The 1,142,066-nt window shown below is 40.6% G+C and overlaps 5 protein-coding genes, 1 long non-coding RNA gene and 6 pseudogenes across 12 annotated transcripts; 3 read left to right on the top strand and 9 right to left on the bottom strand.

The window, feature by feature from the left end:
* The first annotated feature begins 83,146 nt into the window (after positions 1-83,146).
* Positions 83,147-84,584, top strand: LOC110564216 (PRELI domain-containing protein 1, mitochondrial-like; annotated as a pseudogene).
* Positions 84,585-105,807: 21,223 nt separating this feature from the next.
* Positions 105,808-106,328, bottom strand: LOC110562191 (small ribosomal subunit protein uS10-like; annotated as a pseudogene).
* A 44,694-nt stretch (positions 106,329-151,022) lies between these two features.
* Prkg2 (protein kinase cGMP-dependent 2) lies at positions 151,023-256,579 on the top strand. Of its 2 annotated transcripts, none has more exons than XM_060380989.1 (19): positions 151,023-151,168; positions 162,071-162,544; positions 186,780-186,946; positions 189,452-189,565; positions 191,556-191,661; positions 194,525-194,588; positions 202,206-202,283; positions 203,527-203,621; positions 207,535-207,603; positions 209,721-209,819; positions 214,440-214,593; positions 216,355-216,491; positions 219,427-219,516; positions 221,588-221,729; positions 239,997-240,160; positions 244,154-244,276; positions 245,405-245,467; positions 251,857-251,923; positions 253,695-256,579. In XM_060380989.1, the coding sequence occupies exons 1-19, from the start codon at positions 151,080-151,082 to the stop codon at positions 253,788-253,790; spliced, it is 2,391 nt and encodes a 796-aa protein (XP_060236972.1). In that variant the 5' UTR covers positions 151,023-151,079; the 3' UTR covers positions 253,791-256,579. The 2 variants fall into 2 exon arrangements, with proteins under 2 accessions (XP_060236972.1, XP_021514569.1); XM_021658894.2 differs by lacking the exon at positions 151,023-151,168 and adding an exon at positions 151,283-152,183.
* LOC132653202 (uncharacterized) lies at positions 199,097-207,657 on the bottom strand. Its single transcript, XR_009590970.1, has 3 exons — positions 207,520-207,657; positions 207,136-207,231; positions 199,097-199,907 (listed from the first exon to the last, which is right to left on the bottom strand). It is a non-coding gene; the product is annotated as an uncharacterized LOC132653202 (long non-coding RNA).
* A 23,040-nt stretch (positions 256,580-279,619) lies between the features above and the next one.
* Positions 279,620-306,413, bottom strand: Bmp3 (bone morphogenetic protein 3). Its single transcript, XM_021658895.2, has 3 exons — positions 305,488-306,413; positions 290,158-291,062; positions 279,620-283,564 (listed from the first exon to the last, which is right to left on the bottom strand). The coding sequence occupies exons 1-3, from the start codon at positions 305,795-305,797 to the stop codon at positions 283,373-283,375; spliced, it is 1,407 nt and encodes a 468-aa protein (XP_021514570.1). The 5' UTR covers positions 305,798-306,413; the 3' UTR covers positions 279,620-283,372.
* Positions 306,414-359,987: 53,574 nt separating this feature from the next.
* Positions 359,988-927,879, bottom strand: Cfap299 (cilia and flagella associated protein 299). Of its 3 annotated transcripts, none has more exons than XM_060378758.1 (7): positions 927,715-927,879; positions 915,339-915,469; positions 731,115-731,205; positions 459,980-460,122; positions 380,682-380,811; positions 362,487-362,591; positions 359,988-362,250 (listed from the first exon to the last, which is right to left on the bottom strand). In XM_060378758.1, the coding sequence occupies exons 1-6, from the start codon at positions 927,826-927,828 to the stop codon at positions 362,496-362,498; spliced, it is 705 nt and encodes a 234-aa protein (XP_060234741.1). In that variant the 5' UTR covers positions 927,829-927,879; the 3' UTR covers positions 359,988-362,250; positions 362,487-362,495. The 3 variants fall into 3 exon arrangements, with proteins under 3 accessions (XP_060234741.1, XP_060234742.1, XP_060234740.1); XM_060378759.1 differs by having other exon boundaries at positions 731,121-731,205; positions 927,715-927,846; XM_060378757.1 differs by lacking the exon at positions 359,988-362,250 and having other exon boundaries at positions 362,401-362,591; positions 927,715-927,846.
* On the bottom strand, positions 767,543-768,304 carry LOC110541878 (14-3-3 protein eta-like; annotated as a pseudogene).
* On the top strand, positions 791,459-791,937 carry LOC110541877 (probable ribosome biogenesis protein RLP24; annotated as a pseudogene).
* A 45,171-nt stretch (positions 927,880-973,050) lies between the features above and the next one.
* Fgf5 (fibroblast growth factor 5) lies at positions 973,051-994,572 on the bottom strand. 2 transcript variants are annotated; one of them, XM_021640460.2, is made up of 3 exons: positions 993,840-994,572; positions 986,622-986,725; positions 973,051-974,822 (listed from the first exon to the last, which is right to left on the bottom strand). In XM_021640460.2, the coding sequence occupies exons 1-3, from the start codon at positions 994,177-994,179 to the stop codon at positions 974,481-974,483; spliced, it is 786 nt and encodes a 261-aa protein (XP_021496135.1). In that variant the 5' UTR covers positions 994,180-994,572; the 3' UTR covers positions 973,051-974,480. The 2 variants fall into 2 exon arrangements, with proteins under 2 accessions (XP_021496135.1, XP_060236971.1); XM_060380988.1 differs by lacking the exon at positions 986,622-986,725 and having other exon boundaries at positions 974,661-974,822.
* Positions 994,573-1,014,133: 19,561 nt separating this feature from the next.
* Positions 1,014,134-1,014,876, bottom strand: LOC110550523 (glyceraldehyde-3-phosphate dehydrogenase-like; annotated as a pseudogene).
* Positions 1,014,877-1,051,308: 36,432 nt separating this feature from the next.
* On the bottom strand, positions 1,051,309-1,070,676 carry Prdm8 (PR/SET domain 8). 3 transcript variants are annotated; one of them, XM_021640454.2, is made up of 5 exons: positions 1,070,478-1,070,676; positions 1,057,455-1,057,572; positions 1,055,047-1,055,267; positions 1,053,966-1,054,194; positions 1,051,309-1,053,582 (listed from the first exon to the last, which is right to left on the bottom strand). In XM_021640454.2, the coding sequence occupies exons 3-5, from the start codon at positions 1,055,263-1,055,265 to the stop codon at positions 1,052,009-1,052,011; spliced, it is 2,022 nt and encodes a 673-aa protein (XP_021496129.1). In that variant the 5' UTR covers positions 1,055,266-1,055,267; positions 1,057,455-1,057,572; positions 1,070,478-1,070,676; the 3' UTR covers positions 1,051,309-1,052,008. The 3 variants fall into 3 exon arrangements, with proteins under 3 accessions (XP_021496129.1, XP_060236968.1, XP_060236969.1); XM_060380985.1 differs by lacking the exon at positions 1,070,478-1,070,676 and adding an exon at positions 1,057,737-1,057,926; XM_060380986.1 differs by lacking the exons at positions 1,057,455-1,057,572; positions 1,070,478-1,070,676 and adding an exon at positions 1,056,024-1,057,341.
* Positions 1,070,677-1,121,161: 50,485 nt separating this feature from the next.
* On the bottom strand, positions 1,121,162-1,131,132 carry LOC132652912 (glyceraldehyde-3-phosphate dehydrogenase-like; annotated as a pseudogene).
* Between the last annotated feature and the right edge of the window lie 10,934 nt (positions 1,131,133-1,142,066).

Genomic DNA, 1,142,066 nt, shown 5'->3' with positions numbered 1-1,142,066 from the left:
CATGACTGCTTGCCAAGGCCTGAGAGCACAGGCTCTACCAGCCGGAGCCTGAGTCCTCTTCCCATGATCCTCATTCCTCTCTCCTTGGCTCTTGCTCCTCTTTGCTCTACAAAGTTTATGATTTCGGCAATGGATTTTCTCTAATGAGGAGAAAGAAAAGTGCTAAATGAATTCGATCCATTTTCAAGGTATGCTTTCAAAATGTATGAGTCTGAATTGCCATAGTCGCATACTTTAAAAATGGTTTAGACATTTTGTGCAAATGAGGTGCTAGGAATGAAGTTTCTTTGACTCTGGTTCTGGCTTTTGTGTGAAGAGTGTTAATTCTCCCCTGAGTCCACACAACATGCCCCCCCCATCCTCCCCTGACAACTTTGATCTTTCACCTGAGACAAGAAGTTGTTAGTGAAGAGCTCTGCAGGCCTGAGGAAGAGGGAAGTGCTGGAAGGAGATCAGAGAGAGGGGCAGACATGGCTGAGGGGGTGGGAGGGACTCATCTGTGTGGAAACATGAAAGCAGGACTTGCCAGGCAGTGACTAATGATATGATAACTGTCTACAAACAGCCAGTGTGTAGGATGGGAGTGCCAACAAGGCATTGCCTCACTCAGCGTGGAGATACAATCTGAGCAGTGGCGAGGCAGACAGAGCATCCTGAATTACAGGGGCTGGGGTGTGTGTGTGTGGCGGCGGGGGATGGGGGGAAGACCAAAGTGATTTCACAAAGTCTACTTCCTTTCTGTCTGAGGACAATATCCATCAACTGGTCCACCCACCTTTTTTTTTTTTTTTTAACCTTTAAGCTACTCATATCTCAGAAGCCTCTTTTTCTTGCTTTCCTTTACCTCCTAAAGGACCTTCTGGAATTGCTTCTTTCCAGCAATGAAGGAGGGATTGCCAAAGCAACAGCATGTTCCCGTGTGAATGTCTGGTGGCGGTGGGGACAGTGAGAGAGATCCACAGTAGCCTTGACGTTGTACTCAAAGTCTGCTGACTGTCGATCCCTGAGGTGTATCATCCCAGAGAGTGACGATGGTCCTGTGTAGGCCTTTACTGCTGCGGTAGGCAACACCATCAACTGTACCCTCCTCCTGCGTTCCTTCTGTCTCCAGTGTGACATGGAGCCACCCATCTCGTCACCATCTTCATGGATCCTGGGATATGTGGTATGCTGACTGCAAATACTGAAAGTAATCGCTCCTGAAGAAATCAAACAGAATCAAACGGGGGTGGGCTGGGAGCGCAGAAGGTGCTTGGAGAGGAGTCTGAGAGGCGTGGTCCACTGTGGAGCCATAGGGATGGATGGAAGGAAGAAAACGACCATGTTTATTAGGCCGATCATGGAGAAAGTGTGAGTTGGCCCTTGACCCTGTTTTGCTTCCATTGGGTTCGTGGCAGCTTGGAGAAGTAGAGCAGCCTCAAGAGATGACTGGACATCCACCTCCCATAGAACTCAAGGCATCTTGAACAGAATTGATCCAAAAACCTCAACTCTGAAAACAAACAAAAAGAGCAGACCTCTGCACTTTGAAAGGGCCTTTACTGCCCTCCCGTGGTAGACTGTGGACAATGATGAAGGAATCAAGTGGGACTTGTTCTAAGTTGGAGGAGGCGGAAAGCCATGACATTTGAAAGCTACTACTCAGATTAAAGGCTTTCCTTTCCTGGGGGGAGGGGGAGCCATCCAGGCTTGCAACTGTTTTGAGCTCTCTCTATTTTTATGAAGCCTCAACTGACTGTTTACTGACTTCTACTTGTTTCTGTTGTAAGTCAACGAGAGGAACGTCTTTGGTGAAATGCTGCCATCTTGTGGGAATTGTGAAGAACTGTGACCTTACCAGGCATGTATTGTCAGCTTTCTGCTCTAAAGTCAGAACTTACTTGTAGGCAAAACTGTGACTCCAGTGGAATTAACATTAATATCTTCCTTTTGTAGTCTGGACACTTCTGTGTGAATGAATAATTTCTCAGCCTCAGCAAAATAACACACACACACACACATACACACACACACACACACCAGATTATTTTCTCCTTTCTTGCCAAATCTTCTTGAACGTTCCCATGCTCTCAAGAGGAGAAAGAGGTATTTAGTAGTGAGTTCACACTAACTGTGCACAAGCATTGCCCATTTCAAAGCCAGTGACTCGTAGTCTCCCCATCTTTTCTGCCCACATCTCCAGCACACTATTCGGCTCTTCTTCTCCAGCCTTCCTCATCACTCGTCCTGTTATCCCATCCCACAGCTCCTGAAGGCGTTTCCTGGGAACCTGCCGGTGAAGCCTACAAGAAGCAGGTAGACCAGAAAGCAGGTAGGGAAGCTTCAGGTCACTCTCTCTCCATCCTCTCCTCCAAATCCATCCTCAGGTCTCATCCTCAGCAACCCAAGAGACTGCCTGCTGTGGCCTCTCCTGCTACTATAATCAGTGAAAGACACAGACACCTGATAGATTTTAAAACAGCCATATTTTACCTGGGGAAGGGCAGATATTACCCCCTAAGCTACCTTTACTTCCCAAGCCCCCATTCATGCCTTCTGCTCTAATCATTTCTATCTGGGATACCTAACATCCATTATCTCAAAACACTGATGTTCTTCATCTGGGCTGCTTTCCTCCATTGACGATGATCCGGCCATGTGCTCCTCTCCTTGCTAACCCATCGAGGCTCTCTGCTTCCTTCCTCTTCCGGTACCTGTTTCTCTCTGCTTCCCATGATCCTCCTCTCTTCAAAGCCCTTGAACTTTGGCCACACCTACCTTACTCTGTCCTGCCCAGGTGTGTAGGCATTTATTCAGCCAATCCTGGATAATTGGGGAACATTCCTTATCATCACACGGGTATAGGAGATAGTTCAACATTCATAACAATGCCCACAGCAGGACGGTAACCAGATCTCAAGGCACCAAAATCATCATTTGCAAAAAGAGTTGGACCTTCCTCTACCATCTCTCCCTTTAACACCCATCCAACAAAGATAACAGCAGATTTCAACACCTAGAATTACAATCATCCCAAGGCAGATGACTAGATGTCATTGTAAAAACACAAGTTAAACAGCTGGGACAGTATATCTCCACTGGAGTCTAGAAGTAGGCCCTGAGAACTGCACCAAAGCTGAAGCACAAGACAAGAGCTTTAAAACAGCGTTTATGAATATGCTAGAGACCCTTAAAGATGAAGTAAAGAAATCCCTTAAACAAACCTGTAAAACAAGATAGTAGAAGGAAATGGATAAAGCAGCTAAATAAGTGGAAATACAATCAATAAGTACACCCCAAACTGAGGGTAAAGTAGAAACGAGAGCCTAAAAGGCACGCCTCACGAACGAACTACAAGAGATGGAAAAGAGAATCTCGGGTACTAGAGACACTGTAGCTGACATGGTCACCATGGTCAAAGAAAATGTTAAAGCTGAAGAAAAAAAAGTCTGGCACAAAACATTCAGAAAATATGGGACACTATGAAAAGATCAAATCTAAGAAAACTAGAACTAGAGAAAGAAGAAACCCAGGTCAAAGGCACAGAAAATATTTTCAACAAAACTATAGAAGAAAATTAAAAAAAAAAAAGTGATGCTTAACAAGGTACAATAAGCATACTGAACACCAAATAGAATGGACCAGAAAAGAAATTCCCCTCAGAACATAATAACCAAAACGCTACACAGACAGAACAAAAAAGGAATATTAAAAGCAGCAAGGGGGAAAAGAAGATCAAGAAACATATAAAGGCAGACCTATTAGAATAATACTTGACTTCTCAATGGAAACTCTAAAAGCTGGAAAGGCTTGGACAGATGTGCTGCAGGCTCTAAGAAATCACATGTGCCAGCCCAGAGCAGTATACCTGGAAAAACTTTCAATCACTGTACATATAGAAAACAACACATTCTATAATTTAAGCTACAAATCCAGCTCAACAAAAGGTGTTAGAAGAAAAACTCCAACTTACAGAAGTTAACTGCGTTCCCCAAAGCATAAGAAATAAATAATCCTAGACTAGTAAATCAGAAAGGGGAAACACATACACACACACACACAACTACCGCTGCTGCCACAATGATAAACTAACAGAAACCAACAAATTTCTCATTGGTAAATTTCAACATTAGTGCTCTCAATTCCCCAAGAAAAAGTCACAGACTAGCAGAATGAATGCAAAAACTTAATCTGTCTTTCTTCTTTATCCACGAAACACGCCTCAACATCAAGAATAAATATTACCTCAGGGAAAAGATTAGAAAAAGATATCCTGAGCAAAGGGAACTAAAAAGCAAGCTGGTGTAGCCATTTAAATATCTATCAAAATAAGTTTTCAAGCCAAAACTAATCAAAAGAGATAGGGAAGGACACTACATACTCACCGAAGGAAAAAACCCAGCAAGAGGACATTGCAATTCTTCACATCTATGCAGCAGACACGAAGGCACCCAAGTTCATAAAGGAAGCACTACTACGGATGAAATCACATACCGACCCTCACGCACAGTTCTGGCTTCCTTTAATGATGGACTCCAATGTGGAGATGAAAGCCAAGTAAACCCTTTCCTCCCCAGCTTGCTTTTTTACACACCTTAATCGAGACAGCACTCTACCAAAGGGGAAACGCAAACACCACCCTGGCTACAAACCTACTGATCCTCAGTGGTGTCCTGTCCCGCCAGCAAGAGGCAGTAGTGCAACAGTGGCCCAAAGCTTGGGTGACCGAGAACCTGGGTAAAACCAAGCACAACTGTTCTACTAAAAGAGCACAGCAGCCAAGGCGGTGGTGGTGCACACCTGTAATCCCAGCACCTCAGGAGGCTGAGGCAGGGGGATCTGGGTGCGTTAGGGGCCAACTCACTACAGAGTGAGTTCCAGGACAGCCAAGGCTACATAGAGAAATCCTGCCTCAGAAAACAAACAACAGCAGCAACAAAACAATAGCAATAAAATGACTCCCAACAACATTCGGCTACACTCATAGATCAGTGCCTTGCTCAGCCATCATCCGTGAAGCTTCCTCCTGCAGTAGATGGGAACAGATACAGAGGCCCACAGCCAGACAATATGCAGAGATTGAGAGACCTTGGAACATTTGGTCCTAGATGGGATGTTGTCAACAAATCCCTCCTCTCAAGGTTGAAGGAATCCTGTGAAAGAGGGAGGGAGAAAGAATGTAAGAACTGGATGGGATGGAGGACACCAAGTAGACAAAGCTTTCTAAACACATAGGATCAATGTTGATCCTGTGTATGAACTCACAAGAACTGTGGCAGCGTGCACATGGCCTGCTGGTTCTCCACAAGATAGGGTTCTGGAGCTGAAAAGAGAAGTGGACATATGCCCTCCTGTCTAACCCAGAACCTATCTCCAATTGATAGCCACTTGCAAATGAAAGTTTGTTTTTTCCCAAGGCAGACTCACTGAGGAAACAAACGACTGTCAACACAAAAGGAATTCAAGAGCATCTTTGGAGGTTCTTGTCTCACGATGCTGTATTAGCACCCCCTCCCCCGATTGTTATTTTATTTATGTGTTTTCTTTCTTTATTGATTTATTTGGTTATTTATTTTCTCTCTCTCTTTTTTAAACCCTACACGTCCTCTGTACATATATCATGGCTTCCAGGCTGTGTTTCTATGTGTTTTTTGAGTGTGCAAATGGATGGGCCTTGCATCTGTATCTGTTTCTTGTGCCTTTTTCTTGGGCTTTTTTCCTCCTGTTTGTTTGTTTTGTCCTATGCTGATGGGTTGAGTTTTGCTTTATCTTATTCCACTGTATTATACTTGATTATTATTCCTTAGAATCCTGTTTGTTTTCTAATGAGAAACAGAAAGGTGGAGGATCCAGATGGGAGGGGAGATGGGCAGGAACTGGGAGGAGTAGAGGGAAGGGGGAAATCAGAGTATATTTTATGAAAACAACAACAACAACAAACAAACAACTAAAGAAAGAAAAAAACAAACAAAAACAAAAATGCTAGCTCCTAAATAAATACAGTATAGAGCACATTATTTGACTTTAAGTCCTTCTTTTTGGCTCAATTTCTATTTTTGTTTTTTTAATGTGTAATTCGAAATCTGTCAAATGGAAGACTTATTTCACTCGATTTCCATTTGAGGCCACCCCTCCTGCCTCCACAGACCTCACTGAATAAACCATCCCTTCCTTTGTACACAGGCATATTCTGGGTTCAGTGGAGCCCATAAAACACACAGAATTCAGGATTTCCCAAAAAAGGACGTGGTCCCAATCTTCTCTATTTGCAGATCTGGACCCCTAGTTACATTACATTCCTTCTGCTTCTTTATAGTGAACACTGAAGCGGGAAAACACAGACAAACCGGAAAAGTATTGGGTGAAGACTCCTAAAATACTCATTAGAAGCAAAGCTGTTGGTTTCTGTTTTCAGAGTCAACGGATCTAAAAACGGCAGCACATTTCTTCAGAACCTAGGGATGCCTCTATGGTCGAGTCCCCCAAAGACTGTTCATTTCCTGAAGGTTCTAAGTGACCCACTGTAATTGCTAAGCCATGAAAGAGAAACTCAGATTCTCAAACCGACCCCAAGTCTGGATCTAGAAGGTCTTGGCCTGGAGGAGAAGCCCCATCCATGCTCTTCCTGCACCCAGCTCCTACGCCTACACCCAATGGCAGCCTCTCCAGTGAGCTCACCGACTAGGCAAGGTCATTATTATTTCTCTGTTCACATACAAGAGACAGCAAAAGCTGAGTGAGTTCCAAGCTAGTGCTCCCAGATCCAGAACGCCCCAGCCACTCCCGCATGCACTGGTTACCCTGCTGGGCTCTGCTAGCAGCTCTCTGCCTCCTTATTCACATTAGCTACGCACTCTTCCGCGGCAGCTCTTTCACCAGACAGGCTCAGTCTTGGTTCAGATATGCCCTGCACATGCATTTTAAAGCAAAGAACGGTGATTTGCCGCTACTTAGAATTCGGAATAATTCATGTAAAGGTTTGGACTTCAAACTGATTTTTAAAAATCAGGATTCGGTAACACCCAGCCTAGAGTCAGTGTCCTTATAAGGAGGCTGCGCAGAGCAGATGGTTTTCCAGGGTGCTGCAGCCCTTGCTCTCTTCTCCTATTACTGCATTACCCTCTGTCACCGCTAGGGGCACCCAGATTCTGGATGCTTTTCTCCTGTCTTTTTTTTTTTTTTTCTTTTCTTCTCCCTCTGCACTCAGTGTGATGGTGTGAATCAATGCTCTGTCTCCTGTGTCTCCCCAGGACGAGTAATTTTTATTTCTACTTCATTTTTTTTGTTTTCTTTTCTTGTAGGAAAGTTATGTTATTTTTATTTAGTCCCTCTCTGTGTGCCTATGCAGGGGGCCAGAGGAGGACACTGGGTGGTCCGCTCTACCTCTCCGGCCGTATTCCCTTGAGACAGGGTCTCTTGTGAACCGGGAGCTCGATGTTTCTGATAGACTGGCTGGCCAGAGAACTGGGATCCGCATGCCTCTGCCCTACCCACCCCCATCCCCGGTTACAGACGTTCATCACCACGTGCAGCTTTTACATCTCTCTCTCTCTCTCTCTCTCTCTCTCTCTCTCTCTCTCTCTGTTCTTTCCCCTTTTAAGACTTATTTTTATTTTATGCGTATGAGTGCTTTGCTTGCATTTATGTATGTGTGCCATGTGGCTGCCCGGTACCCACTGAGGCCAGAAGAGGTCACTGGACTTCCTGGAGATGGACTTTATAGACGGTTGTGACCACCATGACGTCCTAGTTAGGGTATCCATTTGCTGTGATGAAACACCATGTCCCAAAAGCAAACTGGGGAGAAAAGGGTTTCTTTGGCTTATACTTGCGTATTGCTGCCCATTATTGAAAGAAGTCAGGACAGGAACTAAAACAGGGCAGGGTCCTGGAGGCAGGAGCTGATGCAAAAGTTATGGAGGGGTGCTGCTCACTGGCTTGCTCCTCATGGCTTGCTTGGCCAGCTTTCTTATAGAACCCAGGACCACCTGCCCAGGGATGGCTCCACCCACCATGGACTAGACCCTCCCCAGTTGGTCACTAATTGAGAAAACGCCTTACAGCCAGATCTCATGGAGGCATTTCTTGAACTGAGGCTTCTTCCTCTCTGAAGGAGACTTTTATTTCTACTGCATTTCTTTACACAAAGCTTGTGTCAAGTTGACATACAAAACCAACCAATACGTATAGGGAACTGAACCTGGGTCATCTTGGAGCAATTGGTGCTCTTAACCACTGAGCTGTCTCTCTTGCCATCAACTTTCCTTCTTTGCCTCCTCTTTCAGTCACTTCCTCCTCGTTTTCCATCTCCATCCTGGTACCAAAGCAACGCCAAACACTGTGGGCTCCACAGTATCTTCCTATCACTAAGCTACTGAATGTTTCCACCTGACTCCAGGCTCCAGTCAGTTAAAACTACTTTAGAGTTTTTCTTGAGGAGAAAACAGACTGCCTGAGCCACCAGCTTGTGACAGACAGCTACTCTTATCAGGTACATGCTGCTCCCAAACAGATGAAGTGAAATGGTGATGCCAGAGGAACTGAAAGTCAGCCACTTGTCCTGCCACTCTCAGATGTACAGGCGCTGTCATTCTAGTGTTGCAGGAGGCCTTCTCTGTGAGGCAGGGAGTGTGATTCCTTGAGTTTTCAACATTTTACTCACGGAGTTAAGTTTTTTGATATGATTGGCTGTTCCATTTTTTTTTTTTTTTTTTTTTTGGACACTGTGAAAGGACTTGGATCCACATGAGACACTAGGACAAAGGACAGGGACTAAGAGACGAAAACAGGAGATTGAGGATGAGGGAGAAGGGAGAAAGGAACAAAGGAGAGGGAGAAGGGGGTATTTGTCCAGGAGGGACAAAGGACTGCCTCTGGACAGAGACAGCCATGGCCCATAGGCAAATGATAGTTTATAAAAATAAAAAAGAAAAAGAAAAAAAGAAACCCCATGTTAGGATAAGGTTGGGCAGTTAATTAGGTTAATCAAAAGTGGCTTTCACTTGCTGGCCTTCAATACTTTCGTAGCTGGACCTAGGTAGTCAGCCTCAGAAGGAGGAAGTGACCAAATAAGGGAACAGAGCTTGGTGGCTAGCTTTAGGAATCTAATCTAACAGTCTTTTAGCAAGACAGAGGGAATGGGGAAAGGGCGAGGCCTTCCAGAGCCATGTTTGCCATCCTTGGCTGGCTAGAGTCCCTTCACACTGTATGTAGTCACTTTTCCTCTGACATAAACTTGTAGCAAAGACAAGGACAGGATAAGACTGTCTTACAGAGGGGGTTGGAGAGATGGCTCAGTGCTGAAGAACACTGGCTGCCCTTCCAGAGGTCCTGAGTTCAATTCTCAGCAAGCGCATGGTGGCTCGCAACCATCTGTACTGGGATCCGATGCTCTCTTCTGGCATGCAGGTGTACATGTAGATAGGATACTCATATACATAACATGAATAAAACCTTCTTTTAAAAAAGGAAAGCAAAAAAAGAAAAAAAAAAGACTGTCTTTGAGAGATGCGTGATTCCAAAGTTCCCCTCCTACGATCCCCAAAGCATCTTTACGAAGGTCTCCAGGATCAACTTCACATTCCAGTTCAGTAGTCTTAAGAGAAAAGGTCAAGTGTAGAGCGGAAGGGTGAGACACAGACAAAAACAAGGTCCTCCGCCGGCAGCTGCCTTCTCTGATCACTTCCAACAGGGAATCCTGTGGCAACAGCGCTGCGTGCTAGGCTCTTTTTGGCATCAGTCTGCCCGCGCTTGCTGTGATCCTCTTGATCTTCCAGGGTGGAATGGCCATGGAGTCAAATACGCAGTGTGGATGTGGCTCATCCTCCAAGGCTTTGTAGTATTTCAAGGTTGGTCCCTAGCGTGTGCGATGTTATAAGAAGTGAGACATTTACGAGAAGGGGTGATATGGGAAGTAATTAGGCTATTTAGGGCCGTGTGTTATATGTGAGGAATTACATGCCACAGAACATTTGGTTTATTTGGGCTGGAAGGGAAGGGGAGAGGAGTTAGAGCCTGCATCAGCCATGAGGGCAAAGAAACAGACCAAGAGAAACAGAGCTAGACAGAGAGGGACAGTGAGACAGAGCAAGAGAACGTGGGGTGATGTGTGGGTCCTTTTTACTGGTGGTGCACCTGACGGCGGCCACAGGTGATGACGTTGCCAGGCCCCTGAAGGCCCCTGGATGTAGGTCAGCTGAGTTGCCTGTTACATCAACACTGTGCCTTTGGGAGATGAACAGATACAGTTCTCAGGGACCCTTGTGATTAGTCCTTACAAGAAGCTTTTTCATCTCGCGTGTCCTGCCCTGCCGTGTTTTCTGTCCCTCTCACACATGCTCATACCACGATGCTGTCAGTCATAATGTGATTCAGCCAAGACTCCCAGCAGAGGCAAATCCACGGGACAATCCTATCTGGGGTTTCTAGTCTCTAACACTGTGAGTTCTTTCCATCTAAAACTGTAAGCTCCTTCCACTTATAAGTTAACCGACTCCAAGTGCACTGATACAAGGATGGAACGGCCTGATATGTAGAGGTGTAGGGGAGAAGGGAGAATCTTGGTATTATGGTTTCTTCTGGCTCATCTTCAGCCTTTCTTTACGTAAGGACATGGCCAGAATGTTATTATTGTATCCAATAAAAGGAGCCTCTCAGATATTCCTGAGCCTGACTCTGTTCTCAGCGCCTTTGAGGCTACAGAGCTGGCATCCAGGAATTACAATGGCTTGGATGAAAGTCCAAGAAGATCTACCACCTGCCTGCTCTTCTCTGTTTCTTGATGGACCATTGCTCCCTGGGAAAGCAGATGCTCTCAGATGGCCTTAAATGACCCTTAAGAACTCCTCTAAAAGAGTCTTGATATTTTTCACAGTTATTTTCTCGAGTCAGATGTATTCATTTCACCCCATGAGTGTTTTGTATGTGCTTGTATATACGTGCAGCTTGAGCATGCTTAGTGTCAAGGAGGTCAGAAGAAGGCATCAGAGCCCCTGGAACTGGAGTTACAGCTGATTGTGAACCATTGTGTGAATGCTGGGACTTGAACTCAAGCCTTCTCCAAGAGCAACAAGTGCTTTTAACCACTGAGCAGTCTCTATGGCCCAGAAGGCATGATTTTTTTTTTTTTGGTTCTACCACCAATGTGTCCTTGGACGATGGATGGTGGACAGTTGGCAGAGTTCCCTTAGTTCTCTCTCTTATTCATATGCAAGATGGTTGCACAATATCTTTTCCCATCTTTGAAAACATTAGCTGCTTGTTTTTAGAAAATATCTCTTGAATGCATATAGAGCCCTATAGTTGACACTTTCAGCATCAAATAACCGACAAAGAAGTTGATGCTGAAGATGTTATGCCCATTTGGCAGATATATAAACTGAGGCTTGAGGAGGCAATTAATCTTACAAAGCCAAGAATCTATGAAAGTCTGGCATTCAATACAGGTCAATTTAACTCCAGATGCTATGTTCTTATTACCTCAAGGTTGCTACAAAAGTAATTGGGATCTGGTTTTTATTCTAAGGAGCTTTCAGCCAGGACAGGTGACAATATGTACATTCTTCAGCTTACAGAATAGTCTGTAAATTCTGCATTCTTGACAAATGCACAGGTTGTAGGACAATGGTTCTTAACCTCTGTGTCTCTGTAGAGAGAATATCTTGTGTACTGTATGGATGCAACGCCCTTCAATAATAATAAATAAATAAATAAATAAATAAATAAACTTATGGCCTATAGGAAAGGGTAGAGCAAAAGGTGGGACATCCAGTAGACAGAAAGGATTCTGGGATAGAGCCAGGCAAAGGAGATTCACCTGGGAAAATGTGAGGAGGCGCGGTACCTGAGCAGAGGTAACCAGTCAAGTGGCGGAATATAGATTAATATAACTGTGTTATTTTAAGTTATGAGCTAGTCAGAGAAGAGTCTAGCTATATGGTCTTTAGGTATCTGTAAATATCTTTTGAGTCTCATGAGTCGTTATTCTGGGAGGTTGGGGTCACAAGGAAAAACATACACCCTACTACAGGTCTCGCCCCCCCCCCATCTTCCCAAAACACAAATATTTACAGGATTCACAACAAAACTACAGTTGGGATGTAGCAATGAAAATAATTTTATGGATGGGGGTCACCACAACATGAGGAGCTGTATTAAAGGGTTGCAGCATTAGGAAGGTTGAGAACCGCTACTGTAGGAGAATGTTGTTTCGCTTGGGTTTTTGTTATTGGTGATGCTGTTACAGTTACAGTCTGAACCTCTCTCAGTTTTCTGAGTTAAGAAGACAGCATATATATCCAAAATATGCTCAAGTACACAACAAGGACATTTGCTCAACCAGCAGCTTTATTCGTAATAGCCAGAACCTGGAAACAACCCAGATGCCCCTCAACTGAGGAATGCATACAGAAATTGTGGTACATTTACACAATGGAATACTACTTAACAATTAAAAACAAGGAAATCATGAAATTTGCAGGCAAATGGTGGGAACTAGAAAAGATCATCCTGAGTGAGGTATCCCAGAAGCAGAAAGACACACAGTGCATATACTCACTCATAAATGGCTATTAGATATATAATATAGGATAAACATACTAAAATTTGTACAGCAAAAGAAACTAATCAAAAAGGAGGACTCTGGCTAAGATACTCAATTCCCATTCAGAAAGGCAAAGAGGATGGACATCAGAAGAGGAAGAAAACAGGAAACAGGACAGGAGCTTACCACAGAGGGCCTCTGAAAGACTCAACCCAATAGGGTATCAAAGCAGATGCTGAGACTCATAGCCAAACTTTGGGCAGAGTGCAGAAAAATTTATGAAAGAAGGAGGAGATAGAAAGACTTGGATGGGGACAGGAGCCAAGGAGAGCAACAGAACCAAGAAATCTGGGCCCAGGGGTCTTTATTGAGACTGATATTCCAACCAAGGACCATGCATGATAACCTAGAACCCCTGCACAGATGTAGCCCATGACAGCTCAGTATCCAAGGAGGTACCCTAGTAAGAGGAACAGGGACTGTCTCTGACATGAACTCAGTGGCTGGCTTTTTGATCACCAACCCCTGATGAGGGAGCAGACCTACCTGACCACAAAGGAAGACAATGCAGTCAGTCCTGATGAGACCTGATAGGCTAGGGTCAGATGGAAGGGGAGGAGGACCTCCCCATTAGTGGACTTGGAGAGGGGCATAGGAGGAGATGAGGGAAGGAGGATGCGATTGAGAGGGATGAGGGAGAGGGCTACAGCTGGGATACAAAATACAAACTGTAATTAATATAAAAAATAAAATTAAAAAAGAAGACAGCACACACTGGTGTCCAAGAAACTCAGGAAACTTTAATCTTTCTAAGAGCTGTGAGGAATGGGCCTCAGTTCTACACCTTCCTCTCATACTGTGGATCATGACACAGCCTTCTCTGTGGTCCAGTGCCTTAGCTGACTCCCTGGCATCAGCGCTCACTCATGGTTGTTCTGCTTGTGCTACCTAAGGGCAAGCAGGCACTTCAGCTGTGGAAATGAAGACTCTCAGAAGTCCTGCTGCGGTGTCCTGAAGGACCCAAACGATCATACTCGGCAAATGTTAGACTCCAGCCCAGATGCCAGATTTGTATCCTCTGACGCTCCAGGAAAGAATCATTACTTCATTCAGAGACAGGCTCTCGCCCAACAAAAACAAAACAGTTTATAGCTGTGTTACGTATCCCGCTTGAAACTTTCGACTAAGGCATCGCATGCTCAGTGTGCCGTCTAGTGACCCCTGTGGCTGCCAGACTCCAAAGCAAAGATCCATTTCATCAGATGGGTCATTCCCAGGTCCAGAACAGCGGAGGCTTAGCTGCCTGGCATGCAGGGAAGAAACACCTGTGGTCCCACACTGGCAATTAAGAAGCACTTGTTCGGCCTGTAAAAGCTGCCAAATGTCTGCATCTCAGGAATGAGATCTGGCTGTGTGGAGGGAAGGGACCCCCTGGCTTACATCACATTCTTTCAGGCTTAATCTATTCGTTAAGCAAAGTGGAAACAGCTTTCCTGCCACCCAGGGCCAACTGAGTGTGCAAAGCAGTGTTACTTGCTGCACAGCTGCTTTTGCAACCATTCACTTCAGTCCCCCAGACAGAGTTCTAGGACTTTCCCAAGGGGACAAGTTTTGAAAATGCAGATCTTCAGCAGAAAGGTGAAAAACCTATTATGTACATGCGAGCAGGTGAAACCATGAATTGCAATAACAGCTTGATAATTTTCATTGGAAAATGGTTTCCTTTGTTTGGCTGAGCTGAGCGGATGAGACTCCATGGATGCGGCAGCGAGCAAGTGGCCCGGAAGGCTGTGGGAACCATGGCTTAGCCTTCGAGTGCCGCCCAGACACTTGGCCTTTCTCTGACCTTTCTCTGGGGAGAAGGCAAACGTGAAACTGATTTCACAAGCATGGTAAATTGAGTGCTTCAAACCTTTGCCAGGAAACTTTGAGCCCTGATTGTGGTCTGTGAAGTGAATGCTTTCTTTTCTTATTTTTCCATTTAAATTAAATTTACTCATAAAGAAGTATACGTAAGAATATAAAACATATTTACGTGCACATCTTGTTTCTGTACATCATGTACACTGTATAATGTTTAAGTCAGATTAAACTTGTCTACCCCCTCAACAGAAAATTATCATTTCTTTGTGGTGAAACATTTAAATTCTTCTCTTGGAGCTTTCTGGAAGATGCATTGTCAGGCAGATCACTGCAGAGTGCAGTGAGTAGCAGAATTTCAGGTTCACACTTAACTGAGTCCTCGCTGGGCACCACTTCTCCATCCCACCCTCCTCGACCTGCAGCCTCTAGTAACCAGCATCCTTGCTTGTCTCAACATTTTTGGGTTCTCCACGCAGATGAGATCCACTAGTACCTGTCCATGGCTGTGCTATTTCACTGAGCATAGTGACCTCTGATCCCATCTACAGTGTCACAAATGACAGGAGTTCACTTTCTCTCATTCTCTCTTTTTGGCTGGATAATAGTCAATCGCATATATGCACCACTTTTTCTTTATCGAGGCGTCATTATTTTGGCGGCCGTGTGGTTTGTGTCTCGGCGGTTATGAACAGGGCTGCAGTAAACATAGGAGTGCTGCTTCCCCTTGGATGTGTTGATTGCATTTACGTTGGCTCTGTTCCTGGTAACGAGACCGATGGATCATGTGGTGCTTTTATTTTTGAGGAATCTCCACGTTGTTTCCCAGGATGCTCGTACTGTTATCGAAACTGAGGTTCACAATCTGTGGCCCAGTCAGGTCTGGCTACTCATCCTTGATAAAGGGTGAGTATAAATTAAAAGGGTCAAATTAAAAGTGGAAGCAGGAAAAACAAAACAAAACAAACAACAACAGAAACAAAAACAAAAAAACACCAAAAAGCAAGAGAGTTGTTGAACATGGTCACGCTGGGAAGAGGGACAAAGAGGCTCCCTGAACCCCTAAGTCTGTCTTGGGGACCTGAAGTGAGAGTAAATTTAAACAGAGCCGAGGATATGTACATCTGAGCAGCCCCGAGTCAATGTATGGTCCCGCCCCACCACTGATCCACTGACCCATCGTTGTCTGGACTTCAGTCTCATCCTGTAAGATGGTCTGACAAGCTGTTAGAACTGCGGGGAACCTCTTTATGGGAGGCAAGTTCCCCTCCGGCCTTTTCCTTCTCCTGGCTCGAGATTCCTGGGGAAAATTCCGATTTCCTTGGGGTCCACTGTTTCAATAGTCTCATAGTGAGACTGAGAGACACAGCATCCCTTTAGAACATCTTTAATTCCGGAAAGCTGGCTGCGGCACACATGGGCATTCCCGATAGAGTGTAAGGGCTCGCCATTTCCCACATCTTCACTAGCGCATGCTATTGATAGCCTTTTTGATAATAGCCAGTCTCACTGGAGTGAGGTGACATCTCATATTGTTTTAATTTCCCTGATGGTTTGTGATTTGCAGTGTTTGTTTATTGCCTGTGAGCTATTTGTCCGCCTCCTTCTGAAAAAGGTTTATTTTCATTCATTATTCTATTGGAACAGATTGGGAACAGGGAGTATGGGGATCTATAGGGCACTGGTTCCTCAGTGATGGGCCTGGTACCGGACCTCAAGTCTAAGGCGTAGACTTTAATTCTTGGTCTCAAAGAGAGAGAGTTGTAACCCTTCTCACTGAACTGCTTCGAGTCTGGAAGGGTTAACACAGGCAACTTTCACTGTCTCGCCTGATCAAAATGCCATCCCTTGTTATTTACTAACCCTTGTTCTGGGGCCTCAGACATAGTTTCTTCAGCATTGTGCAGATGTGTTCACTCCGGAGTAACTGTCTAAATTGGTGTCTACTGGGAACCCATCCCTAGAGACTCTCAGCCTCAGTTCACCTCACACTCAACGGACTGATCTTAGCTAGCCCACACCAGCTCATTGAAGACTGAATGTCACCTAAAATCCATTTAGAAGTTTTCTGGACACACCCGCTCCATTTCCAACAAGAGCCACTTTGCTGCCTGACTCAGGTAAGCCACCCGGAGTCTCTTCTTCTTTCTGACATCATATACAAGGAAATCCTGGAAGAGGCATCTCCGGCTGAGTCGTTCAGCTGTGACTCTTCTAAAGACTAAGAACGGTGTCATTCGAAAATGTTCTCAGTGCTTCCTGCCTATCACTGACATGGGCCTTACTACATTCCTGGACAGTCCTGAAACGAAAGAGGATCGCTTCTGTGGCTGACTAGTTTGTTTGTTGGAAACTCTCCATCATGGTAATGAGAAAACAGAAAGAGCTCGATGTAGTGAGGCAGACCCAAACCGAGAACTTGAATGTTTTGTAGCTGCTGGATCTGAGATGATCGACCTCTGATTTTGATGGCTACCACTCTAACTCTGAGAAGTGTCCAGTAGGCAGCAGGTGCTCGCCACCGCTGAACGACTGACACCCTATATGATACCTCGATAGCAATGGAATATTGTTGCGAATACTCTTGTTGTAGATTGGAAGGGTCTCACATCACGGCCTGGGAGGAACTGACCTCTTAGCATGTATGGTGTTTTAACTTCAACTAATAAAAGTAGTCTTTAAAGACGCCTCAGGGTATACAATTTTCTTTCTCTCTCTCTCTCATATATATATAAAATCTAATATAAATATTATTAGATATGTAATATCTAAATAAGTATTTATAATACATGTATTTATTTAATTTTATGAGTGTGGGTGTTTTACTTTTGTATACCTATGTGCACCACGTATGTGCTTGGTGCCTGAGAATGGCAGAAGAGGGCACTGGAGCTCCAGGAACTGGAGTTACAGATGGTTGTAAGCCTCCATGTGGGTTCTGGAAATCAAATCCTGATCTTTTGGAGGAGCAGCTAGCAGCCTTAGTGACTGGGACAGTCCCCAGCCCTGCTGCAGGGATTTTGAGCTGCGTGGTAAATTATTTGTTTAGTGTTCATAAGGCCCTGGACTCAATTCATAGCTCCCCCCACACACACACCAAAAAAAAAAAAAAAAAAAAAGAAAGAAAGAAAGAAAGAAAGAAAAATGCATCAGAGAAAAGCAACCCAGAGGACCTACCTCACCAGGAAACGTTTGTGATGATTATCTCAGAAAAGGGGAAATAAAATGATAAGATCACTCACTATCCTTGATCTCTTGCTAGTCTCTTCCCACGTGAAAACTGTGTTGTTGTTTTGTTTCTTGAACTGTATCTATTAGAAATGATTCTATCTCACTGTGGTAATTTCTCTGAATATCCCTGCTGAGGTATTATAAGGCAGTCTATTTTGGCTTATACTGCTTTTGTTTGCTGATGGGATGGGATCACCTTTGAGCCTTGCCAGGACTTGGATTGGGGAGGATCTAGAAGAAGCCTATGAGGTTGGCTCTGTTTTGCTCTCCCAGCAGCCACTACATGGGTGTAGCAAGAAGCAGAGGGCAAGTGGGTAAATGGGAGAAAATGTATGGATCCTGAAGGAAGTGAGAATGGGTGAAGCTGAAGCCCTGGCAAGCTTGGATTTAGTACAGATGGCTGATGTCCTATTAATGCCTCCGTGATGTGATGGTTTTCCCAGGGGAGTGTGCTACAGGTGCATATGTGGACCCCAGCAAAGAAACAGAGCAGGAAATCCCACAAGTCCAAACCAATAAAGCCTGATTACATAACACTTGTGGTGGCCCATGTGCTTCTTAAATATTACTTTCTGAGGTACAGAAAGCTGTTCTCCTGATTGCTGGTCATGTGGGTTTACCCCCTCTTGGTCTGATTGTGTTTCAGGAGTTTCTGCAGCTCTGGGTAATAATGGTGCAGTGGTCATGGTGACTGAACCTCTGAGTTCTGTGTGGACTTGGTCCCTTTGTCCTGTGCTTCTGCTGTGCCTGTCACTTAAAAATATCCAGTTCACAAAAGACTGGAGCTAACAAAGGGTCTTACAAGGTGGAAGAAAAATGGATCGATTTAATTCCCTGAGCTCAACACCAACGTGCCTTGAGCTGACAGGCAAATATTGACTAAAGAGACAGAGATTTGAGAAATCAGACATGCAGAAAAATCCTTTTCCTGCTCCTGGACAGAGGCCATAGTTTCCATTTTTCTCGGTGATAACATGAGGTTATTGGAAATCAAGCGGCTCATGCCCCAGCTACCAAGAGTTCTTTCTTACTTCCTTCGACAATGTCGCCTGCCTGAGTGAATGACAAAAACTCATAGAAATGGGGAGAGGGGAAAAAAAAAATCCCTGGAAGAATAGAGATAATAATGAACAAGAGCAGAAAAACTGGCCAGAGGTGACAGGGACTAGTGTGTGATTTTAAGCCAAAGATAAGGAGGTTATCAGCACAGTGAACCACCTAGTGCTGAGCAGATTTACTTTTACAAATGCTACTTGATTGTGTCAGATTGTCTTTTGAATCTGTCTTCCGGTGTGAATCAATTTTGCCATTGTACATTATCAAGCGTATCTTATGCTTCTTTATGAAATAGGGACATAACTCCCTAACTGAATAATGGCTCTTGGTCAATAACAGAGACCATTATTCAACCACAAAAGTAAACTCCACTTTTGGGAGTTATTAAAATGACAGATAATACTTTTGTAGCAGGCAGTATCCTTTTGTGTTATGGGTGCTATTTCACTCAATCCTCCTTAGATCACACGATGAGTGTTCAAGGTCAGTTAGTTCTCCATAACACTGATCCTTATTCTCCATCTACACTGGCTCCTCATGGTTCATCCATTACCATGCCTCTCCTGGAGCATCATAGGACCACTTTCCTGGTCCTCTAGCCCTCATTGGATATGGTGCAGCCGGGAATTTTATCCTAAAGCTATTGGTTATGGCTAGAACAGAAGTCATAGCTCACTTAGAGGAAATAAAGGTAAGGTTTTCTAAAAACCAGACCATGCATCATGGGCAATTCGACCAGGCAAATGAGCATGGCTGAGAGAAAGAGACTCACATGCAGGAAGTGCAGGCCGGCTTCAGATCTACCCTATTTCAAAGGCAGTCTCAGAGAACGGTGGCATGTGAGATCAAAACGCACCCTTTTCAACCAGGAGATAAAGGGAGAGTTGCCAGAGTGTCGGCAGACAGAATGTGCAGCAGCCAAGCCTGGAGTGTGCAGTGTCCGGAGATTCAACAAAGGGGAAAAGCAGGCCTGTTGGCTGGACAGATGTGCCTGGAAATACGGCCTCACCTTTTGACCCCCTCTGCTCGCAGGTTTTACTGTATGGCTCTAATGGCTTTTTAGCATTGGTGAAGAATAGCTTTGTCAACGTGTTTCCTCAGAAGGAATTGCTGGAAAGGCTCCACTTTGGACAATGTACTTTCCTGCCTCCCACTCTACCAACCACAATTCTTACTCCGGAGCCAAGCCAGAGAAAGCAGCTATTTAAGCGAGGACCCACAAGGCTTAGACACAGACAGATGAAGACCATAAAACCAGGTGGGCCACACAGGACCTCCATCCTGACCCAACCTGCCTGTTCCATCTGTCCTATCCCTTTGACTCCCAAGTAGTAAAATAAGCTACTTAAAAACTGTGAAATTACTTCTTAGGTGAAATCCACAGCTCAAAAAGAAACTGAAAGTAGAACTAGAATTGAGAAAAGAGTTCACCTATGTGGTATTTTCCTGAGAGAGAAAAATCCACTCATTACCCAATTAATAACTTTTGTCTTCTCTACGTAGGAACTGTCAATACATAAGTTGCAGGAGCCCAAGTTAAGATGGAAATGAAATGGACAATGCACTCTATAAAGTTAAAGCAAGGAGAGAGATTATCTACGTTACTCTATATCTCCTTTCTTCCTCCTTCTGCACCTCAGTTACTGCTGACTTAACCTTAGGAGCCAGGATGGGAGATGCTTTAACCTACAGCCCACAGTGAGACAGTAGCTGCCTCTAGTCTGGGCCCTGTCATGGGGGCTACTGCACAGGTTCTTGAACTGGAGAGGATTTGTCTTGGGGTTAGAAAGATGGATAGACTTCTGTTAAACGGGAAAATGTAACCTTACATCAGGTAGGGGTAACGATAAAAAGCAAACAAAGCCGGAAGTGAAAGGCACACTCTGGGAATGCTGAGTGAGTGAGAAGTAAGGGCAGGCAGGGTCCGCTTTCAGCAAGTAACAATAAAGGTAGGAATGGTCCTTGCGTAAGGTTGCCTGTCCCCCTCATTCCTGTTTTAAAGGCTCCTGTCTACTGAATAAGGTCCAGTCTCATCAGAGAATCCAGAACCTTCCATAGGATGGTGTTAATCCACTTCTGTCTTCACTCCTGCCACCCAAGACCAATGAATGTTCCTCAGAAATCCCTGGATGGCACCTGCTGACCGCACCCTTTAAGAACACTTTCTTTCTGGCTGGCTCAACTCTTCCGGGAGGCCTGCCATCTTGCTCTCTTCTGCCCTTCCTCCCCTTCTCAAGTTAGTGTGATCTTTATGTGGCCAGAATCTGTTCTTATCCACACCCATGACTGAGTGCCTGGAGCGCCAGAAATTTTTACAATATTTGAAATTTCACAGGTGCTTCATAAACCTTTACTGTACTGATGTGATGCAACAGAAGGGAACAGAGATAGTAAAATCTCATTAGTTTCTTGGTCCTCTGGTTTCTTTGCTCAGAAACAACATTTCCACTGGTTTTTTTTTTTTTTTTTTTTTTTGTCCTTTTCTCAGACCCATTGTACAACCATGTATACATCATGGTTCTCAGTTCAGTTATAAATATTTTCATAGACAAAATGAAGGCAACTACTCAAAAAAAAACCCACAAAAAACAAAAACAAACAAACAAAGAACAAAGAAACAAACAAACAAAAAACCCAAGTGACAGTCACAGCCACTTCTGAGGGAATAATTATCTGAAAAGTCACGGCAATTTCTTCAACTAAAAGTTGGATTATTCAAGGAGAGGAATCTAAGACTGTGAGAATAACACTCTCCCCCTTTTACTCTCCCCCTTTTCCACCTACCCCTGCCCCTGGGGCAAAAACAAAGTCTCACTGAGATTTTGAAGCCTGAATGATGGGTTTAATGTGTGTGCCACCACTATACCTGGATAAGCATCTCCTTAAGTGACTCCAATGTCATTATTATGTTCAATGTTGTCGATGATTTCTTGGTCTCAATTTAATGCTGGAGAAATTTTAAAAACACACCGAGATTCTATAATTTTTAAAAAAGCTTTTATGGTTCAAGCAAAACCCACACACCACATTTGATCATTCCTTTTTTTCTGGAGCAGGTGCTTGGCCACTGTGAATATCCAAGGTTCTGGATTTGTCTATGTGTTTTCTCAGTGTAGCAATTAACATGTTTCTTTTTTTTTTTTTCCTGTTAACTGGGTTTTAGTTTTAATTCCATTAAGTTCAACATTTTTGGTGGGTGAGTTGGTAAAAACGAACACTTTACAGAGCCAGGCATGGGGGCGAAGTTCTGGAATCCCAGCAATTCCACAGTGAAGGAGATCATGAGGTTAAGGTCTGTCTTAGCTACAGAGAAAGTTAAAAGCCTGTTAAACTTAGTGAAACTGTCTCAAAGAATAAAAAGCAAAAGTAGGGCTTGGGGAAAGGGGCTGGAGAGATGACTAGGCAGGGCAGGGCACGGACTGCTCTTCCAGAGAATCTGGGTTGAGTTCCCAGCTCCCACATGAGGGCTAACAGCTGCCTGTTTCTCCAGTTCCAAAGAGTCGGACTCCCTCTTCGGTCCTCTGTGGGCACTGCAGGCAAAACACCCACACACATAAAATTAAAATCTTGTAAAGAGAGGGTTGGGGGCAGAGGTACAGTGCTTGTCTAGTGTGTGTGAGGCCCCAACACTGTCAAAGCTGAAATCAAAAGACCCCATGAATGGTGCTGCACAGCCCTTCAGTGCCAGTCAGGGTTCGTTTGCTGTCAGGTTACAGTCTCCCTCTAATCTAATTCAGGTGTTTCAGACCACAAACAGAACCCAGCCTGCTGTCTATTTTTGTAAATAAGCCATTACTGGAATCACTATGCTCACATTACCAGTGACTACATTGTACTATAATGGCCTGGTTTTGTAATCCTGATAGAGACAGCGTGGTCTGCCAAGTCTAAAATATTCATTATCTGGCTCTTAACAGATGGAATTTGTGGATTGCTGGTTCAGTGCTTTCAAGTAATAATAAATTGTCCTTCGAATGAGGACTCAGGGTTCTAAATGGCTAACTGACACAGCCAGTAAATAGAAGCCACAGGGCCCACCTGGCCTTTCCACAGCTCCTGTTGCCCCATCCATTTTCTCTCCCACTTTAAGCTATTAAGTGTTCTAAATTCAAGTAGGCAGACATTACTAAACATTTCATTCCATACCTAGTGCGGCTCAACAGCATCCAACCTAAAATAGAGCTTAGCTACCCTAGTGATGTGCAGAAAAGAAGTAAGAGGAAGCTGATGGCTTTAGCTATAAGTGAGACCAACTTAAAAGGGAAACCTACCAGCTCAGGTAACGTGAAACCAGTGGTGCCCTCAGGGCCCAGGTTTATGCCACTGTGAGCACCACTCATCTCTGCATTGATTTCATGTTCAAGTTGGTTCTTCCTGATTGCAGAGGGTGGCCAAGGCTGGTCACAGCCACATGCATCCTTGATACTCTGAGGAAGGGCAGAGAAACATTGCTTTCATAATGCCCTTTGGTCCTTTCCTTTGGAGTGATCTGGCCCACGTTTCTGTCCATGGACTACAACAGCTCCAGGAGAGGCCCCTGTCTTCAGAAGCTGGAGCTAGGAGTAGGTAGACACGTGATCCTGTCAGGAGGGAGAAAACAATGAAGGGAAAATTGGGTTTGGGAAAACTATATTTAGGGTCGTTATGGGCTAATAGGCACTGACAGAATGATTAATGGATGTCCCAGCTAGGGGAAAAAAAAGTTGTAGTTAAAGTCATTGTCTCCAATCAACTGTGCTTATTGTTAGCATACTAGAATAAAATTTGGTCTCAGGATGGAGAGATTTTATGATATTCTTACAGCATTAGCTTATAAATCCAAAGTTACTTCATATGAAAACTGTAAGTTCTCATAAAAAAGATGCTCAAATGTTTCTAAAACATATGAACTAAACATCATTTAAAGTATTTGAAGAATTATTTGAATAATTATTAATTAATTTTAGAAACGTTAATGTCTGCAGTAGTGAGGGAAAATGATCAATAAGAATCAAAATTATATGATGCATAGGACAAGATTCTGAACTTTGTAAAAGGTTGAAAAGACAGTTGCAATTTTATTTTGACCATAATAACTGAGTGACAAGGTAACCTTGGATACCTCTGTTTAGAGTAAGAAAGCAAGGAACATCAATCATTTTATATATATCTTACAAAAAGAAAATAGAAGAAATGAGGCCTCACAAGACAGGGACTCTCTCTGACATGAACTTAATGGCTGGTTCTTTGACCAACCCCCTGAGGGAGGAGCAGCCTTGCCAGGCCACAGAGGAGGACAGTGAAACCAGTCCTGATGAGACCTGATAAGCTAGGGTCAGATGGAAAGGGAGGAGAACCTCCCCTATCAGTGGACTTAGAGAAGGGCATGGGAGGAGATGAGGAAGGGAGGGTGGAGTTGGGAGGGAATGAGGGAGGCGGCTACAGCTGGGATACAAAGCAAATAAAATGTAATTAATGTAAAAAAATTAATAAAAAAAGAAAAAATATGTAGTTTAGTACCTACACATTATGGTCTCCTGGAGGATTATTTTTAACGAGGAAATTCTGATTTAACCAGGGTGAAGCTTTTCATGCGATTCTGTTGTGCACACAACTTGCATGTCAAGATGAGGTGAAGACACGAAGGAGGGACCATAAACTCTAGATCTGAAGTCTAAGAACATGACAGACCAGAGCCATGTTTCAATGATTCCAAGAGATCTGTCCCAGCCTCCTCTCACCTCTACCAAATTTACACTTCTCCGGGATGAGGACATGGTCAGCCTACACCAAGGCAGACAGCAGCATCTCCATGAACAGGAATAACACACGTACAGACATCTAACTCAACCAAAAGGAACTCTTTCAATAACAGAAAAAAAAATTCTACTAGAAAAACCATGGTCAACACTGCATCCCCGGGGATGTATGATATAACCACATAGCTTGTGGTTATATATTTGTTTACTCACATTCACTTCTGTGATGCTGGAATTGAACTTGGGACCCTCATATCTGTGAGACAAGCACTCTACCCCTGAGCTTACTCCCAGCCTGTTTTGTCTCATAAGAGCTAGGTCTCACTGTGTTGTGCAGGCTAGCTTGCAACTCCTGGTCTTGAGACGATGTTAGGGGCAGGTGGAAGGGGCAGAGGCTTGGTGGGGAGAGTTGTGTTGAAGGGAGAGGTCTTAAGTGGCTTTAGTTTTCCAGTGTTTCAAAATCTAGTGCGCAAGGGTCTGTGGTCCCACCATCTTTTAATTTTTAAATTAAAGAGATTTGTAAGCTGCTCTCCTTATAAGTGACTTCTTAGCTCAATGGAGAATGTGTGTGTGTGTGTGTGTGTGTGTGTGTGTGTGTGTGTTTGTTTGTGTTTTCTCTTCCCACCTAGCATCTATAGAGTTGAGCTGTAAATCTGTTTCAGGGTTTTAGGTGACCTCTCTTTTCCTGGTAGACAGACAAGTATTTTTGGCTTTTGGTTAAATAAATTAGAAGATTCTCACATTTATGATTCTGTTGAACACACACACACACACACACACACACACACACACACACACACAATCTCCTGAGTAAAGAGAAATGCCCAAGAACATTTAAATCCAAAGAACAAACATCCCGTCATTCCTGTCTTACTAGCACTTATTTCTTAACAGAAAATGTGTTATAGTTTTCCCTTTGAAAGCGTGGGAGTCACTTGAGACTCATGAGGTATTAAACATTTCAGACATTTGAGGAAAATAATGAAATAATACTTGAAGCAGACATTTCAGGCTTAAACAAATTAGTGTATTTTTCCTGGAAGGAGACCTGAATCACAGAGTGTTTTGGGGTTTTGTTGGCTTCTAATTGATAATGTGTTTGTATCACATGTGTCCCTTGTCAACCACAGGTTCCAGGAGATTAGGCCCTCAGTCATCAAGCATCAGACTCTTGTGCCTAGGAAGACACCAGAACAATTTTATTATGACAGTGGAGCGGGGATAAAAGGTGCAATAAAACAGAGTTTAAGTAGGGGATGCTGAGAAGCAAAACACAACGTTCCATAGGCAAAACAGGGATTTTAAGCCTATAAATTTATGATTCCACCCAAAACTCATGCTGAGGGTAGTCAGGCATTTCTTCTTTAATGTGCTCCTCTTTTCCCAGCACTCCTGCTCTGCTCTAGGGTATAAGATTTGCATCTCAGGAGAGCCTGGTGGATGGAAGGCAAATGGATGCTCTTTGAATGCACACTCACTATAACCATGGTGATTTGTGTGTCTGACTGTCACTCGGGGCAAAAAACACGTGTTGGCCTTGTGGCAGTGTCAGGATTGGTCTCAAAAATAACTGTAATAGTTCACCCTTATTGATAGTAAAAAAAAGACACGATTAGCCAGCAGCTCTTAAGTAGAAACAAAACAAAACAAAACAACAACAACAACAACAACAAAAATAAATACCAACTAGCCAACACCAACCAACCAACCAAACTGAAATTTGGTACCCAAAGTTTAAATACTGTAGAATCTCTAATTTGCAGATCACCAGTCTCCATAGAACAAATCTTTGTTTAATCAAATGGAGACAGTTGGACAAGAAGTTTTCAGTAGCTAAATAATTCATGAGTGAATAAATCAGAGAGGGGGTGATCTTAACATATGCATATGTGCACATATAAAGTACATTTGAATACACATGCATATATGTATGTCTTCATGTATGTTTTTTCTCTAAAATATTCTTGTGAATAGTTATCTCTGGAGAATATTCCATAGCCCGATTTATAAACAGGGTGACTCCTTTGTTCTTCAACTGGTCATTTTTTTCAATACTTTCTAGACCATACGATTGTTGTCACTCTTGAGTATGCATGATTTATTCCTACGATCAACAGCTCATCCTGACAGCTGACTTCTGAATTCCTTGGGTCTCCCTGCACCTCATTTGGGGTGACTGATATGCAGACACTTCAAACAGGGAGAGGCCAAGCATTGGGGTTTGCATTTTTGTGTGAGGGTCAGTATTTTATATTTTTCTCCCTTCCAAACCACTTTTTACTCTTTCTCAAGTTACTGGCCACCTTGGCCACGAGGTCCATGTGACTCCAAAGTGTTTATGGGGCACCCACACCTGAGAATTTGATAAGACATTCCTGCTGTGATAAAACGTGCTCTTAGGTCAAACGTGTAGTGGTAAAATTAATTGTTTCGAGACCATGTGTCTCAAGCCATCTATAAAATTTGTATTATTTACTGCTTAGAATGTCACCTGTGCAATGCAGCTGTCTCAACCATTTACACACACACATACACCCTCACGGTCACATTCAGAGGGAGAGAGAGAAATTACATTCAGGAGGAGGTTTTATTTGGGTTAAAGCCATACTCTCTAGCGGTTTCACTTTTCACCTAATTGAAAACATCTACAATACTTGAGCCAAGGAATCCCCCAAACAAGCCAGCCTAGAGCTGGGGTCCACTGTTCCCCAAACCATGAATCACTGATGATCTTGCCTCAAATCTGGGCCCAAGTAGAAGGTTCTGCTTATCAAATAAAAGGAGTAGTGAGCAGCGGGGTCACTGAAGTGACAGCTACTTGATTCTCAGCCAAGCAATTGTCATTAGGCTTTTAGTTCCCAGATGTCTCAGGGCAGTAGCTGAAGCAAGGCTAATTTTAAATGTCTTGGGGCACTCGGTGGGAAGTCCCTTCCGCCTGCGCTCCTGCTGCAACTTTTCCATTGCTGTCTGGAATTTTCTTGTCCTCTCTGCCCCAGCTGCACTTCTTTTTATAGATTTGCTTAGTGACAGGGTCCCATTTATTTATCTCTATTAATTTATTAATCTCAGATAATCTATTTCTAGTTCTTTCTTTCTTGCTTGCTTTTCTGGTTGTTGTTTTCACAAGACATGGGAAGTTTTTGTTTTGTTTTGTTTGTTTGCTTGTTTTCCTTAGATCAAGACATGGCAAACTACGACCTATAAGAGTGATCTTGTCATTTGCCCATTTTTGTAAATAAAGTTTTATTGAAACACAGCCACATTAATTCATTCATTCATAGGACACATATGGATACTTCCATACTCTATCAGCAGAGACAATTAATGAAAAGGATTGTTTCTCAAAGACGTTTACTTTCTGAGGGAGTGTACTTCAATAGTAGAATTTTTGCCTGCAATGCATAAGGTCCTGGACTCAATCTCCAGTACAAAAGGGGCCGAGGAATTTTCTTCTTTTTAAATTTATAGAAAATGTTTGAGGGCTTTTCTCTGTCTTACTACTACCAAGCAAGTTCCTGAGACTCTTGAACCCTTGAGCTTAGCACCATATAAGCCTTCCAGATACTGCAGCTGTACAGCCAAGCCGGCCTTTGCCTGCATCAGTGGTGAGCTGTGAGTCAGAACTCGCAAACCTGGGCATCTCTAAGTGTGGAGGATAATTTCCATGGTGTTCCTTAAATTGTTGCCAAGAATATGAGTGCCACACAAAAGCTAAATCCTTTCATGACAGAGATCCCCCGGGGGAAGGTGTCCAGTAGAAGCATGGCCTAAACACAGGTCAAGAGTTTTGCTTATGACTGACAGTCTGCTAATGTGCTGAGGAATACAGAAAGAATGCAATGTGTGCAATCCATCTCAATCAGTCTTGACAGCAGGAACTCTTCCCCTTGGGGGCTGCTAGAAACGCTTTTCTGGCTATATCTTCATGCGGAGCAGAGTTAGGAATCTTTTCCAGGTCTCAGCACATGAAACTGAATGTTTCCTTTTCTCAGTGCTAATTGTTCCATTTCTCTTTTCCAGTGGGCAACACGGGTATTGCTGGGTATGAACCAGTATGGTTTGTCCAGTTGCAAAATGTCTTGGGATATTTCTGTACCACGTGACAAATAATAACTTCTCTGAGCCCTTAAGTATTCTCTGGGGCCCTGGAAAGCCAAGCTGTTCCCTGAGACATCCCAGCCTTCTCTTTGTAGCAAATGAAGAGTCTCACTGCACAGATGAGGGAATGCAGATTAGTTACTTTGTGTGCTTGTGATCAAATACCCAGGAAAAGCCACTGAAGAGCTGGGATTATTTATTTAGCTCATGGTTTCAGAAGGTTCACAGTCCTTCATGGCCTTGGAGTAAGGGTGTGGAACCTCATCGTTGGGTGGACAGGATCCAAAGAGAAAGATAGCAAAGAGCAAGGTATCCCTAAAGACCTAGCTCTAGTAAGTGGTTTCCTCCAGCTGGATCAAACCTCCTAAAGCAGCTCTTTTGGGGACAGCAACACTTAATCTCCCCAAACATGATGGCATACAGAAAGAAAGTAGCACTGGGAATTTGCCCGGCACTTGCAGAGTTTGTTTACACTGGTCACTGATGGGACCTTGTAGGGCAAGGTTTCTGTATTCCAACACAAGTGCCTCTTTTCTAATCCACTCGGAAATGCCTGGTCGTTACCACAGCAACTGAACCCAAGTTGAGAACTACAGCATTTTGAGATTAATGACACCAGAGCCATTGTGAAAACGGGAACTGAAACTAGAGCAATGGACCAGCTTCTGAGACAGAGACATTTGTTCTCTCAGCCACATAAATGGAGCTTAATGCAAGTGATGAGTGGAATACCTTGCACATTCTCTAACTAGCAAAAGAAGAGAAGGAAGAGGATGTTTGTTGTTGAAATGGTTAGTGTTAGTAAATGTATGACGCATCTGAGAAATAGTCCATCTATATTAATGTGTTAAGAAGTGTTGACTAGGGCCATTGAGGTGTCTCAGTGGGTAAAGGCACTTGCTGTGAAGGCCTGGAATCCACATAAAGGCAGAGATAGAAAGAGCAGAGGACTCAAAGTTGTCTCCTGTTCTACAAACACATTCGCATACATGCCTGCACAGGCATGCACACACACATCATAGTCCATCACTGAAGGAAGTCAGAAAAAGAACTCAAGCAAGGCTGGAACCTGGAGGGGAGGCAGGACCTGATGCAGAAGTCATGGAAGGGTTTTGCCTACTGGCTTGCTTCCATGGCTTGCTCAGCCTGCTGGAGGCTAGGGATGACTCCACCCACAATGGGCCGGAACCTCCTCCATCCATCAAGCCCTACAAGCTTGCCTACAACCCAGTTTTATGGATGCATCTTTTTCTACGGTTCCCTCCTCTCAGATGACTACAGCTTGTGTCAAGTTGACATGAAACTATCCAGCCCACAGCCTGGCTTGCATGATCATCAGAGATTTGAGAAGTTCCGTAATCTGCTAACCAAAAGCCTAGGACTCAGAGAAGTCAATGACATTATTCAGCTGAGCCTGAACCCTTGAAAATCAGTGGGGCTAGGGATGGAAACTCCATTTCATGGGGGGGGGGATGTGGTGAGATGTCCCAGCTCTAGCATTAAGGAAGAAAGAAGATGTCTCTCCTTCTTTGGCTCATCCAAGTCCTCAGCAGAATGGACGATGCCTGTAACATCCAGGAGAGTAGTTAGTTTACTGAGGTCAGTGATTCAAACACTAATCTTATTGGAAACTCCCTCACCGAAACATCAGAAGAAATGTCCAGTCTGGGCACCCCATGACTCCATCAAGCCAAACATACCACCCACCCCATTTGCTTTTGATTTCCTTCCTCATCACCTACCAGATTCTCCTCTGACATTGCTTTTGGAACTTTCCCACAAAGCTAGGCAATAGTGTGTTTGAACACGGCACACACTTATTTGCAAATGTCTTATAATCACCTTGTAGGCATAAGGTTATTGTATAATTCAAATGCTGACTTCTATACCTCCCGTGCCTGTTTGCAATCCTTGCTCTGAGAATCTCCTAGCGCAACATTGTATAAACACTGCTTCCCATTTGTCCTCTGAAATGCCAATAAAAGCAGCTTATGGCCAATAGCTGAGTGAGAGAGAATAGGGCTTGACTTCCTGCTAGCTAGGGGAAGGGGAGTTAGAAGAGGAAGTAGGGGTTTCAGTTATGGGAAAGGTTGAAGAGTCATCAGCAGGAAAGCAGCTGTAGTAGGAAAGGTAGAAAGTGCAAGTATCTTTGGCATGTACACTGGGAAGAAACTAGATTCTCTCTTAGAAAGTTAAGAATAGAGTAATAGCTGCTCAGTTATTGTGAAGCTTATTATTAAACAAACACAGTTTCATAAAAAGAACATTGCCATTTTGGTGCCCAGTGCAGGGCCAAACCAACATAGAAAGTAAAACTGCAGAGCAGTTTACTAGTTCTCTTCATTAAGAGGGCAACCACAGTTTCTACAGCAGAAACTCACAGCTTCCCGATTAGACAGACCCCTACCCCAAGAGCAGCAAGGTCTCCTGCTGGCTTCAGCAAAACAAAGACTGAAATAAACCTCAGAAAGGCAAAGTAGAGGCAGTTCTTTTACCCTTGCTAAGAAAAGAAAAACGGCTATTTAACACAAGCAAGCTTCTCAAAGCCAGACTCTCCTAGGCAAGTCAGGAACCTAAATCCTTTTAAAAAGGAGCTTTTGTTGGCTTGACTCTTGAAGGCCAGAGGAGCAAATGCTTGTGGACCGCACAACTTTCCAGAGTGGGGGAGGGGTCAGGATCCAATGAGGGAGACGAAAAAGCCTCTCTCTAAAAGCAGGAGCCAGAGACAGACTGAGAATCCCCAAGCATTTGAACTGGTAAGGTCTAGAAGAGAATCTGGATCTAAGAAAGTAAAGTTTTTAGGGAGAATTTTTGAGATTAAAGAAGACTATTTTTATGTTGAAAAAAAGATAGAAGCCACAATGACACAGAGCTTCTGGATTCCATTTGAGTTTGTTTCTCTTAGCATACAAATAATTTTTTCATTGACAATTTCAGTTTTGCATACCCTCTTGGGGAGAGATCAGAATAAGACAGAGTTGGAGAAAGAAGCGACAGAGAAATTAGATGCTAAATTAAAGGCCGTAGAACAGAGGTTGGAGGAATCTTTGAATTAAAATAGGGAACCTTCAGAGAAATCCAATCTGGAATGTACAATAACACCAAAAGAGGTAGTTCCAATGAGGAAAATTCATAAAGGCTTGAATTGCAGAATGGCAGCCCACTGAGATGCTACGTAAAAAGGCTTTGGCTGTAGACCAACATGATCAGACTGGTTTGTATGTATATTGCCAAGGCCTAATTACTGGATGAAGGTATATATGTTAAAATAAAAATGCAGATCCTTTTTGGTCCTGCCTTGGAACAAGGTCATACAGTGGCTTATATGCTCCATTTTGCAGCGTTTAGAAAATTGAAATATATGCAGCATGCTATAGGTTCATATTCAGAATTCCAATGGGCTTGTGCCTTAAATTCTGGAGAGCATGATTTTAAGGTTATACATGTGTTAGAGATGGTGATTATCTTGGAGATGCCTTTGCAAATTGGGGCTGATAGTGCTTCAGCATGTGTATCTATTGGAATACAACAATTTTTTAGACATCATGACATAAAACCTGTTACATATATAATTTATAATCCTATAAGTCAGACACTTATGAAAAAAATTTAACAATAATATTTAAAAGGTGGTCGTAAAATAGAAGAGGGATATAATATATACCCCAAATAGGTTAAGTAATAGATTTAAAAATTTTTAATGAGACCAGTAGCACACTTGATAAGATACACTGAATTTTAAAAAGGATTGCCGAATTAGATCAGCATGTGAAGGTCCTAATTCCAAAGAGGAAGACAAGAAATGTATTGCACTGGGGAGAAAAATATGCTTTAGTTTCAACAGGAAATCAAAAGCTATGTATTCCATCCAAACTGATTGTAATCGAATTTGACAGGGGGAACCTCGTAAAGCTCTTGAGTGCAAACAGAAAGGAAAAAAATCAAGAAGACCAAACAAGACAGAGCAAGAGGACCATACACCAAAAGTGGCAAGACACCGCTTTCTCATAGATCTACATCAGGGACAATTTCAAAATGCCTCACTAGATTGTCCAGCATTACAGGCTGTCCCAGTCAGGACGTTAGTTAAGCTCTGAACTTTCTTACCATTCAGAGATTGGACAGCAAAAAATATAGTTATCTTTTTTAAGACTGGACAATATCCCAATTTTTGGGGGCCCCAAAAAGAAAAACTTTACCCCCAAATCAACATGAAGCAATTAAAAACAAACAAACAAACAACTATGCCCCTTTTCTAAGAGGGGATGGATGGTTGTTTAGGATGATAGAAATTTATAGTAGCATATGTTAACCAAGGGTGCCAAATATACAAATGTAAATCTTATCTGATAATTTTCATAATTGTTATTATTAAAAATAGTTTGTTATAATAAGAAAAGAACCTTTTATTAGACTAAAAGGGGGAGATGTAGGCATAAAGTTATTGTGTAATTCAAATGCTGATTTCTCTACCCCCATATCTTATCGCAATTCTTGTACTGAGAATCTTCTATCTCAATGTTGTGTAAACACTGCTCCCCAGTTGTCTCCTGATATGCCAATAAAGCAGCTTACAGCCAGTCGCTGAGCAGGGGAGAGAATAGGGCTGGACTTCCTGCTAGCCAAGGTAGGAGGTTGGGCAGAGGGCCAATAGATATCAGCAGAGAAGGAGCTGAAGCAGGAAAGCTACAAAGTGCAAGTATCTTTGGGATGTACTGTGGGAAGAAACCGGATTAGTTTAAAGGGTTAAGAATAAAGCAATAACTACTTGCTCAGTTATTGTGTTGTGAAGCGTATTATTAAACAAATATAAAAGAGTCTTGATTATTTGTGTGATAGCTGGGTTAAGAGAGAGGCTGAGAAAAACAGTTTTATAAAAATAAGGTTAACATCACCTGCATTTTGAAAAGCACATATAATGCTGAGGTGAAAATTATTTGTGACTGGGTGTGGTGGCACATATCTTTAGTCCACGAATTTGGTAAGCAAAGAAAGGCATACCTCTGTGAGTTCAAGGCCAGCCTGGTCTATATAATGACTTCCAGGTCAGCTCAGGGCTACCTAGTGAGATCCCAGCTCAAATAATTTTTTTTTTTTCAGAGAACTTTTTCTTCATTGCTATTTCTGTGCACAGTTAGGCTAAACTATGTATTTGGAGAACAAAATGGGGAAAAGTCCAAAATTTGGTGAGTCAACATCTTTTGTAAGTTTGGTTTTATTATCTGATTTATTTTTATTACCCGAGAGAAATATCTTCATCATTTGCTTTGGCAGGCCCATCTGGCACCCATACAAACGACGATTCTGTTCCTTAGACCTTCCTAAGAATCTTCTTTCAAAATGTTCAGTGACAACACTAAAATTCATTAAATGGTTACCAAGAAGTTTCTTCCTACCTATCTAGTATGTCCAAGGACATTATGACATGTGGTTTTAGTTAGCAGAAAAATATTCTATTCATTTCCAACTTTTTATGCATGTGTGGAATTCTGTGTAAGATCAGTGAATTTGAACATGGATACACGGAAGGGGTTAGTTAAAAAACAACAGGAGGAGCAGGAGCTATGTGCTGGATAGAGACAAGGAGCTGTTGGCCACCTCTCCTCTGCTCCTTTCTCCCATCCTTAGGTAGCTCTTTGGCACGCAGATCCCATTTAACTACCCACAAAGTGTTTGTTTGTTTGTTTGTTTGTTTGTTTGTTTGTTTGAGACAGGATCTCCTGCACCCTACCAGACTGGTCTCTACTTGTTATACAACTAAAGATGACCTTGAACATCTCATCTTCTACCTTCTTTTCCCTAGCGCTGGGATTGCAGGCCTGCAGCCCCTCATCTGGTATTTGCAGGTGAACCCAAGGTTTTTTGCATGTTAGGCAACTGGACCACACCCCAGCTTACTACCTGCATTCTTTATTGCACAGGTCATTAACTAGTCTTGACTACATGCTGTTTCTGAGGTTTCAGCCAAGATTGTGAAAAGACATCCTTAGACCAGGGACTCTATCCAGAGTGGGAAATGGGGCTAATATTACACAGCGCCATTGTGCTGTCTATAATTCTTTTTGTTCCTTTGTGTAGATAAAATTTTCAGAGGGTGGCAGGAACTGTTATATTTATGACATTTAGTGTGCTGTCAAACCTGTGGGGCAGGGATTTCATCCACGCTTCACTGAAAGCACAAGTAATGCTTACAGTTTTGGTTTATAGTGAATTCCTGTGACACCAAGTCAGGCCAGTCTGACCCTGGAGCCTGGGACCTGATATTCTGCTCTCATTCCAAGACACAAGTTGCTTTAGAAGAGAGCTCCTAGCGGACTCGGGCAAAGCAGATGCAATGTTTACTTGCGAGGTATTCCAGGAACCCTGACGTAAGGATTGCTATTCCTTGTAGTGAGACACAAGAAGGTTTCTTAGGGATTTGCTCCAGGGTGTCGGCACAGGCGTGGGCCACGTCCCTGCAGTATCCATTGCACTGACTCAGCCTGAGTGTGTCCAAGTGAATTTGCGTATGGCCCCTGTGAGCACACACGTGGAGTCAAAGACCCAGGGTCAGCCAGGGCTTTTCCTTGTCTAAGCTTAACAACAAAACACAACATCATCCACAGGAGACACAGAATTGCTTCGCGTTGCTCGACGGTGCAAAGCCCAGCCTGAGATGATCTTGGTGGTACGCACACAGTTCTGTCCCCTTAAGCCCGAATAACAGACATGTGCATGGATTCAATTATGGATCGAGTTCCCCCAAGGTTTAGCTGTCTTTCACCTAAACAAGGGTTTTCAGCAGGTTTATGATACTCAGCTGACCAAGATCGACCATGTGGCACCTGTTCCCTCTCATTTACTGTATTTCCCCTAGAGGAACGCTGTAACTATTTTTCACTCTTGCCTCACAGGCAATCCCCACCCCAGTCCCCAGTTTCACCTTTGTAATGTTTTAATCTTCATCCTTTTTAAATCCAAGGGCACAAATGGCACTTCGTAGTTTGTGCTTATTTAATTGGAGTTTGCATAAAGCTATTCCTGGATGTGCTCCAGTTATACAGGGCCCTGCTGAGCTCCCGGTCCCTTCTGAGGTGGCCCTCCATTCATATTGGTGAGTCCTTCTCTAATGCTTCCTCATCTTGATCCTCCAGACCCCTCATCCACCTTGTAAAGCAACTGGGCAGCAAATCAGTCACCCAATTTCTGCAAAGTGCAGACTCTAGCTGTGTGGTCTGCCACCATTGGTTAAGCATCTTCACTGTCCCCTCAATAGATCGAAGGCCCCGGGTGTCAAGCAGAGCAAAACAACAGTACAAAACACCCATCCCAAACCAAACAGCAAAAAGCAACGGAGACCAAAAGAAAGGTGTAGGTGGTGGTGTTTTTCTTGAAAGACGTTATTGTTTGACAATTGTATAAACGAATATCATGTGTTTGGATCAAGTCACCTCCCCCCACGCCATGTCCGATGCTTTTTACAGCAGAAGGGAACAGGTGAGTGCTTAGTGTGGGCTGGGCTGCCGAGCCAAGGTGGAGATCCATAAGGGCAATGCTTGGAGCCCGGGGAAATGTAGACCTTGTTCCACAGAACATGCTAAGCCCTTGTCTGAGCCAGGAAAACTAGTCTACACTAGCAAGAGGCAAGGTCAGGAAGCCGTTTGGGATAACTTGGAAATAAGATTCAAGTTATGAAAACAAAACAAATACAACTAGTCTGTACCCCAGGGCAACCCCGGAGTTGCCGCCTTAATGCTGTTTGTGGGTTGTTCGATCTCTTGTTCTCTCTCCAATTTCTCCAACTATCTCTTTCTCTCTCTCTATTTATTTTACTTATCGAAGGAAAGAGTCTTTGAAAAAATATCCTACAGTTTAAAAAAGCTTTATTTTTATGTAGAAAGATTTCAGCCCACCTGTGTTTTCCCTTTTTCATCTTTACTGATTTTTTTTTTATATCTTGAATACATTTGGAATTATAAAATGAAACCACCACTATAAGACTCGTAAACGTGCAGCTACTTGGAAGTTGTAAAGTGACATATCTGTCCCCTCTGGCCACACAGCAACAGGAGTGGAGCTGCCTTAGCTGGGATGCTTTGCCGAAGTTTTAAACATTGTCATTTCCAGGACCAAGTCAAATGCTGAAGTGGCTGAATGATGAAAACCGAAGCGTGATTCTTCAACATGGCCGAAGTCCAGCTTTGCCGGTTCCCCCAGCCGTGCCTCTTGTCACCTACCTCCCGTCTAGCAAAAGCTAAAACAAACATGAACGCTTCAGTTCTAAGAGGCGCACAAGCTGCACGCACATTCATCTACCTTCCCTTGGGCCTTCTTAATCTCTTCATCCATTTGGTCATGCAAACCTCCGGAGGGCTCCTGGGACCCCGCAGTGAGGTCAGAGCAGGTCTGCTGGCATTCTGGGCCTAGTGCTAGTGTCCATCAGAACAGATCAGAGCAGCATGCCCACCCACACATATCCTTCCAGAGGATGGTGGAGCCAAGTGCTGAACCTTCACCGTTCAAAGACTTGGTGTTGGTGACCCTCGAGTCTTCAGTAATGAGAAAGAAAATCAAAAATATTGAAGTTGGTACAAGTTTAAATATTTAAGAAAAGGTTTAATTTTTATAAAAAATATTATATATTATTTATTATATGTCATAAATGTCAAAGTAACTATTATATAGAACTATACATATATATATATATATATAGTAACTATATATATATGACTATAGTTACTTTGAAGAACTAGCGGAAACCTGATCAAACACATAGCTACAAATTTTTCCCCCCAAAGGTGAGATACATTAATTTGAACTTCATGGAGCCAAATATGTTTTATTATGATCAGCCTCCTCAGCGAGCAGACCACTGGTCCTTGATCCAACAACTGTTGACTTTCTATAGGAAAAAGGTGAACTAACTACCCAAATCTCTGTCTTTTTAGTCCAAGCCCAACTTTCAGAATAATGGTTTCATTTTTTCCAAAACACTGTCGAAATAAAACCCACTAAACTGGGCTTAGTGGCACACACCTGTAATCCCAGAACTCGAGGAGGCCGAGGCAGGTGGAGCTCTGTGAGTTCGAGACCAGCCTGGCCTACCAAGTGAATCCAGGAGAGCCAAGGCTACACAGAGAAACCCTGTCTCAAAACCCCAAATAAATTAAATTAAATTAAAATAAACCCCACTAATTCTAACATAGCACTCTTTAGAAAGGAAGTTAGCTAAAAGGGATTTGTTTCCCTTAAACTTTCTTCTTGTAAAAACGGATTTCTTCTTACAATGCTGGTAATCAATAAAAGCCTTTACTTAAGCTCCCCAAATTGCCCTAAGCAATCCTGCCTTTCAATAAATCTAGGGAGTTTCCCAGGGGTTTCTGTCCAAGCCACCCCACCGCTTTTATGATATATGGGGGTCATATACAGGGACTTACCCAACAGCCTCTAAATTAAAAGTCACTGGAGCAGGTAGTTTAAAGAAGAGATTTATACCAAGTTTCAAATGAAGCAAAGGTATTCCTTACAGCTCAGAACCATCTGCAACCAATTTTCCCATACTCAGGGTATATTGAAGATAAATATCCTCCCGCACCCACCCCTACCCCTCACACTCTCTCTAGCGACTCATAGAATATGCCACCCAGAGGAACCTTAACATTTCCATGAAATACAGCTGTTCAACCTCCCTGTGGCCTTTCTCTTGTAGTTCGTATCGATTTCAAATCATTAGTCCACTCACTCACTGCCCGGCCCCTTACCTTGTTATTTAACCTGCAAGTGCAGGTTGGAAAAGGCAGGGTTGTCTTAATTGCTACAAGACTCAGACCCCTATGACTGATTACCCAGCGTGTCCACGAGTCATATCAGAATCCCGGTTTGGATAATCTCCTGTACCCGTGCAGAGACAAATGTGAGCACACAGCAGCATACCCCAGTGGCCCAGAGCAGAGCCGCTCCCTGACAGTCATGGGCTTAAGGGTCTGCACTAGTGACCCAGGCTTCTATCTTTTCAGTTGTAATCTGGGGAGATAAATTATGCTACTTTGTAAGGCTCCTGGGAAGATTAAATGTGGTGATACCTGTAAAACACATAGAGAGGTCTCCAGAAGACATATAGAAATGATAAAGAACAGTTATTGTTATTTTATGAATGATGACCCTTTCAAAGCTACTTTCACTAACTACAGCAATAACAAGGTAATAAAATATTGAGATCTGATACTGCAGGCAATCTCTTTGATCTATGGTCCCACGGAACTGCATTTTACAGTAGATAAAAGTAGCATTTACCCTAGCACTTATTTCCCAAACTGTCCTCTGTGGAATGTTCGAATCCTGTAAGAGATAACAGGACACCCATACACAGCAAACACCACACACACACAAACACACACACACAGAGGCACAAACACAGGCACATATAAACAAACACATGCACACATACACACATAAACAGACATACAGACACACGGAGATAGACAGAAATACATGTACACACACATACAAAAACAGACTCACATACACACACACAGATACACACACACACCAATATAAAGAAATGCTGAGTTAAATACAACAGAAAAGCCTTCCCACAAAACTCCCCAGGCTTCAGTTCACCGATGGTCACTGTCGTTTTCAACATAACGGTAATTCTGTGTGTAGGGACTAGCTTACCTTGGATTTCAGTCTTATTCCAGGAAAGAACACAGTCACAGAAGACCTGTGTATGTGCTGAAGCTGGTGTAGGACATGCTTGACTTTTTTTTCAGTTCCTGCCTTCGACCACATGGTTTTGTCATAAAGTTATGGTCAGATGCCAGAGCTGTGTAATCACTTGAGTCTGCTCAAATCCACCTATCTTTTCCAGTGTGTTAGACTCTGCTGTTGTCAGCCCCCTGCACAGATGCTCAAAGGAAAGAGGAGTTTAACCTTCCATCTCACTTTTCATCCTTCTACTTCTAGACTCTGTTTCATAAGGACCAAACATACTTTTTTTCTTTTCTTTTTTTAACTTTTTTATATTAATCACAGGTTATTTACTTTGTATCCCAGCTGTAGCCTCCTCCCTCATTCCCTCCCAATCCCACCCTTCCTCCCTCATCCCCTCCCTGCCCCTTTCCAAGTCCACTGATAGGGGAGGACCCTTGCATTTGACCCTAGCTTATCAGGTCTCTTCAGGACTGGCTACAAAGTCCTCTTCTGTGGCCTAGCAAGGCTGCTCCTCCCTAGGGGGGGTGGTGTCAAAGAGCTCGCCATTGAATTCCAAACATACTCTTTTAAAGAATTAGTAGGAATGCAAATCAGTACCCCGGTTATGTGTGGTTTGGGGAGTTCCTTATCAGCTAGGCAACCTGGCCTGTGATTCCTCAAAAGAGTCACCTAGAGGCTAAGCCTCTCATTTGGCCCTTGTTTACTTTCCCTGGATGTTAAATATTCACCACACCAATGCCAAAAATTTGGTCTTGTCCAGGTTTTTCAGTTTCCATAGCATGATAAATTTCCCAAATCCCTTACCTCTGAGGACTCCAGAGTTAGCTGTTCTTAGGGGCTCTTTTATGAAGAACACTCTTGCAATGTCTCAAGTGCATCAGTGTGGGGATGTAGCTGCCAGCTGTCACTTATTTCCTCCTTACCCCTGCCAGCTCCTTACCCCTGCTAAGCGGAGGAGGAGAAGAAAAGGAGAGGAGGAGGAGGAAGGAAGGAAGAATTCATTCTGTTTGTGTGTGTTGTGTATGTGTGCACATGTACATGTCTGTGTGGTCAGAAGTTGAGGTCAGATGTGTTTATCTCTCTTCACCTTATTTTCAAGACATGACATCACAGTGAATTTGCAGCTCACTGACTCAGCCAAACTGGCTGGGTCAGTGAGCTCCAGGGATCCACCTATTTCCCAAGGACCAAGGCCTGGGGTCACAGACACAAGCTTTTGTGCCCTGTTCTTACATGGGTTCTGGGGATCCTAGTTCAAGTCTTTATCCTTGATCAGCAAACACTTGGGCCACTGGGCCATCTCCCCAGCCTCAGACATCCCATTTCCAAGAGTTTCAAGTGGTACCTTTTAGTTTATCATATTTGTGGTGAGCCAGGAACCTTTCTGTTCACCAGGATCCCTGAGATACAGTCCTACCCACTCCCAGTCAAAGATTACGAGGTCTGGCTCCCCCTCTTGCCACATTCTGTCATGGAAGTTTTGATTTCTTTGTACACTTATGTTATGTAAATATGGTTTTGATTCATCCTGAGTGTGGGATTTTCGTTTGGGCTTTAGTTTGTCCATTGCTGATAATCATCTCATGCAGGGACATGGGCTTTGACAGCTGGTAAAGGCCTGCCTCCTGAGACAGAGCGGGGCGTGCTCTAGGATTCTGAGGCTATAAATGTGAGAGCGCAGAAAGAGAAAGTGCAGAGCAAGCAGTGGTGGCCTGTGGCTAGGGACAGTTTGGAGAGACCAGAGACTCATGGTTTGTTGGTTCAGAGCAGACAGAAGAAGGTTTCTGGACACAGTGGCTTGGAGGAGACTGCTGGCTGCATTTGCTCTTGATGGAGATTGGCATAGCCCTAAAAGAACCCACTGACCCTAAGCAGCCATGAGAAGTAAAGGGGTCTGTGCCCCCTCTCCCCACTAACCTTCTTTTTCCTACCTAGCATTGGGGTTTGGAAGAGAGAAGCTTTAAGAAACCCCAAATAAAATAGAGTTTGAAAGCAAGCGCTACAACATCCCTTACTGTGCCTCACCAGAAACAGAGTCAGCATTGGTAATGGTGACATAGTTTGGCTTCCACTTCTCAAGCCCTTGAGATAATGAAAACCTGGTCTCTGTTTGCTCATGTGTCTGTACTCTTCAGCCTTCAGGTTGCTGATGGCTTTCCTTTCATTCAGCAGAAAGGGCTGGTCGGCATTTTGTAACAACTGTTAAGGTCTCATCCATGTCTATGTAACATGGTGTTTCCATTTTGCAGATGATACCTGTTATAGGAATAATTTATATGTTTATTTCTCTAGAGTGTTTAGTACAATGTGGTTCTCAGGCACGGAATAAAAACAAAACATAACCCCAATACTCAGTGTGGCCATCCTCAGTGCAGCTGAAGAAAACACATTGAAAGTGCACACCAGAGGTACATGAACCCCAATGAATCTGATTTAATTGGAAAATGCTTGGATAGGCAAGGAAGACACTGGGGAATTTGCAAATCTGTTCAGAAAATTTGAGGCTTCTGAAGACAGGGGCGCTAATTATCATGTTTTGTACCATCCAGTGTTTAACAGAGACTGGATAAGTGAATGAACCTTGTCACTCATAAACTCTGGCACAGATAAGAATAATTTTTAGGGACTTGTTCTTGGTGAAGATTCAGTGCCTTCAATGGCACAGTCTCCTGTTTACTTGAGCTGAGGCAGGTGGAATATACTTTGAGAAATACTGACTAGTCCATGGGTAGACTAGTTTTACATGACCCCAGCTAACAATTACTTAAACACACACCTCTAACGATTACTAAAACATGCGTCGCTCATGACATTATAACAACCCCTGTCCAGCCTGCAGATGGACAAATGTTTACAGTCACAGTCAGGCACATATGGTGCCTGCATAGGGGTGAAGAGGAATCAGGGCACAGGAACGGTGTCTGAAGTGGGGTTTGGGAACTCACGAACGTATCACTTCATGTGAAATGCCACTGGGATACCTTATCACACTTCTGATTTTTACATGTGGGTGAGAGTTCTTTCAGTCCCTGTGATTAGGTCACATTTTATATGCCACAATTCAGGGCTCCTTGTTTCTCCAATTCCTCGTCTCTACTGAGACCCCGGAAGGAGCCATGATGAGGCTAGGGGGTTGAGGCGTTTCCATTTTTCAGGTGATATCTGTTATAGGAATCAATTATATATTTATTTCTCTAGAGTGTTTAGTACAATGTGGTTCTCAGGCATGGAATAAAAAACATAACCCCGACACTTCCCCAAAATGGCCATCCTCAGGGCAGGAGAGGAAAATGCATTGAAAGTGCCCACCAGGGGCGCATGAACCACAATGACTCTGATTTAACTGGAAAAGATTTGGATAGAAAAGGATGATATTTTTAACAAAAATGAATTTCTCAAATACTTACAACTTTGACTTCACATATTTCTTTTTATAAAGTTTTTATTGAAATATACATATAGAAAACATGCCTGGTAGGTTTGTTTTTATTCTTAGTTGTGAATCTAAAATTCCTTTGAAGGAGAATAAATGTGCTGAAATAAATTGTTGATTTGTAACAAAGTTTCATTTGTGACCATGGGGATAAGCAATTATAGGAGATTTGAGAAGGGAATTGGCCTAATTCCTGATGTTTCTGAGAAGGGCTGAGGCAGAAGCGAGGATGTGACCACCCAGTGCACCAAACTCCGAGCTCCAAGGCTTACTGGGGCTCCATTGTCCCAAATGTGAGGTTTGTTTGCTTGTTTGTTTGTTTTTAGGGTATTCCCCAAGCATGGACTACAAATGGAAACCATCATACAGAAAACCTGTGTGACAGGTTTTGACTTAAATCACTTTTCCAATACATCATAATAAGAAATGTTTTCACATGGCACATGCCTTTAGTCCCAGCACTTGGGAGGCAAAGGTAAAAGCAGGTGAGTCTACTTGAGTTCTAGGCCAGGCTGGTCTGCAGAGCACTGAGTTCCAGAGTATCTAGGGACTACACAGAGAAACCATGTCTCAACAAACAGACAATTAAAAAAATAAAAAGGGGAAGAAGAAAGAAATGCTTTCACAACAAGCCTTCTAAGTCTCAGTTGTAAGCAATCTCTCCCTCTGCTCGGACGTAGTTTTCGGACATTGCTGTTACATTTCTTCCCTTAACATCTGAGCAGCCTTTACCCTGAATTCAGCCTCCGGCAGGGTCTCAACTGGAAGGGCAGAAAGGTGTTAGCTTACAGACTAAGGAAAGGAACCAACCTCCCGTGAAATGTAAAACCTTTGGTTACAAGCCTAGTGACTGTTCATATAATGCTGCGTAATTTTGTGGATGTGATGGGGATCTATATAGTGCTTTTTACAACTGTTAGGAATGAAAGAACCGCAGGCGTCCATTGAATGCTAAGAAATGTTCTTATAGGGCATTTTCTTTTTGCCTTATTTAATAGAAATATTTATGCAACAGGAAAATAAGAACATATAATGATGCAAGACATAACGATGGCCTGTAATTTGCGATCATGAATCTTGAATACAGTTATGCATTCCCTTCTGATGGGAGTAGCTCACTCCCAATGACACACATATGCTTTTCTGCTGCATCAATGCGAAGTCATCTTCTGTTGTCCTGCGGCATTGCTCTTTCAAGTTTATGTTCATACTTGTGTTGAGGTGCTGTTGGTAGGGGCAGACTGATGGTCTCGGGGTGGCCTCTTTACTGTCCCCCAGATGGTGCTGTGAGAGCAGAGCACCACCGGAAGCGGTCTGGGTACTAAAATGAAGCTAGTGCACTGAAGTTGTCAATCAGGTACATGAGCATTTTTTTTTCTTTTTAAATGTGAGATGCATCTCCAACGTTGATAGTCACAGAGAAGTTAGTTTTTAATTGTTCACACCCTGAACTTAGCAAAGAGTCAAAGTGATGACTCAAATAATTAAATTAATTATTTAAAAAAATCAAACTGCCCTACAGAGACTGATACCCCAACCAAGGACCATGCTTGAAGAGGACCCAAAACCCTCAGACGTAGCCCATAGACTCAGTATCCAAGTGGGTTCCCTAGTGAGGGGAGCAGGGACTGTCTCTGGCATGAACTCAGTGGCTGGCTCTTTGATCACCTCCCCCTGAGGGTGAAGCAACCTTGCCAGGCCACAGTGGAAGACAATGCAGCCAGTCCTGATGAGACCTGATAGGCTAGGGTCAGATGGAAGAGGAGGCCCTCCCCTATCAGTGGACCCGGGGAGGGGCATTGGGAGAAGATGAGAGAGGGAGGGTGGGACTGGGAGGAGACAAGGGAGGGGGCCGCAGCTGGGATATAAATTGAATAAATTGTATTAAATGATAATGATAAAAAAATAAAAATCAAACTATTTTCTAGTTCTTGAAGATGGCTTAGGCTAGTAAGATCAATCTTGATAAAATCTCAGGTAGCTCAAATGCTGGTTGATTCTTGACGAGAATAACCTTCCCAAGGCATCTTGTTCTCTTTGTTACGGCTCATAGGACAGCTCTAAGCATACCACGTATGCACACAGTGTGGCTGATGAAAGATGGATTTTTAAAAACGTCTTCTTAGTTTATCCATTTGTTTATTTTATGTGCTTGTTTTACCTTCACCTAAGTGTCTGCACCAGGTACGTACCCTCAGAAATCGGAAGAGCATATCAGATTCCCTAGGACTGGAGCTACAGATGGTTGTGAGCCACCATGTAGGTTCTGGGAATTGAACAACACGTGCTCTTAATCGCTGAGCTAACCTAGGCTACCTGCTTTGTAGCTGTGAACGTATTATGCTTGGGCGCACCCATCTGTTCCTTAAAGCCCGGCCCCCGTGGGATGTCAGTTGAAGACAGAACATTGTGGAAGGAACTAAGGCCATGAAGGTATGTCTGCCTGACCAGACCAGTGCTTTTGTGGACACAAAGGCCTCTTTCCCAGGTGCACACGTTCAGGACAGGTCATCCTCTCACCGTGGAGGTGATGATTGTCTTCAGGTCAGGATGGGAGGCCTCACCGGGAACAGAGTAAACCAGCTCTGATTTCTCGACACCCAGCCTTCCTGGGATACACTGTCTTTTTCCTGGGAAAAGTCTTACCAGGGGTTTCTGTTTTTCGTTGGCTGGAACTATGCCACGTGACCGCTTTGAGCAGGAAAAGATGCTACATCCGTCTGTAGATTCAGGGATCTCTTAGATTAGAAAGAACGTCGTAACTCTTGCTTCCCCCTAAGACCTTTCACCATCCACCCGCTTCCTCCTTCGCTTAAATCTTCTCACCTGAAGTGCATTTCAACCTTTCTGAGAGAAAAAGCCTCCGACTCTCCCTCAGCCATTTTTTTTTTTTTTAAATCCAGTTCAAGATTTCCAGGTGGTCCTTGTCATCTCTGGGTCTGGCTCCCTCTTCACAGGTCGTAACATCACCCACATGGGCTGAACTGGCTGCTGAGTTTAGACGCGCTCTGGGGATGGACAACCGGAGGCTTCAGCAGCCAGCGTCCAGCTTTGCATGCCTTGCCTTATCTATAACCTCCGCACCGTTGGTGGCTGTGCGCACATATAAAAGCGAAAGCCTCCCTGTTAGATCTTTTGCAAGCTCTGTGGTCTGTCCGAACGCAGGCTGCTTTTGTCATCTCTGTGAGTTGTTAGAACTGCCGATTCAGAGAAGGAAGGCTGAAGGACAGGTTAATTCAGGTAGCGTGGTCAACCCCATAACCCCCCTCCCCCCAGTGACATGACTTCTGAGTTCCCACTTTCTTACAAACCAGCTCCAAAATGAGCTACAATAAACAAGTTGCTATTAGAACTGTGACCTGTGCTTCCAACCTGTGCTTTCTGGGGAGTCATTAATGGTCTCTCCCTTTTCCTCGGAAGTCTTTAATTTTTCTTTGAATTCAGAGGAAAAGGCTAGGATTCCTAAGAGGGGGCTGTGGCACACGTTAATGGCAGCGAAAATGCTGGCGGATTTTCATTCCCTCTGATAAGGGAGACAGGAGGCACTGCCTGAGGCCCGGAGCCTGTGGTCCTTTTCTGTGGCCCCTGCTGTGGCACACACATCGCTTGCCATGGTCCCGGCCTTTCTTCACACATTACAGCCATTGCTGTATTTCTGATCTTTGGGAAGATAATAACAGATAGAATGAAGCCTGTCTCACCTGGAATTGCCTCACAGCAGCCTTGAATCCACATCCTAGGTTGTTGGGCAGAGAGGATCTGGTTCATTCAAGAAGTTCAGGTTAAATATTTTTAAAGCATCCAAATAGTGTACCTGAACCCTGTAAACACCTGCAGTTTTGGAATATATATTGAGAGAGAGACAGAGAGAAACAGAGAGAGTTTTGGAATATATATTGAGAGAGAGACAGAGAGAGACAGAGAGAGAGAGAGACAGAGAGACACACGGAGAGAGACAGAGACACACAGAGACAGAGATAGACAAAGAGAAAAGGAGACAGAGACAGACACGAAGAGACAAGACAGAGAAAGAAGAGCAAAGTTTATTTTCACCACTAGGGGCCAGCATGGCACAGGCAGTGTAGGCCAGCTCTAAGGTACTTGCTTTCCAGAGCATAGAATGGCTTTTGTCTGGTTCGGGGGTACTCCTGGAGTAGGCAAAGGCACAGTTTTAGAAAGCAGACAGGCAAAAGTGTATTTTTTTCAGTCCCCTTGATATACGTTAAACACTCACAGAGATCACCTCATTTCCTTAGATTTCATGATGGCTATCCAGAGAAAATTAGATTAATATACTTAGATACTTATCTTCCAGACCATAATGAAAGAGAACAGGAAACAGTTAAAGTGTGAGCAATGTGCCAAAGACCAAAATAGAATTGGCTATATAGGTCTACTCATTTGGGGATAATGATGCCTGAAAGTGCTCTGAACCAGAGTGACCCAGACTTACATGTCACTTCTGGTATACACTGCTTTGTGACATGTGAAGGGTTAAGCCTCCGAGCTTTGGTTTGCTCCTCTCAGATGTATGGACAGTGATCCCTTTCATGGAGAAGGTGTGAGGTTTCAATGAAATGAGGCGTCTGGGGAGCTTGGCTCATCTGCTCAGCCCTTCAGTAAATGTGAGTGTGTCCCGCTCAGCTCACTGTTGCGGATAGACCTTGCTTTCCAAGCCTTTTAATTCCTAGAGTTAGGATCCCAAGTGAGAGATAGGGACTAGGAAGAAATGGGCCCAGCTGGAGAAAGTGGAGAAAGTGGGAAATGATTATGTACTGTGGCTAATATGCTGTTCCTCCCCCAGGGCTGGAGCTAACTGACCCCTGTAGGCAGGCTGGGACTCTTCCAGCTGGTGGGCTGTGTTCTCCAAGCTCCTCACACACAAAAGGCAAGATGAGAGGGGTAGAGTGAGGCTCACGGGAGCAATAGCAGCTGGTTCCTGCTTCTTCTCCTTTTCCCTTTAAAGTGCTCTGCTGAGGTAGAAGCCGTATCCGTGTGAAAAGTGATAGGTCAGGTAACCGAAGGACTACCTCTTTATTTATGAAATCCTGAATCGAAACACATACCCATACAAACATCTCTTGTATTTGTTCTCTTATTCACACTTGCTACAGAACACTTACCTTGTGCCATGAATTGAGAACACAAGGACGCATAGAAGTCAGGGCCTGGTTCTGGTGAAACACGCTGCCAAGCAGAGAACACGAGCAACGTATGAAAATTATAAGCTAGGTAAACTTCTGGCACTGTCAAACTGCAAGTAAAGATGGAAGTTGTCCTGCTTTAAGAGTTGGTGGTCCAGGAGGGTGTCTCTGAGGAGGTGATTAACGCTGAGACTGTAGGAGGACTGCAAGGCATCTGTGTGCAGATTACAGCAGCTAGGCTAGAGCAACAGGCTCTGAGTGTGTCTACAGCAGTTGTAGAGCAGAGCTGAAGCCCGCAGGAGGAAACTCGGCTCATCAAGTCTGGGTTTGTAGGCTGGAGGGCAGAATGAATCTGTTTAAAGAAACAGAAGAAATAAACATATTCTTCACTAGGAATTGTTTTTTTTCTTCAAAATCATAGATGGTTGCTTGAGTGCTTTCTTTCTGGCTCACAACTTAGGTTTCTACTCTGAAGGCCTTCGGGATTAGCCTCCTACTTCTCCTTGTCATGGCTGACTCTGGACAAGGTAGGATGGGGATGGATGTTGTCTCTGTCCCTCAGTTGACCACTGGGGCAGGAACACTCCAACCTCAGCTGGGTCAGTTGGAAGCCCCAATCAATGGAGCTCTCTGATTTTGGCACAGTCCTGGGGTCTCCTCTAAGCACAAGAAAACATTATAAAGCAAGGTCCTTCTGAAAAAAAAAAATCAAAACATTTCACATATCTGCAACAGTTGTTTCTACAAAGCTAATTTGAGTCAAACAGACATTATTACTTGAACAACACTAATAGCAAAAGGCCATGTGAAGTCCAGTTTCCTAACATGTGGGTATCAAATGATACACTGATATCTCAGGTTGCTGCATTAAAAAACAAAACAAACAAACAAAAAAAACCAAAAAACAATATTCAGTAGGTCCCTTACTCCTTATTTGTAAGTTTTTGTGAACTCAGCCTTTTGTCACTTTGATCAGTCTGAACTGTCCCTCCTGGCACTGTAGACTCTGGTCTAAGCCACGTGCCATGCCAGTAGAGGTTATGCAAATGGTCTGAAGCCCAACATCATACTATTCCTAATACCAAGCATCTTTCATGGCTAAAGAATAGGAGAGGAACAGGCTTTTCTTTATTTCTTAGCTCATGTTCATTCACGAACATGGTAAGCACCAGATGAACGATGATACATGAATGACTTTCCATTTCTCTAGAACGGCCGTCTCAAATTTCATATACATTCTTAGGGCAGTGTGTGTCTTCAGACACGTCAGTAACAGACATTGGGTCCCCCTGGAGAAAAGCCAACAGCTCACTATCTGTTGTAAGGTCTGTGGCAAACTGGACAGGCTCTCTCACTTCTGCAGGAGAGTTGCTTTCTTATTGTAGCACACTGGCATAGCGAGGACCCAGTGATGCTGACTTGTTAACTTTTTGAAAGAAGTAGGAAAAAATATCTATCTCTATATTGGCCAAAAAGATACGACATTTTAAAAGCAGATCAAATGTTTAACATTTTTATGAGGAATGAACCAAATGTAACTTTACCCAAACACTGTCTTTAACAACTAGTTTTGGGCTGAGGAGACAGCTTGTTTGTTGAGGTACGTGTATGAAAGACCTGAGTTTGGTCACCAAGCTGGTGAGTGGCTCGTGCTTCTACTCCAGAGGCTTAAGGAGGTAGTGAGAGCTGGGCCCCTGGAACTTGCAGGTCAGGTAGCCCAGCCTACGTGGTAAACCCCAGGTACCAGTAGCAAAAGAAGATGGATTGCTCGTGAGAAATGACATCTGAGGTTGACCTGTGATTCCACATTCCTGCACACATAAACGCATGCACTCCTTGCCCCGCACCTGAACCCGTGCATACACCCCACCCCCAAACCATCAGTGTATTTAATATTGATAAAGCTATGCTATATATTTATTAGATATCCTTTATATCTAATAAATATTTTGGATTTTTCAGAATCAAATATATATAGAGTATATACATATATATATCAAAACATACATATATATAGTACATCCTGATCATATGTTAAAAATTTGAGCATAATTTTTACATTGATCTATGTTTATAGATCTAAATTTATACAGATACTAAATTTGACCAATGAGTTTCTAGCTTCTGTCTTCTGATTTGGCATAATACAATTTAACACAATCTAGTTTCTTGTCTTCTGATCTAGAAAAAGAAAATTTAATATTGCAATCTAGTTTCCGTCTTCTGACTTTGAGTAATATGATTTAACATTGCAACCTAGTTTCTATCTTTTGGTTTGTGATAATGAAATTTAATGTAACCATCTTTATTCATGAAGATATACTCCAAAGCGCCTTTGGCCAGTTGAGTGCCTAGGTGAACCTAAAGGGTTTTCATTCACAGGGCAAGGCAACTGAGGTAAAACAAGGAAGAGCAGACACAGAGACAAGGGAATTAAGAGGCAATGCGGAGCGCGCAGTGTGAAGCCTACACAAGGAGTCTCACCCCATCACTGCCCTTGTGTCTTAGGGATCTTTTCAAATACAAATCTCTACACCATGGCCTTAAATAGCAGCAACCTAGAAAAAGGTAGGTCTCAGGGGGGGAAATGATAATCACTTAGTAAGCAGGATGGATTGAAAGATTAAAGAAAAATAACTGGACTAACTCCTACTGCAAAGGCCCTGCTTGACTAACGATTAGCTAGAGAATGCTGTCAGCCAAGTACATTAACAGCACTTCAATCTCCTCACCTTCTGATGAGAGCAAATATGGAGGCTAGCAGCCAAGGGTCATCTGGGCAGCCTAGAGCTGGCTTGGACACTTGTTGAGGCAATGTTAAGAACATTAGGAATCAAAGCCAGAGCATGTGTTATCACTGGCAAGGCTGAATATGGACTTTTCCAAACAACAATCCCAAACAGTACTTATGAGTGCAGCCAGCTGAAAGAAATTGCCCAGATGTTTCCCTCGCTTGTAAAATAAAATATCGCTCAATAAACCAGGAGAGTTGACATCAAAGCACTCTACAAAGCCATGGTCCTTCATGGCAGTAAAGCTACTCACCCCCTCCCGCCCCAGTGTTTGCTCTTATGGTGGTGTGGTGTGCTTTGGATACTGTGGATCCACATCTGGATACTGCGTCACAGGTGCTACACAAGTCAGTTCGTCCGTCAGTAAGAAGCTGTTTTCCTCAACAAGAAATAAAAGGGAATGAGTTTCTCAGTTAGCCTGCCTTCAGATCTAAGAGAAAGGCAGTTCTAGATGTGACCTGAAACAATCTCACAAAGGGATTGGAAAGAGCCAGTTTGAAAGTCTATACAAAGCTAGAGCATAATGTGAGATATGACATTTCGCAGGTCTGTTCTATTGTCTTTAAAATTTGAGAACCATCTTTCTGCATCAGGGTCTAATTTACAAGGGCAGCACCTGCTCTTGGGCTGCTGAAAGCCACTTTGGCTATTGAACTATGATGAAATTAATTCCCACCAGCAATGGAGGAATGTTCCCCTTTCTCCACATCCCTTATCAGTGGACTTGGTGAGGGGCATGTGAGGAGAATAGGAAGGGAGGGCAGGATTGGGAGAGGACGAGGGAGGAGGCTACAGCTGGGATACAAAGTGAATAAATTGTAATAAATAAAAAATAAATTAAAAAATATATAAAAATAAAAGATAAAGTTTTTAAATTAAAAAAAATTACCAAGATGAACATTTTCTTGTAAGTCAGTTTCAGCTAAATAAAACATTGTTCTAAAAAAAAAAAATCCTTCCTTCCTGGAGGAACCTTGCATTTCAGGTGGGCGATGTGAACCGTGGCAGAATAGCTCTGATGTGCACTCCATCCTCTTCCAGAGCTTTCCACCCAGAGGAAGTTCTAGCTCCCCCAGAGACAGTAGGCTCAGTATTGGCTGCCCTTCTCTGTCTCATCTACCTCAGAACTTCCGGGAGTCAGCTTCATGTGTTTGGTATTCATCTCAGGATCTGCTTCCAGAGAAACTCAGCTAACACATATTCCCACTGAAGCAAGTTGCCTAACTGAGTGTTTCTAGGGAAGCACATCACGGCAGTGGGTGCTTGGTAAAGACTGGCTGCCATTGCCTGTGAGACATGTGACCGTATACTGGAAGCATGTCGGACAATGACGTAATGATTGTATTTTGAGCGGCACCTTCCACATGCTCCTTTACTTTGCTCTGTGGTGCAGGTGAAATTCAAGTTCAGGATGAGTTATTTAGCCCTTTCCTGTCAGTCAAATGCGTACTTCATTGTTGGGTACCACAACCTGCTTCCAGCTGAGGAACTAAAGGAGGAGGCACTTATGGCAAAATAGGATGCTCTCAGATGACATGGAAACCAAAATTTTCTCTGCCTAAGAAAATGGGGCAGGGTATACATTAAGAGTAACATCCCACCACCGAGCTTCAGAAATTCTAAGAGATAGGATGAAACCTCAAAATTTCCACCTTAAGTAAGCATAGCTGTACTTTGGGTCTAAAGTGTCCTCTAGGAATGGCAGTTGCTGTTTTAAACGGCATTTTTTTTTTTTTAATTAGCCAGTCGTTAATAGCAATGATAAACAAAAACAACAGCCCGCCCAGGTCATTCTCAAGTACATGGCTGTACACTTTGAAAAACATTTTTCTAATAATCAGACAAGTCAGGAGACTATAGAATTTTTTTTGAGGGTTAAAACCATTCAAGAAAAAACATGGCTTAAGGCAAAATGCAGAGGAAACATGTTTTATTCTGTGGCTTCCATCATTTGTGTGTAAAACACGAGTATCCCAGTTTACTGGAGAACTAGTGTACAGCCTTGACAATGCAGACAGGCTACCTGCCCCTCACTCCATGAAAGCAGCTCCCTAAGAGAGTTAACCTTCAGCCTTGATAATGCAGCTTCACCTGTCCCCTGTGATTCCATTCTGTTGGGTGCTGAGGTGACAGGGTATCTGCTCTTAGCCTTCCCCTTTTCAAGGTGGTATCCACTGATGTTCTCTTGGTTGTATGGTCATCCATAGACCACAGCTTAGGGCTCTAAACCCTTTTAGGTCTGGCATCTTGAAATACTTCTGGCCTTGTAAGATAGAGTGTGCATGTGGGATAGGCCATAGGCTGTTGAAGGCCTTCTGGTCTACCCCGTGGCTACTCTGAACTGTTGCTATCTTCCTGGAACTCAAAGTGTGAGGGGAGGTAGGTAGATGAGTGATGTGGACCAGGGTTAAGGAAAAAGAAACAGGGACTACCTTGCTTTGCTAATTGTTGGCATGAGTGAAAGATATCCCGATTTCTCAAGAGAATCTTGAGGTCAGAGCTGCCGTGTAGTAACCACTATTATTAAGTGCATGTAGCAAAGACATTATTTAATGACATATTTTAAAAACAAAATAAACTGTATCTTTGGGCCAGCCTTACAGTCTGTCTGTTGGGTATGTGTGGCTTGTCAGGGAGAGGGGGCACAAAGAGTAAAACAGAACAAAGAATAAAAAAAAGATATCATCACCTTTAAAAAAATCATAATGCCAGTAAAGAAGGGATTAGGAAGAGTGTTAAACCCTAAGGAAAAACTTTGAATGAAGGCAGTTTCTATGTGTGTAGTAATCAGCAACCAGCAGACACTGCCCAGCTCAGAACCGAGGGCCTAGATTATCACGTGTGAACAGGCAAGGGAAGGAAGAACTCGAGGATTGAGGCTGACGCTCAGTCTGGCAAGTCACAGAGATATGAGCAGGTTGGCTCTTGGCTTTCCCTGATGGCAGCGTTGAACGTCAGCTTCTTGCTCAACTCAAAAGCAGAAGTGTTGAAATGATCACGGCTCTCTTTTCTTTGAATATGATACCATTCCTCATGGAATCATGGACCTTCCCACTCAGAAAAGGTCATTGTTCTCCAAGAGTTGAGCTTTTAGTGTTAATTAAAACCATATATTAAACTTAGGGGTCCATAAAATGAGCCAAGGACAGAGGAATGCAGAGGCTTGCTAAATGAATATGGGTCAGTTGGGATCCGCTGTAGCGAAGGAGGAATGCAACCCAGATGTCCTTTGAGTGCACAGCCAAGACCCAGGTCTATGCTGTAGACTCTTTTGGGGAATTGCCCCAAATGAAGATTGATCTCTCTGTCTTTCTGTCTCTCTGTGTCTCTGTCTATCGGTCTGTCTCTCTCACTTTCTCTCTCTCACACACATGTTGAGATAAACTTTTCCTTTTGGAAAGCATGGACTAAGGCATTTGGGAGATGTGTAAGAGTAAAAGATTATTTATGCTTAGGGTTCCCACTGCAAATGAGAAAACGAAACAGCGACCTTGGAATCTCTAAAGCTAGAGGAGAAATAGTTATTTAAATAACTGAGCAGCCCAGGACAGGGCTATTGTTGCTCTGTGCAATGACCCAAGACTCTCATAATCGCTTCTTTTGGTGCTGCTTGACCCGGGAGCTCTTTCTCCATGGGTCCAGGCCAGGAGATAAGGCAGCATCTCTTTCATGTGGTCTAAGCCTTGCTCCAAGGTTGGCTCTGATTGTTCCAATCATAGTCCCTGGGGCTAAGGGACTGTTAGTGTCCTCCCTGATAGGGCCGGATGAGGTGAAAGAAGTCAGCACTGGGACTTTGCTCGCTTGTTTGTTTGTGGGATTTCCCTGTCTGTTTTCTCTCTGTGTTTCAGCTGGATGCCTTCCACCCATCTGTCTTTCAGTTAATGAGCATTGTCTTTTATTGTGCCCATTTGTAATTAAACCAAGGACACGAATGGCTTCCCTCAATTTTAGAATGCCTATTTGATTCTTTTTTACCCTAATACTTGTAAAAGTACTTTCACAGAAGCTTTACCTGATTAATTTTCTTATTTTGAGAAAGGTCTATCCTTATGTAGACCAGGATAGCCTCAAACTCCCCGAGATCCACCTGCCTCTGCTTCCCAAGTGCTTTGGTTAAAGGCAATCTCAACTACACCTGGCTTCAATTTTTACTTTTATTTTATGTATGGCTATTTGGCTTGTCTGTGCAACCTGTGTGTGCTTGGTGCCTGAAGAGGCCAGAAGGGGGCAGCAGATCTCCTAGAATTGGAGGTCGGAAAATTGTGAGCCATCATTTGTGGTGGGAATTGAACCTGGGTCCTCTGGAGGAACAGCCAGTACTCTTAACTACTGAGCCATCCCTCCAGACCAGAAACATTTAAATAGGCAATTCTGGAACACATAACAATATAAGGATAATAATAATAATAATAAATAATGGAAAAAGACATAGCCTTCCATAGAGCTGGGAGGCTATGCACTGAAGAAAATAACTAAATGTGAACTAGAATAAACAGGTACCAAAGTTAAAAGAATAAATCAAGATGAAGTTAGATAATCTGTCCTTATATCAACGTAAGATTCAAGCACAGATGGAGGTACTTAGAGATCAAGACTTAGATATTTGCCCTCCATCTGATGTAGTGGGTACCTTTTCAGTTCTGCCGGCTGCCACTTTGTCTGAATGACAGTATCCTTTACTCTGCACAAGCTTTTCAGTTTCATGAAGGCCCGTTTATTACGTGTTGATTTCAGTGCCTGTGCTAGCGGTCTTCTCTCCAGAAAGTGATTTTCCTCTGCTGATGAGTTCAAGGCTATCCCCCACTTTCTTTTCTATCAGGTTCAGGTTTTATGATGAGGGCTTTGATCCATTCGGACTTGAGTTTTGTGCAGGGTGGTAAATATGGATCTATTTGGATTTTATACACTCAGACATCTAGTTTGACCAGCTCCATTTGTTGAAGATTCTCCCCCCCCCCCGCCAAGTATGTATTTCTGGCTGCTTTATAAAAAAATGTACCTATAGGTGTGTTGATTTATGTCTGGGTTTTCAATTTAATTCTATTGATTCAATATATCTGTTTTTGTGCCAATAGCTCTGTAGTACAATTTGAGGTTGGCGTTGGTGATACCTCCAGCAGGTCTTTTATTATTCAGGATTCTTTTACTACCCCTTGAGTGTTTGTGTTTCCACATGAAGCTGAAAATTGTCCTTTCAAGATCTGTGAAAATGTGTTTTAGAATTTTGATAGTGTTTGCACTGAATCTGTGGATTTCTGTAGATTTTGGTAGGATGGCCATTTTTTACTATAGTGATCTTACTGATCTATGAACATGGGGGATCTTTCAATCTTCTGATATTGTCTTCAATTTCTTTATTAAATGTTTTAAGGTTTTTAATTTTCAAAGTCTTTCAGTTGTTTAGTTAGAGTTACCCCAAGATAATTTATATTATTTGAGGCTACTGTGAAAGGCACTGTCTCCCTGATTTCTTTCTCAGTCTGTTTGTCATTCATATAAAGGAGGGCTATGGATTTTTTTTTTTTTTTTTTTTAGTTAAGTTTGTATCCAACTATTTTTTCTGACAATGTTTATCAGCTGTAGGAGTTTCCTGGTGGAACTTTTAGGGTCCCTTATGTATACTGTTATATCATCTGCAAATAAAGATACTTTGATTTATTTCTTTCCAATTTGTAGCCCCTTGACCTCATTAAGTTGTCTTATCACCCTGGCTGTTACTGATTGTGTTTTTATGTTGGAGTGTAGGCATCTGGGTTTGGGGTGATTGTAATTCTAGGTGTTGATATCTGGTCTTGTCTTTGTTGGGTGGGTGTTCCTTGTTTTCTGTTACCCTCTCTGGTTCTTATGAGAGTGTGGTAGCTGTGTGTTGCCTGACAGGGAATTCTGGGATTCTGCTCTGTGTGGCTACTGGGGATTCCGGATAAAATGTGTTTCTAGAAATGGGGATGGATGAGGAGGTGGGAAGGTGAGGGGGTGCATAGGAAGGAGGAAAGCGGAGTGTTTCAGCAGAATCTATTTAGTTCCCTGGGATAGGGGACAGAGAGGGAGGCAAGGTCACAGTAGGCAGTCTGATACAGAACTGGGGAGGGGACTGGGGGATTTGGAGGAAAGGAGGGAGGAGAGGTGAATTTCTACAATTAGGCCACCTGCTTCGCTGCTGCAGTGGCTTACAAGGCCTCAAAGAATTGGAGCCTGGATAAAGTGATGAGGTATGCTGGGGTTCAGGAGGATTTGAGCGAATCGTTGGAGATGAGGACAGAGGGATAGGAGGATGCAGCAGGTGATCTGCTGGAGCTGGGGATGAGACGGGGGACCTGGGTTTGGAGTAGAGGAAGGAGAGGTGGCGATCGGCTGCTAGCCTATTTGCTTTCCTGACTCAAGTGCTTCATGGAGCTTTCTAATTAAAGTTTTACTCTGGGGAAAAATTAGCCCCTCCCCCCCAAAAAAACCCTCAAATATTTGGAATTGGAGTTTGTTGAATCAAATAGTGGGGTTTATGTGCCCCCCCACCATAATGAAACCTGCTTTATTGCTGAATGTTGTTAGATATTCCAAACTCAGTTTTGCATGTAATTCTTGCCTACGGCCATTCTAATCTGTTTTGCATCATTCTAGTTTTAGTATATGTGCTACCGAGGAGAGCTCCCCGAGACAGTTTTGATTTCTTACTGTCTACCAGCATGTTAACAACTTATTTACACATTCATTTATTGAGCTACATACATGTTGATTTTCTTATCCACTTCTGAGCTTTGATAAAGAGTAATGAGTTTGGGGTCTTCATGATAAAGTTAGTACCAGCATAAGAAGAAAAACCAAGAAGAATTTGCTCACGCTAGCTCTCTGTGCACAAACAAAGAAGGCCTTGCTCCTTTGTTGTCCTACCTCTACATCTATTGGCTCTTATGATCTTTCTGCCTTGTGGGAAAAGGGCTCTTACCAGAAGCCTGGGCTGGTACACTACTCATGGCTGTTTGCATTCTGAGTTGTGAAAAGAAGTCTTTTAATTAAGTCATCCAGATGCTGATATTTTGTTGAGACAGTCACCAAAAACCAGTTTATAATGTCACTGAAAACAGGGGATCAATGTCCTTGAGTGTCTGAGGCATGTCCTATCAGGGAAGGACCGGTTCCTGAAATCTGGAAACCAGTCCAAGAGAAAGAAGAATTGGGAGGTATGACCATAGGAAGGAGGACTGGGAAGAGCCATCCTAGTTTGGTGCTATCCCACAGATCTTTCACTTGGACTTTCCCATTTCTCCACATCTGTTTATTGAGTGGAAAAGGGGGTGCCAGTGTCATTAGTGCCGAGACACCCTGACAAAGTAAAGACCTCAGTGAGCTATAAATGTCTCATTACACACTACTCTTCCGACTGCTCGTCATTTCTCCAAAAGATGTGGTTTGAAAGCCCAGGGAACGCAGTTACCGGGGCTTTAAGTGCTGTTTGATTTTTCAAAAAAAAAAAAAAAAAAAAAAGCTCAGGCATCTGACCATGGTTTTTCCAAGTCAAACAGCCGTTTAAATTGAAGAGGCTTTGAAGTCAGAGGCCAGCAATGCTGTGATCTGCTTCTCTCTCTCTCTCACCCTCCCGAAATAGCAGATGAGATCAGATGAGAAGATTTCTACAGATACTGTTTGTGTTCTCTACATAGAAGGTAATTTCTTAAGAGCTTGCCCCATAAACCCAACTTAGCTTCTCTATTGCACCAAGCCCATTTTTGGGAATGCATATGAAAAAAAAAAATTTATCGTGCTGAGAAAAATTTAAACTACAACTGTCATTCCTTTCAAACATGGGAACTGACATTTACCCTTCACTTTAAAAATAATGACCAGTAAGTCGTACTTTAGGAAGGTCGCATAGCAAGCCAAGGTCGCTGCTGATTTTAAGCTCATTGTGGTAGAAGTCTCTTTAGAGACTGCTAGGCTCCTAGTCTCGGTAGCTACCCTTCATGAGGTACCTAGAGCACAGGCATCTCTGTGGCTCACTGCCTTGCAAGGCTTTTCTCTGCTGTAAGACTTTAAGTGGAAAATGGGAGAAGTTCTCTAAGGACTCATAAGTTTGAACACGTCTTCCCCACCTGGTGGTGGTGTTTGGGGAAGTCATGGAACTTTTTCGAGCCGACACATAGTTGACAATGTGGATCAACCGGGACAAGCCTTGAGGATTCTATCCACTTCTGCCTCTGGATCTAGATTTCTGCTTTCTGATCCACCGAGACACGAAGAAGCTGTGGGACATGCTCCCATAGCCAAAGACAGAACCACCAGGCCTTCCCTGTCACAAGCGACTGTGCCCTCTGAAACCATGAGCCAAGACAAATCCCGGCGACCCTAAGTTATTTCTGTTGGTGTTTGCTCATATCACAGTGACAAGACACGTAGCTAACACACAGCACAGCCGTAGTGAGGACACTTGCAGCTGGTGGCAGCCGGAGTGCTTGCATATCCAGAGCAAGCACTGGATACTCAGAAGAGGCTGAAGCAGAACACCAAACAAACGCCTTGATTCAGAAATCCATAATTCTTTCTACTGTTATGCCATACAACATTCCTAACGATGTCCGCATTTCTGGGAAGATTCCATACATCTGCTAACTCTTACATTTTTGCTCTAGAAGAATGGCCTCTCAACGAGAGTAAAAATGAGTGCTATGGCTGGGAGGCTTGAGTAGTTTTCATTCTTCCACTGCTGAAATCATTTAGGCCAAGGTTAGTTTTCTTTCTTTCTTTTCTTCTTTCTCTCTTTCTTTTTTTCAAAAGTAGGTATATGTGTATGCTACAAAGGCAGGTGGATTAGGTCACAGATAAATTGTCTGGAAGACAATGGACCAGAAAAGAAGCTGTTCCTTGGAGATGAGTTTAGATTTCTCCCTAAGCACTTGCATTTTCTAGTGAGAGTAGGGAATGGATGGCACACAGCCACGAGAAAGGCTGTCTGTCTGCGGATACAATTGAGTGCGAAAGAAGCTTGAAACTGGCAATTGGTCTGTCTTGGTCTGTGTCTGAATGCTCCTCACAGGCAGGTGTGCTTGAGTATGTGGTCCCAAGCTGGCAGCTCTGTTTTGGGAGGCTATAGAACCATTAGGAGTAGAGCTGGCTGAAGGACACAGGTCACCCTAGGGTCACCTTGAGTGTTACACCTGCCTCTGGTTCTGGCTGAGTGTGTGAAAGAGCCAGTATCTCACACTCTTGCTGCCACAGAGGGAGAGCTCATTACCCACTCCTCTCTGCCAGGATGGTTTGTCAAGGGTCCCAGCACAGCAAGCACGGCTCTGGCAGGCCTTTCCCTTCTCCCCAATTGCCTCTGCCTTGCTAAAAACCTTTAGATCACATTCCTAAAGCGAGCCACCAAGATCTATTCTCATATTTGGCTACTTTCTCCTCCTGACTACCAAGGTCTGTCTATCAAAGTATTGAAGTCCAGCAATGAAAATCCCCCTTTGGCTTACCTAGTTAACATGCCCAATCAAAATCAAACACCTCATCATAACATGAGGTTGCCCCTTTTACCTTTCCAAACTGCCTATGTGCTACAGCTGTCGCTTCTCTATCGAGAGCCAGTCCTTTGTCCCTCCTGGACAAATATGCCTTTCTGCTCTCCCTTGTTCCCTTTCAGTTCTCTTTTGTCCCCTGTCTCCTGTCTTTGTCTCTTATTCTCTGCCTTTGTCTCTCTGGGGAAAATACACCTCCTTTGTGCTGGGAACTTGGTCTTGGGGTATGTTGTGCTGATATGGGTCCTTTCAGATTGTGTCCTGATGGAAGTGAGCAAAGTGGGCAGTTTCTTGTTTCTCGGGGCATATTGTCACAGAGACAAGAGCAGTAGGTAATACAGCCTTCTGCAGCTACATGTGAAGCGCCGAGGAGTGATGACGCTGAAGCAGTTCTAAAAGCTCAGGCAGGAGCCTGGAAAAACAGTCGTGTAAACACGTGCTGTGGGCCACCTTCCCCTGAAGTGCGCACTGTTGACTTTGCTTGGCAAATCTGAGAAGGAATCATTAGAATCAAAGACAGTCGAATCTTCTGCGACTCCAGTCCCAGTTTACTTAGCAACTTGAAAGCAATAATTGAGTTTCACCAGTAGATTGCCATTTTGGAGAGGAACCGAGTGGACAGTGTGGCAGTCTGTCCGACTAGCTTGGTGGTGACGGTTTCCCTGCAAGTTCAGATCTTAGCTTTTGCATCTGCAGTGCTTGGGTCTTGTGGGTGAAGTCTCTTTGAGCCCATCTTGTCCAGGTCCGGCATCTATGGAGCTGATGTTAATAACCGCCTGCATTTGTGGTTTGTGTGCATTTGTTCTCATTTATAGCTTCCAAGGCTTCTTAGCTGTGCCACACGTTTTGGCTCTCAGCGTCTGGTATGTGGTTCTTAGGATCTCTACCACAGCACACTCTGAAACGTGAGATGAATTTTAAAGTCATACAATTAAAAATTAAGGCACAAAGCCCAGGGTTTCAGATACTAAAGTTAGAACTTCTCCACTACAAAGGAATAGGTAAACGTGTAGATTTTCATGAGATAGAGTTTATCAGTGTGTACTCATTTTGGGGGATAGGAAGAAGGATTCTTTCAGCTTGTTTCATCATCCCTTCAATCGCCCATTCATCACTAACCTACTTTAGACACTATTAATTTGCTTTTTCTTGACATTCCATTTAAAAGGAGCAATGTAAGGCTAAGTTCCTTGTGTTTCTTTCAAGGCTTATTCATGGGATAGCATGTGTGAATACTTAATGCCTCTTTATTGCCAAATAATATTCCACTGCATGCCTGTGTGTGTGTGTGTGTGTGTGTGTGTGTGTGTGTGTGTGTACATGTGAAAGCATGTATCCATGGAATACGGAAGACTGTCTTGATCCCCTGGAACTGGAATTACAGGTGGTTTTGATCCTCCCAATGTGGGTGCCAAGATTTGAACTTGGGTCTTTAATTTTTTTTATATTAGTTTATTTACTTTACATCCTGAGGGTGCACTCTCCCTCTCCTCCTTCCAGTCCACCCCCCACTTCCCTTCTTTCCCCCTTCTCCTCTCCCTTTCCCCCAGAAGAGGGGAAACTCCCCCTCCCCATATTAACCTTCCCCAGGACATCACATCAAGTCACATCAGACTGCTCTTATCTTCATCTCCTGAGGCCAGTAAGAGGCAAGGCAGCCCTGCCATGGGGAAGTGATCCAAACGCAGACAATAGAGTCCATGTTAGAAACAGTCCCCTCTCCATGCGCCACTCGTCCCATATGAAGACCAAGCCTCCCGTCAGATACATGTGTGCTCTACCTACTGAGCCACCTCTCAAGCCCTATCTCCGTTTTTAAAACTTTGTGTAACTAGTCATGCTACGAACACTCACTGCACGTGCTTATGTGAACACGTACTAGTTTTTTGGGATTTGTATGTAGGAGTGGAATTACTCAGCTTTGTAAGCCATCTGAGGAATTTGCAGATATGTCAGGACAGATAAGCTGTTTTATATTCCCAGAAGCCATTCATGAGTAGCAGATTCCCCACCTTTTTGTCCACAGCCCTCCTGGGGGGAATGAAGTGATACCTTAGGGTTTGCTTTCATTATAATAAAGCTGACCATCTTTTTATAGACTTATTTTGTATTATTTGTATGTTTTATTTAGAGAAATATCTGTTCAAATTCTTAGTCAATATAAAAATTGCGCTGTCCTTTTGGTACTAAGTTCTAAGGCTCTTTTCATATTTGAGGTATGAGTCTCTCATTAAATACACCAATTGAAAAAAAAATTTTCCCACTCTGTGGGTCCATATTTTTATTGCCTTGATGTTATCCTTTGCAATAGGAAAGTTTTATATGTCTGTGAGATCAAGTTTATGCTATTCATTGCTTTGTCTTTTGCTAAGGATGGATCCTTTTTGATGACGGGAAAACTTGATTGAGGTCCAAATTACACCAAGTGTTACCTCGGTATAAAGTAAAAGAAAACAAAGCAAAACCAAACAAAAACACAACCCAGATCCAGAGGCTTCGGGCTCTTCCCCAGGGGTTTGGATAGCCATAGAACACAAACATGCATGACAGACGTAAAAAGCAGTAAAACAGTTAAGGACAGGAAAAGGTCAACTAGGAGATAAACATAGAAACAAATTTCAAATGTCAAGAACCTTGCAACCAGCAGTGTTTGCTCTCCTGTTTCTTTGTTGTGCAAATATAAACAATATTTATGTATATGCCCAGATATATATGAATTCATGATAGTGTGTCTCTCTGTCTACGTATCATCAAAGAGTACTCGTTGAAGAATGTATTTTAGTTTCTTTCCATTTCTACTTGTGGTTTAGAAATGTAAAAAGCATGATAATATTATCTACCTTTTTCTTCAAAGTTGGAGAGCACAAAAGAGTTGCTTATATGTTTGTATGAGAGATAGTGCTTTGCTTTAAGGGACCTTCATTTTCTGTATTCTCCATATACAAGCAGCACTCTGATTTATACGGAAGCTTTAAAATTCCACTGAATATAACATAGTTTCTTTATACAAAACAAGATGTGTGTAGTGTCTACCTGTTACACAATTAGCTTTCCTTTCTGGTCTATTTACAGGTATTTTATGAGTAACATTGGCCATAGCTGGTAATCGGCTACAAGAAATAGTGCTGATCTTATTAGGGAATTATTTGCATTTCATGACACTTCTTCATATGCTCTGAACACTTTCTAATCACATAGCTCGTACGTCAAGGGAAACGCTAGGTACAGCAAAGGAGAACGAGGCCCCTTTACCTCAGTGTTGGAAGGAAAAGTGAGAGGGTGAGCACAGGGCTTTCATGTGATATATTCGCGCCATTTGAGGTCATGGCTGCTCTGTACTTAAGTTAAATCTAGGTGTTGTTATATTTACTCATCACAATTAAACTGGGAGGTGTCTATGGGCTACTCGTGTGAAGAATGAGGATGGGTACAGAATGCAAATGTCCTTAAGCTCTTTATCAAAGATTCAACTCAGCTCATATTTTCGGGAGAAGAGCTCTTAATTAAATGATTTAAATTTCATTAGGAAAACACTGTATTTAAGAATGAAGCTCAAGGGAAACTTTGAAATAAACCAAGGGCGGGTTATTTTTTTTTTTTTAACTTTTCCCAATTAGTTTTTTTCTTTTTTCTTTTCAACTAATTCTAATATTTTTTTGTAAGTATCTACCAGAATTTCTCCTATGGTGACCCTTCTTATTTAATATGAAATACAGCTTTCCCAGATACTGAGCCAGCATCGCTCTACTGGAGAGAAATCTGATTCTCCTTCCCCTTTTCAGCAAATATCAATTGTGGATAGCTTCTTGGCTAGGGGTGGGGCATCCTGCCTTCTTTTCCCTTTCCATGCTGGGATTTTTGTCTGCTTTGAACTTGCACAGGACTCATGCATCTGTCATTGTCACAGACTCTCTGGGGACTCATGGGCACCAGCCCTGTTGTGTCTGTTTGCTTCAAGTCATCGACTACCTCTGGCTCTTACTATCTTTCTGCCTCATTTTCCACATGGATTGCCTGACCCTTGAGGAGAAGAGTTTAGTGATGACGTCCTATTTAACACTGAGCACTCCAAAGTTGTGTTTCTCTGTGTTAATACCTGTTTACTGCAAGAAGACACTTCTCTGATGAGGGCGCATCTTAGTCCATGACCATGGCAACTAAATAAAAGAAAGCATTTTAGTTGGAGGCTTGCTTACAGTTTTAAGGGCTTAGTACATTATCATCACAGGGAACATAGTATTGGAGCAATAGCTGAGAGCTGCATCCTGGACCACAGATAACAGACAGAAAGAGACTGGGCCCGGCATGGGCTTTTGAAACCCATAAAGCCCAACCACACTGACACACTTCCTCCAACAAGGCTGTACTTGGTAATCCTTATAATCCTTTCAAACGGTTTCACTTCCTGGTGGCTAAGCATTCAAACATTTGGGCCATCCTTATTCAAACCATCACAGGGTGCTAGGTCAGCATTTTTGAAGTTTCTTTCTGGGAGTCCTCCAGCTTTTCAGATTTGATGTTTAGTCGTTCAAGGCCTTGTGCTCAGAAGGGTCCCACGCTTGTCTTAATGTTACACTGTCACTGTCAGTGATTCCGAATATATCTGAAGATATACAATGTGCAAGGAGGGTGCATTTTTATTTTGCATAGGTCCCTGCAAGTTACTTAGTTTGTCTGTGACTCAGGGTCGCGAGCCAACTCTGTCCTTTGTTTACTGAGATGGTTATTCCTGCATCATCAGACTGGCTCAAGATCCTGCACAAACATCTATCCTGTCTCTCCTGGATGTAACGGGGTACACCTATACCCGTCCCTGGAGGAAATTACGGCAGGGGTTGAGAACTGATATAACAAAATAATCTGAGTTACAGTGGCTGAGTTAATACTGGCTTAACCTTTCATTCTCCCCAAATGACATTCAACGAAGAGTAAAGTAAGGGGATAATAAAGCGGGCAGTGCACCATCTACTTCCTCAGTCTGGATGCCAAAACAGGCCTGAGCTGGTACAGTGATGATTAAACTGGGATGTGGGTTTGGAATTATGTGGTTATTGAATAACACCAGGTTTCTGCTTCTCTAATGGTGACTCTCATTGAGTAATAGGAGAGCAGGATGAGAACCACCCACTCAGCCTTTATCCTGAGGCAAAGAACAAAGTGAGAGAGTAGCTTCCAAGAGTGCACCAGAAGGAAAAGAGTGGGTTTCAGTTTGTGCCTTCCTTGTGCTAGTTGATCTCAGTCATTAACTGGACTGGATTGCCATATGCCCGTGGACATTCACATAGCAAAATTCTGTGTACATCCACAAAGAGGTTTCCAGAGAGAATTGACATATGGAAAGCAGATGAGATATAACTTAGATGTGGACAGAACCTTCAGATAGGATAGGAGCATAGGTAGAGAAAAAGTGGAAAAAGAAGACTAGTCAACACAAGAAAGCCCCATGCTTTTTCAGAGAGTGCTGTTCCCTGTGGATGTTAGACCATCTCCCATCAGTGTGGACTCACACCAGAAACACTCCAGGGATACCTCAGCCTTCCTTGGACAGGGTCTATGTCCTCGGCCCCTCCTCTTGTCCTTAGGTTTTTGTCATCTTTTGAAAGAATTTTCTTTATTATTTTATGTGTATGGATGTTTTGCTTGAGTTTCTGTCTGTGTACCATGTGACTGTCTTGTGCCCAAGGAGGAGAGGAGAAGCCATCAGATCCCCTGGAGTTGGAGTCATAGATAGCTGTGAGCCACGTGTAGATGCTGAGAATTGAATCCGGGTCCTCAGGACGTGCGGTCTTAACATAACTGAAGTGCTGTTACCTTCTGAGCCATCTCTTCAGCCCTGGTTTCCAGGTTCTTGGATGGAGCAGTTATCAGGATTCTCTGCCTCTCCAGCATTCACATGACCACATGACCACTAAGCCTCTCTGACTGTGTAAGCCAATCCAATAAGTGTAACTAAAATACCATTAAATCTAGTTTATTTAATAAACTAAATCCAAGAGCCAATTTGCTTTATAGAGAGTGAGAGGATGAGCAAAGCAGCTATGAGTACATGACTCATCCTAAGCCATAGACTCTACTCTTTTGTTTCATGAAGCTAGTCTTGAAATATAATAAGAAGCCATATAGTTTCTACCCATTTGTTAACTACTAATCGGCTGTGTTTATTACATGCTTTGTATATTCTGTAATTTCTATCTCATACTGATACATGCTATAGACAAAGACATTGTATGCTACAAAGTTTAAGGTCATTAAGCCACATGATAGCCAGGTAGAAGAGTCATTATTGAAAGCTAATCCTGTTCAGCTCTAGAGCCCACACTCTGAATCAATACATTATTTTCTTCTTAAGGGGGCTATACCACTGAGTTAGTCATATTTTCAGCACTCCTTTCTAGTCAGTCTTTGTTAATATTCATATATGATAACCACTAAAATAGCATTTTCCAGCTGAGCAAAAACAGCAAAATGCTTTTCTCACTCTTCTATTGCTATCTACTTACTCTTTCATATTTATACATAGATTCATTTATACAGAAACCCACCCACCTTCTTGCTCTTTTCATATTTATAGATTAAACTGTTAAACCAAGTAAAACTCCCACACAAGGTGATTAATTACCCCCAAATTAAAACTTTTACCATCTGCACAGTTTTGCAAGTCTCATTCAGCTACAAAGAGAGAGAAAAAAGAGAGAGAGGAATGAGAAAGAAGAAGAAGAAGAAGAAGAAGAAGAAGAAGAAGAAGAAGAAGAAGAAGAAGAAGCAAAGAACACAGATCTTAATCTAAGAACTGTTCAAGAAGGGTGTGTGTGTGTGTGTTCTCAGGTGTGTCCAGAGAATACTGTACAGCAGAATGTAGCTAAGAGGATGGAGCTGAGATACCAGAATAGCAGATGGCAATGGAGAGGATGGGACTGTACCTGAGAAACAGATGTAGCTACGCAGAGTTCTCACATGGACCACGTCTTACTCAAGAGAGAGGGATATAAAGCAAATAAAAAATTAATTTAAAAAAGAACACTTCTACGTCATGAAAGGAGGCACACTCAGGGTCTAAAAAGATGGCTCAGTATTTACGAGCATACACTGCTCTTGCAGAGGCCGGGAGTTCCATTCTTAGTGCCCACATCACGTGGCTCACAATGCCTGCAACTCCAGCCCAATGGGATCTAGTGTCCCTTTCTGGCCTCCATGGGAACCTCACTCAGCTGCATCCTCTGATACAATTAAAAAAAATTCTTAAAAAGGAGGAATGCTGAACTGGAAATCAAATGAACCCAAAAGAAGAGGTCAAATTTGGTAGGCTGATATTCAGAAAAAACAGTGGTCTATACAATTTATCACCAATCAGTCCAAGTATCGGAAGCACCCAAAACTGATCTTTAAAGATGAGGCACTGTCTGCTTCCTGGATACGGAATGGAGGAAAAGCTGATAATGTCTGTGAATGGGAGAGTCCAGGCTTGTCTTCTCAGTCTTATAAGTGGTGAAAATGGGCAGGGACTGGCGGAGCAGTTAAATGTCACACACGTTGGGAGCGTGGTCTGACCAGAGAATGGGTCCTACTCAGAGCACAGAAGAAGGTTTTAGTAATTTCCAGCATTCAGAGAAAAGCACACTTCTTTCCACTCCCACTGTGCCCTGTGGCTTGTGGTGGCTGAAACGCACTGATCCCTTTAACAGAGGACTCTGGTCTAGCCCCTTTGAAAGAGGTGAGGTCTCGAGGGAGCCACACATGAGGACCTGTGTGGGAGAGTCACCGGGAGCATAACAGTAGTGTCTGCCCCCAGAAGGTTGATACCACAAGCTTCCATGACAATTTTCTCTAGGGTTTTAAATTTCACAACAGGGGTCTTTTATCTGCAGTGTGTACCTCTTTGTTTTTGTTGTTGTTTCATTTCGTTTTTGAGAAAGGATTTTGCCCATGTGTAGACTTCTCACAACCCTCTCCTGTTGGTATTACACTGTCATTTCAAGCAGGAGGATGTAATGCATGAGGGCTGAGGGGAAAAGAGCAACTTGCTATTTCCTCTGTTCTGGACTTTGATTTCTCTCACACTTACACTTGGACTTGCTCTAGTAATCACCCCTTCTGTTGACAGAGAAACTTGCATGGAGTGTACAATCCACCCCAAGGGCAGGAGTTCTTGTTTTCCATCCTGAGTCTCCTTCTAAATGATTTGTTTTCAGTTAATTATATGTAAATGTACATCTGTATGAACACATGTTCACATGTGAGTGTGTGGCTTCACAGCATCCGGAAGCGATCATTATGTTCCTGGAGCTGCCATACAGAGGCGTGTGAGCTGTCGCTGGGTGCTGGAAACCACTCTTAGAGATTCAGCAGGAGCAATGTGCCTAGCACCCCTTCCCACTAAGCTTAACTTCTCACAGGAAAGTATTTGCCTGCTCCACCATTCTCCTATCTTTGTCCTGAAGGGCATGGGAACTTCTGAGAGGGGATCAAGGAATAGAGGGAAGAATTTAGGCAGCCCCTCTTCATACCCTAACACGTGGCCTGGTTGCTAAACAGAAGTTCAAGGAGCAAGTGTGCACTTATCTGGAGGCCAGCCTCAAGCTCATTATAACTCCTGTGCTGCAGAGCTCCTGCTCTGTCCCTCAGCTCACCGTTAGCAAAATTCTGCATTGATTCCTTGATCAGTCAATTCACAGATGAGGGACTGAAATCCACTAAGAACTCTATGAGCACTAGCATAGAATGTGGAATGTGCAAAACGTCAGTTAGATTGGTCTATGGTCAGCGCTAATCCCCCTCAGGGGCCTGATCACTTCTTAAAGGCACAGCCTCCCTGCTCTGTCACCTGTCATTAATGGCCAAGCTCCTGTATGAATTTAGGAGGGACAAACCTTATTCACATCCTAACATATTCCCTGCCGGGCCCATCACCAGCTGTGTGTTCTTGGAGCGGTGAAGTCACACCTCAGGCTTTCTACAGTTCCAGCGTCATGATTATACTCAGTTTATCCAATGGCTGTGAACTTCCTGTATTATTATTTTTTTTAAAGAGACTTCTTGCTATTGTAACTAAGGAAGTTCACACTCGATGGCATCAGCTATCACCACGTCGATGCTTCCCATGTGGTTAGAATCTTTGTCTTGAGTCTTTTCTCTTGGAACAGTGGCCATAGCTGCTTAGATTATTGCAGATGAAATTTATAAAGCAGATGATTAAAACTTACTCATGCCCTGATATTTGGCATGGCATATCATTGGCTTTCCACTTGCTTTATGAGTATTTGTTTTGTAAGGAGTGAACGAAGCAGGCCTGACTGTTGGCTTGTGTGCAAAGACAACCCATGGCTGGATTCCGGACACTCAGGTTTTGAGAAGATTTAAGCCATCCTAACTGGCAAGAGTGGCTCACAGGCATTTTGTAGGAACTATTTGGTCCACTTTAAACACCTTATTTCCTTCTGGAAGCCTAGTAGGTGGCTACGTTCTAGGGAGAGGATACCGTGTGACTGTTCTTTAAGAAAGTAATCCTGGCCCTCTAGTCTCAGCAAGCTTTTCCAGTAGACAGCATTTTGTGTTCTCTGACATAAATCATTGCTGGGAAAACTCAGAACGTCCTGTGCGGCTCCACGGGGCGGAGACTACGGGCATCCCGCTGCTTGGTCCTCTAGGCTTTGCCCTCTATTGATTTTTCTGTACATCTTTGGGCTGTAATCATTCATAGGTCTGATTATCATTAGACAATGAGCCTTGTGAGTTTTCCAAGGGGGCCGCTGAATGTGCAGTTGTCCTGGGAAGGCCCAGCACAGCATCTTCAAAATGTTTCCTATTCCCTGTACTGTTGTAAATGCTGGTTCTGGCATGGACAGGGCGCTGTTCTTACACTATGGGTCAGTTTCTAATTCCCCACTGACTAAACCTGAAAGCTAGCCCTGTTAATTGAACCAGCATACAGAGACTTTTACTGCTTTTGCTCAAACATTAGGTGGAGAACAATATAGAAGAATGGCTTTCAAGCTTTACATTTAAGGCACAGAACTTCCTGAAAAATTCCTTCTGTATTAAAAAAAAAATCTTGATGAAAGACAAGACCTAAAGTGTTCCAGTGCAAGGCTGATGCCACTGAGGAAGAGCCTTGTCTGCGCATGCTCCTCTCTTTCTGATGCAAGCCGAGAAATATGATGTAAAGTTTATTGTGTGTGATAAAAATGCGCACCCAAATATGTGCAACTTCGTCTCTTCTTCAGAAGAAGGCCGATAATAAAATCATTATCTGATGATTTAGTAGAACTGTAAGCTGAACTACGCAGGTCTTTAGCCAGAAAACAAGACCTGGGTGCCAAGTGGAAGGCAAAGCTTAGGCCTCCTGCTGCATCTGTTCTCCCTGGGACATCAAAGGCAGAGCAGGGATGAGTTGCATTTAGGCCTTCTATTACCAGAAGGCTTTTATTGCATGTAATTGTGAAAGAATGTGCGAGGTACTTCCTCTCTGTTTTATAGATCAGGAAACGAGTTCTCACATGATTGAATCTAAGCCTGGAATTTTTTTTTTTTTTGTCACTCCATAAGGGATCACTAACTGTTAACCTATGCATCCTCTGCTCTTTGACCCAACAGACATGCTCACTGATGTCTCTTATGCCGACTGAAGTCTTTTTAATCAGAGTGAAGAATAGGGCTGGAGAGATGGCTCAGATGTTAAGAGCACTGGCTGCTCTTCCCAAGGTTGTGAGTTCATTTCCCAGCAAACACATGGTGGCTCGCAACCATCTATAATGAGATCTGGGTCTCTGTCATGCAGGTGTACATGCAGGCAGAATACTGTATACATGATAACTAAATAAATCTTTAAAAAAAAGAATGAAGACTAGCTGAATGGCTTTGCTCATGCCTTTCCTGCAATACAGATAGGGGATTAAGACAGATACAAACAACACACATTGTCAAAGACACATTGAAACATGTAGCCAAAAATATCCTCAATGGCCTAATCGTCCTTGCTAGACTGGGCACCCAGGAGGTGTGCTTAATTACTGCTGATCCCAGCTATCCAATAGACACTTTGGTGTATGTGACCATTTCCCAGTTAGTCCAAAGCCTTTGTCTGAATTTTTGGACTCGAAAAATAGAAGTTGCCATCCTGATAGCTGCTTGTCAGCCTGAGTTTCCTAATTGCCTCAGTTTTTCTGTGTTCCTGGAGTTGCGCTCCAGTGAATCCTTACAACATTTCCTCTTCACTTCCAGTTTGTGATTATCCGCCTCAGCCTGCAGTAAGGCAGCTGCCTGAGATCCAGCCGTCACCCCTCCGTCCCTCCCAGTACGCAGCAGAACATGACCAGCAGTACCCTGGCTTCACTCCAAATCACTTCCCTTCAGAGGCCTGGGGGATGAAGAATGAAGTCAGGACAAAGTTCACTGTTGTAAACACCCAGTCCACCAGCAAGGTAAGGGGCCCCAGCGCGCGATGTGTGTTTGAACACCAGAGATAACAAGGTTTATTTCCCGTCATTCCGTCTCCCAGGCCTCAGAGATACAGAGAGAGAGCATGCATACACTTCCCAGCACTGGCGACAGGCATGCTGGGAAGAAGAGGGTTTGACTGTTGATGGGAAGGAGGTGGAATTCGGCCAAAGGAGCCAGCGGGGAGCGGAGTGAGGGTAGAAAGAAGAGCAGGCAGTCGAAACAGCCAGCCGTACCATGAGGAGACTGGGATCAGCACGTGCGCCACACAGAGACCAAGACCAAGACGGGCAACTCCTATCTGGTTTGGGGTTAGACTGAGCTCAGGAATTTTGTGTCGAGATTATTAAAAACAAACATCAGTTGAGCCAGTGAACATTTCACCCTTACAACCAAAGAGGCAGGCGCCAGTCATTCGCTCTAACTGACTGATGTCTCATTTTTCCTGGTACCAAGGATCACACCCAGGGCCGTGTATACGGTTATGCAGAACAAGTCATCGACGGCTGACTTACATCCATGGTCACAGCCGTTACTCACAAAAGCTCACAAAGCGCCTCATTCTGTGGCACTGGAAGCTGGTGCCTGAACTGAAAACTGCCGCGTTGTGATCTGCACCGGGGCAGCCACAGTGAGGAGCAACTCAAAGCCTGTCCATGCCGTGGTGAACCCAGCAGGCCTGAGCGATGAAGCACCCTCCCAGCCCCAGAAATGTATCATGATGTGTGAGCGGCATGCCTGACACCCGGGGCTGCTCTTGCTGCCAATTCCTCCGTCCTCTTACAGGACAGCTCGTGTACCACCTCCTTTTATAGCCTCTCTAAACTCCGGAGGTCCTGGCCCGCCACACCCCTAACAGTCTTCAGCCCCCTGTCGGATACTATATGCTTATCACTTCCTCTGCTTTAACCGCCCGTCTCTAGAGATCAGAGACATGTTTTGCATGTCACTGCGTTCCTGTTGCATAGCAAATTACCAAAGCATAGCTGGTGCTTTAAGAGGGTGACAAAAATAACAGAAAAAAAAAATAGATGAATGAGTAATATATAAATACAAAATATAAAGAAATGAGGTTTTCATTTACTCCTTTTCCCTTTGGCACAGACTGGAAGACTGTTTTGTTTTGTTTTTAATTTAGGATTATCGACTATTGTGTTTGGTGGCAGATGAACAATATTTTTTTTGAGAGAGAAATAAGTGCACAATATGTTTATGGTTTTAATAATCATTAATTAAGTGATATTATTATCGTCAGACAGTGATTTCTCCAACATGCTTCCTCAAGCATTTAATGGTAGAAAGGTATTTTGGACATTCAAACAGAGTACCCAAATTCATACTGGCAATTCTTTACACTCTCTTTTCTTGTTTCTAACACAGAGCTGGATTAATGTGCTTTCTGGTCGTCTCCCTTCATTGCCTCCTACCTTAGCAGAGGTCACCTGTAGGTTTAGGGCTGACGGGGTCACAGCTGAGACCAAGTATCTTACTACTTGCTTTGCAAGTCTGGAGTTAACTGTGGTGGCCCCTCTTGCATTTTTTCCAAGTAACTCCGGAGAAGACCTCTCTTCTTTTGAAGGAGAGTTCCAGCGTTCTTCTCTCAGTGTATGTACCACCATGTCAGCTGTGCAACAACCTTGGGGTTTGAATACTTTGGAGAAAGGGGATGTGATTAGCTTTGGATCCAAAGAACATGTAGGAAGACAACTGGGAAAATGTCTGAATGTGCTGTGTGGCAACCTCCCCCCACTGTGGGCTGGTGAATGGCTGGCTGTCCAGGACTCACTGGAGTCCTATGCTGACGCCCACTTCAGTCCACACCCATGGACAGTGGCCGCTACTCAAAGCACAGCCACTGGCCTGAGCTACCCACACAGTCTGGCTCTAGGTAGCCCCGGCAAAGGAACCTCAATTCCCAAGGCCTTCTGTAGAAGAGAGGGCACAAAACTGATTTACCTTGAATGGCACAGAATCTGTGATGTTCTTTCTTGACAGCAAAGCTTTATCAAGCTACTAGTCACCTCAGTTTCTCTTGCTGTACTCTTAACATTCCTAGGGGTTAAGTTTTCCCCTATTAACCTGTATCCTTAGGCCCAATATACAAGTAGATTCTTCTGCCCCTTTTCAGTGGGAATCACTTTTTTCCCCAGAATTTTTTTCCGGAGGACCTTTCTTTGGTCTCTTCTCTGAAAGCAATGGCTATTACAGTACAGAGTGGCAAGGACAACTCCAGTGCTGTAAATATATGTGATGTTTTCTAGGGTTTCAGGTGTCCCCAGTTAATCATGCTCTAAAAATGATAGATGGAAAATTTCAGAAGTAAATAATTTATACGTTTTAAATGGCATTGCTAGTGTTAGAGTGGTACAATAAAGTTTGTCCTGGAAACAGACCGCCTGGAACCTTAATCATCCCTCTACCCAGATTATCCATACTGTATACATCTTCTGACAGATACTTCTTCCTAGCCATCTTGGTTGTCATAGTAACTGTAAGGCTAGCTCTCACAGTGTTTGCGTTTGGGCAACCGTTATTTTAACTAATGGCCTGAAGTATAAGTACAGCGGTGTTGGCAATTCAGATAACGATGGCAGTCATGTTGAAGGGAAGACAGGAAGTGGGTTCTGTAAGTGAAAAGGTGAATATGCAATAAGATATTGAGGGGAAGAGAGTGAGTGAGCCCTTATCACATTACTCTTGTTATAGTATATTGTTAGGGTTCTGTCTTATTCTCAGTTACTGTTTTTCTCTTATTGTACCTAGATATAGATTAAACTTTCTCTCACATGTGAATATTTGAAACAATGGGAGCAGAGCTTGGTACTAACTAGGATTTCAGGCATGCACTGGAGTAGCTGGGCTGTGTCCCTGAAGAAAAGGGAAAGGACTACTGTATTTATTTTGAATCCACCCCCTTCTTACACTCTGTGGCACACACAGGGAAAATTCACACGTTGCATAATGGGCGTCTCTGCCCTTCATCGCAGAGGTCTGTCAGCAGTGACCCCGGCCACAGAAGGAAGAGTTTTCATCCCCAAGGAAAGATCAAAGCCTGCTGCTGCAGTTGTTGGAGAAGCTGCTGAAGAGTTGAAAGGTCAGGTCTGCTGCTCCTGCTGTGCTGAGCATTGATGAGAGAATAGTTTTCAGACATTTGTCTGTGTTAAAAACTATACTCTCCCTCAACTGCCTACCTATGAACACTATAACAATGTACCGTTTTGTTCTTAGAGAGGGCATTACAACTTGCATGCATGCTTTCTGATATTCCTCTGAATTAACAAAAGATGGCGTGAGTATATTTAAAAATTAACTTGGATTTCTTTATGCATTGAATGTATATATGTTTTTTTTTTCTTTTTAGCGTGTGTGTGTGTGTGTGTGTGTGTGTAATATATTTGTGTATGTATTTGTGTGTGTATGTGCATATGAATTTGTACATGGAGGACTGATGCCAGTGCGGGGTATTTTCCGCAGTCACTTTCCACTTTATTTTTCAAGACAAGGTCTTTTATTGAATCTGGAGCCTGGTTAGTCTGTCTGGCCATTGAGCTTCAGGGATCTGTCCGTCTGTCTCCCTTCCAAACCCTCTAGAGCTATGGTTTCATGTGTATCTATCTGTGCATACATATATGGTTTTATATGCATACATTTATTTGGGTTCCGGGGGGTGGCTCTGAACTCAGGTCTTATGTTTAGTGGCAAGCACTTCACTGACTGAACCAGGTTTGGATAAAAATTCTTTTAAAATGTATTTTAAAGTATCATGCACTTTTGGGTGGTGAGCTAGGCTAAAACAAACTAAAGATGGTTGCTTGCTTTTTGTACCCAAGGGACAACTGCTCATACCATTTAGATTAGATGCATTTCATAAAAAAATTGTGTGATTTAGTCCAGGCCCAGTTTTTTTTATTGTATATGAAATAATAGTATACATTAGTGGGAAAATCCCACTAATAAGATAATAAATTTTACTTATATTTCTGAAGGAACAGATAAGATTATGTGGGTTTAAGTATAGAAACATCTTTTGGATTTGCTAAGGAATGCATTTTTACGATATTTAAAATTCATTCATCTTGTCTGCATTTGTTTCAGCATTTCCTAGAAGTGTTTATGAAGTCAGTTCTATGCACTTATAAGAAAAAGGACGGTTTTTATTCCAGGCGACATCTTTTGCCATATTAAAGGGATAAGAGCTCTTGATACTCCACCTGATAATTTTCAGATAGCAACATTAAACAAAGAATTGAAAGATTTCCCATTCAATATGACACACATTTCCCATTCAACCCAAATATTAAACTCTTGTTAGAGTATTCTTCATTTAATACTTAAAAATAATGAAATCTTGTTATTTCATTGTTATTCATTGTTATTTCATTGGCCAGGTGATTGCATGCTGTTAGCCACAGCTTTTATATGCTACCAGTCTCTAGCCCTAAGGCCTTGATCTGGGTTTAAACACTTCTCAGACACTTCAGAGAACAATCACAGACACACACACACACACACAGACACACACACACACACACACACGTGCAGAAAGTAAATTTATTTGCAGTTTTAGCCAAATTTGCAAATTTGGAGAAAAAGTAATTTCCAGTCTGCCCTGCTGTGCCCACAGCAGTGTTACAACTTACGGAAGAATGAAACAAAACACAGGAAGCATTCACATGCCCATTTAGCTGTCTTGGTGAGCAGGCAGAGAGACTTTCCCTTAGTTACACACAGCACAACTTTGCCTCCAGGGTTCCTGTGGTGATCCAGGGTTCCTGGGGACCATTCTCATTCATGTATATGAATGTTTGGTTCCCAGTTAGTAGAACTGTTTGGGAAGGATTAGGTGTGCCATTGTTGGAGGAAGTGTGTTTTGGGGGTGGGCTTTGGGGTTTCAAATGCCCAAGGTAAACCCAGTCTCTCTGTCTCTTTGACGGGGCTGATTCAGATAGTACACAGCAGCAAACTATTTGCTCGGAGAGGAGCTCTTTGCCAGCCACAGATAGCTTAAATCTGAGGACTCTGGAGAGGCATTAAATCCTGGGACCCAGAGAGAGAGAGAGAGAGAGAAGGGGGCTCCAAGGAAGAAGAAGGCTGCTGGTGCTTCTCAGTTGTTCCTACTTGCTGTTGATGCAGTTGGATGAGAAGTTGGAGATATCCTGAAACAAAAACTGGACTTGCCCTAAAAGAAAACCCCAATGACCTAGCAGGAAGCAGCTAAGAAAAACTCTGCCCTGTCTCCCACTAACCTTTCTCTCCTCCCTGGCATTGGGGTGTTGAAAGGAATTGGAGTGGAGAAGGGAGAAAGAGAAACAGGAAACGTACATAAAACGGAATTAAAAGGTACGTCAGCACTCCTTTTGCATCCCTAGGTGAGGAAAGGTGGTGGAAGCTTCCCCAAGCTTAGAGGGTAGAGCTAGCTGGGGCTCGTCTCATGCCCGTGATTTAGCTTTAGTGCTGTCTAAAGCTAGCGGTGTTATCATGACCCTCTGTCCCTTGGTTTCCCACAGCATTACAACTGGAGAACAGCTGGGGAGACAAAAGCCCAGATTTCAAGTTCAGTTGAGTCTGCTTGACAGTTTGTGTTTGAGGATGTCATTTAACCCTTCAGCCTCATTTCTATACTTGAATGATTAGAATTTGAAGTCCTTCTGCTGTATCACTCTGCCTCTGAACTGTTATGAAAAATGTTTTTTTTTTTAAAGTTAGGTGTTTATGTTTCCTCCATTTCTCATGTTTTTCTTTCCTTCAAAATTTCCCAGCTTTTTTTTTTTCTCTTAAAAAAAGCACTAGTAGTTTGATAGAACTCACTGTTCACAAACCTGTGTGGGCTTCTAAGAGCAATCACTTTCTTTACTAAATACCTAAGAGACAGCAGTATCTTTATTATGTAATGAGTTTTATAGGCCATAAACTTAGTAAAGCCAAATAGGACGTTATTATTTTAAAACCAAACTTTATTTTTTAAATCTTGAATTCTCATTCTACTCAATCAAAATTAAACAGGAAGGAAGGAAAGAGGAATAAGGGAGAATTGTGAGAGAGGGCTAGAGAAATGGGAAGGACAGGGAATAAGGAGAAGAGGGAGAAAGAAAGGGAAGGAAGCAGAGAAGGAAGGGGAAGGGAAAGAAATATCTCTGCTGGATTCTGTGTTTTCTCAAACTCAAGTCTTTTTCCTCCCCCCAAACACCCAAGTTTCTGTCCGTGTTTTCACCTCTGCATATGGAGCACTAATCATATTTCCTAGGAGCAAAATGACTGCAAACACAATCTGAAAGAAGGCATGTAGTAATTGACTTAGCAATTGACACTGTCTCTCTGGACCGTGGCCCCTTCGCAGCTGAGGTTGGTGGAGGCGTTTCTTGGACTCCACTGGACACACTCCTATTCTGTGTAGCTCACTGAGGTCACTGAGGTTGCCCTTGGAGGCGAGGCACTGTCTAGTGTCCATCTGAAGCCTCTGTAGATGAGGGAATGGTGGCTTGCATGGGGTGTCAGCACAGCAAACTCAAACTCTGGCCAACTCCTTAGCAGTGAGCTTAGAATCAACTGCAGGACAAAGGAAGAGTGCAGGAGAAAATGCAGGCATGACCTGGCAGCCAGCCTACCTGGCACACTGTGCTTCTAAATAACCATCATGGCACTCTACACTCCTGAGTATTCCCAGAAGTCAACAGTGGATTCTGAAGTAGCTGAGTAGTGGAGGCTGGTCTGCTGAGGATTCAGCACTCTCCATGTCTCCTTTTATCCACACAGAGACCCTGGTAGTCTGAGTGCTCACTGTCCAGTGTGAGGTAGTGTGCTAACCACTCACAGTCAGTAGGCTGCCATCATATCAGTGGTCGTTTCACATGCAATGAAGCAGATGCTGTTCCCTGAAGCTGTTTCTGGAGGAGTTCATCTCTGTGTCCTTTACCAGCTTACTAGCATTGCAGTCTTTTGGGGACAACATGCTAGTGATGACAGAAGAGCAAGAGCTCTGAGAGAAGACCTGGAAGTCTTCCTGAGCTATAAGCCTGTCAATAAAAAGAAGATTCTAACTTATATAGCAACGAATTCAGGAACGCATAGACTGTTTTTTTGTATGCCCATAGACAAGCCAGAGTTTGATGCTGGAATCTTCTTCAATTGCTATCCATCTTATTTTTTGAGGCAGGACCCTGAATGACCTTTGAATGAACTCAGAGCTCACAGATTATCTAGGATGGCTGAATTAATCTAGAATTATCAGCAAGCTCCTGTATTTGTCCTGTCTCTGTCTCCTAGGCTACACCCTACTTTTCACAAGGATGCTGGGGATTGAACTTTGGTCTTCATGCTTGCATCATGGCAAACTCTTTATCTACTGAGCCATCTCCACAGGCCTGCCTGCAGAAAACGGTTTTACAGGTGGACTTGTGGCTAGTATTCAGAAACCAAACTTGGTTATCCCGAGCTGGAGACTGTGGGATTCTTCCTTGATAACATAATATTCTCCTTAACATCTTATTAGAAGTTGCTACCAAGATCTTTGATTTTTATATATATATGTGTGTGTGTGTGTGTGTGTGTGTGTGTGTGTATGTATATATACATATACATATATATATATTTTAATTATTTTTCTCCTTTTTTTTGAATAGGTAGTGTTTCCACGACTAGATTGTCCATATCCACACTGCTTCCTGCAATTATGCAAAAATTACGAAAGTGAGCTGTGTTTGCCTTTTTAAATCCTCCAGCTCTCAGAAAGCTTTCCTCATACTGCTGTCTGGGATTCAGGCCTCTTGCCCTTGCTGTCATGTTCACTCAAGCCTCTTGGGCAGCACCTCGCCTCTGTGGGTTTCTGTGTGTGCTGTATTACAGGCAAGCAATGCTGGTTTACCGTCCACGTCACGTGTGACTGATAAATGAGGCATGTGCTGTAACTGAAAGCAGCCTTTCCTGAGGTGGAGAACTAATAGAAATATGCAAATGAAGCTAGCTGCCACTGGGCTTTAATTGATCTAGATGAAGTGCCTTTGGATCTTAAATTATCTGAAAACTCCCAGCACTTCCTCTCGCTCCTTTAAAGCCCAACATAAGGTTCATTAGCTCAGAAGTGGTGCTTGACAAGATCCTTAGATAATTGGGATTTTGATATGGTATTGACTACTCGAGTTTAAGTCAAAAGAAGTAATGAAAGGTTTTGAGATTCTAGTAATTAAAAAATACATTAAAATTTAAATGCTCCATACTCATAGATATTTATGGGGTATACTGTAACTCTCCCACACACATACACAACTCACAATGAGAAGACCAGGTAATTGGCATGGCCAAAACCTCGAACATTTGTCATTTATTTGTGTGAAGGACATTCAAAATCCTCTCTGCTGCCTATTTTAAGATCTATAATGAATTGTTTCAACTATAATCATCTTCTTCCGTTATAAGGCAATAGCTGTCACTCCTCCTATTCAGCAGTATCTTTGTGCCCATTGACAGTTTCCTCTTCATCTTTCTCGTACTTCAGTAGCATATGGGAACTGCCTTTCTCTGCCCCTACTTGACTTATTTTACTTAACATGACATCCTAAAAGCCGTCTATGTTGCTACAAGATGAAAAACGTCATTCTTTTTCATGAAGGCATCGCGTTCCACTGTAGAGCAAACAGCCAAATAGCCTACATTTTCTTTACCCGTCTATCTGTTGATGGAAACCTACTCTGACATAGTATGATTGGTAATAATGCTTCAGTGGACATGGAGTATAGATATCTGGCCAACATGCTATTTCTTTTGAACAAATGGTCCTGGTAATTCTCTTGGATCAAAGGACTGCTCTCAGTCCTTTGTCCACAATGGCTGTGGGGATTATTTTGCTAGCAGAAGTATATGAGGGTTCCTCTTCTTCACATCTTCAGATCCTCACTAGAATGTAGGGAAGGGGTTGTTTGCTGTCTTGGTAGTAACTCAAAATGGTATTTCACTGTGGTTTTAAGCACTATTTCCTCCACGGATATTGATGTTAAACATTTTTCCATGTGTATTGTGGCCATTTGTATAAATTCTCTTGGGAAATGGTTATTGATATCAATAGCCCATTTTAAAACCATACTTTCTTTTATTCTTTTTGTCTTATCTGTTAAAATTATTGAGGTTTTATATTTATTCTGGTTATTAGTACTTTTCATATGAATAATTACAAATAGTTATTACTATCTTGTAGGTTGAAATTTTATGTTTTTGAATGTTTCCTTTGCTGGGAAGAAACTTTTTAGTTTGTTGATAATCCCCATTGTCTATTTTTTTGTGTTTATTTCCTATGCTTTTGGGGAATTATAAAAACAAAAACCTCTGTCCTGACCCAGTCTCCTAAAGTGCTTCTCCCATTTTCTTTCAGCAGTTTATGAGTTTTAGGTCTTAAATTTAAATCTTTAATCCATTGTTAGTTGATTGTTTTAAAGTGAGATACAGCGATCTGTTTTTTTTTTCTTTTTTGTTTGGTTGTTTCTTTTTTTGTTTGAGAAAAAAATATCTCAACCACTGGATATGTACAACTTCAAGTAGAGAATGTGGGTCCTATTGGTTCTTAGTCAAAGTCTATGCATTTCATATTGGGAACACTCAGTAATGGCTCATATATAAGAATCAGCTCACTCTACAGTGAAGGAGATAAATATTTACTAGTTTTAAAGACAGTAATAAGATCTGTGTGTGAGGGTGAATGTTTTAGTCTTTTCAGTTATGTATGGTAAAGAAACAGCTAAGTCAGATTTAGTCATTCATCATCTTAGTCAGGGTTTTTATTGCTCTGATTAAACACCATTCCCAAAAGCAACTTTGGGAGGAAAGTTTTATTTCAGCATACAACTCTCAGATCATGTCTGTTACGGGAAGAACAGACACGACGAGGGAAGAAATTCAAGGTAAAGTAAGAACTGAAGTGGAGGCCATGGAGGGGTGCTACTTCCTGTCTAGCTCCTCATGGCTCTTTTCAGCCCCCTTTCTTATAGTACCTACGGCCACCTATAATGGGTTGGACCTTCCTACATCAATAATTTATCAAGAAAATGTTCTATTGGCTTTTTGTAGGCAATTATTATGGCTACGTTCCTGACTAAGCTTCTTTCTTGCTAAACAACCAGCCTTATATAAAGTTGATATAAAACTATACCTTTATGCTATGTTCTATAGTATAAAAACCATCATCATTTGAAGAGACAATAAAGGACTATGCAATTGAAGGTATAGAGAAAATAACAGAGGTGTCACCAGCTACTTGATACAATCACCTTGAACCTTCTGCTTTGCGTATGTTTTTATTTTGTGTGTGCATGCTTTCTTGCAGGCTGCCCCTTAACCCCTACATGCATTCCCATAGAGTCCATTCTGTCCATGCTTTATGTAGATCCCAGGGATCAAACTTGCATCTTCAGGTCTGGTAGCAGGAGTGTTTACCCACTGAGTCATCTTACCAGCCCTAAAATATTTTTTTAATTTCCTTATTTTTGTATTGTTATGTTTTATCTATTTTTCTTGCCTTCGTGGGTTTGTAACTTATGCTGAGTTTTTTTCCTTGTTCTGAACAAATGTTCGCTTTGCTACCCAATTTTGTATATATAATTTTACTTTCTTTTTCTTAAGAAAGCAAAACCTTATCTTTTTTTTCTTAGAAATGTTTCCAAGTGATGTTTCTCCTTCTTTCTCACAGAATAGCAAATTATTTACTGTGAAGCTGTGATGTGAAGTGTGTGTGTGTGTTTGTGTATGTTTGTGTGTGTGTGTGTATATATATTTCAGAGTTATGCTTTTCCTTGTGATAATTTGTTCAGCTTGGAGGAGCTGGTGATTATTTATAAAATAGAACAAATGTGCTGGCTCACAGGCTTGTTTTCAGGATTCAGTGAGGTCAAGTGACTCGAGGAAGGATGCTTCAAATGGCCAACTGTCAGCTGTCAGCCTGGCATGCACACTCTGACAATGCCCTCCGTTCTATTCTGGTTCTCACTAGTAAGGTGTCCTTGGGCCTACTTATTTCTTTGCTGGCAACATGGAAAAAATGTATAAAACTCACAGAATTCCTGTAGGTCTCCAATGGGCGAGCTTTCTTTTATCACAGAATTATCAATGTCAAATATCAACACCTCTGAATATCAATGTCAAATAACACCTCTGAAGAACTATGGGTCATTATGGGGACCTATTCCAGGGACTGTTTCCTTTCATTGAAAAGTGTTTATTATTTTTCCATTTACATTTGAATGAATCATTTAGCTCATAGCCACAAATGACGAGAGCCTGCTTTTTATTGATGGCATTTAGTTTTTTAGTGGCATGCCATGAATAAGAAGTGTAGGATATAGCTAGGTCTTAGACATTTTGTCCCGTTATTTGTACTGTGAAAGTGTATTGTGTCAGACCGGTGGAAGGAGAGAAGGACTAGCAAATGTGGGATCATATAATTTTGATAATATGAATTACAAAGGTATGTTTCTGTCAGATGTTTTTAAGTCTACAATTTTTCTTATTCTTCTGTATGTCATAGTTTAAATAGTGTTATGTAATCCAGTCCCTCATGTTGGCAGAAGTGATGTAGGCACATTGATGACTAAGCTGTGAGCCTGGTCACCTGCATCCCACCAGGCTTTGTGCCGTGACGCTGTGGGGTGCTGGGCCTGCCTGGCCTACATGATGGTGAAGCATTTCCTGGAACAGAGCGTACTCTGAAGTTCTTAGACCCAACCCTTTGCTACATCCTGGCAACAGAAAACATGTCTTCAGTGAAGACATAGTGTACCTGGAGGTGACCCCTGACCAGAAAGCCCTGTCCTGACCAAGACCAACATGACTGGCGATGCCATGTTGGACAGAGTGACTGTCAATACTGCTCACCGGGACCACATCCTGGAAGACTCTGTTGAGGACCCACAGACTCAGACCATGACCGCCTTCACCCTGAACAGCAACCACACCCTGCTGGTGGTTGTGGAGGAACAATGTGTTTACCGTGTGAATTCTGACAACAGCTGCCGGGCTGAAATCCCTTGGCAAGCCTGGGTCTCCTCTCGCTTTTTTGACATCTCCAGAGGGGTCCAGGAATTTGGTCTTGTCTGCCTCAGAAGCAAAGCGACCAAGACAATGAAGGGCTTTGAGAGCATCTTGGCCAAACTATTTGATGAGACTTCTTCTTCCAAAACACTTGTTGAGACAGCAATAAAGGCCAAAGAGAAAGCAAAGGAGACCGTAAAGCCAGCCACAGAGAAGGGCAAGGACCTGGCCCCTGGGGTCACTACCAAACGACAACAGTAGAAAATCATGGAGCCAGCAGCAAGGGTGGCTCCACCTCTTCTTCCTTTTCCACACTGTACTTGGTAAGTAAAAATCAGTCTCGAGCCATCTCTGCTGTCTGCGTGGAGGGTTTGGGCCTGTTTTCTGTTCATTATCTGCAGCATGCCAGGCTCAGTGTCCACTGAAACCGCCTGCTTGAAACCCACTGGCCAGAGGCTCAGTGACTTGCCTAAGGTCACAAGTAGGACGTAGGTAATGTAGCAATAAAGCATAAACTGAACATTCCACTCCTTGTTTTACTCTCTGATGTTCTCCGAGTGCCAGAACTAATATTTAGCCTATAACAGGCCCCCAGTAAACACTTGATTTTATTGACACCCCCCCCACAAAAAAGATTCTTCCAAAATGATGATCTTTTTTTTTTTTTCTTTCTTACCCAGTAGGAGAGATTTTTTTTTTCCTCTTAGATTTAAAACCATTTCTTCCTGTACACAGCTGTATCTAACATACAGTTAATCACAGAAATTACCGGAGTCTATATTTTGGGGGTGCTGAGCGTAGCTTGAGAGAACAGACAAAAATCACAGAAGTAGAGAATTAGGAAGAAAGTGACATTTGCTGGTACTAAAAGAGACGGCTGCTTCCGTCTCCGGTTCTGATGAATGCTTCGGCTGTGAGGACTATTGGGGACATCCTCATGAAGCCACAGTGGGACAACTTTAAAGAGGAAACAGAGAACACCCAGGGCTTTGGCAAGGAATCCACGGGACCCAGCAGAGGTGACCAATATGTAGAAATTTTTGCCTCGCCCCGGAAGCTTCCGGATCTCCCTGCCCTGTGAGCCACGCACGTGACGTTCTGCAGGGTCATGCTGCTTTGCTCTGAGCCTTGGGAATTCACCTTCTTACTCCTCCCCCAGCGACTTCATGGATGTTTAAGAGGTTATGATAAAATGACATTCTCTTAGCAAAGGTCTGTGCCTAAGTCATTTTGTTTTCTAGGGTATCCTCTGCCAAACTTTCGTGAGAAAACTATTTCTTTGGGTATTTCTTGATTGACTGGTAACACTCTTTTGGTTAGAATCATGCAGGTTAAAAAGTTCAGTCCAGGCATCTGTTCCATATGCTAGCTTCTAAACTTCAAACAACCCTGTTTAGAAGGTATCAAGCTGCTGAGTTACATGCTGGATCCAAGAGTCTCTGAGATCATATCAGGGCCTCACCTCTCAATTCTTGACCACTGGGTATAGCTGAAGTTTTTGCCAGTATTTAAGAAGAAAAATTTTCTCTTTCTGGTGTGGCTTGTTAAAGACTTCATAGGTTGAGATGAGATGCTGCATTCCTCTGGATGAGGACAGTGTAGGAACAGAGATGGAGCAGGAAACGTGCTTTGTTTTCAAGCCTTTTTGAAGTCAAGTGTTATTGGGAGCCATTTCTTATACACTTAAGTTTAAAGAAAGGAAAGAGATGAATGTGTGTGAGTGTGTGTGTGAGTGTGTACACATGTGTGTATCTTGAGTCTAGTGTGCAGCTTTTGTTTCATATGCATCCTAATACAAGATTTTTCAGTTTTTTTTCTCCTCTCATATATTATATCAGAGCACAGTTTCCCCTCCCTCCTATTCTTCCAGCCTCTTCTTGTCCCATGCCTCTTTTCTTCCCCAGATCCACCAGTCCCCTCCTCCCTTCAGCGAAGAGCAGGCTTCCCAGGGACATCAACCAAGTAAAGCATAACAAGCTATAAGCTACACTAAGACCACCCACATACCATCACCTGAAGGCTGGGAAAGGCAACCCAGTAGGAGGAAAATGTTCCCACAACTGGGCAAAAGAGTCAGGGACAACCCTGGCTCTCACTGTTAAGATTTCAGTCTTTTCCCATGTGAGTTTTAAATTCAGTGACTTTCCACCTGGTTCACGCTACATGTTTCAATTCCAGTGGGTGCATTATCATGTTATCCTTAACTCACTGACATTCAGCAATCAGCATTTTATTATACCTGCAGATTCTGGGGCCAAGGCAATCAATCAACAGATCATAGTATGGCCCCCCTTTTCAGCTCCGCAATGCTGACTCTGAGCTGGACCATCAAATAGTGATTACGTTAGTGGCTGAGGTTCAGAATCTCATGAAGTATCCTCCACTCACATGAGTGACCCCTGGGCTGGGATGACTGAGGTTGGGCTTCAGCTGTAACTGTTGACCAGAGACTTGATCTGGTGTCTCATTGCTAAGGCTTTCTCCTGATAGTTCAGTTCATAACAATTTAGAGAGTGCTGCAAATGGATGGGGAGGTGGTGAGGGCAAGCCATTCATGAGAGCCATGGAAGAACCAGTGTCCTTCCTCATATTCTGTTGATTAAAGCAGCCTCAAGCTGAGTCTCAATTGAAAAGTATTTAAATTTTTTTTCCCTTGTGTAAAAGTTTACCTTAACAAGGGAAAGTTAAGAATGCACACATGCATCTGTTTTTCCTAGGCAGCACAACTCAAGAGAGAAATCCTGGCAAAAAGGAGTGAGATGAAAGATCATTGAGCCTGTAAGAGGCCACTCTTAACAAGTGACAATGCTCTGCGTGCTAAATGACTACAGAGCTAATATGCTGCTTCTTACACTTGAGCCTTTTGATCCCATCGATCAAAAGTTAACATTTGTCAACTCCATGGTCTGGCATGAAGATCCGATGAGATAATGTAAAGAAACAGAAGCAGGAGAAGACAGGAAACAGGACAGGATCCTACCACAGATGACCTCTGAAAGACTCTACTAATCGAGGTATCAAAGCAGAGGCTGAGACTTATAGCCAAACTTTGCGCAGAGTGCAGGGAATCTTATGAAAGAAGGGGAGATAGAAAGACCTGGAGGGGACAGGAACTCCAAAAGGAGACCAACAGAACCAAAAATACTGAGCCCTGGGGGCCCTGCAGAGACTATTACCCCAACCAAAGACAATGTTTGTAGCCCATAGACTCAGTCTCCATGTGGGATCCCTAGTAAGGGAAGCAGGAACTTTCTCTGGCATGAACTCAGTGGCTGGCTCTCTTACTGCCTCCCCCTGGCAGGTGCAACCTTGCCCAGTCCACAGAGGAAGACAATGCAACCAGTCCTGATGAGACCTGATAGGCTAGGGTCAAATAGAAAAGGAGGAGGACATTCCCTATCAGTGGACTAGGGGAGGGGCATAGGGGAAGAAGAAGAAGGAAGGGTGGCATAGGGGAGGAGAAGAGGGAGGGGCCACAGCCAAGATACAAATTGAATAAATTATAATAAATGATAATAATAAAAAAATTAAAAGAAGAATAGCATGTTTCTTCTCTGACATACCAAGTCATCAAGGCAAATTGGGACAAGGCAGAGACCAATATTCAGTAACCACATAATGCTTCATCCTGATTTAGTGTTATGAGTCACAGTTTGTATCTTGAAGGGATGCTGTGACAATCGAAAGCCAATGTACAGTCTGGTTTTGTGAAAATATTATGACTGACAGGAATATGCTTCATTATGACTTAAATCACACTGCAAGTTGATCTTGTCAGTGACCACAAATCATTTTTCTCTATAGAACAAAGGGCAATAATATATATGGCAAAGACTTACAGAGCTTCACATGTGGCAGGTATTATGCTAAGTACTTTATATAGATTTATGACTACCAACTGTATTATGTAATCTACTTCTTATGAAAGGGAAACTGAGGCTCATAGAAATTATGTCCTGTTGAAGTTCAAGAACTTATAAGAGAGAGGCAGCTGACATTTGAATCCATCTTGTGTACATTAGATTGCGTAATGGTCCAAAGCCTTGCCCATTTGATAGCTCTCTTAGGATGTTGCTTACCATGACATCAAATTAAATTCTGATCCAATCTAATTAATTTAATTCAATAAGTGTACATCAGATAGCTCTTCACCCTAAGTGGACTAATATTTAGTGGAGGGTTAATAGAAAGCAGACATTGGCATTAAACATGGACAAGATGAAATCTCCTTCAAGGAGAGCACAGTTCGTTAGAAGAGAAAATCATGGGTGATTGGCAAACTGAGTGGGAAATTCAACCTAGATTCACACACTGTGAAAGCCATGAAGATTAGAAAACAGTAAAGTGGGGGCTGTGGAGATGGCTCAGTAGGTAAGAGCTCAGCCAACAAGAGGACCTGAGTTCAAATCCCCAGTAGCCTCATAAAAAGCCAGTCAAGGCTGCTTGTGTCTGTGACCCCCACATTGAGGGGTGGGGATAGGCAGATCCCAATTGCTGGTCAGCCAGCCTAGCTCAGCCAACTTCCAGTTCAGCAGGGGACCCTGCTTTAAGGCTACAAGCCTGAGGAGCAACTGAGGAAGCAATGCCATGTTCTGTCCTGACTGCTCCTGAGTTGTGAATATACATACTTGTATGCTACACACCTATAGTACACACAATACATAGTAAGACGTGCCAAACAGAAAAAAAAAATAAAGAGGAAAAGCTGAACACACGCTATGCCCTCAAAGGCTGGCATCTTGTTTGAAGAATTTAATTCTACCAGAACAATGTCAGCAGACACCTAATGTAAACACAACCTCGGGCCTGGAATTTTGGGCACTAATGATTATTAACCGTCTCTTTAGACTTGGAAATGAAGTTACTTTATAGAACAATCCAATGAGTGCGTGTGTGGCCAAACTGTCTTCAACAACAACGTCACCTGGGGCTTTTTATAAAGGATTACGCAACAACTTCTGACTCTCCCTTGACACAGAACGACTGTCCTTGTGGGTACCCCGTCTTCACATTTCACTGTGGAGCCACACAAGGTGCACACATATGTAACCCCAACACTCTGGAGCCTGGGGCAGGGGGATCATCAGGAATTAGCTCAAGGCAAGCCTGAGCTAATTACTGAGTTTGAAGCCAGCCCAGACTCCATCATGGTATTTTTTTTAAAAACAATAGCAACACCACAAACAGAAAACCAACCAAGTAAGCAACAAAAAGCTTCCCCCAGACTTCAAATTTCTAAGTATTAATCTCGGAAGAAGATACCTAGTCCTGAGAATTCCTTCTTGCTTACTTGGTTAGTTGATCACTATAACGTTTTGATTTGTTAGCCATCCATTACGCTTTCCAGCATGGCTTGGTCTTTGGAAACTGACTAGAATAGAGAAGGAATAAAGAAAGGACAGACACACACACAGAAAGTCTGGAGATAGGTGGGCTGGGTGTTAGGATGGTCCCATGCAAACTATGGCACAGCTTGGAACCCCACTGTGCTTACTGTTAGCTAGTCTTGGTAGTAGGTTTCTTCAGATAAGCAGTTTCAAGCCATAAGCATCCCAGAGGAGAAAGCTGCCCTTGCTATTTTTGGGTACTCTAGTTAACCCTTTGCAAACACTTGTACTTGGGCCAAAGGAAAGCTTTGCCGTTCTGAACTTGCCTTGGGGGAAATGTTTTGCCAATTTCCCGTTGGTCTGAGCCTTTGGTCCTGGCTATGGCTATGTTCATGTCAAACAACACATACTCGGCTTCATCTGCTTATTATACAGTCACTTGAGGCTTTCTCTGCTCCTTAGAGTTCATGCATTCTTCAACCCGGCATTCACCTCTCCACGTTAGATGCTAGGAAGGTTGATGTCAGCTGTCAGTCATGTGTTGAGGCTGGGACTCATCTATGCCTCCAGAGTGATGATTGCTAATTTCCTGAAATTTTATGTTTTTTTTTTTTGTATACATCCTCTTTATAAACTAAGACTTGGAAATTTATTTAAAGAAGCTGTACATCATGATTATTGTGAGTCAATCATACTTATATTCAGAATCTGGATCACGTCCTAAGTCTTGTCTTTCTTTTTTTTTAATTATTTTTTATTTATTACAATTTATTCACTTTGTATCCCAGCTTTAGCTCCTTCCCTTGTCCCTTCCCACTCCTGCCCTCCCTCCCTCTTCTCCTCCCATGACCCTCCCCAAGTCCACTGATAAGGGAGGTCCTCCTCCCCTTTCCATCTGACCCTAGCCTATCAGGTCTCACCAGGACTGGCTGTATTGTCTTCCTCTGTGACCTGGTAAGGCTGCCCACCCTCCTCTAGGGAAGTGATCAAAGAGCCAGCCACTGAGCTCATGTCAGAGACAGTCCTTGTTCCCTTTACTAGGGAACCCACTTGGACACTGAGCTGCCATGGGCTACATGTACAGGGGTTCTAGGTTATTTCCATGAATGGTTGGAGTATCAGTCTCAGAAAGGCCCTCTGGGCCCAGATTTCTTGGTTCTGTTGCTCCCCAGGTCTTTCTGTCTCTCCCTTCTTTCATAAGACTCCCTGCACTCGGCCCAAAGTTTGGCTATGAGTCTCAGCATCTGCTTTAATACCCTGCTGAGTAGAGTCTTACAGAGACCCTCTGTGGTAGGCTCCTGTCCTGGTCCCTATTTTCTCCCTCTTCTGATGTCCATCCCATTTGCCTCCTTGTTGCTTAGCTTCTTTAGGTGTACACATAGTACCATGTTTATCCTATATTATATGTCTAATATCCACTTATAAATGAGTATATACTATGTGTGTCTTTCTGCTTCTGAGATACCTCACTCAGGATGCAAATTTCATGATTTCCTTGTTTTTAATTGTTGAGTAATTTTCCATTATGTAAATGTACCACAATTTCTGTATCCATTCCTCAATTGAGGGACATCTGGGTTGTTTCCAGATTCTGGCTATTACAAATAAAGCTGCTACGATCATGGCTAAGCAAAAGCCCTTATTGTATACTTGAGCATCTTTTGGATATATGCCTAGGAGTGGTATAGCTGGATCTTGAGGTAGCACTATTCCTAATCTTCTGAGAAAGCTCCAGATTGATTTCCAAAGTGGTTATACAAGTTTACATTCTTACCAGCAATGGAGGAAGGTTCACCTTTCTCCACATCCTCTCTAGCATGTGTTGTCACTTGAGTAATTCATCTTAGCCATTCTAATGGGTATAAGGTGAACTTTTAGGATCTTTTTGATTTGTATTTCTCTAATGACTAGGGATGTTGAACATTTCTTTAAGTGTTTCTCTGCCATTTGATATTCCTGTATTAAGGATTCTCTGTTTAGCTCTGTTCCCCATTTTTTTTTGTTAGATTACTTGATTTGTTGCTTTTTAATCTCTCGAATTTTTTTTTATATATTCTGGACATTAGCCCTCTGTCAGATATAGGGTTGGTGAATATCTTTTTCCAGACAATTAAAGGAGATCAAGGGCATTCAAATCGGAAAAGAAGAAGTCAAAGTATCATGATTTTTAGATGATGTGATTGTATACATAAGTGATCCCAAAAATTCTACCGGGAAACTCCTACAGCTGATACAGCAAAGTGGCTGGATACAAAATTAACTAAAAAAAAAAAATCAGTAGCCCTCCTACATACAAAAGGCAAATGGGCTGAGAAAGAAAGTAGGGAAACAATACCCTTCACAGTAGCCACAAAGGACATGAAGTACCTTGGTGTAACTCTAACCAAGCAAGTCAAAGACTTGTATGAAAAAAACTTCAAGTCTCTGAAGAAAGAATTAGAAGAAGATATCAGAAGTTGGGAAGATACCCCATGCTCATGGCTTGGCAGGATTAGCATGGTAAAAATGGCCATCTTACCAAAAGCAATCTACAGGTTCAATGCAATTTCCATCAAATTACCAACACAATTTTTTACAGACCTTGAAAGAAAAATTCTCAACTTCGTATGGAATAACAAGAAACCCAGAATTGCTAAAACAATCCTCTACCATAAAAGATATTCTGGGGTTATCTCCATCCCTGATCTCAAGTTGTACTATAGAGCTACAGTAATAAAAACTGCATGGTACTGGCCTAGAAATAGACTGGTGGATCAGAATCGAATAGAAGACCCAGAAATAAACCCACACACTTATGGACACCTGATTTTTGACAAAGATGCCAAAACCATAAAGATAACATCTTTAACAAATGGTGCTGGTCTAACTGGATCTCTACATGTAGAAAAATGCTTATCACCCTGCACAAAACTGAAGTCCAAGTGGATCAAAAACCTCAACATAAAACCAGGCTCACTAAACCTGTTAGAAGAAAAAGTGGGGAAGAGCCTTGAACTCTTTGGCACAGGAGACAACTTCCTGAACAGAACACCAACAGCACAGGCTCTAAGATCAACAATCAATAAACGTTACCTCATGAAACTGAAAATCTTCTGTAAAACAAAGGACACTGTCATCAGAAATTTTATGTCTTAAACATAGCCATTTAAAGATTAAACTACACAAGCTTGCAAGAACTTTGTTAAACCCAAGTTCAAAAATACTCAACCTGAAATATTTCTAAAGTATTTTACCCAATTCCAATATTGTCTCTGATCACAGTCATTCACATTTACTGTATGGAAGATACTGCAAAGTGATGAATTATTTTGCATTTGTTCTCGGTTCAACGTTCAATGTGGCCTTGTTGATAGTGCAGAAATCAATCAAAGTGAGAATATTTACACATTTCAAGCTAGCCATCATGCCTTGTCATCTATCACAGAAGGAAAATACCTGGGGTGAATATTTTAAGTGACAGCGTGCTTTTGAAGGTATCGGTTTGTTTGACCTTCATTTAACTTGCAATATATGTAGCTAATTAAATATTTTAAACAAAATGAATACATTTGGTAATTTTGTAAAGTCTTTATAATTTTCCAAATGAAAAAGCAACAGTCTAGTGCAGCACTACACACTGTATTTCTTCACTGTTGCTTTGGAAGGGTCTGTCTCATTCAGAGACGGTATTGTTACCTTGTATTTACTTGAATGACCCATTTTCAACATTACCTGTTAACACCCAGTGTGGCTGATGAGGGCATTCTTTTAAGCTCCATCCTGTAAACTTCCCTGCCATTCCCCAACTAAGTCGTTGACATCAGCATTTTTAGCCTCATAGATATCTTACTAATATGATGCTTATATTAGTAACTGTTAATACCAATGCACACAGAATCATTTTCCTCTTGAAATGACATTTCATTTGAATTTAATAATTGATACTTTTGTATTTTTTCAGTTTCATAATTCTCTATGTAATTATAAGATCCAGGTCAAACTGAATATTAGCCACTATCACTGTTGTTGATTCTCTTATTATTCTCCATACATCCTTTATTATATCAAAGTGTTTTTTTTTTCCCCATGTCACCTGTGTTAATAGTCCAAGCAGGACTCTGTCCTGGAGCATTTCCTCTGTCTCCAATTTGTTGTGTCTTCTTTTTTGTCTTGTTATTCGGATGTCTTCCTAAAATGTGTATTTTCTTTCTATTTTTCCTCTCTTCTGGGATGTTCCCTAGGCCATAGATGCTAGAGGTGTGGAGTAGATGTATCCAGAAGGGCTCTTGGGAGAGCGCCTTTTAAAGAGCCTGATGGGTGAGTTTGGTATCAAGTCTGATTCAGGACTTAGTAAAGTCTCCATCTCACTGTCTCAATATTTCCTCATTTCTCAGTGTTTGCCTTTGAGTGTAACAAGGTCTGCAAATCAAACTGTTTAGAAAGAAGAGATATGGCCCAAATCTAATTTGGCTTTTTTTAGATCTAAAATTGTATGTGCCGTAGGACTGATTACAGTTTTTAACAGGAAAGTTTATTGGCCCTTGTCATTTAGCAGATAACAGGCGATTGTTTCATTCAGTCACCTCCATGACTGATCAAGAAATTTCCTTCACTTGTCCAGGTCTTACCTGGATCATGGTTAGATGGGAGCACGCAACCCATCCTAGCTTTTTAACAACTATCCCGTTGCCTCTCTTGCTCTTACTGACACTGGATGTGCCCTTGTTCAAGGAGGTGGATCAAAAGAGGTGGCAAGGAGCCAAAGGGCAATTATATTTGCACTAATCCTCACAGGGGTCATCAATAAGTTGAGACTGTCTTGGCAAACAATTTATTATAATTTAAGCAACACCACATTAATGGGACCACCCTTTCTTTCTAAAGGATCCAATCACCATGTCTATCTACCTTCCTTCTTTGACATCTGCTCAACACTATATGTGCCATCCAGGAGAGGAAAACTGATGGGAGGGTACTGACAAAGAGACAAACATATATTTTCCAACTTATTTAGCCAGTGTCTTAGAAGGTGTTAAGTGTTGTGAGTTAGGATTGGCACAGAAAATGTCAGAAGTAGAGACTGAGAATATAGGAATAAACCACCCCAGCAGTTCTCAACCTGTGGGTCACAGCCTCTTGGGCAGGGATTCGGGTGGGTGGGGGGTTCAAACAGCCCTTTTCACAGGTGTCGCATATCAGACATCCTGCGCATCAGATATTTACACCACGGTTCCTAACAGTAGTGACATTACAGTTATGAGGTGGCACCTGAAATAATTTCATGGTTGGAGGAGTCACCACAAAATGTGGAAATGTATTAAAGGGTGGCAGCGTTGGGAAGGCTGAGAACCATGCCCTCATATCATTATCAGTTCCAAAGCTTGCAGCTCACAGCTATAAATGAGGCCTTCTGCGCTGCACTCTATCCCAAAACTAGGGGGAGAACGTTGCTCACCAAACCTCATGAAGTTTGCTGTTCGTTGAGGCTGTTTATCTCCTTTTTTGTTTGTTTGTTTGTTTGTTTTTAACACAGACTGATCACTTCTCAATGACCTCATATTTCTCTTGGATCAAATGCTGATATCTGGAAACTGGCTTTCAGAGGATAAGGCAAAGTCAGGCTTTCCAGAAATTGACCCTGTGAGTAAGATACACTGATCTGTTTCAATAAAATAACTCTGAGAAGATGATACTTAAACAACAACAAATTATCATAACAAAATAATTTAACTGTCATGTTACTTTATTCAATTATATAGCAGTGGTTTGGTTTCAATATGAAGAGGCAACTCAATTTCCTTTTGGTAAAAACATACAGAGTCATGCATTTTTATCATCTTTATCCATGGAAACAGATGACTGGCAATGATTCTCACGTCATCTGACCTGCTAGCTAAACATTTGGACATGGCAATAAATCTTGATGAACTTTGTCCAGTACTCTTATTAGTAAAAGATTAAAGCCTGGGAATAAAGCAAATTATTTAATAAGTAAACCCTGCTCTCCATGGGGGCACTGCATGGAACCACAATTATTTCCTTTGAATTCTCTCTCTCTCTCTCTCTCTCTCTCTCTCTCTCTCTCTCTCTCTCTTCGAGACAGGGTATCTCTGTGTAGCCCTGGCTCTCCTGAAACTCACTCTGTAGACTAAGCTGGCCTCAAACTCACAGAGATCTTCTTGCCTCTGCCTCCTGAGTGCTGAGATTAAAGGTGAATTCTCTTGGCAAACTCAGACTTCTGCCTTAGTGGTTTCTGGATGGCTCATCTCACCTGGATGTTTGTGCAGAGGCAAGAAAATTCCTGACCTCTGTGTCATCCCCCGGAAACAGCACATAAACAAGGGGAGAAATGAGCAGGGTATTTCCTGTTCTTTCACCGTGAGCTTTCTTTATTAATTTATTTCTTAAAAATTATCAAAGGTCAGGCTGGAGAGGCAGCTCAGCCAGGAAGGGCACCTGTTTATTCTCAGCACCCACAGGCTGGCTCACAACCGTAAGCAGCTCCAGTTCAGGGGATCTGATGCCCTCTTCTGCTCTCTGAGGGGACCAGGCACACGCATGACACACAGTCAACGTTGTCATTATAATTTAAGACTACAATTGATTATACCATGATAAACTATAGTTCCAAGCAAAGAGGGGGACTCATTGATTTATTGTGTGTGGCATATGTTGTGCGATTGTTCCTGTGTGGGCACTGTGCATCTGTGTGCATGAGGAGGTCAGAGGTTGAGTATCCTCTCCAATGACTCTCTCCTGCATTTTTTAAATTTTTTTATTTTTTGAGACAGGCCCTCTCCCTGAACTCTGAACTCATGGAGTGAGCCGGGAAACTTCACTCCTGACTGTGCTCACTTCCCATTTACCAGAGTGTTTTATGCTGCGGCTACCTTCCCAGGTAAGGAGTCATGCCAGCCCCACACAGTGGATGTTAAACTAACAAAGCAATTCTATTTTATTTTTTCTAGTGACAATTATTCTTTTCTGAGTGGTTCCTAACTTTGAAATTGCTGTTAGTTGTGTGTGTGTGTGTCTGCATGTGAGAGAGAAAGAACAAGAATTATACCGTAGTTACAAAATTCCTCCCTTCCCTTTCCTCCCTCCAAACTCTCCCATATACACCTCCCCACTCTCCTTCAAATCCATACCCTCTTTACTCATTGTTATTGTATGCATTGTGTGTATGAATACACACATACATTCCTAAATATAGCTTGCTCAGTCTGTATAATGTTTCTTGAATGCATATTTTGAGGACTGCCTCTTTGACACTGGAAAACAAATTGTTGTACTCTTCCCTGGGGAGGACCACCTTTCCTGGCTCCAGCCTTCCTCAGTTGCCTGGAGTTCTTAGGATAGAGTTGAAGCCTCATGAGCCTTTCCCCATCCAGTTCGGCACATCCATTGTTTTCATAACCTTGTTCAGCTCACATTTAGGTCTTCGGGTAGTTTTAAACAGTCTCAGGAAACTAAATAAGTAAGAAGCTTTTTGGCATAAGGGGGGAGAGTTCTAGAGCTGGGTTTGTAACACTTGAGTTTGAATTCGAGTTGTGATTAATGACTTGCATAGTGTTTTTGAACATCTACTTTTCATTGGAAAAAAAAAAAACGAGAGTCATGCATAAATCCTGAGGCTGTTGGGGGTGTTAAATAAAATGACATGGACCTCCGCTGGCAAAGTATCTGTTGTGTGGAGCATGTTCAACGGATGCTAGTTCAGATAGCAGGGTGTCTGAGCCAAGGATGGATGCACGTTACTCAGTCAGTGAAGATTTTTATGCCTGTAGGAGGGATTTTCATGGGGGATAATTTATCATCAGGGATTTCAGTTGACATTTTATACTCTTTTTGATACTGCATTTGCTGGATATAATTATACCAACAAAACACAGAGACATCTATAGCAATGCTTATTGTAAGATAAGCATCAATGCATTTAAAAAATGCTCTTCATAAAGTAAAGATGTGCTTCAGAAGATAGCCCCAAGACCCTCCTTCATGTCACTGCCTCCTAGGAGAAAGGGAAGCGTAGAAGGGTGTGTGGGGGTAGTTGACAAAAGGGGCCATGTATGTAGAGGGGAGAAGGGCTTAGAGCGTCTCCCAGGACTCTGATATTAAAGGTTCCTCATATGGTCAGACTCAAAGAGCGAGTACAGTGCTGAGGATGAGAACATGGTTGTTCAGAGATGGTTAGCAGCATGGAGCCCTGTCCTGGACCGTACCGAGTTTACTGTCACTACATCTTACAACTACCACACTGCCAGACAGGGCTTGTGATAGTGGATCTGAAATTTATCTTCACCCCTCCCCCCCTTTTTTTTTTCCCCAGAAAAGTAGGCGACGGAGCCTTTGACAGGGCCTCTAGAAAACAAATCATAGGATGGGCGTACTTTCTTGCTTCTTAGAATACTTCATACCAGACTTGCTCCTAAGGCAGAATACTGGCTTGCTTGAGGGATAGGCAAATGAAACACTGTCCTAGCCCAGAGAGCCTAGGTGGGATGAGGGCCAGCCCCCGACAGCTTGGCCTTTTCATGCAGCAGGTCACTGAGCCTGACACATACATGTCACATATATGATACATGCATGTCACATTGAGGAGACAGGGTCAGGACGGCTTCTAGGTTTTCTCATCCACGAAGGACAACCTCAGGAGGACACTCATAACGTCATTCCTGTGTGTTATGTACAAGTTTTACGAAAAATTGAGTCAATATAAGGCTTTTTATAACAAATTGTTACTGGTTAATTTAAAAAGATGTTTTCCGTGTCAAAGATCTGAATACTAAAGTGACTTGAAGTGGAAAATGAGTTACTGTAAATCTAAGCAGTATATTATCAGAAGCAGCCCTGTGACATTTTCTGTAGCCTATTAGAAAGAGTACTATCCACTCAGATTTGTTTTCAAATTACTCCTTGGGAGAAATGTTTATTGCAGTAATGAATGCCCTTTCTCTTTAATTTACCCAGGAAATTAGAATAAATGCTTAAAAAGTTAGTTAGAGAACCAGTTTGCCCAAAGGCATTTTTTAAACTACAAAGCAAGATAGCTTTACCCAATAAAACAATCTTTGAGCAATTCACTCAAAATATACATAGGCCAAAGCACCAAGAGGGGTGTGAAAGGAAGGATAGGGAGAGAGAGAGACCCAATATAAGCCAAGGTCTGGACTCCCATTGAACAGGCCTCAGACTCACTGGGGAGGGTAACATCTCTGGCAGGTGCAATTAAAACACAAAGCAAAGGAGGACAGGAAGATTCTGTGCCTGCAGAAGTATGTAGGGACAGAGTTCTAGGAACAGAAGTCTAGCCAGTTGTGTAAGCCAGGCTCTTTGTGTAAGTAAAGTTAATGTATATCTTCAGAGACCCTTGGAGAAGGGTCTAACTGTACAGGAGAAGGGACCAAAGCAGGTGGAAATCAGTTTGAGTTTTATGGACTTAAACTTGGTAACGCCAACAGCAGAGGATTCAAGGATCCAGACTGTTACAGTGAAAGTCCTGCTGGAGGGGCTAGAGAGATGGCTCAGAGGTAAAGAGCACTGGCTGTTCTTCTGCAGGTCCTGAGTTCAATTACCAGCAACCACATGGTGGCTCATAACCATCTATAATGAGATCTGGTGCCCTCTTCTGCTGTGCAGGTATACGTGCAGACAGAACATTGCAAACATAATAAATAAATCTTAAAAAAAGAAAGTTCTGCTTGAGCAGAACCTTCATATACCTTCGGGGGATGCTTGTCCTTAACCTATAGCCAAGTCTGTATCAATGAGGAACTGAATGGGACAGTGGCTTTGTCTCTCTGCCAACAATATTAACACGGTGACAGAGATCATTCTGAGAAGCAAGCATCTGAGGGGTGGGAGAGAGATCACAGGACAGATTCTCATTTTCCTCCATCAGGATGAAGATATACAGGGTTTACATGACAATAAAAAGTGTGTGAGGCAAAATAAAAAAACTGAAGGAGCTTTAAAGATAAACTTTCTCATGTTACTCTCATAGTCAACTGAACACCTCCCCAACTCGTGTCTAAGAGAAATTTCCTCAAATCAAATCGGAAATTGCTTCATTGTTTTGTCTTTAACATCAAAGGTCCTTTAGTAGATGTAACTCAGAGGTTAGTAGGACTAGGCCTGAAATCTCAGCTACTCCGGAGGCGCAGACAGAAGTGTTGCAAGTTCAAAGCCAACCTAGGGCAGCTTAGTTAGAAACAGAATATAGGTAGACAACACACATCCAGTGTCAAAAGGCAAAAAGAACATACAAAGCACGTGCAATCTGAGCCAGTGGGGCCTCTGTGACCGAGTCAGCATTCCAAACAGCTTTGAGTTGGTCATCTTTGGTGAATGGATCCTCCTGCTTTGCTGTTTCCGTGCCAGCCAATATCTTCATGTTATAGCCAGGGCTTCAGAGGACTGAAAGCTCTCTCTGGCAATGGATATTCAACCAACAAACTGAAAGGGCTGTGCTTTTGCCACATTTAACCGATGACACGTCATATCTTCAATATTATTTTTTAACACAAGGTCATCTATTTGTGCGTCTCTTTGGTTAAATTATTTCTTTGTATATAGGAACACTGACAGTATAGGTAACCCAGGAGATCTTGTGGGCGCAGCACTAGGCCAATGCAATTAAGAGAACTTTGCTATAAGCAGAATCATGTAATTGGCTGGTTTTCTAACACACACCAAAGTTTCGTTTAATCTATGTTGTAGTCTATTGAATGTGAAATAACATCACGGCTAATACACTCACACATTCCTATGTTTAATATATTTTATTATATATATTAAGTACACCAATATACTTAATTTCAGCATATTTTAATGAATGCTACAACCACCTGAACCTTAAGCACATTACAATACATTTTGGTAGTGGAACAACTTGTCTTGGTATAGATGGCTTCAGCCTGTTCTCAGTGGTGGTTGATGGAGGTTGGGTTAACTGTGATGATTCCTTGAGATCAGAAACAGTGACGTTCACCTCATCAGTTGACTCCCAGTTTTGTAAGATTTCTCTGTGCTGGTGGGTAGATTTTGCTGTCAATGGAGTTTTGTCGATAGTGGAAGTGAGTTATCTCAAACCTGATACTACTTTATTAACTAAGCTTATGTAACATTCTAAAATCCTCTCTTCGTTTTAAGACCCACAGCGTCATCACGGGGAATATATTTCCCCTCAAGAAGCGGTTTTCCCTGTCCGTCCAGAAGAAGCGATTCCTGAGCTATTAGAGCTTTTCTGGCAAGATTGCAGCAATTCATCTGTATCCGCAGGCTCTGCTTCTAATTCTGGTTCTCCCGCTTCTACAGCTGCGGTTACTTCCTCCACTCAAGGCCCGAGCTCTCCAAAGCCTTGAGGGTTGGAATCAATTTGTTCCCTACCTGTTAAGGTTGCTGCTTTGATCTCCTGCCACGAGTCATGAATGTTCTTATTAGTTTCTAGATGGAGTCCTTTTTAGGAGGCTAAGAATTACTTTCCCTTCGTTCTGCACCATCTCGTCTGTGGGGTCTTAAATTGTCAATGTTAAAATCCTTAGCCAATCTCCAGGCCGTCTTATCTGGCATGGACACAGCGTTACTCTCCGTGCATTTCTGTCGGAGCTCTAGATGACAAGACCCACAGTCCACAAGCAAGGGTATTTTAAAGGGATCTCTTTGTTCCTGAGGAGTAAGCATCCATATACGTCTTCAAAGAATCAGTGAACTGTGTAAACGTTATGTGTTGATAGCCAGACTTGGCAAACGTACATGTTGATATTCAGACTTGGTCATTCCATTTACAGGATGCAAGCAGAGCAGAAAGGCCACTCAGCAGTGCTGAGGTCCTCAGGATGCTAAATGAGCAATGGCTTCCACTTACATTTGCTCTATTATCCCCTGACAAGAAAGGCCAGGCCTTTAGCTGCAGAAGTCCTAGATGGCATTTTCCCCAATTGAGGGCTGTTTGTCTGAAAATGTGGAGTGTGTGTCATGCTTCAGCAATGATCTTGGCTAGGTCAGTTTGGGGCAGCTGCTGTGGTGGCCTTTGCTGCTTTACCTTCCAATTAAAAGCAAATGTCTTGCTCTCAGCCTCACGAAGCAACCTACTGCAGCATCAAGTTTTTCTTCTATAGCTTCCTTCCTCTCAACGTTCATAGACATGAAGAGGGTTTGGAGCTTGCTCTAGGTTCGTCTTTGGCTTAAGTCTGTGTCATGTCCGATTTAATATTCCATCAAGGCCTCTAGCACTTTCTCCTTATTAGCAGCTTCTCTGTCCTCCCTGTGTTCTCTGAAGTGGCACTTTGAGTATCTCTCTTGAACTTACCCTTTGTACTCACCACTTGGCTACCAGGCCCGTCTTAGTAAGTTATTTTTTCCTGTCCTATGGGAGCAAATTGAGGGATCTTGAGGGGTCAAGGACTCCATAAAGAAGACCTATGGAGTCAACTAACCTGGGCCCGTGGGGTTTCACAGAGTCTGAACCACCAACCAAAGATCCTAGTTTCCCTGCACATATGTAACAGAGGCGCAGCTTGATCTTCATGTGGGTCTCCCAGCAACTGGAGTGGAGGCCCTCTCAGACTCTAATGCCTACCTTTGTATTCCTTTCCCCTACCTGGTCTACCTTATCTGTCCTCAGTGGGAGAGAATATGCCTAGTCCTGCAGCGACTTAATGTGCCAGGGTGGGTTGATACCATGATGGATGCCCTTCTTCAGCTTAGTGTTTTAGCGGGACTCAGGGATTGAACTCAGGTCTTTGTACTTGCAAGGCAGCATTGTACCATTTGAGCTATCTCTCCAAGCCTGCTTGACTTCTGGAATGTCCTTCACTGACCTTAATCATCTTTTGCTTGTAATTTAAAGTGAGAGTTATGTGATATTTGTTTTCACTCGAATGCTTAGAGTCTATGGAATCAATTAGTTTGGTTCTTTTACTGTTGTGTTTTAGGGAATGTGGAGGTATGAAGAGAAGCAGAGACAAGGAAACAGACAGTGTTAGGAAATTAGAAACATAATTGGCAGTTATCAATTAAGTTGACCATCTTATATGAGAATGGCTCATAACAGCTGCCAAAAATTGCCACATTAACATCAAGAGTCATCAAAAAGGCAAAAAGACATAATAATGATGAAAATCTTTGAAATAGTGCGTGAATTCCCAAATCACAACGAGGAAACACAAAGCAAATTCGCTGATAGGCTTGCTCGATGGGGAAGGGTTGCCGCTCGTCTGATAATCATTACTGATTAACCTGGAGTATCTGTGAAGCACAATAAATCCACAAAGTGGGGTGTGTTTGTGTGCACATAGTATGCTGCCCTGAGCATAGTTGGGGTGCAATAAACATGACTTGATCTACATGCTCTGTGATCCCTTGAGATCGCCTGACATCATGGCTGGGTCAGAGTCCCTCTTCCCCAGAGAACACGTGACCTAATGCACACCTAAAAACTGTCATTCACGCTGCATATTTGTTACGGAATCCGTTTCTATTCTGCAATGACTCTTCCAGCTCTCACCCTCCCAAGCTATTTCCTCTATAGCAGGAACAAACAAGCACTATTTTTCCTGGAACATTTATTTTTTATTGTCCTCCCACACTGTCAGATGAAAATGAGTCTGACATTATCAGTGTTCTTGTGGACATGTTTTTGCTATCTTTGCAAATCTCACATTAACCTGTAAATTTCTAGCATTCTTAACTCCTTCAAAGGGCTTCTGGAGGAGTCAGGCTGGGTACCACTCTTAACTATATTAAGCAAATGGAGACAGAAATCATAGCTGATAGAATGATGAGTGTTCAGCCATTATCAGTGTTCTTGTGGACATGTTTTTGCTATCTTTGCAAATCTCACATTAACCTGTAAATTTCTAGCATTCTTAACTCCTTCAAAGGGCTTCTGGAGGAGTCAGGCTGGGTACCACTCTTAACTATATTAAGCAAATGGAGACAGAAATCATAGCTGATAGAATGATGAGGCAAAATACAAAAGACCTTGTCAAATGTTGTATGTCGGGTATGGTTAAGTTTTTCTTTATTTATAGATGTAGAACACAGTAAGGATCTCCAGTTTTGAGAAACAAACTGGCAAACCAGTTCAAAAAGACACTAAAGGGTGTCATCATTCATTCCTGAGGACTTCTCCTTTTTTTTTTTCCCGTTTTTCTTTTTCTTCCCCAACAGGGAATCTGTACCAGTCTACACAGGCTCCCATGACAGAATACCCTAGGCTGGGTCAATCAACAGAAATGCATTACTCAAAGTTTTGGAGACTTGGAATTTTATGATCAAGGTATTGGTGAATTTGGTTACTGGTGTGAGCCCTCTTCATGAGCATGCAGATGGCTCTGCCTTTTTATTGCATCATCACATGGCTCTTCTTGTGGATGTTTAAGGAAAGAGTTGGGACTGTGGCAGGAGAGGAGTGGAGAGAGGATAGAGGACTACACCTCCTTTCTTCTTCTTCTTCTTCTTCTTCTTCTTCTTCTTCTTCTTCTTCTTCATATGAGTACACCAAGCCTATTAGCTCTGTGTCCACACAGTGGGCCCAGAAGTTACTCCATGACTCCATTTACTCTGAAATCTTTCTCAAAATGGAGCCACAGTCAGGCTGCAGTATGTGATGAGATTTGGATGAGAGTCAGGGGGAGGGTAAACTCCATTGCAGAGTCTATTTTGTAATTTGTCTCATGACTAAGATCTATGTTGAGTTATTAGATATAAATTTTATTTATCTGTAGAATGATGTTCTCACTAGTAATTATTTAGCAGTGACAGGTCTATTTCGGGAGGAGCAGAGTGCTATGTTATTCCTATTTTAAGAGAAACGAACAGTAACTTTTTAATGGTGAAAACAGATGTTTAAAACTAGCTTAGGGAAAAGGGCTGCTACTGTTTAGTGTATCAGCAGGAAATCTCTTGTTAACAATTTAGAAAGTTCTTAACTGATGAGACAAATCCATTCTACTGCTAAAGCTAGACTGTCAGTACCGGGTATTTTAATTTATTATATTGGGCACACATTATACAATGATGTTCCAAGTAGCTCTGTGATGAGAGGGAAGCTAAGAACAGGGGACCAGCAGATTCAGGACTCGAGTTTGGATTCAGGTCTTCCCAACTGAACGAATTTCTCAGTGACATCATCCCATTCCCAGTCTGGACAGATTCCAGAGCACAGCACCATGTGCTTCACATAGGCCATTGCTAAATAGACCACGGCAATTTCTTGACAAAAGTGTCTGACATTGTGGAAATATTTGCCTGTAAAAGACTGAGACATAGCTCGCTGAAACCCTACAAACCATATAAGCATGACACCTATAAATTACTAGTTTCAGTTTTTTTTCCCTTAGACATTTATAGCCATAAAAATACACACATCTTTTAAGATGAAGGAGTTCTCCTGCAGAAGTACAGCCCAGTAAGTTTTCCTGACTAGCTCCACTCTTCCATCTCAACTAGCTTCCCTGACACCCCCCTCTTGATTTATGAAGCCTTGCTTCCTTCTCTTCTTAATCCCTGAAGAATCTCCTCCTGCTGGCCAGGCACTGTGGTTAGTGAATGTTAGAAAACCATGTGTGCGTATGCATGTATCTGTAGCAGATGTGTTGCTACCATTTGTTTTTGAAGGCTATAGGAATAAAGCATACTTACGTGTACTTTTGTCCCTCCTGTCTCGTCCAGCAAGGAAGACACAGCCACCAGCTCTTCCTCAAGCAGTTTATTCAGGCATTTGCAAGCTTCTTCTCTCCCCCCGTACCCCGGGCCCTTCCCAATTATATAGGCAACCACATCAGCCAATCACAGCCAACCACGCTCACTCAACAGACCTGCAGCAGGCAGCCAATGGGCCAGTGCAACGCTCACCTTGACCAAACATGGACTTGTTTATCAGCATTCTGTACATCCGGCGGGTGCCATCTTTTAAGGGCGGCAACTTAATAGCCACGGCTTGCCACAGTTCCCCCTTCTTTATTAAAACAAGCAAGCAAAGAACAGAACACAATGGGTAGAGGTAGAGGTTTAATCCCTGGTGTGCAAGATGTGTGGGGCGATGTACTGAGGTCAGCCACAGGCCCATTACCAATAACTGACCCAGACCTGCCCCGTACCTTTTTTCCCAGGGGGAGGGGCTTAGGGTACAAACCTCCATGCAATCAAACATGCCTCTCAGAGAGCTGCCTAACCGCTCACAGGCTAACTCTCCATGCAGTGCTTATCCTCGCACCCCGAGTGTGATGATAAGCTTACTTTATGGCAGCGAGCCATACTTGAGGGGACTGTCCGGCTTCTACTGCTGCAAAGGCTTGTGTAATCATGGCCTTGTTGATGTTGCTGCATATGGCACATAAACCACACACATAACACGCAAGCACAACACATCATTATTGCCAAAACTTCTAATCCCACCCATTCCTTCAGGTGGCTAAACGTAGCAGAAATCCAGGACGTCAGGCTCCCAGCAATAGAAGGATCTACACGAGTGGAATTCACCGTCACAATGGCCAGTCTCAAATCTCTAAGGAGGTGTTCAAAATCCTGAGACCAATTGTTGAGTAACTGTTGAGATAAGATCTTAGACAAGTTAGCAGCTCTGGTGAAATTATGAAATTGAACTGAGGTTACACATAACCCTGGGTACTTCCATTCACAACCTAATTGAGCAAACCTGGTGAGAAACAGGCCCTGGCCAATCCAGCCCAGTCACTAGGAGTCATGCAGAACCTGTTTAAACTTTCCACCTGTGCTAATGTAAAGGAGGCTGTTATGCCATAAGCTCTTACGGATTCAGCTAGACTCTTCACAACCTTGAAATCTATCGGGTCATGATATCTGTTCCCTGCCTGATCCATGAAAACAGGAAAGCCAAGAGAAGATGATTGCACCTCCTTCCAGACTTCATTTGTAACGGGTCTTCCACCCTCCTCTGGTCAAACATGTAAGGTGGGGGGGCAGAAGCCAGCCCGTGTGACTTCTCTGCCTTCTATTTATTTATTTATTTATTTATTTATTTATTTATTTATTTTACTGGTTAAGTCAATTTATTATTATAGATGGCTCAGGCATCTGCAATGGTGACTTCAACCTCCACTCCTGGCTCGATACTGATGGAAGTAATCTGCTTAACAATCTCCGAAGGACTGTGTAAGTCAATGAGTCACTTGTGGATTCTCATTTGGAAACGATCCCATGTCTTGGAACCTTCACCACAAGGCGTCTTTCTTGTAGTGATTCTCAGTGTCTTAGTAGGCATACACACCGGTCCTTTCACTTTTAGATTCTTTTCTTTTGCGCCTCTGAGTAAGTCGGCACACACCTTCTCCAGCAACTTCACGTTGCGGCTGGTGAGCGTGATCCGAATCCGGTGAATGGCCACCTCGGGTTCCACGGGCGTCTTTCCGGTATCTTTAAAAGCCATGGCTGCGGCGTGGCGTCCTGACTGACTTGTTCCTCAGCAGGAGCGAACAGCGGTGAGTCAGGACCGGAGTAGACTGAAAACAGCTCCGTGACAAACACGACCACGTCTCAGAGAGCTCTTTTCTTTACTATACTTTTTCTTTCCACTAGATATCATAGTCCTAATTGCAACTTCCTCTTCTCCTGACCTTTTGCTCTCAAACTCGCCCAAGTCAGAATATATCTTTGTTCTTTCCATCTGCTCTACTAATCTCTCTACTTCCTCTTCAGAATCATTATCAGATTCACCTCAAGTAGAGTTGCCCTTTTCTGTTACTGACCGTTCTTCCTTCAACTGGTCTAGGGCCAGTTGACCAGCTTCTACAGTCTCACAGCACCTCACATCTTCCAGACAGCTTCTCGCCAATTTCCATATGGGCCTCACTGCTCCTTTCAAATGTCCTTGTTCCCAGGCAAAGTCTAAATCCTTGCCTAGCTTTTCCCAACTGCCTACTGTTAGATTACCTGAGGAGGCAAACCAAGGAGCAGCTGTATCACATTCCTCGAGAAACCTATCGATTGTCCCCAGTTTTAGTTTTAAACCCTTCGAGTTGAGGAGCGCTTGCAGGGCTTTAGAAATTGGGTGCAAAGAGGATGCGCCCATGGTTTCACTTTTGAGCCAGAATCGGCTTGGCTAGTGCCTGCTTCCTGGCAACCCAAAATAGCGTCTAATATGTGCCGAGGACCTTCCCCAATTTCCTGGGGTTGTAAGCTCTCTTAGACTTACCCCGTCGATGTTCCCTGACTACTTGAGGTTCTGAGCCGTTCCGGTGGGGGAGATAGAGGAGGGTCCCCGTATGGGCCACCACTTGTCGCGCCTGTCTCGTCCAGCAAGAAAGACGCAACCACCAGCTCTTCCTCAAGCAGTTTATTCAGACACTTATTTGCAAGCTTCTTCTCCCCTTTCCCCTCCCTCCCCCCCGTACCCGGGCCCTTCCCAATTATATAGGCAACCACATCAGCCAATCACAGCCAACCACGCACACTCAACAGACCTGCAGCAGGCAGCCAATGGGCCAGTGCAACGCTCGCCTTGACCAAACATGGACTTGTTTATCAGCAGTCAGTACATCCGGCGGGCGCCATCTTTTAGGCGCGGCAACTTAATAGCCACGGCTTGCCACATACTTTAAAAACCATATTGTAGTCATTTTCTATTTCTAAGTGGCATATGACGTGAGACAGCTGACCTGTTTCCAAAGTGGGGTGCATGTATTAGAAAACATATGTACATGAAAAGGCATTTTGTGCTTGGTTTGATAAACAGTATGGGACCTTGGGAGACTGACTGCTTCCTAATGTGAGATATGTTAAGAGTATTGCCATATTTCTGTGGCTGTATGGTCAAATTTGAGTGAGAGAAGTGACTTGATTTTCTTTATGCAGAATAGTAAACTCAAAGCATTTTGCTATTGAACTAAGATGTAAGTATTTATAAATAAAAAATATGTACCATATATACACACGTAACTATCACATAATGAGTCGATGTCCATGTATAAGTATGTATAAACTAGTGAGTTGAAATAAGGACACTAGAATTCCATAAGAGCAGTAAAATGAGCAAGACTCGGGGAGGTAAGCATGTAACATTTCAACAGCATTGCTCAGAGGATTACCAGGGCCATGACCAGAGGCAGAGGACTTGTGAACAGAAGAGAGTTTTGGGAAGGACAAGGCAACACTGAAGTCAATGTCGTCATGCAACAGGCGAATTTCCCAAGGAGCTAACAAAGTCAAGGGTGCTTTGCCGTCCTCCCCAACGATGGATTTCAAGTAAGCACAGCCCTTAGGATGTCCCGGCTTGAGCTCTGGAACCAGGCTGAAAGGGTCACATTCTTGTCCCACTTCCTTACTGGGGCTAGAATGTGGGGAAACTGCTTCTGTGTGGCCAGGTTCCCTCACCTGTGAAGTGGGACTTATGCCACTTACGCCGTGGTGGTGACTTAGTCTCTTTCCTGTTGCTGTGGTAAAAGCAAGTTTGGGAAGACGGGTCTATTTTATCTCATAGTTACAGGTTATGTAACGACACCAGGGAGAAGTTGAAGTGACAGGAGCCTGAAGCACAGAATCCCACGATATCCACAGTAACAGCGAAGAGCAAGCATGCTTGTACTCAGCTCACTGAACTGCAAGTCCAGGGAACTGTGCCACTCTCAGGCTGGGCCTTCCTACATCAAGCAAAACCACGGCACACCGACATGTCCACAGGCCAACCTTATGTAGACATTTCCTCATTGAAACTCCGTTCCCAGGCGATTTTAGATATGCCAAGTTCACAGCTCCACTTTCCATCACTGATGGCTAGTGATTAAGTTTGAGCCAAACATCCCGCTTTGCCTCACGAAGGCAACAAGGCTCAAACCAACTTTGGTCTGAAGAGGGTAGGTCTCTGGGCCGGGACGGGTGAGGATAGGAGGTACTTTTCTGTGCTGTTTCCAACAACCGTGTGTTTTCTGGCTTTTAAGATCCGAGAAGCAGACTGAGAAATACTACATTAATTTCACACCAAGCTCACAATTTCAAAATTAAAATGTCTCCAGGAACGTGAGCAAGCTTAACAGACCCTACTGTGCAGGTCATCCTGTCCAGGCCCACTGCTTGTTTTAAGGAGATAAAAACTTAATCACTTTCCAAATGTAATGACGGAGGGATAAATGAAGTAACATCACCGCTTGGTAGACTTTTAACTTGCTGACATGTGGGTCAGAATGTCTGTGTGTGATTGACCCCTCCAGCCTGGCCTACAGGAAGGACAGCTGTGTGCTCTTCTGCAGTCTGTGAGTAGTCTGCTTAGGCAGGCAGGTCCCCTCAGAGGCAGCACTTAGATTATTCTGCTACAAGGCCATGAGATTTTTCTCTCCTAACCAGTGCACATCCGGAGTAACTTATAAAGTTTGTAAAAAAAAAAAAATCTTTCATTTAAAAATGTGAATAAGATATCCTGAAAGATATTTTTCAAGGTTTTTGTTTTGTTTCTTTTTGTTTGTTTGGTTTTAGTATGGATACTCTGGGGAAAAATAAGCCACAAATATTTCCAGACAAATATACTCAGAATCATCTGTCTTTATGTCTTAGAGGCTGCTTCATTAAGTAGGAGAATAACCCAATGGTTTGTTTTTTTTTTCCACTGTCTTTTCTCCATCTTTTCTTAATGAGCCAGCATAATAGAGCAGTAAGGCATTTGAAGCCTGTTAGTTTTCTTTTCATTGATCAGTATTTCCCTGAAATCCCCACAGGGGTAGAAAAGGGACTGGCCTTTAGGTAAGTTTGTGTGGAAGATGAATGGATCGGTGGGTCTGCCTCTCTCTGCACTAGAATGTGGTGCTTTTTTAGAACCACAGAGATGAGGGCCAGGGCCTTTACACTGATGCAGGTAGGAGCATGAGCCATCCGGAAAGAGACGGGCCCTTGCAGCTCCCAAGTGCGGCTCTTTCGGTGCATACAAGCCTGACTCCAAACTTGAAGCGCCCTCAATGCTTGGTTTGCTGTCTGTCCCCAGGAGAGAGAAATGTGATATGGAGGGTTGAGAAATGTCTGCCTCCTCACAGATCAAGGGAACCCTACAGTCAGTGTCCTTTGCTAATCCCTGGATCCTCACAGCAGATCCAACTTCAGTGTCCTTGGCTTGAACACCCTTCCAAGCCCCACCTGCAGCCTGCTCAGTTTTGGCCTCCACTTTCGTCCACACCTTTTTCAATGTCTGATGTCACTTCTCACAACAAAATCATTTGCCGTTTAATTTTACCACAAGATTCTCTCCTGGAGAAACGAAACCGAAGGTAGGCAACTCAACACACAAAATACAGCCATCGAGACACTTCATGCCATTAAATAAATTAAAAAAAAGTGGCAATGTCCCCAAGTTTCCTTCTTTCTTTTTACAAAATTCCACAAACAGGTAAAGATGGAAAGCAACTGAGGACAACACTTCTTTTTTTTTTTTTTTCATGTTTTTCAGGTTTGCTGGGGTATAGTTTGATTAAAAATCATACATATTTAAAATATATTTTGATGTATATGTCTTGTATCTATTTAAGATAATGTCTTCTTGCTAATTTCAATTTTTACTAAAAATAGACTTTTTTTCATACAATATATTCTGATCACAGTTTTCCTTTCCTTAAGTCCTCCCAAATCCTCCCCACTTCCCCACCCTCCCAAATCCACACCCTTTCTTTCTCTCTCATATGAGAAAAAAGAAAAATAGACATCAACAAAACAAAACAAACCAAACAGAAAAAAGCCAAGAAACACACACACACACACACACACACACACACACACACACACACACTCTTACCAGAGAAATCCCATAAAAACACAAAATCATAAACTCTAATATATAAGCAAAATTTGTAACGTAAGAAAAAAAAAAAGCCCTGTCAAAGCATTGTGAGAGAGTGTGCCCTTGAGTTCATTTTGTGTTTGTGTTGACTTCTGCTGGTTATGGGGCGCATCCTTAAGTGTGGTTTGTATACCCAAAGAGAAAAAATTCCTTTGGGAACAGTTATCAATTGAAGACAGCTTATTCTAAAAGAACATAACAAATGACTGCTAATATCATGTATATATATATATATATATATAACTATATTATGTATTTATAAATACATATATATTATATATAAATATAAATACATATGTATACATGTATATGTAAATATACATATGTGTTTGTTTTATATATCTAAGATATATATATATATATATACATATATATATACATCTTGTATGTATATAAGATATATTTGGATATAAATGTCTTCCAAATTAGTCATTGCAGTCAAGCCAGTTAATATCCCCACTACCTCACGTGTGCACACCTTCCTTTCCGTCATGGCAGGGACATTTAAGACGTAGCATCTTAGCACGGTGTAAGTGTGCCATGTGCTCCTATTGACTACAGACGGCAAACTGCACGTTAGCTCTCCATCACACGGTTATCTCATTACTGGAAGTCTCTGTCCTTTGGCCACCGTCTTCCCATTTGCATCCGCTGCCTCCAGCTATTGGGAATCACCATCCTCCTCCTGTTTTGATGAGATAAATTTATTTAGATTGCATAACTTAGACCAGGCAGTCTTTCTGGCTTACGTTACTTAGCATAGTGTCTTCCAGATCCATCCAAATGATTGAAAATGCCATATTGTTCTCTTTCTTCTCCTCCTCCTTATTGAGATAGAGTTTCACTGTTAGCTCAGGCTAATCTCAAATGGTGTAGCCCAGGTTTGCCTTAAGCTTGTGATGGTCCTGTCGCTGCCTCTCCACGGCTAAAGATTACATGCGTGCACCACCATATGGAATTTTTCTTTTCTGAAGGATGTATAATATTATGCTTCGTGTATAAGTAGTAAATTTTCTTTATTCACCCATTGGTAAATACTTCTGATGAGTCTATATCTTAGATTTATGAGTTGTACTGCATTAATTGGGGAAGAAAGAACTCTTTGCAAACTGCTTTAATTTAATTTGGCTATATATTTACAAGTGTGGTTGCTCGCTTGCCTGGTGGTTCTATTTTTGAAGTGTTTGAATGTGTTTTCTGTGTTGGTTTACACTCACCAACCTTTGCTATAATTTTAATTTTTTTTGATTACAGACAACTTAGCATATATGAGGCTATTCTTATGAGAATTGGGCTTTTACTATGCAAGGATACAATATCACAGCATCAGGTTTATATCCACTTTTTATTCTTGTTCTGTGTATTTCCTTGTTCTGATTTTTTTGGTCTGTTTTCTAGAAGCCAACATCTAAATAGTCAGGCTTTCCTGACTGGGTGCCAGCTGGACAGTAGTTGTGATGGCAATTGCCACAGAGAAACGACTTCCCTGTATGTCTGTGTTTGTCAATGGATTAATACAGAAAGAAGCAAGGCAAATGCCATTTTCTTTTCTAATTAGTGTCTAGATGGCATACAAAGCCACGGGTTTATTGAGGCCTTTTCATATGTACTTTGTTCCCTTTTGACTCTTTTCTCCCACTGCAGCTCACGGTTCCACTGTTCCCCTCTCACGGGCCCCTGATCCCAGCAAGAGTCCCTTTCCCACCTTCATGTATGTACTTCAATACTCCCGACCCCAAGATATCTTCTTCTCTTTGATAGACTGGGAAAATGGTTTTATTTGTTGATATCTTTTTACAGTTCTTTGTATATTCTGTATATTAACTCTCTGTCTGATGTATAGTTGGGAAAGATTTTTCTCCTCTTCTGCAAGTTCTTGAATCTGCTGATTGTTTTTTTTTTCCATGAAGAAGCTTTTTGATTTTATGTATTCTACCGGCACTGGATTATTTACTCTACTGTTAAAATTCTTGACAAAACCTTTTTGCCATGCCTTTGTGGGTCAGACTTTCAGTTCTTTGACACATTTCAAACAGATTTTTTTTTTTTGTTCAGGGTGAGAGATATGCATCTATACTTCCATATATGGTATCTGATTTTTCCCAAAACTACTTGTTAGAGTTTTTTCCCCAATTAGACATTTTTTTTCTGCCAAAAAATTAAATAGGTGAGTTTATTTCTGTATTCTTTATTCTATCCACCTGTACATATTCTGATTTTGTACCAGGACACATGCTGCTTTTGTTACTATAGCTTTGACGTGTAATTTGAGCTTATGTATTGTGGTATCTCCAAAATTGTTCTTTCTGCTTAAGATCGCTTTGACTCTTCAGGGTATTTTGTGTTTTAATGAAAATTTTAGGATTTTTTGTTGTTGTTATGTGAGCAGTATCATTGGAATACCAATGAGGATTATGCTGGATCTGTAAACCACTTTTGGCAACATAGCCATTTTCACAGTATTGTTTCTAAGCGAGGTAAATTTCTAAGACATCAGGCAAGGCAAGGCTCCCTCTACTTATTAAAATGTACAAAGCACCAGTGGTTCCAACTCACTTCTCTGTTAGTCCAAGAGGAATGATAATATTACAAACCTCACAGTTTTAGCTGTTGTTTTAACTGAAGCAACTTTTCTTAAAGTTTGCACGGTATTGCCATGGGTACTAAAGAATAAAAGTACACAAAGTAGAAAGAGTTCGGAAAACATTAAAGCTAATCAACTTCTTCCCCAAAGGATGTCCTACAGCCTTCAAGATGCCAATGTGCAATGAATGTTGAAGTGAAACCTGCACATCACATGCCCTTCTCATATAGTGTTTATTATGAAAACCATATGCATGTTTGTCTGCAATATGAAAATGTTTGCTTGATACAATTGTTTAAAACACATAACTTTTATTGTCAGGCTGACAAAGAGTGCTAAAGATGCTCTCTGCATGGATGTTGCTGTTGAGAGTCAGGGAGGCCACGATGTAGCTGGTAGCAGTAGTGTCTGTAGGAAACTGGGGGCTAGTTCCCAGCTCTAAAACAGAGTTTCAAATGTGAAAGATCATTTGAGCCACATTAGACAAGTGCTTATGGACTTGCAGTTTTCTGCAGCCCAAGAACTTTAGTGAAGCTTAGGTAGATGGAGCAGGGTTACCACCAAAGTCAGCAGGCTTGACCATGCCCAGGAACCCTTCCACATTCATTCATGTGGCTGTTGGCTGGGGCCACATTGTGTGCCACTTGGGCCTCTACATAGGACTACTTACAACATGGCAGCTCTTTCCTCCAGAGAAAGTGGTTCAAGAGAGACAAAGGGAACCCTTTATGTTGTTCCTGATCTCCTGCAATTACAGAATACACTACAGTTAACTCCCCAGTGGAATACTTTTAGGCACATCATTTCCTTTGAGTGTTTTTGAAACTAGAAATCTTTCACACTGGCATCCCTTCTCAAATATCATGTCTTTTGAGAGGCCTTGCTCTACTTGCCTGAAATGAACATTTCTCCTGTCATTGACTATGTAGATGCCCATTGGAATTTCTAAAGCAACATGAATACATAAAATTATTTTAATAGTTTATTACTTTCTCTTCAAAATTTAAGATCTATGAAAACAAAGGTTTTTTTTTTTAATTTTTATTTTGTTCCTATCTACCAATTTACTTGCTGTCTTCCTAATAATACTCTATTCATTCATCAACAAAGGTGGTTTTTACCACATTCTTAACATCTATGTCCAGTATGTGCTATCTGTTCGGTTGATACTTAATAAATAAATAGATAGAATATAAATAGATGATAGATAGATAGATAGATAATTTTGTGTTTCTGTTTCTCTGTTATTCCTTGCACACTGGATATTTTCATTTGAGAATTAGATAAAAGTTGATACTTTATTTTGATATTTTATTATTTAAGTTGACTTCTCTTTCTCACATGTTTTTCAATTACTATAGCTCTACATTTCAAAATCTGCAATGGTTCTTCATATACTGAATTGTCACCTGCCACATATGTTATGGAGGCAATTGTTCCGAGTAGTTTGTTTTTTTTTTGTTTTTTTTATCTAGGTCAGCAGTGTTGATTTCTAGCTCTAAGATGACAGTGACAGAGCCTCATTGTTTAAATATAAGTGTGGCTGAAGGGACCCATAGTTGCAGCTGCTGTTTGCAGAATCTGAGCCTTTTGCTGCTCCGAGTTTCCTGAGTTAGCCTAAGGTCTTTAAAAGCACATCCTCATCAGACCAGTGTGACAAAGCTAGGCCCCATCATCTGAAGCTGAGCTTCAGGGAATCCTTAAAATAGTCCTCCTGCCCCATCCTGCCTACAGCTGCCCTACTTTTGCTCACAATTATGAAAGTTCCTTGAGTACATGGTGGTCATCTGTTTCCCAAATGGGGCCATATCCATAAAGCCATGCCAAGATGAATGGTGCTTTAACTATTGGAGTCCATGGTTGGCCCTATTTGGTTTAATAAGTTCACTGGGAACATTGCTGGAGCTACTTGAGCAAGAGGTGAATTCTGAGGTATGTACAAACTCTTGACATTCTCAGTTGGGCTTTGAGCTTTGGGATCACATTCCATCTTTGTCATCTCACAAAGTTAGTTATCTTGGTTAGGCTCTCTCCACGGCAAATCCAGGCAATGTTGGGTTGAAAATTTCTTAACTAAGATAATTTCTTTCTCTGTTTTACTGAAGAAACTTTTTAAATATGGGTGGCGTCCTGTGTAGGAACTTCAATATATCTGATTCTATTTACCTATTTACTTATCTATTATCTGTCAATCAGCACCTATCCATTCGTCATGTGCCCATTTGTCTGTGAAGGACAGGAGAATGGGCTGTGACCAAAATACAAACTGTCAGTAAATATGATAACTCCAAATTTTCATTTTGGTGATATGGAATTGTATCACATGCACCTACAAAGGTGCTTAAGGTGACACTTTTAAAATAAACTATTTTTTTTTTAGTATGTCAGAGTGAGACTTCTAAATTTCCACACCAGATTATGATTCTGTCCATCACAGAATAGGAAGGTTACAGCGATGGAGAGGCCGACTAGCTGGAGCAGGAAGGGCTTCATGTTTCGGTTTAATTGGCTTGACCTCATGCTGTTCACTGAACTTCATAAGGACATAAACACTGTGTAAACATAGCACATCAAAAGCAAAGGAGACTTCTATTAAACTTCTGTATGAGAATAGAGTCTTCACTGTGCTATTTTTTTTTAAATTGACTTGGCCTCAGTTCAACATGTAATTGAATTGGGCCAGTGATAGACTTGTCTACTCAGAGATGATTTTGAAACTGTACTTCTTGAATTGTTAATGTAGATGTGAAATTGAGGTCATGCTATTGAGTCTTTCTTTGTTGGTAGTTTTGACTGAAATCACTATTGTTTTCTGGTATTTTCCTCCAAGAAATAGCAGGGCTAGGGATAATGGTTTTATTGCATTCTCCAGGAGAGCACCTTAATTGTGCTTTGAGCATTCTCCTCTGTACTTTGGCTACAGCTGAAAGCCTGAATGTATACAGAAACCCCAGTAGAAATCTTAGTTTAAAAACTGCTAATACTAGATCTCCAAGCACCAAAGACTTGCCACAAATATGCCCTTGTGTTATCTTGGAGAGCGTGACACCTTTTCCTGTGGCACAGAGCACAAGTATCTTTTTTATTCTGGCTTTTTCTCATTCACAGTGTTGTACTATAAACATCTGCATTCCCACAAGCAACTCATAAGATCATTCAGCTCAGAAGCAGAGACAGGTCTATCAATGCCCTATACAATAATGGCACTTTATTTTATTTTTATTAGCGTGTGTGTGTGTGTGTGTGTGTGTGTGTGTGTGTGAGAGAGAGAGAGAGAGAGAGAGAGAGGAGAGGACACATTTCAGGAGTTAGTTCTCTCCCTTCATGAGGGCTAGGGGCTGGACTTGGGTTGTCAGGCTTGCGTGGCTAGCTACCACTTTTACCTTATAGTTGCTTTCTAAGCCATCTACTCCAAAGGCCTTGGGTTTAGGGTGTTCTGCAGTGGGGGGGGGGATCCAAAGCTAGTGGGGCTGTCATTTTCACTCCTTAAAATGAGTTAATTATCTCTATACATGCACAGTTGGTTTCATCCATGAAGACTTCTCCTGATGAAGCAGACCCCTTGGACCCCTTTCATGTGCTGTATTTCCCCAGCACACTCATTCTAGCAGGAGCGTGTTACGTTTGTTGTTTTCGTTTCGTGCCATTTGAGGGAGGACAGGCAACATCAATGTGATCAAACCCCGTTTCAAAGTCAAACAGTGGGAAAGGATGAATGAATTTCTGCAGTTCAGCGAGAAGCTGGTGACGGCTTGCTCCAGTTCCTAAGAGCCAACTGAACGAATCTTTCCCCAATTCCATTTTCCCCAGTGTCTTATTGATAGCCTGAAACAGTTAGCTTTCATGCCATAGCTAGTGCTCGGGCCGTAGGAACTGACAAGCGTCGCACAGAGACACCACCTGCAACTGCTGATGGTTAAACAGTAGGGGAAAGTTAATCAAGAGAATCCGCCATTGCAAGTCACAACCCTGCGACTGTCAGTGAGGCGATGATCCACGTAGGAAGTTTAAAAGTGCAGTGAGAAGTTCCTCTGGGTAGCTGTGACAAGGAAGGTGTGTCAAAGTGTATTTTAAGAAGTATGGAAAGCGGACCCAGTTGTTCCGTTAGTCCTCATTGTTCAGGCTGGTTTTGAAGTCCTTTCTCTCACCCTGTATTTAAGGCTTACTAAGCATTTACAGCCTAAGTGCTTGCTGTGACATAAATGGTAAGCCGCCTGCACACGTCACATCGTCACTCTGTGATACCGAGCTGATGACATTTCCTAGCCATTCTCTACCGGATTCTCCATTTCTCCGTGCTGTTGTGGTACCATGCGTGCCTCCAGGCCCTGTGTACACCCTCTGCCTGGCCCCTCTGAATCCCAGCATGCACAGCCACGGGAATAGGGCATGTCCTGGCTGTCTCCACGAGGCCTTCTCACTGGACTGGTCTCTTGAGAAGCACTGGGCAGATGCCTCAGCCAGGCCTGTGCTGGCCATACAACAAAGGATGACATGCCAGCCTGCCCTCAGTCCACCTCGCCTTTGTTTCCACATAGTGACTGCTCCTTAAACCTCAGCAGACTCTTGTCCTGTTACCCTGCTACCCAGGGAAGAAAAGTCTATCTTCCCAGTAGGGGGTGCTGCAGGGAGGAGAGTGTTTTTGTGAAAGGCAACGGGTCCAGCACTTCCCTAAAAGATCTCCTCTTTGTGGCTCTCATTTCTCATCTTAAAGTGTTGCGGGTTGTTGAAAAGAGAGGGCATAGAAGTACCTTGTACTTACACCTCAGGCCCTAGGGAGGTGTTTGGATACAAATTCTCACAGCTCTTTTTAGGAACTGAGCACTTTGATTTTCTCAGCTAGGGCCCAAAACCTGTTTTACAAAGCACCTAATCCCAGGAACCCTGCTGCAAAAATAGATCTAGTTTTTTTTGTTTTTTTTTTTTTTAAACAGTTTTTATGCTCTGGAGTTTAGGGAAGGAAAAGGCAGTGCAACACCTCAGATACTGAAATGCTACAGAAGAGTCTGTGATGAACTTTTGTGTGGCTTTGTGCACGTGAAATATGCAAGCATGGAGAAAGCCAAACCGTCTACGCAGCTTCGCAGAAAGGTCACCTTAAAGCAGCTGCTGCCACTGTTGACTTGTTCCACAATCTTTTCATGAGTGTACTGCGAGGGATATGATTTTGCTTCCTTTACAGTTGTCTGGGATTGGGTCAGAGCTTCTCCATAGGAAGTATAGAAGCAGGAAAGAACAGGGACGCGGGGAGGAGGTTGAACTGAAGTGGGTCCTTAGGATGAAAGTGATTGAGAACAAGGGCAGGGAAGAAGAGATGGTCCAAAGGACAGGCTGGGTGCGATGATGAAGGCTCAGCTGAGAGAGGGGTGGCTAATTAACTGTAGTGTGGCCAGCCCCGGGAAAGTGTTGACAGACACGGAAGGATGATGTGCTCTGAACCAAGTAACACCTCGCGAGGGTCTCAGGCACATATCTAACACATAATGGAAATTCAATTAGTGTTTGATTTCCTTCCGTTCCCGCTCCAGATGGTGCTATCAGGTGGCATATAAAACATGTGCGAGCTTGGGTCAAAGCATCATCTTGACAGTGTTGTCCCAGCAGCATTTCTGGTGTGGGCAAAATATGAACTCAACGTGTAAAACGACTAAGTGAGAAAAACAGCAGAGTCACAGATCAGGGCAGAAATAAAACCACAGCTCTAGCCGGTGTGGAGAAGGAAATAACAGCAGCCCAGCATTCTTGGAGAAAGCAAGAGCAAATGTCAGCCCGAAGTTAGGATCCTAAGGGAACAATCCCTGAGCTGGTGACCATGACCATCAGAGGCAAACTAGGCCTAGGGAAGAATGCTGAGATGTCATAAAACAAGCAGGTTCTGTGGGGATTGAGGGATAATGAACCTTAGCACTTGGAATGAGCCCAGGAGTTAAATTCAGTTCTGTCTGAGGAGGTCAGGATGCACAGAATACAGCTAACAGGCCTTGCAGAGGTGGCTGTTTCTGTTGCACTCCGGGTAAGGTTCAGAAGGTCAGAGGTCAGGATTCTCCAGGTAACAAACATGAATCTATCTTGTCTTGAGCATTTGTGTTTCTTTGCAGTGCTTTCCTGTAGATGGGAAATTTACACCTTTTAGTTAAAAGTTTAAAATGAAGCTTCTCTATTCTCTGACTTCTCAGTGGGCTCAGATACTTAATAAACATGTATACATACACACACAAACACTCACAGGAACACAGGAGTGCAGATTCAGTCACTAATGTCTCATCACACAGAAGTTTCCATATTTACTAGTGCTGAAACTTTTGGGTCAGATGTCACTCTCAGAAACCTCCCGTGGAGTAGTGAAGCTTCCAGAACAATTTCAGGACTCCAGAAAACTGAACTTGTGCAAGGCCCTTCTTGAAATGGCCTCGATTACATGATCTTTGTGTTCATTGATGGAGGCTCGTCAATTGCTTTACCCACAATACAGCTCCCATTTTCTACGAGTGCACCTCATTTTCTTACAGAGGAATTCTCTCTAGGCATGCAGTTCCAGAAGGGCTCCCGGTCAACATGTATTCTCGCCCGCTAATTGAGAAAGCAGCTGCATACACCACAAGGGTCCATTGACAGAAATGCAACTGTACCTCCATGTTTAAGTACTTCCAAGCATTTCCCAGAGTGCAACAGAACCAGCCACCTTCCCAAGGCCTGTTAGTTTTATTAACAGACACCTTGCAGGGAACCATAGAGTTAGCGTGGCCTAGCTGCCTTGAGAGGCGTATGTCATAGGTTTCTCAGATTAGAGTTCATGGCTCCTAGGGCACAAGGTGCCTTACAGTTCCTGAGATATGGTTGCACTCCCTCAGGCAGTGAAACATTCAGTGTTCCTCTGTATGTTCCCTCAGTGGTCAAGGAAGCATGGAAGCCTGACAGGACAGTTGGTCTGAGACATTAATCTTGTATACCAGGTAAAGTTTGCAAACATCATTGTATCCTGGCAACTACAACTGTATTGATCCTGGCTAAAGCCACTATATTTTGTTTCTGAAAAAGGTAGAGAAATCAATTTTATTGATTGCTCTCAATAAAATTGCCACAGCTTAAATTTTGCTATGGATCCTTCAACTGGCCTGGTTTTGTTTCTCAAGACCACAGCAGGTAACCTTGGTCTGGTAAGTACGTGTGGGCACTTACACATCTGGAGCTCCAGAAATTATTTTCAGAATAAGAGTGGTCTGTGGATGTAGCCCATGGCAGCTCAGTCTCCAAATGAGTTCCCTAGTAAGGGGAACAGGGGCTGTCTCTGACATGAACTCAGTGGCTGGCTCTCTGATCACCTCCCCCTGGGGGTGGGGAGAACAACCTTACCAGGCCACAGAGGAAGAAAATGCAGCCAGTCCTGATGGGACCTGATAGGCTAGGGTCAGATGGAAGGGGAGGAGGACCTCCCCTATCAGTGACTTGGGGAGAGGCATGAGAGGAGATGAGGGAAAGAGGGCAGGATTGGGATGGGCCAAGAGAGGGAGCTACAGCTGGGATACATAGTGGATAAATTGCAATAAATTAAAAAAATAAAAAAAGAATAAAAAGTTGCATCTGCCACTCTCAACATGGGGCAGTCAACAACAACAAAGAAAAAAAGAGTAGTCTGTGGAGAGGTCTAATGATCAGGAAGATGAGGAGTTAGGAAAGCCAATGGCAACTCCTGATTATCCCTGTAGCCACTGGCTCCAGGCACACGCTGCCTTGTCTGTGACTGCGAGATCAGAAACCACAGACAGAACCATTGCCACCAGAGCCATGACAAATGCACAGAACACGAGGAATTCCTGCCATGCACGCTTCTCAACACCTATTAAGCTACTGGCTGTTGTTGGAGACCTCAGCTAAACTTGTTGCAGAGAAAGAAAACACATCCTCGCTGTACAAGGGACACTGCAGAAGCAGCACGGATGTGGCCTCCACTGCAGGCCATCCTTTTTGTGACGTCAGCTTACACGAATGTGTAAGATTAGCTAAAGATGAAGTGCATTTGGAATGCTGACTATAAAGAGGGTTGAGTTATACATTTTATAGGAATACAGTTTTTAGAATTTGCAGGAATATAATTTTTAGATTTTTTATCCTTTATAATGAATGAAGGGATATTGAATTGGGCTGAGGAGAAAATACTAGTCTGTCATGTGAGTAAAGGAATTCTTCCCTAGACTTTGGCTCAGGTCTGTAAGATGAAAAGAAAATGGGTGGAATCAGTTGTTCCCAGTGCTGTGTCTTGAAAACTGGCCTCTTGCATCCCCCAAAGCACTGACTCCTGTTGGTTCGGGTCTCAGATTGTGTAGGTCGCTGAGCCTGTGAGCCCCAACAGACCTCTACAATGACATCTCATTTACCTGCAGATGAAGAATTGAGTTCTGCTGTTTACGACAAAACCCTCTCAACCACCATCTAGTGGTTTTTCACCACCAGCATCTCTACCTGCTTAACTGTTATTTATTAGTGTGAGTAACTCCTAGTATTTTAGTTCCTAGAGCCCCCAAACCAAAGGAGGCTTCAGACAACATCTAAGGCAAGTTAACCCTTTTTCAAAAGATGAAGAAAGTGGAAGAGTCTCAGAGACCATTTCTTTTCTAGTCAGAAGGCTTCTGTGTTACTAACATTGCAGGGACTCTTCTAGAAACGTTTGTATAACTGTACAGCCCTTCAACACAATTGAAAGATTCTTTCAGAAAAGAATGTAGACAACTGATTTTATCTTAAAATTTAAGGTGATAGAGTTTTAAAACTTCCTTTTTCAGTTACTTACTTGTGTGTGTTTGTTTGTGTCATGTGGTACATGTAAAGGTCAAAGGGCAACTTCCAGAAGGCAGTTCTCTCCTTCCAACAGGTAGGTCTTGGAGGTTGAGCTCAGGTCACGAGGCTGGGCGTCAGGTGCCTTTACCCACTCATAACTCTGACCAGTCATATAGGCTTGAAGTTGCTCCTGTCATCGTTAGGTAGTGGTTTTGTTATAAGAATTGCAGCCAGATATAAAAATTTATAAATGTCACCTAGAAATCTATTTGAAAAGAACACAGAGTGAAGCTCTTGGAACTTTATGTTCTGAATGTAAAGGCTCTAAGGGTTTTGAGTTTTCAGGGGAAATGCTTTCTGGGGGTTTAATGATTTTCCCCTGGCTAATAAAATTTAAAACTAAAATGGGCCTGGACCTGTCTATCAAAGTCCACCGGAATATGTTGCAAATGGTCCAACCATAATTTTACATGTTATCCACATTTCACGTGCTCTCCCTGCCCTCCACTGAAATTTGTTCTATGAAATTTGTTTAATGGAGGTTTTCATAATAGTGACCCAAAGTCTTTGAAAAACACGCTTAAGAAGTCACCACGGTAATCCAGCCGAGTGAGTTTTAACAGCTGTTCCTGCCACTTTGCCTGTAAGTAGAACCTGATTTCCCTTGGGGCAATTCCATTAATTTGTTTTTGTTATTTTAGGATAGCCAATATGCTTTAGCTGGCTGGGTTCTAACCCTGGAAATGATGTGGGTGGTATGGGAACTCTCTGCTTTTAATCTGCGCTCCTTTGAGGGTTTTCTATGAAGACCACCCAGATGGACAGACAGGGCAAGAGCCCATCTGAGTGGTGGTTATGTGAGTGACTTCATGACTTCATGTCACTCACATGCTGCGCCCAGGGTGAAACCAACCTTCCAGACACTGGATGGGGTGTGTGGATGGGAAGAAATCTCAGAGACTGGGGAACTCAACGGTTTTTCCAGGTAGGAGAGAAATAGTCTCTGTTGTTGATTTCTGACCTGCAAACCATCCCTCAGGCACTTAAGCTCACACCTGTGGAAATGTGCCAAGCTGGAGAACTCTCCTCTCACTACAGCTTGCCTTGGTGAGGACTGAGTGTGGCTTTAGGTTTTCAGTCAGTTAGGGGTAATCACTGTGTGGCCATTTTCTCAGTGCTAGTGTATGTATGTGCAGTATTAACCCACAGACACAAGATGAAAACACTAAAATGAAGCTCTGCTATGCATTTATCAAGTGCAGTTTTTAGCTCTTTTTCTCACATTTGTATTTAGTGAGAAGGGAAAAACAGGATGGTGTACTATGAAGCTTACTTACCTAAAGGTGTGTTTTGAAGAGGAAACGCCTGGGAATTTCCTTGAAACATCAGTGAGGTTTGGAAAGTAAGAATTTCCTAAATGATTTCATTTTGGCCCATTTGAAAACAGTGACACAATGGAATCAAGCACAATACAGTCAGTCCTTTTCAACAAATTAATTTGTAAACTTCTGACGTAGCCAGTCAAGGTAATAAGGATGCGCTTGAACTGATAGCAAGTGATCAAATTCATGCATTTTGGTCTAAGCACACAGTTTTGGTGAGAGTGTGTAAGAAAGCATTGTATCAGACAGTCAGATCACCTCCATGAGGACTGTCCTTGATCACCTTTTTGTCATAATCCACTATGATGAAATGTAAACAAATCTATTTATAGGTGCGTGCCATATAGACTAAACTTTAGCAGCCACTGTCTCTGTAATTCATTGAGTGGCAAACAGTTTCTTTCCTCATGATTTTAACATGCAGAGCGTCTCTGGCACTGTAGGCATGCCTGTACGGTTGTGCCTGGTCAGGAGAGCGCGTCTATTGGCTTGGCTAAGAGAACAGAGTGTGGCTTGACGGAGAAATAGGCAAATTAGCTACCTACACTATTATTTCTCTGCCCATAGCCTAGTTTCTGTTGATTGGTGAAGTAGATTGAGCTGGTAGGATGTGGACAGGACTAGAAACTTCAAAAAGAGCTTAATCCCTGTCTTCCAAAATCGTGCGTGTTTACTGTAGGCAATGTGGAAAAGTCAAAGCATGACAATGCAGAGACCATTCCCTATCCCCCTCACCAGAAAAAGCCACTCAAGACTGCAACATTCTGATACAAGTTTTATATATTTTTTAATTTAATTTAATTTTATTAATTACATTTTATTCACTTTGTATCCCCCCATAACCCCCTCCCTCCTCCCCTCCCGATTCCACCCTCCCTCCCCCTTCTTCACGCATGCCCCTCCCCCAAGTCCATTGATAGGGGAGGTCCTCCTCTCCTTCCTTCTGATCTTAGTCTATCAAATCACATCAGGAATGGCTGCGTTGTTATCTTCTGTGGCCTGGTAAGGCTGCTCCCTACTCAGGGGGAGGTGATCAAAGAGCAGGCCAATCAGATTGTGTCAGAGGCAGTCCCTCTTCCCATTTCTATGTAACGTGCTAGGACACTAAATTGCCATGGGCTACATCTGTGCAGGGGTTCTAGGTTATCTCCATGCATGGTACTTGATTGGAGTATGAGTCTCTGGGAAAACCCCTGTGTTCAAATTTTCTTGTTCTGTTGCTCTCCTTGTGGAGTTCCTGTCCTCTCCAGATCTTACTATTTCCCACTTCTTACATAAGATTCCATGCACTCTTCCCAACAGTTGGCCATAAGTCTCAGCATCTGCTTTGATAGTCTGCAGGGCAGAGGCTTTCAGAGGCCTTCTGTGGCAGGTTCCTAGGTTGTTTCCTATTTTCTTCTTCTTCTGATGTCCTTCCTCTTTGCCTTTCGGGATGGGGATTGAGCGTTTTAGTCAGGGTCCTCTCTCTTGATTAGTGTCTTTAGATGTACAGATTTTAGTAGGTTTATCCTATGTTATATGTCTATATGAGTGAGTATATATCATGTGTGTCTTTTTGCTTCTGGGACAGCTCACTCAGGATGATCCTTTCCAGGTCCCACCATTTACCTGCAAATTTCATGATTTCTTTATTTTTCATTGCTGAATAATACTCCATTGTGTAGATGTACCACAATTTCTGCATCCATTCTTCAGTTGAGGGGCATCTGGGCTGTTTCCAGCTTCTGGCTATTACAAATAAAGCTGCTACAAACATGGTTGAGCAAATGTCCTTATTGTGTACTTGAGCCTCTTTTGGATACATGCCTAGGAGTGGTATGGCTGGATCTTGAGGAAGCGCTATTCCTAATCTTCTGAGAAAGCTCCAGATTGATTTCCAAAGTGGTTGTACCAGTTTACATTCCCCCCAGCAGTGGATATGTACGTGTATATTAAGATATCCACTGTTGTGCTGCCTTTTTGTCATTAAACATTACCTAGTGTCCATCTGATATATACTGAGTGCCTTTAATTGTGTGTTTTTCAATAACCTTTAAAATGCTTAGCATGGTCTGCAGCCTAGAGGTCCACAATCAGTACTGAGTGGGAAGGTTATAGCTTTTACTCTTTCTTCGTTGTGCACGTTTACTGCTTAGGGAAATGCCAGGGTTACCCCAGCTGCCTTTCTAAAGAGCTCATTGTCAATGAGCACTTACGCACTTCTTGGACTAATTGCATCCTATTCACAGAACAGCTAGCCACGAGGATACAATACAGAATGAATGTCGTGTGCAATAAATAAAAACGTTACATGGCAATGTCTCTTACATATGCTTAATGACTTTAAATCATTAAAATAGTGATTTATAAAAAAGTGAAAAATAATTATCTTCAACTTTTTTAGTAGTCCCAAACAAACTAAACAAATACTTCCTAAGACTTTGATAAGACCTGGCGAAGGATCTGCAAGGATGATCTTGAGGCCCGGGAAGCAATTCAGCGGAAGAGTACTTGCCTAGCACGTGTGAATTCCTGGCTTGCTCTGCCATAGAAAATCTTAGCTTCAACTCATTACTCGGTATAATTAATATGTACCAATTCAAAGGAAAGGAACATGAAACGGTTCCTACTCGGAAGAGCTCACATCCTGCCTGGGAGTTGTGCATGTTTTAACAGCACAGTCTGGGTGGCTTAAAGGAAGAAATTATTTCCTTTGGGGTCTGGAGACTGCAAGTCCCAGATCACACAGCCTGCAGACTCGGCTTCAGGGAAGACCTCTCTTCCTGGCTTGCAGATGGCTGCCTTCTTGCAGTGTCCTTAGAAAACCTTTTCTTTGTGCATGCTGGGAAAGAGCTATCAGTGTAGTCTGATTGGCTTAGAGACCCATTTTTTTTTTAACCCCAGTAAACCTAAGTTGTCTTCTTACAGATGCTATCTCCAAATGCAGACACATCGGAGCTTAGAACATTAGCATGTGGGTTTTGGCATGACAAAATTAAATTCAAAAAAGTGACCAAATCATGAATGTAAGAACCTATTATTTAATTGGTGTTGCAATAAAGGTATAAACAAAATACTGTTGCTGCTTAGACAAATTAGGGATTAATTCTGCCTAAGGCTAGGGAGGGTGGAAATGGAACTAGCATTTTAGGTCCTCTTGGAAAGCCCAGACAGAGACTCTGATATGAGGATTTATGTGCATGTGCTTTACTGAGGAATGCTCACAGGAGAAACTAGTGAGGAGGTGGGAGAAATGGCGGGGAAAGAAACCAAGCAAGCTCAGAATGGGGGCACAGGCTACGCCCAGCACAGGATAGCTTCATCCACGTGTCATATTGGAACCGAGACTTTGGAATCTACCAAAGTTGGCCTGAGTAGGGAGAGCAAGCTGGATGTTCAGACTCTTACAGTAAGCAAGATGTAAGGGTTGCCTTGAGCTGGGCTGGGGTCAGGCAAGCCATGAACTCTCAGGCTCTCCTAGCTCTGCCCCTGTTTTCACATTTGCTCCAGGCCAGTCCTCTGTAGTCAAAGATAGAAACAATTAGAAGCAAAATCTGAGAGGTGAGGAAAGACTCCCGGGTGACACAGGGCTGGTGGCTACTGTTCAGTGGACTATTTAGGTAGAGGACGTGTTTGTCCATAGACGGGGTTTCAAAGGATAGCGCTGTTATTTAGCCCGACAGTAACATAAATGAAAACCCTAGACACCTGAAGACACAGGGACATAACAAAGATGGATGGCAGTAACGCAGGCTGTGAGGAGTTTGTGAATTGTTTTTGGAACTATTGACTGTAGACTCTTAAAATAGCTGCTATTCCACGGGAGCTTTCTATTTTAAGGACCCGCCCCGAGAACAGATATAAAAGTTGGGAGTACATGGACGTGGAATTATATTTCACCTTCAATCCCAGTCCAGCATTGAGTTTCTTTGTACTATTTGCTAAAAACCATGTGCCATATTTGGTATTCTGGCCTCTTAAGCCACGAAGAAATGACTCTATCACTTCTCACTCACTTGCTCTGTTTGGACAGCCAGGGTGAATCTTGAGTCCTAACCTACTTTAGACTTCTTACTGTTTTGAATTTCCCACCAGCTTTCCAAAATCAGCTCCCTAAAGTTAGTTCTAAGTATGTGTAAAGTCTCAGTTATATGTGTGAAGCATTACAGTACTAGAAAATGCTGAGATTGAGTGAGACAGAATCAGATTAATGGACACGGGAGGCTTGAACACACTGTTTATCCTTTCTCCATCAATGACATCCTGAGTTGCCACCATCTCTTGTTATTTTGTGCACATTAGTATGCCATGAAAACAAATCAAGTAAGATATATATTTAATAATGGTGATGATAATCTGAAAACATCAGCATATTTAAAGTAGTCAAGCAGATATATTTGGAGGTAAGGGCCCATTTTGAAATAGCTCTGTATTTTATTGTATTTTCTATTCCCTGGGCCTTAGAATCACAGTGCTTAAATACAGGATCCAGTTTTTAAAGATACCTGGGATCTTGCGACACTTTTTGGTTGCCCTTACTTAAGAAGTAATTAGCGTATATTTAGCATGCCGGATTCCACAGCAAAAAGGACTCTAAAACACAGAATCTCAACTCTCAGTGAGCACTGAGATAAAACCCAATTATGGAGAACATCTTACATAAGTAGAAAATTCACCTCATTAATCAGAACATCATAAGCATTCCAGCATTTGCTGTCCATAATGCGCCTATAAAACTACTAGACTTAAATGGTGTGAACCCTTGACTTAATCAAATGTTGAAAGATTAAAAATAGCATTTGTGTCTGGTTAATTCGGGGTAGTATGCCCTCAGCCAGCTGCAAGAACAACATGATTTCAAATAGGTCCTTTCATGACTGAATTTAACCCCAAATCTTTTCAGACACACGAATTCCCCAGCCAATTCAGCCAAGTTTCACCAACCATAATTTTTACTGTCATGAATGTCTTCTCTTAGGATTTTTGTTCCTTTTTTGGATCCTGTTAAATTGCACAGTGAGGTCTTCTTGCACCACACACTCATTTGTGGTCCCAGCCCACCGAAGGCCTTGCAGCGTGTTGGTGTCATCGACAAACAAACTCACAAAACTGTCTTAGTGACTTTAGTGATGCAGTGACTCCTGTGTTATGGGGGTAACTTGAGAATGGAGAATGCTATTGTATGGACCGGTGAATACTCAGGCATGCAAATGGACTGCTGGGAGGAAAAGTGTAGCAACCATGTTAACTTTGATATCCCATAGTCAATCTTGGTACAGCTCAGTTCATAGCTCCATTCCTTTTTGGCCTGTCAAGATATTTATATTTGACCTGTAACTCCCTCTCCACCCTCATCACGAAGCCGTTATTATAACACCCCGACTTCATACCTCTGTGTGAAAACAGCAGGGCTGCCTCACTGTGTGAAAGGACTGAATTTTATATTTTTCACATCTCAGCACTCTTTTTGAAAGAAGTGTGGCAGAGTCCAATGACCAAAGCAGAGAAATACCAGCTTGCAGGCAAAGCATGCGATTGTGGCTGTGGCGACAGCCTCCGTGGCTTCCCACATCAAGCGCCATCCAGGAGAGGGCAATGTCTGTTCTCTCCTTTTCCAGTTCCTTCCCGAGGGATGTAATTTTGTCACATGGGCACTGTCTACCAAACCAGCTTGAACAGACAGTGAGTTGTATGACTGTGTACATGGGCAAGGAATGGAAGAGAAGTCCGAGGCTGTGGTCCGCAGTGACCCCAAAGGGGAGAGAGTTCCTGGAAACTGAGCTTCGGCCGAAACCCAGAGTTTAAAAAAAGCAAGAAAGTAAATGTCAGTGTACACCACAGGAGTAAGTTATTGACAGTGGGTTAGAGAAAAAAAAAAACACTGCAATTATCTGTACATTCCTATCAATAACGTTTTCTTCATAATTTAATAATATTCCTACTAGCCTCTAAATGGGTTCTCAATAGTCACATTTGTGTGGATGAAAGGGAGCTATTAGAAAATGAAACCACGGAATATAAAAGTTTGGTTGTGTTCCTGCTTAGTTTGTTTTCCTGCCCCCACCTTTGAATTCACAAATCTCAGCTAGTCTTGTCACCTAATTGTTAGAATGGTTTGGTGTGACTTTGGAGTGGAAAACGAAGGACACATGCAGAGATGAACTACTGCTCACGTTTTATCCTTTTCTCTACGTTGAAATTATATCCTTGCTTTTGAGGAAGGTTCCTCTCTGTTCTTTCTGTTTTACTCTTAGCAGTGTAAGGTTCATGGCAGGGGCTTGTGGGATCCCCATCCTTCTGTGGTTTCCAATAGCTTCCCTGAAAACAGTGAAAGGAGAGTAGGAGCACAAGAGATCCTAGTCTAGAAATCTTTCTCCAAGAGCTCTGGATTCAAATTCTAGCTCTTACCATTTATTGGTTTTGTGATCTTGGATAAATCTTTCTGCCTTTTTCTGTAACTTAAGGACAACAAGACTTGTCTCACTAAACTATCCTGTGGAGTGATTGAGACGAGAGTCGAGAGAGACCAAATAAGCTACAGGACAGCACGCAGACTTCAGAGACCACCAATATAACATTAAGGTAGGTAAACTCAAAAGCACGCTTAGCAAATGAAATCCCATTCTGTTTCTCCAAGTTTTGGATACCTACATAAATAACTTTCTCATTTCCCTTACATGTTCTACCAAGCATGACTTAATTAATTCCCAGTATGCTCTTGTGAAGTAGGTATCATTCTCCCATTTCAGAAGATAAAAATGCTCAGCCAGCTGGTCTTGCCCTGTATTTCTAGTAGGCAGTAGGATTAATATTTGCATCCTTATCTAAACCATCATTCTTTGCTAAGGTAGATTATTCTCCCAAATGCCACGTTTTATCTTGGACATCTAACACAATCTAATGATATTACCATTTGTTCTGATGGCTGATGTTTATGATAAAACTTTATGAAAGTTTTGAGATTCGGGGTATGATATAATGATGGAAAGCATTCTTTAAGTGCTTATTATATGTTACAATTGTTGCTTAACTTTACTCTTATGTATTTTTCAGTTAATTCATTTCATGCATGAAAGGAAGGCACACGTTAAAACCTTTCTTATTTCACAAACAAGGGAATGATTTCACAGAGAAGTTGAGTACGTTGTCAGGCAATGAGAGAGTAAGAGGCACTGATTTCTATGTTCTATTCCACAAGGCCCACAACACTGTGTCCTTGATAGCCTGGGAGAGCATACCCACAAAGCCCTTCAATATACACAATATACTTTTATATTAATTAATCCTCTTCAATACTCAGTACAAAGAATTTGTGTCTCCACATTCATTCCTGAGATGCTGCCTCACACAATCTCTGCATTGTATTGTCAGAGCCCCTGGTATACTTCCTGTGAAAAACATCAATGAAAAAGTCCCACATCCTTACGTTTTCTCTTTATTTGTGTTCATTAGGAAGATACGTGAGTAGAAGGGAATGACCATGGCCTTTGGAGAGGACCTTCTTTCAACCCTAGCTGGAGACAGAGCACAGGGCTATTGCGCACAGATTCTGTATGTCTCTAATTCTAGTTTTCTCATTTAGAACTTAGAGATAGAACACTGACCTGGAGGGTTACTGTGAAGAATGAATAGATTATTATGAATGGTATCTTTCTTGGAGTAGATGTCTAATCAGTATCGATTCCTTCCATTTTGTCCTCTATTGGGATGCATTCCAGTCAGCTAATCACTCATTTGCTACATTTTAAACAACTCTAAAACCATCAATTCATCCTAATTTCTTGAACTATATCATGTCCATAAAGGTTCCCAGGACACAAAGACACTGATGTATACTTAGTGATCTGGTATACTGGTGGTTGGAGGTAGTATTTGCTGGCTGAAAGGTTGGCTTTCTGATACAACTATCTTAAGATTATTCTGACAATTTCAGTAACTGATAGCTGTAGCTGACATGAGTTACATTTATCATTAAAACTGTCAAGATAACTTATTTGGTTGAACATTCTATGTCCTGGTTGCCAAAGTCACAGTGATTGCTAAATCAGGCTTTTTTTTTTTTTTTTTTTTTTCAAATACAGAAGTAGGGAATGTAAAGATATAATTCTGGCTGCTTTTATTGGATGCATCTTTTATTCATTTCCAAGGAAAAATTATGTCCAGTCCTGCAGAAAATTCCGTTGAGTGGGAAGATAGTTTCTTAAACAGAGAAGGCTGAGGAAGCCTTGAGAAGCTGGACTTCAATGGTGATTTTGCAAGAATTTACATCAAGGGCTTTTCAGTTTTGAAAGTTTGAGGATAAAGTTGTCCAATAATACATCTCGGCACATTGACTCTCTACTCAGGAAGGACTATAGCAAGAATCATTTCCTTGTTGGTCCTGGAAAAATCAAAGAAATTAGATTATGAAAGAGGCCCCACGGGAGCTAGAGCTTTGCCAGGGTCAGGAGGAATGCAATGCAAAATTAGAGAATTCTCATGCTGTCCAACCTGCAAAGATAAAAGTGAATTTATACCAAGAAAAAAAAGGGTAGAGATGCTGCTGTTCCACTGTTAAAGATGAAAGAAAGAGAACGTCCCCCAGCCAGAGAAGCGATGAGTATGTGCCAACTGAACTTTCTCCAGCCATAGACTGTTAGTTAAGAGATGAGAGCACAAAGGAAATCTCAGAGACCTGATGTTGAGGTTCTTATCTGGGATGGCCAATTTGAAATTATCTAGAACTTCATTTGTGCCTCTAAACTAAGTAAACATTATACTCGTGAGGTAAACTGGAGTCAAGTTAAAGGTGAAGATTTCCTGGAACAAAGAAAACAGCAGAAACCAGGATAGAGACGCACTAGGGACGCACTGTGAAGACCAAATAAGGGCAAAATTTAGCCGTTTTCTTGGACAACTGCACCGGGAAACTTCTGACACTTCAAAGCACAAAGCAGCAGGCCCTCAGCAGTTAGAATTGGTGACAGTGACATAGACATGGTTAAATCTTTATTTTTCATATTCTGAGCACAGAACAAGGGCTTAGTACATGCGAGGCAAGTATCTACCACCGATTTACACACCCAACCATCAAGACATATTTGAGAGAAAAAAATGTCTGAGAGTTTTGTTGGCGCATCCTGATGAACCTCAATTTTCACAACCTTTTTCCCCCCAAGGGAAAAATCAAATCACATAAGACACTGACTTATAAATAGCATTTCTTAGAATATTAGTAATACTCCTTTAAAAGTTAAAAAAAATTCTTAATTCTCCCAGTAATTTTTACTAATATTTGCTAAATTCTGCATGAAGTTGGGCAATAAAATATATACCATTCACTTGGTACACTTTTGGAGAAGATTAATCCAGTTAGAACTAGAGTCATGAACTGGTTTCTCAGTAGGGGAGCAGGAAGCCTACTTAACCAGTTAGAAGTTCACAAAACATTTCTTGGTCATAAACCTAACTTGTGCTTAAACATTCAAAACAATGAAAGAGATGTATGTGGAACTGTTAAGTGAAGGTTAATTAACTAGAAAAACTTCCTACCAGTAGAAGAGACTGCCCATCAAAGCAATAGCTGGCTGGGAGGCTCATCGGGGCCTTGAGACATGGCCAGAGACATCTGGATACCCTTCGGAATAATATTCAGTCAAACCTGACACCCAAACACACTGAGTACTATCTGCCGAAAAGCAGGATTGGCCCTTTCAGTATTTACCCAGTTGGGGAAACACCTCCGAAATGCATAAAATCCAACTTCACAGGACTAAGCATATTCTGGCAAAAGTGTTGGAATTCAGAGATGCAGCATTGACATAAGACTAAGTAAGCCTGTTTTCTATTGACATGAGGGTGCTAGCAGATAAGCTTTATTTGGGTTTTTCATAAAATAGATCGTGTTAAACTTGGACAAGAACAGGTTTTGAAACACATGCTTTCGGCAGCCATATTGATGGAAAACAAAGTCTGTTTGAAGTGACGATGTGGCCACTGCTTCTGACTTCATAAAGACTCGGAAGAAGCCAGGCTATCTGTGGTTAGTCACAGCTAGCCTATCCTGGACTGCCAGACAGATGAAGTGTGCTTTTGGGGTATGTTGATCTCCGCAGGTTTCTGTATAGCTAGAACTGTTCCTGGAACTCAATGGTATCTACAAGTGTACCCTCTGAAAGCTAAGTAGCAAGCATGCCAAAGTTCAATTAATTATAGCTGTTCAGTTGTGCAACAGGCTGCTTTAATGACTTAGAACAGCAGCTGGCTATCTGACCCTTGACTTCACAAGTCAGAAGTCGGGCTATGCTTGCTAATCAGCCCTGCTTATCTTCGCTGGTCTTTGCTGGTGTTAGATGCTAAATCATGCTCCATTTACAATCACAACAATAAGGTTCAAGTTCTAGACCCTAGGACCCCAGATTGGTATGTATTTGGGGACATGGCATCTTTAGGAGCAACTAAGGCAAAGTGAAGTCAGTAGGCTACCATCCACCTATTTCAATATGGGCTGGTGCTTTTACATGATGTGGAAAGTTAGACACTGATTGGAACACAGAACGACAACGTGGACACACAGGCAAGACACCCTGTGAGCTGGAAGACACAGGTCTATAAGCCAAGGGAAGAGCACTGGAGTAAACCTTTTTCTCATAGGTTGCAGATAAGAAGGAAGAAAGGGAGGAATAAAGAAGAAAGGAAGGAAGGAGGGAAGGAAGGAAGAGGGAAGAAAGGAAGGAAACGAACTTGGTTATCACCTTTGTTTCGGACTTCTAGGCCCCCAAACTATAATAGAATGAACTTTTATTCAACCCAGTCCATGGTGTCTATCGTAGCAGCAGCAGGATCCAAGTAGTGCTCTTTGAATCTTCAGGCAGCTGGTGTTTGGCCAGCCTGCTGGTTGTTAGGTTTCAGCTGGGATATGTGGACTCGGAACCTCTTTCTGCATGCTTGCCCCATCCAGCCATGGTCACTCACCTGGCGCCTGAAAACTAAGAAAACAAAAACAAGTACTCTAAGGTCTCTTAAGACTCAGAATTGGGTCAGTATAAGCCTTGGGTCAGAACAAGCCCATGCATCAGTCAGATATAAAAGAAAATAGACTCTACCTTTTACAGGGAGGAGATATGGGATATTATGATGCCTGCCCTCTTGCCCAATAGCTACTTAAGATTGCCTTACTGTAAGTCTTCCTAGAAGAGACATGCAGGATGAGATTATGTTCAAACACAAATTCTGGAAACATTTCAAGTAAAAAACACACAAAACTACTATCTAACAATTAGAAATAGGATGTCGAACATATTGATTCTTCATTAAAATAGTGTTTCGCAGGGCTAGAGAGATGGCTTAGCTGTTAAGAGCACTTGCTGCTCTTGCAGAGGACCTGGGTTCAGTTCCTAGTACCCACAGAGGAGCTTGCATCAGCTGTGATTTCAATAATTCCAGTTCTGGCCTCCAAGCACACTGCACACACACAGTGCACACACACACATGCAGGAAGAAGTGTTTTACACATTAAACATAGTTCGAAATGCTGCTTTCTCAGACTCACTGTACACTTCCTGCACACTATTTATTGCTCATCTAGAAAGCAGGTTTGAGATGACTGACTGAAATGTGCTAGTAGCAATGAGCAGCCTAAACCTTCTGGGAATAAAAGAGGATGAGCAGAAACTCCCTTTACATGGAACTCTCAACCCTTCTTTCATAACTCTACAGTCCCTTGCTAAAATGACTTGGAAAGAATTTCTATTCATGCCCCTGACTTCATGGTCCCTTAGAGCACAGCTATTTAGCATGCTTTAACCTGATGAATCCTATGGAGAAACTCAGCTTCCAGCATCAGCTAGAGCACTTCTTGTCCAGGAGATGGGGTTCTGTAATTTTTACAGCAGACCCACCTTTCCAAGATGGGCAGGTGACAGAAAGGTCTTTTATTGACCTGGAGTCTGTATCACTCTTCTACATTGGGCAGGTGAGCTGTGCACTGTTTAGAAAAATGATGCACAGATGGACCCAAGTGAAGAGTAGGTTAAAGGAGGAGATTTTGAAGATGCAGGTACTCAGGGAGATTCTGAGAATAAGCCTTAAGATGGAGGTTTGAAGGTTATAAAGTCAAAGCAAAAAGGACTCCTGGAAGAAAGAGCCAATTGTGATCTGTGTTCAGATACCTCCTGAGAGAGTTATTATCTAGGCATTTTGATGCCGCTAGATCTGCTTACCTGTAACATGATCTACGTTACCAAGAAAAACAAGAGCTGCTTTGCTCAAGCCTGTTATAACTACCACAGAGAGCTGCTGGGGAGCAATCTTGCCTTTTGGGGGTTGGTGGAATTAACTGAGAAGCCAAAAGCACAGAAAAGGTGAATCAGAAGAATGAGCCCCTCTGTAACCCATGGTGTTCTGGTCAAGCGTGCTGTGAGGGCATGCTGTGGGAGTCAACACATAAGACTTACTCAATGTCAAGTGTAAATAAAAACATCCCAAATGATGAGGATCTGGATTCTGCCTTAGGATTACCCTATGTACCCATTAATGGTTCTCCTCTGATTGTGGATACAAGGTGGCCAGCAGCTTCAAGCTTTGCTGTAGCAATCGACCGTTTCATTACACAGTGTTTTATCACAGCGACAGGAAAGATAAGCTAGCACAGATACCTACATGTCAGCTGTTGGCATGTGAAAACCTTTCATGTGAAGAGATGCAAGATCTGCATGACCTTAGTAGTCTAGGGCAGGGCACACTCTTCTAGACTCTTTGGACAGACTCTATGGCCATGGTGCCTGAGGTGGGAAAGGGCATAAAGTGAATGATGGATGAAAACATAATTTGTTCTCTTGCACACTATCCACCCATTCATTTTCCAGACCAGTTTTTTTTAGTCCAAAATCAATAGAGGAGGAGAGTCAGCCTTTAAATATACCTGACGTTAAGAGGATGCTACTATTCTAATCAATGTGCCTGACTCACTTAACACTTGACCAAAGGATGTGGTGACTTTGCTACCCCTGATGAGCATGGTGATTTATTCCATTGTTAATATACCAAAACATTTAAATAAAAGGCAAGCAAAAAGGTGAGAGCCATGCATGAGTAGAAGAGAAGTTGATGGAATTGGCCAATGCACAGAGAGAGGAAGCCACACAGATTCCTTGGAGGGAGGGAGAAGAAAAGAACAAAGAAGGAAAGAATAATGACTGAGGAAAATTCCAGAAGCAGCACAGGTTGGAGGAGGCTGTTTTGAGGTGAGACTGAAACTGAGAATAGTAAAGCTGAAGAGCATGAGAAGTGAGCTCAGAAATAAGAGTCTGAAGACCACCCGTGAGCCCACTCATAGAAAACAAGGCACAAGCCCACTCCTCAGGTTAAAGCTCACACTCCCTGAGTAACTGAGAAATCTTGATTTTTACTTTCAAATTCTACTCTTGGTTTAGAGTTTTAAAGAAGCTGTACATACAATAAAAGGGTTCTACTTTAGTTATTTTCTTCCATGTAAGGATATTATTTTGATGGTTTGAATAAAGATGTATGCCAAGACCCTTACCGCTTGCACAATTTCAGGAATAAAGCAGTGAGCAAAATGGGATTTCATCTTGAACGATGAACTCATAGAACCTTAATGCAGGTCACATATCCAATTAACAAAATCCCACATAAAACTTCAGTGAAATTATTAAAAATTCCTTTAAGCTTAACACAAGACATGCAGTAAAAGATTGCTCACTCCACAAGCATGGCCTGGGTGGATCTTTAGCAGCTGCTTAATGGGCTATGTCCTGGGAGGCCAACCTGAATGTGTTAGACAATCCTCCCTCTCCACCACAATACACTTATTGTAGTATAGGAGACAGATAAGATCATAATTAGTTAATTAAGTAAAAACCGTTATGATCATTAGTTTTTACGGTTAGGACACATATTTCTATGAAGGAAGTGTGTGGAACTGAGCTAGGACAAAGTCTTTAGAGACAGGGATCTGACAGGACCAAGCAAAAGTGATACTAAGCTGAGAACTAAAGATGAAACAAGTTATCATTGTAAGGAGAGGTAGACAGGAAGTGCAAAGCCCCAAGGAGTGAAAAGGCCTTATAAAATGGAGCAGGAGATTTTAACAGGAGACCAGCGGCCAGTTACTGTTGTAGGGTATGAATCAGATGGAGCATGAGTCAGACCTTACAGGGGCCCACTCAGGAGACAAAGGACTGGATTTGTTCTAATGAATGGGAAGCCTGTAACTGATTTTAAGCAGAATTGGACATGGTCTATTATAAAGTACGTGCAGAATAGACCGAGAAGACAAGAAATAGGGGGCGTGAGAGCAAGTCTGAAGTTGTTGCTATAGTCCACTTCCAAAGAGCTGGGAGCCTAGCCCAGGAAGTCAGGATGGAGAGCTAGACAACAGATGCAGGACCCTCATGGGAAACCATGATGCAGAATAAGAAGTTTCAAGTGAGGACGGGAAGAATTCCTACAAATGTGTAAGTAAGACTGAACATAGATATAAGCAAGCCTCAAGTTTTGGAAACACTGTCGATCCATTTCCCCCAGAGATCTCAATAAAAAAGCGTTCTCATCAGCCAAACAGACAAAAACCAGTTCCCAAGATTCCACCTCCCACCCAGCCCCATGACTCTAGGTGATTTTACCCTTGAATTTATAAGCGTCAAATTATTTCCAGATATGTCTTTTATTGTTCAAATAGTTTAGCGATGCCCTTTCAAAGGGAAGTGGAGTGTTTCCAACAGAAATCAGGTTGCATCTCAGATCCAAGGGTGATAGTCTCAGGGGATTTATGTACTGATCTGCAAGGCAGGTTGAGGACCAGACCTTACCTTAAGCACTAGGGAAGAACTGTGATGGTGCGTTAGAGAGCAAGAGGAAAGTAGAGGCCATTTAGACCAGGAATGCCACACCACATTTAAGGTGTGTGTGTGTGTGTGTGTGTGTGTGTGTGTGTGTGTGTGTTTGGGTAAGAGGCGTTGGGGCAGGGCTGGCTAGCTCGTAGTCAGAAGCCAGGTCAGATATCTTTGTGGGTCAATTCTATCAGAAAATGAATAGCTTCTCTGCTCTATTTTTTCCCAAATAAATGTATTTTTGAGCCGTGTCTCTATTTTGACTGGAGAAAGGTAGAATGGAGAGTTATTTTGCCTGGTGTGAATAAATGTCAAAAGCAATATATCGGTCTGTTGATTCCTTTTTTGAAAGAACTAAAAAATGACATCATTTTTATATTTGGAAAATTCTCACTTTGTTCTGACTTGATCTATATGGTTTCTTTAAAGATAATACTGCAGAAACCCTGGTCTTATAAAAGCTTTTAACCAAACACATTATAGCCTGATATTGCCAACAATATCTCAGTTTTGACTATACCAACTTATTTTCTTTGTATAGTCCCATTTTTCTTGACTTTCCTGCTAGCCTTAAGCTCTCTTTTGGTACCTGAATTAACCAGCCCTCTGCTCCACAGGTTTTAGAAACCTGAGCTGAGGAAGCCCTTTATCTTCCTATCATGAGCAAAACCAAAACAAAACAAACCAAAAGAAAACCAAAAACAGTGCACACAAATCCAGGTTGCTCAGTCTGCCTGTGGAGTGGGATTCAGGTAGCTTCTGTCCTAAAGAAGGTTGCAGGAGAGAAGGTTGCTACCATGAACTGCATTAAAAATTACACATGGTGTTTAGAGGGGAAGCATGCCAATAGAAGTAGGAGAGTGAAAGAAGAGTAGGTATACCAACAGAGAGAACATTCAAAAGCAGGTGATTTCAGAGGCAAGATGGAAGGGATCCAGTGAGGTAAAGGAGACACCAGACAAGGGGGATAATACAGTTTCAAATCCTTAACTGTCCTAGATATATTGAGAAATAGAGGGAGCCTAGAGATGAGCAGGGCTCCAGGGCTTCTAGGCTGCTGTGTGGAGTTTTATTTTGTGTGCAGTAGAGTGGGAGGTTGGGAAAGATCTTAGGAGAGAGTCTACACAAGCAGACTTCACATTATGCAAAGAATAAGTTGTCTGCCCTTACAGTGAGGTCAAACACACCTGAAGGCAGTCCTGTTTATCTGCCACTGTGATAGGAAAGAAGAGAGATTTAGAACCATGTGTAAGTAGAAGCCCAGAAAGAGAGTGACTTGGCCAGCATAAGGGATTAAAAAACAGCAAGGTCCAACCCTTCCCAATGTGTGGTATGATCTGGGTACCATGGGGATGCCTAGGACCCTTCAAGGGCACTGGTGGTAATGGCTCATCTTTATTGCCAACTCAACCATGGTAGGAATTATCTCGGAGACAAATTTGTGGTTGCCTGCCAGGGTATTTCTTCTCTTCGTGTTGATTGCATTGTCCCATGGTCTGAACTCTGGACTGGATAAGGGGGGGAAACAAGGGGAAGCTTAGTCAACAATAGCCTTCGTCTCTCTGCTTCCCGACTGAGGATGTACTAGGACAAGCTCCCTCACATGTCTGCCATCTTACCCTCCCCACCGTGGCAGGCTGCAGTCCCTCAAACTGTGAGCCAAAATGATCCTGTCGGCCCTTCACCATTTCCATCGGGTCACAGCCATGAAAGAAGTAACACAACAGCATCATGCATCAGCACCGCTGATCTGAGAACACTGAGAACTTACTTTCCTTTCTCACTTTTAGTGGAGTTTCCCAGACACCCTGTGATGGGTGATATAGCGTTACATTGGACATTGACATTAATACACAAATCCGGATTTGTGTATCTTCCATAAGGTCAACATTCAAGAGATTTACTGAAAAAAAAAAAGAAATAAAACAATTCTTCTTTTCATTAGTTTATTTTTTTGGAAAACAGCTATTTTTATGTTCATCTGTGACAGTTATTAATAATAGCTATTTAAAAATGAACAAATGTTTATGAAACTTCTCAGCTTTAATTTTGAATAGGATAAATATTGATAGACATAACCCACATAAACAAGAATAGGGAAGGGTCCCCAATAATTTTAAGACTATAAAAGTCTTCTGAGGCCAAAAAAATGACAACCTCTGAGCTAGACAAATACGGACCCACAAGAAGTTTCAAAGCCCACTGTCCACCCAGAAAGCATCGACTCCCCAGGAGGCTTCATTCTGGTTGCTGCACAGGTTCGGGTGCCAAAGCAGACAGGAACCACATCTTCCCATCCACTGCCATGTTTTTCTTTTTACCCATTCCCTCCACAAAAGCAGTCCTTTTCCTTCCCAGGAACCTGCAGCCAGAACCAGATATTTCATCTCTGGAATGAGGCTAAATTTTGGTGTCCATTATCCCTGCTGCAAATGCCTCAAACTGTTGCTCTGTCAATGCTGAGGGACTTCAGTTCCTACACAGGGCATGTCGCTGCAATCAGCTCTTGCAGGAGGGATACTAATTGTGTCCTTTCCAAAACGTTCTCTCAGTAAAGGAGCCATTCGGTCATGGAGGAAAGTGAAACCGCTGTTAATCAGTGCTGCAGAATTTCTAATTCAAACCTACAATAATAATAAAAAATCAATGCACGGCTCTTTCATCTTTCATAAATTCAAACAGACGTAGGAAGAATAAAAAGTCATTCCTCGCTGACCTTACAGCGATCAAATCTAGCTATAGACACATACCCATTCACAAGTGCTTACTGATGACCAAGCATGTGTGTTTGTACTTTATGACTGTTAACAGCCAGTCTGAACGTTGCCATGCACCCTTGTGGCCTCTGATAGTCACTGACCTCGGCTCCTAAAATGAGATGACTAGAGGCTAGGGCAGTCCATGTGTATACGTTATTGTGTTCCTTCAAGAGAGGTGCCTGTCTTTAAATGGACCACTCCCAGCTAGGCTCTCCATAGGACAGTTAGATGAAGAAGCTGGAAAGCTACTAACAATTAAGTAAAATAAGGGGGAAAAAAAGGAACAGGCACATAGGTTAGGTTGCTTTGTAATATTCCCATCCCCAAAGAATGGAATCATTAGCAGCATTTGACAATGTGCTAAGACAGAAGATGAGCTGCGTCTTAGAGTCTTCCCAGGGCACCATGCGGGCTACACACGGGTCTGGAGATGATTTACGATTTGCTGTCTCTAAGCAGATGGTTCTGCCTGGTGTTATGCCATCAAATGAGTTCATTTACTGGTATACTGTTTACACAGACTGAGCAAGGCCTGCAAAACAAATTGACCCAATGAAGGACTGAGTCTAAGCAGGAGTCTCAATTATCCTTATTTCAGGGAAATATTATTGTTTATTGATTAAATGAAACTTTTGGTGTCTTGGAGGATTTTCTGGGAAGATCAGTTACAGGCAGTCTGGATTTGGGAAATGAGACTACTTTATATCTCCAATGAGGTCCTAATGGATTTAGCTCCTCTTGGATGGTTATACAAAGAGACAAATAGAATGCACTTCAAGCTAAGATTCTGCTCTGTGACTACCAAGATACAAAAATAGCAGTCCACATCCATATGGTACTTGTTATACTCCAGAAGAGCCAATGAATACCAAATAATATTACTCAAATTATTTTATCTTCCTTACTTGACATTAAGCTGACAATTCTTCCGATGTACATTAGTATATAATGATAACATAAGCAGCATATAAAACAAATCAAGACTCGAAACCCAGTCAGTATTAAAAATAAATCATGTTACTCTGTTGATTTTCAAGCAGGGATAGGCATTTTATGAAATTCATAGGTGGGAGTGCCATTTATAGGTCTGTAGTGATGTGCCATTTCTATTTGTTGGAGCACAGGGCAGTTGGGATTCCACGTGGCCAACTCATCTCTTGTTACTGAACTCAAGGACATGACATGGGGTGCATTCTGCAGCTATATTGTTTTCTGAATGGAAGTTATGACCAAATAGATTTTTAACACTCTGTTTGTTCCCCCACAGATGTTCTCTGGTTACAGTAAAGGAAAGGCTGTCTTGGCCACTTAGGTACATGAGCATATTGATTGCAAAACCCTTTAATGGAAGCTGCCATAGAGATAAAGGTTCCATTGGGGTCTAACTTCATGAAAATGGGTGTGGGAGAGTGCCTGACGGTGAGACGTGTCTGGAGTGTGTGCCTATTTGTTTCTCCTGCTACTCTCCCCCCACATTTAGCTCCAATCCTGACTATGGGAAGGCATCCTAATCTCTTCCTTCTAATCCTCAGTTACGTGTTTTGATAACTTTACTATGAGGTTATCTTTAACCTCCTAGTCCTTCCTTGAATGTCCAGGCTAATTTAGATCCCATGGGTGTTTCTCATTACTGGGTGCACAGCAGTAACAGGAGGAAGGGACTTGTCATCCAGAAAATGCTGTCCCTGGACCAGCAGCAACAGAGTAGGGAGCCTGTGAAAAGTGCTGTGCTGAATCTCACACAGGGCCCTACTGTATCAGGACCTGCATTTTCACACATGTCCTTGGAAAGCACATGGATATGGAAATAGGATATGAGTAGCTTCTGTCTGGGACTTCTTCGGAAGCCAGTGTGTTCTTCTGATATGCAGACCTCTCTAGGCAAGCTACAAAGGCAACTTTCCATGCTAGAGAGCCCTGCCAAAAGTTTAATACTATTGAAATGTGAATGCCATGAGGCAGATGGTGACAGACCCATTTTAAGAGCTTTCTAGTGAAGCCTGGTTCGGGGGAGGAGGGATTGGAGACATGGCTCAGTCAACAGCACTGACTGCTCTTCCAGAGGACTGGTGTTTGACTCCCAGCACCCATGTGGTGACTCACAGCAGTATATAACAGTCTCCAGTCTCAGGGGCTTGACACCATTTTCTGGCCTACCTGGACACCCGGCATGCACATGATACACAGACACACATATCTACAAAGCACCAATGGACATAAAATTAAAACAAAAAAAAAGAACATTCTAGGCCATATGAATTCTATTCTAACCTGCAGAGGTTTCATCTCTACAACTTGTAAAGTACATTAACATATATTGATAGTCCATTCAAAATATCCACATATTTTTAGAAAAAAAAAAAAACTGGAATGCTTTAATAATTTAAAAACACTTTTTGATATGACTAAACTATTCCTTTTGTTTTCCGATCTGAAATGATGATTCATGTCTGTATATGTTTATATGTAATATGTAATACTATATGCATATATATTTGTACTTATTCACATACTAATATATGTAATCACACACATTTGAATTTCTAGTTGGCATAATTTATATTACTCTTACTCTTGGGAGATAATTCAAACCATAGTAGTTACTGTTGTTTTCACTGTGATAAGTCAAGGAGGCCAATTACCACAAGTAAGAATGCGAAATGAACATTTGAAAAAAGGTTAGATTATTTTCCTTAGAGCCTATAGAAAGAAACCTGACCAGCAAATTCAGTAGGGCTGTCGCGCAATATTTAGCACCTAAATGAGACTGATAGCAAGAATTTTATCTACCAGGACTGTAATCCTGCCCCAAGCTTCCTATTTCTGAACAGCCTGGACCGCATTGATCTACATTCTCCTGTGCATCCTCCATGGAATTTCTGCTCTTCCTGAACTCACCAAGCACCCTCCGGCCATTGGACTCATCCTTTGCCTTCTTTCTGGCATGTTCCTCCCCAGATCATCCTGTGATGATTCGGCTTCAAAATTTCAGCCACCGTCAAATGCTTCCCCTTTAGAGAGATCCTCTGTGAGCTACTCCTCAAGGCCATCTTTCATAGGCAGCCCTACACCTATGTTTTTATTCCACTCATCCAAACCAGCAAGTGTTTCTCATATTTGTCCGTTTATTTTTTATCTGTCTCCAGGAATTATCTCCTCCACCACTTCATTCATTACAACACACCACTCCCATTCTGTCTCTTGCGGAGTTAAACGTTCTCACGTGTTTATTTTCTGTCTTTACATTTGTAAATGGTTTTGCAAAATGAGCGTTGTATTTTGTGCATCGTCACTTTATGTTATATAAAGGCTATTAGGCTTCGCATATATACCTTATTCTACACACACACACAGACAGGCACACCCATCTCAAAGCTTTAATTTTCTACTGCATTTGCCTTTTCAATATACGATCTGTTATTTTAAAGTGTTTTCTGGCATATTGTCACTAGGATGTACATACTCATCTTCTCAGAGGTAAACACCAAGATTCCCTAGTCTTCTAACATCAGCAATAACAACAAAATAAATTGCAATAGTAGACAACTCTGTCCTTTCCCTTTTTGGACCCGTGTGAGAAGCTCCCTAGATGTGGGGCTCTGTTGGATGAGGCGAAGTCACTTGTCTCCTGATAGCCATTTATTTGCACCTGGTCTACGATGATAGACTCCTCTTTTGAAGCAGGGTTCTGAAAAGTCTCCCCTGTTCTGGGTGATCTTAGGTCTTGTAAGGGGGTCACATAGCTCTAGGAGCAGATTATAGGCCGGACCCTTCCCTGATAAGGAAGCTGCTCTAGCAAGCAACTAGAAATTCCTAGAAATATGCCACCCTGCTAAGGATCTTAGTCCAGCAGTGACCTTCAATTGTACTTGGAGATCTCCATAGGATAATTAAGTACTGCATTTTCCTTCTTGTGACAGAAGCATTTAAATATCCCTGACCCCTTGACCCCAGCAAATCAGGCACATTCAACCTTGAAATTTCTTTCCGGGTTTATATTGCCCTTGATTTCACATGAATAAATGTTCGTGCTTTCTCACTTCAAGACCATCTGAGATTTGTAGCTCATCCTCCACTGGTTCGATTCTCATGGGGCCTGCTCTCCCACTGGGCCTGGGCCTTTCCAGGTCTGTGTCTCAGCTGCAAGCCAACCAGGCAAAAGCTTCTGGCCTCACCTCTGACGTGTTCAGCACAGCAGCTTGACCAAGAGCTGTAACAGTTTGGTATCTTCCATAGGCTTTGGAACGCCACAGCTTTTACTGTCACCAGCGGTCTCATGCTAAAGGAGATAAACTGTAACACTCTGTGAAAAACCTTTTCCATGCCCTGACTTAGCCCACTTGGGCCTCACCCTGAAGTGCTCCAGCTGCCCCTGAGACAAACAGAACCCTGTTCTTCCTCGGAAGCCGAGTTCCAGGATCCCAGCTGGAATCCAGGCCCCACTAGAAGGAGAATGACACCTAGGATATACCACAAATCCAGAAGTAGATCCTTATTATTGTACAAGGGTCATAATGGGTGGGGTGGTAGTAGGCAATCAGTGCCCTGATTAGCATTGTATGCCCGTTCCAATGGCCATGCTGCCCATCAGCTTCCCACCCCGCATTCTGATCCTATGACAGGAGAAAGTGTGGAACAGCGCTCAGCCTCCAAGCCTACAGCACAACCCATGGCTGTGCATCTTTTAATTTGAGTAAATTCTAGCTGCCTAAAATGGTTTTTACCAGGCTAATCTCCTCTCATCAGCTAAGAATTTAGGGTTATGGGAAAGGGACCTACACCTGCCTTGGTTCACCAGCCTTCTATTGTCTAACAATAAAGAGAATGCGAGAGTAGACTTCCTCCAGGATGGGCAAGGTTGGGGCTAAGTCCAAGGGTGCAGAATAACGTTCTGCATGTTTAGCTACGCGGGAGCTGAAGATGGACAGAAAGCAAGTGAGGGTTCGAGGAACAAGATCTCCCTATAAGATCAGAAGTACATGAAGTGAAAGTAATTGAGCAAATAGGCATGAAGGATGAAAGGTTGTAGCTGTGGAGCAGAGTATCTCTAGGCGTGTGTTCCCTAGAAAAGAAACCCCATAGATTTCCCCATAGAGCCCACACTTATTACCAAGACTTCATTCAAGGGACTACCCCAGCGCAGCAGGAGGGAGGGAGAAAGGGGAAGTGAGAGAGAAGGTTAAAAAGCACACACATGGTGGTTCATTACCCATCTGACCTCAGTTTCTCTAGCAACAAAGTTGGTTGCTGAGTCACGGAAGAGCTGCCAGAGGTGCAGAACCACCGAGTCTTAGAAGAGCTCTTGGGTGGGCGGACAGGCCAACAATTTATCTGTTGTCTTCATCCTGGCTCCTTCCTTTCAGTGGTAAAGGTCAACGCCACAAGGCACAGACTCCATTGCATTTCTGGGATGTGTCGTGGTCTTCTCCTGGCAGCAGCGGGGGAGGGGCTGGGGGAGGGCAGTTAGAACCCCTGTGGGTTCAGTCAGGTCAGCCCATGGGAGGGAGTGCTGCAGAAGCTGTGTTGCTGTGGTCCTCAGTTCCAGGGAGATTGATGTCAATGTTAACCTCAGCCTTAGAACCACGGAGGTAGCCTGGGCGCCACTGCACGTGCTATTGTGGCTGAGAAGCACAGCCAAAGGCTGAGATCTTGGAGGCAGGTATAGACTGCTCTGGGAGTGGGGGCTGCGAGGCTATCAGAGCCAGTCATTTCAGTAAAGGTACCAAGTGGGAGAGCAGAAGTGGATGTCTGGAGCTGAGTGAGATGTATATTAGGTATGAGATTAGTTATGAGAAAGCCGAAGAGTTCAGAGGCCAGTGTGTTGGGTACGTGGTCTTTTCAAACAGTGCAGACCGGCGGGAAGCCAAACCCTCTACACCTGATGCATAGAGTATTACGCACTGGCATGGACAGCTACTTTTGGCTGCTGTGGTTAAAATATCTGATGGAAACAACTTGAAGTAGAGGGAAGATTTATTTCAGCTCAGGCTGGGTACAGTTGCTTGAATGCTCTATGTGCCTGGGCAAAATTCCTGGTGGCAGGAAGGCGTGGTGGAGGAGGTTCTTCACCTCCTGGTGTACAGAACACAAGGATCCATGGACAAGGTACCCCACAGGGATCCACCTTCAGTGACCTATTTTTTCAAGCTAGGTCTTACCGTCTGAATTTTCCTAAACCTCTTTAAATCGCGCCATCAGCTTCTGGCCCATCATTCAATACCTGAGTTGTTTAGAGGGATACTTTACATCCAAACAATTCAGTTATTTAATGCACATCCAAAACTATTTCTTTTTGAAAAAAAAAACACTTTTTAATAAAAATCAATGCAGACAAAACCACATGACTAAATTAATTTATATTTTTGGTACTTTATAGGAAAATGTACTTCTCTTGATTTCTAATCAGGCAGAGTGCTAACTTTTAAATTAAGTAATTATCATTTCAACCCATTGTCTTTATTTCATAAAGAACATTCCCCAAGTTCCGCGGAATCTCGGAAGCTGAAGTTTAATTATCCTGAGTGATAATTTATGACTGTATCAGCTTTGGAGTCAGCTTGGCTGCATGTATTAGTTGAGATGAAGCAGAGATGAAGCACTTGTTAGCCATGTCCTTAGCAGGTTACAGTCTACCGCAGAGGTGCAAGCACAGACCGACAGTGATAATACAAAGCTGAAAATGACAAATGTCATGGAAGGGGCTGAGATAAAGTGTGCTGCTGGGGGCTCAGGATGGAGGTCCAGACATCTACAAGTGATGATTGATGATAGAAAGGGGGCCAGCGTTAGGAACAGAGTCCCGGGATCTTTCGGACTGGATAGAAGTTCAGTACTCAAAGGAGATGATGAGCAAAGGCAACGCACTGGCCAGTTCAGATAGGGGACACAAGGAGGCTCTAGCTGATGCCGAAAGAGGAAAACAGTCTGAATGTGCTGTAGTTAATGTCCATGAAGCTCACCCTTCCTCTCACCTGAATCAGAGGGGCAAATTAAGCAAATGAGAGGTCACTGGCCCCTTAGTAAGGTCAGGGTGGAATGAGGCAATGAGCTAGTGCTGGGCTTGGGAGCTTGTGTGATTTAGAAATAGTAATTCTTCATTCTCAAGGAAGAAACAGAAACACTGTGTGTAGACGTTTCTTTCAGGTTTCTGTTATCTTGGTGAATATATCTTTAAGGGAATGTAAGAAGCAGTTTGTTAAAATTATTTTTATAAATAACAAAGAGAATTGTTGAACCGGGTTATTTATGGAAATGTAGGGATCCATTCCACAAAGTCTCTATTTTCAAGTCTAGTAGGAGAGGAGGGACGGTCCACAAGCGTGTGAAACTTGGAACGTTGTACTGCTGCGGTGCCAGAGACTGTTACTGTGCTCCCGTCAGGCTTTAAGGAGGAAGTGAACAGTAGTATGGGCAGCCAGAAGTTCTACAGCATGGAGACTGGTGAGATCAGTTGCCTGGCTGCATTATCATGCCAAGCGATGCTGGAACCCAAATACCAAAGCACCAAGGGCACCTCATCTATTTCCCAGATTAGGATTTGGCAAAGCCAAAAGAAAGAAGACACAGTGGCCAAGGGCTCTAACCTTACCAGTTGGAATGGCTGCTCAAGGAATTAAGTTTCAACCCTGTTTGGAAACAAGGGAATGAGTACAGCAGGAAAGGAAGCAATTGCAGGAGACGGGCAGAAACTCGGCAAATGAGAGGACACAGATGTCAACTAGTAGAACGCTAGTTTTGTTCCTTTTAATCCCAGATCCTCTGATCTAGAAGATGGCTTGTCTTGAATGTTGAGGGCTCCAAGCTGGAGTTCAATGCTAGCAGCACAGAGCTCATCCTGTCGGAAGGAGAAGGAGTGTAAGGAGTCTGTCTGTGATGGATCTCCAGAGTCTCCTCTGTGGAAATTCTTCCCAAGAAAAGAGAACTCCAGCTGGAAGAGATTATACAGAAATTTAGTGGTCTAGGTGCTTGTGAGTCTAGAAGCACCATGAGAACCTGTTCTCAGCTCGGCTTCTGATGTGGTTCCATTCAGGGGGAAAACGTAGGTATCACTGAGACTTCTGTAAATCATGCTGGCTGCACTGGGACATTTATAGCTGTGTGTACGTAAGAGAAGGTTGGGCCTTTATTCTCCCTATCACTGTAGGCTGCTCCTGAGAATTGGTATCATGTCCTCTCCTGACAAGGCTTAAAGGACAACAGGGGAACCAAATGTGGTAAAGACACACCCAGGCTGGGCGGGTTTGTTCAAAAACATCTAGTTTTTGTAAACGAGGACCAAAGACATATCTCAGAAGGAGCGTAGAGGTGGGCTGCATTCCTCTGTCAAAGGCAGAGAAAAGGCAGTGGATGATGACGACTTTTCTCTCTCTCTGATTAGATGGGAGAACTCAAGCTTCCTAGCTTTGTGAACTCAGTGACAGGAGTGAGTTAAGTCTTTGAACATGCTTCCTGAGGTCCACCTGCCTGGTGCAGTAAAGGGAAAAATCACATGCAGTCCTTTTCCATATGGGTAAGGAGGGATTCCCTCTGCTGCAGGGTGCATCCTCCTCAACTGTGTCAGATTCTGACTCATCTTAAGTTTGAGTGACATTATTTTAATTCAGAAATGAAAGTATCTCTGAGCTCGTTTAGCAGGCCTGGCACTGCCTACTCAATATCATTGCCACCTTCTCCTTTTTTGTTCAGTAATCTCATTCATTGAGACCTCGGTCCCGAGGATTCCAGGGGCAAATCCGAAGAGCCCAAGTCAAACAATCAATGTGCCGCCGGAACCACTCTACACTTTAAGAGATGGGCACATGACCCAGTTCTGAGAAATGGAAGGTGAAAAGAAGCCTTATTGGAAGCTTCTGGGAGAGACTGTCCTATTCTTGCAAAAGACACTGTGTTGCCTTCTGGCAGGGTCAGAATTGCATAACTAGAGCCTCTCCTGTCCTGAAGCTATGGGTGCGGCAGGTCAGGGATACGGCTGCTCTGCTAAGGATAGCAGAAAGAAGAACAGAAACAGGCCACAAGCCTCCCTGGACTTACTCAGTTGGTGAACTGACCAACTAGAGCCTCCTGACCTTGGGACTTCTTGCTGCATGAAACAATAAAATGTCCTTATCACTTCAGACATTTTCCTTAGGTTATTTATTAATGGCAGACTCCCATGACAACGACCTCATAGTCCTATTTTTTTTCTTTCATAGTATTTATCGCATGTGTACTTACGTGTTCAATGTCTGTTTCTCGCACTCACACAGGAGTGTTCATTTTGTTCATCATTGGATTTCCAGGAGTAAGTGCTGGGAGTGAGTCAGAGGGAGTGCTTAAAGCACCCTGCGAAGGAACAAGTGAGAGCCTCAAATTCTTAAGCAACAGTCCTCTTCCGCCCCTCTTCTCTCCTCCTCCTCCTCCTCTTCTCTTTGGCTTTTGCCCACCCCATCCCCTTCCTGATCCTTGGACTGTTGTTCTTGTGCTTCTGTGTTGTCAGTGAAGCTGACCTGCAAGAAGGCTATCTGGTTGTGAGGAGGGAACCCAGGTTCCCCTTCAGCTCTAGTTTTGTGTCGATGCCTGCTACCCCTCAGTGGTTCTCAAGCTTTGACCTCAGTGAACAGAAAGCCACACCACTGACAAACTGGACACTAATCGGACCAAAAGGATTCACGAAACACATTTACTCTTACTATGTTTTTGTTTTCAATTTTATTTTTGTATTCTTCAAAAATGGGTAGCTTTGACTCAATGTGTCAAGTCTGACTGAAAATCCCTTCTTACCATGACTTTACTTATGACTTAATTATTTTCGCATGGACTCTTCCTTTTCTTAGGAATTCTTCATTCCCCATCCTTCCTGGTTTAGGTGGTATTGGAGGCCAGCAGAAAATGTACATACTTGAGAAAAGGAACGCTGGGCTGATTTTTCTCCAGTTAGGAGGAAAACAAAACAACCTTTCTTCCTTCTCTGAAACTTAATGGCCCCATTCAACAAGTGTACACGGGCCTCATTCTATGTGGGTTTATGTAGGTAGTAGCGCATGCTGGAGTTACAGGAGACCCACAGCCTCCGGGTGGTGGCACCTCCGGGGAGCCGGGGGTGTAACGTTCTCTGGATACAAATGGAAGAATAGACCGTCACTGTGCTGCTAGCTCCGCAGAGGAACGGCCCCTGTCCTTGTGAATATGCCACAGGCATTCCTCTGGGAGAAGGAAGAAAGGGGAACTCGCCACGGCGGGATCTCGCAACACCAGAGCGCAGCACGCTGCAGTGGGTGAGTGATTCTGTTTATATTTAGAAAACCAGAACGCACGCCTCGGGGATACTGTGTCTAAAAGGCCACAGGAGAGTATTAAATTACCTGCCTGAATAACCCAGAGAGCTCCGTGCTAAAGCCCTTAATCTCTGTTCCTTGAAACTCCGTTCAGCCACCGTCTCCAGCCTACATCATACACCACGGGCTGCCTAGATGCGAGTTAAGGTTCCAGAGTCCTGGAGGAGAGCGCAGCCAAGCAGCCATTGGGTCACGTGTCCCATAGAAGGGCACCTCTGTGACACCAGGGAGAGCAAGTCTAGGGTCTGTACGCCAGTTCCGCGCTCTGGAACACAGAGAGAGAACCAGGCAGAGAGAGAAGAGCCTGCAGTGAGGCAGGTTGGAGACGGTGGTGGAGAGGGAAGCGATGATGAATACCCCCCTTAACTTTCCTCTCCCTCGGCCCACACACTTGAAATAGAAATAATAACACAACCAACCACCCGCCCGTATCCGCGATGCTATCGCCCTATTTAAGTTGCCTCGCTCCGGAGGTTCGGGGTATAAAGTGCAGACTGTCGCGGTCGCCGCAGGCCGGCTCCGGAGTACAGGTTCGCGCCGGTGAGCGCGGGTGACCCCACCTTCAAGGAAGCGGGCTCCAGGCTCTCCCACGCCACGCCGGGCTGACCCCCCGCCCTCCTCCGTCCCTCCTCTCCGCCGAGCTCCCTCCTCCCTCCTGCGCGCCTCCTTCTCGCAGAGGCCCCCGCGGACCGGCGAGGCGGCAGCAACCCACGTCGCCGCCGCCGCAGCTCCTGCCCGCAGCGCGCCCGCCGCGTCCCCGGCTCCCACGCAGCGCGCGCGAGCGGCGGCGCCAGCAGCCCCGGACCCCCGCACGGTGCGCACGGCGCGGCGGGCGCTGGGCTGAGCCGAGCCCGGCTGGGGCCGCAGGAGGGCGGCGTGGTGGAGGACGCCGAGACGCTGCGGCGGCCGCGCAGAGGGGACGAGCTGCGCACCTGGAAAGTTACCCGGCGGCCTGGTGAGGCTGGGGGGGCTCGGGCACCCGAGGGGGCGCGCGGCGAGGGACGGGAGTGGGGACACGAGGGTGCTTCTCGGCGTGCGTTGCGGGGCGTGTGCCTTCCCCCCCCCCCCCAGCCGGTCTCCCGTGCTGTTTGCGTGTGGACACGGGAACACCTTTCGTTCTCTCCGTGTGGCGCCGGTGGCCCCATACAGCACTTGAGTCTATAGCACAGAGTGGCTGCAGCATCCTTTGGGTTCGGCTGGCCTGGGGGGCTTAGGGGTGCTGTCACGGTATGCCCTCCTGGCTTTGTTCTCCAAGGTCTGAATAGCTTATGGGGCACGCAGGACTCCAGCAAGGACTTTTGTACAAGTGCGTGTAAACTTGTTTGGGTGTCCTGTCAGTCCGCACCCTGAGACGCTTGCACATTTCTGCAAGAAGGGAAAAGAGCAAAGGGACGCCAAGAAACCAGCCACTTTGGAGATGAGAGAGAAAGAAATAGGTTCAAGGATAAGAACTGAGCGCCTAGGCAGAGCAGGGAGGCCAGAGCTGAGAACAGAACCGGCACAGGGGACCAATAGAAAGGATAACACCTGGCTTGCAGCCTCTTCATCGTGTTTCCAAAGTTCTGTAGGAAAAGGGCTTTTTTTTTTCTTAAAGAGAATGTAACATCCACCTGCTCCCTGCCACACCCCCATACACACAAGCGCCTAGAAACCATTTCTCGTTTTTTTTTTTTTCTTTTTGCAAGTTTCTATTTAGCTCGTAGAGAAGGCGAGCAGCCCACAGAACAGACAACAGCTGCTGCTCATGTTCCTGTTGCGTATTGCACACTGGGGTAATGAGATGATGGAGTGAGGGATTCTCTTTGGAGAATTAGACTGTCTTCTCTGTCACAACACGGCGTAACTAAGAATAAACATTTTGCAGCGATGACGCCTGTGAACCCAACCTTTAACAGTCCTTGACTCCAGACCTCTGTACTCTCAGGAGATGGATGAGGACTCCCTTCACAGGGAAAGAAGACACGTGCTGCTCCACTGTTGGCCAAGCCCTGTAGCATCATATTGTCTGATTCCTCTGGGTTGTTTTCCAATTATCCCCATGTTTTCATTTTCTCTAGCCTCCTTGGCTCATTATCCTGGGCTTATCAGCACTCTTATTTCTATAACTGTAAAAATTCGCAGCATGCCCCTTTAATACCATCCTGAAATCCCAACTCTGGCATCAGCTCTTTCCACGGGACTTTTAAAAGGAGGTCTACCGTCTTCTGAAATGGCTAACCTCTGTACTTTCCCCTCTGGTCTCGTTTCTTTTGACACATCTGGGATTTGAGCTGTAGGCTGCTGTCTCTTGAACTTTCTATTTCTATGCTGTCTATCGTGTGTCTCTCCTTCCTACAACTTTTTCTTATCCTTTTCCAGTTTTTGCTTCCCCTCTTCTTCTCCCACAAATTACATATTCACAGGCATGGCCTGTCTACACTCGGCAATGTAGGCATTTCTTTCTTGTCTCCCTGGGTGTTCTCGTCTATTCCTGTGAATTGCAGTCTGACCTCTGAAGAATCGACCAGAGCTCTTCTTTGCATAGGCATCTCCATCTTGTTTGCACACGGGCATCTCAAACTCAGTACATCTCCTGTCTCCATAAGACTCCTTCTGCATGACCCCTCCCTCCTTCTGCCAGTGTCATGGAGGGTCGCTGTAGATGGTGCTCCATGGAACGTGTTCCACAGAGTGAATGAATGACACAGAATGGAAGCATCATCTTCCTCCAACCTGCCCAAGACCAAAACATGAGGACTTACTTGTCGCATTGTCTTACGTACAGTTAGAGACTCCATCCTCAATTTGACTTTCAATCACCTCTACTTTTAAAAAAAACCATTAAAAAATTTTGAGATCATAATATAATCACAATATTTCTTCCTTCCCTTTCTCCCTCCAGAAACTTCCATATACCCCTGCTGCTCTCCTTCAAATTCATGGCCTCATTTTTCATTGTTATTGTATGGTATATATCATACAATGTGATACACACATATCAGTTCAGTCCATATAATGCTGCTTGTATGTTTGCTTGTATATGTATCTTCAGGGCTAGCCGTTTGGCATTGACAACAGGTGGGTGTGCTCTTCTCTGGGGAGGCTCACCTCTGCTACTCCAGCCCTCCCCAGTTGGCTCTAGTTCTTTGTGTGGGGAGCCCTCCTCACGTTAACAGATAGCGTCTTCCCACAGATCTACTCTTCTTTTCCGTCTAACACTTAGAATTTGATGCCGTCATTCCTTCTGTGATCACCAATCCCTGGGAACCTCTCCAGTTCCCGCGTATTTGTCTACTGCTTCTGCACATCTTAGCTTCTCGCTTTCCTTGGATTCTCTAGTCCCTTGTTTATTTCTGCTCACTGCACTTCCATGCTTGAAGTTTGCAGGTCTCTCATTCTGACCATGTCCAAAGTTGAACTGGTACTCCATCTCCCATTCTGCTCCTCATTCTGGCTAATGGCGTCACCTCTCGTCCAGTTGCCACAAGGCGACCATGAAGCCTCATTCTCTTTCATCTCCTCACCACTCAGATCCCATCGGCTCTCGTGTCCTGGTTTGTGCATCCCAGCCCACATTTTTGTATTTATTGTTTATTTGCTTGTGTGGCATTCCCACCCTGCCAAAAGAGCTGAACGGAATGCTCCTGAACTTCTTAGTGTGTAGGATACATAGTATTCGTAAAATCCATGATGTGAATTCTGCTGGGGGTGGCGGGAACTTCAGTATGACAAGCTCCTGTGGTTGTGAGTTGAGGGGAAAGGGCTCTTGAAATCGAGATGCCGAGGAAAGATAAAGCAGCAGCAGCAGATTCCCAACTGAGCCTCGTGTCCGCTGTCATGGGCCAGGTGGAAAGAGGGTTTTAATTGTAGCACTGATAGGAGATTTAGCTGTCCCAGGGTCAACTGTGTGTGGGTTGCCTGAAGGAGGAGAAGCAAGGATTTAGATATTCAGTGATGGTTAATTATTTTCTACAGGAGCCCTGGAGAGGCAAGCAAATAGTGTCATAGAGATATGTGTCATTTTTATATAATCTTAGCATTTTACCCAAGGAAGCCAGTAAAGCCCCCTCCTTCAATTCTAAAGCTAAACTGCCAATATGATTTAAAAAAAAAAGATAATGTATTCAGCTTTTTGAAGGAAAGGAAATTGCAGTTACCTGTAACCCTCACTTCTGTGAAATCCTCTGTAGTAATGTTTTCCTCCTAGTTACCATGGAGATGGTCTGTATTTTCTCTAGTTCAAGAAGTTTGAGACTCTGGGCTGACTTTAATCTCATAAGCACTTCTTACTTGGATTAGTGCAATTGCCTTTGTTTTACTTCCCTAAAGCTTTCTTCGTTTGGTTTCATAGTTATTCCAGGAGCATTATCTTCTAAAGGACAGATATGACTACACAGCTTGAAAAAGAACTTGGCTTGCATTAAAACCCAGATACCATAATAAGGCATGTGCATTTTCAGTTTCTTACTCCACTATATTACTTTTTTTAAGCTTATTACTCATTACTTTCCTTCCACCCATCATACATTTAGCCCATTTCTTCAGTGAATTAGGCTTTAGGTTTTCTTGCATTCATTTCATAATAAGTGTTCTGTTTTCTAATTAGTGGCCCCTCTACATTAGGGCAGTTTTAGGTTTATGGAAAAGTACAGTTCCTATGTAACATTCACCCCCCCTCCATCAGTTTCCTTTGCTCCTAAAAACATTAAAAACAGATTTTTTTATTTTTAAATTTTTTTCTTTATTTGCATGTGTGTGTATCTGTGTGCAGTGTGCTGTGTGTGTGTGTGTGTGTGTGTGTGTGTGTGGCCAGAAGAGGGCATCAGAAGTCTAGATCTGGAGTTACAGGCAGTGGTGAGCTGCCTATGTGGGTGCTGGGAACTGAAGCCTGGTCCTCTGGTTGTTCAGCAAGTGCTGTTAACCGCTGGGCCACCTCTCTAGTCCTAAGTTGGTAATACCTTGCAGCAGTGATATATATATATATATGTATATATATATATATATATATATATATATATATATACATATATATATATATATATCACAGTGTTTGTTACAACCAATGACCATATGGACATATTCCTAACTAACATCTATCAGTTTTCATTGGGTTTAGCCTTTGCATTGTATATTCCATGGCTTGAGACAAGTGCACAGTAACACATATCTATCAAGTACCATACAGAATAGCTGCAGTGTCACAAACACTCCATGTGCCTTACTTCCTTTCTCGCTCGCAGACACTCATCCACACCTTTTCCCACAGTGCTGTACCGTTGGACCCATACAGCACGTATGTTCTCCCAGTTGGCATCTTCACTTAGTGACATGCATTTAAAGTTCCTCTATGTCTTCTCACCGGTTAATGCTTCTTATTCTTGAAAAATCTGTTTAATGGATGGACTGGAGTTTCATTGTTAACCAACAGGACATAGTTGCTTCAAACCTTGCAGCATTTGTGAATAAAGCTGAAGGTTTTGAGGAAGCCTTGAGACTCATTGAAAAAACACAGAGAAGTAAGATACTTGGTGAGAAACACCCACCATGTCTTCTGAGGTGACCGTATCACCTTACGGGCCCTCTGTTCACACCAAGCTTCCTGCCAGCCCCTGTCAGGTCAGCTTTGGTGTGATCTGTGTGGGGGACTGTGACCCCTGTGTCTTGGTTTCTCCCTGCCGAATGAGTTTGAAGTTATCTCCTCACAGCTGACTGTGTCCCCTCCCTCTCTTCTTTGCTCTCTATACATCTTAGGTGATATATCTGCTCAGGTCCTTTGCCCATTTTCCAGGGTTGTTTAAGTTGTTGTGTGCTGAGAACACACCTCCTTTATTAACTTTTCTCCAGACTGTTTTATTCTCTTCTTTTGCAGAGATTTCAGTCTTAACAAAGTACACACTTACCAATCTCTCCTTTCAGTTATTTGCAGTCTTTTATTTTAAAATCCAAGCTCATCTAGACTTTCTTCTATGCTCTCTTCTAGGTTTATGGTTTTGTGTCTTATGCTTAGGCCTGTGATCTCCTCTCAAGTTAAATTTTGTAAAAGCTGTCAAGTCTGTGCTTAGGTGACTTCATCCTTTCCCTGCATGTGGGTGTTAAATGGGCCCCTTTCTCCGTCAGCTTCACTTTGCTCTCTTTTCAAGGGTCAGTTGACTGCACAATTTGATTCCACTTCTGGGCTGCTATGTTTCATTAATCTCCTTGGCTATTATTTCACTAGGGCTCTCAGAGCTACTTTCCTGTTCCTACCCTCTCAGTGCTTGTAGCCATGTGGTGAGCACAATGTGGGGAAGTCAGACCTCTGACTATTCTCCTTTAATAGCTTCCTCATTTGGTGTAATTTTTAGTCAACACTCTTTTTGGTTGAGATAAGCCACTCAATTGGGTAAATAGTGCAAACAGTAATCATACTATTTAGTTATTTATGAAGCCATAATGCCATACACCAGGAACAGTGCTAAGTTCTTATCATTGTCTATGTCATATGACCCTCTAAGGATTCCAAATGATGTATAAATTGTTTTATCTATTTGTCTGTCTGTCTGTGTGTCAATATGTCTCTTGTGTTCTTATCTCTGAAGTCTAGTAGCTGAAGACATAGAAAGTTAATCCAAAGTGCTTCAACAGGGACACTGGCTCTCTAGTCCCTGCCAGCACTTTACCATATCCCATGTTTATAGATATGCTAGTAACCTCCTCCCTGTCACATGTGTGTTTGTATGCATGTCTCTGTGTGAATCTCTCTTTGTTGACTTCTATGTGTATCTCTCTGTATCTCTGTGTTTGCGTGTATCTCTCTCTGTGTGTATCTATTTCTAGGTGTGTGTCTCTCTCTGTGTATATACATGAGTGTATCTCTCTGTGTATTTGTGAGTGTGTACCTGTGTGTGTACGTGTGTGCATGCTTGCATGTACTCTCTGTTCGTGTGGATGCATTTCTGTCACACTCCACTTGGATAGAGGGAGCAACAGCTATTATCTAGATAGGAACCAAGCTTTTGCTTTAAACTGCTCCAGGGCAGACAAGAAAGCCACATTTTTTTGCCACACTGACTGCCAGATATGAATCAGCCCAAAGTCCTTCCCAGTCCCTTGGCCCCTCTGTGAGCAGCTTCTTCTGCAGAAGGGGGATTAGTTGATGATGGAGGCTACAGAATTATCTTCTCCTCTTGCTGAACGCCGTGGCCCACTCTCTCTACTCCCTGACTTCGGAGTGTACCCCTTTGCCAGGAGGAATGTTGTGTGCCTCCAAAGATAACTCAGTGAGCCTTTTGATTTAAGAATTTCACTTCAGTATGTGAGAATAAGCAGAAAGTACAAGGAGTTGCCAAGCGTAAGCAGGCGTAGAAATTCTTGATACAATTTTTTGTGGTCATTCACACTGTCTTCTCACCTCCAGTCTTTGGGTGGGGCTTGTTTCCTGTTTTGTTGTTGCTGCTCTGCAATGTTATCTCTTCTCAATGTGATGTCCACAGAGAGTAAGGTCTCACTCCCACAAGGCAACATTTGCATCTTTAAAGACCTCCTGTCTGGAAGGTAGCCACTTCCTTATATTTCTGCCTCATACAGAAAAGAAACTGTGTTCTCCTCCTATGGAGATGTGCGAACCCCTCTCTAGTCCCATACTGCTCAAAGGGCCCCAATGTACCTGACGTCTCCTACATGCTTCATATCACACAGAGTGCTTTAAGATCTTCATCAGGACCCTTATGAGATAGAGATAATATACCCATTTTATAGACACAAAAATGAAATCAGAGATGCCACATAACTTACAGGGGGCCGGGAGAGGGCAGGTTGCTTCCTCCCTTAGCCTGAATCTGCTGCTCAGGTGAAAGTGGGCTTTTAATCTCTAAAATCATTTCTTATCACATCATGAACTGTCCTGTCACGTTATTTTAATAACCTGTAGCTGCTAGATTGATGAAGCAACACCCCGCAGCTCAATTCTCCTTGTGGTGAGCAATCCATATTTGAGAAATTACTTACCTTAGCGACAGCTAAGAAGCACACACCATGAATCTGATCAAGTTTTATATGGCCAGAGACTTGAAACCCTGCTTTAGGGGTAGCAGCAAAACTTAAAGAGAAGAAGTGAGAGCCCACAGCAGTCTCAAATAGCCTAGTAACTTGTTTAATTCAGCAACTTGAAAGGTAAGTTAGCTGCTCTCATTTCTCCCTATTTTAGGAATTCTGAATAGCCCACAAGATTTAAACAGCTTCTGAAGTGACCTCCTTCGAACAGACAAGATAGAGAGGGAGGTGGTGTTTGGGAGGATTTAACAGTCTGCACTTAATTGTGTTTCGGGTTTGTGAAATGATCGGGCTGGTTCAGATTTTGCTCCACCCATAGGACAGAAATGATTGTAGACCTTCTCATAGTTAGTGTGTTAGAACTGTTTTCACTGGCAAACCCAAGTGCTAATCCGTGTGAGGCTATGCCTCGACAGAATGCATGACATTCAGGGCTTAGTAAACATTTGTTTCGTGAATACGGAATGAGTCATTAATTTAATATCAAATCTGCTTACGCTTGCCATATTCTCTATAAGACAATTCTTTCCCCTACTTATCTCTCCTTGGCTGAAAATGCTAGTTCACAAACCAGAAAGTCTGTTTGGAAGATGGCTTAAGGCTGCATGATAGAAACTTGTGCACATGTTAATTTCAGCGACCTTTGGGAGAACCTTTCAGAATATCATTTAAGTTGATTCTCAAGTCTCCATCTATCAGCCTCCAAGTTGCCTATTCCGGATACAAGTCTGTCCTGGCTCACTTCTTTAAATTCTACTCTCCTCCATCTTTCTATGTCATGTTAATGGGGAAGAATAATAAATGCTGCCGGGTGAACAGAAGCTTAAAGGTTATGTCTGCTACAAGTCTGCATCCTGTGGCGGCAACTTCGCACAGCTTATGTTTATTAATGGCTGCTCCCAGCGAGGATCCTGTGAGGAGTGGTTCAGTGTTGAAAGATGTATCACTTCCTTTTTCCGTCCTGATCTTAGGCAGCATACATTGGCTGGTTGCATCTGTTTAAATTTTTTGCATCTAGCCAGCCTCTGTGGAGGCTGCAATTAATCTGGTAGAACTAGGGAAATCAAGTCAAGATCTTTGTCTCCCTGAACTTGAAATCTGGCGGTGGGAGTTGGAAAATATGTATCTGTAAACTTCAGTTTTGATCCTCTGTTCTGATTCTATAAAACCAAAATTAATTCAGATGTTTTTCAGTTGACGTAAGGTTCCCCAGACGATGCCACCTGATACTACAATGTATAGTGTGCAAAGAGCAATTAGTTAGGGCAACATCTGCCGTTCTTTGGCTGTGCAGACTCTGTTGCCGTGATTTTGCTTATATAAGTTTATGACCTGCAGATGATTTACTTTTTAGAAAGGTTTTTCTTTTCACTTTAAAAATTATGTGTAGGTGCCTATGAGTGCAATGCTTATGGAGGCCAAAAGGGGGCACTGGATCCCTGGTAGCTTGAGTTACAGGTGGTTGTAAGTAGTTGACACTCTTAACTCCTAAGCCATCCCTCCAACCCTTATTTGCTTTTTAAAAATTTACTATTGTTTATGTGGAATTGGCTTAGTAAATCTAAACTTACTCGATTTCCATTGAAGTAATACTATCAATGAAACAAAACATTATTAGTGCCAGCCTTTTGAATCTATGATAAATGTTAAAATAAATACATAGCTTTGGAACTTGAAAAAAAAAAACATGACAAATTAACTAAAATTATCCCTTATAACCCCTGATCTTCCTCTACTATACTGAGGGTCATTGGATTGGTGATAACTTTGGGGGTCTCCGTGAGGCTTTGTGTGTGTGTGTGTGTGTGTGTATTTGTGTGTGTGTGTGTGTGCCTAGCAGGCCAGAAGTTGATGTTAACTGTTGTAAATTTATCTTGGCTTTATATATCGAGGCATGGCCTCTCTCCAGAGCCTAGAGCTCATCATTTCAGATAGTCTGGTTACACAGCTTGTTACAGTTGTCCTGTTTCTGTGTCCCGGGCACTGGAAATACAGGCAGGCTGCCACGTCTACCCAGAATTCATGTGGGTACTAACTTAGCACCTCACACTTGTGCTGCAAGTGCTCTACTCACTGAGCTATCTTTTGAGCCCTGAAGATATTCTTAATATAAAAGAATAGAGCTTCATACCATGGGCCATCACGGTTTGCACAGCTTGGCTTTGGGACTTAGCATGAAGGATGCAGAAGAAACTTCATACTGATTTTTTTTCCCCCTTGGGATCACAGTTCAAAGTTTTTAACAACTAGCCTTGTCAGAAAGGCAACACGTACTATTGTGCCAGGCAAGAACAAACTGCTAATAAGGGACACTAGCTCTTCCACTACCTGTGAGGAATGCAAATGTGAGATTTCTAAAAGGGGAGCTCTTTTGGACTGTAGCCGAGAGAGAGAGATAGAGAGAGAGAGAGAGAGAGAGAGAGAGAGAGAGAGAGGTGGGAATTATTAACTTATTTCAAGCCTCTGTCGCTGTGGCTGCTCCTTTGCATCCAGTCTCTGCCATGCTGACATCCAAATCCCCATCCTGTTGGGATGCTTTTGAGACCTGTCCAGAGAGAACCACTGAAGGTGACTTGGGCCATCTATAGAGAATGCTCAGGTGTGATGCTTGTGCTGCTGAAAAGACAGGGAAGAAGGAACTCAAATGCTAATGGCTCTCCGCAGAGGGATAGAGTTGCTCTGCCATCGGTTTCCCTTGTAAGACTGGAGGAGCTCATTGCTCATCAGAGGATGATGACTGCTGTGTGTCTGTTTATGAAGCCGACTGGAGAGGGGAGGGCTGCTGGGAGTGGAACTCCGCTTGCTCATTCCCAGTTCTGTGCCTTTCCCTAGGTTCCCGAGCAACATGGGAAATGGTTCAGTGAAACCCAAGCACGCCAAGCACCCAGATGGCCAGCCAGGGAGCCTCAGCAACGAAGCGCTGCGGAGCAAGGTGGTGGAGCTGGAGCGGGAGCTGAGGAGGAAGGATGCGGAGCTTCAGGAACGGGAGTACCACCTGAAGGAGCTGCGGGAGCAGCTGGCCAAGCAGACTGCGGCCATCGCGGAGCTCACGGAGGAGCTTCAGAGCAAGTGTGTCCAGCTCAACAAGCTGCAGGACGTGATCCACGTACAGGGAGGAAGCCCACTGCAGGCCTCCCCCGACAAAGTGCCTCTGGATGTTCACCGCAAGGCCTCAGGCTTGGTCTCTCTGCACAGCAGGAGGGGGGCGAAGGCGGGAGTGTCTGCGGAGCCGACCACCCGAACCTATGACCTCAACAAGCCCCCCGAGTTCTCCTTTGAGAAAGCAAGAGTCAGGAAGGATTCCAGGTAAGAGGTCTCTGTGATCTGCTCATTCAAAGTGGCCTTCACAGCAGGAAAAGACCAGGGAGGTGACCCTGAAGCTTCCTAAATGGCCAAGGGCGTTGAAACCTCAGTGGTGGGTATGGGGCTCTCCGTGGAGAATCTGTCTCTTAACATGAAGCTTTTCCTTCGAGTCTAAAATTGCGCTTTACCCGGAGGTTGGGGTGTGGAGATTCTGAGACAGGTTTAACTGACAGGCCGAATTTGGTAGCTGCCATCTCTGTTCTCTTGACACTCCCGGAGCAGGGCCGATTATTTAAGAAGGGTGCGCTTCTCTCTGTAAGGAAGCGGACTTAACGGCGGCGCACAGGGAGCGGATGGGGTTCAGCATGTACAGCAGAGCCGCTTCCCAGCCGCTGGTCTTTGAGAGTCCTGAGAAAGGACCGTGATTGAGACTCACGGAGGATGATGTCATCCGTGCCCAGTCCATCCTGAGGGCTGCCCTGCCAGCCACCACGCTGGCTGCTTAAGATAAATACACAGATCTCTCCTTCCTGTGGGGAGAGATAGCGCGGCAGAGAGACAAATGAGGACTGCAGAGAGACCAATGAGGACTGCATGGTTATTAATTGGGATAAATGATGCAGCAAACAGAATCAGTGTGGTGGGTGGTGTCGGAGGAGTTGGGGAGAAAAGGGGAAAGAAATGGGATTCTCATGACGGCCTGGCTGATGGATGAGGTGACCTTTAGCTCAGACACAAAAGACGAAAACCAGGCAGAAATTAGGTGAAAAGAGCATTTTAGGCAAAGGGAACAAATTTAAAGTTAAAATTGATTTTTAAGATTAGACTTATGTCCTTTCAGATGTTTAAATCAACGTGATGCGTGTGCGTATGTATGTGAGACTGTGATGTTTCGACACAGGCATACAGTGGGTTGATCAAATTGGGAATTTAGGTCTTCAATGTTCTTATCATGCATTTGAAAGAAGATGTAGAATTTCACCACTACCTTCTTCTTAAGGGTATGCCAGTGTGTACATGAGTGCAGTTCAGACTAAAGTTTGATTACCTGATTAGGAGAGATTGATTAGAAAGATAAGTTACAGTCTCCTTTCTGCGTGGTCTTTCAATAAGTGCGTGTTAATTGACATGAGGTCTTTGCCTTGATAACATCTTGGCTGAGCCAGCATCTCTGTGCAAATTCTGTGAAATTAAATCAAAATTTAATTTACTCACTGGCACAAGTAACATAAATCAAGACAAAACATCCAAGTTAAACAAATAGCTGATTAATCTTGACAACAAAATTATGAAGGGAGGTTTAATGGCATCAGTCGGAACAGTGAATGATCAATAAATACTTGAAAGGAAAATAGTCATACTGGGTTATTAATCACGAGTTCTCTAGGTGAAAGAAATCTAATTATTAGTAGACATTATGGGGGTTTTGTGGAGGCCAAAGTTTTATTATTAGTTGGTTTAGAAAGGTCTGACCTATTTAGTACTTTCAAAATAATAATTATTTTATTGTTCTTTTTGATAGATGTATTTTGATATATAAATTTATATAATACATAATGTGTATAATATATAATGCATTTTTTATTACTCTCACACATATATGTGGGCATATGTAATGGATCATTTACTGCCATCCCCAAATCTTTTCAAACTGAATCCGGTTTTATTAGTGGGACAGTATATGAGAAAACAAAGAACGAACCTTTGACTTTCTCTCCACGTAAAGCCACTATGTTTCTTCTCCTGAAACCAAGGATTTGTTCATTTGCTTTGTCCAAAGACCTGCACTCAACTTGAGTCATAACACTAGTCTCTTAGGTCTAAACAATGTAAGACAATCATATTTCTTTGAATTGCTTGGTTAGCTTACTTCTTGCATGGTAAAGGAAATTACTATTTATACACTTAGAATTTCTAAAACCCCCATGTTTTTGTTTTTCTGTGTATAGTGAAGGGATCACAGAAAAGGCAGCGTGCCTCTGAGTAAGGATTATCAGTGATTTCTCTTATACCAATCGCAAGCTGGATGGGCACAAGTCTATGTGTAGGTCAGGATAAAGAAAGGGACCATTTTTTTTTTTTTTTGCAGTAATGGAGATCAAAAGATGAATTGGCTTTTTTAAAATGAGTAGTCCTAAGTAGAGCAGCAGATAATCCATGCCCTAATAATTCTTATATGCTCCCATAGAGCCTTGAGGTCATGGGTGAAATACTTAAGTAGAGTATGGACCCATCACCCTTCATTGACTGGCCTGTGCTTGATAAATATACAAACACATTTCTCCATCAATGTGAAAAAAGCTGGTTGAGCACAATTAACTCAATCAATTCACAGAGGTAATTTTTCAGAGTTTTATAAGTATTCATTACTAGCAATTCATTTTTCCATTCCTAAACACTTCTAGTTTTGGAGAAAAAGCCTGAATAAATCGTATCTAGTATCTAGTGTATCTAGTGAAGAAACCATAAGAAACAATGTTCTGGAAGTCAGAGCACTAGGAATATGGGATGTTGTCACTAACCAGGCCTGATACACACAGCGCTTTCCAAGCAGAATCTGCTAGGGATGTTAGGATGCACTCTGTTAAAATGGGTGTTCCGTTCATTCCTAGGTTCTCATAATTTATTCATTGAGCATCTGTAATGCTTCCTGGATGAATCAAAATCTAAATTTATACCATATATATATATATATATATATATGTATCAGATACATTTGGTTGACTTTTGCTCTCCATGCTTGTTCAGAAAGCTGCTGAATATCACTGTGATATATCCTTTTAAAAGAGTATCTTTGTTATCAGAGGTTAACAGCTCTCATAAAATCGACAGTCTTAGGGAGGTATATACCAGAGGCTAAAATTTGGTGGGATGACAAATTAAGAACTTCACCTGTCACTTGCAACACTCAAGGCTGTGACTTATGAGGCCTCTACTCAGGTACACCCTGACTGGTGAGTGAACGTCATTGGTATCCAGGTAGCCTCAGCTCACGCCAGCTCTGTTGACCTGGACCCACCAAATGTACTTCTAGAGTTTGAAGAGGCAACCTGCACACTTGCACCTCTGTGCTTGAGGCAGGGGAATTTGTAATGACGTGGCAGGGGACCGGCGGCGTGTAGAAACTTTTCTCTTCTACAGGCCAAAGCTTTGTTCTTAAGGATGAGGCTCTGGAGTAGTTCAGTACTGTGTAGTAGAACTTTGTATGTAATGACTGAAAGGCCCTGTTCCCTGTACTGTCCAGTGTGGTAACCAGCGATCAGATACGGTCCTTGGGTGCTTGAAATGTGTGTAGTGCCTGTAAGAAAATGAATTTCCAACTTCAGTTATCTACAGCTACATACCTACACGTGTCTAAAGAGTGTTGGTTGTTGCCGTGCTAAAATATTTGTTTCCTGTACCTGTCATTACCGGTGATGGATCTGTGCTCTCCGTGGGCTTTGGGAACACTTTACAGACGAAGTAAGAGCAGTTTTAAGCGAAGCCACAGGAAATGTGAATGTTCCTGACAGACTGAGGTGGGCGCGAGGCAGAATTGCTGTGAAGCGGCTCCGGACGTGCACGACTCTTTGTAGTTACTTGGCGTTGAGCCATGGACCAGTTTAGAGCTTCAGAAGCAGACAGCTGAGTCGGCACGCCGTCTGCTTCTATTACAGGCACCCAGGTTTATCGGCGCATCCTAACTCGCTTGAGACTCACTACACTCTATTAAGCGTTTAGGCTCTGATTTCATGTAATGTAGGCGAGGGTCGGAAGACCTTGGAGCAAGTGGAATCTCAGGGGTCATTTCCTGCTGCTCTCATTTCCTGGACAGGCACACATGTGTCAGAGAAGGAGGTGAACTCGGGCTGGAATCTAAAACATGACTTAGAGACCTCTGATATTGTGGATCGACCCACAGACCTCAGTCCCACAGTTCAGGTCCAAGATGCTTTATGATAACATATTCTATTGGTTAGTAATGGCGGTGCCTCCTTTTTTTTTCCATGTGGAGCTGAGCAGGACGTGCAGGTCCAGTGGTCAGCATGAGCCATGTTCCAAGAGAGGCCCATAAAGGTAAAGGGTACGAAGAGTGGATTTGGGCCCTGCTGTGTTTCACATGGCAGATCACACATGGTTCTTTGAATGAATCCCATTGCTTCTCAAGGCTGAAACCAGGGAAAGGCTCAGTATTTCTGTCCATGTCTGACCTGCTATGAGCAGCAAGGTAGCCATGCATCCTAAGGTCAGACCAGTTGCTGAAATTAAAATTTCTGTTTCTGTAGATGTTGTTCTGCAAACACCAGCATTGGCAGAGCAAAATTACAAGCTCATGTTGAATGTCTGGTGGAACACAGGCAAATTTATCAGAGACATCTGGTAAGTGGCTGGCATGAGCGCCTTCTGCTAAGAATGCCTAAGCTATCATTTGAAACTATTGTTCTTCTGCAAAAAGGAAAGATAAGACAAAGACTTGCCACCGACTTCAGATGTTGACTCCAGTTTTAGGAAGGACAATTAGTTTTGTTTGTCACTCCCATCCCAGGAGCTGAATAGGTAAAAGTGGAAAATGGTGATGAGTCACACATCGATGCAAGACGTGGGAAAGGAGCGAGGAAGAGTATGCTGCTGTTATTTGAGCCTTCCTTCATGAGAGAGTACAGAGCAGTGAGTGTGGGCTGGTGAAACACGTTTTCCTTACTCAACGGGAAAGTTCCTCTGGAGAGAAACTAGGGATGTTAGAATGTGTGCTAGTCACCAGACTGATGCTTCAAAAACAACAATGCTATAGATTGTCATTCCCCCAGCTTACATATTAAACACACACACACACACACACACACACACACACACATACACACACACACACACCAGCAACTGTGTATTAGGCACTAGTCTAAATATTGCATAGATGTGGAGACATGTGATGCTTATTAAAAGCTCTGTCGATCCTCACAACCCACTTTACATTTGGGGAAACTGAGGCACGTGGCATTACATCACTCATGGAAGGTTGCAAAGTTCTCCATTTCTGGACGGGAATTTAAAGACCCGGAAGCAGTTCTTAACTTCTGCTCTTACACGAGTTTTCCGAAAATAGAATTAGAATAGGACTTTTCATATTTTGGTTGAAAAGCCTTGTAGTATAAACTGTCAAATAATAATAAATAGATAATTTAAATGCTATAATTAGCAAAACAAACAAATAAAACACAGCCAAGAAAAATACTCTTTGCTTTTGTTATTTCTCTATGGAAAATCATACTTCCAACAAGCGCTTCTCTGAAATGAGTTTTCAGGACCAGAAAGTTGTGTGGGGGATGGGTAAAGAAGCTGAGTTAGTGACTTACACATTGCTACCCAAGAGCTTTAATTTTTTTAAAAAATCACTTTACAGCCTAATCCCAGCCCCCTCGCTCCTCTCCTCCTAGTCCCACCCTCATGTCCCCTCTCTCCATCTCCCCCAAGAGCTTTTAGTAGACAATCAGAAATGTTCAGAGTGAGCTATAGGCTTTATCTATCAAGGTTGGTAGTCAAAAGTTGGTGCATACGCTTAAAATACTGCTAGCTTAATCTCACTATTTAGCTAAGCCAACTGAAACACTCAGTCCGATGAAGGCACTGGAAAACAGAAATCTGGCTGTTTGATCTTTTTGCTAGATGCTCTGGGTGATGATTGCCAAGTGCCATGTTTCCTGGAAGGCGGCCGTGTGTTTGGAAACAAAGGTTATGATTTATAACAATAATGCTCCCAAAGACACCCAGCTCCAGCTAGCTGCTGAGGGATGGGATGAGGAGACAAAGTTATTATTTAACTATTAGATGCTCCTTGTTTTCCATACATTATCTCTTGGACGCTTTGAACTTGCCTAATCAGATATGTGCTTTCTCTGTGGTACCAAAGGTGAAAGGAAAGCTCAGGGTAGTTTATCACGTGACTGAAGCTTGTAGTGTTGATAGATTGTTGAAGTAGGTCTGCAGTTTGAGTCCACCTGATGTCCAATATATATTCTCAACCAGATGCAGCCTTCAGCACAGATGGCTTCCCTTAGGGTTGCATAACCAGGTTTAGGGGACTTTGGGGGGGCTGGGGTGAAGAGGGGTATCATTAAGTCTTAAAGAAAAGGGGAGGTTAAATATGGGGCATGGGGTTTAGAGTGTCTAGAATTAAGTGCAGCTGCCTTGTCATGGAGATGCTGTTGAATGAATTGATGGCCTCTCCAAGCACTGGCATCTGGCCCCTCTCACTTCCGGCCTCCGTGGTTTCTTCTCTCTAGGAATACAAGGGCTCTGAGCTACTTACACTCACTGTCTCTGCCCTCAACTCTCAAGTGCTCTGCTTTATTATTTCTGCCCGTTATTCCTTCTTACTGCAACCCCTACTTCCAGGCAGTCAGCAGCTAGGCTTTAGGAAAATGTTAAAGGGAGCCTAAGAAAATACCCAGCATGTAAAGCCTGATTGTTTTGAATAGTCTGAAGTTCAAGTACTCATATTTAAGCACTGTGATAACCCGGAGGACACTACCCATGGACTACCTTCTTAGGATGAAACTGTGATATTTTTATACTACACAGAAACTATATCGACTGTAACCAACAGACTCCTGTTACAGTGAGACAGCCCTGCACAATAACACATTCAAATCAATGCTTATTTACTGAATACTGAATCAATGAAGCTCAATCTTTTAAATATAGTCAAGCCACTGTTGCCATTGTAACCCCACAGAGTATTTCACAAGCTGCGGAGGTCATGCGCATCACCTTCATTTTTTTAAAAAAAATAAATACATTTTTAGTCATTGATAATTTTGTACAATGTAGTTTGAGCATATTCCTCCTGCCCAGATTAACCTTTTCCTCCCTCCTCCAAGATTTGCCCCTATATCCCTTCCAGATCCACCCTTACATCCACAGCTCCCCAGAATTGTGTTTTCTCCTTATTTTTTCCCCTTTAATAACTCATAAGCTCCACTTTGTGCTGTCCATACAGTCACGAGTATGGGGCCATACACTGGAGTGTGGTTTACCTACCAGAAGCTGCATTTAGGGGAGTTAAGGAGAGACCAGCAGAGGTTACTGCTTGGAACATTTTGGGACTAGGAACTCAGAGAAATCCACATAATAAATCGTCTCACAATTAGCAATGTAAACAACACGTATTTGCTACCTCAGAGTGTTCTCAGCTGGGGCCCAGTGTTCCGTGTGTAGGTCCCAAGGCTGCAGTGAAGGGGTCAGCCAGTTGTGCTTTCTTCTACCACCCTCTACCCCAGTGGTTCTCGCCTTCCTAACGCTGCGACCCTTTAACACAGTCCCTCATGCTGTGGAGACCCCCAACCATAAAATTATTTTCGTTGCTACTTCCTAACCATAACTTCGCCACTGTTATGATCCATAATGAAACCATGTGATATGCAAGATAAGTGATGTGCAAGCCCTTTGGGGTTGCCCCATTCTAGGGGCAGCTCACATAACTGTTAGTGGGATGCAGTGCATTGTGGCGACAGAGCTGAGGCCCTAGATTTCTTGCTGGTTTTCAGCTGAGGGCTGATCTCTTAGACCTGTTGAGGGTTCCCTGCTGTGTGAGCCTCTCTCTGGCCTCCTTACTACAGGGCACTCCTTTGTGGCAGCTGCGGAGTCCCTTAGATATGGTCACGAAACCCTGGGACAGCCTTCCCCTCTTGTTGTGTATTTTGTTGGCGAGGAACAGGTCCTTGGGTCTGTCCCCACTGTATGACAAGGTGTTTCATAAGCGTGTGAAGTAGAAGCCACACCAAACTCTTTTACGTCTTTGAGGCTAGGCTCTCTGGTCAAAATGGCCATGTGAGTAAGTAAGGCAGATGTAAGAAATTCAGTCAGACATCTGCTCACGGCATCACCAGAGACAAATGATAGGAACCACCAGTGTTTGTCAGAGGGTGAATATAGAAACAGAATACAATATGCAGAATGCACACATATGGGATATTAGAATCTTACTGTTATATCTTATGCTATGAAATAAATAAACATTTAAGACATTATTGTAAGTGAAGTACGTCATGCTCAAAAAGGACAAATGTTTAGTTCCACTTATATAAGCTATCTAAAATAGTGAAAAGTTAGAGATATAAAGCAGAATGGATGTGACCAGGGGCAGAAGGACAGAGATGGAGCTACAGGCAGCTGAGTGACAATGGGACAGTGGGAAAATACTTAACACTACTGAACTGTGCTTTCATGCAGTCAAGTGGCACATTTTATATAGCATGTTTTATCACAACATAAAAAATTACAGAGTCCTAGGTCTGATTCACAGTGCGCTCCTGAATGCCAGGACATGCTTCAAATTCCAGATGGGGTCTGGGAGGAAGAAGAGAATAAGACTGTTCTCAGCTCTGTATCCATTTGTTATACTGTGAAAGAGAATATGCTATATCAAAGTGCTATAGTAAACACTGATCATTAGTCAGTTATTAATTACTCAATTTGCATTGATTGCTTGCTTGACAAACACATTCATTTGGTAGGTATTCTTTTGTTGTTTTGTCTACTTTCCCAATTTTTCTAGTGTTGCAGAACTATGGAGGGAAGGATGACATCCCTTGTTTACATCTATAGTTTTTCAGAAAAAGAATTTTACATTCATTCGTTTGTTTGTTTGTTCATTTATTGGTGTGGGTGAATGTGTGTATACACACATACGTTCAAGCATCTTTAACCCATGGAGGCATCTCCCTGGCCCACAGCGATGATTTTTAACTCTATCTGTAATCACCTGGGGAGTTGGTTTAGAGGTATCTGGGTCAAGCCCTTGGAGTACCTGATTAAATTTGTTTGAGATGAGAATCCAGCCTTATAAAACAGACTTAGACGCACTGCTCACTGCTAGCACTGAGAACCCCAGGTCCAAACATGTGGCCCCAACCCTGCTAACTTCCAAAATAATCAGCTGACTGATCTAAGACCAGTGCTCATTAGATACTTAGAGCTGCTTACCGTTTATGCCTAATTACCACATCATCAAGCTTAAGCGTATCATCAACCGTGTCAGGCTAAACTCCTCGTAAATTTTCATTGTTTTCAACATTTCGATAGTAATCTCTGTTCTTTAATACTCCTGGGGAAAGAGCCGTCTGCAGAAACCCGAGAAATAGAGAAGTGTTTGTTGTGAGCAGGAAGTAACAGCAACGTGATTAAATTAGAGCTGTGCTTGATTACATGGACAGAGGTAGGAGCACGGACAGGAGAAAGCCATGCCTGTTTTCTGATTACTGCTGGAATGACCTCACCCTTCCCAGGTGGTTTGTTGGCTTATAAACACACACCTTTACCTGGTATCTTTTTGTTGTTAACTATCCAAATTTGGGTTTCTGATAGAAAACCAGGAAACAAGGATGTGTGCTCTGTTTCTCACTGCATCTGTTTACGAGGTGACTGAAGTCATTTATGCCACGATTGCCCCTGTGTCTCTAATACTTAAACAGGGGAGAAGATATTTGAATGTTTTTCAGTTTTTTAAATTTCTTTAAATTCCTGATACATGTAAGGTACGTCTTGAGAGATTAAGTGATAAGTAGGGGAGGAAAGCATAGCCTTAGTCTTGATGTTGTGTGTCTCGTTAAGGAAATTAAAATTATTTCCACCACGTATGGTGAATACTAAGCTGTAAGAGATAGGTATGTGGAAAGAGGGGACCCTTGTGTTTAAACCTGGTGAGATATCTTATTTGTTTGTTTTGAAACAAGTTCTCAGTATGTAGCGCTGGCTGGCCTGGAACTCACTATGTAGACCAGGCTGGCCTTGAACCCAGCAATCTTCTGTTTCTGCCTCTAGAGCGCTGGAATCAAAGGTGTGTGCCTCTACACTCAGTCTCAATAGAAGATCTAGAGTTGGGTTCTGAGGAAGATGTAGGCTTTAGGGATATAAAGTGGGCTGGCACATTTGGGTACATCCAATAGTTCAATGAGTGTGGGTACTCTGAGATGTGCGGAGACTGGACAAGGGCGGGGTTAAACCATTAGGAGTTTTGAAGTGATGACTTTCTTGAATGATATAGGCAGGACTCATGTAGAAAACAGAGTTTTCTTGTTACCTGCCTTTAAATTGGTGGTGAGAGGCTGTTTCATTGCAGTAACAGCTAACTCTTAAACAGCAGATTTTATGTCCTACCAGTAGATTTTTATGTACTGTTCTAAGTACATTATGCTGTTAACTAATTTAATTCTCAAGAAATTTTACGACCTGTGTACTGCGTTTATTATTCTTTTACAGCTTAGAGAATCCAAGAGCTGATATGCCAAGGTTCCAGAGTTAGTTAACGAAAGACGTTGGAATCAAACTCTAGCATCCCAGTTCAAGATCTTGTGTCCACAAGTGTGTCCTATGCTCTTATTTGATTGTATAGTCAAGAAGTGAAATACAGTGCCATACAACATATGATATGGACAGAGAACAGATGCTTGGAAGAAAGCCTTGTTGGGAAGAAAGCAGGCAAGGGCTACTGGCCAAACCTGAGTAAAGCAGCTCACTGGATAACATGGTGATGAGCTGGTCTGACCAAACAGGAGAACAGAGGTCTCTAACATCTAGGACTGAGAAGATGGGACTGAGATCCCAGCAGTGAGAAATGTGGGTGGACTTTGACAAATGGAATTTCCAGAGCTAATTTAGAAGATGGGAATTTATTGCTTTGAAGAATGTTGACTATGTCAATTGGTGCTATAAAAGGATTACGAAAGGTTGGGATGTTGCCTCAGATAGATATGAGTTTGAGAGCCTGCCCACTGGAGGAACTTTGAATGGAGCAGACTGTCTTGGAAAGGCTTTTGTTGTTCTGTGGTTTCTCAAAGCTTTGTTTCCCATTAGTCTTCAGAAAAGCATACTATGATGACTCCAGTTGCCAACTGCTGGTGTTGCCATGCATCAAAGATTTGCTGCCATGTTGTCAGAATTAATGTTCAGACTATGCCTTAGGAGTAGGTGTGGATGCCAGGCCCTAACCACAGCCAAGGAATCCACAATTCAGAAGGTCCAGTAGCTGGTCCAAGGTTGTGAAGCTGGGAAATCACAGAGCTGAGATTTGAGGCTAGCATTTTCTAGCTCCTGAGCCACATACATTTTAAAATAATTTGGGTGCAGTAGTGGTTCTGAGGGGATGGTTCAGTGGCTAAAGTACTTGCCAGGCAATCATGAGGACATGAGTTCAGATCCCTAGTACCCACATAACAGCCAGGTGTGGTAAGATGTGCCTGTAATCCCAACCCTGGGAGATGAAGACAGGAGGGCCACCAGGATCTTCTCTGCTAGCCAGTTTAGGTAACTGGGACGCTCTAGGTTCTGTGAGAGTCTCTGCCTGAAAAAAATAATAATGTGGAGAATGATGGAAGAAGACAAGCAAAGTTGATGCCCGACCCTACATTTTGTGCACTCTCATAATACACACAGACAGATTTCTCACTAATAAAGGGAATACGTCTATGCAACCATCAACCATTACTTGAGAATAGAACATTATTAGAGCCTCAGAAGCTCCTTGTCCATCTCCCAGTTTTTATCTGTTATCTGCCTCAAAGTTATTCTCTGTACTATTACCATACATTTATTTTTACATGTTTTAACAGCCCACTTTAATGGAGTTATAGGTCACAACTCCACAGACACCAAACTTTTATCTTTATATAGAAAAACTCATTTATGCTTTAAATGGTGGTGATTAAAGAATTATCATTACTACGTAGTGTTTATCGCACAACTCCACGGAACTGACCAAACCCTGTGCTCGACATTTGGTGTTTCTGGTGTTTAATGCGTATGTTCAGCATGAATGTGTGACATTTGGTGGCTATGAACAGGGAAATGAATAGCTTGGCAGTATGATATTTCTAAATTGAAATTTAGCATACTTTGCCAGTTTACCAAAGTGGCTGAACAAACTGCTACTCCCACCAGCAATGTAAATGTATATCCTTCCTTCGCGTTCTCTGCAGTATTTGGGAACATTAGCAATCTTCATCTCACTCATTCTGGTGACTATGTCGTCATGTTCCATTGCAGCTTCAGTGTGCTGCTCTTTCCCAGCTAAAACTGATGAGCATTTTCTGATATACTTTCCATTAGTGTCTGTTTTAGTCCATCATAGCACCATGTTAAAGCTTTCCTACCCTCCCATGTACTTCCACACATCTAGGCTGATTTCTGGACTTTGCATTTTATACCAAGGGTCTTTTTGTTCATCCTCATACCACTAACATGTTAGTAGTTTTGCTTTATAGTAATCCTTTACAGAATGTTTCTTTTTTTTTTTTTTTTCAATTTTCTGAGACTGTCGTTTGGTCTTCTATAACTATAAGAACTTCAGAATCAGCTTCTCAATTTTCAAAAACAAAAAATAATTAGAATTTTATTAATTAGAATATATTTTACAACATTAAAAATTTCATTTTAGGGGGCCAGAGAGATAATGCCTGTTGACTTGAATTTGATCCCTTGAACCAATATAAAGGTAGAGAAAGAGAGCCAATTACATAAAATTCTCCTCTGACCTCCAAATGGGTGATGCAGGATATGGGGGGTGTTCGTGCATTTACATATGCATATCATACACTCTCAATAATGGGTGATTTTCTTTCTAGTTCAATCATTTGTTGGAAAATTTTGTGATGTTATATATATATATATATATATATATATATATATATATATATACCTACTGAATAACACTCCACTGTGTAAATGTATCACACTTTCTTCATCCATGTTCCTCTGCTGAGGGACAGCTAGGTGATTTCCAGTTTCTGGCTATCATGACTAGAGTAACAGTGAACACGGCTGAGCACGTGCCCTTGTGGTAGGATGAAGCCTCCTTTAGGTCTATGCCCAGGAGTGGCCTAGCTGGCTCTCAAGGTAGATTGAGTCCCAGCCTTCCGAGGAGCACCGTGCTGATTTCCATACTGTCCGCACAAGTTTGTATTCCCACCAGCAGTGGTTGAATGCTCCTCACATCCTCGCCAGCGTGAGCTGCTCCTTGTCTTCTTCATCTTAGCCATTCTGATGGGTGTAAGATGAAATCTCAGAGTAGTTTTATTTGCATTTACCTGATGACTCAGACATTTGAGTTTCCTCTTTTGAGAATTCTGTTTTTTAGATTTGTGCCCCTTATTTTAATTGGGTTATTTGTTTTCTTGATATCTATTGCCCTCTATTGGATGTGTAGAGGGTTAAAATCTTTTCCCATTCTCTGGGCTGCTTCTCTGTCTCAATGACACTGTTCTTTGCTGTGCATTTTCATGAGGTCACATATATTAACTGTTGATCTGAGTGTCTGTGCTATCAGTGTTCTGAGCAGGAAGTCTTTTCCTGTGCTGACAACTTCAAGACTATTAACCACTTCCTTTTTTAGTGTATCTGGTGTTATGTTGAGGTCGTCAATCCATTTGGAGTCGAGTTTTGTGCAAGGTGATAAGAATGGATCTATTTGGATTCTTCTACTTGCAACCATTCGGTTTTATGGGCACCATTTGTCGAAGATTCTATCTTTTTTCCGTTATGCATATCTGGCTTTTTAAAAATAAAAAGTCAGGTGTCCATAGGTGTGTGGATCTATGTCTGGATCTTCAGTTTGATTATGTTGATCCACATGTCTGTTTTTGAGCCAGTACCATGCTTTTTTTTTTTTTTATCACTATAGCTCTGCAGGACAGCTTGAGGTCAGGGATGGTGATACCTCCAGCAGCTCTGTTCGTATTCAGTATCGTTTTAGGTATTGTGGGATTTTTGTGTTTCTATTTGAAGCTGAAAATTGTCCTTTGAAGTAGCTGAAGGAGAGTGTTGAGATTTTGATGGGTATTCTGTTGAATCTGTACATTGCTTTTGGTAAGATGGTCACTTTTACTGTATTGAAACTACAGATCCATGAGCATGGTAGATCTTTCTATCTTTCTGATTTCTTCTCCAATTTCATTCTTTGTTCTATCGTTGTAGTGTTTTGATTACTATGTGCCCAGGGAATTTCTTTTTGGTCCAGTATATTTGGTGTTGTATGTGCCTCTTGTATCTTGATAGGCACTTCCTTCTTTAGGAAAATTTTCTTCTATGATTTTGTTGAAAATATTTTCTGTGCCTTTGACCTGGGTTTTTTCTCTTTCCTCTATTCCAATTCTACTTAGATTTGGTCTTTCCATAGTGTCCCAGATTTCCTAGATATCATGTGCTAATTTTTTTTGTTTTGTTTTGATTTAACATTTTCTTTTACTGAGGTATCTGTTGTTTCTTTTCTTTTCTTTCTTCTCTTTTCTTTTTTTTTCTTTTCTGTTTTATCCTCAGTGCCTGAGATTGTTTCTTCCATCTCTTGTATTCTGTTGGTGACAATTGCCTCTGAGATTTCTGTTTCCAGTTCCTCAAGTTTTCATTTCTAGGTTTCCCTCAGTTTTGGGTTTCTTTTATTGATTCTATTTTCACTTCCAGGTCTTAAACTGTTTTATTCATTATTTCAACTGTTTGTGTTTTCATAAATGTCTTTCAAGGATTTATTCACTAAGTCTTTAAGGGTCTTTATCATACTCATAAAGGCTATTTTAAAGTTTTTGTCTTGTGCTTCGACTCTGTTGCATTTCTCAGTGCCTACTGTAGTAGGGTTATGGCTCTATTGGAGAGACAGTGTCCTGGCTGTTATTGGTTGTGTTGTTATGCCTATACATATCTAGGCATATGTGTTCGAGATGATTATGATTCTGATATCTGATCTTATCTTGTTAAGTGGGTGTTCCTTGAATTGTTTGCCCCCTTTAGTTCTTAGGAGGGTATGAATGTTGCCTGGTATGGAAATTCTTCTGGGATCCTGATCAGTGTGACCACTGGGGTTTCTGGGGAAAATGTGTTTCCAGGTATTAGGAACTGATACTTAGGGATGGGGATTGGATGGGGGACTCTGAGGGGATCCACAGGAGGGAGGAAAGCAGGGTGTCTCATCACAATCTGTTCAGTCCCCTGGGAATTTGAGCAGAGAGTAAAGAAAGATCATACCACGTAGTCTTCTACAGAGGTGGGCATGAGACTGGGATTGGGCATGGAGGAGAGGATGGAGGGTGAAGATCCAAAGCTTGCCTACCTGCTTCCCTGGTCTACCTGCTTTTCAGGCAGGCTTGGCTGGTGGGTTTCTAGGGAGTGCCTGCTGGATTTGGGGGCTGCGATAAAGCAATGAGTGGGAAAAAGCAGGATTGGAGGGAAAGGCCTGTGTGATCCAATGGAGACAGGGCCAGAGAAGGAGGAGAGGCTACAATATATCGTCTGCTACTCAGGTGACACTGGGGAAGTGAGGCTGGGGAGTTGGATTTGGAGGGGAGGAAGGAGAAACTCTGCAGTTAGCCCTCCTTCTGTGGCCTGGGTGCTCTTTTATTTCCCTTGATAATATGTAGTGGTTTCAATGGTCTTTCTTTGTTGGACATTATCCTACTCTCTGGTGATTTAAGTTCTGTCTTCAATGATGCCATTTACAATTTTAACTTTTAATTGTTTGAATATTCGTGGGAAATGGAAATATAATTGAATTTGTACCTTGGTTTTGTATGAATCCAGAGACTGTTAAAAGTTTTGCTAATTTTGAGGGTTTTTCATCGTTTTCTTTTGAGTTTTTCATAACCACAGCTATGTCTTTTGGAAAGAGTGACAGTTTACTTTCTTTGCTTTCTATGTCTACCTCTCTTATGGTCTCTTTTTGTTTGTCTGTTTTAAGGACCTTATTGAATTTACTAAAGTCCAGTTCATGTTGGTCTTTAGTGTCCCATTCCTAACTAAAGTGTGGAATAAACTTTCAACCTCCACTGTCTAATACAATGTTTCCTGGCCTTTGGAGCAATCCCCCAAAGCGCCAGTGTCTAAAACAATGTTTCCTGTTGTCTGGACGATGCTTCCAGGCCCCTCGGTTTACTGAATGTCTTTGGGCTTTGCCTCTCAGTATGTTTTAAATTTAAAAAACGATTACAGGTGTTTAATTTTATCAACTCCTCTTTTTTTAAGCCGCTTTTGAGTTGCTGGTTTTTTTTTATTTGTTTTGTTTGTTTGTTCCTTTGTTGTTGTTTTTTTATGTGGCTAATTGCTTTAATTTTCTTGAGACAGAGTCTCCTCTGTAGCTCCTGCTGGCCTCAAACCTGCCTTTCTGACTCAGCCTCTTGAGTACTGGGTTTACAGGCATTGCCACCACAGTAACTACATTCATAACTTTTCAAGTTCAGTATTTATTTATGTTTTTTAGAAACAATTAGCCTTTTTTCTTGGGTTATTAATATTATTTTTACATCAGACTCTCTGGCCCTAAAATGAATTGGGTAAAGAATCTATTTCCTATTTTCTGGAAAAAAAAAACTGTATGATAAAATTATCCTCTCCTCAAATGTCTGGGAATTTTAATGGTAGTTGTTGGAATCAAGAACTTTGAGGAGATAGTTTTTTATTTTATATCCTGTTTCTTTATAATCAGATTGTTATCTATTATTTTAGGCACTTTTAAGATTGTTATTTCGTATGAAGTGTCCAAGTGGATCTGCACATTATTTGCTTACTTTTCTCATGCCTGCAGTACAGGAAGCAGTGGTCCTCAATTCCAGGGTTAGTAACGTCTCCCCTGTGGCCACATGCTTGTCAGAAAGTCAGCAAGTCACCTGTTCATTAGTCTAACAACAGATGTTTATTTTTTATTCTTTTTAAAAATTTATTTTTAATTTATGTATTTACTTTACATCCTGATCGGAGCCCCCTTCCTCTTCCCCTCTCAGTCCCTCCCTCCCATCCTCTTCACTCTATCCTCCTTCCCTTTGTCCTCAGAAAACGGGAGCCGCCACCACCACCACCACCAACTCACTCCAGCAAATCAAATTGCACCAGGGTTGAGGTCATCCACTATGGCCAGGAAGACAGCCGGCTAGGGCATAGTAATCAAAAGTGGGCAACAGAGTTCATGTCCTGGCTAGCAGCTGCTCAACTTACTTGGGTACCCAATGAAGATCAAACTGCCCCTCAGTTACATATGTATATGGGGCATACATCCAGTCCTTGTATATTCTTTGGTTGGTGCTTCTGTCTCTGTAAGCCCCATGGATCTAGGTTGGTTGACTCACAACAGATGTTTTATATTGGGCTATTGACTCCCTTCACTGGATATTTTCTTTCACTCCTTCCTTCCCTCTCTACTTCTCCCTCCCCCTTCCTCTTCTTATTGCTGTTGTGTGTGCAAGCCTTAGGCGCCGCTCTCACTTTGTAATACTGGCTTGCTTGAAATGGATCTTCTCCTGTCTCAGCCTCCCAAATGATGGGATTACTGGCAGGCAGTTGCATGCTTTTCTTTTAGCTTTTTGAGGTGGAAGCCATTCACTTATAATCTCTATTTTTTTCTATTTTATACCTACTTAAGTATGAATGCTTTCATCGAAGCTTCATTTTAACTAGATTCCTTTTGATCTAGCATCGTATCAGTGGCATATTTAAAATGTGCTGCTTAAGTCTCCATGCATGTGAGGATTCTGTGGCTTTTTGGTTTTTAATTTCTATGTACTCTACAGAATTTGAAGAAGCTGCTTTATTATTTCAGTCTTTTGAAATGTGTTGAGGCTTTGTGATTTTTCGATGGTTTAACAAGCGATCAGTTTTCATGCCAGTTGAGGTACATAAAAGGATGTGCATTTGAATGCAGACTGTTAAAATATCAACTCAATCTAGGTTTAAACAAATGTTGATCAATGGTTTAGATATGGCTTCTGCCTACTGTGTATACTTGCTCTGTTATTTAGAGAGGTGTCTTAAAATATCTGAATATTATTGTGGAAGTTTTGTCAACTTCTGTTTTGAATTTTGTTGTCGTTTTATATCCTTTTGATATAGTCTTTCTAGGTGAATGCCTACTTAGCATATTGACTGATTCCTGATGCTATCATAAAAAGCACCAATTCTCCTTAACTGGTATAGACCTATCATGTATTTTTACATTTTCAATTCCATCATCTTTAAGGATTTTTTTTTTTATGTATAGCATGCCTGATGTTTTGCTTTGATATAAGTTCGATAATCCTGTCTTCTCATTGAAATATTGGCTACTGGTACTTTATGAAAATATGCAATAATTGGCTTAAACCTAATATGGTACTGTTTGTTAACCTGCTATCCTATCTTGTCATTTTCTTGTGTCAATTAACAATATATTTTATAGCATTGTTTTAGCATTTTATTTCAACATTCTCTGATTAGTCTTGTAGGAAGTGCTCTAAATCATAGCATGCCTCAATAATTTACGAACATGTCACATTAGGCTTTTATCAGTTTCTGGACCCACTGCTATGTTAACCTGCTTATTCTCTGCCTCCTTCGTGACTTGCCTGTTTAGTTTTCATGTATTTAGTGATCCACAAAGTATCACTCTCTTATAAAAACAGCTCTCCTTTAGTCATCTGCATATTTACTCCCCTGCTGCTCTTTCTTCTCTCTATCATCTGCTGGTTCTCATCTGGAATCATGTCCCTTGTATCTGAAACTATCCACTATTACAAGTCTGTTACAGCCAATGGAAAAATATTTCGAAAATGTGTTCATTTTGCTTTCACTTCTGGAGGCTGTTTTCAGGGTAAAGATATTGAAATGGGCTCTGTGGAGCACTTTGGAGATTTTCTATTGTGTTCTGGCTTCCATTATTCCTGCTGAGGAGTAAATTAGTCCTGTTGTAGGTCATTTGAAGGTTAGGTGCCTCTTGCTGCTTTCTTTCTTTCTTTCTTTCTTTCTTTCTTTCTTTCTTTCTTTCTTTCTTTCTTTCTTTCAAGTTTGTCAGGCTGTTTATTCTTTTTGTTTCGTTTTTTTAAAATTTTTATTATTAGTCACATTTTATTAATGCTGTATCCCACTGCCTCATTCCCTCCCAATCTCACCCTCTCTCCCTCATCTCCCTGGCCCTTTCCAAGTCCACGGATTGGGGAGGACCTCATCCCCTTATATCTGACCTTGTTTTATCAGGTATCTTCAGGACTGGCTGCAAAGTCCTCCTCTGTGGCCTAGCAGGACTGCTCCTCCCTTGAGGGGTGGGGAGGTCTAAGAGCCTGCCACTGAGTTCATGTCAGAAATAGAACCTGTTCCCCATACTAGGGTTAAAAACCAATTGGTTACTGAGCTACCATGGGCTACAACCGAGCAGAGGTTCTAGGTTATATCCATACATGTTCCTTAGAGTCTTTCAGAGGCCCTCTGTGGTAGGCTCCTGTCCTGTTACTTGTTTTCTCCTACATCCAATGCCCATCCCATTTGTCTTTCTAAGTAAGGATTGATCATCTTACCCCGGGTCCTCTTTCTTGTTTACCTTCTTTAGTTGTACAGATTTCAGTATGTTTATCCTATCTTATAGGTCTAGTACCCACTTATAAGTGAGTATATACCATATGCGTCTTTCTCCTTCTGGGATACCTCACTCAGAATGACCTTTTCTAGATCCAACCATTTGCCTGCAAATTTAATGATTTCCTCGTTTTTGATTGCTGAGTAGTATTCCATTGTGTAAAAATACCACAATTTCTGTATCCATTTCTCTGTTGATGGATATCTGGGCTGTTTCTAGGTTCTGGCTATTACAAATAAAGCTGCTACAAACATGGTTGAGCAAATGTCCTTGTTGTGTACTTGAGCAAATTTTGGTGTGTGCCTAGGAGTGGTATAGCTGGATCTTGAGGAAGCACTATTCCTAATTGTCTGAGAAAGCACCAGATTGATTTCCAGAGTGGTTGTACAAGTTTACATTCCCACCAGCAATGGAGGAGGGTTCTCCTTTCTCCACAACCTCTCCAGCATGTGTTGTCACTTGAGTTTTCGATCTTGGCCATTCTGATGGGTGTCAGGTGAAATCTCAGTGTTGTTTTGATTTGCATCTCCTGGATGGCTAAAGATGTTGAGCATCTCTTTAAGTGTTTCTCTGCCATTCTATATTCCTCTACAGAGAATTCTCTGTTTAGCTCTGTGTCATAGTTTGTCATTTGAACTGAGGTATCTATATCTGCAAGCCTGTGTGATGTCTCTTTGTGTGTGTGTTTGTATGTGCATGTACAAACAGGAATCAGAAGTCAGGGTTAGGTGTTTTACCCAGTGACTTTCCACTTCTATTACTTTTTTATTTAGAGATAGGGTTTCTTCCCAACCTGAAGCTTATCAATTCATTTAGGCTGGCTGACCAAGGAGCTACAGGGGGGGAATTCTGCCTGTCTCTGCCCCCTGTATGCTGGTTTAAAACATAATGCCACCCCACCTGGCTTTTACATAGTCGGTAGGATCTGAACTCCTTATATTTTGCACAGCAAATAGTTTAACAAATGAGTCATCTCTGTATTCTTTCTGTAATCTCAGTGGCTGCTGTATGTGTCCTGTGTGTTTGAAAAAAAAATGTCCCATGTAGTTGGCATGAATACAAGTATCTTGGGAGTAGAAAGAAAGCTTCCTGTGAACCCACTTTGGACCCTGAAGGGGCTTTTCGTTGAACTTTTAAGGTACAGTTTGAGGATTTTTAAATTTTCTTAAACTCAGGACATGTTTACATGTTGGGGAAGTGGGGTGTGTGTGTACTGAAGAAACAATAATGGAAATACCACACAGGCATGGAGAATCCACTGATGCATGAGGGTTTGGGATATTTTAACATCTAGTTCTTGAGCCAAAATGGTTGCCAAACAAAAAGTATGTTCTCATTCTATATCAGCTAAGGGAAATTTTTGTTAGTAGATAAAGGAGAACTTGGACCAAAGTGGAACATCCACTTTTTTTTTTTTTCTAGCAAGATTGGTTTCATAATGTAGTTCAGGATGGCCTGCAAGGAAAGGTCCCAAGAAGCTGAGATCTCAGAAAAAGATGTTGTTAACTTTGTCCAGAACTATAATTTATTCTGAAACTGTGGTGTCATTGTTGAAAATAAAAAGGGCAACAGTGATTCTTTTGTAAAGAGAATCAGCACATATGGAATCAACAAATAAATGGATAATGAAAAATTGGTACATATATATTAACATGTTATATATATATACATATATATATGTAAAACATATGTTAGACTAGTCTTGAGCTTTAAAGAAAGATTAAATCACAAAGTTTGTAGGAAGTGGAAGGATATGATGTATATAATAGAAAGGCTATCCCCAAGAGAAAAATAACTTACATATTCTCTGTCATCCATGGATTTCAGCCTATAGTGTATGCATGCATATATATAAACAAATATATGGATGGCTACAGTAAAGCACTTAGGAAGAAAAACTAGGAAGGGTTGTATTAGTTGATGAGGAAGAATAGAATGCAGATGAAGGACACATGATCCATGAAAGAGGCAATAAAACTGTTTCTTTAGTTTCAACTCTGACATGGTTTGTCATGATGGATAAATGCATAGAGATGTCATTGCTATTGAAGCCATGAAGCCCTAATTGAAGCACTATTTGGAAACTAGTGAACTTTTCTTAAACAGATGATTCTCAAACTAAGACTTCCTGAAATTAGTAACTTCCCTCATGACCTCATCAATGCTTGAAGGAAACAGATGAGCTCTTAAGCCTTTCCTCCTTAAGGTACCTTCTCCACCCTCAGAGCCATCCAAACTACCACAGAATTTTGTCAAAACTATTTTAAGTATTAAAAAATTACTTGTATGTGTCACATATAAAAGCATCATGCAGCTAGAATAAAGTACACACTCAAGCAAACACTCACCCAGATCCAAACTCTATACATTTCAGTGACCTTATCTACATTTGGAATAGCCATTCTGATGCTTTTATATGTGACACATACAAGTAATTTTTTAATACTTAAAATAGTTTTGACAAAATTCTGTGGTAGTTTAGATGAAAGAGAATGGAGTTCTTAAGGTGGCCACTGGGTTTGGATGGCTCTGAGGGTGGAGAAGTGAGGGAAGTTACTAATTTCAGGAAGTCTTAGTTTGAGAATCATCTGTGTAAGAAAAGGTCACTGTTTCCAAATATGAAAAAAAAACAATAAACAAAAAACCAAACTGCTGTTAAAGGGCATTTGAATGAGTGATACAAGAAAAGAAAAAGGCCATTTAAAAAAAAAATCACACTGACAGCGAACAGATTATGTAAAAATTCCGACAGCTCATGAAGCAGCTTTTCCTCCTGCTCGACTTTATAACATCCACGACAGTGTATGTTAATTAGAACATTTGAAACACATGGCAATTGAGTAACTATTCTGAGTCGCTTCTTTTCCAACAGAAGGCATTCTAGGATTGTCAATAAGTAAGACTTTAATTTGAGCAGGGAAGGAAACAAGTTTCTGTCTAGTCTAAGCAAAGCCTGACTCCCACCCCCACCCCATGTCAATCCAACCTAAGGAGCAATCAAACCTAAAGAGCAAGCCTTTGTCCTCAGAAGGTAGTGGGTTGGGGTGGAAACGGCATACGCATACGGGGGAGATTCACAGGTTCAGACTTAAAGTCTACGGGGAGGAAATTTCTTCCTACCTCTTATTCTGCTTCTTTGTAAAACATAGGGACAGTAACTGTAATGGAGCTTTTGGTTCATGATTTGTAGACATGTTCTTGTTTTAATCCATGTGTGCTCTGCAAGGGGGAGGGGCGCTTTGCCAGCTGCAGATAGTTTAAATCTGAGGACTCTCAGAGTCCTTACTCTCAGAGTAAGGGCCAGGGCTCAGAGAGTGTTAAGAGGGCGCAGAGAAAGGAGAGGCTGCAATGGCCACCCCTGCTATCTCCTGGTTGCTCTTTCTACAGTTGGATGAGAAGTTGGAGATATCCTGAAACAAAGACTGAACTTGCCCCAAGAAACCGGCCACAGGAAGTAGTTAAGAAAACTACTTCCCTTCTCCCCACTAACCATTTTTCCCTCCTACCAGGTATTAGAGCATTGGAAGGCATTGGGGTGGAGAAGAGAGAAAGAGGATTAAGAAACATAAATAAAATAGAGATAAAAGTAGTGCCAGAAAAATGCAAATAGACCCATATTTATCACCCTACACAAAACCAAAATCCAAGTGGATCAAAGACCTCAATATAAAAATGGACACATTAAACTTGTTAGAAGAAAAAGTAGGGAAGAGCCTAGAACTCATTGGCACAGGAGACAACTTTCTGAACAGAACACCATCAGCACAGGCTCTAAGAGCAACAATCAATAAATGGGACCTCATGAAACTGAAAAGCTTCTGTAAAGCAAAGGATACTGTCATCAGAACAAAACGACAGCCTACAGATTGAGAAAGGATCCACCAATCCTTTATCTGACAGAGGGCTAATATCCAGTAAATATAAAGAACTTAAGAAGTTAAACAGCAACAAATCAAGTAATCCAATTAAAAAATGGGGCACAGAGCTAAACAGAATTATCAATAGAGGAACATCAAATGGCAGAGAAACAAAGAAATGCTCAACATCCTTAGTCATCAGGGAAATGCAAATCAAAATGACACTGAGATTTCACCTGACACCCATCAGAATGGCTAAAATAAAAAACTCAGTAATAGGGTTTACCAGTAATAGGAATGGGGACTGTCTGTCATGAACTCATGGGCTGGCTCTTTGATCACCTACACCTGAGGGGGGAGCAGCCTTATCAGTCCACAAAGGAAGACAATAAAGCCAGTCCTGATGAGACCTGATAGATTACGGTCAGATGGAAGGGGACCTCCCCTATCATTGGACTGTGGGAGGGGCATAGGAGAAGAAGAGGGAGGGAGGGTAGTATTGGGAGGGGATGGGAGAGGGGGCTACAGCTGGGATACAAAGTGAATAAACTGTAATTAATAAAAAGAAAAGAAAAAAAGCAACGCTGGCAAATAACTATCTTGAAGAATATAGTACTAAATAAGATATAAAAGAACATTACCCCTGGTATTATGCATGTAATAAGTGCATCAACAAAGAAATGTATGTATGTATCGATGAAGGGATACTGCTTTGTAGCCTCACAAACACAACTTCTTTCTATTTTCCAGATCGGCTTCAATGTGACAATTGCATGGCATGAGAATTTTTCCTTTGAGAGATGGGGTTATAAATGATAGTTAATATCATAATAACTACCAGAAAATTTTCAAGAATTTTTAAGAGTTTGACACAGAATGTATGGTGATTATATCTGTGAAGTTTTAGGAAAGACCAGGAAACAAATATATCCTTACAAAAAAATTATAAGCGTGCAGATCTGCAGGTCATAATACCAAAAACCCAGAACGAACAGAATCATTCCTGCTTTTTATTAGTTGCAATGACCATTCATTTTCTGTTCCTGTACAACAGTGAGAAAAAGCTCATTACGGATGCTCTCAATAAGAACCAGTTTCTGAAGAGATTGGATGCCCAGCAGATCAAAGACATGGTAGAGTGCATGTACGGGAGAAATTATCAACAGGGCAGTTACATCATTAAGCAAGGGGAACCAGGAAACCACATCTTTGTGCTGGCAGGTGAGTTTCACAGATTTTATTTGGAGGGGGAGTTCGCATATGGAATGGTTTTATTTTTGCCTTTTTGCAAACATTCATAAAACAAAGCCAACTCGCCCTATTTGTAGAAAACAAACAGACTGACTTTGTGCATTAACTCAGGATGTTGGTGCTGTGATGTGACTGGCTAGTGTATAAGGCATGTGTAGGGTGTGCCTTGTCTCCCACTGATAGAGAGCTCTTGATAGAGAGCTCCCGTTTCATCTCTCACCTATGCTAGAACAGCAAGCACAGCTACTGCAATGTCCTCCAGAGGTTAAATCACACACCCACTGCTAAATCACTGCTCCGCAGTGGTAAGTGTGTAGAGTACAGACAAGATCTCTCATTCAAAGCCCCACACTTTGAGTCACAGGGCTGCTTACTGGAAGGTTTTTGTTCAAAGTGTAGTCATGTTGACACTTTAGACAAGGGTACCAAGGAGAATTTATTTTTGTGGTTTTGGAAATCACTTTGATTTTAGCCCAATAATTTAAAAGGATAACTTAGGTTTCTTTGTAATAAACAAATCAAATCAGATGCCGCATCTATTAAACTGCTGTTTTTAGAGCCATTACAGTTTCCATTGTTTATGGTCACTTGAACACACATGCTTGGGAGATAGTAACAGAGCCACTAGGAATTTTTAAGTGAGTGCTAATTTTAAATTGCTTCTTTATGAAGCAAGAAATTGCTTGGATAGGGATTGGGGTTATTGAATGTCCTGTAAAATTCTGAATTGCTTCAACTTTTTCAGTCTTAGGACAGAAAATTAAACTTTCTTACCCAGGTAGTACGGTATTCTGATTGATGCTGTGAACTTCTGCCTTCCCAATATGGTTCCCGATCAATCTAAGCACTCAAGCAATATTGCTTTTCCTGTTTCCTTAGAGAGGCCTTGGAAGTAGCTTCTCTAAGAACATTAATGCACTGGCATTTTCCTGTTCATAACACACCAAGGATTGTTCCTTCATATTTTGATTCTAGAGGCCTATCAGTTTTTATAATTATTTGTGTATTATTTGTCATATAATCTTTAAAGGCAACCTCGAAATGGTTCTGTCACTCCTGAGCAATTATTCTGTTCTGGTGGTGAGTTACAGTCTCTATTTAGTCAGCCTTCGATTTTCACAGGGATAGATGACCCACAGTAATACTTTCTTCTGACAACTTTTTCTTGGCCATATCACATCAATTCTAGCATCACAGGAGCATTCTGGCAAGAGAAGACAGGTCATTAAGTCAAGCAATATTTATGGAACCTGCTGAGAGAGGACAAGAAACGCATGCCAGCCCCAGCTTGTTCTTGCCAGTGATTTCTGAGGAAAGGCTTGTGGAGAGAAGAGACTAGACAGGTGTCAGCAATGTCACAGCTATCGAGAGCAGGCATACAGCATACATGGAAGATTGGGTGGTTTCTTATTTGAATTAATCACGGTGGATCTAAGGACTGAATGCCTGGCTTAATTATCTGCCCCGAGAAAATTAATTTGATAATTAAAACTCCCTTCTTTATAAGATACAACACGAAGAGCAAATAGTACAGCATGGTTAGCTTAAACACTTGATATTCCATATGATTCTTCAGCGTTACTCAATTCCCAGGAGCCATAACCAATTAAGAAAAGCACCTTGATGTGTGTTAAGATCCAGAGTATCAACTGAATAGCAGCACGAAGTAGGTTTGATGAAGTTAGAATCGGCTGCGATAAGAAATTACTAAACTGCATGTCTAATCTGTGGAATTTAGAACCAAAAGATAGGAATTTTTTTTTCTTCCTGGTGCAATGTTGATTCTCATATTGGACTTGTTGGATTGGGTGATAATATAGTGACCCGAGCTAGTTGGGAGCAGGAGAAACAAAGGCTTCCCCCAGGTTTCTTCCTTTAGAAAAGTAAGTATTTTTAGATAAAGTTTTGCTTAAAGAGGAAAGAAAAGAAGGTTTACTGGGCAAAACAGCCTTGGAAAGATTGCACAGTGCTCTGTTTTCTCTGCCTCAGCTTTGTGCAGGTGTATAGACATACATGAGAATGGGAGGTTCAGCACCAAGGCATCACAGCTCTGAGAAGTTTCCTTCCCTCACTGGAGCAGCTGGACTGTGTTTTCAAGACACACTCTGATTGCTGGGTTCCTAGTAAGGGGGAAATGGTTTCATGTAGCACATTTTTCATAGGGCAGAATGAATATTAATAAGGCTTACAGAACATTTAGCCTATACTAAATATCGCTCTAAGTTCCCTACCTCTGCTAACTTACTTAATTCTCATGATAAGTGATGAAATACATTATCTCCTTCCACGATGGACTCTCTACACACTACTTGGCAGATCTGGTTTCAGGCCTGATCTTTAACCGCGCTGTTGTAATCAGATTCCTAAGTGGCTTAACTGAATGCTTTGTATGCTTTCTGCTTATATATATATTTTTTCTTTGTGGAGCCAGGTATATTTTGATGATTTGTGTTTTTCTTAAATTCTGCTGGATAGAGGGTAGACTGGAGGTGACCCAAGGAGAGAAATTGCTGTCATCTATACCGATGTGGACCACATTTGGGGAACTGGCGATTCTGTACAACTGTACACGGACTGCCTCTGTGAAAGGTAAGAGGAGACAAGCTGCTCTCAGAACCACTATTAGAACCATCCAAAGTCGTCTCCTAAACGAAGCGTGTGGCATTTGCATCTCATTTTGCCCCATGTGCTCTTGCTGATAAAAACACAGTTGCAATAAAAAGATTTATGTGGGAGCGTAGATAGAAACAATTCAAGTCCTAGGCTGGGGATAGCTCGGTAGGCAAAGCACTGGCCTTGCCATCCTGAGGACCAGAGATCATCTCCAGAACCCAGGTAAAGTGCCAGGGGTGTGGAAAACACCCGTAATCTTGTTGCTGGTGGGGTAGACACAGGGAGATCCCTGGGCTTTGTGCCATCCAGTCTAGCCTAAATGGTAAGCATGAGTACAGTAAGCGACCTGACTCAAAGGAGGTTGGTGACATTCTTGAGGATAGCACCTAAGGTTGTCTTCTGACCGTGCAAACATGCAAACATGCTCACTTACACATGTACATGTAGCCATATGGGTATACATGCCCCTGCATAAAGCTTGTGCAAACACACATGTATACATGCACTGAAAAAGAAAAGGTCTCAGATACCTGCATATGATATGTGGTATGAAGCTGAATGCATCCACATTTGTTTAATTGCTACTTTACTTTTTAATTACATAGACAGTTGACGTTGACTCATTCAGGATGTTTGCTTTCTAGTTTTTGACATTCTTATAAACCAGAGTTGTCAGCAAAACAAGTGACATAAATATCAGCATGAATGTGTTTTGGAGAAATGTCTTCTTGAGTAATACTTAAATTGATTCCCATTTTTGTTCTTTCCTATAGTAGGCTTGGATTTTCCTCAGACCTACTTAGGTTGTTTCTCAGCCTTAGGAATGGGGTTACATAGTGTTTCATTCAATGAGACATTGAATGAAAATGCAAATTGTGAGGCTCACCTCCAAACGTGATGAAAAGGCTGGGCTGGGGGTGCATTGTTAGAGGAGGATGTTGAGTGAGTGACCCTACTTGACTCTGAAGCTTGGTGAGCTTTAGGTTATGGTTATTCTTTTTATTTTGTTTTTAAAATATTTCTAATACTGTTATTTTTGAATTTTTAGAGTAATTTATTTTGCCTTATGTGTATGGATGTTTTTGCCTGGTATGTGTATGATGTGCAAGCGCCTGGGACTGGGGCAATGGAGAGTGGTGAGCTACCCTGTGGGTACTGGGAATGGAACCTGGATCCCCTGCAAGCACGACAGCATTCTGAACCACTGAGCATTTATCTAGCCTAGTCTTTTAAAAATCTTACAACCATAAAGTATCTAGACATTGTTTTCTCTAGAAGATTCAGCTCCCTTTCTTTTCGGATATTATGCTTGCTTTTAATGTCTTTCATATAAAAATATCCCCCACCCCAGTTTTTTTGTTTGTTTGTTTTAGCTTTAAAATCATTTGTACGTCATTTCATATAAAAGAAACTGCAGAGATCCTTAGGCTGTATTGGGTCTTAGGCAGCAGCGTCTAAACATCACAGAAACTTCTGCTTGTCTGCATATGAGCTCTTTAGCATTAGATCAGTGGCGGGCTGGCTGGCATGACTCAGGACCACCCCGTGTGGTGTGTGGTATGTGGTGGATAAGGTGCTCAATTGGAAATTGCAAACAAATTAATTTAAATATCACCCTGCCCAAAGTATAATCAGAAAAGAAACTTTCTGCCATCCACTTCCAAATCCTGGTAGATTCCAAAGCTGAAGTAGAATAAAATTACCCACTATTCCATTGCTTCCTTTCATTTTCATGTTTAAAGATCACATTTCATATGAAATATAGTATTTCATATGAAATATATACTATATATATAGTATATATTAAGTATATATATATATACTCATGTATTTCCATTTCCAATATATATATATACACATATATATATATATATATTTATATGTGCTCCTTGTTTAACACTTTGGAGTGTTTTTCTTTTCATCTGGTGCTAAACACTGTTGTATTATTGTCTTGAATTTTCAAAAGCTATTACCAACGTTAAGACTTGGGCACTTGACAGAGAGGTTTTCCAGAACATTATGAGGAGAACGGCGCAAGCCAGGGATGAGCAGTACAGAAACTTCCTCAGAAGGTAAGAGCAACCGTGTGGGGAAGGCATTGCCAGTGTGTCCCCAGACTGATCCTTGCCAGAAGAACGGGTTCGCTAACAGTTTCCCCCACTTAAGTGGTTTCTATATTATTAAAGCAAGGAGAAAACTAACATCCTTGCAGAAAATGGTAGCAGAGACTAAAACTTATATTTACTTACTACTAGCTTGTGAGCAGAATGATTTTCTTGCTGTTCTTTACTTTCGTATTGAAGGAACCATATTATTAAAGAAAAATATGCAAAAATACCTGAAAATTTACCCGAGTTTTCTCACTGGGCTTTGAAAACTTTTATGACCTGAGAGGGTGCATCAAAGGCTAATTCTTCTAGTATTTATTATTATTATTATTATTATTATTATTATTATCATCATCATCATCATCATCATCATTATTATTACCTTTTTTTTTGTAAGCATGCTTCAAGGTCCTTTATACCCGGAGACATCTCACCAGCCCCTCTTGAGATATTAGCTCATTTTACTATCCTTGCTTTAGAGGTGACATTACTTTCCTCATTTGCATAGCCACAACTGCCTTCTAAGTAACCATGATTTGTAGCAGCTTGACAAAAATGTTACTAACTTGCCATGATGCCATGGTACTAGGACAGTTCATTTTGTAAAATGTCGTGCACCTTGGCATCATGCGGGAGTTGATTTACAGGGAAACAACTGTCTATAGAATTTCAAAAGCCAGCTTGAGGAGAGAACTGTTTTTGAGAGCTCACACACTTCATGTTCTCTGGTTTTGGACCCTCTGTGAGAGTTTTGATAGCCTCTGAATTTGAGATGTGTTTTGAGATGAATTGTACTTCGGCTAGATGGTAATTGTAATTATGCATCACATGACTTCCAAAAGTAAATTTCAAGTTTTTTCCTATGTAGAGCCCAGCAATTTGACCTTCCAGAGCCAGCCTAGAAAGCCCATGTATTTGGGCTGTCCATTACTAACATTTAGTCGGGGATCATAGGCACTGCAGGAGCACAGGAACAATCAGCAGAACAGAGCATCTCCCTGACATGCCCTCCCGGAGACGGTAACACCTCCTGGCAAAGGGCTGCAATAATGACAAGCAGGTGTCTCATCTCAAGGCATCACCTACCATAGCTGTTATGTGATAGGATCTACCTAAATATAGGTGATCTCAAAATTCTGCAGCTGAATGTTACAGGTCAGATTTAGAGTAAATAAGCCACCCTTATGCAGGAGATAAGAAAAGGGCGTAAACCAGGCCACAAGATGTAGTTGATTGTCTGAGATAAACCCTGCATCATCATAATAAAAACAGGGCAGCAATCCCCTTGGAGCCTCATGTACCCTGTTTGAGCTGAAGGAGCCCAGAGAATCAACTAGCACATAGTCCTTTTCTCCGATCTTATTTTTGTTATTTCATTTATTCATTCAACAAATATTTATTTCTAGACACCAAATATTGTGGGTTTGGTGGTGAACAGGATAAACCGGACCTCTGTTCTCACAGAGGGGAGGCAAACTAAGATTGCTCCTCATCCGTTTAGCCACTAGTCCCACAGGTGACAGGCTTATTTATAGATCACTGGATCAGGAAAAAAAAATAAAAAAAACACTTTCATAAGTTTGTTGCTTTTTCCGTTTTCATAGGGAGGTACTACTCTAAGGAAATGGTGTTTTCTTTGTCTCATCATATATAATAAGTTCTTTTTATATTTAAGTTTTTAAGTATGTCATGCAATATACAAGGCCTGTAGTATATTTGTAAATCACAGAACTTCATGGTTCTAACAATCCGATTACCAGGAAATACATCCAAAGGAAATGAGATTAGTATGTTGGAGGAGACATCTGGGTCTCTGTGGTCTTTGTGATACCATCCAGAATAGCCAGGAAATGGATTACAATTTAATTGACCATCAGTCCATGAATGAATGAATAAGAAAAATATGGTACATGTGTGTGTAATGGAAGGATGTTCAACCATGAAAACGATTAAAGCTTATTGTGTGGGGTGATACGACACAGAGTGGAGCCTGTCCTGTGTAGTGAAATGCGTGAGGCATAGACAGACACTGCATCATCTCATTCATATGTAGGCTCTAAGAAAGGCCCTTGCGTCATAGAAGCGGGCAGCAGAGAGGTGCTTTCCAGATGCTTAAAATGGTGAGAGGAAAAGCGATGGGAAAATGCTGAGTTAGAGGTGGATGGCAGTAAGAAGCTGTGACATTGCACTGTAAGGTGACAATACACAACAACTATGTAGTGTGTATTTTAAAAAGCCGGAAGGAAGAATTCTGAACGTTTTTACCATAAAAAAATGATAAATCCTTGGAGAATATGTGTCAACCCACATTTAAACATTGAGAATATATATATATATATATATATATATATATATACATACATACGTAGAAACATTGCCGAGTACCCTATAATTGTGTCCAATTTTATATATTTCAATTAAGATAAATTTAACAAATAATATGTACCCATGAAGTTGGTGGTTTTCCCCAAGTGCCTGCGTGCTCTGATGTCATTACAGACCTCTGCTCCTCCTCTCCTCAGGTGTAGGCCGCATTTGGAAGTGTGTTTTCAGTGTTCTGAGTGCTTATTTTAGAAAAACTGAAGGGCATTTCATTATGATAGTGTGCAAATGTAAGAGTTTAGAATCTGTAAGGAATACATCTATATTTCAAGACATAATTAAGTAAAATCTGTGTTTTGTGTGTACCTATAACCTTGGTGCTTACAAGGCTAAAGCAGGAAGATCATGAGTTCAGGGGTAGCCTGGACTACAAGGTCAGGATTTATATCAGAAATTTCTAATTAAAAAGGGTTAATTAATTCAAGATCTCTTTTTAATTTTGAAGTGTTTCCTTGCTGAAGAATTTACCTGAAGATAAACTAACCAAGATCATTGACTGCTTGGAAGTGGTAAGAAATTTTAAAGTAAAAAATAAGTATCATTAAAAGATTTTAGGCTCTAGTCATATTTTTAGTACTCTAAATGAGTAAAGAGGAAAGATGATAGAGGCCAGGAGCCATGTACGATTGTGAGAAATCTTAGGCCAGCACACATTGAGTTAAGGGGCCAGAAAGGGCTAGGTAGCCTTGGAACGTGCAGAAAGAAATTGGATTTGCATGTGTAAAGTGAAATTTGATTTACATATTTTAATCTTTTTAGTACATTTCATACAACTAATCTGCGTTACTCAAGAGGCATTTGATTTTCCTCAATTAACATCACAATCCCTTGCAGAGTTTTCACAATATAAAGGAGTCAGTGAGGCATAATTAGGAAGCAGGGTACAGAGAGGGCATGCTGGTGCTTTGGGGGAGGGGCCTGGGAGCCAGACCGTGCAGAATTCTATGCTCAGCGCTCTGGGCCATGGAAACACATTTGAAGAGGCCGTACTTGGGTACTTTACCTATTTCAATATCTAGAGGCAAATGGCAGATTGGAAAGGGTTCAAAAGCTTATTCCTGGCATTCACCAGATGGCTGATTCTAGTTTAAGACTCTTCAAGCCTTATTGTGAAAAATGATTTTATAACGCACCTTGGTTCTTAATGATGCGCAGTTTATGAAAACCTCTTCAGATTTCAGAGATTACAATTCAAAGCAGATAGCCCCTCTCAGTTTCTTGGGGGTCCCTTTCACTGAAACCAAAATGACTTTTCTAAAATTAAGAGGCAGTACATGGCAATATCAATTTCTATGGAGCTGCTTTCAATATGAACAAAGTTCAAAAATAAAAAAGAAAACAAAAAAACCAAAACCCTACCCATCTGATGGTTGACAGATTTCTGCCCCTGTCAATCATAACATACAATGTAAACCCTTATGTGTTGGGAAAGAAGCAGGAACCATTTTATTCTACACCTCAGTGACACCAATAATGTTTCTGTGTGTAGCCATGGAACCCATGAAATAGCTTCTCAAGAACAGGCTATATGGATGCCATGCCTCACCTCCTGTCCTGTGGGGCTTCAGATATAAAGTCAGATTCAGCACGCCTGTGTACACTGTATTCCTTTGGGATTTCCCCAATGTAATGCAAACCAATCACAGATGTTACAAATTAATAATTCATCCCCATTTCTTAGGGTATTTTTCCTTTCAGGCCAGAGAAACCCTATATATACATATTTTTGTTGTTGTTGTTGTTAACCAAAGAAATCTGTTTTTAATATACTACTAACAGAGTGGATTCATCAGAGGGGAATTCCATGCTGACAGTGAATATGAAAACTTGGGGTCCTTAAAAACAGTCAGTTAGACATATTTATAGCAGCCATAAGCAACAGCCACAGAATACATAGATGGGTCTTGAATCCAGTATTAATTAGCACACAACCCAAGATTGTAAGCTTCATGTTTTAAGACACCCTTGGAAAGCCTGATTACATCTTCAGACAGCGGTATCATTTATAAAGGGCTCTTTATTCATACCTGACACACAAGGGTGTCTCTGGAATGTGTGAAAATTCTCAAATGTGGAAGTGACTAGCAAGGGAGTAATGGGATCTTAGTTCTAAGAAAAGCATGTAATTTGCCAGTGTAGCTTGACTCCTGACCCATCAGCAGATCCTTACCACAGCCGGCCCCCAGCGCAGGGAGTTGGGACAGAGTACCTACTGAGTTCTCAGGGCACACACCCGAGACTCAGCTCCACAGGCTTTGAGAAAACAGAAGGTGTTTTTGAAGTGCTACTTAGAGGTTGGTAGGGCGGGCTGGGTGTGTGTGAGTGTGTGTGTGTGTGTGTGTGTGTGTGTGTGTGCGTGTGCGTGTGTGTGTGCGCACGCGCGCTTGCTCGACTGTGAGTAGAAAGGTGGGGAGGAGGAGATCAGAGTTCCCTGTACCAGTCAGCAATCTGTCAGGTTCCAAAGAAACTCAGGACTAACTGTACTGTCTGTTAGCACACCAAAGCATGCTGGCCATCAGGCTTGCTCAGTACCTGTGGCTCCTCCTCTCTCTCACCTCACCCTGGCCCCTTACCCTAAACCTCTCCAGTCAGGGGCCAGGCTTCCCTTCTCCCAGCTTCTCATTCCTTATTTAGGCAACTGGCTCTTTAGGTCCTTGTTCTCTTTGTTCTCAATCTCTCTCTGTCTCTCTCTGTCTCTGTCTCTGTCTCTCTCTCTCTCTCTCTCTTTCACACACACACACACACACACACACACACACACACACACACACACACACACACATCTGGTCATCGGTTCTTGGCTCCTGGGGCCCTTTCTTGTCCTTCCTTTTTCTCTTCCTTTTTCACTCTCCCCCCCACCTCCTCTCATGCCTGGTTCAGTCATGTTCAGCCTACTGCTTCTCCTTGCTCTGGACTCTTCCCGATGCCTCTGGCTCTACTCTCTCACACCTATAATAAAACCCTTCTCTTCAGCCATACCATGGAGCAGTTGTATCCTCATTTTCATTCAGATCCTATCAGGTCCTATGTGTTTGAGACATAGACTGCTGAACTCCGACACCAATGGCTCTGTTAGTTCCATTTTGCACCAGCTTTCTTGAACTCGGGTCTTCCAGAACATTCAGTTGGGAGGCAGCTATCTTTTAGAAGCCTCTGCTCACATTCTGGCCAGAATATGAGCGGGAATAATGGCACACTGTAACGGAAGTTTTGCTTTCTTTAAAATCTCAGTTATGTTATGTAAATAGGTTTTGGTTTTAATCCCAAGTGTGGGATTTTAGTTTGGGCTTTAGTTTGTCCACAGCTGATAACTGTCTCCTGTGGGGCATGGCCTTTGACAGGTGGTAATGGCCTGCCTTGTGTGGCATGGAGAGGGGCATGGTCTAGGGCTCCAAGGACATAAATATGAGAGCCCAGAAGCAGAGAGTATGGCATGACGTGGTGCCATGTGGCAGTGGCAGTTTGGAGAGACCAGAGATAGCCAGTGGAGACAGATGGAGAGAAACATTTCAACACGGTGGCTTGGAGGAAACGTCCTGTGTTTGCTGTTGATGGAGAATTGGTATAACCCCCACAAGAACCTATTGACCCTAAACAGCTGGGAGAAGTAAAAGGGTCTGCATCCCCTCTCCCCATGAGCCTCCTCTTTCCTCTCTAGAGTTGGGGGTTGGAAGAGAGAGGTTTCAAAGAACCCCAAATGAAATCAGTTTAAAAAAATGAGTTTTACAGCATGCAATCACTGCTGTGTTTTAGAATCTAGCTAAGGACAGCCTTTAAAGCAGGATGCAAGCTTGGAGTGGTGACAATGGGCAATAATGAAAATTCTAATGTGGCTTTTGACCCTGGGTCATCACAGAGAAGACGGGGAGGCAAGAGCAACTGCTTTCAGGTAGACAACTGTGCAAAGAACAGAACTGGCGTGGGTCAGAAGGCTGGATTCTGACCCAGTGGCTCTTTAATCCTGCCATCCTGATGCCTACCTTTGTACCTTTCGTAGAGCTCCAGTTACTGCAGGGGAGGGAGGTGTGAGTGTCTGTCCTTCAGACCTGGGGTGCCAGCAGAAAGGCAGATTCCCAGGTGCTGTCCCATGCTTACTGAATCAGAAACTGGTAGAGAATGCCGATTTCACAGTTTTAACATTTCACCAATGGGATTCTTATGCTCATTGTAACTTGAGAAGCACTGAGGGGTGAAAAAGGATGGAGAAACCTGTTTGTAGAGTCAGCCACCTCTGCCTCTTCAGTCCGGAGACTGCCATTTTCAGCCATGTTCTCAAAATCTAGTCTGTGTGTGTGTGTTATCTGTAGTCTGGGTGAGTGTGACGGTATGTGTGCATGTGTATGCATGTGTGTAAGGGGGCCAGTGGAGAATCACGGGTGTCATTCTTCAGGTACCATCAGGTCTCACATTGGCCTGAAAGTACCAATTAGACTAAGCTGCCTGGCCAGTGAACCCCAGGAATCCCGTTGCCTTTGTCTCTCTTGTGCTGGGATTACCAGCAAGTGCTCCCATATCCAGCTTTCAAAAATATGACTCTGGGCTTCAAATTCAGGTACTCAAGCTTGTAAAATAATCACTTTACTGATTATCTCCCCAGGTCTATAACATGCTTTTAGAATTATCTGTACATGTGATGAAGATTTTGTAGCACACATTCTAGATTGCGAGGAAGCCTGGGCTTATCTTTGATTTTTTTTCCTCCATCACTCTGTTCTTTCTTCTCACTTCTTATGTTTTCTGTATAGAAACTCAATGTATTGTCCTTTGACAGGTCAGCAGAAAAGGAGCATCTTCCTTACAGTGAAAAAAAGAAATATCTTTAGGGGCTGCTATCCATTTATATTGTTTTCTTAGTCTGCTTTGAAACTGATTTCCTTATTATTATTTATTTTTTTTACATTTGCTATATCTCATTTTAGACTTCTAAACTTTTTGCTTTAAAAACTGCTTTTCTGTCCATGGGTAGTAGGAGATCATTACTAGTTCATGGAGCCAATTTAGTGGAACGTTTTTGCAAAATCCAAGTGGCAAGTGTAGGCATGGTTTCAAAGACTGTTTGGATTTTATGTGCTTTTACGGGTATATCCAGCAAACATGTAAGGTGAAATTCTTATTGTGGGTCAGAGGGAAGATGCACAGGACAGAGCCCATGGCTTCTAGGTCTTCCAAGGGGCCCTCCGCGATGGAACCACAGGACAGTCACCACATTGTTTGCCCTGCTCCTTTTGGTTGCGGTGGCTGCCCTGGCCCGCCTGGCTGCATTCCCTGGTTGACAAATCCTGGCCAGTCTAGCATCACCACCATATATTTTTGGTCTGACCTATTTCCACAGCCTTTTCTGATCTATGAGTTACTGTCGACACACTGGGCGGTATTATTTGCCTTCTTTCCATGGTTTGGGGTGACAAAGAATCATCCCTGGGATGGCTCCACTGGGGAAGCTGCCCTTTAAGAAATAATAAGGCTCTTTCTCAATGTCCCTTTTCAAGCTTGTCTCCTTTGAACTTAGCTGGTTGGCAGGAATGAAAACCATACCTCTCTACATATAAGAGGTTTTGTAATAGCTCAAGAACAGTCTGGTAGCCCTTTAGAAATTTGTCATTTCTGCTCCTTTTGGGTGATGGGAACTGAAGTTGGAATGAGGACAAGAGGCATAGAAAGCAGATCCTCAGCCACAGTCCATCTGGTAGGACAGTGCCGCTTTACTGAAGAGACTGGTGTATTAGTTTGTTACAGAGTGAAGACACATCGGGTTGCATGGTTGTGGTCTTCCTTAAGGGTCTTAGTCATTGCCACTGTGAAATGGTGCTTCTCCATAGTAAAGACTTCTGAAAAATATGAAATGAGAAAAAAAATGAACAGTTGGGCTAAATGAGGTGAATACAAAAACCTCATAGTTCATGTGAAACAGAATCCATTTCTATGTTCACAGACCAGTCCAAGGAGCATGTTAGATTCACCCTGGCATTCAAGAATGTCAACTGGTGGCTAATTTGCCATTTTCATTTAGCAAATGGTTTTCAAGGTCCCTCTAGGCCATGCCATTAAGATGCACATGTCAAATGGTTCGTGGGCCTGGCTCAGAAGTGAAATGTTTTGCCTCTGCCTGATGCTTTAGGCTGTAAGTTAACTATATGGTTAATACTACCAGCAGAAGTATCAGTTTTTTGGGGAGCCATAGAAGACTCTGAGAGTCTCACCACAGGGGTTAGCGGTCACTAGATGCTTGGTGTGTATCAAAAGTTCTACCATGTAGTTCATGAACAGTTCTACTTCATCCTCAGACACTGCTACGTGCAGTAGATACACAGTCTGACTTTGGCAGAAGAGGAAATTGAGGTCCAGAGACGTGACAGTAAAGCACATACCACTGTCCCTTTCCTTCACACCTCAATTATGAAGGAAACGTTTACCATGTTGAAGATGCTCTCTACGTTTCAGAAAGCATTGTCTTCTGCGGCTAGAGAGAACTGAACTCAGAAGTGGCCACACCCCCAATCTCTGGTTGGCTCGGTGGGCTGAATGTAATCACAAAAGCCCTTGAGAGGAGAGAATCATTCTATGTGGAATCAAAAGTAGAAGCCAGGGAGACTCCGTGATAAGAATCCTACATGCCATGGGATTCTAAGATGGCAGGGCTTACTGCAGCAGGCAGAGGAGCCCAAGAACTCAGAAGCTCCTGCTAACCCACCACTGACAGCCACGAAGAGAATGCATCTCAACCCATGAATGAGTTCAACTAGCCACCACAATGAACTTGACGCAGATTTCCCCTTCATTGGGGTTTAGAATGGAATAGAGTTCCCACTAACATCTCAAATGCAATCTTTAAAAGCCCCAAGCAGGAAAGCCAGCTTTTCTCCTCTACCCCCAGGGCTTTCTGGTCCACAGAAGCTGTAAGCTGACCAAAGGAAATTTCTTTAAGCTTGTTTGTTTTAGCAGCAACCGGCTACTTCCCTAGCTTTGAAGGTCAATGTTCTCAGTTGATGTATTCATTTAAAAGAATTCCATGTAGAACTGGGCTTCCAATCTGGTTCTTTTGCCCTTATGCTTCTAAGAGATGTTGAAATGTCTAATTAAGTATACACAATGCTATGAAAATGAGAAGGTGTATTGACTGACAGGAGGAATAATAAGTAATATTCAGTCTGTAAAGATTTATTCCATTATACCTTGACCATTTTTGCTTAAATGACCAGGAAGGTATTGAAAGGTGAACACATTAAAGTAGTTTGGTTTAGAACTTATTTACCAGTCTAAAAGAAACAATGAGTGAAATTATGTTGTCAATAATGCCCCTTAGAAAAAAAAATGAGCCCATCTTGTCTGTATAAATAAATAAGAAATCCATTCCATTGTTTGACTTGAGACAACATCAAATGAAGACAGCATAGAGGCAGATGCTGTGACCTGTCTGTGTGTTCTAAGGGGTTAGGGTACTCTTTTCTCTGACAAGTGGCTACATCTCAAATCACACAACTATGTGTGAAAGACAGAAAAATTAACACACAAATAAGAAGTGATCATTTGCAATTTCATGAGGATAAATCAATGCTGAACACAGGATTTGCTCATGTAGGTTCTGATGTCTGGGACCTGTTCTGATAAGGATCCTTTATTAACAATGCACATGGCAGAGCTACCTGTTGCAAATATGCACCCCTCCTAGGTGCTGTTATTCCACAGAGGCTTAGAAATGGAGCATGCCATTCCTCATACCCACTGTGGGTAAAATCAAGCTGCCATGTAATCACGCGTTCCTCTCTGAGCCTTTGCCGTACTCTTCAGACAATTACTAAATACCGCAGTTCACCCGGAGGTGAGATCACAGTGTTTCCCTGACTGTTGTCTTGCTCTTTCTTCTCATCATATCTCTGCCCTCCATAACTGAAACTGAACATTGCAAGTGAAGGTTCTCAGTGAAACGATAAGAACAGGCACAAATCTTCTTGCTGATCATTAAAGCAAGTCTCCCTAATTTTTACCACAGTATTAATGAGAGCTAAGGTAAGCTCACAGGGAGTCTACACATGTTTAAGGACACAAAGGGCTCTGTTTCCTGTGTGTCCTCAGTCATATGCCTCCACTTTTGATATGATGTTTTGTTTCTTTTTCATTCCTGCTAGGAATACTATGACAAGGGTGATTACATCATCAGAGAAGGGGAAGAAGGGAGCACCTTCTTCATTTTGGCAAAAGGCAAGGTAAGTGCTAGGTTAAACTGTGATTGGTGTACCCTCTGTGTAGCCGTGGAAGAAGCCAGACTGGAAGGATGATGATCTCTGGTAGAACCTCTGGGGTTCTCTGCGAGGGCCAGGCTTGGGGGTAAATGCACAGGATACGTGTGATTGACCACAGATGACATAGTAGCTTGTCAGTAACTGCACAATAAAATAAACTGTTCCTTTATTTTCTGAGGCGGCCTCAGTGTGTGTGACACCTATAATGGCTGGTTTGTTTCTGGAGGCCCTTTTTAGGAATGACTATGTGATTGTCATTCAGCCCACTGGTCCAAGAACAGGGCTGGGATAGTGTTTTTATATAACAGATATGATGGGTGGCTTAGGAGATTGAACTCAGCAAGTCTCATTCTTTGAGAGAATTCTCGCTAATAATGGAATTGCATTTGTTGTCATCATTTTAAAATATTAATTCATGGTGACATACATAAACAGAAATCAGAAACTCTAGCCAGTGGGAGGCAACACCGATTAACATATTAAACTGCAGTAATTCTAGCTCAAATAGAGAACACTCTAAGTTTGAATTTCTGTGATGTAACAGCCTAGCCTCGGTTTCACTTTGAAATGGATATTGAGTTGTGAACCTCTTCCCTGTCGTCATTTTGCATTGCTTTGGAGGTCCGTAAGATGTAGCCTACCTATGGACAAACTTCATACTCATACTCAAACTTATTCTTAACTAAGCCATCCACTCTGTTAGACTTTTTGAAGCAACGAAAGTCCCTACAAGACTGGGATTATTTGCTTTGAGGATCTCTCTGAAAGAATCACTGATTTCACATTTTAAAAGCTGTCCTTTGGAGCCAGGCATGGTGGCTACCACCTTTAATCCCACCACTCCAGTGGAAGAGACAGGCAGATCACTGAGTTTGAAGCCAGCCTGGTCTACATAGTAAGCTTCAGGACAGCCCGTGATATACCAGGAAATCCTGTCTTGAAAAACCAAAAATATGAAAAAATAAAATCACCTTTGGGAGGTGATTTGAATGGGTGGTTTAGGATGTGATTCTCCTGCTACAGAGGTTTGTCTCATACCTGCCTTAACCAGAGCAGAGCATAGTGGAGTGACCTGACGACTACCGCTATTTCAGCTTCCTCCGCTTCCTCCGCTCCCTCCTTCAGATGGTTCTCTTGAGCTGATGAATGTGCTTTCAGATCCGTCTTTTACTTTGGTATCTCTTTTGGATTGTTTCTCGTTGTTTAGGTGAAAGTCACACAGAGCACAGAAGGCCACGATCAGCCGCAGTTAATAAAGACACTGCAGACAGGGGAGTACTTTGGAGAAAAAGCTCTGATCAGGTGAGCCTGTTGACTTACACATCATGCTCAGACTAGGGGTTGGACTGTTCTCCATGTCACAAGCACTCACTAAGCAAACGCAGGAAATAATCGGAAAACCTTACGTCAGTAAGGTCAAGATTGGTGTTGGATTAACTCTTAGCTTAAAAATACTAGCAAAAGAATGTAAAAATGAGGAAATTATTAACCTGACAACATTAGAGCAAGTTATTGTGGTTCATAATATTATCCTACTCAAATGTTTTTTTCTTTAGCTGAATTGTGAAAAGAGGGCTGACAAGATGGATCAGTAGGCAGAGGAACTTAAATCTAATGACCTGAATTTGATCCCCAGGACCCACATGATGGAGGAGCAGACCTGACTCTCCCTCCCCAGATTGTCATTTTATGTTCACATGTGCACCATGGCATGCAAACACACACACACACACACACACACACACACACACACATACACACACTAAATAAATAATTGTAATAAAATGTCTTTAAAACAACTTTTCATACTCTGGATGTCTTTAAAACATCTTATTTTCAGAAACTTGTTATGAACTCAATTTTCAAGTTTTAGCATTAGCTTACTATAATGCATTTGAAATTTTTATGTGACCCTTCTGTCTTTTGAAGTCCAAATTTATTTACTGTGGACCTAAGTTATGGAAATATGTCCTTAAAAGCTGATGAATGGCTCAAGGGAAACGTTGTGCTTCCTCAAACAAACAAACAAACAAACAAACCCCCAGCATATCTAAAGAAATACATTTTTCTAAGTAGCTTCATAAGGTAGCATGATAGCATTCAGAGAAAGACACATTTTTGGAGTTACGTATGTTTTTAAGTGAATAATTTGGAGTTGTTCAGGAAATTGCTTAAATTTTATATTCATACCAAATGGTTTTATTTTAAGTTTATGTTTGAAGAAAAGTTATTGGAGAAAAAGTTACTTGTGCCCTGTTTTCGTTTCCTTGCCTGTCCCTTATGAAGCTCCTGTCCTTATGATTTACAGGGCAGGCTGCATAATTATAGCACAAAGGGGAAGTGACACAAAATCACCCGGAGACACATTTGATTATTTAAAATTCATACATCTCTTATTTTTCAAAGAAAGCCCAAGTACTAAAGCATAATAAATTGACCTTTAGATATTATGTAAGCAATTTCAAAGTAGAATTTAAAGACAGGCTGAGATTCTCTTTCTTATTTTTTAGCTGGTAATGAACTCACCTTGATAATAATAAAATTATCTTTTTTTTTTTGCACTATCCTAATTATCTTCCCACATTTGAGCAAAACAAACCTTGAAGACTCACAGGGCTCTATACATGCAGTATAGATATTAAGTATCTCTTGATTGAGAGCTGGTGTGCTATCTGGTTTTGCTGGACCTGAAGTAATTTGTGTTATCTGTTGCAGCTAGCCAATTAGAGTTTTTTTTTTTCTTGTAGGAAACATGAGAATTTATGTTTAACATAGACAACCAACACCCCAAATCATCCAAAAAGCCCAAAGCTAAAATGAATGGGAAGGAAATGTCGATATAAATATATTTCTTTTTTTGCACATTTTTATGATTTTTTTGGGTGGGGGGGACTGCAGACTGTGGCTCAGTCTTGCCTCTGTTTTATGTGTTTTCAAAATGACATTAAATGGTCTCTGGAGTTCTTTCAAATTTTTAGTCATAGAAATAAATCTATGGCACTTAACATACAGTTACTTTGAAAGCACGCATGGGAAACTACAGTAGTTGTAGCATGTGCGGAGAGTGATCTCTGTGGTGATCAGGAAATCGAAATGTATGGTGAATGCCTTAAGTATTCCCTTGCTCTGAACTCATAACCCAAGGTCCTGTCTGTGTCTAGGTCCTGTCTGTGGTTAGGCCTATATGTATTTGATTCTTTTTTTTTCCATCTTATTTACTTATTTATTTTTGTTATTAGTTATATTTTATTAACTTTGTATCCCAGCTGTATCCTGCTCCCTCATTCCCTCTCAATCCCACCCTCTCTCCCTTATCTCCTCCCTGCCCCTTTTTAAGTCCACTGATAGGGGAGGACCTTCTCCCCTTTCATTTGACCCTGTTTTATCCGGTATCTTCAGGACAGGCTGCAAAGTCCTCTTCTGTGGCCTAGCAGGGCTGCTCTTCTCTTGGGGGTGGGGAGGTCAAAGAGCCTGCCATTGAGTTCATGTCAGAAATAGTCCCTGTTCCCTTTACTAGGGAACCCACTTGGGTACTGAGCTACCATGGGCTACATCTGAGCAGAGGTTCTAGATTATATTCATACATGGTCCTTGGTTGGAGAAACAGTCTCAGAAAAGACCCCTGTGCCCAGATATATTTGGTCCTTGTGGAGCTCCTATCCTCTCCAGGTCATATTAACTCCCTCTTCTTTCATATGATTCCCTGCACTCTGCTGAAGGTTTGGTTATGAATCTCAGTATCTGCTTTGATACATCGTTAGGTAGAGTCTTTCAGAGGCCCTCTGTGGTAGGCTCCTGTCCTGTTACTTGTTTTCTCCTACATCCAATGCTCATCCTGTTTGTCTTTCTAAGTGAGGATTGCTCATCTTACCCCCAGTCCTCTTTCTTGTTTATCTTCTTTAGGTGTATAGATTTCAGTATGTTTATCATATCTTGTATGTTTGAACAAGTGAGTATATACCATGTGTGTCTTTCTCCTTTGGGATACCTCACTCAGGATGATCTTTTCTGTATTTGAATTCTTATTCCCCCATTTCTGCCTCTGCTTCTGCCTATACCTTCACCTCTGTCTCTGATTCTGCTTTTATTTGCATGTGTAAATTGATCCACAGCTGTCTTACCTCTGAATAAAATTCACTGAGACTAAGCTATTTTCACTGATATCTGGTAGCAGATAACCTATCAATTGAGGACAAACTCTAAACTACCTAGACAGTCTTTGGATACCATCTAGAAATAAAGTGGCCTCTTGGCCATACAGGAGATAGGTTGCCTGAGTTTTCTCTGTGCTCCCATTAAGAAAATGTGAAGGGATCTACATGATCGCTATTTTTGATGAAATTGTCCAGCGCTGTCCCTGTGATGGCCACATTTTATTAGTATTCCTGGGTTACTCTACGTGAATCTCTGAGCACTGGACACTGTATGGATGTTCCTTTATTTAGAGTCTAATTCATAACTAATAGAAGAAGAAAAGTAATATGCAAGTCAAGGCCATTAAGGAAACACTTTCCCTGATGCTTGATCCATCATTACATTGGACAATTACATTGCCTTCAGCTCATATATAATGACTCATTCTATCTAAGATCTGTGGTAAGAGTCTCTTCTCCATTATGTATAAAAAAGTTAGCAGTGCTAATTATGGTATGAGTCATCATCAACAGATACTAATTTCAGAGATTTTGCTGAGAAAAAACCATCCATTTTACTTCCTATGACAAGAATGTATTTCAGTATTCAGTTAATGCGTTGATATGGCTCTGTAAACATAAGCCTGGATTCCATTTTAACTGTTTTGTTGTATGATACTCACTTGGCCATTTCCCAGGACATTTCTCTATCAGTTTCTGTGCTGCCTCCTTGTTTGTTAGTAATTCTCCTTTGATGGAGGAGAACTCTTCTCTCCTGGCTGTGACAAAACACACGATAAGATTTCACATCGCAGTTGGTAATTCTTCTGTGCTCCCAGTACAGTCACCTTCCCTGAATTCTTTGTGTAAATAACCTTTATAGGACACACTTCACATCCATTTCTTAAAAGGGTTGGATATAAAAATACCATGTTATTAAAAACACACACATACATACACATCATAGTCTTTGGGCTGTTTAGTTGGTGGCTGTGAATTGATATAAGCTCATAGGTTCCTAACAAAGACAGACTTTTAATTTCTAATTGTGGTGAAAGCTGACTTACCTTTTTCATCTACAGTGATGACGTCAGATCAGCCAATATCATTGCTGAAGAAAATGATGTTGCGTGCCTCGTGATAGATCGAGAGTGAGTATCCTGATGTTGGAGACGGCAGGCACCTGTTACTTTCAAAGACTTGGCTTCTGTTCCTCTGAGGCCCTCTCTGTTTTCACATTTGTCACTGCTTGGAAATGCTGGCCAATGCTCAGCCACAGCACTCACATTCTATTAACATTCATGAGGAGGAACCGGGACTTCTGATCAGAATCTGTCTCTGCAGCGGCAGATGCTGGCAGGCTAAATATTTTGTGTGCAAAGTCAATACATAATTATCAGCAATGCACTGATTTAAATTCTGTGGTTTTTTTTTTTTGGCAAATCAGTTTAGTTATGTGTCTATGGGTATGCCACGTGAGCTTAAATACCCAAGGAGATAAGAAGAGCTTCAGATCCCTGGAGCTGGAGCTCCAGGATGTTTGGATCCACCTGACATGGGCTCTGGGAATCAAATATGGGTCCTTTACAAGGGTAGCAAGTGCTGCTAACTGCTGAGCCATATCCCAGCTCAGACTCTTCCTGTGAAGCAAAAGTAGACATTAACTATTACCATTCCCTAGAGGTGGGGCCACCTGTAGTGATTTTTAATAGTATGCACCAATATTATATCATTCTTAGGTTACTCTTTTAAAATAAGCCTTGTTTTGTATCCCTTGCTACTTCAAAGCTTATTTTTTAACCTGGCTTCTTGGACTGTTCATTAATCATCTAAATTTTCACTGGTTATGTATTCAATCCAAAGAATACAACTCATGTAAAGCCAATACTGAGCCATTGGCTATGTAAAGCCATAGTGTCGTCAAAGAAATAAAACATATACCTATAAATTTTAACAAAATCAGTAAAATGACAGGTGTAACTGGAATATCACCAGTGGCTAATGTCTGCAGCATTTACCAAACATAAAATCATAGAGATGAGGCACTGGAAAGACTATTAAAGAATATTAGGGTAGTGGAAAGATACTTTTTATCATGGAAAATTTCACATATTGAAAAATAGAATAACATTGTCCACCTAACGAATAGATTAGAGCCTACAGCAATGGAGCCATTCAGGATACTCTGTAGACTTTAATCATAGTTGAGTCTCTTTAACGCCTCTCTTAACAAACTCCTCATGGACACAGAAACATGTCATTTGCACATTGCGACTGCAGAGCCAGCATCTGCCGTAGTCCTTGGCGTTTGAAAAGTGCTCACCAGATGGCAGCTTCACAAAAGGGCACCAGGCTTACATGAAAATAGAGTGACAGAGAATCCATAGATTCTTATTTCCTTTTCCCTGTTTCACAATTTTCAACAAACTTTTTGATGATAGCGCCAGAAGAATACAGTTTGAGTTGCCATTCCTATTTTGAAATTGTGGGAAAAAAATGTGTGAAATGACTGTAAAGTAATAGCTCTATTTAAAAATAATTAAAAAAAAAAAAAAGGCGCAAGCTTCCTGGTGACCACGGATTGCAGAGACAGATCTCAAATGGTTGACCAGCTATCCCTTGGGATCTACAGTCTGATGAGTGCGGCCTGTTTGAAGTTAGAGCTAGAGTGTTGTAGCTGTTTAAACCTGGGAAACCGCAAGGCAGAGGTGCATAGAAAATGCTTCTTTACTGAGAGTTCCTGTGTGTCATTACCAGAAGGGATCAGCTGCAGACTTTCCAATAATTAGTCACAATTACAGAAACTTTACTATTCCATTACTTATGGAAAAGCATCTAGCTTGTGTGTGTGCGCACGCGCGTGTGTGTGTATGCATTTAAGAAGACGATTGGGCTTGGAGATGGCTCAGACAACAAAGTGCTTGCTGTGCGACCACAAGGCCTTGCATCCTCTCCCCAGAATTTACATAAAAATTTTAGACATGGGGACACATGCCTGTTACTCACCACGAGGGAGGTGGAGAGAGCCCTATCTCTGGGGCTTGCTGACCAGCCAGCCTCGCCTAATTGGCAGATCCCGCCGACGTGAGACCCCATCCTAAGAGAAGGTGGATAGTTCCTGAGTAATGACACCCAAAGCTAGGGTGCTACATGTGTGTGTATTTCCCCACATGAACATAAATGCGAGAAACACACAGAGAAATGGGAATGAAGAACATTAAATTGCCTTGATACCATCACAACAGGCTATTTGTCTTATTTTATTTAGAACATTCAACCAAACTGTCGGGACATTTGAAGAACTCCAAAAATACCTGGAGGGATACGTGGCCAACCTGAACCGTGATGATGAAAAAAGACATGCCAAGTAAGTGGGATAGGGTTTTCTTTGCCGGTGGTAGCAGATCAGGGGCACAGTTCCCTGCAGACTGCCCTCACTGGAAGATTCTAGAGACACTGGTTCAGCTCTGCAACTCTACAGTGGAAAGTTTTTAAGCCTTTAAGTAAAAACTTTGAGTGTTGAGTAGGAAATTGTGAGAGAAATTTCCTGATAGAGGGAATGCTTTAAAATGGTGACTTAGCTCAATAAGGACATGGTTATAGGTGAAGGGCAGGGTTATAGTTTGATTTAAAAAAAAAATTCCCAAGGATGTATTTGTGAGTAGAGGAGGTTGATTAGACTCCACCAAATCTAGTAAAGTGATTGGTTTATTAATTTATTTTGTTGTTGTTGTTGTTGTTGTTCTCTTTACAGCCTGATCCCAGCCCAGTCCCAGATCCTCCAAGTCCCATTTTCATGTCCCCTTCTTCCATTTCCCCTCTCCTCTTTTCAGAAAAGGGGAGGTCCCCAAGGGTTATCAACCCACCCTGGCACCTCAAGTCCCAGCATGACTAAGTGCATCCTTTCCCACTGGGGCCTTGTGTCCGTGACCCATCCGGCTCCCTGTAGCCTTCCTCCCACTCTTCCACAGAACTCCTAGGGCTCAGTCTACTGTTTTTGCTTGGCATTGTTTCCATCAGCTGCTGTGTGAAGCCTCTCATAAGACAGTTATGCTAGGCCCCTGTCCACAAGCACAGTAGAGTATCATGAATAGTGACAGAGGTTGGCTCTCTCCTGTGGGGTGGGTCTCTAGTTGGGCCAGTCATTGGTTTGCCATTCCCTCAATCTCTCCTCCATATTTACCCCTACACTTCTTGTAGGGTTGAAAGTTTTATGGGTGGGTTGCTGTAGTCTTCCCTTCACTGGATGCTCCATCTGGCTACAGGAGGTGTCATCTTCTTTAACCCCTTTTACAAAAATTCTCAGCTAGGAATTCTTTTTCACCCCCATATACTCCCAGGAAACTTCCCTCTTCCAGAGATGTCCGCCTGTTTCCATTCTCTCTCCCAGTCTTCTCCCTGCCACTTCCCTATTCTCTGCCCACCCGATTCCCACCTTGTTACCCTCCCCATGCCCTTCCGCCCAGGTCCCTCCATCCGTCTACTTAAGATGTCTATTTTATTTCCTGTTCTGACTGAGATTCAAAAATCTTCCCTTAGGCCCTCCTTGGATTCTTTGGGTCCATAGATTGTAGCATGGTTAACCTGTACTTTATGGCTAATACATACTTACAAGTGAGTACATACCAGTGTGTCTTTCTGGATCTGGGTTATCTCGCTCATGACGGTATTTTCTAATTCCATCCACTTATCCACCAATATCTTTGTTTTCAATAGCTGAGTAAATGTACCACATTTAAAAAAAAATCAGTTCTTCAGTTGAAGGACCTCTAGAATGTTTCCAGTTTCTGGCTATTAAGAATAAAGCTGCTATAAACATAGTTGAGCAAGTGTCCTTGTGGTATGGTGGGGCATCTTTTAGGTGTATGCCCAAGAGTAGAATAGCTGGGTCTTGAGGTAGATCTATTCCAAGTTTTCTAATAAACTTCCAAATTAATTATATAAGTGTGTACTCCCACCAACAATGGAGGAGGGTTGCCCTTTCTCTACAACCTTGCCAGCATGTGCTGTCACTTGAGGTTTTTTTTTTTTTTTTTTTTTTTTTTTTTTTTTTTTTTTTTTTTTTTTTTTTTTTATCTTAGCCATACTGAAAAGTGTAAGATGGAATCTCAGGGTCATTTTGATTTATATTTCCCTGATGACAGGATGGTGAACATTTCTTTTTTTCTTTTTTTTAAATTTATTTTTAAATTTATTCACTTTGTATCCCAGCTGTAGCCCCCTTCCTCATCCTCTCCCAATCCTGCCCTCCCTCCCTCTTCTCCTCCCATGTCCCTCCCCTAGTCCACTGATAGGAAGGTCCTCCTCCCCTTCCCTCTGACCCCAGTCTATCAGGTCTCATCAGGACTGACTGCATTGTCTTCCTCTGTGGCTTGGTAAGGCTGCTCCCCCATTAGGGGGAAGTGATCAAAGAGCCAGCCACTGAGTTCATGTCAGAGACAGCTCCTGTTCCCATTACTAGGAAACTTGGAGACTGAGCTGCCATGGGCTACATCTGTGCAGGAGTTCTAGGTTATCTCCATGAACGGTCCTTGGTTGGAGTATCAGTCTCAGGAAAGACCCAAAACAGATATTTTGGTTCTGTTGCTCTCCTTGTGGAGCTCCTGTTCTCTCCAGGTTTTTCTATCTCCCCCTTCTTTCATATGATTCCCTGCGCTCTGTGCTTCTTGGCCATTAGAAATTCTTCCATTGAGAATTCTCTGTTTAGCTCTGTACCACATTTTTTAATTGAATTATTTAGTTTGTTGGTTTTTAATTGCTTAAGTTTTTTTAAAATGTATTTTGGATATTAACTATCTGTCAGGTATAGGGTTGATGAAGATCTTCTCCCATTCTGAATGCTGCCATTTTGTCCTATTGACAGTGCCCTTTTCCTTACAGAAGCTTTTCAGTTTCATAAGGTCCCATTTATTAATTGTTGATCTTGGTGCCCAAGCTGTTTGTGTTCTGTTCAGAAAGTTGTCTCCTATACCAAGAGTTCAAGGTTCTTCCCCACTTTATCTTCTGTTGGGTTTAGTGTATGTGGTTTTATGTTGAGGTCCTTGATCTACTTGAACTTCAGTTTTATGCAGGGTGATAAGTATGTTTTTAAAATATATTTTATTTTTATTAATTACAGTTTATTCACTTTGTATCCCTCCTATAGCTCCTTCCCTCTTCCCTTCCCAATCCCACCCTCTCTCCCTTTTCTCCACCCATGCCCCTCCTCCAATCCACTGATAGGGGAAGTGGCCCTCCTCCCTTCCATCTGATCCTAGCCTATCAGGTCTCATTAGGACTGGCTGTATTGTCTTCCTTTGTGGCCTGGTAAAGCTGCTCCCCATCAGGGGGAGGTAATCAAAGAGCAGGCCAATCAGTTCCTGTCAGAGACAGTCCCTGTTCCCATTACTATGGAACCCACTTATAGACTGAGCTGCCATGAGCTACATCTGTGTAGGGGTTCTAGGTTATCTCCATGAATGGTCCTTGGTTGGAGTATTTGTGTCCAGCTTTCTTGGTTCTATTGCTCTTTTTGTGGAGCTCCTGTCCCCTCCAGGTCTTTCTATTTTCCCCTTTTTTCATAAGATTCCCTGCAGTCTGCCCAAAGTTTGGCTAGGAGTCTAAGCATCTGCTTTGATACCCTGCAGGGTAAGGTCTTTCAGAGACCCTAAAGAAACCCAGAATTGCTAAAACAATCCTCTACAATAAAAGATCTTCTGAAGGTATCTCCATCCCTGATCTCAAGCTGTACTATAGAGCAACAGTAGTAAAAACTGTATGATACTGGCATAGAAACTGAATGGTGGATCAATAGAAGACCCTGAAATAAACCCACACACTTATGGGTACCTGATTTTTGACAAAGATGCCAAAACCATACAATGGAAAAGATAGCATCTTCAACAAATGGCACCAGTCTAATTGGATGTCTACATGTAGAAAAATGCAAATTAATCCATACTAATCACCCTGCACAAAACTAAAGTCCAAGTGGATCAAAGACCTCAACATAAAACTAGACACACTTAACCTGTTAGAAGAAAAAGTGGGGAGGAGCCTTGAACTCTTTGGCACAGGAGACAACTTCCTGAACAGAACACCAACAGTACAGGCTGCTCTAAGATCAACAATCAATAAGTATATTTTTAATAGGAACTTTGCTAAATGATAATTACATTATAAAACATTTAAATTTCTATGGTAATATTTTTATGCTGAGAATTGAACCCAGGGACCCCATACATACAAGGTGGATACATCCCACTCTGCTAACCCCAGACCTTATTTAAGGCATTGCAAGGGAAAGCTGAAGCTGATATTCATGAGACAGGCCTCTAGAGAGGTGCTCCCAAAATTTCTAGAGAGCCTAAATTGTGAGTTAAAGTGTATTTTTTCTTCGAGGTATACATCTGCAATCTTTGTGCATACAGCCTTTTATAGTAACAGTTTACGCATAGAACTCAGAATAGTAAGCTTTAATTTGAAGACAAAACGGGTATTTATGAACAGCCATGCTTAAAGGTAAAGCGAGAAGCGTAGTTTCATGTCTTGTAGTGTTATTATTCTGCATTAGGTGTGGAAAGCTTTGTTGACAAACAGCAGAAATCCTCAGTGGGTGGGGCCTTCTGGGAATGACAAAGGATGTGATGGATTTTGTTCTCCTTCACTGATTACATTCCTGGGTCACTGATTGACAGCTTTTTTTTTTTTTTGAAATGTATTTCAAATGCTACAAAATTCCTCACCCCATTTTACTCTCATTGTATTTATTTGACTTGAGTGTGATGTGTCCTAGATTTTATTGGTTTTCTCCCCAGCTATGACCAAATGCATCCTTAGCAAAGGTTGAGACAGTCTTTGTGGTACCAACAGGCAGTGTGAGAATAGAGGTTGTGATTCGCGGGGTATGCATAGCTCAGGGTTTGTATGTGTGTGCATGTCTGTGTGTGTTTGTGTCAGTCTGTCTGTCTGTGTTTGTGTATGTGTGACATCTCCCTTCTCTTTTCAGGCGCTCCATGTCTAACTGGAAGTTGTCCAAAGCCCTTTCTCTGGAGATGATTCAGCTGAAAGAGAAGGTGGCCAGATTCTCCTCAACCTCCCCATTCCAGAACCTTGAGATTATCGCGACACTGGGCGTTGGTGGGTTCGGAAGAGTGGAGCTTGTAAGGGGTTTACGTTTCAAGCCTCTGAGAGAAGCATTTGCCTTTTTTGTTTTGTTTTGTTTCTCAGCTTATGTTGGAGGAATATATGAGTTGTTATTGCTAGCTTAAAGTGTTTTGAACCAGAGGAAGCAAGTTTCTGTCTATTTGTGCTTGCAAATAGTAATTAGATGCTCTCTGATATCATATCCTGTGATAAATTTTTTGATAGTAATTATTGAGAAATGAATTAAGTAAGCATTCTGAAAGATTATGAAATGTAAAACATGTATTTCCTAGCAACAAATTACACATACATCCATGTGTACAATCAAAACACAGCATATCTCTACTCTAAAGGAAAGGAGAATGTGGCTGGCAGAAACACGAGAGGTGGAGTTCTTAATATTATAGTTATATTCCTTAAGCAACCCTACCTCTATGTCTGTGTTTGGCTCTCATTACCCTATTTTTGGGTTGTATAAAATTTCCCATCAGAGAAAAAGGAAAGACAATGAATGCAAAAGGGTGTTTGAAGAGCAGCCTTCCGCAGCACTCAACAGGCGGCTGTGAGCTGAAGCCTGATTTCAGTTATCTTCCATGTCTGTGCTTAATAATCAGCTCCCAAGGAACAGATCCTGCGTCAGATTGAGTGTTCTGAGGAAACTGTGCTCTTCTTGGGTGCAGATGGCTCTGAGCCCCTGGCAATCACCAAGCCTGTCTTTGTCCAGACGATTTTTAACAACTCACTGTGCGGTGACCTCCAGGAGCTACGCTCATGCCTTTGTCTGCAGGATGGCTGGATGCGTGATGCTGCTACAGATGGCAGCAGAACAGTCCGCACCCACTCCATCATCTCTGATGGGTGAAGGGAAAACAACTTGCTAACAGGGCTAAGAATATTTGCAATGGGGTCTTTTGCTCTATGAAGGTGTTTTTCTGCACTGGCATTTTCCGCCAAAGAACACAGCTAAAGGGCTGAATTAATAATGCTGAGATCTGCTCTCCTAGATAATCATTATCATAGCAGATTTTCTCTGCTTATTTGAGATCTGTAAACATTACCAATGGTCAATATGATCCCTATATGAGATGTGGATTTCCATTTACCATCTAGTATGATTGTCTGCTTGTGGATTTTTATAGCTGTCAGAAAGAAATACTTGTTTTCAATGTTGATCTCCTTTTAAGGAAGAGTTCTAATTTTTGTGTACAGAAAAAGTCCTCTCTTACTTTCCAGTACCAGTTTCTACCCTGATGGATCTGTGCTTCTATAGCCCGAGGTGCCTTTTGAGATTTGGGAATGTGCCTGATACAATCAAGGAAATACGTTTCTACTTCTAATTAATTTAAAATTAAATAACCTCATGTGATTGGTAGGCTGCCCACTGAATAGAGCAGACACGGAATTTGATGAGTTTCTTTGAAAATTAGGGGTGAATATCAAGAAATAAGAAGCTTTGGATATCAAAGTTTCTTCTTTCTTATCAAAGCTGTTTGTGATACACAATCACAACTGAAGAGTCCTATCAGTAAAATTTAATCAGAATGTATTGTCCTATTTCAGTACATAAATTTTAGAACCAAATTATATGAAGTATTTTGGAAATGATTAGAAGTGCATCAGGTTAGTTATATAGAAATCTGGCCTAGAGGGATGAGTGGTTGAGTTTATATGCTCTCTATATGTAAAACCACTTAACTCTCATTAATAAACATATTATATTACCTATTGAAAATGACTGTGGTACGTTAATTATGAGAGTCCTTCTATTTCTCACATAGGTTAAAGTTAAAAACGAGAATGTTGCCTTTGCGATGAAGTGTATAAGGAAGAAGCACATTGTTGACACGAAGCAACAGGAACACGTCTACTCTGAAAAGAGGATCCTGGAGGAGCTGTGCTCCCCATTCATCGTGAAGTAAGTGAGCAGCTGGCATGCTGGGAAGTGTTGCTCTCAATTCCAGTGGGGTCATGGGTAGGAGTCTCCAACTGCTTCTATTCTAGGGAAACCTTGCTAAGGCACACGCACGTGCATGCGCCTGCCCGCACACATGTGTGTCTGTGTGTGTGTGCGCATGCACGCACATGGGGGCATCATTATAAAATAGTTGCAGCTAATCACTTTATCCAAAGCTCATGCTGAATTTGGAAATAAGGAGCCACGAACCCACAAGCTCCAGCTCAGTGTCGGTGGATGTTAAATGTCTGAGGGGTGGGGCATGTGGGTACACACAGCTACCAAAGGGGAACATACCTAGCCCTAGAAGCTCAGAGTTTCACAGTGACCCTCTCCTGACAGTCATTCCCTGTACTTGTTAGCAGATTGGAGGAGATACGCCATCACCCTCCTTACTTGTGTATTTATCAGCTACTGTTAGAAGCCAGTTCACATTTTCATTTACTCTTTAGTGACTACTAAGTTCTGGTGATGTGTAGCCTATAAGAAAGACCAAATGCCTTGTGAGAATCTTCCAAAAAAAAATAATAAGACGGATCCTAGGCAATGGTGACAATAGTCATTCAATTATATTTATGTTTTTCCAGAATTCTCTTTTAAAATTAATATCGTATTAATGAACTGTGATGGGCAGCTTAGGTTTGTATTCGTTTTTACAATACCAGCTCTCTGCAAAATGCTTGATGTACCGTATGGTAGTAATGATGCTTGGAACAATATGTGGGAAGACATTTACTATGCTGTGAGATTTATGCTTAAGGGACTCCGAGAATTTGAGAGCGGTGGTGAGGTCATCACATTTGCATCACTGGCCTGTCATGGGGAAGTGAACCAGGAATATACATACGTGTTTTCCAGTAAATGCTTGTCAACAGTAGCATTTAAATAACATAAAATTGATGCATAATCGCATACATTTATATGTAAAATAAGAAGCTGTTTGTATAACTGATGAGCAAATAGGTACGCCATGTGGCATCCAGCCTGGGGTACAGCTCTGGAGCCCACACTCCTGAGACATTTTTATTCTCTGACTGGCCTGGTACTATGTGTCCCAGGATAACCCTGAACTCACAGAAATCTTGCTGTCCTGAGTGCTAGGATTACGAATGTGTGCCGCTAAGCCCGGCTTCTAAAGAGACCACTTAGTACAGTTGCTGTGTTTGGGCATCATCTGGTAGCTCTCCTGGCTGCTTCTCTCTTACGGTGAAACTAAGAAAAGGGACTTCAACCTTCCCTCTCCCGTCTCTCCGTCCTCCCATTCCTTTCCTGTTCTCCTCTCATTCTTTCTTACCTATTTTTACTTTATGTGCACTAGTGTCCTCCTGCCTTCACATACGGGCACCACATGCATGGCTAGTGTCCATGAAGGCTGGGAAGAGGGTGATGGGTTTTAGATGAAACTGTCATTTTAGATGATCAGGAGAAGGCCTATAGGTGTGGAGAACTGAACCTAGGTCCTTTCTGAGAGCAGCAGGTGCTGTAATTGCTGAGCCATCAATTGGTCATAATTGCTGAGACAGGTTCTCCTTGAACTCTGAGCAACAGAACATGTTTTCACCCTTGCTGGTACTGAACATAGAAAACTGCCCGGACACACTGCTCAAGGTCCATACTCTCTTACCGAGCTTTGAGTACGGAGGCCTGTGAAGTGTAGCTGGACTTTTTGGCTACTTTATTAGGTTCTTTTATCTACCACTCTTCTCCACCTTTATTCTACCGTTCCAACTTCCCAACATTAGGTAGGAGAGAAAGAAGGGTACAGTGGAAAGGAGCCATTGGCATTGTTAGACTACTTCCTGCTGATTGGGGGTGTCAAGTTCCTTGGGGCAGGGTTGGTCTTCACAGACAGGATCTCCAATTTCTAACAAACTTTGACCAACAGTAGCCAGCAAACAGTAATAGCAGCAACAGCAGCAGGAGCAGCAGCAGCAGCCCCTCGGGCTCTGGCATTTATGTAGCCACTGAAGAGTCCCCAGAATTCCCAATGTAAACTATCTTCAGCTGGCAAAAATCACAGCCCAGCAAGAGCACTAGACAAATCATAGTCAGCCACTGTGGACAGTCTGAAGCAGCCCCATATTCCCACACCTGGGATTAAAGCAAAAACATATTCCCATAACAATTCTGGTTGTTTTTTTCCTTTCCTTTCCTTTTCTTTTCTTTTCTTTTCTTTTCTTTTCTTTTTTCTTTTCTTTTTAAGAAACCAAAAATTCTCACTATAGTTGAGTATAGTATCTTTTTCCTTCTCAGGCATCATTTTTATCATCAGAACCACTTTATGTACCATCTAATTTCCAGGGGGTTCCCAAGGGCAGCGGAGCTCCTTAGAGGTGGGCCTTTGCTGAAACTAGATCACACAGAAAGCCACTCACCCAGGATTCTCCTCTAGCCTTACTACTTAAAAGAATGCAAAGCTATTCTCCACTAGCCTTACCACTTAAAAGTTTTTGTCTCCTAGTCTGTTTTTAATACTAGCCTACCAGTTAGGAGGCAGACAACATGAGTATAATGGACTGTGATGCAAGGTACATAGGAAGGTGATACACACACAGGCCTGTGGCTTTGGGGAAGAAGGAGAGGCCCTATTTGATAGTTGTGATAATGAGCTACTTTATGACAAACATGGCCTTGGTGCTCAGCCTTTCAAGAACGGTAGAACTTTGACAGTGAAATGGAGATAAGGAAGTTCAGTCTGAGGGCGGAGGCAGGGCAGTGTAGGATGATCTCAGAGATCCAGTGCAACAGGGATGGCCAAAGAGGGTTTGGTGAGAAGCCCTCTGTAGCTGTGGGATATCTACGTGGAAGTGGGACTAATGGTTGCTGATGATAACCTAACCAGCTTCAAAGACGTTAGGGAGTATGCGTCTAATCATGTTTTCATCTGTCTCCACAGATTGTATCGTACTTTCAAGGACAATAAATATGTGTACATGCTCCTGGAGGCCTGCTTAGGTGGGGAGCTGTGGAGTATATTAAGGGACAGGTAATGAAAAGCAATAAGTTTTATCAACTCACATCTGGGCTGGGCTATGAGGAAGGTACTAGGACATGATTATAGGAGAACATTGTCAGTTATATAACAGGGTAGTAATCGGTGTATTTTGTTGACTATCGTTAACTACAGAAGTATCATGTGGACCTTCTAAAGTACTCTGTCATCCTAGGATATGGACTAAAGGTCACATGGACAGTAGGAGGCTGACCCTGTGGGATAACTCAGATTTGAAATGCTCAAAAGGGGATGTGACAGGGGCTGGTTAGGTCCTCACCAAACAAATCAGAGTTGGAAGTCAACAAAGGTTTGATACAGTCATAATCAAAGATAAGTACAAGGCAGCTTCTATGTAGAAAGCGCAATGGTTTGAGTTTGGATGTTTCCTAGACAGTATAGAATTATCTACATAAATATAGGTTATAAAAGCATAAACTTTAGATAAATAAGATTAGCATTTACCTGAAGAAAGAGGGTGATACTAAAATATCCCACTAATATGAAAGTTAAATAATTACAGAGCAGTTGCATATTTGTATGAAAATGGTAAATCAGATGACTCTCTAAAGATGACAAAAACTGGAAAAGGCAGAGAGGCAAGGAAAGAGAAGTAGAACAGCTCTGGACTTTGGAGCAGCAGAAAGGGAGGAGACAAGGACATCAGAAGAGCCACTGAAAGGTCACTGCGTTACAACAAAGGAGTTATTGACAGGCAGATCCTGGGACATTCTTCTTTGACACCACGTTTATCAACCGTGGCTGCACAACACAACTGCATGTAAAGCTCTTATAAACCAAAAATGTTGTGTCCCAATACCACTAGTTATGGCTCATTTTACCAGGGTGAGGGACATTTGTTTAAATGCTTGTCACTGGACTCATGGCTGAGACCCACTGAGGTAGGCGTGTAAGAAAACAGATGTTAAGAGCATGCTGGATTCCCATTGGAAGAACAAGGAAAACAAAGGAGACATTCGGGGTGGCTGTGGAAGTGGTACCACAGTGCATTTTGCTTCGTGGATAAATGGCTTATAAATCTGTGTCCATGGGGAAGAGTGTTACTGCTTTCTGTTAGGCACTGTGCTTACCCCAAGAACAACTCTAGTGAGGGGTAGCAAACCCATCTTTGAGGCATGCCTCTCCAGGTTTTGGACACTTGGATAACTTACCTGACAATGTGGAGAGTGAAGAAAGATGAGCTTTCAGGAATCACACTGAATTTTCTCTCTGAAGTCACACAGTTTGATTATGGCATGTGGCAAATCATCACCACATTAGAATAACAAAACCAACATGTATAGAACTAGATAGCATCCTTATATGGAGCAACTCTGATAAAAGATCAAAGAGTGCCCAACTGGGAGGTGCTATGAGCCACTTTCTCTTAGGATTACTGGTTTGTGCTGAGTAGACAAAAAGGAAGTGACTACCACTTGAACTCTTTTTTTAGTCAAATGATGCAATTTAGAAGTCTTGGTCAAGCTTTTCATTGAAATAGTAGCCTATTCCCAGAGTATTCCACAGGTGAATAAAAGTCTTTCTTTCCCTGTTTTGTATGTCTATCTGGTTACCAGAAAGAAACACATACATGTGGGTGTTTGTTGTGGTTTTTATAAAGTGTTCCTAGCATTTTCAAATGATCTGTTTATAGCCCTTGGCATATGAAATATATATTGATGTTAATGATATAATAAACTCATTGCCATAGGCTGGCGAGGCTGTAGGTAGAGACAGTCGGTAAACTGTTTACCGCATGTGAATCGGGGTCCAGGTTTGAGTGCCCAGAACCATGTACAACCGAGCATGGCGATATTCACCTGCAACCCATGTTCCTACTATGAGATAGTGGATGGAAACAGAATTCTCAGGAGCTTGGTGGCTAGCTAGCAATCAACAAAGACAAGACCCTGTATCATATAAGGGGCAAAACATTCACACCTAACTTCCACATGTGCCACAATCTCTCTTTCTTTCACACACACACTCACACTGACAACATGTAAATGAGAACAACACCAAAGCCATATACAGAGAATTAAGAAGAAAGACGTTGTCATTGCAGAGGCAGCTTTGATGAGCCCACCTCCAAATTCTGTGTGGCTTGTGTGACGGAAGCATTTGATTACCTGCATCGACTAGGCATCATTTACAGGGACCTGAAGCCAGAAAACTTAATTCTGGATGCTGATGGCTACCTTAAGCTGGTAAGGCAAGTTTTCTTACTCGTGGTATCATGTGAGATATTTCTGCACCGAAGTCGCACCCTAGTCACAGTCTCTTTCTAGTTTTGGTGCAGCTGCTATTTTTACTCCATGGGATGTGGGCCTTCATGGCTACTTCATGCTTAATACTGTGAACAAGGCTATACATACATTCACTTTAAGTGTTTATTTCTTTTTATGTGTATGAATGATTTGCCTGCATGTGTGTATGTTCACTGCATTCATGCCCTGAGCCTGAAAAGCCATTAGAGGGTATCCAAAACCCTGGAACTGTAATTGCAGACTGCTGTGAGCTACCGTGTAGGTGCTCGAAACTGAGTCAGGTCTTTTGCAGGAGCAGCCAGTGTTCTTAACCTCTGAGCCATCTCTCCAGGAACAATGTAAACATTCTGTTTTGGCCCAGTATTTGACCCATTTCTACAAGTCTTCCTGAAGATTCACATCATAGCATGCCTTTAGCATTTGTTTGTATTGTTTAATCATTTTAACTGTGTTTTGTTTGGGGTTCCACATAGGACCTGCCTTGTGTGGAATAAAGAAGTTAGTGTGATTTCTGTCTTAAGGTATTTGTTTTCTAAGTATGAAGAGAAGGAAACATGACCATTGGTAGCTATTTTGAAATCTTTCTAGTTGTTCTAATAGGCAGTGAGAGTTCAGAATCTATGATACCACAGGCGCAGTGAGAACCAGCTTTCCTTGCTGTCTATCTCTGTGGCCCATTAATTTTCAATAAGAATCTATTGCATATCACAAAGATCATAAAGGACTACCACATAAACGTCTTTCTGTGAGAAGCTGATAGAACTCGATGGTCAAGCTGCAGAAAATCCAGGGCACTTTGGACCCCAGGAGGAAAACCTACAGGATGGGAAACCAAAGTGGCTTTCCAGCATTCATTTGAATAGCTCTTCCAAGATTTCAAGCCTGATCTGAGCTCCACACTTACAGGGATATTGTTACCTTAGGCTTTGGATGTAAGGAAATAATATTATTTACTGCTCAGTTATCATATGCAGATGCTGTGTTTAACTTTAACAGTAAATCTATTCAATAGTTTATAAGATATGGTTAATTGTCAAATTTAGCTCGAGTGATTAAATCTGTTATGCTTAATTTCTAAGAGATCTTTTTATTTTTTTTTTCCTATGAAGTAAAATAAGAGCCCTTTCATGTGAAACCTGGCTCACTTCCAGGAATCGTTTTGATCCATTCAAGCTTCATTTTATCCATGAAAGACAGCTTTCAGAACGGGTGAGGTACAAACACAAGGCTTCAATCGCTTCTCTTATTCACAATTCGCGCATTGACTATGCCTTCCACTGCTCTGTAGGGAAATTCTCTGGAATAATCTAGAAGAAAGAAAAACTATCATGAGGGCTGAAGACTGTTTATTAAATTTATCTCTTACTTTTCATAGTTGTTTTTTTTTTCAAACCCTTATATAGTGTATATAGTATTTACAAGACTAGACAGCAGTGCCTTCCTATTTGCCATCAGCCAACAAAGTAAACAGTGATATTAGGAATTTTAAAAACACAACTACAGATTTTCAATTACCAATGACATTTTAAGCTAGATATTCTGAATTACTTTCACTACAGAATGTTTGAAAATACCAGATGAGACATGGCAAAGAATGTTAGTAATACATGAATGAATATGTTCCTTAGACCCCACAGGAGTTCCTGATTAATTATAGTCTATTCACTTTGTATCCCGGATGTAGCCCCCTCACTCATTCCCTCCCCATCTCACCATCCACCTTCCCTCATGTCCTCCCATGCCCCTCTCCAAGTCCACTGATGGGGGAGGTCCTCCTCCCCTTCCATCTGACCCTAGTTTATCAGGTCTCATCAGGACTGGCTGCATTGTCTTCTTCTGTGGCCTGGCAAGGCTGCTCCTCCCCTCAGGGGGAGGTGGTCAAAGAGCCAGCCCCTGAGTTCATGTTAAAGACAGTCCCTCTTGCCCTTACTAGGAACCCACTTGGATAATGAGCTGCCATGGATTACATCTGTACAGAGGTTCTAAGTTATATCCATGCATGGTCCTTGCTTGGAGTATCAGCCTCAGAAAGGCCCTCTGGGCCCATATTTCTTGGTTCTGTTGCTCTCCTTGCAGAGCTCCTATCCCCTCCAGGTCTTTTTATCTCTCCCTTCTTTAATAAGATTCCCTGCACTCTGCCCAAAGTTTGGCTATGAGGCTCAGCATCTGTTTTGATACACTGCTGGATAGAGTCTTTTGGAGGCCCTCTGTGGTAGGCTCCTGTCCTGTTTCTTGTTTTCTCCTTCTTCCAATACCCATCCCGTTTGTCTTTCTGAGTGAAGATTGATCATCTTACCCAGGGTCCTCCTTGTTTTGTTTCTTTAGGTGTACAGATTTTTGTAGGTTTATTTTATATTATATGTCTAGTGTAACTGAGTATATACCCTCTTATGGGCAAATCCCTAGGCTCAGTCCTCAGTGCTGTCATCTAAGCTGCATGTGCCAGCAAGCTTAAATGACCCAGAAGTTTGATTTAGTAGCTGTGTCATTGAGGATTAGGAGCGCAAACTTTAGATCTGAGCATCATGGGACAGTGAGCAATAGAGCTCTGTTCAGAGACAGGAACCACACAGGTTAAACAAATATCAGAGTTATAAAGATAGGACATGCAGATAGACATAGACATGCTTTTCTCATCATTACCTCATTGGAGAGTAATAATAATTAAAAAAAAAAAAGTCTCCTCTAAGAATTCTTGGCCACAAGCTACTCTTAATGGAAAAATCCAAGCAAAAATTTAAATGAAATGGATCCATGCTGGAACCATGCCCAAGTTCCTAAGCATCCCTGCATACTCTTTAAAAGAATATTCTGTCAGTCAGGACACAAAGAACTCCTAAAGGCGAAGTTCCAGGAAAGATAGGCTCATGTTAAAAATGTATTAATACTGAATGTATGAGAAAAAACACTAACTACAATTGCCAAAAGAACAAACAGCAGAAATAGATGCGTAAGTGCCTTTGGACTTAAAAAAAAAAAAAGAAAAAGCTAGGAAGCTTGGAGAAAGACCTAACAAATAAAATGTCTGCTGAGAAAGTAATTAATTTAAATATACAACTGAAGTTTTTATTAATGCTAGAGGACCTTGCCTTGGCCCAGCCTAATGTGCCTTGTTTGTGTGTAAAGTATGAAGGCACTAGAGAGTAATAAGCACAGATGAATATCTAAGCCCTGATGAAGGGCTTCCTGCTAGGTGAGACCCTCATTTAAAAATTGCTGCATAGATGTTTGCTGAGAATATGCCTCAGTATACAAAGTATTAGGGTTAAACCTTTAGTTGCCATCATACCCAAGTGTGATACTGGACATTCTTCCATTAGACGGAGAAAAAAATTAAATTACCTAATCTAACAAGGTTAGCGTTATAATAGGCTTCAGCAAATAAACCAAAACAGGACAATGAAAGACCTCAAATCAGGAAATCAAATGAGTCGCTTCTTTTAATATATATATGAAGTAGGGAGGGAAGGATCACTTAGCTCTCTATTCAGTCATCAAGAGAATTCAATGAAAAAACCCCAAAATATGCAATTTCATAGCTAGTGAAATTAATATACTAAAATAATAAAAAAGTTTGCAGATTCCCACACATTTCTGGTATGAGAAGAAAAGTGTAATCCATTCTGAAGAAACACTGCTCAGTTTCTTACAGGGCAAAAGCATCAACCTGTTCTGAGGTAAAAACCCACTTGATGTTTATTTCAGACGGTTGAAATTGCTGAAAGATTTTACGCATGCTTGTTCTTAATAGATCACAAAGTAGAATTAGCCCAAATATCCATCTTCACCGGCACATACTTGGTCACTTATACTCCTGCACCCAATGCTTCTCGGTCATACAAGGGGCTATTCCAGCCAAGGCCTATGCTGAACAAAGGCAGCCACACATGAAGAAGTTCCTTCTCTGTGACCACACTGACCCAAGTTCTAGAACAGATGGCAAAATTGAAATAATGGTTGTCTCGGGGTTTGTGGGGGAAGGAAGTCCACAGAAGATTTCCTATATTCTGGGAATGCCTGTTTCATGTCGTGGTGGCTGTGGTGATAGGAGCTTAGTCTTTGTCACATCCAGTGACTGGTACACCAAAGAACCATGTGTTTTATTAACCGTAAATTTATTGTCTGTTAGATTAGTGAATTAGGAATGCCAACTAGAATATCATCACAAAAAGAGAAATCAGAGACTTAAAGAAAATTTGACTAATTACAGAGACTGTAAGAGACTTACAAATTGAAAATAAAAATAAAAATGAGGAAATATGGAGAATACAGTGTGAAAAATGTTTGGTTAGTGTTGAAGACAAGAATAATAGAGAGAGTAGGGTTTAAGAAGTGTGTGTGTTTTAACCTAACAAATGGGTAAAAGGGGCCTGTTGCCAATTTTGATGACTGTCCTGAGTTTCATCCCTAGAACTCACATGGCAGAGAGAATTGACTCCTGCATCTACACGCTTGCCACACTATACACCCCTCTAGCGGCACATACACATACACACACATACACAGAGACTCTCATATACACACATAAAAACTGATTATAAGGTAAAGAAACACCAGTATAGCTAGACTAGGGCAAATTATGGTTGTTTGGGCTCCTTTTTATTCCCTCATGTCATTCCAAAAATAATTTAAAATAATAATGATCATTTATGATTTTGCAGGCTCCGCAAGTTGGGTCTGTGGAAGTGGACTGGTTGGGTTACAACTTGTATCAGCCTCTTCCTGTTTTGCTGCGACCAAGTCCCTGACAAAAGCCCCTTGGGTGAGAGTATGGGGCAGTGGGGGCGTGTGGCAGCTGGTCATGTGACACCCACGGTTAGGAAGCGGACAACAGGGACTGATCTTGATCAGCAACCTGGCTCCTTTAGATCTGTCAGGCAGTTTGTGTGGCTTTTCCCATCTTAGTGAACTGAGTCAAGGGAATGCCTCACAGACATGTCAGAGGCTAACCGAATCTGGATAATCCCTGACTATCGACCCCAGAGGCCTGTCTCCTGGGTGATTCTGTGTCTTGTTAGGTTGACAATCAGTGGTAACCATGGCATGATTCCAGATCACTCTTGAAGCTCTAGTTAGAAACAGGTGGAGACAAATGGTTGCTTGAAGGGCTGCAGACTGGCCAGGGTCGAGGGCCTGATCTATCATGGCTAGTGAGTGGGTGCTGGTCATCTATTGGGAGCCTTAATTTTTCGAAGGAGACTTTTCACAGGATTGGTTGAATGTCTCCATCAAAGCATTAGCATGTGTCATCCAGGTAGTGTCAGACAAGCTATCTGCCTTGTGAGACCTACTCTTTGCTGACACTGGTCAGTACCTTGCTGCATCCCTTTGCTCACATAGAACCAGCCCACGTTTTCTGTGGGAGCGGAGCCTGTGAATTCCAGGGCAACATCAGGGCTCCCTTGGCTACCGTATTAGGGAAATACAGAATTTAAACAAAGAAAGCCTTAAAACAGAAAGGTCAGTAGGTGTAAACAAATAAAGGAGGAAAGTGTCAGGGAGGAAGGGACTTTCAGCTGACATTTTACCAGCAACAAAAAAAGCCAGAATGCAGTAGCATGTCATTGCTAAAAAATTCTGAGCAAGAATTACTGACAAACTTTAATTACAAGCCCAGAGAAATCATCATTCAGGAAGGGTGCAATGACATATTTAGACAAAGATGAGACCTGTTTCCTACATTAAAAGGATATGATTATGGATGGAAGGTAAAAAAAATGAGTCCCCCCCCCGCAAAAGGGCACAAAGCAGCAAAAGCAGCAAGGCATGGTGACCACAGGACAGTGGTGAATCTTTGTACTCATTAAAAATTGTGGTATAAATCAGTCACACTGTAACGCATCACATTAAAATGAGAAAATGCTAACTAACTCAGCAGCGGCAGCATATAAACTTAAAGTAGGAGTCACTGAAATTAAAATAGGAGGATAAAATGTCATCTTCAAAGAAGGCAGCAAGAAGAACAGGGAAGAAACAGGAAAGCCCTGTGGGGGGTGGAGGGAAGAACATAAATTAAGAAATTAGAGAGAAATTCAAGATACGTAAATGAACTTAACTGTCCAGATTAAAAAGAAGTATTGTCAAATAAAATTACAAAATAAAAATCAACTGTATGATGCTTGCAACAGAAAGATTTAAAATATGAGATGCAAAATTAGAATTGAAGATAAAAAAAGATAGGTCTGGGAAGTAATGAGTCAGTTATAAAGCAGGTTTCACCATGATCCTATCAGGGAAGCAGTATTGCTAACGACGAAGTGGTGCCATATTATGAGAGGGGTACACAGTTCATCAAGATCATTAAAAAGCCTATTTTTTTAAAAAAAAAATTTAATAAGATGCTACAAAAACAGAGGCCTGGCAGAGTTAGGGGACACAAGTAGTTACAGATACTTTAATACACCACTCAGAAATTGATAGAACATGGGCCACAAAACACTAAACCATTAGGAGATGTGCAGAACACAGTTAATAAACTTGATCTCGTAGGCTCCTGGGTTATTGCTCCCAGTAGGTGACGAATGCAACACGAGCAAAATGTTAGCAGATACTGGACCGTTAAGCAAGCTTCCACAGGGAAAAATGTAGGGATTGGGCTGTTGGTGGGAATCCCCAAAGAACTACATTGACTGGAGGCCCCTGGGACTGGTAGGATGATTGGAATTGGTGGGGGTACCTGGTGTCAGCCCTGCACAGGAGCCTCGTAAAGGTGACCTTGGCCTCCCTCACTTCATGTATGTATGTGTGCAGGATGCATGTATGGATGGATGGACCCTATGTTCTCTGAAGTGTTCATGAGAATTTAGACATCTAGTGAAGGCAAGTGAAAGCTTTCAGTAGGAAAAGAAAACATAAATCATCTTAGAAAAATTATGTAAGTAATAGAAAAGCCTAGATTTGGAGCTCTGTGTCTTAGAGGGTCACAGACTGTGCCCATTTCTGATAATTACAGATAGCATGTTTGTGCTAAAGAGTGAAGAACTCATTCTGTTTTTTGTTTTTGTTTTTTTTTTTCCTCTTTAGTAGTGGGTGAAATGGCCTTTCATTTCTTTGTTTTGTTTCACTGATTTGTTCTTAGTCAGATACTACCTGGTCCAAGTTACTTCACCAGAAAATTCACTAGGTGACACTCAGAGAACCAGAGGGTCATCAATATTCTCACACGTCTCTCCCTGCACGTGTCGTACTTTCTTTAAACTAGCTTCACTTTCCAAGCCAAGGAAAGCTAATAAGGTCAGTGGTCTTAAGAATGTATGAATCAATGAAAAGACACAGTCATAGAAGCAGTGGGTCCGGCAGTAGACACCCTGGTTTGGCTGGTGCCAGTAGCCTCGGAGTAGAAGGAAACCTACAAATCACAAAAAAACCAGCAACAAAGTCAACACTGACACATTTTGCATTTTATTATGTAACACTTTAAGTAAAAATTTAACTGTTCTCTGTCACATCTGTGCAAAATAGAAATCAACAACAAGTCTGGGTGGAATTCTAAAGACACTGAAGTAACTCAACAGTTAGTGGGAAACGGTTAATAGTTGAAAGTATATGATGAACATCTAGGTCCCATAACAGCACATGTGAAAAAAAAAAGTTAGTAATAGCTAGGAGGAGTAGAAAATAAGATACGAAATACCAGGGAACCAGTATCCAGTTTTAGAAGTTAACATGACAGAACAAAATTAATAAAATTAAAAAGGGGGAAGGAATCATAAATTGCTATAAAATAAATAGGATGTTTATGCCTAAAGTTGATTATTTGAAAATACTGATAAAATTAACAAATTTGCACATTTACTGTTTGCTTTAGTTACCTTTATATTGCTGTTATAAAACTCTATAACCAGGACAACTTATAAAAAAGAATCATCTGATTTAGGGCTCACATTCAGAGAGCTAGAGGCCATGATTGCAGAGCAAAGGCATGGTGGCTGGAACAGCTAAGAACTCACATCTTGATCTACAAGGAAGAGGCAGGAAAAGACTGAGAGTAGTGTGAATCTTTTGAAACTTCAGTGCCCAGTCCCCCAGTGATTCACACCTCCCGACGACGTCCTACCCCTCATCCTTCGCAAACAGTTCCAATAGCTGGGGACCGAGTGTTTAAATATGTGAGTCTGTGTGCGTTATTCTCATTCAAACCGCCGCGTTGCAGCCCTTGGCCCTCCTAGGCTTGTAGCCACATCATAATGCAAACTGCATGTAGTGCAACTTCAAAAGTCCCCTCAGTCAATCACGGTCTCATCACAGTTTAACAGTTCAAACTCTCTTCTGAGGCTGAAGGAGATGTCTTAATTGTAACCCCGTGTAAAATAAAACAGCAAAGCACATACTTACAACATACACACAGAATAGAATTACCATTATAAAAGAGAGGAATGGGGACTAAGCAGAGAAATAATGGACCAAAGCCAAGACTGAAACCCAGCAGGGAAATCTCCAAATCCTGTAACTTCATATAGGACCTCAGAGGCTGCAGAGGGCTCTTCTCTCCAGCTTTGCAGACTGCAACACGCTTCCTGCTTCCTGGGCTGCCTCTCCTCCCTGTCTGCAGGTCTTCTTTCTAGAGGGCCCTGGGATCCCCAGCCTCCTGGGTTCTCCAGGGCAATCTAAGCTTTGTTTTCAGAGCTTCACACAATGGCTCCCTCAAGGACTCCACACAGGGACTCCTCTGCCACGTCCCTGTCCTCAGTGGCTCTTGGTAGCCACTTTACTTGTGTATCTTTCATGACTCTGGAGGTAGACCCACATGTGGGGCCCTGCCAAATTTGAGTACCCACTGGAGGTGGAGCCTGGCTCCATTGAATCACTCTTGCAGAAGCTTCCTTTGCTGTTCCTTCATAGAAGCAGAAAGCACCCCAGGCCTTTTCTGCTTACAAGTTGGAGGCTTAGCGGGGTAGGGTCTTGCCCAGAGAAACATCAGCCTTTGTTCCACTTCATAGGAGGCCTTTCTTTACTCTTCTCATCTCTTTCAGCACAAGCCTTGGTTTGATCCTTAAATTCCTCATGTTCTTCTTTACTGCAAACAGTACATTTTGTATTTCTTTTCACTTGACTTGCCCTTCTTCATTGTAGAGCAGCATAAGAGCAATTACTAATAACCATGCCACAGAGTCGATATTTGGCTGTCTTGAAATCTTCTCTGCCAAGGAAAGAAATCCAATGCTTTTCAATTTAGCCTCAGGTAGATTCTTAGGGCAAGGACAGAAAGCAGCCACATTGTGGGCTAAAATACCACAAGAATAGTCTCTAGCCCAGATGGTGATACTGAGTCCCTCTGAAACCGCTTGGGTTGTGATTCCACAGTCCTCATAGCTGTCAGTATTACTGTCTTCCAGGATCCTGATAGGATGGTTCCTGAAGCCTCACTTATCAAGTTCAACCCCTTTCCCAGTTCTAAGTCCCACAGTCTTCCACATTTCTGCAAAAACAGTATGGACAGGCTGGTCACAGCAATAGCCCACTTCCTGGTACCAACTTATGTCTTAGTTACTTCTCTATTGCTGTAATAAAACATCATGACCAAAGTGACTTATAAAATAAAGAATTTGACTAGGGGTTTACAGTTTCAGAGGGTTAGAGTCATAACAACGGAGTAAAGGCATAGTAGCAGAAACAGCTGAGCACTTAATCCACAAATTGGAGGCAAAGAGACTGAAAATGGTGTGATTCTTTTGAAACCTCAAAGCCCACCTCCAGTGATACATCCCTAACAAGGCCATAGCTCCTAATCCTTCTCCAGTACTTTCCACCAACTAGGACCATCTAGTCAAAGATATGGTTCTATGGGTGGGTGTTCTCATTCAAACCATGACACTGTTTAAAAGAAAATGAATAAATATTATTATAGTTAAAGCAAGGTTTATCTGATTAGAAGGGCACCTGCCAACTTGTTGGGTAACTTTATACTGTATATGAAATCTTAGTTGTAGATAAAATGTATAAGTAATCAAAGAAGAAATAAAAAAATCAGTAATCTTATATTAAAACTTTATTAATTTCAGGGGCTTTACTTTTTATCTTATACAAATTCCTTACAAAAACAGTAAAAGATTGATTATTCTCACTTTATTTTATGAAGCTAGTTAATGTAGATTCAATCATTCAAGGAAATCTCCTAAGAAAGGCAAATTAGCATTCCATTTTACTCATGAATCTAGTATACACATTAAAATTTTAGCAACTGGCCATTGCAACAAAATGCGAATTAGTAACATACATCATACCAGGTTGGATATATTTCAGGAATGTAACAAGAGTTTAACATGAGATGTTCCATGGAAAAAGAGTCTTTGGTTTTCTGGTTCTATGTCTGAAGAACTTGGAAGTTACTACTCTCTCATAACATAAGGAGCTGATTGGCCGTGCAATGTCAGCAGCCCTTCTTGCGTCTGCTGTAAGACAGAAATGACAATGTAGGTGTTTCTAGGACCTAGGAGACCGCTACAGGGACAAAGAGGTCACACTGTGAAGGAGCACTCACAATTTTATGACTTTGTCCTAGAGAGCTGGGCCGAGTTTTCCCAGCAAAGCTAACAGACAGGTAACCTTAGGCTTTCTGCAAGGAGCAGAAGAGAGGGGCTGTTGTGACATGAGTCAGTACACTTTATTCTTCCTGATGAGGAATGGCTCGGGGGAAACTGATACCCAGTGCCTACCCGATAGTTATTATCAGAGCACAGCTGACCTGAAAGAAGAGAAATGCCAACTCTAACTCACTGAAGCTCTTTTGCCTCATGTAGAGGGGGAGGAGTCAGGACAATGTTTGTGAAATTCAAGGGACGGACTCTAGGCTGACTCGAGGATGGCCCTGTGGAGGTAACATGCCTTTCCTCCTAGGCATTATCACTGTATGAATCAGGACTATTCATAGCAACTCCTTTGGCTCTGTTCTTCATGCCTGGCTCTTAGGTGCATATTAGACAGCCTACAAAGCAAAATGTAAGTTGAAGAGGCAACATTAGCATCAGAACTAGGCATCGTGGGGATGTCAGAATTATCAGACAAAAGAATTTAAAACAGCCATGACTGACATGCCAGAGGCTTTATAGGACAAAGCTTACAAGAACAGATGGGTGATACAAGTAAAGAGATATACATCCTAAAGGAAAAAAAAAAATAATGCCTGTTATGAGCCTATTAGCAAACTAGGTAAGGCTGAGATTAGAGTCTCTGGATTTGAGGATTATCAGAAAAAAAATCTTTAAAAGTTAAAGAGACCAAATACTTACAAACAAACAAACAAAACAAAAGCAGAACACCCAAGGACTGTGTAACTGTTGTGAATGATGTAACCTAAGAAGAGTAGGATGATTTGAGAAGGAAGGGGACAGAAGCAGTGCTCGAAGCAGCAGTGACAAAGAATTTCTCCAGATTTCTGTCAGCTACAAATCCACACAGATGCAAAAGGCTGCACATCAGGGGAATGGATTGACAATAGTATTTACAAGGATAAAAAAGAAGAGTTGGGGCTATCTTGTTATACTTGTGAATGGCATTGTGTCATTTGAATGTTTGTAAGAAGGCAATGCCTTGGCCAATCACACAGTTGTATTCTCTGAACCTACTGGAAAGAGGGAACACTATGATCACCTGAAGGCCAAGACATAAATGTTTATGGATTTATTATAATTGCTGAATCTTCGGAAAAACCAAGATGTCATTCAGTGGCTTTATGGGTTTGTCACAGTGCTGAACTGTGGATTAAAAAAAAAAAAATTGTAAATCCAGGTAATGGAAAATTATTCAACTCTAAAACCAAATGAGTTCTTAAATCATGAAAAGATGTGGTGTAAACTTTAAATGCTACATTAGTAAGCAAAATAAAGCCATTCTAGAAATGCTTCATGCTGTAGTATTTCAACTGTAAGACATCTTGTAAAAGGGAAAACTGTTGGGGACAGTGAAAATATTGTAGGTACTAAGATGCTGGGCTTGGGAGAGGTGTGATCGTAGCTACTTTAGGAGAGTAAAATTATTCAGTATTTTGTATATAAGGATAGACACATAGAATTATATAGTTTTCTAAGCCTACAAAATACATATCAATTATGAACCCTAGCATAAAGAGGGGACATTTGGGAATGATGACATGTCAACCTGGGTTCATCAAGCATACTCTATCCTGCTCTGGTATAGTATGTTGATCGTGAGGAAGGCTGAGCATGAAGGGAACAGAAAGTTTATGAAGAAACTGTAATATCTCTTTCAGTTTCACTGGCTGATCTAAGAGAAAATAAAGTCTAAAAACAAATAAAATTAAAAAAAATACTCAACAAAGTAAGATAGAAACAATTTTATAATGAATTCAAAAGCTACAGCAAAAAAACCCTACATTAATAGGTTTCTGCATTCATATATGTCAAAAAAATCTAACTAGAAAATAATTCATTTTATTAATCAATAAAAGGTACCTAACAAAACCTAGAGTTACCATATACATAATTGCTAACATATTAAAAGTGTTGTCTTAAAAGTCAATGATAAAACTTGGGAACTCACAAAGACTGTGACACCACAGGGGAACTGCACTGAGAAGGGGAAGTGGGCACAAAGATCTCCTAACCTAGATGCCATTTGCAATCGAGGCCTGCTGGGAAAGGGCATCAGCCACAATCCAGGGCCTGAGAACACTTGGCCAATACAAAACAGACTCCCTGTTTGTTGTATGTGCTGTTTGGTTTGTTTTGTTATTTTTAATTTCTTTTCTTTTTTTGTTTTACTTTCGCATTTTTGTTTTTTGTTTTGTTTTGTTTTGTTTTGTTTTGTTGAGAGAGGGAGGGGGAATGTGAACTTGAGTGGGTACAGAGGTAAGAGGATCTGGGAAGAGTTGGGGGAGTGGAAAGGATGTAATCAAATTATAGAATGTAAAAAAAAATAAAAAGTTTTAAATTCATTGCCGTGTACACTTTTATTAATCATTGTACTGGATGTTCTACCTAATGCAGTAAGATGCAAATATGTTTTAAAGACACATTGAAAAGTCACACCGAAACTTATCAGATTGGATGATTCATTGTATAAGAATTCAAATTCTATAAAAGCAGGCATAAAATTAAATGGAGAATTTAAAGTATGGTTGCAGGATGTCTTGGTACATAGTCTGTTTTAAAGTAACCAAAACCAGAGTAAATAGGAATGCAAATGCCATTTACAAAAATGTGAAAATAGAATGTACCTAGGACCAAGTGTAATAAAAAGTTTAACAGCCTTACTGCAAAACTTGCAAAGTTTTCTAGAAAGACATTAGCAAGATCTAAATTAATAGATGATGTGGCTCATTCCCTCTTCCGGGCAGAGCTAGACGTCTCTCCGCCCTCTTTCTGGGTCATTGTGACCAAATGACATAGCCGCAGCTCCCAAAGTAATGGTGAGGCTGTTTGTACCACTCACAGATCTGGCTTACAAACGTTCTGTGAAGTGGGTCTCTGCAGCCTTTCTGGCTTGTTGTCAATAAACACAGACAACCAGAGTTAGCAGAGCCATAAAATCTGAAGTCTGTGTCCCTGAATCACCGCCTGAAGATCCACTTACCTCGAAAGTAAATCCATTATATGAGTAAGAATTAATGTACAGTTAAAACTGTATTATCTTCTTGGATCTATTTTTGTAGTATATAGCATTGCTTATCCCAACGCAGAGAGCTGTATCATGTTTAAAAGCGGGAAGACTCCTCATCCTGAGGTATCGGTATTTTATCTAGGGCCCTGATACACTTCTAATGAAATTTCTTTTCCACCAGAGGTTTTTGTGATACTTGGCAAGCTAAGGCTAGAAATTTGGGTTAGAATACTCAGGAGCTCAGAATAGCCAAATGAGGCCAACTAAGGAAACCAAGGTAGGAAGAAATTGGCTCCTCAGTTATGTCAGGTGACTGTTGCCAGATTCTCACTAGCAGAGAAAGTCCAAGTTGGAACTGAGGTGGTTTTATCCTCACAACGAGTAAACCCTTGTTAATTAAACAGTGTCACAGTGCTGCACAGGCCCAAACAGACAGCACTATTCAGGAAATGCAGCATCATGGGTTTGAGTGAAAAAAAAAAAAAATCATGTTGCCCAAAATGGTTATAAGGTTGATCTACAGATTAAAAAAACTAGACATTGTATCCTATTTGTGATATCAGATATGTGGTAAAGTTGGAAATGAATGAGGACAGTTGATGGATGTGTGCATAAGAGCGTGGGCGGTCGCCTCGCTACGGAAAGGACACTGGGCAGGACTTCCATCCGAGCGAGTAGAGCACAGGAGTCTTCCGGTCCTCATGCGTTTGTGCCACATTTTTTTTACGTATCAAGAATTTCCTAATGTGAAATATGAGAACACTCATGGGTTCCAACCATCTTCTGCTGACACAGCAATGCTAGCTCACTTACTAGACGAGCGTTGAGCTTGTCCCATCAGTACACCTAGCACACACGGCTCCTTCTCCTTTATGTATCTTCTGTCTTATATTTTATCTGTCGTGAAAGGCTTCTCTTTAAAATGCTGGATGGAGTCTTATATCAAGCAAGTGTGCATAGTGGCTTTTATTACCACAGAATATCTTATAGACTGACTTTAACAGTCATTCTACCTCTTTTTTTTTTTCCAAAAAGTACAAGTTGAATACCTGCCTCCTTTCAAATACAGTCTACTACAAAAATGGCTTTGTGAGCATGAGGACTCTTCCCAAAGAGCTGGGTTTAGTGATGCAGTTAGAACCTGAGACCCAGAGGCATGTGATCATGAGGTGTAAACAGTGACGCAGAACTTGGAAGGAGAGAGACATAGACTCTGTGACTCAGGGAAGGCGTCAAGGAGATGACGCTGTGAGATAAGCCTCATGGCATTTTCCTAGTGTGCCTGTGAGTAAAATTCTTCAGTTTGTCTTTCCCTGCTTGGTACTCTGTTTCAGTGAGTCACTCTGCCCCATCTAGAAGGGGCAGCTTCATAAAAGGCTCCTCTGCTCCTACATCAGCCTCTCCCCCTGTCACTCCAGGGAAAGCACTATTGCTGTCCATTAGAGAAGGATGCTAAATCAACTATGGGAGTTGGCAGAAAGACAGATTCCATTTTATTTCGTCTAGCCTGAGGTAAAGGCAGTGCTCTAAACATACCACGTAAATACGTTTTTGGAATGTTGTCTCCATGAGTCATCTGTCTTAATTAGATTGGTCCCCTTGTACTGTTTTTATGTGACTGAATCAATATCTTAGAAATTTACTATCTTAGAGAGAAACTTACAAGGGAAAGGATATTGTTACTGGACACCAGCTCTAAGAAGACATGTGCTGATTTTTTTTTCTCTGAATGATGCAGCCACAGCTCCAGGTTTAGAAGTGTCTCAGATCCTTCTAGTTTACTTCAACGATTAGAAATATCCTTGAAAGCTCTCACCTCAATGTAAGCCATCCTTAGCAGTGGAAGTTTAATTCAGGCAGTTAAGAAACTGTATATAGCTTTTCAAGAGCTCCCCCAAAGCCTAGTTTTTCTAGCAGAAAATGAAAATAAAGGGAGAGGGTCTCGGCCCCTTGAGGACATACATCATCACACCCTTTCCTCAAACAGCAAACTCGGGGAGATGCTGCTGGCTTTGCTCTGGGTCTTTTTATGGTTTGCAAACCCATGGAAACCTGTGTGCCTCCATCTACCGTGGCCCTTGTCACACTGACTTTGAAAGATTTTGAAGTGAACACCAGTGTTTGCATCTTGGGCTTTTGTGCTGTCTCTTCCTCCTGGGGAAGGACCCTCCCTCCTTCTCAGATGTGTATGGAACTTTCTTATGTCATTCAGATTTCTGTTCAAATCTGCTCAGATGCTACCTTGTTGAAGTGTGATTTCTGGGTGTCCTTATGTCAAGAGCAATTCATCCTGCTCTCTGCACCTAACTCTTCTGTATCCTTCTCTACAACATGTCTTATCCCATGACAACATATCATCATTATAATACATTTCCATGACTTTTTTTCTTCTTTTCAATATAAACTCATTGAGAACTGGAGCTTTGTATGTGTTCTGGTACCTGGGACAGAATGATGCTCATTGAGAATCATTGCATAAAGGAAAGAGGAACTTGCCTTTCTGCCTCCTAGAGAGGCAAAGGCTCCTCCGTGTGGCCGTGGTGCTGAGACGGGATGTGGGTAGGAAAGCTTGCTTCTTACAGAACATGCACGGAACATGACACAGACTATCTGGCATCGTCTACACTAGTGACGCAACTGTGGGTAGCTTTGAATGCCAATTTATTCTAGCCAGATGTAGTAGATCAAAGTTGGTATGAACCAAGTAGATAAAGTAAGTGATACAATTTTATAAATCTTTGAATGTTAATATAATTATTACCACCTCATCGAGCAAATATGTAAATATTGCAAGAGCATACTGGGATTCAAATTAAAATATATTATTTTTAAAATTAGAATAGCACTTTTATGTAGCCAATGAACTTCCAGTAATTCTTAAAAGGAAAATTAAATGCAATTAAAAAACAGTCTGGAAGCTGTTATAAACCAACAAAGTACAAAGTTTCTGTATATGTATATGTACAATTGCATCTATAATCACTGCTTTCTTGCCTTTTAAATTTCAGTCTTTATAAAATTAGTTAGGACTTTCATTATTGTTTCTTTCTCTCAGGAATATGTAGACACTCTCATCTCAGCTAGTTGCAGAGTTTAATTTTATAATATTCCCAGCCATTCTCTCAGATTTAATCTTTGTGAGTCATGCTGTGTAGATAAAGGCAAACAGGAAAACCCCACTTTGAATTGGGTTATTTGAATTCCTTTTTTTTTTTTCCCAAGAGAAAAATCTTTGCTACTATGGAATAAGTACAAAAGGCTCTCAGAAAAAGGGAGTCTAAGAGACTTCTTCAAGGGAAAACAAATGCTTTACGCATGAATATTTGAACAAACAAATGAGTTAGATATTTTAGTGTCTGGCTCCCACTTTTCAAAATGGGAAATTTTGAAAATAGGAGCCAAGTTATTTTGATGTTAACTTGATCTATTTTAAAGCATGGATTGTTGAGATAGTATTGAAATTATCCACATGCAATGAAGCTATTAAACCGGGCATGGTAAGCACAGAAGCAATTTCTATGCCTGTTACCTGAGGGAGGTAGAAGAAATTAGCTCACATTACAAATGAGTGGGTACATGCTCAGCTCCCCTGTGCAAGGAAGCCAGCTGTTGTTCTGCAGGGCTGGATTTCATTTATACACACTGCCTCATGGAGGGGGGGGACGAGCATGCTGCCTCTCTGGCCTCCTGTTTTGTCTGTTCTGCAAAGTTCATTGAGTAAAAGTTTGGAGAAATGAGAGGCACCTTCTAAAAGGCAGAGGAGGGGAGAGCTGAGTCCTTATTGTGCGAGAGTTCCTAACCCCCGCTCAGGGACAACCTCAGCTGTCACCTTCCAGTACTTCCCGCACGCGCCCAGCTGTTTCTCCCTAATGTTCTGGGGTATTAGCTCTTTTTCTTTTCACTACAAGTTTATACTTTCTTCCCCGTTGCGTATCACAGGATGTCATACAGGCAGCGTGTGCGTACCTTGTCCCAGTACTCTGAGCGTCTTGCTGTCAGCTCCATGTGATAAGCATGGAACAGAATCTAAGCCAGAGTCGGTGCTGACTCTACATTTTCAAAATAAGTTAGGTAATAACCTTCCACCCACCTCGTTAGTGGGGATTGGAAGTGTCCCGAGATGACAGCAAACGTGGGGAGATGCTGCTGGCTTTGCCCTGGGTTGCTGGAATAGAGGGTGGGTAAGCACTGTACTCAGTGTATGCAGCTTGAGAACAGGCTGAGGTTTTAGTCTCCCTTCTTAGCCACAGACTCTTTCCCAAACTCTCAGCTTTGCTGTTATTTCAATTCTTGGAGGAGTTTTCCAGGCACCTGTTTCTATTATTTCCCCCTTCTCTCTGTAACCCATCAAATAAGCCAATGAATTAACATATGCCTCAGCACTGTTTGCTGGGAGCATAAGAATGAATTTGAATTGTCTTCAAGTGTAATGAGGCACATAGGACTGAACTTTCAACAGCTTGAATGATACATGATCTACAGAGGGATATCTGAGAAGGTGCTTGTATACATGTGTGTATGCTCATGCATGTGTGTGTATGTGTGTTGAAGGGAAGTTTGGGCTTGTATGAAAACTCTTAGAGTTAGCAGAAAACTTAAAAGCAGTGTAAGTTTTATAACACCTTCAGTTTTCTTTGCTGTCCTGTCCAGGTTGACTTTGGATTTGCTAAGAAGATCGGCTCTGGGCAGAAAACGTGGACTTTCTGTGGGACTCCAGAGTACGTGGCCCCCGAGGTCATTCTCAACAAAGGACATGACTTCAGTGTGGACTTCTGGTCTCTGGGAATTCTAGTCTACGAGCTCCTCACGGGCAAGTAAGTGAGAGCTGTCCCAGCCTCATCTACAGAGGAAAACAATTCACTAATGATAAAATTACAAAATTCAAAGTTTAACCATCTTTCAAGGGTGTCGCGTTTTCCTCTGTACATTTCCTCTGCACATTGTTCCAAAAACAGTGCTTGAATAGAAACTTTAAAGTATAGATAAAAGATTCTGAAAGCCAAAGCAAAGAAATATAGGATTCTTATAGTTTACCTAAAGTGGTAAGTTTCATTGTTAAGGGTAGCACATTCAGTGTGTGACAGTTTGATAATCCAGGAACAGAAACAATGAAAAGGTTGGACTTGTTAGAATTTCTATCTTTTTAAATAAATGATGAAAGTTGTTTTCCTAGTTCAGTAAAATTCCTTGATCAATCGAACTAAATTTAGCTAGATTCTGCCATCTTTCCCAGATGCCATTAACCAGAAATGCTAGAAGAAAGCTACAATGCTGATTTTAAATTTTAAATCCCCTGACAAATCCTTTCCAGGGTGCTAATGAACAGAGTCAAGACACACCATTAATGGTTTCAGCAGTTAAGAGTGTATTGTCACCCCCCAAATGATGAAAACATGGCATTAATGAACCTTCAGTCCTAAATATTTAACACGGTAGAGTGTGAGTGTTTACCCACAGATGCACATACATGCACCCATATGTGCAATGCAACCCAGGATACTCCACATTAAGAAAATACTTCACTGAGTACAAAGCACATATACATGCAATCTAGTTTAGTTTTCCTGCCCTCGTGTGGGAGATCAGGTAGGGATTTTTACTTTTATTTTATGATTCAAGTTTTTGATTATTTTATGATTTAAAATTTACAAGTTAGACAGCTAGGTCAAGGAGCTATCTCCCTGAGATCAGTAATTTGATCCCAGGCCTCTGGCTCTCCCTGTGACGTACTTTCCATGACACAGGCATACTTTATGACCCTTTATAGCCAATTGTGCTCAACATTAGTTTTAGAGAGATTTACACTTAGAATTGCCTAAGCAATACTGAAATGGGCCCACTAGTGGGGGCATAAATATCAGCACACACATGACAAAACAATTTCATATTTTATAGCCTTCTTGCATTGCTTGCTTTTTCACAGTAAAGACTTAAACGGAGCTTTACACATTCTGAAGAAATGATCTACTACTGAGCTTCGACCGTCTTAAAGGTCTTAAATACTGCAAGCCTCAATGTTAAATAAGAATGTTAAAATGCCTGTGTTTCACAACTTTGTCCATATAATACCGGGGAAACAGATAAATCTGTATTTTATCTGAATCACTATTCATTATCTATAGCCATGTTCAAATCTTCATTTCAGAAGTGGATGGAAGAGTGGAAAATTTCCAGGTAGTCACTGAGAAAGACAAGTTGTTTAAGATGTGAAGAACCCTGGGTTATTTCAAATATTTTCTCTCCTCATCTTAGGGATTTTTAGGGGCTAGGTAATGACATGGTGGTTCTTGGAGCTGCTGAAAAATACATATGTCAGTCTTTGTCACCTGGAAATTGTGTCATGCACAGTAGCAAAACAAAATAAATTGTGGAAATGAAGGAGGGAGCGAGAACATAGCAGCTTGGAATTGCTAAGGTGGCCTTGAGCTGTCATAAAGCACTCAGGACTATACTCTGCCAGAGGTTTCCAGGGCAGGGCAGAAGAAAAGTCCACTTTTAATTGCCTAATCTAGAGAGTTACTGGGTGTCAGGGAAAATGAAAAGAAAAGAAGAGGGGAAAAGGGGGAGAAGAAAGGGAATAAAGAAAGAAGAGAACATGGTGAAAAATAACACAGTTGTAAAAATGCTTCCACATGGATGTATCTGTGTGTGTACATTGAAGCTGCAACACTGACGACTTTGTCCTCCTTAATTTTTTTCACACAAGCATAAGTTACTGGAAACTTGATGCATTACCTTTGCTTTGTTTTATTTTATTGTGCCGAAGGTGAATACTATTGGTTTCCAAAAGGCACAAGCATGGTTGATATACAACAGAGCAGCCAGATAATGTTTAATTTTCAAAATTTAAATGGCGTACTAGATCAGACAGGAGAGTGTTTTAGACATTGAAGTGACATATGAATTAAAATGTTACCCAGCTTTGCTGGCTACATCTCCACCATTTTTTACCCAGTAGTACATTCCGTCAAATATTCTCTTTGGTGCTGTCCAGAACCCCCTTTCTCCCTCCTTATCCTACACTGAGAGCTCTTTCTCTGTCTTCATTTTAGATTTTTCTCACTTTCTTGGTAGCTTAACATTGGACCAGTCAGTTCTTGGCCTCTTTTCCACCTAACACTCATAGGATCATATCCTCAAGTCCTGTGGCCATAAACCTTATGAAATGGCCCCAAATCACACTTCTTCAGTGCTCTTCCTCAATGCTAGGCTCATAAAGCCAACGACCTACCTACCAGTTCCCCATGGTTCTGGGACATGACCGCAATTCCTTCCCCTGTAACTAGCTGTGCCAGTGCTGAGTCAGTCAGCTTTCCATCACTGCAGCAAAAAACACCTGTGGTCATTTATGAGTAAGAAAAGATTTATTCTCGTTCCTATTTTCAGCCTCTGGCTCCTTGACCCTGCAGACTTGGGAGCACGGCACAGTATGACAGGAGCATGTGACACAGGCGTCTGTCACCATGTGGTGCCCGGAACACAAAGAGGAAGAGATGAGCTTCCCAATATTCCAGGAAAGGCCATCTCCCCAGTGGCCTAAATTCCCTCCAGCATGCCTCGTTCTCAAAAGCTCCATTGCTTCCCCATTGGGAGACAGCAGACAGCATGGGGCAGAGGCTTCTGGGGAATAGCCCAGATCCAAACTGTAGCACTCACCCCTACCCTAGTTTGTCTCTTTGCGGACAACAGCTCCATGCTGTGGTTGCTTAGGCCGTCATTCTTGAATCCCTTGGTCCATCAGTGCATTCACTACATTAGCAAATCCTATTACCTTCATCATCAGCCTCAGCTCAGGCTCTATAGCAAAATTTGGTAAGCTGGATGGCGGTTTTTGTTTTTTGTTTTTTTTTTTTGTTTGTTTGTTTTTTAGGTCATTTATTTCTCGCAATTTGGGAGGCTGGAAGCCTCAGCAAAAGTGGTGGGTTTTAGTGAGGAGTCTCTTCTCGTTGCAGACCTCTGACTTCTTATGGGATCCTGACTAGGAAGAAGATGGACAGCCAGCATGCTGTCTCAGAAGGCCACCAAGCCTATTGACTGATGGCCCCACCCCTAACCTAATGAGCTTCATCACCTCCCATGTACCAGCACTTCAACATACATATTTGACAAAGGGACATAATTAGTATGTTTTGTGGTCTAGTAGAGCCCTGTCTATATCACCACTTTCAGCACTGCTTCCCACAGCCAGCTTCCCATACTGTACTTTATTTCTTATAATAAAAGCAGACCGGAGTTGCTATAAGTTCCACTACTGACTCAGATCCATCCCCAGATTCTTCCCGTAGCCCACTGGATACGTATGATGCTGTTATAATCTCTCACAGCCCTCGTGGCTTACTCACTCACACTGCCCACTCCCGCCCACTCCCGACACATCCCTTTCCACTTCCTGTTTCAGAACAAGACAACTGTGTGTCTCCCCCACTCCCTCTGTCCACTCAGATTTCTTCTCTTTTGTCAGCTTAGAAAAGAGGCTTTTCCTACTTACTGTCTTCAAAACGAAAAAAAGAAAATCACACCCACCACCCTCCCCCTCTGCCTTGTCATTTAGCTTTCTTTTAGTGTTTATCACCACTTGACAGGTTACCTGTGCGTATCATTGCTGTGATGGGCTATTTGTGAAAGTTTTTTTTTTTTTTTTGTCCCCACAATATATCCAAATCTGCTGTAAAGTAACTAACAACAGAGGAGGGGATTAGAGAGACAGGAAGGAGGAGGAACAGAAGTAGGAAAATTAGAATTGAACTCTGTTGCAGAAGTTTCTCAAACTCTCGTTGAAGTATGGTCCTGTTTTGCATCTTCTCCAGCCCTCCCTTTTCTGGGATAGACCAGATGATGACCTACAATTTGATTCTCAAAGGAATTGAAAAAATGGATTTCCCCAGAAAGATAACAAGGCGACCTGAGGATTTGATCCGGAGGCTTTGCAGGTGAGAACGACCATCAGCGACACCTAGTGCCGGGGGAAGTGTGAAGGTTTCCTTCCACCTCCTGTGCAGTGTGTAGATGCTTCACAATTGCGTTTGTGTGTTCACTACCTGAAGGTTGCTGTTATAACTGAAGAACATTTTGAAATTAAGAAAAAGTGAAAGTGGTGTGTGTGTTGACTGAATGTATGACTATGCACAGGTGCCTCCCTTGTGCCCTCAGAGGCCAGAAGATGTCACCACATCTGGAGCTGGAGTTGTAGACTGTTCAGCGCTGTCTTGTGGGTGCTGGGGAGCCAACCCAGGGCCTTTGGGAGAGCAGCAAGTTCCATTAAGCACTGAACCATCTCAATAGCACCTTAGTATTCTTCTTCTTTTCTTTTTTAAAGGTTTTCAAGAAAAGATTTGTTTCTTTTTATGTTATTTGTATGGGTATTTACTCACGTGAATGTGCATGCCTGGTGACCACAGAGGTTGGAAAGAGCATTGTGTCTCCTGGGGCTGGAGTTGCAGACAGCTGTGAGCTGCCATGTGGGCAATGGAGCTTGGACTTGCGTCCTCTGGGAGGATACTTAGTGTTCTTACCCACTGAGCTGTCCCTCCTGTCTTTACGAATTGTATTTCTCCTGTCTTCTTTTAAAGTATTTTAGCCTTCTACTTACTATTGAAGGCCTCATCTTTCACAAAAATATCTGAGACTTCCAGACTTTGTTTTGTTTTGTTTAAACTCCAGTGTGCTCCTGCACTCCTGTCCCTTCTTTAAAGAAAATTTTGAAGGATTTAAATTTAGTGATCTAGAACATCAAACCTAGTTTGGGATTTGCAAGTAGGAATACCTACACACGTCTAAGATCTGAAGCATTTCCCAGTTTTTCTTGGCAGTTTGCAAGCTAGTGTTTGTTCAGCGTCTATCCACAGCTCACTTAAAGAACTGAAGAATGTATCCAGGCACTTAGCTGTGGCTTCTCCATGGAAGGGCCATGGCTTTGTTCTCTCCTTATACTCAAGCTTCTGACCCACAGGAGGATCTGATGAAAGTTACTGAGTGAATGAACTTAAAAACAAACATTATCCTTTTATCTAAACCGCTCAGGTATTGTTATTATAAACTTCTTTCATAAATTATTTCAGGCAAAATCCAACAGAAAGGCTGGGGAATCTGAAGAATGGGATCAACGACATAAAGAAACACAGGTACTGATCTTCTTTGTCACTGAGATAAACGTGGAAATATAGAGACTAACCAGGTGTCTTAGGCTTTCTATTCCTGTGATAAATACCACGGCTGAAAGCAACTTGTGAAGGAAATGGTTTATTTCGTCTTACAGCTTGTAGCCCATCAGCCAGGGAGGTCAAGGCAGGAACGTGGAGGCAGGAACTGATGCAGAGGTCACGGAGGAGGGCTGCTGACTGGCTTGTCCACAGGCCAGTCTGGTGGGAGCATTTTCCCACTTGAGGTTCCCTCGTCCTGAATGATCCTATCTTGTATCAAGCTGACATATAAGCTACCAGCACATGAAGAGATCATGACAGGTTCTCTCAGAAGACTGCGTGTTCACTTTAAGCTTTCCTGTGGGGTGTTTTCCTGTCCAGATTGCCAAGCTCACTTGGGTTCACTCATACAGGAGGGGCAATGGTTTGCTGAGGCTCCTGCTAGATAGCAATCTCATAATGTTTGGGGCTTCTGGATCATGTTTTGGATAGTATTAATTGCTTTCTGGGCAGTTCAGGAGGTCACATCTCCAGCGCCAGAGAAATGACTCAGGTCATTTAAAAGTAATTGAAGTCCTGCAGCTCTAGTCTTTGTCTTGATGTGTGTGCCTATGAGGGAGGGGTCCAGCGCCAGTGTCCTTAAAAACTGCTAATGTCTAAATAGCTTTCCACAGAAGACATATCCTGACTTCTTAAAACCTTTCTGCAGTGAGTGATGAGTAAAGTGCTCTCTTAAGATGTCAGGCTGTGGCTGTGAAGCACACCACCCAAGACCAGGGGAGTAGTTGACTGTGGTACTTATTACCTATGGCGTTTGGTAGTTTTAGGTTGTTAAATCTTTTTTTTATTTAATATGTTTTCAAATTACATTCTTTTCTGTCAGTATGTGATTTATCATAAGTCACCCCTGTTCCTGTTCGGTTTTAACTAATGTTACATATTCATTTAAAATACTATTTCCTTTGAATATTTCTTTAAGTTCTAGAACCTTAATTTACTTCTCTGTTGAAACACATCAGTTTGCACAGACCCATAATAATGAGTCATTGTCATGGCTGATCTAGCATTTCCCTTTAATAGTTTTTAGACCCTGATAACTTCCTTGACATCCCCTCTAATTTGATTGAATATTCAAATGTAGCACTTTAAACCACTAAGATGTATGCTTTTTAAATCAATCCTTGGCAAGTCCTGGGATTTTCACCGTGTTTCCATTTTGCTTAAAATTTGCAGACAGAAAATACCGTGTGTATTTTTTTATGGCCTCACACATAAATGTGAGAAATTAATTATTGTAAGCCTTTGAATATGCTGGCGTGTCCACTTTCAAAAATTAAAAACATCTCTAATGTTTTATTCTTGTCAGACTGAGGGGTGGGTTTCTGTGTGCGTGTGCTGGGAATCCAGATAATATCTAGAGTTCCATGCATGCTAAACACAGGCATTACCACCGAGCCACACCTCACACTGGTATTTATCAATACTCTACTGGTATTTGTCACTGAGGAATTAGTGGAACATCAGCAGCATTAAGGCAAAAGGAGGTATGTGGCTGCTAACTGTTCTCTTCAACAGCAGCTGCAAAATGAGTAAATAAATAAATAAGTAAATAAATAAAGCCTAAGCTGCCAGTTGTGCTGTGTGAATTCATGATTCCCCCTTGCAATAAGACCTTATGTTCATGATTGTGAAATCAAGCTCCCCCATGGGATGAATTAGAAAGAAAGGGCAGGAGGGAGAGAACCCGGAGAGAGGGAGACATAGGACAGGCTCGTTTGGAACCTTATAGACCTTAAAGGCTTTAATCCTTTATTCTTTGTCATCCTTTGGGTTGCCTTCAATTGCAAGGCTCATTATTTGACTTACAACCCAATTTATCTTCTCCTCGTACCTCATGCTTTCTCATTATCTTCTCCTCGCACCTCATGCTTTCTCATTATAAATGACACATAAACACACCATTCTCATTTGACAAGTGTCCCACCAATTACAGTGATTCCTGTTATGTTGTCCCTCTCATTCTCGTTAAGGCGTCCTCAAGCTTTGCTCTGGGATGGTCAGAAAGCAGAAGTGACCATAATTACTGAGAGGCTCCAGCCTTACCTCTGTGCTCTCATTTCCCTGAGGCTCATTCAGAGGGTGATGGGGTGATGGGGTGGTGGGGTGGTGGGGTGGTGGGGTGGTGGGGTGGTGGGGTGGTGGGGTGGGCGTGCACATCCATGCTGTGGCTTGCTTTCCTTCCAGCGAGCTGCTTCTGTCACGCACAGCTTCAGAGTCAGCGTGCAGGGGACAGCTGACAAGAGACAACAGGTTGCATGCTGTTCTCCCAAGTAACGAACAGAATTTCATCCTATTTTCTCTTCTCCTGGCTCTTTTTCTAAGCTATCAAGCCAGGGTGTGTGACCAGGAGCCTATGTGTAGATCATCAGGGGTCTCATATCAGATCTCCAGTATATCAGATATTTACATTATGAGTCGCAACAGTAGAGAAATTACAGTTTTAAAGTAGCAACGAAAATAATTTTTTGGTTGGGGGGGTCACAGAAACATGAGGAACTGTATTAAAGGGTTGCAGCCTTAGAAAGGTTGAAAAAAGCTGTTCTAGATAAAAGGTTCTTTAAACTGTACAAATCTCCCAAGTCTGTAGCTTGCTTTCTTACTACCCAGTATATTAAAATTTAACAACATTCTTTTAGGGGCTGGAGGGATGGCTCAGTGGTTAAGAACACAGAGCAATCTTAGAGAGGACATGAGCTCAGTTCCCAGCACCTATGTCAGCAACCCACAGCAACCTCTAAGTCTTGCTCCAGGGGATATGACACTCTTTTCTGGCCTCCTCACTAAGCATCTGTATTCAGCTGTGCACACACACACACACACACACACACACACTAAAAAAATAAAGTAAATCTTTAAAAATAATTTAATGTTTGTATTAGATTTTCCTTCTTCTCTGGAAAGCAAAATCAAATTTTAAAAGAAAACTTTTCATTCTAGCTTTGTATTTGAAAATAAGTGCGCCTAAGCGTAGCAGCTATTATGTGAAATTTGCCCAGTTTGTGCAATCTTTATTAAATCACCTGTGCTCCCTTGTTTATTTGCTAACCTAGAAACGAGGTGTCAATCTTTGCTCCCAAGGAGAGAGAGAGTTTTAAAGGAAGGCCGGTGGAAGTTGGTGGATGGAGTGAGTTATGCGTTTCCTGATAAGAGGAGAAACCAAATACCTTCCTGTTACCTTTGAGAACAGCTTCTACAAATCTGGAAGCAAGCAATCCCTGTTCTGTCTGTCTGCATCAGTACAGCTGTGCTGAACGCTACTCACATAAGAGTGTGTGCTGGCACTGGCATTGCATAAAATGCCACCTGTCTCAAAACACTGGGATTCAGTGACTGGCCACTCACAAAGTGAATGTCATTGTTAGTCGAATTGCAGTGACCACTCTTAAAAAAAAAAATGCAAGGCTATTTTCTTCAGTAGAACAAAAGTGATGGTTTCTGTTAATATGTCCAGAGGTCTTGGCTAGAGAGCATTGTGCTTCATGCTGAGTGGCTCCTTCATTTGGTGGCAAAAGAGGATCCTGCAGAAATGTGTACCCAGAAAAGTCTGAAGAGGAAGCCCCATTCAAGTGCCAAGACTGATGGGAGTGTCAGGGAGAAACCCTATGTTTTTCACACAGGGACATGCAGATATCGTTTACGTTGTTGTTGTCTGACTCCTGCTCTTACCTCGAGTTATAGGAAATTCTATCAAAATGGCATCTAAAGTGCAACATGCTAGTCCCCCTTCCATTGCTGAGCTTAGACTGGATTGGGAGATCCTGGGTAGGATTAAACCAAAACTAACTCTGGAGTGAGGCAAGGCTGTGAAAGGAGGGTTGGCCTGGCTTTGGTGTGGCTGACAGATGATGGTGACAGATGCTGAAGGTTTCCTGCCTTTAGTCACCACCACTTGCTGCATTCTGGCCCTGTGGTCATCCTCTAGAGGACCGAAGTTACCTTTTTGATAACCGGGTCATGTTTTCCCTCGGCATTTGGTAATGGCTTTCTATCACACCAAATAGAGTTTACTGTGCCCTAAACCTTAACAAAGCACCCTAACAAGCATTTCACCATTTCTTTGGCATCTTTTGCCATTTTTATTTTTAAGGTTTACTTTTTATTTTTTTTAATCATACTTTTATTAATTCTTTGAGAATTCCATACAATGGATTTTGATCAAATTCACCCCTTCACGACTCCCCTCAAACCTACCCTCTCCACTCTAAACTCTTTACCCATTCAGCTTTGAAGTTTCTTCATTTGCTTTTAAAGCCCATCAACTCCAATGTGTGTTTCCCAGCTCCTCTGGGTAGGGCCTGTCCCGGAAGTATGGCTGACCTAAGGGGCTGATACTGTTAAAGAAAACCGTCCACCAGCAGCTATCACTGCCCAATAGCTCAGCTCCTCAGTTGGTGGTGGAATTTCTTGCCTCACTCCCACCCCCATGCTGGACTTTGTCTGGCTTTGGCACACACAGATCTTGTGCGGACAGTCACAGTCGCTGTGGGTTTCATAAGCACAAATGCCCTGTTGTACTCTTTCCTTGAAATCATTCACCGCTCCTGTTCTTAGTGATCTTTCCAACTCCGCATATCTCCCCGTACTCTTGACTATTTTTGCATTTTGCATGTCAGCTGCTTTCTTCCTTTCCATCTGGGAGGTCCTTACCAAAGAACTTTCCATGACTCCTCTCTTTTCTTCATCTTTTAAACACTAACCCAGTTCAAAGCAGCCCTTCCAAACTTCCCCCATTCCAATACCATCTACCACTCTACTCTCTTTCCTCTTCCTAACACTTGTTAGTGTCTAAGTTTAAATTAAGCATTTGTGTTATTTACTTATCTTTTTTACCACCTTACCTTAATTTTTTTCCATACATATCTGGGACAACTTCTCTTTTCCTGTTCACTGCCTGTCCCACTAACCAGTGATCAACAGATGGAGGGTAGCACTGCTCCATGTTCTTTGTCAGATCCTGAGAACAGAGCAGACTGTCTGCAGGAGAGGTGGAGGCCTCCAGATGTTTGGTACTATACATATACAGAAGAGAAGATTAACCTCCTTAGACTAATGATACAATCCCATGAATAAAGGAAATCCCAGCTGCCTGCTTGTCTTGATATTCCCATGGGTCACTCACTGTAGCGCAGTATCCTGTTGGAACTTCTTAGATAGTAGATGAGGAGGGAATTGAAACAGACTGCAGTGTATTCCGAAGAAAGCAGGGGATGAAAAACACTCCTAAGGACCTATTTCCTCCAAAGCAAAGGAGAGAAGTGGACTGAATTGGAGAAGAACCAGGGTCAAAGGATGGGTTTTGTTGTGACAGGAGTTAAGCCGTTTCTATGTAATGACCTAACAGGCAGTGACAGTGCATGGACTGAAGAACTGCAGCAGCAAGCCAGAGATGATGGAATCAAGCATGTAGTAGAGAAACTGGCCTTAGCAAGAAGATAAGGCAGCCCATTTATGGTACAGGGCATAAGGCATACAGGGATGGGTGCAGATGGGCTGTGGGGAGCTTGTGAATGATTTTCCCCTTATTATGGGCCTTTTGTGGTTTGTTTGTTTGGTTTAGTTTCACATCATATCTCTCAGTGAATTAAGGATCAAGGGTAAGATCTAAAGCTGTGATTTTCAACCTGTGGTTATGACCCCCTTGAGGTCAAATGACTCTTGCACAGGGGTTGCCTACGACCATTAGAAAACAGAGGTATTTACATTTAAAATCATAGCAGTAGTAAAATTACAGTTATGAAGTAGCAACGGCATAGTTTTACGGTTGAGGGGGTCACCACAGCATGGGGAACTGTGCGAAAGGGTCACAGTGATAGGAAGGTTGAGAACCAGTGGATCGCTCTGTGGTTAAGAGCGCTCGCTCTTGCTGAGGACCTCGATTCAGTGCCAAGTGCCCACAGGGAAGTTCACAGTCATCTAAAACTTCCTGTGCAAGAGAATTTGACACCGTCTTCTGACCCCTGGATATGCAAATGCGGGCAGGCAAACACACAGACGCACAAACAAAAACAAAACAAAAATCATGTAGACATAGGAAGGAAGTCCTGGAAGCCTGGAGAGATGATACACAGTCATGACCCAAAGTGTGAAAGAGACATCTCTAGGATGGTTGCTATGCGATATGAATGCCAGGTAGTCATGGCTTGAACATGAAATGAGTCAAAACAACTCCTTCCCTGCTAACTCTCAGCTGTGTGTGGCAGCATTTTGCGGGGGGGGAGGCAGGGAGTGACAAAATGGATGGACAGATATACCCTAACATGCTAATCATGTATTATGTGGATAATATCCTCCATATTTTTCTCAATTTTTAGGTGGTTAAACGGTTTTAACTGGGAGGGACTGAAAGCACGGAACCTTCCATCACCTTTGCGGAGAGAGGTATTTGCTGGGACCAGTTTTCAAAATCAGATTTTGTGAGGGAGGAGGGAAGGCAAGAGGGAGGGGGGAGGGAGAGAAAGAGAGGGAGAGACAGAGAGAGTGCGCATGTCCTGGAATACTTCTAATTAGGTGAGTTTGTCTGAATACTTGTGATAGAGGGACTTAAATAGTATTGCCGGGGCTGGAGAGTGGGCTCAGTTGGTAAAGTGCCAAACACAAGCATGAAGACCCAGAGCTTGCACAAACAGCTGCACACACACTGTAGTGTGTGCCTATAACCCTAAGGCTGGGAGACAGACAGGAGGCTCCTTGGAACTCACTAAGGTATTCTTATGGAAACCAATGAGAGCCAGTGCATCAAAACGTAAGGTAGGCACCTGACATCAGCCTCCGGCATCCACAGACACGTTCACACATGTGCTGTGTGCAGGTACGCCCACATATGCACATACAAGTACACATACGCTAAAGAGCACACATACATCAAAGCAACAGTGCTGCCTATCTGATGAACACTAAGGTCACCTCTCAGGAATTAATTACATGCCAGTTTCGCCTAAATCCCAGAGTTGTCGGAGGTACTCAGGGTACACAGGTAATAAATAAAATATGTCATTCATTACTGTAAGACAGTTGTAATATAGTAGCCCTCTGCTGCTAAAATGGAATTATAACTACATCAGAAAGAAATACTGATATTATTACCGAAATAGAAAAATAAAATACAGCACATTTAAAGAATGATGAAAAAGGACGGTTAATTATAAAACTATTCCATTAGAAAAGGAGACTTTTATAGGTAAAACAGAATGAAAAAGGAAGAATAAGAATTTTAATATTGGTGTCTGAGTGTGAGTGTTCTAAATGACCAATAGATAGCAAATCTCCTTCTTTTCTATTTAAAGTATAGTGAGTGTGGGCCAAGAAATTAGGCAGTGTCACATTTTATTTTATGTGACTATGTCAGACTAGAAATTCCATTCTCAACAACAATTGAACTTTCGTGAAAACTGGCGATGTGTAGGTGTGCAATGGAAGACACGGGGCTCTTCCACAGTGCCTCCAGGCAGCACTCCTAAGTTTAGGAGAACCCTTAGATCTCCATAGACTTCTCCCAGGTCCTGTGCCGTTCCACTTTCCTCCAGCCTAGCCTGTGCAATAGGACACATACTGTGTGGCCTTGCCAGGAGCTGTCCCCAGACTCCTCACACACCAAAATAAACCACAATACCACCACAATGCTTTCTCCTCTGACTGTTGGTGTTAATTAGGTGTTCTGTAATTTGTTTTAAGTAAAGAATTTCAAACCATCTGGTGACAAAATAGTTTAATACCACAGTCATTTTAATTTTCCTAATGACATTTCAATGTCACTAAGAGTTTGGATTGTCCATTTGCTTACTATTTTGCATAGTTTAGAGGGATAAGCTAACTGTCCAGATTCAATATTGGTAAGAAGCTTGAATGTAAGAGGAACCCTGATAAAGACTGGTAGTTAAAAGACTATTTGTTTGGAAAACATTCCTTAATTGATAAAGGAAGGTAGATAGTACTTATTTCACCTTTTCTTTAGAAAATAGTTCCTCATGTTGGGTAGCTCCTGATAAGCATAACCAACAACAAAAGCTTCTAGTGTGATGACATCACTCTCCTGAGACTCATAGGGAGTGTGTGGGAGGTTCCAGGTGAAGGCAGCACGCAGCTAGAGCTAGCTTTACCTGGATGTGCTGGCATGCTTGGTCATGACCTTGTTCTATCCTTCCTCCATTAGCTCAGTGGCCCCATAGACCACAGCTACTTTGACAAGTATCCACCTGAAAAGGGCGTGCCTCCGGATGAGTTGTCAGGCTGGGATAAAGACTTCTGACAGAAGGAAACGGGTGACATGCCACAGAAGAGGACTGTGAGGATCAATAACACAATGCTGGTTGTTCCAGAAGGTCATTAGGGAAAAGAACCCCCCTGCTAGTCAGGGAAGGAGCGTGGCTACGTGTGGTTCTGAACGGGAACATCTCCCTGAGATGCTGTGAAATTATTCCTGGACTCCACTCTGTAATTGTCTCAGATGTCATAGGCTTCCCCTCACCTTTCCAGGACCTGCTCCATTTTGGATGACATAACATACTTTCCTCCAAATCATACTCTCCTGCCTAGAATCCTAATAAAAGTTAATAAGACTTTTGCTTTTGAGCACCTAAGTCACCCGCAGAGAAGGAAGAATATGAACAACTTTAGAAGAATCTCCAGGACTCAACAGATACCAGGGATATATTGTGATGTCTTCAAGTGGTGTTTTCCAGACATCTTGAGTAGCTAATAGAAGATCATGAATTTAATTTTGTTTCAGCCTAAAAATACACTAAATTATTTTTCTGATGCTATATAGGAAAAAGAATTCATTTGCATATTAGTTAGTGATGCAAGTTGTTAAAGAAAGCCAGTCAATCAAATCAGATAATTACATTGTTCTTAATAACTTAGAAAAAGATAAGCAAAACTTTCCTTTTCCTTTGGCCAGTGATACCTCAGAGGCTTCCCAAAAACTTTGTTAAAAACAATTTAGAAAGTGTGGCTAAATGATGGGTTTTCGGGAAGTTTTTACCTTATGTTTAAAAAAATATATTTTCGCTACCAAAGTAGAAAATATGGTGGCATAAAATACTAAGGATATTTCCTTCCCACAAAAGACAAAGCGTAATAAATGCTGATAGCTAATATTGTTGACTCTTTCTAACTCTGAGATATTTTGTTCCATACTATTATTATTGCTACTGATAAACCCAAAGTATAGAAAGATCATGTTTAATTTTCAATGAGAAGCCCATTGACAAATTTGAGATTCATATTCTCTGTAGAGGTAATGGCTTTGTTTGAAGCCCTTCGAGTCATGTATATAATTATAACACAAACTACTCTGGAAGTGGTGTGATTTTTGAAGTAAAGGGAACACCCAGAATCTGGCTTTTGCTGTTTCCTATTGGCAATCTTCCAAATTAGGAGTGAACAGAAGAGTAGCAAGTGCACTGGACACCAATCCCTGAGGGCTTTTCTGGTGTTGGTAGGTGTTGATCAAAATCACTTCCTCCCTTCCTTCCAAAATGATGACAAATGTCTCCGTATCTTTGTAATCTGGCAGAGCAGAGATGACATCCTGATTCCTGTATCATTCAAGCTTCTGATTGTATTTTTTATATGATAATGTTCTACCAGAAAAGCAAGTTTCACCCACTCCATGCACACATTTTCATTTTTTAGAGAAAGTCAGCTGTCTGACTGCTGAAGATTTAAGCCAGATAAGCAAGACCCAGAATAAGAAAGTGCATCCTTAAGAAATTATATTTACACATTTAGAGTCCTTTTGCTGAACCAAAGAGTTTTGTTTCTTGGGGTAGATTTTTAAAGATTATGTATTGTATACAGAAAAGCCATTTTTAATAGGATTAATATAACATGCTTAAAGAATTTCTAAAGTCTAAAAATACCTTGTTTGCATTTAGTTTGTATGTACTATAAGTTTTCCATGTATATATTTTATAATTACCAACATATACAGGCAGCAAACTGATATATCGGGTGGTCATTAGGACTGTACTGTAATGTTCTCAAGAATGTTCCAGGATTGTGACTGAAAGGAATAAGCCCTACATATCTACAGTTAAACCACAACTTAGAAGTTAATCTTTCCTGTGAGTGGCCATATCAGATACAATTTCCACACATGATTGAATATGTTTCATTTATAAAGATGAAGATATGTGGGACCGTATTATTGTCTAAGCTCAACTTGATTTCTAGCTCAGCGACCTTGGGAAAATGATTTGCCTTTGGGTACCAGTTTCTCACTTGTATAACAATGGTAAAGTGATACCCACAGACACATCTTTACCCGGCACCTGTGAAATGATCCTTGCTGCATAGATGGGTAGATGGGAGCTACCGTTACTATCTCTGTTGAAATTAAAGCGGCCTTAATAACCATTTAGTTTTGAGCCATGTGTGTCAATGGTGTCTCTCTGCAGAATTGTTGTGTTAAGTCAAATCTCTGAAGTAAAGGTGGTTGATCAAACTTTGGCCCATGAGAAGCATTAATCATCAACCAAATGAAGTGCTCTACTAGACTGACCTACATTTAAAATTGATGAATTAAAGATCTGAGCGTGCACATGCACACACACAGACAAGAATGGACAGTTATCCCCTATAAATGAAAAGCCGCAGTATTTTTAACTATTAAATCATTTCTAACTTCTATTTTCTAGAATGGAATATCAACTTTTCATTCATCAGATTTTTCCATGTGGGGTCAAATTTTTATTATCGTAGGTTTTTTTTTTTTTTTCATTTTCAAGTAGGTTTTTTTTCATTTTCCGGGGGATGGAAAAATAAAGAAAAGGGAAAGATGAGGCCTAGATGCGTGACTTTAATAATTCATCACATCTAGTACTGGTACTAGAAGGTCACAGAGAATAACCACTTAAAAAGATGTGTATGTGTTTCTTTTGACGTCATAATACATCTGGATCCTTGTCGCCAGACATGCTAGGAGCACTTCCGTCCACCAGCTCACTCACGTAAGATTCTGCAGTTACACCAAACGCTAACTGTGGATTGTTCCCAAGGCCCCATATTGGCCATAAATACAGATTGCATTCCTAATTTAGTTGTAATGTTTTTTTTTGCCCAAGCTAGTGCTCGTTGCTGGACACATGTAACAAATTATCCCTAGGCTTAGCCCAATGCCTGAGAACCAACCGTTTGTCATCCTCCTAGGTCCTTTGTGCCAGGAATTTAGACAGGTGGCAGAGAAGGATGAGCCGTCTGCACCCCAGGGTCAGTGGGAGCCAAAAGTGACCGGGAGCCTTATTCACTAACATATTTGTTGTCTGAGCTGCAAACGCTTCAATGACTAAAACTAGCAGTTAGCCTTTGCTTGCTGTTCGCCACAGTTTGGAGCTAGCCAGATACCTCCATATTGGCTCTGGAATCCAAGAGAGAGGGGTCTAGCCAAGAGGCAGAAGCTGGACTGCTCCATAGGAGCTACTCACAGAAGTGATCTAAAATCACTTAGTCGAAGATTGTATTGATGGGAATGTAAATCCACCCGGACATGAAGGAAGGGCGCACGGATATGACTCCTTAATGAGGAAAGTTTCAAAACCTGTGCAGCAAGTCTTAAAACAGCCACAATCCATTCTGGCCACATATTACATTGATCCCATATGCAAAACAAATCCATTCCCTCCCAGGAGCTGCTACAAAAATATCATCGGACTCAGGATCAGTATCCAGGATCTTGTCATTGAAAGCCTATTCAGGTGTGGATGGAGTCTTCCGGGTACAGTTTCTTGAGTCTATGCTTTCAAGCCTCAAAGCCCATGAAACAAGTAAATAAGTCATCTTTCCTTGACGCTCACAGCATGGAGTGGTGAAATCCAAAGGCGACTGCAGCACATTTGCTTTAGGAGACTGGGGAATAGCGTAGGCACAGGCAGAGGCTAAGTGATGTCTCCAACCTGCAGCCACGGGGCTGCATTCATCTCAGGATAGATGCAAATCTGGCTCAGTTCACTGTGGAGGTCAATGTGGTGACCCCATGTCCAAAGGCTGGGCAGCCCCAAATATTCTGAAATCTGGGCCTGACTTTTGGTACCATTTTATGCTCTGGCATTCATGGTGACCACCTGAGAATTGTTCTTCAGTTATTCACCATGTGTGAATTCACAATCTACTCTATTAGACATAGGCTGTTGCCAAGGATCGAATAGCACATGCATGAGGCATTTTTAAAGTTGCTTTGAAAGGCTGTGGCAAGCAGCTTCAAAAACATCCTCTGAGCATATTTTTATGAAACGCCTGCCTTTTTTAAAGTCCTCTTCTTTTGGAGATATGTGGTAGTACACATGCCTGGAATTCCAGCACTGGGATGGTGGATATACAAGGACCAGGACGTGAAGATCACCCTTGTTTACATCGTGAGTTCAAGGCCAACCAGGGCATCATGAGACCATATCTCAAGAACTGAAACCATCCACCAACCAAAAATTTGCTCTTCTTTAGAGTTTCCCAAAGGTAATAACTTTCTGTTAATAATCAGACAGGAAAAGCAAGAGCAAAGCAGAGGCAAAACAAGAAACATCAACTCCTTTAGGGAAAACTGAAAATTATAAAGACAGAACACAGTCCACGACTACAAACTGGTGCCTGCATCTGGCTTTCACGGTGAGGAAGTTGTCATGATAGGGGAACTGCAGCTCACGCTCAGACCTTCACATCTTCTTGTTCGGGGTTTAAAGACACTGGGGCAGGATAAGGGTCAGTCTGTCTGGAACAGAGAAGCCTTGGGTCTGCATGCTGCTTCTCCCAAGGTGAGCCCTCTGTCACTGGCAGCATGTAGCTCTGCAGCAGTGTTGAATTTACACTCATCTCCAAGCTACAGCTCAGCCTGGGCCCCCGCATCTGCCTTTCAGACCAACATTCTTATGCAAAATTGTCTTATGGAAAGGCCAGATCAGAACCAAACCAAGAAGGGATCTCTGTGGAACACACTTCGGCCTTAGCTAAGTCGAAAAAGAACAAAGGAGCTTATTTTTAAAACTAGTAAAATACGTAATATATGATTGTCCCTATATAGCTTATTTAGTTTGTGTTTTTAGCTAATAAAGTTTTCTTTTTCTCTTTCTCTCTTTCTATGTAATATTTATCAAAACTTGTTCAGGACATAGGCCTCCTACCTCAATAGGAAACAACAATAGCAATTTGACTCAGGTGATTGACATGCAAACTCAAAACTGAATAACAGCTGCGCCATTTTGAATTTCAGAAGGCAAAAAACTAGCAAAGTCTTTTATTCACTTTTTGGTTGATGAATTTAAAATTGTACAAAGGAAGGTAATGTCAAGTTTGAAAACACACACTAAACAGGAACTGAAAGCTGAAAGCACTGTGTTGCAGTTAAGGAAGAACAGTGGCCAGCCTCCCGTTCTTGGTCTCTAGGGAAGAAAGCTAAAGTGGCTAATGCGCACGGACTGGGAGACAACTATACAACCCTGATGCTTCAAATGCAAGAAGACCCTCGGATGGTAGCAGAGCGTGAATTTTAGCGTCTGGGGTGCTCATCTGTTCTACATTCTGCTTGGATTGCTCTTAATTTTTTTGAAAATTTCAAACGGGAATACTGCATTCACATCATTTCTGCTCTTTCCTCTCCTTCTCCAACTCCTCTCATGCCCCCTAATTTTTCAAGTGTGTGTGTGTGTGTGTGTGTGTGTGTGTGCAAGACCCAATGAACTCCATCAGTGTTTTTACAAGAGCATGGGAGAAGGGTTATTTAGAAAAGCATGGCACCTTACCAGTGGCTACACCACTGATGAAAATATCTGCCTCCCCCACCAACCAATTAACTGCCTAGAATCATCCAGGAAGGGTGGGGCCATGAGCCCTTGCTCCTCTATGGCAGGCTGTTCATGGGTCAGCTCTAGTGCAGTTCTGATCCAGGTAGTCACAACTGCTGTGAGTTCAAGAGTACAACAGGAAGTCTACCCAGAAAAGAACATTTACAGCATCCTACCGCCTTCTTCCAGCTTACACTCTTTCTGCCCCAAATTCCGGAGTGGGGAACCTCTTACTCAAATAAGAGTACAGTGAATATGAAGAAAAAGATTCAGCTATGTCATCATAGATTTTCCTAACAGTTGCTGGACAAAACTTGGGCCTGGATGTGTTTCCAACAGTGAGCGTGAGAAGGGGGCAGAACTCCCAGTCCAGTTGTGTTTGTTAGATACTGTTGTCAACAGTAGGGATTCCCCCCAGCTATGGCCATAAAATCCCTTCATCTCTATGTTCAGTCTTATGCATTTACTATATATTCTGTTTTAAAGAATAAAACCCACTCTTAAAAAGTAAATTTGAATCATATATGTAGGCCAGATATCAAATCCCTTAAAAAAAAGTGCTCAACCTCTTCATCTTTCACTACACTGAATCAGCGCATGGGCAGCTAACTGTGGTAACGCCTTCTGGACCTGCATAGATGGGGCTCCTCCATCTTGACTGTTTGCCTCTCTGAGTTAAATATTTACAGGCTTGTGTCAACTTTGTTTCTCATATATCCTTTCAGATGTATATTTTTATTTCCTTAATTTAGTCAAAATATCATTGTATCATTTCCCCTCCCTTTTTTGTCTCCTATCTTTTTCATGTCTGCCCTCTCTCCCCCAAATCACGGCTTTCTCTTCTTCCACCATTGTTGTTATGTGAACACTAAAAAAAAAAAAATAAACATATAAGCACAACCCGCTGAGTCAGTTGTGTTGTCTGACTGTGTGTGTTCCTCAGGCCTGACTACTTGGTATTGGATAACTTTGAAGGACGCAAACTGAAGGCGTCTTGCTGGCCCAGATGTACGTTCTTGGGAATTATTGGTGGTTTGTAACAAATGTTGAAGTTGTATTTCTGCCAGACTTCTGTTCTTTCAAAGCTCTCAGCAGAGATCTCCTGGCTGTGATCTGCCAAATGCATCTGTATAAATAATTAATAATTAGATTAACTGATAATCAATCCATTAATTCCTATCATTGATGCATAAATAATTGTTTGATAAACTGATATAAGCGCTCAGTTAGTCACTCAGTTGCACCATTCACAATCCCAGGAGTTGGATGCTCAGCAGTGAGTATCGTCTGCTGCTCCAGCACAGTACAGACTATAATGGCTAGAGGGTGATGGGGGAAACAAACAAGGAAGGTGAGTCTAACACAGAAGCTGCGTATAGAAAAAGAGTGCATCCGTGGTACTGGACTGTGAACCTAAACAAGAAGTTAAAGTCTCATCTTGTTAAAGACGATTTAATCGAATATCGGAATGGCAGTGCTTCTCTTATTTTTATGGGGAAAGTTGACAGACACACCCAGGCTCAAGTTTTGTCCTACTTGAAGGAACCTGGGTTTCCATGGACTTCACTGAAGACCCAGGGGTTTTACTGTGAGGTCATGCAACTGTTGCTCTATGAAATTTTTAATCCTTTTAAGACAAAAATTTTTGGGTTCAAATTGAGTAGGTCTTTCCATTATACTCCTCACCAAGATAGAGGAAATATCTAAGGGAGTATGCCTTCATGGTTGCACTTAGGTTGATGTTCAAAGTCTCTGATTGGAGACATACACTTCTTGTCCTCTCTGGTGGACAAGGGCCTGCAGCCTCCTTCAATAATGCAGATTACCCTTGGCTATTGCTGGAACTAGAGACTCTTAGGTCTGACTTGTTAAACCAATGTTTTAAAAGATCTCTTGTGTGTAGGTGTGATGGTGGTCAAAGGTTTAGAAATAAACTTGCTTAGGAAATGATACATTACCAAAAGTAGCCAATGGTGTTCTGTCTCAGATATATCTGGAAGGAACTTCATATATATGTTTTAATATATATTATATTACATAGAAAATATAAATGTAATTAATAAAATCATTGTGGAATACTTGAAGAAAGTTAAAAGTTATTTTCACCGAGCTTTGTTGCTTCATTGCATTTTATTGGTGACAGCCATTCTCAGGCATCTCTCATCTTAAGTGGAACCTCAGTGTGGGTCTGCTCAGCATCCCCGTGCTGAACAACTTTTCATTAACCCGTGACCATTTCTCAGTCTTCTTTGTGAGAAATTTTCTATTCAATTTGTTTTTCCCACTTTTAAATTGGGTTCCTATTTTTTTTCTATTAAATTGCAAGATTTTGTACAAGATTCAAAAAATTAAACTCAAAATAAAAGAACAGACATTGCAACTGGTATCAGAGAAATGTGTCAAATTATGAACAATTCTGTACCAGCAAAATGGATGTATTAGAACAAATGGATAAGTTCCAGAATCATATACCTTGTCCAGATGGAATCTTGTAAGAATAGAAAATCTGAACAAATAAATAACTGAATGGAGTGTGCTATCTAGTTTTCATCAACTTAACGCAAACCTAGAAATATGTGGAACTCTACTGAGGAATTCTCTCCATCAGATTGGCCAGTGGACATGTCTATGGGGGGCATTTAATTGGTTGATAATTGATGGAGGAAGGCCCAGCTCCTTGTGGACGGGTAGGTCTGAGCGGCAAGCCAGTATGCAGTAACCCTCTGTTGCTTTCTGCTTCAAGATCCTTTCCCTGTACGTTCTTCTAAGGAATTGCATGGCTTTGGGTCTTTTGTTTAACTCTTTAATTCATTTTGAGTTTATCTTTTGAGGTAAAGTACAGATTTTTTTGGAAGCAGATGTCTATCATTTCCAGTGCAACTTGGTGAAGAAACTCTCCTTCTGACTCATGCATCATCAGCAAGCACCCTTATTAAATACTGATGTTTGGTGCATGTGGTTGGCACCACGTGCTCTTCTGTTAATCAATGTGCCTGCTGCATGTGCAGCAAGCACTGGGCACTTTACCTGCTGTAACATACTGAAGGTCAACACGTCTGTCACTTCAAAACATTTACAAACAAACAGATTTTGTTTTCTTATGAGAACCACATACAATTGTTTAAACATATAGATTTCTTATGTAATCCCTCTCTCTCTCTCAAAGGGCTTGAGTGCTTTTTTAAACATCAGAGGTATAACCTAATCCTTAAATGTTCAACTAAGCCTGAAAAATTACAGTTTACATTAGGCCAAGTTGTACATAGATTGTGCAAATCTCCTTCAACATGCATGAAAAGAAATACTTAACCTGCAGAAAATGTAGGGGCTAGTAATTTAGTTTTCACCTGAGACCAAGAACTTTCTTCAGTATTATAACTTTCATTCTAAGCTTCAAGACTTAATCTGTTCTCCTACATTGCTGCTGGGCATTATAGCATTTGCCAGTCTTTAGAGTATTTGACTTTTCCATTTGAACTGCAAAAGAAACTTACAAAAGTCGTCAGCATTGCACATTCTTTAAAATATCAAAAATATCCCAGAGGAATTCAATCACATAGCTGACTCAGTTTCTCAGGTCCCGAGCTACTAATGTGTTAAATGACTGGTTCCTTTGCCAAGCCTGCCCTTAATCTCTTAATTATTTAAAAAGGAATTCACATTAACATGAATTCAAGGGATGCCTGTAGCTTTCGTTATGAAGTTGATCTCTTTGGCTCAAGTACCATTTAGACATATTATTACAAGCCTAATATTGTTGCATATAAATGTGCAAATTACGTTTTCTCCGATTCTAAATCAGTAACTTGATGGAGCATTGGCACTAGTCACTTGACAAGTGACTGCATTGGAAGCGATGCTCCTTGTTTTCTCTCTGTCCTACTTTCCAGCACATTTCACTCGTGCTTGGATTTAATAGCTTTGCATGATTTTCTTTAAAAAAAAGATTTATTTTATTAGTTTTGAATTTATTTATTCATTACAATTTATTCACTTTGTATCCCCTCCCTCATCTCCTCTCAGTCCCACCCACACTCCTTCTTTTTCTCCTATGCTCCTCCCCTAGTCCCCTGATAGGGAAGGACCTCCTCCCCTTCTATCTGACCCTAACTTATCAGGTCTCATCAAGGCTGGCTACATCATCTTCCTCTGTGGCCTGGTAAGGCTGCATCCCCAGGGGGAGGTGATCAAAAAGCCAGCCACTGAGTTCATGTCAGAGACATGAACTTATTAGGGAGCCCACTTAGAAACTCATCAGCCTATGGGCTTCTTAGGAGCAGAGGTTCTAGGTCCTCTCCTTGCATGGCTCTTGGATGGAGTATAGGTCTCTGCAGCCCCTGCCTCTGGGTCCCGGTTTTTTGGCTTTGTTGTTCTCCTTGTGTAGTACCTTTGTGCCCTCCAGGTTTTTCTGTCTCCCTCTCTTTCCATAAGGATTCTGGCACTCTGCCCAAAGTTTGGCTATGAGTCTCAATATCTCCTTTGATATTCTGGTGGTTAGAGTCTTTCAGAGGTCCTCTGTGGAAGGCTCCTATCCTGTTCCTTGTCTTCTCCTACTTCTGATGTCTATCTTGTTTGCCCTTAAAGGAAATCATGAAATTTTCAGGCAAATGGTGGGAACTAGAAAAAATCATCCGAGTGAGATAACCCAGAAGCAGAAAGACATATACAGCATATACTTACTTATAAGTGGGTATTAGCCATACAATATAGGATAAACATACTAAAATCTACAGTCCTAAAGAACTAAAGAACAAGGAGGACCCTAGGGAAGATGCTTAATCCTCATTCATTTGATTTTCTTTTTTATTCTGAGAGCAATCAATAAAAAGAAAGAAAGCCAGAGAGGAAAGTATTTTGTCAGCATCTGAATCCAACTTCAAAACTCCACTGAAGACCTTTACCATCAAATAATTATCTTATGGCTGAGAGAGCCAACCAAATAGCCCCAGCCTTCAGCTGAAGCAGAGCACAACTGCTTCATGCTAAAGCTAGGATGCAATGAATAAGCCTTGTCTCCATTCCAATAACTGGGCTCCCTCTGGTGGTAGGAGAAGAGAGCGAAGGTCTGGCCGCTCGGATACAGAGATGTCAAACCTCAGTAAACAGACTGGCTGGTCCTTACGAGGTGGCTGCACAAAGGTTTCCTCCTCTCCGTCACTCAGTACCTGCCAAGTGCTGTGCTTGGGTGCATTTTGGGGCACCACGGATTTATAGTTCTAGGGAAGAGACAAAATTTCAATTCAAATAACTAAAATACATTAAAGAAAGGGTTAAATTTCATAGCCGGAAGGCCAGAGGACAGTCACACCTAGAGCACGAAGGATGACGTAATCATGTCTCTGTGGTGAGATCAACCTGAAAATGGATCTATAGCGTTGAACTGTCTGTCTATATCTACCCCTGTGTGTATACACCTTCCCGTCATGTATACACATATGTAGGTATACATATATAATCAATAAAAAAAAACCCTGTGTCTATAAAGCGCAGCTGGCCACTTGAGAAAAATAGTTGTAACATGAGCAAACATTTCATAAATAAATAAAGAGTTCTTATGTATGAAAACACACACAAAAACCCAATTCCCTACAGACCACAGAAGAGCTAGAGATAATTAGTAATATGTAGTGAATGCTTTTCAGCTGACTAGAAATCCACTAATTAGTTAAATTAATTTCAGTTACTACGTAACTGTTCTGCTCACTAAACCTATGTGCTGTGGATAACAACAAAATTCAAAATCCAGTTAAAGCAGCAAAGCTTCGAGAGATCCAATATTCAGTAATAATTATGGATGGATAATTACCCATATGGATAAGGGCAGAGTGTGCTTGGGAGAAAGCCTAATGACATGAGTCAGAGCAAGAAGATACATGATTTTTTTTTTTTTTTTTTTAATTTGAGTAAAAAGAAACAAGCTGCTACTTGCTGCTTGGACCTAGCAGGGGTGTGGCACTCATGAAATCACAGCAGTGTGGTTGCCTGTGCAATGGCCACACAAGGTGACATGCAGATATTTTCACCAGCTCCCCCCCCGGTTCGCCCCCCAGGATGAAGATCTGCAGGCCATGGCTGCTGAATGAGGGAGAATCGGTTTTCTTCAGGGACAAGCCTCCTGAAACGCTATCCAATACAAGGAATTCATCCCTGAACAGATGTGCACATGAGCAGCAATACCTGGTCTCAATAGGTTGTATGTAAACAGGTACACGTGTGTAACAATAATAATCACAGACGTGGAGGTCATAAGTTTGAAAAGGAGTTGAAGAAGGAAAGGAAGAGCAAAAGGGAAGGGTGGAGATGATGTAGATACAAGATATTCACGGATGAAATTATCCAAGGTGTACAAGTAAAAAACAAATTTAAATCTGGGAAGAGATATCATGGGATGCCTGTTTGCATAAGAATCTCTGTGGTAATGATCCATGTAATCGCCGATAAAACAGCTAAGAACAACGACCTCAAAGTATGTTGTCATGTTGTAGTGGTTAAATAACTGGAGACAAACACAGAGCGTGGCACTGGAAGAAAATCCATATGGTCTACGTTTATAACATTACAATTAGGAATATTAATTTTAAAGTGGAAGCAACTTACAGAAGAATATTACAATACATGTTAATTCCAATCAGAGAATAAACCATGTGCTCATATGAATTAGCATGGGAATATTTTTCCAGCAGTGCTGAGGTTATGAGAATTTTAACTTTCATTTTTACCTTTCTCTGTTGTATACATTCCCCCACAGTTATGAAAAACATCACTTTCATTAGCAATATAAACCAATTAAGCAATTTTTATTGAGGGCGAGAAAGCCTAAGGAACTGGTAAAATTCCCATTGGAATCTCTAACTATATTTTTTTTGTGTGTGAGGCTTCCTAACCCACACATGTAATTTCCTGCTTCAGTTTATCTTAGTGCTGAGGTAAATAAAGGGAGTAGCAAAGGGGTTCAACCTTCTCAGACCATCCATAAAAGGTCTAGTTCACTATTGAACTTTTTTTTTTCTGCCCCACTACGCACTATAGTGAGGATCCGTACATTAGGAGGTAAAAAGACACATTCACAGCTACGAAGCCTCACTCAGGGGGTGTACCAACACACCTCCCAACACCTCCCACGCTGAGAACACATGCCCACTGACTACATTCTAAACGTTCAGGCTCCCTAGGCTGTAAGAGCTGAGAAAATGGCTCAGAATTGCTGTCTCTGCACAAGGAGAGGACGGAGATGGCCAAGGACTCCGTGGACCACCTGTCTCTACTCTTGTAGTCTCTCTGATTGCAACCTGCCTGCCCAGTCGTCATACCAAACTCTCAGCTTCTCTGAAGACAGGCTTCTCTTTACTCAATATTGTAGCCAAAGTTACTCTGTCTGTTACTGCAGGGGCGCCAAGCAGAACTGCTCTCGAATCTCACTGCTACCGCTAGTCTTACGGTATCATGTCATTTTACTTAAGGTCTAAGTGCGAACCCTATAGGACAGGGCAATATTGTTACATTTATTTGATGCTTGTGAAGGGGAGGCTGGGCGATTGAAGTATAATGCTTAGCGCACAGCCAGTGCCTCAGAAGTGAAAAATCAAACCATCTCTCTATTAAAGCAAAGCAGGAATTAGCCTCTATCCATCAGAAGTTGGCTGGCTATATAATTTATTAAACAAATGAGGTCATTTTTGACAGTGAAAGCGTATTGTTTTAGTTATGCCAAGGCACAAATGAAATCTGGAACAGGCCCTGGGAAAGTTAAGATGGTCATGCTGGCTAGAATATTATTAACATAATCCCTTCACTTGTGCTATATTTACAATGGCTGGTGCTTTGGGGTCAGAATTGAATCTGAACAGTTTATTCGGGGGAAATGGGTTGGGAGACTCTCATGATTTCCTGAGCATGTATCCATCATACCACATCATTATGACTTTGCATTCTCTACATGGAAGGTCATTTACATCCCTGGTGCCTAGAATATTGTACATGCTCAATAAACGTCTAGTAAATCCATGTCCAGGTGTCCCCAAACTATCAGAAACTCACAGAGGCAACTGTGCTCGAACAGTCAGCCTAAGACAGCAACAATCATCACTACTGTCCAGGTGTCAAGAACAGAGGTTGCAGATTGCTCTTCTCTACACGGCGTCCTGGGAATTTCTGAGCAAGGTAGACAAACACTTGGTTTTCTTGGCATTCTGTAGCCTGTGCTGTCTGTTGAGTCATGTGTTAAATCTACTAAACTATGAGCCATTTTAGGACGTGCACCAACAGGGTCTCCTTTGTGTTTGTATACCCAGCCATCACAGAGTGCACCGTGAGAGCTCAATACATACTTGTAGGACTAAGAAGTCATAATAATGAGAGAATTGTAAAATAAACAACCATGAAATAGAAGGCACTTTGTAGTTCACTTTACAAATTTAGAAATTTCACTCACCTTTGGGTCTCAATTTCACAGCAATAATAATACCTCACAGTACGGTATCCTGCATGTCAGTCGGCATCCTCAGTCATACATGTTGATAATAAAGTAAGTTTCTATATCACCACATGCTTCATGCTGTTAGATTTGGATCTGGAAGAACTGGAGTTTGAATATAAGTTTTATTTAGTGGAGACTTGAAAAAGCTATCCAAGTCATAAACTCTGGTACTCTAATGGTTAACTCAATGCTGTGAAAGAAACAAGCATTGCTTACTGCTAGACGCATGGAAGATGTCAGCACTATGGTGTTCATATCTAAGATTACTTTAAGGATTCAGAGTTCTATTATTTTTTTTTCTTTACAGGATTTCTCTGTGTAGCATTGGCTGTCCTCAAATTCAAAGAGATCCACCTGCCTCAGCCTCCCCAAGTGCTGGGATTACAGGACTGTGCCACCACATCTGTCTAGAGTTCTATTAATTTTTAAAGTTTTCATTAAGTTTATAAAAACATAGCATTAACATTCTTACTCGCAATAAGGAAAAGAGAAAACCTTATTTGATTTTAGAGTATTAGGCATTGATAGTGAATTGACAGGTTAAATAAACAGAAATTGATACACACTAAAAGCTGCCTATTGATACAACACATTTTCATAAACACACACTTCATACCATCAAGAATAAATGATGGTTTGCTGGCATGCTTTCCTGAAATATTTTGAATGATATTTGCTCTTCACCATATTATTTGGGTTTCCATGGAGGCTCAAGGGTAGGTGTAAATCAGTTACTTGGCTGATTCAGGAAGAGTCTAATAGTTTCGAAAAGTTTCCACCAGAAAATCAGAATGCAAGTTCATTAGCGAGATTGAGGGGAGCTGAATGAAGGTTTGTCAAGTGCGGGGACATGCTTTTGGTAACTGTGTGTGTGTCTTCACATGAGAAGGAGAACTCAACAAGGCAGAAACACTAGACAGAGATATTAACACATTCTGAGCCATGGAAGAAGTTATAATACCTTTCAGATGGTTGCTGTCTTTAGTAGAAGAGTTTCATTTTTTCATTTAAAAATTTTTTCTACAAAGCACCAGTTTTCCTTAAGTCATTTGTGCACACAGTTGTTATTAACTCATTCCCTTCACTCCCCTGTCCATTTCATGGCCTCACCTTTTCCTACTACACTCTTCTGCCCTCAGTGGTCTCCTTCTACTTTCATACCTTTGTGTCCTATTGCTCTCCCTACATGCTTTCTTTAAGGCCTCCTTGTGTCTGTCTCATTGGCCCCTCCCACATTTATAATCACATACATTTAACAATTAGAACCTAGGATTGTTTGTGAGAAAGCACCTGTGGTATTTGTCATTCTTAACCTGGGTTATTGCACTTAATATTTTCTAGTTCCGTCAATTATCCTAAAATTTGCAAAATTTCTTATTCCTTCAAAGCTGAGATTCCATTATATGTATGCATTACATTTTCATTACCCATTTCTCTGATGATGGATCTAGGACATCCATTTCTTCATGGTTCTAAAAAGAGCGGCAATAATCTAGTACTTTTTTTGTTTGTTGGTTGGTTTGTTTTGCCCAGAAGGGTTGTAGGTGTGTCACAGATGTGGTGTTTTAGGCGTTTGAGCTCCCTCTCTGTTGATTTAGATAGTAGCTACACCATACTACTCTCTACCTTATGGTGACTGAAGGGTCCCTTTCCTCACATCCCTCTCAGCACTTGTCATTTATTTCTTTAATATTAGCCATTTTGATTGCGGCAAGATGGAGTCCTAAAGTAGTTTCAGTGTGTGCTTTTCCAATTGCTGGGGACTTCAAATGATTAAACATATTTATGGTCATTTGTATTTCCTCTTTTGAGAAATATTCATTGAGTTCATCATCAGCCTATTTATTGATTTCTTTCTTTCTCTCTTTCTTTCTCGTTCTCTTTCATTCTTTCTTTCTTTCTTCTCTTTCTCTCTTTATTTTTTTTTCTGTTTGATTTTTTTCTAGTTCCTTACATTCTCTAGATGTTAGCTCTTGGATATACAGCTGGGAAAGAGTATTTCTCATTCTGTAGGCTGATTACTGTGTTGATATTCTCTTTTGCTGACCAGAAAGTTTTTAAATTTCATATGATCCCAGTTGTTGATTTCTGGAGCTATTTCCTGTGCTGTTGGTTTTCTACTCAAAAATTTCTTATCTACACCTACATCCTGAAGTGTTTTTCCTATGACTTCCTATGCACTTTCAGCATTTTAAGTCTCATATTTTAAAAAATTGATCTATTTAAATTTATTTTCATTCAGATCTAGGGAGGGGAACATCCATAGATATGTTGGCTTATATTTGGGTTTTCTATAATATTCCATTGGTCCACATATCTGTTTTTGTTGTCAGTACATGTTATCTTTTTTGTGTAGGTATATGTTATCTTTGTCACTTTGATTCTGCAGCATAATTTGAGAACAAACCTAAGAATCCATGGGATAGAAGAAGGAGATGAGATAAAAATCAAATGTCTGAGCAACCTACCTAAACCTAGAGAAAGAAATAGACATTAACACACAGGAAACTGTGGGCATAAAGTTTTTGTGTAATTCAAACGCTGATTTCTGCCCCTCCCATATTTAGTTTCAGTCTTGTTCTGGTAATCTCCTGTGTTGTGTAAACACCACTCCCTAATTGTCTCATGATACTCCAGTAAAGCAGTTTACAGCCAGGTGCTGAGCAGGGGGGTGGAATAGGGCAGGACCTGCCAGCCAGGGGAGGAGGAGTGAGAGGAGGAAGTGGGAACTGAGCCGTTGGCAGAGGTCCAGGTGACAACAGGAGACAGACCCTAACAGGGAAATCCATAAAGCGCAAGCGTCTTGGGAATTTACTCTGGAAGGAAACCAGACTAGCCTGGAGGGTTAATAACAGAGTAATGACTGCTCAGTTTTTGTGCTATGAAGCTTGGTAAACAATAGAATAGACTCTCAATTATTTGGGTGATAACTGGCATAGGATAAAAACTGAGAAACAAACACAGATTTATAAAAACAGCTTTAACAGGAAGCATTTTAAATGCCAAGTAGAATATAGCCAGAAAAATATCATCATATCATATCACATCATATATCACATCACATATCATATCATACCATATCATAGTAGAGATGTTAAAATACAAAACAAAAATATTTAAAGTTGTAAGGAAAAAAAAACCACCAAGTAGCGTACAGTAGCAGAAATGCCAAAATAGTATTAGATCTGTCTAATACTACAGAAAGCCAGGAATCATATATTTAAAGCTTTGAAATTAATTAACTGCAATCTAAGATTGATGTACCCAGCAAAGTTATCTATTTAAATAGATGAAGAAAATATATAGAATTGTATGTACAAAGGAAGAAGAATGGTTTAAAACACAAGACGACGGGAAAGAATACAATTCATGAGAGCATTAGAAAAACAAGAACAGGGAAGAAAAGAGTCAGGTCAAGCACAGGAAACTAGGAAACATCAGCACTATTAGGAGAGGAAGGAAAAAAAAATCTACCAACTAACTAATCAGAATGACAAAGAACAAAGCACTTTTAACACTGATGCCTTCTCATTACTCCCCCTGCCTTCTCATGCACACTTTATGAAGACTTCTCAACTTTGTCATTAAAAAAAAAAAAAAAAAATCTATCTAGCTACACTCATTGCTCAAGATTTCCATTTCAAACAACTTATTTCTGTTCCTAAATTTTTACTCAAGACTCTAGAAGGAATTCCGATAACCACATTGTACTGTATCCTACATACTGTGGAAAACAACTAAGATCTAGTCCCTGGGCCAGGAGTCCTGTGAGATTCATTCTAAGCACTGGATATACAACACATCAGTCAGTTGTTCTGGATTTTCATGCCTTCAAAAGCCAAAATAAAACTGTTTTTTTTTTTTTTCAAGACTATAGAGAAACACAAGTCCTAAGAAAGCAGAGAGCAACTGTATCTCTGGGTAACTGAAGATCAAGACTCCCCTTGTAAGTCTGTGGCTTTCTGGGCAAACATTCAGCCTTGCACGGAGAACCAGCTGGAAGTCTGAAACGAAATGTCTTTGTTTAGTTTAGACCCACGATGTTCTATTTCAGCCTTGAAAATAGCTACCTTTCTGACCAAACTATTTCTGAGTGTTTATTATATGTTTTGATATCCCTAAAGAAGCATATGAAAATTTTGGGAACATTTCCCAGTTTTGTAAAATATATACTGAAACTGTGCTTTAGATAATATTTTATATACATATGCATCTATGTAATATAATTTTCTTGTACAACATTTTACATGAATGTAGCTAACACCTTTGATTTGTCAAGTCATTTGCCTGAACACTAATTAAGCTGAGATGATATAAAACATGGATTGAAATAACTTGTTGAATAAAATCAGAGCAAAATGATTTGATATTATTTTACTTACCTATCTTTATCTTCCTGCCTATTTATCTGCACATATCATTTAAAAGACAGTAGCTCATGTAGCCCAGACTGGCCTCAAACTCCCTATGTAGTAGAGTCTGTAGGAGACCTAGATTGTCTTCTTCTACCTCCAAAGTATTACAGGGCCTGGCCACCACAACTAAATTGTACATATTCTCTTGTTGTTGTTAGTATTTGCTGTTGTTTTGACATGGGCCATTGTTTTATGGCTGTGGTTGTCCCTAAACTCACCATGTGCACCAGGTGAACTTGAACTACCTTAATTCCCTTAAACCTGAGATTACAGATGTGCAAAGCCACACCTGCAACCTCCCAGTGTGATGAACTTTCCTAAGGTGAAAAAGAGAACTTTCTTGCCAAAATGGACATGTGTGATTAAATCAGGACTAACTTCTGGCAGATCCAATGCTGTCTGGTAAGTTGTTAGAATCAAGGGAAGCCTTATTGAGAAATTCTTTATCATATAATGTCGAATGAGTAGCACATCTGTCTTTGTCAATCAAGATCTGTATTAAGCACTGCATTGCAACTGAGTAGAAACTAGGTCCAGAGCTGGGAGAATTGATGGGAGACAGCTTGTCCATCAGACACAATCTCAAAAGAGGGTGGCTTATCTTTTTTTAAAAGGTCTTTAGATTTTAGTCTACTAGAGGATGCTATGACTAATTATTTTTCAGAGGCCATGCATTAGACAAAGACCTTTCTTAAGCACATCTGGTTTTGATGAATGACATAACAGATCCCATCTAAACAGCCTGCTTATCCCAATTAGTGCTATCCTAGACTCTATAGCAATGAAAACACTTTATGCCTGTGTAAGACAACAAAGGAAGCTGTTAGTCACATGGGGCTAGGAGACTTTGGATGTTGAGCTGGGGGAAATGAAGCTTAACTTATTCAGTCTCAAAATTAACTAGCCATGATTTTGGTGCAGACATAGGTTCACACTCACCAATGCTTTGCACACTGAGAGTTTTTCTGAGTTCTTGATGTTAACAGATGCCCAGCACCTAAACTCTACATCAGAACTAATTGTAGGTTAGTCTTTAAACCAGTGGATCCATTTATTTTCATCCTTTCCCCTTCAGCTGCTACTGTCCATTAGTGAATGAATTACTCTCCCAATTTCTTGCCTCCGGTGGTGAGCAAATACTCAATGGTTCAAAGCAGACATTTCTACTTTCTTTCTTTGAATAAGAAGTTTCACAACCAGAGTGTTTATTTTTTTCCTTTAATTATGAAAGTTTGTGGTGTGGCTGTGTCATTGTACCAGAAACTCAATACTCTGGCAATTCCTTTCTATAAGCATATCTCCAGTAACACTGAGGTTTGGATGAGTGGTGAATGGTCCTCAAAGATCCATGCATTAAAGGGTCAGTTCCAAGGATGGTGCTACAGAAAGGTGGTAGGAAGCTTAGAAGTGAAGTTAATGTTGAGGCCTTAGATCACCGAGGACTGGCTTTCAAAATGATACTGGTCTGTTCTGCCTGGGATTTGTGCCTCCCACTTATGAGTTGCATGATCTGTCCTGTCATCTACTCCTGCCACAGTGTGTCTAATAACTGTTTGCAACTTGTGGAGTTCTACCTTAAACTCAAGTTTTATTCCAGAAAGAACAACAGCAAAGACCAACTTCCTCTAAGACTTTATGTTGGAAGATTGGTTTTAATTTAAATCAATGTATACACTCATGTTTATGTTATTTCCCTTTGTTCTCAAGCATAAGCTAATCTTCCACTGTGTCTAATAGATCATTCAAAAGTAGGTGTAGTCCTGCTACATGACAAAAATGGCTCATGTGATGATCTCTATCTCCCTTTTAGATCTTCAGCTAGATTCTACTGGCATGAAATAGACTTAACAACAAACTCTCTCACATTCTGCTGAAGGAAATGGGAGCTGCTGGTGACATTAGGAGGAAAAACAAAAAACAAAACAACAACAAAAAAAAACAACTTCAAAGTGCTCTGAGCCCCACCTATGAGGTCTGCAGCCTGCCTGCGTAAAACAGTTATCACCTGAGAGTATTAGATGGTGAGCTCCAAACCAAAGCCTAGAGCACAATTCGGAGGGCCTCCTTAGGTCTTGGTGCAGATGCCTTCAGCCCATCCTACCCAGGCACACCGTCAACGTCTGTATCATAAAGTCATCAGAAGACTGCAACAGCTCTAAACTTTCCCAATCATAATTGTGACAACAGCATATGGGTTCCAGAGCCCTCTTCAGTCTACATAACTGTCATAATTGCCAACACGTGGATATTGTGTCACTAGCTCCTTGCATTTGTAACGATAAGATCATTTAATAAAACTACAAAAATTGAACTCATTAAAAAAAAACCGCTGTGTATGATCATGTGTTCATGCCTCAGTACTCATGGTATTGGGAGACTTCCCTGAAGCAGGATTACATAGCTAATTGATATTTTTGGCAAAGGGGGATTGTTAACGTGAGGGAGGAGAGCATCTGCCACACTCTGTTTAACTTTGTCTGGGATCAGGTTCCTTGTTGTCATCAAGGAGGTGCTTCCCTGCTTCAGACGAAAATCAGGACTAAATGACTACCAAGCTGTCATTAATTAAACCTGACGACAATGAAGAGCGAAGCAACCAACGTACACTACCTCACATTCCCATCTTGCTTTAGTAATTATCAAAAGCATCCAATTGTGTCTTAGAATAGAGCTCTTTCTCTATAGGCATAGTAAACAGGGTGGTGGAATCACACACAGAGAGAGAAAGAGAGAGGAGAGATTGAGTAGAAACGAGGGGGATCCAAAAATGATGCAAAAAGTATTACAGCACACAATATTTGTTCATTTTAGAACTGTAACTAATGGGTGTGCTAAGGTTGAAGAGGAAGAGTCAGTTCATATCACAGAAGGTTCTAGAAGAGCCACTTTCAGCACAAGGCTCAACCACTAAGAGCAGACAGGGGAGAAAAGTGATTCTTGTTTATTTTCCCCTTTCTCCACAGCTCTTTAGCCTGGGAGAAGGAACAATGACATCATTGCTTAGGAGATGAAAACTGTCCACTCAAACATCAGCCCATATATTTCAGCAGGGCTGTGATAATGTGTTCTTATTCTGTTGGACTATCCAAGCTTAACGAGATGTAAAGATGGTCAGAGTTTCTGTGATGCAAGTATCTGGAGGGGTGTTTTCATATTTTTCTGCTACCTTGGGTAGTATATAAAGAAAAGAGGTGTATTTGGTTTACAGAATAAGCAGTTGCAAGTTTCAACAGCACAGTGCTCTGTGCTCTGCTGTATCACGTGGTAGAGGATGACATTATGACAATAATGCAGTGTGTGAGAGAGACCACATGCTAAGACAGGAAGCCAGAGAGAGTTAGGAAAGGCTAGTCTTACTGAGCTAAAGCAGGAAGGAATAGGAAAATGTGTACAAGTCCACTAGTTGGACTGTAACCAAGGCAATTGTAGCCAGGCTCTGACCTAAGATGAGCAAAATGCTTAGCACCATGAAGACACTGCCCTCCATTGCTCCGGTTCAAGTGAAGAAACAATCTCAGAAATATAAGTACAGTCAATGGATCAAAAAGCTAGTCGTATATAACATTTACTTCGTGCTGAACAAATGTGTTTCTTGTGTAGTGACTCAGGCAGTCCTCGCAGCACTGTTGGAGAGAAAAATGTTTTGTTCTCATAACACACGTTAGGCAGGGGAAGAAGATGAGGCTTAATGGTTTACTAAAGGTCACATAGCTGTCAAGTGACAAGTTGGAATTCCAGAACAAACCCCCAACTACCATAATATATTCTCTTTCTAATTATAATATGTGAAGTCTATTTTATAAAAACTTACGTTTTACTATTAAGTCGAAAGGATGAAAGATTCACTTTGAGTATAAACTTACAAGGTACAGTCTCACAAACCTCATATAGTAGTAGTGGAAGTGACTCTGACCTTCTCAGGTGAGAGGAGGGTGGTTCATTCTCCCTGCCCTCGCTCGTGCTTTTCTCTCCACCATGGCTTATGTTATGGTTGTTTTGCTATGGGGAAAAATATTTCCAAGTTTTGGCAAAGTTAGATGTTTAGGTTAGAATCAGATACACCTGAGCAAGAAAAGAGTTTGAAGATCACTTAAGTGAAGATTTCAGAGCTGAAGGAGCACAGCGGGATGCCCAAGCCCAGAGTGTAGCATTGCCAGGGCTGGAGTCCACGGATGCATCAAAGACAACACAAGGAGCAAATGGAAGGCAAAATAAATGTTTAAAAGCTCACACAATAAGGAGTTGACTGAGATTAAATAATAACAAAGACTGATGTTAACGAAGTCTTTGTATTTAGGCAACTGATTAAGTCCCTTATATACATTACAACATTAAACCTTATTTAAAAAAAAAAAAACGCATGAGCCAGAAATTTAAAATTACATTTTAGTTAATTATTTGAGAATTTTGACAATATTGCTTAATAGCTGCATGTGGTGATTTACACCTTTCATCCCAGCACTCAGGGAGACGGAGGCCGACAGATCACTGTGAGTTAGAGGCCAGCCTCGTCTACAAAGCAAGTCCAGGACAGCCAAGCATAGAGAAACCCTGTCTAGAATAACCAAACCAAACCAACCAACAAACAAAAAAATGTATTTTGTTTATCGTCAGTCTCAAGTTCCCACCAACTCCAGGCAGACTGACCTTTACCTCTTTACCTGTCTACGTTAGTCACAGATGCATGAGCCCTCAATTGCCATGAGCCTCTGAGCTAGGGATGAAACTTCATGCTTGTCTCTCCCACAGTCCATGCTGAGATTTACTCTTGATCTTGCTTGCACAGGTCTCATACATGCTATAATTACTATTGTGAGCTTAGATATGCAGTTGCCCTGTTGTGTCCTGAAAACACAGCTTCACTCTAGATATCCACCACCTCTGGCTCTTGCAGTCTTTCCTTTCCCTCTTCTGTGGTGAATCCTGGGGGGGAAGGGTATGATATAGATGTTCCGTTTAGGAACGAGCACTCTGCAGTCTCTTACTCTATGCGCAGTGATCAGTTGTGGGCCCCTTGTTTTAATCAACAGCTTCTGAAAGACGAAGCTTCTCTGATGAGGTTTGAGAGATGCACCAATCCATGGATATAGCAATAAGCCATCAGGAGTGGGGTTCATACTGTGTCATTTAGCAGAATGAGCGTATTAGTTTCTTCCCTAACATTCACGACCTATGTTGCCTCAGGTTCTTGGCTCTGATAATGGTGCCAGGTAACGGCTCTCTCTTGTGGATCAGACTTCCAATCCAATCACAAAGTGTTTGGTGACTCCCATAATATTCATGCCACTATTTTACAAGTGGCATGTTTTGCCAGGCTAGTCATTATAGTAGTTCACAGGGTTCACAACTGGATAAGATGGACCAACACTTTCTTGCTCTGGATGTGAGCATGGCACCTTCCAGTACTGTGGAAACTAGCCACTTGGATAAAACTTCCAGGATGGTACCAGCCTGATTTCTCCATGTTCTATGATTCAAGTAACAGCAATGGGGTCTTACCATCAAGTTCTGGAGGACAATCCCAAGCAATGACAATGTAAGTTAGGGCATTTATGAGTCCCCAATGGCCAACACTTGTTAGCAAAAGATGTAATCCATTTCTGTCACCAGGCTTTCTACTTTCTAGCCTGTGGTTTCTGGTGTGGGTACCATGACCCTGTTATTGTACAACTCTATTTAAACTCTTTTAATTATATATAATATATTACACATATAACATATAATTAAGTTCAGCAAAGCTTAAGAGTTTAAATAGAGTATATAAAATATACCTTGAATATATATGTGTGTGTCTATATACCTATACATGTTAATTTAGGATGCTTTTACAATAGTAAGCTTTCATATGACTTTTTAAAAAGGCATTTAGAGTTAGTTTACTCTCCCCTACTCTGGCTTCCTATTTCCCACCTCCTTTAACCTTTGCTGTTCCATTAGTCCACTTTTCTCCTTTAGATCAATGCTTTATATTATCATTTCTAGTATTCCCTTACCAGTTTTTGGACATCTATGGGGTTTTCAAATAAGCCTCCACCTGTCCAAAGATCAAAGCTAGCATCCACATATGAACGAAAACATTGTAGTTGTTTTTAGTGTGTCTGAGGTATTTTACCCAGGACGATTGTTTCTAGCTTCAGCCATTTGTCTGCAGATTTTATTTTTCTTGGCGGATGAATACTATTTCATTGTGCATATATATCATGTTTTTATTGTCCCTTCATCAATTAATGAACATCTACATTGTCTTGGTCATGGATATTGTGAATAGAGCAGCAATGAACGTGGATGAACAAGTGTCCATGTGGTATTATATGGAGTCCCTTGGGTGTTTGCCCCAGAGTGGTGTAGCTGGACCCTGTGGTGTACCCATTTACAGGCATCTGAGGAACGTCCGCACTGATTTTCCTAGTGACTTCACCATCTACAATCCCACTGGTTCCTGTTTTCCCACCTCCTAACTGCTACTCATTTTTTCTTATCATAACATTCTGATTGGAGTTAAAATGAAATCAAAGTAAATTTAATTTGCATTTCTATGATGGCCTAAGGGCTTTATTTAATATAATATTGAAAAAAAATTACCCAGCCATTTGTATTTCCTCTTTTGAGAACTCTGTTTAATTCTGTACACTGTTTTTTTTTTTAATTGGGCTGCTCTCTCTTCTCTCTCTCTCTTGATATTTAGTTTTTCATGTTCTTTGTATTATCTTGATACCAACCTTCCATCAGAAGGCTGGTAAAGGGGCAAGAGTTTTATTGCCTCATTTATATGTAAGATAAAGGAAGCTATGTGAGATCAAGGAATTTGCGTAAGATGATCAGCAAATGCCTCTAGTCTCAGTTAGGCTGGGTTTCATTACATCATGCTTGAGTAGGTTCAGACTGAAGGGGTGAGAAGAGCAGGAGAGTGTATTTTATTTCACATCCTCAGGCCACTTTTTTTTTTCCTTAAAGAGAATTTTGCAATTTAAAGAGCATCTCAAAGACCGGACTAATTAAATTTAGATCTTAACATTCTAACATGGAAAATATGTGGCAATCATGGCTGCAGAAATGAAGTTATCATTGAGCCAGTAAAGCCAGACCTTTAGGGGAAAGAATCAAAAACCTGAACCTCCATCGCAAAGTGTAGAATTTATTGTTTCAAGAGAGAAGAAACCGTTTAAAGAATCAAGGTAAAAGTTTTAAGTGGCAAGGCTCAAGATTTTCTGCTCTGGGTGTGTTCCTATGATGTCCTAAGACACTGATCGTGTTTTACGGACAGAAGTTAGGGATGCTCTGTTCACTGAAAATTTCCATCTCTTTGTAAGATTTAACTTTATGTCTCAGCTTATTGCCTCTTTTCAAATGCAGCACCATGAGAAATGTTTCTGAAAAAGCACCTCCCCAGGAAAGAGCGAAGAGTGGAAAAATGTTCAATGAAGCTGTTTTTATTTTTAAAATGTAAAATGAAAGTTCTTTGTTACTGGAGGGAAATGATACAAGTTCAGCAAAGCTTAACGCATCAGTGGTGAAGTGACCTTCATAGTTACAGCTGCGACACCCTTGAAATGGACCTGACAAAGTACCAAATGTCACGTCCTATCTAGGAACTAGAGTAAAAAAAGATGTTGTTGTCACCTAGTAAGGAAGAAACTCATTACCAATATAGAAAGGCAACAGTCATTAAATAAATTAAAAAAAGCATCTTTAAACTTTTCCATATACATATAATATATATATTTAAATTGCCATTGACTGTACAAGCTTTAAATTTTCAACTGAAACATTTACAGAAACTAGTGTGAAAAGTTGAAGGGAAAGTTCTGTCTTTAGGAAAGGGGGGGGTCATTTTATCACTCAAAAGCTGCACTAAAATACTGAGAAATCAGACTTCCCCTAGATTTCTTACTTAGCTGCTTATTCCTCCTTATGTGTCAGGAATGCATAGCTGTTCTCCAACACAACTTCCTTCAACGCGTCCAGGCATTTGTTACTTGGTAGCACAGAGAATGCTTAAAGCTCCCACCTTAACTCAATAGGATAGTTACATACGCATTGTATAAGTCAGGCTGGTGAGACTATTACTCATGGTTCTCTATGAAGTATTAAATGTGCAATACAGAAATAGTAAAACATCATGTTAGTGAATAAATGGTCATGAGTTAATACAAAGCTAAGTAAGTTCAAAATTTAATCTGGAATACTGCAATCCTGAGATCCAAGACATTCAATCTTCCAGTTTCATTCTACAGCGTTAACATCTGTAAATTATATGTTATTTACACAGGTTACAATGAAGAATTCTTAAAATACTGCATGGGTGTGGGTAATCCTTTAACTGGAATTCCAGAGAAACGGTTATCAGAAAAAGAATGCACAGATTTGAGCCAGATGTGGGACCAGTGCTGAGAGGGGGCAATAGACACAACTTTTCCTTGCAAAGGAAAAATTAGTTTTCTCCAACAGAATATCACTGGGTATATTGACCACATTTTAGGGTAGGGCCTATGCCCAGTAATAAATGGTCAACAAAATTAACCCACTGGTATTTTTGTAGACATTTTGTTTCAAAAAAATTATTTTATTAAATGTCTGTCTCTGTCTTTGTCTCTCTGTTGTCTCCTGTCTCTGCCTCTGTCTCTTTCTGTCTGTCTCTGTTTTTCTCTGTATTTCTCTCTCTCTCTCTCTCTCTGTCTCTCTCTCTCTCTCTCTCTCTCTGTGTGTGTGTGTGTGTGTAAGAATGGCTGCAACAGTGCTTGAGAGGGAAGAGAAGAAGAATGATGTTGAGGAGGGAGACAGAAATAGATATGGGGCAAGCAGATTTAATTTAAGAAATAGCATTTTGCAATGTAATCCTTTTCCCACCAATCTTAAAATTGTATGGGAGCACTCTCAAAATCTTTCTTTTTTAAAAAGATTTATTTATTTTATGTATGAGTGCTCTATCTGCCTGTATGCCCGCATGCCAGAAGAGGGCACCAGATCTCATTATAGATGGTTGTGAGCCACCATGTTGTTGCTGGGAATTGAACTCAGGACCTCTGGAGGAACAGAAAGAGCCCTTATCTACTGAGCCATATCTACAGCCCTGAATTCTCAGAATCTTATGTGGGAATTGTATGGAAACTTGTCCCTAACACATTGCAAAATTGGCACTTATTTAATGTTGCATTTTAAAAACATTTTATTAATTTAAATGCCAGTCAATTTATCTCCCACTACTAGGAATAAATTTTTCCCATGCATACCATTGTGCACTTCCAACTTAGTATATGCTGACATGATGGCTAGTAGGTATTTAGAGCAACAGTTAGTGACGACGGTTTCCACCAATGAGAAAATGTCAAAGCTCAGTCTGTGTTGTTTAGCATGACAGCCATAATCAAAGTGAAATATTAATTATTCAGTACTTGGGAATTATTAACATTGAGAAGGCTTGGGCACATGGTAGGATTTAGTACACAAAAAGTAGAAATTGATTTGAGTTTTAAAAGGCATCAGAAATTATAAAAGGCAGAGAAGTGATACAAAGAATTGCTAGAGTTTGGGATTAGTATTCTTTAGAAAAGGCAAAATTAAGAATTTCATCAAATGTACTCAGGAAAATAAATTTTATTTGATGAAAGACCTGTGAATATGTAACTTTTTGTTACTGTCATGTATTTTGCTTTCAGATTTGTCAGAAGTTTTGTTAAAGAGTATTTTATTCTCCACCTGAGTTTGAAAGTCTGTAACTTTATGTTAAAAGGATGAAAAGTGAACTAGAGGAAACCGGTGACTTTGGAATCTCCACTGCAGTTCTTTACACACTCTTTGTCTCATTGGGAGTTAAGACAATTCCACACCACATTAGGGCTTTTTAAAGTGGAAAGAGCTTTACCTAGAAGTATTATGTATTAGCCTTCAAATGAAGTCTTGCATGGAATACTGTTCTCTTCTACAAATAATAAAGTGTATCTGTTCTTTACCAGTTTGCAAATGAAAGATAAAATAATTTTCAAGGGCAAAATTCTAAGAGGAGGTACTTATGGCAAATGGAAATGAACCGTGTCTGTATTGGCTCCTTTCTTGGTGGATAATTTTTTTAGCAAGCTTTGATGAAGGATAAGCTCTGTGTCTGAGGCCAGTGTCTTGATCTGTGAGGAGAAGAGCCTAGAAACAGGTGCGGAACATGATATTCTCTATAAGATAATAACTCACTTGGTCATTTCTAATAATTTTTAAGCCCCAACGTCTCAACACCATCACATGAAGAAAGAGCATAATAGCAACCGAACCTAGAGAGCTAATAACTCCAGGAACTACTTCTTAAATTCTCTTAAAGCAAATGAAAATCCATGTAGAAAAAAGAGAGAGAGAGAGAAGAGTTACATCTGGGGTTTCAAAAATGGAGTCTCTGGTTCTCTCTTTCTGGGAGTCAACAAAATGAAAACAACTGTTTTTCCAATCAGTGATTCAGCTGGTTCACGCATCACTCTTGGCGTACGCTCTTGGATCATGCACTCATCAGTGGCTGGTGCACACCAGAATGTGATATTGAAAAGAAAGGAATCCCATGAAGATGTATTTATAGAACCACATTAAGAATTGTTTTTAAAGCAGGGAGGTGGCACACGTATACTCACACTAGCACGCAGCACACACTAGCTCAGCTCACACCATGATTGTGGAGAAAAATGGAGGTGAAACAAGTCTCAGAAAACTTTTACATGAGCATCAAAGTCAGCTGGGTGTTTAGCAATGGCTGGCTGCTCAAGAGTCTAAGGCAAGAAACAGATTTTAAAAACTACAAGATTTCTATTTACTTTCCTTTAGTCTTTATATAAGTAGAGACAAATGACAAGTTATTGCTGGTATTTCCCACCTAGTCTTAAAGCCCAATACAAAAATAAGTCAATGTGTTCTCTAATGCTTCTAAAAACAGTTTGAGTAATAATTTTACTTATGTGATTAAAAAAATGAAGTAGACATCTACATTTATGAAAATCTTACTTTTAGTTACATTCAAAAGAAAATACAGTCCAGTTTTGTTTGGTGGAAATCTTCAATCTACTTCTTCATTCCCTTTATGCTGTAAAACATTTTTTGGGGGGACAAAATGTATTTGCAGTGCAAAAACAAAAACAAAACAAAAGTCCATAAAACTAATGATTGAATCGAGCATTTGGATGAGTTCTCTGATGGGTTATCTACAAGCGCAAGAGTCTACTGTCATGTTAGGATAGACTTTAAGCACAACATTCTTGTTTTCATCAAAGAATAATATACTGAGTGAGGACATCTTTTCTGGCACACAGCAAGGCTCAGGAATTCCAGAGACGACCCCCACAGCTCTCACTATGCTCTGGATGGTTGCATGATTTGACGGCTTCAAAGACTGGAAAAAGAAATAAGAGAAACATGTCAGGTAAAACTGCTTTCGTCGGGTCTCATCACATATGATGGATTTGTTTGAACAGTTTTAGGAAGGCCTACATCATTGAAGTAGACTAGCCCAAACTAGTCTACCTCCAAGGATGTGTCATCTACAAAGCTCCTGCTGGGCTCCAGGAATTTTGTAGGTGGTGCCTTTAATCTTCACAACAAATTGGCTACATTTTTTTTTCAGAGACTCAGAAACTTAAATGACGTGTCTGAAGTCAAACAGCTGGCAAGTAGTACAGTGAGACTTTGAACTCCGTTCTGTTGGCAGAAATCATTTAATAAGAAACAACTTAGCCCCCCAACCATGGAATTAAGGTATTCTTCATGTTTTTAATTACAACAACAACAGAAATTGTTCCTGACCCTCTATGAACCTTTAAAGAATTCCAGCAAACACACCAACAGAGATAAACATCAGCAACTCTAAAGTGGAATTTAGTCACTGTTATTAAATTAAACTAGGTGGAAGAGAAGGTTATCTGTTTCTTTTATCTTGTACTTGCCAAAAGGATTAGTCTATGTTACTCTTTCGTTCCTAGTATACAATTACTCAGTTCGGACTACTGACTGGGGTTGACAAGGCAACACTATTGACCACTGGAGGTCACTGTCGCTCCGTGGGCAGCTCAAACTGGGTGGCGTGGCGGTCTAAGGTGGACCATGTCCTCTGGGATCTCAGTTTTTCACTTGGGTGTCAGAGGTCTGATCGAGAAAGCCTTGGTTCCACTCTTCCGTGATGAATGCATTGACTTAGAAAGATACATACAGCTCTACCCAACAGAGAAGCATTGAAAAGAGTCACAATCTCAAGCCCAGAGTTGGTCAAAAGAACTTTTTCAAAAGAGAAATGCCTGGTAACACTGCAACTCTCCTAGTATTTTTTTGGGGGGGGAGGAGGCAGAGGAGGGTGAAATTAATTGAGGACCATGGTTATGGCTCAATAGACCATTTGCCTACCATGAGCAAGGGCCTGGGTTTGATCCCCAGTTCCCCTCAAAAAACACAACACAACAAAACAAGATAAAAACACCCTCCCCCCCCAAAAAAAAAACCCCAAACAAAACTGAAGGTGTGGTGTAATCCTACAATCCCGATCCTCGAGAGTCAAAGGCAGAAAGATAAGGAGTTCAAAGGCAGCCTCAACTACACAGTTAGCTAAAGGTCACCCTGGGTTACGTGAGACTCTGTCCCAAAACAACAAAAACCAAACCAAAAGCAAAGTAAACAACAACCAAGTAACCACGACAAAACAGAGGAATATGGACAATGTTATTTTATCTAAAGCTTTCCTATTTCTCACAGCTCAGAGGGTTTTGCGCCCATGAACTGAAGACTCTAGTCCCTAGCCTGTGGAGAACAGCAGGAGCATGGGGAAAGACAGGAAGTTAAGGGGGCAAGCAGGCCAAAGGAGAAGAAAGTGACTCTGGAAGCTGATGTACTCTAAGAAAATGAAAACAGGCCAAAGAAAGGATTGAGTTGGCAGAGGAAGGGAAGTGTTATCTGAATCATTCCCTCTTTTAATTTCCATGGGAAAAAAAATCCATATACTGTGCTTCAATTAAAAAAAGAAAAAAGGAGTGTTAATAACATGGGACTGTTTTAACTCTGCTTCCTAGTGACTGGAAGAATGTCTTCTAAAACAGCTTTGATTAATTAAATGGTTAATCAACTGTAATTGGTTACAAAACAATGTATTCTCACCTTAAGTTTCAAAAAGTCCGAGGATTTGTACTTTACATATTATTTGCCCTAGATTAAAATGACTTTACTGCATAAAAATTAGTAGAAAAAAATGTAGGATCAAAAGGGGGTGCAAGTGTATATGAAAATGTCACAACGATACCCATTATTCCACATAATTAATATTCACAAATAAAAAGAAAAGGTGTGAAGTTTAGGGGAACTGCCTTCAGCATCCTAACACAGCAGTGAATAACCATTGCTGGCTGCTGCATTTATGCGGTTGGTTTCCCCTTTTTCTTGTATAGATTGAAAGCTATTTGAAAGACAGCCTTTCAAACAGCTTGCTGTTAGAGCATTAGAGGCAGTTGGAGCCAGTTTTCCTGATGCTGCTCTCCGTGGTTAATGTTTAATGTCTGGATGCCATGCAGTGCAGATGGCCTTAATTAGTCGGGTACTTGAGCAATTCGTATGGCTGTGCATGGCCTCGCTCAGCACCTAGAACAGTGCACCTCGACACTGGAGCAATATTGTTAAATGACTGAAATACTTAGAAGAAATAGCACCCCCTTTGTTTTACTCATTTATAAGAAATTACTCCTATCAACAAAAATAAAAGTTTCTGTGCAAGTGACTTGGTGTAGATATGGAAAATATTCATGGGTGTTTCCTAGGAAAAATTCCTCTCTCTCTCTCTCTCTCTCTCTCTCTCTCTCTCTCTCTCTCTCTCTTCAAGTCAGAACTGATGGGTTCAGAAACTGAGTATCTGAGTAGTCTCTAGTGGGCTCGCCAGAATCAGGCCCAAGCCCTTCATTCTGGGAAGTTTTGTATCAGGGACCTGTCATGTGACTAGGGAGTATCCCCTGTTTTCTAGCTATGGAACCCTCTGATGGAGCTACCATTACCAGAAATAGTGGCATCATGCACAAATAATCCATGCTATCATTTGCTGGTGTGAAGCATGCTGCCAGAGGAGTTTTCGCTCTCCAGCTAGGATCGTGTTTCTCATGACTCTCTTTGTTCTGAACTTAGAGCTGATACCAATCACAAATGCAAATCCCAGCTCCTTTCTGCATCCATCACTCTCCAACGAGAGCCTGCGCCTTCAACATCAACTCGGGCAAAGTTTTGTCAAGATATCGTGTTTATAGTGTTCATCTTCATGACAGGGACTAGAGCAGAAAGATCTAGGGAGCTTCTTAAGAGTCTATTATTTTTAATTCATTAAATGTGAATCTCTTTATATGGATACTTGGTTCAAAGTATTTCAGTTATTTATTGCCTAACCCAGTATCTTTGCTATTCCTAGCTTTTGCACAGTTCCTTGCAGAAATAACTTCATTCCTTTAATCCTTGTTGGTTTCTTGGATCTCGGTCAGAAACAATGGCTCAATCATTTTTATTTGAATTTTCTGTTTTCCAGTGCTGCTAAGGGGGTGAGGGAGGCAGAGGCACAGAACTTGGCTCTGGATATCTGAGTATTTTCATCATATGGCATCATTCCAAGAGTCTTTCTCTGGAAGAACAGATTGGCTGTAAGAAGTAAAAATCAGAAGGAAAAAAAAAAAGTTCGAACTGTTGTGTCTGTGAATAAAATCTACAGTGGTCAAGCCTGCACCTGCCAAGCCATGGATACTGTCCTTTGGTTATATTTGATTATAAATACATTAGAAAGGGGGAGTATGTCATCAGCTAAGAACCTTCGCTCCTGACCTGGGCCATGAGTTTTGCTCCACGCTCTTCCAGTCAGCCCACATGGGTGTGATGGCCCAGAAACTATCTAATTGGAATCAGTGAAAGGGCAAAGCCTGGAATTTGGGAAAGGCAGAGCACAGCTGTTCTGAATTAAAGAGCAGGTTGTCGACTTCTGCAGACAAAGAGACCCGCCATAGAGGCCAGCCTTTCTTCACCCAGGAGGCCAAAAACAGGAGGCCTGACAGAGGAGTCTGGCCCGGGAGAACTTTCCTCCGAGGCAGAAATGTCTATCTAAAGTCTGAGCGTTCTTTGGCACTTGAGCCCTTCCACGTGTGCCGTGCTGATCTGAGAAGGCAGCTTCGTCCTCCTGGGCTGCTCAGACTGCGTTTTTATTTAAATCTCACGTCCTGGATGTCACACCAGACAGTGCTAACAGAGCTGCCTGCTCCCCTCCCTTTATATCGCAGCTCCCATCCTCCTTTGTCGCTGTTCCGCCTAAAAGATACAAAGTCACGAGAGCTCAAAGGGAACCCCCTAGCACACATCAAAAGCTAAGCATCTCCGCACAAGTCAGTGTCAAACTTCCGCTCTCAACTCGGCCAAGAGAAAGCTCAGCCTCAGAGAAAAGACCTCCACATGTATCCCTGCTACACGTCCCTGGAGCTTTGATGCCATTCCGAGTTTGAACAAATATTATGATGAGTCCAGTTACTGCAACAGATCCTCTTTTCATTCTATCTCCCCCCACCCCCTACCCCCCTAGAACCTCCCTGGAAGAGCTCACGGGCTGTCGAGCCCAGAGGGAGAATCCTATTTTCAGTTTTGTGATGTTTGAAGAGGGACCGAAAACATTTACAAAACCTTTCTTGCCTCGTGGCCTTCCCGGGCGTGCTTGCTTTCCCCACACAGCGTTCCCTCAGACATCTCTCCTCGGCTACTCAGTCTCCTCCATGGCCACTAGTCGGGTCAACAGCAAAACCTGAGTTGCCCGCTCCACACAGGGTGCCCCATTATTTCGTTTGCTCGCTGTATTTGTTGCTCAGGTACTGTTTTTTTTTTTTTTTTTTTTTTTTTTTTTCTTATTCACTATTTTCGCTATTTCGAAAAAAGTAATGATACGTAGAAAGTGTCGATTTATCCGAAAGGCCACTGCTGCTTAGTGATATGGGACCAACTTTCAACCCAAAAGGAACTGACTGTCCGGGCTGGTGTTCTGAAGAGCGTTTTGGGAATCGGTGACATGAAACTCGAACCTTGTGAGATGTACAGTGTCTTCTGTGGTCCCCACTTCCCACGCATTGCATCAGATCCTATGTATTAACAAGAGTTTAGGCAAACCAAGGCTTCACAAGTCCTGCTATGGCCAAGCGCGATTCGTCAATTACATGGATGCTCTATTGTATGTCTTTTCTTAAAGGAACCTGTTTAATACTTATCCCGTGTGACCTTTCAGACTACGATTCTTCTGATTCCTAAGGAACTACAACAAAGTTCTTCTGAAGAGACAGCGGGCTTACAAACAGTGAAAGCAAGCAGAGCAAAGTCAGAGGCACAAGTTGGGAGAAACCATTGAGACATGGCAACGCAGTTCTCCAGAGTTTGGGGATGAAAAGCAAAGGACTTGAGCATCTATCTCAGCTACATTTGTACGGTTTCTGGAGCCTGAAAGTTGGAAGGGACAGAGGGATTGTTTGAACAAACCGTAAGTCCTGAGTAAAATCAGTTACTCTGAACTCAAAATAAGATTGGGGCCATATCACACTGTAACAGGACACGCTGTGCTCTTCACATTCATCATCTCTGTTACACCCAAGATTCTAAACGTCACCTCAGCTGAACAAATTTTGTCTAAGCAATAAAGGTCCTTTCCAGATCCTCAGAGAAGACAGGGATCTTGCTACAGCCCTGAATTCACAACCCTTACTTTATGTTTGGGTTCTTGAAATGGAAAATCACAAAAGCTCATTTTTCCGAGACAGCGAATGAGGAAACCAGGATTTCAGATATGCCGGAGGCTGATTCGGCCTTGGGTACTCATGCCCTTTTGTGCAGGCCAATCCGCCATCCCAGGAGGAGGGCACAAACCATCAATATAAAACAAAATAAGAGGAAATCGACAGACAACCCAAAAGACAGAGGAAACATTTTCTCTATCTTCAGGCTGCAGCAAAGGACTGATTCGGATTTTACTAAACCTCCACTTTGAGTCCTCTTCTAAATTCTGTCCATTTAGTCACTGTATGGTGTGTGGTGGACATTCAAGCTGTTGTGAGCAGAGAATGGAGTACAGCAGTAAGCTTAACTGGATGGGTGCCTGGAAGGCGTGTCTAACTTTTCCCGTACACTGTTCTACTCATACCCTATTGCAAAGAGAGTGGTCATTTGGACTTGCTTTGAAAGACGGACGTTTGAGTCGGAAAGACTTCTTAAAATATGATGATATAAGATACAGTCTCTGATGGTTCTAGAATAAGCAAAGGTAATTTCTGACAGGGTGAGTGGGACCTTGGGAGAAGCCACCAGTCACTGCCACCTCATCTTGTGTATATACATTTTATATATGTAATATATATATATATATAATATAAGATGTTTAGCAGTCATCTTGCATATATAATATAAGATGTTTAAGTAGCATCTGTTTGGCTTCAGGCCAGTTTACTTAGCCAAACCCTGGTTTTGACCTGCGTAGGGACAATTCAGCTCATGAAAAAGTGCTTATGCAAAAAACAAAACAAAAAACAAAAACAAACAAACAAAAAACAAAAAAAAAACCAAAAAAAAGTTCTGTATCAGGGCACCAGATGCCTCAGTCCTTCCCTTTGCTTCCACACTCTTCATTCATCCCTTCAATACCACTCAGAGGTCAGCTTCCGGCATCTGGGGCTTGCTCACTGTGGACAGGTGACCACATGGCTGGATAGGCACCATGTTTGGAAACAAAAAAAGTGCATATTGTACACATATGTTTTTCATAGCCTTCATACCTCATGTTACTTTTAACAGTCATCAAAGAAATCCCAAGCATAACCACATTGCTCATTTCGTTATACTTTAGAATTTTATAAATAAGGGTCTGAATAGTTCTTTTTTTAAATGAAAACACACTTAAGCATACTCTTCTACCCCACGCAAAGATGAAGTGAGCACAAGGTAAAGGAGAGTGGCTACCTTTGGCATTGGGAACTGGCAGGCTCCAGAGCAATAGTAAGCATCAAATGACTTGGGGGAGATAATCCATTCACTCCATCCAATATCAGCAAAGTCCACTTTAAGGTACCTCCTGGCACAGTTCCGTGGTTCGATCCATTGCTTTCGTCTTGCCTTCTTCAGGGTCTGCTCATCAAACTTCAATGTCTGTCCCTTCTGATGAGGCCCTTTCCTCTGTTTCTTCTTGTTCTTGCTCTTTTCCAGGGGCTGAGTCTGAAGGCTCTTGTAAGGCTTTCTCTCCTCCCACACCCCATCCTCCTTATACTGATACTCTGCCCCAGGCAGCTCATTGTTCTGCAATGGCAACAAGATCCCAGTAGAGCGCTTCTTCCTCCTTTCAACAGAGGGGGCATCCCTGACATGGCTATCCAGTCCGGGCACAGTTCCTGTGGAGAAATCTCGGTGTCTCTGTAAACTAGATACCACGCTTTCTGGCTCAGAAATGGCAGCATCATTGGCATATACCAAGATGTAAGGCTCCGGGAAAAGCAGCATCCTCTTGGGCAGCTCGTGTGCTCTGGAGGTAATGTTAAATCCAAGGAGGAACTCCTCATTTTGCTTGGACTTCCTTAAGAGCTGAGTGATGTCTTTTGACAGCCAAGACATACTGTCTCTATAAGGTTTGGCCACATCTATGGACAGGTGACCCAGGAGCTGGCTTTGGTTGGATTTGAGGATCCATGCTGAGAGATCTATCTGGATGTGCTGTCTCTGAGCACGATGAAAGCATCCTTGGGACACTGGACAGCCCAAGCTGATGTTCATTAATTCTCCAATATAGAAATACAGTGTGGCTGACAAAATGTTTTCAGACTTGGTTAGAGAAGTCAGATTAAAAGTGTGCAACCCTCTTTTTTGAAGGGTTCCTAGGAAAGAAAAAAAGAGAGAGAAGCAGAAGTAAACATGAAGTATTATTTTATGCAGTATTCAAAATTCAACTCAAAATAAATCAGCACTCTAAATATAACAGTTAATGCTATAAACCCTTAGAAGAAAAAAACATGGAGATAAATCCTCATGACTTTAGAGTTAACACTGGTTAACATATGCCACCCAATGCATTCAGTAAAAGGAAAAATGTACCAATAAATACAAGCTTAAAATAAAATAGACTTTATCAAAGTAAAAGTGCTTGTTCATTAAAAGCAAGTACCAAGAAAAAAATGAAAGACACTACAGAATGTGACAAAATGTTTGTTGTAAAATATTTGCTGTGTATCTAAAAATTTAGTAGCCAAAATACAACAAACACACAAGTAACAGTTTTAATTCCATAACGGAAATGCTAATATGAGCAGAGAGCTTGAACAGATACGTCTCCAAGAGATATATACAAGTGCCCGAGAAGGATGTGGAAATGTGCTGAAGGTTGGTAGGGAAATAAAAACCAAAACCCCAGTGAGGTGATACATACTTGACATCACACATAACAACAGAAAGCTTTAAATATCATCAAGTTTGTGGGAAGAAAGTGGAATTCCTTCTAATTATTAGGGTAGATGTAAATTGATTCAGCTGCTGTGGAAAATACTTTGGTATTTCCTCAAAAAAAAAAAAAATCTAACCAGGAACCCTAGCATATGATAAAGCACTTCCTCAGAAACTGAACACAGGCAGGCCCTCAAGTGTATACGCAGCAGCCAAAGGTAGTGATGGTCCAAACGGTCATCAACCAATGAACAGACAAACAACTTGCACATCTATAAATCAGAGTACTGTCATTGTGAAAAAAAAAAAAAGAATACTGATATGTGCTAAGCATGGATGTGCTAGCATGGATGAAGCTTGAGAAGTTACACAAGGCAAAGAAACCACATGTCAGAGCTCACTTACGGCTTAATTTCATTTGTGTAAGCTATCCAAAGTATTTAAACCCACAAAGATAGGAGCAGAGGTGTTCTCTTGGGGTAAGAAGCAGCTAGGAATAAGAAGAAACTTTCTAACTGTTCTGAGGTTTTATTTCAGCTAATGGAAATATTTCAAAGCAAGTCAAGAATTGGCAGCAGCATAGCCTTCTGAAGACTCAACTGCCACTTTATCATGTATTCACTTTAAAATAGCTAATTTCATGTTACGTGAATTTCACTTCCATGAAAAAGAGCAGGGAGGGGCATATGGGGGTGTTTGGAGAGATGGAAGGGAAAGGAGAAATTATGTAATTATAGTATTGTCTCAAAAGAGATAATTTTTAAAAAGGAAACCAACGTGGAAAAGAAATTTTCCAGCTTCTTGCTTTTGAGGGTTTCTTTTAGAGAAAACACAGCATGCTGGCAGGAGTAAATTTCAAAGGTAGGAAAGAGTACAGCAAAAATCAATCAGCTTTACTAGTTTGTTTGGTCTTTGCTGTAGCACCGTGAATATGTGGAAATTATTACACACACTAGTACGCATACTGTGTGCATGCTGGTGGGTGATGTGTGAGCGCTGGAGAAAACCAAGATGGATGTCTACAGACTCTGCACCTCAACCAGCTGCCTCTCTGACATGTTTTTTCATTCTTCTGGTCCAAGCAGAGGGCGTTGAATTTGAACTGGCTTTAATTATGGACTTAGTCACTTCTTAGCTTTGAAACTCTGGGCAAGCTAACGTCTCATTCATAAAATGGAAAGACTATTACAACAGACACTTAGAAACCGCTTTGAGTAAAGAACATGGACTCCCCATTGGGTCTCGAGGCCCTAAAAGCATCATGAAAGCCTGGCATCTTTGCCTCTGGGTTGTATCCTTTCCTTTACTCTGGAGCAGATTCCTGCCCAGCTGGACTCAGGCTTGTTACTGGCTGAAGGACTGTCTGCATCAAGTCTGTGGTTCAGGGTGGCTAAGCCCCAAATGTACCCAACTTGTCTCATTCCCCTTCAAGTATGAAGGTGTAGAGATGCGAGCAGCTAAGGTATTTCACTGTCAGCTTTCCCAGTGCCCCATTCTGGACCCCTCTTGCAATAGCTCTCCAGTCAGCTTTCTCAGCCTGCAGCCACCTTGACTTCCAACAACAGCAAAACCTTACAGGAAAGTTGACCTTCTAATGGGGTTATCACCTAAAAGACAACAATCAGCCAACTGTGGTGGAAGCTGAAGTTGTTCTCATACCCATACAGGAGAGATCATCTTGGGAACCATGTTGTCCTTTCAAGGGATAAGGATTCATCCAGAGTCACCAGAACTGAGACAACGAGTACTTCTTTGTCAAGTCAGACCTCAACTTGTTCAGGACTGTGTATATATGAATGCCCTTTGCATCCTGAGACAATCAGTTCTTCCTCTATGTAAACCAGAAGGTCTCATCAGTACTCTGAAGATGAGCTGAGATGTCTTACTTATCTCAGCTGTCTTTCTGCTATTGTCATATTGCAGATCCCTTGCCTCCCTTACCTACTAGCACTTTTCCACCACAATTTTTGTGCGAGGAGCCACATTTAAAATTTGCTGGAAGCCAACAAGCTAGTCTTTGGCTGCAGTGCCTAGCTCCTGTGTTGTCAGAATCAATGAGATATGTGTAATGTTCATAAAAGTTCTAATGTTTCTTAAATGCAAATTAGTAAATTGTGATCTGAGCCTTACTGTCATTATTGTAGGAATTATGGCTCCTTCTAACCTACTTTACGAACCATGGATTGGGTAAGATCTTAGAATGTGGATACTGTGACTAAACGAATGAGCCACGCCTTTAAAAATGTAAAAACATAGCACTGTTGTTCAGCTTGTCTGAAGTTCAGCATTCTGTGAATTCAAACTCTAAATTTACATAGTTCATGAAAAAAAAACAATTGAAGTCATTAAGTCACATTTCTAGTTCTTCTAATTGAGAAATAAGCAACAGAAAGAGCAGGAAGCGAGTTAGCAGCTGCAGAAATGAGTCCTCGTAGGATCATCTACTGAGTTCTAGGGAGGCTGAGGTTGGACCTGAAGAAGCCAGAACCTGGGATCTGTCCCAGAGAGCCGCCTCCATGCACTTGTTCCATATACATACTTATTTCAGAAACACACATGCAATCGTGAAATTATGTTCTTGATCAAAACCATGTTTCAGTAAAAACAAAACATTTTTATAAAGACGTGGAAACTTAAAAATGAGTTCATCAAGTCCCCAAGCACGGGGGAAGTGCAATGGGAAACATATTTTACTCATTTTTAACATTGTGTGAAGCAAAAGGAGGAAACTGCCATTTGTGCACATTTGTATAATCCATGACACTGGGATAATATCTTACAGACCTTTATAACAAAGCTATGGCATCAGGCTGTTCAGGGGCTCTGTCCTTAGTTTCGCCCAGTCACCACAACGTATATTTTTTTTGTCCAAACTCCACATAGGTAAGGGGCTTTTAAAATGCAAGGAAGAGAAGACACACCATTTCAAGTGCATGGCAATCAAAGATTACCCACAAACACACTGGCGGGGAACGGATGAACTGCAAAGGATGGGGTGTCACTGTCTCACTTGGTGACCTCATCTTACTTCTGTCCTCCACGTCCCAGCTCTGAATGTTTTCTTCTTCCAAGCACACTTCTTGCCTTGTAACCTGCTGTCATTTAGCTTCCTCCCCATCTCCAATCTTCAATGTCAACTAACTCTCAGAATTCTGTTACATTGCCTTCTCTCATCTCTCTTGCTTCAGCCCGGTGCATTCTCTCAAAGTGCCACGGCCAAGATCCAAGACTCAGATGCACCATAGCCAACGGCTAAGCTCCCAAAGTGCCGGTCTCTTCATCTACAAACCATGCTTAGTAGAACCAACTACAGGGGCTATTGTGAGAATTCACTAAAAGAACTCCGGTACAGCACACAGCACACAGACCCATTAAACATCAGCTAATTACAAGTGCACCATCCAGGAGGGTGGTGTGTAATTGAGACATGCTGGAAACATACAATACTCCCTGAATTTCAAAGACCTCGTACAAACAGGAATGCAACATATTACATGCGCATACTAAAGAGTTTCACGGAGTGGAACAAATGAGTATATAGCAATAATGAAGAATCATATAACCACCGGTAAGAAACCTCCCACCGTCATCATGAAAGAAACTCCAGGCTCAGCATCACACAAAACAAGACTTGCAAGTTGGGAAGAGGAGGGGATTCAGCGGGAGAAAGAAGGGGGACGAGACAGAGTAACTTAGAGTAAGAATGACTAAAATTCATTAAATAGGTCATGAAACTGCAAGAATAAATCTCTGAAAGCGACAAATGCCTCCCTGTAAGAATTACATGGCAGTTACTAAGCATTTATTTTCCAACTTCTCCTATGTTCAGATCTTAAAGTAATTTAACTTTCCCAATAATCTCATTGCAATAGGATCTCCCAGTTATAGCTCAGGCTGGACTGAAACTCCCGTGAACTTAGCTTTGCACTGAACTCACAGCAGTCCCCCTGCCTCGGCATCTGAAATGCTAGGACCAAGCCACCTCATCCAGCTGTCAATTAACTGTTTGCTTATAACAACAATAACACACACACACACACACACACACACAAAATAGGAATTTCTCACGTGTTTCACTTTATCCACGGTCCTTGCGCAACTTTGCTCATAGACTTAGGTATCTAAGTTTAAATATCAGTAACAGGAAAGCGCTTTAACACCCACCTTTCGTGTTCTTAAGTATGCGGACACAAATGAATTTAAATCTCTAATCCCACACCTAAAGTGGACTTTCACACTTTTCTAGGTGTCAGTAACATGTTGTAATATCAGTAGAAAATAAAAATAAAGGTGGACTTTATTAGCTTACATAATTAGCTCATGCACTTTCAGTGGGCATGGTAGCAAATCCGAACTGTATGCTGCACCTATCAAATACAAGTACAGCAGGGTGTTTAATTCCAGTACTCTGCTCTTAATTACTGATACAGAGGAAAGTAATTAAGAAAGTAATCAAGATGACAGAGTTTTGGAACTGCAAAATAACTTCAGTTGAATAAATGAAAATATTTGACATGGAGAAAGAACAAAATGGGTTGATGTTTAACACAGGAATTATTTGCTTTCTTTTAATTTTAATTGAATATCTTTCAAAAATGTTAACATTTATTTAATTTTATTTTATGTGTATGGATATTTGTCTGCATGTATGCCTATGCACCAAATATGTGCCTGGTGCCTGTGAACCCAGAAGAAGCCTTCAGATACCCTGAGACTGTGGAGATGGTTGTGAGATCTCATGTGGGTGCTTGGAATCCAACCCAGGTCCTCTGGAAGAGAACCCACTGTTCTTAACAACGGAGGCATCTCTCCATTAAAATATATGTTAAATTAAAATATGACCACGTCTCTTCTCCCTTTCCCCCTCCTTCCTCTAACCCCTTCTAACTCTTTCATGTCCTGTGGTGCTTGATAGTTTTGTGTCAACTTGACAGAGGCTAGAGTTATTTGAGAGGAAGTAATCTTAATTAAAAATATGTCTGCACAAGATTGGGCTGCCCAGAGCACTGCACGGCATCCTCTTGAGTCATGACTGACAGAGGAGGGCCCTGTCCCTTGTGGAGGTGTCATTCCGTTGGTGGTACTGGGTTCCTGCTCTGTCTGAGTTCCTGCCCTGACTTCCTTGATGATGGAGACTAACAGAAAAGATCTGTTATTTGCTTTCGTCATGGTGTTTCATCACAGCAGTGGTAACCCTAACTAAGACACCCCCTAATTCTCAAACGGATAGACTTTTTCCTTGATGAGATCTCACACACACAGGCACACACAGACGGACAGACAACACCCTCCATGCTATAAAAATATATAAACACAACTTGCTGAGTCCATTTTTGTTGCTGTGTGTGTATGGCTTCAGGGCTGACCATGTGTGGGATAATCAGTTAGGGATCTCATCCTTGGGAGAGGCCAATCCTCCCTCTCTCTGCAGTCACTGCTTGTCTAGCTTCAGCATTAGCACATACATTTCAATACTGTTGTTATTTAGACCTTGTTTGTGCCGCCCACGTCTAACAGAACAAGACCTCCCGGCATTCTGGATTCTATAAGACTCCCTCCTCCTCTTCCGCAACATTCCCTGAGAAAGAGGTGAAGGAGCTGTGTGACAGATGTGTCCCCTAGGGCCGGGGTCTCCACAATGCAGTGATCTCCACGTTGTGTTTAGTTATAGTTCTTCAATGGTCTCCCTTTGCTGCAGAGAGGAGCTTCTTTCGTGAGGGATGATAACTACACCCTTTAAGAGGAATCCAATCCCCCTGAAGCACCCCATTACAGGGTGGGAAGACTAGAAAGCAGATTTCAATTCTTTCCAGAAGGATGCACTTTTAGTCTCTAACCCATCTCTCCAGCCCCGTGAATTTGTTTTTGAATATGTGAGAGGCTTCAGAAATGTCAAGGTGTGTCTTTCCTGTGCTGTGGGTGAGAATGAAATCGAAAAGTCATTGCTAAATGGCGGCTGGCTCTACGGGATCGTTAAGTCATGACTCCGACTTAACTGAGAAACATCTATGGGACACTGAGGAGGGCAGTCATGAGTCTGCTGCTATTGGAAAGTCCCCACACAGTGACAGAAGGCTTCAGGAACCACAGTACTTCTTAGTGATCTTGCAAAAAGGGCAGCAAAGAAGCAGGTTCCTTTCTAGTTTTTTTCCTAAGGAGATGGTGGCTTTTTTTTTTTTTTAATAAAAAATACAGCTACCAATAGGTGGTGCTATTTTCATACTGTTTGGTGGTAACTCAGACCAAGTTCGATTTTCCTTGCTGGGCCTATATCCATAGCACTTTGGTCAGTGTTGGATGTTACAACCTTGTGTTCTGAATACGGTTACAACCTGTGTTTTTGAATAATATTTGAGAACTGGAAGGTGTTTTCGAAGGTGAGTTTCTGTGCCGGAGCTTGAACCCAGGGTCTTTAGAAAGCCAGGCAAGATCTTCCATTGAGCTAGCACCCCAGGGCTGAGATTTTTTTTTTTCCTTGAGAGCAAAGGCACTGGCCTGGAGGTGAGCTTATCTTGACAACTCACTCCCTAGTCATTGCAGGATGACTCCTTCCTAACCCAGCGAGCTCCTTGAGAACACACCACGTTTTACACTGTACTTTCCCAACTTTAGTGTAGGGCTTGACCCTTCGGCAGAATTCAATCACTGCTCTCTATTTTGTCTTGTAGAATGGATATACAGATTTTGTTCACTTATCACAAAAGGAAAGAGCATAGAAGTTAGCTGGCTAGTGAGCAACTGTTTAAAGAGGGAACTTGGGCAGCCATCACCTGTACTGATCTTCCTAAGGGGTCTGATAATTAACTAGAGGTGGAAGATGTGTTTCTGTTTTTATCTGGAAAACAAAACCAAAAATTGAGCTTAGGAATCGAACTCCAATTCTGAGGGCTTATAGTTAGGCTTCAACTTAGGGGTGTCAGGAGCATTTAGGCCTCCTTTTGTTTTGCCACACTCTGTGTCTAGCTGAGGCTGTAACTTGGGAGCTGAGTAAAGGAAGTTCATGTTCACACTGATCCACACAGAACATTTCCAAAGGGAATTAGCAGATACAATGAAAAGCCTTCTATGCAAAGTCTGATTTTAAAGCAAATAGACTAAATGAAATCGTGATGATTAGTTAAATCCCTAGGAAGCAAGGAAAATATTTCAATCATACTGAAAATATGTAATTAAGCACAGGTCTCCACGCCCGCTCCCTATTTCTTTCTCCAAAGGAAGTTGTGCTGCTGGAAAGGGCCAGAGCGAGGCGGGGGAAGGGCACAGAAGCCACTGCTTGACTGTCCTCTGCTGGTGACTTAGGAAGAACCTCTCCAGGCTGCCTTCCTCTTTCTGAAGGAGGCTCTGAAATCAAACACAGATCACAGCATTTTCTGTTGTTTTGAAGCCTCAGTCAAACCATTACCGTGGGAATCCCCAAATAGCCATTCTCTATGTGAAGAGCAAAACACCAGCCAGAGATGAACTAGCATATTTTTTTTTTCTAGAATAGAAAAATGTTCCCTAATTGTTTATGTGCACAGGGCCTCCACCCAAGGGCATTCCTAGACTGTGAACTCCCAGGAGGGTAGCTGGGCCCTGTGACTCTTTGAATGCCTATTGCTTACTTTTACAATCTGGATCACCTATATACTGGAGATCATTTGTTTCATTTGTTAAATAAACAACCGTTAAATTTACCAAGTTCAAGTGTTTCCTGCTTGACACCAAAGTGAAAAGCTTCTCAAGTAAGTTCAAATTCAAACTCAATTGAAACTTTTACTGAGTTCAAAGCATGTGGCAAACTGTGGCAGGTCCCCCAAATTAGGGAGGCAAAATGGGATGGAAACCCAGCCTTGCAAAGTCTAACAGGTGAATAAACTTACCCTTAGGTTGAAAACCCTCTGCAGGTGTGAGAGAAAAGCAAGAAACTTTGATATAACACTTCCTTTGAAGCCTTCGTGAGAGGCAAAAATGGCTACTTTTCAAGGCAGAGATTTCGTTTTCATTTATCTAAAAAAGCATCTAGCTGGGCTTTATAATGTTCATGTAAAAAAAAGGGGGGTGTAGAATTTTCATTTTTCTCTTGACTAAGAATTAGACTTGAATTCCAATCTAGGCCATACGGCTAGTTCCTCTAATACTGCTACTTCTCATTTCTCATCTATGGTTAAACACAGCCAGAGGTGCTCTCTTCTCTCTCTCTCTCTCTCTCTCTCTCTCTCTCTCTCTCTCTCTCTCTCTTCTCTCTCTCTCTCTCTCTCTCTCACACACACACACACACACACATACACAAAGAGTGAAGCTCAATTGAAAAAGTCAATGTACAGACACAATACAAGTTTACAAACGTGGGGTATTCTTAATATTTTTCAGAAACTTTTTCATTCTGGTTTTACAGAAAGCATAAATGCATCTCAAATGTTGGAAATAAGCACAGGCTTGTGAGCAGAGGGTATGTGGGATATTGCTGACACACAGAAGTCCTCTTACGTTAGGATCCATGCTGTTCCAAACCTGTTCTCAACAACTGGCTGGTTCTGCCCTGTCCTTGGTGGTTTCACCTGACCCATGGGCACTTCTGAGCCTTGAGGATCACTGCTCTGCAGAGGCCCTTCAATGTTCAGGATCCCCTTGGTAAACACTCACTGAAGTGTGGCTTAATATTCTATTTCTTGTCTCACTCCACTCGTTTAGTGGACAAGGGAAAGATTCCCTTGACTGTGGTGAGCCTCTTTTGGAAAGGGCATCATGCTTTAGTGATAGTAGTTCTTTTCCCTGCTGGGGGCTTCCAAGGAAGCTTATGGAAATCGCGTGCTCTTCTTTCTCACCTGGGGGGGGTTATTAAAAGGAAAGAGACCTAGTCAGTCAGCCTTTGGAGGGCAGGTCCTCTATCTTTTCAGCACCTAGCTCTAGGGGATTTGACACCCTTACCTAGCTTATAAGCGCAGCTGGAAACACATGGCATTCTCTCACATAAACAGCACACGAATGGCTCCCTCTCCCTTCCCAGCTCCCTCTCAATTCTTTTTAATGACAGAATTCTTAACCTAATGGTAAGAATTCAAACTTTCTGTTACTATCACCACAATAAAGCCAGGAAGCTACTAACTACCAGGAGTCGCAAATTCAACAAATGGGAAAACCATCAAACTTTGGGCATAAACATTCTGTCCCATAACGGAGCCCAGAAACCTGGTTAAATCATAGCCAATGAATGTCAAATTGTGCAATGATTGTCACAGGAATTCCAGATACGGTAAGTATTGGAGATGGTGAAAGACTTGATAGGAGTATGAGGTACATACGTCTTTCATCAAGGTATGTATGCTGACCCAAAGATTAATGAAGTCATGGGTACCACCACTGCTGTACTTTTCCACAAATAAAATAACTTTTCTTTTCGAGCTATTATGCCTGCCCCCAAACAAAATTTATCAACGGTAGAGAAGAAAACAGTAAAAGACTACTCCTGCAGAAGTGGAGGACGTGAAACGCAAAGGCAGAAAGACTCTACAGCTATACTCAGAGAATTTTATATCCTGGAGAAAAGAAGACTTGACAATGCCAAATGGACTTATATTCAAAAAGTGACGGTGTAATCATATAGCCCAAGCTCATACCACTGGGACGTGAAAGGCCTGCTTGTTTGCAGTGTGACAATCACCGAATTTTGCAGATCTACTTTCATGGTGAATCAGGATGTTTTTGAACCAGTGTTTTTCCAACTGGTCATCCTAGGGTCACAATTCTCAGAAGGCTCTCTTGATGGAAAAAGAGAAAATTAGCTCTTGTAGGGGACAACAGCACTTACAGAGACTGACAGGTTTCACATTGATCATTCTTCTCAACTCACTTGACCTTGGCACCCAGTCTCTTACAGTGTTTTCCAGAGACCTCTTTCTGTGAAAATTTTCCTTTATAAAATAAGATCTGGCCACCAGAAAGAATGGGTTTTGAAATGGGCTTTGTATGCTGAAAATTCGTCCCATTTCTGCTGCCATTAAAGGACCTGTTTTCTTCAAGCCATCTTCCTAATGCAAAAGTTTGTAATGAAATATACTCAAAAGTAAATTTGGCTTTCATATTTTTATCTAATTAAAAACATATATAAACCAATCAAACAAGCACCTATGAACTTCCATGGCTCAGGTAATGTATATAGCCCTCTCAATTCCTTATTATGTATACATTTTAGTGCATAAAATTGAGTAAATCATCTGCTTGAATGAATTATCTGCTTAGGAGTTTTTCACATTGACCTCTGTGGTCTCTTGGGGTCTTTGAGTGTGTGCAACCACACTACAAAGCTACATTTGAATTTTTTAAAATGTAATTCATTCTCTTTTTTCCTTTCCATCCAGCATGAATAATCAAGAATTCATGGTATTATGGATTTTTAAATGTCAGGGATTGTAAAGCTGTCTTGCCTATTACAGTAAAACTTCATTAGAGGCTATCATGTATTCAAAGTGGTGTGTAATTCAAAGCAGCTGCGCATCCCAGCGCCTCTCCTCCAGATGTACTGTTGTTCTTTAAAGAAAAGAAAAAAAAAAAAAGACATCACACAATCCAAGGGCTGTATAGCTTCAAGCCTTGTTTCTAGGTGTCCACAATCTTGATAACTAAATCTTAATGAAATTATTATAGTCTATTGTCACGGAACACAGCAAAAATGGCGCCTTCCCACTGATCCATGTATTCTTCAGGGCACTGGCTTCTAGTCAAGTAATGATTTTTCAGGCCTGGATCATATATCAACTTCCCTATAGCCTTGGTAGGTAATCGTTGCACTTTAGGAATATGTCAAAATCACATCCTCTATATTGAAAGGTTTTGATTCATATTAGTTAAGACTGCCCTGTCCTTTTGCACTAAGGCAAAACATTCACTTGTGAGTCTGTGTTACTTCAGTCTTTCCTTCTCTTATTCGTGATGGCAAATATAATTTTCTTAAAGGCAATACATTGAGATGTGATGTTTTAAAATGTCATAAATAGAGATAGTTTTTACACAAGAAAACTAAACTTCCATTGCTTTTCCTAGAGATGTTACCACTGAGATAAGTAAGATCAAGGGACCATGGAAATAAAGAGCATAAATTATGTACTGTAAAGGATCAGGACAGGAGAAAACCTCATGAAAAATATTCTGTTAGCCCATAGTAGCCAAGGACAAACTTAAATCAAGACTGAAACAAAAGCTACTTTCATACTCTCTGCTTCCCGCTGGATGGTGTATCTCTACTAGCCTGGAAGTTTTTGTCATCCATAGTTTTGTGAATCACTTTTTTTTTTTTTTTACAAAGGAAAAGATAAAACTCATCTTTACATAAACTCTCACATATGAAAAGAAAAGTCTGTAAGACTCCAAGCCTATGGTTTTGGCACACGGACTGCCTGGAGCTGAGAGAGGAGAAAAGAGGTTTGCAGAAAGTATGTTTAGGATCTCTGCCACCCACCATCAAGTGATGGTTTAAGTAGGAAGTAATCAGAGGGAGACCACAGCAGCTAAATTTCAGATATCCTAGGTTTAGAACAATAAATAATTTTAATCAGGTATGTTCCAAGGAGCAAATGAGACTTATAGCTCTCTGAGGCTGTAAGTCAGTCCGAAAAAGCACTCGAAGGGAGAGCCTGGCAGATCAGTGGGCCCTCCATTTACAGGGCACAGACACCTGACCTTCCATAAAATCTTTGCTAGAGAGAAGCACGTGTGTTGTGTGGAACTTAAGCATGGTGAGCTGGACAAAAAAATAAATAAATAAATAAATAAATCTGATTTTTTAAACACAGACAGGGTCTTTTGCACAGGTCGCCAAGTAAGGGGTGTTTGGGGACACTCATACTATGAAGGGAGGGCAGCACGCACAACGGTAGCGCCTTCCTGGAGTCCTGCCTCCTTACAGCCAGAAAGGTCTTAGAACAGAATCCTTTCGGCGTGTGAGGAACTAAACACTCTTGGAAGGAGTCCAGCATGAACCAGCTCTCCAGGAGTCTCTAACGAGGTAACACGCCTCTTTAAAGCTTCCACACACACACAGAAAACGTGTCTACTTTTGATGAATAAGTCATTAAGGAGGTTTGTAGGATGCTAAAGGGATTACTTTCCTTATCAGGGCACACAGCCTTGTATATATGTTCCAAGCTGCAATCCATCATTTCAAGGGAGTGTCTGGCCTCTGCAACAGTTTATCATTTGATGGTCTACGACACAGTGAGGCTGATAATGGACACTGGAATTGTAATGGGCAGAGTGAGTGAAAGCCCGGATGTTATTAAGTTCTTACCCACGGTTTACTCAGTCTAAAACCAGTAGCTAAACAGTATGTGGGAATGAGACAGAATCCAAGTTTACCTTCAAACACTGTGACACACACCAAAAAAAAAAAAAAAAAAACCTGTTGATACAAAAATGGTTTGTCACTTGGATAGCTCAACTTATTCTCTGGGAACATAACCAAATAAGAACTATCAAAGCCAGAGTGATCTGAATATCCTCCCTGTTGCCACCTGCTTTGCCCACCCACCAGCTTCCTTCCAAGACCTTGTTAAACCCCACAGCGCGCTCTTTCGTTGAGCTCTGCCCTCCGCGAAGCATTACTGTAAACAGACAGGTCACTGGTGTCAGCGCTATCAGGGCGGTCTCTTCAAGTGGCTAAGAAGCTCTGCACCAGGCCAATAGGTTTCTGGGTCCTCAATAGAGGACGCCTCTTTAGAGGTCCTGCCCACGGGTCTACGAAGAAAGTGAAATCTGGCTTAGCTCAGCTTCTACCTAAAGACGTCTCTGCATTAAAAGCATAACTCACATTTATTGTAAATGTCATCGCGCCTGTGAGCTCCGGAGCGAAGCACAATCCCTGAAACCTCCCCTCCCCCCCCAGCCCCCGCGCCGCTCCCAGGAGTCCTAACTAGTCAAGTTGAGGGAAAATTCATCTACTGGTTTTGGACAGAATCGAGAGAGCACTCAAGACACAGCCTTGACCCTTGAGCGTTCCTGACCAAGTCCTAAAGGCAGACTTTGCAAACACCCCTCCCTCGATCCTGAAGGTCGTGTTCCCAAACTCTAGTGTGTCCTCAAAGCAGTGAGCGTCCAGGAAATGTGCCCCCAAGCTATGACAGTAAGCTGCGGGCTCCAGCGCAGGAGCTGGCGGGGGGTTGGGGTGGGGTGGCCTTAAGCCACGAATTTCAGCCGCTATGAACTGTGTTGAAAAAACCGGGAAGATCTTCATCGCACAAGCTAAGAGTGGTGAGTTCACTCTCCACCCGCGGCCTCTCCCCACGCTAACTCTCCCCAGCTTGGACCACGCAAGACTTCATTTGCCCGGATGGGCTAGAAATAACCCGAACACTCACGCACCTGGCTTTGTTTACGAGTTTGCCACTAGGGGACTGTCAAGAAGAAAGTGTCAGATACAGCCACACAAAGGTCGCGGAGTTAAGAGTGAGTGCTGCCTCCGGGGAAGGGCCAGGCGGGTGCGCTTTTCTCTGGCGGCCCCAGGCTTGGCATAAAATGGCATCCGCGTCGGTATAAACGCAGCCAAAGCCCGTCGGAGGGAATTTCCGCTGAGCGGTTTAATCATCACCATAAGATCTTCCGTAGGGGTGCCCCGGGAGAGGGGTTCTGGGCGCTAAGTGCCCTCCCATGACCTCTCTCCTTGCTGCACGGCTAACTAAGCCTCTGCCACTGATCTAGCTCTTCTCCGACTTTCCGGTCCCAGCCGGGCTCCAACAGGGCTCAGCCGGAACGCAGCAGGAGGAATTTGGAGAGGGCGGAGGGAGCTGGAAGGCGGTAGCCGGGACAGCACTACCTGGGGCCCGGAGACTTCGGGGTGGCACCCCGGGAGGGGCTGCTCCGGAGCTGAAAGGGCTCCCTCCCCCCACTCACCTGCGGCTGCGGCTCTGAAGCTGCGGACGGTGTTGCCACCACGCAGGGCCTGGGGACCCGGAGGCAGCGAGCCGGGGGTCCGGGTGGCCTGGACTCTGCCGCCGCCGCTGTACCTGTCGTAGAGCCACAGCATATGCTCTGACACCTTATCCTGCGGCGGCCAGTCCGGGCTCGGGCCACCACCTGTCGTGCGGTCGCCCGGTGCAGCCCCGCGGAGCTCCGGGAGATGCAGGCTCGGTCTCTGACCGCGCGCCAGGTTCAGACCGAAGCAGCCTAGCCACAGACACAGCAGCCCGCGCGCCCAGGCCATTGCGAGGTCCCGCTGTCGCGCCGCGCGCTTCTTCGGGTGGTCCGGGACACTCCGGAGGTGAAGGGGACGGCGGCGGAGCAGGGGTGGCGCTCCAGCTGCGGAGCGGACGCCGGGAGCCGGGCACAGCTGGAGGAACCAACCGCGAGGGCCGGCAGGTGGGCTCTGGGTGCCAGCCGCGCCTGCTCAGCTCCCCTGGCCGGACGGAGGGCTGAGGGTCTCGGCGAGGGCAGCTAGGGCTGCCACGCGCGGGCTCTCCCTTCCGCGCCACCTGAGGCTCGGGATCCGGGGATCTGGATCTGCGCTCCACCGGCCTGGGACGCGCGCCGGGGCGGGGTGTGCGCCGTCGCAGCCAGCTGAGTTCTCAGAGGACGTGGTGTGTGTGTGTGTGTCTGTGTGTGTGTGTGTGTGTGTCTGTGTGTGTGTGTGAGAGAGAGAGAGAGAGACAGACAGACAGACAGACACGAGAGACAAACAGAGAGATGGACTGTTTTTGTTCCTTCTTGCCCTGGTCGGCTCTGTCCTGTCCGCTTGTGGTCGATTTCTCCTTCTAGCCTCTAGTCCGCGCTCCTAAGGCAGCTGACACTATCATCAGAGAAGCCTGGAGGAAAGTAACCAGCGAACCCAACCAGAAGGGTAGGCAGAGAAGAGGAAGGGCGCACGGGGAGGGGAGGGGCAGGTGGCGCTGGCAAGGGGAGGATGGAGGAAGAGTAGGAGGGACTTTAAAAAAATCTCTTTGAGCACAGTGGCTGCATTCCTGCTAGCAAAAAGACAGAGGCAAATAGAATTTCTTTCTTATTGTGTTGTTTGTTGTGGAGGTTTTTTGCTATTGTAGTTTGCTTTGGATTCTCCTGATTCCAAATAAGATCACCACTATATGAACACCAACCGCACTTGGCTACTTTCCTGGGTCTCTTAGGAGGGCTGTGGAGTAAGACACCTTCGCCATCATCCTGGAGCTTACACGTCACCGTTCTTTTACACATACCTCCTCATCTTCTTCTGAGGAGAAAAACGAAATGAAATTCCAGCCCTTGTTAAAAAACAAGATAAGCTAACCACCACAAGCCCCTTCCCAGAGCCTCCTCAATAGGTTTCCATGGAGGAAGCTGATGTGAAGGTCAGTGGCCTCTGGAAGAACCTGCCATGTGGGGCAGACTTCAGCGTATCTAGTTCTGATGACAAGCTATTGGACTTGTCGTCCCCCAAGGCCAGATTGTGTTTCACTATGTAGCCAAGGCTGGCCTTGAACTAACAGTCCTACTGCTTCAACCCCCTCCCCCTGCCGGCCTTGGGATTACAGGGATAGGTCACAAATCATGGGCTATCGGTACTGTTTTCAGAGACTCTTCAAAATAAAGCCCACTTTACAGACTAGAAAACAGAGAGCAAAGGTGATACACAGTATGTGGCAGAGCTGAACTCCGAACCCACGGAGCCTGGCTTCTAGGATACTGTCACTACATACCTAAGGATGAGAGTAGCATTGGCTGGAGCAGACCATCTCTGGGCATGTTTAGCATGGTTGCTGGCAGAGGACTCTCAGTCAGTATCCATTACAGATCTGGGCCGTGGTGTGTGTGTGTGTGTGTGTGTGTGTGTGTTTTAAGAAATGGGTTCACAGGTCACATTGAACCTCAAGTTTTAGTTTCTCCTCTATTGGTGATCCTCTTAGAGTTTTGTTGGAACAATATTAAAAAGCAGTACTCGGTGAGTGACACATGACTAGTCTTCGGTAGAGACTCAATCTCTGCCATCCGAAATTATCCCACATGCAGACCACATTTCTCCCTACTCAGTCACTTCGCAGCCCACTGTCCTGTTGTTTGGATTTTGCCCTTAGCCACCCCTGAAACAACGCTGTAGATAATAACACGTACTTCAAGAGTGGTCGAGAGGCTTCAATGAGATCATGTGGGTGATCTCCGCCTGGCATAGAAAACATAATAGCTTTTGTGATTAATAATGAAAACCTAATTGCAAAATTCAATAGGCACTGGAAACTTACTCTTTGATTTCCCCTGTGAATCTCTGTGTTCCCTCCCCTTTCTGCTCCTTCTCAGTTGTGTGAAATGTTCTCACGTCTTTGTGCTCTGCCTTGAAGCAATGCCAAAAGCAGAGAAAAAAAAATTCCATTCTTCCTACCTAAGGTGGTCCCTGTCACTTTGTAGTCTAGTTTTCCCCCAGCCAGAGCCCTTGGTGGGTGTGAAAAGTCTCTCCAGTTTCTCCTTAGTATGTCTAAGGAAGGGTCTCCCTCATGCCTTTAACTACAGCACACATTCCCATTGCATAGTCTGCTGGCCTATAATCCATATCACTCTTACGATTTGTAGAAAGCGAGGTCAGGGGAGCTGGAAATCACTGCATACCTTCTATGCCTTCACCTCTTTCTAGCTGGATGGACCTTCACTGCTCTGTGCTCGTATTTCCTCCTTCAGGCCTAATAGCACACTACTGTAATCCTAGGACTCAGGAGGCCCGGTTCTTTGGAGACTGTACGTTGGAAGCCAGAAAAAGCTATCTGTGAGTTTTAAGCCACCCTATTTTACATCGCAAGACTAAGACCCTGCCAGAGGAGAGGGAGGAGGGAAATAGGAAATGAGGGAGGAAGAGAAGGACTATAAATGATAACACACTGCCCAAAGTATACTGAATGCTTCTAAGAGTTGGCTGAAACCTAGGAAAGTTGCCTGCTAGTTTTTGTCTCAAACTGACAACAGACCATATCCATCCTTGCATTTTAGTGACCAGCTGTTAGATTCAAAACAAGCAAAGTAACAAGGAAGTGCTTGATGTGTGAAGTGGTCCCTTCTAGAGGCTGCCAGCTGTACCAAAGACTAGAACAGCTCTGAATATGGAGACCGTTAAACCAAGTGGGCAGCACCATGGGGATCCAAATCCCCATTTTAGACTCATTTACACAAGTCCCCCCAGAAAGAGGGATCCACGGAGGAAACAGGGGAATCCAGGAGCAGTGCATCGCAAAGACAAATAAAGGCATCTGTGCCACTCTTCTAAGCAACCCTTGGGGGGACTGATTTGAAAGCAAATTGCATTGGAAATAAACTGCTCCCTCATCTGCACTCCTGGGTTTGTTACTGCGGGATACTTCAAGACAGCGGGACAGAATCTCAGATCTGGCCATCTAAATTGGTTGAGAATGCTGGTATCTTTTGATGCCTGCTCTCCCCAAACAATAAATAACTGGATCATAGGCTTTCTAATTCTATGTCAGCCTCGGGGTTAGGATGTCTTGATTTATGGAGGAAACTTCAGAGCTAAATGCATCACAGGCACAAATGTCTTGTATCTGATCTCTCTATTGTGTCAGATTAATTGAGTTCTCTTAATTTTTGTTTGTTTGTTTAGTTTTTTTGAGAGAGGGTTTCTCTGTGTAACAGCCCTGGGTGTCCTGGAACTTACTTCGTAGAACAGTGTGGCCTCAAACTCAGAGAGCTTGACCTGCCTCTCCCTCCTGAGTGCTGGTGTTAAAAAATTGCACCACCACATCCAGCGTGTTGTTTTAATTCTTAATAATAGGACCTTCCCCACTTTCTGCTAGTGTTACTGTTACAGACAGCTACTGAGCCAGGGACCCATTCTCCCCTCTTTCTTAAATGCAAAGAGTTAAAGAAAGGCTTTCTCACAGCTACAAAACACAGCAAAACATAATTTGAATTTTAGTGGAGTTTGTTGAGTTGAACTCTACTTTTGGCTACAAAACCCTAGATCTGTATGTGTGTACCTATGCATAACATTTTTTTTTTGCATTCCGGAGCACCATGTGCATTCATATGCTAAAATCTTTCTACCAGAAATGATTATTGAATACTCATATACTGTGAAACACTATTCTCTGAGTATAGGCAGCTCATGAGGCCCCACAACCTTCCCCGTGGATATGTAAGTGGATAATGACTGGGTTTTAAGGGTTCTTCTTCAGTGGTGTAGCCAACAATAAGTTGCTCATACTCTTGCAGATAGCCCCTTCCTTACCCATGCTCCTATAGTAACCACAGTTACATAAGATGGACACGGACAGAGATGTCTGTTTTGGTCTGTCACTGGTACTCTGGAATGAATAGTTATGTTTCCACAGCCCCAGAAGAAATTAACACAGCATCATGTAAGGCAGCATTTGCAGCTGTGGGTTCTGGTTCTTATCATTTTTATTTCTCCCATCTTTGTTTTATCTATCCAGTAAATATTTAGTATCTATTTTGATCGTGACACTTAATTTAGTGTCAGGAATAAGAAGATGACATCATAATGAGCTCTTCCTGGGAAAACTTAGTCTCCTGGGGGCATGTGATAACTTATTAATTAACTTTGGAAATACTGATGTAATTTTGATTGACTGAGTCATTTTTCCCCCTGCTAATCACAGAATACACACTGCACAGAAAAGGTGGCATCTGAACAGTCTAATAGTTAGGCAGGAAATTTTCCAAGAGATTTTTAGGTAGCATATTCAATGCAAAGGAAGAGCATCATTTATCTGGGGACAGGAGAGGCCACTCATATGGCATTGCCTTTGACTGGTACCCAATGTTCCTCGCCTCTTAGTTCCTCAGTTAAGTCACAGTAACCGTGTGCTTTTATTTAGCTACAAATGACATCGTTTACTTTGGCTTCTCTATGGAACCTCAGCTCCCACTTACAATAAATGTGCGGATATTCGGCTGATGTCATGAATGTAGCATTTGAAAAATGAAATTCATCATTTCTACCCTTCAAATATATTCTTGCTTGGAAGCTTTTATAAATGAACCCATTACCTGTTCAGTCACCCTGGTTCCTTGCCCTGGTCTCTTATTCGACATTTTCTCAGGTCATCACATGAGTCCATGAAGTGCATCTTTTTGGAACTTTCCCCCTATCTACCTTATTTATTTTTATTGCAAACTCATTCATTGAGATATGGATTTATTTTAAAAATAGGTTAGTTTCAAAATCTCTGAAGTGGTCCTTAGTTGTTTTTTTTTCCCCCTCACTCCAACTGTGTTTGATTTCTACTGCTGTATAAGAAATCACCACAAGCATAGACAGTTAAACAATGCCCATTTATCAACTCACAGGTGTTTAGTACAGGTGCACCTAGCTGAGTTCTTTGCTTGGGGTCTCACAGTTAAATTCTTGGTCAGTTTGGCAATCTCATTTGAGGGCTCTTGACAAAAGTATTTTTCCAAGCTCATCCATTTTCAGCCTTTTCTGCCAGTTATGGGATTGAAATCTAGCTGGCTGTTTCTCTGGGTTTGTACCAGCTCTTGGAAGCCACTGGGCATTTCTACTCTGAGCTCCCTTCTATCATCAGCTAGCACTGAAGGATTTCTTGGAGGTTAACTGTAGTACTTCTAATGCCCTTTTCCAGAAAACAAAACAAAACCAAACCGATTTTTTTACCCCCTCCTCCCCTCCTAATCCCACCTTTCCTCTCCCCTCTGCACGAATGCCCCTCCCTAAGTAAAAATCTTTTAAAGAGCTTACCTGAGGTTAGGCCCACCTATCATTATCCCATCTTTTTAATGTCAACTCTGTATTCTGATGTAAGCTGATCATACTGTGAGATGCTCTCATATCAACAGCTACTCCCCACTTAAAATGGACGGTCCCTCTAAAGATCCCAGGTCATCAGGAGCCATTTTAGAATACTGACTACCGTAGTATCCAAGCAGCCAACTGTCAGGTTTATGCTCCCCAAACAGTTCATTCTTATTATAAACTTTATTCCAAAGGCAATATGCAGCTACAACCAATCAAATGTTGGCACACAATGATTTGTGGACTGTGTAAAGTTTACCCTTGTTCATTCAAAAGTGGGGACTGATTCCTATATCCCACTATCTGGTTTCCATCAGGACATGCATTGTCATCTTTATTTTAAGTATCTTCTCTCTCAAGTTTGTGTAAACATGCCCACCATTTGTTCTCTATTCTGCTAATAAAACACTAACCAGCCAATGCTGAGCAATAGAGAAGATAGTGTGGGACATCCGGGTCCAGCAAGGGGAGGTGAGAAAGAGAAGAAGTAGGAGATTGAGCCACAAGAAGAAAACCAGGAAACATAATGAGAAATGAATTAGAGCTAAGAGATGATTGGAAAATACAAGTAATATGGAGAATTTGGCTGGGAGGAAGCTAGATTAGTTTGGAGGTTTAGGATGGAAGAATTATTGCTCAGTATTGTGCTCTAGGCTAATTAAATAAATCATACTTTCCATGTATCATTACTTGGGTAAATAGCTGGCTAAAGATAAACTGTCACCATGCTACATTTATGATTTATATCATATTAGTAATCATTCTACAACCAACCACATTAAAAAAATGAAATCAAGACCAGGTTGGTATTTGAGCTTTTCAGATTTTCCCGTCAACTCAATTTTTTAGCGTTTCTCCCTCTTTTCTCACACACTTCCAATATCACAGCCAGAGCAAAGGCTTTGTTTCAACTTCTCCACTTGCTGGTTTCCTTTGCTTGGTTTATCTATGGGGGTTCATCCATCTGAAAATGTTGGGTTTTTTTGCATGGATATTTCAAAGCAGTGTTTTCTGTCCTTCGTCCCTTACATCTTCACAGCACTTGGTGCTTCTCTTGTGGCGCCTGAGATATTCTATTTACACTTCTCATTTACTTTTATAAAGCAATAATAATGATATAGTAATAATGTCAAACATACCCAGCTCCCTACCAGTGAGGGATATCAGGATCTGACCTCTGACTTTCCATCTGCCCCACTGTTTTCTTTTGGGTTCCTCTAGCCACAGGGATGCGGAGAGGGACCCTGCTATGTTCTTCTCACTCATTCTGGCCCAAATGGAACATGCGTTCCTTACTCCACTTGCTATACTATTGACACATCAGAACTTGCAAACAAAATATGCTAAATGATCATGGGAATAAACACACCAATATCAACAGAGAACAACATAATGTGTCTTAAATGATTTTCCTTCGTGGTTTTTCTGTCTTTTAAAAATATGACTTGAAAAAATTAAGTGTGTGTGTCTGTGTGGATGTATGACATGTGTACAGGTGCTTGAGGAGGCCATACAGAGCATTCCAGTCTCTTCTGGAAAAAGCACAAGTGCTTTTATCTATGGAGCTATTTCTTCAGCTCTGGTTTTCTACCTTTGTAGACCAGGCTGGCCTCAAACTCACAAAGATCTGCCTGCCTCTGCCTCCCAAGTGCTGAGATTAAAGGCATACATTAACATATTTGGTGAATGTTTTTCTTTAAAGTCTCTGTCTTTTCATCATCTTTGTAACATCACTAGATGCTGAACGTGGTACCTGCTGGTGATACAGCTGGGAACAAAGTGAAAGTTTATGGGTTTTAAAGTCTGGCTTCAAGACACAGAGATCGAGGGGGCAGATGTTCCTCTCCCGTTGGTTCATAAATCTTTATTGAGTACATGTTATGGGCCACAGCCACACATACACTGTTCTAGAAGCTCTCAAAAGACTTATTGCATTGAGCTTAGAGTCCTAAACTGTGGAACAATTCCTACAAATAAAAAAAAAAATGTTTTCACAAAACCACCATGAAGATAATCAATCAGAGCTGTAGGATCAAGAACAGTGTGGGGAGCAGAACACTGTCCTGAGACGCTGAGGTCAAGAAAGAGCAGTATTTGCATGGAAACTTGAACACGCTCAAGAGAGGTGTAACGGGCTCTGGAAGAAAGGGTTCCAATCAAGCATAACAATTGGCAAGAACGGCCTGCTGGGCATCTTCTAGTAACCAGCCCCCACTTTTGTCTGCTAAGCACCATCTAATTAATGGTAATCTCTCACTTCCTGGAAAATGTATATAAAAATATTAGTCACCCCAAATCTAGTCTCTGATTTATAAAGGAACATCAAATGGGAATGGAAGGCACTCTTGGGTGTGGAGAAAGCTGGTTCTCTCTTCACATCAATTTACTTTTGTTAATCCCAAATCCTTGGATGTGGAGGCTGGTAATCTAGCTTTTCTTCTTGCTGCCTTCTACAGGGTACATTCTATAAAATCGCTTTCTGTACGAATACTTATATATTCTATAGGGATATTTGCTGACTGAATTCAATTGAATAATGACATGTGGAATGGGTGTCCCATTAAATCTGCCAAACTCTTTTGTTTATTGTAGAAAATACACAGAATTAAAATAATTTTGATATTCTTATAAAATAAAATAATATGACTTACCATTTGTTTACTTTCTTCTTTTATAAAATTCACTCAACTTGTTTTCAATTAGGGCATTTCTTAAAGTTTTAATGATATGAAAATTAAAGATGACTAAACAAATATAAAAAGAAAGAAGAATTAGTCAGTTCCTTGAGGGCATACACTGTGTTTTATATATTTTTGAATCACCCGTAGTCACAGAATCAAACAAAACCAAAATTAGCATTTTAGAACATAGTTTCCACTCACACTTTTTCTTTGCCTAGGGTGTAGAATATTTCAGTGTGTTGATTATATCTTTATAATCATATAGTATTTTGATTTTTCTAGTTAATTAAAGAATAGAGATTATGAGGGCAACATACCTCTTTCTATGCTATTTCATTATCCATTTTAATTAGCAAATCAGAAAAACATGCACACTACAGTTTTATAATTGATCAGTATACTTGACAGTACTTTTCTTTGTTCCCGAATTCCACATTTTGTAAGTCTTACTCCTAATTACAGTGCTACATGAATTTATCACAGCATCCATCAAAAAAAAAAAAAAAAAAAAACAAGATAAAAGTTGACTTCCACCAATTGTTTGTGCCTATTGATTGAATGTTTTGAGTCAAGACTTAGTCATATCGAGAGAGGCAAATGCAGTGAGCTTACCTCCATCCAATGCTTTCCTTATGTGCTTCATTAACGCCCTAGCCTGGAGCCCTTTACACAGTTTTCCCCATGCTGCCTGTGGGCTCTGCCCTATGGATCCAGATCCCCTCATCAGCCTAACCAGGGCCTCCCGGAAGACTGGTCAAGTGCTCTCTCTCTCTCTCTCTCTCTCTCTCTCTCTATATATATATATATATATATATATATATATAGGGATATTTGCTGACTGAATTCAATTGAATATATATATATATTCAATATATATATATATTCTCAGTAGCCTATAAAAGTCCCTCCTTCCTTCAGCAGTGGTTCTCTCTCTCTCTCTCTCTCTCACTCTTTACTCCTCTGTTTCTCTCTCTCTCTTTCTTTCATCTCTGTTTCTGTCTCTCTGTCTTTCTCTCTGTGTCTTCCTGTCTTAAAGGCCAGTTCTGAAAGTAGTTGTTTTAGGATGACTCTTGACCATCCTAAACATTTTAAACAGTTGCTTTAAAAATCATTTTCTTTTCAGAGTCTATCTCTCAGTTTTCACCTCACTTCTGATTATTTCCTGAAATGAGTTTCGAAACAGGGAGCACATAATAGATATTTTACACTTGACAGTTGTGTCACACATAATTTAATGATCGTTTCCATTCTCATTTCCGCAATGGTTTCTGTCCAGTGGGAGTGGTTGGAAGACCCACATAGGGATGAGCTCTGCTGTTCCCTTCCTCCTTGACTGTCTCCCCACTCTCAGGCTCAAGCTCTTTCCTTACTCTCCTCCACTCTGTTAATGATTTTTCCCTCTTCTTCATCCTACCAACACCACCTGAAAATGCTGTGGGACAGGCGATGGAGGAAGGTACTGAACCTCTCGGGGATCTAGAGCTGAGTCACTGAGGGCGGTGATCTCACTGGGGTCCATTCATTAGCATAGTGGCCTGTGCTCTTCACCCTCTTGACTCCAGGTGTAGCTGCTCAGATGACCCACGTAAAACCTTAACAAGATCAGTTAAAGCTGCTGAGGCATGAAGGCAATGATTTTAGATTTATGGACGGATGGGAGTGTGGAAATGATAAAAAACACCAGCAGGCACCATTTTATTCTTTTCTTTTGCTTCTGAGTTTGCAGGTGTACCTCTGGCTGGCCTGTCTTCCTTAAGGGAAGTCATTTTAAGCTGTCCCTGGATATCAGCCCACAGAAAAGCAAGTAGCTCTCCTTGACCACAAATGATCATCTACCTATAACTCCTCCACCCTGTTTTTCAATTTTTGAACTCTGAGGTTAATTCTTGCCTTATAAAATTAAGATCAAGATAACTCTGGCTAGGAGCCAGCCCCTGCAAGCAAGCTCTTTTACTGGGCAATGAAGAGTGATTGCATAAACACTGTATAAATATTTCAAGTATCCATGTTGTCAGTCCTGGTAACTCTCATTGTAAACAAGGCAGAAGTTCTGAAGCGGGCTGGGGGAGCTTAATAGGGTTTGAGCAGGCAGGAATTGCAATGAAGTGGAGGCTCGAAAACCCTCCAGTTCACAGGAGAAAGGGCTATTGCTGGTCTGTTTCCATAATGCCGCTGTATTTTCAACATGCAGCATGTTTTCATTGAATGGTACCTTTTAAAAGTAGTACAGATAAACAGAATTGTATTTAACTTTTGAAGCTATTTCATTATATATTTTTTGAATTTGACATTTCAGATTTGTCAATTCAAATTCATTGACAGGAATTCACCCTGACAAATGTCTGTCCTGTGGCGGTTGTTTTTGCTTTAGCTACCCTAATGCAAATTTCCCTGGAATGAGCCCCAGGGATAGAATCCAGCCCAAACTGTCAACCCTGTCCCAATCAGCCAACTTCAGATTTTACTTGTTTCGTGTAGACTTTCTTCTCAGCTCCACAGGTATGAAGTGATGCACAAGCATGTGAGAGCTAGTAGCAGCTTGGATGGGCATTTGAGCACACTCTCCTGAGAACCAGCTTCCTGAGAACTCACTCCTTGTGTCGGGAAAGCTCTTTGCCTGTTTGTTAAATCGCTACTGAAGGATGCCTGAAAGAACACCAAGGCAAAGTGAGTGATACCTCATTCTGTCATGTCAACAGAAAAGAAGATGAAAAGTGAGAACCGTCTCTCTCTCTCTCTCTTTTTTTTCATTTTACCCAGTTGTAACTTTGTGCCCCACATTGATAGCAGACATTTGTTCCCTTTCAGCAGAAACAAATTCCATTTCTATGTCTCCTTCAGAAGAAATGAACTTCTTTCCAGTAACACACTGATTCAAGACTGCTTTCAGCATTTCCTCCTCTAGATTCCGGGGTTGTTTATAATGTGAAGCCCTTCTATAAATCATTGACATGATGTGTGTCCTAAAGATATGGAAGCGATCCCCAGACCCCAACTTCCTAGTCCCAACCTTTCCCTTGAATCATATATAAGAGATTTTCTATTTAAAAATTAATTAACACGATACAAGTCACAACCAAAGACAGAGGCAACTAGGAATTTTTCTGGAGGCTTCAAATTTTTCTCTAAGAAGGGATTTTGAATGCCAATCTCTTTGGAAATACCATGGGAAGCATCTGTCCTGTGAAAGAAACCTCAGCAGTGGCAGGGTTTGTATTGCGTTTCCAGGTGATGCCAGGACAGTTCACTTGCAAACAACAGGTGGGTATAAAGAACAGATCCACAGCATGGTAGGAACCTTCCCTCCCTCCAAGGACGACACAGACAGAAACATACTATCTCAATGTCACATGAAAGTGGCTCCTTCATTTCCATTTTTTCCCCTTAACGTAAAGTAAGACCCTCCATTCTGACTGACACAGGAGAAAGTTTCTCAATAGAGATGGTCTCCAGGAAGGCAAGGTCCAGGGCTGCAGGCCCCCTGGGTAGGACACTTTCTGCTTTAGGGAAAGGAGCAATTTTTACATCAGGGATTCAAAGAGTTCCTTTCTTTGGCACCTTGTCATTCAAAAGCCCCCTAATAAAACTGATAGTCCTGAGAAGGCTAACACCTTGAGCATTATCAATTGTATCGGTTAACACCTTATGGAAAACTTAGGAGAGTTGCCAGAAGTTGGTTTGGAAGGAAAAGGGGAAGTAGGAACAGTGCTCGGCTTGAAGGACTGCGTCCCTCCCTGCTCTCAAGTCTGGATCAGTGCTCACGGTCTCAGAACAGGTGGACTCTGTCTTACTCCAGTGGCCTTGGACAAGTGAGTTCCTCAGCCCAGCTAGTTCCTAGTTTACCTGTTAATTGGAGAGCATAATTATTTTTTATCTCTCGAAGGGTGTTGGGAGAATTTATGGCCTATAAAACATTTGAGATTTTCAGTGTGAGGCGGTTCACAAGTACAAAGTATTATTACTGGGTTTTACGATAGGACTGTAAATGGGATTAGGTAGTCGTAGAATGCTGATATTTAGTGGAATTACTTCATCTGTATTCTGCAGAGTGCGTCCCCTTGTATCTGTAACCAGGCCATGGTAGAAGTCCTACTAAATAATGAGGAATATAGATTAGGTCCTCTTGTAAAAAACATCGCTGTTGGATTTTATTACCCAGCACAGGTGTTTTATAGCATTCCTTATCTGTGAGTAATATCCGAACACAGAGCCTATCCCAGCTCAAAGTCAGTCTGAGTGGGGATTTTTACTTTTCAATCCTGTACAAAAAGTGAGGAGTCCATCTTTTTTTTTTTTCTCTAGTCATCACTAACATCTCAATATTCACCAGCAAGACATACTGACATTCGAGCTGGTTTAGAGTTACTGCTTGTTTTTCCCCTTTCACACATAAAAATAGGACTAGAATAGCTGAGATGACTTTTCACTTCATACTTATTAAGGAATCCATAGCAATTCCCCAGGGACTAACATTTGACATTTGAACTTCTCATTCCAAAGTTCAAGAACATTTATCAATCCACCCTGTCAGCTTCGTTTTCATTTCCATTTTCCCATAAATTCAGTACATCTAACCTGCTTGCCACAAATAGCCCAGTCTCTGAAGTAAGCCTTCGGATTCTAAGAGCAATCTTGGAAATTTGAAAAGCATTTGGTACATAGCAACTGTCCGGTAGGGTCGTTTAAGGCATGGATAATTAATTTCAAACCTGAAATCCATCCCCTCTTCTGACCTCTAATCTCCATTTCTTCAGTTCTCAGAACTTGCCTCCTCAGACATCTTTCTGAGTCAATGTGATACATCAATGGATACACACTTTGTACCAGTTCTTGGCTCACCATGGCTGATTCCCAAATGTTTGTGCTCATCATCCTATTTATTCCTCTGGTTTGCTGCTTAAGAAATGTTGTCGGTTTACTGTATACATGTTTTATATATGAGAGAACAAGCTTGGATGTCAGATCTGAACTGTGGATTTCTTCAAATCTTAATGTGATCTTTTTAACTTAATTAAGTAGCTCTTATTTAACAGAGAGAGTACTAATTTCCAATTTCCTGACCTTCCCTAAGGTGCAGGTCCTCTGTGTAACATACAGACACGTGCGCACTCACACACACACAAACACAAACACACAACTTAGTGCAAATGCACTCTTATACAACCCAGGATAGCTGTTGACTGCATTAGTTTTTCTAGAGAATCAGAAAAAAAAATAAAATAAAAAAAGTAAGGGGACATGAGGGAGGGTCATATTTAATCTGAAAATAGGAAGAATTCCCTAAAATCCAAAAATTTTCAAATTCTGCACTACTTATAGCAGTACTTTGGGTTATGGGTGACCAACTGGTGAGATCTGTGCAGATATTTAGAACACTGCTGACAAGCCCTCTGCACAAGGGGCATGCAGTCTGTGTCCACCTACCTATCATCTGTGGACAGAGGAATGTTTACGCATCTGTAGTGTTCTCCCTCCTGTGCACTCCCTGGCTCTTACTCTTGTAAGGATTCGGCCCTTGTGGCTGTGGGACCAGCAGGTCTCGAATTGGTGAGGCAATGACACCAGCAGGGTGAAAACTAGGAAAGAATGTGGATGTTGTAATCTGAGAACAGAAAAATTCTTTCCTCAAAAAAGCTCAGCCTTTGCCCCTAATACCTTCACTTGTCAGATGGGGTCTACCTGCAACCTCAGGGTAATCTGTTCTGTTGGAGGACAACAGATTCTACATGTTGATCTCCTGTACACTCATAAACAACACAGCAACAACTAGATTTTGTTTTGACAAAACAATTAGCCACCATAACCAAGCAAAGTCAATGTAAAATAAGCCATCACAGAGTCCTTTCTTCAATGTCTCCAACACCATGATCGTGAGATGATGAAAACATAGTTAAAGAAACAAAACTGCAGCTATTTATAGGGTCTTTTTCAGCTCCTGACCTACAAAGGAGACCAGTCCGTAAATCTGACATAGAATTGTGAATTACAGGTGCTGAAACAGCTGCCTCCACATGGATGGTGCCCAGTTCATCCGAAAGTGTATATAGAAGTACGAGGCAGGGAGAGAGAAGGTTGCCTTTTGTGTAGTGCATATGTCATCGGTGTAAAACAGTTATCTTTTAAATCTCAGGTCTTAAACTGTGAATCAAAGAATGGTTAGGGTAGAGAGGCAATTAAGGAGAAAGCTGATGGGGTCAAAGAGTTGAATTCAAGTCCTGACTCTGCTACTACCACTCTAGACAACCTGGGTAAGTTGGTAAATTTCTAGAATATACATATATACAAATATATGCATATTCTAGTAATATAATCATTATAATAACATAATCATATATATAAGTATATGCTCATATTTCTGAATTGCCTGTAGTGATTTGTAAGGTTTGACTCTATTAACAAAAGGTATTGCCATTTAAGTCTGTAAGAAAATTCTTTTTTTAATTAAGTTTTCATTTTTTAATATTAGTCACAGTTTATTAACTTTGTATCCCAGCTGTATCCCGAAAATTGTGGGTAAGAACTAGGTGGTAGTGGTGCACACCTTTCATCCCAGCACTGAGGAGGCAGAGACAAGTGGTTTCTTTGAATTTGAGGCCAGCCTGGTCTACAGAGCAAGTTCCAGAACAGCCAGGGCCACACAGAGAAACCCTATCTCAAAAAGAGAAAAAGAAAAAAAATGTGTATCAGATACACAAAGATATGAAGGGACTAGAGAGGTGGTTTAGCCAGCATGGCAGTTGGTGTGCAAGCATCAGGATCTGGGTTCATACCTCTAGCTCCTATGTCAAAGCTAGGCAGAGCAGCTAGTGCCTGTAATTCCAGGATTGGGAAGGTGGAGTCAGGGGGATATCTGGAGTTTGCAAGCTACCCTAGCCTAGCTATTCAGTGAGCAACAGTTTCAGTGAGACGTCCTATCTCAAAAATAAAGGTGGAGAGAGAAGGCTCCTGATGATGACTTCTGGCTTCTACACGCATGCACATAATCTGCACACATGAACACATACATGTACATGCCACCTCCGACATGAAACACTATGCATGTTGGATGTACTCATTCTGATGCATTTGAAGCTATATCCATGAAGCTGCTCCCGCATGTGGAGCCCTGTCTATGTCCTATGACTTAATCATTACTTCTAGAATTTTCCTCCTCTCTCTCTTGTTTTGAAAAGAATATTTAACATATGTTCAATCCTCTGTCATTTTAAGTATTTAGCCCAGTATTGTTATCCACACATCTTTATATATACAGCCATCTTGTAGATTTGTACATCTTGTAGAAATTGTACTTTATCTATAGATTCACCTTGTATCATTGTACTTTGGTCAGCACCCAGCATGGTTCATCCCTTCTCTGTACCTTGTCCTGAGTCTGACAGGAAGTATATAGAATCCTATGTTCCTATTCAGTCTTGAATTCAGTTGTCAATTAGCATGTGGTGGCTACAGAGAGATTAACCAACCACTTTTGTCTGCAAATTATTGTGTTGACCATGTAGGGAAGAGCATTATTTATTTCAATGTCATACCTGCCAGTCCTGTCCGAATTCTTAGTGTCCATATCTTGCCAGCGAGGTAATTAGGCCTGGAGGAGTTAGGTGAAATTTCAAAGCCAAAAAGAATGTAAGGTGAAGATTAGCTTTTGAACCCAGCCACTTATGTTTCAAAACCTATGCTGTGAGTCCTTGCATCATGCATTTTTCAAGAGGAGATTAAGGCTTAAAGACCTTAGTGAGTAATTACTGAGTTAGTTACTTCCTAGGTAGATGTCCTGAAATAAACTACATTTGCGCTCTAAATTTCAATTTCTTTATAAATAGTATTATAGTCACAATATTTATCTTTCACAGATTCTGTGTTTTTGAATTTACCTCCTTGCTGAAATTAGTCGTGAACCCTTAATCAATGATGGGACACTTCCACAGTCACTTGCGCGTGGGCACAGGATGGATGAGAACTGTGGGCTGTCCAGCAGGCACATGACCAAGGCAGCACTACTTCCTGTTCCATTCTGGTGCTGTAAGCAGCTGTCTTCTTTTTCTTTTGTGATTTTTGTTAGTGCTTTTGCCATTTAGAACAACCCCAAGACATAATATTAAAGTGTGAGCCAAGGAATTTGAGCATGAGAGGGCTGCCATGTGTCTCCTAGAGAAAGAGGGCATCAGATACACGGCACTCAGGTGTGAGGGACAGTGCTGCTGGCTGAGTTCAGTGGTAAGGAACCAACAGTGTAGATCAGACAGGAAGCCTTTGAATAGAAACCTACGGAGAACTAAGTCACATGCTGATTGATTGATGAAAATATGGCGGAGTCTCTCTGTAGAGCAAGGATTTAGTAGACACTAGCTCAGAGTCCTCTGTGACTTTAGAGAACATAACTGCTCCAAAAGTGAGAATTCATCATGTGTCATGTGAGCATCATGCAGATTAGGTAACAGAATATGTTTTACAAAAAGCAGGAACTCAGTAAATTATCATTGGTTGCTTTCTAACACTTGAGGATCACTCTGACTTAGAGGCCATTTAGTGCAGATCTTACTATGTTGTTCCACTGTGCCATTTCCTGAAGGCACTTTTATAAATACACGTTGTCACTATATCTAAAAGAAATCACAGATGTTATTGGAACGAGGGAGGAGGAGAATAAAGAACACATCCGCTCCATCAGATGTGCAGATAAATGGGAGACAGAACAGAATCAAACTACCATTCCCGCAAACAAGTGCTTGTTGTTCTAGTTCTAATTAAAAGGATGAAACATGAATAAAACAAATCCATAAGTTTCTAACTGCTCACACACTGAACAGTCTTCTGAGCATTTTAAAGCTGGAGATCATCAAGATCTTTAGAGGAGAAGAGAGAGGAATGAAACATCGAGAAGGCATACAAGAACTCACACACTGGGAGAAAAATCTTGATTTTACAGGACATTAATTTAGAATTTCCTCTATTTGCTTCTCTTTCTCAGAAATCCATGCAAGGATGCAGGTCATACTTAATTATTTAAATCCCTTGTAAAATGTGTTAACAATTTATCCAAATAAGGATAATTTCTTGATATCTTCAGTTCCATTTTCCTCTTCTCCAAAGATTTATAGGCTGGAAAGATGGTTCAGCAGTTAGGAGTGTTGTCTGCTCTCCCAACAGACTCTTCTGACCTTTGAAGGCACCAGGATCACACATGGTACACATACATACGTGCATCAAAACCAATATGTGTGAAATAAATATTAATTAGTTAAGATATTATTTGCAGGAAAGAAATGAGAATTTTAATTGAAGATTTACAAGGCTGCTTTCAAATGACAACTATCTACGTAATAGCTTTTTTAAAGATTCATTTATTTTAATGTGTGAGTATTCGTCTGTATGCCTATCTGTGTGCCTTATGTGCTTGGTGTCTGTGGAGCCCGGAAGAAAGCCTCAGTTTACTGACACTAGAGTTATAGACAGTTGTAAGCATCTATGTCGGTGCTATGGATTGAACATGAGTCTTCCACAAGAAGCAGCAAATGCCCTTAACTGCTGTGCCTTCTCTCTAGCTTCTAGTCCAATGTATTTTACCTTCTCCAGCCAGGTTTTCAAAAAAGGAGATGAGCTCTGTGAAAGGACATTCTGAAGAATAAACTAAGGGGCTGGTCTCAGAAGTGCGTTCCTTCTCTTCTAATTTTGGCAAGATGAAGGGCAGCTCCATCTTTGAAACAGCCTTAGCTCTCGTGAGGCTGTGTTAGCCTCCAGGCACTTACAGGTGAGTCAAGAACAGGCAGTCCCAGCCCCACCCTTGAGCTCAGCGGCTGGGGAGCAGTGACCCCTCAGGCTTGCCTCTTCAGTCACTGTATAGAGAAATACTGAATGAACTTACTCTCTTTGCTTTCTCTGCTCCTTAGAATGATCAGTTCATTTAAACTAAGAAATTATTTCCCAGCATGTAGACTTTTCTACTAAAACTTTCTCTCCACTTTTTTTTTTTTACTTTCTTTTCTCTTTTTTCCCCCCACTATCTAGCTGCTTGCAAATCTTGTCAGCTTGGTATTATTATTGGTATATTTATTCATCAACACAACTCCAGTGAGCACTTCTTTGTCCTCCAAGCCATGTTAATAAAACATCCTTACATGAGAGTTTTCAAACCTCTTCAGTTTCATAATCCCCTCTGCCATTCACGCACTCTCTAAGCAGCTCATGCAGGCATCTTTCTCTAATATAAATCGATTCTGACTTTACTCTGACAAGAGCCACATTTAATGTCTTGCATTGCTTGTCTCAGCAAGGAGAAAGGGCCTCAGCACATTGGGGCGTAAGCATGTATGTTCTTGTGATGTAAGGACAAAGTGGATGCTGTGTCCACCTTTGCTCAGTGCTCTGTGATCAGGATTCAATATGGCCTACAGCACGTTAGTAAGTGTTCATGGACAATGTTTGGTTGAACAGATCAATTTAAAAGTTTAAGATTGTTTTCAGCTTCTGTTTGATTTAAAGTTAACCCATACATAAAATACCTAACTTCATGATGCTTATTAATTCACTTGTTCCCTGGCACTGTATCTACGTGAAAGCATAACATGCATTTAGTTTTCATTTTGCTTTCCATCTATCCATTATTCATATAGCATGTATCTATGTATGTATGTATGTAGGTATCTATCTATCTATCTATCTATCTATCTATCTATCTATCTATCTATCTATCTATCTATCATTTTCTCCCTCTATCATCTGTCATCGTCCATCCATCCATCCTTCTATCTATCCATCTAGTCAACTGTCTTTAACGTTTTGCCTTTATATATTGAACATTCAAGAAACAGCAATGCTGCCTTGGTGATTAACACTTCTGCATTTATAACCTTGCCTGGCTATGCCTCTTATTCATATTTTAGAAAGCTTTAAGATGGGGAAATGATGTAAGGATGGGCAGTGTTTCTCTCCCCCATTTTCCCCCGGACATACTGCTAGTGAGCATTCAGTTTCACCTGCCATCATGCAGTTGGTAGAGAAGGTTCATACACAGTCTCTCTTGTGAAGTGCCTCAGTGAGCCACTTCTCTTCAGTTGTGTCTGTAGCAATGCTGCCATTGGGCTGTGTACCCAGCTTCTAAGACTGTGTCACTTACAGGAGGTAGAGTCCTACTCTTCTCTTCCCAGGCGCAGTGAAGATCAGCGCTGCCACAAGAGCCTCCCGTCCTCCACTGTTGACCATTCTGCCCATTATGTCTTGGAAATTTTTTTTTTCCTGGATGCTGAAAAAGCTAGACTCAGCTGTGACTTTTTAATTAGCTCTCCTGGGATGAGCTTGCTGGCTTTTTATACTTCTTTTTTGGTCCTTTAATTCCTTATTCCGCTTTCTTCTTCATGTCTTTGCCTCACACTTGTGGTCTTGCCTCACATCTGCCCTTGGCCCAGGGGGCAATTTCCAGCTTTGGGTATTGTCTATTTTTTTTCTTTCTTTCTTCCTCTCTCTCTCTCTCTTTTTAAAGATGATCTCCCTCATGACAGAAAATACACATCTGCATTTCAATAGCAAGTCCTGGATATGTTTAAAAAAATACCACCCACATGTAATGAACATTTATTTAACCTAGGAAATTCTGGTTCTGCTGCATGTGTGTCCACTCTTGAAAATCCCTCTGGTTTCAGAAAAGGACCATGTGTTTCAGACCTGGTCAGCCCAGCTATGAGGGCAAGTGAAGGTTAAAACAGCCCTGCCTAACAACTTGAGCCTCTTGTACTTTGACCTTATGATGACTGTACTTCAGCTCAGGGTGGTAACTGCTCGCCCACACCTTGTTTCATATGAACCATCCAGTTCTTGACCCACAGAAGGAAATGGTGACTCCTTCTTACTCCACACCTGCTCCAGCCCATCTCAATCACTCCAGGCAACGATGAGTGAAAACTCTTTGACTTCTTCCTTCCTGTGTACCAGTACCTATGACTCCCTTCTCCATTCTACCCTAACTCCATCACACTTCTGGAGATTTATACAAGAAGATTCAGTAGGAAAAAAGTAGGAAAAATAATAGTTTGTTTTTGAGGAAGTAAAATAAAAATACATGTTATACATGTATACATACATATATATATATATATATGTACATGTACTTCAGAGAATTCATGTGAAAGATCACATGAAGCACTTTTGAGTAGGAAGGATTATGAAAGTATTTTATTTTGAGAACTATTTTTTCTGAGGAAGAAACTGAGGTTCATAAAGATTGTCTTTCTTCTTATTAAAAGAAAACATAAACACCACACAAATTATCCTGCTTTTTCTATCTTCTTATAAATAGAAACACAATACAGTTCATTCATTTGTTCATTCATCTAGAAGACATACCTAGAACTCTTGCTGTGACTGAGGCTTAGTATTAACTAAATGAATGGCTGTGTCCAATGGTATGACCTATAGTTTTCAAGCAATGTCTGACAAAACCTTTTGTCCTCACCCTCCTGAAAGGTCGACACTGCTTTGGCTCTGCACAGTTGATTCTTTTTTTTAATTAAATTTTTATTTTTTATATTTATTACCGTTTATTTACTTTGTATCCCTATTGTAGCCCAGTCCTTCTCTCCCTCCCTATCCCACTGTTTCTCCCTCATCTCTGCCCTGCCTTTCTCTAAGTTCACTGATTGGTCCCCCACCCCTTCCATCTGACCCTAGCTTATCAGATCTCATCAGGACTGGCTACAATGTCCTCCTCTGTGGCCTAGCAAAGCTGCTCCTCTCTTGGGGGTGGGGTGGGGAGGTCAAAGAACCAGCCACTGAGTTCATGTCAGAGACAGTCTCTGTTCCCCTTACTAGGGAACCCATTTGTATACTAAGCTGCCATGGGCTACATTTGAGCAGGGGTTCTAGGTTATATCCATGCATGGTCACCTAAAGAAGCTAAACAAGGAGGACCTGGAGTAAGATGATCAATCCTCACTTAGAAAGACAAATGGGATGGACATTGGAAGTAGGCGAAAATAAGAAACAGGACAGGAGCCTACCATAGAGGGCCTCTGAAAGACTCTACCTAGCAGGGTATCAAAGCAGATGCTGAGACTCATAACCAAAGCTTGGGCAGAGTGCAGGAAATCATATGAAAGAAGGGGGAGTTAATATGACCTGGAGAGGACAGGAGCTCCACAAGGACCAAATATATCTATTTTCTGAGACTGATTCTCCAACCAAGGACAATACATGGATATAACCTAGAGCCCCTGCACAGTTGATTCTTACAGTTAGATCATTTCTTCCCCTCATGGACTTGTAAGAACTGGCTTCTGTGAAAATCAGGGTTCTATAAACACTATATTTTGTAATACTCATTTTTCAAGATATAGTGGATTTTTATTTGTTGGTCTCACACCTTCCTGTTAATTTATTTTCTCCATATTATTCTACCTATTTTGGTTGTTTATGGAAGGGTAGAGGAAGTTGTGTATGACAACATTTTATATTCTAAGTAAAAAGTTGGTTGAAACATTTCACTCTTTTTTTTTTAGATAAAAAGATATGATTTTTAAAAGATAATATTCTGGTGTTTGGTAATAGAGAAACAAAAGCGGCGCAAGAAACCAACACATTTTGATTCAGTATTTCAAATACTTGGTCCTGCTGTAATTGCGATTTCATTCATTTGACCCCGTATGGAGAGAGATAATGATGAAGATTGAACTACCATCCTGAAGTGTTTTCCCTTAGTAAGCAACTAAGACAAGAAAATATCAGCAATGTCTAGCACACAAAAGAATTAATTTTGTTGTATTATTGTAGAGTTCACTATATAACACCATGCTAATAACGAATAATATACTATAAGCTAAAAACAGGATAAAAACCAGAGAATTGGTTAAATTACACAGATTCATAACTCTAGTACAAACTTCACATTCTTCTCTTGTAGAAAGCTGATGTTCAGTGGTATTGGAGACATTCTGTGTCCTGAGAGCCACATTTGAAATAAAAATATGATATCTCTGTATAAATCTCATCCAATTCTTAATTAAACTGACTAATATTTTGTTCATGTATAATAGTTTAAAAATTAATATCTACTGAATACTTATTATATGATAACTATATATGTAGGATTATACACGTATATGTATAATCTTACTTAGATATATTGTTGATCAAGGGAGTAGAAATTATTCAATAATATTAATAATAACAATAATAGAAATAAATAATAATAATTTAATTTTACAGATAAAGAAATATGGCTTCTGGAGTTAAATTATATAGCCTACCTCAACTAGCTAGTAAGATTAAAAACAATTATGTTTTAGAATCATGGGTTTTGGGGATTAATTCTAAAGTTCAAATTATGCCAGATAATTTTGAGAAGCTATACTCTTAGAAGGCTCACTAATGTAAAAATAAATAAATAAAATCTAGTCTAACTATATTTTCCCAAACAAAACACAGTTTGATAGCAACATAGAAAGATGGTGAGTAATTTCAGGTGATGAACAAAATAGAATATTTTGAATATTATTAGCATTCTTCAGAGTTCAGTACCAATATGATAGTAATAAGAGACTGGGCTTTGGAGAAAATGCTAAGGGATGAGGTATTTACTCTCCTGAGGGTGGCCAGTGCCTTTATCAGGAGGTGAAGGAAGCTCCCTTGCTCCTTTTGCTGTGAGGGTCCACAGAAAAATTGTTCCAGTACGGAGCAGAGTGACTCCTCATCAGACACCGCAGCCCTGGCACTTGGCTCTTGCACTGTTGGCTTCTAGACCTATGAGAAATCAATTTTATTATGATTTACAAACTACTCAGTATGTGAAGTATTTTGTTACGATGGCATGGAGTAAGCAACTCCTCACGAAAGAATTCTGTCTGATATACTCCTTCAAGGGCTGTTAGTGTCCAGTTAGTCATTCAGCTACAACTGAATCATTTGATGTTTTTCCTTTTCTATGTATTTGATTTCCCAATAATACACACACAACTTGATTGACTGCCTGACTGCTTTATCTACCAGAGCAGAAAGTCGAAAATTATTTTCATTGTACAGATAATCAACTTTAATTTGTGCTTGAGGCAACATTACAGCACATCCTACTTTTTTAATTAGCATAAGTTGCTTGGGTTTGCCTAAAGGGAAAATATTGGAGGAGACTGGATTGCCCTTTAGAATCCAAACATAAAGTCAAAGCAGAGGGAGAGGGGAGGGTGGGAAAGAGAGAAATTCTTGTACCTTTAGTTTGTTTATGAAGCTAAGGCAAACATTTCAAGAAGAAACATTGTCCGGTTCCTAATGCTAACTGGGGTCACAGCAACCTAAATCATTGCCTTGGAAAATTCAGATCACACTGTGTCTCTGTCTCGCAGGCACCCGGCATAACAGCGTGGGGAGCTGGTGTGTAAGGTCTTACTGCACAAGATGAGACTTGGTAGAAAGAGCTAGCATCTGGCCAGTGGTCATCCTTGCAGATCTCACTTCCAGACGCAGCAGATCTTCAAGGCAATAGTTTAAAAATAAGATGTGCTAAATGTTGACAGACTTGAAATGGCAGAATACGTTACTAGCCAAATCCCAGATACTCTTTAAGTAAAAGTGTCCCTTGTCTTCAAATCTCCATCCACACTATTTTCTAATGTATTTTCAGTTATAGGTTCTTACCTTTTCTTTGGAGTTGTTTCTTAGTTGGAGGCTAAATTTTATTTTTTCACGGAGGAATAATTCATGAGGCGTTGTATTGTTTTGACAAAACTTTTTATAACTATGGCTGATTATTTTGCTCTAGTCTTTCAAGGGGTTGTTTTAGTTTTTGTTTTGTTTACTTTTTTATTTCTTCCCAAAACAAATCCTGTTTTTTTTTTCTTTTGTTGAAAATAGATTTTTTCATACAGTACATTCTGATTTCAGTTTCCCCTCCCTGCTACTCCTCCCCAGTTTCTCTCCGCCTCCTCTCCCATCAAGATCCACACCTTTTCTGTCTCTCCTTAGAAAACAAACAAGAATCTAAGGAATAATGTTAAAATAAAAAAATAAAAAAATAAATAAATAAAAACAAATCAGTTAATGATGAACAACCAAACAAGAAATAAAGCCAAAGACCACAAACTATCTCCAATTAGCAATAGTACTCCTTAATTCTGAGGACCATTTTACATATGAATGTTTATGCAAATTAAAACCCATTGGGTTCCAGCCAAAGGAAGTTGACAGGATAAAGCCTACCTGGCCTGTATATTATATCTATGACTTTTGGATTGAAAAGTTGGGACAGAAACATAAGTTTTCTTCTTCTTTGCTTAATCAAACTATTAGAGTTTCCTTGCTGACGTCAGCAGATGAAATGAGTTCATTGAGTTATTTCTGATTTCAGAAATTACTTCATGATTGAAAGGCTGGAATGAACTAATTGCAAGATGAAGTTATAGTGTATAAATGCAGGTTTATTGGCAGCAGCTCTCGACTGCCATGCAGTGGAAGGGGGGAAGAGAGAGAGAAAAGTGGAAGAGGAAAGATGCAGAAAAAGAGAGAGGAGAGACAGAAGAGATGGGGGGGACCAAAATGTCTGGATTATATAGTGAAGGGGATCCCCTGCCCTGGGCTGGAAAGTTCAGGGTAGAGGGCAGGGTGTGCCAGCTACCAAGGGATGCTGGGGACCTGGGAGGCCAGGTCCATTTTGATATAAACTCAGCACTTGAGACTAGGTGATTCCCAAGCTACATGCAACCTTGACTAAATCAGAGAGCTTTCACAGTTCCTCATTAAACACAGGCTCCCTCTCTAGCTCTTCCATGCTCATTAGTTACTGAGGTTTGTGAATGAACATTGTAACAGTGTTTTGCTACACCAGCTCTATAGATGTTTACATCCGGATGAGTTATTTCTCTGAGGCAAACCAAAGATAAATTTCTCAAGGCCATTTTGCTATCTTTTTTTAAAAACAGTATTCGAGTCAGGATCTTTTATACAAATGTAACTTACAAAAACATATTAGATTGAAGTTTTTTGTTTGTTTTTAGACAGTAGAGAACAATGTACCTATTCTGGCAGTGATATTTATAAGGTAAGTTAAATTTAGATGAGCTCTATGAACTAACATGAGTGTATTTTTGTAGGAAAGCAAGGGACTACCCCAAGTATAATTAGTTCAGCATGACATCGTGTGCCACAAGTCTGAACAAATTTCATTTGTCGACTAGGTCCAATAAATAAGGTAGCACAACAACAACAACAGAACTGGGTAAGTTAGCTGGAAGTCATCTCTGGTGTCAGCATCAGTGTAAGGGGCTTGTCACTAAATAGGCAGGCTAACTCAAGTCCATAAGTAATTTATTATCAAAAACATCAGGCAAGTGTCAGCTGGGGATTGAAGCAACCAGCAAGAAATGACAAGCTTACATCTCAAGTTTCACTCACTTGATTTACTATTCCAAAGTGACATCAGTGTTTAATATTTGAATTATGTAATTTCAAAATAGTGGATTACAGTGGAGAGCATGCTTATAGGAATTTGACAGCCAGATACATAAAAGCAATTTAATTTTTCTACGTCATTGTCCTCTGTGTGTATGACAAAAACATCGGTTAGTCCACCGATATTCATTAGATTAGAATTACTTCTTGAAAATATTCGTTAGGTTCGAGCTACTTCTTGAAAATGCCACTTGAACATAGATGGAGGTTTGTCATGATCAACAACTAAAAATAGCAAAAAAAAAAAAGAAGGATTTTTGGGAGTACTGGGGTGGGGTGGGTAAAAGCATGGCCTGCTGCTTAGCTGGTGTTTTCCTGACCCCAATCCGCTGCTTACCTAACTTGTTAGAGTCTCGGTTTCATCCTGTACTCCTGTGAAATGGGGACACAGATGGATTTTTCTCTCATTGCGCTGCTGCAAAAATTCACACAGATAGTACAAACCAAACTCTTAGGAGAACACCTGGAGCATGGCATCTGTAAGTGTTAACTATTTGTATCACCCACAAACTGCATACAGTGGCTTTCAGGTACGCGAACTCATTGAGGCTGCTTCTTCACGGTGTGAAACAGGACCCGTGCCTGAATAGAGTGCATCCGTGGGTGATTCGGTTCAACCATGGAGACAAAGAGCAAACATTTGTCAGCTCTAACTTAGCCCTGGCCAATGTACAGGGCACTGTGTAAGCTAGTTCCCTTGTCAGGTCAGCCTGTGGTGGAGAGAGATATTTCAAGGACTCAGTCAGTTCACAGTCCTTCCCAGCTGCTCTAATTTGTTCTCCAGGCACGCTACCGAAAAGGCTTAGTGTTGGAAGAGAATAGACTGGCGTTCTACCTGAGAGTTACAATGTGCATGTCTTATTTTTTTCTGTATCAATGTTGATATTATATCAAGTATTTGTCAGTTTTACTTAGGCAAAATGCTATTGTACAGAACCTCAAATTGGGATATATACAACAATCTACCATTTTTTTTTAAAATTTTAGATTGTTCTTCCCCATTCTGCCTATAACACACACACATACACACACACATGGGCCGGTAGATAAGTGTGGCCAGAGATCTAGGAATGAACACAACCTGGGAGAGCACCCTGGGGGACTCTCATGTAGGTAGTCTTGGGAACACACTACATGCTAGAATATCATGAAAAAAAAAAGCTTTTTCTTTACTTGAAAGACTAAGGTTTAAACCTCACCCCCATCTCTAAATGATTAAGATTTTAGGGACGTTTCCCAACATTTCTGAGGTTCAGTTTCATCATCTCATAAGATAAAGATAATGTTGCTTCGGTGGGTTGAAAGCTGTTCTCAGGAGAATGGCTAAGGTGCTTGGGTCAATTACATAAGCGTGCCTGAAAGCTGGACTCTGGTTAAAACCTGCAGCGATGTTCAGCTTTACCGCCATGCAGCAGCAGGTATGGTAGGCGCTGCCTTCTGGGAATTTACTTGATGTGTCTGCACAGTGCATTCTGGGCGCATGTCAGCTCCCTTTTCTGCTGCTCAAGGAGCTACCCTACCATTTGGAGATCTTTGTTAAATCATACTGCTCTCCAAGAGACTGTAAAGCCTTCTCTTGTTTAGGATAAATGACCCCAAAGTTACCATATTTGTTGAATCCTGGAATCTTTGTAGTTAGACAGCAAGTCATAATAGAGATTTTGACCTGGAAATGACCTTAGGACCATCTGGCTCTGATCTTGTCTGGTGTAAAAATGAAGAAACAGAGTCCTGGAGGCTCTCAGAGCCAGGTGTCCATCCTGCCTCCCGACTTCGCTGTCACTGTTTTATAAATGGGGCTGCAGTGCAGATTTGGGTCTGCAGCTCCACAGAGGCGGGGTGCAGGGTGAGCACAGTTCAGCAGTGGCAGGTTTGTGGAGGTTGGGTCCTGTTCATTGTGTGGGGACAGCTGTGGCTATAGACAGCTTTGCGTTACTTTCCAGATGAGAACCTGACAGAGCCCAGGCCTGTTGGATGCTGCTGTGTGCTGACAAATGGCTTGACAAATGGGGCACACGAGGAAGGTGCTGGTGGATGGAAAGGAGCCAACTCTTCCCTTGGGAAGACTTTAGACAAAAGGCGAAGGACTGCGTGTGATGTGATTCTTGAGCTGTTTTCTACTTCGACTGATTTGCAACTATTGTCAGCTATTAACTGTTTCCTTCAATTAGGAGGCTGAGTTTGAAATTAACAGTTTTAAGTGATGTGCTGGGAAAATTCTCTGTGGAAACAAGAGAAGACATACTTAGTCTATTTCTCACTAAACTCACTTTTCTTCTTCAAGAGAATGGAATCTGAAGGAGCAGCAAGAGGCTCAGTGGACATGGCGCTTGCCAGACAGGCATGGAGAGCTGGATTTGATTCCTGGAGCCCATATAAAGAAGGAAGGAGAAGCCAAGCCCACGAAGGAGGCCCTCTACACACATGCTTCTAGCCCCCATCCCCCATATCATGTGCACACACAGTCACAACTTGGGCCTTGAGTTTGGGGTGTGCCTCATTGCCACAGTGGTTAGCTAGGATGCACCAAGGCCTCATGTCCAAGCTTTAGCACTTCCAAAATAATGAATTCAAAAATTGTGCCATATCTCTGATCTATGCACTCAAAAGGACTTAAATGTCTTGATGTCTTAGAAATTAAATTTGTATTCCAATCCACGAATGGAGCTGTTGTATTTTCTTGGATATAAGACAGACTCATTTACCTTCCACTAACAGATCCTGGCTCCTGACTCATTATTTTCTTTCTTTCTTTCTTTTTCCTTCTTTCTTTTCCTTTTTTTTTTGGGGGGGGAGCAGGGTCTCACTGTGTAGTCCTGGCTGACCTGGAACTGGCAGTGTAGACCAAGCAGGCCTCTACTCTAACAGTCAGAGAGACCTACTTGCCTCTGCCTCCTGATGAGTAAAATTTAAAGTATGTGCCACCATTCCCACCTTGGGGCCAGTTTCTAATATTCTGTTTAAGCACAGTCCTTCCTCGGTGACCCATCATGAAATATGTGTACGGTAGAATGTTTGGAAAACAGTATGCCCAATGTTTTAGATTCTTTATAACAATAAGATAATACCAGCAGAGAGAAAGATCAAGCAAGAAGAAAAGAAAGGCAAACCAAAGCAGGGTGAAAAGGAAGAAAAAAAAATGCATAGACAGAGGGAGTAAGGAGAAACTCTCTACGTGCTAGATTAAGAGACAAAAAGATATGGGTCTCTCTGCATGGAGAAGATTGCTGGGCAGGTGCCTAAGGAGAGGGGAAGAGTGGCAGTTCCCTACTTGCCTGAGTTTCTGAACATCATTATCTGTGCTGCCTGAGCTCCCCCTTCTTCTGAAGCCATCCGTTGAGAACCTGGTTTCCGTGACTCTCCCTTCGTGCTTTCTCCTCTCTCCTGGTAGAAACCTGTAGATGGAGGTTGTCTATGTGCATTGTCCTCCTTTGAGGACAATGATACAGTCTAGGCGGCATCTTTCTGATACAGTCTAGGCGGTGGCCTCCAGCAAGATGAAATTTGGATATAGCAGAGCAGTCTACAAGCATACCTTTCCCACAAGCCTACTGAGAGATCTGCTCCTCTCAGAAGCCACTCTGGCTCGCTCGCTCCTCACTGACTTAAGGGGGTAAAAATTGCTTTCACTGTAGTGTGCTTGAAGGCTGTGGTACCAACTCTTTGGAGCCAGTTAAGGAAAGGGGGAAACCTGGGATTTTTGTTGGATACTGTGGGACCGGAGGCAAGGTTGGGTGGTCTGGCTGAGGTGACACATAGAGAGGCCGCATGTGTTTCATTTATGAGCCAAGGAATGGGTGCTAGAGTGCGGAATAACCAGAGCTGTATTTTATGAAGATTATTTGAGTAGTGTAAAGGGTGACCTGGGGAAAGGAGGGATTGGAGAGTAATTCTTTTTTTTGGTGGGGAGATGTTGGTTTGGCTGTTGTTGATGCTGTTTTCTTTAAGACAGGGTCTTGCTATGTGTAGCTTCGGTGGCCTCTAGCTCATTGAGATCATCCTGTCTCTGCCTCCCTGAGTGCTGAGGTAAAATGCCAAGGCCACTACACCTGCCCCTCCATCCCCCAGAGAGTCTTAAAAAGCATGAACCTCCCTGGGCCTCCATTTCCAACAATGAATCAGTTATGACAACGGTCAGATGAATCCGTGTGTAGAAAACGAGAACTCACCCAGGCACAGACAGGTCTTCAGGGGCCCTTCCTTTCCTCCTAGTCTCTTCCTAGAAGGGCCTTTCATTCCCACAATGCCTCAGACACACCTGGGAACTTATGCTGTGTAACTGGGTGGAGAAGATATGCCTGGAACCTGAATGGAAGCAGATGGAAACAGACTTGAGCTGAGAACAGCCATAAGGAGGTGGTGGCCAGGCTACAGAAACATTTCTGCGGAGCTCAGTACGGAGCACATCTTGTCCGGGGGAGAGTATCACCCAGCTTCACCCTGGGAGAGGGCAGAGGTCATTCACAGCAGCTGCTTGTATCTTTGGGGTGGTACTCTTTTTGAGACCAGCTGGGGGGAGAAGGGGATCTCCAGGAAGAGCATACACTCGGTGATGAGACCGCCATCCCTATTTATTGTAAACAGTGGACGCTCTTGATGGCCCATCTGCACTTTTCCAATACGTTCTGCACCTGGCGTTTTGTTTTCCTTCCTGGAGCACAGTTGCTTGGCATGCATGAGGAACCCTCATCTGCCTCACAGGCAGTCATGGGAGCTGACTCTGTCTTTATCTGGGAAACGGAGGCTTAGTCAATTCCCATTCCAAGACAAAACCTCAGCACTGTGAACCATATACGTGTGTGTGTGTGTGTGTGTGTGTGTGTGTACATATGCACAAGACTTGGGTAACAATCCATTTTTGCAAAGTCTCACATGTTTTCAGACGTCAAGAATGTTTAGCTCCAAAACACATTACATTTGTCACCTGGTGAGAAATACTGGGATCTGCTGAGAGGGAAAAAAAAAAAGGTGTCAAAAGGTAAGATGTTAGCTAATGCCATTTTCAGGAAGCTGGGGTGGGGGTACTGCAGAGAATTTAGCAGAGTGTAATCCCACAAACCCTGGTTCCACTGATTCCTCCACAGGGCGTCTCTGCCTGGCTCAAATCTGTATCACTGAATTCAGTTCAGAGCACTGAGCCCTTTTCTAAAGAGGGGTGGGTGAATTTGGGAGGGAGAACAAGGACATGGGAAGGGTAAGACGTAGGAGAGGGTGTGGGGGAATGGTATGATTATACTTAAACTTTTAAAAGGGCAATTTCAAGGTAACCATGTATTTATAATAGATATAAGACTTATTTCCCCTCACTTTTACCACAAGGTGGCAAATCCTCTCCCAGGTTCAAACACAGCGTTGGCTACACAACAGGGGGTTCTAGTTGAGCATCCTCTGTCTATGACACAGTGACTCCCGAGCATTGAGAGTGACTCCCTTCTCTATGTAGTGAAGGTAGAGTGTTGTCAAAAGACTCAGAACAGCTTTTGCATCCGAGTTGACAATCATGAATGTGTGATGACAGGAAGCCTCGCTATGCTTTTCAGTGAAATTTTACGTAATCTGTCTTTGTCTAAATTACCTTTATCCTTATAGTTAGGAATAATATGTACTTTGCAACAGCGTTTTGATGAAGAAATGAATTAAGTCTTTATTTAAAGTTAGCGGGGGCATAGTAGTTCCTCGACAAATACAAATGAAAGTGAAATTTAAAATTAGTTTATGAGGAATCCAAGATGGTGGCAACCACCGCACAGCATATCTGAGGGGGATCTGAAACTCCGAATTTGGTGAATGGAGGGGCAACTGAACCCAGTACGACACTGAGGCTTCCGGGGAGAAAGGGGACAAACCCTGAACTGAAACCAACAGGATAAAGGTCAACCTCGGACTTCTCTGCAGACCTCTCCTGAGGACTCAGTTCCCAGGTGCTTCCCCTGTCACGGGCAGAGGCAGTGGCGGAGGCAGCGGATGTGGCCTGAAGTACATACAGCTCCTAGCACAGAGCACAGTGCTGGCTGCTCCTAACCCAGAACACCCTGCTTGAGATTTGAGTCAGAGAATGCTCAATCCCCTGGCATTTCCCCTCAACAAGCCTCCCTTCCCCCTCCTTGGCGGAGGCAGAGGCTGTAGAGATGGCACACAGTGTCTGCCACAGAGTGCAATGCCCAGTCCACACTGCCCACAGCTCCTAGCACAGAGCTCAGTACCAGAGGCTCCACCAGGCCAACCAGGCCTGCGGCTTCCCTGGGCCTACCAGAGGCATCTGTACCAGAAGCCCCCTAGTTCTGCTGTGGTGGCTGGACTCCCAGTAGACCTCAGCACCAGCCCGCAAGTTCTGCAGCAACATAGGGATTCTTGGGACAGCATTATCAACATTGAAGCCCCTGCTCTGCAAGTCTACCAGTGAAGTCCAGGCAATCAACTCTTGGAGCCCAGACAGATCTGAATACCAGAATGACACAGTATGACAGGACTGTAGACCACTGAGGTATTCAGGACATCAATGCAGGCACATTGTGCCTGCAAACTGCACCCGGGAACAGTGCTATCGTCTGCAAACCCTCCTGCGCCTGCACCCCCCGCCCCCCGCATTCCAAGCATCTATTCTCTCTATCAATCTCTCCTTCAAGACACACTTCCATACACACACACATACACACACACACACACACACACACACACACACACACTTCCTCCCCTGCAACTGTGATTCTTCAACAGCTGCTCTTCCTCCGTTAAGTACATCTGAAACACCAATGCACTCTCAAACCAGTGGACCTCTCTCATCTTCCTGAAGAACACTCCAGACACCAGAGGAAGATGGACCCAGTCTGAAGTACAGACTCCAGGGACAAACAGTGAAGGTTACAGATAAGCAGATGGCCACAGGTATAAGAACACACCCAACAAAAATCAGGACATCATGGTTCCACCAGCAAACCCCCAAATCAATGAATATTTCAATCCATCAGAAACACAGGAAAATGACTTTAAAGTTATACTTCTCCAGTTATTAGAGGCACATAAAGAGGAAACAAACAAATCTCTCAGAGAAATAAACACACAAAATGGAAACAAATAAAGAGGAAACGAACAAAGCTCTTAAAGAAACACAGGCAAATATAGCCAAACAAAAGAGGAACAAGTAGAGGCACAGTTAGTGGCATATAGAGAGGAAACAAACAAACAAACAAAAAATAAAAGCCATCATAGAGAGACAGGAATCCACATTCAAACAAATGAAGGAAACAGTGCAAGACATGAAAACAGAATTAGAAGCAATAAAGAAAACACAGAGAAAACCCTGGAGCTGGAGAAAAGATCAGGAACCACAAAGGGAAGCGTCACCAATAGAACACAAGAGATGGAAGAGAGAATCTCTGCTGAAGATACACTTGCAGAAATGGATACTTCTCTCTAAGCAAAAGTAAAATCGGAAAAGTCCCAAACACAAAACATCCAAGAATTCAAGGATGCCATGAAAAGACAAAATCTCAGAATAATAGGAATTGATGAAAAAGAAGATTCCAGGCTCCAGGGTCCAGAAAATATTTTCAAGAAAATCATAGAAGGAAATTTTCCCAACTTGAAGAAAGAGAGAACTATAAACATACGAGAGGTCGACAGGACACCAAATAGACTAGACCAGAAAAGAAATTCCTCATGTCACATCATAGTCAAAACACTAAATCTACAGAACAAAGAAAAGATATTAAAAGCAGCAAGGGAAAAAGGCCAAGTAACTTATAACGGTAGACCTATCAGATTCATATCGGACTTCTCATCAGAAACTATGAAAGCCAGAAGGGCCTGGGCAGGTGTCATGCAGACTTTAAGGGACCACAGATGCCAACCCAGACTACTCTACCCAGCAAAGCTTTCAATCAACATAGATGGAGAAAACAAAATATTCCATGACAAAACTAAATTTAATCAATATCTACACAGCAAACAAGGCCTACAGAAGATAATAGAAAGAAAACTCCAATCAACGAAAACAAGTATACCCAATAAAACATAGGATACAGATAATTTCTCAAGAAAAATTAAAAGAACACAAACAATGAATCACAGTAACACCACCAACTCCACAATAAAAGGAACTAACATTCATTGGTCACTATTATCTATCAACATCAGTGGACTCAACTCTCCAATAAAAAGGCACAGACTAACAGAATGATTGTGGAAACAGGATCCAACATTCTGCTGCATCCAAGAAACACACTTATGCAACAAAGATAAACACTATCTCAGAGTAAAGGGCTGGAAATTTTTTTTTTCAAGCAAATGGGCCCAGAAAACAAGCTGGGGTAGCTATCCTAATATCTAATAAAATAGACTTTCAACTGAAATTAATCAAAAAAGATAAAGAGGAGCATTTCATTCTCATCAAAGGAAAAATCCACCAGGAGGACATCACAATTCTGAACATCTATGCCCAAATAATAAGAGCGCCTACATTTGTAAACGAAACATTATTAAAGCTTAAATTGCATATCAATCCCAACACTTTAATAGTAGGAGATGTCAACACTCCACTCTCACTAAGGGCCAGGTCATCTAGACAGAAGATAAATAGGGAAATAAAGGCACTTACAGAGGTCCTAAATCAAATGGACCTAATAGCTGGCTATGGAACTTTTCACCAAAATTCAAAAGAGTATTCTTTCCTTTTAGCACCTCATGGAACCTTCTCCAAAACAGACCATATAGTTGGTAACAAAGCAAGCCTCAGCAGATACAAGAAGATTGAAATAATATCTTGTATTCTATCTCACCTCCATGGACTAAAGCTGGACCTCAACAACAACAGAAATAGCATAAAGGCTACACACACATGGAAACTGAACAACTCCCTACTCAATGACAGCTGGGTTAGGAAAGAAATTAAAGACTTTCTATAATTCAATGAAAATGAAGGCACAACATACCCAAACTTATGGGACACAATGAAAGCAGTGCCAAGAGTAAAATTCAAAGCACTAAGTACCTTCAAGAAGAAATTTGAAACATCTCATACCAGCAACTTAATGGCCCACCTGAAAGTCCTAGAGAAAAAAAAAAGAAGCAGATGCACCCAAGAGGATTAGACAGCTGGAAATAATCAAATTCAGGGCTGAAATCAATGAATTAGAATCAAATAAAACTATTTAAAGAATCAATGAAACCAAGAGCTGGTTCTTTGAGAAAATCAACAAGATAGACAAAACCTTAGCCAAACTAACTAAAAAGCAGAGAGAAAATATCCAAATCAGCAACATCAGAAATGAAAAGGGGGACATAACAACAGACACTGAAGAAATCCAATCATTAGATCTTACTACAAAAACCTATATGCCACAAAACTTGAAAATCTAAAGAAAATGGACAATTTTCTTGACAGATTACATTTATATTCCCCAAGAAAATAGAAGCAGTCATCAAGTCTCCTTCAAAAAAAAAAAAACAAAAAAAAAAAAACAAACAACAGATTGTTTCAGCGTAGAATTCTACCAGACCTTCAGAGAAGTGCTAACTCCAATTCTCTTCAAATTATTCCACAAAATAGAAACAGAAGGAACATTACCAAACTCCTTCTATGAAGCCACAGTCACCTTGATACCAAAATCACACAAGGATCCAACCAAAAAAGCAAACTTCAGACCTATCTCTCTTATGAACATTGATGCAAAAAATACTCAATAAAATACTTGCAAACCGAATCCAAGAACATATAAAATATATCATCCACCCTGTCCAAGTAGGCTCCATCTCAGGCATGCAGGGGTGGTTCAATTTATGGAAATCCATTAATGTAATCCATTATATAAACAAACTGAAGGAGAGAAACTACATAATCATCTCCTTAGATGCCGAAAAAGCATCTAGGAAAGAAGCAGAAGATAGTAAGACCTGGAGAGAACAGGAGCTCCATAAGGATAGCAACAGAACCATAATATGTGGGCACAGGAGTGTTTTCTGTGACTGATACTCCAGCCGAGGACCATTCATGGATATAACCTAGAACCCCTGCTCAGATGTAGCCCATGACAGCGTAGTCTTCAAATGCGTTTCCCTAGTAAGGGGAACAGGACTGTCTCTGACATGAACTCAGTGGCCACCTCTTTGACTGCCTCCGCCAGATGGGGAGCAGCCTTGCCAGGCCACAGAGGAGGTCAATGTAGCCAGTTCTGATGAGACCTGATAAGCTAGGGTCAGATGGAAAGCAAGGAAAACCTTCCCTATCCGTGGACTTTAAGAAGGGTATAGGAGGAGATGAGGGAGGGAGGTTGGAATTGGGAGGGGAGGAAGGAGGGGATCAAAGCTGGGATACAAACTGAATAAGCTGTAATTAATATAAAAAGAAAATTTGATTAAAAAAATAAAAAACAGTTTACAGGAAAATAGAATATTTGTTTAAAAAATAAGGTGTGAAAATGTGTATAATTTAAAATGTACTTTTTCAAAAGTTTCTGCTCAAGGTTGACTCAGTGTCTGAAAATAGAATGAGACAAGATTGGGTAATCACTCTGAGTTTTGGGACACAGTCGTTTGTGAATGAGGAGAGCATGGTGATCCACTGGTTACATTGTTTACTGATGTTCTACACACAAGATCCTTGTAAGTTTAGGTCCTTATGACTGTGCACTTGACAAGATTCCAAGACCTCTTAGTCCTTAGCAACACAGTTACTGTTAGAGTTGTTACTTGGCTCTGTAATGTTGACACTCAGTCTACATGCAATAGGGTCCTGGGAGGTTTTAGAAAAGTAACTGGTTTTAACTGGTTTTAAATTTAACAAGGTTTAAGTCAATTTTAGCTGTAAAGAGGACTGTCCTCAAATTGTGTTGCTTCTGGCTGCTAAAAGTAGACAGCTGAGATAAGAAAAAAAAGAAAGATAATATAATTATCTGGAATGTAAGAACCAGAGGCATAAGGGAAAAAAAAAAAAAAAAACTGAGGAAAGAAATTTGCTGGGTTGGGGAAATATATTCCTACAGAGCAGTTCTGTGGAATGCTTTCAGCACTCAGGTACAGAGACAGACTTAATGCCTCAGTCCTGTGTTCCCCAAAACAGCGTATCTCTGTATCTCTATAGCTGTGGAGTTGATCACATTATATCTATATGAGTCACCGTCTCCCTATTGGTGAATATTCCTGTGGAGACAGGGTATCTCTCACAGTTACAAATCAAGTACTTTGGAAACCTAAATAGCTAGGGGGTAACATAATACCCCAAAGTGCTAAAGCATGCTGATTTTTGCCCAGAAAAGGAATACAGTCGTAAAGAGTCATAGTTGGAGCTGTGTTTCATCATTTCAAAGTATGCTATTGAATTCTTTTAGTGGCTACATACACATATTTCACTAACAAATTCACTGGAAACAAAAACAAACAAAAAAATAGAAGGCATGTTCCTCTCTATTAAAATTTGAATTATTGTTGGAATGATTATTGACTGTTCTCTATGGTAGGGCTTTGAAATTACATAATTAGACATGATTCATGATATACTCATGTTAGACAGTGATTTCATATCATAATACTGAATGTGCTTGGCCGTGCAAAGTTTATTTCTTCTTCTCTAACCTAATTAAGAAGCCTTGCTTTAGTCTCTTATGATAATAATGGTTCTAATGTTTTTGATCAGTGCCTCAGGTCATTTGTACCTCCAGAGCCTTTATACATCATTTCTATCTTGTTTCACTTCCTGGCTTTTAAAAGCGTCTCTATTAAAATATTAGGTAATTAAATAAGAGAATGGAGAAGAGAAAAAATGCTCCCTGGAGACAAAATCAGTTTCTTTCAGTTTCCTCACATAAGAAATGCTTGAACTTCATAGAAAAAAAAATTAAAGGCGTCTCTTTTTCATTTCCATTTAGGCCTCTCTGGAGCCAGAAGCCAGGCACGTGATTTAAGAGCACAGAAAATCATGACATGTAGCATTCAATCAATTTTAGAAATTATTCCTTGACTAAATTACAGAGATTAGGGCCCGGATATCAAATTCATATAAATGTTTTTTTTTTCTGAGGTCCAGAGTCCCCTTATAAGTTTTGGCTTCGTAAGACACCAACTTTATTTCATATGCTGGACTGTCTAGAAACGTTTCTAGTTAATGAGTGTGTATGTGTGCCCTGCTCATTGATTATGTGTGAGTAGTTAGAGCATCCTCCAGTGTCACATTCTGATTGTGTGTTTCACACTCCTGACCCAAGGTAGGGCCTGCAACCTGTGGAGAGGAAACAGGAGCTTTCAAGCAAATGGCTTCTTCCAGTGTTTCTTTCTTTAATACAAATTTGATCACCCATTCTTTTTCTCCTCTTCTCTTTCTCATTTTTGGAGAATTCTACAAGTGGGAAGCTGAGGGTGGTAAAAGAAGGCAGTGGGGCAAAAGCATTTGTCAGCCACTGGCAGGAACATAAAGCGAGTTCTTTCCCAGAAAGCAGGGACCACGTTTAGCACTGTCTAGACGTGAGCCATTTTGACAGGACCTAGCACAGAGCGTGGCCTGTAGGCCCATGGCACAACAACTGAAAATGGCCAAGTCGTGATTTCTGACAGGAGCATATGAATGTGTCACTGCTGGAGGATTCCCGTTCAGTAGCAATAGAAAGTTGCCTGGGGGTATGCATCTTTAAAATGTGATCATCGTTAATGTTTTAAAATAGTTCGCGTGTGTGTGTGCGTGTGTGTGTGCGTGCGCGTATGTGTGTACACGTGTCCCTGTGGACAGAAATGTTGGGTGTAGCAGCAAGCAACATTCCCCGCTGAGCCATTGTGCCAGGCCCTCAATCTTATTATTGTTAGCAGGTTCCTTGCGGCATTTTCTTTGCTTGGCTCCCCTCCCCCCCCCCCCCCCCCCGCTTTTTGTTTGGTTTTCTTTTAGATCCTGACAATTAACAGCCTTTAAAAAATAGCTTTTGTTTGTTTGTTTGTTTGTTTGTTTATTTTTGATGCTTTAGAACAATTTGTTAGACCATAAAAGAAAAAGTCCAGGGGTGGGGACAACCTGTGAATCTTTTAAAATTACAAAAAATACTTATATTTGTAGCTGAAATAGAATTTCATCGCTTATCCCTCACTCCTCTCTCTCCATCCTCTCCCAGCTACCCTCCTTCAAAACTTTCTATGCCCCCTTCAAGATGGATAGCCTCTCTTAGCCTTTCTTTTCTTTCTTCCTTTTCTTTCTTTCTTTCTTTCTTTCTTTCTTTCTTTCTTTCTTTCTTTCTTTCTTTCTTTCTTTCTTTCTCTCTCTCTTTTCTTCTATTGTTACAGAATATTTATGTATATATATATGTGTGTGTGTGTGTGTGTGTGTGTGTGTGCATATATATATCCTGCAGTTTCCGTTTGTTATTGTTGTATATGTTGGTGTGTTTGCATGTGCATGTGAATATAGGTACAGGAACCCAAGTTGACTAGAAGAGAGTACTGGGTCCTAAAACTGGGAGAAGTGGATGGAGGGGAAACTGCAGTTGAGATGCACTGTATGAGAGAAGAATAAATAAAAAAACAATGAAGGAGGATGGCTACCGTGTCATGAAGGCTGCTGCAGTAACACGGTTCGTACCTGGATCTTCTGTTCGGTTCCATTGATCTGCATGCTCGTTTCAGTGCCAGTGGCTTTGTGACTGTCACTCTGGAGTATAACTTGAAATTAGGTGTGTGACACCGCCAGACTTATATTTTTGCTCACGGTTGCTTTAGCTATTGTTATGCCCGAATCGAGATACCCCAAAAGACCGCCACCAGGAGTCCAGTCCCTTGCAAAACACATGAGGATCTTTTTATTACAAGCTGCAGCTTGGGCTCACACCCCCCACCGCTGAAGCGGTGAGAGCCAAGAGCCTCCTGCTCAGGTTATTTGGGTGATTTAGAGTCCAGTCCCTCTCAGAATGCCCAAAGCAGGGGGATTCTTGCCTGGCAAGCATCTATTGGTCAAAATGCTGCATTTTGAATTGATTGGCTATAGGAAGGTCCCCAAACCATTAATGACCTGGTGTGCCTCCCTAGGGGGAATGGGCTGGTTTCCTAGCCCCTAGCAACTGTATAAGGAGTGGGCAGGGAAAGATTACATTAAGCTAGTTTTTTTTCTCAGGGGGCTGGGGCTTTAAAGTTTTTGGTCTCTTACTATCACTGATTTTTTATGCTTCTAAATAAATTTTAAGATTGTTTCTTCTATTTTGTGGAGAATAAAATTATTACTATTATTATTATTACATTGCATTGACTCTGTGAATTGCTTTGGGGAAGGTAGCTATTTTCAAGGTATTAGTTTTTTGATATTGTGAGCTTTCTAGCTCTGGTGTCTTCAACCCTCTTTTTAGTGCTCTCAAATTTTCCGTGTTGATTTCCACTTCTTTGTTTAGCTTTATTCTAAGGTATTTCAGTTTAAATTTTGAGGCTAATTTGAGTGGAATTGGTTTGCTGATATCCATGTGCACTATTGGTATATAAGATGCTAAAGCATTCTTGTGTTGATTTTGTATACTGCTACTCTTCTGAAATTCTAAGAATTTATAAATTCTTAGAGTTTTCTGGTGAATATTCTACTGTCTGTGGAGTCTATAATTCTACATTTATTACTGATTTAATGTTCCTGCCTCTGTAGATATGTTAAAATTGTTTGTCTCATCTTTACTTACATTTGATAGGTCATCAGCATCTAGAAACTCTCCCACTTGTTTAAAAATTTTCCAATTTAATAGAATATAGACTTTAAAGCATACACTAATGATTTTCTAAATTTTATCTTTGTTTGTTATAATGTCACTCTTTCGTCATCAATTTTAGTGACTTGGATATGCTCTCTCTTTTGGCTAGTTTCACTACTGGTTTGGTCAGTCCTACTGACCTTTTCAAATATCCCACTCTTTGTTGCCTTGATTTTTTTCCAAGGTTCCTTTGAGCCAAGAGAGTTGGACATCAAACACTGAACTTTTTATTCTGTTGGATTTGAGTTTCACTTTGATTTGATTGTGACTCTGCCTTGATTCTTCCTCTTTGAATAAGAAAATACGTAATTTGTTATATTGATTCTATAGGAGCCCACAGCTGGGACACTTAATTTCTTAAGGAGGATGTACAGATTTTTTTTTTTAATTACTAAGTCACTTAACATGCTGATCACAGCACCCTCCCTCTCCTGCCAGTCCCCCTTCAACACATCCTTTTTCCCCCATTCTCCCCTCTCCTTCTCAGAGAGGAGAGAGGTCCCCCATGGGTGCCAACACACCCTGGCACATAAAGTTGCTAGGAACTAGGTGCATCCTCTCCCACTGAGGACAGACAAGGCAGCCCAAGTAGGGAACTGGATCCAAAGACAGGCATCAGAGTCAGAGAGGACCCCTGCTCCAGTTGTTGGGGAATCCACAGAAGAACAAGTTGCACATCTGCTATGTAAGAGCTCTACAAGAAGACCTGAAGAATCAACTAACTTGGGCCCCTGGGACCCAGACACCAACCACTAACGAAAGGACATGAATGTACAGTTTGTTGTTTTTTGTTGTTGTTTGTTTGTTTGTTTTAGAGACTTTGGAATTATAGTCTTTGAAGCTTTAGAGCTAGTTTGGAGTGTTAGAGAGGCTTTGAACTTAAAAAGAGACTGTGGATGTTTTAAAGAGCCTGAACATTTAAAGTAAGTTTTTAGGGGTTGGGACTTTTAAAAGATGGAATGTTTTATGTTGTGATACTGACTTGGTGAAGAACAATAAAATGTTATGGATTATGAAGTGATGTATTTCTGTGTCAAGTTGACAAGGGGTCAATTGTGCTGGTTGGTGTTTTGTGAACTTGACAAACATATAGGTGTATCTATAAAGAGTGAGTTTTAATTGAGAAAAATGCCTCCATAAAATAGGCCTATAAACAAGTCTGTGCTGTACTGTCTTGATTGATGTGGGAGGTCCCAGCTTACGTCAGTGGTGCCACCTGGCAGGTGGTCTTGAGTTGTATAGACAAGCAGGCTGAACAAGCCAGTAGGAGAGCAAGCCAGTAAGTAGTGTTTCTCTATGGTTTTCACCTCAGTTCCTGCCTCCAGGTGCCTGCCTTGAGTTCCTGCCCTGGCTATCCTCAGGCCCTAAGAAGAGTAGTGATTTATTTATCTGAGATCACTCTGGTTTCATTGTATTCTATAGGTTTTGTTGTGTTACTTTTGTTCAGTTATAGGAATTTTTAAACTTCCTTCTTGATTGCTTCAATGATTCATTCATCATTCATTAGTGTTTTTTTTTTAATATCCACAAACTTGCGAATGTCCTGTGATTCTCAATATTTTATTTTATTTCTCTGTGACCATATATAATGCAAAGGATTGTTTCAACTTTCCTTTTTTGTGGGGACCTAGTTTGTGTCAGAATATATTCATTTGTTCTAGAGAAAATTCCATACACTGCTTCTCATTTGGCATTCGGGTGGAATGTTCTGTAGGTATCTGTTAAGTCCATTTGATCTAAAGTATCATCATTTAATTCAAACTGTTTTCCTGCTGACTTTTTGCTAGGTTGATCTGTCAGTTGGTATGAGTGGGGCAGCAAACTATACACCTGCCAGCATTTGTTCTTAGAAACTGAGAGCACCTGTGCTTGGTGCATGGATGCTTTCTGAGTTTTTGGTTTTAGTTTGAAAAACATTTTTGATCTAGGATTTTATAATCTTAGTAGGTCCCAGCCATCTCAGTTAAACGTAGCCATCAGCCACGTGTAAGGCAAGGACAACATCGAGCAGTAAACGCACATTCATGGCCAACAGGGTTTGCTGGATGGTATTGTTTTAGAGTTTACTTTTCTGATGCATTAGAAATATCACTTGTTCTATAAAGATGGTCAGAATAAGTCCTTCTGGCTTGAGCACACATCTGTGTAGTTAGCTGCTCCAAGGCATGAACGTCCCTTAGCTTTTTTAGTTGCATTCAATTCCTGTTACTTTTCCTCACTGACCTTTTTTTGCCATTGCTCTAGGAAATGGCCAAGCTCTGCATTTATTTTTTTGCCACATGGTAGACTTAAGTGATTTATTCTTTAGCTCTGTTTACTAGTAGCTTGTAAAAGTATATCACCACAATCTTGCAGAAGTGAGAAACGTTTCCTAGCACTTAGCACATGCAATTTCCTTTTTTTTCTTTTAGAGGGCTGATGTTTTTTCTTTTTGTTTTTTTTAATTTATTTTTTATTTTTTATTTTTTTATCAGTTACATTTTATTAACTCTGTATCCCAGCCGTGTCCCGATCCCTCATTCCCTCCCAGTCCCTCCCTCCCTCCCTCATCTCCACCATGCCCCTTTCCAAGTCCACTGATAGGGGGGACCTCCTCCCCATTCATCTGATCCTGTTTTATTGGGTATCTTCAGGACTGGCTGCAAAGCCCTCCTCTGTGGCCTAACAGGACTGCTCCTCCCTTCAGGGGTGGGGAGACCAAAGAGCCAGTCATTGAGTTCCTGTTAGAAATAGTCCCTGTTCCCCTTACTTTGGGAAACCAATTGGTTACTGAGCTACCACAGGCTATATCTGAGTGGAGGTTCTAGGTTATATCCATACATGGTCCTTGGTTGAATGTCAGTCTCAGAAAAGACCCTAGCACATGCAATTTCCAAGGGCCCAGCTGCATTATCTTCAGGAAGATGACAAATTCTGTGTCTAGGTCATGTCCCTAAACCTCTTGAAGCAAAGAAAAAGAAAGACAATGCCCAGTGCATACAACTGCATACTTATTCTTTGGGGGCATAGGAGGTATTAGTGTTTTTTACATGTAGAGCTGATGATGTCTTTTTTCCTCTTCAACATACTCTCCCTCTTTCCTTTCTGTCCTTGTACCAAAGTTCATCCCCTTAACTCTGTTCTTCCTTCTCTCCCAAGTTTCTTTTCTCACACTATGTTTCCAAAAACAGAACATAAATATTCCACACTTTATCTAATTTAGAGGCCAGTGAAACACATCCAGACGCATCCAATTCTTGATGTGTTCATCAGATATGGAAGCTTCAGAAATAATGAGACTCACAGTCCCTGCTGGGAATGACATTATTTGAATGTGTTCACATTCTTAATTTCATTATAAGAAAGTTGAACTCAGCCTTCAGCCTCCTGGAGTTAATTTATTATGTATATTGTTTCCATCAAAGATAATGTGATTGACCTGATGGAAGTGTTTGGATAAATTGACTGGCAAATTCCGCCAAATTGCCTTTTCTGTTTCCTATTGGCAAAAACATCATACATAGCTCAGAAAACCATATATGAAATAATCAAATAAGATTTTATAAACACTACGTAAGGTTATCTTTGCCACAAGAAATTAGAAAGCAACTTATTTAGAATATGGCTGTCAAGTACCACATGGTACATTCCAACCTATAGCACCATTTAATCAGCCTATTCCCACCATTTACCAAGGACGGAAAAGCTAAGTCCCTCATAATACAAACTGCTTTTGCACATATGTCCTGCATACGTGGCCCAAATAATGTCACACTCCTCCATGATACTTATCTCACTTAGTTAAGCTAATTTAATTCTTATCCCTCCTGTCATATTCTCAGTTCAAATCCAAGGTTGGTAGATGTATTGGTCTGAGATGTATTGGTCACTGTGGTATGGAAAATTAAGTCCTAGTGGACCGCAGTGTCCTATTTTGAGCATTAAGGATTGCTGAGGAATTTGACAAATGTACCTTTAGGGATATGAGTTAAAAGTCTCTGGTTTTACCATGTACACTGCCTTAGGGAAGTTTCTCAAAAGCTTTTATGTAAGCCCTTTCTATATGTAACATTAATAATCAGAGAAGAGGTGATGAATTTAAGAGGGAGTATGGGGGCACGGGAGGAGTCTGTGGAGGAGAGTGAGAAGGTACAAAGGCAATGTAAGTACAGCACTCAACTAAGAAACTGTCAAAAAAGCCTTTAAAAATCCTTCATAAAAGGAAAAGTAGAAATAAATGTTATTCTTCAAAACAATTGACATATTATAAACTAGAAATTAGGTTTCTAAGTTCACTTCTCTTTAATTGTTGACAAGTGATTATAAATAACAGACTAAATGCATGGCTTTTTGCATAATTTGATGCCAGCAATGGAATAAATAAATAAATAGAAAGAAAAAAAGCACCATTCACTTTTAATTTTAATTATTACTTATTGCTTAATCAAGCTAACAAATATTTACTTAATTTTTCCAAGAGAAGTCAGAACCACATATTGACAGTTGTAATTTCTTATTTCTTTTTCTTTTAATTTCTTATTTCTTAAGAGGAAAACTTTCTAATATTGGTCTTTTATGGTTATGAGTCGTTATTAAACTAAACATCAGTGTTCTTTGGGGATTAACAGTTTTTATCTTTAAAATTAGATTCTATTAAAACAAGACTCATCTCTGGCAAGGGCAGAAAGAGGCAAAGGAAAAACTGGTGCTAGGGTCATTTATGGATCCATCTTTAAAATGTAAAACTAGAGAAAATGAAGTGTTGGCCAAACCATGAGTCCAGCTAACCAGGTAGAGCTGAGGAAAAGTGTGCAGTGTGCAAAGGTTCGTTTCATCAGTTACCAGTGACTTCTTATGTTAGTTCTATTACATTTAAGCACATTGAAGAGATAGTGCCTGTTTTCCTGGCCATTTGTTAGACATTTTGAACTAATAACTAAAATGTATACTATTATTCCTTTACTTTACAATCTGAAGTTTTAAAATGTGATCACACCAGAAGATAGGACGAAGCTGCTCTCATCTCCTGAATGTGAAAACACCAAACACAAGTCTTCAGAAGAAATTCCCGAAGCCTGGTAAAGCTTGATGAGAAACATCATCTGTCTTGGTATCAAAAACAAATCGGCAACTATGAAAGGATATGGAGATGCTCAACACGTCTGCTCTTACAGTCCCTCCATGGAGACCTGATGTGAAGTAATGTCTCTCCACTGGTCACAAGAGCAGCAGCTGGGATCAGTTGTGATTCTCTGGAAAACAGGATACTGATGAGAGTCTGTAAAGGAGGAGATTTCTCCTCTAACAGAAAGTTTTCCAAACAGCAGATATATCCCAGTTGGTACTAACTGGAGAGAGAGACAGAGGTCTCTGCTTTGTCTTTTTTTCCCACTTTCCTGGCTTTTATATTTTTAAATGAGGTCATAAACTGTCTAAGTGAAGCGCAGTGGGGACCTGGTAGTGTGGACTCAGAGCTTCTGGAGCTCCGCTCGGCGCTGCTCTTTCAGATGGAACTTCAGGTCAGTAGACTTACAAACTAGGGTTCGAGGAATGCAGTTTGAAATCGCTCTTCACTGGACAGCTGAGAACACAGAAACTTGGGACGAGGGCAGAGAACATGAGCCAGCGGAGTGCTCAGCCACAGGCGGGACTTCCATGTCTTTGCTTTTCTCTCTCCGAGACTCAGGCACCAGTGCTGAAGAGGCAGCAAGAAAGATGGTGGGAGCAGAAGTCAGGCAGAACAGTGTCTTCTAGACGAGTCAGGATGGCTGTAGTCAAGTGAGCAGCTGTGGCTACCGCACAGGATCTTCATAAGGTGAGGACAGTCAACATCTGAGCATGCAGGGCGGCTCACAGCTCTCCCGCCTAGCTGAGGAGCTATTGAAAACCCTAGGAAATTCTCAGGGGATGAGTAACATCTATTTTAAAAGCACTGCTCTCCAACATAAGTAAACCATCCTACCGCTTCTCAGAAATAATAACTGTATAATAAGAGGTTTTTTAATATGTAGATTTATGTACACTGTGGGCAAATTGCTGAGGTAGAGGGAGGAGAAAATTTGCTAGAAGCACATTGTGACACTATTTCCATGGTATTCCTCAATCTTTGGCAGAGGAGTGAGTCCTCCTCAGTAGAGGGAGCTGTGCTTACGAGTCCCGAGTAGACTTGCACAGTTTGCAGCAGCTGAGAAACAGATCTGAGTGGATAATTCACTCAGGTGATGGGGGAGAAGAAAAGGCATATCAGATTCTCCGGTAACACACACAATGTTGCTATTTCCATTCATTTGAAATCAAATTTATATAAGAAACGGGAATTTATCGCATGCTTATTACAAGGTCGGTATTATTCTTAGTTCTTACTTAATCTCTACCTATATAATTTAAAAACTGATATTAAGGATATTATAAAAATCGTTGTGTGAACTATAAAAAATTGCAATGAAAATGATTTTTTCCTGAAAGATTGAAATTTATTATAAGGAAAAATATAAAATTACTTGGCGTTGACTCAGAAATAAATTCTATAAAAAAATCAGAAATAAACTGAAGAGGGGGCGAGGCTTAATAAGCATAGCAATTGAAATGGGACAGAGAGGGGGATTTCACAGTTGCTAGAAGGCTGACAAAGCACCACAACATCAAGTGCTGAGCAGGTTGAAGAGCAACTGGACCTTTCACTGTTGTTGGTGTGAACTGGGAAGTGGCTTACTTTCTGACTTACTCTCTTAGACAGTCTGGCACTTTTGTAAAAAGCTAAATATAATTTTGCCATGTAACTCAGCAACCATGTCTCTTAGTATCACCCAGAGGAGCTGAAAACCTCTGTCCGTGCCATTCCTGGCATACAACTATTTATAGCAGTTTTGTTCACAGCTGTCAGACTTGGAAACAACCAAGACATCCCTCGAGACAATATTACTCAGTAATTAAAAAGAAATGGGCTACCATTTGTGTTTATAGACACAAGATTTGGATTAACTTAAACATATAGAAATGGATAACACAGAGTGGTCTCCAAAGTCAACAAGGAACTTAAGTTAATTATTTTCCAACATTGACTCATCAATTGTAAATAGTATATCATATTATTGTCAGGTGTTAACAATAGAGGAATCTATGCACAGAGGTGGGAGAGTGGATGCTACCCCTGCTTTGTGCTTTTTGTGCGTAAATTTAATATTACTCTAAAAGTAAATAAAAATTCATCTATTTTTAATACTAATTAAAAATTAATCTATTAATTGAAAGAGACCTCGAATCCCATATTTAGGGCTCATAAGTATTATTGGCGAAGAGGAAAACACTGTGCATACAGTGTTTCTATACATAAAATTAAAAAAAAATATTCTAAAGACAAGCAAATCGTTACATTTTTAACCATAAAAAGCATCTCATCATGGACGCTGTGGTGTGTCCCAATGTGTCCCACAGCATGTCCCTCTGTCCACACGTCTTCACTTGCCAATGTTCATTGCAGTGAGTCATTGGCTTGGTTTGAGATTGGTGGCCCCTGTGACACCATCAATATTGGATCCTCACCAGGACTCCTCCTGGTTATCCTGTTGTGGCACCGTGTCAAGAAGATCCTGCAGCTTTGGGGAAAAACAAAACAAAACAAAACAAACAACACAAAAACAAGAAAAAAAGAAACAAAAAGCCAGTATTGGCCTTTTCACACAGCCCAACTGTTCTCAGATGATACAGATTTTGGGGTGGGCCAATTCAGAGTCCTGTTCCTTGGTTTGGGTAGAGGCTGAGTCAGTCAGCCCAAGGCTCTTCCTTATTCCCACCGTGAGGGCTAGCTTTCTAGCGCTGCTTCGGCTGGGCCACCCAGTGCCACCGTCAGCAGCAGGCAGGGACAGCTCTCCTGCTCTTCCGCCCTCAGGGCCGCCTTGCCCGCATCCATGCCTTCAGAACCAGCTCCACTGTGCTGCCCAGTCACGGTGCGAGGCACACTCTCCCAAGCCCACAAGAGAAGCCAGCTCATCCACTCTCATGAACCCCCGGGGTCAGCTCTCCCAACTGCCTCGCGTAGTAGGGGCAGCGGCAAGAGGGCAGAGGGCATTCCCCCACCCTCGCCAGGCCACTTCGCGGCATAGGAGTGGTGGGGCCAGCTCTCCTGCCATTGTTGCCATCAGGGTCTGCTCTCCTGCGCCCCTCCCCCGTCCAGGGCCAGTTCTACTGTGCTGACTGGATGACAGCAGGGCCTGGTCTCCAGAGAGCGTAGCTCTGGACCCAGACATGGCCCTCAGCAGCCCCTCGGGTGGGACTTCACCTCTTGTTACACCTTTCCACCCTTGACTCTCTCCATCTCTCTGCATAATGCTCAAACTGGTCCACCTCTCTTCCCATCCCTCCACCACGTCGTACTCGCCTCCTGTGGTGGCTCCTGCTGCAGGCTGGCCATGCGGCTGGCTGGCCCCTGGGTGACATCCTCCATCAGCTCTGCACCGTGTGGCGAGTGGGTGTCTGTGGCCCGCCTGTGTCGTAAGCTGGAGGTCAGTCGGGTCTGTGGGCTGCGTGGCAGTCAGCCGTTTGGGTTTGCTTACATTCAGATTTCAGATTAAATATATGAGATTTGATGTTCTGTGTGGCGTTTAAAGAAACTAAATATGCGAAGAAATGTAGATGGGGATGTGTTTCCTGGTGAAAGGAGGGAGTAGGGTTAACTGATAGACAACTTGGGAACTAAGATTAAATGAATTTATAGAATGCTGCGTGAAAACAGTGTGAGTCTCATGGTTAAAGCTCCAGTATTCAGTTTTAGACCTTTTCTTTTATGACAGAGGGCTTTTCCCCTCGGAAATTTAGGGAAACGAAACAAAACAAAGAGTGGACTAGTACTCTACAAATTACCCTTGGAAAAAAATACTTTCCTGGAGGTATGATCAACATAATAGTCATCATCATCACCATGATTCAATGTGAGTCTTAAACGTCTTGATTAAACGTGGTAATTGGATAAGCAGGGAATAGGACGGGCCTAAATTGCCATTGTTTGTATACACCGTATACTTACAAAATCAGGAGACAACTAAAAGCATTCAGACCAAAGTTTCTATAAGGAGCACAAACATGATAGGAGTATTCAAACTGCATGCACACCTGCTTTCTCGATACGAGGTGAGGGATAAAATCCACTCACAATAGCAGCAGCAACAGCCAAGAGCAATAAAAAACAAGATTCCTTACATTCCATCTTCTTCCTAGCTGGGAAATTTATTGAGAGGAACACTATCCTTCTTGTGTCTGAGAAGTGTATCTGACCAGCCCCTCATACTTCACAAGTGAAGGGGTAGATGTTCCCTTGTCGTTTCCTTGAGATGAAAATGATCAGTGGCCACTGTGTGCTGCTTCAACTAATCTTATTCTGGGAGATATAATAACCTAGAAAAGACAGTCATTTTGTTAGGTAATTTTTTTTACTTCCCACTTGCTTGTCTTCATCAGTTGTGTTAGGGAATGAGAAACAAAAGGAGACTCTTCATACTGCCCTTCCTTCCGTCGTCTTCCTCGTGGAATGAGCAGAGAGGCAATGGCCCCTGTGGAGCCCCAGAATCTAAGCCCTGCACAATTTAGCTGCTGCCACCTGGAGAACCTCCCACTTTGTTGACCCGGATGTATTCTTTAACCCCCACAACTCCCCACTGTTCTGAAAATCCTCATCTACCATCAGGCTAGCAGATGTTCCGGAACTACAGAAATAAGAATTCCATAAAGTCTGAATCTTACAGGTTGAGATTTTGCTAGGGGTTCTACACCTGACTGTACTGAGTTATATGTCTATTCTCTGGGTTTCTGGGAAAAGAAACCCAGAAGAGAGGAAAAACAGAAAGAGAGGGAAAGAAGGAGGAAGGCAGAGATAAAGACCAGGCTGAGAACATGCCACTCTAGGACCTTGGAAACAGTATTTCTTCTCATGACAGAAGGTGTGGAAGAGCAGAGGTTGCTTTGTTGAAAAGGATGCCCTAAGACACAGTATTGAGTTAGAGCTGGAGTTTGATGTTTGATGGTGTTCATGTTTGATTATCATTATTTCTGGATCCATATGTGCTTATTTCAGTTCTGATACCTGTATATTTTAATGATGAAGATTCACCTTATTTATCTGTCACATCCATCCAGAATACACAATAACATATCTAAGTTACTGCTTGGAGAAAATTATAACTTTACTCACAGTATTCTTCCCTTCAGCTCAGTCTATAAATAGATTAGAGAAACAGCCGGGAGAAACCATGGATGTTTTGGATTTTGAAGGCACCTTCAAGAGCCAAGGTCTGGAGAGATAAAGCGATTTGGCCAATTACCAACTTCAGCTTGCCAAACAGTCTGGTTTATTCTTTATTCTTTATTGCACTGCCCATTTTCTTGTTTAGTTTTCCCTCACTTGGCTAGCTCAGTTTTGGCTCTGTGTCTTTGGCCCACTGTCCTGTGTGCTGAGCTTCTTGAACAGGTTGCATACCTCATTTCCTGGGCCAACCACTAGCTTCAGTAAAATTTGCCTGCTAGTTTAGCTGGGCTCAAGCCTGAGAGTGCCCCCCACCCCATCCCATTTTTTGAGCTGTAGTTAATCTTAACCTGCTTCCTTGTAGAGGCTTTCTAATCTCAATAATTCCAACAGCATGATCTTAGGGTTGTGAAGAGGTGTGGCAAAACTCAGGTGCCATGTGAATATTTATGAGCAGTGACCTACAAACTGAAAGAATAGGAAAGCTCTTCAGAAATGGAATAAGGCCATACATGGATTCACAGAATACCTGTCATCCTGCAGTAACACAAGAGAACTTGAACGCAGGACGCTTGGACTGTGACAATTTCCACTTTAAAGGCATGGTATTGATGTTGTCAGAGATCTAGTCTCAATTTAGCATAGCATATAATCTTTTAATTTTATTTATTTTTCACAATTTTTCATTATATATCCTAATGAAGCCCCTTCCCCCAATTCTCCCCAGTTCCACCTTCCTTCCTTCTTCCTCCCTATCTCCTTCCCCTAGTCCACTGAAAGGGGACTTCTCCACAATTACCATCTGCCCATAGCTTGTTAAGTCTCATCAGAACTGCTTGGATCCCCTTCCTTCGTGGCCTAGCAAGGCCACATCACCAGGGGCAAGTGATCAAGTCCACTCAATAAGGACATTTGCTCAATTACATTCATAGCAGCTTTATTTATAATAGTCAGAATCTGGAAACAACCTTGTTGTCTCCCAATGGAGGAATGGATACAGAAATCATGGTACATCTGCACAATGGAATATTCAGCTATTAAAAACAAGGAAATCATGAAAATTTCAAGCAAATGGATGGAACTAGAAAAGATCATCCAGAGTGAGGTATCTCAGAAGCAGAAAGACAGTCATGGTATACACTCACTTATAAGCAGATATTAGCTGTATAACATAGGACAGCCATCTACAGACCTAAAAAATATAAACACTAAGGAGGACCCTAGAAAGGATGCTTAAATCTCTAATATTCATTATTGATTCATCTTTTAGTTAAACAGCAGTTATTCCTAAACCAGCTATATACCCAAATCACCACACAGAGATGAGGATGTATTTAGTTAAGCTAGAGCACAATTCTGGGCAATGATTATTCCATCCTAAACCTTCTACCATTCAGATTTTACACATTATACTTCCTTTTAGTCATATCTTAGGTCTGGTTCATCTCTCTTTGTGGTGCCAAGTCCTTTCCTGCCAAACTCTCTTCTCTGAACACCCCCCCCCCACTTGCTACCTTGTCCTCCTCTCTGGTCCAGGATGTCCCTATTCTCTCTATTGCTCAGCATTGGCTGGTTGTTTATTGAAAATACAAAGAACAAATGGTGGCATGTTTACACAAACTCGAGACAGGTGATGCTTAGAATAAACATCACAATGCAATGTCCAGATTGAAACCAGGTAGCAGGGTAGAGAAATCAGCATTTGAATGAACAAGGATAAATTGTATACATTCCACAAGAACATTATACCAACAATAGCCATCTACAGTCCTAAAGAAGCTAAACACTAAGAGGGACCCCAGGGAGGATGCTTAAATCTCATTCAGAATGTCAAACAGGATAGACATCAAAAGTGGTGGAAGAGTGGAAACAGGATGGGAATCTACTATAGAGGGTCCTCTGAAAGGCTCCACCCAACAGGGGAGCAAAGCAGATGCTGAGACTCACAGCCAAACTTTGGGCAGAGGGCAGGGAGTCTTATGGAAGAAGAGGGGGAGGGGATAGAGGGATATGGAGAGGACAGGAGCCCCACAAGGAGACCAACAAAGCTAAAGAATATGAGCCCAGGGGGTCCTGCTGAGACTGATGCACCAATGGAGGACCATGCATGGAAAGGACCTAGACCCCTTGCTCAGATGTGGCCGATTGGCAGCTCAGTCTCCATGTGGATTTCTGAGTGAGGGGAGCAGGGGCTCCCTCTGTCATGTACTGCTCTTTGACCACTTGCCCCTGGAGAGCATATAATCTTCAGGCAATGTCCTGGAAGCCTGTTGTCCACACTCTGTATTATGGAATGAACTGTGTCTACCCATAATTTGTATACAGGAGGCCATATGCTCGTGTTGGCAATGACAGGAGTTCTAAAAGGGGAAGTTAATATTGCAGTGAGGAGCACAGAGACAACAGATGGGTGCTTTCACAGAGGAAGACTCGGGGCACAGGGTGGTGACGGCCAGGCAGAGAGTGAGGCCTCAGGACAACCTGCTGACACCTTAGTTGAGCTCTGCCTTCCATAACTGGGAGAAAAGAAATAACTCTTGCCTCAGCCACCCAGCCTATAGCACTCTGTTATGGCAACACCTACTAACACAGCCCCTAATCCAACTCAGACCTCGAGGGAGTGTTTATTCTTAGTAAGATCAGCTCAGAACTTAATGGGAAAATTACTGGTGACAACAGAATTGTTTTTCTAGTGTCTTAAACATTGGGATTAAATATCGGGACGAGTCTGCAAATAATGGTATTAAAAATTAAAATAGTTATAGCTACAGGAAACTTGCATATCAGATGGCAGGCATTTCAACAATAAACCTCTTGTTATTTCTGTTTAAACTGTGATGTCTGGATATTGAACACATGATTTTAAATTGGAGAGCATGTAGTTTTATAAGATATCATGGGAAGCCTTCCCCCCGGGGTGAGGTTCATAGGCATACCGAAACTTCCTTGGGGAACCCAGTGTGAGTGTTGGCCGTGGGTGGACTGTGCACACCATACCTTTCTTTCCCCTGGACGTTCAGAGCCTGCAACACGGCTCCCTTACAGAGACTACTTCTGCTGAGATTAACTAAGCCTTGTTCCAGCTGTATTCCACAAACCCTCCCTCCCTCCTTGTTTATCCCTATGTAGTAAACCCCTCCTTCTTCAGCTATGTGCAATAACCCTGCCTTTCTGTCCACCTCTAGGATAAATGAGATGAGCTTTCAGGAGTGCTGTGGTTTCTCCATTGGAAAGCCCAGACCACCTGAATCCAGCTTTCCTGTGTGTCTGTGTATTTATCTTTGCTTTCTCGAAGCCCCAATCAGGTCTGTCCGTGGCCCCATGCTGGACATGGCAGAATATACTGGAACATTTGAGGAAGCAATATGTATGCTTGCTTTTGGGGATTTGCAATATCTGTTCAATTGCATAAGAAGACTCATTTGATAAAGGTTCAAAATTCTTAGAAAATCGAATATGAAATTTTTTGGAATGAAATTTAAATATTTTAATAGAAAGTTTCATAAAGTTAGCCAAATCTCCAAATAAAATAAATTAGAATACATTTACATATTGTACTTAAAGGATAATGAAGAAATGTTTTGAATTTGTAAATGTGATACATCAAATATTTACTCTATTAGAAAAAAGTCTCAGAGGCCAGGGAAATGGGTCAGCAGGTAAAAGCACTTGTTGCCAGCTGTGAAGGCCTGAGTTTTCACTGCAGAACCACAAAGTGGAAAGAGAACTGTTCCCGCAAATTGTTCTTGTCGTCTCTAAGCTGTGGTACACAAATATCCCACCTCCCATAAGAATAAGTTAATTAACATCGCAAGAATTTAGAAAGAAAACAATCTCAGAGAAGTTTCAAGGATGGAACAAAACCTTTCCTCTACAGCATTTATAAACAAGGAGCTGCCACCATGTCCCTTGACTCTCAAATGCTTTAGTGTAATTGCCTATAGTTATGGGTTTTGTATCATTAACCACAAAATAATGGCCCCAAACAGCAGATAAACACTTTTTACTTTACTATCTTTTCATCTTCATAAATAACTTAGTTTCCACCAGTTGTCCCCTAACTTCCTTTATAGGCTAGGCTATGATCCAACTCCGGCAGCCTGGGACAGCTTCTCGGGCTTTACTTAGTATATGAACATTTGAACATTAAAGGGCCGTTCTTTTGCATACTTTCCCAGGACTGGCTCCTTCTAAGTTTTGTCTTGATTAGATAGAGGTTACGCAACGTGGGCAGAGCTGTTACCAAGTGGGTGCATCAAATCTGTTACATCAGGTAAGGCCTGCCAGTCTGCCTGCAAATGTGGCAGCTGACTGGTTCGGACGTAAATCTGCACTGGGGGAGCATAAATACAGTTGGCCTTAATCATCAATGACATGCTCTTTGATCCTGGGCTGAGGTGATGTCAGTCATCCAGTTCCACTGTTCCAGTTAGCAATCAGCATGTATCTGTGGATAGGTACTCTGCAACATCCTTTTCCTCATCCGACTTACAATTTATCCCTCTGTGGTCCATACACTGAGGGGAGGGTCCCACTTGTTCCTAATGCTGTCGTTATTGAAATGCTCAGCTCTCTCAGATTTTCCCAAGGGTAATTCCTTCAAATCAGGATCTGTGTCCTTTTAATCAATCTTGCCCACTAACTGCTCTCTGGCAAAGACCGTCCCCTCTCTAGAATCATTTGTTTCCTGGGGATCCCCGTTCATTTTCATGAAAGGTGGTGCTGAGGAACTCGGGATTGCAGCTCCCAGGTTGTCTGTGTGGACAGAGTCAGATGGCTGCACGTTCACACACTGACTGAGTCCTGTGGCTACGCCTGTACGCACTGCGTTATTTTATCTGCCGTGTATAGTGTATACATTGAAAACAGAGATGGCGTAGACACACCCAACTCCAATTTAATCTTCATATTAGTTCGGTATTGTTGTGATGAAATCGCAGACAAAGGCAACTTAAGGAAGGAAGGATTACTTGGGTTCACAGTTTGAGCTTTATCATGGCAGAGATGTCACTGCCCCTGGTCACGTTACGTTTGCAGTTAGGAAACCGAGAGAGTCTGCTCAATCAACACGCTTGACATTCTGGGCTGAAGACCATATTTTTGTCATTTTTCAGTCAGTGTGTGTGTGTGTGTATGTGTGTGTGTGTGAGGTGGGGTATCAGCCTATTTCAGAATGGCACCTATAATCAACACCCAGGCTTGGTCCTTCCACATCAGGCAAGCCTCTCGGGAGATGGCAGCGTACATATTCTGGCAGGTTTGTTTCCTTGGAGAGTTTAAATTTTCTCAACTTGAAAGTTATAACAAAATGTAACAGTTCCACATTGCTCACCTGCTTGGGACCTTTCTGCTCTGGGAGCCCCACACTTCAGCAGGAGCGGATTCCTAACTGGCTTGATCCCACTTAGTTGCTTCACTATGAGGTTGATTAAGAAAATGAAAACAATTGAATTGGCATAAGGACCAAATGCTAATTTAAAATAAAAGGACTCCTGGATGGTCTTTTCTGCAGAAAGGGCATCTGCAGGGCACCCTAGAAAAACATGTAAGCTTTTCTTCATTTCCCTAAAGTCTCCCAGGGATGTTTAACTCTTATTCGCTTCCTAATTGTACGATCTCATGGAACATTTCAGATTTTATTTACTCATTCAGTGCAATTGAAAACCCTGTAAGTTTTTCTCTTCTAGGCTTCCAGTTGGAGGCTCCTTATCAATATTCAGCAATTTGAGGGGCCAGCACAGCCAGCAATGCCACATGGCATCATGTTTGGTACACTAGATTTGGCAATAGTGGGACCTGGAACATTTTTGTTTTGGAACATCTGAGCTACAAAATATGTCACCAATTAGCACATCTTTGAAGTGGCAGCAAGATTCTCCTCCATGGACTTTTGCAACCAGCCTGTGTTCAGGGAAAAAAAAGAGAGAGAGAAGAAAATAATAAAATGAAAAGCCTAAATCAGATCAAGAGGCTATCAATAAAACAATAAAAAAGATAGTCAAGTTTACAGTTTTCTTTTTTTTGTTAACTTTTATTATTCTAATTTGCCTTCTAGCTATAGGATTCATTTATGATTCCACTCTGCTTCTGACCAAAGAATTCATTTAAATGTAGCAAGCAATAAGGAAACCATTTACTATGGGTGCTTAAGTCTTCCTTCTGGAAATGTGGTCAAAGAGAACAGCATGTGTATAGAGTTCCGTCTGGATGGAGATTCTAGTTGAGTTGTCACCTGGCTGAACCTAAAACACAGAAATTGCACTGTTAGTCAAGTCCATGTACACAACTGGCATTAAACGGCTTTTCTTTTTGCTTAGATATTAAAGAAAACAGGATTTGAAAGGCTGTTTCCATGGGGACCATTACACATTTTCTCCCCTCCCAACTCTTTTTCTCAGGAGTGGTGATGGGTGATGGTCCCTGTCAGCAGCTTGCTCCCTGGGTTGGGTTGTGACATTATTGAAATACCAGAGTTCAGAATTGTCCCAGGCCTCCATTGGTCTCCAGGCCCGGTACTCACTAACTCCACAGAAGTCTGCAGAAAGCGCTCTGTAAATAGATGTTATTTCAGATCCATAATTCAAAAACAATTCTACTTTGCTCTTCAGTGTATCATATAAAAATGCCTACCGTTTGAAGTTGGTTTAGACCATGGGAGTGTTTGCCCATGGTGATTTTCACGCACACAAAAGGCTTCTTCTCATGAACCTTAAAGTGAATCGAACTGGATTATTTGTCTTCTTTAAATTGAAATCTGTGAGAAAAGTCTGGTTCTTTTTTTCTTTACTGGGGATTGTTGGTCATACAGATCAGCTCAGAGGGACCCATGGGGGTAGCTATTTGCTAATCTCATTATTGATAAATAGATAAATAGAAAAATGAAGAGTTTGGATGAAGATAATTCTCAAAGGGAAGAATTTATTTATTATTTTTTTCTTCTCCCCAAATGATTTACATGATATTCACCACTGGGTCTTTAGTATTTTTTTATTAATTACACTTTATTTATTTTATATCCTCCCTGTAGTTCCCCCCCCAATCCCTCACTTCCCCCTCCTCCTCCACACATGCCCCTCAAGTCCACTGATAGGGGAGGTCTTCTTTTCCTTCCTTCTGATCCTAGTCTGTTAGGTCTCATCAGGAGTGGCTGCATTGTCTTTCTCTGTGGTCTTTAGTATTTTTAACACACAAATCTTCAAACGTAACTAGGTCATTTTTATTCTGTTGTGTATAGAAGTTGAAAAGAATATAGACCTGGTATTACAGAGGAGCTTTATATTGCTTTTGCCTTGTGACACTGAATTTCTTGCACCAATGTTTAAACAATATTTTGAGCCTATGTTGTATTAGTAAGACCTGGAAAAACTGTAAAGTCTTTGTAATAAACAGAACAACAAAAGATGTTGGAGGGGTTGACAGCTTGAACATTCACATCTTCTGATCTTCTTTTACAATTGTCAAATTGTAGAAAACTGCTGTTAATGTAAAATATATTCTTTTCTACAAGATGCAAAAATTTTGAGTGCTGAGTGGGATGCGATCAGTATTATGCAGAGGGAAATAATTGCATCTATTTAATCTAAATTTTCCTTACTTCCTGTCTGCATATTTCTGCTCTTTGAAATTTCATATTGTACCATTCCAGTTTCCTCTATCATCGACAGATGAAGTAAAACTTTTGGAACATTTGCTTTGCATCTGTCTGAGAGTTATGGCTACATCCTTTCAAGAAAACCATCTTGTAAACATTGCAGACAGTGCTAATATCCAGTCAGTTCCTCTAATGGCTGGGTAGCCTGTGTCTTTGCAGAGTGGTGTAGCTTAACTCTCCTCAGCTTCCAGAAGTTAATCTCCAGGAGCTAATTTACCTGACAACACGTTTCTTTCTATATCACTCTATTTTTAACTATTTTTGTGGGTTTATTTTTGTCTTTGAAGTTGTTATAACTGAAAAATTTTCTTCCATGAGTGACAACAGTGTTATTTTTAATGGTTTATTTATTTATTTATTTATTTATTTATTTATTTATGCAATCTCTGTAAATGCTGTAATAAGTGAAGGGTTAGTTCTTTTCTGTGCTAGATGAGACACAATAGGGTACCCAACTTTTTATTGTGAAGCATTTTATTTTACATAAATGAATGTATGTAAAATGGTAGTAATACCATGAATAACATACTAAATGATTATGAGTTTCTTTCCTCTTTCCTGTGAACAGTTTTTTTCCTCCTTTACATCCTAATTGTAGGCCTTCTCTCCTCTCCTCCTGGTCCCACACACTCTCTCTCTTTCCCGTTTCCCTCTTCTACTCCTCAGATAAGGGGAGCCTCCCTCCCTACCAAGCCACATCAGCACATCAAGTACTATCAGGACTGAGTGCACCTTCTTCCCATCTGGCCTGATGAGGCAGCCCCTTCAGGAGGAAGTGACTGACAAGCAGGCAACAAAGTCCATGTCAGAGACAGAGCCTGCTCCCCTTACTAAGGAACCCACAAAGAGACTGAGCTGCCCATCAGTTACGTATGTGTAAGGGGCCTATGTAGAGTTCATGCATGGTCCTTGGTTGGTCCGCCTTGGCCCAGGTTAGTTGTCTCTGTTGGTCTTCTTGTGGAACTGTTGTCTCTTCTGGGTCCTTCTAATTCTTCCCGCATTCTTCCACCAGACTCCCTGCGCTCCACCCAATGTTTGGCTGTGAGTCTCAGCATCTGTTTCCATCAGCTGCTGGGTGGAGCCTCTCATAGGACAGCTATGCTAGGTTCCTCTCTGCACGCATAGCAGGGCATCGTTAATAGTGTCAGGGGTTGGCTGTCTCCCATGGGGTGAGTCTCAGGTTGGGCCACCCTCAATATCTGTCTCTCATGGGGTGGGTCTCAGGTTGGACTTTTCCCTCAATATCTGCTCTACCTTTATCCTTGCATATCTTATAAGCAGGGTAAAGCTTGGAGCAAGGTTTTTGTGGGTTGGTTGGTATTCCCCTCCCTCCTCTAGTTCTGTCTAGTCAGTGCGTTCATTCAGTTTCCATGAACTCAGCTTTTAAGAACTGAATTTTCATTGTTCATCTGCTTTCCTGTTTTAAGATTAAGAACCTTGTCTTTCTCACAGGGAAGGATGCTAATGCTACATATGGCCTGGCGGCGACATTGTGCATGTTTGGTTTTGATCTGTGCTGTGCTGAGATCTGGTTATTAGCTGCTTCTACTTCACTCCATGTTGCTGGTGACAGTTTAGGAAGTCACTTTATCTCTTTTAATGAACACAAAATATTTTCCTATTTCTGGAGTAGTTTGCTCAGTCTTGATGAGCCTGCTGTCCTGACTTACTCATTCTTTCCTTTGACTATTATAATAAAGGGATTAAAAAAAACCTGTGTAATTTGGCTAAATAGAATAGATACTGTCTGACAATACTTTTCTGTTTTGCTTTTTGTGGAACTTGTTATATCCTGGGTCATTTAGAAAAAGAAAAATTAAAAAATTAAAACGAACCAGATTCCTTACTGATAACTAGCTAAGGCTCTTTACAACCATTTTAATTTCTGTTTTACAAGTAGCTTGTTATTTAAAATGTTCCTTAAATAGTTAACTCAGTATTTCTCTGGCACTCTGATCTTTATCAAATTTCCAAATACATTCTGAAAATACGGTATTACTACTATTACTATTATTATTTTGCCATTTCACAATTGGATCCTAAGTAGAGGGAAAAAAACTTCAGGATATGTTTTATACTTGAATATAGATTTTAAATTTCCCTGGAGGACCCTGGGAAAAACCCACACAAAGATTTAATCAGCTATACTATTCATTGATTCTTCTGAAATAGAGTGTATCATTCCAGGCTACTTACAAGTTGGAAACCTAAGTCAACCCCAGTCATCCAATCCCATCATCTGCAGCATTGTCTTTGATGCTTCCCTGAACATTCTTCAGCAAGGAAGAACAGTCCCACCAACTCATGGAATAGAACTGTATCTTTGGCATGGGCATTTCAGATCTGAGCTGACATGTGCTAGACAGTGCAGGCAGCTCAACAATAGATTCGGATAAGATTTCCAGGAGTGTTTACATCTAAGGAAAGGTTTGTATAAAGCAATGCACACTAAGGCAGATTTGGTGCAGTGGGAATTCATTGCAGTGGAGCTGATTTATGTAATGACACAACTCTTGGGTAGTTCACCTCTGATATTATTGATGGGGATGTAATCCTCTGTTTTCTGGATACATAATAAAACAATTTCCTTTCCTTAATATCAGTGACCCCCACCAGAAACCTAATATATTTTAATCTCTTTCTCTGTTTTTCTCCCTTTTCCCTTCTCTCCCCCTTTCTTCCTTCCTTTTTCCCTATCTTTTTGAAGTATTGTTGTGTTGTGGTTGATATGGAGCTACTATGTATTCAAGTGTTAATTGCTTGTCCCCTGAGAACTTTACTCTTCTAGGAGCAAATGCTCACCTACATCAAGTGATGCCCTAAAAACTTACCTCCCAAATTACCCCCGACTGGCCAATAAAATTGCCTCTATCTGGGTTGGGCAGAAGAGAGGTTGGTGGAGCTGAGTTTCTTGGGCTTAGAGTGAGAAGGATCATGGGAGAGAAAAGCAGGAGAGGAGGAAGGAAAAGAAAGGAGCAGGTTGCCATGGGTTAGCAGGAAGAAGAAGCACATGGCTGGGAGGAGCTTTCTCCGAGGATTGGCATGATGGAGAGAAGCAGCTCAAATGGGGCATGTGCAAGTACTTATGGGAATTTTGAATGGGATGGGTGTCTGGGAGATAATGAGGTAGCTTAGATAATGAAGCCAGCCTGGTCTATATAGTGAGTTACAGGTTAGCCATATTTATATGCTAAGACCCTGTCTCAAACAACAACAAAAAGGAAAAAGTTGCATGGCTTGCAGTTTATAAAACAGCTGTAACTGCATTGTTGACTAGCACTTCTCTGGCTGGATAAGAAATGGTGGGAAAGCAATGCAGCCAGCTCTATCTGATAATCAAACAGTCTTTTCATGAAATTATTATGGTAACAGGAGGAGGGAAATCTATTGCGGAAAACTCTGAGAAACTTTGAAATAGGCAAAAAAAAAAAAAATTATGAGTCTCCAGATTACACACACATACATATATTTCATCTTTAATACATATGATAATAACATTTCTGTCAGTGTTGCAAATCTGTCAATAATTCAAATAATTTATGTAGGGCAATGTGAAGTAACTGTGTTCATTTCAAAGAACCTGAGATTTTGCATTGATTTTGATAAGTTTGTTCTGCACTTATTTGCATACATTAGAACTTCTTATTCTTATTACGAGTCGAGTCATTTCTTTTTCCTCTTTTACAGAAAATGGATTTTTCTACATAAGAATCTTGATTATGGTCTTCTTTCCCTCTACTATTCTCAGCTCCTCCTCTTTTGCATGACCATCTGCATTCACCCCCTTTCTGTCTCTCATTAAAAACAATTAATGGGCTTCTTTTTTATATTCTTTTTATTTTTATATTAATTATATTTTATTCACTTTGCATCCCAGCTGTAGACCTCTCCCTCATGCCCTCTTAATCCTGCCCTCCCTCTCTCTTCTACTCCAATGCCTCTCCCCCCAGTCCAATGACAGGAGAGTTCCTCCTCCCCTTCCACCTGACCCTAGACTATCAGGTCTCATCAGGACTGGCTGCATTGTCTTCCTCTGTAGCCTGGTAAGGCTGCTTCCCTCTCAGGGGGAGGTGATCAAAGAGCTAGACACTGAGCTCATGTCAGAGATGGTCCCTGCTCCCCTTACTAGGGAACCTGCTTGGAGACTGAGCTGCTATGGGCTACATCTGCACTGCATGCATCTCCATGCATGGTCCTTGGTTGGAGTATCAGTCTCAAAAAAGACCTTTGGGCCCAGATTTTTTGGTTCTGATGCTCTCCTTGTGGAGCTCCTGTCCTCTCCAGGTCTTAATATCTCCCCCTTCTTTTATAAGATTCACTGCACTCTGCTCAAAGTTTAGCTATAAGCCTCAGCATCTGCTTTGATACCCTATTGGATAGATTCTTTCAGAGGCCCTCTGTGGTAGGCTCCTGTTTTGGTCCCTGTTTTCTCCCTCTTCCAATGTCCATCCCATTTGCCTTTCTGAGTGAGGATTGATCATCTTGCTCAGGGTTCTCCCTCTTGCTTAGTTTCTTTAGGTGTACAGATTTTAGCATGTTTATCCCATATTATATGTCTAATATCCACTTAGAAGTGAGTATCTACCATGTGTGTCTTTCTGCTTCTGGGATACCTCACTCAGGATGATCTTTTCTAGTTCCCACCATTTGCCTGCAAATTTCATGATTTCCTTGTTTTTAATTGCTGAGTAGTATTCCATTGTGTAAATGTACCACAATTTCTGTATCTATTCCTCAGTTGATGGACATCTGGGTTGTTTCCAGGTTCTGGCTATTACGAACAAAGCTGCTACGAATGTGGTTGAACAAATGTCCTTGCAAATCAAAATGACCCTGAGATTTTACCTTATACCCATCAGAATGGGTAAGAACAAAAACTCAAGTGAAAGTACATGCTGGAGAGGATGTGGAGAAGGGGGAACCCTCCTCCACTGCTGGTGGGAATGTGAACTTGTACAACCACTTTGGAAATCAATCTGGCACTTTTCTCAGACAATTAGGAATAGTGCTTCCTCAAGATCCAACTATACCACTCCTAGGCATATATCCAATATATGTTCAAGTACACAATTAATGGGCTTCTAAGAGATAATAATAAAATAAAATATATTAAGATAAAACAAAAAACCAACACACTGAAATTGGACAAGCCCAAGAAAAGGCACAGGAAAGAGAGACCCACGCATTCATGCACTCAGAAATCTCATAAAAACCCTAAACTGGAAGCCATAGGGTATGTGCAAAAGACTTGGGGCAGACCCGAGCAGGTGTTCTGCATACTGCCTCAGTTTCTGTGGGTCCATATAGGTGTTGATCCTGTTGATTTAGAGGGTCAAGTTTTCTTGGTGTCTTTTGCTGGCTCTTACACTTCTTTTTGCCTCCTCTTCTGCAGCGTTCCCTGAGTTCTGAGAGGAGCGATCTGATAGAGACATCCTGTTTCGGGCTGAGTGTGCCAGGCTCCCTCACTTAGGTTGTCTCTTTTTTAATGCTTCTTTGGACCAGTAGTAATATCTTACTGGTCCTTTACTAGCCTATTAGTTAAAAAATCTATCACACATATTCACTTTCTGTTTTCACAGGGGATATGATTCTATATCCCCTGAGACATTGTTCCTTAACAACAGATCTCAAAGTACTGAAAGCAACCATGTACACATGGCAGCCACAGCAGGCAGTGCTGATAGAGAAGGCCAGCATCCAAGAAGCTTTATCTACAAACTCATAGCCATGTGAAGGAGCTGTTATAGAACTTTGACTGCAGTCACTGCAAGGTCCCAGGAGTGACAAAACTCCCAAGCCAAATAGAATATGATAAAAACAAAATACAAAACACTAGGATACAGGGGATAAAACACTGGACGCTGACTGTTTATTGGACAAAGAAATGCCATCTTAACTCCACCAAACCCTACAAGAATTACAAATTTTAAATGTAAATAGAAGGCCAGAAAATCGGAAGAAAATGTTAGCAAATGATTCCTCATCTTAGTATGGAAAATTTTTAATATTAACAGTGGAGGAAAAAAAAAACTACAAGGAGAGATATCAGTAGTTCGGACTAGTATTTTAAGCTTTCCCATACCATAGACCATCATAAATGATAAAAGACAGCTCTGTAGCTTGTAGCGTATTACTATACATAAGATAATTGAAGAGGAAACACAATATACTCACCTTTGTATGAAAGGAATGTTTGTTTCGAATAACAGAAAAAACACGAATAAAAATGACCCCAACAATTCTGAAAAACAGAGTTTATCTTGAAACCCTTAAAAAAAGAGCATCCAAAATAGAGTTTGTAAACAGGCAGTGTCCAACAGTCCAGGTGTAATTGTAAATTGACATGGTCTAACTACAGCAAAGTTGGATGATATCTAGCTAACACTTTACAAAGTACCTATATTTTGACTAAAATTTTGCTTTTAGAATATGCCTGTATGAAAACCCATCCTTGCTCATAGGAATAGAAATAATTCCTTACACTTTTGTCTTTCTGGCCTTTTGCTTATATATTATGGTTTCTGGTTTTGTGTTTTTAGGGGGTATGAGTGTGTTTCCTCTGGTTTTCTTATTTTTAAAATTGTCTTCTTTATTTTCACATTTGTTTTCTAGAGAAAGAGAGAGATGAGTGGCGTTGAATGAGTGGGGAGGAATTGTAGGAGTGGAAACTATGATAGGAATTTATTGTATGAAAATCTGTTTTCAAGAAAAATTAAGTAATTCCTTAAAGAGGGATGGGTCTTAGACTTACCGTAACTTCATACCTCACTCAAATGATTTCTGATATTTTATGCTTATTGGAAGTCAGGTCTTTGAACAAAGTTTGATAAATAGGATCTATTAAACTAAAAGTCTTTTGAATAGAACAAAAGAAATTGTCAGGATTGATGAGATAGCCCATTGACAAGTGAAAAAATTGTAAGCTATACCTTGAAGAGAAGATTAACATCTAGAATATAAAATGGGCTCATAAACCTAAACATCAAGAAAACTATCCAATGAAATAAAATGAGCCATTGATCTAAACACAAAATTACCAAAAGAAGAAATGCAAATGGCTTGAAACACTTTAAATATGTTCAGTATCATTAGCAATTATGGAAATGCAAATTAAAAGTATACTGAGAGTCTATCTTTGTCTAGTCAGAATGGAAATTATCAAGAAATCAAATGATTCAAATGCTGGAGAGGATTTGGAGAAGTAAGAGACAGAAATTCCTATTCTTTTTTGCCAAGGAGGCAAACTGGTGCAGCCACTGTGGAACTCAGTACGAAGGTTCCTCAAAAAGCAAGAAACCTATCTACCATATAACTACTGTACCACTCCTGGGCATATCTCCAAAGGAATGTGTATCCTATACAGAAATATTTGCTAATCTATATTCGTTGATTTCTCTCATACTAGCTAATAAATGAAATCAGCCTAGATGTCCATCAACTACTGGATTTACAATAAAGAGTCAGAGTTAAAATTAATATTTTGTAAGCTGAGATAATGGGAGAAGGAGAAGAAGGAAAAGTGGAGAAGGAAACGCAGACGAGGAAGATTAAGAAGAAGACAAGAGATATACTGCAAAGCTGGATAATGATGCTGGAAAAAGCCATGTGTTGGTTATTAAGCAAAGATCTCAGGGCTAGAGGAATACCTGCTGAAGAGAAGATCCCCTAACAATGTAAGCTTTAGTCATTCCTCTTGGGTGTCCATCAGAATTGATAAGACCCTATTGCTGAAGACACCTTACATCTTGGGTGCAATGGGTAGAGAAATCAAACTTGAACTGAACTGGAAGTTTCTTTCCTGTTGGCTCACTATAATAGTGCCACAGGTAACAGACAGCTTTGGACAAAAGACATCAACAGCTTTACCCAGCTGTGAATCTGATAATCTATAATACAAACCTGCTAGGCAAAATGTGTCCACAGGTATAAACAGCAGTGGCCTGATTGTTATGGGGCTCGCTTACTGGTCACTCTCTGGTCGGGTTTTAGATCCTCTCCCTGAGAGTGAATTCATAATACTGTACACTTAGTCAGAAACCTTTGGTTGAGGAGGTCTTTGGTCCTAGGGGTGAACTTACTACTGTTGCCATGAATTCAAGCTGCCATATGAATATGTATGTATGTACCCATTGCCTTAATCAGAGAAGCAGTGAATGATGGTGAATACAGAGAAGCATTTCTGCTTAAGGTATGTAGCATAAACAGCGGTGAGTGATTAGCACTAAACAAGTCATTTATACCACTCCCTCTAAGTCTCAGGGGTCATTGTAGAAAAGGGGGTAGAAAGAATTTCATAGTGAGAAGAGAGAGGGGGTGAAACGTTTTGTTGTGAGCATGGCATGGGCAATCAGTTACTATTTCACAGCAGCTGTGGCTGCCTACAGCGAGCCTACACAATCCTGGGCCTATCCACAGAGATACCTTGTTCATGGATCAGGAAGGGGCTTAGGGTGCCCCACCCCTCACTGTTGAGCTATTAGCTATTAGTAGATTCTGTGGTAGAGTTGTCCATTCACCGAGGAGCCCACAAGGCTCCTATGGATAGTGCTAAACCCATGGTCATACAGATGATCCAAATGAAACTTGGTCTCAACAAAAACAGAACTAAACAAAACATTTATAACAACAACAAAACTATGAGAGCTGTAGGAAGAAGGAAGATTAATAGGGGTGGGAGGGAGATTAGTGAGGGATGGTTTCAGGAATCAGAATTAGTGAAAATGTCACAGAACAAACTCAGTCAATGTTATTTAAAAAAAAAAAAAAGAAATCAGATCTTTTCTATTATAGAAGAAATGCTTCATGTGTTCAGACCCAGTTGTCTGCTTGGTAGCAAACCAACTTTCCACTCTTCGTCATGCTCCTAGCATTTGACAGTGTGTTTTATGAAAAAGTGATCAAGTAGTGGAGCTGAAGCTCTTGCCCCAGATTTCTGCCTCCCCATTCCCTGGGCCGTATTGGTTCACCCATCCTCGGGTATCCTGTGTGACAGGACCATTTTTGTAATGAGAACAGCAACTGGAAAATTTTCTCACTTTTTATTGGGACATGAAGATTGAATATCATGGGTGATATTCAGCTGGATTTACAAAGTTATTACCAAAAATTGAGAGCTATATAATAACTCAATGTAATAGATTTGAATTTTTCTTTTCCCCAGTTTGCCTTTCTTGTGTTATACTTCATATATGAGTTCATGCCTTGGACACATAACAACTTGTGCTTATCTCTAGGGCTTGTTCCATAAATACTGCATATAAAATTAAAATCAGTTTTCCAGGTCAAGAGGAGGACATGGCACTTAAGTTTTAAGAGTTTTAATTCATGAAAGCCAAGATCTATTATGTAATTTTTAATGGATTCCTTAAGGCCATTGATTTTAGTAGTAGTTAGTTGAGTAAATACTTAATTTATATGTGGTGGACTTTCAGTTCAGATATACCAGGTGATTGCCCAAGGGAGAAAATGTTTAAAAGCTACTTAGAATGTGAGTGTTTTAGGGCTACAATCAACCAAATATTCAGTAATTTAGGCAGCAAACCCAGAAAGTTGGCTACACCTCAGCTTTACTTAATAACTGTGACTGTGCCATAGTTAAAGAGCAACATTCACAGGTGGCCTCTTGAGGAAAAGCCAAAGACCAAAAGACGGGAGCTGCTGATTCGCTGACTGTCCCTTGCTGCACAGGTCCAGGGGGAAGCCAGCTTTGCCGTGGAGTTTGAGGAGATATTCTTGAAGACTGAAGAAACTGTAGGGCTGTGTAATCTCCCCTTTGATTAGCAGCACATCACGTTGGGTTCTTGTTTTTAGTGATCAGAAGGAAATGCACCTGGCTCTTGTAAAAAGACAGATTGTCAAACTGAGGGCTTTCCCCAGGGGATCAAGCTCCGGGATACTAAACTAGAACCATCTGCGGAAAGGGTGTAGGAATGCTGCGGGCTTCCATCTAGAAGAACAGCAGTTCCAAGCCTGTGAAGGGTGGGATTTTAAGGTCTGGGTGCCAAGGGAAATTAGAGTCAATGAATTCAGAGGCTGGAGGCAGAGTGAAGGAGGCAATTAACACCTTTCTTACTAATAGCAAAAAGCACTTGGGTGGTAGTTTCTGGAGCTGAGGAGGGAGGCATTAGTGCTGCTGAAAACTGTCATCCAAAGTAAATGAAAAAAATAAAAAAAGCGAAACTGAGAGCAAGTGGTTTTGTTTGACACATTTATTTAACTTAATATCTTAATTACCTAGCATTCTGGTGTTCACAGAAAAGGGAAGTAGAGTTTGACACATTTTTAGATTGTATAGTATATATGTAATATGCAATAATTTAAATATAATACATAATAACATCTAGACAATGATCTCAAACGAATAAAATGGTTGCCAATCTCATTCGCTTCCGCACCTGTCCCGCAGCCACTGCCCTGGACAGTGCTCGGGATTTCAAGGCTCACGTCAGAACACTCAGGACTACCAGGGAGAGGAAAGTAAGCCATGTCTGGCGGTTTTCATCTGCAGATAGTCTTAGCTTTCCATGTCTCTACTGCTTAAGATCTTAAGGAATCCTGAAGTCAACCTCAAAAGTTTCGGAGGTTATTTTTGGCCCTATTCTTCATTTCTTTAGCAAATATTTAATATTCCACGTATTCATTCTACAGATGTCATTGAGTAACCAGCACACAGGGACACGGTGGCTAATGCTGGCAAAACAAAGGTCAAACAGCCAGGAAAGAGCTCTGCTCTGCATTTTACAGTTTATGATGTGTAAGTTTTGTTTCTTGCGATCCTCTCGGCAGATGAACTTCATACAGAGACTTTTGAGACAGCAGGAAAAACACGAATAGGTGCCATCCTACAACCCTTACCCCCTCTCTGACAATGGCCCAAACACATCCAGAATCATCATGAGGGTTATGTCTGTAAAGCTTTTCCAGGACTCTTGGAACATGGACAGCACCTTTAGTCAACCTTTTTGTGTAGTTTTTGGAATGAAAGTGTGAATTAAAACACTTACAATCAAGATTGCTGACTTCAAATACGTTATAAGGGACGAATGTGGTTCACTTACTGCCTACATAGTAAGTGAAACAGCAGCTAGTGAGGCCTCATTATGGAAAACAGCTCGTTGTTATGGATACAGGGTTGTGATCAGTCTTCAAAGGAGTGAGGGGCCCTGGCGCACAAAGAAAGCAGACAAGCATCCTGCTAAATCAGTGCAGTGCAAATCTCATGTGCCTCCCCAGCTGCCACACTTGCAAAGGTCCTTGAAAGCGCGGTCGGGTCACACTGTGCTTAGCGCCTTGCACTGAGCAGAATCCGCATGTATCTGAGTTCTTTCCATATGATGTTGGCATTGCTTGTTTTACCATCAGTCACTCAGGGAGCCACTGGAGCCAACTTCTGCTCGGGAGCACGATTCTTTCCAGAGAACTGGGTAAAATGAGACCTTCTGAAAACCGTCCTAGGCAAACGCATACTCTCTAAGTTGTACTGTTGCCTGAAAGATCACGCTAGTCGGAAAATTGAAGGGCATCAACCCACAGATACCCCAAACAGAACCCCATCTCAGATCCTCTGCTCTCCGTGTGTATTAATGCCTTTCTGACCTGCTGGCTTCTCCTCACAGGCTGCTCTATTCTATGCCCTCCAGGCACGCAGAACAGGACTTTCCTCCTCTTATTTCTTTGAGAAAGGCTTTGCATATTTCTCCATTTCCCATCAAGAGCAAGGCCCTCATCAGTCCTCTGCACTCAAGCCTTGGGATCTCTCAGGGCTTAGCCTCCACTGTGCCTACCTAGGTTATACAGTAGCATATTGAACTACTCTTTTTCCTGTGTCTGTCTTCTCCCTCCTGCTCTGCAGGTTGAGTTCTTAATCATCTTTATCCCATGGATATGATTTCCTCACTCACTACACAACCTAACATTCCCTCACTCCCCTTCACCGGTTCTTCCACAGTTCCCAGCCGAAGGTCAATGATTCTTCCTTCTCCTCTGAATTATCAAGATGCTTCCTCAGTCTTCGTAACTTAAATCCCTCTTCCTTTTAACTGACCCTGTGTCCTCATATGCTTGTCTCCCCCCCACCCCACAAACAAAATATAAAACAAAACAGTAAAAACTAAAAACGCCCACAAGCAGCTAAAAGCTAAAATTCAGGTCTTTCTCGTCTTTGTATCTCCCTTGCTGTCTACTAATTATTGAAATTTAAGCCATTGCTAGTCTCTACTGTTAATTGTGTCATTTGAAGTATGCACTTAAGATATTTGATTGTGTTTAGAAGTCAAATTTACATTTTAATTTCACATTCTCACTAAAAACACCTTAAATTATGTATTTCTCTGATTTTAGAAAAAAAAATCTGGTAGTATAGGCAAAAATAAAGAAATCTCTAAACTTCCTCTATGATGAGAATTCTTGAAGTTATTTTTGTCTCACAGAGGTGGTGGCTGTGCTACTTCATAACATAATTGCCATATCCAGCACCAGTGGCATAATTTAATGAATTCTTTATTACCATATCATCATTTTCTTTCAAAAAATCATCCATCCATTCATTTATTCAGTGAGTACTTACGGAATACTTTGTATATGTGTGTTGTGTATGGGTATACATGTTCATGAGTGTGTGAATGTGTGGTGTTGGTGCCTGTGTGTAGAGGTGAGAGGACAGGAGCACATGACTTTTTCATCTGCTGTCCGTCCACCTTATCGTTTTGAGCCAGGGTCTCTCATTAAACCTGGATCTCAGTAACTGGCTAGAATGACCAGCCAGAGAGATCACCTCAAGCTCTACAATTACAGACTTACTTGCACCACTATGCCTGGCTACTTCTCTGGGCACCAGGGATCCGAACTTGGGTCCTCATGCTTTCATGGCAAGCATTTTACTGCCTGAGTTCTCTCCCCAGTCCCTTGAGTACCTACTAATTAAATATGTTTTTGAAGTGATTGGTTCTCATGAGCCACTTCCATTTTGATGAAAGGGAGGAGAAGGCGGGGGTAGCTAGTACGACTAAGAGAGCTTTCCCCTGTTGAAACTATCCAACCCCATCTCCCTAACTCCTTGATGGAATATGGGTTTGTTTTTGTTGTTGTTGTTGTTGTTGTTTTTGGTGAACCCTTGTTATGGTAAGACTGAAAGCAAACTGTATTCTGCCCCCCCCTTTTTTTAAACTAAAAGAAAAAATGCTTCCCCCTCCCATTTGTTCAGATAATGCAGAGGAGTGAGTGCAGAGTGCTTCAACTCAACCCCTCTAGGATAATATACTGGAAACATTTTGGTGGGTGTGAATCATTCAGACAAGCATTCTTCACTCAAAAATAGAAACTTGTCTTATTTGGTCCAGATGTTATACAGCTGCAGGGAGGTTAAAGCCAGTGGCCCTGTTTTCAATGCAACCAATCTCTTAACTGCATTTGGAATTTCTTAACCCATGAACTTGTATTACTTGTTGTTAAGACCTGCACAATTTTCTTTTTCTGACTGCTTCCATTCACAGACAACTGTGTTTCCTGGGAACTACACTTTAGAATTAATGAGGATACATCTGTTGTGCAAAGGAAACACATCCTGTTTACCACTGTCTCCACCTTTTATTGATTGTGACCTCTTTAATTTGAGGCATCAAGAGTTTCAAAGAGTATCCGAAGAAAAAGGATAGGAAGGATGAGCCTGGTCCTCATGATGTTCTGTAGCACCTGACCTCTCCAAATCTAGAGGTGTTTTGGAAAAAATTGAAGTAAAGTGATTATGAGAAATACTAAATGTAATAATGTGATTCTTATAATTTCTAATTATTAAAACATATCCTTTATTTTATTTCTTAGTTCCTTGATAAACTTATAAGAAGTGTTATGTTGGACTCATGAAATATAGGACACCCGGGCACTTGGAAATGGTGGCTACGGAGTACGTAGTATGCACACACGCTAATTTAATGCCTAGCTTTGAAACTTAAAGTCTGCATTATTCTCCTTGTATTTCGGAAGATGGTGCCAGATCTCCTTGGTTACTGCTTCTCCATGGAGAAGCTTCTTGAATTGTGAGTCATGGGCCAGCCATGGGCACCATGGGCACCTATGGACCACCATAGGGCAAGTGGTCTAGAAGTCCACTAGATTCAGCAAGTCCACTAGAATCACTCACGAAGCTTGTTCTTCTTGGGTTCACTTGAGCCCAAATCAAGCTGGTGCATTTGAAAGACTCTAGAGATGAATGCAACAAAACAACACAACACAAACAAACACAAACCCTCACTTCCATCTGTGAGTTTTAACACACAGGAAGGTAAGTGTGAGTCTCTCAAGGCAATGCACTCAATGAGTTGTGGCCAGAAGTTTGTTTCATGAGAAGGAGGGCACTGTTTCTTTCTAGAATGTTTGACGTTAATTTTATCTTTCTGAAAATCAAAGAGGTAAAATCAAACTGAAATGCAAACTTTTAAGATGAAGAAATTACTCAGTTATTGCCAGATGTCTCACTGACTTATTCTTGACTCTTGTCAGTCACAAACTTATTGTTTCTCCAAGAGTTAGAAAACTTTTTCTTCAAATTAACTTTTTTCTTCTAAAAATATAGGAAACTGAATATTTTGTGTATTGTTGATGAAGTTTGTGAAATCTCCTGATGGGTGATTTTGGAAGTGGGAGATTTTGGTAGGCATGTTCAAGAAATTGTATGCATAGATTCTTCATGACAAAATCCTTCAAGTACACCTTTAACTAAAACAGAGCCTCAGTCTAGGCCAGGCAGGGTAAGTGTTATATTGTTCAAGCTCATTTAGACATCTTTTCCACAAAATCATAATAAAGCTTTTAATAATTTGAGATTTTTCCTTAAATATACGACATAGCTTATAAATGAAAACCCCTTTGGAGGAGGCTGTTTATTCTGTTTTCTGTACTAACAGCACCTAATCACATCTCAACATTTTACAAAAGAGGCACTGCTAAACAGAGGTGTTTTACCAAACTTACTAATTCTCAGATATTCCTGTTAAGCATAGCCACGGTTTCTAGTTCCTCATTTCACTAAAGAGAGACTTGTGCTAGAGAAAGGAGTAGCATTTCCTCTATGGACACAGCATTGGACAGAAGTTCATTAGCTATTTATCCAATATCTCCTTTCTCCTGGTCCAGAATTCATGTTTTTAGTTGGGTCCAGGAGCAACAAAAGAAAAAAGTGACAATTCTCAGACATCCAGACAGCTACATAAATCACAGCTATCAGCTACATACATAGCCACACAGGAGCCATGGAACATGAGAGAACTTGTGTGCAGAAATTTTGGAAAACTTTCTTTGAAGGCATGTTCACATCTGTTTTACCATGCCTGGAGACCATTTGAGCTCACACTGGACCATGGATGCCACTGTCTAGTCTCACATGCATGAGGGAGGCAGTTGCTGTCCAGCTAGAAGCTGCTCTTTTGCCTGAATATGATCACAGTCAACACTATTTCTTGTACAATTTCATTCTTTTATTCTTTGCACCCTTAGTTACTGAGCATGTTGCATTCAGATAATCTATATTAAATGAATACCAAATGAGTTTTTTACTTTATATCTTTATAAAAATTCTAGAAAAAAAAATAGAAACTCAACTGTCTATACTTTGCCTTTGTGTTCTCTTTGCCTCTATCCCATGCACATCACATAATTTTTATGGTTTTCATTCTGGAAAATTATTTTTCTTGTCTTTGAATTTTAGACTGATGTTGTCATGTGAATGAACAGTACCACCAACAAACCCAAGTCAAAAACCAAGGCAAAAAGAGAAAACTACAAAAGCTGGTCAACACCCAAACAACTCTAGCATGTTGTTATGTAAAGTTTTAACTTTCATCCCTAGACACAGAAGTGATGCTCAGAATCTGTGATGTGATTTCAGCTTTTGAAACTAAATAAGATCTACACAAGTGTCCCTGATAAAATTCAAAGTATCACAGGATATGTTTTTACAATATTTTTTTTCAATGCAGTTTATTCAGGAACCTTGAACAATCCTCGTTTTTACAATATTTTAATGAAATGTTTTCTAAAGTAATACTTAACAGGCATATTTATTTTCCAATTGTTGTTGGTGTTTTGAAAGGGTATCTCTTTGGCAAAGGCTAGTCTAGAGTTCTGTGTACCTCAAGCTGGCCTTACTTCATGTCCATCCTCTGCTTCAGTCTCCCAGTTGCTGAGATTGAAGGTAAAGCCCATTTTTCCAGGCCCTTTAGCCACACTTTTCAATGTTAGTCATATATATAGAAGGGGAAGAATTCTGTACAAAGAAAAAGTGAGGATCCCTCTCCACTGATAATAACCTCCAGTGAAAAGACTTTACCCCTCCAAGATCAGAGCAGACAGCCTGGCCACCTGCTCTCTAGTGCTGCTCTTAGCAGGGAGAAATCTTCCCAATTAGGTCTTCTTCAATCCTGCCTAAACTCTTCCTTCTCATAATCTACCAAACTTTGGAGGAATGCTTGCCTGCTTGTCTGCCTTCTTTCCTTCCTTCTGCCTGCCACACCACTCCTTCCCTTGTTCTTCCTTCTACTGTCCCTTTCAACTTTTCTTTCTTTTCTACTGGTCATATTTCAAAGGAATTGTTTGGCTGAAAACTATAAAACAAACATATAAGACATTTTTGACTACGTAGAAATGCAACATATTTTGAAGAAACATATAAAGTATAAATTATAATTACCTTTGGGTCAACGTTGAGAATTTTTCTGTCTCTTTTAAATTTAAAAAGTAAGCCTTCAGGGTTGTCAGCAATCACTTGATAATTTGGACTTGAATTACAAACAGCAATATGACTGTCCCAGTTGTAAAAGCTACAAAAATAAACATTTATAAGTAATTAGGATGTTTAACACATTAAGATGAAACTCACTTTAGAAAATACTTGGTTTGGTTTGTTCTCAAGGACAACCATGGAGAACACATCTGAGATGTGAATTCTAGAAGATACTATGCAGGGTTATTCTCCAATCATTTAGACACATACTTAAAATGATTTTACATGATTTCCTGGTTTGGACACTGTAAGACTTAGGACTTATTCCAGTATTATATTCACAGGAAGTCAAGGAGAAAATTGATGCAATTTAAGATTATTTGTTCCACTGCAGACTCTTCAGGGTATAAAGAGACTGTTTAGTGGAAGGAAGGGCAGACGAAGTCACCTCTTTCCATTCAAAACAAGTTCATGTTGATTTATGTCTTCCAGGATCTCTACTTCAATTCATTTCCCAGGGAGTGGAGGGACTTACGTTTGAGTGGTTATTACAGGGCAACCATGTTTTGCTGTATTCTAAGAAGATCTCCACATTGCTCTCATTTCAGAGATGGCCAGGAACCTTGGCAAGGTGACCAGCATAGTAAAAGTATTGAAAGTCATGTGTCATATGGACAATATTTCAGCTCAAAACTGTGCTTCAAAGCACACATATGCTCTTTCAACTAGTCTACTGTTCTAGCATTTTATCTTTAAGGGGATTCTATGGAGGATACTTAGCTTTTTCCATGTGTTGTTTTTACTTGTCAAAGCTGAATATAATACTGTCCTTCAGACTGAAAGAACCCTCAGTATATTTTCTTTAATTTCTCTTATTCTTATAAAAACATTTCTAATATTATACTTGCTTTTAAAATGACAAAGATCAAGGTAAGTGTGTATATAATTTACAGACCTATCTTTTTTTCATATATTTATAATATGCATTTTTAAATTAAAAAAGATTATTTTTGTGTGAGTCCAGGTATAAATGGAGGCCAGAGGTGTCAGAGCCCTTGGACTTGGAGTTACAGGTAGCTGTGAGCTGTCTGAGTGACTGTTGGGAAGATAAATAGGATCCTTTAGAAAAGCACTACACATCCTTCACTGTTGAGCCATCACTACAGGGTTTGTAGTGTGTGTTTGTAATTATTTTCCCTGGATTCTACTTCTGGATTGTTTGGCCTGACACTCCTCCTTCTGAAAGAGATTAAATCTCTCTGAATTGTTACATAGTTTGGGGGCCTCAGTGTTTTCTATCATCTTTGTGTTACGATCTGAAAATATAGTGACTTACTATGGTCTAGATTAAATTGTCCCTGTAAACGAACAGAATGGCATTATTGAAGGTGTGGCCTTGTTGGAGGAAGAGTGACACCGGGGGTGGGCTTTGAGGTTTCCAGTGCTCTAACCAGGCTCAGTATCACTTTCTCTTCCTGCTGTGTCTGGAGATCCAGATGCAGAACTCTAAGCTACTTCTCTAGCACCATGTCTGCTTGCATGCTACCATGATTCCAGGCGTGATGATAATGGACTGAGCCTCTGAACTGTAAGCCCGCCCCAGTTAAATGTTTTCCTTTATGAGAGTTGCCATGGTCTAATGTTTTTCTTTATGAAAGTTGCCATGGTTTCTTTACAGCAGTAGAAATCCTAACTAAGACACTCATCAATACTCAGAACTGACTGCACAGATCTTGGGCTTTTGTCACTCGGAAGGTGATCTTGATGAGAACCGCTACTCTTTCTTCCTGAGGCAGAGTGAGAAAAAGTGGCTTCCAACCATCACTGTGCTTTTTCAGCCAGTTCTTTAGAAAGCACCAGGAAGCTCTATATACTGGAAGCTAGCGTAGCATTTAGGCACCATACCTTTTCCCCACCATTCAGCTAGTACTCAGGAATGATGCTCAAATAACAGGCACAGTCTCCAATAGGACAAGAGCAGAAGAGGAAAGGCTAGGTTCTGGGGGACTTAGTGGCAAAAGCATAGCAAAATCCTGGCAGCTAGGTTTTCTAGCTCAGTTTCACTTGAAGAAAGAAGATAATTTGACCTCACCTTATTGACTTTCAGTTATGAGATCACTAGATTAGAATGGGGGACATGATGTGACTTTCACCTTGACATATGTGTCTAAATAATTCTTTATGAGATATAAAGATACGGATAATCCCAGCATAGCTCCTGAGTCATAACTCTGCTTATAATGGTGTGCTTTAAATCGCACATTCCTATCTTGTTGCTCAGACCTCAGGTTAAGCCTTACGGAACTTAGTCAGATTTCATTAAAAACACTTGTCATATAAATATTGAGTTTGTATACTGCACGGTGCTTTTGATGAAGCCATTGTTTGTCAATACTTTTTCCTTCCTAAGTAGCTTCATTTTTCTGCCAGTTTTCATAGCTAATGTTTACCATGTAATAAAGAGAATTACTTAAGAACAACTGCCGGATCCTTGTGTAAGTCTAACGAATCACCTCATTTTTTTCCACCAATCCTTGGAGGCAGGTACATTTAGAACTGACAAGAAAAATGGAACCTGTCAGGTTTTAACAGTCCAGCCTGTTGCTCAAATGCCCCGCCTCTTCCTCCTGAACAGGCTTCAGGCCTTGGGAAGCTCTCCCACTGAGGATAGCCAGTTATTGACATACAGATGTTTAATTTCTTCATGGGCAACTATTCAGACTATAATCCAACTCTTCCTTCCTGTGCAACCACACGCTAGAGAGTTAGCCAACGGGGCATGCGCAGAAGTTACGTTTGCTACCTTTCATCAGTACCCATACAACCAGTATCCTTCCAACCAGCTGAAATACAGATGACAGGAAGCCAGGTGATGAAGATGAGTGGAATTTAATGAAACACGAGGGCTAAAGAATTGAGCTGGCCTGGGAGGTACTAGCACAAGCGGTTTATCGGTTTATCGTGGCCTCTATGTTTGAAAATGGAAAAAAAAAGGGAAAATCACATATAATCTGTAGCTCCAACAGAAATGTGGATACATGTTTATCATTGTGAACTCATTCCTCCCCCATGCAATGATGTTTGATGCTTCTTTTATCATAAAAATTAAAAAATAATGTATATTTCCAAGCTTTTCATGTTCTGCTCATACCAATATAAGGCAGGTGCTTAGTAAAAACTTCTATAATATTTAATGTTTGATGAATCAAACTTTACAGCATTGTGAATCTTAAAAAAAAACAATCTAGTTTTCCTTCCTAATTTTTTGATAATTTGAAATTGATTATATAATCTGCTGCTCCATGATTTCAATTTCTAATATCAGTACATTTAACTTTTTCTGCCTGCAAAAAGCCTAGAGGATGAACCAGAGGGAAGTAGTTGGATGAACGGCCCATCTGGGAAGAATTAAAATTTCAGGTTATTCTCTGAAGTTTTATATATTATTGTTCTATACAACTTGCTCTATCTTCAAGATGCTATATATTATTTAAGGGTATGTATTCTTAGGTAAATATTTATTTTACATACAGCTATTCTGAAAAACTTTTCTCTTTAGTTCTATTTTCTCTCATTTGATTCTTTGGGTTCCTGATGATGGCGACACTAACAATGATATAACATCCTTATTTCGAGAGTGAGTCTCCTGAAATTTTCAAATGTTCTTGAGCCAACAAGGAATCTAGAAAAACAATTGCGTAAGGTAAAAGTTCCAACTTATAGTTAAAATAATAACACATTAAATTTTATTGAATAATGTTTAAGTTTTGCTGATTTTTCTGTTTAATGAATCATTGTAACTATTTTAACTTTTCTGCTTGAAAATATTATTTATTGTAAAAATTTGTTTTATTTTAAATTAAATCAAATTACATAATTTATTTTAAATTATAAATTATATATTTTCTCTCCCTCTTGTCCCTCCTGAGTCCACTCCAGCTCTCTCTCTCTCTCTCTCAAATTTATAGTCTCTTTTTTCTCGGTATTATTGTTACATATGTTGAATATATATGAATTCATAAATAAAAACAGCCCTCTGAGTCAGTTTAATGTTTCTTGTGTGTATATGTCCTTAGGGATGACCACTTGATATGGGATAACCAATTACGGCTCTCATTCTTAGGAAAGACAAGTTTGATAATTTTAATTTTGAAAAAAAAAGCTCTTAATGTTATTAATTTTACTCTTATTCTTATATCTAACACATTACTTTTTCCAGATGAACAGTTTAAGGGAATCTTTTAAATAAAAATCTGGGATAAGAAAAAATTTGTCAATGATTTTAGACATCTGGTACCATACTTCTTGAGGGAAAAGACAGTATATGATTAGATGTTGAAAAAAAGGAGATACAAATTTGGAAACAATGTCCAGATATTTTTAGATTCATAAGGTTTTAAAATTAACATTAAATAGAAGGCTTGAGATGGCTCACCCAGCTAACAGCACTGCTTACACTTTGAGAGCACCCATGTTTGATCCCTAGCCCCCACATCATCTCAAAACTGCCTGTAACTCTAGTGTCAGGGGATCCAGTTCTCTCTTCTGGCATGGGCATCAGACATAACACGATACACAGACATACATGCAAGCAAAACACCAATATATATGAACAAATCTAAATTAAACCAAACTAAAATATTCTTTAACAGTGCTAATTAATCCCCATCAGGTCCTCCAGTCAATATGTCTCTGAAAGAAAACGGGTTTTGTCAATACAGTGACTTCACACATAAAATCCCAGGACTCTGTGTTCTTTCTGATCATTCTGATATATATTCTGAATTACTTGAATAACTATCTTATCAATGATGATTTAGGCACAAGCCCTCAGCACTCATCCATGTACTCAGTGCTCATCTGTCCTTGTCCTGGGGCCAGGTTAAAATAATTTAATTAAGTCTTTTCTTGATTGAAACACAGGGGGGAAGAGACTAAATAACCTAAATTCTTGAGTAGGTTAGATCCTCTGCTCCGTGATTAAATGCAATATTGAAATCGATTGAATTTACAGCTAATTCCAGACTGCTAGAATTTTGCAGCTTATAGGTCTACTGTCCAATTAAGAAGGAAGATGATCGATGAATACATGAAGGATAGAAAATGAAGAGAAAGAGTCCTTTCCCAGCATTAGACAATAGAGGACATTTGTGAACATCATGCAAGTTTTGTAGAAGAGTCAAGAGTGCAAGCATTCTTGCTGTCCAAAGTCAGGGGCTAGGAGATTTTGCAGTGAGGATTATAGTAAGGATTCATACATCACACACCAGGTTGAAAAGAAGGTGAAAGGGCATTTTAAAAAAAGAAACCATATGAAATCATTGGCACATGAAACATGACAACACTTTCATGAAAACTGAATTTTAGTTATTTGGGCCAGCTAACACACACACACACACACACACACACACACACACACACACACACACGTTAGGGAAGACAATGCTAGGGGGCAAACACCACAGTGTTCCTTATATGATGAAATGAGGCAATGACTGAGCTACTTCTAGAAGAGAGCCATGAAAAAGGATTGTAGCAATGAAGCAACTTGCTCAATGCGTAGATTTAGAAAGAAGGATTTAGAAGCAGTGTGGATCATTACTTTGAGAGCAAGCAAAACTGGTTAAGGCAGTCTTGAATTATACATGAAGCTGAAAACAAAGGACCGGGTTTGAAAAGGTTCTCACCCGGCTCATGGATGGACATACTGGTTATGTGAGTGACAAGGACAAGAGTCTAGGTTTACTTTGATATTTCTGATTGAATCTCTAAGAGATGGAATCATTTACTTGGATATAAAACACAGTAGAAAGAACTGCTTGTAGTTTCAGTTCACTTCTGAACAGACTGAACTTTGAAATCTCTGGAAAACACCCAAGAAAATGAAAGCAGAGAGCTTGGGTTTTGTTGTTTACTCTTTTGTTTCTGACACTTCCTCCAAGCTAACACCTGGCAGAATGTATATTCCAAATGTGTATCAATTTCATAAACATAATGTATGATTTTAGAAGCCTTAAGATGTTTCTGTGATGAAATAATATATGTGAAGTATCTGTGATATCAATACAAGTATTAAATTCAAATGTGGGCAAGATATAGCCAAAGTATGCAATAAAGGATGAAATCTGAGAACGTGAACGTTATAAAGAATAAAGAGGAAGTAGAAAAGAGTAGTAAAATGTAGTATTTTGACGCAGAAATAACCTGAAACCAAGAATAACAATCATAGACTTCTGACAGAAGAATGAAAGAGAAGAGAGATAAGGAAGGAAGAAATGGAGGGAGGGAGGAAGAGAGGGAGGAAGAGATATGAAAAAGGCATCCTTTAAAAAGGACTACAATAAGGTTGGAAGCTTCGTTGTCAGTGGCAGAATACTGCCTATCAGGCTGGGTTTTCAGTACTACAAAACAAACAATAACCAATCAAGCAAACACATCAACAAACAAAACGGTGAGAAATTTGCAAATTAGATGAAGTATGAACAATAAATAAAAACTGACAATTTGAAGGCTGTTATCGCGAGATCATTTTTTTAACTTTATTTAACATTTTATTCAGCAATTAAAACCAAAATTGGAGTATGCACCCAAGTTGTGTCAAAGACCCAAGCAAAGACTGACAGTGTAAAAATTTTTTTTGTGATTCTTTAAATTCTTTATTAATTGCACTTTATTCACTTTGTATCCCCCTTGTGGTTCCCTCCCTCCTCCTGTCCCAATCCCTCCCTTCCTCCACCCTCTGCATGCATGCCCCTCCCCAAGTCCACTGATAGGGGAGGACTTCTTTTCCTTCCTTCTGATCCTAGTCAGTTAGGTCTCATCAGGAGTGGCTGCATTGTCTTCCTCTGTGGCCTGGTAATGCTGCTTCCCTCTCAGAGGGAGGTAATTAAAGAGCAGGCCAATCAGTTCATGTCAGAGACAGTCCCTTTTCCTATTACAATGGAACCCACTTGGACACTGAACTGCCATGGGCTACATCTGTGCAGGGGTCTTAGTTTATCTCCATGCATGGTCTTTGGTTGGAGTATCAGCTTCAGGAAAGACCCTTGTCCTCAGATTTTTTTTGGTTCTGTTGTTCTCCTTGTGGAGTTCCTGTCCTCTCCAGATCTTAAAAGATCATCCTGAGTGAGCTATCCCAGAAGCAGAAAGATGCACAAGGTATCTACTCACTCATATAGACATATAATATAGGATAAGCCTACTAAAATCTGTACACTTAAAGAAACTAATCAAGAGGGAGGACTCTTGCTAAAAAGCTCATTTCCTACCCAGAAAGGCAAAGAGGATGGACATCAGAAGAAGAAGAAAAGAGGGAACAAGTCAGTCAGGAGCCTGACACAGAGGGCCTCTGAAAGGCTCTGCCCTGCAGACTATCAATGCAGATACTGAGACTTATGGGCAACTTTTGTCCAGAGTGCAGGGAATTTTATGAAAGAAGTGAGATCATATTTAATGATATGAGAAAAGTCAGATGATAGAGAATTAGAGGGAAGATGAGAAAGGATTAATGAATAAGAGTAATTTCTTTAAGAACATATATGTGAAATAAATAGGAAACTAAGGATAACACTTCAGCATGATCTGAAATTAAGGAATGGGTTTGTTGTTTCCTAAGACAGAATAATAAGGATCAGGTTCCATGATGGAAGGATAATGCAAAGAAAATAGGGATCCAAAAAGACAATAACCATGAAAAAGTCCTTGCCATAGAAAACTATAGGAATTCGTACATCTAATATTTAAAAGTGCTATGCCACTAGTTTTAAGTTTTGCTCTTTCATTTTGAGATAATTATATTATATCATCTCTCCCTTCCCCTCTTGGAGACTATTACAGAAACCCACAACCTATCAAAACCCAGAGTTATGGATCCCAGTTCAAATGGATATATCTACAAAATATTCCTGTAGCTACAGCCCAGGGAACATTGTGGAAAATGGGGCAGAAAGACTGTATGAGGGAGTGGATGAGGGAGTTTGCTGTGAAATTGTCGTAGTAATGTCAGAAGCCCTGCCACTCCTTTAATGTATGTAAATAGTTATAATTAGAACAGTGCATATTTCTATTACTAGTCTTACTACATAGCTGGATTTGAAAGAGGACAGTAAAATTTCAAGTTCAGATATCTAGTGTACACTAGAAGAGTCGCACACTCAGGCTAAAGACTCTAAGCCAAATGCTCAGTTGCCATTATTTGGTTACTTTTAATTGGTACATAGTAATTTTTATTAGTTTATATACACTATTGCCTTTACCTTACTTGGCTCGTGGCTTAACATTTTTCTTCTACTGCATAATCATTTCCTAATGCCATTACCTATTTCTAATTCACAAACCACTTGCCAATAACCATAACTTTTTCTATCCATTGGCTCTACTGAGAATACTAGTTATAGACTGGTTCAAATAGCTTCATTTCCGGTGTAATCCCCATTAAAATTGCAATACAATTCTTCACACAAATCCAAAATCACAATCTTCAGCTTCATGTAAGATAATCCTGAATGAATAAAAGAGCTGCTCAAAGTAGCATCATCCCAGTATTCAAGTTATACTACAGTTAAGTAGTAAGAAAAATGATCAGCACTGGAATAAAAACAGACATGCTGATCAATGGAATTGAACTGAAGACTCTCAGATAATTTCACACTCGTGTGGAAACCCAATTTTTGACAAGAAGCAAACAAATTCACACTGGAGAAAAAACCAGAATCTTCAACAAATGGTATATGTCAAACTGAATGGCAGCATGGAGAAGAATCTAAAGAATCCACAGAACTCAACTTCAGATATATCAAGGACCTCATCACAAAACCAGATACACTGGCCCTGACAGAAGAGAAAGTGGGGAGAGGCCTTGAACTCATTGTAGGGGGAAAGACTTTCTGAACAAGCACAATCTCTAAGATCAACGAGTAATCAGTGGGACCTCCTGACACTGACAAGCTTCTCTAGGGCAAAAAAAAGCATCATTTGGACACAGCAGCAGCCTACAGGATATGGGAAAATATCTTTATCAATTACATAACTGATAGAAAGTTAGAATTTAAAATATATAAAGAACTAAAGAAACTGAAAGTCAAGAAAATGAATAATCCAATCATTAATGAGGTACAGAACTAAGCAGAGATTTCTCAAAAGATGAAACACAAATGGCTGAGAAACACTTAGAAATGTTCAACATTCAAAGTCATCATTAGTCAGAATGGCTAAGATCAATAAAATAAAGGATGACTTATGCTTCAGATGGGGAGTAAGGGGAGCACTCATCCATTGCTGGTGAGAGTAAACTTTTACAGCCACTATAAAAAATGAAAACTTCTGTAAGGCAAAGGACACCATAAATTGGACAATGCTGCAGCCTAAAGAATGGGATGGGTTTTGTTTTGTTTTGTTTTACAAACTCCACTTCTGAGAGAGGACTAATATGTAAAATATATAAATAACTCAAGAAACTAGACTTCAAAAAACTAAATAACCACATTAAAAATGAGAAATAGATATAAACAGAATTCTCAATACAAGAATCTCAAATGTCTGAAAAACACTTAAGGAATGTCTTTGCCTATCAGGAATATGCAAATCAAAACTATTTTGAGACTCCATCTTATACCTGTCAGAATGGCGAAGGTCAAAAACACAAATGACAGCTCACACTGGCAAGGATGTGGAGCAAGGGGAACCCTCTTCCATTACTGGTGGCAGTGCAGACTTGTACAGCCACTGTAAAAATCAGTATGATGGTTCTTCAGGAAACTGGAAACTGTTCTACATCAAGACCGAGCTATACCAATCTTGAACATCTTGAACCCAAAAGAACACTCCAACTTACTTCAGGAACACTTGCTCACCCATGTTCATCAAGTCCTTAATCATAACAGCCTGACACTGGAAACATTCTAGATGTCCATCAACAGAACAGATAAAGAAAATGTGATACATTTACACATTGGATTACTGCTCAGCTGTTAAAATATGACATCATGAAATTTGCAGGCAAATGGATGGAACTAGAAGAGTCATCATGAGTGATGTAACCCAGATTAATATTGTATATATTCACTTATAAGGGGTTATTAGCTGTTAGGAAAATTGTACCCAAGCTACACTGTATTGACACAGAGAAGTTAGGTAAACAGGAAGGTTCTAATGGAGACACGGGGATCTCCCTGGGATGGGGAAATAGAATAGATTTTATGGGAGGAGTAGGGGCAAGTAGGGACAGGAACAAGGATAGGATCAGATTGGTGGAGAGATGAGGTGAAGGGAGAGTTATGGGGAGATATGGCTGAAATTGATAGGAGATTTTGGGGTACTCACTGTCAGTGAGGATCCCATTTCCAAGGACCACACCCATACAATTGAGCAGGGAGAAGTATAACTGGTGTCTACATGGGGCCCTTGCCCCTACATTCTAGTCTCTTTGGTGTGGGAAGGTACTCTGCAGGCTAATGGAAAAGAAACATGGACACTAATCTAGCCACAATACCTTTCACTTATAATCTATCCTGCCTGCAGATTATGCTAGGACAAAGGTGGCACAGAATGTGTAGGAGTAGCCAATCAATGTCTAATTTTCTCCAAGGCCCACTCTATATGAAGGAACTCATACCTAACTCTGCTTGGGTAACAAGAAACAGAGATGAGATAGCCCAGAGACCTAGGGTAAAACCAAACACTACTGGTCTAAAAATCTTCAATAGCCAGATGTCCCTCTATGAAGGAATGGATACAGAAATTGTGGTACATTTACACAATGGAATAATACTCAGCTATTAAAAACAGGGAAATCATGAAATTTGCAGGCAAATGATAGGAACTAGAAATATCATCCTGAGTGAGGAATCCCAGAAGCAGAAAGACCCACATGGTGTATACTCGCTTATAAGTGGATATTAGAGATATAATATTGGATCAACATAGTAAAATCTGTACACCTAAAGAAGCTAAGCAAGAAGGGGGACCCTGAGTAAAATGATAAATCCTCACTCAGAAAGGCAAACAGGATAGACCTCAGAAGACAGAGAAAACAGGGAACAGGATAGGACTCTGCCACAGAAGTCCTCTGAAAGACTTTACCCAGCAGGGTATTAAAGCAGATGCTGAGACTCATAGCCAAACTTTGGGCAGAGTGCAGGGCATCTTATGAAAAAAGGGGGAGATAGAAAGACCTGGAGGGGACAGGAGCGCCACACACAGAGCAACAGAACCAGAAAATCTGGGCCCAGGGGTCTTTTCTGAGACTAATACTCCAGCCAAGGACCATGCATGGAGATAACCTAGAACCCCTGCACTAGATGTAGTCCATGGCAGCTCAGTCTCCAAATGGGTTCCCTAGCAAGTGGTACAGGGTCTGTCCCCGACATAACTGAGTGGCTGACTCTTTGCTCACCTCCTCCTGAGGCAGGAGCAGCCTTACCAGGTCACAGAGGAAGAAAATGCAGCCACTTCTAATGAGACCTGATAGGCTAGGGTTAGATGGAAGGGGAGGAGGACCTCCCCTATCAGTGAACTGGGAGAAGGACATGGAAGGATAAGAGGGAGGGAGGAAGCATGGTTGGCTACCATAAAAAGCTAGAATGTTACGCTCAGGATGCGAGGCTAAGCACTTCACTCAGGATCAGCCTCTTTGGACCCAGAGAAGAGCATGTCTGATTGCATGCGGGTTGATGCCCCAGGTCCCGCCTCTGAGAAAAAGGTATCGGTCGGGTCTGATGCTCTTTAGGTGGATGACACCTAAATGAACATCAGTACAAAGTCCCAATTTATTTCTAATATCAGAGATCAGACCTCTACTCTTGCCTGATGTGTCTAAAACAAAAAAGGGGGAACTATAGAGAGCTGCGGAATGCTATGCCTTAAAGATGGAGCTGGTTTCCGCCTTCCACCTTCCCGATGGTGAGTGCTCTCTGTCACAAACAATTCCACATTTGGCTAAGGCTGAGGATCTGGCTTGCTTCCATGTATGTGGACCTATCTGCATTGCCCACGTGGCACGCTGGGGTTGGCTACCCAGAGGCTATTTAAGCTGTGGGCTGGCTTTCCCCAGGGTCAGATGATTGTTCAAGGTTCCTGAATAAACTGCATTGAAAAAAAAAAAAAAAGAGGGAGGGAGGGTGGGAATCGGAGGGGATGGGAAAGGGGGTTACAGCTGGGATACAAAGTGAATAAATTGTAATAAATAAAAAAATTAAAAATTCAATAAAATACTTCCTAATGACATTCTGCTCTACTCACAGATCAGTGACTTATTCAGTCATTATCAGAGGCTTCTGCTGGAGCAGGTGGGAACAGATTCAGAGACCCTGAACCAAACATTATCCAGGAGACAAAGTCAAAATTGCACATGTCTCCATCAAAACCCTCCTGAGAGCTCATGGAATCCTGAAGAGGAGGGGCTGGAAAGATTGTAAGAGCCATCGAAAATGGTGGACATCAGGAAAACAAAACCCTCTGAATTAACTAAGCAAGGTGCGTATGAGCTCACAGAGACAGAAGCAGCAAGCACAGGCCCTACCTAGGTCTGCATCAGGTCCTCTGTTTTTATACATTATAGCTATTAGCTTGGTATTTTTATGGGACTTCTGACATGAAAATTAGTGGGTCTCTGACTCTATTGGGGCTCTTTTCTTCCTGTCGGATTGTCTTATTTATTTTGATATGATAGTTTTACTTCACATTTTTATATTTTATTTTGTCATGTTTAATTTTTATATCTTAGAAGCCTGTTCTTTTCTAATGGGAGACAGAAGGTGTGTGGATCTGGAGTGAAGGTGGGGAGGATTTGGAAGAAGTAGAGGAAGAAGAAACTATACTCAGGATATATTATCTGAGAATAGAATGTATTTTTAATAAAAGAAAAAAGGAAAAGAAAACAATAATAAAAAGAAAAAATATAGAAACTTACTTTTATAGAAGCATCCTAAAATACATACAGGTATGAAAGGAATCTGTAGCATAATCAAATAATAGGGGTGACAATGCCCTCACTAGTCATCTTATGCCACAAAGTGAAGCCTCCAGTGGCAGAGTTGTTTGCTAAAAGGACCCCATGGAAGCCTTGAAACACCACAGGCTACTGCCAAGAGTGTTGTTTGCTTTCCATAAACTGATGTTAAGGTCCTATTGAACTCAATACTTACTTATCTCCTTGTTTGTGTGTACTTTTGGGGATGGAGTCTAACCATGTAGCCAAGGCTGGCCTTAAGCTTTTCTTAAATTTTATTTTATTCATTATTATTGAGTGTATATGAGTATGTGTGTACGTGTTCACACCTGTGCAAGAGTATGACCGTGTAGGTCAGAGTAGATGCCTTTGTGTGTTTACATGGGGCCTGGGGAACCACACTTAGGTCTTCAGGAGTACACAGCAAGTACCTTTACCTGCTGAGCCATTTCACCACCCTAAGGCTGTTTTTATTTTTTGTTGTTTTGTTTTTAAATAAATGAATGTAGTTGTACTGGGCCTTTGTGAGGAAGCTGGCTTAAAATATGTATAATGTCTTTTCAACAAGTCACATGGGAACATAACAAATATTTTTGCAAAATTATCTGCTTATCATTTCTTACACCTGAGGAATCCTGATATCAGTAGAGACATTTTAATGAAAGCACAGAGAATCACAGTTTTGGACCACCAAGGGGAGTTCCAAAGATATCCAGAATACCTCACTTGCCTTAATTTTGTTTATTTTCTTAAAAAATGACATATTTGAGAAAATTACAAAAGCACCCAATGGTGAGCATCAGTGAAGATTTTCAGAATTTCCAGCTTAGCTTGACTATAGTGATTATTTCATAGTTTATAGGTGTACATCTAAAATACATACAATTTTATAATGCATAAAAGTCAGAATATTTTCTATAACTCCTGAGGATACTGAAATGTCACATTACTGTCTCTTTGTTTCCTCTGTGTGGACAGTCTGCAGGCTGGGTAACCTTATAATTTTATTGCCCAAACTAGGACCTTTTATGAGAATGAAATAGGCTGTAACTAATAATGGCACCAGAAGTGTGAAAGTAAGCCCATAGACTATCCCACACCAAGCAGTGATGTGTGGTTGCCACACATACAAATCTTTTCAACATTGCTGATTTAGAGTTAATTTTCCAATGTTTATGTAAACTACTTCCAAAATTTTGTCACACATTTGCCAAAGTATGATAAAGATGTTTAAACAATGTTAAAACATGTTTTCTTATGGCTAATCCTTTTTATTTTATTTTATTGCTGTGGAAAAATCATATTACATAAAATTGCAGTTGTGGTACAGAGACATAAAATTTAATCTAGAATAATAAATATTCCAGCTCTCCCTCCCTATTTAAAAAAATAATATCAAAGTAGTAAAATATTTTATTATAAAACTTTTCTGAAATATATTCCATGAAAAATATTTGTTTGATCAATTATGTTGCTTGGTAAGAACATGAAATTTAAAGTTTAGTGCTTTCATATGAGGTACCTTGGCCTCTACTCATAGCTATATATTGTGTCCTTAATTTCAATCAGCTGTTTAATAAATGCATATTCCAGTTTGAAAAATATAATCATTATTGAAAAATCCACTGTAAACATTAGAAGAATATGTGTGAACGTAAAAATTTCCAGGGACAGATACTCCCAGAAGGGTCATTTGCTTTATTCAATGAGATTTTGAGCATCTGTTCTGTGGCAGGAACGGTCCTGGGTGCATAATAACAGAAGCAAACAGTTCTTGTTCAAGGAATTCATAGACTGTGAAAGAGTAAAAAATTACTGAAGATTATAATATAGTGTGGAAAAGTAACGAAAGAAAATTGTGTCAGTATTTGTAGAGTGCAATGGCTAAAATGATATCTTATGGTAAAAACCTACTTCTAATGCAGTTTTTTTTTTTTTTTCTAAAAAGCTGCAGGACGAGAAATTTTAGACAGAAAGGATAATGAAAGTTAGGTAAGAAAAGGTAGAAAATGCACGTCGATCAGTATTGATCATGATGGGAACAGTACCCTCCACGCTGAGGCAGAAGGCAGCCTGCTGTGAGCTGAATCAAGGGTAAAATCTGGTTCTTAATTTCCTCCTGCTGTAACAGAGTTTTGACTGGGAGGGCCTTGCTTTTGGTGTGCTCAGAATGAAGACAGCAAGGAGAGCTGACGGGCCGGCTGTCTATCATTTTTAAGGCAGATAAACAGAAAGAAGACTTGTATACCAAGACTTCATTGGGAGCCACCATTCCAAATTCTCATCCAGGCAAGCTGGCAGGTGGACCTTGCGGGCTTGCTCCCATGTCATGGACTTTGAAACAGAAATCGTGGTGCCAATACACATGAGGGCTGGATGCTGAGGAAGGGTGAATGAACTATGATCACGGACAATTCGCCATTGAAGGCCACCAGGATTAAGAATAATGCACTCTGGTTTGCAGGTTTCTCGGGCCACCTCCACAGCATTCCTTTCTTTATAAAGCCAGAGTTCAGATGAAAAAGTCTGTATCTTCCTCCACACTCCTCATCGTCAAGCTGGCTTCCTCACTGGGACTGTGGTAGGATGTCTGGAATGTTTTCTTGCTATCTCCAAACAACGGGGTAAAGAAGAATGGAAACAGAAGACGTTCCTATTGCCAGACATCATCAGAGCTGGGCTGCAGATTTAGGAGTTATGAAAGATCTTTAAATGGTGCCACTGGAAAGTGTTAGGGACATCCTGGACTACTTCCCAGTTGCAATCAGAGATTGAGAACTGCAAGTTCAACTAAGAGTGCCAGCACCTAGTTCTATAATAATTAAGTTATGTGGCCATATATGGTCAAAATACTAAGTCAGAAGGCTTGCTGAGAGCAGAACCCTAGCAGAGGGTAATGCCAGGATGAACAGGTGTCACAGACACTCAGATGTAGTGTGAATGTGAAATACCCTTGATAGGCTCCTGAATTTAAGCCTTTGGTCCAATTGTATACCCTTCGGGAGGTGGAGCCTTGGTGGTGGGCATGGAATATCGGGGGCAGGATTTGATGTTTTATAACATGGCCTCACTTCCCTTCTCCCTTCTGCTTCCTGACTCCAAAAGTCATGTGAGCAGCTATCTCAGCTCCTGCTGCCACACCCTCCCTGCCATTATGACAGAGAACTGCTCTTAAACATTGAACCACAGTAATCTTCTTACTTGAATTGCTTTGTCAGCTCCTTCTGTCACAGTAAAGAGACATGATCAGTGTACCATATCTCATTTTCATTTTCCTGACACTGTTACAGAATGCTGCTAGCAATTTATAAGAAACTCCCACTTATATACTCTTGTTTAATATATACGCAGAGCATGAGAGGCAAGATATGTACTTATGCTTATAATTATAATGTACTTGGACTTATTATAATTACTGATTACAGAAGAAAACAGTGAAGTTACAGAAGAGACTGGATACTTCAGGAGAAACGAAAGCTATGAGTGGTCCAGCCTACAATGGTAAGATGCATACTGTTTTTTCTTACTGCTCTTCACTAATCATTAATGCATATCAGTTGCATTTTAAAGTGGCCCAAAGGTTCTGCTTTCTTGTGGAAGCTGTAAACACGTTTCTCACAGAATTACCCACAGGGGAAAGAAAGCAGGGCACTAGTCGGAAAGAAAAGGTCTTGAGGCAATTGTCCCTCCACTGTTGAGAAGGCAGTCTCAGGAAAACAGGTATTTCAGCCCAGGGAGGAGGCAGGGTGACCTCTTTTGAAATCTAGGCTTAAACTACCACATGTCTTAAAGCGATGTTGGAAAATTTTGACATTTGATTGGTCCACCAGAGCAGCTGAGCATGTACTTGGGTATTAAATTTAACACAGATTTCTTTGCTAAGCTAGAGTGGTGAGTCAGACAGTCTCTTTATGTTCCAAATCCCATCTTACTTTGGGGAGATCATTAGCATGTTACTAGAGAGCAAATTCTTATAAGAGCAATTGCTTATGCAGGTACTAGGGCCATTGGCTGGTTGAGGCAGTTCTCTCCCTTGTCAAGGGGATTTACAAATACACATGTTCCTCATGACAGTTTTGCCAGTTTCTCAGACACCACTGCTCTCCCTCCTCCTAATCTACAGAGCCAACATATGAGTTCCGATAAAGAAAAAAAATTATGAAACAAATAAGAATGCGTGGAAGTTCTCTGGTTTTAAGTCCTCCTCAGAACATGTTTTTCCTGCAGGACAAGAAGAACATGTTATCAAGGTCATCTAGCTTTGAGCAGGTGGAGAACTGAGAGAAGTGTCAGAGACGTTATAGTGATTCATTTACTCATTCATTCTTTTTCTTTTGTCCATTAACATCAATGGAGAGGGCATGCATTACACTTCAGTCACAGTTTTAGGTGTTTGTAATCAAATGAATGATAAAATGTAGTCACAGCCTTGTGGATCACTGTCAAACAGCAGTAAAGAGACAAATCAGATAATAAAAGTACCTTTGGAGTTTGGTGGGAAGGTGAAAGAGGGAAGAGAAGGGCTTGAGCATCACCTCTTAGGAAGAGAAATGCTGAGGCTGATAACTGAGCAGTAAGACATAGCCTGGGGAAAGGATGGGCATAGAGGTGAAAAACACATCTTCAAGTAGCTAGGACACAAGGAATCTGCTGAACAACTGAATGAGACCACTGAGGATGGAGTGCCTAATAGTCAGTATAGACGGAGTAGAAAGTGGAAGCAAGTACACAGGAAAGTGAAAGGATGAAAGTTTGGATGACAGGTTTCAACAATACAGTCTTTACCCTGCAGGGCGTGAGGCCATCTGAGGGTTGGACACATGAGAGCAACATGACTAGATACACACTTTAGAGAGATCATCGCAGTAGTGGGTAGAGGACTGACTCAGATTCCAAGGGCTTGAAAGGCCAGTTTAGAAACTGTTTTAGTAACTCAGTCTAGATTTGTGGGCAGTCTGGGTTACAGTGTTGGAGAAAAAGCTACTTTTGTGGGTATTGAGGACAACAGTGGCAAAAATTGTTGGTATGATGTGTTGCAGATAATGTTTAGGCTCCTGGTTTTGACTGATCAGATGGAAAGAGTTCCACCCCCAGTTAGGTCAGTGGGAACATTTTTTCTAGGCCTCTGGTTTTTTAAAGGGGAAATTTTCTGAAGGTGTAATATAGAACAAGACTGGACCGCTAAATATACATCGAGGGACATCAACATTTATATAAGGGCCCCAAAGTAATGGTTTTATAGGAACATTGGACTAAAGGAGAAGAAAGGATGAAAATTCATGGGGTCTCCATTGTCAAATACATAGTAATAATGAGAAAATGGAGGCACACTAGGCTGTGCAGGGGCCCTGGTGTAATCACATAAACTGTCATAAACAAGAGAAGACAACAGCCAGGGCAATGTACACAAAAGGGTTTAACATGTTTTCTGTTGATGGCTTGAAGACATAGGAAGCCATAGGACTTCACCAACTCCCTTAGTTGGAAGGAACTCGCTTCTGCCCACAGTCTAAGTGATCCTCTGGTCCTCTGGAAGGGGAGGTAGCTCTCTTGACCTGTTAGACGTTGGAAACATTGAACTGGGAGCCAGGTCACACCAGGTTGGACCTCTGACATACAGAACTGTGACATGGTTAGTGGATGTCATTTTCAGTGATGGACTGACACTCAGCAATAGATACTTAACATATAAGGCATAGCGAAGGCTTTCGGAAGATCTTAGGAGAACGCGCTGACACAGAAGTAAACATTTTAGGATGGAGGGGATGCTGCAATTGACTGAAGGCTTGGAAGTTATTTTGAATATTGAAAGGAATGTGACCTCGGTTTGTACTAAAGTTTGGGGAATCAAGAACATGAGTTATAATTATAATGTAATCTGGAAGAAAAAACGAAATGGCAATGAAACAACAGAGGCTAAAGTAGTGAGAATCAATATAGTAAAAAAAATACTAAATAAAACAAACAAAAAAAAACAATGTGGACAAAAAGAAAAGCTGAAAGCTACATAGCTACATACTTTTTGTTGGACAATTTTGCAAGATACAGGAAATTATCTTTTAAAATATCCATCTGTTTGAATTACATAAAGATGAGCCAAAGAAATATATACTGGTTCACTCTGAACCAAAATTAAACTGGAAGCAGCTGTATTTTGCAGTGCATTGGTGATACAATAAGACTCAAGGAGGAAAATTATCCAGCAGAGTTAAAACTTCTGGTCAAAAGGGGACAGGAGTTCTACAAGGAGAGCAAAGGAACCAAAAATCTGGGCACAGGGATCATTTCTGAGACTGGTACTCCAACAAAAGACCATGTATGGAGATAACCTAGAACCCCTGCACAGATGTAGCCCAAGGAGGCTCAGTCTCCAAGTGGGTGCCCTAGTAAGGGGAGCAGGGGCTGTCTCTGACATGAACTTGGTGTCTGGCTCTTTGGTCACTTCCCTTTGAAGGGGGGGGGGCAGACTTACCAGGCCACAGAAGAAGACAATGCAGCCAGTCCTGATGAGACCTGACAGGCTAGAGTAATATGGAAGGGGAGGACGACCACCCCTATTATTGGACTGGGGGAGGGGCATGGGAGTAGAAGATGGGACGATGGAGGGGGCTACTGCCGGAACACAAAATAAAGAAATAATAAAGAAACTGTAATTAATAATAAAAAAAAGAAAGAAAAAAGAAAAAAAAACTTTCTAGTTTATCTGGCCTTTCAGAACCAGCATATCTCCTGAAGGTTTCCTTCATTTACATAACCAACTTTTCAACATTTTATATTTATATGCCAGACTGCTTCATAATATTTTGAATGCTTCCTCCATTCATATTATTTTGGAACTTCTTCATTATTATACAGTGGTATTAAAACTTTTCCTCCTTAACTGATAACCAGTTCTTCTTCCTCTACTTAAAAAAAAAATCTTCAAGAAGCAACGTTTTATTGTGTTTTGAATCATAATCTGATGGACATGAGACATAATTAAATGGTGCTACCATCTGCCATGTCATCCAATTAGAAATGCAATTCATCCTTGGCTTTTGTCTTTCTTTCATCTTTAATCCTGTCTCTTGACACATCTTCTGTACTTTACCTCTGTAATCTCTCCTATGTCCATATACTTCTTTAGACATCTTATATTAATATATCAAATGCTGCAAAATCCCTTAAAACCACCAGCTTCCTGGGTACAGCAGCCCACTTCCACCCCACACCCACACCTGGTCTCATGTTTCTTCTGAGCTTTTTCTAGTATATATGTACTTGTTCAAACATTCCCTCCTAAGCTTTACAATGCCTTTCAACTTCTGAGTATGGAGTTTTCTTAGCCTTGACTGCCCTTTCTCAATATTTTTCATTAAGCTAAATCCTATTTATCATTCAACTCATCCTCACATAATGCCAGCTGTGGAGGAAGCCTGCCACCCTCGAGCATCCTGATTTATGTACACTGGATGAACAGCCTATTAGATAAACTGACATACTGTTCTAGAATATGTGTTTACTATTCTGTATTCTTAACCAGTGAGCCCAATAAGATGCATTCACATTTTATTTAATTGCTCCCAGAGCTTAATGTGCTCAGTGCTGGGTCATTTCCAGTAATTGTTCATGTCTGTTTTATGAGCTAGCTATTGTACTGGACAGTGACATTGTCATGGGTGGTGTGGCTAGACACTCCCCATCAGCATCAACTTCTCATTTGCTCTTTTCTCTTTCACCTTCTTTTGCTTTTAGTCTTTTCACACATCACCAGGAGCTTGGGCTTAGGATATTGTTAGACACATACACATGAGGGCCTGTTTTCGTTTGTGTGTTTCATCTAGTTCTTTAATTGTAGGGCACACATTCTGCCCCTTGTAACAGGAGCTGTCTTGAGTGAGTGATGCAGAAGTGTTCTGTTTTTCAACCAAAGGACATGCTTAGCTCTTTATTGTATACAAACCCAGCTCAGTCACTGGTGGGGCAGAAGCATGAGATGCACCATTACAGTATGGATGACAGTTGTTATTATAATTGGGTAAAACACTGGTATTAAAAACCTATTGCTTTACCCAGAAGGAGCTCATAGGATATGCTTTCAATACAGCTTAAAACTTGACAATGCTGATGAAACTTGAAAGGTGAACAAAAAGAAAAGACAGCAGAACAAGAACAGCATTGTTCTTGGATATTATATGATCTCTACAGGAAACCAAAGGAAAAGTTACTGTTGTTTATATGTACAATTTATTATGTTTGGAAGCTAATTTGATGATATACATAAAATGCCTTATATGTATTTACAACTTGGGGCCCCAAAGCAATGAAAGTATTTAAAGAGGAAGATAAAACTTCACAACAATTTCAACATATTTGTCAAAGATTCCTAAATAAAGACAAGAAATAAGAGAACGCAGATGTGTAATATTCTTCATATATAAAATTATTCTATAAAGTAATTTAAAAAATTTTAGCGACTTCAACTTTTAACACTGTGAGAAAATAATTTCAGGTAGGTCACAGAGTTCAAAATAATATGAACAAACAATTTAAATTTAAATAATTAAAATGAGTCTTGCTTTTGCTAATTATTAAGGAATTTCAAATAAAATTATGTTTTTTAAACATAGAGATTATAAAAAAGATTATAATACTTCCTACTATGTAGAATGCAGTACAATCAGTCTCTCATCAATAGCTTATGTAATGTCACTGTATGTGGTTTATGTGCACATATGTATGTATGTGTTCATGTGTGTTTATATGTGTTCACATGTATTCAGGTATAGCTAGGCCACAGGTCAGCATCGGATGTCTCCATCTTATTTTTTGAGATATGGTTTCTTACCGAATTTAGTATGTTGCAATGTATCTAGATAGGCTGCTAGCAAGCTCCAGGGTTTCTCCTGTATTTACCTTCATGGCACTAGGACTAGAGTTGTGCCATTATCCCTGGCTCTTACATGGGTGCCACCCCTCCTTGAATGACAAGCATGCTACCAACCATGCTACTGAGATATGATTCCTAGCCCACAATCTGTGTTTTAAAAAGCATGGGTTATATAAGTTTTTATATAACAATTCCACTCCAAGGAATTAAAGACAAAGATATATGCACATAAAGAATTGCCACAGGCAAAGGGCCACTACTATGTTGCAGCCTAGTTCCTAACCACATTCTAAATCCTCCTCCTCACACCCACAGGTACGTGCTGCTCTCACCCTCTAGTAAGGAGCTTCTTTTTTTTGCAACAGGCAGAGACTATAATGAAGCAAGCCAAACTGGTCAAAACGCAGACAACAACCCACCGTCCCAACTGATAAATCTATAACACAACTCCTACACTTGAGGTTCAGGGTTCATCATGGAAGAGGGGGCGGAAAGAGTGTAAGAACCAGAGGCTGGGGATATCCCCTGAGACGATGTATATGACGAGGAAGCTGCAACCACGAAATCTCAGCAACGTGGTCGCCTGGACAAATGGCAACACCAGGTGAGGTGACAGGGTGGATGGCTGTGGCTGAACTGTGGTCTTAGTTGACGAAACCCTTTGAAGGCAAAGCATGTCATAAAGGAGAAGCCCTCCTGGTGTTAGCAGTTTGCCCCTTTGGAGAAAATTATCAAAATGCATTTTTTTTTTATACTTCGTGCCTTTATATAGAAAGCTTGTTGTTTTTAAAATTGAAAAAAAAATCCAACTGTTCTATTTTACCAATAAAGATTCAGTAGCCACATGCTGGGGTGAAAACCTGCTGCCTCAGAGAGGCAGAGAAAGCACCCAGCTGACCTTCCTTCTTAACTCAGGTCTGAATGGAAAAAACCCAAAAGGCTCACTAGCTTAGCTGATAGCCCACGAGGAAAAGGAAAAAACAAACAAACAAACAAAGAAAAACCCAAGGCCTAAGCTAAAGCCAAAGAGTCAAAGCCAAAAAGCACGTTCTTTTTCTCCATGATTTCCCAAATACCTGTCAACTCAAAATCCCTCCTGTCTCACAACAGTGTAATGCAGCCATGATCATTCAGGCCTTTACAGCCATTGAAGCAGGACATTCTCCCCAAGCATGGTTGGATACCATAAAAAGCTAAAATGATACGCTCAGGATGCGAGGCTAAGCACTGCACTCAGGGTCAGCCGCTTTCGACCCAGAGAAGAGCATGTCTGATTGCATGCGAGTTGATGCCCCAGGTCCCGCCTATGAGAAAAAGGTATCGGACGGGTCTGATGCTCTTTGGGTGGATGACACCTAAATGAACATCAGTACAAAGTCCCAATTTATTTCTAATATCAGAGATCAGACCTCTACTCTTGCCTGATGTGTCTAAAACAAAAAGGGGGAACTGTAGAGAGCTGCGGAATGCTATGCCTTAAAGATGGAGCTGGTTTCCGCCTTCCACCTTCCCGATGGTGAGTGCTCTCTGTCACGAACAACTCCACATTTGGCTAAGGCCGAGGATCTGGCTTGCTTCCATGTATGTGGACCTATCTGCATTGCCCACGTGGCACGCCTGGGTTGGCTACCCAGAGGCTATTTAAGCTGTGGGCTGGCTTTCCCCAGGGTCAGATGATTGTTCAAGGTTCCTGAATAAACTGCATTGAAAAAAATAAAAATAAAAAATAAACCCTGTCAGCTGGTTTCTTGCTCTACTTCTCGACCTAGGGTTAACTTCATTAAATCCTATGCACAGAAAGCTCTTGGAATAAAATTGTGTGCTAGGGCTGGGTGGACTACACCATAATCTCCCAGTTTACAATAAACAGAAAGTTCTTGGATTAAAGGTGTGTGATAGGGCTCAACCACATCAAACAAGAAACAGTGTTTTATAATTCACAATTTTGGGCTTCACAATGAGATCACACAGCACACACTAACTTACTTCTACTGTTCTGGTGAACACAATTTCATCCAGGAGCCAACTTTCTGTCTTATAGATAGATAGATAGATAGATAGATAGATAGATAGATAGATAGAGAAATGTGAAAGTGAATATATATATTTGCATGAATATATATGCCCTAAGATGCTTATATTTATAATACTTGAGATATTTGTAAAATATTTTATGTTAACATTTCATGTCTTGAGCATTTCAGCGCTTTTAATACTTAAAGTTCTCAAGTTGGAACCTCAGCAGTGAGTTAAGTCCTTTGTATGCTCCTATAGTAGCATATTTTCCTCAAGGAGTCAAGTCTCTCAAGAAACAGAACTGTCATCAAATACATAGAAAACCTGGGCAAAAATATTTCAGAGGAAAAAACAAGGACATAGTTATGGACATTTTTGGGGTGAAGGGTTTGTTGAATGTGAAGTACACAGTGGGCTACTTGGGTACAGGCATTAGTCTGCAGACATTATTTTAAATCCAGAGAGGGTGTTTCTTTTTAATTGAAGAAAACAGAAACTTGTTTTCTGACTTCTTGATGTAGCTATACAAAATTGAAATTCTTTGCAAGCTTATATGGAACGTCTTAAGGTATAAATTGCAATTGTGTGCTGCACTCATGTGAGTGTGCAGGTGTGCACACGTGGGCCTGTGTTTGTGAAGGCCAGAGTAGCATATGTCTCCATGTCTCCAAGACTTATTGTCTTCATATAAGCTCTCTCAGTGAACTCAAAGCTTGTCATTTTGGCTAGGTTGGCTGCCCAGTGAATTCTCAAGACCTGGTGGTCACTCCAGCCTCACTGCTGGGGCACAAACGGGTGCAGCAGTGTCTGACTTCCTCAGTGGGTGCTGGAGAGCTGAACGCAGGTCCTCACAGAGCAAGCGTTCATACCCTGTGAGCTCTGGACAAGCCCCGATGGCTTCATCTTTAAGAATAATATTTAAAATCATACCTTTTTCAGCTATAATGGAATAAATTGCATGGTTGCTTAAATACATGTTTCCTTAGCTTTATGAATTTTTAATTTGCAAGTAAAAGTTTAAGTGTTTCTGTCAACTGTATCCCTTAGAAAAAACACAGAATTCGAACATGAAGAAAACAATGATAACCATTCTTGGGGCCAAGAGACTGCGTCAGCAAAAACAGCGTCGATGCGGACGGAGCACAGAGCTCCATGGAGGACTTTAGGCTTTGCTGCTTTTTTAGTTGTATGCAGATAAAGCCCACATCCATCTTCTCTGCCCAACCTCTCAGATTCAAACTTACGTATTCACCTCCTGTAATCTGTGCTCTGTGCATTCCGCAAACACTTCAACCTAAACATGGCCCCAGACCAAGCCCTAGTCTTCCTCTGCTACAGCCACCTGAAGTTCCTGTTTCACCTCTAATGGTTGTTGAGCATCAGTCTTAGATTCAGATTCCTGTTTCCCCTCCATTCAACACACTTCTGCCTGCTCAGTGGTTTATACCACTGAAAATCCATCACACTGGCCTTTTATCATCATGTCTGCAGCGTTGCCCTCAAAGAGGCCTGAGCGGCAGTGTGTTTATTTGGCTCCCTGTCTCCTGATTTCTATCTGTTCGACTCATCTTGCACCCAGCCCTCAGGGATGAACAGATTCAGCCATGTTACTCCTTGGTACAAATCCCTTTCGGTGACTCACTACCACCTATAGCATGCATTCCAGACTTCTCCCTTTAGCTTCCGTGGCCTTTCATGTCTTCCTGCTCCAAGTTTGAAATTTATGCTGTAGCAACACCAAATTACCAATAACTTCTCTTTTATGAACCAGGCTACTTTTCAAGTTTATGTTGTTCACGCTGCTCCTTTTGCCTAAACACCACGTCCCTGTCTTGGATGTCTGGAAATGTTTATGCATTCTTCAGAAACTGGGTTGGCTAATCTAGGAACTACCCTGTCTCCACGGCAATTTCATGTTCTTCTCGATACTTGGAAACAACCTAGGCATATCTACCCCATTGCATCTTCTAATCATCTTATAATTGGCTAAGTCTTGGTTTCTTCAAAACAATGTGCCCCTTAAGGGAGGGACATGCACCTTACTATCACATTTCTGATCACTTAATACTGTGCTTAGGACAGTGGGATCATGACGAAGAATTAAAAGAAAGAGTAAATCTGTGTGGGAGGACATGCTTAACTGTTTCCCTTAAACCTTTTAGGGATTAAGAATGTGATAATCAGAGATAGGCATGGTGAAGCAGGCCTGAAACCCCAGCGCTCTGGAGGTAGAGGCAGGAAGATTAAAGATTTCAAGGGCTTCCTGGGATATATGTATATATATTCAAGGCCAGCTTGAGTTTATGGTATAACTTTGTCTCAAAATAAATAAATAGATAGATAGATGATAGGTAGATAGTTAGATAGATAGATAAAAGGGCCGAGTGTAGGAAAATAGTGAGCCAATTTTCTAGCATTTACAAGGTCTGGCTTTACTCTCCAACACTGAAAAAATGGTAAAGGAAAGAGGGTATTGAGAGATTAAAAAAATTAATAATTGGGCTGGTTCTTTGGGCTGGTTCTTGACTTTGTCAAATAATGCGGAAAAGGCTTCTTCACAGAAGAAAATGCATTTATTTTTTAGCAACTAATAATCCTTAGTTCATGAAGAATAGAATAAGTCTGGTTAATTTAAGAAATGCTCATTTTCATAAAAACTACTGAATACCCATCACTAAGAAAATATTTTCAATGGTGAATTTGGTTCAATATCAGTGCTGATGTAAAGCAGTCATAACCAAAAATAGAAACCTCCACTCATGTTTTAAACTCACATGAAGCCTCTTTTCAACCCCCTACCCCTTATGTGTCCCCTCATGGTAGTGGAACCTAACCAAAGCTCACTCCTTCTTGCTTTGGACTCATCCTCATTCAGGGACCTCCTGGATTTCCCACTTGAATGATCAAAAGAAACTGGAGGCTGAGCTGTTCTTACTTTGTAGCAAAAGGTGCCTGCTGGAGGTCAACACATGTCAGGGACTCAGTGGAAGACACAGAACTGGAGCAAAAAAGGGTGAAATTAGGTGAGTGACTATTCACAGAGTGTAGTTTAGAAGGCCCAAGGAGACCGAGAGCGCATGTCTGGAGTAGGCATCCCCCGAAGGATTAAGTCTCTGCTGAGATATGAGAAAGAGGTGAGGCACGTTGACAGTGCAGTTTGCCCCGTGCCCTGCATCACACCCTGTTCCCATGCTTTATTTAACTTTAGCTTCAATGCTCAGTCTGATTCACTCAAGAAAGACCTCCATCTTGAGAAGGATGTAACACGCACTCAGTGAAGTCAAGTTAGGTGACTTTCATTCAGAATGGCAAGCTGGAAGTCCACCTGCACGTTAGTCCTGATGGCTAGTGCACCATATATCTTCTTTATTTATTTATTGTTAGAAAGGAGTTTTAATTAGGGTTACTTGCCTTGTCTCTTAAATTTGTAAGGGGTCACAGTAAGGGTAGAAGTAACTTCAGTGGAAAAGTAGCACTTTGCATAAAGGAGGTTTAATTCGTTCACATTTTTACATGCATTAAAATGAGATGTCAGATTTTATAACTGTTATTCCTGAGATGTAGGTTGTAGAGCTGTAGAGGATAACCCTGTGGGGCCTTGTGTCCGAGGGAATACCCAAACCTTATCATCTGCGAAAATGATTGGAGGTGTGTCTCAAACTTTGACTCCTCAGACACTGGGTTCTGGCAAGAACAATGAGGGTGCCTTTGATATGTTCTCTTTGGCGATCTTCACAATAGTCATATTTAATATAAAACTAAAATCCATAGGCCTGTGGCAAACCTTACTTGAATACATCAATGTCTGCTTCTATATGAAGCAGATAAATCTGGACTAAAATAGGAGACAACGATGTTGACCTCATCATAAAATGATATAAACATATTGAATCTGTGAGTCACGGACTTAGAAGAAAAACTTGGAAAGTAAAAGAGCCATTTAAGTTCAAGTAATGGATAATTCAATGTTACCTGAGGATCTCAGACTAAAGTTGAAAATGGAAAACATTAAAATAGCCTGAAACTATAATAGAAAATTCCATCAACTGGAATTATAATGTGCAGATGACTGCATTTCTGCTGTAGACATGATTGTGACCAGAGGCTACATTCTTGAACTTCATGCACCACATTTGTCCAATAAGTTGAATTAGAGGGTTGCATGGTAATTCAACATGGTTATTAAAACATATGGAGGCTAAAATACTGATATAATGTGTTGGATTATAACCTGAATTGTGGGATCTGGAAGCCATTCTAAGTAGGAATACTCACTTTTGTAATTTGCCCAACTTGTAGCCTGCTTTAGAGGCACTATTCAGAGCTAAATGTGTATTTACTGAAACAGTAACATGTGGCTTCAGCACCAAACTTCGGAAAATACTGGCAGTCGCTGGCTTTTACTCATAGATGCTGGAGCTCTCAGGTAGACATGCTGCTACATAGAGGCACCTTTCACTAATCTACTCACGGAAGAAAGGGGTCTTGTTATCTCTGGACATTTCAGCTCCTGCACAATCTATGGAGCTTGGATTTGGCTTCCCCACAGGTGAGTCCTGACGGTAGAGAACAGCATGGCTGTCCCTAAAAAGGGAAAAGGAGGACTTCAATGTGTACCAGTTGGCCAACCCCAGGGTGTGCTTTCAGAGACCATGAACTCAGTGAAGGGATTCCTGCATGCTCAAGTGTACTGGGGTGCTCTTCGCAAGAGCAAAGGTGGGGAATGAGCCCGTCGTTAGGTGTGCAAATAAAAAAAAAACATGGCAACATAAGTACAGTATAGCACATGGTCATAAACAAGCATAAAATCCCCAGACAACTGGGGGACATCATGTTAAAGAACTAGACTCAACACTGAAAGATAAACATCACATTCTCTCCTTCCTATGTGTAACGTAAAAAAACAAGGTCCTGATGAAAATGCAACAGTGACTACTAGGGACTGGCTGGGTACTGGTGATGGGTAACAGGAGGATTGACGGGTATGAATGTGCTCCCTAAACGAGCATATGAAAAATCACTGTGAACTCCACTAACATGCAGATCAATCTGATTTGACAAAAACTTGAAAAGAAAACCAGTCCCTTGGACCCAAATTTCCCTTGATACAGACAGCATCTGCTATGAAGGAGCCCAGTCTCACTGCAAGTATCAGAACCTACCCCCTCACCCTCCGCCCCGTCTTTATCCACTGGAGCTTGTATTGTGCAAGCTGCATCTGAGCAGGGGTCTGGAGCACTTCATTTACCATTGGAGCTGGACAAAGGTGGTTGTTGGCAACAAATATTACATCATTCAAAATATTTTAAAGGGCTGGTATTATGGCTCAGTGGGTGCCGAGTCTGATGATCTGAGCTCAATTCCTATGACCCATTAGGGGGAGGAAAGAATTGACCCCTGAAAGTTGCCCTCTGACTCCCCTCACACATACCCTAACATACAGGCAACCATACTCCACACCCACAAACACACAAAATAATAATAAACTGAATTAAATGTAAAAAACACAAAACTCATATATAAATCACTATTACAAATATAATATGGTTGTCATTTTTTTCTTACGAGATTGTATACATACATATACAAACTCACACAAAGTATGTACATTAGTATAAAATTATATAAGTAACAAATAATATCATTGGTAAATACAATATGTGTTTTTAGTAGATACCTTACAAAGTCTGGAATTAAAATATAATTTGAAACATTTGAAGTTAAAATATTATTGAGTTTATATGACATGGATCTATATAACTGGCTATAAACCAGGCTGCATTTATTTGTTAACTTTTCTCCATCAGTTGGTGTTGGAGAAAAAAAAAAATCTACTTTGTTGTTATTTGTAGCCATGGAAACTAGAAGTTTATCTCATAATCATAGTCAAGGCATGTAGTAACAAAAAAGATATAAGCAAAATGCTTGTTTTCAATGTGTTGTGAAATCAACTGAATATTTGTTGGCCAATTGGAGTTTAACCAGGGTTACAGCTGCATCATGAATGTAATAGAAAACCAAGATAGCATAAGATACTGACAAGGTGAATAAACCGGCAAAACCATGCTTGATTGGCATCAAACTGTCTTAAGAGGGTTTTGAAATGCTCACAAAGGAGCTGAGCTAACGGCGCTGCAAGTAGCAGTGAATAGAATGTTAAGAAATTTGTTCCAGTTCTGGGCCAATAACTGGAAAGGTTATTGCTTCATTTCGGATCAGCAGCGTTTACATCTGCACGGCAAAGCAGTAGGTGGCTTCTCTCATGCCCTAGAATGCCAGTTTATGTCTTTGTCTTGTGATTAATTTTGAGCAGTGTCATTAAATAGTTTTCTACTCCAGCAAACTGTGGAGAATAAAGAATGGAGGGATGTAGCTGGCAGCTGGCAGCACTATAAAATGAACAAAATAACAGTCTGTTGTGCTTTGGGGGCATATTTCTGCTTTATGAAAACTTTCCTCAAAACACAAAAGGCTCAGATACTTCGGGAAAAGTGCCATGGAGAGGAAATGAAAGCCTTAGCCTGGCAACGGCTGGGGTGACTAGTGAACTATTTGGAGGCTGTTTATCTGAAGAGTAGCCAAAGCTCTGGTAAAGAGTATGGGCTGGAGTTCCCTCAAGCACAGCATTTCTGTGAGGCTTCAATGCTTATATAAGGGACTGTGCAGAAGAACCACCTCCTGGCATTGTTATGATAGTTCTCATTCCTTTCTAAATCTAGAAACCAAAAGACATGTAAAATGGCAAACAGAAAATGTCATTACTTGTTTTTCTTTTATTCAAGTTTGATTGACATAAGGGTGATATCTGAAAATCAGAAAAGCTGGGTCTTGTTGAATATGTGTTTCCCTTAAATTCATATCTCCTGTCCAGTTCTGTTATCTGTGAAAGATTGCATTATCTTCCACTGAAGACACTTGGGTGTACTGTCTTCATCACAAACTTCAAATTCAATTTATTTGCTCTATTAGGAATTAAGCTTGGATTTCCTCTCCATTGCTTTTGTAACCCCTTACCTAGGAATCCTGGAGTCTTCCTATACCTATCCTTTCTACCTCTAAAATCATCCTATCCAGCCTTTCATCATATTTTTTCCCTTTCAACATCATTTATGGTGTCTTTTCCCTCTTCCTACAGCTTGCTGCTTTTCCTGTTGACTAACTTCTATATTACTTGGTCAAAGTCTTGGTTGGCATCCTTCTTTCTTTATTTTTGCTTGAATAAATGCATCAAATTATCCTTGAATAAATGCATCAAATTATTTTACTTCAGATTTTATTTGTGATTCAATCACTTACCTTTTTCATAACTAACACTTCTGTCTGTACTCTTGAATCAGATTGCAACACTACAGTTTTCTTGGTTTTCAATGTATTTTATAACGTTCATTCTGCCACTTATGCAAACCTAGAAACCATATTTCTTTTCATTTATGATTCTCTGGAATGCACTATGACTAAATTCAAAGAAAGACTTACAGGCAGTTACACAAGTTGACTAATAGTTAAGTTTCTACCAGCCAATCACAAAGGCTTCACAGTACATGGGGCTTTTGGGGAATGGAACAAGAACAAACCAGGCCTACACTGAAGGCTGCTTAGAACTCACCCAACAGCATTAAAAATGTGCCAGAGGGGTTTGACTCACAATTAGTTAACTGCATTTTAGGACAAAGTGTACCATTCTTTAAGAGGGTTCATTAGTGAGTAAAAATGATGTACAATCTATAAAGCATCAGTAAATACACCACACAAAGAAGGAGAAATTTGTTACCTGTACCTGGAAAAAAACACACTGATTACTGCATATCCATGATATTCAAGGTGGCTGTTTAACATCTGCCTGCTTTTCTTAGCACCTTGCCATCTGAGTCTATTTTTACTAAGGCACTAAGAAAGTACACCTTAAAGAGATGACCTAATAGATATGAAAAGATCAAATGAAAAGTTAAAGAAGAAATATAGCAACTGAAACAAAATGTATATTTGTTGGATTAATCATGCATTAGGTATTACAGAAAGAAAAATGTCATTAAACCCAAACGCATGTACATATAAATTATTATAAAAGTGGAGGAGTTTCAGTGAGCCTATATATGTGCTATGGGTGTCCTAGACCCAGAGTGGCCTGACAGATGTGTAGTGGGTGTCCTAGAACCAGAGTGAGCTGACCCATGTACAGTGGGTGTCCTAGAATGAATGGAGGGAAGGACTGGAAAGAGTAGGAAAAACTTTTGCAAAAAAAATGTTGGAAACAATAAACATTTATGTTTTTTTAAGCTAGTGAAACCAAAAGGTATAATTGCAAAAAGATCGATTAAACTAAAACATAAGGAGATATTCTAAATAAACAAAACAAAAAAATCCAGCAAGACACAGATCTATACAACTGTGGAAAACCGTAGCAAAAGGAAAAAAATCTTAATGCATATATATATATATGCATATAGATATGGAGAGAGTACCAAAGTACTTACAGGAAAAGTAGAGCAAGTTATCAACCTAGGATTTTAAGTGGTAAGAATGAAATTTTCAAAATATTTCAAATAAATTATGAGTCAGAGAAAAGCACAAAACCATCTAGAAATGTTTGAGGTAAAGAAAAGAAAAATAAATAAAAATATGCAACAAGAAATCAATGCCATGCTTAGAAGAGCTGTAGTAAATACTTATATTAGAAAATTTAGGAATAGCCACAAATCATTGATATAAAACAGAGATAAATAATAATAAAAGAAAAGTCGATAAAACTGAGGCAGAAAAGCATAGAGAGAAATCTGTGAAACCCTAAGTTCACTCAGTGAGAAACAATAAATCTGTCAAAGCTCCAGCATCTTCAGGCCAGCTCAGCCAAGAGCAGCAATATGCATTCCACAGAGCATAAAGTGAGGAGGCAATGTTATGGGCGACTCTGCTTCAGAAATTAAACAGGCTGTCAAACTCATTGAAGGATTCAAACTGCTAAATCTAAGCGAGGACAAGATGACTTGAAGGGCATGCTTCTAAGCTCACTGGAGGATGCATGGTGTCGCTCATCATGAGGAAAATGGCTGTTACATCAACAGTAACATGTCGCTCCATTCAGAGTTCTCAGACAGGTCAAGTTTATCTTGTAAAGATTTCTAGCAGTATCTGTAGTGTTACTATTAACACCTAGTGGTCAGGAGATGGGGATGCTTGGAAGCATCCTACAATGCCAAGACACAAATGGGCTGGACCAAATTGCCAACCATAGAAAGGCTGAGGTCAAGAAATCATGTTTCTCTCTCTCTCTCTCTCTCTCTCTCTCTCTCTCTCTCTCTCTCTCTGTGTGTGTGTGTGTGTGTGTGAGAGAGAGAGAGAGAGAGAGAGAGAGAGAGTGAGAGAGAGAAACCAACAGATACACACATATACACACACAGAATAGCTAAAATTAAAATGACTTACCATGACACTGAGAAACAGATACTCATATATTGGTGCTGGGATGGAAAATGTTTCAGTATCTGTGGAAAACTGTTGGGTAGCTTCTTTTTAATATTAAACACAGGCTCCTGTCCAATAATCCTAGTGATAGATATTGGTCCAAGAATAATGAAAATGTATGCCCACAGAAAGACTTGAGTGTATTTTCCTGGCCATTCAGTTAGTATTTGCCATAGACTGTGAAGAATTTGAGTGTTTATTGACAAGTTAACTAGTAAACAGACCATGGTGCATATATACAAAAGCAGCAATCAGAAAGCTAAATTGCCAGTAGACAAACAAGCATTGACAGATATCAAAAGCATTAATCTCACTGAAAGAAGCCATTCCCCAAAGACATGGTTTAGCTCTGTTTACATGAAAGTCAAGAGAAACACACTCAACAATGTTAAACAGTAAATCAATAGCGCCAGGCACAAGTTGAGGATCGGCTAAAAAGAAAAAAGAGAGGCGTATCTTAAGGTGTAATGGAAGTGCTCTAAATGGTGTCTATAATGGCATTCCCACGCCTGAATACATCTTCCGAAAGTCATGCCGTGGGTAGTTTAAAATAAGACAGTTTGATCAGCCTTCAGAACAATCTGATTAAAAATATATCAAAGGAAGCACAAATGTCAAGTTCGAGAGACCAGTTCTGAGCCACTCAGCCCTTGTTCAGACCCTCCAGCTGGACATCCATGGTGTGCCTCTCCTCGCGGGACACATTACATTTGAAGACACATTACATTTGAAGTCTTTCCCAGCCAGAGTCCTAGCTCTGAGGGAATCTGAGTGATCTCAGCCTGCATATTCCATAGTACGTTATGAACATCAAATGCAAGTTGGACTTGAAACCAAATGAATAGGTCCAGAGTACCTATGATGGTCAGCTCTCTCTCCTCGAGAGAGCTAACCCCTCCATGTGCCTCATGTTGGATGTTTTCATTACATACTTTTCTCTTTGGATCACTCTCTAGCGTCTCCTAACTTTCCCCTCCAGCTCACCATCAAATTTTCCAATTTCCTATCTGAGCCTTCACATTCACAGGCCCTTTTAGCCCCTCCTTTAGGGCAATAGTGTCCTTAGACCAAGAAAGAGTTGAGATGCTGTTGTAGTGATTTTCTAAATACTCTTTGAGTGGTACACAATGGTACTTTTTTACTTCCTGGCAGTACTATTTGGGTAAAACGGGACAAGAAAATCTTGCTTTACCCCTGACGGTACCTTGTCTGGTTCTGAGTGCTTGCTCTCCCCCTTCTCTGACTTCTGCCTATGGGTCCCACCAGGAAACTCCAATTTCTCAGCATCCGGAGATTGAGCTCATGTTCCGGGAGGGCCATTTAAGTGTTGCTCCCATTGGCTATAACAGTATTTGTCCTATGAAACCACATGAGCTTGTGCTGCCAAAATGAGGCTGGACGTTGATCTGAGACAATTTTTACTTGTTTGGGACCAAGATTGTGAATTCATTATTCCGGATTCCTGTTGATGCTTGGACCTGTGCTACATGTCTGGACCAACCTTTCAACTCTTGCCTGTTTTCAGCTCTACTTAGATCTACAAAACCCTGCCCCTTCACAGTCCCCATATGAGAATTCCCTTGTCCAAGGGTGGCCATCTTCTCCAAGAGTGGCCATCATCCTTGCTGTGCCGTGAAAACTGGCTCTTGGGTGGTGAGGGTGCATATGCTGACATGGTATCTCATGGGCACATGGCTAAGATGTCACCTTCCTTCCTCACTTTTTCTACTAGTCTCATGTCTGTCCTTCTGGTGTAGCATGGAAGGCAAGGATGTGGTGAATATCGGATGTCTAAATATTCTTTAAATAGAGCTTAAGGGTCCGTTTTTCTACTGGAGTGAGTTTAAGATGATACAACACTATTTTATGTTTCCTTTTATATATTTCCTTGTACTTAGACTTATTTTAGGCTCTAATATATAGTTATTTTATTCTACTTTTGTCTGAGATACTGAAAAACCCAAAGAATATGCAACTTTCTCCTGAGTCAGATATTTCAATCAAATGAGGAGTTTCTAAGTGTTCATCTTAGAGAATGAAATGAATATTATCTAAAAAGTAGATGCTATGGATTCTATATGGGTAAGTTCAGCATCTGTGTGTGTGTGTGTGTGTGTGTGTGTGTGTGTGTGTGTGTGTCTGTGTCTGTGTCTGTGGTGTGTGCATGTGCAAAAGTGTGCATGGTATATGTGTCTGCCTGACATTTGTGTGTGTGGGGTGTGAGTAGTATGTGTGTGTACATGGTATGCATGTATGTGTCTGTGTGTATTTTGGCAGCAATTTCAAATTTTACTCCTGAAACTGAGTTCCAACTATGTTATAAATTCAAAGGTCGAGCCATTCTTTCTCATGGTATATTAAGAAAATGGACACAGATATTTTGGATGTAAAATAAGTTCCTTTTTTTTTTTTTTTTTGGTAACTCATTTTCCCCCCCACAAGTGCTTCTTAGAATGTTATTCTGAACCTGACAGAAGCAATTCTGCTTTCCTTTCTCTGGTATGTGTTATGGTTTCATAGGGCCTTGTGATGTGCTTTAGCATGACATGAAAGTCACCAGGCAGTTTATGGAGCTGACCATAATTTTATTGCAGCCATATTTTCCCTAATAGCTTAAGCCTGACATCAATTTTGATGATGAACACTTCAATTTACATTTCCTTTTAGCATAAAGACAAATAAATAAAGAAATCACATTAAAAAAAATCATTTGGAAGAGATACCTGATTCCAAACCTATTAAAAACCCCGTGTTTGTAATAAAAGTGAACTTTTTTATTTTTCCTCTTTTAATAAATCCTCTCACCTAAATATTTGATACGAGCATATTTAGGAAACACATATTTAGGAGCATTTATGTTGGCAGTGAGTCACCATGTCTGAGCTTAGCTGAGCACAATGAGAAGAGTGCGTGCTTACGAAAAAGCAGGGAAGGGAAACAAGTTGAAAACCCAGGACAAGAAAGCTGAAAGGGTGAGCGATTCAAATCTAAAAGAAACACAGAAAGTGACGGCTCCTTTATGTTCTGATTTACTCAAGTGACTTCAAGTGTTGTTGTAAATAAATGCATTAAATAGATTAACTAAAACGTCTCAAAAAGAAGATAGTAAGTTTGCCAAAGTCAAGAAACTGAAGGCCTAACGTTAGGGAAAACACTGCTAATGAGTCTAAATTATATGTTAGAAAAAGAATTTTAGTGTTGTTTGTGTGTGCACACATATGTGAGGCCTGAAGTCAATGTCAGGTGTCTTTCTCATTGTCCCCTTTACTTTTTGAGGCAGGATCTCTCACTGAACCTGGAAGTCATAATTTTTTGCTAGACTGGCTGGCAAGCTTTCCCCGGAATCTTCTCTCACCACTTCCTCAGCCCTGGATGGACAGGCACGTGCTAGAGATGTTTGTGCAGCACGTACGTTACCTTTTGAGCCATCCTCCCACCCCCAGATTGTAAACCCGGCCCTTCCAATAGCCTACAGTGAAAACTGGACTAGGGGGCACACTTCTTATAACAGAGTTCTGAGGTCAGCAGTCCATGCTGACAGTGACCTTTCAAAAGGAATGAAGTTGATCACTTACGGAATGTAAGCTGCCGATTCTGAGGTAAATTTTACTTGTTTGTTTGTTTGTTTTTGGTTTTTGTAACAGAGTTTCTCTGTGTATCCTTGAACATTCTGGACTTTCTTTGTTCACCAGGCTGGCCTCAAACTCACAGCAATCGGCCTGCCTGTGTCTCTCCGAGTGCTGGGAGGATTATAGGTGTGCACCGCCATGCCCGGCTCTAAGGTAAAATTTAAACGACAACTTTGGTATTCTAATATGTTAGCCTTAGAGGACTTCGAGAGTAAATATATATATATATATATGTGTGTGTGTGTGTGTGTGTGTGTGTGTGTGTGTGTGTAGTAAACTGTGAAATATGTTGAATTTAGATGCAGCTATTAACTTATGTATTATTTTTAAAGAAAGGCACAATAAAAATGTCCTGAATGTATAATTGAGACCCAAAAAGACATTCACTATCAGACTTAGAGTTAAATGTATCATAGGAAACTAGATTATTACTTGAAATTATTTGTGCATTATATAATGTATTAATATCTACTATTTATTGTCAAAATTAATCTTACAGATTTTAATATAGTGTCAAGGCCAGAATATAGATACATACCTTAACAAATCTCTCGTAAAAGAATGAGCTCTTCTTCTGATATCCATCCTCTTTGCCTTTCGGGATGGGGATTGAATGTTTTAGTCAGGGTCCTCTCTCTTTATTAGTTTCTTTAGTTGTACAGATTTTAGTAGGTTTATCCTATGTTATATGTCTATATGAGTGAGTATATACCCTGTGTGTCTTTCTCCTTCTGGGACAGCTCACTCAGGATGATCCTTTCCAGGTCCCACCATTTACCTTCAAATTTCATGATTTCTTTATTTTTCATTGCAGAGTAATACTCCATTGTGTAGATGTACCACAATTTCTGCATCCATTCTTCAGTTGAGGGGCATCTGGGCTGTTTCCAGCTTCTGGCTATTACAAATAAAGCTGCTACAAACATGATTGAGCAAATGTCCTTATTGTGTACTTGAGCCTCTTTTGGATATATGCCTAGGAGTGGTATGGCTGGATCTTGAGGAAGCGCTATTCCTAGTTGTCTGAAAAAGTGCCAGATTGATTTCCAGAGTGGTTGTACAAGTTTACATTTCTACCAGCATTGGAGGAGGGTTCCCCTTTCTCCACAACCTCTCCAGCATGTATTGTCACTTGAGTTTTTTTCATCATGGCCATTCTGATGGGTGTAAGGTGAAAACAAGCTAGGAACCTGCCACAGAGGGCCTCTGAAAGGCTCTGCCCTGCAGACTATCAAAGCAGACGCTGAGACTTATGGCCAACTGTTAGGCAGAGTGCATGGAATCTTATGTAATAAGTGGGAAATAGTAAGATCTGGAGAGGACAGGAACTCCACAAGGAGAGCAACACAACCAGAAAATTTGAACACAGGGGTCTTCCCAGAGACTCATACTCCAACCAAGTACCAGGCATGGAGACAACCTAGAACCCCTGCACAGATGTAGCCCATGGCAGTTTAGTGTCCAAGTGGGTTACATAGTAATGGGAAGAGGGACTGCCTCTGACATAATCTGATTGGCCTGCTCTTTGATCACCTCCCCCTGAGGGGGGAGTAGCCTTACCAGGCCACAGAAGATGACAATGCAGCCACTCCTGATGAGATCTGATAGACTAAGATCAGAAGGAAGTAGAGGAGGACCTCCCTTATCAGTGGACTTGGGGAGGGGCATGCATGCAGAAAGGGAAGGAAGGGTGGGACCGGGAGGGGAGGAGGGAAGGGCTTATGAGGGGATACAAAGTGAAGAAAGGGTAATTAATAAAATAAAACAAAAACAAAAACAAAAAGAAACAAACTAGCATTTTCCTTCAAAAACGGAGAATTTTTTAGAGTTTAAAATGGAGTACATGGGACAAGAAAGAAGAATAAGAATAAGAAAGGTTACCAGCAAAAGAAAGTAATGGTAACAGAGGAATACACAGGGAAGGGACAAATAAGAAAAAAAAAAAAGAATGAGAGAATGAGCTCTTTTACACTGTAAGAATATGAGGCTCCAGGAATTCACTGAGGTCTCATGTATATCAAACCAAATATAATTAATTATAAGTAAGTAGTGGAGAAAAAAACACAGGTACAAAGAGTGAGCTGTATCTGAATTCTAATTCATGACCAATACTATAGATATTTGAATAATGTGTTACAGGTTTTGTATTTTTAAACTTGGGGAGAAGGGTGAGACAGAACAAAATTGCCTGCATATACTACAGAAGACAAAGCTTCGACCAAACCCGAGAGTTTCCCAAGGCATAGCGACCTCAACTCCACTGGACCTTGCTGTCAGTAAAACAAATGATCATCGCTGACTGATGGCCATGCTTTTTCTCATGCGTCTGATAAATGCAACCTATAGGATTTATCTGCTCCCTGAGATCAAGCTGTCATTCCACGGATGTGATATCAGCCACACCGCCAGGGTTCACCGTGCACTTTCTAAAGCAGGGAATATTTCGGATCATGGTGGGGACCAGAAGAAGAACTGACGAAAGTAGAGAAATTCAGATTCCAATGAACAAGACACTTTAGCTTCTCCGAGTGGAGTTTGGGACCACTTTGCACCAGCCTGTATATCTTAAAATGAAAGCGCGATGGAGAACTTCAAGCACGTACCCTCCGCTGTGGAGGAACATAGGTGCTCACTGGTGAGCAGGAGTCCTTGCTTGCAGCATCCAGGAAGGGCGGAGTCCTCAAGCTTCCTGCCAGGGCTCTGGGGAGGACTGCAGGCATTTCTCACACTGTTCCCGGCCAGGGGAAATCACAGTGAAAGCATTACCAGGTTTTCCTTAATCACTGAGGGTATTAATGCTGGTTATCCACTTGGCCTTGGAATTATTATTATTATTATTATTATTACTATTATTTAAGTGGTTGAAGGAGCTGGAGAGATTGCTTGCTGACCCTGCAGAGGAGGAGTTCCGTTCCCAGCACCCGCGTGTGTGGCTTACAATTGTCTGTGACTTCAGCACTAGGGGCTCTGACAAGTTATTCTGGCATCCCCAGGTACATACATATATGTGAGCACACACATACATACACACACATGCACGTGAATAAAAAACTAAGTTAAACTGAAAAAAAATGGCATTTTAAGGAGTAATGAAAACTGGCCTTGCAACCCCACTTCAGGAGCAGGAATTAAATGGCAGTTTTTGTTAAGTGTCAAACTTGCTGAAAGTGCCTCTGAAAGCTAGCTCCTGTCTTGTATGCCCTTCTTTTTTTGTTGGACCGGAGCCAAGTGTATAGACCATGAAGTTAAATTGGTAAAAATAATCGAATTCTTAAAATTATAGAAAATCCTAGCAAATCCTAGATTTTTTTTTTTTTACCCCATTGTAGTTGGAGAATATTCTACTACCTTATTCAAGCCTTTGCAGTTTTCCTCCTGCTCAAGGAATGGAGACCTTTAGAAAACAAGCACCAGGAATGGAAGTACTGCCTTTAAAACTGGTTTATCATAACAGAAATTTTGGAACATGGTTTTATTACAAACTTCACTGGTATTTCAGTCTTATAAATATTCCCAAGTCTGGATACTTAAAGATAAGCTTATCATGGTACAAAACCACATTTTACCATCTGCCAAGATACACCCCATTTTCCCTAAGATTAGGGGTATACTTTTATTGCCTGTGACCAGGCTTGGGACATTTGTTTGCTGCCTATGACAGATAGCTGGGGAATCCCTGAGGAGCAGTGTTATCTCACCGGGATTCAGAGAGCATAGTCTTCCTTCAGATGAGAATGCAGCTGTTTCTAACGATCTGACTTTCCCCAAAGATCCCAGTGTATGCCTTTTGCAAGGAAGCCGAAGCACCACAGGGAAACTCCAGGGATGGCCATAGCTAAAGCAACAACCCAAGGCCCACACCAGCTATGATGAGCAAACTGTTTTGCATGGCCAAACAAAATCAACTCCTCCAGATCTCCCCTTAAAATCTGCAAGCCACAAGATTATCATCATGGATTGCTGCAGCCATGAATCATCTGAAGGAATGGGCGGGCATGGGAGCGTTAGCAGGCCTTCTGGTGTTGGTCACCTTGGTTTGCCTGTGGTATATATGCAAGATTAGAGTCTCACAACAGCGTAATGCAGCCATGACCATTCAGGCCTTTACAGCCATTGAAGCAGGACAGTCTCCCCAAGCCTGGTTGGCTACCATAAAAAGCTAAATGTTACGCTCAGGATGCGAGGCTAAGCACTGCACTCAGGGTCAGCCTCTTTGGACCCAGAGAAGAGCATGTCTGATTGCATGCGGGTTGATGCCCCAGGTCCCGCCTCTGAGAAAAAGGTATCAGATGGGTCTGATGCTCTTTGGGTGGATGACACCTAAATGAACATCAGTACAAAGTCCCAATTTATTTCTAATATCAGAGATCAGACCTCTACTCTTGCCTGATGCGTCCAAAACAAAAAGGGGGAACTGTAGAGAGCTGCATAATGCCGCGCCTGAAAGATGGAGCTGGTTTCCGCCTTCCACCTTCCCGATGGTGAGTGCTCTCTGTCACAAACAACTCCACATTTGGCTAAGGCTGAGGATCTGGCTTGCTTCCATGTATGTGGTCCTATCTGCATTGCCCATGTGGCATGCTGAGGTTGGCTACCCAGAGGCTATTTAAAGTGGGCTGGCTTTACCCAGGGTCAGATGATTGTTCAAGGTTCCTGAATAAACTGCATTGAAAAAAAAAAAAGTTGACGGACTTTTGAAGTTGAAGGACAGTCAAACCCAACCAAGAGTCCTTCAAGAAAAGTTAAGGGAAAGAAGAATTATTTTTGTGAATATATACATTGCCCAGCGTAGGACTTTCTTTTTCCCCTGCTTGTGAAGAGTTCTTGTTTAGTAGATAGAAAGGAATGAATATGCAGAGAACTGAGACAAGGGAAAGCATTGGTCCAGTGCTAAGGAATGTACAAGAATCGGGACTGTGGAAAGGTAGGGGAAGATAACCTAAACCCTTTTAAACAGAGAAGCTAAAAACAAAATAACCTGATAAAATCCCTACTAACATGTTTAAAGAGTCACAATGCTTGCCTTGACTTTTATTGAACGGAAGAGCTTCAGACAGTTGCTCAACTGCAGAACAAAGAGGTTGCCCTGACTGGTCCCCACATTGCTAAACATCTCCCCTACACATTCCTAGATTCTTTACATTTTTTTCCTTTTATTTTTGTGATTAGTTTTAAAATTATTTCCTCGTTCTTTTTTTCTCCCTCCAGCCCTCTCATATATACTCCTTGTCTTCCATGCATGGCCTTTCTCTCTCTCTCTCTTTATATATATGTATATTTCATATGTAGAAATATATACACAAATGAACACCGGCACACACACAAAGAGAGAGATACAACCTGTTTAGTTTTATAGTGTTACCAGAAGGTCCCATACCCCCAACTTCTTGATGAAAGAGGCTTTTAATGCCATCACTGGAAATAGTGTAGCAATCTGTAAGCATTTGTCTTCTAACATCACTCCTCTGAGTACCCCAGGTACTCAGCTGGGGTCTAGGAACACCACATAGGGTGTTGCAAATCCACACTGAGTCTGTAAGAAAAGGGCTGATGAAGCAAAAGAATTGTTTTAAATTAGGAGCTCAATCCATTTGGTATTTTTAAAAAGGTACAATAATGTTTTTCATTTATTGATGAAAGAAGTAAAAAATTATTTTACCCCTCTCTCCCAATTCATCAAATACTAAGTAAGTACACAATTACATGAACAGTGTAGTGAGAAGATGGGTGAGACAGTTTTTACCCACACGAATGAGTTTCATCAAAGAGTGGATTCACTCAAGGGTTGAGAGAAGGAGTCAACTTTCAGAGTCTGTTATTAACCTAGATATTTCAACACTCTTCTTAAGAGCAGTCAGTGAAGAAGCATTTTTTTAAGCTACAGCAAGGAAGTAGAAGGTGGACTTAATCTGTCCTCCTCTCTGAAGGGCTGTCTACCCAGTAACACATTTTGTAGAGACTAAAACACTCATACCACCACACACATCTCAAAAGGAGAGAAGAGAAGCAAAACCAAACCACCACGACAAACCAACCAAACAAACAAACAAAACCACCACCACAACAAAAACACAAAGATGTCCCCAATTACTCTAACAAAGAGAACCAGGGAGCAGTTTCAACAATACAAATTAGTCTGACACAAAGGCATCACAAGCATGCCTTGCTTTTAAACAAAACAAAAAGGGTTTGGTTTTTTGTTTTTTGTTTTTTTTTTTTGAGACAATAAAATAAAATCCAGGACTCATCACTTTTCTGACAATACATAATTATTCAAAATTAACTAGTGCTGAGACAGCAACAGGATCTGGCTTATACTGATCTTTTGGCCAAGATCAAGATCAAGTGTGGTATTTGCTATCAGTGCAGGCCTTCTTAAGAAACTGCTCTACTCTCAGTATTCCATTGCTGCCTGTAGTTCTTCATGTAGGGCTGAGGCCTCCGGGGTCCCGCGTCATGATCCACCATGTTAGCATGTCTATTATTGGTGCTCTTGTTCAGCTCATGCTTAGGCAGTATTAGTGAGAACTGGGTCACTACGAGACAGTCTCATGGCAAACTCCCTGGTCCTCTGTTGCTTATAATATTTCTGCCCTTTCTTCTGCAATGTTCCCTGAGCCTCAAAGTGCAGGAGTTGTGTTGTAGATATATCCACTGGGCCAGGCTCAGAAACTCTGCATTTTGGTTGGTTGTGGTTTTCTGTTATGGTCTCCTTTTGGGTCTCCCAGGGAAGAAGACACCAACTGGTTATCTGAGAACTATGCTGAAAACATATGTGTACAAGTAACATTATGTAGACAGAGCAAGTTTTAATCCTATATTTAAACACACACACACACACACACACACACACACACACACAGCCAGACTCTTGGCTACTTATTGGGTTCTTTTTCCTACCTCCCTATACCACCCACTTCCCCTTCAAACTCTCAGCACTAGATAGGAGAGAAAGAAGGTAATATCCTTAGACTACTTTCTTCTGATTAAGAATGTTGAGTTCATTGGGGTAAGTTTGATCTTTGCTGTCAAGATATTCAATTTCTCCTTATCATCTCTTTGGGCATGATCATTTGACAAAACGCAGCAACCATAATCAGCAATAGCAGCAGCAACAGCAGCAGCAAAAGAAATGAAGGAGCTGCCACCTCAGCTGCTCTCAGGGCCCTAACAGTTACGTATTCTCTCTAAGACTCCCCAGAATTCCAAATGTTGTACACTTGCAGAAACTATCTGTGGCTGGCAAAAATCACAACTCTACCAGAGCATGAGACAAATCATAGTCAGCTGCTGTGGACAATTTAAAGTAGTCCCATATCCCATACCTTCAATTAAAACAAAAACATATTCCTATAACTCTTCTGCGTTTAAAAAAAAAATAATACAATACACACAATACAAAATGAAAAAGAGAGAGAGAGAGAAACTATGAGCTTGGAAGAGTGAGGTGTATATGGGAGGGTTTGAAGGGAGGAAGGGGAAATGACTGTTAAATCTCTGTGTCCTCACAGGTAACTGTTCCTCATCATTGCGAAGCATGTTCTGTGAGTTAGTACTCTCAGGGTGGCCACTCCATTCCTTACCATCCTGTGCCTCACACTAGCACAATGAAGTCAGTGTTATAATTCATGTTTACCATACATATAAACTCTCACACAAGTTAAGAAATTTACCCTAGATAATCAAAATAAATATTTGTTGAGTCATTCTGAGTTGTTTATTATTCAAATTTGAACTTGCAAATTTGAATACTTCTAGCTTTTGTTGTTTATTTTTGTTTTTGTTTTTGAAGACAAAGTTTCTTTGTGCAGCCTTGGGTGTCCTCGAACTAGTTCTGTAGACCACTGGCCTTGAACTCAGAGAGAATTGTCTGCCTCTGCCTCCTGAGTGCTGTGGTTAAAGGCATGCTTCCAGCTCTTGAGTCAGGTTTTAATCTTGATAACCTGTTTGCTTTGGCAAGTACTGGCCTATCTCATACTTTATTCAGGTTTGTCAAGTATCATAAATTCCACAAAACAAAGGCATTGCCATTTCAACATTATCTCTGTTAAATTCATTGCACTGTTATTCATATGGGAGTAAAAGGAAACTATGGGTTGATTAGGAACTCGCCAGAAAGGGATGATAGGAATGTCTCCTGTCTCCTTTTCTTTCCTTTGATCTTACATCTTTTAACCTATGGGTTTCTTTCTTACTCCTAACTCATTTTTCAAAGATAGCAGTCTGTCCTGTACTGTCCCCAAAAGCTTAATAATACCTTAATTTGTGTTCCTGGATATTTTTCAAATATCTTAGTACCAGATTAGTAACAGATTATATTTTATCATTATAAATCATTATGTTATAGCTACTAAGTGAAATAAAATCTATAGGTAACAAAGCATTAGTCTCACAATACTTGTTAAATTATGCCATAAGATAAAATTTTCAGGAGTATTTTTACTATTGCATTCAGCGGTAGAAATAGATGATCACCCATTTCACCTATCTACCAGGAAGTGCATGAATGTGTTTCTCTTTTTGTTTTTGAGGATTGACCTGCTCACATGAGCTGTGATATTTTTAAGTCTTGACCTGGAGGGTCAAGAAGCCCATCACCCACAAACCAGACTTGACTCTGTGTCATTGATAGGAAGAGTGGAGGGCTCTCTTTATAGCATCTCTGAGAATAGAGGAGTGATTCACTTTAGAAGCGGTCATTCCAGCATGCTCTCTTCAAAATGATGAACGTAAATCAGTGTCTTAATTTTTACTCTACTTCCTTTCAAGTAAATTCGACACCACCATGCCCACTCTTTAAGTTACTTTGACAATTTAAAAGATGGTTATTTCATGTTACTGGTTTATTAATATTTAAGTAATGTAGAAGTGTTGTAGGTGACTATTAATATTTACTATTGATGTATCTTCTGCTAATGCTGCTGTTAGTCCCAAAGGGCTGCATACCCAAATCACCACATAGACACTGGGATTTCTTTAGTTAACCTAGAACACAATGCTGGGCAATAGTTACTGCCTCCTAAACTTCCAAGCCCTCACTTGGAAGTTTCCTAACACTTAGATTTCCTACATTATACTTGCTTTTTGTGAAATCTTAGGTCTGGTTCATGCTCCATGTCCTCTGTCCTCCAAGATCTCCTCCAGCTCTGCTCTCCTAGCCTTCTCCCCGACTTTTCCTCCCACTCATTTCCTGCCCTCTAGCTCCTCCCGTCTTTCCTGTCCTCTGGCTCCTCCCATTGCACAACATTGTGGCTAGTTGTTTTATTTTGGCCTGTTTACACACAGTTGAGACAGGATGCTTAGAATAAGTATCACAATGCAATATCCAGATTGAAACCAGAGAGTGTGTGGGGGGGGAGGGAGAAATAAGCATTTGAATGAACAAGGATAAGGTGCATACATTTCAAAATACATTATACCAACATAGAAGTACTTATGATTTACCATGCTTGCAGTTTTTTATTCAAAGACAATAATAAACCTAGCATATGGTATTTTGATTTGGGGGTATCAGCATTTATATTTGACATTTACAATACTATATACCACATCTCTCCACTCATTTTTATTTTGTTTTCAGTGAACTGAAATGTTCACAAAAATAGAAGGGGGTAAATGAAGGGGGTCATATCATAGCAAACACAAGCCAGGTGTGCATGTGTACTGTCCTAGATGAAACATTTATTGACTTAGCAGGAGGAAAAGCCCTTCCTTCTCATTTATCCCCGTCTGTTTTGTTTGAACAGATCCTAGCTTCTCATTCCTACACCCTGCTCCCCATCTGTCTGCTGCTCTGTTTACTAACAGTGCTCTCTCTTTCTCACTGCCTTGCACAGCTCTGTGCAGCTGCTTCCTGGACTCACTAAGAGGCCCATGTTCATCTTCAGATGAAGATAAACTACAGACAAACTACAGTTTTCACACGGGAGGTGCAACTGAAGCATCTTGGGAAATGCAACCATTGCTACATACTTTTGTGAGTGCAAATTCAAGAGAACTTAAATGCAGAGAAGCTATAGGCATCATCTAACTTTATATCCTTAAAAATGTGTATTCATTGAAAATTAATGAAGAAAAATCCCAAGGTTTTGAAAATCATAAAGACATTTACTTATTTATTCATAAAACAAAGAAAACTGGTTTTCAGCAAATTGCAGACATTCCTATTGTTCTTACTCCTTAAAAGTTGATTAACAAACTTCTAAATTAAAGAACTAGAGCAATGACACTTTTTTTATTTTATTGAGGTGAAATTAACAAGTAAAATTATGTATAACATATGTAAGACTAATATGATTACACTATATGTAATACTAATATATGTGTATATTATGATGTGTTCACCAGTTAATACATTCCTAAGCTCACATAATGTGTAAATGCATGTGTGTAGTGAAACTTAAAGGCCAACTTTCTTCACAAATTTCAGGCATAAAATACAGTTTTAAAAAGTAAAGAGTGAAGTATCACTTGTAACTGTAAAATATCTCAACTATTCATCTCACATATCTGAAATTGTACGTAGTTAGACTGTTGTTTTTCTATTTTTCCTATCCATGAGTCCCTGGAAATTACCTCTGCCCTTTCTGGTTCTATGAACTTAATTTTTTTAAAATTTCTTTTTAAGTCACATCACATTGCATTTTTCTGTGTCTAGCTATTCCGGTTAGTATTGTATCACTTGGTTTCATCTATATTGTTGTAAATTACAGGAAATTCTTTTTTACAAGACAGAATATATTTCATCACACATGTACATGTGTCTCTATCTGACCACTGTGAAGAGTGCTACAAAAGAGTTGTGATTTCAGTTTCCTCAGAAACAAGGTAGAAATAAGTAGAATTGACGGCTCACACATCACTTAATTTTGATGTTAAAGAACTCTAATACCATGCTCAATAATGGCCATACAAATCTAAAGTCCCACTAACTCTATACTGAGTTTGTCTTTATTTTCTCAGATAATTGCAGTTTTTATTTCTGCTTCCCTCTACAGAATTCATTCTAACTCTTGAGGCATTGCCTTCTCCTGCTTTAGTTTGCAGTTTCTGATGATTAGAAATGTTGAACACATTTTCATCTACTCAGAGTATTCACATGTCTTTGTTGAGAAATGTCTGTTCAGATGACTTGGTAATGTTTGAATCAGGATTTTCATTACTTGTTCAGATTCCTTGTATTTCTTAGGTGATAATCTCATGTCAGATGTGTTGCTTTCAGTACTGTTTCCCATTCCTTAGTTATTTCTTGGCTCTGTTGACCATTTCTTTTACTGTGAAGAGATTGGGTTTTGTTCCATTGACCAATTGTTGCTTTTGATACCTGTGTTTCTGTCATTTCCCAGACTGTTGCCAGGAAGTTCTGCTCGTGTTTCTCCGAGTAATTTAGTAGCTTTAGGACTGATATTTGTGCACAAATATTTTGGGTGGATTTTAAAATAAATTCTTCATGATAGATGTCCTATTTCTCTCTTTCATGTATATTTATCCATTTTAACCAACATCATTTGTTGAAGAAATCTTTTCTCAGTGCACGTTCCAATGTTTATAAAAGATCAATTGACATAAAATGCATACACATTTTCTTGAGCTCTTTCTTGTTATATTTATTTTAAGATTTGATTATATGGGCTGTGTTGTTATGTTAGTTTTGATATAATTTTACATGTTTAATTTCATACATAAGAATATATAAAACATATTCCTTAATCAAGAAGTTGATGCCCACAGCTTTGTTATCATTGTTTAAGGCTGCTTTGATTATCTGGAGTATTTTGTAGCTCTATAGAGTGATGGTTAACACTGTCAACCTCACACAAACTGCAGCCACCCGAGGAAAGGTCTCAATGACGGCTAGCTTACATTGGGTCGGCATGTCTTAAGAAAACTGTTTTAGTTAATTGATCTGAGAAGACATAGCCCACTTTGGGCAGCTCCACTCCTATGCAAGAGTTCCTGAACTGTACCAAAGTGGATAAATCAGGATGAGCACAAGCAAGTAACTTCTCTGCATGCATTTACTTTCCTCTATTCTCAACTATGACAGTATGCATGCTCATGTCATTCTGAGTTCCTTGCTATACAGGACTGTAACCTGGAATAGGAAGTCAAATAAAACCTTCTAGACAGAAATGAAACGAGCACATATGTGGATTCTCGGGTTTCTTTTCTCATTTGTTCAAATATCATCAGAATTTTCATAGAATTTGCAGTAAATCTATAGAATGATTGAGGCTGTAGTTTCAATCTGTGTGCCCTCCAAAGACCCATGTGCTCAAGACTTGGTAGAGACTGTGATGTTATCGGAAGGTGATAGGAAGTTTAAGGAGTCACTAACGGTGTCCTTCTCACAGGAGATTGTGAAATTCTTGCTTCTTCTCTTCAGCTCTTCAGACATTGGGTGGAAGCTTTAGTCTGCCAAGTGCTTTTGTCATAATGTATTGCCTAGTTACAGGCCCATTGCAGAGATGCTTGAATAGGGAATGAATCCTCCAATTCTGGAAGCCAAGATAAACCTGTTCTCTAGAGTTGATATTTATTACCATAACAGAAATACAGCAAACACAGATAATGTTGATAATTTTAACAAATATGAATTACTCAGTAAATGAACAGTATGTTTTCATTTTCTTGTACCTACTCAATTTCCTTCATCAGTGTTTGAGAATTTTCAGTGGTTGAATTTATTTCTACATTCCTTTGGTTAAATTTATTTCTTTTTTATAATATTTTTATTTTTATTATTATTATTAATTACACATTATTCATTTTGTATCCCCCCCATAAGTCCCTCCTTCCTCCCCTTTCTGCATGCATGCCCCTCCCCAAGTCCACTGATAGGGGAGGTCTTCCTCTCCTTCTTTCTGATCTTAGACTATCGGTTCTCATCAGAAGTGGCTGCATTGTCATCTTCTGTGGCCTGGTAAGGCTGTTCCCCCATCAGGGGGAGGTGATCAAAGAGCAGGCCAATCAGATTATGTCAGAGGCAGTCCCTCTTCCCATTACTATGTAACCCACTTGGACACTGAACTGCCATGGGCTACATCTGTGCAGGGGTTCAAGGATATCTCCATGAATAGTCCTTGGTTGGACTCTGAGTCTCTAGGAAGTTCCCTGTGTTCAAATTTTCGTGTTCTGTTGCTCGCCTTGTGGAGTTCCTGTCCTCTCCAGCTCTTGCTATTTCCCACTTCTTACATAGAATTCCATTCACTCTGCCTGCCAGTTGGCCATCAGGCTTAGCATCTGCTTTGATAGTCTGCAGGGCACAGGCTTTCAGAGGCCCTCTGTGGCAGGTTCCTAGGTTGTTTCCTGTTTTCTTCTTCTTCTGATGTCCATCCTCTTTCCCTTTCAGGATGGGGATTGAGCATTTTAGTTAGGGTCCTTTCTTTTGCTTAGTTTGTTTAAATGTATAGATATTAGGGGGTTTATCCTACGTTGTATGTTTATATGAGTGAGTATATACCATGTGTGTCTTTTTGCTTCTGGAACAACTCACTCAGGATGATCCTTTCCAGGTCCCACCATTTACCTGCAAATTTCATGATTTCCTTATTTTTCATTGCTGAGTAATACTCCATTTTATAGATGTACCACAATTTCTGCATCCATTCTTCAGTTGAGGGGCATCTGGGCTGTTTCCAGCTTCTGGCTATTACAAATAAAGCTGCTACAAACATGGTTGAGCAAATGTCCTTTTTGTGTACTTGAGCCTCTTTTGGATATATGACTAGGAGTGGTATGGCTGGATCTTGAGGAAGCGATATTCCTAGTTGTCTGAGAAAGCGCCAGATTGATTTCCAGAGTGGTTGTACAAGTTGACATTCCCACCAGCAGTGGAGAAGGGTTCCCCTTTTTCCACAACCTCTCCAGCATGTGTTGTCACTTGAGTTTTTCATCTTGGCCATTCTGATGGGTGTAAGGTGAAATCTCAAGGTTGTTTTGATTTGCATTTCCCTAATGTCTAATGAGGTTGAGCATTTCTTTAAATGCTTCTCTGCCATTCGATATTCCTCTACAGTGAGTTCTCTGTTTAGCTCTGTTCCCCACTTTTTAAGTGGATTACTTGGTTTGCTGCTTTTCAGCTTCTTTAGTTCTTTATATATACTGGATATTAGCCTCTGTCAGATAAAGGGTTGGTGAAAATTCTTTCCCAATCTGTAGGCAGTCGCTTTGTTTTGATGACAGTGTCCTTTGCTTTACAGAAGCTTTTCAGTTTCATGTGGTCCCATTTATTGATTGTTGCTCTTAGAGCCTGTGCTGTTGGTTAAATTTATTTCTATGTATTTTATATTTTGGTAAAAGTGTTTACTTAATTTCTTCTTCAGATAATTTGTTCTTAGCATATATATGGAACTGATTTTTATGTTGTTCATTATATCTTGCAATCTTAGAGTGCTATTGGAATCATATATAGTTCAAGCAGTTTTAGTGGGACTCTCTAGGGTTTTTTAAGCATGGGGGGTCCCTGGGGAGATAACTCAGTAAAGAGCATCTTATAGAACCACAAGATTCTGGTTTAGATGCCCAGCTCTCATGTAACAAGCTGAGGGTGGTGACACATGGCTACAATCCTAGTGAAGGAGACAGAGAGATGGGAGGGTCTCTGGAGCTCACTGGCCAGCCAGTCTTGCTCAAGGAATCTCTAGGTTCAGTGAGAGACTGTGTCTCACAAATGATGTTGGGTGCTTAAGAGATGATTCATTGGCTCAGCACTCATCTCCGATGAGACCATTGCTCTCTCCCCAGCCCTTGTATCAGATCTCTTACAGCTCAGCTGTCTGTTATTTCAGCTCAGCCAGTACTTCTGGCTCCCAAAGGTACTGTATACACATGCACGTACCTGACTCTCACCTCTGGCCTTCATACATGTATTCACACCCATGTCCAGGTGAACATGAATGACTATATAAAACATGCTATCTCAGTTAGGGTTTTATTTCTGAAAGAGACATCATGACCATAGCAACTTTTATAAAGGAAAACTTTTAACTGGGGCTGGCTTACAGTTTGAGAGGTTCAGTCCATTATCATCATGACGGGAAGCCTGGCAGCCTGCAGGCAGATGTGGTCATGCCTCGAGGAGGAGCTGAGAGCTCTACAGCAGCAGGAGACTGTGTGCTACACTGGGCATAGCTGCCTCATGCTTGCCTCCATAGTGACACAATTCCTCCAACAAGACCACACTTACTCCAAAAATGTTATATCACCTAATAGTGTTACTCACTATGGGCCAAGCATTCAAACACATGAGTCTGTGGGCCATTCCTATCAAACCACCATGCTTGCATACAAAACCACATACACACAACCAATCAAAAGACAAATACATTATCATGATGTCTTTTAAGTAGAGACACTATACTTCTTCCTTTGCAATTCGTATTCTTACATTTCTTTTCCTTTTGTTATTTCTCTGGCTAGGATTTTTAACACTAGACCAGATTATTAGTGTTGAACTGGGGTGGTGAGAGAGAGGGTTCTTGTCTAATATCTGAACTTTGAAGAAGAGCATTCAGTGTTTCATTTTTAAGTGTGATGTTAGCTGTAGATTTAATCAATTTATGCTGTAGACTTAATTTTCTATACCTATTTTGTTGAGAATTTTTTATTTATTTATTACAATTTATTAACTTTGTATCCTGTCTGTAGCCCCCTCTCTCATCGCTCCCAGTACCACCACCCTCCCTTTTCTCCTCCTATGCCTCTCCCCTAGTCTACTGATAGGGGAGGACCTCCTCCCCAACTGTCTAACCCTAGCCTATCTGCTATCATCGGGACTGGCTACATCTTCTTCCTCTGTGGCCTGGCAAAGCTGCCTCACCCAGTGGGAGCTGATCAAAGAGTCCATGAAAGGGACAAGATGGCTGCACCAGGAGAACAGGGCGTCTGAGGAGCTGGACAACATTTCCTATACAGCAACCAAGAGACTGAACCCTGGGCCCTAAAACAACAGCGATCGTGCTTTTCAGGTGAGAGGAAACCCCCACAGCATGGGAATTGGTCTGTACCAGACTCAGGTCCCCCAGCCAGAACCAGGAAGAGATCCCGGGTTGCACAGGCACTAGGTCCCCAGACCAGAGCCACACGACTGTGTGTCCTGATCACCTTCCCAGGCTGATCAGTGGGCACAAAAACACCAGAGACTGGGAGTCCCTGTCGCGAGAGAATCCACAGGGAAGGAAGGAAGATGTACTGACTTAAATCACCCAGTCCTTCCCTGGAAAAAGTCTTGCAAACCAGCAGGGCCGAGCCGCCATCACTGAGCTGTGCTCCAGACACAGGCACAAACAGTTGCTGCGCGCCAGATGTCCAACTGGGTCACAGCAGCTAATCATTAAATTTACAGCAAGAAACCCAGAAACAGGGCAGCTGTCTTCAGGACTTCCCTGGATGAGAGGAGAACCCTCTCGACTAACACAGACCACAGTTACCACTCAGGTCTCTATCCCTGAGGTGAGCAGCAGCAACTCCTGAAAAAATGCCAGCCATCCAGGGACTATACCCAAAAAGCTGAGAAGACATCCTTCAGGAAAAATCAGCTTTCTGCAAAGGGGATTCTCTCCACCACAGGATCCCCTGAAACCACCAGAAAATAACCCCAAACACCTAAGATAGCCCAATGGGTAGAGGCCAGCATAAAAGCTCAAGCAACAAAAGACAGAGCAATATGGCATCTCCAGAACCCAGTTACCCAGGAGCAAGTAGCCCTGGACACCCCAGCATAACTGAAATCCAAGAAGATGACCTAACAACTATGCTCATGAAGATGATAACAGAAGAAACAAATTAAGACATAGAGGAAGACAAACTCAAACAGAATATTGCCATCCGTAAAGAAATAGAGGAAGTTGCAGCCAAACAGTTTGTGGCCTTTAGAAAGGAAATGCTTAAGCACTGAATGAAATAAAAGAAACAGAGGTTTGTTCAAACAAACAACTGAAAGAAGTTATGGAAAAACAGGAAAATACAGTCAGACAGGTAAAGGAAATCAACAAAATGACTCAAGATCTGAAGATAGAATTGGAAAAATTAAAGAAAACACAAATGGAGGAAATTGCAGAGAGAAAGAATTTAGGGAAGAAAACAGGAACTACAGAAGTTATCATAACCAATAGACTACAAGAGATGGAAGAAAGAATCTCACGTGTTGAAGATACAATGGAAGAAATTGATGTAACTGTCAAAGAAAATGTTAAATCCAAAAAATTCTTGACACAGACCATCCAAGAAATCTAAGACAATATGAAAAGACAAAACCTAAGAATAATAGGTATAGAGGAAAAAGAAGACTCCATTCGCCAAGGCCCAGAAAATATTTTCAACAAAATCATTGAAGAAAATTTACCCAAGTTAAAGGAGAGGCCAATAAGAATACATGAGGCCTACAGAACACCCAACAAATTTGACCAGAAAAGAAAATCCTCCCGCCACATAATAATCAAAACAGTTAGTATACAGAACAAAGAAAAAATACTAAAAGCTGCAAGGGAAAAAGGCCAAGTAACATATAATGGAAAACCCAGTAGGATAACACCTGACTTTTCAACAGAGACTATAAAAGCCAGAAGGGCCTGGACAGATATCATGCAGACCCTAAAAGAACACAGATGTCAGCCCAGGCTACTATACCCAGCAAAACTCTCAGTCCTCATAGACGGAGAAAACAAGATATTCAATGACAAAAACAAATTTCAACAATACCTACACACAAATCCAGCATTACAGAAGACACTGGAAGGGAAAATACAACCCAAGAAAGCTAGCTACATTCAAGAAAACACAGGAAATAAATAACCTCACTTCAGTAAAACAAAAAGCAACCAAGCACACAACCTGATGACCACAGCCAACATCAAAATCAAGAGATCTAACAGCCACTGGTCATTAATCTCTCTCAACATCAATGGACTCAACTCTCCAATAAAAAGACACAGATTAACAGAATGGATACATAAACAAAACCCAGCAATCTGTTGCATACAATAAACACACCTAAGGCACAAAGATAGACATTACCTGAGGGTAAAGGGTTGGAAGATGACTTTCCAAGCAAACGGACCCAAGAAGCAAGCAGGATTAGCCATTCTAATATCTGATAAAATAGACTTTCAACCAAAATTAATCAAAAGAGATGGGGAAGGACACTTCATACTCATCAAGGGAAAATTCCACCAGGAAGACATCACAATCCTGAACATATATGCCCCAAATAGAAGAGCGCCCACATTTGTTAAAGAAACATTGATAAAATTTAATCCGCATATAGATCCCCACACATTAATAGTGGGAGACTTCAACACCCCACTCTCAACAAAGGCCAGGTCAACAAAACAGAAATTAAACAAAGAAACAATGTCTCTAACAGAGGTCATGAATCAAATGGACCTAACAGACATTTACAGATCTTTACACCCAAACACAAAAGAATTTACCTTCTTCTCAGCACCTCATGGAATCTTCTCTAAAATAGACCATATAGTTGGTCACAAAGCAAGCCTCAACAGATACAAGAAGATTGAAATAATCCCTTGTATCTTGTCTGATCACCATGGAATAAAGCTGGACCTCAACAACAACAGAAATAGCAAAAAGCCTACACACACATGGAAACTGAACAACTTGTTACTAAATGACAGCTGTGTCAGGAAAGAAATAAAGCAAGAAATTAAAGTCTTCCTAGAACTCAATGAAAATGAAGACACAACATACCCAAACTTGTGGGACACAATGAAGGCAGTGCTAAGAGGAAAGTTCATAGCACTAAGTGCCTTCAAGAAGAAATTTGAGACAGCTCATTCAAGCAACTTAATGGCTCACTTAAAAACCCTAGTAAAAGAAGAAGCAGACACACCAAGAAGGAGTAGATGGCTGGAAATAATCAAACTCAGGGCTGAAATCAATCAATTAGAAACAAATAAAAAAATTCAAAGAATCAATGAAACCAAGAGCTGGTTCTTTGAGAAGATCAACAAGATGGACAAACCCTTAGCCAAGCTAACTAAAAGGCAACGAGACACCACCCAAATCAACAAAATCAGAAATGAAAAGGGGGACATAACTACAGACACTGAGGAAATCCAAACAATCATCAGGATTTACTTCAGAAGTCTATATGCCACAAAATTTGAAAATCTAAATGAAATGGACAATTTTCTTGATCGATTTGACATACCAAAGCTGAATCAGGACCAGGTAAATCAATTAAATAGTCCTATATCCCCCATAGAAATAGAAGCCGTCATCAAAAGTCTCCCATCCAAAAAAAGCCCAGGACCAGATAGCTTCAGCGCAGAATTCTACCAGACCTTCAAAGAAGAGCTAACTCCAATTCTCTTCAAACTATTCCACAAAATAGAAACAGAAGGAACATTACCAAACTCACAGTCACCTTGGTACCTAAACCTCACAAAGACTCAACAAAGAAAGAGAATTTCAGGTCAATCTCCCTCATGAACATTGATGCAAAAATAATTAACAAAATACTTGCAAACTGAATACAAGAACACATGAAAGATATTATCCACTATGACCAAGTAGGCTTCATCCCAGGTATGCAGGGGTAGTTCAATATACGGAAATCCATCAATGTGATCCACCATATTAACAAACTGAAAGAAAAAATAGCACGATAATCTCCCTAGATGCTGAAAAAGCACTTGACAAAATCCAACATCCATTCATGTATAAAGTATTGGAGAGATCAGGGATACAAAGCACATATCTAAACATAGTAATGGCGATATACAGCAAGCCTATAGCCAACATCAAACTGAATGGAGAGAAACTTAAAGCAATCCCACTGAAATCAGGAACAAGACAAGGCTTTCCACTCTCTCCATATCTCTTCAAAATAGTGCTGGAAGTCCTTGCTAGAGCAATAAGACAGGTGAAGGAGATCAAGTGGATACAGATTGGAAAGGAAGAAGTTAAATTATCACTATTTGCAGATGATATGGTAGTATACATGAGTGACCCCAAACACTCTACCAGGGAACTCCTACAGCTGATAAACACCTTCATCAAAGTGGCTGGATACAAAATTAACTCAAAAAAAATCAGTAGCCCTCCTGTACACAAAAGTCAAAAGGGCTGAGAAAGAAATTAGGGAAACAACACCCTTCACAATAGCCACAAATGACATAAAGTACCTTGGTGTAACCCTAACCAAGCAAGTCAAAGACTTGTATGAAAAAAAAATTCAAGTCTCTGAAGAAAGAATTAGAAGAAGATATGAGAAGATGGAAAGATCTTCCATGCTCAAGGCTTGGCAGGATTAACATAGTAAAAATGGCCATCTTACCAAAAGCAATCTACAGATTTAATGCAATTCCCATCAAATTGCCAACACAATTTTTATAGACCTTGAAAGAAAACTTTTCAACTTTATATGGAATAACAAGAAACTCAGAATTGCTAAAACAATCCTCTACAATAAAAGATCTTCTGGAGATATCTCCATCCCTGACCTCAAGCTGTACTATAGAGCAACAGTTATAAAATCTGCATGGTACTGGCATAGAAACAGAATGGTGGATCATTGGAACTGAACAGAAGACCCTGAAATAAACCCACGCACTTATGGTCAACTGATTTTTGACAAAGATGCCACAATCATACAACGGAAAAAGATAGCATCTTCAACAAATGGTGCTGGTCTAACTGGATGTCTACATGTAGAAAAATGATAGTAGATCCATACTTATTACCCTGCACAAAACTGAAGTCCAAGTGGATCAAAGACCTCAACATAAAACCAGACACATTAAATCGGCTAGAAAAAAAAGTGTGGAAACCCTAGAACTCATTGGTACAGGAGAAAACTTCCTGAACAGAATACCAACAGCACAAGCTCTATGAGCAACAATCAATAAATGGGACCTCATGAAACTGAAAAGCTCAGAAGCTAAAGCAAAGGACACCATCATCAAAAAAAAGTGACTGCCTACAGATTGGGAAAGAATCTTCACCAACCCTTTATCTGACAGAGGACTCATATCCAGTATATATAGAAAACTAAAGAAGCTGAAAAGCACCAAACCAAGTAATCCACTTAAAAAAATGGGGAACAGAGCTAAACAGAGAACTCTCTGTAGAGGAATATCAAATGGCAGAGAAGCATTTAAAGAAATGCTCAACCTCATTAGACATTAGGGAAATGCAAATCAAAACAACCTTGAGATTTCACCTTACACCCATCAGAATGGCCAAGATGAAAAACTCAAGTGACAACACATGCTGGAGAGGTTGTGGAGAAAAGGGAACCCTTCTCCACTGCTGGTGGGAATGTCAACTTGTACAACCACTCTGGAAATCAATCTGGCGCTTTCTCAGACAACTAGGAATATCGCTTCCTCAAGATCCAGCCATACCACTCCTAGTCATATATCCAAAAGAGGCTCAAGTACACAAAAAGGACATTTGCTCAACCATGTTTGTAGCAGCTTTATTTGTAATAGCCAGAAGCTGGAAACAGCCCAGATGCCCCTCAACTGAAGAATGGATGCAGAAATTGTGGTACACCTATAAAATGGAGTATTACTCAGCAATGAAAAATAAGGAAATCATGAAATTTGCAGGTAAATGGTGGGACCTGGAAAGGATTATCCTGAGTGAGTTGTCCCAGAAGCAAAAAGACGCACATGGTATATACTCACTCATATAAACATACAACGTAGGATAAACCCCCTAATATCTATACATTTAAACAAACTAAGCAAAAGAAAGGACCCTAACTAAAATGCTCAATCCCCATCCTGAAAGGGAAAGAGGATGGACATCAGAAGAAGAAGAAAACAGGAAACAACCTAGGAACCTGCTACAGAGGGCCTCTGAAAGCCAGAAGAAGAAAACAGGAAACAACCTAGGAACCTGCCACAGAGAGCCTCTGAAAGCCTGTGCCCTGCAGACTATCAAAGCAGATGCTGAGCCTGATGGCCAACTGGCAGGCAGAGTGAATGGAATTTTAGTTAAGAAGTGGGAAATAGCAAGAGCTGGAGAGGACAGGAACTCCACAAGGCGAGCAACCGAACAAGAAAATTTGAACACAGGGAACTTCCCAGAGACTCCTACTCCAACCAAGGACTATTCATGGAGATAACCTAGAACCCTGCACAGATGTAGCCCATGGCAGTTCAGTGTCCAATGGGTTACATAACAATGGGAAGAGGGACTGCCTCTGACATAATCTGATTGGCCTGCTCTTTGATCACCTCCCCCTGATGGGGGAACAGCCTTACCAGGCCACAGAAGATGACAATGCAGCCACTTCTGATGAGAACTGATAGACTAAGATCAGAAAGAGGGAGAGGAGGACCTCCCCTATCAGTGGACTTGGGGAGGGGCATGCATGCAGAAAGGGGAGGAAGGGTGGGATTGGGAGGGAAGGAGGGAGGGGTTTTTTGGGGGGATACAAAATGAATAAACTGTAATTAATAAAAGTTAAATAAAAAATTAAAAAAATAGAGTCCATGAAAGAGACAGCCCCTGTTACCCTTATTAGGGAACCCATTTGGAAACTTATTTGCCTATGCTATATCTGATCAGGGTCTAGGTCCTCTCTATGTATGGTCTTTGGTTAGCACATTGGTCTTTGTGGGGCCCCCTAGGCCCCGATTTTTTGGTTCTATTAGTCTCCTTGTGGAGCTCCTGTCCCCTTCAGATCTTTCTATCTCCCCCTTCTTCCATTAGATTCCCTGCACTCTGCCCAAAGTCTGGCTGTGAATCTCAGTATCTGCTTTGATTGAATCTCAGCATCTGCTGGGTGGAGTCTTTCAGAGGCCCTTCATGGTAGGCTTCTGTCCTGTTCCCTGTCTTCTCCCACTTCCTATGTCTGTCCTGTTTGCCCTTCTGAATGAGAATTAGGCATCTTCCCTAGGGTCCTCTGTGTAGTTTAGCTTCTTTAGGACTAGAATTTTGAGTTTGGTCAAATGCTTTCATTAATATATTGAGATATCATATGAGATTTATCCTTTAGTGTTTGAACAAATGTAATACACCACATTTTATTTGAGTACTTCATTACCTCCAACTGTCACAATTAAATCCATTTAATCACATAGCATGTTCCTGTAGAGATACCATTAAGTTCAAAATGCTAGTGTCTTACTGATGGATTTTACATGTGTTCTCATCTGGGATATTTGTCTGCAGTCTATTTACAATGAATGTCCTTGCCTGGCCTTGGAATCAAACTAATACTGGACTCATAAATTGCATTTGGAGGTATTCCTTCGGCTTAAATTTTTGGAAAAGCTCAGGGGTGCAAGCAATTCTTCTTTAATGTTTGGTAGATTTCAACAGCAGCCATCTGTCCTGAGGTTTCCTTTGCTGGGAAGTTTTGATTTCTGATTTGGTCTCCTTACTTGTTACTGATATATTTAAATTTTCCATTACTTCATCTTTCAGAGCATATTCTTTTAAGAACTTGTTCTAATATTATATATATATATATATATATATATATATATATATATATAAGTGCTCCATCTTCACACACACCAGAAGAGGGAATCAGATCCCATTACAGGTGGTTGTGAGCCACTATATGTCTGTTGGGAATTGAACTTGGGACTTCTGGAAGAGCATTCGGTGCTCTTAACCACTAAACCATCTCTCCAGCCTATTAGTGAATATTGGACATATAATATAGGATAAACATACTAAAATCTGTACACCTAAAGAAACTAAGCAAGAAGGAGGACCCCGTATAAGATGATCAATCCCCTTTCAGAATGGGAAACAGGATAGACATCAGAAGAGGGAGAAAAGAGGGAACAGGACAGGAGCTTACCACAGAGGACCTCTGAAAGACTCTACTAGCAGGTATCATAGCAGATGCTGAGACTCATAGCCAAACTTTGGGCAGTGTGCATGGAATCTTATGAAAGAAGCAGGAGAAAGGCAGACCTTGAGGGGACAGGAGTGCCACAAGGAGAGCAAAAGAACCAAAAACATCTCGGCACAAGGATCTTTGTTTTGAGACTAATGCTCCAACCAAGGATCATGCATGAAGAATACCTAGAACCTCTGCCCAGATGTAGCCCATGGCAGCTTAGTATCCAAGTGAGTACCCTAGTAAGGGGAACAGGGACTGCCTATAACATGAACTCAGTGGCTGGCTCTTGGATCACTTTCCTCTGAGTGAGGAGCAGCCTTACCAGGCCACAGAGGAAGATAATGCAGCCAGTCTTGATGAGACCTGATAGACTAGCCTCAGAGGGAAGGGGTGGAGGACCTCCCTTATCAGTGGAATGGCGGTGGGACATGGGAGGAGGAAAGGGAAGGAGGTTGGGATTGGGAGGGGATGGGGGAGAGTGCTACATCTGGGATACAGAGTGAATAAATTGTAATAAATTAAAAAATAAATAAATTAAATTTAAAAAGGATTTGTTCACATCTAGACTATCAACATTGTTGGTGTGTGATTATGTTAGTCTCTTATTATCACTTGCACTGTGGTATCAGCTGGTACTTCTGTACTATCATATATAATGTTTCTGTTTTCTAGCTGAAGGTTGTAAATTTTATCTTAAAAACAGCTATCTTTTTTGTTTTCTATATAACTTATCTATTGTTGATATTATTTTCTTCCTTGTATTGACTTTGGGTTTAATATATTCTTACTGTTCTTTCTTAAGAGTAAAATTAAGTTCTCAGTCTTTTTTTTTTCTCTTTTTCCCTTGTATGTAGGTGTTTACACTATTTGGAATTGTTTCTTTAGGGCCTGTAAGTTTTGGTTTCCATGGAGGTTCCATTTACAAGGGTCCAAAGATTTTTTTTTTAATTTCCAATTTGATTTAATCTTTTCCCCAGTGTTTTTTTTCTTCTTTTTTTGGAGTATGTAATTGAATTTCCAAGTATTTGTGAATTTTCTGAAGGGCCTATTGATTTCTACTTTATATTATTGTGGCTGAAAAAAAAAAAGCTGTGGTTATGATTTCAATTTTCTTAAATTTGTTGAGAAGCTCTTTTGACTTACCATATGATCTCTTTTGGAGCATGCTTTATTCTCATTTGGTAAAAATGAGTATTTCACTACTTGCATTTTCCTATTTTGGGGTGAAGTTTCATCAGGTCTACATTTTCGTGTTGAGTCTCTGGATGATCTACCTGTTTTGGAAGTTTTGCACTAAAAACTGTCTGATTGCTATTGTTTTTCTTGCTTCACATTTTTTGATATTTTATTTTTCATAGATTTTTCAAATCTTTCCTTTTTGATCAGTATGTATTATTAAACAAAATCTCTAATAAACAGCATATGGTTTTTACTACGCAGTTAGTCATTCTTTTGTTTTGGAAAATTAATTCACTTGCATTACAATAATATTGATACATGGGCTGTCATTTCTTGTTTTCTGAATATTTAGTTCCTTTCTTCCTTTTTGTTGCCTTTCATATTGTACTCAGATTCTTTAGTTCTGTTTTTTTTCTTATATATCCTACATATCCTTATTTTTGTTTGCTCATGAGGCTGACATGAAGAACCCATAGTCTATTTTTAAATGACAAGAATTTAACTTCAATCCTATGCAAAAGTTCCGTTCTTTGAGTTCCTGCTCCTGCATGCAATAGTGTCATTGCTGTCACAGACAAAACCTTTTAAAACTGTGTACCTAGTAGCAAAATTGCACTTACACTTTTGTACTGTTAATTTCTTTACCTTTTAAATTCTATAGTAATGTTTTAAATTTGGCATCAGTACAATAGTATTCATCGGTATTTCTATGTATTAGCAGTACTATGGTTTCTGTGTTTATGGACTGCTAATTATCAGGCTTTTGTTTGTAGGAGTTTTCTTCACCATTTCTAACATGGCAGATGTAGCAGCAATGGCGTCTCTCTCCTTTTGTTTGTCTAGGGATGTCTTTGTTTCTACATTGTTGATGGACAGCTTGTGTAGGACTTTACAATGTCAATATTTCTTTTTAGCATCTTACTCTATCACCTTGTTTATGTTGGGCCAGATAGGCAAGGGTCAGATGGAAGGGGAGGAGGACCTCCCCTATCAGTGGACTGGGGGAGGGGCATGGGAGGAGATGAGGGAGGGAGGGTGGGATGGGGAAGGTATGAGAGAAGGGGCTACAGCTGGGATACAAAATGAATAAACTGTAATATATGTATATGATTCATTATATATATAATTCATATATATAATCATATATATATATGATTCATTTTGTGGCTTTCCCTCCTTCCTGGAGGAAAACCTCCTCTCACACACTCTCCCCAATCTTGGAGAGCAATATTGGCAAAAGAACATTCTTTTCTCCTTTTGTTTCCTGAAGTGGAAATTTCTGGACTCAGTTTGGTCATGTGATGTTTTGCTGCAAACTAAGCAAGTGATATTTTTTTTTTTTTACACTTTATTCATTCTGCATCCCCCCATAAGCCCCTCCCTCCTCCCATCCCAATCCCACCCTCCCTCCTCCCTCTGCTTGCATGCCACTCCCCAAGTCCACTAATAGGGGAGGTTCTCCTCTCCTTTCTGATCTTAGTCTGTCAGTTCACATCAAAAGTGGCTGTATTGTCCTCTACTGTGGCCTGGTAAGGCTGCTCCCCCCCCCCCAGAGGGAGGTGATCAAAGAGCAGGCCAATCAGAGTATGTCAGAGGCAGTCCCTCTTCACATTACTATGTAACCCAATTGGACTCTGAACTGCCCTGGGCTACATCTGTGCAGGGGTTCTAGGTTATCTCCATGAATAGTCCTTGGTTGGAGTATGAGTCTCTGGGAAGTTCCCTATGTTCAAATTTTCTTGTTCTGTTGCTCTCCTTGTGGAGACCCTGTCCTCTCCAGCTCTTACTATTTCCCAGTTCTTACCTAAAATTCCGTTCACTCTGCCCAACAGTTGCCCATCAGGCTCAGCCTCTGCTTTGATAGTCTAAGGGGCAGAGGCTTTCAGAGGCCCTCTGTGGTAGGTTCCTAGGTTCTTTCATGTTTTCTTCTTCTTCTGATGTCCATCCTCTTTGCCTTTCTGGATGGGGATTGGACGTTTTAGTTAGGGTCCTCTCTCTTGCTTAGTTTCTTTAGATGCACAGGTTTTAGTGGGGTTGTCCTATGTTGTATGTCTATATGAGTGAGTATATACCATGTGTGTCTTTTTGCTTCTGAGACAACTCACTCAGGATGATCCTTTCCAGATCCCACCATTTACCTGCAAATTTCATGATTTCCTTATTTTTCATTGCTGAGTAATATTCCATTGTGTAGATGTACCACAATTTCTGCATCCATTCTTCAGTTGAGGGGCATCTGGGTTGTTTCCAGCTTCTGGCTATTACAAATAAAGCTGCTACAAACATGGTTGAGCAAATGTCCTTTTTGTGTACTTGAGCCTCTTTTGGATATATGCCCAGGAGTGGTATGGCTGGATCTTGAGGAAGCGCTATTCCTAGTTGTCTGAGAAAGCGCCAGATTGATTTCCAGAGTGGATGTACTATTTTACATTCCCACCAGCAGTGGAGAAGGGTTCCCCTTTCTCCACAACCTCTCCAGCATGTGTTGTCACTTGAGTTTTTGATCTTGGCCATTCTCATGGGTGTAAGGTGAAATCTCAGGGTTGTTTTGATTTGCATTTCCCTAATGGCTAATGAGGTTGAGCATTTCTTTAAGTGCTTCTCTGCCATTCGGTATTCCTCTACAGAGAATTCTCTGTTTAGCTCTGTTCCCCATTTTTTAAGTGGATTACTTGGTTTGCTGCTTTTCAGCTTCTTTAGTTCTTTATATATACTGGATATGAGTCCTCTGTCAGATAAAGGGTTCGTGAAGATTCTTTCCCAATCTGTAGGTGGTCGCTTTGTTTTGATGACGGTGTCCTTTGCTTTACAGAAGCTTTTCAGTTTCATGAGGTCCCATTTATTGGTTGTTGCTCTTAGAGCCTGTGCTGTTGGTGTTCTGTTCAGGAAGTTTCCCCCTGTACCAATGAGTTCTAGGGTATTTCCCACTTTTTTTTCAAGCCGATTTAATGTGTCTGGTTTTATGTTGAGGTCTTTGATCCACTTGGACTTCAGTTTTGTGCAGGGTGACAAGTATGGATCTATTTTCATTTTTCTACATGTAGACATCCAGTTAGACCAGCACCATTTGTTGAAGATGCTATCTTTTTTCCATTGTATGGTTTTGGCGTCTTTGTCAAAGATCAGGTGTCCATAAGTGTGTGGGTTTATTTCTGGGTCCTCTGTTCGGTTCCATTGATCCACCATTCTGTTTCTATGCCAGTACCATGCAGTTTTTAAAACTGTTGCTCTATAATACAACTTAAGATCAGGGATGGAGATACCTCCAGAAGATCTTTTATTGTAGAGAATTGTTTTAGCAATTCTGGGTTTCTTGTTATTCCATATGAAGTTGAGAATTTTCCTTTCCAGGTCTGTAAAGAATTGTGTTGGTAATTTGATGGGCATTGCATTGAATCTGTAGATTGCTTTTGGTAAGATGGCCATTTTTACTATGTTAATCCTACCAAGCCATGAGCATGGGAGATCTTTCCATCTTCTCATATCTTCTTCTAATTCTTTCTTCAGAGATTTGAAATTTTTTTCATACAAGTCTTTGACTTCCTTGGTTAGGGTTACTCCGAGGTACCTTATGTCATTTGTGGCTATTGTGAAGGGTGTTGTTTCCTTAATTTCTTTCTCAGCCCTTTTGTCTTTTGTATACAGGAGGGCTACTGATTTTTTTGAGTTAATTTTGTATCCTGCCACTTTGCTGAAGGTGTTTATCAGCTGTAGGAGTTCCCTGGTAGAGTTTTTGGGGTCACTCACGTATACTATCATATCATCTGCAAATAGTGATAATTTGACTTCTTCCTTTCCAATTTGTATCCCCTTGATCTCCTTCAACTGTCTTATTGCTCTAGCAAGGACTTCCAACACTATGTTGAAGAGATATGGAGAGAGTGGGCAGCCTTGTCTTGTCCCTGATTTCAGTGGGATTGCTTTAAGTTTCTCTCCATTCAGTTTGATGTTGGCTATAGGCTTGCTGTATATCGCCTTTACTATGTTTAGATATGTGCCTTGTATCCCTGATCTCTCCAATACTTTGAACATGAATGGATGTTGGATTTTGTCAAAGGCTTTTTCAGCATCTAGGGAGATTATCATGTGGTTTTTTTCTTTCAGTTTGTTAATATGGTGGATCACATTGATGGATTTCCGTATATTGAACCACCCCTGCATACCTGGGATGAAGCCTACTTGGTCATAGTGGATAATATCTTTGATGTGTTCTTGGATTCGGTTTGCAAGTATTTTATTAAGTATTTTTGCATCAATGTTCATAAGGGAGATTGGCCAGAAATTCTCTTTCTTTGTTGAGTCTTTGTGAGGTTTAGGTACCAAGGTGACTGTGGCTTCATAGAATGAAGGTAATATTCCTTCTGTTTCTATTTTGTGGAATAGTTTGAAGAGAATTGGTGTTAGCTCTTCTTTGAAGGTCTGGTAGAATTCTGCGCTGAAGCCATCTGGTCCTGGGCTTTTTTTGGATGGGAGACTTTTGATGACCGCTTCTATTTCTTTGGGGGATATAGGTCTATTTAGTTGATTTACCTGGTCCTGATTCAGCTTTGGTATGTCAAATCGATCAAGAAAATTGTCCATTTCATTTAGATTTTCAAATTTTGTGGCATATAGACTTTTGAAGTAAATCCTGATGATTGTTTGGATTTCCTCAGTGTCTGTAGTTATGTCCCCCTTTTCATTTCTGATTTTGTTAATTTGGGTGGTGTCTCGTTGCCTTTTAGTTAGCTTGGCTAAGGGTTTGTCCATCTTGTTGATCTTCTCAAAGAACCAGCTCTTGGTTTCATTGATTCTTTGAATTTTTTTATTTGTTTCTAATTGATTGATTTCAGCCCTGAGTTTGATTATTTCCAGCCATCTACTCCTTCTTGGTGTGTCTGCTTCTTCTTTTACTAGGGTTTTTAAGTGAGCCATTAAGTTGCTTGAATGAGCTGTCTCAAATTTCTTCTTGAAGGCACTTAGTGCTATGAACTTTCCTCTTAGCACTGCCTTCATTGTGTCCCACAAGTTTGGGTATGTTGTGTCTTCATTTTCATTGAGTTCTAGGAAGACTTTAATTTCTTGCTTTATTTCTTTCCTGACACAGCTGTCATTTAGTAACAAGTTGTTCAGTTTCCATGTGTGTGTAGGCTTTTTGCTATTTCTGTTGTTGTTGAGGTCCAGCTTTATTCCATGGTGATCAGACAAGATACAAGGGATTATTTCAATCTTCTTGTATCTGTTGAGGCTTGCTTTGTGACCAACTATATGGTCTATTTTAGAGAAGATTCCATGAGGTGCTGAGAAGAAGGTAAATTCTTTTGTGTTTGGGTGTAAAGATCTGTAAATGTCTGTTAGGTCCATTTGATTCATGACCTCTGTTAGAGACATTGTTTCTTTGTTTAATTTCTGTTTTGTTGATCTGGCCTTTGTTGAGAGTGGGGTGTTGAAGTCTCCCACTATTAATGTGTGGGGATCTATATGCGGATTAAATTTTATCAATGTTTCTTTAACAAATGTGGGTGCTCTTCTATTTGGGGCATAGATGTTCAGGATTGTGATGTCTTCCTGGTGGAATTTTCCTTTGATGAGTATGAAGTGTCCTTCCCCATCTCTTTTGATTAATTTTGGTTGAAAGTCTATTTTATCAGATATTAGAATGGCTACTCCTGCTTGCTTCTTGGGTCCGTTTGCTTGGAAAGTCATCTTCCAACCCTTTACCCTCAGGTAATGTCTATCTTTGTGTCTTAGGTGTGTTTCTTGTATGCAACAGATTGCTGGGTTTTGTTTACGTATCCATTCTGTTAATCTGTGTCTTTTTATTGGAGAGTTGAGCTCATTGATGTTGAGAGAGATTAATGACCAGTGGCTGTTAGATCTCTTGATTTTGATGTTGGCTGTGGTCATCAGGTTGTGTGCTTGGTTGCTTTTTGTTTTACTGAAGTGAGGTTATTTATTTCCTGTGTTTTCTTGAATGTAGCTAGCTTTCTTGGGTTGTATTTTCCCTTCCAGTGTCTTCTGTAATGCTGGATTTGTTTGTAGGTATTGTTGAAATTTGTTTTTGTCATTGAATATCTTGTTTTCTCCATCTATGAGGACTGAGAGTTTTGCTGGGTATAGTAGCCTGGGCTGACATCTGTGTTCTCTTAGGGTCTGCATGATATCTGTCCAGGCCCTTCTGGCTTTCATAGTCTCTGTTGAAAAGTCAGGTGTGATTCTAATGGGTTTGCCATTATATGTTACTTGGCCTTTTTCCCTTGCAGCTTTTAGTATTTTTTCTTTGTTCTGTATACTTACTGTTTTGATTATTATGTGGCGGGAGGATTTTCTTTTCTGGTCAAATTTGCTGGGTGTTCTGTAGGCCTCATGTATTCTAATTGGCCTCTCCTTTAGCTTGGGGAAATTTTCTTCAATGATTTTGTTGAAAATATTTTCTGGGCCTTGGAGAAGGGAGTCTTCTTTTTCCTCTATACCTATTATTCTTAGGTTTTGTCTTTTCATATTGTCTTGCATTTCTTGGACGGTCTGTGTCAGGAATTTTTCAGATTTAACATTTTCTTTGACAGATACATCGATTTCTTCCATTGAATCTTCTACACCTGAGATTCTTTCTTCCATCTCTTGTAGTCTGTTGGTTATGCTTACCTCTGTAGTTCCTGTTTCTTCCCTAGATTCTTCCTTTCCATTATTTCTTCCATTTGTGTTTTCTTTAATTTTTCCAATTCTATCTTCAGGTCTTGAGTTGTTTTGTTTACTTACTTCACCTGTCTGATTGTACTTTCCTGTTTTTCTTTTAGTTCCTTCAACTCTGTTTCTTTCATTTCATTCAGTGTTTTAAGCATTTCCTTTCTAAAGGCCATAAACTGTTTGGCTGCAGCTTCCTCTATTTCTTTACGGATGGCAATATTCTGTTTGAGTTTATCTTCCTCTATGTCTTTACGAATCTTATTTGTTTCCTCTGTTATCATCTTCATGAGCATACTTGTTAGGTCATCTTCTTGGATTTCAGTTATGGTGGGGTGTCCAGGGCTACTTGCCCCTGGGTAACTGGGTTCTGGAGATGCCATATTGCTCTGTCTTTTGTTGCTTGAGCTTTTACGCTGGCCTCTACCCATTGTGTTATCTTAGGAGTTTGGGGTTATTTTCATGTGGTTCCTGGGGATCCTGTGGTGGAGAGAATCCCCTTTGCAGAAAGCTGGATTTTCCTGAAGGATGTCTTCTCAGCTTTTTGGGTATAGTCCCTGGATGGCTGGTGTTTTTTCAGGGGTTGCTCACCTCAGGGATATAGACCTGAGTGGTAACTGTGGTCTTTGTTAGTCGAGAGGGTTCTCCTCTCACCCAGGGAAGTCCTGAGGGCAGCTGCCCTGTTTCTGGGTTTCTTGTTGCAAATTTAATGATCAGCTGCTGTGACCCAGTTGGACATCAGGCGCGCCTCAACTGTTTGTGCTTGTGTCTGGGGCACAGCTGAGTGCTGGCACCTCGGCCCCACTAGACTGCTAGACTTTTTCTAGGGAAGGATTAGGTGATTTAGATCAGTACAGTTTCCTTCCTTCCCCGTGGATTCTCTGGAGACACGGACTCCTAGTGTCTTTTTTTGCCCTGGTGCACACTGCTCAGTGTCCGCCAGCTGGCTGGCCACAGAAATTTGCCTGTGCCTGGAGCACAGCTGTGTGATGGCGGCTCAGTCTCTGCCAGCTGTCTGGTGCGCAGAAACTGCCTGTGTCTGCCTTTGTGGCTTTTGGGAGTCTGAGTGGCTCCCTAAGCTGGGTAATTTTCCGGGGACCTTTTCAGGTTGGGGGTGAGCTGAGTGCTCTGAGATCAGACCCGCCGTTTCTATCTCTGGCGGCGAATCAGGCGCGCAGGCAGGCAGGGCTCTGTGCCGGAACCTGGGTCCCCGGCTCTGGCTCCGGGCTGGCTCCTGGGGTGCCCGTGGAACCCGCCCGAGTCTTTTCCAGGGGATGTCTGGGTGACCTAAGGCCGGTCCCAATTGTTTCCTGTACCCTGGGGTTATCTCTCGACTGAAAATTCCAGTCTCTGATAGTGTGGTGCCCAAGTTTCAGTCTGGGACCGTGACCAGAGACACTGGCTTGTGGCTCTGGGCTGGGGCTGGGGCTGGGGCTGGCGGCCGGCAGCCAAGCGTCTGGCGGAACCTGGATCTCTTCCGAGGTTTAGCCGGGTGAGTTAAAAGCTGATTGAATCCCCCACCGTGGGGTATCCTCTCACCTGGGAAACACAATGACTGTGTTTTATGGCCGAGAGTTCTGATTGCTGGTCACTGTGCTGATCCTGCTGTGCTGCTGCTCAGAATGAGAGTCCTCCCGGCGCCGCCATCTTGCCCCTCCTCAGCAAGTGATATTTTGCCCAGGTTGGCTTGTGAGAGGGCACGTGATGCTTTGCTCTCTCATTTGAGGGGCTGACTTTGGCCAGCTGAGAACATCCGTAGGTGAACTTTGAGTAGAGGACATATATAGAGGACCAGGTAGAATGAGACATTGCTTTTAGGATCAACATCACAGAGAGAGATGTTCCAGAGAGCTTTTCCAGGCAATCCAACTAAGTTTTTTGCCTTTTGCTGCTTCGTGTTGGCCTTTGGACTGGACTTCTGGTATCCTGACAACTGAGTCTGGTAATCTCCTAAGGATCCACTGACCCTAATCAGCAGGAAGTAGACAAAAGATTTCCACAGCCCGTTTCCCTATTAATCTTCTACCTAAAGTTGTAGGGAGGTTGGAAGGGAGGTAAAGGTGCTTAAGAACCCTAAATAAATTAGGTTTGGTGAAAAATCTAAGCCTATAGTTTCCCTTCCTGGTTGCTCAGGATAATGAATCCCACAAGTTGCTCAGTGCACAGTGTGAAACAACATAGGTTTAGCTTCAAGGAGGTCACTCTGAAAAGGCAGGAGCCGGGCATCCAGCACACACCCTGGTCTCTTTTTCCTGCTCTAGGGGAGATTACAGGGTTAGACGTTCCGCTCAGTGCTGGGCTAAACTAGACTTGGGGAGATTCTAACCAACAGAGTAGATTTGTTCTTACCCATACAAAGGTGCACCATCTAGACGCTTCCACCTAGCTGAATTGTGACTTTCTTCAAAAGGTAATTTGTGCTAATAACGTTACTTTGATTTTGGAGGAACAGGAACTCTGCTTCCTACTGTGTCATCTGGCTGATGTCATTCTTTGAGTAAGTTCTCTTTAAACAGACTCACTTAATTAATTTTGAGGTATTTTATGGAACTCACTTTCCTCCCGTATTTCCTCTCCTTATTTGAACAGAATCTCATTTGTTTTCCTTACAGTTCTCTTTTTCTTTCCATTTGTTGTTCATTTTCTTAAGTTTCGTGGCAGCACAGTCAAGTTTTTTAGCACTAAATTTACAGCAAAACCTCCAACAGTTGACTTTGAAGATTTCCCCTCCTATAGATCATAGTCAATGTGAGGTTAGGAACTAGTAAGAACATATATCAGCACACAAATAATTTGCCTTTTTATTATTTGGGTTTGCTTATTGCCTTATTTATTTAAATATTGAAGAGATAAGTCAAAAAATTGAATTGTGTGCTATGGTTAATAATTTTCTTAGCCACATGAAGCTAGTCATCATATATCATTAAATAGTAAATGTGAATGCTACCAAGTATAAGTTTATGTATAAGTTTATGTATATATAAGTATAAGTTTATGAATCACAGTTACATTGCTTTAGGACTTAAGAGTTTCACACTCTTAAAATACGATCATATATAAAAGTAAAAGCAAATACAAGTAAATATCAACAGAATGTTTAAAATTCTGATTATTAAAAGAAAAAATGCCAGGATGGAATTTCAATATCCATTTTTATCAACCAAACAACTTTCTGTTGCACCCTTACAAGTTTAAGAGTGGCTGGGAAGACAACCAAAATTATATTAATCATTTCTGGTTGCCCAAGCTCAGGAGAACCACAGCTATATGTAACTACTTTGGTCCAGTATTCTTGGGATTGGGCATAAAAATCTTTAGCAGGAATCTGCCTCTAGAAAGAAGTAAAAATAGCCACCACTGAACTGAGGTTTTGTTTCACTATTCTCTAAGTGGCTCATCTTCCCAAACTAAGAGTTGTGCTTTTAAATGGAATTACTTATCTCCTTTTTTAGAGGGCTAAGGCTTTTAATCTGAAAAGCAGGGGGAGGTAAAGTATAAAATAGTCCACATGCTGTTTTTTCCAAAATAAAATTTCTGAGGAAAATTTGGTTTTGCAAGTTATTATTCAGATTTTGAAATGATTTATTATGTGACAACTATTTTGTAATACTGGAAAATAAAATCTTATATTTTCAAAGGAACTGATTGAGTGTTGTGTCACCCAGTTTTAGAAATTAGTAGAAACAGACTCATTTAACTTCATAAGGAATTGGGCAGTTGTACTGCTGAAGTTCAGGAGACATACCTCCTTTGCCCTCAGTTACCACCATGTTCTTTTATATAACAATCCAAAACCAAAGAGGAACTTGATAACATGAAGGAAACTCACTTCTCCACCAGCCCTGAAAGGAAACTAAATGCTTATAACACATCAATTTCTGTACGTGGGTCATGTGTGAAAAAATAAAAGTCTCATTATATTTAAATTTTAGTTATTATACATAGATGCATTTTGGGAGCCCATGCATAGACATTTTTTGCATGAGTGGATGTACTTTAGTTCTTATTTCATATCTCCTATAGGAGAGGCTTCCTTTACCAGCATGGCCGCTGTCTACTGAGTGAGTCCTCATTGGGACTTTCAGTTTAGCTTTTGGCCACTTGCATCTCTTAAAAACATGGCACAACGATGTGTCACCCTGAACCCTGTAATGTCATAGCTATCCCTGTGCTCTAGAACTCACAATGGAGCATGGGCATGTCACGAATGATGTAAAGGAAAGGGTGGACAAAGTGCCATGGAAAAATCACACTGGCAGGCTATTCAGGGAATGGAAAAGGACCTTTACTTGCCTTACGTTCATTGGTGCAAAATGTGAGGCCTGGCACTCTGAGTAAAGGGCTGTGAGATAGCAGGATTCGGTAGAACCCGTGAGCGGTTCTTAGTAGGTATACCATAAGGAGGGTAGAGATGTGTGTAGACTTGGAACAGGAGAGGAAGACTGACAGAACTCATTCATTTCAAGATAGAAGTAATGATTGTCTTAAACTTTAAAAATAATTTATTTTTAGGCATTTAAATAAAATCATGTAAATATTATTGAGTTATTACCTAAAATGTACAATTTTATTTCATTTCTTTTCACTAAGATTCTAGAAAAGTGAAAATGTGTCGAATTCTGTATTGACTGTAAAAGAAATATGGAGCAGAATCCACTGTACTTTTTAAGACAAAACACTTCTTTCTTTGAAATGCATTAATGTACTTCTTAAGAGAAAAGGTACAGTCTTTTGTACTTTGCAGCCTAGATCAGTTTAAAATGAACAAAAATTGAAGCCAAAAGAAGAGATTAAGAAAAATTCTCTGACAGCTCTGCTTTTGGTGTGCTGGAAATATCCCTGGACCAACTTCCTGCCACTGAAGATTTGCCCTGTTTGTGAAGTTCATGCCTCGAAGCTATCCTGCTGCCTACCCTCTAAAGGACTCATCAATCAGGCTGCTTTGCAGGACAGACATCTCTGAGGCATTAGAAGAAATTGTAAGTTAACATTGATACAGGATAAGCTTTTTTAGAAATCAGAACTACGACGATAAAGAATAATATAGGAATTTAATTACCCCTAAGGATTGAACAAAGCCTCTCCTCAGGCCATGCCCCTGAACTTCATGGTAGAGTTCCTCTCTTCTAAACTCTCCTGAATCCCTTTGTTAATTACTGTATGAACTGTATGTGTATCAAGCTCTGTGGTTTATAAATTTTAGCCTGTGATAAGATGTAGAATTTATACTCGTGTAAAGCAACTTGTTATTGAGTAAATAAGCCTTGTTTGGAATTTTGAAAACAAAAGAGTACTTTAGAAGAATGTAAATCCTCTGTAATAGAAATATAAAAGTTGGCGTTGCTGAATGGTGATCTAGGGTCTAGAAGCTTGGGTGATTTTCTAACATGGGGAATAGATTGCTGAGACAAACAGAAATAAAGATCACGAGATAGCAATTACCTTAGATTTAATAGTATTGAACTTCCAGGTGTGTGTGTGTACACAGACACGTGTGTGTACGTGTGTGTTTTGTGAGCCTATGTGTAAGTATGTTTGCATGTTCACTCTTATATGTGAGTTGAGGGACAGGAGCATAGGAGTGCTTGAATTTGACTGTGTTTCTTTTTAAGCAATGAGCCCAGAGAGGTCAGGATGATGCTGGCCCTGGATGAGGTGGATAGAAATTTCACAATGGATGCAGCGGGGAATTACTACTTCCAACATATTTGGGTTTTTTAGACCTGTAGGACAGGCATCCGAGAACGGTGTCATTCAGCGCTTCTCTATTCTTGAGTTTTACATGAGAGATGATGCTTAGTGTTCATCTTTGCATAAAGAGATGCTAAAACAAACCAAGTATTGGGGAATCCGTTTTGTCTTTGAAAGAATTCCGAGTAGATATTAAAAAAAAAAAAAAGAAGACGTGAACCACAGTTCAGAGGGCATGAACAGATTCTAAAAGTATCCTGGGACATAACTGAGGTTCAGCAAGTCAGGTCCAATTTTCCCCTGATGGCTTTTTGGCTGAAGCCATAATTACAGGTCACTTTTAGTTCTCTTCGGTGCTCTTCCGCACACAAAGCTGTGGCTCACAGTAATTCTTACTCTCAGTGACTGAAAATGAACTTCTGGTTAAGTACAAAGGGTTGTTTTCTGCCAAGCTCAGTGAGAGGAGGAAGTGGCAAGGGTGGGTACAGGAAGGCCAAAATTCCCTTGTCTTGACTGTGGACAGTAGGATTGCTTAAGGTTTTGAAAAGCAACCTCAGATTAGGCTTTGTTAAGTGAGACAGCCATCTGTTAAAGAAGCCTATGGCCTGACAAAGGCCAACAGGAAAAATGCCATCCTCACAGGACCAGCTCTAAAGAGAGTAGAGCATTGGTTAAAAACTCATAGTATTTGATATCTGACCTTGTAGTTTGTGCAAAGGTCACTATGTCACTTTCGGTATGTCAGTTCATGCTGCAATGTCTATGATTCTCTCTATGTTATAGTGCAAAAGAAGCCCTAACATGTAAGACTGTGGTGTAAATGAAAGGATACATGTAAAGTTGCTTAGCATAGTGCTCAGTTAATTTTTATCCTTTCCCTAATTATCCTACACCCTTACTTCATCTGTCTGTATTAACCAGGGTGTTGTGGCACAGTCTGAGACTCTGGAAGCTGAAACTAAGTCAACCCATGCGGCTGGATTGGAGGATTTCATGGTAGAGATAATGATAAATGTGACTTGGGAGAGTCACAAACCTAAACCTGACAGCTCCTGTGTGAGGGTCCATCTGGCTGACAGCATCTGTGCCATTATGTGAACAATCCTGGGTGAATCTGATGAAGCAGGTTTAACACTAGATGATGCTCAGAATGAAAAAGAATAGATCAATGTGATGAATCTTAACTTTGTAGAAGAATCTTCAAATCTCACATACCGTACAGAGTAAAATTTCCTTTTTCAGAAACACAATACAATTTAAAATTATTTTGTGCTTTACAAAGGGGAAAATGATTCTGTAGCTAGACCTGGCCCAGACAACTAAGTTTACATAACTTCTTATGAGACAAAGATAAAAAAATAACCCACTGATAAAGTGAGTGTAGGGAAAATCATAATAGATTTAAAAAAAATTCTGAGCAGCTGATGAAGATGTTGAATCTGATCAGTGGTGATGGTAATGAAAATGGAACTCATGGGGAGCAATTGCTTGCAACTTACCACAGCAAAGACAGTCAGGACAGGGAATGCCACCTGTTGATGTAAAACAAGCTGGGCCTTGTCCTTTATAAAGTGCTTCTTTTTAGTACATGCTGGTAGAACCACTTTGGGAAGAAAAGTGGCATTGGCTGTATACATTCCATGAATGTGGGGGGGGGGAGGAGGAGGAGAGCATGCGTGCACACCTGTGCAGGATGAATTTATATGTGTGTGTGTGTGTGTGTGTTTGTATGCACGTGAGCACGAGCCTGCATGGAGGCCAGAGGTTGATGTCGGCTGTCTTCTTCAAGTGCTTCTCACCTTATCTTTGAAAGAGGTTCTCGCAGTGAAGTGGCACCTGGGGATTGCTGGGGATTGCTAGACTAGCTGGCTAGCTTAGCAAACTCCAAGGGTGCTCTGACTTCCAGGACAGCATATATATTATGGCTGCATGATGCTGTATATGGTTTCTGTGGGTTCTGGGAATCTGAACTCTGCTCCCAAACTTATCCTGTAAGCACTGTACTGACTGATCCATCTGCCTCACACATATGTAACTTTTATCTTTCTTAAAAAGTCTATAATACATCTGTGTATAGTACATCTGTGTATATGTGTACACATAGATAGGTTAAGTGAAATTTTCTTGACTATGCTGATAATGTTCCCTCCAAGAGTCAAAGACCATATTTTTAAAAAGACAACAGATATGAGAAGCCCTTTCTCGAGTTGCTGGTGAGGACTGTCCTGGAGACTCCCAGAACATTACAGACTTTTGCTGTAATGTTGCATCCCCAGAAATGGAAGGTGTATCCCTATTACTGAAGACTGTGTACTTAATTTGAGACATAGGAATCAGAGGCCCCTGAGCTGGAACTGACCCAAATGCCTCCTCACTGAGAACTAGTTTTCATGTAAGCTTCCAAAGAAGAGAGGGAGATGACCAACAGTGCTACCAAGCTATGATACCTATGAGCCATATCAGCGACCATCACAATAACCCTATTAATGTGGTGGTGGCAAGCATAATTTGTTGGAAGCTGTTAAGACCTTCTCAACAAGAGGAAAACCGTGCCTGGTACTGGAAACCTAGCTAATTAACCAGGAAGAGTGAATTCATAAATCTTGGGAGAGAACCTACAGCCACCATTTTACTAAACCAGCACAATCCCTAACTACATTCTAAATATCTATCATTATATTCACAGATAAGTAAACGTCACCTCTCATCAAGTAAACTTCTCTTTAAAATAGACAAAGATCACTACAGAAATCCACAACCAATCAAAATGCAGCGCTGTGGAGCCCAGTCCCAATATATACATCTATATAATAATTCCCACACATAAGGCTTAGGGAACATTGGGAAGAGGAGATGGAAAGACAAGAAGACCCAGAAGACCAGGAAATTTGCTGTAAGACTGTGTCTCCTACAAATGTCAGAGGCTACAACCATAAAGTCTCACCAACAAGACTGCCTGAACATGAGACGAACAAGGAAAACAGTGATAGACATGCCAAAGTGGACAGGGCAAAGTCCACGAGGCCTCAGCCCTAGACAAAGAACTACAGGCAACTAAGGAATACGGAGAGTGGAAGAAATAGTCTTCCCCAAAGAAGAACATACCATTTGGTTATTCAATACCAAATGGTCAGTCCTGAAAACATATAACAAGTAAATTATTCAGACTAAGCAGGTTATATTTACAAATATATGTCCATAATGTACATAATATCTACATGAGTATATATGTGCATATAAACAATGAAGAAAGAGGTCATGGTCTTAAAATGAGGGCCAGATGAGAAGGTTTGGAGAATGGAAAGGGAAGAAAGAAATGATGTAATTATAGGATAGTCTTGAAAATAAAAGAATAAAGAATACTAATAATATACAAAAATATTTAGGTAACCTTCATTAGTGTTTATTAAAATCTTTGATTCAAACTTCATGGGAGAGTTTACCATGGAATGATTACTTTGGTGCTTTCTAAAATCACTGATCAATTTCAAAAGATCTAAAACTGGGCACCAAGAAATACAAAGCATCTTATATCAAAAGTTCTGGCAGAAAGGTATTGAAGTTATCATCATTCAGGTGATTGTATAGGAAAGAGGAAGGTACATAACCAAAAAATAAAAAAAAAAAAACAAAAACAATGTGACAGTGATCAGTGAAACAGAGAAAAAAGTGAGAGAATGGTTCACTAACACCTCAGTGGCATACAGGACAGAAAGGAGGGGTATGAAGTGAAGGGGCTATGAGGCAGAGAGAAACAAGCCTTTTTCTTGGTTATTCTGACTAGATAAACACTGTAATTGTTTGGGATAAGCAATGAAGTATGAGCAGGTATTAATCAGGTATCACAAAATAAATATTCAACTCAGTATGATAATATCATGGTATTAATGTCACCAGGGATTCAGACAGCAGTGTTTGCAAGTGAATTGATAAATGTATTTTTTTTTTTTTTTGTAACATAAGCAAATCTGTTAAGGCACAGGGACTAGTGTGTTTAATAAATCATTGGTTACAATGGTGTTAGTGGGAGGAGGTCTAAGACAAAGCTTATATTTTACTTTCATCTTATCTATTTTATTAAGTACACTTTCTCTCCTCTGTTATATAAAATTGGACCGTTCATATTAGCGTGGGGGAATGGGATATTTCAGCCCAGGCATGCATTTGTAATGTGTAAATCAGGACAGCTGGAACTGTCTTCTTGAGCTCCTATCCTTACTCTACAACGAGAACTACTGAAATCCTTTCTTACAATGTTCTGGAAGACACATTTGCTGTTTGATCTATAGTTACCCACTGTACAGTAGCACATAAGACTTTTACATCTGTTTACCCGTAGCTGAGTGGCCATGGATCAAGTTTTCCTCAGAAATTCCTGCCAATCCAAAGTTACAGTAACCAATACGTTATCCTCAACATGTACAACATCAACTTACTTAGATACCATATGAGTAATAACATGACAGGATTTTATAATTTTCATAACTGAATAGTACTACACTGGGTTTATGTACAACATTTTGAAAAGTCCCTTTATCAGTAGAAGGATGTTTAAGTGGTTTCCACCACTTGGCTATTATTGTGAGCAGTGTCACAGTAAACTTGGGTGTAAAGATGTCTCTCTATATGGATTCTGTTACCTTTGGATAAATAGCCGATAGAAAGATTGCTAGGTCAAACGGCAGCTCTATTTTTAATTTTCAAAGGAACTTTTATACACTTTTCCATAGTATATGCACTCACTTATATTCCAGTTCACCGTGTGAGGACTCCCTTTCCACAGTCCTGTTAGCATTCCCGCCAGAACCAGTTTTACTAGAGTAAGGTGGTATCTCCTAGATGAGTCATGACCCCGACAGTTTCCCTTCGCCAGGCTCACATTCCTACCTTTAGTGCACTGTCACACTAGGATCAATATGCATTATATAATAGTTCTGTATCCTCGTCCCTGAGGTGCGAGAATTGTGTGCAATTTACCTCATATCTGTGGTCCTTGGGAGAAGTCTTTTTTTTCCGTTAAAGTAGGCTTCAAAATCTTCAGATTTTAGTCTGTGGGCATAGTCGATATATCCAGACACTTCTTGCCCATGAGAGTTTTTGTCACGGATGAAGATCACAGTCTAGTAACAACAAAGAATGGAAAAGGAACATGAATAACGTCACTTAAGAACTTCAAGAAGCTGTGGTTACAAATCACTGCCATGCCAGGGTCTAGTCCAAGTGTTGTATCACCCTAAAGATTCTGTCAGGCAGATACTGTCATTTCTTCCCCTCGGGAACTGGAGAAACAAGAAGCCTTGCATGTAGATTCAGACCAGTATTCCTAAAAAGCTTATTTTAAGTGTTACAAATATATTACTTTATTTACTTTCACACTGTTCTCATCTTCTTTATGGTCATTTGTGTATAAGGAAACTGAGGCACAGAGAGAAGCTGAGTCTATCCAGGTCTCGCCGCTATCAAATGGCAAAATTGTTATTCACCCCACTACTTCTTTCTCCAAATGGACTTCTATATGCCTGGTAGTATAGATATATAAGTAGATTCTTAGTACCATGAGAGTCAAACTTTGTTTTACAAAATCAAGTATGTATAGTTAACTTATTGTATTCTCTCATGCATATTAATTTCTTCACAAACACACTTCCTACATGTTCATAGCTCCTAACAGAAAAAGAATGGAGCGAACCACAGCAACATTAAAAGTCCAGACCCTCAGAACTTATGTTTTGGTGGTGAGAGTCATCTAGAGCACAGACATGGAAAACAGAGAGGTGCTGGTGAAGGACAAACACAGTAGAGCTGAAGATGAGCAGCAACACAGCACTGTGTGGTGAATGCTTATTTGGGAAATGAGAAAAGACCTGAAGACACACAGACTTTCAATGGCGGACTTGGATGGGGGAAGCGAGCCACAGGAAGAGCAGGTGAAGCCTAATGAGCAGAGAGAATCTGTGGTGAAAGGCCTAAAGCATAAACACGCCGGTGGACAGGACCCTTCAGATCCATAGGCATTCTGTTCAAGTTTTAAGGCAAAGCTTATGGGAAAATCTTAAGTTCTAACCAGAAAAAAAAAGTATGTGTTTGCTTCTAAAGTTAGATCAAGTAGTAGAATTCTGTGGCAAAGCTCACTATTTGAAAAAAAAACCCAGGAGCCTGCCTTTTCCCCTTCAGCACTTGTTGGGTCTTTGTGGCCATGAACTGATAGAGTTGACCTTAGTTATCAGAGCTTCCAAAAGAATAAAGCTATAAAATTGGAAGGATCCCACACACACACACACACACACACACACACACTGATTATATTGTCTGTCTATTCCAGTTGTTTGCTGTTGGGTGCTGAAAACACTGTGCTGAGGAGAGCTTTGAAGCAGGTTCTTGTTACATAAAGAGAGGAAGTATCTCACTCCCCATAGATGAGTCAAGTCAGGGTGAACTAGAACTTGCTAGTCCTGTGTTGCAGCTTGATGTTATTTCAATCCTTAGTCCTTCAAGTTCCTCCACATAGCCTCTTGGTAAATCAGCAGAGATTTCTTTATGACTGGTGTCATTTGTTTTCAGTTTCTGCAGCATAAATTTGAATGGACACTAATCCAGAGTTTGAACGGACACTAATCCAAAGAGACTTCTTGAGCCCTTTAATAATACTCAACCAATAACCTGAGTTGCCGCGGCTGCTCCTTAAACAAGGCCACGAGCTAGCAACAACTGCTTGTGAGTCATTCACATTTCCAGATGTTCTGGGCCCATCTTCATCTTCAGCACACTCCTGAGAGTAAGTCAGTCACGCTGGGAAGTAAAGATGAGAAAGATGCTCTAATGTTCTAAGGAAGCATTCTATTTTCTCTCTTTCTCTTCATCCCTCCCTCCCTCTCCTTTCTCCCTTTCTCCCTCCTGTGTGTGTGTGTGTGTGTGTGTGTGTGTGTGTGCATTTATGTGTCTTTCTCCCACTGAGAAATATTTTGCCATTAGAATGATAGACTACATACATTACCCATCTTTGTGATGAAATTTCTAGGTCAAATAAAAAACATAACAATACTGTTAAGAAAAGGAGGCTGTACTTATAGTGTAAAGTAACAGAGAAGAGAGCACAGCCTGGGGTCAGCTCTGTGCTGCAGGCCTTGGAGTCATGACCTCGAGCCTGTCAGAGCCAAAAGCTAACAACTTACATTTTTGCCTGAGGATAAACTTGAAATAGAAAGATTGAAACAGCAGCAGTGACTCCAGCTACAAATACTACTTGCTCTCATTAAGAGGCCAAAGTATTGGGTGCTTTATTCTCTTTACCTTACATAATCCTCTAAAACTTGTACAATGTGGGTGTGGGATTAGGTCGTGGAGGTTGAAAGGGGACTGCGGGAGGGAAAAAGAGACCCCAGGAGGAGGAGAAGCGTGGAGCGGAATTAATGTGATAAGGATCCAGAAGAGGGATATTGGGGAGGAAAGCAGTGGGCAGGAGCCTGACAGGGATGGGCAGGGGAGGAGGGGAACCGGCGCAGCGAGGGCAAGGTGTGTATGAATGCAAAGAATCTCGTTAATCTGCATGCTAATTCTAAAAACTTAATAAAAACTGTATAATATGCAGGCAACATTGCTACCCCCGTTTTATGAATGTGGTCACTAAGCACACTGTGTGTGATGTTAGGGTAAGTGCCCACAAACGCATGCGCAGTTAAGAGTAAGACTCCTCAGTGAGACGTGAGACGTGGGTCAGCTTCCTGGGACATCCCTGCTCTTATTGAGGGTACAGCGCAGGCAGATTCGATGTTAGACGTCAGCTCTGCCATCTACCTGCTGTGAGCCTTTGGTGAATTAGTTGTGCTTTTTAAGAATTTGTTTCCTTTCAAATAGAATCTGTTAGCCCTTGCCTGAGAAGCTAGTGTTTACAGCCAAACATTAGGCAGAGCTCAGGGAGTGTTATGGTAGTCAGCGGGAGAGCAGAAGGACCCAGAGCGGACAAGACTTCCACAAGAAGACTAACAGAGTCAACTAACCCTAGGCCTATGGGGGCTCACAGAGACTGAAGCACCACCAAAGAACATGGGCTTGACCTAGGCCCCCAACACATATGTAATTGATGGGCAGGTTGGTCTTCATGTGGGTTGCCTAGCAAGTGGAGTTGGGGGCCGTTTCTGACATGGATTCTGTCGCCTGGTTGTGGGTCACTTTCCCCTAGCTTGGCTGCCTTATCTGGCCTCAGTGGAAGAGGATGCTCTTAGTCCTGACGTGACTTGATGTGCCAGGGTGGGCTGGTAGGAGGGGTGGCCTCCCCTTTTCTGAGGAGAAAGGAAAAGGGGGAAGGGGGAAGAAGGTGGACGGGTGGGACTGGCAGGAGATGGGGGAAGGGGTGCGTTTGGGATGTAAAGTGAATAAATAAATAAATAAATAAATAAATAAATAAATAAAAGAAGCTGGTGTTTAAACTGAACAAAGCTATCTTTGCTAGGCATTCAGCAACACCTAGCCAGCAGTAACACGGAATAAATCCCACCCACCTGTTGCTTTTCTTACTGTTTCTATTTTTGTTGCTACGGTGTTGAGAATGTGTTTAATCAGCTTCTCGGGGGTAAGAAACAGACTCATCACACCACACCCCCTTGCCTGGATGTGCTTAGCTGAGATAACAGGGCATACTTTGTTTTCTTTTTGCTAAATTTAGTTCTGAGGGGGAGGGGGAATGGAAGGCATTTTGAAATTTAAATATAAAAATTGCCTTCAACATTGTTATACATGTTTAGGACATGTATAACAATTGAAGATGAATCTGCAATACTGGCTCTTAAATAGCCAGAATAGGATTAAAGAGCCCACTTAGGCCCCGGGGGGTGGGTGGTGGTGGCTGTTCTGCCTGAGTGTGGCACAGATCACTAACTGACAGTTTAGCTATTCTGGAGACTTGTTTAAGAATAATTGTTTCAGGTCCTCTGCTAGCATTATTTCCCACTTTTCTTCCAGTGGTATTAGGAGCACTGTTTACATAACATTGAGTTCATCTTAAATTGTGGATGCATAACTTGATGTGTGTGTGTGTGTGTGTGTGTGTGTGTGTGTGTTTCAGTAAATTCACAAAGTTGTGGACCACAGTTCAGCTTTTGGTGGTTTCCATGACTCCAAGGAGATCCCCTGGCATAGCTCACTCACATCCCCATCACAGCAGCCTCAGAAAGTCATGGATCTACTTGCTGTCTATCAATCACTTTTTCTCTGGATTTTCTTATCAATGAAATTATACAATAAAGAAAGATTTTCTGGCTGTTATGAATAAAGTTGCTACAAACATGGTTGAGCAAATATCCTTGTTGTGTACTTGAGCATCTTTTGGATATATGCCTAGGAGTGGTATAGCTGGATCTTAAGGAAGCATTATTCTTAATTGTCTGAGAAAGCACCAGATTGATTTCCAAAGTGGTTGTTTACATTCCCACCAGCAATGGAGGAGGGTTCCCCTTTCTCCACAACCTCTCCAGCATGTGTTGTCATTTGAGTTTTTGATCTTAGCCATTCTGATGGGTGTCAGGTGAAATCTCAGGGTCATTTTGATTTGCATTTCCCTGATGACTAAGGACATTGAGCATTTCTTTAAGTGTTTCTCTGCCATTCTGTATTTCTCTACAGAGAATTCTCTGTTTAGCTCTGTACTCCTTTTTTTTTTTTTTTTTTGAAATTTTAGCATTTTTTTATTTATTTTTTTATCAGTTACATTTTATTAACTCTGTATCCCAGCCCTGTCCCGATCCCTCATTCCCTCCCAGTCCCTCCCTCTCTCCCTCATCTCCACCGTGCCCCTTTCCAAGTCCACTGATAGGGGGGACCTCCTCCCCATTCATCTGATCCTGTTTTATCAGGTATCATTTTTTAATTGGATTACTTGAGTTTTTGCTTTTTAACTTCTTTAGTTATTTATATATTCTGGATATCAGCCCTCTGTCTGATATAGGGTGAAGATCCTTTCCCAGCCTGTAGGCTATCATTTTGTTCTGACAACAATATCTTTTGCTTTACAGAAGCTTTTCAATTTCATGAAGTCCCATTTATTGATTGTTGATCTTAGAGCCTGTGCTGTTGGTGTTCTGTTCAGGAAGTTGTCTCCTGTGCCAATGAGTTCTAGGCTCTGCAACTCATAACCAAACCTTGGGCAGAGTAGAGGGAATCATATGAAAGAAGGGGAGTTAGTATGACCTGGAGAGGACAGGAGCTCCACAAGGATCAAATATATCTGGGCCCAGGGTTCTTTTCTGAGACTGTTTCTCCAATCAAGGACCATGAATGGATATAACCTAGAACCCCTGCCCAGATATAGCCCATGACAGCTTAGTATCCAAGTGGGTTCCCTAGTTAGGGGAACAGATAGTGTCTCAGACATGAACTCAATGGCTGGCTCTTTGACACCTCTCGCCCCTGAGAGAGGAGCAGTCTTGCTAGGCCACAGAAGAGGGCATTGTAGCCAACCCTGAAGATACCTGATAAGCTAGGATCAGATGAAAGGAAAGGAGAACCTCCCCCATTAGTGTACTTAGAGAGAGGCAGGAAGGAGATGAGGGAGGGAGGGTGGGATTGGGATGGAATGAGGGAGGCTACAGCTGGGATACAAAGTAAATAAACTGTAATTAATATAAAAATAATAAGTAAATAAAAATATAAAAAATAAAAAGGAATGGATTTTCACTTTAATACCATTTTAACTCACAGATAATGCCCCAAAAGATATGTGAAAGATATATTTTGTCTAGTAAAGGGCTCTTCTAAGTGATGTTACATTTATTAAAAAATATTTCCAAAATGTACCTTTTCATTAGAACTCTTAGTTATCTCTAGAATCAGCTAAGGCAGAACCAAAAATGCATAGAGGTTAAATGATACATCTGATGCTACACACTAACATGCTAGGCACTTAGTCACAGAAAACTGGCTTTTAATTAACCACTGATCTAAAGCAGGATATATATATGTATATGTATATGTATATGTATATGTATATGTATCCATTGTAACAAGCAATTGAGAAGTATCAGTGTATGTTTATTGCTGATATAGAAGTGGGGTTTGAGGCACAAAATTAGAATTGTGAAACCTGAGATTTCACCGATAGAGTCTGTGACCTCAAAAGCAAACAGGTGTTAAATGAAAAGACTCCTGGAATGAATACTTAGGTCCTCTTGGCTTTCTGTATATTGGAAAAAGATGAATTAAAGTAAAATTTAGTCTGTTAATGTATCATTTAGATCTTTGGCCGCTTTTCTTTTCCCAGAAGTGGATTAAAATACAATCTCATAAACTTGTTATAAGCCTGGGACATGTGTTGCCTGGTTTCTCCTGCCAACCACTAATGAGGAGATATGAACCCGATACAGTGGAACGGGACTGTGTGTGAGGCCAGGCAGAGCACAAAAGCATGCTTCGCAGCATGCTGCAGTGCTGACACTCCAGCCGGATTGCAGATCTGGCCAACAGAGCAGCGTGTCTGTGCTGACCCTCGGAGACCATCACTGCCTCTCACAGGGGAGTGCAGGAATGTTCCTCTAGAATTTTACACCCGGGGAATGGGCTGATGAATCATTAATTGAAGGAAATGTATATATGTATTAATTTCAGAAGAGAAATGATTTTGATGATGAGGTCGTAGTTTTGGGGGGATCAGCACTGTTTTTACACATTTCAAAAGAACTCGAGAATAAATTTCCTCACAACAGATTACTGTATGAAATTTCTATGTTGATAGCTGATTTTTAATTCCATGTTCTCGATCCGCTTGGATGGGTATGTGTAGTCTCATTATCCACACGCGTCTCGGGGCTATTGGAAAGAGCTCATTGTCTTCCCTCTTGCAGACAGGCTCAAAAGGACCACACTGTTTTCTACATCCAGTTGGCCAAAGTATCTCCCGGTCTAGTCCAGATTTCAGAGGCAGGGAGAGTGACGTCATCCTCTCCTGGCAGGAATGTTATTGAGCAGCACGGCTGGAGAATCGTGGCCATTTCAAGACTGTAATTTAACGGGAGTGTCACATACAGTTCACTTGTTCATTTGCAGTATCTGGATTTGCTTTCTAAGGGAAACCATGTTAGTTTTCCCTTCTGGTTTGTAAGATATATCCATATTCAAAATGGTTGGGATAAGTTCTTATGTTCATGTATTTTGCAGTACCTGTGAGGAAAGCAATAATTTAAGATTGTTTTCTTCACCATTAGAATTCAAAATGGTCTGGAGGTTTGAGTGGAATGAAAATGGCGTGCAGGAACACAGGAGGGTGTTTACTTACATATACTCTAAGTGTTAGAAAGAAAAAAATGAGATTGTCTAATTCATATGTAAACAGATTTACTTTGAAAATCCAAAATATAAACTGAAAATCTTTCAGTAGAATTCATTGTGTTGATCCACCTCAAAATGCCCATGTGAAAATTACCTTATCTCCTCATGTAAGAGGCACTAGCTATGGTGCATGCAACCTTCATGTCCACTATGCTTTTCACTAAGACCAAGATTTCTCCAAATATTTCCATTAAAAAAGACTCATCTAAAGTAATGCTTCAAAAGCTAAAGAGAAGACACTGCTAAAGAGAAGTTACTCTAAAATGGATATTGATGTTCTAAGCTTGATACCAACGAAGTATTTTCAATTATTTTAAGTATTGCCTTGTGGAATAAATGTTTACAGGGCTGGGAAGATGGGTCAGTGATTACAGTATTTATTTTACAAGGCTGGTGACATGAGTTCAAATCTGTGGTGCCCAGGCTGGTGATATGAGTTCAAATTCTAGGCAAGTCAGGTAGTCCTTTTGGTTTCCTAGTGCTCTGGAGGCAGAGACAAGAGTTTCCTTGAGCAAGCTGCCTAGCTAAGATTGGCCAAATTGGTGAGCTCTCCGTTTAAATGAGAGTCCTGCTTCAATATATACAACAGAGGCCAATTGAGGAAGACAGCCAATACCAATGCACGAACACACTCATGTATGTACTAGCACACAGGTACCACAGATGTGCACACATACATGTATACCATACACACCACAGAAATTTAAGAAACAAGTGGCTATGAATAAAGAGACGGAAATGGAAAGAATGAATAGACAGTAGGTCTTGCATTACTGCAAAGAATAAAGTTAGAATATAAATCATTGTCACAAGGATTGGTAGATGAATGGAATGCATGCACATGGGGGTGTGATTGGTATAAATGCTTTCCAGCAGGACTTTCCTGCTTTTTATAAGTACCTACTCTTTCTTAAAGTATGCAATTCCAAAATCTTTCCCTTAATCATGCCACACTATGCCTTTCGTCCCCTTGATTTCTAGTTTGCATACTCTACAAACTCCAAATCAAGAATTCTTTCAGCACCTTGGGGCTACTAATCCATCAAGCCATGTGTTTCACCAGGAATCATTCTATGTGCTATGAAAAATGCACCAGTGCTTTTCATGCTCAGAACATTTCAAATCCATTGAACAACCCTGAACACTCACTGAAAAATTTCCAGCAACATTTCAATCCAGCTATTCCTTTAATCTGTTTTCTTGCACAGAATAATGAAGATGAATTTGGGTAGAAGCTATTATGGTCTTCCTGAGGGTTAATAATCATAAACTCCAGTGGAACCCATAACCATTTTATAATAATTGGCTATAATACATTTACCCTCTCTCTTACAGCTTGAATTGTGTTGTGTTTTCTCCCACCAAACTTTCTGCTCTGTAATACCTTAAGTTTCTTTATGTTCCCTATAAAATAGGAGTTAAGTCAGAATCACCTCATTTCCCTCCTATAATATCTACCTATCTCTGTGTTCTTCCTTCCACATTAGTATAAAGGCTGAAACACATGATTCGGACTTAACAAATGGTTTATGATTTCCTCTTTGGCATTCTATATTACTGCTGTCCTGAATATGTCCTCCAAGTACCAAAAGCCCCAGCTCTGCTTCATACAGTGACACTAAAGTGTTTCTTTGCTCTCTGTGCCGAGACCTGAGAGTCTCTAGAAAACCCCCAAGAGGTGACAGAGGTCTCAGAAAGAAAAGTAGTCTTCCCCTAGAACATGACATTGGAAATCGTGTACGCCATGCAGGTCTGTTATAACTGATAAATGAGATATTTTAATGAAAACCCTTATAGCATAGGCTTATTGCATTAAGTAGCTTAACTCCACAAAATTGAAAATATCTGACAAGTCTTTTTACTTTGTCAATGTTAATAAAAGAATTATATTTCTGAAAATTTTATACATTTGATATTTAGTGTGTCTTAATGAAAATACGAACTAGATGGTGTTTATTATAGTCAGTTCAAGGGTAGTGTTAATTTCTTTGCTACTCTGTAAAACTGTTTATCATTTTGACAGGTGTGAGTAAACAGAGAAATACTGGACATAAGACTGGTTGGTATTTTAAACTGACATCCTTGAAAGTACAAAAGTATTTGGCCTTCATGATAAATACTACGGGGTTATTTTGATTTAATTATTATAGTTAAGAACAAAAGTATTTTGCATGGGCAGATAGCAAAGATAAGTATCCTTTTTCATCCTAAAATCACATTGTTGTATTTGCCCATGGCCCTTAAGCCACAGCCAGCCTGCTTTGGATTAAGGAAACTTTGGGAAGAAGGCCGGCTCGTTTTATCTGATGCTTACTTTCAGGGGTTGTTTTGATTTTTTTTTTTTTTAACTAGCATGATGCGTAAGATTTTTGAGTTGGCTAAAGATCCTTCCGGACTTAGAAGCAAAGGAAAGAGGGGATTAAGATGATCTTATTTTAATTTAATCTTTATTAAGCACACAGTTATTCCAGAATTATTGGGAAACATCAAACTAGAATATCCTGAGGACAATTGGTTTTGCCCATTATGTTTTTAGAAAAACCATTCAATGTTCCAGAGGTCCTGGTCCCTCATAATGAGGTGACTGAGTCTCACTGAGAGCAACTGTTTATCACCACTCACATATGGTGAATGGAAAACTAGCTGTGGTAGACCTTGATGTTTGATTCCCCCTCTGTCCGGATTCTTTGCACTCACCAAACTGCCATTCACGATAGCTGAGTATCTCCAAGAACAATGAATATTTAATCATACAACAGAAGTGCAGATGTGTATTGTTTGCATGCATGGACGATGTTTTTTAAGTGCATCCTGTTCTGAGCAGCTGAGGTATTGGCTGGTGCTAATTTCCCTCTATCACGAGCCATGAGGCCTTGGTGCATCTTTGAGAGTAAGCCTCTCACCTAGAAGCGATGTGATTCCATGTGCCTTGAGTGTGTGCTCTCATTGCCCAGGACTTGGCAGACCTTTCAGGAAGCAACGGTGCTCAGAGGTGTTGAACTTCTCAATGTTTGGTGTGGCCGTACCAACTTCTCTGGACAAAGATCACTTATTGGACCACTAATTTGATGTTAGAATGCCACTCCACTCTCCGTTGTCACTGTAAGCCAGCCGCACTGAGCTTTTTATTTCTTGAATAGGCTACTCAAGGGCCTAGCATTCAGGAGGCTGAGGTGTGGAGATGTCTAGACTCAAACTGGCCCATATCCTATGTGATAGCTTGTCTCAGAATGGGAATGAGATAGGGCAGGACAAACCTGGTCTACAACACTAGGAATTAAATAAGGGAAAGGTTCTTCAGACTAGGTTTCAGAGTATAGTCTTCTGGCATTTGTCTTGGGTTCCTAGAAGGGGCCATATAGGGAGGGACCATTACATTTAGAGCAATGGTTTTCTTAAAATGACTCCCAGCTCCAGCAACAGCTCCAACCACATGCTGAGGAGGGAGGATTTTCTTGGTACTTCTATGATATGCAGAGACAAAGATTCTAGCTTAATTGGACTCAGATCTGCTCAGTGATAAATCCACTGTTGGTTATCCTTTTGAGTCTTTTTTTCCCTATTGTCTCTATCAGCCCTCTGCTAGCACATTTGTTGTCTGGCTGTTTTCCCCCTTATGCGTATTCACACTCTCATCTCACCCATGGGCCCCATCTCTCCCTCTCGCCCTCTGTCTTTTCAAGTATGTCATACTGAGAGCATAGTATTTGTTTCTGGGGTTCTTTGTCTTAAGCCATCTGCAGCTGCACTCACTCCACACTGGGAGCTGAGCACTCCCTGTTTGGGGCTGAGTCCTATGGTGTATATACTCTGGAGTTTTTCACCTTCACTCTGCTTTCTAAAGTTTCCATTCTCTCCTTGCTTCTGAAACCAGTGACTTTCCACCATCACAGGATGGCTGCTCTCCAACTCTCCTTGGCTTATTCCCCGGAGACTCTAGCTGTAAATGCATGGTTGTCATGTACCATCTTCCAAGGCCTGTCTTTATTTGTAAGGTTTAAATTTTTATGTTGTGATTAAGTTCGGATGACATATATGGATTTTGATGTTCTTAATTAAATCATGAATTACTCAATACCCTGTGGTTTTCTTCTCCCCGCTAATTATTGAGGTAAACACACTGCTATGTGCTCATATAAACACCACAGAGCTGTAACAAGGAAGTGTTCAGCATCTCCTGTCATCTTTCCATTTGAAAGTTTTCTTATAAAACATAGATTAACATTAAATGTTATCTTCGTTTCAAGAACAGCATGGTTTTCCGAGCATACGTTTTTCTTAAACTCCAAACAACTCAATGTTATTTGCAAATTCAGATGTGTTGGCAAGATCTAAGTGGGATTTCCCCTAAACCTAAAGATTTTTCAAGTGTAAATAATTTCATAAGAAAGCATTAATTACTCTGATCTCTAACATAATTATATGACAGGCTTTCAAAGTTCATTCCAATTAGTGAAGTAAGAAACTTATTACAGTAAAAAACAACTTATAGAAGAAATAACTTGCCCTGTTCTTTGAAAAAGAGACCCAAGTAATTAAACAGGGTGAGCAAACTAATACTTGAATCAGTTCCTTTATTCTATACACAACCTTGCATAAAGGGGCAGTATATGCTTTAATAACTCCACTAGGTTCCTAATCCACACACAGGACTGAGAACATGTTCCCAGAGAATGCGTTTGCTGTCAAAGCAACAATTAATGAACTTAGTTGGAAATATGTTTTCCACACATATGGAAATGAAAATTTTTATACTGGTTGAAAAGAACAAAGACTTGAATTAATAAATATTCATTGCTCCAACTTGACTACTCAGTATATGTGAGTCCTTGGCCAAATGTATTTTATGTTCTTCTTATGTGATTAAAAAGTCGGAATAGAGAAAGGATCCAGGATGGTGGTGCAAGTAGCACAGTGTGTCTGCTCAGGACAGCAGTGGCTGCATAATAACGAACAGACCAAACTGTGGGCCCCAAAACACCAGGGATTGTGCTCCCCAGGTGAGTGGTTACCCATGGTGAGGGACACAATTGGGTCCAACCTCAGGTCACCCAGCCAACCCCCAGAAAAGTTCCTGGGTTTCTTCAGGTGCCTGGTCTCCAGCGTATTGCCACATGCCTACAAGCTGTGTTCACATTCCCAGATTGGACTGCGGGCCTGAAAACACAAGACACAGGGTCTTCCAGTTGGTAGGAAACCCCACAGTGAGGGAAAAAATCAGGTCCAACCTCATGGCACCTAGCTAATCCCTGGAAAAGTTTCTGGGTTCCTGCAGGCTTGGGGTCTCTAGCCTCTAGCTATGCACCTATGTGCTGTGCTCACCAGCCACTGATTACTTTCTGGGTATTCAGGTGTGGCGCTCCAACCTCAAACCTAAGGACACCTGGGGGCCATGGGATCAGCCTCAGACACTGCTTCAATGCTCAACCTGTTTCTCTAGTGAGACCAACCAAAACTCTGGGCTTGCTGATTCTTCAAGAGGGCTGTACCCAGCAAACACAGTATCTGAGAAGCAGCAGCTCATTGAATTCAGAGTGAGAAAGCCAGTGGCAGGACAGCTGTCTCAGGGACTTCCCCTGGTGAGAGGGGAACCCAGTTAGCCTACAGGATCATACACATGAGGAAAGCTGTAGCAATTCCCTGAGAACCACTGGCTAGTCAGAGACTATACACAACAATCTGAGGAGGGCTCCTGCTGGAACAACCAACTTCCTACCTAGGGGATTTATTGTACCACACCTGCTCCCCAGAATTCCAGCAGGCACCAGAACCTACCAGCAACACCTGAGGTACTCAGATGGGTAAAGGCCAGCTTGAAAACACAATCATCAAAATCTTAAGCAATATGGCATCTCCAGAACCCAGTTATCGAAGGGAAAGCAGCCCTGGATACCCTTACACAAGTGAAACTCAAGAACATGACCGAAAAAAAAAAAACTATGCTTATGAAGATGATTATGGAGGAAACGAAAAAAATCTGTAAACAAATACAGGAAGATACAGCCAAACAGATTGTGCCCTTTAGAGAGGAAATAAATACATCACTGAAAGAAATAGAGGAAAGTTCAAACAAGTGAAGGCACTGAATGAAAGGCAGGAAAGTACAAACACGTGAAGAAAATCAACAAAATGGTTCAAAAGGTGAAATCTGAAGATGGAAATGGAAACATTAAAGAAAACACAGACTGAAGAAATCCTAGAGAGGGAGAACTTAGGGAAGAAAACATGAACTATAGAGGTAAGCATCTCCAACAGAATACAAGAGATGGAAGAAAGAATCTCAGGTGTAGAAGATACAATGGAAGAAATCAATGCATCCATCACAGGAAATGTTATGATATCAAGGACAACATGAAAAGAGAAACCTAAGAATAATAGGAATAGAGGAAAAAGAAGATTCCCATCTCCAAGGCCCAGAAGAAAATCATAGAAGAAAGTTTCCCTGACTTAAAGAGATGCCTATAAGCATACAAGAGGCCTAGGGAACACCTAATAGATTAGACCAGAAAAGAGAATCCTCCCACCACATAATAATTAAAACAGTAAATATACAGAACAAAGAAAAGTACTAAAAGCTGTAAGGAAAAAAAGGCAAAATAACATATGATGCATACCCATCAGAATCACACTTGACCTCTCAACAGAGACTATGAAAGCCAGAGGACCTGGACATATGTCAGGCAGACCCTAACAGAACACAGATGTCAGGCCAGATTACTATACCCAGCAAAACTCTCAATCATCATAGATGGAGAAAACAAGATATTCCATGACAAAAAACAAATTTAAACAGTACCTACCCACAAATCCAGCCCTACAGAAGATGCTAGATGGAAAAATCCAACCCAAGGAGGCTAACTGAACCCAGGAAAACACAGGAAATAAATAGCTTCACTACAGCAAAACTAAAAGTAGACAAGCACACAAACACACTACCACAACCAACATCAAAACAAAAGGAACTAACAGTCACTGGGCATTAATATCTCTCAACATCAATGGACTCAACTCTCCAGTAAAAAGACACAGAGTACTAGAACGGGTATGTAAACAAGGCTTAACAGTCTTCTGCATACAAGAAACACCCCTCAGCCACAAAGATAGACATTACCTGACATAAAGGTCTGGAAGAAGAGTTTCCAAGTGAACAGATCCAAGAAACAAGCACGAGTAGCCATTCTAGTATCTAATAAAACAGGCTTTAAACCAAAATTAATCAAAAGAGATGACAAAGGACACTTCACACTCATCAAAGGAAAACTCCACCAAGTACACATCTCAGTTCTAAACATATATGTCCCCCAAAACAAGGCACCCACATTTGTAAAAGAGACATTAAAAAATCTAAAGCTACACATAGATCCCTACATATTAATTGTGGGAGACTTCAACACCCCACTCTCACAAAAGGACAGATCAATGAAACAAAAACTAAACAGAGAAACAATGACATTAAAAGACATCATGAATCAAGTGGACCTAACAGACATCTTCAGAAATTTTCACCCAAACACAAAAGAATATACTTTTTTCTCAGCACCTTATGGAAGCATCTTCAAAATGTTGTAGCCTGCTGTTTGAGACAAAGCTGCAGCCATCATTGTATTCAGCTTCTATTTTGTTTCTAAGGTGAAATTAAGTTCAAAAATTTAAAAGTTTCAACTCTGATTCCTGGAAATGGTTGTTCATAGCTGGCACTAGCAGCCCCTGCCAGGGGGTCAAGCTGACCTTACATTTTCCTATGATTCAATAATGCTATAACTCATGCTTTATTATCTATTCACTTGGCTACACTCTGGTTGCATTCTTCTTATCTATACATCTGGCTACACTTTGGATGTACTCTTGAAGACCCTAAGCTAAACCCTGCCTCACTTACCTCACTTAGGACCAATCAGCTTAAAGGTTAGCTGATGATACTTTGTCTAGTTAGACAAAATATGTTAGTGCCTTCCCCACTTTTTTTTTTTTTTTTTTGCATTTGGTTCTTTCTATAAAAACCCTGCTGTGAGAACTTGTAGATGTCACAGTTAGGCTTCTGAGTCCTTACTCTAGCCCTGATCAATCAGCTTTGAAATGGTGTTCCAATAAACCATCCATATCTGAGAACCAGAGTGTGAGTGTCATACTCAGTAGTCAGTACTCAGGCGATTCTTATACTAGAATTCAAAATATATATAGCATATAGTCAAACACAAAGCAAGCCTCAACAGATAAAAGAAGATTGAAATAAACCTTTGTATCCTATCAGACCACCATGAACTAAAGATGGACCTCAACAACAGAAATAGCAAAAAGCCTACACATGCATGGAAACTGAACAACTCTCTCCTCAATGACAGCTGGGTCAGGGAAGAAATAAAGAAAGAAATCAAAGTCTTCCTAGAATTTAATGAAAATGAAGGCACAACTTACCCAAACTTATGGAATACAATGAAAGCAGTGCAAAGAGGAAAGTTCATAGCACTAAGTGCCTTCATAATGAAATTCAAAACATCTCATACAAATAACTTAATGGCTCACCTGAAAGCCCTAAAAATAAAAAGAAGCAGATATATCCAAGAGGAGTAGATGGTTGGAAATAATCAAACTCAGGGCTGAAATCAGTAAATTAGAAACAAAGAAAACAATACAAAGAATCAACAAAACCAAGAGCTGTTTCTTTGAGAAAATCAGCAAGATAGACAAAGCCTTAGACAAAGTAACTAAAATGCAGAGAAACACTATCCAAATCAACCATATCAGAAATAAAAAGGGGACATAATGACAGATACAGAGGAGTCCAAACAACCATTAGATCTTACTTCAAGAGGTGATACACAACAAAATTTGAAAATCTAAATGTAGTGAGCAATTTTTTTGATAGATTCCACTTACCAAAGCTGAATCAAGATCAGGTAAATCAATTAAATAGTCCTATATCCCCTAGTGAAATAGAAGCTGTTATCAAAAGTCTTCCATCCAAAAAAAGGTGAGGACCAGATGATTTCAGTACAGAATTCTACCAGACTTTCAAACTATTCCAAAAAATAGAAACAGAAGGAACATTACTAAACTCATTCTATGATGCCACAGTCACTTTGATACCTAAACCTCACGAAGACCCAACAAAGAAAGAGTATTTCAGGCCAATTTCCCTTACGAACATTGATACAAAAATACTCAATAAAGTACTCGAAATCCAAATCCAAGAACAAAACAAAGATATCATCCACCATGACCAAGTAGGCTTTATCTCAGGAATGCAGGGGTGGTTCAATATAAGGAAATCAATCAATGTAATCCACAGTGTAAACAAACTGAAAGAAAAAAAAAAAAACCACACATGTACACAATCATCTCCTTAGATGCCAAAAAAGCATTTGATAAAATCCAACACCCATTCATGTTTAAAGTCTTGGAGAGATCAGGGATACAAAACACATACCTAAACATAGTAAAGGCAATCCCTAATAAGCCTATAACCAACATCAAACAAAATGGAGAGATACTATTGAAATGAGGGAAAAGGCAAGGCTGTCCACTCTCTCTGTATCTCCTCAATATAATACTTGAAGTCCTAGCTAGAGCAATAAGACAACTAAAGGAGATCAAGGGGATACAAATAGAATAAAGAGAAGTCAAATATCAATATTAGCAGATGATATGAGAGACCACAATAATTCTACCAGGGAACTCCTATAGCTGATAAATACCTTCAGCAAAGTGTGTGGATATAATTAACTAAAAAACAAAAATCAGTAGTCCTCCTGTATACAAAAGACAAATGGGGTAAGAAAGTAATTAGAGAAACAGCACACTTCACAATAGCCACACACACACAAAAAAACAAAAAACAAAAAACAAAAACAACAAAAAACAAAACAAAACAAAACAAAACAAAAAAACCGGAAAAAACCTTGAAATATTTGGTGTAACTCTAACCAAGCAAGTGAAAGACTTGTATGGGAAAAAAAAAAAAAACAACCTTCAAATCTCTGGAGAAAGAAATTGAAGATGAAATCAGAAGATGGAAAGGTCTCCTGTGATCGTGGCTTGATAGGATTAACATAATAAAAATGTGCATCTTACCAAAAGCAATCTATAGATTCAATGCAATTCCCATCAAAATACCAATATGATTCTTTACAGACCTTGAAAGTAAATTCTCAATGTCATATGAAAAACAAAAAACCCAGAATAGCTAAAATAATTGTCTACAATAAAAGATCTTCTGGAAATATCTCCATCCCTGATCTCAAGCTGTACTATAGAGCAACAGTAATAAAAAACTTCATGGTACTGGAATTGAAACAGACTGGTGGATCAATGAAATCGAATCAAAAGGACCAAGAAATAAACTCACATACTTATGGATACCTGATTTTTTACAAAGATGCCAAAACCATACAAAAAAGATAACATTTTCAACAAATAGTGCTGGTCTAAATGGGTGTCTACATGTAGAAAAAGCAAATAGATCCATATCTATCACGCTGTACAAAATAAAGGCCAAGCAGATAAAAAAATCTCAACATAAAATCAGACACAATAAATTTGTTGGAAGAAAAAAATGGGGAAATAGCCTTGAATTCATTGGCACAGGAGACAGCTTTCTGGGCAGAACACCAACAGCTCAGGTTCTAAGAGCAACAATCAATAAATGGGACCTCATGAAACTGAAAAGCTTCTGTAAAGCAAAGGACACTATCAACAGAACAAAATGACAGCCTACAGACTGAGAAAAGATCTTCACCAACCCTATATCTGACAGAGGGCTAATATCAAGAATATATAAAGAACTCAAGAAGTCAAATAGCAACAAACCAAATTATCCAATTAAAAATGGGGTACAGAGCTAAAAAGGGAATTCTCAATAGAGGAATATCGAATGGTAGAGAAACACTTAAAGAAATGCTCAACTTCCTTATTCATCAGGGAAATACAAATCAAAACCACCCTGAGATTTTTACACCCACCAGAATGGCTAAGATCAAAAACTCAAGTGACAACAAATGCTGGAGAGGATGTGGATAAAGAGGAACCCTCTTCCATTGTTGGTGGAATGTAAACTTGTACGACCATTTTGGAAATCAATCTGGTGCTTTCTCAAAAATTTGGGAATAGTGGTACCTCAAGATGCAACAATACCACTCCTGGGCATGAAAGATGCTGCACCATTCTACAAGGACAATTGTTCAGCTATATTCATAGCAGCTCTATTAATAATAGCCAGAACCTGGAAACAACCTTGATGTCCCACAACAGAAGAACAGATACAGAAATTGTGGCACATTTACATAATTGAATACTGCTCAGCTATTAAAAACAAGAAAATCATGAAATTTTCAGGCAAATGGATGGAACTAGAAAGATCGAGTGAGGTAACCCAGAAACAGAAAGACACTAATGGTTTATACTCACTTATAAGCAAATATTCACTATATAATATAGGATAACCATATCAAGATCCACAGACCTAAAGAATCCAAATTACAAGGAGGGCTGTAGGGAGGATGTTTAAATCTCATTCAGAATGTCAAAAGGATAGAGGGGACAGGATAGGTGCCTACTAAAGAGGGTACTCTGAAAGGTTCCACCCAACAGGAGATCAAAGCAAATGATGAGAATTTCAGCCCAAAGGAGACTCTATGAATGGGGAATAGTCAGGTGATGTCAGTGTTGTCTATCATGTTTTCAGTACTCGAAAGTTTACAGCTCAGAACTTCATGTACCACATAAAACACTAGGAGTCATGCTCGGAATTTTCTTAGAGAGCAAAGTTTAAATATTGCTGCAGTGACAAATGAACAGCATTTGGGAAATTGTATGCTTGTTGCACAGAGCAATAACAGGGTTTGAAATAGGCTTCTGACACAGGGGTTGGAGATGTGGCTCAGTGGTTAAGAGTTCAAACTGATCTTTCAGAAGAACAGTCTCTTTCCTAGCACCCATGTTAGGCTGTTTAAAGCCTTGTATCTCCAGCTCCAGGGGTTCCAGTGCCCTCTTCTGGCCTCTGTGGGCACCTGCACTTGTTCACATACACACACACCCTTAATTTTTTTTTAAACAAAGCTTATAAAAAGAGATGGTGTGGCTTGATAAATCTTTTGAAAATACAAGCAAAAGGATTTAGCGGTTGGATGTGAGAGGTCAAAGAGAAATCCAAGTAAATGTAGACCCCTTAACTATGAACAAATACATAGAATGAAGTGGTTTTGCACATGAAGAGACCCAGACTAAGTCTAGTTGAAAGGGAGCATTATTTAAAGGTTTTAAGAAGTATAGGAACTCTTAATGCACAGTTAAAGGCTTATGCCGTGAAAGTTATGATGCATGAGAAAATACTTTTTGAATAATTTAAGGAATGTCTGACTTAAAAAGTAGTCATTCATTAGTTCACTTACTATTTATTATCAGCTACTAAAAATTTAACAAAACTTTCTTCAAGGTTCTTTTATGGTTCTGAGAAAACACCACTCCTTTAAGTTTTTGGTGCTTACAGAAGAAAGCCATCTTTGGATGTCGCTATTTCAGGATCCTGTGATCTTCACTTAGGAAATTTTAAGGGAAGCACCTTATTTAAAATGAAAAAAAAAAAAAAAAGGCGAAGAAGTCAGAAAGTACAACTAACTGCAAGCAAAACTGAAAGGAGATGGTAGGCCTGGGAGGCAGAGGCATCCCAGCGCCACAGGCCTGTCATGTAGTGCAAAGCAATGTCAACTTCACAAGTGGGAGAACCCACGTACAGCAGCAAGCCTACCAGAAAGTAAAGTGAACTACTGCCACGTGATAATAACTTCAGTGAGATTCAGAGTGAGACCATTTGGAAGGGCATCGTGCCTTTCTCAGGTGTCCTCCACCCATTTGTCATTTGAATTCTATAAGGAGACATTGACACCTTGGCTCCTGTAATCTTTGCATAGGGTTCCAGGTAACTTACCCTTGGTCTTTCTTTTTTTTTTTTAAATTAAGGCACTTGTTTAGTCAGTAGTCAGTCTTTCTGTCTATCTATACCTATATGTAGATAAATAGAGATATATAGATAGATAACAATAGATAATTCTGCCAAGAAAAATACATTCTCTACCTAAGGCTTATCTTTTATAACAAACTTTTATTCTCAAAATGAACCTCAAATATTCTTAAATGCTCAAGGCTGAAAAAAGTAAATGTATTTACATTTGAAATGGAAGTGAAGGGAAAATCAGAGCTTTTATATCTATGCTAAATCTTAATATTTTTTGAAAACTATATAAATCCTTTTGTAACTACCGCATCTGTAATGATTTTATCCGATTAATGTGTCTTGTGTTTCTTTTATGCCAGAGTATTCACAAATCCTTTTAGAAAACAAACTTGCATGTGGCTTTTCGAACAGTGGACATGTACTCCAATGTGCCATGATAGGAAATAGATAAAAGAGCAGACTTAGTTTAGAAATTTAGAGCTCCCTTGGGGTATAATTACTGCCTCTGAGCAATGTTGCCGGGTTATGCATCATAGACCACAAGACAGATGTCACCCCCAGGTGCTGTGCACTACATATAATTTATCATAGTATTGGACAGTCCTAACTGATAGTCACATGGGAAATCAACTCCAGTTAAGACTTAACAGCCCTGAGCATTTGACAATAAATATTTCCAGCATCAAAGCTATACAAATCCATTCATATTATATTCATTGCTCTAATACAAAAATACTACCTGACACATGTCTTCTATATGAGCTTTATTTAGAAGGAGATCTTGTAAACATGCCATGGCCTAGATTTATTATGACTGGCATAGTATAGCTATGACATGAAAAATTGCTTGAAACAGCAGTAACAAGTACTAGTTCTGATGATATAAGAGTTCATGTTCTCCTTTAGATACAGTACCAATTAATTAGAGAAAGATGAGAATTGGAGTAATATTGTTTGCAAAAACAAAAACGGAATGTGCACAGTGGACAGTGGACAGTGGACAGTGTGTGTGTTACCCACTAGAGGGCCAATGGCATGGCTGCTTCCAAAGGTATACTGGTACTATGAGTGTAGATAAATATCATAGGTGAAGAGCTGGTCAACTTTTATTTTTCCTGAGTCACTTGAGAGTTAAAATGCCATCTCTGGCATGACTCTCAGCCACCATAATTTAGAAGCAAGAGAATGGCTGAAGAGTCTGCACGCTGAAGAATGTTCTGGGGTCCCTCCTAGTGCCTGGCCTGCCGCCATCTTGAAAAGTGCTGCTAGAACTCAGTCAGGGAAGCTCACAACCCTAGTGTCTCTCAGAGGCTGAAGAAAAACAAGTAGCTCTGTGCACGTCAGCTGCGAAGGACAAAGTACACATTTGTGTGGCTTTTTTGTTTTGTTTTGTTCTTGTGGAATGTATACAGTTTGCCCTTGTTCATTCAAATGTTGATTTCTCTACCTGGCTATCTGGTTTCAATCCAGACATTGCATTGTGATGCTTATTCTAAGAATCACCCGTCTCAAGTTTGTGTAAACATGCCACCATTTGTTCTCTGTAATTTCAATAAAACAACCAGCTGCAATGCTTAGCAATAGAGAGAACAAGGGTGGGACATCCTGGTCCAGAGGGGAGGAGAAGGAAGCGAATGAAAGTAGTAGAAGAGGAAAGATCGGCAGGACAGGACTTGGAACCAGGAAGAAAGATGAACAGGACCTAAGATATGAATAAAAGCAAGTATAATGTGGGAAATTCTAAATGGGAGGAAGCTATGCAGGCTTGGAGGTTTAGGATGGAGTAACTACTGCCCAGCATTATGCTCTAGGTTAATTAAATAAATCCTAGTCTCTGTATGGTGATTTGGGTATACAGATGGTTTAGGAATAACCACTGCTTAACTAAAAGGTAAATGTATAATAAATACTGTAGTGAGAGTGTGAACAGTGTGTGCTGATAAGCACATGTTGTAAGAGATTAGCAGAGAAGGCCAGAAACCAGCCAGTTTAGACAGATAAGGAGGTGTGATACAATAGAATAATGACATGCTTAAAAATTAAAGGTATAAAAATCCAAAGCTCGGAAGAAGCCCTCTTTCTCAAGCACTCTCGTGTAGGACAGGAGAATATGCTGACGCTCTAAGGAGAGCAACCTGTCACCCTGCAGTTTGGAACCGCTGGACAAGCTTGCTTATCTGCCCAGGCAAATTTTCACCTTATCCCGAAATCCCAGAGAACAGAAAGTGTCATGAGTCCTTACCTGTAGGCTGTCATCAGCCACGACAGAGACTCTTTGAGTCCAGGAGAGATGCCCCACTAGGAACATATTATGTATTGGCTTATAGTGATTGGATTGATAATACTAAAGTGCTTTTGCTAGACTGAAAACAAAGCCTCGAGAGTAATCTATTCTCACCGATATCCCCCTCAGGGATTGGCTGAAGTGTGCTCGCAACAAATATTAATAACCCACAACAGTTATGTTCTGTTTTGTTTCTTACCTTTTTATGGATTATCTGATTCAAAGTGGGGCTAAGAAATATTGGTAGGTAGAATTAACTTCCAATTGCTGATAGGTCGTCCTTCCTTCTTCCCCTAAGTTTGGGTAACTTATGGTAATGTCTTCCTCGGCAAAAGAATCATTTGCTTCCTTTCCAACAGTGCACAAAGGCTTCAGTTTCTCCATCTCCTCATCAACGTTCATGCCTTTCCACTTTGGATGATAAACTATCCTTGTGGGTGCTGGTCATCGCGTTTATGCCCTTCCACTTTCATTGATGCTAACCTTCCCCCTGGATTCTGGTATTACCTTGCAGTTTGGGCTTGCATTCCTCAAATCATCAGCGAAGATGAGAGTCTTTCATGTATTTATTGTCTATTTGTTTGTCTTCTTTGAATAAATAAATCAAGCTCTTTGTTCATTTTTTTTAATTCAAGTTGTTTTTTTGTCATTGAGTTTTATTAAATTACTAACCATTCTGAACATTAAGTTTATCTTAATTTTGTGAATTACAAATATTTTTGCATGCTTTGTGAGTTGCCATATCAATTTTGATACTGCCGGGTGATATACATCATTTTTTTTATTTTCAATAAGTTCAAGTCTATTTTTGTTGCCTATATTGCTTTTCATGCTTTATTTTATCTATTGATGAGTCCATAGAAAGTTTTATTTTCACTGTTGCATAGGATGGATTTCTAAATTTCCACAAAAGATTTGATTTTCTTAGGCATTGCATGGAATTTGTGCATTTTTTTTTTCAGTATGGATAATTTGAAGTCTTCTACTTCATGAACATGGGATGTTGTTCCTTTCCTTTATTCCTTTGATTTCTTTTAGCAATGCTCTGTAGACTTCAGCTTTACAAGTATTTTTCATCCTTGTGTCAGTTATTTCTTCATCATTTTATTCTATTTCATGGAATTGCGAAGAAAATGGTTTAATTTCCTTTTCAAATTGTTCATTGTTGGGGAAATACAAGCTAATCTGTATGTGTGTATGAAAGAGTATACATGGTTTAGAGATTCTAATACTTAAGATTATATTAACTATCATCTCCCAAAATGTACAATTTTCCTCTTTCCTTTATGATTTAGATGCCTTTTTAAAAGGACTTCTAGCTTGCAGAAGGAGTGAAACTGAACATATATGCCTTGTTCTTAATCTTAGAAAAAAAGCAATATTCCTTCTGCATTTATTCAACTTGGTCTTCATATGCCTTTTATAAAAATGTTTTTTACCCTTTAGTCTTTGATGGGTGTTTTTAATCATGGAGGAGGCTGAATTTTGTATGCCTTTTCTTTTTTGTATGCCTTCATATGCCTTTTCTGTAACAGTTAAGATGACCACGTGATTCCACCCTCATTTTATGAATTTGGTATATAACACATTGCCTGATTATTGTATATTGAGTCACATTTGCCTTCCATGATTAAGCCACATGCAGCCATGATGTACACACGGGTTCGTTTTCATTGTCAACTTGACACAACCTAGAGTCACCTGGGGTGAAGGACTCTCAATTGAAGAATTGCCTTTATCTGACTGGCATATGGCAATATATGTGGTAAGTTGTCTGGACTGATGAATGATGTGAGAGGACTCGGCCTGCTGTCCGGGGCAACATCCCCAGGCGGGCCTATCTGGACTGTATATGGACGTTATCTGAACCTGAGCGGGTAAGAGAGCTGGGAAGCAGGGTTTGAATTCCTCTCCTGACTTCCCTCAGTGGTTCACTGGGAAGTGTAAGCCAAACCACTCCCCATCCCCACTACTCCAAGGCGCTTTTGATCAGTCTTTTACCACAGTAACAGAAAACAATCTAGCACAGTACATGATCCTCTTGGTGTGCTGTTTGTCCATGTGATGTTTGTTTTACTGCGTATACATTTGCCTGCAGTTTTTCTTTTCCCAGTTGTTCTTGCCTGGTTTGGATTTTGGAACAATGCTGACCCTATGATATGGATCTGGACATATTCTTTAACCCTAAAAGTCTCCTCCAAAATGTCCACAGTGCACTGATACTGCTTTGAGGGCTTGGTAGGATTCTCCAGTGACTCTTTCGGGATTCCAGGTCATTACTGATTGGGGGTTATTCTGAACAATGATGCAATAGCTCTGCTACGGATCTATTAAGACATTTTCTTCCTCTTCATGATCCAGTTTTATAAGTCTTTGTGGTCTTTCTAGAGAGAGTATTCCATTTCAACTAAATTATCAAAATATTAACTCATATTTGCAGTACACTCAATTTGTAGTAAAATTACAAACTCGCCGTTTTAATTAGTTTTTTTTCTTACTCATGCTTGCAATTTTGTAAGTATATTTTTGTCAACATTTTAGCATTCATCTCTATTTTTATTTATTATTTATTTATCTTTGCTGTTACATTTATCACTTTCTTATGCTAGTTCTGGGATTTAGTCAATTATTCTTTTTATGAGCCCTTGTGTGGTAATATTGCTGTCTAGAGACTCTTTTCAGAGTTCATTTAAAGCACTAGTTTAGTTTTTCACAGCTGCGATTTGTACACAGTGTTTTGTCACCTTACTCATCCTCAACTACCCACTTATCCCCTTCCCATTCTCTTTGACCTCCTTCTTTTCAATTAGTTTCCTTATGTGTTCACACCTGTGTGTCGGGGGGGGGGTCTGTGCAGGGGCTGAGAGCTTATGTGTGTCCATGATTTCAATAATCATGCCATGTCCAGAAGATGATATTTCCTGACATGCTTGTCTATGGGTACAGCCTTTTCAAGCCCCCTGCCCTCATACCCCTTGGAATGGTTGGTACAGGTGAGAATTTAGGGCTGAGAAATAAGCATTCACTTAATTCTCAGTACTCTAACCAGTTACGAGTCTCTACTGGTATAAATGTAAACATTTAGAAGGTAGTTTAACAACATGTTCATTTAGGAAAATAACAGTAGTTGATTATCCTGTAGGATTCGTGATCTCCGTAACTTTTGGCTTTTGGGCAAGTTAACAGTGGAGTGGATGGTCCCGAGGTCCAATTAGGAAGTGGTTGGGCACCCCAGAATAGTCTTTTCAACGGACATTTCCAATGCTTTGCCAATGGATATTTCTTGCCTGGCAAGTTGGTATTGTAGGACACAAGGTCAGTAATGGATGACTTTTCTCCAACATCAGCTTCATAACACTCCGAATACTAGCTAGAATGAAGGAAGCCTCTGGGTCATTGTCAGTCAGTTTCTCTGTGTCCTGTATCCAAAACATGTTGTCTTCAGTAATGGGGTCTTGGTGCCTAGTTCTGGTGGGCTATCCAGTATGGTGGTAATATCTTGTACTATTTTGGAACTTCTGAGGGCCAAAAGCTTACAAGGAGATTCTGTGTTAAAATCTTATTACTTTGGGAAGCTGTGTTATCTGGCTGCTGTATGAAGCAGGTTCCTATATGTCTTCTTCATACCTTGGTTTTGATTGGCATTTTCCCTTACTGCCTTTCTCTCATCCCACTGCTGATCACCCATCATCATGGAAGCCTTTTCACCCCATGTATTCACCTCCTCCATTTTCATAACAGATGTATTTGACTATGTCCCAACTTCAGCACATGCCTTCCAACCTCAGGCCTCCTTTGTTGTTTCCTGGCCTCTGCAGACACTCCAACTTAAATGTGGAATTCTACAAGTTCCAATAAAAGACCTGCATATGAGACAGCATTTGGCATTTGTCTTTCTGGGCCTGGGTTACTTTGTTCAGTGTAATATTTTCTAATTACATCCACTTTTCTTTACAGCTGAATAAAATTCTGCTGTGTAGATGTACTACATTTTCACTGTTCATTCAGAAGTGAATGGATATCTTGGCTGATTCCAACTCTTTGTCCTTATTAACACGGCATCAATGAACATAGCTGTATGCATATTTTTGTCACAATACCAGCACCTATAGGTTCAAAACTCCTTCCTAGTTTTATTGTGTAACAAAAGCTTTAGTATATCTTTTATTTTTATTTGTTTCTAAATGTTTTTCTCCTTTTTTCTAAGTATGTTCTTACTCCTTGTTTTAAAGCTTTATTTGATCTTGGTCATATACATCTGTATGTACATTTGTGTGAGGTATGTGCAGGGAAATGCTGGGGCTTGTGGAGGCCGGAGATGTTGGATACCCTGAAGCTGTAATTAGAAGAAGTTGTGTGCCACTAGACATGGGAGTTGTGCCTTCTCTATGAGCACTGTATACTCTTAGCCACTGATCTAGCTCTCCAGCCTAGTATTAACCTATTCGCCTTGTAAATTTTTCATTGGTTCACTGGTAGTTGAATGTGTATGTGTGTGTATGTTTTTAAGGGTTGTAGTCATGGATCAGAAGTAAGAAAGTGTCATGCAAGAGCATGATCCTACTTAACCTTCGGTCACCCACAGCCAGTGGTTCACAACCATCTGTAACTCCAACTCCATTGCATCTTATGACCTCTACTGGCCTCTACAGGCATTGCACTCTTGTGCATAAACATACTCAAAACACACTTAAGCACATATTTTTTTCCTTTTTCTTTTTTTAATTAAATTTTAATATTTTAATATTAATTACAGTTTATTCACTTTGTATCCCAGCTGTAGCCCTCTCCCTCATTCCCTCCCAATCCCGACCTTCCTCCTTCATCTCCTCTCATTCTCCTCTCCAAGGGAAGGTCCTTCTCCCTTTTAATCTGACCGTAGCTTATCAGGTTTCATCAGGACTGGCTGCATTGTCCTCTGTAGCCTGACAAGGCTGCTCCTCCCTTGGGGGAGGTAATAAAAGAGCCCACCACTGAGTTCATGTCAGAGATAGTCCCTGCTCCCCTTACTAAGCAATCCACTTGGACACTGAGCTGCCATGGGCTACATGTGAGAAGGGGTTCTAGGTTATACCCATGAATGGTCTTTGGTTGGAGTATCAGTCTCAGAAAAGACCCCTGTGCTCAGATATTTTGGTTCTGTTGCTCTCCTTGTGGAGCTCCTGTCCTCTCCAGGTCCCAGAAAGCAGAAAGACATGATATATAATCACTTATAATGGATACCAGACCAATACTATATGATAAACATACTAAAATCTGTACACCTAAAGAAGCTGAGCAAGAAGGATGTCCCTGGGTAAGATGATTAATCCTCACTTACAAAGACAAATGGGATGGATATTGGAAGAAGGAGAGAACAGGAAACAGGACAGGAGCCTACTGCAGAGGGCCTCTGAAAGACTCTACCCAGCAGTGTCAAAGCAGATGCTGAGACTCTTAACCAAACTTTGGGCAGAGTGCAGGGAATCCTATGAAAGAAAGGGGAGATAAATACATAATTTTAAAAGGCTTTAAATTACATCTAAAAAAAAAAACCCTCTTTTTAATGTCCTTAAATTTATCAAGGGGGTGTTTTCAGTCTTCATACTATTATTAATTATCAATTTCATTCTGTCTTTGGTTAAGGGGATATTTTCTATAATATTCATACTTCTAAATATTTAAGGCTAAATTTGCTCCCGTGCCGGACAATGTTCTATATGCAGCTGTAGAGAATGCTTGCTCTGTTGTTGCTGCATCCATTTGTGGTACAGGTATCTGGTATTCAGTGTGTTTACTGTGGATCAATTATTCCACTTCTTTACATTCTGCTTGGTTAGCCTGGCCATTACAGAGGGTGAGGTACGAAAGTCTTTGTTTAGTATTATGGAACTGTCTATTTCTCCCTTCAGTTCTGCCAGGCTCCACCTCCTATAATTTGACATTCTGTTATCAGGGATGCAAACATTTATAGTTGCTATAACTTCTGGAAAGTTGAGATGAACTTTAATTTACTATACGAACTTTATATTTCTTTTAGCATCATATTGTCCCGAAAATCCTGCTCTGGGCTTTCATGCTGATGTTGGTTTTCTCACAGCTCTTCGATTTTCATTTGTGTGCATTTTGCTACTATTCTGCTTGTGGCTACCATGAGGATTACATATAATGCAGCGCTCTGGATATATAACAGCAGAACTTCAGTTAGACACAAACCACTTTTGATGGAGTGCACCAAGCTTCTGAGCTTTTGAAATCATGTCTTTCATCAACCTTGGAAAAACATTTTATCACCGTGTCTTCATACAACCTTTTTTTCCTACTGCATGCTCTGTTGGTGAGGCACCAGGAATCCCTTAGATTCTGCTCACTTTCTTCACGTTTTTCTTTTCTTCACACTTAGCAATTGTCACTGTCTTTCCTTAAAGGGCACTATTGCAGTGCTCTGCCTGCTCTGCTCTCTCCTTGGAACCCTCTAGTGATGTTTTCATTTGCAATCATAGTTTTTAGTTTTATAAATTTGGGAGGAGCCTGTTTTAGGTTTACTAGCTGCCCCCTTTTTTCCAGTGCTTTTTTTTTTAAATTTTTATTTTTATTGATTACAGTTTATTCACTTTGTATCCCAGCTGTAGTCCCCTTCCCCACCCCCTTCTTATCCCCCCCCCTTCTTCTCCTATGCCTTTTTATTCTTTCACTGTGAGCAACTATTCTCAGCTTTAAGGCCACTGTTGAAAAGCCTTCTGTTTAGTACATCTAACATCTGGTTTATCTAGTTATTCTCTGAGCAGTTTCTCCCCCTTCTCTTTAAACAGGTCGTACATTTTTTTTTCTTTTCTATGTGAGTGTTTTTTTTCCTTTTTCTGATGGACTGTGATTTTTATTTTTGTTGAAAACTTGAGCTTTGGAACTTGTGAGGTAATAAAACTGGAAACAGCTCTATTGATCTTCAGTTTTTCTGCTTTATATTTTCTCTCCCTTGTTTGTCATTTTACTTTTTTGTCAATTTATTTTTATTTTTATTTTTGCCTTCTTTAATGTGCTGATGTTGTTTCATCTTAAAGTACTTTGGGATTAGGCCTGTAATATGAATTCAAGATGTCCCCATCTCTTTTCTGAAACCACACCTTCCCTGTAGATGACCACCTGAATTTCTTTTCCTTTTTTTTTTTTTTTTCTTTCCTATATGCAGTTGCCTTCAAATGCCCTGTTGCTTAATTTTTGACAGCAATAAGGATAATGGAAAGAAGCCCTGGTGGGGAACCTTACAGATGCTGTAAAGTCATTTTATCCAGAAAAGGAGAGGAGAGTTGCAGCCATGCAGGTGAAGAGTGTATGAAGCAGTGGAGGTCTCCATCTGTGACCGAAGTCAACCATGAGCCTGGATGGCAACACTCTTGGGTCTTTCTCATCCATATTTCATGCGCACTGTGTGCAGACTGAAGTATGAGCACACATGTAAGCAGCTACCGAGGCTGGGGGCAGGGACTAGTTAGCTATTGTTGAGAAGGTAAATAAGCTGCAACTTACTGGTAAGGAGACCTTGAAAGTTAGAAATAGATTTCAAAATTTAAAAAGAGTGATACCACACAAATTCTGCCCTGTGACTGCTGTTAGGTGAGAAGAAAGATCTGGGATCTTTAAGGGTCTTCTTGGCAATTGTATTTCATATTGCCATGTGCATGTTATACCAAATGCATATTAAATGAGTCACAACTTGCCATTTCAAATAAGAATTATGTTGGGATGAATATAAAACCAGTTTTCTCCTGATAGAATATAAATACTCAGAAACATGCAAAAAAGTTGAAAGACCTGCAGTGACCCTTATTTGGGTACTTTCTACATTCTCATTATTCAGGTACCATGGACCTTCTCACAATAGATCCTGTTCAAATACCAATATTTTTAACTTGTGAGGTGGGCAACTTCAAGCAGGTTCTTTAGCCTTCCTCTAGAAAGGGCAGATAAGCTGGGCTTGAAGCAAATGCCTGCAATCCTGTTTAAGAGATAAAGGCAGAAGAATAGGAGTTCAAGGTCATCCTGGCTACAAAGTAACTGAGTCAGAGACTAGCCTGGGCTACAGGACAAAACAAAAAATTCTAGATAATGGCTGTATTTACTGCATGCACTGCAGAATGGTTAGCCAGTACTAGGCACGAAATATGCTCTCAGGGTCAAGGATGACAGCAAGTAGTAGAACAAATGAAATCATAATGGATCACTGCAGATGCTCAGGGGAAGCTCTGGGAATTTCCTGTCAGCTGCTGTATACAGGAGAGTGATGTCTTTAAGGAAAGGAAGACTGAAGAATATGGACAGGGGTGGGACGGGGAGGGCGATATTCTCTCCTTCGTATAAGAACCAGCATATCTACAAAGAATCAGGCCAGCTTACATATTTACTGTCCTGCTTACATGCAATGAAAGATAGTCCCACTATTGCCTTTAGATTCCCTTTCTCAAAGAATAAAAGGACGATATGGGGAAAGAATGCAGTTTATCGGTATACAACATGATTACTGGCCCCAAGTTTCGGTTTTCTATTGTAGCATAGAGGAAAGCCAATAAAGGGGCTAAGTGGGGAAGGCAGGAAGTAGAGAAGCCATGGAATAATCTTGCCAATGAGAACCTCGCCCTAATCCTTGCGCTTTTCTGGTTCCAGTGCTGTCCCTGAGGAGGACAAGGGCATGTATTTAGGTTAGGGCAAGGGAGGTGCTAAGTAGGTCCAGGTGGGATTCTTTAAGACACGCTGGCTCCTTTCCAGCCTCAGGTCTTACTTGCATACTTTCTCCAGCTGCATTGATGCTTAAAGCACAGCTGGTGTGTTTTGTCCTGTCCAAGAATGGTTTGAACTATTCCTAAAATTTGATGTGACTTTAAAGACCACCAAAAAGATAGTCATTGTTAATGAAAAAAAAATAGACCCCCAAAAATCTCAAGATGCTAGAATTTCTAAGCCATCATTATTTTAGAACTAGTATTCACTGTGGGTTCATTCCTCACTTTTTTCTTTCAGAACCTTGGTGTGTCATTGGAAATGTTTTGGTCTTGTCTGTGTGCTGAGGCAGTGGCCGCTGACCCCTCTGTCACAAAGTGAGTTTACAGTGTCTGTAAATTGCACATTATATTACAGTCTTGAAGTCTAACTTTCTTCTTTCTTATGTGGCCCTCAGAAATGTCATCTTGTATTTTGTGGTTGAAATATTTTTCTGTCTCTTTCTCTGTTTCTCTGCCTCTGCATCTCTGTCTCTCTCTGTCTCTCTGTGTGTGCGTCACTCTCTGACTCACTGTGTTTTTCTCTCTCTGTCTCTTTCTCTGTCTTTCTGTGCATGTGGGGGGGGGCATGTGTGCCACTCTATCTCTGACTGTGTTTCTGTCTCTCCACACACTGCCTCCACAGTCACGGAATATACGGGATATATGTGTGTACTGACTGAACTTTATAGCTATAAAATTGCAGCTATAAAATCAGCTTTGTTTTATTTCTTCTGTCATGGACAGCATAAAAACCACTGCATATACTGAACATTTTCCTATTGATCAAGGCTTCTTGAAGATATTAATTATTGCATATGGTGCACTTGAAAAGAGTTACTTTTATAATGCCGTGAATGTTTATCTACCTAGTCCCATTGATCCATTGGAATTTAAATCACATTTTCTGAATTATTTAGATAAACATTTCTAACTTGAATTCATGAAGTAAAAAAAAAAAAAAAAAAGAAAAAAGATCTTTGTTGTCAATTCCAAGAAACTCAGTTCTGAAAAATTTGCAAATGCCAGGGAAGGCTTTTCAGGTTACCTGAATGCACCTGCTTGCTCAGGCCTTCAGCAAAGTATTTTCATTGGCAAATATATAATTTATGCATAAATAAGAAGTTGGATCCTGAGAAACTGGAGTAAGAAGCTCAATGCTTTAAAGTCCTTGTGCAAAGCCTTGCTTACAGCTCCTACCACACTTTTGCAAAGTTGGTTTCATCCAGTCCAAGTGCCGGGGACACACGGCATGACTGCATACAGAGGCCTTTTCACACCCTGTTCCCACAGCCAGCGGTTCTTTTCTATTAGTTGTCTTGGCAGTCCAGCGGGCCTCAGGAAGGCCTTTGGTAAATTTCTTTTAGGTGTGTGTGTGTGTGTGTGTGTGTGTGTGTGTGTGTGTGTGTGTGTGTTTACGTATGTGCGCACCCTTCCATGTCCGCATGCGCTCCCTGTGAGCGCACTTGTGTGTGTAAAGAGCCGGAGGATGCTTACCCGTCTGCCCCTACCAAAACTATTTCCCACCCCCCCGGGTGAACAATCCCGCACTGTGAGTGTTCTGCAGGTGTCTCGGAGGGTCAGCTGGCCTCTGTTTATTATTCGTGTGCTGTGTACAGGGAGGCAGAGTTGGCCATCAGTAACAAGTCTGTGCAAACGGGTCAAGGAAATGAAAATCAAACCTGTACAGCAGGGACTTTTAGGGTCTGGGGTTTTGCTGGCCAACTCTACCCAAGCTCCTTGCTGGGCGCTACTTTAAAACTGCTCCTGTTTGACTTGGCTGAGACTTCACATGGCAAGGCCCCGCGACATCTGCGGGGGGAGGCGGACAGCGAGCAGGTGTGCTGTTTTTGCCTTCTCGCTGCTACCAGAGGGGCACAGCTTCTGCCCCGTTCCGAAGCATTTCTCTTCTTCAGAAGCTTGTTTGTACAATGTGTTCTCCAAAAGGAGAGCAGTGGGGTGGTGGCGGCGGGGAGTGAGGGCTGGGGAGATTTGGAGGTTTACTGTGAAAGGAGGCAGGAAGCATTTACAGGATTCTGAACTACTCGTTTCTCAACTTTATACTCCTAGTTGCATGGAAGGAAGTGAACAGCTTTCAAAATTGAATTCTTTTCCTTCTCAGTGGCTCAAGAATAAGCTGGCACCTTCTTACCATGTCTGTTTCGTGAGTTTCCCAACACCACATCTGAATAGGTGGCAAAGACTGGCTCATTCACAGCAAAGTGTTTACTGAGTTTAATATCTTAATTAACAATATCAAAAGTAATGTCTTACAGAAGTTACCACAATTATTTTATGACCAATCCGTTCTGGGACCAACTTTGCCTTGTCCTTGAATGATTAACAATATTTTTAATGCCGTCCACTGCATTTACAGGGATCTGGTTGAGATATTTGACCTATAGCATGGTAGAGTTATTAGTCTAAGGATTTATTATAACCAGTTCGATATGGTAAATTATATTATGCAGAATGGTGGCCTATGCTATTTGGGGAATTGGCCTTTACTAAGTTCTTTAAGCACATAACGATCCGTCATTTCTTATTGCGTAATTTATGGAACCACGTGTATGCTGAAGAGCGGGCTAGGTAAGGCAAGGAGAGGATGATTCTGCCTGCTGCGGCTAGGGGGTGAAATGGGCCAGCGCCCCAGATTGCCACTTCTGAGCCTCTGTTCCCCAGCAGGTGGCGCTGCTTGGGGGAGACCGTGGGACCCGTGAAAGTAGGGGCCACCTGGAAGAAGCCCACAGTAGGGGGCAGGTCCCAAGGCTTACAGGCTGGCCCTGTTTTCCACTCCCTTGTGCGCTCACTCTCTGCTTCCTGAGCGCTGACCCTTCCAGCTGGATGTCAACAACTGCCTCAAGCTCCTTCTGCCACAAGAGTAAACCACCCTTGTGCACAGCCCCACCCCACCCGCTGAGCTTGGCTGGCTGCCTTAACCCTGCAGGCAGAACAAGCCCTTCTTGTCAGTCTTTTTAGGTGATGAGAAAAGCAATGCCCTGCTGCCTTCTGCGTCCCAGCCCACCGATCAGCAGCGAGCACAGGGTGCTTCCAAAGTAGACTCCAACGATTTCTTGGTGACATGAAATAAGTATAATGCTGGCTCCTTCCTTCTTCTCTTCCCTCAAGTCACTCCCCGCCACTGCCCTTACCCGACTCCAGCTACCCCACCCCTCTGGCTGTTCCTCAAACATGAGGAGTAGTTGCCCACGACCACCTGTGCCGCAGGTTAAGTCCATCTGTCCTTTGCTTCCATGTCTGATTTGAGCCTGTTTTCAGTAACCTGCAGCATCAACTTTAAGTGTCTGAGAGACGGTCTCTCCGGTGGTTCATTTTCCCCTCTGTGTTCCTTGGGGCTGGACCATTCCTCCGTTCGTGAGAGGATGAATGTATGTAGACCAGGTTGTTGGTTTTAGTAAATATCCTTCAACATTTGTAAAAGGGAATATAGAAATAGAATAGTTTCTAAAATTGGAAAAACGGCTGGAGCAAGGGCTACCAAAACAGGCTGTGACTGTCTTAACAACAGGTCGACACAAACCCCTAAAAACAGTGACATTACAATGTCACCTAGGGCCGTGGAAACCTGCTATTTATTTTGGAATTATTTTTGTGCATAAAACGCTACCCTTCAGCATGGATCCACCCAGACCCCGTTAAGTTGCTGAAGTACATCAAGAGGACATGAGCTAAGAGTATTCCTCTCAATGACAGTATCTTTCCATGTGTGGAAAAGAAACTTTGGCTTTGCAGTGTTGAAAAGTATGTGCGCGTAACTTCGAGAAATAGATGACTGCTTAGAAGGACGGATGGACACATGCAATGTAAAGGCAGCAGGGGCAAACTGACAGAATGGGAGGAGAATACTGAAGGAGATGACACCATGAAGATTTACCTCTCAATGAAAAGAAACCATAAAGCATAGGTAAGCAGGGAAGTATCAAAGAATTCACAGAATAAAAGTGAACCATGTCTGTGAGCATAAAGCACATGTATCCACACACATATACACACATGAACCTGTGCCTACAAATACACAGAGACAAATAATTAATTAGACATATATGGACTCCTCTTATGGCATTATTCCCTAAAATATGCTGTTTACTAGCCTACAAAGCATTTAGACTGTGTTAATTCTCACAAGTGATTTAAAGCATCCTACAGCGTTTGCATAGATTATGTTCAATGCTCTGCATTTTACAGATGGTATCTAGAGATTTTGCTATTCAGAGGATGTGGATGGTGTCTTAGATTCAACCCCTGGAGTGGTGTTAGAAGAGACTGGGAAACTGATGAACATATCAATCAAGCCATCAAGCATTAGAAAGGAAAACAACAGCCATAGGTTCATTGCAGCTTTACTTTTAAAATACAAGTAAAGTAAAGATGCAAAGAAAAATGACAAAAAGGCATTTTAGACCTATACACAGAAATATTTTTAACTGGAATTAATTCTAAAAGTGCATATGCCAGCTTGTTCTAAAGGAAAATGAGCAATGGTCCCTGTTTTCATAAAGCCTCTAATCTAATAAAATGACATAAAGCATAATGCCAAAGGAATCCAATTTGTGTTTTGGGATCTCAAAACAATAAGGTGGCCATATCTGTAACATAATTTAATCTGTTCATATTAGTAAGATATAAACAATTTAGTTTATGACAAATATTTATGAAAGTAGAAAAAAAAGAAAGTAGAATACAAACAGTTTCAAGCAAAAACACTGTTGTTTATTTAAAATTTGTAGATTATTATACTATTTTTCAGATATAAATTGTCATTTTAGAAAAATAGTAAAACCAGAAGACCAAGTGGGCCAGAATGAATATGTGACTCATCAAAACCAAACCAAACCAAACAAATTCAATATTCAATAAACATGGAAAGGGTTGTTCTACTTGTTATGAAATGTGTCTTGAGGTTTCACATATTTTTCATGTTTTAAGAAGGTAATAAAAGATACCATTTGAGAAAACTCACAAAATGTCTGGCTGGCAAATGAGTGCAATCTTCCTTGACAAAAAGTTGCTGAATAATCTTACTTCAGTAAGATTATTAATAATCTTACTTACTGAAGTAAGATTATTCATAAACTTCAGTAAGTTCTTTGCTCCCGGAAACTGATAACAAGAAATATATCCTAAGAAAATGCTCATGAATCTACACTAACTTTGAAGCGTGTGAGGGTGTCTGCTGCAGAGTTTTTAATAACAGAGTTCTTCTAGGAAAGGAAACCCAACCCAAAGAATGGCTGGTTTCACTGGAGCCTCACACAGCAATTCCAAAGACTATGGCGCCTCCACAGGGGCAAAATATAGAACCTAAGCATTTCTGCTGCATGATTCTAGTTTCATAGATAAATAATTATATATGGAAAATGTTTATATGCCTATTCATTTTTTAAAGTATCTATTATTTCTACCATTTTATATTTTATTCTAAACATTTGCTACTTTAGTGAAATGTTACTTTCAAAAGGAAAGAATATTTGCATAATCAGAAACTACTGAATATTGGATGGAATTAAAACATGGCTTATTGTGTGTGTGTGCATGAAGGATACATTTTGGAGACAAGGACTTATGGAAGGATAGGAAAGTGGGGGCTATGACAGTTGAGATATGATGCCATTGCAATAGATGCCTGATCTTGTTCTCTGGGAGGCCTTGGAGCTGTTACGGCTTTCATAGATGTCCCAATTGAGGCAAAGGGTTTGGGTCTCTCTATTGCTTTCCCCAGGATGGACCAGACATTGGATAAAAGAGCACTCCAATAGGACTGGCCTGGCAGAGGAGCTCCTTCTAAGGAACTACTGGGAAGAACCTTTCACCAGGGCTGCTGGCTACAGGTTACAACATCTGTGCTACAGTCTGGAAATCAGGAAGCACTGAATTCTGTGTCAGCAACCAGATCATGCGGCTTTAGGCATAACGTGTACCAGCAAGCCGCCCCATAGGCTGCTTTCATGTGCCTGAGGCTGGAGAATAGACATGCTCTCGGCTCCAGCTGCCTCAGGAAAGCCAAGTGTCTCTTGATTGCACCAGCCAACAGACACAGCAGCAGCTGGTGTGGCCTCCACTCAACATGTTACCTTTGCCTTTCAAGTCTCACATACTGGATCTCCTTTGAAGACACCAGCTCAGAACCCCCAAGTGCTGAAGAAAACAGTTTCTCAATCTTGCATAATGGAGTGTGCCACAAAGGTGTGGGCGTGTAACTGAGAGAGAATAAATACAGACCATTTGCCCCATCTTGTTTTTAATTTTGACGATTTCTACTTCTTTTTACAGTCGTCCAATTCTGTTTGATAGGTACAATAGTTGCTCCAGTGCTAGGCCCATGACATGATGGTTTAAAAGTGAGTTTCTACTTTTGTTATTAAATTTTTGGCTTGTGCTTCTGTTTGCTAAGTCTGTGTTATTATTTAGTACTTTGGCTAATTCTGTTCATCACAAATTGTCTTGTTTTAAAAATTTGTTCAGAATTGGACTTGATAAGTCCATTTTGCAATTGGTGAATGCAACAAAAGATTGCCGTGGTCAACTTTTGATTGGTATCTTTGTCTCTCTGTCTCTTTCTGTCTCTGTCTCTCTCCTCTGTGTGTGTGTGTGTGTGTGTGTCTGTCTGTCTGTCTGTCTGTGTGTGGTGTATTCACATTCATGTGTAAAGGTTGAAGGTCTATTTAAGGCACATAAATAGTCCCCTTTCTGCATGTTTTTCATTTTAAATTTTTCTTGTGATATCAAAGTCAGATTTTCAATACAAACTTTGCCCAGAGAGCAAATCCTGTACCTCAGGTTCTGTTTTGCTTACTTGTTTGTTCTCTGTTCTCATAAAGATAAGAGGTTACTTTAGGCTTTTCTGTGTTTATTTTTCTAGTCTCAGTAGTCACTTGGGAGTACAAAACTAATTTGTTGAGAAAGACAACCAAGCTGCTTTTAACCTTTATTTTAAATTAATAGCTGAATAAAAAGAACTAATTTTGGTAAGTACACCAAGGATGTATTTTAAATCAAATACTCAGTATTCAAATTAGCCAGAGACTATAAAATTACTCCCAAATTACCAAAATTCTCAGAAAAAAAAAAAAGATCATCCAAACAGAAAATTCACTGGGGATTTAATTTCTTGCATATTTTTCTGTGGAATGTATGTTCTGGTTCAAGTATTCTTTCATCAAAACTATCTGACAACCTCTCAAAATCTCCCCTAACATAGCAAGACAGCTCTTTTATGGGTTTGCTAATGATATGATGCCATTTGTGTCCATCTGGGTTTGATACCATGAGCCAACACCCAGTGTATTTCTAGCATAAAAAGATACACACCACGTGCTTTTAACAAGTTTGGGAGGTTGCCCGGCAACACGTGTGAATGTCTCAACAAACATTTTAGAAGGAAAGAACATAATTAGCTCACATCTTAAGGGAAATGATGAAGTGTAATAGAGTTCAACCTGTTTAAACACACTTTGCAAAGTCCTCAGAAGTAGTGTTCTCCTCAGAGCTTGGGAAAGAGCAATGACAGAGCACATAAAACGATAAATTATTAGGCTAAGTAAAACTTTCCAGTCCTTTGAGAATTAGCTGCCATCTAAACCATGGCAGAAGGTTGCCCTGCACAGAATAAGTGTGCCACCTTTTTAAAATGTAAGTTATTAACAAGAAAGAGGAAGAAAGGGCAAATGTAACCTGCCTTTATTTTGCATTGGCTATAAATTCCGATGAATTAATTGAGCAATTTCATAATAATATAAGGGAAAATACACCTTCAAATTTTTCTGGGTTTCTTTTATCTTTCCTTTCCAGGTACTAGTCCATACCAAATTTTTGACTGCATCAAGGCTTAGCATCAAACCTAACTTGAACTTCTACAATAATTTGAATGATCTAGATAATCTTTTATTTACCGAATCCTCCTAATGTTATGGGTACTATATCTATATGTGGTTTTTTTTTTTCAAAAATAGATGTTTAAGTGAATTCTTGTTTCTTAAACTTCTAAATTCAGTACGAAAAAAATTGACACCTTTGTCCATGTAGTTTCTGTCTCATTGATGTTTTTGTTGTTCATTTGATTTTTGGAGACAAGGTCTCCTATAGCTCTGGCTAACAGCAAACTGACTATGCAATGCTATATGTATGTGTGACTTTTAATTCATGATCCTCCACACTCCATCTCCTGAGAGCTATGACTACAGGTGTGTGCTCCTACACAGTTTATATAGTGCTGAGGATTGACCCCAGACCCTTACGTAAGCTAGACAAAAACTCTGCTAATTGTGATACATCATTGTAGACCACTGCAAACTCATTTGTACATATATAGTTGGTGAACCAATGACTTCATTCATAAGCCATCGAAGGCTTACTGTTTGGACAGTATGTGTACCTCAGATAATTATATTAGGATGAGAAGAAAATATACGTTTTATTTACATACAAATAAAAAATTACCTCCACCTTTTGTTTAATTCTTCATCTACACTGTCACTTGATGTTCATTAAAGTCCTTTGAGGCACTCCAGAAACATGTATGTGTCCTTAGAATTTTGTCCTAAAATTATTGGGAGATAAAAATTGCTTCTACATTTACTCTTAGAGAGACACAAGATGATTTTTATTGTATACTCATGGCATTCTAAGATATATAAACTCTTTCTCTGTCTGTGCTGGTAAATGTATTTTTAGAAACTATATAGATTTTTGCATGTACATGAGAATTTGATCATGTGGGTAGAAATGTATCTTAAATATTGTCTACACATAATATCTGAATATAATGTAGTGCTAACATATTTTCAAGGTAAGTGCCTGGTGTCCTCCTCGGGGTTTTCTTACTTTATGAATAACGTAGTGTGCGAAATTTCAATATTCTTGTGTAGAAACAAATGCCCATCAACTTCCATGAGAATGCCTTGGGAGAGTATTTGTTATACAATTAGATTCAAATATGAAATATAAAATCAATATGCCTAACAAATTATACAGCAGCTGGGCTTTGGAACAAGGTGATCTGAGGATTATTTATGCAAATAATGGTTAAGCACATTCTCTATGGCTATTTAATATTTAATATAAATACTATCCTTTTTTCTTACACAAACATTTTGTATCAGTCGTAATGTAACTATTGATGCAAATTCATGTACTAGGTTATCTCTATAGCAGGGTTGAGGTGAGATGTGGTGTGTGTGTGTGTGCGATGAGTGTGATACACTTTCTTAGTCCCTATAGTGCCTTGGAAATAATAGGTGGCTCACCAGAAACTAAGCAAACAAGTGGAGTAAACAAAAGCGAGACTCCATGGTAGATGTTAGCACTCCCACCGACAGCCATTTAGCGCCTCCTCCTTCGTCTCACGTGTCTCAGCATCTGGGCAGTTTTTCTTAGCCAATGCCAGGATGTGGCAGGGACTCATTTTAAGTGTGGTAGTAACCTTCCATATGCAAACCTCTGTGAAAACATCTGTCACCGTGTCTTCAATAGTGCCAGTGTGTCTACCCAACCTGCGGTCTCAGGGGAGGCAGTTACTGTGCCTGCCAAAAAAGCTGTGACACAGAAGTGGTGATCAAGATCCAAGATAGGATGGCAGCTTATTCCAGCTGTGACTCATTGCTCCTCTTCCTGGGCATAGCTCATAGACACATAATTTTCACTACTTAATACAAACTTAGCGTCTTAGGGACTTCGAATGTATGAAGATTTTCTTCTCCTCATTAAAAAGGGACTCCACCTTCTACTCTTGAAGTCTTCCATATGATCCTTTTGTCATTCAGATTCTCTTCATTCAAAATACTTCCTCAACCCTGCATCTCCTTGCACTTTTCATATTTATTACCTCCCATAGTATTCTTATTTAACTACAGATTAGCTAAATCTCTCATCTCTGTTTTCCATTGTGGTTTTACATCGGTTATCCCTCACGTCTGTTTCTGGAGATGAACACCAAGGTTAGGCTCCCAAGCCTAAGTGTTAGATACATTATCTCCCGTATTCAAAGCCCTTTACCAGTTGTTGGCCAGCAGGCCAGCTGCTCTACTCAACACATACCCAACATAAAGCAGGCGCTGCTGAGCTAGTGTTGGGAGGTCATTTTTGTAAGTGGCCGCAGATGTACGAGTCAGTCAGCTATGGTGACGAGGACAGACTGCAGCTTGAAAGCAGAGCAAAATTAACCAGACCATCAGAGATCAAGCCCAAGGCCTTGACATGAGTCTTTAAAGTGCTAATTATTAACAACCAAATGAAATGTTCCCAATCCTCCCACCAGAGTAGGTAGGTGGCAACTTGAGGTTAATGCTTGAAAGCATGCCAATATTTTCATCTACTATGTAGAAAACTACTATGAGAAACACTTATTGCTATATCTGATAACAATGTATACAACCAAACCATGTTTTGCATAATAGCTACATGCAGTGGGAATGTAATTCTATGTATATTTGTTTTTAGAATTGCATTTTTGTGATGGGTATTGTGGAAAAAAAAAACACTTCAAATCCACATCACTTCATTAGAAATCTGTTGGTGAAGCACAATTGCAGTTTAAGTAAGCTGTTATTCCAAAAGGTCAGGGATGCTTGTGAGGACTCAATGGCCATTTATCAACCCCTAGAATGGAAATACTATGGTCTATGAAAGTGTATAAGGTTAGGTTTCCATCCTTACAAAGACAACACTGCTGTGGAGACAGACTTTGGCTTGTAAAGACAAGAGAACAGGAAGCCGAGAAGAAAGCGGAGCAGCCAGCATGTTCTGGGGAGAGGTCGGAGCAGGGCTTGTGTCAGGCTACAGCGACAGGCTCACCACCCATCTGGGGCTACACTGAGTTCTGTGAGATAGAAGTATGTTCACAGATTTGTTTTTGGTAGCTGCTATAGCAGATGACCACAACTGTGTATTTTATAATACCGCGGACATTTATCATGCCACAGCTCTGGACACCAGCAGTCTGAAATAAGATTTGGGCAGAGGCAGTTCCTACTCCACTTAAGAACATCCTATTTTCCCCTCGCTTCTGAGTACTGCTTGGCTTGTAGCTTTGTTGCCCAGTCTCCCACTCCATCTTCAAGCCATCATCTCTGCTCTCTCATCTTCTAAGAAAGATAACAGTCAATGGATTAAAGGTTTGCACTAAGCCCACAAAGATTTCATCTCAGGATTCTTAACTAATTGCATGTGGTAAGACATTATTTTAAAAATACTGTCCCACCTGAGGTTTAGTAGGAATCTGGAATTTGTAGAGCTAGGAGTAAGGCAGATGACAGGGTTATTCAGCACCCTGAAGATGAGTAGGCTAGCATGCACTTAGGCAGAGAGTACTGACTAAAAATGCCTTCAGAGGTAGGCGAGTAATGTAAGCACATACACAAAAACTAGATAGCAGGATCAGTCTATACACGTGAAAATTTAAATGTGGTTCAAACATGGGTCACCAGCAAATCTTTCTCTAAGAAGGATTCAGTGAGATGATTTCATATGTGTCCTCTGACAAGGCACAACATCAAAGAACAAAACAGCTAAAAAAAACAACTGTCAGTTTCTGAGTACATACTTATGCGACAGGCACTGTTCTGACTTACATGCATTGTCATCTTACAACGTCATGAAAGCTCTGCAGTGTGGATGCCATCGTTACACCCATTTTACAGGTGAAGTTATCAAGGCAGGGTTTTTTAAGCCACTATCCAGGGAGGCGCTGGACTAGAAACTAGAAGAGTTAGACATGAAATGGACACAGGAGACTGTACTGTGTCCTCAGAGAGGCAATGCTGCAGGAGGGTGTCCAGATGCAGGAGAGGAGGTGAGGAATGGCAGGTTGGGGGAGCTGACCCTGGTGTCCATTCCTACAGGGCATGGAAGTCCTGGGGCAGGGTGAAGAGTATGCATTGTCAGCATGGGGCAGAACTGGGGAGTATGCATCAATGCTTACTGTTCAGGATGCCATAAAGGATCAGGAGGTGAAGCTTTTTTCACGGGGAATTTTTTTTTCTGCAACAAATCATCTGGAGGTGATAAGGGCTTTCACCAGGATGGTGGTGAATATGACTTGTTACAAATATGCCGGAGGCTCTGATCTTGTGTGTGTAAACATTCTTCCACAGAATTTTAAGGAAAGACTATGAAACGTCATTGTAGAACATGTATATGGTTTCCTCTGTGGACAATTTTTCCTTCCCTAAAAGTTGCACTATTTGTTCCCTGGATTGAAACAATTCATTTTTCCTGTTCCCACCCAAAGGATTTAGTTATAATACACTATCAACAGAACATGAGTGATCCCTTCCCATATAATTATAGGGTGTGCCACAGCACAGATGTCTCCATGTGAAGCAGGAGTAGCCTGCAATTAGTGAGAAGAATTCTGCAGCAAATGTGGTTAGAGGCAAAAGGTTTGCTCTAAATTTGACAGCTTGAGCTATAAATAGATTGTTGGCTTTTTCTTTTTCTTTTTTCTTTTTTTTTTTTTTTGCCTTTGTCAAGGACATCTTTGCTTCATCTGAAGACATACTATAAAATAATGTTACAGCTATGGATGCCATATGTAAAAGCTGGTTTTGTTTTGGATCTCCTCCACAAATGGTCTGAATAATCCATTATGAAAATGTCTTCTGCATTTCCCCTGCATCTGGAAGGTGTGCACATGGATTTATCATGCTTATGAGAGGCAGACGTCAGCGGTTAGTCCATGTGATCGTAAAGCATTTGACTATGGACTGTGACCACATTAAGACTGAACCACAAATGAAAAAGGAGAATGGCCTCTAACCTGTAATTGTGGCTCTCAGAATCAAGACCCTCGTGAGCATTTATTCCTAAATGTGTTGCATGTAATAGATGCTTAAAAAAAATTGCATTAGCTAATGTCAACCATGTGTAGAACATGGATGGCAGATTAGCCACCTTTGAAACACTTACTTCATAGAGAGGGAGAAAGGGTCACTGTGCACTCCAAGCAAATGCACTACGGTTGACCATGAATGAGACTGAAGCAAAAAACCTCCACTCCATAGCTCAGTCAATCTTCAGCATGTACGATGGGAAGTACACTTGGGGCATTTTGGAATAACAACTGAATTGAAATGGCTATACTCTCAGATCAGTACCTTGTTCTGTGATCCGCAGAGAAGCTTCTTCCTGCAGCAGATAGGCAACAAATACAGAGACCCATAGCCAAATATTAGGCAGAGAGTGAGAGACCTTCAAACACTTGGATCTAAATGGGATGTTCCCACCAAATCCTTTCCCTGAGAGTTCAGGGAACCCCGTGGAAGAGGAGGAAGAAAGGGTGTAAGAGCCATAAGGGAGAGAACACACCAAGAATCCAATGTGCTCTAAATCAGCATGAGCAAAGCTCCTATGAACTCTCAAAGACCAAAGCAGCAAGCACAATGGCATACACGTGTCTGCGTCAGGTCCTTTGCATATATATTATGGCTTCCAATTTGGGTTTTTATAAGAGATTTCTGAGCAGGACACAAGAAGGCCTCTGATTTTTGTGCCTTTTCTTGGGCTCTTTTCCTTCTCTTGGTGCATCCTGTCCAACTTCAATATGATTGCTTTTGCTTTATGTTATTATATTTTAGTATTGTCTCTTAGGAGCCTGTTCTTTTCTAATGAGAGGCAGAGAGGGAGTGAATCCACATGGGAGCTGAGATGGGGAGGAATGGGGTGGAGCAGAGGGAGGGAGAAATCATAATCAGGGGGTATCATGTGAGGAAAGAATCTATTTTCAATAAAAGGAGAGAAAGAAAACAAAGTTGAACACTGCTTTATGACATCATGGTGACACCTGTAGGAAAATAACTTACAGTACTGGTCATGGCAGTCAATATACACATCAAGGAAAGATACTTTACAGATAAATTCATTGTTTGATTCAATATTTCAGTACCAAAATTGAAAAATTAAAATGCAATTTCACAAACTTCTGAGTATACAGAAACTTTAACTTACGATTAACATATTAAAATTTTCATCTCATGAAATAGAATGCAACGCCCCTCCCCTATTTTCATTCCTTCTCATTAGCAGTGCTAAACTATTCACAGCCTATATAGGCAGGCTGTCGTCTTAGAGTTCCCTATTTGTTGCTATCTACATGCAGAAATTTAATCAACCTGTGAGCAGCACTGGGGCTCTTTCAGCATCGAGGGCAGGGAGGAGGTCATGAAGGATGCCCACAGTCTGAAACTAAAGTCTAGCTTCTGGAGATCACAGGTTTTACATTGCCCCGCAGACTTACTGAAATGGCTCATAATGGAATGTCTCCACAGCTTCGTATGTTAAACGTGTGCTATCACCGTTCTGGGAGGATCAGCAAACATTAGGAAATGAGGTCCTGTTGGAGAAACTGAGCTCTGTAGATGTGTCCTTGGAGGCTGAATATTTTCCTAAATCCTCTTGCTCACTGTCTGTCAGTCATATAAGAAACTTCTGACCCACATTCCCTCTGCCTTAATATTCTTCCTCAACACAGGCTTAAAATCAGAGGTGAGCATTGTGGACAGGAACCTCTGAAATAGGGTGAACCAAAATGAATCCTTCAACCCTTAAATAGAGTTACACAGCTATATTGTCAAAGCAAAGTCTGACTAATGCAAAAAAATTTATTTTAACAAGATGCAATAACTAAAGCAGGAAGACTCTTGAACATGCATAATTTTACAAGTGCAAAAAAATGTGGTCAGTCAGGGAAATGTAGGAAATCACTAGCAGAAAAAATTAAATGAATTATTCTTAATGTATTTATTAAGTTTGAGCACCCCTCCCCTTAATATCCAGTCACAGGACTGGCATGCTGGCTCAGAGATGAGAGCACCACCTGCTCTTGCAAAGGACCTGGGCTCTGATCCCATCAACCAAATGGCTGCTCACAACCCCTGTGACTCTGATTGCAGGAGCTCTTATGCCCTCCTCTGGCCTCTGTTGGCTCCTGCACATATGTGGTGCACATAAACTTACACAGGCTCACACACATACAAACAACAAACAAACAAACAATAAAGAAAAACAAACAATACAATTCTAGCCAAGATGTATCCTATCAGCATACTATGACCCATGACCTTGGCTAGGAAGGAAGTTGGAACTTTATTGAAGACATTTTCCAAATAAAAGCTAAACATGTTGTTTTCTGTTGCATTTAAGTAACTGAACTTTTTATTAGCATTGAATAAATGTCTTTGAATAGTTTCCAATCCTGCTTCTGGTGTTTCTTTGTGATCTAAAGTTTACAGAGCACAACATAATACAATGTTTGTTACCTATTTCGCATCTGGAAGATACTTGTGTTACCCAAAAATGTATTCCTATGTCATAATTCATGAGAGTGTCCCACATTTGCAAAGTATATCAAATTATTTTAAAGAATAATTTTATTTGAAATATTTGCCTCTATAGGCACGAAGATATAATGTTAGCATGTATTATATTCATTTCCTCCTCCTCACAACCTGCGTCATTTTCTAAGTTGATATATTTAAAAGAATGTTGAGCCTTATTATTTCAGCTGGATAATTTGCTTTCCAGTGAAGAGGCATATATCTATCTGTATACTACCACCTGTCTGTGAGACACTGTTCTTCAATTTGCATCCTTGGGACCTCACAAGCAAGTCTAAAGATAAGTAACTCTCATTTTCAAAGCTCAGTATAACTGGTTTCTTACTCTTTCAAGTATTTAGAGGAAAAAATAATCTCTTCAGTTTGCTATCACCATGGACTATCCTATAACTGCCCTGGGATTTTCTGACAGGGTTTTCTAAACAAGTACAGCAGAAGTGGAGACTCTCAGGCCATCTGCTCTCAGGTCTGTAGGAATGCTGCCATTTCTACAGTGCCAACCAGCACATTCTGGTTGACACACCAAATCTATGTTCACCTTTCAACCTCTACATTTTCTGTTATGTCTTTGTCATCACTAGCATTAGCTCTTCATTGATGGCCCATCAGCACTGAAACATGGATTCCACAGGACGCCTTTGCCGATTTTACATGTCCTCTAGTTCTAGAGTTAAGCTCTAGACTAGTGAGTAACTTAGAAATAGTAATGAATCAATAAATATTGACTAAATGGATCCTTTACAAGCTCTTTAATTGCACAGGAGTTTCACATTGTATTTTGCTTCTGCACTTGCCTATCAAATACCTGAAGGATACCTTTGCAACTTTATATTCAAGCACAGGGCATGTTTCACAGCAGGTGCTCATTAAATATTAATTAGATTTATATTTAGTAACATGGAATCAGAAAGTGATATAGGTATGTTTATTTTGAAATTGTAACCAGTTGAAAGGTAAGTGAAAATAGAATGGTAGGTAAATCTCTTCAGAAGAAGTGTGTTCACTGATAACCTGTGTAACATGCTCATCCTTGGGTCACCTATGGAATGAATTTGATAACTCCTAATTTCAGTTATAAGGTCAGTCAACAGGAATATCTAATTAATTTTTAAGAATGAACAGAAAAAAATGTGTATCAACAGTCTTTCTTAATCCTTATGAGAAACTTTAGGACACTCTCTTATTAAACTAATTAATTATTTTACATACCAATTATGGCATTTTCAAGTTCAGAGGTAGACACTGAAAATACAAACTGCTATTTTATTTTCTAAATAAATCTTCACTTTAAAGTAATTTATATTAAGAATGAAAGAAATACAGCTGAAAAAACCCCTTTCACTTTCCTCTGAAAGTTTGCTGTTTTCTCTCTCTCTCCCTCCCTCTCCCTCTCCCTCTCTCTCTCCCTCTCTCTCTCAATAGGTAGAGACAAAACTTAATTTTGAGTTAGAGTTAATTGTGTGTGACTTTTTTTTCCCAGTGGGTTGCTACATGATCATAGTTTATAACCCACTTAATGACATTTTTTCACAATTTATTCATTCTATATCCTGCTCAAAGCCCTCTCCCCCAACTCCTCCCAGTCTCACTCTCCCTCCCTTTTCCCCTCCATCCCCTTCCTCTAGTCCACTGAAATGGGAAGTTCTTCTCCCCTGCCATTATATTATATTTCAAAATTATAAAATTGTATTTCAAAACTATTAAATAAGTTCACATTACAATGTATATAAAAATAACTTTCCAAAGTATTTCTTTATATCTCAATGTACCCACAAGTAAGCCTTGTTTGTAATTACAAAATGGTTAAAGTATTCATTTTAAAATATTTCCCGGCCAATGAGATGGTTTAGCAGGTAAAGTCCGTTACAACCTGAGTTCAATCTTAGGCTCACTTGGTAGATGAAGAGAACCAGCTCCACCTGTGTCCATGGTGCCCACATGTGAGTGTGTGCGCATGCACACACACACACACACACACACACACACACACACACACACACACAATATCAAATAAAAATCATTGTTCTGAAGAAATTTCCCTAAAATTTCTAATCATCCCACTGCTCAAAATGAAAAGAAAATGCACAGAAGAAAGTTATATTCCAAGGCCTGTGACTTCCCAGCCATGGTAGTGTGACCAGGATTACAGTACCAGATATTAGTTGCCCTCTTGTGGAGCAAGCCTTGAATCTGGTCAGAAAGCAGATAGTTGCCCTGTAACATCTGTGCCACTATTGCACAAATGGGTATGTCTAGACTGGCAAGCTAGACTGCAGCATGCAGGAGCCAGTGTTAAATAAGACTATTAATGTATGTTCTCCTAAATCAGCCAGCACAGAACATCCCAGTATCATGAAATCTGGCTAGCAGAAAAGAAGTGTCTTGGTAGATTTTAGATTGGTTTTTGTATTGCAGCAAAAGTGTGTGTGGTATCTTCAGCATTAGGGACTTACCATGTAGTTTTTGTGGGTAACAAAGGCAAAGAAAACAGTGTTGCCCTGGAGAATATGAGTGCCTCCCTAAACACTGTGGCAGAGGAGGTAGAAAGAATGTCACAGCCAGAGGATGAGGAAGAATGCTTTGAAATGCCGCCTCTGCATTTGGCCAGGCTATGTCACTTGTGAACTCACAGCAACTATGACTATCTGCATAAGACCTTCCCAAGCTCAAGGTGGTCAAGATTCTGCTATAAATAGTGTAGATGGCGTCTAGTCCTCAACACTTACTCAGGTGCTACTGGCAGCTGATAGTTGCTGGTGGAGGGGATGACTATTTTTTTTGCTCCTGTTAGGATTTCCATGTTCCAGTGAATGGCTCCACACCCATGCACATATAGGCAGCAATGACTGGACTTCATGGGTTATGAAAAAAAAAAAAGACATAAAGTTGGGACAGGGATATATCGGTGGGTATATAGAAGATATGTATGGGATTGAAAGGAAATGGAGCAAATGTTGCTGTATTTCATTGTATACATACATGAAATTCCCCAGAATAAAGGACACTTTAAAAGAAAAAAGCTTTAGCCAAATGTGGAATTGTTCGTGACAGAGAGCACTCACCATCGGGAAGGTGGAAGGCGGAAACCAGCTCCATCTTTAAGGCATAGCATTCCGCAGCTCTCTACAGTTCCCCCTTTTTATTTTAGACGCATCACTGGCTTGCTTCCATATATGTGGACCTATCTGCATTGCCCATGTGGCACGCCTGGGTTGGCTACCCAGAGGCTATTTAAGCTGTGGGCTGGCTTTCCCCAGGGTCTGAGGATTGTTCAAGGTTCCTGAATAAACTGCATTGAAAAAAAAAAAAAAAGAAAAAAGCTGATCGGCCCATTTTTGTTTTCTAGGCATAGGTGCCACATGAACAAAATATAATTCATGTCAGGTTTTTCTCTACTTAAGTTTGATCTTCCTGAAGGCAAGAGAGATGATCTACTCCTTTTCGTACTCACTTAGCTTATTGGTAGGCTGAGGTAATGCATAATAAATATTTGTTGTATAAATGGACATCCTCAAAGGCAGGCATTTCTTCAGAAGAAGGTCAAACACAGATGAGAACACAAAAGATCCCTTTTGGTGTCTGAGAGCACATAGGGCTTTCCCCTCTTTGTAGTAACTACACTGCAGTGGAACAATGACAGTGTAAATAACATTGAAGGAGAAAGCAGGATATTTTTGCAGCAGTGTGAGAGCAAACTAAAACTACTGTAACTTTGATTCTGAAATTCCACATTTTGCTTTCAACATGATTTAAAAGGCTGATGAACTTCAGGAATGATTAGTTTGTACAGCAAGCACACACTATACAAAGATTTTTGTGACATCATTAACCCGAAGGTTTACAGAGCTATAAAGGAGCACAGTTTTTATGTTTTTGAAGTTGACCTGGTATAAACACAAATTACAGTGTTGTCTTGTTAAGATGTTTCATCATGTGCCCATGGTAACCAAAAAGAAAATAGCTACACAATAAACACAAGAGGATAACATAGAAATGTAAGCATTTCACTACAAAGAAATCAGCTAAACACAAAAAACAGCAATGTAAAAAATAGAATACATAAATCTAAAAGAGCCAGAAATGTTACATGAAAAATAATAGCAAACTGGTAGAAGCAGGTCCTCATTTGTTACTCAACTAATTTTCATCTGTTATTCATAAGATACAAGATATGTTGTGTATGCGATATATCATAAAATCAATTTTTCTGACTTTTCTTTTTCTATGCATTCTTTAGGTTTATTTTATTTGTATGAATGTTTTGCCTACATATCTATCTGCCTGTATACCTCTTGGAAGCCTGATGCCTGGCAGGGCTCAGGGGAAAGCACTAGATCCCCTGGAACTAGAAATACAAATAATTGTGTGCCAACCTGTGGGAGAATGTAGCTGAACCCAGAGATAGCAGAAAATTCAAAATCGCATTTATATTTATTACACATATTTATATATGTAATATTATTGTGGACAGGACTGGATACATGAGTCAAAGTTTCTAGTGGGAATACAAAGATTAGCAGATTTGTAAAAACCTGGGCTCTAACAACCCATCTCCTGAAAGAGACTAAAATAGATGAGATGTAAAGGCAAATAGATTAACAGTGAAAACATGGAAGGGAGATATTCCATTTGTATTGTTGTATATGAAATGCCCCATTTGGTTTCCTTCTAGGTTTTGATTCTTTTAATTGAGTTTTTGTGAAACTCTGCTGGTCCAAGTCTGACATTTCTGGTTAGCCTTCTAGCTGGGTCTATGACAGTAGACTCCCTGTCTCAGTGGAGTGCCCTCTCTACCTGAACCCTGAAACCCCTAAGAATTGTCACCTAACCCTCAGGGAAGATTACAAGTCAGTCCTTTTCCTGATGAGAAACCTGCTCAGCAAGCACCTGGAGATTCCTGGAAATAGACCACCCTATGCTAGGAGAACTTAGCTTTAAGCAAATGACCTTCAATTTTACCTGAAGACTTCCTCCCACCCACAGGATAACTAAGTGCTGTGTTCTCCTTCTTTTGATAGGACCATGCTACTGCATGTAAATGAGATACAGTACCACTACTTGTAAATCAAGTATCCCTAGCACTTCTAGCCCCAGCAAATCAAATGCATTCACCCTTGAAACCCCTCCCCTGCCCAAGGTTCATAAATCCCCTATTTCACATGAAGTAATCCTGCTGTGTGATACCATCAGTTGATCATGGGCAACTGAGAGTCATCATTATTCTGGGGGGTGGGAAGCACTCTACTCCTCCCTGGAAATTTGCAACTGGACTCTCAGTAACACTGCCAGCAAAGCACCAAATAAAGGGCCTGGACCTACCTTGTGGCCTGCAGGGCTTCTGTCTCGCCAGACCCACCTTCAAGCCCTCTGCACCTAAACAGGCCTATGTTTCAGCTGCAAGCCCACCAGGCACAAGCTTTTGACCACACCCCTGCCATTAATGCAACAGCTTAGCCAAAAGACTGTAACACTTTGGTTTCATTACAGCCTTCTGGAACTCTCAAATTTCCACTGCTTCTGATACAGGCAATCTGATTTAAAAGAGCTATTTGTAACGCCCAACATAAAACTCACTTCCACCTCCCCTGGTGAGATCAAGAGCCTCACCTAGTACAGGGGCCTCACCCTAAAGTCCTCTAGCCTTTCCTGAGGGAACAGAAATCTTTCATCTCAGTGTCTGTCTGTTCTTCCTCTGGAAGCAAATAACTGTGTCCCAGTCTCCCACGAGATAAAAACACAAGTTTTTATTTGGCTAGTGGGAGGTTGGGCCTGCAACAGGGGCTGGCTCACTCTGAATGTGCATACCATGACCAAGGCAACTCATAAGATAAAGCATTTAGTTGGGGGCTGATCTAGAGTTTCAAAGGGTTAATCCATGACCACCTTGGCTAGAAACAGACAGACATGGTGCTGGAGCAATAGCTGAGAGTTTTATCCTGATATGTAAGCAGCAGCAGCAGCAGCAGAGAGAGAGACAGAGACACAGAAACCAGAGACACAGAGAGTCAGAGACGCAGAGAGACACACACAGAGAGACAGACAGGAAAAAGAGGGAGAGGCTTGGACTAGCATGGGCTATTGAAACCTAACACCCACCCCCAGTGACATACCTTCTCCAAAAAAACCACACCTATTCCAACAAAGCCAAACCTCCTAGTCATTTCCAAATAGTCCCACTAACTTAGGACCAAGCTTTCAAATTAAGACAACGGGGACCATTTTCATACAAAACACCACAATAGTGCAATTTTTGTTTCCCTGATGACTAAGTACTTTGAGCATTTCTTTAAGTGTTTCTCTGCCATTTGGTATTCCTCTATTGAGAATTCTCTGTTTAGCTCTGTACCCCATTTTTTAATTGAATCACTTGATAGAAAGACCTGGATGGGACAGGAGCTCCACAAGAAGACCAATAGCACCAAAAATTCTGGGACCAGGGTCTTTACAAAAACTGATACTCCAACCAAGAACCATGCATGGAGATAACCTAGATCCCGTGCTCAGATGTAGCCCATCTGAGCTCAGCCTCCAAGTGTGTTCCCTAGTAAGGGGAACAGGGGCTGTCTGTGACATGAAATTAGTGGCTGGCTCTTTGATCACCTCCCCCTGGGGGAGTGCAGCTGTACCAGGCCACAGAGGAAGACAATGCAGCCAGTCCTGATGAGAACTGATAGGCTAGGGTCAGATGGAAGGGGAGGAGGACCTCCTCTATCAGTGGTCTAGGGGAGGGGCATAGGAGGAGAACAGGGAGGAAAAATGGGATTGGGAGGGGACAAAGGAGGGGCTACTGCTGGGATATAAAGTAAATAAATTGTAATAATAAAAAAAAATCTATTCTGAATTTCCTTGGCAAAATCCTAGTATTCCAAGATGCATTTCAATGCTTGTTGTTGATTCTGCACCCTTGCCCGTATTATGTTAAAAGTTGTCCTTATTAAGCTATATTGGAATGACTGGAACATGTTATTCACTCTAACCGATTGTGAGTTCTCCCACAGTCTCTAGAGTGTAGAACAGCACACCAGCATCTGTAAGCCCAAAAGATTTGGTTTGAATTATGCCCATCTGACTGAGCGTATGTATGAATTTGAAATGTTATTTGAATATTAATACATGTGTTATATAAGATATCGTGCCAATCCCTTACCTATTCTGTTGTGCATAATTTCATAGCGCTCTTAAAAACACACCTTCATGTCAGCACTGTTGCTACTTAAATTTTTAGTGGTTAAGTAGACATGTTTCTAGATTCCCATCTAGGGTCATGAGAGATTTCCATATAAACAAGTTACTGAACTTCACACAGTTTAATAATGCAAAGACTATAATGTGACATTATTGCACTTTTATATATTTAAATTGCACCATGTCTCTTAATTACTGAATTCATTATAAATACTGGGCATTGAATGCTTATACTTCAAAAGGGCCAATAGAAAGACAGGATATGCTCTCCCTAGTGCATTTAATTAGGGAGATGGGAAAATGAAGGGAAGCATAGCGGGGTTCCTTTGAAAGGATGGTCATTTTCCCAGAACATTTCCTACACAGTAGATGTTTCCATATCAAAGACTGTTTTGCATGGCAGAATGGTGGTGTGCATCTAGGAGGGTCTACGGTGATGGGGAATCATCACCCAAAAGCAACCATGTTAGAGGCACGGGTGGGAAAGTGCTTAGTTCTTTTATTCACTTACGATGAAATACGATAGCATGAGAATAAGAGGTAAAAAATAAACAATAGGGTAATCATATAAACCACAACTAAAATTACTCACCCACATCAGAGCCATATACTTTTGAATGCCAGGCCTCAAAATGAATATTCCTAAGTATTCTTAAAATTCTCTGTCCCACTGCATTTTAAATATATATTTTAAATTAGTTATTACTCCCTTTCCTTGTCCTTACAAGCCTGCATTGTTTCCTGTGAAAAAAGTAAAGGTAGCTATGATAAAACTATTTTCAAACATTTGAATTAAAGTAACGAGGAAAACAGACATACTTAAACAAATTTTAGAGTTAATTCTGATGGCTTAAATCATGTTTTGAAATTACAATATTTTGTTCTTTATGCTAATTTGTGACTTCCTGCTTCAACAACAACAAAAATGGCTTAAAAGGGACAAAAACCATGTTTCTCTGACATCAAAACATGCTTGCAAAATACTGTTTTCCTGAATTAGCTGAAATGAATGAAAGACATAAGGATTATATTTTTATTTAACTTCGTAGGAGCTTGAATGTGAGAAAACAAAGAGTGCTTTGGGCAAAACAGGCTTGAGATCCCACATAAGCCACTCTCGTGAGAACAAGCCACACATCTCTCAGGCAGGAAGTTTGTCTAGTTCAATGTCATCCACTGTCTTGTTTCACTCTCCTGAGTGCTTCTCTCCTTTGATGTCACGACTATAGGGAACTGGAGAATATACAAACAACCTACAATGGGCAATTGATTCATTTGGTTTTTATCTGCTAATCATCACCCAAAAGCTTAGTAACCCATGAAAGTGATTTGGAACACATATGACATTTAGTCTCCTACATATATGAATTTGATGGGCGGTCTGTCAGCTTGCCGACAATTTTTCTCTAGTAATGACTGACAAGTTATTTTTCTGTTTATTTAAATTTTAGTTCATGGGAGATACAGCAGAAGCATACACACTAGAGAAAAATTAACCACTTTATTAACAAAGGTCAAGGAAGTATGCTATATGCTCATAGAATATGGCATTTGTCATATAATCATTTTATCATGTAGACACACTTGCGATTGTCCTTTCCACAGCTCTTCGCCTTTCTTTTGCCTTCTTCCACTTCCTATTCCTCTGGCTGAAGAGAATCTTTGTCTAGATTTGAAGAAACTAAATGGCTTGTAGAACACCTTTCCTTAGCAACTAAGCCAGAGAAGGTCCAGGTCCACTGTAACCCACTGCAGCACTCAGCACTCAGGAGCAATGCAGACACTATCTGAGGGAGTCACCAACCAGTCTAGCTGCTGCTTCTCTGAAACACAGTTTCCAAATATGAGCCAGAAAAGCTATAGCTGGAAAGAGCTAGTCTCTATGTCTTCTTCCAAGCTGACCTTGATAAGTCTGAATCCATCCTGCAAGAACCGGTCTCCCACCTACTTATATTCAAGTGGTGGATAGTGAGGACATTTGGATCCAGTCTGAAAATCACACATTTTAAGAGTGTGGATAACCTACTGCAGGTATTAAGTCATCAAGCCATAGCTTTAAATTTTGTCTCTTCTTTTAACTTTGTGATAACCAGTTTTGAAAATCAAAGTTCACTGTTTTTTTCTGGTTGAAAAACAAATATGGGTTTATCAGTTAATAGAGGATATAATTATCATTCTATTTCATGTAAACATTTAGGAAGGATTAATAAAATCCATTTACGGTATCCCAAAGCCAAGCTGCTCCTGCATCCTCCTTCCCATCACTACCAGGTAGCTCTTCTCCTTCTCATTCTACAGGCCTGCCTGGCTTCTCTTTTCCCTGAGTCAATACATGAGACCTGCTCCCTCCTGCTCCTCCAGAACCGCCTTCCTCTTTCATTTAGGTGGATTATGCTTCTTCTTGTCCCTTGGGCAGTTTTCCTCTGTGATCCCCCTTTTACGAGTCTCTGAGGAAGTATTGCTCTGCCTCACCCATAAGACTACTCCGGCTTCCTACCTCCAAGTGCTGCCAGACATCTCGAATTTCCTGGGATCTTCTGTCTCCATACCTAAAGATACCACTAGAAAGCTCTAACAGCTGACACACACATTCACCAAAGTAGCAGAATACAAAATGAACACACTCAAGTCAGTACCTCTCCTATATGCTAATGACAAGCACTGAGAAAGAAATCAGAGAAATAATCTTATTTACAATAGTCTCAAAAAATTTGGAATATATTCAAAAAAGTGAAAGACTTGTGTAATGAATACTTAAGACACTAAATAAAGAAATTGAAGAAAAGACCAGAGATGGAACTATCTCCCATGTTCATGTTTGGTAGGTTGATATTGTTAAAATAGACATTCTATCAAGAACAATCTACAGACTCAATGGAATGCCCATCAAAATCACAATATAACTCTTCACAGAAATTAGAAAAATAATCTCAAAATTCATGTGGAAATACAAAAGACCCAGGATAGCCAAAACCTTCCTGATAATAAGAGCTCTGCTAAAGCAACCTGATCCCTAAATTCAAGTTACAGCAACAAAACCAACATGCTACCGGCATAAAGCTGGCACATTTATTAACGAAACAGAATTAAAGAACTACAAACAAGCCCACACGCCTATGGTTACCTGATTTTTGACAAAGAGGCCAACAATACACAAGGGGGGTAAGTGACAACATCTTCAACAAATGGTGTGCTCTAACTGATAGCTACACGTAGAATTAAAGTAGAATTGTATTTCTCTGTGCACAAAATTCAACTTCAAATGGATCTAGGACCTCAAAAATAGTCCTGATAGCATGCATCTGTTGGAGGAGGAAGTAGGGGATGTGCATAAACACACAAGCACTGGGAAGCACTTTTTTTTAAAACAGAGCTTGGTATCATAAATGAAAACCAACAACTGACATATACGACCTCAAGGGCAGAAGATACCATCATTCAGATGAGAAGGCAATGTATACAAAACGACAAAATTCTTGACCAGCCACATATATGACATAAGATTATTGTCTAGAATACACAAAGAACTCAAGAAAACTAAATACCAAGAAAACAAGCCATATTTTTTTAAAAAAATTGGAAATGGAACTAAAATAAGAAATACAAACATCTGAGAAATATTTTCAATATATCTGGCCAGGAAGGAAATGCAAAATAGTTCAAGATTTTATCTTATCCCAGTCAGAATAGCTAATATTAAAAATAATGACAACTAATGATGATACAAATGTAGAGATGGGGGAATACCCACTCACTTTTGGTGGAAGCAGACATTTGTTTGCCCAGCCTGAATGTATATATATATATATATATATATGTTTTCAGAGTGGCCATTTGATGTTGTATGACCAACTGGTGTATACTTAAGACTTGAAGAAGATATGCAAACTTACTAACATAGAAGCTTCCTATAATATGTACATCTACACGAGGGTTTAAATGGAGTTACCTTATAATGGAGAGAATGCCTGCCATAATAGTAAAGGTTATCAAATGAAAAGCCTAGTGCCAGATATGAGATAGCAGTGCTCAAGGTATCTGCCAGTGCTGTTCCACAGACTGCCCCATAAGACATTACAGCTAGTGTCATTACTTATTACTTTCCAGAACTTGATGACAAGACTTTATTACTGAAGACTTTACATAGCATCATAGAAAAGAGAAATCACTGATCTGGAAGATCCATCCCCAATGTCAAATATTCATAATGATGGTAGGTTCTATGCATGCGACCAGGGGAGAAAAATAATCAACAGTGTTACATAGCCATTTGAGCCCTGTGAGCCATAGTAATGACTGGCCTGGCAAGATCACTCACTCCCAATGATGCAGCCTTACCAGGTCATCGAGGAAGAGGATCCAGGCAATCCCAATTGAGACTTAACAGGCTATGGGCAGATGGCAATAGTGAAGAACTCCCCCTTTCAGTGGACTAGGGGAATGGGATGGGGGAAGAGGGAGGGAGGGGATGACTGGGGGTTGTTGAGAAAATGGCCTCAATCAGGATGTATAATGAATAAATTGTGAAAAAAAAGTAAAATTAAAAGAAAAACAACCAACTAATTTCTCACTGGAAAACGAAAATGTCAGAAGAGTCTGGAGCAATGTACTTCAAGGTCAAAATGACCATAACTGCCAAACTAGACTGCTGCACCCAGCAAAATGCTCTGCCAGAGGTGAAGGAGAAAGAAAAACTTTCCATGATTTATATAGGATGAAGGAATTCGTGCCAACCAAAATATTCCTACAGAGAATACTAGAAGTAACACTTTGGTGTACGGCAGGAACATGAGTAGCCAAAGGTAAGACAACATAAAGAGGAAAATATAGAACCACAATCACTGAAGCACAAAGTAAGAACAATAACATATACAACAAACGAACATGAAATGCACAGCTTTCACCGGCAATTCTAAACATTAACAGTCTTAACCTGTCAATCAAGACACACATTAGTTGAATGGATTAAGAAGCAAACCCACCTCTCTGTTGTCCATAAGAAATTCCTTCTATTTTCAAAATAGAGCCACTTTTAAATGGAAGTTAAAATGGGAGAAATTCCTTGCAACTGGAATCAGGAAACAAATAGCAGTCCCTATGCTTGTATCTGACAAAGAAAGTAACAAATTAAAACTAATCAGAAAGGCATTTCAAATAAAGAGAACACCTAACCAAGAAGACATGAGTACTATTAAACATATATGCACCAAGTTGTAAACCACCCAATTTCATATGAGGGGTATTACTGGAATTAAAGACACACATTAACTAAAATTTAGAAAGGTAGGTGGTTGCATTTTCTCTATAACATAGATCACACATTCAAAATGAAACAGAGACAGATTAGTGTTAAATGACAGCATATATTATAAAGACATGACAGGTAACTATAGAATAATCTCCCCAAACATCACAGAGTATATAGTCTATTCATCAGCCCATGGAGCTTCTCAAAAAGAGAGCACACCCAGGAACATAACACAAATCTTAACAAATTCAGAACTGTGTTTCCTATCTGACAGAATGAAATAAAGCATAATTGAGAGCAAATTACTTACTACTAATTACGTGAACTCATGGAAATTAAAGAATACATTACTGAATGGGACAAAGAAGAAATTAAGAAATGAATTAAAAAAAAATCCTGGAACTAAGTTAAAATGAAAGCACAACACAACAAAAATCTCTGGAACATATTAAAACCTGTCGCCCAAGAAGGAAATTTAAAGTGTCAAGTTCCTACATAATAAACCAAAAAGAGCAAAAGTAAGTGACTTAATGATGCAATTTAAGAATTTGGAAAAACAAGAGCAATACAATCTAAATCCTGTATATGGGAAGAAATAATAAAAAATCAATTAAATTAAAATAGGAAAACAATACAAAGAATCAATGAATTTAAGAGTTGGTTCTTTGAGAAAATCAGCAAGATCAATAGATCGTCAGCCTAATTAATCAAAGAAAGACAAATTAATAGAATCAGAAACAAGCAAGGAAACATTACAACAGATAGATACCAAAGAAATTCAGGATATTATGAAAGAATACTTTTTTAAAAAATTATAATTTATTGAGTAATAAGAGCTAGAAGGAATTTCTAGATTCACCCAAATCATTAAAGTTTGAACAAGAGATTAACAATTTAAATAAATCCATAACATGTATGAAAAAATGAAACTGTAATAAATTTACAACATAAAAAGGGGACCTGATGGATTCACAGCAGAATTCCATCCAACTTTCAAAGAGCTATAACAAGTTTCACTTCAACAAAATACTTGGAAACTGAATCCAAGAACACACCAAAGACATCATCCAGTACAACCAAGTAGGCTTCATCCCAGGCATGCAGGGGTAGTTCAATATACAGAAATCCATCAATGTGATCCACCACATAAACAAATTGAAGGAGAAAAACCACATGATGATCTCCTTAGATGTTGAAAAGGCATTTGACAAAATCCAACATCCATTCATGTTTAAAGTATTGGAGAGATCAGGGATACAAGGCACATACCTGAACATAGTAAAAGCGATATACAGCAAGCCTATAGCCAACATCAAACTCAATGGAGAGAAACTTAAATCATTCCCAGTGAAATCAGGGACAAGGCAAGGCTGTCCACTCTCTCCATATCTTTTCAACATTGTTCTTGAAGTCCTAGCTAGAGCAATAAGACAGTTGAAGGAGATCAAGGTGATACAAATTGGAAAGGAAGAAGTCAAAGTATCACTATTTGCAGATGATATGATAATATACCTGAGTGACCCCAAAAATTCTACCAGGGAACTCCTACAGCTGATTAACACCTTCAGCAAAGTGGCTGGATACAAAATTAACTCAAAAAAAGAAAAAATCAGTAGCCTTCCTGTATACAAAGGACAAAAGGGCTGAGAAAGAAATTAGGGAAACAACACCCTTCACAATAGCCACAAAGGACATAAAGTACCTTGGTGAGAACCTAACCAAGCAAGTTCTTCTATGAAAAAAATTTCCAGTCTCTGAAGAAAGAATTAGAAGAAGATATCAAAAGATAGAAAGATCTCCCATGCTCATGGCTTGGCAGGATTAATATAGTAAAAATGGCCATCTTACCAAAAGTAATCTACAGATTCAAAGCAATTCCCATCAAATTACCAACACAATTCTTTACAGACCTTGAAAGAAAAATTCTCACCTTCATATGGAACAACAAGAAACCCAGAATTGCTAAAACAATTCTCTACAGTAAAAGATCTTTAGGAGGTATCTCCATCCCTGATCTCAAGCTGTACTATAGAGCAACAATACTAAAAACTACATGGTACTGGCATAGAAACAGACTGGTGGATCAATGGAATCGAATAGAAGACCCTGACATAAATCCACACACTTATGGACACCTGATTTTTGACAAAGATGCCAAAACCATTCAATGGTAAAAAGACAGCATCTTCAACAAATGGTGTTGGTCTAACTGGAAGTCTACATGTAGAAAAATGCAAATAGATCCATACTTATCACCCTGCACAAAACTAAAGTCCAAGTGGATCAAAGACCTCAACATAAAACCAGACACACTAAACCGCTTAGAAGAAAAAGTGGGGGATACCCTTGAACTCATTGGCACAGGAAACAACTTCCTGAACAGAACACCAACAGCACAGGCTCTAAGAGCAACAATCAATAAATGGGACCTCATGAAACTGAAAAGCTTCTGTAAAGCAAAGGACACTGTTCTCAGTACAAAACGACGGCCTACAGATTGGGAAAAGATCTTCACCAACCCTATATCTGACAGAGGGCTAATGTCCAGTATATATAAAGAACTAAAGAAGTTAAACAGCAAAAAACCAAGTAATCCAATTAAAAAATGGGGTATGGAGCTAAACAGAGAATTCTCTGCAGAGGAATATTGAATGGCAGAGAAACACTTAAAGAAATGCTCAACCTCATTAGCCATCAGAGAAATGCAAATCAAAACGACACTAAGATTTCACCTTACACCCATCAGAATGGCTAAGATCAAAAATTCAAGGGGCAACACATGCTGGAGAGGTTGTGGAGAAAGGGGAACCCTCCTCCACTGCTGGTGGGAATGTAAACTTTTACAACCACTCTGGAAAGCAATCTGGCGCTTTCTCAGACAACTAGTAATAGTGCTACCTCAAGATCCAGCTATACCACTCCTAGACATATATCCAAAAGTTTCTCAAGTACACAATAAGGATATTTGCTCAACCATGTTTGTAGCATCCTTATTTGTAATAGCCAAAAGCTGGAAACAGCCCAGATGCCCCTCAGTGGAGGAATGGATGCACAAATTGTGTTATATCTACACAATGGAATATTACTCAGCAATAAAAAACAAGGAAATCATGAAATTTGCAGGGTAAATGGTGGGATCTGGAAAAGATCATCCTGAGTGAGCTATCCCAGAAGCAGAAAGATGCACACGGTATATACTCACTCATATAGACATATAATATAGGATAAACCTACTAAAATCTGTACACCTAAAGAAACTAATTAAGAAGGAGGACTCTTGCTAAAATGCTCAATTCCTATCCAGAAAGGCAAAGAGGCTGGACATCAGAAGAAGGAGAAAAGAGGGAACAAGTCAGGCGCCTGACACAGAGGACCTCTAAAAAGCTCTGCCCTGCAGACTATCAATGTAGATGCTGAGACTTATGGGCAACCTTTGGGCAGAGTACAGGGAATCTTAGGAAAAAGTAGGAAACAGTAAGATCTGGAGAGGACAGGAAGTCCACAAGGAGAGCAACAGAACCAAAAAATCTGAGCACAGGGGTCTTTCCTGAGACTGATATTCCAACCAAGGACTATGCATGGAGATAACCTAAGACCCCTGCACAGATGTAGCCCATGGCAGTTCAGCATCCTAGTGGGTTCCATTGTAATAGGAACAGGGACTGTCTCTGACATGAACTGATTGGCCTGCTCTTTAATTTCCTCCCCCTGAGGGGGAAGCAGCATTACCAGGCCACAGAAGAAGACAATGCAGCCACTCCTGGTGAGACCTAATTGACTAGGATGAGAAGGAAGGAAAAGAAGTCCTCCCCTATCAGTGTACTTCGGGAGGGGCTGGCATGCAGAGGGTGGAGGAAGGCAGGGATTGGGATGGGAAGAGGGAAGGAACCATGGGGGGGATACAAAGTGAATAAAGTGTAATTAATAAAGAAAAAAATAAAAAGAAAAGAAAAAATAAGAAAAAAATACAGAGGGAACATATCCCAGTTTCTTCTATTAATCCAGTATTCTCTGCAACTAAAGTAAGATTAACAGCAAAACAAACAATAAACCTAAAGCCCTAAGTAATAAGCCAGTATTGCTGATGAATATAAATGTATCAATCCACAATAGAATACATGCTAAATTGATATTAACATATACATACATATCTATCTATTTATCTCTCTATCTATCTCTCTAAAGATCATTTACCAGGATCAAGTCAAAAATTTCATGGAGATGCTGGAGGGTTCAACATACTTTAAAAGTAATACGGTATGTAAATGGACTTAAGGTGAAAATCACAGGATCATGTCAGTAAATCAGAAAAGACTTTTGACTGAAAAATAAAAACCCCTGCCTATATGATAAAAATCATAAAGAGAGAAGATCTAGAGAAACCATACCTCAACAAAACAAAGGCAGTATTTGACAAACCTACAGCCAACATCCACTTGAATAAAGGAAAAAAAAATGCAAAACACCATTAAATTCAAGAATAAAAGAGGATTGCTTCACTGCTTTTCAATAAAGTTCTTGAAGCACAAGCTAGAGCAGTAAGGCAAAAGCATAAACTTAAAAAGATACAAACAGGAAAAGAGGAAGTTGAACTATCCCTATTTTTAGATGATATGATATATTACCTAAGAGATCCCCCAAATCTCCCCCCCACACACACACAAATACCTTAGAAAAATAATCAATATTTCATCAAAGTGACAGGGTATAAAATCAACTTATAAAATCTGTAGCCATAGCTCAGTGTCCAAGAGGGTTCCCCAGTAATAGGAACAGGGACTGTCTCTGACTTGAACTCATGGGCTGGCTCTTTAATCACCTCCACCTGATTGGGGAGCAGCCTTACCATTCCACCATAGAAAACAATGAAGCCAGTCCTCATGAGACCTGATAGGCTAGGGTCACATGAAAGGGGAGGAAAACCTTCCCTATCATTGGACTGGGGGAGGGGCATAGGAAAAGAAGAGGGATGGGGAAGGGGCTACAGCTGGGATACAAAGTGAATAAACTGTAATTAATAAAATAAAAATAATCTGTAGCCATTCTATGCACCAAAGACAAGCATGCTGATAAAGAAATCATGAAAATTTTCCCATTACAATACCCTCAGATAAATGTAGCTCTCTCCCAGTAGCAAGCAAGGTCCTTTTTACAGTGGCTAGAGACCATTACAGAAAGCCATGGTCATTCAAAATTTCAGAGCCCAACTGACCACAGGGTGTACCAATTGGTATGTCTATTCAACTAAGGCTCGAAGAGCATTGTGGGATAGAGGACAGAGAGATTTTTAAGAGCTAGAGGACAAGGACATCTGCTGTGAGATAGTATCTTCCATATACAACAGCAAAGCTGTACACATGAAGTCTCAGCTCTATGGCTGACTAAACAAAACCTAAAGAATGGCATCACCAAGGGATGTTGCAGTATAGATGGAGGAAATCTTGCAGGACCTCACTCTTAAGGAAAGAGCTACAGGCAATTGGTGGCTGCTCAAAGAGAACCAGTCTTCTTCCAGGAAGAGTTTTTAATACATTGTCTCATTCCCAGTGGTAAAACCTAGACACACAGACACATTAAAAATATTCAAGGGACAGAAATAATTATAAGAATAAGGGGCAAAAATGTAGCCATCTGAAATGTAGTCATCTCCAGATTTGCACTCAGACTTTGTCACAAATCTGCTCCCTAAGGATTATTTTCTTAGGTAAGCAATTTTTGTTCTGTACTTCTATTCACTTATCTCAACAGCAGAGACAGAAATAAACCATACACCAGTAAGTGAGTTGGGAACCTAGCCATACACAGTGTGCACCTATGTTTTCCTTGCAGTTTACAGAGAAGGAAATGCATGAGATTGGTAGCAGAATCAGTTCCTACAAGTAATCTGTAATCGCTATGAATTTCTGCTCCAACTAAATGACATTGTTTAAAGTAAACTGGGCAAGTTTTAAGTGAAATAATCAGTGCATTCCAACTCACCATTCTGTTCTTTTCCTAAGCCTCCACCTGAATCCTAAGTCAATCTCTGCGTGTGTAAGTTGCTTCACTACAGGAGGAAGATGCTGAAAGAGTCCTGCTGGGTTTTCATGATTACAATGGTAACAAGGCCATCCGGAATCCCACCTGGGTCGGCCTTATGCGCCCATTCCCGTTAAGTTCTGGCCAGGGTAGAGCCAGTTGCTTATTTTGATGCACATCAAAGCTATTCACGTTTGCTTTCTAAAATTTGGGCTTTTCATAACCTCAATCCTTTCGTATTTTAACTTGTCCACATGCGTAAATCTCCAGATGGAAAAATAACTTCATTCTATGTGTTAAATCATTATTCAGAGCTGTATTTTAGCAACCCTCAAGTGACTTGGCATTGTTCCAGAGAGGGCAGATATAGGAGACAGAGAATGTATTAAATGTCTGTGTTAAGCCAACCACACTTAATTTAAAGGTTTGCCTATTCCAATGAAAACCAAGCCTTTGAAAGTCCAAGAACATATTGTCTAGCTTTAAACCACTTTTAATAAACAAAGATGTCCTGCCTACCACAGAAAATTTTCTTTTAGAAACCTCTTATATATTACCCTGTCCTCTCTCTATGAGTTTTTCCTCCTCCTGATCTTTCTGACTCCCATTGGTATTAAATGCACACTACAATGTATGTACTTAATCACTGTGTTCAAAGAGAGACAGGAGGAAAGGAGGAGGGGAGAGAGCGAGATGAGGAGGGGAAAGAAAAAAGAGGAAGGAGGAAGAAACTGAGGACAGGGAGGAGGAGGAAGAGAAAGAGTAGGGGGAAAAGAAAGGGGAAGGAAGAGGAGAAAACTGACTTTTTAACCAAATTTATCCTCAGTTTTACTAAGGTAGAACTTACTAAATGATTAATATTCACTAGCCAGTAAACCAGTATTAAACACGATGTCACCATACATTCATGTGTGTACACAGTCAATCTAACAGTACATATTTACATGCAATATATGTTACTACATGAATTAAATCTCCAAATAACCATATATAATGGGAACTACTTCTTCATCCTCAAAATGGTGATCAGGGAACCACATATAAAACTAGCCACTGAAGCTATACTGTAAGGCTACAGGTCTACTTCTTTCTGGCCTCTATACTTATGGGCTTTGATTTTCAGCACTGATGACTTAGCGGTTGTTTAACCGAGCAATAATAGTGCATATAAAAGCAGAGAAAGCCATGCCCTTTGCCTTCAAAGTGTTCACAATTGACTTGGAGAAACCCTTCCTTGTGTTATTTTTTGCATTTGATCAAAACCAAAAATATGGATTCCCAAAGCATGATCCTTAGATTACCGCCACCCTTGATGACTTTCTGGAAAGGAACGATTCCACACTCTGGGCAATGTTGGTAAGACTTTTCAGAATCAGTGGCCTAAACACATGAGAGTTGGAGGGAATCATAAATGGAAGAATGGAGAGTTGGGCAGGATTTCTGTTTTCTCTAGATGAGAGGAAGCAGAGGGAAGTGTCCTCTATACTGATCTCCAAGTCAGAGAGTGGAAATAGGCTAGAAATAAGATCTTAAATATTTCAACCCTTTTCTCATAGAGTACTTGACAAAGTGGCTCTAACAAATAACAAACAACAACAAAACAAACAAACAAATGCATGAAGAGCAGATTATGTTTCTTTATTCTTTATAAAGAAAAACCACTAATATTGTCCCCAGTGTCTGAACCATTTCTGAGTTGATTGTCATCATCAATTTCTACTTGAGTCAGCAGTGAAGCTGAAAGTCAATAGCCTTATTTTATGCACAGAACAGCTGAGCCTTATCCATTTCCCCCATCTCATGTAAACCAGTAAAATGACCAGTTTTGAGAGGGATCCATGACGGTGTCTCCGAGAGGACACTGTGTTGGATGAGCAGGACAGCAGTGACTGCACAGCAACCAACAGACTGAACTCTGGGCCCTACATCAAATGGATTAAATATCTCAACACAAAACCAGACACACTAAACCAGTTAGAACGAAAAGTGGGGAAGAGCCTTGAACTCTTAGGCACAGGAGACAACTTCCTGAACAGAACACCAACAGCACAGGCTCTAAGAGCAACAATCAATAAATGGGACCTCATGAAACTGAAAAGCTTCTGTAAAGCAAAGGACACTGTCATCAGAACAAAAAGACAGCCTACAGACTGGGAAAGGATCTTCACTAACCCTTTATCTGACAGAGGGCTAATATCCAGTATACATAAAGAACTAAAGAAGTTAAACAGCAAAAAATCAAGTAATCCAATTAAAAAATGGGGTACAGAACCAAGCAGAGAATTCTCAATAGAGGAATATCAAATGGCAGAGAAACACTTAAAGAAATGCACAATAAAGATATGCATATGCACAATATGATATCCCTTAGTCATCAGGGAAATGCAAATCAAAATGACCCTGAGATTTTACCTTACACCCATCAGCATGGCTAAGATCAATGGGAGAGCAGCCTTACCAGGCCACAGAGGAAGACAATGCATTCAGTCCTGATGAGGGACTGCCTCTGACATAATCTGACTGGCCTGCTCTTTGATCACCTCCCCCTGGGAGGGAGCAGCCTTACTAGGCCACAGTAGAGGACAATGCAGACACTTTTGATGTGAACTGATAGATTAAGATCAGAAAGGAGAGGAGAACCTCCCCTATCAGTGGACTTGGGGAGTGGCATGCATGCAGAAAGAGGAGGGAGGGTGGGATCGGGAGGGGAGAAGGGAGGGGCCTATGGGGGGATACAAAATGAATAAAGTGTAATTAATGAAAAATAAAAAAAAAGATCAACAATCCATAAATAGGACTTCATGAAACTGAAAAGCTTCTGTAAAGCAAAGGACACTGTCATCAGAACAAAATGAAAGCCTACATTTTGGTTTGGAAAGGATCCACAACCCTATATCTGACAGAGGGCTAATATCCAGAGTATGTAAAGAACTCAAGAAGTTAAACAGCAACAAACCAAGTAATCCAGCTAAAAAAAATGGCATACAGAGCTAAACAGAGAATTTTCTGTAGAGGAATATATAATTGCAGAGAAGCCTTTTTAAAGAATTGCTCAACATCCTTAGTAATCAGGGAAATACAAATCAAAAATATGACCCTGAGATTCCATTTTACACCCATCAGAATGGCTAAGTAAAATACTCAAGTGACAACACATGCTGAAGACGGTGTGTCCATTGTTGGTGGGAATGTAAACTTGTAAAACCACTTTCGAAATCAATTTGGCTCTTTAGGAATAGTGCTACCTCAAATCCAGCTATACCACTCCTAGGCATATATCCAAAATATGCATATACAACAAGGACATTTGCTCAACCATGTTCGTAGAAGACTGCCTTCTTACAGAGATTTTTCCTACCAGGATTAGCTGCACCTACTTCCTTTTTCGCCTGAATATATATGTGTGTGTGTGTGTGTGTGTGTGTGTGTGTGTGTGTGTGTGTGTAATAACTACCTCCTAGTTTTTCTCAGTGTGAGGGTCTCAGTGATCACCTGGGCCAGCAGAGTAACAAGCTATGTGAAACAAGAGGAAATCCAATTAAACATGACTCCATAGCCAGTGTTGATTCAAACTTCTAGAGTCTGACATCAGGTAATTTATTGTAAGCGTTTTCTAATACAGTAAAATTTAGGGTAAAGTTTTCTGGTGTAACACAACCACTGAGCACAAAGGAAACTCCTCCAAGCACATACCACTTCTGCGAAGACGGGTTCCAGAGACAGGCTACATGTCACCCAGGGGAGGTAACAGTCTCAGCCATACAGATACCATAGAGGTCACCTGGGCCATTAGCCACCTCCAGTCCTGGTGTGGGAGCTTGGGAGAGCCCTTGGCCATAAAGATAATATAAAGGTTACCTAGAGGATTAGCTACCTCTATCTAGTTCTGCTTGTGGGAGCTGGGTATAACCTGGTCCTGTGACAGCATAGACCACCAGGCTACCGACCACCTCCATTCACTGCCTTCTTCTTATACAGCTGTCCTATTGAAGAGCCAGCCCCACGTGGATAAGCTTCCTGGTTTCCCTAGGGCTCATCTGTAAGAACAAGGGCCTTTGCGCTCTAATATACCTGCCTGGAGTAACCCCACTTTCCTGTTCAACTGTAGATAATAAACATGCTGAGCTTCTGGGGTGCTGTGGCTTCTCCACCAGAGCCTAGGGTAACCAGTCCCCAAATTTCTGTATGTGTGTCTGCCCTTCCTTTGATCTCTTGATGGCTCTAGTCAGAGTTCTTAGACCCAAGCCATGCATGAATTTGAACTTGCTTTTCTGTATAACTTGGGTTTGTGTTACAAGCTCAAGCTTTCTCGCAGTTTCTTGGGACACTGTGAGGTCATTGCAGGAGAGGATATGCTGCCCAAAGAAGGAATGCCAGGAGAAGATGATGGGTCCAGAGGAAGCTGTACATGTAGATGCTTCTCAGAAGCTCTATAAGCCAATAACGTGGCAAGAAAAGGTGGTGGTGGTGGGGCAAAGGCAACTAATCATTGAGTGAAACAAACAAGCAAACAAATACAAAGAAAAGAAAAGGGATTAAAAGGATAAGAAAAGATGATTTACAAGATGGCTTTATTCTAAATAAAACAAGCAAACATACAATGGCAAAAATCCCCACTGGAGGAATACTGATATTAGCTACACTGTTCTGCATATGTGTATCTCCTATACTACATGGAGTTACACATTTTCTCCACCCTGGCCAGAAGATAGGGCAATGGATGTCAAGAGTTAGCACTGCACACTTCCGTGTAGGCCTTCCTGTGTGTTTTCAGCATTCTGTAAAGATTACAAGTCTGGGAATATTATTTTCTAAATCATAAATCTATTATACTCTGACAATTTCTCCATAACTTATTTCTTCACGGTACTGATCAAGTGTGCCAGAGGTACAAGTCTGTCCGCACAAAGGGCATAAACATTTTAAACAGTGAAAAATTCAATTTAAAGTAAATATTTAGCACTGGTCACTGGGGAATCTGGATTGCAGAATATGGCTGACTTCAAGAATCAGAAGCACGTTAGCAACCACAAAAGCACTCTCCATTTCCAGGACATCCAGTGACTGAGGCTCAGTTATAAATTTAGCATTCTCTCATTGTAAGCATTTAAAATATTTCAGTGATTGTCTTGATAGAATTCCAGTAAGAAGCAGCTGTCAAAATGTATCGTATATTTGCAAACCTCCTACACTGTTCCTAAAATTGGTTGAGGTTTGTTTTTGTTTCATTTAACTTTAAAAAGGTTGTGTGAAGCATAATTCAAGTTTGGTCAAACTTTTACTAATATTCACAGGAGAACGATTATCCATAATTAGACTTTAGTTTTTAAAGGAGTTCATATTTGAAAAGTAATAAAGTATCTAGGTGGTAATTTGTCTTTATAGTGTCATTAATCTGAAAGTCAAACGGTGCTGGGCTATTGTGTATACACTCTAGTAGTGCAGATAACCACTTTTTATTCTGTTGAATCTGTTCTGTCAGATTGCCAAGGTAATGTGGTTCACAGTGTTTCCATTAATTTTAATATCTTCTCTCATACTTCCTTTCCACACCAAACTATGATTTGATTGCACTAAGGTTATCCATTTAAAACTATGTCAGGAAAACTGCCTGGAGGAGGGCAGTTCCTTCCGCAGACAACATAACCCACCAAATAAAGGACCTAGTTTTACTAGTCACACGCATGTCACAAACGTGTTAGAACTGGACACAACTAGTTTACTGGCTAAGGTGAAGCCAAAGAAAACAGCAATTCCAAGTTCCAAAATTACTAGAAAATATGTGGATATATTTCCTGAGATTAAAAGAAGGAAAAAAAAGTTTATAAATGTCCATCATTTTGTTCTGTGTGGGCCTGCACATAGAACTTTACTGCCAGACTCAAGAAACACACGAATGGGTCCAACAACATTCCACCATGGATGGGGTAAGGACTAGGCCCGTACATCCCTGAGAAGACACAGGAAGTTACAGGTTGCTGGGAGAGGCACAGCTACTGACTGCTAAGCTACTCTCTGTGAAGTAAAGAAGCCTCCTCTTGGGCTGGAGAGATGGCTCAGAGGTTAAGAGCCCTGGCTGTTCTTCCAAAGGTCCTGAGTTCAATTCCCAGTGGGGGCTCACAAGCGTCTGTAATGAGATCTCAGGCAGAATAATGTAAAATAAATAAATAAATAAATAAATAGCCCTCCTCTTATGGTCAATAGGACACACACAAACACAAATGAAATGACGTGAAAGTAGGAGGGGTGACTTGCTGAGACGAAAAGGTAGATGTACAGTGATAAAAAGGAAAATGCGGAGAATATGATCAAAGAACATTTTACACACTTACACTTTCTCACCTCTTTGATGTCCTTTGCCTTTATAAATGTGGCCCTCTCTAGCTCAAGCCCTTTCATAGCCACCTTCATAATCACAGCACTTCTCCAGTCCACAGGATCTGCTCTCTGGGATTCTTCAGCTGCCTTCTAAAGGCTGGAACTGAGGATGAGGGGATGGCAGGCCCCAAGGGTACCTTCTCTGCAGGTTACCAGATAAACCTGCTCTACACATGCCAAAGAAAGAGCCTGTAATAAAGTACGCAGAATTTTAGTGGCCTGGGCTGTAGCACCAGGAATACAGCACCCAAGAGGGAGCTCTCCCAGACGGCTCCAGAAATGTGATGGAGGAGCAGCCTGCCATCCTTCAGCACAGCCTCCATCACTAGCCACAAACTTTCTCCTAGGTTACACAGCCTATGCAGGACTGCAGGATCTGTCTGCCTCCGCTGTCATACACAGCAGACACGCTCCTCTCTAGACCGAGTGCTAGACCATGCATGACGTTCTGGAGGTCGAGAGATGGATGGTGCCATCTGGAGACTTCATGGTTAAAGTTACGACCCTGGGCTTTTGTGGGTAGCCTGGAGCAGCCATAACTGGCACTAAGGCTCTACCAGTAGAAGTTGGGGCTTCAGCAGCATACATAGTAGCAGTGATGGTTCCTGTGACTGAAATGGAGTGTCCCCAGGGACACTGAGGCTAGGCAACAATCCCCAGGTGTCCTGAGATGGACCAGAGTTTCCCGGTACAGTAGTGAAAAGGTTAAAGCTTCTGGGATAGCATGATGACTGCTGAAGAAGTTATGAAAATAGCCACTTGGTTGATAGCTCCTGTGCCTCAGCAATACTGGTAGGTTTTAAGTTGCTGTTTTCGGTGTCCTGTGAAGCTTCTAGAGCAGCAGCAATGTGATCTGCAACCCCTCCAGACACAGCAATGTCAGAGATCATAGGGACAGTTCCAATCTGGCCTGTGTCTGGTTGGCCTGGAGTTGCCTGGGCAGCTCCTGCTGAGTTGGTAGTGGCGGTGGGGTTATTATATATTAAGTACTGAAAACATACAATATTATATTATCTGTGCAACCTCAGAAAATGTACAATCTGTGGGTTTACCTACACACCTAGGAAAACAGCTAGAATGAAATGGCTCTAATCCTATTGCACAAACAACTGTACTTCTCGGTAAACTGAGGAAAGCTGAACAAGAATGACCAGTTACATCAATGTTCTTATACTAGCTGTGGCATTCCACTAAGCATTCCATGGTAAGAGAATATCATGGTAAGAGAATTCTCTACCCAGGTAGAGAATATCATTTCTTTCAAGGTCATGTCTAGACTTACCTTGAAATAAAAAGTTTACTTTGAAAGAAGTGAATTCTATTCTCTTCCCTTTTACACCTATGTGAGGAAGTAGTTGCCCTGCAGCTTATGTCAAGAAGATTGTCATTTGAAGGGAAAGGTAGATATGGACAGCCTTACACCAGTCTGCAGCAACAGAGGCTGCAATAGACTATGTAGGAAACCTGTGAAAGAAGGGAAAATTCATCTGATGTGGCTTTAGAGTCTGGAAAATGAAGAAGAGATTTAGTTGTGCAGTTCTCACGTGTCTGTTTTCACTGCACAGTGGCTTTCTGTTGCCGTGCCTGCAAGGCTCAAGCAGACACTTAGAGCTTGCAGGAGTCTCCAGCAGAGGGGAGAGAGCCTACTTTCTTCCTCCTTCCACTCACACAGGAGGCTCTGAGGGGCTGGAGATGTCCTGCTCTCACATGGCCTGGGAAGCATGCTGGACACAAGTGGTTTCTACAGAGCTGTTTTGCTGGGCCTTAAATAGTTTCACCTCATAGTACAAGCTGGAAAGTGGAAAATGAAAGAAGAAATGATCCTAGGCTCCTACAAGAACATGGAAATTTTGAGAGCTAGAATTTTGACATTTTATTTTTACTGTCCTTGAGAAAACATGTGGAACTTACATATCATAAATTAATTCCACACATATAACCCTTTAAATGAAATAAAGGCCACTCCAAAAGCTAAAATTAAACCTTTTCTCTACTTGGCTTTATAAACACAGATATACTTCAAAATATAATTTAAATAGAATAATACAATTTATTTCCTAAACTCACTGACAAGCTTCAAAAATTGTCAACATATCAAATCTTGTTTCATCTATCTATGTAGGAGCAGGTCCACTGATTATATTACAACAATCATAAATATAATAGTATTATTCCCATGTAATTAAGATTGGTAGCTAGTGGAGAAAATGCTTTAAAACTGTTCAGAGCAGTTTAATGACACTGGATTTCCTCCTATTGTTGCATACATGTCTTCTTAAAATTATTGGAAATACAATACAAGTGGGAATGTGGCATTTAGCTAATACACATTTGAAACTGATTCTTTCTTTTCTTAAATGGAATGTGCATATAAGGGTGTATATGGTGATGAAACCACCAGTCAGGAGGCAGGAGTTGAGGCAATCGGAGGAAGAATAGAATTACAGAAGCATAAGATTCACGACTGCTAGGATTAACACACATCATCCTAGAGGGTTTGAGTGAATAGAAAGGCAAAGATTATTATTGTAGTAACAATTTGAGTTTGATTTTTAATTATTTGAGCTTTCAGAAAATGGATTTTGTATGTATATGATTCTTCTTTTGGAGTCAGATTCACATATAGACTTTAACCTACATTCCAAACACTTGCATATAGCTTCAGAGTTATGTAATCCCTGAAAGTCATTTAGAGACTTTGGTGGAGTCTCTGACCTAAAGTGAAGAACCCCGAAGAGACTAAAAGTTCTCTGAAACTTTTGCATGTGAAAACACATGCAAACAGAGATGGCCGCTGCCGTGGTGAGACTCCACAGAGGAAAGGGAAACATGAATAGATGAGTTTCCAGTGACAGTGATGGTTCTAAAATACTTGTGAAAGGCACGCATACTGGCTCAGGACTATAATCCTAATCCTTAGTGGTGGGGCAGGAATATCAATGCAGGATCAGCCTAAGCTATAGCTTGAGACTATATCCACTCCCCAAAAAAAGTTATTTATGAAAAATCACCAGATTTGCATACTGTATTTGCAGATTTCCTCTCCAGACCACTTGTACAATAGTTTCCTTGTTTCCTGAAGAGTTATAAAAGTCTCTCTTACCTCAGAACATCAAGTCCACTTCATTTAAAAAAAATTATTCCTTTTAATTGCTACAATGGTGATAGAATTGGCAAGAGAGCGCCTTGAACGTGGTAGTGATAACTTCATTGATGGTGGGGTAGGGGGTGGACTCAGCCCAAGCCAGAGCCATCATTTGCTCTATGTGACAATTTCTTTCATAAAATGCCAATAACCTCAGATGGCATCAAATTGTCATATTTATTGTGTTGATTCAGTTGGTTCCTAAATTGCAATTCAAATCACTTACTGGAACATTGCAAAGTGTTAAAAATAACATGGAAGCAAACAAAGACTCAGGCCTTTCTCACTTTGTGCAAGTGTTTTGTTTATGCATTTGCATCCCAGAAAAACAAGTTTTATTTGGATGGCTAGATTTTCAAAAATATTCTCCAATATGCTTACAAGCCGAAGATTTTAAGGCTTTGTACAAACACATTTGAACTGATTTTCTTCCTCCCTTTTAGTGTTCTGGTATGTCTTGTAATTAATATTCAGGGTTGTCTAGGGCAAAGAATATCTGCCTGGGCTATGAATAGTGTCCTCACTTCCTTCCTCAAGCTAATTAACTACATGATAGAAAACATATTAAATAAACCAGCTCTCAAGAAAGTAAATGACAGTGCGTTGCAGACTAAAAAGTCCTCTTCAAGATTCAGTGTCTGTAAATCACACATAAAGTTGTGTGTGTGTGAGAGAGAGAAAGAGCGAGAACGAGAGACTAGTAGATCAGTTAGTGTACAAGCACTAAGATCTGAGTTCCATACCCAGAATTAATATATAAAAAGTTTACTTTTGATCTAAAAATACTAAATCCTAAACACTTATTCAAATACATTCCATTGCAGTAAATATCAGCTGGCAAAATATCTAATATCCCCAATTTCTTTATTTAAATATTCTTAATACTTACTGAAGGTGATTATCCAAAATATTTTAGAGAACAACCACTATTTATGTATATTTCTTTTAAAAACATCTATTAAGGCTAAGATGAAATGGATTCTGTATTATCATTATTTGCATTTCTATCTTTTAGAGAAAATTATTCACCAATAAAGCCAGTTGAAGTGAAGCTGAATGAAAATTTCTGAGTGGTTTTGCTGGCAGGGGCACACATTCCCTCTTGACACTATGGGGAATTCTAGGCCACTTTCTGCAGTTAGCCTGTCATGCCTGATTTCAGTCCACACCCTACAAGTGGAATCAGCCAAGTGACCTCTCGCTATCAGAAAATTTGTCGGAGATTATCCTTTGTCTGGTTCACAGCAGTAGCCTCATGGCCTACATACCTTCCCACTGAGCTTCACACCAGTCTGAACGACCTTCATGGTTAAATGATATCTGATCACATATCTCTAGGCACTTGGATTGTTCTATGGTTAAATCACTACACTGGCAATAACACGGGAAACAGTGATTCCTCAAGTAATTATGGCGGAATGCAATTCCAATGATGACAGAGATTGCAGTTTAATGACTGAAAAAGCATCCCCTTTCTACATTCAGTGGGTTCCTTACAAGAGGACTACACCTTGAATCCGTGCTAAATAAAACGGTAGTCTCCACTGTCACACTGTCACACCCCATATCCTACATGGTAGGTCACAGCTCTGTTTCTTCACTTCCTATACATTGTTTTTCTGGAACCTTTATCCATTTTTGTCACCTTTATCCATGTTTCACTGATGTTTGTCACATATTTTGCAAAGCACAAGATATTCACTGAGCTCTTATTGACCTCTGACCCTTACCACCTGCATCCTTGGCTGGTATTTTAAGGGTTGCTTTGCTGCATTCCAATAAAACTTCACATTTTCATATCCCGTAGGATACTTCTGCATTTTTACTCACATTCCTCTGATTAGCCACAAATGATAAGTAAGATTTGCCCACCGGAACTTCAAGTATTAGCCAACAAAACAATGAGTCTAGTGGTACATGCACTGCACTTTTCTTCTTAAATTCTTCAGTAATAAACATTTTAAGGTATCTCTGTTATTGTTCAGTACAGGCTATATTTCTTAAGGCTTCTTTGTATCTAGGAAGGGGCATTAGAGTAGTCTATTTAAAAAAAAAAAGGGACATAGGAGGAAGTGATATTCTCAACTTTCAGGCATTCTCTTGAACAAAATGTCCATCCCTTCTTTGTCCTTCCCCTCTGGAGACGCCACCACAAGGCAGACACCAGAGAGAATATGTTTACAATGCCTGAACAATTACTTAGAAGGGTCATAGGTACAACACAGCATCATAAGGTTCCCATATTAGATGCTTGTAGTCAGCTTGTCATTTGGTAAGTGAGAAAATCCATTTTTCAAGCCAACAGTACTTTATGATTTATTATTAGTTGACTAGACTTCTAAGTGAAAACATAAGCTAAGAAGATGCCTAGCCTTATAACAACTAGTTTTCATTGCTTGAGAACATAATAATGGTTTTATTACTGAGTTGATTCTGAGAAAAAGTATTAATCAAACAGTCTTAATTAGTAGTTTAAGTACTGTTTGCATAGCTAAAAAGCTCCCGTTCCAAATATCTATTTTTCTAATAAAAAAAAGTTATTTTCTCCAAATAAGCATTTTTTTTTTTAACTGAAAGGATGGTCAGTCCCAGAGATGGTGTTTGGAAATAAAGAAATGATTATATACTTCCAACATACAATGAGACAGAATATGAATTACCATTTCAAAAAGGAGAAAATATTGAGGGAATACAGGACCAAAGCAAAAGAAAAACAAAACAAAAACAAACAAAACAACAGCAACAAACACACGCCTCAAATACTGAAGCTCCATGCCCCATGTTGAAGGGTTTTGATGGCTCTTCCCTTCAAGCTTTGCTAACTGCCACACACACACTTCTCTCTCTTGGGCTGGTTCCATTCCCTGTACATAACTCTCTGCAGCAGACATCCCATGGCTCTGGCACCTCCAACATCTTAAGGGTAGGGTTTCAATGCACCCCAGGCTTCACTCTCACAGCTGCACACAGTGGCCTCAGAACGTCCATGGGGACTACCTTACTATACTCCTGGCCTCGGTGGCACCCCTTCACTGGAGGAAAATTCCACAACCCCTTTGTTTTTGTACCTTTTATGACTCTAAAGCAGGAACTATGTGGCTGCAACTATTATTGTGATGGAGCCTGACTCCCTTCTTGAAATACATTTGCATAGGCTTTCCTTTCTTGCACAAACTTTCTTTTGTTTTAGAAGCAGAAAATTCTTTAGGCCTTTTCTTTTCAGGAATAGATGGGTAGGGTCTTTCTGGGAAGACATCAGCTCCCTTTCTTCCATTTTGGATTAGGCCTCTCCTAATCTCTCTCAACACAAGACTTGGCTCCAACATTAGATTTTCTGATTCTCTTATTTTTCCCCTCAAACTATACAGTTTACAATTCTTTTTCCCCCTGCTTGGTCTTTTTCATTGTAGACCTGTGTAATGGAGATTATTAATAACCATGTGACAGGGTCAATATTAGGCTGTCTTGAAATCTCCTCTACCAACAGAATTTGTCCAAAGCTTTTCAGTTTAGCCTCAGACCGATTTTTATGACAAGGCACATAGCAGCCACATTCTTTGCCAACATATCACAATAATGCTCTCTAGCCCAGCTGCTCTCCTCTAAAACCTCTTAGGCTAGGCTTCCACGGTCTGCATCATTCTCAGCACTACGGGAGTCCTCCAGGCTCCCACAAGGATGGCCCTTTAAGCCCTGCTTACAGCATGCAACTGCTCTTCTAGTGAAAAAGTCCTGAAGGCTTCCACAGTTTCCAAAAACAGCCTGGTCAGGCTTGCTACAGCAATAGCCCACTCTCTGGATCAACTTATCGTTAATTTTCAATTGCTATTATAAGATAACAGGACGTGAGCCACTTATTGAAGAAGTAATTTATTGGAGGATTACAGCTTGAGAAGGTTTGGCCATAGCCGTCATGGCAGGGAGGCATGGCATCAGACAGGAGGTCATGGCACTGGAGCAGTAGCTGAAAGCTTTTATCATGGTCAACAATCACAAGGCAGAGAGAGACAGACAAACAGAGAGAGAGAGAAAGAGAGAGACAGACAGACAGAGAAAGACACAGAGAGAGACAGACTGAGAAGGGCAGGAGATTTTTAAATTTCAATGCTCCTCAACCCCAACAGGACACACCTAACACTTCCCAAACAATTGCACTCACTGGAGACCACGCATTCAAATGTCTGAGCCTGTGGAGCCATTCTCATCCAAACCGCCTTAGGAACCTAGTTCCTTGAATTCTTTCTTAGATATCTCTCTATGTAGGAGAAAGTGCAGGCACACCTGGTGGTCAGCCTACTTGGCCACTGTGCTTCTAAGTAAGAAGCATGACAAAGCACACTCCCGAGGATTCCCAGCAGTCAGAACACTGAGTGCTGAAAGAGCTGGAGTATCCGATAGCTAGCCTGCTGATAGGTCTGCACTCTCCACTTCTTTTATGTGCTTTTATTCTGCGATACTTGTGTCCTGAGCACTCACTGCCCAACCCTAGGTGATGTGCTAACCAGTCACAGTCAATGGGCTTCCACTATGTAAATGGCAGTTCTCTTACAATAAAGCAGGCACTAGTCCCTGAAGCTCTCTTCGGAGTGGTTCATCTCTACTCTCTATCGACCCACAGACATTGCAGTTTTGTCAGAGCTCCCCAGTAACAACGGCAATGGCAGTTACATGTACCTAATCTGCTTTTAAAAATAAAAGGAGGGCATACTTCCTACGCAATGGCAGAAAGGTTAACGAATAGCCTATGACGGTCACGCAGGGAGCAGAAATTCTGATTGATAAACTCTGGTGGACAGTTAAGATTTCCGTTCTGAACAGAAATAGATGCCAAAGGGTGCTAAATGGGTTGTTCGTTTGCTGGTTATGGTGAAAATTTAGAGAACTTAGCCACAAGAAGGAGTTTCAAATGATTAGGAATTCTACAATCTTCTCAAAACAGTAGGTTCCTAGGAAGAGTATTAAAAACATGCAGGGGTTATGCTGACATGATTTCCGTATGTGACTTTTGTCAGATGGAGCCAAGGCCATGGATACTCACAGGAGGTCCACGGAGGGCTTGAGGAGGCCGGCTCAGCAGAAAAACAGAAAAACTGCAAACTTGACAGGGACAAACGAAAGGAGACTGTTAGAAAGCTCGCACTCCAATTTTATTGGTGCTGTCAGTCTACGTTTTGTTATTTCGACAAATGCTTGAGGAGATCAGCTTGTAAAGAGGAAAGAAGGGCTTATTCTGGCTCACAATGTTAAGGATTTCAGTCTGTGCTCTGTTGGCTCTCTTGCTTTCAAGCCTCCACGCAAAGTGGCTTTCTCCACAGCTCAAGACAGGGAAAAGGAAAAGGACCAGAGTGTACAGATTCTTTAATTGAGCACCCCCAGTGACCTAGAAGACCCTGTCGGTCACCATGTCCTAGATGACCACCTCCCAATAGCATCATGTGAAGGAAAAGTCCTTTATGACAGGAGTGTTGGGAGACAGTTAAGATCAAGTTAAGGCATGGTGACACGGTTTAGTTGATAGAGTACTTAATTGCCTAGCAAGGTTCTCAGGGACATTAAGAGAAAAACAAAACAAAACAAAGCAAATTAGAGCAGGCAGAAAACAGCCTGATAAAATACTCTGCTGCAAAGGCAGTGCTGTTTCATTAAAGCAAGGGAGACTTGGAAAGGCACTGAGAGATATTAAAAGCCTTAGAGATCTAATCCCAGTCCTTACAAACAAACCAAGATGCCCCCCCCTTGCCTACATAGAATACATACATGCTTTGAATTAGAAACCCCCTTTTCACCTTCCATTTCCATTTTGGGGAACCAGAATACTCTAGCTTTTGTCTTATGCTTACAAAAATATTTTATATTGGGAGTATTGTGGGGTAGGAATTTGTCTCTAATTTTTACACATGTGCAGAGAAGAATGGAGCCTCGGGAATCCTGTGCATAAATTATATGTAAGGATGTACATCTGTACTTTATTTAGATGATGAGATTGTGAGCTACAGCTGAGGCTGGAGTGGGGCAAGACTTTTGTGGACCTGGAGACCAGAGGGAGTGTGTTTTGTAGTAGGAAGGATAGACGACAGAAAGAGAAGGCCTCCAAGATTTCTGTCCTCCGGGATGCATGTCTTATTTAATCTCCTATTTATTATGTAAAGGCTCTGGGAATATAATGAGGCTAGGAATCATGAGACATGGTTATGACATGGTCTCTCAGTGGTTATGTAATATTGTAGTATAGCTTGGCAGTCTGTAGAGGGATTTGAAGGAGATCAGCCTTTTCTGGTTTGAAAGAAAGGGAACTACTATGCAATGAACTGTATATGGGGGTCAGTCGGCAACCAAGTGTGGTTGTCCGTAGTTGGGAAACATCATCTCTAGCTGACAGTTTGCATGGACACTGGGAGCTTAGGCAGAGCCAAAGGAAGCCTTGGTCTGAATCATATCAACTGTTTATAACTGGAAGATCACAAGCCTCAGCTTGGTCAACAGCGTGGTTTCAGCTTGGAGAGGCCCTGGGCAGCAGCTGGGCTTCTTCACATCTGGACTTCCAGCCTACAAGCTTATGGGATAAATAAACAGGAACTGTGCTAAGACACTATGTATGCTAATGCATTATTCACCAGCAAAGTGAATGTGGCCACCGATGAACCCTGATACCTTTAGTAAAAGTTTGCCAACAGGCTTTCTATATCTTAGTGTCTCTGAGAGCAAACAAACCACAATAGCAATGCCGATACCATTACATATATATTAAATAATTCTGACTAAGCTTGTAGTAGTAGGCACTTAATAAAATATGTGTAACATTCTTTTCCTTTTTCTTAAGGAGGAAAAGAGTTTATTTTTGTGTATAGTCCATTACCGTGTGGATGACATTGCATGGTAGCAGGACCAAGAAGCTGGCAGATGACTGTTTTTTCAGTTATATCTTTTAACAATTCTATAGGTGTGTATGTGCATAATTTCTGCCCCTCTCTATTCTTCTCCTCATGTGTTTCCCCCACTTACCCTCAAAGTCACGACCTTGTCTTAGTTATTATTGTATGATATTATTTTCAAGAAAACTCTGTAAAATTTATTTTCCCTTTCAACTGACTATACCGGAATCTCTCGAATTTTAACTCCAGTTAAGCTGTGCCTGCTGTCCAGGCATTACTGTGCCTGGCCTATCAAATTCAAATGTCTCTTTGCCCCAAAAGCTCTGCTCATAACATGGCTATCAGGATCAGTGGTCTGTGCCCTAGGCTACCCAAGCAGATGCTGTCTGGAGTTCTATTTCCCAGGTTGATTGCATTAGTGTTTTCCTCTAAATCCAAAGACATTTCAATCAGTTTTATTTTTGTTTGTGTTTGGCTTTTAAGACCTTTGATCTCAGAATCTAACCAAGTATGTACTACAGAATAGCAACAATGCACAGTGCATATCGAACTTAAGTGAATTATGACGGGGAGAGCCCCATGCAGTGCATTAGGCTGATCCAACACTTAAGCACTCTGTATATTTTGTAATGGTTAATATTAAACATCTGTAGGCAAATCAACATAGATGATATATGGTTAATAAGGAATATATTTCTGTGCTCTAAACATGATTTGTCTTTAAGATTCTTACATTTTTATTTAATCTGGAGCAACCCAATAGTTTACAAAGTTCAGCCAAGATCAAATGCTATGTTATTTACAAATTAGTTTCTTCCTGGTGGAGCTGACTTTTCATATTCCACTGACTCCTCCCCAACCTCTGCTGTTGTTGAACAATATCTAAATCATTGTCTTTAGAATAATCCATTTATAATGAAGAGCAAACAGATGCCAGGAACTATCAGCTAATAGCATCCTTCTGTACAGATTCTTAGGATCATCTTTGAGGCCCTTTGTAGATTTTTAAAGCTGTGTTTTAGAAATTTACTGTTATTGGTATTTGTTTACTGATGATTTATTCTTTCTTAGGGGAAAGTAGGTGCCAGTAGCACTGATGGTCCTGAGGGCCTTATGTGTTAAAATTCTCTGAAACACACACATATTTTCCAAACAAATTATGTACATCCAAGAATAGTATAACCTACAAGGAACTTCTCCATTCATTTTTAACTTTTTTCAAGAATAATATTAACTATTAGAAAAAGTGGTATAGAGGGCAATTAAAGTACCACCCTTAACTACTGAAAGAAAAGTGTTTGTTTTAAGAGAAGACATTATCTAACACATTATCACAGGCTTGTAGGAAAGTGACATGATTTATATCTGATGCAAAATGGTTCTACTAAAGAGTCTCTTTTTATTTTAAATTTTTATTTTTATATTAACTAGTTTATTCACTTTGCATCCCAGCTGTAGCCCCCTCCCTCCTGCCCTCCCAATCCTGCCCAACCTCCCTCATCTCCTCCCATGCCCCTCCCCAAGTCCACTGATAGGGGAGGTCCTCCTCTCCTTCCATCTGACCCAAGCCTATCAGGTCTTATCAGGACTGGCTGCATTGACTTCCTCTGTGGCCTGGTAAGGCTACTCCCCACTCAGTGGGAGGTGATCAAAGAGCCAGCCACTGAGCTCATGTCAGAGACAGCTCCTATCCCCTTTACTAGGGTACCCACTTGTATACTGAGCTGCCATGGGCTACATCTGGGCAGGGGTTCTAGGTTATATCAATGAATGGTCCTTGGTTGGAGAAACAGTCTCAGAAAAGACCCTTGGGCCCAGATTTCTTGGTTCTGTCGCTCTCCTTGTGGAGACCCTGTGCCCTCCAGGTTTTACTATCTTCCCCTTCTTTCATAAGATTCACTGAACTTTGCCCAAGTTTGGCTATGAGCTTCAGCATCTGCTTTGATACCCTGCTGGGTAGAGTCTTTTCAGAGGCCCTCTGTGGTAGGCTCCTGTCCTGTTTTCTCCCTTCTGTTCCATTTGCCTTTCTGAGTGAGGATTGATCATCTTACCCAGGGTCCTCCTTCTAAAGAGTCTTAAATATAAAAGTCAAATGAGACAAGGATGCAAGATGGTTCAGGGAGTACAAGTGCTGGTTGTATCCGCCTGACCATCTGAGTTAGTTCTCAGGAAGCCATGTACAAGCCACAGAGAGCTGGGTGTGAAGGCACCAACCATCTGAAACCTAGAACTCTTACAGAGAGATAGAAACTGGAGACAGAATTACCTTAAATCTCTTGGGCCAGCTAGCCTGGAGTACATAGTTACACCAACAAGAGATGCTCTGGCAAAAGGTAGGAGGAGAGAACTGACTCCCAAACTAAAACTTCTCTGAGCTCCATATGTGCAGCATGTACACAGATAGCTTTCATGCAAATATTACACAGAGAGAGAGAGAGTGAGAGAGAATTTCATTAAAGAATAAGACAATGACTTCACAGCGTTTTGTAAAAACCTTGAATTATTTTATATGTATTATGATGAAAATCTTTCTTTTACAGATAGAGTAGAAAGAAAGCATTTGGTTTTCTCTGTATGCATTTTTTTCCTCATGTACTTTGATGGATAACAGTTTTAACTTTTCTAGCTTGGGCATTTGAATCTCAAGTGAAGCACATCCACTTTCTCACTTTTCGCACAAATGTATCAACTTTTCCGAATTTAGGAGTGCAGCGTATGATCAGACCCAGGGTTTTTTTCCTGTTAACGACAGTCACAGGATGTAATGCAGCGTTGAGGTTTAAGAATTAAATTGTAAGCAAAATTCCATTGTATCTTAGTTTACAGGAGAGTCCCCCTATATTTTCCTTTGTATAAAAACAAATACCGCGATGGTGACCACCCAGAAGGAAAAGACATCTTACTAAAGGGATATGGGAAAAGAGAAAAAAAAAAAAGTTTAGTTAAACATATGTTCTTGTTTATATTATACTTTTAGACAAATTGAAATGGAAAATTTTAAATAAGATGCAGTTTTTGTCAGACTTAATTATTTCCAAAACATGTGCTGTGAGACAATAACACCTAAGAAAACAACCCCGACAATCAGAGGAAGTTCTAAACAGGGCGACTTGCAGATGACTAAATGCTATGACGAGTCTGGAGCATGGAAGGGAGAAAACATGTATGTTCAAAACAGTTTATTAAAGAATATGTTAATCAGTTGGATACTCATTCCTCTGGGAATCAGGATTCTACTTATGTTGAACTGTCCTCAGTTATGTCATGACACCATCCTGTCCCTAAGGTCTGGACATTTCATCCATGGTTTCACTTCCCCAGTTTTCCCTCCTGCTATCTTTTTCACCAATTTATCAGTTATCAGTCTTGTTGCTTGGAAAAGCTTCACTGGTTCCTTTTAATTTGCCTGTATTGTATTTATACTTTTACTATTATTTTTTTAATTTTATTTTTTTCTTATCAGTTACATTTTATTAACTCTGTATCCCAGCTGTATCCTGCTCCCCCATTCCCTCCCAATTCCACCCTCCCTCCCTCATCTCCACCCTACCCCTTTCCAAGTCCACTGATGGGGGGGACCTCCTCCCCATTCATCTGATCCTGTTTTATCAGGTATCTTCAGGACTGGCTGCAAAGTCCTCCTCTGTGGCCTAGCAGGACTGCTCCTCCCTTGGGGGGTGGGGAGGTCAAAGAGCCAGCCATTGAGTTCCTGTTAGAAATAGTCCTTGTTCCCCTCACTTTGGGAAACCAATTGGTTACTGAGCTATCACGGGCTACATCCAAACAGAGGTTCTAGGTTATATCCATACATGGTCCTTGGTTGAATGTCAGTCTCAGAAAAGACCCTGTGCCCAGATATATTTGGTCCTTGTGGAGCTCCTATCCTTTCCCCATCATACTAACTCCCCTTCTGTCATATGATTCCCTGTACTCTGCCGAAGGTTTGGTCATGAGTCTTTGTATCTGCTTTGAAAACACTGCTAGTTAGAGTCTTTCAGATGCCTTCAGTAGACTCCTGTCATACGTTCAATGCACATGCCAAATGTCTTTCTAAAAGAGGATTGATCATCTTACCTCATGTCCGATCTCTTGATTATATTTTTTAGGTGTATAGATTTCATTATGTTTATCATATCTTATAGGTCTATATAAGTGAGTATATACCATGTTTATCTTTCTCCTTCTGGGATATTTCACTCAGAATGATCTTTTCTAGATCCCACCATTTGCCTGCAAATTTCATGATTTCCTCCTTTTTGATTGCTGAGTAGTATTCCATTGTGTAAAAATACCACAATTTCTGTATCCATTCCTCCCTTGATGGACATCTGGATTGTTTCCAGGTTCTGGCTATTACAAATAAAGCTGCTATAAACATGGTTGAGCAAATATCCCTTTTGTTTACTTGAGCAAAGTTTGGGTATATACCTAGCAGTGGTATAGCTGGGTCTTGAGGAAGCACTATTCCTAATTGTCTGAGAAAGCACCAAATTGATTTCCAAAGTGGTTGTACCAGTTTACATTCCCACCAGCAGTGGAGGAGGGTTCCCCTTTCTCCACAACCTCTCCAGCATGTGTTGTCTCTTGAGTTTTTCATCTTGGCCATTCTGATGGGTGTGAGGTGAAATCTCAGGGTCGTTTTGATTTGCATTTCCTTGATGGTTAAGGATGTTGAGCACTTCTTTAAGTGTTTCTCTGCCATTCAATATTCCTCTGTGGAGAATTCTCTGTTTAGCTCTGTTCCCCATTTTTTAATTGGATTACTTGGCTTACTGCTTTTCAGCTTCTTTAGTTCTTTGTATATACTAGATATTAGTTCTCTGTCAGATAAAGGGTTAGTGAAGATTCTTTCCCAATCTGTAGGCAGTCGTTTTGTTTTGATGACGGTATCCTTTGCTTTACAGAAACTTTTCAGTTTCATGAGGTCCCATTTATTGATTGTTGCTCTTAGAGCCTGTGCTGTTGGTGTTCTGTTCAGGAAGTTGTCTCCTGTGCCAATGAGTTCTATGCTGTTCCATAATTTTTCTTCTAACAAATTTAGAGTATCTGGTTTTATGTTGAGATCTTTGATCCACTTGGACTTTAGTTTTGTGCAGGGTGATAAATATGGATCTATTTTCATTTTTCTACATGTAGACATCCAGATGGACCAGCACCATTTGTTGAAGATGCTGTCTTTTTTCCATTGAATGGTTTTGGCTTCTTTGTCAAAAATCGAGTATTCAACGGTGTGTGGGTTTATTTCTGGGTCTTCTATTTGGTTCCATTGATCCTCCTTTCTGTTTTTATGCCAGTACTATGCAGTTTTTATTATCTGTAGTACAGCTTGAGATCTGGGATGGAGATACCTCCAGATGATCAGTTGTTCAAAACAATCTACAGGATTGTTTTGGAGGTTCTGGGTTTTTTGTTTCTCCATATGAAGCTGAGAATCTTTTTTTCAAGGTCTGTAAAGAATTGAGTTGGTATTTTGATGGGAATTGCATTGAATCTGTAGATTGCTTTTGGCAGGATGGCCATTTTCACAATGTTAATCCTACCAATCCATGAGCACGGGAGATCTTTCCATCTTCTGATATCTTCTTCAATTTCTTTCTTCAGAGAATTGAAGTTTTTCTCAAACAGGTCTTTCACTTGCTTGGTTAGTGTTACTTTATGTTATTAGTGGCTATTGTAAAGGGTGTTGTTTCCCTAATTTCTTTCTCAGCCCTTTTGTCTTTGGTATATAGGAGGTCTTCTGATTTTTTTGAGTTGATTTTGTATCCTGCCACTTGGCTGAAGGTGTTTATCAGCTGCAGGAGTTCTCTGGTTGAATTTTTGGGGTCACTCATATATACTATCATGTCATCTGCAAATAGTGACACTTTGACCTCTTCCTTTCCAATTTGTATCCCCTTGATCTCCTTTAGTTATCTTATTGCTCTGGCTAGGACTTCAAGTGCTATGTTGAAGAGGTATGGAGAGAGTGGGCAGCCTTGTCTTGTCCCTGATTTCAGTGGGATTGATTTAAGTTTTTCTCCATTGAGTTTGATGTTGGCTATAGGCTTGCTGTATGTTGCCTTTACTATGTTTAGATATGTGCCTTGTATCCCTGATCTCTCCAAGACTTTAAACATGAATGGGTGTTGGACTTTGTCAAATGCTTTTTCAGCATCTAAGGAGAGGATCATGTGGTTTTTCTCCTTCAGTTTGTTTATATCGTGGATTACGTTGATCGATTTCTGTACGTTGAACCACCCTTGCATGCCTGGGATGGAGCCTACTTGGTCATGGTGGATGATATCTTTGATGTGTTCTTGGATTCGGTTTGCAAGTATTTTATTGAGTATTTTTGCATCAATGTTCATAAGAGAGATAGGTCTGAAGTTCCCTTTTTTTGTTGGGTCTTTGTGAGGTTTAGGTATCAGGGTGACTGTCGCTTCATAGAATGAGTTTGATAATGTACCTTCTGTTTCTATTTTGTGGAATAGTTTGAGGAGAATTGGTGTTAGCACTTCTTTGAAGGTCTGGTAGAATTCTACACTGAAACCATCTGGCCCAGGGCTTTTTTTGGAGGGGAGACTGTTAATGCTTCAATTTCCTTGGGGGATATAGGGCTATTCAGTCTTTCTACCTGATCTTGACTTAATGTTGGAAGATGGAATCATTCAAGAAAATGGTCCATTTCATTTAGGTTTTCAAATTTTGTGGCATATAGGCTTTTGTAGTATGACCTAATGATTGTTTGAATTTCCTCAGTGTCTGTAGTTATGTCACTCTTTTCATTTCTGATTTTGCTGATTTGGATAGATTCTCTCTGCTTTTTAGTTAGTTTAGCTAAGGGTTTGTCTATCTTGTTGATTTTCTCAAAGAACCAACTTTTGTTTCATTGATTCTTTGAATAGATTTATTTGTTTCTAATTGATTGATTTCAGCCCTGAATTTGATTATTTCCAGTCGTCTGCTCCTCTTGGGTGTATCTGCTTCTTTTTTTTTCTAGGGTTTTCAGTTGGGTCATTAAGGTGCTTGTATCTGATGTTACAAATTTCTTCTTGAAGGCACTTAGTGCTATAAATTTTCCTCTGAGCACTGCTTTTAATGTGTCCCATAAATTTGGGGATGTTGTGCCTTCATTTTCATTGAATTCTAGGAAGTCTTTAATTTCTTTATTTCTTCCTTAACCCAGCTGTCATCGAGTAACAAGTTGTTCAGTTTCCATGTGCGTGTCGGCTTTTTGTTATTTCTCTTGTTGTTGAGGTCCAGCTTTAGTCCATGATGGTCAAATAGAATACAAGGGATTATTTCAATCTTTTTGTATCTGTTGAGGCTTGCTTTATGACTAACTATATGGTCTATTTTGGAGAAGGTTCCATGCGGTGCTGAAAAGAAGGTATACTCTTTTGAGTTTGGATGAAAAGATCTGTAGACATCTATTAGGTCCATTTGATTTAGGGACTCTGTAAGTGTTTTTATTTCCCTATTTGTTTTCTGTCTAATTGATCTGTCCCTTGGTGAGAGTGGAGTGTTGAAGTCTCCCACTATTAAGGTATTAGGATCAATGTGTGATTTAAGCTTTAATATTGTTTCATTTACGAATGTAGGTGCTCTTATATTTGGGGCATAGATATTCAAAATTGTGATGTCCTCTTGGTGGATTTTTCCTTTGATGATAATATAGTGGCCCTCCTTATCTTTTTTAATTAACTTGGGTTGAAAGTCTATTTTATTAGATATTAGGATGGCTACTCCAGCTTGTTTTCTGGAACCATTTGCTTTAAAAACATTTTTCCAGCCCTTTACTCTGAGGTAGTGTTTATCTTTGTTGCATAGGTGTGTTTCTTGGATGCAACAGAATGTTGGATCCTGTTTCCGCAACCATTCTTTTAGTCTGTGTCTTTTTACTGGGGAGTTGAGTCCGTTGATGTTGATAGATACTAGTTACCAACAATTGTTACTTACTTTTGATGTGGGGTTGGTGGTGTCACTGAGTTTCATTACTTGTATTTTGTTGTTGTTGTTGTTGTTGTGTAGTTATCTATTTCCTCTGTTTCCTTAGGTGTAGTTGTTTTCTTTGGTTTGCAGTTTCCCTTCTAGTAACTTCTGTAGAGCTGGGTTACTATGTAGATATTGTTTAAATTTGGTTTTGTCATGGAATATTTGGAATTCTCCATCTATGTTGATCGAAAGTCTTGCTGGGTATAGTAGTCTGGGTTGGAAACTGTGGTCCCTTAAGGACTGCTTGATTTCTGTCCCGGCCCTTCTGACTTTCATAGTTTCTGTTGAGAAATCTAGTGTGATTCTGATAGGTCTGTCTTCATATGTTACTTGGCCTTTTTCCCTTGCTGCTTTTGGAATTTTTTCTTTGTTCTGTAGGTTCAGTGTTTTGACTATGATGTGACGTGAAAAATTTTTTTTCTGGTCTAATCTACTTGGTGTTCTGTAGGCCTCTTGTATGTTTATGGACATCTCCTTCTTTAAGTTGGGAAAATTTTCTTCTATAATTTTCTTGAAAATATTTTCCGGACCTTTGAGCCTATGTCTTCTTTATCTTCCACTCCTATTATTCTTAGATTTTGTCTTTTCATGGTGTCTGTCCTTGATTTCTTGGATGTTTTGTGTTTGGAACTTTTCTGATTTTATTTTTTCATTGAGAGAAATGTCAATTTCCGCAAGTGTATCTTCGGCTCCTGAGATTCTTTCTTCCATCTCTTGTATTCTGTTGGTGATGCTTACCTTTGTAGTTCCTGATCTTTTCTCTATGTTCTCCAGCTCCAGGTTTTTCTCTATTTGTATTTTCTTTACTGATTCTAATTCTGTTTTCATGTCTTGCACCATTTGCTTCATCTGTTTGAGTGTGGAGTCCTGCTTTTCAATGACAGCTTCTATTTTTTTGTCTGTTTCCTCTCTATGTATCACTAATTGTGCCTCTACTTCTTTGGCTATAATTGCCTATATTTCTATGAGAGCTTTGTTTATTTCTTCTTTATTTCCCTTCATTTGTGTGGACACTTCTTTGAGAGCTTTGTTCATTTCTTCTTTGTTTGCCTCAATTTTTGTGGTCATTTCTCTGAGAGCTCTATTTGTTTACTCTTTGTTCATTTCGATTTCTTTGGCTATTTCTCTGAGGGCTTTGTTCATTTCATCTTTATGGGCCTCTAATAGCTAGAGAAACATAGTTTTGAGGTCGTTTTCTTGTATGTCTAGTGAATTGAAGTGCCCATTGTTTTGTGGGGTTGCTGGTGAGGTCATTATGTCCTGATTTTTGTTGGGTGTGTTCTTACGTCTGCCTCTAGCCATCTGGTTATTTATAACCCTCAGTGTTTGTTTCTCGAGTTTGTAGTTCAGGCTATGATCGTCTCTTTCTGTTTTCTGGACTGTTTTTTCAGGAAGATGAGAGAGGTTCACTGGTTTGGGAGTGTGCACTGTGGTTTCAGTTTTGCCTAAGTAAGGAATGTGACACCGGAGCTATTAGCATGCGCTTTTAGCCGGTGCAGTGTGCATACGTGGATTCTCTGACTATTGCAGTGGCCTGCAGGCCACTATTATGCAGTTCTGTCTGAGATCCAGGGATTGTTTGCCTTGATTACACTGGTGGGCCCACAATGCAGAGGCTTCAATGTTGGGGTCGCTATCCCAAGAATCCCTATGATGCCCACACTAGGGGTATGGGTGGCAGGGATCTCATCTGGTTGCTTCTGTGGAGAGGCCCTGGGTCTGGGACAAACTCTCCCTAGAAGGCTCACTCACTCTCTTGCAGGACCAGTTGGAATGCACAGGGGTTCCCCTTGCTCTCTACTCTCTGATTTGGTCTTGCTGCGGAAAATGCATGGGTAGGCTAACAGTCAGCTCTGTGGCACTGTGGCTGCAGGACTCGGTGTCCACCTTTCCTGTGTGCTGCCTCTCTGTCCTTTCCCTCTGCCAGGAGGGGTTATGTTGACTGGTCCCGGGGTAGCGCAGAAAAGAGTTAGGTTGAGTGTTCTCAATCCCAGATCCCGGGCCCAGATCTCTCTGCCAGAAGCAGCCTGGCAGTAGAACCTATGGTTGCTGATCCCTAGAGAGTACCAGGTAGGTTTGAGTGTCCTCAGATCCAAGGCTTGGGTTTCTCTGCCAGGGGCCACTGGGTGAGCTGGAGAGGGGGTGCTGTGTCCTATGGCAGGCTGCCTCTCTGTCCTTCCCCTCTGATCTTCCCCTCTGCTAGGGCAAGCTTATGGAGGTGCTCTCAGGGGAGTTCCAGAAGGGGTTGGGACTTTTCAGTCCCGATCCTGAGCTGGGGTTTCTCTGATAGAGGTCAGGAAGCCACTGGTGTTAGGACTTGGTGCTAGACCTTATTGTGCTGGACCCAGGAGAATCTCAGGATGTGTTGAATGACCACAGTCCCAGATCCCGAGCTGAAGTTTGTTTGCTAGGAGTAGCCGGCAGCACTGGGGTCCCGGCACTGTGAAGCCTCTGTGCACCTCTTTATCCTTCTGCTCCACCATGGCAGGTTTATGGCGGCGTTTGGGGGTGCCCGAAAGAATTGGGTTTTCTCAGCCCCGATCTTGGGTTTTTTTTTTTTTTTTTTTGGTGGGAGCTGCAGCTCTCGCTGTGGCTGGGGTACAGACAGTGTGGTCTGTGGCAGATTCTGCTGGATGCCTTCTGCCTCCTCCGAAGAGGGAGTAGGATTTTGTGTGCCGGGAAGTGCCTGGGGATCACCTCTCAGGGTGTCTCCTCCTGGAGACGTCTGCCATGATCTGATTCTAGATGGACTCAGATCATGGTTAGTCTCTTTCTTCTTAGAAACTTCTAGATAACTCTGTTCTGGGTTGATCAGCCCCTTCACTCACCAATTTCCGCGTTGGGTCCTCTCCCCTTCAGCTAAGCTGCACACTAGCTGCTACCATCTTGGAAGCTTCTCATATTTATACTTTTAAAATTAACGTTGCTTGTATTTTGGTTCCTGAAATTGTTTGAACCTTGAGGACAAACGATAGTCTAGTTTAGACTGGTGCCTTCAACATTGAACAAGGCGCCTGGAGAGCAATAAGAACTTACACATGGGGAAGAGCCTAGAACTCATTGGCACAGGAGACAACTTCCTGAACAGAACACCAACAGCACAGGCTCTAAGAGCAACAATCAGTAAATAGGACCTCATGTAACTGAGACGCTTCTGTAAAGCAAAAGACACTGTTGTCAGAACTGCCTACAGACTGGGAAAGAATCTTCACCAACCCTATATTTGACAGAGGACTGATATCCAGAATATATAAAGAACTAAAGCAGTTAAAAAGCAACAAATCAAGCAATCCAATTAAAAAATGGGGTACAGAGCTAAACAGAGAATTCTCTATAGATGAATATAGAATGGCAGAGAAACCCTTAAAGAAATGCTCAAAGTCCTTAGCCATCAGGGTGATGCAAATCAAAACAACCCTGAGATTTACCTGACACCCATCAGAATGGCTAAGATCAAAAACTCAAGTGACAACACATGCTGGAGAGGTTGTGTACAAAGGGGAACCCTCCTCCATTGATGGTGGGAATGTAAACTTGTACAACTACTATGGAAGTCAATCAGGTGCTTTCTCAGACAATTACAAATAGTGCTTCCTCAAGATCCAGCAATATCTCTCCTAGGCATATATCCAAAAGATGCTCAAGTACACAGCAAGGACATTTGCTCAACCATGTTTATAAAACAGCTTTATTCATAATAGCCAGAACCTGGAAACAACCCAGATGTCCCTTAATGGAGGAATGAATACAGAAATTGTGGTACTTTTCACAATGGAATACTACTCAGCAATTAAAAACAAGGAAATCATGAAATTTGCAGGCAAATGATAGGATCTAGAAAAGATCATTCTGAGTGAAGTATCCCAGAAGCAGAAAGACACACATGGTATATACTCACTTATGAGTGAATACTAGACCAATAAGATAGGATAAACATACTAAAATCTGTACACCTAAAGAAGATAAACAAGAAAGAGGAGCTGGGGTTAGATGATAAATCTTCACTTAGACAAATGGGATGGACCTTGGAAGTAGGAGAAAAAAGTAACAGGACAGGAGCCTACCACAGAGGGCCTCCGAAAGACTCTACCTAAAAGTGTATCAAAGTAGATGCTCAGACTCATAACCAAACATTGGGCAGAGTGCAGGGAACCACATGAAAGAAGGGGGAGTTAGTATGACCTGGAGAGGACAGGAGCTCCACAAGGACCAAATATATCTGGGCACAGGGGTCTTTTCTGAGACGTTTCTCCAACTAAGGACCATGCATGGATATACTCTAGATCCCCTGCTCAGACATAGCCCATGGCAGCTTAGTATCCAAATGGGTACCCTAGTAAGAGGAACAGGGGCTGTCTATGACATGAACTCAATGGCTGGCTCTTTGAACCCCTGCCCCCCCACCAAGGAGGAGCAGCCTTTCTAGGCCACAGAGGAGGACACTGGAGCCAGTCCTGAAGAGACCTGATTAGCTAGGGTCAGATGAAAGAGGAGAAGGACCTCCCCTATCAGTGGACTTAGACAGGGGCAGGAAGTAGGTGAGGGAGGTATGGTGGGGTTGGGAGGGAATGAGGTAGGGGGCTACAGCTGGGATACAAAGTAAATAAACTGTAACTAATATTAAAAAATAAAAATTTAATTAACAAAAGAACTTACACATGTGTACAGTAAGAGGATGAACATGCAAACTATTTTATATAAAAACATTGTAGCTATACATCATATCCACTTGGCAAAGACTAAACCATGGTTCTCAGAGCTCATTTCCAGGGAACCTTCCTACTTTAAGTTAGATACAAGAGAAATCTGTAACAAGTTTTCAAACTGCAAAGTAAGCAGCAGCCACCACTGATCTGAGTATCATGGCCAGACATGGTGGAGGAAGAGATGGAGAACCACTGTGTGTCCTCCATTGTCCTTATTCTCCCTAGCTGTGCCCAGCTCTTGTTCCAGTTTCTTCTACAGATCAAAGGTCTTCTCTGTCATCGGTGTTTTGCTCATAGTCATACGGAAGCAAGCAACTCACTGTTTATATTCAAGCTCTGATTGCCCAGGACTCCTACCACTTCATGTCCATGTTTGTTAAATGAAACTAAAAATGTTAAATTTCAAAGTCAGTCAGTGATTTCTGGAGGGGAAGAAGTGGATACAAGGTCCCAGCCCTAGTCAAAAAAGATATTTGCAATTGATCCTTGCTGAAAAGAAAATCAGGTTTCACCAATGGAGTGTCACTGTATGTCAACCACACTTTAGGGCAGGCTCTACATCCAGGGGTAATTTACCAGAGCAGAGGGAAGTTGGTGGCATTTTTGTGGCCCTTTGAATTCGTTTTATTTTATTTCATTTTTTGACGGGGGCATTTTCTGTCTTATAGATCCTTTCTTTGTTTCAGGTGTGTATGTATGTTTCATGAGTTTATTGTATGTTTTTTTAGGAGAGAGAAAGGGAGAAGAGTATGAAGTTGAGTGGATAGGAAGGCTGGATAATCTGGGAAAAATTGGGAGAGTGGGGAAATATGATAAATATATTGGATGAATTATTTTTTTCAATAAAAAGAGTTTTAGGTTAACATCCAGTGAATGAAGCTGTGGAAAACTTATTCAGTAACCATTAGGTTACTAAGGGTCAGAGTAAAGATCACATATAATCCTTTTGTTTTTTGTTAGAGCTCTACAAAAGTGACATTGATTTCAAGTTCTCTGGTTCAAGTCTGCTGTATAGATCTCTATTAGTTTTTACTTTTTTCTTAAATAATTCCTTCTAACTTGTCTTACATGAAATTATGGAGACTCTACAAAAGAAATGACTAGAACACTGAATTAGATTCGATGAGTTATAATTATCAAAACAATTTTAATCTTAATATGTAGTTTGTATAATAATATAATTACTTTAAAATTTTTCTTCACACAAAGTATTAAAATTCTAACCTATGGTACGCTCATATGAGAAAGGAATCAGTATTAACTAAAGGTAAACATAAAAGTTTAATAAATTGTTTTTATAACTATTTATTATATCTTAAGATGCCACAATTTTATGATAGAAGTGGCAACAGGCATTCTTTTGGATCACCACTACTTGACACAATATTTCCTTATTGAAAAATCCCTCATGAGTTTTTCAGATACTAGTATGTAAGGAAAGTCTCTTGAAGTCCAAGCTATTCTCAAACCACATGTGAAGAAGGCTGGCCTTCAGCTCTTCATCCTCCTTCCTCATAGGCACCAACCTTCAAATCTGCTTTAACTAGATACTTTTCCTTCTTTTAAAAACATTCTGTGGGTGTGCAGTGTGGATGCTGTCACTGTATAGGTCCATATGTGTATGAATATATGCCTGTGTGTGTGTGTGTGTGTGTGTGTGTGTGTGTGTGTGTGTGTTTGTGCCCGGGGAGTTCTCAAACCCTTAATCGGTCTCCACTTTATATACTAAGGCAAGGTCTCTCACTGGAATGGGAGTCCTCAGATTTCAGGTTCCTAGCTAGTAGGCTTGCTCTGGGGATCCCTTTGTCTCTGACTCCCAAGTGCTTGGATTGCAAGCAACCATCACATCACGCATGCCTGGCTTTTCCGTTGGCATCTGAACTCTAGTTCTCTGACTTTCGTGGGAAGTGCTTTAGTGACTGAGTCATTTCCCCATTCATTCATCAAGATGCTTTCTGTGTTCCAGAAGTCAGAACGTTTTTCTGTAACTGAACAGATAGTAGTTGCTTTGGGCACTGTAGGCCATAGAGGTCTGTGGCAACTGATCGATTTGGCTACTCGACCAAGAAAGACATCCATCAGGGATTCACAGCAGGTAACAGCAGTGGTATTCCAGTAAAATTCTGTTTGTGTGCATTGAAATAGGAATGCTAGGTAATTTTCAAGTGTCAGGAAATAAGTATTATACTCCATAATCATTAGAAAGTATAAAAGCCATTCTTAGCTCAAGGATGAGATTAAGGATAAAGTTATTGAAGAGCCTGTCCACACTGATCTCAGCTCTTGGTAAACAATTTAGTCTTTGATGGTAGCTAGAGATAGAAAAATAATCAATTTGCTGGCACAGTGGTGCATTCCCATAACCTCAGCACTTGGGAGGCAGAGGCAGGCCCATCTCTGTGAGTTCTAGACCAACCTGGTCTACAAAGTGAGTCCAGGACAGCCAAGGCTTCACAAAGAAACCCTGTCTTGAAAAACAAAAATATTTTTAAAAAGCTAAAAAGAGAAAAATAACCAACTTAAATATACTTTCATACTTACAGAAAAGTTATTGTAAGTATTTATACAGATAAACAAAGGCAGATACAGCAGGAAGTTGGTCAATCCACACCATATTCCTTCATAGGAGAAAACGCAGAGAAATCAGGGACATTTAAATAAGATTAACAGAAACACAGACAATCTCTTAATTATAAATTTAAGATAATCACAAGTATTTCGATATTAGAGGCATTTAAATCCCAAGCAGAGGCATAATGATTGTCTTTGAAATAACAAACTTGGTGTAAAATAATACAGTCCAACAAAGCACTGCACAAACTTTCCCTTCATATCCATAAACCATTCTCTCTAGGGTAGAGCAAGCAGGGTCCTCACATTCTATCTCTCGGAAGTCTCTGATGGAAGACTCGCACAAGAGTCCCGTGACCACACCAGCGGGAAGAACCCCTGAATCCAAAAGCACTAAAGAAAAGGAATAGCGCCACGAGGACCAGAGCCATCTTACTTATTCATGAAAATAATTGCTAGTTAAATGAGTAAAGTATGTTTCTGCTGGCTAAACAACAAGGAGGACTCTAGAAAAGAGGCTGAAACCTTACTCAGATGTGCAAACAAGATAGACATAGGAAGTAGGAGAAGACAAGGAACAGGACAGGAGCCACCACAGAAGGCCTCTGAAAGACTCTACCCATCAGGGTATTGAAAGAGATGCTGAGACTCATAGCCAAACTGGGCAGAGTGCAGGAGACCTTATGGAAGAAGGATAAGATAGAAAGACCTGGAGGGGACAGGAACTCCACAAGAATACCAGCAGAGCCAAAAATCCTGGGTCCAGGGGACCCTGCAGAGACGGATACTCCAACCAAGGACCATGCATGAAGAGAACCTAGACCCCTCAGATGTAGCCCATAGGCTGCCCAGTTTCCAAGTGAGTTCCCTAGTAAGGGAACAGGGACTGTCTCTGACATGAACTCAGTGGCTGGCTCTTAGATCACCTCCCCCTGGGGAGGGAGGGGCAGCCTTACCAGGCCATAGAGGAAGACAATGCAGACAGTCCTGATGAGACCTGATAGGCTAGGGTCAGATAGAAGGGGAGGAGGACCTCCCCTATCAGTGGACTTGGGAAGGGGTGTAAGGGGAGAAGAAGGAGGGAGGGTGGGACTGGGAAGGGATTAGGGAGGGGGACACAGCCGGAATACAAAGTGAAAAAATTGTAATAAATAAATAAATGAATTCAAAAAAGAGGGGAAGAAAAGAATTTTAACAAAAACTATGCTGTGCCTTGACCACTGATGCACAGAGAAGGAGAACTTGCTTCCAGTTGAGTGAGAAGTAAGTGTGCACCAAGGACTGGATCATCTTGCCTTTCCACTCTCTGTGAAACTTCAATTACTTCCTTCATCAGCTAGTTATCACCTCGACACTTAAAGAGCACTTAGTAATTGAGTGGTATGATCTGTAAGCCTTTGTTCTACAGGAGTTATATCCCTCTAATTTCATTCTCGGAATATTTTTCTGTAATTTATAACTGAGGAAACATCGAAGAACATTTCAAAATCAATCAAATGCAATGGGAAGAAGTCATAAATTTTGATGTCCCACAAAGAGCTTAACACTCCTCATTCATGATTTTGGTTTTACTTCCTTTGTTTTGTTAGATGTGATTCCAAAGAAACTAATTTTGAATATGGCCTTATATGACTCTCAGTCTTATTCATGTCTCTCAAACAGCAGAATCAGTCATGTTACGCTTCTTTGATTTTTTTCCTTATAAAATAATTGAACAAAATAACAGGAAAATAAGACAACCATTCATTTATCTACCTAATATTATAGATGTGATATAATTTGATTATTGTTGGCCTAGAACAACTTCAGACTGCTCTACTACTAAGCCACGTCTCTCCAGTGCCACACTGACTTCTCCTTTCATCTTGGCAAATGACACTTGGAAATGAGTATCTATTGCCACATAGGAAGTAAGAAGATGAAACATTGTTCCACACCCTTCAAATAACAATAATAGAAATGATACTTTGAACAATCTATAAACACACAAACTTTTTTCAATCTCACTGAAGAACTGAGGGACCAAACTGCTTACCTAAGATGAACTCTAAGGGAAGGCAGGCATTTCCACAGATTGGCTAAGCCAGCACATATTTACCCATGGTAAGTATCTACCTGTTAACATAGGGCAGAAGTAAGCATGGCATTGAGAGAATGAGAATACAGAACTCTGGGAAACCACAGCACACAGAATGCCACACTCATAGGCCTTCAAGCGTTTGCAAAATATGCCAAACAGAATCCTAGGAAGTTTCTTAGAAAGAGCAGGCCAGTCTAAATGAATGGCAGCCACTGTGGAAGAGACATAACAGGCTGAGTGGATGCTTCCCTCCATCTTCCCCATGGAGAAAAGCCTGAAAGCGTCATGGTGAAGAACAAACACTATCTACCGTCCTTCCAGACCTGCTGAGAACCAACTTCAGTCAGGAAAAGGAAGCAGTAAAATGTCCTAGAGGCCACAAAGGACGAGGAACACACAGCAAGTTCAGTCTGAAGTTTGAGGCTGGGACAGGGGCAAGAGAATGTCCTACTTTCAGGACATTGACAAAGTGTCTGCCTGAGACTAAGGCTTAATTAATTAGTGAAAAAAAACAGGCTCCCTCCCCTGCCTGGAACCAGACAGCAAGCTGAGAGACTATGAGTGGTCTTTCCATTACTGGGTGAGAAGCAAGAGTTTTTTGGAAGCTACCTTAAGGCATGGTATAATATGAGGGTTCAAAGTTGAGCATGGAGCAACTGTGTGCTCTCATCCTGTAAGATACCAACCCTGACTTAGTAGTAACATAATACTGGAAGGGAATGTGAAGATCCTGATGCACAAATGAAAAACAAAATCTCCCCATACTAAAGGACTGAAATAAAAAACGGACATCCACACACGTTATCATCCATTTACTTCTGTTCGTATACTGAATGAGATTGAGATATGATGCTGACATCGGAGCTCTGTGCTAAAAGTTTTACACTAATGCCACCAATACAGCAAAGCCAGTCAGATACAGGGATAGTTTCAGGAGTGATCAAGAAGTCAGGAAATGCTGAAAGGAAACTGAAGTAAACAAGCATACTCATATCTAAACTGTGACTACAAATGATTTCCCGTTAAACTTGATGTAGCAGAGGAAAGAATCAGTGAACTTGAAGACAATCCAGAGGAAATAGTCCAAACAGAAGACAAATCAAAAGACCTGATAGGCTAGGGTCAAATAGAAGGGAGGAGGACCTCCCCTAGGGAAAGATTGGGAGGAGACAAGGGAAGGGGCCACAGCCAGGATACAAATTGAATAAATTATAATAAATGATAATAATAAAAAAAATTTAAAAACTGAAATCCTGTGCTTATCTCTTCAGCAGAAACTCACTTGCTTTAGAAATGCCTAAAGGCCAACTTCAAAAAAAAAAAAAAAAAAGCACAGAAAGGAAGGAGAAGAAAAAGAAATGACCTTGGTTGGGCCCAGGTTTTTTGGCTCTGTTGGTCTCCTGTCCCCTGCAAGTCTCTCTGTCTCCCCCTTCTTCCATGAGATTCCCTGCACTCTGCCCAAAGTTTGGCTATGAGTCTCAGCATCTGCTTCCACACCCTGCTGTCTTTCAGAGTCTTTCAGAGGCCCCCTGTGGTAGGCTCCTGTCCTGTTTTCCGTTTTCTCCTGCTTCTGATGTCTATGCTGTTTGCCCTTCTGAATGGTGGTTAAGCATCTTCCCTATGGTCCTCCTTGTTGTTTAGCTTCCTTAGGACTATAGATTTTAGTGTGTTTGTCCTACAAAGTGAAGAGATTGTAATAAATAATAAATCAATAAAAAAAAGTACAAAAAGAAAAAGAAATGACAAAATAGAGCAGCCGGTTGACTCAACACTTACAGTGCTGTATCCATGCCACAGGACACTTAAGAGAATGAAAACAGACCAAAAGAAATGTTTAGAGAATGGCTGAAAGTTTTCCAAAGTTAATGCCTGATACCCAGTCACAAAGAAACTCAGAGGGCATTAGCATAATGAAATAAAACAAAACAAACAAACATTCTCTCCCTCCAGGAATATCATGTTCAGTCTGATGAAAAACAGAGAGAAATACAATCTTGATGACAACTAGGAAAAAAAAGACACATTACATTAAAGGCACAACAACACAATTTAAAGAACACACACAGACATATATGAGCACACACACAGGCATGTGGAAACATGTAGGCACATGTACTCTTACACAATTGCTTGGGAGGAGGAAGGGATCAGTGAGAGTGAAAGGGAGAGGAGAGGAATATGATCACAATGCATTACTTGTACTTAAGAAACTGACAAAATAAAATATATGTTTTCTGACAAATACATGAAAATCCTTTGCCAACAGACAGTATAAAAAATAAAAGTGGGCTCTTTAAATGCAATAATATGACTTAAGAAAAATTGGAACCACAAGTGGGTTCCATAGTAATGGGAAGAGGGACTGCCTCTGACATAATCTGATTGGCCTGCTCTTAGATCACCTCCCCCTGAGGCGGGGAGCAGCCTTACCAGGCCACAGAAGATGACAATGCAGCCACTCCTGATGAGATCGGAATAGACTAAGATCAGAAGGAAGGAGAGAAGGAACTCCCCTATCAGTGGACATGGGGAGGGGCATGTGTGAAGGGAGAGGGAGGGTGGGACTGGGAGGGGAGGAGAGAGAGGCTTATGGGGGGATACAAAGTGAATAAAGTGTAATTAATAAAAAAAGAGTAAGACATTAAGTGAATAAAAATTAAGTAGAAAATTAATATTTTCTTATTATTATTTTCCTTAATATATCCTTATTGTATGATCTGAAGATCCTATTCAAAGGCATTGATTCCGTTGCAATTAAGGCATATTTCCAAACAGAGACGTGTCTACGACTGTTACTGCTACAATTTCCCAATATTCCATGCCAGGGAACAGCACCAAAGTACTTCAATATCTGTCCTGGTTGTTTTGCTTGTTTGTTGGTTGGTGTTGTTTGTCAGCTTGACACAAGCTAAAATTTACTGAGAAGAAGAACCTCAACTAAGGAAATGCCTCCCTCAGGGGCCTGGGGTCAAGTCTACAGCAGCATCTTCTTGATTCATGATTCATGTGGGAGGGCCCAAACCACTGCAGGGGGTGAAATCCCTGGACAAATGGTCCCGGGGAAGAAGTCAGGAGCCTTCCACAGGGGACCTCTGAAAGACTACCCAGCAGGGCCTCAAAGCAGATGCTGAGACTCATAGCCAAACTTTGGGCAAGCATAGTGCATCTTATGGAAGAAAGACGAGATAGAAAGAACTGGAGGGGACAGGAGCTCCACAAGTAGACCAACAGAGCCAGAAAATCTGGGCTCAGGGGTGCCTGCGGAGACTGATGATTCAACCAAGGACCATGCATGGAGAGGACCTGGACCCCCTTCTCAGATGTAGCCCATGGGTATCTCAGTCTCCATGTGGGTTTTAAGTAAGGGGAGCAGGGGCTGCCTCTGACATGGACTCAGTGGCAGGCTCTTTGATAAGCTCTCCCTGATGAGGTGGCCTAACTAGGCCACAGAGAAAGAGGATCTAAACAGTCCTGATGAGACTTGACAGGCTAGAGTCAGACAGTAGGGGGCAAGGACCTCCACTATCAGTGGAGGAACATAGGGGAGGGACATAGGATATAAAGAGGGCGGAAGGGTGGGACTGGGAGATGAGGGAGGGGCTACCGCCAGGATACAAAGTGAGTAAATTGTAATAAATAAATAAATAATAATAATAAAAACATTTAAAAAGAATATCATAAAATAAAAGAAAAAGAAACCCCGAGGAAGCAATGAAGAGCAAGACAGGCAGCATGCAGATTTCCTCCACAGTCTGCTCCAGGTACAACTTTCAGGTTCCTGCCTCATTTCTCACCATGATTCCCTCAGGGAAGAGTTCTGATCCTGACTTGTAAGCCAAATAAACCTCTTCCTCCCCAAGTTGCTTGTGTTTTTTTTTTTTAATTTTTATTTTTTCTGTTCTTGCTTGTGTTTTATCCCAGCAAGAGAACCCTAGCTATGACAGCATGTGAACAGGGAAACGGGATTTCATCCATTAAATGGAATACCTCTTAGCAATAAGCACTGGCAAGTGCCTAATCACCATAATGTCATGGGTAAATCAAACATAAGCTTCTCAGCAAAAGAAGCCAGAAACATGAAAAAAAAATAAACAAAAACCACATGTATATATAAGTATATTGCATTGTTCTATGCACATAAAACTGAAAAGCAGATCCTTGTCTGTCTGATGAGGAAGTGTCACAAAGGCACTTCTGGCCAATTAGTACACAGATATACATTTTTTTAAAAAATTTCAGAAATTTCCCCAACATATCAAGTTAGAATAATAGGAATAATAGTAAAATACATTTATAAACCTTATTTATTTGTGTGTGCATGTGCTCTGTGCACAAACATGTGCATACACCAGAGACTGTGTGTTCGGTGTCATGTGTGGAGGTCAGAGGACAACTCCTGTAAATATGCTCTCTCCTGAGTCCATGTGGGTTCCAGGAATTGAATTCAGGCCGTCTAACCTGTGTGCAGTCAAAGTAAAATGTATTCTAAACATCCATGAGATGCGACTAAATGCATACTTAGCTGAACAAATACTCTGACATACATATATTTTGTCAGAAAGAAATGATGAAATCCAATGTTGTCTAAGCATTCAGATTATAGGAATATCTAACAACAGAAACATGGATGACAGAAAGTATAGTAAACCAAAAAGAGAATTTAAAGTCGGTATAGAAATCTTAGAAACTAATTCTTTTTTTATACAACTGGTGCTTCTGTTTTATACTGATCATTGAAGATATAAATTTATAAATTACAGAGTGAGAACATAAGCCCATTACTAGAAACGAAATGAGAATAAACTATGCAGACATCAAAAAACTCATAAAATTATATTACCAAGTATTTTATGGCAATAAAAAGCAAAGTCCATGAGATATAAAAATTCCAGAAAAACACATCCTGCCTAGATTAGCATAAGAAAATAATTTTCTTGACTCCATAAATAATTTAGTTTGAATACATAAATTATTTCTTCTTAATATAATTCCAGCTCAGATAGCTTCATTAATAGGTTCCATTAATCACTTAAGGAAGAAATTATGTCAGTCATATAAGACATATCCGGAATATAAAAAAAAAGAGAGAGAGAAAATAAAACATAAATTGTTTTACGGGTCCATGATAACCTTTATGTCAACATATTAAGAAATATTACAAGAAGTGAAAATTACAAGGCTACTTTATTGAGGAACATAGCTCAAAAATAACTGTGTATAAATGTAGCAATATACAGGAGAATAATATGTTATTATAAGATTTCTTAGATGAAAATTAATGTAAGTTTACACATTAAAAATACAAAGAGGGAAGTAAATTGTCATGTCAAATAACATTCAGAACAAAGTAATGGAAACATGATCTGTAGACTCTCATAGGAATTATCACTATAAAGACATATTCTCAATCTGACAAAGGGCACCAACAATATAATCTAAGCAAATTTCATATTTAACAGTAGCATGCCACAGTCTTCCTTTCTGATATAAGAAAGAATATATCAATGTCCAATCTTAGCACTTCTATACAAACTGTAGTGAAAGCCTTGTCAATAAGGCCAGAAGGGTAGGCATAAGGGAAGGATGAGGGGATTGAGCAAAGGAGGGAGAAAAAGGGAAGAAAAGAAAGAAGGCAGGGAAGAGAAAAGGGAGGGCAGAGGAGATAGACTATAAATTTATGAAAGAAAATCGTAAGAATTATCTGTACATCAAAATGTGTACCTTCAAAATAAATTATTTTATATTAAATAAGAGTGTTTATTTTGTACCCACTGGAATTCATAGGAGGTCAATATTTTTAAATCTATGCATATTTATATTTTATCAACTACCTAGAGTTAAGAAAATTAATATTTCAAGTTAGCATTTCTAATAGCAACAATGTGAAGTGTTTAGAGCTAAATCAAATAAAAACCTTCAAATGTTATTTTAAAGAGTAAAATCCTAAATAAATGGAAGGAAATGGCACTTGTATGAATCAAAAATAAATTAAATACCAATTCTTTGCAAATATTTCTGTAGCGTTAAGTACATCTAAAATAAAACCTCATTTATTTTTTGTGAAAAAAAATGATGCTAAAACAGCTACAAACACATGCAGTTAAAATTGATAGCCTTGAAGAATATGACAGGAGAGAGTTGAAAATCCCCACATCATGTTAATTCAGACCTTTGTTTGCACAAGGGCAATTAGCACTCTGGCAAAGAGGATAGCAATAGAGAGACAAAGTATCTCATTTCCAAATGAGATCTCACTAAAGTTCAACAATTAAGGTAAAGGGCACCTGCTTTAATAAATGTCCTGATCAGAAGGCATCTGTCTGCACTAACAAATCACCACTAAGCCTGACCGCCCTACCTCATGGTATATGAATACATAGATTCTAGGGAAATGGTAGACATAAATCTGAAAGGCAATCTATCTATCTATCTATCTATCTATCTATCTATCTATCTATCTATCTATCTATCTATCTGTCTGTCTGTCTGTCTGTCTGTCTGTCTGTCTGTCTGTCTATTATCAATCACTCTATCTGTCTATCTATCTATCTATCTCTCATAACTCTGAAGTTAAAACAGAGAAATATTTTATACACATGTCAAGAAAAATCAAAACTCGGCATATGGAGCGAGTGATAAACTGGACTTTGACAATACTGGGAGCTTCTTTGCCTTAAGACATCCAGAAAGGAATTGAAATGTAAGAAATCAGTACATATAATATTTACAATTTATATAAACTAATAGATTAATATATTTTTACCAACCATCTGTATTAAAACACAAATGTATGCATTTCCTCACAGTCTTAGATTCTAGAGGTCTAACCAAACCACTGGGACAAAATCAAAGTGTCAAGAGGCCTTGGGCAGAATGCATTCTTGATCTCTTCTTGCTTCTAGTAACTGCACTTATTCAGGTTCTCATTCCTTCTCACCTTATCTGTTGTATATATGCTGACTCTTCCTCTGATTCCTCCTTCAAACGACACACTCAGCTGCACTAAAAACCCACCTAGATAATTCAGGATAATGTCTATTTTAGCATCTTCAGTCACATGTGCAAAATCTTTACTGTATAAAGTAGCAGTTGTAGGTATCAGGAATTCAAGCCTGTTTTCCATAGGGGGTTGTGATATATTTAGGGAGTCACTGTTCTCATTCAATATTGGCAAGTGGATCAAATGCAAACTATGTGAAAACTCTTACAAATCATTAAGATCAGAAACTCAGTTGACTGCTCTCTGATCACTCGCCCCTGATGATGCAGCCTTGCCAGGCTGCGGAGGAAGAGGATCCAAGATGTTCTGATGAGACTTGATAAGCTATGGGCAGATGGCAATAGTGGAGAAGATCCCCTTTCAGTGGACTAGGGGAAAGGGATTGGGGGGGAAGAGGGAGGAAGGGTGGGACTGAGGGAAGTTGAGGGAGGGTACTTCAATTGAGACATATAGTGAATAAATTGTGAAAAAAAATTAAAAGTTGGAAAAAAGCAATATGATAACATTTACGCAATGACTTAAATATAACTTCAAAAAGGAGGGTTACTCAAATGGTCCATAAGCATATGAAAATATGATTTTCCCCAATACATATAAAAGAAGTCCAAAATAATACCCATAGATAATAGCACAGGATTTGGTACCTCTGCCAACTTGCTAGCATGGTTAAAAAATGAGACCAACACCCTCAAGTTCTGATATAATTAAGCCCCTGTAATTCACCTATATTGTTTTGTGATCCTATACACTGTTAAAAGTATTATCACGGACTGTTCATAATATATATTGAATGGGAAGTGAACAATGTATGGTCCAGCAATCCTGTTTCCTATTTAAATATATGCAAAAGTCAAAGTGTTCACACCAGTATTATTCATAATAACCTAAAGCTAGAAATGAGCCCAAATATCTGTCAACAGTGAAATGAATAAATAGGTGATGATATATGTTATTTGTAACAGATTTTCTGGCGTTCTACCCAGGTCCTGTGAGGGCTCTCCGCTGTCTTCATGAGAGGACTCTTATTTTCAACTGTCAATATCTAAACATCTATCTAAAGCTATTCTGAGCCTTGGAGAGCAAACTTCCACTTCCACTCAAAAGGCCACAGACCTTAGCTGGTGAGTGGTGGATGCAAGAACAAACGCCCCAGATCCTCCTCCCCTGATCCAGAAGCCCATGAAGAATAAGTTTGTCTGGGGCTTTCTTAGGATCTGGGGAACATTCCCCTATTTAACTTCTGACATGTTGGATTCCAATCCACTACACACATTCCCCCCCACCCCAAGATTTTATTAAAAACTAGGAAACAATTTTAACAAAAAATACTTGTTTGAGGGAAGGGACCAGATCAGATCCAAGAGTTGGGCTGCTCTCGGCATTGGTCAGAGAGACTTCTGCTTTGAAGCAGGCAGTAAGCAAGCAATCAGTGATGGAGCACATTAACTGGTTAAAGTACCGAGAAGCAGACGGAGGGCTCAGCCCTAAATGGAGCACCTCTTTCCCACACCCTTCCCACCAGTGCTCCTGGGACAATGCAGAAAAAGAGCAAGAAAGACTGTAAGAGCCAGATGATGATGAGGAGAAGTGCAAACACATGAACTGGACCTGACTATGAGACTCATGCTAGCTGGGCCCAAGCGAGATCAAATCAGCCTAAATTTCTTCATAGCTGAGGAGTTTTCTCTAGCCCTTAGGTTTTTGTTTTGTTTTTGTCTCTTTTTTAAGTAATTCATTTTTATTCATTATAATTTATTTACTTTGTATTCCAGCTGTAGCCCCCTCCCTTATGCCCTCCATATCTCACTCTCCCCCTCTCTTCTCCTCATGCCCCTCCCCCAGTCCACTGATAGGGGAGGTCCTCCTCCCCTTTCATCTGACCCTAGCTTATCAGGTCTCATCAGGACTGGCTGCATTGTCCTCCCTTGTGGCTGGGTAAGGCTGCTCCTCCCTCAGGGGGAGGTGATCAAAAAGCCAGCCACTGAGTTCATGTCAGAGACAGCCCCTATTCCCCTAACTAGAGCACCCACTTGGACACTGAGCTGCCATGGACTACATCTGATCAGGGATTCTAAGTTATGTCCATGCATGGTCCTTGGTTGGAGTATCGGTCTCAGTCCAGTCTCAGTATCAGTCTCAGTTGGAGTATCAGTCCTGAGCCCAGAATTTTTGGTTGCTCTTCTTGTAGAGCTCCTGTCCCTTCCAGGTCTTTCTAGCTCCCCCTTTGTTCATAAAAGTCCCTGCACTCTGCCCAAAGTTTGGCAATGAGTCTCAGCATCTGCTTTGATACCCTGCTAGGTAGATTCTTTCAGAGGCCCTCTGTGGTAGGCTCCTGTCCTGTTCCCTGTTTCTCCCTCTTCCAATGTCCATCCCATTTGTCTTTCTGGGTGAGGATATATCATCTTACCCAGGGTCCTCTTCTTGTTTATCTTCTTTAGGTGTACATATTTTAGTATGTTTATCCTATCTTATATGTCTAATACCCACTTATAAATGAGTATATACCCTGTGTGTCTTTCTCCTTCTGGGGTACCTCACTCAGGATGATCTCACCTTTTAAAGCTGTGTGCCCACTGCTAAGTTTCCCACACCATAAATATATAAACTCATATGAGCAGCACTAACTGAACTTCGCAGGTTATCAAACAACTAAAAAGAGAAAATGAAGTTGGGAGGGAGCCATGCTAAGAGGAATTCGCATTTGGGGGGGGGGAGGGAGAAATCTAGGATGGATAGGATGACATTTAGTTGCATGTATATATAAAATTCTCAAGAAAAACCCGTAATTATTATTTAAAAGTACTTATCTTCAGTTTTTCTTTTGGTAGATACAATATTAGCCACATTCATATAGAAAAGAAATATCCCCTATTCCTAGCTACCATAATATGGATTCACCCCACAATAGTTCTGAGCAAAGTAAACCAAACACAGAAAAATACATATCTCTTTGCTTATTTATATGTACAATGTGAGTTAAAAGTTTAATCCATGCAGTGATAAGTCAGGGAAGAGAATGAAGGAGGAGATCAAGGCTTTAGAGGGCTGCTTCTGGGAGCCTCATGGCAGCCCAGGGGTATCTGTGTGCACATGTTCTCCTCTCAGCATTGTGACTTATAAACTTAGATTATACATGTTGTTTTCAATTTAATAGACTAGTAAAATAAACACTGAAAAACTGAACAGTCATCTGTTTAACTCCCATGGAAGCAATACATTGAGAACTAGTCATGAGACATACATTTCTAAACAGCGTCACAATAGATATATATGTTTTATATATCTTTTATATATCCTTTATATGTTAAAATGATATATATATCAATCACAATTACTTAAATAAAATAAACAGTTAAATACACATGTAAATTCTGTAGGCAAAAAAGACAAATTTTTGAAAATGGCATAATTTAGCTATTCTTGGGCTAACCTTTAGACTACTATTATGTGTGTTCTTATCAGTCATAGAGATGTAATCTTAATAATGAATCAACATAGAATTATTGAGATGAACATATAATAGAATTAAGAATTCCATACATGAGTACCGTATTTATAATATTGCCATCTCTCCTTCTCCCCCCCACCAATTCCTTTCATGTTTCCCTAACTCCCTCTCAAGTTCATAATCCCTACTTCTGTAACTGTCATTAGCACACACACACACACACACACACACACACACACACAGACAAACTCATACACATGTATACCTACTATGATAAATACATCAGCCTTCACAGTGAAGCTAATAAATATAAAATGTATTCATCATTAATAACATTATTAGTAATTGCAGTAAAAATTATTACATTTAGTAGGAAAATAATTTAACAGCACAGGAAAGAGAAGTAATTTATATCAAGCTGAAATCTTCAATTGATGGGCCATGTAAGTTCACAACATTGAAAAGACAATTGTTTCCTTGAAACAAATCCTCCAGAGCCTCTTTCTCCATTTCTCCATCCTCATTCCTCAGGTCTTTCTTACAGTTGATAAACAATAGGTATACCAATTTTCAAAACTCTGAACGTGCTTTTAAGTCAAAACATGCTTCTTAACTTTGTATTTCTGAGTGGGGAGTTAAGCAGAGCTTCACATAATCCAAAGCACACTTTGCTTCAGATGTCTTCATGATCAAACCATGATACTGGCAAGGCAGCGAACACATGGGCTGCAGCTTTCAGTATGACTTAAATCAAACAAAAAACCCTTCCCTGTAAATAACACTATTGGTTCCAAGGCTTTGACACAATAAAAGAAGGAATATAATTAATGGCCAGAAGGTCTCCTTATCTGATATAGAGTTGAACTTTCATTGCTGTTGAAAAACCATGGCTAGAGTTCAAGACCATAAAGCCACAGGTGGATTCCTATTACACAGATTTATGATTCTTATTCACAGTTCTCATTGTCACCATTCATGTAATGAACTTGATAATGGCACTCTCCCAGAAGCAATTGTAGTAATTATAATAAATCATGCCAGAATGTTATAGAGGCTAGCAACGACACAAACATTAGCAGTAGAATCCTTTTGCCATTCAAGCATTGCAAATACAAACATATGATCTATATATTTCAACTGTTATAATTTTTTAAATGCTATACTTTAACTTTTTTATTTTCAAAGAGATCCACATGAATGGTAGACTTTTCATTACAAAAACAGTTTATATGGTTTTAATGATTTATCATGTATTTATATAGCACAAAATCAAAATTAATGTAGTAGAAAAGTGTCATATAACATGTATTGAAATATAACATAAAATATTAACTAGAATTCCAAATAAAGGGCTTATATGTTGTGGATATAAACATGTTTTTGTTTTAGTCCCAGGTGTGGATGTGGGACTGGTTCAGATGGCCCACAGCAGTAAACTATTTGCCTCATGTGGGCTCTGAGAGGAGCTCTTTGCCAGCTGCAGATAGTTTAAAGCTGAGGACTCTGGAGAGAGACTAAATGCCTGAGCCCAGAGAGTGGAGTCACTCCCAGAAGGAAGTGCTGCAGCTTCCACTCTGCGCTCCTGTTGCTGTTAATGCAGTGAGACAAAGAGATTGGCAATCTCCTGAAACAACTATTGGACTGGCTCTAAGGAGCCCAACGACCCTGACCAGCAGGAAGCAACTAAGAGAACTGTGCCCCCTCTCCCACTAACCCTTTCTCTCTCCTACCTGGTATTGGGCTGTAGGAAGGGATTGGGGTGCAGGAGGGAGAAAGAGATATGAAATGTAAATAAAAAGAGCTTTTAAAAAGTAAGCCAACACTAATCTTTCCAAGTTTACTTTAGCAATTATTAAGCTTTATTTATTGCTTAACGAACATCATCTACTATGATAAGTACTCTTTCATTCTTTGTTTGTTTGTTTTCATGACAGGGTTTTTCTGTGTAGCCTTGGCTGTCCTGAACTCACTTTGTAGACCAGCCTGACCTTGAACTCACAGAGATCCACCTGCCTCTGCCTCCTCAGTTGTTAGGATTACAGGTGTGTGCCACTGTGCAATATTCTTTCTTTTAACTGTCATATCAGGCATGAACAGTAACATGCTATTTATCTATGAAAAACACAGAGATACCAAAACTAAAAGAGGTCAAGTAGATTGAATAGATATTATACTAAAAAAAAAAAGGAATTCAAACCCAGGCTGTAGATCCCCAAGTTTCATACAGAATATTAAATACTGCTACTATGTAAAAATATTTAAAAATAAGCAGATGGACGTCTTTATAAAACAAGGTATAAAATTAATCTCATATATATGAATATGTTATATATGTTTAATACCTAAGTATTCTCTACATAGCAATCCTGATGAAAGGACTAAAGGGGAAAATTAGCATATTATGCAGATAAAGAAGAAACTTACACAACAGGAACATGTATGGTATTTAGCCTGTCGTTTGATGTGTAGACAGATCATGTTCAATACTTGATTCCAAACATTTCAGAAGGAAACAAGTAACCCTGTCCATTATTCAATTAGAGTACATATGCTGAACAAATGTGTAAACTATGAGAAGGTACACTGCCTGGTAAAGGACAAAGCCAGTCTCAGGCTTATATTCTGATATCGGCAGGAATTCCGGGAAGAAAATTGACGAGAAGAGAGCTCTGTAGAAACAGAATGACTGAAAACTAAACTTAAATGAATTTGACTGAATTCCAAGACAAAAGTGCAAGCAATTACCTTTCAAATGATAGTTACCTGTAAATGAGGACGTAGGGAAGGAAAGCAATATCTTCCCATGGAGTTCATAATCAAGAAGGAAAGACTGACGCTCCTGGAGGAGAGCCTTCAGAGATGAAGCTGGAACTCTGCAAGGACTGAGTCACATGTGATGTGTGAAGCCTCTTCAACAGACGATGGATTTTACAGTTCTACGGGCATTGGAAGTCACTGAATGTAACTTCATTGCCATAGATTTTACTTAGGAGATTGGTGTTGACAAATCCTAGTAGCCATTTATATGCTATCAATTCCATTCAATGTGACAAATATGTAGCTTTAGGCATAAAGTTACTGTGTAATTCAAATGCTGATTTCTGTATCCCCTATATCTGGTTGCAGTCCTTGTTCTGAGAATCTCCTGCCTCAAGTGTAAACACTGTTCCCCAATTGTCCCCTTACAGTCAATTGCTGAACAGAGGAGAAAACAGAGCTGGACTTCCTGCTGGCCAGGGTAGGAGGAGTTAGAGGAGGAAATAAGGGATTCAGCCAGGGCCAGAAGTCCAACAAGGAGTTGGAAAGTGCAAGTATTTCTGGGATTTATACTAGGAGGACACTGAACTAGCTCAGAGGGTTGAGATCAGAGGAATAACTGTGTACTGTGTTATGAAGCTCATTAAACAAATATAATTGAGTCTCAATTATTTTAATGCTAGCTGGGGAAAGAGAGAAACTGAGTAACAAACATAATTTTATGAAAATTATTTTAACATGTAGGTACTGTCTTTGGATTACTGAAAGGCAGCTCCATTAAAGAACTGGTGACCTAAAGGGACTGACCAAGACTGTCCTCACCGTCCCTTTTTCTTCCTGGCTCCTTACTAAAGGAATTTGGTGAGGGTTTATATCCTAGTTTATTTAGTAAGCCTTGTTTTAGAAAAACAGGTAGTGGCCAGGGATTTTTTTTCCATATGCATGCATCAAGGGCAAACTAAAGATTGAGAAATCAGTGAGACTCATCTCTCAGTAACTGTTTTAAACAAAGGGCTGCTATTTATTTTCTCATTATTAATTTCACTGAGGCTTTCTAATTGCATATGCATCATTCTCTAGACTCATTACCTTGAAATAAAAGAAATCTGGGTTCTAATAAAAAAGATGTGGATACTCCTTTTATACATGTATTTATTCTGCCCTCCTGTATTTTCATATTAGTAAAATGTGTTTAGGGATATCATTCATATTGAGAGCTTTAAATGTAACAAATATAAAGGTGTTTTATTGTCACAAGGTGACAAACAGGACCCTGAATGGTGCTGAATTGCTATAATCATCAATATAGACCTAAGTACAGGTTTAGTGGCAAGATGAGATGTTGAGCAGAGCACACCCCTTTAACAAAGGCATGGATAGTACCTATAATTCATGGCACTTTACAACTTCCCAGACTTTTACTTAGAGCCTAAATTACATTCAATTAATCTGCATAATAGTATTACTTGTAAAGAAAGCAAAATCAGCTCAAAAATGACACATATAACAATAGCTTGTACAAAATAAACTTAATTATAATCAATAAACTTAGCTAAAGGATTCTAGTGAAAAACAAAACAAAAAAACCCAACTCTTTCACTTGATTTCAAGCTTTTGGTTTATAGTCATTCATATCCTTAATGTAGAACAATGTATAAATTATCCTGTAATCATATACTATACTGATTAGAATGTAAGAAGCATTGTTTTATTACTAATTGTCTTTGCATATTCAGTGCATAACTTCACTATTTTTGACTTCTTAGTTACTCTTCTGTTGCTGTGAAAAAAGAGAGAAAGAGTAAGAGAGAGAGAGAGAGAGAGAAGGCCTGACAAGGGTTTTGAAACTTTGAGGCCCACTTCCAGTGACATAACTCCATCACTGAGGCCACAGTTCCTAATCCTTTCCAAATAGCTCATCAACTGAGGACTAAGCAAATATATGAGCCTATGGGAGACATTTTTATTCAAAACACCATAGTTTCTTTTCATTTTATGTTATTTACAAGATCTTTCCCATTAACAAGTAGTAACCCAATTATTACTGTGAGGCCATTATGTCCTTCAGTGTCTAGCATTAATATTACTGTTTTGAGTTCTTATTTAATAAAAAAAAAGAAAACCCTACACTTTTGAGATGTTATTTACATTCATTAAAAAACTGGGGTCACAGAGGAAGTCTGTAATGTACATATAAATTGAGTGGACTAAACTTTTAAGATTTTCTGATTTTTCTTAGAAAATGCTTAGGGGTCATTTAGTAACAACTGCTACACATAAATAATTTCATTATACTTTTTGGAAAATGCATTTTTCTTCTTATTTGATACACTCAGTTATATCTTATCTATTCATCCAGAAAATATTATTATCATTCAAATTTGTAGATCACTATCCTATGGCCATTTTTTTAAGAAGTTTGGGTTTAACAAAACAGGCTTTCCTTGTGTCTTGGTGTGCTTAATAAATATAAGAAAGGGATGCTGAGTAAATCAGAATATGCAAAATCCTTTTTTAAGATTACTTAATACTGTTATAATATAGCAGGCACGTGGGATAAATTATGACATAAATACAAACAGGTCAATGCCCAGCTGTTCTAGGGGGAATGCATATCGTCTACACAAGAGGAAAGACTGCACATACAATGCTTTCCATGGCCCATCTAACATTTACCAGTCATAGCCTCACTTTTCTCCATCTCTCTTCTCCATCCTCCATCCTCACTTTTCCATCTCAGAAAACTTAAAAGCATCATCCACCTGCTTCAGATAAACTCAAGATTGTCTCACAAACAGATACTTCTTCCAAAACCAAATTAAATCAAAAGCAGAAAGGAGACACAGAGAACATTCAATTTCCTTTAGGCTCCCTGCCTAATTCAGCTTGGGCTCAAAGCCCAATTTCCATTGAACCTATTCTAGTTTCTTTAAAGTCATGGATAAAGAGACAGTCCTTATTATCATGATCTCTCACTCTTATCTAGTTTATCATATTCAGAAAGCCATTTCCTAGATTCTGGCTTGGTTTTTTAAGGGCTGATTTTGTACATGCATGTTGAATGGGCTTGATTAGTTGACTCTTCACTAAAAAATTAAAAACGCATTACAATAAGACTACATAATGTCTTCCATTTTTCACTATCTGCTTGAATCCACGTTTGTGAAAACAGCTGTCTGGTCCAGTCTTGAAGCATTTTCATTAAACAATTAACTATTGTTGGACTATGAATATGATTTTAATCTGAAATTGCTTGAGGGTGATAAGATACTCAGAAGCTAACCCATATCTACGAACTGAAGAAAACCAAAATCACGATTGATACCAACCTTTTAATCAACAACAAAACAGGAGAAAGCATTCTTAAAACTGAATGAATTACTTACTCAGAGAAATGGCACCAATCTAGTTAGACCATGTGCAAAACTTTTTATGTCACTTAGGAGAACATGTCTTCGAAAGTGAAGTATTTTCATAACTAAAATAGGCCTACCTCAAACCTATCATTTTAAACAGATTTGTATTAGAACTCGTTTTGTGCCCTCTTTTTGTACCTAGAGCCTATTAATATTTTAAAGTCTTCTACTTATTTATAAATTTCTATGTTCCAGAAGTACACCTGAAACTCAGGCTGATTAATTTATTTAAATATTTATGACATTCCCTAAATTAGAATGTGTGACTTTAATTATGTAGAAACATGCTCCAGGAGCTTGTTTTCCCTTGGATAAAATCCTGGTAAATGGATGCACAAAGATTCACTTCCACCCCCTACGCTGGGATTTTGGCAGGTCTTGTGTCAGTAACCCTGGGTAGTGTGAATTCAAAAGTGTGACAGCCACTTCACATCCAGGGTCTTGTATTTCACAGCACTCCTCTCCTTTGTATAGATCTGACATTCTTTGTGGCCCCTCTTCTGTGATATCCTCTGAGAGTAAGCTGTTGGGGGAAGACAGTTGAAGACTAAACAGAGTGGGGCATGGACATGGCCGAGTTGGTAAAGTGCTTGACTACTGTCTACGAAGCCCTTCATTGGACCCCTAGTACCATATGAAACCAGACGCAGTGGTGAACATCTGTAATCCCAGCACCCAGAGGCAGGAGAATGAGGAATTCACGGTCATCCTTAACTGTATACAAAGTTTGAGAATGAGCCTTGGCTACAGGAGACACTGGTTATGTCAGAGGAATCTCACCCAGCAAATTTTCTGAATAGGAGAGCAGATTGGTTCTCCCAAACCCTTTGAAGGTCTTCAAAAGTGAGGCAGAGAGTCTATGGCCCCCAGAGAAATCTGAGGAAGCAGGACAAATGAAGAAATGAGGGATTCTAGGCTCAATCTTAGACAAAACTATAAGGAATGTGAGTTGAGTACAGCTTCAGTCACTAATAATTTATCAGATTTGTTAATTAAGTCTGACAAATGTACCTAACCAATGGAAGATATTAACAAAATAAGGTGAATCTATGATGTTTATGAACTCTGTAACACTCATTTTCTGTAAATCTAACTTTATTCTTTTTTTAATTTTTATTTTTATATTAATTGCAGTTTATTTACTATGTATCCCAGCTGTAGCCCTCTCCCTCATTCCCTCCCATCCCACCCTCCCTCCCTCATCTCCTCCCTGCCCCTCTCGAAGTCCACTGATAGGGGAGGTCTTCCTCCCCTTCATTCTGATCCTAGCTTATCAGGTCTCTTCAGGACTGGCTGCAATGTCCTCCTCTGTGGCCTAGCAAGGCTGTTCCTCCCTCGGGGGGGGGGGGGGAGGGAGGAGGTCAATGAGCCAGCCACAGAGTTCATGTCATAGACAGTCCCTGTTCCCCTTACTAGGGTGTCCACTTGAATACTGAGCTGCCATGGGCTACATCTGAGCAGGGGATCTAGGATCTATGCATGGTCCTTGGTTGGAGATACAGTCTCAGAAAAGACCCATGTGCCCAGATATATTTGGTCCTTGTGGAGCTCCTGTCCTCTCCAGGTCATCCCCCTTCTTTCAATTGGTTCCCTGCACTCTGCCCAAGGTTTGGTTATGAGTCTCAGCATCTGCTTTGATACACTGCTAGGTAGAGTCTTTCTGAGGCCCTCTGTGGTAGGCTCCTGCCCTGTTACCTTTTTTCTCCTACTTCCAAATGTCCGTCCCATTTATCTTTCTAAGTGAGGATTGGTCATCTTAACCCGGGACCTCCTTCTTGTTTATCTTCTTAGGTGTACAGATTTTAGTATGTTTATCCTATCTTATAGGTCTAGTATCCAGTTATAAGTGAGTATATACCATGTGTGTCTTTCTGTTTTGGGCATACCTCATTCAACCAGATCCCACCATTTGCCTGCAAATTTCATGAATTCCTTGTTTTTAATTGCTGAGTAATATTCCATTGTCTAAATGTACCACAATTTCTGTATCCATTCCTTCGTTGAGGGACATCGGGATTGTTTCCAGGTTCTAGCTATTACGAATAAAGCTACTACAAACATGGTTGAGCAAATGTCCTTGTTATATACTTGAGCATCTTTTGGATATATGCCTAGGAGTGCCATTCTGATTGGTGTAAGGTGAAATCTTAGGGTCATTTTGATTTGCATCTCCCCGATGGCTAAGGACGTTGTGTTGAGGTAAAACAAGGCCAAAATGAATGTCATTTTATTTCACTGAGTCAACTTTTTAAAATTTAGATTTAGCTCAGGTTTTATGTCAGCTTCTTGGCTACTACTGTGCCTAAACTGGTCATTATTTTCTCACATATTGTCATGGCAAGATGGTTCCCAAACTCTTTGAAAAAGGTCAGTCTGGTTAGTGATGCCGGACCCTAGGGTAACAAAATGTAAGTGCTAGAGCTGAGACTAGAAAGAAGTGGTGTTTACCCAAAATGAGCAGTTATGTGTACAGCAGAGCCATGGGCAGTCCCACTTCCTGCCCACAGTTCAGTTACTGCCACCTAGTACCCCTGCTGTGTTTGGCTCGGGTACACAGATATGTGTCCCTTTTATTGGAAGTCAACCTTTAACAACACAAATTTATTTTTATTACATTACTGTAGTTTTTATTTATTTTACAAATTTAGGTTTTCTTACAAGTATATGTTGTACATTGAACAAACTTCTTCCTCCACTCCCTACCTTCCCTTTTATCTCCCTTAATCCTCCTAGCATGCTTTATATAAATGATATTACTGTATATTTTAAGAGATAAATGAAATTATCTAATCTTCAGTTTATAGTAAAGTAAAAATGATAGAGTCTTTGTGGAAAACTCACATCTGTGAAGAGTTGCAAACAGAATGAGCCAAATGTCCCTCGGAACAGACTGAGACCATATTGACAATCTGGCAATAATCATATTTACTCCAAATGATGAAAAAGACCACTTGTGTTGTACACGCTGGCATGAAAGGCCCTTAGATACAATTGCTTTTATAGTTCCTGACACGTGGCAAATTAAGTCATATTTTATAGATTTCCATTCTACTCATTCTTAAATACCACTGTGCAGCTAAATAATATTCTTTCTCCCTCCCTCCCTTTGCCCTTGCTCTCCTGCCTTCTCTGCTAGGATCTCACGGAGCTCTGGCAGCCTCAAGCTAAATACACATCCTAGGATGACTTTGGATTCTTCCTGCCTCCACCTCCACAATGCTGGAAATACAGACAGGCATGCAGTCATATCAGTATCTGGGATCAAATCTAGGGCCTCAATAATGCTGATCAAGCACTTAACCAGCCTTGCTATACCCAGACCCCCAAATATTACTGAAATTACTTCTCCCACCAAAACCTCCAATAGAACCCTCATTGCTCTTTCTTAAATCTAAGGCCTCTTTTTTTATTAGTTTTTTTTTTTTTTGTCACACACACACACACACACACACACTCACAAACATACAAGCCATTCAGTTTGTATGATACTACTGGCCATGTATGTTGTATGCAAGTACTAGGCAAGGCTGACATTTGGTATTGGATAACTGACTGGTGTGCTCTTCTCTGGAAAAGACACTTCCTCTCACTCACAGAGTGCCTTACTTGGCTTTAGTTCTTTTTTCTTTCTTTTTTAAATATATATTTTTAACTTATTACAATGTACTCACTTTGTATCCCAGCTGAAGCCCCACCATCATCCCCTCCCAATCCCACCCTTCCTCCCCCCTCATCTCTTCCCATGCCACTTCCTCAGTCCACTGATAGTGGAGGACCTCCTCCCCTTCTGACCCTAGCCTATCAGGTCTCATCAGGACTGGCTGCATTATCTTCTTCTGTGGCCTGGTAAGGCTGCCCCCACTCAGGAGGAGGTGATCAAAGAGCCAGCCACTGAGTTCATGTCAGAGATGGCCTCTGTTCTCTTTACTAGGGAGCCCACTTGGAGACTGAGCTACCACGGGCTACCTCTGTGTAGGGGTTCTAGGTTATCTCCATGAGTGGTCCTTGGTTGGAGTACCAGTCTCAGAAAAGACCCCTGGGTCAAGATATTTTTGGTTCTGTTGTTCTCCTTGCAGAGCTCCAGACCCTTCCAGGTCTTTCTATCTCCCCCTTCTTCCATAAGATTCCCTGCACTCTGCCCAAAGTTTGGCTCTGAATCTCAGCTTCTGCTTTAAACCCTGATGGGTAGAGCCTTTCAAAGGCCCTCTGTGTTAGGCTTCTATCTTGTTCCTCGTTTTCACCTTCTTCTGATATCTCTCCCGTTTGCCTTTCTGAATGAGGATTGATTATCTTACCCAGGGTCCTCCTTCTTGCTTCGCTTCTTTAGGTGTACAGGTTTTAGTATGATTATCCTATATTATATGTCTAATATACACTTAAATGAGTATATACCATGTGTGTCTTTCTGCTTCTGGGATAGCTCACCCTTTGTCTGCTCTATCTTTATCCCTGCACATCTTGTAGGCAGGGTAACTTTTGGGTCAAAGTTTTGTTTGTGGGTTCGAGTTCTCTCCCTTTGCAAGGAGATTAGTCTATTTAGGTTTTCCTCTTCAGTCTCTATGTTCTCTGCTACTAGGAATCTCCGCTTGAGTCCCCCTCATATCCTAGGCACCTACCCTGACTTCGGTCTCCTCCAGTTTGTCATAGAGATAAACCCACATGCAACTTCTTTTTTCTCTACAGGCCTTCTGTCCTCTTGCCCTCACTCTCCCCAGGTCTGATCTCCACCCTCTCAATAACTCTTCCCCCGTGCTTGCCTTTAGTTCTTAACATATTGGTGAAGCATTACTGTCTTGCCCAACCCACTTTATCATGGTATTTAAGACCCAAGCAACAGAGAGAAGTCATAACTAGAATTGCAAACATAGCAAACTAACCAGGACTGGTAAAGTCATGGATCTTGGAACATCAAAAGTTAAATTTTCTCAAACATCAAACTGCCAATAGAAATACCATAGTTTAGTCACTTAAAAATATTTAGGAGAAATACACATTTTAAAATTGTATACTTTAAACATTTAAGATCAGTTTCATTTGGTATGTAAAAACTGTTTTATTTCTGAAAAGCTCATACCACGTTAAATAAATTGATGACCATTGGAATGTGTTTCTTTTACAACACAAACTATTGACTCATTTTGGTCTTTCAGAAGAGCAATACTTGTCACAACCCTTGGGAAACTAAAATGTTTGCTATTTGTCCTTATACCCACAGACAGGTGTAATCTTCACCCCTCATCAAGGAAATTTCTCTCTGCAAAAGACAGAAACCATCACAGAAAATTACAGCAACCTAAATGTAGAGTTGTAGAGCCCAGCCCCAACTGATACATCTACAACACAACTCCTATGTCCATGGCTCAGAGAACATAGCAGAAGAAAGGAAGACGATACTGCAAGAGCCAGACACTAGGGACTTTGCTTTGAGACTGAATAGCACAGCATCATCAGAAGCTATATCCGTGGGGTCTCAACATGGCTGTCCACATTTCTTTTTAAGACCTTTAATCTGAATAGCAAGAAACTAGTTTATAATGACCAAATCATAAGTATAAATGGACTGTAGATTTGTTTACTATTATTTTGTATTATAATCATTTATCCACATATTAATTCTCATCATCAGGTGTATAATGTATTTTATAATAGATTCATAGAAAGCCAATAGGTAATCATATCTATGTATATATGTAGAGATGCAGGTATATATGGATACTAGCATATTTAATTTTACATTTATTTAAAAAGTAAAATTGGGCTATGATGTTCAAATTTTTCTATCCTCTTATTTTTGCTGTTACATAATTAAGTTACTGATATCTTCTCTCTTAATGATAAAGGTGATGGCAAAATTTTCATTTTTTGAGACAAAAATCTTCAACTGTAGCCCAGGCTGGTCTCAGATTTAAGATCCTCTGTTCACTGTGTCCTGGGTGCCTAGCATGCAGCTGAGCACCCTCAGAGCCGGCTGGACATTGGTCTTGGTTGGCAAATCGATTGGGTTGAGGAACGTGTACAGATTAGTCAAGTGCATTTCTGAATGCACGCCTGCAAGGGTGTCTCTCAAGAGCACTACCTAATGTGGAAGGACCTGCTCTGTGTGGGGCTGGAAGAGCCTGTTGCACTGGAAGGCTAAAAAGAAAGGAGAAAACAGCCAACTCCATTGACTTTATTCCCCCTTGCTTCCTGGCTATCATGCATGAAGATCCTTTCTGTCACACCTCATTTTTGTATGAAACCTCAGAAACTGTGAGCACCAAATGAATCTCTATTCTCTCAAGTTTGTTTTGCTTTCGTATTTTGTCTCAGTGACAAAACAAAAACAAACAAAAACCCCAACAACAACAACAAAACCAGCTGACTAACATAATACTTGTTAAATGCTTTCACTGAAGGGTTTTACTGGTCAGAAACCATTAATGTGGTGTCTATACATCTTGTTACAGGATCAGTAAGAAGATTTCTAATAACTATAAGCCCAAAATGGTCGATGCTCTTGTTCGATGAGTTCCACTTGCAAATTCTTGTGACAGCATTAACCTATTGATGTCAACTGAATCTACAAGCTTACATGCAAAGATACTAATTTTTGAATTATAAATGAAACTTTCAGGCAAATATTTATATTTGTCAGAGTTTTGTCATTGTTACAAAATATCTGTGAAAAGCACCCAGTGAATTGGTTTATTTAGACTCCTGGCATCAGAAGTTTCCATCAATCAACTAAATCCAGTGCTTTCAGGCCTGGGGCAAGGCAGAGATGTCATGGAGGAAGGATGTGGCTGAGAAAAGATGTTTACCTTGTGGCATCTACTAAAGCCAAAGGAGGAACCAGAAGAAAACAGCTAAGACAAATTCTTGAAATTCTTGTGCAAAGTGTCCGGCTTTCTCACTAGCCTCTATGTTCTATAGTTCTAGCATCTTCCAGGTGACATAATTTCTATAACCACAAGGGGATTGAACTATTGATTAGGTCAAAGCCCTCATGGTCAAGTCCTCTTTGAGAGTACCCTCACAGAGTAAAGCATTCTTTACTCATCTTCCAGACGCCTTCAATCCATTCAAGAACAACCACTACAAATAAGACATCTTTTAAGAACAAGAAATGAAAATCCTTTTGTCTCACTAGACTTGTGCCTTCCAAAACTATACAAAATTTTTCTTGTGTGTTTTTATTCCAAATGTTCCCAAATGGGAACGCAATAGCTTAGCTTACTTTTAAGAGTGTTGTGTTCTTTCAGATCTATTTTTTATTTGCTGAAGAAGGAGGGGCAACCTTGTCTGAAAACATAACCAGCTCTTTGAACTTGAGAAATAAGCAGGGCTACTTAAACCAGACCATTCACTAGAAATAGGAGTAGCTTTCTACTGTTTGTTATTAATCTATCTCAAAATACCACAAAACCAAATAATGCTTAGGGGATGGCTGAGACCTTTCTATGCAAATATTGCATCCTTGTATAATTTAAATGAATGTTTTCTATATAAATATATATGTGTATAACTTGAAATAACACATAAAATGAATATTAAGTTCTGGTTATAATGTATGTAAGTGTTTGGAACAACTAAATGAAATGCTAGGACAACTTTCTGAATTTTCCTAAGGTATCTAATCTTTTTTTTTTGGTAAACAAAATTGTCTATAAATATATCTGGATTATTTTTTCTTACAAGAATGAGTTTCCAAAATTAGCGGCATTGTCTGTAGGACATAATGGTGAGTCTGTTTTTAAGGTAAATTAGATTTGCCTTGACCTTTCAAACACAGGGCATTGAGGCTAACACATTAAGTTAAATTAAGAGCAACATTTAATTTTTAGCTTTTTTTCTGGTTTACATCCAGAACTGATCTTCCTTCAATACAAAACTTTATAATCTTTGAAATGATGTCATTGGTAGAAATACAATTCATCTTTTGATTATTGTTCATCTCATAAGATGTCTTCATTGATCACCTACAAAGAGTTAGTTCAACCTTTATATTAGATGGTAACTCCCATTTCAGAAATTGTTTTGTATTTTGCTACAAGCTTGTAGTAGAGTATAACCAGTAATCATTTCTGTATGAATCTGTATTAAATGTAACATCTTTTATTAGGCACTTCTTATTTTCTCTAGAAGAATGCCCTCTAATACCCTGTATCCACTTTTCATGTCCTGTGTTAGCAGAGACAATTAAGTATTTGCTAATATTAGCTATACATTAAGAAGGTAGTTTATCAGTCTAAGAAAAGACCCATGTGCCCAGATATATTTGGTCCTTGTGGAGCTCCTATCCTCTCCATGTCATACTAACTCTGCCTTCTTTCACATGATTCCCTGCACTCTGCTGAAGGTTTGGTTATGAGTCTTAGTATCTGCTTTGATACACTGCTAGGCAGAGTCTTTCAGAGGCCCTCTGTGGTAGGCTCCTGTTCTGTTACTTGTTTTCTCCTACATCCAATGCCCATCCCATTTATCTTTCTAAGTGAGGATTGATCATCTTACCCCGGGTCTTCTTTCTTGTTTATCTTCTTTAGGTGTATAGATTTCAGTATGTTTATCATATCTTATAGGTCTATATGAGTGAGTGAGTATATACCATGTGTGTCTTTCTCCTTCTGGGATACTTCACTCAGAATGATCTTTTCTAGATTCCACCATTTGCCTGCAAATTTCATGATTTCCTTGTTTTTGATTGCTGAGGAGTATTCCATTGTGTAAAAATACCACAATTTCTGTATCCATTCCTTAACTGAGGGACATCTGGTTTGTTTCAAGGTTCTGGCTATTACAAATAAAGCTGCTACAAACATGGCTGAGCTAATGTCCTTTGCACAGGGGTCTTTTCTGAGACTGATACTCTACTAAGGACCATCTATGGATATAGCCTAGAACCTCTGCTCAGATGTAGCCCATGGTAGCTCAGTAACCAAGTGGGTTTCCCTAGTAAGGGAACAGGGACTATTTCTGACATGAACTCAATGGCAGGCTCTTTGACCTCCCCAACCCTCACGGGAGGAGCAGTCCTGCTAGGCCACAAAGGAGGACTTTGCAGCCAGTCTGAAGACACCTGATAAACCAGGGTCAGATGAAAGGGAAGGAGGTCCTCCCCAATCAGTGGACTTGGAAAGGGGCAGGGAGGAGATGAGGGAGGGAGGGTAGGTTTGGGAGGGAATGAGGGAGTGGGATACAGCTGGGATACAGAGTTAATAAAATGTAACTAATAACAAAAATTTTAAAAAGCAAAACCAAACAAAAAAAAGAAGATAGTTTAGTAGCTCAATAAAAGTTCATGTAGTCTTAAGTCCAAGCAAATTTATGGAGTTTTAGTCTTGGTTCAATATGGTAGAAATATACAGCTACCAAAATATTATTATATGGCATACATATACATATATATATGTGTGTGTGTGTGTGTATTCAGATACAGATATCTCAAATTAATACATAAAATACACTCTATCATCTTTCAAAATTATAGCCACCTCAAGATGATAAACAACCCTAGTTTCACATTGGGTAGCAGTACACTTCATAGTGATTCATATGTATATTTCTAGTTGTGGTGATAAACCATGCAAATCACTCTAATAGCTACAGTCATCAGAAGTTGAAAATCAACACTAAATTTTATTTCAAGGCTTTAGTACATGATTCTGCTATTGGCTTATTTTCCTAACCAACATCTGTTGAGTATCAACTATAAATATGCATTTCTAACATAAGGCTTGCAGAGTAATGAGCTCCAGGTCGAGAGCCATACAAAACATTAAGTAGAAAATGTGAGGGTGCAAACGTGAGGGTGCCAGAAAGTGGATGGGACAGACCTTCCTGCGGGAGACTGACCTTGAAGCCCAAGGAGGGTTTGTCTGGTAGAAGCAGAGAAACTTTAGAACCATTTGGGACAATTTCTTCTCTGCTTCTCTAATTTCAACTGGACTGGTCAGAGATGAAGTGTATTAGTTCAAAAGGGTTCCTCTGAAGTTCCTGGAGAATGAGGAGCTCAGGTGAGTTCTCCCTGACCTATTATGCCAGGCTGTTTGTATTTCCAGCCAACGGAGAAGGCTTTTCAAAAGCTGAGGAGTGGAAATCTAGTCTTCCTGTGCACCTGAAAACAGTGGGCAGCATCCCACAGCTGAAGGGATATGATCCTCAAAGCAAACTCCCTGAGTACCTATGGCTTTTCTCCAAGTAAATAGTAAGATTTACTAGGAAAACCCAACCATGAAACTAAATCATTTCCTTCAAATATTCCACCCTTTCTGGAACAGTTCCAATCAGATTGGTCCTTTTCCTGCTTAGAGTGTCCACATTCAAAATACATAATTGTGTTTTTTCAACACAGAGAAATCTCTGTGCAGCATTTTAAGGAGAACTGGCCTAGGAGGACTGAAGTTTAGGAAGGTTTTAGAAATAAGGAAGGCCAGTCTACATCATGTAATAAGATGCCAAAATGATAACTTAAGGATCATACTTTAAAATGAACCAACAAAGGGCTGAGTTAAAGGCTAAAGAATAAGAATTTAAAAGCTAGGAGAGTCTTCCAAAATCTAAAGCTTAGGAAATGAGCAGAAGATAATTGTGACACAACAAAAAGAAATGATGAAAAAAAAATAAAATAAAAAAGAAAAGCAGTGGTGAAAATCCACCCAGCCACAGACTGACCCAGAAAACCATAGCTAGCAAATGTAAATACCTTAGAATCACTCACTGTTTGGTTGTTGTAAAGTCAGGAATTTTTGTCCTTTTTCTTAGAAAACTAAGCTGTCTACAGAGCTCAATGAGTGCGCTGATGAGGGAGAGCAAGCAGATGGAGTTGCGTTGGGAACAGCCAGAGATAAGGAGACTGAGTGAAAACAAAAGCATGTTAGGAAGCCGCTGCACCTGCACCATTAAAGCTTGGTAATGGCCGGTGGGCCCAACAGAAACCAGAACACTTGACTCGATGCAATTTGGAAGTTAGTTTACAAGCCATTATGGTGCATTTCCGCATTCATGCCTTTCCCTTTATTGTTGGTGTGGGTTTTGAGGAAAAATTGCCAGGGGCCGTTTTTCAAACAGAAGATCGGGTGACTTTACTGGACCTGATTTGTTTACCCACATATTCTCAGTTAATGTTTATTTTAGCAGCAGGGAATTACCATCGCTGTATACCACTTTCAGTATGTGGTTTGGTTTGGTATTAAAGCTCCCCTAAGGTAAGAATAAATAAATAAACAGGCCACCTACTACCTTCTCAGGGCTTTTCTTTTTCTTCTCCATAGGAAAAGTAGGTGTCACGGATAAACACACACTTGGTAGAAACAGGCAAGTGGATTTATCTTTTATGCTTGTAAGTCATCATTTCTGACAGATATTTATGAGGTAGCATTAGATGGCCAAGTAACAGTAGGCACGAAGCATTGAAGCAATAGGGAGGGGGTGATATTTATGGTTCCCTTCTCAGGAAGCCTTCTCAGAGGGGTATAGATGCTGAGTACGGGGGTGGAGGGGAAGCATCCTCAGAGGGGGAAAGAGATGAAGCAAGGACTTGTCAGTCACTTAGGTGTATGTCTAAAGATGTCAGTCAGTACAAAGCATGATGGCTTGAAAACCCGTATTAGTCCTCAATTGCTCTAAGCCCCCAAATTTGAGTTTAAAACAACAAACACTTGTAACCCCACAGTTTCTGAGTCAAGGCTGAGGCCCTGGCTTGACTAAGTGACTTTAACTACAACTCTCTGCTTGGGCTGCCGTCACTCCATGTGCCAGGGGTACAGTCGGCAAGGTCAGGCTGAGACCCTCTGCCAAGTACTCCAGGGAAGCTCTGCCCCCAGGGATGCTTACAGAGTGACCCAAAATCTCCTCCCTTACAGTGAGTGACTACAAGAGTGCCCAGGAAGAAAGCCACAGTCATTTTAGTTTCCAATATCAAGACTGATATGACTATGAATTTCTGCCATACTTTATTAGAAATGCTTCACGGAATCCAGTCCCATAAAGAAAAAGCATTATCTATGTACAAGGATACTAGGGGCAAGTATCATTGGGATAGAGGAAATCCAAAAGAGGCTTCCCAGTACAAGCACGACTTTACCCATAGACTGAAGTACAGTGATAAGCAACCAAAAGAACATTTAACTTGTGGTAGCCGAAGACGAAAGCTTCTCACAGAGCACCAAATATTATCCTTCCTATAAGAGCAAACTACATCTACCATCTACGGAGGGCACAGAAATCTATTAAAAAAAAAAAGCTTTGCAGCCACATCAGGACCTCAGAAATTTACTACAAGGACAAGATGAATTTGCATGTCATTGTTTTAATTTTTGTGGACTCAACCTATACACTGAAAGAAGGAAAGCAACAATAAAACCTATCTTTCCCCTGCTTTAATGAAATATTGGTGTGGCTGGCCCAAATTTCTTTACCTCATCTATAATGAAGGGGGGAAGGTAGCTGTTTTTGTTGTGTATAGGTTACAGGGAACTATTAGGCAGAACACATTTAAAACCTGGCCGTGTCACTGACGAAAAGTGCAACGCACATCCTTGGGCAGGTCAGTACAAATCCCTGAGGCCAGGTACCACATCTCCCATCACACACAATGGCGAGCAGATGTGTGCTATAGGGGATACATTTTCTAGAGGACACACTCAGTCAATGTGGGGAGAGTTTTCCAGGAGTATGCAGCAAGGGCAGCTGTTTCTCCAAGTCCTTGTTTTGTGGACTTCTGTAAAAACGAAGATAAAGGTGGTGGGCAAGGTGGAAAGAGAAGAAAACTGATTTTGTTGTTTGTTTGTTTTTTGAGACAGGGTTTCTCGGTGTAGTCTTGGCTGTCCTAGACTTGCTTTCTAGAAAAGGCTAGCTTTGAAATCATAGAAATCGGCAAGCCTCTGCTTCTCGTAGTGCTGAGATTAAAGGTGTGCCCCACCACACCCTGCTAACACTGTGAGATTCTTTAAAATCAGCACACTTGTGGCCAGGAGACTGAAAACAAAATTCGAGGAAGAAGGAAGCATTCATGTTAACACCCAGGCTCCTAGGTGAAGTGATAAGAACAATGGAGAATACTGATGTACATTGAAGGTACAGCTCTGAAGAGCTTTAACCTACAAGCAAAAGTAAACAGAAAAAAAGCTCAATAGAGCTCCTAAAAATAACTTGTAATGTAAGAGAATCTACAGCAATATTTTTCAGTCTGTTTTTAACCCTGACAAAATTTCTATTTTTGAGATTTTTCTTTAGCTTTGGAAATTGTGGGGAAAAAAAATGTTAAATGCTAAATTTTATTGATTCGAAATTTAAAATCAGTGCTCTAATTAAAAAAAATTCTATAGGTTTTGAAACATGAAGATGGCAGTGATATTACTCATTACTCTGTGCAACAATTCCTATCAAATTAATAAGTTTTAACAACAGAAATACTGAGTTCAGTTTCCTTTCCAACCCCAGTGTGACATATTTTCATTATTTACGTTGTAATAGGTTTAGAGGAAAATTTGTAAAATTCATGGTTTCAGAATCAGACATCATGTTTTGGTACTCACTTGATACAAAAAATTGATCTGAATTTTTCTTTGGCTACAAAATTAAAAACGTTAACATATTGGAAAACTTAAAGTCATAATTGATATCATGACTTTATATTCTCACAAATATTAATATTGCTTTCACTTTATTATTATTATTTTATCACTTTTGTTGTTGTTTTTCGAGATAGGTTTTTTTTTTTTTTGTAGCCTTTACTGTCCTGGACTCCCTTTGTAGACCAGGCTGGCCTTGAACTCATAGAGATCCACCTGGCTCTTCCTCTTCAAGGGCTGGGAATAAAGGTGTGTGCCACCACACCCGGCTGCCTTCATTTATAATGATAGGAATTATGTCCTAGTATATCTCACCAAACAAAAAGTAATGACCCTATGCTTGATGCTTCTCCCTCCCACATGTCTCTTATCCATTTTTTTTTCCCACACAAGCACTATCAGCTCTCCAAAAAGTGAGGGGCCTAAGGCCAATGGCTCCAGGAAACAGTAAGTGGTGGAATCAAAATCTGAACTCAGATAGTTTGGCTCAAGAGCCCATTATTGTTGAAGGTCTTTGCATGGGTTTTTCAACCATGTCTTAGCCATGAAATTATGGTATGGGTTTAAAATAGCTCACATTCTACTCTTTCCATACCTTCAGAAGAATAAAATGAAACATGGTCCAGCAATATGCCTGTATCAAGATCTTCTAGTTATTTTTAAATATCATGGTCATTTAAAAATGTCTGAGAAAGAAAACAGGAATATATAGATTTCTTTATTAAATGACCCCAAATTCAAGACTCTGTCATAACTTACTGGTGAGCTGAAATAAGAGTGTATTTCCTAGAAAGGATATAAAGACTACCTTTGATCGTGAAAGGAAATATTTTCCTAAAATATTTTACATGTTATCTTGTAATATTTAAATTATTATTCCAACTAATGAAGACCTGCTTTCTTTCATTTGGGTTTTAGTTCATTCGCTGTCCAACTGAGGTGGGTGTAAGGAGGAAAACAAGATTTTCTTCTCTGAACTAAGTTATTATAATAAAAGAAAAGCACAATCATAAAACTAATCATAAAATGTCTTTATTGATGAATAAGGAGAAATTTATAAATAACTATCTCTATCACTTTGATTAGATAATGTCTCCTGGGTATTGTGGTAACATGGTAAAAACATGATTCATATCTCTGAAACAGCAGATTTGATTTAAATCAATTGTAAGGCCAACTACTCTATCCCACCAGTGGTGAGTAATACAGCCAGTCTCCACAATGTTTAAGTTAGTGAAGAAATGGAAAATCAGAAGAAGAACATATGCTGGTGTTGATCCGCTCTGCATGGGAAATGCCAAAAACGTTACAAAGAAAGATAGCTCAAAACACATCTCGGCATGCACAAAGTATGGGATGAAGTTCATCGTTACCTGACAGGTATTATTTTCCTTTCCATTTTCAACTTTGAACACAGAACTGTGTTCTCTTTTCTTTTAAACTTAACGTTTATATAAACAGACGTGTGTGTGTGTGTGTGTGTGTGTGTGTGCATTCGTTTGCAGGCACAGATCTGTGGAAGTCATGTGTGGATACTCTCAGGTTGATTCTTGCCTTCTCTCTTGTTTGAGACTGGGTCTCCTTTGTGTTAGCACAGGCAGGCACCAGGTTGGCTAGCCCATCTCCTGTGTCGCCTAGGATTGCGGGCACGTACTAGTACACCTGGCTGTTTGTGGGCCATGGGGAAGTGACCTCAGGTCTTCACACTGGTACAGACAGTACTTCTTCTCCTAGCCACATACATATAAGGCCTTCTTATACATTTTCTTCTTTCAAATACCAAATATCAGTGTTCATGTAACAGAACAAATTAAACAAAAACAAACTGTGAATGCTGAAAAAGTATGGGTAACTTTAAGATTTCACAGTTTTAATTGTGTAAAAGGTAAGTGTTGGGTAGTTTGAAATGGCCTCTTTGCCTCCGTTCCTGAGAAGACTAAAGAAGTAACATCCAAGGGACAAAAATAGTGTACACCCATAAAGGAGAGAATGGGAAACCAGGGGGGAAAAACCCTATAAATCTGCTGACCACATAAAAGAGATTTTTGAACCTTATACAATAGAGCTGAGAACAAAAGGGGTCAAGTGTCATCGTCATGGACACGGATTCATAGCGCCAGGTCCATGGAGAGGACAGCAAGTGGGAAACCATACTTTTAAAAATAATGTGAAACTCTGTAAAACTGGTTAGAGAGCTCATTTCCATCTCCACTGCCACCAGGAAAATATCTCCCCTCCACCACAGCTGAAAATGTTTACAGTGAGACAGAAAGGGTGACTAGACCCCAAAAGCCACAATTAAGAGACTGGAGAAGCCAAAGAGAAGTCTCAGCAGGTAGAGGCACTTGTTGCTCTTGCAGAAGCCCGAGGTTCAGTTCCCAGCACCCATATGTTGGTTCACAACCAAAGATAACTCTAGTTTCATGCAAATGGCTTCGTGTTTGTGCCCTGGGCCTTCCAGATCATAACACATGAAAATTATGCTTCCTGGGATTATTCTGTAGCTCACCAACACTACATAAATTTTCTACTTTTTTGTTTAGTTTTTAATATATTCTCTTGTTTCTCTGCAAGTTCACTCCTTGTTTTTTTTTTTTTTCTTAATTTCTATTGTTAATCCAATTTTTCACTTCAAATACAGTTTTATTGATACAAATTCAATTTGGGTCATTTAAGATATCTTTAAACTCACTCATTCTTGATCTTTCTCTCCAGTAGGGTCCAATTACTTGAAATTATAAACATTTGAATCTTGATTTTAATATTTGTTAGGCAGAGCCTGAGTATTTCTTCAGATGGTTAATTTTCTCAATCTTTGAGGAAAGCTCCCAGGTGGACCTGCTGCCCTGTGATCAGGAGTCCTTCAATACAGGTTTGGTGGACCTATGTTTGCATCAGAGCTTCCTCCCTCACCTTCATTCAGGTTACCCATTCCATGTAAGATGCATGCAAGCATCAAGGTCAGCTCCATCCTTACCATGGATCCTCCACAGGTCTCCTGGGGTCTGTGTCTCTGCGCCTTTTCCTATTCGCTCTGCTGTGTGTTGGACATGAATGTCAGATTGCCCACACACCTCTCAACCATGAGAGCTTCAGGGCTTCTCTACAATGCATCCTAGAAACTATCCAGGGAGTATTCTAGTCAACTGCACAGTACATCTCTTTTATTTCTTGTCTCTCAGGAAGCACTGTCCTTTGTTTCCAGGCTCTAATGCCACGGCAGTCATCTCCAGTGATATGCTCAGTGCGTTGGGTCCATCTCTGATATCATTTCAATAGCCACCATTGATCACCATACATTATACTTGCATTAATATTGATGCTCAGAACTTATGTAATTCTAACTTTTTTCCCTTTTCTTCTGTGAGGTGACAAGTTTTATTTATTTGTTAAGTTAAATGTGAGGCGACTTTTGGTCAATAGTTTATAATTTTATGGTTTTAACTGGAAAGTATGCTTTTATAATATTTTTACTTCAGGAGACACACTGATATTTCATTTGTTGCTTACTATAAAATAAGCTTTTAAAAGATAAATTTTAAGTGTCATTTTTATTTTGTTATCATTACTCTCCAAATGTTCTATTTACTTCCATTAAACTCCTTAAACTTCCCCTACCGTTGCTTACTTTTTGCAACAGCTCTAAAGCATATAGACACAGCTCTCATGTTTCCACTGAAGATGGTGTGAAGAACATTTCCTAACTCCAGAGGCACTTTCTCTTCTCTATATGCTTTAACTCACTCACAATTGGTTAAAGAGAGTTACATACTGGAGATTCCCACTGGACACAGGGACCTTGTTCTAGAGGAACATGGTGGTCCTCTTGTGTTTTCTCTGCCCTCAAGTTGTATCGAAATCCAAGTTGCCCATGGCAGCTCACTGTCCAATAAGGCTTCCCAATAATAGGAACCGGGACTGTCTCTGACATGAACTCATGGGCTGGCTCTTTGATCACCTACACCTGAGAGGGAGCATCCTTACTAGTCCACAGAGAAAGACAATGAATCTAGTCTTGATGAGACTGATAGACTAGGGTCAGATGGAAGGGGAGGAGAACTCCCCTATCAGTGGCCTGGGGGAGGGGCATAGGAGAAAAAGAGGGAGGGAGGGTGGGATAGGGAGGGGATTGGGGAGGTTGGCTACAGCTGGGATATAAAGTGAATAAACTGTAATTAATATAAAAAAATAAAAATTAAATAAAGAAAAAAATATCCGGACAATTTGTTTCCATATTTTTCAGCATAGTACTGTAGCAAGTTCCCATTGCCAAACACATGCCTCAAAATCCTTACACAGCCTATTCAGTAACTATCCTACCCACCACCAGCAGCAGATATACAGTCTCCACCTTTCCATATTCTTTTTTTTAATTTAAAGTTTTAAAATTTTTCTCTTTTTTCTTTTTTTCTCATATTTTTTATTTATTTACTTATTTATTTATCATTATAATTTATTCACTTTGTATCCCAGCTGTATCCCCCTCTCTCATCTCTTCCTGGTACAATCACCCTGCTCCCTCTTCTCCTCCCATGCCCCTCCACTAGTCCACTGATAAGGGAGGTTCCTCCTCCCCTTCCATCTGACCCTAGCCTATCAGGTCTCATCAGGACTGGCTGCATTGTCTTCCTCTGTGGCCTGGCAAGGCTGCAAACCCCAGGGGGAGGTGATCAAAGAGCTAGCCCATGAGTTCATGTCAGTGATGGCCCCTGTTCCTATTATTGGGAAGCCCTATTGGACACTGAGCTGCCATGGGCTACATCTGTGCAGGGGTTCTAGGTTATATCCATGAATGGTCCTTGCTTGGAGTATCGGTATCTGCAGGTCCACCTAGGCCCAGAAGCTGTGGTACATTTACACAATGGAATACTACTCAGTAATTGAAAACAAGGAAATCATGAAATTTGCAGGCAAATGGATGGAACTAGAAAAGATCATCCTGAGTGAGGTAATTCAGAAGCAGAAAGACACATATGGTATATTCTTACTTATAAGTGGATATTAGCCATCTAATATAGGATAAACATACTAAAATCTGTAGTCCTAATGAAGCTAAATAATAAGAAAGACCCTAGGGAAGAAGCTTAATCCTCATTCAGAAGGGCAAACAGGATGGACATCAGAAGTAGAAACAGGGAACAGGACAGGAGCCTTCCACAGAAGGACTCTGAAAGACTACCCAGCAGGGTATCAAAGCCAATGCTGAGTCTCATAGCCAAACTTTGGGCAGAGTGCACTGAATCTTATGGAAGAAGAGGGAGATAGTAAGACCTGGAGAGGACAGGAGCTCCACAAGGAGACCAACATAGCCAAAAAAACTTCCCTTATTCTTTCTTGCCTTCCTCTGAACACATTTAGGCTTCAATAATTATGTAGGCATTACTTCTAATGAACATAAAGTTACAGGAAAATTCATGGAAATATATATGAAAAAACCCAATATGTAATTATAATTATAACACTAAAAGATATCCTAACATTATAATGATTAATGATGAAACATGTTTATAAAATGGGGACAACCGGTATTGCAAATGGGCTATGTTTGCATATCCAATATCTTCAAGAATATACCTTACAATGGAGACAATATAATGAGAAATAGTCTAATTTCCTCTTAACTCACTTTGTACTTATATAAAGTATGGATATCTATCATTCTTATTATGCTGTTAAGATTAAAACTAAAAATAGTAAGTGTGTAGTTACTAGATAAGAACAAAACATAAAAAAGCTTGAAACCAATGAATATAAAAAATGTTCCTGGTACAACTGACAACTGACATTGACTATACAGCTGCTCTGTCAGTATTAGCTCAGAGCAGTACTTCAATATCATATTAATTAGCTCTTATGTGAAGATGTACTTTTAATATGTTTTTTAATAATTGTCCTAAGACAAGCTTCTACAACTTAGATCTCTTTCAAGCATACAGTTTTGGAGGCCAGAAGGCCACGGATGTTTTGTCTGCCCACACTTGGGATGAAAGAAGAGTCATATGTGATTTGTGCTGACTTGAATTTATTTCCAGGAACACACAGTGGTCACAACAAAGCATTCAAATATGACTTTGTGTATCTCAAATGTCACAGGAGAAAATCATTGCCAGACATTTGGTTCTCTTATTTTATTTAAAAACATCTTAGCTCATCCTTTAGTTTCTTGTTTGAACATGCTCACTTTCAAACTGGAACCATCCCCTTTAGTCTAGGCTAGATACATTTCTAAGTGTTCCTGTGCCGTTCACCCCAAGTTCCTCTACCACACACTATGTCACGTATTTTCGTTTATTTTTTTTCTTGCATTTTCGAACTCCATAGAAGAGACGTGTTTGTCTTAATCATTTCAATCTCTTTAAGATAAGGCAGGTGAATCAACACAACGGTACTGAATCAATATTGAGTAAATATACAAATTCCATAATAAACGTGCAGATTTAAATGCGGGTCTAGCGAAAGCTGAGGGACATGGGTTTGTAGTGGATGCTAGTGAACATGGGAACCCATAGCTGCAAAGGGACTGGTCAAAGCAGTCAAGATTGCTTGCAAATCCGGGTCAACTTTGTCAATGATGTTCCCCACTATGCTCAAGGATATTCCATGTGGCCATACGGAACCACCCAGATCCCTCCACTCGATAGCTGTACACTGAATGTTCACATATTCAGAGCCAACCAAGTCAATTTGCGGAAAACCAATCACGTAATGACTAGAGAGCTTTGTCAAGTAATTTCATTCCATCATAAAGAAGTATAATGCCTACGTTTAGTAGAGAGAAACAGCCTGGAGAAGATACAGCCAGAGACAAGTTTGTCAATATAAGAACCAAGATCCATGTAAAAGTGATGAGCTTACACATCAAGAGTGAGGGCTTTGAGATAAGGCGCAGCATGTTAATGATGTTCTAGGGATTTTTGAATGGCTGAAATCTTGTCAGCAATGAATGGATTATACTGAAACCCAAACTGACTTAGTTGTAACATGGATTATGAGTTAGTGTTGTCTCTCTTGCGATTGACTTGCTCTCAGGCATCAGATCATTTAAGTCTTTAAATATCATTTTCCTTAGATGTAAAATAAAAATCACATATGCCTTACATGTCTTTTGGGGTCCACTAGGGAGACAAATAAGATACCCACCCACAGAAATTAATCACAGCATGTTAGCAGTACAGAACAAAGTTTTTGTTGGCATGGTTATCTGTTTCCAATCCTATTTCTATTGAACTAAACTACTGTTCTTACTCTGTGTTCTGTTTCATTTTCACAGGGGGCTACAGAACTTACAGGTAAAGACCTCCTGCTTTCTATCAGTTGAATTAAAATTACATAGAAAGGTTATAAGATTATGTTCAGATCTAGATATAACGAAAATCAGGTCAGGTAACGACTTTTCTCAGGAAAGTAACACCTAATTACATTACATCATTTCTGTAACTCACCTACCATTAAGTGCGTGGAAACCCAAGAAGCCTTTATGTAAATAACATCAGATTTGGCTTTTAAATGGAACTCAGCACTAACGATCCTAAATTGATACTCCCCTCAATTAAATGAACATCAAAAGTTAAATTTTCTCAAACATCAAACTGCCAATAGAAATACCATAGTTTAGTCACTTAAAAATATTTAGGGGAAATACACATTTTAAAATTGTATACTTTAAACATTTAAGATCAGTTTCATTTGGTATGTAAAAACTGTTTTATTTCTGAAAAGCTCATACCACGTTAAATAAATTGATGACCATTGGAATGTGTTTCTTTTACAACACAAACTATTGACTCATTTTGGTCTTTCAGAAGAGCAATACTTGTCACAACCCTTGGGAAACTAAAATGTTTGCTATTTCCACATCAAAAACAAACTAACTTATGCCATCACAAAACACAAACCAAATCTTCTCATTGAAGAAATTGCTTGGTCTGTAATTATCAGCAGCAAATACACATAAGCATCGTCAGGATTTGAGAGAGATCAAAACATCTGAGGTGAGCTGACTTGTCATTTTCTACCCCTTTCTTAAACAAGATCATGTCAAATAGAAGCAGCAAAATGCTTTGTGTTTCTTCACTGTGTTCTGTCCAACCACACAGCCAAGTTTCAGAATCATGATGTTTATACAGTGAGCTGCAAACACCTATTTCTTAATTTGGATTGATCAGAACATCTTCAAAACATCTGTCTAAACTTGGTATATTGCCCAGAAAGTCTAATAACCTTTGTGAAGAAAGAAAGTGATTTATTGGGTAAGGAAGGGAACTACCTGTAAAACGATGAGATTTTAGTAAGATTATGAGTACTTCTAAATTTGCCAAGAGTTAGGCCAGTGGAATGCAGTAAGGACTCTATGCAACTTAAAAACAAGACATTCAATCAATTGAAACTGTAAGAAACTATCAGGTGTCAGGATTGATATTTCCTTGGAATAATGCACAAAATTGTCAGAGTTAAGACTTAGTTCAGTGGCTTCTAAAATGGCCTAGTAAGACATAGACATAATGGAAATCAAATCTTCTCAAATTGTATCTCCATTCCAAGTCCCAGGATGATTGTACTTTTACTTTCTAAACAAGTTCTAGACATGTCTCATGGGAAGTGGCACATTTCTAGATAAGGGTATAATGCAAGGTAAGAAAATGAGTTGCTGCCAAACACTGTTGAAGAAGAGTAGGATTCCAGGTCTTCATGGCGCGTCTGACTGAAATTTCATTTGCAAGCATTCTGAAAGTGGACTTATGCTTCTGAAACTGACTCAGCTAGTTGAATCTCATGGTGATATAATAGAACTCAGAGAATTTTCAGAATTGGCCTTGAGAATTGGCCCATGCATCTTGGTACTTCATTATGTACTTAGAACACTTGCTCCTGCAACCTCACCACACAAGTTTCACAATCACCACAAACTTGCATGGCAGGATGGAGTTTGAAGGAAGCCCATTAATTTTGAGATCTGACTAATCATCATACAAGATGCTTATTTGACGAATTTCAAAAGGAAATGCTTTCTACGTACTTTGAAAGCCTCTCTCTGGCTTTGCCTCTTGACTCCTTTTGGCCCTCATGTTTATATTAAAATAATCTTAGAGGAATAGCCATTGAAGGACCAACAAACACTTCAAAAAACTACCCAAACTCAACAATCTATTTGAACCAACTTCAGGTAAATTTTGCATTAAAAGAATTCAGGGAGACAAAATAATAATAATAATAATAATAATAATAATAATAATAAATCAACAAAAAATAAAGGTGCAGTTGCAAGATATGCTGCAGGGGACCTTTTCTTTCAATTCTAATACCACGTGCTCACTAGCTTACTTTTTCTAGGGAGTGAGCAAGTCTGTCCTTTGGTGTTGAAGCCTGCATCAATCAAAACAGCTACAAACTGAATGCTTAGATACCTCCCTGGCACAAGGGCAAAATCAGCCACAAAATCCACATATTTTTGATTCTTTAGAAGAGAAATACATTCAAATCCTATTTGAAGACCAAATATCTTCATTGTATTGTGAACACTCAAAGTTGTAAGTTAAGTAAGTTATAAGACAAGTAAGCTTCACTGGATAGCATACTAACTAAATTCATAGCTCCCAAACAGACTCCTGTCTTTTCTCATGCACTGCTGAGCTCCGAGTTTCTCTAAACACAGGGATAATCAGAGGACCTGCACCGCATAGTCCAGTTGCACTGGAGCATGGAGGGAACCTGGTAGAATGCCTGGTGCAGAGTCAGTGCTCCAGAAATTCTAGTTGCTACCAATCCCGACACTAATGTTACTGTTGGTGATGTTTTTGTGGGATTCCTGCAGCATATTTTCTCCCATATCTAGAAAGTGATATAGCATGGATTATAGTGGAGTGAGAACAGCTTAGTTCAGACCCTCTCCATTCTTTCTGAAATCCTGCCTTTAGGTCAGATAATTCACAAAACTACACAGTGCTGCCTGAGGCACAGCCAACAGAGCTCCATGTGTATTTCTCTGGTTGACAGTTCCTTGGCTCACTACAGTACTCAGTCCAGTTAACAAGAGTCCCTGCAAGATTCTGTTCAACTCTCTAGGTGCTTTGTACCTTTTTACAGAGACCCGTTAGTGATAATTCATCTATAGACCTTTTCAGGATTTTCATTTCCATGGTGCAACTCATTCTACCTTGGATTAATGTGTGCATATCCTTCAGAAGCCGAATCCTGCACTCCTCTGACTTCCTGCTCAATTGTTGGTCCACCACTGTTCTCTAATCTCTAACACACAACACTGTGTGGATATAGAGTAGACTTCCTATGTTTGAGATGACGGAAGGATAACCCTCTTTGAAGGTTCTTCATGATCATCAACTTGATGGGCTTTAGAATTCCGATGGAAACAAATCTCTGAGAATCTCTGTAAGAGAGTTTCTATATTAGGTTAACTGAGGTAGGAAAACCTGCCCTCAATGTGGGTGGGATAATCCCATGGGCAGGGTTCCTTGACTGAGTAACAAGGAGAAAGTAAACTGAGTGCCAGCCTTCATCTTCCTGACTCCTGAGTATAGATGCAACCCGAACAGCTTTTTCATGCTCCTGCCTTCCTGCCTTCCCCACATGATGGACTGCACTCTCCAAATAACCTTTCTTCTTGGAGGATTTTCCTCAGGTATTTTGCCAGATTTTTGAAAGAATTTGGTAACTATATGGTGGTATTTATGGTTGTTATATGCTGGTGTTTATGGTTGATATATGGTAGCACTTATGGTTGATATATGGTAGTACTAATGATTGATATATAGTTGTACTTAAAGTACAAATTTTGTTGAATCTGTTTATGATTTAGCATTCATTAACCGAATAAACAAAATCATTATAGATAATACATATCATACTAAACAGTGGCTTTGATTATACCCTCCCCAACTTCTCTTTTGAAAAATAGCATATAGAGTTTCAGGCATAATAAAACATGTATAGATCTGAACTTTTAAGTATCCTCAGATCTATTCTAACATATTTAGATGATGAATTGGAAGTTTGTAGTTTCACATTTTAGTGATGAAATTAATGCAAAACTGTTTGGTATGGATCATAGAATTAGTCACCATTACAGATTTACAAGCTTAATTTGTTCAAGTCAAAACAAGATAATTTTTTATCCTGCCAATGCTTCAGGCCTAAGCTAGTAGCAAAGAAATGCTGTCATTTTTAGTTGGCCTATATCTTACTTTGTGTTATCGCATTACTAGATTCCAGAATTAGTACTTATCTGAAGACATTTTATTCTTGAGGTACAAAAAAAAAAAAAAAAACAAGCTTTATCTCAACTTTGTAACACAGCTCTCACAGCTGTGTTAGCTTTATGATGCCGACAGTAACGCACTTTCCGCTCTACTTAGTCATAACTCAGACACAATTTAAGGAGCAGATATGGGAGAGGTGGCCCTGAGGACAGAACAGTGGTAGAGAAGTAACTACAGGCCTTATGAAATACATAAATGAGGTGTGTTGCTTGGGACTTGGCACCATTGGTCTCCAACAAACTCATTGCCTATCCATGTGATGGTAACCATAAGCCTACTCCTAGCCCACCAGAGGCTTACCGTAATTCAGCTTTTCATAGAAAAACTTGATGGTTCAATTTAAACTCGGTAAGTAATGTCTCCTTCTCATCAAAATTAGAATTTGGCAGACAGGATTTAGAAATGCAAACAAAATATAATTTTACATTGATAATTTCAGTGACAAATTAAAGTCTGTTTAGAGAGCAGAATCTTGAAATACCTTTATCTTGAGCAATGTGGCCGTTTCCAGCATAATCACAAAATAAGGTACTCTGGACGAGACTTCCACCAAGATAAATGTGTCATTTTGTAAAACTACATTTTTCTTGTTGTTGTCATAACAACTGAAAAGATTATATGGGATAGGAAGGTTTTGCTTTGGTCCTGTGCTGTTACCACTCATATCATAGCTCTGTCATTTTTGAGAAACGATTTAACATCCATAGCCCCAGTTTCCTCCTCTGTGTGTGTGTGTGTATAATATTCCATATATTCATATGTAATGATAATAAATATTATATGATATACGCTATATCATATACTATATTATGTTGTCTTTTCTATAAATTGTTTTCAGGTTTAAAAGTGAGTTTTTGAAATTCCAACCGCATGGAAGTAGAGATACTAAGACAGTATTACTTATCATTTAATCATATTGCATGTACATGGAATTTAGAGGTAAAAGAAGGAATTAAAAGGAATGGTAGGAATGGTCTCAAATTCAAAGGCAGCCAGGGACCAGGTAATCCAGTACGGAGGCTGGTCTGAAGGCAGGGGAACTGGATAGAGTCTGAATATATATTCTTTAAGGCTTTTAATTGAAGTTCTGTGTTTTGGGATAAAGGGAATTGAGCCATGGCTTTGTTGCTGTCTTAACTAAGGGCAGTCACATGACTGGCAGCTATTTTGGTTGTGAGAGAGCCGTGGCTTCACCACCATCTGTATTGAGGGCTTCCAACTGCGTTCAGTACCTTGCTGACCATTAAGATTTTACTGTAGAACAAGTAGGTTTTTTTTCTTTATTAATTACACTTTACTCACGTTGTATCCCCCCTGTGGTTCCCTCCCTCCTCCCATCCCAATCCCTCCCTTCTTCTACCCTCTGCCTGCATGCCCCTCCCTAAGTCCACTGATAGGGGAGGACTTCTTTTCCTTCCTTCTGATCCTAGTCAATTAGGTCTCATCAGGAGTGGTTGCATTGTCTTCTTCTATGGCCTGGTAATGCTGCTTCCCCCTCAGGGGGAGGTAATTAAAGAGCAGGCCAATCAGTTCATGTCAGAGACAGTCCCTGTTCCTATCACAATGGAACCCACTTGGATACTGAACTGCCATGAGCTACATCTGTGCAGGGGTCTTAGGTTATCTCCATGCATGGTCCTTGGTTGGAGTATCAGTTTCAGGAAAGACCCCTGTGCTCAGATTTTTTTGGTTCTGTTGCTCTCCTTATGGAGTTCCTGTCCACTTCAGATCCTTTTTTCTTTTTCTTCTAAGCTGTTTAGTATGTCTAGTTTTATGTTGAGGTCTTTGATCCACTTGGACTTTAGTTTTGTGCAGGGTGATAAGTATGGATCTATTTGCATTTTTCTACATGTAGACTTCCAGTTAGACCAGCACCATTTGCTGAAGATGCTGTCTTTTTTTCCATTGAATGGATTTGGCATCTTTGTCAAAAATCAGGTGTCCATAAGTGTGTGGATTTATGTCAGGGTCTTCTATTCGATTCCATTGATTCACCAGTCTGTTTCTATGCCAGTACCATGCAGTTTTTAATATTTTTGCTCTATAGTACAGCTTGAGATCAGGGATGGAGATACCTCCTGAAGATCTTTTACTGTAGAGAATTGTTTTAGCAATTCTGGGTTTCTTGTTGTTCCATATGAAGGTGAGAATTTTTCTTTCAAGGTCTGTAAAGAATTGTGTTGGTAATTTGATGGGAATTGCATTGAATCTGTTGATTGCTTTTGGTAAGATGGCCATTTTTATTATATTAATCCTGCCAAGCCATGAGCATGGGAGATCTTTCTATTTTCTGATATCTTCTTCTAATTCTTTCTTCAGAGACTTGAAATTTTTTTCATACAAGTTTTGACTTGCTTGGTTAGATTCACACCAAGGTACTTTATGTTCTTTGTGGCTATTGTGAAGGGTGTTGTTTCTTAAATTTCTTTCTCGGCCCTTTTGTCCTTTGTATACAGGAAGGCTACTGATTTTTTTGAGTTAATTTTGTATCCAGCCACTTTGCTGAAGGTGTTAATCAGCTGTAGGAGTTCCCTGGTAGAGTTTTTGGGGTCACTCAGGTATATTATAATATCATCTGCAAATAGTGATACTTTTACTTCTTCTTTTCCAAATTGTATCACCTTGATCTACTTCAATTGTCTTATTGCTCTAGGTAGGACTTCAAGAACAATGTTGAAAAGATATGGAGAGAGTGGACAGCCTTGGCTTGTCCCTGATTTCAGTGGAAATGATTTAAGTTTCTCTCCATTGAGTTTTATGTTGGTTATAGGCTTGCTGTATATCACATTTACTATGTTCAGGTATGTGCCTTGTATCCCTGATCTCTCCAATACTTTAAACATGAATTGGTGTTGGATTTTGTCACATGCTTTTTCAGCATCTAAGGAGTTGATCATGTGCTTTTTCTCCTTCAGTTTGTTTATGTGGTGGATCACATTGATGGATTTCCGTATATTGAACTACCCCTGCATGCCTGGGATGAAGCCTACTTGGTTGTAGTGGATGATGTCTTTGATGTGTTCTTGGATTCAGTTTGCAAGTATTTTGTTGAGTATTTTAGCATCAATGTTCATGAGGGAGATTGGCCTGAAATTCTCTTTTTTTGTTGGGTCGTTGTGAGATTTAGGTACCAAGATGGCTGTGGCTTCATAGAATGAATTTGGTAGTTTTCCTTCTACATTTGGGGCATAGATGTTCAGGATTGTTATATCTTCCTGGTGGATTTTTCCCTTGATGAGTATGAAGTGTCCTTCTCCATCTCTTTTGATTGATTTTGGTTGAAAGTCTATTTTATTAGATATTAGAATGGCTACACTTGCTTGCTTCTTTGGTCCTTTTACTTGGGAAACCATCTTTCAGCCCTTTACTCTCAGGTAATGTCTATCTTTGTGCCTTAGGTGTGTTTCTTGTATGCAACAGATTGTTGGGTCTTGTTTACGCATCCATTCTGTTAGTCTGTGTCTTTTTATTGGAGAATTGAGTCCATTGATGTTGAGGGAAATTAATGACCAGTGGCTGTTAGATCCTTTGATATTGATGTTGTCCATGGTAGTGTGTTTGTGTGTTTGGCTACTTTTGTTTTGCTGTAGTGAGGTTATTTATTTCCTATGATTTCTTGAAAGTAGTTAGTTTTCTTGGGTTGTATTTTTCCTTCTAGTATCTTCTGAAACGCTGGATTTCTGTGTAGGTATTGTTGAAATTTGTTTTTGTCGTTGAATATCTTGTTTTCTCTGTCTATGAGGACTGAGAGTTTTGCTGGGTACAGTAGGCTAAGCTGACATCTGTGTTCTCTTAGGCTCTGCATGATATCTGTCCAGGCTCTTCTGGCTTTCAAAGTTTCTGTTGAGAAGTCAGGTGTGATTCTGATGTGGTTGTACCAGTTTACATTCCCACCAGCAGTGGAGGAGGGTTCACCTTTCTCCACAACCTCTCCAGCAGGTGTTGTCACTTGAGTTTTTCATCTTGGCCATTCTGATGGGTGTGAGGTGAAATCTCAGGGTCGTTTTGATTTGCATTTCCCTGATGGTTAAGGATGTTGAGCATTTCTTTAAGTGTTTCTCTGCCATTCAATATTCCTCTGTGGAGAATTCTCTGTTTAGCTCTGTTCCCCATTTTTTAATTGGATTACTTGGCTTACTGCTTTTCAGCTTCTTTAGTTCTTTGTATATACTGGATATTAGTCCTCTGTCAGATAAAGGGTTAGTGAAGATTCTTTCCCAATCTGTAGGCAGTCGTTTTGTTTTGATGACAGTGTCCTTTTCTTCACAGAAGCTTTTCAGTTTCATGAGGTCCCATTTATCGATTGTTGCTCTTAGAGCCTGTGCTGTTGGTGTTCTGTTCAGGAAGTTGTCTACTGTGCCAATGAGTTCTAGGCTGTTCCCCACTTTTTTTTCTAACAGATTTAGAATATCTGGTTTTATGTTGAGGTCTTTGATCCACTTGGACTTTAGTTTTGTGCAGGGTGATAAATATGGATCTATTTTCATTTTTCTGCATGTAGACATCCAGTTGGACCAACACCATTTGTTGAAGATGCTTTCTTTTTTCCATTGAATGTTTTTGGCTTCTTTGTCAAAAATCGAGTATTCATAGGTGTTTGGATTTATTTCTGGGTCTTCTATTCGGTTCCATTGATCCTCCTTTCTGTTTTGATGCCATGCAGTTTTTCTTTCTATTGCTCTGTAGTACAGCTTGGGGATGGTGATACCTCCAGATGATCTGTTGTTGTACAGCATTGTTTTGGAGATTCTGGTTTTTTTTGTTTCTCCATATGAAGCTGAGAATCTTTTTTTCAAGGTCTGTAAAGAATTGAGTTGGTATTTTGATGGGAATTGCATTGAATCTGTGAATTGCTTTTGGCAGGATGGCCATTTCACAATGTTAATCCTACCAATCCATGAGCACAGGAGATCTTTCCATCTTCTGATATTTTCTTCAATTTCTTTCTTCAGAGACTTGAAGTTTTTCTCAAACAGGTTTTTCACTTGCTTGATTAGTGTCACCCCAAGGTACTTTATGTTATTAGTGGGTATTTTGAAAAGTCTTGGATGGTTTGTGTCAGGAATTTTTTAGATTTATTATTTTCTTTGACGGATACATCGATTTCTTCCACTGTATCTTCCACACCTGAGATTCTTTCTTCCATCTCTTGTAGTCTGTTGGTTATGCTTACCTCTGTAGTTCCTGTTTTCTTTGTAGTTCCTGTTTTTCTGTTCTCCCTCTCCCTGTGATTTCCTATATTTGTGTTTTCTTTAATTTTTCCAATTCTATCTTCAGATCTTGAACCGTTTTGTTGATGTGCTTTACCTGTCTGACTGCATTTTCCTGTTTTTCCTTAAATTCCTTCAGCTGTTTGTTTGAGCGTTCCTCTTTTTCTTTTATTTCTTTCAGTAACACAGACTGTTTGGCTGCATCTTCCTGTATTTTTTTATGGATGACCATAATCTGTTTTATTATATCTTCCCCTAATTCTTTAAGCATTTTATTTACTTCCTCCATTAACCTCTTCATTAGCATGGATGTTAGGTCATCTTCTCGAATTTCACTTATGTTAGGGTGTCCAGGGCTACTTGCCCCTGTATAACTGGGTTCTGTGGATGCCATGTTGTTTTGCCTTTTTCGCTGGCCTCTATCCATCTCTCTGTCTCAGGTGTTGTCTGTTAATTTCTGGTGCCTGCTGTGTCCTGGGGTGGGGAGAATCCACTTGGCGGGGTTCTGAAGTTCTCTTCTGCCTTTTGGGTATGGTCAACTGAATAGTGGTGTTTCTCAGGAATTGTCATAGTTCACTTCAGGTGTATGGACCTGTATGGTAACTGTAGTATTCAGGAAGGCTCTCCTCTCCTCAGGAGAGGTCCTGGTGATGGCTGTCCTGTGGCTGGTTTTCTTGCTCTGAATTTATTGAGCAGCAGCTGTTGCTCTTAAGGTGTAATTTTTGGGTGCAGTGCTCTTGAAGGACCAGGGATTCCCACAGTTTTGTCAGTCTAGCTAGGGATAACTGGTTGATCCTTGGCACAGTATCTGAGGGCTGCTGTAATGGCTCTCTGGCTTTTGTAGGTCTGAGGATGTAGCAGTGTGTCCCAGCGCTCTAGGGGTACTCAATAATGGTGGCTGAGCACAGTGCTCCTGCCTGCTGTGCTAGAGTCTGCGTGAATCCAGAAAGTCTTTTGGTGCTGGGTGTCCTGAGCGTTAGACCTGATGATCCCCCCGCTGTGGGGTTTCCTCCTGACACACCCAGTCTTTGCTTTGGGAACCACCATTCTCTCTGGGATGGCGGGTAGAACCCGCAGGCACAGACGCGTTTGGCTCTGCCTTTCCAGCCTTTGGGAGTCTGGGCATCTGCCTAAACTGGATAATTTTCCGGAGACCTTTTCGGGGTGGGGGTGTCGGCTGAGTGCTCTGAGATCAGACCAGCCGTTTCCCTCCCTGTGGGTTTGCATCCGACAGTGAAACTCAGTCTCTGGTGCCCTGGGTGCCACGGTTCTATCTGAGGCAGCGAATCAGGTGCACAGGCAGGGCTCTGTGCTGGAGCCTGGGTCCCCAGCTCTGGCTCTGGGCTGGCTTCTGGGGCGCCCACAGAACCCAAGTATTTTCCAGGGGATGTATGGGTGACCTAAGGTCGGTCCCAATCGTTTCCTGCACCATGGGGTTATCTCTCGACTGGAAATTCCTGTCTCTGATGTTGTGGTGTGCACAGTTCAGTCTGGTACACTGACCAGAGCACACTGGCGTGTGGCTCTGGGCTGGCGACCAAGCATCTGGTGGAACCAGGATCTCTTCCGTGGTTTAGCTGGGTGAGTTAAAAGCTGATTGAATCCCCCACCATGGGGTATCCTCTCATCTGGGAAACACAATCACTTGTGTTTTATGGCTGCTAGTTCTGATTGTTGGTCACTGTGCTGATCCTGCTGTGCTGCTGGTCAGAATGAGAGTCTTCCTGACGCCGCCATCTTGCCCCCAGCTCTCTTCCTATTTATCGAACAAGTAGTTTTAACCTTAAATATAAAAGTTAACTTTTGCCCCTCATGGATAATAACTAAAGATTTCTGACTTATAAAAGGAACTTCAAAACACCCCTCAAAGATTCTAAATTTTTCTGCTTCCCAGGGTCATCTTAGGTGATTCTTTTGCCACTACACTTACAGTGAGTAAATGGTTCCATACATGCTATTACTTTATTTATTAATTTATAATTTATTTTTAAATTTTTAATTTTGTATTAATTACAGTTTATTCACTTTGTATTCCAGCTGTTGCCCTCTTCCTGTCCCCTCCCAACCCCACCCTTTCTCCTTCTTCTCCTCCTATACCCCTCCCTCAGTCCACTGATAGGGAAGGTCCTCCTCCCCTTCCCTCTGACCCTAGCCTAAAAGGTCTCATCAGGACTGCCTGCATTGTCTTCCTCTGTGGCCTGGTACAGCTGCACTCCCCCCAGGGGGAGGTGATCAAAGAACCAGCCACTGATTTCATGTCACAGACAACCCCTGTTCCCCTTACTAGGGAACACACTTGTACAATGAGCTGCCATGGGCTACATCTGAGCAAGGGGTCTAGGTTATCTCCATGCATGGTCCTTGGTTGGAGTATTGGTCTTTGCAGAGACCCCTGGGCCCAAATTTTTTAGTTCTGTTGCTCTCCTTGTAGAGCTCCTGTCCCCTGCACTTCTTTCTATCTCCCCCTTCTTTCCTAAGATTCCTTGTACTCTGCCCAGTGTTTGGCTATGATTCTCAGCATCTCCATCGATAGCCTGCTGGTAGAATCTTTCAGATGCCTTCTGTGGTATGCTCCTGTCGTGTTCACTGTTTTCTCCCACTTCCAATATCTATCCCATTTGCTTTCTGAATGAGGACTGAGCAACTTCCCTAGGGTCCTCCTTCTTGTTTAGCTTATTTAGGAGTACAGATTTTAATATGTTTATCCTTTATTATATGACTAATATTCACTTATAAGTGAGTATAAACCATGTGTGTCTTCCTGTTTTTGGGTCACCTCACTCAGGATGATCTTTTCTAGTTCCCATCAAATTGAACTTGAATACTCAATTGTTCCAGTTTCAAGTTTGCTACATGGATAGTTATAATTTAGACATATAATACATGAACTAACCCATTGTAGTTTTAAGTATTCTGAGTTGGGAATAACAAAATTACTGCCACATGAAGGAATAAATTGGAACGAACTTATGGGATTCTAGAATTTATTTCCTATGCCTAATTCTGAAAGGTAATTAAAGAGCACTATCAAATAAACAATATCACAGAAAGTGTGCTGTTCAGATACATTACTGTGGAGTCTGTCCATGCCCTGGATGGTCAACAACTTTAAGCAGCAAGGTCTGAACAACAGGGTATGCAGAAAGATACAGGCAATGTGGATGACAGTGGGAAAGCATGGCTCAGATGGTCATTTAATCATGTGGCTGAAACAAAAAGCAGGAGTTAAGAACAAGGTAAATAACACAATAGAACAGGGATAAAAAGATGTAGGCCACTAAAATCAATAGCTAATAACCAGGAGATGCTTAAGTATCAGAGCTAATTGTTTATAAACTTGATAATGATGATGGGACAGCTTTGAATGTCACATGGACCAATACAGACGACTAAGACTGTCATTAAAAGGAACACTGACATTATTTAAGCACAAAGGATAGGTGACGAGGAAAATGTTTGAGCATGCTACTAAAATACTCGAAGATATGTGTATTTACCATTTTCTTCAGCCACATGATTTAATGGCATTAAATCATGCTCTAGAAATAGGCCGATTCTTTTACAATAAACATGACAAACAAGTTGGCCTCTGGGTGGTATGAGTAGCAAGAGAAACCAGTACTGATGTTTTAGGATCCTGAGCTCACTAGGCTTCAATGGAATAATATCATCCATTGACCTAATGCTCCTAATTACAAGCAGATAGGTCATGTATGTATAAGCTTCAGTCCCTGTACTTTATAAAATATTGCATAATTTATAGTTAAACTTCAGAATATAGAAAGCATTTTAACTACTCTGAATTAGGATTAATAACTGGAATCAAAAGTTAAGGCAAAAACATGTACCCAAATCGTTATGCTTATAATAGTGAAAATGATTAATTTTGTAAATTTGCCAGAGAGATGGCTAGAAACCAAGGTTACCATATAACATAATAATAACTGAATCTCTAAAAGTAAATAAACTATTTTCTGGTTTACTCTACTCAGCTAACACTTTCTGACTTCTTTTTAAGTGTCAGGCTCATTGAAAGAAGAAGCATAGGATGTTAATATGAAAAATATTCTAAGTGTGCATTAGAAAATCATGTTCAAGTTATTAGAAACTGGAAAGGATGTGAGCAAGGGGAAAACTTATCCATTGCTGGTGGGAGTGCAAACTTATATAACCATTTTGGAAATCAGTTTGGTGTTTCTCAGAAAATTTGGAATAGATGTACCTCAAGACTCATCTACACTACTCCCAGACATGTACCCAAAATAAATTTCACCATACCATAAGAACACTTGCTCAACTATGTTCATAGCAGCTTCATTCATAATAGCCAGAAACTGGAAACAATCTAGATGTCCCTCAACTGAAGAATGGATAAAGAAACTGTGGTACATTTACGCAATGGAGTATTACTCAGCCATTATAAACAATGACATCATGAAATTTGCAGGCAAATGGATGGAACTAGAAAAGATCATCCTGAGTGAGGTAACCCAGACCCACAAAGACAAACATGATTATGGGGTCACTGATAACTGGAAATTAGTCATAAAGTACAGGATAACCACAGTCCCCAAAATGCTAAGTAACAAGGAAGGAACAATACTTGAATCTCACTTGAGAAGGGAAAATAGACTAGACATCAGGGTTGGATGGAAAGAGAGGACTAGGCAATGAAGGGTGTGGAGAGGGGAACAGGAGGGATGAGGCAGAACAAAGGGAAAGAGTACTGGGTGAGAGAAATGAATGGGGGGGGCATCTCTGGAACAAGCTAGAAACTGAGAAAAATAGAAACTCCCAGAAATCTATGAGCATGAACCTAGCTATGGCTCCTAGCAATGGGGGATATGGAGCCTGAACCAGACATCTCCTGTATACAGGCAAAACTTCCAATGGAGGGTTGGGGACACCCACCCAGATACAACATTTTAGACCCACAGTTTATCCTGCCTACAAGATGGGCAGGGGTAAAAGATGAATCAGAATTTGAGGGAGTGGCCAATCAATGCCTGGCCCAACCTAAGACCCAATGCCATGAGAGGGAGCCCACCCCTGACAATATTAATAATATTCTGCTATACTTGTAGACAGGAGACTAGCATAAATGACATCCGAGAGGCTTCACCCAGCAGTTGATGGAAACAGATGCAGAGACCTGCAGCCAAACATTAAGTAAATCTTGGGGAATCCTGTGGAAGAAGAGGGAAGGAACAAAGGAGCCAGAGAGGTTAAGGACACCACAGGAAAACATACAGAATCAACTAACGTGGACCCACAGGGCTCACTGAAACTGAACTGATAACCTGAGAGCATGCGTGGACTGGACCTAGGCCCTCTGCACATATGTAGCAGTGTGCAGATGGATCTTCATGTGGAACTCCAAAAGCAGGAGCAAGTCTCTGAGATAATGCCTGCTTTTGGTTCTCTTTCTCCTAACTGAGATTGCATAGCCTCTGTGCCTGTTTTTACTGTAACTTGATATGCCAAGGCTGGTTTATATCTAAGTGAGGCCTCGCCTTTTCTGAGCAGAAGAGGGGAAAGGTGGATGGGGTAAAGAAGAGGCAAGAGGGAAGGACTGGAAGAAAAGGAGGACGGGAAAACTGCAATTGGGAATGTAAAGTAAATAACTAATTTAATCAATAAAAGAAAGAAAATAAACTGACACAAACGTATAACGTGGGCTAGAAGAAAATTTATCTGCATCAAAGCTGTAATGGCCTGCTTCAGCGGGGGCAAATAAATGTTTTAAGAGACTCAGGAAATGCAGGCCTGGGTGAGCAGACCACACCTACGTAGCTGCTGCTTACGGCATGGCACAGGCAGGGAAAGCACTCCTGAGACCGCAGGTGAGACAATCCCAGACACCCAGAGGCCTCAAGCACCACCAAGATGAGCAAGTAAGTGGTGGGGAAATGGAAAAGAAAGAGAAGCAGAAGGATGCGGCCACAATGAAGAGCTGGACACTGGGATGTGAGTAGCCTGCGAAGTCACCTGAGGCATGGTGAGGTTCTGGTTTGTGCTGCCACTGAGGCCATGTCTGGGTCCTTGGCTCTGCAGCTGCGGAGTCTGTTGCCATCAAAGGCCAGGCAGATGTCTGGACTGGACTGCCACCTAGGGCCATGTTGATGCCTGAGGGATGTGGAGAACTGTCCCCACCCCATGCCTGGACATCCTAGGAGAGCTGGCCCCAAAGGCATGACAGCAAGCCCCTCCCCTTGCCCTGGAAGCACAGTAGAGGTGCCGCTGGTTATTAGACCTACACACGGCTCAGCCCCTAGGGTGTGAATTTGGAAGAACAGGCCTCAGCACCTGTATGACACGTGGTGGCATGGGCAAGGGAGAGATGACCCTCCCTCACACCTTGTCACCTATAGCTGGCTGGACACCTGACCCTGAAGTCAAGAGAACAGGAAAGCTGTGCCTGCCTGGAAACTGCTGTAAGACTTGTTAGGGTGGACCCTGTACCCCTCCTGGGCAGCAAAATAGAGCTAGCCCTCCTGCTTTGGGCTCAGGTGAGTCAGTCCCAAGGGCATAAGAGCAGAAGAGCTGGCTCTGCCCCTTGCTGACTGCGGCATTAGATGAGGTCATGGGATGGGGCTGTGCTGGAGACCTCGCCCTGGTGGTGTGGGTGGGGAGAGCTGGCAGGCTGACCAGCTCAGCCACCACCCGGGCCCAAATCTAGGGATTTGAGTTGGCCCATTCCAACATCTATCCCGCTGATGAACTGCTGTGCATGTGAAGCAGTTGGTCCTACAGATCCAAAGCTGTGATATCTCCAGGACACAGAGTAACAGCAGGATATCCGAGAGGAGTGCTGGTGAAGATCCAGTGTTGAGAGTGTAGCATAAGCCAGAGGCCACCAACCAGACCATTGATGCATTGCAGTGAACATTTGCAAGTAAAGAAGTGTGGACAAACTGGTATATACTGCGGGACTCACTAAGGCACTCTATAGCTTCCATAGCAAGATTTGTTTTTCCTTTGGGAGGGGAGGTTGCAATGGTGGAGGGAGCTACGAAGGGACAAGGAGATGAGTGAGATTGGGGTGCATGCTGGGAAATTCATGAAGAATCAAAACGTTAAATAAAAAAGGAGACTCGGGAAAGAGATTATAAGAAGAAAGTTAATGGCAGAAGTGAGTCTTCGTGGGTACTGAGGGAAGTTTCTTCAGAAACACGAGATATATAAGAATCTTTAAGACAAAGAAGAAGCATGCACATGGGTACAGACATGGAATACAGATGGGCACTGGGGTGTTTGGAGGATGAAGAAGGGCTTTTTTGTCAGACCACTGGGCAAAGGAATGGACCATGTGGGGTTGTGGGAGGTAGGACTGCTGTGAAGAAGGATTTTCTCAGCACATAAATCCATGATATCATCCCATGCGTAACATCCTTTAATGGCTTATCTTTATATAGAGAATAAATCATTTGAATTGTGGCATGTCATGTCCTGAATAGTCTTCCTTTCCCTCATTTGCAATGTTCTTTTCCTTATATTCTATGCAACATGCTTTTAAAAGTTGAGTAAATGTGTACTGTGTTACAGGAATACTGCATTAAACAAAACCAGTTCTTTCTCGGGTCTTTGCATACATCATTCACTTTAGTTAGAAAAAGATCTTCATTATTTTGCATGAACAGCTCCCGTCATTTCAATCACAACACCATGTCTCCAGGAAAGCATTCCACATGCATTGTGATAGGAGAGCTTGATTATTGATTATTTTTACATTCCTTGTTTGTTTTTTTCCTAGTAGAATGAGAGTTTCAGAAAAAAAAAAAACATGAACTTTCGTTCATTTATGATATCTGTAATACTATTTGTCTTAGAGAAAATAACTTAGCATTTTAAAATGAATGAATATCATGAACTACAAATATTACATTTTTCAGTCTATTCAGTTTCATTGTGCCTATCTTGCCTCCCAAACTTGAATGCAATTTATGAGAAGACAAAATAAGCCTTTATTTTTCACCGTATACTGTGCCACCATGAATGATACAGGATCCGGTACACAAAAAATGCCGAATAGTTTCTCAGTCATCAGTGAAGCAGAGGAAGCTGGAGAGATTTTAAAAAGCCATGCCCAAGTAGGAAAACTACAGAAAAGAGCTACGTTGTTTCATTCTGGGAGGTAGTAAATGAGCTCATTGGATGTAAGTTTCAAAGTCTTTTTATAAGAATATGGAACAACAAATTAACGGTGGCTTAAAAGTAGCTAAAACACAGATACAGTCCTCAAGTGAAGAACAAAAATGTCTTAAGAGGAACCATGAAGAACACATTTCCAAAATCGAAGTCTGAGATGAAAATAGACAAAATTACCCATGTACTTTTAAAAGATTTGCTCTAATTTCTGTGATGCTGAGTTTTTCTTCAGAAGTTACAAATCAATTAACTTCAGAAATAATCTAAAATTTATTTAATTTCACATTTGAAACTAGAAGAAAATAGTTATTCATGGAAACAGAAACTAATAAACTCTTGTTTATGTTTCTATAGATGCACAGTTGTCCTTTATCTATAAAATTATATAAGACCTTAACAAACTCTCATATAAAGTAAAGGAGATCAATATTGCATAGTTAACATTTGTATTGCCAAATTCCCATAGCAAGCCATTCATAATTAAGATGAATTAAAGGTTAAAGATGGATAGACAGGACAATAGTTAAAAGAAAAGGTTGAAGACAGGCATCACTTAGTCATCCCCAGTGAGAGTGATCTGTAGCCGCCCTAAACATAGCATCTTCAAGAAACATGCAAATATGTGTTTATAGGTTGCTAACAGAAAGGGAATATTTTATTTGTTTTTGAATAACGCACTGCTGAACCGGTACTCGAGGGTACACCAAAATTAACTGTAAAAACTCAACCCGTAACCTGTTCTGAGAATACACAGTTCACGTTTCCCATTAGAAAACACTTTTTCACACAAGCATTTCCAAGTACTTGCATAAGTCCACGAGAATGTGATTTTAATTGAGCATGTTCCCTGCTTGGAAGACGTTTGTCTTGATATTTTCCTTTTCGGACGCCATGACATTGTAGATTAATCATTTTTGATGGAAGCTTATGTGGAAGCTTCTCAACTGCACCATAAATAAGTTTCTTTAGCATACTTGGAAACTTACTTGGTGCTTCCACTGTAGTTCCATCCCCCTAATCCCACTGTGGACCTGTAGTTTGAGATCACAAAATACATGTGTTACAAATTTGAATGTCATGAAGATTTAGCTTCTCATTTTAACATTGACATACATAAAAGTATGAGATGAGCTTGACATGACGTTTATGAAATAATAAAGAATTCTAAGGTGACTTACAAGACGACCTTTCATAGAAACTGAGTATCATAGTTTCCATGGAAGGTTCTAGGCTTTGTCACTATGGCACATGAATTGTTGTTGCTCATGCATAAAAAGATGCACACACACACATCCCTGGGACTGGACCAGAATTTTGAGGTACCTCATGACTCTTGAATTTAGTGTAGAAGTTTGAGAGACTACAAATCAAAGACTCTAATCTTGAGAAAGATTTGATATGCTGTTGCGAATTTAAAGATGGAGAGGCCATATGGAAGATATGTGAGCAAACTTGAGATGCTCAAAACGGCCCATGGAGAGTGGCCAGCAAGAAAAATACTTGATCTCCTGTCCCACAATCAAAAGCAGCTACGTCTTTCCAACAAGAACAAACTTGGAAATAGATTTCCCCCTAGGGCTTTTCAGTGAGAACTTGCCTGGCTGATACCTTCCTTTCAGCCTACAAAACTGTGAGCTAATAAATAAATGCTGTTTTGAGCTATCATTTGTGGTCATCTGTTATAGATCATTAGAAAAGTAACATATTTGATTCAAAATTTGGTAAACTGTTAAGTGAGTCAATAAAATTTTTTACTCTCTCAAGTATCACTTTCTCATAAGTTTAAGTTAACTCTATCAGGAAGTGTTAATAAATTTGAAAAAAAGCTGATTTTCTTCTTTTAGAACGCTGTAAAGATAGTTCTTCCTCTTCTGTTTGAAGTTTAAATGCAATCAAACTTGATTGGTGCTAATCAGAAGAGCGGCTATATGATAATGAACTGCAAAATATTGTGTCTACTTGTGAAAAAAAAAACATCCTGGGACTAACAAAGGTGGTAAGTATGATTGAACACAGCTTGTCAAGTAGCGCACAGGAAGCAAGACTGTTCATTACAAAATTCCCGCTCGAGAAGCATACTTTGAATCCTCCTCAACATTTTCCTACAGTGTGTAAGCACACAGTGAATTTTTCCTCACATATTTTGACACCATAAATTGTAACATCTCAGGTTATGCCACTTCAGGTTACACTGAAGTAGTTTTCTCAGTTGAAAGTAGTTTATTTCCTTTTTTTTTTTTTTTTTTTAATCCAAGGAGACTTTCTGTATGGACTAATTCTTCAGTAACTTTACACTCACATGTGCCTTGTCAGTTATGCATGTCAGCTGTCAGACATGTTTGTTGACTGATTCAGGGCCATGGAAACCACTGTAAGCCCCTTATTCAGTTTTCAGTGAGCTACTCTGATGTAGCTGTTGTTTCGGGATTGAAGTGCTCCTTTCTGGAAGAAAGACAGAGACCCATAAGGCTCAGGAAGTAAACAAAATTTATGAGGCTCAGGAAGGAAATGAAGCTTACAAGACTCAAAAAGCTCCTAAAATTTGTAAGAGTCATAAGGTCCCTCTGAGGGTTCTAAAAGCACTAAATCATTGTTAAGGGAAGAAGAAAGCCAGTTGGCTGAACTGCCTCCATGTTGTGTATGGCATTCCAAGGATGCAGCTTTCAAAGCTGTCATACAAGCTGAGGGGGGTTTTGATACCTCAACACTCACTGAACAACTCAGACTCTCAGTAGTAACCCCTCACCCATACATCTGTACGTATTCCCAACAAATTCACTGAATCACTAACCATCTCTTAGGTAGAATTGCCTCTTTGGTCTTTCAGCCACCAAATAAAGAGACATTTATCCACACTTCCTGTGAATAAGTCACATAATAACTACTGCTATTATTCTCAACAATCTCAATTATTCAAGCTACTGTTTCACCTCAAAGGTCACAAATGAATTAAGGATATAACTCAGTCATAGATTGCTTGCCTTGAATATGTAAATCTTCAGTTCAATGCCTAATAACACACACACACACACACACACACACACACAGACACAGAGAGAGAGAGAGCGCATGGTAACAGATATTAACATGTTTACCTTCACTAGAAAAATAGTTTCAATCACTATAATCAATTATCTTTCAATTAACTCAAATCATCAAATATCTCTCTTGATTGACTAACCAAATAGTAACTCAGAAACGTTGCCTCTATTTAATTTTTTAACTTTTATGTGGAAATTCTTAAAAAACAGATATTCAGTCTAAATTCCTTAGTTTCTTTTCTTGACTAGTATAAGTTTGAAAAACTGCGATAAGCACTTAGTTGTATCCTATGATACTGATGTATGCTGTGTTAGCTTAGCATGGCTTACAATGCCAATGTATATAAACGCAGGGCTTAGCCTGTGTTCCTTCATCAACATAAGAAGCATCCGAGACACTCGGATTATAACCGTGTCATGGAGATTGGTAGCAGACTGAGCAGTCACAAGAAGCTATGACGTCATATACTGTCTCAGTAGTAGCATTGCCTTTATAGTATGTAAATGGCCAGAAGTAATCCATAACAAATGATAGTAACAATGTTCTAATATAAGTTTACTTTTAGACATTAAAATTTATATACAGTTTTCAAAAGTAATTAAGTATTCTTTCTTTGATTTGTATTCAATTCAATATATTTGAACATATAAAATATACTCACACAATGAGCCTTTCAAAAACAAGAAATATGCCATATGTGGCTCACAACCCACAGTTAGAGAGCCCTGATATAAAATTCACATATTTTATGCTTAAAAAATAAGAGCTGAGGTTATTGGTCAAGGTCTCCATATGTTGTGATACAATTCAAATTAAACATGAAATGCGAAGAGCAAAAAACTGATCATTTCAGAAGCAGTATTTCTTGAACTTTCATATAGTACTAAGGATAAGCATGCCAGCATAGAAATATTCCTTTTATGGAGGTCAATGGCTCAGAAAGTAAGGTTCAGTGCATAGTGGAAAGAAAGTACTGACTCACCCATACTGTCCTCTAGCCTCCACAAAGGTGGGTGTCAAAACAAACACAAGAAATACTCCCTCATATGTCCCTATTGGCGTGATTTCTTGTTGCGTGATCCATGGCCCAAGCCTGTGAGAAACTGAATGTATGTCTTACCCGCTAATTACATTTCAGTAGGATCACAAACTTCTAGTAAAAACTTCAGTTGCTTCTTGTGTTTGTTACAATTCAAGATCAACTTTCTTAAATAAAAATAACCGTAGGTATTATAAATGACTATATCAGTTTTATGATCATATACCTCCCCCAAAACAAAGCATTTTCAAAAAAACAAGGTTTTGGAAGATAATAAAGTTTAGGATTAGATTAGATTCAGTGCACAGAATGAATATTTGTCCAATAAACTCATACTAAGACAAAGCAAAGGTAAGAAACCAAGTCTTACAGACTCGTTAAATAGTTGTAAACTGTGCATGCACACTCAAACATACACTCAGACACACTTCATATACATATACTCCAAAGCCCTTCACATATACACATGTGGACACACTCAAGTGTAACTTATATACATGCATATGCATGCAATGTACACATACTCAAAAACATAGCACTTACATAAACAGGCACACTCAGTCACTCTATCACACACACAATTTTTCTGTTGTTCAACATAAGACCACATACTGCATCTATTGAATTTTTGAAAAATTATTTTTCTTTCATATATTATATCCTGACTATAGTTTCCCCTCCCTCCTCCTTTCCCCTCTGCCTGGCCCCGCAACACATCCACTCCTCCTTAATTTCTGTTCAGAAAGGGCAGGCCTCCCAGGAACACCAACCAAATAAGGCATATTAATAAGACTAGGCCAATTCTCTTGTATTAAGGCTGGAGGAGGCAACCCAGTATGAGGAAAATGGTAGCAAAAGCAGGTAAAAGAGTCAGACACAGCCCCTGTGCCCACTGTTAGGAGTCTCATTAAAGAATAAGCTACACAAACATGACGTACATGCACAAGGCCTAGGTAGACTCATACAGGGTCCATGTTAGTTCAGTCTCTGTGAAATTATTTTTTAACTTTTTAAATTATTTACAGTTTATTCACTTTGTATCCCTGCCTTAGTCCCCTCCCTCATCCCCTCCCAGCCTCACCCTCCTTCTCATGCTCCTCCCCAAGTCCACTGATAAGGGAGATCATCCTACCTTTCCATCTGACCCTAGCCTATTAGGTCTCATCAGGACTGGCTGCCTTGTCTTCTTCTGTGGCCTGATAAGGCTATCCCCACCTCCTCACGGGCTGGTGATCATAGAGCCAGCCACTGAGTCCATGTTAGAGACACTCCCTGCTCCCCATACTAGGGTACCCATTTGGAGACTGAGCTGCCATGGACTACATGTGTGCAGGGGTTCTACGTTAGTGCCATGCATGGTCCTTGGTTGGAGTATCAGTTTCACAAAAGACCCCTGTGCCCAGATATTTTGGTTCTGTTGTTCTTCTTGTGGAGCTTCTACACCCTCCTGGTCTTTCATCTCCCCCTTCTTTCATAAGATTCCCTACACTCTGCCCAAAGTTTGACTATGAGTCTCAGCATCTGTTTCAATACCCTGCTATGTAGAGTCTTTCAGAGGCCCTCTGTGGTAGGCTCCTGCCCTGTTCCCTGTTCTCTCCCTCTTCCAATGCCTGTCCCATTTGCCTTTCTGTGTGAGGATTGATCATCTTACCCAGGGTCCTCCTTCTTGATTAGCTTCCTTAGATATACAGATTTTTGTAGGTTTATCCTATATTATACGTCTAGTATCCACTTATAAGTGAGTATGTACCATGTGTGTCTTTCTGTTTCTGGGATACCTCTAGATCTTTTCTAGATACCACCATTTGCCTGCAAATTTCATGAACTCCTTGTTTTCAATTGCTGAGTAGTATTTCATTGTGTAAATGTATCATAATTTCTGTAACCAGCCCTCAGTTGATGGACATCTTCTTTGTTTCCAGATTATGGGTATTATGAATAAAGCTGCTAGCAACAGATAGTCTGGAGGTATCTTGAGCTGTACTACAGAGCTATAGTATTAAAAACTGCATGGCACTGACAAAGAAATATAATGGTGGATCTTATGAAACTTTATGAGGCCTGGTTAGTATATTCTGTGTGTTTTCTTGTGCTGTCCTTGTCCCCTCTGATTCCTGATATCTTCTTCTAATTCTTTCTGCAGAGACTGGAAATTTTTTTTTCATATTAAGTCTTTGACTTCCTTGGTTAGGTTCACAGCAAGGTACTTTATGACCTCTGTAGCTTTTGTAACAGGTGTTGTTTCCCTAATTCCTTTCTCAGCCCTTTTGCCTTTGCTGTACAGGAGGGTTACTGATTTTTTTTTCAGTTAATTTTGTATATGGCCACTTTGCTGAAGGTGTTTATCAGCTGTAGGAGTTCCCTGGTAGAATTTTTGGGGTCACTCATGTATACTATCATATCATCTGCAAATAGAGATGCTTTCACTTCTTCCTTTCCAATTTGTATTTTCTTGATCTCCTTTAATTGTCTTATTGCTCTAGCAAGGACTTCCAGAACTATGTTGAAGAGATATAGAGGAGTGGGCAGGGTTGCCTTGTCCCTGATTTCAGTGGGATTGATTTAAGTTTCTCTCCATTGAGTTTAATATTGGCTATAGGCTTGCTGTATATTGCCTTTACTATGTTTTTGTATTTGCCTTTTATCCCTGATCTCTCTAAGACTTTAAACATGAATGGATGTTGGATTTTTGTCAAATGCTTTTTCAGCATCTAAGGAGATGATCATGTGGTTTTTCTCTTTCCATTTGTTCACATGGTGGATTACATTGATGGATTTCCATATATTGAACCACCCTTGCATGCCTGGGATAAAGCCTACTTGGTCGTAGTAGATGATATCTTTGATGTGTTCTTGTATTCGGTTTGCAAGTATTTTGTTGAGTATTTTTGCATCGATGTTCGTAAGGGAAAGTGGCCTGAAATTCTCTTTCTTTGTTGGGTCTTTGTGAAATTTAGGTACCAAGGTGACTGTGGCTTCATAGAATGAGTTTGATAGTGTTCCTTCTGTTTCTATTTTGTGGAACAGTTTGAAGAGTATTGGTTAGCTCTTCTTTGAAGGTCTGGTAGAATTCTGCACTGAAACCGTCTGGCCCTGACTTTTTTTGCATGAGAGACTTTTGATGACAGCTTCTATTTCCTTATGGGATATAGGACTATTTGATTCAGCTTTGGCAAGTGGAATCAGTCAAGAAAATTGTCCATTTCTTTTAGATTTTCAGGTTTTGTGGAGTGTAAGCTTTTGAAGTAAGAACTATTGATTGTTTGGATTTCTTCAGTGTCTGTGGTTATGTTTCCCTTTTTGTTTCTGATTTTGTTGATTTGGATAGTGTCTCTCTGCCTTTTAGTTAGTTTGGCTAAGGGTTTGTCTATCTTGTTGATTTTCTCAAAGAACCAGCTCTTGGTTTCATTGATTCTTTGAATTGTTTTATTTGTTTCTAATTTATTGATTTCAGCCCTGAGTTTGATTATTCCCAGTCATCTACTCACTCCTCTTTGGTGTGTCTGTTCTTTTTTTTCCTAGGGCTTTTAGGTGAGCCATTAAGTTGCTTGAATGAGCTGTCTCGAATTTCTGCTTGAAGGCACTTAGAGCTATGAACTTTCCTGTTAGCACTGCTTTCATTGTGTCCATAAGTTTGGGTATGTTGTGCCTTCATTTTCATTGAGATAGGAAGACTTTAAATTCTTTCTTTATTTCTTCTCTGACCAAGCTGTCATTTAGTAGTAAGTTGTTCAGTTTCCAAATGTGTATAGGCTTTTTGCTACTTCTGTTGTTGTTGAGGTCCAGCTTTATCCCATGGTGATCAGACAGGATATTTCTGATTATTAAGGGATTATTTCAATCATCTTTTATCTGTTTAGGCTTGCTTTGTGACCAACCATATGGTCTATTTTGGAGAAGGTTCCATGAGGTGCTGAGAAGAAGGTAAATTCTTTTGTGTTTGGGTGAAAGGTTCTGTAGATGTTTGTTAGGTCTATTTGATTAATGACCTCTGTCAGAATTATTGTTTCTTTGTTTAATTTCTATTTTGTTGACCTGTCCTTTGTTGAGAGTGTGGTGTTGAAGTTTTCCACTATTAGTGTGTGGGGATATATGTGTGGTTTAAGTTTTATCAATGTTTCTTTTACAGATGTGGGTGCTCTTGTATTTGGGGCATAGATGATTAGGATTGTGATATCTTCCTGGTGGAATTTTCCCTTGATGAGTATGAAGTGTCCTTCTCCATCTCTTTTGATTGATTTTGGTTGAAAGTCTACTTTATTAGATATTATAATGGCTACACCTGCTTGCTTCATGGGTCCTTTTACTTGGGAAACCATCTTTCAGCCCTTTACTCTCAGGTAATGTCTATTTTTGTGCCTTAGGTGTGTTTCTTATATGCAACAGATTGTTGGGTCTTGTTTACACATCCATTCTGTTAGTCTGTGTATTTCATTGGAGAATTGAGTCCATTGATGTTGAGAGAGATTAATGACCAGTGGCTGTTAGATCCTTTAATTCTGATGTTGGCTATGGTAGTGTGTTTGTGTACTTTGCTACTTTTTGTTTTGGTATAATGAGGTTAATTATTTCCTGTGTTTTCTTGAAAGTAGCTAGTTTTCTTGGGTTGTATTTTCCCTTCTAGTATCTTCTGTAATGCTGGATTTGTTTGTAGGTATTGTTGAAATTTGTTTTTGTCATTGATTATCTTGTTTTCTCTGTCTATGAGGACTGAGAGTTTTACTGGGTATAGTAGCCTAGGCTGACATCTATGTTCTCTTAGGGTCTGCATGATATCCATCCATGCCCTTCTGGCTTTCATAGTCTCTGTTTAGAAGTCAGGTGTGTTTCTGATGAGTTTGCCATCATATGTTACTTGGCCTTTTTCTCTTGCAGCTTTTAGTATTTTTTCTTTGTTCTGTACACTTAATGTTTTGATTACTATGTGGCAGGAGGATTTTCTTTTCTGGTTTAATTTATTAGGTGTTCTGTAAGGCTTTGTATTCTTTTAGGTCTCTCTTTTAAGTTGGGGAAATTTTCTTCAATGATTTTCTTGAAGATATTTTCTGGGCCTTGGTGCAGGGAATCTTCTTCTTCCTCTATTCCTATTATTCTTAGGTTTTGTCTTTTTATGTTGTCTTGGATTTCTTGGATGATTTTTGTCAGGAATTTTTTAGATTTATTATTTACTTTGACAGATACATTGATTTCTTCCATTGTATCTTCCACACCTGAGATTCTTTCTTCCATCTCTTATAGTCTGTTGGTTATGCTTACCTCTTTAGTTCTTTTTCTTTCCTAGGTTCTCCCTCTCCATGATTTCCTCCATTTGTGTTTTATTTAATTTTTTTAAGTCTATCTTCAGATCTGTTTTGTTGATTTCCTTCACCTGTCTGACTGTATATTCCTGCTTTTCCTTCAATTCCTTCACCTGTTTGAACATTTCTGTTTCTTTTTTTTTCTTTCAGTGATTTAACCATTTCCTCTCTGAAAGCCACAAACTGTTTAGCTGCATCTTCCTGTATTTCTTTACAGATGGCCATAATCTGTTTTACTATATCTTCCTCTAATTCTTTATGCAATTTATTTGCTTCCTCCATTATCCTCTTCATAAGCATAGATGTAAGGTTATCTTCTTTAATTTCACTTATGTTTGGGTGTCCAGGGCTACTTGCCCCTGGATAACTGGGTTCTGGGGATGCCATATTGCTTTGCCTTTTGTTGGTTGTGCTTTTTTGCTGGCCTCTACCCATCTGGCTTTTTCAGGTGTTGTCTGTTAATTTCTGGTGCCTGCTGGGTCCTTGGATGGGGAGAATCTGCTTGGTGGGTTTCTGAAAGAGATCTCCTCAGCTTTTTGGTTATGGTTAACTGAATGGTGGTGCTTCTCAGGAATTTTCACAGGCATATGGACCTGTGTGGTAACTGTGGTGTTCAGGAAGACTCTCCTGTCATCAGGGGAAGTCCTGGAGATGGGTGCCTTGCTGCTGGGTTTCTTGCTCTGAACTTAGTGAGCTGCAGCCATTGCTCTTAAGGTGTAATAGTTGGGTGCAGCCCTCTTGAAAAACCAGGGCGTGTCACAGTTTTGTCAGTTTAGCTAGGGATAACTGGTCACACCTTGGAGTAGTATCTGAGGGCTGCTCTAATGGCTCTTAAGCTTTTGTAGGTCTGAGGATGTAGCTGTGTGCCCCTATGCCCTAGCAGTAATCAATGGCAGGTGAGCACAGCACTCATGCCTGCAGTAGAAGGCTAGAACCTAGAGCCTTCGTGAATCCAGAATGTATTCTGGAGCTGGGTGTCCTGAGCATTGGACCTGATGATCCCCCCCATGGGGTTTCCTCCAAACTGGGACACTCAGACTGTGCTTTGGGATGTCTAGGATGGCGAATAGAACAAGCAGGCACAGGAGCATGGCTCTGCCTTGCTGTTGATTGGGTTCCTGGGCATCTGCCAAAACTGGGTAACTTTTCCCTTTCCCAAGAACTTTTTGGGGTGGTGGTGTTGGTGAGTGCTCTGAGATCAGACGTGTTGTTCCCCTCCCTGTGGGTTTGCACCCAATGGAGAAACTCAATCTCTGGTGCCCTGGGACCCACAGTTCTATCTGGGGCAGTGAGTCAGATGCACAGGCATGACTCTGTGCTGTTGCCCGTGTGCCAGAGATTGGCTCTGGGCTGGGTGCTAGGTGCCCGCCGGACCCCTGGGTCTTTTCCAGGGATTGTCTGGGTGACCTAAGATTGGTCCCGATCGTTTCCTGCACCATGGAGTTATCGCTCAACTGGAAATCCCAATCTCTGTTGTTGTGGGGCCCACAGTTCAGTCTGGGACATGATCAGATTATGCTGGTGTGTGGCTCTGGGCTGGCAACCAAACACCTGGTGGAACTGGGACCTCTTCCACAGTTTAGCTGGGTGAGCTGAAGCTGATTGAATCCCTTACTGTGGGATATCTTCTCACTTGGGAAACACAGTTGCTTGTGTTTTAGTACTGAGAGTTCTGACTGCTGGTCACTGTGCTGATCCTGCTGTTCTCCTGGTCAGAGCATCCTCCTAGTGCCACCATCTTGGATCCCTCCCAACACTGTTTGTTAAAGATGCTCCCTTTATTCCATTGGATAATTCTGGCTTCTTTATAAAAATCAGGTTTCCATGGGTGTGCAGATTTATATCTGGGTTTTCAATTTGATTTCACTGATCAACCTGTTTGTTTTTATGTTACTACCATATGGTTTATTATTATTGCTCTGTAGTACAGCTTAAAATCACAAAGGATGATATCTTCAGAAGTTCTTTTATTGTGTAGGATTGTTTCGGCTATCCTAGGGTTTTTTTTTTGTTTGTTTGTTTGTTTGTTTTTACATGTGAAGTTTATTATTGTTCTTTCAAGGTCTGTTAGTAATTGTGTTGGAATTTTGTTGGGGGTTGCATTGAATCTGTAGATTGCTTTGGTAAGATGGTCATTTTACTATATTAATCCTACCCCTCCATGAGCATGGGAGATCTTTTCATTTTCTAATAACTTTTTTAATTTCTTTCTTCAAAGATTTGAAGTTTTTAACATACAGATTTTTCACTTCTTTGGTTAGAGTTACTCCAAGATATTTTATATTATTTGTGTCTAATTTGAAAAATGTTGTTTCCCTCATTTCTTTCTCAGCCCATTTTTTTTTTATATAGGAGGGCTACTCTTTTGGGTTTCTTTTGTTGAGTTAATCTTATATCCAGCCACTTTGCTAGAGGCATGTATTAGCTGTATGAGTTCCCTGGTACAATTTTTGTGGTTGCTTATGTATACTATCATATCATTTGTGAACAGCAATACTTTTGCTTCTTCCTTTCCATTTTGTATCCCCTTAATCTTCTTTAGTGCTCTTATTGTTCTAGGTAGAACTTTTAGAACTACACTTAATAGATATGGTGGACTGCAGCCTTGTCTTCTTGTGGATTTAGTAGAATTGCTTTGTGTTTTTATTTAGTTTGATTTTGACTATAAAGGCTTACTTTGTAAATTGCCTTTATCATATTTAGGTATGTCCCCTTTATCCTTCATCTCTCCAAGACTTTTACCATGAAAGAGTGTTGGATTCTGTCAAAGGCTTTTTCAGTATCTAATGAGATGATGATGTGTTTTCTTTTTCAATTTGTTTATAAGGTGGAATTTTCTAGTTTCTTTGAAGATTCCATTGAGGCTGTCTTGTGAGAGGGCACGTGATGTTTGGCTGTGAGCTCACCTGTTGGCCAGGTAAGAACATTTGTGGGTGGACTCTGAGGAGAGGAGATATATGGAAGCCCATATCCAGGTTCTCTCAGTTTATGTTTTCTTTATTGCTTTTGTTTTCATTGTCAGGTCTTGAACAGTTTATTCATTTCCTTCATCTGTTTGTTTTATTATTGGCTTTCTTCAAGGGTTCTATTGATTTCTTCCCATTGTTTGTTTGTGTTTTCCCAGATTTTTAAAGGGTTTTATTCATTTCCTCTTTCAGTTCCTGTAGCATTTTCATAAACTTGGTTTTCAGGTGGCTTTCTTGTGCTTTAGCTGTGTTGAAATATTCTAGGGTTGCTATATTAGGTAAGCTGGGTTCTGATGATGACTCATTTCCCTAGTTGCTGTTGATTGCGTTCTTACACTGGCATCTAGGCATCTGGGTTTGGAATGAATATAGGCCTAGGAGCTGATTTCTGAATTTGTTTTAGTTAGATAAGTGTTGTTTTTTCCCCCCTTAGTTTCTGTTTCCTTTTCGGTATTCTGGCTTTGTTGTGGTCTGTGTTTATGGAGGCAGGCATGACCTCTGATACAGCAGGGAGTCGCCATCAGAGCTGGGGGCTGGACTTCTCATCATTAGCATGGCCTTTGGTCCAGCAAGGGATCACTGAAATTGGCCTGCACTTTAGCAACAGGTACTTGCCTGTGTAGGGGAAGGGGCATGGCAGTGGGGGCTGCTGCTGCTGGTGGTGTCAGCATCCTGGATCTTTTGGCTCTGAATTCAGGGAATGGGCAGGTTCAAAATGCATGTGGGGCTCTTTCCTGTTCTGACTTGCCTGGGCTACACCTGAGCGGCAGGGCCAGAAGAGGAAGCATTATTGAATTTATATAATGTACTCTGTGTATGCTTTCATTTCAAGTGTTAATGTGCACAGTTCTTAAGGAGTTTTCCTATTTGTATATAGGAAATTTATTTAATGAAAAAAAAGTAAAAGTTTCAAATATGATTCAAAATCTCATTTTCTTCCAAAAGCCTTGTGTTTGATTTAAAACTAAAACAAAACTAAAACCTTTATTCTTTGAAGCTTTGAAGTTGAGGGCATGATTAATATAAATGATATTTTCATTTAATCCTTACACAATACAGGGTTTTGGGAAACATCTTATATTTTAATTAAATTTTCAATGTTTTAAGAATAATCTAACCCTTAAATATAAGAAAAATAAGCAATAGTTGGTTGAGACACATTCCTGACCACAGAAAAAGACAGGCTAATGATGATGCTGAGTTTTTAAAAGAATGCGTCTGACTGGAATTACTTAGAAGCATCTACATTCTAAAATCAAATTATTATCATCAAGAAAATAGAGAGTGAACTTTGGACATTCCTTCCTAGCCATATACTACACTACCATACCATAACATAAGCACCTAAACACATTGGGGAGCTCCATGTTCTTGCTTAAGAAACCCGTTCTGTTTTTTGACCAGTTGCTTAATATTCCAGCAGTAGAAAAAATGTGAAAAATTCTTCTCCCTTAATGATACGGGGAGACAAAGCTTTGTGTCCTGTGTTACTCACAAGAGAGTACTACCTTACCCAACTGTGTGCTTCAATGTCATCTACACAAGTGGCAATGAAAAAACAGATTCTAATTATACTCAACAGATTCCAATTGTTGGCTAGCAGGTTAGTCGATGTTTGCTAATTTTAAAATGTGCTCAAAGGAAAGCTAACTAGAAGGAAACCAGTAAGTAGTCACAAGCCACTTTATTGAGTTTCAGGCTAGACAAAGGCCAACTTTGCTAAGAGATCTATTTGTGGGTGGCTGTCACCATAATTATTGTCAAAAAAGTCAGAACAGAACTGGTTATGGAGCACAATCTTCCCAAACCCCTTTACTGGGTACGTGAGTAGTTATATTCCCAGTTTCCTTTAAGATTACATTTGTTCTGAAGATAGAGTGCTGGATACTGGATTGTTAGCACAAGCAAGAGTGACACTTCATAAGCTAGCCCATAAAACTTACTGTGTGCCACCTGCCTCAGCTTCATAGGGCTCTCGTCGGAAGGAAACGGTTCTGCAATATTGGAAGCTGCCTGTTAGGGATGAGACTCTGTCAACTCAGTGACCTTAAAAGACAGAGCATCCATCGTCCTGGAGTTGCCAGAGGACAAATAATCAACTCTCCTGTGCTCGTGTGTGTGTGTGTGTGTGTGTGTGTGTGTGTGTTTAATTTTTAAACTCTTTAAAGATTGTTGATGGGCTTACTATGTACATTCTGGGCCTGAGCATGTGTAGCATGTGTATGCAGGAGCCTGTGGATGTCAGAGGAGAGTGTCAGATCCCCTGGAACTGGAGTTACTGGTAGTTTTGAGCTATTATGTGGGTGCTGGGAGCTGAATCTAGGTCTTCTACAGGAATAGTAAGAGCTTTTAACAGCTGAGCCCTCTCTCTAGCCTCCAATCCTGTTTCTTAAATCAATGTTCCCTTAATACAAGACTTCATGAAGCCCAGGCTGGTTTCATTTTTTTTTTTTAATTTAGCCAATGATGGCCTTGAAGTCCTGATTCTGCTCAGCTCTTTTTTCAATTGTAAATGTTGGGGTCAATTTAGTTCTGCAGTTATTACTGCTTTACGTAATGCAATTGGTGGAACACATGAAGACCAGATTATATTTCTTTCTTCTTTATAAAGCAAAACCACTAATACTGTCCCCAAAGCCTGAACCATTCCTGAGTTGATTGTCATCATCAATTACTACTTGAGTCAGCAGTGAAGCTGAAAGACAATAGCCTTATTTTACGCTCAGAACAGCTGAGCCTTATCCAGTTTCCCCATCTCATGTAAACTGGTAAAATGACCAATTTTGAGGGAGATCCAAGATGGTGGCGCTGTCAGATGAGCAGGACAGCAGTGACTGCACAGCAATCAACAGACTCAACTCTGGGCCCTAAAACAAGTGGTTCAAATACCTCAACCTAAAACCAGATACACTAAATCTGTTAGAAGAAAAAGTGTGGAAGAGCCTTGAACTCAGGCACAAGAGACAACTTCCTGAACAGAACACAACAGCACAAGCTATAGGATCAACAATCCAGGGTGAGCCAAGATGGCAGCACCAGGAGAGCACTGTGTCTGAGAAGCGGGACAGCACTCTCTGTGCAGTAACCAGGAGACTGAACTCTGGGCCCTGAAACTACAGCGATCATGTTTCCCAGGTGAGGGGAGGCTCTCACGGCGTGGGAATCAGTCGGGTCCACTCTCGGCTGCCCAGCCAGAACCCGGAAGAAATCCCGGGCTTTGTGTCTCCGGGCTGGAGCCGCAAGCCTGCGTGTCCTGATCACTTTCCCAGGCTGATCGGTGGGCACAAGGGTGCCTGAGACTGGGAGTCCCAGTCACAAGAAAACCCCACGGGGAAGCAAAGTTGCAAGTCTGATCACAGGTCACCCAGTCTTTCCCCGGAAGGTCTCACGGATCCCCGCCGCCATCACAACTGAGCTCCTCCCACTCTGAGAGCTGTGCTCCCAGCTCACCGGTACAGACAGACGAGCTGCGTGCCCCAGTGCAACAGGGACTGGGAATCCCTGTCCAAAGAGGGCCCCACAGGGAAGAAAGAAACCGTGCTGCTTGGGCCACCTAGGGAAAGTCTAGCAGACTGCAGATTGCAAACAGGCGAGTACACCCAGCCATCACAGATCCTGGCCCAAACAGGGAACACAGAGTGATTGGAAACTCAGCTCCCGCAGACTAGCAGGCGGGTGCACGCTCTGCCAGCCCAGAGGCCTGCTTTGTACCAACTACTCCTTACAGACAGAACTGTGTGCCCCAAGACACCAGAGGCTTAGAGTCACTGTCTGGAGAAACCCTCACAAGGAACAAGGAACAAAGCAAAGGGGACAGACTTAGGCAACCCAGTATATCCCCGGAAAAGGTCCCACAGACTGGCCCAACCCAGGGAACTGCTGTGCCCCAGATAGCCTGCTATTACCAGGACAGAGCAGTACTCACCCGCCACAGATTACCTCTTGGGTTCCAGGACACAGAGCCCCAACCTCAGACCTACAAAAGACCGGGAACCCAGAGATCAATCCCCAGATACTGCTCCAAGGGGCAACCAGTTATCCCTAATAAAACTGACCAAACCACAGGACACACAGGTTACAGCAGCTGATCACTAAATTTACAGCAAGAAAACCAGAACGAGGGCAGCTGTCTCCAGGACTTCTCCCAGTGAGAGGAGAGCCCTCTTGACTAATAAGCACCACAGTTACCACCCAGGTCTCTATGCCTGAGGTGAGCTGTAGCAACTCCTGAAAAACACCGGACATCCAGTGACTATACCCAAAAAGCTGAGAAGGCTTCCTTCAGGAAAAACCATCTTCCTGCCAAAGGGATTCTCTCCACTACAAGAGTCCAGGAACAACCAGAAACTAAATTCAAACAACTAAGATAGCCCAATGGATAGCGCAAAAGTTCAACCAACAAAACGCAGAGCAATATGGCATCTCCAGAACTCAGTTATCCAGGGGCAAATAGCCCTAGACACCCAAGCATAATAGAAATTCAAGGATGACCTAACATCTATGCTCATGAAGAAGATAACAGAGGAAACAAATAAAATACGAAAAGAAATAGAGGAAGTTGCAGCCAAACAGTCTGTGGCCTTTAGAGAGGAAATGCTTAAATCACTGAATGAAATAAAAGAAACAGTGGATTGTTCAAACAAACAGCTGAAGGAATTGACGGAAAAAACATGAAAATATAGTCAGACAGGTGAAGGAAACCAACAAAATATCTCAAGACCTGAAGATAGAATTGGAAAAATTAAAAAAAAATACAAATGGAAGAAATTGTGGAGAGAAAGAACTTAGGGAAGAAAGCAGGAACTACAGAGGTTAGCATAACCAATAGGCTATAAGAAATGGAAGAAAGAATCTCAGGTGTGGAAGATACAATGGAAGAAATAGATGTATCTGTCAAAGAAAATGTTAAATCTAAAAAATTCCTGACACAGACTGTCCAAGAAATTCAAGACAACATAAAAAGACAAAACCTAAGAATAATTGGAATAGAGGAAAAAGAAGATTCCCTGCACCAAGGCCCAGAAAATATTTTCAACAAAATCATTGAAGAAAATTTCCCCATCTTAAAGGAGAGGCCAATAAGAATACAAGAGGCCTATAGAACACCCAATAAATTAGACCAGAAAAGAAAATCCTCCTGCCACATAGTAATCAAAACATTAAGTGTACAGAACAAAGCAAAAATATTAAAAGCTGCAAGAGAAAAAGGCCAAGTAACATATAATGGCAAACCCATTAGAATCACACCTGACTTTTCAACAGAGACTATGAAAGCCAGAAGGGCCTGGACGGATATCATGCAGACCCTAAGAGAACACAGATGTCAGCCCAGGCTACTATACCCAGCAAAACTCTCAGTCCTTATAGACGAAGAAAACAAGATATTCAATGACAAAAACAAATTTCAACAATACCTACAAACAAATCCAGCATTACAGAAGATACTAGAAGGGAAAATACAACCCAAGAAAACTAGCTACTTTCAAGAAAACACAGGAAATAAATAACCCCACTAGAGTAAAAGTAAAAGCAACCAAGCACACAACCGTATGACCACAGCCAACATCAAATTCAAAGGATCTAATAGCCACTGGTCATTAATCTCTCTCAATATCAATGGACTTAATTCTCCAATAAAAAGACACAGACTAACAGAATGGATGCGTAAACAAAACCCAGCAATCTGTTGTATACAAGAAACACACCTAAGTCACAAAGATAGACATTACCTGAGAGTAAAGGGATGGAAGACGGCTTTCCAAGAAAATGGATGCAATAAGCAAGCAGGAGTAGCCATTCTAATATATGATAAAATAGACTTTCAACCAAAATTAATCAAAAGACATGGAGAAGGACACTTCATACTCATCAAGGGAAAATTCCACCAAGAAGACATCACAATCCTGAACATCTATGCCCAAATACAAGGGCACCCACATTTGTGAAAGAAACATTGATAAAACTTAAACCACACATAGATCCCCACACACTAATAATGGAGACTTCAACACCCCACTCTCAACAAAGGACAGGTCAACAAAATAGAAATTAAACAAAGAAACAATATCTCTAACAGAGGTCATGAATCAAATGGACCTAACAGGCATTTACAGAACCTTACACCCAAACAGGAAAGAATTTACCTTCTTCTCAGCACCTCACAGAACTTTCTTCAAAATAGACCACATAGTTGGTCACAAAGCAAGCCTCAACAGATACAAGAAGACTGAAATAATCCCTTGTATCCTGTCTGATCACCATGGAATAAAGCTGGACCTCAGTAACAACAGAAATAGCAAAAAGCCTACATATACATGGAAACTGAACAACTTGCTACTAAAAGAAAGCTGGGTCAGGGAAGAAATGAAGAAAGAAATTAAAATCTTCCTAGAAATCAATGAAAATGAAGACACACCATACCCAAACTTGTGGGACACAATGAAGGCAGTGCTAAGAGGAAAGTTCATAGCACTAAGTGCCTTCAAGAAGAAATCTGAGACAGCGCATTCAAGCAACTTAATGGCTCACTTAAAAACCCTAGAAAAACAAGAAGCAGACACACCAAAAAGGAGTAGACGGCTGGAAATAATCAAACTCAGGGCTGAAATCAATCAATTAGAAACAAATAAAACAATTCAAAAAATCAATGAAACCAAGAGCTGGTTCTTTGTGAAAATCAACAAGATAGACAAACCCTTAGCCAAGCTAACTAAAAGGCAGAGAGACAACATCCAAATCAACAAAATCAGAAATGAAAAATAACTACAGACACTGAGGAAATCCACACAATCATTAGGACTTACTTCAAAAGTCTATACACAACAAAATTTGAAAATTTAAATGAAATGGACAATTTTCTTGATCGATTCCACTTACCAAAGCTAAATCAGGACCAGGTAAATCAATTAAATAGTCCTATATCCCCCAAGGAAATAGAAGCAGTCATCAAAAGTCTCCCATCCAAAAAAATTCCAGGACCTGATGGTTTCAGCGCAGAATTCTACCAGACATTCAAAAAAGAGCTAACTCCAGTTCTCTTCAAACTATTCCACAAAATCGAAACAGAAGCAACATTACCAAACTCATTCTATGAAGCCATAGTTACCTTGGTACCTAAACCTCACAAAGACCCAATAAAAAAAAGAGAACTTCAGGCCAATCTCCCTTATGAACACTGATGCAAAAATACTCAACAAAATACTCGCAAACCGAATACAAGAACACATCAAAGATATCATCCACCATGACAAAGTAGGCTTCCTCCCAGGTATGCAGGGGTGGTTCAACATACAGAAATCCATCAATGTGATCCACCATATTAACAAACTGAATGAAAAAAAAAAACAAAACCACATGATAGTCTCCCTAGATGCCGAAAAAGCCTTTGACAAAAATCCAACATCCATTCATGTTTAAAGTATTGGAGAGATCAGGGATACGAGGCACATATCTAAACATAGTAAAGGCGATATACAGCAAACCTATAGCCAACATCAAACTGAACGGAGAGAAACTTAAAGCAATCCCACTGAAATCAGGGACAAGACAAGGCTGCCCACTCTCTCCACATCTCTTCAACATAGTTCTGGAAGTCCTTGCTAGAGCAATAAGACAGTTGAAGGAGATCAAGGGGATACAAATTGGAAAGGAAGAAGTCAAATTATCACTATTTGCAGATGATAAGATTGTATACATGAGTGACCCCAAAAACTCTACCAGGGAACTCCTACAGCTGATGAATACCTTCAGCAAAGTGGCCGGATACAAAATTAACTCAAAAAAATCAGTAGCCCTCCTGTATACAAAAGACAAAAGGGCTGAGAAAGAAATTAGGGAAACAGCACCCTTCACAATAGCCACAAATGACATAAGGTACCTCGGAGTAACCCTAACCAAGGAAGTCAAAGACTTGTATGAAAAAAATTTCAAGTCTCTGAAGAAAGAATTAGAAGAAGATATGAGAAGATGGAAAGATCTCCCATGCTCATGGCTGGGCAGGATTAACATAGTAAAAATGGCCATCTTACCAAAAGCAATCTATAGATTCAATGCCATTCCCATCAAATTACCAACACAATTCTTTACAGACCTGGAAAGAAAACTTCCCAACTTCATATGGAATAACAAGAAACCCAGAATTGCTAAAACAATCCTCTACAATAAAAGATCTTCTGGAGGTATCTCCATCCCTGATCTTAAGTTGTACTATAGAGCAACAGTTTTAAAAACTGCATGGTACTGGCATAGAAACAGAATGGTGGATCAATGGAACCGAACAGAGGACCCAGAAATAAACCCACACACTTATGGACACCTGACAAAGACACCAAAACCATACAACGGAAAAAAAGATAGCATCTTCAACAAATGGTGCTGGTCCAACTGGATGTCTACATGTAGAAAAATAAAAATAGATTCAAACTTATCACCTTGCACAAAACTGAAGTCCAAGTGGATCAAAGACCTCAACATAAAACCAGACACATTAAATCGGTTAAAAAAAATGTGGGGAATACCCTAGAACTCATTGGTACAGGAGAAAACTTCCTGAACAGAACACCAACAGCACAGGCTCTAAGAGCAACAATCAATAAATGGGACCTCATGAAACTGAAAAGCTTCTGCGAAGCAAAGGACACCATCATCAAAACAAAGTGACTGCCTACAGATTGGGAAAGAATCTTCACCAACCCTTTATCTGACAGAGGACTCATATCCAGTATATATAAAGAACTAAAGAAGCTGAAAAGCAGCAAACCAAGTAATCCACTTAAAAAATGGGGTATGGAGCTAAACAGAGATTTCTCTGTAGAGGAATATCGAATGGAAGAGAATCACTTAAAGAAATGCTCAACCTCATTAGCCATTAGGGAAATGCAAATCAAAACAACCCTGAGATTTCACCTTACACCCATGAGAATGGCCAAGATTAAAAACTCAAGTGACAACACATGCTGGAGAGGTTGTGGAGAAAGGGGAACCCTTCTCCACTGCTGGTGGGAATGTCAACTTGTACAACCACTCTGGAAATCAATCTGGCGCTTTCTCAGACAACTAGGAATAGTGCTTCCCCAAGATCCAGCCATACAACTCCTGGACATATATCCAAAAGAGGCTCAAGTACACAAAAAGGACATTAGCTCAACCATGTTTGTAGCAGCTTTATTTGTAATAGCCAGAAGCTGGAAACAACCCAGATACCCCTCAACTGAAGAATGGATGCAGAAATTGCCGTACATCTATACAATGGAATATTACTCAGCAATGAAAAATAAGGAAATCATGAAATTTGCAGGTAAATGGTGGACCTGGAAAGGATCATCCCGCGTGAGTTGTCCCAGAAGCAAAAAGACACACATGGTATATACTCACTCATATAGACATACAACATAGGACAAACCCACTAAAATCTGTGCATCTAAATAAACTAAGCAAGAGAGAGGACCCTAACAAAACGGTCAATCCCCATCCTGAATGGCAAAGAGGATGGACATCAGAAGAAGAAGAAAACAGAAAACAACCTAGAAACCTTCTACAGAAGACTACTGAAAGCCAGAAGAAGAAAATAGGAAACAAACTAGGAATCTACCACAGAGGGCCTCAGAAAGCCTCTGCCCTACAGACTTTCAAAGCAGATGCTGAGCCTGATGGGCAACTGTTGGGCAGAGTGAATGGAATTTTATGTAAGAAGTGGGAAATAGTAAGAGCTGGAGAGGACAGGGTCTCCACAAAGAGAGCAACAGAACAAGAAAATTTGAACACAGGGAACTTTCCAGAGTTCTCCAACCAAGGACTATTCATGGAGATAACCTAGAACCCCTGCACAGATGTAGCCCATGGCAGTTCAGTGTCCAAGTGGGTTACACAGTAATGGGAAGAGGGACTCACTCTGATATAATCTGACTGGCCTGCTCTTTGATCACCTCCCCCTGGGGAGGGGGGAGCAGCCTTACTAGGCCACAGTAAAGGACAATGCAGCCACTTTTGATGTGAACTGATAGACTAAGATCAGAAAGTCCTCTATCAGTGGACTTGGGAAGTGGCATACATGCAGAAAGAGGAGGGAGGGTGTGATCGGGAGGGGAGGAGGGAGGGCCTATGGGGGGATACAAAATGAATAAAGTGTAATTAATAAAAAATAAAAAAAGATCAACAATCCATAAATAGGACTTCATGAAACTGAAAAGCTTCTGTAAAGCAAAGGACACTGTCATCAGAACAAAATGAAAGCCTACAGACTGGGAAAGGATCCACAACCCTATATCTGACAGACGGCTAATATCCAGAATATATAAAGAACTCAAGAATTACAAACCAAAAATTCAATTAAAAAAATGAGGCACAGAGCTAAACAGAGAATTCTCAATAGAGGAATACCAAATGGGAGAGAAACACTCAAAGAAATGCTCAACGTCCTTAGTCATCAGGGAAAGGCAAATCAAAACAACTGAGATTGGGAGGGAGGGAGGGACTGGGAGGGAATGAGGGATCGGGACACGGCTGGGATACAGAGTTAATAAAATGTAACTGATAAAAAAAAATTAAAAAAAAGTTCTTAAAAAAAAAAAACAACTGAGATTTCAACTTACACCAATCAGAATGGCTAAGATAAAAAACTCAAGTAACAACACATGCTGGAGAGGATGTGGAGAAAGGGTTACTCTCCTCCATGCCTGGTGGGAATTTTACCTTGTACAACCACTTTAGAAATCAATCTGGCACTTTTCTGATACAGTTAGGAATAGTCTTCCTCAAGATCCAACTACACCACTCCTAGGCATATATCCAAAAGATGCTCATGTATACAACAAGGACATTTGCTCGGCCATATTTGTAGCAGCTTTATTCATAATAGCCAGAATCTGGAAACAACCCAGATGTCCCTCAATTGAGGTCTGGACACAGAAATTGTGGTACATTTGCACAATGGAATACTACTCAGTAATTAAAAACAAGAAAATAATGAAATTTTTAGGCAAATGGTGGGAACTAGAAAAGATCATCCTGGGTGAGATATCCAAAAAGCAGAAAGACACACATGGTCACTTATAAGTTGATATTGGACATATAATATAGGATAATCATTCTAAAATCTCTACACCTAGAGAAGCTAAACAAGAAGGAGGATCCTAGGTAAGATGATCAAACCTCATTCAGAAAGGCAAATGGGACAGACATTGAAAGAGGGAGAAAACAGGAAACAGGACAGGAGCTTACCAAAGAGGGCCTCTAAAAGACTCTACCAAGCAGGGTATCAAAGCAGATGCTGAGACTCATAGCCAATTTTGGACAGGGTGCAGGGAATCTTAAGAAAGAAGGTGGAGATAGGAAGACCTGGAGAGAACAGGAGCTCCACAAGGAAAGCAACAGAACCAAAATATCTGGGCCCAGGGGTCTTTTCAAGGACCATGCATGGAGATAACCTAGAACCCCTGCACAGATATAGCTGATTGCAGGTCAGTGTCCAAGTGGGTACCCTTGTAAGGGGAACAGGGACTGTCTCTGACATGAACTCAAGTGGCTGGCTCTTTGATTACCTCCCCCTGAGTGGTGGGGGCAGCATTACCAGGTCATAGAGGAAGACTATTCATTTAGTCCTGATGAGACCTGATAGGCTAGGGTCAGGAGGAAGGGGGGAAGGACATCCCCTATCAGTGGACTTGGGAGGGGCATGGGAGGAGATGAGGGACAGGTGGGTTTATAAGGGTCTGAGGAAGAGGGGTACAGCTGGGATACATGATGAATAAATTGTACTGAATAAAAAAATAAATTAAAAAATGACCAGTTTTATTGAAAAGAATGCATTCTATAGATTTTATTCCTTTTTGACTGACAACACTCACAGTATCAAAGCTTTTAAATGAAGGTTTTTATGAAACAAAATAAACTAGAACAGACTAAAAACTGAAAAGCTCTTGTTCCATCTGAAGATAGCATTTACTCTCAACTAGTCAAGAGATGGTAGAATACTTATGAGCTATGGCAACCAATATTCATTCATTTTATTATAATTACAGGTTTGAAGGCCGGCTGCGCCTGAAATTTCAGGAATGTTAGATCACCTCCAGAACAAAACAGACGTATCATTTAGCTCGTTATCTGTTTAGTCTATCAGGAACTTACTTATAAAATGAAATGGTACAGAAATGGTTCATTTCTTATTTTTAGAAATGAACAAAGCATGAGGTTCCTTAGGCATAACTTGTATCATCTGTAAGCATCTGATTCCAACAGGGAGCTTTCCACTTAAGTTTGCATCCTTTCATTCAGCAGACAGCTTTTTTTCCCTGTGATAGCTCTTGCAGAATGTTTTTTTTCCTCTTCCTCAGGGTTACGAGCAACCGTGCATTTCTCTTGTCAGCAGTCAGGTCCTGAGAATATACATTCTACTTGACTTCACTTGACCTCTTCCCCTTTCACCTGTCATAGCATCATCTCCATGTTCATTGTCACCTCCTTCACCGGAAGAGTCACTCTCTGTCACGTCCCTGAATCCACATGGCTCACTCCAGACACACATTCGCACGTATGTCTCTGTGCACTTTCATGGGCATGCCTATCTGAGTCCTCCTACCTCCTCCAGGTTTTCACTGTCACACTTACTCTTCTTGGGTCACACCACTCCATTTCTGGCTACTCATTTCTCTTCCTCCGTCTGAAGTAAATGTCTCTATCCTTATTTGATATGGTACCACGTATGTTTACATGTTCTACTCAATATATATCTTTCCTCCCATGCTCTCCAGTTTCAGATCTCTTGTTTAGTGACAAAAATAGACCAACATAGGTAGTATTATTTAGTGCAAAGAAACTAAAAATCTGCTTATTCTCATTGTAATTTCAGGCAGCTAATGACTATAACAGCATTTTGTCATCTTGAAGCCAATACACATGGGAAACCAGGTAATTCTCTGCATTGGCCTTTGCATACATCTTATCTGAGGTTACAGAGAATTTAGCTACAGAAGCCAGGATTAGCAGGGCCAAGACCAAGCAAGGCTGAGAGGTTTCAGCTCTGTGAAGAGGAATAGCACAAAGGTTCGCTCATGCCCCCATTAGCCAGATCCCATTGATGTCTATGTGAGACAGACAGGAAGTGAAGGGGCTGGTGAGCCCTCAGCAGTTTCACTGTCAGGGCACTGGAGGGTGAGAGTCGAATGCTGGCTTAACTGCGAAGGATGGCTTGCACAGCTTGCTGGCAGTATCTTCTCTGAAAACTAAGTACTTTTTCTTACATTACGTCATCGTTTCCAAGTCCACTACAGGAATACTCCATGAATCAAATGCAGACTCCGATAGCAGAGTTTTGTGTTTGGCTGAGATTTGTTTATTGAAATGACAAAAGGCTTTAAACATTGTTAGTAATTGACTAGATTGAAATGACTAATATAAACAAACTGTGTAAAGATCAATATGTCTGCTTTCTAAAATGGATACCATCTGCAGGGATCTCCTCCTATTCCCCCCCCCTTTTTTTACACATTATATGATATGAGGCAAATGGCCAAGAAATATATTAAAGAAAATTCCGGAACTTACTCAATTAGCAACAATTTAACAGAGATAAACAAAAAAAAAATGTGTGGAGGTTTTTCTCTGAGAAGGTTTTAAAGAATGACCTAATTCCCACTAGAGATATGCAAATTTTTCTGCTTCTATTTCAACTTTTCTGACATTTAGTATAGAATTTCTCTCCCTTGTTTTTAGGTAACAGGTCAGACTTACCCAGAAAAGCAGAGAGTTTTTATTACATCCTAAATATTCCTGAGAGAAAATTTCTATACTATACATTTGTTTAACTAATAAATTACTTAACAGAATAACACCCTAGATAAACCAATAAGGTTTTATGAAATAGATATAAGGTATTTACACAGAATCATCATAAACACTGAAATTTCTTCTATTATGTAAAGTAATCTGAGAACTTTCTAATTTATTTGGACAGATGAAGAAAGCTTTGGAAGGATTTTGAAATAGTATAATTGAAATAAGTCTATTTATGTTTCTCCTCTGTATCACTGTAGAATTCCCCACCTGTTTGGAAAGACACTTTCTGGCAGAATGTCCAGGACTTAATATCACTCCTAACCACATACAAATTGAATTCCTGCCTCATAGCATCAAATCTCCAGGGAACAAAATCTGTCCACATAGAAAGAACATAAACTGTTCCCTCACATGATGGCAGGTATTTGGCATATGGCTAGGGGTGTGCTTAAACAAGTTGAATGGTAGTATCATCATGGTATGCTCGCTGTTTATAATCATTCTATACTATTTGCCTATAAAAACTAGAAACCCACATTTTGTTTCATGAGCCTGGTTTGGATCAATAGGGACTCTCTTGACCTGACTCAAGAAGATACTGTGTGCCTACAAACAAGGAGAAAAGGGGATATATAGGCAACTTTAAATCACACCAGCACTGCTCTAAGAAGGTTCATTCCAGTTCCCCTATTAAGCATACTTTAAAATTTGCTTAAAAAAAAGAGAGAGAGAATGAAGGGGTAACTCTTACTCTATTTACTGTCTAAACTCGGTGTTGGTAAGTGAACCAGAGGATCATTACCTTTAAATGTCACTTTAAAATACTTCTTTCCAGGAGAGATGGAAGTGGCATATTAAAATACATTTGAAAAGACAGTAATCTAACTAAACTGGTTTTAAGGAAGGTGTTTGATAATTTAATGGTATATCTCCGATTATTTTAGCAAAAATATGTTCATGTCTATATTCACAAGGGCTGAGCTATGAAAAATTCCTTTTCTCTCTCCCCTTATTCATCAGCTATCTTCCCTTATAACCTAGCTCAGGCAGTATTTAACCCTCCTTATTTCCTTACACGTTCTCAGTTCTCAGCCACTATTGCCCTTGTAAGAGCACAAACCCCTTATCTTTTTATTCCAAGCATCCAAGGCAAGAAAACACACTGCTCAATACTCTGAATGCATGTGTCTATTGGTGCCAGATCCAAGGTGATGTAAGACAGCTTTGCCTCTAACAGCCGGCAATTTACCACCAACTCTCACGATTCTGAGCCTACAGCACTTAATGGGCTGGCAAAAATACAGACATTTGCTATTAGCAAATCATTAATATGTACTAGTTATCATTTTCCTTATAGTTGCTTTTCTTTGACCTCTTCTAGCTTTGTGCAAACTCACTCTATAAGAACCAAATACAATGCATTAAACTGATTCTGAAAAGCAACCCCCCCCCGATTATGTCTTGCTTATCTTGCCTTCTTTTCTATGTGTTTGTGATATGAAACCTTGCTTCAAGTATGGCTTCCTACCTTGGTCTCTGCTTAGGACACCAGGCATTAGAAGATAATCTTACATTCTCCCCGAGCTAGAGTCTCTTGAAGCAGAGGGTCCTAACCTTCCTAATGCTGTGGCCCATTCATGCAGTTTGTCATGTTGTGATGACGCACTACAATAAAATGATTTTCGTTTGCTACTTCATAACTGTAGTTTTCCTCCTGTTATGAATCATATTGTATATTTTTGAACATAAATATTTGCTAAAGGGGTGACGACCTACAGACTGTGAACCACTGCTCAGAGCTCTGGGCCCATCTTCATGCTGGGCTTTGCTCTCTCAATAGCACAGGTTTTCAGTCTTCAGGTAAGTCTAAAAATTCTTCAGCTTTTTAAAATTCTTTGGTTTTTCTATATCTACACTAGTTAGAAGAGCTACCACTATCCCACTGATGATATTAAGTCTACAGGAATGATCAGATTAACTGTAAACAATGGTAATTACTAAAACTAAATATTTGTTACGCTTCAGGCACTAACAGGTAATTAAGTCAATATTCACAAAAATGCCTTATCAGATAATTACCATTATTAACATCTGATGAAGAAAGGCTCATGTAAATTGCCATGGTTACATGATATAAAATGGGTTTTCTGCCTTGTACCCTAAACATTTAATACCCTTACTATATAGAGTGCACCTGGGCATCCATAATGGGAGCGACATTATCTCTCATTTTTTTCAACTTTTATTGTTAGTAACAATTTCTGCTCTTTTTAATTCTCTTTTACCTTTCAACCAGACCTCTTCAAATGCTCACTGTCTCACCTCCATGGATGTGGCATTCTTTACTTCTAGAGTCTTCTTTGTGCAGCTTTCCTAATCTGGACCTACCCAGTGGTAAATTCCCGTGAGTTACTGCTCCATTTTCAACATTCTCAGTTACTTTAAGAATATCAGTCGACTTGGGGAGTGGCATGCATGCAGAGGGAGGAGGGAGGGTGGGTTTGGGAGGGGAGGGAGGGGCTTATGTGGGGATGCAGAATGAATAAAGTGTAATTGATGAAAAATTTAAAAAAAAAAAAAAGGGAAAAAATAATTTAAGAACCTTAAATAACTTTCAAAAGTGGAGGAAAACATGAAGTTAGTCAATTTACATGGAGCACGTCTCGCCCCTGGGGGCAATGGTTTCCTGAACCTACTCAGACCTCGGACACCACCACTGCTAGTTCTAGAACTGATGCAGGATGTTCCAACGAGGGGGTTAAGGCTTCTCATAATATTTCCTATAAGCCCACACCTGTTTGTTTATATCCCCCATTTTTATTCATTATTAGCCAGATAGAGCCAAGTAATTGTGGTAATGATACTTGCTTTTTTGCCCAATGCTGTAATGCTAGTAAATTTACTAGCTGGTTACTCGCATGCCTCGCTGGGTGCCTGTGCCCATTGATGCCCTCACGCTATGACTCTCTTCAGACAGAAAAGGGATCCTGGAATTACAGCTGCCATTGTTACTGCCATCTCATTGGTGGCTGTTGGAGCTACCACCACGGCATTAGCCATGAGTCATACTGGGCAGACTGCTCAGACCCTGAATAACCTTTTAGCCAATGTAGCTCATGCCTTAGATGTACAAAAAAGAATTAATGCTCAACTAAAAGGAGGTTTGATGGTGTTCAATCAGAGGATTGACCTCGTACAGGAGCAAATTGATACCCTATGGCAAATCGCTCAATTTGGCTGTCAATGAAAGTATGCTGGACTTTGAGTCACTAGCATACAACATGAGAATTTTCCCTGTGCTGTAAATCTGTCTAAACAATTGTCTAGCTATATTTTAGGTAATTGGACTGGAGAATTTGATACTATGATGGAGCAGCTGAGAGTGGCCATTGTCATGGTAAATTCTACCAGAGTGGACGCAGGACTATCCACAGGATTATCATCATGGATTGCTGCAGCCATGAATCATCTGAAGGAATGGGCGGGCATGGGAGCGTTAGCAGGCCTTCTGGTGTTGGTCACCTTGGTTTGCCTGTGGTATATATGCAAGATTAGAGTCTCACAACAGCGTAATGCAGACATGACCATTCAGGCCTTTACAGCCATTGAAGCAGGACAGTCTCCCCAAGCATGGTTGGCTACCACAAAAAGCCAAAATGTTACGCTCAGGATGCGAGGCTAAGCACTGCACTCAGGGTCAGCCGCTTTGGACCCAGAGAAGAGCATGTCTGATTGCATGCGGGTTGATGCCCCAGGTCCCGCCTCTGAGAAAAAGGTATCGGACGGGTCTGATGCTCTTTGGGTGGATGACACCTAAATGAACATCAGTACAAAGTCCCAAACAAAAAGGGGAAACTGTAGAGACCTGCATAATGCCGCGCCTGAAAGATGGAGCTGGTTTCCGCCTTCCACCTTCCCGATGGTGAGTGCTCTCTGTCACAAACAACTCCACATTTGGTTAAGGCTGAGGATCTGGCTTGCTTCCATGTATGTGGACCTATCTGCATTGCCCACGTGGCATGCTGAGGTTGGCTACCCAGAGGCTATTTAAAGTGGGCTGGCTTTCCCCAGGGTCAGATGATTGTTCAAGGTTCCTGAATAAACTGCATTGAAAAAAAAAATAGAAACGTAACTTCAGCACAAACACTGCCTTCCTGATCAAAGTTTACTCTGGTTGCCTTTCTCTCCACAGGAACAGCAAGGTGACTACAGATCCAAAATTAAGCCTAGACCATCTAGAGCTAAAGTTCGGCAATGTGTTAGGGTCATGAGCAGAAGAACTAACTTTCTGAGATAATTGAAGCTTGGTGCCCCAAACTAAGAAAGTTTCCATTTCCAAAATAGAGTGACCAATTAGATTTTGGAAATATTGTATTTAGGAAAGCTAGTGAGCTCTTTAACATTTTAGCAAAGGAACTTATTTTTGTTTAAAACTGCTAAATAGTAGAGCTTAGGAATTTTATCAAATATACCACAGTGGCCATATCTTGACCTGCTCTTGTGAACTTGATTAGCTACCAATATTCCTTGGAGCTCTATAATGAGGTGGAAATTACAGGAAAAACACTTCGCGTTTGCTTGTTTGCTGTGAGGGCTTTCAGAATTTGGTAAAGGAGAACCGGGAAACCTCCTTTTGGAATCACCCCGGTGATGTTCTGAGGAACGTATCAGGCAACTGTGCAGTGTGGAAGGGCAGCAGGAGGGGAACAGTGTCTAGTGAGGCAGCAAAGAAGTAATGCTAAGCAAGATGCCAGTAGGCCCACACGGCTTTTTAAAACAACCCACCATGTTCAGTAAAGCAAATGAAGAGCTGTTATAATAAAGAAGAGTAGTGCACGGAACGGGAGAAGTACTGTTCAGGAGCTTCACTGATGCCCACACACTCTTAGGTGCTTGGAAAACTCTGCCAGAGTTCTGCCAGAGACGTAAACTGCATGGTAGTTTTTCATGTGCAAGTGATCTGTTACTGCATGACTATCTGTGATGCGGATTCTTTGTAGCACAGCAAAAGTTCTTTAAGGGCAATGCTTGTGTGACCTAAAATAGTGTTTAGTATATGAAACACCTAGAAATGTTTACTGTGTGGGACATAGATGGAAGAGAGAGCCAAATTAAATTAACTTGTTAGGAAATTAAAATGCAGTGAACGTATTCATTTCTTTTTCCACCTCTATTGGTTCAAAAGCATTCACTTACTCCTGGACACTGGGCTGGATTCTAATGAGACCCAGTGTCATTCTCAAAGGGCTACTGTGGTTGAAATAGAGCAGCAGATACTAAGTTGGGTATTTTTTTATATGTTAGAAATTTATGTCAGTGTTTTCAAATGAGTTATCTCCCCTAACTTTCATAGTGAAATATGTTTTCCTGCATTTGATAAGGAATTGTATCTCAAAGATTCATGGGGGGGAGGTTTGCCACAGTCACAGACAGAAACGTAGAAGGCCAGAATTTCAATTGTGTAAGCAATCAGTTCTTTAATCTTTATCTTTAATAAAGATTTATCTTTAAAGTTCTTTAATCTTCCACCATTCAGTGCGACACTGGAATTTTTAAATGTCAAATCAGGTTATTTTTAAATTCAAAATATTGACTTGGGCTCCTCAAGAACACAATATCGATAATCTCTTAGTTGCTTATTTAAAATATGTACATGTCAATACCAATTAAAATTAATATGTAAACATCAAAGTAAAAATTTTGCTCATAGGTCCTCAAATTGTTTTGCTTATCACTTTTAATAAACAGGTCCTGGGCCAAGTTCTAGTCACTATTCTAGTACCTCCGGATCTGTTCTGTTTTCTTTTCTATATCTCTAGGATTCAGAACACAAAAGGGAGTTGTGAGTGGGAAGAGAGTTTACAACGGAAGAAAATGATGATGTGTGCAGAATCTCTGGTTTCTAGCAATCTTGCATCCCTCTATTAATTGTCCTGTTTCTCAATTGGCATTTTCATTCCATCTCCTACCTTTCACAGAGTGTGCATCTGCCATATGCTGTAGAAAGAGTATACTTACTTTTTATAAATACAATGTCTCTCCAGTGTATTCTCCAAACAAATGGCTTATTTAAAAATACTGTATCTAAGACACCATCTCATTTTAAAGTTAAATATATGCATGTACTTCTATGGGGATTTTTTTATGATTGTATTTTATAGTATTTTTAGATAACAAAGCCAAGATTTACAATTTATTATACAATAGATTATATTTAGTTTCCTTTGGTTGATTTCTAATGCATTTAATTCTAGCTATATCAAGAGAGGTAAATTTGGGGGTGTAGAGGTGGGGAATTCAAACATTCTGCATCCAGGTGCTCACATCCAGTTAATCCCCCTTTGCATTTTAGAAATGTGGATACCATAGAACATAACACTGTCCATATGGGTAATGGATAAGATATCTTCTGCAGCTGCTAGACACACCTTTCCCTGAGTTATGTGTGAGAAAGCTTAGGTCCTTGCAAACAAAACAAGAATTTTCCAGCACTTCATAGATAAACACTTGAAAGCTATGCCAATGTCTTTTTGGATCAAAAAAAGAAATAAATTTTTAGGACATCCAGAAACATGCAAAGTATAAACAAATATGAGGCATGGATTTTGTATGGAAATACTATGTACTCAAATATGAAAAGCATCTGTACATATGTATCTACCTTGGCTTTTAAGCATACTTAGTTTATTTTAATGATGCTACTAGGAAACTTTTCAAAATATTACAGATTATATAAGATTTGTTGGAAAATCCTAATGAACTGCTCCACCTTGCAACAAGATCAGTCCACAAAGTTTACTTCCTGTTTGACTCTAACAATATGTCTGATTATAAAATCCTTTTAAAATATGCAAATAAAATTTTTCATTTTCTGCTTACAGTTCTCAAATTTATACACAATTCCACCATAACGGTTTCTCAAAGTATCAACTTCAGGACATATCCAAAACAAACAATTGCATGTTCCATCCTGTAACTGATATGAAATATTTAATAGTAACCATGAGTACTGTCTACAATTGACATTTCAAAAACGTTTTTAGTTAAAGTAGATTTAAATCACTTCCCCGTGTTTTCTTCCCTGAAGCCCTTCCGAACTACCTTCCCTGGAACCCCTCTCGTGTACCCTGACTCTCAAGTAGTCTCCCCTTTTACTGTTATGTTCACATAAACACATATACATATGCCTGTGAACATACACACATATAGAATTTTCTGAGTCCATGTGTCTGTTGCTTATGTGTATATATTATCATGGCTAACAACTCCGCATTGGAGAATCAAGAAGAGGATGCATCCTTGGGAGACGTAGAAGAGAAATAATTTCTCGGGGAAACTTCATTGCAGACTTCTTGGCAATCTGCACAATCCTACCACCCCTTCTTCTGTGACATTCCTTGAGCCATAGCTGCCTGATAGAGATGCATCTTCTGAGGCTGGGCACCCTATGATTCGTTGATCTCTCTATTATGTCCAGTTGTATTTTTTTGTGATAACTCCCAACTTCTGTAAAGAGAGACTTCTCTAACAAGGACTGGTAGCTAAGCTTATATGTGGGTATAAAGATAAGGTTTATGGTGTAGTAAGGAATTATGCTCCTCTAGCAAAGTGATGGTAGCTTATTGTTTCCTAAGGTCCATGACAACACTAGCCTCACAAGGCTGACTGGCATCCCCGTACCCGGCATGATTTCCCTCCTGTTATGTGGTCCTTAAGTTCAAACAGACTTAACTGGCCACTGACACTCAAGTGCCACTTTCTGCACCTTGATGCATATCTTGCTATCCTTGCAATTTTCATGGTTCACAGGTGTTGCAGCTCGGTAAGCCAATTAAGTTGCTTTCCTCCTTTGGCAGCTTGCATAGTGCTTTCTGGAACCATGGAAGCTAAGCTGAAGGACAGAATCTTTCAGGTCAGAGGAAGGTATTCAACTTGCCTCAGCGAAATCCTGCATTCTAAGTACATGGTGTCTTCAACAGTAGAGATCTACTCTCAATTCTGAGAGGCAAACAGCGACTGAATCAACAATCTATGTTGTTTCGGGAGTAACTACCCTGTTTTGTTGTACCCTGACCAACATCCCACTCCACAGACTTGTCCAGCATTAAGCATTCACTCACCACAGCTTGAACTGGAAAAATGTCCTTCAGTAGATGAATGGGTAATGAAAATGTGGCACACATACACAGTGGAATACACATCAATAAGGAAGAGGGAAATCATGGAATTTTTAAGCAAGTGAATGAACCCAGAGAAGATTATATAGACTGAGGTGACCCAGATTCATAGAGACAAACTCCACGTGTTCTCTCCCATCTCTGGTCCCGAGCTCCGGATGTGAAAATACAATATGGAGTAACTGCAGAAAGCAAAAAAGTATGAAGGTATCAGGTGGGGTGGGTGCATAGGATAGAAAAAGCAAGGCACGGCACAGGTGACATAAAATGGGAAATGCAATAACACAGAGGGGGCTCTGATTAGAACGGAGGGAGGGGGGTTGATACAGGAGTAGGAAAATGAAAAAATAATACCCAAAATGTCTGATAAAGCAACAAGTAATCATGTTATCTTATTTTATATTTACCTAAAATTATACATAATGCATACAGATTTACATATATATAATAACACAAATAAAGTTAAGCCATTTGGGATGACAATGCTACCCACAAAAATCACAGAAAAAAAACCCCAGTACCAGAAAGCTCTAGTCAATTGACATTTTAAGATGCGTTAATATATGACTTTTATTGAAAGTTAGACATTTGAAAGAGTGTTTCAGCCAGGCTATAATTAAACACCATTTCATTTTTTGAAAACAATGGGATTTGCAACACTGTGCAAATATGGCACTCTTCTGCACACCTGTTACCAGTAATGAAAAAGTCAGGGTGCTTGGCAGACGACCTGGACTGCAACTATGTTGCTAATCAAAGAAGCGTGGAGCTGAATATAGATAGACATGGCTCTTTCCTAGTAAGAGAACATTATTGCATATAAAACTGCCACTGACAAGAAGCTACCCCGAAAAACAGGAAAAAATGATAAAACACCGAGCACTGCGCTCTCAAGCTAGGCTCGCGAGAACTGAGCCTGTTCCTCTTATTGGAATTGGCAAGCAAAGAGCCCCAGAATGCCTGTCCTGTGAGACGTATGCACTGACCTCAGAGGGTGAAATGCAGGGCTGTATTTATTCAGGTGAAAAAATACAAAGCTTGCGTGTTGTGAAGCGGTGATCAAACAAAGAAGATTCCAAAGAATGTTCTTCATTGTGAGGCTCTCAGACCTCCGCTTCCGTGTTTCCAGAATGTTGTGGCAAGCCAGAAGCACCAAAGTTTTTTAAGGTTGGTGACAGTTTTACACACAAAAGTTTTTTTTTTTCAAGTTAAAGCTATCTATAATGTTTCTATATAAGTAATACTAAGAAGAATTGCAGAAATAGTTTCTTCAATAACTAATTTAACATTAAGATAGTCAATAATCTACTAAATTAAATAGGTGTATTTTCTATGTTATTTTTGTTGTAACTTTCCTGGTGATGGTATCCAAAGTTTCAGGTTCTAGATGAATGACTAAATAGCCTTTGAGTTCCATTTTGTCAATTTCATTGGGATAACACATTCAAATTGTTTTTTTAAAAACCCACTGCACGCTTTCTAGGTGATAGAAGAAAGACTCAAACCCAGAGCTCATGAGTTTACAACAGTGACTCTCATCTCATTGTGCATTCCCTCCTTTGTATAACTTCCTTCAATAGTTAGGTGGTCACTTGATCTTCCACGGATCTCATTTTTCTTACTTATGCGATGAGGAAATTAACACAGATCATTTACAAACCTCCTCTGAGGTATGGAATTTTGGGATTCCACAATAAATAGCTCCGGGAGTTGCAGAGTTGAGAAGATACTGGGTGGCAGAATCGAGTCTGACGTGGAATGTGAACTATGGGGTTTTAATAAACAGAAAGGAGGGAGGAGCACATTCCAGAGCAATTGAATTGGGTGAACTCCGGAGAGCTGATGTAATAATTTCAGAGGGACCAGACTTCTAGAGAGAACGCTCATGCCCCTGAGCAGTGAGGGAGAAGCTGATCGGTAGGCTGGGTCACAAAGTGGGATGCCTTGATTTTCCACCGGGGGTTCAAGTTTTATTTTAGCAGCAAAACTACTTTCTAAGGAGAATAAAATTTACAAAGTGGTTTTCATTGAGATTAACAAAAATGATAAATGTGGGCGTCTTAAAAGAGGTGGGTATCATGTAATACAGAAATGAGTTGTAAAGAGACTGGCTTGGTTCAGTACAAAGTTTAAAGGAAAGAACGAAGACCATCTTCTCGGTCAAGTGGCGAAGGCATATTTGTTATTTATGTTTTATGTAAACACCGTTGTTCCTTGGAACTGGGTGTTGGTCCATGTACTATCACTGTACCATAAGCCTGACGGCAATTTCAAATTGCTAAACAACAAAATGGTAACAGCCACAGCGGCTTTCTCTGTGTACGGGAAGACGACAAGTCTTTTGTTTTTGTTTTTTTTCACATGTATTTTATGCTAACACTGAACGAAAGAATGATTTAATTTTCATATTTTCTAAGACGTTAGAGAAGAATATTTGTAAGACAAATAAAAGCAGCTTGGTAGCATAGCTGCACAGAAGAGATCAACGGGAAATGCAAGCGAGCGGGGCTTGTCTGAGCAGCTAAGAAGGTAAAACGGTGTGAAACGTGCATCTCATTAGACAGCATAGAATCTAAAAAAAAAAAAAAAAAAACCTCAGAGTTTGATTCTAACAGCATTAAAATAAAATGGCCATCAAAGTTGCCACGGATTTATTTAATCTTCAACGTAGCCTATACTAGCTTGCTTAGTAAAAATCTGCAATTAAACTGTAAAAATGGTTCTTAGCGCGTTACCTCTGGGGTCCTTTATTCGGAGTTAGTTCCCACAAGAAGATGAAAAATATTAAGAACCTGAATCACTCAGTATTACTTGTGCCAGATCCACTGTGGAGATCCCAAGGCAGGCATATTTAATGAGGGAGTCAATTGCTGCCTCAGTTCTAATTTGGCCTTTTCCAGTGTCCAATATGTTTCTCTCAAATGAACTGGTCCTTAGGGAGCTTCAAAAACTCGGGGTGTGTGAAGAAAAGGAACAGCGGGAAAATCGGCCTCATGACAGTTTTGTGCAAGCTTCATTTTTTACAAAGTTATGTCAACTGAATTGTACAGCTTAAATTAACCAGAGCATAAGCACCTTAATTAATCAAAATAGAAAAAAAAAAACCACCAAAAACTCCGCTTAATACCAAATATCACACATACAACCATTTTACTGTGGAGTGGAGTGATTCTGTGTTGTCCTGCATATGGTCCAAATTAGCACCTGCATAGTTGAGTTATTAAATGAGAAACAGCTCTTTACTTGACCTATGGAGTTTTTGTACACAAGAACCTATCGGACAGCATCATGCCTTATCAGATGTGTGTGGTGTGACATAATGAATGCAACACTTCAGCGCAACTGGCAAGATTTCAATTCCCAAGCATGGGGTCATGTTTCTCAGCTCATTGTTTTGAAAGCAGACATTATGCATCGGGTAGCTAATGTTGAAGTCCTGGGCTTCTTCCCCTCAGAGATCTCAAACCAAATCTGAGAAACTAGTAACCCAAATTTAATAACAGTTGGAAAATTTATGTGCTGAACAAGAACTTCTTAGATTAAGTGATGAAAACGCCAGATGAATGCTAGGTGGCTGTGTGGGGCCAAACCAAGATCTCTTTTATCTGGAAAATGTGTAAAGTTGGCTTGAATTGCTAAGAACATTAAACTTTAGTTTTGAGGTTTATTTTGTTTGTTGCTTTTATAAAGTAGCATTCAGGTCCAAATCCAAAATGAGTTTCTAATATTGTTGAAATTATAATCACACAAACTCATACCTACCAGTAAAATTATGAAGATCATTGTTGTCTCAGTTGTAGTTGATCTTTTCCTGGGAACCAATGTGTGAGTGTGTGTGTGTGTATGTGTGTGAATCATGCTCTTTTATGAATTCTGTTTATTTTCCATTGTGACCACATTTTGGCACATACACACTCTCACCTACAGGACAGAGAAATCACTGAAAGTGTAAAGAGACAAAAGAAAAAAATAGCATATCTGTTTACTTAGGAAGGGAATATTATAGTGGTAGATACAACAAAATGTTTCCAAGTGCTTGTGTGTTTGTGTGCACTGTGGCTGTCTGTGGTAGCCATGTGTGCACGTGTATGCACATGTGTGGAACTAGTTATCACCATTATGTTTCTTCCTGTAGTTGCTCTCTCACTACTTTTTAAGGCAAGGTCTCTCAATGAATGTGCAGACTTGTTCGTGTGGAATGGATCCCCGACGAGACGCTTCCTTCCTCCTTCTCTGCCTCTCAGTGCTGGATTACAGGTATCTTCGCTGCAGCCGGCGTCTTTACAATGGTGCTACGCATCAACTCAGGTTCTCTGCTTACGTGGCAAGTCCTTTATGAATGGGCCATTTCCCCCGACCCTTTAAAAGGTTTTTATGCTGTTAAAAACTAGCACTAGTGACACATTATGGATATACATAATCCACTGTATAAAGAGCGAGCATGTAGATTTAGGTTAAAATACAAGATTTAGACAGTATTATCTTGATGAAAACATTAAGATAATAGAGCTAATGTATAATCTTTAAAACTTGGAAAAGGAAATTTTGTAATTCATAAAATGGAATTACTTGATTTCCCTGATGTAACAAAAGTAATTTAAACACATGTTTATTGGGTGTAAATACCATATGATCAATACAAACCTCAGAAAAGTCTTTTAAAATACAAAGCTGTTTAGATCATATAGTGAAATCCTACTTTTAATGAGGCACACTAGTTGTATATGTTAGTAGGGAAATTTTGAAATAACCATTTCAATGTAAAGAGCAGGAATTAAAATAAACAAGCACTTAAGAAAGGCCTGCAATGCTCCTAAACAAAGAAAATGTCATACATTTTCATGGCAGCTTAAATCCTGGCAAGTGAGCTATACCATAGAAAGAAAAAAGATACAGCATATTTCAGCAAGAGTTCAGTGATATACAGCTACTCCTAGCAAGGTTTTTGAGAAACAGCTCCCAGAGAAGGTAATGCTTTCAGCTACTAGGGCTATCATTTAGAAGGTAAATTTGAATAAATAGGTCTGAAGTCAAGGATAGCCAAAAGTTTTAAAAGTTGACTTATTGGCCAAACATTAAAATATTATAACTAATGAGGACACCTTACAAGTCAGGAAAAGAAGGTTAATAATATAGAAAAGGAAGTGGACTTGATTCCCATGATAACACAATTTATACTAATTAATATATATATATATATATATATACATATAAATGGAGTTAACTGTGATAAGGGACAACGCAAGTCATACATTGTTAATGAAACTCTCAGAAATAGTTCAAATCCAACCATATAATTAAAAATATAAAATTATACACTTTTGAAACACAATGCAATGTCATTATTTTTCAAGACAAGTACTGTTTTTATTTTCCAAACCTGCTATAAAATAAACACTTCAAGATATTTTATAAACAATTAAATAATAAACACATATAAGTCATCAACAAGTAAATAAATTTTAAATATATTCAAGAGATTTTGTATTAATTTAAGTGTTGTTAGACCTACAGTAACTGAGTAAAAGAAGGAGCAGAGTTTCCAGGTATGTCTGTAAATTTTATGTTGTAAAATTAGTATCAGTCTTCTCTTCCACACATCCCTTGGAAATGACAAAATAAGAAAACATTGTATCAAATGACTAAATGATGGGCCTTTGACCTTATAAAATTGTAATTGCTGGCACTAGATTTGGTTTCAGAGTGTTAGGATCTATACAGAAATAAGAGAAAAAAAATACTAATCTGTGTGCTTAGAAGAGAATTTATTACTGGAACTTTTGAGACATTTTTAGTTTTGAAAGTCTGTAAATTATAGCTAACAGAGTCTTGACACTTACATGATATTCGTTAGAGACTTCCATGCCTATCCTCATCACAACATCAACTTACACTGGAGAGAATTCATTTTATAGGATTAATGAGATGGACGTGGTGTTGCAGAGCAGAGAGAGAACTGACAGAATCTGTAGACCAGATGGGAGAAAAATAGGATGAATGAGAGGTAATTCACAAGCCATAAATCAGCACTGATGTCAACTGACAAACTCCTGCAGTACAGAGGGAGACTTTTGACCAGGGGTCCCAGGGCCATGCTTGGCGACATGTTCAGCATTCCTACCAACAGGCAGGATAATGACGCTGGAGGCATTAACTGTGCACAGTGGTCACAGCCTGGCATTCAATCAGAGCCAACCAAGCTTTAGCTTCAGTTCTTCTTAACGTGTAATGGAGATGAGGATTCTAGGACAACCTACAAAAATCAAGCACAGTGACAAGGAAGCAACGTTTTCCGGACTCTGGAGCACAGATGCACGTATGATCTCACAGTGGTTGTGACAGCATGCTCCAGACCTGTGCAATCCTACCACAGACCAGCAAGGAGAAGGGAGTTGGGCATGATGCCTCCTGTCTAGTCAAACAGTTGTCAGCAACTGTTAGCTGCTGGAGAGGAGAGAGTCTATTTTCTCCAAGAACACAACTCCTGTCAAGCCAACCCTGCTCCAGCGGAAGACCACGCACCTAAGATTTGGGCAGCTGTTTCTTGACTTGTGAGGGCACCTTTGCCTGTGCTACTTGGGAGCTGGAAGTGAAACATAGCCACTCTCCCATCTCCATACACCTAAGTCTTTCCAAAATACAGCATTGAATTTGTGGCGCTTCCTGGAGTACTGGGTAGTCTCTTCCCAAGATCACACTTTGTGACTTACACATCTTCCAGCTACTCAGTTATTGGGAAATTCAGAGGATATGGCCTTTCTCCCTTCCTTTTCAATACTGCAGTCTGATTTTATAGATCTGGGTCCCTGGGCAGTTCAAGGCATGTATGGCCCTCATTTTGATTCCTAAGCCTACAAACTGTCTTCCTCAGCACCCTGAATCCAGAACTGCATTTTCTTTTCTTTCTTTCTTTTTTTTTTAATGGAGGATTTATTTTGACATACAGAGTCAAAGGTCTGGAAAAAATTGCACTTTCAATCATGTTTTCTTCATTGGTCCCACTTTTTTGTCTCAGCTCTAAATCACTCTCAGTGATTTATCCTGTTTGCTTGACTCACAACTCTTGGTATTCCTGTGTCCAAGATGTCTTTAATAATCTTTTATTAAACTACCCCATTAGCTTTCCAATGGATGGAACACTAAGGTGTATGTACAGAATGAAGAAGGGAGATTTTCTTTATCACAAGAAAGAATACATATAACATGCTTTCATAGAAAAATGAGGCCAATTTATTAAAGTTAGGAGAGGTAGAGGAAAGAGGGTAAGCCCTATGGTGCCAGGCCCAGTACTAAGAATTTATATTTTTCATAAGATCTTGGCATTGGAGCATATCCTATGGGAAGTCCATATGATATGATGGTCACTGTAACTATGATGTGATTTACGCTTTGAAGAATTAAACAACTTGTTACAGTTCAGAATGAGATTCCTAACATTTCTTTTTTGTTGTTGTTTTTGATTTTTGTTTTTATTCTTCTCTCATACAGTACCACTTGACCTCAGTTTCCCATCTGGCAACTCCTCCCCATGCCCCTATCACAAACCCTCTCTCTGAGATCCACTCCTCCTCCATTTCTCTTGGGAAAAAAGAGCAGGCTTAGTATAAGGCTGTTTCCATTATATAATAAAGCTATCATGTGGTTTTGATATTATTAATGTCTTAAATAATATGTAATATGTTGCAGTGGCATTCTGTTGATAAAAGAAAGGGGTGAAATACTGTGGTTATACTTGCAGACCCTTTAATGCCTGAGCATGGGGAGAACAAAAAAATGTGACTAATAACCAATATATATATATATATATATATATATATATATATATATATATATCTTTGATGCTTATTACATGTCCTCTTCATTGCAGCAGCGAGCTGTACCCACACTGACAAGGTGTGTATATCCAAGAAGTGAGGTCTCACTTATACAGTGAAACAACCTCTTGGGAAGGATGACTCAGAAGAGAGTAAAAATAATTGCTAAGAAATTTTGCAAAAGCAAGAAATCCTCTATCCTTCATAAGAGGTTTCTAGAAACTTCCAAAGCACATAGGAAGTAATTGAAAATATATATTAGTGGTCACAGGGCAAGAGTATTCTGTCTTATTTAGCATCATGCTGCAACCAATTTGTTAAAGCCTTAAAAGTATTCACTACAAAAATTGAGATAGCCAAAGAGATAAATTATACTTTTTATTTTCATTGGGCTTGACCATCAGCCTTTGCGATTCCAAAATGATGTTGAGCAATTTAGCACAGCTGCTCATTCAGAGAGCTGGGAGAGCATTAAGGTGGGTTCCAGCCACTCCGCTTCTACCTTCACCCCAAAACATCAAGAAACACTACTCAACCAGAGCCGAGGGAGAGGGTCCACATCGCGATAGAGGCGGTGGAGGAGGCGTGGCAAATGCCAAATTTCTTTGTAATATCTAGGAATTGCTTTGCTAAAAAGAAGCTGGCAGCTTTCCAGCTTTCTCCTCGAGGACCCGTGTTTGTAATTCCAGTGGCTGGCACTCACGTAATTTCATCCTCAAGCTTGCTTTGAAAATAATGTTAGGCTTCTTTTATCTCTGGTCTTCTCAATACCTGTGTCATCGGGCTCAGGTACCCACTCACCCTTTCAAACGTTTCAGGAAAATGACATTGACAAATAGTAAAAGAAAAGAAACACGCTCCCATGCCCTTGGAGGAAGAAGGATTGGTCTCCATTTGCTCCTCAAGAAGAAAATATTTATGAAGCCAAAACAGCTTCACATTCACTCATTCATGCCAGCGGTGGTGTAAGTGTCCTTCTCGCTGGCTTAGGCTTAGTGCACGTGATGTATATTCTCGTGGATGTTCTACAACACACATTCTTCTTTATGGTTTTTTTTTAAATATTTGTTTATATTAATTACAGTTCATTCACTTTGTATCCCAGCTGTAGACTCCTTCCCCACCCCCTCCCAACTTCACCCTCCCTCTGTCATCTCCTCCCATGCCCCTTCCCAAGTCCACTGATAAGGGAGGTTCTCCTCCCCTTCTGAAACCTGACCCTAGCTTATCAGGTCTCATCAGGACTGGCTGCATTGTCCTCCTCTGTGGCCTGGCAAGGCTGCTTCCCCCTCAGGGGGGAGGTGATAAAAGAGCCAGCCACTGAGTTCATGTCAGTCACTGTTCTCCTTACAAGGATACTGAGCTGCCATGGGCTACATCTGAACAAGGGGTTCTAAGTTATATCAATGAATGGTCCTTGGTTGGAGTATCAGTCTCAGAAAAGACCCCTGGGCCCAGATTTTTGGCTCTGTTGCTCTCCTTGTGGAGCTGCTGTCCTCTCCCGATTTTACTCTCTCTCTCTCCCTCCTTTCATAAAATTCCTGTACTCTGCCCAAACTTTGGCTATGAGTCTCAGCATCTCCTTTGATACCCTCCTGGGTAGATTCTTTCAAAGGCTCTCTGTGGTAGACTCCTGTCCTATTTCTTTTTTTCTCCTTCCAATGTCCATTCCCTTTGTCTTTCTGAGTGAGGATTGATCATCTTACCCAGGATCCTCCTTCTTGCTTAGCTTCCTTAGGTGTACAGATTTTAGTATGTTTATCCTATATTATATGTCTAATATCCACTTATAAGTGAGTATATACCATGTGTGTCTTTATGCTTCTGGGATACCTCACTCAGAATGATCTTTTCTAGATCCCACCATTTGCCTGAAAATTTCATTTTTTCCTTGTTTTGAATTGCTGAGTAGTATTCCATTGTGTAAATGTACCACAATTTTTGTATCCATTCCTCTGTTGGGGGATATCTGGGTTGTTTCCAGGTTCGGGCTATTGCAAATAAAGCTGCTACAAACATAGTTGAGCAAATGTCCTTGTTGTGTACTTGAGCCTCTTTTAGATATATGCCTAGAAGTGGTATAGCTGGGTCTTGAGGAAGTGCTATTCCTAATTGTCTGAGAAAGCACCAGACTGATTTCCAAAGTGGTTGTACAAATTTACATTCCCACCAGCATTGGAGTAGGGTTCCCCTTTCTCCACAACCTCTCCAGCATGTGTTGTCACTTGAGATTTTGATCTTAGCCATTCCGATGGGTATAAGGTGAAATCTCAGGATCATTTTTGATTTGCATCTCCCTGATGACTAAGGATGTTGAGCATTTCTTTAAGTGTTTCTCTGTCATTCAATATTTCTCTACAGAGAATTCTCAGTTTAGCTCTGTACGCCATTTTTAATTGGATTACTTGATTCATTCCTTTTTAACTTCTTTAGTTCTTTATATATCCTGGATAGTAGACCTCTGTCAGATATAGGGTTGGTAAAGATCCTTTCCCAGTTGTACACTGTCATTTTGTTCTGGTGACAGTGTCCTTTGCTTTACAGAAGCTTTCCAGTTTCATGAGGTTCCATTTATTGATTGCTGATGTTAGAACCTGTGCTGTTGGTGTTCTGTTCAGGAAGTTGTCACCTGTGCCAATAAGCTCTAGGCTCTTCTCCTCTTTTTCTTCTAATCGATTTAGTGTGCCTGGTTTCATGTTGAGGTCTTTGATCCACTTGGACTTTAGTTTTGTGCAGGGTGATAAATATGGATCTATTTGCATTTTTCTGCATGTAGACATCCAGTTAGACAAGCACCATTTGTTGAAGATGCTATCTTTTTTCCATTGTATGATTTGGGCATCTTTGTCAAAAATCAGGTATCCTAAGTGTATGGGTTTATTTCAGGGTCTTCTATTCGATTCCACTGATCCACCAGTCAGTTTCTATGCCGGTGCCATGCAGTATTTATTAATATTGCTCTGTGGTACAGACTGAGATCAGGGATGGAGATATCTCCAGACAATCTGTTGTTGTACAGTATTGTCTCATCAATTCTGGCTTTTTTGTTTTTCCATATGAAGTTGAGAATTTCTCTTTCAAGATCTGTAAAGACGTGTGTTGGAATTTTGATGAGAATTGCATCAAATGTGTAGATTGCTTTTGGCAGGATGGCCATTTTTCACTATGTTAATCCTACCAATCTATGAGCATAGGCGATCTTTCCATCTTCTGGTATCTTCTTCAATTTCTTTCTTCAGAGACATGAAGGGTTTTTTTGTTGTTGTTGTTTTTGTTTTTTGTTTTTTTTTTTTGAACAGGTCTTTCACTTGCTTGGTTAGAGTCACACCAAGGTACTTTATGTTATTAGTGGCTATTGTGAAGTGTGCTGTTTCCTTAATTTTTTCTCAGCCCTTTTGTCTTTGCTATACAGAAGTGCTTTTGATTTGTTTTTTTTTTTTGTTTTTGTTTTTGTTTTTTTTTTTTTGCTTTATTTTGTATCCAGCCACTTTGCTGAAGGTTAGAACACGTGTTCTTTTTTTTCTTTTAGGGATTTTTTTATTACACATTATTCACTTTGTACCCCCCCCCCATAGCTCCCTCTTTCTTCCCTTCCTAATCCTTCCCTTCCTCCCCCTAATCCACGCATGCCCCTTCCCAAGTACACTGATAGGGGAGATATTCTTTTCCTTCCTTCTGATCCTAGTCTTATGTCTCAACAGGAATGGCTGCATTGTCTTCTTCTGTGGCCTGGTAAGGCTGCTCCCCCGTTAGGGGAAGGTGACCAAGAGCAGGCCAATCAGTTCATGTCAGAGACAGTCTCTGTTCCCATTACTATGGAACCCACTTGGACAATAGACTGCCATGGGCTACATCTGTGCAGTGGTTCTAGGTTATCTCCATCAGTGGTCCTTGATTGGAGTATCAATATCAGGAAAGACCCCTGTGCTCAGATTTTTTGGTTCTGTTGCTCTCCTTGTGGAGCTCTTGTCATCTCCAGATCTAACTATTTCCCACTTCTTTCCTAAGATTCCCTGCACTCTGCCCAAAAGTTGCCCATAAGTCTCAGCATCTGCACTCATAGTCTGGAGGGCAGAGCCTTTCAGAGGCTGGCTGTGGCAGGCTCCTGACTTGTTCCCTGTTTTCTCCTTCTTCTGATGTCCATCCTCTTTGCCTTTCTGGATGGGGATTGAGTATTTTAGCCAGAGTCCTCCCTCTTGATTAGTTTCTTTAGGTGTATAGATTTTAGTAGGTATATCTTATATTATATGTCTACATGAGTGAGTATATACCGTGTGTGTCTTTCTGCTTCTGGGATACCTCACTCAGGATGATCTCTTCCAGTTACCACCATTTACCTTCAATTTTCATGATTTTCTTGTTTTGAATTGCTGAGTAATATTCCATTGTATAAATGTACCACAATTTCTGTATCCATTCCTCAGTTGAGGGGCATCTGGGTTGTTTCCAGCTTCTGGCTATTACAAATAAAGCTGCTACAAACATGGTTGAGCAAATGTCCTTATTGTGAGCCTCTTTTGGATATATGCCTAGAAGTGGTATAGCTGGATCTTGAGGAAGCACTATTCCTAATTATCTGAGAAAGTGCCAGATTGATTTTCAAAGTGGTTGTACAAGTTTATATTCCCACCAGCAGTGGAGGAAGGTTCCCCTTTCTCCACAACCTCTCCAGCATAGAACACACATTCTTAATTGACTTTTTCACCAACACTGGCCAGGTATTGAAGGGAGATGGTTTACCTTCAGAATTTTTCAGTCTTTTATGTCACAATAAATCTTCTTTATGTCCCTTATACTAAAGAGTGCTCTGCAAAAAGGTAGGTAACTGGAAATGATAGAAGCATGCCTGACAAATTATCAGTTACTTGTCAGAAAATAGCTACTCAAGAAAATCAGTTTCACTGAAGACTCTGAGGCCAGGCCCCATGCCTGTAGTTGGCTAACACAAAATTTAAATTATTGGCATCCTTGGAAGTTTTTTGACCCGTAAGGATTTGTGAGAGCATTTTTTTTTCTCTTCAGGTCTCTGTATATTATGCGTTCCAGTTTTGTATTTTTAAGGGATCGTTATGCATATGAACATGCGTGTTCTCTACATCTTCGCTTATCTTGTGCTTTTTCTTTGGCTTCTTCTGTTTGTTCTTTTTTTCCCTTTTCTGGCTTGTTTATTTTACCTTATTTTATTTTGTTTTATTATTATTATTTAGGCGTGGATTCCAATGGGAAGGGAGGTGCACTGAGTGGAACACTTGGTACTAAATGGGCTGAGTCCATCAAATCTCTGGGTAGCATGATCCCAGAAGGGCTTGGGGAGGGGTGATCAGAATATATAGTATGATAAACATATAATATGTTTTATCTTCAACCAAAAAAAAAAAAAAACAAAACAAAAAAGAAAAAGAAGATCAATGAAGCTATCTGTTCTTGTTTGCTCACAAACATAATCTAGTTAGTCAAAACAAGGCCTCAAACTATAGAGCAAACCATAGAGCATCTACAGAGCAAAAAATGTAAAAGAATAAGAATTAAAAGCATCATGGATGAAAACAGAGAGGTGGGGATGTCACCGAGTGGTTTAAAATGCTCCTGTGTCTCACCTGCACCACTGAGCAGTGAACTTTGCAATAACCTTCACTCAGGATTAGAGGGTTAGCAACCACTGATGCAAATACAGCCATAAGGGAACACTCAGAGCTGAGAACTGAGAACTGAGGAGGAAAGTAAGCCGCGTTTAGCTTTTGAGTAGGGAGAACAGGTGGGAAGGATTGTCTCTACAGGTGATGTGAAATCGTGGAGCATGGCTGCAAGACTGTTAAAACAAGTCTTAAGTTTGTACTTAAGTTGTACACTCAAATGAGGCGATCTGGAGGCTCATCATCATCATCATCATCACCACCACCACCATCACAGAGGAGTAAGTGAGCAACAGAGGTACCAGAGTACCACAGGACCTGGCACCGGAAGGAAAGGAAACCAGGGCTCATAGGCAGTTTATAAAAGCAGAACAGTATTCGTGGCATTTTTTTGTTCTTTTCAACATGAATTATTAAAATGCTGTAATATCTCATTCAAACAAATCCTATGCACCATGTCTGTTAGACGCACAAGGGATCATATTTTAAAAAACCCACATAACCACCACCAGACCCAGCATTCCCAGGGCTGCTCTTGCCCCCAATTTGCCCTCCCTGGTTACACCCAGTTCCTTCTCTCCCAGAGGTAACTACTAGCTTGAAATTTATGTTCTTCATTTATCCTTTTTCTCTATAGTTTTGCCAAATATCAAAATATATGTTCTATAACATATTGTTCATAAGAGTCTTAAACTTGGTGAAATTTTACCTCATGCAGAGAATCTACTTGATGAAGCATTTCTGGCATGAGTGAGGTTCCGCATCCATTACCAACACGATTTCCTCATCTAAAATGTACAGTGTCGTTTCTAATGGGAAACATTTACTGGCACCCACGTGCAGTCAGCTTCAAGTTCTCATCAGATAAAAATGTTGTGACAATCACTGCCTAATTTGTCTTGAGTGTTTTGAGAGACTTAATGGTAGTACCGGTTTTGATCTAGTGCAAATGTAGCTTCTTTTTTTTTTTTATCATCTGGGAATTGTTTCTTCTTTATTTTCAGAACCATCTACACATACATTTGGGGGGGAGGATAAGATACATCTTTTTTTTTTTTTCCTTTCATTTTTTGGTTCACATATTGCTTTCACTTGTTTAATTTTAAGTCACGCGATAATGAGTTAAATGATGTTTTTGTGTTCACATGTATCATTGCTCTTTGCTTATATTCACTCTTCCCTACCGCCCATCCTTTCCCACCATCTATGTAGTCCTTGCTTTATGGTTAATCTCCATCTTTCCATATATAAGACCCTCATGTCTTGTGTGTGTGTGTGTGTGTGTGTGTGTGTGTGTGTGTGTAAATATGTAGTAAAATCTCAGCCCTGCAAGTGAAAGGAACGTGATACTCTGTCTTTTTTCCCGTTGTGCTACTTTCTCTCCTTCCTCTACACTGGACTCCCCCTCTACTTATTTTATCTGTATTTCACCTATCTGTGAAAACATGAACATTTTTCTTTTTGAGTCTGATTTATTTTAATTTAAAATGATAGTGTATACTTAATTTCCCCACAAATGGTATAATTTTATTATTTCTTTAACTAAACATATTTTAAATTGTTTTTTTTATTTTAGGCAAATAATACAGTCACACTATTTCTCTTTTCCTTTTCTTCCTCCCTTCAAACTCTCCCCTATGCTACCCCCTCGCTCTCTTTCTAATTTATGGCCTCTTTTTAAATTGTTTTACATATATTTTATTATTTCTTCTGTTGACATATGATTAGCCCAATTCTATATTTTAAAGATGTTGTGAATAGTGAAACAATAAACTCAGTGTAAAAGTATCTTCATGATTTGTTGGCTTAGATTCCTCTTTACATATACCCAGGAGTAATATCGTTGGGCCATATGGTAGACTTATTTTTGCTATTTTAGGAAACATCACACCAATTTCCACAGTGGTTGCATCAGTTTCCATCACCGTCAGCAGGGTATGAAAGTTCCCCTTTTCCGACATCACCAGAATTTGTTGCCATCTGTTTTCTTGATGATGACATTTGTCACTGGATGAGTTGTAGTTTCCGTGTAGTTTAATTTGCATTTCTATTCATTTAATAATGCCAAACATCTTTTAAAAATATTTATTGGCCATTTGTACTTCTTTTGTCAACTATCTTTTGGATCCATTTTGCCTGCTTACCGAGATTTATTAATTTTTGGTGTGTAATCTTTTAGTTATGTGCAAATTCTAGATATTAATCTCCCAGTAGGAATTCAATTTACAGAGATTTTTTTCCCATCTTGTGGGCAATCTTTTTCCTCTACTACTATATAGAAGCTATCCAACTTCACGTGTCATCCTTTAAAAATTCTTGTAATTATTTCCTGGGCTTTACAGTCCTTATCCAAAAATCTTTGCCTGTGCCCATATCTTGAAGTGTATTATCTATGTAAGTTTCAGGTTAAGGTATATGGCATATTTGGAGGTGAGTTTCCTGTGTGGTCTATGTGTGGAAATCCAGTTTTCTCGGCACCATGTGTTAATGAGTCTCTTATCCAACATACTCTTTTTCCATGCCTGTGTCAGTAACTAGGTGGCCCTTAGCTTCATTTGATTGTACCTGGGTGCTGTGCTCCGTTCCACTGGTCCACATGTTTATTTTTATTCCTGTATCATCACTGTTTTGGTTATTATGGATCTGTAGTATAATTTGAGATGATGTATTATAGTTCTTCCAGCTTCCCTTTATGTCAATGTTGCCCTTTCTAGTTAAGGTATTGTGCTACCTTATGAGTTTTGCAATTGTAACGTTCTGAACCTGTGAAGAACACCGTTGGAATTGTTTTAAATATAAATACTACTTTCAGTAAAATGGTCATTCACATAAAATGAATTCTGTTAAGCCATGGATGTACATGGCTTTCCATCTTCTAGTGTCCTTTTCAGTTTCTTCCTTAAGTGTTTTGGATTTTTAATGTAGTAGTCTTTTTTCTCCTTCATTGGTTTAGTCCTAGTATTTTAATTTATTTACTGATTTTTTGAGTATTTTACAATTTTAGGAATGTTAGGAATCATAGGGCCTGAACAAGCATATCGGCACAGATCCGAGAATCCCAAGCTAGAGAAGCAGTGTATTCAAATCAGATGCCAGGGGTAGAACCGGTCCACTATGGGTCCATTCTAGGCTCTCTTGACCATAAGTTAATTCTCTGATTTTGTAATTGTTACTCAAAGTGTTTTAACTTTAATTTGGAAAAGTGTCAAATAATAAAATGTTATTTGTGTAACCAAATTTTATAGCATCATACATGTAAATATGCACTGTAATCACACTCACCTCCCATTACCCTTTCCACCCCTCCCCCATTCCTGCCGACTCTCCTTTTCCAGCTAGTCTCTCCCTGCCATCGTGTCCTTTCATCCATTATTCCCTTTTCTCTGTTTTCTCTGTCTATCTTTTAGCCCTCGCGTAGGCAGTGACATTTCCTGTGTGTTTGTGATTGCAGTGGGTGGGCAGAAGACAGGGCGCCATCGGAATCCTCCCAAGCCTCCAGTTCCCCGAGTTCTTCTGATATCTCTGTCATGATGCTCCTGAGCTTAAATTTATGATACAGATGTCCCATTTGTGGCCAAGCACCCGGCAGTCACTTATTCTCAGAACCTTGACCTATTATGTGTGTCTACCCAAGAGGCTTCTTTGACCAAGACCACTAGTTGCACCCGTCTAGTGGTAAAAAACATAAATACTTCTAAAGGCAATTTAACTCCATGTCAATTTTGAAAACAAACAGAAAGCAAACACAACAGCAGCAAACACTGGTACTAGAATCCTCCATAACATTTATGACTTTCTAAGGTACAGGCTTCTTACAAATTCTATAAGGGATAAATTGTTTCCCCCGTAGTCTAAAGTACCAAGTGTGTATTTTTACCTATGCAGCAGGTCACAAGTGCAATTGTGGGCCACTGGTTACCCCAGCATATTCATGTCACTAACTCACCAGTGGGCGTGTCTTACCAAGTAGCTGAATATTGTACCACAGGGTTTCCAAATGAGAGTGATGACTTTTTTCCCTCGCAGGGCATAGAGCCATCAAACACTATCAAGTGTAGGCAACAGGGAAGAGGATTCCAATTCAGCTCAAGCATAGCTTCTCTGAGTCCTATATCCAGAGCACATGTAGTCTTCAGCAACATTGCTTCACTGTCTAATTCTGCTGGTCATCCATGAGTGATTCCAATAGTTTGCATTGGGGGTCCTCTGATCCTTCCCTGGCCAACAACTCAAGGAGAGAGTTTGACCTCCAAGCAATCTTCAGCCTCACAAGTGCTTGGATTATAAGCACAAGCCACCATACCTGGCTCTTTTTCTTATTTATTTTAGGTTTTTTGAGACTGAGTCTCCTAAAGCTCAGGCCTGCCTTGAACTCATTATGCAGTCAAAGTTGACCTGGAGTTCCTGGTCCTTCAGCCACACTCCAAGCACTAATATGAGAGAGGACTGCCGTCACATCCAGCCGAGTGGCTCCTATGATGTGCCTTACAGCCATAGATGCCCAAAGCATTAAAGCACTCCCAGAGCCTCACAATTTTACAGAAAATGTTCACTTAGCAGATACTTTGGCTGAGCTGGGAAAGAGTCACTTCCCAGAAACTGGGATTCTCTGGGAATCCAGGAGTCTCCTTTCATATTCTTTGGTCACTTTTCAAATCTTGATCACACAGAAGAAAAGCTGAAACAGTTGAAAAGGTCTACTTCACAACACCTGCACCAGGTGGGGCTCAGGAGGCAAAGGAGATGTGGGCACATGTCCCATTCCTTCCCCTTCCTCGTTCCCCACCCCAATGCCAGTGACTAACCCAGAAGCCATCTCCAATTGATAGCTACTGGCAAATGATATTTTAGTTTTTTCCAAGGGAGTTTCACATGGGAAACCAACTGCTCTTGAGGGTAGACTGTTGCCCAGCAGTGGATGGGCAACAAAAACATAAACTCAGGGGTGTCTTTTGAGGTTCTTCTTCTCACAAGGTCAGGTCAGGGTTTATTCTTTGTGTTTTGTTTTTCTTTTTGTTGGTGTTTTTTTTAAAGTTTCATTTCATTTTATTTATATATTATTTACTTCTCTCTTTTTACCTAGTGGTCCTTAGAATATAGGCTTTGGCTTCCAGCTTAGTGGTTTTATGGGATTCCTGAATGTGCAAACTAGCGGGTCTCTGTTTCTTGTGCCTTGTTCTTATCCTTCTGTATGTTTTGTTCAATTATAATATGTTAGTTTTTTTCTCTTGTTACATTTTATTTTACTATTATGCCATAGAAACCTGTTCGTTTTCTCATGAGAGAGAGAGAAAGGGGATAGATCTGGAGGGGAGGGGAGAAGTAGAGGGAGCAGAAACCGAAATCAGGACATATTGTGTGAGAAAAAAAAATCTATATTTAATAAAAGCCAATTAAAACACCTCTGCTTCAAAGGGTCTCACTAGAAGCAAACACACAGCAGAGTGTCCTAAGACACAGACCCAGCTATAAGTGGCTGAATTCATCAGTTACCTCAGTTTCTCTCGGGGGAAATTCATCTGCTTTAAAATTATTTCAAAGCCTTCCTTATGCTGTTATTAAAGAGATTCTACAAATCTGTGAATATGTGACTGTGCTTTGTTCCCAGGTAGACTGATTAATTCTCTGAAATCTACTTAGGAACTTCTCACTCTTCCTCTCCTGGATGGCACAGTTACTGCAGTTGATGTTTCTGTCATTTTTTAAGTTACAGCAATTTAAAGTTCTTGATTTAACAACTGACATTTGCAGCTTAATTCTTGGCAAATACTGGCCTTCTCAACACCCATTAACTTATTTTTATGAACAGGGTTCTTATTTTCATATTCCATATAGATAATATAGGGTGTTTCTATACTATGAAACCATTTTGTAGTTATTCTGTTTACTTAGTAGGATAACCACCCACCTAAAAGCCAGTACAACACTGAATAAATGATGACATTCTATTTCTTTTTCCAATATATCATGTATGAAATGGAAAGTCCATTTTTAAAAGAACAGATTCTTCAGTGATTTATAGAGGAAACTCCCAAATGCCTAATGAATATGTTTTTTTTCTTAAAGCCACATAAAACTGAAACATATGCAACAAATTGGAGTCCTCAAAAATATTTTTAAATCCAATTTTAGTCACCCTTTAGTGACAATACAATTTGTCAACATTTTCTATACAGTAAGATGAAATGTATACTTTATTCTTATATTTTATTTAGGAATAATATCTAGGTTCCAATTTAAAAGCTTAACTTTTTAACTTAAATTGGAGAAATACTTTCTAAATACCAACTCAGTGATGGAAGTTCTGAAAGTATAGAAGGTGGAACAATGAAATATTGAGTACTGAACATTTTTGTACAAATTTCACCAATTTACAATTTCTTCAAGAATCCAGTAAGAATTTTACTTACAAGGTAGCTCAGTATATAAAAGCATTTTCCATGAAGATCTGATAATGGGAATGAGATTCCTGGAACTCATGGTGTGAAGGAGATAACTGACTCCCCGAAGCTGTTTTTTTTACTTCCGTGAACATGCTACGGTGTGTGCATGTTCACACTCATATACACATAGTACGTGCACAGTAAAATAAATAAATAAACGAAATAATTTAAAAGCATTAAGAATTATTTGCAAATGGAAATAAGCCAATATATTATGGGATTAGTAAGTTATTTTCTAATGGATTTGCAGGTGCCTTTCCTACTACAGAGTCTGTGAACAGGCCCTGAATATTCATCCTCAATAAAGAGGGTGTGTCTTGTTACACGGGAAACAGCTTCTCTCAGGGGAATTATTGTTTCTGAGGTTCTGTTGTCCCTTAGGTGCAGCTGAATGGATGTTGCAGAAGTGTGTATGATTTCTGTCATGTCTAAACTCAAGACTATTAGTGTCTTAGAAAACCACTCTACATGCTGGTGCCTTGACCTTTCTACAGGCCCCTCCCCAAACTGACTAGTTTCTGGCCCCTCTAAAACTGCTTCCGTTTTCCTTGTGTGAGTAGGCAACCAGAAACATACTACATATGCATCCTACTGCAATGATTTTCTAAAATCATTATAATTCTTGTAGTCTACTTGAAAATTGCTCAGTTTTCAACTTACATTTTCTTTTAGTTAATACTCAGCTGTTTATATACTGTGTGTTGGTCAAATCCACCACCTTCCTCTCTCTCACTTCCAGTTCCTCCCCAAACTTTTTCCCTTCTAACTTCATGTGCTTTTAGGATTTTGTTAATCTAACACCCACTAAGTCCATTTAGGTCTCCTTGCTGGCACTTGGGCGTGGAGCCAGGCACTGCAGCACGACTACGCCCTCACTCTTCTGTGAAAACTGACTATCATTGCCCAGAAGCCATTAGCTAAAAAGCAGACCATTGTTTTGTGGGATGGTTTAAGGTTTAAGCACTAGTTCCTTGTGTGTGCACATACGTAGATGTCAGAGTTGACGTCAGTCATCTTCCTTAGGTGCTGTCTGCTCTATTTGGGGGTTATAGGTTCTCTAGCTATACTGGGAGCTCACAGATTTGGCTAAGTCTGGCCAGCAATGTTCGGGAATCCTCCAGTGTCAATCCCTGTGTTGGGATTCCCGGGACGCAGTGCCCAGCCTTTAAATGCATGCTGAGGACTGAACTCAGGTTCTTAGGTTTGCACGTGCTTCGATAGTCTGTAGTGCTGGCCCCTTGAGTTTCAGTGTCTTGGTGAGGTGCCTGTCCTTCAACTCCTTAGTGGAAACTGAGCTCATTACATGTAATCTTCTTTGTAAAGAGGATGTCCTTAATACTGTTTCATGCAAGTTTACGACAAAGTCACTATCATTTTTGTACACTCCAAGTCAGTTTTGTACACTAAATTAGAGTAACTGAAACATTTTTGATGATGGAACTCTTTGGAGTTGAACATTTGTGTAGATCCTCAATATATTAAAATATACTTCAAAAGTGTTCATGTAGGTTCATCTTCATAACTTACAAATGTGCTTAATCAGGAAAAAACTTTTAGGCTCTTATACAAGACATCTGAAATACAGGTATCAGAACATTTGTCTTCTTGTTGATCAACTATTATTTTACTAGTTTTCTTATTTATGAACTTTTCCTATATTGTTTAATATCAAGGTGATAAACTCAAACAATAATTTTATGAATGGTAATAGGCTTTTAAAACCTTGGTTTTCACTCTCAGGAATTTTTTTTTTTTTGATGCATCCTTTGGAAGCATTAAAGACTGCTTACCCAGACACAACTAGCCTTTGCTTTATCAAGTTCTTTTTTTATTTAATTTTATTTCTTTAATTATTAGTTACATTTCATTAACTCTATATCCCAGCTGTATCCTGCTCCCTTATTCCCTCCCAATCCCACTCTCCCTCCCTCATATCCTCCCTGCCCCTTTCCAAGTCCACTGATTGGGGAGGACCTCCTCCCCTTTCATCTGACCCTGTTTTATCAGGTATCTTCAGGACTGGCTGCAAAGTCCTCCTCTGTGGCCTAGCAGGACTGCTCCTCCCTTCGGGGTGGGGAGGTCAAAGAGCCTGCCATTGAGTTCCTGTCAGAAATAGTCCCTGTTCCCCTTACTATGGGAAACCAATTGGTTACTGAGCTACCACGGGCTACATCCAAACAGAGGTTCTAGGTTATATCCATACATGGTCCTTGGTGGAGCATCAGTCTCAGAAAAGACCCCTGTGCCCAAATATATTTGGTCCTTGTGGAGCTCCTATCCTTTCCACGTCATATTAACTCCCCTTCTTTAATATGATTCCCTGCACTCTGCTGAAGGTTTGGTTATGTATCTGCTTTGAAACACTGATAGGTCGAATCTTTCAGATGCCTTTTGCGGTAGACTCCTGTCATACGTCCAATGCAGATCCCATTTGACTTTCTAAGTGAGGGTTGATCATCTTACCCCGTGTCCTCTTTCTTGTTTATCTTCTTTAGATATATAGATTTCATTATGCTTATCATATCTTGTAGGTCTATATAAGCGAGTATATACCATGTTTGTCTTTCTCCTTCTGGGATACTTCACTCAGAATGATCTTTTCTAGATCCCACCATTTGCCTGCAAATTTCATGATTTCCTTGTTTTTGATTGCTGAGGAGTGTAAAAATACCACAATTTCTGTATCCATTCCTCCTTTGATGGACATCTGGGTTTTTTCCAGGTTCTGGCTATTACAAATAAAGCTGCTACAAACATGGTTGAGCAAATGTCCTTGTTGTGTACTTGAGCAAATTTTGGGTATATATATATATATATATATATATATATATATATATATATAGCAGTGGTATAGCTGAGTCTTGAGGAAGCACTATTCCTAATTGTCTGAGAAAGTGCCAGATTGACTTCCCAAGTGGTTGTACCAGTTTACATTCCCACCAGCAGTGGAGGAGGGTTCCCCTTTCTCCACAACCTCTCCAGCATATGTTGTCACTTGAGTTTTTCATCTTGGCCATTCTGATGGGTGTGAGGTGAAATCTCAGGGTCATTTTGATTTGCATTTCCCTAATGGCTAATGACTTTGAGCATTTCTTTAAGTGTTTCTCTGTGATTCGATATTCCTCTATTGAGAGTTCTCTGTTTAGCCCTGTTCCCCATTTTTTAAGTGGATTACTTGGCTTGTTGCTTTTCAGCTTCTTTAGTTCTTTATATATACTAGATATTAGCCCTCTGTCAGATAAAGGGTTGGTGAAGATTCTTTCCCAATCTGTAGGCATTCATTTTGTTTTGATGACGGTGTCCTTTGCTTTAGAGAAGCTTTTCAGTTTCATGAGGTCCCATTTATTGATTGTTGCTCTTAGAGCCTGTGCTGTTGGAGTTCTTTCAGAAGTTGTCTCCTGTGCCAATGAGTTCTAGGCTCTTCCCCACCTTTTCTTCTAACCGATTTATAGTACCTGGTTTTATGTTGAAGTCTGTGATCCACTTGGACTTTAGTTTTGTGCAGGGTGATAAATATGGATCTATTTTCATTTTTCTGCATGTAGACGTCCAGTTGGACCAGCACCATTGTTGAAAATGCTGTCTTTTTTCCACTAAATGGTTTTGGCTTCTTCGTCAAAAATCAAGTATTCATAGGTGTGTGGGCTTATTTCTGGGTCTTCTATTCGGTCATTGATCCTCCTTTCTGTTTCTATGCCATTACCATGCAGTTTTTATTACTATTGCTCTGTAGTGCTTTATCAAATTACAAGAGTCAAAGAAAGGATCTTGAAAAGGCTATAAACAATGGTTCATGTAACACAAGCAAATATCTTTGAAGTTGCATTTTTAAATGATGGCCATGATCTTGTCTAAGCACAACTTTATTATTATATGTAATAATATGTATTATATGTTTTACCCAACTGTAGTCCATTCTGAAAAAAATAAAAATCTAATATTTGTCTCTTTGTGATATATAAGTAATTAAAGATACTTCAGAAATATTTAAAAAATTATTATTATTATAATTTATTACAATTTATTCAATTTGTATCCTGGCCGTGTCCCCCTTCCTTGTCTCCTCCCAATCACTCTCTCCCTCCCTCTTCTTCTCCGATGCCCATCTCCCAGTCCACTGATAGGGGAGGTATTCTATTTAACCCTAGCCTATCAGGTCTCATCAGGATGGTTGCAATGTCTTCCTCTGTAGCCTGGCAAGGCTACACTCCCCAGGGGGAGGTGATCAGAGAGTCTGTATCTGAGTTCTTTCCAGAGAAAAACCCTGCTTTTCTTAATAGGGACCCCACTTGGATACTGAGCCTATGGGTTACATCTGAGCAAGGGTTTAAGGTCCTCTCTATGCATTGTCTTTGGTTGGGGTATCAGTCTCCACAGAACAACTGAATGTAATTTATTGAATATTTAGTATCAGTTGAGCAATAAGTGGTCACAATCCTTGGAAGTAAACTTTATTCTTAAGAGTTTTCTTCCACTGAATATAAACACACATACACACACACTTCCAATACTTTTGGAAAGATATGGTAATTGAGTTAATTGGGTCAAACTTTTCCACTTGATCCCATTTACTTCAAAACTATCCTCATAGTGTCATATTAGAGATTAAATTTAAACTTTAATCAATTTTAACAAGTTTTTCATTAATATCACCTCATTGATAGGAGTAAATATGATTCATGGTTCTAAAAGAGAAGAGGAAAGAGAAAAAGGAAAAGAAGAGGGGAAAGAGAAAATGGAGAAGAAAGAAAAGGGAAGAAAGAAAAGGGGAGATAGCATAAAACTCACTTGGAGATTTCCTATGTACTATGAAGCCTAGACTGAAAGAAGAGAGTGACTTCTACCAACAAGAATAAATGTGTGTTGGCTTGCAAAAGTAAATATGGTCAGTTTTGACACGTGACCTTATTTTCCCATAAAAGTTGAAAAAAGACTTGGGGTTTTTCTTACCCTTTAAAAACATTTGCAAATGCCAGCAGCTCATAGAAGAGAGGTCATTAAATCGATTTTGTAAACATGAAACAAAGAATAAAGCTTCCATCAGAATAAATTGTAGTACTCTTGTTCTGCACAGTAGGTCTATTGTAATTAAGTGATTAGAAATCTGGATAATAAGTCACCAGCAATCATCGATTTTAATTGGATGCAGGAGGCCAGTCCTGGTGAATACTGCATAGTGACAGGAAGGCCAAGGGGAAGAATTTCCAAGCTGACTAAATATCACATCTGGGTGAAGCATGCCTGCCTCTTTCTTTTCCTTTTATTTAACAAATATTGCATGGGATGAAGGAATGTCAAGGCTAACCTCTCTAATACAGATGCAAAACATATGCCTTTGCACCAGCTCAAAGCACAGTGATAGACACTGGAGGCACTGTTGTGGTTTGGCAGTTAAAATCGTCCATTTTCATTAACTCATGGTTCAAAGACGCTTCCACGTTTAGGAAGGATGCTGTCTTCTCCGTAAACAGTGTGTTAAAAATCTGTGTCCTGAAAGCCAAACAGTTGAAAGAAGCATGTGTGTCAAGGTCCAGCTAATTCTAGACACTTAACAGAAAAATCAATAGCACCCCAGCCACAGTCAGCACACGGGTTCTAAGAAAACCTTGTGTGCATATATTTGCATGAACCATTTGTCCTAGCTTCACCTGTTACTGTTTATGAGAACAGTCCTTGACCCTGAGTCATAAAGACCATGGAAAGTACAACATGTAAGAGACAGAGCATCAAGTAACAGAAACAAGCACCTCTCCCCGTGCTCAGCCTAACCTGAAACGAGGCAGCTTTCCAGCTGGCTACTAGAGACGCTTTTCTGTTAATTCCTTATCCTCCAAGTTAGATGACAGACAAATCAAAAATCCCAAACTCTCATTTTTGTCAGATTGCTACCAGAAATCCGAGGGACCCCAACCCAGGGTACCACATATTACCAAAGAAATTAGGGTCCCATTTGGGGGATCTTAGTCTCATGAATAAGAACAACAACAGAAATAACTTCTATGGAAGGAGTTTTCATAATAACTAACAAAAGGATGAAAGTTTCTTTGTCTGATTTCTCCTGCAGAAATGTATACAATGGTTGTGTGCTCAGAATATAAAAAGGCGTATTTACAACAAGTTTCATATCAGCACCAGTAGGTGACGGGACAAATGATCACACAGCCACATAGTGAACTATAATAAAACCATAAAAATGAATAATTTACTATACAGGTAGGCATAAGGGATATTTTGTCATATCAAAAGTATTATTGATTCTCAAAACTGAATGTATTTTATATGTGTGTGTGTGTTCTGTATGTGCTACAGATGAAGTATTTGGTTTTCTAAAAATTTATGTATTGAAGGACGAAACTGATACCTGGTAGTAGGGTCTTTTGGAGCTAATTAGCTAAAGAGGGTGGGGCCCCAGGATAGGCCTAGTATTCCTCCAAGAGGAGAAATCCTTCTGTCCTTTGGAGACACATTGAAGCCAGCCATTTGAGGCATTCTCTCAAGAACAACGCCATGCTGGCACACTGCTGTCCGATTCACAGCTTTGAGAACTGTTGCAAATAAATATTGTTTAGTATTCTTTTAGGGCAGTGAAAAGACTAAGACAAGGAATTGTCAATAAATGGATGCATTTCAGGAGGCTCCACGCCTGTCTGATGATTGCTTTTACAGCATGTGAAATGTATTTCTCAGGAAATAAGAGACTTGGTTTTGGGTTCAGTTTGAATTTTATGTCATTTTCCTAGAGTAAGACTCAGAAAGATATTCTTTTTATTTTTATTTTTTTTCCTTTTGGTTTTTCAAGACAGGGTTTATCTGTGTAACCTTGGCTGTCCTGGACTCACTTTGCAGACCAGGCTGGCCTTGAACTCACTGACATCTACCTGCCTCTGCCTCCCAGAGTGCTGGGATTATAAACATGCACCACCGTGCCTGGCTTAGAAAAAAATATTCTTAAAATAAGAGATTCTCCAAACAAAGTAGTATTTATATATCAGCACACAGAGATAATTATAAAACACACATAAACATATTTGACAACATACATAAAAATAAACAAAAGCAAATACTAACGGTAATCTCAGAATATATTCCCAGGTAATAGAGAACAAAGGGCTAAGGGAACTGACAAGCATGTGTTTTCAATGTCAAATGCTCAAACAAAGAAGGCCAAACATCTTTCATCTTTACATTATTACTCAATTGATCTCCATATCTGAATAAACACCTTTCTTAGTTTTATATGGTGAACACTATCAAATTACAAGTTGTCAAAATAATACTGATAAACTTTTGAATTTTCATGAGCACGATTTCTACTCATTTTTCCAATATTTACCGAGCCCTTTATGTACTTTTGGCTATACACATCACTAGAAATACAATGATTAACTGAGATATTTGAGATTTTTACTATCGAACAAAGAAAAACCAACTCATACAAAGAAATACTTACTTTCATTTATTGCAGTAACTGAAGTATTTGGTACACTGCCTTACAATAAGAGGCATTTGTTAGAATAAGAACTAAAAGCAAATTTGTCTAGTCTGAAAAAATACTGGAACTAAGATCTTAAGGCTTAGCAACTGATACGGTGATGAAGCAGTAATGTTAGGATAAATAACTCTTGAATTAGAGATTATGTGTTCCAAAGTTGAGGGATAGGGGAGAGCTCTGGCCAGCTTAGGGTGCTCCTGGGCATAGGATGCTAAGGCCAATGAGAAATTGAGATACATGTAAAGCAAAGAAGTGCTGAGATTAACTTTGTGACTTTCCAAGGATCAGTCAGGGATAACGGAAGCGCTGGCTATAGAGAAGGAGGTAGGCTGGTCAGCCAGGAGTGTAAGAGTAGCAAATGGGGGTTAACACAAGACCCGATAGAAGACAGCACATATGGTGGCGAGAGCCACAGCTGGAAGCAGAATTAGCCTCGCACAGCTGGGTGAGTGATTACACTCTTCACTGAGGTGGCAGACGTTGGAAAAAAGCAGTGGAAAAGACCAGGAATTTTGCTTTACAAATGTTTGACGTGTTTTGATATAGGAAAAAAAAAAAAAAAAAAAAAAAAAAAGGATCGTTAGAATCGGATCTCTGAAACCAAGGAAGGAGACACAGGGTTTCTAAAGGAGAGTGGACATTATAATGATGGAGAGTGAAGCAGCACCAAGTCACACTTGCTACAGAAGAGAGGCAAAAATTCATTCGTTCATACTGAGTCCTGAAAAATATTACCTGGTGAAGCTAGGCAATGAACCCAGAGTGACACATTCATCCTTCCAGAGAAAGCAGCTGTTTCTAGTGTAAAAATCTTCAAATACCATTCAAAATATACTCAAGGAACAAGAGTGGGATTCTCTGAGCGTTCTTCCCATCTGACCTATCTTCATAAAACCTTTATGACAAGTGTTTTCTGTCTCTACTCCAGTTACCAACATATCTGCAATTACATGAGGAACCAGGAAGAGGAAAATAAGTTCCCAAGAACACTGAAGAATATACACAGTCAGTGAGATTATCCTTTTTAGTTGGAAGAATCACTACTAGAACAGCTCAGTCTGAATTCTAAATTCTTTTGTTCTTTAGTTTTTTAATATGAAGTAATTCTATTTATTCATTATCATCGGTTGAATGGTGAAAATGTCTATAAAAATAATAACCTTTCCCTACTTATTTCATTCTTAGTCCCACAAACAAGTGTTCCTGACTCAGCCTGTACATTCCTACATAAGTCCCAAAGCACATGTTTTGTTTGGTTCTATGTAATTAGGATCACGGTTAGCACATTAATGTATGACTGACTGCCCTCATTGGACAGCAATATTAGAAAGTTCTGGAATATAATGAATACAGCTATAAGTTTATTCTTCATAACTCACCAGTTTTCCAAGTACAGACATATTCTAACTGCTCAACCACTTTCCAATTGTTGGATGTCAAAGATAATAATGAGTTTGAATAATAAAATTACTTAAACCCATGTAATTTAACTGATATTAAAATTCTATATTAATAGTAATATTATGGAGACTAATTCAGGGACATGGCATTTTTTATATTCCTTTACCTCTTGCATTAAAATATGAAATATTTTCATCTGGATTTGATTGTGCAAAGTAAATTGATATGTTTTCCCATGATAAACTACAGATGTTGTCATTTCCTATACACAGGGGACACTAATTAATCTTGAGTAACCCTCTGAGACAGAATATAAGCAGCATACGCACAAGAGGGAGAAAATAACTCACAATGAAATACACAGAGAACAGAAATAGACTATCCTGAAGCAGTTCCAGTGGGCATTGCGGGTGACATCTAATGTCACCGCTGGAGTTCACTTTGCAGGAATTATGAAATTACCAGGACTAATCCTGAGACATGATTATGTGAATTCCTCAGAATACACTGAAGAAAACGAATGAAGAGGAGTCAGAGTGGCTATTGAGTCAACTAAACAATGCGAATCTGTTGAGAACTGTTTGTTTAAATAGACTAACTGGTGTCAGGTCCCCAGAGAGGCTCACCTGGATACAGACGAGAGCAAAACAGAAAAAAGGATCTGGAGAGGACAGGAACTCCACAAGGAGAGCAAGAGAACCAAAAACCCTGAGCACAGGGTTCTTTCCTGAGACTGATACTCCAACCAAGGACTATGCATGGAGATAACCTAAGACCCCTGCACAGATGTAGCCCATGGCAGTTCAGTATCCAAGTGGGTTCCATTGTAATAGGAACAGGGACTGCCTCTGACATGAACTGATTGGCCTTCTCTTTATTACCTCCCCCTGAGGGGGAAGCAGCATTACCAGGCCACAGAAGAAGACAATGCAGCCACTCCTGATGAGACCTAATTGACCAGGATCAGAAGGAAGGAAAAGAAGTCCTCCCCTATCAGTGGACTTGGGGAGGGGCATGTAGGCAGAGGGTGGAGGAAGGGAGGGATTGGGATGGGAGAAGGGAGGGAGGGAATCACAGGGGGGATACAAAATGAATAAAGTGCAATTAATAAAGAATTAAAAAAAAGAAAAAGAAAGAGAAAAAGAAAAAGGATAAACACTCCGTTAGGAAAGCCAAGCTATCACGGGAACAGCCTGTCCCAGTTGGCTCTCCCAGGTCACATTTCCTGCCAGTCCTGAGACAGCCTTGGAGTTCCGGATAGAGCTGTGCATTTCCCATCTCCATAGCATGCTGCATGCTAATCAGCAGGCTCAGTAGACAGAGCTACTGGGTAGTCACCCAACACACTGAACCAGAAGGATCTCACATCAGGTCCACTGGCTTTTTGCTTTTTTGAATTGTGATGAAAATAGTCACAACATAAGTTTACCATGCTGCAGTATGAGGGTGGGTGGCATTAAGAGCATCCATCTTGTTTGCCGCCACCACCACCGTGTTTCAGCCAGCTTCATGGTGCTTTTATCTTCCCGTACTGAAACTCTCTGCGTTAGCCAGTACCTCCCCACGTCTCTCTTTCTCACTCATCATAATTCTACCTCATATAAGTAGAACCAAACTTTGTTTTTGCTCTCCACTGCTGATATGAGAGGCTAGGAACATTTATTGAGATTTCTTTAGCTCACAGTAATAGATGTTTAGGACACAGTGTGCAGGAGCAAGAGAACACATCGTGAAACAGCAAACCGAAACCAAAGTGGTCCTTTTTATAATGTCTCGCATTCATCAGAACCACCTGGGGCCCACAAGAACTACCACTTGCCCTCTACAGGGGTTGAGGCCTCATACTAAAGACCCCTCCCGAGAATCTGCCCCTGAAAAGTCACTTCATACAGAGTACAAATTTTCCTCCACATGACCCCATCTTCAGTAGACACACTAAGTTGTGTCTTCATAGTGATATCATTGCTAGACACCAAATTTAATAGAACCTGAGGGAGAATAATAAAAGTTTCCATTCGGAATGGAATCATCTTGGAAATTCAGAGGCTATACCTGATATCCACCTGGTGAACCTGGGAGCCATAGCACTGTTTTCAGAATCTCCAGTCTCAGACTAAATGTCTTAAGCACTCCAACTGGTCAGTTCTGTTGTGCTGATTCAGTCTCTTCTCACCTCAATTTGAACCAAGACTACTTCGTTTGAAAAGTTCAAATCTTCCATTTTCATACAGAGATCTATGACAAAACCTAAAATGGCTAAATTGGATTCAAAGCCTGTAGCATTGAAAATACCCATATTAATAAGATGAACAATAACCTTTGAATGCTCCTTAGTTAGAGCTCTTTGTTATAAATTAATTCACTTCCACTGAACAACACTTAAACTGAATAAAAGAATCTCTTTCTCTCTTTCTTTCTGTGTGTATGTGTGTAAATCAGGTTGACCCAGAGACTTCGGTCAGTTGTTTCTGATCCAAAATTCTTGATCATATTTTGCTGCACAATTTTGATAATGTGCCTCTTTCACTTCATTTCTGAGGTTCAGATCCCCTAAACTGCAAGCACACCAAAATTACCTGCAGTCACTATTTCCTCACACTTAAACATTTAGTATAATTTAATTGTTTTTAATTATTGTCATAAATAAACCGTGGTTTCTGAAATTAGACATGATGGTCAACTTTGTATTTCAAAAAGAAGTAAAAGGAACTTATTTTATACTTTAAGTGTGGTTTTCCCAGGGAGGTCCTACAGAGTAAGACACTGTGACCTTCCGTTGAACTGCTGGAACATGTGTTTTGAGAGAACACGGTAGAGGTTACATGCTATTCATTAATTATTCTTTTAAGTCTCTAACAGCCTTGTTCTAATGTTTCTGTTCTCCCCTGTTCCACTACCTTACTGATATATCTTTCATGTCAACCATATAGTTTCATTTGCATACTTATGACATTTAAATGAGCCTGGCTGGTGGGAGCTTTACCTAACAAGAAATGCTATAGTGCTGGGAATTCTTCTCTAATTTTAACTTTAAACTTGATCTTTTGGTTGCTTGACTGACCACCTTATTATTACCTGTCCAGGAAAAAGTCCTATCAATGGCGAGTGTCCTAGGTCCACAGACCAAAGACAAATGCTGCCATTGTGTAGCACGGCATAATTTGTCAAGGGAATGCACACTCACTGACAACCATTTCTATCCAAAGTAAGGGCATTTGCAGAGAAAAAAAATGCATGTCCATCATGTCTCCTTTTTACTGTACATTGAATTACACCCATTACATCTTGCTGACAATGGCAAATCCCCCCCCCATTTTTTGAGGAACAATTTAGGGGATATTATCTGTTTCAGAGACCTTTCATAGCACCATTTTACATTTAGTGAATAGAATACAACAGCTCTTTTTAAAAATATTTTTTATTTTAATTTTTTTCTTAATTACACTTTATTCATTTTGTATCCCCCCGTAGCCCCCTCCCGCATCCCCTCCCAACCCCACTATCCCTTCCTCTTCTCCACGCATGCCCTTCCCCAAGTCCACTGATAGGGGAGGTCTTCATCTCCTTCCTTCTGATCCTAGTCTATCAGGTCTCATCAGTAGTGGCTGCACTGTGGCCTGGTAGGGCAGCTCCCCCCTCAGGGGTTGGTGATCAAAGAGAAGGCCAATCAGTTCATGTCAGAGACAGTCCCAGTTACCATTGCTAGGGAACCTACTTGGACACTGAACTGCCATGAGCTACATCTGTGCAGGGGTTCTAGGTTATCTCCAACAATGGTCCTTGTTTGGAGTATCAGTCTCAGAAAAGACCCCTGTGCCCAGATTTTTTTGGTTCTGTTACTCTCCTTGTGGAGCTCCTGTCCTCCCAAGGTCTTACTATTTCCCACTTCTTTCATAAGATTCCCTGCATTCTGCCCAAAGATTGGCCATAAGTCTCAGCATCTGCTTTGATACCCTGCAGGGTAGAGTCTTTCAGAGGCCCTCTGTGGCAGGCTCCTGTCCTGTTCCCTGTTTTCTCATTCTTCTGATGTCCATCCTCTTTGCCTTCCTGAATGGGGATAGAGCATTTTAGCTAGAGTCCTCCTACTTGATTAGTTTCTTTAGGTGTACAGATTTTAGTAGGTTTATCCCATATTATATGTCTAATATCCACTTATGGGTGAGTGTATACCCTGTGTGTCTTTTTGCTTCGAGGATACCTCACTCAAGAAGACCTGATCTTTATAGAACAAATAAGTAATCTATAACATAGCCAACTGTAGTATCTGTGGAAGACCACACTCCCCATTATTGTTTGGAGATCCAAGCTATTATTTAATAAGTGTACTGAATTTTCTACTTTTGTAGTGTGTGCTTATACTTAATTGTATATGCCTGCTAGGCAATAAACATACTTTTCTATGAACAAATAAAATACTTAAATTTTACATTTTCTATGCAAGGGAATGAACATGGCTTTAGATTAATGAGCAGTTTCTGCACAAATAAAAAGTAGGCTAGATATGGTCTACAGACATCACTTTCACACCTCTAGTTCATTCCATAAATGAATCATATGTAATCATATGCACAGGGTGCCAGGATCTACCGATGTAGAGCAATCCTGCCTACTTAGTCACTTCATGCATTTCTGTTAACCTACTTCAATCTCATTTACAATATGAAGGAAGTTGCTCTAATTTTTTCAAACCCTGTTATTTCTATAGCCACTAGTGTATAACATTTGACTATTTGTGCACAAATATGAAGTTAAGTGCTAAAATTTAGGAACCAATTTTTTTATGTTAAAATATTCCATTTGTAATATCTTTTTTGCTTTCCTTTGACAATTAAGTTTTATGCCAAACAAAAATTTTCCAAATAGTTATAAGTGAAATGCTTCATTCACTCACAGATAGAATTTTAAGATCAGATAGGAAATTTCCAGGGATAGCCCACGTTAAGGTCAAGGACATGTGAAAGAAAAGGCAGCTGATCAACTCTGCCAGCAAATGCTACTTTTCTTCTTCTCTAATTCCCAACTGTACCTATGGAGAAATGAAACTTCAGAATGTGCGATTATTTCATCTCTATCATCCATCCATCCACCCATCCATCCATCCATCTCTTTATCTGTCTTATATGTATAGTGAAGACTGACCTACCCCAAGACTTTCTAGGCTGCATATGTACTCTACCACTGAGCTAAACTCTCAGTTTTTTGGTTTTGTTTTTTTTTTTAATTTTTACTTTGAAACAGAGTCCCGCTAAATTGCCTGGTGGCCTTTAAACATATGGTCCTACTATTTCAGACTCCCATGTAGCTGAGGATATAGGCATGTGCTATTATTTCTTTGTTTCTTAAACCTTCTGAGGGATGTTAGTACCATGGTTACATGATTTTACTGTACTCACAAAATTAGCCATTTTTATAATAGCATGGGATTCTTTGTTTATTGAACAAGAATCCTGATAAGATTTACTTTTCAAGGTTTAGCTACTAGTGAATACATGTGAAGTTCCTTATAGAAAATATATAATTTTTATTACTATCAAATTTGTAATTTAAAAATTATCAAGAGGACGTATGTTTTATAGTGGTTAAAAGTAATTCAATAAGAGCTCATGACTTTCAAAATGTTATAAATACGAAATGAGTGCTTGTCATTACATTCAAGACTGACATATGTCATCCACATTCATTTCTAGCAAGTTACATTTGCATTATCTGCAAGAATCTGAAGGCAAATGTAGGAAGATAACTAAATATTAAAATAAGAAAACAAATCTAGTAACTGTGCGTTTGTGTTTCACGCTTATCACTTTCACATACAAGAATAAGTTAGAGTCAATAAAGAGGCCATGACAGTTTGGAACTCATGTTACACATGCAGTCAATTTTAGAAGGGTCTATGCTATCACTAGGTCACCAGCACTACCGTGCTCAGACTGCAGGTACCTTTGTTTTGAGTAATTCACGATAGCTTCTTATAAAATGGCACATTTTTCACAGAACTTAAGATTTTAACTATTCTCTTCATTTTTAATTTCAATTAATAACAAAGGAGCCAAATAAGAGGCTACAATTAGCTGCATGCTGTAGAATGGCTGTTTATAGCAGGAAGAAAAAGAGAAAGGAAACAAACAGATTCTAGATTTTACAGGAGATTTCGTTCTACAGCCTGCAGAGGAAGGCTTCACTGACAGTGCCTGGAGAAGCTGTCTTCAGCTCAATTCTACCTGAATTAAATTTGAGATAAGCTGGAACTGAAGCACCCCAGGTATTACAAACTGAAAACATCTATAAGCAGCACTAAAGGAATTTCACACTTTATAATTTAAGTCATAGAACTATATAAATTACTGATAAAGTAAGACCACATTATAAAGCTAGACCAAGATATGGTACATATATTAAGAAAAATACAATTTTGAATTAGAAATTATATCATATACTGAATCTTTTTTGTTGGATTCCTCTGGGAAGCAGACTGAGAAATGATTTGTAATGACCTCAGTGGACCTCATAATGCTAGTTTTATTTCAGTAGGTATATATTGTTCATTTAGGGTTAGACAAAGGGTCACATGGTTTACAATTCAGCAAATTCTACTTAAACTGGCAATCACTAAATAGAAGTCTTTGTCAATCAAAATTTTATTAAATAATTAAACAGTACTACAAGGCCATGGTGTATTCCAAAACTACAGTGCAATCTCTAAATTCAATATGACTGCATTTTTGAGTGTATTTCAATGATGCAATCATAGCACATCATAAAAAGTGTTTTGTTAGGTGTATCTTCAACCTCAAGATCAATACTCAAAATCAGATTTCTTCACTTTAACTGAAGTGAAGGCAGACTTTTTTGAATGACAAAACTATTAACCATTTATAAACCATTTATAAGAGTGTCTTCAAGACATACATGGTGACATATTAATGTCTTCATTTTACCCGTGGTGTAACTGAGAGGTCAAAGGATTAGTGTACCCAAGAAACTGGCAACAGAGCTCATTTCAGTTGAATGCTGCCTGGCCCTAGAGTGTGTAACCATGACCACTGCGCTACACTATTTCAACAGTTCTCATTTTGGTGAAGTTGATATTCTTGCTTCACGGGGCGCAGTGGCGCATGCCTTGAATCCCAGCACTCGGAGAGGCAGAAGCAGGGGGATCGCTGTGAGTTCGAGGCCAGCCTGGTCTACAAAGCAAGTCCAGGACAGCCAAGGCTACACAGAGAGACCCTGTCTCAAAAAACAAACAAACAAACAAACAAACCCACCAATATTCTTGCTTCACATTTATAGTTCTATACGTTGTTCATTCTGTCTTATAAATGATTAAAAATATAAAAGGAAGGAAAATATTAATCAGGAGGTCTTTGGTAGAGTTTCCCCTTGTTATGATAAACCACATGACCAAAAGCAACTTTAGGAGGAAAGGGTTTATTTTAGCGTACAGGGATTCAGGACAGGAACCTGGTGTTAAGACCTGAAGCAGAAGCCCTGGAGAACCCTGCTTACTGCTGTACTCTCTAAGGTTTGCTCAGCCTGCTCCCTTAAGGCATTGAGGATCACCAGTAGGGCATTAGCCACAGTGGTATTGTAAATGGTTACAGTGGAAAAAAAACAAAAACAAAAACAAACAGACTATAGTCAGGGACCTCACAGTATTTCTCTTTTACGGTATTTAGTTCAGTGAGCACCACTGTTTTCTTCAATTTTATTTTTCTTTTTAAATTATCCTTGCTATTTGGCAGTTCCATACACAGATACTACATTCTCTCTCTCCTCCCTCTTTTCTGCCTTCAAGTCCTGTCAGCCTCCCTCGCATCAGCACCAGTCCCCTTCTCAGAGTCCTGAGTTTAGCTGGTGTGGGCTTCACCATGGTGGGGTCCTATGTCCCCCTTGCTTCCAGATGATAGCCACAGCACTGCACTGCCTAGGGCTGGAGGAGGAGTGATGCCTGCAATGTCAGAGTGTCCTTCTAGGGAGAGATATTCAGAAGAGCCGAGATCTAATGACTGGTCCAAGTTATTCTTCACTTGACTGTATCCGTGCCGGATTACTTCTCCTTTAGGTCTGCCTTTTTTATTTCATGATTTTCTGTTATTTGGAAATATTTGTCTTTTTCCCATAAAATTGATTTTCATTTGTTTGTTTGTTTGTTATCCAAGAAAGGACATTTTGTCATTGTTAAATTAGATAAAATGCTAATCAATATCATCTGGTCTGACTAGCAAAAATAATAATAATAATAATAATAATATCCATTGGTTATAGGAGACCATAATGTAGGGTGTAACAGTGTCTGGCATGCAGCAGAGGCTCAACCCATGTTTATGGTGCTCTATCTTTTTTTGCTGTTTTGTTTTGAGACAGGGTTACTCTGCGTAGCCTTGGCTCTCCTGGAGCTTGTTTGTAAATCAGGCTGGCCTCGAGGTCACAGAGATCTGCCTGCCTCTCCCTCCCAATGATGATCCATCTTTAAACTCAACAACAAATTACTCTTCTAACCTGTAGATAGTTTTGTTAACGCGAGAGATGATTTTGGCTCAAAGAAAGCAACCGAATGGGAAAAAAAGCCTAAAAATTATCTTATAAGAATTTTAAAAATAAAATACTTATTTTAGGTAAGGCTTGAGTAAGACAATAATTTTCTCAACTCATAGATTAATATTTTATCTGGTGATCCAAAGGTAATTTTTAAAAAATCTTGTATAATTCTTTTTCAAAAAAAAAAAAAAAAAACTACTCATTTGAGTATGTCTAGTAGAATAAGCCTATGCACTGGGAAAAGATAAGAAATTGTCTTAAAGTGGGAAACTTAGATTCATCTTAGAGTAAATGAATGTGGCCTTTCATTTTTATTTAAACTCTAGAATATTTCAATTTTTTCATTGTATACCAAATATTTGAAACCATACTTGAAGGAGGGAAAGACTCTACTAGAAGTACTCCACTAAAGATAATTACTGGAATAGTATCAGCAATTCTGTGCAATGTCACTTTGGTGATTATAAGATTAATGGTACACATCTCAATTAAAAGCAGAACTTAGAATAAGCAGTCACAGAAACAGAGGCTTCATTAGGTTCAATATTCAAGCTCTTTCTTTCTTTTCCTTTTTCTTTTTTCTTACAAAACACCAAGCCAGATTAAAATAAAATAGACTAGGTTAACAGATGTTTAATGAATGGCAATCTTATGGCTATACAGCCTCTGTACTGGAATTTGAACTTAATTATATTTCATTCAAAAGTTGCTCTGCTCATTTCATGTAGGGTACAGCTTTAAACAGAAAATCATAACCTGGAGACATTGCCAGTCAGTCTGAAGTGAATTACAGATGATCCCCAAAAACGACCTGAAATGAGGAGCAAGTTGAAAAGAATAAAAAGTCCTGAACTGCACTCATCAGCAAGGTGTCACACACTGAACTACTACCGTAAGGCGATCACAACAAAGTCTAAAGTCATCCAACTGTCGGTCAAACAGAAAACCCAAAATAAAACTTTACTAGATGCATTTCAAAACAGTTTTCATGAACATCTTTAAGTTGCTGTGGTGTTCGGTCATACAGTCTTCACAGAAATCTTCATGGTCTATGCCTCAGGCATCTCTCAAAGTCATGTCATCTAGACATCTCAATGGACATCCCTTCTCGGCAAATTGTTCTGTTCATTATCTCTGGAATGATGCATTGATTACTTATTCATAAACATCTACACATCATATTTTGCCACAAGCAAGGGTGGTGACATAGTCAACTTTGAAGATTTTAGATGTGTAAAGTACTGAGTAAATGCCCAGCCATTTGTTGCATGGCCAATTGTTAAATAAAGAGTGTGCCAATGGCTTGCTTTGTGTCATTTCCCATAAATGTAATTCATTAAAATGCCACACATTCAGTCTAAGCACAATAACAATGTCAAAGCAATTGGCTTGCATGTCACATATTTGAAAGTTGTTTCCACAACCCTGTGTTGTTTTACTATCTCAATGTTTTGGGCTATGTGTGCTCTTTTACACTTCTGAAGCAATGTGTTTCTATGGGAATTGAAAATTAGTCATTTTCATGACAGAAGATGAATAATTCAACAATATAATGACTATATCTATCAATTTCAGGTTGGCCCTAAATAGTGAAGAAAGAGATAATGCCAACAATTATACTAACTACAGTCCTACAGACGTCTAAGGAAACACTGTATGTGTAAATAGGTATTTCAAGTCAGCAAATCAAGCAAACTATCATAGCCAACAATAGGTGCCTGAAGACTATGACAGTTTTATTATGTGCTCAGTATACATCATTTTTCAATTTTTATCATTTATTACAATTTATTCACTATGTATCCCAGCTGTGACCCCCTACCTCATTTCCTCCCAGTCCCATCCTCTTTCCCTCTTCTTCCCCTGTGCCTCTCCCCTAGTCTATTGATAGGGGATGTCCTCCTCCTCTTCTATCTGCCTCTAGCCTATCAGGTTGCATCAGGACTGGTTGCATTGTCTTCCTCTGTGGCCTGGCAAGTCTGCAACCCTCAGAGGAAGGTGATTGACAGCCAGCCACTGAGTTCATGCCAGAGACAGCCCCGCTCCCCTTATTAGGGAACCCATGAGTCTATGAGCTACATCTGAGCCGGCTTTTTAGGTCTTTTCCATGCATGGTCCTTGGTTAGAGTATCGGCCTCTGCAGGGCCCCCTGGGCCCAGATTTTTGGCTCTATTGGTCTCCTTTTGGAGTTCCTGTCTCCTCCAGCTCTTTCTATCTCTCCTTTCTTTCATAAAATTCCGTGCATTCTGCCCAAAGTTGGCTATGAGTCTCAGCCTCTGTTTCGATACCTCCATCAGTAGAGTCTTTCAGGGACCTTCTATGGTAGGCTCTGGTCCTGTTCCCTGTCTTCTCCTGCTTCTGATGTCTATCGTATCTGCCCTTCTGAATGAGGATTGAGCATCTTCCCCAGGGTCTTCCTTATTGTTTAGCTTCTTTAGGACAATAGATTTTAGTATACATCATTCTTAACAGAACGGTGGTTGTAAATAAAAGAGAATATGCTACTGAGTTTAGTCTTTCCAGAACAGTAAATACAATATAATTATTTAGCCATATTCTAGATATTCAATGTAAAAGTATGGTATCTGGTTAGGCCTGCTACATATAACAAATAATCAAGTTTTCTTGCCTTATTTCTTTCCTTCTTGTAGTATTGAAGAAAGTAATAAAGATGGTAGAAATTACATAATATATTATAAATATATCTTATGCCAAACTTTTATTAAAATATAAGATGTAGATTGAGTTTCAACTTCAAAATGATGATTATTTATTGCCCTATTTAATTATTTAACTTTGGGCAATCCACTGCCACCTTGTGGCATTTTGATTCAAAGAACTTGATATATGATTCATTCCTAATAAAGTTTGAATTTAAGCCTGATAATCTCTCTTAAATATTTAGTGTGATATTAGTTTTCTAATATATAGATCTTAGATATACACACAACTGCTTACTGCCTAATAACATAAAATAAAATATTCAATTCTTTTAAAGATTCCTTGATTCATGGATGACTTTAATGTGGATAACCAAAATTACTTATTAGTATTTGATAAATGTATATCACACATCCTCTATTTTAATGAATTTGTAGTACAGTTTCATATATACTTAAAAAGTTATTTCATTTCTATTATTAAGAATTTGAGCTTTCATCTCTCACAGCTAATAGCAAATTATTGTAATTTGTCACCTCATCCTTAACTGGATAGGAAAAAAATAAATTTAATGAATTTTTAGTTGAGTAGTAGAAAAAAAAAAAAAACTCATGGAAATAAGCCAGGCTCATTAGGTGGATAAAAGCACAATATATTTCTTATATCAATATATGTTACTTTTTGTTGCTGTGATAAAATACCCTGACAAAACACAGCCAAAATTATAAAGGGATATTTCTGCTCCTTGTTAAAAATACTGTCAGTCCATCATAGTCATGGTGTCAAAAATTAACTTGAAACAGCTGACCGATCACAGCCAGTCAAGAAGGAAAGAGGAATGAATGTGTACCACTCCTCAATTTCGTCCTGCATTTTTAGGTAAAAGACCCCAGTCCCGGGAATAATGCCACCCACAGTGTTCACGTTTTCCCACGTCAATCATCATAATCAACAGTATCCTCCAACTGTATGTGCAGAATCATCCCCAGCTGATGTTAGATTCTGCTGAGTTGACAGTTGACACTACTTTAGCATACCGTTTCATGACTTTGATTTGCATTTCAATTTTTTTCCTAGAAAATACTTTGGTGTTTTGTTTTCTACTATTTCACCTGTAAATTATTTTCATGTATCTCTTCATTTTTTTTTCCCTAACACAATAGATAACATAACTTTTTTAAATCAATGGCTCACCTTTAATATAAAATTTTGACTAAGTTTTGAAAAGATTTTATTATTCCTAAATTCTTAGCTTTCTTGGTTTTATTTTAATAACATGTCAGTGTTTGAGAAAAGATTATTCTCCTTTCTTACATGATGCACATCCTATTTTCTTTGAAAACCCGACTTAATGGTGCACATCTTAATAACTTATTTCTAAGACGTATACTTTATCTGCCACATTTTCTTCAAATTTCTGAAAAAGTCAAGCTTATTCTTCCTTGCCTAACTTTCATTCACGCATATTGCGCAGAATCATTATATGCAAGGTACATTATAAATATCCTGATGTAGCACCCTTAAGATTGCCAATGCTATTCAGTAATCTCTCAACTTTTACTTGTTCCTCAGGCTTGGGAAATCATAAAATTTTATAAAACCTCTTTAGGTTACAGTCTGTTTTTCCTTTGGGATATGATGTATGTTACTTATTGTTTTGAGCCCATTTTTCTTCCCGGTTGTAGTTACTAAATAGATTCTAGGTGAGCTAACAGGGCGGCCAAACACGTCAGTGATGCTTTGATTTGGTCGCCATCCTGATGGTACAGCAATCTTACCCCACAGTTTGGTTACAGCACAACAGGCAGTTGATAACTGTTGTATACACGCTACTGGTGCTATAGAAGCATTTCTGGGCAAAGATAAAATATGCCATGAAAACCACATGGCTAAAAAATGACAACAGCATTCCCAAGTCCTTCCTTGAAGTATCAACTTTCTGCCATAACCCTATATGGACCCAATTAATAATCACTATTCCATTATTTTTAAAATATTCCATAAATGGTGAGCTTCATAGCTATTATTATTTTTATATTTTGCCACTTGATTTTCTAATGCTATCACTTATATTTTCACGCAATTCTTTTTTCCTGTGGGGAATACTATATCAAAAATTACTCGCATTTGAGTTTGTATAGACACTGATAACTTTCCAAAGTATGATGTAAGGGTCTATTTCCATTAGCAATGCCATTACATTACATTAGCACAATTGCTGATGCTATTAGCTTATTAAACACGTGGTATTCGGAATGCTTAAGCAGCATGTTATATATAATACATACGTATTTTGACATGTCTTGTTTGACATCTCCATGTGTCCTCCGTTATCAGCTCATTTTCTTACCATTGCATACAATGGTCCAAATGAATATTTGTAATTCTTATTTGGCTCATCTGGTGAGACCACCAGCACCTCACATAGTCTGAGAAGTGTAAAGAGTGTTATAAACACACACCCTCAGGCCTCCCAGGGGAACATGTGGTAAGATGGGGGTTACCTGGGCAGAAGGAGTCCTGGTTGCATCAACTTAGCTGTCAACTTATACTGGGGCCTTGGAAAAGTCACTCTGCTACAGTCACTTGTGATTCCTTTATTTGAAAAGTAAAACTGTGACTTGCACATCTCAATGGTCCCTTTGGCTTGAGGCTATTCAAATACTTGTTTTCGTATTTTGTCATATATTACGTACAATTCAATATACAGAAAACATTTATATGTAAACTTTATAATCATTTGAAAGACATTTATTACACTAAGTATTAGTACTTGTAGCCAATACTCCATCTGTCAGCAGGCAGAGAGAAGGCCCAAGGTTCACAAGAAGAGATGCCCTGATGGGCTTCTAGCCCTACCATCTAAATAGACAGAAAAAATAGTACCGTTTGCTTATGAAGACATATAAGCGAAAGATCTATGTAGAAATAAGATATAATATTTGTAATAATGTAGATGCAGTGATTTCTTAGATTTCTTGAATGCTGTAGGGTAGAACAATTAAATAGAACTCTTTCACTGGAGGGCGGTGGAAGGAGGTCATCTGCCACTGGGAATATAATCCGTTGTCTAACAGCTGAAGGGATATAACTAAGAATGACCACCAAAGTAATATACTTTGAAAGTTGAGGACCCAGAAACCCCCATAGCCAAAAACTGTAAAGTAATTTCAATCAGTAAAAGTAACAATATTGCCTAAAGTTCTTGCAGCAATTGCTCAGTGGAGCATGAATGACAACATACTCCTAAGATATTGTTGCCCAAAGTAGAGCATGCCTACGCTAGGCAGCATGGCTGTCAGCTTCCTGGTCTGGCAGACACACCTACTTAAACTTGGTAACACTCTCAGAGCTTTGCTCTTTAAGTCTGACTTCCAATAATGCGCAATACTTTTGTTATAAATGCACACAAGTGTTACAAAAAGTAAATGTATAGTTATCTACTTTGCATTTATGCCAGTACGCTTCCATGGCTCTGTTTGCTCAGCCAGGGAACACAAATATTTGTCAAATATGACCTTAGATAGTCACTAGTTCTACATTCTCATCTGATTGTCTGTAGTTTCCTAAGCCCCAGGCACAGTTCACAAAGTCTAGATAACTAAGTTCTGTGTTGCTAAATATTAGCATCTTCTGTCTCTAGTATTAGTTAAAGTATGTTGGCTACACAAAGAGAAGAAAGAATTAATTCAATAAAATAGTTTATCAAAAAAGAATACTATTAAAATATTCACAAAGATTAATGCACTTTACCAATTACAAAACCTGTAATATAGAAAGCAGGTAGACATTTATCCATTTATTAGTAGTGTGTGTGTGTACTTGTGTATTATAAGTGTGCATTCAAGTATGTGTTTGTGTAGGCCATGGGTCGACGTCAGGAGTCTTCTACTGCTCTCTACATGTTTTTTAACTTGCATTAATTTTGATGTAATGGGGAAGGGTGGAACAGGCCATCTCGTTGCCATGGAAGGCAATTTGTGAGAGTTTTTAACCTCAACAGGGTTGACCTCCTGTCCAGAGACTTAGCCACAAGCACCTTCACCTGCAGAATCACCCCAATAGCCTTCCAGCTTATTTTTGAGACTGCCATCTTTCAGGAAACCTAGAACTCACAGACTGGGTAAGCTGCCCGGCCTGTGGGTCTCAAGGATTCCCCTGTCTCTGTTCCCTGCTCTCAGCACTGGCATGACAAACACATGCCTCTCCACTCGGCTTCTCCCTGCAGCTGGGCCTCAGAACTCAGGTCGCCATGCTTGCATGGCTGGCATGTTACAGGCTGAGCCATGGCCCCAGCCCTAGCCATTAAACATTTAAATATAACAATGAATAAAAGGGAAACGTGGGACTATAATTAACCAGGCTGATTTACAATGTTTTGGTACAAATGTATCCAAAGGTGTCTCCCACATGTTGACGTTAAGACCATGTTTTGGCCTCTTGATCAAATACTGTTTCAAAACATGTCAACTTCAAACAGTGTTCTAACAGCATGTGTAAGCAATGTTTTCACAACATTTTTAAAAACTTGAACTAACTCTTTGAAATTCAAGACTTGTAACCACATTCAGAACGAGACACATTAGCAGCAGTTGTTGATATTTAACCTTTCAAGAAGAGGGAAGGAAGAAGGAGAGTGAAGGACAGAGGGAAAGGAACGGGGGACATAAGAAAGGAAATGGGTACAAGAAGAAAAGTCAACTAAACTACATTGGCTTTGCCTCTCTGGCGCTTAGGAGATAGCCAGGATTCCTAGAACATTCATAACACGCTTCTCCAGCACTGTACCTGCTCATGGCTCTCCATGACCCACATAAAATCAGAGTCATCTTCCTTAATTACAGTATCGGTGATGTGCATGAGATCAAGGGCTCCCTTTCAACAGCAGTTCTGTACTTTTGGCTGCTCTGCTGCCAGCATGGACTGTCTGTCATCTCTATTAAATATACCATACTGGGGGCAGCTCCTTATACATGCGTGCACCTCCAAGAACACTGTCTTTCAGGAAAAAACAAAACAAAACAAAACAAAACCATTTCTTTTTGTTTTCAATCACTCCTTAAAACTTACGTTGTAGGCTACAGCTAATTTTAATCACTATCTTTCCACTAACATTGAAAGAATAGTCCCATTTCCATAAAAGTCAATGTCAACCTTCTGTGGGGGTAAATTAAACATGAAAGGGGAAGATTTATCACATAGAAAAAGAGGAGAAATGAAATACAAAATTTTCTTTGACACAAAGGTTAGAGGCATGCAAATTACAGCTTCGATTAACAAACCTAACTCCATAGTAATTAATTACAAACCAGGGGTGACTTATAAGATAAACTAAAGAAAATGATCACTGCATTTCTATGGCAAAGGGAGAAGGGAGAACACAGCGAAGAGCCATGGGAGTTATAAAGACAGGAAAGATGGAAGCTTCACCATAATTTGTCTCCCCAACCATCATGGTTTGCCCAAGCTCTACATTTCGCAGAGACAGGTGGATTGTGGAATGCTGCCAGCTGCAGAGCACCGCGGGCCTAATGTGTCAAGGGGGGTGATGCCTGAGGGAAAGGTGGCTCTCACACATTAACAGGCCGAGCCCCAATTCCAGACTGCTTAATTTAGTCTGCAGAGGTAGCATACATGATTCCCGGGTGGACGATGTGACTGACTGCATTTCAGCAGAGTGTCAAAACTAAAGTGCCAGACAGCGCCGAGGAGCTCAGCAGTCCCCAGTGGATAGTTCCAAACCCACGGTCACACGGCTGACCCCGGTTAGGCTTGGCTGCTCTCTGTCTATTGCTATCACACAGTACACTGGGCAGCACTGAACTGGCCTGAATGACACGTGAGCCCTGTTGGTCTGAGTTATCCCTGCCACTCGGGAACCTAGTGGGAACGGCGCTACGCTCTCTGAGCCCTGGCTTGCCTATTGGTGAAATCGGGGCTGTAGTTCTGGAGGCTGGGGTCTATAGGGTCCACAGCGGTGAGAGCAGGCAACTCAGGAACACGGGCAGCGGCATCGCAGCCTCCTGTTCCTCCTGGGCGGTCCTTCACTTCTCACTAATGTGCTTGTTCCCTTCAGTGTGCTAGGGCTTATCTTTTGAAAGAGAATAAAAATATCTAGATAAGCAAGCCTGTTAAGAGCCATGAGGTAAATGGACAAAGGCCTGAAGCAAGGCTACAATGTTAGGCCTCCAGAGGCTTTTTTTTTAACTTAATAAAAAAAGTTAAGAGTGCTAAGTCCAACCTCTGCTTAGTTATAAGCATTATTAGGACATTTTTTTTAATGAAAAGCACAGAAGTTTATTTAAAATTATGAAACATAAAAGAGATGTTTCGTTTCTCATAATGAGTATAAAGATTTAGCAATCCATTTTAGTCCCATGGTACAAATTCATTAAGACAACAGATATTTTTTTTATTCAAAAAACTATAATGAGAGGGTACAAAATAATTCCTAAATTACAAATTTATATATCTCTAACAAGCTAATGACAAATCTGTAATTCATGCTTTGCGGTGACTTCTTCAGTCACAAAGTGAGCTAATCCATCCTGCTGATTAAGATATAGGCTCTGCCTTTCAGTTGATTGGGAAGATGGGAAGAGTACCAGGATGGAGTGGCCACAGAGACGGCTCAGTAGTTAAGAGCACTTGAGTACTTGATGCACAGGCAGAAAACCTGAGTTCAGTTCCCAGCAATGTGGAGGGAAGGGTGTTATTGGCAACCACAAAGTTATCAGAGTATAACACAAAAACAAAAACAAACAGAACAGGTGTGCAAAAGGGCATGTAGAGATTGCTGTTGTAGATCGTGTATAGTGTTAAATCTTTCTGTCAAGGAAGTCTGATGCAGTTATTAAATATGAGTCCCTCACATGGAAGCTAGTTTCCCTAGCCTCTCCATATGTGGCCCCCATTTAGAGAGTAGTTTAAATCAAGAGATTTTTAGAACATGATTGTCATGAATTATTTTTAATTTTCCATTATATCATTTAGTTTAATTGTGAAACAGTGATAAAATATATGCCTGGTAAGCTTGGTCATTGACCTAAATATGTTTGTAATTGAAGAACTTTCTATTGGGATAATGGTTAGTGTGGGCAGTGAAGACGAAATTCATTCTGGTTTCTTAGGCAGGCTCTATTCCCAGCCAGCAGCATCAACACATGATACATCCATTCTTCCTAATGCCTTTTCCTCTTTAACTTTTCACCGCAGAAAGCCCTCAAAATGTTCGAATTTACTCAGTGGAGTTCAAATACCAGTCCAAAATGAAGTTGCAATTTTGATTTGAACTCAGATTCCCACTAATGTCTAAACCCAGGTGTGTCCTGGATTTGATAAAACATTAACTTTGTTCTCTGTGTAAATGAAATGGTGGCTGCACAGGTGTATGATGTTATGGGCAACCACAAAGTTATCAGAGTGTAACACAGAAAACATAAACAGAACAAGTGTGCTAAAGGGCACATGTAGATTGTGTATAGTGTTAAATCTTTCTGTCAAGGAAGTCTAATGCAGTTATTAAATATAATGGATCCCTCACATAGAAGCTAATTTTCTCAGCATTTCCATATGTCCCCCCTTGCCATTTAGTTTAAAAAGTTTGCACAATTATAGAGACAGAAAAAGTACCATAGAAGGACAAAAACTATTGCTAACTTCATATGAAACAGACTATATAGTTCATTTTAATTTCTTTTTGTGAAATGACAGAATGGCAGAGAGCACTGGGAACATTTATTACTGACAGGTGTAATTTCACCCCTACTTGAAAGGCCATGACTTTAAAAGGAGATGAAAGCCTCCAGCTGATGAATGAAGGAAGAAAAGCCTGACAGGAATAACATGACTGTCTCAAGGGAACTGAGTCATGTGGTCCTGCGGTTTACCATTTGGCCATGAAGTTACAAAGATTTACAGTGTGCTCTGAAGGGGGTTTGGAACCTGTTGATTTGCATTTGCTTCTGGAGAGCTGATAGGACAACTTAGTGAAACTACAGACAGTGTGACCAGCCCATCCCCCAGCTGATAATGACATCATGGTTACAAGGCCACCCAGAGCAATTTAACCATGACTGATGAAACCCTCTTGACAGCAAGTTTCTGGGCTAATAACATACTCTGAGATAGTGATCTGGGTATAAAATGTCTGTCTTATTATCACTGAACAGGAATCATAGGTTTGCATTTAGAAAGGAACTTTTATAGACCTTATGGTCCTGAAACCAAGATACCAACAGATTCTTTAGTTATTGGTCCACTTGATAAAACTTAAAGGTTTTAAATACTATCTAAACTAACATACATTCTGTATAACCATTTTGAGGTTCTTAGCTTAAGAAAATTATAAGCCAAGTTGTAGGTGCAAATGCCTAACACATATGTGTCATAATAAAAGCACATAAAACAAGGGTGGAAAGTAAATGTGGTTATTTCTTCATAGTTAGTAATTTACGTACTTTTTGTTTCCGCTAACTCTTTTTCTTTGGAGATTTTTTTTAAAGTTTTATGTGTGGGCGTCTTTTGCTGGCATGTCCGTCTGTGTGCTGCATACATGCAGAGTCTAGAAAAGGGTGTCTTAGCCCCTGGAACTAGATTTACAGATGGCTATGAGCTGCCACATGGATGCTGGAATTTGAGTAGAGGTCCTCTGTAAGAGCAGTCAGCATTCTTAGCCATGGAGCCAGGGCTCCTGCCCTGAGCCTTTTCCTTTACTGTGAATCTTTTCACTACTTTATGAAGACTACCTTGAAGGCCTCTAAGAACAAGGAATGCACTGACATCCACTCCAGTGATGGCGCAACATGTAACATGAACACAAAGCAGGCTGATGACTGATCACACTGTCAACTTGGTTGGAATAGTATCACTAACAGAAGTCCATCAAAGTATGAAGATAAGTGTGTAAATACCTAAAAAGCTACAGACCCTACTAGACATTGTTTAGTAATTTAAAATATTTTAAGAAATTTCCTATAGGTGAAATGGTGTTCACATAGGATTTGGAAGCAGAAGGACAGAATTACTAATGCACATTTTTTTCAAACACTTTAAGATTTAGCCTCTATTTCATTTTATCATTTTGAGAGTCATTCATGGACTACTTAGTAAAATTACTGTTTCTGATACAAATTGTATTAGGAACATAAGCACAGAAGCTAATAGAATGTGGTATATGAAAGTTTAGAATTCATAGATAGGCCAGTTATCACTGAAAAACTAAAAACATATAAATGTAAAATAGCTATAAATATAAAAATATAGATACATGTAAAGGAGAAACTGTAGCCTGGTGTGGTAGAATTACACCTGTAATCCTATCCCTTTGGTGTACAGAGGGAGCAGAATTTTTGTTATATAACAGAAGGGAGAAAGAAATGAAGAAAGCACGGAGGGAGAGAGGGAAGACAGAAAAGAGCAAGGAAGGAAGAAAATAAGTTAGTCAAATAAAAATGAGGAAAAGAGGTAAGCACTAAATACGTAACTGATGGGCAGTTTGATCTCATGTGGATCCCTGGTAAGTGGCGCAGATGCTGTCTATGACATGGACTCTGTCATGCCTTCGAGATCACTTTCTCCTAACGGGGCTGCCTTGCCTGAGTCGGTGGGTGCCGATGTGCTCCCTCCTGATGTGACTTATGTGCTGGGCTGAGCTGAGGGGTCTCCTGTTTTCTGAGGAGAAGGGGAGGGAGGATGGAGAAAGAGGGTGAGAGGGAGGCACCGGGAGGAGAGGAGAGAGGGCGCTGCAACTGAGATGTAAAGTGAATATATAAATTAAAAACAAATTTAAAACCTCATCATGCTGGACACGTAGCCTCTTGCTGAACTTGAGCTCTTACAAGCTCTAATGACCTTCCCTCCTTAGCAGGTTACAGAGACCAAAGCTTCCAATGTTTTTTCAAGGATCTCCCATCACCTCTGCAAGACCTCCTCTCTTTTGGCATAATGGCTAGACCTTAAAATTATTTACATGAACATAATAATTACCAGGATTCTTCAACTTAGCTAAGTAACATCACAGAAAAAAGGCTTTTAGTAACTGTAAAAATTATTCAGATTTCACATTAGTTTGCTAATATAAAAATATGCAAGGCATGAGTCCAGCTTGAAAAAGTAACATTATTATGCTCAGGATGCGAGGCTAAGCACTGCACTCAGGGTCAGCCGCTTTGGACCCAGAGAAGAGCATGTCTGATTGCATGCGGGTTGATGCCCCAGGTCCCGCCTCTGAGAAAAAGGTATCAGTCGGGTCTGATGCTCTTTGGGTGGATGACACCTAAATGAACATCAGTACAAAGTCCTAATTTATTTCTAATATCAGAGATCAGACCTCTACTCTTGCCTGATGCGTCCAAAACAAAAAGGGGGAACTGTAGAGAGCTGCATAATGCCGCGCCTGAAAGATGGAGCTGGTTTCCGCCTTCCACCTTCCCGATGGTGAGTGCTCTCTGTCACAAACAACTCCACATTTGGCTAAGGCTGAGGATCTGGCTTGCTTCCATGTATGTGGACCTATCTGCATTGCCCACGTGGCATGCTGCGGTTGGCTACCCAGAGGCTATTTAAAGTGGGCTGGCTTTCCCCAGGGTCAGATGATTGTTCAAGGTTCCTGAATAAATTGCATTGAAAAAAAAAAAAAAAAGAAAGAAAAAGTAACATTATCTAACATTGTGTGGATAGTTTTTTAAAAACTTGCACTTGTGAATACAGGACAGAGTTCAAATATCATGCATATGCGTAGTAAAAGCCTTGGAATTTTTTTAAGGAATTTAAGGAATGCTTTATACCAGGTCCTAGGTCCAGATCTAAGAAATTAAGACTCCTAAATACGCAATTAAATCATATTTAAATACAAGCAATCCTAAGCCTGTATGAAATATTTCATGCAACATTTTGTTTATACCATCTGCTTTTCAAATTTCTCTTTGCACACACAACACTCCTTCACAAGTTTCTAACACTCTTCTTACCATATGCAACATTGCTGTGTTTTTCTCTATTATTCTCATTAAATCCTCCAGCCTCGTCCACTTGTTAACATCTGCCCTCTGTCAATGCCAAACAAGACAGATTCCTTGAACAAACTACCTTTAAAAAAATAAGAGTAAAAATGTAGGTAGCATATAGAATTTTGAAAAGCAGAAATCCAAGTTCTTTTATTACATCCAAAATGATTTTTTTTTCAAGATGAAAACCCTCTACTTACTCCAAGAAAACCATGGAAAATACCAACATCTGTGCATTGCAATGAAAACACTATTTGTGACTGCCATTCGTCAAACGAGTGAGTAATTCGGAAAACAGTAGCAAGAAGCCTTGGAGTGGAATGTATGTGCAGAATGAAGCCAAAATGTTTTTCTAACTTGTAGAAGAAAGTTTTCCATGAGCAGAACTTTCTGTCAGCTCCTTTTTCAAGCTATGAGCAGCATCAGGCTCCTGGTGCTTTAGCTTCATTAACGTAAGTGAGGAATCCACATGAGGTGGTAAGGAGTCCTCCTACTTAAGGTCTGTCTGAAGGTAGCTCTTTGGTACTACAAGGCCATTTATCAGTCAGTCACACTGACGAGTGATAAAAAAAATATATAGGAACATGTACGTGTAATTTGTATTTGGAATCTCAGGTATTTTTTCACGAATGTGCTTTCAACTGATTGGGAGAACAAGAGACACAGGTATGAAAATGAAAGTGAAATAAAAAAGAAGTTTATAACCAGAAGATTTTTAACATATTTCCAAATTATTTGTTTGACAGTTGTGAATGAGTAGAAGGATTGTAATAACATACCTTTAATGAAAATATCTAAATATATTAAATTATATACAATTTTTTAAAAGAAGTGGTTGGGAATATATCTACTCTAGAATAAAAGTAAGCTCCTTCACAGAAGGTTCGTATTCTTTATTGTGTGGGCCCCCAGCTCCATGTGATTTCTAAGCTGGCCCATTATTAGGGACTCATTATCATAATTTTCCCTTCCTACTTCATGACACATTTAGTTTTGTTTTCAGTTTAAATTATCAAACAAATCATCAAACATGTCTTCTTGTTCCAGATAGGCAACCTTCCAAGGCTTGCTCTCCACAGGCAGAAGCCACCTACAACCAAGTCACCAACTCCTCTTGTACTCTGAAGAAGTATGTGTTTCTGAAGTCAGAAAATATTGACATGTTTCATAGCTGATTTTAATTTTTCTATTACAATTTACTCTTACACATTTTTTTGATATCCACATTAGAATCCCTGGTATATGTAAGTGTTCGGCTCTCTTTTCCCACACTCCACCCATTTTTTTTTTCTTTGCCTCACTCTCTGGTTTGGGGCTGTTCTTGCTCGGTTACTAAGACCCTTGACCTTTCGCCCTCCTACTTTCCCTTTCTTATTGTAATATATTTTTAAATTTTTAAAAATTTTCACACACTATATTTTAACTATATTATTTCCCTTCATCAAGCTCCTCCCAGAATACCTTCGGCTTTATTCACCCAACTTCCTGTTCTCTTTCTATTAAAAAAGAAAAGGAAAGCAAAGCACACAAAGAAATCATGGTGGTTATTTGTTGATGGCCAGCTACTCCTGGGCCTAAGTCCTGTCCTAGAGTACCGTTGAGATATTCAGTATTAGTTCATTAAAGAAACTGATTTTCCCTCTCCCAGCAACTATCAGTTGCAAACAACTCTTGGTGAGGGGTGGAACCATGTGCCTCGTTCCCTTACTCTGAGCTGGGATTTTATCTAGTTTGAATTGTACAGGTCTTCACACACTTTCACAGTCTCTGTGAGTTCATAGGTATATCTGCTATCTTGTGTCTAGAAGGTGAGTTCATAGGTATATCTGCTATCTTGTGTCTATATCTGCTATCTTGTGTCTAGACATTTCCTTAGCATCAGCCATCATCTCTGGTGCTTACAATTTGTCCTCCCACTATTCTGCATTGATCCCCAAGACTTTAGGAAGGGCTTTGATATATCCTATTTAGCAATGGGTGTTCCAAAATCTCTCACGCTGTGCACACTGTCCAGTTGTGTGTCTTTGTGTTACCAAGAGCAAAAGCTTCTTAGCCGAGGGTGAAGTGATGCTTTGGTCTATGAAATCCTTTGCAGAATAATAATAGAAGGTTTTCCTCTAGGGCCTGTAGCTATCTGGCTTCAGGTTCTTGACCTCATCAACAGCAGTAGGTTGGGTTACATCTCATGCAGCACACCTTAAATCCAATCCAAAAGTTGCTCATTGCTCTCATAATATTTATGCCACTATTGCACTAAAGGGCATATCTTTTTAAAAATTTTACTTTATTTTTACACACACACACATATACATACAAACACACACACACACATACACACACACACACACAGCTGAATGCATTTCTGTTGTTTGTGTCTATGTCACTCTGGCTCTTACAATCTTTCTACCCCTTCAGACATGTTCCCTGAAATATAGATGCAAGAGCTTTGCTGCGGACATACACATTGGGGCCGGGCTCCCCATGATCTATCAATCCAGCGATCTTTACATTGTGTTCACTTGTTCATTTCTGTAATGGTCACCATTTTTTGTACAGAGAAGCTTCTTTGGGGGAAAGTAATAACTTATCTTTGGGTATACAGATAATATTTAGAATGTACTTGAGAAATAATGAAGGTCTATGCAAGTGACAGTAGTAGAATCTCTATTATGATTCATGACCTCACTAGCACTGGGTAGTTGGGGAGGGTTTTATTACCAGACCTGATTTCCCTTCTATTGGGTAGGTCTGAAATCCACTTATATGGATGTTGGACACCATACTCTCATATGAGAAAATATTGTTCAGCCTTTAAAAAGACAGAGGCAGATCTATATGAACAAATAACAAGCTAATTGATATATTGTTTTTTTACTTTTATTTTTTATTTATTCATTTTACATCCCTGTCATAGCCCCTTCCGTTCCACTCTTCCTAGTCACACCCTCCTTCCCAGTTTCCCCTATCCCCCTCACCTACTCCTTAGAGAAGGGGGCCCTCCCACCCACTGAAGCATATCAAGTCGCATCAGGACCAAGTACATCTTCTTTCCCTGTGGCCTGATGAGGTCTGCCAGGGGAAATTGATCCAAAAGCAGGCAACAGAGTCCATGTCAGGGTCAGCTCCCATTCACCTTACTAGGGAACCCATATGAGGACCAAGTTGCCCATTGGCTACATCATTGTAGGGAGCCTAGGTCAAGTCCATGTATGGTCCTTTATTGGTGCTTCTACCTCCACAGGACCCCCTGCGCCTTGGTTAGTTGGTTCTGTTGGACTTTCTGTGGAGCTGCTGTCTCCTCTGGGTCCTTCTATCCTACCTACCCCACTTCACTCTTCCACAAGGTTCCCTGTGCTCCATCCAATGTTTGGTTGTGTGTCTCTGCTTCTATTTCCATTGGGTGCTGGGTGGAGCCACTCAGAGGACAGCTATGCTAGGCTCCCATCTGCAAGGATAGCAGAGTGCTGCTAATCATGTCAGGGACTAGCTGTCTCCCATGGGGTAAGTCTCTGGTCTGGGAAGTCAGTGGTTGGACATGCCCTCAATCTCTGCTCGATTTTTGTCCCTGAATATCTTGTAGGCAGGGTAAATTTTGGGTTGAAATTTTTGTGGGTGGGTGTTCCCCTCCCTCCACTAAGAGTCATGTCTTATTTAGAGGGTGGCCTCTAAAGTCTCCGTGACTCCTGCTACTAGGAGTCTCAGCTAAAGTCAGCCTCTTATCCCCCTAGGAGTCTACTCTATCATTGGTCGTCAGCTTTTCAGAAAAGCCCCCTCTCAAGGTTTATCTCCTCTCTGCAAGTCCACTGTCTTCCAGCCCCACTCTCCCCGGTTCTGAAATTGACCCTCATTTCTCTAAGTGCTCCCTCTCTTACCCTGTCCCCTCTCTTCAACCACTTCCATACTTTTGGTGTCTATTCTATTTCCACTTCTGAGCAGGAATTAAGCATCTTCCCTTGGGTCTTCCTTGTATCTCATCATCTTTGGTTCTGTAATTTGTAGTATGGTTATCCTGTATTATATGGCTAAAATCCACTTATAGGTGAGTACATACCATGTGTGTCTTTCTGGGTCTAGGTTACCTCACTCAGGATGATCTTTTCTAGTTCCTTTCATCTGCCTGCAAATTTCATGATTTCCTTGTTTTTAATAGCTGAGTAGTATTCCATTGTGTAAATGTACCACAGATTCTTTATCCATTCTTTGGTTGAGGAACATCTAGGTTGTTCGAAGGTCTGGTTATTGCAAATAAAGCTGCAATGAACATAGCTGAGCACCAGTCCCTGTTGTATGGTAGAACATCTTTTGGCTATCCAGGAGTGCTATAGGGTCTTGAGATAGAGCTATTCTCAATTTTCTGAGATAGCACTAGACTGATTTCCAGAGTGGTTGTACAAGTTTGCATTCCCGCCAACAATGGAAGGGTGTTCCCCTTTTTCTACATCCTCACCAACATGCGCTGTCGCTTGTGTTTTTGATCTCAGTCATTCTGATGGGTGTACGATGGAATCTAAGACTAGTGCTGTGGACACATAGGCACAGCCTAATAAATTAGGTAAAGTGTGGAAAGCCTTTCTGAGTTTGTGTTTTTAATTCAATTTGAAGAAATAGTGGCCCTCTGCATCAGTGTGAAGCACTGGTACTTATTACTATGACACTGACGACTTGTCTTCAGACATAGAATGTTTCTGGGACAATTTATGAGGCACTATTTGTCACAGAGTGAGGCAATGAGACTGAAGAATATGACTCTTCCCTTTAAAATTTATAGCTGTTATTGAGAGTTACTACTGCCTAACCAGCAATTCATTAATTTGTTCACTCATTCTTTTATTCACTCACTTGCTAGAAATGCAAGGAACTTTACTGACTCCTCAGAGATATAGGACAAGATTCTCCCGGGAATACAAAAATAAGGTGGGCTGGAGAGATGGCTCAGAGTATAAAATACTGCCTGTGCAATCATGAGTATCTGATTCTACATTTTAAAAACATAGAATGGCTATAGCTGTGGACACTGGTAAGCTCAGTTCGGGGTGTCACAGACAGGAAGCCTCGGGGGTCTAGCAGAATCCATAAAATCCTGTCATTATTAATAATAACTTACTATTTTTTTGCCTCACAAAATAAAGTGGACAATGATAGTGGAAAATACATGGTGTACATCTCTGACCACCGCATGTGCATGCGTGGGTAAGCACATGCCCACAAACACACAGAAACACACACACACACACACACACACACAACACCTCAATAAATAAATTTAATAGCCAAATTAAAGTATTATTAAAATAAGCACAACGAGGCGATTCTAGGCCAGCAATTCTGATATTCTTCATATTAGTTCCTAATAAATAGGTCTAAAGCAAGAAGAGCAGGTTGACAGAATGGTATTACCGAGTAAACGTCACACAAACTTTTTGTTCTCAACAAAACAAATACATGTCTTCTTGTAATTTTATTTGCAGGTTATAATTAAACTCTGGAAAACACCACATACTAACAACTCATTTTAGAAAACACATTCCTGACATTACTTTCTATTTCTTTCTTTCTTTCTTTCTTTTTTCTTTTTTGAAAAGATGCAATAAAGTCAGAAGGAGCATTTCATAATCATTTCCTCTTGGCTATACCATCTAGGTTTTCAGTTTTCCAGTCTGTAGTCGGAGCAAGATATATGAGTGTAATTTCTTTTATGTTTAAGGAAAAATGGTTATTGCAAAAACACTTTAGCAAAATCATTTTTGGTATTTTCCTTCTCTTCCTATTAGGCTACTTTTGCTTTTGGAAAATAAAGTTGGAGACATTTATATTGTGCATCTGGCTGAGAGGGAAATTCCTGGAAGAAGATTCATCTGCATGGAAATATTCCCTCCATGCAAAACATTGTACTCCCATTCTCCAAAACATGAGTGAACTATTTCAATGCAATATTATAATTCAATTATAGTCATTTCTCATTTAGCTGAAGTTGGCATTTTATATAATTTGGTATGAAAACTAGCCTTAAAATTTTTCTCTGTAACAGAAATTAACTTACCTTTGACAATGTAAAATTGACTTAATTATATTTTCTAATTTGATGACAATATTTAGTCAGTTCTAAATTCTCTTCTTTCTCTATTTGATCATTCTGGTGATAAAAATTTCCTTCCTTCTCTAGGGCAAATGTTTAAGCCAAGGTCATGAACAGCAAGAAAGCTTTTTGTAATGTGCAATGGGATGTGTATTTCATCATTGTTTGGTGTTCAACTATTGTACGTGAATTCACCTTGACTCATTCTGGTCCCATCTTTGCTTTTCTTTTTTTTTTTTTTTCAATGAAGTTTATTCAGGAACCTTGAACAATCCTTGGACCCTGGGGAAAGCCAGCCCACAGCTTAAATAGCCTCTGGGTAGCCAACCCAGGCGTGCCACGTGGGCAATGCAGATAGGTCCACATACACGGAAGCAAGCCAGATCCTCGGCCTTAGCCAAATGTGGAGTTGTTTGTGACAGAGAGCACTCACCATCGGGAAGGTGGAAGGCGGAAACCAGCTCCATCTTTAAGGCATAGCATTCCGCAGCTCTCTACAGTTCCCCCTTTTTGTTTTAGACGCATCAGGCAAGAGTAGAGGTCTGATCTCTGATATTAGAAATAAATTGGGACTTTGTACCGATGTTCATTTAGGTGTCATCCACCCAAAGAGCATCAGACCCGACTGATACCTTTTTCTCAGAGGTGGGACCTGGGGCATCAACCCGCATGCAATCAGACATGCTCTTCTCTGGGTCCAAAGCGGCTGACCCTGAGTGCAGTGCTTAGCCTCGCATCCTGAGCATATCATTTTAGCTTTTTATGGTATCCAACCATGCTTGGGGAGAATGTCCTGCTTCAATGGCTGTAAAGGCCTGAATGATCATGGCTGTATCACACTGTTGTGAGACTCTAATCTTGCATATATACCACAGGCAAACCAAGGAGACCAACACCAGAAGGCCTGCTAACGCTCCCATGCCCTCCCATTCCTTCAGATAGAGCCAAGTAATTGTGGTAATGATACTTGCTTTTTTGCCCAATGCTGGAATGCTAGTAAATTTAGGTATGCCCTGGTTACTCGCATGCCTCACTGGGTGCCTGTGCCCATTGATGCCCCTCACGCTATGACTCTCTTCAGACAGAAAAGGGATCTTGGAACTACAGCCACCATTGTTACTACCATCTCATTGGCGGCTGTTGGAGCTACCACCAGGGCATTAGCCATGAGTCATACTGGGCAGACTGCTCAGACCCTGAATAATCATTTAGCCAATGTGGCTCATGCCTTAGTTGTACATAAAGGAATTAATGCTCAACTAAAAGGAAGCTTGATGGTGTTCAATCAGAGGATTGACCTCTTGCAGGAGCAAATTGATACCCTATGGCAAATCGCTCAACCTGGCTGTCAATGAAAGTATGCTGGACTTTGTGTCACTAGCATACAACATGAGAATTTTTCCTGTGCTGCAAATCTGTCTAAACAATTGTCGAGCTATATTTTAGGTAATTGGACTGGAGAATTCGATACTACGATGGAGCAGCTGAGAGTGGCCATTGTCACAGTAAATTCTACCAGAGTGGACACAGGACTGGCCACAGGATTATCAACATGGATTGCTGCAGCCATCTTTGCTTTTCTGACCCTAATGAATTCATTCTGTCATGCATCTTTCCATATGCCTACATGAGCCTGACTGTGAGACACCTGCCCAGGCATGTATATATCTGACATGACTTGATGCCATAAATAAGAACGTGACAAGAGAACAGGGCACCAAACTATATCTCAAGGTTTCTTGAGGTTGTATATTTAGTTAAAGGCACATCCAATTCTCACACAACCAGCTGGCCAAACTAGTGAAGGGTGTGACGGTTCATGAGTTTGCATTCTTTGCCCTCCATCTTTATGATTCTTGATAGCCACTCTCAGCTCCTCAAACTTTGGATAACTTAATGTTACTTCCTTCCCCTAAAATCCTATTTTTTTCAAATAGAAACTATTGTTATTGTAGTAGTTGTTCTTTTCATTATTGTTATTTCAGATTCCAATCCTTACTTGCTTGGGGCAAACCAATCCTTACTTGCTTGGGGCAAACTCTCTCTCCCTCTATCCCTCCCACCCCCTTTGTTTTTAACGACTCTCCCTGTTTGCCTGCATGCATATCTCTGCAGCACTGCTCATGTCTACTGCTTGAAGACACTTATTCCCTGGAACTGGAGGAACAGTTTTGAGCTACTTTGTGTGGGTGGGGAATTGAATCCAGGTCTTCTGGAAAAACAGGCTCTTAACAGCTAAACCATTACTCTTGCCCCCCCTCAGGCAAACACCTTAAGGAACTAATTCTGATTATGTTGAGAATAATGGGTTTAACAAGAAAAATCAAGGTTTCACCGTCTCTAAATCCGACTGCAATACAAAATTTTCTTCTTATGTTCTCTTTTAAGTGAACATTTCTTCTGTAACCATTTGAAATAAAATGTCATGAAAATTGGGAGGACACATGAAAAAAAATGCAGAAAAACAAATTACGGTTTCATTACTCCACAGCCATACAAAATTTCAGCTTGTCCTTCTTCGTGAGATGAAGATATTATTGAGAAAGCCTTCTTCAATTAAATTAAAAGACAAAAGAGGAATTTTATGCTTTTCTTATGTATTCCTCTCTCATATATTACATCCTGACCACAGTTTCCCCTCCCTCCTCCCTCTTCCCTCTTTCCTCCTCCCCCTCAGTCCTCCTCCAGCTCTTGTCCCCATTCCCCACCATTCACTCCTCCTCCATTTCTCTTCAGAAAAGGGCAAGTCTCCCAGGAACATAACCAAACATTGCATATTAAGTTGCAATAAGACTAGGCATCTCCCCTCATGTTAAGGCTGAAAAAAGTGACCCTGTGGGAAGAAAAGGGTCCCAAGAGCAGGCAAAAGAGTGTGTTTTCTCAGTATGTTTTCCTTTCTAGTTCCATCAATTTGCCTGAAAATTTTGTTATGTTATTTTTTTTTTAACAGCCAAGAAATACTGCATTGTGTAAATGTACCACATTTTTTCTTTATCTATTCTTTGGTTGAGGGACATCTAGGATATTTCCAGTTTCTGGCTATTGTGAGTAGAGAGAGCTGCTTTGAACATAGTTAAGTGTCATTGTGGTCATGTGGAGCATCCTTTGGGGTATATACCCAGAAGTGGTATAGCTGAGCTGAGTCTTGAACTAGACTGATTCCTAATTTTCTGCAAAATTGCCATATTGATTTCCAAAGTGCCTATGTAAGTTTGCATTCACACCAGCAGTGAAGGGATGTTCTCCTTGATTTACATCATTGCCAGCATGAGCTGCCACTTGTGTTTTTGATCTTAGCCATTCTGATGGGTGTAAAATGGAATCTGAGAGCTATTTTGATTTGTACCTCCCTGATGGCTAAGGATGATGCTGAACATTTCTTCAAGTGATTCTCATCCATTTGAGATTCCTCTGTTGAGAATCTCTGTTTAGATCTGGACCCCAGTTTTAATTGGAATATTTGGTGTGTTGATGTCTAGTTTCTCTGGTTCTTTACATATTTTGGAAAGTAGCCCTCTATCAGATGTGAAGTTGGAAATCTTTTCAAATCTGTAGGCTGACATTATGTCCTATTGATAGTGTCCTTATTCTTAAATTACAATGTTTTTTTTTTTGAAAATGCAAAGACTATTTAATCTATAATTAGTTTCCAATAAGCAAAACTTAGTTATTAACAAATGAGGGAGGCCCGAATGCACGACTGTTTTCAAACATGTTCTGTTTTGATATTATATCTTAATACCATGGCTATGATTGAATAAGATTTAATTCTTTAAAATCTTCTCTGTCCTTTCTTCTCAGCATGAAAAGAATGGCTATGCACGGCTGTGTTTACTTCCATCTTGAAAGTCTTTTTGGATTTGAGTGCGATGATATTTTAAAGTATCTCTGATTTTTTTGAAACCTTATTAGTAGTTTTATAGTATTCTACCAGTCAGATAATTAAATCATTTACTATATTAATTCTGTGTTATTAGAATTTAGGTTGCTTGTCTGTTTCTGGCATTTTTTTCTATCAATATTGTTCCTTCAACAGTTTCATACTTGTGCATGAGGTTATACCATCACCACTGTGTGCCGTAGACAAAGGGCTTTACTTCGAGGTCTAGGCTGCCTTTGAACTCTTGAAAATATGCCTGTCTCATCCTCTCAAGTTCTGGGATTACAAACTGTTCAGACTGATAAAAGAAGAGATTATTTGGTTATTCTGATTACCAATACTCAATTTGAAAATGGGAAGCAAAATTATGTCAAAGTATTGTTTATATTTAGTTAATTTATGTCATAAATTTATAAAAAGTCACTGGATATTTGGACTTTTTCAATCATACAATTTCTATACCTATTTTTTCTGTCATGAGAGATGACAGAAAGAAAAACTGATATGTAAATTATACTACCAGGTTCAATCTGACTTTTGATGCATTCATTTTACATATAGTGATTTTTAACAGAGCAGAGTCTAATTTAGTCAATCTGCAAGCCTTTAACTCTGATATTTTTGGCTATGAAGCCACAGTGGAAGATTTTTTTTTCTGTTACATTTACATAACAATTTGCTTAAACTTTTGTGAGTACAGGGTTTATGACTGACCACACACTACCGCATCTTGCATATGGTTCTTCTGCTAAGGATTATAAAGAGAAAACTGACAAGCAGGGAAGCAGAATAGTGCACGTGATCTCCATGCTTAACTAGACGTAGGTGCACATGGTCAGTATTCCAGCAGGGAGGGGCCTGGTCACTATCCCAGACATTTACAGTGCTAAGACAAGAAAAACAACCTTCACTTAAAAAGTCACTTCCTCGGGGAATAGCCTTGTTAGGAAGTATGCTGTCCTATTCAGGAGCTCGGACCTGCAAGACAGCGCTCTGCTAAGCCAAGGGAAGACAAGAGACTAGCCACGGGGGCCAGTGATATTCATTTCATCCATCTAAGTCTAAAGGTTGCTCGTTTTCTGTATTCAGTATTTGTATCCTCGATTTGACATGGTGAATAAGGCAAATATCTAGTGTCTCCTCTACTGTAGAAATGTTCCTAAGTTTCAATGATATCTTGGGCTTTATGAGCACTACTAAAACTTCAGAGTCTTTTATGAATATTCATTCTCATGATTTTTTTTTTTTGTAAATTTTTAGGCCACAGGCTCTAGGAGGACGAAAATACTGCACAAACTCAGCGGCTGCAAATGTTCTTGCCAAGCAGTTTAGTTTAGTAAGCATGTTTCAGGATTCAGTCTTGTCTTCTAATTTTCATTTATTTAGAATCTGTTATTTTCTTTCAATGCATTGTTCTACCCCTTTCTGTTTCTCCTAGAAAAGGTTATGAGATCTATATGTATCTCATAAAAGATTAGTCAGTCAATAACTATTGGATGAGATGGTATGGGGATCCTACTTTAATGTTCAGGGTGTACAACATACTTTCCTCCTCACTGTCCCAAAGTCTAAAGTAGAGAGAATGGTGACAGGAAGTCTGCAATTCCCTCAGCTATTCTTCCAGTGCAGCTTTATCTGTTTGAGAGCCACAATCACGTTCTCATTCCATTTCGCTTTGGAATTGTTTTCAATTGAATGCAAATTTAAATCAGGGCCACGAAAAGTCATGCGTAAAAGCATGGTAGGGGTGTTCAAGGACAATATGTTAAATAAGAGAAATTTTTTAAAAATTATACAAATCAGTTATATTTAACAATTAGACAAAAGTATGTCACAGAAGCTCAAACTTTTAATAATGTCAAATAATAAAAGAGTGTGATTAAAATCCTAACCACTCCAATTTTACTTAGTGGATACTTAGGATGGAAGGAAGGTTCTAGCAAGTGTTTTGAGTTTCAATTTCATCATCTACAAACTAAAGGCAAAAACATTGTAGAAGTTCATCCAGTTTTTCTTGGGAAGTTACTATTTCACATAATAGTTTAGTCTATCTTAATGTCTGTTATTTGTTAAGCATTCGATATATACAGACACCACACTTAGTACATCACCTTGAATTATTTAATGCATAATATCATCATCGTCACTCCACAACTGAAACATAGAATAGAGGCTTGCCCTAATGCCTTCTCACCAGCACCACAGTTCAGCTGTGAATCCGAGACACAACTGCAGAGCCTATTATCTGGAAAATAGTTTAAGTCTATATCTAAGTACCAGAAATTAACCACACTATGAAAGCATTTTCATGTGGGTCATGGTACAAATTTGATGAAATGTTTTCAAGTTTGCCACTTTGTGTATCTATCAAAGACTTTAAGACTAATGCTGATTTCTCATATAAAACTTTATCACAGCACAGGGATTCAAGTCTGTATTAGAAAGTACACGCATATGGAAAATAAATATCCACTGTCAGTAAAGAAAGTAGGCTTAAACAGAAGCTGACTAAATGTTTGAAAAGAATTCTGGGCACTCATTGAAGTGATTCCAAAATGCGATATAAGAGCCTGACCTACATCAGAATCTCCAGGAGTTAGCAAAAGGGGTGGGAAGAGGGGATTTCATTCATGTGTAGGAAGAGAACATTTTCTTTGGATTGGTTATATCAGATAATATGTTTGTTTAAGGAAAAATAAACAGGTGGGGAAGGTTCTGTATACCCAATGAAAGGAAAGCATATCTGTGCCAACTCTATTTCAGCAACTGCTTCAGTACAACTCAGTCTTTCAAAACTATCGCCCTCATTCAGTGGCCAAGGTCATTTCAAGGGTTGGTAATGTCCTATATATAAGTGTGGGTCATATATATTTAAACTGATGTCATAGGTATTTGACATCCTGTCTTTTAAAAATATTTTCTCTGTTTATTATTCATGGATTTTTAAGTTTTCCTTTTAAGATCTAGTGAGCTTTAGTTTTTCAGATTTTTTTTCCTCATATCCCAAAATCAACTGTATAGCATCCAAGTTTCCCACTGATAGTCAACAACTTTCATTACTTCATTGCTTAAAGCACATATTATGATTTGGTCACATGCCTTATAAAAACACTACTGGTAGTGTTATAGAAATAAATGAACCCTTAAACCCGAAACACAATTTTCAGACCTGAGAGATTTCCTGAGGATGTAACAGTAGTAGTCTTCAAGATGAAGGCTATAGGGCCTCATTTTATATGAAATTCACAACAACACAATCACAAAGTATATCTAAGAGAGTTTGAATTGGTGCTCATTGTTAATAAAAGTTTTTAATTCATTATCTCTTCAATAATTCAAATTTTGTAGACAAGTTTAAAATGCACACACATTAGCAATAGTGATTGGGAACATTATTTTCTATATCCATTGGTTTACACACAACATGGTTTAATCACAACAAGATTCTAAGTTCTAGTCTCTTATTCCCACCACAATGTCATAGGAAAAAAAAAACAGCAAACATTGGTTCATAGAATGTGAGTGTAGAACACATACTGATGAAGAAGCAAATGGCACCACTGCCAGGGAGAAGAAATTAAGCAAGAATCTTGTGATGACCCATGGGTGTCATTAGGAAGACTATCATCACATGATCTAAACTGGAAATAAATAATACAGAGAGTAAAAGGCTGAATATTCAACAGAAATGTAAAGGACCAACCTAGAGACAGACATAACACAAGAGGAAAGAAATCCATTGATTCATAGCATGCCTTCATAATGCCTAAAATAGCACCTTAAACGAAATGTAATTGCATTTGGAATAAATGAATACCTAGATTGGATTGGGGGGGTTGTTTTTTGTTTGTTCTTTTGCTTTGTTTTCTATTTGTCTAAATGAATGCTACTCCACAAACATTTTGTTTTCTTACAGTAGACACGGCTCAAGGGCAAAGCATGATATTTGGACATGCACCAGACTATCTTTGGACAGTCTTTTACACAGACGTTAAACAAATCTACTCTGGAAGCAAATTTCTCTGGCAAGAAATATAAGCCCTACCTCAAGATGCTGTGAATGGGGATGCAAAGAAAGATGACTCTAGAGTTCCCAGCACTGACCATTAGCCACTTGCTTATCAAAATCTCTGACACTGAGTACACAGCTAGAGACAATTTGATGTTGCATTAATTATTTTAGAATGTGAGTATCCTGATAAACTGACAAATGACCCAAATAACAGAAAAATCCAATAAAATTAGTGAAATAAAGTGTAAATTTTAGCCTTGAAAATAATTCCAATGGGCCAGAAAAAAAAAGGATGTGGCTTTTAATCATTCACATTGATTCTGGTTTACTATAATTCTTAATTAAAATTATACTTTAATTACAGTATAGCATATGCTAATGTAATCAATGACTACAATCATTGAATATACTATTTAAAATAATATCCAGATTATTAGAAACCACATCACATTCTGTTCAATAACATTGCATGGTAGAATACATTTGCATGCGACAAAATACCAAGTGTGATGTGGGGTGACATGATTGAGTGCTGCAGGCTTTAGCCAGAATTATTCTCGTCAGCCTGTGCCCACATTTAAGCAAAACTACACAGCCTTAAGCAGCATGTCAACACTAGAAACTCCTTAAGTTTCAACTTCTACCTAGGCTTCTACTTTAAAATCCAATTTCATATATCTACAGTTCTTGACATCCTGCAGAGATGTGCAAACGGCTTCTCAGTGTAACATGACCCCTACTTCATTCCATATGAAAAAGAGCCAGTGAGCAGAGGTGGCTTCATTTATGAAGAGCAGCAATTTATACACACTTATTAGTTACATACTTTAATATATATGCTACACTTTTATTTTATAATAAAGATTTTTTTAAAAGGCACAGTGAAATTTAGGCTTTAACAAGAAGTTACATAGAATGACAAAGGCTTAAATAATGATAGAAAGAATTAGTCTCTTTTATTTAGCCTAAAATGACAAAGAAAACTTTTTAAAAAGATTGCATAAGCAGAAAGGTTTCAATAACCAAGGTTAACAAATGCCACTTACAGTCTAATTCTAACTTGCCAAAATAGAAAAGACCATCTACAAAGAAATGAGTGTCCTATCACTGAAAAAATATTTAAACTATTTAGAAAGAGGCTGAGTAGCCATCTTTCAGAGAGTGCAAAAGGAGATTGCCATGTGGGGAAACTGAAAACAAGATAAACTTTGTTCCTTTCCTTACTAAAATGTTAACTGTTATGATGAAACTGGCATCAATTATCAGTCCCGTCTCAATACCTCTCTTCTGCTCCACCCTCCACAGTCCCTCTCTCCTCTCCTCTGGCTAAAACCTAATAACAGAAGAGATAACCCTGCAGTTTCTCTACTCTTCTCCACTCTGGGGATGTGATGCAGGTCCTCAACGGGCGTCATACATAAAGTGTTTTGTGTTTCATGCCAAGTTCACCTACCCCAAATCAAAGTATTTGGAACTGCATGCTTCTCCTCCCCAAATATTTTTTCAAGAATCTGGAAAATTTTACTACCTCAGAAAACACAAGAAAATATGTGTACAATTTCCCCTGCTAGATAACTTAATAAATACTTAATACCTGATTACAGATGTCAGAGTGGTATGCCATATCCTCTCAATGCCATCTCCAGTTCGTGTACAAAAAAAGAAAAAGAAAAAGTTTAGATGTCTTTTCATCTGATTGTTTTTGACAATTCTAGCAAGATATGAAGGCATTTAGTGAAATGAATCATCTTGTTAATATTAAGCACAGTCCATCACATATGAAATGGTCCATACAAAAGTGGACATTAGTACCAAAGTGAGGGAAGTAACGCAGGGATGATGTGGGAAGGACAAGAATGGGGGATTCATCCAAGAAGGAATCCTGTCTTATAAACAGAACTCTGGAGACCAAACCTCAAGAAATCAATTATTTTGGAAACAATCAGTTTAAAATATGTCTAAGGCAAGAAAATAAATTGAAAATATATTTTACTCTAAACAGAATTATCAAGAGGCAACCATTTCTCTCAGATGAACCAGATAATGGATTCAATAATAGCAATGCTTAAAGAAAAATTTTACTAGGTACTTTTCTTGTTGCTGTCACGTGAAAAGAAACAAGTTGAAGAGAGAAGACTTTATTTAGATTACACTTTGAGGGGATACAACCATTGTGGTGGAGAAGGCATGATAGCAGGAGAGCAGGTCAGGTGATTGTATCGCATCCACAGTCACAAAGCAGAGAGAAGACATGAAGTGGAACACGACTAAGAAGTGTCACAGCCAAATGACCTGCTTCTTCTGGCCAGACTCCACCTCAATGTCTGTCTCCAGCTGGAGATGAATATCCAAGACATGGGCCTATAGGACATTTCACAGTCAAGCCACAATAAAACTATACAGAATCCCTAACAAGACAGACAGGTACTTCCAGTCTTGGTGCTAAACAGAACAAACTTATTGTATAATAGGGCCTCTGCCTAATGTCAAGCTCTCTAGACAATCATAATAACACAAAGCCTATCAGTTACAACTCCCAAGTTTTCCCAAGTGCACAGTGTTTACTGCCAGCCTTTAAGTTACTATTTCCTTAAACAAGAATAAAGGCTCAAAGGACACTACATATTCGAGAAGACTACTGTATCATTACAAAAGCAAATACAAAAAGTAAAAAATTTTTGGAGACAGAATGACCTAGAGAATGGAAGAAAATTAAAAACAAACAAAAATAAAAATGACCATTTCCTCAGAGGTCAGATAACACAATAACAAGATGAAAGAAAATCAAATACGTGATGAGTGAAAATGTATAAATACCTATAAGCCAAGATGACTCACACTCTGGACATAATGTACACATCAAGAAGAGTATACAGTGGAGGAATGTGGGTATGCATGTTCAGGGGAGTCTTGGGCATAGAAGTGATAGCATCACAACTCTTATGGAAAAACAGAAGTAGACAATTAAAATTAATGAACTCAGTAATCTCAGAGAAACCAGGAAAGTCGTAGATGCTAGAAAACACTCCAGTTCTTAGAAACTAATTAACTTTCAGATAATGTGTGCATTTAAAAGTGAATCGAAATGGAAATTAGATAAATAAGGCATGACCTAATCAAATACATGATGGAACAAAGGAGTTCTCACAGAGAAATGTGTAGTGTTTGTTCAGTGTGAAACTGGATGGAAAAATAACACTAAGGACTTTTCAAAAGAGCCATTTGAAAGCCTGCTATTGTAGCAGCTGCCTATGTTATATCTATAAAGAGATTTTAAGTGGGGCCACCATATAACACGATAATAATGCTCCTAGTAAACATCAGAGGCTAACAAATAAAAGCCCAGGGCTAAAAATGGGTCACCTATTTTGGAGTAGTTGCCCAATAAGCTCCCAAAGACACGAAAATATTATCACTGCTCTTGGTTATCACCCAGGACTTGATGGTAACACACTACTGCTGAAGATACCACAAACTTGAAGCACAGAATATGGAAACATCAAGCAGGTAGTGACCTAGAAGCTATACAATTTCCAAAAAGGGAAAAAAAAAAGACCAGTGAAAACATTGATTCTTCAGGAAGATCAAAAAAAAGTAATCCTTGTCTCGGAGGTCTCCTCAAGAAGTAGTAGTTAGCAGGATGAAGAATAAGAGGGTGAATCCACTGTAGATTTAAGAGACAGAGAATGCCAAAGAAGCCTAACAGTGACTTCATGCCAATAACTGTGTCAAATTACAAGTGTCAATACAAAGCTCTAATCACCAATATTGAAAGGCCTTTAACTTGGCCAGATATAAATGAAAACTAGACATTTTTTCTAAAAGGACAGATAATTAAGACTTTTGAGGCATTCCCTTCACCTTTTAGGTTCTAAGGTCACCTATAAGTACATTGACAGCTCCCCTGAAAGTTCATACGGGTCTGTGCATGTCTTGATTCTATTCAAATCTTTGGTCCAGAGCCAATTCCCCTCTGCCTTCTCCACCCAGATGAGTATGTATCGAGACCTGAAGTCTAAAAATGGTCCAAAAAAAAAAAAAAAAGAATGCGTGGGAGTACCTAACGTGACACAGGTTCAGAGCCCATGCTATCAAGAGGGCTTCTTCCATTCTCCACTCACTTCTTACAGTTAGGGAGGAAGAGAGATCACTGCTTTCCTCTGCTTCCCACACTGATGGTTAATCCTGCCACCTGATGCCATCTGGACTTACCCAGCAGTACCTTGTCTGGGTGAACCTAGCAGGGCACTTACAGGTGATTAAGTAATGGGAGACCTGCCTTGCATGGAGAGTGAGCCAGCTACAAAGAGGTCTGAGGGACAAGCAGTGTGCCATCCTGCCTTCCTGATCCTGAACTAGTGTCTGTGGCTGCAGGTGCTGCCATCCCGTTGAGCTCATATCATACAACGTGCATATGCATATGATGTTATAATGCATTACTTATGTATCGTTATCTGTACATTTTATATAATAAGAATATACTCCACCTGCACATCTTCTTTGGCCCTCCAATGTGGGCTGACTACCAAACTCTCAGCCGTGGGACTACTGAGGCACCTGATTCCTTCAGCTTTTCAGCCTTGAAGAGTGTGAACTCAACACCAGGAGTCATCTGGATTGGGCAACAAACTGGGAACGCTAACACAGTCATGCTCTCGGGCTGAAGAGCTACGGAGTTCACAGCCTCTCCAGAACGCAGATGCCTATGTTGGACTACCCAAGCCCCACAGTGTCAGCCGAGCTGATAAAGTCCCTTCTTTGATGCACGGACTTCCTGTATGTAGGAAAGCCTAGGTAACACATATGCACACGCTGCTGACCGTACATACACTGACCTCTTGAGGTATTAAATTGTATTCAATGGGAAACTCAGAAAAAGAATCTTTTGAGTATAAAGTAATGCAATTTTCTCCTATTAACACAAACATCAGATTAGAACTGCCTTACATCACAACTAAGCTTTTCTGTCACACTACACCAAGTTAGAATTGTCTTATAACTAAGACTTCTGTCACATTCATTACTACATTAATGATTAATGATTAAGTGATATTGTTATACATTTCAAAGAAAAATGATTCTTGCACCCCATTATTACCTTGAACGCTATCTTTGAACCAGTCTTCCTGACAGATGATTTTTCACTAGAATTTCCCCATGAGTCCTATTTTTATTTTTAGGAATTGAAGCTACTTGTTGCCTGAATAGAGATTTACTTCATTCATTTCTAGTAGTATATTTCATGTGTTTTTCTATTTTCACTTCTTATTTTTTTGTCATTAGACAATATGAAAGCCAGTACATGTAACATCAGGCAGACATCCCCCCCCCCCAAAATTAGTGAACTTGAAGAAAGAAATATTAGTATTGCATAAGAAGAAGGCATGTATATATTTGGTCCTCATTTCACATGTCCCCAATAGCAATTAATGTGCAAATAGCAGAGTGGCAGCTTTTGCAACCTAATTAATAAAACACTAAAAACCAACATCTTTTTATGTCATGGAAATCAATACAGCTGCTACTTTCAAATCTTCCTGGACACACTCTATTTTGCCCTGCGTTTCCTAAGGTTTGTAGCATTTTTCAAGCTATGAGTTATTATTGGCGCTTATACATGATATAGGGGATAAAACAGGTCTAGATGCAGAACCACTTTTTACAAATGCACATAAAACCTGCTGCTGTTTAAATGTACATTATCTACCGTAGACTTCCTCTACAGTGCTGCACGGATGCAGGAAGACTCGGAGAGAGGTGATAGGTCACGAGGCTCTGGCAGCCTCAGTGGATTAGCCCTTCAGTAGATTCATAATCTAATGGCATTACTGGGGCCTCGCTAAAGAGAGTGAGTGCTTCTGGGGATGGACTTGGATCTTTTCCCTGGCCTCTTCCCTTTCTCCTACTCTCTTTGGTCTTCTGTTCACTCCTCTACCATGACCCTCAGCTGCATTTTGCCTCATGAAAGGACCAGAACAGTAGAGGAAGATCACCATGGGCTGAAACATTTGCATCAGTGAGCCAAGACCAGGTTTCCCTCTGCAGCGGGATACAAAGTGAATAAATTGTAATAACTAAAAAAATACATTAAAAATGAATTTATTTACTCAGTTCTACTGTCACAGAGATGGCAAGCTGACTTACAGAGGCTATAGATTTGAACATACTAATGGTTTTTGGGGGAAGGGGGATTATGCTGGATGGAATTATTTTCTGTTTTCATAAATGGATTATGCTAAACTAATATCCTCCCTTGGTTATGAATAAACATTACAAATTCTGAGGTTTACATTCAGGTTTTCTCAGCTGTAAACCAAGAATTAGAACCTAAAGCTACATGAATGATTAGTGGGATGGTGCTGTTTTTTCCAGATTCAAAGATCCAATACAAGTTACTTTCTATGATTTCTTGGCTCTGGCTGTTGACCCTATGGTCTCTGGTAACTGGTCATGTAGGTAGACAGTTCTAAAAGGGCACCAATGGCCTGCAGAGGACCCCTTTCAGAGGTAGTTCCGTTTCCAGAGAAAAAGACCTGTCAGGTAAACTTCAAATTTTGACTCCTTGGCTACATTTTTTACGATTTCTTTGTAACCATTTCAGTAGACATAATAAATACTATTAATTGGTCATTATTAAGATTTAAATAGAATTATCAACTATGAAATACTTTAAAAGTTTTAATATTAATAAATTGTTGGTGTATTGAGCTTAGTTAACATGTACAGCCAATAGATAACTAAGTAGCACATTTAAATCTGCATTAGTCACAGTTCCTATCTCTGTGACAGAATACACCCATGAAAAAAGTTACAGAAGAAGGGATTTATTTTGGTTTATGTCAGAGGATTCACTCCATCACAAGGATCCACAACAGGGTAGGGAAGTTCATCTCGCTTCAATAGGCTCTTATTATACATGTGCCAAATTTTTCTATGAATGCTCAACTCTATAGGCTCATATATATATATATAGATATATATAGGTTCATATATTTGAATGTTCAGTCATCAGGGAGTGGCACACCTTTGAAATAATTAGAAAGATTAGGAGTTGTGGCCTTGTTGGAGGAAGTGTGTTACTGGAAGTAAACTCTGAGATGTCAAAAGCCCATGCCCCCCTCCTCTCTCCTGCCTTCTCTCTCTCCATTGCTTTCTCTCTCCTGACTATTTATCAGGATATAGCTCCTAGCTTCTTCTCCAGTACCATGACTGCCTGCTGCCATGCTCTCTACTGCCATGATCCCCGCCATGAGGACAATGGACTAAACCTCTGAAACTATCAGCAAGTCCCCAAATAAATGCTTTCCTTTATACGAGTTGCCTTGGTCTTGGTATCTCTTCACAGCAATAGAACGGTAACTACAATAATTGTCTTTTAACAAAAGTTTATAGTGCTAATGAGATCCAAGCTTAACAATTTGAAACTAAATTTAATAGTGTGTGGGATTTGAGCTTTTTTTTTTTTCATTATTTCCAGAGTACATAGTATGTTCATATGCTTTCTTCTAAAGTTTGTTTTTATATTTGACTTTATAATTACCTGTGTAGCTCAGAGCCAGTAGTGAAATGGGTTGTAATTTCATAACTCTTATGGCTGTATTGTGCTTAGAAGATGATTCTGTCCCTATCTTCCAGCTCTGAAATTCTTTCTGCCTCAAGATCTTCCGTATTGATTCTACTTTAATGAGATCTATTCAACTTAGTTTCATTATGCAATTTGATCAGCTAAGGTAAGAGATGCAGAATACTACATTTGAGAACACCAACATACTTTAGTATTCTGTATATATTGCATATATTTTACAATTGATATTCTGCTATTGTATTTGTCTATATGGTTTTAAATTTATATAAGCTTCCAAGACCCAGTAGAATAGAGTTCTCAATTCTGTGACTCCCTGCCCTTCTCCTCCTATTCTACAAAGCAGATAGTCTCAGGTCCTGCCTGTGGAGTCTTGGGTCTCATGCATTGTAGCATGGAAGTCCAAAAGAGTTAGCAGAAACATTCATTGATTTCTTTTTCAATCATATTCATTTGTCTAATTTTTAGCCTTCCAATACCACTTATGACATTTTATATTTCTCTACATATTTTTTTGTAACATCCATTTTTCATATATGTTGACACATAAGTGTTCTTATGAATCCTTTAAAAACAATCTACATGTAGGGCCTGGAAAGTTGGCTCATCAGTAAATAGCACTTGTTGCTATTGCAGAATACCATGGTTAAGTTTCCAGTACCCACCTAGTGGCTCTCAACCATTCGTAACTCTAGTCCCAGGGGATCCAATATCCTCTGCTGACATACACAGACACCAGGCATGCATGTGGTGCACAAACATATATGTAGGACAAAGCACTCAGAAACATAGGGGACAGGAGTCCCACAAAGAGACCAACAAAACTAAAAGATCTGAGCCCAGGGAGTCCTGCAGAGACTAATGCACCAACAGAGGACAATACATGGAGAAGACCTAGACCCCTGCTCAGCTGTGGCCAATTGGTAGCTCAGTCTCCATGTGGCTCTCTGAGTGAGGGGAGCAGGGGCTGCCTCTATCACAAACTCAGCTGACTGCTCTTTGATCACTCACCCTGGTAAAACAGCCTTGCTAGGCCATGGAGGAAGAGGATCCAGGCAGTCCTGATGAGACTTAATAAGCTATGGGCAGATGGCAATAGTGGAGAGCTCCCCCCTTTCAGTAGACTATGGGAAGGAGATCAGGGGAAAAGGGAGGGAGGTGGGACTGGGGGAGTTGAGAGAGGGAGCCTCAAGCAGGATATACATAGTGAATAAATTGTGAAGAAAAAAAGTAAAAATTAAAAAAGTCCTAAATCGCTTTTATTTGAAAGTTATGTTTATTTCCATTTTTAATCTGTTTGCTAGAAAACAGAGAACAGGACAGGAACCTGCCACAGAGGGCCTCTGAACAGCTCTACCCTGCAGGGTGTCAAGGCAGATGCTGAGACTTATAGCCAAACTTTGGGCAGAGTGCAGGGAATCTTATGAAAGAAGGGGGAGATAGGAAGACCTGGAGGGGACAGGAGTTCTACAAGGAGAGCAACAACCAAAAAATCTGGGCACAGGGGTCTTTTCTGAGACTGACACTCCAACCAAAGACCACTCATGGAGATAACCTAGAACCCCTACACAGATGTAGCCCATGGCAGTTCAGTATCCAAGTGGGTACCATAGTAATGGGGACAGGGACTATCACTTGAGTTTTTGATCTTAGCCATTCTGATGGGAGTAAGGTGAAATCTCAGGGTCATTTTGATTTGCATTTCCCTGATGACTAAGGATGTTGAGCATTTCCTTAAGTGTTTCTCTGCCATCAATATTCCTCTACTGAGAATTAAATGAATGGACATAGGGCAATAAATTTTTTCTTTAGGTAATGCATTATTGAGATAAAATATTTTCTCTACAATTTACTCTAAATGTTTTAAAATATTTGGAGTGATTTCCTATGGGGGATTGAGCAATTATGGTATGTATTATTCTATTTGATTATTTAAAATTTCTATGGCCATTGTTTCTTATCTACAAAATCCTGATGTATAAACCATTTAACAGTAACTTCATGAATGATAAATATACTTGAGAAGTAAATATCCCATATTTTAATTTACTTATTTCTAACAGGGAGAGTGGGTAAGGAAAAGAAATGGGGATGAAGTAAACTCTGCTGGCATCTCTAAACATCTGTGGCACATGCTGTATTTCTAAGATCCCTCTCCTGTACAGGAGCGCACATCTACAGACTTGGAAGGTGCTAATAGTTAATCATTCCTGCTTGTACCTTCCTTGGAAGGATGACTTGACTTCTGGGCCTCTCATCTGTGACAGCTATCCATTAACTGATAGAGAGGAAGTGGGAACAGCATGGATGAAGGCATGGTTCCCTTGCATTAAAGCAGAACAAAGTCAGTGACACAACTCACACAGTTCCCTATGTCATCAGACTAAGACTGGGGAACTGATGAGGTCATATACCTGCCCAGCTGCTTAATATACATCATCATGCTTTCTTAGGACCCTACCTGTTTCACACAAGGGAATTAGGCATTGCTTCTAGAGACCTTAACCAACTAAGTATTATACATACATACATACATACATACATGCTTTATACATTATGTTATTTTAATACAGCAAAGTCTCATAAGTCTAAGAACTTTGTAGGTAGGAAAAGTCAGGCTGTATAAAGTCAAAACACATGTGTTTAACCTACAATATGTGGCCAATCCAAAAATTAAGTAGAGATAATATAGCTATATAACCTTTGCTATTTCATGTTTGTCTAATATCCATATATCATATTTTCATCCAAAAACAAATTAAAGATAAGAGACTTTCAACTACACATTTGAGTTAAAGGAAGTTGATATGCATTTTCTAAGCATTGAGGAAACTTGTTGATAATGAAGGTAAGACTTTATGAATCACAAAATTTCCATAAAAGTTTACAGAGGACAAGCATGGATTCCATTAAAAAGGAAGTAAGCATGTCTCTTATACCTTAGGTTTTTTTTTTTTTTTTTTTTTAAGGAAACATTTGAGAAGTTGGAAGACAGAAGGGAAGGAAAAGATCATGTCAGCACAATGTAATTGGTCATACCCAAATGCAATCTTATCTTTCATAGAGATTTCAACACAGGAAGTAGGTATATGTGAAGGTTCTTAATTCATAAGTTTTCCTGATCCAGGCAACAGCGGCTTCTTTGACTGGTCGTGAATGGAAAGAGGTAAGGAGTGTTTTTATATCAGCTTCAATGATACAGATTTCAAAGCTCAAACTGGTCATCCATGTAATGTTTACATATTCAACATCAATTTGGAAAATAAGTTGTCAAGAGGCACCAGAAACACGGTGCAAAATGTCATCATAGATTTCATGAGACTCTGATTAGACAGGACTTTTTTTTCTGAACTGAACTTTTTTTCTGAACTTTTTTTTTCTGAACTGAAGGATTATGTAGTTACTTGTCCATATATAGGAGTTACATAAACCTGTGGCAAAAGAAATGTGGTAGGGAGACCCTATATCTTACCCATGTTTGTTTGTGACAAATATAAGAGTGATTTGCACAGGGCAAAACATTAATAAAAAGGGCAAATATTTCCTATAGCAGCAACATACTCTATAATTTGTGCTATTAATAATAATGTTTTGATTATATAGAATCCTACCAATGATGAATAATATTTAGACCTACAATAAAAGCTATAATCATCACAAAGAGCCCTTTCAACTATCTTTTCTAAAAAGCAATTCAAATTTATAAAATTCACCCCTTATTTACTAGCAAAAACTATGTTCCAATATTGCCTATATAAATTTCATTCATAATTCTAACTTTAGTACTTGTAAATATAGTTCAGAGAGCTTTTAATTATTAAATAGTATTGTACCATGTACTATGAAAAGTGTTTATATTTTGTTTCAAAACTCAATCAAAAGGATAATATTATTTTCAACATCCCATTACAGAACAGGACACTACAGCTTATAAAAAACACAGAAATCTGCCTAATTGAGAAGTCTTTTTTTTTTTTCTTAGAAACCTTTTTATGATCAGTTGTGTGGAGTAAACTATGAATATTGACCTTGACAGTAGATATTCTGTGCCTCTTTCAGGCCACAAATGATGTAAATGAACACAGAAAAATACCCCTGAAAGGTGCCTCCATTTTGAATCATTTGTGATCTCTCACATACTTGTTTGAGAAATCAAATAGAATAACTGATCAGGCACAGTGGCCAACTAGATATGACACATGAGGAGTAGAAAAAAAAAAAACAAGAACATTGACCAAGTTATAAATTAAGTGTGTGACATAGAGCAAAGAGAGGACAGCTTTGGAGTCAGAAGACCTATTAATTAGCTACTTACTTAAATAATTATGTAGCTAATTATTTAATGTTTGGTTTTACTTTTAATTGCCAAGTGATAAGCACTTATATTAGTAACAATGTGTTATTTAGATATAAGTTTACAATGTAGAATGATCACTATAATATTGATCATCAATATTAATGATAATATTAATAATCACAAATACAACATCTTCTTTCAAACATATCAGTGCAACTGCAAAGATCCAAATGGATGGCACAAATGTTTCTGAGCCAATAAGTATGACAATATTCTAGTTCTCAAACAAGTAACTATTCAGCTAAGATTATAAATTATATATTTAGGATACCTGGTAAAACTCTGAGAAACTTTTAAAAACTTGAGAAATTCTTCTAGGGAAAAATTCAGAGGTATATAATATAGATCAGTACAAGCTATGATGTGAGAAGCAAGAGCCACTCAAAACAGCTTTCTGATCTCTCAAACCTAATCACCAGTCAAGTTGGGGGACTAGACTGTATTTTCTGTCTCTCCATTGTTATTAGAGAAGAGTAACAACTTCTATTACATGAACTCGTACCCATGTAATGGGCACATTTGCTGTGGATTTCATGTCTCTAAGAGAGGTTCATTTAATAATTTCCCTGTAAGGAATCCAAGATGGTGGTGACCAGCATGCATCACAACTGAGGGGCAGAGGATCTGAAACTCTGAAATTGGTGAGTGAAGGGGCAGCCGAACCCAGACATAGAGGCTTCCTGGGAGAGAGAGGACAAACCCTGAACTGATACCAATAGGATTCAGGTCAACCTTGGACTTATCCTGGGGACTCAATTCCCAGGCACTTCTCCTTTTAACAGGCTGAAGCATCAGTGGAAACAGTGTCTGAAGCAGTTTCAAAGACAGCAGAGGAGGCAGCACAGGCGGCTCACAGTGCAGGAAGCTCCTATCACAGAGCAGAATTCCACGAGACCTTCAAAGAAGTGCTAACTCCAATTCTCTTCAAATTATTCCACAAAATAAAAACAGAAGGAACATTACCAAACTCATTTCATGAATCCACAGTCACCTTGGTAGCTAAACCACACAAAGACCCAACAACAAAAAAGAGAACTTCAGACCTATCTCTCTAATGAACATTGATACAAAAATACTCAATAAAATACTGACAAACCAAATCCAAGAACATATAAAAGATATCATCCACCATGACCAAGTAGGTTTCATCCCAGTCATGCAGGGGTGTTTCAATATATGGAACTCCATCAATGTAATCCATCATATAAACAAACTGAAGGAGAAAAACCACATGATCATCTTCTTAGATGCCAAAAAAGCATTTGACAAAATCCAACACCCATTCATGTTTAAAGTCTTGGAGAGATCAGGGAAACAACGCACATACCTGAACATAATAAAGGCAATATACAGCAAGCCTACAGCCAACATCAAACTCAATGGAGAGAAACGTAAATCAATCCCACTGAAATCAGGGACAAGGCAAGGCTGCCCACTCTCTCTCTATTTCTTCAAAATAGTACTTGAAGTCTTGGCTAGAGCAATAAGACAACTAAAGGAAATCAAGGGGATACAAATCAGAAAGGAAGAAATCAAAGTATCACTATTACAGATGATGATAGAGTACATGAGCGCCCCCAAAAATTTATCCAGAGAACTCCTTTAGGTGATAAACACCTTCAGCAAAGTGGTGGGATACAAATTTTACTCAAAAAAATCAGAAGCCCTCCTGTATACCAAAGACAAAAGGGCAGAGAAAGAAATGATGGAAACAACACCCTTCACAATAGCCACTAATAATATAAAGTTCCTCAATGTGACTCTTAACAAACAAGTGAAAGACCTGTTCAAAAATTAACTTCAAGTCTATGAAGAAAGAAATTGAAGAAGATATCAGAAGATGGAAATATCTCCCGTGACCTGATAAGCTAGGGTCAGAAGGAAGGGGAGGAGGACCTCCCCTATCAGTGGACTTAAAGAGGGTCAGGGAGGAGATGAGGGAGGGAGGATGGGATTGGGAGGGAATGAGTGAGGGGGCTACTGCTGGGATACAAAGTAAATAAACTGTAATTAATCTAAAAAATAAAAATTTAATAAAAAAATTAAGATCTTTCATGCTCATGGATCAGTAGGATTAACACAGCGAAATGGCTATCCTGAAAAAAGCAATGTACAGATTCAATGCAATTCCCATCAAAATATCAACACAATTCTTTACAGACCTTGAAAGAACAATTCTCAACTTCATATGGAAAAACAAAAAACCCAGAATTGCCAAAATGATCCTCTACAAGAACCGATCCTCTGGAGGTATCTCTATCCCTGATCTTAAGCTGTACTACAGAGCAATAGTAATAAAAACCACATGGTACTGGCATAGAAACAATATGGTGGATCAATGGAATCTATTGAAGACCCAGAAATAAACTCACACCCTATGAATACTTGATTTTTTACAAAGAAGCCAAAACCATTCAATGAAAAAAAAAAAAAAAAAGACAGCATCTTCAACAAATGGTGCTGGTTTTAAGTCCCATTGCCTCTGAATATGACATTATTTGGGAATAGCAATGTTGAAGATATGATAAAACTATCATAAATTCACGTGAATCTTAGTTTAAAGTACCTGATGACTTCTTGGGAAAAAATAGTTAAGAAAGGTGTAGACACAAATGTTCAGGGACACCGTTTAATGACACAGGCAGAATTCAGAGTGGCATTCCATGTGTACAAACTGAATTCTGCAACAGAAAGCAAGCCAAGAGAAGAATGAAACTGCTTCTATTGAACTGGACACTGCAGAGGAAAGATGTTTCAGAATTTAGGCTCTAGAAATGTGAACAGGTACGTGTTGTATCAAGCCACCCGGCCTGTGGCACTTTGTTGTCATTCATAGGAAGCTAACATATAATCTTATTTGACCTGTCACCAAAGCTTGGAAGAATGGACATTTTTTTTTCATGGATGACTCTTTATTCCCCATGTTGGTAGCAACATTCTCACCCGAGTTTGCTACAAATATACTGCTTTTTCATAATCTTTGCTGCCTATGAGATACATCTCAGACCTCAAAATTTTGGATTAGACAAAGATCTATTACAGAACTCATGCTCTGTACCTATACATTCCTCCTATCTGACTCTTCTAGTCCATGACTTTATAAACTACTTAGATGTTAATAATTGTCTGAATTATAGTTCAAGACAAAATATTTTCTGAGTTCTCAGTCAACCTACATAAATGCCCATCAGCTTCTCTACTTGGATATCTAATAGTGCTACAAAGTTACAGCAAGAAGAGAAACATCTAAACATTGATTTCCAAAATAGTGCATTTCTCCAGACTTTGCCCAGAAAATACCCAGTTCCTTTAGACAGACCTAGAAGTTATCTTCATTTGTTCTTTCTTTGACAGTCCACATGCAATGTATCAGTGAACCTAGTCTTCTTCCTGTCAAAGCACAGCCATCATTCTATAACATCACTCTGTCTGAACTGTGACTACTCTGATATTGTGAGAGTCGCATTTCTTTTTCTCTTACTCTGGTAAGAGTAAGTTCCTGTCTGGTCCTCCTTACCATCCCTTTCTCTCACAGAGCAGCAGTTAATAGACTGTTCTGAACTGTCAACTTCAATGCTTCACACTACCCAGGACAGTTTTAATACAATAATAAAAATATTATAATTCCTATAATTTACCTCCTCTGACTTTCTCTATTCTAACTGGAATCTAGAACTTGCTTTGCTCTCTATATCCAGCATCCTGGTATTCTGGTCACATCTGAAAACATAATGCTTGCTATTAGCTTCCTGAATGCTCTTCTTGGTATGTCTGTTCACACATGCAAAAACTCTCATCTATTTAGGTATGCATCCTTTCCAGCTTTGGAACTAAATTCTGTGTTAATTCAAGTTGTAACAGATGTCATCTTTCAAGGAAATTTTTCTATGTAGACAGACAAAGTAGGCTATCCCTTTCTAGTTGACATCTCTATCAAATTTTATGCAATGTTCTCAATAACATGCATCTCAAAATTGAATTTTTTATCCAAAATTGAAATAATTATATATTATACACAAAACTGAAATTATTATACTTTTTGTAGTAGAAAGTAATTGTTCTTAAATTCTCTTTCCCTATGTAAACTATAACTCACAAATTTGCAATTATCCAAATGGGACTAGAGTCAGAGCTGAGCATATCTCTATCTATCTATCTATCTATCTATCTATCCATCCATCCATCCATCCATCCATCTATCTATCTATCTATCTATCTATCTATCTATCTACTGAATGATTACAAAATTAATGAGAGTCATAAAAGGCGCAGCCTACTACTTGTGAGTTGTTGTGATCTATTTAAGATATGACGACAACTACATAGTCAAGATAAATAATGGCTTAAATAGTGAGAAATGAATTGCTTTGATTTAGATTGAAGAAAATTCAATGCAAGTTGAGTGTAATGACCTTGTAATAACTACCATATCTAGACTATAGTAAGTAGGTGGGTGGTACGCTGTCAAAGAAGATACCACTGGGAGAGCAAGATTAAAAATTATTACTCGGCAGAAGTAAAATGATACCATCCTGATTAAAAATATGGTACAAGCGGCTAGGAGATGGCTCAGGAGTTAAGAGCACATTTTATTAAGAACATACTGCTCTTGTAAAGGACCTGAGTGTATTTCTCAGCACTGACATATGACAGTTGGCAACTGCCTGGAACCCAGCTCTATGGGATTTGACTTGTCTCTGGCCTCCAAGATTACATTCACTCATATGCACACACACACACACACACACACACACACACACACACACACACACTAAAATTAATAATAAAATCTGAAAAAAAATGTGGGGTTAAGGTGTTCAAAGTTGGCTTTGCTTACTCGTTCTATTGTCTAACTGTGGTCTATATTTTTTGGCCCTGGAGAATCTGCTGTGTATTTCCTTACTATAGGGAAAATTCATTCATGTCGATTTTGAAAATCTATCAGAATGGAACAAATACAATGTGTACCTTTCCAGTCTACATGGTGCTGAGAACCACTGAGAATGGCTCCTCCCAAGAGCCCGTAACAAGGACTGCTGTGATGACACATTTTTCTGCATTTCTTTCTCCCTTCTAGATAATACTTTGGTTAAGAATCAGACAAACTCATAACTTTTCTATTGTAATGTACATGACTGCTTCAAGCCAAGTTTCTATTTATATTTCTACCTCACTTTTGGAAAAGCTCTCCCTAGATGTTTAGAAGAATCTCTTGCTCTACTTGAAGCCTAGATTAAATTCTGTTTTCTAATCAGAACATGACTAATATTCTTCCACTCCATCCATGATACACTGAGGGTTTTGTCCACATGTGAAATTACCAGTAGGCATAATAGTGAAGGAAATTATATTTTTTCCTGAGAGACTATTGGTAAAGTAAAATACTTTTTGCAGTTATTCTTTGGCTATAAATTTTCCTTTACACTATTTCTGTTAATTTTCTCTAAGTCAGTCATGGCCATTTCAGTATGAGTATTTCTCTTTTTATAACTTGTTTATAACAGAGACTTCTATTTATAATATAAACTTTATATTTATAAGACTTATAAAAACTGTTGTAATTAATAATATACAATGACTTAAAGTAAATATTTCTTCTGAATAATATGGGGGATCATTGCCTGTACAAACTGGCACACGTTTTAAAAATATAGAAGCATGGTCTCCTTGGATGGTTCAAAATTACATCTTTCTATTGTGTGGTTTCAATATCATCCCCAGTGGAAGGCTGTAAGTGAGACCACAGAAGCATCCATCAGGCAGCTCTTGGGAACAACACCAAGCAAAATCTTAAAATCAGTGCGTTATGGAACTAGGAGGTCATAGGGGATGGGGTGAAGAGAAGGTGGACTATTTGACGTGGGATCAACACAAATGGGAGAAAACAACAAGCCCGCAAAGTATGTTCATTTTTCTCGTTAAACATGTTCAGAATCTTATTTTTTTTAAATTTTGCTACTATTATAAACATAAATGAAAAAAAACATAAATGATAAAAAAAGAAAACCCACACACTACTAACACAATATACAAATGCAGCCATATCTAATACCCATGGTGTATCATATCACATTGACTTATTTGGGGGGGCAGAGTGCACATGTGCTGAGCATGCAGTGGAGATGAGAGGACAGTGCCAGCTAGTCAGCTCCCCCTTTCCATCACGCGGGTCCTGGTGATCTTCAGAGCAAGCACCTTTACCTACTGCGCCTTCTCCCTTGCCTGTACATAAACTGCTTTTTATGGAAGATATTCCGGGATATATCATCCATTTTAACTGTGTGCTTGAACACCACTTTAATTTTGCGGTAAAATGTACTTACACTCACTTTCCCATTGCGATTATCTTCTTCTCTCATTGCTAGGGCCTTCAGAAAGTTGTCATGCAGCTCCTTACCAGCGCTTGCGAGTGTCCTGTAAAAAACACATTACAAAAATCGTACTTGGTTTCTCAGACTTAAAAACATGTTTTTGAAATATTTGTTTTTTAAAATTAATTAATTAATTTGTTATAATTTATTCACTTTGTATTCCAGCAATAGCCTCCTCCCTTATCTCCTTCCAAATCCCTCCCTCCCTCTTTTCCTCTCATGCCTCCCCCCCCAACCCAGTCCACTGATAGGGAAGGTCCTTCTCCCCTTCCATCTGATCCTAGTCTATCAGGTCTCATCAGGACTGGCTGCATTGTTTCTTTTGTGGCCTGGTAAGGCTGCTCCCCCATCGGGGGGAGGTGATCAAAGAGCCAGCCACTGAGTTCATGTCAGAGACAGTCCCTATTCCCCTTACCAGGGAACCCACTTGGACACTGAGCTGCCATGGGATCTGAGCTGCAGGGGTTCTGGGTTATCTCCATGCATGGTTCTTGGTTGGAGTGTCAGTCTCAGAAAAGATCCATGTGCACAGAATTTTTTGGTTCTGTTGCTTTGCTTTTGGAGCTCCTGTCCCCTCCAGTTTTTCATCTTTCCCTTTTTTCATAAGATTTCCTGCACCCTGCCCAAATTTTGGCTATGAGTCTCAGCATCTGCTTTGATACCCTGTTGGATAGAGTCTTTCAGAGGCCCTCTGTAGTAGGCTTCCGACCTGTTCCCTGTTTTCTCACTTTTCCAATGTCCATCCTGTTTGTCTATCCTGAATGAAAATTGAGCATCTTACCCAGGGTCTTCCTTCTTGCTTAGCTTCTTTAGGTGTACAGATTTTAATATGTTTATCCTATATTATATGTCTAATATACACTTATAAGTGAGTATATAGCATGTGTATCTTTCTGTTTCTGGGTTACCTCACTCATGATGATTTTAACTAGTTCCCACTATTTGCCTGCAAATTTCATGATTTCCTTATTTTTAATTGATTAGTGGTATTCCATTGTATAAATGTACCACAATTTCTGTGTCCATTCCTCAACTGAGGGGCATCTGGGTTGTTTCCAGATTCTGAATATTACGAATAAAGCTGCTATGAGCATGGTTGAGCAAATGTCCTTGTTGTATACTTGCCAATATTTTGGAAATATGCCTAGGAGTGGTATAGCTGCATCTTGAGGTAGCACTATTCCTAATTGTCTGAGAAAGTGCCAGATTGATTTCCAAAGTAGTTGCGTAAGATTACATTCCCACCAGCAATTGAGGAGAATCCCCCTTTCTCTACATCCTCTCCAGCATGGGTTGTTACTTGAGTTTTTTATCTTAGCCATTCTCATTGGCACAGGAGACAACTTCCTGAATAGAACACCAACAGCACAGGCTCTAAGATCAACAATTAATAAATGAGACCTCATGAAACTGAAAAGCTTCTGTAAAGCAAAGAACACTGTCATCCGAACAAATCGACAGCCTACAGACTGGGAAAAGATCTTCACCAACCCTCTATCTGACAGAGGGCTAATATTCAGAATATATAAAGAACTCAAGAAGTTAAAAAGCAACAAATCAAGTAATCCAATTAAAAAATGTGGTACGGAACCAAGCAGAGAATTCTCAATAGAGGAATATCAAATGGCAGAGAAACACTTAAAGATATGCACAATGTCCTTAGTCATCAGGGAAATGCAAATCAAAACGACCCTGAGATTTCACCTTACACCCATCAGCATGGCTAAGATCAATGGGAGAGCAGCCTTACCAGGCCACAGAGGAAGTCAGTGCATTCAGTCCCGATGAGACCTGATAGGCTAGAGTCAGCTACATGTCATATTGTACCAATAAAATTCCCACAACCAGGACTAGATCATATCTTTTTAATCATTGTCAAAGAGCTCAACATAGACATCTCAAACATTACAGGCCAATGCAATTTTTTTTTACCCTACATAACTTGACAGTAAGACCCCGATGCTGAAGACAATACACTCTTGTGACATATAAAACTAGAAATCTGACTGATACCCCACTGAAAACTTTACCCCTCTTGGTGAGTAAAACTACTGGAAGAGCTTCTTATCATAAAATAAGTAAAAATATGCTACAAATGAAAGAGAAAAATGATCACAGAGGGCTCGTGAGATACCTTAGCTTTTAAGAGAGGATTTGCACTCTTGCAGAGGACCCAGGTTCAATTCCCGGCACCTACATGGTGGCTCATAGCCACCTGTAAATCCATAGTAGACTGATGCCTTTTAGCCTCCATAGGCATTAGGTACTCATACTGCGCGCACACATATATACATACAGGCAGCCAAAACAGCCATACACATCAGTTAAAATAATTTTTGAAGTTTTATAAAGAAAGATCATCGTAGCAACATTGAACCAAATAGTGAAAAGTAAGTTGAATAATGCTCAGTGAAAGAATAATCTTTGTGTTCGCATGACAATTTTTTAAATACTCAACACATATATTTTATTGTGTTTCTATTTTTAATCAGAAGCTTTATTAGGGAACAGAGAAAAGTAAGTCCCAGTTGCTGCCCCCAGCTTGCCTGTGGTTACATGAAGGAACATAGATAATCTCAGCAGTGATAACTATCAGCAAAAATGTGGACAGAGCGGTTCATGAGAAAATATTCTGTCCTATCAAGGAAGAACATTTACATTCGCACTAGTTCTGCTTAAACTGGAGGGTGAATGATAAGCCTGTGAGTCATTGTGGGGCTGGGAAGGGAGAAAAGTCCTTGTAATTGCAACGAATGCAGGGGTAAGGCTTTAAGGTAACCTCAGGTAATGTCAAGGCAGTCAGAAAGTAAATGCAAAAAAAGGGGGTAGAAATGACAGAACATTAATAAATGATACCATTTTGGGTTTTTTATACCTTTTCATTAATTACAATTAATTCACTTTGTATCCCAATTGTAGTCTACTCCCTTGACCCCTCCCAACCCCACCCTTCTTCCCACTTCTCCTTTCATGACCCACCCCCAGACCAAAGAGAGGGGAGGTCCTCCTTCCCATCCATCTGACCCTACCTATCAGGTCTCCATTCAGGATTGCTGCATTGCCTTCCTCTGTGACCTGGTAAGAATGCCCACAAAGGGAAAGGTGAAATGATACCATTTTGTAGGCTTTATTGTTATTAAGGTTGTTCTAAAACTCGTTATAACCACAAAGCTGTAATATCGTTCAGAGAGGGCTTCTGGGCTTCATAAAAGTGTTAAACCACACCAATTTTACACAACAAAATAAGACAGTCAAATTAGAAAGAATATTTAGCAGCTTTGAGAAATGTAGGTAGAAAAGAACAACATTAGAAGAATTCACAAGGGGGCTGTTATAAAGCTCCATCTGGAGATGAGAAAGATTGGATTAAAGCAGGGGTGAGGGGAGGCTAAGCAGGAAAAGACAGAGCTTTGAATTTAACAGGTAAGATGGGACCTGTGAGACTGATCAGCAGGTAAAGGCATTTGCAGCCAAGCCTGACAACCTGAGTTCATTCTCTAGGACCCACAGAATGCAAGGGAAAAAAAAAATAACTCCTCAAAGCTGTCTTCTGATCTACATGCTTTGGTGGTAACACACAAACACAAACACACACACACACACCACACACACACACACACACACACACACACACACACACAACACACGCAAACACCACACATAGAGAATAACCAGCCAGTCAAATAGGAGTGAAAGGACTGCAAAAGCCAGAGGATCAGAGAGTTTGCTGTGGGAGCTTGTCTTCTAGTAATGTGAGAAGCTATGCCATAGGGTCTCACCAACATGACTATCCAAGCTTGATTTGAACAAAGACAAATGTAACAAAAAAAAAAAAAAGTTAACTACAGTGTACTATAAACTGTCTGTGAAGCTTTAACAGTTTTTCTTGCAAGTCCATCAGTCAGAACTAACAATATTATATTACAGAAACAAACCACCCAATCCCAATGGGTGGTTTATAAGGAGTTATTTCTAAGAACACTGTAACAACCTCAACTTTGTTTTTGAATCTGTAATAACTGCTTTTCTGATAAGCTGTATTTTTAACTTAACTTATTAGAGTTAACTATTTTACGAGTAACTATTACTCATAAAGAAAACATAAAATTGATAAAATGGCTATCCAGTTAAGATACTCCCTGGTTTTCACAGTGGTTGGGCTAATAAATCCCACCAGCGATATATAAGGGTCTCATTTCCCTCATAAGCTGACGAGCATTGGTTGCTATTTGTTTTCCTCATGCACCATTCTTACAAGGATAAGATGAAATCTCAGTGTGGGTTTAATTTTCACTTCCTGGATGGCTCAGTATGGCTCACACACTTATTTTCCATTAATACTTCATCTTCTGAGAACTGTCTACATATGTAGTCAAACTAGTAGAGGAGAAGTGGGAGGTGAAAACAAAGGATGATCTAGGGAGTAAAAGTAGTCAGAACACATGATGTAATTTGATAAATAAAATTCTTCATGAAACCCAGAAGTGTGTATAAGGAATATATACCAATAAGAAAATTTAAATTAAGAAAGGAATAGGTCCAATTCTTGCTCAAAGACATTCCAGAATTCCCAAGCTTCTACATGGGAAGTTTACTTTTATTGCCTCTTTGTCATATTTTATTTAATTGTAAACCCTCAGAATTGTATATGTTATTTTAAAGTCCAGTTTGATCACTAACTTCTGTCTTACAACACAACATATAGCAATCATCACCAGTTTCAATGCACTGTTCAAGCTTACTTTCTATAGGATATATATGTGAAATGTGTATAAAAATATAATATGAACTATCTTTATACATTATATTTATACTTATATAATGTATTTGTACTCATAATACTTGGTGTAAGTAATCCACTTGATAACACATTTTGCAACTGTGGTGGTTTGAATAGGTTTGGCCCCATAGACTCATGTGTTTGAATGCTTGGCCCATAGGGAATGGCACTATTAGGAGGTGTGGCCTCGTGAGAGGAAATGTGTCACAGAGAAGGAGGGCTTTGAGGTTCCATATGTACAAGTTAGGTCTAGTGTGGTAGTCTCCTTCTGTTCCATGTGGATCAAGATGTAGAAATCTCAGCTCCTTCTCCAGCACGGTGTCTGCCTGCACACTGCTGTGCTTCCTACCATGATGACAATGGACTAAACCTCTGAAACTGAAGGCCAGCCCCAATTAAATGTTTTCCTTTATAAGAGTTGCTGTGGTCACGGTGTCTCCTCACAGCAATAAAGCCCTAACTAAGACAGCAACTATTTTGTTGTTATTCTTTCTGGGGCTGGATATTTGTGAGAATGCAAAGAAGGACCAGAACTATCCCAGGTGTGTTAGGCATAAAACTGCATGAGACCAGATTGGTGGGGACAGTTCACTAGTAGAAGTCTTTCAGGCCTGAATCTCTTGCTAGAGCGTAAGGTTTTAACACAGACATGTCGGAATAACTAGGAAGTACTAAATAAAAACAAAGAAGAAAGCAGAGGAGTTCTTGCTACCAGGATAGTAACACAGCCTGTATTAATCTCACTTGAACGTTTTTTTAAATTGGATTGAAAAGAATTTATATTTTGTTTTATCTACTGTCAAGTTTGTTTTTTTATTTTAGTTATTTTTGATAGTTTCATATACTGTATTTTTTACTATATTCCACCCAATGCTTCCAGATCTATCCTACCTTCCTACCCACCCACCCTCAACATCTCATCAAAAAAAGTTCATCTCAGGGGACTCCTAAATTGATTCAACAACTACCATTGCTCTTGATTGCTTATTAGAATAAGTGGTAAAAAATCCCATTGTTAAAGACATCATACCCAAGTCAGTACTGACCATGAAGATTCCTTCCTGATGACTGGCTTCCATAGTATTAGAAGTTGTGAGACAGACTGCTGAGGAGAAAGTGTCTTCAACTGTCTTACCCAGCTATGAACTCTATGAACTACAGAACAACTAGTGTGTCAAGATATGGCCGCTGGTACAATATGCCATGAATGTTAACAGTTAATTCACTACCTAAAACTTCTTCCCTATTTGGGGGAAAAGGCATTTTATGATTGGTTGAGAGACCAAACTAAATTTTAACTTTATATTGAATATTAATATTTTAAAGATTTTCCGGGAAAGTATGGCTTAAAGTTTAACTTATTTTTCACAGCCTACTGTTAAATATCATAAGTGGATACATGAGATAACGAAAATTAAACTGAAATATTACATCTCCCAATTAATTTGAGTCACCATGCTTTTCTAACCTGGGTTCCATGGTAGGTTAAGTAATCTCTAAGCTCCTTCCTACTCTACAACTTGTAAAAACAGTAACATAGTATTAAAAGCAGAATTAATAATATTGTACAGAGGAAGAATAACAGTCTGTAGTTATGAAGCTATTTACAGAAGAGAAAAACAATTACACAGCAAATGGTTCCTATCACACCTGAAGACTGAGAGCCTGCAACTCCTCATCTGAACAGAAAATTAGCATAGAGGTTGTGGTGGGAAGTTCTTATGAGTTTAACACACGGTATACCTAAATAACTAGGGTTTTTTTGTTTTCTTTTGTTTTGTTTTCTTTTAACCAGTGACCTGAGAAACTTTGCTTAAATAAATATCACAAAGGAATTTACTTCCTCAAGAAGAAGTGGGTATGTTACAAAATCTCAGGGTTGAGTTTTATAAAGGCAAATACCTCATCTCTGTTTACAGGCAACTACGTGTTCAAATGGGCTAAAAGTTATATGCGGTCGAGTTAATTTTTACTGACTGTGTTTAATCATTAGCTAAAAGCATTTATATAATCTGGCATGAATGACCATAAACATATTTTTAATTCTCGACAACTGAGCTACTGGTTTTAAAGGTTAAGCACGTTGTTTACACATCGTATCATAGACACACATAATTATCACTTGAAGAGGAATAAATAACAAAAGGGAAGAGCATGGAAAAAATAAAGAAGAAACTTATTTTGGAGAGTTTAGTGCTTAAGACTTCACTGAAACAGTTCTAGTAATTGTGACGTTTATATTAGATGTCTTGTGATTTTAAATGTAAAAGCTGGAGTGTTAAAATAAGCAGATTTAGATTAATCATTAAGATACATTTCCATACAAAGGTCCTAATAATTATTAGACCAAATCTAGTGTCCAATCTATTAGAATGTGAATAATTCTTTTTAGCTGTTGAGTGCAGTTACACTTTCACTTACTCGTTAATCAAAGCTTAAAGAGAACATAATGAGATTGAGTAGCTTGGTTTTCATCAGTTGGCATTCAGCTCTAAACCTGCATCTCACTGACTAAACATTGCCCTGCTTCTGTAGTCCCCTTTCTTTACATTTTGAAGAGAGTAAATTTTAAAACAATAGATGAGTAAAAGTATTGTAAAAAATTCATTTTATCTTTATTTTAAGCAAAGAAAGTTGGGACTATAGAGGTTGGTTCTATTGATACCATGAAAGCACAGATTCAAAAAAGCAACCTCCAGTTTGTCATGCCTGTTTCTAGGCTACCTAAGAAAGTCGATCAATCAGCCCTACAAAACACTAAGATTGGTACAGTGTAGTGCCTCAAGCGAATGACTCAAGCAAATGGCTGCCTTGAGGCTCAGCATCTTTATATAGTCTGTGTGTGCTTCTTGAATATTTTAAAGTGCCCACATGTGGGGATGGAGAATCTGATATGGTGGAATTCCAGCAGGCAAAGCGGGAGTCCGTCAGGGCATTTTTCACAACTGCTTGGGCAAAAAGGGGCTGTCTTGCATTAGAAACGAGGTGTCTGAATATATGGATAGGAAAAGGAACGGTCTAAAACAAGAAAGATTAGCATGGGAATTAGGAGATAAAGACAGTTAAAGAAATTATTAAAAAGGCATAGGATACGGCTATTGTGTAATACAAATATGACTCCCCCACATCTGGTTGCAAGCCTTCTGAGAATCTCGTCTTAATAGTGTATAAATTATGCTCCCCAATGCTCCCCTGATATGTCAATAAAGCAGCTTACAGCCAATCACTGAGCAAGGGAGAAAACAGGGCTGGACATCCTGCCAGTCAGAGGAGGAGGAGTTAGAAGAGGAAGTAGGGGATTCTGCCAGGGGATTCAGCCATGGCCCGAAGACCAGTTAACACCTGGACAAAGAACTCAACAGGAAAGCTATAAAATGCAAATATCCTGGGATGCATGCTGGGAGGAAATCCTAACACTTTAGAGTGTTAAGGATTGAGTAATAACTGCTCAGTTCTTGTGCTGTGAAGTAATTATTAAAAAAGAATTATAGAGTCTCAATTATTTGTGTGCTAGCTAGGTTAAGAGAGAAACAAACACCTTTACATAGAAATAACTGTAACAGAAAGGTTTGATGCACTTTGAACAGAGGCAGCTCATAAAGTTGGATAAAGCTATTCCCAGAAGACATGGGTCATTAAATGAAAATCCCAGTTCCAGGGATGGGATGGCTCCCTGTGAGCTGTTGACCAAGAAGGGCCCTATAGTTCCCAAAACAATACAGGTTATGACCAATGTCATTAGTTTCCCACGGGAACTACATAATAAGACCCTATTACTGAAAATGCTACATGTGTTAGTCCAAGAGCATAGAGGAACCAAGATAGAACTAGGCTAGAAGGTTCCTCCCGCAGCCTTGCCCTCGGTGCTGGAAGACACCATGCACCATGCACGCTGCGGGAGAATTGTCATCAACTCACAAGGCTGGGTCCGCCAACTCTCTGTTAGTGGGAAGGGATGCACCCCTACTGCAGGTAATGAGGGTGGGAGAGTCATTTTCTGCAGTAGCATATCAACTGGTAAGGTTCCCATGCTCCTTTAAACAATCCTAATTAATCTTAATAGGTTACAGAAGAAAAGGGGAAGAGATAGGAAATTATAAGGGTGTCTGGTTGGGAAGAGGTAGGGGCAGAAGGGGGACCGAGAAAAAAAGGGACTATGATCAAAGTACATTATGTACATATATAAGTATGTCATGGCATTCATTTTATGTATAACACATTCTAATCATGTTTTCAAAGCAAGGTCTGCCTTACGATGCTCTTTCAATCTACGTTGTTTTAATAAAATTATTTTTTGACTATCAAAGATCAAAAATAGTGAGTCGTGAGAAGAGAATGCTAATTGGGGGCGAAGGTGGTCAAAGAACATATACATTATGAAGATGTCATAGCAAACCCATTATATTCTATAGTTAATCTGTAACTAAGATTTTACTATATGATAATAAAATGTAAAAATTAAGACAATGTTACAACAAATTAAAATTGCAGCATTGGGATGTAAATCTGGCTGCAAGTCATGGAGCAAGATAAGGTATGATATCAGGGAAGTAGAACTGGGCACAGTGTCAAATGCCTGTCATCACCCAGTTGGGAGCCTGAGGCAGGAATGTGGAGAGTTCAAGGCCTTCTTGGGATTCATTGTGAGACCATGTCTCAACAAAATGAAAAGGAGGGATCAAGACTGATAAATACAGAGATGGAAGTAATCTGGCATGTCAACAGAACCTTCAGCAAAGTCACATACGAGACTTTCAGCTAAGGACAGATAATAGAGAGTAGGGGCTCCCAGAAAGAAGCTAACAAAACATCCCACCAAAGTAAACTACTGGACACAGAAACCTGAAGGAAATATGGCCTCCCTGCAAATGTACTGTGGATCTCAGAATCTGATGGGCTATGTAGGCAGCTGTAGTCTCTGTATGAGAGGCCCTCTCATGACAATCACAGACTTCCTTTCCTAAGTATCAAAATCCTGAAGTCCACAAATACCAATGGAACAATTCAATGAATTACAACAAATATGATCTCAAAATAAAATGCCCAATGTTTCCAAAGAGAATGTGCTTATTGAAAACAGTGAACAGTGTCAGGATTTTTTTTTCTTTTGTTGTTTTTGCATATCTTCTTGCTCTAGAGCCCATCCTGTAGTGAATGGCCAGAAGACTGTGTCTTAAAAGCTCTTTTAGCTAGAAAAGGTCTTACATTTACAGTTATTGTGTGAGACAGCTTTTACTACTGGAACAAAACATCCAAGATAAGTAACTTAAATGGGAAGGAGTTTATTTTGGCTTCTGGTTTCAGAAGATGCCACTTAGAGCTGGATAGCTTCACGATGCTTCTCACAGTTGGATGGGTCTATTGATGTGTCTTGGAATTGGATGGCTCCTACAATGCTTCTCATCATTGAAAGGCTCCATTGATGCATCTCAGAGTTGGGAAGTTTCACTGATGTCTCTCATGGTTGGGTGGTTCCCTTGGCCTGTATATGATGACTGGGATCACATGGCAGATAGAATCAGTTTATCTCATGGTGGCCAGAATGTACAAAAGAAATAGGAAAAGAGCACAATTCAAATATTTCCTTCAAAGGAATACTTCGATGGCCTACTAGGCCATTCCTCCACCACCTCCTTGGGCAACATAGGACTCCGACTCCGTCGTTAGAAAGTCATCATTCACTCACTTCAGTACTGATAACTGATTTGGTTGACTCCAGTTATTTACTATGGTAAACACTGCTTCTAAACAAATAAGTACCATTTAGGTTCAAGATTTATGAACCATGATAACATCATTATACATGTCATAAAAATTATCCTTCCTTCTTCACCTCCTTAAATCTCATAACGTTCCAAGATGGAATACAAAGGAAAACTCTGGTTATGTTTTCCTTTGGTTCACACATGTAACAGAGGCAGCCACTTTGAAATTACCAAGCTATGAAAACTCCAAGCCACACAGAAAAGCACAGGTGAATGAGTTGTCATTTGAAGGGGGAGGGGGGCTGGTCAGAGTAGTTAGACACTCACAGTGTGAATGAAGATGCTATCTTTGAAGTGGACCTCTAGCCACAGCTACCACAGATGACACTAGGTATCCCATTCTGTGGTCCTGACCTACATAACAATGAGGCTTTTAGTGCTAAACTTTGTGCTACAGAGAGGTATAACATGAACAGATGTTTAATCATATATAATATATTTTCAGTTGCACATTTTTTCTTATGGATGGCCCAAATAAATTTTCTTCACAAGTAATAAGTAGAAAGTGGAAGGTTACATTTTATTTCAATCTATTTCTAATTTTATGCATGGCCCTATCAATCATAACTAGCCATTCATATATAGTTTATAACTATGGGTGCAATAGTAAACTTTTTGAAAGTATGTTTGACTCTCTGAGAAGGGGTCCTTCATGTTAACAAAACATTTCCTTGTTTTATTAATGTATTTTGTCTCTGCAAGTTTGACAGTATTCTGTACCATTCTAATACTTTGGTGATACATTAGAAGAAGATATACTTAGAGGATATGGCTGAAGTGCAAATAATAAAATGAACCACTTATTTCTAATAAATACCATTATAACGCATGCTATTCAAGTTGAGAATTTCAGCTGAGTTAGTCAGGATGAGATACACAATCACCTCTGTACCATGAAAGTATTTAAAGACCAGGACAAGGAAAAGAATATTTTCTTTTTCACTTCCATTTGAAGCCATTCTTCTCTTTGGTAAAACTGCGGTCTATTTAAGTTTCTCAGCTATAGCAACATGTATGTGAGTTCAGTTAAACAGCGCCATATTTCTGACTCAGGACAGTTATGTATAATACTCTTTACTAAATGATGTTTCAGACAACATTTACTTCTTTTGCTGTATCAGGAAAGAAACCTAGTTTCTACTATTTGGCTACTTGTATCTAGGTACTTCCTGGAGAGATACAGATCATTTTATCTTAATTAAATAAATGATTTGAAAATACTAATAGTTACCTATATTACGCATACACAAAATGCAAAGATAAGACATAAGAAGAAATCTTAGCTTTGTCATTAGAGGTGCCATACATTAAAAATGAATGCCATGAAAAAAAGTAACCTTTAAGTTTTGTGTTGAAATGTTGTTCCTATACTTGGTAGTTTTTGTGGCTGATTATTTGTATTTATAATCTATAAGATTCTCCTGAAACTCCTGAAATCTGTCTTTTATTCTCATTGGTCTTTGGTTTTGTTTGTTGGGTTGTTGTTTTTGGTTTGTTTTGCATGTTCTATTCTCATCTGTTTTAAGAAATTTTCCTTTTGTTTCTTCAACAGCTCATCATATTGTTTAGTTTGTGCTGTTTGTACAATTTGTAAATTTGATTCTAATTATGTTCTATTTTGAGGGGCTTGGTTGGTTTGTTGATAGACTGGTCGTTATATTAAGACATTTTTTTCTGACCTAACATGTGTTCTGGCATGAATAATGATCCACTGGCTCTGAGAAATTAAAAAAAAATGTATTCAGTAGCCATCAGTAACATGTTCTGTAAATATCTTATTAGATCAATTTTTCCTTATTATAGTTTAATTCCTCTGTTCCTTTGATTTTTTTTCCTGTCTGGATCCTCTATCCACTGACAAAATAAAGTACTCGGGTATAACTGGGGAAAAAAAAAAGACTACATATGAGTTAGAGATATCAATGTAATATGTCAGTATAATAAATATACTTTAGTAATGTATAGTCTATCTTCCTATTATATATGTTATTTCTCAATTACAGAGCTTTTGCAAATGTGTGATCCTTTAAAATAAATAATTGTATTAGAAAGTCATTTTAAAGGATGTTTTTAAGTGTGTTTTTAAAGTTAGTTATTTTGACAGTGTTAGCATGCTGTCAGTTAAAATCTTTACTATAAAATTTTCATTATGACCTATATAATCTAATGTTCAGAAAATGCCTTTGCAAGAACCTTATACCACATGTCTTATTATTTAAAAAAATGAACTAGTAACAGTAAAAACTAGACTTAACTGTCTGAGATTTGAGGCTCCACAGGGTAAGTGATCTACAAAGTATTATTATTGTCCGAACACTTCAGCTGAGCAGTTTCCATCATTATCAGGGTTTTACCCTACACTGAAAGTCCACACCTGATCAAATATTAACAGGAATCTTTCAGCCAACAGAGGTTACAGCAGCAGGCCTCATGCCCCTTGGCCAGCATTAACAATATAGTTTTAAGAGGGTTTTTTGTTGTTGTTTGATCATCTTTCTATTAATGCAAACACTTCCAGAGAAAGGAAAGCAGTGTTAATTGAGAGGGTTTCCTTGTGTGTTCTCGGCAGAGTTTGCAGTAAAGGCAAACAATGTTCTTCGGTATTTCATATTTGGAAATATGTATGTTGGTATCAACTATGTGTTTTTGGTTGTATCTTTGAAGATGTGATTTTTGTTTGTTTGTTTGTTTGTTTTGATACTTACTATCTCCATGAGTAAAAAAAAAAAGTAAGAAAAATGTGAATATTAGGATAGGAAGAGGGAGATGGGGAAGATGCAGAATTGGAGTCAAGCTATGATAAAGTTTTTAAATATAAATAGCAGGAGCCAATTCACACTGTGTTAAGCCTAATTAAAGGATACAGACATCTGAACACAGACATTTGACCAGTGTTTCAAAATGTGTAAGTTACTCCTATCAAATCAGCCAAACATAAGTAATGAATGGTATATTAAATGCAGGGAAGAGTAAACAAAGAGTTAAATGTGGGGATTTGGGATTGAACTAATTCAACAAAAATACAGAGGGGATTCTGAACACAATATCAATGAACATATATATGAATGAATGTGTGCTCGATCGAACATCATTGTGGTGCTTTATTGTAATCTAATGTGCAGCACATTCTTAGTATAGATTAGAGCTCAGGACATGATTTTTGAATAGATTAAGTAATTATAGTAGTGGGTTGCCTGGAGCAGTACTGTGTGAAAATTAACTGATGCCAGAATTTTTATTTCTATAATTGTATATGATAGTTATAATAACTCACAAACAAGTTATGTCTACTATAAAATCTGATAAGTTGCCTAGTGATCTAATAAACTGTTTTTAATTGAGATTGCGAGAAGTCCAGTAAAAATACTATAATTCCACATTCACAGTTCAGAAAGTCCAGAGTATATACTAGTATGTTAAAGGCACTGAAAAACTTTGCCTTAACCTTATTTAAACTGTACTTTAGAATTCTGATTTTAAAACTGCTTTGTACATTTTCATACGATATCCATTAACATATGTGTGACACGAGTACTCTTAGAGACGCCATCATCAAGACTGTAATAGTTTAGTTAATTCGGTGATCTCTTTTGCTCTTCACCAAGTCCTGGGGAAGCAATCTATACGTGCAATATGTGGGGCAAATATTAGTTTCCTCTAAGTCAACCACTATTCTAAATCCACACCCCAAACGTCATTACTGCTCAATTCCAGCAGACTTTTATCTTGTGCCTCCCATGCTATTCTTGAGTAGTTTTCCTCAGTGAAGCCAGGGCCCACTAAATCCGTGGGCATGCGCACACAGCGGCATGACTGTGTGGAGGTCTGCTGCTTACCCTTGTTAAAGCTTTGCTTCCTGTACTCCTTAGGATAAAATATGAAGCCACAAACCTTCGCTCTCAGACTGTGACTGCGAACAGCTCTAAAATCTGTGTCATTTCTTCCCACCCGTCTCCCTACCAGCATTTTCCTTGGTAGAAACACCTTCGCTCTCAGACTGTGACTGCGAACAGCTCTAAAATCTGTGTCATTTCTTCCCACCCGTCTCCCTACCAGCATTTTCCTTGGTAGAAACAGTGTTCAGAATACTTTGCCAGCCTTTCCCTTTCTCTTCCTCTTTCCTCCCCCTGTCTTCTCCCCTTCTTCCTCCTGTTCTCTCTCTCTCTCTCTCTCTCTCTCTCTCTCTTTCTCTCTCTCTCTCTCTCTCTCTCTCTTTCTCTCTCCCTAAATCCTGTTTATCTATAATTATTGCCTGAATTTCATGTCTTCAGAGAACGCTTGGTGGCCACCATCCTACTTCAGGTTGAGAACTACATCTTTGTACTATTTCAGAGAGAAAAAAAAAAAAGTGAACACAATGCCACAGATAAAGGCTAAAATCGTTGGCATAGAAGGTAGCGATACCAGCTGGGAAGTGAATCACGCAAAGCTTCAGGATCTGGCCTGAGGCTCACAGACTCACAGAGAAGAGCGCAGAGATGAAGAACACCGCTCACTGTAACGAGAGAAGCATAGTGATCTGTAGGTCCTGACCTTCCCATGCCTGGCAGGCTCCATAATCAGTAATGAAGACAGATATTGTAGAAGCTGGGTTCGTGCTTTACAGTTGCACTTTCTGACTCTGCTTATGAACACACCATCTGTCCTTGACTGCCCATTTGCTGCTGTGGCTCAGCATCGGTCAAGTACCATGATAATGGGCAAATAACTTGGAATGTCCCTCTCATGACACTAGTGTTCCATTGAGGTCTAGTGGAGTCTTTTTTATTTATTTTTTCCTCATGTACTTATTTTTGTGTTATTATTATTAAATATCTATTATCCTAAGTTAAAGGTAGAAAAAGAGAGTATTTCCTATTGCTTAATTGCACATACAATGAAAAGCACGACATCTCAGTCTATCTCGGGAAACTGAATGAATTTTATATGAAGAACATATTGTGTCTGTTACTGTGGTAAACATGAAAGAATACTATGAAAGGTGATACCATGTAGGCCTTGTCCTGATAGAGTTCTGTTCACACTGGGGAACAAAGACCGCCAGAAAGATTTTGAAAGAAATGTTTCCAAGATGGCTGTGTGGTACCCTCAATTCTAAGTGTGCCTACAGAAAATGGTGGCTGACACTACACCAAAATAATTCTTGGCTCTTAAGCTAACATGTAATGCTAACACATTTACAGCTTTGATTGAAGTAACCCATCTGCTGCTTTGAAGAAATGTTTCATCCTTATATTGGTCAGAATTACCAACCACAATGAAGCAATGTGGAAGCAAAGAATTCAAATAAAATTAACCATGTTTAGATGAATTACATATAAACAGAGAGATTACATTGCTGTGATGCTGAAAAGAGAGGAGGCAGAGAGAGAGGGAAAACTACATGTACAACATTTCTCACAATTTGGCTGGACTATCATGTGTTAATATTATGTCTAAATAATATGAAATCATGTGTCCAACATATTTCTTGGAAGAAGCAGGATATATTACAAAATGTCTTTGTGGAAACAAATTTCTCTTTAGTAGCAAGGTTTTAATTTGACTACGACAGAGATCAGAGCAAGAATGAATCATCCGCTTCCTGACCCTTCTGTGTGGTTGGAAGCTCTGATGATTATCAAAGGGGCAGATGACACTGAGCACTAGTTGAAAGGCCTTGGTGGATCACTCCCTGCTACTCATTCCGAAGGTTTACTGTATGCCACAAGGAAACTTACTTGGTGCCATTTGCGGTGGATGACATCTCTTTGTTGTTTCCCATTCTTTAAATCTACAGTACAGTATTTACTTCAAAGCATGAAGCTGCCATACAGAGGAAATACGTGCCTTGTCCCTCCTGTGTGAATGAGAAGTTCCTGAGTTGCTTGTTGAGTATGTGCCACCACTCTCTGCACACAGGCTTTATTTGCCTTTCTAGCTAAATTGTTTCTTATAGAGTCTTGTATCTCTGAGATTCTGTGCCATCAATGTAGCCTTAGGAATCTACATTTGCATTTAAAGGTTACAAGTTACTTACAGTGCTCACCATTGTTTTATGGTTTTTCTGTATAATACATTATTTAAACTATTTATAATATTTTAGCGCGCGCGTGCGTGTGTGTGTGTGTGTGTGTGTGTGTGTGTGTGTGTTGTGCGTGCACATGGGATGGGGACAGGAGGTTGTATGCAAGCCTTGGCACACTGTGTGGAGGTCAGAGGACAAGTCCTCCAACTTGGTTCTTTCCTTCCACCTTTATGGGCAGCAAGGATCAAACTCAGATAGCTAGCCTTGCTGGGTAAACTCTTTATCCACTGTGCAATCTCACCAGCTCCCACTTAAAATTTCTTCATTTTATTTTGTGGTATATCAGCTTCTTCTGTCTCCAAGCAGAAATATTTAATTGATATGCATACTTAAGATTACTTAAAAGTATTTTCAACTAACTGGAATTGTGTCCTGATTTTTAAAATTCACGAAAACTTCAAATACTTAAATTCCACTTTCTAAATTAATGTTCTTAGTTGCAAACAACAGAATCCAGTCTGTGTAGGCAAAGCATCAGTGGAATTTGTGGGAACATCTTATAATGCTCCCAGAAATCACAAAACAAAACAAAACAGGAAATCAGTCATGGTCAAACTTTGAAAAGTGCTCATTCATACTAGATTAACAGCTTGGAAAAATGATTATTCTCTTTGCACTTACCCAAGGTACTCTAGCTTTCAAGGACTCAACAGCTTATACCAAACAACTGAAACTAAATTTTTAGATGTAGTCTTCTATATAGAAATGTTATGCAAAATGATGGAAATTTTCTAAGCCTTAACAAAAGTATAATGCAAATACTGCATTTTTTTCAAATACTGCATTTGTAAACAAAATAAAACAAACTATACGTTCCATATCATTTATTTTTAAAGGTATTTTTAAAGTATTTCATTCATCATCCCCAATATCATAAAATTAATTCCTTCAGTTTCTCAAAACTTTTAAGAGTAGGAATAAAAATCTGTGGAGCTGGTGAAATGGTTTAGGGAGTAAAAGCACTTGCTGTGTATGCATGAAGATCTCAGTTCAAATCCCCAGGATTTAGATAACATTCTTGCATAGTTAGCATGTCTGTAACCCCAACTTTGGAAGACAGAGACAGATAGATTCTTGGGAACTCACTATCCAGAAGCCTAGAAACCTTGAGGGAATGAGACAGGGATCAAAAGAACATGACACCTACTGTCTCCTTTGAGGCATATGAACCACACAGTCACTTTTGCATGTCTACGCAACAGAAGAGAGAGAGAGAGGTGAGAGAGGGAGGGTGGGAGGAAGAGAAAGAAAATAGAAATGAAAGCGGGAAGGGAAAGGAAGGGAAGGGAAAATTTTCAGTCCCATCAATTAGAAATAATTGCTTTTACTGTTTGGGCTTTTTTGTGGTTTTGTTTGAATAATGTTATAAAAAATAGAATTAATGGTATTGGTATTCTTTGACTATTCATGGAACACACCAATAATAAATCACAGTATTCTAATGATTATAGTATTTCCCTTTAAGGAAGCATTGGATGACCATCATAATCATATATATTATTTATGTATATATTATTTATATACAAAATCATACAATGTGTGTATTATTGTTATTTCATAAGAAACCCAGGACCAGTTCACAGATTTTAGGATGCCTTTCACGGTGTCATTTTAAAGGGATGCCTTAATTAATGTACCTGAGTTCTACATTTCACTACAGAATTTCTCAGGCATTTTGTTTTGTAGGCGACTCTGTGGTGAACATCCCTGAAGCGCAAATACAGAAGACTTAAGACACATTTGCATCAGAAAGCTTCTTATATGTATTACTTAGTTGTAGATTTTACGCTGTGGTCCTTTCCAGTGTTACACATCTTTGGGAAATGGTTGTATCTTGGCGTTTAGTGCATAGATTCTTCCAGTTCTCTGTGAACATTCCCTGAGGCAGAAAACCAAGCTGCTTTCCTTTGCAGACCTTAGAGCTCTTCTATAATTAAACTCTGAAAGGTACCTACCCTGAAAAAAAGAAAGAGGTTTAATGGCAAAAACCTTCTTTTCTAGCTTGAATAAATAAGATTAAGAGAAGAAACTTAGACATTCCAGTCAAAGCATTTATAAATAGAATCTTGGAATTCTACACCTGTGTATACTAATAAACATTAACAACGTTCATTCAACTTCTTAAAAAGTAAAAAGTAGACAGATTTGGGAACTCATGCTTGAACATGGTGGTTTTCTCTTTTGTGTTTGGCTGGGTACCCACTGACAGCTTCAATTATCCAGCTGCTATTATGCAAATGTAGCTGAAGCCAACGTCCTGCACCTGGGCTGGCCTCTAGATTTAATATTTCTAATGAGCTCTTAAATCCTGTTCTACAGACATGCATGCAAGATCGCTCCACTCAGATTACAGCAGGGCAGGAGAAAAGCTTTTCAGAGGGAAACAAATGATTTCAAGAAACTCAATAGGACCTAATATATATATTGTTAAGACCTGTCAGGTGGGAAAAGACACAACAAAAATGCAATAAATTAAGATGCTTATAGTATTGACATACTTGGCCTCACGAAATTAAAGTAATGAAATCCAAAAGCTAAGGCAAGGTCCTCAGCTACCCACCCAGCTTTCTCCCTGTGGGAGGTCCTCTGTACTTTTGGCAGCCACCCTCAGGGCAACTATATCAGATCTACTGTGGCTGCCTGTGGTACTTTGAAGTTTTCCCCTGTTTTTTATAAATAACATGTTGAACTCATACTTGATTCTACTACCATCTCTCTATGTCATTCTAATTATGCACAGATCGGTAGCTATCAGAGTCAGTTGGTGTTGACTATAACAGTCAATGACAACTGTCTCTCACTGTGAGCTAGGCCTGGGCATCGGGAGTTGACGGATTTATGTAAATTATCTATGTGTAGTGTGTATTACCTGTAGATCATATTGTCCACACAAATAATGAAAAGGATGACAATTTTTTTAATTAACTTTTTATTTTTTATATTAATTACAGTTTATTTATTTTGTATCCCAGCTATAGCTCCCTCACTCATTCCCTCCCAGTCCCATCCTCCCTTCCTCATCTCCTCCATGTCCCTCTCTCTACGTCTACTGATAGAGGAAGTCCTCCTCCCCTTCCATCTGACTAGTCTCATCAAGACTGGCTGCAATGTCCTCCTCTGTAGCCTAGCAAGGGTGCTCCTCCCTCGGGGCGGGGTGGGGGAAATCAAAGAGCCAGCCACTGAGTTCATGTCAGTGACAGTCCCTGTTCCCCTTACTAGGAAACCCACTTGGATACTGAGCTGCCATAGGCTACATCTGAGCAGGGGTTCTAGGTTTTATCCATGCATGGTCCTTGGTTGGAGAATCAGTCTCAGAAAAGACCCCTGTACCCAGATATATTTGGTCCTTGTGGAACTCTTGTCCTCTCCAGGTCTTACTAATCTTAATTGTTAAGATGAAGACAGACAGAAAAGACTGCAGAAAGCCTGAGACTTTCCTAGATTAAGCGTGAGACCATTAGAGAACAGGAGCCAGCCATTACATGTTTGACACAACAGAGGTAAGAAAAAAATGAACAAGATGAATACAACTTTCCAGAGCCCCACAGAAACCTTTAAAAAGTCAAAATTTCAAACGGAATCTTCTCATGTTTTTAGCATTTCTTTCCTTCTGACACCTTTTCATAACACCATTAACGTATCCAGAAAACTGCCACATTCTTCCATTGGCAGAGAAAATATTAGACTGTGATAAGGCATCCCAAAGAAGCCAGACAACCAGGATTTTAAACATCCATCTGAGGACTGAAGATGGATTCTGCTCTTCACTGCTCAAGCCTCAGGAGAAGGGAGTGGAGAAGGCCTGGAGGAGCACCGTGGTGTTTACATCTCTTAAAACGTCTTTCTGGGAGCTCTGTCAGTGAATTTTCTTTCAGTCAGAAATGGTTCACATAACCACATGTAGTTACAAAGGATGAAAGAATGGTATTTCCAGTTGATAATATCATCCCCGTGGGCCGAATCAGGATGGTGCTTTTGTTTGCTTGTTTTGTGTACACACTGGTAGTATATGCATGTGTGCACATGTGGTGTGCATGGGGTTCACATGCACATGTGTGAGTGTACATGGGGGGACCAGAGACCAGCCTCCACCATCTTCCTCAGTCACTCCCCACCTTAACTTATTTTGGCTGGACTGATGAGCCAGCAAGCTCTGAGGATCCTCCTGTCCCCACCCTACCCACACTAGGGTTACATACACCAGCAACCAGGACTGGACTGTTATCACGGGTGCTGGGCATCGAGACCCAATTCCTTATGGTCATGCCACACACACTCCACCAAGTCAGCCGTCTCCAGCCCTTAGAGACAGGATATTAAATGGGTCAGTTAGCTGTTTCTCACAGTCTAGAATAATGTTTGAGCACTTTCTTTAGATTTTTAAAAGATATCAATACACAGTGTACTATAACTTAGGGTAAGTCCAAAGGGTCTGTGTGTGTGTGTGTGTGCATGTGTGTGTGTAAAGGGCGAAGGGCCTCATATCAGCCAGGCTGGCCTCAAAGTTATCAGGTAGATGAATGTACATCATCAGAAATTCTAATCCTCCTGCCTCTGCCTCTGGAATGCTGGGACTGAAGATGTATGCTGCTATGCCCAGGTCAGTTTGAAATATTTTTAAATTTTTTGTAAATTTTTAAATTACATCATTTTTATGTAGTGCATGGTACTCCAGAACAAAAATTAAAAATTAAAAATGTCTTTGAGACATGACTGAGACACTGAAAACTATGATATTCTCGAGCCCATTATTTCACACTGAAAATGTGTTCTTGATGTTTTCTGTGGGTAGCAAGAAGGGCAGTGTCACAGTTACCCACAGCTGCCTGAGGACTTTCCTTACTCTTTTAAAGACTTCTAAAAGAGTCAAAGCCAGGACTCATGGCTTTCATGCAGAGAAGAATGTCAGGATGAGCCAGTCTGAAGCAGAGCTGGTGTTTTATTAAAGATATTTTAGCACAGGCTTAAGCATGAGGATTCAAGGAGAGAAGACCCTCAGAAAGAGCAGGAGATGTGGCGGAGAGCACAAGGGTGGCTTCTCTGCAGCTGTCACTTCATTGTCTTTACAACAGTAACATACAGGGTTTGATGCAATTTGAAGCTGTTGTGAAAGGTCTTGAGGGACATAAATGAAATTGCAGCATAATTCCTAGGGACTCCTGACGGGATGAAAATTGATATGGTGCAGTTTAACTAGATGCCCTGACTGTAAACAAAGTTAACAATTTCCCTTGAGATTCACAGAAAATGGTAGAGGGGGAAGAAGTGGAGCCCTGGCCCAAGGTCACATAAACTTTAAACTTTAAGTCACATTTATTGTACCTTAACATGTTATATGTGTATATATGCATATGTTACATGTGTGCAGGACTGCTGTCTCTACGTTGGCAGTCTTCATAGCTGACATTATTCTTGTTGTCTAGAATGTACATTCTAGACATTTCAAAGGTATATAAAGAAATGTATGGATGGATGAATTAATGTCTGAAATATTAAAATGGAAATTTTAAAATAACAATTTCATTTACTGACAAGTAACATCTAATACAGGGGAAAACTTTTGTGAGCTTCAAAGCACATCTGAAATCTGGTCACTTTTTACTACTCATTCTCTCTTACCATTGTAATCCAAGCCAGCCTCATTTTTGCCTGGATAACAGACCTAGTCGTTCGCATCATTTCCGTAGTCCTTCCTTTACATTCCAACATAGCAGCTACCCTAAACGATTTAAATGGAACTCATTCTTCTCTGTTGAAAACCATCTCGAAGATTCCAGTCTTTATCAAAATAAAGCCTGAAGTGTGTCTATCAGCCCAAGCCCCACATGGATCTGTGCTGTCATGACCCCACACATAGCGTCTAGGTCTTGCAGCTACAGATTCTCAGTTATCCACTCCCCCAGCTCCTTGAAGCAAATCCCCAATTTGCCTTGAACACTCTCACACCCAAATCTGCTTGCCTATCTTTCCTCCTTTCCTCTCCTTGCTCCTTCATTCCTTCCTTTCATCCATTCTTCCTTTTTCCCTTCTCTTCCTTCCTTCCTCCCTCTTCTTCTCTAACTTCCAGCTTTCTGATTCTAGTAGTCATGACATTATAAAAAAATGTGTCAGCACACTTCCCTCACTCAGCACTCCTGATTACACCACCCTGCTCTCCTTTTTCCCTTTTGCCCATTTTGTTGATTGCCACCTAGCCTATACTAATTGTCCCCTCTGAGAAGACCCTCCACCAAACAGGAAATAGTCATTGGTGAGACTCTATCTCAACTCAGCAGTCTGCTAACTAGTAAATATCTGTGTTTAGACATTGTCTCTTTCTACCCTAGCTTATCATTAAAAAAAAATAAATTAATGAATTTAAAAAATGCTTTCAACTCTGGGCCAGATGATTTTATTTCCTTTCTGAAATAAATGTTACTGTTAAAGCTGGCAAGTTCCCGGTGAATTCATGACAAGCGTGCTGAGGCCCCAAGAGCAAATCTCTGAGAGATGACAGTGAGTTTTCACACAATGTAAAGAGCAGCGGTGACCATTTCCAGAACATGCACAGCATGAGCTGAGCATTCTAGTAAGCCTTTGTGCCCATGAAAATTAATCCTCCACAGAGAGTGGGGTAGATATTGACTGGGAGAATGTAGATTGGAAATGTGGGATGATTGGCACATGGTCCTGCAATTCAGGTCCTTCTCTCCAGCACTGCACTCTGAGAAGAGAGGGAAAAGTTCAAGACACACCTGCTGATTAATCAGTCATAATGTCCTAAAACAAAAGCCGTCCACTGGGTATGTATTTACTGAAGAACTATTTACTAGATTCTTCGAACATGAATCTGTTCTACTCTACATGTTTGTCATTTACTTATTGTTCAGTTTTAGTTAACATCCCAGTATAAGGCTTGGAAAGTGTAGAGTAAGCATTAAAGGGAAATAACAGTATTCAACAAACAAACTGAACAATAAAAATAACTTATTTGACCTTAGCATCACAAATTTAAAAATATATGGCTGTAGAGACATAATAAAAACTACATTCATTAAAAATTATTGGAATATTTCACTTTCCCTTTAATTGGTTAAAATGATTTTGAAGATGAGTTATTTGATATTTTAATTAAATCTACTCTTTAATAAGCCAATTAACATAAATAGAAACTATGTCACTAGTCTCTAGAAATTAATGATTTTGATTTGTGGACACTAATAAAATTTGCATGAAAAATTCTTTTAACTGTTACGATGATTTAATTTTTTTATTTTCATGGTGATTTATTCCTTCAGTTATCTCCCAATTTCTGAATATATATTTTAAAATAATATTTGTATGAATTCTTTGAGAATTTCATATTTGCATCCAATATATTTTGATCATATTCTACTCTTTCTCCCTAATTCCTCCTAGACCAACCTCTCTCCCAACTTTATGTGTCCTATTCTCTGCTGTTGTAACACACAGAGTCCAATTTCTATTACTCATATACTCAGTGGTGTTGGAGTCATCCACCAGAGCCTGGTCAATATACCAGGGGCCACACCTTTGAATATTGGCTCTGTGAGCCCGAGGCCTGCCAGGACAATCAAGGCTACACAGAGAAACCCTATCTTAAAAAACAAACAATGAAAAAAACCCAACAACATGATAGAAGGGATGATTTGGCTTACAATTCCACGTAACTGACCATCACTAAGCAAAGTCAAAGAAGAATCAAAAGCAGAGACAGTGGTCCATCTGCTGGCTCACGCACAGTCTCATACTTAGCTAGCTTTCCCTTACAGTAAGGACTGCCTGCTGGGAATTGGGTGCTTCCCACAGTAGGGTCTTCTCCATCATTTAACAGTCAAGGCAATCCCCACATATGTACCCACAGGCCAATCTGGCCTGGGCAATGCCTCAGATGGATTCTTGTCCGTTGACTCCAGGCTGCATTAGTTGACAATCAAGGCTAACTAGAACACCGTATATGATTAAGGATCACCTTTTCATTGTGCCTAGAAGAACGTAAAGGTATACTGATGTGATTTGGGGAATTTTCCACAAAATAATAACATGAATGAATATTGTCAGATTGATTCCTCAGAAAAGAAGCTTTAAGCTCCTTCATTTTAAATCTTAATATCTTAATTCATGCTAATGTGCATGTTTTTCGGGTGATTCTAAAATTTTAATCTACATATTTTCGGTAATTGTCTTAATGAAAACGTTCCTAATGCTTCTGTTCTCTGCTTGTACTATGTGCTTCACTGTGGAGAAGAAATGTGTGTCTCCCTTCTGTTATGTCTAGCATTCTGTGTATGTAGCTTCAGGGACTTGGGTTTTACGGTCCTCTTTTCTCTATTATTTATTCCCTTATATTTCTTGTTCTAAGTTACATTTGTTTCTTATTCATTCCCTTAAAACCATTTGTAGACTAATTTCAAATGTAAGTTAAACTATAACTTTAAAATGCCAGAAAAAAAATTTGACAAAATGTTTATAAACAAAAACACACAATTCCAAGGTTTTTTTTAATTGCCTTTTTTACTATCAGTGTCCTTTAAGCTAGTTTTTCTTATAATAATATAGGGAATTAATTATTGCTTTCCCATGCATGCTCAGTTAGAGAGATTCAAACCTATATCTTCCCATATGCAAGACGTATACTGGGGCATGATTTAGTGAAGCTGCAAAAGAGCAGAATTACTATAGAAAGGGCTTAATGTTGACATTAGGGAAGTAATGGCCGTCTTTAGAGAAAAATGAAAGTTAAGAAGAAAATTAAGAAGAAACAACTAATAATAATTTTAAAGAAAAAGTGGATTATTCCAGGGATGTGTGTCATAGAAAGTTACCAGAGAAAACACTCTGGTAGAGACCAAGATGAGTGACTCTGACATGCTGCCACTAAGCATATGTCCTACTTAGGGTTACTACTGATGTAATGAAAGACTGTGACCAAAGCAGCTTGAGGAAGAAAGGGTTTGTTTCATCTTTCCCTTCCAAGTCACAGTCCATCACTGAGGGAAGTCAAGACAGCAACTCAGACAGAACAGGAACCCGGAGGCAGGAGCTGATGCAGAAGCTGTGGAGGGGTGCTGCTTATTACTGGCTAGCGTCCCGTGCCTTTGTCGGCCCTCTTTCACCCAGGAGTGGCCCCACCGACAATGGACTGGGACCTCCCCACAATCACTAATTAAGAAAGTGCCCTAGAGCTGGATCTCATAGAGGCATTTTCTCAATGGAGGCTCCCTTCCCTCTAATGACTATCCCTTGTGTCAAGCTGATCTAGAACTGCCCATCTCAACTGACTCCTTGTAAACTTGACATATAAACAACATCACTGTTAAGCCACAACCTTTCCTTTTATGGTCAGTTCCCAAGAGCACAAATAATATAAACATTACAATATAAAATATTCCCAGTCTTAAAGGTCCCACAGTCTATACAAAATTAAGCATTTTAAAATTCAAGCTATTAAAAACTCCAAGGTCTCTTTTAAAACCTAAAATAGCTTTTAAAAATAAGTTTTTCAACTGTGGGTACTACAAAATAAAAAATGAATTATATATTTTCATTCTTCAAGAGAGAGGTGTAGTGGAAGTTTTGATTTCTGTAAAACTCAGTTATGTTACAAAAACAGGTTTTTGCTTTAATCTCAAGGGTGGGATATGGGACTGCCTTGGTTTACCCACAGCTGATAACAGCCTCATGCCTCTAGGAGAAGGGTGTGGTCTTTGCCAGCTGGAGTTACTGGAAAGCTGAAGACTATGAGAGAGTATAAATACCAGAGCCCATAGACAGGAAGGGGATTCGAGGACATGGATTGAGGAGGAAGAAGGCTGCGTGTTCATCTTGCTGCTTTTGTCATTTGCTGGACTGCTAGATAACCTGATAACTGAGATTGGTATTTTCCCAAAGAAATCCACCGCCTGACCCAACTGGAACCAAGTCTAAAGAGGTCTATGTTCCCTTTCCCTTCTAACCTTCTTTCTCTCCTACCTAGCACTGGGTGATTTGAAGGGAGGTAGAGGCTTAAGGAACCCCAAACAAAGTAGAGGTTAAAAACCAGCTCCTACAGGTGCTGCACACAAGTGGCTATGCAGAATGGGAAACTTGGTTTCTAATGCCAAAGAGGAAACAGCAGGTTTTGAAGGTGTTAAGGATAGTGTTTCAGAATGGTAACAAAATGGCGGTGGCTGCCGCTCAGTTTCTCTTCCACTTTGTCCACACTCTGCCCACTTCCAGAGAGTATTTTCTGGTTTTGCTTCATCTTATTCCTGTATTCCATCTATAAAAGGTTTGGAAGGATGCTTGAATAATTAAAAAAGATCTCGCAAGTGGTATGGCGAGATCTGAAAAACCAAAAGCACATTAAGGTAGGAAAACCAGAAGTGTCACTCAATTTTCTCTTTTTGATAAGCCTTGCAGAGTGGGCTGTGCAACATAAGAGAGTTTTCGGGTAGAGATGGAAGCACTTGGGAAGAAAACAGTGCCACTGGTAAAGGAAGAAAAAAGTGTTCACACTGGTAACTTAGAGCCAGCGTTCCCAGTCTTGCTGCCTTGTCCTGCTCCACACACTTTTGCTGCCAGGTCCCAGCAAGGGACTGGGAAGAGCAGAAGACTGTAAAAGGCAAAGGGGTTAATCTTGAGCTAAGTACACTGCCAGAGGAGTTGTCTGGGGTTACAAATTCACCAGCAGTTTTCCCAATAATTGTGCAGCACATGCCTGCTAATGATGGTGGTGGACATGGATATGGTGAGATAACATGGCATCCAATAGAAATGTTAGATTTTAAATGGTTTAAAGAGTCTATTGATTCCTACAGAATGCAGTCCCCATTCCTTAAACAAAATTAAGTAAATGGGACACCCAAAATACAATGATTACCCAAGTTTGGAAGGGATTTGTGTCAGATGTGAAAGCTGGTCAGCGTTACAGTGGTTATCATGGTGGAGGGATGAACCCATGAAAATAGAACAATGAAATATAGCAAGGGGAACAAATGTTGTCAAAGATCAATTTTTGTTGAAAGGCATTATGCTGACTTACAAGAACAAATCCAATCTGATTATCTCATTTTAGAAAAATGTCCTTTGGCAGCACTAAGAGATTAGAATATGGTTGATGAGCCTGGGAAAAGATCTACCTCATTTACTAAGATAATAGAAGGCTCTCAAGAAGCCTTCACAAACTTCTCAGAGAGACCGGCTTCAGCTGGAAACACAGTTGTATCAAATCTTGATGCCAGACAGGTGTATATAGAGACTTTGGCATTTAAGAATGCAAGTACTGAATGTAAGAGAGTAATTAGCCCATTAAAGGCACAAGCAACACAAAAAGAGGCATGGCTAAGAGATACAACTGAAATTGACTCTCAGGAGTATCAAGCCAATATCATAGGACAAGCCATAGCTAGAGGTCTCAGATATCAAAATAACTCATGCTTTAATTGTAGTGAATTTGGCCACATACAAAGAAATTGTAAGTTTAAAAGCTTCAGAGCTCAAAATGGCGGGTGTGTTAACTCTGAGGAATATGATATATTCACTCGTCATCTGGAACAAGGAGTTTCTGACCACAATTGAATGTCCAGGTTTCGCAGAGTTTGTAGATGCTCTGATAAAGGTGTCATTTGACTTGGGACTGCAGGTCCGAGAGGGACATACAAGGTAACCTATTACCATTGGAAAACAAACTGAAGAACCTGCCAGTTTGAGGCCTTGCAATTTTCCATCTGTCGGTCAGCCAAGAGGTAACAAGCAGGCAGGAAAATAAAACTAAGTACTGCTGATCTCATGAATACTACTGAAGGCAGTGGGCTTTGGATCTGGACACAGATAAACCTCTTACCCTATCCCCAAGAGTTGATGTTACAAAATAACCACTGGTGTTTACCGGTTGCATTCAGGGACAGTAGGGATGATCTTGGGAAGAAATGGACTAACTTCTCAAAGATATATTGTGCATCCAGGTAGGGGATTGCTAGGAAGAAATTAAAATCATGGCATATGTGTAGAAAAAGATGCAAATTAATTCAGAGAATAGAATTGCACAGCTTTTACTATTTCCCCACTATCAAGGGCAAAGCCTCTCCAGTAGAAACAAGAGGGGCATTTCAGAGTAGTGGAAAACATGTGTTCTGGCAAAGAGTGGTTAATGATCAGAGACCCAAATTAATATTAGAAATGAATGGTGTTGAAATAGAAGGCTTGGTAGATACAGGAGCTGATGTCCGTATCCTTCCCAAAAGTCTTAGAATCCAGAATGGCCACTTTAGAAGGTTTATACACAGTTTATAGGAATTGGTAAATTATCTCAAATAAGACAAAATGTACAATAGATGGGATCAGAAGGGCAAAAAATGAAGCTGAGACCCTATATTGTTGAGATACTCACAAATTTATGAGGAAGAGATCTTTTACAACAATGAGGTACTCAAATTAATATTCTTACAATCCCGGAGACAGCCAATGATGAAATTAGGGGTGAAATGATAGATGCTCCTGGGGAAGATATTGATATGTGTAATGAAGAAAAATCTCAAGCTGTACCCATTGTCCAAACACAGGACATCACAAAGACTGAGTTTCAAAATTTTAATAGGAGCCACTGCTGAGATACCAACAGCCTTTCCACTGAAATGGATATAAAACAGACCTGTGTGGCAAGAGCAATGGCCCATAACAAAGAAAAACTTGCAGGCACTTGAACAACTGGTATAAGAGCAGCTGGAGGAGAGTCACATATAGAAGAGTCTACCAGCCTATGGAATTCTCCTGTATTTGTTATAAAAAACAAATCAGGAAAATGGAGGATGATAATGTATTTAAGAAAAGGAAATAGAATAATTCAACCAATGGGTCCTTTATAAACTGGAGTTCCCTGGAAAGCTATCTGGCACTTTCTAAGACAAATAGGAATAGTGCTTCTTCCAGACCCAGCTATACCACTGCTAGGTATATACCCAAAGTTTGTTCAAGTACACAAAAAGGACACTTGCTCAACCATGTTTATAGCAGCTCTATTTGTAATAGCCAGAACCTGGAAACAACCCAGATGTCCATCAACGGTGGAATGGGTACAGAAATTGTGGTATTTTTATACAATGGAATACTACTCAGCAATCAAAAAGGAGGAAATCATGAAATTTGCAGGCAAATGGTGGGATCTAGAAAAGATCATTCTGAGTGAAATATCCCAGAAGGAGAAAGACAAACATGGGATATACTCACTTATATAGACCAATAAGATATGATAAACATAATGAAATCTATACACCTAAAAAAGATAATCAATTGAGCAGACATGGGGTAAGATGATCAATCCTCATTTAGAAAGACAGATGGGATGTGCATCGAACGTATGACAGGAGTCTACTGAGCGCATCTGAAAGACTCTAACTAGCAGTGTTTTCAAAGCAAAGACTCATGACCAAACCTTTGGCAGAGTACAGGGAATCATAAGAAAGAAGGGGAGTTTGTCTGATGGGGAAAGGATAGGAGCTCCACAAGGACCAAATATATCTGGGCACAGGGTCTTTTCTGAGACTGACATTCAACCAAGGACCATGTATGGATATAACCTAGAACCTCCACTCAGATGTAGCCTGTGGTAGCTCAGTAACCAATTGGTTGCCCAAAGTGAGGGGAACAGGGACTATTTCTAACAGGAACTCAATGACTGGCTCTTTGGTCTCCCCACCCCCGAAGGGAGGAGCAGTCCTGTTAGGCCACAGAGGAGGGCTTTGCAGCCAGTCCTGAAGATACCTGATAAAACAGGATCAGATGAATGGGGAGGAGGTCCCCCCTATCAGTGGACTTGGAAAGGGGCACAGTGGAGATGAGGGAGGGAGGGAGGGACTGGGAGGGAATGAGGGATCGGGACACGGCTGGGATACAGAGTTAATAAAATGTAACTGATAAAAATAAAATAAAATAAAAAAAATTTAAAAAAAAAATAAATAAACTGGAGTTCCTTTACCTTCCTTGTTACCTAGATCATGGCCTATCATAATAATTGACTTAAAAGATTGCTTTTTCACAATACCCTTGCATGAGCAGAACAGGGAAAGGTTTGCTTTCTCAGTACCTACTCTGAACAACAGTGGTCCAATAAAGAGATAACACTGGAGAGTGTTGCCACAGGGAACATTCAATAGTCCAACTTTATGTCAATATTTTGTGTGACAACCACTAAAAATAATTCATAGGCAATTCCCTCAATCTATCATTTATCATTACATGGAAGATATTTTATTGTCTGATTCTGATGAGGATACTTTAGAGAAAATGGTTAAGGAAACACATAGAATTCTGTCATGCTGGGGTTTAAAAATTGCTCCAGAAAAAAGAAATACAAAAAGGAGATTTAATTAGCTATTTGGGTTATAACATGAATCAACAAAAAATTTGAATATAAAAGGTACAGATCGTTGATTCCCTGTACTCTGCCAAAGGTTTGGTCATGAGTCTTTGCTTTGAAAACACTGCTAGTGAGTCTTTCAGATGCGCTCAGTAGACTCCAGTCATACGTTCAATGCACATCCCATCTGTCTTTCTAAATGAGGATTGATCATCTTACCCCATGTCTGCTCAATTGATTATCTTTTTTAGGTGTATAGATTTCATTATGTTTATCATATCTTATAGGAGAGTACAGGGAATCATAAGAAAGAAGGAGAGTTAGTCTGATGGGGAAAGGATAGGAGCTCCACAAGGACCAAATATATCTGGGCACAGGGTCTTTTCTGAGACTGACATTCAACCAAGGACCATGTATGGATATAACCTAGAACCACCACTCAGATGTAGCCTGTGGTAGCTCAGTAACCAATTGGTTTCCCAAAGTGAGGGGAACAAGGACTATTTCTTTTTTTTTTTTTTTCTCTTTTTTTTTTTTTTCAATGCAGTTTATTCAGGAACATTGAACAATCCTCGGACCCCGGGGAAAGCCAGCCCACAGCTTAAATAGCCTCTGGGTAGCCAACCCAGGCGTGCCACGGGGGCAATGCAGATAGGTCCACATACATGGAAGCAAGCCAGATCCTCGGCCTTAGCCAAATGTGGAGTTGTTCGTGACAGAGAGCACTCACCATCGGGAAGGTGGAAGGCGGAAACCAGCTCCATCTTTAAGGCATAGCATTCCGCAGCTCTCTACAGTTCCCCCTTTTTGTTTTAGACGCATCAGGCAAGAGTAGAGGTCTGATCTCTGATATTAGAAATAAATTGGGACTTTGTACAGATGTTCATTTAGGTGTCATCCACCCAAAGAGCATCGGACCCGTCCAATACCTTTTTCTCAGAGGCGGGACCTGGGGCATCAACCCGCATGCAATCAGACATGCTCTTCTCTGGGTCCAAAGCACAGTTTGGAACAAGGACTATTTCTAACAGGAACTCAATGACTGGCTCTTTGGTCTCCCCACCCCCTGAAGGGAGGAGCAGTCCTGTTAGGCCACAGAGGAGGGCTTTGCAGCCAGTCCTGAAGATACCTGATAAAACAGGATCAGATGAATGGGGAGGAGGTCCCCCCTATCAGTGGACTTGGAAAGGGGCATGGTGGAGATGAGGGAGGGAGGGAGGGACTGGGAGGGAATGAGGGATCGGGACACGGCTGGGATACAGAGTTAATAAAATGTAACTGATAAAAAAAATAAAAGGAAAAAAAAAAGGTAGAGATCAGCTGTAAACCCTTAATGATCTTAAAAAATTAATGAAACAAAATTTTCTGGCTGAAGCTTACAATTGGATTAAGTACTTATGAGTTAAGTAATTGGTTTCAACCATTACAAGGAGATTCAGATTTAAATAGTCCAATATGTTTAACAACTGAAGCAGAAAAAGAATTAACTCTGGCAGATCATGGATTGCAAAATGCATATGTGGATCAAACTGATTCTAAACTTGATTGTATTTTGTTTATTTAGCCTTCAATTCATTCTCCTACTGTGTTCATTATGCAAAGGAAAGAAAATATTATGGAATGGACTTTTTTACCATATAGGCAAAGTAAAAAAAAAAAAATTAAAGATGTACATAGAAAAGGTTTCTGAATTAATTCTAAAAGGTAGAATACGACTGTCGATTTTCAGGAACTGGCCCAGCTGAAATTATAGTGCCTCATACTAAAGCTGAGATTATATCATTGGGGTTAATCAATGAAGATTGGGAGAAGTTAATAACAAATATCCTAAAAGCAAACATTTACAGTTGATAAAAAGAACTATTTAGAGTCTTCCCTGTATTGAAAAGGGAACACCAATTCCTGATGCACCTTCATTCTATACTGATGCAAACAAAATGGGAACAGCAGGCTAAAAGTCAGACAAATAAGCAGTGATCAAAATCTTATATACATCAGTTCAAAAATCAGAATTGTATGCAATCCTTATATTATTTTCCTGAATTTCTTACTATAATTACCGACTCTCAGTATGAAGGACAAGTTTGTTTTACATACAGAAACTGCTAAATTTATTCCTAATAACTTCAAATTAACTTTGTTATTCATGCAATTGCAACAAGCCATCAGAAGTAGAAACTATCCATTATATTACTCATATTCAGTTTCATATAGGTTTGCTGTGTCCACTGGCACAAGGAAATGAGGAAATTGATCAATTATTAATAGGAAATGTGTGAGAAGCCTCAAATTTTCCATGAAAAACACGTTAACAGTAAAGGTTTAAAAAAATTCTCTACCACTTGGCAACAAGCCAAAGAAATAATTTTTAAAAAAATGTCTTACATGTTCGCTGTATAATCAAATTTCATTGTCTGCTATGGGTAACCCTAGGGATACCAAAAGAAATGAAATCTGGCAGGTATATATATATATGTTTCATTTTGCAGAATTTGAAAAACACAGGTGTGTACACCACACCATTGATACATACTCATGTTTTCAATGGGCAACTGCTTGAAGTTATAAAAAGGCTGATTGTATAATTACACTTATTAGAAATAATGGCAATTATGGGAATGACTACACAAATGAAGACTGATAATATACCCTCATATATATCCAGTTAGATGAAGCCATTCTTTGCCTATTATAAAATAAAGCACATTCCTGGCATTCCACACAATCCTACAGGACAAGGAGCTATAGAAAAAGCTAACTGTACTTTAGAAAAAGATGTTTTATTAAACAAAAAGGAAGAGTAAAGACTCCAAGGACAGCCTAAATAATGCTTTGTTAACTCTGTTTTTTTTGTTTTTAATGTTAGTGAAAAAGGAAGAGCAGCAGCTTTTTATAACACTTGGTTATGAAAACAAATGAAGAACTAGGTCAACCAATATGCTATAAGTATAAGAATGTGTTGACATTAGAATGGAAACCTGCAATAGTTTTGATATGGGAATGTGTTATACTTGTGTATCTAAAATGAATGAAAAAATATGGTTATATAAAAAACATATAAAGATTAGATTTGACCAGGAAAGACCTGCTATTATCTGAGACATGAATGTCTTTGCATGGCAACTTAATCTTATTGGCTAACTGGTCCTCATAACATGCCATCTTTTCCTATAGCATGGATAGATTTATATTACACTCCATGTACTTATAACGTTGATAGATGCCTTTCACCTGCTCAAACATAGAACATTAAAAAAAAAGATTCTGGTTTAGGCACCTTGCATATTCCAGATAAATAGATAGATATAGGCAGAAATGTACATACATATTACCCTTAAAGTTTGTTTATTTTCAGAGCAAAAGACCAGATAACAATGAAGACAAAGCAAGTATCCCAGATGATTCAGCCTCACAAACTGCCTCAGTTACGGTTTCCTCAAGAACTTGCATCCAGGTCAGCTTCCAAAGGGCTATCCCAGATGTTCAATCCCACAGAGAAGGGACAGAAAAAGACACAACTAGCTCTTCCAGTGCTCGGCCAATATTCTCATCCTCTTTCTTTTATTTTTTTATATCCCCAAAGCAACATTTATTTATTCTTTATGTCCAAACATTTGTTTTAGCACTCTGGCATTTCATAACCAACCATCATGACTGACACAGTTTGACACACATGATGTTGTCAGGGTACACAAGTACAATAGCCAAAGATTTACGAAAATAAGTCCATGATTTTTTTTATTAATTACACTTTATTCATTTTGTATCCCCCCATAAGCCCCACCCTCATCCCCTCCCGATCCCAACCTCCTTCCCCTTTCTGCATGCATGCCCCTCCCCAAGTCCACTGATAGGGGAGGTTTTCCTCTCCTTTCTGATCTTAGTCTATCAGTTCACATCAAAAGTGGCTGCATTGTCCTCTACTGTGGCCTGGTAAGGCTGTTCCCCCCTCAGGGGGAGGTGATCAAAGAGCAGGCCAATCAGATTATGTCAGAGGCAGTCCCTCTTCCCATTACTATGGAACCCACTTGGACACTGAACTGCCATGGGCTACATCTGTGCATGGGTTCTAGGTTATCTCCATGAATAGTCCTTGGTTGGAGTATGAGTCTCTGGGAAGTTCTCTGTGTTCAAATTTCCTTGTTCTGTTGCTCTCCTTGTGGAGACCCTGTCCTCTCCAGCTCTTACTATTTCCCACTTCTTACATAAAATTCCGTTCACTCTGCCCAACAGTTGACCATCAAGCTCAGCATCTGCTTTGCTAGTCTGTAGGGCAGAGGCTTTCAGAGGCCCTCTGTGGTAGGTTCCTAGTTTGTTTCCTGTTTTCTTCTTCTGGCTTTCAGAAGCCCTCTGTAGAAGGTTCCTAGGTTGTTTCCTGTTTTCTTCTTCTTCTGATGTCCATCCTCTTTGCCTTTCAGGATGGGGATTGACCGTTTTAGTTAGGGTCCTCTCTCTAGTTTCTTTAGATGCACAGATTTTAGTGGGTTTCTCCTATGTTGTATGTCTATATGAGCGAGTATATACCATGTGTGTCTTTTTGCTTTTGGGACAACTCACTCAGGATGATCCTTTCCAGGTCCCACCATTTACCTGCAAATTTCATGATTTCCTTATTTTTCATTGCTGAGTAATACTCCATTGTATAGATGTACCACAGTTTCTGCATTCATTCTTCAGTTGAGGAGCATCTGGGATGTTTCCAGCTTCTGGCTATTACAAATAAAGCTGCTACAAACATGGTTGAGCAAATGTCCTTTTTGTGTACTTGAGCCTTTTTTGGATATATGCCCAGGAGTGGTATGGCTGGATCTTGGGGAAGCGCTATTCCTAGTTGTCTGAGAAAGTGCCAGATTGATTTCCAGAGTGGTTGTACACACACAAAAAAGTTACATATATCAAAACTTCTGATGCATTGCACTGAAAAGAAATGCACTGCACACATTCTAATTTAAAAAGGCACAGTTTATAAAGCTGACGGTGAAGGAACAAGTTGTCGCTGTGTCAGGTTCCATTAGCTGAAAGAAGGGACGAGAGGGTCGAATTCTTTTCTGCATGCACAGGATGTACTGCTTAACAAAACACTATCAGCTTGTTTTAAATAGCAGCCATGGCCTGTGTTGACTAATTCTTCTTTCTATGCCCCTCAGTCCTGTCACCTGGATCTGCTATAGATCAACAGACATAATAGATTCCTCATTCAGAACACACGTCACTGCACACCTTAACAAGGAAGTGTCTCAAAGCAACTGTAAGTCCAGCAATGCCCATGAAGGTTCATATTAAACTGCTTCCCAAGGGGCAAGGAGGGCAGATCTGAAGAGCTGTGCTGACAATACAAATGGGGTTAGAACTAGATGTACTGACTGTGACAAGGAAGAATTGGTGATGATTGGTGGTGGCGGGTAAGAGAAGGGTCAGGGACCTGAAGGGTCTTCAGATGCCTTTTCCTGCTTCTTCATCTTGCTGGTCCCTCTCCAGAGGGTGAGGTTGTCTCACAGCATGATGAGAGTGAAGTCCTTATAGGAATCCTCATTTGATGATGGGTCCTCATCAAAGTTTTGTTTGGCTAAGAGGCAGGACTACTCTGGTGTATTCTGAATCTCATAGCAGAACACAGAAAAACAAGGTGAGGCCAAGCTGGATGGGGTGTGTTGGTTGCATGTGCTCTTTGCTGATTTCAAAGGTGTTCTTATAGGTGGCCTCAGATGCTTCAACCACCCTATTTTCTTCTCCCCAGAAGCCACCTGTGCCCGGCATCGGTAGTAATCACCCTTTATTTTCAGGTAGAACACTGTGCTCTCCTACTGAAAATCATTGCAGTTCTTAATGAGAAACTTGTCAGGCAGAGACAAGACATCATTGCAAACTGTCTCCAGCTCCTTCTCAATCTTCTCCTGGTAAGTTTTTATTTTCCCAACTTCTTTTCATTTCCATCTGCCATGGTTTTCTGCTCAATGCTACTAATGACAGTCCAAGAAGATCGCCTAGCACCAACTACATTAATTTTCTATCTTTCTTATATAGAGGTTCATTCAGCTCTGTCACCAACTTCATGGCAGAGGCCATGTCGTCTTAGCAGCTGCTCCTGATGAGCCTCATCTCCAGTGCCCACACTGCCTGCTCGCTCCCTCCCTGGCTCCCTCTCCCTCCAGCTCTTCAGCCTGCCTGTTTGCTTCCCAATTGCTGCCAAGTCTGCTGCCAGACGGGTATGCTCCAATATTCTAATTTTCTAAGGATACCCAAAAGATATCTTTACCCCCCCCCCTTCCCCAGGGAACAAGAAGTAATTTTTAGAGGATTATTATTATTATTATTATTATTTAAAGTTTATTCATGTTGTATCCCAGTTGTAGCCCCCTCCTTCATCTCCTACCAGTCCCATCTTCCATCACTCTTCCTCACCTTTCCCTCTTCCCAAGTTCACTGATAGGGGAGGTCCTCCTTCACTATTGTCTGACCCTAGCCACTCAGGTCCCATCAGGACTGCCTGGATCCTCTTCCTCTGTGGCTGGCTAGGTCACCCCACCAGGAGGAAGAAGGCTGCTTGTTTATCTTGCTGCATTTACCATTTGCTGAACTGCTAGGTATCCTGACCACTGAGATTAGTATTTTCCCAAAGAACCCTATGGCCCTAATCAGCTGGAACTGAGTCTAAAGAGTCCTATGTCTCCTTTCTCTCCTACCTAGGGTTGGGGAGTTGGAAGGGAGGTAGAGGTTTGAGGAACCCCAAATAAAATAGAGTTTAAAAAAAAAACTGCATCTAGGTCACAGCCACAACCAAACACCAGCTGTGGAAATAAGTTAGGCTCTAATATCTGGGATCTACTCATGATATTCTGGGCTCCCCCTCAGTGCATGGGTCAGCGCTCTGCACCCACAGATCATCTCCTACACTCAGTCCAGCCCCACTCCATACATGCTGCTATCCTTGGTGGTTGTCTCATGGTACTGGGATCTCCAAAATGCTGAGGTCTTCAGCTACAACTAGGCTACAGTTTCACCAACAGCCTCTCCTGGACTCTCTTCAGGGACTCCAGCCCTGCCACAGGGTGCCAATCCTCATCTGTTCTCCAGGACCCCTTCATACCTTCAAAACAAGCCCTACCGGCTTGAGTCTTACCCAAGTTTGTCTGCCAATAGGAGGTGCAACCTCGGCCTCTCCTGGAACACACCTCTGTGTGCTGACACTGAGTTAATGTCCCCAGAAATTTTCATTTTGATGACACTGGTCTGCTCTTATTCACAGCTGATTCTTCAGCTCTAGCTGACGAGACACCACAGATTAGTCACACAAAAGGCCTGAAAGAATCTTTTCTCCCCTCTGAAACTTCACAAGCCAGGTCTCCATCATCTGTACTGCTCTCAATATTCTTGTCTTCCAAGATCCTACAGAACAACATCTGAGCTCTCAACACTAAATGGCTTTTTATTTATTTATTTATACTATTAATTACACTTTATTCATTTTGTATCCCCCCATAAGCCCCTCCCTCCCTCTTCTTCACCCATGCCTCTCCCCAAGTCCACTGATAGGGGAGGTCCTCTTCTCCTTCCTTCTGATCTTAGTCTATCAGATCATATCAGGAGTGGCTGCACTGTCATCTTCTGTGGCCTGGTAAGGCTGCTCCCCCTTCAGGGGGAGGTGATCAAAGAGCAGGCCAATCAGATTATGCCAGAGGCAGTCCCTCTTCCCATTACTATGGAACCCACTTGGACACTAAACTGCCATGGGCTACATCTGTGCAGGGGTTCTAGGCTATCTCCATGCCTGGTACTTGGTTGAAGTATGAGTCTCTGGGAAGACCCCTGTGTTCAAATTTTCTGGTTCTGTTGCTCTCCTTGTGGGGTTCCTATCCTCTCCAGATCTTACTATTTCTCACTTCTTACATAAGATTCCATGCACTCTGCACAACAGTTGGCCATAAGTCTCAGCGTCTGCTTTGATAGTCTGCAGGGCAGAGCCTTTCAGAGGCCCTCTGCAGCAGGTTTCTAGGTTGTTTCCTGTTTTCTTCTTCTTCTGATGTCCATCCTCTTTGTCTTTCGGGTTGAGGATTGATCATTTTAGTCAGGGTCCTCTTTCTTGATTAGTTTCTTTAGATGTACAGATTTTAGTAGGTTTATCTTATGTTATATGTCTATATGAGTGAATATATACCATGTAGGTCTTTCTGCTTCTGGGATAGCTCACTCAGGATGATACTTTCCAGGTCCACCATTTACCTGCAAATTTCATGATTTCCTTATTTTTCATTGCTGAGTAGTACTCTATTGTGTAGATTTACCACAATTTCTGCATCCATTCTTCAGTTGAGGGGCATCTGGGCTGTTTCTAGCTTCTGGCTATTAGAAATAAAGCTGCTACAAACATGGTTGAGCAAATGTCCTTGTTGTGTACTTGAGCCTCTTTTGGATACATGCCTAGGAGTGATATGGCTGGATCTTGAGGAAGTGCTATTCCTAGTTGTCTGAGAAAGTGCCAAATTGATTTCCAGAGTGGTTGTACAAATTTACATTCCCACCAGCAGTGGAGGAAGTTTCCCCTTTCTCCACAACCTCTCCAGCATGTGTTGTCACTTGAGTTTTTCATCTTGGCCATTCTAATGGGTGTAAGGTGAAATCTCAACACTCATTTTATGTGCTAAGTGCTTTCGGTATTTGTACAGTTTAATGTATATTTGCATTTACCTGTCATACTCTTCATACTTTCTCATGTTTTTTCTAGGCACATTCCTACTCCTTTCAAGCTCTACGGTTAAAGGTAATCCATACCATTGCTGACCACCTCTGGGCAATATAAGAACCCCATATACCCACTGACCAGGCAATGAAGTCTGATGGCTACGCAAGCGAGCTCCTCATCCTGCTTCCTTTGCTTGCTCTCTGCCAGACGTGCACACTTTTTCAGACATTTTATTGTCTTTAAATTATGTCTCCACATAGTTCTGCAAGTCTCATTTAAGCATGTTTTTATCCAGATAGTTCTTTGTTCTGTGTGATGAAAAAATAATTTCATGAAAAATAAACTGATCCCTGTTTTGACTAGCTTCACTGACTATTTTTTCTGGATCCTTGTCTCAACTCAAACCTTGCTTTCCCATAGAGAACTCACAAATAGGACTTAGTCATTTTTTTATTTCATTTTCTGGAGTCAGGTGAGAGGTTTCCATTGTTATAAATCCTCAATGATGTCTGCAGGCTGATTACTATAGAATTCCACATGTATGAGTGATCTCCAATGTTTAGAAATTATTCCATCCTTTTCTTTCATCCTTCTTTGTTTGTTGCCCACCATTTTTTTTTTTTTTTTTTTTTTTGGTTTCTGACATTTGATGAAGGATTTTGCTCTCAGCATAGGTTCCTGTATAACTGATGAGATCAGCGGGGGGTGTTTGATGTTCACACAGACATGTTCTATTTTCTCAGTTCTTCTGTGTCCTCATCTTCAGCGAGCCTTTGTTCTTTTCTACAGTAACAGCCAGCTTAATGTCCACACCCTAATTTTGCCATTATTTAATACTTTTCCATTCCTAGCTTTTTAAACTCAAACCAGCCACAGCTGTTCATTGCTACTCAGTGTTTTCACTCTGGGTTATGATCCTAGATCACAAGGCAGCTGGCTAACTAGTATGTGTACTTTCTTTCTATAAGAGAGTTTATTCGTGACTTGATTTCCTCTCAAATCTATAGCACACTCCAGCAATCACTGTCTTCCGAGTCTTATAATGTGCTTGACTGGTTTAAACTGAATACGCTTTCTATACCTAGACAGATGTACAAACTGGGGAAAGTGAGCACTATGCGTGAGTGTTATCATGGATCAATGACTCCTAATCTCAGCAGCTCACATCACATTCTGCTCTACAGAAGTGCTTTTAGATTGCTGAATTCCACATATTCTATACATTAGCTGTTTGAAATATCCACAGTTATTACAAAGCTCAAGATGCATCAATGGTAAAAAGAATGATGTATGATAAATATTGCCTCAGGGACCTGTGAGGGAAACTCTGGCAGGGGTGGGGGGAGGCAGAGGACCCTTTACCTCAAGGGCATTTTGTTCCCTGGATTATTTTTGAATGTAATTTCATGCTTCTTGTGACAATCACTTACATTCAATTTATAAGACATGTTTATTCTTGTTGGATATCAAATCATAGCTATAGATTCCCATCTGATCACTCTACCCTGAATTTGGATATGCCCTTCTTCCTTTCTTTCATACTTTCCCAGACATAATGTATAGTACATACCAGGCAATACTTTCAATTGCTCTGTCCTGAGTTTTGGGAAAGAACTGCTCTGTCAATATTTAGTATGTGCTTACTGGCATTTATTTACGTGGTTTTTCTGAACTCAAACAACTTTCCTTGGACCACTGCCTTCTTTTTAAATTCCTGTATAAAGAGTGCACTGAAACAGAAGCAAGGTTCTCTGCTGCATTAGATTGCAGTCCGCCCCATTCTGTCAGATCCTTGGATCCCAGGTCTCACAGACCCACATTTGTACAGGTTGACAAAGGCTGATGCACTTAACATTACACAACAAAAATGTCTATAGAATTGTATCAATTTTCTGTCACCTCATATACAAACTTAGCTCTGTCCATGTGTATATTTTTCACCCTTGGAATGGGTTTGTTTGTCCAATAAGGACACTTCTCTTTCCTGGTCTGTTTTATACTTTCATAAAGTTTCTCATGACCTCCCTATATTAATGTTCTATTTTTAAGTAAGTTAAAATTTCAGCTTTTCTAGATCTTTCTGATATGAAAAAGAACCCTTACTCAACTCAATGCCTTTTTTTCTAATTTCCTATTTCTTTTCTTCCAGACAAAATGTTGACAGCACTGCTGCATCCAGACATGTATCTAAACATAGCCCATTTATTCTTCAACAATGTCTGAACCTACATATTTCCCTGAACAATCCAATCTCATCCAAGTTACAAATGATCTACTTATTGTCAAGCTCTATGGCAGCTAGTGTATTCTAATCTGAGTTCACTTATTCATTCAATTCATTTCTTGCACTCTTACTAAATCGAGACTGAACTATGGGCTAAGACAGTCCTATAATAGAACATAGTTCCTGATGTTGTGAATACAAATTAGGAGTATAAGCTATGTCCTGAGAGATGCTCTTCATGAACAAATAGACTTTATATAGTGAAAGAAGGTTTTTCCCTTCTCTGTGGTTTCTTTCCTGTTGCTGTGATAAAATACTCTGATGAAAAGAAATGTAGGGAAGGAAAGGCTTACACTAGGTGTGATAATGTATTGTTGGGGGAAGCCAGGGTAGGAACTCCAGCAAGTCATTTTATCACACAAACAAGAGAGCAGAGAAAGGCATGCCTGCTGCCTGATTCCTACTTATCCTGACACAGTTCAGGGCTTAGCCTAAGTATGGTGCCAGCCACAAAGGGGTAGCTCTAGTAAGAATCAAAATAACCCCCAATGACATGCCCACAGGCCAATATGATCCAGATAATGAGACTCTCTTTCCTGGTGATCTTAGTTGAAATGTTAAATTAATCATCACCTCATTCATTCCCAAAGGACTTTTGTGTCCAAATACTCACCTACTTTGTGTGTGTGTGTGTGTGCTAGGAACCTCACTTGGGTCCTCAGGAAGAGCAGAAGCTTCTCTTAACCAATAAGCCATCTCTCCAGCCCCTAACGCAAGGGTTTTTTTTTTTTTTTTTTTGAATGTGATACAGACAAAGGAATAGGAAAAAAGAAACACAAAAAATCAAAGGAAATTAAAGGTTCTATGGTTGCTATACCAGGTTTACATTCCCAACAGAAGTGCATGGTGGATCCTTTGTCTTCATTCTTCATGACACTCATCTCTGTCTTCTTGATAAGAACTATTCTGACAGCAGAGAAACAGAAACTTATATCAGTTTTAATTTGTGTTTCCATGACGATAAAACATGCTCAACGGTTTTCGAGTATTTATTGGCCATTTGTATTTCTTTCTCTGAGAACTATTCAATTATTAATAGGATGATTTATATTTCTAGTGTTTAAATTTTGCAGTTTATGTTTCTTTATTATTTTTTCTGTTATTGAAAGTATTTTCTCTCTGATTCTCAGCATCTGCTTCGATACCCTGCTGGGCAGTCTTTCAGAGGCCCTCTGTGGAAGGCTCCTGTCCTGTTCCCTGTCTTCTATTTCAGATGTTTATTCTGTTTGTCCTTCTGAGTGAGGATTAAGCATCTTCCCGAGGGTCCTCCTTAGTGTTTAGCTTATATAAGATTATATATTTTAGTATGTTTATCCTATATTACATGCTTAATATCCACTTATACGTGAGTATATACCATATGTGTCTTTCTGTTTCTGGGTTACCTCACTCAGGATGATCTTTTCAGTTCCATCCATTTGCCTGCAAATTTCATGATTTCTTCATTTTTAATTGCTGAGTAGTATTCCATTGTGTAAATGTACCACAATTTCTGTATCCATTTCTCCATTGAGAGATATCTAGGTTGTTTCCAGATTGTGTTTCCAGCTATTATGAATAAAGCTGCTATGAGCATAGTTGACCAAATGTCCTTGTTGTATGGTTGAGCATCTTTGGGATATATGCCTAGGAGTGGTATAGCTGGATCTTGAGGTAGCACTATTCCTAATTTTCTGAGAAAGTGCCAGATTGATTTCCAAAGTGGTTGTACATGTTTGCCCTCCCACCAGCAATGGAGGAGGATTCTCCTTTCTCTACATCCTCTCCAGTGTGTGTTGTCACTTGATTTTTTTATCTCAATGGCTGTAATGTGATATCTCAGGGTTATTTTGATTTGCATTTACCTGATGACTTAGTACTTTGAGCATTTCTTTAGGTGTTTCTCTGCCATTTGATATTCCTCTCTTGAAAATTCTCTATATCCCATTTTTTAATTGGATTACTTGGTTTGTTGGTGTTTAACTTCTTGAGTTCTTTATATTTTCTGGATATTACCCTCTGTCAGCTGTAGGGTTGATGAAGATCTTTTCCCAGTCTGTAGGCTGTCGTTTGTTCTGTTGAGAGTGTCCTTTGCTTTCTAGAAGCTGTTCTGTTTCATGAGGTTCAATTTATTGAGTGTGGATATTAGAGCCTGTGCTGTTGGTGTTCTGTTCAGGAAGTTTTCTCCTGTTCTAATGAGTTCAAGGCTCTTCCCCACTTTTTCTTCCAGCAGATTTAATATGTCTGGATTTATGATGAGGTCTTTGATTCACTTGGACTTTAGTTTTGTGCAGGGTGATAAATCTTATGGAAGAAAGGAGAGATAGAGAAGTGGAAAGGACAGGAGATCCAAAAGAAGACCAACAGAGCCAAAAATTCTGGGCCCAGGGAGTCCTTCAGAGACTGATTAATCAACCAAAGACCTTGCATGAAGAGGACTGAGATCCCCTTCTCAGATGTAGCCTATGGGGAGCTCAGTATCCATGGGGGTTCCCTAATAAGGGGAGCAGGGGTAGTCACTGGTATGAACTTGGTTGCCTGCTCTTTTGTTCAACTCCCCCTGGCAAGGTGGACTTACTAGGCCACAGAGAAAGAAGATCCAAACAGTCCTGCTGAGACCTGATAGGCTAGGGTCATACCATAAGGGAGGAGGACCACCTCTATAAGTAGATTAAGGGAGGAGTATGGGGGAGAAGAGGGAGGGAGGATGGGACCAGGAGGAGAAGAGGGAGGGGTCTACAGTCAAGATACAAAGTGAATACATTGTAAATAATAATAAAGGAAAATGAAAACATCTTTAAAAAGGAAAAAAGTATTTTTTTCTCAATGTATTATGATTTTTCATTTTCCACTACTCCCAGTTCCTCCCACCTCCCCTCCCACCCAGATCCACCCCTTCTCTGCCTCTCATTAGAAAACAGTTCTTTACAGATGCTCCATATTAATCCTGTGTCAGATATACAGCTGGAAAAGTTTTTCCCTTATTCTTGGCTTGTCTTCTTTCACTTCTGATTGCTCTGAAGTACATTTTGAGGATTATCTCCAGGACTACTGGAGTCCTTTTTCAGACAGTTTTTATCTATATTTTAAAGTGTGTTCCTCCAGTAGTTTCAGTGGTTTTATTTATTTTTCCTTTCTTACTGAAAACAGATTTTTTTTTCATACAATATATTCTGATTATGGTTTTCCCTTCTCCAACTCCTCTGAGATCCCTCCTACCTTCCCATTAGAATCCACACCCTTTCTAGCTCTCCTAAGAAAACAAATAGGCATACAAAGAATAATAATAAAATAAAAGCAAACTGCAATAAAACAAAACTAACAAACAATACAAGCCAAAGACCATTTACTAATAAGCATGAGGTCTGTACTTAAAAATGATGTATATCTCCAGTGAGCCTCCACTGGAGAGAAGTGATTTCTATTTGTGATAAACTGTAGACAGCTTCTGGGATAGAAATGTGGGCTTGCGTGCACTTCTCCTATCAGTGCTGAGACCCCATTTGCTTCAGACCCACGCAGGCCCTGTGCATGCTGCCACAGTCGATGTGAGTTCATATGTGCATCAGTCCTAGTGTGTCTAGAAGGCCTTGCTAGCTTGGTGTTATCCGTGCCCTCTGGCTCTTATAATCTTCCCACTTCCTCTTCCCCAGGGTTCCCTAAGCCTTCAGAGAAGCAATTTGACTGAGTGTTCCACCATAAATTCTCTCTCTGCACATTGTCCAGCTGTGAGTTTCTATATTTGTTCCCATCTACTGCAGGAGGAAGCTTCTTTGATGAGTGTATCAGAATATCATTAGGGTTTTAATTTTATGGCTGGAATATTAAGGTCTTTGAACTATTTTAAATTATAAACAGGGATTATTTGTCTCCCTTTCCTAATGGTTTCCTTTTTACTTCTTTCTATTTATTGCCTTGCCTTAAGATTTTGACAACTACTCTCTGACTCTGATACCTGTCATTGGATCCCATTTCCCTAACTGGGTTGCACTGTCCAACCTCGGTAGGAAAGGATGCACCTAGTCCTGCAGCAACTTAATGTGCCAGAGACCTCCCTCTTCTCTGACAAGGACAGATGGTATGGGAAGGAGTGTGTGAGGGAAGGAAACTGGGAAAAGGGGGCTGTGATCAGGATGTAAAGTGAATAAATAAATTAATGCAGAAAATAAAACAAAACAAAAACAAAAGAGTCTAAAAAAGTAAAAGATTTTGACAATTATACTGAGTAAGAGTGGAGACCTTGTGTAAACCTTGATTTTAGAGAAAGTGTTTTCAGTGTTCCACATTTATTATACCTGCTATTATGTGGACAGAAATAGCCAGAAGGAAGACATTTCTTCGTTATGTGGAGGTGTGCCCCTCTATTGGTTGCCCCTTCAGAGCTTTCTATTATGAAAGGATAGTGAGCATTAATGATGGCCATTTCTGTATCTACTGAGGTGGGATCATGTGATTTCTATCATTAAGTCTATTCACTTAATTATTTCACTTTTCCCGTTTGGCCTATGCTGAAGCACTCTTACATTATTAACTTTGAACATAGGTAGTAAGGAGTTAGGAGCTTGTGAGGAGTTCATGTGATTTGTTTTCTCGGGTTTGTGTGTATTCCCTGTATTTTGTTTATGTGTTGGGATGAATGTAAACCACCAGTTTTGTAGTCTTCCTACTTCCTATTCATTGTTTCTCTCACACTGTGAGTCTTCCGGTTGCTCTGCCATTGGTTGAGTTATGTCCCTCCTTCTCTACTATGTAGGGAGGGAGTTAACTCATCAGCAGCCGAAATAATGATTGAGTATTAATCTTGGGAACATGAAATACATAAAGTGTCACTAGTGTATCTCACCTGTGTCAAGCCTAATGCAGTTCCGAGGCAGAGGCGCTAGTGTACTATTGAACTGTTGGAGAAAGGTAATTAGTAGTCTTTTAGAGTGAAGGATATTTATTGTTAAGTAAAAAGAGGAACATGAAAGGATTGAAGAAGTGAGAGAGCTCAGTCTGGGATGAGAGGGAAAGCAGAGGTATAATAAATAAGAAATAGAATACAGTAGGTAAAGAGGGAAAGACTGGCATTTGAAGTTATTCAAGAAAGATAAAAGCCAAAACAAAGCTACCAAACAATTGATATACAAAAGTATACCTTTAAAATAAATGCTGAAATCAATAAAAATTAAAAAATAGACATATAATATAGGATAATCACACTAAAATCTGTACACCTAAAGAAGCTAAGCAAGAAGGAAGACCCTGGGTAAAATGATCAATCCTCACTCAGAAAGGCAAACAGGGCAGACATCAGAAGAGGGAAAAATCAGGGAACAGGACAGGAGCCTACGACAGAGCGACTCTGAAAGACTCTACCTAGCAATGCTTTACCAAAGCAGATGCTGAGACTCATAGCAAAACTTTGGGCAGAGTTCAGGGAATCTTATGAAAGAAGGGGGAGATAGAAAGATCTGGAGGGGACAGGAGATCCAGAAGGAGACCAACAGAACCAAAAAATTCTGGGCACAGGGTTCTTTTCTGAGACAGATATTCCAACCAAGAACCATGCATGGAGATAACCTAGAACCCCTGCACAGATGTAGCTCTTGGCAGCTCAGTGTCCAAGTGGGTTCCCTAGTAAGGAGAATAGGGGCTGTCTCTGGCATGAAATCAGTGGCTGGCTTTGATCATCTCCCCTTTAAGGGGATTCAGCCTTACTAGGCTACAGAGGAAGATGATGCAGCCAGTCTTGATAAGACCTGATAGGCTAGGGTCAGAGGGAAGGGGAGGAGGACCTCCCTATCATTGGACTTAGGGAGGGGCATGGGAGGAGAAGAGGAAGGGAGGGTGGGATTGGGAGGGACTAAGGGAAGGAGCTAGAGCTGGGATACAGAATGAATAAACTGTAATTAATAAAAAATAAATCTTATAAAAGAAAAAACAATAAACAAACAAAGAAATCAGTCATGTCTCAAGAAATACTGTTCATGGTCAACAGGATGGCTCAGTGGGTAAAGGCCGTGATGTCGAGCCTGGCGGCCTGAAAATGATTGTTGGGACACATGCTGGAAAGGGGGAACTAACTACCACCAACTGTTCTGTGAGTTCTACACATGCGCTCTGCTCACAGCACCCACATGTCCTCTCACACACGAAAACAAATGAATGAATAATCAGATTTTTAAAAGCTGGCTCTCTTAGTGGGTAAGGAGCAATAATTATTGACTGGTTATAAAACATTTCTTTTGGTATTAAAGCAAATGAGTGTAAGAATTATAAGATTAGTCATATTTATTTCTTCATAAAGTAAACATGTTAACTTTTCTGCATGCAGTTTTGATGTTAGAATGTTACGTTTAACCAAAAGAATTTACTTTGGGAAGAATTTGTCCTCTTTTATTGCAATAGCCACATCCCTGGGTGGTATCTTTAATGTTTTCTACACTTTGTCTTAAAACCTTTTTAACATGAGATTAAATTTAGGAATGAGGCATCCTGGTTTTTTAAAAAAATAAACTTGTGATGTTAAAATTATTTTTGCTTATTCAAAAATTTCATGACATAGTTATTAAATGTGGGTGTGGCCATGTTTTTATCTCCTTCTGATTCTTTATGCCAAAAGGAGACACATAGTGTTCTTTTTTAGTAACAGTCTACTCAAAGAGGTGAAATCAATAGAAAGGCTTGAGAAAGATGGAGAAATGTGATTAGGAGTAAAAAGAAGCTGTAATATCAAATGTTCGACATGGCAACTGCACCATCAAACGACACTGAACTTCAAGGATTGTTTGAATTTAGTAATGGCTTGCCAGGTCCCTGTGTGCTCTGCCTGCATTGCCCATTTCTATACCAAGATGCTCATCTATTGACATGAAGAGCTACCCACTTCAGATTGTGAGCTAACCTGTTATTGCTTTCCTCTTTTCCAATCATGCTATTACAGGCACTTTAAATTTTATTGTAATTATTAGCTACCCCTTAGTCGAGTGGGTAAAACTGCCTCCAGCATTATTAAATTCCTGAAAGATTAACGGCATGATCAAAGGGCAAAGCCCATCTTTTACTATTTGGAAAGTTCGCAGTCTCCTTCAAGCCCTCCTACTCTGTGAGGCTCTTGTTTACTGCTGTTGTCTTGTTTTATCTGACATTTGACTGAAATCTCAAGCCAGCTTTCTGACAGTGGAAGAGATTAAATTTGCACATAGCATGAAAATAATATTCTTAAGAGACTTCAGAATAATTAGTGACAGACTTCCAACTACAATTCTGTGGCAGAAATTAATTATAACATTGTTATTGTAGAAAAAACATCAGTTGTCTCAAGTTATTCACTTTTGTATACTATCTCTTGATTTGTTGTCCTGGGGTTTTGAGGCAGGGTCTCACTATGTAGTCCCTACACACCTTGAACCTGACATACTCCTGGTTTCACCTCACAAGTACTACACTCTACATTTCTTCAAGTTTAACATATCTAGGAAGTTCCTCATATAATACATGAAATGACTTAACACATTCTTATTAATTAATTCTTTTTTAGTTATAGTTAATGTAATCAAATAAATTAGTAAATTAGTCATTAGTAATAATGGACAATTGTTAAGTAAGAATTTCATTATTTTTATTGTAGTTTGGATAAACAGAATATCATTTACTCATAATATTCAAATTAATTTTTGGAGAAAAACATTTAGTTATAGGATACATTCATCCATTTACCAAATGTTTGATGCTTGCCAAATAAAAGATATTATGCTACTTCAAGCACTCCTTTCAGAAGCCAGGGTTAACTCTGGGAAAGAATTAACTAATACAGCCTTTTAATTCTGCTGAAACCTCTTTTCTCCAATGAAATAACCCAAACTGGGATTTGTTTGTTTGTTTGTTTGTTTGGGTGGTTGGTTGTTTTTTCTTTGAAACAGGGTTTATCTGTGTAGCCTTGACTGTCCTGGACTTGCTTTGTAGACCAGGCTGGCCTCAAACTCACAGAGATCTGCTGCCTCTGCTTCCCAGAGTGCTGGGATGAAAGGTGTGCACCACCACACCTTGTATAATAAACCAAATTCTTAAACTATGAATAAATTAAAATGTTAATGGGAATGAAGTACAATACGAAAAAGTACCTTGGATGTAAGACTGCATGAATTAACATTACTAGAATGAATAATATGTATTTTTCCCCCTTCCAAGAGTGTGGAATGAAAAAACATCTGGAGGAATACATCATAAACCAAACTAAGAGTTAACTGATGTTTGCTCTGAATGGACACTTTTTTTTTAATTACTTGCATATCACAACTACAGCAAGAACCATTCCAAGCTTTTGGGGATAATAATAGCACCCCTAACAAATATACAATATTAGATAGGATATCCTATGACGACTCTTTTCCAACCAAAGTAAAACATTTTTGAGAAGAAAGGAGTGTTGTGAACCATTCTATTGAAAAACTGGTGAAATGCGACACGCAGACTGAAACACATTTCATAAACTCTCTTTCATATCTGGGGATCTAAGATATGATCCACTTTCCTATTTCTTTCTTTAAATAGAAATTGAACAAAGTTAAAATATGAACTCAATTTAGATTACAATTAAAATAACCTTTATCTGTTTAGTTTATGAATTCAAATTTTAAAATTACTTTCCAATATATACTTTATTTTAATCACTATCATCAATCATGTAATGTGGAAACTTAAATTCAGAAAAAAGAAATGAAGTTATAAAAATTTCAGCTAAACATTGGGTGAAGCTTAGGGAGTCTTATAGAAAAGTGGGGGGAATGATAGAAGAAAATGGAGAGAGGAACTCCACAAGAAGATCAAAAGAGTCAACTAATCAGAGCCCAGAGTGGTCTGTGAAGTCTGAAGCACCAACCAAGGACCATGCATGGACTACTGGACCTAACCCCCCTACACAGATGTAGCCAATGGGCAGCTCAGGCTTCATGGGGGTCCTCTAGTAAAGGGAGTGGGGAATGTCTCTGACATAGACTCTGTTGCCTGCTTTTTGATCACTTCCCCCTGGCGGGGCTGCCTTGCCGGCCACAGAAGAAGAGGATGTGCTCCTTCCTGATACAACTTATGTGCTGGTGTGCGTTGGTAGGGTGGGGCTCACCTTTTCTGAGGAGTAGGGGATGGAGGATAGGGAGAAGAGGGAGGGATGGTGGGATCTGGAGGAGAGGAGAAGAGGGAGAGACTACCATCAGGATTTAAAGTGAATAAATAAACAAACAGATGGTGTATTTCTTAAGCCTGCAGCTCACAGAGGAGCAGTGACAGCAAATCTGCAAGGAGAAAGCAGGCAGAATGTGTTTGCCTTGCTCTGGTGAGTTGTTACAGATGTGTTAGCCTTGTCTACATTCTCATCAGGGCTCCTCTTGACCAGCTTGCACTGTAGCTACAGCCAGTGCATTGGCCTCTTTCAGTTGTGTTGAAACTCTAAAAATTGTGTTATTGAAAATTAATCCGGGAGGGTGGGGTTGGGAGAAAATGAGGGAGGGGGTTATGGCTGGGATACAAAGTAAACAACTTGTGATTAATTAAAATTAAAATTAAAAAAAGAAAATAAATCCATTTGTTAGGAATTTTCATTTAAAATTTTTCTTTTAAAAATAACCACAAATTATCTCCAAAGGCTTCACAATGAAATAGGCTCATTTCTCTTTCTTACATTCTCCACGGCTTGTTGTTGACTGCTATGATTTCTATGGATATTTCCCAGGGTATGACTGAAGACATCATTTAGAAGGTACTGGTCCATGGTAGAACTTTCAAGAGATAGGGCATAGTGGATTTCTTTATCTTACTGGAGGACTGTATCACAGGGTGTTATTAGCTTTTACTTTTCTTCTTTGGGTTTGACATGTGACACACACGCACACAACTCACGCACACATAAACACACACCTGTGTTGTTGTTTTTTTTTTTGTTTTGTTTTGTTTGTTTTTTTTTTTTTTTTTTGTCTGCCACTTTACCAAAGGCTCTGCTAATTCCACTTCCCTTCACCCTGCAACACGCTGTGATTATATTTCTAATGCCTGTAGTAAGACAGATGCCTCTGTATATGGTGAAAAATGACAACTGCAAGTGCTCTTATCTAACATGTTTTGCTGCTTAGAGGAAATTCCAATAAAGGCAATGGTTTAAAACATTATTGTTAAAGTGGTTAAGAGGATAAACAGTGATATTAAGTCTCTTGCTATAAATGAAAGTGAGCTCTATTTTAGTCTTGTAGTCAGATCTTAGATATTATTTGACACCATGGGGAAAAGTATGCAACATTTAGAACTACTGTGTGAGATTGGGTTAATTAGCTTACTATGATTGTCTCTAGTTATTCCATTTTTTTGCAAGCAACATGATTTCATTCTTCTTTATGGATTAAAAAAAATCCACTGTGCACTTATATCACATTTTTAAGCTATTCCTCCAATGTTGAACACCTAGATTGGTTTCCTAACAGCAATTGTGAATACTGTTGCAATAAACACTGATGTACAGTGTCTTTGTAATATGTTAATGGGGAATTTGAGGAGGGGTAACGAGTCAGGAATGTGAATTGCTTGTTTTAATACAAATATATAGAAGAATTTTATAAACTTAAAAATATTTTAAGACAAAAGGGGTGAGAAAGAAATTAGGGAAACAACACCCTTCACAATAGCCACAAAGGACATAAAGTACCTTGGAGTGACCCTAACCAAGCAAGTCAAAGATTTGTATGAAAAAAATTTCAAGTCTCTAAAGAAAGAATTAGAAGAAGATATCAGAAGATGGAAAGATCTTCCATGCTCATGGCTTGGCAGGATTAATATAGTAAAAATGGCCATCTTACCAAAAGCAATCTACAGATTCAATGCAATTCCCATCAAATTATCAACACAATTCTTTACAGACCTTGAAAGAAAAATTTTCAACTTCATATGGAATAACAAGAAACCAAGAATCACTAAAATAATCCTCTACAATAAAAGATCTTCTGGAGGCATCTCCATCCCTGATCTCAAGCTGTACTATAAAGCAACAGCAATAAAAACTGCATGGTACTGGCACAGAAACCGAATGGTGGATCAATGTAATTGGATAGAAGACCGAAAAATGAACCCAAACACTTATGGACAACTGATTTTTGACAAAGATGCCAAAACCAAACAATGGAAAAAAGATATCATCTTCAACAAATGGTGCTGGTCTAACTGGATGTCTACATACAGAAAAATGCACATAGATCCATACTTATCACCCTGCACAAAACTGAAGTCCAAGTGGATCAAAGATCTCAACATAAAACCAGTTAGAAGAAAAAGTAGGGAAGAGCCTGGAACTCATTGGCACAGGAGACAACTTCCTGAACAGAACACCAACAGCACAGGCTCTAAGAACAACAATCAGTAAATGGAACCTCAGGAAACTGAAAAGCTTCTGTAAAGCAAAGGATACTGTAGTCAAAACAAAATGACTGCCTACAGATTGGAAAAGGATCTTCATCAACCCTATATCTGACAGAGGGCTAATATCCAGTATACATAAAGAACTCAAGAACAGCAACAAATCAAGTAATCCAATTAAAAAATTGGGTACAGAGCTAAACAGAGAATTCTCAATAGAGGAATAATGAATGTCAAAGAAACACTTAAATGTTCAACGTCCTTAGTCATCAGGGAAATGCAAATCAAAACAACCCCAAGATTTCACCTTATACCCATCAGAATGGCCAAGATGAATAACTCAGGTGACAACAAATGCTGGAGAGGATGTGGAGAAAGGGGAACCTTCCTCCACTGTTGGTGGGAATGTAAATTTATATAACCATTTTGGAAATCAATCTGGTGCTTTCTCAGACAATTAGGAATAGTGCTTCCTCAAAAACTGATTGGCCTGCTCTTTGATCACCTCCCCCTGAGGGGGGAGCAGCCTTACCAGGCCACAGAGGGAGACAATGCAGCCACTCCTGATGAGACCTAACAGACTAGGATCAGAAGGAAGAAAAAGAAACCCTTCCCGACCAGTGGACTTGGGGAGGGGCATGAGTGGAGAAAGGGGAGGAAGGGGTGGGTTGGGAGAGAAGGAGGAAGGGAACTAGAGGGGGGGATACAAAGTAAAAAAAAAAAAAAAGTGTAATTGAAAATGAAAAAGAGATCCAGCAATACCACTTCTAGGCATATGTCCAAAAGATGCTCAAGTATACAACAAGGACATCTGCTCAACCATGTTTGTCACAGCTTTGTTCGTAATAGCCAGAAGGTGGAAACAGCTCAGATGCCCCTCAACTGAGGAGTGGATACAGAAATTTTGGTACATCTACACAATGGAATATTACTCAGGAAAAAAAAAGGAAATCGTGAAATTTGCAGGTAAGTGGTAGAAACTGGAAAAGATCATCCTGAGTGAGGTATCCCAGAAGCAGAAAGACCCATAAGTGGATATTAGACACATAATATAGGATAAACATACTAAAATCTGTACACCTAAGGAAGCTAATCAGGAAGGATGACTCTGGCTAAGATGCTCAATCCCCATTCAGAAAGGCAAAGAGGATGGACATCGGAGGAGGAAAAAAACAGGGAACAGGACAGGAGGCCACCATTGAGGGCCTCTGAAAGGCTCTACCCTGCAGGATATCAAAGCAGATGCTGAGACTCATAGCCAAAGTATGGGCAGAGTGCAGTGAATCTTAGTAAAGAAGTGGGAGATAGTAAAACCTGGAGAGGACAGGAGCTCCACAAGGAGAGCAACAGATCCAAAAATTCTGGGCACAGGTGTCTTTTCTGAGACTGATACTCCAGCCAATGACCACTCATGGAGATGGCCTGGAACCTCTGCACAGAGGTAGCCTATGACAGTTCAGTGTCCAAGTGGGTTCCATAGTAATGGGAACAGGGACTGTCTCTGTCATGAATTGATTGGCCTGCTCTTTGATCTCCTCCCCCTGAGGGGGGAGCAGCCTCACCAGGCCACAGAAGAAGACAATGCAGCCACTCCAGATGAGATCTGATAGAGTAGGATCAGAGGGAAGGGGAGGAGGACCTCCCTTATCAGTGGACTGTGATAGGGACACGGGTGGGGAAGAGGAAAGGTGGGATTGGGAGGGGAGGAGGAAGGGAGGTACAGAGGGGATAAAAAGTGAATAAACTATAATTAATAAAAAGAAAAAGAAAAAAGTATTTTAAAAATAAAAAATAAAAGGGGACGGTACAATAGATTAAAAAAAATACTATTCATCAGTCAGAATTCCTTCTTTAGTAGGACAGGTTTTTCATCTTTCCCTCTGTCTGCTGTTTCATGTAGCAAACTGAGCTGATCAGAGGAGAAAAGCTTGTCACTCCAGTTTAAACCTACAAGAGCAGATCTGGGGTATGATGTGCCCCAGTGGAATTTAAATAAATTTCTTCTGGATAGAGTTTCTGGGAGTAACTGAATTACGGAAATGGTATAGTTCTCAGTTCCCGGTCCCTGTGCTTGTCCCATAACAAAGCAGTGACAGGTCACTCCACAATACCATGACGGTCACGCATCAGCTTCCATGTCTATAGCTTGCACTGGTCTCCAGACTTCAATTGTGAGTGGAAAGTTCATCTCCCTCTGGCTGTGAGGCTCCTGCAGGAGAGCATTTCTTTCTGTTTATAGCACTTACCATAAAGGAAGAGAGGGAAACCTGGCTTCAGTCTCACACCAGCACACTTCAGTCCCCGGTTCCACAGCCTGGACCAACCCCAGACCTCAGCTTGCGTCCAACCTTCAGTCCTACTTCTGCAGGCTCAGACCATCTGAGAGGCACAGGTGGTGTCAGGAAGGAGAGAGGATAAGAAGTGTGCCAGGAGGAAGAGATTGAAAGCTCTGGATCTCAGTTCACACTGGATCTCTTTTTCACGCTTTTTAGTCCTGGGGTCTCTCTAAACCACCCTTGGACATCACATAAGGAACTGTTCCTGCAGCATTCACATAGGATGTGGAGCACTTTTTTTGGTGGTGTCCACTGAGGCTGGTCCTCATGCTAACAAGTTTGTGTCCTCCCCTGTCAGTTGCTCTGCAGAGATCTCACTGAAATTAATAAGTTTCTTCACAGTTATAGCCTTTGTAGGAAACATTATGTGATGCCATCCTCTTTTTTTTCTTCACTGAGTCTCACTGTGGAGCTTTCAGTCCACCATTTTACCTGGAAGCAGTCTATAATTCTTTATCATTTGCCTTTCAGGTGTCATCAACTTTCTAAACACTTAAATCTATTAATACCAATCAAGTGCACACTTCCAGTGTTTACCACTCCAACAAAGGGTCGGATTTTTTGCATCAAAATAAGACAGGTTGCATTTGTTTGTAAGGCTGGGGTGTTACAGACAGACCACTTCAAATAAAAGATGTAAGGAATAATGGGAGCAGAATGAGGCAAAGGAGTGAGAGGCCATTTTTTTGGCCTCTTAGTAGAGGCAAAAACAAACAAACAAAAAATCTAGGAAAAAATTCAGACAGGTCATTTGAAAGCATCTCTTAGCTGAAAATCTAGTGTTGCTGGGAAAAAGAAAAGTATGTAGAAAGAGAAATAGGATAATATATATATATTATATATATATAAACAAATCTAAACAGCAATGACATTTTGCTTAGCACATGTCAATTAAGGTATTATTGAAAATGCTGGTTTTCAATTATATATATAATATATATATATATATATTAAAACAAAACATCTGTTCCCATTAAACATGTCTCTGATTAGTTACCTATATATTAGTACCTTCATTGGCTTATACCGATAAAAAATAACTATTCAAATTTGTCCAAATTTAGCAGCAACTCAAAAAGTGGATTATAAGTAAAGCAGATAAAGATGTGGCAGTTCTCTGTGTATCACCCAGCTTGAATACACATGGGTGTAACATTAATCTTTCCATTACCTCTATAAATTTGGTGCCAGCATAAATCTTGCCACAGATAAGAAGAATGAAGTAGAGAGAAGGCAAATGAACTCAACAAAGCAAAGTCACTCAGCCAGAAAGCAGATGAGTTGGATTTCAGCATGTGGAGTCTAGCTCTGGTGCCTGAGCTTGCACCACCAAGCTATCCAGTGGTTGGGAGCCCTGGGGCGGAAGGTGATACTATGAGTTAAATATAGATATTGACAACCAGTTGCCATCTCTATGTACAATTTCGTTTTCAAGCTTGTACTTCATAAACTGGAACTTCAAATGTCTGAATCTAATAAACATCTTAATTACATTGAGGATGTTGCTTTAAGTATTCAAATTTTTAAGTAAAAACATACAGTACAAACTAACCAATATTGCATTTTATTTTCACTAGCTGGTTTTTGGCACAGATTTAAATAGTAGAATTGTGTTAGAATGTGAATTTGGCCTTCCTTCTGGGCTAACTACATCATGTATCTTGCCATTACAGTAGTTCTGGAGAGCTAAATATTTGTGACTGTGTTTAGTTTAGAAAAATCTGCTTGTGCAATGACTTTGAAGCTGTATATTACAGATTCATCGCATCTGGTTCCTGTTTACAACTTCAGCCTTCCTACATATATTTATGAGAAACATAATGAAGTAAATTGGATGTCTATAAAGTTATTTTTACTAATGCAATTTGGCCTGACATAAAATCCTTGTGTTGAAGAATCATAAATTATTTCAAGCTCTCCGTTTTTAAATAACAAAGTAAATGTGTGAACAGGTACAAAAGAACAAACCATGAAAAATTTTTATAACACTAAATACTAGGTAGAAATAAAAAAGTGGTGTCTTGAATTCATCATTATAAAATAACAAAAATTAAAATAGTGAACACACTGAGCGATTGCTAAGCACTCAGCATTATTATGAATATTAATCACATCCTTACAAAATTTATCTCAAGAGCTACCATGATCACTGAGGCAAGAACTCAAAGATGGAATGAGAATTTAAGAAACTTTCATGAAGTCCAGAGCAAGTAAGTTGCAGAGAGGGGCTTTGAGGGTCGGCAGTGTGACTTCCTGCTCTTCATGAAGAACACTTTTCCTTTATCACTTTACGTCATGGTTCCTGTTATCTTAGTTATACATAGCTCATGCCAAGTGAAGGCCATCCTTGTCTCCTCAATCAGCTCTAATCATCTATGTTCATCTATGTTCTGTAAATGTATTTAGCCATGAGCTATTTTTAAGAAATTAACTATAATGAGTTTTTTTTTTATTTTCAAAACACATTTATCCTAGTATACAGCTTGCCTTACCACTTTCTTCAGCCTTGTTACTATCTAGGTAACCGATAAGGGAGAGAGATGTTTAATGGAACAAAAGTGATTCTGTTTTCATGTAGATAGCATAATTGTAGTCTACAGTATACATACTATAGTTTTATGATGTATATGCTGTTTTGTTTTTAAGGTAAAATAAATTTAGGAGGAACTTATGTATTTTCTTCCCCATAATTAACATTTATTTCAACCTGTTTAATATATATGAAAGATTATTCTGGTTTTTGAAAACACTCAAGAAGAATCTTAATAAAAGCCTTTAAGTGCTAATCAATAATTTTACAAACTTAATAAGTTTTTTAAAACCAATGTTTAAACATGTATGAATCCCTTGACACTTTATATGACATCTTACCTTTGGAGTTGTGATTTTTATAATGATTCTCAGGACAGCAATATTAAGTTAATATAACTTTAAAGAGGGACTTTTATTTTATGCTTGGTTAACTACAATTGCACATGCCATGGAAAAGACATAAAGATTCTCCTCACTCAGGCTTTAGGTCATCTGATGAGTGTGGGGTCAATAACTTTAGAGAATGGCTTATTATAATTTGTTTGATGGTTCTGGTCTTTAATAACACTCAAGGAAAATAAACACATTCTACATGCTGCATCGAAGCCATTGACTCCATGGTCTACTCAAATAGCATAACCCAGCACCCATGCTCTTACTCATCACACTGAAATTGCTTCTCCAACAGAAATGACAATAAAAATTAATCCAAAGTGCTGACAAGATCTTCTGATGGATCTGGGTACCATTATTTTCTCAAAAAACAAACAAACAATCTAAATTCATCTATATAGATAAATAAAATAAATAAATAAAGAGGAGAAGAAAATCAGAGGAATATAAAGTTACTATTTGTCCGAATAAAACATTGAATGCCCACTTTTCTAACTCAACACACAATGGGTCAGGAGACCAGCAGCCAGTGACCTCGCTCATGCAGTTTCATATCTAATACAGTACATTTTAGAATGAGGAATAATTGGAGTGTAAGGTTTGATTGTTTTGTTTATAAAATCATATCTCATCAAATAATTTCCAGGAACTCTTGTGTTCTTGCTCCAAAGCACCGCATGCTGCCTCAGAAATGTGGACAGTTTGTAGGTGTCAATTAAAAGTAAAGAAATGAGAAAAACAAATATGAATAGGGAGGTCCTGGAGGAGCAAAGATAATGAAAACACAAAGCAGATTCCAAATTCACACATTTCACTATTTTCCTCTTTCTTTTCCCATGCCTTTCTCTCTCTTTCCATCAAACAGAATACATTTTTTTAAAAAAAGAAAGTTTATCATATGGAGACATCATTTCACTTATGTTTCAATTCTGAATCCATTTTACTCATTTTCCTTGCTTCTGAATATAAAGTGTAAGCACAGAAAGTGGTCACAAGCAGAGATTAAAGGCATGCTGCACCTTTAAAAGAGAGCAACAGAACCAAAAAATCTGAGCACAGGCGTCTTTCCTGAGACTGATACTCCAACCAAGGACCATGCATGGAGATAACCTAAGACCCCTGCACAGATGTAGCCCATGGCAGTTCAGTATCCAAGTAGGTCCCATTGTAATAGGAACAGAGACTGTCTCTGACATGAACTGATTGGCCTGCTCTTTAATTACCTCCCTCTGAGAGGGAAGCAACAGAAGAAGACAATGCAGCCACTTCTTATGAGACCTAATTCACTAGAATCAGAAGGAAGGAAAAGAAGACCTCCCTTATCAGTGGACTTGGGGAGGGGCATGCATGCAGAGGGGGGAAGAAGGGAAGGATTGGGACGGGAGGAGGAAGGGAACCACAGGGGGGATACAAAGTGAATAAAGTGTAATTAATAAAGAATTTAAAAAAGAAAGCACTCCCATTCTTATGAATAAAGTTATAAAGTTTTCTTATGAAAAGGCCAAAGGTTCAATTATATTGGTCAATTCTGGGCCAAGATATTTTGTTCCAGTTGTAACAAAATCGGAGTTCTCAAACTTAATTGAATAAAGATTCATGTAATTCTTTTTCTTTTTTAATCTTTCTAGCTAATGACCTCAGGTCAAACAGAGCAGAACATAAGTACACATCCACACACTCTACATCAAAATTTATAGTTCATTGGAAATTTTTATAATGATTAAAAATCAATATTCAGTCTAGAAGGTGGACTCCCACGTGGGTTCATCATGAGGATAGAGACGTGTTATTTCTGTCACAGGCTGATCTACCCTGGCCATGGCATGATGTCTCATCCACAACGACTGCAAGGTGTTCTGATTCTGCAAATACAGGTGTTGTAAAAATATCAAGAAGAAGCAGAACCCACTCAAGGTCAGGTGGACTAAAGCCTTCAGGGAAGCAGCTATCAAAGAGCTCATGGTGGACAACTTATTTGAACTTGAAAAATATAAACTGTCAGGGAGAGCTATGGAATAAAACCATTGATGCAATGAAGAGAGTTGAAGAGATCAAACAGAAACGTCAGGCTAAATTTATAATGAATAGATTGAAGAAAAACAAAGAGCTACAGAAGGTTCAGGATGTCAGAGAGGTCAAGCTGAACATCCATCTCATCGGGGCTCCTCTTACAGACAAAGGAGAACAGCTGGAGGGAAAAATGGTACAGCAGTCAGGGGAGGATGTGGACATGGAGGATGCTTCCTAATGGTGCTGCCTGCAACCAGCCCCAGGCATACTGGGAACCAGTGGAGACTGTGGTCCCCAAGTTATTGATTGGTTACATAAGGTCCCTCGGAGAGTGGTCATTCATGTGCTTCCCTCTTAAGCTGCAGCGTGGAAAAGCATCTGGCTGTAAATGTTAGGTCTCAGCTCAGCATTCTGCCTCACTGTGTCAGGTTCACACAAACACAAAAGTTTGTGTTTAGACGAGGATGTAGGCATAACATGGCTGAGCCACTGTATAATGGCACCTGGCAGTATTTCTGTGCTGACTGTCACTAGCACGAAATTTGTAATGATATATTTTCCTTGCACTTGGATATTCTGTTTATTTCGGTTTTTGGAGTGGAGATCACACAAGGAATTAACTATTCTCCTGACAACCTCAGTCTCTTTTGTTTTGGTCTAGTCTGTTTATAGCTTCTTATAGTTACATAATGGCTGCATACGATGCATTATGTTGGGCTGTTGGACCTGCTTCAGCCATTTTAGTAGGCAGTTGTAATGTTGGGGCTGGGTAGGTTGAATATACTTTGCCTGGATGGTACATTATTTTTGGAGAGTGCTCAGTTCCAGGTTATGACTTCTCCAGGTTATGACTACTGTCTCAACATACTCCTCTCTCCCTCCAGCCCAGCAGTGGTATAGAAGCAGAAGAATCCTGGTACTTTTCAGAATTTATTGTGTAGTTTTCCTTTTTGTTTTTTTGAGACAGGGTCTCTCTGTAGCTCTGGCTGTTTTGAAACTATGTAGAGCAGGGGGCCTTGAACTCACAGGGATCCATCTTCCTCTGTCTCCTGAGTGCTGGGAGTAAAGGGGTACACCATAACACCCAGCAGTGTTGTTTTTTTGTTTGTTTGTTTTTATTTTTTTTTTACTTTCTTTAAAAATCCAACCAAAGAAAAAGAAACTCTTGGTTTTGGAAAATAGAATTTATGGATAGAATGCTGCCTATTATTTGTATATAAATAAAACCCTTTACAAAGTTAAAAAATCAATATTCTATACCTTAAAATAAGATGCTCATTAAAAAATATAATATAGTACCAGGACCTAGTCTAAGAAAATGTGAACTTAGTGGCGAAGGTGGGGGTCATGAGCACTCATGGTATTTATGAAGGCCAAAGCACAGTTAGTAGGACTTGGTTCTCCCTTTCCACCATGTGTATTCCAGGCTCGGGTTCTGATCCTTGACAGCAAGCACACTTATTCGCTGAGCACTCTCAGAGATGAGCACTGATACTGTCTACCAGTGACTCAGCTTTCACAGCCCCACCTTTCCAAGCTTCTGTGCATGCTTTGTGAGTGCTGGATACTATTAATTTTTCTAGCCCATTTTTCTACAGGAGTGAGGTAGCATTACCTTCCACATCTCACCCAGTGCCCACTGTGAGCTCGTCATCAAGCGGGGTGTGCTGTCAGGTACAGGTTGAGGTTCTCTTGGAGGTTTTGCATATGGCTGTCCAGCTGTACTGGCCCCATTTGCTGAACCAACTTTGACTTTGCTAACAGGTTACTTTTCCACTTCCGCCACCACTAACTGGAGCTCATGTCAGTACAGGAGGTGGTAATAATTAACCTGGCTGTAACTTGGTAACACACGTGGAGCAGGTGTTTTTAAGGGCAGAAACACAGAAGAGGAAAAAAAAATTCTGTCTGGGACACTGGGAAAAAGGTTCCCATGTAATTTACGAGACCTTGTACAAATTGAAAACGTGGAAGACCTTTTTCTCAGCAATGAAGATAATGACAGGGTTGGAGAGATGGCCCAGCGGTTGAGAGAGCATGTCCTTCCAGAGAACATGGGTTTGGTTCCCAGAACTCATTCTGGCATGTAACTGTCTATAGCTTCAGTTTCATTGTGTCTGATGGCCTCTTAAGCATCTTTGGAGACCAGATATACCTGTGGTGCACCTATCGGCAAAATACCTATATACATAAAAAATACAATAAATAAATCTTTCTTTAAAAAATAAGATGATGACAGCATTAGGTCAGACATGGGGTCCTGCTAAGCACAGAATACCTGGAGCTGCACCTTTGGCTCTGCTGAAGATAGGCATGTAGGTGATGAATCTGTGACCAATGAAAAAAACACCAGTTTGTTGTTGTTGGGTTTTTTGTTTTTTTGGTTTTTCTTTTTTTGGTACATGAGATATGTGCTGTGGTATGAATAAAAAAAAAAAAAAGTCTCGGTCAGCAATGCACAGAATGGCCACAAGATGAGACAAAGCCATGGGAATTTCTAAGCAATTCATGGTCTCAGTCCTTACAGTAATGAAATAATATGTGTCTCATATTTTGGATTAAAAAAGGATAATTATTAAAAAAAAAGATGTTCAAAAGTGAGTGATCGCTTCTGGTGCAGTCTATTTAATGACATCATTCACAATGGACAACACCAAATAAATAATTACATACCTGAAATGAATAATGTTCTTCAAGCAATGACAAATGTTTCTGCTAGTAACTACACTTCAAAACTATGTAGCTTTGTAAGAGCCGAATGTGGCTTCAACATTCACACTGAGTGGGCAACATTTGAAGACTTAGCTAAGGAAAACTCTTAAACATGTATAGTAATACATTCTTGATTGCAGGCTACATTCACATGAGCAAATAGAAAATCCTGATATTTATTAAGCTTGAATTTTAGCCCAACCTCACTTTAAAGCACACACATATTAAAACTCTGTTTCCTCTATAAGCGGAGTATAGCTGTCAATAAATAAATAAAATTTGGTCCTCTCTTTTTAGGCCTACTCTAAAACACTTCCAGAAAAATTAAAGATTTGATGTATTTTTAGCATGCTACAAGCTAATAAAATATAGAGGGCTTGCTGTTAATTTTTATACAGTGTTTAAAACTAAACTAAAATAATTTCATATATTTAGACTTTATGCTTAAATGCTGCAAATAATTAACACCAGCCATATGAAGGTATCAACGTCCAACTATATTACATCCTGTGGTTTAAAACCCTCATCCTCTTCCTTAGTCACAAAAAATCCTTTCTGGGGTCAGGAAATCATCAACAGGGTTAGATGCCAGAAGGGCGAAACCTTTAGAGCTGACTTTCAGCTCTGCAAAGCTGTGGTTCTGGGTCTAAAAGGCACTCAAGTACGTGTCATATTGTTCTGTGGCAACTTGTCATTTGGCCTGCTCTGGTGTCTGGAGATCTGCATTCCAGAAGAGGCCTATAAAGATTGAGGGGAGGAGGCAATTCAACATGAACTGGTATTGCTTGGTATTAGGTCTGAAATCCTGAAAGTTGCTGGATGTGACTTTTATCTCATTCCTAGACAAAATAGGCAGGAACTCCTGGTATTGATGATCAAGTATTGAATTCCTAGAGTGTGTAAATTATTCTTATACAGATCTCAGGTAAATACAAGATCAGAGGAATCTCCCTTCCACAGTCCTCGTAGAAGATATGTTTGCCAATCAGAGCCTTATGAAGTCTTGCCATGTGTCATCCTTGTGGTCCCTGGGATGCAGCTGTGCAAGTGCTGTCAACTCTCCTGTGAATACTGCAGCTCCCCAAGCCAAGGATATGCATTAGCCAAGATTTTCAATGTGTGAAGAAAGGAAATGTGTGAAGCAGGTACAAAGCTTCAGTTACAAGTTCATCTTTTTGAGAAAATAGCACTATTTAGTGTAATAATTTAACTTCTGAACTCATTTAAACTCTGGCTACTTTTGCTCACAACTGAGTCTAGCTGCCAAGGGGCATGTACATGCCTGGGGTCCATGCTCATACCCACTGAGTCATCTTTGGGATTCACATAGAAATCAGAGATTTCAACTGAGATTATATATCTGAAAAAACCAAACTTTCATCTATAAGGTCCTATGTACCATCTCCCTCTACTGCTTTCATGAATGCACTGAATATCTAAGGATTTGTTAGTCACTGTAAAGTACGCCCCACAATGCAAGCATTTACAAGCAGCCTCAGCCCAGTAGCCTAGACAGGCCACCATTTCTACAGTGAATCTCAGCTCTGCCATGAAAGTAAGCTCTAGGTTGCTGGAAGTTCAAAGCTGTGAAGGTTCTTTTCGGTTCAGCTCATGGAGGGAGGCAAGTAAAGTGTGGGACTGTTCTTTCAGGGACTCCCTAAGACTGGGTCAAAGCCAAAAGATGTCCCGTTTGACCTCCTTTCTTGCTATCTCCATCCCAATGCTTTTCAATCAAGACATGCTCTTGCTTTTTCATTTTTTCTTTTTTTTCCCCTCCAGTGTTTTCATGACCTCAACCCTTCTCTAGAGCCTTGGTATTAGTTTTATATAGGGGGCAAATTAATTGATAACACTTTGAAAGTATAAGCAGCCCCAAAATAAAAGAAGCACCTTCTAACAAGAGCAAACCAAGCAGGGCTGATGAAATGGAGTTCTTTTTGATGCACGTTTCTTTCCTATTATGTTTATTATGTTGGAGAGAAAAACACAAAACGAAAAGTTATTTATAAGGGACTGTGATGGCTAACCTTAATTGTCAAGTTAAGAGAATCTAGAATCATCTGGAATATGGGTTTCTACGCACATTTGGAGGGACTGCCTTGATTACACAAATGAAGAAAGCCCATTTACTGTGTGTGCAACATCCATAGACATAAGGTTATTATGTAATTCAAATGCTGGTTGCTGTTCCCCCCACATCTGATCGAAATTCTTGTTCTGAGTATCACCTGTCTCAATGTGTGTAAACACTGCTCCCCAAATGTCCCCTGATACACCAAGAAATCAGCTGACAGCCAATCACTGAAGCAATTTACAAAACGTTGGTCAGTGTATTTACAAATTAAAACATAAAAAGTAGAAATGGAGCTAAGGTACAACTCACCATTTGAGTGTTTGACTGTCACACTTGAGGCCCAGGGCTTGACCCCATCACTATCAAAACCCTGGGGGTGGAGATGATCAAATCAATAAAATGTCAACGTAGAGTCTGGGCAGATGGCTCTGTGGGTAAGTACTTCCTTTTCAAACATAAGAACCTGAGTTTGAATCCCCAGAACCCACAAAAAAAGCTAGTCACAGACACTGGCAGATCCCAAGAGCTTGCTGGCCATCCAGCCTAAGTGAAATGGCAAGCTTCCAGTAACACAGAAAATGATAAAAGACTTTTGACATTCTGATTTGGATTCCACATACAGTCACAAAGGTGTGTGTACACACTCATATTTTCAGGCATGCAACCCCCCCATATATGTATGCATGCACATATACGCACACATTAACATGTGCACATGCACACACGCACATACATACCCACACACACAGAGGTGTTGCTAATTTCAGAGTATAAATGTATTAGTATAAAAAAGTGAAATTCATACTAACTCCTTCCCTCTAAAGAAATAACACACCTTTTTCAGTACAATCTAAATATAGGGTTTTTTTTTTTTTCAACTTTTGCCTTGGATACAGTGGACATGACGTAACATGTAAGGTTTCAATTATGGATTTTTCTTGCATACCAGCTGAGACCAACTTTTAGAATGTGTCCAGCTAGTATAATTAAAGTTATTTTGAGCCTGAATAATTACAGTGTAGAGTATAAGGATACAACTTATTTTAAGTGTCATCTCTCTGTACATGGAAATCAGTTACAATTTATCATGTTAAGTGAAGGAAACCCAGTATAATTCCCTGGTGAGTAGAGCTTCTAGAACCTAAGAGCCTAGCACCAAGGCCTAGCTTTTGTATCTGTAATATATTTACGACACTTTAAAGAAAGAAAACACCCCTGAGCGCTTGAAGAGAAAGCAGGGAAAGCACTCAGAACACAATTGGCAGAAATGATACTCAAAATGGAAATTAGATTAAATCAGAGCAGGCAAAGAAAACAGGGATAAATACCTGACTGACATCTCTTTTTGAGATATAATCAGCATGACTTGTGGTGATAGGTTAGTACTTCAACTGAACATTAACTTTCCAAAAGATTTTCATATAACCGAGAAAGCAATGCTAGTGCTAAAAATTAATGCAACACTGCTGTCTTGAAAAGTAGCCTTAATTCCTTTTATAGGGTGAAGTTATAAAGGTCCCAAATGCACTAACAGTTTTTGAAACAATATGCCTTAGGAACATAAAAGAGCAAAAAAGACCCTGTGATAATTTAAGGACTATCACTCCTGTCATAAATTTAGAACTTTATCACTGATCTCACCTGTAACCCTGCCTTGAACATCTGAACAACTGAGCTGAAGTTGACAGCTCCCTCCCCGAGCACCAGGACCCAGACATGCACACATGCTTACTATAAATGAAGAGAGGTACCTCCATGAACAGGTGTGAAAAAGAGGAGAGGCTGCATGATGTCTAGATCTTGAAATGATAATAATAAAAAGAAAAAAAAACCTGGAATTCTGTTAAAATGATTAAGAGAAAAATTTCTTTTAATCTGAATAAATCCACTTCTTAATTAACATGCAAATAATATCAGTGGTACATTTTTTTTTTCAGCGTGGTGAACAATGAGTTTTATTGAAGTTGCTTACAGATATATGGTCAAGGGGTTATTTACAGGCACAGAAATGACTCAGACAGCTACAACATCAAAGCCTACCCCTGCATGGGTAACAGCTCACAGAAGCTGGGGACCTGGAGCACACTGCACAGCCAGGCAGTTCAACAGGTTGGAAATTGTGTTTTCTGAATGACTGACTCAGTCTAAATCTCTTCTAGGCATCTCAGCTGGCTTCTGCCTCGTTCAAAAGGCTGGTCTTATTCATTCTTCCTTGTGTCTTGGCTCGTCTGCAAGTCTCTCTGCAGCTTTATTGATTAATCTAGGAGGAAAAGGCCTGGCTAATATGGTCAATTTCAGGGACTTCTTGGAGCTATTTTTTTTTTTTTTCAATGCAGTTTATTCAGGAACATTGAACAATCCTCGGACCCCGGGGAAAGCCAGCCCACAGCTTAAATAGCCTCTGGGTAGCCAACCCAGGCGTGCCACGGGGGCAATGCAGATAGGTCCACATACATGGAAGCAAGCCAGATCCTCGGTCTTAGCCAAATGTGGAGTTGTTCCTGACATAGAACACTCACCATCGGGAAGGTGGAAGGCGGAAACCAGCTCCATCTTTAAGGCATAGCATTCCGCAGCTCTCTACAGTTCCCCCTTTTTGTTTTAGACGCATCAGGCAAGAGTAGAGGTCTGATCTCTGATATTAGAAATAAATTGGGACTTTGTACAGATGTTCATTTAGGTGTCATCCACCCAAAGAGCATCGGACCCGTCCGATACCTTTTTCTCAGAGGCGGGACCTGGGGCATCAACCCGCATGCAATCAGACATGCTCTTCTCTGGGTCCAAAGCGGCTGACCCTGAGTGCAGTGCTTAGCCTCGCATCCTGAGCGTATCATTTTAGCTTTTTATGGTATCCAACCATGCTTGGGGAGAATGTCTTGCTTCAATGGCTGTAAAGGCCTGAATGATCATGACTGCATCACACTGTTGTGAGACTCTAATCTTGCATATATACCACAGGCAAACCAAGGAGACCAACACCAGAAGGCCTGCTAACACTCCCATGCCCGCCCATTCCTTGATGATTCATGGCTGCAGCAATCCATGTTGATAATCCTGTGGCTAGTCCTGCGTCCACTCCGGTAGAATTTACTGTGACAATGGCCACTCTCAGCTGCTCCATCGTAGTATCGAATTCTCCAGTCCAATTACCTAAAATATAGCTCGACAATTGTTTAGACAGATTTGCAGCGCAGGAAAAATTCTCATGTTGTATGCTAGTGACACAAAGTCCAGCATACTTTCATTGACAGCCAGGTTGAGCGATTTGCCATAGGGTATCAATTTGCTCCTGCAAGAGGTCAATCCTCTGATTGAACACCATCAAGCTTCCTTTTAGTTGAGCATTAATTCCTTTATGTACAACTAAGGCATGAGCTACATTGGCTAAATGATTATTCAGGGTCTGAGCAGTCTGCCCAGTATGACTCATGGCTAATGCCCTGGTGGTAGCTCCAACAGCCGTCAATGAGATGGTAGTAACAATGGTGGCTGTAGTTCCAAGATCCCTTTTCTGTCTGAAGAGAGTCATAGCGTGAGGGGCATCAATGGGCATAGGCACCCAGTGAGGTGCCTATTTTACATTTTATCATGTAAAATAATGCTCTTAGAATTTACTTCATGGAGTTCGGTTAACTATGGGTAGGCAGATGGTTAGATTCTTTGTGTATCTTGTACTAAAACTCTATGAACTCGACAATGAATTCAACAGCTATAGCACCACCATAACTCACCTTTATCTGTTTATGTTTGCACATCACCTGTATTTGCTTAAGTATGAATAGAAGTTTACAAGACAAGACTAAAAAAAGAGTTATTTGATATTATTAAAAGAGCTTTGAGGCAAATAAAAAATGTGAGCAAATATCAATTTGCCCACTTCAAAATTTACTAAAAGCCACCTGGATTCTTTACATTGCCCTACTAGTCAATGCAAAGTCAATCAATTCAAACCACAGAGCTACTAAAGTTTCTTCCACAACTTCTCTTTTTCTCCAAATTCATGAAAGAAAATTAAAACAATCAGAGTTCTACAAATTTCATCTGCAGCATTTCTCAGAACAATGAGCCCTGGGCTGTTATTCAGCTTCTCTCCACGGACAAACACAATAACTTGACTCCAGTGTTATTATCTTTGTATGTATGTGATTGCCTCTGACTCCAACAATTGCCACATAAATATTGAAAAATTTTCCCCACACCCACGAATTTCTTGCTCAGGCATCAGTGTCTGAAGGCCTCATCTGGATTTAGAATTACGAAAACTTCTTAAAATAAAAACGGACGTTAAAAATTACCTATCCAACTCAGTCTGGGCGTTCATGAATACCAGTGTTTTATATGTAAAGATGCAATAGAGTACAGTGTCATTCTTATTTCTTACATCTACATGTCATCTCTCACACTGTTGTAAGGAAGACAGTATAAAATAAACACATCTGAATTCATCTCCAAGCAGAAAATAAGAAAGAAAATTTCAAAACCAAAGGAAGATTCTAATCTGTGTGACAAGAGGTAGGTTGGGAGATTTCCAGTCAGAATTGTGAGCTGAAAGCAGAGGTTGCCATAATTTCACAGAAAAGCAGATCAAGTGAGATTCTGGCATTCTTCTTAAAACTGAACTAAAAAGCATTATTTTGATGGTTCTAATCCCCTAATAAAACCCTTCAATCTTAACTGATACTCTACAAAGCAAGGTTAAAACCTTTTAGCATAGCACTCATAGGACTTCATATTCTTCTCAAGGTAATTTCCTCTGCCAAAGCCAACCTCACGTTTCTGCTAAATGTCCCTTATGTATAAGAGAACACTTGAGACTGATTTGCTCTGATCTCTGTCTGCATTGACCTCCCTCTTCCAACTTTGTTTGTTCGTTTGTTTTTTGTTTTTGCTTTTTGTTCTTTTTCCTGGTGAGCAGCTCTTACTCATCATTTATCACTTTGGGAAAATCCTTCTATTCCCTTCCACACTTATACAGACTCAATAGGCCTATGTGGAACTCTTTTAAGGTTCATTATATTAGTATTTTCCAAAGATGCTCTACCATATTGGTTCTAAGAGCACTAAAGCAATGACTAGCATGGCACAATACCACACACATAAAATAAGGACAAACATACCTTGACAATTATTAGCAGCAATAGGAGTTAAGGCTCACTTAACATGAGAGAAACCTTGCCTGATACTGGAAGTCTAGTCAACTACCTGGGACTAGTAAAGTCGTAAGTCTTGGAAGAAAATCGTCATCTCCCCCATTACTAAACTAGCATAATTAGTAACTACATCTAAATATACATAAGTGTCCTCACCTCTTCATCAATAAAAAATATTACATTGCAACATTCAGAGACCATTATAGAAAACTACAACCAATAAAATGCAGAGAATAAGAAACCACATGGTATCCCGCCACAACTGATATATCTACAATACAACTCCTGCACCTAAGGCTCAAAGATCATAGCAAGATGGGAAGAAAGATTGGAAAAGCCAGAAGAGCAGAATTTTCATTGAGATTTTGTTTCTTAGAAATGACAGAGAAGCTTCACCAACAGAGTCTAATCAAATGGCTGCCTAAACAAGGCCTGAACAAAAGATGTCGCCAAGAGATGGGTAAACATGGAAGGGGAAAGGTAATGGGGCCTAAACCCTAGACAATGAAATACAAACAACTTGTGAGCAGTTTTTCCCCACAGAAGAGCCCCTGACTTAACTGTCCCATACCAAACAGTAATGCCTTAAATCAAATACAGACGAGTAACTTCATAATTCATAATGACAACACAGATTATATTTACATATTTAGGAATATATATACATATATACCACATATATTGTTGTTGTGTGTGTATATGTGTGCAATAAGAATTAAAAACAGAGACCATGATTTTAAAAAAGAATGAGGGGAAGGGTGCATGGGAATAGTTAGAGGAAGGACAGGGAAGATGAAAATGACTTTAATTTCAAAGAAAAATTTTCAAGTTAGAGTCCTCCTAAAGTCAAATATACCACAAACAAAAACAAAAACAAAAAACATGCCAAGTGGAAGTGAAGAAGGAGATGAGAGAATTCGAGGCAGCAGTAGAAAAGCTTCACAAGCAGGTTCACTCAAGTGGAAGCTGGTGAGATGTTTCAGAGAGCAATGGTAGCTGCCATCAAGACTGCTGACCTGAGCTTGATAAGTGAGCCCCACACATTGGAGAGAAGGGACTCCCACGAGCTGTCCTTTGATATCTACAAGTGCTCAATAGAATGCATGTACCCATTCCAGTACAAGATAAATTTAAAATGTAGTAAATGTTTCAAGTGGACTCTGGGATCCAATTATACTACAAATTATCAGAAACACTGATCACTAATTTGCTTAACTTGATGTGCTATGACTGCCAGTGTACATGCTTCAGTGGGCTTTATTAAAACTCTAGTGCAATAATACAATTAGGATAATTTTAGACAGCTAGCATATTAGCATATATTTACCTACATTCTTTTCTAAATGAATGAAATCACCTTCCACTTGGTTGAACAGTAATTTGGAGGACTTTAAGGATCCAGTAAATCCAAAATGCTACAGTGAACATGTAGGAGACTGGTGAGGGCAAAAAAAGATTTTTTTTTTAAAGAAGGGATACTAGACCTATAAGATAGGATAAACATACTGAAATCTGTACACCTAAAGAAGATAAACAAGAAAGAGGACCCGGGTTAAGATTATCAATCCTCACTTAGAAAGACAAATGGGATGGACATTGGAAGTAGGAGAAAACAAGTAACAGGAGAATCTGAGCAAGGAGGACGACCCTGGATCAATCCTCACTCAGAAAAACAAATGGGATGGACCTTGGAGTAAGGAGCAACAGGACGCAGGGCGGGAGCCTACCACAGAGGGCCTCTGAAAGACTCTACCTAGCAGTGTATCAAAGCAGATGTTGAGACTCATAACCAAACCTTCGGCAGAGTGCAGGGAATCAGATGAAAGAAGGGGGAGTTAGTATGACCTGGAGAGGACAGGAGATCCACAAGGACCAAATATATCAGGGCACAGGGGTCTTTTATGAGACTGTTTCTCCAACCAAGGACCATGTAGGGCTATAACCTAGAACCCCTGCTTGGAGGTAGCCCATGGTAGCTCAGTATCCAAGTGGGTTCCCTAGTAAGGGGAACAAGGACTATTTCTGACATGAGCTCAATGGGTGGCTCTTTGACACCCTCCGAAGGGAGGAGCAGCCTTGCTAGGCCACAGAGGAGGACATTGCAGCCAGTTCTAAAGATACCTGATAAGCTATGGTCAGATGGAAGGGGAAGAGGATGTCCCCTATCAGTGTATGTCCCCTATCAGGGAGGAGATAAGGGAGGATGGGATTGGGAGGGAATGAGTGAGGGGCCACAGCTGAGATACAAAGTAAATACCTTGTGATTAATATAAAAAAATAAAAATTATAAAATAAAGAAATAAAATCACTTCCTCTGGTTAATATTTTAGAAGCTGGTCCAGAGCAAATGGTACCAATATTGTGACGTTGGTGTCTTACTCATGAGCATCGGAAACAGACGCTGAGTAGGATGCATGTGTGAGACAGATGGAACTTGTATTTCTATCAGATGAAATTAAAGATTTATTGAATATAATGCCAAATACCACAAATATTAAACCATCTAAGAATAAATTTATCATGGCTTTGACAGCCATTTCAACAAAAAATAACAGGTTATTCCAAGAAATGAGACGATTAAATACATGGAGCTAATAGAGCACTGCAACTGAAAGCAGTAAACTGGAGACTGATTTTATTAATACAGTACAGCTTGCACAGATTTAGAGCTCCAGATTAAATTTTAATAAGAGATAGTGGGGCTCCTAAATGTAAACTATTAGGCGATGCTTTTAATTAGCTCTCTCAGGTAGAAATTGGTGAAACAGAATGGAGAGAGTTACTCTCCATGCACTACAGAAGAGGTGGCAGTTTTTAGGGACCTGGGGACCAAATGGCTCCCCCCACCTTCATTGTTAAGTAAATGGAATTGCCTACCATAGAGAAATACTGCTTTCTTTTTTGTTTTGAAGCAGACAATCATGTTGCGCAGGCTGACCTTCAACTCCCTCCAAAGAAGAGTCTGGCTTTGAACACTTTCTCCCCTTGCCTCTACCTTCATTACATTAGGATCACACATGTACATACACCACTCCCAATGACTCCACCCACTGTCTGCTGTCTACTTTGAGAACTTCTGACAAAAGAAAGTTTTGATGTCATCTGTAATATCACCTAAGTACAAAATGTAGGAATTTTCTCTAAACAAAAAGAAAATTGCCAACTATAATTTTGAACTTTCATTAAAAACTTTACAATGAGCAAGAATTGGCTGCTAAATGTGCTTATAATATTTCTTTATGTGATTTCATAAAGGCTTATTTTAAATAGAGGTGAAATTTGTTCTCATTGTAAATCTTATTTTCAAGAAAAGTAAATCATGTAAGAATAACATAGGAAAGAAAGGAGAACTTCAGCCAAATTAAACAGTCTTCTTTCCCTTTTCTTACCACCTTCAGTATAAAATATTATGCTAAATTTTATCATCTTGGAGGAATATTAGATTTTTATAAATGTACATATTCCTCATCACGATGAAATAGCATGTAGCATATAAATTTAAATTTTCATCTTATTAAACAAATATGGATACATCTCTTCCTAATGAGAAAAGTGTTGGAATTAAATACACTGGAATTAATACATTTCCATTGTTGTAGATACTTACTTTACCATTTCTGAGTCTTTATAACACATATCAACCAATTAATTCCACAAATATTGAATATGTATTATGTTCTAATCACTTAAATATAGGAGTGTAATTGATAGAAACTAGAGAAGAGAGGAGAGAGGAGGAAAGAAAAGGAGAAAAGGGGAGGGGAGGAGAGGTAAGAAGAGGGAAGGAAAGAGACAAAGTAGAGTCAAAGAATGAAATGAACAAAGAATGAAATCAGTTAGGGTACTTGCATGGCAACAGTGCAGGATAGCAGAGTTGAGGATAATTTGAAAGGCTTGAGGCACCTTTTGAAGATAGAGCCATTAGATTTTTCTGATATGTTGGATGTGAAAGATGTGAATAAGGGAAGAATCTACATTCCCTTTAAAACAATTCAGCTGATCAATAATGCTGATAATATTGACTGAGATAGGAAGAACAGAAAAAGTAATTTGTATGAAGAACAAGGTAAGAATCAAGTAATCTGCTACTTTCAAAAATATGATATATTGAGGTCTCTTCCTGCTGCCTGTGGATCCAGATGCAGAACTCTCTATTACCATGTCTTCCTGCACACCACCATCTTCCCACCATGGGAACAACGAACCAAGCCTCTGAAACTACAACAGTTCCAGCCTCTGGCCCATGGCACAGTGAGTCACCTTCCCAAAGAGATTATCCTAGCTGAACCCCAGGTTAGAAGCCTCTACCACAGGCCCCTGCCCAAAGGTCCAACTAGGACATAGCCAGCAGAGGAAAGCTGTAGGCTATTCCCTGCATTCCAGATCCCAGCCCAGGAATCTACACACCTTCCTGAGAAAGGCTCCCGGTCCCCTGGATCATCTACCCTCCAGCCTGGGGCTCTACCCACTCTCACAAGGAGTTTTTCAGGCACAAGAAACACCCAGCCAATACCAGGGATGACCAGATGGCTAAAGGCCAGCATGAGAACACAACCAAGAATAGCCAGAGCAACATGGCACCACCAGAATGCAGCTATCCTATTACAGAAATATCTGGATATCCTAACACAGCTGAAATACAAGGAAATGACCTTAAATCTATCCATAGGAAGATGCTAGAGGTCTTTAGATGAAACAAATAAATCCCATAAGGAAACACAGGAAAAATACAATTAAATAGGTGAAGGAAATGAATAAAATGGTTCAAGACCTGAAAATGGATATACAAACAATAAAGCAAACACAAACTGAGGGAATCCTGGAGATTAAAACTTAAGGAGGAAAACAAGAACTACAGAAGTATCACCAAAAGAATACAAGAGATGGAGGAGAGAATCTCAGGAGTAGAAGATACGCTGGAAGAAATCAATACATTAGTTAAAGTATAAATATTAAATTTAAACATTTCCTGAAACAAAACATCCAAGAAATCAGGAGCACTATGAAAAGAGGAAAACTAAGAATAATAGGAATAGAAGAAAGAGAAGATTCCAAGTATCAAGAACCAGAAAATATTTGCAACAAAAACATAGAAGAAAAATTTCCTAACCTTAAGGAAGAGATGCCTACAAACATACAAGAAGCTTATAGAACACAAAAAAAGATTGAAGCAGTAAAGAAAATTCTCCTGCCACATAATATTCAAAACACTAAAAGTATAGAACAAAGAAAGAATATTAAAAGCTGCAAGGGGAAAAAAAAAACAAAACAAGTAATATATAAAGGCAAACCTATCATAATTACACCTGGCTTCTCAACAGAGATTCTAAAAGAAAGAAGTGTGTTGGTATAATGTTCTTTTAAAATGTATGTGCCTTACCCTTGTTAATTCAAATGCTGATTTCCCCATCCCCACTCTCTGGTTTCAATCTGGATATTGCATTGTGATACTTACGATAAGCATCCTGTCTCAACTCTTGTGTAAACAGGACAAAATAAAGCAACTAGATACAATGTTGTGCAATGGGAGGAGCCAGAGGACAGGAAAGAGGAGAGAAGCTAGAGATCAGGAGGTGAGTGGGAAGAGAAGGGACAAGAGGAGAGCGAGGAGAGAGAGCTGGAGGACGTGGAGCATGAACCAGACCTAAGAGTTCACAAAAAGCAAGTAAAATGTGGGAAATCTAAATGTTAGGAAACTGAGGGCTTGGAGGTTTAGGAGGGAGTAAATATTGCCCATCATTGTGTTCTAGGTTAACTAAAACCCCAATCTGTGTGGTGATTTGGTTTTACAGCTGCTGAGGATTAACAGCAGCATTAGTAGAAAATAAACCAATAGTAAATATTAATAACCACTTACAACAGAAGTGCCTTAGAAAATGTCTTGCAGAGCCTAAAAGACCAGAGATATCAGCCCAGACTATTATACCCAGCAAAATTTTCAATCACCATAGATGGAGAAAATACAATATTCAATAACAAAACCAAATTTATACAATATCTATACACAAATCCAGCCCTTCAGAAGATACTAGAAGGAAAACTCCAAACTAAGGAGGTTAACTATACCTAAGAAAAACACAGGAAATGACTCCACTGCAGCAAAACCAAAGGTCAAGAAGGAAACACACACACAGACGCCTGCACACACAATCAACAATATTAAAATAACATGATCTAACAATCGTTAGTTACCAAATTTCTCAACATCAATGGACTCAATTTCTGAATAAAAAGACACTGACCAACAGAATGGATGTAAAAACTGGATCCATCAGTCTGCTGCATACAAGAAACACACCTCAGCAACAAAGATAGACATTACTTAAGAGTAAAAGCCTAAGAAAAGATTTTCCAAGCAAATGGTCACAAGAAGCAAGCTAACGTACCCATTCCAGTATCTTCAACAACAAATGGTGATGGTCTAACTTAGTGTATACAAATAGATCCATATTTATCAGCCTACACAATACTCAAGTCCAGGTGGATCAAAGACCTCAACATAAAACCAGTAATACTAAATCTAATAGGAGAGAAAGTGAGAGATAGCCTTGAGCTCATTGGCACAAGAGACAACTTTCTGAACACAACATCAACAGCTCAGGCACTAAGATCAACATTAATAAATGGAACCTCATGAAACTAAAAAGCTTCTCTGAGGCAAAGGACACTGTTAATAGGACAAAATGGCAGTGTACATATTGGGAAAGATCTTTACCAAACCTATATCTGACAGAGGGCTAATATCCAAACATCAAGAAATCAAACATCAACGAACCAAATAACCCAATTAAAAATGGGGTGCAGAGTTAAACAAAATTCTCAACAGAGGAATATCAAATAGCAGAGAAACACTTAAAGAAATGTTCGACATCCTTAGTAATCAGAAAAATGCAAACCAAAATGACTTGGAGCTTCCATCTTACACAGATCAGGATGGCTATGATCAAAAACTCAAGAGACAGCACATGCTGGTGAGGTTGTGGAGAAAGGGGAACACTCCTCCATTGCTGGTAGAAGTGCAAACTTGTACAACCACTTTGGAAATCAATCTGGAGGGTTTTCAGAAAACTGGAAAAAGTTCTACCTTAAGACCCTAGTATAACACTCCTGGGAAAATACCCAAAAGATGCTCCACCATACCTGAAGGACACTTCCTCAACTATGTTCATAGTAGCTTTATTCATAATAGTAAGAAACTGGAAACAAACTAGATGTTCTTCAACCAAAGAATTGATAAGGAAAGGGGACATTTACACAATGGAATGCTACTCAGTTATTATAAACAAGAACGTCTTGAAATTTGCAGGAAAATAGATGGAACTAGAAAAAGAAGCATCCTGAGTGAAGTAACCTAAATCCAAAAAGACACAAAGGGTATGTATTCATAAGTGGACATTAGCAATTAAGTACAGGATAACTATGCTACAATCCAGAGACCCAAAAAAGCTAAGTTACAAGGAGGGCCCAAAGGAGGATGCTTGAATCTCACTCAGAAGGGGATATAAAATAGGCATTGGAGGTGGATGGAGGAAGGGAATTGAGTAGAAAAGGGGTTGTGGAAGCGAGCAGGGAAGAGAGGATCGAAATTGGAGATGGGGACATTTCTGGGACTTGCCAGAGACCTGGGATAAAGGAGGTCATGCTACCTAAGACTCCTAGCAGCTAGAATATGGAACCTGAAGTGGCCACCTCCTGTAGCCAGGCATGACTTCTAATGGAGGATCCAACCTACCCAAAAGACCTTCAACCCAAAATTTGTCCTGTCTACAAGATATGCAGCAACAATGATAAAACAAAGATTGACGGAATGGCTAAATATTGGCCTTACTTGAGACCCATCCCATGGGATAGAACCAGTCTGTGACACTATTAATATTTTCTCCACTATGCTTGTAGACAGGAGCATAGCATAACTCCTCTGAGAGGCTTCACCCAGAAGCTGATGGAAACAGATGCAGACACCCACAGCCAAACATTAGGCAGACATTGGGGAGTCCTATGGAAGAGTTGGGGGAACAACTGATAGAGCTGGAGGAAGGTCTGAGGGAGTCAGAGGGGTAAAGGACTCCACAAGAAGACCTACAGAGTAAACTAACCTGGGCCCAGGGGGACCCACAGAGTCTGAACCACCAACCAAAGAGCATGCATGGACTGTATCTTCCATCAACTGGAGCGGGGGCAGGGGCCCTATCTGCCTCTGTTGCCTCCCTTTGGATTCCATCCCCCTAACTGGGCTGTCTTGTCTGGCCTCAATGGGAGAGGATGAGACTTAATTGTTACTTAATTTTTGGTACTCATGGGAGATCTCCCTGCCTTCTGAGGAGAGGTTAAAGGGGAGAATGGTGAGAAGGGGTGTGTGAGCAGGGGACACTGGGAAGAGGTAGAGGGCGCTGTAATCAGGGTGTAAAGTGAATAAATAAATAAAATTTTTAAAAAGAAACAAGAAAAAGAACATGACCTATCAGATACAGATGTACAAGACATGGGTATCAGAGTTTACAGACTTTCAGCCACTGTAATGTTCAGCATACAGAAGATAATTATAAATATATCCATGTTAAAAACTGATGAAAGATAAATAAAGCACATCTTTTCTTGGTATGCTGAAATCTCCAGTGATCCCTGCTATAGGTACCTAATTACTAACGACAAGTTAAAAGCAAAAACCTCACCTGAAAATGACCTGTTCATATGCTAAGCACCCAACACAGAGCCCATAAGCCTCTAAACAAGTGAGCAGACTCTCCCAGAGAAGTCACAAAGCTTCTACATTCAAGAGCCCCAGGGAGCAATTATTCACACTACGAAAGAACTATCTTATTCTGATGAGCTGCCATATACTTTCTTCTCTATCCTTATTGATTCTTCTTAACTCTGCATTATCAAAGACCTCACACTATGAAATTTGGAAACATAAACTCACACACAAGCACACACACACACAAACTTTTCTGAAATTATTTCACAAACAAGTGTGCTTCATAACATTGTGTTTAAGTAAACACAGCAGTGCTATTTCTTATATAGAAAATATCTGGATTACTTAATATTTTATTTATTAAAGGGTTGCAGTATTTCAGTATACAAGCACACACAATATACATATAGGTTATTCATATGACATATTTTAGTAACGTTTTTATTTCTAAATTTCTTTCACAAATGAGATGCACAGTTTTAAGCTTGATTTAGTACTTCTACTTTCATGAACACTTTTAACTGATAGATTACAGAGTCCAATGTATTTTGTCTATTTGTGAGTAATTAAATCATTCTTAGAATTGGAAAACTGACTTGTTCATTAAAATGCTTATATAAAGCATTCAATACTTCCTTAAAGGAGATTGCTGACATGGCCAATACTCTTTCGGTTGACAATGGAGAAAACTACCATCTTCGGGGCTAATATTAATAGTGCATTAGGAATAGCAGCCACTTGAAAAGCAGCAGCCAATCATACTTACTGTGATGTGAAACTGTTTTGTTTTAATGATAAAGTATCCTTGAACATACCTTATTGGAAAACTACAGTTTTCATCCACCTACCAGAGACCTAATAATAAAGCCCTGAATGAACATACAATAAATTGAGAATTGTTCATAAAAGACACAACCACCTTGGATCCAACTGACTCTTTCTGTTCAAGCTAAATAATTACAATTATTCTTTATGGACAAGTAATATGGTAAGTGTAATGAGAAATCTATATAAATAAGTCAAGCAGACAATGTTTGTCTAGAAGGCCTGTGGCCAGCAGACAGATCCCATGTCATAGCAAGCACCTTTTTGGACCAAACATGGGAATAACAGAGGCTCTGTACCCAAAGCCAGATTCAATGTTGAGTATTTCCTTTCTTCTCAGTTTTCCTTTAGAAAACATACTTCATTGATTGAAACAGGAAAACATGCCCTTTGGGTTCTACTGTCTCTTTACCTGGCAAAGGGGTAAGTAATAGTCAGTAAACACTCATGAAGTTGCTTGATTGCAATTAAAATTTAGCCATATCTCTCTGAGACAATATTCCAGGACCCTTGATTGAGACTTTTAATTTGGAATTTCTCATGATTTATCTCTACAGAGTCTCTTACCCTGTTCTGCAGGCTCTGTTTGTTCAGTCTATTTCTGACACATTTTAAAATTCACAGGGAGCTAGCTCTTCACAAACTCATATTTCAATAGGCAATGATATTTTTGCATCTAAATCATTATGTACATTATTTTAATTCATATTTTAAATTTGCAGGGTGTGTGTGTGTGTGTGTGTGTGTGTGTGTGTGTGTGTAGGTCAAAGTACAACTTTTAGCAGTTGGTCCTCACTTCAGGTTCTCAGTAGTGAAATTGGGTCACTACATGTATGGTATGTATGGCCGTGCTTGTATGGCAACAATTTTATCCATGGAGCCAACTCACTTATCTGACATCATCACTTCATCTCTGTTTCCTAAAAGTTCAGGTGGCCTGTGGTTAACAAGAGGCAGGTTAATGGAGACCTGTGTCACCTGAATGCAGAGATACATCAGAACCCTCACCAAGTAAGAGAAGACACATCTCTTTCCATTACACTGTGTTTGTGCCGATCAATCCAATCAATGTCTTTTCTCTAAGAGAAGAATGTAAGGGTTACAGCTGTCAGTTTTGGCAATCACAGCCAAGATGGCCTGCAGGCCTTAAAGCTGTGGTGTGCTCCCTTAGCAGTGGGAAACGAAGCACTTCCCAACCTAATCTGGAAACAAGGGCTGAAGAAGAACTGCTTCTCAGCCTTTGCATCTCAGAAGCACTGTGGAGCAGTACAGGGAGAATCTGGCCACAGAAATCATCCCTATGGGTATGGAATCACCAGAGAAGGAAGCCATGGTCTTAGAAAATCTCTACTAAAATAGAGAGGTAGCCAGTGTCCTCCTTCACAGGGAATTCAACAAAATATCTTCATTACTACTACTGGCTTGTAGATACCAAGTACAAAAACACTGGTTTAGATGAAGCAAGTAAGACTTAAGGTCACTAATCTGATTATGTCAAAGATTAGCTAATAAGTTTGTGTTACCACTTGCCATGTGGCACAATACTTAGCAAAATACCTAAAGGGGAAGGTGGATTGGGTTCAGAGTTTCAGGGAGTTTCATCCATCTTAACAGGAAAGGCCTGCAGAGCAGCTCATGGCAAGAGCCTGAAGCAAAGTCTTTTCACACCATGGCAGACCAGGAAGCAAAGAGAGCAGCAGAAGGTAACTCTTAAGGACTCACCCTCCTGTCCTCCTAAATAGCACCCCTGGGTGGGAAGCAAGCAAGCCACAAGCCTGTGGTGACACTCCAAGCTCAAAGGATGTTTCAAATACCACAATTCCTTCATCACAAGCATTAAAGCTAGAGTATCATCAGCTAAGGCACTAGGACCACGCATGGAGAAGACCTAGACCCCTTGCTTAGATGTAGCTCATGGGCAGCTCAACCCCATGGGAGTTCCCCAATAAGGGGAGCAAGGGCAGTCTCTGACACAAACTTGGTTGCCTGTTCTTTGATCACCTCTCCCTGGTGAAGTGGCTTTACTAGGCCACAGAGAAAGAGGATCCAGCTAGTCCTGTTGAGACTTTATAGCCTAGGGCCAGGTAGTAGGGGAGGAGGACTTCTCCTATCAGTGGACTAGGAATATAGACAAGGAGGAGGGAAGGAAGGTGGGACCATGGGGAGACAAGGGAGGGGGCTACGGCAAGATACAAAGTGAATAAATTGTAATTAATAATAATAATATAGAAAAATACAAAGTAAGGAACAAGTAAATCCTTAGAGTCAGGCATGAGTATGTGTGTAATCTCAGATATAATGCAAGAAGATGGTGAAGTCAGAGACAACCTGGGCTATATAGTAGGTGGGTGTGAGACTTACATAGTTTAGAAATTTTAAATATAGTTTATTAATGATTGCAATCTTTCTACATATTTACCTGAGATCATTTTTGTTAAGAAGGTCTTATCAAGTTAGACTGTTTTTATCCTGAAATGTATTTTGTATAAGAAATGCTAAATAAATGTTTCTCTTCTATCATACATACATCCTAAAGGTATATACACTGAAACAAGAATAGTGGTGTTTATAAAGTGGATACTTTAGTTGAAACTGAAATTTGCAATTAGTTTTTTCCATAATACACTTCCATTCATATTGAAAAAAAAACAAAAGAATTTTGTTTCATAATTTTTTCCTAAAGAATATGACAAATATCACAAGGAAATTTTTCAACTGAGACTGTGCATATATTTTTTCATTAAAATTTACTTCAGGTATATGCTTTCAGGTAAACAAACTATTCCTAATTTATAGGATGTGTTGATTCATATAATAATGCTGTCTATTGAATAAATTCAGTGAATATTATTTAGGTGTTTTAGTGAAAGTCATTTTTTTATATATTGCTTCTTCAGTAACTCTTTTTATCGGGCCATTGTGGTTACACAGTAACTGAAATTAACAGTGTATAACAGGGTAAGTTTATTGTTTTGGCTTCAGCATTGACGATTGCCTTGCTTTTCAAAAAAAGGGGACAATGACAGCATACAGACATGTGAGGACCCATGACACCGTATAGATATGTGAGGACATTTTACACATGTGTGAGGACAATGACACCTTACAGACTCATGAGGATCCATTAGGCAGATGAGAAAACAATGGGAACACTGTCTGATACCACACTATCATTCTAGGCATTTCTTTCCACTTTTAAAACTTGTTGTCAGCATTTAGAGGCTGTAGTCATTAATGTAAATTCTTTCAAGAAAAAAAAAAATCTTACATTAACAAAATCATATATGCTTTGAAAACCAATAAAAGGGTTTACTCAGTGCCATTAGCTAAGTTAAGTACAAATCTGCATTCATTTTCAAGTCTTTTAAGTTGAATCAATATTTCACTAAAATACCTAGATCTGGAAATATTTGGCTATTTTCTAAGCATTTCAGGGGGTTTATGGTGATTTTTGATCATTTTATCACATTATTTTGGCTTTGTGACATAGGAGAATATTCTCAAAGCAATTTCACAACTCCACCCTCCTTTTTTGATGAAGCGCACTGCATCAAAAAAAAAAAAGGGTTTATTGGTGAAACCCAAAATTCACACACTGCCTACCTCAACAGATAGCAAGCTTGTTCCACAGTGCTGGTTCTTGCAAGCAGGGTTAAGACTGGGCCTTCCCAGCTATCAAACACGATGCTATGTCATGAAGAAAAACATCTGTGCTCATATGGATTGCAAACTAACAGTCTGAAAATATGTCTGTTTGGCTTTCTAATGTTTTTTTTTTTTTTTTTCTGGGAATGATGAACACAATCTTTTGACATCTCCTAGATTTTAACAATAGCAACTTCTTGTTTAAGTGATTTTAGACTTAAAGTAATGTAGGTTTTATGTTTTTGAGGCAAAGTCTCCCTAAGTAGGGCCGACGGGCCAGGAACCCACTATGTAGATCAAGTTGGCACCAAAAGCACAGAAATCTCCCTGGTATGGGGATTAAAGGTGTGTGCTGCCATGCCCAGCCCTATATATAGATGATGAAGTTTAGAGTATTTTAAGGACAAGTACATTTTATGTTGAGAACTCTGTAGACTGAGTTGAAAAGCAAATGCTCAAAACAAAACAGTAGGAGAATTTTTAAATTTAATTCAAACACTATAACTAGAAAAGCATTTTGAGAGCTATGACATATTTTGACAAGGTAATTTTTGAAATAATTTATCAAATTGTTAGTGTAAATTAAAATGGCAACAAGTTCTGAGAAAGCACTAAGCAAATACAGCTAGTTAAGTTTAGATAACCTTAAACTTTGCATAAAGCAGGAAAGAGGGAGTGAACTTGAGCTATTGCTTGTAAATGTTTATATTACAGGAAGACAATTCCTCAGTCCAACTACACTGAAGCAGACACCTATCTATACAACTACTGGTTTTCCCTTAGGAAAGAACCACATAAGGGTTCATAAGAACCACATAACTGCAGCCACCAATCAACCACTGTGTTTTAGTTCTGTGTCCATCCAATTGAGAACCTCGCTTTGCACATCCCTAAATCGCTTCTGATTTGGATCTACCAACATTATAAATTGACATTTGCCCCAAGCACCAATAAAACTTCATGATTCTTCAGTTCACCTTTTCACACGATATACAATGGCTGGCTTCGTCTTCACAGCTACATCTTAGGTGCTTTCAGTTAAAGATTTTTGATGCAGTGCCATGAGGGAGCCCAAGCCCAGTTGAAGAAAGAACACAAAAGTTTTTCATTAACTGGTTTTTAAGGAAAATTCCCTAGTACATACTTCATTAGCTAGGTATTTCTCTGCACACATTAAAATGCTACAGCTGGGTACAACTGCTTAAAAAAAATGGGATAAAACCATTAGCAGATATTTGGCTTGTGTAAATCAGAACATGTGTTTTAATCTTCTGGCAACAGGCAGTGAGATTTTTTTGGTCTCTCAAGGCTTCCCACAATGTGTAAACATTCCAGGTGTCCATGAAATTCACTTACTACTACCAATACGAAGATTTTTTTTTCCTCCTATCTAAAATTCAAATATTTAGGCAAATTTTCTTGAGCTAAAGAAGTGTATTATACTAAGATGAGAGAGTTCTTTGGAATGTTAGAATAAAGGCTCTATATAATTGCTTAAAATAAAAATACCTCATTTTCATCTATTTGATGAGTGGATGTTTTAAAAATTCTTTGTACATCATTATTCAAAAACACAACAGTGTTCATTTATTTTTGTTTGCTTTCTGAGGCAGACTTGGGATGTAAGAAAGACAACTTACCAAAATATTAAACACAAAGGTTAAGAAAAGGAAAGGTCCCCAGAAGGCAGTGAAATGTTGACGAGTGCAAGTACAGATGCCAATTCCTCAAAAAGATGCAGAAATTAAGAAGTACTCAAGAGTGGACACGGGTTCATTGTCTTAGTTGTAGCTCTGACAAAACATGACCAAAAGTAAATTGAGGATGAAAAAAATTGTTTCATCTTATAGCTTGTAGTTCATCATGAAAGGAAGTCAATTTAGGAACTCAAGGCAAAATCTGGAGGCAGGAGCTGAAGCAGGCAATGGAGGAGTGTTGCTCACTGGCTTTTTCCCCAGGACTTGCTCAGCCTGCTTCTTAGACAGCTTAGGATCATCTGCCTAAGGGTTGTGCCAAAAACGGCTGGGTCCTCCCCAGTCGATCATTAATCCAGAAAATGCCGCAGAGACTTGTGCACAGGTCAATGGCAATGAGTACTTTCACAGTTGAGGTTCCCTCTTCCCAAATGAGTCTAGCTTTATCAAGCTGACAAAGACCAACAGACATACTCCTAAAGAAAGAGTTACCAAGATTAGCTTTGACAAAGAATAAGCAATCCCTTTATTAGTGAGTCATTCGTGTTTGTGATTTGGACCAGAAATGTGTCTTGACATTCATTACCTAGCAACTGAAGCTCAGTCAACAGAAGCATTTGTTTAAAGTCTGAGTCAGATGTTTCCCCCAGCATATGCTATGGAATATGAAAGCTCTCTCCATTCTTCATTTTTTTCTCTTTCTTCTTTCTCTCTGCCCCCACTACTCCAGTATGAATATATATGTAAGCATATGAACAGCTGTGTGTGTTTTTGTGTGTGTCTGTGTGTGCGTGCAAATGTCTGTGTGTGACTGTGGGCATGTACTATCACAGTGTCCATGTGGTAGTTAGAAGACAAACCTTGGATTCCGGTTGTCTCCTCTCCACCTTTTTTAAGACAGGATCACTTCACCAGTGTATAAGCTCATGTAATTGCCCTTGAAGACTCTGTAGCTCTCCCGTCTCTGCCTCTGTGTGCTGGGATCACAGATGTTTGCACTCTTGTACCCTGCTTTTACATAGGTTATGAGATCCAAACTCAAGTTCTTCAGGCTAATGAGGCGACAAGTACTTTATCTATTGAGCCATCCCCTAAACCTGCAATTTTCTTGTACACATTAACTTATATTAAATGGTCCAAGATGTATTGCAATAAATGAATCAGCTTGATTTTTAACTCACTATTTCCTAAAGTCATTTGATCATAAAATCCTTCACTCATAAGAACTAACATTCAGAAAAAAAAAAGTCTTTAAAATCTCTGGGATACCAGACATTAAGTTTTCTTTAGATATTGAATCTGTAAATTCCCAGCTTTTGCTTCTAAGTCCTTTGTGTCTTTTCTCACCAGCCCCTCTCTGTCTCTCTCTGTGTGTCTTTCTCTGTCTCTGGCTCTCTATCTCTCTTTCTCTCTCAGCAGAGGTCAGGATAAACTGGTAAACTTAACCCCAACCTCTGTTTAGGCAGATGAACACAGTCCTATTCACTAAGACATTGTGCTTGGGATTATTATAAAGTTGTTTCGTCTCTCATCTTTTCATTTTTAAAGGCAAGTCCTTTATAATTCATAATTGATATCTACCTGATCATTTTCTGAACCTCTTGCCTTTCAAAGGTGTCTATGATCATCTTCACCTAAGGTATTCAACACAGAGCATAGTTGTCTAATTCTTGTAGCCTATCCCAGAAGTCAGAAATCAATTTACACTTCTAGACTTGTCCTGTATTATTGCTACACATTCCCTTGTTAAGGTGGAATTCTTTGCAACTTACATGACTTCACCATATTAACCTGCTCCACAGTGTGGTTTTTCTGTCCAAGGCACCCCACTGTAACAATAGCTTTCCAAGCAAAACACAGCTTCATTCTTATGAAGACAATGAGGTAAATTTTCATCTGAGGAACATGTAGGAAAGTAGAGTCAACTTGTAAAAACTTGTTACATTCAAAATCACAACGGCTTCACTGGATAAAGCATTTAAACTGAAAAATTAGCTCAGTCTCTTTTTGACTTTGAAACTCCTGCCTTAAAAAAAAAATCTTACTAGTGGAAAAGCCAACCGCTGGTGCCCAGGATGGGTGCACAGTGCAAGACCCAGCAGCTAGGTGAGCCAGGCAAGCATGTAACAGCCCATGCCCTCCCCAGCCACACCCTGGTAGAGGCTAGAATGATGTCTGTGGCACATATTTGCACGAAGGGCTATAGGGATGTCTGTGATCTGTGCTGCAGCCTGAACCCACATCAATGTCTGTAGGCTGTGCTGTTGCCTGGGGCCACTTCTGGGCTCAAGGGCCCACTGCAGCCAAGGTCTGTGTTGATGTCTGTGGTCCGAGTTACCACTGGAAGCCATGCAGACGTCTGTGATCTGTGCTGCCTCTGGGGACCATACTGATCTGAGTGGCCTACGCCGGCACCTGAGGCCATCGTGATGGCTGTGCTCTGGAGTGCCTCTTTTGGGTCTGTGGTAACTGCTGCAGCAGGGGGCCGTGATCTTGGTCTGCACTGGAGGACCACAATCTGTGCTCCCACTGACTGTGAGGAGCAGGAGGCTGCTTTTGCTGTGACATTGATGACCTCATGTGCACGATTGAGAAAGAGGGGCTTGGAAGGCTTTAGTGACAACCCCTACCTCCCTCAAAAAAAAAAAAAAATCAGTGACAGACTAGACACAAAGCCACTGAAGGAAACCTTTAAACACTGTGATGAGGAAGCTGAGACGAGCTTCCTATACCGCTGGTGATGGCTGCTAGCAGAGGTACAGGAGCAGAAGGACTCAGTTCAATTGAAGAGGCAGGCCACTGAGAGTTTGACCATGCTCCCGGAAATAGATAGATAACACAAATTGGACTTGATTTTGTTTTGTTTTGTGTTTTACTTTTTACTTTTATTTTTTTTATGTTTTGGGGGTGCCACAAGAAGGTGCAGACAGGGAAGAACTGGGAAGGTATTGTGATTGGGGTGCATGATGTGAAATTTCCAGAGAATCAATAAAAATGCTATGTGGAAAAGAAAAAGTTTTACTATTGGTTTTCAATATATATGCCAGATTTTTAAAATTTGATCAATTGCTTAATAAACAATAATTGTGATAATTCATTTCCTACCTTAACTTTCAGAAACAACTTATCTCTAAAAGAAAACAATTTCTAGTCATTTTTTGTTATAGATACATATACTAGGATCATAAACAAAAGACTCAAAAAATATTGCAATAACGTCTCGCCCCTGGGGGCAATGGTCTCCTGAACCTACTCAGACCTCGGACACCACCACTGCTAGTTCTAGAACTGACACAGGATGTTCCAACGAGGGGTTAAAGCTTCTCATAATATTTCCTATAAGCCCACACCTGTTTGTCTATATCCCCCATTTTTATTCATTATTAGCCAGATAGAGCCAAGTAATTGTGGTAATGATACTTGCTTTTTTGCCCAATGCTGGAATGCTAGTAAATTTAGGTATGCCCTGGTTACTCGCATGCCTCACTGGGTGCCTGTGCCCATTGATGCCCCTCACGCTATGACTCTCTTCAGACAGAAAACGGATCTTGGAACTACAGCCACCATTGTTACTACCATCTCATTGGCGGCTGTTGGAGCTACCACCAGGGCATTAGCCATGAGTCATACTGGGCAGACTGCTCAGACCCTGAATAATCATTTAGCCAATGTAGCTCATGCCTTAGTTGTACATAAAGGAATTAATGCTCAACTAAAAGGAAGCTTGATGGTGTTCAATCAGAGGATTGACCTCTTGCAGGAGCAAATTGATACCCTATGGCAAATCGCTCAACCTGGCTGTCAATGAAAGTATGCTGGACTTTGTGTCACTAGCATACAACATGAGAATTTTTCCTGTGCTGCAAATCTGTCTAAACAATTGTCGAGCTATATTTTAGGTAATTGGACTGGAGAATTCGATACTACGATGGAGCAGCTGAGAGTGGCCATTGTCACAGTAAATTCTACCAGAGTGGACGCAGGACTAGCCACAGGATTATCACCATGGATTGCTGCAGCCATGAATCATCTGAAGGAATGGGCGGGCATGGGAGTGTTAGCAGGCCTTCTGGTGTTGGTCTCCTTGGTTTGCCTGTGGTATATATGCAAGATTAGAGTCTCACAACAGTGTGATGCAGCCATGATCATTCAGGCCTTTACAGCCATTGAAGCAGGACATTCTCCCCAAGCATGGTTGGATACCATAAAAAGCTAAAATGATACGCTCAGGATACGAGGCTAAGCACTGCACTCAGGGTCAGCCGCTTTGGACCCAGAGAAGAGCATGTCTGATTGCATGCGGGTTGATGCCCCAGGTCCCGCCTCTGAGAAAAAGGTATTGGATGGGTCTGATGCTCTTTGGGTGGATGACACCTAAATGAACTTGGTACAAAGTCCCAATTTATTTCTAATATCAGAGATCAGACCTCTACTCTTGCCTGATGCGTCTAAAACAAAAAGGGGGAACTGTAGAGAGCTGCATAATGCCGCGCCTTAAAGATGGAGCTGGTTTCCGCCTTCCGCCTTCCCGATGGTGAGTGCTCTCTGTCACAAACAACTCCACATTTGGCTAAGGCCGAGGATCTGGCTTGCTTCCATGTATGTGGACCTATCTGCATTGCCCCCGTGGCACGCCTGGGTTGGCTACCCAGAGGCTATTTAAGCTGTGGGCTGGCTTTTCCCGGGGTCCGAGGATTGTTCAAAGTTCCTGAATAAACTGCATTGAAAAAATAAATAAATAAATAAATAAATAAATAAAAGTCTACATGGTACATCAGATACAGTAAGAATATCTGAAACATAAAGAACTAAAAATCTGGACATCAAAAAAGAACATATAATCCAATGTAAATATGGGGTATGGATCTATGCAGAGTGTTCTCTAAAGAAGAAACACAGATAGCTAAGAAACAGTTAAAGAAGTGTTCAACATCTTTACTTATCCGGGAAATGTAAATCAAAGCTACTTTGAGATTTCACCTTACACCTTGCCAGTATCAACAGAACCAGTGGCTGCTCATGCTGGCAAGGATGTGGCGTAAGCGGATGCTTGTCCATTGCTGATGGCAGTGTCAACTGTACAGCCAGTAGAACCAGTGTGCCAGTTCCTCGGGAAGCTGGGAAGAGGTTGACTTCAAATTCAGCTATGCCATCCTGGACCATATAGCCAAAGAACTTTACATTCTATCACAAAGACACTATTCAACCGTGTACATATACAGAGAAAATCATTTGAGATGTCCATCTTTGTGAGACTGAGCATCTACTAGATTCCTGGACTTTCTGTTCACAGTCAGCCATTGTTGGATTAGCTGGACTACAGCCTGTAAGTCATTCTAACACATACATACACACACATACATACATACACACATACATACATACATACATACATAAGTTCTGTGACTCTAGAGAACCCTGACTAATACTGTCAGAAATTTAAAAAGCCTGGATGTCTATCAACAAAGATTGGATAAAGAAAATAGAGTACATTGTACAGATAGAATATTAGTCACTAGTTGTTTTTTTTTTTTTTAAGTGAAATCATGAAAATCTCAGGTAAATGGATGGAACTAGAAAAAAGTCATCTCAGGTGAAGAAGTCCAGATCCAAAAAGGCAAATATGGTATGTATGTATATATATATATATATATATATATATATATATGTGTGTGTGTGTGTGTGTGTGTGTGTGTGTGTGTGTGTGTGTGCGTGTGTTAAGTCTTTGATAAGCAGGCTACACTCCGTTTAACCACAGAGGTTAGGTATAAAGTAAGGGACTGGGGAGAGGAAAGGATCTCCATGGGAGATGCGGACTGGAATGGGAAGATTAAACAGGAAGGGGAAAGAGGCATTACGGAGGGAACACAGAAAGAGACAGCTAAAAGAAAGGGCCATTTTAGGGCTCATATAAAAACCTAACACCATAGAAGCTTCTTGAAATATATATATATAAATATAAATGAAATGCCCAAATAATGGGGGAGACAAAACCTCAACTAGACATCTCTTGATAGCAAATGAAACATCCAAGTGCTCCAAGGTTACAAGCACAAGTTCAAGATTAGCCCAGGCCACAGAGCAAGTTCACAGACAATGTCAGTACTCAGTGAGACCCTATCTAAAAAAGATGATAAAAAAGATGGATGTAGCTTAGCAAGTGACTCCTAAAATAAAATGAAAATGTTGGACACTATAGAGTTACGATTGCATGGACTTCAGAATCAAGGTCTAGGGTCTGATCACAGCAAACAGTGAGTAAAGTTGATGCACTATCCCATAGTCTGGAGAAACAGAAGGCAAGATGCTGCATGATCATGCTGAAAGCTCAGTCTGGAAAACCTGAGAGTCCATGTAATTACAAGGATAAAGAGCACATGGAGGTTAATCCTGACACTATCATGAAGACATCCCGATTAGGATGAAGGTAGCTTTCATGTAAATACTTGAGCTGAGAGTGATGCCGTAAGGAATCTCTCTTGAACTTCCTTCACTTGACTGAAGGAAGGCCTGAAGAAAACAGCTGCCAAACAGACAGACTCACAACTGCCTGTAACTGCAATTCCAGGAGACCCCGTGTCCTCCTCTGGTCTCCATGGGCTCCTGCACACGGGTGGTACAGAGAAACCCACTCGGGTGTGAGCACATTACACATAAGTAAGAGACAAATCTGCAAAGTGTAAGAGATAGATGGAGAGCAGACAGGTGAGGCAAGGATCAACAAAACAAATAGTGCTGACATAAGTAAACCTAGTACTCTAAATGCTAATAAATAAAAGTATGCTAAATAAAAATGTGTAAATTCCCCAAGAACACTCCAAACTTTAACACAAATAAAAGCATTAATCAACTTATTGCTCTATATAGCTTTTGCCTAATGAAAATTATGTTAATATCTAATTAGAAGAACCAGAGACATAGTAAAAGGTAATAAAAGAAATAATATGTAAATTTCATGTTACAGTCAAAGATCAAAAAGTTAGTTAATAGCAAACCTTCTTGATACTATGATTAATTTTTGGAGGGCTGGGGATGGCGCTCATGTCCTTGGACACAGCAGAGAAGGGCTCTACAACTGCAATCTTGATACTTATTTTTTGATAGTCCCAGTGTAAAGCACAAGGTGACGTGGAATTCCCAATCTTCCTGCCTCAGCCCCCCCGACATGCTGAGATTACCACCATACCTACCTAATAATAATTAATAATAATAATAATAATAAGTTCTATTATGCTAAAGATGTAATCAATCTCTTTGGGATAGTTTACTGATTCAAACAACAGTTCTACTCTTGAGTAGTCTAATGCTCTATTTAAAAGCGGACTCTCCTGAAGGAATATTTCCCCTCTTCAAAACTTATACTTTAGAGGGTTTTTTTTTAATTGTGGAGCCATTCAAAGACATCAAAAACTATGAAAATTAAACTTTAGACTCCTGTGGCAAGGACTAAAGACAGTGGCCCATGGGCTCATTTTTCTCCATTTGCCATAGGAAATACATTATTGGCTTTGGGAAGTAGCATGTGGCACATCCTCTGTCCTTTACCCTGATGATTATCTGACTGCCTCTCCTCATGAATAAGCTCTCAGTCTGAGCATACACCCCTCTCTTTGGGCTTCATGATGCACAACATCTGGGCTAGCACACTTCCCATGAATGGCTGAATGCTTAGCACATCTCTCCTACCTGTACAGATGATGTTGTTGTTTTTGTTGGTCTTTAGGTCTTACCAAACCTCGAGATCAGGAGCTGTTTATCATTTTCACCAAGGCTCCTGTCTCTGAGACAAACCTAATAGTTTCTGGTAGATTTTCCTGACAGGGTTCAGAACATTAATGCTTGCTATACTTTCAGACAGCCACGCTGTCCTATTATTTTCTAAAGAGATGAGAGGACGATGCTCTCTACTATTCACTGACCAGGATCTGGCACATATCTTGAAAAAATTGATTATGAATCAAGTTTTGTTTAAAAAGCAGCATCCAAATTTTTTTTCTAGTAAAATCTATTTTAAAGATTCACCTTTGTGTGTGTGTGTGTGTGTGTGTGTGTGCACGCAATGCCAGTGGGGGCCAGGGGGCCAGAAGAGGGCACTGGATCCTTTCACACTGGAGTTACAGGCAGAAGGAAGTCACCTGACTTGGTGCTGGGAACCAAACACTGGTCTTCAGGTAGAGCAGCAGGTGCTTTTAACTGTTGAGCCATCACTCCAGCCCCACATCCAAATCCCTTCAATGCACAAATGCACTTTATCATGTCCTCTTTATCCATACTTGGAATGAGACTGAATTTAATTAGATCAGTGCACTTATCAATACTAAAAGTGCTAGCACAGGCCCATAACCAGCATGAGTGTGATTTGGGTAAGCAAGTAACATGAATTCCACAAGGCCCCCTGGCTGACACTTTAAATAGCATTCCCTCACAGCCCTTCCTCCTCCTCCTGGGTCTTCCTGATTCTTCTCTTTTGGTCATGTGTATCCTGCAGAGGGCATCAGAAGGGGTTTCAGACATAAAACAGTGGGTCTGCCCACAGTGGTGGTATGTCTTCCTAGGACTCCCCGTGAGAGAGCTGTTCTGTCAGGGGTGAGCTGTTTTCCTTGTTTCACTTTCCATCAGGTACACGGAGACAGTGAAAAGCAAACCCACATAAGAGCCAGCAAAACAGAGCCCTTGCAGAAAGAGCCCTGTGTGCTCTACTTGGGGCCCTGGAGGGGCTCTGGACTCCTGACTAGTACATTGTTTTATGCTCTTTGCTTTAACATCGTGAGCCTGAAACCTAAGAAGTCCATTCTCTTCCCCCTGGTATCCACCTTCCTAAAAAAATTGACCCATTTCAAATCCAGGAGATGATAATTGGGGAAAATATATGAGGTAGAAGCCTACAGGAAAAGTACCTCTCCTCCCTTTTGCAAAGTTCTAGAGTACATACAAGGAAAAAAAAAATCGTTTCCAGTTCAGGATTTAAGAAAATGTCTGAGCAAAATTCCAAAGTAGGAGATTCAATAAGATGGATTTCTGTTGAACTCCATGCTTAAACTGCTAAGTCAACAGTGTGAATGGGTGAAAATGCACAGGCAGTGTGTCCCGCCATGGCTGAGAGCACAGCAAAGCTGGGAGTGAGGGACTGCTGTGGGTCAGGCACTGCCAAGGCCTCAGTGTCAACACAGGTGTGTGGGAAGGCTCTCCCATCCCTGGCGGCAGACATACTGGCAGATACTCGGTGGAGTCTGGATGCCAAATTTTGAATGTGTCATTTCTGTGAATTTGACACATGCTATTTCATGCGCATTCTCAATGTGCTGGGCTCGGCGGCATCACTGTAGGACACTGAGAAGTTAAAAGATCTGAAAGCTGATTGTCAGGCCCTCCTATTCTCTCTCCACTCAGGAAAGCAGTCTACAGCTGGTACCACCTATTCTGCTGGCATTTAGCAAAGGATCTTCTTCACGCCTGCGTGGAATTAATGTCACAGAGGAGTTTCCCTGCCAAAGTCTGTTAGTTACACAGCGGTGCTATTTTAAGTCACAGCATTTAATGGCTATGCTGCGCTTTTAGCAAGAGACTCATTAATAACATTAGCTAAAAGTTCTGAGTTTGTGAGATTTTGCTTTCCTCTGGAGGTTTGATTTTTCTGGTAATTGTGTGGAGGTTGCTTTTGATTGTTTTTATATACTTTGAAGGGCTTAATCTAGCTTTCTGACATCTCTATATTCAAAGCTGCTTTGAATTCATAAACAATAATATCAGGGTGGCCCTTGGCTCAATACTCAGGCACCATATTTTGTGTGAATCATCCTCTGCTATGATTCCAGAGAAAACTCTGTGAACTCTCTAGCTTGCATCTTCCTTGTAGAGACAATAGCTCTCTGCTGGAAGTCATTCCATGGAACCCGTATCTCAGTACACAGTGAGTACAGGGTCCTGCGGGCGCCACTTCGTTGTAAGTATCAGCTTATTTCATGTGGAATTTAACTTTATTTGAGATACTTTTCTGTTTCAGTACATAACTCACTGGCTATAAAATATAAATATGTTTATTATTAATTGCTATTGAGTAGATTCCTGTAATCACCCTCTTTCGTGGTTTTAAAAAATTTATCTTGAGAGGTAAATGTCCTGTGATGTCCAGTTTTCTTAGCAACATGACCTGCTATCAGGGCTCATATAAAACATGAGGAACAAAACTGAGTCGGCACAAGAGACAACTTTCATAACCTCAGCTCTTACGTGAAGAAAAGAAAACAGCGTGTCGGCCTTTAAATTGCACAAAGAACTCAGTCATGACATGGAAAAGAGTCACATTTACAACGATTTTTAAAGTAGCACATTTCCATTCAAGGCAAGATAAACCAACACCTCAGAGAAAGTGAACTTGATTTATTGAGACCGTTTCTTAATTTGGACTCTGAAAGCCGAAAGTGCACTATATAACATTAGAGAGAAAAGAAGGTAAAGTTAAACTCCACCCATAATTTTTTAATTGTCTTCTGGAAATTTATCTCTATGACCAAAGTTTTCATACATGGCCACTGAAATTTGTCTCATGGGCTGTTGTCTTTCAAGCATTTCTAACTGTCTTCCAAGGGCTATGGCTGCTGCTCCTGGTCTCAGATCATATACTGAGGATCATACACAAAGGATTTTAATATGTAGATAATACATACAACAAATTTAGTATAGTATTTCTAATGATTGCTTTTTTCAGTGATTCACATTTGTTTGGAAATGTAAGTCCCAAAATAGGGCTTGTCACTGAGAAAAAGAATGATGGAACAGGGGTCAGAGCTCATGGAAGTATTATTCCTTCTGAACCTGCAGTTGCCAAGAATTTTCTGAAGCTAACAAAGGACCCAGTGCTCTCTTTGGCTCTCACTATCTTGACTTATTGAAAGACATTACAGTTAGAGCATATTCTATTTGCTTGCTCCTAAAAATGAAAAAAAAAATATTGGTCTATGTCTACAGCTAAAGCAAGGCAGGGGACATTCTGCCTATGTGACGTCAGCCTTTTCCTTATATAAGCTGACCCTCATCCACAACCGCATCCCATCACATAGCACTGACAGCAATATTACTCAAACTAGATAACATATTCTAGAGTTTGATGGTACATGAAAGGAAAATACTTTTGTGCAGGTTTGAAAGATGAAGCTCTGGCTTAGAACTCTAACAACGTAAAGCAGGCAGGGATGGAACCAGAGTGGGGGGTGGGGCTTTGTCAAGAACAAGATTCAGAAAGCAAGTAAATTTACAATAAAAGCAGAGTAAGAAAAGTTAGAAATACAGAAGGTAGATCAGTCTGGAGAGGAAGGTTTGAGAAAACTGAAAATGAGGAGAAAGAGGTTAAGAATGTAGTCAAGAGAGTGGTGGCCCTTACTCTCACCCAGTCACCATCAATATGCCTAGGCATGGTGGGGGTGGGGCACAGTCCAAAAGATGACATTTGCTAGTATCATTAGTGCATACCATCTCACCTTGATAGTAAGTCTAAGAAAGCCTGATTGGCTTAGAAGCCTGTGAACGTTGGCTTCTGTCCCTCACAGCTCCAGATCCGCCTTACATGGAACCACAGCTATGATAGAAAAGATAGGCTTCCAAACACAGCTCTAAGACACTACCTCAGAGCCCTCTCCTTAGGCTTTCAGCTGAATTTTGGGCTGTAGATTCTGTGTGAGGCAGGAGCATCATTTCTGTGTAGCTGTGTCAAGTGATGATATAAACAAAACTTACACAGGCATTTCTTCTGTGCTTCAGGACTTCACCAGCTGCTCTGATAGCTACCTATCATAGGAATGGACTGTGCAACAAGACTGCGGGACAGAAACAGACAGACAGAAGCAGAGAGAGAGAGAGAGAGAGAGAGAGAGAGACCTTTGGCGTAGAAAAGAATAAAAGCCAAGTGCAGGGTCCTTGGGCAAATAAAAGGAAACACAAAACACAGAATTCAAGAGCTGAGGTACTGAGTTACTGACTCTCCGTGGTTTGGAGTAGACAGGTGAGGAAAAAGGCTCTCATGGTTGGCTGGAGGGAAGTGGCAGTGAAGTCATTCAGACTGGAAGGAAGGGCCTACTGGTTCTCTACCCCAGCTCTAACGCTGACAAATGTACCAGCATACATTTGCAGCCAAAGCTGAGCTGCCTGACACACTGTGGAGGCTAACTCCAGAGACTTGGCACTTAATTTGGGTATTGTTTGAAAGTGCATTGGGGTCTTGTGTACTTTATGTACTGTGTGTACTCAAATATGCAAGCTGTTCGCGCAGAACTTACAAGGCCTTTAAATGGAATACAGCATTGACTCTTCACAGGAGATTACTTTATGATTGACCTTTGCTGTTCCTTTTCATGTAAGTACCACATAATAAATGATTGTATTACTGGACTCTTTGGTACTCCTTTTTCTAGGAAAGTTCTAGAGAAATCTAGCCTCACAAAGTGCTTCTTTTTTAAGACAAATTTTCTTTCTTTCTTTTTACTGGCCTGTATGTGCCTATGCCTGTGTGTGTGCTGAGTCTATGTGTGTACATGTGTGTGCACGTGTGTATGTGTATGTATGTATGCATGGGTGCAGCGTGTGCATGTGTGTGCACATTCTTGTGTGCACACGCGCGCATGTAACTTCTGTGCAGAGGATCCCCTGCGGCTGGAGCTACGGCAGTTCTGAGTTGTCCGAGTGGGTTCTGGGAATGGAACTCAGAAGCTAAGAAAAATTAGTCAGAGCTCCAGCCCCTCCGGAAAGCTCCTCACTCACTTAAGTCCATTTTTTTTATATATATATTTAAGGGCAGCGTCACAGGAAAACTGTGTTTCTTTTTCTTTTCCCTTGATTGTTAATTAATGTTACATTAAATGTCCAGAGAATAATTTTGGCCTTTCAAAGGATGCTGAATTATTTTCACCTACCCTCGTTTTTAGAATTTCAACCCAGGACCTGAGAGCCTGGAAGTTTCTGTACCAGCTGGACTTCTGAGAGAGGACCTGTTCCCCAGGTTGCAGTGACAGAGCTCTCAGGCATCCCCCTGCGGTCAGTGCAGCCTGGGCACACTGGGCTGCGCCTGCGAGCTGTGAATGTTAGTCAAATGATGTGTTTATTCCTCACTCGCCCCTGTTTTGTTTGCTTTGGGACCGCCTGCTTCAGAGGCACAGCTTCTGTGTATGTTCAAGGAAAACACAACCGAAATAAAAGTTCAGACAGTGGGGAAAGCTAGAACAGGGTTGAGCCTCGGATTCCCTACGTGTGTGTTTGTTTAATTTTTATTACGTCACTGTTTTTTCTCTTGGTTTTCCTTCCTTACTCTCTGGAGGCACAGAGGGGTGTGGATGTTGTGTGGGGGGGTATTTTGATTCCCTCATAAAATGGCAACAGTTTCTAAAGTATAGAATAAACGGCCAGTGAAGGACATAAAGTCTGAGGCCCCCTACAGGTTCCTCTGGGATCTGCAGGCCATTTTAGAGTCTCTCTGTCTCCTGAGATCTCACAACGCATCCTTCCTTTCTCCTCAGTCTCCAGCAACTTCTGCGAGGGACCGAGCTCTTTTTCATCACCTTCCAGGAGACTTTAGTCTGCTTCTATGATCGGAGGTTTTATTTTATTTGTGTAGGTTTTCTAGAAATTTTGCTCACATGATCTAAGTTACACTTGGAAAGGTAGAAATGACAAATTCCGTTTTCCTTTTTGACTTTCATTCTCTTGGTATATGAAGTCTAGTAAGTATAATAAAAAGACTAACAATTTAGAAAAATAATATTGATCCTTTTAGGTTCCACACATAAGATAAACTGTAAATTTTTATAAGCCTTCTTCTGTCAACAAAGCTTGGTCAATATCTTGAGATGTTACCCAGGGGAACATATTCATAAGTGTGATTTTGCTATAACTTACCATTTTAATGCGATTCTTAATTTTAAAAAAGGTTTTAATCATCACAAAAGAAGAAAAGGAGAGCTAGATTTTGTTTTGTTTTTTTCTTTTTCTTTTTTTTTCTGCCAGAGCAAATAAATAAATAAACTGAAAGAGCAAAAGACATCAAGGAAGCCTCTACAGTTTGTAGGATCCTTGTTTTTCTACTAACCTACAGTCTTCCAAGTACTTTTTAATATGGAGCTTGTGGGAAGATGTCAAAATATCATGACAAGGCACAAGATGCTATGGCAGCTCCAGAGTTTACAATTTATCTGTCATTTGGTCAAATTCACTGGAAGCTTAGCACATTTCGAACTTAAAATGAACTATTTAAATACCATCAATTTTATCTGCAAACGGCGAATGCAAGAAAGACTGTTTAAAGGGAAAGGTTAGAAAAATAACAGAAGAAAAACAAAAAAGCTTGTTAGTTTTGCAGTTTGCTTTTCAAGCCTCTGAAGTTTGAAATGCTGGATGATATACTCCTTGGGCAAAGCGGGGAAATGTTAGGAGTGACGTTTTAAATGCTGGAAAATTGAAAGACCCTTGTTTTCGCTGTTTTCTGTTACACAAAGGCCTTTAACAGTACTCAAGTGCGCTCAATGTCCAATGAATGCCATCCTTTCCACTTCCAGACATAAAAATATTCCATTCCCTTAGAGAATGCTAACACAGAGCAAAACACAGAAATTCGGCACACGGTTTAATATGGCAACAGTATGAGGCTGCGCTTGGTTCAGAACGAGCAAGGAGGGAAAGTGCACCAAACTCCCGGGAGGCTGGAGTAGGAAGGATCTACCAGCCTCCCACATGTTCAGGGAGTTGTAATGTGGTCTCAATATTGGTTCCAAAATTTGGCATAAGAGTTCTTTATTACACTGCTCATTTGTGTGTGTGTGTGTTTCACAAAAGAAAGTCAAGACTATTTGTCTTATTATTTAGTCAAAAGTAGCCAACAAAACACATCATTTGGGCTAAATACAGATACTATTGTGCCTTTCTGGTTTAATACATGCTAACTGAAAAGTGAGATGTTGCAGATATTTGTAGCCGATGAAGACCAGGCCCAGTTGGCAATACCTTAATGATTGTGCTTAGAAGCCTGTGCAAACACTGATACTACACAGTCAGAAAACAGTTCTTCAGTGAACCTCTACTCCGCCTGAAATGATGTGATGGGCTGCGCGGTAGCACCCCCAAATCCCATGCTAAAGCTCTAACTCTGTGTGACTAGTCAGAGATTGGGCCTGTTTAATTATGACTGAATGAGGTCATAATGGCATGACCTAATCATCCACTAGGACCCATGTCATCATGAAACAAGAATAGAACATGTGAGACTGAATTTCAAAGCCATCTGTGAGTCAGAAAGAGGGCTTCCCACCAAGCAAAGGCATGCTGGACCCAGACCCTCTACACATATAAAGCACATGTACAGGTTGGTCCTCATGTGGGTCCCCTAACATTGGGAATAGAGGCTGTCTCTGACTCTGTTGCCTACCTTTGGATCCCTTCCCCCTAGCTGGGCTGCCTTGTCCAACCTCAGTGGGAGGGGACACGCTCAGTTCTGCTGCAGCTTAGATGTCAGGGTGGGTTGGTACCCATTGGAAGTCTCCCCTTCTCTGAGGAGGAGAGAGGGGAAATGGGGGGATGGGGGTGGGACGGGGAGGAAAGGAGGGAGGAAGCTGGGAGCAGCCTGTAAAGTGGTTAAATAAATAAATCTGTCTTAGAGAAAAATAAAAAAGAAAGTGAGGTTCCTCGAGAAACCAACCTTGAACACACCTTAGCTTTGTACTTTGGCCCAACATAAAGTAAGTTTTCGTTCTTTAAGTTACCTGCTCTGTTGCGTTTGTTATATCCACAATAAGAATGCCAGGATTATTCCCATTATATATTTACATTCCACTACTTCAGGGTCATTTTATTTCATCTGTAATTTTTTAGCTTTTGTTCTCTCAAAATTTCATGTACTTTGCACACACTGTATCGGCCATATCCCTTTCTCTCCCATTGAGCCTCTTCTTCGTAACAATCCCCTCTCCTCTTCCCATGTCTTTTGTTGTCTGTCTGTCTGTTTGTGACTTGCTGAGTTTAATTAGGGTTGCTTACATGAGCATCGGTGATGGGTAGGGGGTTATTTTCATGAGCAAGGGTAACTTCCCAGTGTCCACACCACTGAGGACTATAGTACAAGTCCTCTTGCCCAGCAACCATTAACTGACTTATTACAGTTCTTCAGGGCAGGAGCATATACTCTCCACTTCCATCACGAGGGAATGTTGATGGACCCAGTCTCATGGGGGTCATTGCTGGGGTGAAATCAAGGATAAGTGGCCATGTCATATCCATAAATTTTCATAGCACACCTTCCCATCCTTTGGCCCTTAAATTATTTCTTCTTCTTCCATGACACTCCCTGGTCCTTGGAGGGGGTGATATAGATGCCATGTTTAAGACTGAGCATTTAACAATCATTCTTCTCATCACTTTGACCGGTTATGGACCTAAGCGTTAACTGTAAACCACGGCAAATAGAAATTTTCTCTGCCCAAGGCTGAGAGAAAAAGTAATCTATTGGAATAAACGAATATTTAGAAGAAAGACTGACTATATGTCCATTTAGCAAAACAACCACTGTCAACACCCCCCCCCCCAGCTGAGCAGCTCCAGGCTTACGTCTTTTGTGAGCTGTCACCCGTGCAGGGAAGGGCATTGGTGGTGTAGCTGTCTTTGAGTTATTCCGACTCCTGTAGGTAACCCCTCAGCCATACTCCTGTAAGTTACCCTGATACACTCAGTAGTTCATTGAGTTGGTCTGGTGGGTTTTCCTACTTTGATCCACCAGGGGTTCCCTACCTGGCATGAGTAGATATTTGTTCATGCTTCACCAAGTATGGTGTTACACAACAAAGAAAGACAGAAATAATGGTTCAGAAAATCAACAAGTAGTCAGAAGTCCTGTGTGACATGGAATGAAGAGTCTCTATTTGAGACGACTGCTAAAATATAAAAATAAAATTGGATCTTGCGGGATACTCAGTTGTACACAGGAAAGAGGAGTAACATGGAGCGATCTATTTAAAATGATTGTTACGATGGGTTACGGATACAAAGGCATGGCGGGCATCAGAAAATGATCCACACAGGAGCAGGAAAGGGCTAGCAAAAGAATGCGGCTCAGAAAAAAAAACAAACTAAAATTAGGGTCAGTACCTTAGAAATCAAAGGCAAGATACATAGAACTCTGTGTTGGTGTATGTATGAATATATAGGACTAACAAATATGTATCAAATGAAGTAATCTACCACATACTGACATTTAATGAATGATACACTACTAACACTCTAGGCACTCAAAGAATATATTAAAAGAGAGAATATTTCCTCTTACTCTGTGAATCCATCCAAGCAAAAGGGACTTGGTGAGTAAAACATCTGTCACTCATTTAATTTTGTGTAAGTGTGAAAACACAAAAGCAAACCTTCCCCAAAACCTATGAGGCAGCTTGTTTGACTCTCTTCTCCAGGCAGGAGAATGACCAGAACCAGCTTTCCAAAGTGTCACAGCTACGAGTCCAGGTTTTGGTGATGTTACCAGGACTTTGGGTAACAACAAAGTTACTCATTGCACATGATTTATTGCTGGTGGTAAAGAAAAATCTGTCTGCAGATTGTCAAATATTATGACTTTTGACTTGCAATTCAATGTTTAATTGAATAATTTATTTCTATTGTGTTTACTTCAAAGCTGTATTTGAAGTGGTTCCATTGTGGTATAATGCAAGCTATTTGTACAGTGTAACTTCCATTTTTATGTGTTCTAAAGCCTCATAAAATAATAACCTCACCAGTATAATTTTACAAACAAAACAAATGTGTATTTTCCTTTATAAAGACAGTAATAAAATACTTTATTTTGTTTCTATCAATACATTTGACTTCCTTTAGTCTTTTGTAGCTGGCCTGTCTGTGCTGCTGCTAGTTACTTTTTTGTCACCCAAACTTGTATAACATTGCAGGGCTCACACCCACGACATGATTTGGTACATGACTACATTTCATGACTCAAAAATCAGTGTCTCCAAGGCAGACCATTCTACTGAATTCTGACATGGACATCTAAACTAGTCCCTCTGTCTTTACCTGAATTTCTACATGGCATCTACAGTAGTCTGATTTCTGCTGATGGATCAAAATACCTGAGGCTGAGTTATGTATCGAGAGGTTCACTTGGCTCCAAGCTGTGCAGGCTGGAAACACACACATGTCATCTCATTGTGTGGTCTCTGGTGAGGGCGTTCTGGTGGGAGAGTATCCAGAAGGAATGACATGGGCAAGCAACAAGCAAGAGAGAAGGAAGCAGTCGGGTTTGCTTGCTCTTCTTTTATGTAAGCTCTCACATTTGTGTGAAGCAAGTGGCATCCGGTAAGAACTATCACAGCCCTCCTGTGACCTACTTACCTGGCAGTAAGCCCCACCTCCTAAAATTACTGCAATCTAACATCATCACCATATGGAGATGAAGCCTTTTGAGACATGAATCTCTGAGGGGACACACTGAAATCATATCTAAAACACAGACCATTGTCAAACTTGACATGTCACAACTAGGAATTCCAGATCCTAAGGCCGCACATGAGCCCTTTCTCCAGCTTTTACCCTTTAGCCAACCAGCCAGTGGGTTTTGTTTTATCTTCAAAATACACTTAAGCACTCCTCAGAATGCTCAATGATGTTGACTTGCTCAATAAGGCACCATGCACTATTTGGCTAATTTCAATAATTGCTATCCTTGCCTCCATTCTTGCTCAATTTTAAATCTACTGTGTTTGTGTCCAGAAATGTCCTTTTATGCCAGATAGTGTCACTTTTCTGGACTAAGCCTTCTCAGCTTCTTATCTCAAAGATAGTCAATACCAAACAGTCAGCCTTCAAAACATAGCAATAGGTAGCATTATATGGACTGAGAAGGTGACATATAGGAATATATGCATGTATATACATATATATGTATAAACATTTAGAAATATATGTATGTATATACATAGAAGCATACAGTATCAAGTAGTGAAAAAAGAGGCCATGATTATGAACAAAAGGAGAGAGAGGTATACAGGAAGGTTTGGAGAAAGGAAAAGAAAGAGAAAAATGTTGAAATTCAGATGTAATAAAAAAAAAGATGAGGTTCCCTAATGGCCCACCATAAATCTGCCCCATTGCTTACTTATGTGACCTCATCTATCTTTAAATCACTTCTCTTCAGTGTTACAGCTTCCCGATTGCTCTGTCACAGAACCCCAGAATTGCTGCCACCCCAGGATGTCCATCCCTATTCCACTTGTTCCACACTTACCATGTCATTACAAGCTCAGTTTTTGAAATTTTTTCTCAAATATCAAGTTATAAATGAATTCTTACTCAAGAAATATTTTTAAAACAATAACCCCCTCCCCTGCAGCAGTCTAGTTCCCTGGTGGATTTAACTTGTCTCCAAACAACCTATCACAATCTTTCATATTATATGTTTTTGTAATTTATTCATTTTCTACAGTCTTGCATTAAAACATAAGCTCTGGGTAGTGTTTTCTGTTTCTTTCAATATTTCTCTGTTTGTGACTTGGGATGTAAATTCAAGCCCCAGAACCCACACAATCAGGGGTTCATCTCTGGCCTACATATGTTCATGTGTATGCACACAAGTGTGCATGCTCAAACACACATACACAAACACTTGAGTAGAATGTGAAAGGGGAGGAGAAAGTCCATTGAAAATTCAAAACCTCTTTCACTTGTATCTGTGTATGGACTTACAAGCAGATTTTACATGTGTGTTTTGTTTTTCTTTCTTACATTTTAAGCTGCCTTGGTTAAACTGTAGTAACTTTTCACATTTATGACTAAAGCAATAAAAACTCATTATCTGACATACTAAAATCTGTACACCTAAAGAAGCTAAGCAAGAAGGACAACCCTGGGTAAGATGATTATCCTCATGCAGAAAGGCAAAAGGGATGACATCAGAAGAGGAAGAAAACAAGGAACAGAACAGGAGCCTACCACAGAGGGCCATTGAAAGACTCTATCCAGCAAGATATTGAAGGAGATGTTAAGAATAATAGCCAAATTTTGGGCAGAGTGCAGGAAATCTTATGAAAGAAGGGGGAGATAGGGGACAGGAGCTCCACAAGGAGAGCAACAGATCAAAAAATTCTGGGCACAAGGGTCTTTTCTGAGACTGATACTCCAACCAAGGACCATTCATGGAGATAACCTAGAACCCCTGCACAGATGTAGCCCATAGCAGCTCAGCCTCCAAGTACCCTCGTAAGGGGAACAAGGACTGTGTCTCTGGCATGAACTCAGTGACTGACTCTTTGATCACCTCCCCCTGAGGGGGAGTAGCCTTACCAGGCCACAGAGGAAGATGATACAGCCAGTCCTGATGAGACCTGATAGGCTAGGGGAGGAGGGAAGGGGAGAGGATCTCCCCTATCAATGGACCTGGGGAGGGGCATGAGAGCAGATGAGGGAGGGAGGATGGGATTGGGAGGGGATGAGGGATAGAGGCTATGCGGGGAAACAAAGAGAATAAACTGTAATTTATAAAAATATAATTTTCAAAAAGTGAAGAAAAACCTTGTTATCTGGACATGGGAGTTGGTGCTGATGCATTCTTTATTTTGGATTATTCAGTTTAAAAATATTATGCATTCGCTCTAGATATCAACTCTGATAACACTGTCCCCATTTTCAATCTAGGCACTCTATTTTGAAGATCTAAACACTCCCATATTTTGTCTATGTGTGTTGATGTTACCTGGCAGATATCCTTTTTACCACCTGAACCACACCATTTTCTTTTCTTTTTTTTTTCAACCTTCCATCTATACACTACCGATTCCTTTTCTTTTCAACCCACTTTTCACTTTTCATCACATTCAACCTGCTTTTCATCACTCCTGACATCCCTGAGCCCTGAGACTCTTTGGGTTTCAGAAAGCGGGTCCACCCACTCCCAGAGCCTGGATCCTCCTAAGCTGCTCTTTCCAACATCCCTTCCCGAACTGCATTATATGCAGCATAACGCTTTTGAAAATTGCTAAGCAGCAACAGCCACCTTCTGTTATTTTAGTCACTGTTTGCTCGTGTTTTCAACTGTTATGGGCGAGGCAAAATGGTAAAGGACACAACAGAATGTGTTGTATGTGCCACATCCAATCAAACTTGAGGTATGGTGATTGAAAACACTGTTCATTGTTTAAGAAAAGCATGTTAAAAGTTTAGATTGCTAGATCATACTGCTGACTGGATGAATTAAGACTTAGATGAAGGCACATACACCCTAAACTTTGAAAAGATATATAACAAAGAAATGGTGGGAATGCATGTCTTAGTTTAGGTACTCCCAAATGTACTTAAATATGTTTGCCTGAATACACAGAGAAAGTTCTAGTGACCACTAAACCTAGAGTGTTTATGGTATGCAAGATTCACACGTAAATCATGATGATATCATGTATTGGTTTTATTATTTGAAACTGTTCCATGAATAATGGAAAGACAGCGGGCACTTACTGCCCATCCTGCAGTGCTGTATATCAGTATCTGATGAGTGCCTTCTGTCAGTCACATTACACTTGGTAAGTTTGCAGTGCTGTTGAGACATTCTACATGGACTCTCTAAATCAGGCATGCTAAAACCTGGTGCCCATTTTAGCACTTAGTCTTCTCCCAATCTAGATGCAAATGCCAACCACTGTTTTAACGTAAACATTCAAAGTAGCACTTCCATCAGCCAGCCATCTGTTTTCACTTCCATTTCTCATGGTGTCTCTGACTTCAACTAATAATGCAAACATCATTTTGAAATTAATCATCAACAGAAGAGTGTGAATTGTTTTAAGTTAAATTAACATCTCTGAAGATGACTAATGGAAAACACCAACATGAACAGATGTTTTCATTTGGGGAAATGTGTTACATCCCTTCAAACAAATCCCATAATCTGCCCCCACAATTTCTACTGCTTAACAAGTAATCAAGGAAAATATAATAATTTAATTACGTTATTTCTCAAACTTATTGTTGTACCACATTGTTCTCATTCAACTTGGTTTGACAGCCCTTCCAATGTTAAGGATATTAACAATAGTGGTTTAAGCTCCACTATAAGGCATTAAATTTCTGCCATATAAAACAAATGAACCATCAGATATATTTTACAATAGACTTTGCCCTAATAGCAGCATGTTAACATAACTTAGCCAGTTCCATATAGAATACCCACAGCCTTTACAAACCTAAGAGACCAATAAATTTCTCAGAAGAAATTCTAAAAGTAATTCCATCCTCATCTCTTTCCCAGAAATGGTAGTAGTCAGGAAAAGCTAATTTGGATCCGCATGTCCTATAATTTATTCTGTGGGTGGGTATGAAGAGAGGTAAGAATGAAGTAAAATGAATAGCTGAAGTTCTGGTGGTCCTGGCAGGATGATGCAATTGACTGAATGATATACAGAGAGCCAAGAAAAGGTTACATGTTCCTTTAGTGAAAACATAGAAACCAGGCTGTAACACACATCTTAGTTCATGCACCATCATTTTATGGCTGTGCTTCCAGGCAGAGGACAGGTTTTACTGTCTCAGGACATGAGAAGCATCAACTACCAGGACAAGATTTGTTTAGGTAAAGATGTGCCAAGGGCTTCTGGAAATCGCCAGTTAGTTCTGCTGCTGGTTTCTACTTTCCAGTCTTGTCAAATATTCTAGGCTGGAATTGTGCACCTCCTACCAGAAGACATAAGGTGGCAGGTATTAACCCAGAACACGCCTATGTGTTTACTGCAGGATCTAGAAAAAAAATTATTTCTCAGGCAAACTCTCCGAGGCAGAGGCAAATAATTTAGAGCTCCTGGGATTTAGCCTTTCTCTGGATGATCATCAGGCCAGTGTATATTAGGCTCTATTTACCAATAGCACGGTTTCTATAGAGTAATGAAGAATAGTGAAGAGATATTAAGCAAGACAAAGCCTTTCTTCACTCTAATGCTGACTCTGTGAGCATCGCTAAGAAGCGGAAGAAGGGGCTGAGGGAAAGTTAAGAGTGGGTGGCACTCCTGCACTGGACCCTGACATGGTTCTCAATGCCCACATAAGGCCGCTTACAGCTGTCTTCAGCTCCACCGCCAAGGGATCCACCCTGCTCTTCCAGCCTCCAAGTGCGCCTGCACTCACGTGAGCACGTACAGGCTCACAGATATGCACACATATGAAACCAAACCTGAAAATTTAAATCCTGAAAATAGAAAAAATAGATATATGTTGTCAAATGATTGAAGGCAAACTTTGAATCAAGCATTTAATGTGTTCTTCTTTTCCCGTCCTGTATTCCCCTTGTATCACCCCCTATTACTAGATAGGGCAGAAAAGATAGAGGGCGGAGAGAGAGACAGATCCTTGAATCTGATTTCTTTCTTCTCATTTCTTCTTTGAGCACAGCTACGAACAAACCTCAGACAACCCCCCTGAACAAACAACAACTGCCAACCCCACCTATTGGGGCTCTAGCATTTATACAACTCTCTGAATAAATCCCAGAATTCCAAACATCACAGAACTGCAGAAACTATCTGCAGCTGACAAACCCATGCCTCTGCTAGAGCATGAGGCAAATCATAGTCATCTACTGCAAAGCAGCCCCATGTTCCCACACCCGGGATTAAAACAAAAACCACCCAGATCTGCCAGGGCCACCCAGATCCTCCAGGCCACCCAGGTTCATGGGGCCAATTAGGCCCATAGCTCCCCAGGGTCTCCGAGAAGACATCCATACCAGCACCCTACAAGTTCTGCTGCTGTGGCTGGACTCCCAGCTGACCACCAGCCACCAAGTTCTGCAGCTGTAGCACCACTGAGCTGAGGGATCTCCTGCACTCACATTCAGCCTGGCAGGACCAAATCTAAGTGTACAGAACAGGGGGAACCCTGTGCTTTCCAATTAGACCTGCTAGAGAGTAAATGCCCCTTCAAGTGAGTGCATGCAGAGCCCCAGATCCAGGGCCCCTCTACACTAGCAGCCAGACATCTGATCCCATCCACCCACGCCCACACTGGGGGCAACATAGGGATTCTTGGGACAGCATTCTCAACATCGAAGCCCCTGTTCTGAGGATCTACCAGTGGAATCCAAGCAAACAGTCCTGGAGCCCAGACAGAACTGAACACCAAAAGGACAGTATAACAGACCTGTAGGCCTCTGAGGTATTCAGGGGATCTGCTCATCTCCATTGCACCTGTGAACAAGCCTGTGTCTGCACCCCCTGCTATGCCTATCCCTCCCCACTGCCCCTCATTCCAGGAATCTACACTCTCTAGCACCCTGTCCTTCAAGGCAGACTTCCATGAACGTGTACATGCTTACTCATGCCTATGCAACTTTCCTCCTTTAGTTACAGCTGAAACAACACCACACTCTCTCAAACCAATGGACCTCTGGAGTATTCAAACTGAGATGGACCCAGTCTGAATTACTGACTCCAGGAACAAACAGTGAAGGTTACAGTTAAGCAGATGGCCAGCAGTCAGTGTAAGAACACACTCAACAAAAATCCAGACAGCATAACTTCAACAGCAAACCCCTAAATCAATGGATATTTCAATTCATGGGAAACAAAGGAAAATGATATTAAAGCCATGCTTATCCAGTTATTAGAGGCACATAAAGAGAATATGAACAAATCTCTCAAATAGCCACACAAATGGAGGCAAATCAAAAGGAAAAGAACAAAGTTCTCAAAGAAATACAGGAAAATAAAGCCAAACAAATAAGGCACAAGTAGAGGCACAAATAGTGGCAAATAGAGAGGAAAGGAAAAAAAAATTAGAAGCCATCATAGAAAGACAGGAATCCACATAAAATCAGATGAAGTAAATGGTGCAACACATAAAAACAGAATTAGAAGCAATAAAGAAAACACAGAGAAAATCCTGGAGCTGGAGAACTTAGAGAAAAGATCAGGAACCACAAAGGGAAGCATCGCCAATAGAATACAATAGATGGAAGTGAGAATCTCAGGTCCTAAAGATACACTTGCTGATATTGATACTTCTCTCAAAGAAAAAGTAAAATCAGAAAAGTTCCAAACAAAAAACATCCAAGAAATCAAGGACACCATGAAAAGATGAAATCTAAGAATAATAGGGAATTGATTAAAAAGAAGATTCCAGACTCCAAGGTCCAGAAAATATTTTCAAGAAAACCATAGAAGAAAATTTTCCCAACTTAAAGAAAGAGATGTCCATAAACACTCAAGAAGCCTACAGAATATCAAATAGACTAGACCAGAAAAGAAACTCTTCATGTCACAACATAGTCAAAACACTAAATCTACAGAACAAAGAAAAGATAATAAAAGCAGCAAGGGAAAAGGGCTCAGTAACATATGAAGGTAGACCTATCAGAATCACACCAGACTTCTCATCAGAAACTATGAAAGCCAGAAGGGCCTAAGCAGATGTCATGCAGACTTTAAGGGACTACAGATGCTAACCTAGACTACTATACCCAGCAAAGTTTTCAATCAACATAGATGGAGAAAACAAAATATTCCATGACAAAGCTAAATTTAAGAAATATCTACAGAGCAAACCAGCCCTACAGAAGATACTAGAAGGAAAACTCCAATCCAAGGAAAACATAGGATACAGGTAACTTGACGACAAAAATATTAAAAGAAAACAAGCAATGAATCACAGTAGCACCACCAATTCCACAATAAAAGAAACTAACATTCATTCACTATTATCTATGAACATCAACGGACTACTCAAATCTCCAATAAAAAGACACAGCCTAACAGATTGGTTGCAAAAACAGGATCAAACATTCTTCTACATCCAAGAAACACACGAGTGCAACAAAGATAAACACTACCTCAGATTAAAGGGTTGGAAAAATGTTTTTCAAGCAAATGGACCCAGAAAACAAGCTGGGGTAGCTATCCTAATATTTAATAAAATAGACTTTCAACCAAAATTAATCAAAAAATATGAGGAAAGGCACTTATCATCAAAGGAAAAATCCACCAAGAGGACAGCACATTCCTGAACATCTATGCCCCAAATACAAGAACACCCACATTTGTAAATGAAACATTATTAAAGCTTAAATCACATATCGATCCCAACACCTTAATAGTGGGAGACTTCAACACTCCACTCTCACCAAAGGAGAGATTATCTAGACAAAAGCTAAATAGGGAAATAAAGGCACTTACAGAGGTCCTAAATCAAATGGACCTAATAGATGTCTATAGAACTTTTCACCCAAATTAAAAAGAATATACCTTATTTTCAGCACCTCATGGAACCGTATCCAAAATAGAACATATAGTTGGTCATAAAGCAAGCCTCAACAGATAAGAGAAGATTGAAATAATCCCCTTTATCCTATCTGACCACCATGGACTAAAGCTATTTAAAGCTATTTATTTTCAACAAAATCGAAATAGCAAAAAACCTACTGTTCAGTGCATGGAAACTGAACAACTTGCTACTCAACGACAACTGAGTTAGGGAAGAAATAAAAAAAAGAAATTAAAGACTTCTTAGAATTCAATGAAAAAGAAGGCACAACATACCCAAACTTATGAGACACAAAGCAGTGCTAACAGGAAAATTCATAGCACTAAGTCACTTCAAGAAGAAATTTGAAAAATCTCATACAAGTAACTTAATGGCTCACCTAAAAGCCCTAGGGGAAAAAAAATCAGACAAACCAAAGAGGAGTGGACATTTGAAAATAATCAAACTCAGAGCTGAGATCAATAAATTAGAAACAAATGAAACAATTCAAAGAATCAATAATATCCAAGATCTGGTTCTTTGAGAAAATTAACAAAATAAACCCTTAGCCAAACTAACTAAAAGGCAGACACACTACCCAAATCAGCAACATCAGAAATGAAAAGGGGGATATAACAACAGAAACTGAGGAATTCTAAACAATCATTAGATCTTACTTCAAAAGGCTATATGATATAAAATGTGAAAATCTAAATGAAATGGACAATTTCCTTCATAGATTCCATTTACCAAATTTAAATCAATATCAGGTAGGTTGAATAGTCCTATATCCCCCAAGGAAATAGAAGCAGTCATCAAAAGTCTCCTTCCAAAAATAAGCTCAGGATCACATGGTTTCAGCGCAGAATTCTATCAGACCTTCAAAGAAGAGCTAACTCCAATTCTTTTCAAATTATTCCACTAAAGAGAAACAGAAAAAAACATTAATAAACTCATTCTATGAAACCACTGTCACCTTGACACCCAAACCACACAAAGGCCAACAAAAAACAGAGAACTTCAGACCTATCTCTCTAATGAACATTGATGCAAAAATACTCAATAAAATACTGACAAACCAAATCCAAGAACATATAAAAGATATCATCCACCATGACCAAGTAGGTTTCATCCCAGTCATGCAGGGGTGTTTCAGTATATGGAAATCCATCAATGTAATCCATCATATAAACAAATTGAAGGAGAAAAACCACATGATCATCTCCTTAGATGCCGAAAAAGCATTTGACAAAATCCAACACCCATTCATGTTTAAAGTCTTGGAGAAATCAGGGATACAAGGCATATACCTGCCAAATGCAATCTACAGATTCAATGCAATTCCCATTGAAATACCAACACCGTTTTTTACAGACCTTGAAAGAAAAATTCTCAACTTCATAGAAAAACAAAAAACCCAGAATTGTCAAAACAATCCTGTACAACAACAGATCATCTGGTGGTTTCTCCATCCCTGATCTCAACCTGTACTACAGAGCAATGGTAATAAAAACTGCATGGTACTGGCATAGAAACAGAATGGTGGATCAATGGGATCAAATAGAAGACCCAGATATAAACCCACATATCTCCGGATACTTGTTTTTTTACAAAGATTCCAAAACCATACAATGGAAAAAAGACAGCATCTTCAACAAATGGTGCTGGTCTAACTGGATGTAGAAAAATGCAAATAGAGCCATATGTCTCACCCTGCACAAAAGTAAAGTCCAAGTGGATCAAAGACCTCAACATAAAACCAGACACACTAAATTAATTAGGAAAAAAAAATTGGGGAAGAGCCTAGAACTTATTGGCACAGACAACTTCCTGAACAGAACACCAACAGCACAGGCTCTAAGAACAAGAATCAATAAATGGGACCTCATGAAACTGAAAAGCTTCTGTAAAGCAAAGAACACTGTCATCAGAACAAAATGACAGCCTATAGTTTGGGAAAGGATCTTCACCAACCCTATATCTGACAGAGGGCTAATATCCAGAATATATAAAGAACTAAAGAAGCTGAAAAGCAACACATCAAGTAATCCAATTAAAAAATGGAATACAAAGCCAAACACAGAATTCTCAACAATGGAATATGGAATGGCAAAGACATACTTTAAGAAATGCTCAAAATCCTTAGTCATCACAGAAATGGAAATGAAAACAAACCTGAGATTTCACCTTACACCGAACAGAATGGCTAAGATAAAAAACTCGAGTGACAATACATGCTGGAAATGATGTGGAAAAAGGGGAACCCTCCTCCATTGCTTGTGGGAATGCAAACTTGTACAACCACATTGGAAATCAATCTGGCGCATTCTCAGACAATTAAGAATAATGCTTCCTCATGATCCAGCTATACCACTCCTAGGCATATATCCAAAAGATGCTCAAGTACACAACAAGGACATTTGCTCAACCATGTTCATAGCAGCTTTAATCATAATTGCCAGAACCTGGAAACAACCCAGATGTTACTCAGTTGATGAATGGATACAGAAATTGTGGTACATTTACACAATGGAGTACTACTCAGCAATCAAAAAAGAGGAAATCATGAAATTTGCAGGCAAATGGTGGGATCTAGAAAAGATCATCCTGAGTGAAGTATCCTAGAAACAGAAAGACACACATGGTATATACCCACTTATAAGTGGATATTAGACCTATAATATAGGATAAACATACTAAAATCTGTACACCTAAAGAATCTGAGCAAGGAGGAGGACCCTGGATCAATCCTCACTCAGAAAAACAAATGGGATGGACCTTGGAGTAAGGAGCAACAGGACGCAGGGCTGGAGCCTACCACAGAGGGCCTCTGAAAGACTCTACCCAGCAGTGTATAAAAGCAGATGCTGAGACTCATAACTAAACTTTGAGCAGAGTGCAGCAAATCTTAGTAAAGAAGTGGGTGATAAGACCTGTAGAGGACAGGAGCTCCACAGGGAGAGCAACAGAACCAAAAAATCTGGACACAGGGGTCTTTTATGAGACTGATACTCTAACCAAGGACTGTTCATGGATATTACCTAGAACCCCTGCTCAGATGTAGCCCATGGCAGCTCAGTCTCCAAGTGGGTTCACTAATAAGAGGAATAGGGACTGTCTCTGATGTGAACTCAGTGGCTGGCTCTTTGATCACCTCCCCCTGAGTGGGAAGCAATCTTACCAGGCCACAGAGGAGGACAATGCAGCCAGTCCTGATCAGACCTGATAAGCTACAGTCAGAGGGAAGGGGAGGAGGTCATCCCCTATCAGTGGACTTGGAGAGGAGCATTGGAGGAGATGAGGGAGGGTGGGTGGAATGGGGAGGGAATGAAGAGTGTGTTACAGCTGGAATACAAAGTGGATAAAATATATTAATATATTAAAAAATAAAATAATTAAATAACTAATACACTAATATTTGATTGTAGTAATAGATCTCTATTATGAACTGACTTGTGTCAAAATATGCTAAGTTCTTAATCCCCGAGCCTGAATATGTGTAGCAACAGACTCTTGAAGCACGTAATAGGCAGTATGGCAGTCCATGTGCTAGGAAGAAACTTGAACACATGGAGACACAAGAATTGAGTACAAAAATGAAATGAGAGTGTTACTATCTGCAAACCAGAGACAGAGAAACCAATCCCTGATGTCTTCATCTTAGACTTACATTTCTAGAAATGTAAGACATTTCATTTCTATGAAAAAAAAGCTCATTCACAACTTCTGTTTTAATACAGAAATTTTTCATAAAAGGCACTTTGGAAGTATCTTCATGTACTTAATGAAATAAAGAATTTTATTTGTATTTTATGTTTATGATATAAAGATAATGCAAAATGTCATAAAAGACCTTGTAATAGTTAACATAAATGAAACTTTTTCAATTTCCCAGTCTTTTTGTAAGAATATGCTTTTATTTTTGAAATGGATACAAGCAGGTGTTTATCAAGACTTTGTAATGAACACCTTCTAATTTTCATCACATCATCTCTGATGAATCTCATTGAAACAAGCAAGTAATAACAAATAAACACTTTTTATCCAGTTGTTGAAAATCTTTTTCATAGAGGATTATCAGTACTCAAAATTTCCATGTAATTTGTAATTCAAGCATAAAAATTCTAAAATTGAAATATTCTTCCGGCTTTTCCTATAACTATAAATGTCTTTATGAAAGTTTTATTGTTTTTATCTATTCATTCAATCATGTACTCATTCATTCATTCGTTCATTTATTCATTGTGGGCGTGCCACAGTGCACATATGGAAGTCAGCAAACAACTTCTAAGAATCACTTCTCTCCTCCCACCATGCTAGCCTCAGGGATAAGGCTCACGCCATAGACTTAGCAATAATTTCCCCCCACTGAACCATCACTCTAGATCTTTAACTGTGAACATTCTTATGGTGATGCTGATGTGAAGCACCCAAATATTTAAAATTACTAAAGACAATCCTCAGACATTTCCAAACATTGCTTTGTTCATCTTAACAATGGTGAGAAAAAAGAAAAGCAGGAAAAAAACAAACAATGGTGAGCAACTTTTACCCTCACTCTCCTACTCTGTTAGAACATGGTAAACATTGTAAATTAAGCTTTCTGGAAGCTTAAAAATATTTTTCAAGTATTATATTTGAAAGTGAATAGCACTTTGTTTAAACTATGTATACTCTCTGTCTTCATCTTTGTCCCTCTCTGTATCAGTCTCTCTCTCTCTCTCTCTCTCTCTCTCTCTCTCTCATACACACTCTCAGAGGCCACTCATCAACTATATATTTGATGAACTATTTAATATTGTATCACATTATGGAATGTTCTGATCTGGGTTCTTGGGAGACTACTTATTATCTTGGTCTTTGTTCTAGCCACCACGTCTATAACTTTTTCAATGTAGAACATATGTCAATGCACAAACAACGACTCATGAAAACACCTCATAATATTCTGAATTCTTCCACGCTTTAAAGAAAATTTGATATAAATCTTACATATACATTTTAATGCTACCTAACATACGCTATCAGTGCAAAAAAAATGTATCTGCCAATTCCTTAATAATTTGTTTCAAGTGTTTCCTTATCCTTTTTTACATTTATTTATTCAATTGTTTATTTATTTATTTAAATTCAGCTTGCAGCTTCCTTGGAAGAAACCAAACAACATTGTTTTAGGGATGTCTCTAGGAGTCTAAGCAATGGGATGACAATTGAGGAAAACTGTTACGGGAACTTTACTATCAATATGACGACTGCTCTCCACTCTTTGTTTCAGGCAGGGTCTCTTACTGAAGTCCTGGTTCCTTGATTCCCTGATCCTCTTTCTCACTATTCAGCTTCCCCCAGGAATCCCCTTTCTGCCTCTCAAGATCTACAATTACCAGCAACTGTCATACTTTTCTAACTTTTTTATGGATTCTGTTGATCCAAAATGCAGTCCTCATGCTTGCATGGTAAATATTTTTCCTATGAGCCATGTCTGCAGCCCTATGTCACATTAACCTGCACAATTACATTTGCTATGTATGTGGATGTACTTAACAGTAGTATTTTAGAACACGGGAGCCTCCCTATTCTCTTCCCTTCTTTGTTATCAACTGTAGTCATGATGGATTTTTATATGATTGGCAAATTTAATAGCGTGTGTAAGTACAAGTGCCTTCCTTGTAGTCTTTCATTCATTCATCTTTTTTCCTGATCTTGTTTATTAATCCTGCATCTAGAACTATGAATATAGTTGGTGATGTTGTTGATGATCACAAACAACAATTTCTAAAAATTTCAGCAAACACTGTTTATTTAGTTCTAGTCTTTTACTTTATATACTTGTCAACGCACTTAGCTAGAGATAGGAAAAATTCATTTTGCAATGATAAAAAATTCAATATTTACTAGTTATACTGTACAGACAGTAATAGATTTTTTAACTTCCTAGTTTTGAGAAGAAGGCTGTATTTAAGGTGAGAAATTAATACCTATAAATATTAAATCAAACTGAAGGTTAAGAACTTAAGAAGATTATGAGCCCCTTTAGCTTCAGAAAAATAACTATTGAAATTTTTCTCAGGCTTGAGCATTCTGAGAAAACATTTGAAAATAATCACATGTTAGCAAGATTAAAATATTAATACATGATTAAATCTATGTCATAACATAAAACAAACTTCAGAAAATATATCCTAATAATAATGCTAAGTGATGCCTGGGGACACACAGTCAGTGGGCTGCTCATCTTGCATACACAGGTCAGCACTACAAAGATAATAACCGTGAGATGATTTTTCTAAAATTGAATTTTCTGAATATACTAGAGGTCATACAGTTCCCTTTAATAAAAAATTAAATTAGTCAGTAATCATTTGTTGTCAAAAAGAAATCACTCCACTTCTAAATAAAAAAATTAATGAAATTATGCCAAGAACCAGACGAGTATAATTTAATTTCTATTGTATCAACAACCAACTAGAAACTATAAAAGGCTAGAATGAGAGCTGAATTAACAAATAATCTTGTATCACTTAACATTAATTACTGAAATGTCTTGAATAGCAATAAAGTTTCAATTAAAATTTTAATGTGATAATTCAGTGCAAAATAGATGTTGAGAAAAACTTAAGGTTTCACTTTTATCAAAGAAAAACACATTTGTTGTTGTGATTTAAATAGTAAGCACATTGAGGTAGAAAAGGGAGGAAGAGACTTTCAAACTTTATCTGAAAATCAAAATGAAAGACAGAATTGCAAGTGGTGATGTGCCCGTGGATCCGAGGAGCCAAGGCCTCTTCCGGTTTGACTGGATCTGGCAGGACATGTAGAGGGAGCCGGTGGAGGGTGCTGCCTGGCTTGATGGTCTAAGGTACTGATAACCATCAGGGGATGAGAGCAGATGACAACTTACAGCATGCGTCTCTCCCCAGGTCTGCATCTCCTAGGAGCACACTCGGTCGGTGTGGAACTTGTCACAGTCTAATTGGAGGATTTCAAACCTAGCCATTTAAATCCTAAACATAACTTCAACTAACAATAAACTGTTGTTGTAATTGAGTCAGTGTCATTAACAGACAGAAGTGCTCATGGGAGGATAAAGACCTCTCTTCGTTATCTAAAATTACCTAAACGATTGATGTTTGGCACTGGTTGTTTAACATTAGGTGTCATGTTTATATTGTAAAATATAAACGTGTATTTACCACCAAAGAATGGTATGTTAAATGGCATCTTAAAATAAACACAACTAAACATATCATTCATTTTCTACAAAATATTTAAAGCCTGTTTTTTTTTTTTATTTTTGAGATTATAATTTAATTGCAACATTCCTCCCTTACATTTCCTCCCTCCAAATCCACCCATATGCTTGTCCTCACTCTCTTTCAAATTTATGGCCCCTACAGCCTATTGTTTTATACATAGAATGATGGTTAGAGCTTGGGGTAAAATGAAAAACAGAAGAAACTAGGTATTCTTAAAGGTTATAAACAGTATTCAGTCAGCACGGCATAATACAGCTCCTGCTACTGTGATACTTCCACACAGTGTGGCTGCTGATGCTTACACCACAGGCAGAGTAAGAGACACCAAAGGTGAGTGAAAAGTTTGCTCAGGGGGAAAGCAAACAACATACCATTTGGCTTTGGAGAAAGGACATGTACACGACAGACACAAAGTGCGACAAGGAAGGCAGAAAGACTTTTACAGACAACACTAGAGGACGCATCCTGGGCACGCTTCAGAGCACTGGGCTGCCAGCACATGGACTCTGCAGCATGACAGGGACAGGCCAGGCTACAGAGATGTGGAAGCACTGCAAAAACAGACCACCCGGGATGCCAGGGGAAGGAGTTAGAATGCATCACTCTAAGCCAAGAGTGTGTGTGAGTTGGAAGAAGGTCTTAGTACAGTTTGTACTGCTCAAAAAATTAACTTCATAAGAATAAAGAAAACTTAATTCAAAAAATGGGAAATGGGGCAGGGGGAAGAAAGATGTTAAAAATGAAAGTAAGGCTTGTTAAACCTGCCATGCAACCCGCATAAAAGAAGACAAAAACCTAGTTAAGGGAGAGAGGGAAACTATTTGCTATGTGTGTGTGTGTGTATATATATATATATATATACATAGCATATATATAGCAAGTAGTTACACATATGTATATATATCAGAAGGTGAATTAATAGGATATGGTGATTAACTTTATAGAGACATTATATAAAATGAATAGTATTAAATTTTTAAAAAATAGCTTTTCTGAACACTACTGAGAAATTGGAAAAACCACTCCCTTTAAAATAACAAGGACAAAGCTCAAAGGAAATAGTGAAAATGTTATTGTACTTTAAATACCTAATGAGAAACAGGACAAGAATATTTCAATAAATAAGCTGACAAGCCATAGTTTTATATGAGATGAATTAATGTACCTGCCATTTCTTTTTAGTTATCCAGTGCAAGAAGAATTAAAACACCCTGAACACTGTTGCAAGTGGACATCGAGCAGTAAATGTCAGCCAGATGAATAAAAGGACAGTGGTTCTTTCTAAAAAGAGGTGCTGTTAAAATTAAACCATGTTGGTTGATTCAAAAATAAATAAAAGGAAGACAAACAGATGAATGAAACTGAAGAGAGTAAGTAAAATAAATAATAAAATAAAACCTAATCCCGATGGGAATTTATTTCTAGATGAATGAATTTTCCAATTTGGTTTTAAAAATTAATTAATAAGTTGTCTTTTAAAAAACAAAACGAGGTAAGTAAAGAATTGAAGAATTCTTCATAATGGGACATCTTCAGGTGTTATCCACCCGTTACTTTCTCAATAAGGTCATGCTCGTAAATTGCAACTTTCCCAACCTCCCTATTCACCTATTTCATTTTCCCTCTTAGCATTTGCCACTGACTAACAAGTCAGATATTACTTCACTTATTGTGGGACACACAGATTTTGCGAATGGGGAAACCAGTATGGAGTTACAGAGAGGTAGAGACGTGTCAAAACGCCAAAAATCTCAATCTTGGGTGCATGATATGAAATTCACAAGAAATCAATAAAAACTTTTTTTGAAGTTATACTGTGCTCTAGAGGGCTGGGATGGCGACACTGTCCAGTGAAGATACCCCAGGAGAAGAGAACTCTTAGCCAGATGTGGTAGCACACACCTTCAATCATAGCACTTGAGAGGTAGAAGCAGGCAGATCTCTGAGTTTGCGGCCAGCCTGGTGTACAGAGAAAGTGCCAAACAGCCAGGTCTATACAAAGAAACTCTGGAGAGAGCGAAAGAGAAAGGAGAGAAAGAGAAAGAGAGAGAACGAGAGGAGAGAGAACTGCTCTTATCTTACTTTATCATTTCTCACCCCAAACTGTGCTCTTATTTATGACAGTTCAAGATCCTTGCTTACATTTTTCGGGGGCCTTCTGGCACCTTGCTGCTCCCTGAATTTTGGCATCTGGCTTGACCGGACTACAGACTACTGCCCTGATACAATAGTGCATTCCTGGCTGACCCGGGGCTTTCGATAAGATCATCTTCCTGAAATACCTTACATCTTCCTCTCCCTCAGGGCTTCCTAAGTAACTCTTCTGAGGAACTTTCCAAATTACCATTATTAGCACATCTTGGTGGGCCATCCTGTGATTTCTAGTCACTTAGTTAACCCAACCAAAGGCAATTACATTCCTTCTGCTTTTGTCTATATAGTTGTATGGAAAACTCGAATAAACGGAGACTTTGATCAGAGATACTGTCTTGGTCTTCATTTCTTGAACACTTGTCCCCCTTTTTCATTCCCACTCCCCCATTCAGGATCTCCAGTGACAGACCTGAGGGACAGGTCATATATTCTTATATTTTTGGTTGTGAGCCTAGTCTTTAATGGTTGAACCATCGCTCCAGCTACTTACATTGTTAAAAGAAAAAAAAAAAAAAAAAGAGGAATGACAAAATGATGTCACCCCTCTCATTTAAAAACAGCTCGAGTTTTGCCCATGAGGTGAATGAATTTTCCAATTTGGCAAAGAAATAAATAGTAATTAATAAGCTGTCTTCTAAAAACCAAACGCGATAAGTAAAGAAATTAAGAATTTGTTATCTTTTTTAACAATGGGACACCTTCAGGTGTTAACGCCACATGCTCCTAGCCAGCTGTAAGTTATGCTTACACTAATCTCAAGGGAGACACATGTACAGCTACAGCTCAGGAACTGCAGCACTGCGTAAGAACAACAGGTGGAAATCTGAATACAGTCTAGTCATGTGCTACCTGAAATATCCTTGCACAACCTGACAAGGAAATGTTGACACTTATACAGAAGAGTCCCCTTAATGTCTGCATACAGCCGAGTATCCGTCTCTGGCAATGCACAGTCTTTTGCAGTGAGGATAGACATAGATTCCTAGTCCGTCAAGGCTCAAACTAAAATATAAAGGTGTCCATCCCTCAGCATGTGAGACACTCCAGACTTGTAAAGAAAATACATATGGTCATCAACATGCCTCAAAGGTGTCAGGGGTTGGGAAACACATAAGGCCCAGCAACATCATATCCCCTGGGCAGAAATCATGTACTATTACCTGGTCTAACCATGGGTCCCTTGGTTTGGCCTACCTGGAAACCCCTAATTTCATTTTGAAATCTCCTTTGTCTTCCAAAGTCCTTGTTTCCATCCTCCATGAGGTATTTTCCTCTCCTCTGCCATGAATCAAGCGTTATTACAAAGATCACTCCTTTTAGGGGCTGAAATGTTATCGTAGCCTGCTTCTGGCTGCTCCAGGCTTGGCAGCCCAGGGATTTCCTTAGAGGTTGGACAATTATAGGCTTTTGCAGGCCGTATTGTTGTTCTTTATCCATACAACTCCTTTACAAACTTGGTAAGCTTCTAGGCAATTTGTTTTGGATTAGATCCATATGTAAGAAACTTCAGCCAGAGATCTAATCTAGATGCAGTTTTTAAACCTAAAGGTTCCTGTCTTTTTCTTATTATCCTGCATGCTTTACTCTCCATCTCTTTTGGGGGAGACTATATGCAGGTTACCCGAACTACTTTGTTTGGGTGGGAAAGCAATACCCTTAATTTGATTTTGCCTCTGGTCTGGCTCCCAAATTTGGCAGAGCCTCAAGCTTATCTCCTACTGAGGCAGTGGCTTTGAAGCCACCGATTATAACTGCTTTGGTTTGGAGTACAGAAGGAGTTGACTTTTTCAACCCTTAAAGACCTCAAATTATAGGACTCTTGGTGAAATTATTTTGCTAACCCAGCACAAAGAGACTTTCTTAGTGGTTCTGTGTTCCTTTCTACTTCTGTCTGTCTACTGGCTGACTGTCATCTGAGTCCAGTTTTGTTATAGGATTTTGCCGGAAGAGCAAGCAGAAGTCAGCACTCATCAAAATCCTGCCCTTCCCCCCCTGGTCCCCTGAATATTATGGTCTTGGTTTTGGCATGTGGTCTGTCTAAGATATTTAAAGCTAGAATTTTACTAAGTCTCTCCTCAGAGTCCTTAAAAGCAATCTATTTTTCAGACTCCAGTCCCCATGTCTCTTCATACCACCTCCCAGGGGTCAACATCACATGCCATAAATCAAGGTTACACCTTTGAAGATGTCTCACTTCAGGAAAAAAAAATCTTAGTTAAGATATAGGTTTGGAATGCATAACAGAGATTCCAACATAGTAAGTAAAGAAGATAGGCTTAGACATCTTTTCTCATTTCCATACTTTTCAGGGCACTTATGGGTAGCCTGGGTTCTCTGCCAGTAGCTCTGTCATTTCTGGGATATTACTCTTTTCTAGGTAGCTCATGATAATTATTACCAGGACACTTATCAAAGCAATAAGATTGGAATAAGTGACATAAGGAGCAACTTTTCTTATGTTCAAGGATGTGTCTGAAGGAAGCACAAGTCACATAGAGATGCTTAGAAAAGCATCTTTATTTTGTAGACAAACACATATCCCATTACACAAGTTTCTCCAGTTATCAGGAAATAAGAAAAATAAATAAATTAAGGGGAAAACTACTTTATGACAAATTTAGAATAAATGATTTGTTTATTTGTATCTGACCTATTTATAGTGAACCAACAGCAAGTAAGTTGACTAGATTATCATTTGAGGAACAGTTGCTACTCTAGAGACGTCAGTGAGAATCTTCTCAATCTATAAAAGTAAACATTAGAATGAATGTAAACGTGTACTTTTCATTTTGCACTTACCACCTAAAATACAGTAGGCACTGACAAAGTTTTGAATAAAAGTTAGAGTGAACTCAACAAATACCAGCTGCGAGACACTATGTGCTGGACTCTGCTGCCCAAACTAACCTAGAACTTTGTGTGCAGATGTAGAAATACGGTATTACTAGGGGCCTTTTTTATATTAATTCCAGTTTATTTGCTTTGTATCCCCACTGTAGCCCCCTCCCTCATTCCCGCACGACCTCACCCTCCCTTCCTCTTCTCCTCCCATGCCACTTTCCAAGTCCACTGATAGGGGAGGTCCCTCTACCCTTCCATCTAACCATAGCTTATCAGGTCTCATCAGGACTGGCTGCACTGTTCTCCTCTGTGGCCTGGCAAGGCTGTCCCCCCCCTTAGGGGGAGGTGGTCAAAGAGCCAGCCACTGAGTTCATGTCAGTCTAGGGGCCTTTTCTAAAACCCAACTTAGCCTACAAATAATTAACACAGAGACCTATTAGATTTATTAACAAGCTTTCAGCTCTATAACTGGGCAGATATCTATCTATTCTAACCCAATTTTACTAGTGTGACCACCTCCCAGCCAACTGCCCTTCTATGTGCCATCGCAGTCTTGCCTTGGCCTTCTACTGTGGCTCTCTCTCCTCACGGTGACTCCTCATGGAGCCTACTCTCTCTCCTTTCTTCTCTTCTGGTCCCTACCTGAGAGCCCTAGACTGGAAACAGAAGTAACACCTACTCTTTCCTCTGCCAAGTCATTGGCTCTTCAGCTTCCTTATTAGCCAATCAGAGAAAATTGGGGAGTAATTTTCACACAACATTGAGATTCTGCATAGAAATGACAATGACCACACCTGGACTGTATCTAGATCTTGGGGCACAGAAATCAGCATCTGAATACGCAGTGCATAAGACCATCCCCTAACATGCAGACAAGGATTCAAATTTGCAGACATCCTCCTGCTTCGACTTTTCAGGCACTGAGATGACAGGCATGCACCACCATGCCTCATCCGGAGAGTTAAAGTGTGACACGCATTGGGAGGCAGCGAGGGAGCAGGGTACAGCTGGGATACAAGGTTAATAAACTGTAGCTAATGTTAAAAAAATAAAAATTTAATGAAAAAAAGTGTGACATGCAGCCCCATAACAAAAGAGGGCCACATATATTACTACTGATAATCATAAAAATGAAGAATGAGGTACATTTAATGACTGTCATTACCATAATAATCAGAAATTTTTTAAGATAATTCTTGGTGAATACAGAAAATGAAGTTTTTTCCAAATCAAAAGTATTTTTATCCTCTTCTTACCTTATTGAATAAAACAGTTATTCCGTGAGCAAAGAAAATAATTGGTTTTATTTATACTAAGTTGGTAACCAAATATTCCATAATTAAGATTTGCTTTTAAAACACATTATATAAAATTATTTGCCAAAGCTGGGATGTTTTTTCACGTAATTCAAATTAATGGAAAGAAAATATTTGTTGAAACCATCAAAGCTATTTTTGCTTTTATTTTTGAATTTAAAAAGTGATTCATTTGTCATCCTGAAAAGCTGAGAGAAACAGAACTTCGAACATCAGTTTTTAAGGCACAGTCTCTCAGTTCTGTAGCCTTCCTAGAATCAAGACTTACACACTACTATAAAAGTTTTTGTCTTGTTTTTAATACATGGCTAAAGATGTTGTGGTGTGTAATTCCTAAAACTTTGTATCTGTTGAGGGAAATAACACCTAAACGCATACCTAACGCATGTGTTATAATTACTTAACCAGTGATGCATCCTTCCTGACATCATGCCTTCTTTACTTTAACATGGTTCATCCCTTGCTTCCAGGGTACATCTGAGAGGAAACCACACATCTTCAGCTTTTATGAGATCTTTTTTCCTCCACTTTATTTATTTTATAATTGAGAACACATGCAACAAAACAACTCCTCAATTCTTGTTGTGCCATGGGGAACATTAAAAAGTCCTTTTGATGATAGTTTTTGCTCTGTGAGAGTGAGCAAAGCCATATTCTATCAGCAATATGAGTAAAGAATGTAAGAATTATCATCTAGAGGCATGTGCATGTGCTTGTAAGATATGCCAGAGGTGCTATGCATATCGTCTGTGTTATGCATCCTTCTCAGTCTCCACATTGTTTCTGAGACAGTCACTCACTTGAGCCGGAACTCATCAGGTTGGCTAGAGGAGCTGTCCAGCAAGCCCCTGGGATCTGCCTGGCTCCACCTGCCCAGCACTGGCATCACAGACACACGCTGCCGCACCACAGGGTTTTGAAGGGGGGTACAGGAGCAGAGATAGAAATTCAGTCCATGAGCTTGTACAGCAAAAACTTACCAACCAAGTCATTTCCCAACCTAAGTGTTATCTTTTATTAGAAATAAACACTAATGAAAAGAAGTTGAGAAAGATAGCAACCCATGTACCCTTGTCGGCCTGCATCCAACTGCCAACTCTCACCACTGTGGGCAAAAGTATCTTAAAATAGATTATTTATTATAGGAGAAATAACAAAGTGTCAATAATAAGAAATACTTTCTTGCATAGACATTATTAAGGTAACACAAATGAACAGAGGAACCAGGGCTCACTTCTAGCAGTCTATCAGAACATGGCTTCCATTTGAGTCTTCTTTTACATATTCCTACCTATATGCATAAGTCACATTCAGACACTTGTTCATTCATTTACTCCTTCAAAAAGTACCTATTATGGTCTTTCATGAACTAGGTACTGTTCTAGGCCTTGGTATTCAAGAAACATTCCTGTATTCACAGAGTTTACACTGTAGCAGCACAGAGAACATAACCCATTCTGTAAACATGCAACATGATAAGCCACAAGGAGCACCATACAGAACCACATCAGCACGCAGCAGCCTAGATGTCACTAGAGAGACAAGCCATTCCAAGACACATATAATAGCATTCAATGACTACTGAGCTGCCAGCAAGCAAAACTTTAAGTATCCGGGTAAATGAAGAGTACCCGGTTAAGAGGCATCTCTAAGAAGTCTCAGACAGCCAAAAGCTCAGGGAACCTACACCCAGACTTTTCCACATAAGCAAGTGACTGCCAACCCAAATAGAGAGCTAGAAATGGAAAACTGGCCCTAACTCAGGAGCTATGCTGAACAGTTAAGAAAAATAGAAAGAAAACAAAAAGAAAAATAGAAATGAAAGGAAAGGGAAGGAATAAAAACTAGAGAAGTAAAGAAAAGAGAAGTGGAATAAGGACATAGAAAAGAAGGTGAAGAGAGAGAACGGAGAGGTGAGAGAGCAAAATATGAAGCAGAGAAGAAAGGGAGAGAGGAAGAAACAGCCTTTTGAGAGGTGCTTTCTGTGCTGTTGCGGTTCCCCACGACATTAAATATCTAAGCTCTGTCTTCCAGGTACTGAACAAAAATAAACAAAAACCCCTGCACATAAAGTACCCTTTTTAAAAAAAATATTTATTTTTATTAATTACACTTTATTCACTTTGTATCCACCCATAAAACCCTCCTTCCTCCCTTCCTAAACCTACCTTTCCTCCCCCTTCTTCACGCATGCCCCTCCCCAAGTCCACTGATGGGGAGGTCCCCCTCTCCTTCCTTCTGATCTTAGTCTATCAGATCTCATCAGGAGTGGCTGCATTGTCATCTTCTATGGCCTGGTAAGGCTGCTCTCCCCTCAGGGGAAGGTGATCAAAGAGCAGGCCAATCAGATTATGTCAGAGGCAGTCCCTCTTCCCATTACTATGGAAACCACTTGGACACTGAACTGCCATGGGCTACATCTGTCCAGGAGATCTAGGTTATCTCCATGCATGGCAGTCGGTTGGAGTATGAGTCTCTGGAAAGACCCCTGTGTTCAAATTTTCTGGTTCTGTTGCTCTCCTTGTGGAGTCTCTACCCTTTTAAGTGGGGTTATGATCCAGCAATAAATAAAAGGTGAACTATAGAGCTTAGTTAATATGGATAAGTGCAATTAAATAAAACTTTGATAGGAATGTAGATGAGAGAGAGGCAGCTTCAGTGAGTGGATAAAATGCACCTTTCAGTAGATTATTCAGAGGTCCCACCAAACTGAATTTGTAAGGCACATTGAAGGAAGTGAGGACTAAATCAGAACCATGTCTGGGAGGACAGATTTCCAGCTCTAAGTCTGGATGACCTCTGGAGTACATAAGGAATAGCAAAAAAAAAAAAAAAAAAAAAAAAAAAAAAAAAAAAAAAAAAAAAAAGTACAAATGGCTGCCATCTAGGAACTCAGGCTAGTGAGCTGAAAGGCAATGGCTGAAATGTGCTGGGAGAGAAAGAGAAGTGAGTCTCAGTGTTTGGCTGTAATGTCATTTGCTCAGGTACAAAAATCTACAGGTTATGCAGATTTGGGGTGGATCTCAGAGTACAGGTATAGCTGTAGTTCAGGGAGCTTGTGAAGTAAGCAATCTCATAATCTGGAAGGTAGGGAAGAGATCGGAAGTAGAAGCTACCAAGCAGGTGTTCATTAAAGGGCACATTTAATTTCCAGCTAATAAATCAGAGATGATACGATGGCAAGCTGCAGATAGACAATGACTTAGCTGCACGACTTTAATATTAAGGAATTAAGAGGTTGAAGAGGAACAAGCAAAAGGTACTGATACTACCAATGATACTCTGCTATGATTACAGACAGGAGTCTAGCATAACTGTCTCTGCTAGGCTTGATCCAGCAGCTGTTGGAAACAGATGCAGACACACACGGGCAAACAACAGGCAGAGCTCAGGGAGTCTCCTGAAGAATGGGAGGAAGGATTAAGGAGCCAGAGTAATCTAGGATACCACAAGAAGACATACAGAGCAAAAACTAACGTTTTTGACTGAAACGCCAACCAAAACATGCATGGGATGAACCTAGGCCCCCTACACATATTTAGCAAGTGTTTAGCTTGTTCTTCATGTTCTTCATGTGGGTCCCCTAACAACTGGAATAGGGGCTGTCTCTGACTCTCTTGCCTGTCTTTGGATCCCTTCCCTCTAGCTGGGCTTCCTGTCTGGCCTCAGTGGGAGAGGATGCACTTAGGCCTGCTGGGACTTGATGTTCCAGGGTGGGTTGGTACCCATGGGGAGGCTCCCCTACTCTGAGGATAAGGGGAAGGAGCGATGGAAGGAGGAGGATGTGAGAGTGGGACTGATAAGCTGCAATCAGGCTGCAAATTGGTTAAATAAATAAATTAAAGAAAAATATAATAAAAGATACAGATAAAGAAGAGCTAGAGGGGAAAAATAGCAAAAAGAGAGAGAGAAAAAACTAAGTGAAAAGGTAAAGAAGAAAGGACATTTGTGTTCAATGATGCTGAAAGTCAAATAGGGCTGTGCTACCATCAGCCATTATATTTGACATTTTGTGGCTTTGCTACAACATTAATTGTTTTCTTCTCAATATTTAATAAATTTTCATGTATTGGAACACTGCTTAGCAGATAGTCCATGTTCTATAAAACAATAATTATAATTATCTTGTTGATTAATATAAATTTAAAATAAAGTGGCACAGTGGTTCATGCCTGTAAACCCAGAAGTAGGCAGAGGCAGGCAGATTTCTGTGAGTTTGAGGCCAGCCAGATCTGCAAAGTCAATCCAGAAAGAAAAAAAATGAAGAAAACTGTAAGAGAATTTGGTATCTTATGATGGAACACATTGATGCCAAAAAGAATAATGAATACATTGATTGAAATCACAATAAACACATGAAAGTTAAAAAAAAATGAAGTAGCAATTATGCTATGATGGTATAATTCTTATGGGCAGTTAGACTAAAGACATGGGTATTGAAGCTTCATGTTCTAGATGACACTGATATAATCATAAATTCAGAGAGAAATAATATACAGAAAACATGGGAAACAACAGAAAAATTTGCATTTTTAATGCTCTCTTTAACTTTCAGATTATTTTATTCTAAAAGCTGCACATTTACAACTGTGGCCTTTTGTATGATTTTTATGATGACATACTACAAGTTATAATTCTTAACCAAAGCTCAGCTTCTTTCAATAAGCAGTATTTAATTCTAGGAAAAAATATAAGAGACTGAACCAAAATTTTACTAGTTATAAAAATGTCATAACATGCTCACATTCTTAAAAATCCAATTTTATGTTCATGCCAAAAGAGCCAAACTGAGTCTCCACGATATAAATGTTACTTAAGATTTTAATAAAGCTGAGTTTATCACTTGAAATGACATACAATTTCAGCACCATATTCACCAAAATAAATTAATAAGTGAAGAATGCTGATGGCATAGTAGGAATTCAAGAGAAACATATAATTAAATGAAGTTAAAGCAGAAATAGTCCCCCAAAGTCTCTATTATGATTTTACACTTTTATATTGTGATAAAAATTTGTATGTTTGTCTATCTTAAATCAAATACAATTTTCTGAAGCAGGTCATAAACTTACAGGCACAAATGCAATGTTTTCGACAAGAGGCCACACTTGAGTTGTTCAGTTAATATACCCTTATATTTTCAGCAAAGCTAATAGAAGTCATCCTATTCAGATAAATAACTCCAGAGCACTAGAGTTAGTCCTGATGACTGATATTATATTAGTTGAATATTAGGTTTGATGAGTAGAAATATTCCAGAATGTTCCCGGGCCATTTGCCAGAAAGAGTGCATCAGTAGAACAGTACTGTGATTTCAACTTTGAATTCTCAACTGCACATTGTTTGGACAGTGTTTGAGCTTGTTAGGGACTCATCCCACAAATAACCTCATGTGCTTTCCACAAATGAAGACAAACAGAAATGAGCTTGATTTAGTGGGAAAGTGTTTGAGGCCAAGAAAAATAGCCACACTGTGTATGTAGCGCAAATAATTCTGGAAACATTAGTATATTCAAATGTATTATTTCACTATAATGAATACAATAGTGTTTTGTTTAAATTTTTCACTTGAGGAAATATTTTTCTTGCTCATTTGTGCATTATTTACCTACAATAATTAATTAAATTGGTTAAAAATCAAGCTACTATTTTTAATAGCAAGAGTTCAAATTATGTACCTGCAGCCATTTCCCATCTTCTCATGGGTCACTTAAACTTATACTGTTATGCCCTGGAACTCAACCCTGTTCACATCATTTTATAAGAAACAGACAAAAGATTAGCCTAGTCTATTTTAAATTTAAAGTGCAAATTCTGAGATATTGAACAGAGAGACATAGTAACAGGATGAATGTAGAAACTCGATAGAATTTAGAAATAACAGTAAAGAAAAGGACATTCAGAGCCAAACAACAGCATCAGAATACATGCCAGGAGAAAGAAGAACTGTATAAGGTGAAAGACCACTTCACAATCATTGACCAAAAGTCATCCCTTGAGGTCTGCAGGTTTTATTTGGTTACTGTAGTGATGGTGTCTACAATATCACTTTATCAATTATCCCCTGATAAATGGAATAGTTCAAATTAAGATTAATATTACTTACTAGCTATTCACTTTTACTTTCAGAGTATATAATAAGTGAGAAATGAGAACTATATAGAGAGCATCATGAATTAAGATTAACACATAAAAGCAATAGATGAATCTAGAATCTGAACTTGTAAAAACTAAAGGTTAAATCTGCTTTTAAATATCTAAAGTTAAAGCACATACCTTTCTCTGCTTTTTACATAAATTCTAAAAATTATGTTTAAATAAAAATAAGTTGTCCAAAATGTCATTACTTATAATGTATTTTGTATCTTATTTGGACACCTGAACGCTGTTTAGTACATTGGTGCTTTGGGGACAAGAATCTAGAATGGGATGGGTCTTGATCTTTCCGGAGTCGCATTAGAATATAATTTTGAAAATATGGTGCTTTCTACAGAGATGTACGCATCTAAGTGTCATATACATGCCTCAAACTATTCTTGCTGGCTGTTGAGGCCTTTAACTGTCCATGCTGATAAGGAACAGGTCTAGCAGGTAGGGTGAGCAGTGAGGTTAGATATGCTATTACCTTTTTAGAAGACCAGGCAAGAAATGATATTATCCTAGACACAGCAGACACCAAGAAGTTTCTGTTTCCCAAGGAAAAGTGGTTTAATAGAAAATGGTACTCTAAAATTTATTCATGGTGATACAAAAGGCAAAATTAAAATGTTAGCGGGACACAATTGTATGGTTAAATATGCTCCAGAATGTGGAGCTAACCAAAGTTAGGCAGGGGCTTTTCACCCTTTCAGCTTTTCAGAGCTGTTGCTACACACATGCAAAAACAGGGGATAGATGTTTTGCACTTCTTCAGCTTCCTTTCACCATGAAGTCCCCTTTCCCTCCAAATATTGGCCATACATTCAAAACTGTTTTATTTATGGAATAAGAGCTACTTGTGTTTTAATTAATAATCTGCTTTGGACAGAAGCAAATATATATACACAGTACACTTTTTTCTCCCTTGTAAGAAACCTAGATAACAGTATAAAAGAAAAAGAATGTCAGAGAAGATTTTTAGAAAATTAAAAACACGAATTTTCACATTCCAATAAAAATGGTCTCACTTCTTTATTACTTATAAATACTAAGGCAGACAGGACAAGGCCATGTACAAGAATGAAGCCATTTGAATCGAGCAAAATGTGTCCTGCTGAAAGGAAATTGAGCATATCCAATCAAAAGTGCAAGTCACAGGGACACACAAGACCCAAGAAAATGGCATGTTATTACCATTGTTCCCCCGTGGGGACATTTTCTCCTAATTGTCTGAGACTCAATGTGAGTTTGAGAGATCAGGCTGAACTACATGGGAAAATTATTTCTAAAAAACATGTATTTGCTGTTGGAACACACTCGGTATTTCATTGAGAAAGAATGGTAACTTTGTTCTAGATTATTATAAGCAGGACCAAATAAAAATGTTAAGACAAACAGCTATTTAAAGGAACTAAAATACTGCTGTGCTCCCTGGAGGACTGACTCCAGTCTTCCATCCCAGGCCTGTGAGCCCTACGAGAGATATTAACTCTTTTATATTTGCTATGATTTCTAGATATTATCTCAGGCATTAGAAAGGATAAGTATAGCAATTTATTGGCATTTAAGCCTGCATGCTTCAAGAAAGAAATACAGCAGCAACTGAACATTTGAGACTTAAAACAAAAGTTATAATGTCATCAGATATGGTTCTAAATGCATATTAAGGATATACGTTACACAATTATACTGTTTGTTTTTTAAGAAAAGACATTTTCTTAATTAGTGATTGACGGAGGAGAGCCCAGCCCATTGTGAATGGGGCCATCCTTGGGCAGGTGGTCCTGGGTTCTATAGAAAAGCAGGCTGAGCAAGCCCTGGAGCAAGCCAGTAAGCAGCACTCCTGCATGGCCTCTGCATCAGCTCCTGCCTCCGGGTTCCTGCCCTGTTTCAGTTCCTGTCCTGACTTGCTTTTATGATGAGCAGTGATGTAGGAGATCAAGCCAAATGAACTCTTTCCTTCCCAAGTCGCTTTGTTCATGGTTTTTCATTGCAACAATAGAAACTCAAACTATGTGCACCATATGAGAGGCTGAGGGATCTGAAACTCCAAAATTGGTGAGTGGAGGGGCAGCTGAAGCCAGAAAATTGACAATGAGACTTTCTGAATGGGAGGGGACAACATGTGAGCTGAGACCATTTAGATTCAGGTCACCCATGGACTTCTCTGGGGGCAGAGAGTGGTGAACATTCGATCCCTCGGCGGAGGCAGCCCACAGTGACCGAGGCTCTTGGCACAGAACTCACTGTCTGGTGACTGAGACAGCAGAAGCAGGGCTCCTAGTTTGTCAGTGATGGCTGCCAGCTGTACCAGCCTTCAGGGTCCCGGGTCCATGAGCAGCTGCACAAGCCCCACAGGGCCTCCCAGCCAGTGACTGTACTGGCCACCCAATCGCTCCGTGGCAGGCCACCAAGGTCCTCCAGATCCGCCAAGCCACCTAGGTCCAACAGGTCCGCCGGGCCACCGAGTCCTTGGACACTGTAGTGGCTCTCCAGGACTTCCCAGGAGACATCTGTACACGCCTCCCAGTTCCACTGCTGCTGTGGCTGGACTCCCAAGTTCTGCGGTTGCAACACCACTGTGCTGACAGAGTTCCTACACCCGCATTTGCCCCAGCAGGCTCAAATCTGAGAGTAGAGAACAGAGTAGAGAACCCCTCTGTGTTCAGATTTGACCTGCTAGAGAGTGACTGTGCCATCAAGCGCCTTCAGAGCCCAAGATCCAGGGTCCATCTAAGCTAGGAGCCAGATATCAGATCCCTCCCACCCACACACCCACTGTGAGACACATAGGGATTCATGGGACAGTGTTCTTAATGTAGAAGCACCTGTACTGCGGGGTCTACCAGTAGAGTCCAGGCAAACAACTCCTGGAGCCCAGACAGAGCTGAATACCAGTGGCCTATAGGCCATTGAGGCATTCAGGGAATCTGCATAAATGTATTGCACCTGCAAAACTGCCAGCACCCGCAACCCCTTCTGTCCCTGAAGCACGCCCCCCTGCCCCACACTCCAGGCACCTACAGTCTCTAGCACCCTATCCTTCAAAGCACACTTCCACGGATGCACACACACACACAAACGCATGCTTACCTACATTTGTCTTTCTGCACCCATGGACCCTCCTCCCTTAGATACAGCTGAATCACCAACACACACTCTCAAACCAGTGGACCTCTCTCATCTTTCTGAAGAATGCTCCTGACACCAAAGAAAGATAGTACCAGTCTGAACTACAGAATCCAGGAACAAACAATAAAGTTACAGATAAGCAAATGGCCAGAGTTCAGTGTAAGAACACATCCAAACAAAATCAGGACATCGCGGCTTCACTAGCAACACCCAAAATAATGGATACTCCAATTCATCAGAAATATAGGAAAATGATTTAAAAGCTATGCTTATCTGGTTATTAGAGGCACATGAAGAGGAAACGAACAAATCTTTCAAAGAACTACCCACACAAATGGAGGCAAATAAAGATGAAATGAACAAAGCTCTCAAAGAAATACAGGTAAATACAGCCAAAAAAATAGAGGTACAATTAGTGGCATATCGAAAGGAAAGAGAAAATAGAGACCATCATAGAAAGACAGGAATCCATATTCAAACAAAAGAAGGAAATGGTGCAAGGCATAAAAACAGAATTAGAAGCAATAAAGAAAACGCAAACAGAGAAAACCCTGGAACTGGAGAACTTAGAGAAAAGATCAGGAACCACAAAGAGAAGCATCACCAACAGAATACAAGAGATGGAAGAGAGAATCTTTGGTGCTGATGATAGACTTGCAGAAATTGATACTTCTCTCAAAGACAAAGTAAAATCAGAAAAATTCCAAACAAAAATCATCCAAGAAATCAAGGACACCATGAAAAGGCAAAATCTAAAAATATTTGGAATTGATGAAAAAGAAGATTCCAGGCTCCAAGGTCCAGAAAATATTTTCAAGAAAATCATAGAAGAAAATTTTCCAAACTTAAAGAGATGTCCATAAACATACAAGAAGCCTACAGAACATCAAATAGACTAGACCAGAAAAGAAACTCCTCATGTCACAACATAGTCAAAACACTAAATCTACAGAACAAAGAAAAGATATTTAAAGCAGCAAGAGGAAAGGGCCAAGTAACATATAAAGGTAGACCAATCAGAATCACATCAGACTTCTCATCAGAAACTATGAAAGCCAAAAGGGCCTGGGCAGATATCATGCAGACACTAAGGGACCACAAATGCCAACCCAGACTACTATACCCAGCAAAGCTTTCAATCAACATAGATGGAGGAAACAAAATATTCCATGACAAAACTAAATATAAGCATTATCTACAGAGCAAACCAGCCCTACAGAAGATACTAGAAGCAAAACTCCAACCCAACGAAAACAACTACACCCAAGAAAACATAGGATACAGATAACCTAACAACAAAAATTTAAAAGAAAACAAACAATAAATAATAGTAATACCACCAAATCCACAATAAAAGAAACTCACATTCCTTGGTCACTGTTATCTATCAACCTCAAAGGACTCAACTCTCAAATAAAAAGACACAGTCTAACAGAATGGTAGCCAAAACAGGATCCAACATTCTGCTGCATCCAAGAAACACACCTCTGCAACAAATATAAACACTACCTCAGAGTAAAGAGCTGGAAATTTTTTTTTCAATGCAGTTTATTCAGGAACCTTGAACAATCATCTGACCCTGGGGAAAGCCAGCCTACAGCTTAAATAGCCTCTGGGTAGCCAACCCCAGCATGCCATGTGGGCAATGCAGATAGGTCCACATACATGGAACCAAGCCAGATCCTCAGCCTTAGCCAAATGTGGAATTGTTCGTGACAGAGAGCACTCACCATCGGGAAGGTGGAAGGCGGAAACCAGCTCCATCTTTAAGGCGCGGCATTTCGCAGCTCTCTACAGTTCCCCCTTTTTGTTTTAGATGCATCAGGCAAGAGTAGAGGTCTGATCTCTGATATTAGAAATAAATTGGGACTTTGTACCAAGTTCATTTAGGTGTCATCCACCCAAAGAGCATCAGACCCATCCAATACCTTTTTCTCAGAGGCGGGACCTGGGGCATCAACCCGCATGCAATCAGACATGCTCTTCTCTGGGTCCAAAGAGGCTGACCCTGAGTGCAGTGCTTAGCCTCGCATCCTGAGCATAACATTTTAGCTTTTTATTGTATCCAACCATGCTTGGGGAGACTGTCCTGCTTCAATGGCTGTAAAGGCCTGAATGGTCATGGCTGCATTACCCTGTTGTGAGATTCTAATCTTGCATATATACCACAGGCAAACCAAGGAGACCAACACCAGAAGGCCTGCTAACGCTCCCATGCCCGCCCAATCCTTCAGATGATTCATGGCTGCAGCAATCCATGTTAATAATCCTGTGGCTAGTCTTGCGTCCACTCTGGTAGAATTTACTGTGACAATGGCCACTCTCAGCTGCTCCATCGTAGTATCGAATTCTCCAGTCCAATTACCTAAAATATAGCTCGACAATTGTTTAGACAGATTTGCAGCACAGGAAAAATTCTCATGTTATATGCTAGTGACTCAAAGTCCAGCATATTTTCATTGACAGTCAAGTTGAGCGATTTGCCATAGGGTATCAATTTGCTCCTGCACGAGGTCAATCCTCTGATTGAACACCATCAAGCTTCCTTTTAGTTGAGCATTAATTCCTTTTTGTACAACTAAGGCATGAGCTACATTGGCTAAATGATTATTCAGGGTCTGAGGAGTCTGCCCAGTATGACTCATGGCTAATGCCCCAGTGGTAGCATGGAGATAACCCAGAACCCCTGCACAGATGTAGCCCAGGGCAGTTCAGAGTCCAATTGGGTTACATAGTAATGTGAAGAGGGACTGCCTCTGACATAATCTGATTGGCCTGCTCTTTGATCACCTCCCCCTGGGGGGAAGCAGCCTTACCAGGCCATAGTAGAGGACAATGCAGCCACTTTTGATGTGAACTGACAGACTAAGATCAGAAAGGAGAGGAGAACCTCCCCTATCAGTGGACTTGGGGAGTGGCATGCAAGCAGAGGGAGGAGGGAGGGTGGGATTGGGAGGGGAGGAGGGAGGGACTTATGGAGATGCAGAATGAATAAAGTGTAATTGATGAAAAATTTTAAAAAAAGGGAAAAAAATAATTCAAGAACCTTAAATGACTTTCAAAAGTGGAGGAAAATATGGAGTTAGTCAATTGGCATGGAGCACGTCTCGCCCCTGGGGGCAATGGTCTCCTGAACCTACTCAGACCTCGGACACCACCACTGCTAGTTCTAGAACTGACGCAGGATGTTCCAACGAGGGGTTAAGGCTTCTCATAATATTTCCTATAAGCCCACACCTGTTTTTTTATATCCCCCATTTTTATTCATTATTAGCCAGATAGAGCCAAGTAATTGTGGTAATGATACTTGCTTTTTTGCCCAATGCTGGAATGCTAGTAAATTTAGGTATGCCCTGGTTACTCGCATGCCTCGCTGGGTGCCTGTGCCCATTGATGCCCCTCACGCTATTACTCTCTTCAGACAGAAAAGGGATCTTGGAACTACAGCCACCATTGTTACTGCCATCTCATTGGTGGCTGTTGGAGCTACCACCGGGGCATTAGCCATGAGTCATACTGGAAAATGTTTTTCAAGAAAATGGATCTAGAAAACAAGCTAGAGTAGCTATCCTAATATCTAATAAAATAGACTTTCAACCAAAATTAATCAAAACAGATGAGGAGGGGCACTTCATTCTCATTAAGGAAAAAATCCACCAAGAGGACAGCACATTCCTGAACATCTATGCCCCAAATACAAGAGCACCTACATTTGTAAATGAAACATTAGTAAAGCTTCAATCACAAATCAATCCCAACACCTTAATAGTGGGAGACTTCAACACTCCACTCTCACCAAGGGACAGATCATCCAGACAGAAGCTAAAGGGGGAAATAATGGCACTTACAGAGATCCTAAATCGAATAAACCTAATACGTGTCTACAGAACTTTTCACACAAATTCAAGAGTATACCTTCTTTTCAGCACCTCCTGGAACCTTCTCCAAAATAGAATATATAGTTGCTCAGAAAGCAAACCTCATCAAATACAGGAAGATTGAAATAATCCCTTGTATCCTATCTGACCACCATGGACTAAAGCTGGACCTCAACAACAACAGAAATAGCAAAAACCCTAAGCATACATGGAAACTGAGTAACTTGCTAGTCAATGACAGCTGGGTTAGGGAAGAAATAAAAAAAAAAAAAAGAAATTAAAGACTTCCTAGAATTCAATGAAAATGAAGGCACAACATACCCAAACTTATGGGACACAATGAAAGCAGTGCTAAGAGGAAAGTTCATAGCACTAAGTGCCTTCAAGAAGAAATTTGAAACATCTCATACAAGCAACTTAATAACTCACCTGAAAGCCCTCGAAAAAAAAGGAGACACACCCAAGATGAATAGATGGCTGGAAATATTCAAGCTCAGAGCAGAAATCAATAAATTAGAAACAAATAAAACAATTCAAAGAATCAATGAAACCAAGAGCTGGTTCTTTGAGAAAATCAACAAGATAGACAAACCCTTAGCCAAACTAACTAGAAGGCAGAGAAACTATCCAAATCAGCAAAATCAGAAATGAAAAGGGGGACATAATGACAGACACTGAGGAAATACAAACAATCATTAGGTCTTACTTCAAAAGGCTATATGATATAAAATGTGAAAATCTAAATGAAATGGACAATTTTCCTCATAAATTACATTTACCAAAATTAAATCACAATCAGGTAAACAGATTAAATAGTCCGATATTCCCCAAGGAAACGGAAGCAGTAATCACAAGTCTCTCTTCCAAAAGAAAGCTCAGGGCCAAATGGTTTCAGTGCAGAATTCTATCAGACCTACATAAAAAGAAGAGCTAACTCCAATTCTCTTCAAACTATTCCACAAAATAGAAACAGAAGGAACATTACCAAACTCATCTTATGAAGCCACAGTCACCTTGATACCCAAACCACACAAAGACCCAACAATAAAAAAAAGAGAACTTCGGACCTATCTCTCTTATGAACATTGATGCAAAAATACTCAAAAAAAAAATACTTGCAAACCAAATCCAAGAACACATAAAAGATATCATCTACCTTGACAAAGTAGGCTTCATCTCAGGCATGCAAGGGTGGTTCAATATACAGAAATCCATCAATGTAATCCACTATATAAACAAACTGAAGGAGAAAAAAAAAACACATGATCATCTCCTTAGATGCTGAAAAAGCATTTGACAAAATCCAACACCCATTCATGTTTAAAGTCTTGGAGAGATCAGGAACACAAGGCACATACCTAAACATAGGGAAGACAACTTACAGCAAGCCTATAGCCAACATCACACTAAATGGAGAGAAACTTAAATTAATTCCACTGAAATCAGGGACAAGGCAAGGCTGCCCACTCTCTCCATATCTCTTCAATATAGTACTTGAAGTCCTAGCTAGAACAATAAGACCACTAAAGGAAATCAAGGGGATACAAATTGGAAAAGAAGAAGTCAAAGTATCACTGTTCTCAGAAATCAAGGGGATACAAATTGGAAAAGAAGAAGTCAAAGTATCACTGTTCTCAGAAATCAAGGGAATACAAATTGGAAAAGAAGAAGTCAAAGTATCACTTTTCTCAGATAATATGATAGTATATATGAGTGATCCCAAAAATTCAACCAGAGAACTCCTTCAGCTGATAAAAACCTTCAGCTCAGTGGCTAGATACAAAATTAACCCAAAAAAATCAGAAGCCCTCCTGTATACCACAGACAAAAGGGCCGAGAAAGAAATTATGGAAACAACACCCTTCACAATAGCCACTAATAACATAAAGTACCTTGATGTGACTCTAATCAAGAATGTGAAAGACCTGTTTGAAAAAAAAAAATTCAGGTCTCTGAAGAAAGAAATTGATGAAGATATCAGAAAATTGAAAGATCTCCTATGCTCATGGATCCATAGGATTAACAGTGAAAATGTCTATGCTGCCAAAAGCAATCTACAGATGGAATTCCCATCAAAATACGAACAGTATTCTTTACAGACCTTGAAAAGATGATTCTTAATTTCATATGGAAAAACAAAAAACCCAGAATTGCTAAAAAAAAAAAAAAAAATCCTGTACAACAAACCGTCATCTAGATGTATCTCCATCCCTGATCTCAAGCAGTACTACAGAGCAATAAATAAATAAATAAAATAAAAAAACAAAACTGCATGGGACTGGAATAGAAAAAAAAAAGGTGGATCAATGGAACCAAACAAAAGACCAAAAAATAAACCCACATACCTACAGATACTTGATTTTTGAGAAAGAAGCCAAAACCATACAATGGATAAAAGACAGCATCTACAACAAATGATGCTGGTCTAACTGGATGTCTACATGAAGAAAAAGGCAAATAGATCCATATTTATCATCCTGATAAAAACTAAAGGCCAAATGGATCAAAGACCTCAACATAAAACCAGACACACTAAACTGGTTAGAAGGAAAAGTGAGAAAGAGCCTTGAACTCATTGGCACAGGAGACAACTTCCTAAACAGAACACCAACAGCACAGGCTCTAAGAACAATAATCAGTAAATGGGACCTCATGAAATTGAAAAGCTTCTGGAAATCAAAGGACACTATAATCAGCACAAAACAACAGGCTACAGATTGAGAATGGATCTTCATAAACCCTATATCTGACAGAGGGCTAATATCCAGAATGTATAAAGAACTCAAGAACTTAAACACCAACAAATCAAGTACTCGAATTAAAAAATGGAGTACAGACCTAAACAGAGAATTCTCAACAGAGAAATATGGAATGGCAGAAAAATACTTTAAAGAAATGTTCAATATCCTTAGTCATCAGGGAAATGCAAATCAAAACAACCCTGAGATGTCACCTTACATCCATCAGAATTGCTAAGACCAAAAACTCAAGTGACAACACATGCTGGAGAGGATGTGGAGAAAGGGGAACACTCCTCCATTGCTAGTAGAAATGTAACCTTGTACAACCACTTTGGAAATCAATTTGGCACTTTCTCAGACAACTGGGAACAGTATTTCCTCAAGATCCAGCCATACCACTCTTAGGCTTATATCCAAAACATACTTAAGTATACAACAAGGACATGTGCTCAAACTTGTTTGCAGCATCTTTATTTCTTCTAGCCAGAATTTGGAAACAACCTAGATGTTCCTCAGTTGAGGAATGGATAAAGAAATTGTGGTACATTTAAACAATGGAACACTGCTCAGCAATTAAAAACAAGGAAAGCATTAAATTTGCAGGCAAATGGTGAGAACTAGAAACGATCATCCTGAGTGAGGTATCCCAGGAGCAGAAAGACACACATGGAATAAGTGGATATTAGACATATATTATAGGACAAACATACTAAAATCTGTACTGCTACAGAAGCTGAACCAGGAGGAGGACCCTGCGTAAGATGATCAATCCTCACTCAGAAAGACAAATGGGATGGACATTGAGAGAAGGAGAAAACAGGAAACAGGAAAAGAGCCTACCACAGAGGCCCTCTGGAAGACTACGCATCAAGGTGTCAAAGCAGATGCTAAGAATCATAGCCAAACTTTGGGCAGAGTTTAGGGAATCTTATGAAAGAAGGAGGAGAAAGAAAGACCTGGAGGAGACAGGAACTCCACAAGGAGAGCAACAGAACCGGAAAATCTGGGCCTAGGGGTCGTCTTTTCTGAGACTGATACTCCAACCAAGGACCATGCATGGGGATAACCAAGAAACCCTTGCTCAGATGTAGGCCATTGGCAGCTCAGTGTCCAAGCAGGTTCCCTAGTAATGGGAACAGGGACTGTCTCTGACATGAACTCAATGGCCTGCTCTTTGATCACCTCCCCTATGAGAGGGGGCAGCCTTAACCAGGCCACAGAGGAAGACAATGCAGCCCAGTCCTGATGAGATTCTGATAAGCTAGGGTCAGATGGAAAGGGAGGAGGACCTTCCCTATCAGTGGACTTGGGGAGGGGCATAGGAGGAGATGAAGGAAGGAGGGTGGGATTGGGTGGTGATGAGGAAGGGGGCTACAGCTGAGATACCATGTGTATAAACTTTAATTTATAAAGAAATTAATTAAAAAGAATTGGGACTAATGGTGCTTCAGCATGTATATCCATTGGAATTCCACAATATTTTAGAAATTATGAAATGAAACCTATTACAGATATAACTTATAATCATACAGGTCAAACAATTATGAAAATTTCTAACATTAATTTTAAAAAGATGGTTGTAAAACAGAAGGGAAATGTAATATCTCCCCAAAATATATTAAATAAGGACATCAATTTTAAAATGTTTAAATGAGATAAATAGTACACCTGCTAAAACACAGTGGAATTTGGAAAGGACTGCTAAGTTAGAGAAGCATAAAAAGGACGTAATTCCAAAATGAAGAACAAGGAATGTGTTACGCTGGGGAAGAGGTTTTGCCTATGTTCATACAGGAGAAGAGAAATTATGGGTTCCATCAAAACTAATAAAAATCAGATTAGACAGAGGAAGACATTGGCCACAAACAAGAAGAAAGAAATCACAAAGACCAAACAAAACAGGTAACATAAAGTGCTGATCCCTTCACATGGGAACAACTCTAAAACTGACTGAGACATAAAATATGTCTCCAGCCAGAACTTCACTAATACATGACCAATAAATCCTTGGCTACAATACCTCAAATTTTAGTATGCCATTCTTTTACTTGGCATAGATAAAATTGGTTTACAGTTTAGCTTCATCCTGCACATCTTATACATTTTTAATTTTAGAAGTATACAATACTTGTGAGAAATTATGAGTTTGCAGAACAAATGGTCTGGACACCAGAGATGCTGGATCAAACTCGACAGAATTCATTTGTCCAGCATGCTGAGACATTGACACATGCGTTCCAGCATCTTGCATGTTCCAGAATTCTACTTGTTCCTGCCTCAACTGCTTCAATTGATATTTCTCATCAAAGCCTGTTTCCAAGAGAGCTTTGAAGAAAGCTACTAATCTCATTTGGTCCAGCAGTTTGGACTGTTTCAAACAGGACTTCTATTAAGCCTGAAATTTCTCAACATTCAAAGACTGGATCACAAATGTTAATGCTTGCTTAATTAACCATTTTCCCCAATATCCTTTGGGCACCCTAACAGGATTTCTGTGGGTCCAAAAAGTCAGCTAGAAAAAATTCATGAGAATGACATCCAATTTCTTTTAACGGGGGTTGGGTAGGTTTTTGGATATTTTCTGTGGCTATGAGTGTTTATTGTCATTGGGAGATGGTTATAAATTATTAGTGGTCTTATTCAGAGAGAAAACAAGGTTAGACTCAGGGATTTCTCTCTTCTCCTATTTCTTTTCTCTATCTTTCTTTTTTAGATAAGGAGAAAAGGGGTTGAAAAGAAAGAAAGGGGAATACAGGGATGTCTTATAGTAATAATAAAATAAAAGGTAGATTATTGAATCTACTCAACTTAAGGTTTTATTTGTTATTCTCAAATAAGGTTATTTTTAACTCTGGTATAGGATTTTGTATATTGATGCAAAAATAAGTCTGTTTTTAATACATTGGTAATTTTAGTATATTGATACAAATTCAAGGTTACTTCCAAGTCTTTTAAACTGTTATTACAAACTGTTTAGGGTATTAGGTAAAGCAAGTTAATTGCTAGTTAATCAACTCATAGCCATGTCATATACTAGGCTAATTCATCACAGGAGTATACATCCTAGGTTTAAGAGACAGATATGATTTTGTACACAGGTCGATTACATAAAGATAGGTAAGTCTTCAATAACCTCATAGACTTACAGAATATGGCATTTTTAAATGTTTTCATTATTTTAAAGATTCGTTGACCATGAGATAGGTCATCTCCCGGCAGCACCCAGCCTACTTCAAAGAAGATGATGAACATCGAAGAACCTCCATATGGAGATGGCTTCAAATGTGGCAAATGATCTACCCAGGCAAAAAAGAAAATGCCCTTGTTTCACAACAGATAGAATTCTGCCAAAAATGGGTAAGCTGAAACGCATGACAAGTTGAATGCTGAAGTCTGTCAAGAAAGGGTAAGCAAGTCCTAAATAGTTTCTGCTTCACATATATGTCTGTCAAATATACAAGGCTGAAGATGGTCCAACATCATGGAGATTTTCAGGTGATTGTTTTCAGGTGATTGTTCAGGCAGCAAACAGTTTCTGTCAGTGGTTTTTTATTTTTTTATTTTTTTTTTTTTGGAGTTTGCTAACATGCACATCCTATTTACTCAAGTAACTAATTTTTGTTCCTTCTCAAGTCTCTGGTGAGGTTGAAGATCAAATAGTTCTGAAATTAAGCTTAAATTGTTTAGAATTTAAAAAAAATGTTTTCATATAAGTAATACCAATAAGGATAAAAGTTAATTTAAGTATAGAACTCTAAAGTTGTCAAGATAGGATAATCAAATACTTTCTCCTAAGTTGCCAAATGCACATGGGACTGAGCATTGATTGTACAATGTAAATCTTACCTAATAGTTTTCATAACTGTTTCACAATTATTATTGTATTGAAAGAAAAGGAGCCTTTTATTGGACTTAAAGGGGGAAATGTTGGTATAATGTTCTTTTAGAATGTATACAATTTACCCTTGTTCATTCACATGCTGATTTTTCTACCCCACTATCTGGTTTCAATTGCATTGTGATGTTTATTCTAAGGATCACCTGTCTGAAGTTGGTGTAAATATGCCACCATTTGTTCTCTGTATTTTCAATAAAACAACCAGCCAATACTGAGCAATGAAGAGAATAGGGTAGGACATCCTAGTCCGGAGGGGAGGAGAAGAAAGCAAGTGGAAGAGTCAGAGAGGAAAGATTGGCAGGAAAGGACTTGAAACCATGAGGAGAGATGAACTGGGCCTAAGATATGACTAAAAACAAGTATAATGTGGGAAATCTGAATGGAGGCTTGGAGGTTTAGGATGGAGTAATTATTGCCCAGCATTGTACTCTACGTAAACTAAATACATCCTAGTCTCTGTGTGGTGATTTGGGTATACAGCTGGTTTAGGGATAACCACTGCTTAACTAGAAGATAAATCAATAATAAATATTAATATTCAACAACATGCTTCAGAGATCGCTTCAAGGAAGCTGCTGCTGTTTACTGTTTGCTGGACTATTGCAATCCTGCCAATGAAGAGTGGAATTGCCCCAAGGACCTAGTCTAAAAGGTCTAGATCCCCAGCCCCTACTAACCTTCTTTCTCTCATACCTAGAGAAAGGGGGGGGTTAAAGGAAGTAGAGGCATTTATGGACCCCACATAAAGTAGGTTTAAAAAAGCAAAGCCTGGGGGCTGGAGAGATGGCTCAGAGAAAAAGAGCACTGCCTGCCTTTCTGCATGTCCTGAGTTCAATTCCCAGCAACCACTTGGTGGCTCACAACTATCTGTAATGAGATCTTGTGCCATCTTCTGGCGTATAGGTGTACATGGAGATAAAACATTGTATACGTAATAAATAAATAAATCTTAAAAAAAAAAGCAAAGCCTATATCTACCTCATGCCAGGTACCGTGAAATGCCAGATGCAGTCTGTATCTCACTGAACTCACACGTTTTCTAGTCTGAAACACCTGGTCTAACCACCGCTGGGTGCTCGTTGTGTCTGTTTTGAGTATAAGCATCCGCTCAAGTACTTGCTCAATATACAGACTCTGATTCTGTGCAGCTGAGAGATACAGAACTCAGTTTTAGCTCAAACACACCCAGAAGAGTCTTACAAATGGGCAAGTTTGGAAAGCCCCAGCTAACCTCTTCTGGTTCTCTGAGAACCACATCCCATGTGTAGCCTAAGCTTACATCCATCCTTTCCATTTACTTTCCCTGAGGAAGAGAATGGCCATTCTTATGCCGCCATTCCTTTTGAAACATGTTGGAAACCCCCCATGCTAAGATGCAGTCTACATCGTGGGCCTTCTAGAAAGCAGGAAAGCAGAATGTAACTGTCACACTCAGGTAGACAGTAGAGCAGAGTGTAGCAGTCACACTCACATGGGCAGTTGAGCAGAGTGTAATGATCACACTCTCTCAGGCAGTACAGGCAACACTAACATACCTACAGTCTTTTGCCCTTTCACGGATCCATTAAAAGTAACCGGAATTATTAAGTGAATGAGCACTGAATAAACAAAGATGGACAGATATAGACACATTTAAATGTTAAATATCAGACTCATGTTTTATGAACATGCAGTGGAATTGAAACAAGCTGAAGGCTCTGTGTTAAGTTCCTTAACCTGTCTTTGATGTTCAAAGTAATCAAGGTACAAAGATGTGAGGAGAACTTCATGTTCTTGGCTAATGATTACATGATCCCTTTCTTTTGTGTACTTGGACAAATAAACCCAGCAGCCTCCAAACATTTAAACACCCCCCCTCACAGAACTGACAAATTTTTGGTAGATCAGCTGTCATGGAGCTTACTGTTTACCAGACTCTTTCACATTAACTGAAGATTCTGATGTTCCTACAAGAGACTCTAATCATTCCCCCATGTAAAATCACTCCCCAGCCTTTTAGTGTCTTAACTATCAACACTGCCCTTTTTACTAACCATGCCACAATAAAGGAAATGTTTTCAAGTAGTGAATATGTAACAAGGTAACAAGTGATTAAAATTCAGTCCATTATCTATCTTGACTTTTATGGCTGCAGGTGCAGAGGCTTGCTAAGGGCAAGGGTCTCCGTACATGAACACTAGTCTGTTTGAACACCTGCACTTGCAAATACTCCAAGTGAAAGACTGAGCACAGATAACAGAACATAAAATCAACATTAAACATTATTTCACAGAAGCCTGACTCAGTCCTTCTCCAAGAAAAAGAGGGAGCAAAAGTCATCCTTCATTTCATGAAGACATCCCCAAAGCTACTTGTATTCTAAGAAGCCATGTGTGCTAGCATGTGGTAAGGGGAATATGTTTATCATCTCCAATTAAAGAAACGCTTAAAGGCATCCCCAAGAACTAAGTGTGTGTCCCTGTTGTTTGTTACACAGCGATGGCTTACAGTTCAATGTCGTACATTAATCATCTGTTGATCATTCCACATATTTGCTGACAGTCTACCATAAATAAGACATTGCGCTTGGAAGGAATACAGTGTTTAAAAAAGAAAAACAAAAACAGAACATAGGAAAGACTATGAGCTAAGACATTCAAAGGTAACAAAACGACTAATGACTAGAAATATTAAGCAACAGGTAAAATCCAGTTACTGTCAAAAATGAGAATACACCAGACATCAGAGTGACCTTAAGTACTTTGAAAAGCCAAAGAAAAAAAGGAAAAGCACACTGACTCTAGATTTAAGTTCAACACATGTATATTACCAAATGACCACACTGCTCCAGTAAAGAATCACAGTGTCTTTCCTTGGCCTGGCACCATACGTCAATTCATTCATTTGCATGTTTTTAATTTAGAAATTTGACCTGCAAGGAGAGTATTGTAGTACTGCCTGTGTACACTTCCGTATACTTCCACAATTCTTCCAGGTAATCCTGTCTTCCTGGTGAAAGGTTAGCAAATTATTTAATGCCTTTAAGCGTTTCTTTAATTGGAGATGATAAACATATTCCCCTTACCACATGCTAGCACACATGGCTTCTTAGAATACAAGTAGCTTTGGGGATGTCTTCATGAAATGAAGGATGACTTTTGCTCCCTCTTTTTCTTGGAGAAGGACTGAGTCAGGCTTCTGTGAAATAATGTTTAATGTTGTACTTTGCTTAGACTTTAGTTTACTTTAAAAATCCTCAAGAACTTTTTCTAACCTATACCTACTGAAACAACAGTAGATCCTCCAGCTCTCATTCTTTTCTCTCTCTCTATTTATTTTTATTTTTTTAGTTATACACGGAGGAAAAAGAGGTCATTCCTTCCTATACCTACATCACATTTCAGGTGTCCACTGTAGTTACTATTTATTGTGCTTCTTTGAAAGAAGGGCAAAGATGGGGCAATTTGTAATGAATGAAACAACTATTATCTCACAGATCTAACATCTGAGTAGTCCAAGATCAAGAAACTGATGAATGGCAAGAACCTTCCTGTGAAAGGACTTAATTCCAAAGAGCCAGCCAGTCCCCATCAGAGTTACATAGCCTCCATGGCCACCAGCCAATCACAGCCGAGGTGACATTACGAAATGCCCCTTTCTGGCTTTAAAAGTGGCCTTTGAGCTCCCCTCCGTGTCGCTGACATTTTGTGAAGGTGATCACCCCAGCATGCTGGAATTCTTCTTCAAAATAAATGCTCTCTGCTTTTACATATTACTTGAGTCTGAGTTTTTCCTTCAGCAAACCAGACCCTACCAGTGCATTGGCCAGGAATTCACCTAAGCCCCCCTACACAAGTGGTGGAGCATGTAAAGGAAACCTTCCGTTTCCCTGCAGATTAGTCAGTCAAGAGGAGCACCGCAGCAGGTGTACTGGTTTCTGCTTGTTTCTGTTTTCCTTTGATACCGGAATTGGCCCTCACTGTTAGCAGATGAGCTGGAGACATACACACACCACCCACCCCCCAGGTGGTGGAGGACGTTCCTGACACCTCTTTGGGAGAAATTGAAGGTGCTCATGTGGTTTCAGTTTGGGCAACTTTCCGGTTGACCAAGACTTTGGTTTTTGCTTCCGTTTTTCCAGAAACATCTGTCCATTTGTCTGTGTCTGTCTAATTGTAATAACTGCTGTAATTGTCTCATTATTATGGTTGTCAGATTGTTACTCTATCATGGGTCAAACTTCATCTACCCCCTTCAGCCCTTGCTCCAGTTCATATGTGACCCACATCCCTGGCAGGGGCCCCACAGAGGCACTTAGGCCATAGGTGTGTGTGCATGTGCAGGCAGCGGGGGCTGAGGTGCTACTCCGATAAGGTCCTCATCCTTCAACCCCCAGGCCAAGGGCACCCACAAGAACGCATGGGGTACAGAGATCCCTGGGAAAATGCACTCAAAGGAGGAGGGGATGTGTGTCTGCAGGTCAGCCTCCGGAAGAGGGAGAAAGTTGTCGGCTGCAGCTAGCTCCACTTGTGAACTGTGATCAGGAAGCCTGGCTTCCAGAGGGGAGGCAACAAACTTCCACCATGGCAGTGCCCACCTCTCTTCCAGGGGTCAAGGCGCACTCCAGCGGTGTGTATGGGAGGGCCGAGATGAGGGGGTGCCAGAGAATGGCTGCCACCTTGAACTCCTGAATCTCTTTGCAGCAGAGCAAAACTGCTGGCAAGCCCCAAGTCCCGCAGTCCTGCCTGGATTCAACAGCTAACAGAATGTTCCTCCCTTGAAATTGCAGCTGGAGAAAGTAAGGAAAGCTTTGTCTGTCTGTCTTCACCGTATGTATGACCAGTACATATTTATTTTTGATTGGTCTTAAATGTATATGCTCTATATGTCTTGGTCATTGATTAAATCTGTAACATCTGTAATAAAAAAGTTAAATAACCTTGTGGAGCATATGATCTACAGCCTGCCATGTGAGATAACAGCCTCCATCTTGAGACAGCCATGTGGTATAGTGAAACAATTAGAGAACCTCTTCATCATGTAATGAATTTTCTGTTTATTATCCTATATCCTTTTAGATTAAGAAATCAAAAAGTCTCATTTAAATTGGCATGGATTTCTTCTTATATATATAAAAATCAAGGTTATATTCTTATAACATATTGTATATGTGGTAAATTTTTAAGGTTACAAAGATTGATTCAGATTAACAAGCTACTGTATTGCTGACTCTGGAAATGGGTGATTCTAAAGATACTTTAATTTGGGATGTTTTAGAAATATTCAATTGTTTACAATGTTAGAACTTGGTTACAGGAAACTGTTAATACTCCATAGTACTATACTGTAAAAGGCGTCAGCAGCAGCAGCAGCAGCATCTAATGGCTGCTTTTAAATTGCCTGCCGAGGCCTGTAACAACATATGGCTGACTGCCATGTTGATTCAGGAATAAAGAGGGTAGAAGCCATGGTTTCACTGCCATCTTAACTAAGGGCAGTCATGACTGGCAGCCATTTTGGTTGTGGGAGAGTCATGGTCCTCCATCATCTATATTGAGTGCTTCCAACTGCATTCAGTAGCCCATTTAGCTCCAAGTGCAACTTCTGTCCTTTAACCTAGTGCTGTTCAGTCTCAATAATGTGATATGGTAGGATCAGCAAGATTTGCCAGTCCCCTTATAAACTATATCTATGACTGACAGTTTTGCTTTGATATTAGTTCAGAAATATACTTAAAATTATGCTAATATCTTATACAGTTGGTTACAAGATTGAGCTTTACCTAGTCTCTTGTTTACATTTTCAAGGTTAAGCCTAGGATGGATAACTACAAAGTTTGCCTATGTAGAGCTACTTGAAATAGATATGGTCATAAAACACTTATCTACAGAATATGCCACAATTATAGATTGCAACATTCTGTTTTATATTGACAGGATGCAGTTTAAGGCAGATAACTAAAGACAGACAAAAATTTACTCAGATATGCACCCTCAAGCTTGTCAGAGATCTGCTAAATACAGCATTTAACATGTGTAAGCTAACTATGACACAGAGAGTCCCAAATCCCAGCAGTAGCTCCCCATGGTTTCAGAGAAGATCTGGGCACAAGGATGGATGACTTCAAATCTGGATTGTGGTATGCTGACCACTGGGGAAGACTGTCCAACTGGCCTGCTGCTAAGGCCCAGCCTAAACTGTAGACAAAACTGGACACCTGGAGAGTTATTATCTAACATTGCTGAAAACCAGGTGAGGTCAGTCCCTCATGTTCTTTTTCCACAGAAACAGCCTCTTGTCTTCTGTGCTTGACAGCCAGACTCCCTCTGCCCATGATGCCATGAAACCACAAGAGACAGGTCAACTGTCTAGATGGCAGACTGGCTAGTCATCTTTGTCATTTTGAGTCATACATAGATTCATCTAGGTTACAATTTATCCTTCTCAGGTCTCTGATCACATTGATGGCTAAACTAAGCTAATGGTAGCTTTGAAAATAAAGAACAGACAATTATATCCACTGTTAGTTCATTATTCGTTTCTTTAGCTAGTTAAAACTTCTAGGTACCAGATCTCTTATCTAAAAAGCAAACAGGTTTGTCTTGCACATAGCGTTCATGTTAACTGCCTGTGTCTCATGGTGAATAACTGGATAGAAAGATATAAAGTGTATGCAAGGTCTGAGGATATGAAAGTTTAAATTAAGAGGAAAAGAAAACTACTGAGAAAGTTTTTGAGGGACTAAGAGGGTCTTTCAAAGTTTGTAAATGCAAGGTATAAAGATTGGAGGGCCTAAGAAGTTGTTTCAAAGTTGGTTAAGTGCAAGGTATGAAGATTGGAGGGTCTAAGAAGGCGTTCGAAGGTATATAAATGCAAGATGTAGAGCTATAAGAAAGTAATTTAAGGCATATTAAAAATGGGAAGTGTTGAGAGAAATCAAATTTATTTCCCTGCTGTATGCTATTGTTGTACTTGTGCTGTTATACGATTCAAAGGTTCAGAGTATTGACATCGATCATTAAAGTTCTGATAAGCTGATGGCGCTCTGGCTACTTACTATTCAGTCACAAGTTCAAAATTTCAGACTCACTTTGGTTGTCTCCTAAATATAGACTTACGTGTGTTCCTCATCATTCTAGAACACATCTGTCCAATCTGTATATCTCGCCCTCTGGACTGAGAAAATAATGTTTGTGGGTTTTTTAACCCAAAGCTACAGCTTTTACTAGGTCTCAGCACCATGAGTCTACTCCTCCTCTCTTACAGGCACCTGTTAGCTGGTTTTTCTAAAATATGGAACTCAATATAATGGCGATACTAAATACTTCCCTTTGGAAACTAAAATTCATATGAGCTTCAGGAAATCAAAAAGTCATGACCTAGATCTGCCACAACTCAAACAGACTCCAGATAAGTACACTTACCTGATTTTGAAATGGGCTTTTTCCCTTGGTCTTGGGATTCCTCACTTTCCCCAAATACTAGACAAATTTTAATTTATGTTCCTAGTCTATATTTGTCTTAGCAGATTTTTACTTGGCTGACAGGCTCCATTTAGGGGTTGTGAGCAGCTGAGGTCTGAGCTTGATGAAAGCTGATATAAACCAGTACACCCAATGTAATTGCCTGTCTCTTAAACTGGATCACTAATCATATGATTAGCATCATATTATCAGAAGCATATATTCTGATAAGTGCCCTATAGCCTTGCAGCCTTCCTGGACCCCAACAATATTGCACTAATGTCAGCTGGATGAAGTTACAGAATAGAAAATGTTGCCTATTATCCCACCTAGCTGAAATGCTACATCAAAAGGGGCTCCCTGTCATAAGGGACAAATGGGTTCCTGTAGTGCCAATTGACATACCAGAAAATAGGCTCTTAGTTCTGTTTCTCCTGGTAATACTTTGTGCCCATTGCATGATTATTTCTAGCATTAAAAAAAAAAATGTTAAAGATCAGATCTCCATGGTCCAACTTATGGTGTTAAAATCTCAATACCAACCTTTGGATCCAAAAGATCAACTCAAGGATTTGAGATGGAATCCTATTGCACACATGTGGGGAAGGGGGGTGGGGGAATGAAAGGACTTAATTCCAAAGAGCCAGAAGTCCCAATCAGAGTCACATAATCTCCATGGGCACCAGCTAATCCCAAACAAGATCACTTAGCCACAGTAGGAATTTCCCTTTTTGGTTTTAAAAGGGGCCTTTGAGCTCCCCTCAGAGTTGTGACATGTGGTGACCCCAGTATGCTGGAATTATCTGCAGAATAAACACTCTTTGCTTTTACATACTACTTGAGTCTGGTTCTTTCCTTCAGGGAATTCCAGACCCTAACACCTGCAGCATCATCCCATGGTAGATGAGAAAAGACAGGCCAAAGGCAAACAAGGGGAAATTGAACTCTTGTTTTATAGAACCCACTCTCACAACAGGGCATTAATCATTCCTTTCCCATCCCTTATGGCGCAACTTTCTTTTATTAGCCCTTACTTCCCAACAGCATTTCATTTTCATTTGAGATCACAGTACTTGCACATTAAGGAGACACATTCAAACTGGCAAGGGTTATGAACTGTTCTAAGAGGGCACATAAGTTCTTGTGCAACCTAAAGACATCGTGTCCCTCCACATGCAGACAGATGAAAAGCTGTCTTCTGAAAAAGATGAACATCATTACATCCGGACAGTTGGTGGACTATGCACTACTCTGGTCGGGCTCACCTAGAATAGAGAAGCTCCTGTCCACATCAACAATTTTTATTTGATTTTTTTGTTTATTATACAAGTATATACTGTATGTTGAGTGCATTCTCCCCATATTCCATACCCTCTTTTCTCTCACATAGGTGGAAGGTTACAGAAAGAGGCATAGTTGGAGAAAGAAGAGTTCCAATGGAACAAGGGAAACCTCTTACTCTTCCAGCATAGACAAAAGTTGAGTGGGGAACACACTTGGCCTGCAACAACAACAAAATTATCAATATGGAGGAACACTGGTATAATGAGTAAGAGCAAAAGGTCTAATGCCTTTAGATGGCTTGAGCCTTGACCATCTGAAAATACTACCTGCAGAGGTTGAATAGTATCCATTGGTCTCAACAGTAGAGGTGGAAAGAGAAATCTATCTTTTCAAGGCAGTATGAGAGTAACAGCCTTCCTGTTGGAGGTGACACACAGGTTCTACAAGTAGCATAAAGTCCGGCCTCAGTCCACTAACACCCTACATTCAGCCACTGGTCTGCAGTATGTATTGCCTACAGGCAGGGTGCAAAACCATTGGGGTGGCCCTATCTTGCAAGGGGGAAAGGAAAAATTATTGTGGCAGTCAGGAATCTGTTCAATATATCACCCTTTAACAACACGGCAAGATAGGCACTGCTGGTAGGGTGATCCAGTGGGACCCAGGTCTCGAGGCCCAAGGACATGTTTGGCTCCCTGAACGGAGTGAAGGAGAGTCAAAGAGCTCCCATGGCAGGGGCAAAGGAACTGCGACCCAGTGTTCACTGAGGCTAAGTGCCACGTTAGAAGAGAGCGCTGCTCTCAGCAGACTCTAATTCCGAGTCTAGGAACAACAGGGCCAGCTTAAATTTTCTGAGGAAAGGTCTTTTAGCAATTTAGCACCCTAGATTTTCATTTACTAACTCTGGTAACCCTAACCCTACACTGCATGTTACTCATTTAAGGAACTCCCAAATGTCCACTTCCATGGTGACTTTTCTAATCTTAATTTTGCATCTAGCTCTAAATAGCAGAACTTTGCTGAAGGAAGAAAGTGGAGAGGGTGAGAGGTGTTAGAGAAGGGTGTGTGGAGGGAAGGATAAGCAAACATGAGAAGAAGCTACGTAGCTAAGAATGCTGCTTGAGCTCTGGTATGTGCTTACATCTCTAATATTTTCTGCACAGAACTGTCAGTTTATATTTGAGAGAGATGAATGTAAAGTCTGTCTTACAACATTTGAAGTACAGAACACGGTTTGTTTGGGTTTTTCCCAGCATAGCTACTGGTATGGAATATGAATACAAAACTATCATCATCTACTTTTTTTGTGCTTCACTGTACTTTAATTACTTGACCAGGAGAAACTGTCTACTCCCTGAAGGCACAGAGTGTGACTTTGCTCATCTCTCACTGTACTCACTAGCTGAATCGATGCTCAAATTCAATAATTCCATATACAACCAGATGAGGAACACTGGATGAGAAAAACCAAAAAGCTAGAAATTGCATGACACTGTGAATAATCCTTTTTGTTAGAGACCTAAAATGCGTATATGATGATACTGGGAAATAGCTAGCTAATGTGTTATGAAAAGCTAACGGGTCTTACTTATTAATGAGGAACTAAAAAAATCAGTGATTTGAGACCAGTGAGGGGAACACTGTATTTTCTGATAAAATGCAGAGGCCTGATTCCCATCAGGTGTATGATACCAACAGCTTTGCTGTGTAGCTGAGAACTGGGCGGAATGACAGGTCATTGCATCATTTTCTCCAATGCTTCAGCATTACTAATCAAGACAATGTTTTTGTTATCTTTTTAGTATTTAGAGAACAACTCTTAACATTTTTTGGATTAATTAATTCAACAGCCTTCAGGGTTTTTTATTTTACATTTTTATATTTTATTTCACCCATTAAGATGGTGAAAATACAGTGACTTTTTTTTATATATTACAAATGAACAACACCTTGGGAAATTATACTAACAGATAATTTTCATAATGAGCTTTTACTGACAACTACATTGGTCTCTTAAATTAGTTTATTTAGTGCTCAGTTTCTTTAAAAATGAAATGTTCATAGATAACGGCATTCTGTGAACTCTTGAAATGATGTAAATGGATGAAGAAGACTGATTAGAACAGTAGGGTATTTGGATTTGCAGAGGACCAGAGAAAAGACCAAGATCACCAAGACCTCTGTGAGGTACCATTTCTCATGGTGAAAATAACTGTGACGAAAGAATTGGAAAAGTGATCTAGAGAAAGAGCTGGGGGATGCTGTTGAAGATCTGGAGCACAAAGTCCAATACCCAAGCTACGCTTTGGTGGGAACAGCATCAAATCTAAAATGATGGCATTGCCCAGGATGACAGTGGGACACACTTGTAATCACAGTTCCCCAGGGATTTCTGTCAAGCTAAGATCTGCCAGGCCTACGCAGCATGACCCTATTTCAACAAGAAAGTAAATTAAGTAAACTAATAAATAATTATTAGAAAGAGCTGAGCACTGGGGACCTCACAACCATGAACTGTCCTAACTTCCCCAAATTGCAATGCATCACCCAGAATTTGAAACAAGAACCACTGGAAATACTCCAAAATTAACAGAGTATAAAATATGACTATATTTTAAATTGACACCTAACTGTGAAACAACTGTCTCCAAGCTAATCCTTGTCACAGGAAGAATAGCTATTACCACCAGAATGGAGACTGAAAACATAATGAGCAGCCATTTCCAGGAAAAAAGGCATATCGTGTGAAAGTACACGCATGGGAATTTTTACAGATGAAGAACCACTGTGGTAGGCCTCCAGCTCTGATACGATGTGAGAGGATGCCTGCTTGCTCTCACACAGTACTGCTTATACATGATAAACTTCTACTGAAATATAGGCCTCCTGCTCTGGTGTTCATGTCTGGACCTCAAAGTTTAACACAGAGATCACTGTAAAATATTCTTCAAGTTAATAGTCACAATACAATGAAGCAATTTGTGAAATACCTACTACCATCAGCCTTCAGCTAGCATCATGTTGAGAGTTGTCTCTACTTGACCTTAAGTCAATGATTGGCAGAGTGAAGTTCATGGAAAGATCTTGAAATTCATCAGAGGAACTTGCTGTAATTTGATTATTTACTATGCAAAAACATGTGTATATATACAAGATCAAAAAAAGTAGCCCCTTTGTTTGCATATGTGATAAGAACCTTAGCTATACCTGCTTTGAACATATTCTCAGATATGTACTCTAAATTCTAACCTCCAAAGAAAAAAAGGGTAAGCCTTGGTCAAACCCTCACCAAAACAAAAAAACAAAACAAAACAAAAAGTGAATGATGTAAAAATGAAAACAACAGAATATATGATAAATCATGACTGCACACAGTCACACATTTACTATATAACAGATCACAGTTCTTTTTTTTATTCCAAATTTTTTATTTATTTATTTTTATTATTAGTTACATTTTATTAACTCTGTATCCCAGCTGTACCCCACTCCCTCATTCCCTCCCAATCCCACCCTCCCTCCCTCATCTCCTCCCTGCCTCTTTCCAAGACCACTGATTGGGGAGGACCTCCTCCCCTTTCATCTGACCCTGTTTTATCAAGTATCTTCAGGACTGGCTGCAAAGTCCCCCTCTGTGGCCTAACAGGACTGCTCCTTCCTTGGGGGGATGGGGAAGTCAAAGAGCCAGCCATTGAGTTCCTGTCAGAAATAGTCCCTGTTCCACTTACTAGGGAAATCCACTTGGTTACTGAGCTAACATGGGCTACATCTGAGCAGAGGTTCTAGGTTATATCCATACATGGTCCATGGTGGAGTATCAGTCTCAAAGCACAGTTCTAAACAGTGATATCATGCCGACCTTCAAAAGACATGCCATAATCAATGGCACTCATACTCACTTCCCTTTGAACCATGAGGTGTTGAGACTACACAAAGATAGGTGCCAACTGCCCTTCCAGCATTTCTATTAATGACAGTTTCTAATTGTTCTCTTAACTTTTCCATGAAATAGTTCCTTTCAGAACACTATTAAAGTAATATCATAAATTTTCTATTTGTGTTATTCCAGACATTAACCTCCTCCTCCTCTGTTCATAGGGTACAATCTTGGCCACTGCAGTGTTCTGCCATGTGTGGATTTGTACCTATCTTTATGGACATCGAATAAATTCTAAAATGTAATCACCCAGTGGTTCTTCAAACTTTCCAAAATAGCTTTGCACTATTTTTCTAAGGCTTAAGAATCAAACTCACTTGAGCAAATTTTGGGTATATACCTAGCAATGGTATGGCTGGATCTTGAGGAAGCACTATTCCTAATTGTCTGAGAAAGCGCCAGATTGACTTCCAAAGTGGTTGTACCAGTTTACATTCCCACCAGCAATGGAGGAGGGTTCCCCTTTCTCCACAACCTCTCCAGCATGTGTCATCACTTGAGTTTTTCATCTTGGCTATTCTGATGGGTGTAAGGTGAAATCTCAGGGTCGTTTTGATTTGCATTTCCCTAATGGCTAATGGCGTTGAGCATTTCTTTAAGTGTTTCTCTGCCATTCTATATTCCTCTACAGAGAATTCTCTGTTTAGCTCTGTTCCCTATTTTTTTAATTGGATTACTTGGTTTGTTGCTTTTCAGCTTCTTTAGTTCTTTATATATACTGGATATTAGCCCTCTGTCAGATAAAGGGTTGGTGAAGATTCTTTCCCAATCTGTAGGCAGTCGTTTTGTTTTGATGACGGTGTCCTTTGCTTTACAGAAGCTTTTCAGTCAGCCATGTTTGTAGCAGCTTTATTTGTAATAGCCAGAACCTGGAAACAACCCAGATGTCCATCAACGGAGGAATGGGTACAGAAATTGTGGTATTTTTACACAATGGAATCAAAAAAGAGGAAATCATGAAATTTGCAGGCAAATGGTGGGATCTAGAAAAGATCATCCTGAGTGAAGTATCCCAGAAGGAGAAAGACAAACATGGAATATACTCGCTTATATAGACCTAAAAGATATGATTAAAAATAATGAAATCTATACACCTAAAGAAGATAATCAAGAAAGCGGACACGGGGTATGATGATCAATCCTCATTTAGAAAGACAAATGGGATATGCATTGAACGTATGACAGGAGTCTACCGCAGAAAGCATCGGAAAGACCCTGCCAGTGTTCCAAAGTAGATACTAAGACTCATAACCAAACCTTCGGCAGAGAGCAGGGAATCATATGAAAGAAGGGGAGTTTGATGTGGAAAGGATAGGAGCTCCACAAGGACCAAACATATCTGGGCACAGGGTCTTTTCTGAGATGGACACTCAACCAAAGACCATGAGAGGATACAACCTAGAACCTCTGCTCGGATGTGACCCGTGATAGCTCAGTAATCAATTGGTTTCCCATAGTAAGGGGAACAAGGACTATTTCTAACAGGAACTCAATGACTGGCTCTTTGACCTCCCCACCTCCCAAGGGAGGAGCAGTACTGTTAGGCCACAGAGGGGGACTTTGCAGCCAGTCCTGAAAATTCCTGACAAAACAGAGTCATATGAAAGGGGAGGAGGTCCTCCCCTATCAGTGGACTTGGAAAGGGGCAGGGAGAAGATGAGGGAGGGAGGGTGGGATTGGGGAGGGAATGAGGGATACAGCTGGGATATGGAATTAACAAAATGTAACTAATGAGAAAAATAAAATTTAAAAGAAACAACAACAAAAAAAAATCAAACTCACTCACTATGAATCTTTTCAGCAGAAAAGTGTGGCTGCAGAATAACCTAATAACTTTTTATTAATGTTATTTCAGAAATTTCAATTGTTGAGGCTTTACTTAATTGTAGGTATTGCTAAATCATAGTAAACGGATCTAATGTCCAAAACATAATACACAGTAGTTTTTCACAGTGATACATCTCAAACTAAACAATATTGCAAGATACACATTATTAATTTTATATAACTGAACTTCAACCACCAGACTTTTAGAAGAAATCAAAAGTTTATTTCCCTCAGATTCAATGTCCTCAGGATTGTGCACACTTTAGTAATCCACTCTACAAGACATATTCATTTTTATGCAAGTACTAAATGTTTACAGAGTAGTTTTATTTGATTCAATTTGCAATTCAAATCTATTTGAGAAACAGCTCAAAACATAAAATCTTACTAGCAGCTTCAGGGCCTTGTCATTTCTTAGGCCTGAATCCCACATTGGCTAATCCAGAAAAACTGCCAGATTGCCATTTGACATGAGGCCACAGACAAGCAGTGTTAGAGACAGAAGTTACATTTTCATCCTTGTTAGGAGAATCTTTGTCAAGGAGTGACACAGTCTCTGTGTATAAAAGATATCAGTGTGTGTGTGTGTGTGTGTATGAGAAATTTTTTAATTTTTTTTCCTACAATATATTGTGACCATATTCCTCCACCTCCCTAGCTCATCTCAGATCCTCCTAACTTCCCTATCCACCCAACTTCTTTCTCCCTCTCTCCAACAAAAAAATAAAAATTCAAAACAAATATGGGGGGGATACAAAATGAATAAAGTGTAATTAATAAAAGTTAAAAAAAATGATCCAGCTATACCACTCCTAGGCATATTTCTAAAATATGCTCAACTCTACAATAAGGACATTTGCTCAACCTTGTTTGTAGCAGCTTTATAGCCAGAATGTAGAAACAACCCCGTTGTCTCTCAACAGAGGAGTAGATACAGAAATTGTGGTACATTTACACAATGGAATACCACTCATCTTTTGAAAGCAAGGAAATCATAAAATTTGCAGGCAAATGGTAGGAACTAGAAACAATCATATTGAGTGAGATAACCCAGAAACAGAAAAAAGACACATGGTTTATACTCACTTATAAGTGGATATTAGCCATACAATATAGGATAAACATACTACAATCTGTACACCTAAAGAAGCTAAGCAAGAAGGAGGACCCTGAGTAAGAGGATCAATCCTCACTCAGAAAGGCAAATGGGATGGTCACCAGAAGAGGGTGAAAACAGGGAACAGAACAGTAGCCTACGACAAAGGGCCTCTGAAAGACTGCCCAGCAAGGTATCAAAGCAGATGCTGAGACTCATAGCCAAACTTTGGGCAGAGTGCGCAAGGAATCTTATGAAAAAAGGGTGAAAGACCTTGAGGGGACTGGAGCTCCACAATGAGAACAACAGAACCAAGAACTCTAGACCCAGTGGTCTTTGCAAAGACCAAAGACCGATGCTCCAACCAAGGACCATACATGGAAATAACCTAGACCATGGGTTAATAACCATGGGTTGCACAGATGTAACCCATGGCAGCTCAGCCTCCTTAGTAATGGGATCAGGGGCTGTCTCTGACTTGAACTCAATGAGTGGCTCTTTGATCATCTTCACCCCCCACCCCGAGTGGGGAAAAGCCTTACCAGGCCACAGAAGACAGTGCAAACAGTCTTCATGAGATCTAATAGACTAGGGTCATCTGGAAGGGAAGGAGAACCTATGGGAGAAAAGGGAGGGACGGTGGGATTGAGAAGGGACAGCTGGAATACAAAAGGAATAAACTGGAATAATAAAACAATAAAAAGATAATAAAAATATTTTTCTGAAATAATTGTATCATATTACAAACTCATTAACATGATAATAAAATTTCTTATTTCTAGTAAATTTTATTTAATTCATTAAAAAAATAATCAGTAAAACAAAAGGTACTGAACAACGTGGAATGTGCACACAAAATGTAGGGAGTGTATTTTATGTTTGCCACCTACCCCTGCGCATGGGGCCTACCCTGGAGTGTGGTTGGTATAACCAGCAACAGCCCATCAGAGGACACGGAGTTTTCCTTTCCCACCAGGTATCCTTTGCAAATAGCTTCTTAATTTTGCGTGTCACCTGTGTCCACCTCCCCTTCTCCTAGCTGCTATTTCTTCTGGTTTGAACCTGTGCCTGTGCCGGTCTTGTGTGTGCTGTCCCGTCTTTGTGTGTGAAGATGTGCATGAGCCCTATTGCCTATGGAAGATGCTGTTTCCTTTGCACCATCCATCACCACTGGCTCTGACAACCTTTCCTCCTCCTCTTCCACACAGCCCCCTGAGCCCTGGGGAGACGTGGCGGTGGGGATAGGTTCAGTCGTCCATTTAGGAATGAAGGCTCCAAAGTCTCTCACTCTCTGCGCATTGGCCAGTCATGGGTCTCTGTCTCAACTGCCATCTACACAAGAAGCAGCTTCTCTCCTGTGGGTTGAATGATGCCCTGATCTGCAGGTATAGATGTCCCAACTTACCCTTATTCATTTACAACAGCCACTGCTTCGGCATTTCTCTATTTCAGGCAGCAGCTTAGACAGGCAAGGTCACAATGCTGAACCAAACGCTAAGTCCCGCCTCTCACCGTACTCAATATAGATATATGTATAAAACCCTCACAAAAAATTAAATGTGTCAAAATGAAGGATTAGATAGATAAATAATAAATAGATAAATAAATAATAAAATAATTAGATAAATATGTCAAGAAAGATGAATAATTTGGGTAGCTCTGTATGAATGCTGTGGGGACAGGGGGCTTAGGAAGAAGGAAAATGGTACCCGTGAGAGAACAGCACATCTCTTTCAGAGTGTGGACACTGAGCACTCCCATGCTCCCTTGCAGTATTTCTGCCACCACATTTTACTGGGATCTGTTTTATCTTGTGGCATCAGCTCATTTGCCAAAAGCTAAAGAACTAAAGGAAAAGCTTTGAAAAATCATGACCTAATCACATTGCTTCATTTTATTTTTTAAATTTAACAAAAATTTATTTTAGATTTATGTAAAAATATTCTGATATTCTGAAAATTCTTTTTAGCTGCTCTGTACTTAAAATCTGGATTTGGAATGGTAGTATTCTCTAGTTGCGTTTTCCAGACCTGCCATACTACCCAGAAATTGCCCATCCAGCTTTTGTATGACCTTCCCCTCCCCAAGAACACAGGTGGGTTTTCCAGACAGGAATTATATCCACTACTTGTTAAGATGACTCTGTCTTCTTAGAAGAGTGTGAATCTAGGTCAAACATGTGTTGTTGTTTTTTTTTTTTTTTTTATTTTCTCTCTCTCTCCTGGAAATTTGAAGTGTGACTCACATTTTATCAGTTCTGAGTGTTTGGACAGAAAGACATTAACACTCAGCAGACATTTTACAAGATAAACACAGACATCGAGACACAGGATTAAGGCTAAGGGCAGAAATTAATGACATACGCACAGACAGGTAAAAGAGGAGTGACCACAATGTCTAGAAGACAGAGAGCATAAACCTTTCCTAACTAAGATCCTGGGTTCTGGTGACTCATGAGGCTGAGCTATAAAATGGGTGTGTGGTCTGTTCCTTCATCTGGAATCAAAGAGACAGATGTTCCCGACCGTGCTTCTGGTTTCTTGGTCACTTTACTCCTAGACTGTAGTTTTCCTTCTTTCCCTAGCATAAAAGTTTCAGCTCTAACAGTTGTAGTACAAACAGCATTTCATTAAAGGTGTGAATGGTGATCCTTGGCTCCACAACTGTAAAGAGCTCTGGCTCCCAGGTCCCACCCGGAAGGGTGTCACAGGTGAGTTTATACACAGATACACAGTACTTCCAGGCTTTGCCCACTTGTGGAGCTTCTTGGAGATGCCTGCTGCTTTAACAGTCCCCTAAACACCGCAGCCAACACCACAATTAACACCCAAATAAAAATGACACCAGTGCTTGGGTCACATGTGACTTTGTATTTGCTGTGCAATTTCGTTCCTTTCCTTCTCTGTTAAACACATTCCAATTAAACCAATGCCCATACTGTTGCTGTACAGGTGGCTCATGGGCCCAAAGATGGCCATTACTATTGTAATGAATTAAAGTAATTTTAAGCAGTAATTGGATGGCACAATGAATACGTATGTGGATGGACAGACATGTAAGTGTCAACGTGCTATTTCCTAAAGTCCATAATTTAAAGAGTCGAGGCACGTTTCTACATGACACCGCATTCTCCCAAGTCTTTGATGAGCAAAAGCTGCAGGAATGTTAATATTCCCAATAGTCCATACTGTCTGTGCGCACATTCTCACAATTTCCCTACTTCAACAAAACCCTGCAGCTTTTCTCCCGAGGTAAGACTCAACCTGCGGCCCTGAACCTCTCAGTCCTCCATGCTTCTTGACTATATTGTTCATGCTGCTTCTCTACCATTAGGACTCTTCTTCAATACATATACTTGAATGACTGAGACAGTTCTCTGAGCTGAAAGGTCCTTAATGAAAAGGAATGTTTCTTGTTTAATTTCTTAGCCAAAAAATTATCATAAAAATACTCATTTAGTGGTAGCATAAGATAAACGCATACTTATCTTTTGATTCAAAATGTTGGTCAGAAATAAAGTAGAGCAGCTTGGAGCTATTGGAACTACCACAAGACTATCTCAAATAGAAAGACAAACACTATGTAGCCAAAAGCACACTTGCCAAACTGCCTGGATACTATCCTATATCTTTCATGTACTACTTAAGTGACCTTCATAAGATACTTAACACTACATTGAGTAAATCCAATGCTGTCTTCAAAGTGACCTGGAAAAGGCCCACAGTCTTTAGGATGATTGTGAATATTCAGAGAGACAGTACCTGCAAAACTTGTACAGTAATACTTGTCATACAGACAACAGAGCAAATACAAGAGATGATGCTTTCAATGGGCACGTTAATTGCCAATAAATATTAATTATTGTTGTATCAGAAATACTGTTCTCCTTACTATAAAGTAAAAAAAAGTATAAATTCTAGAATGCATAATTATTAAGTAAAGAGAAATCTCACATTAGAAATAACACTGAACATTGTCACGGTAAATTCTACCAGAGCAGACGCAGGACTAGCCACAGGATTATCATCATGGATTGCTGCAGCCATGAATCATCTGAAGGAATGGGCGGGCATGGGAGGGTTAGCAGGCCTTCTGGTGTTGGTCTCCTTGGTTTGCCTGTGGTATATATGCAAGATTAGCGTCTCACAACAGCGTAATGCAGCCATGACCGTTCAGGCCTTTACAGCCATTGAAGCAGGACAGTCTCCCCAAGCATGGTTGGCTACCATAAAAAGCTAAAATGTTATGCTCAGGATGCGAGGCTAAGCACTGCACTCAGGGTCAGCCGCTTTCGACCCAGAGAAGAACAAGTCTGATTGCATGCGGGTTGATGCCCCAGGTCCCGCCTCTGAGAAAAAGGTATTGGAAGGGTCTGATGCTCTTTGGGTGGATGACACCTAAATGAACATCGGTACAAAGTCCCAATTTATTTCTAATATCAGAGATCAGACCTCTACTCTTGCCTGATGTGTCTAAAACAAAAAGGGGGAACTGTAGAGAGCTGCGTAATGCTGTGCCTTAAAGATGGAGCTGGTTTCCGCCTTCCACCTTCCCGATGGTGAGTGCTCTCTGTCACGAACAACTCCACATTTGGCTAAGGCTGAGGATCTGGCTTGCTTCCATGTATGTGGACCTATCTGCATTGCCCACGTGGCATGCTGGGGTTGGCTACCCAGAGGCTATTTAAGCTGTGGGCTGGCTTTCCCCAGGGTCAGATGATTATTCAAGGTTCCTGAATAAACTGCATAAAAAAAAAAAAAGAATTAGGTCCCACTCAGATTAGTGTACAGCACTAAGAGCAGCAGCACTTGCATCAAGAGGAGGAATAGAGGAAGTGGAATAAACAGGATGCTGGCCTATTTGTAGGGAAAGCTGTGCTTCAGCTAATGAAACAACCACGATTGAAGTTGGAAGAACTCTTTCATCTTGGGAAAAGTGGAAAGTTACAAGGCAAGTGTGCCAGGGACACACTGAAGGAAATCCAAGGGAAAAGGTGTCTAGACGATACTGAGGTGTGGCTGCACAACACCATCACTGGAGGGCTGGTGACACACATAGCTATCTGTAAACGTCACTGCTCAAAAGAGTTGCCAGAGATTCTCCTGGGTTGGAACAATAGTTTCTAGCAATCATTTCTTTGCAACTTTGAAGTGTTTAGGGGAAATGTTTGTGATTTTGTTTCTAATTCTCCACCACTGACCTACCCATGCTGAAAGTCCAAGGTTAGCACATGAGTCTGAGACCCTGTTCTAGATTCTGACCCCCCTCCTTTTTTCATTCTTTGGTCAACAGGATTTGGAGAAACTACAACATCTAAGACTAAGATTATGACTGTTAGTGTTGATTCTACTAGTAGAATTAGAGGTGGGGTCAAATGTCAAATAGTTTTTTGCTTACTTTCTGTGGAAATCTTCTGTTTAGTTCCAAACATGTACTTTTGAGGTTCATAATCAACGGTTAATTTGCTATTGTAATCCATGTGATTTTTGTCTTTTTCCCTATGACTTCTCTGAGTTCTTGTATAACTTCCCATTGTTGTAATATATTCTAGAATGTTTAAAATCTTTCATTATTTCACAGTCATATACATTTATTTGACCAAGTAAATGAATGATTAGAAACACACACACACACAAAAAAAGAAATAACACTGAAAGGAGCTGGACAGAGAACTAAGTCCTTAAAGTTTTTGCAGCCCAAGCCTGAGGACCTGAACTCTTTGCCTAGAGCCTGCATGCAGGTGCACACTCACAACCCAGCGCAGGGAAGTCAGCAACGAGTAAATTCCTGGCACTTGCTGGCCAAAAAGCCTACCTTGCTTCGTGACTTTACAGACAGTGAGAGGCCCTTTCTCAAAAGACGATGAGGACGGCTCCCAGGGAATGACACCAGAGATTGCCCTGTGGCTTCTGCACGCACACACAGACATGTATATGTGTAGCCTCCCACACATGCGGGCAAGCACACATGAAAATGCACACACACCAACACCAGAAAAGACTGCTGAAGAGATCTTAACACCTATTTGTCTTATAAGCATCTCGAGAATTAGACACCACACACAGCAAATAGTAAAACAGTAAAGAATTCACATTCAATGCCTAGTAAAGGAAGAGTGCACTACTGCGTAAGTTAATAAGAAAGACAGCACTTTCCAACAGTAAGATAAATGCTATGCAATATTAATTTTGTTGATTCTCTCTAAAAATTAGCCCGTTTATATTATTTTTATCCACCTGAATTTTTTTCTAGAAGTACTGTTTATATTAAATGCAAAAACTGAAATTAAGTTGACTCTAAGTATGGGAAATAATGAAATGAAGTAATGGGTGAGAACAATTACATATTGGAAAATTAAATACCAATTTATGCAAGTAGGCTGCTACTTCTCTAAATTGCCTCTAAAATGGCTATAGTTTATCATTATTCAGAATTTAACTAAGCCGTAGATGTTTTCAATATCCCATTTTAGGCCTTCCAGAAGCCTAAATGTTCAAATTCCAGAACATATGAAAATTATAAAGAGATCCCCAAACAACACAGGTTATTGCCATTGGCCCTGGCTGCTCCCAGCACATAAAGATAAGACTCTGCTATTGAGGACACTACACACTTCAGGTACAGGAGTTGGAGGAATCAATCTGGAACTGACCTGGAACTCCCTCCCTGAGACCTAGCTCTCAATCTGAGAAGAAGATATGCAACCTGCCAAGGTTAAAACGTAATCAATCGTCCTACCCAGCTGCAAAGGCTATAAAATACAATACCCAAAATGGTAAGATATCAGAAAGATACAATAGTGGCACTTGTGTCCTGTGAGTAACCAAGAGCCATTTAATTAGACTTAAGGTCCACTCAATAGACAAGAATTCATGTGCAGTATGTGAAGACCTACTGAGCTGTCCATGGCAGGTAAGGCTGTGGACTCCAGAGAAGAACCTACTTCCCTAATCCTGCATCATTTCTAAACTGAATTCTAAATACTTATACTTATAGCCAAATATAAGTATAGCTCTTAGCCATCATCAAATAGGCCAATTTTGCAGCATAGACCATTATAAAAAGCTGCAATTGGTCAAAATGCAGAAAAAAACTAATCATGTGGGAACCAATCCCAATTGATATATCTTCAGCATAACCCTGCACTGAAGGCTCAGAGAACAACCCAGAAGAGGGGACAGATTATGAGAGTCACAGGAACCGAATGCCTGTTGTTTGACAGTGTCTTCTGCATATGTAAGGGAAGCCACACCCATGAAGTCTCAACAAGAGCTGGTAAGTCTAAACTAGAGCTGGTAAAATGACAGCACCAACTGGCATGCCAATGTGGCATTGATGACTACTGAGAGGAAAGAATCTTCTTCAGAAATGAGGACCCTGACAGGTATTCAATCCCAAGTGGTCAGCCCTGAATGCACATACATATGAGTGACACTAAATGAAATCATCAGATTGTATTCATAAAGGTGTGTGTGCATATGTGTGTGTGTATGTGTATGTGTGTGTGTGTGTGTGTGTGTGTGTGTGCTTCTGAATAGAAAGTCTAATAGGACAGGAAGGACTGACTGCAATCCAAGCTTGGAATTCTTCATTAACCTACTGAAGTGTCCCAGGCTAATAACTAAAGTTTCCTAAGCCAATTTCTTCTTCACCTGTGGAAGGGGAAACATATTACCTTTCCAGGATTAAATAAAATCATTTAAAGCAATGTCTGATCTTAAATATAAAAGCCACTGCTATGATCCCCCACAGTATCAATGCAGAAAGTTCAGGGGAAAGGTGGAAGGGGACACAAACAGTCCCACAAATGCACAGGTATGAAATATCTTCTATTCCAAGAGCCAGCCACTAAGCTCTGTGCAGCTGAGAGAAGAACAGATACAAACATCAGCTAGACCCGGAATATCAACATTTGCTGAATTCCAGCTCCGACGTCTTAGTAAACACCCGACAGACTCCCCGACAGCTCAGTGCAGGTGACAACAACATGCTTAGAATGTCAGAGATACACGTGTCAAAAGCTGAGGTAGGAGAGCTCCCTGAACAGAGGTGGGAGGACGCTTAAATCACCCAAGGCAGATGGTTATGTACTTCCAGGTTTAAAGATCCCCGAGGAGTGGCCTTCCCCATATCCCTGAGTTACCTGTCTCGGTGTCTAATCCCCCTTTCTACTTATGTCCATCTTTATGACCAACTGAACTTTTTCTCTTGCTACGATTTTAAAGTATTTCCTTTTATTTGGTCTCCTGTGAGAGTAACGAACATCTGTTCTGCATCTTCCATACAATAACCTCTCAAATACTTGAAGACAGTTAAATCACTCCTCGTCTTCCCTCCTCCAAGTTAAACAGTTCTGATCCCACTGAACCCTCTCTTAGGACCCAGTCCCTATTCCTTACATCACTTCTGCTGATCTTCACTGGACTTCCTCCAGCGTCTCCATAGTCTCTGCCAAATGCAAAGACCAAAATCGAACACAGCACTAATGCCAAATAAAGCAGGACTGCTCTTTGCTTCTGTCTCGCTGTCTTGATAAAACATTCCAAGGGGTGTGCATGTCTTTTTTTTTTTTTTTTTTTTTTTCAAAAAATATATTGCTCTTTCTAAGCCTCTTTGCTTTGTAATCATGAATGCTACTATTTCATACTACCTTTCTTTAGGGCTTATATCAGATTTCAGGTGCTTCAAATAATTCCTGTTAGTGAAGACTGAATTATAAGTGTACTACTTCAGAACATTTTTCTACCCACCACAAAAACTAAGAGAGAAAAGCTGTCAAAACAAAATCAGAATTCACACAATCCATAAAGTAAGCATCAGTATTTATGTCTTGATGACGTTTAAAAACATGTTTTCTTTGTGCTCCCATATGCACTTACAAACCCATTATCTACTTCAAGTATAATATAATCTAGGAAACTCTATGGGGGCATCTTAAAAAGTCTGCGAAGAACAAAACAAATCAAAGGGCTAAAATTTATTTTGAAAGTTTATTGACAAGTCTGTGAAAATGGTGAGTCTTGGCACATTTGAAAATTTATTTGATGCTATTTGAATTTGCACACTATAATACATATTAAACACATTTTCTCACAGCTGCATTAATTTTAAGTTTACGTATTTATCTAGTGACATATTTCTAAGAGTTGTAGATCTGGCAGTAACTGAAATACCTTATTTTCAACTGTCAGAAGTAACAACATTTGAAAACAGCTTGAGTCTCTTATGTTTTTCTTTCTGCTTTTAATCATGAAACTACCTATATCCAAGCTCTCATTTCATAAATATTTTAAACCACAATTACATCAGTTGCTAACATACACATTTAGCAATTGTTTACATTTCTCAAAATAGTACTTAACCATATTTTTTTGTTGTTTAGAAAAGCTGAACTGGATCTGGAAACATCAACAATCAATAAATGGGACCTCATGAAACTGGAAAGCTTCTGTAAAGCAAAGGACACTGTCATCAGAACAAAATAACTGCCTACATCCTGGGAGAGGACCTTCACCAACCTATATCTGACAAAGGACTAATATCCAGAATATATACTCAAGAAGTTAAACAGCAACAAATCAATTAATCCAATTTAAAAATGGGGTACAGAGCTAAAGAGAGAATTCTCAATAGAGGAATATCAAATGGCAGAGAAACACTTAAAGAAATGCTCAACGTCCTTAGTTATCTGGGAAATGCAAATCAAAACGACCCTGAGATTTCACCTTACACCCACCAGAATGCTAAGATAAAAAACTTAAGTGACAACACATGCTGGAGAGGAAGTGGAGAAAGGGGAAACCTCTTCCATTGCTGGTGGGAATGTAAACTGGTACAACCACTTTGGAAGTCAATCTGGCACTTTCTCAGACAATTTAGGAATAGTGCTTCCTCAAGATCCAGCAATACCATTCCTAGGCATATATCCAAAAGATGCTCAAGTATACAACAAGGACATTTGCTCAGCCTTGTTTGTAGCAGCTTTATTTGTAATAGCCAAAATCTAGAAACAACCCAGATGTCCCTCAGTTGAGAAATGGATACAGAAATTGTAGTACATCTACACAATGGAATATTACTCCGCAATAAAAAAACAAGGAAATCATGAAATTTGCAGGCAAATGGTGGGAACTGAAAAAGATCACGCACACGGTATATACTCACTTCTAAGTGGATATTAGACATGTATTACAGGATAAACATACTAAAATCTGTATACCTAAAGAAGCTAAGCAAGAAAGAGGACCCTGGGTAAGGTGATCAATCCTCACCCAGAAAGGCAAATGGGAATGATATCTGAAGAGGAGAAAACAGGGAACAGGACAGAGACCTACCACAAATGGCCTCTGAAAGACTCTACCTTGCAGAGTATCAAAGCAGATGCTGAGAATCATCATAGCCAAACTTTGGGCAGAGTGCACAGAGTCTTGTGAAATTAGGGGGAGATGAAAGACCTGAGGACCTGGGGACAGGAGCTCCACAAGGAGAGCAACAGAACCAAAGGATGTGGGCAAAGGGGTCTTTTCTTAGACTGATACTCCAACAAAGGACCATTCATGGAGATAACCTAGAACCCCAGCACAGATGTAGCCCATAGCAGCTCAGTCTCCAAGTGGGTTCCCTAGTGATGGGAGCAGGGACTGTCTCTGACATGAACTCAGTGGCTGGCTCTTTGATGACCTCCCCCTGAGGGGAGAGCAGTCTTACCAGGACACAGAGGAAGACAATGCAGCCAGTCCTGATGAGACCTGATAGGCTGGGATCAGAGGGAAGGGGAGGAGGACCTGCCCTATCAGTAGACTTGGGGAGGGGCATGGGAGGAGATTAGGGAGGGAGGGTGGGATTGGGAAGGGATGAAGGAGGGGCTACACCTGAGATACAAAATGAACAAACTGCAATTAATTTTTAAAAATAACATTTTAGAAGCCTAGAATAAACAAGGATTTTGTGGTGGCTATTGTGCTACAGTTTTCTACTGACCATCAAAATCTAGATAATCTCAGGGGTGATTATCAAGATACAGCAGATGCCTGGCATCAGCCCCTGAAGAACACAGGGCAGAAACCATGCTGACAGCAGGCCAGTGACAGCCATTTCTTCACTGCCATCCTTTCGGATCAACACAAGATGATAAGACCCTCACTGAGCAGTCTGGGGCTAGAGAAGTGACTGCAGTGAGGAGCAGGGCTTGGCAGGAGAAGTGACTTGCAGTGAGGATTGGCTTCCAGCAGTCTTCAACTGACTACAGCCAGGGGCATCTCACACCCCTGGCCTCCTTGGAAACTCACATACACATATCCACATAAAGACACCTAAATAGTTAACAATGATAAAATCTTATATCCCTTGATTATGGAAATGCCCTATGATAATTCTAGCAAAATTTCCAAGACCCATCAAGGAATATTGGTTTAATAATATACTTGTAAAATTTTAAGTGCTACTGAAGACAAATAACTGCCACTCTTCATAATTTCAGATGGTAGTACTATCCAAAAGAAAACAGAAGGAAGGAAGGAAGGAAGGAAGGGAGGGAGGGAGGGAGGGAGGGAGGGAGGGAGGGAGGGAAGGGAGGGAAGGGAGGAAGGAAGGGAGGAAAGGAGGGAGGGAGGGAGGGAGGAAGGGAGGGAGGGAGGGAGGGAGGGAGGGAGGGAGGGAGGGAAGGAGGGAGAAAGGTCTTCTTCCTCTGTACACCAGGCTGGCCTCAACCTTAGAGGAAGGAAGGGAGAAATGACCAAAGATTAACTAGAATGTGCAGAAATTTAAAATCTTATATATTGTTGTAACAATTGTGTAAAATGGCGCAACTGTGAAGAAAGCAGTCCTATGATTCCAATGATACTAAAAATAAAATTGCCATGTGTTTATCAATATTATTTCTAGGTATATCTAAGATTGAAATCAGATTTAAAAAAATATTTATTTAACCATGTTCACAGCTCCCTTATTTTCAGAAGCCCAATGGAAGAAACAACCCACGTGTCCACTGATGGATGAGCAAAATGCAATATATATATACATATATGGTGTTAACAGCCTTTCAAAGGAAGAAAATCTTGATATGTGCTACATTCATGAACTTGAGGACATTGATATGCTAAATATAGTTACAAAATAAACAAGATGTGCAATTCCATTTATGTAGCATAGCCAGTGTAGTGACATGCATACATACAGAGAGTCGGATCAGGTGCCAGATGCCGGGGATGCCAAATAGGGGCTGGGGCCTCACTTAGCTTAGCGTTGCTGCTTTGAAAGAAGAAATGTTCTGATAACTGATTGCACTTTGTTGTGAACAGGCTTAATACTAATCAACTGTCCACTTAAGCTTTAAGACAATGAGTTTGCTATGTATTTTACCACAAATAAAAACCATTAACTCAAAAATCTCAAACAGGCAAAGAGGAAGGACATCAGAAGAAGAAGAAAACAGGAAACAACCTAGGAACCTGCCACAGAGGGCCTCTGAAAGGCTCTGCCCTGCAGACTATCAAAGCAGATGCTGAGCCTGATGGCCAACTGTTGGGAAGAGTGCATGGAATCTTATGTAAGAAGTGGGAAATAGTAAGATCTTGAGAGGACAGGAACCCCACAAGGAGAGCAACAGAACCAGAAAATCTGAACACAGAGGGGGCTGGAGAGATGGCTCAGAAGTTAAGAACACTTGCTGTTCTTCTGAAGGTCCTGAGTTCAATTCCCAGTCAACCACATGGTGGCTCAGAACCATCTATAGTAAGATCTGGTGTGCGGGTAGAATGTTGTATAAATAATAAATAAATCTTTAAAAAAAATTGAACACAGGGGTCTTCCCAGAGACTCATACTCCAACCAAGTACCAGGTATGGAGATATCCTAGAACCCCTGCACAGATGTAGTCCATGGCAGCTTAGTGTCCAAGTGGGTTCCATAGTAATGGGAAGAGGGACTGCCTCTGACATAATCTGATTGGCCTACTCTTTGATCACCTCCCCCTGAGGGGGGAGCAGCCTTACCAGGCCACAGAAGATGACAATGCATACATTCCTGATGTGATCTGATAGACTAAGATCAGAAGGAAGGAGAGGGGGACCTCCCCTATCAGTGGACTTGGGGAGGGGCATTCGTGAAGAAGAGGGAGGGAGGATGGGACCGGGAGGAGAGGAGGGAAGGCCTTATGGGGGGGGGAAACAAAGTGAATTAACTGTAATTAAGAAAAATAAATAAATTTAAAAAATCTCAAACAGGAGCAACTCACTAAGCACATAACTAACACCCAAAATTATATTTTTTTATGTTCCATTTTGTTTTGTTTTTCAGCATTCCTATATGGCCTGGAATAAACTCTGTAGATCCGGCTGGCCTCAAACTTAGAGGTCCACCTGCCTCTCCATCCTGAATGCTGGGATTAAAGGCTTGTGCCACCATCATCTGGCTAAGTAGTTGAGGAGCAAGATATAGCTAAGGAGGGTTCGGAGAAAGATGCGGCACTTGGCAAGACGGACAGAGTTCACATTCACACAGACAGTCTGGGGAGACCTCTACCGAGAGGCCCTGCACACAGATCAAAAGGAGAATCTGGTTCCAGATACAGAGATACATGGGCAAAAAAAACAGCCAATGTAAGGAATCTACTACTGGATGAGGTGTATGCTCCAGAGGACCAAGATGAGAACTGCCAGTTAGTGGAGGGAAGGGGTATAAAAAGAAGAGTCAAAGTTGCAGAATCACTCTCAAACCTTGGAATCTACAGAGAAATAATTTCCTATATCTACCCTTTTTTTTCTTGAAGATTATTAAATAGTTGCAAGGAGCAAAAGGAAATGGTGTTATAGCACCTATGTAAACAAGTTTTATTTATTTATTGCTATGGGGTTTTTTCCAAAACTATTTATAATTCAAATATTTTTAAATTGCAGAAAAAACTAAATGTTAGTCTTAATTTATTCTGAGCTTGAGAAAGTTTGTTATCACTGTCCAAATCCAGGTGCAAAAACATTTTTGCTAATGTTACAAATTCACTACTTAGGGAGAAAGCTACCCAAACACACCTGTACCTTTTCAAAACCGATCTAATACTGTGTGAATGTAAACGTATTAAGGTCATGGTTGTTTAGTCATCAAAAACCCCATTGTCCCATCTGCTCTGTAGAGTGAATTAAAGGATTACTTAGATTCTCATAGAGATATCCTCTTCAAAGACAGCATCAACAGGAAAGACTCAATTCTTACAATTTCCACAAATACTGGTTTGGTCCTGTGACTTAAACACTTAGAATAGAGGGAATAACTTCTAAGGAAGAGTCCATATTCTAAAGCTGTAGCATTTCACATCATATTTTATCATTCAAAGAAAAAAAAATTTAAAAAAATGTAGTTGTTAAGAATTCAGGCTCTTTCACCAGCTGCTGTGAGTTTTCATCTTGCTTTTCTGGCCCTCCTTAGTATAAACTCCATGTGTTAGGTTTCCATCTCAGAGATAATAGTATTTACATCCACCAAGATGGCCGTGAACTTAAAACAAATTAAAACAGTGTTCTCCAGTTTGGCACATTTCAGCAAACCACATTTATAAAATAACCACTACTTAATATTACATCACACACAAAATACACTCACATTGGTCTACATTGTTTTTTTCAATGAAGACTTCTACACCTATACCCACCATCAGTCTGTGTATTTATACATCTTAATATTCGGAGATAAAAGACAATAAAAAAGTAATAGTTGAAAAAATTCATAATATTGTAAGTTGGGAAAATTAGCCCAAATATAGAGGTTGAAATTTAAGTAAAAGTCTAGATAAAGACTGGCAAGTTGGCTCAGCATGTAAAACATCTGATCACAAGCCTGAAGATCAGAGTTCAAACCCTGTAGCCAGCTGGTATAAGAAGAGAACCAACACCTGCAAGCGGTCCTCTGATCTCCACCCATGTGCACAAATAGTATACACACGCAGACAGATATAGATAGATAGATGATGAATATAGATAATGACAGATAATAATAAATAAATGATAGAGAGATAGATAATAGACAAATAAATGTATGTATGTATGCGACCAAAAAGAAAAGTAACTCTAGTCAGGCATGATGCCATGTGTCTCTTATATGACTCAAGACACCAGTCTAGGCAATGTACTAAGACTTTGTCTCAATATTATAAAAGGGAGCTTACTGTTGGGGACATCTGGTTCCCTGACCAACTCCGGTGGAGGTATCTCACACCCACAACAGAGAACTGTGTTTAGCAATCCAGTGTGATCTGGCCATGTAGGGTAGCTTGTTTCAATCTCTTTTGTGGGGTGTGGAGGACAGATGTAAGGGACAGATGGCATTTTCATGTTCTCTTGGCACTGGTCCCTCCTCCACACCCTCATCTCACCAGCCTCCCCACACCTTCCCTGCTTAAAGCTTTCAACCACCGTAGCTCCTCCCTACTTTTCTTTTCGCTGTGTTCCACTGTCTGCCCTACTGTCTGTCTACCATTCCATCACCTTCCTATTTCTTGGCTTCCAGGAGTACCCCCGAGTTAAATAATCAGAAGTTAGGAGCACTTATGTGGTGGTGTCCTTCTGAACCTGGATTGCCACACATTTTTTCCAGTTTCATAAACTTATCTGAAGTTTTCATAATTTCATTTTCCTTAAAGTTGAACAAAACTCCAATGTATATATGTACCCCACTGTTATTTCCCATTCAGTCTTTTGTAGACAACTATGAAGATTCCATTTCCTCCCTATTGTGCTGTGGATGTGCAGGTGCTTCTGCAGCATAATAAAACTCTTTGGTTACATGCCCAGAACTGATAGTGCTGGGGCATACGAGAGTTTCATTTCCAGTTTGGGGAGAAACTTCTGGAATGGTTTCCAAAGTGTTGCCACTCGTTTCTACTCCCATCAAAAGTGTCATAAATCCTGGTTGGATCCACACCAGGATTAGAGGGTGAGTTCGACACCCATCACCTGCAAGATCTAGAAAAAGCAGACTGTAATTGTTCCCGCTCTCAGATAGCTCTCAAAGGACTGCAAGCTGCTTTCCAGGCTGGTACAGAAGAAAAGACATCAGTGGTTTTACCCACTTTTGAACATTATGAACAAAAACAACAAAAACAAAATCAACCTGCCTGGAAAGATGCATCCATTTGTGCAGCAGTGGCACAAGGTTGTGACACTGTGGGGTTAACAAGGTGCCATCTGATCATATGTGAAGCCTTGATCCGCTGGAGAAAACCCGTGAGCAGTCGGTAAGCTGATCAACAGTGCATGCTTGGTGATGTCTTAGACTCAAGCTGTGATCATACTACTGGTGTGGAACTAAATTCACATGTCATCAAACTGCCTTCTACATAGCTGTGTGTAAACTCAAAGACAAACGTGCCTTTCAGCCTTAATCAATGGAGCCTTTCTTTTCAGTACAAAGTGGTGAATGCAGAGACTCATGGCTGCAAGGATGTTCAGAATAAATGACTGGTAAGTGCTGATATCTTACATGAGACCTTCTCAGCATCCCCTCTAAGGCTCAGAAACCATGGCAAGAAAGGGCAGGAAGAATATAGGAGCCAGAAGATACACAGAAGCGCTTTTAAATCCCATCCTCTAGACTCGATACTGCCATTACAATCATCAACTCACAGGTCTATGATTTCCTGCCACACAAGACTGGCCTTGTCAACAATCAATCATGGCTGGGAGAGGGGCTTACAGATACCCACCCTTTACTGTAGAACTATTGACACTCATAGATTTTGAGCAATGAGGAGTCCCTGTCTTTGGTTCTGTACTCAATGATGATCCTACCACTTTGCAAAGAACAGCCCCAAACCTATGATCATACAGAAAGTCCTAGTTAAACTCAGTCTGTCACAATACAAAATGAGACATGCACATGAAAAAGAGATGAATACAGGGAAGAGGATGGTTAGAGAGCAATGAGAGCAGCAGAGGTCAGGGAGGAGAATAATAACTATGCATTATATGTGCGTATGAACTTTCAGAACAAACTAATGATGAAAAACACATAGAAGAAAAGAACATAAAGGGAAATGTCAATTCACTTCAAGGATGTACCTTACACTCTTTCTACCTCAGTGGCAAACACACACACACACACACACACACACACACACAAACACAAATGGAATTATACTAAATACACTTATAATCACCTTGATCAGAATAGCTTTATTAGAATATTCATCAACACTAGAGAGAGAATTCACTAAGTATTCCATTAAACTACCTTTAAAATGCCTTTTAAGTATTACCTTAAAAATAATACTGATCACCCATCACGCAACCATCCTCACACCCAAAAGCCAAGCTCCAGAGTTATCTCTAAAGGTGCAGTATTTGCCCTTATATGCTGTGGTGACCAGCAGCTGTCTAATTGGACTTACAGCACACTCAGCAGGAGTGAATAGTGCCTCATATTGGAAACCAGCCACCTTGTTAAGTCGTGTAACTTAGAAGAAAATCTATTACTGCTACTTTACTAAACTAGCACAGTTTCTAACTGCATTCTCAATAGTTGTCCATCCGCTGATATCGGGATCTCTCTCCTTCATCAAAGTAGCTTCTCTTTGCAGCAGATGGACCATACGGAAGACCAGATCTGGTCACAGTGCAGAAAACAACTGAACATGAAATGTTCAGACCCAGGGGGTACATCTACAACACAATCCCTATGCCTAAGACTCAGGAACACTGCAGAAGAAGGGGCCAGAAGAAATATTGTAGGGGCCAGAGGTCTAGGAAGTCTGATATGAGGTTGTGTCTTCAAAAATGACAGAGAAGCTTCACCCATGATACCTCAAGAATATGGCTGCTTATATAAATGAGAAGACATAGACAGTGGGGCTAGAGAGATGGCTCAGTGGTTATGAGCACTGGTTGCTCTTCCAGGAGTCCTAAGTTCAATTCCCAGCAACCACATGGTAGTTCACAACCATCTATAATGGGATCTGATGTCCCCTTCTGGTGTGCAGATGTACATGAAGATGGAGAGTCATACACATAAGTTACTTAAATAAACATTAAAAAATTAAATTAAATTTAAAAAGAGATAGGCAATGATAACACCAGTAGACATGCTAGCGTGAGAGTAGGAAATCTCACAGGACTCAGCCCCTACCTACATAAAAGAGCTACAAGCAATTAATGGCTGCTGAGAGAAAAAAAATTAGCCTTCCTCAAGGATGAGCCCCCTACCTGGTTAATCTACAACAAGCAGTCAGCCCTAACATCATACACACATGAGCAACAGTAAATGAAGTCAGTGGGTTGTGTTTGTTCCTAAGTTTATGCATATGTATGTAAAAATAATTAAGGGAAAAGGTGGCTGTGAATTAGACAGGGTATGTGGAGTAAGAGAGAAGATGGGGAAATAATATACTTAGAAATGGAAAATAGAGTTTAAGAAGAAAAAAGCAAAATGAAACAGAGTCAGACCATAATATGCTGAAAGTATAAGCTAGCATGGTAAATTAACCAATTTATTGGAGACTAATATCAAAGGGTCTGAAAACTGGCCAACTTACATTTAATAGGATTACCTGAATAAAGGGCACTAGACCCGTATCCTAAGTCATCAGAGAGAGCCTTCGTATCACCCACAACTGTCATAGATAGCCCTGTTCTTTACAATCAGGGCTCCTGACACCCCCTTCCCAGGAATTCCAGAGACTTGTCACAGTTCTCTAGAAAAGTGGCAGCAGTCAGACCAGTACAACCAAGGCTGCATCCACACCCATCTCCCTGCTGCCTGAGGTGGCATGCTCCCATTCCTCAGTGGCATGCTTCAACAGCACACAGTCATTTTCCCAGAGCCAGTGGTAAGAGGACGGAAAGTAGCTCCTGTTACACAAGTGGACTCCAAGTGAACAAGCCAACGATCCTGCAGTTTCCACCAGAAAGCTGCCTGCGAAGGCTCAACTATACCTACAAACTCCATTGCAAGAACCCAGCATTCATCTTGAGTGCTACCCTTCATGTCCCTCACTCCTGAGAATCAGCTGAATTTCTCACTGCACATGGAAGTTCCTCGGTTAAAAACTAAGGCTGACCCCTCTCAGAGAGGGGCATCAGACAAACTTCTCCCATCATTGCTTTCCGACCTTGATCACTTGTCATTGATTATTAAAACCAGCTGGCATGAGTTGCAGTAGAAAATAAAGGAAAAAAGAAAGGTGTTTATATGACTGTAAAGTAGAAATGATTCTGAAGAAGAGAAATATATGGCAGAACTGATGGTGAGTGGATGAGCCCCTCTCACACCCCTTTGTATGAGGAACTCTTATCGTCATTAAACAGTATTTAAGAGTTTTCTCTCGGGCTGGAGAGATGGCTCATTGGTAAGAGTATTGGCTGCTCTTCCAGAGGACACTGGTTCGATTCCCAGCACCCACATGGCAGCTCACAACTGTCTGGTCTGTAACTCAAATTCCACTGGATCCAACTCCCTCACACAAACACCAAATGTACATACAAATAAATAAATTAAAAAAAAAAAAAAAGAGTTTTCTCTCTTTGTCACAGCCATCCACCAAATCCTGATACTGTACTAATTAGGGTATTACCACAATTCTTATGCTTGCATTTCTCACAATTTTTTACAATTATCTATTTTATTGATATAAAAATGCATTATAAATGGCCTAGAGGGATAGATAGATGGCTAAGAGCAGCCATTCTCCAATCCTTCATTTCAGTCCTTTGGCAACTATGAACTTATTTGTCTTGTGAATTTATCCGTTCTGGGCATTTTACATAAATTAAATTATTCAACTTGTGGTTGTGATTGTTGCTTTTAAGTTGCTCTGATAAAACACTATGACCAAGACAACTTATAGAAGTGTTTACTTGGGCTTGCAAGTCCCAGAGGGTCGGAGTCCATGACTGACAGAGCCAAGGTGCTGGCTGTAGTTAGCCGAAGGATCACATTTTGAACAGCAGTCACAACACACTGAAAGACTGAGCTAGCAATGATGGGAGCCTTTACTTCCCAAGTGTTTGAATTAACAGTGTGTGCCATCACACCCAGCAACGTTTAATTGTGAGCAATTTGCAATTTAATAAATGTTTTAAATTGTTATACTGGTTTATAAATAACCATAAGGTAAGAGAAAGGTAGTTACTGTTTCTGTCTGTCACTGGAGGATGGCTTCTCCAGTGCAGGAGGGGCAGCGGATGCTAATTCTTATTATATTTTGTGTACTTCAAGTGCAGTGGAGGGGTGCATGCCATGGGCCTTGTATGGAGGTCAGAGTATAACCTACAGAAGTCAGTTTTCCCTTCTACAGTGTGGGTCACAGGGATCATACTCAAGTTGTCAGACTTGGTGGTAAGTGATCCTGCTTGTTGAACCAGCTTACTGGCCCTAGTACTTTGATGTTTTTTTTTTGTTGTTGTTGTCGTTTGTTTGTGTTTTTGTTTTGAGACAGAGTCTCATCATATTGCCCAGGTCATTCTCAAGCTTGCCTCTGTCTTCTGCATAGCTGGAACTACAAGTATATGCCATGGCACCTGGACTTTTTCAGTGCTTATTAAGACAGAAGCATATTATTACTGTGTGAAATAATAACAATAATAGATGTGAGAGGATGTGGTGTATTTATAGCTTTGACGACAGGGTCAGAACCCACCCTCTAGTGTCATATTCTCTCCAGCAAGGCCACAATTCCTAAGCCTCCCCAAACAGTGCTGCCAACTGGAAACCAGGTATCCAAATGCTCGGGACTGTGAGGTGATCTCATTCTTTGCTGTATAGTTTCTCTCTTTACCCTTTTGTTCCCAAGGTTTATCTTTGCTGGTGCACATGAAGTGCGTTACCCTTTTCTAACTGGATAATCCTGAATTGTGCTTATGAACCACACTCTCAGCCATTTATCAGTTATTAGGCATTTCGATTGTTTCCCACTTGAAGCTACTCTAAATAGCGCTGCTTTCAACATTCATGTAGAAGAACGTACCTGCCTATGTTTTAAGTTCCCTTGGGAATAATCTTCGGAGTCAAATTGCTGAAACATATGGTAAGAATCTGTTTAATTTCTTGAAAAATTGCCAAGCTGTTTCCCATTTTCCATTCCCACCAACGATTTAATTTTATTCACCTAGCCATCAAACTCTGTATGAGCAGTAACCAAGGTCTTGTACTCTACTGTAGTCCCAGAACCTGGCATAGTGCCTAATGCATGTGGCTGTCTATGAATATTTGCACATGAATAAAAACTCAATTTTTTTTTTCAAATTTTCCCTTCTTCTGTGACTCCTCTCTTGAAAAAAGCCTTCCATCTCTCCAGACTTTTTTTCTATTAAGACAGTATTATAAATAAAACCCTCCAACACGTCTACAGATGACTGCGTTACAATTGCTAAACCAAGAGAACCGTAACACTGGTGGACTGTCTCTCCTGCAGGCCAGAGGAGTGAGCTCTCGCTATCTGACAGTGGATGAGAGCAAGGATTTCTCAGGCGCTTGCAGTCAGCCAGAGGCTTGGTACCTTAGGCAAGTATTCTTGGCTCTCTGGCTCCCTCTGCTGGCCGTGATGTCTACAGCGCCAACACGGATTTTTCAGGGAAAAGAGCGAAGTGCCTCCCACAGGGAAAAGGAGTAACATATGGGACACATCCTTAACAAAGACAGCCAGGAGAGATCACAGATGAAAGGACCTTCGTTTCCTAGAGGCTCTGGGCGGGGACTGGCCTCCCCCTCCCCAGACTTGGCACTGGAGTGGGCTGATGACTTCCAGCTCCGGACAGTTAAAGAGAGCATCACATAAAAACTCCACTTTGATCCTCAGACACTGGATGGACATGTGACAGGGACAGAACCAAAACTTTAAACACAACCAACTCTTCTCAATGTGAAATGGTTTGTATCTCTTACAAAATGATATATAAATGGAAATAAATTCTCTGTCTCTCCCTGATGCTTTATATAAGACCTACACGACTGTATACATATAACTTGCATAGTTACAAATTGCTAAGAGTAGAGGCTTAAGTGACCAGCTGTGCGTAAGTTTTTGTGGAATTACCTGTGTTTGGTAGAATTTTCCTTCAAGGATGACCATTCCCTGTTGCTAAAAATTGTCACATTACATACCAAAGGGGGTCTTACAAATGTGATGAAGGTTAGATTCTGAAACCGGAAGATAATCCTGGATCATCTTGATGGCCTGCTGTCGAGTCATCAAGGGAGAGAACTGTTCATGCCAGATCAGAGCAGATATCACAGAAGACAGCAGAAAGAGTTAAAGGGTGCCCACAATTGCTGGAAGAAGAGAGCGAATGATCGAGAATATGGACAAAGAACAGCTCCTGACGACAGATGACAAAGAAATGAGGGCCACGATCCAAAAATCCCAGACGCCAACCTGCCTGAGTGGGACTCGGCCGCAGCGCCGGATTCAGGCAAGCGGTCAGCCTCAGCGACAGCAGATCCCAGCCTGGTGGTGAGCTGAGTGGCCCTGCCACACTAATGACGGGCACTATGAATGCTTGTCCTATTATGCCTCTTGTGTTATGTATTGTGGACACAACAGAGTGTTACTAAATATGTAGTATAGGATTAGGTGGTTCTGAAACACAACGATCACTAGAATGTCATCTAAAACTGTACTTTCCCAGAATCCGTTCGCCTCCCAGTCCAACATATTTTGTATGAGCATATGGGAAGTTTCTAGTGACAATTACTAGGTGTTTTTAAAAGATCTTATCTAAGAATAATTCAGTTTTCTGAGTAGCTATCATCTCTGAGACTTCAAATGTAATAACTTTTTACAAGTGAATCGACAGTTGTTTTATCAACTCTTTTCAACTACCTTACCAGTTTGATACAGGGAAATGTCTTTTCATTACCTATCTTTCTACATATGTGCATGTATATACGTAGACAAGCGTGTTCATGTGTGTACAAGCACACACGCACACATATGGACATATGCCAGAAGGCAACCTCAGTTCCTCAGCTGCTGACCACCTGGGACTGGGTCTCTCACTGGTTTAGAATTCAATTCGAGGAGAAGGAGGAGAAGCTGAGTAGCTAATGGCCCTCAGAGATCTGCCAATCTCCCCTGGCCCAACGCTGCTATTACAAGCACATGGCATGACAAGTTCATTACACGGGTTCTGAGGATCTAACTCAAATCTTCACGCTCCTTCAGCAAACACTTTACCAAATGAGCAATTTCCCCTGTTCCTAACTCCCTGTTGTAACACAGCACACTCAGTGCAGTTCACGTGACCTATAGAAGCCACATTAACAAGAGCCAGTGACAGTTACTGTCTTCACACAAATTCCTGTTTGAAAAGTTCAAGAACATAAACAATGCCAACCAGGGTTCATATGCCTCAAAAGTACAAAGACCTCTAAGGCAAATGCCACATATTTTTAGCGTGTAAACACATAAAACCAGTACCAGTGGGTTACTTTTTAACGTGACTTTATTGGCATAATGACTGTATTTTGGAATTTACATTTCTTGGATGAAGAGATCAAACTCTCACATAGCGTTCCTGCAAGCACAGGGCAGTCCCTCTGCTTCCTGATTGTTTAGGACATCTCAAGTCTCATTGCCCCAAGCAGCATCTCCAAGTTTTCATATGGAGAAAGGTTGGATTTTTACATATACTCTAAATATAATAACCTCTGGATCCGGGCCATGGACCACTTACTTTTTCTGTGTTCTTTCAGCTAGCCTTGCAATCTCTATAGCTGCCTTTCTTGCTTCGAAATCTTCCCTTTTCACGATTTCTCCCGTCCCTCGGTAGCCTAGCTCCACCAGCTGGCGAGCCAGGGTTTCATCCTGAGGAAGAAACCAACAAGCAGATGTGTGGGTGAATTGTCTTCAGTGCAGACAAAACAACTGCTTAAACTAAGTATCCTCCTTAAATGGGGGGACAAGAGATATTGCATAGGCAAAACTAGCCTCCTGACAGTACAATTCGACACACGTGCTCCTCTTTTAACCACAGATACGAGATGAAAAGAGAAACACCAACCACCAAATTTTCTCCAAGGGATCAGAGGACAAAGAAGTTTTGTGTTTTGAAACGATTTATGCGAACAGCAGTAGACAATTAACAGCGTATCTTTAAAGCAATGTAATTAGGGACAGTGGTGTGGGTAAAAGAACGGCTTTGAGCACCAACTATACACAAAGAGAATGGGGCTGCTTTTAGAGTGGCCCGGGCTGCAGACTGACTTAAGTCAATTAGCAGATGACACAAAATGCTGTAACTTCAAATGCAAGTTATAAAGAGGAGTAGATGAATTTCCTACTGAACTATGGAGATATTGTTCCCATACAATGATGCTACCAATAAGACCAGCAAAGTAGACACCCAAGAAGATAGCCACGAAATCGCTGAAATTGACTGACACAAATTTCCCCACAGTACTTGAAGCCAGCCATATTCCAGTTATTTTAAAAACTGTACCTTAAACATTGTTATGTGTAGCAGCCATACGTGAAAAAAATAGTTCTTATTCTCCCATGGCTTAAAGAGCTATTGTTTTACATGATGTTACCAATACAAACTATTGAATAAGGTATTCAGTTATCAACAATTACATTAAAATACATGGCAAACATTTAAAATACAATAAAAACAGCATATATTATGGTGTAGACAACAGTCATGAGGAGAGGACTAACAACTAAAAAGATGAAAAATACTAGATTACTGATCTGTACGGCCCACCAAATGACTTACAAGTTAACCCCGTTACTTCACTAAGCACTAAAAGCAAACCCCACGCTCCGTGGGACTGTACGCACGCACTTATCAGGCCGTGGCAGTGCAAACTCCAGGCGCAGGGACATCAAGGCTTCGCCCCGATGCTGCTGCACTTAACAGATGTCCCTCCTGCTCTGGTTAGTGCATGTGAACCACAAAGCTGAGCAAATGCTTCCACCTAGTGGAATTAATCTTTAATAGAGAGAGCAATACAGATTGAAGGTTTTCTTTCAAAACTAATTCGAGCAAAAACTGTCTCAAATCCACTTCTAAAACGAGTTTGTAGATAAGAATCTGTTCATCAAGACAGGAAGACTCAAGCATATCAGAGTATGTGAGAATGCTTACTGCAGGGGCTCAGGATGCTCTATTTTTATTTACTTCATGTCTTCTGTTGATATCACATTGTTTATTGCTAGGAAATGAACTGCTTTTAGCTCAACCCTTATTTCCTTGTTAAACTCTTTGTTGTTGTTGTTCTAATAAAGTTTTAGCCAATTTTCTTGCATTTTCAGCATAATCATTTTCTGGCTCCTTCTAATTATGCCATTTTCTTTACATTGCACTGTATTGGCTAGGCTGCCAGTAACAGCTATAGTCATCAGGTTTCTCACATGAATATGAATTAGATATTTAAACTCAGAGAATTAAATATCCTATAAATGTTTCAAAATAGTCTATCAAATTATCAGCATAGGCTTAGAATTTATTCAATGCTTTTTCTGTACATACAGGAATCAATTTTTTCTTTTTTAATTTTGACCTATTAATGCTTCAACTTGGCTAATTTACACTTTAACAATTCTACATCACGGATACATTGCTCATAATTGTCTCTCACTCCCTCTCACTCCTCCTGGATGCCCCACAATGTCCTCCTCCTCCCTGCAAACCCTCTCCTTTCGACTTTCCGTGACTCCCCGAGTCCCGTTAGTACTCCCTGCTAGATTACTGACCTCTCTTATTGGTTTGATCTTGTCCAAGTACCCGGAACTGTAGTGAGTTTGTGAGCATAGCAGCCATGTCACACACAGACACCACAGTCCCCCACACCAGTCCAAGCACCTTTTCTGGCCAAAGTGGAGAAGAGCACTAACTTATAGGTGAAAACAATATTTAGAAAGAAGTCTGACAACATTACCAGGTAGCGCTACTGAAGTAGTTCTCTTGTGGGGCCTCTGACCCCTGAGCCCTGGGATTTTGACCCAGCTTTCAAAAACAGACATGAGATTCCTCCTGCTTAGCAGGCCTCAGATCTAATCACACAGCAGCTGGTCACTCTAAGTATTTAGGCACATGCTTCTGGGTTGCCTAGCAACCTATGATGTCATCATGTGTAGCAGGCCAGGTGGTCATACCTGGAAGGTGTGGTTACCTTGCTCCTGAAAGGGAACAATTTGCCCCGTTGTCTCCCTCTTGGTCTCTCTTGGCCCCTCTTGCCCTCTTGGTTCCCTGCCCTCTCCCCTTTCTCTGTCGGAGAACCCCCTCGTCATTATTTAATTTGTCCCAACAGTCACTGCTCCCATAGCTTTCACGCCACTGCCATGCAGCCCACGTTGCCCTGCAAGTCAGTACTGAGCACTCGAGTTTCACCGCAGGAGATACCACTGATAGCGCTCCTCCTCCAGAGCCCTGCAGAGCCCCTTCCAGGAACTTCCAGAAGGAAGGCGGCTTTTGGGGAGCTTCAGCTTGACTCTCTCTGCCTGCTGCACCAGGAGCAGGTAGTACCGTCAGAAAGAGCACCATCTGACCATCTAGTTTAAAGGGTTGTTGGGGAGCAATAGGCCCTCTGGCCAGTGACTGTTAAGAAGGTATCGCAAGCCAGGCACTGAGATTTCCACGGAATTACACGTGTCTTTGAGAGCAAGCATTGTCCACCCATAAAGGGCAGTAGTAGTCGTCTTAGCTCTTCTTTTTTTTAATTATATTTTCAACTAGATTATAAAACACTGAGTCTCCAAATGAGTTTTTCAGACATCTTTAGTTTTATATAACCTACCATCCTCTCCTGTCTTTACACACTCCTTTGCCCACACCCCTGCTTAAACCTTTAATCCCAGTACTGTTTTTTGATGCTTAATTAATATAGAATGATTATATGTATTCATTGTGATGTAAGAGTAATTAGCATATTCCTCACATCACATATTTTTATATCTTAACATATTTATATACTGTTTTTTTTCAACTCATAAATAAAATTAGCCTTAGTGTTTGTACTATGCTTTTCTCAATTGATATGAGGATTATCTAAGTCCCATAAAATTTGATGTGGTTTTTGCATGAGGCCAAAGTTGAGTATGATGACACAGGTTAGATGGTGGCCTCCTGTACTTGCCTGTACTAACACCTAGTCCATTTGCTAGCCTAGGCTGGTCACTACCAGAAGAGGTGGGAAGCTCTGTGTGCTTTAAAACTTTAACACTCTGCCTCCAAGATATGCTTTGAAACAACCCCAGGGTCTCATCCATAGAGAGACAAACAAAGAAAAAAATTTCAGCGGAGGGCAGGCTACATCTGTCATGCCCAGGTGTGTAAATAATACACAGCCTAGCTTTAAAATCTCCCTCATCGGCCCTCTAGATGCAAAAAGGAAAACCACAACCATGAATTGCATATAGCAGCCACTCCCAACATACAGATGAGCTACTCCACCATCCCAAGTATCCTGTCCACAACGCTTTTACTGCTTATCCCAAACATCACTACCACCTGAACTACAAAGATGCCCTGCTACTTGATCTAAGGTAACGGCAATGAGCTGGTTGCAGAGCTTACCCAGTGGTGTCGTCATACAGCAGAGCCAAGCCCACTGTTCCACCTGACCTGAGAGAGAGGCAGCAAGCACACAGCTATACGGAGAGCCCCACACCAAGCTCTACCTGCCAGAGTCATTAGCAGCTGGATCACCCAAAACTACAGGCTAGCAAGTAAGAAACACATAAACAATAAAACAAACAGAATATCATTAATAAAATATTTGCAGAAAAATCATACTCATCAGTAACTACCTTGGATGTCAATGGACTGAATTATCAAATGAAAATGAATAGGATAAAAGAGAAAAAAAAGAATAGAATAGATGCAGAAGTAAAATCCAGTTATCTGCTGCCCACAAGAGGCTCGCCTCACTTTTAAGGTAACTGAGAGTAAAGGAATGCAAAACGTATTCCTCACAAATAGAAATCAAAAGAAAGCAGGAGTAGTTAGATTTATATCAGAAAAAAATATACTTTTAATAAAAATAAAAACACTTGAATATGACAGTTGGCTAGATAGCTTATTGGCAGTGCTTGTCTAGCATGGACAAAGCCCTAGCTGTACAGAGGAGCTCTGGAAATCAAACAATGTTATTACCATTACATAATAGCAAAAGTATCATTTTATCAAGCAATGTAACAATCCTATTTATGCACCAAACATTGGTGCACCTAAATTATACAAAACAAACAAAAAGGCTCTGAAATGAAAGACAGATTGCAATACATTGAAAATGGAGATTCCAATACCCCACTTTCAATAATGAGTGGAATATTCAGAGAGAAAACCAACAATGAAACCCTGGAGTTGAGTTATACTTCATTCTAACTTATGGACATAAAAGACATACACAAAATATTTATTAAAGTAATGTGTGGTGACTCACACGTGTAGTCAAGTTAATAACACAACTTGAGGTCACTTAAAACTCAGTCTGATACCTTGCTCTGTTCCCTGCCTGTTTATCTAACCTGCCTTAAAGTGAATGATGCAGTGGCCATTGCTGTGAGACTATCTCTGACTAATAGAGTAAGTCACACCCATAAAGTCTAACCAACCAACATGACTGCCCATACATGAGCTCAACAAGAGTAATATGAATGAACACGCCAAACTGAATGAAGAAAAGCCAACAAGGCCTTAACCCTATACACACACACACACACACACACACACACACACACAAACAAAAAGCTGGTAAAGAGAGAGGTGTCCTTCCCCAGGGAAAAACACACCAAATGGTTGTCCAGTACCAAATGATCAGCCTTGAAAACATACATAGAGGTAGCATTAAATTGTCTAAATAGGTTATATTTAGAATACATGCATGCAATAACCATAGTGGGAGGGAAAAGCCATGAATTTGAAGGAGGGTGGAGAGGGGTATTTAGGAAGATTTGAAGTGGGGAAATGGAAAGGAATGGTGTTGTAATTAAAAAAAAAAAATCCTTAACAGTGTTTTTCCCCTTAAGATATACAGCATACAATGTCACATGGTGTCAGGCAGAACATAGCTTTGGGAGCATTAGGCACTGGTGAGATGATCACATTGTGTCTTCAGTCAGGCACCAGTGAGACAAAGGCTGGAGCATCATCCACTTACTTCTTTGTGCCCGATGTCAGACTTGGGGCAGGTGCTGTCACATTCTGGGTAGACCATCTCAACCCAGTCAAACTGTAAGCCACAAGAAAACCTCCCTTCTTTAAGCTGTTTCAAGTTCATGTTCACATCCAAAAAAGAATTAGATAATACAGTGCCTTTTAGAAAGGTACCCTCTAACTTGAAGTGGACTTTTTTGTTTTAAGAAAATTGGGCAGGAAAATTATGTCTTTAACCAAATGTCAACAGAGGTTCAAGTAAAAGCTTAATGCAATAAAAAAAAGATATACAGCATGATAAATGTAGAAAACAATAATAACATTCTACATTTCAAAGTTACTAGGATAATAAATTTGATATATTGTAATGACAAAAAAATATAAAAATTTGGGATGATGAATGTTCATTAGTTTTTTGATGTTCCATATAAATAACTTTATTTTTATATCATAAAACATAATTTGTCGATATAAAATTAAGGATAAAACTTTCAAATGTAGGGCTGAATGAACTATTAAATGATAAAACCCTTTGTGACCACCACTCACACCAAGAATAAACTGCAGTAGCTTTCTCCCAACAGCACCTCAGTGTCCCCCCTTCTTTAGTCACATCTTTTAAAATAATTCATTCTTTGAGAATTTTACACACTATATTTACATCAGATGCTTTCCTGTCCCCTGAGTACCTCCAAAGTCCCCCCAAGTCCTCCTCCACCTGCCCAACATCATGTTCTTTTCCTCTCAAAAAATCAAAACAAAACAAAACAAAACAAAAAACAAAAAAGCTGCTGACAAAAGTCAAAAATGCTGTCCACACTGTCTTGGTCATCTGCTCCTGAACCTGGGGTCTGAGCTGGACTGTGGTTGATACACACAGTGTTGTTTCAACACCTACTATTTACAAATAGCTTCTCAGCTAGGAGTGGGAACTTTCTCCCCACATCCCCTCCTTCATGCTAGGATTTTGGTCAGGCTTGAGCATGTATGTATAGATCATGCTCTCACAGTCTCTGTGAGTTCTGCCCTGCTGCACCTGGAAAACACTTTCTTCTGAGTTATATATCAACTCTGCATCTTGCAATCTTTCTTTTCCCATTCTGCACAGATCCCTGAGCCTTGAGAGGATGGAATTAATAAAGAAACATTCCTTTCAGGGCTGAACACTCCAAAGTCCTCACCTTCAGGGTGTTCTCTAGTTGAGGGTCTCTGTGTTAATCTTCATCTACTGCAAGAAGCTTCTCTGATGAGGACTGAATGATGCTCTAGTTTATATATATAGCAATATGTAATGTTCATTTAGCATAAAAATTTTTGGGATATTTATGCTTAAACACCAAGTGATTTAGAAGGCAAAATTATCACCAGATTTTTAAACAGTAATAGTTTTTCTACAGCAAATTGAAATTGTTTATTTCAGATAATCAAAGAAGAAAAATGTGACGATAGGATTTTATATATAGCATATCTTAAAACTGATTTTTGTCATGTTTTATAGTCCATATCATTCTAATTAGACAGGCCCTAATATTCTTCTGTCTATATTAAATTTCTCAGGTACTAAGGACTTCAGAATAATAATTATGAATATGTTCAGAGTCCTTAAAAAGGATGTGAGTAAATGTCTTATTAAGACCATGAAAATACAGTCAAATGAAAGAACAAAACAATTCAAGAAATTACAGTAGAATTTAACAAAGAAATAGAATCAGGAAAAAAAATCCTCCTGAAATAAAACTGGAAACGAAAAACTCAGGGAACAAATGAAAAGCTCAGCCTCACTAGCAGAAGAAAAGTCATGCAAGAAGCCGGGGGTGGAAAATAGACTCTGTGAAAAGTCAAGCGATGTTGTTCAGCAGGAAACTACCTCATGCGAGGGGCATGGTTTTCATGAGCTGGAAAACATCCTTGTGAGGACTCTGAGAAGGGATAAATAGGACCCCACAGACAGTGAGACAATGTTTTCTGCATCTCTAGGCTTTTACATTGCTCTTCTTTGCGATGGTTTGCATCTTTCAGAAATCTTTAAGGAGGGGCGACTTTAAATAGCACAGTCGGAGAGTAGTTGGCTTGTGGTACACTAGTGGAGGGATTCTGAGGTTTCTACTTTCTATGTGGCTCAAATGGCCATTGCCTTGCAGCCACAGATGAAAACCTAAGTGTCCGCAGCCAATAGCACTTTAGAAGTTGTCATTCAGGCCAATGAGATGGCTCAACAAGCAAAGGCACTGGCCCCAATGCCTGGTGACTTGAGTTTGAGCCCTGAGACCCATATAGTGGAAGGAAGTGATCCACTCCCATGTTAATTGGCTATGCACTGGGAACATGCCCATAGACACACAAATAGACATAGACACAAAACAAATGTAATTAAACTAAAAGTTTATATATATATATGTATATATATATCTGATAATAAAGCAACTAACTATATGTATTACTACATATGTGCTTTATATATAGTTGTTTTATATATGATACTAAAGCTATGTATATATATAGTTTTATATATAAACTCATCATATATAATAAACTCATTATATATAAAGCTATATATATCTACAGTTACATGGATGTATACAGTTATATACATATATCTATATATAGTTATATATAATTACTTTATGTAGATAGTTGCTTTAGTATCATTATTCAGCTTTATCTTATTTTTTCATGAAAGTTAAAAAGATAGAAATAATTCCAAACTTAAAAGCAAATATCTTTTTCCCTCAACATTGTTACCGTTCTCTGTTTTGAAAATTTCTAAAGTTCTGACTGATGGAACTTTAGTCTCACCTATAATCTACATTATAGTTTATTTTCTGACATTACACTTAGCTTCTTACCTGAAAATCTGTGTCTTAAAACAAATTTTTTAAACCTAAAACTATTAGCCTTAAGTTTGGTAATGTTCCATCTGGGCTACAAAGATGACCTTACCTTACCTATTAAGCGACTTATTGCCCACATTTCATCGTGTGTGTGTGTGTGTGTGTGTGTGTGTGTGTGTGTGTGTGTGTTTTAGCATTTAAAAGCTTGTATGTGAGCAAACACTCCCTCCCCAGTCCCAAGAGAGCAGCAAGAAGGAATGGAGGAATCTTACAGCGCATACTGATCCCAAGGGCACCGCGTGGCACTTGAATGTGCTTTCAGCTCTGCTGCCTACCATGTGGTTTCTCCTGGTCCTGACAGCCAGACAAGGACCCAAAAAGAGCCACGCTATCAAGTACTCTCTGCCTTGACACAATTTCCCTTTCCTTCATCTCCTCCTCCAGGATTAGAGTCTGTTTCCTCCATGAAAGAAAAGCCAGGAAGGCTTGACATGGGATTTCCAGAACACTGATCTCACATCCCTTAAAGCCTCTGTGTGCACCACAAGGTGTGGAGGTGGGCGTGAAGGCAGCCTTGATGGGGCTTTGCAATAAAAACAGAAGGAAAGGAGGAAAATGAAGAAAAACCTATCCATGTTCTTCTCCAACAAAAGAGCTACATCTGAGCAGGGGGTCTAGGTCCTTTCCATGCATGGTTCTTGGTTGGTGCATCAAACTCTGAAGGTGTCCATGGGCTCAGACTTATTGGCTATTGGTCTTCTGTGGCACTCTTGTCTCCTCTGGGTCCTTCTGTCCCCCCTCTCTTCCATAAGACTCCCTGTGCTCTGCCCTAAGTTTGTGAGTCACTTCTTCCTGGAAGTGATGCAGCCAGCACTGATGAGACTTGATAAACTGGGATCAGTTGGTAGAAGAGGAGGGCTCCCCCCTTCTGAGGACTTGGGACAGGGATGGGGTGGGAGAAGAGGAAGGGAAGGTAGGATTGAGCTGGGACAAGTAAGGGGGCTAGGATCAGGATGTAAGGTAAATAAGTTAAAAAATAAATTTAACTTGCTTGGTTAGAGTCACACCAAGGTATTTTATGTTATTAGTGGCTACTGTGAAGGGTGTTGTTTCCCTAATTTCTTTCTCAGCCCTTTTGTCTTTTGTATACACAAGAGGGCTTCTGATTTTTTTGAGTTAAATTTGTATCAGCCACTTTGATGAAGGTGTTAATCAGCTGAAGGATTACAGTGGTTGATCTATCATATCATCTGTGAACAGTGATACTTTGACTTCTTCCTTTCCGATTTGTATTCCCTTTATCTCCTTTAGTTGACGTATTGCTCTAGCTAGGACTTCAAGAACTTTGTTGAAGAGATATGGAGAGGGTGTGCATCCTTGCCTTGTCCCTGATTTCAGTGTGATTGATTTAAGTTTCTTTCCATTTAGGTTGATGTTGTCTATAGGCTTGCTGTATATTGCCTTTACTATGTGTAAGCATGTGCCTTGTATCCCTGATCTCTCCAAGACTTTAAACATGAACGGGTGTTGGATTTTGTCAAGTGCTTTTTCAGCATCTAAGGAAACGATCATATGGTTTTTCTCCTTCAGTTTGTTTATATGGTGTATTACATTGATGGATTTCTGTATATTGAACCACCCCTGCATGCCTGGGATGAAGTCTACTTGGTCATGGCAGATGATACCTTTTATGTGTTCTTGGATTTAGTTTGTATTTTATTGAATATTTTTGCATCAATGTTCATAAGAGAGAAGTAGGTCTGAAGTTCTCCTTTTTTGTTGGTCTTTGTGTAGTTTAGGTATCAAGGTGACTGTGGCCTCAGAATGAGTTTGGTAATGTTCCTTTTGTTTCTATTTTGTGGGATAGTTTGAATAGTATTGGCATCAGCTCTTCTTTAAAGGTCTGGTAGAATTCTGCACTGAAACCATCAGGCCCTGGGCTTTTTTTTTTTTTTTTTTTTTTTTTTTTTTTGGATGGGAGACTTTTGATGACTGCTTTTATTTCCTTGGGGGCTATAGGATTGGTTAATCTAGTTACCTGATCTTGGTTTAGCTTTGGTAAATGGAATCTATCAAGAAAATCATCCAAAATTTTGTGGCCCATTGGCTTCTGAAGTAAGACCTAATGATTCTTTGAATTTCCTCAGTGTCTGTCATTATGTCCCCCCTTTTCATTTCTGATTTTGCTGATTTGGATAGTTTCTCTCTGCCTTTTATTTAGTTTGACTAAGGTTTGTTTACATTGTTGATTTTCTGAAAGAACCAGTTCTTGGTTTCATGGATTCTTTGAATTGTTTTATTTGTTTCTAATTTATTAATTTCAGCCCCGAGTTTGATTATTTCCAGCCATCTGCTCCTCTTGGGTGTGTCTGCTTCTTTTCTTTCTAGTGCTTTCAGGTGTGCTATTGAGTTGTTTGTATGAGATATCACAATCTTCTTTCTGAAGGCACTTAGTGCTATAAATTTTCATCTTAGCACTGCTTTCATTGTGTCCTGCAATAGATATCAGAAGCAGGAGAAGATAGGGAACAGGACAGGAACCTACCACAAATGGCCTCTGAAAGACTTTACTGATCAAGGTATCAAAACAGAGGTTAAGACTCATAGCCAAACTTTCGGCAGAGTGCAAGGAATCTTATGAAAGGGGGGGAAGAGAATAGAAAGACCTGGAGAAGACAGGAGCTCCAAAAGGAGACCTGGGGACCCTGAAGACCCCAACCAAGGACAATGCATAGAGAGGACCTAAAACCCTGGCTCAGATGTAGCCTATAAACTCTCCAAATGGGTTCCCTAGTAAGAGGAGCAGAGGCTTTCTCTGGCATGAACTCAGTGGCTGGCTCTCTGATCACCTCCCCCTGGGCGGTGCAGCCTTGCTGGGCCACAGAGGAAGATAATGTAGCCAGCCCTGATGAGACCTGATAAGCTAGGGTCAGAAGGAAGGGGAGGAGGACCTCCCTATCAGTGGACTAGAGGAGGGGTGTAGGGCGAAAAGAGGGAGGGAGGGTGGGATTGGAAGGAGATGAGGGAGGGGCTACAGCTGGGATACACGCTGAATAAATTTTAATAAATGATAATAATAAAAAAATATCAACAACAAAAAATTTAAATGAAAAAATACTAATTGTGGCTCCTGATGGTGGAAGTGCACATCTTTAATCCCAGCACTCGGAAGGCAGAGCTAGGCAGATCTCTGTGAGTTCGAGGCCAGCCTGGTATACAGAGCTAGTACCAGGACAGCCAGGGCTACACAAAGAGAAACCCTCTCTCAAACAAGCAAACAAATTAATTAATTAATTAAATATATGTGTGTAAACATATATATTTATACACACATACATACATATATGTACACATACACATATGTATGTACAAATATCATTCCTCGACCCACAGAATATAAGTTCAGAACCGTCTTGTTTGTGTGCACACAAATGTAACTTTAAAGGTTATCTGTGTAATTAATGTAAAAGCTTGCTTTGTTGTTGTTACTGTTTTTAGAAACTGTGTTTTGATAGAAATACCACTTACACTTATTTTAACCGATAATTTCAAAAAGAACATATTCTGTTCATCTAGAATTATTTTCACACCATGGCACATTACATTTTTGAAGGCAAAACACTTTTCAGACACATAGTCAAGTAAAACTCTAACGCAATTTTGAGAATTTTAAAAATGCGATGTGACTGCCTTGCACAGCGGAGGGCAGGCTTCAAATCCTCCTCACACTGCTGAGATTGATGCCCCAGAATGCTGCTAGTTGGTCCTGAAGAGGGAGGTGGCTGCTTGGCCTGCTGTGAAAGTCTGGGTCCCAGGGCTGTGGGATGGGCAGTCAGGAGTCTGGGGCTCTTGGGGCTTGCAGAACCAGCCAACCGCATTTTCCCCGTCTCCCGGTCCTCCCACTTCCCTGCCCTCAGTGGCACACAGCGACCGGTTCCCACTGGTTTCGCGCCTTCCTTCCTCTTTGCCATTTTACGAGGACCCCGAGGGGTTCAGCCCGCTGTGTGCTGCTGGGGAGACCGGGGAGCCCGAGCAGGAAGCTTCTGGAAGCCAGCGACCCGCCGTCACCACCAGGGGGCGAGCGAGCCCCGCCGCGCCGGCAGACCCCCACCCCCGCTCACCTCCAGGTAGTACAGGTCCACCGTGGTGATCTGCGAGTCCAGGAAGTCTTCATAGGTGTTGAACTGGGTGACGATGTTGTCTAAGGCCGTCAACCCGTCATCCTGCTCCATCATGGCTTCACCCACCTGAAGAGTCCCTAGCAACGGAACCCGGGGGCGGGGCGGGGCAGGGAGCGGGGCGGGGCGGGGCCGGGGCGGGGCCGGGGCGGGGCCGGGGCGGGGCCGGGGAGTTCTGAGCCCGCCCCCGTCGGTTCCTGCAGACCAATCCCCGGGAACCCGTCGAGAGACAGAGGTGTAAGCCCTGCCATACAAACTCCCACCCGAGGGCTAAAGACCCCTCCTGTAGCACGTTCCGTCCAAGTGTGCCCGCTAAGCGTTTGCAGTAAGTGCCTCGAAAGAAGAATATGACGGAAATCTAGGGGAAATAGCCTTTCTGGCTTCTTCAAAATAACACGCGATTTTGTTCAGTTTGATAAATCAACAACTTGAAGGCGAGTTATTCTCACGTTTGAGTGCAAAGAACAGCTTGTATACTTCCCAAACGAAGCAGCCTAAATGACAGGGTCTTTAAAAGACCTCCTTTGTCCCTTCTTTTGCCTTTTTTTTTTCTTTACTTTTTGTTATTTAAAATTCAGTAAGTTGAAAGTACTTGAAAAATCTTGCCTCCCTGAACATCCTTTTTCTTAAAAAGGGGAGGGGGGTGACATCCTAATCATGGAACCATATGTCATGGGAACACTGGTATTGTTATATATTTCTTTGAGTATTGAATCTGAACTTTTGGGGGGCCCACCTGAAACATTTCTTACGACGGCTGAGTTCGTACACTGGAGGCACAAAAGCTTGATGTTACGTCAAGGGAACCTGCAGTCATCTCACTGTTTGTAGAAATCAAATAAGATCCTGAAATAAATCTTTTCCATCTGTTGTAAAATATCTGTGGACACAAGTAAAGCCAGGACTGTTTAAGACCATAAATTGCTCAATAAGTAAGATCTTGATTAAAATAAACAGCTACCAACAATTTCTATCGTATAATTATCTAGAAAGCTATGGAAATTAAACTCCAAGAATAGAGACAAAAATCCACGTGACTTAAAACATCACTGGTAGGGAAGAGAGGTTTCTCTACTGTCAGGTCCAAAAGAAACTCCAGACAAGTGGCACTCATACCTTTCATCACCCCAAAGGGCATGCCAGCCTCCAGGTACCAGCATCCCAAATCCCTGTTAGTGCTGACCTGGCTGCGCTCAGCTCTTCTCACCCAGTCCCCTACCCTGAACTTCTCCAGTTTCGCTTTCCACAGCTCCCCATTCCTATAGAACCCTGCCATGTAGGCCATGGGGATCTTTTGGAGGGGGCTCGGGCTTTCTCTCTCTGTCTGTCTCTCTCTCCTACCCCCACCAGAGATATTATGAGTGTGTTGAGCACAAGAGAAAGCTTAGGAAAGTTTCTGCCACTGTGGTCCCCAGAATATGAAACTTGCCTTGGTGAGATAATTAATTTGACTTACTACATGCCAGCTCAGTTCTAAGTACCACACAATCGTTATTTCATTTAATCTCAACAACAAACTCACTAGAAAAATACCACTGGTGTTATCCTCACAAGGGAGGCAGAATGAATTTCAATGACTTGGCCAAAATTTCAGGTGCAAAAACTAACCACAGGAAAAAAAAAAATAACAGTAGTATATTCTCACACACAGTGAGTATATAGATAACACAGATTGCAAGGAGAGGTTAAAACAAGCTATACCAAATAAATACCAGTCTATTTATTAGAAAGAAAAATAATAAACTCGAGATAAGGAACATGGATTGAAGCAAAACCTAGAACCCACAGGGGTCTCTTCCAAACTGTGGAGGCGAGAAACACAGTACTGTGTAGGGTGGAGGGCCAGTTTGACAGTTGTGAGGAGCCGAACTGAAATTGAAAGTGCATTAAAAGAACACTCAAAAGAGAGTAGCCGTGTCCTTGAACAGGAGACGCTGTGATGTCTTCAGGTAAGGAACTCACACTGCGCTATTCCTGGGAACCTCAGGGACACTCGGAGCGTTTCCATGTCCTGCCTGTCTCTGGCATCCTCCCACTCCGAGGTTTTCTCACTTTCTTGAAATGGTAAACCACCTAGGGAATGTCTGAAGCCATGTCACTGTGACGCTCTGATATCAGGGACTACTTTTACCTTCCATGTCCTCTGTCATATAATCTGTCAGAGTACGCTTTTAGGGATACTTCATTAAATTGACCATGTGGTCGATAGCTCTGTGGTGAAACGATCCCTAAAGCATATACCTTTAATCATAAAGATATTTCCAGCCAATGAGTCTAATACTGTCAACGCTAAATGCTTTTTTGTAAAAGCGGCATCTTTGTTCCTAGTGAAATTTATAAATTTGGCCTATTCTACTCGGAAAGCCTAAAATTACAGTAAGCCTGATAACAGAGTCTTCTAAGTTTTCAGTTTGGGTTCAGAAGCATTTTAGACTTCTGCCTGAGAAACTCCGTCTAAGTGTGGCAACCATGAAATGAATAAGATTAAGCAAGTCTCTTTTCTACAGTGAGAACTTTGTTATGACGAAGAAATACTTTATTTTGGAAAGCATAAATTCCTTTCCCAAGTCTGGGGCTTTTAAATATTGAATGCTGGAATTTTGTACCAAACCCAGAAATTCTACTCTCTGCCCAAAGGCAAGGATTATGTATATTCACAACAAACTCCACGACGTAAGAGAAAGGAAACATATGGAGAGTAAGAAAATGCATGCCCTATCTAGCTTAGTAATTGAATGAAGAAAGGCACATTACAAAGGACATAGGAGAAACCACGCACAAACATTTCTTTGAAACAAATGGCTTTCTTCTATATTCACTAGATAGAGATAAAGTCATTTCAAATTTAACTCTTATCTTTTTTCTTTTTTTAAAAGAGGAAAGAAAGTGGAAAGGTGGGACTGGGAGAAGAGAAGGGAGGGGAGCTGCAATAGGAATGTAAACGGAATAAACAATTAATTCAAATGAATGAATAACTATCTTTTTCTATTTTCAAATACTTAGTAATATTCTGTGCTGGCTGGGAAAGTATGGAGAATTCAGTTTGGTATGTTGACATGATAGGAAAGGGGTGCTGTGTTAATTATGTTAATAAATGCTAAACACTCTGAGTAAGAACTTGAGGTCCCATTATGATGGACTTAATACATTACCATATTGTAGGAAAGAAAAACATATGCTCACTCTAATAAGATAAGCCATTTGTGCCTGGTGTTGCCCAACTGCTTACTAAGTGTCTGTGATTGCAGGTGAGGGCTGTTGCTTAATCATGAGCCAACAAGAGCATCTTGTGCTTGGTAATAATGATGACACTGAATGTGTTTAAGCTGTTTCTCGTGATGAGGTCACTGGGCTTCCACAGTCTCGTAACTTAGCACACTGAAGACCACATTCCGCTGCTTCTCAGTCACAGAGCCGTAGCTGTTCGTATGTCATAATTCATGAACTTTCCATTCTTCCTCCATAGCTGACAATGTGAAATAGAGTCCAGAAGAAAGACAACAGGAGATGGATTTGTTCCCAGGTTTGAGACTGAGCAATGTCAGCAGCTGATAGTAAAGATCCTACTATGTGCTATGTGGCAAGTCTCCCACATTTAGCATACCATAGTTGCCTGTGGTTCTTTGCCTAGGCATGGAGTCCTGTGACATCTCTCTCTCGTATTGTAGTGTTGTCTCTTGGTGTTGTCTTTATTCCGGGCTTGTTTAGGCAGCCATATTGTTTAGGTGTTCTGAGTGAAGTTCCTGTTATTTCTAGGAAACAAGATCTCATGGCAGACCTCCTTGTCCCCTGGCTCTTAGAAACTTTCTGCCCCTTTTCAAAATGTTCCTCTGTGCAGTAGGTGCTCAGGTTGTGTTGTAGCTATGTGTACTGGGACTGGACACCCCCTGACCAACTCTGGACTTCTCTAATGGTCTCTTGCAAAGAGAACTTCCTTTGGTGAGGGTTAAGAGCTCCACCCATCGATGGGTATAACGATAAGTGTTTAGAATACAGGTAGAAATTGTGCTGGTTTAGTAAAGTGGTGCTATCAGGTTGTTTCCTAAGACCATGACTTCACTAGCTCTGCTTAGGTGGCTAGGTTTCCAGTACCAAGCATGATTTCCCCCTTTTTAGCAGGCCTTACATCCAGTTAGATAGCTATTGGTTACTGCCAGGCAACTGTTACACCTTCAGGGCTGTCTTGTGGTCTGTAGGTGACACATATGGGTAGAACTATTGGTTTCTATCGCTCTCCCTTGGCAGGTTGCACAATACCATCCAGGACAATGAAAGTTAGTCTTTGGGCTGGGGAGAGAGCTCTGTAGTTAAGAGCACTGGATTCTCTTCCAGAGTATCCAGATGTGATCCTCAGCATCCACAGGTAAGTTCACAGATGTCTGTTAACTCCAATTCCAGGGGGTCTGATGCCTTCTTCTTGGCTCTGTGGTCAACAGACATGCAAGTGATGCATACATGCAGACAAAATATCCATACACATAAAATGATAAAATTTTAAAAAGGAAGAAAGGAAGGAAAGAAGAAAGGAAGGAAGAAAGGAAGGAGAAAGAAAGAGAAAGAAAGAAAGAAAGAAAGAAAGATAGAAAGAAAGAAAGAAAGAAAGAAAGAAAGAAAGAAAGAAAGAAAGAAAGAAAGGAAGGAAGGAAGAAATTCTCAGGGAGTAGCTTTTTGATCAGGTCCTCTGAGCGCTGTGTCCAACATGAACAGTATCTTCAGCAATAGGGACTTTCACACCAACTATCTTGCTCACTCGCCTATGTATTTATGGCTCTCTAGTTTGAATAACTGGCTGTGCCACTCTCTGGAGTTCCAAACCTCATATCCAGCTATCTAGAAGACAGCACTTGAATATACAACATGTACGAAGGTGACTTTTCCCTTCCCTAGTGTTCCCTCTCTCCCTTAGTGTAATGTCCTCATTTCTCTCAGTGACGGGGGTGGGGGATATGTGATCAAAACATGTTGTGTGGAAACTCTCAAAGAAGGAATTTTAAAATGTGTTAAAGTAAATAAAAGGAGTTATAAGGTCATCTTGACCACTTTGCCTCACCATTTACATACAAATCCAGTGTTCCAGAAGATGCATTCAAACCCCATAGGCTGCAATGTCCCTCCAAACTCATTGGCTGGGTTTCCATTCCTAAGCCAAAAGCCTGACTCCTTTTCTCAGGTTTCCTTTCTTTGTCCCCTTTTATCGTTCACTCTTCATAATGAAGTCAGAATGGTTGTTAAAAACACCACTTTGTGCAGGAGGGGAAGGACTCAGTTCTATTTAAGGGGCCGGACACTGAGAGTTTGACCATGCTCCAGTGAGTATACAGATAACACAAATTGGTGCTGACATGAAAGGACTGAGAAGGAATTGTGACTGGGGTACATGATGTGAAACTCCCAGAGAATCAATAAAGATACTGTGTGTTGGGGGGATAAAGATAGTAGAAATGGAACTTTGTGTCCCACAGCAATGTTATAAAATCTGCTTTTTCATAAAATGTCTGATCATCAAACAAAACACAATTTTGATTGAAAATAATTTAACTATGTATCTTTCAATACAATAAAAATATGTAAGATAATGACAAAAAATGAACAACAGAAAACAAAACAAAACAACAACAACAACAACAAACATCAATTTGGGGCTGAAAAGGTGGCTTGGCTCCATGGTTAAAGTCATTTGAAAAAGACCTGGATTCCATTTCCAGCATCAACATGGTGACTTAAAGCCATCTGTAACTCCAGTTCCAGGAGATCCACTTCCCTCTTCTGACCCCTTGGGCACCAGGCACGCACATGATACACATACATGCATGCAGCCAACACTCACATACATAAAATACATTTAAAAAGGCTTTTGAAAAAAAATACACACTTTATCTCGTAATTCTTGTGTTAAAAACTTGCATTGGATCCCTTTTTCCAGTCTGTGGCTATTTTATTATGGTTCGCTTCTCCAGTCCATGATTATTTTATTAGCATGGCTTGCAAAATCTTTTGCATTTGACCCTCATTTGGCTCTTGCCATACCACTTGGTTCAAGTGCCAACCAAGCTAGCTTTTGATTTTCAAAGGAACCACTGTGGCTTTGGATGGTGGATCTGAAGCACACTGTTCCCTGTCCTTAGAGGTTTCTTTTACCATATGCCTTTTTCCACTATACATCAGGTATGTACAGAAAGATAAGACATGGAAGATAGTCTTTTTACAAGCGCTCTGATTACCTACATGCATACCATTTAGTAGGAAGAGTTTGCTTATGAATACACTACATTGATGGAACCTACAGACGTGAAGGCAAAGGCTGTGCCAAGCCTCCTCATTGAAATCATTGCAGCTGACACAGTGCAGGAAACAGGATCATTCCTCAAAAGTATTTCCTGAGCGAAACTATTTTTCTTCTCAGTCTGTTTCCTTGTTTCAGAAACTGGTAGATGGGTTCCGTTGCCCTTATATAAAGAGTCTTAAGTGTAGTGTTAATCCCCAAGTTCAAGAAAAGTTCTTAGCTATGCCAGTGTAATAGCACAAGCCATCGTGATTTCTGAAGTGATAGGCAAATTGAGGAAGGTGAAATCTGATTACACTTGGAGGAACCAAGGAAAGCGTAATGAATGAGGGTCTGGGGCACTGAGCAAATGGGCATGCGAAGGAATCCCGTGCTTAAGTTTGAAGGACAGGCGGCACATGATGTTTAGGGAAGGGTAAGTGTGTCAATTTCATGATCATGCAGGATGTGTATAAAAGAGAAGAAAAATAGACCAAGCTGAGTCCTGCCTGCTTAAGAGCTCACTGTGCAGCCAGGCGTGATGGCACATGCCTATAATCCCAGCATGTGGGGAGGCACAGGCAGGTAGATTTCTGTGAGTTCGAGCCTAGCCTGGCCTACAAAGTGAGTCCAGGACAGCCAGGGTTACATAGAGAAACCCTGTCTCAACAAACAAAAACAAAACTAAACCAAAAAAAAAAAAAAAAGTTCACTGTATTCTCCAGGGCAAAAGACGGTAGTGCTTGGAAGGAGCTGAGCTTCATCCTGACAGCACTGAGTGGCTGGAGGGCAGGCAGAAAGACATCTTAAGTGAGTAGGCAGAAAGGAGGGGGATTTGAGAGTAGCTGCAGGGAGATGGATTCAAAGACTCATTGTGCAGGCCCAAGACTGATTTCAAGTTCAGCACGCATTTCACCCTCAAGCAAGAATTGGGTTTTTATTCAGATCAAACTTTTGCCTGCTCAAAATAAGATCTACAGTGATGTGGCTGATTTTTAATGAAAACTCACAGTTAACTCCCTAATGAGGCACCGACTTGATGGTAAGAAGGAAACTAGGAAAACTGGCATCTTTAAACCCCCAGAGACAAGGCAGAAATAGGCTGCCTCTCTGAGGGGTATGTTTAACACTTGTAAACCACACAGGGCCCTCCATAGAATTTTGAAGAGGAGAGATTTCATCTATTTAAAACCAGCATCTTCATTTTAGCCTCTGGATACATTGTCAGAGCTCATCAGATCCTCAAGCACTTCTGCAGCCATGGCAATAATAAAACCCCAGCACAACTGAGCCAGAGCCAAAAGGAAGAACAGAAATATTAAGATCACCAGACCACTTAAAAGCAGCACTAGAGTGAAGCCTATTCTATTACTGGCTAATCCACCACCCTTTTGGCCTCAGCACTGTCTTCAAGGATAGCACACATTTCCGAATACATGTTAATTATCCATCTATCTGACTACCTCTAAACCAGCTTAGGCAAAGTTAGGCAATTACATAAGGTAACCCAAGAGTTATGCCTGAATGGTGCTAGACGCTCATGTAAGAAAAATAATGCCTGAACCTTCCCTTCAGGGCTATTCTAGTTCAAGCATGGAAAAGGAACCAATGCTAGTAGCTGATTGAAAGAAGAAAAAGAACAAGATAATCCAAGTGGATTTAGTAAAAAAAAGTTGTAAATGACTGAGATGAAAATCTACAAGAGTTATGATTATATATATATATACATATATATATACATATATATATACATATATATAATCATATATATGTATATATATACATATATATATATACATATATATATTAGAAAATTGATCCTGTATGTAGAAAGGCTTAGTACAAAGATTTCAATGGTGATATGTTTAACAAAATCAGTTGTGGGGACTGGAAAGATGGTTCATTGTGTGAGAGTATGAGCTTTTTCCCAGAGGACCTGAGTTTGGTTCCTAGCACCCATATGAAGTAGCTCATAACCACCTTTAACTCCAGTTCCAAGAGATCTGACAACCTCCTCTAGCCTCTGCTGACAACTGCACTCACACGAACATGTCAGCATACAGACATACACACAAGAGCTAATTTTTTAATGAACAAAATCTAAGAAACCAGCAGGAATTAAATTTGTAACCTGGAAAAGAGTAAGTTAAGATACTAGATGGTATTCTGATTTTTTAACAAATCTACTTTATTTATAGTTATTTAACACTTCTATCTCTCTTCCAACCCCCCTAACACCAGGTAGGAGGAAAAGAATGTTGGTGGAGACAGGAGGTAGAGTTCTTTCTGCTAATTCCCACTGGGTAAGGTCATAGGATTCTTTGGGGGCAACACCAGTATCACTTATGCAGAAATCCAGAATCCAGTAACCAGCAAATCAGCAAACAGCAAACAACAAATGCAGCAGGAGGATGACCGAGCAGTCCTCCTCCAAGCAGCTGCGCCTTCTTCCTCTGGGCTGTCATATTTATACCCCTCAAAGTCCTCTGGATTCAACTAATTCCACCTGGCAAAGACCACGCTCCGCACAAGACACTTAACAGGTGTGGACAGACTAAAATCCCCAACTTGGGATTTTAGCAAAAACATGTTTATGTATTATAAACCAAAACATCCACAACAAATATGTTTTCAGTAATATTTGGGTTTGGCCTAAAGGAAACAGCCAAGGAACAAGAGGCAACTGTTGTCCTATCCCAAGCTTTGATTGGGATAAAGCCCTGAATTTTACTAAAGACCCTATCTCAGGAACTCACATCTTCCTGTGGTCAGCAGTCCTACAATCCGGCCTTAGTGTATTTGCTTCCTTTCTTAAAAAAACAAAATTCCCATTTCACGTGCTCGTTCCTATTTAAAGTTGCTGCCTTCCCTCCCTTCCTGCCCCACCCTGCACTAGCACCTGTCACTCTCGCACATCTTTATGTACTCGTGTTCCCAAGTGATAATCTCACCCCATGTTTAATTCAGGCATTCTGACAATCCTCCTGCCAATTGGCCCAGCAGTCTTCTGCACCTGTGATGATGCACCCTCGTGAGCCCTGTGCTGCTCTAACAGGATGCTGCCCATGCCCTTCAACACTCTGTGCACCATCCTATCTTGGCTACTCAAGGGATTCCTCCTTCACCGATACGCATTCTCTCTGCCTGTGGTCATCTCTCCTACTCCACAAAATTTTTCTAATAATACCCAGACATGTTCTAGGATCTGATATCTTTAAATGATGCAAGTGACTTTGGCACCATATTTTCAGTTACTGTCGATTTTTTTTTCTTCTTTCTAAAAATAACCTACTGAAAAGAGGATACTGTAAATATCACCATCACTTTTTCATCTCTACAAAGTTTTCTGAAGTCAAACTGCATCCTGACTAAGACTGGTCTTTTCCAAGTCACCAATAACTTCTTTGGAGTCTGATCTAGGACGTAACTCTGCTTTAAATGTGCCTGACCTTTTGTTGCTGTTGTGAACTGTTGTTTTTTTGTTTTGTTTTGTTTTGTTTTTGTTTATCTCAGCTTCCTTATACTACATCCATACCACCCTGCCTTCTTCTAAGAATGCTGGGAATCTCACTAGTTTGTATTAAAATGATATGCATTTGGATGCTTCAGACCTTAATCCTGGACACACACCACCATTTTAAATTTACATATTCTTTCTAGGTTATCTCAGCCCATTTCATCACTTTAAATCCTTTCTCTACACTGCAGATTTGTATGTGTGTATCATTAACTTCAACCAAGCCTCAAAATTCTGTCTCAAAGATAGACTTTTGCACGTGGATACAATTAGATATCTCAGCTGGGCTTCATCTCAGCAGTCGGAACCCTAACTAGGAAGATCAGCTTCTTGAAACTTAGAAAATGGTATCTCTTTATGCCATTAGCTGCGCCTAACTGAGCAGTCACCCTTGTATGTACATGTGCATGCATGTGCAAAAGCAGCACAGATGCAAAAGTGAGACTGCAGTTCAAGAACCGTGAGTCACACATGCTGAGACATAGACGCTCAAAGAAAGGAGGAAGATGTGGATGCTCGGTGAGAGAATGAGCCACCTCCCATGCTCGCCCCTGGCAGTTTCAGAAGGGACTCATTTATACACAGGTAACTGGAATAAATGAGAAACACAAGTACTCGTAATAAATAGGAAGGTTTTTTTTTTTCTTTTTTAAAAGACTTATTTATTCATTATGTATACAGTGTTCTGTCTCGTGTGTGTCTGCACACCAGAAGAAGGCATGAGATCTCCTCATAGACGTGGTTGCTGGGAATTGAACTCAGGGCCTTTGGAACAACAGGCAGTGCTCTTAACTTCTGAGCCATCTTCTCAAGCCCCTAGGATAGAGTTCAGCCCTTGTACAATGGCTATACAATCTTTATCTGCACTCAGTGCAGCTAGTAGGACTGCAGGTAACTGGCTTTCTTTTCCTTCCTACCAACTCTCCATTCAAGGCAGAGGGTCCTAAAGTAACGTAAGAAGATGCTCCACCTTCATCCAAAGCCTTAGAGCACAGGACTATTTTCTGGATGCTTGCTTTCAAAAATGCCTTTATTAAAATATCCCTCTAAAATATATGCCCAGATGGCCAACCAGGCACATTAGAAGTGGAATTAAATTTGCCAGCAGTATGGTATGATTTGTAAGCAACAATGTGGCAATGAAATTGAAGTGCTAATTTGGAACTAAGATGTTACTTTATCAAGAACAGAAATTGCTTCAAATGCACTTAGGACATCAACTGTAGACATGATAGGGAAAAAAAATTATCATCACTTTTTCAAATGAAGAAAATAGATTAGAGGTATTATTTTCAAGAAAGTTCAGGTATAATAAATAACAAAAATTCACCAAGTAAACTGAGCACAAAACATACTGATATCTTAGAATTTATGGGCAAAAAAGAGGTGATTTTATAAACAAAGCAAAATGTTCCTGTTGTCAATAGCCAAACATAAAACAATACTGATTTCAATAACCAAAAATGGAGTCTTGATGAAAAGGAGATAAGGAAGAGGAAGAGAGAGAGAGAGAGAGAGAGAGAAAACTGCCATGCTAAAAAAGACACCAGTAGCAGCCATGGCTTCCAGGACCATCTCTGAAGCAAGAAAAGCTACAGGCTTTCCAAGCTGTGTGTGAAGCTCCATCACCACATGAGCTCTAGCCTCCACAGCAAGATTGTTAGGAATAGTTCTTCTCAAGCAGCGAGGGACTGAGCACCTTGCAGCCTGACGCAAAGCCAGTGGAAGGAACTGGATTCTTAAAGCCTGAAGAAAGCTTATCCAATGAAGGAAAAAATTAAACTGAAAAAAAAAAAGTTTTAAAAGGGGAGGGGTTGAAGCTAGGGTAATAGTTTTGCTCTTAAGGACGCTCGGTATTTTTCCAGAGGGAGTTTGGTTCTCAGCATCTACTGGCAAGTCGGGGGAGGGAGAGGGGACACAGAACTCAAAACTGCCTCCAGAGGATCAAACACCTCTTCTGGCCTCCTTGGGCACCCATACGTTCATGGCATATATACATCTACATTAAAAACCTACAGTATTTTTTAAAGTGCAGATATTTCTACTCTCATTCAGCAGCAAGCACTGTATGTGCACTCTTACATAGAGATTAGCAAATATGTACTTTATGTGACCATGATAAAAACACACAGTTATTTCCTTTACTGCTACTATCTTATTGAGGCTCTCTATATGAATATTAGTAGCTGAATACATAAGAATGGTAAATTAGACCTCTCTTTATGATACAATGTAATGAACCACGTATTGTAATTTTTTTTCTTCTCTTTTACAGTTTTGTTTCGAGAAACAATTATTGAACTTTGAGGAACTTTATAAAGGGATGATGATAATAAAAAATTGACAGCAGCATACTTTGAGAGACTTTCTTATTCTCCACTCTAGAGAACAAAACATTTATATTGTGTCCCATTACATTATATCTTATATACTTAAGTACATGCAGCATAGAGTCAGCTCTTGAATTTTATAATATATTTTAAGAATATTATCTCTTACTTCAATTAAGGATCCAGTAATTTTCTCAAATCATTGTTAGAATAGAGCCAATCTGAATGCTGTGACTGTTGACAATCATTCTAATTAACCTACAACATGCAAAGTTTCCAAATAATTACTGATACATGAGGATGAATCTAACTGTTAATTTAAAACAGTCTAAAACATAATTAAAGATAACATTAATGCCTGGACTGTTTTCTGGAAGTTTGGCCTGCATAATTATTCGAGTGAAGAATTATATTAATTTCATCAAATATTTGACTGCTTTCCATTATAAGCTTATACAGTTTGTTGACTATCTTACTTACTTTTCTAGTGCTGTGATAAGACACCATGATGAAGACAACTTATAGAAGAGAGAATTTATTTGGGGTTTATAGTTTCAAAGTGTGAGGGTCTGTGACCCACATGGCTGGGAGCACAGCAGGAGGCAGTTTCACACTGTGTTGGTGGGACAGCTCAGAGTTCACATCTTCAGACACAATCACAGAGGAGAGAAAGCTAACTGGGAACAGAGCAAATGCTCTCAACCTCCAAGGCGGCCCCCAGGGACGTACCTCCTCTATGAAGGCCACATCTCCTAACCCTTCCCAAACAGTTCAACCAACTGGGGACCAGAGATTCAAAAGATGGATCTATAGTGACATTCTCATTCACACCACAATGCTGACCATTAAAATAGACATGATTATACAGCTAACTTTTCCTGCAGAGGTTTACCGGTGTTAATTAGTAGCTTTTTAAGGTTAATAAGGTGTGTGTGTGTGTGTGTGTGTTCTTTTGTGTGTTTGCACATGCATGCACAAGTATGTGGTGGCCAGAGGTCAATGTTAGGTGTCTTCATCAATCAATTCTCACCTCATTGTTTTAAGGCAAAGCGTCTGGCTGATGCTGGCTATGCTGGCTGTCCAGCAATCCCGAAGGAACCTCCTGCCTCCACCTCTCCAGTGGAGAAATTACAGATGTATGCCACCACACTGTGCTTTCTCATGGACTCTGGACTTCAAACTCAGGTCCTCCTGCTTTCCTGACAAATAAGTACTTTACTGGCCGAGCTGAGCCATCTTCCCAGATCCTAGGCTAACATGATTTTTATTATAGATTTTTGGATACTAAGAGAAAGAAGTATTTAAGATAGTTCTTTTTTGTTTTTTAAATTGTCAGTCATTTACTTTATGTATGAAAAGTAAAATGAAGCATCAAGAAAATAAAAGTATTCACATATATACAACAAAAATACTTATAACACAGGTTTCTTAATACCAAGTAAGAAATAGGGATACCTGAGGAAGGGGGCTACAGCTGAGATACAAAGTAAATAAACTGTAATTAATATAAAAAATAAAAATTTATTTAAAAAATAGGGATACCATGTTTCTTGACAAAGAAAAAAAACTATAGTAATTTTTTTTTTTTTTTACTTCTCTTTATATTGGTGTGACTCTGCATAAAAGCAGATTGGGAAGGAAAAGGTTTGTCTGGTTTATAGTTCTCAGTCAGAATCCATCTTTGAATAAAGACAACACAGGAACTTTGAGGCAAGAACTGAATTACAGACCAATGAGGAACATTGCTTCCTGGCTTCCTTTTCATGGCTCGCTCAGTATGCTTTTTTTTTTTTTTTTTTTAATGCAGTTTATTCAGGAACCTTGAACAATCCTCGGACTCTGGGGAAAGCCAGCCCACAGCTTAAATAGCCTCTGGGTAGCCAACCCAGGCGTGCCACGGGGGCAATGCAGATAGGTCCTCATACATGAAAGCAAGCCAGATCCTCAGCCTTAGCCAAATGTGGAGTTGTTCGTGACAGAGAGCACTCACCATCGGGAAGGTGGAAGGCGGAAACCAGCTCCATCTTTAAGGCATAGCATTCCGCAGCTCTCTACAGTTCCCCCTTTTTGTTTTAGACGCATCAGGCAAGAGTAGAGGTCTGATCTCTGATATTAGAAATAAATTGGGACTTTGTACCGATGTTCATTTAGGTGTCATCCACCCAAAGAGCATCAGACCCGTCCAATACCTTTTTCTCAGAGGCGGGACCTGGGGCATCAACCCGCATGCAGACATGCTCTTCTCTGGGTCGAAAGCTGCTGACCCTGAGTGCAGTGCTTAGCCTCGCATCCTGAGCGTATCATTTTAGCTTTTTATGGTATCCAACCATGCCTGGGGAGAATGTCCTGCTTCAATGGCTGTAAAGGCCTGAATGATCATGGCTGCATCACACTGTTGTGAGACTCTAATCTTGCATATATACCACAGGCAAACCAAGGAGACCAACACCAGAAGGCCTGCTAATGCTCCCATGCCTGCCCATTCCTTCAGATGATTCATGGCTGCAGCAATCCATGTTGATAATCCTGTGGCTAGTCCTGCGTCCACTCTGGTAGAATTTACTGTGACAATGGCCACTCTCAGCTGCTCCATCGTAGTATCGAATTCTCCAGTCCAATTACCTAAAATATAGCTCGACAATTGTTTAGACAGATTTGCAGCACAGGAAAAATTCTCATGTTGTATGCTAGTGACACAAAGTCCAGCATACTTTCATTGACAGCCAGGTTGAGCCATTTGCCATAGGGTATCAATTTGCTCCTGCAAGAGGTCAATCCTCTGATTGAACACCATCAAGCTTCCTTTTAGTTGAGCATTAATTCCTTTATGTACAACTAAGGCATGAGCTACATTGGCTAAATGATTATTCAGGGTCTGAGCAGTCTGCCCAGTATGACTCATGGCTAATGCCCCGGTGGTAGCTCCAACAGCCGCCAATGAGATGGTAGTAACAATGGTGGCTGTAGTTCCAAGATCCCTTTTCTGTCTGAAGAGAGTCATAGCGTGAGGGGCATCAATGGGCATAGGCACCCAGTGAGGCATGCGAGTAACCAGGGCATACCTAAATTTACTAGCATTCCAGCATTGGGCAAAAAAGCAAGTATCATTACCACAATTACTTGGCTCTATCTGGCTAATAATGAATAAAAATGGGGGATATAGAAAAACAGGTGTGGGCTTATAGGAAATATTATGAGAAGCCTTAACCCCTCGTTGGAACATCCTGTGTCAGTTCTAGAACTAGCAGTGGTGGTGTCCGAGGTCTAGCCCAGGGCAGTTCAGAGTCCAATTGGGTTACATAGTAATGTGAAGAGGGACTGCCTCTGACATAATCTGATTGGTCTGCTCTTTGATCACCTCCCTCTGGGGGGGAGCAGCCTTACCAGGCCATAGTAGAGGACAATACAGCCACTTTTGATGTGAACTGACAGACTAAGATCAGAAAGGAGAGGAGAACCTCCCCTATTAGTGGACTTGGGGAGTGGCATGCAAGCAGAGGGAGGAGGGAGGGTGGGATTGGGAAGGGAGGAGGGAGGGGCTTATGGGGGGATGCAGAATGAATAAAGTGTAATTGATGAAAAATTTTAAAAAAAAGGGAAAAAATAATTTATGAACCTTAAATGACTTTCAAAATTGAAGGAAAACATGGAGTTAGTCAATTGGCATGGAGCACATCTCGCCCCTGGGGGCAATGGTCTCCTGAACCTACTAAGACAGTTCTTAAGTGTTTGATTCATACAATCCTAAGTCAATATTTAGTAGGTAAATGGTTTGGGTTTTGCTTTTGGAAAATCAAGGCTAAATTCCAGATCTTACATTTATTTATTTAGGACCCACAATCAAACTATAAGCTGTTTGCCGCCTACTTTTTGTTTAGGGTCTTTCCAACAAATGGTAAGTCCCTTCAAGTCATAGTTAAAACCATTAGAGGTAACTGGAAGAAATGAAGTGCATAAGACAAAGGGCCTGTTTTCCGGTTTCATCTTGTGTCATTCTGTTTCCTTCAAGCTGTGTTGTTCTTCAGACTGCACTGTCTACGCGCAAGACAGGAAGTGACAGTCAGCTTCCAGTCACCTTTTCAGGAGGCGAGGGCAGAACCAGCTAGGCTTACTCCAAGTAGTTTCTAAGCCCTTACTTCCGAGGTCTGCCTTGTCTGACCTCTCTCCCAGCTACAGCCTTTACTGCGGCTCCTGACCCTGAATGGGTGCTGTTGCCTGCGACGGGCTAAGCTGCTTTACCTCCCTGAGGAATGCACTTAGCCCAGCTCCCTGTGGGTGGTGCTCCTGCCTGAGTCTCCCCAGCCAGAATGCAACATCCAGGTTCCTCTTCTTTGCCCCAGGTTCTCTGCAGGATCGGCTTTTCCCACAGGTGCAAGCCGTAATATGGTATGGTTGAAGGGCATCAAGCCTGCCAGCCAAAAGCTCCCCTGGCAGCCTCCCTGGTTCTCCGGCCAAGGATCATTAGCGTTGCTCCTTAAAATAACTTTGTTGTTTTGCATCTGAACTCTTCAAGCCCCTACTCCCACCTATTCCTACTGAAATAATTGTTGTCTTACATGATTACTGAAAACTCAGGTTTCTTAAGATTTCAACAGCTGTGTGATAGTGAAGCTATGCTAGGGAGCAAAGCTTCCATGGTGCTTCTCGTCTGTTTATCTCCCTTTTGTTAGGCTTGAGCAAACAGGAAGAGAAACAGTGTATTTCAAAAAGTAAGGGGAAAGGATCTAGGAGGCTCTGTGGGGAAGGGAACAGAAACAGTGCAACTGTAATCAGAATGACAGAAATAGAGAGTGGGCAGAATCATGCCTAATCCATGAACTGCCTCTCTCTCTCTCTCTCTCTCTCTCTCTCTCTCTCTCTCAAGCCTGGGCAATGTGAATTTCTCTCTAAATATGGATGCTGTTTTTCTGTTCATTACATTTTAAGCAAGCTTGTATTTAAATATGACTAAGCCCTGTATTGTCCGTAAGAAAGCACATTTAAATTAGAAAACGAATCATCAATAACATGACAAATTAATTAATTAAACTACTCACACCAGCGCAGCACTTCCTGAAACAGGTGGAATTCTTGTTTGTTTGGATCAGGCATAGAGGAGGATCCAGAAACAGGATCATAGGCTAGGTGACGTTCCCTATGGGAGCTGATGATTAGAAGCAAACAGGGCTAAACCTGAGAATATGATGTGATGTTTTAGAGTATTGGAATTAAACTCTAATATTTAAGAACTAAGGGTGCACGGAAAATCAGGTGGAAGGAATCCAAACTTGATTTTAATTAACTTAAAACATTTACAGGTAAACTGATCTACAAGGGATATTCTTGTTTCTTTAAGAATTCGGGATGAGGGGACAGTCACAGAAACATACGTGATATAGTGAACAGTTAATACAGATCCCAGTCTAGCTTCTGTATAACATAATCTGGAGTCCACTCCTTTTCTCTCTCATCTGCAGTCCACATACCTGTCCCCAGCCTGCTTTCTGACCATCCCTCAGCAAGGGAACATACACCTGTGGGGGGTGGGGGAACTCACAGAGCCTGTAATGACAGGGAATTCTGGGGATCTAGATGTAGGCTCAGATAGATACAGCCTTTTCGCCACTTGCATTCTCAATGGAGGTGGTAGAGAAGAAAGAGGGTATCTGGACTCTATCTCCGACCATAAAGAAGTATATTGGCTCTGAGCAGGGTGGAGCAGTTATAAGCACTGTCTCGGGTACCTTATAGGATGATGCACGTCCAGTGATGTTTATTGCATCTGTACTCAGGAGAGTTTGCCACCGACTACTGAATTACCACAGAAACCATGTGTTTCTTGCAAAAGGGAATAAATAGAATAATACATATAATCAAATCTGCTTCTTCAGTATAAAAATAATCCCCCATTACTCAGACTAGATGGAATTTTCAAGCTCTGTGGAATTATGACAGTATATCATAAATTGTGTCTACTAATGCTTTGCCTACTGCTTACACTTGCTGTCACACACACTGCAGACACACATACACACGGTTTACTTAAAACCATGTTCAAGCTGTGTCAGGTGGGATAGGTCTGTGATCCCAGCTACTTGGGAATAAGATGCAGAAGAATGGCAAATTCAAGGCCATTTTAGGTTACAGAGCGAGTTCAAGCCTGGCCTAGTCTACAGAGTGAGTTCAAGGCCAGTCCTAGCTATAGAGCAAATCAAAGGCTAGCCTAGGCTGCAGGGAGTGAGTTCTAGGTGAGCTTAAGCTACAGAGCAAGCCCAAGGCCAACCTGGGCGCCAGAGTGAGTCCAAGGCCAGCCTGGATAATATAATGGGGTCCAGTGTCAAACAGATATGAGTAAAAAGAAGGCTGGAGTAAGGCTTACTGGTAGAGTACTTGTCTGGCATGTGAGGCTCTGAGTTTAATCCGCAATAGGGCAGAAAAGGAAAAGGAAAACAAAGAGCAGGAGGAGGGAGAAAAGAAAAGAGGAAAAGGAATAAAATGGTGATTTAGTTTAAGACAGTTTAGCTATGTTTCATCAATACCATAGAACAATCTGAGTCACCTCAGAGAGAAGGAATTGTAGGGAAAACTGAAAATATGAGTAAGAAATTCTGATTTGGAGGGGGTACAAGGGCATTATATAAGTAAAATGTGGGCAATATATGTTCTCTTACTCTTAGCAGAATGGTCATAGTTAGTACTCATATTTCATATTTTGCTTTATATATGAGGAAGCCAAGATCCAACAAGCTCAGGAATCAAAACAATATCGTACAAACAGTACACAAAGAAAAACATTTGTTCAATGAAGGAGCTCATATAAATACAGAATAGGTGCTGGGGAAGAGAGGCAGTGGCTGGGCCAGTGGTGGAAGCCTGGTACCCTGACTCCTGCTCATCTGCCTTCCCAGCATGAACCTGTGCCCTCCCTATCCACATTCAGCATTGTGAAGTGCAGAGGCCAGAAATAAAAGATTGGAGAGTACAGTGACCATCACAGTAATGTGTCCATGGGTACCTGCGAGTAATTTTTGAGCCATTTCTTCACCCCCTACCTGATACCCTGTAAGGAGACTGTCATTATCACCTTCTTAACTGGGGTTAGAGGAATCGAATCGCTGCAGCATCTTGGGCCAAATTAAACAAACAAGAAATCCTGTACTAACGTGTACAAGTACTCAGAATCTATGCAAGCACTTGGATGTTTCTCTTCTAAAACATAACTTTAAAAATAATAATGATTCTGCAGATAGTTGGTTTTAGTTGATTTAATTTTACTGCATCACATATTTTATCTGAATACAATAATTAGAACGAAAGCCAAATTCAATGAATCTTTTAATAGTCCATTGTTTTTCCAAAATAATAATAATAATACAAGTGCACATTTGCTAAAAGCATGGAGTCATTCTCCAGCAAGCCAATGCTCCAGCTGTAATTCCATCTGCTTGATACTTTGACACGTTAGGTCTTGAGAAGCATGGGGTGGAAGACAGCAAGGAGCAGGGAAACTTTAGTTTAGAAGTGCAAGGGCACACTGCAAACACAGCTTTAGGAAAGCAGACTCCAAACCTCTGTGACTAATACATTTTTCAGATTTATTAACTGGAAAGGTTCACAGGCAAAAGAGACAAGAGGCAAACAGAATTGGCTTTCGCACCAGCTCTTGGGGATTCTGGTGAGATGCCCCACGATTGTTTTGCTAGCTGGGTAAGAATAATAAGTTGTAAATGTATAATTCATCAGAAGGGAACACATTCTGAAAACAGTCTTTTCTGCCAACAAATCAACAAACCAAAATATGAATCTAAGGGCTGTACCAACTGTCACTGAGGATAGGGTGCACCTGTTTGAAAATTTTAAAAAAGGCCAAAGAATGTGTTCTCCTGTTTCACATCCTTTGACCTTTACAACATCAGCTTCCCAGTGCTGGTAAGTGACAAATGAAGCTTATGCATCTGTATTTGAGAAGTGAACAGGGCATTTTTCATCCAGACCAGATGAAATTCCCTTCTAAAAGCAGTCTGTGATCTCATCTTATTTGCACAAGCATAACTCAAACCTGCATGCCCAGGATTGGATTCTTAATTCTAGAAATATTCTCGGAAAACACGTTGCTTCATAAATTATATTTTTATCAGCAATAACGTTACAGAAGTGTAATTTAAGTATCTTATAATTTGTAAACTCAGAGCATATTGCATCATGAGTTTTAGTATGTTTATATATTATCCACGAATACAATCAGTTTCAGAACATATCGCTAGCCCTTGAGTAAGCTCTGCCCTCTCCAGTTCTGATCTGCAGCCACCTCCCACCATGTCCGGATTCCCATCCCTACCCAGCCAGTAGTCTGCTTTCCGTCTATGTGTACTTGCCTATTCTGAATGTTTGTTTACATAAAATCATATGATTTTCATCCGAAGTAATGTATTTGAAGGATTCCTCCATGTTGTAGTCTATATCAGTATTTCATGCTCACTTTGGTTGCATAGTATTCTATTATATGCACAAACCACCCCCTGTTGATTCGCCAGGTGGTAAGAACTTGGCTTGTCTCCATATTTAGATTTTTATGAATGCCATTGCTATGAATGTTGGACAAGATTTTACATGGCTATCTGTCCACTTGATTCTCCTTGGATGGTCCTCCATGTTAACTTCTTGAGGTCCGATGGTGCTGCTTTCTAAGCTCACCACACTGATTTGCGTTCGCACCGATACAGTTTTGATTTCTTCTCATTTCTGTCCAGTTGATGACAGACATTTTCACTATGGCCTCCGTAGTGAACCGAAGCGGTATCTCTATGGTTTTGAATTATGTGTCTTTGTCTTTGGTGAATAAAAACAGTGAACTTTTTTGTGTTTCTATTGAATATAAGTTTTTTTTTGTTACATTCTGTGTTCATTTTAACTGCATTTATATGTCTTAATTATTAAATTGTAGGATTTTTCCATGTTCAGCATACAATCTCTTTATCAGATATATGTACGAATAAATTAACTCATTCTGAGAGTCATCTGTTTATTTCTCTGCAGTATCTTCTGAGACTCAAAAGTTTTGCATTGTGAAGAAGTCCAATTGGAGATACCTGATAAAACAGGGTCAGATGAAAGCGGAGGAGGTCCTCCCCAATCAGTGGACTTGGAAAAGGGCAGGGAGGAGATGAGGGAGGGAGGGTGGGATTGGGAGGGAATAAGGGAGCAGGATACACCTGGGGTACAGAGTTAATAAAATGTAACTGATAATAAAAAATTAAGTTAAATTAAAAAAAAAGAAGTCCAACTTGTCTTTTTAATTTTGATGCTAATGCTTTAGGAACGTATCTAGGAAACTGCCAAGTCAAGTGTTCCATGTCTAGAGGATTCATTCTTTTGTTTACTTCTACGAAATGTATATTTTATCTTTTTAATTTTATATTTAAGCAAAAGACAGAAAGCAACTTTTATTGATTATGAACAGTAAAACAATAAATTCAGTAGAGGGAAAAAACTGTTAGCCTTTAGGAAAAAAGTATGTAATAAATAGAGTTCTCATTATGGAACATTTGCCTTTTCACTTCCCTTCCAGGGCACGTGTTCATATTCTAGCAGGAAATACCTCTGGATGTGACGCAGCCCAGCCATTCGTGCACATGAGCCATGGATCACATTTCTCTAAGTCTGCCACAAGCTTAGCACATTTCTTGATAAAACCATGGGAAAACTGAAGCACTATTTTGAAAACTACAGTTCATACCTAAAATGGTTTTAATTTTTTCTTTTATGTTCAGTTTCTTTAAGCATCTCAGGCTGCCTTTCATTGGAAGAAGTTGTCCAATGTAATTATTTTCTCCGATGACTTTCCAGTTGTCACAGAGGTATTTGTTGAAAACTTCTTTCTTTTTGGATGGTCTTGGTGCCTGGTTGAGCATCAGTTGGATTGGATCTTGTGGCTTAGACCTGCAGATACAGCATCCAGGAGCTGAGGAATGAGGTGCTCAAATCCACAGCCACCCTCAACTTTGTTTCAAAAGAAAAGGAAAGGAGAGGAGAGGAAGCAGGTAAAGGAGAGACAAGTCAGGAGGAAAGGGAGAATGTGGAGAAAGGAAGAGAGAAAAAGTAGAAAGCAATCACCCGACCATATCATATAGGTCTATTTCTGAACTCTTCATCCTTTACCATGGGGAGATACATTCACTTGTTCATATATAAGCGTATATACATACATACCTTACATGTTGCTATACATATTTATGTATACAGATAGATATACTAGTAACTGACCTCGTAGTTACTATTGTTTTACAGCAGGCTTGGAAATGGAGAAGTACCAGTTCTCCTTCTATGCTCTTTTCTAAAGTGCTTTGGCTGGTAAGTCACTCTAGTCTCCACATTCACTCAATAATTATTGTCTATATCCAGTTTCCAGGAACTCGGTAGGTGTTGATTTTGCCATTGTAGGACTGTTCTATAGTCCACATGTAATCTCTTTATGAGATGTATAATGTTCAAATAAATCACATGATTTGGGGAGCTGTTTTTTTTTTTTTTTAGCTTTCTGACAGTATCCTTTGATATTGTCATAAATTACAATTTGCCTTTTTAAAATTTTGATGCCAATAACACATCTAAGAAATCATTTGCCAAACTGAAGGTTTGGCATTTATGTTAATGATGTGTAAGTTCTGAGTACTCATTTTTCACTGACTTTGTTAAAATTAACTCTCATTATGAGCAAGAGTGTTTTCTCAACTTTTTGACCTATTTGATGCAAGAGTCTAGAATTACAATTGATTTTACATTTTAATCTTACAGCCACAACCTTGCTGGAATTACTAGTTCTAGTCAGTGTATAGTAGATTGCTTATAACCGTGTGTCTATAATACAATGTCTTCTCAAATAAAAACCTTTTTTTTTGCTTCTAAGATATTCATCTGGATTTTTCAACTCACAGAAAATCTTTTTACTAATATATTATTATGCCTGATAAAACATTCCTATTGTCTTCCCTTTGCTTGCTGTTACTTAATAAGAATATCGTAGATAATTACCTCCCTTGATGACTTTACTTATGCATAGAATAACTTCTACTTTTTTGCTAAAACAAATGTTATGATTTTAAAAGGCAGATATTACTTTAAAAAAATCACAAAATCTGTCATCTTTGATTCAATAAAATAAGACACTTCTTTGTAAAACACACACATATGTGTGCGTGTATATTCATGTGTGTATATGGACATCTGTCTGCATAGGTCAATTCTATTCTTTTTCATTACTTCATTTCTATTCTTTGAGAATTTCAAACATACACATGATGAAATAGGATCATATCTATCCCTATTTCCCCTTCAACTCCCACTGTCACCCTTCCAACATCCCACTACGGACTTCTTATTGTACGTATCAGCATAAAGTATAAATATTTGCCATGCGTGGCAACCTCTTTCCTCTACATGGAAAACTTCTGAAACCACTTTGCAACATATTGAATTTTTTGTTATTAGAAGCTACCAGCATCTGGCACAAGTCTGATAGCACAGTCATAAAAACTAATGAAGAATAATAAAATGATTCCGGGAATACTAGAAAGCTTTCAACATGTCTATCTGTCTCCATCCAAGTCCATCTATCACTCACAGAAATGGTTGTCTTGAGTGGTGTTTCTGAGACACTCATGAAGCATCTCCACTGAGAAGTTGATGTTTTACAAAACACAGCAGGGATTTAGTTCAGGGCAATCTCTTGGCCTCAAGTGATGACCTCCAGAAGCCAGGGCAGGTTACATGGAAAAAGGCCACAAATTCCTCCACAAAAACAATTTCTTATACAGAGTTTAAAGTATGAAAAGATAGACATGGACAAAGGTTGAGAAACAGAGAATGGAGCCATTCCCAGAGATGTGAGCCTTCGTTGGAAGATTAAATCTATCTGTAGTTCAGTTTCATCTCTATATTTTAGATCTTTTGTCCATGTGCTTCTTTAAGGAAAGTGTATGCAAGCACGGGAAAGAAAGGCTTCAGCAATTAGTCTTATAGCCTGGACAAATGTATGCACATTTTAATAATTACCTCCTCATACATTTTTCAGAGCAAGTTTTCATCTGTTATAAAAATAGTTATTGAATGTCTATGAAAAGCTGGCTGAGCTGATAGCTCAAGCTACCATTAACTCATAACAAAGCAAACCACAAGAATGCTTAGTTACAAGTGATGGATCCGAACATGCCCCCTTCAGTGCTGCTTAAGTACTGTTGATTTTAATCTCTGCAAAGCACTGGCCCATCCACATCAGTAAAGAGGTAGGAAACAGATCTCAAATCAACTCTAGCTGGACCTCAGCTATTAAACAGGATAATCTACACGCCTTCTGTGACTGTGTTATGTTGGGAAAATCACAGAATCTCTGCTGTGTCTCTTATTTTTTTAAGCTGCGAGCAATAAAAGTGGCTACTTCATGAGATGATTTAGAATGACAAATACTAAAATGCGTAGAAAATACAGCACATTGCATGGTACATTATTCTCAAAATGGCTTTGAATTCTATTCCAGGTCTTAGCCTGTTTCCCTGAAAATAGGAACTATTTATACATAAAATATTCCCTAATATTAGTTATGCTTGATATATACTAGGAACATATTATGAATCCTATTTGCTGATAATGCCCACCATCGATATCGATAATGAAACAATTTAAATGTAGTATATTATAATGTAGTATAGTATATGAATTTATGTACATGAGTGCAACTATACATATGCAGGGATGGTAGGTAACCTTCCTACTGTAGCACTTGATTTCCTGGCTGCTTTACTCTATCATTGGCAGTACTCTATGGATGGAAGGCAGGAACAACCTCAGCTTGCATTAAAACATAAGCCGACATTAATCCAACAGTTAGCAGAGGCGCTAGGACAGCAAGGTTGATCATGACCATGTTGCTTTATGTGTCACCGACAGAACTTAGCTTAACGCCCAGGGCTCCATAGGGGTGCTCAGGTGACTGTGAAGCTAATCTTCCTTGGCGGCCTTCCTGGCTCTGGAGTCACGTCCAGACTGAGACACTTCACTCAGGTATACCGGTAAGGGATTTTCCTGATTAGGTGAACTGAAGTGGGAGGCAGCACCTCCCAGTGGTGACTGCACAGGTCCCAGGGGAGAGCCTCAGCTCTTTGCCTGCTTGCTTTTGATGTTCGCTGGCAAGTGTATCAGCTCTGTGGCTCTCACTGTTGTCAGTGTCCCCACCCTTCACTGACATTGGAACCTCACTTCTTCGGCCTTCCTGCATGCACTGAAAACCAACGGCTCTGTAGGAAGCTTCCAGGCATTGAATACTAAGTAAGGTCTGCTGAGGCATCCAGCCTTACATGGACTGAGCAACCACGGGGTCTCAGCCTCTCCAGGGTAAAAACAACCAAGACTGGATCATGTGAGTCGTTCTAATACCTCCTTTTAATATATATTCTGTTGGGGCTGGAGAGATGGTTCAGTGGTTAAGGGCATTGATTGTTCTTCCAGAGGACCCCGGTTCAATTCCCAACACCCACATGGCAGCTCACAACTGACTGTAACTGCAAGATCTGACACCCTCACACATACATGCATGCAAGCCGAACATGTAACATATAAAATAAAATGAAATAATATATATGTAGTCTGTTTCAAGAGTCCCTTCACCTTCTAATGAGAAACAGATGACAGAGTAAATTCAAATGCAAACTGTTTTAAGGAAAATGGAGGTACAGCATAAACTAATATAAAATATTTTGCATTTTAATATGTGTCACTGATAACGTCTCCATAGTAGCATGTATAATTTATAAGCATCATTTTTTTTTTTTTTTTTTTTTTTTTACAAATTGAGTGTTGACTGAAATACTTCCAAAGTTCTATTACACTTACTAGTTTTGTGTGTGTGTAAGCACACATGTGCAGGCATGCACTCACATGCTACAGTGTGTGGGGGAAGAGGGTGCAGGACAACTTTCAAGAGTCGGTTCTCTGCTTCCACACTGTGAGTCCCGGGGATTAGATTCAAGTTTTCAGGATTGGTGGTAGTACCTCTCCCTGATGAACCATCTCATCTGCCCTCAAATGATGTTTTTTTGTCACGAGCTAATTCTAGATGATATGTAGGCTCAGTGATGAAAGAAAGTGGCCAAAATATTGATCTATCTACCTACCTACCTATTGATATACCCATCTTTCTTCTTCCCTCTCCTTCCTGCTCCCCTCCCCCACATTTGGTCTGAAAGTTTCCTCACCTGGGATTTTTGTTTTTAACATCTACATATTGTGGAAGGCAAACAGGAGACATAACATGATTATTGGGATGTAGTTGCTGAACGATCATTTATACCTCTAATTTCTGAAGTCTCTTAAACGCTGTGCAAATTTTATTACTGCAATCACTACTTGCCACACTTTTACTGTGTACTTTAAATACATCACAACTGAAGAGTTGGATAACTTGTGTCTACATAAAGTTCCCATCTCTCTGGTTGAATAGAAGAAGTTGCTTTTTTGCTGGACCCTCAGAGGGATTTACAAGTACGTTTGTTAGTCTGCCTTATTTTCAACAAAGGAGTGTAGTTGTCTTTGCATGTACATGGCCCAATACACTAATTCATCTGCCTAGAATCCTCCTAGCTTCCTGTCATCAATTACTCAGTGAATAGGTCCTCTTCCTTAATAAGTGAAATATCAATATATGTAACACATACATTTATATCTAATGCATGCATTAACATACATATGGAAATTGAAAATTATTAAGTAAAACAGTCTACTTAAAAATAATGGTTAGCAACAGCTAAAAGGAGTTTGTTTTCACGAATGTTAGCATTCTATTGAGAGCAATGTGATTTAAGGAATTCAGTTGGTTTGCCCTTTGTGTTATAATTGAAAGCAATATTTCTAGATTCAGTATGTTTCAATGTTATTTTCATTGTCCTAACAACAACAACAACAAAACATTCTTCACAAAAGTAGATTGATTCAAATGACAGTGGTGTAATGTTGGCTCTGCTTATGACACTGACATTTTACTCCATCTTCTAGTTATATAAAAGCATGTTTTGGTGAAACTGTACAAATTTCTCTTTTCCCTGAGAGCCATCATTTGCTTTTTCATGCTGATTAAAGGGCTCCGTGCACCTTTGTCTGATGGATGCCTCACTCTCTCAGGTCTCATACTTGCTAACTAGCCCTTTGGTGCCATGCTTCAACTAAAGAGAAAGGGATTATCTACGACCACAGAGGCTGCAGACATATACAAATGTACAGCAAAGTCTGCTAAAGTCACATAAATGAAAATTGGCATTTATTGATTGGTCTTTGCTTTGACAGAAAAAAAAAAAGTTTCCAAGAAACTTTGAAATGGGCTCTCTGAGTTTACATCAGAAACATTGAATAAGAGACAAAGGAACCTTTTATACTATAACAGAAAGGATATTTACAGCATAAATCGTAACAGGGATATGCACCAGCGCAATAAAGATAGAAGCTATATCTATCTCCTTGCTAAGTACTCCATTTAGAATCTGATCCTTGCATGGTTTTCAAACTCGGCAGTTGAAACCACCATGATGAATGGCGTGTAATAATTGTATGACACGCTTCATATGGTACCTTTCAGAGTCTCACAGTATCTGCAGCATCATTTATGAGAGGAAAGGAATGTGCTGCAGCCAAACCCTCTTTAGCCTTCACTTCTAAGTCGGCTTCATAATAAAAACAGATCATGAAATCAAACAGTAGGAGGTAAAAAAAAAAAAAAAAAGCTTGAGAAATGTCTTACTTTCTATGGGCAGAACTATTTGTTTCATGAAAATATGCTTTTAGGAGGAATTTAATGCTTTTGGTGACTTTTGTGATTTTTATTTCTTTGAAGAGGTAAAGTGAGCACTGCTCACTGAAAAGTGGGGGGTTAACTTTCATAAATGTATAAGCTAAAGGGAAAAGATGCAAAGATCAAGATCAGCAATGCAGTGGACTATGCAGTTACTTAACACAAATATCCACATGATATTTATACACAAGTCCATTTAACATATAAGCATACGGTGGCCCCTTTACAGCAAACAAAGGGAACGAAGGACCATTTATGTTATTTGACCATATAGTGGAGCCTGTTAATGGAAAGGCACACGCTCCAATGCTGATGTGCTAACTCTGAAAATCAGAGCCCACTGTGCACATTACCACTCTCCCCGTACTCAGAGAAGAATACCAGTGCGGCATTGGGGTCGACTTAAGAACGAACAGCTGTCTTTCAGTGGCCCTCTATGGTAGGCTCTTGTCCTGTTCCCTGTTTTCTCTGTCTTCCAATATCTACCCCATTTGACTTTCTAACTGAGGATTGAGCATCTTACCCAGGGTCATCCTTCATGCTTAGCTTCTTTAGGTGTAGAGATTTTAGTATGATTATCCTATATTATATGTCTAATATCCACTTATAAGTGAGTATATACACTGTGTGTCTTTCTGTTTCTGGGATACCTCACTCAGGATGATCTTTTTTAGTTCCCACCATTTGCCTGCAAATTTCATGATTTCCTTGTTTTTAATTGATGAGTGGCATTCCATTGTGTAAATGTTCCACAATTTCTATATCCATTCCTCAGTTGAGGGACATCTGGGTTGTTTTTAGAAAATAGAAGGGGAGGAGGACCTCCCCTATCGGTGGGCTGGGGGAGGGGCATGGGAGGAGAAGAGGAAGGGAGGGCAGGATTTGGAGGGGATGAAGGAAGGGGGCTACAGCTGGGATACAAAGTGAATAGATTGTAATAAATAAAAAAAATAAATTAAAAAAAAAGAATGAACATCTGTACTTAAGTGTGTGCCCAATGGTACTGTGAAGGCTGCATAACAGGTCATGTTAGGAACAATGACAGTGCCCTTGCAGTCTGGAGAATGCACACATTGCTAGAAGAGCCCATAAGAGCCCCAAGTACTCCACTGAATTGTGGCAGTCATTTTCCAGTACTTAATAAAGTTGTAGCTTAAGAAAACACCTCTAAGTTGTTCTCATGTGCTTTAAATTCTATCATACTCAAGTTCGTAAGCATCTACAACAGTTCAAACCCAAGCCACAGGAGTCTGTCTGGTTATGGATTCTCAACTGGAGAGTGAGCTGAGGATCTCTGAGAAGTGCGGAGGTCTGGGGCACCCACTACCTTAGGACAGTGAAATAGCAGTGCCTAGGAAGAAACCTCGCATAGGGCACTCATGAGGCACCTGATGGCGTTAGGACCAATAACAGACTACATCTCTGGTAGTCTCATAGTTTATAAGGAGGCTGAAATGCCAACCCCCCTGATAACATCATAGCAGCCACTGCGTTGACCTGCAACATTTCGCTCATGTGCTGCGATAACACTCATGCAAAGAGATGTGCTGTGCAGCCATTTGCTGTATGAAGAGATAGCAGGGATGCTCATGCACGGGGCAAGGTGTTTGATGACAAGACTAAGCAACTGCCTTATTAGTGTACCTATGTATGATGCACTTTAATTTTCTTTTTAAGAGGATTTTCCTTTAAAAATTGCAATGTGAAACAGCATGGCATGTTACAGCAGCAGCAGCAGCAGCCTCAAACCTCTTGTGCTTACCTGTTCTCTTTACAGCATAATTTTTTTCCTTCAGTTTCACTTCCCCTAAGGTGGCTCATCATAGGCCAATTATCAATAGGCCATACCACCCTCATGCATATACACCCATATACCCCCAAGCCCCTCTCCCATGAACCTAGGTGTGATGTGCTATACCCTCTAGGTTTATATACATGAAGTCTTTACTGTTCTCACAATAACAGAATTGTCTAATGAAGAATCATACCTATAATTTAATGATATATAACTATTTATTAGTGTATTGTTGTTATTATTATTGGAGTTCTTGAGAGCAGGTCTCACTATGTAGCTTGGCTGTCCTGAAACTTACTATGCAGACCAGGCTGGCCTCAAACTCACCAAGATCAGCCTGCCTCTGCCTGCTGCATGCTGGGATTAAAGGCATGTGCTGCTAAGCCTGGGTTTACTGTTTTCTTTTTAAATACATACGAGTATATTCGGGGCACCCTCACTGGTTCTGCTGTGCAGTCAGAGTTGAGACTCACTGCTCACCAGAGCAGAACTGCCCTGGAGCTTTAGTTTTGCTCGCTGCTAGACTTAGTGGGGCTTGTAGACCAGCGTCACGGCTAAAATCTTAGGTCAAAAAGTTAGTTCCTAACTTGTTTTTTTTTTTTAAGTGCTGTGTGTGTATGCGCGTGTTTGCAGGCATGTGCATGCCCCCCCACACACACACACCTACACAAGTATGGTATGTTGTGCACATAGAAGACACAGAACGACTTCTAGAGTCAGTTCTCTCCTGCCATGTAGACCCTGGGAACTGAACTCAGGTCACCAGTCCAGTAGAAGGCTCCTTCAGCCGCTGGGCCGCCTCCCTGGCCCTGCTTTCTAATCTCCAGTACTGTCTTTTAAAAAGTTGTCATAAGGCCATAATCTCTCACCAGAACCCTCTGGAGGGCTTGCCAGGACAGATTTCTAGGCCTGCTGCCCACAGATTCTGATTGAGGAAGTCTGGGGTAAGACCAGGGAGTTTGCATTTCCGACAAGAGCCCAGGTGCTGCTGTCTGAGCTGGTCCTGGGGTGGTGCTTGGAGAGCCACAAGCGGCCGGTAAAAGCCCACCAGGTTCTTTCCATAGTGCTCTTGTCCCACAGAAGGAGGGGTCCTCTGCAACCAGCAACCCAGGCTTCTTGCCAATGACCAACAACTAATAAACACTGACCTCTCAATAGCGTTGACCTTGGCTCTTTAAGAGTGGAATTCTTCAAAATAAAGCTCGATCCTGCTATGAGGGAAAACAAGCGACCGTTTCCTTTCTGAGCCTGTGTCACCAACTTTAACACAAAGTCAGTAAAGAAAGGTATAAGGAGCAAGGGAGCAACAGAAGGTTATATGGGGTGAGCAGGATCAAAGTACATTACACACAAGCAAGAAGGCTTCATAATGAAACCCATTGTTTCGTACAATTAATATATATCGATAAACATAATGGGGGGATTTTACTTAAAGAAATAAATAAGCCTCTCTTCCTCAAAATATTTCAATGCCTTTGAAATAAAGTGCTTTGTAAAAGCATATCATTTTTCTGTAAATGTAGCACAACCGTGATGACCCACAATACTCACATCTGCCATAAAGTCATGTGTGCCTTAAAATAGGCACACATATGTTAGACTTTTGTTCTTTGACACAGTACAAATTCATAGACATTAAGAAAAAAAAAAAAAGAAACCACAATTTTCTTCATTCAAGATAACATCTCGTGGTAAATGGACACAGACGAAAGCCTCAAGTCTAAAATGCCAGGGTCAACTTTTGTGAGGGAAATAAGTTGAAGATTTGTCATGTAAAAGGAACGCACATCTGCTAAGGCCTAGGATGAGCCAAAGCATCACATTGTGAATTTTTGATTGACAAGAGAGCAAGCCCTTTGGGTGTGTCTTAGGCAGACAGACGTCCGGACCACTAATCTAAGGAAATAAGTATTCGAGTGCTGGTGGAAAAACAACAAACATACACTCTGTCTTGCCTGAAGAAGAATGCGTAAGGGTGAACAGCTGCCTGGGAAATCCGGGTGGGGGCAAGACCAGGAAGTGGAGAGTCACCACCTTCAACACCTTCAACAACTTGTGCCTGCGACCTTCCTTGGGCAGCAACAGAGCTGCTTAAGACACCTTTCTGGGGGGTGGAGCAGAGGTGTTTGAGAGCCAACCCGGACGGATGGCCCTTCCAGATCCATTATCAACAGAAGGGTTCCACCCGTCTGAAAGCTCCCAGGACTACCTCAGAGGCGGCGTGTCAAAAATACATGTGAATTCACGGAGTGAAAAAAGAAGTCGGCTTGTGGGGGAGGGAACAGAGCGAGCAGGGTTAGAGGGAGTGTAGCCTGAGTCAGAAGGATTCAGACTTAATCCTGATAGTCACTCCCTAGCTGGTGATCTCAGGCAAATTACTTAATCTAACTCCGGTTTTGTCCTTATCTATAAAAGGGGATAATCATACCTACCTCAGAGAATTGTTGTGAGGATTAAAAGATAATGACATGCTTGGCACCCAGTAGGAACGCAATTGTCCAGAAGCAGCTGGCAGCTCCGCGCTCCCTCCGGCATAATTCAAGTCCTCCTACCTTCCTTCTTAAGTAGAAGCTTTTTCCGATGGGCTTTTGCTTTTCATTATCTGCTTTGTGTGGAGAAAAGACCAGAGAGAAAAGAGTGTTGCCCTCCTGGAGCTGGTTACCTGTCAGCCCTGTTTCCTCACGCAGCTCCCGGCTTTCCGGTCCTTTTCCCTCTAGCGCTGATGTGGGGGTGGAGGAGGTGGTGGGGATGCAGCCCCGGGGCAAGTTAGATACCCCCTCTCCAAAGCTCAGCCAGCTCTGCTCCGAGAGGCAGCCTTAATTAGTCACTTGCCTAGCGTAACTTAGCAAACCTCTGTTTGAAGTAGAAAGATCCTGAATAGACTTTGATTTTCTCAGTTTCCAGATCATGCCAAAAACGTGAACCTGTGGACCTGAGCTTACAGGAGGCCTTAGGTCCCAGCCCTTTTCTGATCTGCCATCTTTGCATTTGTGGAATTTAGGAGTAAACACCTCGTAGACACAGATGAATTCTGTATGCCAGCTACCTGTCAAGAGTAGCAAGTACTCAGCCAGCTACTGCATTAGGTTTTGGTTTAAAGCCACTCTAAATGATTTATTGTTTTTAAATTATTTACATGGCATTATTCCTTCCTTGTAAAATGCAGAAGTGCTGTCAGGAACAGCACGGCAGCAAGGTTATGAATGGCACTACAAGTAAATCAAGGTAATTAGGCTTCAAGTTGCAAATACTGACAAGTTCTCCACCAGCCACCACTTCACCGACCATAATAAAATTTGCATGATTTCCTGACATTATATTCACCACATATTTTCACTGCACGCTCACTGTAATTACTGAGGGCGTGATCTCACACTCAGAGCAAGCAAAACTCTCCCTGAACCCAGCAGTGACTATTACAGATGCTTAGAAATGAAGCGGATGGAATTAAGGAGAGAGTTCCCTACATAGCTTTAGGGATCTGTGATGTATCAACTGAATCTTGACAGCTAAGAAAAAGAGCAATATTCTCAACTGCTCCTAAAGTAAAGCCAGGTCAAATTATAATGAGAGGAAGGTATCTCAAAGATAGGCTTCGGGGACTGGGGTTTGTGAAGACTGACTCCTGCAATTTGTTTTCTGGTTCTTTGATGTTAAAAGTAAATGTGATTTGAATCCCTCTAAGCATAACTTTAAGGATAGCGTTAGAAGGAAATATTCTCTCATATATATGTGTGTGTATACACACACACTCACACACACACACACACACACACACATATATATCAGAATGTACAAAACAATTCAATACAACCAAAGGCTCGTTGCAAAGTCCACAGGAAGTAACTAAGTGTTCATGATGTATTTTTAACTTTTACTTGGACAAGTCAGCCCTCAGTGCCTGGGGCACCTCTCATATATACAAGCATACAAATCACACACTTTCCGTGTTTCAGTTCAGCTAACCAAATTTACACCTAATCGTCTCCTCTTCTCTTTCTGAACCCTAGCTTAAAACCTCCCCTCCGCATAGCTGCCTCAACAGAAAAGGGGAAAACATGGCTTTGGATTCTATGTAATATTGAATCTCAAGGATGAGCATATTATAGAAATTAAAACAGTGATTAATAACTTCTGTGTGGCATTGAACTAGAAGACGGGAAGAGGCAACCTGTTTTTTTGAACATGAAGACAGGACATTCTACTGTATAGGTCTCTCAGGAAGCCCTTGTGAAACCAAAGCCTTGCTATGGGTACAAGCACCTAAGTTAAGAGCACCTTGGGATAGCAAGAAAGGACCCTCATTTTCAAAAATTTGGTAATATTCTGTCAGTTCAGAAAAGGAGAATTTCCGAGATGAATCATTGCTTTCACCACCCCAGAAAGCAGCGGGTCGCGTAGCAATGAAAACACTGCTGTTGGGGCAGTTGGATCTTAGGTGTTGCCTGCTCCAGACCTTAGTACTCCCACACTCAGAGGAAGATTCTGGTAAAACTGTAAAAGACTGAGATTTGTAAAGGATTCCCACACCTTTGACTGATGCTAGTCATAGCAACTACAATTATTGGAACTACCTCCTCTATCTTTCCCTCAATGTCAGTATCTTCTTTCTGGGTCTCAGTATGTTGGGGAGGGGGCCGTTTCTGTAATGGTAAGGTCTATGAACTTGTAGTAACATATATGCAATCTTTAGAAAAGTGGAATAAAAGCCTGTTGCAAATAGTTTGTGTTAATTAGCTTAAAGATTACATCAAGCTCTGCGGTAGGTTTACTCATCTTTAATTATATCCATTTTTAGAGCAGTAGTAACTTATGAGATTTCTGGAATGTGTTTAGTAATCCACTGTGGAGACTGACTCAGAATCATAGAAGAAAGATATCTAGTGTGTCCAATTGCCATGACTGTGGCGTCCATCACTTGTTCCCACACTTTAACATGAATAGGAATGCATCAAAAGCACACAGTTCAGTTAGCACAACAGCCATAGGAGTCTATTATGCAGATGTGACACATTTTACATTGAATCATGAGTAGTCATAACTTCTGCTAAAAATAGACACGTCCTTGTTCAAGTGACCTTTCCTTCGCCTTTGACGATTTTGAAGACAAAACAAGCCATCGTTTGTAGAACTCAGCAGTCTGCTCCTTTTATTGTTGTTGTTGACAATAATGCTATTATTTTTTCCCTTCTCTTGAAATGTCAGAAATTAGTCTGGTCAAACCTCTCAGAGTCAAGATCAAGTTTTCTGAGTGAATAGCTTCTTATGGCATATGTGTCATGTCACTGAAGCATTCAAGTACATCTTAAGGTCATTTCTTCTATGTACTATTGCCACGGTTTTCCTCTGGAGTGAGCTTTTGATTGAGTGCTTTAAATGATGATTAATGCAGCAGCTAAAGAGTCAAGATGTTCACAACCAGTGAGTCCATTTAATGGAAGATCTTTAAAATATTGTATTAATTCTTTGATAATTTCATACAGTGTATTCTCATTTCATTCCTCCTCCACAGTCCTCCCAGATCCAATCCCATGTCCCCTCCCCAACCAAATTTGTGTCCTCATTTTAAAACCCATCCTATCAATTTGACCTGCCATATACTCCACGGTGTGTGGACATCCACTAGAGTGTGGCCAACCTGCCATGAGCCACGCCTTTAAGGCGAGAGTGGAGGCTCATGAGTCCCTTCCAGTCCACGCTAGAATGTCTCATGACTTGATCTTATTCTGGCTTTGGGCAGACAACCACAGCTGCTGTGAGCTCAGGAGTGCAGGGATCCTGTCATGTCCAGAAGAAACTGTTGTGCCCCAGTCCTCCCCCCAATCTCTGGCTCTTGCAATCTTTCCACCTCTTCCTTTGAGATGGGCCCTAAAACTTGTGGGCAGAAGGTACATAAATATCCCATTTGTGGCTTAGCACACCATTGGCACTTATTTTCTTAACGTTTTTCTAAAGCCTACATTTAGAGTATGGTAGCAGCAGCCTATCCTAACTTCTTACGCATTTATACTTTGCCTTGTTTTTGTCATGTTTCTAGCTATTCCATGACTGTTGTCTACTTTTCTTTTTCTTTGAAAAATTTCACTCTGAGAAGAACTAAAAGAATTTCAAAACCAAAATGAATGTCAGTAAGAGAGCGTAATGGAAGGCATATTAGAAAGTGTGATATATCTCAAGAGACTCAAATTGAATACAGTGTTTAATTTAGTAGGAGAGTTTAATGGTTTTAGTCAATTCTAAATAAGAGTCATCGATTCTTGATACTGAGAGTGGAATGTCGAAAGACCTCTAAGAATTGATGTGCACCAGCAAACAAGATGAAGAAATACTTGTTAGTTTTTTGTTCATTCAATTAGACATAATAATTATGCGAACCCAGTTTTATTGGCATTCTCCCCTCCCCCAGAATATTTTATGTTATTTTATTTTAATATTTATGTTATTTTATGTTAAGTTTAATTCCTAAGTGCACTATACTCATAACTTTCTCTTAATCATGTCTGTCTACCAAGCCCTTTCTAAGAGGAGCCTGCAGACACCTGAAAAGTTAGGGGAGGGGAGCAAAGACTTCGCCACTGTATTCTGTACTGTATGAAGAGAAAGGTCAGTGTTACATGTACCCAATTTAGAAACTGGCCAGAGGAGAAATAACTAAAAGTAGAAAGAGAGAGAGAGAGAGAGAGAGAGAGAGAGAGAGAGAGAGAGAATAAGACAGCTCAAAGTACCAGAGAGTTTTATAAATTATCAGCTCAAATTCCAACAAGATGCCTAAGCCTTGCTAGTTAATTCACAGCAGGGCTACCTTCAGAGCCAACCTCTGTTCCTCTCAGAGCACTCAGATCCACGGGCTTAGATAAGCAAGAGGCTAGAGAAACACATGAAATGGTAGGGGAAAGATAGGTCTCCTCAAGTCCTTTTTACATGTCTTCATATGGCAGATTGGCTAAATGCTATCTGATAATAAGACACATGGCTTTTTTAGGTTGTGCTTAAACCTTAGCATGGTGACACCCATCCACTGGGAGATGGAAGCAGGAGAATCCAGAGTTCAAGGCCAGTTTAAGATTCATGAGACACCATCTCAAAAAGAAAAAGCATTCAAGTGGTTATTTATATATTGATGTATTTATTTTTAATTGCTGCTGATGTATACAATTTGAAACTTATATCATTTAATAATTAATGTGTATGTGACCTAAAAATAAAATAAAGTATGCATCAGGCAATTGCTAACTCAATTTATTGGACCCAGTAACAAGGATGCACTATTGAAACTGATATTGGAAACTCCATTGTCAGTAGACTCTGGACTTCAGTTATCTAAGTTGAATGTCTTCATTTCTTTTGTTTGGTAACTATCACCACAAAAGAAAGACAACTTACTTTGTAGATGATCGTGAAAGCTGTTTCATAACCATAAATAGGAATTAATATCAGAAGATACATTACAGAGTATATGCATTAAGTTGGTACTGAACCTTAGGTATCAATTTTCTGCACCATATGTAGAATGAGGATAAGTTTTCTAACTCACAAAGAACAAAAGACAATAGTTTTTGTTTCTGTAGAGAACAACATACTAAATTCTGAGAGCCACAACTACATGTAAAACTGTTCAATAAAAATCACAGGACCCATAGGAAAATGGAATTAAGAGCAAAAACTTTACCAGGATGGAGCCCAGTAAAAATCCTGATAAATATTTTGGATATGTCAAATGATGAATTACTATAATGAACATGACAAAACCTTTACCGTAGCAGTATGAAAAAGAAAGAGGGCCAGGGAGATGGCTCAGGGTTAAGAGCACTGGCTGGTTGGCAAATACCTTTAATCTAGTTTTGGCCTCCACATGCCTTTCCTCTAGACAAGGCAGAAGGAGAGCTCCATCTTTCCTCCTAAGTTTCTTGGGACATGAGTCCTCTGAAATTAGGAGTCCACGTTATGAGTTCATTTATTCTTAATTGTCTTTGTGATGTCATGATCTCACATTGGTGGTCAGGGCTTCAACATATGAAAGTTCGGAGGTACAGGGTTCAGTCCGCCACACGGCTGAGGCAGGTGGAAGCTGTGCCATCGAAAGCAGACAGATGTGGCTCACTGATCTCGTGAGGTGTATGGGTGTACATAGTGTGTGCTCTCAGCTTAGCCTGACTGAAGTCGCTAATGCCTCTCACAGATGAAACTGCATGAGGAAATGCAAAGCTCACATTATGCTCCAGTTGCTCACTAGCATATCAAGTTGGAAGGAAATAGTATTTTTTTAAAGCAAGTATTGGGGCAGAACTCACTGTCCTTGTTCATTTTATTCAGTCAACAAAGTTTGGGTATCACCTTTGTGCTAAGTGTGTTGCCAGAGACCAGAAATACCGCCTTAGAGAAGTCAAAGAATTTGGGTTCTGCTGAGTGGGAGACAGACGACTTACACACCTGTGAGAAAACCAGTAAAAACAAAAGCACAAAATAATTAATAAGCAAGGGATTGATGGAGGAGGTGGAGAAGACAGTTTAAACAAAACCGTCAGTGAAGGCATCTCTGGGGAGAGAGTGCAGTTGGTAAAGGACCAGAGGAGAGCCATCCTAAACAGCTGTGGTTAAAACAGAGCTGAGACAGAAGAGAGTGGGAGACCTCAAGGGGGAGGGAGGTGACAACCAAAACCATCCCAGGGGACCTAGGAAGCCACTGCAGATTTCTGAGCAGAAAAAAACAAACAATTTCTATGTTAAACAGTTCACTCTTGTTTCTCAGAAAATCTCCCCTAAGAAGGCAGACCAGGTTTAAGACTGTATCAATAGATCAAGCTAAAGATGAGAGTGCTTCAGACTAAGGTATCAAGGACTGACAGAAGGGATGAGATTGATGTATTTTGAGGATCTAGACAAACTTTGTTGCTAGTAGCTTGGATGAGGGTGATAAGTAAATGAAAAGGACCCAAGGATGATCCCCAGATGTCTAGCTGGAATCCTTGAGTAAGTCATCCTACCAGTGACTGAACTGAAGAAGCCTGGGACTTTAAGTCATTTGGGAACAATTGTTAAGTTTGAGACATGCACAGGGGAATTGAGGATGGAGATTCAAACCTGGGAGCCGTCATTAACACACATAGTGAGTGAGGCAGAGATGAAATCACAAAGTAAGTGCAGGGTGCACATAGAGTCCTCGGGTCCCAAGGCCAGGCAGAAGAGACAGTATTAAATAGAGAAAAGGAGAAGGCCTGGGGGAGGGGAGCAGAAAGTCCAGGGACGTTTGCTTATTTTGGATAGCCTTTTCAGAAATATTGATAGGCCCTAAATTGATTACATACTTTTTGTGATTTTGGAAAGAACAACCCACGCACACTTTAGTATGATATGTAGGATACATGGAATCTCATGTTGCAGAGGTACAGCCATGAGTTAATGCCTCTGTGAAAAAATATTTTAGAATTGTACAGACAACTTAGCTTTTGAATTTATGACTACTTATGAGGCCTCTCTAACGTGTGCATAAGAATGTCAGATGTGCACTCTAAACATGAAAATAGGAGCCACGGTGGGGCCTCTTCTTACTTTGCTCGAAGTTTCCTTCCTTCATCCAGGGTACTTCCCTGCTTGTACCAAGCATAGCACCTCCTTCTGGAGAATGGGTTTTCTGGGAGCACTAGGGCAAAGGTGGCACAGAGGGCTTACTGGGAGTCCCCTCAAAAATGGAGCTTGTACATGCATCTCTCAGATGTGGCAAATAAAAGTGAATTATGCTCATCCGGTGTTTGGATCGAGCTTACTTTTTAATTCATCATTTCTCGGGATTTCAGTGTGTCTGAAATGGAAAGAGAATGGACAGAAGAGGAATGAGACCTTGGGCATGGTGGCAGGTGGGCCTTCGCTCATCCCATGGCTGCTCTGAAGGTGGTATGGCTTCATATTAATGGGGAATCTGGGAAAACAAGACTGAGCCACTTAGCTCTAAGTTAGTCTGCCTGTGGCCTCGGGGTGGCCTTGGATAAGTGCCTCACCTGGGCCATGTCAGTTCCCTAGCGTTAAAGGGTGTTTCTTAGAGCAGCTGCACTTTCAGCCATTGGGGGACACATGCCGCAGGAGTACAGACCACCCCCCAAGGGATCTAAGGCTTAAATGCCAATACCGTGGAAACTTCCTGCCCTGTTTAGGTGATGCACCCACCTAGTTAGCTAGGGTAGCTGAATGTACTTGGAAACAAGAGTGCCAAACTGGGACAGGTGTGAGGTGGTGTAGCAATTAGCACAGTCAGGAGACTGATACCAGCATTACTGCCCACAGAGTCCAGCCCCTCCACACAGAGCTTGTTCGTATTACCTTCTGTCTTTCCATCCAGCCTTAGAGACTTTTAGAGGGGAGAGGTCAGGCCTTACTTAATCTCTGTGTGCCCCGACAGTTAGCACCTTGTCAGGCATGTCATAAGTCTCTGCTGATATCTGTGGAAGACAGAAGAAAAGCAAAGCTATCCAAACTAGAATGTACTGTAAGCCTGCCTCTGTTAGGGCAGTGGGTAGCAACTATCAGGCTGTCCAATCCATGTCGGCTGTGAAACATCGTCTGTTTCTCATCTGCCTTTGAGTGCCTTCACTAGGCAACCAAAATCTTGGCCAATCCTTCTGTCATTCAGTTCCTTATATGTTCACTCATATTATCTGATGTAGAGTTCATGGCATATTCTCAGGAACCAAAGAGAAATGAACTGTCTCCTCCTCTGAGCACCTTTGAAAACTGAGACTCACCTTCCTGAAAGGAAGGGTCATTTTATGTTACCTAGGGAGGCCTCTCTTTCTCTTTTAACCTGCAACCTCACCTCTTATGAATGTCTCCTTCCATTAACCCTTCAGTGAGTCACAAAGATGCTTGCTGATAATCCCCTGGTGGACATGCTTCTCCTCCCAGAACAAGTGTTGACATAGAGTAGGCTCCAGATTCCCTAAAGCCAGACTAGTGATCCCAAACATTAACCACATTGGATCCTGCCTGCACATCCTGCCTCGGGCTCCACACCCACCTCACCGCCCACGGCACGAAGCCCTGACCATGGAGCCAGATACTTGCAGGGTGGTCCTCTGAGCACACCCCCAGGGAAAAAGACATGAAATATTTATTGACAGCAGGCCAATGTTAGAGGAGAGCTGGCTGAAACCACGGGGTAAGGGTGCCTCTAAAACCCGTAGTAGACGCAGCAGCAGCATCTGCCAGCCCCCTCACATGTCCTGGGGGAGGTTCATTTGCACTAACCCCAGCAGTCCAAAATGCAGCAGCTGTTCTCAAAGGGAGTCTGATACATAATCCCTTGCCTAAGACCAACAGTGGGAGGTGATGTTTTATTTAAGATGTGCTAAATTGTTAACATTTTTCCCCCTGGCCTGCAGCAAGCAGGTAGGAAAGCAGCTGGAAAGTTAAGGTAGCTTCTGGGCCTCTGGGCCAGATTCGTTTCCTAATGTTTCAATTCTCCATCTGCATCCTCGTGCTGAAAAGGAGACTCTGGAAAGCACAGATCAGTTTTTCCAGTTTCTGAAAAACTCTGAGAGCAGATTGTTTTTTTTTTCTCTCTCTAATTCTCACTGTCAAGTGTTTGCTAAAACAGATGGACTCTGAAGTCACCCTTTTAAAAGCCACATATTATGTTGCTAAAAGAACATAGTCAAGCCTTATACCCTTGATAATATCCTATAAGTTAATAAATATGGAAAATATGCTATGCATTTTTAGAGGGGGATACCAAGGTCACTCGTGTATTACTTCCAAAATAGGTAAGATAGTGTAGCCTACAACTTGGGCTTCGGGTCTATCATGGTAAATAGTATTCTAACATTAAATTACTGAGGCAAGGATAAGTAGTTTTAACATCCTAAGAACTGGATGTAACATTCTAAGGCTGATATTCACTGCCACGATAACATAGACAAGAATGTGAGCTTCCCTCAAACAGGTGTTGAATTTTATTGTTGGACCTAGCTGTGATGCCAGGCATGAGGTGAGCTGGGCGTCGAGTGTTTGCTTGAACTTTATTAGTGCTGTCTAGCATCCATTATTAGCTCTCTTGAAGTCATTATTCATTTAGTTCACATTGGCTCCTTTGAACCTTGGAGTTTTGTTTGATTGAATTGATTTTACAGCTTTAAACATTAAATTCTCAGGACTAACAGAGAGAGAGAGAAAGAGAAAGCCTGTGGCCAGTGCTCTGTTCCACAAGCTGGAGTATGGACATGTGTGCTTAGTTCACATGCTTTTTAATTTTTCTTTTTTTTCCTCTCTCTCTCTACACAGTGAAGGCTAAGGGTTTTACACAGTATTATGTCCAAGGTAAAAATGAGCTTACAGAGGTAACCAGATTTCAGTCCACAATGATACAACTAACATGGCTTCCGGTCCTAACCATCATTTGCAGGAACTCTAGCCCTTAAAGGATATTTGTAAAGTCTTGTCGATAACTTAAGTTATTTTCACTAAGCAGAAACAATCTTCACTCCATGGCAATGCATCCTTTATGCAAACAAATAAACAAACAAACAAAACCAGAACTGACATCGATGGGAAATGTGCTTCTTGTGTGCTGTTTTCCTCTCCAAAATTTAAACTCACTGTCTCAATGCTTTGAGCGAATTGGGGCTGTTGCAGAAGTAGTACATTTTTATACATGTACTAATCTAGTATGCAGGTACACTTGCTCTCAGGGGCCCTCTGTGGAGGTAGATGTAGGACAACAATGAAACTTTTAAAGAATGTAAATGTATAGCATGTGTCAGAGTGTGGAATGTACACACTCTACAGAAAGCCTGCCACAAAACGCAGAACTGCTGCTGGATGCACAGACATAATTGCTCTCTGGAGAGCAAAAGAAGTCGTGTTGCCTCCTCAGCAGAAATTCACCTTCCTGTCCGAAATCTGATAAATTTTCCAGCTTCCCACAGAGGGAAACGACAGAGAATTTAATGAGAAACACATTGGAACGGGACCTGTCCCAGTGTGATTATGCATTTGCTAATCTCACTGTAGGGTACAGAAAAACTCAGTCTTCTCTCGGAGTGTTTATCTGAGAAGAAGGAAAACACATCTAGAAATAAATTACCCAAAGAGAAACGTCTCCACTCCCCTACTGATACCTACGGACATCTCACTAGACAGCTTGTTTGGTTTGCAAATAGCAAAAACATCAGGATTTGCTAACTAATACATTGGTACCTAAACGAACTCGTAGACGCTTGGCCTTTTTAGTATGGCCTCACAATTTGTGTGTAAGGAATCTTAAGTGCAATGATGAGGAGAGTGAATGTTCTCACTCGCATTGAAGGGGCTGTCACCGTTGTAAGCCCGTTGATCCAATCTCACTCTTGGTCAGTTGTTTAGTTCTAGGGATGAAACACAGGCCCCTCCGCATCCTAACAAACACCCCTCCACTGTGTTCTATCCCCAGCATTTGTTTTAAAACTAAGAACTTGTCTTTTAAAGCTATGTGTGCTTCTTACCTGACTGACTTCTTTCCCATGAGAGCCCTCTGTTTCACCCAGCTGCAGATTATAAGCTGGATCTAAAGAGAACCATGTCTTCTTTTGAAACCCACTTAGAATACTGTTATAAAGCTGGAGAAGATGTTAAAAATCAAACAACAGTGGTCATGTTAGAGCCAGTTAACTTGCAGTGTCTATGATAGGGTCAAAGGTGAGAACAGTAAGCTGAAAGGGATTGAAGAGCTGTTGATTTGTTAGCTACCATATTTCTTAACTTATAATAGTTTAAATGCTGTTTGATGACTTGCGGCACTAATACTGCTTAGAGCAGTGTTTCTCAACTTGTGGGTGGAGACCCCTCCGGGGGGAGTCAAAAGACCCTTTATGGGGGTCACCTAAGACCATCCTGCATATCCCATATTTACATTGCAGTTCAGAACAGTAGCAAAATTACAGTTATGAAGTAGAAACGAAGTAATTTTGTGGTTGGGATCCTTCACAACACGAGGCGCCGTATTAGCATCAGAAAGGTTGAGAGCCACTGCCTTAGAATCTTAGGCCTAACAACAGCCTTCCGTGACTTTTGTCTCTTCTCTCTTTTGAATAGAGCAAAGAGCTCCAGGTAGGAGGTAAATCTTTCTGTCTTCAGGAGATGAAAACTTTACTTTCATCGCTGTTTTGTGCAACTATATTAAAATTGGAAAGAAAATTGAGAGGCACTATGCTCTACCTAAAAGTTGTTTCTCTTAAACACTTTATAGGTGATTTTAAAAATAAACTTGCCCATCTGATTCCTGCTTTTTTTTTTTTTTTTCAGTTTCTAGACTATGTGTTATTTGGAAATGTCTCTTGCCAGTATCTGTCTTTTATTGTTGTGATACAATTTCACAATGTGGGACTACTATAATCTAGCTAAAAGGACAAAGATGTTTTATATTCACAGTTACTCATAGCTGGTTTCTTTCGAAGGAGCAGAGGTTGACTTGGGGAGACAGGATGCTGATCATCTTATCTGGACTCCTCTCTTTATGTCAATGTATGTTCCAGACAAAAATATTGTGAACTATCAGACATAAAACAATTACCAAAACTGAAGTATCAGTTGAGTGATGTTGATATTTTCTTGGCACCAAATGGCTTCCTAAATATTGACACTTTTGGATGAACAAGATTATAATAAGACATGGCATGGGATAATTATTTTAAAATAATCAGAAACCCCATAACTACCATCTCTTAGAAAGGTGTATGAGGAATTGCGCATGTGCATATCATGTGTGCGTGACTCGCTTAAGAAGTTCTCTGCTTAACTGTGCATTAATTACACGGAACCATATATTCCATAGCCAGGAAACTTCAGGTAAGTGTAATTTAATTTATTTTTCAATTTCAGTGTAGTTTTAAATTCTGAAACTAATGCCCTCACTTTTACATAATATATACTTGGTTGCTCTCCTCACTCAACCTTCATGTTAATTAAATCAAGTAAGCCATGCTTCTTAGTCTAAAGTGTGAGTGGTACTTAGCTGATTTGATATATGCTCTAATTTGTTAACTGTCACCTGTCTCTTCCCCATTTGTTAACACGATTATTAATCTGTTTCTTTGTGTACTCTAGTAACTTAATAAACAGTCCACAGTGTTTAAATAAATGAGAAGAGGGACTGTAACATTGTGCTGTGTAGCTAGGGGTTGTATGGCAGTTATATGGGAGTCTGATGCAACCTGCTTTGTGCAAAATGTCATTGCCTCATTTAAATCAGGCGTATTCTAAAGTATATGCTAATTACAATCTGCAGCAATTAATTACTTTGTGTGTTAAGTGAGATAGTTTGTTAACTTATTGACTTTATAACGCATTTCCAGACTGCATGCATGATATTTTAATCCTGGACCTATTATACATAACATACACATATAGTTTGTTCTCATTGAAGCAAGGTAACCTGGTTGTGTGACACTAAGTTCTGTTTTGATGTGTCTCAGCTCTGTGCGTCTGTACCAAAGTAAGCCGTAACCTCTAATATATCAGTAATCTCAAACATATCTGTATCAAGCACAGACGTTATGGGAACGCTTTTGCTCTACGAAAGACACACTTCTAATGGTCATCTCCACCTTTTTATTGCAGCATTTACAAATATAAGATGAACACTTGTATTTCATAGATCTCCATAAAAATGATTATCCAGGAAAATAAATTGTGTAACTTTGTAAGTTAAACTTGCTGTGATAATCCATTCAGTGTTTGATACTTGGGTTGAGAATGAAGTGTCATTTTCAACTCATCAAATTTGCAAATTGAGCTCCTTGAGGTTTCTAAGACACATCCGGGTCTTCTTATTACAGAGCAGATGCCCTGGCCACACTCATTATCTTTAGGATAGAAAGCACAAAGGCTGTTTGACTGACTAATAGAAGTATTTTTGACCGGGAGATTTGACATGAACGCCTGGTAAGTGATTCATCTCTTTCAGTTACACAGACACACACACACACACACACACACACACACACCCTGATTCATTTCTCCCTGTGGGTCCATACAGTAAGGATAACAGAGGGTTAAAGAAGTATTTTTAAGCACTCCAGTTTCTTAGTGTATGCTTGATGGGCGGAATAAAATGTATTTCCTTCAGGTCTTCCCAAATGGGGGCAGGGATTAGATAAAAGGAGAAGCAAAAGAGACAAGAGTTCGTCCTCCTTGGATGCTGTTACACTAAGCGCACTTTTGCCTCCGTCCTTTTCTTTACGTCCAACCTTTAAATCCATCAGACATGTCTGCCTGTTTTCCTCCTTCTAGCTGTGAGAGCCCAGCCACTAACGCGGTAGGATCCCACATAATGCCATGACTTTATACACAGTACACACCGCCAAGCCAAGCCTTTGGGACTCTGGAGGGACATTTCAACACTTCAAAAAATGCAGAACTAAACGCCCACGACTTGAGGTATGACTAAAATGAAGTAAACAATGCAGTGAAGAGAAAAATGCAAAGGAGATCCATGTGCTACCAGACAGGCTATCAAAATGTTTATAATCCATGAACAGCAATAAACTGGCTTGTGGCACGTTAATTAAAATAATAAAAGTAAGAAAATATGCTCAATGTAGAGGTACCTTAAAAAAAGTTTATAAAATATTTTATCTGCATCAAAATATTCTTTGGAAAACAAAAATAAAAATGCATCATGTATGTTCTTTCAGGTTGATCTGCAAAAGTCAGAAAAATACATAGTCTTGGCCATTGAACGTTCTGAACGACGCAGAACGCTAAACATCCACTAATCGCGAAGCCATTATACCTTACTCAGCTTGAAGAGGTGTGCTTCCTGGGTCGCTGCAGGGAATCCCGCTCCTGTGTCTATTTAAAAATTTAAAAAAGCAGTTTTGTTCCAGTCGAAGTGAACTACATACGACCCAACTTCCACGCGTGTAAGCACAGAGGAGGGGCACTGTGTCCGAACGTTTCCTTCAGGGTTGCGATGACGCCTGTAGGTCCTGAGGTGGCAAAGTGGTTTCCCACAAGGCCCCCGATGGGCATCATCCAAAGCGAAACTTCAGTCTGTACTTCACTGGGGCGGGGTTTCTGCGAGGCGGTGACAGGGGGACCTTTGGTTTCACGGGTGGCTTTTTCTTTTCTGGAACGGTGACGGTGAAGGAAAGTTCGGGTTGCTCCGACTGCTTGAACCTGGGTAGGAAGTGGGTGGATACGTGCTGGGGTTTGACCCGCGGGCTGCAGCCTCTCTTGGCTTTCCCTCTCTTATTCAGGGCCACGTACCACTCCCGCCCTGTCTTTTCAGTTCTGTGGATTGCTGACGCGTAGGTATTATAGCTGTTTTCTTGAAATCTCTCCCTGAACTTACAGTCGTCTGTGAATTTGGCCTGGGAGGGGGGAGAAGAGAACATTTAAGTTGTGACAATGTTTCGGGCAGACAGTAAATACGAAGTCTTGAAAATCCAAAAATTATACGAATCTAGACCCCTCCTATTCCCCTCCCTTTTTATAAAGCCATGTTCCTCTTAAAGCTAGCATTTGTGTGTGTGTGGAGGGAGGTGTTTCTATATTCCGACTTTATCTTTGTAACACTATTTTTTTGTTCATCATGTTTAGGTGATTCGGTGTTGTTGTTCACACAAACACTTGGAACGACTGAATTTGACCATTATAAACTCTCACTTTACTACGTATAAATGCTGTTACTGTTTTTAAAATACTTTGAACACTGTACCTAAAATTTAACATAAGATTTGCCCCTCCAAATACTCAAAAAAAAAAAAAAATAGAACTATGTTACTAAGAAACAGTTGCCCAATAAACCATACATTTGTGTTCACAAAGGACCACACTCCCACAGGGATGCAGTTAGCCGAGTCAGACGATTCTTTTGAAAACAGGCATACATTTTCCGTGTTATCAGTGTGATTTTTGTGCCGAGAGAGGGGTGGCATATGGCTCTATTAATATTGCATATGTTAGAGGATTTTTTTTTAGGAAAAAAATATTTTCACATATGTGGTTCACGAAAGTACATCTGATGCCAGGAAGATTAAAAAATAAAGCATCAGCATCATTATCAACGTTCCACCTGCATCTTATACATACCCACACAGTCAAGCGACCTTTGAAAGGCAACAGAGGGTGGAGGGAGCGGGGATCCATCGATGGGCAGCTTGTGGTAAGAGGACATGTGACCTTTGTGTGCGGGGAGCACCCGACAGCAGCGGAGGCGGTAGGCAAGAGCGGGAAAGCCCCATGGAAGCCAACATTTGGGCTGTGTCACGTAAGGACAGTCAGGGGGTGTACGAGTGAGGAAGAGCCTCCGGGGAACGTGAACGTGTGTTCAGACACAGTGAACACTTACCAGCAGATCAGTGTGACTGGGGATAGATGACGGAAACGACAAAGGACGGGGGCCAACAAAGGTAAGCCCGTGCCAGCCCTCCCCCGGAAAGAGCTTGTTTGCCAAATTGAGAAATCTGGGAGACTATGACGTTGGGACAGTCCCGGTATCCGTCGCCCTTCCTACCGTGACCTGGTAGTGCTGACTGAGCTCTTATCCTTCAGCTCCTAAGCAGAAGTCCTGCCTGCGTGGCTACTGTGAGAAAACAGCTTCCTAGGGTAATGATCTGTTGTTCCCATCCAACACAAGAGTCCAAAACCTGGACTGGCTTAGGAGTCCTTGTACCAGCTCAGACTACCAGGATTCACAGTTTCAGGGAGTCCCATTTGCGCAGGCTGGGTCTGAGACTAACTTAAGGTCCCCCACCCCCGTGGTGTGCTTCTGTGTAGAAAATGTTCTGCTCCTTGCTTTTTCTAATACCAAATTTTTCTCTGCAATGCAGAGAACACGCTGAAATCTGAAAGTCTGGACCCTGCAAGGAAATTTACATGAACGCATTATTGACGGTCCCATACACAACCTTTTACGTCTGCAAATCAGAAGACACAGCCAATAGCAGAGTGTTTCCAACATACTATTATGTGCAACAGACACCCCCAGTTCAGTTTTGTTTTGTTTTGTATTTCTGTGGGGGAGGGTGCTGATACAGGATTTCTCTGTGTAGCCTCTGGCTGTCCTGGAACTAGCTCTGTAGACCAGGCTGGCTTCAAACGCACAGAGATCTGCCTGCCTCTGCTGGGATTAAAGTCCTGTGCAGCTGCCACCACCCGGCTGGCTTTCCCCTTATTCTTTACAGGCAGGTCCGAGCCAGCTCCTCTTCAGGGGCTGTTCCACAATACAAGTACAAGTTCCACAGTACAAGTGCGCATTGGATCTGTCAATGCAGGTGTGTTAGAGAACTACCCCTGTGTGTGACACCATCTCTTCTTGTCTTTTTAAACTCCCAAGCTGCCAGCCTGTGTCTGCAGCAAGGGGGCTGTGATGACCCTTATTTGTTCAATGTTTTTTTTAAAAGAGACTTTTATTAACAAATTAAATGCAATTGTTTCTATAGCTGTTTACATAAATAAACACAGCTATGATTTTAATACTTTTTGTGAGATAGAGTCTTACCCTTGGTGGCCTAGAATTCTGTATGAAAACTAGTCTGGGCTCAAACTCAAAAATCAGGCAGCCTCTGTCTCCTAATAAAATATTATTGGTGTTTGATTGTTTGATTTTTTTGTTTGTTTGTTTGTTTCTGTTTGTTTTTACTTTATGGCTTTTTGAGACATGGCCTTAGCTTTTCTGGAACTCACTTTATAGACCAGGTTGACCTTGAAGTCATGGAGATCTGCCTGCTCCTGCCTCCCAAATGCAGGGATTAATGGTGTGTGCCACCATACCCGGCTTCCAGTTACAGTTTACAATAAAAATTTTAACCGGCTCAGCTGTTGTGGCTCCATAAAAGGACAAGAGGCAGATTTCATTAGAAAGAATAACAGGCCAGAGCTGCACACGATTCAGGGTCAGACTCCTTTGCTAGGTAGGATCTGGCCTTAATCTTTAGCATCTCAAATAACAAAACCCAATGTTGCCAAATAACAAAGGCACACGTAGACATGTCTGTTTTTGCTTTTGTTGTTGTTTAAGTGGGCTGCATTGTTTAGTCTTGTTTGCCCTCATGGTTTCTAAAGAAGTGAAGACAAGTCTTCCTTCTAAGGATATATCAGAAATGCACATATTCATGTGAGCACACGCACACACACATGTATGCATATGTGCATACACAGAGCATATTTAAAAACATGTACCGGTCCCATCCTGGAGTGAAAAAACCCACTTATCCAATCCCTAAAATTATTCAACATAGAGACTCTCCTCTCTTTGAAGGATTCCTGCTCTAAAGTTCATTAGAAGGCTCTTGGAAGGTGATAGCTATTGAAGTAGTCCATCCTTCAGAGGTGGCACAGAGTAGATGCCCAGTACGCTGTGTAAAGCCTCCCATTTGTTACATGTCCTACTTGAAAGCCTGAGTCAAAAGAGTCAGACTGTTTGGGGTCTCTTAACTGACTTATAATTTGTGTTTTGTCTGAAAATGTCACCCCGGTCTATGATGTACCAGAATTATTTGAACAAATCTCTCTGTGCCCTTTTTCATCAGGAAATCTAGTTACATCTCAAAGGACTGACAGCTCCTGTCAATATTCTCACCTCCTCGAAGGTAAGCAGGGGACTAAACAGAATCTTGTTGATACAATGGTAGGTCTGCATGGAACATCTCAAGAGCAGAGTGACCAGAAAACATGAGCCTAGCACAAGACATACACACTTACCAAAGTGAGTACAACTACCTTTTTAAAACCTTGGGGAATAACTTTCTAGAGTAATTTTTTTTTTTTTGCTTTTTTTATGGAACATAATTTTTCTGCCCCAGTCTCCATGAGTTCATGTGTGTATCAGTCCTGCTGTGTCTGGGTGACACTATTTCCTGGAGGCAATCTATCCCCTTTGGCTCTTACAACCTTTCTGCCTCCCCTGCTTGAGGCCTGGGGGAAGGGGATTGATGAATACATCCTATCTAGGACTGAGTGATTCTAGGGCAATCTTCATTTTCATGTTGCATTTCCGCTTTAAGTTACAGGACATTTGGTAATAAAGCACGTAGTTTTAAAATGATAGAAATGCATTATTTCCCTAGGGGGAAAAGTGAAGTTGGCATACACGCTTTCGTTTATTGAAGGTATGATAGAGACAGATAAATCAAATGCTAAATTAAGCCACAGAAATCAAGACTTTTAATTTCAGAATCCAACCCCGTATCTGTCTCTAAAGCGAAAAGCTTCAGATCTCTGTCTTTGCTGGACAGGGTGGAACACTCACCCAGGAGGTAAGGCAAGAAAATGGCCAGGAGCTGAAAACAATTTTGTCTTAACAAGGAAAAAAAATTATTCCTTTCTTTGTTTCAAATATGTGTTTTAATTGGTTTGATAGCTATTGTGGACATTTTAGCCAAATGTTATGCTATTAGCTGCTTCTACAGAGAAAAACTAGATAGGCATATAGCCCTTCTGATTTTTCTTAATGAAGTAAATTATCTGTGCTTTTCTCTTTAATTTCTGCTTCATCTTACCAAGAGGCCATGAGTTGAATATTAGAGTGAAATATCCAAATCAACTAATCTATTGTAGTTTGCTATTTCTGTAAAACTTAAACAATTAAATTGTGCTTGCTTGAATATCTAAATCATTACACGGAGGGAAGGGATGCTAAAGAAAGCAAGAACATTTTGTTGTCGAATACGGTGCTTTCAGCTATGGCTACTTAAATGTTGACAAAGGGATCAAGAAAGCTGCACTCAACAAACAGTGATGGCAAAACCGACCTCTACCTGCAAAAGAACTAAGTTATAAGCACATCTCTCATGCTGCCCAAAACTACATGCGAAGTGGATCAAAGACCTCAACGTGAAAACCCAAAGTGCCAAAACTACCAGACAATAGGGAATATATTTCAAGTTATAGCTCTAGCAAGAACTTTCTGAACAGGACAGTGACACCGGGTACACCCCAAGAATCAACGGGTGGAATCATGGGAAATCAGAAAGTTTTTGGACACAAAGTAAACTATCAGAAAGCCTGCAGAATACAGCTGTGCTGCAGACAGAGAGAGGGGTGGTACCTGGAGTACCCAAAGAACTGTAAAAAGTAAACACCAAGGAAACAAAACTGCCAGTTGATAAGTGGGCATCAGCATGCAATTTTCGAGAAAAGAAACACAAAAATGACCAATACTTACTTTTTTTAAAGCATTCAACATCAGCAGCCAACAGGGAAACTTCAAATCAAGACTACTCTGAGTTTCATTTGGTCCTAATCAGAACGGCAAGATCAACCAATCAAACGGCAGCAGATAATGGTTGGGATGGAGGGAGGAGGAGTGTAGAGACCATGGAAATCTATATGGAACTACTATATGGGATCTAGTTATACCACCGTGGGCTTATACAGACACCACTCTGTATCCTACCATAAAGATATACACCCGTGTCTGTTGCTGCATTATTCACAGTAGCAAGAAAATGCAACCAGCTTAGGTGACTGTCTACAGCAGGACTGATAATGGAAATGTGGTACATGCCCAGAGTGGAATTTTATTCTGCTGTAAAGAGTAATGAAATCATAAAAGTTTCGACAATTTGGTGGAGGGGATTCAGTGAGGCAAGTGATACACAGAGAGACTAACACCACATGTTCTCTCCAATCTCTTGGTGTTTTTTTATTAATATACATGAGAGGGAAGAGAAGGTACAAAGCTATGAAAAGAGATGATTGCAAGGAAGGGGCCGGGAGGATTAAGAGAAAGGAAAAATGAGTAATAACAAGTTGTATGTGAAAACAATGAAACCTAACACTTTGTAGGCTAATTTAAAAACTAAATAGATAGCTAAGTAAGTAAATAGTGTTTTAATTCTACTGTCTGGTCTCAGAGTGTGGAATCCATTCTAAAATATGGGTGCTTTTTAAAGGTTCTTGCCACACACCCATAATCTCAGCACTGGGAAGGCCAAACCAAGGATCTCTAGTTTCAGGTCAGGGCTATGCAAACACCAGCTCTCAAAATGTAAAACTACGGATGAAAATGCAGTGCCTGGGAAAGGTGTCAATGGAAAGAATCTGGATAGATGACACATAACATGTGGAGTTTATAAGGCATTTAATCCAATTATTTATTTTGCACCGTTTTCATTGACTGGCTTCTTTCTCTTAAAAATGATAAATTTAAGAAATAATTAACTTAAGCTAAACAATTAAAATGTGGTTATACACTGCAATGAAGCAAATCTTGGTCGAATCGTGCTTGAAGCAGTTTCCAAGCGGCATGGATCCCAGCTTCTGCTTCCTCTACCCCCTTTCAGTAAGACTTGGTTCCTTCCTCTGCTGCTTGTACCAGTGTTGCTGGCAGAGCAGGTTTCAGAAGCACAGGCTGGCTGTATGGTTAGCCATGTCCTGATGCAAGTCAATGTGTGCTCAAAGGAGCTGCCCTTTGCCCTTTACCCTTTACCCTGTAAGGCATATGGAGGTCCACGGTAACCCTGCTGTGCTCTCCCGGCAGGGCCAGAGTTTCTGCTTGACACTGAACATCTTACCATTCTGTATCTCATTTCTTCCTACTGAGCTACCAAATACCTGGATTGGGTTTAAGAACAACCATCCTAATAATACAGTGGCAAATGCCAACCATGAGATCTCGCCTCTTGCAGGAATTTTCCTGAAAATCAGTCAAATAGCTAAAGCTCTACATAATCTTGGAGGACTCACAAATTTTATACAAATATTTAAGCAACTTAAAAATAAACAACCTTAAGGACATCAATATAACTTTTTAAAAAGGTATAATTTAGCAGCTTTGAAATGCCCATTCCCAGGGATCTATCTCTAAAGATTCTGTTTTGGGAAGTGTGAGATGAATTACTAGCCGCATGCTAGTTGGTAGTGACGGATGTGAAGTAAGGCCTGTACATGGAGAATGGGAACCGAAAACAGGTGTTTTATTTCTGGTGTCTTTAATAGCCCTAAAAAACTGCACTACTCCATATCCAGTGATTAGCCTACATTATTTACCTCCTGGATTAATTAAGATACTACTATTTGGCCTTAAGTCACCTACAGTCTCATATTTTCAAGTACCAGGTTGAGCGTGTGGTTCCCGTCTCCTCTTCTGACTGAGGCCATAGTTCTTTCCCTAACAGTGAAAACTGAGACCATCTCCTTACTTTTGTGTGGCGTACTTGCTCTGAAGTTCTTCCATTTTTAAACACTGATGGAAATGCTAAGTACCTTAAGCCATCAGAGAAACGCCACACCATTACCTGCATTAGGCAACTCAGATATTGAAGCAACAAGTCCATTCATTTTGCCCAAATTTCTTCAATAAAGGCCTTCTCACTAGCCTTACAGAAGACAAAATTAAAGTCATACACAGGAATTAATTACAAAGGCAGAGCCCCGAACTCATGCCAGATCCCAAATGGCTGGACCTTTCATTTTTCTGTATGAAGAAATTTCTGTATATAGAAATACTGTGGGTATTTCTATACATATAACCCATGGTCTTGACTGGAAGAATGGATCATACTAATCTATTTCTCTAAGCGACAATGACAAGTATCGCTCAAGTCTTTCCGTTCCCCCCTGTAGCACACATGTTCAGCTTTGGGTGCTGTTCGCTGGCTCCTCCTCACTGCCCCCAGAGCTGGCCGTCCAGTCCAGGCTCTCTTCCTGGGCTAGCCAGCTGGCACCCTCTGAACCCAGGAAAGGAGGATGTTATAGAGCTCACTCAGGGCTGATCAGCACACATTCCAAGCCTGTTTCGTAAACTCTGCAATTAGCTTCCCTTCCAAACATTATCCCCTAAAACCTAGAGACATAAGAAAATAACCATTTGACCACATGCCTTTTGTGTAGTTAAGCCAACACACTTTCCCCCAATATGTAACAAGCCATTGTGCATACTTCATGGAAAGACTGAAGTACATGTGATATCCAACCTCTCCAAAATTCATTCATTCATTCATTCATTCATTCACTTTAGGGTTTAAAGTACTAAAATGGACTGTAGTGCGCCAAAAGGACTCCATGCTTATGACAACAGGAAATCCCTGCCTCTGTGACAGTGTGAGCTTGGGAATCTTGTCTAAGTTTGACTCCTTGGCAAAAGGAAAACGTAACAGAGAAGAAGTCTCTATTGTGAGACTAAGCGTGTGGTTCCAACGAATAAGGACTAATGGCTAGTAGGATTTGGACTAATCTAAATAATTGAAGAATCACAGCTACTTGACCGAAAAGTCAGAAGGAAAGATAGGAGATCACCAAGCATCTGTCAGAGAACACGTTCTGTGTTCTGGAAGATTTGTTTAAATAGGGAGTGATAATAGTTGCCAGGCACTACAAGAGGTATTCTGTGCATATTAACTCACGTAAAACACAGCCATCACAGCAGGATGGCACTATAATTTTCCTATTTGTTTCACCTTTAAATGCAAAAAACATAAATATTAATTAAAACGTCCCAAGTATGAAGTAGAATTTGGCTATGAGTTGGTCTGTGTACTTAACTGCACACCCAAAGAGATTCATGCTCACACCTGAACCATGTAAGGAAAATCGAAAAAGCTACACTGAGGGGCTTTCAGGAAGGACCCATAACCTGAAGAAAGGCCATGAACAGATGTTAGAGAAGGCCACATGATCTGAGAAAGTGCTTCCATCCAGAGTATGTTGAGACAGAGAATAGGAGCCACAATGGTGATTTTGTCTCTCTAGGAAGCGATTATTGTCTCCTGTTCTCCATAGCCCCTGACACATTTTGACAAGGACACCATACACTTTTGGCCCATCACATTCTTTCTCTCTCTCAGCACAGGGAAAGAGTATGGGTTTGGGGAGAACCTGAGAGGAATTGAGGGAGGGAAAGCACATAACCAGAATATATTGCATAAAGATATTTTCAATTAAAAATGTCTTGTCAAAAATAAAAAGAAAGTGCTGAGAAGCCCACACAGTAAGAACTTGCCTGTCCTTAGCATTGGGAATCTGGGAATGGTTTTGAGCAGAGGCCCACAGAGATAAGAGGATGGGGTGAGAGCTTGTAGCACCACCTGTCCACTGGACATTCAAGTAAAACTTCTATTGTGAAATTAAGAAACAGGACAATTAGGTCAGCACCAGCATTGCCTCATTCATACTGCTCAGGGTTGCAGCTTTGGTGTGCCATCTTTGTGTACACAAAAGAGGTAGCATTCCGTGCATTAATTTTTTTGGGAGGGGGGAACCAAGCAGTTCTTTTCTGTGTGAAAGTTCAAATAGAGAGGGCTTCCCTAAACAGCACAATGTCACGCTGAAAAACAACATATGCATCCCTGTAAAGCTCTGTGGCAGACACTTAGGGGAAGGGTAGGACCAAAATGATTATGTTCTGAATCCAAGGGAAGGACGAAAGGTGGAAATTAATTTACAACTTTACACATCGAGTCTAGAATTTCCTTCTCCTTTGCTTGCTAAGAGTGTGCTATAAACACTCTTAATGATCTTCCCCAGTGTTCCTTTCTTACATATCATATAGGGTGAGGGTATTATTAAATCAGGCACTTAATTCCTATAAGCACATGAAAACAATGTACTTTGTTCCTAAACATGATGCTTTCTTTTAAACTAACTTGCACCTACAAAGCATTTGGACATTTAAAGAGGAAGTTTGAAGGGGATACAGTTTTCCTTCAATCACATAACTGTAACCTTAGGGAGATTTCTAAACATCTCAGGCTCTTTCCTTGCCTTAGTGTCTGATGAGATAACATGAGTGGAAAGTGTTTGCAGAACTGTTAAAGTGCATCACCCTTGCCTCGTGACTAACTTCAGCTCTGTTGGCAGAACTGAACTGAAATGGATAATTCGCTCTAGTTGGATTACTTTCCTCAGAGTTACCTGGACACGTAACACCTCTCGTTCAGTTTCATTTTGGACATAGAAGGTGAAAGGTAGCCTTCAGAAAATTTGTAAATATAAAGCAACTCACAAAATAAAAGTTACTAGGTCTGCAGGTCTGCATTAATTGGTTGGATGATACTATGACTTTGTAAATACCAAAACCAAGTCAAGTATACATGTTGAAAGTTATAAGAATGTTTTTAACATATTCAGCTATGGTGAAAACAGTAAAGAAACCAGCTGCGCATAAAGCCGATAATTGCTATGATTAATGTTATTTCTAAACTCGACTTCTTTAAAAATAAATCACTTCATAATTTAATTAGGTTTCCATCTAGAGGGAAAAAAGTGCTAATAAAAGCTCAGACAAGAGAGTGTAGGTTTGGGCATAATTGTGGGGCTTAATTTTTTATCTACAGTTTAGCTCAAAGTCATCAGAATGACTTTTGTATCAAAGAGCACCAGTGAGTGACAAGAGCAAGGCTCGCTTTGCACTGTTTAAAAGTCATTATTCCATGAAATAACTTTAGCCTGCCAAGATGAGAAAGAATAACAGATGCTGTTTTTGAGTTATCTGCATTATTTCTACCAGTCATCCTTAGACATTTGGGTCAAATTTCTAGAAATTAGTTACTTGCATTTGACAGAGGAATCATGTATCCTAACCTCTTGGTTTGACCCTTCTAATTGGCACCCATTTATAATACTTTGCTTTCTGTAGCAATTATCCTCTAGCTGCCCAAGTTTCATCTATTTTTGTATGCACTAGTGCACAGATGAGAATATTCTCAATGTTAAGATTTCTCCTCTCACAAACTTGTAAGAAGTGATTCTCTGCACTTGTCTTGTACCTTATGATGCTGAGATTTTGAAGGTTTTACATCCTTAAAGTAGAACAATAAAAAATTGTTCTTTTCCAACGTGGATGTGAATTTTTAGTGATCGAACATCATTCTTAACAAAATGAGACGTCTGACTTTTCCCCGCACTGATAAAGAATTTTTTCCCTTTATTTAAGTCAAATGTTACTTTTAGTTGTTCAATTATATTAATCATTTAAAAAAAAAAAAACTGTTATTCCTTGCTAGAGTACAAACAACCCAGAAATGTAATAAATTACTTTTGTAAATCTTGAAATTATTGACTGAAGAGTTTAAGGAAGGCCTTTCATTAATCTTTGACTGGAGTGGTTTTGCACATAATTTATATTAAGTTTAGTTTACTACATGTAACAATAAACACGGTTTATTGAACATTTACGAGATAACAAATGCTGCTCTAAGTGCTTCAGATGTGCTATCTCACTAAATCCCAAATAGCTGCAGTGTTCTTCAAAAGTTACTAATTACTTTAGGTGAAAAGGAAAGGGAATTGTAGAAGTTTTATGGGTATAAATGAGTGGAATTCTGACTGGATTATTAGAGCAGATGATTAAAAAGTCAGTGTCCATTGATTTCACTAAGTTAGACTTTCTATATGCTTTAAAAATTACAAAAAAATAGCTATTCATTTATTATTAACTAAAGGACTAACTTTAAAGAATATTTTTTTTAATTATTAATGTGAAAAATCTAATATATCACAAAAAACCCTAAATTACTTGTAAGTGTGATGCAAATACATGAACACAAATAATCAGAATCTGGACGTAGTAAAAGCTAAGAAACAAATAATTTTTAAACTAATTACAAAGTATGTAAGCACTCTGAAGAAATCTTTTGAATGTTAAGATTAGTGTTAAGTAATTATATCTGATCTGACAAAAACAAAAGTCCCCTAGCTCATCAAGAACAATTTCTTTCTGGGAGATGAGAAGCTACGTGTTCTTTCATTCTATCTCATACTAGCTTTCATGAAAATGTATATTACTTAGACCCAAAGTTGATATCATAAATAACCTGTAAAATCAAATAAGAACTCCTGTATCTATTAAACACACATACCACCAAATAAACATGCAAAAGTTTACTTGGTGCAACAAATAGCTCATTGCTGTTACAGGTGCGACCCCAGCCCCTCTAGGAAATTAACAATGGCAACCACTGCGCTGAAGATTCTTTATAGTACATTTACCCTTCATAGTCTTGAAGGTTCTATTTATTTTCAAGACAGTGATATGTTCAAACAATTACTTGCAGACACATACACAATTGGTTGTACATACATACGACATATAATTTTAACAAAAAAATCAAGTTCTTTAAGCAAATTGTCTACCTTAGCTTACTGATTTTGAGAAAAAAAAATACTTTATTTTGTTACAAATGTTACCTCAAGAGCACCTTTAACAAATACGAAGTGGTTCTACTTACACTTGCATGGAGTTTTCCTTTTTTTGACATCGCTAAAAATTTGTTGCTGAAAACTCCTCGTATTCCTACAATCCCCTGAGACACAGCAAATATTTCCAAAATACCTAGGATGACAAAAATCCCAAAATAAAACACAGACTCTTCTACACAGAACTGTGAAGAATTCAATGTCTACACCAGCTGTTCTCAGTCTTTACTTCTGAGATTAAACAAAACATGTAATCATCTTTTGTGACATTCACTGTGCTAAAGAATGGCTAGCATCCGAGTGCACACTCGGAATGACTTATTTTGAGATTCAGAAATTTTATTCTACATCCCCAGTGATTCTGTATTTGTAGGTTGTTTTTAGCAAATTTGACAATTGTCTTTTCAAATCTTAAAGGTTTTGAATGATGCTTTTTTAATATTTCTGAAATAATTCTAGTTTGTTACTATTCCATCAGTATGAAAAATTAAGAAGCCTGGAAAATGATACTTTCTTACATAAAATAAACCCCTCTCTTTTATTTATTATAATTTGAGAACTTAAATAAATACATGCCATATTCAGTCCTTTAAGCCCATAAAAGCCACGCTTAAGATACTGAAAACATTATAAATCACATTTGCTCCCATGAACTGTTTGACGAATTATGCTTTGAGAAATTTTGCATTTTAAGTCATTTCCTAGGACAACGTAGCAATCTATATAATGTTGTGAATGTGTAACCCAGTCTGTAAGTCAAGCCAGTATGCCTTCATCCCCTACCATCATTTCGGAAGTCATGTGTGCTGAGTCAAGAAACTGTCCACTGCGATTCACGGAGAGTTCTCATAAAATCAAGTGTGTATTCTGTGCATAGTCAGAAAGCCTGCGGATTACTAATAAAGTCACAAAAGACTTTATACAAATATGAGTAAAGGCAATCCTATTAGTTATGCATATGAAATTATTAAAAATATAGAAACAAGTAATACAGCTCACTAGAACTGAGAGAAAAACAAAGAAAGCATGGGGAAGGCAAAAGCACACTGGGCACGTGGACACAGCTGTCTCAAGCATTCACGACTAAGCAGGCTGTCTCAGGAGAACTCTGTCAAGGTGACACCTTCCTCAGTTTTCCTTGAAATAGCCATCTCCCCCTGCAGTACTTGATGTATGTGCAAAGTTATTCAGTTTACTGACAAGGACGACAAGTAGGAATAGATGTACCAGTTTATTGAGGGTTTGTGGTGTACAACACAAGCTGAGCACCTGTCCTTGTCACAAATATTACTGTGTACTTGCTTTGTTTAAACACTTAGGAATTTCAGAGAAAAGGGAATACCCAGAGAGCTATTTTTTGTTATTATTGTTTTGAACAATCTTAACCAAGAGAAAGAAAACCATCTCAGAAAATTTGCAGGCACCAATTTAATGCTGTCTTTTCATGAGAAAAGGAAAAAAAAAAACAAAAACAAAATAAAACAGCAACAACAAACAAAACACTTAACAAGGAGCTGTTTTTGTTTGCGTAAGAGAGTGCAACAGACACTAGTGTCCTGAACATTACTGCTTTTAAAATGAAACGTTTCTAAAATTTAATTTATGCAGAATTTAATATAAAAGTTTGCTTGTGATACACATCCAAAGATTTAGAAGTGCTGCCGTTTTACCAGATGCTGGCAAAGCACGCAGAATACTTTGTAAAGTCACATTCATCGGTTTATACAGAGCATAATATGTATACATATTTAAATTTGACTTTTTAAAATTTAAAATTTACTTTGCATGTAGGATATTTACCTTACTAAACTAAATTAGAGACATAGTACAATAATGGTATTATTATTAAAATAGTATTATTACTAAATTATGACTAGTAGATCTGGTTAAAAAAAACTATGTTTGAATCAGAATTAAAGAATAATACTGAAAGCATCAGTTATGAGTTCAAATAGCGGGTCATGGGTGACGCTGTGTTCAGAAGCAGAAAGAGACCCTCGTAGGTGCTGCCCTTTGTAGAAGGAGTGACATATCGGGACAATGAGGCTGGAGAGATGAGATCGGGATTCCTTTACTCCTAGGTACTCAGAGCTCCACGTTGCTAAGGGCTTCAGTATCACACATTTATACACTCCAAAAAATATTTTTCTAATGATTTTTTTTTAAATTCAATATTTTCCATACTCTAATTATTAGGAATCCTTGACAATGAAGTTGAAGAAAATTCTCTGTTCACTTTATGGATGTACTCACCTCTATAAATGTAAATTGGACAAGACCAAATCCTCATGTTTCAGTCTGACTTTTGAGATGTTAAAATTAGATGATTTTACAAATATTTACTTGGTTAAAAAAACAAACAAACAAACTATGTTTTGTTTAACTAAACAACTGCTTTCTGACCGTATGACCTTCATTTGGTCTCATTTAACTTGTATCTCAATATACTGCATATTTTATTCTATTTGTGTTGATTATATACATTTAATTGCAATTAATTTTAAATATGGGCAGATGATGACGTGATGCCTGTAAAAGTGTTATTTTATTATGCAATGCATGGTTTGTCCGATAAACTCCATCATAAAAATAATGTATTGCCAGGTCATGGAAAGATTATATAATTCTGAGATTTTTGTGTATCTGAAAGCTTAATATATGTATGTATGAATGTATGTGTGCATCCATGTGTATGTATGTATGTGTGTTATGTATGTATATAAGAATAGTTTTTCACACAGGCAACTTTGAAATTAGTCTTTTAATCTTAGTGTTATTTTTACCTAATTTTGGAATCATTGTTAAAAATCATAATTTCTAAACTGATGACAATAATGATTTCAGTGTCTTGTTTTTTAGAATACCAGCACAATTCTATGACTCACAATAGGCTTTCTGTTTCTCTTTCCAAGATAGCACAGGTCTACTTTACAATGCAGATCTCAGCAGCTCATTAAAAAATTCTAGGAACTTTAAACCTGTGTGTACTACTAAGTCATGAGTTAAGAAACATTTCTCTAAAGCCGACTTTTAAAAATTCAGTATTATTTGTACCGTAATCTTCAGGAGTTGGTGATAATAAACTTGAAGGAAATTTCTTGTTTACCCCGTCGATGTCAGGACAGTGTCCATAAGCAAAATTGTGGATGGCAATTGTCTCACAAGCCAGGCAGTGACCTGCAATGCTGTACTGTTTCAGAGACACCCCAGGTAGACCCGGGTAGGGCCCTTCATGAGACAATGCACTGTCATGAGGATACCCTGCCTTCTCTCCTCCCCGATAGGGACATGTGTTCTCGAGTTGTTCTTACTATTGTGTCTCCCTCCTGCTTAGGGACGGATTTAGTGACCTCAGGATAAATTGATTCATATCCAGGTACTAAAGATGGTGTGTTACCTTTCCCAAGATGTTCATGATTAAGAGGCAAGAGAGACAGATAGGAGGGTGAAGAAGTCTTTCTTAACAAAATGTCAGGATTGATATCAAGGTTAAAGGAGACAAAAATTCTTGGTGTCTCTACCGTTGGTCCTTAATCTTCTTACTTCACACTATAATTACACTTTTTTAATAAGTTTACTTCAGTAAGAAAACACATACATAGCTTCCTTCCATGTTCTCCCTTGGCTCTCAGTGGGGGATACGGTTATGACAGACTAGGAGAATAAAGGCTAGAACAACATAGATACCACTTGTGTTCAGAAGCTTTCGATAACATATTTGAAAATTCCCAAAGAAAAAATATGGCGACACTGAAGTTTCTCTACATTCATCCATGGCAACAGATCTGTTCTGCCAAGTTACCAAGTCTTGGTCGTGAATGATCCAATTTAGCACAGTCTTTGCTGATTAAATTAGTAACAAAATTTCCCCCTGAATTTCTCTGCACAGTGAGTTCTGATTTAGCCAGCCCCAGAAAATGTCTGATGACTTTATGATACCAAAATGGATAATCAAGTCAGATTTTCAAAACAAAGTCTAAAACTGAAGATCTCTTAGTCAAAATGTGAATGAAAAAAAAATTTTTGATTTTGTGTGATTGCTTTGTATAGCCATCACTGATAGTTTCCTGCTCTGAACTGCTACCTATGTGATTTTATAGTTTTAATGGCCCAAGGTTAGTCAGCCAGAGCATTGTATTGACACTGAACCTGACAGCTTGTTCAACACTGAACAAGCAGCTGTTCGTTTCTCTTCACGGTTGGAGCTCATAATCCCTCATCTTCCCTACTCTTCATCTTTCCCCAGTATTGCCTTACCACAAGGGTTCATACCCAATAAGCCAGACATCATAATTCTGTCTCTAAAACATGGTGCCACTACTGAACGAGGCAAAACAGGACCTTGCTAATTGATGTACCTAAAGGGATGCTTCAATATCTGTGGCTAAAGCATGATTTTGATAGTAAAACCAAACAAATTTTCACAATTGGCAAATACATGTAATATTGAGTGAATGTGACATTTTATCTAACACACACACAAAAAAGTCTTCTTGTGGCATCTTTAAAAAAAACTTTACACTGAAGGTTTTTGTTTTGTTTTGTTTTGTTTTGTTTTCCAGTGCTCTCCTGGCCTCTCTTGTCAAATGCAAAAAAAAAAAAATGTTTCTTCATATATTCTAAACAATAGTCCAAGGTTAATACCTCAGCTTACATAAATTTCAGGGATCTATCAAGTACTACCTTTAAAGTGCACTGAATAATCAACTGCAAGTAGAGGCTGCTTTTCTCTCATGGCTATGTAAGTGTAAAGAGCCATGTTACATCCCCAAATTCCATGCATTTCCACTGCACATAAAAACATTTCATAGAGGGGTGTTGGGAACTCCAGGTATCAAAAGCAATCGCTATGACTGTGAGAGTTAAATAATGTTTTTCTTTGAGAAACAAAACAAAACAAACAAACGAAAAATACTGTGAAGGCAAAGCCAGAGAAAATGAAAAAGAAAAGAAAAAGTAACACAAAAGTGACCAAAGCATCATGCTTTCTAAGGCAGGTGCCCTACCTTAGGTGCATGAAGGAATGAATGGGTGAATGAATGAATCACTCAATGGGTGAGTGAATGAAAGCCAGTCTTTTGAAAGATACAAATTAAACTCTGAATGGCTGTTTAAAATTGTGGGGCTGGGTATTAGAAAAAAAAAAAGCTACTTACAAAGTTTAATTAGTTACTTAGGATGCATCTTCGTTGTTTTGTAGTCACCTTTCAATGAGGATTTTAAAATAAATTAGCCCTTGGAAATAATGGACAGCTAGCCAGCTTCTTTAGATAAATTAAGTCTGTTGATCTGTTCTCACTTTCCCTTATTTGTGTTTCTGTATGTACCGGGTCTACCAAGGCCTAAACTGCAACCACATTTAGCTTGAGTGTGCTTTTGTAATGAAGATGGAACTCACCAGCTTTCAGAGCTCCCTAACACTTCAAAGCTACCCCAGACGCAGGAGACTCCAACCTTAACTGCCTGCTACCTGCTATCTGGCTCTCTCCTGAGCAAGGAAAGGTTGTGTGGAGTTGATGCCGATTTCCTGGATATATTCCCAGCAACAAAATAGAGAAAAGGTTTTCTCCAAGAGCTAGTAAGATTGCTGAAAGTGGAGGCTAAGAGATATCTCGTGGCAGAACTGAATCCTGCAAAATGAGGAGGGTGAGTGGAAATACTGAAACAGAAGCAGCACCTCCAAGAAGCATCAGAAAATTCACCCTTCCTAGAGCAGACTATTCTGTTCATCCAGGAAGACCGGAGTTCTTTCAAACGTAAAGACAGGGGTGATCACCGTGGAGCATCCTGGAAGCCCTGAAACTCGATGGGATGGGAGCCTAGGGCTCTTCCTGTTTTGCACTGCCTCTCCACCTGCACTTCAGCCGGCTGAAGGGGTGCTCTCCAAAGACAAAGCACTCAGCCAGCTGGCTAGGAACAGCACCTGTCGGGACGCTACCGCCAGGATCTCAGCCTGATCCTCTTAACTCATTAAAAGAGGCTGGTCATCCGCCATCCCACCTGTGCTTGGATTTCCAAACCCTCTCCACAGGCCCCAGCCGACTGTCAGCCCAACAAACACAGCCCTCGGTTCTCGGAGCTGAGTAAACAGAGGCGTGCTAGTCACTGGCCCGGTTTGGAGCACCTGGGAGCCCCCAGGAAGACCAGAGGGGCCAGGTGACCGCACAGCACCATCTCCCGGCCCCATTTCCGCTCTCCCTGGGAGTCTGAGCGGTCCCCGCTGTGGCTTTCACCTGGAGGACTAAGCCCTGCTGGAAAAGCGATCAGAATCTAGTGAGAAAACGCCTCGCTGGACCCCAGAGACGACCCCAGTCCCGAGCACACAGCTCCAAATGAGCGGCTCACCTCAGCCGCCTAAGCAGCAGCGAGGGGAGTGCGGGTGGCTACTTCGAGGGTCCAAAAAAAGGCAGATGGAGTGGAAGGAGCGCGGGTGGAGTGCAAGCAAAGAGGAAAGGAGAACGGAAAAAGAGAGGACGCAGAAAAATGTCAAGTTATGCCCAGTCTACAACCATTTCAACCTCCCCCGTGGCTCCTCTAAAATTAAGAACTTTTCTTTCCCCTGACTCTCCCTGGATCCCAGAGGCCAACGTCCAGCTCTCGGCTTACTAAAGGCTGGTCAAGCCAGCACTGGACTCTCTGTCCAGCCTTCCAGACCATACTGCCTTCTTGCAAGCAGGACTCTGCTCTCCCAAGTGTGGATGTGGATATCAATTCTAGGGAGACTTGTGCAGTTGGCATGAGTGTGTGTATGTACGTGTGTATGTATAGGTGTGTGAAATATGCCTATGCGTGCAAAGTTATGTACACATATTAATATAAACATACAATGTAGTTGAGAAAGGAAGTACTCAGATCTGATTCCTCCCCCCACCCCATAAACTCATCTGAATTGTTTGCCGGGAAAAGAGATTACTTTGACACTTACAGAAAAATGCGGCTCTAGTTGATAAGTAGAAAGAAATTGCACAGGGAGAAACACTGTTAATTCTTTCATTATTATTATTATTATTATTATTATTATTATTATTATTATTATTTTCTTCCCTCCAAGCTATGGTGGGAGGCTGGTCTTTTCGGCCAGGGCTGTTTATCTCATCACGGTAACCTCCACCTGGGGTTAGCCAACCTGCCGGACCATTTCCAGAATCAGCCGCGTCCCAGACTCTGGGGCTCCTGGAGGTGCCCCGTGGCCCAAAGGGATACTGACAGTCCCTCCCAGAACAGGTTTTGCTGGGGAGTGAGCAACTTACTTAAGACACTGGCTTCGTGGGAGCCGTTGACTTTGCCATCCGGGTAGATCTGCAGATGGAACCCGATGCCCACTCTGCAGTACAGGCTGCCGGTCCGGCGCCCCGAAGGGCTCCACTGGAAACTGCTGTGCTCCGGGCCGCTTCCCTGACTGCCCGGGGAAGCCGCGGCTGGGAAGGAGGCAGAAGACGTCGCGCTACTTCTGCCCCGGCTGCCGCTAGAGTCGCCCGGGTTCCTGGGAGCCGCCGGTTGCCCTTCGGGTGTGAGACGCTTCTCCCCGTGAGCCCAAGCGCTGAGGATCAGGTGGCTGCAGAAGAGGAGGAAGAGCAAGGACAAGCTCATTCTTCCGGCCGCGGGGGTCCTAAGCGCATCTTGCAGGGCTGGCTCCGGGCTCCGTAGCCCCCGCGCGGCTGCGTGCCTCTGGCGCTGCCTCCCTCGCCGCACTGGGTGGACATAGCCTCGGGGAAGGGAGAGGGAGAGGGGGAGAGAGAGGCCACCCGAGCGGATCTCGACGCTGGCACTGGGATATTTATAACGCCAGTGATCTCACTGCTCCGTGCACGCCTGCGAAGCTTCCCCTCACCCGCCGCTTTGTGTACTCACTGGCCGGTGCGGGGAGGGAGCGCCGTGGTCCCGGAGGCGGGGGTGTGAAGGAGGAGGGAGAAGCCATCCCGGGAGTGGGAGGAGGTGTCTTGCCTTCAGAAGCCGCCCCCCCCCCCGGGACGCTGGAGGAGCCCAAACACGGGCCACGCACCCCCAGCGGTTCTCAGGAGCCACACTGCCCTAGCCAGTGGCTCGGGATTCGGTTCCGCGCGCGCAAGGGGCACGGACGGAGGGACACATGGGCACTGGTTCCCGTCCTCTGCCGTCACATGTGCCCCAGGCTCTTTACCTAGCACCCTGTTTCCAGGTTGCTGGCTCCTACCGCCTGGAGCCTGGGAACCACTTTCAGAAGGGAACCAAAAACTGATTGGCAGCACTACTTGGGAAGGCTTTGGGGTGGCCCAGGTGGGAGAGGAGACAGGTTTCTGGCTGTCGTTGATTTATTCAAGAGCTAAGGTGCGCGTTTACTTCTCCTTTAGAAAGCCACCATTCCAGGACTCAGCTGCTTCCCTGTAAGAAACTGTCCGATGCACAATGTGTCCCGGCTTTTCTTTTAGGAAAGCCCCGTGTCTGTGTTGGAACAGGTCAATTCCCTCGGAAAACACACACACACACACACAGAGAACACTCGAACTCCAGGCAGGGATGAAGTGAGTCTGAATATCAGGACATGTGACTCATTGCCCAGTTGTTCTCTCTGGCCCCACGATTCTCTTGTCTGGAGGAATTAGCCAACCTCTCTCTTCAACTTCCACTGGCTGGAGGACCGACCCCAATGAATGATTAATGACAGGCTCCTGAATCTCAACCTCGGAGAAACCTGAGAAGGGAGAATTTCCCTGTACATAATGTCACGACTGTTATTTATCTGCGAAATATACCTGACTTGCATTCTTGGAATAGTTCTGTCTGAAAACATATTTGAAACTTTAAATTATGCTACAATACATTACTCATTGATGACCTAAATGAAAAGTCAATGGTACCGGCCAATAAGGTCAATTCATAACAGTCATGCTTGATGATAAAAGAAATGACTTTGAGCATCTGCCTAAGATGTCCTATCTTAACAATGAAGATGCATGAAACAGATGTAGATTTGTTTTCAGACTTGCAAATCTTCCATGGACAGAGTACTGACCAGCAAGTCACCAGAACAGCACAGGGAAGCCACCAAAGGGAAGAAAGGAAACATCCAACACAAAGGACTATGACACAAGGAAAGCCCAGTGCTCCTCCACAACACACTCTGCTGAATTCTCTTGTTCTCTTGCTTGACCCTTGTGTGTCACACAATCCATGGCCTGTGACTAAACTGACAATTATTTTCAAAGCAAATTCTATTGCCTGTTCCCCACCCTCCCCATCCTGAGGAGTCTATGGAAGGAACAGGTGGGTAACTTCTCCCTCAGGTTCCTGATCACTGCCTTTGCTGTGGGCTGGGAGTAAAGGAGAGGACTCTGGGAGTTTTCTAGAACTGAGACTTGGCCTCTTGACTTTTTACTCTTTGAGCTTTGTCTGAAATGAGACAAGAATGTGTGTGGTACCCTTGATCCTGGTAAGAGCCAAGCTGAAGATCAAATCCTTAGCTAAGGGTGACCTAGAAAGTCTAAGACACCTGCTCAGGCTTTAGTCTACCTCAGCTTGGGACATGGTAAGATGAACTCTTTCTGGTGTCCAAGAGTTTGGGTGGGGCTCACTAAAAAAGAGATGATCCCCAGCTCCTGGGGGAAGCTATTAAATTGGCAAAGCAATCTAACTTTAACTCTATTCTCAGAAAAAAGAAAAAAACAAACAAACATGTACATGTGTGTTTAAAGCCACATCCTTATTGGTGCATGTAAACAAATAGAGTGGCATTAGTTTAATATTTAAAAAGGACTGTTAAGCTGGTGCTGAGCTCATTTAAAAGGAGAGGGGGCTGCAAAAACTGAGCCAGAATAACTGAGAAAATAGCAGCAGGTCTGTAACCTGCCAGTGATCTGAGTGACCAAAGCATTCTCTCTCCATCTTGCAGCTCAGCTAATACTCCACACACCAGTGCTGTGAGTGCCTACAGCGCTCAGCTCACATCCTTTCTCACATATGACTAGCTGGTCTCAGCCAAACCTGTGCTCACAGCAAATTCACCATTGGAGGCAAAAATCTCTCATGTCATTGTCTTGGCTGCTTCCAAAGTCAGTACAGTCCTATACCACTTTTCTCCAGTGGCTTTAATAAAGACAATCACCCTAAGTCTTCTGCTGAGGAGAGTCCTAAGTCTTGTTCATGAGCCACTGAAACCTGGGCACAGTTCCCAAAAGCCTGTGCCCATAGCCAGCGCCACAGTGCTATTCTTTGCTTCCTACTCTCTAGGAAATAAGGAGCTGGGCCTGGAGAAAAAGCTTGCTCCCAGCTGTCTGCTTTGTGCAGCTATTAGTTCTAGGAAAGTGGTACATATATACTCAGTGCCACCTAATGGAGCAAAGAAAAGCTCACTGAGTTGATTGATTCCACCAATCACCTAGGCTCGGGGCTAGGGGTGTGAGGTCTGTTTGGTCCCATCCTATCATGTTGACCTCTACTGTTCTGTTTCTTCAGGCTCACCTGATCTAAACCTCACATTCGGAAGCCCCACGACCCCAGACTCCCTTTTCCTTGACCACAGCATCTGGACACTTCCAGGCCACATCATCCACCCAGTTTCTAGCCCAAGGAATCATCTGTAAGGAAGACACAATACCCTACCCTCAGCTTAGACCTCAGAAGTCTAAGAAGACGGAGGTTAGAGTGAAGGCTTCTCTTTACCCAAGGAACAGGTTCACTGCTTATGACCTTCCACTGGTTGTAATCCAAGGCCCAGCCTTGTTGACGCATCCTCCGACAGTGTATCATGCTGGGACCAGGAAGGGCAAAGATGTAGACAGTGGCTCAGGATGCACCACCCAACGCAGTACAAGCCATCCTAGAGGCCCTCCCACCTGGAAGCAGACTCCTGTGCCAGGATCTTGCATAGATCTCTGCTCCAAAGTTTCATTTGAGCCAAATCTTGGCTCCCAGAGTTGCAATTGCTTGGTGGAGTTTGTATGTTTGAGGGTCTGTTACTCGTAAAATTGGAAAGCAAGATCTCTCTTTGATGTGAACAAACAATCAGATTTTTTTTTCTACAAAAGCTGTCTTAACCCTGCGTTTAAAAAACTCTGTGCCTGGTGCGGTGGCTGTAATCCCAGCACTCAGAGAGGCAGAGGCAGGAAGATTGCTATGAGTTCTAACCCAGCCTGGTCTATAAAGCTAGTCCAGGACAGCCAAGGCTACACAGTGAAACCCTGTCTCAAAAAACACAAAACAACAACAAACAAACAAAGCTGTGTCTTCTACCATTCTTGCCTCCTTTCTATACTCAGAAAGGTTATATTCACATAACAATACACAGCATGCATGTTTAGCTAACCAGGTTCTCGGGATGCCATACAATATTTCAAGAAGGCTGCTATGGACTGAAAGGGTAGGCCTACCCAAAGTTCACACTGAAACCCTAAACTCCAGTGTAATGGTATTTGGAGACAGAACTCTGAGGAGTAAGTGAGTCCTGGGGACAGATCCCTCATCAATTGGGGTTCTTTACAATGCAGCCAGTTCTGATGAGACCTAATAGGCTAGGGTCAGAAGGAAGGGGAGGAGGACCTCCACTATCAGTGGACTTGGGGAGGGACATGGAAAGAGATAAGGGGTGGCTTTGGAAGGAGATGAGGTAGGGGGCTACAGCAGGGATACAAAGTGAATAAACTATATTCTTTTTTTTAAAGAAGTTTAGATAAATCCTGACAAAAAAAAAGGGGGGGGGGACAGAAAAGACCTGGTTCCATCCCCACTCTGGCACCAAGTGAGAAAATAAGAGAACCCTAATCAGAGCCTAGCCATAAAGGTACCTTGAACTTAGATTTGGCAGACTCTGGGACTGAGTAGTATGCTTACATGTTTTCTGAGCCAGGCAGTCTCCCATATTCTTGTGAAAACAGCTGAAGGCAGAAAGCAACAAGGAAGGAGTTAGGCGCTGACCTGTAGGGCCTTCAGACCATGCTGTTGCCAGGACCCTCTATTCCCTCCAGGCCTGGCTTCCCACCAGCCAAGTTGGCAGCTACCACAGCAGCAAAATTGCCTGTGGCTAAAGGAGCAGGCTGAGCGGGTTGAGAAGGGTGGGAGGGGCCTTCTGTGTGAAAAGAAAGCCAAGAAGAGCAGTAGAGGATTAGATCTCATTCCTTGTCTTCACAGAGCATTGGTTTCCTCCACAGAGGAGGGATGCTTGGAGGTGGTCACTTCCCTCTTCGACATTTGTGACCTAAGATGTAAAGAGACCTTATGTAGCCAGGATGAACTCAAGGAAATCGGTGATATCTTTCTTAGTGTTGCTTAATTCCTAGGCTTTTGAACTAACCTAGTGACTGTGTCTGAACATCTGTACAAATTCATGCACCGAGTTCCCCAAACACTACAGGCTGCCGGTTATCTCAGCGTACAGGATCCAACGGTGGGGAAACAACCACTCTCAATGTACTAGGTGGTCAGCAGTAGAAGAGGAGATGCTGGTGTTTAATGCTCATGGGTGTGAAAGTCAAGACTTCCGGTTTACCTGAAGCCCTTCCCCAAACATAGTGCCCTGCACCCTGTGCAAGGTACACAGACAAGGGCAGTATGTAACAGACTCTTGTTACAGACACCGTCTATTTCTGCTCACGTCCAAGAGCATATGGTGAGCACGTGGAGGGGGTTCGGGGTCTTCAGTCTCAGCAGGTTACCGCAGGGCATTGGGTGGGGGGAATCATGGGCTTTTCCTATCTGTGAAGAAGGAAGAAAATCAAGTCTTTTCTGATAGAGCCACCTAGCACTCTGAATATCTGTATCCAGAGAGGCAGGCCATAAGCAAACGGGCCTGTGTTAAGAACAATGTGGGCAGGAGTAGGAAGAGGAGAAGTGCTGAATTGTCACACGGGGACTGGAAAAGGTGGAAAGTAAAGGAAAGTGACAGCCAGCCTGACCCAAGAGCTGACCTGACATTGCCTATCTATTCACCAACCCACCCACGGGCTTCCTCCAGCGAGCAACTCTGAAGGTACCTTCCCAAACTAGATCTGTACACTCAGGTGATAAGTTTTCTTCCATGTTGACCAGAAAGGAAGAAGACAGTTATGAAACTATTCGGAGAGTGTAAACGAAACTTGAAAGATGCTGTCAGCAATAGCATGTGCATATTTTGCTTGGGTTTTGTTTGATGGTAGCTTTTATAATTCCAAGAAAGACATATACACAATATTTATTTATTTGTTTGTTTGTTTGTTTAGTTGTTGTTGTAGTAGCAGTGTCTACGTAGACCAGCCTGCCCTTGAACTCGCAGAGATCTACCTGACACTATCTCTCAAGTGCTGGGATTAAAGGATTGCACCCCATACCTGATTCAGGCAAAACATTCTAGAGAAATGGTCATTGTATACTTTCTTTTTCTTTTTCCTTTTCTTTTTCTTTTTTGAGAGGGGGCATTGAGACAGGGTTTCTTTGTGTAGCCTTGGCTGTCCTGGACTCTGCTTTGTAGACCAGGCTGGCCTCAAACTCACAGCGATTTGCCTGCCTCTGCTTCCCAAGTGCTGGAATTACAGGCGTGTGCCATCACGCCCATCTTCATACTTTCTTTGGAAGTTGAAAAAGTGATCTTAGCTTAGACAAAAGATGCTAAGAAAAAAATGAAGGAAATAAAGGAGAAAAGAAAGAAAGAAAATTTAAAGAAAGAAAAAAGAAAAACATTCTCTCACAGCAGCCTCTAGAAGGAGGATTACTTGAACAGTCCTGTTTCTTCCAGCTAGTCTTTCCTAATTAGGAAAGAAGAAGCTAATTTAAAAATCCAGACTGTTTATTCATAGTGGTATGGAAATTGATAACCCATAGTATATAATAGCTAGAATTGATCTGTCCACATGCCTCCATTCCACTCACTTGCAAACATCCACAACAAAGAAATCTAAAGCAGAACATAGGCCTGACCGATGTCAATCATTTTGATTGTTAGGATCATAGATACACTACCAGAACATCATGTTATCACAACACGTGACTGGGTCTGACAGGTTTGTTTGCCATTCCTGTAGCTGACTGGGTTAGAGATGAAAGTTTTCCTGCCTTTGTAACCTAGCTCCTGGATAGGGAAGCAGGGAGAGGGAGGAGGGAAGATGAGGAGGCAGAGGGAGAGGGAGGAGTGCTGAACACCGCAGTCAGTAAGGCATGCCTGCAGTTCCTGCTCAGCGAGGGGGTGGATCACATGAAACCTAGGATTTGGAGACAAGCCTGGGCCACATGGCAAAATCCTGTCTCCTGAAGAGAGGGAAAAGGGAAGGAAGGAGAGAGAAGAAAGGAGAGACTTAACCTTTTGTAAACCATTCTGGCTGCCCTGTCTTAGAAGTTTCTGCATGATTCTTAAGGAAGGGGCTAAGGAGCTATACAAAACAGCTTCTTAAAAAAAAATCAAAATTTTTATTGCTTATAAATGAAGCAGTCCCTGCTGGTAACCCGAGGGACATACAGTAAAACTTGGTGTGGTAATATAGTCACTAATGGATGCACTATTGTGATATAATTATTATTCCATTGTTTCAATTTTCATGGGTATATACCAAAACAAGTAAATCCTGGGTAGGGTCCTTATAAGAAATGGTTTTCAGTGATGCTAAATAATTGTTTAAAGGTTAAGAAAAAAATTAAGAAATTTTAACACTTAAAAGAATGCTTCAATGCTAACTAATTTATTCTCCACCATTTCCTTAATCAAAGGGGCCAGAAGATTCGGGAGCGTATGCTGCATGAGTATGTGTGCATTCTTTGTGTGTGTGTGTGTCATTATTTGTATTACCATAGACCTTAATTATAGTCATCCCTTTCAAAAATGAACTTTCTTTTCTCTTCCAGATACTCTGGCTTTTGGCAGGCTGTTCCAGGCCAACACCTGTTGTCTGGTTATACAGAAGAACACCTGTTAGTAAAGCCACTGAGTGCTGTCAGGGGGCCTTGAAAACCTTTGTGCTTGTCAGAAGAAAGGATGAGCAACTGCCTAGGGCCCAGGAAGACAAATGGCAGCTTACTGACTTTTAACAGAAGATGTCCATGATGTGTTTCCTTCTTCGGTCTATTCCAGAGAAACGCGGCCCGGGGCTGCATCATCTGTTAATGAGCAAATTCCCATGCTCGGATTCCAGAAGAACTCCTTTTTGAAGGAGGCTATAGGTTAACAGGTAGGAACGATTTCACAGGTGATTATCCACCTGATATGAGTAGAAGGGCGGGTACGAATGAATGAAATGAAGCAAAGAATAGTATCAAGACAGCCCAGACAAACTTGTTCTCTCTATAACTCCAGAAAAGGATCATTCTGAGGGAGCTGGTAACACTAGATTGGTGCTACCAGTGAAATATTATTTATTAGACGTCACTGGGATGTCATCAGCTTTTCCTTGATAGGTTGGATATCTACTATGGCTAATATCCTCCTACAGAGAAGGAACAGAGCAAGACAAAACAGAGGTAAGGAATGTGGAGGGGCAAAAATAAAAGGCTCAAGAGTTTTTCCAAAGGGATGTTCACTCTCACATGGCTCGGTATGCTTAGAAATTCATGCTGATGCAGAGAAACTTCTGGAGCCTGCCTCAAGACTGCTCACAGAGCTGGGTCTCCTAAGGATTCTCCGCACCTATCTGAGTTGGAACTGCTTTCCACAACACTCTCTGGGAGGAGCTGCCAGGAGATTCCGCCTCCAGATGGATGCTGTGTCCTGTCCCTGCCCCGTTGTTGTCTCTCATAACACCAAGCTCCTCGCCTCATACTATGATCCTGTCTATCCTCAGGACACTTTGCACTGAACTCCAAAGGGGAACTTAAGGTAGATGAAAAATACTGCACACCGGAAGGAGGGAAGACATAGAGGACTTCACTTTTGGATTCGTTGCTGGTTTTTCTTTTTCTGCCTGTTCCGTATTCAATTCATCAAATATAACTCCAAATCCACCTTACCCTCCCCTATTGCAGCCAGATGGAACAACGCAGCCTTCACGCCTCATGTGAATGATTGCAACCTCAGATCTCCTTGTTTTGGGCCTTGGACACTTACAATTTGCTCTTTTCCTAGCTAAGGACTCTGTTTAAAAATCACCGTCAGTTTATATATCACCATAACTTCCTAAACCCCATCATTTCTCATTTCACTCACAATAAAAGCTCAAGTGTTCTCAGTGACCTTCAAGCCTCAACCTGATCAGGTTTTCCCCACAGAGGCCACACTGTCTTCCCCGCAGTTCTTCCAACTCAGCAACCACCTCCAGATGGCCACCAAGGCCGCTTCCTCTTTAAGTCTCTACTGAGATGTTTACTCTCTGTGCAAATCTGTACAAAGCAAATGTGTAATATCTGTGCTGTCTTTTGGTTCTTTTCACCCACAGCAATTGTTTTTAGTTTTATTTTCACAAACAGTACAAAAGCTGTAGTATAAGATAAACATTCTGGTCAGGTATTAATTCATCAAATGCTCACATAGTTTTTCAGAAACAGGAACCATCACCTTGTTGGGTTTTTGTTGTTGTTGTTTTGTTTTGTTTTGTTTAGGTCATTAAAAAATGACACACAAAGATGTTAAGAAAGGTTCATATTTCATGCAGTTTGGACCTGAGAGCCAGGCTCAGAACTGTTACAGAAGATACAATGCTCTTATATCTTCGTGGCATTTATCACTCTCTAACTGGCTATAGGAGAATTCCAGTATTTTGAGACCGTATACACTCTCTGTTTCAATCTATTGCTTAGTGTGTAAGCGCAATGAAAATCAAAATCTTTCCTCTGTCCAAAGTAAAAAAAAAGCACAAAATCACACTTGAGACAGTGTGGGTACCTGATAAGCATGCTGAGTGTGTAAACAGACTGGCTTGGGTCATACCAGAACACCCAGTTCTCGGGTGCCTCCGCTGATATCCCAGGAGAAATGAAGAGGAGTAGAAGAAAGTCATTCTGTTCCATGGTGTTGTTTTTGAATGTGCCATACGGTCTCAAAGATGCTGCCTTTGTGAAACTCTCTACAATTCTACCTACTTGGTAAATGGAGTAGGCACTTGTCACAGGAACACAGGAAAGAGACCCCTTGGACATTCACCCTTCCTCTTATGCGCACATACTTATCATCACTTAACCTAGGAGATCTCACGTCCTCGGAGAATTTCTCTGGAGCATCACATACAGATGGATTTGGTACAGAGATTTGGTAAGAATCTTTATAAACTTTCTGGTCATTGATTGGAAGGAGAAAAACTGATACATCTTGCCTTTGTACCTCCCTGACGTTAATACACCGCCATCCCGAATGGGATGGTTAACCACGCTAAGCCTTTAGGGAGACTTTGCTGATAGCTTCTTAAAGGGAATCACGGGGAGCTTTGGTCCGTGCAAATACTGGGGACTGGCACACATATTGGAATGAGTATGAATTGACCCAAGATGTAATCCTCCAGCAGGAAGAAATCAGCCCACGCAACCGTCAGTCTGTAGACTGGCTGCATGAGCTGTCCTGTATTGTCTCCCCAAACAGCGAGCTCAGCCTGGGAGCAGGAATCATGGCAACTCTGAGATGGACCTCCCTTTCTCGAATTCCTGGCTCTCCAATAGGGAGCAAGCTCCTTCAGCTCCCTGAGCCCCAATTCCTTCCTTTGGAAGGCGGAAACGGCAGTCAGGCCTCTCGCTGTACTGTTGTAAATGTGAAAATGTTGTAGCTTCGGAATCAGTACCGCCCATCCTCCGGGCCAGGACCGGGAGAAACCATTTCCACCGAGTGGCAGAGCGCATCTCGAGCAGGCTTTCCATTTCTACGTTAGATCACTTCCATTCTGTAAAGAAAACGCAATTCAACTTGAGTCGTAAAATAGCACAAGGAATTTCTTCTGACATAATAGCGCCGGATGACAGGTGGAGAAATGACAGCCCTCCAATTTAACAACAATCACACCAGGGTCTCAGAGGCTGTGAAATGATGGTCTCCCGAGCCTGCCTGTTACTGGAGTGATGACATTCAGGCGCCCACATCACGTGTTCTCCGTGAGGGTAGCTGTATCTCTTCCAGATAACAAAGACACTTGTCATGGGGTGCCAGAACTAAAGCCTTAAAATGACACTCCATTTGTCAAATCAATGTGTTAAAAAAACATCTATTTCTTCTGGGAATTTTCTTAGCCTTTCTACGTATTGAAGGCACATTAAAGAAACCTTCTTGGGTTAAAAATATTAAAAAAAAAAATTCACGAATAGGAACAAGAGCAGATATTCCACTCACGTGGGAGAAGATTAGGGATCCCCAGAATCACACAGCTCTGCGAGGGGTACTTACTCCTTTTCAGTATGAAGATCAGAGCGCAACAGGATGGTAGTAGCCAATGGCACACTTAATTTGCATTTTTTTAACTTCCATGTGGTAAAACTCATATTCTGGAGGGCACTTGAGTCTTGATGGATGCATGGTTATATATTAATCATTACGACCAAGGCTTTAACTTGCTGTTAGTTTGCTGGAGGTATGTAGGGCTAGTAGGATACCTCAGTGGGTAGAGATGCTCGTCAGGCAAGCGTGGGGACCTTAGTTTAATCATCAGGACCCACAGAAGGTGAGAAGAGGGAAACGGTGCCTCTGGCCTCCGCGCATGCGCCGTGACACCTGTGACTTCCTCAAACCCGCCGGGACTCCAGCGCCTCCCCACCCCGTTAGTCCATCATACACGCTAATCACAGATAGAAATGGCAAATACGCAGCGCAATTTAAAGAGAAACCATAGGAGATCTGATCCTTCCTGGAAATCCTGAGAAACGCAAACTGTGAAGAAGGACTAGAGGAAAGGCGTTTGGGTTTCTGTGTTTTCAAATGAGCCCTCCACAAACCACACGATTTCATATTTCACTGCTTCAGTTTAGAATCTGCTTTCTCAAAAGGGTTTCCCGGCCCACCCCAGATCTAGACGAGGTCCTCCCAGGCTGTACTTTCAGAGATTTTCATTCTTTCTAAAAAATTTCCCTTAGTTGTATCCAGGTAGATTTTCTTTTCTTTTTCTTTTCTTTTTTTTTTTTTTTTTTTTTGCACAGCTAAATAGTCCCTCTCCACACACCTAACTGAAGATACAGGCTGAGTGTGTGGTAAGGCACCACTGGTCTCTCCCGAAAACGATATTTGCTCAGACATCATCTTCAAGCACTAGATTAAATCAAACTCTTAACTGCTTTTCCTCCAGTGACTGGAAAAAAATAATCTGTGTGAATTGAGAGTATCTGAGGGGAGGAGAAACTCAGGAGCAAAACCTATACTCGTGATGGAATGCAGCCAACGCGAACTCTTTTGTTATTTTTTTTAATATGAACTTTACTTCTTAACCATAAGTGGCTCTTCACCTGGAGTCACATGGCTTTTCGTAGTTTATAGTGGGCACTAAATTCCGAGCTAGGCTGTCCACATTAAAGATGGCTGCCAGAGGTACTGCCAGAAACATCTGCGAGCAGTCTTTGCGGGCCATAATACGGCTGATGCGCGCTGAACTCCATGGCTGTGACTGCACGCACACTAAACCAGGTCCGCCAAAATCTCAAGCCTGGACGGGGCTCACGAAGTCGTACCCCTAACCCAGGAGCTTTCGGCAATCGGGGGTACTGGTGGAGGCAGAGTCAGGGATGCTGGCTCTCAGAGACTACCCATGTTTCAGTAGGTGGTCCTACTCTGTGCACAAATGTGCAGCGCGAGGTGGACTCAGTAGGGTTAAAAGGGGCACATGGGGCTGGAGAGAAGGCTCAGCAGTTAAGAGCACTGGCTGCTCTTTCAGAGGTCCTGAGTTCAATTCCCAGTAAGCACATGGTGGCTCACAACCATCTATGATGAGATCTGGCGCCCTCTTCTGGTATATATGTAATAAATAAATAAATAAAATAAATCTAAAAAAAAGGGGGGGCATATGAAGTTGGGAAGGAAAAGTAGGAGGAATAGGGGAGATATTAGAGGGTAGTGGATGAGGTGATGGATCTCATCAAAATACATCATATGCATGTATAAAATTCTCAGTTATTTTAGTGAAGTATGTCTGGGTTGAAAGACGTTCTCAAGGTTTGCTTTCATATGGTATGGCTACAGGTAAGGCTGACAGGGAGAGGAAAGGGAGTCTACAACAGAGTAGCCAAGAGAGAGGTGTGCGTGGCTACCCAATTCCACATGTGTGTTTGTGCAAAGTGCATGAGTTTACCAACTTTCCTAGAGATAAGAGAACTTGAAGGCCATGAACCCTTCATACACTCAACGTCAAGAAACTGGCCAAGGCATTCCTCAGGGTCCACTCCACTGGGAGCTTCCACTGCTCAAGTAAGTGCTACCAAATTCTTATTCTTAGGCCACAACTGAATAAACGCTGTCTGGAGAAGATCTGCATAAGTTCATGTTAGTCAGGGTTCTATTTTTGTTCCTTTTTTTTAATTTTTTATTAAGTCAGCAAGGAAGATATTTAAGAAACTATTGACCAGATCGTGGCTCATATATACAATTCCAGTACTTTGGAGGATGGGGCAAGAGGATGGCCATCAGCTGAAGGACACTGGGCAAAGCCTCCAAAACTCACACAGTGCCCACATACAGGAGTGGCCCCCAAAGGTTATTCATATGGTTGGACAGGTCAAGTACCTCTTTCATGTTTCAGCATCTCCTCATTTGTATAAACTGTGAGGGTGACATCTGGATGATCACTATGAGACTCTAAAATACAAAATGAATGAAATAAATCCCAGTTCACTTCCATTTCTGATCTCAGGCTTCGACAATATTATAGCTTGCTTCAATCAAACTGCCTTGAAGGGAAGAAAGAAGATGCAAGGGTCCCGCATATAGTGCTTATCGGCGTGCATCTGTCTCCATATCTCTTCAACTGTGTGACTCTCCATTTCCTTGTGAATTAACATAGGAGAGTAGTCAGGAGGTCCTCAGGTTTCTACAGCAACAACACTGAGGGATAGCAGTTTCTTTCATGCTTTCAAATACTACTGTTTTGAGAAAAATGTTTGAATTAATGTCTTTAAATGGTGGCCGGCATCCAATGACTGTTTAAACTGAAGTTAAGGTAATAAGTCCCTTGCACTTAATAAAAAGGGGGAAGTTTTGTATTTGAAAAAGACAAGAGAGATTAGATATAAACCCTGAGAAGGAAGCACAGGGCAATGATGCCCAGGTATTTGAGCTTCTTGCGTTCACAGGAACACCAGTACCAGAAAATGTGGTCACAGACGTCGACATGTGAAGAGGAAGAGCACTGTAACTCACGGCTTCATTAGTCATCACTTCATCTATCAAACTCGTCCTTTTTTTTTTTTTTTGGCTTTTCTTTGAGAATAGAATTTTGATTTAATATTTTTAGATTATTTCTTCCAGGTTTGGAAACACCTTTCATTTCGTTTAACCTTTGGAAAAGTGCCAAAGATCCTGGATTTCTCCAGATTTCAACCCCATTTCTTACATCATGCATTAAACAAGATATGACACATGGACAGGATGGGGTCCTATAGCTATTAAGCAACACAGAAAACCCACCTATTTGTTACAGGCACAAACTCTTTGAAAGATGAAAATCCAATGGGATCAAAAACAGCTTTTTAATATATTTATTCACTTTCTATCCAAAACCTCTGTTTTGCATTTAATAGAATAAGAATACAAAGAATGTAGAGAAGATTCCACTCTTCACATAACATGAAAAACTTGAGAGGACAGAAGAATCTTTAAAAATAATCCAAAGCTGTGTCTTGCTGCCACTTCTTTCACCATGGAAAGAAGAATGAGGCATGATGTCTGTGTCCCTGTGGTTGGGAGGAAGGACAGAGAAGAAAGAAGAGACAGCAGGAGAGAGGGGAGAGGAGAGAGAGAGAGAGGCTACAGAGCTGGCTCCAGGATTAGCAGGTTCGACTCAGATCCACCAGAAATGCACTAGGGCACCATAGAGAAACTGTGACAAAACTGACTCATAGGAGAAGAATGGGAGGTCAGGGCATGACCTATCAACTCTACTGCTTCCTATATACAGGATTCCTCTATGTGCTGGTTGAAGACACCAGAACCTGAGGAGAAAGACTTGAGGTAGAAAATTGACTACACAACTTCTCATTTGAGCTAGGACCCTTGACAGATGCCTGCAGTACTAAAAGTATTTGGGCTAAAAAGAGATGGTGGCAAGTACCATTGTATCTACAATAATCTCCATATCAAGTTCTTCCTCATACCTACTCACTTTTCCATTGATGCAGTTATTACCTGCCTAAGCCAAGATATTCTAAATTAACATATATTTCTCCAACTTCCTATCTTCCACACCAAATATGAACATTTTTTTGCTTTTTGTATACTTATTTAATTATGAAAAAAAGTGCTTCAATTAACACAAAATTCATCACCTGTTCTCCTTTGCTTTCTATTGCTGTGACAATAACCATGACAAAGTTCAGCTTGGAAAAGGAAAGGGGATTTGTTTTGTTTTGTTTTGTTTTGTTTTGATTTGTTTATGGATTTCAATCATAGTCAATACTAAGAGAAGCCAAGTCAGGAACTCAAAGCAGAGCAGGAACCTGGAGGCAGGAACTGAAGCCAGGGCCATGGAAGAATGCTACTTACTGGCTTGTTCCTCATGATCCTCATTTAGCTGCCTTTTCCTATAGCTCCCAGGAAAAGGGAGCTACCTGCCTGGGGGGGGGGGGGGCACCACCCACAGTGGGCTGGGCTCTCCTACACCAATCATTAATCAAGAAAGTGTCATACAGGCTTGCCCACAGGCCAATCTGATGAAGGTATTTTCTCAGTTGAGGTTTCCTCTTTACCCACACAGCCTGCACTTGACACCCGTACTTTCTGTCTCCCATAATTTCAATTGTTCGAGACACCTTACTAAATACAATATACTATTTACGAATTTTGTGACTGGCTTGTACCTAGCCTAAGTCCTCAAAGTTCACTGACACTTTAATGTGTGGTATGACCTCCTTGCTGCTTTTCTTGGTTAGATACCACATTGTGTTTATCCAGTGAGCTACTGGTGGTCCTTGGATTGCTTTCATCTCCTGGCTGCAGTCAGCAGAACCACAATGAACTTGGATCTAGTACATCTTTAAGACCATACTTTCAATTATTTTGGCTGCAGAATTGGAATTGCTGGATTATAAGATGTTATAATTACTATGGAAAAAAAGAAGGGAGAGTCCTCAAAAGCTTAAAACTATACCTTACAGTCTTCCCACTCTTTTCATATCTTCTGTTCCTGCCCTTTTCCATCACTGACAGCTTAACATTTCTCTACTAGGCCTAATTGCTGCTCATTGTTCTCACACTTTGGCTTTGCTCCTCCTCTTTACATTCATCTTAATGTTATTAAGGTTATCAAACTGCAAATCTGACATGTCGTTCTCCTACTTGAGACCTTCAGTGATTTCCTGTGATGTTCAGCACATAATACACAATTTCGTATCAGAGATATAGGCTAAATAAATAAATAAGTAAACCTCATGAGCCATCCTTGCTTATTTCTCTTAATCACTGCTTCATTGATAATAAACTAAGCCTAGATTCATAAACCCCAGGTGATAATCTTTCTCATTTTCTTAACTGTTTCTTTGGCTCTAATGCCTTTTTCAATTCCCCCATTATTTGTTTTTATCTTGAAAGATCTTTTTTTTTTTTCCAATTGTGTTCTCCTGGAAGCACCATCTAGTCTTCTTCCCCCTTGGGTCCATACCACTCCACCATTTGTCTCAAGCGTAGCACTGTCTGTAACTGCATGTTGATTGTATGTCCCCTCGAGCCTGTACATTCCTTGAAGTGAAGGGATTCCATGAACTCCAGAGAAGCTAATGCAGGTAACCCTGGCATGGCATTTCCAGGGACTCCTGGATAAAGCTTATAGTGAGCACCATGAGATATTTATTAAAGCTTTATTAATGCATTTACGTTCACACTGTGAAAATATGTCTCCACACCTGCGTTTCCACCATTTATCATTTCAGTTCAGCAATTGCTTTATTATTCACACAGTGTTGTACTTAACACATTTCATTGACTAGAAGCTTAAAGAAATAGCTTATTTACTAAATCATATTCATTGAAACTAAAGAGTCAGTGAACAGAGTCAGATGAAAGGGGAGGAGGTCCTACCCTATCAGTGGACTTGGAAAGGGGCAGGAAGGATATAAGGGAAGGAGGGTGGGATTGGGAGGGAATGAGGGAGCAGGATACAACTGGGATACAGAGTTAATAAAATGTAACTAATTAAAAACAAAAAGAACCAAGAAAATAGTCAAAAGAAAAAAAAAGTCAGTGAGTTAAAAACAATTGATTCTAACAAGACAAAGGTTAAAGTTTTATTCAAATAATAAAACTTTTTTATTAAATATTATTAAAGAAAATTAGGAAACCAGCAAAAGGAGGGAAGGTCAGAATTCCCATATCCTAATACCTAACATCCGTAAAAGTCAATGATTTTACTCTGAGTTTCTTTTTATTTATTGTAATAAGCTGAGTATATTATTTACATAATTGTAACCATAAAATGTAAATTATAGTCTCACCTTCTTAATACTAACATGGTGAATATAACCAAACTCACAATGAGTAAATGTGGAAACATTTTTTTAGAACATGATAGATAAGAAAGATGACATACAATTTGTGTTAAAACGTTCAAAACTGGCTGGCCATATGTGACTTAGATGGTAAAGTTTCTGCTACATGAGAATAAAGACCTGATTTTTTGATCCCCCAGATTTCTAGGCTGTTGTAAGTACTATTAATATTTATTATGTATGGATATATCTTCTGGTAAAGCTGCTGTTAAATCTTAACAACTGTATAACCAAATCACCATATAGAGACTGGGTTTATTTAGTTAACCTAGAACACAATGCTGGGCAATAGTTACTCCCTCTTAAACCTCTAAGCCCTCATAGTTTCCTAACATTTAGATTTTACCCATTATACTTGCTTTTTGTGAAATCTTAAGTCTGGTTCATTCTCCACATCATTCCAAGATCTCTCCTCTAGCTCTGCTCTCCTAGCTCTCCTTGCCCTTTTTCCTCCCACTCATTTCCTACCCTCTGGCTCCTCCCATTGCACAACATTGTGGCTAGTTGCTTTATTTTGGCCTGTTTACACAAAGTTGAGACAGAATGCTTAGAATAAGTATCACAATGCAATATCCGGATTGAAACCAGAGAGTGTGTGTAGGGGGAATCAGCATTTGGATGAACAAGGGTAAGGTGTATACATTTCAAGAGGACGTTATACCAACACTAGGCATAGTAGTTACATAATAGTAGCATAATAGCTGTAACCCTGAACCCAGAAAGAACTGGGATAGAAGGATCTCTGAGGCTTGCTGTCTAGCAGTGGAATGTAAATGGAGAATTGCTGAAGAAGTCATTGTCTTCAGTGACTTAGTGTTGTGGAATGGTTATTAGACTCTAGAGGACTTCTCTACCCCAGCTAGTTTCAAATAATTGAAACAGAGATCTTTTAGATTAATAAGAGCTTTAAGGCAGATATCAACTCTCTAAGCTATTTTACTATTTTCTAGCTACAAACCACCAGTTACTTGCCATAATTCTTCCTGCTTGGGTGCCTCTGTTTCATTAGGCCAGCCCTCATGGCCATGTGCTCATGGTCCACACTCTCCATGGCTACTTCCTTCTCTTTGGCTTCTTCTGCTCCTGCTACATCTTCTTCTTCCTTTTTCTTTCTCCTTGTGATCCCATCTGACTCCAAGCCTGAGAATCTAAGCTTTGTCTACTTCTCTTCTGCCCAGTTATAGGCTCCTAGCCAATTTTATTAACCAACTAAGTTTAAACTGCAGAGCAAGGTTTTACAACATCATTTAGTGTACATCGAATGTGCTCATCTGGACCGCAACTAGATCTTGGATCCCATAATTAGCATTAGAATACATAGCACCAGACCAACTCCAACAGCTAACTCGTGCTCCAGTGTGTGACATGAGTTAGTTAATTCGTTAAGCCTGAAGGTAAAGCAAAAATAACAAGACATGAAAGAAGGATGAGAACTTGGTGAGAAGAAAGAAATGGGGTGCAACTAAGAGGAGGATAAGACAGGGTAGAAGGATGAATGTAGCCACAATATAAAATTGTCAAAGAATACATTGATTTACTTTTCACCTTTATTTGTGTGTGCACATGTGTGTACATTAGAAGGAAAACATCTTGCCAGAGTTAGCTTTCTCCTTCTACAATGGGGGTCCCAGGGATTGAACTCAGGTCTCTAGGCTGAGCCATATCAGTGGCCCCAGATAAAAATATGGGTTCTGTACTTCCAGGACTTTTTAACTTTTTTTATTAAGAAGTTTAGACTTCTTGTTGAACAGTATAGTTTAGAGCATGATTGCTGTTGGTCTATACAGCCTTACCATCTCAGACTTCTGTACCAGGCTGCCTAATGTCAGTGCTATTCTTTTGGGTACTTGTGTAAAAAACTTGATTGATTGATTTATTCATTTTTTACTCAAAGACACACACACACACACACACACACACACTTATATGTTACTCTGATCCTTGGTGAAATATTAGACTTAAATATCAAGGTGTTTTGTGCAAAATCTTTGGAATTGTAGAATCCATATTTCCTGTGTGAATAAGTTTGGGATTTTACATGTGGTATTTTGATTTGTTCTATTTTCCCCTTCAGTTACATCTACTAAAAATTTTTATAAAGTAAACCATGGACCAATTTGTACTTAACTTGAAATATGACCAGCAGAATGGTAAAATATCAAGCAAACGTGTTCAAAGTCTTTACTTGCTATTTTTCATTATTGCATAACATTTACTTCCCCCATATAAAATAATTACTAAATATTTTTAGATAAAATATCACTAATCACAGAATTTTCATAAAATGTTTAATATTGGAACTCAAGTTTTGTATCATGACTTGTGCTTACACAAGCCTTGAAGTTTTATTTGTTTTCCCTTTAATTAATGAAACCATAATTGTGATAAAATAAAAATGAGGTAGAAAACAATTAGAGAAGGCAGTCTCTGTCCTCCTCATGAACATGCTTACAGGCGCTTATGCACACATCAGCATAAGTTCATACCTATGCCAGGCACACACATACATTTTTATTAATGCATTCTGACTGAGACTTATCACAGTCTTTTGTGTGCATGTGTGTGTGTGGGGGGGGGGTGTTCAGTGAGCTTTATTGATGGTATTCAAGAGAGTAGGGCTCCCTGTGACCCTCCTGCTATTCTGGAGGTCTGGGATGAAAACTGTGAGAGAGAAGCTCAGTGTCAGGGGCTGAGTTGGGACAGGGACTCCTCAGCAGCTGAGGGCCTCGCTCTTGCTCTTGTGTCCTTGCTAGTGTGGGTGGTCCAGGGCTTCTTACTCCTTGGAAGCCAGGCAGGCTATGAGGTAGCTGAATTCATTGTCATATCAGGAAATGAGCTTTATAAATTGTCATTGAGGGCAATGCCAGCCCCAGCATCCAAGGTGGAAGAGTGGGAGTCACTGTTGAAGTTGCAGGAGACAACCTCATCCTCAGTGTAGTCCAAGATGCCCTTTAGGGGATCCTCCGGTGCCTGCTTCACCACCTTCTTGATGACATCACACTTGGCAGGTTTCTGCAGTCAGTCAGCATGTCAGATCCATGACAGCCATATTGAGGGTAGGAGCATGGAAGGCCATGCCAGAGAACTTCCTGTTTAGCTCTAGGATGACCTTGTTCACAGCCTTGGCAGCACCAATACATACAAGGTTGTATTGGATGTTCTGGGTAGCCCCACGGCCATCATGCCATAGCTTTCTGGAGAAACCATCCACAGTCTTCTGGGTAACAGTAATGGCATGGACTGTGGTCATGAGTCCTTCCACGATGCCTTAGTTGTCATGCATGACCTTGGCCAGGGGGGCTAAGCAGTTGGTGGTACAGAAAGCATTGCTGAAAATCTTGAGTGAGCTGTCATACTTCTCATGGTTTACACCCATCACAAACATGGGAGCATCAGCAGAAGGGGCAGAGATGAAAACTCTTTTGTCCCCACCCTTCAAGGGGGCCTCAGCCTTCTCTATGGTGGTGAAGACACCAGTAGACTCCACAACATACTCGGCACCAGCATTGCCCCATTTGATGTTGGCAGGATCTCACTCCTGGAAGATGGCGATGGACTTGCCATTGATGACAAGTTTCCTGTTCTCAGCTTTGACTGTGCTGTTGAACTTTCCATGGGTAGACTCCTACTGGAACATGAACACCATGTAGTTGAGGTCGATGAAGGGGTCATCGATGACAACAATCTCCACTTTGCAGAGAGGCAGGCAGCCCTGGTAACCAGGCATCCAATACAGCCAAATCTGTTCACTGTGACCTTCACCATCGTGTCTAAGGAATGAAGCTGACACTGCATGAGAAGATGTGGCTGTCTCTGGAACAGGGAGGAGCAAGGAACCTTATCGCAATCTTAACATAAATCTCCAAACCTTGGAAAAACCTACTGAAGTTCTAGAATACTTAAAGGACACTGGATAAATGTTTCCAAAGCAGAATGGTGCATCTTAACACAGAAATAGAGGATGAGAGAGAAACTCAGTCCTGACACGTGGTTGAAAGATTTAGGGACATCAAGCTGCGAATATAGAAGAACTGAGGCGAAAACATCTGATTTCAGAGATGAAACTTTTGAATTTATATTCCTAATTTAAATTCAAACATAAACATGTAGGCAATGAAGTACATGCCTAAAATTTCAGCACTCCTACCAAGGCAGGTAGACCCTGAGTTCAAGGTAAGCCTTTGTGACACAATAAGAGTATTTCAAAAAACAAAAAACAAAACAAAACAAAAAAAACTAAAACAAAAAAACAGGGCTGGAGATGTCTCAGTGCTCAAGTACACACATTGCTCTTGCAGAGGACCCTGGTTCAATTCCTAACACCCACATAGTGGTTCACAACCATGGTAAACTCCAGATTCAGGGGCTCCAATTCCTGAATTGGCTGATTCCAAAAGGCACAGCCATCCTGCACATATATCCAGAAAGGCCAGATACTAATACACATAAAATGAGTAAATTTTAAGAAAAAGAAATCAAAGCAAACAAAAGTGACAAAGGCCTTATTGCCATAGGTTATTAAAGTTGAATGACTACTTATAAAGTGATAATAATTCATGTATCCAGCACTTTGGGAGGCAGAGGTGGGTGGATCTCTGTGAGTTTGAGGCCAGCCTGTCCTACATAGTGAGTTTCAGGACAGCGAGAAGTTCTATAGTGAGACCCTGTCTCAACAACAACAACAACAAAACCAAATAGCCTAGCATAGATGTCTTCTGAGAGGCTCTACCCAGCAGAGGATCAAAACAGATGCTGAGCCTTGCAGCCAAAGATTGGATGGAGTGCAGTGAGCCTTGTGGAAGAGTTGGGGGAAGGAAAGAAAGACCCAGAATGGACAGGAGCTTCATAAGAAGATATAACAGAAGCAACTGGGGGTGGGGGTGGGGTTCCTGCGGAGACTGAAGCACCACCCAAGGACCATGCATGGACTGGATCTAGGCCTCCTACACATATATACTGGATGGACAATTTGTTCTTCTTGTGGGTTCCCTAGTAAGGGGAGCAGGAACTGTTTCTGACATGAGCTCTGCTGCATGCTTTGGGATCACTTCCCCCTGTTGGGGTTGCCTTGCCAGGCAGCTGTGGATAAGGGTGAGCTCTGTCCTGATTGGTGGTGGTGATTTCCTGCCGGGTAGGGGAGGGGGGAGGGAAGAGAGAGAGGGAAGGAGAACCAGGAAGAGAGAAAGATAGGGTTCTCGATTAGTATGTAAAGTGAACAACTAAATAAATGAATTTTAAAGTTTAAAAAACAAAACAAAACAAAATACAAAAACTAGGAGCTGTTATATATGAATAAATATTCAGTGTGACTGGGAAAGTGAGCATAGAACTCCCAAACCAAAAGAAACCCTTGCAGCTACTATGATGTCATGTCCGGTCAAAAAATATTATAGATTGACCTTAGCATTCAAAAATACATTTGGTATTTTTAAGTATTAAAAAATTTAATTAACAAATACAAGCTTTCAAACAAAAGGGATATTTTTTGAAAAAGATCTCTAGTGTTGACAGAACGTGGAAGGGTTTTCCACATGCTTTTAATGCTTCTGTTACAAAATTCTATGCCCAAATATACCTAGGTTAATTTTTGTTAAGTTTAAGAACTGGGATCATTTGCCAATACGGATGTGGGTTTTTTTTCACATAAAAATTTTTCATTTGTATGGAACTAATTCCTTCTATGTTACTTTATGTTACAATTAGAATAGACAATAAATACATATTCTCTTATAGTTATTCAAGTGATTTCTAATTTCATTTTATCCATTTTAAATGTGTTAATAAGCTTTGAAATATACCAATGATTTTATTCTTGTGACTGTGTTAAAGGGTGTTTTAAAAAATTTGCTATGTATGTATTGCCAAATTAATTTTCAAGAAGTTGAAGAGTTCTCTATAACTCTTTAAGCAACGCCACCTTTTCAAAATGGGATCACGCAACATAGTCCAGGCTTGCCTTGAACTTGAGATCAACCTGCTTTGGCCTCTGAATGATTGAATGCCTTAAGTGTTCACTTGTATAAAAATATGGTTATTGTGAACTTTAACATTTTTATAAAAGTGTCATCAACACACACTAAAAGTGTGAGTAGGCTCTTTTGCCCTATAAAGGATTGTGAAGTGTTGATAATGCAAATGAATCACAGTATGCTTTGTATACTGCAATCTTTGTAGGCATTAGACTACTCCCACATACAGAATAAACTTTTCTGTTACAAGATTCATGTACTGCTCTGGAAACTGCTTTGGAAATACTTTTTCTAAAAACAGGCCTCATATTTGCATAATTTTATTATTTATAGCACTTCCATAAACTTTAATTTTTGTTACTTTTTGGATCTAGATTATGCTATTATTCTATGAACATACAATTTTAAAACAACCTTCCTGTAACTTGTGTTAATGTAATTGCAAGATGATATTACTGCCAAGTAGAATCCCCCAGCTCTTTTGTTCTTTCTCCACTTCTTTCTTTTTGCACCTTGAAAGACTATGGTGTTTGTCAGTTATTGAGACGTATGTGGTTTACTTACAAATGTCCTAATTAATTATCTGTACACATCACTTACCAATATTCACTTTAGAATCTAAACGTTTCTTTCCAGCATTACTTATCAACAAAACAGAGTCCTTTGCTTTACAAGTCATGATTGTTGTTAATGTCAGTGACACTGGGACCAGCTTTTATCAAAGACCTAGTTCACTCTTTCTCCTCACAAAGTTTGATGTGGCAGTCGAGGACAAACTATAAAATCAAGACTTACTGGAATGATTTTAACTGAGAGTTAGAATTAATTTTGATAGGGGGGTGCCCTTCCCAGAACACCAGAGGAGAAAGTATTTCGAGGACAGCAGACATTGCAGACCCGCCGAAGTGAGTGGTTCTATGTCTTGGCTGCGACGAGAGCTGCTCCCAGTCTCAAGGACAGGTGACTTGACATTTCCCAGATGTCACTGTGGAGTTGTGTAGCTGTCTGAGAAGCAGCCACTGGTTAGCAGGAGTCCTTTCTCCTCCTGACAGATCGTGGCCAGCACTGAAGGCAGTAGGGGAGGCGCTGGCAAGGTACCGGAACAGGTGGCGCCAGCAGGTGTGATAGGGGAGAGATGACAAGGGCACAGAGTGTGCCGTTGGCAAGCTGTCGGTAGCCAGAGTTCAGGAACCACTGATAGAGGAGAAATTGCAGGGATGACACCACGCCGAGGGCAGAACAGACTGCCATGGCGGGATGACGGGTACCCCCTGGACACACAAGCAGGGACCGTGGTGATGAGAGTGGGCTTCGGAGGATCACACCGCAGTGACAGGGAAGGCTGCAGAACTCCAGCAGATCTGAGAGTCGCCCGGAGCATGCATGCCAGAAGGCAGCTTATACACCACAGACGCCATAGAGAAGACAACAAAGAGAAGCAAAGCTTGGTGGCATGTGATTTTCATTTATCATTTATGTTTTGCTGCTCTTCCATGCCAGAAACGATCGTCTGAGAGAAGCGTGTGAACGTGGTCTCCTTCTCTAAGCACCCGGAGTTCCCATATCGGGAGTCAGAGGTTGCATGCCTAATCCGAACTCGATTTCAAGCAACGCTAAAACGTAGCCATGCTAAACAGCAATATCAAGGTGCTGATTACAAGCGACTGTAAAATTCTTCCCTCGTGTGACTCAACTGAGTAAATGTTTACCGATGGCAGGTTGCTGCATCAAAGTTCCAGACAACAGTGAGTCACTGAGGACGGCTGCCGTGTGAGATTTCAGTCAGGCCTTGACACCGCCACGCAAAGACATTCTAATTCGGTGTGATAGAATCCCATCAATATTTCATCGTGTTTGCCCTGACAAATTTCCTCATGCGAGAAGGTAGTCCTCTCGGAGGGTGCCAGTCGGTCCTGCTCAGGGGAGAATGAAGTTGCAGGCGCAGTGAATCGCAGTGTATTCCGGCTTGTTACACTCCGCATTTAACAGTCTCCGATGCTCGGTGAGGGTTAAGTGCGGTTGGTTTAAAATTGTGAACTCGTGGGTGTGGCAGAGGTGGCTCAGTGATTAAGGTTGCCGCCTGTTCTTCTAGAGGACCCACAATGAGGCTTCGCCCCTAACTTTATTTCCAGCCATCCAAAACCCTCTTCAGGCTCTACAGGCAGCAGGCACGGACGCAGATACACACGTGCAGATGACACACCCATTACACATATTTTTAAAATGTAAGCTTGCAGCGTTGGCAAAGTTATCATATTCGTTAATTTTGTTTTAGTTTTCACTTTGTACCAGGTATCATTCTGGGATCTACTGATATGAAAATAAACAGCAGCAACAACAATGAAATTATATTTGTGGGACTTTCTTCCAATGAAAGGAGGAAGATAATAATTGGTGCATTAAAAAAAAATGGAATTTAGGCTGGAGAGATGGCTCTGTGGTTCAGAGTGCTCACTGTCCTTGCAGGCTTTTTCTGTTTCCCAGCACCCCCATCAGACCACTCCCAGCCACTGTAACTCTACCTTTGGGGGATACAACACCTTCTGCCTTCCGTGAGAATCTGAGCAGAAACCCATCTACGCACATACACATAAAAATAAATACATCTCTGAAAGTTAGGTAAAATAAGATCATTGTGCATAGCAGGGCAGAGTCGTTAGGCTGTGACAAGCAGGGATGCTGCTGCTTCTCAAAAGAAGGATTTTTTTTTTACAAGGGTGATCAAAAAAAGGATTTTAAAAAAAATATTTCTATGCTTTGATGCTTTGAGAACTTCATATAATATATTCTGACCATGTTCACTTTCTTTTCTTGACTTCTCCCAGATCTCTCCCCACCTCTCTACCCTACCTATGTCCTCATTTTTAACAGCCCATCTTCTATTGCTGAAGACACTGTATGCTTGAATCACAAAATACAGAGCTGGTACTCACCTGCTGGTACTCACCTGCAAGCTTCATCTCTACTGGCTAGCTTTCATAGAAGGTGCTATGCATGCTGCTAGAGGAGAAAAATGAATTCATGTGGCTGTGAACCCCGAAAACTACAATAACAACGGGCCAGGTAAGAAGGCCCACTGGCAAAATAGGGCCATCAGTGTCTGTAAGCAACCACTCATAGTGTTGAGATCAGGCCAGGAATGTACAGCTTAATAGGTCATAGGCCCTAGGTGAGAACTCAATACTATTTTTCTGCTAAAAGCATATAACATTAAGATAACTCCTACTGGCTGATTGCTGTACCCATTTTTCATCTTTTAGCAGAGAAACTTCTCCTTGCATTATATGGCAATTAATACAGAGCCCCCCTCCCAATTGGTCAACATACAGAAAACATAAAATTTTGGACTGGTCACACTAAATGGGATATTTGGATCATACTCCTCCCTCCAAGGCTTAGAGATCATTGTGAAAGGGTGAGAGAAGGACTTTTAGAGCCAGAGGTGGCAACTTTAAGGAAACAGTATTTTCCAGACACAACAAGGAGCACACATGTATATAAATTACAGCAATTTTGAAAAGATCCACAAGGCCTATGCATGAATCTGCCAGAAAAAAATAATCCCAGAATACAAGGGCTAGAGGTTGCTATGAAATCCCACCCCTAGCTGAGGAGCTGTTGGCATTTTACTGATGCCGGAAGAAAGAGAGACAGTTTTCTTTAATGATGTGATTGGCAAGGTAACAACACACCAGAGCAAGCTCCAATCCCAAGACTAGATGACCGACACAAACTAGTCTCAGTGTGGAAAGATGAAGAAGAAGGAAGAAAAAAAGAAGACAGCAGAAGTAATCTCAAGTTGGACTTGAAAATAAGGAAAATATGGAAAGAGGGTTGAGGGGATGGTAAGCACGAGTGTTGAAGGGAGGGAAAGTTCAAAATGCACTTGTATGAACTCCCAAAGAACTGATGGAAGTCTTGAAAGATGTGGCAAGGTTTTCGTTTGCTCGTCTAGAAGAGATCATGGCAGTCTGTGTGTATGAAGCTTGAAATGGTTGGCCAAGAAACCAACCTTGATGTAAAAGAGAAGTGGAGAGGCAGAGCAAACGGGAATGCGTCAGCACATTAGATTTGGCTCAGTTCCTTCAACTATGGTCTTGCTGTTCTATGGGAGTGAGTGGTCTAAGGCAGTTGGGTTTCCAGGGAGCACTGAGGGATAAGGAATTTATAGTTAAAGCAGTCAGTATGGCTAAGGCATTAGTACTGTGTGGATGGGAGAAAAGATCATCAGCGGAATGACAAAGAACTGAGAGGCAAGGATATTCTTATTTTTATTAATTAATTCAATTTATATCTCGGTTATAGGCCCCTCCCTCTTCTCCTCCCATTCCTACCCTCCCTCCTGAATCCCCTCTCTCCTATTTCTCAGAATAGGGGAGACCCCCTACCCAGACACCACAGCTCATCTATTCCCATGGAGCTGAGTTCCTAGTTCACCCCTTGTGGCCTAGTAGGGAAGTTCTGTCAGGGGAAGTGATCAAAAAAGCAGGCAACATAGTCCATGTCAGAGATATCCCCCACTGCCCTAACTAGTGGGCACACATGAAGCCTAAGATGCCCATTGGCTTTACCTTCTGGGGTCTGTGCATTGTAGTATGTCTATCCTGTACTAAATGACTAAAATTCACTTGTAAGTGAGTATATACCATGCATGTCTTTCTGGGTCTGTGCTACCTCACTCAGAATGATCTTTTCTAGTTCCATCCATTTGCCAGCAAATTTCATGATTTCCTTGTTTTAAATAGCTGAGTAGTATTCCATTGTGTAAATGTACCACAGTTTCTTGATCCATCCTTCAGTTGAGGGACATCTAGGTTGTTTCCAGTTTCTGGCTATTATGAATAAAGTTGCTATGAACATGGTTGAGCAAATGTCCTTGTACGGTGTAGCATCTTTTGGTTATATGCCCAGGAGTGGCATAGCTGGGTCTTGCGGTATGAATATTCTTTTAAAAATCATTAAAAAGAGAAATAAATGAAATGAGAGGCAGTGATGCATGACAAAGTATCTGTAGGCAGCTGTCGTCTCAGCATCTCTAGATGTCACCGACAAACCAGGTGGCAAGTGGTGTGGTCGGAGACAGGAGCGACAAAGCCGGGTGTTTTAAGAAGTGAGAGCCATGGTCTGGAAGAACAGTTGCCCCAATTCTGACCCAAAGGACTTAACAAATATGAAAGAGGGCAAGAGTGGCAACCGGAAATGGCATGGGGGTGGGCACTGAGATGGCATGGGGTGAGTGAGCATTGTGATAGCATGTGGGTGGGCATTGAGATGGCATGGGGGTGGACACTGAGATGGCATGGGGGTGGGCACTGAGATGGCATGGGGTGAGTGAGCATTGTGATAGCATGGGGGTGGGCACTGAGATGGCATGGGGGTGGGCACTGGAGAAAGTGAACATTGAACTAAAGCTGGAAGAAAGGAACTTTTAAAATACAATTGAAATATAATGGAATCTCTCCCAGTACAACATGATTGCCACATGACACCATGGAGAATGTTTAATAAAGAGAGGAGAAAAGCATGAAGAGCACAATGGAGCAAAGGCCTGTGTGCTTGTGAAGACAATGAAGAAGTTGGGTATGGTATGAAATGCTTAAATTGGAAAAGTCTCTTGGAAGTACATCTTTTTTTTTTTTAATCTCATCTTAAGTACATTTCATGTGGGTTACATTATACACTTTCACCAAGCAATACTTTAACTGAACATGTGTGACATCATTATTTTCTTTTTCTTATCTGAACTGATAATTTTTAAAAAAGCTATAACTAACTAATTTGTCTTCACAGTCCATTAATGGGCCAAGATTAGTAGGTTGAAGGGTCTTAAACAGACTAACTGGTTTGTGAGAGCAGATTTTCTGTAAACCCCAGTCAGTGTTGAGGAGCAAGAACACTTTCTTCTGGTAGGTTTGAAATTATAAACCTCACGTGCAAGAAACCCAATAAAATAATGTGTGTGATATTATGAACACACTCACATATTTTATATTATTTTTATATATTATATATAGAGTCATCATTTATTATCTGTATTAGAATATACACACATATACTGTATAACACGTACATAAATTATATGTGCATACATTTACATATATATAGTTATATATGTATACATAATTAATGACTGAGTTTGATTCTCTGGGTCTTCATTATGCCAGAATCAAGAAGTATTTAAAAGTCGTTCTGTGCTCTCCATCTCCCTGCCCGTACTTGGAGCAAGGTTGGAGTAACTCAGGAGACTTTGGTTCTTACGCATCTGTTCCCACATGGACTGAGCACCCACTTTTGGCATTCTGTGTCTGCCGTCTCTAAAGCCTCCCCCTGACAATGTGACCAGAGTTTCACACCCAGTTACCTTCCTAAACATATATCTGTACGTCACTGGAGCTTTCCTACACAATTGGTAGTTGTTGCTTCACTCGCTATGTAGAAGACAAGCATTTCTCCCTTCGGATCTGCAGAACACCTTGTTGATGACTGAGAATTCTCTGTGTCCCCTTGCAAGCATCCATAAACTGTCTGACTGAACAGTGCGCAGTGCTGCACGCTGTTTCCACCCACTAGACAATCACTCTACCTCAGAATGGGACACATGCCTGGATAGAAATCAGGGGAAAGACCATACGGAGTAAAAATAATTTAATAGTTCAAGCCATTATTTAGCCATATTATGGAATTATTGGGGATATTTTCAGTGGTAATGCACTTGTAACACGAACATATTTTAAAAATTTTTAAGTGTCTGATAATATGACCCTTAACAAGCTTCCACTAAATGTCCAACAACCTGGAAGAGGCAGGATGGTAAAGATTTGACAGGAGACATAGTAAGAAAAAATGAAGTAATGTTTGACTTCTTACATGCGAAATAGGATTAGGCAGCAGGACTAATTGGGATTAGCTTTGTAAAGCAGACTGTCATCCTGGTGGACTCAGGTCTGCTGCCCTCAGCCGCACGGTGGGCATTGGACAGGAGGGACGCTTTGTTGTGGGGGCCTGTGCTGTGCATTGTGGGACACCCAGCAGCCTCTGTGGCTCCTGGCCAAGCAGCCTGCCAATTCACATGGTGTCAACTAAAACTGTCTCCAGATTTTGCCAAATGTCTTCTAGGAAAAAAAAAAAATCACCATAACTGAAAACAGTGTGGTAGGAGCTTTGATAAGTTCCTTCACAACCTGTGTACATCAGGACAGGTCTGAGGGACACACACGATAGAATCTCCCTCGGAGAGAAAACACTCCTGTCAGTCAAGGTAGTTAAGCCACAGGCATTAGATTAGAATGTAATATAAACAGAGGGAAAAGTACACAGCTAGGCTGCACATCATATGTTTTACATTTGTTACAGTAAATGTGCTTTTGCCCAATTACCACCCTCTGGCATTAAATTTAGTAGTTTAATTGCTATTCCATTTATAGTCTGTTGGCTATTTGAAGACCACAGATATGGGCTCCTAGTTCTTGCTCTAGTCCACATTTGTATATTTTTCCTCCTGAATAATTTTCGCAAGATATTCTTTCCAAGGCATTGTCAACACAGACATGAAATAGAGGAGAGGAAATAAGTTATTTCACCTACGATTTCCTAAGCATCTTACATACAAAATAGTTGCTTTTCAACAAGAGCAGGGAGCACCCTTCTAGTGCAGATTTGGGCAGTGGTCAGCCAGGGTCCTCTGTGATGTGTATATTATCGAACACCTGAGTCCGGGTAGTGCTTGCCTGAGGAAAGGAGGGCTTCCAGTCTCCAGTCTCAGCCCCCGTAGTAACTTGCAGGGTGACCCACAGCCAATCATGTCAGTATCAAATGCTTCTTCATCTTATCAGTGATTGTATCTTTTTCTTCTGAAAGCTGCTCATGATGACCACCTTACAAAGGCTCAGGAACACTAAGGGCAAGAGTTCCCACATCAGGTACGAGAATTGATGGTAGGAAAAATGATGAAAAGATTAAACACACCAGGAAAGAACAAAATTGGCATTGACAGAGTGGATGGTTTTTGGGCAGTCCAAGCAGGAGAATGTTGTGAAGTATACTGTAGAAATAGGCTTCCTCCCACTTTGGGGACCTGAAGACTCTCAGACAGACATACCAGCCTGAGGGCAGGAAGGGGAGGGAATAAAAGGATGAGGGAGCAGAGAAACTGAACACCTACAAAAGGAAAAGGAAGGAAAGTGAAACCACAGGCACAGGAAGTACGAGTGTGAAGAAGTATTCCAAGCATTAGTGTGTCCAGCTAAAGCCATGGAGTTAGTTGAAAAGGAATCTGAAATTAAAATAGAAATTAGTCATCAGAATGCTGCTAAAAGAAAGCAGTATGTGGTGAGAACTTTGTTAAAACTTACTTATGAACACTATCAAAAAGATTTCTATAGGCAGGAAAGGTCATTTATTTTAGGCCATATAAGCATAAATATTGTGTTATATGAAGATGATTCCTAAGACATTTAAGCCACTGATACAGTAAGAATGATATGAGGATTCTTTAGGATTCAGATAACTATGTTATGCATGTTGGAAATGTCGATTCTTTAACACTGGATGGTTCCCAAACTTTGGTGGTTTTGTGAGAATATTTTGGAGCAATTCTAATTTCAGGAATAACTGTGCATAATTCAAAATTTTGGAGAAAATAATATATGAAATTTTTTTATGAAAATTTGATGAACATAGTAGGTTGTGATTGTCAACCCAGCATTTGAGAAGTGGAGGCAGGAGGAACTAGTTTAGGGCCAGCACAGGCTAAATAAAAGCCTGTTATTATTGTTGTTGATGATGATGATGATGATGATGATGGTGATGATGACAATGATGATGATGAAAACTGGGTGTAACTGGTCATGCCTATACTTCCAGTACCTTGGAAGTAAAGACAGGACAATTGTCAAGTCCAGGCTGGCCTAGGCTATAAAGAGAGGAATAACACCAAAGAGAGGAAGGGAAGAGGAGCTGGCAATGGTGGGAAAGGGAGAAAAAAAAGAGTTTTAAAACAGAGTTGTATGGAAGGGATTACTTACTGCACATGGGAAAGAGATCAAGAAAATAGACAGTGGGAGTTACAATCATCAGAATGAACTTTATAAGGCCTAAATTTCTCAGAGAGTATCTGAATTAGTGTTTTTATTGCTGTGCTCAAATACCATGACCAAGAAGCAAGTTGGGAGGGAAGGGTTTATTTGGCTTATGCTTTCAAAGCACTATTCATCATCGAAGGAAATCAGGATAGTAACACAAACAGGGCAGGAACCTGGAGGCAGGAGCTGATGCAGAGGCCATGCAGGAGTGCTGCTTTCCAGCTTGCTCAGCCCACTTTCTTATAGAACCTTGGACCACCAAGCCCAGAGATAAAACCACCCACAAGGGCCTAGGCCCTCCCCTATTAATCCAATTATACACATTATTATTACAAATGCTTATTATATGTATATAATAAGTATGTGCATAATATAATGTATAATTTAGAATATATATTCTAAAATGTTCTGATAAGAATTTTAACTTTACGGTGGAAAAACAAGCATATTAGTCTGCTGTTTTGTAAAAGTAACTTTTATTTGCCTGTTTCAGTTGTTGTCTTGGAGGCTTGCTTCCTCCATCAGCTAACCTAGGCTGGAAGCCTCTAGTCTCCATGCAATCTAACCTAGGCCTAGACTGTTTTCAGCCTCTGAGACTTACTGCTTAATAATCTCCTCCTTTCTTGTTCTTGCTGAGCTTGTTCTTGCTAGTTGGTTCAGCTCAGCTGTTCTAGATCAAACTCCTCTTCCAGCTAACTGATTCAATCTGGCTTTTCTCTCAGCCCCTGAATTGTTCTGCTTGGCTTCAAACTAACTCCAGAAATCTTTTCTAATCTTCTGGCTTATTCTCATTCACTGACCCATTCTGTCTTCAACTGTGTCTAGCTTGTTCTCTCATTCAACCTCTCTTTCTGTAAAATTGCCTCCTCTCTTTCCCTGTATTGCCTCTTAAGTAGCTTCCCTTTCCTCTCTCTTCTTGTGAGAGTTGGGCATATTCTAGTCTGTCAAATCTTTCACTTTTTCTGTCACTCAGTTAAACCACTTTCAAACATGGCTGCTTCCTTCTACAAACTAACTTTATCTTCATTGCTGGGGATTAAAGGTGTATATCACCACACCTAGACCTGAGCTTTTCTTTACCTCCAATTTGCTCTATACCAGACTGGCCTTGAACTCAGATCTGCTTGCCTTTAGTTTCTGGATTAAAGGTGTGTTTGTATTCCAGCTGGATCACACAGACCTAGAAGGCCTTTGGATGTGATCTTTTGCTAGAGCAGCCAGTGAATTCCTCTACACTGTTTAGTAAACTGTTTATTAAGACTAAAATACATTTGTAAGTCATTTGCTATCGTTTCTATGAAGATTAAGTGAGAAAATATATGTAAAGCACATTGCTATCTATGAAACAGTAAAGAAATACTATTCCTTATATTTCATCTGAAATGGAACTCATTGTGACTGTACTTCATAGATTATGCAATGAAACCATACCTAAAGAACACACCTAATGAAAAACTTTAATTCTGCACATTTTGAAAACAATGAGACTTTGAAAAAGTTCAATTTAAAATAGAATTGGGTCCTTGTTATCATGCACAAGTGGGAAAATTGTTCATATTTTCTAGCTCAGTTTTCTCAAATGCAAAATGGCTTCATTGTCAATAACTAAACCAGCTTAGCTATAAGGAAAAAATTATTTTATTTTTATTTATTTTAATTTTCAGGGGTGCTCCTCCCTTCTCTTCTCTCAGTCCCCACCTTTCCCCTGTCCCCCTTCCACTCTCCCTTTTCCCCCAGCACATCAAGTCACATCAGGACTGAGCATATCTTCATTCCCTGAGGCCAGACAAGGCATCCCTGCCAGGAGAAAGTTATCCAAAAGCAGGCAATAAAGTCCACGTTAGAAACAGCTCCCCACCCCTTTCACTCTCCAGGCAACCCATATGAAGACCAAGCACCCCATTGGATACATGTGTGCAGGGAGCCTAGGACCAGATCATGCATGCTCCTTAGTTGATGTCTCAGTCTCTAACATCCCCAATGGGACTGGGTTAGTTGTTTCCGTTGGTCTTCTTGTGAGGTAAGGAAAATTTTATATAGCTAATGTATCTTAATAAACAATACTGTTGCTGTATTTTTAATAATAATTGAATAATAAAAGGCTTTGTAAAGATGAGGAAGTTCGTTTTTAAAAGGACTGTTTTCAGGGAAGTTATTTGGTGAATAATGATGTCAAAGGTAAATGAAAGCAGAACAGTCTAGATTAGTAAATACTGGAGCCTAGAAGTTGACTGTCAAGCACAAAGGGAGAAATATTGCACAACAGCTGCTTGAGAAAATGAAGGCAAAAGCGAGGAGATGGCACCCATCAAGCAGGTGTGCCCTGCAGAGGAAGCTGGGTACCTGGCTGATTGATGCAGGGACACCTGAATTGGAGTCAGTTTCATGACTTTGCACCTGTGCAGATTCGTTTCATGCTTTGCTAGTGCCATCTTGAAATTCTTATTAACTTGGCATGGAATTTCACTTTGGAAATGAAATCTAATGTTACAACAACAGCTCTTGTGGGTGAGCAGAGGACCTAGGTACAATGTGTCTGCCACTGTTCCTTACTGCCCCATCTGTGAAACAGATCTCCTGTGGTATACAGTCTGCACTGCTCTCTCTCTCACTCTCTCTTGCTCTCTCTCTCTCCTTTGTATGTATGTTGTCCTTATACGGCAGTGAAAATATGCTGTCGTTATCTTTAGGCTACTTCCTGCAGACTGTGGGAGTTGATTTCCTTGGGGCAAGTTTGATCTTCAACATCAGGATATTCCATTTCTTCTTCTCATCTCTTTGCACATGACCGCTTGGCAAACCACAGCCAACAGTATCCAATACCAACCAGCCAACAAGAGCAACCAGCAACCAGCAGCAGCAGCAACAACATATATATATATATATATATATATATATACACATAAGAAGCCAGTGAGGCTCACAGTTACAGTCAGGCATTTGCCTGTACTTAAGAGTGAATAAGGATGAGAACGGTCTTGCTGAAAGTCCCAGAGACCATGTTTTCAAAACTTACTTAGCATGCAGACGGAAGGAGAGAATGTTAGAGAACCACATCTGCTAAAGACCACTCCTTCTTTATTAGGAACTGAAAAGCTGAATGGAAAAAAAAGATGTCTCTCTATAATTATGATTCAGTCTTGTTCCTATTTTCACTGCCCTGTAAGGACAAAATGTGTACAAGGTAAAAAGACATACACACACACACACACACACACACACACACACACACACACAAAGAGAGAGAGAAAGAAAGAGAACAGTGCAGTTAAAAATTTAAGTTAAAATTGTCATTGTATGAATGGGGATAAATTATAATAAATAACAAATCAATTAAAAAGATAAAAAATAAAAAAGAATGGAGCTAAATTGAAAATATGATTTGAAATTAAATTTTTTGGTTTCTCTTAGTACCATATTAAGTGATTTAAAATCATGAGATTTGAGATATTCAAGCCTTTGTATTTGAGCGACTATAATAGTTTTGTCTTCATTTTTCACAAGACCCTCCAGATCATGCAATCATGTGGGTTTTGTGTATCCACACTACTGCCATATCAAAATCCTGATGTCTTTGTGCTTACTTGCTAGAGCCTCAAATTCTGTCAAGATGACAAAAGCCTGTCATTCACCAATTACAAGCAGCATGCAATGGTAAAGGGTGTAGTATAGAGAACCCCCATGGACTTGAGTTTCAAGACAAGAATTGAGTCTTTTTTACCGTGTACCTTGGGGGGAAAACTACATTTTCTGCCTAATTTTTTTTCAACTGCAAATAACTAAGATCTGTAGGTTTCAGAGTCAAAGAAATCTAATTAAATCCATATTAAGCATGTGTAAAAGAGTAGATACATCGCTTCGAAGCTTTTTCTATGGAAGAGATGGTTATTTACATTGTTGATATAGATATCTGAAGGGACCGAAGCTTCCAAACATGCCTTGCTTCATCTTCTACAGAATCAGTGCAATGAGCCGGCCTCTTTAAGAGAAGTCAAAGGAGGCTAGATGAGGCTAGATGTCAGGACCGGCCCTGTGAGAGGCACCAAGTGCTCCTAACTGTTGTTCTTCCATGCTTTCACAGCAAGCTCATGGGATACGTCTTATAATTGTCGTTTTTTTTAAAAATGAAGAAAACAAGACTAGAGGTGAAGGAAGCTTCTTGAAGCCATGCTACCAGTAAAGTGATAACATTTTAAGCCTAGGCATGGGTGCCAACAAAGATACATTCTATTCTAACTATAACAGAGAAAATGTATTATGAGTTAACTTAAGGAAATTATTAAGGGGAAAAGTTCTAATCTGTGCACAAGAAACACAAAAAAAGGAAATCCTTTGCAGTATTAAAATAGGTTGAATCTGTCTTCCCTTAAACATGATTTTGTTAGTGTGAGGATGAAATTCGGGACCTTGCTCATTCTGGGTATTTAACCTCTTGTTGTTTGCCTGTCTATCTGATTGACTGACAAACAGGATCCTACTATGTAGCTCCAGTTAGCTTTAAACTTTAGGATAAATTAGGCTAGAGTCAAGCTCAGCATCCTCCTGCCTCAGCCTCCAAAGCGCCTTGACCTTAAACCTACATCACCATTTCCTGTTCTTATCTTTAATCCTGGGGATCTTTCATTTATGTTTCATTTATGTTTCTCAGCCTGACCTCTCTGAACAATGCTAATTAATTTTGCTATTTCCCCAGCCTAATTTCCTTAGAACACTGCAAATCCTGCTTCCTTCTTTCCAGCTTTTCCATCCTATCATTAACTCAAAGCATAACTGAAAAAAGTTAAACTTTTGTTTCTTTGTAGTTGGACAGAAAAATTCAGTGAGAAATAAGTCTTGACAAAATTCTCTGGTAAAACCAGGAACAGACTTCTAAGTGTCATGTTTCGTGTATTACATACTCTGATAGTTATTTTTGCTTGCTCATTCCAAGCCTGGCTATATATCCTGTGACCCAATCCTGACTACTTGACATTCAGAATGTCCAGGTGTGCCAAATTAGTGATAATTAAGCAATACTGCACATGCATGTCCTTTGACTCACCCATTCCTTGTGTCCACAGCAACGAACTATGAACACTAGCAACATAATGGTTATTTATGGATGAGCCTGACAGCCTTAGCTCTGTGCTACTTTATAGCAGCTAATGTTTGCAAAGTAGGCAAGAAAAACTTGTTTGTTTCCTCACTGATTGTATAGATAAGCCCTACTAGGCCAGATTAGTTCATTGTGCTGTTCTGGAACTTGAATGATATTCTGTGTGAGAAAAACAAAAAGATTTATAGACTATATATCATTTTACTGTAAGTCAGCCACTGGGAATCAACAAAACTACAAAGCTGATAGCCAGACTTGAAAGTTTGTTTTTTTTGTTTGTTTGTTTGTTTGCTTAGTGGTTGACAGGAATTAAATTAGGTATCTTTTTAAGTTTCTTTCTTTTTAAGTTTTTTTCAGAAAAAGTAAATTTGAAAAAAAACCCCAAACTATATAGTATCACACATCTGTAATCCCAGTACTCAGGAGGTAAAGGTAGAAGCAGGAGGACTAGGAATGTAAGGTCAACCTCAGCTACAAAGCAAGTTTGAAGCTAGCCTGAGCTACATGAGACCCTGACTTTGAAGTTAATTAACTTGGATAAACATCCCACTGTTCTGTTTTCTTGTGACCAGCAAGCAATCTTAATTGCTCTGATGTTTGTTTTCTCTGATTGAATGTTAAGCTGAGAGCTCCCGTTCCAGATGAAAAAGAATTGGCCATGAACTAATCATTAAAACTGGAAAATGAGAGCAGGCATACACAATTTGTTATTCTCTTCTTCCACCATCTTTACCACCCTGGATGACAAAGAGCTAGAGTCCTCTCCTGCCTAAATTATTGCAATATCTCTTGATCATACTGCCTTCATCTTTGCTCCCTTACCTGTGTTCCATTTCAGCATACTTACCAAAATGTTGATTTACAGCTTAATTGATTTATATGCCAGTTCCCTAAAGGCAGAAAAGGATAGTGGGAGCCAGGTATGGCGGCACGTGTCTTTGATAGCAGTACTTAGGGAGAAGAGACAGGGGGATCCCTGAGTTTAAGGCCAACCTCATCTACAAAGTGAGTTCCAAGACAGCCAGGGCTAGGCAGAGAAACCCTGTCTCAAAAAACAAAGCAAAAAATCATGAAGGAGAAAAAGTAGGGGAGGTGAAAAGAGTCCTGGAAGGAGAGTAGATAGCATTGTTAGAAGTTTATCCTGCCAATGGCGTGACCACCGTGGTGTGAGCTAATTAGTCTGGTACGGACATAGATAACAAGGTGTGCGCTCTATTTTCTGATGGGGGTGGTGCATAGGAAAAATTAGTAGGCTGTCTGTGAAAGTGGAGAAAATTATGAGAATCCAGGCAATTTTGAGGTAAATTTGGAACAAGGAGTTATGAGACTAGAGTTAATGCTGAACTGCTGTGATGAAGCACAATGGAAAATCTCAGGGTAGGGGCGAGGAGTTAAGGACCATGTCTGGGATGTCCTATAGCACTTACGTGGGGGAATGACAAAAAAAATGACGTAAAGAGAAAGGCATGGTTTTAAATGCCAAAAATAATTTCTGCGTGTAATTTTTTTTTAAGTTAATGCTTCCCTGTCATAGGAAAATGCCAAGTTTAAAAGTTCTTATTTTGACTGAAGTTTCTCATGACTGAGAAGTATTTGAAGATCAGTAAATACGTGAGTACCAGCAGGATATAGTGGGCATTTGAGGAGCTGGGATACTATTAGTTCATGCCAGAGGCCTTTAGTAAATGTCCAAGACCATTTAAAATGGGACTCTTCACGCACAAGTACTGATGTTGGCACAGTGGCAGCTTGGGGATGTTTTGATGTTCAACTTGAAGAAAAAAAATATTCTTAAAATGTCTTTGCTAAATTAAATACATTAGAAATTTTCATCTTAGAGCTATACCTTTCTGTGTGTGTGAATTAATCCCTGGGCCTACATCCAGGAAAGTACTCTACCACCAAGCTCAGCTAACTCCCCAGCCCTGAGCCTTTACTTTTTACAAAGTGGTTCGAAGTCTACTTTAATAAATACTGGAGGAAAACACTGGATTCTTGTCAGAGAGTCAAGCCAACTGACGATCATACTAATTGCTTTCATGGAAGGGCCGGTGTCTGTAGCAAGATAAGATAAAGGAATAAATGCTTCACAGTCCTGAAGCATTCTCTGCCTTTTTCATGCAAGTACAACATTGCAAAGTTCATTAACACTTCAGGAAGTAAGCAAACCTTGCCGGAATTCAAACAGTGACACATAATAATCAAGGAATAGTGTGGAATTATTGAGGTGCCCAAAGCAATCATCAGAAATGTCAGGGCAGAATTTATACTTGAAAGATAACTATCTTCAACCCAGGGAACAAACAAAGGTAGTAACAGTTTTAACCAGCTGTTCCAGGAAGTGAAGGAAGCTGAAGCAGTAGCTGGAATCAAGGCTCTCGTTTTCTCAGTTATTTGGAGAAATGAGTTGAAAAGTGACCTCTAGTGGGCTTTTTCTTCCCTGGTAAAGTTGACTTTTTTATTTTGAAAAAAAGTAAGTTTTTCATGCCTTCACCATCCCCAGTTTTTTAATCTGTTTTACAAATCGTGATAACATTAAAAGCAAATTTAGAAACTTAGTATATTTATTTCAATTGCATTTAAATTCTAAAATCAGTATTTCAAAGGAAACTCACAAATACTAGTGGTTTGCTCTAACATGTTTGAAATAAGGTGAGCTTTAAAACATGGGGTTTTTTGTTGTTGTTGTTGCTTTGAGGGGTGTTTGTTTTTGCTTTGTCTAAACAGCATTGTGTTCATTGGGCAAAAGTGCTTGTCTGGTCAGCTCATGACAGATACAAAACAGACTCCTGAACAACAAACCAGGATGACCCATTAGTACGTGCATTCCTGGGCCTGAAGTTCATTGCATTTGCCTCCCACATACTGAATTGGTCTATAGCATGTTTTTCCAAAACTGACCAGGCAGCTTATGTTGGACCCTTGAATTCTAAAATAAAGTTAACCCTCTACCATGAGCCAGATCCTCTGCTGAACAAGCAGAATAAAGGGCATAAATCAGTATCAGTTGCTTCCTGATTCAGGATCACAAGTTAAATTTATTTTTAAAGGCACTCACTGAAGACATGTGCAGTGCTGATTTATTGTGTAATGAAACAGTGACAGCAAGAGAGCTTCACCAAGTTTAAGATACACATGCCTCAGGAGACATGATTAACTTTATTTTACTTTTAAAGTACAATTTTGTTGTTGTTTGCTTGTTTTGGTTTTTGAGACTATAAATATCACCTTGGCTTGCCTGGAGCTCACAGAGAACACCAGGCTGGCCTTAAACGCACACATCTGCCTGCTTGGGGCTGAAGGTGTATGCCTCCGTTCCCAGCTTAATAAAAGAGAAATTCAGACTCTGGGGATGTTTATCACTGATAGAGCACTTGCCTCACACCGATAAAGCAAAGAAAGGGACCTGGTGGTGGTGGTGCATGCCTTTAATCTCAGCACTGGGGACAGAGGCTGGAGAATATGTGAGTTCAGGGCCAGCCTGGCCTACAGAGTGAGTTCCAGTACAGATGCAGCTGGATAGAGAAACCCTGTCTCAAAACACCAACCAACCAACCAACTAAACAAACAAACACATATGAATACATAAAATAAAATAAATAAAAGGAAAGAAATGTATTCAGAATGTGTTTTTCTGTTACTCAAGAAACCCATAAGCAACAAAGAGCCTGTGGGAATTCCCTAAACAGTCTCGCTCCCTTTCTCTTCCTTTCCTTTCTTTGTTTTTCTTCCTTCCTTCCCTTTTTTCCTCTACCCCTCCTTTCTTTCTTTTCTTCCTTATTTCCTCCCTTCTGCCCTTGCTTTTTGTTAGAACAGAAGTCTCCCTGCAAAGGCCATCCTGGCCTCAAATCCCTTGGACTCTTAATTTAACCTCTCCGGTGCTAAGAGTACAAGAATGTGTGAACCACAGTCCTTTTGGTTTTGCTCATCTGAGAATATTGCAATTACACTAAGCTTAGGGAACTTAGAAGTTGAACTCTGTAGGTCTTCTCCAACTCACACCACATCATCTTACAAGATTAGAGAAATTTCACTAACTTCCAACTTCCCCTCGTCCAGCTTCAACTCCTTAAGAGAGTGTGACCATAAAACAGGCTGTAGAAAGCTTGGCATTACTGATGTTCATTTTTCATTCATATTTGAGAACTATTCAAATAATGAATGAATTAAACAAGGACAGAAATCACCCCTCTCTTCCTTCCACTTGTAAAATTTTTACTTAATTCACAACAAAATTATATTTAAAATCTTCCAGCTCCAAGTCAGTTCTGAAGAGGCAAGAGGGCTATTTAAAAGAATCCCTGGTTACTTTTCAAAGTTGCATAAATATTAGAAAGAATTTTTTAAGAAATTCTTGTAGTGATTTTGAAGGGTAATGTGCCAATACGATACACATTTGTACTCTTTTAGACTAGAAACTTCTCTGGTGACCGTTTGACGGCTTGTCTCACCAGTGTATACAAACGTTCAGAAATGTTGCACCCTTAAGTAGCCAGCTTATCAGGACCTCCCACGCTGCTCACTCCAGCAGGAGTGAGCAAACAGGTCTGGCCATGTGCCCTAAAGGCCAGCATTCCTGGGCTCCACCGGACCACCAGGGAAGGGAGCTGGGGAGTATTCCACCTCCAAGCCAGTCTTGGGGAATGAATTTTTCACCCAAGATGTTGAGGGAAGATAAAGAGATCTACTCTGAGGGGAGCAGGGCCTGATTGGGATTCAAAGTGGACTCGGTCTTGTTCAGTTTTCCATCCGCCATTCTCAAAGAAAAGAAACAGTGTATCTTAGACTTCTCCGAGTTTCCCAGCAACACCCTGTTCCACCAGAGAAAGAAGATAGGAAATACGTCTTTCGTTCATAAGTAAGGGGAAAAAAAAGCTGTTAGCTATTTATACCATCAGAGTTGAGAAGCCATAGTTAATAGAAAATTACAAAAATCTACAAGGAAAAATTATGGAAAAAATAATATTTCTGTATGCAGTATAACTTGGACTCCAGTGGTTTATCCCCATGCTTTACCACAACGCCATAGAGTTTTCAGGTAAAAGAGGAGTAAACTGAGTAAGAAAGTGGCCAGTTCAGATAGGCATAGAACACAACCAGGTAGTAGAAGTCACTGTGGCCTTTCCGGCCCCAAAACTGTTCCACCTCCCAATACAGCCCAGAAGTGTAAGGAGGGGCTGTGGTCATTACTTCGCTCACCAGAGATCTGGTAAGTTAACAATTTCATTAGCTGCCTTTCTGGAGCATCTGAAACCCTGACCTAAGCTGTATGCCCCCAAGAAGAAATCGACAGCAAAACCAAAATGAAATAAAACACATACTTTGACTAGTGGCTTTTTTTTCCCTGTCTGGAAGACAGTTATATACACTCAAGTACATACATGTATTGAAGGTACCAGGTGTAATTCTTAAGTGAATGCTCAACTGTTAGTAGAGCACATCTGGGCACATAGAACACATCTGGGCAACCTGTGTGACTTGTCAATTAATATACTGTTTAGAATGTAACAACAAGAGGATAAAGGCTTGTTATGCTTTGCAATATTGAAAAGGAAACAAAGACTTTGAATCTCCCAGGCATTTGCTCCACTCTTGGAGTACTAAAATATTCTAGGCTGCTTGCCAAATGGATGTTTTGTTGAATATAAATAAGCTTATTATCATGCATATGTATAATTGCATTCAATAGAACCAAGGGCTAATAAAATATTTTATACCTAAGCAGAACAATATTTTAGTAGAAAGAATCATTGTCATTTTGCATATGCCTCATAGACATTTTCTTAACTTAATAGTCTCTAAATTCTGAGAGTAGGGGCATTGCCAAAGTCTTTCATGTTACTATGACGTTTTTCTATTAAGAGCCACAGAAGATGTCTGGAATTTAACATACGTGGCTTTAAAAACCTCTTCTTGTTTATTATGATAAGACCTTTAACTTTCCAACCTCAGCTTTTCTGGAATGTGTATTAAAACAACATGTGTTCCAATAAGAAAACTTTTTATTATATAATAATATTTGATTAAATATCAACTAATACTAGCAGTAAATAGTACAGTTAAAACAAATTATCTTTTAAAGTATTCATTCTAGAGGTCTGCACTTAAGATGACTTCACAAAATAAGGGGTTTGTCATGGTTATCTGGAGCTACTTTACTTCAGTGAAGGGGAAACGTCTTACAGAAAATAATGGTAATGAGTTGCCAGATGTAGCTATTTCTAGAAAAGACATGTTATTTGGGAATTGGAGTCATAGAGCAATCTAAAAATTAAAAAAAAAAAGCTTATAGAAAGTTTCTCTAATGACATGTGTCAGGGCCTTTAATTTGTCTTTATCACATCCAACTGCTGTTTCAGGCATTCAGTATTCATTTTCATGTTTTATTGTTGAAGCTATCTGCCTGATTGAAAAACTGAATATATATATATATATCAGGATTATAACAGAGCTAGTAAAAGCGATGTATTTTACAATTAAGACTGAGAATTTTACCTCTGAAATGAAGTGAACCTGTTTACTAAATTGCTTATAAAGAAAACACACTAGGGCTGGAAAGTCAGATTAGCAGCCAAGAGCACCTGTTGCTCTTGTGAGGACGGGGTTTGATTCCCAGCACACACACAGTGCCTGGAAACCATCTGTAACTCCAGCCCCAGGGGATCCAAAGCAGACTTCTGACCTTCCCAAGCTAGGTTCACACCTGGTGCACAGACATATATGTAGACAAAACACTCATACACATAGGATGACAACTAAATCAATCTAAAAATTTTTACATTAAAAGGAAAAATACAGGCAAGAAGGGTTAGACATTCTAGGGAGGCACGTGGCTGTAGTTGTTCATTCAGGATTTAACTTTTTCTTTTGTTTGTTTGTAGGATAAAACAAGCAATAAATGCTACAAAATATGTTTAAGAATCAACTATTACTGAAGAGGATACATTTTAAAGTTTCAAGGAAGCAAAATGAGCTCCTATTTTTTTAATCTTTGTAAGTTATTTGGAAGACTTGTAAATATAGTTAAAAATCAACCGTTTTTCTTACTATTTTTTTGTCATAGAAATGAGATAGAAGAAAAAAGCAAAGGCAGGTGCCAGAAATATTATGATATCAGCTGATAGGCTAGGGTTATATGGAAAAGAGGAGGACCTCCCCTATCAGTGTACTTGGAGAGGGGCATGGGAGGAGATGAGGGAGTGTAGGATTGGGAGGGAACGAAGGAGGGGGTCACAGCTGGGTCAAAGTGAATAAACTGTAATTAACATAAAAAATAAAGAATATATTATGGTATCAGTCTTCCCATGTTGCTTATTTTTTTATGTTTAAGGGGGTTTTCATGGACAGTTCCTCATGACTAATTATTTAAAAGCTAAATAATAATACCAACTACCTAGCTGAGATATTTTATGACTTCCTTATTTCCCAGACTTGACATTTTCATATGAGGCCCGTACTATTTGAAAGGGCCCTGTTAGTGGCTCTTCTATCTTAGTGCCAAAGAAAAATCCATCCAACGGTTTGATAACTTAAGCTCCCTTACTTACTTTACTTACATTACCTGAAATTGAGCCAGTCAGAGCCATCCACATTCTACAATTAACTAAGGATTTTTACATTCTCGGGACATACCAGGAGCTACTGAAAGGAAAGTATTTTTAAACTCTCTGTCCCTTCCCAGGTCTATGGCAAGAAAGGCTATTATAGAATCACCAAGTAATTACCATCCTTCTCCATGTTTGTTAAAGGTGAGCATCGGTAAATGAATTAATATCAACTTCCTGAAGTTCGGGAAGGAAACAATAAAGGATGCTATACCCAAATAGAAGCTGTGAGGATAGCTTAGCTGGGTGGAAAGCAATTGCTGAAGATAAAATTAGCCAGGTCACCTTACTCTTACGGAAAAAAAAATACCTCTGGGAACCTGGCAACCAAGTAAATAGATGGGGAACTTCCTTCCCATTAATAAGCTTCTTCAGTTCTGTTCTGAAATGTTGTTCCAGGACAGATACCTATTAACTCATGAGTACTACTTCTAAAAACAACTCAGGCAGTTGCTTAAGTACAAAAAAAAAAAAGAAAAAGAAAACAAAACAACAACAACAACTTGATACTAAGAAGAAAAAAAATATGTTGTGCAAGTACATAGTCAGGTTTTAAAATGGAAAACTTTTTACAAATCACATTGCCCTCTTCATTTATTTATTTATTTGGATGAAGCCATGCATCCAGAAATGTGAATTTTCCAACCTAAGTCAATCATATGTACCCCAGTTGCTTACCATACTACTTACTGGCTTTCTGTAGTGACAATTGTTTTATTTTTTGTGATTATTATTATTATTATTATTATTTCAGCTTAATGCCTTTAATAAAAGCAGTGTTCAGATGTGTCAGTTGGCGTAGAGTAGTAGCCGATGCATGGAGGGGCTAACGGAAACAGTGATGACGCAGACGGCACAGAGGTCCAAAGTGACATGGCTGATAGGTTTGGACCTTATACTTTGATTTACAGCACATACGTATTCATGATAAAAAGTCATTCAGAAACATTTCCCCACTACCCTGATTTACACAGAGATTTGGCCTTTTCTCCACTAGGTGGCAATGTATCTTTTTCTTTACAGTTCTAGTAAAATGAAAACACCTATTTCAGTCCCCACCCCATCCCCCCACCTTTGGTGGAACCAACTGAAAAGTTAAAATTGAAAAATTAAGATTAAAGAAATCTTCACATACAGGTGCAGAAACCAGGAAATATATGATGACCCATATTTCTGGAATAAAAACTAAAGTAATAGAGTGTTCCACAAATGCTCATAATTAGGATTTGCATTAACTCTTAAAGGATAACACTAAATATTTGGTAGTGATTTATTAAAAAAGTTATGGCTGTTGTTATTTGTTCTAAAAAGTACTGAATTATTTTGTTCTATTTTTTTTCCTTAGTCCAATTACTTAATACATTATTAGCCTTGGAAAAAGATTATAGAACTGTTAAATGCATTTCTTACTTCCGTGGCTCATTTTAATAATCACTTTGGGGTAAAATCCTATTAAACTCATTTGTTTTGAAGCGTTAGGCTTGCTTTAGTCCATTTGTACTCATTTAGCAGTATGCTATTTCTGAACAAATAAGACAGACACCATGCTTACTAAAGTCAGGTGGTTTCAGTAAGCTGTTTCACTGCGTGCTTGCTCCAGCCACCTTAAAACAAACTGCAGGATGCGACTTAAGCAACAGAAACTGGCTTTCTCACTGTTCACAGTCTCACAGAATGATGAGCTCAAGAGAAGTATTGTCAGGTCTGCTCTCCCTGAGCCCTCACTCCTTGACCCATAGATGGCCCCCTTCCCACTGTCTCTTTTTATGGGAGCCCCTCTGTCAGTGTTATCCTTCTTTCTCTCTTTCTCTTTTTCTTTCTTTCTTTTTTTTTGTTTTGTTTTGTTTTGTTTTGTTTTCTGAGAGAGGTTTTTTTTCTGTGTAGCCTTGGCTGTCCTGGACTGAATTTGTAGGCCAGACTGGCCTTGGACTCACAGAGATCTGCTTGCCTCTGCCTCCCTGAGTGCTGGAACTATTAGAGGCATGCACCACCCCTCCCAGTATTATCCTTCTTTCTAATAAGAACATCTTTCATGTGAAGTAGGAACTCTGCCAGGAACTTCATTAAACATTAGTGACCCCAGGAATGGTCTTTTTCAAAAACCATCGCATTCAAAGTTTTGGGGTGTTAGGACTTCAGTGTGAACATTTGGGGACAAAGAATTCTGTCTGTAATTATAGTAAATCTGTGCATCTAATTCACTTCAGAGTTACACACTTGAACTATTAGAGTATAGAACCAGAAACCTAGATGGGAAATTGGAGTTCAAGGTAAAGGCAACTTAAGTACTCACAATGTTAACGAAGTCATGGTTACAGGAGGAGAATCCACAACCACTGATTTACTAACTCAGCAAAATACCCAACAACAACGTATCAACATGCGTCCTTATACCCACAGATAAGCGTAATCTTCACCCTTCATCAAGGAAATGTCTCTTTGGAACAGAGACCACCCCAGAAAACCACAAAGAGTCAAATTGCAGAGCTGTGGATCTCAGTCTCAATACATCGACAAAACACTCTCACCACAGGGAACCTTGTGGAAGAGGAGAGCAGAAAGATTGGCAGAGCCAGAGGATCAGGGAGTTTGCTGTGGGACTGTGTCTCCCAGTGACAACAGAGGCTATATTGGCAAAGTCTTACCAACGTGATTGCCCCAATATGAGGGGAACGGGGAACAAGGAGAACACCAATGAGTAAGAAAAACTGCATGGGAGTTTGTGTTGGGTGGGAGGAGCCGACAAGTGATCAACCCCAAAGAACTACAGGCAACTGAGAAAAGCTAAGCTAGGCTCGAGCTGGGCCTCTCCAGGAAAGAGCACGCCAATTCGTTATCCGGTGCCAAATGGTCAGCTCTTATAGCATACATACAAATAACATTATGTGAGCTCAGTAGGTTATATTAGGAATATGTATGTATATGCATATACATATATGGATGCAATAAAATTAGCAAAAAAAAGCGGCCATGAATTTGAAGGGGAATGAGGAGTGTATATGAGAAGGTTTCCAGGGAGAAAAGGGAAGGGAGAAATGTTATAATTAAGTGACAATCTGAAGAAAAAAAATCTAAGAGAATCTCTTAAAAATGATCTCACCCACTGATTCTTTGCTGCAGGACAGAACTTTTCTGTCCACTAGAACACAGACTCCAACCCCTGATGACAGATGCTCTTAGAAATTAAGGTGAAATGGGTCATAAGTAATTTTTAAAGTTTTCAAAACCTTCTAATAGGAGACTTGTGGAGAACTATCCATCTCGACAGATTTCCCAAAAGTGATTAGAGAATAACACTGAAGCTTTAGTAAAATGTAAATCTCAACAGCCCCTAGCCACTCCCAGCCTTATTCTGAATCTCTAGAAATACAGCAGAGCCCAGTTGTTAAACATCCAGATAGGTTCTAAAGTCTAGGAAGCTCTGACCTCATCCTTCTTATTTTATAGGTGTGAATCCAGGGGCTTAGAGACCTTACTTCATTCAAGGTCACAAGGCTAGGAAATGGCGTAGCCAAAAACGGGATTAGAGTTGCGATCTTCTGACACATGAGATGACTTCTCAGCAGAATTCTGTGTGCTTAGGGGGAACTCTAAGAACTTTAAGATGACCTTATGCTTACGGCCCTTTTATTAGTGTGTCTTGACACATCTAGAGGCCTAGAAAGGTCAGATTATGATAGCCATGGTTATATAAAGGATGAGTTCCCAGGGAAGAGCATGCCAATTCATTATCCAGTGCCAAATGGTCAGCTCTTATAGCATACATACAAAGAACATTATATTAGGAATATGTATGTATATGCATATTCATATGCATGAATGTGTGTGTTCAAGGGCCATGGGCCGCATCATGTCTGACGGATGACTGTACCTTCTGCACTGTGTTCTACTTCGTACTGCTAAGCTTCTTCCGCTCTGTCTCCTGAAACACACCTGGGTCATAAACATTGGGAGAATACAGTAGTCCTTAGTACAGTGTTAGGTAGGAACTGGAAACTTGATGCCTTGGCCCCAAGGCTTAGACCCACTTCCGCATCAGAAAGCTGCAGTTCCTATGAAGGCAGCTGCTGGCAGAGATGCTGCTGTGGTTGTCTGGAGGGCTGGACCTAAGGACAAACTAATGGTAAGTAAAGAGATTTTTAATTATTCTGCTGTTAGTTTTTTCAAAAACCTGAGCTGAAGAATGTTTCTGGGAGCTTTGTGTCAGATCCTGGAAGGGGCATATACACAAATAAGTTGCAAAGCAATTTCAGAAAGCCCCGCGCACTGACATCTAAAGAGTAAAATGGAAACTATTGAGAGGCTACTAACCCATGAACATCTAAACAATTTCTTCTGTTCGACTTAGAAGGGCTTGTAATGTGGGTTTTCTCACGTCCTTGCACTTTAAAAGTGTTTTTAAATTATTTTCTTTTATTTGTATAGGTGTCTTGCTTGCGTGATGATTGTGCATTATTAGTGCATGCTTGGTGCCCGTGTAGCCCACCAAAGGATGTCCAGAAGACAGTCAGATCCCCTGGAACTTGAGTTACAGACAGCTGTGAGCAGCCATGTGGGTGCGGGGAATGAAGCCCAAGTCCTCTTGAAGAGCAGCCCGAGCTCCGAACACTGAGCCATCTCTCTGGCCCTGTTCTCACAAGTTTTGTTTATCCAATCAACCTTGGCTTAACTGGGAATGAAAGAGCAAAATGTGACCATCTGAGATGCAGATGCTTCAGCCCTGAAGACTTAGAGAATCATATTTCTAACGATATAAAGCAGTGTACACACTCAGTTTTCTAAGGTTGCAACTCTGGCATTTCTAGCATGTATAGAGCTAGTTCTAACCTCTTCTCCAATTAGATCCAGCCACCGTGACGTCTGTGGTCAACCACTGAAGTAAAGGATTCTGGTTCGTCATGCCTCTGCTCTTCCTTGTGAGCTCTGCATTTGTAAGTTAATAGTGATGTGGGGCAATCTCTTCCCACAGGGCATCTGTAAAGTCCTTTAGATTCTGTTCTTTTTCCTTTCTTTGGGTTGCTGCTAATGCCTACTGTTTACAGTGGAAATTCCTGGACTGGCTCAGGGGTTAAGAGCACTGACTATTCCTCCAAAGGTCCTGAGTTCAATTCCCAGCAACCACATGGTGGCTCATAACCGTCTATAATGAGACCTGGTGCCCTCTTCTGGACCTGCAGGCATACATGCAGACAGGACATTGTATATATAATAAATGAATAAATCTTAAAAAAGAAAGAAAGAAAGAAAGAAAGAAAGAAAGAAAGAAAGAAAGAAAGAAAGAAAAGATATCTCAAAGGAGTAAAAAGGGGCTTGTGAGTAAGCCTGCTGGCCTGAGTTGGATCCTCAGTACCCACATGGTGGAGGGAGGGATCTCATTCCTCTGACTTCCACACCCATGCGTATACATGTGCCCCACTATAGGAAAGTGTAAATAATAATAATGATGATGATGATGATGATTCCTAAGAATGAGAATCTTGTGGAAATTGCGTTTATGTTCAATCTTCTCCCTACAGAGTCAGTGAGACTGTGACGTCACATTAAAGGTTCTGTTTATCTGCACCCGTACCTGATTCTCTTGTTGAATCCTGCATCCTGCCTCTTTGAGGAGGCTTCTACAGACAGCTACCACGGCAGGCATCCAGAAACTCTACACTTCCGAACATTAGGTTTCTCCTCTCACCTAGTAAAGTAGTCCATGCCTATCATCTCAGCACCTGTAAGGATGAAGGAAGAGGAGTTTTGAGTCCCAGGCCAGCCTGGGTTATACATGAAGACCGTCTATCAAAACATCAGCTATAATAGCAGAAATAAAACAAGTGGCTTCTCTTGAGATGTAGGCAAAACAACCCCCTCCTTCCATCTCCTGAAGAGAGAAGTTGGTGAAAAACATGTGTGTCGATTTATACAGATGGATGAAATCCCAACGGTCTAGGTCTATAACCGATTTGTTAAAAGCAAGTGTATTTTGAATATTTATTGTGAGCTGCTGGCAATCCCATAACCTGATGAGACTTGTTTCACTATGCTATTCTTTGTATGGTGTGGAATTTGAGTTTTGAAAGCTATGTTTTCTAAATGTCTCCCCTGGTTTTAGGTTTAGGCATGTTTAGAGGCTTAATATCAAAATCAAATACCTCTCTGATTTGGAAGCATTATCACCCTGGGTGGAGAGGTAACTTCACATGCCAATGCTTCCTCTTTATTTAAATTAGAATTTAAGTGGAGAAAAAAAGTAAGATTTAAAAAAGATCTAATACAGATTGAAACTTTTGACTATTAATTGCACTGGTGGGGGTACTGGATGCCTCTCTCTTTGCTTGAGGGAGGAAAAGGACAAGGAAGATTTTTAAAAGCCGGGAGGTGTGGGCAATGGAAGATGGGGGTTTCAGAGATGGAATTCAGCCAGCAGATTAAACCTCCCTGGAGATAAGCTTTCTCACACTCATTATTTATCCCTGCCTGGTCCTCTTTCTAAAGCCAGTAGTTAACTTGCACTCTCCTTGAAAGCTTTTTAGTGGAAACATTAATTGCTGTCCTGGAATGCCACCTTTAATCTTTCTAGGGCGGACTCTGGAGTCATGTTCCCTTTATTTTCTTTCTTCACCCTCTTTTGAGCCTAGAGAGGAAGCTAACTAAGACTTTTCTAGTTCTGTGACTTCTGTGGATTTCTGGGCTGGGTGTCGTTGTTTGACAACATTTGTTTTTCTTAAAGATCCAGTTTAAAAAAAAAAAAAAGTCTTGCCAGAGGGGAAAACAGATCTTAATTTACTTTATTTGAGAGAAAAGAAGTCATCAAATACTTTTACAAAAAATAAGTTTTAACTTCATTAGAAAGTGGGAAAAACAAAACCAACCAACCAACAACCAGAAAAGGCCACTTGAATTGCACACGTGATTTGCAGTTTTGTAACACTGGCACAGCTGCCCAGAGATGACCTCAGAGGAGAGGTGCAGTGCTGGGCCACTGGGCCAGGTTTCAACACTGGAAACAGTCCACACAGAGCCCCCGCCCCCACCCAATGAGAGAAGTGATTCCTGCATTTTTCTTCTGAAACACAGGCCATGGGGGTGGGGAAGGCCTTTAGAGTTGGTGGCTGAGTATTTTGGGGAGAAGTGAAGAAACAAAAACTGACAGAGTTAGGTACTGTCATTTCATGACTTTTCTTCTGACAAATTTTATCTGCCTGTTGTTTTAGTTTACAAAGGATCTTACTTTCTCAACCATGTATCTGTTCCCTAAAGAACATAGGAAGAAGATATGACATGTGTTTTCAAGTCTCCATGTTTAAAGTAGTTATGATAAATACAGAGCCCTGTAGCTCAAAACACATCTTTAGATACTGAAAAGCTTAAGCTGGAGCCAAGGTTCCCTTTGGATGATGCTAGCTGATGAGCACCACTCTTGGGGCATCATGATCTGCAGGGAAACGCCTGCCCAAAGATGATGCACAGGACAGCAGAGCTTCCCAGGAAAGGTGCTGTTTTTGTCACACAGCCACCAGGAAGAGGAACAATCTCCTTTTCTATGTTCTGATCAGTCTGTCTATGTCAGGACAAATTACAGCTTGGATTCTTCTCATGACCCCTTTTTATCTTTATGATCATGGTGACTTATCATTTATAAGTACCTGAAATTCATGCTTACACTTTCATACCATTGCAGCCCAGTCACATAAAACTGAATGGACATGGACTTGGCTTGATTCTGTCTCAGATGCACCCCGTCCCCACCCCAGCGGCCCTCATGTAAGCCTGAGACAGGAGAAGTTTCAAAGTGGCTACATATACACCTGAAAAAGCAACCAGTCTTTCCCCATGGTTAAAAAATAAACAAAGACAGTTAAAGAAAGTTAAGGCCACAAAAGAAGTACTAGAGCATCTTAATCAGCTAAGGAAGATAAGTAAAGGATAAAAGTCTATTCTGCTCACCAACAGAGATGTCTGTTGTGTGTAACAGGATGGCAGACTTCAATGCATTTGACTTCAGATGAATTCAAGACATTGTTATGGCATAAGTCCACAGGAGGGATTACTCATATTTTTCTAGAAAGGAAACATAAAGAGCTAGGCCACACATTTTGGAGCACGTCTACTGACTTACAAGCCACTATTCTACTCAATTCAATATCTACCCTTCTGGTCCAGAATGACAGCCATATGAATCATGCTGAGACATGAGGGAAGGAATTCCTTAGTTGCCATCCTCTTGGGTAGGTTGTCAAGATTAAATCAAGTCAATGCAGGAAAAATATGTTTCTGTCCTTTTTATTTATTACAATGTATTCACTTAGTATCACAGCTGTAGCCGCCTCCCTTATCCATTCCCAATCCTGCTCTCCCTCCCTCTTCTCCTCTCTTGCCCTTTCCCTAGTTTACTGATGGGGGAGGTCCTCCTTCCCTTCTATCTGATCCTAGCCTATCAGGTCTCATCAGGACTGGCTGCATTGTCTTCCTCTACGGCCTCTGTGGAGTAAGGCTGCCTCTTCCCCTCAGGGGGAGGTGATCAAAGAGCCAACCACTGAGTACATGTCAGAAACAGTCCCTATTCCCATTACTAGGACACCCACTTGGATGCTGAGCTGCTGTGGACTACATCTGTGCAGGGGTTCCAGGTTATCTCTATGAATGGCCCTTGAATGGAGTATCAGTCTCAGAAAAGAATCCTGGGCCCAGATTTTTTTGGTTCTGTTGCTCTCTCTGTGGAGCCAGGAAAAATATTTTAAATGCTTCCTGCTTATTACATGCTTGAGCATGTGTTAAAATTTACATGTAGATTTGCACATATACCAAAGGCGTGTGTTTTTATATAGGTGGACGTGTGTACAAACTTATCCAGACATTCTAGTATCCACATAACTTCGCAGAGGATACATAAGTAATCAGCATGAAGTACAGTAGTTCAAGCTAGGCAGCCTAAGATTAAAGAAGGAGAGAGAGAAATTGTATAAAGCATGTTGTTTTCTGCTTCATCATCCACAGATCCTGCAGAATAGATATAATTCAATAAAGCTCTCGATTCTTCCCCTAGAGTGGGGAAAGGGGGATGCTTTGCTTCTTGGAGTGCCTCTAAGATCCCAAGTCAGAGAGCATTTGCTGGTCTGTCAGCCTGGGTTTCTGCCTCAGTGATGCCTTTGAAGGAGGGACAGAAAGAAGGTGGCCTAGCTTTCCAGTGGATGCACTGCTCAGCTTTTAGGCAGGTTCTGCTTGAATGCCACCTTAGCAGAAGACAGTAAGCTGTCCAGTGTATGCTCTGTGTATGTTTGTGTGGGTGGTATATGCGACATTTGTGTAGTTGCGTGGTGTATATGGCATCTGTGTAGTTGTGTGATTGTTTGTGTATGCTTGTGTGTGTGGTGTTTGTGTGTGTGTTGGAGAGATAGTCCATCTTTTTTAATCCCAGGGTGAGTAATTTGCAGTGTAGTCATCATAGGAACTACTGGCTCCAGTTGCCTGGAGGGCAGAGCTTCCCAGGGGACTTTCCTTATAAAACTGAGAAGGAAAATCTCCAGCAAAGCTTAGGAGACTAAGAGGCAGAAAGGCCATCAGAGCGAGATGAGGACATGGAAAGCAGGAGATACCGGAGAAATCAGCTCCAGAACCTGAGCTTGAGCCAGCCAGGATTAAAGAAGGGGAAATCTAAAACCCCCAGGCAAGTGACCTGACCTGGGTGCTGAGAACAGCATGAGGGCTGTGCAAGATCCGTGCCAAGGCCCCAGCCACGAAGCCTGCAGCACATCGGAGACTGAGAAATAAATGAATAGAAGAGCTGGACCCGGAGAGGCAGTCGAGGTGAGCTTGCTCAAGGCTCTCAGTTCGCAGAATAAGAAAAGGAGTGGGGAGGGGCACTTCCCTGCCCCTTTTCTGGACGGGACATTTCCTTGCCTGCTTAACAATTTCCCATTAGAGGTAACTTCCAGTGGCAAAGGTCCAAATGACCTAAGTTATCAGGGACAAGTTTAACAGGGAACAGGAAGCAGTAATTCAGAAGTCAGGCACATCATGCAGAAAGCAGACCACAGACACACACTTGCGTTTGCAATTAGGTCCATCCTGCCCCACAGACACGGTCACACTTCAGGCTCCTTCAGGCTCCGGGTGTACTTGGGCTGCAAAGTCAAGGCTGCTGGTATCTGGGAACTTTCATAGATAAGATTTCGTTTCAGAATTAACTCTTCAGTGCTATACATTGCAGCAGATAGACACACGCCCCTTCCTGTCCCCCTCCCTGTTCTGCAGGCCTGTGGGTGCTCGCTGCGTCCCATCCCTGGAAAGACACCTTGTAACATATGGGCTCCTCCATGCGCAAATGCCTGAAGAAGGAGTGAGGAACTTGCAGACCCCAGATGCCCCATCACTTCCGGGCATTATTCCAGTGACTGGAACACAACAAATGCTGGGAAGCAACTGGTTGACTTTGTGACCTGATTTTCCCGGCAGGGCACTGAAAGCTCAGGCCACCTGCGTGGCTCGGAAGCTTGGGACACCTGGCGTGGAATTTGTGGAACCAGCTTGTCTTGAAGCCCCGTGACCTTGTTTCCTCCGCAGCTGTGCGCTGGCATTAGCTCAGCGTCGGCCAAGTGACCTAAGCTAGAAGAGATTTGGGATTCTAGAAGGTCTCTTCTGGGTTTTTGGATGCGGAAGAGGATCGTCTCCGAACAGAGCCGCGTTAAAAGAAAACATTACTGAGTTAATGGCATAAACTAGCTTGGGGCATCCTTCCTCTACTACCCTCTCGCCAAAACGGTCTGTGCACAGAATGACAGGCACAGCCAACCCCGGAACTGAAGTATCTGACTTCCTGGATCGCCTAGGCAATAGCTCAGCCATTGGGCTTAACTGTGTGTGTAAGATACAACCGAACCAAATAGAATAAAGAAGGGACTGCTGAACTTGGTCCAGGCAATTTATTCTGTCTGAATCCCCACTGATAATAAAGCTGTTTATATGAAAGTGGAGGTTCCAGAAGGATCGGATAGAATAGGGAAGCAAATTCAACTCCCCCCTCTTAAAGTTAGTTGCCATAATGGCATGTGCTTGCTTGTTTTTACTAGGGTTTTGTTCCACTTGTACACTGTGCCCCAAGCACAGTTTAATCTGCCAGACACTGTGATTTAAGCATCACCTAAGGACCATTTTCTACTCATCCCAAATATCATCCTCTGTTCTTGCTATTCAGTTTTCTTCACGACTAATCTTGGTCTTTTTCTTTTTACAAGTGCTAGAAGTAATTTAATTTAAAGACACCAGAAATTTCACCGGCTTCACAGACGACACATTTACACTGACCAATGTGAACAATGATACAGGATAACACCAGCCTAAATGAGCAGAGGTAGAACTGCTAAGTTTTGGACCATTCTTTTTCACCTATACTTTGGGCGGGTTGAGTGTGCTGACATTACCAAACCACCGCGTGGGAAAACTGAAAGCAGGGCCTCAAAGAACAATCACACCAAACTAGTACTTGGATAACTCCAAGGTGGCCAACTTTTCACCAGCCTTGCTCACACTCCCTGAATGAATTTACTACCCCTCCAGCTCCCTACTCTAAATGCCACTTGCTGCCTGGTGGCCTTAAAACACCAAAGGCTTCAAAATCCTTCAGAAAAAGTTACGGAAAAGCCTTGCAATGAAGACCTTGTGGGAAGTTTCCACTAGAGATCTATCCGAAAATATCCTTCAGACACAAAGGGGAAGACAACAGAATGTGAGAGGGGAAAGAGGGAAGTCAACAGAATGTGAGAGAGGGAAAGGTGCTAGCTCAGCCTCTTGCAGAAATAAGTCTGTTCCTGGGAGCATAGGGGTCGAGGATGCCACCTAGGTCATTTGTATATATATATACAGATGTTCTCTAAGAATCACTGACAGTAGCTGAAGATGACAGCGTGGTTCTTCTGCGTTTTTTCGTCTCAGGATCCCTCCCAATTGTACAGGTGCGGAAGCTGCACTCTTTAATACACTATCATCAAACCACAATCTTTAAAATCCGATTACCAGACACATTCTCTACAGTGTCCTTGATGGATGGCAGAAGCTGAAAGTTCTAGAATGCAGGATGTCCGTTGGTGGAAGCACAGATCCCAAAGTAAGCTTTTAAAATCGGTTCTCCTACATGCTGCCCAAAAATTGATCACTTAGGTGGAGACAAAACACCTCCCTTCTGGAAGGGATGCCACAAAAGTCATGACTATTTGTATGGCAGCTATCACTTACATATAAGCGGTTTGTCCTTGATGACTAACACCTTTCAGGTAAAGGATCAGGCTCAAAACTGGCCTGTAGAAAATAAACGCAGAGGAGTATCTTCACTTCTTTTCAGGGAATCAGTGAGAGCACGTTAACTCTACAAAGTGCTATGCTGACCTACAAAAGAACTTTTAAAACTTTCCAAATGTTTGCTTCGAAGAAAATAGTTATTTATTGTCAAAGCATCCAACATACCTGGATAAACTATAAAGTTTAATAAATCTTTTGGGGATAAAAGAAACACATAACTATTCAGACTCCATCTCACTGGCACAAAATTACACTTTGTATTAAAAGGAAATACATATTTACACAGCTGATGGCATTCTTCACCGGAATCCATAATCACTTCATGATCCATGCACTTCCCCCTGCAAACGTAAACGGAATGGCGACCCCCTTTTTATCCATTTTGTTTATTTTTGTAAGAACACAGCTGTCATCAGGAAATGCAGAAAGCAGCCCACCTTCCTTCGTTACTTTATATCTAAAATAAATTTTGTCCTTACATATAATTATTACCTCTAAACCATAATAGCTTAATAATTTAAGTAGAAACGTATGACAAATGCATCAATATGTTGCAATATATGACTTTTTTTTTAATGTACCTTTGCTTTGGGGAAAGTGAAAACTCGTGCATTCAAAAGAAAACCCCCTCTAAACAACCCACCCAATTCACAATCCACAATCCTGTCCCGCGTGTGTGTGTGTGTGTCCCAAGTTAGACATTTGGATGATGAGGCTCCTGGCGAGGGGAGGGACCTGTATGTGCACGTGTTCGGTTGCAGTGAGTGTTTGGGGGCAGAAGGAAGTGGTGGATGTCCTCGCGCGTCTGCTCCTGCAGGTGGCTTGACTTGCGCTCGCCCAGGCGCGGAGTAACCGGAGTCCTTTTACACATCAATTATGCGAGGTCATGTGCCTGGAGAGGTGGTGACGCTCCCTGAAGGACTCATTGCAAATGGGGCACTTGAGTTTCTCCTCCCGCCGCCGCTTCACCAGGGGCTCCATGGCGTACTCCTTTTTGTGGTGGGATCGCATGTGGTACACCAGGTCGGAGGTCATGCGGAAGGAGGCATTGCACTTGGCGCACCAGTTCTGCGCGGGCAGACACAGCGAGGTGAAGGAGGGCGGCAGCAGGGTGAGCGCCGAGGGCAGCTGCAGCTGCAGGGGCCCCGCGGCCGCCGCCGCCGCAGCCGCGGCAGCAGCAGCGGCCGAGCTCTTGGGCCAGAAGGCGGTGGCGTAGAGGAAGGGGCTCTGCTTGGGCAGGCCGCCGCCGCCGCCGCCGCCCCCGCCGCCAGCCAGGGGCCCGCAGGCTCCGTTCAGGTCCGCGGCTGCGCTCTGCAGCTTCACCGCCAGCGGGTCGGCGGCGGCGGCGGCCGGGTAGAGTCTGGTGGGCCCCACGCCGTCGGCCGGGTGGCACGGCTCGAGCGCGCCCAGCTTCTGGCCCAGGACCAGCGGGGACAGCTGCGAGAAGGAGCGCGCGGGCTGCGAGAAGGCGCTCTTGCGCTCGTCCGGGGAGGCCGCCTGGCCGGCCCCCGCGCCCCCGGAGCCCCCCGATGTCCCCGCGCCCCCCAGCTGCGGCACCGAGGTGAAGGCGCTGCCCCGCGCGGGGCTCCCGCCCTCCAGCCGGCCGGGCCGCGGGGCCAGCAGCTTCTCGGCGCCGCCCGGCGACCCCGACGAGGGCGTGGCCGAGCCGGCGCCGCCTCCTCCGCCTCCGGCGTCGGGGTCCTCGGCTGCGCCCCCCGCGCCGTCCGCGGCCGCCTCCTCCTGCAAGCCCGCCGCGCGGCCCGCCTTCTTGACCTCCACGAAGGCACTGCGTTTCGCCTCGCCCGTCTCCGGGCTGGGCGGCGCGAAGAGCCGGCCGTTGTCCTCCAGGCCGAAGTAGCTGCCCGCGGCGCGGTACTGCTGCGGCGTGCACACCAGCTCGTCCTCGGAGGCCGCCAGCGGACGCTCCGAGAAGCGCGCGCGGCCGCCCTCCGCCGCCGCCGCCGCCTCCTCCGGGAACCGCCTCTTCCCCTTGCAGCCTCCCGGGGCGACGCCGTCGGGACTCAGCTCCGCCTCCTGGTGGCCGGGGCCGCCGACGCTCGGGGCCGCGGAGCGGGAGTTTTCCAGTTCCCGGGCCAGGTTGTGGAAGTCCGTGGACGGCTTGGCGCTGCCGCCCCCGGCGGCGGCCGGTGGGTTGCCGGCCTCCGGGGACGGCGCCGGGTAGTGGTGTATGGGCCCGGCTTTGCAGAACTTGGGGCCCGGGACCAACGCTGCCTCCTGTTGCTGCTGTTGCTGCGGCGGCGGCTGCTGCTCTTTGCCGCCGCCGCCGCCGTGGTCCTTGGTGCCCAAGCCGCCCCTTGGCTCGTCCTGTGAGTTCGCGTCAGCGTTGTGAAGTCTCTTGGGGCAGCGGAATCGCAGATGCGCCACGTAGGGGAACTCAAACTGGAAACGTTGGCTGCATTCCAGGCATGTGAAAGGGGACGACCCTGCTCAGTGAGCGAAACACACACACACACACACACACACACACACACACACACGCACGCCACATGGTTAGTCAGTATCGCCTCCAGGCCAGTTAGCCATCATCCCCAGAACAAATCCACTTTATCTCTCCGGGCCGAGTGCCCGAGAAAAGCATAGACTATCTGACTATTTGATGTAACTTTCTTTCTTGATTTGGTGCAAGCTCATTTATCAAGGTAGGCGCTCCCCAACTTTTCTTTCCCCTTCTGTCCCAGCTCCATTCCGGACAGCACCTCGGAAGCTTCGTCTGTCCTCCGAGGTGCCCAAGAAAAGCGAGGTGCTGACCCCCTGCGTTTCTCCTCAGCTAGCGAAGGACCCACAGGCAGGTCGGGAGCCAACCTACCGTTCATTTTGTGGGATCTAGATGGGTAGAGCAAGAGCAACTCAGTCAGTTCTTTCCCGTACCAAACTAGTAACTCCTCATCTTTGGCAATTCTGCGGAGAGAGCGGTAGAACAGCTGTCCGTTTTTTATGTAAGCCTCGAGATTCTGCTCTTCCTTATCTCTGGCTGACTGGACCAGCCGCAGCCACATGAGACCTTCTGAGGAACCATTTGCCGCCGAAGTGTCTACCTACAAGGTTTATGGACGACAAGAAGGGAGGTCCACGTGAAAGGCGGAAACCAGGATTATTTCTTCTGTTTGGGTTTTGTTCATTCCAAACAGTTATCCGAATCCAAGTCTGCAAAAGTTGGCCAAAGTCGGAGCACAGCCCTGTGTTTGTAGTCAACAGGAGAGAGAGCCGTCTTGGAGGGCGAGGTTAGGTCAGCCTTATAGATCAGTCCCCCAGAACTTCCTTTTCAGCTACCCCTCGTGACAAGAGCGGAGAGAATTTCGTGTGTTTCAGAAGTGAAAGGCAAGTTTGGGTCTTAGCAACTGTTCTATGGCACACACACCCATCCTCCTGACTGTGGCTTGAAGCACTAACAGGTTTTCTTCAAAAAGAAACACTAGGAAGTAAGAGGCCTGTGCATTTAACGGTGCTTTGCTGCCAAAGCAATTTCCGTTTTTATTTAAACACAAACTCTGAACACTAGCTAATGTTAATTTGCAGAAAGCGATATTTCAGGACAGGAGGAGACCTCCCCGAGTAGAAAACAAATACACCTGAAGCTTGTAAAAGTGCTCTCAGGGAGTGCTTAATATGTAAATTGTCCCAGCCCTAGAGAGGTCTCCTTAGCAATTTAGGAAGCCCTAATCTGGGGAACCTAAAACTTGGGCACTGATTTAGGCATCCTTAGTGTTTCAAGTCAATTTTTGTCCCCCCCACCCCCGCTTGGAAAAATCAGTTGACAATTTGAATCTAGCTTTTCTTTTCTAATTTTTGTCCTCACTCTGATTGCTCAGATCATCCCATCGTCCTTAGGGTAGCTCCTTGGTCCTTCCCAACAGGAAATTGCCCGCAGACATCTCGCTGAGACTTACCCGGAAGATGTAAGGTACCGTTCTCTTGTCCGTGGACTTGAGTGCGATGAAGGCTATGCTGTCATACAGCGATGTATGGCTCAGCACACACGGACCGAAGATGGCGTTCTCTGGGATGTCACAGGTTGTGTATACACTGGTGAAAATATCCGTCAGGCATTGTTGGACAGCCTTGGCATCTCCGTCCCAGATGCCTCTCTGGATGCCCGAATCCTCCATCACTGGAGACAGATACACAGGTCAAGAAGAGTTGTTATTGACTTTTCTGCTGTGAACTTCGGCAGAGTGCTTCTGCTACGAGACATATTTTCTTTGCACTTGCCGGCTTTTTTACATAGCTTCTATTTTAAAAATAAAGCAGATCAATCTGGCATGTTTTAAAGATGCCAACTTCGAAGTATTCTTTCCTTTTAAATAACAGGAACGGGAAGCATGGGAGCACATTTCTTGCTTGAGAAAAAGAAAATAAAGAACTTGTGAAGTCCAGAACAGGCTGTGTCTGTATTACCTTGGGATGCAGAGAGTGGGGGTGTTGGGATGAAGGTAAGTTTGTGTGTGTGTGTGTGTGTGTGTGTGTGTGTGTGTGTTTAAACCAGCATATGTAGATTTTTTTTGACTGAATACAATCCCCCCCCCCCCAAAAAAAAAACCCTTCTAACCCTTGGGAGAAAGTCCTGTCCTATGTACAGAACCTGGTGCTACGATCTAATTTTCCTCTTCTTCTTCTAACAAGGGGAGCAGCCTTAGCTAGCAGGCGGGAACAGCGGAGCATGGCGAATGGATTTCAAGTGGAGTGTCAGGGCCACTAATTCTGTGTCAGCTAACCTTTCTCCGCAGCCTACAAGAAGGGACGCATGTCTGCTCATTACCATAATCCAACACTGTCCCTCGGAGGCTTTAATTAAAAGCAGCAAGCAGAGGTAATTATTTTTTTTTCTCGACATGCTTATTTATGGATGAGGTTGAATCCCAGTTACCTTGTTATACATGAGGGTGGATTGAGTCGCCTGTGGCCCATGAAGCGAGCAGGTACAGGGCAGGTCTGAAATGTCCCCTGCCTGAAATACTGTGCGTAATGACTGGTGAATTCTCGCTTCCCCGGATACCACCCTGTTTAGGCAAGAGGGGGCAGCCCTGCCTGAATGGTCCTCGGTGGGCTCTCCAGCTGTTTAATCCGCAGCAATTTAGAAAGTAATGCCCCAGCGGAGGGCTCTCTATTAAGCTGTCATACAGGGACATTTTCCTTCCTCGGCCACTGGACACCCCCAACAATATTTGGTTAGCACTTAAAGAAAGCAATGATTTAAGATACTCAAACTAGTTTTTTAGTTAGCCATGTCATTTTTCTGAGGGCTCTAACGATTCTGCTGAGTTGATAACCCCCCCCATAATATCAATATTGACAGTGATTTCTCTGTGTTTATATAACTTAACTGTCAGGGGAAGAATAGATTTTACTCTTTTCTTTATTCTTGTAAAGCTAGCTTCTCATTAAAGAGCAATACTGGTGATGTGTATTTTTACCAACATTTACTAACCAATTAGTCTTAACAAATGTCATAAAAATATAATGCCTAAAACTTCGGTCAGCCGATTTCCCATTCATTCTTCCATATGCCCAAGTGAAAAGTATATTTTCCAGACAGTGGAAAACAAGAAAATAGCCACAAAATAGAAAGTTTACGATTACACACTCTATTCCTGGACCCGTCCTGTCCCCTTCCGATTTCTAATTGCAAATCAAACACAGGTTCCCTTAGCTCCCTTTCCTCAGAATCCCACTCTCTCCTCCCATTTGCCTACATCTCAACGTTTCTGCATCGCTTTTGAGAGTATCTTTCACAGAAGCGGTTCATTGTGACGGGAGGTCTGTCACCACTTCGGCAGCGGGGACTCAGTCATTAAAATGCAGCTTTATCTAACAATACAGCGAAAAGGTCCCACGCCCGGGCTCATAGGTCCGCGCGGCCACGGTGGCTGCCACGTCTGAAATCACCCACAATAAGCGATAGGCAAGACCCCCGTGCTTTTAACGCGTAGCCTCTCCCAGCCCTGTGCTCAACTCTAGGCCCCGGGTTCTCTTCCTCCGCCGATCTTCTAGGGAAACCCAGATCCGGCTGGGCTCGCTGAAAGCCGATCTCTGCGGTGGCTGCTGCCGTAAGCTCTCCCTCCACTCCGGGCTGGCATTGTCTGGCTGCCGCCAGCTCCCAAGTCCCTTGCTTCTCCAGCAAAGTGCTCCCACCGCTCCTCCCTTTGTATAATCTTATTGGCAGCGGAGATAATATTCAGCGATCGTTTCCCTCCTATCTTCTAGATAATGAGGAGGAAGGGGGCAATTTTTTTTACACTCTTTCCACTCAACCTGCCCTCTTCCCATCCCCCTCCCACGTCAATGCAAATAGACTTACCAGAAATAAGGTCAGGACGGAGTCGCCCAAATAAGGCCACCTGGAACCGACGGGATGAAACCCAGTTTTCTTTCTGCCTATTACATTAGTGCATCTCCGTGTCAAGAGGTGTCAGTGTCTGTCCAGAGAGAGAAGAGAGATGCAGATAGGTTAAGAGAGAGAGGGGCAGAGAGGAGAGAGAGAGAAAGAGAGAGAGAGAGAGAGAGAGAGAGAGAGAGAGAGAGAGAGTCGAGTTGTACAGATGGACCCGATGCAATGACTGACTGGCACGCAGACACACACTTTTTGTTTGCTGCACATAATCTGCCCAATGACGCGTGACAGCCCACGTCCCCTCCCTTTAACTCTTGCTGGTCTGGGAGCTCCCTCCGGCGCCGCAAGCCTGGTTTCTCTGGCCTGCCCGCTCCAGGCAGATCCTGAGCTCCTTCCCTAAGTGGCAAAGCTTCCCCAGAGGAGCCTGGCCCGCCCCCTCCTGCAGCTGGGTCCCACTGGGACTCCTGGGGTGCCAAAATCCGTCTCAGGCTATGGAAGGAATGTGTCAGAAGAAGCAGAGCGGCTCTTTTCCGTTTTTGCTAGGCACCCGGAGGACCTAGGACAAGGAGCTCCCATACGTCCCCTCCTATGTCCAAAGAAAGGGTGAGGAGTCGCCCGGCCGCAGCGAGATTCTCTGGCCACTGAGCCGCAGTTGATCCGTGAATCTAGTACCCTAGGAGGTGACAAACTGGCTCTCACAAAAGGCATTTCGCCCTACCTAGCAGGAAGTCCCCTGTAAATTTGGGGAACCAGAGGGATGCTCTTTGCTGGGAACTTGGCTTAGCCCTCTCCCGCCCTAAGGGATAGGGTGAGGTGCTAAATCTGGAAGGCTGCCAGACTTCCTAAAGGTGGTCTTCAAGCCCGGGACATGGGTGGGAATGGGCTGGGAGACCGTTGCTGGGAAGATTCGAGTCCTTGGACTCAGGTGCTAAAGCTTTTCACCCTCCGTATTGTGTACCGTGTGGTTCCTCGAGGGACCTCATAATGGGATTGTGAGACCTTGGGGTAAAGGAAGGGTAGTTCAGAGTGGTTTTTTTTTTTTTTTTTTTAATATAACTGAGATGGGCTCTCAAGAGCCTTTCACATCCAGCCGCTGATGGAGGAGTGCATAGAGTCTCAGGACTGAGGCTGTCTCGGGAGCCTCGTTTTGTGCGCTAAGCCACTTAGAGGCGCTGGCTCGTCCTTTGCGCGGCAGCTGATGCTAATGACTTGAGAGGTCTTTGACAGCCACAGAGTTTACTCCTTCTGCGGGGGCCACAACACAATGACGCCTGGGGCTCTCGGTCTGTTTTTCTCTGGTAGGCTCTCTAGTCCTAAGGAAATAAAAGGCTTTGAATGGCACAGACGATCCCTCAATTCCGACCCCCCACTTTCACTGAATTCAATTGGGCAATAGGTCAGGTTTAGTATGAATCCAATTGCATAGTTTACTCGCTAAAGGGCAAGAGGCAGGGCCAGAATTTAAGAAGGGGACCATCTTTGTCCCTGCCTCACAGGGTGAGTATATGAAGGTTTGGCAAAGAGCTGTTATCAGTATGATCTCCCGCAGCCAGCTCTTAGACCTCTCTGTCTGGAACCCGGAGGCCAGCAAGACATCAAGGTCTTTCTTGCCACCAGGGAGGAATGGGCACTGGAGAAATGCAGGGAATTTCCAAGAAGTGAACTTCTTTGGAGTCTTCTCTTTTCTGGTCACCTACACAGAAAGCTGCCAATCCTGATCAGAGAGGATCCCTGTCTAGAACCAAGCTGGGGCTGGAGGCGTCATAGGTTAGGAGAAAGGTCAAAATTCTCGTCTGCCTTCCGGGTTGACTAGCGCGCCTTGAAAGAAAGTTCTACAAGAGTACCTCCTCTTCAACCTGGAGCGTCCTTTCTCCTGTGAAAGGCTTAAAATAGCCTGGTGATGGAGCTCAGTAAAATAGCAGACTTCAGATATCTCTACAGTCTGCAGCTGTATTTATGACTCCATTGACCGCCTCATTCCCTCCCCACTCTTCTCCTGCCCCGTTTCTCTTTCAAACACAGCATCCCCATATTGATACGTTGGAGAGTTAGAAATGTTGAAAGAGTTGTCTCAAATTAGGGAAACAAACATCCCAGGTAGAAGAAGTGGGATATTTAAGTGAATGAAGAGAAGGAAGAAGAAGAAAGAGCAGAAGGCCCAGACATATGCAACAGAAAGGCATGATAGGAAATCAGTTCCAGGGATGGAGAGGTGGCTCAGCCATTAAAGGGCTAGGCTCACAAGCAAAAACATAAAGAAACGGGTCTAAGAGCTGTGGTGGTGTAGAAACCAAGGCCTGATTCAGGTGATGCAAGCATTAAGGGAAGGCCTGCTTGGGAGAACTTAGTTCTATTAATGAGTTGAACAGAACAGTGCTTTGTGTCTGCTTTGGTTATCGTTATTGGTCAGAAAACACAAAGTTTGTCTTTTCCAGAAAGCATCATCTGCCCATGCATTTTTAACAATGTTTGTCCATCCAGTAAAAACAAGTGTACCCATTCCACTCCAGAAGGTAGGCTTCTACAAGACTAAATATAAATGGAGGGTGTTTTTCTTGTGTCTGACTTTTCTTTCCCCATTTTTATGTCTCCTTTCTCCTTACCTATCTCTGCTTAAGTACTGAATTTTTGTTTCTGCCTTGAGTGAAATAAAGAATGCTTCTGACATTTAAGATGGGAGCTCACGAGCTTGATTTTCAAATCTGAAACTAGAGGGAACCTAGAATTCACAACACCAGAAAAAAGAAAGGCCTCCTTCCTCAAGTTCTAACACATGTTTCATTTCATTTTCCACATTCTAAGTAAATTTCCCTTCCTGCTTTTTGTTAAAGTACCTAAATTTAAAAATCCCTCACATTTTATGGATCTGAGCTGATCTTTTGTTTGAAGACCAATTGGCTAATATATCCAAACAGTTAAGCTGAAAGGCCTATGTCCAAGGTTTCCAGTATTTTAAGGAGTACACATTTTATTTGGTCATATAAATGGTCAAATGACAATCATTAATAGAATATTAATGAACTCCACAGATTATTTTTATTTTTCTCTAGCAGTGCATGAGCTAAGATGGTGCCCAAACTACTTTGAAACCACTTCCTGGATTTCAGTGATGCTAAAATGAAGAGTTGAGATATTTATTCAGCCTCAGACAGCACTATAAAAATATACCACTCGATAGTTTTATGCAGTGACACAGAACACTGGGTTTATGAATGTATTTGGAGCTCCTTCCTTGGGGTTTATTTCCAATTAAATGACTAGAAATGCAACTATAATGAGGAAGAACAGCCACACTGCACTGCTTTAGCAAGGGAAGGGTTCTTATAATTGTGGCAAAAACAAAACAAAACAAAAAACTTCCACATATGTTGACCACATCACTGTTCTTTTGGGAGGGAAAGCTAGAGAGAAGTTGATGAATGATAATTGAAGTCATTCCTTTAATGACCTCAGAGAAAGGGTGAAGAAAGGGGAAAAAAAGAAATTTGTTTCTCCCTTGTGCTTAACAATCAGGGCCTCAAATATCTTAAGTTCTGTAACAGGAGGAACACAAGGACATCTCTGGGGAGGACTCACTTGAGGACTGGCCACTGGTGGTAAGAACATTGATTTCCTACGGGTATCTAGGCCTCGGTTTGTATCTCTAATTCGATTGCCAAAGCAATCTGCCGGCAGTCTTGGTGGTCAACAGAGTTTGGCAATTACTCTTACAGATGAAGGGAAAATAGTTGTTAGAGATGAGAGGACATTCACAGTAGAAAGTGGTAGCTCTTCCCAGGCTGATTAAGTTCCCACAGGGATGTCTGTGGAAGAGGTTGTTGGAGCTAGACAGAAAAAAGAAAACAAACCAACAACTTCCACGTCCTGAGTGACCTTATCCTCATCACTTGGAATAAGCAACTTGCTAAGGGAAAAACTTGACTGATGATTTGTACTTGGAAGCAGAGCACCTGTCACGGAATTTTTGATTCATTCTTTTTTCTTTTTCCTTTGGAGGGGAGAGTGAGCAGATAAGACAGGGTTTCTCTGTGTAGCCCTGGCTGTCCTGGAATTCACCCTGTAGGCCAGGCTGTCCTCAAATTCACATGTCCACCTGCCTCTGCCTCCTAAGTGCTGGGATTAAAAACATGCATCACCACACCTGGCTAGCATTTTCTTTTATTCTAAGAATGACACCTGGTGGGCTTAAAGAGAGTGTGGGAGATCAATCTGATTATTTGTTCATCAAAGGTTCACCAAGATTGAGGGCAAAATTTGTACTTTACAAACACATATGTAAGGTCAGTTTGGGTCTATTCCTCTCTTAGTTCACTGGGTGGTTATTTGAAAAAAAAAAGTGCTTCTTGGCCTGGTCTTGGAAAACCCAGAAACTCATGGGATGTATAATTCTATAGCTTGTCAGGAAGATGTTCATATTCCTGACTCTTTTTCTCTTCAGTCAAAAAGAAAAGAAGAAGGAAAGACATTCTTTTTTCTTTTCTTCTAACCCTCCAACTGTCCTTAGTGCTGCTGTAACTGTAGACACTGCCACTGTTGGTTTCATTGCTATTACAATCTACCCTTTTAAAGTTTAAATCTCCCTATGAGGAATTCGGGATTCCAATTACACCTTTATTGGGATTACCTGAGAGTTAGCTAGGGTTTAAAGCACTTGTTATTCTTTCCCTGCTCTGTCGTCCTCTCCTCCATTGGAGTGGTGGCCTACTGGCTCCATGGCTTCTGAACAGAAGTTCTAGAAGGGCCAACAGGCTGAAATGATACACTATTGACCTAAAAACCACAGCTTCGCAGTCACCTGGGTGGGGAGGATGTGTGAATGAAGTCTAGTATATTGACCCCTGGATGCTGCCAACCCTTGTGCCACACTCCAGATGAATGTCTGGAGATCTAACAAGAAATAGCTAGTTTGCCATCACATCTGATTCTTGAGCTGTTCCCAGACTCTGACATCACTGGCCCTCAACATAGCTATACAAGCTGAGTGGAGCAAATAAGCTCAGCACTTCTCACTAAGGCCACAGGGATGTCATGGAGCACCTGACAGTCCAGGGGAAGACTTTTGATGAGGTTGATTCAAATCTGGAGAAGGTAGCCACATTGAGGGGATCTATGACTAATTTCTCCACACAGCCAGGAGAAAGACCTTATCCTGCATTCAATAACTGAGGTCCACCTCTCCACTCAAGCTGTAATTCTAGAGTTCCAAAAGGAGGTGATTGGCACACCCTGTCTGCTTCCCAAGGACACTTATTCCCTAGTGCCTAATTCCAACTGGCTTTCTGAGCAGATGAGCACTTTACTGCACAAGGAATTGTGTTGCTGGGAGTGAGCAGCCAAAACATGTCTCCTCTTGCGGAAGGGGTGCACACATGTTCAGGCCTCTCTAGCTTCAAATGTGCTAATGGTGATACACTTTCTTGATGCCTTGCGGCTTGGGGAATGATGTCAGTCGTAACAACAGTGAGCTCCGCATTGCTTTGCCAGAGTCTTACAAGTCCCCCTGAAACCTAAAGTACCCCCTTCCCTATATTGTCAGCTGAACTGTTGGAGCACAAACCATCTTCCATTATTTCAGTGCAAATGAACAACATGTGTTACATATATTAATTTAACATCGGTGGAGGAGGATTGTTCAAGTGTTAAGTGAAAAGCCTATAACTTTCAACAGATTTTCAAAAGTACTTAAAATCACCAGCAAACGCCGTTTTCAACTTGGAAGAGTAAGTCTTGGAAAACTCAACCATGAAAGGTTTGTCACCAGCAATAGCAACATCATAGGTGTTACAGACAACAGTGAAAGCACTTCATGAGGTGGCGAAGAAGTAGTCAGTAGGAGCCAGCATGTGTGTTTGTTCTTTTGAGCATATTAGATGAAAAGCTACTTCTTCAGCTACTATGGCAGTCCCCAGCAATAGGATAAACCAATATATCAATGAGCCTCCATAACGTTTTAACAAGAACTCCTGTTTTTAAAAAAAATGAAAAAATATTTAAAATTGCCAAATGAGTATTTTGAAATATTACGAACAAACATAATTGACTATAATGACTGTGACAGAGCAATATCCTAGGCCTTAAATTCAGCATCGCCCAAAACAACTGTGAACTCCATTCATGGTGTCCCCTATTCTCTCTCTCCCTGCATAACTGCAACATTTTAAGAGTAAAACTGAAGTTCAAAGACTGAGGAATAAACACAGAGCAATCTTCAACTAGAGGCCAAACTCCCCTCAAGACCTGCCCACGTCTTCCACCTTCCTGTGGGTTTTGCTCCTCTTCAGTCAGATGTGCTGTGCGTGCTGCTGGAGTGTGTCCCTCTCTTGCCTTTAGAACCTGTTCTAGAGCAACCTGTTCACCTTGCCCCAGGGCCACAGCTGAACACACACAGGGCTGCTCCTACTAGGTACAGCCCCCAGAAGCCTGGCGCGAGGAGACTCCAACCAATCTCAGTGCTGCTTTTCTTTCCGCTTCTTTGTTTCTCTGATCCATCTGAAGCGTCATCCTCTATTCAAAAAAGTATTTCTTAGCCCTTTCCCTACAAGCCTGTGCATTTACAACAGGTTGTGAGTGTTGCTGAGATGAGCAACTGACAATAGGACTTTCTGTTCTTTGTCTTGGCTACCTGTCTACAAAGTACTCAGTGCTCCTTGCTGAATGGCTTCATGTAGCACTGTTCTGAGGACACAGTTCAGGGGATGTTGTGTGCTAGAGCTGTTGGCCTCAGAGAGAGGCAAAGTAGTGGAGTTATGAAAGATATAATTTCTCAGTATAGTGTCTGTGTGTGAACAGCTGTCCTTCAAAGTCATATGCTCTTGGGTTTATCTGAGGTCCTATCATATAGTTTACATCCAAGTAGGGTTTCCCTGAACTTGTAGAGAAGGCCAAAGTATTGGGACTACAGCAGATTTCATTGCCTCCCTAAACTCATCGGGAGTTTATATCAGGACCCCTTGAAACTGAATCTGAGCTCAGAGTTTGGGTAGCCAGGCAAAGCATGGGCATTCCTTCTGGGTCTGGAAAAATTCTGATTCTCAGAATTTTTGTGCCCGAATCCCAGCAGTAGTGACAGAACGAAGAGAAGGCCAAACCATTGGCCTCAAGAGGAGAGCACCCAACAGTATTTCCCAGGCTAGAAAGTAGCAAAGGTGCCATAACATCTTTATTAATCCACCAGAATGCAGAGCTGGTAGCAGAAGATGCCACCTGGGAAGGGCCAGACATAGCACCCACAGTGAGTGGAGGGGGCCATCTTTAGAGAAGCACAGGGGAACCTTGAACTTGGAGCAGAGACAAAACAACTGGTATGCCTGGCGCTTTCATTAAATCAGAGGCCTGGTGAAATTCTAAGGATCTGTCACATTTCCCAGGCCCTTAACCCCTCAACTGTCCTCTCTCAATTAATGCCAGTGCTAGGCAATCCTTGTAGAAAGAGGTCTCCAGGGGCCAAACCTGCTCTGACAGCAATAGTCCTTTTGCCAACATTACTCCCCACCTGCTCCTATCCATGACCTAGCCCTGGCAGGTCGCCTAGCCCTTGCAAGTGCAAGACTTAGCACTCTCACTGGCTGGGCTGCCAGTGACCTAGCTCAGACTCCGTTTTCCTGCAATTGAACTGGCTGGCAAGGGCTGCCTCGGGGATCGCAAGTGAGGACTCAGTGAGGAAACCAGGGCGAGCAAGCTTTGGAAAGCCAGTTGCTGGGCAGATGGTAAGGGATTACTTCCAAGAGCCAGGGCTGGTTTCATTTCAGTCTTTGACATCCCGGGGAGGTCTCAATGCCTTCATTAACGAACAGTCTTCTTAGTTAGAAGCCTAGAGCACTGACCCAAGAAAAACCAGCATCTAGTGCACAGACAGCCCCACCAGAGGAGCTATGCTGGGCTCTCACTTCCATGGCAGTGCAGCAACCTTTTTATGATGTTGCCGCGAGGGCCGAGTTTCTACTTGCAAGTGCACAGAAATGCCTGGTAGAGGGCAAATACTCATGCCAGTGATGCCTGTGGTTACTAACGCTGCCTTTGTTTCCTAATTGGGAAAGGTGGAAAGTGTCGCCACTCTCCAGGAGGCTTAGTGAAGGCTGAGGAATGGAGGCACTGGAATATACACTAGTCAAAATCTGTCTGCCTCCCCACCCAACTGGTCCTCAAGAGTTTGCAGGAGACCAAGCTAGATGGATAAAAGGAAAAGCCCTGATTTCCTCCTCCTCCTGCTCCTCCTCCTTTATTCCCATTCGGGAAGCTTTGCTTCAGGCCTGGGAGGTGACCACAGTCAGATACAGGGAATACAGTCAGGGTGGGAATGTCAGAGGTAAAGACAGCTTACTGGATGGGAAACACGTGAATGAGGTACTGGTTAACTCAAGTCTTGCAGTCGAAACTGAGATCTGCAACAGGTTGTCACCTAAGTCCGCTAGCCCTGGCCAGAAAGAAGGGTCTGTCTACTGCCTCCCCGCCCCCCTTCAACTCCCACATACTCCAGCAAGCAGCAGCCACAGCACCCAAGATCACAAAGCACAGCTAATTTTCCTAGGGATGGTATGTAAGACACGCCCTAGGTTCAATGAGCGACTGGGCTAAGCTCTCTTCTCCCTTCAACATCTCTCTCCTCCTTCACTCTCCTCAGTCCTGATTACACAGTAGCCTAGTAACAGCCTCCTCATACTGTACCAACCTCCACAACCAAGATTACTTATGTTTATCCCAAGCCTACGATCTTCAACTATCTGAAATCTCCAGCCCAGTCTCTGGATACAGAGACATTTGTGGATTCTCAGTTCTTCCTCCTTCTAAAGAATAGCAGAGCCAGTAGTGAAGAGCTCACTATTTGCACACCTAATATTTGAGCTCCAGGTCTTCAGTTAGCTAGTTATGTGTCTGACCTTTAACTTCTCTCAATTAGAGCAGTTTTGTGTTCAGAGCACAGTTCTGTTGCTTGCTTGGGTTAGTCAGCCTTTCTGTGCTGCTGTTTCCTGTGTAGCAAGGGCAAGCCTATGATGATGATTTAAAAAAGTGGTTAATGAGTCAGCATGAGAATTAAGTGTTGTAGAACATTTGGTCTAGCACTTAGAAAAAGGCCAGAAGTTAGTTATCCAAAGCATCTGAATGCCTCCTTTTGAGATGCTCACCTTTTGAGTCTTAGATCAATTACTAAATGCTTTCTCCTCTCTAGAGAGAAATAAGATAAACGGTCCATGCTGGAAGGCAGGGTGGTAGTGTTCTTCAAAGATGTTAAAAAGAAATCTGTAGCAGAAAACGTTGACATGTATGGAAGCTGTCCTGGCCCTTTCAGTTTCTAGGGTCAGGAAAAGTGGGGAAAGCAGAATAAAGGGGTGGTTGGAACAGGGAGGAGGCTCAACAGTTTTGTTTTTTGTTTTTTTTTTAATGAAAAAAAAATGACATTTCTAAGGCTAGGAAAACAAGGAGGATGCCTAACGGTAAAAAGAGAGCCAACACTGAGATCAGCTCCCCTCTCCTGGTGCCAGGCTTCTAGGGGCTGTGCTGAAGGTGTCTGTATGCCCTCTGGAGAGAAAGACCAGGGTGATAGTGCTTTATAACAGGTTCTAGAGGCAAGAGGAGGAGCACACACCCCAGCAGCAGATAGAACACATCTGTCCCAAGAGAAGCAAAACTCAGGAGAGGAAAGGAGAAGGTCAATGATAGGGATACATGCTGAGGTGAATTTGGCCTGTAGTAGAAGGCCACACTCTGTGGACTGCCCCCCCCCACCATTGAATTTAAATTTCAGCCTCAAAAAAAAAAAAAAAACCACGTTGTATTCACATACATCCTTTAACTAACCCTTCCAAAGCGATAAGCACACTAGTCTCTCCTTACTTGTCATTTCCCCTCGCCTTTGAGATCAGTGTCCTCCTCTGGTTTTGGCTGTGGGAGCATCCCCCGCCCTTTCATGTTCTTATTGATGATCGGGTAATCAGCACTGACGCCTCACTCAGCAAGACACTCAGGAAAACGTGGCCTCAGACAGCATCTAACACATCCTTCTGCTCTTTGCCCTGCAGTGAGATGGCACCAGCCACCCAGGGTATTTCATAAACTTCTGTCTCTCTGTGCACTCTCCACACAGATCCTGACTTTAAAAAAAATGCTGTTAGCAGAAAAGCGAATCAAATCAAATCAAACCAATTCCTTAGTGTTTGACCCCAGGGGCAAAGGAGACACTGGTGAGAAGGAGCCACAACTTGGAAAAAGATTTATTTTTCCTGGCCATAAATCTCAACCCCTTGTTCCTCTGCCCAACCAAGCATGATAAAGTCCTTTTCCATAAAGTATTCAGCATTAGAGCCACAAAGCTCCCCCAATCAGCAGCCATCTGCTTCTACCATAACTGCTGTTCCCGAAGCAGGGAAAGCAGCCGCAGAGAAAGGGCACCGCTGCTAGGCTCCTGGACAAACGAGCCTGAATAGCTCTGGTTTTCCTTGTGTGTCTGTATCTATAGAGACAGGAGAAGAAAGGCCGCATTATATTGATACAACAATTGTAAAACAAAACACGGAAGAGGCATCCAAAGGGCAATACCTCATGCATCAGGGGTCCCCAGATAAAAGGGGAGCTAACAGATTTATAGAAACCTTTAATTGGTTTTCAATTGAAAGCTAAAGAGGCTGGGGCGAAGCCGTGAAGAGCAGCAAAGCGCTCTCCCCTCGTTCAGCCGTCTGGAGGCGTGAGCGATTTTGTGGAGGAAGGAAAGGGGTGCAATGGGCCTCGCCTCTAAAATCGCCACGGGGCTGATTTTAGATTCTCTTAGTCTCTCTGCGAATCAGGAAAGGCAGAGAGGAGGACGGAGTGCAAAAGGCAATGGTAACTCCCTAGATCCTGGTTGAAGACGTGTGTTCAACGGGGCAGTTCCAAACCCGGGCCCTAGTTGGTAAGGCCAGGCCTCAGAAAGAAAGGAGAATCCCACTTCACTCTCCGCTCTTTTCAAGCGCAGGCTCAAACTAGAGTTCTTACGGCAGACAGTGGTCCTAGCCCGGGCATTTCGCACCCTGGCGGCGGCCGCACCCCCTCCTGCAGCGCCCACCCACACAGCCACCCCGGACGTCGGTCCGTCTGTTCCCAAAGCTAATTTATTGGTCCAACCCTCCATTATCATTTTTCAGCTTTCTAATTAATCAAAGATAAAAGGCAATGGCGCAAATTACGATTATGAGGGAAACTGGAAGACGGTTTTGAATAAAACGGGAGAAGTGAAATACGACTAATTGAACGACATGATAGTGAAATCTCAGGTGCGAGCCACAAGCCCCGGAGGGGCTGACCCCGGTTCTTGCAAGCTGACCCAAACAAGAGGTCAGCACCCACGTGAGGCCACGGAGGTTCGAAGCCTAGAGGGGAAAGAGCAGGGTTCCAACTCCGGCTCCCAGCCCAGCTCAGCGTCTCCCTCCTGCCCACCGCTTTCCCACCCCCCACCGCAAGTTCTGGGCCCCTGACTAGGGTCACTTTACAGTCTCCCCCTTGTCTCCCCTGACTGCTTCTTTCTCTCCACTCTTATATTCTCTTGTGTTGGCCAAAGCTTCGTGATCAGCAGAGCTTCTGTGCTATGCTGCTTTTCAGAATTACGCGAGGGATTAAAAGGCAGACACCGCGTGGGCTCACAGTTTGCACCCGCTGGTCTTTGTGATTAATGTTTCCGAGGGGATTTATTCTGAGGGCTTACGGAACCTGCTCGGGGGTGGTGGTGGTGGTGGTGGTGGTGCCACCTAAAGCCCCTTGGCTGCCGCGCAGCGAGCCCGAGGACACCATAGGCACGCGCTGAGAGACCCTTGGGGGTTACAGGGGACCTCAAATAGGAGCTCAGGGATGAGGCATCAAGACCTCTTTTTTTTCCATCCCTACCCTCCGCCCCTCCTTTGGTAGAAACAGGGAGGTTTGGGAGGTGACTTTAGGGTGTCTCCTTCAAGGGACGTCCTGGGTGCGTTGTGAGAAGGGAACTCAGTACCAGGCGACTGAACTGCACCTATTCTGTCTAGCAAGGGGAGCGCAGAGCTCCACATTCTAAAAGATGCGCTGCTCCCCACCAGAATATTCACTCCCAAAATCAACACCCGATTTCTCCCACCGTCATCAGAGGAAAAGCCCAACGACCCGGAGGAGCTGTCCTTCTCCTGGACGAGCGCTAGACTCATCACCCAGGGTGGCACTATACAGAGCAACAAGTCGGGGCAGGAAAGCCATCGCCCTCCACCCACAGCGTCTCCTAGGGGCAGACAAAACCCTCCCCGGCTATTGTAGGGATGTGAGTATAGGGGAAATTATCAAAATGCAAGGGTGGAGGAGGGAACCGAGAGAGAACAAGGCCAGCACAGGGGTGGGTTAGGGGGAGGGGAAGGGAAGAGAGGAGAGGAGAGGAGGGGAGAGGAAAGAGACGGGGTGAGGAGAGGAGAGAAGGAGAGGGAAGAACAGGAGAGGGGAGGGGAGGGGAGAGAAGGGGAGGGAGAAGGGTAAAGAAAAGAGAAGAGGAGAGGAATGGAGAGGAGAGGAATGGAGGGGAAAGGGGAGGGAAGAGGAGAGGAGGAGATGGCAGGGGAGGAGAGCAGAGGGGAGAGAAGAGAAGAGAGAGAAAGAAAGAGGAGAGCAAAGGAGAGAGAGAGAGGAGAGGGAGAGGATAGAAAATGGAAAGCGAGCTGGGGGCAGTGAAAAGAGAAGAAGACGAGGAAGTGGAATGTCTCGAACGATAGTGGGCATTACCACTCTGGGGAGGAAGGGGGAGTCCTTCTGGTGGAAGCAGTTTTCCTCTGCGCCGGGGTGCGGCGCCCGGACATAAACTGCCTCCAGAACAGGTTCTAGATGCTGGGCGCCCTCTCCTGGTAGCTACGCAGCCGCTCCGGGCTGTCCCACGGGTGGTCCAGCTCTGGCTCCGCCCTCCACTCTCTGGATGAAGGGGGGTGGGTGTGGAGGAAGGTCAAGGGAGAGTGCGGGTGGTCGCCAGAGTGCTGGCCCTGGCTCGCAACTCAGTGCGCGTCCCCGCCTTCTTACCTGCGGAACGCTAGGCGCTCGTTCTGGGGGAGCCGACCTTCCCTTCGTCACGGCGGTTCCACCCCAATCCCAGCCTAAGCGCTCAGTTCTGTCCCCGGCTGGTCGGCAGCAGCTGGGAGGGAGGGAGCGGCTGCCGGCTGCTGCGGGGTGGCGTCTGGGTCCGCAAGCCGAGCGCAGGGAGCCGCCATCTGGAGCCTGGCGGCGGGTGGGGCGCGGGTGCTGGGGACCGGCCCTGCCGGGGAGACCCGAGGCCAAGGGCGGCGGCCGGCGCGTGGGGGCAGCGCTGGGTGGCCGCGGCGCCTGTGGCCTCAGAGCTGTGGGAGGGCCAGCGTGAGCAAGGTGTGACTCCAGGGAGTTAACCGCAGTCTGCGCTCCACAGTTCTCCCAGATTGGGGCTTCCCTTTTGGGGTAGATGTAGGGGACGTAGGAGACACTGGCGTACCCTGAGCTTCGCAGTTCTTCCTCTAGGGTGGAGACCCTCAACCCCCAGAGACAGAAGGTCTCTGTTGGTCTAAAGTGGCCTTTAGTCCCTAGCATAGTCCATCCTACTCCAGGACTCATCCTTTCCCAAAAGACGTGTCGTTTCGGTACCTCCACACTTTATCCAGAACTTGAGACAGACACGGGGCAAGGTATCTCCCTTGGGGAAAACACTCTTCAGTTTCCAGCGGTTGGAGGAAGAGGAGAGAGCCAGAGGGGCCACGGAAGTGCGAGAATTTAAAACGGTGTGTGTGTGTGTGTGTGTGTGTGTGTGCGCGCGCGCGCGCGCGCGCGCGCGTATGTGTGGCATCTCCCCTGCCCTCCTTTCTTTTCAGATCTAGGTGTTTTAATTCCTTCTACACACTCCTGAGCAGTATCTCAAGTGATGCCAACCGTCAGTAAACTCAAGGAAGTAGAAGAGGCGGTTTGTGTGTGTGGGACCCAGGGGACTATGTGTTCAAGTCAACTCAAGTTTCTTCACGTTAGATAGAGCTGTCTCTAAACATCCTCAGCATTACAGTCTTTAGGGAACCTAATGGGGGCTGACCCGGCTTATGGACGGGGGAGGGTAGTCTGAATTAAAAACAAAACAAAACAAACAAACAAACAAAACAACAACAACAACAACAAAAAAAAAACAGAAAAAGAAATAAACGGAAGACAGACCCACTCCTATCCCAAGGCATCAAAAGACACCCCCACCCCCAGCTGCCTCGTGTCCGGCAGAATGGCATTATGTAAACGACCTGGCAAGTCACCCAGTGGCACATCTGGTAGGTGTAGATGGCATTCATTAGCACGGGGCTCCCACTCCGCGGCGTGCCAAAGCTCTGACGGAGATGCCCGCTGCCAATCATTCATTCGCTGCCAATCCCAAAGCGCGGCCGGGTGGGATGGCTCCCTTCCACACCGCCATCAGGACTGCAGGAAACAATGTGTTGAGACACGAAAAGATGAAAGCGGAGCTGAGGATGCTAGGCACCCAGCAGATGTACCCCGTGAGGAGATAACCGGGGGAAGAGTCGTTTAGCAGGAAAGCATATGCAGGATCGCAGGAGGGAGGCTTGGGCAGGGGTGCGTGGCGGAGTGGGGGAGAGGCGGAGGCACCCCTTAGGAAACCTGGAGGTTGAGGTCGCTCCTCCGGAAACACACAGGGACCCACAATCCAACCTTCACGGCAAGACTTCCCTCTCTGCGGTTTGTTTCACGAACCTTTGTCTATCTAGAAACCCGACTAGGTCTGAAAAAAAAAAAAAAATTCAACTTCTCTGCTTCAGTGGTGGCCTTCGAGGATCAAGATAGGGTTCCTGCTTTGAATTTTGCATCATTCTCAGCCTAGTGCTTTGCGGGTAGTGGTGGGGTGGGGATGGTGGGTTAACTTTAAAGAGTCAAAGGCCTTGCTTTAGCTCCTAGGCTTTTTCCAGAGAAAGAGCTGAACAAAACAAGGGAAACTATTTAAAAGGAAAGGGAAACATTCCACATTATAAAATGCATGTTTAGCTGGGCAGTGGTGGTTCTTGACTTTAATCCTAGCATAAGCAATAGGATCTCTGTGAGTTCGAGGTCAGCCTGGTCTACAAAGCACTTCCAGGACAGCCATGGTGATTACACAGACAATCCCTGTCTCAAAAAGCCAAAAATAAAATAGTAAATACATAAAGCACATTTATACATCACCGATAGTAGTGAAGTCACAACTGTTTACCTGTTATCTTAGACTTATTCAGTCTTGATAAATATAAGGCCCAAGAAATAGCTAAAATCCAACCTACACAAACAAGTGCACAGCAGCAAAGACATCTTCAAAAGGGCTGTAAGCAAAAATTGTAAAATGCACACACAGGTATGATCTTAAAGTTCAGGGTGGTTTTCTACAGATGAAAACCACCCAGGAGTTTATATATGATAGCTTTGCTGAGAAATTGTGTTGTCTAGAACTTAGCAGAGCCTAACAGCTGGCAGAAGTCCAGCAAGGGCTGAGGAGAAACCTTCAGCATTACAGGGATGTCAGGCTCCCCACGCAATAGAGTCAGTGCTGTGGGTCCTGGATAAGACAGCATCAGAGGCTGACTGCTCTGTACAAGAAAGATGGGAAAAAGAAAAGGATGCAGAAGATACTTAACTGAAGCGATCCATTATTTGCTAAACACATACAAAAATTGTAGTAGCAAGCCTTGGGAAAGGACAAGTTCCCAGAATTACTTAAATATGTTATCAAAAATATCCACTTTCCAGCAAAAAATTACGCAGCATACACAGGAAATGGAAATTATGACCAACACATTGGATAAAATATACACGATAGAAACTTCCTGTGCGATCGAACTAAGCAATTAAATCAAAGCTGAGAGGTTTAGAATGGAGTTTTAAAGAAAATATGATCCAACCGTTTCTTGCACAACAGAAAGACTCTTTAGCTACAAAGATGTAGATAGATTCAAAGTCCAAGGAGATAAGAGCACCAGTCACCAACTAGAGACATACATAGCTGAGCATTAGGCAAAACATAAAGAGGTGACTTTTAAATTACAAATCTGTCAGTCGTTCAGGAAAGCTATAATAGTTATAAACAAAGATGTATTTACATGTGTGCATATATATACTTACATATGTGCATATATAGAATACATATATGTAATTATACATATATTATATATAACCCTAATACTAGAGTAACAAAAAATACATGATGCAGGAATGTGGAGAAAAGAAAGGAGACATAGATAATACAATAATGAAAACTTCAATATTCCAGCTGCTCATGCGTGTGTGGCCCATGGGCTGCATATATTCTAGGAGAGCTATGAATTCAGCCCCACAAAATCATAAACTTATTGAAAATATTACATGTTATTTGGGGGGGGGCATGATTCTCTAGTGTAAGCTCTGTAGACCACACTTTACGTTACAGTGTGAAAAGGTTGGCCAGAAGAAGTAGGTCAATAAAAAAAAGGAAGACTAGAACATAGACCAGCTGGACGACCTAAGTCAAGTACAAGGGAATAAAACAAACAACTAATTAACATGAAATAATTAATAAAATAAAGGGATTACAAAAATGAAAAGTTGATGAAGTCAACACTTGGTTGCTGAAGTGCTCAACACAAAGAACTACTAACGCTGGCTCCAGATTAAACAACTAATAACATTCTATTTTAACAGTTTTCATTTACTTTTTTTGCTCCAAACACATTGACATTTATTTTCTTTTGTATTTGTTTAAAGCAAATGACAAAGCCCCAAATTACAAGCTTTTTTTTTAAAAAAACCTAAGCTTACCATTACATTTTAAAGCAATTGTCAGAACTGAAGAAGTTACCTTCATCTGCGCACAACTAGGAAACATCCTTAATTTACAGTGACCCAGGAGTGCATTGCCGCTGATACAGTAATAGTTTTCACCACTAAAAACTGAAAACAAAACTGAAGTATTTCTGCAGAAGGTTCACCTGGCAATACTAACTTCACAGCAGGTTGACAGTGCCCGCTCACAAGTCTGTGGCTTCTCACGTTTTCCTGTCTTCTTATTTAAAGTGTTTAAAAAAAATTCATTTTCCCCGGGGTCCGAGGATTGTTCAATGTTCCTGAAAATAAACTGCATTGAAAAAAAAAAAAGAAGATAAATAAATAAATAAATAAATAAATATAAGGAATATCTCTAAAAAAAAATTCTATGTACTTTTTTGCTTGTATGTAGCTGTATGAATGTATAAACTCTTGTGTGCACACATAGAGACCAAAAGATTGTTGGATACCCCTCCCCCACAAGGCTGTAGTTCCAGGCTTGTCTGGATGTGCTGGGCAGTTTTTTTTTTTTTTTTTTTGGTTTCTTTCTTTCTTTCTTTCTTTCTTTCTTTCTTTCTTTCTTTCTTTCTTTCTTTCTTTCTTTCTTTTTCTTTCCTTCCTTCCTTTCCTTCCTTCCCTCGCTTCCTCCCTTCCCTCTGTCCCTCCCTCCGTCCCTCCGTCCCTCCCTCCCTTCCTTCCTTCCTTCCTTCCTTCCTTCCTTCCTTTCTTCCTTCCTTCCTCTTTCTCTCTCTCTCTCTCTTTCTTTTTTTCTTTCCTTCTTTCTGTCAACATGACACAAGGTAGTCATCTGGGAAGAGGAGACCTCTGCTCCTATCAGACTGCCTGCAGTCAAGTCTGTGGAGGACATTTTCTGATTAATGATAGAAGGGGGATCTCCTAGCCCACTGTGGGAGGTGTCACTCCCTGGCCAGGTCATCCTAGGCCATATATAAAAGCATGCTGAACAAGTCATGATAGGCACATCAGCAAGCAGTATTTCTTCATGGCCTCTGCTTCAGTCCCCAACTCTAGGTTCTTACCTTGAGTTTCTGCCCTGATTTCCCTCAATGATAGACTGTGACTGGGACTTGTCAACTAAACCTTTTATTCTCCAACTTGTTTTTGGTCATGTTTTAGCACAGCAATATAAAAAAAACTAAGGCAATGGGACATCTGGCTCCAGACCAGATACATCATCTAAATAAAGCTGTGGTGACATTTCTCATTAATGATTGATGTGGGAGGGCCCAGTTCTTTGTGGTGGTATAAAATAAGGGAAAAGATTGAGTCAATAGTAAAAGACTACAAAATGATAATGATTGTGTGTGGTTAATTATTAATATTAAATATTGATTTATCTTTTAGTTAAACAGTGGTTATTCTTAAACCAGATATATACCCAAATTACCACACAGAGACTAAGATTTATTTAATTAACCTAGAGCACAATGCTGATCAATAATTACTCCATCCTAAACCTCCAAGCCCACATTCCTTCCATTCAGATTTCCCAAATTATACTTGCCTTTTAGTCAAGTCTTAGGTCTGGTTCATCTCTCCTGCTGTTTCCAGGTCTTCTCCTCCCTGATCTCTCCTCCCAGCTCGCTCTTCCCACTGGCTTCTTTCTCCTTCCCTTTAGACCAGGATATCCCACCCTATTCTCTCTATTGCTCAGCATTGGCTGGTTGTTTTTATTAGCAACACAGAGAACAAATGGTGGCATGTTTACACAAACTGGAGACAGGTGATGCCTAGAATAAGCATCACAATGCAATGTCTGGATTGAAACCAGATAGTGGAGTAGAGAATCAGCATTTGAATGAACAAGGGTAAATTGTATACAGTCCATAAGAACATTACACCAACAGATGTGAGATAATAGGTAAGCTAATTAGGTTGACTTAACCAGTCTACAATGTATATCCACATCAAAACATACTGTGATATACTAAAGTACATACAAGTTTATATCATCCATGTTGGGCTGCAAAAAACTACCTATAACTCCAGCTCAAGTGGATCTGATACTCTTGTCTGATCTCTGCAGACACAGGCATACATGTTCACTCCCCCAACATGCATATACATGTAATTAACAATAAATCTTAAAAAATTAAAATGTATTGAATTGCATTAGCAGAAAATATAACTGGTTTGTGTGTGGGGGTGTTCAAGACAGGGTTTCTCTGTGTAGCCCTGGCTGTCCTGGAACTTGACTGATAGCGAGGAGCGAGGCTAGCCTTGAACTAGAGATCTGCCTGCTTCTGTCTCCCAAGTGCTGAGATTAAAGGTGTGCTCCAACACTGCCAGATGAATTATGAATATATTATATATGAATATGAATATTCATATATATGAATATGAATATATTACATATGAATATGAATATTCATATATGAATATGAATATATTATATATAATTTTCTTATTTTTTATTTTATGTGCATTTATTTTGGTGTTTTGTCTGCATGGATGTCTGGGTGAGGGTGTCAGTTCTTGGAGTTGCAAGCTTGGATAGCTGTGAGCTGCCATGTAGGTGCTGGAAATTGAACCCAGGTTCTCTGGAAGAGTAGTCAGTGCTCTTCACTGCTGAGCCATTGCTCCCATCCCCAACTTTTTTTTTTTTTTGAAAAGAGTTATCTCCTAACTCTTTTCCATGCACAGGTAATGCCACAACTTTACATTTTGATCTACTTATTTACTCATTTATTTACTATTTATGTTTGCGGCGCTGACAATCAGACTCAAGGCTTTGGACATACTAAGCCAATGTTTTGCTTGTAAGCTACATGCCCAGCTCAGTTCAGTGTTCCCTAAGAAACCAAAACACTCCAAACCCAACATAATCCACTCTATTTTTAAGTGCTCTTCACCTCTTACAGCTGATAAATTTTATTCATTTCATCAATACATGTCTTCTTAAAAGATTTAAAAGAACTTTTTTTTTTTTCAATGCAGTTTATTCAGGAACATTGAACAATCCTCGGACCCCGGGGAAAGCCAGCCCACAGCTTAAATAGCCTCTGGGTAGCCAACCCAGGCGTGCCACGGGGGCAATGCAGATAGGTCCACATACATGGAAGCAAGCCAGATCCTCAGCCTTAGCCAAATGTGGAATTGTTCGTGACAGAGAGCACTCACCATCGGGAAGGTGGAAGGCGGAAACCAGCTCCATCTTTAAGGCATAGCATTCCGCAGCTCTCTACAGTTCCCCCTTTTTGTTTTAGACGCATCAGGCAAGAGTAGAGGTCTGATCTCTGATATTAGAAATAAATTGGGACTTTATACCAATGTTCATTTAGGTGTCATCCACCCAAAGAGCATCAGACCCGTCTGATACCTTTTTCTCAGAGGCGGGACCTGGGGCATCAACCCGCATGCAATCAGACATGCTCTTCTCTGGGTCCAAAGCGGCTGACCCTGAGTGCAGTGCTTAGCCTCGCATCCTGAGCGTATCATTTTAGCTTTTTATGGTATCCAACCATGCTTGGGGAGAATGTCCTGCTTCAATGGCTGTAAAGGCCTGAATGATCATGGCTGCATCACACTGTTGTGAGACTCTAATCTTGCATATATACCACAGGCAAACCAAGGAGACCAACACCAGAAGGCCTGCTAATGCTCCTGTGCCTGCCCATTCCTTCAGATGATTCATGGCTGTAGCAATCCATGTTGATAATCCTGTGGCTAGTCCTGCGTCCACTCTGGTAGAATTTACTGTGACAATGGCCACTCTCAGCTGCTCCATAGTAGTATTGAATTCTCCAGTCCAATTACCTAAAATATAGCTCGACAATTGTTTAGGCAGATTTGCAGCACAGGAAAAATTCTCATGTTTTATGCTAGTGACACAAAGTCCAGCATACTTTCATTGACAGCCAGGTTGAGCGATTTGCCATAGGGTATCAATTTGCTCCCGCACGAGGTCAATCCTCTGACTGAACACCATCAAGCTTCCTTTTAGTTGAGCATTAATTCCTTTATGTATAACTAAGGCATGAGCTACATTGGCTAAATGATTATTCAGGGTCTGAGCAGTCTGCCCAGTATGACTCATGGCTAATGCCCTGGTGGTAGCTCCAACAGCCGTCAATGAGATGGTAGTAATAATGGTGGCTGTAGTTCCAAGATCCCTTTTCTGTCTGAGGAGAGTCATAGCATGAGGGGCATCAATGGGCACAGGCACCCAGTGAGGCATGCGAGTAACCAGGGCATACCTAAATTTACTAGCATTCCAGCATTGGGCAAAAAAGCAAGTATCATTACCACAATTACTTGGCTCTATCTGGCTAATAATGAATAAAAATGGGGGATATAGACAAACAGGTGTGGGCTTATAGGAAATATTATGAGAAGCCTTAACCCCTCGTTGGAACATCCTGCGTCAGTTCTAGAACTAGCAGTGGTGGTGTCCGAGGTCTGAGTAGGTTCAGGAGACCATTGCCCCCAGGGGCGAGACGTGCTCCATGCCAATTGACTAACTCCATGTTTTTCTCCAATTTTGAAAGTCATTTAAGGTTCTTAAATTATTTTTTCCCTTTTTTCTTAAATTTTTCATCAATTACACTTTATTCATTCTGCATCCCTCCATAAGCCCCTCCCTCCCCTCCCAATCCCACCCTCCCTCTTCCCTCTGCTTGCATGCCACTCCCCAAGTCCACTAATAGGGGAGGTTCTCCTCTCCTTTCTGATCTTAGTCTGTCAGTTCACATCAAAAGTGGCTGTATTGTCCTCTACTGTGGCCTGGTAAGGCTGCTCCCCCCCCAGAGGGAGGTGATCAAAGAGCAGGCCAATCAGATTATGTCAGAGGCAGTCCCTCTTCACATTACTATGTAACCCAATTGGACTCTGAACTGCCCTGGGCTATATCTGTGCAGGGGTTCTAGGTTATCTCCATGAATAGTCCTTGGTTGGAGTATGAGTCTCTGGGAAGTTCCCTATGTTCAAATTTTCTTGTTCTGTTGCTCTCCTTGTGGAGACCCTGTCCTCTCCAGCTCTTACTATTTCCCAGTTCTTACCTAAAATTCCGTTCACCTGCCCAACAGTTGCCCATCAGGCTCAGCATCTGCTTTGATAGTCTGAAGGGCAGAGGCTTTCAGAGGCCCTCTGTGGTAGGTTCCTAGGTTGTTTCCTGTTTTCTTCTTCTTCTGATGTCCATCCTCTTTGCCTTTCTGGATGGGGATTGGACGTTTTAGTTAGGGTCCTCTCTCTTGCTTAGTTTCTTTAGATGCACAGGTTTTAGTGGGTTTGTCCTATGTTGTATGTCTATATGAGTGAGTATATACCATGTGTGTCTTTTTGCTTCTGGGACAACTCACTCAGGATGATCCTTTCCAGATCCCACCATTTACCTGCAAATTTCATGATTTCCTTATTTTTCATTGCTGAGTAATATTCCATTGTGTAGATGTACCACAATTTCTGCATCCATTCTTCAGTTGAGGGGCATCTGGGTTGTTTCCAGCTTCTGGCTATTACAAATAAAGCTGCTACAAACATGGTTGAGCAAATGTCCTTTTTGTGTACTTGAGCCTCTTTTGGATATATGCCCAGTAGTGGTATGGCTGGATCTTGAGGAAGCGCTATTCCTAGTTGTCTGAGAAAGCGCCAGATTGATTTCCAGAGTGGTTGTACAAGTTTACATTCCCACCAGCAGTGGAGAAGGGTTCCCCTTTCTCCACAACCTCTCCAGCATGTGTTGTCACTTGAGTTTTTGATCTTGGCCATTCTCATGGGTGTAAGGTGAAATCTCAGGGTTGTTTTGATTTGCATTTCCCTAATGGCTAGTGAGGTTGAGCATTTCTTTAAGTGCTTCTCTGCCATTCGGTATTCCTCTACAGAGAATTCTCTGTTTAGCTCTGTTCCCCATTTTTTAAGTGGATTACTTGGTTTGCTGCTTTTCAGCTTCTTTAGTTCTTTATATATACTGGATATGAGTCCTCTGTCAGATAAAGGGTTGGTGGAGATTCTTTCCCAATCTGTAGGTGGTCGCTTTGTTTTGATGACGGTGTCCTTTGCTTTACAGAAGCTTTTCAGTTTCATGAGGTCCCATTTATTGGTTGTTGCTCTTAGAGCCTGTGCTGTTGGTGTTCTGTTCAGGAAGTTTTCCCTTGTACCAATGAGTTCTAGGGTATTTCCCACTTTTTTTTCAAGCCGATTTAATGTGTGGTTTTATGTTGAGGTCTTTGATCCACTTGGACTTCAGTTTTGTGCAGGGTGACAAGTATGGATCTATTTTCATTTTTCTACATGTAGACATCCAGTTAGACCAGCACCATTTGTTGAAGATGCTATCTTTTTTCCATTGTATGGTTTTGGCGTCTTTGTCAAAGATCAGGTGTCCATAAGTGTGTGGGTTTATTTCTGGGTCCTCTGTTCGGTTCCATTGATCCACCATTCTGTTTCTATGCCAGTACCATGCAGTTTTTAAAACTGTTGCTCTATAGTACAACTTAAGATCAGGGATGGAGATACCTCCAGAAGATCTTTTATTGTAGAGGATTGTTTTAGCAATTCTGGGTTTCTTGTTATTCCATATGAAGTTGAGAATTTTCCTTTCCAGTTCTGTAAAGAATTGTGTTGGTAATTTGATGGGCATTGCATTGAATCTGTAGATTGCTTTTGGTAAGATGGCCATTTTTACTATGTTAATCCTACCAAGCCATGAGCATGGGAGATCTTTCCATCTTCTCATATCTTCTTCTAATTCTTTCTTCAGAGATTTGAAATTTTTTTCATACAAGTCTTTGACTTCCTTTGTTAGGGTTACTCCGAGGTACCTTATGTCATTTGTGGCTATTGTGAAGGGTGTTGTTTCCTTAATTTCTTTCTCAGCCCTTTTTTCTTTTAAAAGAACTTTTAAAAAGGAAATTATCTGCAGTGAAAATCCCAGAAGAAATGTCTTAACTACTAATGTCTACTGAGCATTCAGCAGTGAATATTCATAATTCTTCACAAACTCTTGAAAAAATGGGGAACAAGAGAGCTAGTCCTGGCTAAACTTCTGAGGTCATTTTTTTTTTTTTTTTACCAGCGTTCCATAGTCAGACAAAGATATCAAGAAAAGAAATATTGTTCACTAACGTAAGTGGAAAGAAATAACACATTATGAAAAGGAAATATATTATTAATGTGGAGTTTACCTCAGAGATACAGATTTGGCTTAATATTTGAAAATCAATTAAATGTCAACAGAATAAAAAAATAAGTGATACAATCATTTTAGCAGATGTACAAGAAGCAGTTGACAAAGCCAACACATTTTGAATGATTTAAAAAATCCATAAACTAGGGCTGGAAGATTTCCTCAATCTGATAAAGGAAGCTCATGAGAAGCCACATCATACTTCATGACAAGAGGCTGGGTGCCTTCTTGCTGAGATCAGGAACAACGCAAGGATGTTTGCTGTTGTCCTATCTATAAAGCACTGGGATGTAAATCCTAGCCACAGAACTGAGACAGGAAATTGGAGTGAAAGGTGATCACATTTAAAAATAAAGAAGCTAAACAATATTTGTGGAAGACATGATACCGATATAGAAAAATCCAGGATAGCCATTAAATCATTGTTAGAACTAATAAGTATAATAAAAATGGCAGGATAATAATAAATATGTAAAGAGGTAATGTATTTCTATGTATTTGTAATAATCAATTTGATAAGACAATTATTTCATAAATAATTCATCTTGCAAATTTTGCTATGCTACTTGAAACATTTTTCAAAAAAAATTTATACAGTGTTATTAAGATAGGTCAAAATCATGAGGTACTATTTCCAGAATGCCTATGAGAAAAAAAAACAGGAAATAACAAACAATAACAAGGGCATAGCAAGGCCTCAAAAATTAAATATAATTTTTATATGATTTAACACATTAAAGTGCTACAACAACCCCAAATAGGCTGGAAAGGGAGAAACAGAAGTGTGAAAACCACATATGTGGAACCAAGAGTAATAAAAATGACAGCTCAAAGTGGAAGTGAAAATTCGATAACTGTATCAAGCATTTTGCTCTAAACCTACCAAAGAATGGGTTAAGGGGAAATGTTATTACAAATCAAATTGATGCCATCTATAGAACTGTTATGTCAAATGTAATGATAAGGATAAGTTATACAGAGACATAAAATAGTTACATGAAATATAATCATAGATACTTATAATGGCTATATCATAAGCAGATACAAATTTCACAGCTAAAAAAATCAGAGGAAAAAAAGAATCAGTAACCACCAGACTTTAAGTTATAAATATGAAAACCTATAGACATGAGAGCAGAAACAAGCCAATACAGAAATACAGGTGGAGTCTCAGATACTTCTTCCTCTAAAATGGGCAGGAAAGCAAGCATGTGGTTAGTTAATTTCATTGTGATTGTGAACAAGAGCCAGGACAGAGATGTCTCAAGGGAGAAGGAGTTAATCTTGGTTCCCACATTCAGAGGGTCTGGTTCATCACAGGAAAAACATACCATAGAACAGCTCAGTCCACATCCTATTGTGCCAGAAAGTAGAGAGAGTAGGAGTCCTAGGACTCAACTGGATTTCTCTTTCTTTCCTTTTATTCTACTCAGGCACTCAGCCTGACAGGCGGTATCTGCCCATCAGTTAATGTTCTCTGGAAACACCCTCTCCTGCATACTCAGAGGTATGCACACCAATCTAGATAATATCAAATAAGGTCAAATTGACAATAAAGATTAACTGTCAAAAGTTTACCCCTTGTTAATCAGACACTCAAAACTTTAAATAATGAAATCCCACTCATACCCCACCAAAAGTCTGTATTAGTTTCATAATGAAAAAATCCATCTAATCCTTGTCTATGAATCCTCGCTAACTTAACAGGCTCAACATTGCTCAAAAGTATGAATTTAAAGAATTTTCTGAGCCTTAGAATAAACCTTCTCTGTGTTCTTTGAGTATATGCCCAAGAGTGGTATAGCTAGGTCTTGAGATAGATTAATTCCCAACTTCCTGATGAACCAACATATTAATTTTCATAGTGGCTGTGCAAGTTTGCACTCCCACCAACAATGGAGGAGTGTTCCCCTTGCTCCATATCCTCACCAGAGTGACCTGTCACTTGTGTTATTGATCTTAGACATTCTGAGAGGTGTTTGATTTGCATTTCTCTGATAGGTAAGGATGTTGAGCACTTAAATGTTCCTCAGCCACTGAGATTTCTCTATTGAGAATTCTCTGTTCCCCATTTTAAAACTTGATCATTTGCTTTTTTTAATAGCTAGTTTCTTGGCTTCTTTATATGTTTTGGTTATTAGTCCTCTATTGGATGGAGAGTTGGTAAAAATCATTTCCAATTCTGTAGACTTGCTGCTTTGTCTAGTTGAAGGTGTCCTTTGCCTTAAAGAAAGTTTTCAATTTCATGAGGTCCCATTTATTAATTGTTGATCTTAGTGCCTGTGTTATCAGTGTTCTGTTCAGAAAGTCATCTTCCATGTCAAAGAATTCTAGGCTCTTCCCATTTTCTCTGTAATCAGGTTCACTGTAGCTGGTTTCATGCTGAGGTCTTTGATCTATTTGGACCTGAGTTTTGTGCAGGGTACAAATATAGATTTAATATTCTTCTACACTCTGACATCATTAATCTTAGCCATTCTGACAGGTACTTTGGCCACTTAAATTTCCTGGATGGCTAAGATGTTGAATGGTTCTCAGTCATTTGATATATTCCCCCTCCCCATCTTTTTTTTTTAAAGATGCTTTCTTTTCTTTTTTTTTCCCCATTGTGTTTAAGAGTTTAAATTAGCCAGAATATAACTCCATTTTGAAATAAAGATTTTGACTGGGAACTGAATTCAGGTACCAGGAAATATCAGAGTGTACACCTGGCAGAAAACAAAGTTAACTCTCCTAGCAACAGCCTGCAGGAAAAATAACAGAATAAATGCTTCATAGAAAATAGAGACAAACTCACTGGCAATAATCAATGGGAATTGGTTGAGAATCGGGTGAGAAAATTCTCCCCAATGTTTCAGATATTGTTTAGAAAAATAGCCATTGTGATTATATGCCTTAGCCATTGTGATTATGTACCTCAGAAAAGGTCACCCTGCCCTGCTAAACTTCACCCAATTCTGTAACGCCAAGGCTTGTGCCCCCCCTGCTTGCTGCCATGGAAATCCCCGGCTCACAGACTTTCCCTTTAAAAATCCTGTTCACTCAGAGCTCGGGGTCCCACTCCTCTACTGCGCCAGTGAGACTTGGGTCCCAAGTTCGATCGCTCTCGTAATAAAACTCTCTTGCAATTGCATCGAGTTGTCTCCTGGTGGTCTCTGAGGGTCCCGTGAACCTGGCATAACAGTCTATTTCTGGCTTCTTTATAAAAAATCAGGTGTCCTTAGGTGTGGGTGTATTTATGTCTGGGTCTTCAATATGTCTGTTTTGGTTTGGTGTTTTAGAGACAGAGTTTCTCTGTGTGTAGCTCTGGCAGTCCTGGAACTTGATTTGTAGACTTCACAGGGATCCATTTCCCTCCCAAGTGCTGAGATTAAAGGTGTGCATCACCACACCTGGCTACCATGTGGGTTTATTTATCTAATTTATCTATCTATCTATCTATCTATCTATCTATCTATCTATCTATCTATCTATCTATCTATGTTTACTATAGTTCTGTAGTAAAGCTTGTAATCAGGAACAGTATACCACTAGCAGTTCTTATTGTTCTTTGTGTTGTGTCAGAATTTTGACGGGAATTGCATTGAATAGCTTTTGGCAGGATGGTCATTTTTATTTTTATGCTAACCCTATTGATCTATCAGCACGGGAGATCATTCCATCTTCTGATATTTTCTTCAATTTATTTTGTATCAGTTAATTAATTTTTAATTAATTATAATTTATTCATTTTGTATCCCAGCTGTAGCCCCTTCCTGCATCCCCTCCCAATTCCACCCTTTGTCCCTCTTCTCCCATACCCCTTTCCCAGTCCAATGATAGGGAGGGCCTCCTTCCCTTCCATCTGACCCTAGTCTATCAGGTCTTATCAGGACTGGCTACATTGTCTTCCTATGTGGCCTGGTAAGGCTGCTCCCTTCTCAAAGGGAGGTGATCAAAGAGCCAGCCACTGAGTTCATGTCAGAGACAGCCCCTGTTCCCCTTAATAGGGAACCCACTTGGACAATGAGCTGCCATGGGCTACATTTGTGTAGGGGTACTAGGTTATCTCCATGCATGGTCCTTGGTTGGAGTGTCAGTCTCAGAAAAAGACATCTATGTCCAGAGTTTTTTGTTCTGTTGCTCTCCTTGTGGACCTCCTGTCCCCTCCAGGTCTTTCATCTCCCCCTTCTTTTATAAGATTCCCTGCACTCTGCCCAAAGTTTCGCTATGAGTCTTAGCATCTGCAGGGTAGAGTCTTTCAGAGGCCCGCTGTGGTAGGCTCCTGTCCTGTTCCCTGTTTTCAACTTTTTCCTTTTCTGATGTCTGTCTGTTTGCTTTTCTGAGTGAGGATTGATTATCTTACTCAGGGTCCTCCTTCTTGCTTCTTTAGCTGTACAGATTTTAGTATGTTTATCCTATATTATATGTCTAATATCCACTTATAAGTGAGTGTATATCATGTGTGTCTTTCTGCTTCTGAGTTACCTCACTCAGGATGATCTTTTAGAGTCCCATCCATATGCCTACAAATTTCATGATTTCCTTGTTTTTAATTGCTGAGTAGTATTCCATTGTATAAATGTACCACAATTTCTGTATCCATTCCTTGGGTAAGGGACAACTGGGTTGTTCACAGATTCTGACTATTATGAATAAAGCTGCTACAAACATGGTTGAACAAATGTCCTTGTTGTGTACTTGAGCATCTTTTGGATACATGCCTAGGAGTGGTATAGCTTGATCTCGAGGAAGTGCTATCCCTAGTTGTCTGAGAAAGCACCAGATTGATTTCCAAAGTGTTTGTACCAGTTTGCATTCCCACCAGCCGTGGAGGAGGGGTCCCCTTTCTCCACATCCTCTCCAGCATGTGTTGTCACTTGAGTTTTTGATCTTAGCCATTCGGATGGGTGTAAGGTGAAATCTCAGGGTTGTTTTGATTTTCATTTCCCTGATGACTCAGGACACTGAGCATTTCTTTAAGTGTTTCTCTGCAATTTGGTATTCCTCAATTGAGAATTCTCTGTTCAGCTCTGTATCCCATTTTAAAAATTGGATTACTTGATTTGTTGGTGTTTAAGTTCTTGAGTTCTTTATATAGTCTAGATATTAGCCCTTTGTCAGATATAGAATTGGTGAAGATTGTTTCCCAGTCTGTAGGCTGTCATTTTGTTCTGGTGACAGTGTCCTTTGTTTTACAGAAGATTTACCATTTCATGAGGTCCCATTTATTGATTGTTGCTCTTAGAGCCTGTGCTGTTGGTGTTCTGTTCAGGAAGTTGTCTCCTGTGCCAATGAGTTCAAGGCTCTTCCCCACTTTTTCTTCTAACAGATTTTGTGTGTCTGGTTTTATGTTGAGGTCTTTGATCCACCTGGACTTTAGTTTTGTGCAGGTTGATAAGTTTGGATCTATTTGTATTTTTTTTACATGTAGACATTCAGTTAGACCAGCACCATTTGTTGTGTATGCTGTCTTTTTTCCATTGTATGCTTTTGGCTTCTTTGTAAAAAATCAAGTGTCCATAAGTGTGTGGGTTTATTTCTGGGTCTTCTATTTGATCCCATTGATCCACCAGCCTGTTTCTATGCCAGTACCATGCAGTATTTATTGCTATTGCTCTGTAGTACAGCTTGAGATCAGGGATGGAGAATCCTCCAGATGATCTGTTGTTGTACAGGATTGTTTAGCAATTCTGGGTTGTTGTTTGTTTTTGTTTTGTTTTTTTTTTTCATTTTCTATGACATTTAATTTTATTTTTTAATTTATTTTTACATTTTTTTCTTTATTAATTATGCTTTATTCCCTTTGTATCCTCCTTGTGGTTCCCTCTCTCCTCCCATCCCAATCCTTCCCTTCCTCCACCCTCTGCATGCATGCCCCTCCTCAAGTCCACTGATAGGGGAGGTCTTCTTTTCCTTCCTTCTGATCCTAGTCAATTAGGTCTCATCTGGAGTGGCTGCATTGTCTTCTTCTGTGGCCTGGTAATGCTGCTTCCCCCTCAGGGGGAGGTCATTAAAGAGCAGGCCAATCAGTTCATGTTAGAGACCGTCCCTGTTCCTGTTACAATGGAACCCACTTGGATACTGAACTGCCATGGGCTACATCTGTGCAGGGGTCTTAGGTTATCTCCATGCATAGTCCTTGGTTGGAGTATCAGTCTCAGGAAAGACCCTTGTGCTCAGAGTTTTTGGTTCTGTTGTTCTCCTTGTGGCGTTCCTGTCCTCTTCAGATCTTACTGTTTCCTACTTCTTTCATAAGATTCCCTGCACTCTGCCCAAAGGTTGCCCTTAAGTCTCAGCATCTGCATTGATAGTCTGCAGGGCAATTCTGGGTGTTTTTTTTTTTTTGTTGTTGTTGTTTTTCCATATGAAATTGTGAATTTTTCTTTCAAGGTCTGTAAAGAATTGTGTTGTTATTTAGATGGGAATTGCCTTGAATCTGTAGATTGCTTTTGGCAGGATGGCCATTTTCAGTATGTTAATCCTACTGATCCATGAGTATGGGAGATCTTTCCATCTTCTGATATCTTCTTCAATTTCTTTCTTCAGAGACTTGAAGTTTTTTCCAAACAGGTCTGTCACTTGCTTGATTAGAGTCACACCAAGGTACTTTATGTTATTTGTGGATATTGTGAAGGGTGTAGTTTCTCTAAATTTCTTTCTCACCCCTTTTGTCTTTCATATACAGTAGGGTTATTGATTTTTTTTGTGTGAGTTAATTTTGTATCCTGCCACTTTGCTGAAGGTGTTTATCAGCTGAAGGTGTTCTCTGGTAGAATTTTGGGGGTCACTCATGTATACTATCATATCATCTGCAAATAGTGATACTTTGACTTCTTCCTTTCTGATTTGTATCCCCTTGATCTCCTTTAGTTGTCTTATTGCTCTAGCTAGGACTTCATGTACTATGTTGAAGAGGTACAGAGAGAGTGGGTAGGCTTGCCTTGTCCTTGATTTCAGTGGGATTGATTTGAGTTTCTCTCCATTTAGTTTGATGTTGGCTATAGGCTTGCTGTATATTGTCTTTACTATTTTTAGGTATGTGCCTTGTATCCTTGATCTCTCCAAGACTTTAAACATGAATGGGTGTTCGATTTTGTCAAATGCTTTTACAGCATCTAAGGAGATGATCATGTGGTTTTTTTCCTTTAGTTTGTTTTTATGGTGGATTACATTGATGGATTTCAGTATATTGAACCACCCCTGCATGCCTGGGATAAAGCTTACTTAGTCATTGTGAATTTCTTTCTTCAAAGATTTAAAGTTATTATCTTAGAGGCCTTTCACTTGCTTAGAGTTACCCCAAAATATTTTATAACATTTGAAGCTGGTATGAAGGGTGTTGTTTCCCTGAGTTCTGTCTAAGTGTGTTTGCCATTTATTTATAGGAGCACTGCTAATTTTTGTGACTTAATCTTGTATCCACCCACTTTACTGAAAGTTTTTATCAGTTGTAGGAGTTCCCTGATTGAATTTTTAGGGTCGCTTATGTATACTCTCATACCATCTGCAAATAATGATACTTTGGCTTCTTCTTATTTAATTTACATCCCCTTGAACTCATCAAAGACATAGTGTTCTGGTTGTTATTGATTGTGTTCTTAAGCTAAAATCTTGGCTTGTAATCTTGAAGTGATTATAAGTCTAGGTGATGATTTTGGGGTTTGTCTTTGTCAGGTGTGTCTTTTGTTCTTTGGTTTCCCCTCTGGATTTTCAGACATCATGATGGTTGTCTGTTGCCTGTTTTACTGGAATGCTTGGCTGCTCTGTTCATAGGAAATACTTGACAGTGTTGGAGAATGGGATGCATGGATGAGTTGAGGGAAGAAGATCAGGAGTGGATGGTCCATGAGATCTGCAGAAGATGTGGGAAGGGGGAAAAGAGGCTTCAGATGGTCTTCTATTGTCATGCTAAGGTTGTGCCTAAGGGATTTGGAACAGAGAGAGTGGAGAAGATCTGCAGGCAGCCTACCTTGTTTTTTTCACCAAACTCGCAAGAATAAAAAAAAAAAAATCCTATACTTCCAAAATACAATGACACAGAGTATAAATTCTTGTTTCAAGAAGAAAGAACAGGAGAATAGAAAGGAGAGATACAGAAACATGACCAAAGCTCAGGAGGAAGAAGAAAACTTCACGGTTTTAGGGGTCTGTGTTTTATGACTGAGCTTCTGTAGTCATGAGTTGACCAGCTACGCCATGTTCACATCTCACACAGCCTCTTTCTTAGACTAGCTCCATTCAGTGTTTGGAACTTGCCTCAGCAAGTGGTCCATATGTCTGGCATTTCCACTTTCCTAGGGTCTCAATGCACTTTAGTCTTTCTCTCAGGGCTTCACATTCCTTTCAGTGCCTCCCTACAAGAAACTAGAGGTACCTACATATTGTCTAGTCTCTAAAACGTCCATTAAAAACCTAGGTAAGAGCCTCTGTAAACCTGTACTCATTGACATCCTGGTGTCTCTCGCTTTCTGAGCACCAGCTGAGCCCCTTAGGCTGCAGTAGCTTCTGGCTGTCTTGGTGGCTATAACACAGTAAATCCTTTTCTGGGTGGCCCTGTGTGATAGGACACCCTAGCTTTATTCTCTTCTCTCAAAGGAAGTCTTTCAGTAAGTTTACAGTTTCACAGTTTGAAGCCTGTGACAGACGTGATGTGGCCAGTTTCGTATTTGTCCCAGTGCAAAGTTCTTGGCTTCTCATTAATGGTTCAAATTTCATTAATAACTGGACTCTCCTTGTTCCCAATTCTCAGCTTCCTCCTTTTCTAGCCAAAGGGCTTTTTGTTGAAATTCATCTGCTCTTCTCTTTGTTCCTCTTTGTCTCTGTAAATTTAGTCAAAACTAATGAGCAAGATCTGTGAAACAGCCTTAATGCTATTTTCTTGAAATAGCTTCCACTAATTTAATTCATCTTTCCCATTTAAAGTCAACCTTCCATAAAGTTTCAGGACACTGAGAAAATTCAGAAAAAATATTTGCCATGGATGACCTGTAGTCTAATTACCAATAGAATCTACATTCTCATCTACAGCTTCACAAGTGTGTAGGTTTTTACCATCTGCCCTTCCATTAACATTTTAGTCATCTGAGTTCCCATCAGAGCAGCTGTTGATGGTGTTGGATGACTTCTCCAATTCTAAATTCCAAAGGCCCAAGAACCACCTGAGCAAGGTTGGAGATCACCTCACTCTTTATTGCAAATTTTACGTTGTTCTTACTTTTACATAGCTATGAGAATAATATCCGGTGGAAATAACTCAAGAAGGGAGGGTTGATTTTGGTTCCTGGTTTTGGAGGGTTTAATCTGTGGCCCTTAAGCAAAATACCATTGTGATCGCAGAGAACTGTTGTTTACGTTGTGACAAACAGGAAGTGAAGCAAGTGAGCCAGGAATTTCCCAGGGATATAAATCTCCATTGGCCTAAACCCTTACCTAGTTTCTCCACCTAGGCTGCATTTTCTGAAATCACTAGAGCCCACACACCTCTACACAGTGACACCACTGGGAATTAGGTATTTAGAAAAACAATCCAAAGGGGTGGGCACTTCAGATCCAAATCATAGTTTTGTTTGACTCTGTTGTTTCAGATAGGTTCTCATTACGTAGCCTAGGCTAGTCCGGTACTTGCTATGTGTGTACTAGGGTGGTGTTAGCGGTATTAGAAGTATCACCTGGGCACAGGGTCTTTTCTGAGACTGACACTCCACCAAGGAACATGTATGGATATAACCAAGAACCTCTGCTCAGATGTAGCCCGTAGTAGCTCAGTAACCAATTGGTTTCCCAAAGTGAGGGGAACAGGGACTATTTCTGACAGGAACTCAATGGCAGGCTCTTTGGTCTCCCCACCCCCCAAGTGAGGAGCAGTCCTGCTAGGCCACAGAAGGGGACTTTGCAGCCAGTCCTGAAGATACCTGATAAAACAGGATCGGATGAATGGGGAGGAGGTCCTCCCCAATCAGTGGATTTGGAAAGAGGCAGGAGGAGATGAGGGAGGAAGGGATTGGGAGGGAATGAGGAAGCGGGATACAGCTGGGATACAGAGTTAATAAAATGTAACTCATAATAAATAAAAATAAAAAAAGAAGTATCACTGTGCTCAGGCTGTGTGTGATGAATATATGTAAAACCAAGTTAAATATTTTATTTTATTTTTTAAGAATTTTATACATGTATACAATGAATATGTTCACCTTATCCCTATTTTTCCTTCCAGTTCTTCCCACATCCCCAGAAGGATGCTCTTCTGTCAACTTTGTCTTTTAAAAATATAACCTATCAAATCCACTTATTGCTGCCTGTGGGCCATCCACTGGGCAAAGGGTTCCTCTCAGTGGCTGCATCCTTGAAATAGAATGATTTTCCCTCTCCATTGACAATCTATTGACAATGGTCAATAGCTCCTCGGTATCCTGAAGCCTGGCTTTACCTACCCCATCTAAGCTGTACATTTGATTGTCTTGATCTTGGGCAGATAATTGTAGGTCTGTACGCTGGTTGCAATCCTTATTCGGAGACTCTCCTGTCTCAGTGTTGTGTAGACTGCGCCCCAATTGTCCCCTGACATGCCAACAAAGCAGTTCACAGCCAATTGATGAGCTAGGGAAAGAATAGAGCTGAACTTCCTGCCAGCTAAGGGAGGAGGAGTTAGAGGAGGAAGTAGGGGATTTGGCCACATGTAGGGTTTTGGAGACATGAGGAAGAGAGCCGAGGGGAAAAAAAAAAGCCATAAAGTAAAGTGCAAATATCTCTAGGATTTACACTGGGAGAAAGCCAGACTAGCTTAGAGGGTTAAGAATGGAGTTAAAACTGCTCAGTGATTGTGCCATGGAGCTTATTAAACAAATAATTTAATAAAGCCTCAGTTATTTTGATGATAGCCAGTTTAAGAGAGAAACTGAGACATAAACACAATTTTACAAAAAACCTTAACAGGTGCTCTTAAGCTACTGTGAGTTTATGAGTGCAATAGCCCTGACACGTCCTGAGGACATCATTTCACAGCACCTCATCCCACTTCCTCTGGCTCAGACATTCCATCTGCTTCCTCTTCCGCCATGGAGGAAGTATTTAGTGCTGAGGACTCGGTCTCTTATCCTTAGCATTGTGACCGTGTATGCATCTATCTCTCCATTTACTGAAAAGAGAAACCTCTCTGACCAAGGATGAGACCTTCCCAGCTCCATGAATATAAGCATAAATACTTAGAAGCACCCTGAGAACATGGACATTTAAGCAAATGACACTGGCAGGTTTTACGGATCTGTAACCTCCCCTGCCACAGGTTTTGAATAGGATTATAGTGTCAGGCATGAAGTTTCCTCCTGCGTAAACCCAATCAGAGAGTAGTTAATTACCCTCTAGCTGTTGTGCCACTCTCCCACCACTGGGCACATGTTGTCTGTCATGTCAGTGTTGCAGCATGCAGAGTCCGGTGCTGGGTAAAATGACTGCCACGTTTCTTCCCCCCGCAGCCTGCACTTTCTGTCACTATGAAAGCTACTCAGCAGGAAAAAAGCTGCTTAGTCAGTTTAAGATTGAGCTCTTTACTCCCCACAGCCAGAGTGTGTGACATCTTCGGCAACAGGGTCTTACACTGTAGCTGTAGTTGGTAACCCAGGGCAACAGTAACAGCCTGATGTTGTTTTGGAGACCTGCTGGGTCTCCCTGACCAATATTCCATAGTGAAGTCTCCCATGCCTTCACTGCTATGCTCATTTAAGACCCCATGTTTTATGGGAGTAGCGCAATCATTCTCAAACTCTTTCCTTTAAGGTTGTATTTTGAAAATAGATCACTATCGAATGGGTTTCCAAAGAGCTTTCTCATACCTCCTTAGTTTTAGTTAACCTTCCCACTTCTTGCCCTGCCTTCCAGCGACAATCCCACATTTTCAACCACAGAAAATTCAGCCACATAGTACATCAGTGTTGACTGTGGTCGACATGCTGGATCCAACTGAGAACCTGGCCCTGCCCTATAACTGAAACTTAAAGCCCCCTCCCCTCCATCCTCACCCAGCCTTACAAACTACGGCTCTGTTCTCTCCCTCTTAGAGGTCAGTCTCCACGAAGGGATTTTCTTCATCTACACACGCTCTCACACCTAACACAATGTTCTTCAGGTTTGTCTACAAGGTTGTAAATGATGGAATTTTCTCCTTAAGCCTGAGTACTATCTTACTGTGCATATATGCCTCTACCCCCTTTCTTATTTTATTCTTTTTACTTTCCTATTTGATTTTGTTGCTGGGGTTTGAACCCAGAGCCTTGTACACACAAGTGCTGTTACACTGAGGTATACTGTATCCTTCAACATTTTTAAGATCCATTTGTCTATATTCTTCGTTGTGTCCATATCTTGCTGTTATGAATAATGCTGCCATGAACATAAAAGTGTAGAGATTGAGATTTTTTTCTACATTGATTTTATTTTATTTGAATATATACTCAGGAGTAGAATTGTTGGACCATATGATAAAACTATTTAATATTTTTTTGGAGAAAAAAAAACCCATTCTTCTTTCCATACTGTCTGTATTTATTTATATTCTCTCCAAGAGTATGTAGGGGTTCCCTTTAATCCACATACTTGTCAATGCCTATCATCTTCTGTATTCTTGAACAATTTCATTCTAGAAAATTTGAGATGGCATCTCATTATAATTTTAACCCTATTTCCTAGATAATAGAATTTTTATATATTTTTTGAACATTTGAATATCTTTTGGGTGTGTCATTGAGATGTTTCATTATTTTTAGTTGAGCTGTTTTTATTCTCTTGAGTTGTCTAAATACCGTCTGTATTTTAGACACTAATTCGATATCAGATTTACAAATATTTCACCCCATTTCATAGGTTATCTCCTTACTTTGCAGTTTTTTTTGGTTTTTTTTTTTTGGTTATGCTTAGGGTTTTTTAAATTGGATATTGTCTATTTTTGCTATATTTTCTTCCTGTGTTTTTGGGGACATGTCCAACTTTTTAGTTGTTGTTGTTGAGATCACTGCTAAGAAGCCTTTCTTTTTTCTAAAATAGCAAATTTACATTCTGAAATCTTACTTTTGAATCTTTAGCCAACTTTAAGCTGATTTTTATATATGGGGTGAAATAAAAGGTCAGTTCCATTCTTTCTCATGTTACCAACATCTATTCTTGATTAAAAAGTCTAGAAAATCTGAAATAGAGGTAATGTTGTACAGGTTGATAAAGGCCATCTATAATCTGTAGCTAATATTGTACTGAGTAGTACTGAAATGAAACCCACCCAGTGGCTAAAAAGCAAAACCATTCACTCTTCTTGTTACCATTTATTCCCAACCTGGAACTTCTAGGTATTTTAATAAAGAACACATACAGGGCAGAAAGGATACCCCTCCCTTTTTACAGAGAACAGAATTTCCAATATAAAGTATTTCCAGGTATTGTGGTTTAAAGCAGGTGTCCCCCATAGACTAAGCATTTGAGTACTTGGTCCCTAGTTGGGGATTCTACTTATGGAGGCTTAGGAGGTTTGGCCTTGCTGGAGGAAGCATAGCACTGAGGCCAGGCTTTGAGTTTGTTCCCTACTTCCTGTTTGTGGTTCGAGATGAGAACCCTCAGCTCTCAGCTTCCTGTTCTAGTCACCAAGTCTGCCACTTTTCCACCCGATGTGACGCTAACGAAATCTTATCTCTCTGGGACCATAAGCCCCGGATAAAACTTTCCTTCTACAAGTTGCCTCGGTTATAGTGCTCTATCAGAGCAATAGAGAGCCTACCTAAGACACTAGAGGAATGAGGGCATTGTTTATTTATAGAGTGCTTGGGTTTCATGAAGGAACCCAACTGTGACATATATATATATATTTATATATATATATCCACACATATATCTGTAAATGTATATATGTATGTATGTATGTATGTATGTATGTATGTATGTATATGTATGTGTCTATCTCCAAGGGAACTGTAAACTAAACAAAGTCAAATATCACAATTCCATAAAGTCAACACACAAAAGAATAATCACTTTATATAAAGAAAATGTACAATTTTATACTAATGCTTTAGTAAAACTTTTAAAAATACACAAAATGATGAATATCCATCAATAAACTTGACAAGTCAATATGCTGAGATCTACATAATGTTAATAAAGGAAATCTAAGGAAATACAAATAATGAAAACAAATGGATATATATATATATACATTCCTATCTATCTATCTATCTATCTATCTATCTATCTATCTATCTATCTATCTATCAGCTATCAGCTTACTCAACATAATAAAGTTGTCAATTGAACCCTAATTAATCTACAGATTAAACATCTGTACAGGGTATTCAAAAGAAGAAATGAAAAGGCTAATATGTTAAAAAAAATGTCCAACATCTTCCTAAGCAGTGAAGTGCAAATTGAACCTACTTTGAGATTTCATCTCACCCCAGTCAGAACTGCTAAGATTAAGAGAACAAATGACAACAAATTCTGCCAGGGGGCATCTTCATTCACTGTTCTCAGGAGTGAAAATCAGTACAGCTACTCTAGAAATCAGGGTGGAGAAGCTTCAAAATCTAAAAGCAGACCTACCATCTGACTTGGCTATACTCTTCTGTGTATACACCCAAAGGCCTTCATATCCTACCGCAGAGACACTTGCTCATCTACACTTATTGCTGCTCTATGCACAATGCTAGGAAATGCAAACAGCCTGGATGTCCATCATGTGATAAGTGAACAATGAAAATGTTGTATATATACACAACGGAATTCTATTAAGCTGTAAAGAAAAATGAAATAATGATATTTGAAGGTAAATGAACAGAACTGGAAAATATTATACTGTGAGGCAACACATACCCAGAAAGACAAATGCTCTGTGTTCTTTCATGTATGTATCCCCTATCTTCTAATCTTTAGGTCTGAGTGTTTTATTTATCATAACCGTAGAAGTAAAGAAAAATATGAAGTCCTAGTGGGAAGGGTGGGGGAGACATTCCATTCTACTAGGGGAGCATGGGTGTAGAGTAGATGTTCTAGGAAAAGAAAAAACAGTGTGGTGAATAAATTAGAGGAGGAACATGAAACGGTGGATCAGGAGAGTGGGGGTGTAAATACTATGAAGGCTGTGTGAACAACTTATAGAGAAACTTATAAGCTTTCTTACAAACTTTTATGAAAAACGTAGTTACCTAGAATTACCCTCCATGGGGAAAAATATTCCCTCGAGAAGCCACAGACTGCAGGGAACCATGGAGTTGGCCTGGTGTAGCCGCCTTGAGAGGCATGCATCATAGGTTTTTCAGGTTAGAGTCCATGGCTGAGACTCTGGGGCCCTGTGTGCCTTCCAGTTCCTGAGAAACAGATGAACTCCCTCAGGCAGTGAAACATTCAGGATGCTGTGTGTTTCTCTCTGTGTTCCCTTAGAAATCAAGGAAGCATGGAAACTTGACAGCACAGTTGGTCCTAGACATTAATCTTGTGTACTCTGCATAGCTTGCAAACTTCACTGACAACTACAACTGTACTGATTCTGGCAATTGTCCTTATATTCTGTTTCTGATGAGGGTATAACATGTCAGATTTCTCTCATCAGAATTGTCACAGCCTTGGGCTTGTCATGTCCCCTCCAACCAGAGTTTGGTTTAATTCCTTGATTGGCCTTATCAGGTGATCCTGGTCCAGTAAGAATGTATGGGTATTTACAATATATTATAAAAAAAAAGCCCAATATAGGTGTAGCATATCTCCTTTCAACTTGTCAGCTAGGAGGTTCAAAATGTCCCCAAACAATACGGGCTGTTACCCTTGCTCTTGGCTGATTGAAAGATCTTGAAAGCAGGAGCATTCCTGAAGACATGGCACATGTAGCTTACAGGACTTGGAGAGGTCAGTAAATCTGGAAGACTGCTCCCTGGCACCCAGATCTCATAGTGTTGGAAGACATTATGTAAGCTGTCATAAAAGAGAAGTCATCAACATTCCTACTCAGCCCGAAATTCTGACTATGACAGTAATGTCTGGTGCGGCAAGATATGCCCATTGTTGCAATAGTCTTCTAATATCTTGGGAGTTACAAACAACTGCCTGTTTGTACTTAGTAACCACTCAGTAGAAAGGAACTCAGGCCTGGTGCTGTAAACCTAGCCAAGAACCGGTGGTTGGAAAAGTCACAGACGCTCTAGGAGACTATACAAGTCAAGCGTCATTCTTGTGAAGTGATATGGCGTCTGCCTGCCTGCCTTCTAAGTGCTTATCTTAATATGCACAGAAGAGTGCAGCTCTCACGTCTCACCAAAGAAATATCTTTTTGCAGTGAATGGAGGTTATTATAGAGGACCACATCTGGGCGAAGTCCAGAGAGAACAAGCGGCTGCAGCGCGTCCAAGCCCAAATGCGACATCTATAACACATTCCGATACCTAAGGCTCAGGGATCATCGTGAAAGAGTGAGTGTGAGAGCAGGCAGACCGGGAGGACCAGCGCAGTATAGCAGCTTCTGGATATGACAGGGATGCTGCACCCACGGTCTTTCACCATGGTTACCTGCACAAGACCTGAGCAAGGCCACACCAGCCAACGCTGCAGCATGGACGGGAAGGACTCACAGGGTTTCATCTGTGTTTGAGGTTCTCTAAGCACTCAAAGGCTACAGAAGAAGTGTCAGTTTTCTTTAGGGTTGAACCCCTATGTCCCAGTGGTTAGCTTATGCCCATGTATGGAAGGGCAACACTAATTGAACTCAATAGGCTTTAGGTATGTATAATAATAATAATAAAAACAGGAATTTTAAAAGAGGATGTTGGGGACACATAGAAGGAGTTGGAGGGAGGGAAAGGGAGATATGCTCAAAAGCTAATTCTTGGAGGAGCTATATATTTGTAGTGGTAGGTTGCTTGATTAGAATGTAAAAATCCTTGGGGTCAATCCATGCTGTAAAAGGGCTTGAATATTAAAAAAAAAAAAAAAAAAAACTTAAATCAAGTTAGCTATCAGTAGCATCTGATATTGGACTTTCCCATTTAAGCAGTGACACTGGCAAAAGTGTTCATTAGTAGTTCAGTCCAGAGAGATCTCGGGACAGAAAAATTAATTAAAAATAGGTTGACAAATATTCATACATTTGTAATCTTATAAAAGCATAAAATAAGAAAGTGGAAGTTTAAAAATCTTTATTATTTATGTATATGTACTTGCATGAGAATATGTGCACCAGAGTATACAGGTGCCCAAAGATACCAGAAGAAGGTGTTTGATTTCCTGGAACTGGAGTTACAGGATGTTGTGAGCTGCCTGATGTGGGTCCTGGGAATTGCACGTGGGTCCTGGGAATTGCACCTGGGTCCTTAAGAGCAGGAAGCACCCACAGAGCCATCTCTGCATCCCAAGAGTTCCTTTGGTTAAGCATTGTTGGGACAGTTAGACATCTATATGCAAATAGAACAAACCAATGTAGTAAGATTTTTATCATATAGCAACACTAATAAAAATATGCTATCATCTAAGTGGAAAACCTTAAACCTTAGCATTTGGAAGAACACATAGGTGTATGACCTGGAATTAAACATGATATCAAAATATTGCTTACATTATGTCAAAATGACAGTTCATATAAAAATAAATTGAATTGAATAACAAAATTCTCACAGTTTCTCTTTGTGCAGGACATGGTTACAACAATGAAAAGGCACGCTCCATACCAGAAGAGATTACTGTCAAGTTACATATGAAAAACTCGTAATGAAAACATAGAAGATCTCTCAAACTGAACAGCACATACCAGAGTCCAGTTAACGCGTGGCTAAATAATTTCAACAGACACTCCTCAGTGAGGATGGGGATGGCAATCAAGCACAGAGACTGATGTTCAGCATCGGAGTCTTTATGGTGATTTCACTAATGAAATTCTAAGAATTGCTTGAAGGCAGTGGAAGTTCTAAGAGCTGATGAGGCTGCCTGGGATCGGGGACCCATATTTGTAGATCATGGTGAAGGAGCTCAGCTATTTTGAGATAGTTTGGTAATTTTTATTTTTTGAGAGCATATGCTTTATAGCCCAGGAGCTCTATGTTTTGGGTATTTACCTCGGAGAACTGAAACACATTCAAAAAATCTTATTCACTGATGCTCATAACTGTATTCATAACTGTCTAAACTGATAGCAACTGAAATATCCTCAGTGGTAATACATTTGATTCATTCATATGGTGGAACATCATTTACCAAGAAATGTTTATTATAGAGGGATAGATGAAACTGGATGGATCTCAAAAGCGTCAAGCTGAGTAAGACAATCTAAAAAAGTTTCACAATACTGCTTTCAGTTGCATGACGTTGCTAAAGAGACAGAATCATTGCACTGGAAAGTGGAGGGCTGCTGTGACAAATACTTAAACTCCTGGGAAAGACTAGTCTATCCTCCTGTCTGGAGAAAGATGCAGTTTTTAGGGGCTGACCAAGCAAAAGATATGATCAAGAAAGAGCAGGAGCGCACAGACTGTATCAGGCTTAATCAGGACAGAGTTGCATATTACAGGAAGTCCCTCACACTTTGGCACTGTCTAGAGGTTTCGATGTGGACCCTCTCAGAAGCAGTGCACGAAAGACCTCATGAGGGCAAGCGAATACATGTTTGAGATGTCCCTTACCAGCATAGTGGAGAGTCTCTAGCCAGAGGGTTCTGGAAGCTACCAGCATCTTACAGTCTTCATGGTTTCAGACCTTTTCTAATCCTCTGCTAGCAATTATCTTATCAGTGCTGCACATAATTTCATGGGATCATGCAAAGACGACAGTTTAGAAGTAGCTAATAGTCTGCCTATTTGAGTTCTTTGGAAAACAATCGGATATGTGAATGTCTGAGTTTGCTGCTGGCAGGCTTCTTAGTTAATGAAAAAGTAAACAGCCTGGCAGCCAATATAGAGAGGTCCTCTCTGGCTCAGTTACATAACAATTAGGCAATTATTAAGGATGTAAGACATTGAAATACATTGTAGAAAAGCCTATTGCTTTAAAGGGGCTGAGTAGAAATAAAGATGCTAAGAGATAGTCCAGGAAGAACTGGACATTTGAATGGGGACAATGTTGAAAACTGAAGGGCTTCATACACTCGAGGAATTGCTTTCTGGCAGCAGAAACCGTGGATGATTTATGTTCCACACTAATGGGGAGAATAGGAAGAGAGGAAATGGAATCTGTGGCTGGAGGGATCCTCAGGGGAGGCATGGAAAGTGTGGTCTCTGAAACCTTTTCTCTTTCTCAGTCCTGTACTGTAGGCAAGACACAATTTAAGGAGGAAAATGTCAGCCAAAAATAAAGCAGGACTTGAGGATTTGAGGGGCTCTTGCCTATCCAGGCTGCAAAGCTTACTGAATGAGATTCACAGTTAAGCAAGCGTTCTCTGGAGGAAAGCTTGGGAAAAGCTTTTACTCAAACAATTAGGTTTGTGACTTAAAGATCCACTCAATGATCTGGGGAAGATACCTGGAAGAGAGATATGGTGATCCAGAAAAGCTCTGTGAATGATTTTCTTGTCTAACGCTGTGCACCCCTGTGACATATTTGACGTTTGGTGGAGACCCACAAGAGTTATGATAATATTTTGTAATCAGGCATACTGATAATTTGAGCTCCAAAAGATAAGGACCAAAATGACAGAATGAGATGGAGCCTTCAAAATTATGCAGGCAAAAGACTGTAAAGTGGGGTTCCTTGGAGAGAAAAGGAATAAGGACTTCAATGTGAAGCGTTGCATGTGGGAGAGGATCTATGCATTGTTTTAGTCTCAAATGGCATGGGATCAAGGCACAGCCTTTTTTTAAGATAGTTTTTTTTTTTTAAATTAGTTTATTTATTTTAAATCCCTTATCTCCTCCCTGTCCCACCCTCCTTCCCTCTCTCTTTCCCCCTATCCCCCTCCCCTAATCCTCAGAAAGGGGGATTAATATCTTCAAAACTGCCTCCACCCTCTTTCTCTGCAGCCTGGTAAGGCTGCCTTGCCCAGAGGGAAATGACTGAAGAGCAGGCAACAGAGTTCATGTCAGAGACAGCTTCTGGTTCCTTTTCTAGGTGACCTACATGGAGACTGAGCTGTCTGTTTGTCTACATATGAGCAGGGAGCAGGGGTCCTATCCATGCATGGTCCTTGAGTTGGTGCATCAGTCTCCACAGTACCCCTGGGCCCAAATTTGTTGGGTCTGTTGGTCTTCTTATGGAAAGGCACACAGTCTTATTCATAGGCAAACTCATAGAATTCCTGCTGCTGTCTTTCAAACTTACTTGGAAGGGAATTCCTTTATTCCCTTCAATTTCTTTTATTTTTCTCCTTTTTCTTCTTCTTCTTTTCTGAATGTGATTTCTCCTTTGTACGTACCCATTTCATCACTGAAATTAGAAACAGACATTTATTTTCTTAATTTTTGTGTCTACACAGGGAGAACAATTTTATCTCAGAATAGATCATATCTAGAGTTTAAGCCATACTTGGTCCATACAATAATCTTGTTTGTTTGTTTGTTTTCAACTGTTGGTACTTGTTTAAAACTTTGTACATGGGAATTACTTCTCTAATGACTTGAGGCTTGAAACCACTAGGGGACCATAACTATGATTTTAAAAGTGTGAGGGAAGAGAGCGGGTGGACACAGAGACTGAACTAAAGTGAGTTGAATAACGTGGCTATACAAAGATATGCCTACATAGCTTTTGATCCCCATATCTTCCATTTTCCAGAAATCGAAGCCATATAATGACTCTACTTGGAAAAAGTGTCTTGGTTGATACAATTAAGTATCTGAGGTGATCTCAACATGAAAAGTATGAACTGACAAACATCAACAAGAAGTGTCCTAGGAAAGATACAAGAGAACAACACATACGAAGATGAGAAGAACTTCACCAAAAGGCAAAGGTGGAAACTGGAGCCGCAGGGGCAGCAGGTGAAGTAACCCTGGAGGCCACAGGGACAAGCAAGGCTGTATGCTCCTGTCCATTGGGACATCTTTGCGCTGTGGGGTTCAGCACTGTGACGAAACCGTGGATTGCTGGTTTAAGCTCCAAAGTGTACAATCATTTGTTCGGGCATCTCTCAAAAGCAAACCTGTCTTCCTCGCTTATAGATGCAGCGTTTTGAAAGGGAGGCTAACTTGAGCCCATGCTTCTGTTAGTTTCTTGTGTAGATTGGACAACTTGAAATTCTGGATTTTGAAATGACTGAAGCATAGAAAATACAGCCCCAGGTTTATTAGCAAAACCTTAGAACTCTCATGAATAAATAAGCTTTCAGGAAACTTTGGCCTTCTTTGTGTATTTGTTTCCATGAGACAGAATATGAACAAGCTTTTTAAAGCTATAAAGTATTATACCAGGATAGCTAAAAAAATACTTTGTTAAGTGATCTAAAGCTTAAATATTACAGCATAAACGCTTTACATGAATGTAGGTTTTTCTTTCCCTTGTTCCTTACTCCTTCAGAGCTATGCATTCACCCACCGAGTCGCTGTCCTAATACTCTGTCAGGTTGCACAATTTTGAATTACTTGATCATTCTGCGGCATCATCCACAGGGAGGCTGGACAGTTTGTGCCTGAATTTTGGTGTTATTAAAGAGAGTAAACTACATTTGGAACATTGTAATATGAGGCTTTCCCCCTCCAGAGGTTAAAACATTCCTGTTACATGCCAGACCTATCCAGATAATTTGGTATTTTTCTTATTGCTAAAATATTGGTCTGGCATTTTTTGCTTTCTTGTTTTGATAAAGCAAAATTTTCAGGCATGCTGATTTTGTTTTAACTCCCCACCCCCCGAATAAAGAAAAACAATAAACAAATTAAACAACAGCAAAAATCCCACCTACCTTGCACTAGAAATCTCTGTTAGAAACCTGAATAAATATTGGAAAAGTAATTCCTGATATTTAAACTGTTCTGTTTTAACCTGAATTTAGATGCACCAAATGTAGTCCTCTTACTAATTAACTTCAATCAAATGGAGATTTGATTTTAGCAAGAAATGTCAGACAGAATAAGGTAGGAAAAATATGTTACCCCTCAATCTTCGTGCTGTAGCTCTTAGCTTCAAAAACAATGAAATGAAAGGCTATGTAAATGTGCTCATGCAAAACAATTACTTCTCATATCTGACTCATTACCATATAGTCATGTTAACTCATGATAGATTCATTTCCTTTATTTGCTTTCTCTGAAGGCATCTTTTTTCACTTTACTGTTTACCGCTTGTCCAATATTTTGTTTTTTTCCGACTATTCTTTGTTCAAACTGCAAAAATCTGAAATAAAAATATAATATAGAAGTATAGGCATCAGCTAGCATTTTCTATGGCATATGGTACTTCAGATGCCATATGTACCAGTGTTTAGTGATTCTGGCAAAGAGGCGCAGAATGGTGAAATCCAACTGCCAGGACTGCTGAAAACAAATATGTAAATGCGCCAGGGCTTTTGTTATTCATAACATACCTCTAGCATAGCACATACAATATGCTGTTCATTCTGCAACTAGTCTAACTTAGAAACTACATTTTCCTTTTTCAAATTTCTTTTAAAGGCTTATCCAAGTCTGTGTGCTCCACCGCCTCTGACCTTGAGCCCAGCCGTTGATCTCTGTGTTTCACGAAGTTCGTGCTAATGAATGAGGATATGGGAACACATCCACTATCCTTTCTCAAGGGCACTTATTTATTTTTCAAATTAAAATCCGTGCTCTTCTGGAGACCTCTTCTGTGAAACAAAGAAAACGCACTGGGCATGTTCTCTAGACAACACACAGTCTAGAGGCAAAAGCAGATCCTACCCCGGGCATAATAATCTGAGCAAAAGAAGACAAGGTTTCTTCTCTGCGAGGCTGCGGTCTCCCTAGTACAGAAGTTCTGACGTCTGAGAAGACGTCTGCGGATATGATTACGTTGAAGTGGAAAATAATGGTAATTTTAATAGCTTTCCTGCTACTACTGGTATTCGAGCCAATGTATAAAAATCACAAAGCTGAGGTAATCACAGTTTGGGGAGTAAAAGTGAATCTTGCTTTGATTCATTTTATTCCGCGACTTTGGCCGTGGCTGACAGAGAGTAGCTCTCACTCCCCGATCGTGTTTTGCAGACAGTCAGTCCACGCAAAGTGGAAAGGACAGCAGGCGTACTCAGAGGTCATTATTTTCCACTTGTCATCACACAAGCTGTTTAACCTCTTTGAGCTTGTTTCCATATGTGTGATGAGGATAATATCTTCCCCGGGGATATTACTGTGAGGATAATATGCTATAATCTTTGTGGAAGTGCACTTATCTGGCATTATTATTATTAAAAAGAAAGCATCTGTAGACTTTCTGGTAGTCTAAAGACCCAAGGAGGCTTGTACTATTTATCTCTGAATGTTTTTCTCTACACACAAAAGATTCTGAGGAATATTGGAAAATTGTGAAGTACTAGGGAAGCAGGCAGTGATGAAATGGACTCAAAGGAAACTGCCATTTTTATAATTCTAAAATTATCTAATATAAGGAAAACTAATATAACAAAATTTGACTTTCCCAAGCTGTTTTGATAGCTCTTGCTCTGTCTCTCTCCATCCCTCTTTCTCCCTCCCTCTCTCTTCCTTTCCCTCTCTTTCTGCTATCCTTCTTTCAATTTACTGAAGTCAGTGAAGACCCTAGAACAATAACCTGATTTCATTTTTTTGCTCATCTCTTTCCTTTTAAAAACTTAATCCCAACAATTAAAATTTATTTTGATTGTGATCTTGAAACATTTGTCAAATGTGAACTTTGTAGGTATTCATTTCATGCTAGGGCTGAGGAATTACTCATCACACAACATTCCACCTAATTATTTCTGTGGCCACAGCAGTGATCATTCAAGAGTAGCTGAAAGGGGAGTAAGAAAATGGCCAGGAGGATATCTTCAGAGTTCATTTGGGATCCAACGTATCATCTTGAACAGATAATGAGAGCATCTAGCACAAACATACAGACTATCATAATTACTTTTCTCTTTGCTAAAGCAATACAAAGAAGGGTTTGCTTTATAGTTAGAAGGTGTACTCCAGCCCTGTGGGGAAGCCATGGTACTCTGGTCATCTCCAGCTATGGCAGATAGCGTTGTAACACAGCTGGACAGAATGCAGAAGTAAAAGCTGGGGTGCCACCCACCTTCCTTTTTGTTCAGCTTGGGGTCCCAGCCACTGAAACGGTGTCATCGGGTGAATCTTCTCATCTCAGTAAAATCTTTCTAGAAATGCCTTTACAGTACATGCTGATGTTTTCCTCCAGGTGATGATAAATCTCCAAGCGCTGGCAATCACAAGTAGCCATTACACTTAAGAAAAAGTTGTTGAGAGCTATTCCAAAAAGGAAGATAAAAATAATTAAGGTGCTCTGGTATCAGGCAACAAGACTTTCATTAGAACTGCTCTTAAAGTTTCTTAAAGTGCCAGTTTCTGGAGTTGAGTGTCAAGACTTTCTTAAATGGAGAAAAAGAAATTGTCTGGAAAGCCTGATTCTTGACACAGTTGAGGGATTCTATTGGGCTTTTTAAATATTTGTTTTCTTGGAACACGGGCTCTCTACTAAATCTGGCTGGTCAGGAGCTCTCAATCTCTCCTTCAAAGTCATGAGGGCTGGCACAGGTGTGTGCCAATGTGCCCAGTGATGGGTTACACTGACTATAGCAAATGCAGATGGAATTGTTATAGCTGACCCTATGGGAAAGTTCTAACCTGGGTTCTGTGGTCTTTGGAACTCTATTTAATAATAACTTTTCCTTCCGTGGCTAAAGGCAATACTGACAAATTCTGTTTTTCTTTTTCTTTTTTTAAATAGAAGTGTTTTAATGTCACATCTCCTATACAGAAGAGAGAGAGAACCCCAAAGTTACAGAAGAATAGAGAGAGTATGGTACTCAGAAGACAGCAGGAAAAATGGATGGACATGATCCTAGAAGCTAGCATTTAGAAACAACCAACCTTGCATTGGGTCCCACATAATCAGGACTGATTTTATACATCATGTATTTTATTCTAATTGCTACTGAATTACTAGAGCTGTAGCATAAATTCATTTTTGTCAGAATTTTCCAAACTAAAAAAATATTTGGTTGTTTTTAAGCATAAAAGAATTTAATCAACGAAATACTCTTTCTAGGTCTGTAAAGAACTGTGTTGGAATTTTGATGGGAATTGCATTGGATCTTTAGATTTCTTTTTCTTTTTTTTTTCAATGCAGTTTATTCAGGAACCTTGAACAATCATCTGACCCTGGGGAAAGCCAGCCTACAGCTTAAATAGCCTCTGGGTAGCCAACCCCAGCGTGCCACGTGGGCAATGCAGATAGGTCCACATACATGGAAGCAAGCCAGATCCTCAGCCTTAGCCAAATATGGAGTTGTTTGTGACAGAGAGCACTCACCATCAGGAAGGTGGAAGGCGGAAATCAGTTCCATCTTTAAGGCGTAGGAGAGCATGTCTGATTGCATGCGGGTTGATGCCCCAGGTCCCACCTCTGAGAAAAAGGTATCAGACAGGTCTGATGCTCTTTGGGTGGATGACACCTAAATGAACATCGGTACAAAGTCCCAATTTATTTCTAATATCAGAGATCAGACCTCTACTCTTGCCTGATGTGTCTAAAACAAAAAGGGGGAACTGTAGAGAGCTGTGTAATGCCGCGCCTTAAAAATTCTGTTTTTCTTAAACAAGGTGGCCCAAGGTTGTTGAGCTATTTCCTATTATTCTCTGTTACTCAATTGAAAAATAGTGAATGAAGGTCTTTTCAGAGAATATCATTTTGTTCAGAAATTATATGCTACTAATATCATAATATGATCTGATCTACATATTAAATAGGGTAAAACTTGTCTTTGGATATCAAGCAAGACAAAAGAATTTTGGGACAAGTTTTACAACAGGTTAAATAGTGGCAAATAGTTCCTGGGAAACTCATGTCTGTAAGAACACTGCTCAGCTTCTAGATACAATAAATGAGAGAAACCTTCAGAGAACCAGTAGTTATGAAAGCTAAATCTCTGACTATGGGCTCTAGCAGCTGAGAAATGATGCTAATTCAGGGACATCTTTAAATTTTTAAACAGACATCTCACTTATAGGTTATCAGACTACCTACCATATGGGGCAGAAAGTTGCTATCCTGATTTTGCCATTGATCTAGATGTAGTTTATGATCTAATGTACTAAAGAAGTCCATCAATGACAAGGAAGAAAATTAGCAGTGACAGAAGTTTTTAAAATAGTTTACCTCTGACATCAGAAGGAGCCAACGTTATTCAGAGGAGTCCTGGCCTCTTCAGATAATGTGGCCACGCATAAGCCAATGTAATTCCTGTATGTCAATTCAGGGTGAATGGCCTCACCCACCATCAGTGACACTTTGCCAGGTAGAGACAGATGGGGTACCTGTGCCTATTTCTTGCATGAAGAATTTCTAAGACTTCAGGAGAAGTACAAAGTATCCCCATGAACGCTGACTGAACACAGTCTGAAAGATTCAGACAGGGTAGAGAAAACTTCCTCAGGATAAAATAGGGACCCAATAACCTTTAATAAAGGCACAAGGCAGTCATATTGAGTAAATGCATCAATGAATTGATTAATGTATTAAAACCCAGAACCAATTTCTATATAAGACATGAAGAACAAAATATAAATATTACATGGTTTCAATTTTCTTTTTTTTTTTTCACAGTTTCAATTTTCAAGAACTTCCAATTTAATAAAGGAGGAAAGAGAAATATTAAAAAATCATGCAAGGCTCACTCACAGTGTGAGTGACAGGGATCCACTTCCAGGAAAATTATCTAACTTTGATCATAAAGGTTGCTATTATAGAAAAGGAGAAAAAAATATATAATTAGGAGAAAGAGCATCAGCCATATGTAAATGGCATGAAAGTACACATTGCCAAGAGAGAGCATAAAAAATTGGGATATGAACAAAGAATAGGTCACAGCAAAAGTGAACTTCAGAAATTTAAATTTAAATTTAAAAACAGAGACTTTTTTCACATTTCATCCTTTTTTTACATTTTTTTACTTTTTATTTTATTAATTACACTTTATTCACTTTGTATCCCCCCATAAGCCCTTCCCTCTTTCCCTCCCCCTTCTTCACGCATGTCCATCCCCAAGTCCACTGATGGGGGAGGTCCCCCTCTCCTTCCTTCTGATCTTAGTTTATCAGATCTCATCAGAAGTGGCTGCTTTGTCATCTTCTGTGGCCTGGTAAGGCTGCTCCCCCCTCAGGGGGAGGTGATCAAAGAGCAGGCCAATCAGATTATGCCAGAGGCAGTCCCTGTTCCCATTACTATGGAACCCGCTTGGACACTGAATTGCCATGGGCTACATCTGTGCAAAGGTTCGAGGTTATCTCCATGTATGATACTTGGTTGCAGTATGAGCCTCTGGGAAGTTCCCTGTGTTCAAATTTTCTGGTGCTGTTGCTCTCTTTGTGGAGACCCTGTCCTCTCCAGATCTTACTATTTCCCACTTCTTACATAAGATTCCATGCACGCTGCCCAACAGTTGGCCATAAGTCTCAGTGTCTGCTTTGATAGTCTTCAGGGCAGAGCCTTTCAGAGGCCCTCTAAAACAGAGACTTTTGATACTGAGAATTGCAATTACTGAATTTTATATCAAATATGAAGAACAAGAAAATCATGGATATTTGAACTCTTGTGGTGAACTAACTAATATGTAAAGCTTAATTTAACTTGAAACACTGGGGGAAAGAGGATGTGCTCAGTCCTAATGTGACTTGATATGCTGGGGTGAGGAATGGGGGAGTCCCCTTCTCTGAGGAGTAGGGGAGGGGGGATGGCAGAACAGGGAGGGAGGACAGGATTGAAAGGAGAGGAGTGAGAGGGCAAGGATAGAAATGTAAAGTGAATAAATAAAAATTAAAAATTAATAAAAACATTGGGCACACACCAATAACACAGATATCTAGTTCATATATACCTAAAATCTAGATTTGCCTCAGCATCTCATGCATTCATGTTCTTCCTCCTGTAACACTCACCTCACCAAATGTCTTCCTAGCTGGCATGAAAATTGGCCAGCTCTTTCAGAGCAAGTAACTTCACCACAATATCCTATGAACCCATGGTTGACACTGGGGGCATTTCTTAAACCCCAAAGTTGCAGAACAGAGTCCTCACTGATTTTTTTTCTCATTATCGAACTTGCCAGAGGATTTCATGAATCTGCTCATGAAATCTGGTCAGAGCATAATAAGAAGACTGGATATTGTATTTCTCCTTCAGACGTAAAGAGATGTGGAGTGAGGACACGTTTTGTTCATCTCCTGGAATAGAATGTTGTCAATACCTTTGCTTTTAAGAATGTAGTTCTTTCCACCGAGACTGTTGCTATTCTTCTGGAATTCCTTCTTCTGAGGCACACAGACCTAATGTACACCTTAAGTGTTGTTGAGTTCTGTGTTGAGGAGGAACGTTTGTAGAACAATTTCATCAATATGACACATTTCTACGAAAATTATTTACTGTCATATGGCAACTAAAGCATAAATACTGCAAAAATATTTAGGAAAGTACATATCTCTATTCATGTGTATATCTTTTGTAGAATTAAATATATGTGCTTAGTACTGAAAAAATCGCCAACTACACAGGACTAGTGAAGTCACGGATCTTGGAGGAGAACTTGCTACCGCTTCTCAAACCCAGCCTAAGTTCTAGTTACACTCTAAATATTTATCCTTATACCCACACAGAAGTGTGATTCTCATCTTTCTTCAAGGAAACTTCCCTTTGGAGCAGATGGAGACCATTAGAGACAACCACAATCAAAATGCAGAGTTGTGGGTCCCAGTTTCGTTGCACCCGTCCACAATGCATCTCCCATTCCCAAGGCTCAGGAATCCCTGTGGAAGACGATGGGAAGGCTGCAGGAGCTGGAGGACCAGGACATTTTTTGTTAGGTTGTATCTCCTGGAAACGTCAGGGAAGCTACAACCATGAAGTCTTACCATCACGGCTGCTTAACTCTGACCTGAACAAGAATGATAACGACAGGAAAACCTGGGAGGGGAAGCTCATCAGGCCTCAACTCGATACAAGCAACTACAGCCAACTAAGGAATGCTGAGAGCAGGAGAAATAGTCTTCCCTAGGGAAAAGCACAGCAGTTGGTTATCCAGTACCAACTGGTCAGCCCTAAAACATATACATAGAAGTAACATTAGATAAACTGAGCAAGCTGTATTTATGATTTTTAGGAATACACACGCACCACTACCAACAACAATTCGTGGTAAAAGGGTTCATGGTTTTTGAAAAAAAGCAAAAAGGGGGCACTATGGGAGGATTTGTAGGAAGGAAAAGGAAAGGGGAAATGATATAATTTTATTACAATCCTAAAGAATAAAAAATTAAATGTACACAGGATTATACACACTCACAAATACTTTAGAATAAAGAGACAAATCCTTTTATCAAAAACTTGTCAACAGACTAAGCAATCGTGGCAATAGCACAGAGCTTGCCAAGTCTTGTCAGAAAGCCCTTGTGGCTCAATGTAATTTTGAGATGGTGAAGAACCAGTAAAATAACCCCTTCACTCAAATTCCTGTGAGTCCCTGCAGGGAGCTTTCACTGCAGTTGTCACTGTGCAAAAACAATCTAATGTAACGTATAGACACGGAGAGTGTAGGCACGTGAGGGCAAGTATCTCTTCTCATGTCTGAGCTTAAGTATGTAGAATTGCTGACATTTTTCTCCAACAGCATGCATTTGAAGAATTGAGACCAGAGGTCTCATAGAATCTCAACAACATTTTTTTTCACCCAGTAAAGTTTCAAATTTACTGTAGATAATGAAGTTTTTTTAAAAAAGTATATTCATGGATTAAAAAAAAAAACTACACTCAGACAAAGTCACAAGAACAGTACTTTTCAAACGATAGACTGCAATTTATTATGAAGTTAAAAATTTGAGTTAGTGATTATGTATAACCCGTATTTTGTGAAACTGACTAGAAGACAGAGCTATATGAGTGCACGTCAGGTAAAAATAATTATCATTTATTAATCTGTATGTGTGTAACTGTGGGCTTTGCTCTAAAATGTGAATTGCAATTAAAAAATAGAAGCTTACTAATGTAGTATTGATCTCTCCCTTTATGCTCAGTACAGCATTCTTATGCTGTGGACCGTGAGCTCTCTGAAGACAAGTTTGGACAGGAATTATCTTTACACCCGCACAGTCCCAGGAACCCCATACACTTAGGGAAATATCACTAGATAGCTGACTATCAAGCATCCAGACTCCCAGGGCCTGCATTTACAAGGGTATAAAGGTGGCAGTCCACACTGATACGGCTCTTATTCCCTTTCTAAGTGTTTCCCATCAATGGTCTCATTGATAATTCAGAAGTACTATTGAAAGCAAGTATGTAGAGAGTATGTAGAGTATTGCTTAATTAATGCATTTATTTATCTACTAATGTGCTTCACAATTCAGTGGCACCTAGGACTTTAAGTAGACCTCAGATTTGTGTTTGGGGAGGTGCCAGGTAGTAAGAGAGACCTAGATTTTTAGACATTTTTTTCCTGAAGAATATGAAATAAATTGAAAATTAGACACGATGATGCGTATTCATTTGAAAAATTATATTTCAAAACGTAAAAGATTTAAAATGTTGACAGATGTCACAGGCGTCATAAAATGTTGAGAATGAGTAACCTGCTTTTGCGGCCTGTGCCTGGTCTCTTGATGTTGTTATTATTATTATTATTTACTCCTTATATTTTCTCATAAAATTTGGTGTCATTTCTTATGTAGGGTAATCATCTATCTATCTATCTATCATCTATCTAGTGTGTGTGTGTGTGTGTGTGTGTGTGTGTGTGTGTGTGTAAGCATGTATAGGGATCAGAAGTCAACATTCTTGCTTACTACTTATTGAGGCAACGTCCTTACTTCTTATTTTTAAATTTTATTTCTTTATTTTATATGTATGGATGTTTGCCTGAATGTACATACCTGGTCCCTCAGAGACCAGAAGGGGACACTGAATTTCCCTGAAACTGGAGTTACAAATAAAGAAAATACAATGCTTCATTGACAGAGATTTACTTCCTGAGAATAGTTGGCATTTGTTGGCAGCTTTGGCTATGTATTTCTTCTGTGTGTAGTTTGATGTAGCTGAGATTTTTGTAGTTTTCCACAATTAGCTTCCTGACCAATACATTTTATTTTATTTATTTTATTTTTTTATTTTCCTCCTCTGTTCTCTAACCTGAAGTGTTAAGTCCTGTAGGGACAGGCTCATTTCTGCCTACAAGCTCCAGCACTGTGTATTCAGATCACAGCCTCAAGCACGTCGGCACACTGAGGTATGACGTCATGGACTACACTGCTCCCTTGCAAGGTTAGAAGTCTAAACTGAACAGGATAGTCCTGTGAGCAAGGTCAAATTGACTCTGTCAACATTAAAAAAAAAAATACCAAGGACTATATCAACCATGGAAACTCAATGAAACGTTTGGAGTGGAGAGAGGCCGAAGCCATAATAAAGCCTAATTAACGTAATTGTCAAACTCCTTCTACTTTTGCTACACTTAGGGAAAATTCATTCTTTCGGTGACTCGGGTATCATTGGTTGTCATAGCTTCTTCTCATGCTGTTGTGATAAAGCATTCTGACAAAGAGACTTGAGGAAGGAAGACTCCCTTTTGGCTCACAGTTTGTGGTACAGCCCATCATGGCAGTGAGACCCAGGCTGCAAGAGCTTGAAGCAGGTCCTCACGCTGCATCTGCGTCACCACAGAAGAAGAAAGGAATGAGGGCTTATGCTCAGAGACTTTCTTTCTCCTTTGTGTGCCGTCCCAGACCCCAGCCCAGGCAGTGGTGCCCCTCACAGCAGGCAAGCCCTGATTCAATGAGTGTACTCAAGATCATTTCCCACAGGCTGTGGTTCTAGGTCTCACGGGGGCAACTGAGATTACTCATCATATCAGTTATGTGAGTGTATGACTGCCCTGCTCTTCTGCTTGGTTTTGTTCGTTTTGAGACACAGTCTCACTACGTAGGTCTAGCTAGCCTGGCACTTGTGATGTAGACCAGGATGGCCTTGGATTCCAAGTGATCTGCTTGCCTCTGCTTCCGAGTGCTGGGATCAGAGGCATGCACCACCCTGCCGGGCTTGTCCCGCCCCTGTTGCTTTGTGAAAGGAAAGTCTGTATACACAAAGACCTGAGGGGTTATTAAATACCTGCTCTCTTTACCATAAAGAATGTAATCGTTATTCGTCCATTAAACCAGAGGAGCTCATTCTTCAATATTTTGGTTTAGACATGAAGTACCCCCCTCAAAAGTTTTAGGTGTTAAGGTGTGGACTAACCCAGGAATGGGTGCATATTGAATGGGCTCTTAGGAGGTGGATGAGAGGGCTAAACTGAGACTAGTTACATAAGATGTTTATTTCTATCATTATCATCGTAGAAAATGTACCCCAGTAAACAGCACAGGAAGCATTGCTGAGAGCACAGCTGTCCTCACGCTCACAGATAGGCACTAGGGAAACCCTGAATGTTAAACCTGCAGGCCTGTGTCTTCAAGGGAAGAGCTGTATAACCTGTTTTTCACCTAGAAGCCTGGGGGTGGGGGTGGTTGATAGCCTAGCTGACCTCTGCACTGTCTGGATGGCCAGTGGCTTCCCTAGGCTCACACTAAGAGAACCCGAGATGCTTAAAGGCCTTTGTGACCTCTGCACTATGTCTTTGACCAAGACCACACCTGATCCTTCCCTAGGCCCTTAAGATAACGTATGTAGCCTGTCTCTAGAACCCACCTTCATGGAAGAGATGACGTGCACTCTGAGAAGAGTTGTGATGTAATTATGCCTCCATGTGCAAAGGGGATTGTGGTTTTCCAAATTGTACTGTGCTTGAATATGCCTGAAATAAAGTGCCTAGTGACAGACCTAAGACGTTTGAATCAAAACCGGCTGCAGAGTCATGCTGAATCAGACTTCTTTCTTATATTACGTGGATCATTCAATACTCTGATGGGCATGGCATTTGCAGAGACCCCGTTTCCCCCTCCCCACTCCCCAAAAGTCATTAGAAACCTTTAGTTCTCTGATCATCCATGAGAACTGCTAACATTTTGGCTTCCTTAAGTTTCAAATAGGAAGACATGTTGGCAATTTAAATTAGGTTAAACTATCAACAAATGTGTTTGTTTACATATAGGAAAGTAATCTGTGATAGAGTGTCTCTACTTCTACTTTTTTTTTCCCCTCAGGTTTTTGTTGGACCCTCTCAGGAAGAGAACATTTATAGGTAAAGCTTATAATTCACTAACATAAATAACAACTAGAGAGAGTATTTTCTTAAAAGTGTTCTAGGGGCATCAGAACGATTGTCTGCCTAGAACTTGAGAGGTCAGCCTTTGCTACATAGTGAAACCCTGTCTCAAAAACAAACAAACAAACAAAAATATCTCAATATTCATGTTCAATTTACCATTAAAATGATTATTTTATTTCACGAGTGTGTTTTGCCTGTGTGGTGTGTGTGTGTGTGTGTGTGTGTGTGTGTGTGGTATATACCGCATGCATGCCTCTTGCCTGTGGAAGTAAAGGGAGTTGGATTCCCTAAAACTTAATTATAAATGGTTGTGGGCTGTTGTGTGGACACTAGAAACCAAACTCAGGTCCTCTGCCCGAGCAACAAATATCTTTGTCCACCCAGTCACTTTCAGCCCCATCTAAATGCTGTTGCCGTTTTTTTGTTTTCATGGTTTGATTTTCAACACAGTAGCATTCTTTTTTTTTTTTTTTTTTTTTTTTTTTTTTTTTTTTTTTTTTTTTTTTAAGACAGGGTCTTTCTATGTGGTGCTGGCTGACCTGGACCTTGCTATGTAGACTAGGCTGACCTAGACCTCAAGGAAATCCTCCTGCCTCTGCCTCCTGAAGTGCTGGGATTAAAGGTGTGTGCCACTATGCCCATATTACCTCATAATTTATTAAAGTCAGATACAACAAATTTGCATTGTTGGTCAATGGTTTTTAAATTATTTTTTAAGTCTTGGATTTTGTCTAGGTAGCACCTTTGGTCAGTTACATCCAGCCAGTTTTAACACCTGTAGCATAAGGATCACTTCGTCTAGGACTAACTTATTCCTGTTGCCTTCATGGTGTATTTGTGAGACATCACCTGACAACCATGCATTGTGTGATCTTTCCACCGGCACTAACAGGAAGTTAAACTGACCCTAGCTTCCTGTGGGTTCAGAAAACATTTCTTCTCTCCTTGGCATTAGTATTTTCTTACTGCTTTGAGAAACAGAAGAAATTCAGTTCTCTTCAAAGCCAACCTCTTTTGTGAACAGAGTGAACTCTTTTAAATTAGAAACTGGCCAGGCCCTGCAATTATCAGTTCAGTGGGTAGAATTCCTGTTTGCAGGTGATCTCAGGCGGACTCCAGCCACTCTTGAAGGAGCTGGAGTTGGCGTAGTGGGTATCAATCATAAGGATGTAAATACTTGTCTGCTCAGACCGTATTTACCACTTAAACATTTACCTCGATTCATTAGCAAATGTATGGTTGAATTTGAAGAAGCTTCCTGGGAAATGTTTGTTGGTTTGTTTGTTTGTTTTTTCTTCTTTTTGAGCTTTCCCTTTCTCTTATATCTACATATGCACATATATGTATGAGTGTGTGCTCCTCTTTTTAAAAGACTGTACCCCAAGCTGTGGGCAGTGACTTGAATAAGGGGGAAAGATGAATAATTACTAGGCTTCTCTGAATTTTCTGTACCTTATGGCCTCATCAGCTTTGAACAATATTCAGTTCATTCTTGGCATGTTACACAAGTTTCACCACACTGCACAGATAGCAGGTGACAGAGCCAAGATTAAAACCCACACCCACCTCGTGGCAAAGCTGGGATTTAATTCCTTTAGTTTGCTGCCTCCCAGGGGGAGAGTAGGTTAGGTGAGTCTGGATCTTTTGCTCCCAGCATTTGCTTTATTTCCCAGCAAAATCTAATCCTCATCCTTGCCTTTCCCCATTCTAATTATCAAAACTAGCCTGTGAGAAACCTTTAAATGTGGTGTCGCCTTTCTCTAAATAGCACTTTAAGGAATACTCAGCAGAATCATGGATTGAAGGGTTGTGTTTAAGATTGACAGAGATTTGCAACTCAGATTATATTCTGAGGGTTAGTGACCTTGAGATTCCTTTCTTCCCACATCTGTGTTGGGACCCAGTCCGTAATTTAAAATAAGTTAAATATACCAAATACTTCTGAACACGCTTCTTCAAAGTAGCCGGAGGTTTCCCTTTTGTGGGATTCTACTGCCTGACAGCATTTTGGTTCTGAGTAGCTGAAGTTTCTAAAGACAGAGAGTAGGTGTAAAAGTAGTCAGGAATGGGACAAAAGTTTTCATGGGGAAGAGAAGGGATAAGGAAGGTCACTATTTGCCTTTGGCTTGCTGTCATGTGCTCTGAGTCTTCTATCTTTGCTCTGCCCGCCTTAGTACTGGATCAGTGGGGCAGACAGCATCTAGAAGTACAGCTGAACCAATCCACTTGTCTTTTCCTTTCCACCCATCTCTGCCAAGTGTAAATGTAAAGATGTACTTCCTCATGGAGGCCAGTTAGAGAAACACCACCAAAAGTGATTTTACCTTAACAAGGAAGAGCAGGGTAGGATCAGTTATTCTTGAAAATGTTAAATTTCTATACAGTGATACTCCAACACCTCTTCCTGGGTGGTGTGGACTGGGCAGTGTCAGAAGCCGCACATATCAGGTAAATGGTCTCTGTCTCTTTGAACTTACAGCAATCCTCTTTTACACGATCATCAAGATATTTACAGTTGGCTTCTATAAAGGACTACTTTTCTTCTGTCTCACTTGAAAGGTGATATTTGATTGATTCAATAGTAGGACTTTTCCCTGAGACTTTTCCAGTGTCCTGGGAGAAGTGGAAGTTCATCTCTATGGGATTTGGGGTTATCCTAGGGTTCAGGGCAATGTCCCCTTCCCCCAAATTGTAAGGTGGCCTTCCGGAATAGCGTACAGAAGTTGCATCTGATGGAACACGTTGTCAGGTCTCCGAGCTTGGGAAGACCACCATGAGGCTCTAGGTAGACAGCTGGTCCTACCTGAAGTCATGACATTATTGTCAGTCCCCAGGAGGCCCAATAGTGACATCACCTCATCTTTACGCAAGACCTCTTAAATCTCATGTGAAAGAGAAGGACTCAGCGGTTGTCATTCTACACCCATGCTTGGTGACTGTCTGCCATGTAACATGTCCTAATCTCCATCAGATGCCTGTTATTGATGCTGGACTATGCCACAGTCCAGATGAGAGAGCTTTTACTTCCCCTTCTCCGACTTGTGTAGAGTAACATTCATCCTTTTGCAGAAACACAACTTTGACATTATTTTTCCAGTGTAGCTGAGAAGATTATGAAAACATTGATAGGAGAGAGGGAAAGGAAGAGTAGGAAGGGAAGCAGGGAAGCTTGAAAAGAAGCAAATATATTTTATCATGCAACTTATGGTTCGATAAAGAATAGAAGTTAATCACTGGGGTTCTCCCCCTCAAGTAAGAGAAAGATGTGGTATTTAAGGTATGTGATGTCTTCCTTAGTCTAAAATGTGTTGAGAGTTGTCTTGATCCCTTTTCTGAATTAGTAGTTCTGAAAGTATGGTCCACAGACCAGCACCACCACCTGGAACAGAAGATCTTAAAGGGTGGAGCTGTTTGTCCATCTGTGACGTGACAAATCCTCCCGGTGATACATGGTGAAGTTTGAAAACCACCTCTACAGAAGCCGTGAGCCAGGTTGGGGTGCGGATGCTGAGGTGGTCAGATGTTGTCTTACAGTTTCCTTATAAGGAAACTGTTTCAGATGAAACTTGATCCGGGTGGTGATCTTCCACCATAGAGGACAGAGCTGGCTCTGCTGAGCAAGGAGTTTGAGAAGATTAGTGGTTCTTCATTTTCATGTGAACACCCCAGTTGCTCTGATTCTAGGCTTTAGGTGCATTTCTTTCCCTACCAGGATCATGACTTTAACATAGGGAATTCCCAATATTATACTTTCAGCTTTATTAACCGTTACATTCACAACATGATCCATAGCCTGGCTACCGTAGGCTGTCTGTCCTTTGGCTGTAGAGGGTGAGGGGGTCTTTAAATCTAGGTATAAGAGACCAATGGCACTGAGTTTTGAGTTGTTAACTGCCTGAGCTGACTTCATATTTTTATCCATTTTTCATGGCAATGGCGAAACAATCAGATACCTACCAGCTCTCCTCAGTACCATTGATCCCTGGACTCTCAAATCCTCTAAGTAATGACATACCTATGTTCTCTTTCTCCCGAGTTCATACGAGTTCATACAATTGGCCATGGGCAAGGCCCTGCTGGAATGGTTGTACAAGAATCTGCCTTCCTGCTGTTGTCTTGGTTTTGGGTTCTGCTAGAAGGGTGGGTTTTGATCAACCTGTGGGTTTTTATTCCTCTGGGGTTGAACAACCCCTTCCCAGATTGCCAAAGACTATCCTTCATATCAGACATTTACATTACGATTCATAAAAGTAGCAAAATTACAGTTATGAAATAGCAGTGAAATAATGTTTTAGTTGGCGGTCGCTACAGCATGAGGAACTGTATTAAAAGGTTGCATCGTCAGGAAGGTTGGGAACCGCTCTTCTACAAGCACAATTCTAACAAAAGAATTCAATTGAAGGTGGATTTAGTGACTTCTATCTCATCGCCCAGAGATATGTCACATGGCCCAGCAGTTTGTAGATCATATGATACAGAACTTATTTTTTTCCTCTAACCATAATGGGAAGCAGCAAGAGCAGAGGGGGACTTGAGCCATTCCACAGCAATGTTTGCCATAAAAAGTAGATAAGATCATGTCACCTAGCCATACACGTGTACCAGTGAATATGTGCTTTATTTCAACCTCTGTTTATGTGACGCCATTTCCATCCAAAGGATAGGATGGTTAGGGAGGTGGTGGATGGTAGGTGAGAGAAATCATAGAAAATGTAAAGGTATGTCTGTACTTGGAGGAAGCTCTGTGGATGGTGGATGTTCGCCAATACCAACCATAGTTGTTAGAGTTAGGAAAGTTCCCGTGAGTGTTCCTCTGCTCAAAAGCAGTTACATGTGTGTGGTTGCAATTGCCAGTAATACCGGGAATGCTAGTAATCTAAGCACCGAGAAGGCTGAGACAAGATGGTTGTCACAAGTTCAAGTCCAACTAGGACACTTGCTGAGACATTTTCTCAAGACACTTATTCCCTGCTAGTGGGGCTATGAAACAGTACAGGGATCATCCTGAATGAACTACGACCTTCCATGATAAAGTTACACGACCCCCAGGCATACATCCACAGGGAGACGCACACATGCACACTCACTGCTGCATTACTCACAGTAGGGAAGATGTGGAATCAGCTTATTTGTCCTCCAACAGATGAATTAATAAAGAAACGTGGCACATATGCATAGTGGGATTTTATTCACCTGTATTGAAAGGACAAATTCTGCATTCTTTCTCTCACACGTATATGCTGCAGGGCACAAATCCAGACCTTTTAAAAGTGTGTCAGTGGGAAAGGATAACAGGATGTGTGCAACACGAAAACAGGAGGGGGCTAATGCGTGTGTGCGGGGACTGTGTCAGGAGGCCACAGCAGACCAGGGAAAGGGGGAGGAAGGAGAACAACAGGGGCAAAACAAAGATAAAACCGCCATGGCTAAACCATTGCTGGGAATGTAATTAAAAACAAAACTGATTAAAAACACATCAAAGAAAATGTGAAGGAAAAAAAAAAACAATTAAAAAGGCAAACCAAAACCCAAACCAACCAAACAACAACCACAACATAGCAGTTCTGAGTGGGCAGGGGCTCAGGGGGCAGAGAGTCTGCCTAACCGAACACCAAGAAGCTGCTAAATCACAGAGAAAAATGACAACAGGAATGGAGAATTTTATGAGAAACAGGGGGTTCAATGGTCAATGTTTATCGGCCTGAAGTGAGTTTTACACTTTTGTTGGCGTGGTCACTTGGACTGAGTCAAGAAACTCGGAACAGTTAGGCTCATTTCATATGGCAGGGCTTGCTTGCTGCAAAATGTCGTTTAAGAAATGGATAAAATGACATAATGTCAAATGTAATATTATATTAAAAAGTCAACCTGGAACTTGGCCCTAAAAAAATTATCCCACAGCGTTCTCAAACATTTAGTAGGTATTAGCATTCTCTCCCACATCAGGACCGGTACGTGCATTTCTCAAGGTCAGAATCCTCTTCCTCCTTCTCTACTTTTGTTCTACTAGCATTTTCCACTGAAGAGAATCATGACTCCTCAGAGAGCAAGTATTTCACTATCTTGAATTGGGTAATAGTTAAAATGTGGAAGAAGCATACCATTTTTGACAGAGGAAAGTAGTTTTAGGAATGTCAGAAGGAAAACCTGATAGATTCTAAGTAGCAAAAAAAATCGACTGTTGGTCTTTCTCAGATTGAGAAAACTTGGGTAGTAAAAATATAATTATTGGTCAGTGATATAAATTGAATGTGGGAAAGTCTATGAATTAATAATGAAGCATCAACAAGAAAATGAATGTTTAGAAATTTTTTAAGACAAAAAAATAAGAGGACTATAATAGAATAGAGATTATACCTTTTTCTTTAATGGTGTGTATTACTTGTCCAAATTAATAAGTCTCATTGTGACATTTTCATACATGTGTACAATGTACCCAAATGAATTCACCTCTCAGGATCTTTTCTCATCTATAGTCTCCTGGGTGGCAGTGATGGCATGGACTATGGTTATGAGTCCTTCCGTGATGCCAACGTTGTCATGGATGACTTTGACCAGGGCCCTAAGCAGTTGGTGGTGCAGGAGGCATTGCTGACAATCTTGAGTGAGTTATCATACCTCTCATCATTTAAACCCATCACAAGCATGGGGGCATCGGCAGAAGATGATAACCCTTTTGGCTTCACCCTTCCAGTGAGCTCCAGCCTTCTCCATGGTGATAAAGACACCAGTAGACTCCCCAACATACTTGGCACCAGAATAACCCCATTTGATGTTAGTGGGATCCTGGAAGATGGGGATGGGCTTGCAGTTGATGACAAGCTTCCCGTCCTCAGCCTTGACTGTGCCGTTGAACTTTCCATGAGTAGAGTCCTACTGGAACACGTAGACCATGTAGTTGAGGTCAATGAAGGGGTCGTCGATGGCAACAATCTCCACTTTGCAGAGAGGCAGGCAGCCCTGGTAAGCAGGTATCCGATACGGCCAAATCCGTTCCCTCTGACCTTCACCACGGTGTCTAAAGGAGGAGGCTAGTACTGCACAAAAAGTTGTGGCTGTCTCTGGAAGGGGGAGGCACAGAGACAGTTCTTAGCTGAAAAAAAAGTTCCTTAATTTTTGTTGGATAACAGCAGTCGCGGTTATCATTGCTAAATACTGTTGCCATAATTTGTCACTTTGCTGGTAAAATGGGCTGTTCAATAAGTGTCTTGTTGAATCTGCAGTGCCGGCAGTATGCTAACTTAGGTTCCATTAAGACAAAGACTGAGACAAAGACTGTGGGTTATATATGTTTATTTGGAGGAGGTGAGAAACAGTGTTTTGGCTAACAATGAAGAAGATGAGGAAAAGCATATAAAGTTAGATGGTGAGATGGTATATACACGTGAAACTCAATCCTATTGTGGATCCTCTGAGGGTCTATTGTAGACTGGCTTTGGGAACATCTTTCCAAAGGACCACGACTCTGGGACTGAATACCCATATGCTATTGCAACTCTAATTTGTGCTTGCTTTAGGAGGTGGGGTTTGAGTAGTTAAAGAGGTTTGCAACTTGCATGAGAGCTTCCACAACAGCTGCTGCTAAAACCCATGGGGAAGTGAAAGGCTGTGGCACAGGACTTAACAAACTTCTGCTTCAAGTATGAACTAGGAATTGTTTAAAGTAGAACATCCCTTGGGTGTGCACTCTACAGCATCAATACACGTTCTAACCATTGACCTGGTGTCTTAGGTTTTCTTTTCTTTTTTTTTTCCTTTTCTTTTTTTTCTTTTCTTTTCTTTTCTTTGCTTTGCTTTGGTTTGCTTTTCTCTTCTTCTGGCTGTTGTGATAAAATACTTTGACAAAGGCAAGTTAGGAAAGAAAGGCTTTAATTTGGCACAGAATTCAAGGTCACAGTCCATTTTGGCAGAGAAGTCATAGCAGTAGGAGTTTGAAAGAACTGGTCAATTTCCATCTACATCCAAGAGCAGAAAGTAATGAATTAATTCATGCATGATAGTGCTCAGCTTGCCATCTCTGTTTCTATAGTCCAGGATTCCGTGCTCCGGAAATGACTCCATCCACAATTAACACGTGTCTTCTCACATTAATCATCTTAATCAAGACACACCTAAAATATATTCTCAGAGACTAGCCTTAATCCAGACAATTCCCTTACACCTAGGTGTACCTGGGTACCTACCTCCTTAGGTATCAAGTTGAGTTGGTATGGATAAAAACTTATGTACTTTATAACAAAGCAAAGTTAAATTGCTTGGAGTTCTTATAGATCCCAGAACTTCCAGAAATACCCATCTCTTTACATTCATCTATATTAATGCCTACTCTTTTTCCACTGATTAAAAAAAATATCCTTTACAATGTACTGACCTCAAGGGATATCCCAAAGAGAAAACTGGTAGGGGCTGCAGCAGAGATACAAAATGAATAAATTGTAATAAATAGTTACATAATTTTTTTTAAAAGAAGTGCCACTCCAGTAAGTGTAAGCTGTGGAAACTGTGGAAAACTGCATGAAACTGAATTAGTGGGAAAACTGAAAATGAACTTTAGAGATAAAATAATGAACAAATGCATTTGGAAAGAAAATAATGCAAAATATACCTTCTATATATAGACTTGTAGCTATTAACTGCAATTCAGAAACTATAGACTCTGAGGACAGTGATGAGAATGTGGGAGGTGGATGGAATTCCTATAACCACAAGGAACACACAAAATCCTCATATAGAAAAATCATGGTTCAGATATGACTATTATTTATAGTCTGATTATGATAATTACAAAATAATGGAAAAGAGTGTTTTTAAAGAATAAGAAATATGGAAAAAAGGAAAGAAACAAGAAGACTGGCTTACTGCCATGTAAGCACAGACTGAAAAGATTTAACCTTCAATGTGCAATGGTGAAATCTGAAAGGAAACACATCTCAAGCCTTCATTATCACGGAAAAGGCAAGACAATGACCAAACTAAAGCAGTTTTAAAGTTGTTGGTACAGCATAGACTGGATTCATCATTTACTGAATAAACAATATTTTATAAAAATAGAATTGCCCAAAATAATATAATAAACTCTTACAGTATACACTAAAATGGTTATTGAAAAAGTAGTGTTTTAGATTTATTTTCAACCGCCCGAGCTGCATGTCAGTCATCTTAGCCCTGTTTGTATTGCTGTAATGGAATGCTACTGACTGAGGAACTGATAATCAAGTGTGTTTCTTGTGGCTCTGAGGGCTGGCAGTCTAATATAAAGATGTTGGCATTTATGACTGTGTGTGGGGTGGTCTCTGCAAAACGTCATGGCCAGAAGAATTACATTCTGTATGAGGCAAGAAGGAAGTTCATTTAAACCCGACACAGTAGCAGGTGTTGGTTAAAACTGAGAGTCTGACTCCAGGCAGTTTATTTTAGGTATGTTTAAGTACAGCATAAGTTGGGAAAAAAAAATCCTGGTGTAACACAATCCTGTGTGCACAATGAGGCATAACTACATTGCAACTCTTGAAAAGCACACATCACTTCCTCCATGAAGATGGGTTCTAAAGGTAGACTATATATGTTATCTGAAGGGCCTGGGGGAGACCTGGTGTGGTCTCCGTCATACAGCTGGTGTCAAGGTGGCCTGGGTTGTTCAGCACCTTCAGTTTGTGGGAGCCTAGGGGTATACTTGGCCATATAGATAGTACAGATGTCATCGAGGCTATTAGCTACCTCTGGTCCTGCTTATGGGAGTATTGGGGAAGCCAGACATTGCCTGGCCCTAAGGAAAACACAGAGGTCAGCTAGGCTATTAGTCACCTCCATTCCCAGCCTTCTGGGCAGAAAACAGATTATACATCCCTTTGAAAAGACAACTATGTGGGTTTAACCCAGGTTTTCTTAGTATTTATCTATGAGCACAAGGATTTTTGTGCTTCCAGTAGGTGAGGCCTATTTTTGCTGTATGATGGAAGGCAGAATGTTAAGGAAGCAAATGAGCAATAGAGGATGATCTTGCTTTCATATCAGTCTCAATTTCCTGATTACCAACCCACTCTCATGATAACAACAGGAATCTCTTTATAGGGCAGAGAAGGAATTGCCCTTATTAGATTGGGATTGCGTGAGGGGACAATGGAAATAAAAGAAAGTGGAGATCAACCTCTACATGAGCAGAACTATTCTTTAACCAGAACGGAAGGACTCCAGCATCTCCCCAGAAGTGTGGCACAGGGAGCTTATGGCTTTCTAAGGCAAAAAGCTGACTTTGGAGATAGAAGATTCCATCTCTAGGTCTGTTGCTCTGCAATCTCAAAGTGGTAAACACCAGCAGAGGTTGGCATGTTGGTTGTCTTCTCAGAAAGTTCCTGGATTCCAACAACCTGCCCTGCTATCAGTCAAGTTAATTCCCCGTCTGGTGTTTCTCGGCTCATGAGAGGTTTTTAGATTCGTGATCCTTTATCATCCACCTGGCCCCTCCTTGCAACACACTGATACTGAGGATTAAGTTTTCCAACATGCGCTTTGGGGGACACAAATGTATATATTTGCATTCTTACCTATTCCTTTAGTTCCTCAGAAGATAAGAAACCATAAGCAACTCTTTAGGACCAACCGTTTCATTAGTTGAGAAAGGAATACATGGAGATATATAATCAGTACATGAGTTCCTCCAACATCTGCCACATCACTCTGTTTAGTTACTATTGAGACAAGGCAGTGAACATCCAACAGATTTGAGCTCTGTGAAACATAGCAACATTTCTCAATATTTTTCTTCCTTAAGCAAATCACTTAATTCTTGTCTAGAGGACACTAGCCAATATCAGCAAAATCTCAGCTGAAAACAACCTCGAAACTGAGAAATTTACCATTTGAGCTCATTCATTTGAGATGACTAGACTGAAATTTAACTGCTTCAATACTGTTGGTTTTCAGTAATCAGGAAAGAAGAATCTAGGGAAGAGTTAGACCACAAAAGCATGGCTGACTGGCACTTGATGTTATTCAACAGTGATCTGAAAATGATCACTTTGGCAGCAGGGCTTAGGTGCAGTTTGCTTAGGTGGAAACTGTCTTTAGTTCAAGCCACGTACATGGTGAGATTTTTTTTTTTCTTAAAGCCTATTCTGTTGTCCAGAGTTGTATGTTAAAACGCCAATAACAATGACAGCTATGGGAACCTCAGTTCATGTCCTCTTTTTACATTTTCCAGTGGTGTGACTGTTAGCTTAGTTTGGGCTGACTTTCTCTGAGTCTGAGAAAAGCAAAGTTTGATATGCAGGAAAATGGTCTTATGAAAATCATCTGTGGATGATGGTTATAGCAATCACTACTTTGGGTCACTGGTTGGCAGAACCACTTCCTTCCCTGTGAGCAGCCTTGTGGGCTAGCTCTGTGCACCTTCCCTAAATGAGAAATAAATTAAATGGAGGAGGCTCTGGCTATATTAGCCGCATCAGGTAAATCATCAGATTGACTCAGCAATCACAGGGATTGAAGATGTGCATTTTTATAGAGGAAAATAAATCTTAAGATCTGTAAAACAAAATAAGAGAAGTTTCATTAGAGGACATATATGGTAACAGGCGTGGAAGAAGAAAAAGGCAGGAAAGTAGGGGAAACAAAGAATTAGAGGATGGAAGATAAGTTGAGGAGAAAACAGTAAATATAAGAGTTTAGGGCCAAATCAGTAAGACCAACTTTGTGACGGTATCTGGGCCAAAGGCAGTGTGCTGAACAAGAAGCATGCCTGCCTGATATAGCTCTTGCTACTGCAAGATTGCACTTTAACCTCATATTACTCTGCTTAGATTCTTACACCTATGAACTTGATTTTACTGGTAGACATTCTAAGAGAAGGGCTAGACAAGCAGTTTGGATAATAGCTCTCAGCTCTGTTGGCTCTGCCTCCCAAATCAGAGAAAGCTTGAAGAAAATGATGCCAGTGTGCCTTGATTACAAAACCAGTTAAGATAAATAACAGACTCCTTAATAAGGATTTGGGGTAAACTTAAATTTTCACAGTCCATTTTCTTGTTCTCACTCTCTCACTCTCTCAAGCCTGCATTCCTGCTTATACATTCTCACAACACACATCCACACCCACGCACGCCTGTCAAACTTTCTCTACCCAGATGGATAAAACGGACTGAAGTTGGGTGAACCAATGCATCTTTTATAATCAGTATTCACTGCCTCAGAGTCAGACAAACGAGAAGAAAAGGAAAAAGCACACTTGGAGAAAATTCAGGGGACATAACCTCCTTCTTTTTCTTCTGTGTATTAGCCTACCTGGGTACCGCATTCTCAGTCAGGATACAGTTCTGTCTGCTAGTGGACAGAGGGTTACAATAGATAGGATGGTCTAAGGAAAAACAAACAAGAGGTTTTTTTTTTTCTCCAAATGAGGTATTTAAAACATATCTCCATACCCTCAAGCATGGTTATTTTCAGTTGCTGGATTATATATGGACTTGGCTATAGCCAGCAAAAACATAAAGCCACACTTATGAATTGTATCCTTTGTTAATTTGCAATTTTAATAGACTTTAAATTTTGGACTTGCTTGAAAAGGGACAGTTAGATCTGGAGAACAAGTGGAATGCAGGCGGTGGGGGCTGGGGAGACGTGAAAGAGAATGGGTCTGACTGCTTTAAAGAGAATAGGTTTGTAAATTTTATGGTATGTTCTCGATAGCCCCAAAGGAAGAGCATCTTATTAGGAGAAAAAAAGTGCAACATGGTAATGATATCCTCATATATTTATTAACACATTTAAAAGGAACAAGACTGCCTCTTTGAATGTCAAAGATCCCCAGAGCAGAATGCACTGTGGCAGTACTGTTTGTCACTTGTTTGTTTTTAGCAATTAGGTATTATTCCACAATGAAAATAAGAATTCACTAGGCACTTCTCCTGGTCCTAAGCCTCCTATCTTAAGAAACAATAATAATAATGACAACAGCAACAATACACTCTATTTGTCTTTGGCAGAACTTGCTCCATTTTCTAAAACTGGACAACTTTTCAGTATGCCCTTCCTTCACAGAACTCTAAGGCATTCCAAAATGAGGAAGAAAGGGAGAAAGAAATGTGTTACAGGATCCCAGAACTCCTATCTCTTCCAGTCAACTGTGGTTCTGTTATGAAATGGAACTGAGCAACACAAGTCCAGGCTTGGACCTTTTAGTTTGATTTCAGTAGTATGTTCTTGACTCTCCTCTATTATCACAACTGAAGGGAGCTATTGTCAAACATTCCAGAACCCACATTTTAACCAGTCTTTACAGGCATAACCATTTTAACCAGTCTTGAGGGAATGACCTGAATTGAATTGAAATTGGTTCTGTCTCAGTTGCTTCTTAGATAATTATAGGTACCTGAATCAACCAAAAGCATAGGCATAGATTGTGCTGAGCAGCTGGTCAAAGCCTGCTTGCTCAAGAATTCCTTGCATTTGCTCTTTTTAAAACTTCATCACAGAAGTTACATATATGTACTGTAGTAACGTATGATGAAAGTGACACTGACTCGGAATGTAAATATGTGCAGGGTGTTGAAACCAACAGCATTTTGTATTAAAAATACTTTGAAAGGTATATACTATCTTTGAAATTTAATTGACAGAATAAAATAATAACCAAAATTCTAACCAATTTTTAGAATGTTCATTGGAAATGAATGCTCACTCAGGATACAATTTTTTAACTTGTAAGAAAACAGTGGGTTTTATATTTTAATACTGGGCAATGAAATGGAGCTAGTTGGAGAATTGATTGCCATTAGTCAAATTACGAAAAAAAATTGTTGTTGATAGTTTTATAATCTATGTAGTGGATATTCCTCTTAAGTTCAGTCTAAAATATATGACTTTCCTAAACAGACACAATCTCCCTCCAACAAAGATATTCAATACTATGAAATTTCATGGCTTATCTATTTTAAAAACATTTGAAGATTTTTGATGGTCCAAATAAATTGTGTGCATTCAGCTTCTCAGTGCTGTCTTTCAGAAATTATGTTGAAGTATTTGAAATCCACATGTACTTAACAGTCTAGTGTAGATTAATATTCTCACCATTTTTAGGGTCTATATTACTCTAGTGTTCATTCTGTTCATGAGGACAATTTAGCATGCTTTTTAAAAACACTTGCACACTTGAGTATCTACCACTGCAACCAAAATGTAAAATATTTCTCCTGTCAGAGTTTAGATGCCAAAATCTCTGCATTCCTACACAACCACTGATCTGATTTCTATCAGTGTGAACGAACTCTGCCATGTTAACATTTATAAATATGCTATATGCATATATAATGATTTCATTTTTTTCACTACTCTCTTGTCCAAAGAGGTTGTTACTGGTTTAAGTTATTATGGATAAGCTGTGTGCACTGTGGGTGTTTCCGTATAAACCTAGGCATGGAATTACTTGATCTCATAACAGTTGTATGTTCAAACTTTTAATAAATTATCAGGTTGCCTTTTGAGGTTTAGTATGTTATGATCACAGGGAAATGGAATTATGATGGACATCTGTTGTAGGTGTGATTAATATTTGCTAATAATTATTTTTTGGTAATGCTGCTGTTAATCCTAAGCAGCTGTATAACCGAATCACCACACGGAAACTGGGTTTATTTAGTTAACCTAGAACACAATGCTGGGCAATAGTTACTTTCTCCTAAACTTCCAAGCCCTCATAGTTTCCTAAAATTTAGATTTCCTACATTATAAATGTTTTTAGTGATATATTATGTCCAGTTCATCTCCACATAGTTCCAAGATCTGACCTCCAGCTCTCCTAGCTCTCTTTTCACCCTTTCTCCTCCCACTCATTTCCTGTCCTTTGGCTCCTCCCATCGCTCAACATTGTGGCTAGTTGCTTTATTTTGGCCTGTTTACACAAAGTTGAGACAGAATGCTTAGAATAAGTATCACAATGCAATATCCGGATTGAAACCAGAGAGTGTGTGTGTGTGGGGGGGGAGAAATCAGCATTTGAATGAACAAGGGTAAGCTGTATACATTTCAAAAGAACATTAAAGCAACAGACATTCAAGATGCAGCATTCAAACTAGGCCCACAAGCATGACTACATGGTAGGTTAACCATGGTCAAAGAAATAACTGCTAATTTGTTCAAGAGCAGCCTTTCACAGTCCTGTTCATCCTGGTGGGGTGTAAGCAAGTAATCTCACAAAGGCTCCAGACCAATATAGGATGTGGCTGCATGTCAGGACAGGTACCAAGAAGCAGAGTGGTACTCAAAGGCCAAGTGAACCAAACAGTATTAACCTATGTGGACCAAAGATGGCCGGTTTCATATCCATTATCTGACCCTGGTGACAGCAAGCTTCTCAGAATTATCCTCATGTGAAGGGGAAGAGCAGGAAACAATAGCTTTCTAAGCCCAAAGAGACTGAGGCATATCTAGATCCGATTGAGACTCCTTGAATTAGTGAGTTGAAGTTTCTACTAGAACAAATGTAAGCATTAAATAATAATAATATATATAAAATGAAAGTAACTACATCTCAGCAAGGTTGACATTTGCTCCTTGTCAGAAAAGAAGAAAATAAAAGCACAAGAAGGAAGCTCATGCAGTTACCAAGCTTGACGAAGACTACCTGTCACAAATATCTTCCGTCATAGTTGCAGAGTCTTTGTCTTAGGGATCAAGAACATAGACCATGTACGATACTTTTAAAGAGATGAATCCATGAGGACAATTTGCCATAAGATCATTGAGAAATTTTAAGTGGTCATGTATGTGAAATTATGGGAAATTCTGTGACTCATATGTAAAATCGCTTTATATTTTTCATTTTTAAAAAAATGGCAACACCATGGTTTCTGGCAAAAGCAAGGTATCTAGATTGTAGTTCATTTCTTTTTCTACTGTACATTTCACTGGGATGAATCGTCTTGTCCCGCTTCCACTGTTAAAGATGGCCGTTAGATGACAAAGGAAAGAGCACAGGTTCAGCAGCCTTCAAGTCCCACAAAGCCAGACAATCAGGTGTCTGAGGGGCTGCTGATAACATATGGAATGTGTGGCTGTCAGCGGGCTGTGTTTCCTGAAGTTTATTATTTTGGCAGTTTAATGTGAGATATTTTAGAGGGGAGGGAAGAGTAGGTGACAGTGTAGATTATCTAGATTCCACTTCTTGTTGGGTGTAATCAAGTCTGTCACTCACCTCCTTGAGCTGCTGAAGTCCTTAAGGATCCTGACTGTAGACACCTCCTGCTATGCAGGAAAGCATCTCTGCTTCCTTGTAACAAATCAGGGAAACATGTCAACACATAATGGGACATGGCAAAATTCTGAATATCGGAACATTTGATGAGATCTTTTTGGTTAGAACTTTCACATTGGTTCAATAATGAGGCCTCGTTGCCCCTTTGTTTACTCTCAGGCACCTGAGACGGGTACATGCTCATACTGGGGTGCGGGAGGGCTCTCTGTGAAGCTTTTTAGTCTTCTTCTAGACCCTAGCATTTTAAAATAGGAGTCCGGCTGTTAGGATGGTGACTGGATATTCTAAAACAGACTAAATAAATCCAGTGTAAAATGCAGTTAGATTTGTTTTTCTGCGTGTTTGCAGCACATTTGTGTGAGCTGTGAAAAGATTTGTTTGGCTGAATTTTCTTTAGCACATTCTCAGTGAGATGGTAACACTCAGTATCACCACTGAACGCATTACGTGTCTCTACCCGGAGCTGTCCTAATGACTGGATGTTGTAGATGTTAGCAGAAACTGTAAACGCTGATGACATAAAAAATGTAACAATTACTGTTATTATTCTAACGATAAAAATAAATACCCTGACCAACAACTGCAGTGGCACTTGCTAAGCACTAAAGTTTTGAAATTATCCAAAAAGCTTTCCATGCAACACAGCATCCCAGAGAGGTAGGCAATCCAATCTTTCTCATTTTAAAGATGAGGAGAACAAGAAACAGGAGGGGAGACTTGACTGCTTGCCCTTAGCTACATAGCCAGTGAGCGGTAAAGCTGTCATATGTGAAGTAGGTGAAGCTCTATGAGTCCACTTAACCACTGGGTGAATTTCAGTCTACTTTCTTTAGTCTCTAATATTTTTGTTTTCATTTTCTCCATTTACCTCCCTGATTGCCTTTCTTATTCTTTCCTTTTCTTTCCCTGTGTGACTAGCACCCTCTTTCTTGGTTTCTGTTGGTATCCTTTCCTTTTCTTTCTCCATTTCTTTCCCTTCTTCTGCATTCTTTGTACTCCCTATTCTATTTACAGTTACATCCCCCAAAGTATTTTCATTCTGAACATGCGTTTCTAAAGCAAAGCGAGTGTCTGAACTGCAGGTTTCGATTAGAGACTCTGAACGAAGACATGGGTTGGCTTGTGGGTTGTAATGAGGTAAAAACTGAAAGCAGATTCTTCTACCATCAGGAGAGCTGGAGCTTCATTTGAAGGCATTAATGGCAGAGTTTGTCCAGGCATTCACTCCTCTCCTCTCAAATGCCTTTTTTAAATTAAATTTTTATTTTTTATATTAATTATAGTTTATTCACTTTGTATCCTAGTTGTAGCCCTCTCACTCTTCCCCTCCCAATCCCAACATCCTTAATCTCCTTCTATGCCCCTCTCCAAGTCCACTGATAGGGGAGATCCTCCTCCCCTTTTATCTGACCTTAGCTTATCCAGTCTCATCAGAACTGGCTGCATTGTCCTCCTCTGTGGCTTGGTAAGGCTGCTCCCCTATTGGGGTGGGGAGTGGTCAAAGAGCCAGCCACCGAGTTCATGTCAGAGACCATCCCTTTTCCCTTTACTAGAGAAAATCCATTTGGATACTAAGCTGCCATGGGCTACATCTGAGCAGGGGTTCTAGGTTATATCCATGAATATGTAGGGTCTTTGGTTGGAGTATCAGTCTCAGAAAAGATCTCTGTGCCCAGATTTTTTGGTTCTATTGCCTTCCTTGTAGAGCTCCTGCCCTCTCCAGGTCTTACCATTTCTCCCTTCTTTAGTAAGATTCCCTGCACTCTGCCCAAAGTTTCACTATGAGTCTCAGTGTCTGCTTTGATTCACTGCTAGGCAGTCTTGCAGAGGCCCTCTATGGTAGGCTCCTGTCCTGTTTCCTGATTTTTCCTTTTTTCAATGTCCGTACCATTTGCCTTTCTGAGTGATGATTGAGCATCTTACCCAGGGTCCTCCTTCTAGCTCAGCTTCTTTAGGTATACAGATTCTAGTACGTTTATCCTATATTATATGTCTAATAGCCACTTATAAGTGAGTATATACCGTGTTTTGTCTTTCTGTTTCTGGGATCTGGGATACCTCACTCATCCCAGGTATAATCTTTTCTAGGATAATCTTTTCTAGCTCCCACTATTTGCCTGCAAATTTCATGATTTCCTTGTTTTTAATTGCTGAGTAGTATTCTACTGTATAAATGTACCACAATTTCTGTATCCATTCCTCAATAGAGGGACATCGGGGTTGTTTCCAAGTTCTGGCTATTACGAATAAATCTGCTATGAACATGGTTGAACAAATGTCTTTGTTGTATACTTGAGCATCTTTTGCACATATGCCTACGAGTGGTATAGATGGATCTTGAGGAAGCGCTATTCCTAATTATCTGAGAAAGCACCAGATTGATTTCCAAAGTTTATTTATTTATTGTTTTTTCATTATGTACATCAGTGTTTTGTCTGCATGTGTAAGGGGATCGGATCCCCTGGAAGAGGAGTTACAGACAGTTGTTAGCTGCCATGCGGGTGCTGGGAATTGAACTTGGGTCCTTTGGAAAAGCAGACAGTGCTCTTAACCACTGAGCCATCTCTCCAGTGTCAAATGCCTTTTGCTCTCTTGTTTTGTTTTTCTATGGAATTAAGAGGCAGGTGTTGGGGTCCAGGAACAAAGGAATGAAGAGTAGAGGATTCACTCACTATCAAGAGGTTTAAAATGTGAACAAGGAGACCAGAAGTGGTTTACTGAAAGGCAATTAAAGGGAAAAGAAATCTACCATGAAAGAAGGGAAAAGTAGTTCAAAGCTGAGTAAGCTTTAAAACAAGGCCTTTAGTGGACAGGTTACCTCACAGCCTTGATCTGGGCATGAAAGAGTGTCCTTCTGCTTTCAAGTAGCTATCTGTTCAAAGCAGGAGTTAGTAAGTATTAAAAATGATAAAAACTCTTATTAAAAATAAAAACTTCTTTATTTAAAAATAAACTTCTAAGGAAGCATAAAGTATTAATATGAAACAGGTAATTTTTATTATCTTCTCTTCAGCATAACCACAGCAAACAGGCACAAACATCTGAATTTTTCAGGTGATAAACCTGAGTTGATTATCCTAGTAAGGACATGGCACAGCCATCACTCTCCAGAATCTACCAGCCCAAGCACATTGTGCCAGGGCCTCCCATTATCCAAAAAAAAATGTTAATGTCTTCCTGATGGAGTATATAAGGATTGTACTCTTTTCTTCTCATTGAAAATCTCAATTTAAAGAAAGCATAGCCACTGACTAGAAAAAAAAAAAGAATTAAAAGGGTGATAGTGACAGCTGAATGCAAGCAAAGACTTGAACTTTAACAAAATCTCTTCAACACTTTCTTTGTGCCAGAAGCTTTGTTAGGTAAAGATCTACACATTTATTTATTATGTAGACTATCTCACAAAATGCTCACAGGACTTTCAAAGATGTCAGTGTATAAGGAAGTGTGCACAAATATGTTAAGCAGCTTCAAACTCAAGTGATAGAACTGGGATCTGAACTCAGAACAAAGGACCTCTTCTAAATTTACCATACCTGGGCGAGGGGGTAGGAATTAAAACTTTCAATTTTCTTATAAGATGGATTATGTTGATTGATATTTTTTGAGTATTGAACAACGACTGTATAGCTGGGATGAAGCCTACTTGATCATGGTGGATGATATTTTTTATGTGTTCTTGGATTTGGTTTGTGAGTATTTTATTGAGTATTTTAGCATCAATGTTCATAATGGAAATTGGTTTGAAATTCTCCTTTTTTGTTGGGTCTTTTTGTGGTTTAGGTATCAGGGTGACTGTGGTCTCATAGAATGAATTTGGCACTGTTCCTCATGTTTCTGTTTTGTGGAGTAGTTGAATAGTATTAGCTTGTCTTTGAAGGTCTGGTAGAACTCTGCACTAAAGCCATCTGGCCTGGGGCCTTTTTTTGGTTGGTAGATTTTAATGACTGCTTCTATTTGCTTAGGGGTTATAGGTCTATTTAACGTGTTTACCTAATCTAGATTTAAGTTTGATAAGTGGAATCTATCAAGAAACATGTTTTATTTTTTTATTTAGATTTTCCAATTTTGTGGAGTACAGGTCTTTGAAGTAAGACCTAGTGATTTTTTGGATTTCCTTAGTGTCTGTTGTTATGTCTCCCTTTTCATTTCTGATTTGTTGATTTTTCTTTAATTGTTTGGACTAAGGGTTTGTCTATCTTGTTGATTTTCTCAAAGAACCAGCTCTTTGATTTCATTGATTTTTTTTTTTTTGTATTTGTCTCTTTAATTTCTTGATTTTTACCCTGAGTTTGATTATATCCTGCCATTTCTTCCTTTTGGAGGTGTTTGCCTCTTTTTTATCTGATTTTAGCTGAGCTATGAAATTGCTAGTATGAGCTGTCTCTGATTTCTTTATGAAGGCACTTAGTACTATGAACTTTCTTCTTAGCACCTCTTTCATCGTGTCCCATAAGTTTGGGTATGTTGTGCCTTCATTTTCATTGAATTTTCTGAGTTATTTACTTTCTTTCTTTATTTTTTCCCTGACTCAGTGATCACTGAATAGGGAGTCTATCAGTTTTCATGTATGTATAGGCTTTTTGTTATTTCTGTTGTTGAAGCACAGCTTTAATCTATGGTGATCTGATAAAATATAATAGGTTCATTTAACCCATTTTGTTGTATTGTTTGAGGATTGTTTTGTAACTGACTATATTGTCAATTTTAGATAAAGGTCTCTGAAGTGCTAACAAAAATGTATACTGTTTTGTAATTGGGTGAAAAGTTCTGTAGATATCTATTAGGTCCATTTGCTTTATTACATCTGTTTTATTGTTTCTCTATTTAGTTTCTTTCTCAATGATCTGTCCATTGGTGAGAGTGAGGTGTTGAAATCTCCCACTATTATTGTTTGGGGATTGATGTGTGACTTGAGCTATATATATATATATATATATATATATATATATATATATATATATATATTTTTTTTTTTTTTTTTTTACAAATGTGGGTACCTTTGTAGGGCATAGATGTGTTCAGAATTGAGATGCTTTTTGACTAATTTTTCCTTTGATGAGAATAAATTGTCCTTCCCCAACTGTTTTGATTAATTTTGATTTAAAGTATTTTTTAATTAAATATAATGATGGCTGCTCCAAATTATTTCTTGGGTCCATTTGCTTGAAAAACATTTTTCTATCCCTTTGCTCTGAGGCATAGTCTATCTTTGTTGCTGAGATGTGTTTCTTGTATGCAGCAGAATGTTGGGTAATACTTGTGCATCCATTCTCTTAGCCTGTGTCATTTTTATTAGAGAGTTGAGTCCATTGATGTTGACAGATATTAATAACCGATTATGGTTAGTTACTGTTATTTTGATGTTGGTGGTGAATGTTGGATGTGTTTGTGTGCTTGTCTTCTTTTGATTTTGCTATAGTGAAGTTATTTTACATCCTGTGTGTTCTTGGTTGTAGTTAACCTCCTTGGGTTGAAGTTTTTTCTTCTTGTATTTTCTGTAAGGCTGGTTCTGTGCATAGATATTGTTTAAATTTGGTTTTGTTATGAATTATCCTGTTTACTTCATCTATGGTGATTGAAAGTTTTGCTGGGTATAGTAGTCTGGGCTGACACCTGTGGTCTCTTAAAGGTTTGTAAGATGTCTGCCCAGGACTTTCTGGCTGTTAGAGTTTCTGTTGAGACATCATATTTCTGTTGGGATATCAGACTCTGATATGTCTACCTTTATATATTACTTTTCTCTTTATATGTCTTGCCCCTTGCACCTTTAATATTTTTTCTTTATTCTGTACATTTAGTGTTTTTATTATTATATAGCAGGAGGAATTTCTTTTCTGGTCTAATCTATTTGGTGTTCTGTAAGCCTCTTGTAGGTTTAAAGGCATATCTTTATTTAGGTTGGGGAAATAGTCTTCCATGATTTTGTTGAAAATATTTTCTGGTCCTTGAAGCTGAGGATCATTTCTTTATTCTATTTCTATTATTCTTAAGTTTCATTTTTTTTCATGGTGTCCTTGATTTCTTAGACATTTTGTGTCAACATTTTTTTTGATTTAATATTTTCTTTGACAGATGTATCAATTTCAACTGTACCTTCTATGCCTGAGATTCTCTCCTTCGTCTCTTATATTCTTTTTTTTTTTTTTTTCAATGCAGTTTATTCAGGAACCTTGAACAATCCTCGGACCCTGGGGAAAGCCAGCCCACAGCTTAAATAGCCTCTGGGTAGCCAACCCAGGCGTGCCACATGGGCAATGCAGATAGGTCCACATACATGGAAGCAAGCCAGATCCTTGGCCTTAGCCAAATGTGGAGTTGTTCGTGACAGAGAGCACTCACCATTGGGAAGGTGGAAGGCGGAAACCAGCTCCATCTTTAAGGCATAGCATTCCGCAGCTCTCTACAGTTCCCCCTTTTTGTTTTAGACGCATCAGGCAAGAGTAGAGGTCTGATCTCTGATATTAGAAATAAATAGGGACTTTGTACCGATGTTCATTTAGGTGTCATCCACCCAAAGAGCATCAGACCCGTCTGATACCTTTTTCTCAGAGGCGGGACCTGGGGCATCAACCCGCATGCAATCAGACATGCTCTTCTCTGGGTCCAAAGCGGCTGACCCTGAGTGCAGTGCTTAGCCTCGCATCCTGAGTGTATCATTTTAGCTTTTTATGGTATCCAACCATGCTTGGGGAGACTGTCCTGCTTCAATGGCTGTAAAGGCCTGAATGATCATGGCTGCATCACACTGTTGTGAGACTCTAATATTGCATATATACCACAGGCAAACCAAGGAGACCAACACCAGAAGGCCTGCTAACGCTCCCATGCCCACCCATTCCTTCAGATGATTCATGGCTGCAGCAATCCATGTTGATAATCCTGTGGCTAGTCCTACGTCCACTCCGGTAGAATTTACTGTGACAATGGCCACTCTCAGCTGCTCCATCATAGTATCGAATTCTCCAGTCCAATTACCTAAAGTATAGCTCAACAATTGTTTAGACAGATTTGCAGCACAGGAAAAATTCTCATGTTGTATGCTAGTGACACAAAGTCCAGCATACTTTCATTGACAGCCAGGTTGAGCGATTTGCCATAGGGTATCAATTTGCTCCTGCAAGAGGTCAATCCTCTGATTGAACACCATCAAGCTTCCACTGGGTGCCTGTGCCCATTGATGCCCCTCACGCTATGACTCTCTTCAGACAGAAAAGGGATCTTGGAACTACAGCCACCATTGTTACTACCATCTCATTGGCGGCTGTTGGAGCTACCACCAGGGCATTAGCCATGAGTCATACTGGGCAGACTGCTCAGACCCTGAATAATCATTTAGCCAATGTAGCTCATGCCTTAGTTGTACATAAAGGAATTAATGCTCTTATATTCTTTTGGTGGTGCTTACCTCTGTAGTTTCTGTTCTCTTCCCTAGGTTTTCCATCTCCAGGATTTCCTCAGTTTTCATTTTCTTTATTGACTCTATTTCCAGTTTCACATCTTGAACCATTTTTTTTCACCTGTTTGATTGTTTTTTACTGTGTATCTTTATGTGATTTAATCATTTCCTCTTTAAAGGTCTGTATTTGATTGTATTTTCCTGTATTTCTTTGAAGGGTTAATTTGTCTTCTCTTTAAAGGTTTCTATCCTCTTCATTAAGGTTATTTTCCTGTATTTTAGTTGTGTTAGAATACCTAGGGCTTCCCGTATTAGGATAGTTGGATTCTGGTGGTACCATATTGCCTTGGTTTTTGTTAATTGCATTCTTATGCTGACCTTTAGTGATCTGGTTGTTCGTGACATTGGCTGTTTTTTCTTGGAGCCTGCTGGGCTTCTCAGGCATGTGGGGGAGCCCTGGATCATGGGCTGGAGGCTGGATCTCTTCTAATATCCTGAGCTTTTTCTCTGCTGGTTGTGTCCTAGTTGGACCTATAGGCAGGCGATTAGGGTGTTGGTTTCTACCCTGTGTAATCCTGAGGTTTGGCAGGTCTCAAGATGGCTAGTAGAGTTGTGAATAATAAGCTGGATCTGTGTACCTCTAGAATTTGGAGTCATCCTCAGGAGTCATCCTCAGGATTGCAGAAATAGTCAGGAGGTCTGAGGCTGGAGCCTTGTATGTCTGGCAGCCTGGATTCCTCCTCTCTTTGGGGAAACACAAACAGATGCTGGTGTTTCAGAATCAGCAGCTCAGCCACTTACTTATTCCGTAGTCACTACACTCTGGTATTCAGACTCTATGCACATTGGTTGCATCCATCTTGGAACGTATGCTCCTATTGTCCTGCAGGTCTCCACAGGGAGATGGATAGAAACTGGGGACAGGAGGCTGGGTCCATGTCCCTGGTATCCAGAAGCTGTCTTTGGGGAGGCTGGAAGAGTCTGGCATCCCCATGCTGTAGCTATGGGTCTTTTGAACTCAGGAGTCATATTTAGGTAAGTGGAAGATTCTGGGTAACCAAAGCCTGGGAGCCAGAAGCTATTCATGGGAGGACTAGTCTGCCATGTGTCCCTCGTCTCTGGATGTCTCTTCTCATTCTGGAGACATAGACATTGGTATTTTTGAGTCCACAGCCCTGGCGCTCACTAGGTCTGCAGTCTTTGATCTTGTGCAACGCAAACATTGTGTGCAACGAGCCACCATGTGGGAGTCCCAACAATAAGTGGAAAGTTAAAATGTAACTTTGATCTCATGGAATTTGCTATCTGATAGAGAAGGTGGCAATTAGGGATACACACACACTCACACGTATGAAATACATTCTGGTCAAACTTACTATGCCACCCTTTTGATATTGCCTATCTTCACCTTGTCACTGTCCTTCTACTATAAAACACCATATCTAGAAGGTGGAAGCTGGACCTTCTTGGGCTGACTAACTTGGCTGCCATCCAGACCAGATCTAGTACTTTGAGTAGGTGCACCCCAACATCTACTCCATTTCCAACTTCTAGAGTGCATAGGTGGGGGCAGGCCTTTCAGAACCACATGTCATTGGTGAATTAAGCTGGTCCCTGGCCCCCCAGCTGGCCTCCAGCATGGAGCCACTGTGGGTGCAGCCAACACTGCTTGTCTGCTGAGAATCGAAAGCAAAACAGGGCAGTAGTGCTGTCTACAGGCTACAGGCACAGAAGTCGAGCTCTGTAAGTCTTGGGACATCCAATATTGAGGATGGGGAAGTATGTGGCAGCCTGGCGCTCATGGGTGCATTGCCTAGCCACAAGATCACCCTGAGTCTGGGCCACAGCAGGCTATCCTAGATGAGTCTTAGCAATGGTCCACTGTTCATGGTGCTTCAGAAACCAGAAACCTTGAGCCAGCCCAACTACTCGTTGTAATGAATATTTGCAAGTAAAGCTGTTTAGAAAAAAAAATACTGTGTGACACATTGCAGTTTCCAATGCCACCAAGATGAATGAATATGCAATGGAGAGATGAGAAAGATGGAAGAATGAAGTGGTATATATGCTGGATGGAAATACGTGAAACTAGACTGCAACGGAGTGACAGGTGTGAGAGAAGGATGAAGTCAGCTGGATAAATGTTGCCAAGTAGGGTCAGCAAGGTGGTGCACAGCACTTTACAGCTTGCTCTAAGCAATGTCAGGATGTCCAAGATGAAAAACAGTTCAGTTTTTGGATTGGATCTTCTCAAAAGACCTCTGTGGCCGAGGCTGCCTCCAGAGGCCTGGTTGATGTGCCTGGCCTGCACTGCAGACTGAGGCTATGCCAATATCTGTGGTCCATGCTGCTTTAGAGGGCCATGTTCATATCCGTAGTCTGTACTGCCCTGGAGGTCATGCTGAGGCCTGTGCATGTGCTGATGATAAAGGCCATGCAGATGTCTATGGTCCATGCTATGTGAAAAGAAATGACGTGGAAGACCATCCTGCCCCTGTTGATAGATGACAAGGAAGCTTCTTTTGCAGTGGTATCGATGACTGCAGACTTACAGTTGAGAAAGAGAGTCATAGAAGGCTTCTGTGACAACCTCTACTCCCAGCTTCACTTCCCAAAAAGTAACAGCCTAGATAGGAAGCCATGGAAGAGGACTCCTAAAAATTGTGCAAAGATGCTGAACTATAGCTCTCCACAGCTGACGGCTTCTGGCTGGGGCGCAGGTTGGGGAAGGACTCTGTTTTCTTAAGGGATTGAATACTGGGAGTTTAACAATGCTCCAGTAGGTATGTGAGCAACACAAACTGGACTTGTGTTCTTTCTTCCTTCCTTTCTTTCTTTCTTTCTTCCTTCCTTCCTTCCTTCCTTCCTTCCTTCCTTCCTTTCTTTCTTTCCTTCCTCCCTCCCTCCCTCCCTCCCTCCCTCCCTCCCTCCCTCCCTTCCTTCCTTCCTTCTTTCCTTCCTTCCTTCCACTTCCTTCTCCTCCTCCTTTTTCTTGCAGGGGTGGGAGTAGGGGGCAGGGGAACCACAAGGGTAGGGAGCAGCCTTGGAAAGACTGGAGAGTGAGTGTAATGGGGTGAATTATTTGAAGTTCCCAAATAATCAATAAAAAGTGTTACATTGGAAAAAAATTTCTACACTACTTAAATTTATTAAATTATTTTAAAAGTTATTTTTATTACAGGGGGTTAAAATCTTTTTAAGGGATTTATTCTTTCCAAAATAAATTAATGTAACTTCAGTTAGATTTGATTACAATTTTACTCATGAGTGTTAGATTATATACACTGATATTCCCTAAGAATAAATTTTAAGATGGCTTTATTCACGTTAAAATCAAGGTGATACCACAGAGGATTTTGTACACCTCCTCTACTGTACTCAGACACACCAGGAGGCCAGGAGTTGTCACTGTTTCTCATCAGAGCGTGCGGGGTGAAGCATGTGTGAGTCCCACAGGCATGTGTGTAGAGATCACAGAACAACCTCTGATATTGCTCCTCAGTTGCCATTCATCTTGTTTTGAGAGACAGTTTCTTACTGGCTTAGAGCAAACCTAGTATGATAAACTACAGGATATCAAACTTTAGGGCTCCACTTTCTTCTCCTCCTCCTTCTTTTTTTCTTCCTCTTCTTCTTCCTATAATAAATTGGGTTATGAGTAAATTGCCACCATGCCTCCTGGCTTTCTTTGTTGGTTCTGGGGATTGAATTTA

This window comes from Meriones unguiculatus, chromosome 3 (assembly GCF_030254825.1).
Source record: "Meriones unguiculatus strain TT.TT164.6M chromosome 3, Bangor_MerUng_6.1, whole genome shotgun sequence".
Classification (NCBI taxonomy): Eukaryota; Metazoa; Chordata; class Mammalia; order Rodentia; family Muridae; genus Meriones; species Meriones unguiculatus.
The sequence above is the reverse complement of the archived record's forward strand: the minus strand, read 5'-3'. Positions and strand labels throughout refer to the sequence as shown.

What these genes read in the sequence shown, in the direction of transcription:
- Prkg2 (XM_060380989.1), top strand. Translation starts at nt 151,080, where the DNA reads ATGCCACAGGCATTCCTCTGGGAGAAGGAAGAAAGGGGAACTCGCCAC. An exon ending in TGCCTCGTGATAGATCGAGA is followed by an intron (nt 207,604 to 209,720) that starts GTGAGTATCCTG and finishes TATTTTATTTAG; the next exon opens with AACATTCAACCAAACTGTCG. An exon ending in TGCTCCCCATTCATCGTGAA is followed by an intron (nt 216,492 to 219,426) that starts GTAAGTGAGCAG and finishes CTGTCTCCACAG; the next exon opens with ATTGTATCGTACTTTCAAGG.
- Bmp3 (XM_021658895.2), bottom strand. Translation starts at nt 305,797, where the DNA reads ATGGCCTGGGCGCGCGGGCTGCTGTGTCTGTGGCTAGGCTGCTTCGGT. An exon ending in CTTCAGAGCCGCAGCCGCAG is followed by an intron (nt 291,063 to 305,487) that starts GTGAGTGGGGGG and finishes TTTCTTTCCTAG; the next exon opens with GAACCCTTCAAAAAAGAGGG. An exon ending in GCCAGTTCCCAATGCCAAAG is followed by an intron (nt 283,565 to 290,157) that starts GTAGCCACTCTC and finishes TTCTTTTTCCAG; the next exon opens with TCTTTGAAGCCGTCAAATCA.
- Cfap299 (XM_060378758.1), bottom strand. Translation starts at nt 927,828, where the DNA reads ATGATGGAGCAGGATGACGGGTTGACGGCCTTAGACAACATCGTCACC. An exon ending in TGGACCTGTACTACCTGGAG is followed by an intron (nt 915,470 to 927,714) that starts GTGAGCGGGGGT and finishes TTTCTTCCTCAG; the next exon opens with GATGAAACCCTGGCTCGCCA. An exon ending in CCAAGGACCACAGATATGAG is followed by an intron (nt 380,812 to 459,979) that starts GTAAATTGCACA and finishes TTATTTTTGTAG; the next exon opens with CTTTTACAACTGGGACAGTC.
- Fgf5 (XM_021640460.2), bottom strand. Translation starts at nt 994,179, where the DNA reads ATGAGCTTGTCCTTGCTCTTCCTCCTCTTCTGCAGCCACCTGATCCTC. An exon ending in CCACGAAGCCAGTGTCTTAA is followed by an intron (nt 986,726 to 993,839) that starts GTAAGTTGCTCA and finishes TTGTCATCCTAG; the next exon opens with GTATTTTGGAAATATTTGCT. An exon ending in AAGGAAAACTCCATGCAAGT is followed by an intron (nt 974,823 to 986,621) that starts GTAAGTAGAACC and finishes CCCCCCTCCCAG; the next exon opens with GCCAAATTCACAGACGACTG.
- Prdm8 (XM_021640454.2), bottom strand. Translation starts at nt 1,055,265, where the DNA reads ATGGAGGATTCGGGCATCCAGAGAGGCATCTGGGACGGAGATGCCAAG. An exon ending in CGGTACCTTACATCTTCCGG is followed by an intron (nt 1,054,195 to 1,055,046) that starts GTAAGTCTCAGC and finishes TAAACCTTGTAG; the next exon opens with GTAGACACTTCGGCGGCAAA. An exon ending in TAGATCCCACAAAATGAACG is followed by an intron (nt 1,053,583 to 1,053,965) that starts GTAGGTTGGCTC and finishes CTCACTGAGCAG; the next exon opens with GGTCGTCCCCTTTCACATGC.